Source organism: Muntiacus reevesi, chromosome 2 (assembly GCF_963930625.1).
Source record: "Muntiacus reevesi chromosome 2, mMunRee1.1, whole genome shotgun sequence".
NCBI classification, from domain to species: domain Eukaryota; kingdom Metazoa; phylum Chordata; class Mammalia; order Artiodactyla; family Cervidae; genus Muntiacus; species Muntiacus reevesi.
The window spans coordinates 269,265,060-270,418,492 of NC_089250.1; the positions used below are offsets into that span (position 1 = coordinate 269,265,060).

At 42.8% G+C, this 1,153,433-nt stretch overlaps 23 protein-coding genes, 2 non-coding genes and 17 pseudogenes across 27 annotated transcripts; 20 read left to right on the forward strand and 22 right to left on the reverse strand.

Moving 5' to 3' along the window:
• Positions 1-1,429: 1,429 nt before the first annotated feature.
• On the forward strand, positions 1,430-8,134 carry LOC136161588 (zinc finger protein 665-like; annotated as a pseudogene).
• Positions 8,135-24,253: 16,119 nt separating this feature from the next.
• LOC136161629 (small ribosomal subunit protein uS14-like) lies at positions 24,254-563,401 on the reverse strand. The gene is made up of 2 exons (XM_065926633.1): positions 563,146-563,401; positions 24,254-24,299 (listed from the first exon to the last, which is right to left on the reverse strand). Exon 1 carries the CDS (start codon positions 563,370-563,372, stop codon positions 563,202-563,204), a length of 171 nt encoding a protein of 56 aa, XP_065782705.1. The 5' UTR covers positions 563,373-563,401; the 3' UTR covers positions 24,254-24,299; positions 563,146-563,201.
• Positions 24,299-24,475, reverse strand: LOC136161630 (small ribosomal subunit protein uS14-like). Its single transcript, XM_065926634.1, has one exon. It carries the CDS (start codon positions 24,467-24,469, stop codon positions 24,299-24,301), a length of 171 nt encoding a protein of 56 aa, XP_065782706.1. The 5' UTR covers positions 24,470-24,475.
• On the forward strand, positions 60,464-67,576 carry LOC136157543 (zinc finger protein 724-like; annotated as a pseudogene).
• Positions 78,427-79,264, reverse strand: LOC136157545 (mediator of RNA polymerase II transcription subunit 4 pseudogene; annotated as a pseudogene).
• On the forward strand, positions 88,996-95,198 carry LOC136157546 (zinc finger protein 678-like; annotated as a pseudogene).
• On the forward strand, positions 108,791-121,872 carry LOC136157547 (zinc finger protein ZFP2-like; annotated as a pseudogene).
• Positions 122,407-122,478, reverse strand: TRNAC-GCA (transfer RNA cysteine (anticodon GCA)). Its single transcript has one exon. It is a non-coding gene; the product is annotated as a tRNA-Cys (tRNA).
• On the reverse strand, positions 152,169-153,536 carry LOC136157548 (zinc finger protein 724-like). Its single transcript, XM_065919401.1, has 2 exons — positions 152,873-153,536; positions 152,169-152,704 (listed from the first exon to the last, which is right to left on the reverse strand). The coding sequence occupies exons 1-2, from the start codon at positions 153,534-153,536 to the stop codon at positions 152,169-152,171; spliced, it is 1,200 nt and encodes a 399-aa protein (XP_065775473.1).
• On the reverse strand, positions 188,614-190,107 carry LOC136157549 (zinc finger protein 724-like; annotated as a pseudogene).
• On the reverse strand, positions 224,216-233,814 carry LOC136157550 (zinc finger protein 98-like). Its single transcript, XM_065919402.1, is given in 6 exon segments — positions 224,216-224,299; positions 224,301-225,105; positions 226,497-226,542; positions 229,751-229,846; positions 230,858-230,984; positions 233,707-233,814. Coding segments are annotated over 6 exon segments (1,266 nt in total).
• On the reverse strand, positions 245,407-259,580 carry LOC136161577 (zinc finger protein 724-like). The gene is made up of 5 exons (XM_065926566.1): positions 259,566-259,580; positions 256,544-256,670; positions 255,037-255,129; positions 245,628-247,253; positions 245,407-245,564 (listed from the first exon to the last, which is right to left on the reverse strand). Exons 1-5 carry the CDS (start codon positions 259,578-259,580, stop codon positions 245,407-245,409), a joined length of 2,019 nt encoding a protein of 672 aa, XP_065782638.1.
• Positions 278,394-285,526, reverse strand: LOC136157551 (zinc finger protein 678-like; annotated as a pseudogene).
• LOC136157552 (zinc finger protein 420-like) lies at positions 315,429-319,608 on the reverse strand (annotated as a pseudogene).
• On the reverse strand, positions 324,307-327,195 carry LOC136161581 (zinc finger protein 43-like; annotated as a pseudogene).
• LOC136161595 (zinc finger protein 267-like) lies at positions 327,195-342,990 on the reverse strand. 3 transcript variants are annotated; one of them, XM_065926591.1, is made up of 6 exons: positions 341,806-341,884; positions 339,996-340,111; positions 335,789-335,921; positions 332,334-332,460; positions 330,819-330,911; positions 327,195-327,787 (listed from the first exon to the last, which is right to left on the reverse strand). In XM_065926591.1, exons 2-6 carry the CDS (start codon positions 340,049-340,051, stop codon positions 327,207-327,209), a joined length of 990 nt encoding a protein of 329 aa, XP_065782663.1. In that variant the 5' UTR covers positions 340,052-340,111; positions 341,806-341,884; the 3' UTR covers positions 327,195-327,206. The 3 variants fall into 3 exon arrangements, with proteins under 3 accessions (XP_065782663.1, XP_065782664.1, XP_065782662.1); XM_065926592.1 differs by lacking the exons at positions 339,996-340,111; positions 341,806-341,884 and adding an exon at positions 342,693-342,990; XM_065926590.1 differs by lacking the exons at positions 339,996-340,111; positions 341,806-341,884 and adding an exon at positions 342,263-342,500.
• On the reverse strand, positions 347,962-353,355 carry LOC136157553 (zinc finger protein 135-like). Its single transcript, XM_065919403.1, is given in 3 exon segments — positions 347,962-349,200; positions 350,515-350,621; positions 353,235-353,355. Coding segments are annotated over 3 exon segments (1,467 nt in total).
• Positions 396,334-397,650, forward strand: LOC136157554 (zinc finger protein 724-like). The gene has a single exon (XM_065919404.1). The coding sequence runs from the start codon at positions 396,334-396,336 to the stop codon at positions 397,648-397,650; it is 1,317 nt and encodes a 438-aa protein (XP_065775476.1).
• On the forward strand, positions 430,492-896,863 carry LOC136157556 (zinc finger protein 678-like; annotated as a pseudogene).
• LOC136157568 (zinc finger protein 135-like) lies at positions 431,637-898,176 on the reverse strand. Its single transcript, XM_065919413.1, has 3 exons — positions 897,552-898,176; positions 896,805-897,302; positions 431,637-431,705 (listed from the first exon to the last, which is right to left on the reverse strand). Exons 1-2 carry the CDS (start codon positions 898,174-898,176, stop codon positions 896,809-896,811), a joined length of 1,119 nt encoding a protein of 372 aa, XP_065775485.1. The 3' UTR covers positions 431,637-431,705; positions 896,805-896,808.
• LOC136157557 (zinc finger protein 737-like) lies at positions 438,192-448,175 on the forward strand. The gene is made up of 6 exons (XM_065919405.1): positions 438,192-438,299; positions 442,113-442,239; positions 443,653-443,745; positions 445,381-445,487; positions 446,799-447,440; positions 447,525-448,175. Exons 1-6 carry the CDS (start codon positions 438,192-438,194, stop codon positions 448,173-448,175), a joined length of 1,728 nt encoding a protein of 575 aa, XP_065775477.1.
• LOC136157558 (zinc finger protein 429-like) lies at positions 493,374-494,942 on the forward strand. The gene is given in 1 exon segment (XM_065919406.1): positions 493,374-494,942. A coding segment is annotated over 1 exon segment (1,569 nt).
• On the forward strand, positions 513,760-527,927 carry LOC136158890 (zinc finger protein 724-like). The gene is made up of 5 exons (XM_065920734.1): positions 513,760-513,774; positions 516,667-516,793; positions 518,208-518,300; positions 526,081-527,706; positions 527,770-527,927. The coding sequence occupies exons 1-5, from the start codon at positions 513,760-513,762 to the stop codon at positions 527,925-527,927; spliced, it is 2,019 nt and encodes a 672-aa protein (XP_065776806.1).
• On the forward strand, positions 539,513-549,112 carry LOC136157559 (zinc finger protein 85-like; annotated as a pseudogene).
• On the forward strand, positions 593,149-603,096 carry LOC136157560 (zinc finger protein 708-like). The gene is given in 4 exon segments (XM_065919408.1): positions 593,149-593,256; positions 596,609-596,735; positions 598,160-598,252; positions 601,250-603,096. Coding segments are annotated over 4 exon segments (2,175 nt in total).
• Positions 626,044-626,961, forward strand: LOC136157561 (zinc finger protein 724-like). The gene has a single exon (XM_065919409.1). It carries the CDS (start codon positions 626,044-626,046, stop codon positions 626,959-626,961), a length of 918 nt encoding a protein of 305 aa, XP_065775481.1.
• LOC136157562 (zinc finger protein 493-like) lies at positions 632,316-678,668 on the forward strand. The gene is given in 6 exon segments (XM_065919410.1): positions 632,316-632,378; positions 638,123-638,294; positions 639,176-639,348; positions 640,786-641,880; positions 642,020-642,266; positions 677,950-678,668. Coding segments are annotated over 6 exon segments (2,469 nt in total).
• Positions 641,869-641,975, forward strand: LOC136162052 (U6 spliceosomal RNA). Its single transcript, XR_010661903.1, has one exon. It is a non-coding gene; the product is annotated as a U6 spliceosomal RNA (small nuclear RNA).
• LOC136157563 (zinc finger protein ZFP2-like) lies at positions 709,519-732,466 on the forward strand. The gene is made up of 7 exons (XM_065919411.1): positions 709,519-709,815; positions 709,900-710,713; positions 712,051-712,238; positions 716,055-716,150; positions 726,613-726,739; positions 731,515-731,676; positions 732,462-732,466. Exons 1-7 carry the CDS (start codon positions 709,519-709,521, stop codon positions 732,464-732,466), a joined length of 1,689 nt encoding a protein of 562 aa, XP_065775483.1.
• On the forward strand, positions 751,862-752,695 carry LOC136158891 (zinc finger protein 345-like). The gene has a single exon (XM_065920735.1). The coding sequence runs from the start codon at positions 751,862-751,864 to the stop codon at positions 752,693-752,695; it is 834 nt and encodes a 277-aa protein (XP_065776807.1).
• Positions 768,989-769,224, reverse strand: LOC136158892 (small ribosomal subunit protein uS14-like). The gene has a single exon (XM_065920736.1). It carries the CDS (start codon positions 769,209-769,211, stop codon positions 769,041-769,043), a length of 171 nt encoding a protein of 56 aa, XP_065776808.1. The 5' UTR covers positions 769,212-769,224; the 3' UTR covers positions 768,989-769,040.
• LOC136157564 (zinc finger protein 724-like) lies at positions 801,710-812,309 on the forward strand (annotated as a pseudogene).
• Positions 823,099-823,927, reverse strand: LOC136161608 (mediator of RNA polymerase II transcription subunit 4 pseudogene; annotated as a pseudogene).
• On the forward strand, positions 833,676-839,877 carry LOC136157565 (zinc finger protein 678-like). The gene is made up of 4 exons (XM_065919412.1): positions 833,676-834,552; positions 834,631-834,867; positions 836,205-836,392; positions 839,785-839,877. The coding sequence occupies exons 1-4, from the start codon at positions 833,676-833,678 to the stop codon at positions 839,875-839,877; spliced, it is 1,395 nt and encodes a 464-aa protein (XP_065775484.1).
• On the forward strand, positions 853,466-866,549 carry LOC136157567 (zinc finger protein ZFP2-like; annotated as a pseudogene).
• A 35,125-nt stretch (positions 898,177-933,301) lies between the features above and the next one.
• Positions 933,302-978,487, reverse strand: LOC136157569 (zinc finger protein 420-like). Its single transcript, XM_065919414.1, has 7 exons — positions 978,380-978,487; positions 975,531-975,639; positions 974,424-974,519; positions 971,168-971,213; positions 968,974-969,776; positions 933,817-934,150; positions 933,302-933,761 (listed from the first exon to the last, which is right to left on the reverse strand). Exons 1-7 carry the CDS (start codon positions 978,485-978,487, stop codon positions 933,302-933,304), a joined length of 1,956 nt encoding a protein of 651 aa, XP_065775486.1.
• An 11,502-nt stretch (positions 978,488-989,989) lies between these two features.
• On the reverse strand, positions 989,990-1,004,322 carry LOC136157570 (zinc finger protein 708-like; annotated as a pseudogene).
• An 18,768-nt stretch (positions 1,004,323-1,023,090) lies between these two features.
• On the reverse strand, positions 1,023,091-1,030,171 carry LOC136157571 (zinc finger protein ZFP2-like). Its single transcript, XM_065919416.1, is given in 4 exon segments — positions 1,023,091-1,024,370; positions 1,026,129-1,026,233; positions 1,029,293-1,029,389; positions 1,030,034-1,030,171. Coding segments are annotated over 4 exon segments (1,620 nt in total).
• Positions 1,030,172-1,059,981: 29,810 nt separating this feature from the next.
• LOC136161583 (zinc finger protein 420-like) lies at positions 1,059,982-1,062,861 on the reverse strand. Its single transcript, XM_065926574.1, is given in 2 exon segments — positions 1,059,982-1,061,270; positions 1,061,272-1,062,861. Coding segments are annotated over 2 exon segments (1,629 nt in total). The 5' UTR covers positions 1,062,808-1,062,861; the 3' UTR covers positions 1,059,982-1,061,177.
• Positions 1,062,862-1,070,263: 7,402 nt separating this feature from the next.
• On the reverse strand, positions 1,070,264-1,080,441 carry LOC136161569 (zinc finger protein 724-like; annotated as a pseudogene).
• A 6,822-nt stretch (positions 1,080,442-1,087,263) lies between these two features.
• On the reverse strand, positions 1,087,264-1,097,917 carry LOC136157572 (zinc finger protein 678-like). The gene is made up of 5 exons (XM_065919417.1): positions 1,097,797-1,097,917; positions 1,095,077-1,095,183; positions 1,093,445-1,093,613; positions 1,092,644-1,093,372; positions 1,087,264-1,087,475 (listed from the first exon to the last, which is right to left on the reverse strand). Exons 1-5 carry the CDS (start codon positions 1,097,915-1,097,917, stop codon positions 1,087,264-1,087,266), a joined length of 1,338 nt encoding a protein of 445 aa, XP_065775489.1.
• Positions 1,097,918-1,140,904: 42,987 nt separating this feature from the next.
• Positions 1,140,905-1,142,452, forward strand: LOC136157573 (zinc finger protein 724-like; annotated as a pseudogene).
• Positions 1,142,453-1,153,433: the final 10,981 nt, after the last annotated feature.

The following is a 1,153,433-nucleotide window of genomic DNA, read 5'->3' on the forward strand; positions in this document are numbered from 1 at the left end:
TCCACACTCACATCACAGATAGATTCTCATCACATTTCTGTATTTTCCAAAATGTTTACAAGAATCATATTAGTGCTAATCTATGTTCAACTGTGTTAAATTTTAAAATATAGCTCCATGCAAATGATACAGACTTTGCAGGACATGAAAAGATTCAGAACCAGAGCTCTCTAATTTTTTATCATTGTGTATGTCTGCACCCATGTCTATTTTTAAAAATTAAAATAATATCATCCTCAAATATTTATGTACACTTTCAATCAGTTAAAAATTATCCTGCTTTTATTGACATCACAATTTTTCTCTATTACTATTAATAAGTATCCCATTTTAGTGTATGTCTGTATGAATGAACATGTTAACATCATTTGATTGATGTTTTTCTTTTTCTTTTTTGAAGATTCCCTGAAGCAGGGAATAGCTACCCACTCAGGTATTCGTGCCTTGAGAATCCCATGGACAGAGAAGCCTGGCAGGCTACAGGCCCTGGGGTTGCAAAGAGTAGGACACAACTGAGTGACTAACACTTTTCTTGTTTTTAGTATTATTTACAAGTACAGAAATTTCTATAAACTTTCATTAGAGTTAGCTCTGTGCATTTGTCTGTGTTTTATTAAAGTCTAGAGTCATAAACTGAAGTAAACGTTAAGCTATCATTTAAAGAATGTTTGTTAAAATATTTGCCAAAAGATGCAACAGCAGCATTATTGATTTTACTTTATTTCTGCTATACATTCAAGACTGTGAAAAACTGTCAGAAAGATATATAGTATGTACCAGATCATTAAAGTGATTCTTGTCACCGAGGTTACTATCCTATCAGACTTGTAAAATCTGTAAAGCACTTAAAGTTCAAAGTTAAATATGAATTCTTTCCTTACTATTCTGCTTCGTTGCTGTTCAAACATTGTCACTCATGGAGGAGAATTTTCAACATTACTAGTTCAAATAAGCTTGTTAACAATGTGACATACTGAGCCCACTCCAGAACATTTGGATCAGGAAGTGCTTTTTAAAAATATTTCCTGTTTCTTTTGATAGACAGTTAATCCTCTGTCAACTGAGTACAACACTCAAAAATAAATATGCCAATGTTGATCTGATTATTTTGTAATTTCTCTTCTAAATCAGAAGAATTTCTGTAGTGGTTGATGGATCATATCTCATCCTCTTTTCTTGGGGTTAAAAATGTGGTAGAAAACATTACTGTGTAAAAATTATATTGTATAATATCAGCCACTCTCCTAAATCAAAACCATTTCTCTGACTGGTTTCATCTTGGGTCACATTAGGAAGTCGTCCCACGGCCCCATGGCATCTGTACTTTGTATTTCAGGGACGGCTGACGTTTCAGGATGTGGCCATAGACTTCACTCAAGAGGAGTGGGAATGCCTGTTCCTCGGTCAGCGGGAATTGTATAGGGACGTGATGTTAGAGAACTACAGGAACTTGGCCTCCTTGGGTGAGGATAACTTCTTTCCAGAATCCCTTATCTACCCGCTGGGTTTTGGTTCCTGTATTTCTAGAATGTCTCCTGGAATCTTCTGCTTCTTACAATAGTTTTAGATCCCTGCTTTCTATGGGAAAATGGGTGTTTCTGAGTTGAGAAAGAAGACTTCATGATGATTCATTATGATTCTGACTTTTGCTTGATGTGATCTGCCTCCTTCTTCTAGGTTAGTGGTAATTCTCTAGGTTCTGTGGTATAAGAGGGTGCCACTCTCCTTTTCAAATCAGATTTCTTCTAGTTATTTACTTTGGCCTTAGTAGTACTTGACTAGAATCTCAAGATCTTTTCTTTATGTATTTGTTAGTGTTATAAAAGTACATTCAATAAAGTGTTTGGGGATATAATTTTCTAGGCTATATTAATATTCAACCATGCCTTCTCTAGAGTGTTAATATAATGAGCAAGATTACAGTATTGTGTCCGACTCTTTACGATCCCATGGAATAGTCCATGGAATTCTCCAGGCCAGAATAGTGGAGGGGGTAGCCTTTCTCTCCTCCAGAGGATCTTCCCAACCCAGGCATCAATACAGAGGTCTCCCACATTGCAGGTGGTTTCTTTACCAGCTGAGCCACCAGAGAATGTTAATACAGCCTAGGAAATGATGTCCCCAAATACTTTATTTCTAGACTGTATTAATATTCTACCATGCCTTCTCCGGGCTTCCCAGGTGGCACCAGTGGTAAAGACCCTGCCTGCCAATGCAGGAGACGTAAAAGAAGTAGGTTCAATCCCTGGGTTGAGAAGATCTCCTGGAGGAGGACATGGCAACCCACTCCAGTATTCTTGCCTGGAGAATCCCATGGACAGAGGAGCCTGGTGGGTTATAGTCCATAGGGTGGCAAAGAGTCAGACATGACTGGAGCGACTTAGCACACGTGCCTTCTCTTCTCACCTGAATACATATTGGAGTGGAAACTGATGAGTCTCTAGCAACACAAACACTCCTTGTCCTGATAGCAGGTCTTGTGGTCTCTAAGCCGGACCTGATCACCTTTCTGGAGCAAATGAAGAATCCCTGGGATGTAAGGAGACTGGAGATGCCAGCCATATACACAGGTAGGTGTGAATGGATGGAGCCAATGACTCAATGACAGGTCCAAGGATCAGTAAGGAATTCATCCTCTGTCATGTGGTTTGGGAAGATCTGCTTCAGTGGAAATGATTTTAGAGAAGCCTGGGTTTCTTTCTGCTGCTGTCTTAGGCGGATATCACGTGCCCCATCCTGTCTCTTAAGTCATTCCTGAATTCATCTCCACTGATTACTTTTCTCAATCACAGTGAGAACTGAAAACCTCCTCTTGGCCTGTGACAACCTGCATGAATCAATTACTATTGCATTTCCTGGGGGCCCTAGGAAAACTGTGCACGTTTCTGAATAACTCTAAGACGCTCCTATTAAAGCTTGTTTCTACCGCTAGATGGTAGTATGTGAGTGGAATTGTAGACATACTGCGGGTTTTTTCTGACTTATAATTTCTAAAACACTGGAAGCTACAAATATGATCTTATACATTTTAAATTTAAGTAATTTCTTCACTGCATAAACCAAAACCTCCCTAAAGAGAAAGAATGCAAATCAGTGTTACTTCAAAGTTTCTGTTTTCTTCATATGAACTCATATGAAACGTTAAGTGTATTTGCCGCAATTCCTCAATGCTAAAAGACTTAAATATATTCAGTTAGCTCAAAGAATTTTCAAATAAATTGGCATAAGATCCTAAAACATTTTCCACTATACTTTTTAATGGTTTCAAGCTATTACAATTTTTAGGTAATATAATCTTTTAAAAATGTTCTCATTGGAGTATAACTGGTTTACAATGTTGTACAGCAAAGAGAGTCGGTTATTTAATTTCTCAAGAACTACTTCTTTATTAGTTAATCTTGTTATCAGCTTCCCCAGACTTTGTCCCTTGTGTCCTCACTTTCTGATTAGACCTACGTCAGTATCATTTCTGATGTTTAGATTGAAACATCTAATGCTGCTGTTGCTAAGTCGCTTCAGTCGTGTCCGACTCTGTCCGACCCCGTAGACGGCAGTCCACCAGGCTCCCCCGTCCCTGGGATTCCCCAGAGGAGAACAGTGGAGTGGGTTGCCATTTCCTTCTCCAATTCATGAAAGTGAAAAGTGAAAGTGAGGTCGCTCAGTCGTGTCCGACTCTTAGCGACCCCATGAACTGCAGCCTACTAGGCTCCTCCGTCCATGGGATTTTCCAGGCAAGAGTACTGGGGTGGGGTGCCATTGCCTTCTCCGAAACATCTAATAGGACACGCTAAAATAAGAAGTGGGTTAAAGAGTTAGAAGGCACCTAGTGGTGTCTCCATTTAAGATGACTTAAGTCAGAAAGTAATCATTAGACTGCTGTCTCCTCTTCATTTAGTGGTTCTTGTAGCTTTTTGTCTTGCTCCTTCCTCTACACCATACTTCTTTGTCCTCTCATTTTGTCACATTTTCTGGGTTTGTGGTCTGTTCTGCAGGCTGCAGGATCCTAGCTCCTCTTGGTCTGTTGTCTTCCCCCTGGGGGGTGAGGTTGGTCCACAGACTTGTGCCCTTCTCCCCTTGATCTGGGCTTTGATTGCTGTTACTGTGACCCGAGCCTGCCCTGGCTGTTGAGGGGAGCTTCCCCGTGGCTCTGTGGCTGTCACCGCCCTGTCTGTGGTGGGTCTGCTCCCTGGTTGGTGGAACAGAGCCCCCAGATCTCTTTCTTCACTGTGATTCTGATCTATGGTGGAGGCAGGTGTGATTGGAGCACACCCCCTGGGAGAGAAGCCCCTGAGGATTCCTGTTCTGGGGATGTTCCCCTCGCGGTGTGCTCACGCATTGTGTGAGTTTCATGTGACCCTGGTCGGCACTGCACTTGGCCCCACCTCAACCATGGGTATCTCTGCACATGGCCCTGGTGTCTCTCAGATGTTGTTTTCACCAAGTCACCAGCAAAGATCCAGTGAAATCAGGGCCCAGAATTGCTTTCATGGAGCTGGATCCACTGTGTTGCACTGGGGGAGCTCAGACTGTGGCCTGGCCCCAGCCCCTCATGTACATCCCCACAAAGTCTACAGTTGCTAAAGCTACACCTCCATGACTGGGGGAGCCCTGGTTGTCCTTCAGATGCTCTGTAGGGACTGAGTTGACAAAGCCGGTTGCCTGTGTAAAAGCATGGTTAGCGCAGCTGCGAGGAGAGACTTCAGCTTTTCTTTCTTAACCCTGGGGCTCAGCTGTGCTTTCAGCTCCATCTGAGCATGTGGCCCACGCACAGGTGTCTGCTCCAGAGGCTGCCCCAGAGCACAGGAGTCGGCTGACGGTGGAGGAGGGGCATTGGGGAGGCCACGGAGGGGGCTCAATAGAGCCCATCTGGGTGGCAGCCCTTCCTACTGCCAGGGATGAGGGGCCAGCACAGGGGGAGAGAGGCTGTGGTGGGGTTTTTCCCTTCGGGCATCACTCAACAATGGCGCTCTGCTCTATGGTGGTTCAGGCTTCCTCCACAAGCAACCCATTTAGAGAGCTTCTCCCTCCCTCCGGTTCCCTCAGGATGTCTCCTCACAGCCAACAGCAGCCCTCTGCCTGGGTCTGCCCTCCACACCCCACGTTCCAGCACCCAGCCCTTGTCTGCAGCAGTGGACACTTTCTCAGGCGGGTGGACAGGGCAGGGGTCAGTACCCCATGTGCAGGTCTCACTCTGTCCTTCTGCCACAGACTGTTGCCATGTTCTCTTCCCACAGAGAATGAGGCTCCCCTTCTGTCCCAACTGAGCTCCCCCAGTGAGAGGCTTCTCCGGACATGGAGACCTCCTCTCTTCAGATCCCCCCCCCCCAAGTGTTGCAGGTCCCATCCCACTTCCTCTCCTCTTCCTTCTTTCTTTGGTCCTACCTGGCTAAGTGGGAATCTTTCTTGTCCTTTCAGGTGTTGTAGGTCCTCTGCTAGTGTTCAGAGGGGCCTCTGTGAGAGCTGTTTCATTTCTGATGTATGGTTGATGCATTTGTGGAGAGAGATGAACTCCAAGTCTGCCTAATCCTTTTGCATCTTGATTCTTGTGTCTCTATTTTCTCTACATTTTTAAGAATATTCACTGAGAATAGTAGATTTGGTATCTTTTACTTTGATAAACTTTTATTTGGTATCTTTCAGCTATGTCTTCTCACAACACCTGTGCTTTGATGTCAAAGAGTCCAAAGTTAGAAAATTTAATCCAAAAGGCAAACCTAGGAACATATGGAAGAGCTCATCTTGGAAATGAACGTTTAAGGAAAGACCAGGAATATACGGGGCTTTGTAAAAGGCCTAGAAGAACTTTATATGGACATAAAGGAACTGAGACAGTTTCACATAATGCAGACATTACTGCCAAAAGAAATGAGCAATGTGAGTCAAATTGGGGAAAACACCCATTTCAGTTATCAACATCTGCAGAGAAGTGTATCTTTTCAAGCAAAGGCTTAAATCATTTTTTGAAACATACACGTTCTCTGAAGTGAAATGTGGAAAATCTGGAAAGTCATCCAGTCTCTACTGCAAATACTCATTCAAACCACTCTCAACACAGGCTTCAATTACACATACATTCAAGCACGTCTGAAAACCAGAAATTTAAAAATGATGGGGAAAACTCACAATATAATCAATTTGAGGTATCTGTGAGCAAGGGGTCATTATTCTTCCACCGACAGTTTCTCTCTGTTCCAAAATGTGTAATGTTGATAATAAAGGAAAAGAGTTAATCCCATGATCATTGTTCAATACACATCATGATATGGTTAATATGGAACAACTTCTCACATGTAATAACACGAGTCAGGCCTTATGTAAGAGCTCTACCCCCAATAATTACAAGAATATTTACAATGGAGTGAGAAGCTATTCATGCAATGAAACTGGGTCTAAAGCTGAACAAGACTCTAACCCTATGAAACATCAGGGACCTCAATCTTCAGACAAGGATTCTAAAAATAGTACATGTAGGGATATCTTTTATCAAGCATCAGGTCTTCCACTAAAGAAGAGTACACATACAGGTGAGAAGACTTATAATTGTGAATGTAGTGATATTTCTAATCAGTCTTCAAATCTTACTCAACAGCAGAATATTCAGGATCCGCAGAAAAGTTACAAGTGTAAGAAATGTGAGAAAGCCTTTACTAACTCATCCAGTCTAAGTAGACACAGGAAAATTCATTCAGGATGGAAACCTTTCAAAGGTACAGAGTGTGGCAATAGCTCTAATCAGAATTCAAAGCTTAGTCAAGATTGGCAAATCCACACTGGCAAGAAACCTTATGAATGTAAGGAACGTGGAAAAGCATTTATGTCTTGCTCAAATCTTAGTCAACATCAGCGAATTCATACAGGGGAGGAGCATTATAAATGTACAAAGTGTGGCAAAGCCTTTAATCAGAACTCAAAGCTTACTCAGCATCAGCGAATCCATACAGAGCAGAAACCTTACAAAGGTAAGGAAAGTGGCAAAGCCATTTTTATGTGTTCACATTTCAGTCTGCAACAGCAAGTTCATGCTAGGGAGAAACCAAGCAAATGTAAAGAATGTGGCAAAGTGCTTCCTTGTAGCTCATGTCTTACTCAACATCAGGTAATTTATATGCAGCAGAAATCACACAAATGTATGAAGTGTGGCAAAGCCTTCAATCAGAAGTCAAATCTTACTCAACACCAGAGAATTCATACTGGAGAAAAGCCTTATAAATGTAAGGACTGTGGCAAAGAATTTAACCAGTGCTCAGGTCTCACTTACCATCAGAAAATTCATACTGGAGAGAAGCCTTATAAATGTAAGGATTGTGGCAAAGCATTTAGACAGCACTCATGTCTTACTAAACATCAAGTAATCCATACTGGAGAGAAATCTTATAAATGTAAAGAATGTGGAAAAGCCTTTAGTCACTACTCAACTCTTATTAAACACCAGAGAATTCATACTGGAGAGAAGCCTCATAAATGTAAGGATTGTGGCAAAGAATTTAACCAGTGCTCAGGTCTTACTTACTGTCAGAGAATTCATACTGGAGAGAAACCTTATAAATGTAAGGATTGTGGCAAAGAATTTAACCTGTGCTCAGGTCTTACTTACCATCAGAGAGTTCATACTGGAGAGAAACCTTACAAATGTACAGAGTGTGGGAAATCCTTTAGTGAGAACTCAACTCTTATTCAACACCAGCGAATTCATACTGGGGAGAAGCCTTATAAATGTAAGGATTGTGGCAAAGACTTTAGCAAGCCCTCAGGTCTTACTTACCATCAGAGAGTTCATACTGGAGAGAAACCTTACAAATGTACAGAGTGTGGGAAATCCTTTAGTGAGAACTCAACTCTTATTCAACACCAGCGAATTCATACTGGGGAGAAGCCTTATAAATGTAAGGATTGTGGCAAAGACTTTAGCAAGCCCTCAGGTCTTACTTACCATCAGAGAATTCATACTGGAGAGAAACCTTAAAAATGTAAAGAATGTGGAAAAGCCTTCGGTCACCACTCAAGTCTTAGTCAACACCAGCGAATTCATTTTGGAGAGAAACCTTACAAATGTAAAGAATGTGGAAAAGCCTTTATCAAGAACTCACATCTTACTCAACATCAGAGAATTCATACTGGAGGAAAAACCTTGTAAATGTAACGAAAGTGGCAAAGGCTTTAATCAGAGCTCTCACCTTATTAAACATCAGAAAGCACATATTGGAGAGAAACTCTTGTAATAAGTGATGGAAGAGGTTTGTCCTAAACATACACTTCAGGAAATAAAGGACTATTTATTTAAATAAGACAACGAATGACATGAAAAAATGTAGAAAAGTATTTGATGAAAATTAAATCTAAATAAATACCAGAAATTGCACACTAGAAAAAGTGAAAGTTGCTCAGTCGTGTCCAACTCTTTGCAACCCCAGGGACTGTGTCCATGGAATTCTCCAGGCCAGAATACTGGAGTGGGAGGTGGGTTCTTTTCCAACTGAGCTATCAGGGAAGCCCGCACACTTGAAAGTATTTCATCAATTCTATTTGATTGTTCATTCATCCAATTTGAAGTTCCTCTTCAGGAAAAGTATTGTAGATAATAATCCATAGTTAAAACATAGAAAATTGGTATGTTAGTATGGATCACAAGATGAAGGGTTGGTATTTAGAAATGTACCATTATTAGCAATATATCTTTGTTTATATTGACACAATTTGTGATTATTTGAAAACCAAGATATGTTATTGAACTCTCAAATTACTCCATGCTGCTATGCTTCACTTTTAGTGTGTATGCAAAGTTATGTTTTTGACGATTGCTACTCAAAGATGAGACAAGGGCTTATATCCTAAAGAGAAATAATTTATATTTATTCTCCATTAGGAGATTAAGGACACAGTGATGTAGCATGTACACTGAACATTTAAAAGGAGGTGTAAGTCATTCATGCCAAACATCCCTATAGGTCGCCATGAAATAAGTGTTCAGGGAGTAATTCCACATATTAAAGTAAGATGCACATTTTCAACAGTTATGTCACTTGCATTTGAAGGAAGATACAGTGACAGTTCACTGAACTCTTGCTGTATCTTTATAATATCAATAGATGTAATGAATATTAGTTGACATGTTTGAAATAATGATACCTCTGATACCCTAGAAATGTATGGAAACCCTTCTCAGAAAAGTCATGTAATTAGTGTACATCTTGTTTCATTCGTAAATGATTAGCCTCCATTTTGTAACCGTAGAAATGACAGTTCTGAGATCATTGTATCAGAGGAATGAATATCGTTGCTTATGCTTGTAATCTGTATTTAGTCAGTTACACAGTGGGTTGGAAAAGGTTTTATTCTTTCTATGTGTGATAGTACATGTTAATAAAACTGACGGTTTCTTGTGATAAAGCCGCAAAGTAATGAATGAAGTGTCAACCTACTGATTTAAGGTCGTGGGGAAGAATACCTAACAATAAACTCTTTGTTAGCACAGAGGGATGATATCTGTAACAATTAGTTTCCTTACTGCCTTTACGCCTCAAGTAATTGGATATTTCCCTTCATTTCTCCATTGTACTTTCCCCTCTCTGTAACTGCTGGGACATTGTGACGGTTCCAATGAGGATCATACAGAGTAATGTTGAGAGCTTACCTGAACTGCTCCATGCTGTTGCTGCCTCAGCATCTGTCTGGGGAGCAGCATCTGCAGGTCCTTGAACTCATGCTAGCCAGCCTTGTGAGCACCTGCTCTAGACAACTGCCCACCTTGTGATCAGCAGTCTTGCTGAACCCCAGGTTCTACTTCACAGGCTCCCCCCTTCAATGACACCCTCACAGTGCTCACCAGATTCCTGCTCCCATTGGTTTGAATCTACCCATCCACACTCAGCCTGAGGAGCCCACAGCACTTCACCCAGGGTCTCTTATAAAGGCCTGAACCCCAAGTACTGGAGCTTTCTCTGCTTGGTCCTAAACTTGACCTAAGAAATTCCTGCCCTAAACTCTCCCCTCCTGAGAGGTCTCAGCTGTGCTGAGTGTGAGGGCTGAAGCTCAGGGCTCCCGAGTGTGGGTTTTGGGGGAGAAGCATCAGAACAAACGGAATTTGCTAAAGACTCATTTCATGGCCCCACTCCAGACCTGCAGATTCATAACTTCTTAGAGTGGGGACCTGACCTCGAGGGGTTGATATTCACTGAAATGGTTCAGAAAGAATCTTTTAAGTGGTTTCAACGCGGTTTCCTATCAAGATCACATCACCAGAGTTAAGTGACAACCTCTCCGGTGCCCTCCCCACAGAGTTCTCTCGGCCCTGTGGGAGCATCAGTGTGGTGTGTAGGATGTTCTCCAGGGGATTCTAAGGGGAGGCCCGGGTTAAGGACGCGGCTCCTGGTCCATTTGTGAGACTTGAGGCCCGGCGTCAGTCCAAGGAGAGGCTGCGGGGTTGGTCTAGCTGGATTTGGATCGGGAAGTCAATTCACATCATCTGTGTGAGCAGAGGGTTAGGAGCTCTCTATGGGGAGAGAACAATCAAGAAATTAGTTCACAGACTGGTCTCCAGGTAGGAAGTGATTGTTCCTGAATCTCTCCTGAGACAGAGGACAGGAGAGGTGAGTATTTTCAGCTTTTCAAGGTCCTTCTGTCTGTAGTGGTGAAGTAGTTGCAGGTTAAAGAGCTGTGCGGATGCCTTTGAAGGTATTTTCTCAAGATGCAGACATACGTTCGCTGCATGACATCCCCAGAGAAGAAGCAGAGCAGGAGGAAGAAGAGGAGGAAACGACAGCTTCTCAGGTACATGTCCGGTCCTGGGTCTGGGTCTGTCTGCTTTTCCTCCTGAAATGCCTAGACTGAGGGAACCTGCAAACCTTTAATTCTCGGCTTCTAATTTTTCTGCCTGGGGTGTTTGTTATCAACTTCTTATTTTTTCCTTTTCTTACCATAGTGAACACCGGCTCTTTAGACCACTTCTCCCTTGTGTCCCAGAACCTTGTCTCCCTTGTCTGTAGGGAGCATGATGAATTCTGGCTTTCTATGGAGCATGATGAATTCTCAACCTGAATTAGTGACTTTCAACTAGTGAAAATATTCCCTTTGTGAGAAATAAACATGGGGAGGCGTAGGTTCTGAGATTCCCATTGGCATGTGGTTCAGTCTTGAGATCTTAGAGAAGTAGGGGAAATTAGCGATGAATTTACATGCATACACAACTCCAAACATTTAGAACAGGATTAAGAAATTGTCCTTATGAACAGAATTACCCCAGTGGTCCAGAGTTCCACAGGACGTTTGGGGAAAAGAAGGAGAAAAGTATGAGAGACCCTTCTCCATGTTGGTAGGAAGGACTCACTCTTAAGTGTAGTCTTAGGATACAGAACATGGAAGTTATATAAGAAGTGAATTTTGTATAAAACTGATATTTTTCAGGATTCAGATCACTGCTAACATTTATCCCATCACACCTCACGTTTTCTGGTTCAGGTGCTTCTGTGATATTGCAACTGTGATGTTCCTGCTTTCTGTCTTTAAAAAGGATTTTTGAAAGATTTAGTGAGGGATGTGTATAAGCTGACAAAATTAATGTAACAAACCACACATTCTTAGTTCTGTTTGCTTTGGAAAATGAACACTCACCTGTGTTTAGTAAGGTTGTTGCTTTTGGGGAATGGAGGTTTTCATCACTCAAGCCCAGGTCTGATCATTTCCGTTAATAATATACTCTGCACTCATTTTCCAGACAGAATTCTTATCACATCTTTGTATTTTCTACAATATTTACAAGAATGTTATTACTTATGCATATTTAACTGTTAAATCTAAAATATAATTGAACACAAATGATAGAGATTTTCAAAGGAATAAAAGATTCAGAGCCAAGAACTCTGATTTATATTATGTCATTATGTGTTTTTGCACTGTAATGTATTTTAAAAATATAGAATATTGCCACAAATAAATTATAAGATTTAAGCACAGAAATCTATTCCTGATTTTATAAACGTGAATAATTTTTCTCCAAATAGTGTATGTTTGTGTACGTGAAAATGTTAACAGCATATGACATTTTTTCTGTTTTTGATATTTTTGCCAGTTACCTCAACTGGTAAAACAACCATTAGAGTGGTCTCTGCATTCAGTTCAGTTCAGTCGCTCAGTCAGGTCTCTTTGTTGACTTAATTCTTTTTACATAAAATCGAGCTCAGATCCATTGAAGTAAATCCCAAGTTCTACCATTTTCTGAATATTTGATCAAATATTCCAAACAATTTCGAACAGCAATATTTTTGATCTAAAATTATTTATATGGCTCATTCAAGGTTTAAAAAATAAAAAACCGCTAGAAAGTTCTATAGTTCAAAAATAGTGAAAAGGTTGTTTTCTCTGCTAACTAATCTACTAAAACTAAAATCTGTAAAGCGCTTAAAGTTCAATAATAGCTATGAATTCTTGCCTGGCTCTTTTCAGTTCAGTTCAGTCGCTCAGTTGTGTCCAACTCTCTGCAACCCCATGGACTGCAGCACATCTGACAATCACCAACTCCCGGAGCTTACTCAACCATATGTCTGTTGAGTCCGTGACACCATCCAACCATCTCATCCTCTGTCATCCCCTTCTCCTCTCACCTTCAACCTTTCCCAGCATCAGGGTCTTTTCAAATGAGTCAGTTCTTCACATCAGGTGGCTGAGGTATTGGAGTTTCAGCTTCAGCATCAATCCTTCCAGTGAATATTCAGGACTGATTTCCTTTAGGATGGACTGGTTGGATGTCCTTGCAGTCCAAGGGACTCCCAAGAGTCTTTTCCAACATCACCGTTCAAAAGCATCAATTCTTTGGCACTCAGCTTTCTTTATAGTCCAACTCTCACATCCATATATGACTACTAGAAAAAACATAACTTTGACTAGACAGACCTTTGCTGACAAAGTAATGTCTCTGCTTTTTTATATGCTGTCTAAGTTGGTCAAAGTTTTTCTTCCAAGGAGTAAGCGTCTTTTAATTTCATGGCTGCCGTCACCATCTGCAGTGATTTTGGAGCCCAAAACAATAAAGTCTCTCACTGTTTCCATTGTTCCCCCATCTATTCACCATGAAGTGATGAGACTGGATGCCATGGCTATCAGCCATGGTTCTTTTACCTCCGTGCTATTCACAATGGCCATTTATCAACCAGACATTTAGTTAAAACTAAGCTTGTTCAAGATGAAAAACTGTGGCCCCACCCTAGAATTCTTGAATCACAATGTGCTTTTTAAAAAATTCCTGCTTTGATTGATATTTATCCTGTGGAACACAAGGAAAATCCTCAAAAGTAAGTATGCCTCTGTTGATCACATTTTATAATTTTTCTCCCAGATGAATGAATGAATCATAGTCTCTCAGTCATGTCCCACTCTTCGTGACCCCGTGGACTATATAGCCTGCCAGGTTCCTCTCTCCATAAGATTCTCCAGGCAAGAATACTGGAGTGGGTTTCCATTTCCTTCTCCAGGGGATCTTCCCCACCCAGGGATCGAATCCAGGTCACCCGCACTGCAGACAAGTTTCTTTACCGTCTGAGCCAGCAGGAAAGTCCAAGTGGCTTTGTGTATCATATGTCATCCTGTTTTCTTCAGGTTAGAAATATGGTAGCCCATATTGCTATGTAAAAAAGTATATTATTGCATAACATCAGACACTTCTCATTGAAAAACTAGTTCTCTGAAATTGCTGTTTTCATCTTGGGTCACATAAGGAAGTCTTCCCACAGTCACATGGCATATGTACTTTGTATTTCAGGGATGGCTGACATTCCAGGGTCTGGCCATAGACTTCACTCAAGAGTAATAAAGTCAGTTCCAAAAAAAAAAAAAAGAAAGAAAAAATAGAAAGAAAAACATTAAAAAAGAGAGTCAGTTCCTAGGTAGGTTGATAAGAAGTCCGGGGGTCCCCAAGGAGAGAGGGATCTGGAATTCTCAAGAAGGACTAAAGGACAAACTTTTTTGTCTACATTCCTTAGTCTTCATCAATTATATAACTCAGTTTAAACTGTACTAGGGATTATACAACAACACTGTATCCCGCTTGAGGACAGTTTCTCTTTCCTGAAAAACCTTCTGGCTCACCCTGTTATCTGAAAATGCAAATTATGCGAGTGGGTCTAGTAAGATCTTTACAGCCTCCAGTCATTCTTTTGATTCGTTGTGATGACTAATTAAAAGGTATATAACTCCCTTGCCAACACTAGCGAGTGTGCACTCTTTCTGCCCCCTTCTGGTGTCTATTTCAGAAGCTTTCTCTACCTCTTTTATACTTTAATAAAACTCTATTACACAAAAGCTCCAAGTGATCAAACCTCATCTCTGGCCCCGGATAGAATCCTTCTTCAGAGGCCAAGAATCCAGGCGTCTTCTGTGTTTCAGCAACAACCTTTCAAGAGGAGCGGGAATGCCTGGACCTTGGTCAGTGGATATTGTCCAGGGATGTGATGTTACAGAACTACTGGAACCTGGCCTGCTTGGGTGAGGATAGCTTCCTTCCAGAATCCCTTATATACCCTCAGGGTTTGGGTTCCTTCACTTGTAGAATGTCTCCTGGAATCTCCTGCATCCTGCGATCTCTGCTATTGAGGAATAAATGGGAGTTTGTGAGTACAGACAGAATGCTTCATGATGATTCACATGATTCTAAGCTTCTTCTTTCTTGAGTTCTCTGCCTCCTTCGCTCTACACTAGTGGTCACTCTCTAACTTTACTTGTATAAAGTCATGCTGCCCTCCTCATAAAGACAAAGGTTCACCCTTATTTTTGCTGAGTGTTATTCTGATAGAGATCTCAGGATCTGGGTTTTAGCTATTGCCTACTACAGTAAAGGTGCTTTCTATAAAGCTTTTGGGGAAGTCACATTCTAGACTCTTTACACATTCTCCAATGCCTTCTTCTCTCACGAGACCGCAATGTTGTTCAGTCGCTCAGTCGTGTCCGACTCTTTGTGACCCCATGGACTGCAGCACGTCAGGCCTCCCTGTCCATCACCAACTCCTAGAGCTTGCTCAAACTCATGTCCATTGAGTTGATGATATGCCATCTAATCATCTCATCCTCTGTCGCCCCCTTCTCCTGCCCTCAATCTTTCCCAGCATCAGGGTCTTTTCCAATGAGTTGGCTCTTAGCATCAGGTGGCCAAAGTACTGGAGTTTCAGCTTCAGCATCAGTCCTTCCAATGGATACTCAGCTCTGATTTCCTTTAGGATGGACTGGTTTGATCTCCTGGCTGTCAAAGGGACTCCCAAGAGTCTTCTCCAACACCACAGTTCAAAAGCATCAATTCTTCAGCACTCAACCTTCTTTACGGTCCAAATCTCACTCCCATACATGACTACTGGAAAAACCATAGCTTTGGCTAGACAGACCTTTGTTGACAAAGTGATGTCTCTGCGTTTTAACATGCTCTCTAGGTTTGTCACAGCATTTCTTCCAAGGAGCAAGCATCTTTTGATTTCATGGCTGCAGTCACCCAGTTCAGTGATTCTGGAGTCCAAGGAAATAAAGTCTCTCACTGTTACCATTGTTTCCCCTTTTCTTTGCCATGAAGAGATGGGACTGGATGCCATGATCTTAGTTTTTTGAATTTTGAGTATTAAGCCAGCTTTTTCACTCTCCATTTTCACATTCATCAAGAGGCTCTTTAGTTCTTCTTTGCTTTCTGCCTTAAGGGTGGTGTCATCTGCGTATCTGAGGTTATTGATATTTTTCCTGGCAATCTTGCTTCCAGCTTGTGCCTCATCCAACCTAGCATTTTGCATAATGTTATCTGCATATAAGTTAAATAAGCAGGTGACAATATACAGCCTTATGTACTCCTTTCCCAATTTGGAACCAGTTCATTGTTCCATGTTCAGTTCTAATTGTTTCTTCTTGACATGCATGCCAGTTTCTCAGGAAGCAGATCAGGTGGTCTGGTATTCCCAGCTCTTTCAGAATTTTCCACAGTTTGTTGTGATCCACACAAAGCCTTTAGCATAATCAATGAAGCAAAAGTAGATGTTTTCTGGAATTCTCTTGCTTTTTCTATGATCCAACGGATGTTGGCAATTTCATCTCTCACTCATCTGCCTTTTCTAAATCCAGCTTGCACATCTGGACATTCTCAGTTCACATACTATTGAAGCATAGCTTGTAGGATTCTGAGCATTACCTTGCTGGCAAGTAAAATGAGTGCAATTGTGCAGAAGTTTGAACATTCTTTGGCATTGATCTTCTTTGGGATTGGAATGAAAACTGATCTTTTCCAACCTGTAGCCACTACTGTGCTTTCCAAATTTGCTGGCATACTGCATGCAGCACTGTCACAGCATCATCTTTTAGGATTTGAAATAGCTCGGCTGGAATTCCATCATCTCCAATAGCTCTGTTTATAGTGATGCTTCCTAAGACCCACTTGACTTCTCACCCCAGGATTTCTGACTCTAGGTGAGTGATCACACCATCGACCTTATCTGATGTGACAAGATCTTTTTAGTTTAGTTCATCTGTGTATTTTCACCACCTCTCATTAATAGTCATGTCCAGCTCTTTGTGGCCCCATGGACCAGTCTGTCGAATTCTCGAGGCCAGAATACTGGAGTGGGTAGCCTTTGCTTCTCCAGGGAACCTTTCCAGCCCAGGGTTCGAACCTAGGTCTCCCACATTGCAGGAGGATTTTTTACCCGCTGAGCCACAGGAGAAGCCCAGTATAGTTCATCTCTGTATCCTTGCCACTTCTCCTCATTATCTTCTGCTTCTGTTAGGTCCATACCGTTTCTCTCCTTTATTGTGCCCAACTTTGCATGAAGTGTTCCCTTGATATCTCTCTTTCTCTTTTTTTATTTTTCGGTTAATTTTTATTTTCTATTGGAGTAGAGTTGATTTCTGTTGTGTTTGTTTTAGGTTTACAAGAACGTGATTCAGTTATACACAGATGTATATCTCTTCTGTTCTTTTTTGGAGTCTTTTCCCATATAGGTTCTTCCAGTGTATCCGGCGACTTCCCTGTGCTATGTGGTAGGTCCTCTGGCATTATCTATCTGATAAAAAGTAGTGTGTTTTTGTTAATCGCCATCTCTAAATGTCTCCCTGCCACTACATTTTTTTTTTTTTAAGTCGTAAGTTGGGTTTCTAAGTCTGTGAGTCTGTTTCTGTTTATAGTTAATTTGTATAAATGTATAGATGCCCCCTCTAAGTGATAATTCTTTCATCTCTGACTTCACTGAGTTTGAAAAATTCTCAGTCCTTCCATGCTCCTGAAAATGTCATTCATCCATTCTTTTGGAGTGTATTCCGGTGTTTAGATGGACATGAGTCTCTTCATTTCTCTATAGATGGAACTTTGGTTGATGCTCTGTCTTAGATATTGTCTGTAGTGCTGCCCTGAAAATAGAGGTGCAGCTATCATTTTAAATCATGATTTTCTCTGGGTGTAAGGCAAGGGGTGGGCTTGCCAGATCGTGTGGCATGTCTATATTTAGTGTTTAAAGAATTTCCACACTCTTTTCCTTGTGGCTGCACCCACTCAATTACACTCCCACCCACAATGTAGGAGGATTCTCCATGACCCTTGCCCTCAGCAACAATTAACCTTTAAAGACCTTTTGGAAGATGGATGTTCTGCGGGGTGTGATACCTCACTGCAGTTTTGATTAGTGTTTGTCTAAAAGTGATCCTGAGCATCTTTTCATGTGTTTTATGGCCATCTGGGTGCCTTCCTTGAAGAAATATCCATTTAGATCTTTGCCGATTTTTCTATTGGACTGATAGGTTTGGTTTTTTTTTTTTTTTTTTTTTTTTTTTTTGCAGCTTTATCATGAGCTTCGTGAGCAGTTTGCATGTTGGAAGATGAATTCATTATTTTAAACATGTGTTGCAAACATTTATTTTCCCATTCTGAGGGTTGTCTTTTTCTTTCCTTTAGGGTTGCCCTTGCAGTGCAAAAGTTTTTTAGGTGATGAGGTGCCTTTTTAAAGTTTTGTTTTAGTTTTAATTATTCTAAACATAGATTCAAAAAGAACGTGTTGTGATTCATGTCAAAGTGTGTTTGCCTATATTTTCCTCAAGAGGATTAGAGTGATCTTCCGTCCATTTAATCTTCAAGCAATTTGGAGTTTTTTCTTCTGTTCCCAGTTAGGGAGAGAGTAAATTCCTTCCCTTTCCCCTTGTTTAAGGAAGCTCCTCCCTGTCCTCCACCCTGACTGCTAACAGCTCACTGCCAGCATCAGAGCAGGAGCGTTCCGTGTCTCCACGTCCTCTCTGCCATTTTGTTAGTAAACGTTAAGACATAGGCCATTCTGAGCTGTGTGAGGTGATACGTTCTTGTAGTTTTGTTTTTAATTTCTTTAATAACTAGTGATGTGAGCATCTTTTTCTGTGCTTTATAGCCACCTGGATGTCTTCTGGGGAGAAATATCTGTTTAGATCTTTGCCCTCTTCTGCTTTTTCTATTGAATAGCATGGGTTGTTTACATGTTCTGGGGATGAATTCTTTATTTTCACCTTGGTTGTAACATTTTTTTATCCTGAGGGTTATTTTGTTTTTCCTTTAGGGCTCCCCTCCTTTTGATCTCTGGTTCCTCTGTTTCTTCTAAATACAACCTGAACATCGAAGTTCTCGATTCATATACTGTTAAAGTCTCACTTGGAGAATTTTGAGCATTACTTTACTGGTCTGTGAAAGAAAGTGAAAGTGAAGTCGCTCAGTTGTGTCCAACTCTTTGGGACCCCGCGGACTGTAGCCTACCAGGCTCCTGCCCATGGATTTCTCCAGCAAGAATACTGGAGTGGGTTGCCATTTCCTCCTCCAGGGGATCTTCCCTACCCAGGGGTCGAACCCAGGTCTCCCGCATTGCAGGCAGACACTTTAACCTCTGAGCCACCAGGGAAGCCCAGTGTGCGATGAATGCAATTGTGCTGTAGTCTGAGCATTCTTTGGCATTGCCTTTCTTTCAGATTGGAATGAAAACTGACCTCTTCCAGTCCTGTGGCCACTGCTGAGTTTTCCAAATTTCCCTGCATATTGAGTGCAGGACTTTAACAGCATCATCTTTTAGGATTTGAAATAGCTCAGCTGGAATTCCATCACCTCCACTAGTTTGTTCATAGTGATGCTTCTTAAGGCCCACTTGACTTCGCATTCCAGGACGTCTGGCTCTAGGTGAGTGATCACACCATCGTGGTTATCTTGGTCATTAAGATCTTTCTTGTACAGTTCTTCTGTGTATTCTTGCCACCTCCTCTTAACAACTTCCGCATCTGTTAGATCCATACCATTTCTGTCCTTCATTGTGCCCATTTCTGCATGAAATATTCTTTTAGTATCTCTAATTGTCTTGAAGCGATTTCTAGTGTTTCCCAATCGATTGTTTTCCTTTTTTCTTTGCACTGATCACTGAGGAAGGCTTTCTTATCTCTCCTTGCTATTCTTTGGAACTCTGCATCCCAATGGGTATATCTTTCTGTTTCTTCTTTTACATTTTTGACTTGCAGTTTTGATTTACATTTCTATAACATTTCACACAGCTGAAAACTTTTCATGTGACATTTTTAATAACAGTGCGAGTAAAACTGAGCTTTGGAGATAGGCCTCATGATCTGTTGCCCTGACTTGCCTCTTTTTCCCCGACGCACCTAGGACGTTTCTTCAGGCAGGAGTTTCTTCCTTACAGCCCCTGAGTCCTGGTGAATGCGAAGTGCGGTCAGCCCAGGACTTTCCGTTGCTGTACCAAAAGCGGCCACAAGGGGGCAGCATTTCCTCATGCGTCACAGTTATCTATTCATTTATTACGGTTAACTTTTATTTTCTATTGAAGTAGAGTTGATTTCTGTTGTGTTTATTTTAGGTTGACAAGAACTTGATTCAGTTATACATAGAGGTACATCTTTTCAATTATTTTTCGGGGTCTTTTCCCATATAGGTTCTTTGAGTATATTCAGTAGACTTCCTGTGCTATTCAGTAGGTCCATTTTGATTATCTTTCTGAAAATAAGTAGTGTGTATCTGTAAACCCCAATCTCTTAATGTTTCCCTTCCCCAAACTTTAAAAAAAAAATCGTAAACTTGTGTTTCTATATCTGTGATTCTGTCTCAGTTTATGAATTAGTTCACCTGAGGAATTTATAGATTCTCCGTGTATGTGATCCTTCGCTTTCCCTCTCTGACTGGCTTCACTCAGTTTGGTAAATCTCTCGGTCAATCCGTGCTCCTAAAATGACTTGTTTTCATTTGTTTCGATGGCTGAGTTTTAATGGACAATATCCTGGTTATTTCTCTATTGAAGGACAGTTTCATTTATGCTCTGTCTTGGAGATTGTCAGTAATGCTGCCCTGAAAATACGGGTGCAACCATGATTTTCAGTTTTGATTTTCTCCCAATCTAAGACCGGGAGTGGGCTTGCCGGATCATGTGTTAAGTCTTCGTGTAGTGTTCTAAGGAATCGCCATACTGTTTTCGTTTTTGGCCGCACCCACTCATTTCCACCCCCGCTCACAGTGTAGGAGGAGTCCCTGTTTTCCCAGCCCTCCGCAGCCTTTCATCCTTGGAGATCTTTTGGAGGATGGCTCCTCTGAGGGGTGTGAGTGACACCTGGTTGCAGTTTGATTGGCATTTCTGTAAGAGTGGTCCTGAGCATCTTTTCATGTGCTTTATGGACATCTGGGTGCCTTCTTTGGAGAAATGTCCATTCAGATTTTTGCCAGCTTTTCTACTGGGTTGATTTGTTTTTTTGATCATGAGTTGTGGGGTCTCCGTTGTGGTTCAGCTGGTAAAGAATCCGCCTGCAACGCAGGAGACCTGGGTTTGATTCCTGGGTTGGGAAAATCCCCTGGAGAAGGGAAATGCTACCCACTCCAGTATTGCGGCCTGGAGAATTCCATGGCTTGTATCGTCCATGGGGTCGCAGAGTCGGACTTGACTGAGCGACTTTCACTTTTCCCTTTCACTGTGTGAGCACTTTGCATCTTTGGCGATGAATTAACTCCTTGTTTTTCACTTCAGTTGCAAACACTTATTTACCCTTCTGAGGGCTTTTTCTTTCCTTAAGGTTGCCTTTCGTGTGCAAAACCTCTTCAGGTTAATGAGGTGCCTTTTTTAAAGTTTAGTTTTATTTTGAATTATTCTGAGCATATACAAAAAAAAAAAAAAAAAAAAAAAACTTGCTGTGGTTTATGTAAAGTGTGCGCTGCCTATATTTTCCTCTAGAGGTTTAGCGTAATTGTCCCTCCAGGTAACTCTTTAATCGGTTTGGAGTTTGTCTGTAAGCGGTTAGCGAGACATGTAAATTCTTTCACTATCCCCTTGTGTAAGGAACCTCCACCCCGTCCTCTATCGTGGCTGTTAACAACTTGCAGTCCCAGCATCAGTGTAGCAGGGCTCCCTTTTCTCCACAACTTCTCCAGCCTTTGTTTTTTCTAAGACTTTTTGACAGAGTCCATTCTGACCTGTACAAACTCATACCTCATTGTAGTTTTGATTTATATTTCTGTAACATTTCACAAAGTTGAAAGCTTCTCATGAGATATTTTTAATAACGGTGTGAGTGAAACGAGCTTCGGAGATCGCCCTCGTGATCTTTTGCCCTGGTTTGAAACTTTCCCCAGACGCACCTAGGACATTTCTTCCTTAGAGCCTCAGTCCTGGTGAATAGGAAGTGCCCGCAGCCCAGGAGTCTCCGTTGTTGTACCAAAAGCGGCCACAAGGCGGCAGCATTTTCTTACGCTTCACATTTATTTATTTGTTTGTTTATTTACTGCTGTTAACTTTTATTTTCTATTGAAGTAGAGTTGATTTCTGTTGTGTTTGTTCTAGGCTGACAGGAATTTGATTCAGTTACACATAGAGGTACATCTATCCTGTTCTTTCTCGGAGTATTTTCCCATATAGTTTCCTTCACTGTTTTGTGCTTTCTTCTTCCATTCAGCGGGTTCATTTGGATGATCTATCTGACAGTAAGTGGTATCTGTTAATCCCAGTCTCTTATTGTCTCCCTTCCCCAACCTTTTTTAAAAAATCATAAACTTATGTTTCTACCTCTGTGAGTCTGTTTCAGTTTATGAATTAGTTCATTTGAGGAATTTATCGATTCCGCATGTGTGTGATAGTTTGCTTTCCCTCTCAGACTGGCTCATTCAGGATTATAAACTCTCAGTCCATCCATGCTCCTGAAAATGGCGTTTTCTCATTTGTTCCGATGGCTGAGTGTATTCAGTGTTTAGATAGAGTTCCTCTTTATATCTCTATTGATGGATCCTTTGGTTGATGCTCTGCCTTGGAGATTGTCAATGGTGCTGCCCTGAAAATAGGGCTGCAACTATCATTTGCAGTTATGATTTTCTCTGGATATAAAGCAAGGGGTGGCCTTGCCAGATTATAAAGTTTATGTTTAGTGTTTTAAGGAATGTCCTTACTGTTTTTCTTGGGGCCGCCCCCACCCCTTTCCCTCCCCGTCCACAGTGCAGGAGGAGTCCCTGTTCCCCTCGCCCTCCGCAGCATTTAGCCTGTAGGTCTTTGGGGGGATGGCTGTCTGAGGGGGTGAGCTGATACCTCGTTGAGGCTTCAGTTGACATTTCTGTAAGAGTGATCCTGAGCATCTTTCCGTGCGGTCTATTGCCATCTGGATGCCTTCTTTGGAAAAACGTCCGTTTAGATCTCTGCCTGTTTTCCTGCTGGGTTGATTTTTTTTTTATCTTGACTGTGTCAGCAGTTTGCATCTTTGGAGATGAATTCCTTGTTTTTCACTTCGGTTGCAAACATTTATTTTCCCATTCTGAGGGTTGTCTTTTTCTTTCCTCTAGGATTGCCCTTCCTGTGCAAAACCTTTTTAGGTTAATGAGGTGCCTTTTTTTTTAGTTTAGTTTTATTTTGAATAATTCTGAGTGTAGATCCAAAAAGAACTTGCTGTGATTTATGTCAAAGTGTGTTCTGCATATATTTTCCTCAAGAGATTTAGAGGAATCGTCCCTACATAAAACTCTTGAATCGATTTGAAGTTCCTTCATCGGTAAGCGGTTAGGTAGAGGTGTAAATTCTTTCAGTTTTCAGAAGTTGAAGGAACCTCCACCCCGTCCTCGATCGTGGCTGTTAACAACTTCCAGTCCCAGCCTCAGCGTAGGAGGCCCCCTTTTCTCCACTACCTCTCCAGCCGTTATCGTTTTTAAGGCTTTTTGACAAAGGCCGCTCTGATCATTATGAGCTGATATCTCCTTGTATTTTTTTAAATTTACATTTCTGTAATATTTCACGAAGCTGAAAGCTTTTCATGCGATGTTTTTAAAAGCAATGTGAGTAAAGCTGATCTTTTGAGGTCGGCCTGTGATCCTTGGCCGTTTTCTGAATTTTCCCCCCAACCCCGCTAGGACATCAGTTGGGGAGAGGCGTCTCCTCCTGCAGCCCTCGGTCCTGTGAGTGTTAAGCGCCGCCTGCAGTTTCCCCGCTGTTGTTACCAAAGGCGGCCACGAGGCGGCAGCACACCTTCATGTCCCGCGGCTTTGTTTTGTTGGCTAAATTAGTATTTATTTTCTCTTGGAGTAGAGTTGATTTCTGTTGTTGTGTTTGTTTCGGGTTTGCAGGAACTTGATTCAGTTACACAGAGAACTGTATCTGTTCTTTTTCTGGTTTGTCCCAGGTCGGTTCTTTCAGGATGTTTGGTAGACATCTCTGTGTTATTCAGGAGGTCCTTTTGGATTATCTATCTGATAATAAGTTGTAAGTATGTGTTAATCCCAACCTCTTAATGTCTCCCTCCTGTACCTGCTTTTTTAAAATAATCATGTTGGTTTTCTAAGTCTGAGAGTCTGTTTCTCTTTATAAATTCTTTCATTCGTATGAATTTATAGATTCCACCTGTAAGTGATACATTTCTTTCCCTTCCTGACTGACTTCACCCAGTATGACAAATCTCGGTCCATCCATGCTGCCGACAGTGATATTTTTCGCTGTTTCTGACGGCTGAGTGACGCCCGCGTGCAGACGGGTCAGTGGCTTCACTTCTCTATTGATGGACATTTCGGCGACGCTCTTCACTGTGCTGGGCTCAGTCGCTCAGTCGTGTCTGACTCTCTGCGACCCCATGGCCTGTAGCCCGCCAGGCTCGGCTGTTTTGGGGGGATTCTCCAGGCAAGAATACCGGAGAGGGTTGCCACGCCCTCCTCCAGGGGATCTCCCCAACCCAGGGCTCGAATCCAGGTCTCCCGCATTGCAGGCAGATTCTCTCTCTCTTTTTTTTTTTTTGAAGTTTTGAAAACTTTTATTTTACATACAAAGAGCTAGTATTATTTCCGCCTAAAGTTGATATGCTTGATGAGCCATCTAAGGAAGTTCAGTTAGTCCAACTTAATGAAGCCGATGTCCTTAGCACACTGGCGGAAACACTGGCGGCACATATTGAGGCTGTATTTCCGGATCAGACCATGCCGGTTTGAGAAGACCCGGCAAGAGCGAGAACCCTGGCCGAATTTTCTCCGATGGCTCCAGTAGAGCTGCTGGTGACCCATGTTGCTTTCTCGGCTGCAACGAGGTAAAAGGCTGCAGGCAGATTCTTTACCAGCTGAGCCACTGGGGAAGCTTTCTTAAATATTGCCAATATTACTGCCTTGAAAATAGGGTTGCAAATATCATTTTAAATTATGGTTTTCTCCGGACCTAAGGCAATGGGTGGGCTTGCCTGATCATGCAGTAACTATGTTTAGTGTGTTTCAGCCATCTTCATACTGCTTTCTTTCATTGATGCCCCCACCCATTTACATCCCCGCCCACAGTGTAGGAAGATTCCTGTTTGCCTCACCTTCCGCATCATTTAATCTTTGTAGATCTTTTGGAAGATGGCCATTCTGAGGGGTGTGCGTTGATGCCACGTTGTAGTTTTGATGGGCGTTTCTCTAACAGTGATGCTGAGCATCTTTCATATGCTCTATGGCCATCTGGATGCCATCTGAAGACAAAGGTCTATTTAGATCTTTGGCCTGGTTTTCTATTGATTGTTGTTTTATATTGAGCTGAATGAAATGTTTGCATGCTTTTGGAGATGAATAAGTTGCTTTTACAAAGAAGGAAATGGCAACCCACTCCAGTGTTCTTGCCTGGAGAATCCCAGGGACAGAGGAGCCTGGTGGGCTGCCATCTGTGGGGTCGCACAGAGTCCGACACGACCGAAGCAACTTAGCAGCAGCAGCAGCAAGTCGCTTTTAAAATCTATTGTAACCATTTCCCCCAATTTAAGTGTTGTCTTTTTCTTTCATTTAAGAAAGAAATGGTGGTCCTTGCTGTGCAAAAGCTTTTGAGGTTAACGAGGTTGCTTTTGTTGAGGTTTTTGTTCGTTTTCTTTTTGTTGTTGTTGTTGTTGTTATCCTAAGAGCAAAACCAAGAACGTGCTGTGATTTATTTCAAAACCTGTTTTGCCTATATTTTCCTCAAAAAGTTTAGAGTATCCATCCCTCCACTTAGTTCTTTAATTGATTTGGACTTTCTTTTCTGCATGAGGTTAGGGAGAGACGTAGTTTCATTCACTTTTCACTTAAGGAGCCTCCGCGTTGTCCTCTGCTCTGGCTGTTAACAGCTGACATTGCCAGCATCAGGGTAGGAGAATTTCTTTTCCTCCAAAACCTCTCCACCGTTTACTGTTGGTAGAGTTTTTGACACAAGCCATTCTGGCTGGGGTTAGCTCATATTTAGTTATAGTTTTGATTTGAATTTCTCTAAAATTACTTCATGTTGAAAGGTTTCCGTGTGATTAAAAAAAAAAAGAAAACAACTGTGATTAAAACCGACCTCTCAAGACTGGCCTCTTGACCATCTGCCCTGTTTTGAATTCTTTTTCCAGGACCTACCCCAGGACATTTGTTGAGAATAGGTGTTTTTACTTAACATCCCTGAAGGACTGGTGAATATGAAATGCCCAAGAGCACAGGTTTTTCAGTTGTTGTTACCCAAGCAGCCACAAGGCGGCAGCATTTTTCATCCTCCACTTTTTTGGGTAATTTCTTTTTTTTTTCCTAATAGAGTTGATTTCTGACGTGTTTGCTGTGGGTGTACAGAAACTTGATTCAGTTATAAATAGATGTACAGCCGTTCTTTTCTGGGATCTTTTCCCATGAAGGTTATCACAGTGCATTCTTTCAACTTCCTGTGCTATTCAGGTGGTTCCTTTAGATTACCTGTTTGCTGTGTAGTAATGTGTGCATGTGAGAGTTGGACTATAAAGAAAGCTGAGCGCCAAAGAATTGGTGCTTTTGAACTGTGGTGTTGGAGAAGACGCTTGAGAGTCCCTTGGACTGCAAGGGGATCCAACCAGTCCATCCTAAAGGAGATCAGTCCTGGGTATTCATTAGAAGGACTGATGCTGAAGCTGAAACTCCAATACTTGGGCCACCTGATGTGAAGAGCTGACTCATTTGAAAAGACCCTGATGCTGGGAAAGATTGAAGGCAGGAGGAGAAGGGACCATAGAGGCTGAGATGGTTCGATGGCATCACTGACTCAATGGACATGGGTTTGAGTGGACTCCGGGAGTTGGTGATGGACAGGGAGGCCTGGCGTGCTGCGGTTCATGGGGTTGCAAAGAGTCAGACATGACTGAGCAACTGAACCGAACCGAACTGTACATTTTAATCCCTCTTAGTATATTCCTCCTGCAACTTTTAAAAAAATAAACCAACAATGAACTGTTTTTTTTTTTTTTTTTAACTCTGGGTCTGTTTCTATTTGCAAGTTTTTTCATTTGCATGAATTTCTGGCTTCCACCTGTAAGTAATATTTTAGGATGTTTGTCTTTGGTCTCATACCTCAGTGTGATAATCTCTCGGTACATCCATGCTGCTGCCCCTGGTATTTTTATTTTCTGAGTGTATTCCACTGTATAGATGGGCCAGTGAGTCTTCATTTTTCTGTCAATGGATATTTTGGTTAATGCTCTGGCTTGGTTATTATGAACAGTGCTGCCCTGAAAATTGAAATGTACATATTCTTTTGAATTAAGATTTTTTTTTCCAGATGAAAGCAGGAAGTGCTATTGCTGAAAAATGTGTTAACTCTCTATTTCATGTTTTAAGGAACCTCCAAATATTTTCCTTTGTGGCTGCACCCACCCATTTACAGCCCTGCCCACGGTGTAGGAGGGTTCTCTGTTCCCCTCGCCCTCCGCAGCACTTAAGTTTTGAAGATCTTTTGAGGCCGTTCTGAGCCGTGTGCGGTGATGGATCATGGTAGTTTCCATTTGCAGTTCTTTAATAATTACTGATGTTGAGTATCTTTCCATGGGCTTTTACTTTCTACGGGGGAGTACAGTTAACCTCTGGGAAGTGGCTTCTTGAAAGTCAGCCCTGTTTGAGTTCTGTTCGTGTGATTTACCCCGGAAGATTTCTTTAGGGCTGGTGTCATTTAGAGCCCCACAGGACTTGGTAAGAGCGTCAGCACCGGTTTTCAAGGGGCTGTTACAGGGAATGACCACAAGGTGGCAGCATTTCCTCGTGCCCGCTCTGATTACCTGGGCAACCAGAGCCTTAGGGCAAGTCCGCTTTCTGGGTTGTCAGTGAGAATGCATCCCGGGGATCTTCCCGACCCAGGGGTTGAACCCGCTTCTCTTATGTCTCCTGCATTGGCAGATGGATTCTTTACCGCTAGCGCCACCCGGGAAGCCCTAAGGCTTGTGTCTCCTTACTTCTTCCCCCTTACCCTTCATCCCTAAGGCGATCGCAATGATTGCAACACCCCTCTGCAGAGGGAGCTGTCCTCTCAGTGGGGTGACCCTAAGGAAGGAGGCTGGAGGTGGGAACCCCGCCACCAGGAGACACGGGGCCCAGGGCACTTTGCAAGGCTCTTCCAGCCCAGAGACCCCACCATCCTTTGGGGGGGACGAGATTTCGTTCTGCTGCAGGAGGGTCCCCTGGATCTGGAGACTGTGGACTCATACAGAGGGGAACAGGAAGCCCATGTCCATCGAGATGAGGGGCTCATTGGCTGGGATATCCTCCCCAGCGCCCTCAGCCCCAGGACAGTCCTGCCTGGGGACCCAGCCTTCTCAGGCCCGAGGGATGTGACCCAGCCCAGATCCCCAAGGCCTGAGGGGAACAGAACCAGCAGTTCTTTTGTCTTTCTTTCTTTCCTATTCTTTTTTATGTTTATTTTGAATTTGAGTGTATAGATGACTTGCATTGTTGTGGGTTTTTTGTGTGTATGTGTAAAGCAGCATTATTCATTTATACATAGATGTATATGTGTTCTTTTTGGGTTCTTTTTCTCATATAGGTTATTGATAGAGTCAAAGTAGGGTTCCTTGTGATCTACAGTGGGTCCTTATGGATTATTTGCAGTGTGTATATGTTATTCTCAACATATATTTCTCCCTGCACCCTGCCCTTCATTTTTGGTAACCATAAGTTTCTTTACTAAGTGTATGAAGTTATTGTTTTGTAAAGAAGTTCATTTGTTTCCATGTTTGGATTCCACCTAGAAGTGATAACATGTGATACTTTGTCTCAATTACTTCACCTAGTGTGACGTCTCTAGTTCTTTCCTGAATGGAAGTGGCATTCTTTCATCTTTTTTGGCTGGGTAATGCCATGGTATCTGAACCCCATCTTCTTTAACCATTCATCTGTCTTCTACACTTAGGTTTCTTTTGTGTCTTGGTGATTGTATCCAGTGATGCCATGATGGTTGCTGTGCAGTATGTTTTGAAAATTTGGTTTTCCCAGGATCCACACCCAGGCGTGGGATGCTGGGTCACGTGGTACTGTGTTGTTGCCTGTCTGAAAGCCCCTCCAGAGCGGATGCACTGATTTACATTTCTACCCACAGGGAAGGAGGGTTCCCTTCTCTCCACACCCCCTCCAGCATTTATCGTCGAATTTTTGAGGTGGCCATGCTGACTGGGGAGAAGTGATCCCTCACTGAACTTTTAATTTGCATTTCTCTAACGATTAGGGACGCTGAGCATCTTTTCACGTACTTTATGGCCACCTGGATGCCTTCTCTGGATGCCTTCTCTGGAGAAATGCCCATTTTGATCTTTGGCCCAGTTTTCTTTTCTTTTTTTTTTTTTAATTGAGCTGCATGGACTGTTTGCATGTTTTGGAGATGAATTCCTTGTATCTCCATTTGCAAACACTTTTTTTCCCCACCCATTCTGAGGGTTGTCTTTTTCTTTCATTTATGGTTTACCTTGATGCTCAAATGCTTTTAAGGTTAATGAGGACCCATTTGTTTAGTTTATTTTATTATTCTAAGAATGAATCCAGAAAGAACTGGATGCGATTTATATCAAAGCATGGTCTGTATATTTTCCTCAAAAGCTTTATACTGTCCATCCCTCCATTTAGATCTTTAATTGATTTGGCGTATGTTTTTCTGCATGGGGTTAAGCAGTGTAGTGATTTCATCATCTTTTCACTTGTTTGAGGAAGCTCCATCTTGTCGTCCATACTGACGGTTAACAGCTTACCTTGCCAGCATCAGTGTAGGAGGGTCCCCGTTTCCCCACACCCTCTCCAGCATTTACTGTTTGCAGACTTTTTGCCAATGGCCATTCTGATCGGAGTGAGGTGATACCTCATTGTAGTTTTGGTTTGAATTTCTATAAGTTTTAGTGATACTGAAATCTTTTCATGTGATTATTTTGAAAGAGTGTGAGTAAAACTTACCTCCCAAGGTTGGCTTCTTGACCAATTGCCAGGTTTTGAGTTCTTTTTCCAGAGTTTACCTAAGGTCATTCGTTGACAACAGGTGTTTATTCCTTGCATCCCTGAAGGCCTGGTGAATAATACATGGCCATCTACACCGGTTTTAAGTTGTTGCTACCCAAAGTGGCCACAAGGTGGCAACATTTCTTCATGCCCCACTATTATTTTTGGTCATTTAAATTTTTATATTCTATTGGAGTAGACGTGATTTCCGATGCTGTGCTTGTTTTTGGTTTTCAGGAACTTGAGTCAGTTATACATAGACATAATCTATTAGACATGTGCCTTCTATTACATTGAGAAAAACTGTACTTTGGAAAAATACATGTTTTTAGAGGTTCTAAAATATGTTCTTGAGTTTGCTAATCAGAGACTGCCAGTGCAGCAAATAGTTCACAATTGCTTTCATCTTGGTTTTCACTAGGGGTTAATTTTTTAAAGGTTAAAATTTATGGACTCAAATCTAGTAAAGTGACAAGGAAAATGTTTGAGTGTGTATAGCAAGTCAGATATGTGCTGTCAGTGAGAGAAGAATATAAAGACTGGAAATATTTTTGTTGTAAAAAAGTAATGATAATTCTATTCTCTAGTCAGTCATTTATAAATGGGGAAAAGTAGAACAAATTAATAAATTCTTGGCCTTGAGAGGCCTTTTGAGAATTTAGTCTCAGCCTCCTGAGGAATTACGGCAGAGTTAGTATAGAAGAAGCTGTGTGGTCAGCACACCAGACTTATTTTTAAAACAAATTAGTCTCGGCCTAGTTTAATGAAAATGGAGGCAATTTTAGAAAGACAATATGTTTCACTAAATATTAAATTCTAGTTTTGTTAATTAAAGTCTATGTTTACTAAGAAGCTCTTATGACACAGTTCCTTGCTTTTATGTTATAATGCTAATGAGAGCTAACTGAATTATTAAGGGGCTATCTAAGTTCATCTCTAAAACTTGCCTCAGTGATCAATCTTTGGATAAAAGTCGGAATCTCCATGATCTATAGCCAGGAGATTAATACCAGGCTACATTTACTTAACAAACTAAGTCAGAGGACCTGGGACATATTGACTATACTTTTTTTTTTTTAGTTGGAGGCTAATTACTTCACAACATTTCAGTGGGTTTTGTCATACATTGACATGAATCAGCCATGGAGTTACATGTATTCCCCATCCCGATCCCCCCTCCCACCTCCCTCTCCACCCGATTCCTCTGGGTCCTCCCAGTGCACCAGGCCCGAGCACTTGTCTCATGCATCCCACCTGGGCTGGTGATCTGTTTCACCACAGATAATATACATGCTGTTTTTTCAAAACATCCCACCCTCACCTTCTCCCACAGAGTTCAAAAGTCTGTTCTGTACTTCTGTGTCTCTTTTTCTGTTTTGCATATAGGGTTATCATTACCATCTTTCTAAATTCCATATATATGTGTTAGTATGCTGTACTGTTCTTTATCTTTCTAGCTTACTTCACTCTGTATAATGGGCTCCAGTTTCATCCATCTCATCAGAACTGATTCAAATGAATTATTTTTAATGGCTGAGTAATATTCCATGGTGTATATGTACCACAGCTTCCTTATCCATTCGTTTGCTGATGGGCATCTAGGTTGGTTCCATGTCCTGGCTATTATAAACAGTGCTGCGATGAACATTGGGGTGCACGTGTCTCTTTCAGATCTGGTTTCCTCAGTGTGTATGCCCAGAAGTAGGATTGCTGGGTCATATGGCAGTTCTATTTCCAGTTTTTTTAAGAAATCTCCACACTGTTCTCCATAGTGGCTGTACTAGTTTGCATTCCCAACAACAGTGTAAGAGGGTTCCCTTTTCTCCACACCCTCTCCAGCATTTATTTCTTGTAGACTTTTGGATAGCAGCCATCCTGACTGGCATGTAATGGTACCTCATTGTGGTTTTGATTTGCATTTCTCTGATAATGAGTGATGTTGAGCATCTTTTCATGTGTTTGTTAGCCATCTGTACATCTTCTTTGGAGAAATGTCTGTTTAGTTCTTTGGCCCATTTTTTTTATTGGGTCATTTATTTTTCTGGAATTGAACTGCAGGAGTTGCTTGTATATTTTTGAGATTAATCCTTTTCTGTTGCTTCATTTGCTATTATTTTCTCCCAATCTGAGGACTGTCTTTTCACCTTACTTATAGTTTCCTTTGTTGTGCAAAAGCTTTTAAGTTTCATTAGGTCCCATTTGTTTATTTTTGCTTTTATTTCCAATATTCTGGGAGGTGGGTCATAGAGTATCTTGCTGTGATTTATGTCGGAGAGTGTTTTACCTATGTTCTCCTTTAGGACTTTTATAGTTTCTGGTCTTACATTTAAATCTTTAATCCATTTTGAGTTTATTTTTGTGTATGGTGTTAGAAAGTGTTCTAGATTCATTCTTTTACAAGTGGTTGACCAGTTTTCCCAGCACCACTTGTTAAAGAGGTTGTCTTTTTTCCATTGTATATCCTTGCCTCCTTTGTCAAAGATAAGGTGTCCATAGGTTTGTGGATTTATCTCTGGGCTTTCTATTCTGTTCCATTAATCTATATTTCTGTCATTGTGCCAGTACCATACTGTCTTGATGACTGTGACTTTGTAATAGAATCTGAAATCAGGCAGGTTGATTCCTTCAGTTCCATTCTTCTTTCTCAAGATTACTTTGGCTATTCGAGGTTTTTTGTATTTCCATACAAATTATGAAATTATTTGTTCTAGTTCTGTGAAAAATACCGTTGGTAGCTTGATAGGGATTGCACTGAATCTATAGATTGCTTTGGGTAGAATAGCCATTTTGACAATATTGATTCTTCCAATCAATGAACATGGTATGTTTCTCCATCTGGTTGTGTCCTCTTTGATTTCTTTCATCAGTATTTTATAGTTTTCTATGTATAGGTCTTTTGTTTCTTTAGGTAGATTTGCTCCTAAGTATTTCATTCTTTTTGTTGCAGTGGTGAATGGTATTGTTTCCTTAATTTCTCTTTCTGCTTTTTTCATTGTTAGTATATAGGAATGCAAGGGATTTCTGTGTGTTAATTTTATATCCTGCAACTTTGCTATATTCATTAATTAGCTCTAGTAATTTTCTGGAAGAGTCTTTAGGGTTTTCTATGTAGAGGATCATGTCATCTGCAAACAGTGAGAGTTTCACTTCTTCTTTTCCTATCTGGATTCCTTTTACTTCTTTTTCTGCTCTGATTGCTGTGGCCAAAACTTCCAAAACTATGTTGAATAGTAGTGGTGAGAGTGGACACCCTTGTCTTGTTCCTGATTTTAGGGGGAATGTTTTCAAATTTTCACCATTGAGGGTGATGCTTGCTGTGGGTTTGTCATATATAGCTTTTATTATGTTGAGGTATATTCCTTCTATGCCTGCTTTCTGGAGAGTTTTAATCATAAATGAGTCTTGAATTTTGTCAAAGGCTTTCTCTGCATCTATTGAGATAATCATATGGTTTTTATCTTTCAATTTGTTAATGTGGTGTATTACATTGACTGATTTGTGGATATTAAAGAATCCTTGCATTGCTGGGATAAAGCCCACTTGGTCATGGTGTATGATTTTTTTAATATGTTGTTGGATTCTGTTTGCTAGAATTTTGTTAAGGATTTTTTCATCTATGTTCATCAGTGATATTGGCCTGTAGTTTTCTTTTTTTGTGGCATCTTTGTCTGGTTTTGGAATTAGGGTGATGGTGGCCTCATAGAATGAGTTTGGAAGTTTACCTTCTTCTGCAATTTAGTAAGATAGGTGTTAGCTGTTCTCTAAATTTTTGGTAGAATTCAGCTGTGAAGCCATCTGGTCCTGGGCTTTTGTTTGCTGGAAGATTTCTGATTACAGTTTCAATTTCCTTGCTTGTGATGGTTCTGTTAAGATCTTCTATTTCTTCCTGGTTCAGTTTTGGAAAGTTATACTTTTCTAAGAATTTGTCCATTTCATCGAAGTTGCATATTGACTATACTTAAAACAGGTTCTCAAATTCTTACTTATGATCCTACTAATACTGCTAGCTATATTATTTGCCTTTCTGCCTGCTTTGCACAATTGTTTCTTCCATTACTGAATGTGTGACTGAGCGGCTGATAAAATGATGATATGAGATCAGTGAGGGTGATGGTGAAACTCTAGATGTGGGAAGAAGCAACAAGAGGGAACGTTTTCATGGACCATAGAGGCGGGTGAGACAGGCGATCCAGGGTCTATTGGCTCCTGTTTCTTGGGTTAGTGGCCTGTCAGCAGAATCTTTGCCAGACCTAGGAATGAGCATTTCTAGCACCATGGGAGAAAATGGACGTGATATGCCCCCAAAACCATGGTCAAATCGCCAGGAAGGGGCCATGCCAACTGAAAACCAGCACTTGCCGTCTGCCTCTGCTGGGATTAGATCTGGACCTGCTGCAGCATCGGCCCTGCAACACGCCCTGAGAGGCATTGAGGGGGGAGATCAGGAACGAGGCATCTGTGCTCTGGGAAAAGCTGGCAGAACAGGCCTTCAGATAGTTAGATACTCTCAGGCAAAGATTTTCATGAGCCCAGATTTTGTCTCTTCTCATACCTAGAGGAGCATTAAAGTCAGTAACAGTGACAACTGCTCTGATTAATATGTGAATCAATATGTGAATCAAAGGTTAGAACCTACTTAGATAAAACTAGACAACTGGCTACCAAGCTACGGGTCTCCTTGAAGTGCCAGGTCTACACTGGGATTCCAGCTTCTTCAATTGGGGAAAAATTGTGATTGATTTTTTTATATGAATGTTCAGGTTTTCACTCCTCCAACTACTTGAAACTGAGTCTGTCACACCTACGTCAGTCACTCTGGGCTAATACAAAGACATCAAAGCATGTGAGACCACAGCAGAAGGCTCCATTCCTTTGGAGAGGGTAGCACCAGTGTGACTCTATCTGAACCAGGATCAAAATTGCTAAAAAATGTAACCTGGTTCTTACTCCTGCTATAGCTCCTGCTCACAATAATTTGTGATAATTAATCACAGATCTTTGGCCCCTGGCTTTTTAAATCCACTTGTTATGTTTGTCTCTTTCAGATTACGATGGTTTCACATCAAGATAATGGTTTCACATCAAGATAATGGTTTCAGCTACTCCTCGGAGCAGACTCTGTGTGTTGGGGGACATTATGGGAGGTCCCGCCCATGACGAGGTCACGAAGAAAATACCAGGCAGGCAAGGCTGTCCGGGACCCCATCCATGACGAGGTCATGAGGATAATACCTGACTGGCAAGGCCGTCTAGGATAAGGGACCCTCCAGGTTGGCCTCGGCCTCTACCATACCCTATATCCTCCCCCCTTTTCTGCTGTTGTTCTTATTTGCCCTGCTGCAGATTCTTGTGTTGCCTGCTGAGAGCTCTCCTGCTCCTCTTTCACTGAATAAAGATCAACTTAAAAGCTAATTAATAAATCTCCTGGATGCTGGTATCCTGTGAAGGGGCCAGGGATGAAGGAAATGCTTCAATTCAAACCCTTTTGCTGGCATTCTAGCTTGTTTGATAAATATGTGCTCTCATTGCACAAAATACTCATGATTGTTCTAAACATCCTAAGCACAGTATGCTAACAAAAGAAACTATTAAGCATAGGTCCCTCCGCGGGGTGCAAAAAGCCCCACAAGTACTATAGCCACATATATGCCTAATAGAAAATAGTTTAGATAGAGATTAGCTGGTGGCTTCTTGCAGGTAATTAACTTTTGGACTAAGAGCCTGTTTTGTGCCATATCTGCTGTTTTTGCAATCCTTTGCATTTCTCTTCTATGAAAATGTAATCCTATCTAGTTCCCTTGGAGTTGACACCTAATAGAAAGAAAACAGATTAACCACAAAAAAGACAGGGTTGGCTACTGAAGTTGCTTAAAGTTGCACGAGTTGCAAGCCACAAATTGTCAACAGGCCTGAAAGCCAAAAGATATGATACATAGAGATTAACCATAAAAAAGGCCCTAATAGGCACAGAGCCCTTTGGGGGGTGAGGAAGCCCTATTAGAGAATACAAAACATATTGTTTTAAAAGTGGTTATTGGATCAACATTTGATTGATGTTAATGTGCTGAGGTTGTCCAGTGGAAATCATTGTTAATACAGTTGGAGATCTAGAAAAATAAGAGTTTAGCCCTAGTGTAAAAACAATAAGATATTTGTTAATTTTAACCAAGAGTGCTAAACAGGGGCTGCCTCACCAGAGCCGCAGAGTCTTTGTGTGTTAAACTTTTTAGATAAATTTAGCTGAGAACTTCTGCAAAAAGACTGACTTGTATGTTAACAGGATTTTATTTCTATTATGTTACAACCTGCTGTATCATGAGACTGCCACTTTTCTGTTTTCTGCTACGCTCTAGGTCAGAAGATAATGTACAAAAAAATCTATGGGAAAATACTCTCATAAACAAAAATATACAGAGCACACCTGGTTTTGTGAAGGACAAGCTGATATAATGTTAAACTAAGTCTGTGTGCTTATCTGCCCCTTAGAAATGTACCAACTTAGGGTATAAAGGCGATGGTGAAAAATAAAGCAACTGCCAGACTCTGCCGCATATCCTAGTCTGGTCTCTCTCTGTCTCTCTCTCTCTCTGTCTCTCTCTCTCTCTCTCTCTGTCTCTCTCTCTCTCTCTCTCTCTCCTTCGCAGACTTGGCCCCATCAAGGCCGGTTCTATGTGTCTCTCTCTCGCCGATGCTGTTCATCCTGAGGGTTCCCCTGGATCCTGCTGGGGCTGGACCCTGGCAGTAATGGCTGAAAAAATGGAACCTGCTGAAATGCCCATCAACAGTAAGACAGGTGACAGACAACAAGATCCTACTGTGTAGCACAAGGAACTGTATCCAGTGTCCTGGGGTGAATCATTATGGGAAAGAATATAAAAAAGAATGTACAGAGATGTATATCTGAGCCACTTTACTGTACCAGAAATGATCACAACATTGTAAATCAATTGGATTTCCAAAAAGAAAAAACATTAAGACAGGTGACAACAAGGTCCTGTTGTATAGAACAGGGAACCATATTCAGTTTCTTGTAATAACCCACAGTGGAAAAGAATATGAAAAATAATATGAAAAAGAATGCTGTCCTTATTTAGCTGCTCAGTCATGTCTGACTCTTTTGTGACCCTATGGACTGTAGCACGACAAGCTCCTCTGTCCATGGGGATTCTCCAGGCAAGAATACTGGAGTGGGTTGCCATTTCCTTTTCCAGGGGATCTTCCTGACCCAGGGATCGAGCCCAGGTCTCCTGCATTGTCGGGCAGATTCTTTACCACTGAGCCCAGGGAAGACATTAAAAAGAATATATGGCTGAATCACTGCTGTGCAGAAACAGACTCAGATATGGAGACCAGATCTGTGGTTTTCAAGAGTGCAGGGAGAGGGATAGATTGGGAGTTTGGGATTAGCAGATGCAAACTATTACATATAGAATGGATAAACACGCTACTGTGTAGCATGGGGAGCTATACTCAACATCTTGTAATAAGCCATCAGTTCAGTTCAGTTCAGTCACTCAGTCGTGTCCTACTCTTTGCGACCCCATGAATTGTAGCAGGCCAGGCCTCCCTGTCCATCACCAACTCCCAGAGTTTACTCAAACTCATGTCAAACTCATGGAAAACCAAAAAATTGTAAGTGCCTCCCTAATAGTAAAAAAGAAAAAAATCAAAATGTCTATTGGTGGATGACTGGATAAACAAAATATGACCCATCCATACAATGGCACTGACCCACTCCAGTGTTCTTGCCTGGAGAATCCCACGGGCGGAGGAGCCTCGCAGGCTACAGTTCTTGGGGCCGCAAAGAGTCGGACACAACGGAGGGACTAGGCAGTACAACAGCGCATCATTCAGCACTAGAAGCACAGATCCACGCTACATCATGGATGAACCTCAAACACATGCCAAATGAAAGACACCAGCCGCAAATGGTCACATATTGTATGATTCCCATTTATAGGAAGCATCCAAGATACTAACCTCTACAGAGACAGGAAGCTGATGCAGGGCTGCCAGGAGCTTTGGGAAAGAGAAGACTCTTGGAGAGTCCCTTGGACTGCAAGGAGATCCAACCAGCCCATCCTAAAGGAAACCAACACTGAATGTTCATTAGAAGGACTGATGCTGAAGCTGAAGCTCCAATTCTTTGGTCACCTGATGCGAAGAGCCGACTCATTGGAGAAGACCCTGATGCTGGGAAAGATTGGGGGCGGGAGGAGAAGGGGGCGACAGAGGATGAGATGGTTGGATGGCGTCACAGACTCATTGAACATGAGTTTGAGCAAGCTCCGTGAGATAGTGAAGGCCAGGGGAGCCTGGCGTGCTGCAGTCCATGGGGTCGCAAAGAGTGTGAGACAGCTGAGCGACTGAACACCAAGCAACAACAAGGGGTTTCGGGAAGGAGGAAATGGGTTTACTGTTTAATGGGTACAGAGCTGCTTTTTGGGTTGATGGAAAGTGTTTCAAAACTAGATAGAGGTACTGGCTACACAATATTGTGCATATACTAAATGCCACTAAACTATTCATTTAAAAATGGTTAATTTGATAAAAATTAGATAAAACACAAGGGGATTTCCCTGGTGGTCCAGTGCTTAAAACTCCCACAGCCAAGGCAGGGATGAGGGTTCCATCCCTGGTTGGGGAACTAAGATCCCGCACACTCTGCGGCAAAGCCAAAAGATAAAAAGTAGTTTATTGGTTAATTTCATGTCATGAGGATTTCCTCTTCATTGAAAGAATAATAATTGAAGCTCAAAGTCATTCCGCCAGGATTCAAGCACCTCTTTCACCACTTAGGCTCTTGCTACTGCCACTTGCTCCTGCCTCAAACGGGGATGACAGCGTTTCTTAGCTCATCTGGTTGTTTTGAGGGTTCAGTGAATTTGCGTCCACAGGGATGGTGCAGCGCTCTGCACTCCGTGAGCCCGCAGAGACAAGTCAGCTCCCGGTGGCCGATCAGAGTGCCCCATACAGCCCAACGCTGGCCAGGTAACCTTTAGACTTACTAAGTGACCGCCAGACTCGAGGCTGTAAACCCGGGCCACCCCGATCAAGTGGGTGTTCCTGTGGTTATGGGAAAAGAATGTCGACATGCAAGTTCCCCAAGGAGAAGTGTGAGGCTTATCTCAACTCTTCACGGCCAGCCTTCTGTTTCGGTTCCCTCCTCCCTCATCGCCAGTTTCCACTGAGTCACCAACTCCCAGATCTGTGCCCTTGTCTCTATCCCAGCGTGACCTCTGTCCCCTGAGCCTTAAAGCACCCCCGCTCCTCAAAACCTGGGCTCCAGTCTCGCTGCCTCCAGCCCATCACCACCACCGCCAGCAGAGGGAGCAAACACCCAGCTCCAGCCCTGTCCCTCCCCTCCTCGGCATCCTTCCACGCCTGACCCTTTCCCTCAAGACGAAGCACCAGCCGCAGTGACACTTATTCAAGGACGTTCACACTCTCACCATCATCTACCCTTCCCCCGCTCCCGGCCACCCCTCACATGCCTCAGCCATATCGCGGCCACTTCCTAAGGACCATGTGCCTCTTCCTGTCTCTCCAACCCCGGTTCACGTGGTTCAACCCCGCTCTAGTATTGTCCCCTCTGTCCATCTTTGCGATGCATGCTTATCCTTTGAGACTGGGGTCTCCGTTCCCTCAGACAAGCTACGTCCCCTGCCTTACCCTGTCCCCGCCCCTGCAGTGCCCACGGGTGGATAAGAGCTCGGGCATTTGGGGCTGGATGATTCTTTGCTGATGGGGTGGGTCTTGTGGACGGCAGGACATCAGCGAACTTCTCTGCTTTCTACCCATGCGAAGTCAGGAGCTTTCGATGTCCGGTTTTGACAACGAAAAATGACCATTAGCCAATGCCCCTGGGAGAGTGGAAAGCCCCCACCCCCGGCTGAGCCCCACTGGGTTGCAGTCTCCCTTCTCTGCCTTCACAATGAAACGGCAAACTTTCCCCAGTTCTTCTTTTTTAAAGTCACCGCAAGCACCATTTCATCACTCCTGGTCAGTTTCAAAGCCATTAAGTGTATTTCGGTTCCTTTCCTTTGCGTCGCGTTCAGGAGGGGAGTCTTGGCAAGTTTTTACACTGCCTCCTCCTTTCTTTGTTCCCCAAACTTTTTTTGGTTGCTGTGGTTCCCAATGTGCATGAAACGCAAAGGATAGCTGAGAGGAGAAAGATACAGTGTCTGCCTCAAAGGAGTTCACGGGGTAAGGGTTGGAGAAGGAACAGAAATATGTGACCTGTTTAAAACACAGTGTGATGAGGCTCTGAACCAGATGGACATCAGGGATTAAGGGAAAAGCAGGAGCTGGCCAACCAGAGTGAGAGGTGAGAGGGTGTGGTTATGCCAGGGTGGCCTCAGGGCAACTGGTTAGAAGTGGCCAGACTCTGAATATATTTCAGAAAACAGCACCAACAGGGTTTTCTGACATATAGAAGAGTAGTCAAGGTGGACTCCTGTAGTGGGAATCCCTAATAATGTACTTTCACAGCCTTGAGAAATTTCATGGAAATAGCACCTGGAAAAACAGCATGTATCAATAAACTGTGTTGATGATTATTTTTCATGGTTTTCTTAGAATAATAGCCTTGTCACAGACCCCAAGGCCAGACCCAGAAGGGAGTGTGACTGGGATCATGAAAGCATGGACCTTGGAACACCGGGTCGGCGTTAGGTAGGAACACTGCCTATGTACTGGTTGATTGTTCCCAAGACTATGCCAGAAGGGAACGGCCTGGGGTAAAAACAAGGAGATCCGGACTATGTCAATATAGTGTCTTAGCAAAGATAGATCAAATAAAGTCTTGTAGTCTGCAATCAGGAATAAAAGCTGGGCGCAGAGTGGACTCTGCCCCTCAGTCCAATAGAGGCGGCAGGTCCCCTGACCCATTGCACCAGATTTCACATTCTGTTTTCATTCTCGTCACTGCTCCTGGACCTTTAGGGCAACAGACTCTGAGGTCTTGATTCTTGATTTTCTCCTGAACATGATTTTATTTGATTTAGAGACATGTTTCCTAAATTTTAAGTGATTCACTTTTTCCTTTTTCGAGCGAGATGAGGGCTGCATTGCTGTGTGTGCACTCAGTCTTGTCCGACTCTTTGTGACCCTGTGAACTGTAGTCTGCCAGACTCCTCTGTCCATGGGGTTATCCCGGTAAGAATACAGGAGTGGGTTGCCATTTCCTTTTCCAGGAGAGCTTCCTGACCCAGGGATTGAACCCATGTCTCCTGGATCTGCAGGCAGATTCTTTACCACTGAGCCACATGGGAAGTCCTGAGTGGAGGGTGAGCCTGTATAAACATTTAATAGTAATTTGTACAGTACCCATAGTGCCAGTTGGCCAAAGAATGTGGGGAGTTTATATAATTTCTACACTCTTGAAAGTTGGTGTGGAGAAAGAGAAACTTAAGTTTTAATTCCATCTCTGACTGTATTGGGGTTTCCAGCATAACTCAGATGGTAAAGAATCTGCCTCTAATGCAGGAGGCCTGGGTTCAGTCCCTGGGTTGGGAAGATCCCCTGGAGAAGGGAATGGCTACCCACTCCAGTATTCTTGTCTAGAGAATCCCATGGACAGAGGAGCCTGGTGGGCTACAGTCCATGGGGTTGCAAATGAGAACAAACAGGTTATTGATTCTGAGCTTGCTGTAGTGAGAGAGCCAGCCACCACCATTTGCATTTGGCAGACACAAAGGCAGGTGGGGCAATGGGAGTCCTTTAGAGTGGAAAAAAGTGGAGTGTCAGCAGTGATGGGAGATGATTGTAATCCTGAGAAAGCTGGAGGTTAGCACCTCCTGTAGTTATATTAGGAAGCATATTTGGTTTTCTTTGGTTGGTTCTGAGCTGGACGAAGGGGCAAATAAGAAGGAACCTGATATTTGTGGACCAAACTCTGACTGTTCTGGGCTAATTGTCACTGCAGTTGTGGTTTGGATTCTTGGACTAGTTCCTGGTAATTGAGGATCAGAGTCATATGTGTCTTATGGCTGAGACTTGAGGGTCGTATACCGTCTGGCTATTGCTTCTGTATATTCAGTCTCTCAGGTTGTTGGTGGGGGTGTAAATGAGACATGTATGTGAAACTGACAGACATATGTGCTAAGTCACTTCAGTCATGTCCAACTCTTTGCGACCCCATGGACTGTAGCCCACCAGGCTCCTCTGTCCCTGGGATTTTCCAGGCAGCAATACTGAAGTGGGTTGCCATTTCCTCCTCTTTCCAGACATATAGTAAACAATACATAAATACTAGCTTAAGTTAAAGATTTTCTTCAAATCTCATTATGGCCTAATTAGGTGATCCTTTCTTTTTTTCCTCTTACTCATCCATCATCAGGAAAAGAATTTATCACCAGTGTAATACGTGAACTTATATATGTAACAATAACAGAACGTGCATAATAAAAACTGAAAATCCTACTTCATTTTTTCCTTGATCACCAAGTCTCATCTCTCAGTCGTGTCTGACTCTCTGTGACCCCATGGACTGTAGCCCACCAGGCTCCTCTCTCCATGGGATTCTCCAGGGAAGAGTACTGAAAGGGGCTGCTGAAGGCAGGTCAGGGTGATCAGACAGCAGGTGGGGGCTGGTGGAGGATAAGGAAGCCCATCAGATATTGAGGGTAAGGGATTTTGGTTAAACTGACTTCCCTGGTGGTCTAGTGGTTAAGAATCCACCTGCCAATGCAGGAGACACAGGTTCCTGGTCCAAGAAGATTCCACATGCCAGAGGGCAACTCAGCCTGTGCGCTGTAACTACTGAAGCCCGTGCCCCTGGAGCCTGTGTTCCACGGCAGAGAAGCCACTGCAATGAGAAGCCCTCGGGCTGCAAGTAGAGAAGGCCCGTGTGCATCAATGAAGACCCAGTGCAGCCAAAAATTAATTAATTAATTAAACTTAAAAAAAAAGAATTGGGACAAAGGGGACATTGATGGGGTCAAAACAAAGGTCTCAGCGCAGCACTCTGGGAGACTGGATGGGCCATCGTCCCCCAGCATTGAAGGAGCTCAATCAAGTCTGCGATAGAGCAGGTAGATAGATCCCCTGGTCTGGGGCAAATTAAAAAGCCACAAGACAGATGGGACAATGAGAAATCTGACTGCAAATCACCTGAGGTGATGGTCCCATAACCCAATACAGATGAAGATTGATAAGAGAGCCTGGGTTCCTTGGCCCCACTTCCAGTGGGGCACTCAAAGACATATGCACATTAGCGGTAAAACGGAGAAGACGTTTCTGGGACTCCTTAACACGGGAGCCTCATGCTCTGTGATTCTAAAACTTGTTGTTTAGTCACTCAGTCATGTCTATCTCTTTGCAACCCCATGAACTGCAGCATGCCAGACTCCCCTGCCCTTCACTATCTCTCAGAGTTTGCTCAAATTCATGTCCATTGAACCAATGATGCTATCTAACCATCTCATTCTCTGTTGTCCCCTTTATCCCCTTGCCTTCAGTCTTTCCCATCACCAGGGTCTTTTTCAATGAGTCAGCTCTTCACATCAGGTGGCCAAAGTATTGGAGCTTCAGTTTCAGCATCAGTCCTCCTAATGAATATTCAGGACTGATTTCCTTTAGGATTGACTGCTTTGATCTCCTTGCAGTCCAAGGGACTCTAAAGAGTCTTCTCCAGCACCATAATTTAAACGCAACAATTCTTCAGCGCTCAGCCTTCTTTATGGTCCAATTCTCACATCCATACATAACTAGTGGGAAAGCCACAGCTGTGTCTAATCGGACCTTTGCTGGCTGAGTGATATCTCTGCTTTTGTAATACACTGCCTAGGTTTGTCATAACTTTCCTTCCAAAGAGCAAGTGTCTTTTAATTTCATGGCTGCAGTCACCATCCACAGTGATTTTGGAACCCAAGAAAATTAAACCTGTCACTGCTTCCACTTTTTCCCCTCCTTTTTGCCATGAAGTGATGGGACTGAATGCCTGGTCAGCCCTAATGGGAGTTATAGGTGAATGGGGAAGCTATGGAAATGCAAGAATGATGAAATTAAGGTGAGAGTTTGGATGAAGATTGGAATGTTTGAACAAATTTCTTGGGAAGTCATTGTTTCTCCTCCTTTACCTCAATATATTAATAAATAGATACTCTGTATGACCGGGGAACATTTCCCCTTTCTAGTATTATTAAACAGGAGACATGTAAATCCTCCCTCCAACCAAAATTGATTGGACACGATAAATGAGAACCAATAAAACTGCCCAAACACACACAGGTTGTTAATTTGAAAAGTATAGGGTGTCTGGTGGAAAAAAGAAGTTAGAAGCCCAGTGTCCGATTGGCCTATTTGGATTTTGGAGGACACACACATATTCTACATCAGGGATTGTTGCTAGCCCCTGTCTATAAAATTACTGGAAAGAAGTCTCGTAATCCTTATGCAGGCCGGAGTTTATGCCAAAAGCCAATGAGCTCCACAAAGTGCTGGCTGCTGGAATATCTGACCAGAAATCTCCTTGATGAGAGACAGCTAGCTAGTTACTGGGCTTTAGTTGAGACCAACCCAATATCTGAGGACATAAAATAACCCTGGAACCTGAAATACCCATGATGTCTCTGGTAATGCTTGATTAAAATGCTAATGAGGAAGGCCATGCCCAGACGTATTTCTTCATTCTGCCTCTTTCCCAGGAAATATTGCAGAATTATTGCAGAAATGGTCCAGAGAAGAAGAGGAGTTGTCTGTGGTTCCCCAATGAATCAGTGTCATAGACGGCATAATCGGCACTCAAACCCCTCCTGCTCTGAAGTCGGTGCTTTTTAAAGAAAAAAAAAGTGTGTGTGGGGGGGAATAGTTTCAAGAAAGGTGAAATTGATGTCAACATTTTATCAATGACTATCAAATAAGCTCATTTCTAAGCTCTGCAGAGGACACAGAGGTCTGCTTGATATCGGATTGGTGGTCAAGGGGGAGCTGGGTGCGGGAGGGATGGATTGGGAGTTTGGGATTAGCAGATGCAAACTATTATAATACAGAATGGATAAACAACACGGTCCTACTGTGTAGCACAGGGAACTACATTCAGTATCTTGTGATAAACCATAAAGGAAAGAATATGAAAGAGAATATATATATATATATATATATATATATATATATATGTATATATATATATATGTATATGTATATGTATGTATAATTGAATTTCTTTGCTGTAGAGCAGAAACTAACATTAAATCAGCTACACGTCAATTTTAAAAAAAGGTTGCAGAGCTAGGCTGTGCGGGGTTGGCATAGCAGCTCTACAAGGCTGTCAGGGAGCTAAGCTTCTTGAATTGTTCTGCTAAAGCATCCTTCAGTGAACATCACCATGAGTGGCTTTCTTCCTCATGGTTACCTCATGGTTGCCAAACTGCTGCTCCACCTCCAGTATCACATCCGTATTCTAGGAGGAAGAAGAAGGAAGTGACAGGAAAGAGGAAAGGACAGTATCAGGAAAGCAAAACCTTCCCGAAGAACCCCCAGCTCACTTCCACTGAAACAATGTCACACGGTCCCCTCTTAACTGCAGAGGAGGCCGAAGAAGTGCTTTCAGTTCGGTTCAGTCCCTCAGTCGTGTCTGACTTTTTGCACACCCATGGACTGCAGCACGCCAGGCCTCCCTGTCCATCATCAATTCCCAGAATTTACTCAAATTCATGTCCATCGAGTCTGTGATGTCATCCAACCATCTCATCTTCTGTCATCCCCTTCTCCTTCTGCCTTCCATCTTTCCCAGCATCAGGGTCTTTTCAAATGAGTCAGATCTTCGCATCAGGTGGCCAAAGTATTGAAGTTTCAGCTTCAACATCAATCCTTCCAATGAATATTCAGGACTGATTTCCTTTAAAGTAGGGCTTTAGTGAGCAATATTGAACCCCGTTTGAATTTGTTGAGTCATGAAGAGCAGGGTAGGTTACTATCTGGCATCTACACAAAAGCAAATCACTCTGTCACGAGGGAAAAATTTCTCCAAAAAAGAACAAATAACATCACTTGATAGGGGCTTCCCTGGTGGTCCAGTGGTTAAGACGTGGCCTCCCATTGCAGGCAGCACAGGTTCCATCTCTGCTCGGGAAACTAAGATCCCACCTGCTGCCCATGAACTGCAGCTAAAAATCCCATGTGCCCGCGTGTTGCACTGAGACACAATGCAGCCAAATAAATAAACTTTAAAAATCACTCGATGGTTCTAGTTCTGGGAAGGGAGCGATTACCCACTGCTGACCGCGCAGGGCAATCAGGAAAGGCTGCGTGGAGGAAGCAGCGTGGAACTCAGCTGTGAAATTGAAGAAGGATTTGAATGTGGACAGAGAAGAGTTACAAGATGAAAAACTGGAGGCTCCAGAGCAGGGGTGGGTCGGGCTGCAGTGATGTGAAAAAAGAGGACTTGAGGGCGTAGGTTGGGCTTCCCTGATGGCTCGGCAGTGAAGAATCCACCTGGAATGCAGGAGAGGCAGGTTCATTCCCGGGGCCTGGAAGACCCCTTGGAGGAGGAAATTGCAACCCAGTCCAGTATTCTTGCCTGGAGAATCCCAGGGACAAAGGAGCCTGGTGGGCTACAGTCCCAAAGGGTGGCAAAGAATCAGATGCAATGCAGCAGGCAAGCAAGGGTGTAGGGCACCAAGGAATCAGTGTGGGTTGAGCATCTGCGGGCCAGATTCTGGTTGGGCTGGGGAGGTGAGGGGGAGTCTGGGCCAGGGAGTAGAGTTGAGGGCGAGGGTAGGAGCTTAACATGGGGATCTGAAGATCTTTGAGCACAGGAGACGTCTGAATATAGCTAGCACACTGGGAGTTCCAAGGTTAGTCAGTGTTTCAGCATCTGTCAATCACTCTCCATGGCCTGACCCCCAGGTGGTGAAAATGAATCATCTGGAGGTCAGCGGTGGAGGAGAGACAGGCCAATTCTTCACTCCCCCCAAGTGACCCAGATGGAAAGTCCAAGATCAAGGGCAGCTCTTCAGGGGGAAATGAGCCCTTTCCTCCAGTAACCCCAAACAACTCCAATGGCAAATTACGTGGAAAGTCTAAGGACTGATTACTCATTATTGGAGACCTTGAAGAGCGTGACTATCCCTTATTAACCCGCAATCTCACTGGATAGACCACATGTCTGACCTGTTCTATGGAGAGTGAAGTGGTTTCTTGGTGTTCTTACTCAGAAATCAGCATAGCAGTCTTTGCTTAAGATGAATGCTCAGCCTGGCCACCGGGATGGGGAAGAGGAAAATCTAAAAATGTTCATTGAATGGGTGGTACTTGTTCCTGAATTGAGGCAGGAACACAGTAAATCTCAGGCATTGATTGTATGCCTCTTCCAGCAATGATAGTGTGAGATGGGCTCAGGGAGTCTCTCCATTTTCCAGACTAGGAAAGAGCAGAGAGGGAGTGACTTGCCAGGAGCATCCAGACAGTTATGCAGGGAAAAATCTGACCACAGGTGGAGCTGGAAGGGCCAGAGCTGGGGACGCAAGGAAGAGAGGAGCTGAGGGTGGGAAGTCTAGCCTGGGTGGGGGTGGATGAGGGATCGCAGACAATGCAGAGCCTCAGGAGACTCCTCTGCCATGCGTCTGGAAAGGTGAGTGTTCTGGTTCAGGCCAGATGAGAAGAAAGGGTGAAGGGCAACTGGTGTGTGAGGCCTGACTCCTCTGGACATCCAAAAAATATTTCTTTATTTTTTTTTTAAATATAAAATTGTGTTCATTTATTTGTCTTTGATGTTTCTGGGCCTTCACTGCTGTGCGGGCTTTTCTCGTTGCAGTGAGCGGGCTTCTCACTGCGGTGGCTCCTCTTGTGCAGACCACAGCGTCGAGGGTGCCTGGCCTTCAGTAGTTCTGGCTCATGGGCTCAGTCGCTGTGGTTCCCGGGCTCTAGAACACAGGCTTAGTAGTCATGACACATGGACTTAGTTGCTCAGCGGCCTGTGGGATCTTCCCTAACCAGGGATTGAACCTGTGTCTATAGGAACCTGGCTTCCTTGGGTGAGGATAACTTCCTTCCAGAATCCTTTATCTGTCCTGAGGGTTTTGGTTCCTGAATTTCTAGAATGTCTCCTAGATTCTTCTGCTTCTTGTAATAGAGTTTCAGATCCCTGCTTTCTAGGGGTAATGGGAATATGTGAGTTGAGAAGGAGAGACTTCATGATGATTCATTATGATTTTTAACCTTCTTCTCCACTGAGATAATCTTCATCCTTTGCCGGGGTCCAGCCCCAGCAGGATCCAGGGGAACCCTCAGGATTAACGATGTCGGCGAGAAAAGACACGTAAGACCGGCCTTGATGGGGCCACATCTGCAAGGGAGAGAGAGAGAGAGAGAGACCAGACCAGACCAGACCAGGATATGCGGCAGAGCCTGGCAGTTGTTTTATTTTTCACCATTGCCTTTATACCCTAAGTTGGTACATTTCTAAGGGGCAGATAAGCACACAGACTTAGTTTAACATTATATCAGCTTGTCCTTCACGAAACCAAGTGTGCTCTGTATATTTTTGTTTATGAGAGTCTTTTCCCATAGATTTTTTGTACATTATCTTCTGGCCTTGAGGTTAGCAGAAAACAGAAAATTGGCAGTCTCATGGTAGAGCAAGTTGTAACATAATAGAAATACAATCCTGTTAACATAAAAGTCAGTCTTTTTGCAGAAATTCTCAGCTAAATTTATCTAAAAAGTTTAACAAAGACTGTGGCTCCGGAGAGGCAGCCCCTGTTTAGCACTCTTGGTTAAAATGAACAATTATCTTTTTGTTTTTACACTAGGGCTAAACTCTTATTTTTCTAGATCTCCAACTATATTAACAATGGTTTCCACTGCACAACCTCAGCACATTAACATCAGTCAAACGTTGATCCAATAACCACTTTTAAAACAATATGTTTTGTATTCTCTAATAGGGTTTCCTCACCCCCCCCCAAAGGGCTCTGTGCCTATTAGGGCCTTTTTTATGGTTAATCTCTGTGTATAATATCTTTTGGCTTTCAGGCCTGTTGACAATTTATGGCTTGCACCTGGTGCAACTTTAAGCAACTTCAGTAGCCGACTCTGTCTTTTTTGTGGTTAATCTATTTTCTTTCTATTAGGTGTCATCTCCATGGAAACTAGACAGGATTACATTTTTACAGAACAGAAATGCAAAGGATTGCAAGAACAGCAGATATGGCACAAAACAGGCTCTTAGTCTAAAAGTTAACTACCTGCAAGAAGTCACCAGCTAATCTCTATCTAAGTATTTTCTATTAGGCACATTTGTGGCTATAGTATTTGTGGGGCTTTTCTCACGCTGCAGAGGGACCTGTGTTTAATGTTTCTTTTGTTAGCGTACTGTGCTTAGGATATTTAGAACAATCATGAGAATTTTTTGTAATGAGCACACATTTATCAAACAAGCCAGAATGCCAGCAAAAGGGTTTGAATTGAAGCATTTCCTTCATCCCTGGCCCTTTCATAGGGTACCAGTGTCTAGGACATTTATTAATTAGGATTTTAAGTTGATCCTCATTCAATGAAAGAGGAGCAGGAGAGCTCTCGGCAGGCAACACAAGAATCTGCAACAGGGCAAACAAGAACAACAGCAGAAAAGGGGGGAGGATACAGGGTGGGGTAGAGGCCGAGGCCAACCTGGAGGGTCCCTTATCCTAGACGGCCTTGCCTGTCAGGTGTTTTCCTCATGACTTCGTCATGGATGGGGTTCCTGACAGCCTTGCCTGTCAGGTATTTTCTTCATGACTTCGTCATGGGCGGGACCTCCCATAATGGCTCCCGGCAAGCCTTCATACTAGATTGGTGGTAATACTCTTAGTTCTGTGGCATAAATTAATGGTACCCTCCTCTTCAAATCAGATTTCCACCACTTACTTTTGCCTTAGTAGTACTGGACCAGAATCTCAGGATTTGAGTTTTATGTATTTGTTAGTGTTGTAAATGGAGAAGGCAATTGCACCCCACTCCAGTACTCTTGCCTGGAAAATCCCATGGACGAAGGAGCCTGGTAGGCTCCAGTCCATCGGGTCGCTAAGGGTTGGACACGACTGAGCGACTTCACTGTCACTTTTCACTTTCATGCATCGGAGAAGGAAATGGCAGCCCACTCCAGTGTTCTTGCCTGGAGAATCCCAGGGACGGGGGAGCCTGGTGGGCTGCCGTCTATGGGGTCGCACAGAGTCGGACACGACTGAAGCGACTTAGCAGTAGCAGCAGCAGTGTTGTAAAGGTGCTTTTAATAAAGTTTTGGGGGAAATCATTTTCTAGGCTGTGTTAACATTCTACCACAACTTTTCTTCTAATCTGAATAGATACTGCTTTGGAATCTGATGAGTCTCTAGCAGAACAGACATTCCTTTCTCTGATGAACAGGTCTTGTGATCTCTAAGCCACACCCGGTCAGCTTTTTGGAGCAAAGAAAGTTTCCTCAGGATGGAGGGAGAATGGAGAGAAAGGCCACACACCCAGGTAGCTGTGAATGGATGGAGCCGATGACTCAGGTGAGAGGTCCAAGGATCCATGAGGAAGTCACCCTTTGTCATGTGGTTTGGGAAGATCTGCTTCAGTGGAAATGATTTTGGAGAAATCTGGGTTCAGTTCCCTCAGTGTCACAGAGGGTCAACTCCAGCCTCATTCTTGGCTCCTTGATCTTTCTTTTATTTTTCTCCAGTGATTAACGTTCACATTCACAGTGAGAACCGAGATTCTCCTCTTGGCCTGTGCCATCCTGCCTGACCAGATGGGCCTTCCATTTCTCGGGGATTCTAGGAAGACTCTGCACATTTTTGAGTAGCTATGTTCAGTTAGTTCAGTTCAGTAGCTAAGTCATGTCCAACTCTTTGTGACCCCATGAACTGCAGCATGCCAGGGCTTCCCTGTCCTTCACTATCTCCCTGAATTTGCTCACTCATGTCAGTGATGCCATTCAAGCATCTCATCTTCTGTTGTCCCCTTCTCTTGCTCTCTGTCGTCCTCAGCATCTGGGTCTTTTCCAATGAGTCAGCTCTTTGAATCTGGCCAAAGTGTTGGAGCTTCAGCTTCAGCATCAGTCCTTCCAATGAATATTCATGGTTGATTTCCTTTAGGATTAAACTGAGTTGATCTCCTTGCTATCCAAGAGACTCTCAAGAGTCTTCTCCAGCACCACAGTCCCAAGCATCAGTTCTTTGGTACTCAGCTTTTTTTATCATCCAACTCTCACATCTATACATGACTACTGGAAAAGCCATAGCTTTGATGATATGGACCTCTGTCGGCAAAATTATGTCTCTACTTTTTAATACACTGTCTAGGTATGTCATAACTATTCTTCTAAGGAGCAAACCTCTTTTAATTTCATGGCTGCAGTCAATTTCTGCATAGATAGAGCCCAAGAAAATGAAAATGAAATATGAAATGAAAATGAAAGGAGATATGAAGTGAAAATGAAATATGACCCTTTTCATATTTCCTCTTTTGCCCTTTTAAGTGCTTTGGTTCTGTCTCTAGACAGAAGTTTGTGAGTGGAGTGATGGACAAACTGCCAAACTTCTAGGAATACTGGGGACAGATATTTTATAAAGCATGTTTTATAAAGATATTTTATAAAGATGTTTTCTGCTTTATAATTTCCAATCCCCTGCAAACTACACATATGACTTGATAAATTTCATACTCAACTAATTTCTTCACTGCATAAGGGACCTCTCTCCAATGAGAAATATAAACCTGAAGATTTCTTCAAAGTTTGTCTTTCCTTAGTACAAACTAATGTCAACATGTTAAGTGTATTTGCCCCATTTCCACAAACCTAAAATATTTTTATGTTTATTTAACTCATAGAATTTTTAAATAGTTGACTGGGAAATTAGAACATTTATCACCTAAATGTTTGCAGTTTATTCTCACTATTAAACTTTTTAGATTATATAAAGAATTTTTTAATTAAAAAAATAATTTGTGTACAGTTGCTTTACAACATTGATGTTAGGTTCTGCTGTATTGCAGAGTAAATCCATTATATGTGTATATATGTGTGTGTGTGTGTGTGTATGTATATAATCCCTGGAGGAGGGCATGGCCACCCGCTCCAGTATTCTTGCCTGGAGAATCCCATGGGCAGAGGAGCCTGTCGGGCTACAGTCCATAGAGTCGCAAAGAGGCAGATGTGACTGAATCAACTTAGCAGCATGCACATATATAATATTTATCCACTCTATTTTAGATTTCCATACCATTTAGGTCACCATAGAGCAATGAGTAGAGTTCCCTGTGTTAAAGAAATTAAACAAGAATTGAGATTTAAAAAATTCCACCATATTTTAAGCTCTCATTTCTTGTTTGATTTCTTAAGAACTGTTACTTTGTTAAGTTTATCTTGTTTGTTATGAAGCTTACCAGGACTGTGTCCCATATGTGCTTGCTTTCTGTTAAGTATATATCAAGACCATGTATGATTTTAGATTCGAAACATCTAATAGAACACGCCCAAATAAAAACACTTGTGTTAAGAACTGCTTTACAGAATTCGTAGGGACCCTGCATTGGTGAAAATGTTTGCTTTGTAAATTTAAGATTGCTGAGGAGGAGGCAGCAGCTGGGGTCATGAGATTGCCGTGCAGTCCCTGGGGTCGCAGAGAGTCGGACACAACTGAGCGACTGAACTGAACTGACCGTGGTGGGAGCCCTCCCTAGTGCCTGGTGAGGCAATGGCTGGAACACGCGGACAGAGGATGGGGTGGCGGCCCTGCCCTTCGGGCCGCTCTCAACAACGCTGCTCTGCGCTTTGGTGGTTCAGGCTTCCTCCACAAACATCCCATTTGCAGAGCTCCTCCCTCCCTCCCGTCCCTTCAGATGTTTCCACACTTCCAACCGCAGTCCTCTGCCTGGGTCTGCTCTCCAAACCCCACATTTGAGGACCCAGCCCTTGTGTGCAATGGTGGACACCCTCTCAGGCTTGGGGGAGCAGGGCTGGGGTCGGTACCATCTGCGGAGGTCTCACTCTGTCCTGCCTGCCTCTGACTGGTGCTGCCTTCTCTTCCCATCAGAGAATGAGGCTCCCTTCCGTCCCTGTGAGCTCCCTCTAGGGTTGCAGGTCCCGCCCCGCTTCCTCTCCTCACCCTTTTCCTTCTTGTCTCACTGGTCCTGCCTGGCTATGAGGGGATCTTTCTTGTCCTTTCAGGTGTCAAGGTCCCCTGCTAGTGTTCAGAAGGGGCTCTGTGAATATTGTTCCACTTCAGACGTATTCTCGATGCATTTGTGGAGCGAGACGAACTCCACATCTTCCTAATCCTCTGCCGTCTTGACTCCTGTGTCTGTTTTATTCCTAACCTAGCTAAGAAAGTATCCATTTTATGTAAGTCGTAAAGTATATTCACTGAGAATAGTAAGTGGAAAAACTTGTTATTTTCTTTCAGCTGTGTCTTCTCATGACATCCAGGGTTTGATGCCCCAAAAGTCAGGCTTAGAAGATTTATTCCCCAAAGAAAAGTTAACAATATGTGAAAGATTTCACATTGGAAATTTACATTTAACAAAAAACCGGGAAGGTACGAGAGCGTGTGAAAGGCAGAGAGGTTATGATGGACATAACCAAACTGGGACGGTTTCTCACAATGTAAACATTACTGCCAAGAGAAATCAAGGATGGGAATCAAACTGGGAAAAACGCTCATTTCAGTCATTAACATCTGCTGAGAAGTGTCTGTTTGTAAGCAAAGACCTACGCTTTTTTGAAATGTACATGTTCTCTGAAAGGAAATGTGGAAAATGTGGAAAGTCACCTAGTCTATACTGCAAATACTCATTCGAACCTTTCTGAATGCAGGCTTCAATTTAACACACATTCAAATATGTCTGAAAACCAGGTATTTAAAATTGAGGTTAAAAATTCCCGGTATAATCAATTTGAGGGATTCTTTAGCCAGGGTTCAATATTCTTCACCAACAGCTATTTTCTCTTCATTCCAGTCTGTAATGTTGATAATTTTGAAAGAGTCTAACCCAACCATCATGGTTGAAGACATATCATGGTATACTTAATGTGAAAGAATTTTTCATGTGTAGTAACATGGGTAAAGCTTTAAGCAAGAGTGCAAACTCCAACAATCACAAGAATATTTATAGGGAAGTGAGAAGATTTTCATGCAGTGAAACTGGGCATAACGTTGACCAAGACTCAAGTCTTATGAAACATCAGGGACCTCAATCTTCAGACAATGATTTTAAAAGTAATAAATGTATGAATATCATTTATCAAAGATCGCATCTTTCTCTATATAAGAGTGTTCACATTGGAGAGAACATTTATGATTGTGGTGTGTATGGGAAAGTCTTAAATCAATCTTTAAAACCTATTCAACAGCAGCATTCAAAATCCTCAGAAGCATAGCAAGTGTCATAAATGTGGTAAAGTCTTTGCTAAACCATGAAATCTAAGTAGCCATAGGAAAATTCATACAGGATGGCAACCTTTCAAATGTACAGAATGTGGCAAAGCCTTTATCCAGTGCTCATATCTCACTCGACATCAGCAAATTCATACTAGAGAGAAGCCTTATAAATATACGTAACGTGGAAAAACCTTAAATGGGATATCAATTCTTGCTAGACATTTGCAAATTCATGTTGGTAATGCAGAGAAGATTTAAGAAATGTACAGAATGTGGCAAGGCCTTTATCCATTGCTCAAAATTTATTCAATGTAAGAGAATTCATACTGAGGAGAAACCTTATAAATGCACAGAGTGTGGCAAAATGTTTAATTATAGTTCCACTCTTAATAGGTATCAGATAATTCATACTGGAGAGAAACCTTATAAATAAAAGGGTTGTGGCAAAGCCTTTAACCAAATTCCTAGCTTTATTCAACATTGGCAAATTTGTACTGGAAACCATTCAGATGTAAAGAATGTAGCAAAGCCTTTACCCAGAGCTCAAGTCTTAGTCAAGATCAGAGAATTCGTCCTTCAGAGAAAACTTAAAAATTTAAATGTAAGGAAAGTGGCAAAGGCTTTAATCAGAGCTCTCACCTCACTAGACATCAGAGAGCACATACTGGAGAGAAACCCTAGTAATGTAGTAAGTGATGAAAGAGGTTAGTCCTAAATGTACGCTTTAGAAAACACGAGAGCATTTATACAGGAAAGATACGTGATGATGTAAAAAAAAGTAGGAAAGGTTTAATAAAAATCAAATCTAAATAAATATCAGAGAATGCATACTAGGAAGCACTTCATATTTCCTCTGAAGGAGAATTACTGTAGATAGCAATCCGTAGTTAAAACACAGAGAAAATTGATATGTTAGGATGGATCCCAGGATGGAGGGTTGTGTGTGGAGCGGTACACTTATTAGCAATGTATTCTTGTTTGTTTTGACATATTTGAGATTATTTGAAAACCACATGAAAGTAACTCAACCCTCAAAATACCACATGTCATGCTTTGTTTGTACTGTGCATGTGAACTTAAGTTTTTGACGGTTGCTGCCTCTGTGAGAAGAGAATCCCTTCTACATGAGGTAGGAACCATTGGTATTTATTCTCCATTGAGGACATTAAGGACATAGTAATATAACATGTACACTGAACATCTAAATGGAGGTGTTTGTCACTGGTGTCAAGCAAGCCTGTAGGTCACCATGATGTAAGTGTTCAGGAAACAATTCCACAGAGGTTTGTTCTAAAATTTCAGTGTCACTTGCTTTTTAAGGATAATACAATGCCAGTTCACTGAAATTTTGATGCATCTTTATAATACTAACAGAAGTCAAGGATATTAATTGACATGTTTGAAATAAAGACTTCTCTGATACCGTGGAAAAGTATGGGAAACCCTTCCCAGAAAAATCATGTAACTAATCTGTGTCTTGTTTATTAAATGATTAGTCTTCATTTTGTAAACATAGAAAGTACAACTCTCAGACCAAATTGTATCAGAAAAATGAATATCATGGTCTATGCTTGTAACCTGTATTCTAATCAAAGATTACACAGTGGATTGTAAAAGGTTTCATTCTGACTACGTGTGCTATTCATACATGTGATCAATAAAACTGAATGGTTTCCGGTGATACAGTTGATGTGTAATGAATGAAGTGTTTACCTACCACCACCGTTAACCTCTCCCATCTTATTTAAGGTTGCAGGAAAGAATCATAACAGTACACTATTAGGTAGCACTGTGGGATGACATCTGTTACTGCCCTTAAGCCTCATATAATTTGATCATGCATTTCCCATCGTTTCTCCATTGTACTTTTCCCCCTCTCTGTAACTGCTGGGGCATGGTGACGGCTCTAATAAGAAGGATCCTACAGAGTGCTGCTGAGAGCTCCCCTGAACTGCTCCATGCTGTTGCTGCCTCAGCGTCTGTCTGGGACCAGGCAGCCTGCAGGTCCTTGAACTCACACCAGCCAGTCCTGTGAGCACCTGCTCTAGGTGACCCCCTTCCTGAGACCAGCAGTCTTGCTGAACCCCAGGGCCTACTTCACAGGCCCGCCTTCAGTGACACCCTCAGAGCTCACCAGAATCCTGCTCCTCTTGGTTTGAATGGACCCATCCACACTCAGCCTTGGGAACCCACAGCACTTCACCCAGGGTCACTTAGAAAGGCCTGAACCCCAAGTATTGCAGCTTTCTCTGCCTGGTTCTAGCCTGACCTCCCTCAGAAATTCCCACCCTAAACCCTCCCCTCCTGAGAGGTCTCAGCTGTGCTGAGTGTGAGGGCTGAAGCCCAGGGCTGCTGAGTGTGGGTCTTGGGGCAGAAACATCAGACCAGAGAACATGCTAAAGATGTATTTAATGAACCCACCTCAGACCTGCAGATTCATAACTTCTTAGAGTGGGGACCTGACCTCGAAGGGTTCATATTCACTGAAATGGTTCAGGAAGAATCTGAACCATTGGCCAAGTGGTTTCCATCTGTTTCCCATCAGGGTCACATGACCAGTGTTAGGAAATGACCTCCCCGGCGCCCTCCCCAGAGTTCTCTATTAGTCCTGTGGGAGCCCCAGTGCGCTGTGTAGGAAGAGCTCTAGGGGATTCTAAAGGGGAGCCCGGGTTAAGGACGCGGCTCCTGGTCTATTTGTGAGAGCTGAGGCCCGGTGTCAGTCCGCGGAGAGGCAGCAGGGTTGGTCTAGCTGGATTTCGACCGGGGAAGTCAACTCACATCATCTGTGTGGGCAGAGGGTTAGGAGCTCTCCATGGGGAGAGAACAATCAAGAAATAAGTTCATAGGCTAGTCTCCAGGTAGGAAGTGATTGTTCCTGAATCTCTCCTGAGAGAGGACAGGAGAGGTGGGTCTTTTCAGCTTTTCAAGGTCCTTTTGTCTGTAGGTGAATTAGTTGCTGGTTAAAGAGCTGTGAGGATGTCTTTGAAGGTATTTTCTCAAGATGCAGATGTGAGTTTGCGACGTAACATCCCCAGAGAAGACGCAGAGCAGGAGGAAGAAGAGGAGGAAATGGCAGCTTCTCAGGTACATGTCCTGTCCCGGGTCTGGGGCTGTGTCTGCTTTTCTTCCTGAAATGCCTGGACTGAGAACCTGCAAACCTTTAGGTCTCTGCTTCTAAGTTTTCTGCCTGGGTGTTTGTTATCAACTTCTTTATTTTTTCCATTTCTTCTTCTCATAGTGAAGCCTGACTCTTTAGACCACTTCTCCCTTGTGTCCCAGAATCTTGTCTCCCTTGTCTGTATCCTGGCTTTCTATAGAGCATGATGAATATTCAACCTGAATTAGCAACTTTCAACTGGTGAATATATCCCTTTGTGAGAGAGAAACACGGAGAGGCACTGGTATCCGAGATTCCCATTGGGATGTGGTTCAGTGTTGGGATCTTAGGGAACTGGGGGAAATGCCATGATGAGTTTCCATGTGGATGCAATTTCAGCTCTTTGGGAGTTAGAAAATGCCTTTTGTGTATTTAAAAAACTCAGTGATCCAGAATTTTTTAAGAAACTGCTCAGAAATAAAAAGAAAACTAGGAGATACTCTCCTCTGTAATGCTAAGACTTACTAGTTAAACACATTGTTAGGATACAAAATGGAGCAAGTATATATGAAATGAATTTTGCATAAAACTGATATTTTTTATGTTAGGTTCAAGTTATAATTTCCTTATTTTTTCTGAAATACCCAGGTTCTGATAGTACATCTTCCGTGTGATCCATTTACACCACGACAGATGATGTCCGCTGGCTCTGGTGATTTCTCTGGGATTATCAGGCTATAAAGTTCATTTTGTTTCCTCTGTCTTTAAACAAGGCTGTGGAAAAATTGAATGAGGAACATGTGAAAACCCTCACAGTTAATGGAGAAACTCCACATCTTCTTGGTTTCCCTTTGCTTTGGAAAATGAACACTCACTGTGTTGATGATCGATACTGGGTTTTGGGAGTGGGAGTTTTCATCACTCAAGCCCAAGTGTGATGTTTCCAGTACACTCCTCGCTCATATCACAGACATAGTCTTCTTACTCATGTTTTTGTATTTTTTAATGAAAATATTTGCAACAATCCTATTGGTGCTAATCTGTTTTCACCTGTGTTGAATTGCTCAGATGGAGCTCAGCAAAATGATACAGTTTTTCAAGAAATTAAAGTTTCAGAACCAAGAGCTCTAATTTGTCTTATACTATTGTATATGTTTGCTCCCTAGTGTATTTAAAATATACAAAGAATATCATCCACAAATAGATGTATATATTTTAACCCATCAAAAATAATCTCGATTTTATTGACATGAATATGAATGACAAAACTGAAATGAACTGAACATGAACTGATTTTATTGACATAAATATCGATTTTATTGACATGAATATGAATGAACTGAACTGAAATGAAATGAACTGAACTGAACATGAACTGAACATGAATCAGTTCAGTTCAGTCGCTCATTCATGTCTGACCCTTGCGACCCCATGAACCGCAGCATTCCAGGTCTCCCTGTCCATCACCAACTCCTAGAGTTTACCCAAACTCATGTCCATTGAGTCAGTGATACCATCTAACCATCTCATCCTCTTCTCGTCCCCTTCTCCTCCTGCCTTCAACCTTTCCGAACATCAGGGTCTTTTCAAATGAGTCAGCTTTTCGCATCACGTGACCAACATATTGGAGTTTCAGCTTGAACATCAGTCCTTCCAATGAACATCAAGATTGATTTCCTTTAGGATGGACAGGTCGGATCTCCTTGCAGTCTAAGCGACTCTCAAGAGTCTTCTGCAACATCACAGTTCAAAAGCATCAATTCTTCTGTGCTCAGCTTTCTTTATAGTCCAACTCTCACATCCGTGCATGACTACCGGAAAAACTATAACCTTGACTAGATGTACCTTTGTGGACAGAGTAATGTGTCTGCTTTTTAATATGCTGTCTAGGTTGGTCATAACTTTCCTTCCAAGGAGTAAGCGTCTTTTAATTTTGTGGCTGCAGTCACCATCTGCAGTGATTTTGGAGCCCCCCAAAATAAAGTCAGCCACTGTTTCCACTCTTTCCCCATTTATTTGCCATGAAGTGATGGGACCGGATACCATCATCTTAGTTTTCTGAATGTTAGCTCTTCTTTAATACTCTTAATAAGTGTATAGTCTCATTTTAATATATGTCTGTATGCATGAAAATGTTAAAATTAATTTTTTTTCTTGTTTTGGTATTCTCCCCAGTTATATAAAGGTCATTTTTAAAAAATACACATATTTATGTTTGGCTGAGCTGTGTCTTGGTCGTAGCCTGCAGAATCTTGGAGCCATGTGGGAGACTTTGTTGCAGCAGGCACACTTTAGCTGTGGCGTGTGGGATCTAGTTCTCTAACAAGGGTCTGAACCCGGCCCCCTGACTTGGGAGCTCAGACTACCAGGGAAGACTCTATAAAAACTCGTATACACTTTCTTTAGTGTTGTCTCTGTGTATTTGTGTTTTACTAGTTAAATTTTAGTTCACATAAACTGAAGCAAATTCAAGATCTGTCATTTAATGAATGTTTGTCAAAATATTTGCAAAACGGTGGAACAACAGTGTTGTTGATTTCATACTATTTATGTGATGCATTCAAGACCCTGTAAAAACATTTAGAAGGACATATAGTATATACTAATTTGTTCAAAGGACTATTTCTGCTATCGGTACTATTCTATCAGACCTGTCAATTTTGTAAAACACTTAAACTTCAAAGTTAAGTATAAATTCTAATTTTAGTGGTCTACCTCTTTGCTATTCTGAACGGTCATTCATGTATCAGAATTTTCAACATTACTAGTTAAAATAAGCTTGTTAAAAATGCGGAACATTGGCCCGACTCAAGAATTCTTAGATCAGAGCATGATTTTTAAAAATATTTCCTGTTTCCTTGATAGGGGGCTTCCCTGGTGGCTCAGATGGTGAAGAATCTGCTTGCAATGTGGGAGACTTGGGTCCGATCCCTTAGTGGGGAAGATTCCCCTGGAGAAGGAAATGGCAACTCACTCTAGTATTCTTGCCTGAAAAATCCTATGGACAGAGAAGCCTGGCATGCTACAGTCCATGGGGTCAGAAAGAATCAGACATGACTGAGTGACTAACATGCTTTCCTTGATAGACAGTTTATCCTGTGTCACACGAGTACAACTCTCAAAAATAGATAAGTCAGTGTTGATGTGATTGTTTTATAATTTCTCTTCCAGATCAGAATAGTTTCTATAGTGGTCTGTGGATCATATCTCATTCTCTTTTCCTGTGGTTAGAAATAGAGTGGAAAAAATGGTAGTATAAAAATTATATTCTTGTGTAACACCAGACATTTTCCAAAATCAAAACCATTTCTCTTGCTGGTTTCATCTTGGATCACATTAGGAAATCTTCCTAGGTCCACATGGCTCATGTCCTTTATATTTCAGGGGCTGCTGACATTCCAGGATGTGACTGTAGATTTCACTCAAGAGGAGTGGGAATGCCTGGACCTCGGTCAGCGGGAATTGTACAGGGACGTGATGTTAGAGAACCACGGGAAATTGACCTGCTTGGGTGAGGATAACTTGCTTCCAGAATCCCTTATGTATCCTCAGGGTTTTGGTTTATTCATTCTAGAATGTCTCCTGGAATTTTCTGCTTTGTCCAGTAGAGGTTAACATCCTTACTTTCCAGGGGAAAATGGGTGTTTGTGACATTTACAAGAAAGACTTCATTATGAGTCATTATAAATCTAACCTTCTTTCTAAATTCAACCTGCCTCCTTGTTGTTCAGTCGCTAAGTCATGTCCAGCTCTTTGCAATCCCCTGGAATGCAGCAAGCCAGGCTTCCCTAGCCTTCTCTAACTCCCAGAGTTTGCTCACATTCATATCCATTGAGTCAATACAGCTCTTCAACCAGCTCATCTTCTGCCGCTTCCTTCTCCTGCCCTCAATCTTTCCCAGCATCAGGGTCTTTTCCAATGAATTGGCTCTTCGCATCAAGTGGCCGAAGTATCGGAGCTCCAGCATCAGTCCTTCCAATGAATATTCAGGGTTGATTTCTTTAGGATTGACTGGTGTGATCTCCTTGCTGACCAAGGGACTCTCAAGAGTCTTCTCCAGCACCACAGTTCGAAGGCATCAATTCTTTGGTGCTCAGCCTTCTTTATGTTCCAAATATCACATCCATACATGACTATCGAAAAACCACAGCTTTGACTATACAGACCTTTGTTGGCAAAGTGATGACTCTGCTTTTTAATATGCTGTCTTTGTCATAGCTTTTCTTCCAAAGGGCAAGCATCTTTTAATTTCATGGCTGCAGTCACCATCTGCAGTAATTTTGGAGCCCCCCCTCCCAAAATAAATCTGTCACTTTTTCCACTTTTCCCCTATCTATTTGCCATGAAGTGATGAGACTGGATGCCATGATCTTAGTTTTCTGAATGTTGAGTTTTAAGCCAGCTTTTTCACTCTCCTCTTTCACCCCCATCAAGAGCCCTTTAGTTCCTCTTCAATTTCTGCCATTAGAGTGATATCATCTGTCTATCTGAGATTGTTGATATCTCTCCTGGTAATCTTGATTCCAGGTTGTGATTCATCCAGCCCAGCATTTTGCATTATGTACTCTGCATAGAAATTAAATAAGCAGGGTGGCCATGTACAGTCTTGATGTACTCCTTTCCCAATCTGCAACCAGTGAACTGTTCCATGTACGATTCTAGCTGTTGCTTCTTGACCTGCATATTTTTCATTCTAGGTACGTGGTAATTCTGTAAATTCTGTGGTATCAAATAGTGCCACTCTCTTCTTAAAACTGGAATTTCACTACCTGCTTTTGCCTTAGTAGTACTTGAGCATAATATCAGAATCTGATTTTGATGCATTTGTCTTTTAAAGATTCTTCCAATAAACTATTTGGTGAAATCATTTTTCTTAATGCTGTTTTAACTTTCTACCTTGACTTCTCTCTCACCTGAACACATATTGGATTGGAAATTGATGAATATCTCAGAAAACACATATTTCTTTTTCTGATGAACAGGTCTTGTGGTCTCTAAGCCAGACCTGGTCAAGTTTCTGGAGCAAATGAAGGATCCCTGGGATGTAAGGAGAATGGAGACAGCCATACACCCAGGTATGTGTCTATGGATGAAGCAAATAACTGAGGTGAGAGGGACAAGCATTGGGGAGGAAGTCATACTTTGTCGTGTGGTTTGAGAAGATCTGTTTTAGTGTAGATGATTTTGATTAGGCTAGGTTTATTTCTGTCACAACATAGCGCATCATCTCCTGACCCATTCCTGATTCTTTTAATCATTTGTATTTTTCTCCAGTGATTAATTTTCACATTCACAGTTAGAACCAAAATACTTGTCTTGGCCTGGAACAACCTGCATGACCTGATAACTCTCTCATTGTGGGGAGGTTTTAGAAAATCTGTGCATATTTCTGCGTAACTATATTAAGCCCTTTTAAAAGTGCTGATTCTGTACCTAGTCAGAAGTGTGTGGGTGGAGCTGTAAAAAAATTGCCAAACTTGTAGGAATACTGGGTACAGATGTTTTTTGTTTTCTACCATATAATTTCCAGTCCACTGGAAACTATACATATGACCGTAAAAATTTCATACTCAAATTCTTTCTTCACTGCATAAGACACCTCACTAAAATGAGAAAATGTAAATCTGAATTTTATGTGAAAGTTTCTTTTTTTTATATGATCTAACATTAAATACGTTAAGTATATTTACCTGCGGGGAGCGGCTTGAAAGAGCTGACTCTGGGAGCTGCCTTGATTGATTATCAAGGGTCCCTTCAAGGACATAGCTCTCTGTCCCGCCACCCCTCTGGAATTTACTATCCAAAGTTAAAGAGAAAAATAGTAAGCCTTGAATGCACACAAGACGCAGACAGATAGCCTTTTTACGATTACCCCTAATATAAATCAGGATGCCATTCCTGTGCTCTGGCGCCTAGTGAGAGTTCTAGTGATTGTTATCTTAAAGATGATGTACATGAGGAAGAATTTTCTTTGGGATGCCTCCTTCTTGGTTTAAGTATAAATGAAGCTTAGAGAAATAAAGGAGCATCGTTGACTGCAGCGATCCTCTCGACCCCATCTGTCCTGTGTCTTTATTTCTTAGCCTAAAGGAACGCGTTGTGTTGCTCGCTGAAATCTCCCGGCTGGTCCGGCATTTACCCAATTCATTAATGCTAAAATACTTTAATATATTTATTTAACTCACAGAGTTTTTAAACAAATTATTGACGTCAGAGTTTAGAATATTTCCCACAGTGCTTTTCTCTTATTCTTCTTCACTATTAAGGTTATAGATTATATAGAGAAATGTTTAAGAAGAAATTTTTCTGTTCCAATAATGCTATTTTACAATGTTATGTGAGTTTTGCTGTACAGAAGGAATAAGTGATACATATACACATTTCCCTGCTTGAGTAGATTTCCTTCCCATCTAGGTCACCACAGAGCGTTGAGTAGAGTTCCCTGTGTTCTCACCATATTTTTCAAGTCTCACTTCTCATTTTGCTTGTTAAGAACACTTACCTTATTAAATCTATCTTGTTTGTTATGAGACATCTCAGGACATTATCGTTTATGCCATCTATTTCTGATTAGTTCTAAGTCGATATCATTTACGATTTTAGACTCTATTAGAACATGCTCGGATAACGTGAGTGGTAAGTGGGTTAAATAATTAGTAGGCATTAACATTTGTGAAAACATTTTGTTTGTAAATTTGATTACTTAAAGCAAAAATTAATCATTACACTGCTGAATTTCTCCTCGCTTCATTGTTCCTGTAGGTTTCTATCTTGACTTCTCCTCTGCACCAAACTCCTTTGTCATCTCATCTTGTCCAATGTTCTGTGTTTGTGGTCTCTGTTCTGCAGGCTGCAGATCCTAGTTCCTCTTGTTCTGGTGACTGCACCCTGGTGGGTGAGGTGGTCCAGAGACTTGTGCCTTTATCCATTTGAGAGGGGGTTTATTGTTATTATTGTGACCAGAGCCTGCCCGGATCTTGAGGTCCGCTTCGCCTTTCTTCTGTGGCTGTCACTCTCTGTGGCGGGGTCGGCTTCCTGTTTGGTGGAGCAGAGGCAGGAGATCTGAAATTAGCTCTGCTCTGGTCTGTGGTGCTTCTGATCTAGTGGGACTGGAGCACACCCATTGGGAGGAAAGCCACGGAGTGTTGCTCCTCTGGGGATGTTCTCCTCGCAGAGTGCTCTGCGTGTCATCATTCATGTGCTGTGCGAGCTCTCATGTGACCCTGTGTTGGCATTGAACTTGGCCCCAACTGAACCATGGGTATGCTGGCACTTGACCCTGGTGTCTCTCAGATGTTGTTTTCACCAGGTCACCTGCAGAGATCCACTGTAGACGTATCCCAGGTGCACATTCATTATGGAGGTGGACCTGCTGCGGTGCTATGGGGGCAATGAAGACTGTGACCTGGCCCAAATGCCTCATGTGCGGGCTTACAAAGTCTACAGTTGCTAAAGCCAGACTGGCCTTGGCTGCCAGAGCCTCATTTCCATCCAAATGTTCTGTTGGGGCTCAGTTTACCAAGCCAGTTGTGGGGTGTAACACCATGGTTTGTACAGATGCAAGGAGAGATCTCAGCTTTTCTTGCTTAGTGGCAGGGCCTTGGGGCTCAGCTGTGGTTTCAGCACCACCTGTACATTGGGACCACCCACAGGCGTGTGTTCTGAATGTGCCCCTGGAGCCCATGAGTCTACCCTGGTGGGGAGGAGGCTGGGGAGGAGAGAGCAGCTGTGGGGATCGTGAGATCACCCCCCACTTGGGAGCCATTCCTAGTGCCTGGAGCGGCAGGGACAGGCAGAGTTGCAGAGAGGCTGCAAGGAGGTTCTTCCCTTCAGGCATCACTCAACAGCACTGCTCTGCTTCTCCGGTGGTTCAGGCTTCCTCCACAAGCATCCCATTTGCAGAGCTCCTCCCTCCCTCCCGTCCACTCAGGATGTCTCCTCACGGCCAACCACAGTCCTTTGCCTGGGTCTGCTCTCCAAACCCCACGTTCCAGCACCCAGCCCTTGTCTGCAGTGGACGACACCCTCTAGGCTGGGTGGGCAGGGCAGGGATCAGTTCCCTGCATACAGGTCTCACTCTGTCCTGCACGCTGGTTGCCGTGTTCTCTTCCCACAGAGAACGAGGCTCCCCTTCTGTCCCAACTGAGCTCCCCCCAGTGAGGGACTTCCCTGGATGTGGAGACCTCTCCTCACTTCAGATCCCCCTCTTCCATTTCCTCCATCACTCTCTTGTCCCACCAGTCTCTACAGGAATCTGTCTTGTCCTTTCAGGTGTCCAAGTTCCTCTGCCCATGATCCGCAGTGCTCTGTGAGAAGTTTTCCACTTCAAGATGTATTCTTGATGCTTTGGTGGAGAGAGATCAACTTCACGTCTTCCAAATCCTCTGCCATCTTGCCTCCTTCTATCTCGGTTTTAGGCTTCATCTAGCCAAGTGTATGCCAATTTTATGTAAGTTGTAGACTATATTCCCCAAGAATAGTAGGTAGAATAACTTATTATTTGGTATTTTTCAGCTGTGTCTTCTCCCGACACCCAAGGTGTGAGGACCCAAAATCCAGGCTTAGAAGATTAACTCCCAACAGCAAGGATAGAAATTTATGAAAAATTTCACCTTGGAAATGTACATTTAAGCAAAGACTGGATATATATGACGGCATATAAAGAGCGGAGAGCATGTTATGGTGGACACAACCAAGTTGGTTCAGTTTCCCATAAAGTAAACTTTACCGCCAAAAGAAATCAAGGATGTGAAACAAACAAACAAAAAAAAAGAAATCAAGGATGTGAATCAAATCAGGAAAAACCAATTTCAGATGACCAATTTCAGTCATCAACATCTGCAGTTAAGGGTATATTTGTCAGCAATGACCCACATCATCTCTTGAAACATACATGTTCTCTGAAGGGAAATGTGGAAAATCTGGAAAGTCATCTAGTCTCTGCTGCAAATATTCATTCAAACCTATACTCTGAGCATAGGTGTCTATTAAATATACATTCAAACATGTCTGGAGACCAGAAACTGAAAAATGAGGGGGAAATTCCCAATACAATCAATTTGAGGGATCCTTTAACAAGGATTTCTTGTTCTTCAACCAACAACTCTTTTCTCCTTGTTCCAACATCTGTAATGGTGATAATAATGGGAGACACCTTATACAACCATCATTATTCAATAGATATGGAGGTATAATTAGTGTGGAACAGCTTTCCAAGTGTAACAAAATGAGGAATGCCTTAAGCAGGAGCTCTACCCCCAATAATTACGAGAGTATACATGATGGAATGAGAAGCTCTTCATGCAATGAAACTGGCCATAATGTTGACCAAGACTCATATCTCGTGAAATAACAGGGACATCAATCTTCAGACAACAATTCTGAGCATAATAAGTGTAAGAATATTTTTTATCAAAGCTCAAATGTTACTATTAATACTTATAAGAGTATGGATATTGGAGAGAAGGCTTATAATTGTTATGATTATGGTAAAGTTGTTAACCAGTTTTCAAAACTTATTCAACAGCAGAATATTCAGACTAAGCAGAAACATTGCAAGTGAAATACCTGTGGAAAAGTCTTTAGTAACTCACCAATTGTAAGTAGACATAGGAAAATCCATGCAGGAAGGAAACATTTCAAATGTACAGCATGTGGCCAAACCTTTAATCAGAGTTCATATTTAACTGAACACCTGGGAATCCATGCTGGGTAGAAACCATACAAATGTACGGAATGTAACAAAGTCTTTTTCTGCTGTTCATGTGTTACTCAACATCAGCAAATTCATACTAGGTAGAGACCTTATAAATGTACAGCATGTGGCAAGGCTTTTATGCAAAGTTCAGCTTTAACTGAACATCAGCGAATCCATACTGGGGAGAGACCTTATGAATGTACAGAATGTGGCAAGGCTTTTAAGCAGAGTTCAACTTTAACTCAGCATCAACGAATTCATACTGGGGAGAGATCTTATACATGTACAAAATGTGCCAAAGCCTTTATTAATTACTCACTTCTTACTCGACATAAACGAATCCATACTGGGGAGAGACCTTATAAATGTACAGCATGTGGCAAGGCTTTTAAGCAGCGTTCAACGTTACTGAACATCACCAAATCCATACTGGGAAGAGACCTTATAAATGTACAACATCTGGCAAAGCCTTTATCCGTTATTCTTGTCTTACTCGACATCAGCGAATCCATACTGGGGAGAGACCTTATAAATATACAGCATGTGGCAAGGCTTTTAAGCAGAGTTCAAATTTCACTCAACATCAGCAAATCCATACCGGGGAAAGACCTTATAAATGTACAGACTCTGGCAAAGCCTTTTTGCAGAGTTCAGGTCTTTCTCGACATCAGAGAGATCATACTGCATATAAATGTTAGAAATGTAAGGAATGTGGCAAAGGATTTCATCACAGCCGTCACCTCATTCACAATCAGAGAAGACATACTGCAGAGAAACCCTAGAAATGAATCAGTGATAAGAAAAATTTGGTCCCAAATATACAATTTTGAAAAAAAACAAGTGTTTTCTTTGAAAAGATACATGAATGAAATGAAAAAAAATGTAGAAAACTGCTTAATAAAACATCAAAAGTAACTCAATATCAGAGAATTCATACTAGAAAGCGTGTCATTAGTACCACTTTTGTTGAATTACTCTCAGTAGAAACACTGTAGCAAGTATTCCATATGTAAAACACATACAAAATTGATATGTTAGTATGGATCACAAGATGAAGGGGTGGATATTTGCAGAGGTATAATTATTATCAATGTATCCTTGTTTATGTTAACGTTATTTCAGATTATTAAGGAACAAAAACAAATGTATTTCAACTCTCAAATTACTACATGATGTGATTTATTTCTACTGTATATATGAACTTATGTTTTTGATGGTTGTTGCCCAATGGTAAGAGAAGCTCTTCTATATTACGTGAGAATCATTTACATTTATTCTCCAATTTATAAGATTAAGAGCACAGTCATGTTATATGCACACTAAATATCTGAATGGAGGTATTTGTCACTGATGTCAAACACCTCTGTGGTAACCATGATGTAAGTGTTCAGGGAATAATTCAAACTAAGAAGTTTGCTCTAAGTTTTCAATAATTATGTCACTTGCTCTTTAAGCATAAAAAGAAGGATAGTTCATGAAAATCGAAGGTATTTTTATAACATCAACATAGAGAAATCATGCATATTATCTGGCAGGCTTGAAGTAAGGACACCTTCTCTTCTATCTGATGTAAGTATAGAATACTCTTTCTGGAAAAGTCATATTAATATAATTAATATCCATCCATGTTTACTAAATTAGCCTCCATTTTGTAAACCATATAAATCACATTCACAGATCATTTCATCAGAGAAAGAGGAAAGTTTTTAGAAGCTTGTAATTTGTATTTTAATCAAGGATCAAACAAGAATTGTAAAAGGTTTTATTCCATCTGTGTAAAATCAATGTACCTTAAATAATAAAAGTGAATGGTTTTTCAGTGTTACAATTGATGTGGAATGAATGAAGGGTTAACGCACCACCAGCATTAACCTCTCCCACCTATTTAAGGTTGCAGGAAAGGTAAGGTAATTATAAATTATTTGTAGCACAGGGGGATGTCATCTGTAGAAATTAATTCCTTACTGCCATTAAACCTCTCATAACTTCATATATTTCCCACCATTTCTACGTTGTATCTCCTCTCCGATTTTTATCTACTTGGACATCGTGGTGGTTCCAGTAAGAAGGATCATAGAGAGTACTGTTGAGAGTTGCCCTGAACTGCTCCATGCTGTTGCTGCTTCAGCGTCTGTCTGGGGAGCAGGCAGCCTGCAGGTCTTTGAACTCATACCAGCCAGTCCTGTGAGCACCTGCACTAGATGACCCCTGCCTTGGGACCAGCAGTCTTGCTGAACCCCAGGGTCTACTGCAAAGGCCCCCCTTCAGTGACACCCTCTGAGCTCACCAAAATCCTCCTCGTCTTTGTTTGAATGGATCCCTCCACACTCAGCCTGTGGGACCCACAGCACTTCACCCAGGGTCAGGTCTGAACCCCAAGTAGTGGAATTTTCTCTGCCTGGTTCTAGCCTTGACCTTCTTCAGGGGCCCTCCAGGCTTCCTGTGAGTTCTCTGAGGACCTACAGTGATAAACTCACCTGCTGCAATTATCCTTTGTTCTTCTATTAGCTAAAACTTTTCAGGGGCTCATTTAAGCAAATGTAAGTTTAACAAAGTCACAAAAAGAATAATCAGAAGCCATGATGGGAAAATTCTGAGCCAAGATTTATCAAATCTTACCCTGTATCATTCTTAGCACATGTGTCTTGTAAGGCTTAAAGGAACTGTTTTATCATGGCTTTGGCATACTTTGAATGCAATATATAAATATCTGAAGATACATATATAATATAATTTATATAACACACATTGATTACAAGATATAAATATCTGAATGTAAGCATGTTAGTAGTGAGAAAACCAAGAAGGAATCTGTGAGTGTATGTGTATTCTTACACATTTAACTTAGAGAATTTAGAAATGCTAGATCAAAACTGGTCATTTCAGAATTGCAGATGATTTATTAAAAACTGTAAAACTTGTCATTTTGTCGAATAATCTGTTTTGTCTACTTTTCATGGAATTCATTTCCTTAAATGTCAGGAGGTTATGTTTTTAAGGAACTTCCACACGGTCCACCCACGTGACTGCACCAGCTTACATTCCCTCCAGCCATGTAGGAGGTTCCCTGATCTCCAAGCCCCTTCAGCGTTTATGGTATTATTAGTGGGCTTTTTGCTCATTGTTCTGACTGGCATGCGCTGATGCATCCCTGTAGCTTTGCTCTGCATTCCTTATTGTTCAGCGCTGGTGAGCATCTTTCTTTGCCTCCTGCCCATGGAAAGAGCAAGCTGCCCGCCCGGCCTCAGCAGCTGTGGGGCACAGGCTCAGTCTCCCCACAGCACGTGGGGGATTCCTGGGCCAGGGGTGCGGCCCTTGTCCCCGCAGGGTCAGACGGGTTCCCACCGCCGGTGACCAGTCTGCTTAGCTTTTTTTCCTTTTGAGACATATTCATTTATTTATTTATTTATTGGAACATAATTGCTTTACAATGTTCTGCTAGTTTGTGCTGTATGACATCGTCAGTCAGCCGTGAGTATGCATAAATCTTCTCCCTCTTGGCCCTCCCTCCCGTGGTCTCCGTTTCACCCCTCTCCTCAGCACAGAGCACCAAGCTGAGCTCCTGTGGTAAACAGCAGCTTCCCACCAGCTAACTATTTTCACCATCAGTTCAGTTGCTCAGTCGTGTCTGACTCTTTGTGACCCCATGGAGTGCTGCATGCCAGGTCTCCCTGTCGAATACCAACTCCTGGAGCTTGCTCAAACTCATGTCCATTGAGTCAGTGATGCCATCCAACCTCCTCGTCCTCTGTCGGCCCCATCTTCTCCCCCTTTCAATCTTTCCCAGAGTCAGGGTCTCTTCAAATGAGTCACTTCTTCACAGCAGATGGCCTAAGTATTGAACTTTCAGCTTCAACATCAGTCCTTCCAATGAATATCAGGACTGATTTGCTTTAGGATGGACTGATTGGATCTCCTTGCAGTCCAAGGGACTCTCAAGAGTCTTCTCCAACGTTTTACCCATGGTGGTGTATATATGTCAATGGTACCCTTTCAGTTGGTCCCCCTCTTCTTCTCCTGCTGTGTCCACGTCTGATCTCTATATTTGTGCAAATATTGTCTTAACAGATCTGTATGGAATTTAAAAAATGGTATTGATGAACTTATTTACTGAGCAGGAATATAGGCACAGAGGTAGTTCTTAAGGTTTTGCATATTAAGCTTTCAAGGCATAAAATACATTGACAGTTATTCTATGCATTTTACTGTTGTAGCCACGCGTTCTGGGGAACAAACTGACTCAGAAGGACAATGCAGATAGTGGAGTGCAGTTTATTACACTGGCGGGGCCAAGGCAGAGTCTCCTCTTAGCCAAGGACCCTGAACACTTTTTGTGAAAACTTTATATACCCGAAGTGTACTTGCTCAATCTCACCCCCCCCAGATTCCTTGAAACTAGTCTGGACAAGGTAAAAGAGAGATATGGTCAAAGTTAACCCATGATTCATGTGTCACAGGACTAAATAAACAGTGGATATTTATCAACAAGCCTGTAGTCATATCCCAATAAACAGAATGGAATTGACCACTTTGTTCTGTTGCAGAGATAATTAACATATTCGTTTTGGCAATAGAGTCCTAGGACAATTCCTGAGGCTTTTTTATGGGGGGTGCCGGGTGGGATCTGATTTTCCATTGGTATGCCATTTCTATAGACGCCGGGGCACAAAGTTCAGAGTCCACTGGGAGGGTGACCATGCGTGTAGATTAATGATCATAGCCTGGCCTAAGACGGAGGCCAGCTCTGTCTGTTTCCCCCTTCATTACTAAGTGAAAGAAGCCCACTTGAAAATGCTACAAAAAGTAGGATTTTTATAATATAACATTTTGGTGTAGGTAAATGTTCTTATGTGTGCTCAGTTGTGTCTGAGTATTTGTGATCCCAGGGGCTGTAGCCTGCCAGGCTCAGCTCTGTCCATAGATTTCCTAGGAAAGGATACTGGAGTGGGTTGCCATCTCTTACTCCAGGGGAACTTCCTGACCCAAGGATTGAACCCGCATCACGTGGATGTCCTGTATCGGCAGGCAGATTCCTTACCACTCAGTCACCTGGGAATCTAGTAAGAAATATAGAAGAGATTAAACAGGTCCATGATTACTCTGGGTTTCAAAGGAGGGACTATGAATATCCTAAGTCTAGAGAACTTTCATTAACACAAATGAAGTAATTTGTGTTAAACTGTCATGATGGACACATGTTATTAAACATTTATCAGGAGGTATGGAGTGCACATTCCTAAAGGAGGAACACAGGGGCAAACCAGAGAGTTGATCTATTTACTGCCCATGTAGATTCATCACTGGTAACAAATGATCACTCTGGTGGGGAAAGCTAAGTAGGGAAATTGTCCACATGTAGCAACAAGAGGTATATGGGAAATGTCTATATTTTATTCTCAGTTCTGCTGTGAAACTAAATCTTGTACACACTTGGTACTAGTGAATGCAGACTGAATATTTTTTAAAATACATAATATGAGAAAGATGAATATGCTTCTATCTCTAATTTTTCCTTGGTCATTATACTTTAAAGATGTGGGAAAATAGAGCTCTCTGAATGGAGCAGACAACGAACTGTAGCAGTTGATTCATAAAACCTAGAAAAACACACACAGGAAGGAGAGCAGCAACATTCTCAGGTGTTAACTCATGTGTGATGTAACTTATGACAACACCGATCATTACTTCCTTGGTTGGTCATCAGATAGCATTTAAGGGCATCCTTTTCAGAGGCTTTTGGCTTCGCCCATACGCACTGTGAACCTAGCGTGTCCTGCACAGCTCAGTTCAGTTTAGTTGCTCAGTTGCCCTGGACTGCAGCACGCCAGACCTCCTGCTGCCCCTGGTTTCTTTTCCAAGAAAGCAGGGATGGAGGTGCCTCCAGGCTCCTGGTCTCTGAAGCTGGAGGTGCCACGCCTGCAGAGAGGTGGTCACAAAGCAAATCATTTTGTGAAAATCTGTGTCCCCAGGCTGCAGAGGGGTTGAAAAAAACTAAGGACAGGGGAAATCTTTGTGAAGAATTCTGCAAATAAAGCCTGGCAGGAAACCAAGACCCCCAGGTGATTCCCACCAAACATTCACCTCTCCCCTCCCAGCCCCCAAGGGTACAGGCAGGCTGTGGACCACCACACCCATCCTAGAAAGAGCCCCTCCCCAGGGAATCAGGTTGACCTTCTTTGTTTCTAAAAGTTCCCTCCCTAAAACCTCCCTTCCTGAGGTCTCAGGTGTGAGGTTTCCCCTCAGGGGTCTGAATGCAGGTCTTCCTCTTGCGTTTTTTTCACAACCCTCAAGGTTGGGTCAGCTAGCCAGGAAGGAGGGTCCACTGTCTCTTGTGAACTGTTCTCTGTAACTCGAAAAGGAAGAACTAGCACGGATGATCTGCAAATAGTGTAGAGCATCAGGATGTGATTAGCATTATCAGGTTAGTCTTGATTCCCCACTACAGATAGGGAACACAGAAAGTCGAAAGGAGCTCAGAAAAGGGTGAGGGAAACAGGAAAACTATTTCTTCTCTTTCCCTACAGCAGTTGCAGGTTGAACAGCTGCATGGATGCCTTTGAAGGTATTTTCTCAAGATGGAGATGTGAGTTTGCGACGTAACATCCCCAGAGAAGACGCAGAGCAGGAGGAAGAAGAGGAGGAAATGGCAGCTTCTCAGGTACGTGTCCTGTCTCGGGTCTGGGGCTGTGTCTGCTTTTCTTCCTGAAATGTCTGGACTGAGAACCTGCAAACCTTTAGTCGACTGCTTCTAACTTTTCTGTCTGGGTGTTTGTTATCAACTTCTTTATTTTTTTCCTTTTCTTCTTATCATAGTGAAGCCTGGCTCTTTAGACCACTTCTCCCTTATGTCCCAGAATCTTGTGTCCCTTGTCTGTAACCTGGCTTTCTACGGAGCATGATGAATTCTCAGCATGAATTAGCGACTTTCAACTGGTGAATGTATTCCCTTTGTGAGAAAGAAACATGAAGAGGCACTGGTATCCGAGATTCCGACTGGGATGTGGTTCGGTGTTGGGATCTTAGGGAACTAGGGGAAATGCCATGATGAGTTTCCATGGGGATGCAATTTCAGCTCTTTAGGAGTTAGAAAATGCCCTTATATATTGAATAAACTCAGTGATCCAGAATTTTTCAGAAAATGCTCAGAAATAAAAAGAAAACTAGGAGATACTGACCTCTGTAATGCTAAGACTTAGTAGTTAAACACATTGTTTGGTAGGTAGAATAGGGAAAAAGTACAAAATGGCGGTGGCTAAAAGACCTGGAAGGGAAAGCCCGCGAAAACAGAACAAAGAAAGGTCCGAGGACTGGAGTGAGAACCTCAGGTAAAACAAACTACCCGCCTGCCTAGTCCCAATTTACATAAGACAGACCCAGGGGCAGAGAAACCTATAAAAAGAGGAGCCAAAGCCCTCTTCCTTCTTTCTATCTCTCCCCCTCACGATGGGGCTATCTTCTCTTCGTGTCTTGGGATCTACATGGCCTCACAACTCAAAGATGGGTTTTTCGGTTATTATCTAAATAAATAGAGCTCTAACACTGATTTATTTAAGAGCTATAACACGTCCTGTCCTCCAAGAGCTATGACCCGTCAAGGGTCTTTAATGTCCGTCACTCCAAATTTTTGTTGTGAAAAGAACCAAGGAACATACACTCGCTTGACAACATTGTTAGGATAATGTTAGGTTCAAGTTATCATTTCCTTGTTTTTTTCCAAAATGCCCAGGTTCTGATAGTGCATCTTCCGTGTGATCCATTTACACCATGACAGATGATGTCCACTGGCTCTGGTGATTTCTCTGAGATTATCAGGCTATAAAGATCATTTTGTTTCCCTCTGTCTGTAAACAAGGCTGTGGAAAATGGAATGAGGATCATGTGAAAACCCTCACAGTTAATGGAGAAACTCCATATCTTCTTGGTTTCTCTTTGCTTTGGAAAATGAACACTCACTGTGTTGATGATCGATACTGGGTTTTGGGAGTGGGAGTTTTCATCACTGAAGCCCAAGTGTGATGTTTCCAGTACACTCAACGCTCATATCACAGACATAGTCTTCTTACTCATGTTTTTTTATTTTTTAATGAAAATATTTGCAACAATCATATTGGTGCTAATCTGTTTTCACCTGTGTTGAATTGCTAAGGTACAACTCAACAAAATGATAGTTTTCCAAGAAATTAAAGTTTCAGAACCAAGAGCTTTAATTTATCTTATACCATTGTATATGTTTACTTCCTAGTGTATTTAAAATATACAAAGAATATCATCCACAAGTAGACGTATATATTTTAACCCATTAAAAATAATCTCGATTTTATTGACATGAATATAAATGACTGAACTGAACTGAACATGAACTCATTTTATTGACATGAATATCAATTTTATTGACAAGAATATGAATGAACTCAGCTGAACTGAACTGAACTGAATTGAACATGAATCACTTCAGTTCCGTCGCTCATTCGTGTCTCACTGCTTGCGACCCCATGAACCGCAGCACTCCAGGTCTCCCTGTCCATCACCAACTCCTGGAGTTTACCCAAACTCATGTCCATTGAGTCAGTGATGCCATCAAACCATCTCATCCTCTGTCGTCCCCTTCTCCTCCTGCCTTCAATCTTTCCCAACATCAGGGTCTTTTCAAATGAGTCAGTTTTTCACATCAGATGGCCAAAATATTGGAGTTTCAGCTTGAATATCAGTCCTTCCAATGAACATCCAGGCTGATTTCCTTTAGGATGGACTGATTGCATCTCCTTGCACTCCAAGGGACTCTCAATAGTCTTCTACAACACCACAGTTCAAAAGCATCAAATCATCTGTGCTCAGCTTTCTTTATAGTCCAACTCTCACATCCATACATGACTACTGGAAAAACCATAGCCTTGACTAGACGGACGTTTGTGGACAGAGTAATGTTTCTGCTTTTTAATGTGCTGTCTAGGTTGGTCATAACTTTCCTTCCAAGGAGTAAGCGTCTTTTAATTTTGTGGCTGCAGTCAGCATCTGCAGTGATTTTGGAGCCCCCAAAAAGAAAGTCTGCCACTGTTTCCACTCTTTCCCCATCTCTTTGCCGTGAAGTGATGGGACCGGATGCTGTGATGTTAGTTCTGAATGTTAGCTTTTCCTTAATACTCTTAGTAAGTATACAGTCTCATTGTAATACATGTCTGTATGCAAGAAAATATTAAAATTATTTTTTTTTCTTGTTTTGGTATTCTCCCCAGTTATATAAAGTTCTTTTTAAAAAATACACATATTTATGTTTGGCTGAGCTGTGTCTTGGTCGTAGCCTGCAGAATCTTGGAGCCATGTGGGAGACTTTGTTGCAGCAGGCACACTTTAGCTGTGGCGTGTGGGATCTAGTTCTCTAACAAGGGTCTGAACTCGGCCCCCTGACTTGGGAGCTCAGACTACCAGGGAAGACCCTATAAAACTCCTATACACTTTCTTTAGTGTTGTCTCTGTGTATTTGTGTTTTACTAGTTAAATTTTAGTTCACATAAACTGAAGCAAATTCAAGATCTGTCATTTAATGAATATTTGACAAAATATTTGCAAAACGGTGGAACAACAATGTTGTTGATTTTCTATTATTTATGTGATGCATTCAAGACCCTGTAAAAACTTTTAGAAAGACATATAGTATATACTAAATAGTTCAAATGATTATTGGTGCTATAGGTAGTATTGTATCAGACCTGTCAATTTTGAAAAACACTTAAAATTCAAAGTTAAGCATAAATTCTTACCTTAATGGTCTACCTCTTTGCTATTCAGAACGGTCATTCATGTGTCAGAATTTACAACATTACTAGTGAAAATAAGCTTGTTAAAAATGCGGCATGTTGGCCCCACTCCAGAACTCTTAGATCAGAGCATCATGCTTTTTAAAAAAATCTCCTGGTTCCTTGATAGGGGGCTTCCCTGGTGGCTCAGATGGTGAAGAATCTGCCTGCAATGTGGGAGACCGGGGTCCGATCCCTTGGTGGGGAAGATTTCCCTGGAGAAGGAAATGACAACTCACTCCAGTATTCTTGCCTGAAAAATCCCATGGACAGAGAAGCCTGGCATGCTACAGTCCATGGGGTCGGAAAGAATCAGGCATGACTAAGTGACTAACATGCTTTACTTGATAGACAGTTTATCCTGTGTCACACGAGTACAACTCTCAAAAATAAATAAGTCAGTGTTGATGCGATTGTTTTATAATTTCTCTTCCAGATCAGAATAGTTTCTATAGCGGTCTGTGGATCATATCTCATTCTCTTTTCCTGTGGTTAGAAATAGAGTGGAAAATATGGTAGTATAAAAATTATATTCTTGTGTAACACCAGACATTCTCCTAAATCAAAAACATTCCTCTTGCTGGTTTCATCTTGGGTCACATTAGGAAATCTTCCCAGGTCCACATGGCTCATGTCCTTTATATTTCAGGGGCTGCTGACATTCCAGGATGTGACCATAGATTTCACTCAAGAGGAGTGGGAATGCCTGGACCTCAGCCAGCGGGAATTGTACAGGGACGTGATGTTAGAGAACTACGGGAATCTGGCCTGCTTGGGTGAGGATAACTTGCTTCCATAATCCCTTATGTATCCTCAGGGTGTTGGCTCATTCATTCTAGAATGACTCCTGGAATTTTCTGCTTTGTCCAGTAGAGGTTTAGATCCCTGCTTTCCAGGGGAAACTAACCTTCTTTCTTGATGTAACCTGCCTCCTTGTTGTTCAGTCGCTAAGTCATGTCCAACTCTTTGCGATCCCGTGGAATGCAGCAAGCCAGGCTTCCCTAGCCTTCTTCAACTCCCAGAGTTTGCTCAAACTCATATCCTCTGAGTCACTACTGCTCTTCATTCATCTCATCTTCTGCCACTCCCTTCTCCTGCCCTCAATCTTTCCCAGCATCAGGGTCTTTTCCAATGAATTGGCTCTTCGCATCAGGTGACCAAAGTATCGGAGCTTCAGCATCAGTCTTTCCAATGAATATTCAGGGTTGATTTCTTTAGGATTTAGTGGTGTGGTCTCCTTGCTGACTAAGGGACTCTCAAGAGACTTCTTCAGCACCACAGTTTGAAGGCATGAATTCTTTGGTGCTCAGCCTTCTTCTTCTTCTTCTTTTTTTTTACAAACAAAAATAAGTTTATTTACAAAAAATACAATAATTATAAAGAGTATAAATTAAGATGATTTCTCCTCTTCCTGTGGCAAAAAATAATAGCCTTTACTTTCAGATGAGGGTTTCTGTTATATAATGTACACTCTGATCGGCTGCTCTTGTTTATGCTTTTCTAAATAACTGCAGGAGGCCTACTAATGATAGGTACATGGGTCATTTCCCTCAAATCTTATTTCCAGTACTATGCACAAGTCCAACACAATTGAAACAGAACAAGGTAAGACACCATTAAACTGAAAAAGCTTTACCCCAACAGTGAAGTGTGATTTTTCTTTAAGTGTTAACCTAGTGGTTTAGAACTGAAACCTAATTTTTGGCTTTAAAAAAAAAAGTCCACTATGATTTTTAATGGGCAGAACAATTCCACAGCCAACATCACCTGGCTATCTTTCCACATTTACCAGTTAAGAAACAGATTTCTATAGTATTCAATTCTGTGTGCTTGTCATCTTACGGTTTCCAATCAGAGTCACTGCTGCTGCTTGAGGAGTCCGTTGACATAACCTCTACATCGTCCTCGTTTTCTTTGTTGTGCCCTGGAGGTTCCAACAGAAAGCCATGACTGTGGTTTGGTAGCAGCATGTTTATCGCCATGTCATTTGACTGCCAGGGATACTGCGGAGCAAGGACATCTGGCAGTCTGCCCGCTGCAAGTGCGTCCCCTGGGAGATGACCATTTACTCCATTAGTGGAAGGATTGTTCATCTGACCCAGTAATCCACTTCTCATCTCCAAATCAGTTGGGTATGGTCTCCGTGGGTCCCCTGGGGCCCAGGTCAGTGGGGCACACACAGCATTACTTGCACTAATCCTATGTGCATACTTAATTATTTCTTCAGAGGAAATAGCACCTTTTCTTGCTTTTTCTATTGACTTGAGTTTTTCTTTTGCTTGGTAAAGAGCTGATGCCAGTAACTGTTCTGCTTCCTTTAGCTGTTTTTGTAGTTGCTGAATATCACTGTCTCTCTTTTCTACTTCTTTTTCTAAAACTTGCATTTCATGATGGATTTTTCCCTGATTAAGTGCCAATTTCATTAGCTCCTGAAATTCCCCATCTCTGTGAATTAACAACTCCAGGACCTGGTTCTCCTCTCCAGACTGTAGCAACTTTTGGTTTTTTGAAACTGCCAGCATTTCTATAAGTTCTCTCGACAAGACCTCCAGATCTTCCAGCGCTGACAGCAGCTGCTCTCCTGTGCTGTTACCGCCGGCAGCTCCTAAGTCGCCGCCCTGGCGCTCCTTCTCCTTCTCGCCATTGGACGCCGCCGCCATGCTGCCCACAGACAAGCGTGCACATACCTCTGGTGCTCAGCCTTCTTTATGTTCCAAATACCACATCCATACATGACTATTGAAAAATCCATAGCTTTGACTATACGGACCTTTGTTGGCAAAGTGATGTCTCTGCTTTTTAATATGCTCCCTTTGTCATAGCTTTTCTTTCAAAGGGCAAGCATCTTTTATTTTTTTATTTATGGCAAGCATCTTTTAATTTCATGGCTGCAGTCACCATGAAATTACACTGCAGTAATTTTGCAGCCCCCGCCCCCTCCCAACATTAAATCTGTCACTGTTTCCACTTTTCCCCTATCTATTTGCCACGACGTGATGAGACTGGATGCCATGATCTTAGTTTTCTGAATGTTGAGTTTTAAGACAGCTTTTTCACTCTCCTCTTTCACCCCCATCAAGAGCCTTTTTAGTTCCTCTTCAATTTCTGCCATTAGAGTGATATCATCTGTCTATCTGAGGTTGTTGATGTCTCTCCTGGTAATCTTGATTCCAGGTTGTGATTAATCCAGCCCAGCATTTCGCATGATGTACTCTGCATAGAAATTAAATAAGCAGAGTGGCCATGTACAGCTTTGATGTACTCCTTTCCCAATCTGCAACCAGTGAACTGTTCCATATACGATTCTAACTGTTGCTTCTTGACCTGTATATTCTTCATTCTAGGTTCGTAGTAATTCTTTAAGTTCTGTGGTATCAAATAGTGCCACTCTCCTCTTAAAACCAGAATTCCACTACCTGCTTTTGCCTTAGTAGTACTTGAGCATAATATCAGAATCTGATTCTGATGCATTTGTCTTTTAAAGATGCTTCCAATAAACTATTTGGTGAAATCATTTTTTAAATGATATTTTAACTTTCTACCTTGACTTTTCTCTCACCTGAACACATATTGGATTGGAAATTGATGAATATCTGAGAAAACACATATTGCTTTTTCTGATGAACAGGTCTTGTGGTCTCTAAGCCAGACCTGGTCACGTATCTGGAGCAAATGAAGGATCCCTGGGATGCAAGGAGAATGGAGATAGCCATATCCCCAGGTATGTGTCTATGGATGAAGCAGATAAGTCAGGTGAGAGGGACAAGCATTGGGGAGGAAGTCATACTTTGTCATGTGGTTTGAGAAGATCTGCTTCAGTGGAAATGATTTTGGATTAGGCTAGGTTTATTTCTGTCACTGTCATAGAGCATCATCTCCTGACCCATTCCTTATTCTTTATATCATTTGTGTATTTTTCTCCAGTGATTAATTTTCACATTCACAGTTAGGACCAAAATACTTGTCTGGGCCTGGAACAACCTGCATGACCTGATAACTCTCTCATTGTGGGGAGGTTTTAGAAAATCTGTGCATATTTTTGAGTAACTATATTAAGCCCTTTTAAAAGAGCTGATTCTGTCCCTAGTCAGAAGTGTGTGGGTGGAGCTGTGAAAACATTGCCAAACTTCTAGGAATACTGGGGACAGATGTTTTTTGTTTTCTACCATATAATTTCAAGTGCACTGGAAACTACACATATGACCTTAGAAATTTCATACGCAAATTCTTTCTTCACTGCATTGTGACAGCCATGCTTTCCGGGAAACAAACTCACTCAGAAGGACAATGCAGATAGTGGAGTGCAGCTTATTACACAGGCAGGCCCAAGGCAGAGTCTCCTCTTAGCCAAAGGCCCCGACCAGCATTTGTGAAAATCTTTTTTACCCCATGTGTTCGTGTCCAAACCCACCACCCCAATCCCTTGATGCTTACAAAGGAAGGGTAAATACAATCACAGTAACCCCATCATTCACGTGTTATGGTTTCAAACAGTTAATAATCAATAAACCCGAGGTAACATTCCAACCAGTTAATAACTCATAAGCCTGTGCTTTCATTCTGATAGATAGTGTCCGGAGGCAGGGGTGATTAGTGTCTGTTTTCTCTTAGGCGATGAGGAACCTGGATATGATCTTCAAGGTTCCCCTGTCCGGAGGGGGTCTTATCCTTCCATTGTCTTTCCCACAGGCACTAAGCAGAGAGTTCAGAGTCCACTGGAGAGGTGGCCGAGCACGATCAGCACAGACAGGCCTGAGATGGAGTCCAGGTCCTATGAATTTCTTCTTCATTCCCCCCTCTTGATGCTCTTAACTCATATTATGAGCATAATTCATAGGGACATATTTGCAACCTGGCTCTCCAACTGCCAATTAGGGAGAATGACATCAACCTTTGGGATACAAAGTTCATAATACATTGTACAATTCAGGGTCCACAAAGCAGAACTATCAAGGCAACTCTAACAGTGGTAAATATAGTTTTCCACCAATCGCTTTTCACCCAAGATAGGGCCGAAGTCCAGAAAGGAATGCTCTCATTTGACATTGCTTTTACCTGGTTTTTCATGTCATCTAAAGTCATTGATACATTGTCAGATAAGTCAGGAATGTACACATAACATTCAACCTTAATTATAGCACAGGTGTCTCCTTGAGCAGCTGTGAGTATGTCCAAAGATATTTTATTATGAATTAGTGCTTTTCTCATTTAGACTTGCTCTTCATTTAAGGCTTGGATGGCTTCTGTTCTATCTAGGAGGGCCTGTTTGTGAAATTAGTCAAGGCCTCTGCTTTAATCATAATATATTTGTTGTCCCTACAGAGGTTACGAAAAAGGCAGCAATATACTCATACCATTGAAACACAGATCATGTCCACCTAGCATGTAAATAAGGTAGATTTACTGGGGCTTGGTGTAGGCTAGGCTTTTGCTACACTGGCATTTTTTTCAAATGTAACCCCATCACACTAGTCTATTGACTGTAGGTCTTACACCAAGAGAGCAAGGAGAGGTTATGATTGACAAGAGAGAAGAAAGTCTCTTTGTCATCCCAGAAAAGAGCAGACTGGTTTAAAATCTGCTTGGCGGAGAGGTGACACCCACCAAGGAAGTCCATCCTTCACAGACAGAGGCCTAATCCTACATACCCAGAAGTTGTAGGTGTTGTGGAAGTCCGCGTAGGAATGTGCCCATGAGGTGAAAACGTTGTCCTGAGTTGAGACAGAAGTCAAATTTAAAATCACGTTGATGAAGCCAAGCATCAGGAGTTGATTGTGCGGCTTCATCCTGAAGGGGCTCGTCCGGGATCTTCTTTTCCTCCTTCTTAAGGATGGTCTTAGTCCCTCGAGGGTCAGTAGGGTCCCTCTGTGCAGTCCACTCAGCGTTTTCTGGCTCTGCGTGGTATGCTCGCTTCACCCTCGTATGATGGATCAAGGGACAATACCTGCAACTTTAACTGCCGTAGGGGTAGTTAGAATAACATAAGGGCCCTTTCACCAAGGGGCTAGCAAATCATCTTTCCAATCTTTGACCCATACTTGGTCACCAAGTGTAAACTCATGAATCTCTTCCCCAAGGGGGAACGGCACCCTTTCTTGTACAAACTTAGTTACCCGATTTATTACCTTACCCAGTTCCATCTGCTGTGAAATCCTATCCCTCTTACCTGAGGCAAATTTGTTGACAGCTGTTTTATTATGGGAGGAAGCCTCCCATACACAATTTCGTATGGAGAATAGCCTTGGGACTGTGGGGTCATCCTGAGTCTGAGCAGAGCCATCGGAAGCAAGTCCACCCAGGCGCAGTCAGTCTCTCTGATCCACTTGGAGAGTCTCTTTAAGTGTCCGGTTGGCTCATTCCACCATCTCAGAACTCTGGGCCTATATGCAGTGTGCAGTTTCCATTTGATGTTTAAAGTTTTGCTTACTTGGTGTACTAAATCAGCTACAAAAGCCGGGCCATTGCCTGATCCAATGCTGGTAGGAAATCCAAATCTGGGAACCATTTCCCTAAGCAGGCACCGGGCTACTTCTGATGCTCTTTCAGTCCAGGTAGGAAAAGCTTTTACCCATCTCGGGAACGTACATACCATGACCAGCAGATAATGGTAGTGTCGGTGAGGTTTCATTTCAGTGAAGTCCACTCCCAGGTGTTCAAGGGGCAGTGTGCCTTTCAGCTGAATCCCCGGAGGATTTTGTCTGAATCCCCGAGAGGCAGCATTCACCTGTGAGCAGGCAGCATGGCCCAGGTGGGTCGCTTGGTGTGTCTGGCTTCCCAGAGTGTGTGCCAGCTCCTCCAGTACCAATAATTTGCCACTTGGCAATTCCCACCATCCCTTTTCAGTCGTGATGGCCCCTTCCGCTTTGGCTAAACTGACAGCCATTGTCCTTGTTTATCAGGCTAGTGCCATCAGTATATAGGACCAAATTAGGGTCTGGAACCTTGAGCCCTTCTTTAAACAAACCCCAGATACCTTACCTCCTCTTTGTAGATCTGTGCCTTCTTCTTCGACACCGGGTGACCTGCTTCCATCAACAGCTGGAGCAGTGCTTTTGTCCCTTTCCAGCATTTTCCTCGGTCTCGGCAGCCAGCAGCAGGTCATCCCTTTATTGTAGGAGCCAACATCCATACTCTTCCGGATGGAATGAGTCCAGGTCAGAAGCCAAGGCTTCCCCAAAGATGGCTGGGAAGTTTTTAAACCCTTGTGGGGTAGTCCAGATGAGCTGTTGTTTGGTGCACTCCACTGGATCTTTTCATTCAGAGGCAAAGATGGGCTGTGACGCTGGGGCGAGGCCTATGCAGAAGAAGGCATCCTTAAGACCTAGGCAAGTGTAAACTTTAGTCCTCGGTGAGAGGAGTCTAAGGTATAGGGGTTTGGAACAGTGAGGTGTAAAGTCACAGCAGCCTGGTTGACTAGCCTGAGATCTTGTACAGGCCTATAGTTCTGTCCTCCTTCCCTGTTGAGGGACAGGATTGGCATATTCCAAGCCGACTGGGACTCTAGTAGAATGCCTGCTTGTTTCAATCTATTGATGTGGGCAATATGCCGGTTCAGGCCTCTATCCGTAGCGGGTACTGGCACTCTCTAACCGGGATGGTGCGTGGTTTGAGTTCCATTATCACTGGGGCATGATGTTTAGCCAGCCTGGGAGGAGGGGTGTTGTCTTCCACCCAGACCTCAGGGAAAAATTGAGTTAGCTCCCTCGTGCTCTTCTGGCCCACCCGGTTCTGCCTTCAGACGCTCATGCAACCTGCCGGTCAGCATACTGAACAAGAACATCACATTGTCCAAAGCTGTTTCTCCCTTAAAGTCCATTCTGCCTTGGTGGGCTTGATCAGGTGCGAATGAAAACACAGATGGGTTAAATATCCCAAGTCTCAGGCCATCTCCGGAAAAGCCAATTCATACTCACTTCTGTATCCCCCTCCTTCTAGCCTAACAATTCTGAGGGGGTCAAGAATTTCAGAGCATACAGGACACCTCCTGTGGGAGGGCAGAATACGAGCATACAAGGACCAGTTTCCTATCCTAAAAATCCCCTGGCGATCACTTGGTAATAATTTTCTCCGAGACGGGGTGGACAACCTCCTAAATGACCATCACAAATTTCCTTCCTAAACCCTAGCACACTCCTATCTGTGTAGCAAGAAATCGCCGCCTGCCTATTTCAGGCTCCTATTCCAGTGGGTCCCCGCTTCTTCTTGTCCCTCCCAGGGGGGTGATCAGGCCCCCTTTTCCACCCTGCTGGGTGCGTTCCTCCTCAGCTGAGCGCTCAGTTTACCCCTGCTGCCGTCCACTACCTGCTGACGTAAAGGTCCTGGCATTGAAAAGCAGAATCCTTCCAGAGGGGCGAGGCGCCTTCTCCCCTCTAGGATATTCAAGCTACAAAGCCTCGGGGTGGCCTCAAATGAGACCTGTCTCCTCAAAGTGAGGAGCTTCCCGGCCAATGCACCAAATGTCATAGCCACGCTTTCAGGGAAACAAACTCACTCAGAAGGACAATGGAGCTAGTGGAGTGCAGTTTATTACACTGGCGGGCCCAAGGCAGTCTCCTCTTAGCCAAGGGCCCCAACCAGCATTTGTGAAAATCTTTTATACCCCATGTGGACGTGTCCAAACCCACCACCCCAACCCCTTGATGCTTGCAAAGGGAGGGTAAATACAATCACAATAAGCCCATCATCCACGTATTATGTGTTTAGACAGTTAATAATCAATAAGCCCACAGTTACATTCCAACCAGTTAATAACCGATAACCTGTGCTTACATTCTGATAGATAGTGTCCGGAAACAGGGGTGATTAGTGTCTTTTTTCTCTTAGGTGATGAGGAACCTGGATATGATCTTCAAGGTTCCCCTGTCTGGAGGGCGTCTTATCCTTCCATTGTCTTTCCCACAGGCACTAAGCAGAGAGTTCAGAGTCCACTGGAGAGGTGGCTGAGCATGATCAGCACAGACAGGCCTGAGATGGAGTCCAGGCCCTATGAATTCCTTCTTCACATAAGACAAATCACTAAAATGAGAAAATGCAAATCTGAATTTTATGTTACAGCTTCTTTTTTTTCTGTGAACTAACATTAGATGTATTAAGTATGTTGTCCCAATACATTAATGCTAAAATGCTTTAATATATTAATTTAACTCACAGAGTTTTTAAACAAATTATTGACGTCGGAGTTTAGAACATTTCCCACAGCGCTTTTTTCTGATTGTTCTTCAATATTAAGCTTATAGATTATATAGAGAAATCTTTAAGAAGAAATTTTTCTGTTCCAATAATGCTATTTTACAATGTTATGTGAGGTTTGCTATAGAGAAAGAATAAGAGGTACATATACACATTTCCCTTCTTGAGGAGATTTCCTTCCCATCTAGGTCACCACAGAGCGTTGAGTAGAGTTCCCTGTGTTCTCACCATATTTTTCAAGTCTCACTTCTTATTTGAATTGTTAAGAACTCTTACCTTATTAAATCTATCTTATTTGTTGTGAAACATCCCAGGACTTAATCATTAATACCATCTATTTCTGATTAGTTCTAGGTCAATATCATTTACTATTTTAGACTCTATTAGAACATGCTTAGATAACAACGTGAGTGGTAATTGGGTTAAATAAATAGTAGGCATTAGCATTTGTAAAAACGTTTTGTTTGTAAATTTGATTACTTAAAGAAAAATTTGCTCATTACACGGCTCAACTTCTCCTCACTTCATTGTTCCTGTACGTTTCTAACTTGACTTCTCTGCACCATACTCCTTTGTCATCTCATCTTGTCCAATGTTCTGTGTTTGTGGTCTCTGTTCTGCAGGCTGCAGATCCTAGTTCCTCTTGCTCTGGCGTCTGCTCCGTGGTGGGTGACGTGGTCCAGAGACTTGTGCCCTTATGCCCTTGAGAGGGGGTTGATTGTTACTATTGTGACCAGAGCCTGCCCGAATCTTGAGGGCCGCTTCGCCTTTCCTCTGTGGCTGTCACTGTCTGTGGCGGGATCTGCTTCCTGATTGGTGGAGCAGAGGCCCCAGATCTGAAATGAGCTCTGCTCTGATTTGTGGTGTTTCTGATCTAGTGGGACTGGAACACACCCACTGGGAGGGAAGCAACGGAGTGTTGCTCCTCTGGGATGTTCTCCTCGGAGAGTGCTCTGCGTGTCATCTCTCAGGTGCAGTTCCAGCTCTCATGTGACCCTGTGTTGGCATTGACCTTGGCCCCACCTGAACCATGGGTATGCTGGCACTTGACCCTGGTGTCTCTCAGATGTTTTCACCAGGTCACCAGCAGAGATCCACTCTGGTTGTATCCCAGGTGTACATTCATTGTGGAGTTGGACCCGCTGTGGTGCTATGGAGGCAATGTAGACTGTGACCTGGCCCAAATGCCTCATGTGCGGGCCTACAATGTCTACAGTTGCTAACGCCAGACTGGTCTTGACTGCCAGAGCCTCATTTCCATCCAGATGTTCTGTTGGGGCTGAGTTTACCAAGCCAGTTGTTGGGTGTAACACCATGGTTTGTACAGATGCAAGGAGAGATCTCAGCTTTTCTTTCTTAGTGACAAGGCCTTGGGGCTCAGCTGTGGTTTCAGCACCACCTGTACATTGGGACCGCCGACAGGCGTGTGTTCTGAATGTGCCCCTGGAGCCCATGAGTCTATCCTGATAGGGAGGAGGCTGGGGAGGTGGAAGCAGCTGTGGGGATCGTTAGATCACCCACCTAGGTGGGAGCCATTCCTAGTGCCTGCAGAGGCAGGGACAGGCAGAGGGGCAGAGAGGCTGCAAGGAGGTTTTTCCCTTCGGGCATCACTCAACAGCACCGCTCTGCTTCTCCGGTGGTTCAGGCTTCCTCCACAAGCATCCCATTTGCAGAGCTCGTCCCTCCTTCCCGTCCACTCAGGATGTCTCCTCACAGCCAACCGCAGCCCTCTGCCTGGGTCTGCTCTCCAAAACCCATGTTCCAGCACCCAGCCCTTGTCTGCAGTGGAGTACACCCTTTCAGGCTGGGTGGGCAGGGCAGGGGTCAGTACACTTCGTACAGGTCTCACTCTGTCCTTCATGCTGGTTGCCGTGTTCTCTTCCCACAGAGAACGAGGCTCCCCTTCTGTCCCAACTGAGCTCCCCCCAGTGAGGGGCTTCCCTGCATGTGGAGACCTCGCCTCTCTTCAGATGCCCCAGGGTTTTGCGGATCCCATCCGGCTTCTTTTCCTCTTCCCTTTCCTCCATCACTCTCTTGTCCTACCTGGCTCAGCAGGAATCTTTCTTGTCCTTTCAGATGTCCAAGTTCCTTTGCCCATGTTCCACAGGGCTCTGTGAGAATTTTTCCACTTCAAGATGTATTCTTGATGCTTTGGTGGAAAGAGATGAACTCCACGTCTTCCGAATCCTCTGCCATCTTGACTCCTTCTATCTCGGTTTTAGGCTTCATCTAGCCAAGTGTATGCCAATTTTATGTATATTATAAACTATATTCCCCAAGAATAGCAAGTAGAATAACTAATTATTTGGTATCTTTCAGCTGTGTCTTCTCATGACACCCAGTGTTTGAGGACCCAGAAGCCAGGCTTAGAAGATTTACTCCCAACAGTAAAGCTAGGAATATATGAAAGATATCACCTTAGAAATTTACATTTAACCAAAGACTGGGAATCTATGAGGGCATATAAAGAGCGGAGAGCATGTTATGAAGGACACAACCAAATTGGTTCAGTTTCCCATAAAGTAAACATTACCGCCAAAAGAAATCAAGGATGTGAATCAAATAAGGAAAAACCAATTTCAGATGACCAATTTCAGTCATCAACATCTGCAGTTAAGTGTATATTTGTCATCAAAGATCCACAGCATCTCTTGATAGATACATGTTCTCTGAAGGGAAATGTGGAAAATCTGGAAAGTCATCTAGTCTCTACTGGAGATACTCATTCAAACCTTTACTCTGAGCATAGGTGTCTATTAAATATACATTCAAACATGTCTGGAAACCAGAAACTTAAGCATGAGTGGGAAAGTTCCCAATACAATCAATTTGAGGGATCCTTTAACAAGGGTTTCTTGTTCTCCAACCAACAACTCTTTTCTCCTTGTTCCAAAATCTGGAATGTTGATAATAATGGGAGAGACCTTATTCAATCATCATTGTTCAATTCATATGGAGGTATAATTAGTGTGGAACAACTTTCCAAGTGTAACAAAATGAGCAATGCCTTAAGCATGAGCTCTACCCCCAATAATTACAAGAGCATACGTGATGGAATGAGAAGCTCTTCATGCAATGAAACTGGCTATAATGTTGACCAAGACTCATATCTTGTGAAACAACAGGGACATCAATTTTCAGACAACAATTATAAACTTCATAAGTGTAAGAATATACTTTATCAAAGCTCAAATCTTACTATTAAAACTTCTAAGAGTATGGATATTGGACAGAAGACCTATAATTGTTATGATTATGGAAAAGTTGTTAACCAGTCTTCAAAACTTATTCAACAGCAGAGAATTCAGAGTAACCGGAAACATTGCAAGTGTCATACATGTGGAAAAGTCTTTAGTAACTCACCCAATCGAAGTAGACATAGGAAAGTTCATACAGGAAGGAAGCATTTCAAATGTGCAGCATGTGGCAAAGCCTTTAATCAGAGTTCATCTTTAACTGAACATCTGGGAATCCATGCTGGGGAGAAACCATACAAATGTACAGAATGTGACAAAATCTTTATCTGTTCTTCATGTGTTACTCAACATCAGCAAATTCATACTAGGGAGAGACCTTATAAATGTACAGCATGTGGCAAGGCTTTTAAGAAGTGTTCAACTTTAACTCAACATCAGCAAATCCATACTGGGGAGAGACCTTATGAATGTACAGAATGTGGCAAGGCTTTTAAGCAGAGTTCAAATTTAACTCAACATCAGCGAATCCATTCCGGGGAAAGACCTTATAAATGTACAGCATGTGGCAAGGCTTTTAAGCAGCGTTCAGCTTTAACTGGACATCAGCGAATCCATACTGGGGAGAGACCTTATAAATGTACAGCATGTGGCAAGGCTTTTAAGCAGCGTTCAGCTTTAACTGAACATCACAGAATCCATACTGGGGAGAGACCTTATAAATGTACAGCATGTGGCAAAGCCTTTATCCGTTATTATTTTCTTTCCCGACATAAGCGAATCCATACTGGGGAGAGACCTTATGAATGTACAGTATGTGGCAAGGCTTTTAAGCAGAGTTCAAATTTAACTCAACATCAGCGAATCCATTCCGGGGAAAGACCTTATAAATGTACAGAATGTGGCAAAGCGTTTATCCGTTATTATTATCTTATTCAACATCAGCGAATCCATTCTTGGGAGAGGCCTTATAAATGTACAGCATGTGGCATGGATTTTAAGCAGAGTTCAACTTTAACTCAACATCAGCGAATCCATTCTGGGGAAAGACCTTATAAATGTACAGAATGTGGCAAGTCTTTTAAGCAGCGTTCAGCTTTAAATGTACATCAGCGAATCCATACTGGGGAGAGACCTTATAAATGTACAGCATGTGGCAAAGCCTTTTCCCAGAGTTCAAGTCTTTCTGGACATCAGAGATTTCATGCTGCAGAGAAATGTTAGAAATGTAAGGAATGTGGCAAAGGATTTCCTCACAGCCTCCCTCACAATCAGAGAATTCATACTGCAGAGAAACCCTGGAAATGAATCAGTGATAAAAAGTTTGGTCCTTAATATACAATTTTGAAAAAACGAGTGTTTTCTTTGGAAAGATACATGAATTAAATTAAAAAAATGTAGATAACTGCTTAATCAAACATCAAAAGTAACTCAATACCAGAGTATTCATACTAGAAAGCATTTCATTCGTACCACTTTTGCTGAATTACCCGAAGCAAAATTCTGTAGCAAGTATTCCATAAGTAAAACATGCAAAATTGATATGTTAGTATGGATCACAAGATGAAGGGGTGGATATTTGCAGAGGTACAATTATTATTAATGTATCCTTGTTTATGTTAACATTATTTGAGATTATTAAGGAACCAAAACGAATGTATTTCAACTCTCAAATTACTACATGCTGTGATTTGTTACTACTGTTTATATGAACTTGTGTTTTTGATGGTTGTACCCCAATGGTAAGAGAAGCCCTTCTATGTGAAGTGGGAATCATTTATATTTATTCTCCAATTTATAAGATTAAGAACACAGTCATGTTATATACACACTAAACCTCTGAATGGATGTATTTGTCACTGATGTGAATCACCTCTGTGGTCACCATGATATAAGTGTTCAGGGAATAATTCAAAGTAGGACAAAAGTTTGCTCTAAGTTTTCAATAATTATGTCAGTTGCTCTTTAAGCATAAAACAAGAATAGTTCATGAAAATCTAAGGTATTTTTATAACAGCAACATAGAGAAATCATGCATATTATCTGGCAGGCTTGAAGTAAGGACACCTTCTCTTCTATCTGATGTAAGTATAGAAAACTTTCTGGAAATGTCATATTAACATAATTAATGTCCATCCATGTTTACTAAATTAGCCTCCATTTTGTAAACCATGTAAATCACATTCTCAGATCATTTCATCAGAGAAACAGGAAAGTTTTTAGAAGCTTGTAATGTGTATTTTAATCAAGGATCAAACAAGAATTGTAAAAGGTTTTATTCCATCTGTGTCAAATTAATGTACCTTAATGAATAAAAGTGAATGGTTTTTCAGTGTTACAATTGATGTGGAATGAATGAAGGGTTAACGCACCACCAGCATTAACCTCTCCCACCTATTTAAGGTTGCAGGAAATTTAACGTAATGATAAACTCTTTGTAGCACAGGGGGATGGCATCTGTAGAAATTAGTTCCTTACTGCCATTAAACCTCTCATAACTTTATATATTTCCTACCATTTCTACATTGTATCTCCTCTCCGATTTTTTTTCCCCAGACTCGCCCTCCCGCCCCTCCCCCTCCTCTCCGGTTTTTATCTACTTGGACATCGTGGTGGTTCTAATAAGAAGGATCATAGAGAGTACTGTTGAGAGCTCCCCTGAACGGCTCCATGCTGTTGCTGCCTCAGCGTCTGTCTGGGGAGCAGGCAGCCTGCAGGTCCTTGAATTCACACCAGTCAGTCCTGTGAGCACCTGTACTAGATGACCCCTTCCTTGGGACTAGCAGTCTTGCTGAACCCCAGGGTCTACTGCACAAGCTCCCCTTCAGTGATACCCTCTGAGCTCATCAGAATCTTGCTCGCCTTTGTTTGAATGGATCCCTCCACACTCAGACTGTGGGACCCATAGCACTTCACCCAGGGTCAGGTCTGAACCCCAAGTAGTGGAATTTTCTCTGCCTGGTTGTAGCCTTGATCTTCCTCAGTAGCCTTCAAGGCTTACTGTGAATTTTCTGAGGACCTAAACTCATAGTCATAAACTCACCTTCTGCAATTGTCCTTTGTTCTGCTGTTAGCTTAAACTTTTCAGGGGCTCATTTAAGCAAATGTAAGTTTAACAAAGTCACAAAAAGAATAATCAGAAGCCATGATGGGAAAATTCTGAGCCAAGATTTATAAAATCTTACCCTGTATCATTCTTAGCACATGTGTCTTGTAAGGCTTAAAGGAACTATTTTATCATGGCTTTGGCATACTTTGAATGCAATATATAAATATCTGAAGATACATACATAATATAATTTATATAACACGCATTGAATACAAGATATAAATATCTGGAGGTATACATGTTAGCAGTGAGAAAACCAAGAAGGAATATTTGAGCGTATGTGTATTCTTACACATTTAACTTAGAGAATTTAGAAATGCTAAATGAAAACTGGTCATTTCAAAATTGGAGATGATTTACTAAAAAGTATAAAAGTTGTCAATTTGTCGAATAATCTGTTTTGTCTACTTTTCATGGACTTCATTTCCTTAAATGTCAGGAGATTATGTTTTTTAAGGAACTTCCACACGGTCCAGCCACGTGATTGCACCAGCTTACATTCCCTCCAGCCATGTAGGAGGTTCCCTGATCTCCAAGCCCCTTAAGCGTTTATGATATTATTAGCGGGCTTTTTGCTCATTGTTCTGACCGGCCTGCTGTGATACATCCCTGTAGCTTTGCTCTGCATTCCTTATTGTTCAGCGCTGGTGAGCATCTTTCTTTGCCTCCTTCCCATGGAAAGAGCAAGATGCCCGCCCGGCCTCAGCAGCTGTGGGGCACAGGCTCAGTCTCCCCACAGCACGCGGGGGATTCCTGGGCCGGGGGTGCGGCCCTTGTCCCCGCAGGGTCAGACGGGTTCTCCACCGCCGGTGACCAGTCTGCTTAGCTTTTTCCTTTTGAGACATATTTATTTATTTATTTATTTATTGGAACATAATTGCTTTACAATGCGGTGCTGGTTTGTGCTCTGTGACGTCATCAATCAGCCGTGAGTATACATAAATCTTCTCCCTCTTGGCCCTCCCTCCCGTGGTCTCCGTTTCACCCCTCTGCTCAGCACAGAGCACCAAGCTGAGGGCCCTGTGGTAAACACCAGCTTCCCACCAGCTCCCTATTTTCAACATCGGTTCAGTTCAGTTGCTCACTCGTGTCTGACTCTGCGACCCCATGGAGTGCTGCACGCCAGGTCTCCCTGTCCATCACCAACTCCTGGAGCTTGCTCAAACTCACGTCCATTGAGTCAGTGATGCCATCCAAGCACCTTATCCTCTGTCGGCCCCTTCTCCCCCTTTCAATCTTTCCCAGCGTCAGGGTCTCTTCAAATGAGTCAGTTCTTCATATCAGATGGCCAAAGTATTTGGTGTGGTTAATGTTCTTATGTATGCTCAGTTGTGTCTGAATATTTGTGGTCCCAAGGGCTGTATCCTGCCAGGCTCACATCTGTCCATAGATTTCCCAGGAAAGAATACTGGAGTGGGTTGCCATCTCTTCCTCCAGGGGATCTTCCTGACCCAAGGATTGAACCTGCATCACGTGGATATCCTGCATCAGCAGGCAGAGTCCAGTCCTTACCCCTCAGTCACCTGGGAATCTAGTGAGAAATAAAGAGATTAAAAAGCTCCATGATTACTCTGGGTTTCAAAGGAGGGACTTTGAATATACTAAGTCTAGAGAACTTTCAGGACCATGAAATAATTTGTGTTAAACTGTCATGATGAACACATGTTATTAAACACTTATCTAGAGGTATGGAGTGCACATTCCTAAAAGAGGAACACAGGGGTAAACTAGAGAGTTGATCTATTTACTGCCCATGTAGATTCAGCAGTGGTAACAAATGCTCGCTCTGGTGGGGAAAGCTCAGTAGGGAGATTGTCCACATGTGGGAACAAGAGGTATATGGGCAATGTCTATACTTTATTCTCACTTCTGCTGTGAAACTAAATCTTGTACAAAGTTAGTACTGGTGAATGCAGACTGAATATTTTTTAGAATACATAATATGAGAAAGATGAATATGGTTCTATTTTCAATTTTTCCTTGGTCATTATACTTTAAAGATGTGGGAAAATAGAGCTCTCTAAATGGAGCAGAGAATGAACTGTAGCAGTTGATTCATAAAACCTAGAAAAACACACACAGGAAGTAGAGCAACAACATTCTCAGGTGTTAACTCATGTGTGATGTAACTTATGAGAACACCGAACATTACTTCCTTGGTTGGTCATCAGAGAGCATTTAGGGCATCGTTTTCAGAGGCATTTGGATCCGCCCATACACACTGTGAACCTAGCGTGTCCTGCTCAGTTCAGCTCAGTTCAGTGGCTCAGTCGCCGTGGACTGCAGCACGCCAGCTCCTGCTGCCCCTGGTTTTGTCAGGGGAAGCACACTTATTGAATCCAGTCACCCTGACCAGGCACCATAGTAACCTTTTGTAAGAGCTGTTTTGTGGCAGGAGATCCTGATAAGTAATACGGAACTAATAAGCCACCCCAGCTGGAAGAGTTGGGGAAAGGTTAAAAGGAGACACCGCGTGTCCGTCCACTTCCCAAAATCCCTTTTGCTAGCGTCCATCTTGGCTGAGCGATGCGTGGGCCACCAGGAAACCCTCTGAATTCGAATGATTGGCCCAAGACCACCCGGAAACTAATCCCGTCACCATAAAACCCAGGACTGGGAGCCACGCGGCAGAGCAGTTCTCCTGGTTTCCCTTACCCTCCTGCTCTCCACCCAGGTGACCTTTCCTAAAAAAATCTCTTGCTTTGTCAGCACATGTGTCTCCTCAGACAGTTCATTTCTGAGTGTTAGACTAGAGCCCAGTTTCGTGCCCTGGAAGTGTTCCCCCTTCCTGCAGCCAATGGCGACTCTGGTGGGTACTCTTCTTCGCTGCGACTGACATCCTGACTGCTTGGGGTACTCAGGGGCCAGCTTGCTTGCCAATGGACCAGACCCAGCAGCCACAACTGGGACCCTTTTGTCCCTGGTCTCCTCCTGACGTGGAGAACTGGCCAGAGTGCCCCAACCGGTAAAGAACAAGAGACTTTATTGACCTCTCTCCCCTTCCCTCTCTCTTTCCTCTCCTTAGCCCTTCCTATCCTTCCCGTTTATCAAGTCCCCTGGTCCTGGATGCAGGAATCTGGTCGATGGGCCTCAGCTTGAGCTGAGGATTGGAGACTGATCACCTCCTTTTGGCAGAGAACTCGAATTTTCTGGTCTGGTTTCTGGTAGGGCCGAGTTCTAGTCCTCCATTTTCTGGAAGCCCAGGAAAAGTCCTGTAACACCTGGGTGTCTGCAGGTGGCAGGAGACGTCTGTTTGGCCACGCCTTTTGCCCCCCTTTCTCGCCTCCTCCTCCTTCTTCTTTCAACCTGGCTTCCTTTACTCCTTCTGAAATCTTTGAAGACATCTAAAGTTTTGTGCCTGTATAGAAGGTTTTCTGAGAGACTGTATTCTTGTATTTAAGGGGTGTCTGATGAGGACTGCCAGGTTTATATGTGTGTGATTTAACTCTGTTTTGTGTTGTGATTTGTGATGGCCATTTTGCTTTGTCTGGCCACCATTTAGACTTGCCATCATTTTGCTAGAACTTGATTTTCTTTCCCTGTGCCTTGAGACCAGGGCTCTCAGGAGCTGTTATCTAGACCATCTCTAACTCCTGAGACTGATAGAAAAAGGAAAAAAGCCTTTAAAAATGTTATTTATTTAAAAAAAAATGTTATTTATTTAAATTTTATATTGTAATATCTAATTCATGAACAAACTTAGAAAATGAAGCTAGATTTTGCACTGTGTCTGTCTAAATATGTCTTGGTATGTCTTTGTCTCTGGGTAATATTTTTTAGGTTAATTTGTAAATGAGCTATATTTAATTGGCTTTAAGAAAAGGTAAGTGCTTACAAATAAAATAATTCTAAATTAAACAATAAATTCATAGTTCAGGTGAACTGGGAAATATTCAGTATTAAATACCTGATATTAATGTTTGTTTGTTGACCTATCTAACATAGACATGTCTTAGAGAAATTAACATCAGGTAGAATATTTTCATTGTACCTAGGTTTAATATAAGTTAAATATTATACCTGTTACAAGTTTATCAGCAAGGAAATTACCTTGAGTGATAAAAACTTCTAAAAAATGTAAACGAGGTATGAGTTTGTATATAAACTCTATTAAGAATAAGTATTCTTTAAGAATATCTCTCTACAATAGTCTCCCCAGATTGTCGTAACTTGAATTTCCAATGGTTGTGCTAAACTAAGTATTGGAAGTTTATTAAATAATTAGGTCATTTCCAAATGAAATAAGATTTTGAAACATTTACTACTAAACACTGATTTCCTTTTACCGAAAAATTAAAGAGATTTGGGACTATAAATGAATAATCTTTGATGGCATCCTAAAATGTTTTAAGAAAGCAAGGGTTTTAGAAATTTCACTGATATTTATGCTCACCAATCTATAAAATGCTAATATAAAAGTTAGCTCTTGGTTGCTAAAGGAAAGCAAGAAGTGTGCTTTCAGTAAAAAAAAAGGGGTGGTATGAAAAAATACTAAAAAGAGTTATGCATGATCAGGATTTTATAAATTTGAATTACAATTAGTTAGATAAATGGATTTTGTTAGAGGAACCACACAGTCATAAGAAAACTGGTTAGAGCCAATTAGGTCCAAGATGGCGGAGCTGACTTTCACTAGACCTTGAGCCTTGGTATTTACGCCCATTGTGACATGTCAACAAGCTAAGTGATACACCCATCAACATTGACTAAATCTGAGCAAATGTTCTAAATGCTTTTAATTGATCTTTTTGATAAAACTTCCTAAATCAAATTCTTTTGAAGTTCCTTTGACCTCTAGCTAACTCTGGGGTGATTCAGAGGGCCCCTGAAACATCCCAAAGAGAGATATTAAACTGTGTTTATTTGGTTGGTTAAATTACATGAAAAAGATTATCAAATGAGTAATAAATCTGCTCATGTTATAATGTATGGTAAAATTACTAATACATATATCCTAGAAATTATATGGAATTCTTAACATTTTGATACGTCTTGGTGTTCTAATGAGAAACCTGATGACTTCACAAAAGTTGACAAAGGACTGAATGAACCAGCGCATATGCTTATAATTTTTATGGTTTCTATCTGAATAATTACAGGTTTAAATCTTGTGTTTTCCGGAAGTAGTGAAAATCTTCCTCTCAAACTAACTATGAAAATAACTTGGTAAAATTACACGTTATAAACAAGGAAAGTATATTTTCTTTCTATCTGACTCCTCCAGAAATTTGAAACTCTTAGGTTTCCAGTAAGTTTATCAAATGAGCTAGGAAGGTTATCTCATAACAGGTACAAAAATCTCAAAGAACTTTTGAGACCTTAAAAAGGGAAGAGTTCACCTAGATTTCTTAGACAAGATGTGTGATAAGCCTTTGGTGTGACTTTCCCAGCCCTGTTTTATATTAAAAGTTCAGTCTGAGATTCTATAAGTGTTTCAGCAAAATAAAAAGTCTATAATCAATTATGGTTATATAAATCATCAGACCAAAATTAGTGAGAACAGACTTATTTTGCAAACAAACTAGCCTTAATTTGGTTGTATTTGATAAAAATGAGGGTAACTTTAGGGAGAAAAAGACATTTCAAAAAATGTTAAATCACAATTTGTTAATGGAGGTCTGCATGTAGTAAGACTCATTTCTTAGATAGTTCTTTGCTGTTATGTGATATTAATGCAAAATTTAATTGAATTCTTAAAGAACACTCTAAGTTTGCTTCTGAAGCTTATCTCAGTAATCTATCTTTGGATGAAAATCAGATGCCCCATGACCTGCAACCAGGACTAGAAAAAGACATAATTTAAGGGACTGTCTCCAAGCTGGATGGAAGGACTTTTTATCAGATACTCTTTACTAGCTCATGCACAATGAAACTGAAGGGAAATTAACTCTTAGATTAATTCCCATTTTCAAAGTCCCCTACACTGGATTGGTCTATAGAGAAGACAGCCAACCTGATCTCACCTTAAAATGATGCTCAAACAGGAGAAACTATAGTACACCAGGATGAGAAGACAACAACATCAGAGGTAGACAGCTTGTCCAAGATGCTGGACCTGATTCATATGATCATTTATGTTTTCTTGACTTCTTAGACCTTTGCATATAAGTCAAATGCTTTTCTATCATAGGCCTGATCCTATGCTAGTTTTAGAAATCAATCCAACTGTTGGGTTTGTGGCCAATTACCTGTATCTAGTTCTGGGTTACCTTGGTAAATTTCTCTACTACAAGACTCTGTTTGGCCCTGAGGAAATTTACTTTAAAAAAATTATAGTCATAGTCAGGTCACTGTGATACTGCCAGATGAGATCCCCTCACTGGGCCAATTAATAATGCCTACTCTAACTCTGGCATAAATCTGAGCCTTTTTCTATTACTCAAGCTCAATCAGAGCAACAAGAAAAGTTTCAGCAAAGGAATAAGAAATGCCCCACAATTATGAGATAGATCTATATAGATAACACTAGGCTATGGTAATTTAGGTTTAACGTCTCCTCTGTGTTGAAAACAATTAAATCATACTAAAGATAATCAGTCTAGTAACACTAGAAAACTGGGCTATGTGCCTTATAGATGGTGGTGCCAATGTATAATTTCCCTGAAAGATAAAGATTCATACAGAATAGACTAAGTCAGATGACCTGAGATATACTGGGCTACATCTAATGGAAGCTCTTAAGTCTTACTTGTGACTTTAATAATACTGCTGACTATGTTCTTGTATTTCACCTGTTTTACAAAACTGCTGTTTCTTACACTGCCAAATGCGTGACTGAGGCCTCTGATAAAATAATATATGGTTCCCTATGAGATCGATGATGATAACAGTGTAACTTTAGATATGAAAAAAAGCAACAAGAGGGAATGTTTTCCTGGACCAAGAGGCTAGTAAGACGGGTGGTCCAGAGAATTTTGGATATTGTTTTATGGCCTAGTCCAGTAACAGCACATTAAGTGGCCTGTCAACAAAATCTTTGCCAAACCTGATAATGGACATTCTCAGCACCATGAGATAAAATGGTCATGAAATGCCCCCCTCAAAATCATGGTCAAGTTTATGAGAAAAAGGGGCTCTGCCAACTGAAGATTGACACTTGCCATCTACATCTACAGAGATTAAATCATGGCCACTGCAACTGCTGACTTCCAACGGCCCTGAAAGGAGTTCAAGGTAAAAATCAGGAATGAGGCACTCTGTGCTCTAGAAAAAAACTGACAGAACAGGCCTTCAGATAGTTAGATCTTTTCAGGAGATTTTATGAGTCCCAATTCTTGCATCTTCTCATACCTAGAGAAACACTGACATCATTAATGGTGACATCTGCTTTGACTATTAAAGAAAATTTTACAATTAAAAGTCAAAATAGAGTAGTTATGTTTCAGACATCCTGGAAAATAACGAGGTGTTACTATGGGTGTAATTTCAGATTAGACATTGTATTGCTAAACACTTGAGTTTTCTGAGTCATGTCAGGCTTAGGTGCCACCATTCTCAAAACAATGTCTGCTGGAAGCTAGTAACTTATACCTTACTTTTTATAAAATTAGGCAACTGGCCATCTGGCTAAAAGTCTCCCCGAAGTGTCCAGACTGAGTTTCAGGCCTATTCTTCTAAAAGAAAAAAGAGAGATTTATTTTGTCTATTAAAATTCCAGTTATCCCTCCTCCAGCTACTACTAATTAGGTCTGTTACAACAAAATGGCAGACCAAGGGATTGAGATTTTAATCATACAATGCTCAGATCTAGGACTTCGAACTCAGGAATACTTCCAATTCAGTGTCTCTTCTCCAAGCTGAGGTAGTCCTATGCCCCATTTGGACAGGAAGTTATCACAGTCATAGTTGCCTTGTTCCCTAAATTAAAACTGAGTAGGACTCTGTGGGGTAAGCGACTCTGGAGAACAGACCTGCTGTGTGTTCTCCATTTCTCATCTGTAGGATATAGGCTTCATTCAGCCTCCTTGTCCTTCCCTGAGTTCCAAAGGGTGGATTCAAAGGATTGCTAATCAGGGAAAGGAGGGAATACAGAAACAGAGGAGAAACAATCAAATGGTGGTACAGCCTTGAGACAGGGTCCTGGTTCCTACTCAAAAAATATGCATAGCAATGTCTTTGAGTTCTTCTACAGAACTGGAACCCCCACCTAGGTGGAGGATGATAACCTCAGACTAAACACAAGATTCCTGGAGCACAGATCTGTTGCTTCACCACCAGCCAATCAAAAAAAAAAAAAAAAAAAAAGTCACAAACCCTGCGGCCCTCACCCCAAATGTTGCCTCCTGTTTCTGGGGACCAGCGATGACCATCTTGTTTGGTCTCCTGTTTGGCCCCTGTCTATTTCTTCTCTGAGAGGTGCCAACAGTTTCAAACTAAATTGCTGTTATTACAAGGGTGAAAGCTGGTTTCAGACGTGGAATACCCCAACTTAGATTGTGAGGCTGCCAGGGTTAATACCATGACAGGCAGCCTGGATTAAGTTTTAGCTTCCCCCAAAATGGTAAGATTCCCTACCCCCATCAGGTAACCTGGAGCCAGCCAATCAATATGCGCCCAGTAAGAGACAAAGGGAAAGCTGAAAAGCCCGCGAACGCCCAGGTTTGAAAAAGCCCGCGAAAGTCTGTACCAATAGAATTGCTTTGCAAACATGTAACCAATCCGCTTAAGCCAGCTACTAATTGCTTATGCATATCTTATAAATTTGCTAACAGCTTCTGCTCGGGGCTTTTTCTGATCCTGCACCACTGTGATGGGTGAGGCAGAAGGCCCTGGCTTGAGTCAGTAATAAACTTCCCTTTTTTGCGAGTTGCATTGTCTTGGAAGCCTTTTCTCTTCCCGCTCGGGGATTCGGACATCGGGCATAACAAGATCAGGTAGAGAGAGACTTCTGCTCTGCTAGGCAGGCCTACGCCCAGGCACAGCAGGAAGAAGTTACAGAAGAAAGAGACCTCTGCCCCAATTCCCAAGAAGCATCTTGAGTATGAAGTCTCTCAGCGGGGAGCTGTTAGGGGAAGCACACTGACTGAAACCGCCCATCCTGGCCAGGCACCATAGTAACTATTTGCATGAGTTGCTTTATGACAGAAGATCCTGATAAGGAATAAGGAACTAATAAACCACCCCCAGCCGGAAGAGTTGGGAAAAGGTCAAAAGGAGACACCGCGTGTCCGTCCACTTCTGTCCACTTTCCCAAATCCCTCTTGCTAGCATCCATCTTGGCTGAGCGATGCGTGGGCCTCCAGGAAAGACTCTGAATTGGAATGATTGGCCAAAGACCACCCAGAAACTAATCCCATCACCATAAAACCCAAGACTGCGAGCAGAGCAGTTCTCCTGGGTTCCCTTACCCCTCTGCTGTCCCCCAGGTGCCCTTCCCAATAAAATCTCTTGCTTTGTCAGCACATGCATCTCCTTGGACAATTCATTTCCGAGTGTTAGACTAGAGCCCAGTTTTGGGCCCTGGAAGGGGTCCCCCTTCCTGAAACAGTTTCTTTTCCAAGAAAGCGGGGAAGGAAATGCCTCCAGGCTCCTGGTCTCTGAAGTTGGAGGTGCCACACCTGCAGAGAGGTGGTCACAAAGCAAATCATTTTGTGAAAGCCTGTGTCCCCAGGCTGCAGAGGGGTGCTGAAAAAAACTAAGGACAAGGGAGATCTTTGAGGAGAATTTTGCAAGTAAGGCCTGACAGGAACCCAAGACCCCCAGGTGATTCCCACCACTCACTCACCTCTCCCCTCCCAGACCCCAAGGGTACAGGCATGCTGTGGACCACCACACCCATCCTAGAAAGAGCCCCTCCCCAGGGAATCAGGTTGACTTTCTTTGTTTCTAGAAGTTCCCTCCCTGAACCCTCCCTTCCTGAGGTCTGCGGTGTGAGGTTTCCCCTCAGCGCTCTGAATGCGGGTCTTCCTCTTGCATTTTTTTCACAACCTTCAAGGCTGGATCAGCTAGCCCAGAAGGAGGGTCCATTGTCTCTCGTGAACTGTTCTCTGTAACTCGAAAAGGAAGGAGAAGAACTAGCCCTGATGATCTGCAAATAGTGTAGAGCACCAGGATGTGATTAGAATTATCAGGTTAGTCTTGATTCCCCACTACAGATAGGGAACACAGAAAGTCGAAAAGGAGCTCAGAAAAGGGTGAGGGAAACAGGAAAACATTTTCTTCTCTCCCTGCAGCAGTTGCAGGTTAAACAGCTGCATGGATGCTTTTGAAGGTATTTACTCAACATGCAGATGTGAGTTTGGGATGTAACATCCCCAGAGAAGACGCAGAGCAGGAGGAAGAAGAGGAGGAAATGGCAGCTTCTCAGGTGTGTGTCCTGTCTTGGGTCTGGGGCTGTGTCTGCTTTTCTTCCTGAAATGCCTGGACTGCAAACCTTTAGTTCTCTGCTGCTAATTTTTCTGCTTAGGATGCTTGTTATCACCTTATTTTTTCTTTTTTTTTTTTTTAATAGTGAAAACCAGCTCTTCAGGTTTCATCTCCCTGATGTCCCAGAGCCTTTTCTCCATTGTCTGTATCCCGACTCTAAAGCATGTTGAATTCTCAGCATGAAATAGTGACTTTCAATGTTGAATACATTCACTTTGTGAGAGATGAACACGGGGAGGCACTGGTATCTGAGATTCCCATTGGGATGTGGTTCGGTGCTGGGATCTTAGGGAAGTCGTGGAAATGCCGTGATGAATTTACATGTGAATGCAATTCAGCTCTTTAGAACAGGAAGAACAGGAGTAAAAAAATGTCCTTGTTAATAGAATGAACTCAGAATTCCAGAACTTGTCAGAAGTTAAAGTAGCATAGACAATCCTCTATACTGATAAGAAATATGTACTAAAAAATGGACTATTACGCTACAGATCATGGGAGGTATATAGGAGGTGGAAATTGCAGAAAACTGACATTTTTCTTGATAGATTGAGAACATGGTTTTCCTAATATTGCCAAAATACCTGGCAGTGATAAGGCATTTTTCCATGTACCCTATGACCTCTGATGTTCACTGGTTCAAGTGCTTCTGTGAGATTTCCACGCTATGAAATTCATTTTTTTTTTTTTTTTCTGTCTTGAACAAGGGTCTTGGAAAGAAAAAGTGATGGATATGCCTATCACAGTTAATGAGGAAATGCCGTATCTTCTTAGTCACTCTTTGCTTTGAAAAATGAACACTGTCAGCTAAAACAGATGCACAATTTGAGAGATGTGAGTTAAGTTTTATTTGGGGCAAAATGAGGACAGCCGCCCAGGATACAGCACCTCAGATAGCTCTGAGAGACTGCTCCAAAGAGACAGTGGGGGAAGGTCAGTATGTGATTTTGGTGAAGGGGGAGTTCAGTGCAGTCAAGCGCTTACTTTACAGAAGGTTTTCTGCCAGTCGTGGGGAGCTGATGTCATCATTTAGTGGTTTAGTGCTTTTCTAGATATGAAGAGACGCAAGGATTGGGATCATGAAAGCAGTTCTTGAAAATATCTAACTCTCTAAAGACCTGTGCCACCAGATTTTGCTGGAGCAGAGTGCTGCAATCCACCCTGAACTCCCTCGAGGGAATTGAAGTCAACAGTTGGAGCACTAAAGGGTTCATTTTCCCCAGAGGCAGATGGCAAACGCCCTTGTTTTTGTTGTTGAGCCACTGGCAATTGACAACACTCACGCGTGTTTAGTAGAAATGTTGGGGTTTAGGAGTGGGGATTTTCATCACTCAAGCCCAGGCCTGATCATTTCCAGTACACTCCACACTCACATCACAGGTAGAGTCTCGTCACATTTCTGTATTTTCCAAAATGTTTACAAGAATCATATTAGTGCTAATCTATGTTCAACTGTGTTAAATTTTAAAATATAGCTCCATGCAAATGATACAGACTTTGCAGGACATTAAAAGATTCAGAACCAGAGCTCTCTAATTTCTTATCATTGCATATGTCTGCACCCATGTCTATTTTTAAAAAATTAAAATAATATCATCCTCAAATATTTATGTACACTTTCAATCAGTTAAAAATTATCCTGCTTTTATTGACATCACAATTTTTCTCTATTACTATTAATAAGTATCCCATTTTAGTGTATGTCTGTATGAATGAACATGTTAACATCATTTGATTGATGTTTTTCTTTTTCTTTTCTGAAGATTCCCTGAAGCAGGGAATAGCTACCCACTCCAGTATTCGTGCCTTGAGAATCCCATGGACAGAGAAGCCTGGCAGGCTACAGGCCCTGGGGTTGCAAAGAGTAGGACACAACTGAGTGACTAACACTTTTCTTGCTTTTAGTATTATTTACAAGTACAGAAATTTCTATAAACTTTCATTAGAGTTAGCTCTGTGCATTTGTCTGTGTTTTATTAAAGTCTAGAGTCATAAACTGAAGTAAAAGTTAAGCTGTCATTTAAAGAATGTTTGTTAAAATATTTGCCAAGAATGTTTGTTAAAATATTTGCCAAAAGATGCAACAGCAACATTATTGAGTTTACATTATTTCTGTTATACATTCAAGTCTCTGAAAAACTGTCAGAAAGATATATAGTATGTACCAGATCATTAAAGTGATTCTTGTCACCGAGGTTACTATCCTATCAGACCTGTAAAATCTGTAAAGCACTTAAAGTTCAAAGTTAAATATGAATTCTTTCCTTACTATTCTGCTTCGTTGCTGTTCAAACATTGTCACTCATGGAGGAGAATTTTCAACATTACTAGTTCAAATAAGCTTGTTAACAATGTGACATACTGAGCCCACTCCAGAACATTTGGATCAGGAAGTGCTTTTTAAAAATATTTCCTGTTTCTTTTGATAGACAGTTAATCCTCTGTCACCTGAGTACAACACTCAAAAATAAATATGCCAATGTTGATCTGATTATTTTGTAATTTCTCTTCTAAATCAGAAGAATTTCTGTAGTGGTTGATGGATCATATCTCATCCTCTTTTCTTGGGGTTAAAAATGTGGTAGAAAACATTACTGTGTAAAAATTATATTGTATAATATCAGCCACTCTCCTAAATCAAAACCATTTCTCTGGCTGGTTTCATCTTGGGTCACATTAGGAAGTCTTCCCACGGCCCCATGGCATCTGTACTTTGTATTTCAGGGATGGCTGACGTTTCAGGATGTGGCCATAGACTTCACTCAAGAGGAGTGGGAATGCCTGTTCCTCGGTCAGCGGGAATTGTATAGGGACGTGATGTTAGAGAACTACAGGAACTTGGCCTCCTTGGGTGAGGATAATTTCTTTCCAGAATCCCTTATCTACCCGCTGGGTTTTGGTTCCTGTATTTCTAGAATGTCTCCTGGAATCTTCTGCTTCTTACAATAGTTTTAGATCCCTGCTTTCTATGGGAAAATGGGTGTTTCTGAGTTGAGAAAGAAGACTTCATGATGATTCATTATGATTCTGACTTTTGCTTGATGTGATCTGCCTCCTTCTTCTAGGTTAGTGGTAATTCTCTAGGTTCTGTGGTATAAGAGGGTGCCACTCTCCTTTTCAAATCAGATTTCTACTAGTTACTTACTTTGGCCTTAGTAGTACTTGACTAGAATCTCAAGATCTTTTCTTTATGTATTTCTTAGTGTTATGAAAGTGCATTCAATAAAGTGTTTGGGGATATAATTTTCTAGGCTATATTAACATTCAACCATGCCTTCTCTAGAGTGTTAATATAATGAGCAAGATTACAGTATTGTGTCTGACTCTTTACGATCCCATGGAATAGTCCATGGAATTCTCCAGGCCAGAATAGTGGAAGGGGTAGCCTTTCTCTCCTCCAGAGGATCTTCCCAACCCAGGCATCAATACACAGGTCGCCCACATTGCAGGTGGTTTCTTCATCAGCTGAGCCACCAGAGAATGTTAATACAGCCTAGGAAATGATGTCCCCAAATACTTTATTTCTAGACTGTATTAATATTCTACCATGCCTTCTCCGGGTTTCCCAGGTGGCACCAGTGGTAAAGACCCTGCCTGCCAATGCAGGAGACGTAAAAGAAGTAGGTTCGATCCCTGGGTTGAGAAGATCTCCTGGAGGCGGACATGGCAACCCACTCCAGTATTCTTGCCTGGAGAATCCCATGGACAGAGGAGCCTGGTGGGTTATAGTCCATAGGGTGGCAAAGAGTCAGACATGACTGGAGCGACTTAGCACACGTGCCTTCTCTTCTCACCTGAATACATATTAGAGTGGAAACTGATGAGTCTCTAGCAATACAAACACTCCTTGTCCTGATAGCAGGTCTTGTGATCTCTAAGCCGGACCTGATCACCTTTCTGGAGCAAATGAAGAATCCCTGGGATGTAAGGAGACTGGAGATGCCAGCCATATACACAGGTAGGTGTGAATGGATGGAGCCGATGACTCAATGACAGGTCCAAGGATCAGTAAGGAATTCATCCTCTGGCATGTGGTTTGGGAAGATCTGCTTCAGTGGAAATGATTTTAGAGAAGCCTGGGTTTCTTTCTATTGCTGTCTTAGGCGGATATCACGTGTCCCATCCTGTCTCTTAAGTCATTCCTGAATTCATCTCCACTGATTACTTTTCTCAATCACAGTGAGAACTGAAAACCTCCTCTTGGCCTGTGACAACCTGCATGAATCAGTTACTATTGCATTTCCTGGGGGCCCTAGGAAAACTGTGCACGTTTCTGAATAACTCTAAGACGCTCCTATTAAAGCTTGTTTCTACCGCTAGATGGTAGTATGTGAGTGGAATTGTAGACATACTGCGGGTTTTTTCTGACTTATAATTTCTAAAACACTGGAAGCTACAAATATGATCTTATACATTTTAAATTTAAGTAATTTCTTCACTGCATAAATCAAAACCTCCCTAAAGAGAAAGAATGCAAATCAGTGTTACTTCAAAGTTTCTGTTTTCTTCATATGAACTCATATGAAACGTTAAGTGTATTTGCCGCAATTCCTCAATGCTAAAAGACTGAAATATATTCAATTAGCTCAAAGAATTTTCAAATAAATTGGCATAAGATCTTAAAACATTTTCCACTATACTTTTTAATGGTTTCAAGCTATTACAATTTTTAGGTAATATAATCTTTTAAAAACGTTCTCATTGGAGTATAACTGGTTTACAATGTTGTACAGCAAAGAGAGTCGGTTATTTAATTTCTCAAGAACTACTTCTTTATTAATTAATCTTGTTATCAGCTTCCCCAGACTTTGTCCTATGTGTCCTCACTTTCTGATTAGACCTACGTCAGTATCATTTCTGATGTTTAGATTGAAACATCTAATGCTGCTGTTGCTAAGTCGCTTCAGTCGTGTCCGACTCTGTCCGACCCCGTAGACGGCAGTCCACCAGGCTCCCCCGTCCCTGGGATTCCCCAGGGAAGAACAGTGGAGTGGGTTGCCATTTCCTTCTCCAATTCATGAAAGTGAAAAGTGAAAGTGAGGTCGCTCAGTCGTGTCCGACTCTTAGCGATCCCATGAACTGCAGCCTACTAGGCTCCTCCGTCCATGGGATTTTCCAGGCAAGAGTACTGGGGTGGGGTGCCATTGCCTTCTCCGAAACATCTAATAGGACACGCTAAAATCAGAAGTGGGTTAAAGAGTTAGAAGGCACCTAGTGGTGTCTCCATTTAAGATGACTTAAGTCAGAAAGTAATCATTAGACTGCTGTCTCCTCTTCATTTAGTGGTTCTTGTAGCTTTTTGTCTTGCTCCTTCCTCTACACCATACTTCTTTGTCCTCTCATTTTGTCACATTTTCTGGGTTTGTGGTCTGTTCTGCAGGCTGCAGGACCCTAGCTCCTCTTGCTCTGTTGTCTTCCCCCTGGGGGGTGAGGTTGGTCCACAGACTTGTGCCCTTCTCCCCTTGATCTGGGCTTTGATTGCTGTTACTGTGACCCGAGCCTGCCCTGGATATTGAGGAGAGCTTCCCCGTGGCTCTGTGGCTGTCACCACCCTGTCTGTGGTGGGTCTGCTCCCTGGTTGGTGGAACAGAGCCCCCAGATCTGTTTCTTCACTGTGATTCTGATCTGTGGTAGAGGCAGGTGGGATTGGAGCACACCCCCTGGGAGAGAAGCCCCTGAGGATTCCTGCTCTGGGAATGTTCCCCTCGGGGTGTGCTCACGCGTTGTGTGAATCTCATGTGACGCTGATCAGCACTGCACTTGGCCCCACCTTAATCATGGGTATCTCTGCACATGGCCCTGGTGTCTCTCAGATGTTGTTTTCACCAAGTCACCAGCAAAGATCCAGTGAAATCAGGGCCCAGAATTGCTTTCATGGAGCTGGAACCACTGTGTTGCTCTGGGGCAGCTCAGACTGTGGCCTGGCCCCATCTCCTCACGTACATCCCCACAAAGTCTACAGTTGCTAAAGCTACACCTCCATGACTGGGGGAGCCCTGGTTGTCTTTCAGATGCTCTGTAGGGACTGAGTTGACAAAGCCGGTTGCCTGTGTAAAAGCATGGTTAGCGCAGCTGCGAGGAGAGACTTCAGCTTTTCTTTCTTAACCCTGGGGCTCAGCTGTGCTTTCAGCTCCATCTGAGCATGTGGCCCACGCACAGGTGTCTGCTCCAGAGGCTGCCCCAGAGGACAGGAGTCATCTGCCAATGGAGGAGGGGCATGGGGGAGGACATGGTGGGGGCTCAATGGAGCCCATCTGGGTGGCAGCCCTTCCTACTGCCAGGGATGAGGGGCCAGCACAGGGGGAGAGAGGCTGCGGTGGGGTTCTTCCCTTCAGGCATCACTCAACAATGGCGCTCTGCTCTATGGTGGTTCAGGCCTCCTCCACAAGCAACACATTTATAGAGCTTCTCCCTCCCTCCCGTTCCCTCAGGATGTCTCCTCAGAGCCAACAGGAGCCCTCTGCCTGGGTCTGCCCTCCACACCCCACGTTCCAGCACCCAGCCCTTGTCTGCAGCAGTGGACACTTTCTCAGGCGGGTGGACAGGGCAGGGGTAAGTATCCCATGTGCAGGTCTCACTCTGTCCTTCTGCCACAGACTATTGCCATGTTCTCTTCCCACAGAGAATGAGGCTCCCCTTCTGTCCCAACTGAGCTCTCCCAGTGAGAGGCTTCTCCGGACATGGAGATCTCCTCTCTTCAGATACCCCCCCCCCCGCCCCGCCCCAGGGTTGCAGGTCCCATCCCACTTCTTCTCCTCTTCCTTCTTTCTTTGGTCCTACCTGGCTAAGTGGGAATCTTTCTTGTCGTTTTAGGTGTTGTAGGTCCTCTGCTAGTGTTCAGAGGGGCCTCTGTGAGAGTTGTTTCATTTCTGATATATGCTTGATACATTTGTGGAGAGAGATGAACTCCAAGTCTGCCTAATACTCTTGCATCTTGATTCTTGTGTCTCTATTATCTCTACATTTTTAAGGATATTCACTGAGGATAGTAGATTTGATATTTTTTACTTTGATAAACTTTTGTTTGATATCTTTCAGCTATATCTTCTCACAACACCTGTGCTTTGATGTCAAAGAATCCAAGGTTAGAAAATTTAATCCAAATGGCAAACCTAGGAACATATGGAAGAGCTCATCTTGGAAATGAACATTTAATGAAAGACCAGGAATATACGGGGCTTTGTAAAAGGCCTAGAAGAACTTTATATGGACATAAAGGAACTGAGATAGTTTCACATAATGCAGACATTACTGCCAAAAGAAATGAGCAATGTGAGTCAAATTGGGGAAAACACCCATTTCAGTTATCAACATCTGCAGAGAAGTGTATCTTTTCAAGCAAAGGTTTAAATCATTTTTTGAAACATACACGTTCTCTGAAGGGAAATGTGGAAAATCTGGAAAGTCATCCAGTCTCTACTGCAAATACTCATTCAAACCACTCTCAACACAGGCTTCAATTACACATACATTCAAGCACGTCTGAAAACCAGAAATTTAAAAATGATGGGGAAAACTCACAATATAATCAATTTGAGGGATCTGTGAGCAAGGGGTCATTATTCTTCCACCAACAGACAGTTTCTCTCTGTTCCAAAATGTGTAATGTTGATAATAAAGGAAAAGAGTTAATCCCACCATCATTGTTCAATACGCATCATGATATGGTTAATATGGAACAACTTCTCACATGTAATAACACGAGTCAGGCCTTATGTAAGAGTTCTACCCCCAATAATTACAAGAATATTTACAATGGAGTCAGAAGCTATTTATGCAATGAAACTGGGTCTAAAACTGGACAAGACTCTAACCCTATGAAACGTCAGGGACCTCAATCTTCAGACAAGGATTCTAAAAATAGTACATGTAGGGATATCTTTTATCAAACATCAGGTCTTCCACTAAAGAAGAGTACACATACAGGAGAGAAGGCTTATAATTGTGAATATAGTGATATTTCTAATCAGTCTTCAAATCTTACACAACAGCAGTATATTCAGGATCCACAGAAAAGTTACAAGTGTAAGAAATGTGAGAAAGCCTTTGCTAACTCATCCAGTCTAAGTAGACACAGGAAAATTCATTCAGGATGGAAACCTTTCAAAGGTACAGAGTGTGGCAATACCTCTAATCAGAATTCAAAGCTTAGTCAAGATTGGCAAATCCACACTGGCAAGAAACCTTATTAATGTAAGGAATGTGGAAAAGCATTTATGTCTTGCTCAAATCTTAGTCAACATCAGCGAATTCATACAGGGGAGAAGCATTATAAATGTACAAAGTGTGGCAAAGCCTTTAATCAGAACTCAAAGCTTACTCAACATCAGTGAATCCATACAGAGCAGAAACCTTACAAAGGTAAGGAAAGTGGCAAAGCCATTTTTAGGTGTTCTCATTTCAGTCTGCATCAGCAAGTTCATGCTAGGGAGAAACCAAGCAAATGTAAAGAATGTGGCAAAGTGCTTCCTTGTAGCTCATGTCTTACTCAACATCAGGTAATTGATATGCAGCAGAAATCACACAAATGTATGAAGTGTGGCAAAGCCTTTAATCAGAAGTCAAATCTTACTCAACACCAGAGAATTCATACTGGAGAGAAGCCTTATAAATGTAAGGATTGTGGCAAAGAATTTAACCAGTGCTCAGGTCTCATTTACCATCAGAAAATTCATACTGGAGAGAAACCTTATAAATGTACAGAATGTGGGAAATCCTTTAGTGAGAACTCAACTCTTATTCAACACCAGCGAATTCATACTGGGGAGAGGCCTTATAAATGTAACGATTGCGGTAAAGCAGTTAGACAGCACTCATGTCTTACTAAACATCAAGTAATCCATACTGGAGAGAAATCTTAAAAATGTAAAGAATGCGGAAAAGCCTTCAGTCACTACTCAACTCTTACTAAACACCAGAGAATTCATACTGGAGAGAAGCCTTATAAATGTAAGGATTGTGGTTAAGAATTTAACCAGTGCTCAGGTCTTACTTACCGTCAGAGAATTCATACTGGAGAGAAACCTTATAAATGTACAGAATGTGGGAAATCCTTTAGTGAGAACTCAACTCTTATTCAACACCAGCGAATTCATACTGGGGAGAGGCTTTATAAATGTAAGGATTGTGACAAAGACTTTAGCAAGCCCTCAGGTCTTACTTACCATCAGATAATTCATACTGGAGAGAAACCTTACAAATGTAAAGAATGTGGAAAAGCCTTTATCAAGAACTCACATCTTACTCAACATCAGAGAATTCATACTGGAGGGAAAACCTTGTAAATGTAAGGAAAGTGGCAAAGGCTTTAATCAGAGCTCTCACCTTACTAAACATCAGAAAGCACATATTGGAGAGAAACTCTAGTAATAAGTGATGAAAGAGGTTTGTCCTAAATATACACTTCAGGAAATACAGGACCATTTATTTAAGTAAGATAACGAATGACATGAAAAAATGTAGAAAAGTATTTGATGAAAATTAAATCTAAATATACCAGAAATTGCACACTAGAAAAAGTGAAAGTTGCTCAGTCGTGTCCAACTCTTTGCAACCCCAGAGACTGTGTCCATGGAATTCTCCAGGCCAGAATACTGGAGTGTGAGGTGGGTTCTTTACCAACTGAGCTATCACGGAAGCCCACACACTTGAAAGCATTTCATCAATTCTATTTGATTGTTCATTCATCCAATTTGAAGTTCCTCTTCAGGAGAAGTATTGTAGATAATAATCCATAGTTAAAGCATAGAAAATTGGTATGTTAGTATGGATCACAAGATGAAGGGTTGGTATTTAGAAATGTACAATTATTAGCAATATATCTTTGTTTATATTGACACGATTTGTGATTATTTGAAAACCAAGATATGTTATTGAACTCTCAAGTTACTCCATGCTGCTATGCTTCATTTTTAGTGTGTATGCAAAGTTATGTTTTTGATGATTGCTACTCAAAGATGAGACAAGGCCTTCTATACTAGAGAGAAATAATTTATACTTATTCTCCATTAGGAGATTAAGGACACAGTGATGCAGCATGTACACCGAACATTTAAATGCACGTGTTAGTCATTCATGCCAAACATCCCTATAGGTCACCATGAAATAAGTGTTCAGGGAGTAATTCCACATATTAAAGTAAGATGCACATTTTCAATAGTTATATCACTTGCATTTGAAGGAAAATACAATGACAGTTCACTGAACTCTTGATGTATCTTTATAATATCAACAGATGTCATGAATATTAGTTTACATGTTTCAAATAATGATACCTCTGATACCCTAGAAATGTATGGAAACCCTTCTCAGAAAAGTCATGTAACTAGTGTACATCTTGTTTCATTCGTAAATGATTAGCCTCCATTTTGTAACCGTAGAAATGACAGTTCTGAGATCATTGTATCAGAGGAATGAATATCGTTGTTTATGCTTGTAATCTGTATTTAATCAGTTACACAGTGGGTTGGAAAAGGTTTTATTCTTTCTATGTGTGATAGTACATGTTAATAAAACTGACGGTTTCTTGCGATAAAGCCTCAAAGTAATGAATGAAGTGTCAACCTACTGATTTAAGGTCACGGGGAAGAATACCTAACAATAAACTCTTTGTTAGCACAGAGGGATGATATCTCTAACAATTAGTTTCCTTACTGCCTTTACGCCTCAAATAATTGGATATTTCCCATCATTTCTCCATTGTACTTTCCCCTCTCTGTAACTGCTGGGACATTGTGACGGTTCCAATGAGGATCATACAGAGTACTGTTGAGAGCTCCCCTGAACTGCTCCATGCTGTTGCTGCCTCAGCATCTGTCTGGGGAGCAGCATATGCAGCTCCTTGAACTCACGCTAGCCAGCCCTGTGAGCACCTTCTCTAGACAACCACCCACCTTGTGATCAGCAGTCTTGCTGAACCCCAGGTTCTACTTCACAGGCTCCCCCATTCAATGACACCCTCACAGTGCTCACCAGATTCCTGCTCCCCTTGGTTTGAATGGACCCATCCACACTCAGCCTGGGGAGCCCACAGCACTTCACCCAGGGTCTCTTATAAAGCCCTGAACCCCAAGCACTGGAGCTTTCTCTGCTTGGTCCTAACCTTGACCTAAGAAACTCCTGCCCTAAACCCTCCTCTCCTGAGAGGTCTCAGCTGTGCTGAGTGTGAGGGCTGAAGCTCAGGGCTCCCGACTGTGGGTTTTGGGGGAGAAGCATCAGAACAAACGGAATTTGCTAAAGACTCATTTCATGGCCCCACTTCAGACCTGCAGATTCATAACTTCTTAGAGTGGGGACCTGACCTCGAGGGGTTCATATTCACTGAAATGGTTCAGAAAGAATCTTTTAAGTGGTTTCAACGCGGTTTCCTATCAAGATCACATGACCAGTGTTAAGGGATAACCTCTCCGGTGTCCTCCAGACAGAGTTCTCTCGGTCCTGTGGGAGCATCAGTGTGGTGTGTAGGATGTGCTCCAGGGGATTCTAAGAGGAGGCCCGGGTTAAGGACGCGGCTCCTGGTCCATTTGTGAGACTTGAGGCCCGGCGTCAGTCCAAGGAGAGGCTGCGGGGTTGGTCTAGGTGGATTTGGATCGGGAAGTCAACTCACATCATCTGTGTGAGCAGAGGGCTAGGAGCTCTCTATGGGGAGAGAACAATCAAGAAATTAGTTCACAGACTGGTCTCCAGGTAGGAAGTGATTGTTCCTGAATCTCTCCTGAGACAGAGGACAGGAGAGGTGAGTATTTTGAGCTTTTCAAGGTCCTTCTGTCTGTAGTGGTGAAGTAGTTGCAGGTTAAAGAGCTGTGCGGATGCCTTTCAAGGTATTTTCTCAAGATGCAGACATACGTTCGCTGCATAACATCCCCAGAGAAGACGCAGAGCAGGAGGAAGAAGAGGAGGAAACGACAGCTTCTCAGGTACATGTCCTGTCCTGGGTCTGGGGCTGTTTGCTTTTCCTCCTGAAATGCCTAGACTGAGGGAACCTGCAAACCTTTAGTTCTCGGCTTCTAATTTTTCTGCCTGGGGTGTTTGTTATCAACTTCTTATTTTTTCCTTTTCTTACCATAGTGAGGACTGGATCTTTAGACCACTTCCCCCTTGTGTCCCAGAACCTTGTCTCCCTTGTCTGTAGGGAGCATGATGAATTCTGGCTTTCTATGGAGCATGATGAATTCTCAACCTGAATTAGTGACTTTCAACTAGTGAAAATATTCCCTTTGTGAGAAATAAACATGGGGAGGCATAGGTTCTGAGATTCCCATTGGCATGTAGTTCAGTCTTGGGATCTTAGAGAAGTAGGGGAAATTAGCGATGAATTTACATGCATACACAACTCCAAACATTTAGAACAGGATTAAGAATATGTCCTTATGAACAGAATTACCCCAGTGGTCCAGAGTTCAACAGGAAGTTTGGGGAAAAGAAGGAGAAAAGTATGAGAGACCCTTCTCCATGTTGGCAGGAAGGACTCACTCTTAAGTGTAGTCTTAGGATACAGAACATGAAAGTTATATAAGAAGTGAATTTTGTATAAAACTGATATTTTTCAGGATTCAGATCACTGCTAACATTTATCCCATCACACCTCACGTTTTCTGGTTCAGGTGCTTCTGTGATATTGCAACTGTGATGTTCCTGCTTTCTGTCTTTAAAAAGGATTTTTGAAAGATTTAGTGAGGGATGTGTATAAGCTGATAAAATTAATGTAGCAAACCACACATTCTTAGTTCTGTTTGCTTTGGAAAATGAACACTCACCTATGTTTAGTAAGTTTGTTGCTTTTGGGGAATGGAGGTTTGCATCACTCAAGCCCAGCTCTGATCATTTCCGTTAATAATATACTCTGCACTCATTTTCCAGACAGAATTCTTATCACATCTTTGTATTTTCTACAATATTTACAAGAATGTTACTTATGCATATTTAACTGTTAAGTCTAAAATATAATTCAACACAAATGATAGACATTTTCAAAGGAATAAAAGATTCAGAACCAAGAACTGATTTATTTTATGTCATTTTGTGTTTTTGCACTGTAATGTATTTTAAAAATATAGAATATTGCCACAAATAAATTATAAGATTTAAGCACAGAAATCTATTCCTGATTTTATAAACGTGAATAATATTTCTCCCAAAGAGTGCAAGTTTGTGTGCGTGAAAATGTTAACAGTATATGACATTTTTTCTGTTTTTGATATTTTTGCCAGTTACCGCAACTGGTAAAACATCCATTAGAGTGGTCTCTGCGTTCAGTTCAGTTCAGTCGCTCAGTCAGGTCTCTGTGCTGACTTAATTCTTTTTACATAAAATCGAGCTCAGATTCATTGAAGTAAATCCCAAGCTCTACCATTTTCTGAATATTTGATCAAATATTCCAAACAATTTTGAACAGCAATATTTTTGATCTAAAATTATTTATATGGCTCATTCAAGGTTTAAAAAATAAAAAAACGCTAGAAAGTTCTATAGTTCAAAAATAGTCAAAATGTTGTTTTCTCTGCTAACTAATCTATTAAACCTGTAAAATCTGTAAAGTGCTTAAAGTTCAATAATAACTATGAATTCTTACCTGGCTCTTTTCAGTTCAGTTCAGTTGCACAGTTGTGTCCAACTCTCTGCAACCCCATGGACTGCAGCACATCTGACAATCACCAACTCCCAGAGCTTACTCAACCATATGTCTGTTGAGTCCGTGACACCATCCAACCATCTCATCCTCTGTCATCCCCTTCTCCTCTCACCTTCAACCTTTCCCAGCATCAGGGTCTTTTCAAATGAGTCAGTTCTTCACATCAGGTGGCCAAGGTATTGGAGTTTCAGCTTCAGCATCAATCCTTCCAGTGAATATTCAGGACTGATTTCCTTTAGGATGGACTGGTTGGATGTCCTTGCAGTTCAAGGGACTCCCAAGAGTCTTTTCCAACACCACCGTTCAAAAGCATCAATTCTTTGGCACTCAGCTTTCTTTATAGTCCAACTCTCACATCCATATATGACTACTAGAAAAAACATAACTTTGAATAGACAGACCTTTGCTGACAAAGTAATGTCTCTGCTTTTTTATATGCTGTCTAAGTTGGTCATAGTTTTTCTTCCAAGGAGTAAGCGTTTTAATTTCATGGCTGCAGTCACCATCTGCAGTGATTTTGGAGCCCAAAACAATAAAGTTTCTCACTGTTTCCATTGTTCCCCCATCTATTTGCCATGAAGTGATGAGACTGGATGCTATGGCTATAAGCCATGGTTCTTTTACCTCCGTGCTATTCACAATGGCCATTTATCAACCAGACATTTAGTTAAAACTTAGCTTGTTGAAGATGAAAAACTGTGGCCCCACCCTAGAATTCTTGAATCACAATGTGCGTTTAAAAAAATTCCTGCTTTGATTGATATTTATCCTGTGGAACACAAGGAAAATCATCAAAAGTAAGTATGCCACTGTTGATCACATTTTATAATTTTTCTTCCAGATGAATGAATGAATCATAGTCTCTCAGTCATGTCACACTCTTCGTGACCCCGTGGACTATATAGCCTGCCAGGTTCCTCTCTCCATAAGATTCTCCAGGCAAGAATACTGGAGTGGGTTTCCATTTCCTTCTCCAGATGATCTTCCCCTCCCAGGGATCAAATCCAGGTCACCCACACTGCAGACAAGTTTCTTTACCGTCTGAGCCAGTAGGGAAGTCCAAGTGGCTTTGTGCATCATATGTCATCCTGTTTTCTTCAGGTTAGAAATATGGTAGCGCATATTGCTATGTAAAAAAGTATATTATTGCATAACATCAGACACTTCTTATTGAAAAACTAGTTCTCTGAACTTGCTGTTTTCATCTTGGGTCACATAAGGAAGTCTTCCCACAGTTACATGGCATATGTACTTTGTATTTCAGGGATGGCTGACATTCCAGGGTCTGGCCATAGACTTCACTCAAGAGTAATAAAGTCAGTTCCAAAAAAAAAAAAAAAAAGGAAAGAAAAAAGAAAAAAATATATAAAAAAAGAAAGTCAGTTCCTAGGTAGGTTGATAAGAAGTCCGGGGGTCCCCAAGGAGAGAGGGGTCTGGAATTCTCAAGGAGGAGGAAAGGACAAACTTTTTTGTCTACATTCCTTAGTCTTCGTCAATTACATAACTCAGTTTATACTCTACTAGAGATTATACAACAACAATGTATTCCCGCTTGAGGACAGTTTCTCTTTCCTGCAAAACCTTCTGGCTCACCCTGTTATCTGAAAATGTAAATTATGGGAGTGGGTCTAGTAAGATCTTTACAGCCTCCAGACATTCTTTTGATTAATTGTGATGACTAATTAAAAGGTATATAACTCCCTTGCCAACACTAGCGAGTGGACACTCTTTCTGCCCCCTTCTGATGTCTATTTCAGAAGCTTTCTCTACCTCTCTTATACTTTAATAAAACGCTATTACACAAAAGCTCTGAGTGATCAAGCCTCATCTCTGGCCCCGGATAGAATTCTTCTTCGGAGGCCAAGAATCCAGGGGTGTTCTGTGTGTCAGCAACAACCTTTCAAGAGGAGCGGGAATGCCTGGACCTTGATCAGTGGATATTGTCCAGGGATGTGATGTTACAGAACTGCTGGAACCTGGCCTGCATGGGTGAGGATAGCTTCCTTCCAGAATCCCTTATCTACCCTCAGGGTTTGGGTTCCTTCACTTGTAGAATGTCTCCTGGAGTCTCCTGCATCCTACGATCTCTGCTATTGAGGAATAAATGGGAGTTTGTGAGTACAGACAGAAAGCTTCATGATGATTCACATGATTCTTCTTCACATGAAAGAAACTTCTTCTTTCTTGAGTTCTCTGCCTCCTTCGCTCTAGACTAGCGGTCACTCTCTAACTTTACTTGTATAAAGTCATGCTGCCCTCCTTATAAAGACAGAGGTCCACCCTTATTTTTGGCTGAGTGTTATTCTGATAGAGATCTCAGGATCTGGGTTTTAACTATTGCCTACTACAGTAAAGATGCTTTCTATAAAGCTTTTTGGGAAGTCACATTCTAGACTCTTTACACATTCTCCAATGCCTTCTTCTCTCACGAGACCGCAATGTTGTTCAGTCGCTGAGTCGTGTCCGACTCTTTGTGACCCCATGGGCTGCAGCACGTCAGGCCTCCCTGTCCATCACCAACTCCCAGAGTTTGCTCAAACTCATGTCCATTGAGTTGATGATATGCCAACTAACCATCTCATCCTCTGTCGCCCCCTTCTCCTCCTGCCCTCAATCTTTGCAAGCATCAGGGTCTTTTCCAGTGAGTTGGCTCTTAGCATCAGGTGGCCAAAGTACTGGAGTTTCAGCTTCAGCATCAGTCCTTCCAATGAATATTCAGCAAACGATTTCCTTTAGGATGGACTGGTTTGATCTCCTGGCTGTCCAAGGGACTCCCAAGAGTCTTCTCCAACACCACAGTTCAAAAGCATCAATTCTTCGGCACTCAGCCTTCTTTATGGTCCAAATCTCACATCCATACATGACTACTGGAAAAACCATAGCTTTGGCTAGACAGGCCTTTGTTGACAAAGTGATGTCTCTGAGTTTTAACATGCTCTCTAGGTTTGTCACAGCTTTTCTTCCAAGGAGCAAGCATCTTTGAATTTCATGGCTGCAGTCACCCAGTTCAGTGATTCTGGAGTCCAAGGAAATAAAGTCTCTCACTTTTACCATTGTTTCTCCTTTTATTTGCCATGAAGAGATGGGACTGGATGCCATGATCTTAGTTTTTTGAATTTTGAGTATTATGCCAGCTTTTTCAGTCTCCTCTTTCACATTCATCAAGAGGCTCTTTAGTTCTTCTTTGCTTTCTGCCTTAAGGGTGGTGTCATCTGCATATCTGAGGTTATTGATATTTTCCTGGCAATCTTGATTCCAGCTTGAGCCTCATCCAACCCAGCATTCTGCATAATGTTATCTGCATATAAGTTAAATAAGCAGGTGACAATATACAGCCTTGATGTACTCCTTTCCCAATTTGGAACCAGTTCATTGTTCCATGTTCAGTTCTAACTGTTTCTTCTTGACAGGCATACAGGTTTCTCAGGAAGCAGATCAGGTGGTCTGGTATTTCCAGCTCTTTCAGAATTTTCCACAGTTTGTTGTGATCCACACAAAGCCTTTAGCATAATCAATGAAGCAAAAGTAAATGTTTTCTGGAATTCTTTTGCTTTTTCTATGATCCAACGGATGTTGGCAATTTCATCTCTCACTCATCTGCCTTTTCTAAATCCAGCTTGTACATCTGGACATTCTCAGTTCACATACTGTTGAAGCCTAGCTTGTAGGATTTTGAGCATTACCTTGCTGGCAAGTAAAATGAGTGCAATTATGCAGAAATATGAACATTCTTTGGCATTGATTTTCTTTGGGATTGGAATGAAAACTGATCTTTTCCAACCTGTAGCCACTACTGTGTTTTCCAAATTTGCTGGCATATTGCGTGCAGCACTGTCACATCATCATCTTTTAGGATTTGAAATAGCTCGGCTGGAATTCCATCATCTCCAATAGCTCTGTTTATAGTGATGCTTCCTAAGACCCACTTGACTTCTCACTCTAGGATTTCTGACTCTAAGTGAGTGATCACACCATCGGGCTTACCTGATGTGACAAGATCTTTTTAGTCTAGTTCATCTGTGTATTTTCACCACCTCTCCTTAATAGTCATGTCCAATTCTTTGTGACCCCATGGACTATACAGTCTGTCGAATTCTCGAGGCCAGAATACTGGAGCGGGTAGCCTTTCCTTCTCCAGGGAACCTTCCCAACCCAGGGATTGAACCTAGGTCTCCCACATTAGAGGAGGATTCTTTACCCGCTGAGCCACAGGGGAAGCCCAGTATAGTTCATCTCTGTATCCTCGCCACTTCTCCTCTTTATCTTCTGCTTCTGTTAGGTCCATACTCTTTCTGTCCTTTATTGTGCCCATCTTTGCATGAAGTGTTCCCTTGATATCTCTCTTTCTCTTTTTTTATTTTTTGGTTAATTTTTATTTTCTATTGGAGTAGAGTTGATTTCTGTTGTGTTTGTTTTAGGTTTACAAGAACGTGATTCAGTTATACACAGATGTATATCTCTTCTGTTCTTTTTTGGAGTCTTTCCCCATATAGATTCTTCCAGTGTATCCGGCGACTTCCCTGTGCTATGTGGTAGGTCCTCTGGCATTATCTATCTGATAAAAAGTACTGTATTTTTGTTAATCGCCATCTCTAAATATCTCCCTGCCACTACATTTTTTTTTTTAAGTTGTAAGTTGGGTTTCTACGTCTGTGAGTCTGTTTCTGTTTATAGTTAATTTGTATAAATGTATAGATGCCCCCTCTAAGTGATACTTCTTCTTTCATCTCTGACTTCACTGAGTATGATAAATTCTCAGTCCATTCATGCTCCTGAAAATGTCATTCATTCATTCTTTTGGAGTGTGTTCCAGTGTTTAGATGGACATGAGACTCTTCATTTCTCTATAGATGGAACTTTGGTTGATGCCCTGTCTTAGATATTGTCTGTAGTGCTGCCCTGAAAATAGAGGTGCAACTATCATTTTTAAATCATGATTTTCTCTGGGTGTAAGGTAAGGGGTGGGCTTGCCAGATCGTGTGGCATGTCTATATTTAGTGTTTAAAGAATTTCCACACTCTTTTCCTTGTGGCTGCACCCACTCAATTACACTCCCACCCACAATGTAGGAGGATTCTCCATGACCCTTGCCCTCAGCAACAATTAACCTTTGAAGCCCTTTTGGAAGATGGATGTTCTGCGAGGTGTGAGGTGATACCTCACTGCAGTTTTGATTAGCGTTTCTTTAAAAGTGATCCTGAGCATCTTTTCATGTGTTTTATGTCCATCTGGATGCCTTCCTTTGAGAAATATCCATTTAGCTCTTTGCTGGTTTTTCTATTGGACTGATAGGGTTTTTGTTTTGTTTTGTTTTGTTTTTTTGCAGCTTTATCATGAGCTGCGTGAGCAGTTTGCATGTTGGAAGATGAATTCATTATTTTAAACATGTGCTGCAAACATTTATTTTCCCATTCTGATGGTTGTCTTTTTCTTTCCTTTAGGGTTGCCCTTGCAGTGCAAAAGCTTTTTAGGTGATGAGGTGCCTTTTTAAAGTTTTGTTTTAGTTTTAATTATTCTAAACATAGATTCAAAAAGAACGTGTTGTGATTCATGTCAAAGTGTGTTTGCCTATATTTCCCTCAGGAGGATTAGAGTGATCTTCCGTCCATTTAATCTTCAAGCAATTTGGATTTTTTCTTCTGTACGCAGTTAGGGAGAGAGTAAATTCCTTCCCTTTCCCCTTGTTTAAGGAAGCTCCTCCCTGTCCTCCACCCTGACTGCTAACAGCTCACTGCCAGCATCAGTGCAGGAGCGTTCCGTGTCTCCCCGTCCTCTCTGCCATTTTGTTCGTAAACGTTAAGACATAGGCCATTCTGAGCTGTGTGAGGTGATACGTTCTTGTAGTTTTGATTTTAATTTCTTTAATAACTAGTGATGTGAGCATCTTTTCCTGTGCTTTATAGCCACCTGGATGTCTGCTGGGGAGAAATATCCGTTTAGATCTTTGCCCTTTTCTGGTTTTTCTATTGAATAGCATGGGTTGTTTACATGTTCTGGGGATGAATTCTTTATTTTCACCTTGACGGTAACTTTTTTTTTTCCTGAGGGCTATTTTGTTTTTCCTTTAGGGCTCCCCTCCTTTTGATCTCTGGTTCCTCTGCTTCTTCTAAATACAACGTGAACATCTGGAAGTTCTCGATTCATATACTGTTAAAGCCTCACTTGGAGAATTTTGAGCATTACTTTATTGGTCTGTGAAAGAAAGTGAAAGTGAAGTCGCTCAGTTGTGTCCAACTCTTTGGGACCCGGCGGACTGTAGCCTACCAGGCTCCTGCCCATGGATTTCTCCAGCAAGAATACTGGAGTGGGTTGCCATTTCCTCCTCCAGGGGATCTTCCCTACCCAGGGGTCGAACCTGGGTCTCCCGCATTGCAGGCAGACACTTTAACCTCTGAGCCACCAGGGAAGCCCAGTGTGCGATGAATGCAATTGTGCTGTAGTCTGAGCATTCTTTGGCATTGCCTTTCTTTCAGATTGGAATGAAAACTGACCTCTTCCAGTCCTGTGGCCACTGCTGAGTTTTCCAAATTTCCCTGCATATTGAGTGCAGGACTTTAACAGCATCATCTTTTAGGATTTGAAAGAGCTCAGCTGGAATTCTATCACCTCCACTAGTTTGTTCATAGTGATGCTTCTTAAGGCCCACTTGACTTCGCGTTCCAGGCCGTCTGGCTCTAGGTGAGTGATCACACCATCGTGGTTATCTTGGTCATTAAGATCTTTCTTGTACAGTTCTTCTGTGTATTCTTGCCACCTCCTCTTAACAGCTTCCGCATCTGTTAGATCCATATCATTTCTGTCCTTCATTGTGCCCATTTCTGCATGAAATATTCTTTTAGTATCTCTAATTGTCTTGAAGCGATTTCTAGTGTTTCCCATTCGATTGTTTTCCCTTTTTCTTTGCACTGATCACTGAGGAAGGCTTTCTTATCTCTCCTTGCTATTCTTTGGAACTCTGCATCCAAATGGGTATATCTTTCTGTTTCTTCTTTAACATTTTTGACTTGCAGTTTTGATTTACATTTCTATAACATTTCACACAGTTGAAAACTTTTCATGTGACACTTTTAATAACAGTGTGAGTAAAACTGAGCTTTGGAGATCGGCCTCATGATCTGTTGCCCTGACTTGCCTCTTTTTCCCCGACGCACCTAGGACGTTTCTTCAGGCAGGAGTTTCTTCCTTACAGCCCCTGAGTCCTGGTGAATGCGAAGTGCGTTCAGCCCAGGATTTTCCGTTGCTGTACCAAAAGCGGCCACGAGGCGGCAGCATTTCCTCATGCGTAGCAATTATCTATTCATTTATTACGGTTAACTTTTATTTTCTATTGAAGTAGAGTTGATTTCTGTTGTGTTTATTTTAGGTTGACAAGAACTTGATTCAGTTATACATAGAGGTACATCTTTTCTATTATTTTTTGGGGTCTTTTCCCATATAGGTTCTTTGAGTATATTCAGTAGACTTCCTGTGCTATTCAGTAGGTCCATTTCAATTATCTATCTGAAAATAAGTAGTGTGTATCTGTAAACCCCATTCTCTTAATGTTTCCCTTCCCCAAACTTTAAAAAAAAAATCGTAAACTCGTGTTTCTATATCTGTGATTCTGTCTCAGTTTATGAATTAGTACACCTGAGGAATTTATAGATTCTCCGTGTATGTGATCTTTCGCTTTCCCTCTCTGACTGGCTTCACTCAGTTTGGTAAATCTCTCGGTCAATCCATGCTCCTAAAATGACTTGTTTTCATTCGTTTCGATGGCTGAGTTTTGATGGGCAAGTTCCTCGTTATTTCTCTATTGAAGGACAATTTCATTTATGTTCTGTCTTGGAGATTGTCAATGATGCTGCCCTGAAAATAGGGGTGCAACCATGATTTTCAGTTTTGATTTTCTCCCAATCTAAGACCGGGAGTGGGCTTGCCGGATCATGTGTTAAGTCTTCGTGTAGTGTTCTAAGGAATCGCCATACTGTTTTCCTTTGTGGCCGCACCCACTCATTTCCACCCCCGCCCACAGTGTAGGAGGAGTCCGTTTGCCCAGCCCTCTGCAGCCTTTCATCCTTGTAGATCTCTTGGAGGATGGCTCCTCTGAGAGGTGTGAGTGACACCAGTTTGATCGGCATTTCTGTAAGAGTGGTCCTGAGCTTCTTTTCATGTGCTTTATGGACATCTGGGTGCCTTCTTTGGAGAAATGTCCATTTAGATTTTTGCCAGGTTTTCTAGTGGGTTCATTGTTTTTTTGATCATGAGTTGTGGGGTCTCCGTTGTGGTTCAGCTGGTAAAGAATCCGCCTGCAACGCAGGAGACCTGGGTTTGATCCCTGAGTTGGGAAAATCCCCTGGAGAAGGGAAAGGCTACCCACTCCAGTATTGCGGCCTGGAGAATTCCATGGGTTGTATAGTCCATGGGGTCGCAGAGAGTTGGACTTGACTGAGCGACTTTCACTTTCACTTTTCACTTTCACTGTGTGAGCACTTTGCATCTTTGGCGATGAATTAACTCCTTGTTTTTCACTTCGGTTGCAAACACTTATTTCTCCTTCTGAGGGCTTTCTCTTTCCTTACGGTTGCCTTTTGTGCGCAAAACCTCTTCAGGTTAATGAGGTGCCTTTTTTAAAGTTTAGTTTTATTTTGAATTATTCTGAGCATATACCAAAAAGAAAAACTTGCTGTGGTTTATGTAAAGTGTGCGCTGCCTATATTTTCCTCTGGAGGTTTAGCGTAATTGTCCCTCCAGGTAACTCTTTAATCGGTTTGGAGTTTGTCTGTAAGCGGTTAGCGACAGATATAAATTCTTTCACTATCCCCTTGTGTAAGGAACCTCCACCCCGTCCTCTATCGTGGCTGTTAACAACTTGCAGTCCCAGCATCAGTGTAGCAGGGCTCCCTTCTCTCCACAACTTCTCCAGCCTTTGTTTTTTCTAAGACTTTTTGACAGAGTCCATTCTGACCTGTACAAACTCATACCTCATTGTAGTTTTGATTTACATTTCTGTAACATTTCACAAAGTTGAAAGCTTCTCATGAGATATTTTTAATAACGGTGTGAGTAAAACAAGCTTCGGAGGTCGGCCTCGTGATCTTTTGGCCTGGTTTGAAACTTTCCCCAGACGCACCTAGGACATTTCTTCCTTAGAGCCTCAGTCCTGGTGAATAGGAAGTGCCGGCAGCCCAGGAGTCTCCGTTGTTGTACCAAAAGTGGCCACAAGGCGGCAGCATTAACTTACGCTTCACATTTATTTCAGTTTCTTTATTTACTGCTGTTAACTTTTATTTTCTATTAAAGTAGAGTTGATTTCTGTTGTGTTTGTTTTAGGCTAATAGGAACTTGATTCAGTTATGCATAGAGGTACATCTACCCTGTTCTTTTTCGGAGTATTTTCCCATATAGTTTCCTTCACTGTTTTGTACTTTCTTCTGCCATTCAGCAGGTTCATTTGGATGATCTATCTGACAGTAAGTGGTATCTGTTAATCCCAGTCTCTTATTGTCTCCCTTCCCCAACCTTTTTTAAAAAATCATAAACTTATGTTTCTACCTCTGTGAGCCTGTTTCAGTTTATGAATTAGTTCATTAGAGGAATTTATCGATTCCCCATGTGTGTAATAGTTTGCTGTCCCTCTCAGACTGGCTTCATTCAGGATTATAAACTCTCAGTCCATCCATGCTCCTGAAAATGACGTTTTCTCATTTGTTCCGATGGCTGAGTGTATTCAGTGTTTAGATAGAGTTCCTCTTTATATCTCTATTAATGGACCCTTTGGTTGATGCTCTGTCTTGGAGATTGTCAATGGTGCTCCCCTGAAAATAGGGGTGCAACTATCATTTTCAGTTATGATTTTCTCTGGATATAAAGCAAGGGGTGGCCTTGCCAGATCAGGTACTAAGTTTATGTTTAGTGTTTTAAGGAATGTCCTTACTGTTTTTCTTGGGGCCGCCGCCACATTTCCCTCCCCGCCCACAGTGCAGGAGGAGTCCCTGTTCCCCTCGCCCTCCGCAGCATTTAGCCTGTAGGTCTTTGGGGGATGGCTGTCTGAGGGGGTGAGCTGATACCTCGTTGAGTCTTCAGTTGACATTTCTGTAAGAGTGGGCCTGAGCATCTTTCCATGCGCTCTATTGCCATCTGGATGCCTTCTTTGGAAAAACGTCTGTTTAGATCTCTGCCTGTTTTCCTGCTGGGTTGTGTTTTTTTTTTTTTTTTTTTTTTTAACTTGAGCTGTGTCAGCAGTTTGCATCTTTGGAGATGAATTCCTTGTTTTTCACTTCGGTTGCAAACATTTATTTTCCCATTCTGAGGGTTGTCTTTTTCTTTCCTCTTGGATTGCCCTTCCTGTGCAAAACCTTTTTAGGTTAATGAGGTGCCTTTTTCTTAATTTAGTTTTATTTTGAATAATTCTGAGTGTAGATCCAAAAAGAACTTTTTGTGATTTATGTCAAAATGTGTTTGTCGTAGCCATGCTTTCCGGGAAACAAACTCACTCAGAAGGACAATGCAGATAGTGGAGTGCAGTTTATTACACCAGCGGGCCCAAGGCAGAGTCTCCTCTTAGCCAAGGGCCCCAACCAGCATTTGTGAAAATCTTTTATACCCCATGTGTACGTGTCCAAACCCACCACCCCAAATCCCTTGAGGCTTACAAAGGAAGGGTAAATACAATCACAGTAACCCCATCATTCACGTGTTATGTTTTCAAACAGTTAATTATCAATAAGCCCACGGTTACATTCCATCCAGTTAATAACCGATAAGCCTGTGATTACATTTCGATAGATACTGTCCGGAGGCAGGGGTGATTAGTGTCTGTTTTCTCTTCTTCAAGATTCCCCTGCCCAGAGGGGGGTCTTATCCTTCCATTGTCATTCCCACAGGCGTTAAGCAGAGATCAGAGTCCCCTGGAGAGATGGCCGCGCACGATCAGCACGGACAGGCCTGAGATGAAGTCCAGGCCCTATGAATTCCTTCTTCATTCCCCCCTCTTGATGTTCTTAGTTTCCATAACGAGCATCATTTATTGAGTTATATTGTACCTTAGCCCTCCTGCCACCCACATGAGAGAATGCTATCAACCTCTGGGTTATAAAATTCACAAGGCATTGTAGGAAGCAGGGCCCACAAAGCAGTATGATCAAGATTACTATAACAACAGTTCATCAGACATGGCTTTCACTTGATTTTGCATATCCTCCAAGGCAGTAGATACATTTCCAGACAGGTCAGGGATATACACACAACATTCAACTTTAATTATGGTGCAAGTCCCTCCTTGGGCTGCTGTGAGTATGTCTAATGCCATCCTATTTTGAATTATTGCCTTCCTCATCTGAATCTGTTCTTCTTTCAAAGCTTGAATGGCTTTAGTACTGTCTAAGAGGGCCTGTTTAGTGAAATTAGTTAAGGCCTCTACCTTAACCATGATATCCGTTGTCCCTACAGAGGGTACAAACAAGGCAGCAAGATAGTCATACCATTGGAACATGGATCGTGTTCCTCTTGCTTGCAGATGAGGCAGGTTTACTGGAGGCTGGTGTAGGCTAGGCTTAATTCTACCATGGGCGAAAGCAAATCCTAATGTGCAATGCCCCAGCCAACTGGTAACCATGGCCATAAGTTAAGCCCACAGAGCCACTGGGTCCCATTGGGGGCTACCCAGCGGATTCCAGGCCATTCGGAGCCAGGCCACTGAGCAGACTGACTGGAGTGATAGGTAACTTTCAAGATTTGTTTACTTTGTTCAGGGGACAAATAACAATTCTTTTGGGTCTAGGGGATTGTCTCCAAATCCAGCTGTCTGTTCTTTTTGTTCCCAGCAAATAGTAGCAGGGGCAATCAACTGTCCTTTCTCAGGAGTCACCCAGAAATATTCATCCCAGACCTGGTAGTATTGCTCAAGGCACCGGGAGGCCTGTAAGGGAGCCCTTTTCCTCTTTAATTCTCATATATGAGGTATAAGCCTTTGTTATCTCCGTAAGGCTGGTGTTCATGTTAAATGTAACTCTATGTTGGCCCATTGATGGCTTCTTCCAACTCCAGAGGGCAAAGAAAGGTTATGGTTGGTGAGAGAGGAAAGTTCCTTTCTGTTGTTAAAGTCCCCATAACGGAGTGACGATACCCACCAGGGGAGTCTGTCTATTACTGACAGGGGCATAGCCCCACATACCCAAGTTCAGAATTGCATTGGTGAGGCTGAGCAGCAGGAGTCATTTACCCAGCTCCATCCTGTAGAGGGCTCGTCCGGGACCTCGTTTTCTTCTTCCTCCTCAGAATGATCTTGGTTTCCTGTGGGTCGGTGGGGTCCTTCTGGGTGGTCCATTCAGCGTTTTCTGGCTCTGCGTGGTATGCTCGCTTCACCCTCGTATGATGGATCAAGGGACAATACCTGCAAATTTAACTGCAGCAGGGCTAGTTAGAATAACATAAGGGCCCTTTCACCAAGGGGCTAGCAAATCATGTTTCCAATCTTTGACCCATACTTGGTCACCAAGTGTAAACTCATGAATCTCTTCCCCAAGGGGGAACGGCACCCTTTCTTGTACAAACTTAGTTACCCGATTTATTACCTTACCCAGTTCCATCTGCTGTGAAATCCTATCCCCCTTACCTGAGGCAAATTTGTTGGCACCTGTTTTATTATGGGAGGAGGCCTCCCATACACAATTTCATATGGAGAATAGCCTTGGGACTGTGGGGTCATCCTGAGACTGAGCAGAGCCATCGGAAGCAAGTCCACCCAGGAGCAGTCAGTCTCTCTGATCCACTTGGAGAGTCTCTCTAAGTGTCCGGTTGGCTCATTCCACCATCTCAGAACTCTGGGCCTATATGCAGTATACAGTTTCCATTTGATGTTTAAAGTTTTGTTTACTTGTTGTACTAAATCAGCTACAAAAGCCGGGCCATTGACTGATCCAATGCTGGTAGGAAATCCAAATCTGGGAACCATTTCCCTAAGCAGGCACCGGGCTACTTCTGATGCTCTTTCAGTCCAGGTAGGAAAAGCTTTTACCCATCTCGGGAACGTACATACCATGACCAGCAGATAATGGTAGTGTCGGTGAGGTTTCATTTCAGTGAAATCCACTCCCAGGTGTTCAAGGGGCAGTGTGCCTTTCAGCTGAATCCCCGGAGGATTTTGTCTGAATCCCCGAGAGACAGCATTCACCTGTGAGCAGGCAGCATGGCCCAGGTGGGTCGCTTGGTGTGTCTGGCTTACCAGAGTGTGTGCCAGCTCCTCCAGTACCAATAATTTGCCACTTGGCAATTCCCACCATCCCTTTTCAGTCGTGATGGCCCCTTCCGCTTTGGCTCACCTGACAGCCATTGTCCTTGTTTTATCAGGCTAGTGCCATCAGTATATAGGACCAAATTAGGGTCTGGAACCTTGAGCCCTTCTTTAAACAAACCCTAGATACCTTACCTCCTCTTTGTAGATCTGTGCCTTCTTCTTCGACACCGGGTGACCTGCTTCCATCAACAGCCGGAGCAGTGCTTTTGTCCGTTTCCAGCATTTTCCTCGGTCTCGGCAGCCAGCAGCAGGTCATCCCTGTATTGTAAGAGCCAACATACATACTCTTCCGGATGGAATGAGTCCAGGTCAAAAGCCTGCCAGGCCAGCCGGAAGATTTCAGCGAGCAACACGACGCGTTCCTTTAGGCTAAGAAATAAAAGACACAGAACAGATGGGGTCGAGAGGATCGTTGCAGTCAACGATGATTCTTTATTTCTCTAAGCTTCATTTATACTTAAACCAAGAAGGAGGCATCCCAAAGAAAATTCTTCCCCATGTACATCATCTTTAAGATAACAATGACCAGAGCTCTCTCATGGTGCCAAGGGATAAGAAAGGCAACCTACTTATCTTAAGGGCAGTCGTGCAAAGCTATCTATCTGCGTCTTATGTGCATTCAAGGCTTACTAATGTTCTGTTAGGATTTAACTTGGATAGTAAATTCCAGAGGGGTGGCAGGACAGAGAGCTGTGTCCGCAAACAGACCCTTGATAATCAATCAAGGCAGCTCCCAGAGTCAGCTCTTTCAAGCCGCTCCCCGCAGCTCCCCCTCTTTTATTTAGTAAAATGGCACGCCTGATTCTTTTGGCGTAAGTAATTACTGTGTAGGACAGCCTTGATGTCCCACAGCTCTTTGACAAATTTCTTTATGATACAAGGAGCAATGCACACAAAAAGCGCTAATACCAGAAGCACGGCCACAACCCCCGAAAAAAGATGCCAAAGTGAGGTTACCGAGGGAAAATTGGAAAACAAACTGTTAACAAATTCTTCAGCATTTTTTGCCAAATCCATACTAGCCTGAGGAGCATTTTCTATATCAAGAATTTCCTGATGAAGTTGTAATAGATCCAAGGAAATGTTTTCATTATGCCAAATACCCTCTAAATGTAATTTTATCTTATTCCAAGGGATCTTGGTATTATTATAAATTTTTGGAGTTACACAAATCCAACGATAATTAGCATGACACCTGATTTTAGCCCTCAATTTCAAGCCTAATATTTCTTTTCCCAAAAATCTCACGGTATCATAGAGGGCATTTAGCCTATCTTCAAGTTTTCTATCGATATCTTCCTGGATTCCTAAAGCTTTTGAAGTGTTCTTTGCTAAATCATCTGCAATATTAGCAGTATGTACAGATTGAGCTAAGGATACAGAAGCAGTAGTAGCAGAAGCAATTAAAGTTATAAGCGTTACTACTCCCAGAATTATTAATCCTATCCCCCTTCGTGGCCTAGCAAGGGCTGTATGCACCTTATTCCATAGCTCAAGCCCTGACTCTTCATACCAAGGTTCAGTGAGGTTCACAGGCATGACGAAGGGCGGTTGTTTGACTATCAGAGCCCCAGAATTATTTTCCATACCTCTTATACAATTAGTCAGGGTACAATTAAAACAATGAACATGATATAGGCTAGCATTTTTAGAAAGGGTCACAGAGCCAACAAGGATCATGAAGGGATAGGGTACACAGGCCCGAGGATATCTCCAAGTCTCATTCCACCAATACACTCTCCAGGATAGCACTCCTTTGGTCTTCCCTCCGGTCCGCAAACGGGTCCCATCTGTTCCGAAAGCAGCCAACAGCTTCCATATCTCAGTCTGATACACGGTGGTGCCGCCAAGATTCCAAACTCTGGCTGCAAGTTGTCTGCTGCCTTCCCTTCCGGGGTTCCTGTTGGAGTCTGGCGACCAGTCCCAAAGGGAATGTGTGTCATTAGTAATAGAATATACAGTAGCAGTCTCATCTCTACAAAGTTTCCATGGCACAGCTATATATCGTCCGTTTACCCCCAGGCCACAAAATGGAATGTCTTTGGGTCCGGTTCCATTGACTCGTCGTGCATATCCTGTGGATCTCGTAATGCTAGGAATATCCACTATCCAATTACGGCGGTCATGGTCATAATCATAACCGAAGTATTGTGCATCTGTAACAGTAAGACATCCTGAAATATTATGATTTCGGAAAAAGCACATTGGTAATTGTGAAGAGGATCCAGTATAAGAAATGCTGGCATTCTGTGGAAAAATATGTTTATCAGAAACCCCCCCCAAAAGTATTGTGTCATTCACATACACAGGAACAGAACTCATTTCCCATCCAACAGGCTGCAAAAGAGGGGGATCAGGAACATATGCCCAGAAGACACTGGCTTCCATGGAACTTATCTGGTTTAAAAGGAGTAGTAAAGAAATTAATATACTAGTAGGAGAGGCGGGGGAAGGGTTCGGAGCATTCTCACACGCCATCTGTAACAGGGCCTGTATCTGCTGAGCTGTCGGCAGCGGGACCGTCTCCTGGATTGTGAGCTGTCTCATTCGCTCCACCAGTGATCTCCTCCGCCGTGCGTACCAGCCTTTCCGGGAGTCAGCGCGGCGCTTCGGCATTCTGCGGGAAAACACAAACATGACCTCTCCCCCATGTTAGAACTGGATCCGGCCCATGCCATCTGCCTTCCAGCGGGTCTCTCCACCTGACTAATGGCCGAGCCTTTTTATTATCATAGTGCCAAAAACGTTGAGCTGCTGATTTGCCATCCCGGTCAAGACTTAGAAAATTCAAAACGAATAAGGCATGGCTGAGGAGATTGTTAGGAGTAATAGTATATAAATTCCCCCGTTTTAATTTTTTCAATTGATGCTGAAGGGTTTGATGTGCTCGTTCGACAATACCTTGGCCTTGTGGATTATATGGAATACCAGTCTTATGAACAATTTGTAATTGGGCACAAAAGGCTTGAAAATTGCGACCAATATACCCGGGGCCATTGTGTGTTTTGATGCATTTAGGTAGGCCCATAGCAGAAAAGCTCCGTAAGCAATGCTGAATACAATGCTTACTAGCCTCTCCAGATTGAAGTGTGGCCATGATAAAACCAGAAAAGGTATCGACAGTAACGTGCACATATTTTAATTTACCAAAATCAGGGATGTGAGTAACATCCATTTGCCACAAATCGTTGGGGAGTAAACCCCAAGGATTGACTCCATAAGTGGGAAGTACAAAAAACTGCGGGCAGGTAGGACAAGTTTTTACAATGTGATGAGCGGCCTCTCGGGAAATTCCAAATTGCAGCCGTAATGAATTGCTATTCTGATGGTGTATTGCATGAGAGGCCTGTGCCGCAGAGATAGGGGTTAGGGAAGAATAACACACCATACGGGTGGCTTCATCTGCCAGAGCATTCCCGGCCGTTAAAGGTCCAGGAAGGGCAGTGTGAGCGCGTATGTGCCCAAAAAAGCAAGGATGAATTTGGGCTCGAATGAGATTCTGAATTTTCAAAAACAAGGTTTGAATAGAGGCCTTTGCAGCTCCAATGAGGGGTACTGTTTCAATGACTGAGAGAGCTTTGACAACATAATGACTGTCAGAGGATAAATTAAAACTTTGAGGAACACGTTGCAGAGCCTGGAGTACTGCAAAAAGCTCTACTTCTTGAGCTGATGAATATGAGGTTTGACAATAATAAGATTCATTCTCGATTACTAAGCTGGCTATGCCATTAGAAGATCCATCAGTAAAGACAGTTGTCCCCCTTTCCAAAGGGCATTGCTGCACGACTTTTGGAAAAATAAACTGATGCAGCTGTGCAAATTGTAACAATTTATTAGCAGGATAATGTTGTTTAATCTCCCCTGCATACTGTGCAAGCGCAATTGCCCAATCATCAGAAAATTGAGAAAGCCATAGTTGCTGTTCAGTTGAAAACGGAATACAGATAAAGTGGGGATCTCTTCCCAAATAGGTCACAGATTCCTGTCTGCCTTTTGCTATTACTTTGGCTACAAGAACGTGATAAGGACTTAACACCCGTAGGGGAGAAACTGGTAGGTAAATCCACCTTAGAGGGTTATCTTGAAACAGCACACCGGTAGGTGAATGTTCTGAGGCAAGGATATAAAGTTCCCAAGGCCTTTCATAATCACAGTAACTGGAGTGCTGCTGTGATAAGGTAGTTTCCACTTTCTGAAGAGCTCGCTCTTCAGCTTCTGTGAGGCTGCGTGTGGAGGTAGGATTATTATCTCCCTTTAAGATATCAAAAAGTGGCTTCAATTGTATGTAGCAAGGTGTAGATAGGGCCTAATCCAATTAATGTCCCCGAGCAATTTTTGAAAATCATTAAGTGTTTTCAGATTATCCCTTCGCAAAGCAATGGGCTGAACTCCAAATGTCTCCCTTTCTAAATGAAAGCCAAGATAGGAATAAGGAGGAAAAGTTTGTACCTTTTCTTTGGCTATTATGAGCCCTACTGCTTTTAAGGCAGGTTCCATGAAGGCATAAGCTGCTAACAAATACTCATTATCTATATGCGCTAGCAGTATATCATCCATGTAATGCAGAATATAAGCATTGGAGTATTTCGCCCGAGTTTCCTGCAATGCTGCTGCAACAAATTTTTGGCACAAGGTCCGGCTATTAGCCATACCCTGTGGCAAAACCTTCCGATGATACCTATGCATCGGTTGGGAAAAGTTAACAGAGGGAACACTATAAGCAAATCGAGGGCAATCTTGAGGTGCTAAAGGAATAGTGTAAAAGCAGTCTTTTAAATCTAGAATTATTATGTGGGCATCCCTCGGAATAGCCATGGGAGAAGGTAATCCTGGTTGTAATGCTCCCATGACTTCCATAGTTTCATTAACCTTTCGTAGATCCTGCAAAAGCCTCCATTTCCCAGATTTTTTCTTAATAACAAAAATGGGCGAATTCCAAGGTGAATTAGACTGTTCAATATGTCCCAATTCTAACTGTTCCTGCACCAGTTGTTGGGCAGCGTCAATTTTCTCTTTGGAAAGGGGCCACTGATCAACCCACACAGGCTCCTCAGACTTCCAAGTAATAGGATCTGCGTGAATTATAGGAGGATCAGAGGTCCCTTCTAAAAATACTCAAGTCCACTTTTATCAGACAATCTCCTAGGCTGGATGGGTGTAACATCTCCCTGGTTATATTTCCCAAGTCCAGAAGTAGGAAGAAGTCCCTGATCCAAGAGTTGATTGCTAACCTGTTCACTGGGGCTGTACAGGTATACTCCCATATGAGTCATAACATCTCGTCCCCACAAATTTACAGGGAGGTTTGGGAGGATATAAGGTCTAATGTCCCCTTCGTGACCCTCATGATCAATCCAAAGTAACAGCTCTGTACTTTGTTCAGGGTTATTAGTTTGACCAATTCCTTGCAATGTTGATGTAGCTATCTGTTTAGGCCATTCTCAGGGCCAGTGTCTCTCAGCAACGACAGAAACATCAGCTCCTGTGTCCAAAATACCTGTAAACAACTTTCCATTTATTCTTAACGTTAACTCAGGACGATTATTAGTTATTGCCTGGACCCAGTAGGCGTCAGAGGATCCGAAGGCACTTTCCCCTCTCCTGGAAGCCGATGCTTTTCCTGTCTGCACCGCAGGGACCAATATCAATTGAGCTCTACGCTTCCCACTAGCTATGGTGGTAATGCATTGCGGGGAATGGGCCATAATTTTTATTTCTCCTGTATAATCAGCATCAATTATTCCAGGAGCTATGAGCAGTCCTTTTATGGTAGAGCTACTACGTCCGAGCAAAAGGCCCACGGTTCTATCAGGCGAAGGGCCGCATACCCCAGTGGGCAGAGCTTGCATTCCCATTTCAGGAGTCAATACTGTGTAGGAGGAGGAACAGAGGTCCAAGCCTGCACTCCCTGAGGTGGCTCTGAACAAGTCTGTGACTCGCCTTCTACCATCTGATTTCCCTGAATTGCCCCATAACATTGTTTCAGGGCCAGGGGCTGGCTCCTCACCCAGTTTCCCAACGGTGAGGGAAGTGGGCTGCCCTGGACATCAATTTTGGATTTACAATCTTTTGCCCAATGTCTTCCTTTTTTGCATCTAGGGCATAAATTAGGAGTTTTAATATTCCCTGAATTGGCTTGTTGGGGGCAAAAGGCGGCACGATGTCCAGGCTGGCCACAAACAAAACAGCCAGCATTTTCCTCTGCTAGGTAATCCTCGTTTATTTTTCATTTGTTATTGATATAATACTTCTTTTATGCTTTTACCTTGTAAAGCTGCAGCCAGGGTAATACCCTGCATATAGGAAGGTCCAATATCAGCACATATACGAATGTAATCTGATAGGCCCCCCTTTTTTCTGTACGGTCTAAGCTCAGCCTGACAGGCAGAATTTGCATTTTCATAGGCTAATTGTTTAGTAAGCACCATTCCAGCTTGCTCGTCAGCCATTTTCTTACCTACTGCTTCAAGAAGATGAACCACAAAATCTTGATATGGTTCATCAGGCCCCTGACGAATTTTTGAAAGGTCCTCAGTCTTATTACTAGAACAAGGAAGCTTTTTCCAATTTCCTGCCGAGCAGCATTAGAAATTTAAGCATATGCTCCAGGCAAATAATTTAATTGAGCATTCATATTCTGATAAGCCCCTTCCCCTATCAACATCTCATATGTAGTATTAATCCCTTGCCGCTGATTTAATTCAGCTATAAGGCCACATTGTTCCATAAACTCTGATTTCCACAGTAAATAGTCCCCTCCTGTTAAGCAACCTCTCGCTATTTGTCTCCAATCACTAGGTGGCAGATTTTGACCTCCTAAATTCTCTATCATAGCCTGGGTAAAAGGAGCCGTGGGGCCGTATTGTGCACAGGCAATTTTTAATTCTTTTAGTTGTTTGAAAGGTAAAGCTTCATGTATGACAAAACCCACTGAAAAATAAAAAAATAAAAAAATAAAGAAAGGTAAAGCTTCATAATACCGTTGATTAGCATTCTCAAACACCGGAAAAGCGGCAGGAAATCCTAGAACAGCCTCTCCAGCTCTTTGGGCTTGTTGCATAGCTTTTTGCAAGGGGGACAAACTGTGTGATTCATGAGCTATAGCTAACGAATTTTCAGGTTTGGAAATAGGTGGAGGATCTAATCCAGCAATAATTGAGGGTGCGTAAGCAGGAGGCGCAGTAGGGATTGCATCAGCACCTTCATCCCTACCTTCCCTTTGTATTTCTTCCTTTATTGTTATTAAGAATTGCTGCATGAGTGCCTCCAGACTCTTTGTCGGAGGGGCAGCTGCTGCCTGCACATTCGAATCGTCAGTTACAAGTAATTCCCAATGATCATCCTTATGGTAAGCAGCTGCCTGTTCCTCCAAACTTTCCTCATTCTCTGGAGTCAACGCTCCCTCATTTTCCTTCAAAGGTTTGGCAGATTCTAATTCAAAGGTTGTGGGTCCTTTCCCTTCAGGAGTAGCATAAACTTTGGGAGTAGCATAAATTGGATCTTCGGGTGGGAGCATGTGTTTTAATTTACTCCCTTCCTCATGTTAAAAATCAAGGCAGTCTCTTATTAAAGTCCATAATGAAAGTGTTTCCACAGGAACTTTATTAGGTCCGTGGAGAGTATAATATGTTTGAATCTGTTTCCCTATCTTTTTCCATATCTCTAAACTCATAGTCCCTTCCTGCGGAAACCAGGGACATACTTCCTCAACAAAACTAAGAAAAGTCTGCAATTTTGATTTAGTAACTTGTACTCCCTGATCCTTCAACATTATCTGTAACATATGCACAAAGAACTGACGGCTATGATCTTGTCCCATGGTTTATACTCTCGACAATAAACGTTCCTACTCCACAATGTTCAAGCAAATATCCTTTTACTTACTTGTTGCAAAAATTCCAACGGGTAGCGGCCGGGAGGAACTTTCGTCGAGGCACACGCTTGGGCGCCACTTGCCGGACCAGCCGGCAGATTTCAGCGAGCAGCAAGACGCGTTCCTTTAGGCTAAGAAATAAAAGACACAGAACAGATGGGGTCGAGAGGATCGCTGCAGTCAACGATGATTCTTTATTTCTCTAAGCTTCATTTATACTTAAACCAAGAAGGAGGCATCCCAAAGAAGATTCTTCCCCATGTACATCATCTTTAAGATAACAATGACCAGAGCTCTCTCATGGCGCCAAGGGATAAGAAAGGCATCCTACTTATCTTAAGGGCAGTCGTGCAGAGCTATCTATCTGCGTCTTATGTGCATTCAAGGCTTACTAATGTTCTGTTAGGATTCAACTTGGATAGTAAACTTCAGAGGGGTGGCGGGACAGAGAGCTATGTCCTCGAACAGACTCTTGATAATCAATCAAGGCAGCTCCCAGAGTCAGCTCTTTCAAGCCGCTCCCCGCAGTGACCTGGTGAAAACAACATCTGAGAGACACCAAGGTCAAGTGCCAGCATACCCATGGTTCAGGTGGGGCCAAGATCAATGCCAACACAGGGTCACACGAGAGCTGGCACAGCCCATGAAAGATGACACGCAGAGCACTCTCCGAGGAGAATATCCCAGAGGAGCAACACTCAACGGCTTCCCTCCTAGTGGGTGTGCTCCAGTCCCACTAGATCAGAAGCACCACAGATCAGACCAGAGCTCATTTCAGATCTGGGGACTCTGCTCCACCAATCAGAAAGCAGACCCCGCCACAGACAGTGACAGCCACAGAGGAAAGGCGAAGCGGCCCTCAAGATCCGGGCAGGCTCTGGTCACAATAGTAACAATCAACCCCCTCTCAAGGGCATAAGGGCACAAGTCTCTGGACCACCTCACCCACCACGGAGCAGACACCAGAGCAAGAGGAACTAGCATCTGCAGCCTGCAGAACAGAGACCACAAACACAGAACATTGGACAAGATGAGATGACAAAGGAGTATGGTGCAGAGGAGAAGTCAAAATAGAAACCTACAGGAACAACGAAGCGAGGAGCAGTTGAGCAGTGTAATGATTAATTTTTGCTTTAAGTAATCAAATGTACAAACAAAACATTTTCACAAAAGCTAATGCCTAATAATTATTTAACCCACTTACCACTCACGTTGTTATCTGAGCATGTTCTACTAGAGTCTAAAATCATAAGTGATATTGATTTAGAACTAATCAGAAATAGATGGCATAAACGATAATGTCGTGGGATGTCTCATAACAAACAAGATAGATTCAATAAGGTAAGTGTTCTTAACAAACAAAATGAGAAGTGAGACAGGAAAACTATGGTGAGAACACAGGGAACTCTACTCAATGCTCTGTGGTGACCTAGATGGGAAGGAAATCTCCTCAAGAAGGGAAATGTGTATATGTATCACTTATTCTTAATGTACAGCAAAACTAACATAACATTGTAAAATAGCATTATTGGAACAGAAAAATTGCTTCTTAAAGATTTCTCTATATAATCTCTAAGTTCAATAGTGAAGAAGAATCAGAAAAAAGCACTGTGGGAAATGTTCTAAACTCCCATGTCAATAATTTGTTTAAAAACTCTGTGAGTTAAATAAATATATTAAAGCATTTTAGCATTAATGAATTGGGACAAATACACTTAACACATTTAAAGTTAGTTCATATAAAAAAAGAGAATCTTTAACATAAAATTCAGATTTGCATTTTCTCATTTTAGTGGGGTGTCTTATGCAGTGAAGAAAGAATTTGAGTATGACATTTCTAAGGTCATATGTGTAGTTTCCAGTGGACTGGAAATTATATGGTAGAAAACAAAAAACATCTGTCCCCAGTATTCCTACAAGTTTGGCAATTTTTTCACAGCTCCACCCACACACTTCTGACCAGGGACAGAATCAGCACTTTTAAAGGGCTTAATATAGTTACTCAGAAATATGCAGATTTTCTAAAACCTCCCCAAAATGGACGAGTTATCAGGTCATGCAGGTTGTTCCAGGCCAAGATAAGTATTTGGTTCTAACTGTGAATGTGAAAATTAATCACTGGAGAAAAATACACAAATGATAAAAAGAATCAGGAATGGGTCAGGAGATGACCCTCTATGACAGTGACAGAAGTAAACCTAGGCTAATCCAAAATCATCTCCACTGAAGCAGATCTTCTCAAACCACACGACAAAGTATGACTTCCTCCCCAATGCTTATCCCTCTCACCTGATTTATCTGCTTCATCCATAGACACATACCTGCGTGTATGGCTGTCTCCATTCTCCTTACATCCCAGGGATCCTTCATTTGCTTCAGAAACGTGACCAGGTCTGGCTTAGAGACCACAAGACCTGTTCATCCAAAAAAGGAATATGTGTTTTCTGAGATATTCATCAATTTCCAATCCAATATGTGTTCAGGTGAGAGAAAAGTCAAGGTAGAAAGTTAAAATAGCATTAAGAAAAAGAATTTCACCAAATAGTTTATTGGAAGCATCTTTAAAGACAAATGCATCAAAATCAGATTCTGATATTATGCTCAAGTACTACTAAGGCAAAAGCAGGTAGTGGAATTCCGGTTTTAAGAGGAGAGTGGCACTATTTGATACCACAGAACTTACAGAATTACCACCAACCTAGAATGAAGGATACACAGGTCAAGAAGCAACAGATAGAATCATACATGGAACAGTTGACTGGTTGCAGATTGGGAAAGGAGTACATCAAGACTGTACATTGCCACCCTGCTTACTTAATTTCTATGCAGAGTACATCACGCGAAATGCTGGGCTAGATGAATCACAACCTGGAATCAAGATTACCAGGAGAGATATCAACGATCTCAGATAGACAGATGATATCACTCTAATGGCAGAAATTGAAGAGGAACTAAAAGGCTCTTGATGGGGGTGAAAGAGGAGAGTGAAAAAGCTGGCTTAAAACTCAACATTCAGAAAACTAAGATCATGGCATCCAGTCTCATCACGTCATGGCTAATAGGGGAAAAGTGGAAACAGTGACAGATTGAATTTTGGGAGGGGGGGCGGGGGCTCCAAAATTATTGAAGATGGTGACTGCAGGCATGAAATTAAAAGATGCTTGCCCTTTGGAAGAAAAGTTATGACAAAGACAGCATATTAAAAAGCAGAGACATCACTTTGCCAACAAAGGTCCGTATAGTCAATGCTATGGCTTTTACAAAACTCATGTATGGATGTGATATTTGAAACATAAGGAAGGCTGAGCACCGAAGAATTGATGCCTTTGAACTGTGGTGCTGGAGAAGACTCTTGCGAGTCCCTTGGTCAGCAAGGAGATCACACCAGTCAATCCTAAAGAAATCAACCCTGAATATTCATTGGAAGGACTAATGCTGAAGCTCCAATACTTCGGCCACCTGATGCGAAGAGCCAATTCATTGGAAAAGACCCTGATGCTGGGAAAGACTGAGGGCAGGGGAAGGGAGTGGCAGAAGATGAGATGGTTGCATAGCATTATTGACTCAATGGATATGAATTTGAGCAAACTCTGGGAGTTAAAGAAGGCTAGGGAAGCCTGGCTTGCTGCATTCCACAGGATCGCAAAGAGTTGGACATGAATTAGCGACTGAACAACAAGGAGGCAGGTTATATCAAAAAAGAAGGTTAGTTTCCCCTGGAAAGTAGGGATCTTAATCTCTACTGGACAAAGCAGAAAATTCCAGGAGACATTCTAGAATGAATGAACCAAAACCCTGAAGTTTTTGGAATTTTGGGGTTTTGAGGGATTTTGGAAGTTAATGACCCTCACCAAGCAGGCCAGATTCCCGTAGTTCTCTAACATCACGTCCCTGTACAATTCCCGCTGACTGAGGTCCAGGCATTCCCACTCCTCTTGCGTGAAATCTATGGTAACATCCTAGAATGTCAGCAGCCCCTGAAATACAAAGGACATGAGCCATGTGGACCTGGGAAGACTTCCTAATGTGAACCAAGATGAAACCAGCAAGAGAAATGGTTCTGATTTAGGAGAATGTTTGGTGTTACACAGGAATATAAATTTTATACTGCCGTATTTTCCACTGTATTTCTAACCCCAGAAAATGAGAATGAGATATGACCCACAGACCACTATAAAAACTATTCTGATCTGGAAGAGAAATTATAAAACAATCGCATCAACACTGACTTATCTATTTTTGAGAGTTGTACTCGTGTGACACAGGATAAACTGTCTATCAAGGAAAGCATGTTAGTCACTCAGTCATGTCTGATTCTTTCCGGCCCCATAGACTGTAGCATGCCAGGCTTCTCTGTCCATGGGATTTTTCAGGCAGGAATACTGGAATGAGTTGCCATTTCCATCTCCAGGGATATCTTCCCCACCAAGGGATCGGACCCCGGTCTCCCACATTGCAGGCAGATTCTTCACCATCTGAGCCACCAGGGAAGCCCCCTATCAAGGAAACAGGAAATATTTTTTAAAAGCATGCTCTGATCTAAGAGTTCTGGAGTGGGGCCAATGTGCCGCATTTTTAACAAGCTTATTTTAACTAGTAATGTTGAAAATTCTGGCACATGAATGACGGTTCTGAATATCAAAGAGGTTGACCACTAAGGTAAGAATTTATACTTAACTTTGCATTTTAAGTGTTTTACAAAATTGACAGGCCTGATAGAATAGTACCCAAGCAGCAATAATCCTTTCAACTATTTAGTATATACTATATGTCTTTCTAAAAGTTTTACAGGGTCTTGAATGCACCACATAAATAATATAAAATCAACTACATTGTTGTTCCACCGTTTTGCAAATATTTTGACAATATTTGCATTAATGGCGTCTTTAAATGGCATCTTGAATTTTCTTCAGCTTATGTGAACTAAAATTTAACTGGTAAAACACAAATACACAGAGACAACACTAAAGAAAGTGTATAGGAGTTTTCCTAGGGTCTTCCCTGGTAGTCTTAGCTCCCAAGTCAGGGGGCCGGGTTCAGTCCCTTGGTAGAGAACTAGATCCCACACGCCACAGCTAAAGTGTGCCTGCTGCAACAAAGTCTCCCACATGGCTCCAAGATTCTGCAGAGTACAACCAAGACACAACTCAGCCAAACATAAATACGTGTATTTTTTAAAAAGAACTTTATATAACTGGGGAGAATACCAAAACAAGAAAAAGATAAACATTTTGATACATACAGACATATATTAAAATGAGACTATATACTTACAAAGAGTATTAAGGAGAAGCTAGCATTCAGAAAACTAAGATCACGGCATCCAGTCCCATCACTTCATGGTAAATAGATGGGGAAAGAGTGGAAACAGTGGCTGACTTTATTTTGGGGGCTCCAAAATCACGGCAGATGGTGACAGCAGCCACGAAATTAAAAGATGCTTATTCCTTGGAAGGAAAGTTATGACCAACCTAGACAGCATATTAAAAAGAAGAAACATTACTCTGTCCACACAGGTCCGTCTAGTCAAGGCTATGGATTTTCCAGTAGTCATGTATGGATGAGAGAGTTGGACTATAAAGAAAGCTGAGCACAGAAGAATTGATGCTTTTGAACTGTGGTGTTGTAGAAGACTATTGAGAGTCCCTTGGCCTGCAAGGAGATGCAATCAGTCCATCCTAAAGGAAATCAGTTTGGATGTTCATTGGAAGGACTGATGTTCAAGCTGAAACTCCAATATTTTGGCCATCTGATGCGAAAAACTGACTCATCTGAAAAGACCCTGATGTTGGGAAAGATTGAAGGCAGGAGGAGAAGGGGACGACAGAGGATGAGATGGTTAGATGGCATCCCTGACTCAATGGACATGAGTTTGGGTAAACTCCAGGAGTTGGTGATGGACAGGGAGACCTGGAGTGCTGCGGTTCATGGGGTCACAAAGAGTCAGACACGAATGAGCGACTGAACTGAACTGATTCATGTTCAGTTCAGTTCAGTTCAGCTGAGTTCATTCATATTCATGTCAATAAAATCGATATTCATGTCAATAAAGTCAGTTCATGTTCAGTTCAGTTCAGTCATTCATATTCATGTCAATAAAATCGAGATTATTTTTAATGGGTTAAAATATATACATCTACTTGTGGATGATATTCTTTGTATATTTTAAATACACAAAGGTGCAAACATATACAATGGTATGAGATAAATTAAGGTTCTTGGTTCTGAAATTTTAATGTCTTGAAAAACTGGATCATTTTGTTGAGCTGTATCTTAGATATTAAACACAGGTGAAAACAGACTAGCACCAATAGAATTGTTGCAAATATTTTGATTAAAAAATGCAAAAATGTGAGTCAGACTTTCTCTGTGATATGAGCGTGGAGTGTACTGGAAACATCACACTTGGGCTTGAGTGATGAAAACTCCCACTCCCAAAACCCAGTATCTATCATCAACACAGTGAGTGTTCATTTTCCAAAGCAAAGAGAAACCAAGAAGAGGTGGAGTTTCTCCATTAAGTGTGAGGGTTTTCACATGTTCCTCATTCCATTTTTCCACAGCTTTGTCTAAAGACAGAGGGGGAAAAAAGTGAACTTTATAGCCTGATAATCTCAGAGAAATCACCAGAGCCAGTGGACATCATCTGTCATGTTGTAAATGGATCACACGGAAGATGCACTATCAGAACCTGGGCATTTCGGAAAAAACAAGGAAATTATAACTTGAACCTAACATAAAAAATATCAGTTTATGCAAAATTCATTTCATATAAACTTCTTCTGTTTTGTATCCTAACAATGTTGTCATGCGAGTGTATGTTCCTCGGTTCTTTGTCTCGTCACAACGAAAATTTCGAGTGACGGACATTAAAGCCCCTTGGCGGGTCAAGGCTCTCGGAGGACAGATCATGTTATAGCTCTTAAATAAATCAGTGTTACAGCTCTATTTATTTAGATAATACCCAGAAAATTCATCTTCGAGTTGTGAGGACAGGTCGATCCAAAGACACGAAGAAAATATCGCCCCAACGCGCGGGGGAGAGAGAGAAAGAAGAAAAAGGAGTTTGGCTCCTGTTTTTATCTGTTTCTCTGCCCCTGGGTCTGTCTTATGCAAATCGGGCCTAGGCAGGCGCGTTGTTTGTTTTACCTGATTATCTCACTCCAGTCCTCCGACCTTCTTTTGTTTTATTTTCGCGGGCTTTCCCTTCCAGGTCTTTTAGCCACCGCCATTTTGGACTCTTTTCCCCTATTCTAACTACCAAACAATGTGTTTAACTACTAAGTCTTAGCATTACAGAGGACAGTATCCCCTAGTTTTCTTTTTACTTCTGAGCATTTTCTGAAAAATTCTGGATCACTGAGTTTATTCAATATATAAGGGCATTTTCTAACTCCTAAAGAGCTGAAATTGCATCCCCATGGAAACTCATCATGGCATTTCCCCTCGTTCCCTAAGATCCCAACACCGAACCACATCCCAGTGGGAATCTCGGATACCAGTGCCTCTCCGTGTTTCTCTCTCACAAAGGCAATATATTCACCAGTTGAAAGTCGCTAATTCATGCTGAGAATTCATCATGCTCCGTAGAAAGCCAGGTTACAGACAAGGGAGACAAGATTCTGGGACACAAGGGAGAAGTGGTCTAAAGAGCCAGGCTTCACTATGAGAAGAAGAAAAGGAAAAAATAAAGAAGTTGATAACAAACACCCAGGCAGAAAAGTTAGAAGCAGAGAACTAAAGGTTTGCAGGTTCTCAGTCCAGGCATTTCAGGAAGAAAAGCAGACACAGCCCCAGGCCCGGGACAGGACATGTACCTGAGAAGCTGCCATTTCCTCCTCTTCTTCCTCCTGCTCTGCGTCTTCTTTGGGGATGTTACGTCGCAAACTCACATCTGCATCTTGAGAAAATACCTTCAATGGCATCCATGCAGCTGTTTAACCTGGTACTGCTGCAGTGAAAGAGAGGAAAAAGTTTTCCTGTTTCGCCCACCCTTTTCTGAGCTGCTTTTCGACTTTCTGTGTTCCCAGTCTTTAGTGGGGAATCAAGACTAACCTGATAATGCTAATCACATCCTGGTGCTCTACACTATTTGCAGATTGTCCGAGCTAGTTCTTCTCCTTACTTTTCGAGTTACAGAGAACAGTTCACGAGAGACAATGGACCCTGCTTCTGGGCTACCTGACCCAGCCTATGAGGTTTGTGAAAAAAATGCAAGAGGAAGACCCGCATTCAGAGCCCTGAGGAGAAACCTCACACCTGAGACCTCAGGCAGGGAAGGTTTAGGGAGGGAACTTCTAGAAACAAAGAAGGTCAACCTGATTCCCTGGGGAGAGGCTCTCTCTAGGATGGGTGTGGTGGTCCACAGCCTGCCTGTACCCTTGGGGGCTGGGAGGGAAGAGGTGAGTGAGTGGTGGGAATCACCTGGGGGTCTTGGTTTCCTGCCAGGCTTTACTTGCAGAATTCTTCCCAAAGATCTCCCCTGTCCTTAGTTTTTTTCACCCCCCTCTGCAGCCTGGGGACACAGCTTTTCACAAAATGATTTGCTTTGTGACCACCTCTCTGCAGGCGTGACACCTCCAACTTCAGAGACCAGGAGCCTGGAGGCATTTCCATCCCCGCTTTCTTGAAAAAGAAACCTGGGGCAGCAGGAGGCCTGGCGTGCTGCAGTCCAGGGCGACTGAGCCACTGAACTGAACTCAACTGAGCAGGACACGCTAGGTTCACAGTGCGTATGGGCGGAGCCAAATGCCTCTGAAAACGGTGCCCTAAATTCTCTCTGATGACCAACCAAGGAGGTAATGATGGGTGTTATCATAAGTTACATCACACATGAATTAACACCTGAGAATGTTGTTGCTCTACTTCCTGTGTGTTTTTCGAGGTTTTATGAATCAACTGCAACAGTTCGTTGTCTGCTCCATTCAGAGAGTTCTATTTTCCCACATCTTTAAAGTACAATGAGCAAGGAAAAATTAAAGATAGAGGTATATTCATCTTTCTCATATTATGTATTCTAAAAAATATTCAATCTGCATTCACCAGTACCAACTTTGTAGAAGATTTAGTTTCACAGCAGAATTGAGAATAAAGTATAGACATTTCCCATATACCTCTTGTTCCCACATGGGGAAAATCACCCTACTTAGCTTTCCCCACCAGAGTGAGCATTTGTTAGTGAAGAAGGAATCCATAGGGCCTGGACTCCATCTCAGGCCTGTCTGTGCTGATCATGCTCGGCCACCGCTCCAGTGGTCTCTGAACTCTCTGCTTAGTGCCTGTGGGAACGACAATGGAAGGATAAGACACCCTCCAGACAGGGGAACCTTGAAGATCATATCCAGGTTACTCATCACCTAAGAGAAAACAGACACTAATCACCCTTGCCTCCGAACACTATCTATCAGAATGTAGACACAGGCTTATCGGTTATTAACTGGTTGGAATGTAACCGCGGGCTTATGGATTTTTAACTGTTCGAACACACAACACGTGAATGACGGGGTTATAGTGATTGTATTTACCTTTCCTTTGTAAGCATCAAGAGGTTGGGGTGGTGGGTTTGGACACGTTCACATGGGGTATAAAAGATTTTCACAAATGCTCGTCAGGGCCTTGGCTAAGAGGAGACTCTGCCTTGGGCCAGCTGGTGTAATAAACTGAACTCCACTATCTGCATTGTCCTTCTGAGTGAGTTTGTTTCCGGGAAAGCATGGCTATAACATTACCACTGATGAATCTACATGGGCAGTAAATAGATAAAGTCTCTAGTTTACCCCCAGTGTTCCTCTTTTAGGAATGTGCAGTCCATACCTCTAGATAAATGTTTAATAACATGTGTCCATCATGACAGTTTAACACAAATTATTTCATGTTCCAGAAAGTTCTCTAGACTTAGGTGTTCATAGTCCCTCCTTTGAAATCCATGGTAATCATGCCCTTTTTAATCTCTTCTATATTTCTTACTAGATTCCCAGGTGACTGAGTGGTAAGAAATCTGCCTGCCGATGCAGGACATCCAAGTGATGTGGGTTCAATCCTTGGATCAGGAAGATCCCCTGGAGGAAGAGATGGCAACCCACTCCAGTATCCTTTCCTGGGAAATCTTTGGACAGAGGTGAGCCTGGCAGGCTACAGCCCCTGGGATCACAAATACTCAGACACAACTGAGCACACATATGAACATTTACCGACACCAAAAGTCATATTGTAGAAATCCTACTTTTTGTAGCATTCTCAAATGGTCTTCTTTCACTTAGTAATGAAGGAGGAAACAGACAGAGCTGGCCTCCGTCTTAGGCCAGGCTGTGAGCATTAGCCTACATGCATGGTCACCCTCCCAGTGGACTCTGAACTTTGCGCTCCAGTGACTGTAGAAATGGCATACCAATGGAAAATCAGATCCCACCCCGCCCCCCATAAAAGTGCCTCAAGTCTTGTACTTAGACTCTGTTGCCTAAAAGAATATGCTAATTATCTCTGTAACAGAACAAAGTGGTAAATTCCATTCTGTTTATCTGGATATGACCGCAGGCCTGTTGATAAATATCCACTGTTTATTTAGTCCTGTGACACATGAATCATGGGTTAACTTTGATTGTATCTCTCTTTTACTTTGTCCAAACTCGTTTCAAGGAATTTGGGGAGGTGGGTTTGAGCAAGTTCACTAGTGTATATAAAGTTTTCACAAAAACTGTTCAGGGTCCTTGGCTAAGAGGAGACTCTGCCTTGGCCCCGCCGGTGTAATAAACTGCACTCCACTATCTGCATTATCCTTCTGAATCAGTTTGTTTCCCAGAACACATGGCTAGAACAGTAAAATGCATGGAATGATTGTCAATGTATTTTATGCCTTGAAAGCTTAGCATGCAAAAGTTTAAGAACTACCTCTGCGCCTATATTCCTGCTTAGTAAATAAGTTCATCAATACCATATTTTAAATTCCATACATATCTGTTAAGACAATATTTGCACAAATATAGAGATCAGACGTGGACACAGCAGAACAGGGGGACCAATTGAAAGACCATTGACATATATACACCACCATGGGTAAAACTTTGGAGAACACTCTTGAGAGTCCGATGGACTAAAAGGAGATCCAACCAGTCCATCCTAAAGGATATCAATCCTGATATGCATTGGAAGGACTGATGTTGAAGCTGAAAATTCAATACTTTGGCCATCTGATGTGAAGAACTGACTGATTTGAAGAGACCCTGACACTGGGAAAGACTGAAAGGGGGAGGAAAAGGGGACAACAGAGGATGAGGTGGTTGGATGGCATCACTGACTCAATGGACGTGAGTTTGAGCAAGCTCCAGGAGTTGGTGATGGACAGGAGACATGGCGAGCAGCACTCCATGGGGTCAGTCAGACACGAGTGAGCAACTGAACTGATGGTGAAAATAGGAAGCTGGTGGGAAGCTGCTGTTTACCACAGGAGCTCAGCTTGGTGCTCTGTGCTGAGGAGAGGGGTGAAAGTGAGACCACGGGAGGGAGGGCCAAGAGGGAGAAGATTTATGTATACTCACGGCTGATTGATGACGTCATACAACACAGACTAGCAGAACATTGTAAAGCAATTATGTTCCAATAAATAAATATATACATATATGTCTCAAAAGGAAAAAAGCTAAACAGACTGGTCACCGGTGGTGGAGAACCCGTCTGACCCTGCGGGGACAAGGGCCGCACCCCTGGCCCAGGAATCCTCCACGTGCTGTGGGGAGACTGAGCCTGTGCCCACAGCTGCTGAGGCCGGGCGGGCAGCTTGCTCTTTCCATGGGCAGGAGGCAAAGAAAGATGCTCACCAGCGCTGAACAATAAGGAATGCAGAGCAAAGCTACAGGGATGTATCACCGCATGCCAGTCAGAACAATGAGCAAAAAGCCCACTAATAATATCATAAACGCTGAAGGGGCTTGGAGATCAGGGAACTTCCTACATGGCTGGAGGGAATGTAAACTGATGCAGTCATGAAGGAGGACCGTGTGGAAGTTCTTAAAAAACATAACCTCCTGGCATTGAAGGAAATGAATTCCATGAAAAGTAGACAAAACAGATTAATCGACAAATTGACAAGTTTTATAGTTTGTAGTAAATCATCTGCAATTCTGAAATGACCAGTTTCATCTAGCATTTCTAAATTCTTTAAGTTAAATGTGTAAAAATACATACACTCACATATTCCTTCTTGGTTTTCTAACATGTATGCCTTCAGATATTTATATCTTGTAATCAACGTGTTATATAAATCATATTATGTATATATCTTCAGATATTTATATATTGCATTCAAAGTATGACAAAGCCAAAAGAAAACAGTTCCTTTAAGCCTTACAAGACACATGTGCTAAGAATGATAGAGGGAAAGATTTTATAAATCTTGGTTCAGAATTTTCCCATCATGGCTGTTGATTATTCTTTTTGTGACTTTGTTAAACTTACATTTGCTTAAATGAGCCCCTGAAAAGTTTTAGCTAAAAGAACAAAGGACAATTGCAGCACGTGAGTTTATGACTCTAGGTCCTCAGAGAACTCACAGCAAGTCTTGAGGTCCCCTGAGGAAGGTCAAGCCTAGAACCAGGCAGAGAAAATTCCAGTACTTGGGGCTCGGACCTGACCCTGGGTGAAGTGCTGTGGGCCCCACAGATGTGGATGGGTCCATTCAAACAAAGACGAGCATGATTTTGGTGAACTCAGAGGGTAACACTGAAGGGGGGCCTGTGCAGTAGACCCTGGGGTTCAGCAAGACTGCTGGTCCCAAGGAAGGGGTCATCTAGTGCAGGTGCTCACAGGACTGGCTGGTGTGAGTTCAAGGACCTGCAGGCTGCCTGCTCCCCAGACAGACGCTGAGGCAGCAACAGCATGGAGCAGTTCAGGGGAGCTCTCAACAGTACTATATATGATCCTTCTTATTAGAACCACCACGATGTCCATGTAGATAAAAATCAGAGAGGAGATACAACGTAGAAATGGTGGGAAATATATGAAGTTATGAGAGGTTTAATGGCAGTAACGAACTAATTTCTACAGATGCCATCCCCTGTGCTTCAAATAGTCTATCATGACGTTACCTTTCCTGCAACCTTAAATAGTTGGGAGAGGTTAATGCTGGTGGTGCGTTAACCCTTCATTCATTCCACATCAATTGTAACACTGAAAAACCATTCACTTTTATTAATTAAGGTACATTAATTTTACACAGATGGAATAAAACCTTTTACAATTCTTGTTTGTTCCTTGATCAAAATACACATTACAAGCTTCTAAAAACTTTCCTGTTTCTCTGATGAAATTATCTGAGAATGTGATTTATATGGTTTACAAAATGGAGGCTAATTTAGTAAACATGGAGGGACATTCATTATATTAATATGACTTTTCCAGAAAGAGTTTTCTATACTTACATCAGATAGAAGAGAAGGTGTCCTTACTTCAAGCTTGCCAGATAATAAGCATGATTTCACTATGTTGCTGTTATAAAAATACCTTCGATTTTCATGAACTATCCTTCTTTTATGCTTAAAGAGCAAGTGACATAATTATTGAAAACTTAGAGCAAATTTTGTCTTACTTTGAATTATTCCCTGAACACTTACATCATGGTGACCACAGAGGTGTTTGACATCAGTGACAAATACCTCCATTCAGAGGTTCAGTGTGTATATAACACGACTGTGTTCTAAATCTTATACAGTGGAGAATAAATGTAAATGATTCTCACTTAATACAGAAGGGGTTCTCTTACCACTGGGCAACAACCATCAAAAACATAAGTTCGTATATACAGTAGAAACAAATCACAGCATGTAGTAATTTGAGAGTTGAATTACATTCGTTTTGGTTCCTTAAAAATCTCAAATAACGTTAACATAAGCAAAGATACATTAATAATAATTATACCTCTGCAAATATCCACCCCTTCATCTTGTGATCCATACTAACATATCAATTTTGTATGTGTTTTACTTATGGAATACTTGCTACAGTGTTTCTTCTTAGAGTAATTCAACAAAAGGGGTACTAATGACATGCTTTCTAGTATGAATTCTCTGGTATTAAGTTACTTTTGATGTTTGATTAAACAGTACTCTACATTTTTTTATTTCATTCAGGTATCTTTCCGAAGAAGACACTCGTTTTTTCAAAATTGTATATTTAGGACCAAAGTTTTTGTCACTGATTCATTTCTAGGCTTTCTCTGCAGTATGAATTCTCTGATTGTGAGTGAGGTGGTGGCTGTGAGGAAATCCTTTGCCACATTCCTTACATTTCTTTTTTTTTTCTTTTTTATTTTTTTTGAGTTCATGTTTGTTTACTGTTGTAACATTTTGTTTTGAACATCAAACACTGCACCAAAATATGAGCCATTTATCTTCAGACAGTTATCTTTGCCATAAAGTAATGATGTTGACAATTTCTGACAACTCAAGAAATGTATTAGTGGCACTGCTGTGTCTAATAATCAAATGTCATCATAGACCGAATGTAATGATTAAACTAAAAGAGCAACATTTCCCCTTCCTCTTCTTACCTTTAAAACAAACCCAAAAAAGTAGTTTTCACCTGGAAAGAGCACTTACTTTAAACCAAAACTCAATTTTTCACCGGTTTCATTATACCCAGCATTCTCGAAAGCGGGAAAATAAGGCTTCCCAGAGTTAACTATTGATGATACTTGAAAAGATGACAAAATCCCCTGGGAGAGTCGGTTTTAACCAATCTGCAGACAACTCAAGTCTGCTCTTGGCCTGTTCCTTTGAGTCTGGCTGGTACCTCTGAGGACACATTCCATCTGCAGGGCCATGTGCAGTCAGGGGTACGAACACGTCTGGCTCCGGTGGGTGGCTATCACTCCTGTATTGTCAGCAGCTTTTTTCTCACATCATGCTAGGAAGTTTTTCCTTTTTCAAGCTGAAAACTAGCATTCCTTACATTTCTAACATTTCTCTGCAGCATGAACTCTCTGATGTCGAGAAAGACCTGAACTCTGGGAAAAGGCCTTGCCACATGCTGTACATTTATAAGGTCTCTCCCCAGTATGGATTCGGTGATGTTGAGTAAGAAGTGAATAATTGATAAAGGCTTTGCCACAGTCTGTACATTTAGAAGGTCTCTCCCTAGTGTGGATTCGCTGATGTTGAGTTAAATCTGAACTTTTCTTAAAAGCCTTGTCACATGCTGTACATTTATAGGGCCTCTCCCCAGTATGGATTCGCTGATGTTGAGTTAAAGTTGAAATCTCCTTAAAAGCCTTGCCACATGCTGTACATTTATAAGGTCTCTCCCCAGTATGGATTCGCAGATGTCGAGTAAGAACATAAGAACGGATAAAGGCTTTGCCACATTCTGTGCATTTATAAGGTCTTTCTCCAGTATGGATTCGCTGATGTTGAGTTAAATCTGAACTCTGCTTAAAAGCCTTGCCACATGCTGTACATTCATAAGGTCTCTCCCCAGTATGTATTCGCTGATGTCGAGTAAGAAAATAATAACGGATAAAGGCTTTGCCACATGCTGTACATTTATAAGGTCTCTCCCCAGTATGGATTCGTTGATGTAGAGTAAGAAGTGAATAATAGATAAAGGCTTTGTCACATTCTGGACATTTATAAGGTCTCTCCCCAGAATGGATTCGTTTATGTCGAGTAAGAAATAAATAATTGATAAAGGCTTTGCCACAGTCTGTACATTTATAAGGTCTCTCCCTAGTATGGATTCGGTGATGTTCAGTTAAAGTTGAACTCCGCTTAAAAGCCTTGCCGCATGCTGTACATTTATAAAGTCTCTCCCCAGTATGGATTCGATGATGTTGAGTTAAAGTTGGGCTCCGCTTAAAAGTCTTGCCACATGCTGTACATTTATAAGGTCTCTCCCCAGTATGGATTCGCTGATGTTCAGTTAAAGCTGAACTTTGCTTAAAAGCCTTCCCACATGACGCACATTTATAAGGTCTCTCCCCAGTATGGACTCGCTGATGTTCAGTTAAATCTGAACTCCGCTTAAAAGCCTTGCCACATGCTGTACATTTATAAGGTCTCTCCCCAGCATGCATTCCCAGATGTTCAGTTAAATATGAACTCTGATTAAAGGTTTGGCCACATGCTGTACATTTGAATTGTTTCCTTCCTGTATGAACTTTCCTATGTCTACTTCGATTGGGTGAGTTACTAAAGACTTTTCCACATGTATGACACTTGCAATGTTTCCGCTTACTCTGAATTATCTGCTGTTGAATAAGTTTTGAAGACTGGTTAACAACTTTACCATAATAATAGCAATTATAAGCCTTCTCTCCAATATCCATACTCTTATAAGTATTAATAGTAAGTTTTGAGCTTTGACAAAACATATTCCTACACTTATGATGTTTAGAATTGTCTGAAAACTGATGTCCCTGTTGTTTCACAAGATATGAGTCTTGGTCAACATTATGGCCAGTTTCATTGCATGAAGAGCTTCTCATTCCATCATGTATACTCTTGTAATTATTGGGGGTAGAGCTCCTGCTTAAGGAATTACTCATTTTGTTACACTTGGAAAGTTGTTCCACACTAATTATACCTCCATATGTATTGAACAATGATGGTTGAATAAGGTCTCTCCCATTATTATCAACATTCCAGATTTTGGAACAAGGAGAAAAGAGTTGTTGGTTGAAGAACAAGAAACCCTTGTTAAAGGATCCCTCAAATTGGTTGTATTGGGAACTTTCCCCCTCATGTTTAAGTTTCTGGTTTCCAGATATGTTTGAATGTATATTTAATAGACACCTATGCTCAGAGTATAGGTTTGAATGAGTATTTGCAGTAGAGACGAGATGACTTTCCCGATTTTCCACATTTCCTTTCAGAGAACATGTATGTTTCAAGAGATGATGTAGACCTTTGCTGACAAATATACACTTATCTACAGATGCTGATGGCTGAAACTGGTCATCTGAAATTGGTTTTTCCTTATTTGATTCACATCCTTGATTTCTTTTGGCAGTAATGTTTACTTTATGGGAAACTGAGCCAACTTGGTTGTGTCCATCATAACATGCACTGGGCTCTTTATATGCCCTCATACATTCCCAGTCTTTGGTTAAATGTAAATTTGCAAGGTGAAATCTTTCATGTATTCCTAGCTTCGCTGTTGGGAGTAAATCTTCTAATCCTGGCTTTTGGGACCTCGAACCCTGGGTGTCGTGAGAAGACACAGCTGAAAGATATCAAATAATAAGTTATTCTACTTACTACTCTTGGGGAATATAGTTTACAATTTGCATAATATCGGCATACACTTGGCTAGATTAAGTCTAAAACCGAGATAGAAGGGTTCAAGATGGCAGAGCATTCAGAAGACGTGGAGTTCATCTCTCTCCACCAAAGCATCAAGAATACATCTTGAAGTGGAAAAATTCTCACAGAGCCCTGCAGAACATGGGCAGAGGAAATTGGACACCTCAAAGGACGAGAAAGATTCCTGCTGAGCCAGGTAGGACAAGAGAGTGATGGAGGAAAGGGAAGAGGAAAAGAAGCCGGATGGGACCCGCAAAACCATGGGGGGATCTGAAGAGAGGAGAGGTCTCCACATCCAAGGAAGCCCCTCACTGGCGGGAGCTCAGTTGTGACAGAAGGGGAGCCTCGTTCTCTGTGGGAAGAGAACACGGCAGCCAGCATGAAGGACAGAGTGAGACGTGTACGCAGGGTACTGTCCCCTGCCCTGCCCACCCAGCCTGAGAGGGTGTCCTCCGCTGCAGACAAGGGCTGGGTGCTGGAACGTGGCGTTCTGAGAGCAGACCCAGGTAGAGGACTACGTTTGCCGTGAGTAGATATCCTGAGGGGATGGGAGGGAGGGAGGAGCTCTGCACATGGGATGCTTGTGGAGGAAGCCTGAACCACCAGAGAAGCAGAGTGGCGATGTTGAGTGATGCCCGAAGAAAAGAACCTCTTTGCAGCCACTCTGCCCCTCTGCCTGTCCCTGCCTCTCCAGGCGCTAGGAATGGCTCCCACCTAGGTGGGTGATCTCATGACCCCCACAGCTGCTTCCTCCTCCCCAGCCTCCTCCCCACCAGGGTAGGCTCATGGGATCCAGGGGCACATTCAGAACACAAGCCTGTGGGTGGTCCCAACGTATAGGTGATGTTGAAACCACAGCTGAGCCCCAAGGCCCTGCCACTAAGCAAAAAGAGCTGAGATCTCTTCTTGCATCTGTACAAACCATGGTGTTCCACCCCACAACTGGCTTGGTAAACTCAGCCCCAACAGAACATCTGGATGGAAATGAGGCTCTGGCAGTCAAGACCAGTCTGGCTTTAGCAACTGGAGAGTTTGTAGGCACGCACATGAGGCATTTGGGCCAGGTCACAGTCTACTTTGCCCCCATAGCACCACAGCAGTTTCAGCTCCACAATGAATGTATACCTGGGATATGACTACAGTGGATCTCTGCTGGTGACCTGGTGAAAACATCTGAGAGACACCAGGGTCAAGTGCCAGCATACCCATGGTTCAGGTGGGGCCAAGATCAATGCCAACACAGGGTCACATGAGAGCTGGCACAGCACCTGAGAGATGACACGCAGAGCACTCTCCGAGGAGAACATCCCCAGAGGAGCAACACTCAGTGGCTTCCCTCCAAGTAGGTGTCCTCCAGTCCCTCTAGATCAGAAGCACCACAGATCAGACCAGAGCTCATTTCAGATCTGGGGCCTCTGTTCCACCAATCAGGAATCAGATCCCGCCACAGACAGTGACAGCCACAGAGGAAAGGCGAAGCGACCCTCAAGATTCGGGCAGGCTCTGGTCACAATAGTAACAATCAACCCCCTCTCAAGAGCATAAGGGCACAAGTCCCTGGACCACTTCACTCACCCCGGAGCAGACCCCAGAGCAAGAGGAACTAGGATCTGCAGCCTGCAGAACAGAGATCACAAACACAGAACATTGGACAAGATGAGATGACAAAGGAGTATGGTGCAGAGAAGTCAAGATAGAAACCTACAGGAACAACGAAGTGAGGAGAAGTTGAGCAGTATAATGAGTAATATTTGTTGTAAGTAATCACATTTGCAAACAAAACATTTTCACAAAAGCTAATGCCTATTAGTTATTTAACCCACTTACCACTCATGTTGTTATCTGAGCATATTTTAATGGAGTCTAAAATAGTAAATGATACTGACCTAGAACTAATCAGAAATAGATGGCATAAACTATAAAGTCCTGGGATGTTTCATAACAAACAAGATAGATTTAGGAAGGTAAAAGTTCTGATCAAATCAAATGAGAAGTGAGACTTGAAAAATATGGGGAGAACACAGGGAACTCTACTCAATGCTCTGTGGTGACCTAGATCGGAAGGAAATCTCCTCAAGAAGGGAAATGTGTATATGTATCACTTATTCTTTCTGTATAGAAAAACTAACATAACATTGTAAAATAGCATTATTGGAACAGAAAAATTTCCTCTTAAAGATTTCTCTATATAATCTATAAGTTTAATAGTGAAGAACAATCAGAAAAAAGCACTCTGGGACATGTTATAAACTCCCACGTCAATAATTTCTTTCAAAACTCTGTGAGTTAAATAGCTATATTAAAGCATTCTAGCACTAGTGAATTGGGACATATATACTTAACACATTTAATGTTAGTTCATATAAAAAAAGAGAAACTTTCACATAAAATTCAGAATTGCATTCTCATTTTAGTGAGGTGTCTTATGTGAAGAAGGAATTCATAGGGCCTGGACTCCATCTCAGGCCTGTCTGTGCTGATCGTGCTCGGCCACCTCTCCAGTGGACTCTGAACTCGGCTTAGTGCCTGTGGGAACGACAATGGAAGGATAAGACCCCCTCCGGACAGGGGAACCTTGAAGATCATATCCAGGTTCCTCATCACCTAAGAGAAAACAGACACTAATCACCCCTGCCTCCGGACACTATCTATCAGAATGTAAGCACAGGCTTATCAGTTCTTAACTGGTTGGTATGTAACTGCAGGCTTACTGATGATTAACTGTTTGAACACATAACACGTGAATGACGGGGTTATTGTGATTGCATTTACCCTTCCTTTGTAAGCATCAAGGGATTGGGGTGGTGGGTTTGTACACATCCACATGGGGTATAAACGATTTTCACAAATGCTGGTCGGGGTCCCTGGCTAAGAGGAGACTCTGCCTTCGGCCCGCCAGTGTAATAAACTGCACTCCACTATCTGCATTGTCCTTCTGAGTGAGTTTGTTTCCCTGAAAGCGTGGCTATAACATTTGGTGCATTGGCCGGGAAGCTCCTCACTTTGAGGAGACAGGTCTCATTTGAGGCCACCCCAAGGCTTTGTAGCTTGAATCTCCTAGAAGGTGGAAGGCGCCTTGTCCCTCTGGAAGGATTCTGCTTTTCAATGCCCGGACCTCTCACGTTAGCAGGTAGGTGGACGGCAGCAGGGGAACTGAGCGCTCAGGTGAGGAGGAACCCACCCAGCAGGGTGGAAGAGGGGGCCTGATCACCCCCCTGGGAGGGACTAGAAGGAGCGGGGACTCACAGGATCCTGGAATAGGCAGGAAGCGATTGCTTGGTACACAGGTTGACGAGCGTGCTAGGGTTAGGAAGGAAATTTGTGATGGTCATTTAGGAGGTGTGTCCACGCCGTCTCGGGGAAAATTATTACCAAGTGATCGCCAGGGGATTTTTAGGATAGAAAACTGGTCCTTGTATGCTCATATTCTGCCCTCCCCCAGGAGGTGTCCTGTCTGCTGAGAAATTCTTGACCCCCTTGGAATTGTTAGGCTAGAAGGAGGGTGATACAGAATTGAGTATGAATTGGCTTTTCCGGAGATGGCCTGGGTCATGGGATATTCAATCCATCTGTGTTTTCATTTGCACCTAATCAAGCCCACCAAGGCAGAATCGACTTTAAAAGGGAGAAAGAGTCTTGGACCATGTGATGTTCTGGTTCAGCTATGCTGACCGGCAGTTGAAGACACGCCGATCCACCTTCTCCCTCTGGGGTCTCCCAGGTAAGACTCTTCTCACCCCAATTAGGAAGGAGGCAGAATGGCAATTTAAGTGTCACTGAGTGGAAATATGAGAAGTACATAGGGTACTGAGAACTTCGTAGATAGAACGAAAAGGAAAACTACAAGAAGGTCTGAGAAGGTCAGCAAGATGGGAGGAAGTGAATCTAAGGCAACTGTATTGGAGTGACAATTTTAAAGAAGGGACTAGGAGGAGACTATGGGGTGAAGATGAAGCCTAACTGCCTCCACATACTCTGTGAGGTCGAATGGCCCCCTATGGGAGCAGGATGGCCACCAGAGAACACCGTACACATAAAAATAGTGGAAGAAATCTACACAGTAGTCACAGGAGAGCCAGGACACCTGGATCAACATCCATCATTGACTCATGGCTAGGATTAGCTTGAGACCCTCCTACTTGGACAAGGTTCTGTATCCAGAAGGGAAAGGGAAAAATATGAAGGGCACAAAAATTGACTGATGATAAAAAAGGAAATTCTACAGGATTTGGACGGAGATGACCTGACCCGTCCCCCATGCTGGATAATGACACGCCTGCCTTCCAGTGCTCCACCAGGACCGGAGGCCTCCTTAATGCCCGATCCAGGGCCAGGTGAAGTTTCTGCAACAGCTGCTGCTCCTCCGCCAGCTTTCCCGGAGTTCGTAAAGCCTCCGTTTGGGCAGGCTCCGATCCCAGTGACAGAAGCCTCTGGCCAACACTTCCAGGATCCGGCTCCAACCGAACCGCCCAAGCTATACCCGCCTCTCCCGGGGAGTACTGACAAGAGGGGGAGGGAGACATTGGAATTAAGCAGAGACCGCGCTCTGCCAGAGAACTGGAGGGAACGAAAGAGAACAGACAACAGACTTATAGTGCAAGCTTCTGCTCTGGGAAAGTCTATCTCCGGCCCTCCAGAAAACCTCATCTGCCCCAAGGATAGGACAGTCCTTCAGCCGGTCCCACGGGAGGCCCTGGGCCCGTTACAGCCAAACCAGTGTGCCCAGGGCCGAGCTTTTGGCCACTGGAAGAATGAATGCCCTAAGGCAAGGAAGGAAGAGGAAGCTCCCGCAGTTGTGGGGTTTGCTGACTTGGAAATTAACTAGGGCTGCCAGGGCTCAGAGATATTAGGTCCCTGAGAGCGCATGGTAACCGTAAAAGTGGGGGACCAAAACATTGACTTCTTGGTGGATACAGGAGCAGAACTGTCGGTAGTAACAATACATGTGGCACCACTGTTCAAAAAGACTACCGCTGTGACTGGGGTGTCGGGAGAAGAAATGATTAAATCGTTTTGCCAGCCTACAAAATGACAGATGGGGAGGGGGGGAACCAAGTGATTCATGAACTCCTCTACATTCCTGAGTGCCAGTAACCCCTGTTGGGAAAAGACTTGCTCTCCAAACTAGAAGCACAAGTGAATTTCTCCCACGAGGAGAGGCCCACCTTCTGGACGGACTCTATGACTTTTTTGCCCTCTCTCTCAATACCAACCCAAGATGAGTGGAGGTTGCATGAGCCTCTGAAGGCAGAACCAGGTTGGCCAGAAGAGCACGAGGGCGCTAACTCAATTATTCCCTGAGGTCTGGGTGGAAGACAACACCCACTCCCCCCAGGCTGGCTAAACATCACGCCCCAGTGATAATGGAACTCAAACCAGGCACCATCCCCGTTATAGAGTGCCAATACCCGCTATGGATAGAGGCCTGAACCGGCATATTGCCCCACATCAATAGATTGAAACAAGCAAGTATTCTACTAGAGTGCCAGTCGGCTTGAAATACGCCAATCCTTCCAGTCAACAGGGAAGGAGGACAGGACTATAGGCCTATACACGATCTCAGGCTAGTCAACCAGGCTACTGTGACTTTACACCCCACTGTTCCAAACCCCTATATCTTACTTAGCCTCCTCCCACCGAGGACTAAAGTTTACACTTGCCTAGATCTCAAGGATGCCTTCTTCTGTGTGCATCGCGCCCCAGCGTCACAGCCCATCTTTGCCTTTGAATGGGAAGATCGGGAACACCAAACAACAGCTCATCTGGACTCCCCCACAAGGGTTTAAAAACTTCCCAGCCATCTTTGGGGAAGCCTTGGCTTCTGACCTGGACTCATTCCATCCGGAAGAGTATGGATGTTGGCTCCTACAATACAGGGATGACCTGCTGCTGGCTGCCGAGACCGAGGGAAAATGCTGGAAAGGGACAGAAGCACTGCTCCAGCTGTTGATGGAAGCAGGTCACCCGGTGTCGAAGAAGGCACAGATTTACAAAGAGGTGGTAAGGCATCTTGGGTTTGTTTTAAAGAAGGGCTCAAGGTTCCAGACCCTAATTTGGTCCTATATACTGATGGCACTAGCCTGATAAAACAAGGACAATGGCTGTCAGGTTAGCCAAGGCGGAAGGGGCCATCACGACTGAAAAGGGATGGTGGGAATTGCCAAGTGGCAAATTATTGGTACTGGAGGAGCTGGCACACACTCTGGTAAGCCAGACACACCAAGCGACCCACCTGGGCCATGCTGCCTGCTCACAGGTGAATGCTGCCTCTCGGGGAATCAGACAAAATCCTCCGGGTATTCAGCTGAAAGGCACACTGCCCCTTGAACACCTGGGAGTGGACTTCACTGAAATGAATCCTCACCGACACTACCATTATCTGCTGGTCATGGTATGTACGTTCCCGAGATGGGTAAAAGCTTTTCCTACCTGGACTGAAAGAACATCAGAAGTAGCCCGGTGCCTGCTTAGGGAAATGGTTCCCAGATTTAGATTTCCTACCAGCATTGGATCAGTCAATGGCCCGGCTTTTGTAGCTGATTTAGTACAACAAGTAAGCAAAACTTTAAACATCAAATGGAAGCTGCACACTGCATATAGACCCAGAGTTCTGAGATGGTGGAATGAGCCAACTGGACACTTAGAGAGACTCTTCAAGTGGGTCAGAGAGACTGACTGCTCCTGGATGGACTTGTTTCCGACGGCTCTGCTCAGACTCAGGATGACCCCACAGTCCCAAGGCTATTGTCCATACGAAATTGTGTATGGGAGGCCTCCTCCCATAATAAAACAGGTGTCAACAAATTTGCCTCAGGTAAGGGGGGATAGGATTTCACAGCAGATGGAACTGGGTAAGGTAATAAATCGGGTAACTAAGTTTGTACAAGAAAGGGTGCCGTTCCCCCTTGGGGAAGAGATTCATGAGTTTACACTTGGTGACCAAGTATGGGTCAAAGATTGGAAACATGATTTGCTAGCCCCTTGGTGAAAGGGCCCTTATGTTATTCTAACTACCCCTACTGCAGTTAAAGTTGCAGGTATTGTCCCTTGATCCATCATACGAGGGTGAAGCGAGCATACCACGCAGACCCAGAAAAAGCTGAGGATCAGTGGGACCCCACTGATCCTCAAGAGACTAAGACCATCCTTAAGAAGAAGGAAAAGAAGATCCCGGAGGAGCCCCTTCAGGATGAAACTGCACAATCAACTCCTGCTGCTTGGCCTCATCAACGTGATTTTGAATTTAACTTCTGTCTCAACTCAGGACAATGTTTACACCACATGGGCACATTCCTACATGGACTTCCAGAACACCTACAACTTCTGGGTATGTAGGACTATGCCTCTGTCTGTGAAGGATGGACTTCCTTGGTGGGTGTCACCGCTCCGTCAAGCAGATTTTAAACCACTCTGCTCTTTTCTGGGATGACAAAGAGACTTTTATCTCTCTTTTCAGTCATAACCTCTCCTTGCTCTCTTGGTGTAAGACCTACAGTCAATAGACTCGGGTCACGGGGTTACATTTAATATAAATGCCAGTGTAGCAAAAGCCTAACCCACAACAAGCCCCAGTAAATCTACCTTATTTACATGTTAGGTGGACAAGATCTGTGTTTCAATGGTATGAGTTTATTGCTGCCTCTTTCGTACCCTCTGTAGGGACAACAAATATATTATGATTAAAGTAGAGGCCTTGGGAGCATTCTCTCAGAGCTATCTGAGATGCTGCCTCCCGGGCTGCAGACCTCATTTTGTCGCAAATAAAACTTAACTTGTAACTCTCAAAAAATAAATAAATAAATAAATAAAGTAGAGTCCTTGACTAATTTCACAAAAAGGCCCTCCTAGATAGAACAGAAGCCATCCAAGCCTTAAATGAAGAGCAAATCTAAATGAGAAAAGCACTAATTCATAATAAAATGGCTGTGAACATACTCACAGCTGCTCAAGGAGGGACCTGTGCTATAATTAACGTTGAATGTTGTGTATACATTCCTGACTTATCTGACAATGTATCGACTACTTTAGATGACATGAAAAACCAGCTAAAAGCAATGTCAAATGAGAGCATTCCTTTCTGGTTTTCCGTCCTATCTTCGGTGAAGAGCAATTTGTGGAAAATTATATTTACCACTGTTAGAGTTGCCTTGATAGTTCTGCTTTGTGGACCCTGAATTTTACAATGTATTATGAACTTTGTAACCCAAAGGTTGATGTCCTTCTCCCTAATTGGCAGTTGGAGAGCCAGGGTGCAATACATTCCTATGGATGCTCATAATATGAGTTAGGAGCATCAAGAGGGGGGAATGAAGAAGGAATTCATAGGGCCTGGACTCCATCTCAGGCCTGTCTGTGCTGATCGTGCTCGGCCACCTCTCCTGTGGACTCTGAATTCTCTGCTTAGTGCCTGTGGGAAAGACAATGGACGGATAAGACCCCCTCCAGACAGGGGAACCTTGAAGATCATATTCAGGTTCTTCATCAAATAAGAGCAAACAGACACTAATCACCCCTGCCTCCAGACACTATCTATCAGAATGTAAGCACAGGTTATTGGTTATTAACTGGTTGGAATGTAACCATGGGCTTATTGATTATTAACTGTTTGAACACATTAACACGTGAATGATGGAGTTATTGTGATTGTATTGACCCTTCCTATGTAAGCATCAAGGGATTGGGATGGTGGGTTTGGACACATACAAATGAGGTATAAAAGATTTTCACAAATGCTGGTCGGGGCCCTTGGCTAAGAGGAGACTCTGCCTTGGGCCCGCCGGTGTAATAAACTGCACTCCACTATCTGCACTACTCCTTCTCAGTGAGTTCGCTTCCCGGAAAGCATGGCTATAACAGTGCAGTGAAGAAACAATTTGAATATGAAATTTTTAAGGTCATATGTGTAGTTTCCAGTGGACTGGAAATTACATGGTAGAAAACAAAAAACATCTGTCCCCAGTATTCCTAGAAGTTTGGGAACTTTTTCACAGCTCCACCCACACACTTCTGACTAGGGACAGAATCAGCACTTTTAAAAGGTCTTAATATAGTTACTCAGAAATATGCAGATTTTATAAAACCTCCCCAAAATGGACGCATTATCAGGTCATGCAGGTTGTTCCAGGCGAAGACAAATATTTTGGTTCTAACTGCAAATGGAAAAATTAATCACTGGAGAAAAAAATACACAAATTATAAAAAGAATCAGGAATGGGTTGGGAGATGATGCTCTATGACAGTGACAGAAATAAACCTATGATAATCCAAAATCATCTCCACTGAAGCAGACCTTCTCAAACCACACGACAAAGTATGACTTCTTCCACAATGCTTGTCCCTCTCACCCGAGTTATCTGCTTCATCCATAGACACATACCTGGGTATATGGCTGTCTCTACTCTCCATACATCCCAGGGATCCTTCATTTGCTCCAGAAACGTGACCAGGTCTGGCTTAGAGACCACAAGACCTGTTCATCAGAAAAAACAATATGTGTTTTCTGAGATATTCATCAATTTCCAATCCAATATGTGTTCAGGTGAGAGAGAAGTCAAGGTAGAAAGTTAAAAAAGCATTAAAAAAATGATTTCACCAAACAGTTTATTGAAAGCATCTTTAAAAGACAAATGCATCAAAATCACATTCTGATATTATGCTCAAGTACTACTAAGGCAAAAGCAGGTAGTGGAATTCCAGTTTTACGAGGAGAGTGGCACTATTTTATAACACAGCACTTACAGAATTACCACGAACCTAGAATGAAGAATATGCAGGTTAAGAAGCAACAGTTAGAATCGTACATGGAACAGTTGACTGGTGGCAGAATGGGAAAGAAGTACAGCAAGGATGTACATGGCCACCCTGTTTATTTAATTTCTATGCAGAGTACATCATGCGAAATGCTGAGCTGGGTGAATCACAACCTGGAATCAAGATTACCTGGAGAGATAGCAACAATCTCAGATATACAGATGATATCACTCTAATGGCAGAAATTGAAGAGGAATTAAAAAGGCTCTTGATGGGGGTAAAAGAGGAGAGTGAAAAAGCTGGCTTAAAACTCAACATTCAGAAAACTTAGATCATGGCATCCAGTCTAATCACTTCATGGCAAATAGATAGGGGGAAAGTGGAAACAGTGACAGATTTAGTTTTGGGATATGGGCGTGGGCTCCAAAATTACTGCAGATGGTGACTGCAGCCATGAAATTAAAAGATGCTTGCCCTTTGGAAGAAAAGTTATGACAAAGACAGCATATTAAAAAGCAGAGACATCACTTTACCAACAAAGGTCAAAGCTATGGTTTTTTCAATAGTCATGTGTGGATGTGATATTTGGAACATAAAGAAGGCTGAGCACCTAAGAATTGATGCCTTTGAACTGTGGTGCTGGAGAAGACTCTTGAGAGTCCTTTGGTCCGCAAGGAGATCACACCAGTCAATCCTAAAGAAATCAACCCTGAATATTCATTGGAAGCACTGATGCTGAAGCTCCGATACTTCGGCCACCTGATGCGAAGAGCCAATTCATTGGAAAAGACCCTGATGCTGGGAAAGATTGAGGGCAGGAGAAGAGAGTGGCAGAAGATGAGATGGTTGCATAGTTTTATTGACTCAGTGGATATGAATTTGAGCAAACTCTGGGAATTAAAGAAGGCTAGGGAAGCCTGGCATGATGCATTGCACAGGATCGCAAAGAGTTGGACATGACTTAGCGACTGAACACAAGGAGGCAGGTTACATCAAGAAAGAAGGTTAGTTTCCCCTGGAAAGTAGGGATCTTAACCTCTACTGGACAAAGCAGAAAATTCCAGGAGACATTCTAGAATGAATGAACCAAAACCCTAAGGATAGATAAGGGATTCTGGAAGCAAGTTATCCTCACCCAAGCAGGCCAGATTCCCGTAGTTCTCTAACATCACGTCCCTGTACAATTCCCTCTGACCAAGGTCCAGGCATTCCCACTCCTCTTGAGTGAAATCTACGGTCACATCCAGGAATGTCAGCAGCCCCTGAAATATAAAGGACATGAGCCATGTGGACCTGGGAAGACTTCCTAATGTGAACCAAGATGAAACTAGCAAAAGAAACGGTTTTGATTTAGGAGAATATCAGGTGTTACACAAGAATATAATTTTTATACTGCCGTATTTTCCACTGTATTTCTAACCCCAGGAAAAGAGAATGAGATATGATCCACAGACAACTATAAAAACTATTCTGATCTGGAAGAGAAATTATAAAACAATCACATCAACACTGACCTATATATTTTTGAGAGTTGTACTCGTGTGACACAGAATAAACTGTCTATCAAGGAAAGCGTGTTAGTCACTCTGTCATGCCTGATTCTTTCCGACCCCATGGACTGTAGCATGCCAGGCTTCTCTGTCCATGGGATTTTTCAGGCAAGAATACTGGAGTGAGTTGTCATTTCCTTCTCCAGGGAAATCTTCCCCACCAAGGGATCGGACCCGGTCTCCCACATTGCAGGCAGATTCTTCACCATCTGAGCCACCAGGGAAGCCCCCTATCAAGGAACCAGGAGATAGTTTTAAAAAGCATGATGCTCTGGTCTAAGAGTTCTGGAGTGGGGCTAATGTTCCGCATTTTTAACAAGCTTATTTAAACTAGTAATGTTGAAAACTCTGATACATGAGTGACCATTCTGAATAGCAAAGAGGTAGACCACTAAGGCAAGAATTGATACTTAACTTTGAATTTTAAGTGTTTTACAAAATTGATAGGTCTGATAGAATAGTACCCAGAACAGCAATAATCCTTTGAACTATTTAGTATATACTATATGTCTTTCTAAAAGTTTTTACAGGGTCTTGAATGCATCACATAAATAATAGAAATTCAACAACATTGTTGTTCCACCGTTTTGCAAATATTTTGTCAAACATTCATTAAATGACAGATCTTGAATTTGCTTCAGTTTATGTGAACTAAAATTTAACTAGTAAAGCACAAATACAGAGAGACAACACTAAAGAAAGTGTATAGGAGTTTTTATAGGGTCTTCCCTGATAGTCTGAGCTCCCAAGTCAGGGGGCCGGGTTCAGACCCTTGTTAGAGAACTAGATCCCACACGCCACAGCTAAAGTGTGCCTGCTGCAACAAAGTCTCCCACATGGCTCCAACATTCTGCAGGCTACGACCAAGACACAACTCAGCCAAACATAAATACGTGTTTTTTTTTTTTTTTTTTTAAAGAACTTTATATAACTGGAGCGAATACCAAAACAAGAAAAAAAATAATTTTAACATTTTCATGCTTGCAGACATACATTACAATGAGACTGTATACTTCCTAAGAGTATTAAGGAAAAGCTAACATTCACAAAGCTAAGATCACGGCATCCGGTCCCATCACTTCATGGCAAATAGATGGGGAAAGAGTGGAAACAGTGGCTGAGTTTATCTTGGGAGCTCCAAAATCACTGCAGATGCTGACTGCAGCCATGAAATTAAAAGACGCTTACTCCTTGGAAGGAAAGTTATGACCAACCTAGACAGCACATTAAAAAGCAGAAACATTACTCTGTCCACAAACGTCCGTCTAGTCATGGCTATGGTTTTTCCAGTAGTCATGTATGGATGTGAGAGTTGGACTATAAAGAAAGCTGAGGAGAGAAGATCTGATGCTTTTGAACTGTGGTGTTGGAGAAGACTCTTGAGAGTCCCTTGGAGTGCAAGGAGAGGCAATCAGTCCATCCTAAGGAAATCAGTCTGGATGTTCATTGGAAGGACGGATATTCAAGCTGAAACTCCAATATTTTGGCCATCTGATGCGAAAAACTGACTCATTAGAAAAGACCGTGATGTTGGGAAAGATGGAAGGCAGGAGAAGGGGACGACAGAAGATGAGATAGTTAGATGGCATCACTGACTCAATGGACATGAGTTTGGGTAAACTCCAGGAGTTGGTGATGGACAGGGAGACCTGGAGTGCTGCGGTTCATGGGGTCGCAAAGAGTCAGACACGAATGAGCGACTGAACTGAACTGATTCATGTCCAGTTCAGTTCAGTTCAGCTGAGTTCATTCATATTTATGTCAATAACATCGATATTCATTTCAATAAATCAGTTAATTTTCATTTCAGTTCAGTCATTCATATTCATGTCAATAAAATCGAGATTATTTTTAATGGGTTAAAATATATACATCTACTTGTGGATGATATTCTTTCTATATTTTAAATACAATAGGGTGCAAACATATACAATGGTATGAGATAAATTAGAGTTCTTGGTTCTGAAACTTTAATTTCTTGAAAAACTATCATTTTGTAGAGCTGTATCTTAGAAATTCAACACAGGTGAAAACAGATTAGCACCAATAGGATTATTGTTTGCTAAAAAAAAATGCAAAAATGTGCGTAAGACTTTCTCTGTGATATGAGCGTGGAGTGTACTGGAAACATCACACTTGGGCTTGAGTGATGAAAACTCCCACTCCCAAAACCCAGTATCTATCATCAACACAGTGTGTTCATTGTCCAAAGCAAAGAGAAACCAAGAAGATGTGGAGTTTCTCCATTAAGTGTGAGGGTTTTCACATGTTCCTCATTCAATTTTTCCACAACCTTGTCTAAAGACAGAGGGGGAAAAAAATGAACTTTATAGCCTGGTAATCTCAGAGAAATCACCAGAGCCAGTGGACATCATCTGTCACGGTGTAAATGGATCACACAGAAGAAGCACTATCAGAACCTGGGCATGTTGGAAAAAATAAGGAAATTATAACTTGAACCAAAAATTAAAAGTATCAGTTTTATGCAAAATTCATTTCATATATACTTCCTCTGTTTGGATCCTAACAATGTTGTCACCCGAGTGTATGTTCCTCGGATCTTTGTCTCGTCACAACAAAAGTTTCGAGTGATGGATATTAAAGCCCCTTGTCGGGTCAGAGCTCTCGGAGTACAGACTGTGTTATAGCTCTTAAATAAAACAGTGTTACAGCTCTATTTATGTAGATAATAGCCGGAAAATCCACCTTCGAGTTGTGAGAAAATGTCGATCCAAAGACACGAAGAAAAGATCGCCCCATCGCGTGGGGGAGAGAGAGAGAGAAGAAGGAAGAGGGCTTTGGCTCCTCTTTTTATGTTTCTCTGCCCCTGGGTCTGTCTTATATAAATCGGGACTAGGCAGGGGCGTTGTTTGTTTTACCTGAGGTTCTCACTCCAGTCCTCGGACCTTCCTTTGTTCTCTTTTCGCGGGCTTTCCCTTCCAGGTCTTTTACCCACCGCCATTTTGGACTCTTTTCCCTTATTTTAACTACCTGACAATGTGTTTAACTACTAAGTCTTAGCATTACAGAGGACAGTATCTCCTAGTTTTCTTTTTATTTCTGAGCATTTTCTGAAAAATTCTGGATCACTGAGTTTATTCAATATATAAGCGCATTTTCTAACTCCTAAAGAGCTGAAATTGCATCCCCATGGAAACTCATCATGGCATTTCCCCTCGTTCCCTAAGATCCCAACACCGAACCACATCCCAGTGGGAATCTCGGATACCAGTGCCTCTCCGTGTTTCTCTCTCACAAAGGCAATATATTCACCAGTTGAAAGTCGCTAATTCATGCTGAGAATTCATCATGCTCCGTAGAAAGCCAGGATAAAGACAAGGGAGACAAGATTCTGGAACACAAGGGAGAAGTGGTCTAAAGAGCCAGGCTTCACTATGAGAAGAAGAAAAGGAAAAAATAAAGAAGTTGATAACAAACACCCAGGCAGAAAAGTTAGAAGCAGAGAACTAAAGGTTTGCAGGTTCTCACTCCAGGCATTTCAGGAAGAAAAGCAGACACAGCCCCAGACCCGAGACAGGACTCGTACCTCAGAAGCTGCCATTTCCTCCTCTTCTTCCTCCTGCTCTGCGTCTTCTCTGGGGATGTTACATCCCATACTCACATCTGCATCTTGAGAAAATACCTTCAAAGGCATCCATGCAGCTGTTGAACCTGCAACTGCTGTAGGGAAAGAGAAGAAAAAGTTTTCCTGTTTCCCTCATCCGCTTCTGAGCTCCTTTTCGACTTTCTGTGTTCCCAATCTGTAGTGGGGAATCAAGACGAACCTGATAATGCTAATCACATCGTGGTGCTCTACACTATTTGCAGATCGTCCGGGCTAGCTCTTGCCCTTCCTTTTCGAGTTATAGAGAACAGCTGAAAAGAGACAACGGACCTCCTTCTGGGCTAGCTGACCCAGCCTTGAGGGTTGTGAAAAAAATGCAAGAGGAAGACCTGCATTCAGAGCCCTGAACCTCAGGAAGGGAGGGTTTAGGGAGGGAACTTCTAGAAACAAAGAAATTCAACCTCATTCCCTGGGGAGGGGCTCTTTCTAGGATGGGTGTGGTGGTCCACAGCCTGCCTGTACCCTTGGGGGCTGGGAGGGGAGAGGTCAGTGAGTGGTGGGAATCACCTGGGGCTCTTGGGTCCCTGCCAAGCTTTACTTGCAGAATTCTTCCCAAAGATCTCCCCTGTCCTTAGTTTTTTTCACCCCCCTCTGCAGCCTGGGGACACAGCTTTTCACAAAATGATTTGCTTTGTGACCACCTCTCTGCAGGGGTGGCACCTCCAACTTCAGAAACCAGGAGCCTGGAGGCATTTCCATCCCCGCTTTCTTGAAAAATAAACCAGGGGCAGCAGGAGGCCTGGCGTGCTGCAGTCCAAGGCGACTGAGCCACTGAACTGAACTGAACTGATCAGGACACGCTAGGTTCACAGTGCATATGGGCGGAGCCAAATGCCTCTGAAAACGGTGCCCTAAATGCTCTCTGATGACCAACGAAAGAAGTAATGATCCGTGTTGTCATAAGTTACATCACACATGAGTTAACACCTGAGAATGTTGTTGCTCTACTTCCTGTGTGTGTTTTTCTAGGTTTTATGAATCAACTGCTCCAGTTTGTTGTCTGTCCATTTAAACAGCTCTATTTTCCCACATCTTTAAAGTATAATGACCAAGGAAAATTAAAGATAGAAGCATATACATCTTTCTCATATTATATATTCTAAAAAATATTCAGTCTGCATTTTCGGGGAGGGGCTTGAAAGAGCTGACTCTGGGAGCTGCCTTGATTGATTATCGAGGATCCCTTCAAGGACATAGCTCTCTGTCCCGCCACCCCTCTGGAATTTACTATCCAAAGTTAAACAGAACACTAGTAAGCCTTGAATGCACACAAGAGGCAGACAGATAGCCTTTTTACGATTACCCCTAAAATAAATCAGGATGCTATTCCTGTGCTCTGGCGCCTAGTGAGAGTTCTAGTGATTGTTATCTTAAAGATTATGTACACGGGGAGGAATTTTCTTTGGGATGCCTCCTTCTTGGTTTAAGTATAAATGAAGCTTAGAGAAATAATGGAGCATCGTTGACTGCAGTGATCCTCTCGACCCCATCTGTCCTGTTTCTTTATTTCTTAGCCTAAAGGAACGCCTCGTGTTGCTCGCTGAAATCTCCTGGCTGGTCGGCATGCATTCACCAGTACCAACTTTGTAGAGGATTTAGTTTCACAGCAGAAGTGAGAATAAAGTATAGACATTTCCCATATACCTCTTGTTCCCACGTGTGGACAATCTCCCTACTTAGCTTTCCCCACCAGAGCGAGCATTTGTTACCACTGCTGAATCTACACGGGCAGTAAATAGATCAACTCTCTAGTTTGCCCCTGTGTTCCTCTTTTAGGAATGTGCACTCCATAACTCTAGATAAATGTTTAATAACATGTGTCCATCATGACAGTTTAACACAAATTACTTCATTTGTGTTAATGAAAGTTCTCTAGACTTAGGGTATTCATAGTCCCTCCTTTGAAACCCACAGTAACCATGGACATTTTTAATCTCTTCTATATTTCTTACTAGATTCCCAGTGACTGAGTGGTAAAGAATCTGCCTCCCGATTCAGGACATCCACGTGATTCAGGTTCAATCCTTGGGTCAGGAAGATCCCCTGCAGGAAGAGATGGCAACCCACTCCAGTATCCTTTCCTGGGAAATCTATGGACACAGGTGAGCCTGGGGGGCTACATTCCCTGGGATCACAAATATTCAGACACAACTGAGCACGCATAAGAACATTTACCTATACCAAAACGTCATATTGTAAAAATCGTACTTTTTGTAGCATTTTCAAATGGGCTTCTTTCACTTAATAATGAAGGAGGAAACAGACAGAGCTGGCCTCCGTCTTAGGCCAGGCTGTGAGCATTAGGCTACACGCATGGGCACCCTCCCACTGGACTCTGAAATTTGCGCCCTGGTGTCTGTAGAAATGGCATACCAATGGAAACTCAGATCCCACCCCGCCCCCCATAAAAGATCCTCAGGAATTATACTAGGACTCTGTTGCCAAAAAGAATATGTTAATTATCTCTGTAACAGAACAAAGTGGTAAATTCAATTCTGTTTATTGGGATATGACCACAGGCCTGTTGATAAATAACCAGTTTATTTAGTCCTGTGACACATGAATCATGGGTTAACTTTGATCGTATCTCTCTTTTCCCTTATCTAGACTAGTTTCAAGCAGTTTGGGGAGGTGGGTTTGAACAAGTACACTTAGGGTATATAAGGTTTTCACAAAAACTGTTTGGGGTCCTTGGCTAAGAGGAGACTGTGTCTCCCCCCCCCCCCCACCCCATGTAATAAACTGCACTCCAATATCTGCATTGTCCTTCTGAGTCAGTTTGTTTCCCAGAACGTGTGGCTACAACCGAAAAATGCATGGAATGATTGTCAATTTACTTTATGCCTTGAAAGCTTCACATGTAAAAGCTTAAGAACTTCCTCTGCGCCTATATTCCTGCTCAGCAAATAAGTTCATCAATACTATTTTTTTAATTCCATAGATATCCGTTAAGACAATATTTGCACAAATATAGAGATCAGACGTGGACATAGCAGGAGAAGAAGAGGGGGACCAATTGAAAGGGTACCATTGACATATATACACCACCATGGGTAAAACGTTGGAGAAGACTCTTGAGAGTCCCTTGGACTGCAAGGAGATCCAGACAGTCCATCCTAAAGGAAATCAGTCCTGATATGCATTGGAAGGACTGATGTTGAAGCTGAAACTTCAATACTTTGGCCTTCTGATATGAAGAACTGACTCATTTGAAGAGACCCTGACACTGGGAAAGATTGAAAGGGGGAGGAGAAGGGGACGACAGAGGATGAGGTGGTTGGATGGCATCACTGACTCAATGGACATGAGTTTGAGCAAGCTCCAGGAGTTGGTGATGGACAGGGAGACCTGGCGTGCAGCACTCCATGGGGTCGCAAAGAGTCAGACACGAGTGAGCAACTGAACTGAACTGATGGTGAAAATAGTTAGCTGGTGGGAAGCTGCTGTTTACCACAGGGAGCTCAGCTTGGTGCTCTGTGCTGAGCAGAGGGGTGAAAGTGAGACCACGGGAGGGAGGGCCAAGACGGAGAAGATTTACGTATACTTACGGCTGACTGACGATGTCATACAGCACAGACTAGCAGAACATTGTAAAGCAATTATATTCCAATAAATAAATAAATAAATATATATGTCTCAAAAGGAAAAAAAGCTAAGCAGACTGGTCACCGGTGGTGGAGAACCCGTCTGACCCTGCGGGGACAAGGGCCGCACCCCTGGCCCAGGAATCCCCCACGTGCTGTGGGGAGACTGAGCCTGTGCCCCACAGCTGGTGAGGCTGGGCGGGCAGCTTGCTCTTTCCATGGGCAGGAGGCAAAGAAAGATGCTCACCAGCGCTGAAAAATAAGAAACGCAGAGCAAAGCTACAGGGATGTATCACCACATGTCAGTCAGAATAACAATGTGCAAAAAGCCCACTAATAATGTCACAAACCCTACAGTGGCTTGGAGATCAGGGAACCTCCTACGTGGCTGGAGGGTATGTAAACTGATGCAGTCATGAAGGAGGACCGTGTGGAAGTTCTTAAAAAACATAACCTCCTGGCATTGAAGGAAATGAATTCCATGAAAAGTAGACAAAACAGATTAATTGACAAATTGACAAGTTTTATAGTATGTAATAAATCATCTGCAATTCTGATATGACCAGTTTTGATCTAACATTTCTAAATTCTCTAAGTTAAATATGTAAGAATACACATACACTCACATATTCCTTCTTGGTTTTTGCACTGCTAACATGTATACCTTCAGATATTTGTATCTTGTATTCAATGTGTGTTATATAAATTATATTATGTATATATAAATTCAGATATTTATATATTGCATTCAAACTATGCCAGGGCCATGAGAAAACAATCCCTTTAAGCCTTAAAAGACACATGTGCTAAGAATGATACAGGGTATGATTTTATTAATCTTGGTTCAGAATTTTCCCATCATGACTGTTGATTATTCTTTTCGTGACTTTGTTAAACTTACATTTGCTTAAATGAGCCCCTGAAAAGTTTTAGCTCACAAAAGAACAAAGGACAATTGCAGGAGGTGAGTTTATGACTCTGAGTTTAGGACCTCAGAGAATTCACAGCAAGCCTTGAGGGTCCCTGAGGAAGGTCAAGGCTAGAACCAGGCAGAGAAAAATCCAGGACTTGGGTTTCAGACCTGACCCTGGGTGAAGTGCTGTGGGTCCCACAGGCTGAGTGTGGAAGGGTCCATTCAAAGAAAGATGAGCAGGATTCTGGTGAGCTCTGAGGGTGTCACTGAACGGGGGCCTGTGCAGTAGACCCTGGCGTTCAGCAAGACTGGTGGTCCCAAGGAAGGGGTCATCTAGTGCAGGTGCTCGCAGGACTGGTTGGTGTCAGTTCAAGGTGCAGGGGTTTAGTTGCTCGAGGCATGTGAGATCTTACTAGATCAGGGATCGAACCTGTGTCTCCTGCATTGGCACAAGGATTTTTTACCCACTGAGGCACCAAGGAATCCCCAGATGCTGTGTGTGATGCTGTTTTTCTTAGTGAGGAACACACAACCCATTGAAAGCTAACATGAGAGCTCTCTGGAAATGCATGGCGGAAACTGCGAGGAAGCTCTCTTTGATCCCTCCAAAGTCTTAGGCTGCTAGTGGAGGGGGGAGTGTTCTGATGAACAGATGACAGAGATGAGAATGTGGCAAATATAGTAGGTTTCTGAGAATCCGGGAAATCAAATGCTGTCCTCCTGAGTTAGGAGAGTTTCTGAGTACCGCAAAGGACTAACACTACTAGACAGAGGTTATTATACTTTCCCAGACTTAGACCTGGGAAAAATGGAAACAGTGACAGGTTTTATTTTCTTGGGCTCCAAAATCACTGCAGACGGTTACTGCAGCCATGAAATTAAAAGACGCTTGCTCCTTGGGAGAAAAGCTATGACAGTTCATTTTAGTGGCTCAGTAGTGTCTGACTCTTTGTGACCCCATGGACTGCAGCATACCACGATTCCCTGTCCATTACCAACTCTTGGAACTTGCTCAAACTCATGTCCATTGAGTCAGTGACGCCATCCAACCCTCTCATCCTCTGTCGTCCCCTTCTCCTCCCGCCTTCAATCTTTCCCAGCATCAGGGTCTTTTCCAATGACTCAGTTCTTCACATCAGGTGACCAGAGTATTGGACTGTTGCCTCTTGACCTGCATATAGATTTCTCAGGAGGCAGGTAAAGTGGTCTGGTGTCCCCATCTCTTTAAGAATTTTCCACAGTTTGTTGGGATCCACACAGTCAAAACAAACATAGCATATTAAAAAGTGGAGGCAGCACTTTGTCAAGAAAGTTCTGTGTAGTCAAAGCTATGGTATTTCCAGTAGTTATATACGGATATGAGTTGGGCTATAAAGAAGGCTGAGTGCCGAAGAATTGATGCTTTCAAACTGTGGTGTTAGAGAAGGCTCTTGAGAGTCCCTTGGACTGCAAAAAGATCAAATCAGTCAGTCCTAAAGGAAATCAACCCTGAATATTCATTGAATGGACTGATGATGAAGCTGAAGCTCCAATACTTTGGCTACTTGATGATGCAGAGAGTCAACTCACTGGAAAAGACCCTGATGCTGGGAAAGATTGAAGGCAGGAGGAGAAGGGGATGACAGAAGATGAGATGGTTGGGTGGCATCGCTGACTCGATGGAGATGAGTTTGAGCAAGCTCCAGGCATTGATGATAGACATGGAAGCGTGGTGTGCTGCAGTTCATGGGATCGCAAAGAGTCAGACACGACTGAGCAACTGAACAAGACAGCATCTGTTAAAACTTACAATTGGGGGTACTTTTGGAGGGAGAAACTTATAAATTTCCATCTTTCTGTACATATTTTTCTATTTAGATTTTCTGTAACTACTTGGGAATGGGTCCGTATTGCTAAAATATATTTTAGTGGAAAACATCTTTATCACCACCCAGACTTGCAAATTCATTCGCATTGAGGTGGACAAATATATACAATAAATTTTAACATAAAAATTTCTGTCATCATTGTCTTCCTTTTAATTATAGTGCTTAGAAATCCTCGGGCACTTGGTTCTATTTCTCTGATCATACTTAAGTGATGCTGAAGCTCAGGAATCGGGAAAGAACCCACTGTTGGGTAGAAAAATTTCTCAGAGGAACAGAGAAGTCAGCACAATACAAGAGTTTCATTGCCAGGCTCTCAGCTGTCAGCTCAGCATCCTGCTCTTTCCATATGAGAACCTGTCTGCCTCCCCAGATCGCAAAAAAGAAAAAGCCCCTCAGGGCACTGCAGTGATCTCTTTGGGAATAACAAGTTGATTGTAGTTTTTTGGGGGGAGGGTAATTAACAGTTTTTAGAAAGTTAATTAAAAGTTTTACACAAGTATGATTTTGTTCCATGAGCCTATCTTCTCATTGCAGCTAAAAGTGAAAAGAAAATCGCAATTCTGAGGGAAGGGGAGGTCACAGAATCACAAATGCATATCTAGGGGTGTGACAGCCTTCATCTAACACAGGTGCTGATTTTCAAACCAGCACACCTCCTCCCACAGTGTACTGGCAACAGAAAGGAGTCAGATACCGATTTTCTATTTCAATCTGAGAGGAAGTGTCTATAGACAAGAAGTATCAGGGGTAAGTGGTTATTTCACAAAAAAGGAAATTCTTGAGGGTCCAAATCTAGTTCATTGTCAAAGCCACACAGAAGAAAAGAAGGATTCTGACTCTTGAGCTGGACTAGTAAAAAGAGGCCAGGACTAGAGATCCAACAGCAATCCATGACTGCTCTGAATTTATAATTTAGTGTAATCCACAATGACTTTGATTCCTGGCATTGACTGCGAATGACAATGCAGCTTAGACTTTTAATTTTCTTCAGAACCGTAGGGTTTTTTCTTTTCTTTGTTTATTTTTGGTTGCACTGAGTCTTCATTGCTGCGTGGGCTTTCTCTAGTTGGGGTGAGCGGGGGCTACTCCTTGCTGTGGTGCCCAGGCTTCTCATTGCAGTGGCTTCTCTTGCTGCAGAGCACAGATTCTAGGCACTCAGCCTTCAGTATCTGCAGCATGTGGGTTCAGTAGTTTGGTGTGCCACTCTAGAGAGCAGGCTCAAAAGTGCCAGCACACAGGCTTAGCTGCTCGAGGACGTGTGGAACTTTCCCGGACCAAGGATGGACCCCGTGTCTCCGCACCGGCAGGTGGATTCTTATCCACTGTGACACCAGGGGAGTCCTTAAGAACTGTAGTTTTGAACTCAGTCTGAAGTTCCGCCTCGTTTACTGAAAGCATAGATTAAATTTTCAGGGTTATTGCAGGTGTGCGTGCCTATGACACCTTCTGCTTCTAGTAATGAGTAAGATGAATCTACAAGTCACTGAGTCCTGTGCAGAAATGGTGAACCCGGATGACAGTTCCTGGTATAAAATTGTTTGCTTTATCTCTGAGTATACGAAGTGCTTGATGGAGACAGTAATTGTTACCTCCTGAAAATGTCTTTGATCTGTTAAATTGATGAGACTGTTTTCCCTATTGAAGAAAAGGAATCAGCACATAAGAAAAGTGTACATTTATAGCAATGAGTTTCAGAGAGCCCCAGTCAGGCTCAAATATACCATGATGCTTTCACTCATCTAAAAATATTCTACTATCAACTGTTGTTGTTGTTTAGTTGTAAGTCATTTCTGACTCTTTGTGACCTCATGGACTATAGCCGACCAGCTTCCTCTGTCATTGGGATTTCCCAGGCAAGAAAAGTGGAGTGGGTTGCCATTTCTTTCTCCAGGGGATCTTCCTGACCTGGGGATTGAACCCATGTCTCCTGTGTTGGCAGGAAGTTTCTTTACCACTGAGCCACCAGGGAAGCCCAAAATATAATGACATATTACCAAGAGAGCGCAATATCTATTTCAACTTTTGAGAGAACAGAGCTACCTGGATTTGTCAGATATCACGGTGATTAAATGTGCTAGATTTGTTACCAGCCAAGTCAGGTTTATGTCCTTTCTTGCCTATGGTGGTTTAGTTGCTAAGTCATGCCAGGTTTCCCTGCCTTGTATCATCTCCCTGAGTTTGCTCAAACTCATGTTCATAGAGTCAGTGATGCCATCCAACCATCTCATCCTCTGTCACCTCCTTTTCCTCCTGCCCTCAATCTTTCCCAGCATCAGGCTCTTTTCTAGTTACTTAGCTCTTCACCTCAGGTGGCCAAAGTATTGGAGCTTCAGCTTCAGCATCAGTCCTTCCAATGACTATTCAGGGTTGAGTTCCTTTAGGATTGACTGATTTGATCTCCTTGCTGCCCAAGGGACTCTTATGAGTCTTCTACAGCACACAGTTTGAAAGCATCAATTCTTTGACACTCAGCCTTCTTCAGGGTCCAACTTTCGCATCCATACATGATTACTGGAAGAACCATAGCTTTGACTATAGGGACCGTTGTCAGCAAACTGATGTCTCCACTTTTTAGTATGCTGTCTAGACCTTCATAGCAGTGGTTCACTCATTTATAAGAGCTCTTTTTTTTCAGATTTTTTTTCTGCTTTTATTTTATTCATCTTAAGTTAATTTTTTTTATTTGAGTATGTCGGGGCAGTCTCAGCGTGGGTTGAAAAAGAATTTCCAGACACAGTGTATTTCAGAAGGGGATGCATTTATTAAGAGCAGGGAGCAGAGATAATGAAGGTGCTACAAATGCAATTGGCTGGAGAGAGACTGTGCTTTTCATGGGTTAGCAGCTGATGTTTGCAGCCTCAAGACAAAGAAAATTCCTGCTGGAAGGCTAATACTAGGTTACTGGATAGGGCACTATAGTGGCTACCAGGATGGGCATTTTTGCCTAATTTGGGGTTAAGTCTACTGGTGATGATGGAAGGGGTGGGGGCAGAGCTTTTGGCAATGGTTACAACGGGGTTTTTCCAGCAGTCACATATGGATGTGAGGGTTAGAGTGTAAAGAAGGGTGGAGTGCCGAAGAATTGATGCTTTCAAACTCCGGGGCTAGAGAAGACTCTTGAGAGTCCCTTTACAGCAAGGAGATCAAACCAGTCAAGCCTAGAGGAAGTCAACCCTGAATATTCATTGGAAGGACTGATGCTGAAGCTGAAGCTCCAATACTTTGGCCACCTGATGTGAACAGCTAATTCACTGGCCCTGATGCTGGAAAAGATTGAGGTTAGGAGGAAAAGGGGGCAACAGAAAATGAGATGGTCGGATGGCATCACCAACTCACTGGATATGAGTTGAACAAACTCTTGGAGATACCGAAGGACAGGGAAAGCTGGTGTGCTGCAGCCCATGCAGTCGCAAAGAGTCAGACACAACTGAGCGACTGAACAACAATGGCCAAGGGGCTCAGACAGTTCCAGAGATGATCTTGTTTCTGGGCTCCATATCTGAGGCCTTGGGGCAAGACTCTACAGAGCATAGTTGATTTATAATGTTGCATTCATTTCTGCAGTACAGCAAAGTGAATCAGTATATGTATATATTTATCCACTCTCTTTTAGATTATTTTCCCGTATAGATCATCACAGAGTACTGAGTAGACTTTCTGTGCTGTGTGGGAGGTCTTGTCAGTTGTCTATTTTACATATAGCTGTGTGTATATGGGGTTTTCCTGGTGGCTCATACGGTAAAGAATGGGTCAGGAAGATCCCCTGGAGAAGGGCATGGCAACCCACTCCAGAATTCTTGCCTGGAGAGTTCCATGGATAGAGGAGCCTGGCGGAGTGCAATCCATGGGGTCACAAAGAGTCAGACATGACTGACAACTAACACTTTCACTACTTCAGCGTGTATATGTCTATCCCAATTTTCCAATTTATCCCTCCCCAACCTCCTCCTCAGTAATTATGTTTGTTTTCTACATCTGTGATTCAAATTTTATTTCATATATAGGTTCATTTGTATGACTTTTTTTAGATTCCACATACAAGTGATATCATATGATATATATAAGAGCTCTTTAAAATTTGTATGTTAAAATCTTGGAAATCTCTTAGTAAAATAAAAACAAGAAGGTAATATATCTCTGTGGAAATGAATAATAAGTGGACAAGTTTAAATCTCACTTGATGTAACACATGTGGCCCATGCCTCATTTTTCTATGCAGGAAACTCTAGCTCAGAAGGCAAATATTTTTCACAGAGAACTGGAAGGATGGCCATCAGAGATTTTGCAATAGAATTGATCTTCTTATCCAAGAATGTATTTGGAATCCTGGGAAAGTTCTCTCTTCTTTACCATTATCTCTTCTTTCACTTTGCTGGGTGCAGGCTAAGATCCACAGATCTGATCATTGAGTATCTGCTTATACCCCACTCCTTGGTCATGCTCTCTACAGGAACCCCAAGGACAATGGAGGTGTTTGGGTGGAAATATTTTCTGAATGATACTGAATGCAAAATTGTTTACTATATCCACAGAGAGGCCAAGGGAGTGTCCGTTGGTAGCACCTGTGTCTTGAGTGTCTGCCAGGCCATCACCATCTGTCCCAGGAACTCCAGGTGGGGGCAGCTTAAAATGAAAGCTCCCAAGTACACTAGATCTGCTATTTTCCTCTGCTGCGTTGTGCACATGCTGATAAATATTCTATTTACTAGGTATGTGGAAGATCATTGGAGTAACAGAAACATCACAAAGAAGAAAGATTTGGGATTGTGTTATGGTGTGATTCATAATAGAATCAAAGTTTTACTGAGTGTAGGATGGTTTTCACTTCCTGCTGTGTCATGTCTGGTCTCACGATCTGGTTTAGCGGCTCCATGGTTTTCATCTTGTCCAGGCCCAAGCAAAGGGTGCAATATATTCACAGGGCCAGCATCTCTGCAAGATCCTCCCCGAATCTAGAGCTCCCTAGAGCATCCTGGTCCTGGTGAGCATCTTTGTGTCTTTGTACAGTGTCTCCTCCACGTTTCGCATTTGTTGGGCTCTTTTTAACAACCCCAGCTGGTGGCTGGTGACTTCTGCTGCACCCGTTACTGCATACTTCCCAGCTGTAAGCCCCTACATTCTCATGAGTCATGGTTGCAGAGTACCCAGGCTCTCCTTTTCTTGGATAAAGATGAAATAATCACCTAAGCTTATGTTGTTCAGTCACCAAGTCGTGTCCAACTCTTTGCGACCCCATGGACTGCAGCACACCAGGCTCCCCTGTCCTTTACTATCCCCAGGAGTTTGCTCAAATTCATGTCCATTGAATCGGTGATGATATCTAACCATGTCATCCTCTGCCACCCCCTTCTCCTCCTGACGTCAATCTTTCCCAGCATCAGGGTCTTTTCCAATGAGTCAGCTCTTTATATCAGGTGGCCTAAGTATTAGAGCTTCAGCTTCAGCATCAGTCCTTCCAGTGAATATTCAGGGTTGATTTCCTCTAGGATTGACTGGTTTGATCTCCTTGCTGTCCAAGGGACTGTTAAGAGTCCTCTCTACCACCACAGTTTGAAAGCATCAGTTGTTCAGCGCTCAGCCTTTCTTATGGTCCAACTCTCACATCCATACATGACTACTGGAAAAACCATAGCCTTGACTAGACGGACGTTTGTTGGAAAAGTAATGTCTCTGCTTTTCAATATGCTGTCTAGGTTGGTCATAGCTTTTCTTCCACGGAGCAAGCGTCTTTTAATTTTGTGGCTGCAGTCACCATCCACAGTGGTTTTCGAGCCCAAGAACTGTCTCCTGCTAGGGTTCAAAGGGGGCTCATAGTGTATAGTTTTAATGGTCCATTTTGGTGACCTGACAAACGGGTTGAAGTCACAGTGACCAAATTGCCCTCGTGGGCATCCTGTTCTTTTCTTAAAGTGATATCCTGTTTTTTCCTGCTGATGTCCTGTTTTACCAGTTTCTCAAGACTTGCCAGTTTCTCAAGACTACGTGACCCCCGGACCATGAGACCCCTTTGACTCCCTAGTAACAAGACCCCGGCTGCAGGCTAGAGATACACTAAGGCCCCTCCCTTCGGGAAGCAGTTCCCCATCAACAAGGTATAAGAAGGGATGGCTGTAAGGGAGCACACTGGCTTCTCTCAAAAGGCAGCCACTTCTCTCTTCCCGCAGTAAAGCTTTCTCTGCCGGGATGCCCAGGTCACTCTCCTCTCCGCGCTAGTCTGTCATCACCGTTTCCGCTTTCCCCCCATCAATTTGCTGTGAAGTGATGGGAGTGTGTGTCATAATCTTGGTTTTTTGAATGTTGAGTTTAAAGTAAGTCAAAAAAAAGAAAAATATCATATATCAACACATGTCTGTGGAGTCTAGAAAAAAGGTGTAGACGATCCTATTTTCAAAGTAGAAGAAGACACAAAGACATAGAGAGGAAATGTATGGACACCAAGGGGGGAGAAGGGGTGAAGGGGATGAATTGGCAGATTGGGATTGACACCTATACACTCTTGATGCTATGTATAAAATAGATAACTGATGAGAACGTGCTCTATAGCACACAGTATTCAATGCTCAGTGCTCTGTGCTGACCTGAGTCTGAAAGAAGCCCAAAACGGAGCGGGTATATGTACGTGTATGACTGATTTATTTTTCTGTGCAGTAGAGACTAACACAACTTTATAAAGCAACTATACGCTAGTAAAAATTAATTTTAAAAATTTCAGTGTCATCCAAGGATTAGCAGAGGTGGGGCTATGAACATTCTGTGTCTAGAGTATTTTCTGGACAGTGAAAACGATTTGTGGAAAACTTTTATTTTTTTAACAGTTAATTTTTTAATTCAAAGAATTTGAATTCTAAAAGAACAGTCAATAAAATGGGTGCCAGGTGTCTCAAGAAATATTCAGTCCCTTGAGCTCCGTGTGCCATTAAACTTGGAAGTATTGACAGGTACACCGAGACGGGTGTTTGGTTTCCTTATTTTTAAGTCTGGATACTATAAAATCCTTAGAGAAAAACATAGGCAGAACATTATTTGACATAAATCTCAGCAACATCTTTTTCAATCCATCCACTACAGCAATGGAAGTAAAAGCAAAAGCAAACAAGTTGGACCAAATTTAACTCAAAGGAAACCACAAATAAAACAAAAAGCCCACGGAATGGGAGGAAATGTTTGTGACTGACAAGGAATTAGTCTCCAAAACTTACAAATCATTCATGTAACTGAGTACCCAAAAAATGCAATCAAAAATGGGCAGAAGACCTAAACAGACATTTCTCCAAAGAAGACATACAGATGGCCAAGAGGCACATGAAAAGATGCTCAACATCACTAATTATTGCATGCACACATGCTAAGTCACTTCAGTCGTGTCTGACTCTGTGTGACCCCATGGACTGCAGCCCACCAGGCTCCCCTGTCCACGGGATTCTCCAGGCAAGAATACTGGAGTGGGTTGCCATTTCCTTCTCCATTGTCTGAAAGGTAACCAAAGGTAATTAAACCCAGAAGCAAGCTGAGAAAAAAGAAAAAAACAAACCCTAAAAGAACCAGAACTACTTCAATTACTCCTTTTTGAGCTATTACTCCCATGCTGGTTCCAAGGGCGGGGAGAATTCCCTGACAACCAAATGTACATCTTTGTTACAGATAAAGTTAGTTTTAACTCTTGGAGACTCTCACCCCCTTGTCACTAGGTGATCACTAATTATTAGAGAAATGCAAATCGAAACTGCAGTGAGATATCACCTTACAAAAGAATGCCCATAATCAAAAAAGTCTACAAATAATAGTGCTAAAGAGGGTCTGGAGAAAAGAGAACCCTCCTTGGTGGGAACGTCACTGTTAGAAAGAATGTACACTGGTACAGTCAAAGTGGAGAACAGTATGGAGTTTCCTTTTAAAAAAAAAAGTAAACAAAAATAAATGGAAAACTTATCAAGTTTGATTATTAATCAATTCAATGCTTATAAATAATGGATTCATGTCACTATATGTTTCTCCAGTGTCACAAACTGTACAACCCTGAAAGTGAACTATAAGGTAAACTATGGACCCTAAATACTTTTGATATCACTATAGATTCATCAGTGGTAACAGAAGTACCCCTATGGTGGAGGAGGATGATAAAAAAGGAGGTTATATGTATGTGGGAATAAGAAGCATATGAAAATTTCTGTACCTTTCTCTGAATTTTTCTGTGAAACTAAATCTTCTCTAAAAATAATCTTTAAACTTTAAAAAGTACATTGTTATTGGGGCATGCACACTTCATAGGATCTTTTTAAAAAGATTTAATGCTCTCAACTAATATTTAGAGAATGGATATGTTTCCCTTGTTTTATTTTTATCTCAATTAACGCACTTTATAGATGTGATAAAATATCAGGTAAAGAGTAGGGAGAGAACAAACTATAGCCACATTATTCTTTTTTTTTTTTTTTTTTCTTTAGTATTTATTTATTTGATTGAGTCAGGTCCTAGTTGTGGGAGCATGGACTTAGTTGCCCTGTGGCATGTGGGATCCTAGTTCCCTGACCAGGGATGAAACCCATGTCCTCTGCATTGCAAGGCAGATTCTTAACCGTTGGCCCACCAGGGAAATCCCCCAAACAATTCTTAAAATGTAGAAACACACATACAATAGGGCAGCAACACCAAAAAAACTCTCATCTTCAAATTCAGTTACAATGTGCCTTATCACTTAATATTGATCACTACTTCCTTTGTGTATGATCAAATACACATTTACGGCATCATGTCCAAAGGCTTTGGTCCCGTCCCATTTTAATCCATCCTCCGTGACTGCCTTTGGTTCATTTTCAGAGAAAGCTGTGATGTAAATACCTTGGCGTCCCCGGGTCTCTGAAGATGGAGGCCCCCTCACCTATGGATAGGTGGTCACAACGCACGCAAATCATTTTGGGAATGCCTGTGGCCCCAGGGGTCTTCCCAGGTGGCTCAGTGGTAAAGAATCCGCCTGCCATGTAGGAGACCCAGGAGACGATGGTTCGATCCCTGGGTCAGGAAGATCCCCTGAAGGGACTGACAACCCACGCCAGTATTCCTGCTGGGAAACCCCAAGGGCAGAGGAGCCTGGAGGGCTCTCGCCCACGGGGTCGCAGAAGAGCGGGACACGGCTGAGCTACTGAGCACGGAAGCACGTGGCCCCAGGGAGGGGAGGGGGAGACAGGGCCCGGGACTCGGGGTAACTTTGGAAGATCTGGGAGAGCAAGCCTCACCCCGCCAAGGGCGTCATGTGACTTTGTCCTCCACTCGCCTCCGCCTCCCCTTCCCCAAGCGCAGCTCGCGGCCACGGAGGGCCGCCCCCAGGAGGAGCCCCTCCCGGGCATCAGGCCGACGAGCCGGCGTTCTCAGAGGTTCCAGCCCCGCGCCCTCGCCTGCTCAGGGCTCCCAGGGGTGCTGTGTGCGATGGCTCCGGCTCAGAGCCACGGAAGACGGGTGTCACAGGAGCCGCGTCAGCACCCACAGGGCTTGTTCAACGTGCCGGCTCACGGCTTCCCCTCAAACCGGCCAACTCACCACTTCTTAGACTGGGGAGGCTTGTATCCACTTTAAGGCTGCAGAGAACATCTTCAGGGAAGCGGTTCTCATCTGGGGGCCCAGGAGGCCCCTCCTCGCAAACTCCGGCCCCTGCTCCCGGGGAGCAGCCGCGCTGCTCGTCTTCCGGCTCCCGGCGCGGCCCGGGCTGGACGCGCGGCTTCGGCGCGTCTGCGAGGGCTCAGCGCCAGCTTCAGGCCCGGAGGGGCGGCGGGGTCTGCCGGGCCGGGGTCGGGAGGCGGACGCCGGTGCCGCTCACCGGTCCCGTGCTGGCGGAATCCGGGGAGCGAACGCGTGTGGACACAAAGGAGAGCCTGACGGTGCGTCTCCCGGGGGAGCTGATCGTCCTGATCTCTCCTGAGACAAGGACAGGAGAGGTGGGCCTTCTCGGCTTGTCAAGCTCCTGCCTGTGGGCGCGTGGGGAGCAGGCGAAGGCGCCCTGCTGACGCCTTGGAAGGTGTAATCTCAGGACGCTGAGTGATTCTTCCCCATGACCTTGAGGAGAAAACGACCCAGGGCAGGAGGAAAAGAGGAGGAAATGGCCGCTTCTCGGGTAAATGTCCTGTCCTGGGTCAGAGGCTACGTCTGCTTTTCCTCCTGAAATGCCCTGCATTAACAGTTTATAAACCTTTCATTCTCTACTTCTGATGTTGCCTATTGAGGTGGTTTTCAACTGCTAAATTTTTCCCTTTTTATTCTGATGATGGTCAAGATCAGAGCTTTAGAATGCTTCTCCCTCATGTCCCAGAGCCTCTTCTCAGGTGTCTCTGTGCATCAAGGCTGCCTGGAGAACTTGAAGCATCCTCACCGAGAATTAATGACTTTCCTTGTGGCTAAGAATCCTCCTGCCAACGCAGGGGACACGGGTTCCATGCCCGGCCATTAAGATCCCACGGGCCGCGGTGCAGCTAAGCCCGTGCCCACAAGTACTGAGCCTGTGCTCTGGAGCCCTGGGGATGCAACTACTGAAGTGTGTGCCCTGGAGCCCGCGCTGCACGAGAGAAGCCCCCGCAGTGAGAAGCCTGTGCACCACACCTAGAGAAAAGCCCGCATAGCAACAGAGACCCAGCGTAGCCGGAAATAAATGAATGGATAAATCAAAATAGAAGGACCTGGGATTTAGGAGGGCGGCTGGTTATAAGGGCTGCTAGGGAAGACCTATGAGGAATTTACATTTGCTTATGAATTTGCAGGCCGTTATCTAGCACGTGTGCTTATGTGAATAACTGGTGTCAAAGCAAGGCACGTGCAGGCCACCAGTCTACACAAATGATGCTAAGGCAGCAATATAATGGTCAGTGTAAGTAACTCTCACCAATACTCCTATGCAATCCATACTGTAAGCATCATAATGTCCCAGATGTTAAAAACGAGGAAATGATGCACTGTACCATTTATGGAAAATACGATCTCAAGTTATTTGAGGGTTATGGCCAGTAGAAAAAGAGGAGTTACCATGAGATGTCATTCTACGTGCATCCTAAGTCACTTCAGACGTGTCCAACTCTTTGTGACCACGTGGAGTGTAGCCTGCCAGACTTCTCTGTCCATGGGATTCTCCAGGCAAGAATACTGGAATGGGTTGCCCTGCCCTCCTCCAGGGGATCTTCCGGACCCAGGGATCGAACCAGTGTCTCTTATGTCTCTGGCATTGGCAGACAAATTCTTTACCACTAGCACTACCTGGGAAGCCCCATGAGATGTCATCCTACTGTGTTACAGATACTTTGTATTCACCATCAGTTAGTGACGACTTAAAAAAAAAAAAACCCAGGGGGATGTTAATGCTTCTATCAGTGTTAACATTGGTGGTGGAATAAATGTGTGCATGCTCACTTGTGTCTGACTCTTGCAACCCCATGCACTGGAGCCCACCAACCTCCTCTGTCAATGGGATTTCCCATGGCAAAAATATTGGAGTGGGTTGCCATTTCCTTCTCCAGGGGATCTTCCTGACCCAGGGATCAAACCTACATCTCCTGTGTCTCCTGCATTGGCAGGCAGGTTCTTTACCACTGAACCACCTGGAAGCTTGTTACTGATGAGAACACTTCATCAATTATACATCAAGTTTAATATATGAAAAGCCGTTCACTTTTATTAATTAACATATAGTAAGTTCACACATAATCTAAATAAAACTTTCCAAAGTTTATAATGTTTGATCAAAATACAGATTACAAGCATTTGGAAACATTCTTGTTCTTCTGATACAATGGTCAGAGAAATGTGATATTTATGGTTTACAAAACAGAGAGCGCCAAAATTTAGTAAACAAGGATGTACATTAATTACATGACCTTTCAGGAAAAGGTTACATAGATTTTTCTTGGGTATCTGTGAAGATTTCCTGATTGCTACCATGTCAACTAAAATTCATGACTTCTAGTTATTGCAGTTATAAGCATATGTCAAGATTTCCGTGAACTGCCATCTTTATATCCATAAAAAACCATTGGCACAACTATTTAAAATTTAGACTCTCTTACTTTAATACAAAGAATTATTCTCTGAACACTTACCTAATGGTGACATAGAGGAATGTTTTAAACAATGATAGTCATCACCTTCATTTAGACTTCCACTATACATTTCACATTACAAGATCCTTAATAGTCCATAGAAAAGTAGATAAAAATTGTTTCCACCTAATATAGAAGGGTCTTGTTTAACTTTGAGACAGCAAAGATCAAGAATATTAGTTTTTAAAAAAGCATGTGAGTTCACATACACACTAGAAACAAAGGTCTAGCCTGTAGTAATTTTAAAGTTGAGTTATATTAAATTTTATTTTCACATAATGTCAATATGAACAAGCATACAATGGTAATAATTATATTGTCCAACATCTCTCACCTTGATCCTATGGTCCAAGTAACAAATAAGTTTTCTAAGTGTTTTAACTATGGATTATTTTCTATAATATCCTGATTTAAAGTAATACCAGAAAAGGGTTATTGACTGAATGCTATCTTTGATGAATTCTCTGATATTTATTTAGACCTGAGTTTTTAAATTCGTTTTGTACATTTCTCACAGCATTAAACGTTCTTCCCAAGATGAACCCTCCGGCATTTTCTGATGTGTATGCTTAGGACAAACCTGTTTCCTCACTTATTACATTTGTAGGGTCTGTCTCCAGCACACGGTCTCTGATGCTGAATGAGGTGACGGTTCACTTCAAGGCTCTGTCACATTATTTATATTTGTAAGACTACTTGGCAGTATGAATTATGTTATGACTAGTAAGGTTTGAGTGTCAGTTAAAAGCTTTGCCTCATTCTTTACATTTGTATGGTTTCTCCCCAGTATGAATTCGCCTATGTTTATTAAGGTTTGAACTCTGATTAAAGGCTTTGCCACATTCTGTACATTTATAAGGCTTCTCTCCTGTATGAATTCGCCTATGTTTATTAAGGTTTGAACTCTGATTAAAGGCTTTGCCACATTCTGTATATTTATAAGGCTTCTCTCCTGTATGAATTCGCTGATGTTGAGTAAGTGTTGAGTTGTGATTAAAGACTTTGCCACATTGTGTACATTTATAAGGTTTCTCACCTGTATGAGTTCGCTGATGTTGAATAACATGTGAACGCCTGATAAAGGCTTTGCCACATTCTGTACATTTGTATAATTTCTTCCCAGTATGAATTCTCTGATGATGGATAAGGTTTGAGCGCTGATTAAAGGCTTTGTTACATTCTGTACATTTATAAGGCTTCTCCCCATATGAATTCTTTGATGTCGATTAAGATTTGAGGAACTGATAAAAGCTTTGCCACATTCTTTACACTTGTATGGTTTCTCCCCAATATGGATGTCGAGTAAGTGTCCTACTTTGATTAAAAGCTTTCCCACAATTCTGACATTTATATGGCTTCTCCCCAGTATGGATTCGCTGATGTTGAATAAGTGCCGTACTTTGGTTAAAGGCTTTCCCACAATTCTGACATTTATATGACTTTTCCTCAGTATGGATTCGCCTATGTTGATTAAGGTTTGAATTCCGAGTAAAGGCTTTGCCACATTCTGTACATTTGTAAGTCTTCTCTGCTGTATGAGTTCTGAGATGTCGAGTAAGGTTTGAGGGCTTGCTAAAGGTTTTGCCACATTCTGTGCATTGGTTAGGTTTCCCTCCAGTATGGGTTTTCCTGTGTCTTTTTAGATTTGATAATTGAGGAAAGACTTTCCCACATTTATTCCACTTGCCATGTTCCCCCTTAGCATGAATACTCGGATGTTGAGTAAGTTGTGATGACTGGTTAGAAACTTGAACACATTCACTAAATTGGTAATTGTTTTCTTCAGTGTGGATATTCCTATCTGTAATAAGATTTGGGCTTTGATAAAAGACATTTCTACATTCATCCCTTTCATCATGGTTCTCTGAACACTGAGTTCTCTGGTGATTCATGAGACCTGAGTCTTGGTCAAAGTGATTCCCTGGTTCAAGGCATGGGTAGATTCTGGCTCCATCATAAATACTGTTGTAATAACTGAAGATGGAGTTCTCGCTTAAGGCCTCACTCACTGGATTACACATGGAAGGTTGTTCCGCATTATCTGTACTATGATACCCGTTGAATGACGGTGGCCAGATAAAGATTCTCTCATTATTATCGACATTACAGATATTGGAATAGGGAGAAAATGTTTGTTGGTGGAAAAGTAATGAGCCCTCATTAAAGGATCTCTCAACTTGATCATAGTGAGATTTTCTTCCTTCATTTTCAAATCTCTGGCTTTCAGACATGTATGACTGACTGTTTAATTCAAACCTATGTTCATACTGGCTTGAGTGATTATTTGTAGCATAGACTAGGTGACTTTCCATGTTTTCAAAATTTCACATCAGAGAATATGTATTTTTTTTTACATCATATGTGTCCTTGCTTACAAAAACATATTTTTCTGCCGAACTTATTGACTTCAAATGGGATTTTTCCCAATTTGACACATATCCTCAATTTCTTTTGGCAATCATGTTTTCATCATGGATAATTGTCCCAATTTGGTTACATCTAAAACAACATCTTTTTGCCCTTCACAGGCCCCCTTACTTTCCCAGTCTTTCATTAAGTACAGATTTCCAAGCTGAGAGCTCTCAGAACTTCCCAGCACCTCACACATGAATCTCCTATGCACGGCTTCTTTGGGAACAAACCCTGGGTGTCATGAGAAGATATCACTGGAAGATAACAAATAACCGAGATCCCACTTAGTACTTGGAGTGAATATGCTTTACAGTTGTATGCAATACTGACAAACCCTTAGCTAGATTAATAAGAGGTGAGATGCAAGTAAAATCAGAAGTAAAAACAACAGCCCTGTACATGTTACATAGAACAAAAACTCATTCTATCAGGTTAGGATGAATGATACTATACCAAAGAGTTGAATACCTCAAAGAAAGATTTAATTCTTAGAAACACAGAACACCTTAGATGTTAGCATGAGTGAATTAAAAAATTATAGCACAATTAAAACTATTAGTAAAGAGTAAAAAAGTAATTTAAAAAATCCCTGGAGTTGATGAATTAACTGGAAAATTTCAGCAACCTTTCAAGAAAAATAAATATCAGTTCTCCATAAGGGATCACCATGTACACACTTCTATATAAAATGGATAGCCAACAAGTTCCTACTCTACTGCAGAGGGAAATCTGCTCAATGTCATGTGGCAGCCTGGATAGGAGGGGAATCTGGGGGAGAAAGGACACATGTACATGGATGGCTGAGTCACTCTGCTGCCCACAACATTGTTCATCGGTTATACTCCAGTACAAAATAAAAGAACAGTAAAAAATATTTCTGTGAGTTAATAGATATATTACATGGTTTTAGCATTGATGAGCTGGGGTAAATCCACTTAAAATGTCTAAAATTTGCTCATAGAAAGTAAAAATTGGGAGGTAGAAATTGGGGATTACATTTTATGATCTCAGGGACTGAGTCTGAACTTCGGAGAGCCATGTTTGAAGTTTCCATTGGAAACTGGAAAACAGGAAGCATATATCTGTTCCCAGTATTTCTGGAATTTTGTCAACTAATCCCAGCATCTCCACAACTCTCCTCACACGTTTCTGACTTGAGGCAGAGTCAGGAATTTGGAAAGACTTTAAGGCAGACTTTGTCAGAACTGTGAGCAGCCTTTCCTAGGTCCCCCAAAGCAGCGAGAGTATGCAGGTCCCCAGAGACCAGGAGGAAGGTTTTGGCTCTCAGTGAAAGTGAGGGAAAAACCACTGGAGCTGAAGAACAACACACGGAGGTTTAAGAGCAGGAGAACGGGGAAGGTCATGTCCCTCTTTGACAGAAATAAACCCAGGCTTCTCACTCTAGTGAAGCAGGCCCCCCCAGACCACCTGAACAAGTCTGGCTTCCTCTGTGGTCTTTGGATCCCTCACCTGTGTCATCTGCTTCATTCATTCACACCTAGCGCTGGGATTCTTCCTTTACTCCAAAGGGGACCTGCTCGTTATAAAAATGAATACACACACCAAAAAAAAGAAAGAAAAATGAACACAATTAGGACTTTGTGTTTAACATATATACTCTAATATGTACAAAAACAACCAAGAAGGATCTGCTGCATAGCCCAGGGAACTATTCTCAACATTTGTAATAACCCATAAGGGAAAGTGTCTGACTTGACTAATGAAAGCCTCTCCTTACAAAACTTGGTATCTCTCCTGAACACAGCTGAGTGCTCATATTTCAGAGCCAACGAGCAGCAGAGAGACACTAGGAGGCAGTGGAGTTTCCACCTTAACTGTGTTGGATTTTGCACCCCCCTCACTACGTCTTTCCAAGATTTTATTAAAGATAAACAGAAAAAAATGGAACTTCATGGTGTGAGAACCTAGCAGAAGACACCCAAATCAGTGACCATCAGGTGTAATGGGATAAACTGGTGTCAGGTGAGAGAAACACTCGAGAAGACACATGGTCTCTGCTCAGGTACTTTCGGCAAAATTAAGGAAATCTCAGTGTATCTTGAGAAAATGTCAGTTTTATGCATTTTTACTCCAAAAATATCTCCCCTGTTCTCCCCTAATAGCACATTTAAACAATAGACCTTTCTTACCAATGTAGAGAATAGTCAGATTTTTTTCAAAAGTCTCTAAGGAATTCTAGACTGTGAGGAAAGCTGAGCGCCCAAAAATTGATGCTTTTGAACTACGATATTGGAGAAGACTCTTGAGAGTCCCTTGGACTGCAAGGAGATCCGACCAGTCCCTCCTGAAGGAGATCAGTCCTGGGTGTTCATTGGAAGCACTGATGCTGAAGCTGAAACTCCAATACTTTGGCCACCTCATGAGAAGAGTTGACTCATTGGAAAAGACCCTGATGCTGGGAGAGATTGGGGGCAGGAGGAGAAGGGGATGACAGAGGATGAGATGGCTGGATGGCGTCACCGACTAGATGGGCATGAGTTAGACTAAACTCCGAGAGTTGGTCATGGACAGGGAGGCCTGGCGTGCTGTGATTCACGGGGTCGCAAAGAGTTGGACACGACTGAGTGACTACACTGAACTGAACAGTCGCTCAGTCGTGTCTGACTCTTTGCGACCCCACCCCATCCCAAGGGGAATTCTGCATATCAAAGCGTTCCCTTGTTGATCTTTCCAAAAGGGAATATTTTGAAAAACTGAAAGCTGTTCATTCCCCCTGGGAATGCTTCATGCCCTGTAGGGAGCCTGGAGGCAGAAAGGAGAAGAGGCCCATGCACAGAGAAGATCCAGATTGTGACTCATAAAATAAAAGAAAAAATAGGATTTAATAGTTGAAAACCACCTCGCCAGGCAAGAATATCAGAAAAAGAGAATTAAAGGTGTATATGTTTTCAACCCAGGGCATTTAAGGAGGAAAAAGCAGACACAGCCTCTCACCTGAATCAGGACATTCCCCTGAGAAGCTGCCATTTCCTCCTCTTCTTCCTCCTGCCCTGGGTCGTTTTCGCATCACGACTGTGGAGGAATCACCTCAGCATCGTGAGATTACACCTCCAGAGGTGCCAGCACAGCTCCTTCGCCTGCTCCCAACACCCCCACAGGCAGAAGGACCTTGAAAAGCGAGAAAGGCCGACCTCTCCTGTCCTTCGTCTCAGGCGAGATTCAGGACAATCAGCTCCTCCGTGGAGACCAATCTATCAAATTGTTGTTGTTGTTGTCTACTCTTCTTTCTTCTTATAAATTCCCCCAAATTGTGCTCACACGGGTGTGTGGGCTGCACTGACTTGCCCCTTTAAAGCCCACGCAGAGCAGAACTTGCTGCCTCTCCGCGGACTGACGCTGGGCCTCAGCTCTCACAAATGGACCAGGAGCCGTGTCCTTAACACGGGCCCCCCCTTAGAATCCCCTGGAGCACTTCCTACACACCACACTGGGGCTCCCACAGGGCCAAGAGAGAACTCTGACGGGAGGGCGCCGGGGAGGTCATTTCCTAACACCGGTCCCGTGACCCTGATGGGAAACAGATGGAAACCACTTGGCCAATGGTTCAGATTCTTCCTGAACCATTTCAGTGAATTGAACCCCTCGAGGTCTGGTCCCCACTCTAAGAAGTTATGAATCTGCAGGTCTGAGGTGGGGCCGTGAAATGAGTCTTCAGCAAGTTCCCTGCTTGTTCTGATGCTTCTCCCCCAAGACCCACACTCAGCAGCCCTGAGCTTCAGCCCTCACACTCAGCACAGCTGAGACCTCTCAGGAGGGGAGGGTTTAGGGTGGGAATTTCTGAGGGAGGTCAGGCTAGAACCAGGCAGAGAAAGCTGCAATTCTTGGGGTTCAGGCCTTTCTAAGTGACCCTGGGTGAAGTGCTCTGGGCTCCCCAGGCTGAGTGTGGATGGGTCCATTCAAACCAGAGGAGCAGGATTCTGGTGAGCTCTGAGGGTGTCACTGAAGGGGGTCCTGTGAAGTAGACGCGGGGGTTCAGCAAGACTGCTGGTCTCAAGGAAGGGGGTCATCTAGTGCAGGTGCTCACAGGACTGGCTGGTGTGAGTTCAAGGACCTGCAGGCTGCCTGCTCCCCAGACAGACGCTGAGGCAGCAACAGCATGGAGCAGTTCAGGGGAGCTCTCAGCAGCACTCTGTAGGATCCTTCTTATTAGAGCCGTCACCATGCCCCAGCAGTTACGGGGCACAGGGGAAGGTACATGCAGAAATGATGGAAAATATATTATCACATTATTTGAGGGTTAAGGGTAGTAAGGTAACTAACTGTTACAGATGCTATCCTCTGTGTTACCTAATAGTTTATTGTCACAATCTCTCCCCCGTAACCTTAAGGAAGGTGGGAGAGTTTAATGTTGGTGGTGGGTTAACACTTCATTCATTACAAATCAACTTTATCACCAAAAACCATTCAATTTTATTAATTAACATATGAGGATATCACACATAGTCATAATAAAACCTTTTACAATCCACTGTGTGACCTTAATTAAAATACAGATTTACAAACATAGACAACAATATTCATTTCTCTGATACAATGAGCTGAGAATCGTGACTTCTGTGGTTACAAAATAGAGGCTAATCATTTAATATACAAGGTGTAACTAGCTACATGACTCTTCTGGGAAGCCTTTCACATACTTTTCTAGGGTTATCAGAGATGTCGTTATCAGAAACATGTCAACTAATATTCATGACTTTGGTTGATATGATAAAGATACATCAAGATTCCAGTGAACTGTCATTGTCTTATCCTTAATAAGCAAGTGATATAACTATTGAAAATTTAGAACAATCCTTTGTCTTACTTTGATACATGGAATTAATTCCAATACATTCTTTGATATTTATTTAGATTTGATTAAATACTTTGGTACTTTTTTTTTTAAACATCATTCACTTGTCTTTCTTGTATAAACCCTCTCCTGTTTTCTAAACTACATTTGGGATGAACCTCTTTCATCACTTATTACATTACTAGAGTTTCTCTACAGAATGTACACTGCATATGCATTAAATAAGCAGGGTGATGATATACAGGCTTGATATTCTCCTTTCCCAATCTGGAACCAGTCTGTTGTTCCATGTCCGGTTCTAACTGTTGCTTCTTGACCTGCATACAGGTTTCTCAGGGGGCAGCTAAGGTGATCTGGTATTCTCATCTGTTTAAGAATGTTCCACAGTTTGTTGTGATCCACACAGTCAAATGCTTTAGTGTAGTCAATAAAGCAGAAGTGGATGTTTTTCTGGAATTCCCTTTCTCTATGATCCAATGAATGTTGGCAATTTAATCTGCATTTTCCAAATCTGGCTTGTACATCTGGAAGTTCTCAGTTCACGTACAGTTGAAGGCTGGCTTGAAGGATTTTCAGCATTACCTTGGTAGCATGTGAAATGAGTGCTATTGTCCAGTAGTTTGAACATTCTTTGGCATTGCCCTTCTTTGGGACTGGCATGAAAACTGACCTTTTCCAGTCCTGTGGCCACTGCTGAGTTTTCCAAATTTGCTGGCATACCTAGTGAAGCACTTTCACAGCATCATCTTTTAGGATTTAAAATAGCTCAGCTGGAATTCCATCACCTCCACTAGCCTTGTTGGTAGTAATTCTTTCTAAGGCCCAGTTGACTTCACACTCCAGGATGTCTGGCTCTAGGTGAGTGACACCATTGTGGTTATCTGGGTCATTAAGACCTTTTTTGTACAGTTCTTCTGTGTATTCTTGCCACCTCTTCTTAATGTCTTCTGCTTCTGTTAGGTCCATACCATTTCTATCCTTTATTGAGCCCATCTTTGCATGAAATGTTCCCTTGGTATCTCTGATTTTTGTGACGAGATCTCTAGTCTTTCCCATTCTATTGTTTTCTTCTGTTTTTTCACATTGATCACTCAGGAAGGCTTTCTTATCTCTCCTTGCTCTTCTTTGGACCTCTGCATTCAAATGCGTATATCCTTCCTTTCCTCCTTTGCCTTTCGCTTCTCTACTTTTCTCAGCTATTTGTAAGGCCTCCTCAGACAGCCATCTTGCTGTCCACATAGGTGGTCTAGCGGCTCCTGGTTACTGCGTTATGGCCTCGTCCAGTGACGTTGCACTGCGCGCCCCGTCAGCGGAATCTCTGCCAGACCTGGGAACGAACATTCCTAGCACCATGGCTCAAACCGGATGTGAAATGCCACCAAAACCGTGGTCAGACTTACGGCCATGAAGGGGCCATGCTGACAGGAAGCTGGCTCCTGCTGTCTGCTCCTGCGAAGATTAAATCAGGAGCCACCGCCACTGTTGGCCTTCAGCACCCCCTGAAAGGCGCTGAGGGGGGAGATCAGGAGCGCGGCCTCTGTGCTCTGGGAAACTGGCAGGACAGGCCTGCAGACAGTCAGATGTTTTCAGGTAAAGATTTTCATGAGCCCAGATTCCTGCCTCTTCTCATGCCTAGAGAAGCACTAAAATCAGTAACTCTGACAACTGCTCTGGGTTTTGTGATTTTTTTGTGTTCTAATAATACCACATCAGAGGTTAAACTCTATTTAGATAAATCTAAACAACTGGCTACCAGGCTAAAGGTCTCCTTGAAGTGCTAGATCTAGACTGGAATTCAAGCTTACTCTCCTGGAAAAAAAAAAAATGAGAGATCTACTTTGCTTATTAATGTTCAAGTTTTCACTCCTCCAACTACTTCGACTGAGTCTGTCACACCTCCCGTAGTCACTCTGGGCTAATACAAACGACATCAAAGCATGTGAGACCACAGCAGAAGGCTACATTCCCTTGGAGAGGGTAGCACAAGTGCTGACTCTATCTAGATCAAAATTGCTAAAAAACATAACTTGGCTCTTACTCCTGCTTGGGCCCCTGGTCACAGTAATTCTTTTACTGATCTTTGGCCCCTGCCTTTCTAAATCTCCTTGCTAAATTCGTCTCTTTCAGATTACTACAGTTTCACATCAAGATAGTGGTGATGCAGAGATTCCAGCCAATTTTCAGAACAGATCCTGTGGGAATAACAACAGAAGTCACCCTGGGGTCCCTTAATGAGACAGGGCGAGAGCTCTGTGACCCCAGCTAGGTGGGGTCTACAGTCCCATGCCAGCCTGAAGAAGCTACAGAAGAGAGACCTCCACCTTCATCTTCCCAATAAACATCTTTTTGGTTCGTGTCTCTCAGAGGGATTTAAGGGAAAAGACAGAGGGCCCCCAGGCTGGAAAGCTGGTCTGTCGAGTGGAGTAAAGTTGAAGCTTTGCTCTCACCCAGACACTCCAAGGACAGAGCTAGTGGCAGAAGCTGAGGCCTGCTGGGGTAAAGAGATAAAATGCCCAGTCCTGAGGACACGGAAAGCTTCCCTCTCGGCACACGGGCAGGAGGGCTACTTGGGGCCGAGAGAAGCATGTGGCCCCATCCCACAGGAAGTGTGGACACGCACCACAGGCCTGTGTGGGGGATCAACGTGAGGAAAAGGCTGTACATGCGTGCTGGGGAGGGTCCAGGGAAGAGTGGGTGTGGAAAAGGAAACCAGGTAAGAGGCCAAAGGCAAAGCGGAGCCCAGGAGGACGTCCAGGGCAAGGAAGTAGCACCGAGTGCTGGCACGGCAGGCACAGTGCTGACGGGCGCAAAGGCCTCAGTGAGGACCGGCGGCAGGCTTCAGAACCAGAGTCGGGCCTGAGAACCAGTGGGGCCTTGTGAGAACCAGGGTAGAGCCGTATGAGAACCGGAATCTTGGCTTAGTGAGGACCTGATTCTGAAACCAGTGAGGGGTGGGGTGGGACCCCTGGGGAGGAGGGGGGGCAGGGCCTCCCATGGAGAAGCACAGTGGGGTGGGGTCCTGCCACGGTGGGGCCTCCAGGGAGGGGGGTGCGAGGTGGGGCCTTGGTGATTTGGGTCTTAGGCTCTTTGTCCACTACCTTCCAGAGAACAGTTGTTGGGAGTAGGGTTTTTTTTTTGTTTCTTTGTTTTTTGACGGTCCCCAAGCTTGGTGAGGGCCTTCCCGGGTGGCTCTGCAGTAAAGAATCTGCCTGAGATGCAGAAAACGCAGGAGACATCACTGGTTGGATGTCTGGGTCAAGAAGATACCTCGAGGTGGGCATGGAAACCCATTCCAGAATTGTTACCTGGAGAATCCAACGGACAGAGACTGGTGGGCCACAGTCCACAGCGTCACAAAGAATCAGACACGAGTGAATCAACTGAGCGCACACGCAGGCTTGGTGGATGTTAACTGCCCCCAGGTTTTCACAGTTGTTTTTACCAGGGTCAGGCCTAACTTGTACCAGAGTCAGGATTAAGCCAGAACCACAGCCGGGCCTGAGTGTGGACCAGGGTGAGGCCTGAGTGTGGACCAGGGTGAGGCCTGAGTGTGGACCAAAGTCAGTCCTAATGACGACCAGAGTCAGGCCTTAGTTAGTGTGGACCAGAGTCTGTCCTAAGTGAGGATGACAGACAGGCATAGGAGTGGACCAGGGTCAGGCCAAAATGAGTACCACAGTCAGGTCTACGTGAGTACCAGAGTCAGGCCTTAGCGTGCACCAGAGTCAGGGCTTAGTGTGCCCCAGAGTATGGCCTTGGCGTGCGCCAGAATCAGGTCTCAGGATGGACCTGAGTCCGGGTAAGTAAGTACCAGAGTCAGGCCCGAGCGTGGACCAGAGTCAGGCCTGAGTGTGGAACCCAGTCTACCTGATGCGTGACTGTTACCCACTTAGGTCTGGCTCTGGTCCAGACCTAGACCTGACTCTGGTCCACGCTAAGGCCAGACTCTGGTCGACACTCAGTACAGACTCGGGTCCACACTAAGGCCTGACTCTAGTTCACACCGAGTCTGGTCAATGCTAAGGCCTGTCTCTGTTCCCACTAAGGCCTGAATTTGCTACTCACTGAGGCCCATACATCATAAATCACTTCAACCTCAAATAAATTATAATTAGAGCTGGCATGAGCTTAGTCAGAAACTGACAGAAAATTTCAAAGCTATTATCCAGCAGTAAAAAATAAATTAAAAAATCATATATGTGTATGAATTTTCATTGATTGGGCTCCCATGCCTGGGGAGAGATCTGGAGAAAAACTAATATTTTAGAAGAGAGCCACACCCCAGTGATATCGGCGGCTCTAGGTTCAATAACCAAGAGGGTGAAGCAACCAATGTTTAGAAGGAGAGATGGCGGAGAGAAAAGATGCAGTACAGACATACAAGGCGATATTATTCTACCACAACATGCGATGAAATAACGCCTTTTTCAGCCGTGGCGACAGAAAACGTACGATCGTGATCTCGGGAAGACCGCCGTGAGCTGGCCTGGAGAGAGATCTCGGCTCCCTGCCCGGAGTTGAACCAGGGTGCCCTGGATGAAAAGCAGGCCTGCCACCCACAAGACCGAAGGTGGCCGGAGTGTAGAAGCAAAGTGACCTTCGGTCGTTCCCTGGTTTGAACTCAAGAATATATTAAGGAGGCAAGAGGTGTAAATATGTATAGAAGTCCATTGTTATTGACACAGCATAACATCTGGGAGAGTGTAGAGAAACACAGGGTGTTTAAGACAGGAGTGGCGCAGACATGCAGAACCAAGAGAAGTGTGTGTGTGTCCTGAGGAGGAGCCAGGGGGAGGCGATGTAAGTCCCTCATTCAGGACCATCCTTCTGGGTCTTCGGTTACCTTTGGCCGATCACCTTGTCTCTTTTTTCACACCTGACTGGTCCCTGCACCCTCCCCAAGACGTGGGCACAACATTTGCTAAGACTGATCCCCCCACAGAGGCCTGTGGGTGCATGTCCACACTTATTATGGGATGGGGCCCCCTCACTTTTTGGCCATCAAGGCGCCTTCCTGCCCTTGTACAGGGCAGTCTTCTTTGACCTCAGAAGTGGACACCTTATCTCTTCACGCTAGCAGACTTCAGCTTCTGCCACTAGGTTTGGCCTTGGAGTGTGTGAATGAAAACAAAGCTTCCATTTCACTCCACTTGACAAACACCAGCTGTCCAGCCCACAGGCCCCTCTATCACCTACATCAAATCCTGCTGAGAGACATGAACCCCCAAAATTTTTATTGTGAGGCTGAATGGCGAAGCTCTGTCTTCTGTAGCTTCTTCAGGCTGGCATGGGGCTTGTAGATCTTACCTAGCTGGGGGCATGGAGCTCTCACCCTGTCTCATTCAGGGGCCCCAGGGTGACTTCTGTTGTTAATCCCACAGGATCTGTTCCGAGGAGTAGCTAGAACCATTATCTTGATGGGAAACCATCGTAATCTGGAAGAGACAAACATAACAAGTGGATTTAAAAAGCCAGGGGCCAAAGATCTGTGATTAATTATCACAAATTATTGTGAGCAGGAGCTATAGCAGGAGTAAAGACCAGGTTACATTTTTTAGCAATTTTGATCCTGGTTCAGATAGAGTCACACTGGTGCTACCCTCTCCAAAGGAATGGAGCCTTTTGGGGTGGTCTCACATGCTTTGATGTCTTTGTTTTAGCCCAGAGTGACTGACGTAGGTGTGACAGACTCAGTTTCAAGTAGTTGGAGGAGTGAAAACCTGAACATTCATATAAAAAATCAATCACAATTTTTCCCCAGTTGAATAAGCTGGAATCCCAGTCTAGACCTGGCACTTCAAGGAGACCTGTAGCCTGGTAGCCAGTTGTCTAGTTTTATCTAAGTAGGTTCTAACCTTTGATTCCCATATTAATCAGAGCAGTTGTCACTGTTACTGACTTTAGTGCTCCTCTAGGTATGAGAAGAGGCAAGAATCTGGTCTCATGAAAATCTTTGCCCTCATGAGAGTATCTAACTATCTGAAGGCCTGTTCTGCCAGCTTTTCCCAGAGCACAGATGCCTCGCTCCTGATCTGCCCCAGGGCAGGCGCTGCAGCAAGTCCTGATTTAATCCTAGCCGGGGCAGACGGCAAGTGCTCCTTTTCAGTCGGCATGGCCCCTTTGTGGCCATAAATTTGACCATGGTTGGGGCATATCACGTCCATTTTGCCCCATGGTGCTAGGAATGCTCATTCCTAGGTCTGGCAAAGATTCTGCTGACAGGCCACTAACCCAAGAAACAGGAGCCAATAGACCCTGGATCGCCTGTCTCACCCGCCTCTACAGTCCATGAAAACGTTCCCTCTTGTTGCTTCTTCCCACATCTAGAGTTTCACCATCACCCTCACTGATCTCATATCATCATTTTATCAGCCGCTCAGTCACACATTCAATAATGCAGGAAACAACTGTGGAAAGGAGGCAGAAAAGGAAATAATACAGCTAGCAGTATTAGTAGGATCATAAGTAAGAATTTGAGAACCTGTTTTAAGTGTAGTCAATATGTCCCAGGTCCTCTGACTTAGTTTGTTAAGTAACTGTAGCCTGGTGTTAATCTCCTGGCTATAGATCATGGAGATTCCGACTTTTATCCAACGATTGATCACTGAGGTAAGTTTTAGAGATGAACTTAGAGAGCCCCTTAATAATTCAGTTAACTCTCATTAGCATTATTACATAAAAGCAAGGCACTGTGTCATAAGATCTTCTTAGTAAACATAGACCTTAATTAACAAAGCTAGAATTTAATATTTAGTGAAACATATTTTCTTTCTAAAATTGCCTCCATTTTCATTAAATTAGGCCAAGACTAACTTGTTTTAAAACTAAGTCTGGTGTGCTGACCACACAGCTTCTTCTATACTGACTCTGCCGTAATTCCTCAGGAGTCTGAGACTAAATTCCCAAAAGGCCTCTCAAGGCCAAGAATTTATTAATTTGTTCTACTTTCCCCATTTATAAATGACTGACTAGAGAATAGAATTATCATTACTTTTTTACAACAAAAATATTTCCAGTCTTTATATTCTTCTCTCACTGACAGCACATATCTGACTTGCTGTACACACTCAAACATTTTCCTTGTCACTTTAGTAGATTGAGTCCATAAATTTTAACCTTTAAAAAATTAACCCCCAGTGAAAACCAAGATGAAAGCAATTGTGAACTATTTGCTGCACTGGCAGTCTCTGATTAGCAAACTCAAGGACATATTTTAGAACCTCTAAAAACATGTATTTTTCCAAACAAAGTACAGTTTTTCTCAATGTAATAGAAGGACCATGTCTAATAGATACATGTCTATGTATAACTGACTCAAGTTCCTGAAAAGCGAAAACAAGCACAACATCGGAAATCACGTCTACTCCAATAGAATATAAAAATTTAAATGATCAAAATAATAAAAAGGGTGGGGCATGAAGAAATGTTGCCACCTTGTGGCCACTCTGTGTAGCAACAACTTAAAACCTGTGAAGATGGAGACGTATCATTCACCAGGCCTTCAGGGATGCCAGGAATAAACACCTGTTGTCAACGAACGACCTTAGAAAACCCTGGAAAAAGCACTCAAAACCTGGCAATTGGTCAAGAAGCCAACCTTGGGAGGTAAGTTTTACTCACAGTCTTTCTAAATAACCACGTGAAAAGATTTCAGTATCACTAAAACTTACAGAAATTCAAATAAAAACTACAATGAGGAATCACCTCACTCCGATCAGAATGGCCATTGGCAAAAAGTCTGCAAACAGTAAATGCTGGAGAGGGTGTGGGGAAACGGGAATCGTCCTACACTGATGCTGGCAAGGTAAGCTGTTAACCGTCAGTATGGACGACAAGGAGGAGGTTCCTCAAACAAGTGAAAAGACGATGAAATCACTACACTGCTTAACCCCATGCAGAAAAACTTATGCCAAATCAATTAAAGATCTAAAGGGAGGGATGGACAGTATAAAGCTTTTGAGGAAAATATACAGAACATGCTTTGATATAAATCACAGCCAGTTCTTTTTGGATTCATGTTTAGAATAATAAAATAAACTAAGCAAATGGGACCTCATTGGCCTTAAAAGCATTTGAGCAGCAATGTAAACCATAAATGAAAGAAAAAGACAACCCTCAGAATGGGTGAGGAAAAAAAAGTGTTCGCAAATGGAGATACAAGGAATTCATCTCCAAAACATACAAACAGTCCGTGCAGCTCAAATTAAAAAAAAAAAATAGAAAACTGGGCCAAAGATCAAAATGGGCGTTTCTCCAGAGAAGGCATCCAGGTGACCATAAAGTACGTGAAAAGATGCTCAGCGTCCCTAATTGTTAGAGAAATGCAAATCAGAAGTTCAGTGAGGTATCACTTCTCACCAGTCAGCATGGCCACCTCAAAAATTCGACAATAAATGCTGGAGGGGGTGTGGAGAGAAGGGAACCCTCCTTCCCTGTGGGTAGAAATGTAAATCAGTGCATCCGCTCTGAAGGGGCTTTCAGACACGCAACAACAAAGTACCACGTGACCCAGCATCCCACGCCTGGGCGTGGATCCTGGGAAAACCAAATTTTCAAAAGATACTGCACACCAACCATCATGGCATCACTGGATACAATCACCAAGATACAAAAGAAACCTAAGTGTAGAAGGACAGATGAATGCTTAAAGAAGATGGGGTTCAGATACCGCGGCATTACCAGCCAAAAAAGATGAAAGAATGCCACTTCCAGCCACAGGAAAGAACTAGAGATGCCACACTAGGTGAAGTAATTGAGACAAAGTATCACATGTTATCACTTCTAGGTGGAATCCAAACATGGAAACAAATGAACTTCTTTACAAAACAATAACAGCTTCATACATTTAGTAAAGAAACTTATGGTTACCAAAAACGAAGGGCGGGGTGCAGGGAGAAATATATGTTGAGAATAACATATACACACTGCAAATAATCCATAAGGACCCACTGTAGATCACAAGGAACCCTACTTTGACTCTATAAATAACCTATAAGAGAAAAAGAACCCAGAAAGAACACATACATATCTATATATAAATGAATAATGTTGCTTTACACATTAAAAAAAAAACACACAACAATGCAAGTCATCTATATACTCAAATTGAAAATAAACATAAAAAAGAACAGGAAAAAAAGAAAGACAAAAGAACTGCTGGCTCTGTTCCCCTCAGGCCTTGGGGATCTGGGCTGGGTCACATCCCTCCTGCCTGAGCAGGCTGGGTCCGCAGGTGGGACTGTCCTGGGGCTGAGGGCGCTGGGGAGGATATGCCAGCCAATGAGCCCCCCACCCCAATGAACATGGGCTTCCTGTTCCCCTCTGCATGAGTCCACAGTCTCTAGATCCAGGGGACCCTCCTGCAGCAGAACTAAATCTAATCCCCCCAAAGGATGGTGGGGTCTCTGGGCTGGAAGAGTTTTGCAAAGTCCTCTGGGCCCCGTGTCTCCTGGTGGCGGGGTTCCCGCCTCCAGCCTCCTTCCTTAGGGTCACTCCACTGAGAGGACAGCTCGCTCTGCAGAGGGGTGTTGCAATCATTGGGATCGCCTTAGGGATGAAGGGTAAGGGGGAATAAGTAAGGAGACACAAGCCTTAGGGCTTCCCGGGTGGCGCTAGCGGTAAAGAATCCACCAGCCAATGCAGGAGACAGAAGAGAAGCGAGTTCAACCCCTGGGTCGGGAAGATCCCCGGGATGCATTCTCATTGACAAGCCAGAAAGGGGACTTGCCCTAAGGCTCCGGTTGCCCAGGTAACCAGAGCGAGCACGGGGAAATGCTGCCACCTTGTGGTCATTCCCTGTAACAGCACCTTGAAAACCGGTGATGATGCTCTTACTGAGTCCTGTGGGGCTCTAAATGACACCCGCCCTAAAGAAATCTTCCGGGGTAAATCACACGAACAGAACTCAAAACAGGGCTGACTTTCAAGAAGCCACTTCCCAGAGGTTAACTGTACTACCCCGTAGAAAGTAAAAAGCCCATGGAAAGATACTCAACATCAGTAATTATTAAAGAAATGCAAATGAAAACTACCATGAGCCATCACCGCACACGGCTCAGAACGGCCTCAAAAGATCTTCAAAGCTTAAGTGCTGCGGAGGGCGAGGGGAACAGGGAACCCTCCTACACCGAGGGCAGGGCTGTAAATGCGTGGGTGCAGCCACAAAGGAAAATATTTGGAGGTTCCTTAAAACACGAAATAGAGAGTTATTACAGTTTTCATCAATAGCACTCCTTGCTTTCATCTGGAAAATAATCCTAATTCAAAAGAATATGTACATTTCAATTTTCAGGGCAGCACTGTTCATAATAACCAAGTCAGAGCATTAGCCAAAATATCCAATGACAGAAATATGAAGACTAACTGGCCCATCTATACAGTAGAATACACTCAGAAAATAAAAATACCAGGGGCAGCAGCATGGATGTACCGAGAGATTATCACACTGAGGCATGAGACCAAAGACAAACATGCTAAAATATTACTTACAGGTGAAAGCCAGAAACTCATACAAATGAAATAATTTGTAAGTAGAAACAGATCCAGAGTTAAGAAACCAGCTCATTGTTGGTTTATTTATTTTATTTTTTTAAGTTACAGGAGGAATACACTAAGAGGGATTAAAATGTATAGTTCGGTTCGGTTCAGTCGCTCAGTCATGTCCGACTCTTTGTGAACCCATGGACTGCAGCACGCCAGGCCTCCCTATCCATCACCAACTCCCGGAGTTCACTCAAACCCATGTCCATTGAGTCAGTGATGCCATCCAACCAACTTATCCTCTGTGGTCCCCTTTTCCTCCTGCCTTCTGTAAGAACGCCGCGGCAAGACAAAGAGAGCGCCCGAGTATTAAGAGGCTTTATTGGGCAATCGCTCCCGGGCAGAGCTCCCAGGCGCGAGCAGAGGGAAAGCGGGGGTCTGCAATCTGCGGGGAAAGGTGGCGACACCTATATACCCCGCTGGATAGGGAAGTGGTGGGACCAGGATGCTGACTGGACTTTTAGGTCCTGTCGGTTTTTTGATTGGCCGGAGTCTTGGCGCCTTTGCGTTCATCAGTCTGCCTGGCAACGGGCTGTTGATTGGTGGATGTCTGTCCCTGGGGCTTATCTGAGACCTTTCAGCGAGGGGCTTCCCTGTCAGCATTTTCTGGCTGGCGCCTTCTCGCCTGCGATCAGCATGACCTTTCACCTTCAATCTTTCCCAGCATCAGGGTCTTTTCAAATGAGTCAGCTCTTCACATCAGGTGGCCAAAGTATTGGAGTTTCAGCTTCAGCATCAGTCCTTCTAATGAACACCCAGGACTGATCTCCTTTAGCATGGACTGGTTGGATCTCCTTGCAATCCAAGGGACCCTCAAGCGTCTTCTCCAACACCACAATTCAAAAGCACCAATTCTTCGGCGCTCAGCTTTCTTTATAGTCCAACTCTCACATGCACACATTATTACACAGCAAACAGGTAATCTAAAAGAACCACCTGAATAGCACAGGAAGTTGAAGGAACGCTGTGATAACCTTCATGGGAAAAGATCCCAGAAAAGAGCAGCTGTACATCTATTTATAACTGAATCAAGTTTCTGTACACCCACAGCAAACACGTCAGAAATCAACTCTATTAGGGAAAAAAAAAAAGAAATTACCAAAAAGGGGGGAGGATGAAAAATGCTGCTGCCTTGTGGCTGCTTTGGTAACAACAACTGAAAAACCTGCACTGATGGGCACTTCATATTCACCAGTCCTTCAGGGATGTTAAGTAAAAAACACCTATTTTCAACAAATGTCCTGGGGTAGGTCCTGGAAAAAGAATTCAAAACAGGGCAGATGGTCAAGAGGCCAAAGTAACTTGTTAATAGCCAGACCAGACGACAGGGAGGAGGGTCCTTAAACAAGAAAAAAAGAGAATGAAATTACAACACTCCCTAACCATTTAAAGAAAAACTCCAAATTAATTAAAGAACAAATTGAAGGGACAATTAATTCCTGCCATTCGAGGAAAGAATAGGAAAAACAGGCTTTGATATAAATCACAGCAAATTCCCTCTGGATCCGCCTCTTAGGATAATGAAAAATAGAAATAAGAAAAACTCAGCAAGGAACTTCATTAACCTTAAAAGCACTTGCACAGCAAGGGAAACCATAATGAAGGAAAATGACAACCCTCAGAGTGGAAAAAAGTTTGCAAGCAAATATATCAACAAGTAATTCATCTGCAAAACCAAGCAAACACCACATGCAGCTCAATAAAAAAGAAAAAAAAAAAAAAACAACACAAAAACAACAGAAATGGGCCAAAGATCTAAAAGATCTAAATGGACCAAAGATCTAAATGTTTTTTTCAAAGAATGTATCCAGGTGGCCAAAAGGCACATGAAAAGATGCTCAATATCACTAATGATTGGAGAAATGCAAATCAAAACGATGATGAGGTATCAGCTAAAATCACTGAGAGTGGCTATCCTCCAAAAGATCTACAAAGATTAAACTCTACCCAGGGCCCGGGGAAAAGGAATCCTTCTACCCTGGGGGTAGAATACTGGAGTGGGTTGCCATTTCCTTCTCCGTAAAAACAAGGTCTTCATCTCCAAAAACATGCAAACAGTTCATTCAGCTCAATATCAAAAAACAATCAATAGAAAAACAGGCCAAAGATCTAAACAGACCTTTGTTTTCAGATGGCATCCAGATGGCCATAGAGTATATGAAAGATGCTCAGCATCAGTTAGAGAAACGCTCATCAAAACTGCAACGTGGCATCATCGCACAACCCTCAGAATGGCCATCTTCCAAAAGATCTACAAAGATTAAATGATGCGGAAGTTGAGGCAAACAGGAACTCTTCCTACACTGTGGGCGGGGATGTAAATGGGTGGGGGTGGCAATGAAAGAAAGCAGTATGAAGATGGCTGAAACACACTAAACATAGTTACTGCATGATCGGGCAAGCCCACCCATTGCCTTAGGTCCGGAGAAAACCACACTTTAAAATGATACTTGCAACCCTATTTTCAAAGCAGCAATATTGACAATATTTAATAGAGAGCGTCCCCAGTGGCTCAGCTGGTAAAGAATCTGCCTGCAATGAGGGAGACCTGGATTCGAGCCCTGGGTTGGGGAGATCCCCTGGAGGAGGGCGTGGCAACCCTCTCCGGTATTCTTGCCTGGAGAATCCCCCAAAACAGCCGAGCCTGGCGGGCTACAGGCCATGGGGTCGCAGAGAGTCAGACACGACTGAGCGACTGAGCCCAGCACAGTGAAGAGCGTCGCCGAAATGTCCATCAATAGAGAAGTGAAGCCACGGACCCGTCTGCACGCGGGCGTCACTCAGCCGTCAGAAACAGCGAAAAATATCACTGTCTGCAGCATGGATGGACCGAGATTTGTCATACTGGGTGAAGTCAGTCAGGAAGGGAAAGAAATGTATCACTTACAGGTGGAATCTATAAATTCATACGGATGAAAGAATTTATAAAGAGAAACAGACTCGCAGACTTAGAAAACCAACTTATGATTATTTAGAAAAGCAGGTACAGGAGGGAGACATTAAGAGGTTGGGATTAACACATACTTACAACTTATTATCAGATAGATAATTCAAAAGGACCTCCTGAATAACACAGAGATGTCTACCAAACACCCTGAAAGAAACGACCTGGGACAAACCAGAAAAAGAACAGATACAGTTCTCTGTGTAACTGAATCAAGTTCCTGCAAACCCGAAGCAAACACAACAACGGAAATCAACTCTACTCCAAGAGAAAATAAATACTAATTTAGCCAACAAAACAAAGCCGCGGGACATGAAGGTGTGCTGCCGCCTCGTGGCCGCCTTTGGTAACAACAGCGGGGAAACTGCAGGCGGCGCTTAACACTCACAGGACCGAGGGCTGCAGGAGGAGACGCCTCTCCCCAACTGATGTCCTCGCTGGGTTGGGGGGAAAATTCAGAACAGGGCCAGTGATCACAGGCCGACCTCAAAAGATCAGCTTTACTCACATTGTTTTTAAAAATATCGCATGAAAAGCTTTCAGCTTCGTGAAATATTACAGAAATGTAAATTTAAAAAAATACAAGGAGATATCAGCTCATAACGGTCAGAACGGCCTTTGTCAAAAAGCCTTCAAAACGATAACGGCTGGAGAGGTTGTGGAGAAAAGGGGGGCCTCCTACGCTGAGGCTGGGACTGGAAGTTGTTAACAGCCACGATCGAGGACGGACGGGGTGGAGGTTCCTTCAACTTGTGAAAACTGAAGGAATTTACACCTCTCCCTAACCGCTTACAGATGAAGGAACTTCAAAGCGATTAAAGAGTTTTATGTAGGGACGATTCCTCTAAATCTCTTGAGGAAAATATATGCAGAACACACTTTGACATAAATCACAGCAAGTTCTTTTTGGATCTACACTCAGAATTATTCAAAATAAAACTAAACTAAAAAAAGGCACCTCATTAACCTAAAAAGGTTTTGCACAGGAAGGGCAATCCTAGAGGAAAGAAAAAGACAACCCTCAGAATGGGAAAGTAAATGTTTGCAACCGAAGTGAAAAACAAGGAATTCATCTCCAAAGATGCAAACTGCTGACACAGCTCAAGATAAAAACAAACAAGCAAACAAACAAACAATCAACCCAGCAGGAAAACAGGCAGAGATCTAAACTGACGTTTTTCCAAAGAAGGCATCCAGATGGCAATAGAGCGCATGGAAAGATGCTCAGGACCACTCTTATAGGAATGGCAACTGAAACTCAACGAGGTATCAGCTCACCCCCTCAGACAGCCATCCCCCAAAGACCTACAGGTTAAATGCTGCGGAGGGCGAGGGGAACAGGGACTCCTCCTGCACTGTGGGCGGGGAGGGAAATGGGATGGGGCGGCACCAAGAAAAACAGTATGGACATTCCTTAAAACACTAAACATAAACTTAGTACCTGATCTGGCAAGGCCACCCCTTGCTTTATTTCCAGAGAAAATCATAACTGAAAATGATAGTTGCACCCCTATTTTCAGGGCAGCACCATTGACAATCTCCAAGACAGAGCATCAACCAAAGGATCCATCAATAGAGATATAAAGAGGAACTCTATCTAAACACTGGAATACACTCAGCCATCGGAACAAATGAGAAAACGCCATTTTCAGCAGCATGGATGGACTGAGAGTTTATAATCCTGAATGAAGCCAGTCTGAGAGGGAAAGCAAACTATCACACACATGGGGAATCGATAAATTCCTCAAATGAACTAATTCATAAACTGAAACAGACTCACAGTGGTAGAGACATAAGTTTATGATTTTTTTTAAAAAAAAAGGTTTGGGAAGCGAGACAATAAGAGACTGGGATTAACAGATACCACTTACTGTCAGATAGATCATCCAAATGAACCTGCTGAATACCACGAGAAAGCACAAAACAGTGAAGAAAACTATATGGGAAAATACTCCGAGAAAGAACAGGATAGATGTACCTCTATGCGTAACTGAATCAAGTTCCTGTCAGCCTAAAACAAACACAGCAGAAATCAACTCTACTTCAATAGAAAATAAAAGTTAACAGCAGTAAATAAACAAACTGAAATAAATAAATGTGACGCGTAAGTAAATGCTGCCGCCTTGTGGCCACTTTTGGTACAACAACGGAGACTCCTGGGCTGCGGGCACTTCCTATTCACCAGGACTGAGGCTCTAAGGAAGAAATGTCCTAGGTGCGTCTGGGGAAAGTTTCAAACCAGGGCAAAAGATCACGAGGCCGACCTCCGAAGCTCGTTTCACTCACACCGTTATTAAAAATATCTCACGAGAAACTTTCAACTTTGTGAAATGTTACAGAAATGTAAATCAAAACTACAATGAGGTATGAGTTTGTACTGGTCAGAATGGACTCTGTCAAAAAGTCTTAGAAAAAACAAAGGCTGGAGAAGTTGTGGAGAAAAGGGAGCCCTGCTACACTGATGCTGGGACTGCAAGTTGTTAACAGCCACGATAGAGGACGGGGTGGAGGTTCCTTACACAAGGGGATAGTGAAAGAATTTACATATCTCGCTAACCGCTTACAGACAAATTCCAAACCGATTAAAGAGATACCTGGAGGGACAATTACGCTAAACCTCTAGAGGAAAATATAGGCAGCGCACACTTTACATAAACCACAGCAAGGTTTTTTTTTTTTTTTTTTTTTTTGGTATATGGTCAGAATAATTCAAAATAAAACTAAACTTTAAAAAAGGCACCTCATTAACCTGAAGAGGTTTTGCACACGAAAGGCAACCGTAAGGAAGGAAAAAGCCCTCAGAAGGGGAAATAAATGTTTGCAACCGAAGTGAAAAACAAGGAATTAATTCATCGCCAAAGATGCAAAGTGCTCACACAGTGAAAGGGAAAAGTGAAAGTCGCTCAGTCAAGTCCGACTCTGAGACCCCATGGACGATACAACCCATGGAATTCTCCAGGCCGCAATACTGGAGTGGGTAGCCTTTCCCTTCTCCAGGGGATTTTCCCAACCCGGGAATCAAACCCAGGTCTCCTGCGTTGCAGGTGGATTCTTTACCAGCTGAACCACAACGGAGACCCCACAACTCATGATCAAAAAAAACAATCAACCCAGTGGAAAAACTGGCAAAAATCTAAATGGACATTTCTCCAAAGAAGGCACCCAGATGTCCATAAAGCACATGAAAAGATGCTCAGGACCACTCTTACAGAAATGCCAATCAAACTGCAACCAGGTGTCACTCACACCCCTCAGAGGAGCCATCCTCTAAGAGATCTACAAGGATGAAAAGCTGCGAAGGGCGAGGAAAACAGGGACTCTTCCTACACTGTGGGCGGGGGTGGAAATGAGTGGGTGCGGCCACAAACGAAAACAGTATGGCTATTCCTTAGAACACTACACGAAGACTTAACACATGATCCGGCAAGCCCACTCCCGGTCTTAGATTGGGAGAAAATCAAAACTGAAAATGATGGTTGCACCCCTATTTTCAGGGCAGCATTATTGACAATCTCCAAGACAGAACATAAATGAAATTGTCCATCAATAGAGAAATAACGAGGAACTGGCCCAGCAAAACTCAACCATCGAAACTAATGAAAACAAGTCATTTTAGGAACATGGATTGACCGAGAGATTTACCAAACTGAGTGAAGCCAGTCAGAGAGGGAAAGCGAAGGATCACATACACGGAGAATCTATAAATTCCTCAGGTGAACTAATTCATAAACTGAGACAGAATCACAGATATAGAAACACGAGTTTACGAATTTTTTTTAAGTTTGGGGAAGAGAAACATTAAGAGATTGGGGTTTACAGATATACACTACTTATTTTCAGATAGATAATCAAAATGGACCTACCGAATAGCACAGGAAGTCTACTGAATATACTCAAAGAACCTATATGGGAAAAGACCCCAAAAAATAATTGAAAAGATGTACCTCTATGTATAACTGAATCAAGTTCTTGTCAACCTAAAATAAACACAACAGAAATCAACTCTACTTCAATAGAAAATAAAAGTTAACCGTAATAAATGAATAGATAATTGTGACGCATGAGGAAATGCTGCCGCCTCGTGGCCACTTTTGGTACAGCAACGGAAAATCCTGGGCTGAACGCACTTCGCGTTCACCAGGACTCAGGGGCTGTAAGGAAGAAACTCCTGCCTGAAGAAACGTCCTAGGTGCGTCGGGGAAAAAGAGGCAAGTCAGGGCAAAAGATCATGAGGCCGATCTCCAAAGCTCAGTTTTACTCACACTGTTGAAAAGTTATCAACTGTGTGAAATATTATAGAAATGTAAATCAAAACTGCAAGTCAAAAATGTAAAAGAAGAAACAGAAAGATATACCCATTTGGATGCAGAGTTCCAAGGAATAGCAAGGAGAGATAAGAAAGCCTTCCTCAGTGATCAGTGCAAAGAAAAAAGGAAAACCATCGAATGGGAAACACTAGAAATCGCTTCAAGACAATTAGAGATACTAAAAGAATATTTCATGCAGAAATGGGCACAATAAAGGACAGAAATGGTATGGATCTAACAGATGCGGAAGCTATTAAGAGGAGGTGGCAAGAATACACAGAAGAACTGTACAAGAAAGATCTTAATGACCAAGATAACCACGATGGTGTGATCACTCACCTAGAGTCAGACGTCCTGGAACGCGAAGTCAAGTGGGCCTTAAGAAGCATCACTATGAACAAACTAGTGGAGGTGATGGAATTCCAGCTGAGCTATTTCAAATCCTAAAAGATGATGCTGTTAAAGTCCTGCACTCAATATGCAGGGAAATTTGGAAAACTCAGCAGTGGCCACAGGACTGGAAGAGGTCAGTTTTCATTCCAATCTGAAAGAAAGGCAATGCCAAAGAATGCTCAGACTACAGCACAATTGCATTCATCGCACACTGGGCTTCCCTGGTGGCTCAGAGGTTAAAGTGTCTGCCCGCAATTCGGGAGACCTGGGTTCGACCCCTGGGTAGGGAAGATCCCCTGGAGGAGGAAATGGCAACCCACTCCAGTATTCTTGCTGGAGAATTCCATGGGCAGGAGCCTGGTAGGCTACAGTCCACGGGGTCCCAAAGAGTTGGACACAACTGAGCGACTTCACTTTCTCTTTCTTTCACAGACCAGTAAAGTAATGCTCAAAATTCTCCAAGTGAGGCTTTAACAGTATATGAATCGAGAACTTCCAGATGTTCACGTTGTATTTAGAAGAAGCAGAGGAACCAGAGATCAAAAGGAGGGGAGCCCTAAAGGAAAAACAAAATAACCCTCAGGATAAAAAAATGTTACAACCAAGGTGAAAATAAAGAATTCATCCCCAGAACATGTAAACAACTCATGCTATTCAATAGAAAAAGCAGAAGAGGGCAAAGATCTAAACGGATATTTCTCCCCAGCAGACATCCAGGTGGCTATAAAGCACAGGAAAAGATGCTCACATCACTAGTTATTAAAGAAATTAAAATCAAAACTACAAGAACGTATCACCTCACATAGCTCAGAATGGCCTATGTCTTAACGTTTACGAACAAAATGGCAGAGAGGACGGGGAGACACGGAACGCTCCTGCACTGATGCTGGCAGTGAGCTGTAAGCAGTCAGGGTGGAGGACAGGGAGGAGCTTCCATAAACAAGGGGAAAGGGAAGGAATTTACTCTCTCCCTAACTGGGAACAGAAGAAAAAATCCAAATTGCTTGAAGATTAAATGGACGGAAGATCACTCTAATCCTCTTGAGGGAAATATAGGCACACACACTTTGACATGAATCACAACACGTTCTTTTTGAATCTATGTTTAGAATAATTAAAACTAAAACAAAACTTTAAAAAGGCACCTCATCACCTTAAAAACTTAGGTACTGCAAGGGCAACCCTAAAGGAAAGAAAAAGACAACCCTCAGAATGGGAAAATAAATGTTTGCAACACATGTTTAAAATAATGAATTCATCTTCCAACATGCAAACTGCTCACACAGCTCATGATAAAGCTGCAAAAAAAAAAAAAAAAAAAAAAAAACAAACCCTGTCAGTCCAAAAGAAAAATCGGCAAAGATCTAAATGGATATTTCTTCAAGGAAGGCACCCAGATGGCCATAAAACACATGAAAAGATGCTCAGGATCACTTTTAGACAAACACTAATCAAAACTGCAGTGAGGTATCACACCCCGCAGAACATCCATCTTCCAAAAGGGCTTCAAAGGTTAATTGTTGCTGAGGGCAAGGGTCATGGAGAATCCTCCTACATTGTGGGTGGGAGTGTAATTGAGTGGATGCAGCCACAAGGAAAAGAGTGTGGAAATTCTTTAAACACTAAATATAGACATGCCACACGATCTGGCAAGCCCACCCCTTGTCTTACACCCAGAGAAAATCATGATTTAAAATGATAGCTGCACCTCTATTTTCAGGGCAGCACTACAGACAATATCTAAGACAGAGCATCAACCAAAGTTCCATCTATAGAGAAATGAAGAGTCTCATGTCCATCTAAACACCGGAATACACTCCAAAAGAATGGATGAATGACATTTTCAGGAGCATGGATGGACTGAGAATTTATCATACTCAGTGAAGTCAGAGATGAAAGAATTATCACTTAGAGGGGGCATCTATACATTTATACAAATTAACTATAAACAGAAACAGACTCACAGACTTAGAAACCCAACTTACGACTTAAAAAAAAAAATGTAGTGGCAGGGAGACATTTAGAGATGGCGATTAACAAAAACACACTACTTTTTATCAGATAGATAATGCCAGAGGACCTACCACATAGCACAAGGAAGTCGCCGGATACACTGGAAGAACCTACATGGGAAAAGATTCCAAAAAAGAACAGAAGAGATATACATCTGTGTATAACTGAATCACGTTCTTGTAAACCTAAAACAAACACAACAGAAATCAACTCTACTCCAATAGAAAATAAAAATTAACCAAAAAATAAAAAAAGAGAAAGAGAGATATCAAGTGAACACTTCATGCAAAGATGGGCACAATAAAGGACAAAAACGGTATGGACCTAACAGAAGTAGACAAAACCCACTGAAATGTTGTGAAGTGATTGGCCTCCAACTAATAAAATAATATTAAAAAAAAAAAAAGATAATGAGGAGAAGTGGCAAGGATACAGAGATGAACTATACTGGGCTTCCCCTGTGGCTCAGCGGGTAAAAAATCCTCCTGCAATGTGGGAGACCTAGGTTCGAACCCTGAGCTGGAAAGGTTCCCTGGAGAAGCAAAGGCTACCCACTCCAGTATTCTGGCCTCGAGAATTCGACAAACTGTATAGTCCATGGGGTCACAAAGAGCAGGACATGACTATTAATGAGAGGTGGTGAAAATACACAGATGAACTAAACTAAAAAGATCTTGTCACATCAGATAAGGTCGATGGTGTGATCACTCACCTAGAGTCAGAAATCCTGGAGTGAGAAGTCAAGTGGGTCTTAGGAAGCATCACTATAAACAGAGCTATTGGAGATGATGGAATTCCAGCCGAGCTATTTCAAATCCTAAAAGATGATGCTGTGACAGTGCTGCACGCAGTATGCCAGCAAATTTGGAAAGCACAGCAGTGGCTACAGGTTGGAAAAGATCAGTTTTCATTCCAATCCCAAAGAAGATCAATGCCAAAGAATGTTCAAACTTCTGCACAATTGCACTCATTTTACTTGCGAGCAAGGTAATGCTCAAAATCCTACAAGCTAGGCTTCAATAGTATGTGAACTGAGAATGTCCAGATGTGCAAGCTGGATTTAGAAAAGGCAGATGAGTGAGAGATGAAATTGCCAACATCCGTTGGATCATAGAAAAAGCAAGAGAATTCCAGAAAACATCTACTTTTGCTTCACTGAATATGCTAAAGGCTTTGTGTGGATCACAACAAACTGTGGAAAATTCTGAAAGGGCTGGGAATATCAGACCACCTGATCTGCTTCCTGAGAAACTGGCATGCATGTCAAGAAGAAACAATTAGAACTGAACATGGAACAATGAACTGGTTCCAAATTGGGAAAGGAGTACATAAGGCTGTATATTGTCACCTGCTTATTTAACTTATATGCAGATAACATTATGCAAAATGCTGGGTTGGATGAGGCACAAGCTGGAATCAAGATTGCCAGGAAAAATATCAATAACCTCAGATATGCAGATGACACCACCCTTAAGGCAGAAAGCAAAGAAGAACTAAAGAGCCTCTTGATGAATGTGAAAATGGAGAGTGAAAAAGCTGGCTTAATACTCAAAATTCAAAAAACTAAGATCATGGCATCCAGTCCCATCTCTTCATGGCAAAGAAAAGGGGAAACAATGGTAACAGTGAGAGACTTTATTTCCTTGGACTCCAAAATCACTGAACTGGGTGACTACAGCCATGAAATCAAAAGATGCTTGCTCCTTGGAAGAAAAGCTGTGACAAACCTAGAGAGCATGTTAAAATGCAGAGACATCACTTTGTCAACAAAGGTCTGTCTAGCCAAAGCTATGGTTTTTCCAGTAGTCATGTATGGATATGAGATTTGGACCGTAAAGAAAGCTGAGTGCCAAAGAATTGATGCTTTTGAACTGTGGTGTTGGAGAAGACTCTTGGGAGTCCCTTTGACAGCCAGGAGATCAAACCAGTGCATCCTAAAGGAAATCAGAGCTGAGTATTCATTGGAAGGACTGATGCTGAAGCTGAAACTCCAGTACTTTGGCCACCTGATGCTAAGAGCCAACTCATTGGAAAAGACCCTGATGCTGGGAAAGATTGAGGGCAGGAGAAGGGGGCGACAGAGGATGAGATGGTTAGATGGCATATCATCAACTCAATGGACATGAGTTTGAGCAAGCTCTGGGAGTTGGTCATGGACAAGGAGGCCTGACGTGCTGCAGTCCATGGGGTCACAAAGAGTCGGACACGACTGAGCGACTGAACAACATTGCGGTCTCGTGAGAGAGGAAGGCATTGGAGAATGTGTAAAGAGTCTAGAATGTGACTTCCCAAAGAGCTTTATAGAAAGCACCTTTACGGTAGTAGGCAATAGCTAAAACCCAGATCCTGAGATCTCTATCAGAATAACACTCAGTCAAAAATAAGGGTGGACCTTTGTCTTTATGAGGAGGGCAGCATGACTTTATACAAGTAAAGTTAGAGAGTGACCACTAGTGTAGAGCGAAGGAGGCAGAGAACTCAAGAAAGAAGGAGGTTAGAATCATGTGAATCATCATGAAGCTTTCTGTCTGTACTCAAAAACTCCCATTTATTTCTCAATAGCAGAGATCGTAGGATGCAGGAGACTCCAGGAGACATTCTACAAGTGAAGGAACCCAAACCCTGAGGGTAGATAAGGGATTCTGGAAGGAAGCTATCCTCACCCAAGCAGGCCAGGTTCCAGTAGTTCTGTAACATCACATCCCTGGACAATATCCACTGATCAAGGTCCAGGCATTCCCGCTCCTCTTGAAAGGTTGTTGCTGAAACACAGAAGATGCCTGGATTCTTGGCCCCCGAAGAAGAATTCTATCCGGGGCCACAGATGAGGCTTGACCACTCAGAGCTTTTGTGTAATAGCATTTTATTAAAGTATAAGAGAGGTAGAGAAAGCTTCTGAAATAGACATCAGAAGGGGGCAGAAAGAGTGCCCACTCATTAGTGTTGGCAAGGGAGATATATACCTTTTAATTAGTCATCACAATTAATCAATAGAATGTCTGGAGGCTGTAAAGATCTTACTAGACCCACTCCAATAATTTACATTTTCAGATAACAGGGTGAGCCAGAAGGTTTTTCAGGAAGGAGAAACTGTCCTCAAGCGGGATACATTGTTGTTGTATAATCCCTAATACAGTTTAAAGTGAGTTATGTAACTGATGAAGACTAAGGAATGTAGACCAAAAAAAGTTTGTCCTTTCCTCCTCCTTGAGAATTCCAGACCCCTCTCTCCTTGGGGACCCCCGGACTTCTTATCAACCTACCTAGGAACTGACTCTCTTTTTTTATGGTTTTTTTTTTTTCTTTTTTCTATCTTTTTTTTTTTTTTTGGAACTGACTTTATTACTCTTGAGTGAAGTCTATGGCTAGACCCTGGAATGTCAGCCATCCCTGAAATACAAAGTACATACGCCATGTGACTGTGGGAAGACTTCCTTATGTGACCCAAGATGAAAACAGCAAGTTCAGAGAACTAGTTTTTCAATGAGAAGTGTCTGATGTTACGCAATAATATACTTTTTTACATAGCAATATGCGCTACCATATTTCTAACCTGAAGAAAACAGGATGACATATGATGCACAAAGCCACTTGGACTTCCCTGCTGGCTCAGACGGTAAAGAAACTTGTCTGCAGTGCGGGTGACCTGGATTTGATCCCTGGGTGGGGAAGATCCCCTGGAGAAGGAAATGGCAACCCACTCCAGTATTCTTGCCTGGAGAATCTTATGGAGAGAGGAACCTGGCAGGCTATATAGTCCATGCGGTCACGAAGAGTGGGACATGACTGAGAGACTATGATTCATTCATTCATCTGGGAGAAAAATTATAAAATGTGATCAACAGTGGCATACTTACTTTTGAGGATTTTCCTTGTGTTCCACAGGATAAATATCAATCAAAGCAGGATTTTTTTAAAAGCACATTGTGATTCAAGAATTCTAGAGTGGGGCCACAGTTTTTCCTCTTGAACAAGCTTAGTTTTAACTAAATGTCTGGTTGATAAATGTCCATTGTGAATAGCACGGAGGTAAAAGAACCATGGCTGATAGCCATGGCATCCAGTCTCATCACTTCATGGCGAATAGATGGGGGAACAATGGAAACAGTGAGAGACTTTATTGTTTTGGGCTCCAAAATCACTGCAGATGGTGACTGCAGTCATGAAACTAAAACGCTTACTCCTTGGAAGAAAAACTATGACCAACTTAGACAGCATATAAAAAAGCAGAGACATTACTTTGTCAGCAAAGGTCTGTCTAGTCAAAGTTATGTTTTTTCTAGTAGTCATATATGGATGTGAGAGTTGGACTATAAAGAAAGCTGAGTGCCAAAGAATTGATGCTTTTGAATGGTGGTGTTGGAAAAGACTCTTGGGAGTCCCTTGAACTGCAAGAACATCCAACCAGTCCATCCTAAAGGAAATCAGTCCTGAATATTCACTGGAAGGATTGATCCTGAAGCTGAAACTCCAATACCTTGGCCACCTGATGTGAAGAACTGACTCATTTGAAAAGACCCTGATGCTGGGAAAGGTTGAAGGTGAGAGGAGAAGGGGATGACAGAGGATGAGATGGTTGGATGGTGTCACGGACTCAACAGACATATGGTTGAGTAAGCTCTGGGAGTCGGTGATTGTCAGATGTGCTGCAGTCCATGGGGTTGCAGAGAGTTGGACACAACTGAGCAACTGAACTGAACTGAAAAGAGCCAGGTAAGAATTCATAGTTATTATTGAACTTTAAGCGCTTTACAGATTTTACAGGTTTAATAGATTAGTTAGCAGAGAAAACAACCTTTGACTATTTTTGAACTATAGAACTTTCTAGCGGTTTGTTATTTTTTAAACCTTGAATGAGCCATAAAAATAATTTCAGATCAAAAATATTGCTGTTCAAAATTGTTTGGAATATTTGATCAAATATTCAGAAAATGGTAGAGCTTGTGATTTACTTCAATGGATCTGAGCTCGATTTTATGTAAAAAGAATTAAGTCAACACAGAGACCTGACTGAGCGACTGAACTGAACTGAATGCAGAGACCACTCTAATGGATGTTTTACCAGTTGAGGTAACTGGCAAAAATATCAAAAACAGAAAAAATGTCATATACTGTTAACATTTTCACGCACACAAACATGCACTATTTGGGAGAAAAATTATTCACGTTTATAAAATCAGGAATGGATTTCTGTGCTTAAACCTTATAATTTATTTGTGGCAATATTCTATATTTTTAAAATACATTACAGTGCAAAAACACATAATGACATAAAATAAATCAGTTCTTGGTTCTGAATCTTTTATTCCTTTGAAAATCTCTATCATTTGTGTTCAATTATATTTTAGGTTTAACAGTTAAATATGCATAAGTAACATTCTTGTAAATATTGTAGAAAATACAAAGATGTGATAAGAATTCTGTCTGGAAAATGAGTGCAGAGTATATTATTAACGGAAATGATCAGAGCTGGGCTTGAGTGATGCAAACCTCCATTCCCCAAAAGCAACAACCTTACTAAACACAGGTGAGTGTTCATTTTCCACAGCAAACAGAACTAAGAATGTGTGGTTTGCTACATTAATTTTGTCAGCTTGTACACATCCCTGAGTAAATCTTTCAAAAATCCTTTTTAAAGACAGAAAGCAGGAACATCACAGTTGCAATATCACAGAAGCACCTGAACCAGAAAACGTGAGGTGTGATGGGATAAATGTTAGCAGTGATCTGAATCCTGAAAAATATCAGTTTTATACAAAATTCACTTCTTATGTAACTTCCATGTTCTGTATCCTAAGACTACACTTAAGAGTGAGTCCTTCCTGCCAACATGGAGAAGGGTCTCTCATACTTTTCTCCTTCTTTTCCCCAAACGTCCTGTGGAACTCTGGACCACTGGGGTAATTCTGTTCATAAGGACATATTCTTAATCCTGTTCTAAATGTTTGGAGTTGTGTATGCATGTAAATTCATCGCTAATTTCCCTTACTTCTCTAAGATCCCAAGACTGAACCACATGCCAGTGGGAATCTCAGAACCTGTGCCTCCCCATGTTTATTTCTCACAAAGGGAATATTTTCACTTGTTGAAAGTCACTAATTCAGGTTGAGAATTCATCATGCTCCATAGAAAGCCAGAATTCATCATGCTCCCTACAGACAAGGGAGACAAGGTTCTGGTACACAAGGGGGAAGTGGTCTAAAGAGCCAGTCCTCACCATGGTAAGAAAAGGAAAAAATAAGAAGTTGATAACAAACACCCCAGGCAGAAAAATTAGAAGCTGAGCACTAAAGGTTTGCAGGTTCCCTCAGTCTAGGCATTTCAGGAGGAAAAGCAGACAGCCCCAGACCCAGGACAGGACATGTACCTGAGAAGCTGTCGTTTCCTCCTCTTCTTCCTCCTGCTCTGCTTCTTCTCTGGGGATGTTATGCAGCGAACATATGTCTGCATCTTGAGAAAATACCTTCAAAGCCATCCGCACAGCTCTTTAACCTGCAACTACTTCACCACTACAGACAGAAGGACCTTGAAAAGCTGAAAATACTCACCTCTCCTGTCCTCCGTCTCAGGAGAGATTCAGGAACAATCACTTCCTACCTGGAGACCAGTCTGTGAACTAATTTCTTGATTGTTCTCTCCCCATAGAGAGCTCCTAACCCTCTGCTCACAGAGATGATGTGAGTTGACTTCCGGATCCAAATCCACCTAGACCAACCCCGCAGCCTCTCCTTGGACTGACGCTGGGCCTCAAGTCTCACAAATGGACCAGGAGCCGCGTCCTTAACCCGGACCTCCCCTTAGAATCCCCTGGAGCACTTCCTACACACCACACTGATGCTCCCACAGGACCAAGAGAACTCTGTGGGGAGGGCAGCGGGGAGGTTATCACTTAACTCTGGTCATGTGATCTTGATAGGAAACCAGGTTGAAACCCTTTAAAAGATTCTTTCTGAACCATTTCAGTGAATATGAACCCCTCAAGGTCAGGTCCCCACTCTAAGAAGTTATGAATCTGCAGGTCTGGAGTGGGGCCATGAAATGAATCTTTAGCAAATTCCGTTTGTTCTGATGCTTCTCCCCCAAAACCCACACTCGGGAGCACTGAGCTTCAGCCCTCACACTCAGCACAGCTGAGACCTCTCAGGAGAGGAGGGTTTAGGGCAGGAGTTTCTTAGGTCAAGGTTAGGACCAAGCAGAGAAAGCTCCAGTGCTTGGGGTTCAGGGCTTTATAAGAGACCCTGGGTGAAGTGCTGTGGGCTCCCCAGGCTGAGTGTGGATGGGTCCATTCAAACCAAGGGGAGCAGGAATCTGGTGAGCACTGTGAGGGTGTCATTGAAGGGGGGAGCCTGTGAAGTAGAACCTGGGGTTCAGCAAGACTGCTGATCACAAGGTGGGTGGTTGTCTAGAGCAGGTGCTCACAGGGCTGGCTGGCGTGAGTTCAAGGAGCTGCATATGCTGCTCCCCAGACAGATGCTGAGGCAGCAACAGCATGGAGCAGTTCAGGGGAGCTCTCAACAGTACTCTGCATAATCCTTATTGGAACCATCACAGTGTCCCAGCAGTTAGAGAGAGGGGAAAGTACAATGGAGAAATGATGGGAAATATCCAATTATTTGAGTCGTAAAGGCAGTAAGGAAACTAATTGTTAGAGATATCATCCCTCTGTGCTAACAAAGAGTTTATTGTTAGGTATTCTTCCCCGTGACCTTAAATCAGTAGGTTGACACTTCATTCATTACTTTGCGGCTTTATCACAAGAAACCGTCAGTTTTATTAACATGTACTATCACACATAGAAAGAATAAAACCTTTTCCAACCCACTGTGTAACTGATTAAATACAGATTACAAGCATAAACAACGATATTCATTCCTCTGATACAATGATCTCAGAACTGTCATTTCTACGGTTACAAAATGGAGGCTAATCATTTACGAATGAAACAAGATGTACACTACTTACATGACTTTTCTGAGAAGGGTTTCCATACATTTCTAGGGTATCAGAGGTATCATTATTTGAAACATGTAAACTAATATTCATGACATCTGTTGATATTATAAAGATACATCAAGAGTTCAGTGAACTGTCATTGTATTTTCCTTCAAATGCAAGTGATATAACTATTGAAAATGTGCATCTTACTTTATTATGTGGAATTACTCCCTGAACACTTATTTCATGGTGACCTATAGGGATGTTTGGCATGAATGACTAACACCTGCATTTAAATGTTCAGTGTACATGCTACATCACTGTGTCCTTAATCTCCTAATGGAGAATAAGTATAAATTATTTCTCTCTAGGATAGAAGGCCTTGTCTCATCTTTGAGTAGCAATCGTCAAAAACATAAATTTGCATACACACTAAAAATGAAGCATAGCAGCATGGAGTAATTTGAGAGTTCAATAACATATCTTGGTTTTCAAATAATCACAAATCGTGTCAATATAAACAAAGATATATTGCTAATAATTGTACATTTCTAAATACCAACCCTTCATCTTGTGATCCATACTAACATACCTATTTTCTATGTTTTAACTATGGATTATTATCTACAATACTTCTCCTGAAGAGGAACTTCAAATTGGATGAATGAACAATCAAATAGAATTGATGAAATGCTTTCAAGTGTGCGGGCTTCCCTGATAGCTCAGTTGGTAAAGAACCCACCTCACACTCCAGTATTCTGGCCTGGAGAATTCCATGGACACAGCCCCTGGGGTTGCAAAGAGTTGGACACGACTGAGCAACTTTCACTTTTTCTAGTGTGCAATTTCTGGTATTTATTTAGATTTAATTTTCATCAAATACTTTTCTACATTTTTTCATGTCATTCGTTATCTTACTTAAATAAATGGTCCTGTATTTCCTGAAGTGTATGTTTAGGACAAACCTCTTTCATCACTTATTACTAGAGTTTCTCTCCAATATGTGCTTTCTGATGTTTAGTAAGGTGAGAGCTCTGATTAAAGCCTATGCCACTTTCCTTACATTTACAAGGTTTTCCCTCCAGTATGAATTCTCTGATGTTGAGTAAGATGTGAGTTCTTGATAAAGGCTTTTCCACATTCTTTACATTTGTAAGGTTTCTCTCCAGTATGAATTATCTGATGGTAAGTAAGACCTGAGGGCTTGCTAAAGTCTTTGTCACAATCCTTACATTTATAAAGCCTCTCCCCAGTATGAATTCGCTGGTGTTGAATAAGAGTTGAGTTCTCACTAAAGGATTTCCCACATTCTGTACATTTATAAGGTTTCTCTCCAGTATGAATTCTCCGATGGTAAATAAGACCTGAGCACTGGTTAAATTCTTTGCCACAATCCCTACATTTATAAGGCTTCTCTCCAGTATGAATTCTCTGGTGTTTAGTAAGAGTTGAGTAGTGACTGAAGGCTTTTCCGCATTCTTTACATTTATAAGATTTCTCTCCAGTATGGATTACTTGATGTTTAGTAAGACATGAGTGCTGTCTAACTGCTTTGCCGCAATCGTTACATTTATAAGGCCTCTCCCCAGTATGAATTCGCTGGTGTTGAATAAGAGTTGAGTTCTCACTAAAGGATTTCCCACATTCTGTACATTTATAAGGTTTCTCTCCAGTATGAATTTTCTGATGGTAAGTGAGACCTGAGCACTGGTTAAATTCTTTGCCACAATCGTTACATTTATAAGGCTTCTCTCCAGTATAAATTCTCTGGTGTTGAGTAAGATTTGACTTCTGATTAAAGGCTTTGCCACACTTCATACATTTGTGTGATTTCTGCTGCATATCAATTACCTGATGTTGAGTAAGACATGAGCTACAAGGAAGCACTTTGCGACATTCTTTACATTTGCTTGGTTTGCCCTAGCATGAACTTGCTGATGCAGACTGAAATGTGAACACCTAAAAATGGCTTTGCCGCTTTCCTTACCTTTGTAAGTTTTCTGCTCTGTATGGATTCGCTGATGTTGAGTAAGCTTTGAGTTCTGATTACAGACTTTGCCACACTTTGTACATTTATAATGCGTCTCCCCTGTATGAATTTGCTGATGTTGACTAAGATTTGAGCAAGACATAAATGCTTTTCCACATTCCTTACATTAATAAGGTTTCTTGCCAGTGTGGATTTGCCGATCTTGACTAAGCTTTGAATTCTGATTAGAGGTATTGCCACACTCTGTACCTTTGAAAGGTTTCCATCCTGAATGAATTTTCCTGTGTCTACTTAGGCTGGATGAGTTAGCAAAGGCTTTCTCACATTTCTTACAGTTGTAACTTTTCTGTGGATCCTGAATATACTGCTGTTGAGTAAGATTTGAAGACTGATTAGAAATATCACTATATTCACAATTATAAGCCTTCTCTCCTGTATGTGTACTCTTCTTTAGTGGAAGACCTGATGTTTGATAAAAGATATCCCTACATGTACTATTTTTAGAATCCTTGTCTGAAGATTGAGGTCCCTGATGTTTCATAGGGTTAGAGTCTTGTCCAGTTTTAGATCCAGTTTCATTGCATGAATAGCTTCTCACTCCATTGTAAATATTCTTGTAATTATTGGGGGTAGAACTCTTACATAAGGCCTGACTCGTGTTATTACATGTGAGAAGTTGTTTCATATTAACCATATCATGATGTGTATTGAACAACGATGGTGGGATTAACTCTTTTCCTTTATTATAAACATTACACATTTTGGAACAGAGAGAAACTGTCTGTTGGTGGAAGAATAATGACCCCTTGCTCACAGATCCCTCAAATTGATTATATTGTGAGTTTTCCCCATCATTTTTAAATATCTGGTTTTTAGACGTGCTTGAATGTATGTGTAATTGAAGCCTGTGTTGAAAGTGGTTTGAAAGAGTATTTGCAGTAGAGACTGGATGACTTTCCAGATTTTCCACATTTCCCTTCAGAGAACGTGTATGTTTCAAAAAATGATTTAAACCTTTGTTTGAAAAGATACACTTCTCTGCAGATGTTGATAACTGAAATGGGTGTTTTCCCCAATTTGACTCACATTGCTCATTTCTTTTGGCAGTAATGTCTGCATTATGTGAAACTGTCTCAGTTCCTTTATGTCCATATAAAGTTCTTCTAGGCCTTTTACAAAGCCCCGTATATTCCTGGTCTTTCATTAAATGTTCATTTCCAAGATGAGCTCTTCCATATGTTCCTAGGTTTGCCTTTTGGATTAAATTTTCTAACCTTGGATTCTTTGACATCAAAGCACAGGTGTTGTGAGAAGACATAGCTGAAAGACACCAAACAAAAGTTTATCAAAGTAAAAGATATCAAATCTACTATCCTCAGTGAATATCCTTAAAAATGTAGAGAAAATAGAGACACAAGAATCAAGATGCAAGAGGATTAGGCAGACTTGGAGTTCATCTCTCTCCACAAATGCATCAAGCATATATCAGAAATGAAACAACTCTCACAGAGGTCCCTCTGAACACTAGCAGAGGACCTACAACACCTGAAAGGACAAGAAAGATTCCCACTTAGCCAGGTAGGACCAAAGAAAGAAGGAAGAGGAGAGGAAGTGGGATGGGACCTGCAACCCTGGGGCGGGGGGGGGGGGTATCTGAAGAGAGGAGATCTCCATGTCCGGAGAAGCCTCTCACTGGGAGAGCTCAGTTGGGACAGAAGGGGAGCCTCATTCTCTGTGGGAAGACAACATGGCAACAGTCTGTGGCAGAAGGACAGAGTGAGACCTGCACATGGGGTACTGACCCCTGCCCTGTCCACCCGCCTGAGAAAGTGTCCACTGCTGCAGACAAGGTCTGGGTGCTGGAACGTGGGGTGTGGAGGGCAGACCCAGGCAGAGGGCTGCTGCTGGCTATGAGGAGACATCCTGAGGGAACGGGAGGGAGGGAGAAGCTCTATAAATGGGTTGCTTGTGGAGGAAGTCTGAACCACCATAGAGCAGAGCGCCATTGTTGAGTGATGCCCAAAGAGAAGAACCCCGCCGCAGCCTCTCTCCCCCTGTGCTGGCCCCTCATCCCTGGCAGTAGGAAGGGCTGCCACCCAGATGGGCTCTATTGAGCCCCCAACATGGCCTCCCCCATGCCCCTCCTCCATTGGCAGACGACTCCTGTGCTCTGGGGCAGCCTCTGTAACAGACACCTGTGCGTGGGCCACATGCTCAGATGGAGCTGAAAGCACAGCTGAGCCCCAGGGTTAAGAAAGAAAAGCTGAAGTCTCTCCTCGCAGCTGCGCTAACCATGCTTTTACACAGGCAACCGGCTTTGTCAACTCAGTCCCTACAGAGCATCTGAAGGACAACCAGGGCTCCCCCAGTCATGGAGGTGTCGCTTTAGCAACTGTAGACTTTGTGGGGATGTACGTGAGGGGGTGGGGTCAGGCCACAGTCTGAGCTGCCCCAGAGCAACACAGTGGATCCAGCTCCATGAAAGCAATTCTGGGCCCTGATTTCACTGGATCTTTGCTGGTGACTTGGTGAAAATAACATCTGAGAGACACCAGGGCCATGTGCAGAGATACCCATGATTAAGGTGGGGCCAAGTGCAGTGCTGATCAGCGTCACATGAGACTCACACAACGCGTGAGCACACCCCGAGGGGAACATCCCCAGAGCAGGAATCCTCAGGGGCTTCTCTCCCAGGGGGTGTGCTCCAATCCCACCTGCCTCTACCACAGATCAGAATCACAGCGAAGAAACAGATCTGGGGGCTCTGTTCCACCAACCAGGGAGCAGACCCACCACAGACAGGGCAGTGACAGCCACAGAGCCACGGGGAAGCTCTCCTCAATATCCAGGGCAGGCTCGGGTCACAGTAACAGTAATCAAAGCCCAGATCAAGGGGAGAAGGGCACAAGTCTGTGGACCAACCTCACCCCCCAGGGGGAAGACAACAGAGCAAGAGGAGCTAGGATCCTGCAGCCTGCAGAACAGACCACAAACCCAGAAAATGTGACAAAATGAGAGGACAAAGAAGTATGGTGTAGAGGAAGAAGAAAGACAAAAAGCTACAAGAACCACTAAATGAAGAAGAGACGGCAGTCTAATGATTACTTTCTGACTTAAGTCATCTTAAATGGAGACACCACTAGGTGCCTTCTAACTCTTTAACCCACTTCTTATTTTAGCGTGTCCTATTAGATGTTTCGGAGAAGGCAATGGCACCCCACCCCAGTACTCTTGCCTTTAGAATCCCAAGGACGGAGGAGCCTAGTAGGCTGCAGTTCATGGGGTCGCTAAGAGTCGGACACGACTGAGGGACCTCACTTTCACTTTTCACTTTCATGCATTGGAGAAGGAAATGGCAACCCACTCCACTGTTCTTGCCTGGGGAATCCCAGGGACAGGGGAGCCTGGTGGACTGCCGTCTACGGGGTCGCACAGAGTCGGACACGACTGAAACGACTTAGCAACAGCAGCATTAGATGTTTCAATCTAAACATCAGAAATGATACTGACGTAGGTCTAATCAGAAAGTGAGGACACATAGAACAAAGTCTGGGGAAGCTGATAACAAGATTAATTAATAAAGAAGTAGTTCTTGAGAAATTAAATAAGAAATGAGACTTTAAAAATATGGTGGGAACACAGGGGACACTATCAATGCTCTGCGGAGATCTAGTTGGGAAGGAAATCTAAAAGAGTAGGTATATACTAAAACCGATTCTCTTTGCTGTACAACATTGTAAACCAGTTGTACTCCAATGAGAATGTTTTTAAAAGATTATATTACCTAAAAATTGTAATAGCTTGAAACCATTAAAAATATAGTGGAAAATGTTTTAAGATCTTATGCCAATTTATTTGAAAATTCTTTGAGCTAATTGAATATATTTAAGTCTTTTAGCATTGAGGAATTGCGGCAAATACACTTAACGTTTCATATGAGTTCATATGAAGGAAACAGAAACTTTGAAGTAACACTGAGATTTGCATTCTTTCTCTTTAGGGAGGTTTTGGTTTATGCAGTGAAGAAATTACTTAAATTTAAAATGTATAAGATCATATTTGTAGCTTCCAGTGTTTTAGAAATTATAAGTCAGAAAAAACCCCTCTGTCCACAGTATTCCTACAACTTTGGCAGTATGTCTACAATTCCACTCACATACTACCATCTAGCGGTAGAAACAAGCTTTAATAGGAGCATCTTAGAGTCATTCAGAAACGTGCACAGTTTTCCTAGGGCCCCCAGGAAATACAATAGTAACTGATTCATGCACATTGTCACAGGCCAAGAGAAGGTTTTCAGTTCTCACTGTGATTGAGAAAAGTAATCAGTGGAGATGAATTCAGGAATGAATTAAGAGACAGGATGGGACACGTGATATCCGCCTAAGACAGCAGCAGAAAGAAACCCAGGCTTCTCTAAAATCATTTCCACTGAAGCAGATCTTCCCAAACCACATGACAGAGGATGAATTCCTTACTGATCCTTGGACCTGTCATTGAGTCATCGGCTCCATCCATTCACACCTACCTGTGTATATGGCTGGCATCTCCAGTCTCCTTACATCCCAGGGATTCTTCATTTGCTCCAGAAAGGTGATCAGGTCCGGCTTAGAGACCACAAGACCTGCTATCAGGAAAAGGAGTGTTTGTGTTGCTAGAGACTCATCAGTTCCCACTCTAACATGTATTCAGGTGAGAAGAGAAGGCACGTGTGCTAAGTCGCTCCAGTCATGTCTGACTCTTTGCCACCCTATGGACTATAACCCACCAGGCTCCTCTGTCCATGGGATTCTCCAGGCAAGAATACTGGAGTGGGTTGCCATGTCCTCCTCCAGGAGATCTTCTCAACCCAGGGATCGAACCTACTTCTTTTACGTCTCCTGCATTGGCAGGCAGGGTCTTTACCCCTGGTGCCACCTGGGAAGCCCGGAGAAGGCATGGTAGAATATTAATACAGTCTAGAAATAAAGTATTTGGGGACATTATTTCCTAGGCTGCATTAACATTCTCTGGTGGCTCAGCTGGTAAAGAAACCACCTGCAATGTGGGAGACCTGTGTATTGATGCCTGGGTTGGGAAGATCCTCTGGAGGAGGGAAAGGCTACCACCTCCAGTATTCTGGCCTGGAGAATTCCATGGACTATTCCATGGGATCGTAAAGAGTCGGACACAATACTGTAATCTTGCTCATTATATTAACACTGTAGAGAAGGCATGGTTGAATGTTAATATAGCCTAGAAAATTATATCCTGAAACACTTTATCGAATGCACTTTTATAACACTAACAAATACATAAAGAAAAGATCTTGAGATTCTAGTCAAGTACTACTAAGGCCAAAGTAAGTAACTAGTAGAAATCTGATTTGAAAAGGAGAGTGGCACCCTCTTATACCACAGAACCTAGAGAATTACCACTAACCTAGAAGAAGGTGGCAGATCACATCAAGGAAAAGTCAGAATCATAATGAATCATCATAAAGTCTTCTTTCTCAACTCAGAAACACCCATTTTCCCATAGAAAGCAGGGATCTAAAACTATTGTAAGAAGCAGAAGATTCTAGGAGACATTCTAGAAATACAGGAACCAAAACCCAGCGGGTAGATAAGGGATTCTGGAAAGAAGGTATCCTCACCCAAGGAGGCCAGGTTCCTGTAGTTCTCTAACATCACGTCCCTATACAATTCCCGCTGACCGAGAAACAGGCATTCCCACTCCTCTTGAGTGAAGTCTATGGCCACATCCTGAAATGACAGCCGTCCCTGAAATACAAAGTACAGATGCCATGGGGCCGTGGGAAGTCTTCCTAATGTGATCCAAGATGAAACCAGCCAGAGAAATGGTTTTGATTTAGGAGAGTGGCTGATATTATACAATATAATTTTTACACAGTAATGTTTTCTACCACATTTTTAACCCCAAGAAAAGAGGATGAGATATGATCCATCAACCACTACAGAAATTCTCCTGATTTAGAAGAAAAATTACAAAACAATCAGATCAACATTGGCATATTTATTTTTGAGTGTTGTACTCAGTTGACAGAGGATAAACTGTCTATCAAAAGAAACAGGAAATATTTTTAAAAAGCACTTCCTGATCCAAATGTTCTGGAGTGGGCTCAGTATGTCACATTGTTAACAAGCTTATTTGAACTAGTAATGTTGAAAATTCTCCTCCATGAGTGACAATGTTTGAACAGCAACGAAGCAGAATAGTAAGGAAAGAATTCATATTTAACTTTAAACTTTAACTGCTTTACAGATTTTACAGGTCTGATAGGATAGTAACCTCGGTGACAAGAATCACTTTAATGATCTGGTACATACTATATATCTTTCTGACAGTTTTTCAGAGTCTTGAATGTATAACAGAAATAATGTAAAATCTATAATGTTGCTGTTGCATCTTTTGGCAAATATTTTAACAAACATTCTTTAGATGACAGCTTAACTTTTACTTCAGTTTATGACTCTAGACTTTAATAAAACACAGACAAATGCACAGAGCTAACTCTAATGAAAGTTTATAGAAATTTCTGTATTTGTAAATAATACTAAAAGCAAGAAAAGTGTTAGTCACTCAGCTGTGTCCTACTCTTTGCAACCCCAGGGCCTGTAGCCTGCCAGGCTTCTCTGTCCATGGGATTCTCAAGGCACGAATACTGCAGTGAGTAGCTATTCCCTGCTTCAGGGAATCTTCAAAAAAGAAAAAGAAAAACATCAATCAAATGATGTTAACATGTTCATTCATACAGACATACACTAAAATGGGATACTTATTAATAGTAATAGAGAAAAATTGTGATGTCAATAAAAGCAGGATAATTTTTAACTGATTGAAAGTGTACACAAATATTTGAGGATGATATTATTTTAATTTTTTAAAAATAGACTAGGGTGCAGACATATACAATGATAAAAAATTAGAGAGCTCTGGTTCTGAACCTTTTAATGTCCTGCAAAGTCTGTATCATTTGCATGGAGCTATATTTTAAAATTTAACACAGCTGAACATAGATTAGCACTAATATGATTCTTGTAAACATTTTGGAAAATACAGAAATGTGACGAGACTCTATCTGTGATTTGAGTGTGGAGTGTACTGGAAATGATCAGGCCTGGGCTTGAGTGATGAAAACCCCCACTCCTAAACCCCAGCATTTCTACTAAACACGCGTGAGTGTTGTCAAGTGCCAGTGGCTCAACAACAAAAACAAGGGCGTTTGCCATCTGCCTCTGGGGAGAAGGAACCGTTTAGTGCTCCAACTGTTGACTTCAATTCCCTCGAGGGAGTTCAGGGTGGATTGAAGCATTCTGCTTCAGCAAAATCTGGTGGCACAGGTCTTTAGAGAGTTAAATATTTTCAAGAACTGCTTTCATGATCCCAATCCTTGCATCTCTTCATATCTAGAAAAGCACTAAACCACTAAATGATGACATCAGCTCCCCACAACTGGCAGAAAACCTTTTGTAAAGTAAGCGCTTGACTGCACTGAATTCCCCCTTCACCAAAATCACATACTGACCTTCCCCCACTGTCTCTTTGGAGCAGTCTCTCAGAGCTATATGAGGTGCTGTACCCTGGGCGGCTGTCCTCATTTTGCCCCAAATAAAACTTAATTCACATCTCTCAAATTGTGCATCTGTTTTAGCTGACAGTGTTCATTTTTCAAAGCAAAGAGTGACTAAGAAGATACGGCATTTCCTCATTAACTGTGATAGGCATATCCATCACTTTTTCTTTCCAAGACCCTTGTTCAAGACAGAAAAAAAAAAAATGAATTTCATAGCGTGGAAATCTCACAGAAGCACCTGAACCAGTGAACATCAGAGGTCATAGGGTACATGGAAAAATGCATTATCACTGCCAGGTATTTTGGCAATATTAGGAAAACCAAGTTCTCAATCTATCAAGAAAAATGTCAGTTTTCTGCAATTTCCACCTCCTATATACCTCCCATGATCTGTAGCTTAATAGTCCATTTTTTAGTACATATTTCTTACCAGTATAGAGGATTGTCTATGCTACTTTAACTTCTGACAAGTTCTGGAATGCTGAGTTCATTCTATTAACAAGGACATTTTTTTACTCCTGTTCTTCCTGTTCTAAAGAGCTGAATTGCATTCACATGTCAATTCATCATGACATTTCCACGACTTCCCTAAGATCCCAGCACCGAACCACATCCCAAAGGGAATCTCAGATACCAGTGCCTCCCCGTGTTCATCTCTCACACAGTGAATGTGTTCAACATTGAAAGTCGCTATTTCATGCTGAGAATTCAACATGCTTTAGAGCCGGGATACAGACAATGGAGAAAAGGCTCTGGGACATCAGGGAGATGAAACCTGAAGAGCTGGTTTTCACTATTAAAAAAAAAAGGAAAAAATAAGGTGATAACAAGCATCCTAAGCAGAAAAATTAGCAGCAGAGAACTAAAGGTTTGCAGTCCAGGCATTTCAGGGAGAAAAGGACACGCACCTGAGAAGCTGCCATTTCCTCCTCTTCTTCCTCCTGCTCTGCGTCTTCTCTGGAGATGTTACATCCCAAACTCACATCTGCATGTTGAGTAAACACCTTCAAAAACATCCATGCAGCTGTTTAACCTGCAACTGCTGCAGGGAAAGAGAACATGTTTTCCTGTTTCCCTCACCCTTTTCTGAGCTCCTTTTTGACTTTCTGTGTTCCCTATCTGTAGTGGGGAATCAAGACTAACCTGATAATGCTAATCACATCCTGGTGCTCTACACTATTTGCAGATCGTCCGGGCTAGTTCTTCTCCTTCCTTTTCGAGTTACAGAGAACAGCTCACGAGAGACAATGGACCCTGCTTCTGGGCTACCTGACCCAGCCTTGAGGGTTTTGAAAAAAATGCAAGAGGAAGACCTGCATTCAGAACCCTGAGGGGAAACCTTACACCGGAGACCTCAGGAAAGGAGGGTTTAGGGAGGGAACTTCTAGAAACAAAGAAGGTCAACCTGATGCCCTGGGGAGGGGCTCTTTCTAGGATGCCTGTGTTGATCCACAGCCTGACTGTACCCTTGGGGTCTGGGAGGGGAGAGGTGAGTGAGTGGTGGGAATCACCTGGGGGTCTTGGGTTCCTGTCAGGCTTTACTTGCAAAATTCTTCCCAAAGATCTCCCTTGTCCTTAGTTTTTTTCAGCACCCCTCTGCAGCCTGGGGACACAGGTTTTCACAAAATGATTTGCTTTGTGACCACCTCTCTGCAGGCGTGGCACCTCCAACTTCAGAGACCAGGAGCCTGGAGGCATTTCCTTCCCCGCTTTCTTGGAAAAGAAACTGTTGCAGGAAGGGGGACCCCTTCCAGGGCCCGAAACTGGGCTCTAGTCTAACACTCGGAAATGAATTGTCCAAGGAGATGCATGTGCTGACAAAGCAAGAGATTTTATTGGGAAGGGCATCTGGGGGGAGAGCAGAAGGGTAAAGTAACCCAGGAGAACTGCTCTGCCACGTGGCTCGCAGTCTTGGGTTTTCTGGTGATGGGATTAGTTTCTGGGTGGTCTTTGGCCAATCATTCGAATTCAGAGTCTTTCCTGAAGGCCCACGCATCGCTCAGCCAAGATGGATGCTAGCAAGAGGAATTTTGGGAAGTGGACGGAAGTGGACGGACACGCGGTGTCTCCCTTTGACCTTTCCCCAACTCTTCCGGCTGGGGGTGGTTTATTAGTTCCTTATTCCTTATCAGGGTCTCCTGTCATAAAACAACTCATGCAAATAGTTACTATGGTGCCTGGCCAGGGTGGGCGGTTTCAGTCAGTGTGCTTCCCCTAACAGCTCCCCGCTGAGAGACTTCATGCTCAAGATGCTTCTTGGGAATTGGGACAGAGGTCTCTTTCTTCTGTAACTTCTTCGTGCTGTGCCTGGGCGTAGGCCTGCCTAGCAGAGCAGAAGTCTCTCTCTACCTGATCTAAATTGGGGTATTCCACATCTGAAACCAGCTTTCACCCTTGTAATAACAGCAATTTAGTTTGAATATGTTGGCACCTCTCAGAGAAGAAATAGACAGGGGCCAAACAGGAGACCAAACAAGATGGTCATCGCTGGTCCCCAGAAACAGGAGGCAACATTTGGGGTGAGGGCCGCAGGGTTTGTGACTTTTTTTTTTTTTTTTTTTTGATTGGCTGGTGGTGAAGCAACAGAGCTGTGCTCCAGGAATCTTGTGTTTAGTCTGAAGTTACCATCCTCCACCTAGGTGGGGGCTCCAGTTCTGTAGAAGGACTCAAAGACATTGTTACGGATATTTTTTTTAGTAAGAACCAGGACCCTGTCTCAAGGCAGTACCACCATTTGATTGTTTCTCCTCTGTTTCTGTATTCCCTCCCTTCCCTGATTAGCAATCGTTTGAATCCACCCTTTGGAACTCAGGGAAGGACAAGGAGGCTGAATGAAGCCTATATCCTACAGATGAGAAATGGAGAACACACAGCAGGTCTGTTCTCCAGAGTCGCCACCCCACAGAGTCCTACTCAGTTTTAATTTAGGGAACAAGGCAACTATGACTGTGATAACTTCCTGTCCAAATGGGGCATAGGACTACCTCAGCTTGGAGAAGAGACACTGAATTGGAAGTATTTCTGAGTTCCAAGTCCTAGATCTGAGCCTTGTATGATTAAAATCTCAATCCCTTGGTCTGCCATTTTGTTGTAACAGACCTAATTAGTAGTAGCTGGAGGAGGGATAACTGGAATTTTAATAGACAAAATAAATCTCTCTTTTTTCTTTTAGAAGAATAGGCCTGAAACTCAGTCTGGACACTTCGGGGAGACTTTTAGCCAGATGACCAGTTGCCTAATTTTATAAAAAGTAAGGTATACGTTACTAGCTTCCAGCAGACATTGTTTTGAGAATGGTGGCACCTAAGCCTGACATGACTCAGAAAACTCAAGTGTTTAGCAATACAATGTCTAATCTGAAATTACACCCATAGTAACACCTCATTATTTTCCAGGATGTCTGAAACATAACTACTCTATTTTGACTTTTAATTGTAAAATTTTCTTTAATAGTCAAAGCAGATGTCACCATTAATGATGTCAGTGTTTCTCTAGGTATGAGAAGATGCAAGAATTGGGACTCATAAAATCTCCTGAAAAGATCTAACTATCTGAAGGCCTGTTCTGTCAGTTTTTTCCAGAGCACAGGGTGCCTCATTCCTGATTTTTACCTTGAACTCCTTTCAGGGCCGTTGAAAGTCAGCAGTTGCAGTGGCCATGATTTAATCTCTGTAGATGTAGATGGCAAGTGTCAATCTTCAGTTGGCAGAGCCCCTTTTTCTCATAAACTTGACCATGATTTTGAGGGGGGTATTTCATGACCATTTTATCTCATGGTGCTGAGAATATCCATTCTCAGGTTTGGCAAAGATTTTGTTGACAGGCCACTCAACGTGCTGTTACTGGACTAGGCCATAAAACAATATCCAAAATTCTCTGGACCACCTGTCTTACTAGCCTCTTGGTCCAGGAAAACATTCCCTCTTGTTGCTTTTTTTCATATCTAGAGTTACACTGTTATCATCATCGATCTCATAGGGAATTATATATTATTTTATCAGAGGCCTCAGTCACGCATTTGGCAGTGTAAGAAACAGCAATTTTGTAAAACAGGTGAAATACAAAGAACATAGCCAGCAGTATTAGTAAAGTCACAAGTCAGGCTTAAGAGCTTCCATTAGATGTAGCCCAGTATATCTCAGGTCATCTGACTTAGTCTATTCTGTATGAATCTTTATCTTTCAGGGAAATTATACATTGGCACCACCATCTATAAGGCACATAGCCCAGTTTTCTAGTGTTACTAGACTGATTATCTTTAGTATGATTTAATTGTTTTCAACACAGAGGAGACTTTAAATCTAAATTACCATAGCCTAGTGTTATCTATATAAATCTATCTCATAATTGTGGGACATTTCTTATTCCTTTGCTGAAACTTTTCTTGTTGCTCTGATTGAGCTTGAGAAATAGACAAAGGCTCAGATTTATGCCAGAGTCAGAGTAGGCATTATTAATTGGCCCAGTGAGGGGATCTCGTCTGGTAGTATCACAGTGACCTGACTATGACTATAATTTTTTAAAGAAAATTTCCTCAGGGCCAAACAGTTAGAGTCTTGTAGTAGAGAAATTTACCAAGGTAACCCAGAACTAGATACAGGTAATTGGCCACAAACCCAACAGTTGGATTGATTTCTAAAACTAGCATAGGATCAGGCCTATGATAGAAAAGCATTTGACTTATATGCAAAGGTCTAAGAAGTCAAGAAAACATTATAAATGATCATACGAATCAGGTCCAGTATCTTGGACAAGCTGTCTACCTCTGATGTTGTTGTCTTCTCATCCTGGTGTACTGTAGTTTCTCCTGTTTGAGCATCATTTTAAGGTGAGATCAGGTTGGCTGTCTTCTCTATAGACCAATCCAGTGTAGGGGACTTTGGAAGTGGGAATTAATCTAAGAGTTAATTTCCCTTCAGTTTCATTGTGCATGAGCTAGTAAAGAGTACCTGATAAAAAGTCCTTCCATTCAGCTTGGAGACAGGTCCCTTAAATTATGTCTTTTTCTAGTCCTGGTTGCAGGTCATGGGGCATCTGATCTTCATCCAAAGATAGATTACTGAGATAAGCTTCAGAAGCAAACTTAGGGTGTTCTTTAAGAATTCAATTAAATTTTGCATTAATATCACATAACAGCAAAGAACTATCTAAGAAATGAGTCTTACTACATGCAGACCTCCATTAACAACTTGAGGTTTAACATTTTTTGAAATATCTTTTTCTCCCTAAAGTTACCCTCATTTTTATCAAATACAACCAAATTAAGGCTAGTTTGTTTGCAAAATAAGTCTGTTCTCACTAATTTTGGTCTGATGATTTATATAACCATAATTGATTATAGACTTTTTATTTTGCTGAAACACTTATAGAATCTCAGACTGAACTTTTAATATAAAACAGGGCTGGGAAAGTCACACCAAAGGCTTATCACAGATCTTGTCTAACAAATCTAGGTGAACTCTTCCCTTTTTAAGGTCTCAAAAGTTCTTTGAGATTTTTGTACCTGTTATGAGATAACCTTCCTAGCTCATTTGATAAACTTACTGGAAACCTAAGAGTTTCAAATTTCTGGAGGAGTCAGATAGAGAGAAAATATACTTGCCTTGTTTATAATGTGTAATTTTACCAAATTATTTTCATAATAGTTTGAGAGGAAGATTTTCGCTACTTCTGGAAAACAGAAGATTTAAACCTGTAATTTTTCAGATAGAAACCATAAAAATTATAAGCATATTCGCTGGTTCATTCAGTCCTTTGTCAACTTTTGTGAAGTCATCAGGTTTCTCATTAGAACACCAAGACATATCAAAATGTTAAGAATTCCATATAATTTCTAGGATATCTGTATTAGTAATTTTAACATACATTATAACATGAGCAGATTTATTACTCATTTGATAATCTTTTTCATGTAATTTAACCAACCCAATAAACACAGTTTAATATCTCTCTTTGGGATGTTTCAGGGGCCCTCTGAAGCACCCCAGAGTTAGCTAGAGGTCAAAGGAACTTCAAAAAAATTTGATTTAGGAAGTTTTATCAAAAGATCAATTAAAAGCATTTAGAACACTTGCTCAGATTTAGTCAATGTTGATGGGTGTATCACTTAGCTTGTTGATATGTCACGATGGGCATAAATACCAAGGCTCAAGGTCTAGTGAAAGTCAGCTCCGCCATCTTGGACCTAATTGGCTATAACCAGTTTTCTTATGACTGTGTGGTTCCTCTAACAAAATCCATTTATCTAACTAATTGTAATTCAAATTTATAAAATCCTGATCATGCATAACTCTTTTTAGTATTTTTTCATACCCCCCCCTTTTTTTTTTTACTGAAAGCACACTTCTTGCTTTCCTTTAGCAACCAAGAGCTAACTTTTATATTAGCATTTTATAGATTGGTGAGCATAAATATCAGTGAAATTTCTAAAACCCTTGCTTTCTTAAACCATTTTAGGATGCCATCAAAGATTATTCATTTATAGTCCCAAATCTCTTTAGTTTTTTGGTAAAAGGAAATCAGTGTTTAGTAGTAAATGTTTCAAAATCTTATTTCATTTGGAAATGACCTAATTATTTAATAAACTTCCAATACTTAGTTTAGCACAACCATTGGAAATTCAAGTTATGCCAATCTGGGGAGACTATTGTAGACAGATATTCTTAAAGAATACTTATTCTTAATAGAGTTTATATACAAACTCATACCTCGTTTACATTTTTTAGAAGTTTTTATCACTCAAGGTAATTTCCTTGCTGATAAACTTGTAACAGGTATAATATTTAACTTATATTAAACCTAGGTACAATGAAAATATTCTACTCGATGTTAATTACTCTAAGACATGTCTATATTAGGTCAACAAACAAACATTAATATCAGGTATTTAATACTGAATATTTCCCAGTTCACCTGAACTATGAATCTATTGTTTAATTTAGAATTATTTTATTTGTAAGCACTTACCTTTTCTTAAAGCCAATTAAATATAGCTCATTTACAAATTAACCTAAAAAATATTACCCAGAGACAAAGACATACCAAGACATATTTAGACAGACACAGTGCAAAATCTAGCTTCATTTTCTAAGTTTGGTCATGAATTAGATATTACAATATAAAATTTAACTAAATAACATTTTTAAAGGCTTTTTTCCTTTTTCTCTCAGTCTCAGGAGTTAGAGATGGTCTAGATAACTCTTCCTGAGGGCCCTGGTCTCAAGGCACAGGGAAAGAAAATCAAGTTCTAGCAAAATGATGGCAAGTCTAAATGGTGGCCAGACAAAGCAAAATGGTCGTCACAAATCACAACACAGAACAGAGTTAAAACACACACATATAAACCTGGCGGTCCTCATCAGACATCCCTTAAATACAAGAATACAGTCTCTCAGAAAATCTTTTATAGAGATACAAAACTTTAGATGTCTTCAAAGATTTCAGAAGGAGGAAAGGAAGCCAGGTTGAATGAAGAAGGAGGAGGAGGCGGGAAAGGGGGGCAAAAGGCATGGCCAAACAGACGTCTACTGCCACCTGCAGACACCCAGGTGTTACAGGACTTTTCCCTGGGCTTCCAGAAAATGGAGGACTAGAACTCGGCCCTACCAGAAACCAGACCAGAAAATTCGAGTTCTCTGCCAAAAGGAGGTGATCAGTCTCCAATCCTCAGCTCAAGCTGAGGCCCATCGACCAGATTCCGGCATCCAGGACCAGGGGACTTGATAAACGGGAAGGATAGGAAGGGCTAAGGAGAGGAAAGAGAGAGGGAAGGGGAGAGAGGTCAATAAAGTCTCTTGTCCTTTACCGGTTGGGGCACTCTGGCCAGTTCTCCACGTCAGGAGGAGACCAGGGACAAAAGGGTCCCAGTTGCGGCTGATGAGTCTGGTCCATTGGCAAGCAAGCTGGCCCCTGAGTACCCCAAGTAGTCAGGATGTCAGTCGCAGCGACGAAGAGTGCCCACCAGAGTCACCATTGGCTGCAAGAAGGCAGAACACTTCCAGGGCACGAAACTGGGCTCTAGTCTAACACTCAGAAATGAACTGTCTGAGGAGACACATGTGCTGACAAAGCAAGAGATTTTATTGGGAAAGGTCACCTGGGTGGAGAGCAGGAGGGTAAGGGAAACCAGGAGAACTGCTCTGCCGCGTGGCTCCCAGTCCTGGGTTTTATGGTGATGGGATTAGTTTACGGGTGGTCTTTGGCCAATCATTCAAATTCAGAGGGTTTCCTGGTGGCCCACGCATCGCTCAGCCAAGATGGACGCTAGCAAAAGGGATTTTGGGAAGTGGACGGACACGCGGTGTCTCCTTTTAACCTTTCCCCAACTCTTCCGGCTGGGGGTGGCTTATTAGTTCCATATTACTTATCAGGATCTCCTGTCACAAAACAGCTCTTGCAAAAGGTTACTATGGTGCCTGGCCAGGGTGGGTGGATTCAATAAGTGTGCTTCCCCTGACAAAACCAGGGGCAGCAGAAGGCCTGGCGTGCTGCAGTCCACGGCAACTGAGCAACTGAACTGAACTGAACTGAGCAGGACATGCTAGGTTCACAGTGTGTATGGGCGGAGCCAAATGCCTCTGAAAACGATGCCCTAAATGCTCTCTGATGACCAACTAAGGAAGTAATGATCGGTGTTGTCATAAGTTACATCACACATGAGTTAACAGCTGAGAATGTTGTTGCTCTACTTCCTGTGTGTGTTTTTCTAGCTTTTATGAATCAACTGCTACAGTTTGTTGTCTGCTCCATTTAGAGAGCTCTATTTTCCCACATCTTTAAAGTATAATGACCAAGGAAAAATTGAAAATAGAACCATATTCATGTTTCTCATATTATGTATTCTAAAAAATATTCAGTCTGCATTCACCAGTACTAACGTTGTACAAGATTTAGGTTCACAGAAGAATTGACAATAAAGTATAGACATTGCCCATATACCTCTTGTTCCCACGTGTGGACAATCTCCCTACTGAGCTTTCCCCACCAGAGCGAGCATTTGTTACCACTGCTGAATCTACATGGGCAGTAAATAGATCAACTCTCTAGTTTACCCCTGTGTTCCTCTTTTAGGAATCTGCACTCCATACCTCTAGATAAGTGTTTAATAACATGTGTCCATCATGAAAGTTTAACACAAATTATTTCATGGTCCTGAAAGTTGTCTAGACTTAGTATATTCAAAGTCCCTACTTTGAAACCCACAGTAGTCATGGACCTTTTAAATCTCTTCTATATTTCTCACTAGATTCCCAGGTGACTGAGGGGTAAGGACTGGACTCTGCCTGCCGATGCAGGATATCCACGTGATGCAGGTTCAATCCTTGGTTCAGGAAGATCCCCTGGAAGAAGAGATGGCAACACACTCCAGTATCCTTTCCTGGGAAAGCTATGGACAGAGGTGAGCCGGGCAGGATACAGTCCCTGGGAGCACAAATATTCAGACACAACTGAGCACACATAAGAACATTAACCACACCAAATACTTTGGCCATCTGATATGAAGAACTGACTCATTTGAAGAGACCATGACGCTGGGAAAGATTGAAAGGGGGAGAAGGGGATGACAGAGGATAAGGTGCTTGGATGGCATCACTGACTCAATGGACAAGAGTTTGAGCAAGCTCCAGGAGTTGGTGATGGACAAGGAGGCCTGGCGTGCAGCACTCCATGGGGTCGCAGAGTCAGACACGACTGAGCAAACTAACTGAACCGATGGTGAAAATAGGGAGCTGGTGGGAAGCTGCTGTTTACCACAGGGCGCTCAGCTTGGTGCTCTGTGCTGAGGAGAGGGGCGAAACGGAGACCACGGGAGGGAGGGCCAAGAGGGAGAAGATTTATGTATACTCACGGCTGACTGATGACGTCATACAGCACAAACCAGCACCACATTGTAAAGCAATTATGTTCCAATAAATAAATAAATAAATGTCTCAAAAGGAAAAAGAGCTAAGCAGACTGGTCACCGGCGGTGGGAACCCGTCTGACCCTGTGGGGACAAGGGCCGCACCCCTGGCCCAGGAATCCCCCGCGTGCTGTGGGGAGACTGAGCCTGTGCCCCACAGCTGCTGAGGCCGGGCGGGCAGCTTGCTCTTTCCATGGGCAGGAGGCAAAGGAAGATGCTCACCAGAGCTGAACAATAAGGAATGCAGAGCAAAGCTACAGGGATGCATCACCGCAGGCCGGTCAGAACAATGAGCAAAAAGCCCACTAATAATATCATAAACGCTGAAGGGACTTGGAGATCAGGGAACCTCCTACATGGCTGGAGGGAATGTAAGCTGGTGCAGTCACGTGGCTGGGCCGTGTGGAAGTTCCTTAAAAAACATAACCTCCTGACATTTAAGCAAATGAATTCCATGAAAAGTAGCAAAACAGATTAATCCACAAATTGACAAGTTTTATACTTTTTAATAAATCATCTGCAACTGATATGACCAGTTTTGATCTAGCATTTCTAAATTCTCTAAGTTAAATGTGTAGAAATACACATACGCTCACATATTCCTTCTTGGTTTTCTCACTGCTAACATGTATACCTCCAGATATTTATATCTTGTATTCAATATGTGTTATATAAATTATATTATGTGTGGATCTTCAGATATTTAATATTGCATTCAAAGTATGCCAAAGCCATGAGAAAACAGTTCCTTTAAGCCTTACAAGACACATGTGCTAAGAATGATACAGGGTAAGATTTTATAAATCTTGGCTCAGAATTTTCCCATCATGGCTTCTGATTATTCTTTTTGTGATTTTGTTAAACTTACATTTGCTTAAATGAGCCCCTGAAAATTTTAAGCTAAGAGAAGAAGAAAGGAAAATTGCAGAAGGTGAGTTTATGACTCTGAGTTTAGGTTCTCAGAAAATTCACAGCAAGCCTTGAAGGCCCCTGAGGAAGGTCAAGGCTAGAACCAGGCAGAGAAAATTCCACTACTTGGGGTTCACACCTGACCCTGTGTGAAGTGCTATGGCACCCACAGGCTGAGTGTGAAGGAGTCCATTCAAACAAAGACGAGCAGGATTCTGATGAGCTCAGAGGGTATCACTGAAGGGGGGCCTGTGCAGTAGACCCTGGGGTTCAGCAAGACTGCTGGTCCCAAGGAAGGGGTCATCTAGTACAGGTGCTCACAGGACTGACTGGTGTGAATTCAAGGACCTGCAGGCTGCCTGCTCCCCAGACAGACGCTGAGGCAGCAACAGCATGGAGCAGTTCAGGGGAGCTCTTAACAGTACTCTCTATGATCCTTATTAGAACCACCACGATGTCCAAGTAGATAAAATCGGAGAAGAGATACAATGTAGAAATGGTGGGAAATATATGAAGTTATGAGAGGTTTAACGGCAGTAAGAAACTAATTTCTACAGATGCCATCCCCCTGTGCTACAAAGAGTTTATCATTACGTTAAATTTCCTGCAACCTTAAATAGGTGGGAGAGGTTAATGCTGGTGGTGCGTTAACCCTTCATTCATTCCACATCCGTTGTAACACTGAAAAACCATTCACTTTTATTCATTAAGATACATTAATTTTACACAGATGGAATAAAACCTTTTACAATTCTTGTTTGATCCTTGATTAAAATACACATTACAAGCTTCGAAAAACTTTCCTGTTTCTCTGATGAAATGATCTGAGAATGTGATTTATATCGTTTACAAAATGGAGGCTAATTTAGTAAACATGGATGGACATTAATTATATTAATATAACATTTCCAGAAATAGTTTTCTATACTTACATCAGATAGAAGAGAAGGTGTACTTACTTCAAGCCTGCCAGATAATATGCATGATTTCTCTATGTTGCTGTTATAAAAATACCTTCGATTTTCATGAACTATCCTTGTTTTATGCTTAAAAAGCAACTGACATAATTATTGAAAACTTACAACAAACTTCTGTCTTACTTTGAATTATTCCCTGAACACTTATATCATGGTGACCACAGAGGTGTTTCAGCAGTGACAAATACATCCACTCAGAGGTTTAGTGTGTATATAACATGACTGTGTTCTTCATCTTGTAAATTGGAGAATAAATGTAAATGATTCCCACTTCATATAGAAGGGCTTCTCTTACCATTGGGCAACAACCTTCAAAAACATAAGTTCATATGTACAGTAGAAACAAATCACAGCATGTAGTAATTTCAGAGTAGAATTACATTCGTTTTGTTTCCTTAATAATCTCAAATAACGTTAACATAAATAAGGATACATTAATAATAATTATACCTCTGCAAATATCCACCCCTTCATCTTGTGATCCATACTAACATATCAATTTTGTATGTTTTACTTATGGAATACTTGCTACAGTATTTCTGCTTTGGGTAATTCAACAAAAGTGGTACAAATGAAATGCTTTCTAGTATGAATTCTCTGGTATTGAGATACTTTTGATGTTTGATTAAGCAGTTCTCTACATTTTTTTTTATTTAATTCATGTATCTATCCAAAGAAAACACTCGTTTTTTCAAAATTGTATATTAAGGACCAAACTTTTTATCACTGATTCATTTCCAGGGTTTCTCTGCAGTATGAATTCTCTGATTGTGAGGGAGGTGATGGTTCTGAGGAAATCCTTTGCCACATTCCTTACATTTCTAACATTTCTCTGCAGCATGAACTCTCTGATGTCGAGAAAGACTTGAACTCCGGGAAAAGGCTTTGCCACATGCTGTACATTTATAAGGTCTCTCCCCAGTATGGATTCGCTGATGTCCAGCTAAAGTTGAATGCTGCTTAAAAGTCTTGCCACATGCTGTACATTCATAAGGTCTCTCCGCAGTGTGGATTCGCTTATGTCGAGAAAGAAAATAATAACGGATAAAGGCTTTGCCACATGCTGTACATTTATAAGGTTTCTCCTCAGTATGGATTTGGTGATGTTCAGTTAAAGCTGAACGCTGCTTAAAAGCCTTGCCACATGATGTACATTTATAAGGTCTCTCCCCAGTATGGATTCGCTGATGTCCAGTTAAAGCTGAACGCTGGTTAAAAGCCTTGCCACATGCTGTACATTTATAAGGTCTCTCCCCAGTATGGATTCGCTGATGTTGACTAAGAAAATAATAACGGATAAAGGCTTTGCCACATTCTGTACATTTATAAGGTCTTTCCCCGGAATGGATTCGCTGATGTTGAGTTAAATTTGAACTCTTCTTAAAAGCCTTGCCACATTCTGTACATTCATAAGGTCTCTCCCTAGTATGAATTTGCTGATGTTGAGTAACACATGAAGAGCAGATAAAGACTTTGTCACGTTCTGTACATTTGTATGGTTTCTCCCCAGCATGGATTCCCAGATGTTCAGTTAAAGATGAACTCTGATTAAAGGCTTTGCCACATGCTGCACATTTGAAATGTTTCCTTCCTGTAGGAACTTTCCTATGTCTACTTCGATTGGGTGAGTTACTAAAGACTTTTCCACATGTACTACACTTGCAATGTTTTCGCTTACTCTGAATTCTCTGCTGTTGAATAAGTTTTGAAGACTGGTTAACAACTTTACCATTATCATAACAATTATAGGTTTTCTCTCCAATATCCATACTCTTAGAAGTTTTAATAGTAAGACTTGAGCTTTGATAAAGTATATTCCTACACTTATGATGTTCAGAATTGTTGTCTGAAAATTGATGCCCCTGTTGTTTCACGAGATATGAGCCTTGGTCAACATTATGCCCAGTTTCATTGCACGAAGAGCTTCTCATTCCATCATGTATACTCTCGTAATTATTGGGGGTAGAGCTCCTGCTTAAGGCATTCCTCATTTTGTTACACTTGGAAAGTTGTTCCACACTAATTATAACTCCATATGTATTGAGCAATGATGGTTGAATAAGGTCTCTCCCATTATTATCAACATTAAAGGTTTTGGAAAAAGGAGAAAATAGTTGTTGGTTGGAGAACAAGAAACCCTTGTTAAAGGATCCCTCAAATTGATTGTATTGGGAGTTGTCCCCCTCATCTTTAAGTTTCTGGTTTCCAGACATGTTTGAATGTATATTTAATAGACACCTATGCTCAGAGTTTAGGTTTGAATGAGTATTTCCAGTAGAGACTAGATGACTTTCCAGAATTCCCACATTTCCCTTCAGAGAACATGTATGTTTCAAGAGATGCTGTGGATCTTTGCTGACAAATATACACTTAACTGCAGATGTTGATGACTGAAATTGGCCATCTGAAATTGGTTTTTCCTTATTTGATTCACATCCTTGATTTCTTTTGGCAGTAATGTGTACTTTATGGGAAACTGAACCAACTTGGTTGTGTCCATCATAACATGCTCTCCGCTCTTTACATGCCCTCATAGATTCCCAGTCTTTGGTTAAATGTAAATTTCTAAGGTGATATCTTTCATATATTCCTGGCTTTACTGTTGGGAGTAAATCTTCTAAGCCTGGCTTTTGGGTCCTCAAACACTGGGTGTCATGAGATGACACAGCTGAAAGATACCAAATAATAAGTTATTCTACTTACTATTCTTGGGGAATATAGTTTACAATATACATAAAATTGGCATACACTTGGCTAGATGAAGCCTAAAACCGAGATAGAAGGAGTCAAGAGGGCAGAGGATTCGGAAGACGTGGAGTTCATCTCTCTCCACAAAAGCATCAAGAATACATCTTGAAGTGGGAAAATTCTCACAGAGCCCTGTGGAACTTGGGCAGAGGAACTTGGACATCTGAAAGGACAAGAAAGATTCCTGCTGAGGCAGGTAGGACAAGAGAGTGATGGAGGAAAGGGAAGAGGAAAAGAATCTGGATGGGACCCGCAAAACCCTGGGGGATCTGAAGAGAGGCGAGGTCTCCACATGCAGGGAAGCCCCTCATTGGGGGGACCTCAGTTGGAACAGAAGGGGACCCTCGTTCTCTGTGGGAAGAGAACACAGCAACTAGCGTGCAGGACAGAGTGAGACCTGTATGCAGGGTACTGATCCCTGCCCTGCCCACCCAGCCTGAGAGTGTCCTCCGCTGCAGACAAGAGCTGGGTGCTGGAACGTGGGTTTTGGAGAGCAGACCCAGGCAGAGGACTGCGGTTGGCCGTGAGGAGACATCCTGAGTGGACGGGAGGGAGGGAGGAGCTCTGCACATGGGATGCTTGTGGAGGAAGCCTGAACCACCAGAGAAGCAGAGCGGTGCTGTTGAGTGATGCCCGAAGGGAAAAACCTCCTTGCAGCCTCTCTGCCCCTCTGCCTGTCCTTGCATTTCCAGGCACTAGGAATGGCTCCTACCTACTTGGGTGATCTCACGATCCCCACAGCTGCTTCCTCCTTCCCAGCATCCTCCTTACCAGGATAGACTCATGGGCTCCAGGGGCACATTCAGAACACACGCCTGTGGGTGGTCCCAATGTACAGGTGGTGCTGAAACCACAGCTGAGCCCCAAGGCCTTGTCACTAAGCAAGAAAAGCTGAGATCTCTCCTTGCATCTGTACAAACCATGGTGTTACACCCCACAACTGGCTTGGTAAACTCAGCCCCAACAGAACTCTGGATGGAAATGAGGCTCTGGCAGTCAAGACCAGTCTGGCTTTAGCAACTGTAGATGTTGTAGCCCCGCACATGAGGCATTTGGGCCAGGTCACAGTCTCCATTGCCCCCATAGCACCGCAGCCGGTCCAACTCCCCAATGAATGTACACCTGGGAAACAACCAGTGGATCTCTGCTGGTGACCTGGTGAAAACAACATCTGAGAGACACCAGGGTCAAGTGCCAGCATACCCATGGTTCAGGTGGGGCCAAGATCAATGCCAACACAGGGTCACATGAGAGCTGGCACAGCACGTGAGAGATGGCACGCAGAGCACTCTCCGAAGAGAACATCCCAGAGGAGCAACACTCAGTGGCTTCCCTCCCAGTGGGTGTGCTCCAGTCCCACTAGATCAGAAGCACCACAGATCAGAGCAGAGCTCATTTCAGATCTGGGGCCTCTGCTCCACCAATCAGGAAGCAGACCCCGCCACAGACAGTGACAGCCACAGAGGAAAGGCGAAGCGGCCCTCAAGATCCGGGCAGGCATTGGTCACAATAGTAACAATCAACCCCCTCTCAAGGGCATAAGGGCACAAGTCTCTGGACCACCTCACCCACCACGGAGCAGACGCCAGAGCAAGAGGAACTAGGATCTGCTGCCTGCAGAACAGAGACCACAAACACAGAACATTGGACAAGATGAGATGACAAAGGAGTATGGTGCAGAGAAGTCAAGATAGAAACGTACAGGAACAATGAAGCGAGGAGGAGTTGAACTATGTAATGAGTACATTTTGCTTTAAGTAATCAAATTTACAAACAAAAGGTTTTTACAAATGCTAATGCTTGCTATTTATTTAACCCAATTACCACTCACGTTGTTATCTAAGCATGTTCTAATAGAGTCTAAAATAGTAAATGATGTTGACCTAGAACTAATGAGAAATAGATGGTATTAATGATTAAGTCCTGGGATGTTTCACAACAAATAAGATAGATTTAATAAGGTAAGAGTTCTTAACAATTCAAATGAGAAGTGAGACTTGAAAAATATGGTGAGAACACAGGGAACTCTACTCAACGCTCTGTGGTGACCTAGATGGGAAGGAAATCTTCTCAAGAAGGGAAATGTGTATATGTACCTCTTATTCTTTCTGTATAGCAAATCTCACTTAACATTGTAAAATAGCATTATTGGAACAGAAAAATTTCTTCTTAAAGATTTCTCTATATAATCTATAAGCTTAATAGTGAAGAACAGTCAGAAAAAAGCACTGTAGGAAATGTTCTAATCTCCGACGTCAATAATTTGTTTAAAAACTGTGAGTTAAATAAATATATTAAAGCATTTTAACATTAATGAATTGGGACAAACATACTTAACACATTTAATGTTAGTTGATATAAAAAAAAGAAGCTGTAACATAAAATTCAGATTTGCATTTTCTCATTTTAGTGAGGTGTCTTATGTGAAGAAGGAATTTATAGGGCCTGGACTCCATTTCAGGCCTGTCTGTGCTGATCATGCTGAGCCAACTCTCCAGTGGACTCTGACCTCTTTGCTTAGTGCCTGTGGGATCGACAATAGAAGGATAAGACCCCCTCCAGACAGGGGAACTTTGAAGATCATATCCAGGATCCTCATCACCTAAGAGAAAACAGACACTAATCACCCCTGCCTCCGGACACTATCTATCAGAATGTAAGCACAGGTTATTGGTTATTAACTGGTTGGAATGTAACTGTGGGCTTATTGATTATTAACTGTTTGAACACATAACACGTGAATGATGGGCTTATTGTGATTGTATTTACCCTCCCTTTGCAAGCATCAAGGGGTTGGGGTGGTGGCTTTGGACACGTCCACATGGGGTATAAAAGATTTTCACAAATGCTGGTCGGGGCCCTTGGCTAAGAGGAGACTCTGCCTTGGGCCCGCCAGTGTAATAAACTGCACTCCACTATCTGCATTGTCCTTCTGCGTGAGTTTGTTTCCCTGAAAGCGTGGCTATGACATTTGGTGCATTGGCTGGGAAGGTCCTCACTTTGAGGAGACAGGTCTCATTTGAGGCCACCCCGAGGCTTTGTAGCTTGAATATCCTAGAGGGGGGAAGGCGCCTCGCCCCTCTGGAAGGATTCTGCTTTTCAACGCCAGGACCTTTACGTCGGCAGGTACTGGACGGCAGCAGGGGAACTGAGCGCTCAGGTGAGGAGGAACCCACCCACCAGGGTAGAAGAGGGGGCCTGATCACCCCCCTGGGAGGGACTAGAAGGAGCGGGGACCCAGTGGAATAGGAGCCTGGAATAGGCAGGCAGCGATTGCTTGGTACACAGGTAGTAGTGTGCTAGGGTTTAGGAAGGAAATTTGTGATGGTCATTTAGGAGGTTTGTCACCCCGTCTCGGGGAAAATTATTACCAAGTGATCGCCAGGGGATTGTTAGGATAGGAAACTGGTCCTTTTATGCTCGTATTCTGCCCTCCCACAGGAGGTTTCCTGTATTCTCTGAAATTCTTGACCCCCTCAGAATTGTTAGGATAGAAGGAGGGGGATACAGAAGTGAGTATGAATTGGCTTTTCCGGAGATGGCCTGGGAAATGGGATATTTAACCCATCTGTGTTTTCATTCGTACGTGATCAAGCCCACCAAGGCAGAATGGAATTTAAGGGAGAAACAGTCTTGGACCATGTGATGTTCTGGTTCAGCTATGCTGACGGGCAGGTTGCATGAGCGTCTGAAGGCAGAACCGGGTGGGCAAGAAGAGCACGAGGGAGCTAACTCAATTATTCCCTGAGGTCTGGGTGGAAGACAACCCCCCCTCCCTCCAGGCTGGCTAAACATCACGCCCCAGTGATAATGGAACTCAAACCACGCACCATCCCAGTTAGAGTGCCAGTACCCGCTACGGATAGAGGCCTGAACCGGCATATTGCCCACATCAATAGATTGAAACAAGCAGGCATTCTACTGGAGTGCCAGTCGGCTTGGAATATGCCAATCCTGCCCCTCAACAGGGAAGGAGGACAGAACTACAGGCCTGTACAAGATCTCAGGCTAGTCAACCAGGCTACTGTGACTTTACACCTCACTGTTCCAAACTCCTATACCTTACTTAGCCTCCTCCCACCGAGAACTAAAGTTTACACTTGCCTAGATCTCAAGGATGCCTTCTTCTGCATATGCCTCGCCCCAGCGTCACAGCCCATCTTTGCCTTTGAATGAAAAGATCGAGTGGGGTGCACCAAACAACAGCTCATCTGGACTCCCACACAAGGGTTTAAAAACTTCCCAGCCATCTTTGGGGAAGCCTTGGCTTCTGACCTGGACTCATTCCATCCGGAAGAGTATGGATGTTGGCTCCTACAATACAGGGATGACCTGCTGCTGGCTGCGAAACCGAGGAAAATGCTGGAAAGGGACAAAAGCACTGCTCCGGCTGTTGATGGAAGCAGGTCACCCGGTGTCGAAGAAGGCACAGATCTACAAAGAGATGGTAAGGTATCTGGGGTTTGTTTTAAAGAAGGGCTCAAGGTTCCAGACCCTAACTGGGTCCTATATACTGATGGCACTAGCCTGATAAAACAAGGACAATGGCTGTCAGGTTAGCCAAAGCGGAAGGGGCCAGCACGACTGAAAAGGGATGGTGGGAATTGCCAAGTGGCAAATTATTGGTACTGGAGGAGCTGGCACACACTGCTAAGCCAGACACACCAAGCGACCCACCTGGGCCATGCTGCCTGCTCACAGGTGAATGCTGCCTCTCGGGGATTCAGACAAAATCCTCCGGGTATTCAGCTGAAAGGAACACTGCCCCTTGAACACCTGGGAGTGGACTTCACTGAAATGAAACCTCACCGACACTACCATTATCTGCTGGTCATGGTATGTACGTTCCCGAGATGGGTAAAAGCTTTTCCTACCTGGACTGAAAGAACATCAGAAGTAGCCCGGTGCCTGCTTAGGGAAATGGTTCCCAGATTTGGATCTCCTACCAGCATTGGACCAGGCAATGGCCCGGCTTTTGTAGCTGATTTAGTAGAACAAGTAAGCAAAACTTTAAACATCAAATGGAAACTGCACACTGCATATAGACCCAGAGTTCTGAGATGGTGGAATGAGCCAACCGGACACTTAAAGAGACTCTCCAAGTGGATCAGAGAGACTGACTGCTCCTGGATGGACTTGCTTCCGATGGCTCTGCTCAGACTCAGGATGACCCCACAGTCCCAAGGCTATTTTCCATACGAAATTGTGTATGGGAGGCGTCCTCCCATAATAAAAGAGGTGTCAACAAATTTGCCTCACATAAGGGGGGATAGGATCTCACAGCAGATGGAACTGGGTAAGGTAATAAATCGGGTAACTAAGTTTGTACAAGAAAGGGTGCCGTTCCCCCTTGGGGAACAGATTTATGAGTTTACACTTGGTGACCAAGTATGGGTCAAAGATTGGAAACATGATTTGCTAGCCCCTTGGTGAAAGGGCCCTTATGTTATTCTAACTACTCCTACTGCAGTTAACGTTGCACGTATTGTCCCTTGATCCATCATACGAGGGTGAAGACAGCATACCACGCAGACCCAGAAAACGCTGAGTGGACTGCACAGAGGGACCCCACTGACCCTCGAGAGACTAAGACCATCCTTAAGAATGAGGAAAAGAAGATCCCAGACGAGCCCCTTCAGGATGAAGCTGCACAATCAACTCCTGCTGCTTGGCCTCATCAACGTGATTTTGAATTTAACTTCTGTCTCAACTCAAGACAACGTTTACACCTCATGGGCACATTTCTACACGGACTTCCAGAACACCTACAACTTCTGGGTATGTAGGACTATGCCTCTGTCTGTGAAGGATGGGCTTCCTTTGTGGGTGTCACCTCTCCGCCAAGCAGATTTTAAACCACTCTTCTCTTTTCTGGGATGACAAAGAGATTTTCCTCTCTCTTGTCAATCATAACCTCTCCTTGCTCTCTTTGTGTAAGACCTACAGTCAATAGACTCGGGTCATGGGGTTACATTTGATAAAAATTCCAGTGTAGCAAAAGCCTAACCCACAACAAGCCCCAGTAAATCTACCTTATTTACATCTAGGTGGACAACATCTGTGTTTCAATGGTATGAGTATATTGCTGCCTTTTTCGTACCCTCTGAAGGGACAACAAATATATTATGGTTAAAGTAGAGGCCTTGACTAACTTCACAAACAAGTCCTCCTAGATAGAACAGAAGCCATCCAAGCCTTAAATGAAGAGCAAATCTAAATGAGAAAAGTACTAATTCATAATAAAATGGCTGTGGACATAGTCCCAGCTGCTCAAGGAGGGACCTGTGCTATAATAAAGGTTGAATGTTGTGTATACATTCCTGACTTATCTGACAATGCATCGACTACTTTAGATGACATGAAAAACCAGCTAAAAGCAATGTCAAATGAGAGCATTCCTTTCTGGTTTTCCGTCCTATCTTGGGTGAAGAGCGATTTGTGGAAAACTATATTTACCACTGTTAGAGTTGCCTTGACAGTTCTGCTTTGTGGACCCTGAATTGTACAATGTATTATGAACTTTGTAACCCAAAGGTTGATGTCATTCTCCCTAATTGGCAGTTGGAGAGCCGGGGTGCAATATATCCCTATGAATGATGCTCGTAATATGAGTTAAGAGCATCAAGAGGGAGGAATGAAGAAGGAATTCATAGGGCGTGAACTCCATCTCAGGCCGGTCTGTGCTCATCATGCTTGGCCACCTCTGCAGTGGACTATGAACTCTCTACTTAGTGCCTGTGGGAAAGACAATGGAAGGATAAGACCCCCTCCGGGCAGGGGAACCTTGAAGATCATATCCAGGTTCCTCATCACCTAAGAGAAAACAGACACTAATCACCCCTGCCTCCGGACACTATCTATCAGAATGAAAGCACAGGCTTATCAATTATTAACTGTTTGGAATGTAACCATGGGCTTATTGATTATTAACTGTTTGAACACATAACACGTGAATGATGGGCTTATTGTGATTGTATTGACCCTTCCTTTGTAAGCATCAAGGGATTGGGGTGGTGGGTTTGGACACATACACATGGGGCATAAAAGATTTTCACAAATGCTGGTTGGGGCCCTTGGCTAAGAGGAGACTCTGCCTTGGGCCCGCCGGTGTAATAAACTGCACTGCACTATCTGCACTACTCCTTCTCAGTGAGTTTGTTTCCTGGAAAGCATGGCTATAACAGTGCAATTAAGAAAGAATTTGAGTATGAAATTTTTAAGGTCATATGTGTAGTTTCCAGTGGACCGGAAATTATATGGTAGAAAACAAAAAACATCTGTCCCCAGTATTCCTAGAAGTTTGGCTATTTTTTCACAGCTCCACCCACACACTTCTGACTAGGGACAGAATCAGCACTTTTAAAAGGGCTTAATATAGTTACTCAGAAATATGCAGATTTTCTAAAACCTCCCCAAAATGGACGCGTTATCAGGTCATGCAGGTTTCTCCAGGCGAAGACAAATATTTTGGTTCTAACTGCAAATGCGAAAATTAATCATTGGAGAAAAAATACACAAATGATGAAAAGAATCAGGAATGGGTCAGGAGATGATGCTCTATGACAGTGACAATAGTAAACCTAGGCTAATCCAAAATCATCTCCACTGAAGCAGATCTTCTCAAACCACACGACAAAGTATGACTTCCTCCACAATGCTTGTCCCTCTCACACGAGTTATCGGTTTCATCCATAGACACATACCTGGGTATATGGCTGTCTCTATTCTCCTTACATTCCAGGGGTCCTTCATTTGCTCCAGAAACGTGACCAGGTCTGGCTTAGAGACCACAAGACCTGTTCATCAGAAAAAGGAATATGGTTTCTGAGATATTCATCAATTTCCAATCCAATATGTGTTCAGGTTAGAGAGAAGTCATGGTAGAAAGTTAAAATAGCATTAAAAAAAATGATTTCACCAAATAGTTTATTGGAAGTATCTTTAAAAGACAAATGCAACAAAATCAGATTCTGATATTATGCTCAAGTACTACTAAGGCAAAAGCAGGTAGTGGAATTCCAGTTTTACGAGGAGAGTTGCACTATTTTATAACACAGAACTTACAGAATTACCACCAACCTAGAATGAAGAACATGCAGGTCAAGAAGCAACAGTTAGAATCGTACATGGAACAGTTAACTGGTGGCAGAATGGGAAAGAAGTACATCAAGGCTGTACATGGCCACCCTGCTAATTTAATTTCTATGCAGAGTACATCATGCGAAATGTTGGGCTGGGTGAATCACAGCCTGGAATCAAGATTACCAGGAGAGATATCAACAATCTCAGACATACAGATGATATCACTCTAATGGCAGAAATTGAAGAGGAACTAAAAAGGCTCTTGATGGGGGTGAAAGAGGAGAGTGAAAAAGCTGGCTTCAAACTCAACATTCAGAAAACTAAGATCATGGCATCCACTATAATCACTTCATGGCAAATAGATAGGGGGAAAGTGGAAATAGTGACAGATTTAGATTTGGGATGTGGGCGTGGGCTCCAAAATTACTGCAATGGTGACTGCAGCCATGAAATTAAAAAATGCTTGCGCTTTGGAAGAAAAGTTATGACAAAGACAGCATATTAAAAAGCAGAGACATCACTTTGCCAACAAAGTTCAAAGCTATGGTTTTTTCAATACTCATGTGTGGATGTGATATTTGGAACATAAAGAAGGCTGAGCACCAAAGAATTGATGCCTTCGAACTGTGGTGCTGGAGAAGACCCTTGAGAGTCCCTTGGTCAGCAAGGAGATCACACCAGTCAATCCTAAAGAAATCAACCCTGAATATTCATTGGAAGCACTGATGCTGAAGCTCCGATACTTCGGCCACCTGATGCGAAGAGCCAGTTCATTGGAAAAGACCCTGATGCTGGGAAACATTGAGGGCAGGAGAAGAGAGTGGCAGAAGATGAGATGGTTGCATAGTATTGTTGACTCAGTGGATATGAATTTGAGCAAACTCTGGGAATTAAAGAAGGCTAGGGAAGCCTGGCTTGCTGCATTCCACAGGATCGCAAAAAGTTGTACATGACATAGCGACTGAACACAATGAGGCAGGTTACATGAAGAAAGAAGGTTAATTTCCCCTGGAAAGTAGGGATCTTAACCTCTACTGGACAAAGCAGAAAATTCCAGGAGGCATTCTAGAATGAATGAACCAAAAGCCTGAGGATACATAAGGGATTTTAGAAGCAAGTTATCCTCACCCAAGCAGGCCAGATTCCCGTAGTTCTCTAACATCACGTCCCTGTACAATTCCCGCTGACCGAGGTCCAGGCATTCCCACTCCTCTTGAGTGAAATCTACGGTCACATCCTGGAATGTCAGCAGCCCCTGAAATATAAAGGACATGAGCCATGGGGACCTATGAAGACTTCCTAATGTGACCCAAGATGAAACCAGCAAGAGAAACGGTTTTGATTTAGGAGAATGTCTGGTGTTACGCAAGAATATAATTTTTATACTGCCGTATTTTCCACTGTATTTCTAACCCCAGGAAAAGAGAATGAGATATGATCCACAGACCACTATAAAAACTATTCTGATCTGGAAGAGAAATTATAAAATAATCACATCAACACTGACCTATCTATTTTTGAGAGTTGTACTCATGTGAGACAGAATAAACTGTCTATCAAGGAAAGCATGTTAGTCACTCAGTCATGCCTGATTCTTTCCGACCCCATGGACTGTAGCATGCCAGGCTTCTCTGTCCATGGGATATTTCAGGCAAGAATACTGAAGTGAGTTGACATTTCCTTCTCCAGGGGAATCTTCCCCACCAAGGGATCGGACTCCGGTCTCCCACATTGCAGGCAGATTCTTCACCATCTGAGCCGTCAGGGAAGCCCCCTATCAAGGAACCAGGAAATATTTTTAAAAAGCATGATGCTCTGATCTAAGAGTTCTGGAGTGGGGCCAATGTGCCGCATTTTTAACAAGCTTATTTAAACTAGTAATGTTGAAAACTTTGATACATGAGTGACCATTCTGAATAGCAAAGAGGTAGACCACCAAGGTAAGAATTGATACTTAACTTTGAATTTTAAGTGTTTTACAAAATTGACAGGTCTGATAGAACAGTACCCAGAGCAGCACTAATCCTTTGAACTATTTAGTATATACTATATGTCTTTCTAAAAGCTTTTACAGGGTCTTGAATGCATCACATAAATAATATAAAATCAACAGCATTGTTGTTCCACCGTTTTGCAAATATTTTGTCAAACATTCATTAAATGACAGATCTTGAATTTGCTTCAGTTTATGTGAACTAAAATTTAACTAGTAAAGCAGAAATACACAGACAACACTAAAGAAAGTGTATAGGAGTTTTTATAGGGTCTTCCCTGGTAGTCTGAGCTCCCAAGTCAGGGGGCCGGGTTCAGACCCTTGTTAGAGAACAAGATCCCACACGCCACAGCTAAAGTGTGCCTGCTGCAGCAAAGTCTCCCACATGGCTCCAAGATTCTGCAGGCTACGACCAAGACACAACTCAGCCAAACATAAATACGTGTATGTTTTAAAAAGAACTTTATATAACTGGGGAGAATACCAAATCAAGAAAAAAAATAATTTTAACATTTTCATGCTTACAGACATATATTACAATGAGACTGTATACTTCCTAAGAGTATTAAGGAAATGCTAACATTCACAAAGCTAAGATCACGGCATCCAGTCCCATCACTTCATGGCAAATAGATGGGGAAAGAGTGGAAACAGTGGCTGAGTGTAAATATATTGATAAAAAATAATGCAAAAATGTGAGTAAGACTTTCTCTGTGATATGAGCGTGGATTGTACTGGAAACATCACACTTGGCCTTGAGTGATGAAAACTCCCACTCCCAAAACCCAGTATCTATCATCAACACAGTGAGTGTTCATTGTCCAAAGCAAAGAGAAACCAAGAAGATGTGGAGTTTCTCCATTAAGTGTGAGGGTTTTCACATGTTCCTCATTCAATTTTTCCACAGCCTTGTCTAAAGAAAGAAGAAAAAAGAAATGAACTTTATAGCCTGTTAATCTCAGAGAAATCACCAGAGCCAGTAGACATCATCTGTCACGGTGTAAATGGATCACACAGAAGCAGCACCATCAGAACCTGGGCATTTTGGAAAAAATAAGGAAATTATAACTTGAACCTAAAATAAAAAATATCAGTTTTATGCAAAATTCATTTCATATATACTTCCTCTGTTTGAATCCTAATAATGTTGTCACCCGAGCGTATGTTCCTCGATTCTTTGTCTCGTCACAACAAAAATTTGGAGAGATGGACATTAAAGCCCCTTGGCGGGTCAGAGCTCTCGGAGGACAGACCGTGTTATAGCTCTTAAATAAATCAGTGTTACAGCTCTATTTATTTAGATAATAGACGGAAAATTCACCTTCGAGTTGTGAGGGCCTGTCGATCCAAACACACGAAGAAAAGATCGCCCCATTGCGTGGGAGAGAGAGAGAGAGAGAGAGAGAAGGAAGAGGGTTTTGGCTCCTCTTTTTATGTTTTTCTGCCCCTGGGTCTGTCTTATGCAAATCGGGCCTAGGTAGGCGCGTTGTTTGTTTTACCTGAGGTTCTCACTCCAGTCCTCGGACCTTCCTTTGTTCTCTTTTCGCGGGTTTTCGCTTCCAGGTCTTTTGCCACCGCCATTTTGGACTCTTTTTCCCTATTCTAACTACCTAACAATGTGTTTAACTACTAAGTCTTAGCATTACAGAGGACAGTATCTCCTACTTTTCCTTTTATTTCTGAGCATTTTCTGAAAAATTCTGGATCACTGAGTTTATTCAATATATAAGGGCATTTTCTAACTGCTAGAGAGCATCCCCATGTAAACTCATCATGGCATTTCCCCTAGTTCCCTAAGATCCCAACACCGAACCACATCCCAGTGCGAATCTCGGATACCAGTGCCTCTCCGTGTTTCTCTCTCACAAAGGCAATATATTCACCAGTTGAAAGTCGCTAATTCATGCTGAGAATTCATCATGCTCCGTAGAAAGCCAGGATACAGACAAGGGAGACAAGATTCTGGGACACAAGGGAGAAGTGGTCTAAAGAGCCAGGCTTCACTATGAGAAGAAGAAAAGGAAAAAATAAAGAAGTTGATAACAAACACCCAGGCAGAAAATTTAGAAGTAGAGAACTTAAGGTGAGCAGGTTCTCAGTCTAGGCATTTCAGGAAGAAAAGCAGACACAGCCCCAGACCCGAGACAGGACCCGTACCTGAGAAGCTGCCATTTCCTCCTCTTCTTTCTCCTGCTCTGCGTCTTCTCTGGGGATGTTATGTCGCAAACTCACATCTGCATCTTGAGAAAATACCTTCAAAGTCATCCATGCAGCTGTTGAACCTGCAACTGCTGTAGGGAAAGAGAAGAAAAAGTTTTCCTGTTTCTCTCACCCGCTTCTGAGCCCCTTCTCGACTTTCTTTGTTCCCAATCTGTAGTGGGGAATCAAGACTAACCTGATAATGCTAATCACATCGTGGTGCTCTACACAATTTGCAGATCGTCCGGGCTAGCTCTTCTCCTTCCTTTTCGAGTTACAGAGAACAGCTGAAAAGAGACAATGGACCTCCTTCTGGGCTGGCTGACCCAGCCTTGAGGGTTGAGAAAAAAATGCAAGAGGAAGACCCGCATTCAGAGCCCTGAGGGGAAACCTCACACTTGAGACCTCAGGAAGGGAGGGTTTAGGGAGGGAACTTCTAGAAACAAAGAAAGTCAACCTGATTCCCTGGGGAGGGGCTCTTTCCAGGCTGGGTGTGGTGGTCCTCAGCCTGCCTGTACCCTTGGGCTCTCGGAGGGGAGAGGTGAGTGAGTGGTGGGAATCACCTGGGGGTCTTGGGTACCTGCCAGGCTTTACTTGCAGAACTCTCCCCAAAGATCTCCCCTGTCCTTAGTTTTTCTCACCCCTCTCTGCAGCCTGGGGACACGGGTTTTCACAAAATGATTTGCTTTGTGACCACCTCTCTGCAGGCGTGGCACCTCCAACTTCAGAGACCAGGAGCCTGGAGGCATGTCCATCCCCGTTTTCTTGGAAAAGAAACCAGGGGCAGCAGGAGGCCTGGCGTGCTGCAGTCCAGGGCGACTGAGCAACTGAACTGAACTGAACTGAGCAGGACACGCTAGATTCACAGTGTGTATGGGCGGAGCCAAATGCCTCTGAAAACGATGTCCTGAATGCTCTCTGATGACTAACGAAGGAGTAAGGATCCGTGTTGTCATAAGTTACATCACACATCAGTTAACACCTGCGAATGTTGTTGCTCTACTTTCTGTGTGTGTTTTTCTAGGTTTTATGAATCAACTGCTTCAGTTTCTTGTCTGCTCCATTTACAGAGCTCTATTTTCCCACATCTTTAAAGTATAATGACCAAGGAAAAATTAAAGATAGAAGCATATACATCTTTCTCATATTATATATTCTAAAAAATATTCAGTCTGCATTCAACAGTACCAACATTGTACAAGATTTAGTTTCACAGCAGAAGTGAGAATAAAGTATAGACATTTCCCATATACCTCTTGTTCCCACATGTGGACAATTTCCCTACTTAGCTTTCCCCACCAGAGCGAGCATTTGTAACCAGTGATGAATCTACATGGGCAGTAAATAGATCAACTCTCTAGTTTGCCCCTGTGTTCCTCTTTTAGGAATGTGCAGTCCATACCTCTAGATAAATGTTTAATAACATGTGTCCATCATGACAGTTTAACACAAATTATTTCAGTTGTGTTAATGAAAGTTCTCTAGACTTAGGATATTCATAGTCCCTCCTTTGAAAGCCACAGGAATCATGGACCTTTTTAATCTCTTCTATATTTCTTACTAGATTCCCAGTGACTGAGTGGTAAAGAGTCTGCCTGCCGATTCAGGACATCCACGTGATGCAGGTTTAATCCTTGGGTCAGGAAGTTCCCCTGGAGGAGGAGATGGCAACCCACTCCAGTATTCTTTCCTGGGAAATCTATGGACAGAGCTGAGCCTGGCAGGCTACAGCCCCTGGGATCACAAATACTCAGACACAACTGAGCACCCATAAGAACATTTACCTACACCAAAATGTCATATTGTAAAAATCCTACTTTTTGTAGCATTTTCAAATGGGCTTCTTTCACTTAGTAATGAAGGAGGAAACAGACAGAGCTGGCCTCTGTCTTAGGCCAGGCTGTGAGCATTAGGCTACACGCATGGTCACCCTCCCAGTGGACTCTGAACTTTGTGTCCCAGTGTCTATAGAAATGGCATACCAATGGAAAATCAGATCCCACCCCGACCCCCATAAAAGAGCCTCAGGAATTATACTAGGACTCTGTTGCCAAAAAGAATATGTTAATTATCTCTGTAACAGAACAAAGTGGTAAATTCAATTCTGTTTATTGGGATAAGACCACAGGCCTGTTGATAAATATCCACTGTTTATTTAGTCCTGTGACACATGAATCATGGGTTAACTTTGATCAGATCTCTCTTTTCCCTTGTCCAGACTAGTTTCAAGCAATTTGGGGAGGTGGGTTTGAGCAAGTACACTTAGGGTATATAAGGTTTTCACAAAAACTGTTTGGGGTCCTTGGCTAAGAGGAGACTGTGTGTCCCCACCCCCCCCACCCCCCCCATGTAATAAACTGCACTCCACTATCTGCATTGTCCTTCTGAGTCAGTTTGTTCGCCAGAACGTGTGGCTACAACCGAAAAATGCATGGAATGATTGTCAATGTATTTTATGCCTTGAAAGCTTAATATGTAAAACTTAAGAACTACCTCTGCGCCTATATTCCTGCTCAGCAAATAAGTTCATCAATACTATTTTTTAAATTCCATACGTATCCATTAAGACAATTTTGCACAAATATAGAGATCAGACGTGGACACAGCAGGAGAAGAAGAGGGGGATCAATTGTGAAAGGGTACCAATGACATATATACACCACCATGGGTAAAAGTTTGGAGAAGACTCTTGAGAGTCCCTTGGACTGCAAGCAGATCCAACCAGTCCATCCTAAAGGAAATCAGTCCTGATATACATTGGAAGGACTGATGTTGAAGCTGAAAGTTAAATACTTTGGCCATCTGATATGAAGAAGTGACTCATTTGAAGAGACCCTGACACTGGGAAAGATTGAAAGGGGGAGGAGCAGGGGCCGACAGAGGATGAGGTGGTTGGATGGCATCACTGACTCAATGGACATGAATTTGAGCAAGCTCCAGGAGTTGGTGATGGACAGGGAAACGTGGTATGCTGCAGTCCATGGGGTCGCAAAGAGTCAGACACGAGTGAGCAACTGAACTGAACTGATGGCGAAAATAGTTAGCTGGTGGGAAGCTGCTGTTTACCACAGGGAGCTCAGCTTAGTGCTCTGTGCTGAGGAGAGGGGTGAAACGGAGACCACGGGAGGGAGGGCCAAGAGGGAGAAGATTTATGTATACTCACGGCTGACTGACGATGTCATACAGCACAGACTAGCAGAACATTGTAAAGCAATTATATTCCAATAAATAAATAATTAAATATATATATATGTCTCAAAAGGAAAAAAAGCTAATCAGACTGGTCACCGGTGGTGGAGAACCCGTCTGACCCTGCGGGGACAAGGGCCGCACCCCTGGCCCAGGAATCCCCCACGTGCTGTGGGCAGACTGAGCCTGTGCCCCACAGCTGCTGAGGCCGGGCGGGCAGCTTGCTCTTTCCATGGGCAGGAGGCAAAGGAAGATGCTCACCAGCGCTGAACAATAAGGAATGCAGAGCAAAGCTACCGGGATGTATCACCGCATGCCAGTCAGAACAATGAGCAAAAAGCCCACTAATAATGTCATAAACGCTGAAGGGACTTGGAGATCAGGGAACCTCCTACATGGCTGGAGGGAATGTAAGCTGGTGCAGTCACGTGGCTGGACCGTGTGAAAGTTCCTTAAAAACATAACCTCCTGATATTTAAGGAAATGAATTCCATGAAAACTAGACAAAACAGATTAATCGACAAATTGACAAGTTTTATAGTTTTTAGTAAATCATCTGCAATTCTGATATGACCAGTTTTGATCTAGCATTTCTAAATTCTCTAAGTTCAATGTGTAAAATACACATACACTCACATATTCCTTTTTGGTTTTCTCACTGCTAACATGTATACCTTCAGATATTTGAATCTTGGATTCAATGTGTGTTATATAAATCATATTATGAATATATCTTCAGATATTTATATATTGCATTCAAAGTATGTCAGGGCCATGAGAAAACAGTTCCTTTAAGACTTACAAGACACATGTGTTAAGAATGATACAGGGTAAGATTTTATAAATCTTGGTTCAGAATGTTCCCATCATGGCTTTTGATTATTCTTTTTGTGACTTTGTTAAACTTACATTTGCTTAAATGAGCCCCTGAAAAGTTTTAGCTCACAGAAGAACAAAGGACAATAGCAGCAGGTGAGTTTATGACTCTGAGTTTAGGTCCTCAGAGAATTCACAGCAAGCCTTGAGGGTCCCTGAGGAAGGTCAAGGCTAGAACCAGGCAGAGAAAATTCCAGTAATTGGGGTTCAGACCTCACCCTGGGTGAAGTGCTGTGTGTCCCACAGGCTGAGTGTGGAGGGATCCATTCAAAGAAAGACGAGCAGGATTCTGTTGAACTCTGAGGGTGTCACTGAAGGGGGCCCTGGGCAGTAGACCCTGGGGTTCAGCAAGACTGCTGGTCCCAAGAAAGGGGTCACCTAGTGCAGGGGCTCACAGGACTGGTTGGTGTGAGTTCAAGGTGCAGGGGTTTAGTTGCTCTGAGGCATGTGGGATCTTCTTATTCGGGGATCGAACCTGTGTCTCCTGCATTGGCACAAGGATTTTTTTACCGACTGAGGCACCAAGGAAGCCCCAGATGCTGTGTGTGATGCTGTTTTTCTTAGTGAGGAACACACAACCCATTGAAAGGTAACATGAGAGCTCTCTGGAAATGCATGGCGGAAACTGCAAGGAAGCTCTCTTTGATTCCTCCAAAGTCTTAGGCTGCTAGTGGAGGGGGGTGTGTTCTGATGAACAGATGACAGAGATGAGAATGTGGCAAATACAGTAGTTTTCTGAGAATCCGGGAAATCAAATGCTGTCCTCCTGAGTTAGGAGAGTTTCTGGGTAGCGCAAAGGACTAACACTACTAGAGAGAGGTTATTATACTTTCCCAGACTGAGATCTGGGAACAATGGAAACAGTGGCAGACTTTATTTTCTTGGGCTCCAAAATCACTACAGATGGTTACTGCAGCCATGAAATTAAAAGACGCTTGCTCCTTGGGAGAAAAGCTATGAGAGTTCATTTTAGTGGCTCAGTCGTGTCTGACTCTTTGTGACCCCATGGACTGCAGCATACCACGTTTCCCTGTCCATCACCAACACTTGGAGCTTTCTCAAACTCATGTCCATTGAGTCAGTGATGCCATCCAACCCTCTCATCCTCTGTCGTCCCCTTCTCCTCCCGCCTTCAATCTTTCCCAGCATCAGGGTCTTTTCCAATGAGTCAGTTCTTCACATCAGGTCACCAGAATATTAGACTGTTGCCTCTTGACCTGCATATAGACTTCTCAGGAGGCAGATAAAGTGGTCTGGTGTCCCCATCTCTTTAAGAACTTTCCACAGTTTGTTGGGATCCACACAGTCAAAACAAACATAGCATATTAAAAAGTGGAGGTATCACTTTGTCAACAAAGTTCTGTGTAGTCAAAGCTATGGTATTTCCAGTAGTCATATACGGATATGAGTCGGACCATAAAGAAGGCTCAGTGTCGAAGAATTGATGCTTTCAAACTGTGGTGCTAGAGAAGACTCCTGAGAGTCCCTTGAACTCCAAAAAGATCAAATCAGTCAGTCCTAAAGGAAATCAACCCTGAATATTCATTGAATGGACTGATGATGAAGCTGAAGCTCCAATACTTTGGCTACTTGATGATGCAGAGAGTCAACTCACTGGAAAAGACCCTGATGCTGGGAAAGATTGAAGGCAGGAGGAGAAGCGGACGACAGAGGATGAGATGGTTGGATGGCATCACTGACTCGATGGACATGAGTTTGAGCAAGCTCCAGGCATTGATGATAGACAGGGAAGCGTGGTGTGCTGCAGTCCATGGGATCGCAAAGAGTCAGACACGACTGAGCAACTGAACAAGACAGCATCTGTTAAAACTTACTATTGGGGGTACTTTTAGAGGGAGAAATTTATAAATTTCCATCTTTCTGTAGATATTTGTCTATTTAGATTTTCTGTAACTACTTGGGAATGGGTCCGTATTGGTAAAATATATTTTAGTGGAAAACATCTTTATCACCACCCAGACTTGCAAATTCATTGGCATTGAGGTGGACAAATACATACAATAAATTTTAACATAAAAATTTCTGTCATCATGGTCTTCCTTTTAATTATAGGGCTTAGAAATCTTCAGGCACTTTGGTTCTATTTCTCTGATCATACTTAAGTGATGCTGAAGCTCAGGAATCAGGAAAGAACCCACTGTTGGGTAGAAAAATTTCTCAGAGGAACAGAGAAGTCAGCACAATACAAGAGTTTCATTGCCAGGCTCTCAGCTGTCAGCTCAGCATCCTGCTCTTTCCATATGAGAACCTGTCTGCCTCCCCAGATCGCAAAAAAGAAAAAGGCCCTCAGGGCACTGCAGTGGTCTCTTTGGGAATAACAAGTTGATTGTAGTTTTTTGGGGGGAGGGTAATTAACAGTTTTTAGAAAGTTAATTAAAAGTTTTACACAAGTATGCTTTTGTTCCATGAGCCTAACTTCTCATTGCAGCTAAAAGTGAAAAGATAATCACAATTCTGAGGGAAGGGGAGGTCACAGAATCACAAATGCATATCTAGGGGTGTGACAGACTTCATCTAGCACAGGTGCTGATTTTCAAACCAGCACACCTCCTCCCACAGTGTACTGGCAACAGAAAGGAGTCAGATACCGATTTTCTATTTCAATCTGAGAGGAAGAGTCTATAGACAAGAAGTATCAGGGGTAGGTGGCTATTTCACAAAAAAGGAAATATTTGAGGGTCCAAATCTAGTCCATTGCCAAAGCCACACAGAAGGAAAGAAGGATTCTGACTCTTGAGCTGGACTAGTAAAGAGAGGCCAGGACTAGAGATCCAACAGCAATCCATGACTGCTCTGAATTTATAACTTAGTGTAATCCACAATGACTTTGATTCCTGGCATTGACTGCGAGTGACAATGCAGCTTAGACTTTTAATTTTCTTCAGAACCGTGTGGTTTTTTCTTTTCTTTGTTTATTTTTGGTTGCACTGAGTCTTCATTGCTGCGTGGGCTTTCTCTAGTTGGGGTGAGCGGGGGCTACTCCTTGCTGTGGTGCCCAGGCTTCTCATTGCAGTGGCTTCTCTTGCTGCAGAGCACAGATTCTAGGCACTCAGCCTTCAGTATCTGCAGCATGTGGGTTCAGTAGTTTGGTGTGCCTCTCTAGAGAGCAGGCTCAAAAGTGCCGGCACACAGGCTTAGCTGCTCGAGGACATGTGGAACTTTCCAGGACCAAGGATGGACCCCGTGTCCCTGCACCGGCAGGTGGATTCTTATCCACTGTGGCACCAGGGGAGTCCTTAAGAACTGTAATTTTGAACTCAGTCTGAAGTTCCGCCTCGTTTACTGAAAGCATAGATTAAATTTTCAGGGTTATTGCAGGTGTGCGTGCCTATGACACCTTCTGCTTCTAGTAATGAGTAAGATGAATCTACAAGTCACTGAGTCCTGTGCAGAAATGGTGAACCCGGATGACAGTTCCTGATATAAAATTGTTTGGTTTATCTCTGAGTATATGAAGTGCTTGATAGAGACAGTAATTCTTACCTCCTGAAAATGTCTTTGATCTGTTAAATTGATGAGACTGTTTTCCCTATTGAAGAAAAGGAATCAGCACATAAGAAAAGTGTACGTTTTTAACAATGAATTTCAGATAGCCCCAGTCAGGCTCAAATATACCATGATGCTTTCACTCATCTAAAAATATTCTACTATCAATTGTTGTTGTTGTTTAGTTGTAAGTCATTTCTGACTCTTTGTGACCTCATGGACTGTAGCCCACCAGCTTCCTCTGTCATTGGGATTTCCCAGGCAAAAATACTGGAGTGGGTTGCCATTTCTGTCTCCAGGGGAACTTCCTGACCTGGGGATTGAACCCATGTCTCCTGTGTTGGCAGGAAGTTTCTTTACCACGGAGCCACCAGGGAAGCCCAAAATATAATGACATATTACCAAGAGAGCTCAATATCTATTTCAACTATTGAGAGAACAGAGCTACCTGGATTTGTCAGATATCACGGTGATTAAATGTGCTAGATTTGTTACCAGCCAAGTCAGGTTTATGTTCTTTCTTGCCTATGGTGGTTTAGTTTCTAAGTCATGCCAGGTTTCCCTGCCCTGTATCATCTCCCTGAGTTTGCTCAAACTCATGTTCATTGAGTCAGTGATGCCATCCAACCATCTCATCCTCTGTCACCTCCTTTTCCTCCTGCCCTCAATCTTTCCCAGCATCAGGCTCTTTTCCAGTTACTTAGCTCTTCACCTCAGGTGGCCAAAGTATTGGAGCTTCAGCTTCAGCATCAGTCCTTCCAATGACTATTCAGGGTTGAGTTCCTTTAGGATTGACTGATTTAATCTCCTTGCTGCCCAAGGGACTCTTATGAGTCTTCTACAGCACACAGTTTGAAAGCATCAATTCTTTGACACTCAGCCTTCTTCAGGGTCCAACTTTCGCATCCATACATGATTACTGGAAGAACCATAGCTTTGACTATAGGGACCGTTGTCAGCAAACTGATGTCTCCACTTTTTAGTATGCTGTCTAGACCTTCATAGCAGTGGTTCACTCATTTATAAGAGCTCCTTTTTTTTCAGATTTTTTTTCTGCTTTTATTTTATTCATTTTAAGTTAATTACTTTTATTTCAGTATGTCGGGGCAGTCTCAGCGTGGGTTGAAAAAGAATTTCCAGACACAGAGTATTTCAGAAGGGGATGCATTTATTAAGAGCAGAGAGCAGAGATAATGAAGGTGCTACAAATGCAGCTGGCTGGAGAGAGACTGTGCTTTTCATGGGTTAGCAGCTGATGTTTGCAGCCTCAAGACAAAGAAAATTCCTGCTGGAAGGCTAACACTAGGTTATTGGATAGGGCACTACAGTGGCTACCAGGATGGCATTTTTGCCTAATTTGGGGTTAAGTCTGCTGGTGATGATGGAAGGGGTGGGGACAGAGCTTTTGGCAATGGTTACAAAAGGGTTTTTCCAGCAGTCACATATGGATGTGAGGGTTAGACTGTAAAGAAGGCTTGAGTGCCGAAGAATTGATGCTTTCAAGCTCCGGGGCTAGAGAAGTCTCTTGAGGGTCCCTTTACAGCAAGGAGATCAAACCAGTCAAGCCTAGAGGAAGTCAACCCTGAATATTCATTGGAAGGACTGATTCTGAAGCTGAAGCTCCAATACTTTGGCCACCTGATGTGAACAGCTAATCCACTGGCCCTGATGCTGGAAAAGATTGAGGGTAGGAGGAGAAGGGGGCAACAGAAAATGAGATGGTTGGATGGCATCACCAACTCACTGGATATGAGTTGAACAAACTCTGGGAGATACCAAAGGACAGGGAAAGCTGGTGTGCTGCAGCCCATGCAGTCGCAAAGAGTCAGACACAACTGAGCGACTGAACAACAATGGCCAAGGGGCTCAGACGGTTCCAGAGATGATCTTGTTTCTGGGCTCCATATCTGAGGCCTTGGGGCAAGACTCTACAGAGCATAGTTGATTTATAATGTTGCATTCATTTCTGCAGTACAGCAAAGTGAATCAGTATACGTATATATTTATCCACTGTTTTTTAGATTCTTTTCCCGTATAGATCATCACAGAGTATTGAGTAGACTTTCTGTGCCGTGTAGGAGGTCTTGTCAGATGTCTCTTTTACATATAGCTGTGTGTGTATGGGGCTTTCCTGGTGGCTCATACGGTAAAGAATGGGTCAGGAAGATCCCCTGGAGAAGGGCATGGCAACCCACTCCAGAATTCTTGCCTGGAGAGTTCCAATGGATAGAGGAGCCTGGCGGAGTGCAGTCCATGGGGTCACAAAGAGTCAGACATGACTGACAACTAACACTTTCACTACTTCAGCGTGTATATGTCTATCCCAATTTTCCAATTTATCCCTCCCCAATCACCTCCTCAGTAATTGTGTTTCTTTTCTACATCTGTGATTCAAATTTTATTTCATATATAGGTTCATTAGTATGATTTTTTTTTAGATTCCACATATAAGTGATATCATATGATATATATAAGAGCTCTTGAAAATTTGTATGTTAAAATCTTGGAAATCTCTTAGTAAAATAAAAACAAGAAGGTAATATATCTTTGTGGAAATGAATAAAAAGTGGACAAGTTTAAATCTCACTTGGTGTAACACATGTGGCCCATGCCTCATTTTTCTATGCAAGAAACTAGCTCAGAAGGCAAATATTTTTCACAGAGAACTGGAAGGATGGCCATCAGAGATTTTGCAGTAGAATTGATCTTCTTATCCAAGAATGTATTTGGAATCCTGGGAAATTTCTCTCTTCTATACCATTATCTCTTCCTTCACTTTGCTGGGTGCAGGCTAAGATCCACAGATCTGATCATTGAGTATCTGCTTATACCCCACTCCTTGGTCATGCTGTCTACAGGAACCCCAAGGACAATGGAGGTGTTTGGGTGGAAATATTTTCTCAATGATACTGAATGCAAAATTGTTTACTATATCCACAGAGAGGCCAAGGGAGGGTCCGTTGGTAGCACCTGTGTCTTGAGTGTCTGCCAGGCCATCACCATCTGTCCCAGGAACTCCAGGTAGGGGCAGCTTAAAATGAAAGCTCCCAAGTACACTGGATCTGCTATTTTCCTCTGCGGGTTGTGCACATGCTGATAAATATTCTATTTACTAGGTATGTGGAAGATCATTGGAGTAACAGAAACATCACAAAGAAGAAAGATTTGGGATTGTGTTATGGTGTGATTCATAATAGAATCAAAGTTTTACTGAGTGTAGGATGGTTTTTACTTCCTGCTGTGTCATGTCTGCTCTCACGATCTGGTTTAGCGGCTCCATGGTTTTCATCTTGTCCAGGCCCAAGCAAAGGGTGCAATATATTCACAGGGCCAGCATCTCTGCAAGATCCTCCCCGAATCTAGAGCTCCCTAGAGCATCCTGGTCCTGGTGAGCATCTTTGTGTCTTTGCACAGTGTCTCCTCCATGTTTCGCATTTGTTGGGCTCTTTTTAACAATCCCAGCTGGTGACTGGTGACTTCTGCTGCACCCATTACTGCATACTTCCCAGCTGTAAGCCCCTACATTCTCAGGAGTCATGGTTGCAGAGTACCCAGGCTCTCCTTTTCTTGGATAAAGATGAAATAATCACCTAAGCTTATGTTGTTCAGTCACCAAGTTGTGTCCAACTCTTTGCGACCCCATGGACTGCAGCACACCAGGCTCCCCTGTCCTTTACTATCCCCAGGAGTTTGCTCAAATTCATGTCCATTGAATCGGTGATGATATCTAGCCATGTCATCCTCTGCCACCCGCTTCTCCTCCTGCCGTCAATCTTTCCCAGCATCAGGGTCTTTTCCAATGAGTCAGCTCTTTATATCAGGTGGCCTAAGTATTAGAGCTTCAGCTTCAGCATCAGTCCTTCCAGTGAATATTCAGGGTTGATTTCCTCTAGGATTGACTGGTTTGATCTCCTTGCTGTCCAAGGGACTGTTAAGAGTCCTTTCTACCACCACAGTTTGAAAGCATCAGTTGTTCAGCGCTCAGCCTTTTTTATGGTCCAACTCTCACATCCATACATGACTACTGGAAAAACCATAGCCTTGACTAGACAGACGTTTGTTGGCAAAGTAATGTCTCTGCTATTCAATATGCTGTCTAGGTTGGTCATAGCTTTTCTTCCACGGAGCAAGCGTCTTTTAATTTTGTGGCTGCAGTCACCATCCACAGTGGTTTTCGAGCCCAAGAACTGTCTCCTACTAGGGTTCAAAGGGGGCTCATAGTGTATAGTTTTAATGGTCCATTTTGGTGACCTGACAAACGGGATGAAGTCACAGTGACCAAATTGCCCTCGTGGGCATCCTGTTCTTTTCTTAAAGTGATATCCTGTTTTTTCCTGCTGATGTCCTGTTTTACCAGTTTCTCAAGACTTGCCAGTTTCTCAAGACTACGGGACCCCCGGACGGTGAGACCCCTTTGACTCTCTAGTAACAAGACCCCGGCTGCAGGCTAGAGATACACTAAGGGCCCCTCCCTTCGGGACACAGTTCCGCATCGACAAGGTATAAGAAGGAATGGCTGTAAAGGGAGCACACTGGCTTCTCTCAAAAGGCAGCCACTTCTCTCTTCCCGCAGTAAAGCTTTCTCTGCCGGGATGCCCAGGTCACTCTCCTCTCCGCGCCAGTCTGTCATCACTGTTTCCGCTTTCCCCCCATCAATTTGCTGTGAAGTGATGGGAGTGTGTGTCATAATCTTGGTTTTTTGAATGTTGAGTTTAAAGTAAGTAAAAAAAAAAAGAAAAATATCGTATATCAACACATGTATGTGGAGTCTAGAAAAAAGTTGTAGATGATCCTATTTTCAAAGTAGAAGACAGAAAGACATAGAGAGGAAATGTATGGACACCAAGGGGGGGAAAGGGGTGAGGGGGATGAATTGGCAGATTGGGATTGACACCTATACACTCTTGATGCTATGTATAAAATAGATAACTGATGAGAATGTGCTCTATAGCACAGAGTACTCAATGCTCAGTGCTCTGTGCTGACCTGAGTCTGAAAGAAGCCCAAAACGGAGCGGGTATATGTATGTGTATGACTGATTTATTTTTCTGTGCAGTAGAGACTAACACAACTTTATAAAGCAACTATACTCTAGTAAAAATTAATATTAAAAATTTCAGTGTCATCCAAGGATTAGCAGAGGTGGGGCTATGAATATTCTGTGTCTAGAGGATTTTCTGGACAGTGAAAATGATTTGTGGAAAACTTTTTTTTTTTTTACAGTCAATTTTTTAATTCAAAGAATTTGAATTCTAAAAGAACAGTCAATAAAATGGGTGCCAGGTGTCTCAAGAAATATTCAGTCCCTTGAGCTCCGTGTGCCATTAAACTTGGAAGTATTGACAGGTACACTGAGACGGGTGTTTGGTTTCCTTATTTTTAAGTCTGGATACTATAAAATCCTTAGAGGAAAACATAGGCAGAACATTATTTGACATAAATCTCAGCAACATCTTTTTCAATCCATCTACTACAGCAATGGAAGTAAAAGCAAAAGCAAACAAGTTGGACCAAATTTAACTCAAAGGAAACCACAAATAAAACAAAAAGCCCACGGAATGGGAGAAAATGTTTGTGACTGACAAGGAATTAGTCTCCAAAACTTAAAAATCATTCATGTAACTGAGTATCCAAAAAATGCAATCAAAAATGGGCAGAAGACCTAAACAGACATTTCTCCAAAGAAGACATACAGATGGCCAAGAGGCACATGAAAAGATGCTCAACATCACTAATTATTGCATGCACACATGCTAAGTCACTTCAGTCGTGTCTGACTCTGTGTGACCCCATGGACTGCAGCCCACCAGGCTCCCCTGTCCACGGGATTCTCCAGGCAAGAATACTGGAGTGGGTTGCCATTTCCTTCTCCATTGTCTGAAAGGTAACCAAAGGTAATTAAACCCAGAAGCAAGCTGAGAAAAAAGAAAAAAACAAACCCTAAAAGAACCAGAACTACTTCAATTACTCCTTTTTGAGCTAGTACTCCCATGCTGGTTCCAAGGGCGGGAGAATTCCCTGACAACCAAATGTACATCTTTGTTACAGATAAAGTTAGTTTTAACTCTTGGAGACTCTCACCCCCTTGTCACTAGATGATCACTAATTATTAGAGAAATGCAAATCGAAACTGCAGTGAGATATCACCTTACAACAGAATGCCCATCATCAAAAAAGTCTACAAATAATAGTGCTAAAGAGGGTCTGGAGAAAAGAGAACCCTCCTTGGTGGGAACGTCACTGTTAGAAAGAATGTACACTGGTACAGTCAAAGTGGAGAACAGTATGGAGTTTCCTTTTAAAAAAAAAAAGTAAACAAAAATAAATGGAAAACTTATCAAGTTTGATTATTAATCAATTCAAAGCTTATAAATAATGGATTCATGTCACTATATGTTTCTCCAGTGTCACAAACTGTACAACCCTAAAAGTGAACTATAAGGTAAACTATGGACCCTAAATACTTATGATGTCACTATAGATTCATCAGTGGTAACAGAAGTACCCTTATGTTGGAGGAGGATGATAAAGAAGGAGGTTATATGTATGTGGGAATAAGAAGCATATGAAAATTTCTGTACCTTTCTCTGAATTTTGCTGTGAAACTAAACCTTCTCTAAAAATAATCTTTAAACTTTAAAAAGTACATTGTTATTGGGGCATGCACACTTCATAGGATCTTTTTAAAAAGATTTAATGCTCTCAACTAATATTTAGAGAATGGATATGTTTCCCTTGTTTTATTTTTACCTCAATTAACGCACTTTATAGATGTGATAAAATATCAGATAAACAGTAGGGAGAGAACAAACTATAGCCACATAATTCTTTTTTTTTTTTTTTTTTTTTTAGTATTTATTTATTTGATTGAGTCAGGTCCTAGTTGTGGGAGCATGGACTTAGTTGCCCTGTGGCAAGTGAGATCCTAGTTCCCTGACCAGGGATGAAACCCACGTCCTCTGCATTGCAAGGCAGATTCTTAACCGTTGCCCCACCAGGGAAATCCCCCAAACAATTCTTAAAATGTAGAAACACACATACAATAGGGCAGCAACACCAAAAAAACTCTCATCTTCAAATTCAGTTACAATGTGCCTTATCACTTAATATTGATCACTACTTCCTTTGTGTATGATCAAATACACATTTACGGCATCATGTCCAAAGGCTTTGGTCCCGTCCCATTTTAATCCATCCTCCGTGACTGCCTTTGGTTCATTTTCAGAGAAAGCTGTGATGTAAATACCTTGGCGTCCCCGGGTCTCTGAAGATGGAGGCCCCCTCACCTACGGATAGGTGGTCACAACGCAAATCATTTTGGGAATGCCTGTGGCCCCAAGGGTCTTCCCAGGTGGCTCAGTGGTAAAGAATCCGCCTGTCATGTAGGAGACCCAGGAGACGATGGTTCGATCCCTGGGTCAGGAAGATCCCCTGAAGGGAATGACAATCCACGCCAGTATCCCTGCTGGGAAACCCCAAGGGCAGAGGAGCCTGGAGGGCTCTCGCCCACGGGGTCGCAGAAGAGCGGACACCGCTGAGCTACTGAGCACGGAAGCAAGCGGCCCCAGGGAGGGGAGGGGGAGACAGGGCCCGGGACTCGGGGTAACTTTGGAAGATCTGGGAGAGCAAGCCTCACCCCGCCAAGACTTTGTCCTCCACTCGCCTCCGCCTCCCCTTCCCCAAGCGCAGCTCGCGGCCACGGAGGGCCGCCCCCAGGAGGAGCCCCTCCCGGGCATCAGGCGGACGGAGCCGACGTTCTCAGAGGTTCCAGCCCCGCGCCCTCGCCGGCTCAGGGCTCCCAGGGGTGCTGTGTGCGATGGCTCCGGCTCAGAGCCACGGAAGACGGGTGTGACAGGAGCCGCGTCAGCACCCACAGGGCTTGTTCAACGTGCCGGCTCACGGCTTCCCCTCAAACCGGCCAACTCACCACTTCTTAGACTGCGGAGGCTTCGTATCCACTTTAAGGCTGCAGAGAACATCTTCAGGGAAGCGGTTCTCATCTGGGGGCCCAGGAGGCCCCTCCTCGCAAACTCCGGCCCCTGGTCCCGGGGTGCAGCCGCGCTGCTCGTCTTCCGGCTCCCGGCGCGGCCCGGGCTGAACGCGGGGCTTCGGCGCGTCTGCGAGGGCTCAGCGCCAGCTTCAGGCCCGGAGGGGCGGCGGGGTCTGCCGGGCCGGGGTCGGGAGGCGGACGCCGGTGCCGCTCACCGGTCCCGTGCTGGCGGAATCCGGGGAGCGAACGCGTGTGGACACAAAGGAGAGCCTGACGGTGCGTCTCCGGGGGGAGCTGATCGTCCTGATCTCTCCTGAGACAGGACAGGAGAGGTGGGCCTTCTCGGCTTGTCAAGCTCCTGCCTGTGGGCGCGTGGGGAGCAGGCGAAGGCGCCGTGCTGACGCCTTGGAAGGTGTAATCTCAGGACGCTGAGTGATTCTTCCCCATGACCTTGAGGAGAAAACGACCCTGGGCAGGAGGAAAAGAGGAGGAAATGGCAGCTCCTCGGGTAAACGTCTGTCCTGGGTCAGAGGCTACGTCTGCTTTTCCTCCGGAAATGCCCTGCATTTACAGTTTATAAACCTTTCATTCTCTACTTCTGATGTTGCCTATTGAGGTGGTTTTCAACTGCTAATTTTTCCCTTTTTATTCTGATGATGGTCAAGATCAGAGCTTTAGAATGCTTCTCCCTCATGTCCCAGAGCCTCTTCTCAGGTGTCTCTGTGCATCAAGGCTGCCTGGAGAACTTGAAGCATCCTCACCGAGAATTAATGACTTTCCTTGTGGCTAAGAATCCTCCTGCCAACGCAGGGGACACGGGTTCCATGCCCGACCATTAAGATCCCACGGGCCGCGGTGCAGCTAAGCCCGTGCCCACAAGTACTGAGCCTGTGCTCTGGAGCCCTGGGGCTGCAACTACTGAAGTGTGTGCCCTGGAGCCCGCGCTGCACGAGAGAAGCCCCCGCAGTGAGAAACCCGTGCACCACACCTAGAGAAAAGCCCGCATAGCAACAGAGACCCAGCGTAGCCGGAAATAAATGAATGGATAAATCAAAATAGAAGGACCTGGGATTTAGGAGGACGGCTGGTTATAAAGGCTGCTAGGGAAGACCTATGAGGAATTTACATTTGCTTATGAATTTGCAGGCTGTTATCTAGCACGTGTGCTTATGTGAATAACTGGTGTCAAAGCAAGGCACGTGCAGGCCACCAGTCTACACAAATGATGCTAAGGCAGCAATATAATGGTCAGTGTAAGTAACTCTCGCCAATACTCCTATGCAATCCATACTGTAAGCATCATAATGTCCCAGATGTTAAAAACGAGGAAATGATGCACTGTACCATTTATGGAAAATATGATCTCAAGTTATTTGAGGGTTATGGCCAGTAGAAAAAGAGGAGTTACCATGAGATGTCATTCTACATGCATCCTAAGTCACTTCAGACGTGTCCAACTCTTTGTGACCACGTGGAGTGTAGCCTGCCAGACTTTGTGCATGGGATTCTCCAGGCAAGAACACTGGAATGGGTTGCCCTGCCCTCCTCCAGGGGATCTTCCGGAACCAGGGATCGAACCAGTGTCTCTTATGTCTCTGGCATTGGCAGACAAATTCTTTACCACTAGCACTACCTGGGAAGCCCCATGAGATGTCATCCTACTGTGTTACAGATACTTTGTATTCACCATCAGTTAGTGACGACTTAAAAAAAAAACCAAGGGGGATGTTAATGCTTCTATCAGTGTTCACATTGGTGGTGGAATACATGTGTGCATGCTCAGTTCTGTCTGACTCTTGGCAACCCCATGCACTGGAGCCCACCAACCTCCTCTGTCAATGGGATTTCCCACGGCAAAAATATTGGAGTGGGTTGCCATCTCCTTCTCCAGGGGATCTTCCTGAGCCAGGGATGAAACCTACATCTCCTGTGTCTCCTGCATTGGCAGGCAGGTTCTTTACCACTGAACCACCTGGAAGCTTGTTACTGATGAGAACACTTCATCAATTATACATCAAGTTTAATATATGAAAAGCTGTTCACTTTTATTAATTAACATATAGTAAGTTCACACATAATCTAAATAAAACTTTCCAAAGTTTATAATCTTTGATCAAATACAGATTATAAGCATTTGGAAACATTCTTGTTCTTCTGATACAATGGTCAGAGAAATGTGATATTTATGGTTTACAAAACAGAGAGAGCCAAAATTTAGTAAACAAGGATGTACATTAATTACATGACCTTTCAGGAAAAGGTTACATAGATTTTTCTTGGGTATCTGTGAAGATTTCCTGATTCCTACCATGTCAACTAAAATTCATGACTTCTAGTTATTGCAGTTATAAATATACATCAAGATTTCCGTGAACTGCCATCTTTATATCCATAAAAAACCATTGGCACAACTCTTTAAAATTTAGACTCTCTTACTTTAATACAAAGAATTATTCTCTGAACACTTACCTAATGGTGACATAGAGGAATGTTTTAAACAATGATAGTCATCACCTTCATTTAGACTTCCACTATACATTTCATATTACAAGATCCTTAATAGTCCATAGAAAAGTAGATAAAAATTGTTTCCACCTAATATAGAAGGGTCTTGTTTAACTTTGAGACAGCAAAGATCAAGAATATTAGTTTTTAAAAAAGCATGTGAGTTCACATACACACTAGAAACAAAGGTCTAGCCTGTAGTAATTTGAAAGTTGAGTTATATTAAATTTTATTTTCACATAATGTCAATATGAACAAGGATACAATGATAATAATTATATTGTCCAACATCTCTCACCTTGATCCTATGGTCCAAGTAACAAATAAGTTTTCTAAGTGTTTTAACTATGGATTATTTTCTATAATATCCTGATTTAAAGTAATACCAGAAAAGTGTTATTGACTGAATGCTATCTTTGATGAATTCTCTGATATTTATTTAGACCTGAGTTTTTAAATTCGTTTTGTACATTTCTCACAGCATTAAACGTTCTTCCCAAGATGAACCCTCCGGCATTTTCTGATGTGTATGCTTAGGACAAACCTGTTTCCTCACTTATTACATTTGTAGGGTCTGTCTCCAGCACACGCTCTCTGATGCTGAGTGAGGTGACGGTTCACTTAAAGGCTCTGTCACATTATTTATATTTGTAAGACTACTTGGCAGTATGAATTATGTTATGGCTAGTAAGGTTTGAGTGTCAGTTAAAAGCTTTGCCTCATTCTTTACATTTGTATGGTTTCTCCCCAGTATGAATTCGCCTATGTTTATTAAGGTTTGAACTATGATTAAAGGCTTTGCCACATTCTGTACATTTATAAGGCTTCTCTCTTGTATGAATTCGCCTATGTTTATTAAGGTTTGAACTCTGATTAAAGGCTTTGCCACATTCTGTACATTTATAAGGCTTCTCTCCTGTATGAATTCACTGATGTTGAATAACATATGAACGCCTGATAAAGGCTTTGCCACATTCTGTACATTCATAAGGCTTCTCCCCAGTATGAATTCTCTGATGTCGATTAAGATTTGAGGAACTGATAAAAGTTTTGCCACATTCTTTACACTTGGATGGTTTCTCCCCAGTATGGATTCGCTGATGTTGAGTAACTGCCATACTTTGCTTAAAAGCTTTCCCACAATTCTGACATTTATATGGCTTCTCCCCAGTATGGATTTGCTGATGTCGATTAAGATTTGAGCAATAGCTAAAAGCTTTGCCACATTCTCGACACTTGTATGGTTTTTCCCCAGTATGGATTCGCTGATGTCGATTAAGATTTGAGCAATAGCTAAAAGCTTTGCCACATTCTCTACACTTGTATGGTTTTTCCCCAGTATGGATTCGCTGATGTTCTATAAGTGTCGTACTTTTGTTAAAGGCTTTCCCACAATTCTGACATTTATATGGCTTCTCCCCAGTATGGATTCGCTGATGACGAGTAAGTGCCATACTTTGGTTAAAGGCTTTCCCACAATTCTGACATTTATATGGTTTTTCCCCAGTGTGGATTCGCCTATGTTGATTAAGGTTTGAATTCCGAGTAAAGGCTTTGCCACATTCTGTACATTTGTAAGTCTTCTCTGCAGTATGAGTTCTGAGATGTCGAGTAAAGTTTGAGGGCTTGCTAAAGGTTTTGCCACATTCTGTGCATTGGTTAGGTTTCCCTCCAGTATGGGTTTTCCTGTGTCCGTTTAGATCTGATAATTGAGGAAAGACTTTCCCACATTTATTCCACTTGCCGTGTTCCCCCTTAGCATGAATACTCGGATGTTGAGTAAGTTGTGATGACTGGTTAGAAACTTGAACACATTCACTAAATTTGTAATTGTTTTCTTCAGTGTGGATATTCCTATCTGTAATAAGATTTGAGCTTTGATAAAAGACATTTCTATATTCATCCCATTCCTCATGGTTCTCTAAACACTGAGTTCTCTGATGATTCATGAGACCTGAGTCTTGGTCAAAGTGATTCCCAGGTTCAAGGCATGGGTAGATTCTGGCTCCATCATAAATACTGTTGTAATAACTGAAGATGGAGCTCTCGCTTAAGGCCTCACTCGCTGGATTACACAGGGAAGGTTGTTCCGCATTATCTGTACTATGACACCCATTGAATGACGGCGGCCAGATAAAGACTCTCTCATTATTATCGACATAACAGATATTGGAATAGGGAGAAAATGTTTCTTGTTGGAAAAATAATGAGCCCTCACTAAAGGATCTCTAAACTTGATCATCGTGAGATTTTCTTCCTTCATTTTCAAATCGCTGGCTTTCAGACATGTATGACTGCCGGGGTCCAGCCTCGGCAGGATCCAGGGGGTACCCTCAGGATGAACGGCGTCGGCGAGAGAGACAGAGACGTGAGACTAGCCTTGATAGGGCCAAGTCTGCGAGGGAGAGAGAGAAAGAGAGAGAGATAGAGAGAGAGAGAGAGAGAGAGAGAGAGAGAGAGAGAGAGAGAGAGAGAGAGAGGGAATGACCAGACGGGGGTGCAGAGGGTCTGGAAGAGTCTGGCAATGCTTTATTTTTTACCATAGCTTGTATACCCTAAGTTAGTACATTTCTAAGGGGAAGATAGTTTAACATTACGTCAGCTTGTCCTTCAGGAAACCAGGGTGTTTTCTGCATACTTCTTTGTTTATGAGGGTCTTGTACATTATCTTCTGGCCTTGGGGCCTATTGACATTTTATGACCTAGGTGAATGCAAAGCTGTTTTCCATTATCTATTCTTTAATGAACACAAAGGTCAGTCCTTTTGCAGAAGTTATCAGTTAAATTTATCTAAAAGGTTTACCACACAAAGACTCTGCAGCTCCAGTGAGGCAGCCCCTGTTTAGCATTCCTGGTTAAAATTAACAAATTTAAACTCTTATTTTTCTAAATCTTTAACTATATCCACTTTTAGAATAATATTTTTATGTTCTCTCATAGGGCTTCCTCACCCCCGAAGGGCTCTGTGCCTACTAAAGACTTTAGGTGATCAGGTTCTTTATGCTGTTTTATAATTAGGATATTATAAGCAATCATGCATATTAGTACCAAGGGCATAAAGGCATTTGGCTAACAAACTACCAGCAAAGGAGTTTAAATTAAAACACTCCTTTCACCCTAAATAATCTCATAAAATACCACCACCTGGGAAACTTATTGATTAAAATTCTAAATTGATTCTTATTTGGGAAGAGATCGGGGAAGGCTTTCCTGCCTGTGTCAGAGAAATTAGGGAGTAGTCCATTGAGGCAGGCATCAGAAAGACAGATATCATCTTTAAGATGAGAGCCGGGGGCAGCTTTCCGAAATCCCTGAAAACCTGATCTGCCTTGACTGTCAGGCTTTCTCCTCATGACCTTGTCATGGGTGGGATCTCATGAGCTGGCCTTTTCGAAAAACCCCTGACAACCTGATTCGCCTTGCCGTTAAGGTTTTCGCCTTGCCCGTAAGGTTTTTCTCCCCTATGGCCTTTCCAAGGGTGGGGTCCCGTGTGTTGGCTCCCGGCATATGACTGACTGTTTAATTCAAACCTATGTTCATGCTGGTTTGAGTGATTATTTATAGCATAGACTAGGTGACTTTCCATGTTTTCAAAATTTCACATCAGAGAATATGTATTTCTTTTTAATTATATGGGTCCTTGCTTACAAAAACATATTTTTCTGCCGAACTTATTGACTTCAAATGGGATTTTTTCCAATTTGACACACATCCTCAATTTCTTTTGGCAATCATGTTTTCATCATGGATAATTGTCCCGATTTGGTTCCATCTAAAACAACATCTTTTTGCCCTTCACAGGCCCCCTTACTTTCCCAGTCTTTCATTAAGTACAGATTTCCAAGCTGAGAGCTCTCAGAACTTCCCAGCACCTCACACATGAATCTCCTATGCACGGCTTCTTTGGGAACAAACCCTGGGTGTCATGAGAAGATATCACTGAAAGATAACAAATAACCGAGATCCCACTTAGTACTTGGAGTGAATATGCTTTACAGTTGTATGCAATACTGACAAACCCTTAGCTAGATTAAGAAGAGGTGAGATGCAAGTAAGATCAGAAGTAAAAACAACGGCCCTGTACATGTTACATAGAACAAAAAGTCATTCTATCAGGTTACGATGAAAGATACTATACCAAAAAGTTGAATACCTCAAAGAAAGATTCAATTCTTAGAAACACAGAACACCTTAGATGTTAGCATGAGTGAATTAAAAAATTATAACACACCTAAAACTATTAGTAAAGAGTAAAAAAGTAATTTAAAAAATCCCTCGATTAGATGAATTAACTGGAAAATTTCAGCAACCTTTCAAGAAAAATAAATATCAATTCTCCATAAAGGATCACCATGTACATACTACTATATTTAAAATGGATAGCCAACAAGTTCCTGCTGTACTGCAGAGGGAACTCTGCTCAATGTCATGTGGCTGCCTGGATGGGAGGGGAATCTGGGGGAGAACGGACACATGTACATGGATGGCTGAGTCACTCTGCTGCCCACAACATTGTTCATCGGTTATACTCCAGTACAAAATAAAAGAACAGTAAAAAAATATTCCTGTGAGTTAATAGATATATTACATGGTTTTAGCATTGATGAGTTGGGGTAAATGCACTTAAGATGTCTAAAATTTGCTCATAGGAAGTAAAAATTGGGAGGTAGAAATTGGGGATTACATTTTATGATCTCAGGGACTGAGTCTGAACTTCGGAGAGTCACGTTTGAAGTTTCCATTGGAAACTGGAAAGCAGGAAGCATATATCTGCTCCCAGTATTTCTGGAATTTTGTCAACTAATCCCAGCATCTCCACAACTCTCCTCACACGTTTCTGACTTGAGGCAGAGTCAGGAATTTGGGAAGGCCTTAAGGCAGACTTTGTCAGAACTGTAAGCAGCTTTTCTTAGGTCCCCCAAAGCAGCGAGAGTATGCAGGTCCCCAGAGACCAGGAGGAAGGTTTTGGCTCTCAGTGAAAGTGAGGGAAAAACCACTGGAGCTGAAGAACAACACACGGAGGTTTAAGAGCAGAAGAACGGGGAAGATCATGTCCCTCTTTGACAGAAATAAACCCAGGCTTCTCACTCTAGTGAAGCAGGCCTCCCCAGACCACCTGAACAAGTCTGGCTTCCTCTGTGGTCTTTGGACCCCTCACCTGTGTCATCTGCTTCATTCATTCACACCTAGCGCTGGGATTCTTCCTTTTCTCCAAGGGAACCTGCTCGTTAGAAAAATCAACACACACACACAAAGAAAAATGAACAGAATTAGGACTTTGTGTTTAACATATATGCTCTAGTATGTACAAAAACAACCAAGAAGGAACTGCTGTGTAGCCCAGGGAACTATTCTCAATATTTGTAATAACCCATAAGGGAAAGAGTCTGACTTGACTAATGAAAGCATCTCCTTACAAAACTCAGTATCTCTCCTGAACACAGCTGAGTGCTCATATTTCAGAGCCAATGAGCAGCAAAAAGATACTAGGAGGAAATGGAGTTTCCACCTTAACTGTGTTGGATTGTGCACCCCCCTCACTACGTCTTTCCAAGATTTTATTAAAGATAAACAGAAAAAAATGGAACTTCATGGTGTGAGAATCCAGCAGAAAACACCCGAATCGGTGACCATCAGATGTAATGGGATAAACTGGTGTCAGGTGAGAGAAACACTCGAGAAGACACATGGTCTCTGCTCAGGTACTTTCGGCAAAATTAAGGAAATCTCAATTTATCTTGAGAAAATTTCAGCTTTATGCATTTTTACTCCAAAAATACCTCCCCTGTTCTGTATCCCTAATAGCACATTTAAACAACAGATCTTTCTTACCAATGTAGAGTATAGTCAGAATTTTTTCAAAAGTCTCTAAGGAATTCTAGACTGTGAGGAAAGCTGAGCGCCCAAAAATTGATGCTTTTGAACTACGATATTGGAGAAGACTCTTGAGAGTCCCTTGGACTGCAAGGAGTCCCTCCTGAAGGAGATCAGTCCTGGGTGTTCATTGGAAGGACTGATGCTGAAGCTGAAACTACAATACTTTGGCCACCTTATGAGAAGAGTTGACTCATTGGAAAAGACCCTGATGCTGGGAGAGATTGGGGGCAGGAGGAGAAGGGGATGACAGAGGATGAGATGGCTGGATGGCGTCAACAACTAGATGGGCATGAGTTAGAGTAAACTCCGAGAGTTGGTCATGGACAGGGAGGCCTGGCGTGCTGTGATTCACGGGGTCGCAAAGAGTTGGACACGACTGAGCGACTACACTGAACTGAAGAGTTACTCAGTCATGTCTGACTCTTTGCGACCCCACCCCATCCCAAGGGGAATTCTGCATATCAAAGCGTTCCCTTGTTGATCTTTCCAAAAGGGAATATTTTGAAAAACTGAAAGCTGTTCATTCCCACTGGGAATGCTTCATGCCCTGTAGGGAGCCTGGAGGCAGAAAAGAAGAGGCCCATGCACAGAGAAGAGCCAGATTGTGACTCATAAAATAAAAGAAAAAATAGGATTTAATAGTTGAAAACCACCTCGCCAGGCAAGAATACCGGAAAAAGAGAATTAAAGATGTATATGTTTTCAATCCAGGGCATTTAAGGAGGAAAAAGCAGACACAGCCTCTCACCTGGATCAGGACATTCCCCTGAGAAGCTGCCATTCCCTCCTCTTCTTCCTCCTGCCCTGGGTCGTTTTCGCTTCACGACTGTGGAGGAATCACCTCAGCATCGTGAGATTACACCTCCAGAGGTGCCAGCACAGCTCCTTCGCCTGCTCTCAACACCCCCACAGGCAGAAGGACCTTGAAAAGCGAGAAAGGCCGACCTCTCCTGTCCTTCGTCTCAGGCGAGATTCAGGACAATCAACTCCTCCGTGGAGACCAATCTATCAAATTGTTGTTGTTGTCGCCGTCTACTCTTCTTTCTTCATATAAATTCCCCCAAATTGTGCTCACACGGGTGTGTGGGTTGCACTGACTTGCCCCTTTAAAGCCCACGCAGAGCAGAACTTGCTGCCTCTCCGCGGACTGACGCTGGGCCTCAGCTCTCACAAATGGACCAGGAGTCTCCTCCTTCTAAGGGCCCCCCTTAGAGACCCCTGGAGCACTTCCTACACAGCACACTGGGGCTCCCACAGGCCCAAGAGAGAACTCAGGGGAGGGCGCCGGGGAGGTCATTTCCTACCACCGGTCACGTGACCCTGATGGGAAACAGATGGAAACCACTTGGCCAATGGTTCAGATTCTTCCTGAACCATTTCAGTGAATTGAACCCCTCGAGGTCAGGTCCCCACTCTAAGAAGTTATGAATCTGCAGGTCTGAGGTGGGGCCGTGAAATGAGTCTTCAGCAAGTTCCCTGTTTGTTCTGATGCTTCTCCCCCAAGACCCACACTCAGGAGCCCTGGGCTTCAGCCCTCACACTCAGCACAGCTGAGACCTCTCAGGAGGGGAGGGTTTAGGGTGGGAATTTCTGAGGGAGGTCAGGCTAGAACCAGGCAGAGAAAGCTGCAATTCTTGGGGTTCAGGCCTTTCTAAGTGACCCTGGGTGAAGTGCTCTGGGCTCCCCAGGCTGAGTGTGGATGGGTCCATTCAAACCAGAGGAGCAGGATTCTGGTCAGCTCTGAGGGTGTCACTGAAGGGGGTCCTGTGAAGTAGACCCGGGGGTTCAGCAAGACTGCTGGTCTCAAGGAAGGGGGTCATCTAGGGCAAGTGCTCACAGAACTGGCTGGTGTGAGTTCAAGGACCTCCAGGCTGTCTGCTCCCCAGACAGACGCTGAGGCAGCAACAGCATGGAACAGTTCAGGGGAGCTCTCAACAGCACTCTGTAGGATCCTTCTTATTAGAGCCGTCACCATGCCCCAGCAGTTACGGGGCGCAGGGGAAGGTACATGCAGAATTGATGGAAAATATATTATCACATTGTTTGAGGGTTAAGGGTAGTGAGGTAACTAATTGTTACAGATGTTATCCTCTGTGCTACCTAATAGTTTATTGTCACAATCTCTCCCCCGTAACCTTAAGGAAGGTGGGAGAGTTTAATGTTGGTGGTGGGTTAACACTTCATTCATTACACATCAACTTTATCACCAAAAACCATTCAATTTTATTAATTAACATATAAGAATATCACACATAGTCATAATAAAACCTTTTACAATCCACTGTGTGACCTTAATTAAAATACAGATTTACAAACATAGACAACAATATTCATTGCTCTGATACAATGAGCTGAGAATTGTGACTTCTGTGGTTACAAAATAGAGGCTAATCATTTAATAAACAAGATGTAACTAGCTACATGACTCTTCTGGGAAGCCTTTCACATACTTTTCTAGGGTTATCAGAGATGTCGTTATCACAAACATGTCAACTAATATTCATGACTTTGGTTGATATGAAAAAGATGCATCAAGATTCCAGTGAACTGTCATTGTCTTATCCTTAATAAGCAAATGATATAACTATTGAAAATTTAGAACAATCCTTTGTCTTACTTTGATACATGGAATTAATTCCAATACATTCTTTGATATTTATTTAGATTTGATTAAATCCTTTGCTACTTTTTTTTAAAACATCATTCACTTGTCTTTCTTGTATCAACCCTCTCCTGTTTTCTAAACTACATTTGGGACGAACCTCTTTCATCACTTATTACATTACTAGAGTGCTGGGGTCCAGCCTCGGCAGGATCCAGGGGGTACCCGCAGGATGAACGGCGTCGGCGAGAGAGAGAGACGTGAGACTAGCCTTGATAGGGCCAAGTCTGCGAGGGGGAGAGAGAGAGAAAGAGAGAGAGAGACAGAATGACCAGATGGGGGTGCAGAGAGTCTGGAAGAGTCTGGCAATGCTTTATTTTTTACCATAGCTTTTATACCCTAAGTTAGTACATTTCTAAGGGGAAGATAGTTTAGCATTACGTCAGCTTGTCCTTTACGAAACCAGGGTGTTTTCTGCATACTTCTTTGTTTATGCGGGTCTTGTACATTATCTTATGGCCTTGGGGCTATTAACATTTTATGCAGGTCAGGTGATTGTAAACCTATTTTCCGTTTTTATGGTGACCTTAACTGAAAGGTAACAGGGTCATAGGGAGATAGTACAGAGTAGAATTATATTCTTGTTAATACAAAAATTAATCTTTCTGCAAAAGTTGTCAGTTGCGTTTATCTAAGAAGTTTACTCCATACAGACTCTGCGGCTTCAGTGAGGCAGCTTCTGCCTAGTACTCCTGGCTGACAATTAACAACCATCTCATTGTTACCACACTAGGGCTAAGTTCTTATTTCCCTAGATCTTTAACTATATTAAAAATGGTTTTTATAACACAATCTTAGCATATTAAAGGCAAAAATACAGCAAGCAAAACACAGCAAGCAAATCACAACCCAATAACCACCTATAGAATAATTTTCTTATGTTTTCTAATAGGACTCCTTTACCCCTTAAAAGGGCTCTATATCTATTAGGGCTTTTATATAATCAGGTTCTTTATGCTATTTTATGATTAGGATATTATAAGCAATCATGCATATTAGTACCAAGGGCATAAAGGCATTTGGCTAACAAACTACCAGCAAAGGAGTTTAAATTAAAACACTCCTTTCACCCTAAATAATTTCATAAAATACCACCACCTGGGAAACTTATTGATTAAAATTCTAAATTGATTCTTATTTGGGAAGAGATCGGGGAAGGCCTTCCTGCCTGTGTCAGAGGAATTAGGGAGTAGTCCATTGAGGCAGGCATCAGAAAGACAGATATCATCTTTAAGGTGAGAGCCGGGGGCAGCTTTCCGAAATCCCTGAAAACCTGATCTGCCTTGCCTGTCAGGCTTTCTCCTCGTGACCTTGTCATGGGTGGGATCTCATGAGCTGGCCTTTTCGAAAAACCCCTGAAAACCTGATACGCCTTGCCCGTCAGGTTTTTTCCCTTACAGCCTTGTTAGGGGTAGGGTCTCGTGTGTTGGCTCCCGGCACTAGAGTTTCTTTCCAGAATGTACACTGCATATGCATTAAATAACCAGGCTGATGATATAAAGCCTTGACATTCTCCTTTCCCAGTTTGGAACCAGTCTGTTGTTCCATGTCCGGTTCTAACTGTTGCTTCTTGACCTGTATACAGGTTTCTCAGGGGGCAGCTAAGGTGGTCTGGTATTCTCATCTGTTTAAGAATTTTCCACAGTTTGTTGTGATCCACACAGTCAAAAGCTTTAGTGTAGTCAATAAAGCAGAAGTGGATGTTTTTCTGGAATTCCCTTTTTCTGTGATCCAATGAATGTTGGCAATTTAATCTGCATTTTCCAAATCCGGCTTGTACATCTGGAAGTTCTCAGTTCACGTACAGTTGAAGGCTGGCTTGAAGGATTTTGAGCATTACCTTGGTAGCATGTGAAATGAGTGCTATTGTGCAGTAGTTTGAACATTCTTTGGCATTGCCCTTTTTGGGGACTGCAATGAAAACTGACCTTTTCCAGTCCTGTGGCCACTGCTGAGTTTTCCAAATTTGCTGGCATACCTAGTGAAGCACTTTCATAGCATCATCTTTTAGGATTTAAAATAGCTCAGCTGGAATTCCATCACCTCCACTAGCCTTGTTGGTAGTAATTCTTTCTAAGGCCCAGTTGACTTCACACTCCAGGATGTCTGGCTCTAGGTGAGTGACACCATTGTGGTTATCTGGGTCATTAAGACCTTTTTTGTACAGTTCTTCTGGGTATTCTTGCCACCTCTTCTTAATCTCTTCTGCTTCTGTTAGGTCCATACCATTTCTGTCCTTTATTGAGCCCATCTTTGCATGAAATGTTCCCTTGGTATCTCTGATTTTTGTGAAGAGATCTCTAGTCTTTCCCATTCTATTGTTTTCTTCCGTTTTTTTACATTGATCTCTCAGGAAGGCTTTCTTATCTCTCCTTGCTCTTCTTTGGACCTCTGCATTCAAATGCGTATATCCTTCCTTTCCTCCTTTGCCTTTCGCTTCTCTACTTTTCTCAGCTATTTGTAAGGCCTCCTCAGACAGCCATCTTGCTGTCCACATAGGCGGCCCAGTGGCTCTTGGTTACTGCGTTATGGCCTCGTCCAGTGACGTTGCACTGCGCGCCCTGTCAGCGGAATCTCTGCCAGGCCTGGGAACGAACATTCCTAGCACCATGGCTCAAACCGGATGTGAAATGCCACCAAAACCGTGGTCAGACTTACGGCCATGAAGGGGCCATGCTGACAGGAAGCTGGCTCCTGCTGTCTGCTCCTGCGAAGATTAAATCAGGAGCCACCGCCACTGTTGGCCTTCAGCACCCCCTGAAAGGCGCTGAGGGGGGAGATCAGGAGCGCGGCCTCTGTGCTCTGGGAGAACTGGCAGGACAGGCCTGCAGACAGTCAGATGTTTTCAGGTAAAGATTTTCATGAGCCCAGATTCCTGCCTCTTCTCATGCCTAGAGAAGCACTAAAATCAGTAACTCTGACAACTGCTCTGGGTTTTGTGATTTTTTTGTGTTCTAATAGTACCACATCAGAGGTTAAACTCTATTTAGATAAATCTAAACAACTGGCTACCAGGCTAAAGATCTCCTTGAAGTGCTAGATCTAGACTGGAATTCAAGCTTACTCTCCTGGAAAAAAAAAAAAAAAATGAGAGATCTACTTTGCTTATTAATGTTCAAGTTTTCACTCCTCCAACTACTTCGACTGAGTCTGTCACACCTCCCGTAGTCACTCTGGGCTAATACAAACGACATCAAAGCATGTGAGACCACAGCAGAAGGCTCCATTCCCTTGGAGAGGGTAGCACAAGTGCTGACTCTATCTAGATCAAAATTGCTAAAAAACATAACCTGGCTCTTACTCCTGCTTGGGCCCCTGGTCACAGTCATTCTTTTGCTGATCTTTGGCCCCTGCCTTTCTAAATCTCCTTGTTAAATTTCTCTCTTTCAGATTACTACAGTTTCACATCAAGATAGTGGTGATGCAGAGATTCCAGCCAATTTTCAGAACAGATCCTGCGGGAATAACAACAGAACTCACCCTGGGGTCCCTTAATGAGACAGGGCGAGAGCTCTGTGACCCCAGCTAGGTGGGGTCTACAGTCCCATGCCAGCCTGAAGAAGCTACAGAAGAGAGGCCTCCACCTTCATCTTCCCAATAAACATCTTTTTGGTTCGTGTCTCTCAGAGGGATTTAAGGGAGAAGACAGAGGGCCCCCAGGCTGGAAAGCTGGTCTATCGAGTGGAGTAAAGTTGAAGCTTTGCTCTCACCCAGACACTCCAAGGACAGAGCTAGTGGCAGAAGCTGAGCCCTGCTGGGGTAAAGAGATAAAATGCCCAGTCCTGAGGACAAGAAAAGCTTCCCTCTCGGCACACGGGCAGGAGGGCTACTTGGGGCCGAGAGAAGCATGTGGCCCCATCCCACAGGAAGTGACACGCACCACAGGCCTGTGTGGGGGATCAACGTGAGGAAAAGGCTGTACATGCGTGCTGGGGAGGGTCCAGGGAAGAGTGGGTGTGGAAAAGGAAACAAGGTAGGAGGCCAAAGGCAAACAGGAGCCCAGGAGGACATCCAGGGCGGGGAAGTAGCACCGAGTGTTGGCACGGCAGGCACAGTGCTGACGAGCGCAAAGGCCTCAGTGAGGACCGGCGGCAGGCTTCAGAACCAGAGTTGGGCCTTAGAACCAGTCGGGCCTCAGTGAGAACCAGAGTAGAGCTGTATGAGAACCGGAATCTTACCTTAGTGAGGACCAGCGGCAGGCTTCAGAACCAGAGTCGGGCCTGAGAACCAGTCGGGCCTTGTGAGAACCAGGGTAGAGCCGTATGAGAACCGGAATCTTGGCTTAGTGAGGACCTGATTCTGAAACCAGTGAGGGGTGGGGTGGGACCCCTGGGGAGGAGAGGGGGGGCAGGGCCTCCCATGGAGAAGCACAGTGGGGTGGGGTCCTGCCAAGGTGGGGCCTCCAGGGAGGGGGCTGTGAGGTGGGGCCTTGGTGATTTGGGTCTTAGGCTCTTTGTCCACTACCTTCCAGAGAACAGTTGTTGGGAGTAGGGTTTTTGTTTGTTTGTTTGTTTTTTGACAGGTCCCCAGGCTTGGTGAGGGCCTTCCCGGGTGGCTCTGCAGTAAAGAATCTGCCTGAGATGCAGAAAACGCAGGAGACGTCACTGGTTGGATGCCTGGGTCAAGAAGATACCTCAAGGTGGGCATGGAAACCCATTCCAGAATTGTTACCTGGAGAATCCAATGGACAGAGACTGGTGGGCCACAGTCCACAGCATCACAAAGAATCAGACACGACGGAATCAACTGAGCGCACACGCAGGCTTGGTGGATGTTAACTGCCCCCAGGTTTTCACAGTTGTTTTTACCAGGGTCAGGCCTAACTTGTACCAGAGTCAGGATTAAACCAGAACCACAGCCGGGCCTGAGTGTGGACCAGGGTGAGGCCTGAGTGTGGACCAAAGTCAGTCCTAATGACGACCAGTGTCAGGCCTTAGTTAGTGTGGACCGGAGTCTGTCCTAAGTGAGGATGACAGACAGGCATAGGAGGGGACCAGGGTCAGGCCAAAATGAGTACCACAGTCAGGTCTAAGTGAGTACCAGAGTCAGGCCTTAGCGTGCACCAGAGTCAGGGCTTAGTGTGCCCCAGAGTATGGCCTTGGCGTGCACCAGAATCAGGTCTCAGGATGGACCTGAGTCCGGGTAAGTAAGTACCAGAGTCAGGCCTTATGTGGACCAGAGTCAGGCCCGAGCGTGGACCAGAGTCAGGCCTGAGTGTGGAACCCAGTCTACCTGATGCGTGACTGTTACCCACTTAGGTCTGGCTCTGGTCCAGACCTAGACCTGACTCTGGTCCACGCTAAGGCCAGACTCTGCTCCACACTCAGTACAGACTCGGGTCCACACTAAGGCCTGAGTCTAGTTCACACCGAGTCTGGTCAATGCTAAGGCCTGTCTGTTCCACACTAAGGCCTGAATTTGCTACTCACTAAGGCCCATACATCATAAATCACTTCAACCTCAAATAAGTTATAATTAGAGCTGGCATGAGCTTAGTCAGAAACTGACAGAAAATTTCAAAGCTATTATCCAGCAGTAAAAAATAAATTAAAAAATCATATATGTGTATGAATTTTCATTGATTGGGCTCCCATGCCTGGGGAGAGATCTGGAGAAAAACTAATATTTTAGAAGAGAGCCACACCCCAGCGATATCGGCAGCTCTAGGTTCAATAACCAAGAGGGTGAAGCAACCAACGTTTAGAAGGAGAGATGGCGGAGAGAAAAGATGCAGTACAGACATACAAGGCGATATTATTCTACCACAACATGCGATGAAATAACGCCTTTTCCAGCCGTGGTGACAGAAAACGTAGGATCGTGATCTCGGGAAGACCGCCATGAGCTGGCCTGGAGAGAGATCTCGGCTCCCTGCCCGGAGTTGAACCAGGGTGCCCTGGATGGAAAGCAGGCTTGCCACCCACAAGACCGAAGGTGGCCGGAGTGTAGAAGCAAAGTGACCTTCGGTCGTTCCCTGGTTTGAACCCAAGAATATATTAAGGAGGCAAGAGGTGTAAATATGTATAGAAGTCCATTGTTATTGACACAGCATAACATCTGGGAGAGTGTAGAGAAACACAGGGTGTTTAAGACAGGAGTGGCGCAGACATGCAGAAGCAAGAGAAGTGTGTGTGTGTCCTGAGGAGGAGCCAGGGGGAGGCGATGTAAGTCCCTCATTCAGGACCGTCCTTCTGGGTCTTCGGTTACCTTTGGCCGATCACCTTGTCTCTTTTTTCACACCTGACTGGTCCCTGCACCCTCCCCAAGACGTGGGCACAACATTTGCTAAGACTGATCCCCCCACAGAGGCCTGTGGGTGCATGTCCACACTTATTATGGGATGGGGCCCCCTCACTTTTTGGCCATCAAGGCGCCTTCCTGCCCTTGTACAGGGCAGTCTTCTTTGACCTCAGAAGTGGACACCTTTTGTCTTCACACTAGCAGACTTCAGCTTCTGCCACTAGGTTTGTCCTTGGAGTGTGTGAGTGAAAACAAAGCTTCCATTTCACTCCACTTGACAAACACCAGCTGTCCAGCCCACAGGCTTCTCTATCACCTACATCAAATCCTGCTGAGAGACATGAACCCCAAAAATCTTTATTGTGAGGCTGAAGGGCGAAGGTCTGTCTTCTGTAGCTTCTTCAGGCTGGCATGGGGCTTGTAGATCTTACCTAGCTGGGGGCATGGAGCTCTCACCCTGTCTCATTCAGGGGCCCCAGGGTGACTTCTGTTGTTAATCCCACAGGATCTGTTCCGAGGAGTAGCTAGAACCATTATCTTGATGGGAAACCATCGTAATCTGGAAGAGACAAACATAACAAGTGGATTTAAAAAGCCAGGGGCCAAAGATCTGTGATTAATTATCACAAATTATTGTGAGCAGGAGCTATAGCAGGAGTAAGAACCAGGTTACATTTTTTAGCAATTTTGATCCTGGTTCAGATAGAGTCACACTGGTGCTACCCTCTCCAAAGGAATGGAGCCTTCTGGGGTCGTCTCACATGCTTTGATGTCTTTGTTTTAGCTGAGAGTGACTGACGTAGGTGTGACAGACTCAGTTTCAAGTAGTTGGAGGAGTGAAAACCTGAACATTCATATAAAAAAATCAATCACAATTTTTCCCTAGTTGAATAAACTAGAATCCCAGTCTAGACCTGGCACTTCAAGGAGACATGTAGCCTGGTAGCCAGTTGTCTAGTTTAATCTAAGTAGGTTCTAAACTTTGATTCCCATATTAATCAGAGCAGTTGTCACTGTTACTGATTTTAGTGCTCCTCTAGGTATGAGAAGAGGCAAGAATCTGGTCTCATGAAAATCTTTGCCCTCATGAGAGTATCTAACTATCTGAAGGCCTGTTCTGCCAGCTTTTCCCAGAGCACAGATGCCTCGTTTCTGATCTGCCCCAGGGCAGGTGCTGCAGCAAGTCGTGATTTAATCCTAGCTGGGGCAGACGGCAAGTGCTCGTTTTCAGTCGGCATGGCCCCTTTGTGGCCATAAATTTGACCATGGTTGGGGCATATCACATCCATTTTGTCCCATGGTGCTAGGAATGCTCATTCCTAGGTCTGGCAAAGATTCTGCTGACAGGCCACTAACCCAAGAAACAGGAGCCAATAGACCCTGGATCGCCTGTCTCACCCGCCTCTATGGTCCATGAAAACGTTCCCTCTTGTTGCTTCTTCCCACATCTAGAGTTTCACCATCACCCTCACTGATCTCATATCATCATTTTATCAGCCGCTCAGTCACACATTCGGTAATGCAAGAAACAATTGTGCAAAGCAGGCAGGAAAGGAAATAATACAGCTAGCAGTATTAGTAGGATCATAAGTAAGAATTTGAGAACCTGTTTTAAGTGTAGTCAATATGTCCCAGGTCCTCTGACTTAGTTTGTTAAGTAACTGTAGCCTGGTGTTAATCTCCTGGCTATAGATCATGGAGATTCCGACTTTTATCCAACGATTGATCACTGAGGTAAGTTTTAGAGATGAACTTAGAGAGCCCCTTAATAATTCAGTTAACTCTCATTAGCATTATTACATAAAAGCAAGGCACTGTGTCATAAGAGCTTCTTAGTAAACATAGACCTTAATTAACAAAGCTAGAAATTAATATTTAGTGAAACATATTTTCTTTCTAAAATTGCCTCCATTTTCATTAAATTAGGCCAAGACTAACTTGTTTTAAAACTAAGTCTGGTGTGCTGACCACACAGCTTCTTCTATACTGACTCTGCTGTAATTCCTCAGGAGTTTGAGACTAAATTCCCAAAAGGCCTCTCAAGGCCAAGAATTTATTAATTTGTTCTACTTTTCCCCATTTATAAATGACTGACTAGAGAATAGAATTATCATTACTTTTTTACAACAAAAATATTTCCAGTCTTTATATTCTCTCACTGACAGCACATATCTGACTTGCTATACACACTCAAACATTTTCCTTGTCACTTTAGTAGATTTGAGTCCATAAATTTTAACCTTGAAAAAATTAACCCCTAGTGAAAACCAAGATGAAAGCAATTGTGAACTATTTGTTGAACTGGCAGTCTCTGATTAGCAAACTCAAGGACATATTTTAGAACCTCTAAAAACATGTATTTTTCCAAAGTACAGTTTTTCTCAATGTAATACAAGGCACATGTCTAATAGATACATGTCTATGTATAACTGACTCAAGTTCCTGAAAACCAAAACAAGCACAACATCGGAAATCACGTCTATTCCAATAGAATATAAAAATTTAAATGACCAAAATAATAGAAAGAGTGGGGCATGAAGAAATGTTTCCACCTAATGGACACTTTGGGTAGCAACAACTTAAAACCTGTGAAGATGGAGACGTATCATTCACCAGGCCTTCAGGGATGCCAGGAATAAACACCTGTTGTCAACGAATGACCTAAGGTAAACCCTGGAAAAAGCACTCAAAACCTGGCAATTGGTCAAGAAGCCAACCTTGGGAGGTAAGTTTTACTCACAGTCTTTCTAAATAATCACGTGAAAAGATTTCAGTATCACTAAAACTTACAGAAATTCAAATCAAAACTACAATGAGGAATCACCTCACTCCAATCAGAATGGCCATTGGCAAAAAGTCTGCAAACAGTAAATGCTGGAGAGGGTGTGGGGAAACGGGAATCCTCCTACACTGATGCTGGCAAGGTAAGCTGTTAACCGTCAGTATGGACGACAAGGAGGAGGTTCCTCAAACAAGTGAAAAGACGATGAAATTACTACACTGCTTAACCCCATGCAGAAAAACATACGCCAAATCAATTAAAGATCTAAATGGAGGGATGGACAGTATAAAGCTTTTGAGGAAAATATACAGAACATGCTTTGATATAAATCACAGCCAGTTCTTTTTGGATTCATGTTTAGAATAATAAAATAAACTAAGCAAATGGGACCTCATTAGCCTTAAAAGCATTTGAGCAGCAATGTAAACCATAAATGAAAGAAAAAGACAACCCTCAGAATGGGTGGGGAAAAAAAAGTGTTTGCAAATGGAGATACAAGGAATTCATCTCCAAAACATACAAAGAGTCCATGCAGCTCAAATAAAAAAAAAAAAATAGAAAACTGGGCCAAAGATCAAAATGGGCGTTTCTCCAGAGAAGGCATCCAGGTGGCCATAAAGTACGTGAAAAGATGCTCAGCGTCCCTAATCATTAGAAAAATGCAAATCAGAAGTTCAGTGAGGTATCACTTCACACCAGTCACCATAGCCACCTCAAAAATTCGACAATAAATGCTGGAGGGGGTGTGGAGAGAAGGGAACCCTCCTTCCCTGTGGGTAGAAATGTAAATCAGTGCATCCGCTCTGGAGGGGCTTTCAGACACGCAACAACAAAGTACCACGTGACCCAGCCAACCCACGCCTGGGCGTGGATCCTGGGAAAACCAAATTTTCAGAAGATACTGCACACCAACCATCATGGCGTCACTGGATACAATCACCAAGACACAAAAGAAACCTAAGTGTAGAAGGACAGATGAATGGTTAAAGAAGATGGGGTTCAGATACTGCAGCATTACCAGCCAGAAAAGATGAAAGAATGCCACTTCCAGTCACAGGAAAGAACTAGAGATGCCACACTAGGTGAAGTAATTGAGACAAAGTATCACATGTTATCACTTCTAGGTGGAATCCAAACATGGAAACAAATGAACTTCTTCACAAAACAATAACAGCTTCATACATTTAGTAAAGAAACTTATGTTTACCAAAAACGAAGGGCGGGGTGCAGGGAGAAATATATGTTGAGAATAACATATACACACTGCAAATAATCCATAAGGACCCACTGTAGATCACAAGGAACCCTACTTTGACTCTATAAATAACCTATATGAGAAAAAGAACCCAAAAAGAACACATACATATCTATATATAAATGAATAATGTTGCTTTACACATAAAAAAAAAAAAAAACACAACAATGTAAGTCATCTATATACTCAAATTCAAAATAAACATAAAAAAGAACAGGAAGAAAAGAAAGACAAAAGAACTGCTGGCTCTGTTCCCCTCAGGCCTTGGGGATCTGGGCTGGGTCACATCCCTCCGGCCTGAGCAGGCTGGGTACGCAGGTGGGACTGTCCTGGGGCTGAGGGCGCTGGGGAGGATATGCCAACCAATGAGCCCCCCGCCCCAATGAACATGGGCTTCTTGTTCCCCTCTGCATGAGTCCACAGTCTCCAGATTCAGGGGACCCTCCTGCAGCAGAACTAAATCTAGTCCCCCCAAAGGATGGTGGGGGCTGGAAGAGTTTTGCAAAGTCCTCTGGGCCCCGTGTCTCCTGGTGGCTGGATTCCCACCTCCAGCCTCCTTCCTTAGGGTCACCCCACTGAGAGGACAGCTCCCTCTGCAGAGGGGTGTTGCAATCATTGGGATCGCCTGGGGGGTGAAGGGTTACGGGGAAGAAGTAAGGAGACAGAAGCCTTAGGGCTTCCCGGGTGGCGCTAGCGGTAAAGAATCCACCAGCCAATGCAGGAGACATAAGAGAAGCGGGTTCAACCCCTGGGTCGGGAAGATCCCCTGGATGCTTTCTCATTGACAACCCAGAAAGGGGACTTGCCCTAAGGCTCTGGTTGCCCAGGTAACCAGAGCGGGCACGGAGAAATGCTGCCACCTTGTGGTCATTCCCTGTAACAGCCCCTTGAAAACCCGTGCTGACGCTCTTATTAAGTCCTGTGGGGCTTTAAATGACACCCGCCCTAAAGAAATCTTCCGGGGTAAATCACACGAACAGAACTCAAAACAGGACTGACTTTCAAGTAGCCACTTCCCAGAGATTAACTGTACTCCCCCGTAGAAAGTAAAAAGTCCATGGAAAGATACTCAACATCAGTAATTATTAAAGAAATGCAAATGAAAACTACCATGAGCCATCACCGCACACGGCTCAGAAGGGCCTGAAAAGATCTTCAAAGCTTAAGTGCTGCGGAGGGCGAGGGGAACAGGGAACCCTCCTACACCGTGGGCAGGGCTGTAAATGGGTGGGTGCAGCCACAAAGGAAAATATTTGGAGGTTCCTTAAAACATGAAATAGAGAGTTATCACAGTTTTCAGCAATAGCACTCCTTGCTTTCATTTGGAAAATAATCCTAATTCAAAAGAATATGTACATTTCAATTTTCAGGGCAGCACTGTTCATAATAACCAGGTCAGAGCATTAGCCAAAATATCCACTGACAGAAAAATGAAGACTAACTGGCCCATCTATACAGTAGAATACACTCAGAAAATAAAAATACCAGGGGCAGCAGCATGGATGTACCGAGAGATTATCACACTGAGGCATGAGACCAAAGACAAACATCCTAAAATATTACTTACAGGTGGAAGCCAGAAATTCATGCAAATGAAATAATTTGTAAGTAGAAACAGATCCAGAGTTAAGAAACCAGCTCATTGTTGGTTTATTTTTTTTTTTTTAAGTTGCAGGAGGAATACACTAAGAGGGATTAAAATGTATAGTTCGGTTCGGTTCAGTTGCTCAGTCATGTCCGACTCTTTGTGAACCCATGGACTGCAGCACGCCAGGCCTCCCTATCCATCACCAACTGCCGGAGTCCACTCAAACCCATGTCCATTGAGTCAGTGATGCCATCCAGCCATCTTATCCTCTGTGGTCCCCTTCTCCTCCTGCCTTCTGTAAGAACGCCGCGGCAAGACAAAGAGAGCGCCCGAGTATTAAGAGGCTTTACTGGCAATCGCTCCCGGGCAGAGCTCCCAGGCGCGAGCAGAGGGAAAGCGGGGGTCTGCAATCTGCGGGGAAAGGTGGCGACACCTATATACCCCGCTGGATAGGGAAGTGGTGGGACCAGGATGCTGACTGGACTTTTAGGTCGTGTCGGTTTTTTGATTGGCCGGAGTCTTGGCGCCTTTGCGTTCATCAGTCTGCCTGGCAACGGGCTGTTGATTGGTGGATGTCTGTCCCTGGGGCTTATCTGAGACCTTTCAGCGAGGGGCTTCCCTGTTAGCATTTTCTGGCTGGCGCCTTCCCGCCTGCGATCAGCATGACCTTTCACCTTCAATCTTTCCCAGCATCAGGGTCTTTTCAAATGAGTCAGCTCTTCACATCAGGTGGCCAAAGTATTGGAGTTTGAGCTTCAGCATCAGTCCTTCTAATGAACACCCAGAACTGATCTCCTTTAGCATGGACTGGTTGGATTTCCTTGCAGTCCAAGGGACCCTCAAGCGTCTTCTCCAACACCACAATTCAAAAGCACCAATTCTTCGGCGCTCAGCTTTCTTTATAGTCCAATTCTCACATGCACACTTTACTACACAGCAAACAGGTAATCTAAAAGAACCACCTGAATAGCACAGGAAGTTGAAGGAACGCTGTGATAACCTTCATGGGAAAAGATCCCAGAAAAGAGCAGCTGTACGTCTATTTATAACTGAATCAAGTTTCTGTACACCCACAGCAAACACGTCAGTAATCAACTCTATTAGGGAAAAAAAAAAAGAAATTTTACCAAAAAAGGGGGAGGATGAAAAATGCTGCCGCCTTGTGGCTGCTTTGGTAACAACAACTGAAAAACCTGCGCTGATGGGCTCTTCATATTCACCAGTCCTTCAGGGATGTTAAGTAAAAAACACCTATTCTCAACAAATGTCCTGGGGTAGGTCCTGGAAAAAGAATTCAAAACAGGGCAGATGGTCAAGAGGCCAAAGTAACTTGTTAATAGCCAGACCAGACGACAGGGAGGAGGGTCCTTAAACAAGAAAAAAAGAGAATGAAATTACAACACTCCCTAACCATTTAAAGAAAAACTCCAAATTAATGAAAGAACAAATTGAAGGGACAATTAATTCCTGCCATTCGAGGAAAGCATAGGAAAAACAGGCTTTGATATAAATCACAGCAAATTCCCTCTGGATCCACCTCTTAGGATAATGAAAAATAGAAATAAGAAAAACTCAGCAAGGAACCTCATTAACCTTAAAAGCACTTGCACAGCAAGCGAAACCATAATGAAGGAAAATGACAACCCTCAGAATGGAAAAAAAGTTTGCAAGCAAATATATCAACAAGTAATTCATCTGCAAAACCAAGCAAACACCACATGCAGCTCAATAAAAAAAAAATAAAAAAAAATAAACAAAACACAAAAACAACAGAAATGGGCCAAAGATCTAAATGGATCTTTTTTTCAAAGAATGTATCCAGGTGGCCAAAAGGCACATGAAAAGATGCTCAATATCACTAATGATTGGAGAAATGCAAATCAAAACGATGATGAGGTATCAGCTAAAATCACTGAGAGTGGCTATCCTCCAAAAGATCTACAAAGATTAAACTCTACCCAGGGCCCGGGGAAAAGGAATCCTTCTACCCTGGGGGTAGAATACTGGAGTGGGTTGCCATTTCCTTCTCCGTAAAAACAAGGTCTTCATCTCCAAAAACATGCAAACAGTTCATTCAGCTCAATATCAAAAAACAATCAATAGAAAAACAGGCCAAAGATCTAAACAGACCTTTGTTTTCAGATGGCATCCAGATGGCCTTAGAGTATATGAAAGATGCTCAGCATCAGTTAGGGAAACGCTCATCAAAACTGCAACGTGGCATCATCGCACAACCCTCAGAATGGCCACCTTCCAAAAGATCTACAAAGATTAAATGATGCGGAAGTTGAGGCAAACAGGAACTCTTCCTACACTGTGGGCGGGGATGTAAATGGGTGGGGGCGGCAATGAAAGAAAGCAGTATGAAGATGGGTGAAACACACTAAACATAGTTACTGCATGATCGGGCAAGCCCATCCATTGCCTTAGGTCCGGAGAAAACCATACTTTAAAATGATATTTGCAACCCTATTTTCAAGGCAGCAATATTGACAATATTTAATAGAGAGCGTCCCCAGTGGCTCAGCTGGTAAAGAATCTGCCTGCAATGCGGGAGACCTGGATTCGAGCCCTGGGTTGGGGAGATCCCCTGGAGGAGGGCGTGGCAACCCCCTCCGGTATTCTTGCCTGGAGAATCCCCCCAAAACAGCAGAGCCTGGCGGGCTACAGGCCATGGGGTCGCAGAGAGTCAGATACGACTGAGCGACTGAGCCCAGCACAGTGAAGAGCGTCGCCGAAATGTCCATCAATAGAGAAGTGAAGCCACGGACCCGTCTGCACGCGGGCGTCACTCAGCCGTCAGAAACAGCGAAAAATATCACTGTCGGCAGCATGGATGGACCGAGATTTGTCATACTGAGTGAAGCCAGTCAGGAAGGGAAAGAAATATATCACCTACAGGTGGAATCTATAAATTCATACGAATGAAAGAATTTATAAAGAGAAACAGACTCTCAGACTTAGAAAACCAACTTATGATTATTTTAAAAAGTAGGTACAGGAGGGAGACATTAAGAGGTTGGGATTAACACATACTTACAACTTATTATCAGATAGATAATTCAAAAGGACCTCCTGAATAACACAGAGATGTCTACCAAACACCCTGAAAGAAACGACCTGGGACAAACCAGACAAAGAGCAGGTACAGTTCTCTGTGTAACTGAATCAAGTTCCTGCAAACCCGAAACAAACACAACAACGGAAATCAACTCTACTCCAAGAGAAAATAAATACTAATTTAGCCAACAAAACAAAGCCGCGGGACATGAAGGTGTGCTGCCGCCTCGTGGCCGCCTTTGGTAACAACAGCGGGGAAAGTGCAGGCGGCGCTTAACACTCACAGGACCGAGGGCTGCAGGAGGAGACGCCTCTCCCCAACTGATGTCCTCGCTGGGCTGGGGGGAAAAATTCAGAACAGGGCCAATGATCACAGGCCGACCTCAAAAGATCAGCTTTACTCACATTGTTTTTTAAAATATCGCATGAAAATCTTTCAACTTCGTGAAATATTACAGAAATGTAAATTTAAAAAAATACAAGGAGATATCAGCTCATAACGGTCAGAACGGCCTTTGTCAAAAAGCCTTCAAAACGATAACGGCTGGAGAGGTTGTGGAGAAAAGGGGGGCCTCCTACGCTGAGGCTGGGACTGGAAGTTGTTAACAGCCACGATCGAGGACAGGGTGGAGGTTCCTTCAAATTGTGAAAACTGAAAGAATTTACACCTCTCCCTAACCGCTTACAGATGAAGGAACTTCAAATCGATTCAAGAGTTTTCTGTAGGGACGATTCCTCTAAATCTCTTGAGGAAAATATATGCAGAATACACTTTGACATAAATCACAGCAAGTTCTTTTTGGATCTACACTCAGAATTATTCAAAATAAAACTAAACTAAACAAAGGCACCTCATTAACCTAAAAAGGTTTTGCACAGGAAGGGCAATCCTAGAGGAAAGAAAAAGACAACCCTCAGAATGGGAAAGTAAATGTTTGCAACCGAAGTGAAAAACAAGGAATTCATCTCCAAAGATGCAAACTGCTGACACAGCTCAAGATAAAAACAAACAAACAAACAAACAAACAATCAACCCAGCAGGAAAACAGGCAGAGATCTAAACGGACGTTTTTCCAAAGAAGGCATCCAGATGGCAATAGAGCGCATGGAAAGATGCTCAGGACCACTCTTATAGGAATGGCAACTGAAACTCAACGAGGTATCAGCTCACCCCCTCAGACAGCCATTCCCCCCAAAGACCTACAGGTTAAATGCTGCGGAGGGCGAGGGGAACAGGGACTCCTCCTGCACTGTGGGCGGGGAGGGAAATGGGTGGCGGCGGCACCAAGAAAAACAGTATGGACATTCCTTAAAACACTAAACATAAACTTAGTACCTGATCTGGCAAGGCCACCCCTTGCTTTATATCCAGAGAAAATCATAACTGAAAATGATAGTTGCACCCCTATTTTCAGGGCAGCACCATTGACAATCTCCAAGACAGAGCATCAACCAAAGGGTCCTTCAATAGAGATATAAAGAGGAACTCTATCTAAACACTGAATACACTCAGCCATCGGAACAAATGAGAAAACGCCATTTTCAGGAGCATGGATGGACTGAGAGTTTATAATCCTGAATGAAGTCAGTCTGAGAGGGAAAGCAAACTATCACACACATGGGGAATCGATAAATTCCTCAAATGAACTAATCCATAAACTGAAACAGGCTCACAGAGGTAGAAACATAAGTTTATGATTTTTTTTTTTAAAAAAGGTTGGGGAAGGGAGACGATAAGAGACTGAGATTAACAGATACTACTTACTGTCGGATAGATCATCCAAATGAACCTGCTGAATAGCACGAGAAAGCACAAAACAGTGAAGGAAACTATATGGGAAAATACTCCGAGAAAGAACAGGATAGATGTACCTCTATGTGTAACTGAATCAAGTTCCTGTCAGCCTAGAACAAACACAACAGAAATCAACTCTACTTCAATAGAAAATAAAAGTTAACAGCAGTAAATAAACAAACAAATAAATAAATGTGAAGCGTAAGAAAATGCTGCCGCCTTGTGGCCGCTTTTGGTACAACAACGGAGACTCCTGGGCTGCGGGCACTTCCTATTCACCAGGACTGAGGCTCTAAGGAAGAAATGTCCTAGGTGCGTCTGGGGAAAGTTTCACACCAGGGCAAAAGATCACGAGGCCGACCTCCGAAGCTCGTTTTACTCACACCGTTATTAAAGTCTTAGAAAAAACAAAGGCTGGAGAAGTTGTGGAGAAAAGGGAGCCCTGCTACACTGATGCTGGGACTGTAAGTTGTTAACAGCCACGATAGAGGACGGGGTGGAGGTTCCTTACACAAGGGGATAGTGAAAGAATTTACATCTCTCGCTAACCGCTTACAGACAAACTCCAAACCGATTAAAGAGTTACCTGGAAGGACAATTACTCTAAAGCTCTAGAGGAAAATATAGGCAGCGCACACTTTACATAAACCACAGCAAGTTTTTTGTTTTTTTTGTTTTTGTTTGTTTTTTGTATATGCTCAAAATAATTCAAAATAAAACTAAACTTTAAAAAAGGCACCTCATTAACCTGAAGAGGTTTTGCACACGAAAGGCAACCGTAATAAAAGGCAAAGCCCTCAGAAGGGGAAATAACTGTTTGCAACCGAAGTGAAAAACAAGAAATTAATTCATTGCCAAAGATGCAAAGTGCTCACACAGTGAAAGGGAAAAGTGAAAGTCGCTCAGTCAAGTCCGACTCTGCGACCCCATGGACGATACAACCCATGGAATTCTCCAGGCTGCAATACTGGAGTGGGTAGCCTTTCCCTTCTCCAGGGGATTTTACCTACCCAGGGATCAAACCCAGGTCTCCTGCGTTGCAGGCGAATTCTTTACCAGCTGAACCACAACGGAGACCCCACAACTTATGATCAAAAAAACAATCAACCCAGTGGAAAAACTGGCAAAACTCTAAACGGACATTTCTCCAAAGAAGGCACCCAGATGTCCATAAAGCACATGAAAAGAAGCTCAGGACCACTCTTACAGAAATGCCAATCAAACTGCAACCAGGTGTCACTCACACCCCTCAGAGGAGCCATCCTCCAAAAGATCTCCAAGGATGAAATGCTGCGGAGGGCGAGGAAAACAGGGACTCCTCCTACACTGTGGCGGGGGTGGAAATGAGTGGGTGCGGCCACAAACGAAAACAGTATGGCGATTCCTTAGAACACTACACGAAGACTTAACACATGATCCGGCAAGCCCACTCCCGGTCTTAGATTGGGAGAAAATCAAAACTGAAAATCATGGTTGCACCCGTATTTTCAGGGCAGCATTACTGACAATCTCCAAGACAGAGCATAAATGAAACTGTCCTTCAATAGAGAAATAATGAGGAACTTGTCCATCAAAACTCAGTCATCGAAACAAATGAAAACAAGTCATTTTAGGAGCATGGATTCACCGAGAGATTTACCAAACTGAGTGAAGCCAGTCAGAGAGGGAAAGCGAAGGATCACATACACGGAGAATCTGTAAATTCCTCAGGTGAACTAATTCATAAACTGAGACAGAATCACAGACGTAGAAACACGAGTTTACGATTTTTTTTTAAAGTTTGGGGAAGGGAAACACTAAGAGATTGGGGTTTACAGATACACACTACTTATTTTCAGATAGATAATCGAAATGGACCTACTGAATAGCACAGGAAGTCTACTGAACACACTCAAAGAACCCAAATGGGAAAAGACCCCGAAAAATAATAGAATAGATGTACCTCTGTGTATAACTGAATCAAGTTCCTGTCACCCTAAAATAAACACAACAGAAATCAACTCTACTTCAATAGAGAATAAAAGCTAACCATAATAAATAAATAAATAATTGTGACGCATGAGGAAATGCTGCCGCCTTGTGGCCCCTTTTGGTACAGCAACGGAAAATCCTGGGCTGAGGGCACTTCACATTCACCAGGACTCAGGGGCTGTAAGGAAGAAACTCCTGCCTGAAGAAAAGCCCTAGGTGCGTCGGGGAAAAAGAGCCAAACCAGGGCAAAAGATCACGAGGCCGATCTCCAAAGCTCAGTTTTACTCACACTGTTATTAAAAATGTCAGATGAGTCAAGTGCTCGGGCCTGGTGCACTGGGAGGACCCTGAGGAGTCGGGTGGAGAGGGAGGTGGGAGAGGGGATTGGGATGGGGAATACGTGTAACTATATGGCTGATTCATGTCAATGTATGACAAAACCCACTGAAATGTTGTGAAGTGATTGGCCTCCAACTAATAAAATAATATTTTAAAAAATAATGTCAGATGAAAAGTTTTCAACTTTGTGAAATGTTATAGAAATGTAAATGAAAACTGCAAATCAAAAATGTAAAAGGAGAAACGGAAAGACATACCCATTTGGATGCAGAGTTCGAAAGAATAGCAAGGAGAGATAAGAAAGCCTTCCTCCGTGATCAGTGCAAAGAAATAGAGGAAAATAATATAATGGGAAAGACTAGAAATCGCTTCAAGAAAATTAGATACCAAAAGAATATTTCCAAAAAAAATAAAGAATATTTCATGCAGAAATGGGCACAATGAAGGACAGAAATGGTATGGATCTAACAGATGCAGAAGCTATTAAGAGGAGGTGGCAAGAATACATAGAAGAACTATACAAGAAAGATCTTAATGACCAAGATAACCACGACCTAGGTGTGATCACTCGCCTAGAGCCAGACGTCCTGGAATGCGAAGTCAAGTGGGCCTTAAGAAGCATCACTATGAACAAACTAGTGGAGGTGATGGAATTCCAGCTGAGCTATTTCAAATCCTAAAAGATGATGCTGTTAAAGTCCTGCAGTCAATATGCAGGGAAATTTGGAAAACTCAGCAGTGGCCACAGGACTGGAAGAGGTCAGTTTTCATTCCAATCTGAAAGAAAGGCAATGCCAAAGAATGCTCAGACTACAGCACAATTGCACTCATCTCACACTGGCCTTCCCTGGTGGCTCAGAGTTTAAAGTGTCTGCCTGCAATGTGGGAGACCCAGGTTCGACCCCTGGGTAGGGAAGATTCCCTGGAGAAGGAAATGGCAATCCACTACAGTATTCTTGCTGGACAATCCCATGGATGGAGGAGCCTGGTAGGCTACAGTCCACGGGGTCCCAAAGAGTTGGACACAACTGAGCGACTTCCCTTTCACTTTCTTTCACAGACCAGTAAAGTAATGCTCAAAATTCTCCAAGTGAGGGTTTAACAGTATATGAATCGAGAACTTCCAGATGTTCAAGTTGTATTTGGAAAACGCAGAGGAACCAGAGATCAAAAGGAGGGGAGCCCTAAAGGAAAAACAAAATAACCCTCAGGATAAAAACATGTTACAACCAAGGTGAAAATAAAGAATTCATCCCCAGAACATGCAAACAACCCATGCTGTTCTCTAGAAAAAGCGGAAGAGGGCAAAGATCTAAAGGATATTTCTCCCCAGAAGACATCCAGGTGGCTATAAAGCACAGGAAAAGATGCTCACATCACTAGTTATTAAAGAAATTAAAATAAAAACTACAAGAACATATCACCTCACACAGCTCAGAATGACCTATGTCTTAACGTTTACTAACAAAACGGCAGAGAGGACGTGGGGACACGGGGACGCTTCTGCACTGATGCTGGCAGTGAGCTGTTAGCAGTCAAGGTGGAGGACAGGGAGGAGCTTCCTTACACAAGGGGAAAGGGAAGGAATTTGCTCTCTCTCTAACTGTGAACAGAAGAAAAAATCCAAATTGCTTGAAGATTAAATGGATGGAAGATTACTCTAATCCTCTTGAGGGAAATATAGGCACACACACTTTGACATGAATCACAACACATTCTTTTGGAATCTATGTTGAGAATAATTAAAACTAAAACAAAACTTTAAAAAGGCACTTTATCACCTAAAAAGCTTTTGCACTGCAAGGGCAACCCTAAAGGAAAGAAAAAGACAACCCTCAGAATGGGAAAATAAATGTTTGCAACAGATGTTTAAAATAATGAATTCATCTTCCAACATGCAAGCTGCTTATGCAGCTCATGATAAAGCTGCAAAAAAAACCTATCAGTCCAGTAGAAAAACCGGCAAAGATCTAAATGGATATTTCTCCAAGGAAGGCATCCAGATGGCCATAAAACACATGAGAAGATGCTCAGGATCACTTTTAAAGAAACGCTAATCAAAACTGCAGTGAGGTATCACCTCACACCCCGCAGAACATCCATCTTCCAAAAGGGCTTCAAAGGTTAATTGTTGCTGAGGGCAAGGGTCATGGAGAATCCTCCTACATTGTGGGTGGGAGTGTAATTGAGTGGGTGCAGCCACCAGAAAAAGAGTGTGGAAATTCCCTAAAACACTAAATATAGATATACCACATGATCTGGCAAGCCCACCCCTTGCCTTACACCCAGAGAAAATCATGATTTAAAATGATAGCTGCACCTCTATTTTCAGGGCAGCACTACTGACAATATCTAGGACAGAGCATCAACCAAAGTTCCATCTATAGAGAAATGAAGAGTCTCATGTCCATCTAAACACTGGAACACACTCCAAAAGAATGAATGAATGACATTTTCAGGAGCATGGATGGACTGAGAATTTATCATACTCAGTGAAGTCAGAGATGAAAGAATTATCACTTAGAAGGGGCATCTATACATTTATACAAATTAACTATAAACAGAAACAGACTCACAGACTTAGAAACCCAACTTACAACTTTTAAAAAAAATGTAGTGGCAGGGAGACATTTAGAGATTGCTATTAACAAAAATACACTACTATTTATCATATAGATAATGCCAGTGGACCTACCACATAGCACAGGGAAGTCGCCGGATACATTGGAAGAACCTATATGGGTTCCAAAAAAGAACAGAAGAGATATACATCTGTGCATAACTGAATCACGTTCTTGTAAGCCTAAAACAAACACAACAGAAATCAACTCTACTCCAATAGAAAATAAAAATTAACCAAAAAATAAAAAAAGAGAAAGAGAGATATCAAGGGAACAATTCATGCAAAGATGGGCACAATAAAGGACAGAAACAGTATGGACCTAACAGAAGCAGAAGATAATGAGGAGAAGTGGCGAGGATACAGAGATGAACTATACTGGGCTTCCCCTGTGGCTCAGCGGGTAAAGAATCCTCCTGTAATGTGGGAGAACTAGGTTTGAACCCTGGGTTGGAAAGGTTCCCTGGAGAAGGAAAGGCTATCCACTCCAATATTCTGGCCTTGAGAATTCGACAGACTGTATAGTCCATGGGGTCACAAAGACTTGGACATGACTATTAAGGAGAGGTGGTGAAAATACACAGATGAACTAAACTAAAAAGATCTTGTCGCATCAGATAAGCCCGATGGTGTGATCACTCACCTAGAGTCAGAAATCCTGGAGTGAGAAGTCAAGTGGGTCTTAGGAAGCATCTCTATAAACAGAGCTATTGGAGATGATGGAATTCCAGCCGAGCTATTTCAAATCCTAAAAGATGATGCTGTGACAGTGCTGCACGCAGTATGCCAGCAAATTTGGAAAACACAGCAGTGGCTTCAGGTTGGAAAAGATCAGTTTTCATTCCAATCCCAAAGAAGATCAATGCCAAAGAATGTTCAGACTTCTGCACAATTGCACTCATTTTACTTGCCAGCAAGGTAATGCTCAAAATCCTTCAAGTGAGGCTTCAACAGTATGTGAACTGAGAATGTCCAGATGTACAGGCTGGATGCAGAAAAGGCAGATGAGTGAGAGATGAAATTGCCAACATCCTCTGGATCATAGAAAAAGCAAGAGAATTCCAGAAAATATCTACTTCTGCTTCATTGATTATGCTAAAGGCTTTGTGTGGATCACAACAAACTGTGGAAAATTCTGAAAGAGCTGGGAATACCGGACCACCTGATCTCCTTCCTGAGAAACCTGCATGCAGATCAAGAAGAAACAGTTAGAACTGAACATGGAACAATGAACTGGTTCCAAATTGGGAAAGGAGTACATCAAGGCTGTATATTGTCACCTGCTTATTTAACTTATATGCAGATAACATTATGCAGAATGCTGGGTTGGATGAGGCTCAAGTTGAAATCAAGATTGCCAGGAAAAATATCAATAATCTCAGATATGCAGATGACACCACCCTTAAGGCAGAAAGCAAAGAGGAACTAAAGACCCTCTCTCTGAAAGTGAAAGAGGAGAGTGAAAAAGCTGGCTTAATATTCAAAATTCAAAAAACTAAGATCATGGCATCCAGTCCCATCTCTTCATGGCAAATAAAAGGGGAAACAATGGTAACAATGAGAGACTTTATTTCCTTAGACTCCAAAATCACTGAACTGGGTGACTGCAACCATGAAATTCAAAGATGCTTGCTCCTTGGAAGAAAAGCTGTGACAAACCTACACAGCATCTTAAAAAGCAGAGACATCACTTTGCCAACAAAGGTCTGTCTAGTCAAAGCTATGGTGTTTCCAGTAGTCATGTATGGGAGTGAAATTTGGACCATAAAGAAGGCTGAGCGCTGAAGAATTGATGCTTTTGAACTATGGTGTTGGAGAAGACTCTTGAGAGTCCCTTGGACAGCGAGTCCATCTTAAAGGAAATTAGTGCTGAATATTCATTGGAAGGGCTGATGCTGAAGCTGAAACTTCTGTACTTTGGCCACCTGATGCTAAGAGCCAACACATGGGAAAAGAGCCTGATGCTGGGAAAGATTGAGGGCAGGAGGAGAAGGGGGCGACAGAGGATGAGATGGTTAGTTGGCATATCATCAACTCAATGGACATGAGTTTGAGCAAGCTCTGGGAGTTGGTGATGGACAGGGAGGCCTGACGTGCTGCAGTCCATGGGGTCACAAAGAGTCGGACACGACTGAGCAACTGAACAACATCGCGGTCTCGTGAGAGAAGAAGGCATTGTAGATTGTGTAAAGAGTCTAGAATGTGACTTCCCAAAAAGCTTTATAGAAAGCACCTTTACTGTAGTAGGCAATAGCTAAAACCCAGATCCTGAGATCTCTAATCAGAATAACACTCAGCCAAAAATAAGGGTGGACCTCAGTCTTTATGAGGAGGGCAGCATGACTTTATACAAGTAAAGCTAGAGAGTGACCACTAGTGTAGAGCGAAGGAGGCAGAGAACTCAAGAAAGAAGAAGGTTAAATCATGTGAATCATCATGAAGCTTTCTGTCTGTACTCACAAACTCCCATTTATTCCTCAATAGCAGAGATTGTAGGATGCAGGAGACTCCAGGAGACATTCTACAAGTGAAGGAACCCAAACCCTGAGGGTGGAAAACGGATTCTGGAAGGAAGCCATCCTCACCCAAGCAGGCCAGGTTCCAGTAGTTCTGTAACATCACGTCCCTGGACAATTCCCACTGACCCAAGTCCAGGCATTCCCATTCCTCTTGAAAGGTTGTTGCTGAACCACAGAAGGCGCCAGGATTCTTGGCCTCCGAAGAAGAATTCTATCCGGGGCCAGAGATGAGGCTTGATCACTCAGAGCTTTTGTGTAATAGAGTTTTATTAAAGTATAAAAGAGGTAGAGAAAGCTTCTGAAATAGACATCAGAAGGGGGCAGAAAGAGTGCCCGCTCGCTAGTGTTGGCAAGGGAGTTATATACCTTTTAATTAGTCATCACAATGAATCAAAAGATGTCTGGAGGCTGTAAAGATCTTACTAGACCCGCCCCCGTCACTCACGCTTTCAGATAACAGGGTGAGCCAGCAGGTTTCTCAGGAGGGAGCGCCTGTCCTCACGCGGGATGCAATGCTGCTGTATGAGCCCGAGTGCAGTCTAAGCCGAGCTATGCAACTGACGAAGACTGAGGAATGTAGGCAAAAAGTTTGTCCTTTCCTCCTCCTTGAGAATTCCAGACCCCTCTCTCCTTGGGGACTCCCGGACTTCTTATCAACCTGCCTGGGAACCTACTCTCTCACTCTTGAGTGAAGTCTATGGCCAGACCCTGGAATGTCAGCCGTCCCTGAAATACAAAGTACATACGCCATGTGACTGTGGGAAGTCTTCATTATGTGACCCAGGATGAAAACAGCAAGTTCAGAGAACTAGTTTTTAAATGAGAAGAGTGTCTGATGTTATACAATAATATACTTTTTTACATAGCAATATGCGCTACCATATTTCTAACCTGAAGAAAACAGGATGACTTATGATCCACAAAGCCACTTGGGCTTCCCTGCTGGCTCAGATGGTAAAGAATCTGCCTGCAATGCAGATGACCTGGATTCGATCCCTGGGTGGGGAAGATCCCCTGGAGAAGGAAATGGAAACTGACTCCAGTACTCTTGCCTGGAGAATCTTATGGAGAGAGGAACCTGGCAGGCTATATAGTCCATGTGCTCATGAAGAGTGGGACATGACTGAGCGGCTATGATTCATTCATTCATCGGGGAGAGAAATCATTAAATGTGATCAACTGAGGCATATTTACTTTTGAGGATTTTCCTTGTGTTCCACAGAATAAATATCAATCAAAGCAGGAATATTTTTAAAAAGCACATTGTGATTCAAGAATTCTAGGGTGGGGCCACAGTTTTTCATCTTGAACAAGCTTAGTTTTAACTAAATATCTGGTTGATAAATGGTCATTGTGAATAGCACGGAGGTAAAAGAGCCATGGCTGATAGCCATGGCATCCAGTCTCATCACTTCCTGGCGAATAGATGGGGGAGCAATGGAAACAGTGAGATACTTTATTGTTTGGGGCTCCAAAATCACTGCAGATGGTGACTGCAGTCATGAAATTAAAAGATGCTTACTCCTTGGAAGAAAAACTATGACCAACTTAGACAGCATATAAAAAAGCAGAGACATTACTTGGTCAACAAATGTCTGTCTAGTCAAAGCTATGTTTTTTTCTAGTAGGCATATATGGATGTGAGAGTTGGACTATAAAGAAAGCTGAGCGCCAAACAATTGATGCTTTTGAACTGTGGTGTTGGAGAAGACCCTTGATAGTCCCTTGGACTGCAAGAAGATCCAACCAGTCCATCCTAAAGGAGATCAGTCCTGAATATTCATTGGATGGATTGATGCTGAAGCTGAAACTCCAATACCTCAGCCACCTGATGTGAAGAACTGACTCATTTGAAAAGACTCTGATGCTGGGAAAGATTGAAGATGGGAGGAGAAGGGGACGACAAAAGTTGAGATGGTTGGATGCTGTCAGAGACTCTACAGACATATGGTTGAATAAGCTCCAGTAGATGGTGATTGTCAGATGTGCTGCAGTCCGTGGGGTTGCAGAGAGTCGGACACAACTGAGCAACTGAACTGAACTGAAAAGAGCCAGGTAAGAATTCATAGTTATTATTGACCTTTATGCGCTTTACAGATTTTACAGGTTTAATAGATTAGTAAGCAGAGAAAACAATCCTTTTGACTATTTTTGAACTATAAAACTTGCTAACAGTTTTTTTTTCTTTAACCTTGAATGAGCCACATAAATAATTTTAGAACAAAAATATTGCTATTCAAAATTGTTTGGAATATGTGATCAAATATTCAGAAAATGGTAGAGCTTGGGATTTACTTCAATGGATCTGAGCTCGATTTTATGTGAAATGATTTGTCAACACAGAGACCTGACGGAGCGACTGAACTGAACTGAACACAGAGGTCACTCTAATGGATGTTTTACCAGTTGAGGTAACTGACAAAAATATCAAAACCAGAAAAAATGTTAACATTTTCATGCACACAAACATACACTATTTTGGAGAAAAATTATTCATGTTTATAAAATCAGGAATAGATTTCTGTGCTTAAATCTTATAATTTATTTGTGGCAATATTCTATATTTTTAAAATACATTACAGTGCAAAAACACATAATGACACAAAATAAATTAGAGCTCTTGGTTCTGAATCTTTTATTCCTTTGAAAATGTCTATCATTTGTGTTGAATTATATTTTAGACTTAATAGTTAAATATGCATCAGTAATAACATTCTTGTAAATATTTTAGAAAATACAATGATGTGATAAGAATTCTGTCTGGAAAATGAGTGTGGAATATATTACTAATGGCAATGATCAGACCTGGGCTTCGGTGATGAAAACCTTCATTCCCCAAATGCAAGAACCTGACTAAACGCAGGTGTGTTCATTTTCCAAAGAAAACAGAACTAAGAAGGCTTGGTTTGCTACATTAATTTTGGCAACTTATACACATCCCTCACTAAATCTTTCAAAAATCATTTTTAAAGACAAAAAGCAAGAATATTACAGTTGCAACATCACAGAAACACCTGAACCAGGAAACGTGAGGTGTTATGGGATAAATGTTAGCAGTGATCTGAATCCTGAAAAATATGTTTTATACAAAATTCACTTCCTATATAACTTCTGTGTTCTGAATCCTAAGACTACACTTAAGAGTGAGTCCTTCCTGCCAAAATGGAGAAGGGTCTCTCATACTTTCCTCCTTCTTTTCCCCAAACTTCCTGTGGAATTCTGGACCACTGGGGTAACTATATTGAAAAGGACAATTTCTTAATCCTGTTCTAAATGTCTGAAGTTGCATATACATGTAAATTCATCACTAATCTCCCCTACTTCTCTAAGATCCCAAGACTGAACCACATGCCAATGGGAATCTCAGAACCTATGCCTGCCCATGTTGATCTCTCACAAAGGGAATATTTTACCAGTTGAAATCACTAATTCAGGTTGGAAATTCATCATGCTCTATAGAAAGCCAGGATACAAACAAGGGAGACAAGGTTCTGGGACTCAAGGGAGAAGTGGTGTAAAGAGCAGGTTCTCACTGTGATAAGAAAAGGAAAAATTAAGAAGTTGATAACAAACACCCCAGGCAGAAAAATTAGAAGCTGAGAACTAAAGGTTTGCAGGTTCCCTCAGTCTAGGCACTTCAGGAGGAAAAGCAGACACAATCCCAGACCCAGGACAGGACATGTAGCCGTGAAGCTGCTTTTCCCTCCTCTTCTTCCTCCTGCTCTGCGTCTTCTCTAGGGATGTTACACAGCGAACGTATCTCTGCATCTTGAGAAAATACCTTCAAAGGCATCCGCACAGCTCTTTAACCTGCAACTACTTCACCACTACAGACAGAAGGACCTTGAAAAGCGGAAAAGACCCACCTCTCCTGTCCTGTCTCAGGAGAGATTCAGGAACAATCACTTCCTACCTGGAGACCAGTCTGTGAACTAATTTCTTGATCGTTCTCTCCTCAGAGAGAGTTCCTAATACTCTGTTCACACAGACAATGTGAGTTGACTGACTTCCCGGTCCAAATCCATCTAGACCAACCCTGCGGCCTCTCCTTGGACTGACGCCGGGCCTCAGCTCTCACAAATGGACCAGGAGCCGCGTCCTTAACCCGGACCTCCCTTTAGAATCCCCTGGAGAACATCCTACACACCACACTGATGCTCCCACAGGACCCAGAGAACTCTGGGGGGAGGGCAGCGGGGAGGTTATCACTTAACTCTGGTCATGTGATCTTGATAGGAAACCGCGTTGAAACCACTTAAAAGATTCTTTCTGAACCATTTCAGTTAATACCAACCCCTCGAGGTCAGGTCTCCACTCTAAGAAGTTATGAATCTGCAGGTCTGAAGTGGGGCCATGAAATGAGTCTTTAGCAAATTCCGTTTGTTCTGATGCTTCTCCCCCCAAACCCACACTCGGGAGCCCTGAGCTGCAGCCCTCACACTCAGCACAGCTGAGACCCTTCAGGAGGGGAGGGTTTAGGGCAGGAATTTCTTAGGTCAAGTTTAGGACCAAGCAGAGAAAGCTCCAGTACTTGGGGTTCAGGCCTTTATAAGAGACCCTGGGTGAACTGCTGTGGGCTCCTCAGGCTGAGTGTGGATGGGTCCATTCAAACCAAGGGGAGCAGGATTCTGGTGAGCACTGTGAGGGTGGCATTGAAGGGGGGAGCCTGTGAAGTAGAACCTGGGGTTCAGCAAGACTGCTGATCACAAGGTGGGTGGTTGTCTAGAGCAGGTGCTCACAGGGCTGGCTGGCGTGAGTTCAAGGAGCTGTAGATGCTGCTCCCCAGACAGATGCTGAGGCAGCAACAGCATGGAGCAGTTCAGGTAAGCTCTCAACATTACTCTGTATGATCCTCACTGGAACCGTCACAATGTCCGAGCAGTTACAGAGAGGGAAAAGTACAATGGAGAAATGATGGGAAATATCCAATTATTTGAGGTGTAAAGGTAGTAAGGAAACTAATTGTTACAGATATCATCCCTCTGTGCTAACAAAGAGTTTATTGTTAGGTATTCTTCCCCACGACCTTAAATCGGTAGGTTGACACTTCATTCATTACATTCCGGCTTTATCACAAGAAACCATCAGTTTTATTAACATGTAATATCACACATAAAAAGAATAAAACCTTTTCCAATCCATTCTGTAACTGATTAAATACAGATCGCAAGCATTAGCAACGATATTCATTCCTCTGATACAATGATCTCAGAACTGATTTCTAAGGTTATAAAATGGAGGCTAATCATTTATGAATGAAACAAGATGTACACTAATTATATGACTTTTCTGAGAAGGGTTTTCATACATTTCTAGGGTATCAGAGGTATTTTTATTTGAAACATATCAACTAATATTCATGATATCTGTTGATATTATAAAGATACATCAAGAGTTAAGTGAACTGTCATTGTATTTTCCTTCAAATGCAAGTGACAAAACTATTGAAAATGTGCATCTTACTTTAATATGTGGAATTACTCCCTAAACACTTACTTCATGGTGACCTATAGGGATGTTTGACATGAATGACTAACACCTCCATTTAAATGTTCAGTGTACCTGCTACCATCACTGTGTCCTTAATCTCCTAATGGAGAATAAATATAAATGATTTCTCTCTAGGATAGAAGGCCTTGTCTCATCTTTGGGTAGCAATCATCAAAAATATAACTTTGTATACACACTAAAAATGAAGCATAGCAGCATGGAGTAATTTGAGAGTTCAATAACATATCTTGGTTTTCAAATAATCACAAATCGTGTCAATATAAACAAAGATATATTGCTAATAATTGTACATTTCTAAATACCAACGCTTCCTCTTCTGATCCATACTAACATATCAATTTTCTATGTTTTAACTATGGATTACTATCTACAATACTTCTCCTGAAGAGAACTTCAAAAAACAGGATTGATGAAATGCTTTCTAGTGTGCGGGCTTCCCTGAAAGCTCAGTTGGTAAAGAATCCACCTCCCACTCCAGTATTCTGGCCTGGAGAATTCCATGGACACAGTCCCTGGGGTTGCAGAGTTGGACACAACTGAGCAACTTTCACTTTTTCTAGTGTGCAATATCTGGTATTTATTTAGATTTAACTTTCTTTAAATACTTTTCTACATTGTTTTATGTAATTTCTTATCTTTCCTAAATAAACCGTCTGGTATTTTCTGAAGTGTATGTTTAGGACAAACCTCTTCCATCACTTATTTTATTACTAGAGTTTCTCTCCAGTATGTGTTTTCTGATGTTTAGTAAGGTGAGAGCTCTGATTAAAGCCTTTGCTACTTTCCTTACATTTATAAGGTTTTTCTTCCAGTATGAATTCTCTGATGTTGAGTAAGATGTGAGTTCTTGATAAAGGCTTTTCCACATTCTTTTCATTTGTAAGGTTTCTCTCCAGTATGAATTCGCTGGTGTTGAATAAGACTTGTGTGGCGACCAAAGGCTTTTCCGCATTCTTTACATTTGTAAGGTTTCTCTCCAGTATGAATTCTCTGATGGTAAGTAAGACCTGAGTGCTTGCTAAAGTCTTTGCCACAATCCTTACATTTATAAGGCCTCTCCCCAGTATGAACTCGCTGGTATTGAGTAAGAGTTGAGTTCTGACTAAAGGATTTCCCACATTCTGTACATTTATAAGGTTTCTGTCCAGTATGAATTCTCTGATGGTAAGTAAGACCTGAGCACTGGTTAAATTCTTTGCCACAATCCTTACGTTTATAAGGTTTCTCTCCAGTATGAATTCTCTGACAGTAAGTAAGACCTGAGCACTGGTTAAATTCTTTGCCTCGATCCTTACATTTATAAGGCTTCTCTCCAGTATGAATTCTCTGGTGTTTAGTAAGAGTTGAGTAGTGACTGAAGGCATTTCCGCATTCTTTACATTTATAAGATTTCCTTCCAGGATGGATTACTTGATGTTTAGTAAGATATGAGTGCTGTCTAAATGCTTTGCCACAATCCTTACATTTATAAGGCTTCTTTCCAGTATGAATTTTCTGATGGTAAATGAGACCTGAGCACTGGTTAAATTCTTTGCCACAATCCTTACATTTATCAGGCTTCTCTCCAGTATGAATTCTCTGGTGTTGAGTAAGATTTGACTTCTGATTGAAGGCTTTGCCACACTTCATACATTTGTGTGAATTCTGCTGCATATGAATTACCTGATGTTGAGTAAGACATGAGCTACAAGGAAGCACTTTGCCACATACTTTACATTTGCTTGGTTTCTCCCTAGCATGAACTTGCTGATGCAGACTGAAATGTGAACACCTAAAAATGGCTTTGTCACTTTTCTTACCTTTGTAAGATTTCTGCTCTCTATGGATTCGCTGATGTTGAGTAAGCTTTGAGTTCTGATTGAAGGCTTTGCAACACTTTGTAAATTTATAATGCTTCTCCCCAGTATAAATTCGCTGATGTTGAAGATTTGAGCAAGACATAAATGTTTTTCCACATTCCTTACTTTCATAAGGTTTCTTGCCAGTGTGGATTTGCCAATCTTGACTAAACTTTGAATTCTGATTAGAGGCATTACCACACTCTGTACCTTTGAAAGGTTTCCATCCTGAATGAATTTTCCTGTGTCTACTTAGACTGGATGAGTTAGTAAAGGCTTTCTCACATTTCTTACACTTGTAACTTTTCTGTAGATCCTGAATATTCTGCTGTTGAGTAAGATTTGAAGACTGTTTAGAAATATCACTACATCCACAATTATAAGTCTTCTCTCCTGTATGTGTTCTCTTCTTTAGTGGAAGACCTGATGTTTGATAAAAGATATTCCTACATGTACTATTTCTAGAATCCTTGTCTGAAGATTGAGGTCCCTGATGTTTCATAGGGTTAGAGTCCTGTTCAGTTTTAGACCCAGTTTCATTGCATGAATAGTTTCTCACTCCATCGTAAATATTCTTGTAATTATTGGGGGTAGAGCTCTTACTTGAGGCCTGACTCGTGCTATTACATGTGAGAAGTTGTTCCATATTAACCGTATCATGATGTGTATTGAATAATGATGGTAGGACTGAGTCTTTTCCATTATTATCAACATTACACATTTTGGAAGAGAGAGAAACTGTCTGTTGGTGGAAGAATAACGACCCCTTGCTCACAGATCCCTCAAATTGATTATACTGTGAGTCTTCCCATCATTTTTAAATACTGGTTTTCAGACGTGCTTGAATGTATGTCTAATCGAAGCCTGTGTTCAGAGTGGTTTGAATGAGTATTTGCAGTAGAGACTGGATAACTTTCCAGATTTTCCACATTTCCCTTCACAGAACATGTATGTTTCAAAAATGATCACCCCATCGCGAGGGAGGGAGAGAGAGAAGAAGGAAGAGGGCTTTGGCTCCTCTTTTTATCTGTTTCTCTGCCCCTGGGTCTGTCTTATGTAAATCATATGTAAACAAACAAACAAAAAATTGTTTCTTTTACCTGAGATTCTCACTCCAGTCCTCGGATCTTCCTTTGTTCTATTTTCCCGGATTTTCCCTTCCAGGTCTTTTAGCCACCGCCATTTTGGACTCTTTTCCCCTATTCTAACTACCTGACAATGTGTTTAACTAGTAAGTCTTAGCATTACAGAGAACAGTGTCTCCTAGTTTTCCTTTTATTTCTGAGCATTTTCTTAAAAAATTCTGGATCACTGAGTTTATTCAATATATAAGGGCATTTTCTAACTCCTAAAGAGCTGAAATTGCATCTCCATGTAAACTCATCATGGCAATTCCCCTAGTTCCCTAAGATCCCAACACTGAACCACATCTCAATGGGAATCTCGGATACCAGTGTCTCTCTCTGTTTATCTCTCACAAAGGAAATATGTTCACTAGTTGAAAGTCGCTATTTCATGTTGAGAATTCATCATGCTACGTAGAGAGCTAGGATACAGACAAGGGAGACAAGATTCTGGGACACAAGGGAGAAGTGGTCTAAAGAGCCAGGCTTCACTATGAGAAGAAGAAAAGGAAAAAATAAAGAAGTTGATAACAAACACCCAGGCAGAAAAGTTAGAAGCAGAGACCTCAAGGTTTGCAGGTTCTCAGTCCAGGCATTTCAGGAAGAAAAGCAGACACAGCCCCAGACACAGGACAGGACACGTACCTGAGAAGCTGTCATTTCCTCCTCTTCTTCCTCCTGCTCTGCGTTTTCTCTGGGGATGTTACGTCGCAAACTCACATCTCCATCTTGAGAAAATACCTTCAAAGGCATCCATGCAGCTGTTTAACCTGCAACTGCTGTACGGAAAGAGAAGAAAAAGTTTCCTGTTTCCCTCACCCTTTTCTGAGCTCCTTTTCGACTTTCTGTGTTCCCAATCTGTACTGGGAAATCAAGACTAACCTGATAATGCTAATCACATCCTGGTGCTCTACACTATTTGCACATCGTCGGGGCTAGTTCTTCTCCTTCCTTTTCGAGTTACAGAGAACAGTTCATGAGAGACAATGGACCCTGCTTCTGGGTTACCTGACCCACCCTTTGAGGGATGCGGAAAAAAATGCAAGAGGAAGACCTGCATTCAGAGCCCTGAGGCGAAACCTCACACCAGAGGCTTCAGGAAGGGAGGGTTTAGGGAGGGAACTTCTAGAAACAAGAAGGTCAACCTGATCCCCTGGGGAAGGACTCTTTCTAGGATGGGTGTGGTGGTCCACAGCCTGCCTGTACCCTTGGGGGCTGGGAGGGGAGAGGTGAGTGTTTGGTGGGAATCACCTGGGGGTCTTGGGTTCCTGCCAGGCTTTACTTGCAGAATTCTTCCCAAAGATCTCCCCTGTCCTTAGCTTTTTTTCACCCGCCTCTGCAGCCTGGGGCACAGGTTTTCACAAAATGATTTGCTTTGTGACCACCTCTCTGCAGGCATGGCACCTCCAACTTCAGAGACCAGGAGCCTGGAGGCATTTCCATCCCCGCTTTCTTGGAAAAGAAACCAGGGGCAGCAAAAGGCCTGGCATGCTGCAGTCCACGGCGACTGAGAAACTGAACTGATCTGAACTGAGCAGGTTGTGCTAGGTTAAGAGTGTGTGTGGGCGGAGCCACATACCACTGAAAATGATGTCCTAAATGCTATCTGATGACCAACCAAGGAAATCAATATCGGTGTTGTCATAAGTTACATCACACAGGAATTAACACCTGAGAATGTTGTTGCTCTGCTTCCTGTGGGGGTTTTTCTTGGTTTTATGAATCAACTGCTACAGTTCATTGTCTGCTCCATTTAGAGAGCTCTATTTTTCCACATCTTTAAAGTATAATGACCAAGGAAAAATTAAACATAGAAGCATATTCACCTTTCTCATATTATACATTCTAAAAAATATTCAGTTTGCGTTCACCAGCTTGAACTTTGTATAAGATTTAGTTTCACAGCAGAAGTGAGAATAAAGTATAGACATTGCCCATATACCTCTTGTTCCCACGTGTGGACAATCTCCCTACTGAGCTTCCCCACCAGAGTGAGCATTTGTTACCACTGATGAATCTACACGGGCAGTAAATAGATCAACTCTCTAGTTTGCCCCTGTGTTCCTCTTTTAGGAATGTGAACTCCATACCTCTGGATAAGTGTTTAATGAGCCCATCATGACAGTTCACCACAAATTATTTCATAGTCCTGAAAGTTCTCTAGACTTAGGATATTCATAGTCCCTCCTTTGAAACCCATGGTAATCATGGACCTTTTGAATCTCTTCTATATTTCTTACTAGATTCCCAGGTGGCTGAGTGGTAAGGAATCTGCCTGCCGGTGCAGGACATCCAGGTGATGCGGGTTCGATTCTTAGGTCAGGAAGATCACCTGGAAGAAGAGATGGCAACCCACTCCAGTATCCTTTCCTGGGAAATCTATGGACAGAGGCGAGCCTGGCAGGCTACAGCTCCTGGAATCACAAATACTCAGACGCAACTGAGCACATATGAACATTTGCCTACACCATAAAGTCATATTGTAAAAATCCTACTGTTTGTAGCATTTTCAAATGGGCTTCTTTCACTTAGTCATAAAGGAGTAAACAAAGAGACCTGGACTCCGTCTTAGGCCAGGCTGTGAGCATTAGTCTACACGCATGGTCACCCTCCCAGTGACCCCGAACTTTGGGCCCCGGTGTCTATAGAAGTGGCATACCAATGGAAAATCAGATCCCACCCCGGCCCCCCATAAAAGAGCCTCAGGACATGTACTTGGACTCTGTTGCCTAAAAGAATATGTTAATAATCTCTGTAACAGAACAACGTGGTAAATTCCATTCTGTTTATTGGGATATGACCACAGGCCTGTTGATAAATATCCACTGTTTATTGAGTCTTGTGACACATGAATCATGGGTTAAAGTTGATCATATCTCTCTTTTATCGTGTCCAGACTACTTTCAAGGAATTTGGGTAGGTGGGTTTGAGCAAGTACACTTAAGGTATATAAAGTTTTCACAAAAACTGTTCGGGGTCCTTGGCTAAGAGAAGACTCTGCCTAGGCCCCACCGGTGTAATAAACTGCACTCCACTATCTGCATTGTCCTTCTGAGTCAGTTTGTTTCCCAGAACACATGGCTACAACCGTAAAATGCATGGAATGATTGATAATGTATTTTATGCCTTGAAAGCTTAACATGCAAAAGCTTAAGAACTACCTCTGCGTCTATATTCCTACTCAGTAAATAAGTTCATAAACACCATTTTTAAAATTCCATACGTATCTGTTAAGAAAATATTTGCACAAATATAGAGATCAGACGTGGACACAGCAGGAGAAGGGGACCAGTTGAAAGGGTACCACTGACATATATACACCACCATGAGTAAAATGTTGGAGAGGACTCTTGAGAGTCCCTTGGACTGCAAGGAGATCCAACCAGTCAACCCTAAAGGATATCAGTCCTGAAAATTCATTGGAAGGACTGATGTTGAAGCTGAAACTTCTATACTTTTGACACCTGATGTGAAGAAGTGACTCATTTGAAGAGACCCTGACACTGGGAAGGATTGAAGGGGGGAGGAGAAGGGGACAACAGAGGATGAGGTGGTTGGAGGGCATCACTGACTCAATGGACATGAGTTTGGGCAAGGTCTAGGAGTTGGTCATGGACAGGGAGACCTGGCGTGCTGCACTCCATGGGGTCGCAAAGAGTCAGACACGAGTGAGCAATTGAACTGAACTGATGGTTAGAATAGGTAACTGGTGGGAAGCTGCTGTTTACCACAGGGAGCTCAGCTTGGTGCTCTGTGCTGAGGAGAGGGGTGAAAGTGAGACCACAGGAGGGAGGGCCAAGAGGGAGAAGATTTATGTATACTAACGGCTGATTGATGACGTCACAGAGCAAACTAGCACAACGTTGTAAAGCAATTATGTTCCAATAAATAAATAAATAAATGTCTCAAAAGGAAAATAAGCTAAGCAGACTGGTCACCGGTGGTGGAGAACCCGTCTGACCCTGCGGGGACAAGGGCCGCACCCCTGGCCCAGGAATCCCCCACGTGCTGTGGGGAGACTGAGCCTGTGCCCCACAGCTGCTGAGGCCGGGCGGGCAGCTTGCTCTTTCCATGGGCAGGAGGCAAAGGAAGATGCTCACCAGCGCTGAACAATAAGGAATGCAGAGCAAAGCTACAGGGATGTATCACCGCATGCCAGTCAGAAGAACAATGAGCAAAAACCCAGTAATAATATCATAAACGCTGAAGGGGCTTGGAGATCAGGGAACCTCCTACATGGCTGGAGGGAATGTAAGCTGGTGCAGTCACGTGGGTGGACCGTGTGGAAGTTCCTTAAAAAACATAACCTCATGACATTTAAGGAAATGAATTCCATGAAAAGTAGACACAACAGATTAATCAACAAATTGACAAGCTTTACAGTTTTTAGTAAATCATCTGCAATTCTGAAATGACCAGTTTTGATCTAGCATTTCTAAATTCTCTAAGTTAAATGTGTCAGAATACACATACACTCACATATTCCTTCTTGGTTTTCTCACTAACATGTATGCCTTCAGATATTTATATCTTGTAATCAATGTGTGTTATATAAATCATATTATGTATATATCTTCAGATATTTATATATTGCATTCAAAGTATGAGAAAGCCATGAGGAAACAGTTCCTTTAAGCCTTACAAGACACATGTGCTAAGAATTATGCAGGGTAAGATTTTAGAAATCTTGGTTCAGAATTTTACCATCATGGCTTTTGACTATTCTTTTTGTGGCTTTGTTAAACTTACATTTGCTTAAATGAGCCCCTGAAAAGCTTTGGCTAACACGAGAAGAAAGGACAATTGCAGCAGGTGATTTTATGACTCTAGGTCCTCAGGGAATTCACAGTAAGCCTTGAGGGCCCCTGAGGAAGGTCAACACTAGAACCAGGCAGAGAAAATTCCAGTACTTGGGGTTCAGACCTGACCCTGGGTGAAGTGCTGTGGGCCCCACAGTGTGGATGGGTCCATTCAAACAAAGACAAGCAGGATTCTGGTGAGCTCGGAGGGTAACACTGATGGGGGGCCTGTGCAGTAGACCCTGGGGTTCAGCAAGACTGGTGGTCACAAGGAAGGGGTCATCTAGTGCAGGTGCTCACAGGACTTGCTGGTGTGAGTTCAAGGACCTGCAGGCTGCCTGCTCCCCGGACAGATGCTGAGGCAGCAACAGCATGGAGCAGTTCAGGGCAGCTCTCAGCAGTACTCTGTATGATCCTTCTTATTAGAACCACCACAATGTCCAAGTAGATAAAAATCAGAGAGGAGATACAACGTAGAAATGGTGGGAAATATATGAAGTTATGAGAGGCTTAATGGCAGTAAGGAACTAATTTCTACAGATGCCATCCCCCTGTGCTACAAATAGTTTATCATTACGTTACCTTTCCTGCAACCTCAAATAGGTGGGAGAGGTTAATGCTGGTGGTGCATTAACCCTTCATTCATTCCACATCAATTGTAACACTGAAAAACCATTCACTTTTATTCATTAAGGTACATTAATTTTACACATATGGAATGAAACCTTTTACAATTGTTGTTTGATCCTTGATTAAAATACACATTACAAGCTTCTAAAAACTTTCCTGTTTCTCTGATGAAATGATCTAAGAATGTGATTTATATGGTTTACAAAACGGAGGTTAATTTAGTAAACCTGGATGGACATTCATTATATTAATATGACTTTTCCAGAAAGAGTTTTCTATACTTACATCAGATAGAAGAGGTGTCCTTACTTCAAGCCTGCCAGATAATATGCATGATTTCTCTATGTTGCTGTTATAAAAATACCTTAGATTTTCATGAACTATCCTTGTTTTATGCTTAAAGGGCAACTGACATAATTACTGAAAACTTAGAGCAAAGTTCTATCTTACTTTGAATTACTCCCTGAACACTTACATCATGGTGACCACAGAGGTGTTTGACATCAGTGACAAATCCCTCCATTCAGAGGTTTAGTGTGTATATAACATGACTGTGTTCTTAATCTTATAAATTGGAGAATAAATGTAAATGATTTCCACTTAATATAGAAGAGCTTCTCTTACCATTGGGCAACAACCATCAAAAACATAAGTTCATATATACAGTAGAAACAAATCACAGCATGTAGTAATTTGAGAGTTGAATTACATTCGTTTTGGTTCCTTAATAATCTCAAATAACGTTAACATAAACAAGGATACATTAATAATAATTATACCTCTGCAAATATCCACCCCTTCATCTTGTGATCCATACTAACATATCAATTTTGTATGTGTTTTACTTATGGAATACTTGCTACAGTGTTTCTGCTTAGAATACTTGAACAAAAGTGGTACTAATGACATGCTTTCTAGTATGAATCCTCTGGTATTGAGTTACTTTTGATGTTTGATTAAGCAGTTTTCCACATTTTTTTTATTTCATTCATGTATCTTTCCAAAGAAAACATTCATTTTTTCAGAATTGTATATTTGGGACCAACTTATTTTTTATAACTGATTTATTTCTAGAGTTTCTCTGCACTATGTATTCTCTGATTGTGAGTGAGGTGATGGCTGTGATGAAATGCTTTGCTATATTCCTTACGTTTCTAACATTTCTCTGCAGTATGCTCTCTGTGATGTCGAGAAAGACCTGAACTTTGGGAAAAGGCTTTGCCAGAGTCTGTACATTTATAAGGTCTTTCCCCGGTATGGATTCGCTAATGTTCAGTTAAATCTGAACTCTGGTTAAAAGCCTTGCCACATGCTGTGTATTTATAAGGTCTCTCCCCAGTATGGATTCGTTGATGTCATGTAAGAAGTGAACAATTGATAAAGGCTTTGCCACATGCTGTACATTTATAAGGTCTCTTCCCAGTATGGATTCATTCATGTCAAGTAAGTTGTGAATAATACATAAAGGCTCTGCCACATGCTGTACATTTAAGGTCTCTCCCCAGTATGGATTTGGTGATGTTCAGTTAAAGCTGAACGCTGCTTAAAAGCCTTGCCACATGCTGTACATTTATAAGGTCTCTCCCCAGTATGGATTCGCTGATGTTGAGTTAAAGTTGAAATATCCTTAAAAGCCATGCCACATGCTGTACATTTATAAGGTCCCTCCCCAGTATGGATTCGTTGATGTCGTGTAAGATGTGAACAATTGATAAAGGCTTTGCCACAGTCTGTACATTTATATGGTCTCTCCCCAGTATGGATTTGGTGATGTTCAGTTAAACCTGAACGCTGCTTAAAAGCCTTGCCACATGCTGTACATTTATAAGGTCTCTCCCCAGTATGGATTCGCTGATGTTGAGTTAAAGTTGAAATCTCCTTAAAAGCCTTGCCACATACTGTACATTTATAAGGTCTTTTCCCAGTATGGATTCGTTCATGTCGAGTAAGATGTGAATAATTCATAAACGCTTTGCCACATTCTGTACATTTATAAGGTCTCTCCCCAGTATGGATTCGGTGATGTTCAGTTAAAGCTGAACGCTGCTTAAAAGTCTTGGCACATGCTGTACATTTATAAAGACTCTCCCGAGTATGGATTCGCTGATGTTGAGTTAAAGTTGAAATCTCCTTAAAAGCCTTGCCACATGCTGTACATTTAGAAGGTCTCTTCCCAGTATGGATTCGTTGATGTTGAGTCAAAGTTGAACTCTGCTTAAAAGTCTTGCCACATGCTGTACATTTATAAGGTCTCTCCCCAGTATGGACTCGTTGATGTCGAGTAAGAACTGAATAATGGATAAAGGCTTTGCCACATTCTGTACATTTGTATGGTTTCTCCCCAGCATGGATTTCGAGATGTTCAGTTAAATATGAACTCTGATTAAAGGCTTCGCAAAATGCTGTACATTTGAAATCATGCCTTCCTGAATGAATTTTCCTATGTTTACTTTGCTTTGGTGAGTTACTAAAGACTTTTCCACAGGTATTACACTTGCAATGTTTCTGCTTAGTTTGAATATTCTTTTGTTGAATAAGTTTTGAAGACTGGTTAAAAACTTTACCATAATCATAACAATCATAAGTCTTCTCTCCAAAATCCATACTTTTGTAAGGATTAATAGTAAGATTTGAACTTTGATGAAATATATTCCTACACTTATTATGTTCAGAACTGTTGTCTGAAAATTGATATCCCTGCTGTTTCAGGAGATATGAATCTTGGTCAACATTATGCCCAGATTCATTGCATGAAGAGCTTCTCATTCCATCATGTATACTCTTTTAATTATTGAGGGTAGAGCTCCTGTTTAAGGCATTATTCATTTTGTTATACTTGCAAAGTTGTTCCACACTAATTATACCTCCATATGTACTGAACAATGATTGTTGAATAAGGTCTCTTCCATTATAATCAACATTTCAGATTTTGGAACAAGGAGAAAATAGTTTTTGGTTGAAGAACAAGAAACCCTTGTTAAAGGATCCCTCAAATTGATTGTATTGGGAATTTTCCCCCTCATATTTAAGTTTCTGGTCTCCAGACATGTTTGAATGTATATTTAATAGAAACCTATGCTCAGAGCATAGGTTGGAATGAGTATTTGCAGTAGAGACTAGATGACTTTCCAGACTTTCCACATTTCCCTTCAGAGGACATGTATGTTTCAAGAGGTGATGTGGATCTTTGCTGACAAATATATGCTTATCTGCAGATGTTGATGACTGAAACTGGTCATCTGAAATTGGCTTTTCCTTATTTGAGTCACATCCTTGATTTCTTTTGGCGGTAATGTTTACTTTATGGGAAAATGTACCAACTTGGTTGTGTCCATCATAACATGCTCTCCGCTCTTTATATGCCCTCATAGATTCCCAGTCTTTGGTTAAATGTAAATTTCCAAGGTGCAATCTTGCATATATTCCTAGCTTTGTTGTTGGGAGTAAATCTTCTAAGCCTGGCTTTTGGGTCCTCAAACCCTGGGTGTCGTGAGAAGACACAACTGAAAGATACCAAATAATTATTAATTCTACTTACTATTCTTGGGGAATATAGATTACAATTTACATAAAACTGGCATACACCTGGCTAGATTAAGCTGAAAACCGAGATAGAAGGACTCAAGATGGCAGAGGATTTGGAAGACGTGGAGTTCATCTCTCTCCACCAAAGCATCAAGAATACATCTTAAAGTGGAAAAATTCTCACAGAGCCCTGCAGAAGGAACATGGGCACAGGAACTTGGACACCTGAAAGGACAACAAAGATTCCTGCTGAGCCAGGTAGGACAAGAGAGTGATGGAGGAAAGGGAAGAAGAAAAGAAGCAGGATGGGACTCACAAAACCCTGGAGGGATCTGAAGAGAGGGGAGGTCTTCACATCCAGGGAAGCCCCTCACTGGGGGGAGCTCAGTTGGGACAGAAGGGGAGCCTCGTTCTCTGTGGGAAGAGAACACGGCAACCAGCGTGCAGGACAGAGTGAACCTGTACGAAGGGTACTGACCCCTGCCCTGCCCACCCAGCCTGAGAGGGTGTCCTCTGCTGCAGACAAGGGCTGGGTGCTGGAGCGTGCGGTTTGGAGAGCAGACCCAGGCAGAGGACTGTGGTTGGCCGTGAGGAGACATCCTGAGGAGACGGGAGGGAGGGAGGAGCTCTGCAAATGGGATGCTTGTGGAGGAAGCCTGAACCACCAGAGAAGCAGAGCGGTGCTGTTGAGTGATGCCCGAAGAGAAGAACCTCCTTGCAGCCTCTCTGCACCTGTGCCTGTCCCTGCCTCTGCAGGCACTGGGAATGGCTCCCACCTAGGTGGGTGATCTCACGACCCTCACAGCTGCTTCCTCCTCCCCAGCCTCCTCCCCACCAGGGTAGACTCATGGGCTCCCGGGGCACCTTCAGAGCACACGCTTGTGGGTGGTCCCAATGGACAGGCGGTGCTGAAACCACAGCTGAGCCCCAAGGCCCTGCCACTAAGCAAGAAGAGCTGAGATCTCTCCTTGCATGTGTAGAAACCATGGTGTTACACTCCACAACTGGCTTGGTAAACTCAGCCCCAACAGAACATCTGGATGGAAATGAGGCTCTGGCAGTCAAGACCAGTCTGGCGTTAGCAACTGTAGACTTTGTAGGCATGCACGTGAGGCATTTGGGCCAGGTCACAGTCTCCATTGGCCCCATAGCACTGCAGCGGGTCCAGATCCACAATGAATGTACACCTGGGATATAACTACAGTGGATCTCTGCTGGTGACCTGGTGAAAACAACATCTGAGAGACACCAGGGTCAAGTGCCAGCATACCCATGGTTCAGGTGGGGCCAAGATCAATGCCAACACAGGGTCACACGAGAGCTCACACAGCACATGAGAGATGACACGCAGAGCACTCTCCGAGGAGAACATCCCCAGAGGAGCAACACTCAGTGGCTTCCCTCCCAGTGGGTGTGCTCCAGTCCCACTAGATCAGAAGCACCACAGATCAGAGCAGAGCTAATTTCAGACCTGGGGTCTCTGCTCCACCAATCAGGAAGCAGACCCCGCCACAGACAGTGACCGCCACAGAGGAAAAGGCGAAGCGGCCCTCAAGATCCGGGCAGGCTCTGGTCACAATAGTAACCATCAACCCCCTCTCAAGGGCATAAGGGCACAAGTCTCTGGACAACCTCACCCAGCAGGGAGCAGATGCCTGAGCAAGAGGAACTAGGATCTGCAGCCTGCAGAACAGAGACCATAAACACAGAACATTGGACAAGATGAGGTGACAAAGGAGTATGGTGCAGAGGAAAAGTCAAGATAGAAACCTACAGGAACAACGAAGCAAGGAGCAGTTGAGCAGTGTAATGAGTAATTTTTGCTTTATGTAATTAAATTTACAAACGAAACGTTTTCACAAATGCTAATGCCTACTAATTATTGAATCAACTTACCACTCATGTTGATATCTGAGCATGTTCTAATAGAGTCTAAAATAGTAAATGCTATTGACCTAGAACTAATCAGAAATAGATGGCATAAATGATAAATTCCTGGGATGTTACATAACAAACAAGATAGATTTAATAAGGTAAGAGTTTTTAACAAATCAAATGAGAAGTGAGACTTGAAAAATATGGTGAGAACACAGGGAACTCTACTCAGTGCTCTGTGGTAACCTAGATGGGAAGGAAATCTACTCAAGAAGGGAAATGTGTATAAGTATCACTTATTCTTTCTCTATAGCAATACTAACATAACATTGTAAAATAGCCTTATTGGAATAGAAAAATTTCTTCTTAAAGATTCCTCTGTATAATCTATAAGCTTAAAGTGAAGAACAATCAGAAAAAAGCACTATGGGAAATGTTCTAAACTCCCACATCAATAATGTCTTTAAAAACTCTGTGAGTTAAATAAATATATTAAAGCATTTTAGCATTAATGAATTGGGACAAATATCTTTAACACATTTAATGTTAGTTCATATAAAAAAAGAGAAACTTTAACATAAAATTCAGATTTGCATTTTCTCATCTTAGTGAGGTGTCTTATGCGGTGAAGAAAGAATTTGAGTATGATATTTCTAAGGTCATATGTGTAGTTTCCAGTGGACTGGAAATTATATGGTAAAAAACAAAACACATCTGTGCCCAGTATTCCTACACGTTGGCAATTTTTTCACAGCTCCACCCACACACTCTGACTAGGGACAGAATCAGCACTTTTAAAAGGGCTTAATATAGTTACTCAGAAATATGCAGATTTCCTAAAACCTCCACAAAATGGATGCATTATCAGGTCATGCAGGTTCTTCCAGGCCAAGACAAGTATTTTGGCTCTAACTGTAAATGTGAAAATTAATCACTAGAGAAAAATACGCAAATGATAAAAAGAATCAGGAAAGGGTCAGATGACGCTCTATGACAGTAACAGAAATAAACCTATGCTAATCCAAAATCATCTCCACTGAAGCAGACCTTCTCAAACCACATGACAAAGTATGACTTCCTCCCCAGTGCTTGTCCCTCTCACCTGAGTTATCTGTTTCATCCGTAGACACATACCTGGGTGTATGGCTGTCTCCATTCCCCTTACATCCCAGGGGTCCTTCATTTGCTCGAGAAATGTGACCAGATCCGGCTTAGAGACCACAAGACCTGTTCATGAGAAAAAGGAATATGTGTTTTCTGAGATAGTCATCAATTTCCAATCCAATATGTATTCAGGTGAGAGAGAAGTCAAGGTAAAAAGTTAAAATAGCAATAAAAAAAAAATGATTTCACCAAATAGTTTATTGGAAGCATCTTTAAAAGACAAATGCATCAAAATCAGATTCTGATCTAATGCTCAAGTACTACTAAGGCAAAAGCAGGTAGTGGAATTCCGGTGTTAAGAGGAGAGTGGCACTATTTGATACCACAGAACTTACAGAATTACCACGAACTTAGAATGAAGTATATGGAGGTCAAGAAGCAATAGTAGAATCGTACATGGAACAGTTGACTGGTTGCAGATTGGGAAAGGAGTACATCAAGGCTGTACATTGCCACCCTGCTTGTTTAATTTCAATGCAGAGTAGATCATGTAAAATACTGTGTTGGATGAATCACAACCTGGAATCAAGATTACCAAGGGAGATATCAACAACCTCTGATATACAGATGATATCACTCTAATGGCAGAAATTGAAGTGAAACTAAAAAGGCTCTTGATGGGGGTGAAAGAGGAGAGTGAAAAAGCTGGCCTAAAACTCAGCATTCAGAAAACTAAGATCATGGCATCCAGTCTCATCACTTCATGGCAAATAGATAGGGGAAAAGTGGAAACAGTGAGAGACTGAATTTTGGGAGGGGGGTGGGCTCCAAAATTACTGCAGATGGTGACTGCAGCCATGAAATTAAAAAATGCTTGCCCTTTGGAAGAAAAGCTATGACAAAGACAGCATATAAAAAAGCAGAGACATCACTTTGCCAATAAAGGTCTGTATAATCAAAGCTATGGTTTCTTCAATAGTCATGTACGGATGTGATATTTGGAACATAAAGAAGGGTGAGCACCAAAGAATTGATGCCTTCAAACTGTGGTGATGGAGAAGACCCTTGAGAGTCGCTTGGTCAGCAAGGAGATCACACCAGTCAATCCTAAAGAAATCAACCCTGAATATTCATTGGAAGGACTAATGCTGGAGCTCCAATACTTCAGCCACCTGATGCGAAGAGCCAATTCATTGGAAAAGACCCTGATGCTGGGAAACATTGAGGGCAGGAGAAGGGAGCAGCAGAAGAAGAGATGAATAACATTATAGACTCAGTGGATATGAATTTGAGCAAACTCTGGGAGTTCAAGAAGGCTAGGGAAGCCTGGCTTGCTGCATTCCACAGGATCGCAAAGAGTTGGAAATGACTTAGCGACTCAACAACAAGGAGGCAGGTTACATCAAGAAAGAAGGTTACGTTCCCCTGGAAAGTAGAGATCTTAACCTCTACTGGACAAAGCAGAAAGTTCCAGGAGACATTCTAGAATGAATGAGCCAAAACCCTGAGGAAACATAAGGGCTTCTGGAAGCAAGTTATCCTCACCCAAGCAGGCCAGATTCCCGTAGTTCTCTAACATCACGTCCCTGTACAACTCCCGCTGACCGAGGTCCAGGCATTCCCACTCCTCTTGCGTGAAATCTACTGTCACATCCTGGAATGTCAGCAGCCCCTGAAATATAAAGGACATGAACCATGTGGACCTGGGAAGACTTCCTAATGTGACCCAAGATGAAACCAGCAAGAGAAATGGTTTTGATTTAGGAGAATGTCTGGTGTTACACCAGAATATAATTTTTATACTGCCATATTTTCCACTGTATTTCTAACCCCTGGAAAAGAGAATGAGATATGATCCACAGACTACTATAGAAACTATTCTGATCTGGAAGAGAAATTATAAAACAATCACAACAACACTGACTTATCTATTTTTGAGAGTTGTTCTCGTGTGACACAGAATAAACTCTCTATCAAGGAAAGCATGTTAGTCACTCAGTCATGCCTGATTCTTTCAGACCCCATGGACTGTAGCATGCCAGGCTTCTCTGTCCATGGGATTTTTTAGGCAAGAATACTGGAGTGAGTTGCCATTTCCTTCTCCAGGGGAATCTTCCCCACCAAGGGATCGGACCCAGGTCTCCCACATTGCAAGCAGATTCTTCACCATCTGAGCCACCAGGGAAGACCCTATCAAGGAAACAGGAAATATTTTTAAAACGTATGCTCTCATCTAAGAGTTCTGGAGTGGGGCCAATGTGCCGCATTTTTAACAAGCTTATTTTCACTAGTAATGTTGAAAATTCTGACACATGAATGATCGTTCTGAATAGCAAAGAGTAAGAATGGATACTTAACTTTGAATTTTAAGTGTTTTACAAAATTACAAAATTGACAGGTCTGATAGAATAGTACCCATAGCAGCAATAATATTTGAACTATTTAGTATATACTATATGTCTTTCTAAAAGTTTTTACAGGGTCTTGAATGCATCACATAAATTATATAAAATTAACAACATTGTTGTTCCACCGTTTTGCAAATATTTTGTCAAACATTCATTAAATGACAGATCTTGAATTTTGCTTCAGTTTATGTGAACTAAAATTTAACTAGTAAAAGACAAATACACAGAGACAACACTAAAGAAAGTGTATACGAGTTTTTATAGGGTCTTCCCTGGTAGTCTGAGCTCACAAGGCAGGGGGCTGGGTTCAGTCCCTTGTTAGAGAACTAGATCCCACACGCCACACCTAAGGTTTGCCTGCTGCAACAAAGTCTCCCACATGGCTCCAAGATTCTGCAGGCTACAACTAAGACACAACTCAGCCAAACATAAATACGTGTATTTTTTAAAAAGAATTTTGTAAAAATAAATAAATAAATAAATAAATAAAAAGAACTTTATATAACTGGGGAGAATCCCAAAACAAGAAAAAAAATAATTTTAACATTTTCCTGCATACAGACATATATTAAAATGAGACTATATACTTACTAAGAGTATTAAAGAAAAGCTAACATTCACAGAACTAAGATGACGGCATCCGGCCCCATCACTTCAAGGCAAATAGATGGGGAAAGAGTGGAAACAGTGGCTGACTTTATTTTGGGGGGCTCCAAAATCACTGCAAATGGTGACTGCAGCCACAAAATTAAAAGACGCTTACTCCTTGGAAGGAAAGTTATGACCAACCTAGACAGCATATTAAAAAGCAGAAACATTACTCTGTCCACAAAGGTCCATCTAGGCAAGGCTACGGTTTTTCCAGTAGTCATGTATGGATGTGAGAGTTGGACTATAATGAAAGCTGAGCACAGAAGATTTGATGCTTTTGAACTGTGGTGTTGGAGAAGACTCTTGAGAGTCCCTTGGACTGCAAGGAGATGCAATCAGTTCATCCTAAAGGAAATCAGTCTGGATGTTCACTGGAAGGACTGATGTTCAAGCTGAAACTCCAATATTTTGGCCATCTGATGCGAAAAACTGACTCATTTGAAAATATCCTGATGTTGGGACAGATTGAAGGCAGGAGGAGAAGGGGACGAGTGGATGAGATGGTTAGATGGCATCACTGACTCAATGGACATGAGTTTGGGTAAACTCCAGGAGATGGTGATGGACAGGGAGACCTGGAGTGCTGCGGTTCATGGGGTCGCAAAGAGTGAACACGAATGAGCGACTGAACTGAACTGATTCATGTTCAGTTCAGTTCAGCTGAGTTCATTCATATTCATGTCAATAAAATCGAGATTATTTGTAATGGGTTAAAATATATGCATCTACTTGTGGATGATATTTTTTGTATATTTTAAATACACTAGGGTGCAAACATATACAATGCTATAAGATAAATTAGAGCTCTTGGTTCTGAAACTTTAATTTCTTGAAAAACTATCATTTTGTAGAGCTGTACCTTAGAAATTCAACACAGGTGAAAACAGATTAGCACCAATAAGATTGTTGCAAATATTTTGATCAAAAAATGCAAAAATGGGAGTAAGAACACTATGTCTGTGATATCAGCGTGGAGTGTACTGGAAACATCACACTTAGGCTTGAGTGATGAAAACTCCCACTCCCAAAACCCAGTATCTATCAACAACACAGTGAGTGTTCATTTTCCAAAGCAAAGAGAAACCAAGAAGATGTGGAGTGTCTCCATTAACTGTGAGGGTTTTCACATGTTCCTCATTCCATTTTTCCACAGCCTTGTCTAAAGACAGAGGAAAAAAATGAACTTTATAGCCTGATAATCTCAGAGAAATCACCACAGCCAGTGGATATCATCTGTCACGGTGTAAATGGGTGACACGGAAGATGCACTATCAGAATCTGGGCATTTTGGAAAAAATAAGGAAATTATAACTTGAACCTAACATAAAGAAAATATCAGTTTTATGCAAAATTCAATTCATATATATTTCCTCCATTTTGTATCCTAACAATGTGTTTAACTAGTAAGTCTTAGCATTACAGAGGACAGTATCTCCTAATTTTTTTTTTTATTTCTGAGCATTTTCTGAAAAATTCTGGATCATTGAGTTTATTCAATATGTAAGGGCATTTTCTAACTCCTAAAGAGCTGAAATTGCATCTCCATGTAAACTCATCATGGCATTTCCCCTAGTTCTCTAAGATCCCAACACTGAACCACATCCCAATGGGAATATCGGATACCAGTGCCTCTCCGTGTTTCTCTCTCACAAAGGGAATATATTCACCAGTTGAAAGTCGCTAATTCATGCTGAGAATTCATCATGCTCCGTAGAGAGCTAGGATACAGACAAGGGAGACAAGATTCTGGGACACAAGGGAGAGGTGGCCTAAAGAGCCAGGCTTCACTATGAGAAGAAGAAAAGGCAAAAATAAAGAAGCTGATAACAAACACCCAGGCAGAAAAGTTAGAAGCAGAGACCTCAAGGTTTGCAGGTTCTCAGTCCAGGCATTTCAGGAAGAAAAGCAGACACAGCCCCAGACCCAGGACAGGACACGTACCTGAGAAGCTGCCATTTCCTCCTCTTCTTCCTCCTGCTCTGCGTCTTCTCTGGGGATGTTAAGTCGCAAACTCACATCTGCATCTTGAGAAAATACCTTCAAAGGCATCCATGCAGGTTTTAACCTGCAACTGCTGTAGGGAAAGAGAAGAAATAGTTTTCCTGTTTCCCTCACCCTTTTCTGAGCTCCTTCTTGACTTTCTGTGTTCCCAATCTGTAGTGGGGAATCAAGACTAATAATGCTAATACTGATACTAATGCAATATCAAGACTGATAATGCTAATCACATCCTGGTGCTCTACACTATTTGCAGATCGTCCGGGCTAGTTCTTCTCTTTCCTCTTCGAGTTACAGAGAGCAGTTCACGAGAGACAATGGACCCTGCTTCTGGGCTAGCTGACCCAGCCTTGAGGGTTGTGAAAAAAATGCCAGAGGAAGACCCACATTCAGAGCCCTGAGGGGAAACTTCACACCTGAGACCTCAGGAAGGGAAGGTTAAGGGACGGAACTTCAAGAAACAAAGGTCAACCTGATTCCCTGGGGAGGGGCTCTTTCTAGGATGGGTGTGGTGGTCCACAGCCTGCCTGTACCCTTGGGGGCTGGGAGGGGAGAGGTGAGTGTTTGGTGGGAATCACCTGGGGGTTTTGGTTCCTGTCAGGCTTTACTTGCAGAACTCTCCCCAAAGATCTCCCCTGTCCTTAGTTTTTTTTCACCCGCCTCTGCAGCCTGGGGACACAGGTTTTCACAAAATGATTTGCTTTGTGACCACCTCTCTACAGGCGTGGCACCTCCAACTTCTGAGACCAGGAGCCTGGAGGCAATTTCCATTCCCGCTTTCTTGGAGAAGAAACCAGGGCCAGCAAGAGGCCTGGTGTGCTGCAGTCCAGGGCGACTGAGCGACTGAACTGAACTGAACTGAGCAGGACACGCTAGGTTCACAGTGCGTATGGGTGGAGCCAAATGCCTCTGAAAACGGTGCCTAGATGCTATCAGATGACCAAGCAAGGAAGTAATGATCAGTGTTGTCATAACTTACATTACACATGGATTAACACCTGAGAATGCTGTTGCTCTACTTTCTGTGTGTGTCTTTCTAGGGTTTATGAATCAACTGCTACAGTTCGTTGTGTTGTATCCGGATTGCGGAATTGCCCCAAACACGACAGCAGCCGCAGATGATGCAAAAGCAGTGAGTAACTTTATTACAAGGTCGAGCAGGGACTCTCTTCACACAATGGTGAAGGAGCCCAGAGTGAAAGCGGCGAGTCTTTTTTATACTGTCTAGCAGGACGGCGGGAAAGGAAGCCTAATTCATACGGTGCGCGGGAAGGAAAAGTTAGGGGGATCGGCTAGTTTATACTGTGCAGCCGGGGAAGCGGGAAGTCTTGGTGGGATGGGGGTGGGGTGAGGGACTTCTCCCGCCCTTCTAGATGGCCTAGGGGTGGAGGGTAACTCGTCTCCCTCTGATTGGTTGGTTTGACGAAGTTTTTTTCTCTTCTTCTCGGGAGGGGTTCTCGCTCAGAATTGTAATGCTATCTAAAATGGAGTTGTTTTAAAATTTTTCTTTCACATTTCCCCCTCTTCTAGTTCCTATGGAAGACCTAATCATGGGTCTTCTACAGAGTCAACTATATCATCTGTGGAGACAGTCAAATATTGAGTTCTGCGTAACATTAGGTGGACGGACAGGCAGTGTCTTTTTCTTAATAACTCTCCCTTGAGAGACTTCATACTCAACATACTTTTTGGGAATTGGGGCGGAGGTCTCTTTTTTCTGTAATTTCTTCCTCCTGTGCCGGGGCGTAGGCCTACGTAGCAGAGCAGAAGTCTCTCTCTACCTGATCTAAGTTGGGGTGTTTTATATCTGAAACCAGCTTTTACTCTTATAATAACAGCAACTTAGTTTGAAACTGTTGGCGCCTCTCAGAGATAAAATAGACAGGGGCCAAACAGGAGACCTAACAGGATGGTCATCACTGGTCCCCAGAAACAGGAGGCACCGCTGGGATGATTGGCTGGTGGTCAAGCAACAGAGCTGTGTTCTAGGAATCTTGTGTTTAGTCTGAAGTTACCATCTTTCACCTGGGTGGGCTCCAGTTCTATAGAAGAACTCAAAGACATTGTTATACATATTTCTTTGAGTAGGAACCAGGACCCGTCTCAAGGCTGTACCACCATTTGGTTGTTTCCCCTCTGTTTTTGTATTTTTTTCCTTTCTTGATTAGCAATTGTTTGAATCTGCCCTTTGGAACTCAGGGAAGGTCAAGGAGGCTGAATAAAGCCTATTTTACAGTACAGCTGATCTGCACTCCAGAGTTGCCACCCCACCGAGTCCTGCTCAGTTTTAATTTAGGGAACGGGGCAACTGTGACTGTGATAGTTGTCAAAATGGGGCATAGGACTGCCTCAGCTTGGAGAAGAGACACTGAATTGGGAGTATTTCTGAGTTTTAAGTCTTAGACCTGAGCCTTGTATGATTAAAATCTCAATCCCTTGGTCTGCCATTTTCTTGTAACATACCCAGTTAGTAGTAGCTGGAGAAGGGATAATTGGAGTTTTAATAGACAAAATATTTTTTTTTTTTTTTTTTTTTTTTTAAGAAGAATAGGACTGAAACCCAGTCTGGACCTGGCACTTCGGGGAGACTTTTAGCCAGGTGGCCAGTTGCTTAGTTTTATAAAAAAGTAAGGTAGAAGTTACTAGCTTCTAGCAGACATTGTTTTGAGAATGGTGGCATTTAAGCCTGACACGACTCAGAAAACTCAAGTGTTTAGCAATACAATGTCTAATCTGAAATTACACTCATAGTAACACCTGGCTATTTCCCAGGATGTCTGAACCATCGCTGAGTACTCTATTTTGACTTTTAATTGTAAAATTTTTTTAATAGCCAAGGCAGATGCACCATTAATGATGTCAGTGTTTCTCTAGGTATGAGAAGATGCAAGAATTGGGACTCATAAAATCTCTTGAAAAGATCTAACTATCTGAAGGCCTGTTCTGCCAGTTTTTTCCAGAGCACCGAATGTCTCATTCTTGATCTTCACCCTGAACTCCTTTCAGGGCCGTTGAAAGTCAGCAGTTGCAGTGGCCATGATCTAATCTCTGTAGATGTAGAAGGCAAGTGTCAATCTTCAGTTGGTGGAGCCTCTTTTTGTTCATAAAGTTGACCACAACTTTGAGGGGGGCATTTCATGACCATTTTATCCCATGGTGTTGAGAATGTCTATTCTCAGGTTTGGCAAAGATTTTGTTGACAGGCCACTCAATGTGCTGTTACTGGACTAGGCCATAAAACAGTATCTAAAATTCTCTGGACCACCTGTCTTACTAGCCTCTTGGTCCAGGAAAACATTCCCTCTTGTTGTTTTTTCTCATTATCTAGAGTTACACTGCCATCATTATTGATCTCATAGGGAACTATATATTATGTTATCAGAGGCCTCAGTCACACATTTGGCACTGTAAGAAATGGCAATTTTGTAAAACAGGTGAAATACAAAGAACATAGCCAGCAGTACTAGTAAAGTCACGAGTAAGATGTAAGAGCTTCTTTTAGATGTAGCCCAGTATATCTCAGGTCATCTGACTTAGTCTACTCTGTACGAACCTTTATCTTTCGGGGAAATTATACATTAGCACCACCATCTATAAGGCACACAGCCCAGTTTTCTAGTGTTACTAGACTGCTTATTTTTAGTATGATTTAATTGTTTTTAACAAAGAGGAGACTTTAAACCTAAATTACCGTAGCCTGGTGTTATCTATATAAATTTATCTTATAATTGTGGGAGATTTTTTTCTTTTGCAAAAACTTTTTTTTTTTTTTTTTGCTCTGATTGAGCTTGAGGGATAGAAAAAGGCTCAAATTTATGGCCAGAATCAGAGTAGGCATTATTAATTGGCCTGGTGAGGGGATCTCATTTAGTAATATCACAGTGACCTGAATATGAGTATAATTTTTTCAAGTAAATTTTTTCAGGGCCAACCAGTTAGAGTCTTGTAGTAGAGAAATTTACCAAAGTAACCCAGAACTAGATACAGGTGATTGGCCAGAAACCCAACAATTGAATTGATTTTTAAAACTGGCATAGAATCAGGCCTATGATAGAAAAGCATTTGATTTATACACAAAGGTCTAAGAAGTCAAGAGAACACTATAAATGATCATATGAATCAGGTCCATCATCTTGGACAGGCTGTCTACCTCTGATGTTGTTGTCTTTTCATCCTGATGTACTGTAGTATTTCCAGTTTGAGCATCACTTTAAGGTGAGATCAGCTCAGCTGTCTCTTCTATAGACCAATTCAGTGTAGGGGCCTCTGGAAGTGGGAATTAATCGAAGAGTTAATTTCTCTTTAGTTTTACTGTGCATGAGCTAATTAAGAATACCTGATAAAAAGTCCTTTTATTCAGGTTGGAGACAGTCTCTTAAATTGTCTTTTTTCAGTCCTGGTTGCAGGTCATGAGGCATCTGATCTTCATCCAAAGATACATTACTGAGATAAGCTTCAGAAACAAACTTTTACATTAATATCACATAACAGAATTGATCATAGACTTTTTATTTTGCTGAAACACTTGTAGGATCTCAGACTGAACTTTTAATATAAAACAGGGCTGGGAAACTCACACCAAAGGCTTATCACAGATTTTGCCTAACAAATCTAGGTGAACTCTTTTTTTTTTTTTTTTTTAATTTAACCAATTATTTTATTTAACCAAATAAACAGTTTAATATCTCTCTTTGGGATGTTTCAGGGGCCCTCTGAAACACCCCAAAGCTAGCTAGATGTCAAGGGAAATTTAAAAGAATTCGATTCAGGAAGTTTTATCGAAAAGATTAATTAAAAGCCTTACCTAATTGGCTCTAACCAGTTTTTTACGACCGTGTCATTTTTAACAAAATCTATTTATTTAACTTATTGTAATCTAATTTTAGAAAATCCTGATCATGCATAACTCTTTTTAGTATTTTTTAACACTTTTTTTTTTTTTTTACTGAAACCATACTTCTTGCTTTATTTTAGCAACCAAGAGCTAACTTTTATATTAGCATTTTATAGATTGGTGAGCATAAATACCAGTGATAATTTTTAAAACCCTTGTTTTCTTAAAACATTTTAGGATGGCATCAAACATTATTCATTTATAGTCTCAAATCTCTGTAGTTTTTCTGTAAAAGGAAATCAGTGTTTAGTAGTAAATGTTTCAAAATCTTATTTCATTTGGAAATGACCTAATTATTTAATAGACTTCCAACACTTAGTTTAGCACAAACTTTAGAAATTCAAGTTACCCTAATCTGGAGAGACTATTTTAAATAGATATTCTTAAAGAATAATTATTTTTAATAGAGTTTATATACAAAGTCATACCTCATTTACATTTTTTGCAAGTTTTTTTTTTACTCAAGCTAATTTCTTTCTCGACAAACTTGTAACAGGTATAATATTTAACTTATATTAAACCTAGGTACAATGAAAATATTTCACTTGATGTTAATTACTCTAAGACATGTCTGTATTAGATAGGGCAACAAACAAACAAACATTAATATCAGGTATTTAATACCGAATATTTCTCAGTTCACCTGAACCTGGAATTTATAGTTTAATTTAGAATTATTAGATTTGCAAGCGCTCCCCCCCCCCCTTTTTTAAGCCAATTAAATAGAGCTCATTTACAAATTAACCTAAAAATATTTTTCAGAGACAAAGACATACCAAAACATATTTAGACAGACACAGTGCAAGATCTATCTTCATTTTCTAAGTTTGGTCATAAATTACATATTACAATATAAAGTTTAAGCAAATAACATTTTTAAAGGCTTTTTTTCTTTTTTTTCCCTCTGTCTCAGATGGTCTAAATAAGTGTTTTTGAGAGCCCTGATCTCAAGGCACAGGGAAAGAAAATCAAGTTTTAACAAAATGGCGGCAGGTCTAATTGTTGGTCAGACAAAGCAAAATAGCCATCACAAATGACAGAACAGAGTTAAAACACACATATAAACCTGGCAGTCTTCATCAGACACTCCCTTAAATACAAGAATACAGTCCCTCAGAAAACCTTCTATAGAGACACAAAACTTCAGATGTCTTCAAAGATTTTAAAAGGAGGAAAGAAAGCCAGGTTCAAAGAAGGAGAAGAAGGAGGTGGGAAAGAGGGGCAAAAGGGGTGGACTTACAGACGTCTCCTGCCACCTGCAGACACCCAGGCATTACGGGACTTTTCCCTGGGCGTTCAGAGAAGGGAAGACTGGAGCTCGGCCCTACCAGAAACCAGATCAGAAAATTCGAGTTCTCTGCCAAGAGGAGGTGATCAGTCTCCAACCCTCAGCTCAAGCTGAGGCCCTTCGACCAGATTCCTGCGTCCAGGACCGGGGGACTAGAAAAACGGGAAGGATAGGAAGGGCTAAGGAGAGGAGAGAGGGAAGGGGGGAGAGGTTAATAAAGTCTCTTGTTCTTTACCGGTCGGGGCACTCTGGCCAGTTGTCTGCGTCAGGAGGAGACCAGGGACAAAAGGGTCCCATTTGCGGCCGCTGGGTCTGGTCCATTAGGAGACAAGCTGAGTACTCTGGACCCTGAATACAGTTATTAAGGTAAGCGGAGAGCATCTAGATTGGGCCTGTCCCCTCGTCAGTCAGTCACACAATGAACAAACAAGACGACACACCAGACAAATAACAGAGCGCGCAATCCCGAGAAAGAAAGTACAGAGTAGTCCCCACACAGGTATATATATATACACACGGGACTGCAGAGTGGGAGCTGCAAGACGTCTCCTCCGGCCCCCTGCTGGAGACCATTATCTGAGCGTCCGCCTAGGTTTAATTTCCAGCTACAGACAGATACAGATTGGGCCCCCTTTGATACAGATGCAGCTGCTGTTATTGCTTACCGGCCGTTCATCCTCCGAAGCACGGGTCCTGAAGGGTTGGGGGGATCCCGGACGAGCCCCCATATGTTGTACCCGGATTGCGGAATTCTCCCAAACGCGACAGGAGCCGCGGATCGATGTAAAAGCAGTGAGGAGCTTTATTACAAGGTCGAGCAGGGACTCTGTTCACACAATGGTGAAGGAGCCCCGAGTGAAAGCGGCGAGTCTTTTTTATCCTGTCTAGCAGGACGGCGGGAAGGGAAGCTTAGGGTGATTGCCTAATTCATACGGTGCGCGGGAAGGACAACTTAGAGGGATCGGCTAGTTTATACTGTGCAGCCGGGGAAGCGGGAAGTCTTGATGGGATGGGGGTGGGGTGAGGGACTTCTCCCGCCCTTCTAGATTGCCTAGGGGTGGAGGGTAACTCGTCTCCTTCTGATTGGTTGGTTTGACGGAGTTTTTTTCTCTTCTTCTCGGGAGGGGTTCTCGCTCAGAATTGTAATGCTATCTAAAATGGAGTTGTTTTAAATTTTTCTTTCAGTTGTCTGCTCCATTTAGAAAGCTCTATTTTCCCACATCTCTAAAGTATAATGACCAAGGAAAAATTAAAGAGAGAAACATATTGATCTTTCTCATATTATGTATTCTAAAAAAATATTCAGTCTGCATTCACCAGTACAAACTTTGTACAAGATTTAGTTTGACAGCAGAATTGAGAATAAAGTATAGACATTTCCCATGTACCTCTTGTTCCCACATGTGGACAATCTCCCTACTTAGCTTTCCCCACCAGAGCGAGCATTTGTTACCACTGATGAATCTACACGGGCAGGAAATAGATCAACTCTCTAGTTTGCCCCTGTGTTCCTCTTTTAGGAATGTGCACTCCATACTTCTAGATAAATGTTTAATAACATGTGTCCATCATGACAGTTTCATGGTCCTGAAAGTTCTCTAGACTTAGGATATTCATAGTCCCTCCTTTGAAACCCACAGGAAACATGGACCTTTTTAATCTCTTCTATATTTCTTACTAGATTCCCAGTGACTGAGTGGTAAGGAATCTGCCTGCCGATTCAGGACATCCACGTGATGCGGGTTCAATCCTTGGGTCAGGAAGATCCCCTGGAGGAAGAGATGGCAACTCACTCCAGTATCCTTTCCTGGAAAATCTATGGACAGAGCTGAGCCTGGAGGCTACAGCCCCTGGGATCACAAATACTCAGACACAACTGAGCACACATGAGAACATTTACCTACAACAAAAAGTCATATTGTAAAAATCCTACTTTTTGTAGCATTTTCAAATGGGCTTCTTTCACTTAGTAATGAAGGAGGAAACAGACAGAGCTGGCCTCCGTCTTAGGCCTGGCTGTGAGCATTAGGCTACACGCACGGTCACCCTCCCAGTGGACTGTGAACTTTGCGCCCCGGCGTCTGTAGAAATGGCATACCAATGGAAACTCAGATCCCACCCCACCCCCCCAAAAGAGAGCCTCAGGACTTGTACTTGGACTCTGTTGCCTAAAAGAATATGTTAATTATCTCTGTAGCAGAACAAAGTGGTAAATTCGATTCTGTTTACTGGGATATGACCACAGGCCTGTTGATAAATATCCTGTTTATTTATTAAAATAAACTGTTTATTTAGTCCTGTGACCCATGAATCATGTGTTAACTTTAATCATCTCTCTCTTTTACCTTGTCCAGACTTGTTTCAACGAATTTGGGGAGGTGGGTTTGAGCAAGTACACTAGGGTATATAAAGTTTTCACAAAAACTGTTCAGGGTACTTGGATAAGAGAAGACTCTGCCTTGGCCCCGCCAGTGTAATAAACTGCACTCCACTATCTGCATTGTACTTCTGACTCAGTTTGTTTCCCAGAACACATGGCTACAACCGTAAAATGCATGGAGTGATTGTCAATGTATTTTATGCCTTGAAAACTTAACATGCAAAAGCTTAAGAACTACCTCTGTGCCTATATTCCTGCTCAGTAAATAAGTTCATCAATACCATTTTTTAAATTCCATGCATATCTATTAAGACAATATTTGCACAACTATAGAGATCAGACGTGGACTCAGCAGAAGAAGAGGGGGAACAATTGAAAGGGTACCATTGACATATATACACCACCATGGGTAAAACGTTGGAGAAGACTCTTGAGAGTCCCTTGGACTGCAAGGAGATCCAACCAGTCCATCCTAAAGCAAATCAGTCCTGATATACATTGGAAGGACTGATGTTGAAGCTGAAAGTTAAATACTTTGGCCATCTGATATGAAGAAGTGACTCATTTGAAGAGACCCTGACACTGGGAAAGATTGAAAGGGGGAGGAGAAGGGGATGACAGAGGATGAGGTGGTTGGATGGCATCACTGACTCAATGGACATGAGTTTGAGCAAGCTCCAGGAGTTGGTGATGGACAGGAGACCTGGCGTGCAGCAATCCATGGGGTCACAAAGAGTCAGACACGACTGAGCAAATTAACTGAACTGATGGTGAAAATAGGTAACTGGTGGGAAGCTGCTGTTTACCACAGGAGCTCAGCTTGCTGCTCTGTGCTGAGCAGAGGCGTGAAAGTGAGACCACGGGAGGGAGGGCCAAGAGGGAGAAGATTTATGTATCCTCACGGCTGATTGATGACGTCATACAGCACAAACTAGCAGAACATTGTAAAGCAATTATGTTCCAATAAATAAATATATACATATATGTCTCAAAAGGAAAAAAGCTAAGCAGACTGGTCACCGGTGGTGGGAACCCGTCTGACCCTGCGGGGGACAAGGGCCGCACCCCTGGCCCAGGAATCCCCCACGTGCTGTGGGGAGACTGAGCCTGTGCCCCACAGCTGCTGAGGCCGGGCGGGCAGCTTGCTCTTTCCATGGGCAGGAGGCAAAGAAAGATGCTCACCAGCGCTGAACAATAAGGAATGCAGAGCAAAGCTACAGGGATGTATCACTGCATGCCAGTCAGAAGAACAATGAGCAAAAAGCCCACTAATAATATCATAAACGCTGAAGGGGCTTGGAGATCAGGGAACCTCCTACATGGCTGGAGGGAATGTAAGCTGGTGCAGTCACGTGGGTGGACCGCGTGGAAGATCCTTAAAAAACATAACCTCCTGACATTTAAGGAAATGAATTCCATGAAAAGTAGACAAAACAGACTAATCCACAAGTTGACAAGTTTTATACTTTTTAGTAAATCATCTGCAATTCTGAAATGACCAGTTTTGATCTAGCATTTCTAAATTCTCTAAGTTAAATGTGTCAGAATACACATACGCTCACATATTCCTTCTTGGTTTTCTCACTGCTAACATGTATACCTCCAGATATTTATATCTTGTATTCAATGTGTGTTATATAAATCATATTATGTATATATCTTCAGATATTTATATATTGCATTCAAAGTATGCCAAAGCCATGAGGAAACAGTTCCTTTAAGCCTTACAAGACACATGTGCTAAGAATGATACAGGGTAAGATGTTATAAATCTTGGCTCAGAATTTTCCCATCATGGCTTCTGATTATTCTTTTTGTGACTTTGTTAAACTTACATTTGCTTAAATGAGCCTCTGAAAAGTTTTAGCTAACAGAAGAACAAAGGACAATTGCAGAAGGTGAGTTTATGACTCTGAGTTTAGGTCCTCAGAAAATTCACAGCAAGACTTGAAGGCCACTGAGGAAGATCAAGGCTACAACCAGGCAGAGAAAATTCCAGTACTTGGGGTTCAGACCTGACCCTGGGTGAAGTGCTATGGATCCCACAGGCTGAGTGTGGAGGGGTCCATTCAAACAAAGACGAGCAGGATTCTGATGAGCTCAGATGGTATCACTGAAGGGGGGCCTGTGCAGTAGACCCTGGGGTTCAGCAAGACTGCTGGTCCCAAGGAAGGGGTCATCTAGTACAGGTGCTCACAGGACTGGCTGGTATGAATTCAAGGACCTGCCGGCTGCCTGCTCCCCAGACAGACGTTGAGGCAGCAACAGCATGGAGCAGTTCAGGGGAGCTCTCAACAGTACTCTGTATGATCCTTCTTATTAGAACCACCACGATGTCCAAGTAGATAAAAATCGTAGAGGAGATACAACGTAGAAATCGTGGGAAATATATGAAGTTATGAGAGGTTTAATGGCAGTAAGGAACTAATTTCTACAGATCCCATCCCCCTGTGCTTCAAATAGCCTATCATTACCTTACCTTTCCTGCAACCTTAAATAGGTGGGAGAGGTTAATGCTGGTGGTGCGTTAACTCTTCATTCATTCCACCTCCGTTGTAACACTGAAAAACCGTTCACTTTTATTAATTAAGATACATTAATTTTACACAGATGGAATAAAACCCTTTACAATTGTTGTTTGATCCTTGATTAAAATACACATGACAAGCTTCTAAAAACTTTTCTGTTTCTCTGATGAAATGATCTAAGAATGTGATTTATATGGTTTACAAAATGGAGGCGAATTTAGTAAACATGGATGGACATTAACTATATTAATATGACATTTCCAGAAAGAGTTTTCTATACTTACATCAGATAGAAGAGAAGGTGTACTTACTTCAAGCCTGCCAGATAATATGCATGATTTCTCTATGTTGCTGTTATAAAAATACCTTAGATTTTCATGAACTATCCTTGTTTTATGCTTAAAAAGCAACTGACATAATTATTGAAAACGTAGAGCAAACTTCTGTCTTACTTTGAATTATTCCCTGAACACTTATATCATGGTGACCACAGAGGTTTTCACATCAGTGACAAATACATCCATTCAGAGGTTTAGTGTGTATATAACATGACTGTGTTCTTAATCTTGTAAATTGGAGAATAAATGTAAATGATTCCCACTTCATATAGAAGGGCTTCTCTTACCATTGGGCAACAACCTTCAAAAACATAAGTTCATATATACAGTAGAAACAAATCACAGCATGTAGTAATTTGAGAGTTGAATCACATTCGTTTTGGTTCCTTAATAATCTCAAATAACGTTAACATAAACAAGGATACATTAATAATAATTATACCTCTACAAATATCCATCCCTTCATCTTGTGATCCATATTAACATATCAATTTTATATGCGTTTTACTTATGGAATACTTGCTAGTGTTTCTGCTTCAACAAAAGTGCTACTTATGAAATGCTTTCTAGTATGAATTCTCTGGTATTGAGTTAGTTTTGATGTTTGATTAAGCTGTTTTCTACATTTTTTAAAATTTATTTCATGTATCTTTCCAAAGAAAACACTCGTTTTTTCAAAATTGTATTTTCAGGACCAAATTTTTATCACTGATTCATTTCCAGGGTTTTCTGCAGTGTGAATTCTCTGATTGTGAGGGAGGTGATGGCTGTGAGGAAATCCTTTGCCACTATCCTTACATTACTAACATTTCTCTGCAGCATGAACTCTCTGATGTTGAGAAAGACTTGAATTATGGGAAAAGGCTTTGCCACATGCTGTACATTTATAAGGTCTCTCCCCAGTATGGATTCGCTGATGTCCAGTTAAAGCTGAACGTTGCTTAAAAGCCTTGCCACATGCTGTGCATTTATAAGGTCTCTCCCCAGTATGGATTCGCTGATGTTGAGTTAAAGTTGAACTCTGCTTAAAAGCCTTGCCACACGCTGTACATTTATAAGGTCTCTCCCCAGTATGGATTCGTTGATGTTGAGTAAGAAGTGAATAATTGATAAAGGCTTTGTCACATTCTGTACATTTATAACGTCTCTCCGCAATATGGATTCGCTGATGTTCAGTTAAACCTGAACTCTGCTTAAAAGACTTGCCACATGCTGTACATTTATAAGGTCTCTCCCCAGTATGGATTTGCTGATGTTGAGTTAAAGTTGAACTCTGCTTAAAAGCCTTGCCACATGCTGTACATTCATAAGGTCTCTCCCCAGTATGGATTCGTTCATGTCGAGTAAGAAATGAATAATTGATAAAGGCTTTGCCACATTCTGTACATTTGTAAGGTCTCTCCCCAGTATACATTCGGTGATGTTCACTTAAAGCTGAACACTTCTTAAAAGCCTTGCCACATGCTGCACATTTATAAGGTCTCTCCCTAGTATGAATTTGCTGATGTTGAGTAATACATGAACAGGAGATAAAGACTTTGTCACATTCTGTACATTTGTATGGTTTTTCCCCGGCATGGATTCCCAGATGTTCAGTTAAATATAAACTCTGATTAAAGGCTTTGCCACATGCTGTACATTTGAAATGCTTCCTTCCTGTATGAACTTTCCTATGTCTACTTCGATTTGGTGAGTTACCAAAGACTTTTCCACATGTATGACACTTGCAACGGTTCCGCTTACTCTGAACTATTTGCTGTTGAATAAGTTTTGAAGACTGGTTAACAAATTTACCATAATCATAACAATTATAGGTCGTCTCTCCAATATCTATACCCTTAGAAGTTTTAATAGTAAGACTTGAGCTTTGATAAAATATATTCCTACACTTATGATGTTTAGAATTGTTGTCTGAAAACTGATGTCCCTGTTGTTTCAGGAGATATGAGTCTTGGTCAACATTATGACCAGTTTCATTGCATGAAGAGCTTCTCATTCCATCATGTATACTCTTGTAATTATTGGGGGTGGAGCTCCTGCTTAAGGCATTCCTCATTTTGTTACACTTGGAAAGTTGTTCCACACTAATTATACCTCCATATGTATTGAATGATGGTTGAATAAGGTCTCTCCCATTATTATCAACATTAAAGATTTTGGAAGAAGGAGAAAATAGTTGTTGGTTGGAGAACAAGAATCCCTTGTTAAAGGATCCCTCAAATTGATTGTATTGGGAATTTTCCCCCTCATCTTTAAGTTTCTGGTTTCCAGACATGTTTGAATGTATATTTAATAGACACCTATGCTCAGAGTTTAGGTTTGAATGAGTATCTCCAGTAGAGACTAGATGACGTTCCAGACTTTCCACATTTCCCATCAGAGAACATGTATGTTTCAACAGATGATGTGGATCTTTGCTGACAAATATACACTTAACTGCAGATGTTGATGACTGAAATTGGCCATCTGAAATTGGTTTTTCCTTATTTGATTCACATCCTTGATTTCTTTTGGCAGTAATGTTTACTTTATGGGAAACTGAACCAACTTGGTTGTGTCCATCATAACATGCTCTCCGCTCTTTATATGCCCTCATAGATTCCCAGTCTTTGGTTAAATGTAAATTTTTAAGGTGATGTCTTTCATATATTCCTAGCTTTACTGTTGGGAGTAAATCTTCTAAGCCTGGCTTTTGGGTCCTCAAACACTGGGTGTCATGAGAATACACAGCTGAAAGATACCAAATAATAAGTTATTCTACTTACTATTCTTGGGAAATATAGTCTACAATTTACATAAAACTGGCATACACTTGGCTAGATGAAGCCTAAAACCGAGATAGAAGGGTTCAAGTTGGCAGAGCATTCAGAAGACGTGGAGTTCATCTCTCTCCACAAAAGCATCAAGAATACATCTTGAAGTGGAAAAATTCTCACAGAGCCCTGTGGAACTTGGGCAGAGGAACTTGGACATCTGAAAGGACAAGAAAGATTCCTGCTGAGCCAGGTAGGATAAGAGAGTGATGGAGGAAAGTGAAGAGGAAAAGAAACCGAATGGGACCCGCAAAACCCTGGGGGCATCTGAGGAGAGGCGAGGTCTCCACATGCAGGGAAGCCCCTCACTGGGGGGAGCTCAGTTGGGAACGAGGGGAGCCTCGTTCTCTGTGGGAAGAGAACACGTCAACCAGCGTGCAGGAGAGAGTGAGACCTGTACACAGGGTACTGTTCCCTGCCCTGCCCACCCAGCCTGAGAGGGTGTCCTCTGCTGCAGACAAGGGCTGGGTGCTGGAACGTGCGGTTTGGAGAGCAGACCCAGGCAGAGCACTGCGGTTGGCCGTGAGGAGATATCCTGAGTGGACGGGAGGGAGGGAGGAGCTCTGCAAATGGGATGCTTGTGGAGGAAGCCTGAACCACCAGAGAAGCAGAGCGGTGCTGCTGAGTGATGCCTGAAGGGAAGAAGCTCCTTGCTGCCTCTCTGCACCTGTGCCTGTCCCTGCCTCTCCAGACACTAGGAATGGCTCCCACCTAGGTGGGTGATCTCATGATCCCCACAGCTGCTTCCTCCTCCCCAGCCTCCTCCCTACCCGGGTAGACTCATGGGCTCCAGGGGCACATTCAGAACACACGCCTGTGTGTGGTCCCAATGTACAGGTGGTGTTGAAACCACAGCTGAGCACCAACGCCCTGCCACTAAGCAAGAACAGCTGAGATCTCTCCTTGAATCTATACAAACCATGGTGTTACACCCCACAACTGGCTTGGTAAACTCAGCCCCAACAGAACATCTGGATGGAAATGAGGCTTTGGCAGTCAAGACCAGTCTGGCTTTAGCAACTGTAGACGTTGTAGGCCTGCATATGAGGCATTTGGGCCAGGTCACAGTTGTGTGGCTGTCATGGCTAACGCCATGGCAGGCAGCCTAGATAAGGAGTAGACCTGGTTTCCCGGGATAACATAATTATCAGGCCTCCTGGATCCAGCCAATCAACATATGCCTAGCCAGAAAAAAGGGAACCTATCAGGGGAAAGCTGAAAGCCCCACGTTGGGCCAACAAAAATTACCTTGCAACTGTGTAACCAATCCGCTTACGCCAACTACCCACTGTTTAACCAATCCGCTTGTGCCAACTCCCTGCGGCTCTTTTTGACCTAATAAATACCCGAGAAACTTCGTCCTCACACACCTGGTGAGGGCGGGAGGCCCTGGCTCGAGTCAGTAATAAATTCCCCTATTGTGAGTTGTATTGTTTCGAGGAGTCTTCTTTCCTGACCGGGGACTCGGACTACGGGCAGAACATTTGGGGGCTCGTCCGGGATCCCTTGACCGGGGAAGAATGCTCTTTGGAACAAAGGGGAAAAAGGACAGGTAATAGCACCAATGCACACGCAGGTCTGGAAAAGACCAGAGTAAATCTGAGGCCCTGCTGTGAAGCAGGAAGGGGTCTGGTGCAGAAAGACCAGAGTAAATCCAAGGCCCTCCTAAAAGGCAGGAAGTTGTCTGGCTTTAGGAAAAGCTTTCCATGAGGGAATGGGTTAGCCGTTCTGGCTGGCGTGAGCCCAAGGCCAGCGAGCGCGCTGGAAGGCAGCCAGCTCTGCGGGAAGGAGACCTCCTCTCCTAAGCCCGAATCTGGGGAACAGTGAACGCCATTTGGTAAGGTGACCCTTGTTTCAGAGGATCTGTGTTGTCGGCCGATGTGTGTCTGTCTATGCGTTTTTCTGTATAACTGCCGGCATTGTCTCCTGTCTCGTTGTTCTCTGGTGTGTCGTTGTCTACTTCTTCCTATAAAGCCTTGGAGCCTCATTTCTGTTTCTGGGAGTTTCAGTGAACAGGCAGACAGTTGTCAGGGCAACTGACGAGTCCCGGCCAGGGCTACTCCCTGGCGGATTCTGAAGGCCTCCCAACAAGTCAGCCCCAGTAACGGGGGCCCGAGAGGGTGAAACTCTTTTCTTTTTTCTCGTATTCTAAACCGAGAATCTGGCCAAATAAAAACCCATCTGTGTGGGCACGGGACAGGCACTTAAGAGCTGATAGGGCGCCTGCCACTGGAAGACTCCCGTGAAAGGATAAGGGGGTCACGGAATGGGCTAGAAATCCCTAGGGTGCCCGCCCCCAGCAAGAAAACTTCCGTGCAACGACTAAGGCACTCAAATAGTTCCACGTAGCATACCACAAGCCCAACCTCCTGGCCGCCACCACTCCCGATAGGATTTATTGGTGGTAATTCTCAGTGACTTTCTTCTGACTCTTGCTATGGGGCAAGGAAAATCCTCCCCACTCTCTCTCATGACTGATCATTTCTCAGATGTCAGGGCTAGAGCGTATGATCTGTTGCTACTGGTTACAAAGAGTAAATTAATAACTTTTTGCTCTGCAGAGTGGCCCGCCTTCCAAGTTGGATGGCCTCCAGAGGGAACTTTTCAACCTCCTACTATTTGGGCGGTGAAAGAAAAAGTTATGGCTCCTGATCCCTGGGGCCACCTGAGCCAAGTCACATATGTTATGGTCTGGCAAGATCTAGTAGAAGATCCGCCCGAATGGTTAAAACGTTTTGTTCACAAACTCCCTGATTCTCCTAATGTACAGGCCCTGGTTATGGAAACTCCCACTCCCCCAGAAGAAACCAAGAAGAATAAGGGCCCAAAACCGGTCTTGCAGGAATCCTTGGACAGGAACCTGATTGACTTAGAGATGGAAGTTAGGCCCCCGCCATATGCCCCTTCTCCGTTGCAGGTTCCCGCGGGGGAAGAGCCTCCCTGATGAAACAGAAGGGACAAGAGAACCCCGATCCCAGAGAAGGAATAGAGGAAATAAGGGTGAGCAAGATCATGGGGACCCACAGTTACCTTCATTTACTGTACAGGCACTCCCCGTCCAGGTGGGACCAGCTAACCCGGATGGAGACCAAACCTATCAATACTGGCCCATTTTGTTTTTTCCCATTTTGTTCACTCGTAACCCCACCTGGGATGATTGCCAGCAGCTGTTGCAGGTGCTGTTCAACACGGAAGAATGGGAGTGAATCCTGGCAGAGGCGCAGAAACGGGTCCCGGGGGTCGACGGGAGACCAACCGCCCAGCCTCATCTCGTAGACGAGGGGTTTCCTCTGTTGCGGCCTAACTGGGATTTTGAGCGAGTGGAAGGTAGGGAGCGTCTCCGAGTGTACCGCCAGACTCTAATAACTGGCCTGCGGGCCGCAGCTAAAAAGCCAACAAGTTTGGCAAAGGTAAATTTAGTAAGGCAAGAGCCCACTGAGAGCCCGTCAGCCTTCCTAGAGAGGCTAATGAAAGCCTTTAGGCAATATACACCTATAGACCCCCAGGCTGAGGAATCACGCGCTGCAGTTCTACTAGCGTTTGTGAATCAGGCAGCCCCAGATATTAGGAGGAAATTACAAAAGATAGAGGTGTTAGGAGAACAGACAATACAAGACTTACTGAAAGCAGCTGAAAAGGTACTTAATAATAGGGAGACCCCAGAAAAAAGGGAAGAACGACTTTGACGAGAGAAAAAGAGAGACCAAAAATGCAGACCCTAAAAAAAGATCAGTGCGCTTACTGCAAAGAACGGGCGCACTGGAGAAAGGAGTGCCCTAAGAGGGACCTGAAGAGAGAGAATTTCCCCTGGAACTCGAGTTCTATATGCGGGGAAGACAGTGACTAGGGGAGTCAAGACTCGACACCCCTCCCTGAGCCCTGGGTAACCATACATGTAGAGGAGAAACCCGTTGGCTTCATGGTGGACACTGGCGCTCAACACTCTGTTTTAAATCAAAAACTGGGACCAATGTCTAAGAAAACCAGCTTGGTGCAGGGAGCCACGGGAACAAAAAGATATTGTTGGACCATGGAACGGAAAGTAAATCTCGGGACCCATTAGGTGTCCCATTCGTTTTTGGTGATACCAGAATGCCCAGCCCCTCTACTTGGACGGGACTTGTTGACTAAAGTTAATGCTCAGATCCATTTTGACCCTGGGAGAATGTCAGTCACGGATGGACTTGGACAGCCGATACATGTCTTGTCTCTAACTTTAAGAGATGAATACAGACTTTTTGTGCCTAAGCCCTCAGAGGTTATAGCACCAGATATACAACCGTGGGTCCACAAATACCTGTTGGCCTGGGCAGAAACAGCAGGAATGGGACTGGCTAAACAGAGACATCCGGTCGTCATTGAACTAAAAGCCAAGGCGACTCCTGTGAGGGTGAGGCAATACCCTATGAGCCAGGAGGCTCGGCGGGGGATCACTCCCCACATTCGACGGCGGATCACTCCCCACATTCGACGGCTCATGAATGCCGGAATTCTCAAGCGGTGCCAATCCCCTTGGAACACCCCCTTACTACCGGTGAAGAAGCCGGGGAGTATGGATTACAGACCTGTCCAGGACCTACGAGAAGTCAACAAGCGGGTGAGTGACATACACCCTACTGTCCCCAGCCCGTATACCCTCCTGAACTGTCTGCTGCCTGAGTACACTTGGTACACTGTGTTGGACTTGAAAGATGCTTTTTTCAGCCTACCCCTGGTGGCCCAGAGCCAGGAAATATTTGCCTTTGAGTGGACTGAGGGATAAGGCCAACCGGTAGTACAACTAACTTGGACCCACCTCCCACAAGGGTTCAAAAACTCCCCTACCTTGTTTAATGAGGCTTTGAGTGAAGACCTCTATGAATATCGGACTCGACACCCAGAGGTCATCCTGCTGCAATATGTGGATGACCTTATGTTGGCTGGAACCACAGAGAAGGCATGCAGCCGTGCCACTGGTGACCTCTTACAGACTCTAGGCACCTTGGGATATCGTGCTAGCACGAAGGCGCAAATATCCCGGCAAGAGGTCACCTATTTGGGGTATAAGATCAAGCAGGGGCAAAGGTGGCTAACTCAGGCCATGAAGGAAACAATATTGCAAATACCAGAGCCCAAGACCCCCCGCCAGGTGAGAGAGTTTTTGGGGACTGTTAGATATTGTAGACTGTGCATCATGGAGTTTGCTGAGAAGGCCCGGCCCTTGTATGATGGAAGTAAAGAGACCCCAAACTGGACTTGGACTGAGCCAATGAAACAGGCTTTCCAGACACTCAGACGGGCCCTACTAGAAGCCCCAGCCCTTGCCCTGCCTAACCCAAATAAGCCGTTCCAGCTGTTTGTAGACGAAAAGCAAGGAATAGGAAAGGGGGTCTTGATGCAATAATGGAGACCATGGAAGCCGCCGGTAGCATACCTTTCAAAGCGATTGGGCCTGGAAGCCTCTGGGTGGCCCCCTTGCATCCGCATCATTACAGCCACTGCCCGCCTCGTCCACGACGCCGACAAGTTGACATATGGACAGCAACTCTGGGTTTACACCCCCCACGCCATCGAAGGAGTTTTAAAGCAGCTGCCGGATCAACGAGGATACCACCCTCCAAAAGGATGACAAAGATGGATGGTACCGAGATCGAAACAACAACCTGATATTGCCTGCCATCCTGGGTCATCACCTATGTGAACACCTGCACACAACTACACACTTGGGAGAGAAAAAGACCTTGACACTTCTCCAGACAGCCTGCCTGAGTTTCCCTCGACAAAATGCAACTGTACGAGAGATAATCCAGGCTTGCAAAGCGTGCCAGCTGATGAGGACAGAGAAAAGGCAGCACACTGGAACGAGGTACCGAGGGAAAGAGCCAGGGCAACACTGGGAGATAGATTTCACTGAGGTAAGACCAGGCAAGTACGGGTATCGCTATCTGTTGGTTCTGGTAGATACCTTCTCGAGATGGGTAGAAGCCTTCCCCACTAAGGGAGAGACAGCAACAGTGGTTGCTAAAAAGATGTTAGAGGAGATAGTGCCTAGGTACGGGCTGCCAGTGACTATGGGCTCTGATAACGGACCTGCCTTTGTGAGCCATATTGTACAAGGGCTGGCCCAAGCTCTGGGGACAAAATGGAAGTTACATTGTGAATATAATCTCCAGAGCTCAGGACAGGTTGAGAGAATGAATCAGGCCCTAAAAGAAACTTTGACAAAGTTGGCAATAGAGACTGGCGGGGACTGGGTGATGCTCCTTCCCTTTGTGCTCTTTCGAGCGCATAACACCCCTTATAAGCTGAATCTTACCCCTTTTGAGATTCTGTATAGAAGACCCCCTCCTGTGTGTCCTATATTTGAGGGAAAATGCCTACCACCCCCTACCTTGGGACAATTTCAGCGAACACTGAAGACATTAAGGAAGGTGCATAGCCATGTTTGAAAATTAATTCAAGAGATACACGAGCGTCCAAGCAAAGGGACCATCCCCTCACATAATATTGGCCCGGGTGATTGGGTTTGGGTAAAATGACACCAATCTAAAACATTAGAACCTAGATGGAAAGGCCCTTATGTTGTTCTGCTTACCACTCTTACTGCTGTTAAGGTCGACGGGATCGGGCCCTGGGTTCACTGCAATCACGTGCGACAAGCCACCCCGGAAGAACAAGAAAAGGCACAAGCAGAATGGGAGGCAAGACCTCATCCGTCAAATCCTTTGAAACTGAAACTCAGTACGACGGGAGCCCTCTTAACTCTCCTGCTGATGACAGTTTTCATCGGCCCAGAGCAACCTGCCACAACCCCCATCAGCCAGCTAACCTGACTTGGGTGATCTACAATCCTGAGACTGGAGAAGTGCTTAATGCGAGCTCCAACGTGACCCCCAAAGGGACATGGTGGCCAGTACTGACCTTTGATTTGTGCGTGCTGGCGGCTGACGGTAATGGGTTTGGTCCCCACCAACTGACCAAGTTCTTTGCCCACAGCTCTTTCGGTCTGTTCACCCGTAACTGTGAGCGAAAATGCCCACAGTACTTCGAACAGGTGCCTGTCTATGTCTGCCCGGGGGGAGGAAGGGATCGGAACCAAATTGAAAAATGTGGAGGAGTTGACTCTTTTTATTGCGCCGCTTGGGGTTGCAAAACCATGGGAACAGTCCATTTCGCACCTCCAAGAATCCTTGAGCTCCTTGGCTGGAGTAGTAATACAAAATAAGAGAGGTTTAGATTTGTTGTTTCTGCAACAAGGAGGATTATGTACAGCACTGGGAGAAAAATGCTGTTTCTATATCGACCATTCAGGTGTCATACAAAAATCTCTTCAGAAAGTAAGAGAGGGACTAGCCCAGCGGAAGAGAGAACGAGAAGCCCAACAAGGCTGGCTTGAATCTTGGTTTCAGCGTTCCCACTGGTTGACCACTTTGATTTCCACTCTCCTGGGTCCATTCATAATATTAATATTGTTACTGACCTTTGGTCCATGCATTCTAAACCATCTGGTCTCACTAACTAGGGAGCGCCTAAATACCATCCAAGTTATGGTATTGAGACAACAATATCAGTCAATTTCACAGGGTAAAGAGAAAGATTCCTCTACAAAAGTATAAAGACAGGGGGGAAATGTGAGGCTGTCACGGCTAACGCCATGGCAGGCAACCTAGATTAGGAGTAGCCCTAGTTTCCCGGGGTAACATAATTATCAGGCCTCTTGGAGCCAGCCAATCAACATATGCTTAACCAGAAAAAAGGGAACCTATCAGGGGAAAGCTGAAAGCCCCACGTTGGGCCAACAAAAATTACCTTGCAACTGTGTAACCAATCCGCTTGCGCCAAATACCTCTGCTTTTTTTGACCTAATAAATACCTGAGAAACTTCGTCCTCACACACCTGGTGAGGGCGGGAGGCCCTGGCTCGAGTCAGTAATAAATTCCCCTATTGCAAGTTGCATTGTTTCGAGGAGTCTTCATTCTCGACCGGGGACTTGGACTAAGGGCAGAACAACAGTCTACTTTGCCCCCATAGCACCGCAGCGTGTCCAGCTCCACAATGAATGTACACCTGGGATACGACCACAGTGGATCTCTGCTGGTGACCTGGTGAAAAAAACATCTGAGAAACACCAGGGTCAAGTGCCAGCATATCCATGGTTCAGGTGGGGCCAAGATCAATGCCAACACAGGGTCACACAAGAGCTGGCACAGCACATGAATGATGACACGCAGAGCACTTTCCGAGGAGAACATCCCCAGAGGAGCAACACTCAGTGGCTTCCCTCCCAGTGGGTGTACTCCAGTCCCACTAGATCAGAAGCACCACAGATCACAGCAGAGCTAATTTCATATCTGGGGTCTCTGCTCCACCAATCAGGAAGCAGACCCCGCCACAGACAGTGACAGCCACAGAGGAAAGGCGAAGCGGCCCTCAAGATCCGGGCAGGCTCTGGTCACAATAGGAACTATCAACCCCCTCACAAGGGCATAAGGGCACAAGTCTCTGGACCACCTCACCCACCAGAGAGCAGACACCAGAGCAAGAGGAACTAGGATCTGCAGCCTGCAGAAAAGAGACCACAAACACAGAACATTGGACAAGATGAGATGCCAAAGGAGTATGGTGCAGAGAAGTCAAGATAGAAACGTACAAGAACAATGAAGCGAGGAGAAGTTCAGCAGTGTAATGAGTAATTTTTGCTTTAAATAATCAAATTTACAAACAAAACGTTTTAACAAATGCTTATGTCTACTATTTCTTTAACCCAATTACCACTCACGTTTTTATCTAACCATGTTCTAATAAATAGAGTCTAAAATAGCAAATGATATTGACCTAGAACTAATCAGAAATAGATGGCATAAATGATTAAGTCCTGGGATGCCTCACAATAAAGAAGATAGATTTAATAAGGTAAGAGTTCTTAACAAATCAAATGAGAAGTAAGACTTGAAAAATATGGTGAGAACACAGGGAACTCTACTCAACGCTCTGTGGTGACCTAGATGGGAAGGAAACCTCAAGAAGGGAAATGTGTATACGTACCTCTTATTCTTTCTGTATAGCAAACCTCACATAACATTGTAAAATAGCATTATTGGAACAGAAAAATTTCTTCTTAAAGATTTCTCTATATAATCTATAAGCTGAATAATGAAGAAGAATCAGAAAAAAAGCACTGTGGGAAAAGTTCTAAACTACCACGTCAATAATTTCTTTAAAAACTCCGTCAGTTAAATAAATATATTAAAGCATTTTAGCATTAATGAATTGGGACAAACATACGTAACACATTTAATATTCGTTCATATAAAAAAATCGAAGTTGTAACATAAAATTCAGATTTGCATTTTCTCATTTTAGTGAGGTGTCTTATGTGAAGAAGGAATCCATAGGGCCTGGACTCCATCTCAGGCCTGTCTGTGCTGATCGTGCTCAGCCACCTCTCCAGTGGACTCTGAACTCTGCTTAGTGCCTGTGGGATCGACAATGGAAGGATAAGACACCCTCTGGACAGGGGAACCTTGAAGATCATATCCAGGTTCCTCATCACCTAAGAGAAAACAGACACTAATTACCCCTGCCTCCTGACACTATCAGAATGTAAGCACAGGCTTACCGGTTATTAACTGGTTGGAATGTAACCGTGGGATTATTGATTATTAACTGTTTGAACACATAACACGTGAATGATGGGCTTATTGTGATTGTATTTACCCTTCCTTTGTAAGCATCAAGGGATTGGGGTGGTGGTATCGGACATGTACACATGGGGTATAAAAGATTTTCACAAATGCTGGTTGGTGCCCTTGGCCAAGAGGAGACTCTGCCTTGGGCCCGCCGGTGTAATAAACTGCACTCCACTATCTGCATTGTCCTTCTGATTGAGTTTGTTTCCCAGAAAGCGTGGCTAAGACATTTGGTGCATTGGCCGGGAAGCGCCTCACTTTGAGGAGACAGGTCTCATTTGAGGCCACCCCAAGGCTTTGTAGTTTGAATCTCCTTGAGGGGGGGAAGGCGCCTCACCCCTCTGGAAGGATTGTGCTTCTTAACGCCCGGACCTTTCACGTCAGAAGGTAGTGGACGGCAGCAGGGGAACTGAGCACTCAGGTGAGGAGGAACCCACCCAGCAGCGTGGAAGAGGGGGCCTGATCGCCCCCCCGGGAGGGACTAGAAGGAGCGGGGACCCACAGGAACCTGGAATAGGCAGGCGGCGATTGCTTGGTACACAGGTTTACGAGCGTGCTAGGGTTTAGGAAGGAAATTTATGATGGTCGTTTAGGAGGTGTGTCCACGCCGTCTCAGGGAAAATTATTACCAAGCCATCGCCAGGGGATTTTTAGGATAGGAAGCTGGTCCTTTTATGCTCGTATTCTGCCCTCCCCCAGGAGGTGTCCTGTCTGCTGTGAATTTCTTGACCCCCTAGGAATTGTTAGGCTAGAAGGAGGGGGTTACAGAAGTGAGTATGAATTGGCTTTTCCGGAGATGGCCTGGGACATGGGATATTTAACCCATCTGTGTTTTCATTTGCACCTGATCAAGCCCACCAACGCAGAATGGACTTTAAGGGAGAAACAGTCTTGGACCATGTGATGTTCTGGTTCAGCTATGCTGACCGGCAGGTGAAGACAGGACGATCCCGCTTCTCCCTCTGGGGTCTGGCAGGTAAGGCTCTTCTCACCCCAATTAGGAAGGAGGCAGAATGGCAATTTAAGTGTCACTGAGTGGAAATATGAGAAGTACATAGGGTACTGAGAACTTCGTAGACAGAACGAAAAGGAAAAGTACAAGAAGGTCTGAGAAGGGCAGCAAGATGGGGGGAAGTGAAACTAAGGCAACTGTATTAGAGTGAAAATTTGAAAGAAGGGATTAGGAGGAGACTATGGGGTGAAGATGAAGACTAACTGCCTCCACATACTCTGTGAGGTCGAATGGCCCCCTGTGGGAGCAGGATGGCCATCAGAGAACACCGTGAACTTAAAAATAGTGGAAGCAATCTACACAGTAGTCACAGGAGAGCCAGGACACCTGGATCAATATCCATCTATTGACTCATGGCTAGGGTTAGCTTGAGACGCTCCTACTTGGACAAGGTTATGTATTCAGAAGGGAAAGGGGAAAATATGAGGGGCACAAAAATTGACTAATGATAAAAAAGGAAATTCTACAGGATTTGGACGGGGATGACCTGACCCCTCCCCGATGCTGGACAATGACACGCCTGCCTCCCAGTGCTCCACCAGGACCGGAGGCCTCCTTAATGCCCGATCCAGGGCCACGTGAAGTTTCTGCAACAGCCGCTGCTCCTCCGCCAGCTTTCCCGGAGTTCGTAGAGCCTCCGTTTGGGCAGGCTCCGATCCCAGTGACAGAAGCCTCTGGCCAACACTTCCAGCATCCGGCTCCAACCGATACTCCCAAGCTATACCCGCCTCTCCCGGTGAGTACTGACAAGAGGGGGAGGGAGACGTTGCCGTACTCTGCCAGAGAGCCAGAGGGAACGAAAGAGAACAGACAAGAGACTTACAGTGCAAGCTTCTGCTCTGTGAAAGTCTGTCTCCAGCCCTCCAGAAAACTTCATTTGCCCCATGGACAGGACAGTCCTTCAGCCAGTCCCACGGGAGGCCCTGGGCCCGTTACAGCCAAACCAGTGTGCCCGGTGCCAAGCTTTTGGCCACTGGAAAAATGAATGCCCTAAGGCAAGGAAGGAAGAGGAAGCTCCCGCAGTTGTGGGGCTTGCTGATTTGGAAATTAACTATGGCTGCCAGGGCTCAGAGATATCAGGTCCCCTAGAGCCCATGGTGACCATAAAAGTGGGGGACCAAAAAAAAAAAAAAAAAAAAAAAAAAGTGGAGGACCAAAACATTGACTTCATGGTGGATACAGGAGCAAAACTGTCGGTAGTAACAAAACCTGTGGCACCACTGTCCAAAAAGACTGCCGCTGTAACTGGGGTATCGGGAGAAGAGATGATTAAACCATTTTGCCACCACAGAGAATGTCTGATGGGGGGGGGGGGGCACCAACTGACTCATGAATTCCTCTACATTCCTGAGTGCCCAGTACCCCTGTTAGGAAGAGACTGGCTCTCCAAACTGGGAGCAAAAGTGACACTCTCCCCTGAGGAGAAGCCCACCCTCTGGACGGACTCTATGACTTATTTGCCCTCTCTCTCAATAACAACCCAAGATGAGTGGAGGTTGCATGAGCCTCTGAAGGCAGAACCGGGTGGGCCAGAAGAGCATGAGGGAGGTAACTCAATTATTCCCTGATGTCTGGGTGGAAGACAACCCCCCCTCTCCCCAGGCTGGCTAAACATCACACCCCAGTGATAACGGAACTCAAACCAGCCACCATCCCAGTTAGAGAGTGCCAGTACCCGCTATGGATAGAGGCCTGAACGGGCATATTGCCCCACATCAATAGATTGAAACAAGCAGGCATTCTAGTTGGCTTGGAATACGCCAATCCTGCCAGTCAACAGGGAAGGAGGACAGGACTATAGGCCTGTATATGATCTCAGGCTAGTCAACCAGGCTACTGTGACTTTACACCTCATGGTTCCAAACCCCTATACCTTACTTAGCCTCCTCCCACCGAGGACTAAAGTTTGTACTTGCCTAGATCTCAAGGATGCCTTCTTCTGCGTATATCTCCCTCCAGCGTCACAGCCCATCTTTGCCTTTGAATGGGAAGTTCCACTCGGGAGCACCAAACAACAGGTCATCTGGCCTCCCCCACAAGGGTTTAAAAACTTCACAGCCATCAATTGGGAAGCCTGGCTTCTGACCTGGACTCATTCCATCCAGAAGAGTATGGATGTTGGCTCCTACAATACAGGGATGACCTGCTGGTGGTTGCCAAGACCGAGGAAAAATGCTGGAAAGAGACAAAAGCACTGCTCCAGCTGTTGATGAAAGCAGGTTACCCGGTGTCGAAGAAGAAGGAACAGATCTACAAAGAGGAGTGAAGGTATCTGGGGTTTGTTTTAAAGAAGGGCTCAAGGTTCCAGACCCTAATTTGGTCCTATATACTGATGGCACTAGCCTGATAAAACAAGGACAATGGCTGTCAGGTTAGCCAAGGCGGAAGGGGCCATCAAGACTGAAAAGGGATGGTGGGTATTGCCAAGTGGCAAATTATTGGCACTGGAGGAGCTGGCACATATTCTGGTAAGCCAGACACACCAAGTGACCCACCTGGGCCATGCTGCCTGCTCACAGGTGAATGCTGCCTCTCGGGGATTCAGACAAAATCCTCCGGGTATTCAGCTGAAAGGCACACTGCCCCTTGAACACCTGGGAGTGGACTTCACTGAAATGAAACCTCACCGACACTACCATTATCTGCAGGTCATGGTATGTACGTTCCCGACATGGGTAAAAGCTTTTCCTACCTGGACTGAAAGAACATCAGAAGTAGCCCGGTGCCTGCTTAGGGAAATGGTTCCCAGATTTGGATTTCCTACCAGCATTGGATCAGGCAATGGTCCGGCTTTTGTAGCTGATTTAGTACACCAAGTAAGCAAAACTTTAAACATCAAATGGAAACTGCACACTGCATATAGGCCCAGAGTTCGGAGATGGTGGAATGAGCCAACCAGACACTTAAAGAGACTCTCCAAGTGGATCAGAGAGACTGACAGCTCCTGGGTGGACTTGCTTCCGACCGCTCTGCTCAGACTCAGGATGACCCCACAGTCCCAAGGCTATTCTCCATACGAAATTGTGTATGGGAGGCCTCCTCCCATAATAAAACAGGAGTCAACAAATTTGCCTCAGGTAAGGGGGATAGGATTTCACAGCAGATGGAACTGGGTAAGGTAATAAATCGGGTAACTAAGTTTGTACAAGAAAGGGTGCCGTTCCCCCTTGGGGAACAGATTCATGAGTTTACACCTGGTGACCAAGTATGTGTCAAAGATTGGAAAGATGATTTGCTAGCCCCTTGGTGAAAGGGCCCTTATGTTATTCTAACTACCCCTACGGCAGTTAAAGTTGCAGGTATTGTCCCTTGATCCATCATACGAGGGTGAGGACAGCATACCACACAGACCCAGAAAACGCTGAGTGGACTGCACTGAGGGACCCCACTGACCCTCGAGAGACTAAGACCATCCTTAAGAAGGAGGAAAAGAAGATCCCGGACGAGCCCTTCAGGATGAAGCCGCACAATCAACTCCTGCTGCTTGGCCTCATCAACGTGATTTTGAATTTAACTTCTGTCTCAACTCAGGACAATGTTTACACCTCATGGGCACATTCCTACACGGACTTCCAGAACACCTACAACTTCTGGGTATGTAGGACTATGCCTCTGTCTGTGAAGGATGGACTTCCTTGGAGGGTGTCAGCGCGCTGCCAAGCAGATTTTAAACCACTCTACTCTTTTCTGGGATGACAAAGAGACTTTCCTCTCTCTTGTCAATCATAACCTCTCCTTGCTCTCTTGGTGTAAGACCTACAGTCAATAGACTCGGATCATGGGGTTACATTTTATATAAATTCTAGTATAGCAAAAGCCAAACCTACAAGCCCCAGTAAATCTACCTTATTTACATGCTAGGTGGACAAGAACTGTTTCAATGGTATGAGTATATTGCTGCCTTTTTTGTACCCTCTATAGGGACAACAAATATATTATGATTAAAGTAGAGGCCTTGACTAATTTCACAAACAGGCCCTCCTAGATAGAACAGAAGCCATCCAAGCCTTAAATGAAGAGCAAATCTAATTGAGAAAAGCACTAATTCATAATAAAATGGCTTTGGACATACTCACAGCTGCTCAAGGAGGGACCTGTGCTATACTTAAGGTTGAATGTTGTGTATACATTCCTGACTTATCTGACAATGTATCAACTACTTTAGATGACATGAAAAACCAGCTAAAAGCAATGTCAAATGAGAACATTCCTTTCTGGACTTCGGTCCTATTTTGGGTGAAGAGCGATTGGTGGAAAACTATATTTACCACTGTTATAGTTGCCTTGATAGTTCTGCTTTGTGGACCCTGACTTTTACCATGTATTATGAAATTTGTAACCCAAAGGTTGATGTCATTCTCCCTAATTGGCAGTTGGAGAGCCGGGGTGCAATATATCCCTATGAATGATGCTCATAATATGAGTTAAGAGCATCAAGATGGGGGAGTGAAGAAGGAATTCATAGGGCCTGGACTCCATCTCAGGCCTGTCTGTGCTGATCGTGCTCAGCCACCTCTCCAGTGGACTCTGAACTCTCTGCTTAGTGCCTGTGGGAATGACAATGAAAGGATAAGACCCCCTCCGGACAGGGGATTCTTGAAGATCATATCCAGGTTCCTCATCACCTAAGAGAAAACAGACACTAATCACCCCTGCCTCCGGACACTATCTATCAGAATGCAAGCACAGGTTATCGGTTATTAACTGGTTGGAATGTAACCATGGGCTTATTGATTATTAAGTGTTTGAACACATAACACGTGAATGATGGGGTTATTGTGATTGTATTGACCCTTCCTTTGTAAGCATCAAGGGATTGGGATGGTGGGTTTGGACACGTACACATGGGGTATAAAAGATTTTCACAAATGCTGGTTGGTGCCCTTGGCCAAGAGGAGACTCTGCCTTGGGCCCTCCACTGTAATAAACTGCACTCCACTCTCTGCATTGTCCTTCTGATTGAGTTTGTTTCCCGGAAAGCGTGGCTATAACAATGCAGTGAAGAAAGAATTTGAGTATGAAATTTTCAAGGTCATATGTGTAGTTTCCAGTGGACTGGAAATTACATGGTAGAAAACAAAAAACATCTGTCCCCAGTATTCCTAGAAGTTTGGCAATTTTTTCACAGCTCCACCCACACACTTCTGACTAGGGACAGAATCAGCACTTTTAAAAGGACTTAATATAGTTACTCAGAAATATGCACAGATTTTCTAAAACCTCCCCAAAAATGGACGAGTTATCAGGTCATGAAGGTTGTTCCAGGCGATGACAAATATTTTGGTTCGAACTGCAAATGTGAAAATTAATCACTGGAGAAAAAATACACAAATAATAGAAAGAATCAGGAATGGGTCAGGAGATGATACTCTATGACAGTGACAGAAATAAACCTACGCTAATCTAAAATCATCTCCACTGAAGCAGACCTTCTCAAACCACACGACAAAGTATGACTTCCTCCACAATGCTTGTCCCTCTCACCCGAGTTATCTGCTTCGTCCATAGACACATACCTGGGTATATGGCTGTCTCTATTCTCCTTACATCCCAGGGATCCTTCATTTGCTCCAGAAACGTGACCAGGTCTGGCTTAGAGACCACAACGCCTGTTCATCAGAAAAAGCAATATGTGTTTTCTGAGAAAGTCATCTATTTCCATGCAATATGTGTTCAGGAGAGGGAGAAGTCAAGGTAAAAATTTAAAATAGCACTAAAAAAATGATTTCACCAAATAGTTTATTGGAAGCATCTTTAAAAGATAAATGCATCAAAATCAGATTCTGATATTATGCTCAAGTACTACTAAGGCAAAAGCCGGTAGTGGAATTCCAGTTTTACGAGGAGAGTGGCACTATTTTATAACACAGAAGTTACACAATTACCACGAACCTAGAATGAAGAATATGCAGGTCAAGAAGCAACAGTTAGAATCGTACATGGAACAGTTGACAGGTGGCAGAATGGGAAAATGCAGGGAGCCAACACACGGGACCCCGCCCTTGGAAAGGCCATAGGGGAGAAAAACCTTACGGGCAAGGCGAAAACCTTACAGGCAAGGCGAATCAGGTTATCAGGGGTTTTTTGAAAAGGCCAGCTCACGAGATCCCACCCATGACAAGGTCATGAGGAGAAAGCCTGATAGGCAAGGCAGATCAGGTTTTCAGGGATTTCGGAAAGCTGCCCCCGGCTCTCACCTTAAAGATGATATCTGTCTTTCTGATGCCTGCCTCAATGGACTACTCCCTAATTTCTCTGACACAGGCAGGAAGGCCTTCCCCGATCTCTTCCCAAATAAGAATCAATTTAGAATTTTAATCAATAAGTTTCCCAGGTGGTGGTATTTTATGAAATTATTTAGGGTGAAAGGAGTGTTTTAATTTAAACTCCTTTGCTGGTATTTTAGTTTGTTTGGCAAATGCGTTTAGGTCCTTGGTACTAATATGCATGATTGCTTATAATATCCTAATCATAAAACAGCATAAAGAACCTGATCACCTAAAGTCTTTAGTAGGCACAGAGCCCTTCGGGGGTGAGGAAGCCCTATGAGAGAACATAAAAATATTATTCTAAAAGTGGTTATAGTTAAAGATTTAGAAAAATAAGACTTTAAATTTGTTAATTTTAACCAGGAATGCTAAACAGGGGCTGCCTCACTGGAGCTGCAGAGTCTTTGTGTGGTAAACCTTTTAGATAAATTTAACTGATAACTTCTGCAAAAGGACTGACCTTTGTGTTCATTAAAGAATAGATTACGGAAAACAGCTTTGCATTCACCTAGGTCATAAAATGTCAATAGGCCCCAAACCAGAAGATAATGTACAAGACCCTCATAAACAAAGAAGATTGCAGAAAACACCCTGGTTTCGTGAAGGACAAGCTGACGTAATGTTAAAGTATCTTCCCCTTAGAAATGTACAAACTTAGGGTATAAAAGCTATGGTAAAAAATAAAGCATTGCCAGACTCTTCCAGACCCTCTGCACCCCCGTCTGGTCATTCCCTCTCTCTCTCTCTCTCTCTTTCTCTCTCTCCCTCGCAGACTTGGCCCTATCAAGGCTGGTCTCACGTGTCTCTCTCTCTCGCCGACGCCGTTCATCCTGAGGGTATCCCCTGGATCCTGCCGAGGCTGGACCCCGGCAGGAAAGAACTACATCAAGGCTGTAGATGGCCACCCTGTTTATTTAATTTCTATGCAAAGTACATCATGCGAAATGGTGGGCTGCGTGAATCACAACCTGGAATCAAGATAACCAGGAGAGATATCAACAACCTCAGATACACAGATGATGCCACACTAATGGCAGAAATTGAAGAGGAATTAAAAAGGCTTTTGATGGGGGTGAAAGAGGAGAGTGAAAAAGCTGGCTTAAAACTCCACATTCAGAAAGCTAAGATCATGGCATCCAGTCTCATCACTTCATGGCAAATAGATAGGGAAAAAGTGGAAACAGTGACAGATTTAGTTTTGGGATGTGGGCGTGGGCTCCAAAATTACTGCAGATGGTGACTGCAGCCATGAAATTAAAAGATGCTTCACTTTGGAAGAAAAGTTATGACAAAGACAGCATATTAAAAAGCAGAGACATCACTTTGCCACCAAAGGCAAAAGCTATGGTTTTTTCAATAGTCATGTGTGGATGTGATATTTGGAACATAAAGAAGGTTGCGCGCCAAAGAATTGATGCCTTCGAACTGTGGTGCTGGAGAAGACCCTTGAGAGTCCCTTGGTCAGCAAGGAGATCACACCAGTCAATCTTAAAGAAATCAACCCTGAATATTCATTGGAAGGACTGATGCTGAAGCTCTGATACTTCGGCCACTTGATGCGAAGAGCCAATTCATTGGAAAAGACCCTGATGCTGGGAAAGATTGAGGGCAGGAGAAGAGAGTGCAGAAGATGAGATGGTTGAATAGCATTATAGACTCAGTGGATATGAATTTGAGCAAACTCTGGCAGTTAAATAGGCTAGGGAAATCTGGCTTGCTGCATTCCACGGGATCGCAAAGAGTTGGACATGACTTAGCGACTGAACATAAGGAGGCAGGTTACATCAAGAAAGAAGGTTACTTTCGCCTGGAAAGTAGGGATGTTAACCTCTACTGGACAAACCAGGAAATTCCAGGAGGCATTCTAGAATGAATGAACCAAAACCCTGAGGTTACATAAGGGATTCTGGAAGCAAGTTATCCTCACCCAAGCAGGCCAGATTCCCGTAGTTCTCTAACATCACGTCCCTGTACAATTCCCGCTGACCGAGGTCCAGGCATTCCAACTCCTCTTGAGTGAAATCTATGGTCACACCCTAGAATGCCAGCAGCCCCTGAAATATAAAGGACATAAGCCACGTAGACCTGGGAAGACTTCCTAATGTGACCCAAGATGAAACCAGCAAGAGAAATGGTTTTGATTTACGAGAATGTCTGGTGTTACACAAGAGTATAATTTTTATACTGCTGTATTTTCCACAGTATTTATAACTCCAGGAAAAGAGAATGAGATATGATCCACAGACCACTATAAAAACAGTTCTGATCTGGAAGAGAAATTATAAAACAATCACATCAACATTGACCTATCTATTTTTGAGAGTTGTACTCGTGTGACACAGAATAAACTGTCTATCAAGGAAAGTGTGTTAGTCACTCAGTCATGTCTGATTCTTTCCGACCCCATGGACTGTAGCATGCCAGGCTTCTCTGTCCATGGGATATTTCAGGCAAGAATACTGAAGTGAGTTGTCATTTCCTTCTCCAGGGGAATCTTCCCCACCAAGGGATCGGACCCGGGTCTCCCATATTGCAGGCAGAATCTTCACCATCTGAGCCACCAGGGGAGCCCCCTATCAAGGAACCAGGAACTATTTTTAAAAACCATGATGCTCTGATCTAAGAGTTCTGGAGAGGGGCCAATGTGCCGCATTTTTAACAAGCTTATTTTCACTAGTAATTTTGAAAACTCTGATACATGAGTGACCGTTTTGAATAGCAAAGAGGTAGACCACTAAGGTAAGAATTGATACTTAACTTTGAATTTTAAGTGTTTTACAAAATTGACAGGTCTGACAGAATGGCACCCATAGCAGCAATAATCCTTTGAACTATTTAGTATATACTATATGTCTTTCTAAAAGTTTTTACAGGGTCTTGAATGCATCACGTAAATAATAGAAAATCAACAACATTGTTGTTCCACCGTTTTGCAAATATTTTGCCAACATTCATTAAATGACAGATCTTGAATTTGCTTCCGTTTATGTGAACTAATATTTAACTAGTAAAACACAAATACTCAGAGACAACACTAAAGAAAGTGTATAGGAGTTTCTATAGGGTCTTCCCTGGTAGTCTGAGCTCCCAAGTCAGGGGGCTGGGTTCAGTCCCTTGGTAGAGAACTAGATCCCACACGCCACAGCTAAAGTGTGCCTGCTGCAACAAAGTCTCCCACATGGCTCCAAGATTCTGCAGGCTATGACCAAGACATAACTCAGCCAAACATAAATATGTGTATTTTTTAAAAAGAACTTTATATAACTGGGGAGAATACCAAAACAAGAAAAAGAAGAATTTTAACATTTTCCTGCTTACAGACATATATTACGATGAGACTGTATACTTCCTAAGAGTATTAAGGAAACGCTAACATTCACAAAGCTAAGATCATGGCATCCGGTCCCATCACTTCATGGCAAATAGATGGGGAAACAGTTGAAACACTCGCTGACTTTATCTTGGGGGCTCCAAAATCACTGCAGATGCTGACTGCAGCCATGAAATTAAAAGACGCTTACTCCTTGGAAGGAAAGTTATGACCAACCTAGACAACACATTAAAAAGCAGAAACATTACTCTGTCCACAAACGTCCGTCTAGTCAAGGCTATGGTTTTTCCAGTAGTCATGTATGGGTGTGAGAGTTGGACTATAAATAAAGCTGAGCAAAGATTTGATGCTTTTGAACTATGTTGTTGGAGAAGACTCTTGAGAGTCCCTTGGAGTGCAAGGAGATGCAATCAGTCCATCCTAAAGGAAATCAGTCTAGATGTTCACTGGAAGGACGGATATTCAAGCTGAAACTCCAATAGTTTGGCCATCTGATGCGAAAAACTGACTCATTTGAAAAGACCGTGATGTTGGGAATGATGGGAGGCAGAAGGGGACGACAGAGGATGAGGTGGTTAGATGGCATCACTGACTCAATGGACATGAGTTTGGGTAAACTCCAGGAGCTGGTGATGGACAGGGAGACCTGGAGTGCTGCGGTTCATGGGGTCGCAAAGAGTGAACACGAATGAGCGACTGAACTGAACTGATTCATGTTCAGTTCAGTTCAGTTCAGCTGAGTTCATTCATATTCATGTCAATAACATCGATATTCATGTCAATAAAATCAGTTCATGTTCAGTTCAGTTCAGTCATTCATATTCATGTCAATAAAATCGAGATTATTTTTAATCGGTTAAAATATATACGTCTACTTGTGGATGATATTCTTTGTATATTTTAAATACATTAGGGTGCAAACATATACAATGGTATGAGATAAATTAGAGCTCTTGGTTCTGAAACTTTAATTTCTTGAAAAACTATCATTTTGTAGAGCTGTATCTTAGAAATTCAACACAGGTGAAAACAGATTAGCATCAACAGGATTGTTGCAAATATTTTGATTAAAAAATGCAAAAATGTGAGTAAGACTTTCTCTGTGATATGAACGTGGAGTGTACTGGAAACATCACACTTGGGCTTGAGTGATGAAAACTCCCACTCAGAGAACCCAGTATCTATCATTAACACAGTGAGTGTTCATTGTCCAAAGCAAAGAGAAACCAAGATGTGGAGTTTCTCCATTAACTGTGAGGGTTTCACATGTTCCTCATTCAATTTTTCCACAGCCTTGTCTAAAGACAGAGGGAAAAAAAAATGATATGAACGTTATAGCCTGATAATCTCAGAGAAATCACCAGAGCCAGTAGGCATCATCTGTCATGGTGTAAATGGATCACACGGAAGATGCACTATCAGAACCTGGGCATTTTGGAAAAAATAAGGAAATTATAACTTGAACCTAACATAAAAATATCAGTTTTATACAAAATTAATTTCATATATACTTCCTCTCTTTTGTATTCTAACAATGTTGTCACGCGAGTGTATGTTCCTCGGTTCTTTCGTCACAACAAAAATTTCGAGTGACGGACATTAAAGCCCCTTGGCGGGTCAGAGGTCTCAGAGGACAGACCGTGTTATAGCTCTTAAATAAATCAGTGTTAGAGCTCTATTTATTTAGATAATAGCCGGAAAATCCATCTTCGAGTTGTGAGGACATGTCGATCCAAAGACACGAAGAGAAGATCACCCCATCGCGTGGGAGAGAGAGAGAGAGAGAGAGAGAGAGAGAGAAGAAGGAAGAGGGCTTTGCCTCCTCTTTTTATGTTTCTCTGGCCCTGGGTCTGTCTTATGTAAATCGGGCCTCAGCAGGTGCGTTGTTGTTTTACCTGAGGTTCTCACTCCAGTCCTCGGACCTTCCTTTGTTCTATTTTCGCGGGCTTTCCCTTCCAGGTCTTTTAGCCACCGCCATTTTGGACTCTTTTTCCCTATTCTAACTACCTAACAATATGTTTAACTACTACGTCTTAGCATTACAGAGGACAGTATCTCCTACTTTCCCTTTTATTTCTGAGCATTTTCTGAAAAATTCTGGATCACTGAATTTATTCACTAACTAAGGGCATTTTCTAACTCCTAAAGAGCTGAAATTGCATCCCCATGGAAACTCATCATGGCATTTCCCCTAGTTCCCTAAGATCCCAACACCGAACCACATCCCAATGGGAATCTCGGGTACCAGTGCCTCTCCGTGTTTCTCTCACAAAGGGAAGATATTCACCAGTTGAAAGTCGCTAATTCATGCTGAGAATTCATCATGTTCCGTAGAAAGCCAGGATACAGACAAGGGAGACAAGATTCTGGGACACAAGGGAGAAGTGGTCTAAAGAGCCAGGCTTCACTATTATAAGAAGAAAGGGAAAAAATAAAGAAGTTGATAACAAACACCCAGGCAGAAAAGTTAGAAGCAGAGAACAAAAGGTTTGCAGGTTCTCAGTCAAGTCATTTCAGGAAGAAAAGCAGACACAGCCCCAGACCCGAGACAAGATTCGTACCTGAGAAGCTGCCATTTCCTCCTCTTCTTCCTCCTGCTCTGCGTCTTCTCTGGGGATGTTATGTCGCAAACTCACATCTGCATCTTGAGAAAATACCTTCAAAGTCATCCATGCAGCTGTTTAACCTGCAACTGCTGTAGGGAAAGAGAAGAAATAGTTTTCCTCTTTCCCTCACCCGCTTCTGAGCCCCTTCTCGACTTTCTGTGTTCCCAATCTGTAGTGGGGAATCAAGACTAACCTGATAATGCTAATCACATCCTGGTGCTCTACACTATTTGCAGATCGTGGGCTAGTTCTTCTCCTTCCTTTTCGAGTTACAGAGAACAGCTCTCGAGAGACAATGGACCCTCCTTCTGGGCTAGCTGACCCAGCCTTGAGGGTTGTGAAAAAAATGCAAGAGGAAGACCCACATTCAGAGCCCTGAGGGGAACCCTAACACCTGAGACCTCAGGAAGGGAGGGTTTAGGGAGGGAACTTCTAGAAACAAAGAAGGTCAACGTGATTCCCTGGGGAGGGGCTCTTTCTAGGATGGGTGTGGTGGTCTACAGCCTGCCTGTACCCTTGGGGTCTGGGAGAGGAGAGGTGAGTGTTTGGTGGGAATCACCTGGGGGTCTTGGGTTCCTGCCAGGCTTTACTTGCAGAATTCTTCCCAAAGATCTCCCCCGTCCTTAGTTTTTCTCACCCCTCTCTGCAGCCTGGGGACACGGGTTTTCACAAAATGATTTGCTTTGTGACCACCTCTCTGCAAGCGTGGCACCTCCAATTTCTGAGACCAGGAGCCTAGAGGCATTTCCATCCCCGCTTTCCTGTAAAAGAAATCAGGGGCAGCAGGAGGCCTGGCATGCTGGAGTCCACCGCGACTGAGCCACTGAACTGAACTGAGCAGAGCAGGACACGCTAGGTTCACAGTGCGTATGGGCGGAGTCAAACGCCTCTGAAAACGATGTCCTAAATGCTATCTGATGACCAACGAAGGAAGTAATGATCCGTGTTGTCATAAGTTACATCACACATGAATTAACACCTGAGAATGTTGTTGCTCTACTTCCTGTGTGTGTTTTTCTAGGTTTTATGAATCAACTGCTCCAGTTTGTTGTCTGCTCCATTTAGAGAGCTCTATTTTCCCACATCTTCAAAGTACAATTGTGAGGCTGCCAGGGTTAATACCATGACAGGCAGCCTGAAGCTAAGTTTTAGCTTCCCCCGAAATGGTAAGATTCCCTACTCCCATCAGGTAACCTGGAGCCAGCCAATCAATATGCACCCAGTAAGAAACAAAGGGAGAGCTGAAAAGCTCGCGAACGCCCAGGTTTGAAAAAGCCCGCGAAAGTCTGTACCAATAGAATTGCTTTGCAAACATGTACCCAATCCGCTTAAGCCAGCTACTAATTGTTTATGCATATCTTATAAATTTGCTAACAGCTTGGACTCAGGGTTTTTTTCTGACCCTGCACCACTGTGATGGGTGGGGGCAGAAGGCCCTGGCTCGAGTCAGTAATAAACTTCCCTTTTTTGCGAGTTGCATTGTCTTGGAAGCCTTCTCTCTTCCCGCTCGGGGATTCGGACATCGGGCATAACATTTGGGGGCTCGTCCGGGATCCCTTGACAGGGGAAAGAGAACGCTTTCAGGACAGAGGGGAAGGATAAACAATAGCACCGGTGCTCAGGCAGTTCAGGAAAGTCCAGTGTAAAATCCGAGGCACTGCTGAGAAGCAGGGAGGTATCTGGCACAGGAGAAAGCTTTCTATAAAGGGGGAGCGGATTGGACGTTCCAGTCGGCGCAAGACTGAGGCCAGCGAGCGCGCTGGAAGGCTGCCGGCTCTGCGGGAAGGGGAGTTCCTCTCCTGATCCCGAGTCTGGTGAACAGCGGATGCCATTCGGTAAGGTGAATCTGCTACCGGGAGGCAAGAGAATTCAGGGGGCCCGAAAACCCAGCGCTGTGTCGTCGGCCGACGTTTGTCTCTCTGTGTGTTTGTCTTTGGCTCTCCGTGTTTGTGTGTGTGCTGGCATTGTCTCTGGTCTCCCTTTTCTGGAAGCCCAGGGAAAATTCCTGCAACGCTTGGGTGTCTGTAGGTGGCACGAGACGTCTGTAAGTCCACCCCTTTTGCCCCCTCTCCCGCCTCCTCCTCCTTCTTCTTTCAACCTGGCTTCCTTTCCTCCTTTTGAAATCTTTGAAGACATCTGAAGTTTTGTGTCTCTATAGAAGGTTTTCTGAGAGACTGTATTCTTGTATTTAAGGGAGTGTCTGATGAGGACTGCCAGGTTTATATGTGTGTGTGTCAAAATATGTTTTGGTATGTCTTTGTCTCTGGAAAATATTTTTTAGGTTAATTTGTAAATGAGCTCTATTTAATTGGCTTAAAAAAGGGGTAAGCGCTTACAAATCAAGTAATTCTAAATTAAACAATAAATTCCAGGTTTAGGTAAACTGGGAAATATTCAGTACTAAATACCTGATATTAATGTTTGTTTGTTGACCTATCTAATATAGACATGTCTTAGAGTAATTAACATTGAGTAGAATATTTTCATTGTACCTAGGTTTAATATAAGTTAAATATTATACCTATTACAAGTTTGTCAACAAGGAAATTACCTCGAGTGAAAAAAACTTCTAAAAAATGTAAATGAGTTATGAGTTTGTATATAAACTCTATTAAGAATAATTATTCTTTAAAAATATCTGTCTACAATGGTCTCCCCAGATTGGCATAACTTGAATTTCTAAGGGTTGTGCTAAACTAAGTATTGAAAGTCTATTAAATAATTAGGTCATTTCCAAATGAAACAAGATTTTGAAACATTTACTACTAAACACTAATTTCCTTTTACAGAAAAACTAAAGAGATTTAGGACTATAAATGAATAATGTTCCATGCCATCCTAAAATATTTTAAGAAAGCAAGAGTTTTAGAAATTATCACTGGTATTTATGCTCACCAATCTATAAAATGCTAATATAAAATTAGCTCTTGATTGCTAAAGGAAAGTAGGAAGTGTGCTTTCAGTAAAGTATGAAAAAATAGTAAAAAGAGTTATGCGTGATCAGGATTTTCTAAAATTGAATTACAATTAGTTAGATAAGTGGATTTTGTTAGGAATGACCTGGTTGTAAGAAAACTGCTTAGAACCAATTAGGTCCAAGTGGCTGAGCTGACTTTCACTAGACCTTGAGCCTTGGTATTTACACCCATTGTGACATATCAACAAGCTAAATGATACACCCATCAACATTGACTAAATCTGACCAAATGTTCTAAAGCTTTTAATTGATCTTTTCGATAAAACTTCTTAAATTGAATTCTTTTGAAGTTCCTTTGACATCTAGCTAACTTTGGGGTGTTTCAGAGGGCCCCTGAAACATCCCAAAGAGGGATATTAAACTGTTTATTTGGTTGGTTAAATTACATGAAAAAGATTATCAAATGAGTAATAAATCCACTCATGTTATAATGTATGAAAAATTACTAATACAGATATCCTAGAAAGTATATGGAGTTCTTAACATTCTGATACGTCTTGGTATTCTAATGAAAAACCTGATGACTTCACAAAAGTTAACAAAGGACTGAATGAACCAGCGAATATGCTTATAACTTTTATGGTTTCTATCTGAGAAATTACAGGTTTAAATCGTGTGTTTTCCGGGAATAGGAAAAACCTTCCTCTCAAACTAGTTATAAAAATAATTTGGTCTCTTAGGTTTCCAGTAAATTTAACAAATGAGCTAAGAAGGTTATCTCACTAACAGGTACAAAAAGCTCAAGGAATTTTTGAGACCTTAAAAAAGAGTTCACCTAGATTTGTTAGGCAAAATCTGTGATAAGCCTTCGGTGTGAGCTTCACAGCCCTGTTTTATATTAAAAGTTCAGTCTGAGATCTAATAAGTGTTTCAGCAAAATAAAAAGTCTATGATCAACTATGGATATATAAATCATCAGACCAAAATTAGTGAAAACAGACCTACTTTGCAAGCAAACTAGCCTTTATTTGGTTGTACTTGATAAAAATGAGGGTAACTTTAGGGAAAAAAAAGATATTTAAAAAAAATGTTAAATCCCAGTTTGTTAATAGAGGTCTGCATGTAATAAGACTCATTTCTCAAATAGTTCTTTGCTGTTATGTGATATTAATGTAAAAGTTTGTTTCTGAAGCTTATCTCAGTAATCTATCTTTGGATGAAGATCAGATGCCTCATGACCTGCAACCAGGACTGAAAAAAGACATAATTTAAGAGACTGTCTCCAACCTGGATGGAAGGACTTTTAATCAGGTACTCTTAACTAGCTCATGCACAATGAAACTGAAGAGAAATTAACTCTTAGATTAATTCCCACTTCCAAAGGCTCCTACACTGGATTGGTCTATAGAGAAGACAGCTGACCTGATCTCACCTTAAAATGATGCTCAAACAAAAGATACTACACCAGAATGAAAAGACAGCAACATCAGAGGTAGACAGCTTGCCCAAGATGCTGGATCTGCTTTGTATGATCATTTATAATGTTTTCTTGACTTCTTAGACCTTTGCATATAAATCAAATGCTTTTCTAGCAGAGGCCTGATTCTATGCCAGTTTTAGAAATCAATCCAATTGTTGGGTTTGTGGCCAATTACCTGTATCTAGTTCTGGGTTACCTTGGTAAATTTCTCCACTACAAGACTCGAACTGGTTGGCCCTAAGAAAATTTAGATCCCCTCACTGGGCCAATTAATAATGCCTACTCTGACTTGGGCCATAAATTTGAGCCTTTTTCTATTCCTCAAGCTCAATCAGAGCAACAAAAAAAGCTTCAACAAAGGAAAAAGAAATCTCCAACAATTATAAGAGGTTTAAAGTCTCCTCTGTGTTAAAAACAATTATATCATGCTAAAGATAATCAGTCTAGTAACAGTAAAAAACTGGGCTATGTGCCTTATAGATGGTGGTGCCAATGTATAATTTCCCTGAAAGATAAAGATTCGTACAGAGTAGACTAAGTCAGACGACCTGGGATATACTGGGCTACACCTAATGAAAGCTCTTAAGTCTTACTTGTGACTTTACTAGTACTGCTGGCTATGTTCTTTGTATTTCACCTGTTTTACAAAATTGCTATTTCTTACAGTGCCAAATGTGTGACTGAGGCCTCTCATAAAATAATATATAGTTCCCTATGAGATCAATGATGATGGCAGTGCAACTCTAGATATGAGAAAAAGCAACAAGAGGGAATGTTTTCCTGGACCAAGAGGCTAGTAAGACAGGTGGTCCAGAGAATTTTAGATACTGTTTTATGGCCTAGTCCAGTAACAGCACGTTGAGTGGCCTGTCAACAAAATCTTTGCCAAACCTGAGAATGGACATTCTCAGCACCGTGGGATAAAATGGCCTTGAAATGCCCCCCTCAAAATCATGGTCAAGTTTATGAGCAAAAAGGGGCTCTGCCAACTGAAGATTGACACTTGCCATCTACATCTACAGAGATTAAATCATGGCCACTGCAACTGCTGACTTTCAAAGGCCCTGAAAGGAGTTCAGGGTGAAGATCAGAAATGAGGCACTCCGTGCTCTGGGAAAAACTGGCAGAACAGGCCTTCAGATAGTTAGATCTTTTCAGGAGATTTTATGAGTCCCAATTCTTGCATCTTCTCATACCTAGAGAAACACTGGCATCATTAATGGTGCCATCTGCCTTGGCTATTAAAAAAAATTTTACAATCAAAAGTCAAAATAGAGTACTCAGCTATGGTTCAGACATCCTGAGAAATAACCAGGTGTTACTATGGGTATAATTTCAGATTAGACATTGTATTGCTAAACACTTGAGTTTTCTGAGTCGTGTCAGGATTAGATGCCACCATTCTCAAAACAATGTCTGCTGGAAGCTAGTAACTTCTACCTTACTTTTTATAAAACTAGGCAACTGGCCACCTGGCTACAAGTCTCCCTGAAGTACCAGGTCCATACTGGGTTTCAGGCCTATCCTTCTAAAAGAAAGAGATTTATTTTGTCTATTAAAACTCCAGTTATCCCTCCTCTAGCTACTACTAACTAGGTAAGTTACAACAAAATGGCAGACCAAGGGATTGAGATTTTGATCATACAAGGCTCAAATCTAAGACTTGGAACTCAGGAATACTTCCAGTTCAGTGTCTCTTCTCCAGGCTGAGGCAGTCCTATGCCCCATTTTGACAAGAGATTATCACAGTCATAGTTGCCCTGTTCCCTAAATTAAAGCTGAGCAAGACTATGTGAGATAGTGACTCTGGAGTACAGACCTGCTATACTGTAAAATATAGGCTTTATTCAGCCTCCTTGACCTTCCCTGAGTTCCAAAGCATAGATTCAAACAATTGCTAATCAGGAAAGAAAAAATACAGAAACAGAGGGAAAACAATCAAATGGTGGTACAGCCTTGAGACGGGTCCTGGTTCTGACTCAAAAAACATACATAACAATGTCTTTTGAGTTCTTCTACAGAACTGGAGCCCCTACCCAGGTGAAAGATGGTAACTTCAGACTAAACACAAGATTCCTAAAACACAGCTCTGTTGCTTGAACACCAGCAAATCACCCCAAATGTTGCCTCCTGTTTCTGGAGACCAGTGATGACCATCCTGTTAGGTCTCCTGCTTGGCCCCTGTCTATTTTATCTCTGAGAGGCACCAACAGTTTCAAACTAAGTTGCTGTTATTACAAGAGTAAAAGCTGGTTTCAGATATAAGACACCCCAACTTAGGTCAGGTATAGAGAGACTTCTGCTCTGCTAGGCAGGCCCACGCCCAGGCACAGCAGGAAGAAGTTACAGAAGAAAGAGACCTCCACCCCAATTCCCAAAAAGCATCTTGAGTATGAAGTCTCTCTCAAGGGAGAGTTGTTAAGAAAAACACACTGCCTGTCTGTCCACCTAAAGTTACTCAGATCTCAATATTCAACTGCCCCCACAGATAGATGACCCATGATTGGGCCTTCCACAGAAACAAGAAGACGGGGGAATGTGAGGCTGCCAGGGTTAATACCATGACAGGCAGCCTGAAGCTAAGTTTTAGCTTCCCCCGAAATGGTAAGATTCCCTACTCCCATCAGGTAACCTGGAGCCAGCCAATCAATATGCGCCCAGTAAGAAACAAAGGGAAAGCTGAAAAGCCCGCGAACGCCCAGGTTTGAAAAAGCCAGCGAAAGTCTGTACCAATAGAATTGCTTTGCAAACATGTAACCAATCCGCTTAAGCCAGCTACTAATTGTTTATGCATATCTTATAAATTTGCTAACAGCTTGGGCTCAGGGCTTTTTTCTGACCCTGCACCACTGTGATGGGTGGGGGCAGAAGGCCCTGGCTTGAGTCAGTAAAAACTTCCCTTTTTTGCGAGTTGCATTGTCTTGGAAGCCTTTTCTCTTCCCGCTCGGGGATTCGGACATCGGGCATAACACTTAATACTCGGGCGCTCTCTTTGTCTTGCCGCGGCGTTCTTACAGAAGGCAGGAGGAGAAGGGGACCACAGAGGATAAGTTGGTTGGATGGCATCACTGACTCAATGGACATGGGTTTGAGGGGACTCCGGGAGTTGGTGATGGATAGGGAGGCCTGGCGTGCTGCAGTCCATGGGTTCACAAAGAGTCGGACATGACTGAGCGACTGAACCGAACCGAACTATACATTTTAATCCCTCTTAGTGTATTCCTCCTGCAACTTTTTTTAAAAAAATAAACCAACAATGAGCTGGTTTCTTAACTCTGGATCTGTTTCTACTTACAAATTATTTCATTTGCATGAATTTCTGGCTTCCACCTGTAAGTAATATTTTAGGATGTTTGTCTTTGGTCTCATGCCTCAGTGTGATAATCTCTCGGTACATCCATGCTGCTGCCCCTGGTATTTTTATTTTCTGAGTGTATTCTACTGTATAGATGGGCCAGTTAGTCTTCATTTTTCTGTCAGTGGATATTTTGGCTAATGCTCTGACTTGGTTATTATGAACAGTGCTGCCCTGAAAATTGAAATGTACATATTCTTTTGAATTAGGATTATTTTCCAAATGAAAGCAAGGAGTGCTATTGCTGAAAACTGTGCTAACTCTCTATTTCATGTTTTAAGGAACCTCCAAATATTTTCCTTTGTGGCTGCACCCACCCATTTACAGCCCTGCCCACGGTGTAGGAGGGTTCCCTGTTCCCCTCGCCCTCCGCAGCACTTAAGCTTTGAAGATCTTTTGAGGCCCTTCTGAGCCGTGTGCGGTGATGGTTCATGGTAGTTTCTATTTGCATTTCTTTAATAATTATTGATGTTGAGTATCTTTCCATGGGCTTTTTACTTTCTACGGGGGAGTGCAGTTAACCTCTGGGAAGTGGCTACTTGAAAGTCAGTCCTGTTTTGAGTTCTGTTCGTGTGATTTACCCCGGAAGATTTCTTTAGGGCGGGTGTCATTTAAAGCCCCACAGGACTTAGTAAGAGCGTCAGCACGGGTTTTCAAGAGGCTGTTACAGGGAATGACCACAAGGTGGCAGCATTTCCCCGTGCCCGTTCTGGTTACCTGGGCAACCAGAGCCTTAGGGCAAGTCCCCTTTTTGGGTTGTCAATGAGAAAGCATCCCGGGGATCTTCCCGACCCAGGGGTTGAACCCGCTTCTCTTCTGTCTCCTGCATTGGCTGGTGGATTCTTTACCGCTAGCGCCAACCGGAAAGCCCTAAGGCTTGTGTCTCCTTACTTCTTCCCCCTAACCCTTCACCCCCCAGGCGATCCCAATGATTGCAACACCCCTCTGCAGAGGGAGCTGTCCTCTCAGTGGGGTGACCCTAAGGAAGGAGGCTGGAGGTGGGAACCCCGCCACCAGGAGACACGGGGCCCAGAGGACTTTGCAAAACTCTTCCAGCCCCCACCATCCTTTGGGGGGACTAGATTTAGTTCTTCTGTAGGAGGGTCCCCTGGATCTGGAGACTGTGGACTCATGCAGAGGGGAACAGGAAGCCCATGTTCATTGGGGTGGGGGGCTCATTGGTTGGCATATCCTCCCCAGCGCCCTCAGCCCCAGGACAGTCCCACCTGCGGACCCAGCCTGCTCAGGCAGGAGGGATGTGACCCAGCCCAGATCCCCAAGGCCCGAGAGGAACAGAGCCAGCAGTTCTTTTGTCTTTCTTTTTTTCCTGTTCTTTTTTATGTTTATTTTGAATTTGAGTATATAGATGACTTGCATTGTTGTGTTTTTTTTTTTTTTAATGTGTAAAGCAACATTATTCATTTATATATAGATATGTATGTGTTCTTTTTGGGTTCTTTTTCTCTTATAGGTTATTTATAGAGTCAAAGTAGCGTTCCTTGTGATCTACAGTGGGTCCTTATGGATTATTTGCAGTGTGTATATGCCATTCTCAACATATATTTCTCCCTGCACCCCGCCCTTCATTTTTGGTAACCATAACTTTCTTTACTAAATGTATGAAGCTGTTATTGTTTTGTGAAGAAATTCATTTGTTTCCATGTTTGGATTCCACCTAGAAGTGATAACATGTGATACTTTGTCTCAATTACTTCACCTAGTGTGGCATCTCTAGTTCTTTCCTGTGACTGGAAGTGGCATTCTTTCATCTTTTTTTGGCTGGTAATGCCGCGGTATCTGAACCCCATCTTCTTTAACCATTCATCTGTCCTTCTGCACTTAGGTTTCTTTTGTGTCTTGGTGATTGTATCCAGTGACGCCATGATGGTTGGTGTGCAGTATCTTTTGAAAATTTGGTTTTCCCAGGATCCACGCCCAGGCGTGGGTTGGCAGGGTCACGTGGTACTTTGTTGTTGCGTGTCTGAAAGCCCCTCCAGAGCGGATGCACTGATTTACATTTCTACCCACAGGGAAGGAGGGTTCCCTTCTCTCCACACCCCCTCCAGCATTTATTGTCGAATTTTTGAGGTGGCTATGCTGACTGGTGTGAAGTGATACCTCACTGAACTTCTGATTTGCATTTTTCTAACGATTAGGGACGCTGAGCATCTTTTCACGTACTTTATGGCCACCTGCATGCCTTCTCTGGAGAAACGCCCATTTTGATCTTTGGCCCAGTTTTCTATTTTTTTTTTTTTTTTTATTTGAGCTGCATGGACTCTTTGTATGTTTTGGAGATGAATTCCTTGTATCTCCATTTGCAAACACTTTTTTTTCCCCACCCATTCAGAGGGTTGTCTTTTTCTTTCATTTATGGTTTACATTGCTGCTCAAATGCTTTTAAGGCTAATGAGGTCCCATTTGCTTAGTTTATTTTATTATTCTAAACATGAATCCAAAAAGAACTGGCTGTGATTTATATCAAAGCATGTTCTGTATATTTTCCTCAAAAGCTTTATACTGTCCATCCCTCCATTTAGATCTTTAATTGATTTGGCGTATGTTTTTCTGCATGGGGTTAAGCAGTGTAGTGATTTCATCGTCTTTTCACTTGTTTGAGGAACCTCCCCCTTGTCGTCCATACTGACGGTTAACAGCTTACCTTGCCAGCATCAGTGTAGGAGGATTCCCGTTTCCCCACACCCTCTCCAGCATTTACTGTTTGCAGACTTTTTGCCAATGGCCATTCTGATTGGAGTGAGGTGATTCCTCATTGTAGTTTTGATTTGAATTTCTGTAAGTTTTAGTGATACTGAAATCTTTTCACGTGATTATTTAGAAAGACTGTGAGTAAAACTTACCTCCCAAGGTTGGCTTCTTGACCAATTGCCAGGTTTTGAGTGCTTTTTCCAGGGTTTTCTAAGGTCGTTCGTTGACAACAGGTGTTTATTCCTGGCATCCCTGAAGGCCTGGTGAATGATACGTCTCCATCTTCACAGGTTTTAAGTTGTTGCTACCCAAAGTGGCCACAAGGTGGCAACATTTCTTCATGCCCCACCCTTTTTATTATTTTGATCATTTAAATTTTTATATTCTATTGGAATAGACGTGATTTCCGATGTTGTGCTTGTTTTTGGTTTTCAGGAACTTGAGTCAGTTATACATAGACATGTATCTATTAGACATGTGCCTTGTATTACATTGAGAAAAACTGTACTTTGGAAAAATACATGTTTTTAGAGGTTCTAAAATATGTCCTTGAGTTTGCTAATCAGAGACTGCCAGTTCAACAAATAATTCACAATTGCTTTCATCTTGGTTTTCACTAGGGGTTAATTTTTTAAAGGTTAAAATTTATGGACTCAAATCTACTAAAGTGACAAGGAAAATGTTTGAGTGTGTATGGCAAGTCGGATACGTGCTGTCAGTGAGAGAAGATATAAAGACTGGAAATTTGTTAAAAAGTAATGATAATTCTATTCTCTAGTCAGTCATTTATAAATGGGGAAAAGTAGAACAAATTAATAAATTCTTGGCCTTGAGAGGCCTTTTGGGAATTTAGTCTCAGACTCCTGAGGAATTACGGCAGAGTCAGTATAGAAGAAGCTGTGTGCTCAGCACACCAGACTTAGTTTTAAAACAAGTTAGTCTTGGCCTAATTTAATGAAAATGGAGGCAATTTTAGAAAGAAAATATGTTTCACTAAATTTTAAATTCTAGCTTTGTTAATTAAGGTCTATGTTTACTAAGAAGCTCTTATGACACAGTGCCTTGCTTTTATGTAATAATGCTAATGAGAGTTAACTGAATTATTAAGGGGCTCTCTAAGTTCATCTCTAAAACTTACCTCAGTGATCAATCGTTGGATAAAAGTCGGAATCTCCATGATCTATAGCCAGGAGATTAACACCAGGCTAGAGTTACTTAACAAACTAAGTCAGAGGACCTGGGACATATTGACTATACTTAAAACAGGTTCTCAAATTCTTACTTATGATCCTACTAATACTGCTAGCTGTATTATTTCCTTTTCTGCCTCCTTTCCACAGTTGTTTCCTGCATTATTGAATGTGTGATTGAGCGGCTGATAAAATGATGATATGAGATCAGTGAGGGTGATGGTGAAACTCTAGATGTGGGAAGAAGCAACAAGAGGGAACGTTTTCATGGACCGTAGAGGCGGGTGAGACAGGCGATCCAGGGTCTATTGGCTCCTGTTTCTTGGGTTAGTGGCCTGTCAGCAGAATCTTTGCCAGACCTAGGAATGAGCATTCCTAGCACCATGGGACAAAATGGACGTGATATGCCCCAACCATGGTCAAATTTATGGCCACAAAGGGGCCATGCCGACTGAAAACGAGCACTTGCCGTCTGCCCCGGCTAGGATTAGATCAGGACTTGCTGCAGCGCCTGCCCTGGGGCAGATCAGGAACGAGGCATCTGAGCTCTGGGAAGAGCTGGCAGAACAGGCCTTCAGATAGTTAGATACTCTCATGAGGGCAAAGATTTTCATGAGACCAGATTCTTGCCTCTTCTCACACCTAGAGGAGCACTAAAGTCAGTAACAGTGACAACTGCTCTGATTAATATGTGAATCAAAGGTTAGAACCTACTTAGATAAAACTAGACAACTGGCTACCAGGCTACAGGTCTCCTTGAAGTGCCAGGTCTAGACTGGAATTCCAGCTTATTCAACTGGGGAAAAATTGTGATTCATTTTTTATATGAATGTTCAGGTTTTCACTCCTCCAACTACTTGAAACTGAGTCTGTCACACCTACGTCAGTCACTCTGGGATAAAACAAAGACATCAAAGCATGTGAGACCACCCCGGAAGGCTCCATTCCTTTGGAGAGGGTAGCACCAGTGTGACTCTATCTGAACCAGGATCAAAATTGCTAAAAAATGTAACCTGGTTCTTACTCCTGCTATAGCTCCTGCTCACAATAATTTGTGATAATTAATCACAGATCTTTGGCCCCTGCCTTTTTAAATCCACTTGTTATGTTTGTCTCTTCCAGATTACGATGGTTTCCCATCAAGATAATGGTTCCAGGTACTCTTCCGAACAGATCCTGTGGGATTAACAACAGAAGTCACCCTGGGGCCCCTGAATGAGACAGGGTGAGAGCTCCATGCCCCCAGCTAGGTAAGATCTACAAGCCCCATGCCAGCCTGAAGAAGCTACAGAAGACAGACCTTCGCCTTTCAGCCTCACAATAAAGATCTTTGGGGTTCATGTCTCTCAGCAGGATTTGATGTAGGAGATAGAGGGGCCTGTGGGCTGGACAGCTGGTGTTTGTCAAGTGGAGTGAAATGGAAGCTTTGTTTTCACTCACACACTCCAAGGACAAACCTAGTGGCAGAAGCTGAAGTCTGCTAGTGTGAAGAGATAAGGTGTCCACTTCTGAGGTCAAAGAAGACTGCCCTGTACAAGGGCAGGAAGGCGCCTTGATGGCCAAAAAGTGAGGGGGCCCCATCCCATAATAAGTGTGGACATGCACCCACAGGCCTCTGTGGGGGGATCCGTCTTAGCAAATGTTGTGCCCACGTCTTGGGGAGGGTGCAGGGACCAGTCAGGTGTGAAAAAAGAGACAAGGTGATCGGCCAAAGGTAACCGAAGACCCAGAAGGACGGTCCTGAATGAGGGACTTACATCGCCTCCCCCTGGCTCCTCCTCAGGACACACACACACTTCTCTTGGTTCTGCATGTCTGCGCCGCTCCTGTCTTAAACACCCTGTGTTTCTCTACGCTCTCCCAGATGTTATGCTGTGTCAATAACAATGGACTTCTATACATATTTACACCTCTTGCCTCCTTAATATATTCTTGGGTTCAAACCAGGGAACAACCAAAGGTCACTTTGCTTCTACACTCCGGCAACCTTCGGTCTTGTGGGTGGCAGGCCTGCTTTTCATCCAGGGCACCCTGGTTCAACTCCGGGCAGGGAGCTGAGACCTCTCTCCAGGCCAGCTCACGGCGGTCTTCCCGAGATCACGATCGTACGTTTTCTGTCGCCACGGCTGAAAAAGACGTTATTTCATCGCATGTTGTGGTAGAATTATATCACCTTGTATGTCTGTACTGCATCTTTTCTCTCTGCCATCTCTCCTTCTAAACGTTGGTTGCTTCACCCTCTTGGTTATTGAACCTAGAGCTGCCGATATCACTGGGGTGTGGCTCTCTTCTAAAATATTAGTTTTTCTCCAGATCTCTCCCCAGGCATGGGAGCCCAATCAATGAAAATTCATACACAAATATGATTTTTTATTTTATTTTTTAGTGCTGGATAATAGCTTTGAAATTTTCTGTCAGTTTCTGACTAAGCTCATGCCAGCTCTAATTATAACTTATTTGAGGTTGAAGTGATTTATGATGTATGGGCCTTAGTGAGTAGCAAATTCAGGCCTTAGTGTGGAACAGACAGGCCTTAGCATTGACCAGACTCGGTGTGAACTAGAGTCAGGCCTTAGTGTGGACCCGAGTCTGTACTGAGTGTGGAGCAGAGTCTGGCCTTAGCGTGGACCAGAGTCAGGTCTAGGTCTGGACCAGAGCCAGACCTAAGTGGGTAACAGTCACGCATCAGGTAGACTGGGTTCCACACTCGGGCCTGACTCTGGTCCACGCTCGGGCCTGACTCTGGTCCACACTCAGAAATGACTCTTGTCCACACTCAGGCAGACTCTGGTCCACATAAGGCCTGACTCTGTTACTTACTTACCTGGACTCAGGTCCATCCTGAGACCTGATTCTGGCGCACGCCAAGGCCATACTCTGGGGCACACTAAGCCCTGACTCTGGTGCACGCTAAGGCCTGACTCTGGTGCTCACTTAGACCTGACTGTGGTACTCATTTTGGCCTGACCCTGGTCCACTCCTATGCCTGTCTGTCATCCTTAGGACAGACTCCGGTCCACACTAACTAAGGCCTGACACTGGTCATCATTAGGACTGACTTTGGTCGACACTCAGGCCTCACCCTGGTCCACACTCAGGCCCGGCTGTGGTTCTGGTTTAATCCTGACTCTGGTACAAGTTAGGCCTGACCCTGGTAAAAACAACTGTGAAAACCTGGGGACAGTTAACATCCACCAAGCCTGCATGTGCGCTCAGTTGATTCAGTCGTGTCTGATTCTTTGTGATGCTGTGGACTGTGGCCCGCCAGTCTCTGTCCGTTGGATTCTCCAGGTAACAATTCTGGAATGGGTTTCCATGCCCACCTCGAGGTATCTTCTTGACCCAGGCATCCAACCAGTGATGTCTCCTGCGTTTTCTGCATCTCAGGCAGATTCTTTACTGCAGAGCCACCCGGGAAGGCCCTCAACAAGCTTGGGGACCGTCAAAAAACAAAGAAACAAAAAAAACCCTACTCCCAACAACTGTTCTCTGGAAGGTAGTGGACAAAGAGCCTAAGACCCAAATCACCAAGGCCCCACCTCGCACCCCCCTCCCTGGAGGCCCCACTGTGGCAAGACCCCACCCCACCGTGCTTCTCCATGGGAGGCCCTGACCCCCTCTCCTCCCCAGGGGTCCCACCCCACCCCTCACTGGTTTCAGAATCAGGTCCTCACTAAGCCAAGATTCTGGTTCTCATACTGCTCTATCCTGGTTCTCACAAGGCCCGACTGGTTCTCAGGCCCGACTCTGGTTCTAAAGCCTGCCGCTGGTCCTCACTAAGGTAAGATTAGGGTTCTCATACAGCTCTACTCTGGTTCTCACTGAGGCCCGACTGGTTCTAAGGCCCAACTCTGGTCTGAAGCCTGCCGCCGGTCCTCCCTGAGGCCTTTGCGCCCGTCAGCACTGTGCCTGCCGTGCCAGCACTCGGTGCTACTTCCTTGCCCTGGACGTCCTCCTGGGCTCCTGTTTGCCATTGGCCTCTTACCTTGTTTCCTTTTCCACACCCACTCTTCCCTGGACCCTCCCCAGCACGCATGTACAGCCTTTTCCTCACGTTGATCCCCCACACAGGCCTGTGGTGCGTGTCCACAGTTGCTGTGGGATGGGGCCACATGCTTCTCTCGGCCCCAAGTAGCCCTCCTGCCCGTGTGCCAAGAGGGAAGCTTTCCTTGTCCTCAGGACTGGGCATTTTATCTCTTTACCCCAGCAGAGCTCAGCTTCTGCCACTAGCTCTGTCCTTGGAGTGTCTGGGTGAGAGCAAAGCTTCAACTTTACTCCACTCGACAGACCAGCTTTCCAGCCTGGGGGCCCTCTGTCTTCTCCCTTAAATCCCTCTGAGAGACACGAACCAAAAAGATGTTTATTGGGAAGATGAAGGTGGAGGTCTCTCTTCTGTAGCTTCTTCAGGCTGGCATGGGACTGTAGACCCCACCTAGCTGGGGTCGCAGAGCTCTCGCCCTGTCTCATTAAGGGACCCCAGGGTGAGTTCTGTTGTTATTCCCACAGGATCTGTTCTGAAAATTGGCTGGAATCTCTGCATCACCACTATCTTGATGTGAAACTGTAGTAATCTGAAAGAGACGAATTTAGCAAGGAGATTTAGAAAGGCAGGGGCCAAAAATCAGTAAAAGAATTACTGTGACCAGGGGCCCAAGCAGGAGTAAGAGCCAAGTTATGTTTTTTAGCAATTTTGATCTAGATAGAGTCAGCACTTGTGCTACCCTCTCCAAGGGAATGGAGCCTTCTGCTGTGGTCTCACATACTTTGATGTCGTTTGTATTAGCCCAGAGTGACTACGGGAGGTGTGACAGACTCAGTCGAAGTAGTTTGAGGAGTGAAAACTTGAACATTAATAAGCAAAGTAGATCTCTCATTTTTTTTTTTCCAGGAGAGTAAGCTTGATTTCCAGTCTAGACCTAGCACTTCAAGGAGACCTTTAGCCTGGTAGCCAGTTGTCTAGATTTATCTAAATAGAGTTTAACCTCTGATGTGGTATTATTAGAACACAAAAAAATCACAAAACCCAGAGCAGTTGTCAGAGTTACTGATTTTAGTGCTTCTCTAGGCATGAGAAGAGGCAGGAATCTGGGCTCATGAAAATCTTTACCTGAAAACATCTGACTGTCTGCAGGCCTGTCCTGCCAGTTCTCCCAGAGCACAGAGTCCGCGCTCCTGACCTCCCCCCTCAGCGCCTTTCAGGGGGTGCTGAAGGCCAACAGTGGCGGTGGCTCCTGATTTAATCTTCGCAGGAGCAGACAGCAGGAGCCAGCTTCCTGTCAGCATGGCCCCTTCATGGCCGTAAGTCTGACCACGGTTTTGGTGGCATTTCACATCCGGTTTGAGCCATGGTGCTAGGAATGTTCGTTCCCAGGCCTGGCAGAGAGTCCGCTGACAGGGCGCGCAGTGCAACGTCACTGGACGAGGCCATAAGCAGTAGCCAAGAGCCACTGGGCCACCTATGTGGACAGCAAGATGGCTGTCTGAGGAGGCCTTACAAATAGCTGAGAAAAGTAGAGAAGCGAAAGGCAAAGGAGGAAAGGAAGGATATACGCATTTGAATGCAGAGCTCCAAAGAAGAGCAAGGAGAGATAAGAAAGCCTTCCTGAGAGATCAATGTAAAAAAACAGAAGAAAACAATAGAATGGGAAAGACTAGAGATCTCTTCACAAAAATCAGAGATACCAAGGGAACATTTCATGCAAAGATGGGCTCAATAAAGGACAGAAATGGTATGGACCTAACAGAAGCAGAAGAGATTAAGAAGAGGTGGCAAGAATACACAGAAGAACTGTACAAAAAAGGTCTTAATGACCCAGATAACCACAATGGTGTCACTCACCTAGAGCCAGACATCCTGGAGTGTGAAGTCAACTGGGCCTTAGAAAGAATTACTACCAACAAGGCTAGTGGAGGTGATGGAATTCCAGCTGAGCTATTTTAAATCCTAAAAGATGATGCTGTGAAAGTGCTTCACTAGGTATGCCAGCAAATTTGGAAAACTCAGCAGTGGCCACAGGACTGGAAAAGGTCAGTTTTCATTCCTGTCCCAAAGAAGGGCAATGCCAGAGAATGTTCAAACTACTGCACAATAGCACTCATTTCAAATGCTACCAAGGTAATCCTGAAAATCCTTCAAGCCAGCCTTCAACTGTACGTGAACTGAGAACTTCCAGATGTACAAGCCAGATTTGGAAAATGCAGATTAAATTGCCAACATTCATTGGATCATAGAAAAAGGGAATTCCAGAAAACATCCACTTCTGCTGTATTGCAGCAGAAGCGTTTGACTACACTAAAGCGTTTGACTGTGTGGATCACAACAAACTGTGGAAAATTCTTAAACAGATGAGAATACCAGACCACCTTAGCTGCCCCCTGAGAAACCTGTATACAGGTCAAGAAGCAACAGTTAGAACCGGACATGGAACAACAGACTGGTTCCAAATTGGGAAAGGAGAATGTCAAGGTTGTATATCATCACCCTGCTTATTTAATGCATATGCAGTGTACATTCTGGAGAGAAACTCTAGTAATGTAATAAGTGATGAAAGAGGTTCGTCCCAAATGTAGTTTAGAAAACAGGAGAGGGTTTATACAAGAAAGACAAGTGAATGATGTTTAAAAAACAAGTAGCAAAGTATTTAATCAAATCTAAATAAATATCAAAGAATGTATTGGAATTAATTCCATGTATTAAAGTAAGACAAAGGATTGTTCTAAATTTTCAATAGTTATATTACTTGCTTATTAAGGATAAGACAATGACAGTTCACTGGAATTTTGATGTATCTTTATCATATCAACCAAAGTCATTAATATTAGTTGACATGTTTGCGATAACGACATCTCTGATAACCCTAGAAAAGTATGTGAAAGGCTTCCCAGAAGAGTCATGTAGCTAGTTACACCTTGTTTATTAAATGATTAGCCTCTATTTTGTAACCACAGAAGTCACGATTCTCAGCTCATTGTATCAGAGAAATGAATATTGTTGTCTATGTTTGTAAATCTGTATTTTAATTAAGGTCACGCAGTGGATTGTAAAAGGTTTTATTATGACTATGTGTGATATTCTTATATGTTAATTAATAAAATTGAATGGTTTTTGGTGATAAAGTTGATGTGTAATGAATGAAGTATTAACCCACCACCAACATTAAACTCTCCCACCTTCCTTAAGGTTACGGGGGAGAGATTGTGACAATAAACTATTAGGTAGCACAGAGGATAGCATCTGTAACAATTAGTTACCTTACTACCCTTAACCCTCAAATAATGTGATAATATATTTTCCATCATTTCTACATGTACCTTACCCTGTGCCCCCATAACTGCTGGGGCATGGTGACGGCTCTAATAAGAAGGATTCTACAGAGTGCTGTTGAGAGCTCCCCTGAACTGCTCCATGCTGTTGCTGCCTCAGCGTCTGTCTGGGGAGCAGGCAGCCTGCAGGTCCTTGAACTCACACCAGCCAGTTCTGTGAGCACTTGCACTAGATGACCCCCTTCCTTGAGACCAGCAGTCTTGCTGAACCCCCGGGTCTACTTCACAGGACCCCCTTTAGTGACACCCTCAGAGCTCACCAGAATCCTGCTCCTCTGGTTTGAATGAACCCATCCACACTCAGCCTGGGGAGCCCACAGCACTTCACCCAGGGTCACTTAGAAAGGCCTGAACCCCAAGAATTGCAGCTTTCTCTGCCTGGTTCTAGCCTGACCTCCCTCAGAAATTCCCACCCTAAAACCTCCCCTCCTGAGAGGTCCCAGCTGTGCTGAGTGTGAGGGCTGAAGCCCAGGGCTCCTGAGTGTGGGTCTTGGGGGAGAAGCATCAGAACAAACAGGGAACTTGCTGAAGCCTCATTTCATGGCCCCACTTCAGACCTGCAGATTCATAACTTCTTAGAGTGGGGACCTGACCTCGAGGGGTTCAATTCACTGAAATGGTTCAGGAAGAATCTGAACCATTGGCCAAGTGGTTTCCATCTGTTTCCCATCAGGGTCACGTGACCGGTGTTAGGAAATGACCTCCCCGGCGCCCTCCCGACAGAGTTCTCTCTTGGCCCTGTGGGAGCCCCAGTGTGGTGTGTAGGAAGTGCTCCAGGGGACTCTAAGGGGGGGCCCGAGTTAAGGACACGGCTCCTGGTCCATTTGTGAGAGCTGAGGCCCAGCGTCAGTCCGCAGAGAGGCAGCAAGTTCTGCTCTGCATGGGCTTTAAAGGGGCAAGTCAGTGCAGCCCACACACCCATGTGAGCACAATTTGGGGTAATTTATATGAAGAAAGAAGAGTAGACGACAACAACAACAACAATTTGATAGATTGGTCTCCACAGAGGAGCTGATTGTCCTGAACCTCTCCTGAGATGAAGGACGGGAGAGGTCGGCCTTTCTCGCTTTTCAAGGTCCTTCTGCCTGTGGGGGTATTGGGAGCAGACGAAGGAGCTGTGCTGGCACCTCTGGAGGTGTAATCTCACGATGCTGAGGTGATTCTTCCACAGTCGTGATGCGAAAACGACCCAGGGCAGGAGGAAGAAGAGGAGGGAATGGCAGCTTCTCAGGAGAATGTCCTGATCCAGGTGAGAGGCTATGTCTGCTTTTTCCTCCTTAAATGCCCTGGATTGAAAACATATACATCTTTAATTCTCTTTTTCCGGTATTCTTGCCTGGCGAGGTGGTTTTCAACTATTAAATCCTATTTTTTCTTCTATTTTATGAGTCACAATCAGGCTCTTCTCTCTGCATGGGCCTCTTCTCCTTTCTGCTTCCAGGCTCCCTACAGAGCATGAAGCATTCCCATCGGGAATTAACAGCTTTCAGTTTTTCAAAATATTCCCTTTTGGAAAGATCAACTAGGGAACGCATTGATATGCAGAATTCCCCTTGGGATGGGGTGGGGTCGCAAAGAGTCAGACACGACTGAGTGACTGTTCAGTTCAGTGTAGTCACTCAGTCGTGTCCAACTCTTTGCGACCCTGTGAATCGCAGCACGCCTGGCCTCCCTGTCCATCACAAACTCCTGGAGTTTACTCAAACTCATGCCCATTGAGTCAGTGATTCCATCCAACCATCTCATCCTCTGTCATCCCCTTCTCCTCCTGCCCCCAATCCCTCCCAGCATCAGGGTCTTTTCCAATGAGTCAACTCTTCGCATGAGGTGGCCAAAGTATTGGAGTTTCAGCTTCAACATCAGTCCTTTCAATGAACACCCAGGACTGATCTCCTTTAGGATGGACTGGTTGAATCTCCTTGCAGTCCAAGGGACTCTCAAGAGTCTTCTCCAACACCATAGTTCAAAAGCATCAATTTTGGGGCGCTCAGCTTTCCTCACAGTCTAGAATTCCTTAGAGACTTTTGAAAAAATTCTGACTATTCTCTACATTGGTAAGAAAGATCTGTTGTTTAAATGTGCTATTAGGGATACAGAACAGGGGAGGTATTTTTGGAGTAAAAATGCATAAAGCTGAAATTTTTTCAAGACACATTGAAATTTCCTTAATTTTGCTGAAAGTACCTGAGCAGAGACCATGTGTCTTCTCAAGTGTTTCTCTCACCTGACACCAGTTTATCCCATTACATCTGATGGTCACTGATTTTGGGTGTTTTCTGCTAGATTCTCACACCATGAAGTTCCATTTTTTTCTGTTTATCTTTAATAAAATCTTAGAAAGACGTAGTGAGGGGGGTGCACAATCCAACACAGTTAAGGGGGAAACTCCACTGCCTCCTAGTGTCTCTTTGCTGCTCGTTGGCTCTGAAATATGAGCACTCAGCTGTGTTCAGGAGAGATACTGAGTTTTGTAAGGAGAGGCTTTCATTAGTCAAGTCAGACACTTTCCCTTATGGGTTATTACAAATATTGAGAATAGTTCCCTGGGCTACGCAGCAGTTCCTTCTTGGTTGTTTTTGTACATACTAGAGCATATATGTTAAACACAAAGTCCTAATTGTGTTCATTTTTCTTTGTGTGTCTGTGTGTGTTCATTTTTCTAACGAGCAGGTCCCTTTGGAGTAAAGGAAGAATCCCATCGCTAGGTGTGAATGAATGAAGCAGATGACACAGGTGAGGGGTCCAAAGACCACAGAGGAAGCCAGACTTGTTCAGGTGGTCTGGGGGGGCCTGCTTCACTAGAGTGAGAAGCCTGGGTTTATTTCTGTCAAAGAGGGACATGATCTTCCCCGTTCTTCTGCTCTTAAACCTCCGTGTGTTGTTCTTCAGCTCCAGGGGTTTTTCCCTCACTTTCACTGAGAGCGAAAACTTTCCTCCTGGTCTCTGGGGACCTGCATACTCTCGCTGCTTTGGGGGACCTAGGAAAAGCTGCTTACACTTCTGACAAAGTCTGCCTTAAGGCCTTTCCAAATTCCTGACTCTGCCTCAAGTCAGAAACGTGTGAGGAGAGTTGTGGAGATGCTGGGATTAGTTGACAAAATTCCAGAAATACTGGGAGCAGATATATGCTTCCTGCTTTCCAGTTTCCAATGGAAATTTCAAACATGGCTCTCCGAAGTTCAGACTCAGTCCCTGAGATCATAAAATGTAATCCCCAATTTCTACCTCCCAATTTTTACTTCCTATGAGCAAATTTTAGACATTTTAAGTGCATTTACTCCAACTCATCAATGCTAAAACTATTTAATATATCTATTAACTCACAGAAATATATTTTTACTGTTCTTTTATTTTGTACTGGAGTATAACCGATGAACAACGTTGTGGGCAGCAGAGTGACTCAGCCATCCATGTACATGTGTCCGTTCTCCCCCAGATTCCCCTCCCATCCAGGCAGCCACATGATATTGAGCAGAGTTCCCTCTGCAGTACAGTAGGAACTTGTTGGCTATCCATTTTAAATATAGTAGTGTGTACATGGTGATCCTTTATGGAGAATTGATATTTATTTTTCTTGAAAGGTTGCTGAAATTTTCCAGTTAGTTCATCTCACCCAGGGATTTTTTAAATTACTTTTTTACTCTTTACTAATAGTTTTAGGTGTGCTATAATTTTTTAATTCACTCATGCTAACATCTAAGGTGTTCTGTGTTTCTAAGAATTGAATCTTTCTTTGAGGTATTCAACTTTTTGGTATAGTATCTTTTATCGTAACCTGATAGAATGACTTTTTGTTCTATGTAACATGTACAGGGCCGTTGTTTTTACTTCTGATCTTACTTGCATCTCACCTCTTATTAATCTAGCTAAGGGTTTGTCAGTATTGCATACAACTGTAAAGCATATTCACTCCAAGTACTAAGTGGGATCTCGGTTATTTGTTATCTTTCAGTGATATCTTCTCATGACACCCAGGGTTTGTTCCCAAAGAAGCCGTGCATAGGAGATTCATGTGTGAGGTGCTGGGAAGTTCTGAGAGCTCTCAGCTTGGAAATCTCTACTTAATGAAAGACTGGGAAAGTAAGGGGGCCTGTGAAGGGCAAAAAGATGTTGATTTAGATGTAACCAAATCGGGACAATTATCCATGATGAAAACATGATTGCCAAAAGAAATTGAGGATGTTTGTCAAATTGGAAAAAATCCCATTTGAAGTCAATAAGTTCGGCAGAAAAATATGTTTTTGTAAGCAAGGACCCATATGATTAAAAAAAAATACATATTCTCTGATGTGAAATTTTGAAAACATGGAAAGTCACCTAGTCTATGCTATAAATAATCACTCAAACCAGCATGAACATAGGTTTGAATTAAACAGTCAGTCATACATGTCTGAAAGCCAGCGATTTGATAATGAAGGAAGAAAATCTCACGATGATCAAGTTGAGAGATCCTTTAGTGAGGGCTCATTATTTTTCCAACAAGAAACATTTTCTCCCTATTCCAATATCTGTAATGTCGATAATAATGAGAGAGTCTTTATCTGGCCGCCGTCATTCAACGGGTATCATAGTACAGATAATGCGGAACAACCTTCCCTGTGTAATCCAGCGAGTGAGGCCTTAAGCGAGAGCTCCATCTTCAGTTATTACAACAGTATTTATGATGGAGCCAGAATCTACCCATGCCTTGAACCTGGGAATCACTTTGACCAATACTCAGGTCTCATGAATCATCAGAGAACTCAGTGTTCAGAGAACCATGATGAACGGGATGAATATAGAAATGTCTTTTATCAAAGCTCAAATCTTTTTACAGATAGGAATATCCACACTGAAGAAAACAATTACAAATTTAGTGAATGTGTTCAAGTTTCTAACCAGTCATCACAACTTACTCAACATTCGAGTATTCATGCTAAGGGGGACCACGGCAAGTGGAATAAATGTGGGAAAGTCTTTCCTCAATTATCAAATCTAAAAAGACACAGGAAAACCCATACTGGAGGGAAACCTAACCAATGCACAGAATGTGGCAAAACCTTTAGCAAGCCCTCAAACTTTACTCGACATCTCAGAACTCACACTGCAGAGAAGACTTACAAATGTACAGAATGTGGCAAAGCCTTTACTCGGAAATCAAACCTTAATCAACATAGGCGAATCCACACTGGGGAAAAACCATATAAATGTCAAAATTGTGGGAAAGCCTTTAATCAAAGTACGGCACTTACTCAACATCAGCGAATCCATACTGGGGAGAAGCCATATAAATTTCAGAATTGTGGGAAAGCCTTTAACAAAAGTATGACACTTATAGAACATCAGCGAATCCATACTGGGGAAAAACCATACAAGTGTAGAGAATGTGGCAAAGCTTTTATCAGTTCCTCAAATCTTAATCGACATCAGAGAATTCATACTGGGGAGAAGCCTTATAAATGTACAGAATGTGGCAAAGCCTTTATCAGGCGTTCACATGTTATTCAAGATCAGCGAATTCATACAGGAGAGAAGCCTTATAAATGTACAGAATGTGGCAAAGCCTTTAATCAGAGTTCAAAACTTAATAACCATGGGCGAATTCATACAAGAGAGAAGCCTTATAAATGTACAGAATGTGGCAAAACCTTTAATCAGAGTTCAAACCTTAATAAACATAGGCGAATTCATACAAGAGAGAAGCCTTATGAATGTACAGAATGAGGCAAAGCCTTTAATCAGAGTTCAAACCTTAATAAACATAGGTGAATTCATACAAGAGAGAAGCCTTATAAATGTACAGAATGTGGCAAAGCCTTTAATCAGAGTTCAAACTTTAATAAACATAGGCAGATTCATACTGGGGAGAAACCATACAAATGTAAAGAATGAGGCAAAGCTTTTAACTGACACTCAAATCTTACTAGCCATAACATAATTCATACTGTGAAGTAGTCTTACAAATATAAATAATGTGACAGAGCCTTGAAGTGAACCGTCACCTCATTCAGCATCAGAGACCGTGTGCTGGAGACAGACCCTACAAATGTAATAAGTGAGGAAACAGGTTTGTCCTAAGCATACACATCAGAAAATGCCGGAGGGTTCATCCTGGGAAGAACGTTTAATGCTGTGAGAAATGTACAAAACGAATTTAAAAACTCAGGTCTAAATAAATATCAGAGAATTCATCAAAGATAGCATTCAGTCAATAACCCTTTTCTGGTATTACTTTAAATCAGGATATTATAGAAAATAATCCATAGTTAAAACACTTAGAAAACTTATTTGTTACTTGGACCATAGGATCAAGGTGAGAGATGTTGGGCAATGTAATTATTATCATTGTATCCTTGTTCATATTGACATTATGTGAAAATAAAATTGAATATAACTCAACTTTCAAATTACTACAGGCTAGACCTTTGTTTCTAGTGTGTATGTGAACTAACATGCTTTTTTAAAAACTAATATTCTTGATCTTTGCTGTCTCAAAGTTAAACAAGACCCTTCTATATTAGGTGGAAACAATTTTTATCTACTTTTCTATGGACTATTAAGGATCTTGTAATGTGAAATGTATAGTGGAAGTCTAAATTAAGGTGATGACTGTCATTGTTTAAATCATCCCTCTATGTCACCATTAGGTAAGTGTTCAGAGAATAATTCTTTGTATTAAAGTAAGAGAGTCTAAATTTTAAACAGTTGTGCCAATGGTTTTTTATGGATATAAAGATGGCAGTTCACCGAAATCTTGAGGTATGTTTATAACTGCAATAACTAGAAGTCATGAATTTTAGTTGACATGGTAGCAATCAGGAAATCTTCACAGATACCCAAGAAAAATCGATGTAACCTTTTCCTGAAAGGTCATGTAATTAATGTACATCCTTGTTTACTAAATTTTGGCTCTCTCTGTTTTGTAAACCATAAATATCACATTACTCTGACCATTGTATCAGAAGAACAAGAATGTTTCCAAATGCTTGTAATCTGTATTTTGATCAAAGATTATAAACTTTGGAAAGTTTTATTTAGATTATGTGTGAACTTACTCTATGTTAATTAATAAAAGTGAACAGCTTTTCATATATTAAACTTGATGTATAATTGATGAAGTGTTCTCATCAGTAACAAGCTTCCAGGTGGTTCAGTGGTAAAGAACCTGCCTGCCAATGCAGGAGACACAGGAGATGTAGGTTTGATCCCTGGGTCAGGAAGATCCCCTGGAGAAGGAAATGGCAACCCACTCCAATATTTTTGCCGTGGGAAATCCCATTGACAGAGCAGGTTGGTGGGCTCCAGTGCATGGGGTTGCAAGAGTCAGACACAACTGAGCATGCACACATGTATTCCACCACCAATGTTAACACTGATAGAAGCATTAACATCCCCCTGGGTTTTTTTTTAAGTCGTCACTAACTGATGGTGAATACAAAGTATCTGTAACACAGTAGGATGACATCTCTTGGGGCTTCCCAGGTAGTGCTAGTGGTAAAGAATTTGTCTGCCAATGCCAGAGACATAAGAGACACTGGTTTGATCCCTGGGTCTGGAAGATCCCCTGAAGGAGGGCAGGGCAACCCATTCCAGTATTCTTGTCTGGAGAATCCCATGGACAGAGAAGTCTGGCAGGCTACACTCCACGTGGTCACAAAGAGTTGGACACGTCTGAAGTGACTTAGGATGCACGTAGAATGACATCTCATGGTAACTCCTCTTTTTCTACTGGCCATAACCCTCAAATAACTTGAGATCATATTTTCCACAAATGGTACAGTGCATCATTTCCTCGTTTTTAACATCTGGGACATTATGATGCTTACAGTATGGATTGCATAGGAGTATTGGTGAGAGTTACTTACACTGACCATTATATTGCTGCCTTAGCATCATTTGTGTAGACTGGTGGCCTGCACGTGTCTTGCTTTGACACCAGTTATTCATATAAGCACACATGCTAGACAACGGCCTGCAAATTCATAAGCAAATGTTCACTTTCAGGGTTGTACAGTTTGTGACACTGGAGAAACATATAGTGACATGAATCCATTATTTATAAGCTTTGAATTGATTAATAATCAAACTTGATAAGTTTTCCATTTATTTTTGTTTACTTTTTTTTAAAAAGGAAACTCCATACTGTTGTCCACTTTGACTGTACCAGTGTACATTCTTTCTAACAGTGACGTTCCCACCAAGGAGGGTTCTCTTTTCTCCAGACCCTCTTTAGCACTATTATTTGTAGCCTTTTTGGTGATGGGCATTCTGTTGTAAGGTGATATCTCACTGCAGTTTCGATTTGCATTTCTCTAATAAGTAGTGATCATCTAGTGACAAGGGGGTGAGAGTCTCCAAGAGTTAAAACTAACTTTATCTGTAACAAAGATGTACATTTGGTTGTCAGGAAATTCTCCCCGCCCTTGGAACCAGCATGGGAGTACTAGCTCAAAAAGGAGTAATTGAAGTAGTTCTGGTTCTTTTAGGGTTTGTTTTTTTCTTTTTTCTCAGCTTGCTTCTGGGTTTAATTACCTTTGGTTACCTTTCAGACAATGGAGAAGGAAATGGCAACCCACTCCAGTATTCTTGCCTGGAGAATCCCGTGGACAGGGGAGCCTGGTGGGCTGCAGTTCATGGGGTCACACAGAGTCAGACACGACTGAAGTGACTTAGCATGTGTGCAAGCAATAATTAGTGATGTTGAGCATCTTTTCATGTGCCTCTTGGCCATCTGTATGTCTTCTTTAGAGAAATGTCTGTTTAGGTCTTCTGCCCATTTTTGATTGCATTTTTTGGGTACTCAGTTACATGAATGATTTGTAAGTTTTGGAGACTAATTCCTTGTCAGTCACAAACATTTCCTCCCATTCCGTGGGCTTTTTGTTTTATTTGTGGTTTCCTTTGAGTTAAATTTGGTCCAACTTGTTTGCTTTTGCTTTTACTTCCATTGCTGTAGTAGATGGATTGAAAAAGATGTTGCTGAGATTTATGTCAAATAATGTTCTGCCTATGTTTTCCTCTAAGGATTTTATAGTATCCAGACTTAAAAATAAGGAAACCAAACACCCGTCTCAGTGTACCTGTCAATACTTCCAAGTTTAATGGCACACGGAGCTCAAGGGACTGAATATTTCTTGAGACACCTGGCACCCATTTTATTGACTGTTCTTTTAGAATTCAAATTCTTTGAATTAAAAAATTAACTGTTAAAAAAATAAAAGTTTTCCACAAATCGTTTTCACTGTCCAGAAAATCCTCCAGACACAGAATATTCATAGCCCCACCTCTGCTAATCCTTGGATGACACTGAAATTTTTAAAATTATTTTTTAGTAGCGTATAGTTGCTTTATAAAGTTGTGTTAGTCTCTACTGCACAGAAAAATAAATCAGTCATACAGATACATATACCCGCTCCGTTTTGGGCTTCTTTCAGACTCAGGTCAGCACAGAGCACTGAGCATTGAGTACTCTGTGCTATAGAGCACGTTCTCATCAGTTATCTATTTTATACATAGCATCAAGAGTGTATAGGTGTCAATCCCAATCTGCCAATTTATCCCCCTCACCCCTTCTCCCCCCTTGGTGTCCATACATTTCCTCTCTATGTCTTTGTGTCTTCTTCTACTTTGAAAATAGGATCGTCAACACCTTTTTTCTAGACTCCACATACATGTGTTGATATACGAGATTTTTCTTTTTTTTGACTTACTTTAAACTCAACATTCAAAAAACCAAGATTATGACACACACTCCCATCACTTCACAGCAAATTGATGGGGGAAAAGCGGAAACAGTGATGACAGACTGGCGCGAAGAGGAGAGTGACCTGGGCATCCCGGCAGAGAAAGCTTTATTGCGGGAAGAGAGAAGTGGCTGCCTTTTGAGAGAAGCCAGTGTGCTCCCTTACAGCCATCCCTTCTTATACCTTGTCGATGGGGAACTGCGTCCCGAAGGGAGGGGGCATTAGTGTATCTCTAGCCTGCAGCCGGTGTCTTGTTACTAGGGAGTCAAAGGGGTCTCATGGTCCGGGGGTCCCGTAGTCTTGAGAAACTGGAAAGTCTTGAGAAACTGGTAAAACAGGACATCAGCAGGAAAAAACAGGATATCACTTTAAGAAAAGAACAGGATGCCCACGAGGGCAATTTGGTCACTGTGACTTCATCCCGTTTGTCAGGTCACCAAAGTGGACCATTAAAACTATACACTTTGAGCCCCCTTTGAACCCTAGCAAGAGACAGTTCTTGGGCTCGAAAACCACTGTGGATGGTGACTGCAGCCACAAAATTAAAAGACGCTTGCTCCGTGGAAGAAAAGCTATGACCAACCTAGACAGCATATTGAAAAGCAGAGACATTACTTTGCCAACAAACGTCCGTCTAATCAAGGCTGTGGTTTTTCCTGTAGTCATGTATGGATGTGAGAGTTGGACCATAAAAAGGCTGAGCGCTGAACAACTGATGCTTTCAAACTGTGGTGGTAGAGAGGACTCTTAACAGTCCCTTGGACAGCAAGGAGATCAAACCAGTCAATCCTAGAGAAAATCAACCCTCAATATTCACTGGAAGGACTGATGCTGAAGCTGAAGCTCTAATACTTAGGCCACCTGATATAAAGGGCTGACTCATTGGAAAAGATCCTGATGCTGGGAAAGATTGACGGCAGGAGGAGAAGCGGGTGGCAGAGGATGACATGGTTAGATATCATCACCGATTCAATGGACATGAATTGGAGCAAACTCCTAGGGATAGTAAAGGACAGGGGAACCTGGTGTCCTGCAGTCCATGGGGTCGCAAAGAGTTGGACACAACTTGGTGACTGAACAACATAAGCTTAGGTGATTATTTCATCTTTATCCAAGAAAAGGAGAGCCTGGGTACTCTGCAACCATGACTCCTGAGAATGTAGGGGCTTACAGCTGGGAAGTATGCAGTAATGGGTGCAGCAGTCACCAGTCACAAGCTGGGATTGTTAAAAAGAGCCCAATAAATGTGAAACACGGAGGAGACACTGTACAAAGACACAAAGATGCTCACCAGGACCAGGATGCTCTAGGGAGCTCTAGATTCGGGGAGGATCTTGCAGAGATGCTGGCTCTGTGAATATATTGCACCCTTTGCTTGGGCCTGGACAAGATGAAAACCATGGAGCCGCTAAACCAGATCGTGAGAGCAGACATGACACAGCAGGAAGTAAAACCCATCCTACACTCAGTAAAACTTTGATTCTATTATGAATCACACCATAACACAATCCCAAATCTTTCTTCTTTGTGATGTTTCTGTTACTCCAATGATCTTCCACATACCTAGTAAATAGAATATTTATCAGCATGTGCACAACCCAGCAGAGCAAAATAGCAGATCCAGTGTACTTGGGAGCTTTCATTTTAAGCTGCCCCTACCTGGAGTTCCTGGGACAGATGGTGATGGCCTGGCAGACACTCAAGACACAGGTCCTACCAACGGACACTCCCTTGGCCTCTCTGTGGATATAGTATACAATTTTGCATTCAATATCATTGAGAAAATATTTCCACCCAAACACCTCCATTGTCCTTGGGGTTCCTGTAGACAGCATGACCAAGGAGTGGGGTATAAGCAGATACTCAACAATCAGATCTGTGGATCTTAGCCTGCACCCAGCAAAGTGAAGGAAGAGATAATGGTAAAGAAGAGAGAAATTTCCCAGGATTCCAAATACATTCTTGGATAAGAAGATCAATTCTACTTCAAAATCTCTAATGGCCATCCTTCCAGTTCTCTGTGAAAAATATTTGCCTTCTGTTTCTTGCATAGAAAAATGAGGCATGGGCCACATGTGGTACACCAAGTGAGATTTAAACTTGTCCACTTATTATTCATTTCCACAGAGATATATTACCTTCTTGTTTTTATTTTACTAAGAGATTTCCAAGATTTTAACATACAAATTTTAAAGAGCTCTTATATATATCATATGATATCACTTATATGTGGAGTCTAAAAAAAATCATGCAAATGAACCTATATATGAAATAAAATTTGAATCACAGATGTAGAAAACAAACATAATTACTGAGGCGGAGGTTGGGGAGGGATAAATTGGAAAATTGGGATAGACATATACACGCTGAAGTAGTGAAAGTGTTAGTTGTCAGTCATGTCTGACTCTTTGTGACCCCATGGACTGCACTCCGCCAGGCTCCTCTATCCATGGAACTCTCCAGGCAAGAATTCTGGAGTAGGTTGCCATGCCCTTCTCCAGGGGATCTTCCTGACCCATTCTTTACCGTATGAGCCACCAGGAAAGCCCCATATACACACAGCTATATGAAAAATAGACAACTGACAAGACCTGCTACACAGCACAGAAAGTCTACTCAGTACTCTGTGATGATCTATACGGGAAAAGAATCTAAAAGAGAGTGGGTAAATATATACGTATACTGATTCACTTTGCTGTACTGCAGAAATGAATGCAACATTATAAATCAACTATGCTCTGTAGAGTCTTGCCCCAAGGCCTCAGATATGGAGCTCAGAAACAAGGTCATTTCTGGAACTGTCTGAGCCCCTTGGCCATTGTTGTTCAGTCGCTCAGTTGTGTCTGACTCTTTGCGACTGCATGGGCTGCAGCACACCAGCTTTCCCTGTCCTTCGGTATCTCCCAGAGTTTGTTCAACTAATATCCAGTGAGTTGGTGATGCCATCCAACCATCTCATTTTCTGTTGCCCCCTTCTCCTCCTACCCTCAATCTTTTCCAGCATCAGGGCCAGTGAATTAGCTGTTCACATCAGGTGGCCAAATTATTGGAGCTCCAGCTTCAGAATCAGTCCTTCCAATGAATATTCAGGGTTGACTTCCTCTAGGCTTGACTGGTTTGATCTCCTTGCTGTAAAGGGACTCTCAAGAGTCTTCTCTAGCCCCGGAGCTTGAAAGGATCCATTCTTCCGCACTCAAGCCTTTTTTACAGTCTAACCCTCACATCCATATGTGACTGCTGTAAAAACCCTTTTGTAACCATTGCCAAAAGCTCTGCCCCCACCCCTTCCATCATCACCAGCAGACTTAACCCCAAATTAGGCAAAAATGCCCATCCTGGCAGCCACTATAGTGCCCTATCCAGTAACCTAGTGTTAGCCTTCCAGCAGGAATTTCTTTGTCTTGAGACTGCAAACATCAGCTGCTAACCCATGAAAAGCACAGTCTCTCTCCAGCCAGCTGCATTTGTAGCACCTTCATTATCTCTGCTCCCTGCTCTTAATAAATGCATCCCCTTCTGAAATACTCTGTGTCTGGAAATTCTTTTCCAATGCACGCTGAGACTGCCCCGACATACTCAAATAAAAAATTAACTTAAAATGAATAAAATAAAAGCAGAAAAAAAATCTGAAAAAAAAGAGCTCTTATAAATGAGTGAACCACTGCTATGAAGGTCTAGACAGCATACTAAAAAGTGGAGACATCAGTTTGCTGACAACGGTCCCTATAGTCAAAGCTATGGTTCTTCCAGTAATCATGTATGGATGCGAAAGTTGGACCCTGAATAAGGCTGAGTGTCAAAGAATTGATGCTTTCAAACTGTGTGCTATAGAAGACTCATAAGAGTCCCTTGGGCAGCAAGAAGATCAAATCAGTCAATCCTAAAGGAACTCAACCCTGAATAGTCATTGGAAGGACTGATGCTGAAGCTGAAGCTCCAATACTTTGGCCACCTGAGGTGAAGAGCTAAGTAACTGGAAAAGAGCCTGATGCTGGGAAAGATTGAGGGCAGGAAGAAAAGGAGGTGACAGAGGATGAGATGGTTGGATGGCATCACTGACTCAATGAACATGAGTTTGAGCAAACTCAGGGAGATGCTACAGGGCAGGGAAACCTGGCATGACTTAGCAACTAAACCACCATAGGCAAGAAAGGACTTAAACCTGACTTGGCTGGTAACAAATCTAGCACATTTAATCACCGTGATATCTGACAAATGCAGGTAGCTCTGTTCTCTCAATAGTTGAAATAGATATTGAGCTCTCTTGGTAATATGTCATTATATTTTGGGCTTCCCTGGTGGCTCCGTGGTAAGGAAACTTCCTGCCAACGCAGGAGACATGGGTTCAATCTCCAGGTCAGGAAGATCCCCTGGAGAAAGAAATGGCAACCCACTCCAGTATTCTTGCCTGGGAAATCCCAATGACAGAGAAAGCTGGTGGGCTATAGTCCATGGGGTCACAAAGAGTCGGACATGACTTACAACTAAACAACAACAACAACTGATAGTAGAATATTTTTAAATGAGTGAAAGCATCATGGTATATTTGAGCCTGACTGGGGCTATCTGAAACTCATTGTTATAAACGTACACTTTTCTTATGTGCTGATTCTTTTTCTTCAATAGGGAAAACAGTCTCATCAATTTAACAGATCAAAGACATTTTCAGGAGGTAACAATTACTGTCTCCATCAAGCACTTCGTATACTCAGAGATAAAGCAAACAATTTTATACCAGGAACTGTCATCCGGGTTCACCATTTCTGCACAGGACTCAGTGACTTGTAGATTCATCTTACTCATTATTAGAAGCAGAAGGTGTCATAGGCACCCACACCTGCAATAACCCTGAAAATATAATGTATGCTTTCAGTAAACGAGGCGGAACTTCAGACTGAGTTCAAAACTACAGTTCTTAAGGACTCCCCTGGTGTCACAGTGGATAAGTATCCACCTGCCGGTGCGGGGACACGGGGTCCATCCTTGGTCCGGGAAAGTTCCACACGTCCTCGAGCAGCTAAGCCTGTGTGCTGGCACTTTTGAGCCTGCTCTCTAGAGCGTCACACCAAACTACTGAACCCACATGCTGCAGATTCTGAAGGCTGAGTGCCTAGAATCTGTGCTCTGCAGTAAGAGAAGCCACTGCAATGAGAAGCCTGGGCACCACAGCAAGGAGTAGCCCCAGCTCACGCCAACTAGAGAAAGCCCACGCAGCAATGAAGATTCAATGCAACCAAAAATAAACAAATAAAAGAAAAAACCCTACGGTTCTGAAGAAAATTAAAAGTTTAAGCTGCATTGTCACTCGCAGTCAATGCCAGGAATCAAAGTCATTGTGGATTACACTAAATTATAAATTCAGAGCAGTCATGGATTGCTGTTGGATCTCTAGTCCTGGCCTCTCTTTACTAGTCCAGCTCAAGAGTCAGAATCCTTCTTTCCTTTTGTGTTGCTTTGGCAATGGACTAGATTTGGACCCTCAAGAATTTCCTTTTTTGTGAAATAACAACTTACCCCTGATGCTTCTTGTGTATAGACTCTTCCTCTCAGATTGAAATAGAAAATCGGTATCTGACTCCTTTCTGTTGCCAGTACACTGTGGGAGGAGGTGTGCTGGTTTGAAAATCAGCACCTGTGTTAGATGAAGGCTGTCACATCCCTAGATATGCATTTGTGATTCCGTGACCTCCCCTTCCCTCAGAATTGCGATTATCTTTTCACATAGCTGCAATGAGAAGTTAGGCTCATGGAACAAAAGCATACTTGTGTAAAACTTTTAATTAACTTTCTAAAAACTGTTAATTACCCTCCCCCCAAAAAACTACAATCAACTTGTTATTCCCAAAGAGACCACTGCAGTGCCCTGAGGGGCTTTTTCTTTTTCGCGATCTGGGGAGGCAGACAGGTTCTCATATGGAAAGACCAGGATGCTGAGCTGACAGCTGAGAGCCTGGCAATGAAACTCTTGTATTGTGCTGACTTCTCTGTTCCTCTGAGAAATTTTTCTACCCAACAGTGGGTTCTTTCCTGATTCCTGAGCTTCAGCATCATTTAAGTATGATCAGAGAAATAGAACCAAAGTGCCTGAAGATTTCTAAGCTCTATAATTAAAAGGAAGACCATGATGACAGAAATTTTTATGTTAAAATTTATTGTATATTTTTGTCCACTTCAATGTCAATTAATTTGCAAGTCTGGATGGTGATAAAGATGTTTTCCACTAAAATATATTTTACCAATACGGACCCATTCCCAAGTAGTTACAGAAAATCTAAATAGACAAATATCTACAGAAAGATGGAAATTTATAAATTTCTCCCTCTAAAAGTACCCCCAATAGTAAGTTTTAACAGATGCTGTCTTGTTCAGTTGCTCAGTCGTGTCTGACTCTTTGCGGTCCCATGGACTGCAGCACACCACGCTTCCCTGTCATCAATGTCTGGAGCTTGCTCAAACTCATGTCCATCGAGTCAGTGATGCCACCCAACCATCTCATCCTCTGTCATCCCCTTCTCCTCCTGCCTTCAATCTTTCCCAGCATCAGCGTCTTTTCCAGTGAGTTGACTCTCTGCATCATCAAGTAGCCAAAGTATTGGAGCTTCAGCTTCATCATCAGTCCATTCAATGAATATTCAGGGTTGATTTCCTTTAGGACTGACTGATTTGATCTTTCTGCAGTCCAAGGGACTCTCAACTGTCTTCTCTAGCACCACAGTTTGAAAGCATCAATTCTTCGGCACTCAGCCTTCTTTATAGTCCAACTCATATCTGTATATGACTACTGGAAATACCATAGCTTTGACTACACAGAACTTTGTTGACAAAGTGATGTCTCCACTTTTTAATATGCTATGTTTGTTTTGACTGTGTGGATCCCAACAAACTGTGGAAAATTCATAAAGAGATGGGGACACCAGACCACTTTATCTGCCTCCTGAGAAATCTATATGCAGGTCAAGAGGCAACAGTCCAATACTCTGGTCACCTGATGTGAAGAACTGAGTCATTGGAAAAGACCCTGATGCTGGGAAAGATTGAAGGTGGGAGGAGAAGGGGATGACAGAGGATGAGAGGGTTGGATGGCATCACTGACTCGATGGACATGAGTTTGAGCAAGCTCCAAGAGTTGGTGATGGACAGGGAAACGTGGTATGCTGCAGTCCATGGGGTCACAAAGAGTCAGACACGACTGAGCCACTAAAATGAACTCTCATAGCTTTTCTCCCAGGGAGCAAGCGTCTTTTAATTTCATGGCTGCAGTAACCGTCTGCAGTGATTTTGGAGCCCAAGAAAATAAAATCTGTCACTGTTTCCATTTTTCCCAGGTCTAAGTCTGGGAAAGTATAATAACCTCTGTCTAGGAGTGTTATTCCTTTGCGCTACCCAGAAACTCTCCTAACTCAGGAGGACAGAATTTGATTTCCCGGATTCTCAGAAACCTACTGTATTTGCCACATTCTCATCTCTGTCATCTGTTCATCAGAACACACCCCCCCTCCACTAGCAGCCTAAGACTTTGGAGGGATCAAAGAGAGCTTCCTTGCAGTTTCCGCCATGCATTTCCAGAGAGCCCTCATGTTAGGTTTCAATGGGTTGTGTGTTCCTCATTAAGAAAAACAGCATCACACACAGCATCTGGGACTTCCTTGGTGCCTCAGTGGGTAAAAAATCCTTGTGCCAATGCAGGAGACACAGGTTCGATCCCTGATCTAGTAAGATCCCACATGCCTCGAGCAACTAAACCCCTGCACCTTGAACTGACACCAACCAGTCCTGCGAGCACCTGCACTAGATGACCCCTTCCTTGGGACCACCAGTCTTGCTGAACGCCAGGGTCTACTGCACAGGCCCCCCTTCAGTGACACCCTCAGAGCTCACCAGAATCCTGCTCATCTTTCTTTGAATGGACACTACCACACTCAGCCTGTGGGACCCACAGCACTTCACCCAGGGTCAGGTGTGAACCCCAAGTACTGGAATTTTCTCTTCCTGGTTGTAGCCTTGACCTTCCTCAGGGACCCTCAAGGCTTGCTGTGAATTCCCTGAGGACCTAAACTCAGAGTCATAAACTCACCTCCTGCAATTGTCCTTTGTTCTTCTGTGAGCTAAAACTTTTCAGGGGCTCATTTAAGCAAATGTAAGTTTAACAAACTCACAAAAAGAATAATCAACAGCCATGAGGGGAAAATTCTGAACCAAGATTTATAAAATCTTACCCTGTATCATTCTTAGCACATGTGTCTTGTAAGGCTTAAAGGGACTGTTTTCTCATGGCCCTGGCATACTTTGAATGCAATATATAAATATCTGAAGATATATACATAATATAATTTATATAACACCCATTGAATACAAGATACAAATATCTGAAGGTATACATGTTAGCAGTGAGAAAACCAAGAAGGAATATGTGAGTGTATGTGTATTCTTGCATATTTAACTTAGAGAATTTAGAAATGCTAGATCAAAACTGGTCATATCAGAATTGCCGATGATTTATTACAAACTATAAAACTTGTCAATTTGTCGATTAATCTGTTTTGTCTACTTTTCATGGAATTCATTTCCTTAAATGCCAGGAGGTTATGTTTTTTAAGAACTTCCACAGGTCCTCCTTCATGACTGCATCAGTTTACATACCCTCCAGCCATGTAGGAGGTTCCCTGATCTCCAAGCCACTGTAGGGTTTGTGATATTATTAGTGGGCGTTATGCACATTGTTCTTCTGACTGGCATGCGGTGATACATCCCTGTAGCTTTGCTCTGCATTCCTTATTGTTCAGCGCTGGTGAGCATCTTCCTTTGCCTCCTGCCCATGGAAAGAGCAAGCTGCCCGCCCAGCCTCAGCAGCTGTGGGGCACAGGCTCAGTCTCCCCACAGCACGTGGGGGATTCCTGGGCCAGGGGTGCGGCCCTTGTCCCCGCAGGGTCAGACGGGCTCCCACCGCCGGTGATCAGTCTGCTTAGCTTTTTTTCCTTTTGAGACACACACACACACACACACACACACACACACACACATATATATATGTATATATATATGAACATAACTGCTTTACAATGTTCTGCTATAGTCTGGGCTGTAAGACGTCATCAATCAGCCCTGAGTATACATAAATCTTCTCCGTCTTGGCCCTCCCTCACCTGGTCTCACTTTCACCCCTCTGCTCAGCACAGAGCACCAAGCTGAGCTCCCTGTGGTAAACAGCAGCTTCCCACCAGCTAACTATTTTCACCATCAGTTCAGTTCAGTTGCTCACTCGTGTCTGACTCTTTGCGACCCCATGGAGTGCTGCACGCCAGGTCTCCCTGTCCATCACCAACTCCTGGAGCTTGCTCAAACTCATGTCCATTGACTCAGTGATGCCATCCAACCACCTCATCCTCTGTCGGCCCCTTCTCCTCCCCCTTTCAATCTTTCCCAGTGTCAGGGTCTCTTCAAATGAGTCAGTGCTTCATATCAGATGGCCAAAGTATTGAAGTTTCAGCTTCAACATCAGTCCTTCCAATGAATATCAGGACTGATTTCCTTTAGGATGGACTGGCTGGATCTCCTTGCAGTCCAAGGGACTCTCAAGAGTCTTCTCCAACGTTTTACCCATGGTGGTGTATACATGTCAATGGTACCCTTTCAATTGATCCCCCTCTTCTTCTCCTGCTGTGTCCACGTCTGATCTCTATATTTGTGCAAATATTGTCTTAACGGATATGTATGGAATTAAAAAAATAGTATTGATGTACTTATTTGCTGAGTAGGAATATAGGCGCAGAGGAAGTTCTTAAGCTTTTACATGTGAAGCTTTCAAGGCATAAAATACATTGACAATCATTCCATGCATTTTTCGGTTGTAGCCACACGTTCTGGGAAACAAACTGACTCAGAAGGACAATGCAGATAGTGGAGTGCAGTTTATTACATGGGGTGGTGGTGGGGGGGAGGGGGGGGAAGGCACAGTCTCCTGTTAGCCAAGGACCCCAAACAGTTTTTGTGAAAACCTTATATACCCTAAGTGTACTTGTTCAAACCCACCTCCCCAAACTGCTTGAAACTAGTCTAGATAAGGGAAAAGAGAGATACGATCAAAGGTAACCCATGATTCATGTGTCACAGGACTAAATAAACAGTGGATATTTATCAACAGGCCTGTGGTCATATCCCAATAAACAGAATGGAATTTACCACTTTGTTCTGTTACAGAGATAATTAACATATTCCTTTTGGCAACAGAGTCCTAGTATAATTCCTGAGGCTCTTTTATGGGGGGCGGGGTGGGATCTGAGTTTCCATTGGTATGCCATTTCTACAGACACCAGGGCGCAAAGTTCAGAGTCCACTGGGAGGGTGACCATACGTGTAGCCTAATGCTCACAGCCTGGCCTAAGACGGAGGCCAGCTCTGTCTGTTTCCTCCTTCATTACTAAGTGAAAGAAGCCCATTTGAAAATGCTACAAAAAGTACGATTTTTACAATATGACATTTTTGTGTAGGTAAATGTTCTTATGTGTGCTCAGTTGTGTCTGAATATTTGTGATCCCAGGGAATGTAGCCTGCCAGGCTCACCTGTGTCCATAGATTTCCTAGGAAAGGATACTGGAGTGGGTTGCCCTGTCTTCCTCCAGGGGATCTTCCTGACCCAAGGATTGAACCTGAATCACGTGGATGCCTGAATCGGCAGGCAGATTCTTTACCACTCAGTCACTGGGAATCTAGTAAGAAATATAGAAGAGATTAAAAAGGTCCATGTTTACTGTGGGTTTCAAAGGAGGGACTATGAATATCATGTCTAGAGAACTTTCATTAACACAAATGAAATAATTTGTGTTATACTGTCATGATGGACCCATGTTATTAAACATTTATCTAGAGGTATGGAGTGTACATTCCTAAAAGAGGAACACAGGGGTAACTAGAGAGTTGATCTATTTACTGCCCATGTAGATTCAGCAGTGGTAACAAATGCTCGCTCTGGTGGGGAAAGCTAAGTAGGGAAATTGTCCACACGTGGGAACAAGAGGTATATGGGAAATGTCTATACTTTATTCTCACTTCTGCTGTGAAACTAAATGTTCTACAAAGTTGGTACTGGTGAATGCATACCGGACCAGCCGGGAGATTTCAGCGAGCAACACGACGCGTTCCTTTAGGCTAAGAAATAAAAACACAGGACAGATGGGGTCGAGAGGATCACTGCAGTCAACCATGCTCCATTATTTCCCTAAGCTTCATTTATACTTAAACCAAGAAGGAGGCATCCCATAGAAAATTCCTCCCCATGTACATCATCTTTAAGATAACAATCACTAGAACTCTCACTAGGCGCCAGAGCACAGGAATAGCATCCTGATTTATTTTAGGGGTAATCGTAAAAAGGCTATCTGTCTGCGTCTTGTGTGCATTCAAGGCTTACTAGTGTTCTGTTTAACTTTGGATAGTAAATTCCAGAGGGGTGGCGGGACAGAGAGCTATGTCCTTGAAGGGACCCTTGATAATCAATCAAGGCAGCTCCCAGAGTCAGCTCTTTCAAGCTGCTCCCCAAAAATGCAGACTGAATATTTTTTAGAATATATATGAGAAAGATGTATTTGCTTCTATCTTTAATTTTTCTTTGGTCATTATACTTTAAAGATGTGGGAAAATAGAGCTCTCTAAATGGAGCAGACAACAAACTGGAGCAGTTGATTCATAAAACCTAGAAAAACACACACAGAAAGTAGAGCAACAACATTCTCAGTTGTTAATTCATGTGTGATGTAACTTATGACAACACGGATCATTACTACCTTCGTTGGTCATCAGAGAACATTTAGGGCACCGTTTTCAGAGGCATTTGGCTCCGCCCATACGCACTGTGAATCTAGCGTGTCCTGCTCAGTTGAGTTCAGTTCAGTGGCTCAGTCGCCCTGAACTGCAGCACGCCAGGCCTCCTGCTGCCCCTGGGTTCTTTTCCAAGAAAGCGGGGATGGAAATGTCTCCAGGCTCCTGGTCTTTGAAGTTGGAGGTGCCATGCCTGCAGAGAGGTGGTCACAATGCAAATCATTTTGTGAAAACCCGTGTCCCCAGGTGCAGAGGGGGGTGAGAAAAGCTAAGGACAGGGGATATCTATGGGGAGAATTCAGCAAGTAAAGCCTGGAAGGGATCCAAGACCCCCAGGTGATTCCCACCACTCACTCACCTCTCCCCTCCCAGCCCCCGAGGGTACAGGCAGGCTGTGGACCACCACACCCATCCTAGAAAGAGCCCCTCCCCAGGGAATCAGGTTGACCTTCTTTGTTTCTAGAAGTTCCCTCCCTAAACCCTCCCTTCCTGAGGTCTCAGGTGTGAGGTCTCCCCTCAGGGCTCTGAATGCGGATCTTCCTCTTGCATTTTTTTCACAACCCTCAAGGCTGGGTCAGCTAGCTCAGAAGGAGGTCCATTGTCTCTTTTCAGCTGTTCTCTGTAACTCGAGAAGGAAGGAGAAGAGATAGCCCGGACGATCTGCAAATAGTGTAGAGTACCACGATGTGATTAGCATTATCACGTTCCTCTTGATTCCCCACTACAGATTGGGAACACAGAAAGTCGAGAAGGGGCTCAAGCGCGTGAGGGAAACAGTAAAACTTTTTCTTCTCTTTCCCTACAGCAGTTGCAGGTTTAACAGCTGCATGGATGCCTTTGAAGGTATTTTCTCAAGATGCAGATGTGAGTTTGGGATGTAACATCCCCAGAGAAGACGCAGAGCAGGAGGAAGAAGAGGAGGAAATGGCAGCTTCTCAGGTATGAGTCCTGTCTCGGGTCTGGGGCTGTGTCTGCTTTTCTTCCTGAAATACCTGGAGTGAGAACCTGCAAAACTTTAGTTCTCTGCTTCTAACTTTTCTGCCTGGGTGTTTGTTATCAACTTCTTTATTTTTTCCTTTTCTTCTTCTCATAGTGAAGCCTGGCTCTTTAGACCACTTCTCCCTTGTGTCCCAGAATCTTGTCTCCCTTGTCTGTATCCTGGCTTTCTACGGAGCATGATGAATTCTCAGCATGAATTAGCGACTTTCAACTGGTGAATGTATTCCCTTTGTGAGAGAGAAACACGGAGAGGCACTGGTATCTGAGATTCGCACTGGGATGTGGTTCGGTGTTGGGATCTTAGGGAACTAGGGGAAATGCCATGATGAGTTTCCATGGGGATGCAATTTCAGCTCTTTAGGAGTTAGAAAATGCCCTTATATATTGAATAAACTCAGTGATCCAGAATTTTTCAGAAAATGCTCAGAAATAAAAAGAAAACGAGGGGATACTGTCCTCTGTAATGCTAAGACTTAGTAGTTAAACACATTGTCAGGTAGTTAGAATAGGGGAAAAGAGCCCAAAATGGCGGTGTCTAAAAGACCTGGAAGGGAAAGCCCGCGAAAATAGAACAAAGGTCCGAGGACTGAAGTGAGAACCTCAGGTAAAACAAACAACACCCCTGCCTAGGCCCGATTTACATAAGACAGACCCAGGGGCAGAGAAACATAAAAAGAGGAACCAAAGCCCTCTTCCTTCTTCTCTCTCTCTCTCTCTCCCACGCGATGCGGCGATCCTCTCTTCGTGTCTTTGGATCAACATTTCCTCACAACTCGAAGGTGGATTTTCCGGCTACTATCTAAATTAATAGAGCTGTAACACTGATTTATTTAAGAGCTATAACACAGTCTGTCCTCTGAGAGCTCTGACCCGACAAGGGTCTTTAATGTCCATCACTCGAAACTTTTGTTGTGACGAGACAAAGATCCGAGGAACATACACTCGGGTGACAACATTGTTAGGATCCAAACAAAGGAAGTATATATGAAATGAATTTTGCATAAAACTGATATTTTTAATTTTAGGTTCAAGTTATAATTTCCTTATTTTTTCCATCATGCCCAGGTTCTGATAGTGCTTCTTCTGTGTGATCCATTTACACCGTGACAGATGATGTCCACTGGCTCTGGTGATTTCTCTGAGATTACCGGACTATAAAGTTCATTTTTTCCCTCCTCTGTCTTTAGACAAGGTTGTGGAAAAATTGAATGAGGAACATGTGAAAACCCTCATACTTAATGGAGAAACTCCACATCTTCTTGGTTTCTCTTTGCTTTGGACAATGAACACTCACTCTGTTGATGATAGATACTGGGTTTTGGGAGTGGGAGTTTTCATCACTCAAGCCCAAGTGTGATGTTTCCAGTACAGTCCACGCTCATATCACAGAGAAAGTCTTACGCACATTTTGCATTTTTTTAAACAAACAACAATCCTATTGGTGCTAATCTGTTTTCACCTGTGTTGAATTTCTAAGATACAGCTCTACAAAATGATAGTTTTTCAAGAAATTAAAGTTTCAGAACCAAGAGCTCTAATTTATCTCATACCATTGTATATGTTTGCACCCTAGTGTATTTAAAATATACAAAGAATATCATCCACAAGTAGATGTATATATTTTAACCCATTAAAAATAATCTCGATTTTATTGACATGAATATGAATGACTGAACTGAAATGAAAATGAACTGATTTATTGAAATGAATATTGATGTTATTGACATGAATATGAATGAACTCAGGTGAACTGAACTGAACTGAACATGAATCAGTTCAGTTCAGTCGCTCATTCGTGTCTGACTCTTTGCGTCCCCATGAACCGCAGCACTCCAGGTCTCCCTGTCCATCACCAACTCCTGGAGTTTACCTAAACTCAAGTTCATTGAGTCAGTGATGCCATCTAACTATCTCATCTTCTGTCGTCCCCTTCTCCTGCCTTCCATCTTTCCCAACATCACGGTCTTTTCTAATGAGTCAGTTTTTCGCATCAGATGGCCAAAATATTGGAGTTTCAGCTTGAATATCCGTCTTTCCAATGAACATCCAGACTGATTTCCTTAGGATGGACTGATTGTATCTCCTTGCACTCCAAGGGACTCTCAAGAGTCTTCTCCAACACCACAGTTCAAAAGCATCAAATCTTCTCTCCTCAGCTTTCTTTGTAGTCCAACTCTCACATCCATACATACATGACTACTGGAAAAACCATAGCCTTGACTAGACGGACGTTTGTGGACAGAGTAATGTTTCTGCTTTTTAATGTGTTGTCTAGGTTGGTCATAACTTTCCTTCCAAGGAGTAAGCGTCTTTTAATTTCATGGCTGCAGTCAGCATCTGCAGTGATTTTGGAGCTCCCAAGATAAACTCAGCCACTGTTTCCTCTCTTCCCCATCTATTTGCCATGAAGTGATGGGACCGGTAGCCGTGATCTTAGCTTTGTGAATGTTAGCTTTTCCTTAATACTCTTAGGAAGTATACAGTCTCATTGTAATATATGTCTGCAAGCATGAAAATGTTAAAATTATTTTTTTTCTTGTTTTGGGATTCTCCCCAGTTACATAAAGTTCTTTAAAAAAAAAAAAACAACACGTATTTATGTTTGGCTGAGTTGTGTCTTGGTCGTAGCCTGCAGAATCTTGGAGCCATGTGGGAGACTTTGTTGCAGCAGGCACACTTTAGCTGTGGCATGTGGGATCTAGTTCTCTAACAAGGGTCTGAACCCGGCCCCCTGACTTGGGAGTTCGGACTACCAGTGAAGACCCTATAAAAACTCCTATACACTTTCTTTAGTGTTGTCTCTGTGTATTTGTGCTTTACTAGTTAAATTTTAGTTCACATAAACTGAAGCAAATTCAAGATCTGTCATTTAATGAATGTTTGACAAAGTATTTGCAAAACGGTGGAACAACAATGTTGTTGATTTTCTATTATTTATGTGATGCATTCAAGACCCTGTAAAAACTTTTAGAAAGACATATAGTATATACTAAATAGTTCAAAGGATTATTGCTGTTCTGGGTACTATTCTATCAGACCTATCAATTTTGTAAAACACTTAAAATTTAAAGTTAAGTATCAATTCTTACCTTAGTGGTCAACCTCTTTGCTATTCAGAATGGTCACTCATGTATCAGAGTTTTCAACATTACTAGTTTAAATAAGCTTGTTAAAAATGCGGCACATTGGTCCCACTCCAGAACTCTTAGATCAGAGCGTGATGCTTTTAAAAACTATTTCCTGGTTCCTTGATAGGGGGCTTCCCTGGTTGCTCAGATGGTGAAGAATCTCTCTGCAATGTGGGAGACCGGGGTCCGATCCCTTGGTGGGGAAGATTCCCCTGGAGAAGGAAATGGCAACTCACTTCAGTATTCTTGCCTGAAATATCCCATGGACAGAGAAGCCTGGCATGCTACAGTCCATGGGGTCGGAAAGAATCAGGCATGACTGAGTGACTAACACGCTTTCCTTGATAGACAGTTTATTCTCTGTCACACGAGTACAACTCTCAAAAATAGATAGGTCAGTGTTGATGTGATTGTTTTATAATTTCTCTTCCAGATCAGAATAGTTTTTATAGTGATCTGTGGATCATATCTCATTCTCTTTTCCTGGGGTTAGAAATACAGTGGAAAATACAGCAGTATAGAAATTATATTCTTGTGTAACACCTGACATTCTCCTAAATCAAAACCGTTTCTCTTGCTGGTTTCATCTTGGGTCACATTAGGAAGTCTTCCCAGGTCCACATGGCTCATGTCCTTTATATTTCAGGGGCTGTTGACATTCCAGGATGTGACCGCAGATTTCACTCAAGAGGAGTGGGAATGCCTGGACCTCGGTCAGCGGGAGTTGTACAGGGACGTGATGTTAGAGAACTATGGGAATCTGGCCTGCTTGGGTGAGGATAACTTGCTTTCAGAATCCCTTATGTATCCTTAGGGTTTTGGTTCATTCATTCTAGAATGTCTCCTGGAATTTTCTGCTTTGTCCAGTAGAGGTTAAGATCCCTACTTTCCAGGGGAAACTAACCTTCTTTCTTGATGTAACCTGCCTCCTTGTGTTCAGTCAGTAAGTCATGTCCAACTCTTTGCGATCCTGTGGAATGCAGCAAGCCAGTCTTCCCTAGCCTTCTTTAATTCCCAGAGTTTGCTCAAATTCATCTCCACTGAGTCAATAAAACTATGCAACCATCTCATCTTCTGCCACTCTCTTCTCCTGCCCTCAATCTTTCCCAGCATCAGGGTCTTTTCCAATGAATTGGCTCTTCGCATCAGGTGGCCGAAGTATCGGAGCTTCAGCATCAGTCCTTCCAATGAATTTTCAGGGTTGATTTCTTTAGGATTGACTGGTGTGATCTCCTTGCTGACCAAGGGACTCAAGAATCTTCTCCAGCACCACAGTTCGAAGGCATCAATTCTTTGGTGCTCAGCCTTCTTTATGTTCCAAATATCACATCCACAAATGACTATTGAAAAAACCATAGTTTTGACCTTTGTTGGCAAGGTGATGTCTCTGCTTTTTAATATGCTGTCTTTGTCATAACTTTTCTTCCAAAGGGCAAGCATCTCTTAATTTCATGGCTGCAGTCACCATCTGCAGTAATTTTGGAGCCCACGGCCACATCCCAAAACTAAATCTGTCACTGTTTCCACTTTCCCCCTGTCTATTTGCCATGAAGTGATTAGACTGGATGCCATGATCTTAGTTTTCTGAATGTTGAGTTTTAAGCCAGCTTTTTCACTCTCCTCTTTCACCCCCATCAAAAGCCTTTTTAATTCCTCTTCAATTTCTGCCATTAGAGTGATATCATCTGTATATCTGAGATTGTTGATATCTCTCCTGGTAATCTTGATTCCAGGCTGTGATTCACCCAGCTCAGCATTTCGCATGATGTACTCCGCATAGAAATTAAATAAACAGGGTGGCCATGTACAGCCTTGATGTGCTTCTTTCCCATTCTGCCACCAGTCAACTGTTCCATGTACGATTCTAACTCTTGCTTCTTGACCTGCATATTCTTCATTCTAGGTTCGTGGTAATTCTGTAAGTTCTGTGTTATAAAATAGTGCCACTCTCCTCATAAAACTGGAATTCCACTACCGGCTTTTGCCTTATTAGTACTTGAGCATAATATCAGAATCTGATTTTGATGCATTTGTCTTTTAAAGATGCTTTCAATAAGCTGTTTGGTGAAATCATTTTTTTAATGCTATTTTAACTTTCTACCTTGACTTCTCTCTCACCTGAACACATATTGGATTGGAAATTGATGACTATCTCAGAAAACACATATTCCTTTTTCTGATGAACAGGTCTTGTGGTCTCTAAGCAAGACCTGGTCATGTTTCTGGAGCAAATGAAGGATCCCTGGGATGTATGGAGAATAGAGACAGCCATATACCCAGGTATGTGTCTATGGATGAAGCAGATAACTCCGGTGAGAGGGACAAGCATTGTAGAGGAAGTCATACTTTGTCATGTGGTTTGAAAAGGTCTGCTTCAGTGGAGATGATTTTGGATTAGCATAGGTTTATTTCTGTCACTGTCATAGAGCATCATCTCCTGACCCATTCCTGATTCTTTTTATCATTTGTGTATTTTTTCTCCAGTGATTAATTTTTGCATTTGCAGTTGGAACCAAAATATTTGTCTTCGCCTGGAACAACCTGCATGACCTGATAATGCGTCCATTTTGGGGAGGTTTTAGAAAATCTGCATATTTCTGAGTAACTATATTAAGCCCTTTTAAAAGTGTTGATTCTGTCCCTAGTCAGAAGTGTGTGGTGAAGCTGTGAAAAAATTGCCAAACTTCTAGGAATACTGGGGACAGATGTTTTTTGTTTTCTATCATGTAATTTCCAGTCCACTGGAAACTACGCATATGACCTTAAAAATTTCATACTTAAATTGTTTCTTCACTGCACTGTTATAGCCATGCTTTCCGGGAAACAAACTCACTGAGAAGGAGTAGTGCAGATAGTGGAGTGCAGTTTATTACACCGGCGGGCCCAAGGCAGAGTCTCCTCTTAGCCAAGGGCCCCGGCCAGCATTTGTGAAAATCTTTTATACCTCATGTGGTTGTGTCCAAACCCACCATCCCAATCCCTTGATGCTTACATAGGAAGGGTCAATACAATCACAATAACCCCATCATTCACGTGTTAATGTGTTCAAACAGTTAATAATCAATAAGCCCACAGTTACATTCCAACCAGTTAATAACCAATAACCTGTGCTTACATTCTGATAGATAGTGTCCGGAGGCAGGGGTGATTAGTGTCTGTTTTCTCTTAGGTGATGAGGAACCTGGATATGATCTTCAAGGTTCCCCTGTCTGGAGGGGGTCTTATCCTTCCATTGTCTTTCCCACAGGCACTAAGCAGAGAGTTCAGAGTCCACTGGAGAGGTGACCGAGCATGATCAGCACAGACAGGCCTGAGATGGAGTCCAGGCCCTATGAATACCTTCTTCATTCCCCCCTCTTGATGCTCCTAACTCATATTATGAGCATCATTCATAGGAATGTATTGCATCCCGGTTCTCCAACTGCCATTTAGGGAGAAGGACATCAACCTTTGGGTTACAAAGTTCATAACACATTGTACAATTCAGGGTCCACAAAGCAGAACTATCAAGGCAACTATAACAGTGGTAAATATAGTTTTCCACAAATCGCTCTTCACCCAAGATAGGACGGAAAACCAGAAAGGAATGTTCTCATTTGACATTGCTTTTAGCTGGTTTTTCATATCATCTAAAGTAGTCGATACATTGTCAGATAAGTCAGGAATGTATACACAACATTCAACCTTAATTATAGCACAGGTCCCTCCTTGAGCAGCTGTGAGTATGTCCACAGCCATTTTATTATGAATTAGTGCTTTTCTCATTTAGATTTGCTCTTCATTTAAGGCTTGGATGGCTTCTGTTCTATCAAGGAGGGCCTGTTTGTGAAATTAGTCAAGGACTCTACTTTATTCATTTATTTATTTATTTATTGAGATTTACAAGTTAAGCTTTATTTGGGACAAAATGAGGACTGCAGCCCGGGAGGCAGCATCTCAGATAGCTCTGAGAGACTGCTCCCAAGGCTTCTACTTTAATCATAATATATTTGTTGTCCCTTCAGAGGGTACAGAAAAGGCAGCAATATACTCATACCATTGAAACACAGATCTTGTCCACCTAGCATGTAAATAAGGTAGATTTACTGGGGCTTGTTGTGGGTTAGGCTTTTGCTAAACTGGCATTTTTATCAAATGTAACCCCAAAACCCGAGTCTATTGACTGTAGATCTTACACCAAGAGAGCAAGGAGAGGTTATGATTGACAAGAGAGAGGAAAGTCTCTTTTTCATCCCAGCAAAGAGCAGAGTGGTTTAAAATCTGCTTGGCGGCGCGCTGACACCCACCAAGGAAGTCCATCCTTCACAGACAGAGGCATAGTCCTACATACCCAGAAGTTGTAGGTGTTCTGGAAGTCCGTGTAGGAATGTGCCCATGTGGTGTAAACATTGTCCTGAGTTGAGACAGAAGTTAAATTCAAAATCACGTTGATGAGGCCAAGCAGCAGGAGTTGATTGTGCGCCTTCATCCTGAAGGGGCTCGTCCGGGATCTTCTTTTCCTCATTCTTAAGGATGGTCTTAGTCTCTCGAGGGTCAGTGGGGTCCCTCTGTGCAGTCCACTCAGCGTTTTCTGGGTCTGTGTGGTATGCTCGCTTCACCCTCGTATGATGGATCAAGGGACAATACCTGCAACTTTAACTGCAGTAGGGGTAGTTAGAATAACATAAGGGCCCTTTCACCAAGGGGCTAGCAAATCATCTTTCCAATCTTTGACCCATACTTGGTCACCAAGTGTAAACTCATGAATCTGTTCCCCAAGGAGGAACGGCACCCTTTCTTGTACAAACTTAGTTACCCGATTTATTACCTTACCCAGTTCCATCTGCTGTGAAATCCTATCCCCCCTTACCTGAGGCAAATTTGTTGACACCTGTTTTATTATGGGAGGATGCCTCCCATACACAATTTCGTATGGAGAATAGCCTTGGGACTGTGGGGTCATCCTGAGTCTGAGCAGAGCCATCGGAAGCAAGTCCACCCAGGAGCAGTCAGTCTCTCCGATCCACTTGGAGAGTCTCTCTAAGTGTCCAGTTGGCTCATTCCACCATCTCAGAACTCTGGGTCTATATGCAGTGTGCAGTTTCCATTTGATGTTTAAAGTTTTGTTTACTTGTTGTACTAAATCAGCTACAAAAGCCGGGCCATTGACTGATCCAATGCTGGTAGGAAATCCAAATCTGGGAACCATTTCCCTAAGCAGGCACCGGGCTACTTCTGATGTTCTTTCAGTCCAGATAGGAAAAGCTTTTACCCATCTCGGGAACGTACATACCATGACCAGCAGATAATGGTAGTGTCGGTGAGGTTTCATTTCAGTGAAGTCCACTCCCAGGTGTTCAAGGGGCAGTGTGCCTTTCAGCTGAATACCTGGAGGATTTTGTCTGAATCCCCGAGAGGCAGCATTCACCTGTGAGCAGGCAGCATGGCCTAGGTGGGTCACTTGGTGTGTCTGGCTTACCAGAGTGAGTGCCAGCTCCTCCAGTACCAATAATTTGCCACTTGGCAATTCCCACCATCCCTTTTCAGTCTTGATGGCCCCTTGTGCTTTGGCCACCTGACAGCCATTGTCCTTGTTTTATCAGGCTAGTGCCATCAGTATATAGGACCAAATTAGGGTCTGGAACCTTGAGCCCTTCTTTAAAACAAACCCAAGATGCCTTACCACCTCTTTGTAAATCTGTGCCTTCTTCGACACCGGGTGACCTGCTTCCATCAACAGCTGGAGTAGTGGTTTTGTCGCTTTCCAGCATTTTCCTCGGTCTCGGCAGCCAGCAGCAGGTCATCCCTGTATTGTAGGAGCCAACATCCATACTCTTCCGGATGGAATGAGTCCAGGTCAGAAGCCAAGGCTTCCCCAAAGATGGCTGGTAAGTTTTTAAACCCTTGTGGGGGAGTCCAGATGAGCTGTTGTTTGGTGCTCCCGAGTGGATCTTTCCATTCAAGGGCAAAGATGGGCTGTGACGCTGGGGCGAGATGTACGCAGAAGAAGGCATCCTTGAGATCTAGGCAAGTGTAAACTTGAGTCCTCGGTGGAAGGATGCTAAGTAAGATATAGGGATTTCGAACAGTGAGGTGTAAAGTCACAGTAGCCTGGTTGACTAGCCTGAGATCGTGTATAGGCCTATAGTCCTGTCCTCCTTCCCTGTTGACTGCAGGATTGACGTATTTCAAGCCGACTGGCACTCTAGTAGAATGCCTGCTTGTTTCAATCTATTGATGTGGGGCAATATACCGGTTCAGGCCTCTATCCATAGCGGGTATTGGCACTTTAAAGGGGATGGTGCCTGGTTTGAGTTCCATTATCACTGGGGCGTGATGTTTAGCCAGTCTGGGGGGAGGGGGTGTTGTCTTCCACCCAGACCTCAGGGAATAATTGAGTTAGCTCCCTCGTGCTCTTCTGGCCAACCCGGTTCTGCCTTCAGAGGCTCATGCAACCTCCACTCATCTTGGGTTGGTATTGAGAGAGAGGGCAAAAAAGTCATAGAGTCCGTCCAGAAGGTGGGCCTCTCCTCATGGGAGAAATTCACTTGTGCTCCTAGTTTGGAGAGCAAGTCTCTTCCCAACAGGGATACTGGGCACTCAGGAATGTAGAGGAGTTCATGAATCACTTGGTTCCACCCTCCCCCATCTGTCATTTTGTAGGCTGGCAAAACGATTTAATCATCTCTTCTCCCGATACCCCAGTTACAGCGGTAGTCTTTTTGGACAGAGGTGCCACAGGTTTTGTTACTACCGACAGTTCTGCTCCTGTATCCACCATGTGGTCAATGTTTTGGTCCCCCACTTTTACAGTTACCATGCGCTCTCAGGGACCTGATATCTCTGAGCCCTGGCAGCCCTAGTTAATTTCCAAGTCAGCAAGCCCCACAACTGCGGGAGCTTCCTCTTCCTTCCTTGCCTTAGGGCATTCATTCTTCCAGTGGCCAAAAGCTCGGCACCGGGCACACTGGTTTGGCTGTAACGGGCCCAGGGCCTCCCGTGGGACCGGCTGAAGGACTGTCGTGTCCCTGGGGCACATGAGGTTTGCTGGAGGGCCGGAGATAGACTTTCCCAGAGCAGCAGCTTGCACTGTAAGTCTCTTGTCTGTTCTCTTTTGTTCCCTCCAGTTCTCTGGCAGAGCGCGGTTTCTGCTTAATTCCAACGTCTCCCTCCCCCTCTTGTCAGTACTCCCCGGGAGAGGCGGGTATAGCTTGGGCGGTTCGGTTGGAACCGGATCCTGGAAGTGCTGGCCAGAGGCTTCTGTCACTGGGATTGGAGCCTGCCCAAACGGAGGCTCTACAAACTCTGGGAAAGCTGGCGGAGGAGCAGCAGCTGTTGCAGAAACTTCACCTGGCACTGGATCAGGCATTAAGGCGGCCTTAGGTCCTGGTGGAGCCCTGGGAGGCAGGCGTGTCATTATCCAGCATGGGGGAGGGGTCAGGTCATCCCCGTCCAAATCCTGTAGAATTTCCTTTTTTATCATCAGTCAATTTTTGTGCCCTTCATATTTTCCCCTTTCCCTTCTGAATACAGAACCTTGTCCTAGTAGGAGGGTCTCAAGCTAACCCTAGCCATGAGTCAATAGATGGATATTGATCCAGGTGTCCTGGCTCTCCTGTGACTACTGTGTAGATTGCTTCCACTATTTTTAAGTTCACGGTGTTCTCTGGTGGCCATCCTGCTCCCATAGGGGGTCATTCGACCTCACAGAGTATGTGGAGGCAGTTAGGCTTCATCTTCACCCCATAGTCTCCTCCTATTCCCTTCTTTAAAATTGTCACTCCAATACAGTTGCCTTAGATTCACTTCCCCCCATCTTGCTTAACGTCTCAGACATTCTTGTACTTTTCCTTTTCGTTCTGTCTACGAAGTTCTCAGTACCCTATGTACTTCTCATATTTTCACTCAGTGACACTTAATTTGCCATTCTGCCTCCTTCCTAATTGGGGTGAGAAGAGCTTTACCTGCCAGACCCCAGAGGGAGAAGGTGGATCGGCGTGTCTTCAACTGCCGGTCAGCATAGCTGAACCAGAACATCACATGATCCAAGACTGTTTCTCCCTTTTAAAGTCCATTCTGCCTTGTTGGGCTTGATTAGGTGCGAATGAAAACAAATCGGTTGAATATCCCATGACACAGGCCATCTCCGTAAAAGCCAATTCATACTCAATTCTGTATCCCCCTCCTTCTAGCCTAACAATTCCAAGGGGGTCAAGAATTTCTCAGCAGACAGGACACCTCCTGGGGGAGGGCAGAATATGAGCATACAAGGACAAGTTTCCTATCCTAAAAATCCCCTGGCGATCACTGTAATAATTTTCCCCGAGACGGCGTGGACACACCTCCTAAATGACCATCACAAATTTCCTTCCTAACCCTAGCACGCTCGTCAAACTGTGTACCAAGCAATCGCTGCCTGCCTATTCCAGGCTCCTGTGGGTCCCTGCTCCTTCAAGTCCCTCCCAGGGGGGTGATCAGACCCCCTCTTCCACCCTGCTGGGTGGGTTCCTCCTCACCTGAGCGCTCAGTTCCCCTGCTGCCGTCCACCTACCTGCTGACGTGAAAGGTCCGGGCACTGAAAAGCAGAATCCTTCCAGAGGGACAAGGCGCCTTCCACCTTCTAGGAGATTCAAGCAACAAAGCCTTGGGTGGCCTCAAATGAGACCTGTCTCCTCAAAGTGAGGCGCTTCCCGGCCAATGCACCAAATGTTATAGCCACGCTTTCAGGGAAACAAACTCACTGAGAAGGACAATGCAGATATTGGAGTGCAGTTTATTACACCGGTGGGCCCAAGGCAGAGTCTCCTCTTAGCCAGGGACCCCGACCAGCATTTGTGAAAATCGTTTATACCGCATGTGGACGTGTACAAACCCACCACCCCAATCCCTTGATGCTTACAAAGGAAGGGTCAATACAATCACAGCAACCCCGTCATTCACGTGTTATGTGTTTAAACAGTTAATCATCAGTAAGCCTGCGGTTACATACCAACCAGTTAATAACTGATAAGCCTGTGCTTACATTCTGATAGATAGTGTCCGGAGGCAGGGGTGATTAGTGTCTGTTTTCTCTTAGGTGATGAGGAACCTGGATATGATCTTCAAGGTTCCCCTGTCCGGAGGGAGTCTTATCCTTCCATTGTCGTTCCCACAGGCACTAAGCAGAGAGTTCAGAGTCCACTGCAGAGGTGGCTGAGCAGGATCAGCACAGACAGGTCTGAGATGGAGTCCAGGCCCTATGAATTCCCTCTTCACATAAGACAACTCACTAAAATGAGAATGGAAATCTGAATTTTACATGAAAGTTTCTCTTTTTTTATATGAACTAACATTAAATGTGTTAAGTATATATGTCCCAATTCACTAATGCTAGAATGCTTTAATATAGCTATTTAACTCACAGCGTTTTGAAAGAAATTATTGACATGGGAGTTTATAACATGTCCAAGAGTGCTTTTTTCTGATTGTTCTTTACTATTAAGCTTATAGATTATATAGAGAAATCTTTAAGAAGAAATTTTTCTGTTCCAATAATGCTATTTTACAATGTTATGTTAGTTTTTCTATACAGAAAGAATAAGTGATACATATATACATTTCCCTTCTTGAGGAGATTTCCTTCCCATCTAGGTCACCACAGAGCATTAAGTAGAGTTCCCTGTGTTCTTCCCATATTTTTCAAGTCTCATTTCTCATTTGATTTGCTTAGAACTCTTACCTTACTAAATCTATCTTGTTTGTTATGAAACATCCCAGGACTTTATAGTTCATGCCATCTATTTCTGATTAGTTCTAGGTCAGTATCATTTACTATTTTAGACTCCATTAAAATATGCTCAGATAACAACATGAGTGGTAAGTGGGTTAAATAACTAATAGGCATTAGCTTTTGTGAAAATGTTTTGTTTGCAAATGTGATTACTTAAAACAAAAATTACTCATTACACTGCTCAACTTCTCACTTCGTTGTTCCTGTAGGTTTCTATTTTGACTTCTCTGCACCGTACTCCTTTGTCACCTCTTGTCCAATGTTCTGTGTTTGTGGTCTCTGTTCTGCAAGCTGCAGATCCTAGTTCCTCTTGCTCTGGTGTCTGCTCCCTGGTGGGTGAAGTGGTCCAGGGACTTGTGCCCTTATGCCCTTGAGAGGGGGTTGATTGTTACTATTGTGACCAGAGCCTGCCCGAATCTTGAGGGCCGCTTCGCCTTTCCTCTGTGGCTGTCACTGTCTGCGGCGGGGTCTGCTTCCTGATTGGTGGAACAGAGGCCCCAGATCTGAAATGAGCTCTGCTCTGATCTGTGGTGCTTCTGATCTAATGGGACTGCAGCACACCCACTAGGAGGGAAGCCACTGAGTGTTGCTCCTCTGGGGATGTTCTCCTCGGAGAGTGCTCTGCATGTCATCACTCAGGTGCTGTGCCAGCTCTCATGTGACCCTGTGTTGGCATTGATCTTGGCCCCACCTGAACCATGGGTATGCTGGCACTTGACCCTGGTGTCTCTCAGATGTTTTCACCAGGTCACCAGCAGAGATCCACTGTAGTCATATCCCAGGTGTACATTCATTGTGGAGCTGAAACTGCTGTGGTGCTATGAGGGCAAAGTAGACTGTGACCTGGCCCAAATGCCTCATGTGCATGCCTACAAACTCTACAGTTGCTAAAGCTAGACTGGTCTTGACTGCCAGAGCCTCATTTCCATCCAGATGTTCTGTTGGGGCTGAGTTTACCAAGCCAGTTGTGTGGTGTCACACCATGGTTTGTACAGATGCAAGAAGAGATCTCAGCTCTTTTTGCTTAGTGGCAGGGCCTTGGGGCTCAGCTGTGGTTTCAACATCACCTATACGTTGTGACCACCCACAGGCTTGTGTTCTGAATGTGCCCCTGGATCCCATGAGCCTACCCTGGTGGGGAGGAGGCTGCGGAGGAGGAAGCAGCTGTCGGGGTCATGAGATCACCCACCTAGGTGGTAGCCATTCCTAGCGCCTGGAGAGGCAGGGACAGGCAGAGGGGCAGAGTGGCTGCAAAGAGGTTCTTTTCTTCGGGCATCATTCAACATCGCCACTCTGCTTCTCTGGTGGTTCAGGCTTCCTCCACAAGCATCCCATGTGCAGAGCTCTTCCCTCCCTCCCATCCCCTCAGGATATCTCCTTTCGGCTAACGCAGTCCTCTACCTGGGTCTGCTCTCAGAACGCTACGTTCCAGTATCCAGCCCTTGTCTGCAGCGGAGGACACCCTCTCAGGCTGGGTGGGCAGGGCAGGGGTGAGTACCCTGGGTACACGTCTCACTCTGTCCTTCATGCTGGTTGCGTGTTCTCTTCCCACAGAGAACAAGGCTCCCCTTCTGTCCCAACTGAGCTCCCGCCAGTGAGGGACTTCCTTGGATGTGGAGACCTCTCCTCTCTTCAGATCCCCCCATGGTTTTGCGGGTCCCATCCGGCTTCTTTTCCTTTTCCCTTTCCTCCATCACTCTCTTGTCCCACCTGGCTCAGCAGGAATCTTTCTTGTCCTTTCAGGTCTCCAAGTTCCTCTGCCCGTGTTCTGCAGGGCTCTGTGAGAATTTTTCCACTTCAAGATGTATTCTTGATGCTTTTGTGGAGAGAGATGAACTCCACGTCTTCCAAATCCTCTGCCATCTTGACTCCTTCTATCTCGGTTTTAGGCTTAATCTAGCCAAGTGTATGCCGATTTTATGCAAATTGTAAACTATATTCCCCAAGAGTAGTAAGTAGAATAACTTATTATTTGATATCTTTCAGCTGTGTCTTCTCACGACACCCAGGGTTTGAGGTTTCAAAAGCCAGGATTAGAAGATTTACTCCCAACAGCAAAGCTAGGAATACATGAAAGATTTCACCTTGCAAATTTACATTTAACCAAAGACTGGGAATATATGAGGGCATATAAAGAGCCCAGTGCATGTTATGATGGACACAACCAAGTTGGCTCAGTTTCCCATAAAGTAAACATTACCGCAAAAAGAAATGAAGGATGTGAATCAAGTAAGGAAAAACCAATTTCAGATGACCAGTTTCAGCCATCAGCATCTGCAGATAAGTGTATATTTGTCAGCAAAGATCTTCATCATCTCTTGAAACATACATGCTCTCTGAAGGGAAGTGAGGAAAATCTGGAAAGTCATCTGGTCTCTACTGCAAATACTCATTCAAACCTAAACTCTGAGCATAGGTGTCTATTAAATATACATTCAAACATGTCTGGAAACCAGAAACTTAAACCTGATGGGGAAAGTTCCCAATACAATAAATTTGAGGGATCCTTTAACAAGGGTTTCTTGTTCTTCAACCAACAACTCTTTTCTCCTTATTCCAAAAGCTGGAATGTTGATAATAATGGGAGAGACCTTATTCAACCATCATTGTTCAATACATACGGAGGTATAATTAGTGTGGAACAACTTTCCAAGTGTAACAAAATAAGTAATGTGTTAAGCAGGACTCTACCCCCAATAATTACAAGAGTATACATGATGGAATGAGAAGCTCTTCATGCAATGAAACTGGCCATAATGTTGACCAAGACTCATATCTCGTGAAACAACAGGGACATCAATTTTCAGACAACAATTCTAAACATCATAAGTGTAGGAATATGTTTTGTCAAAGCTCAAATCTTACTATTAATACTTATAAGTGTATGGATATTGGAGAGACTTATAATTGCTATTATTATGGTAAAGTTGTTAACCAGTCTTCAAAACTTATTGAACAGCAGATAATTCAGAGCAAGCAGAAACACTGCAAGTGTCATACATGTGGAAAAGTCTTTAGTAACTCACCAAATCGAACTAGACACAGGAAAGTTCATACAGAAAGGAAACAATTCAAATGTACAGCATGTGGCCAAACCTTTAATCAGAGTTCATATTTAACTGAACATCTGGGAATGCATGCTGGGGAGAAACCATACAAATGTACAGAATGTGACAAAGTTTTTATCTCCTGTTCATGTATTACTCAACATGAGCAAATCCACACTGGGGAGACACCTTATAAATGTACAGCATGTGGCAAGGCTTTTAAGCGGAGTTCAGCTTTAACTGAACATCAGCGAATCCATACTGGGGAGAGACCTTATAAATGTGCGTCATGTGGGAAGGCTTTTAAGCAAAATTCAGCTTTAACTGAACATCAGTGAATCCATACTGGGGAGAGACCTTATAAATGTACAGCATGTGGCAAGGCTTTTAAGCGGAGCTCAACTTTAACTGAACATCATCGAATCCATACTGGGGAGAGATTTTATAAATGTACAGCATGTGGCAAGGCTTTTAAGCAGAGTTCAACTTTAACTGAACATCACCGAATCCATACTAGGGAGAGACCTTATAAATGTACAGAGTGTGGCAAAGCTTTTATCAATTATTTATTTCTTACTCGACATTAACGAATCCATTCCGGGGAGAGACCTTATAAATGTACAGAATGTGGCAAAGCCTTTATCTATTATTCACTTCTTACTCTACATCAATGAATCCATACTGGGGAGAGACCTTATAAATGTACAGCATGTGGCAAAGCCTTTATCGGTTATTATTTTCTTACTCGACATCAGCGAATACATACTGGGGAGAGACCTTATGAATGTACAGCATGTGGCAAGGCTTTTAAGCAGAGTTCAGATTTAACTCAACATCAGCGAATCCATACCGGAGAAAGACCTTATAAATGTACAGAATGTGGCAAAGCCTTTATCCGTTCTGATGTTCTTACTCGACATGTGCGAATCCATACTGGGGAGAGCCCTTATAAATGTACAGCATGTGCCAAGGCTTTTAAGGAGATTTCAACTTTAACTCAACATCAGCGAATCCATACTGGGGAGAGGCCCTATAAATGTACAGCATGTGGCAAGGCTTTTAAGAAAAGTTCAGATTTAACTCAACATCAGCGAATCCACACTAGGGAGAGACCTTCTAAATGTACAGACTGTGGCAAAGCCTTTATCAATTATTCACTTCTTACTCAACATCGCCGAATCCATACTGGGGAGAGACCTTATAAATGTGCAGCATGTGGCAAAGCCTTTTCCCAGAGTTCAGGTCTTTCTCGACATCAGAGAGTTCATGCTGCAGAGAAATGTTAGAAATGTAAGGAATGCTAGTTTTCAGCTGGAAAAAGGATAAAACTTCCTAGCATGATGTGAGGAAAGAGCTGCTGACAATCCAGGAGAGATAGCCACCCACCGGAGCCAGACGTGTTCGTACCCCCGACTGCACATGGTCCTGCAGATGAAATGTGTCCTCAGAGGTACCGGCCAGACTCAAAGGAACAGGCCAAGAGCAGACTTGAGTTGTCTGCAGGTTGGTGAAAACCGACTCTCCCAGGGGATTTTGTCATCTTTTCACGTATCATCAATAGTTAACTCTGGGAAGCCTTGTTTTCCCGCTTTAGAGAATGCTGGGTATAATGAAACCGGTGAAAGATTGAGTTTTGGTTTAAAGTAAGTGCTCTTTCCATGTGAAAATTACTTTTTTGGGTTTGTTTTAAAGGTAAGAAGAGGAAGGGCAAATGTTGCTCTTTTAGTTTAATCATTACATTCAGTCTATGATGACATTTGATTATTAGACACAGCAGTGCCACTAATACATTTCTTGAGTTGTCAGAAATTGTCAACATCATTACTTTATGGCAAAGATAACTGTCTGAAGATAAATGACTCATATTTTGGTGCAGTGTTCGATGTTCAAAACAAAATCTTACAACAATAAACAAACGTGAACTAAGAAAAAAAAAGAAATGTAAGCAATGTGGCAAAGGATTTCCTCACAGCCATCATCTCACTCACAATCAGAGAATTCATACTGCAGAGAAAGCCTAGAAATGAATCAGTGAAAATAACTTTGGTCCTAAATATACAATTATGAAAAAACGAGTGTTATCTTCGGAAAGATACCCGAATGAAATAAAAAAATGTAGAGAACTGCTTAATCAAACATCAAAAGTAACTCAATACCAGAGAATTCATACTAGAAAGCATGTCATTAGTACCACTTTTGTTGAATTACTCTAAGAAGAAACACTGTAGCAAGTATTCCATAAGTAAAACACATACAAAATTGATATGTTAGTATGGATCGCAAGATGAAGGGGTGGATATTTGCAGAGGTATAATTATTATTAATGTATCCTTGCTTATGTTAATGTTATTTCAGATTAAGGAACCAAAACGAATGTAATTCAACTCTCAAATTACTACATGCTGTGATTTGTTTCTACTGTATATACGAACTTATGTTTTTGATGGTTGTTGCCCAAGGGTAAGAGAAGCCCTTCTGTATTAAGTGGGAATCATTTGCATTTATTCTCCACTTTATAAGATTTAGAAGACAGTCGTGTTATATACACACTGAAACTCTGAATGGAGGTATTTGTCACTGATGTCAAACACCTCTGTGGTCACCATGATGTAAGTGTTCAGGGAATAATTCAAAGTAAGGCAAAAGTTTGCTCAAAGTTTTCAATAATTAGGTCAGTTGCTCTTTAAGCATAAAAGAAGGATAGTTCATGAAAATCGAAGGTATTTTTATAACAGGAACATAGAGAAATCATGCTTATTATCTGGCAGGCTTGAAGTAAGGACACCTTCTCTTCTATCTGATGTAAGTATAGAAAAATTTTTCTGGAAAAGTCATATTAATATAATGAATATCCATTCATGTTTACTAAATTAGCCTCCATTTTGTAAACCATATAAATCACATTCTCAGGTCATTTCATCAGAGAAATAGGAAAGTTTTTAGAAGCTTGTAATGTGTATTTTAATCAAGGATCAAACAACAATTGTAAAAGGTTTTATTCCATCTGTGTAAAATTAATGTACCTTAATTAATAAAAGTGAATGGTTTTTGAGTGTTACAATTGATGTGGAATGAATGAAGGGTTAATGCACCACCAGCATTAACCTCTCCCACCTATTTAAGGTTGCAGGAAAGGTAAGGTAATGATAGGCTATTTGAAGCACAGGGGGATGGCATCTGTGGAAATTAGTTCCTTACTGCCATTAAACCTCTCATAACTTCATATATTTCCCACCATTTCTACGTTGTATCTCCTCTCCGATTTTATCTACATGGACATCGTGGTGGTTCTAATAAGAAGGATCATAGAGAGTACTGTTGAGAGCTCCCCTGAACTGCTAATGCTGTTGCTGCCTCAGCGTCTGTCTGGGGAGCAGGCAGCCTGCAGGTCCTTGAACTCACACCAGCCAGTCCTTTGAGCACATGCACTAGATGACCCCTGCCTTGGGACCAGCAGTCTTGCTGAACCCCAGGGTCTACTGCACAGGCCCCGCTTCAGTGATACCCTCTGAGCTCATCAGAATCCTGCTCGTTTTTGTTTGAATGGACCCATCCACACTCAGCCTGTGGGCCCCACAGCACTTCACCCAGGGTCAAGTCTGAACCCCAAGTACTTGAATTTTCTCTGCCTGGTTCTAGCCTTGACCTTCCTCAGGGGACCTCAAGGCTTGTTGTGAGTTCTCTGAGGACCTAGAGTCATAAACTCACGTGCTGCCATTGTCCTTTGTTCTTCTTTTAGCTAAAACTTTTCAGGGGCTCATTTAAGCAAATGTAAGTTTAACAAAGTCACAAAAAGTATAATCAAGAGCCATGATGGGAAAATTCTGAACCAAGATTTATAAAATCTTTCCCTCTATCATTCTTAGCACATGTGTCTTGTAAGGCTTAAAGGAACTGTTTTCTCTTGGCTTTGTCATACTTTGAATTCAATATATAAATATCTGAAGATATATACATAATATGATTTATATAACACACATTGATTACAAGATATAAATATCTGAAGGTATACATGTTAGTGAGAAAACCAAGAAGGAATATGTGAGTGTATGTGTATTTTTACACCTTTAACTTAGAAAATTTAGAAATGCTATATCAAACTGGTCATTTCAGAATTGCAGATGATTTACTACAAACTATAAAACTTGTCAATTTGTCTATTAATCTGTTTTGTCTACTTTTCATGGAACTCATTTCCTTAAATGCCAGGAGGTTATGTTTTTTAAGAACTTCCACACGGGTCCTCCTTCATGACTGCACCTGCTTACATTCCCTCCAGCCACGTAGGAGGTTCCCTGATCTCCAAGCCCCTTCAGCGTTTATGACATTATTAGTGGGCTTTTGGCTCATTGTTCTTCTGACTGGCCTGTGGTGATACATCCCTGTAGCTTTGCTCTGCATTCCTTATTGTTCAGCGCTGGTGAGCATCTTCCTTTGCCTCCTGCCCATGGAAAGAGCAAGCTGCCCGCCCGGCCTCAGCAGCTGTGGGGCACAGGCTCAGTCTCCCCACAGCACGTGGGGGATTCCTGGGCCAGGGGTGCGGTCCTTGTCCCCGCAGGGTCAAACGGGTTCCCACCGCCGGTGACCAGTCTGCTTAGCTTTTTTCCTTTTGAGACATTTATTTATTTATTTATTGGAACATAATAGCTTTACAATGTTCTGCTAGTTTGTGCTCTGTGACGTCATCAATCAGCCGTGAGTATACATAAATCTTCTCCCTCTTGGCCCTCCCTCCCGTGGTCTCAGTTTCTCCCCTCTGCTCAGCACAGAGCACCGAGCTGAGCTCCTGTGGTAAACAGCAGCTTCCCACCAGCTACCTATTTTCACCATCAGTTCAGTTCAGTTGCTCACTCGTGTCTGACTCTGTGACCACATGGAGTGCTGCACGCCAGGTCTCCTGTCCATCACCAACTCCTGGAGCTTGCTCAAACTCATGTCCATTGACTCAGTGATGCCATCCAACCACCTCATCCTCTGTCGGCCCCTTCTCCTCCCCCTTTCAATCTTTCCCAGTGTCAGGGTCTCTTCAAATGAGCCAGTTCTTCATATCAGATGGCCAAAGTATTTAAGTTTCAGCTTCAACATCAGTCCTTCCAATGCATATCAGGACTGATTTCCTTTAGGATGGACTGGTTGGATCTCCTTGCAGTCCAAGGGACTCTCAAGAGTCTTCTCCAACGTTTTACCCATGGTGGTGTATATATGTCAATGGTACCCTTTCAATTGGTCCCCCTTTTCTTCTCTTGCTGTGTCCACGTCTGATCTCTATATTTGTGCAAAATTGTCTTAACGGATATGTATGGAATTTAAAAAATAGTATAGATGAACTTATTTGCTGAGCAGGAATATAGGCGCAGAGGTAGTTCTTAAGCTTTTACATGTTAAGCTTTCAAGGCATAAAATACATTAACAATCATTCCATGCATTTTTCGGTTGCAACCACACGTTCTGGGGAACAAAGTGACTCAGAAGGACAATGCAGATAGTGGAGTGCAGTTTATTACATGGGGGGTGGGGGTGGGGGGGAGGAGCAAGGCACAGTCTCCTGTTAGCCAAGGACCCCAAACAGTTTTTGTGAAAACTTTATATACCCTAAGTGTACTTGCTCAAACTCACCTCCTAAAATTGCTTGAAACTAGTCTGGACAAGGGAAAAGAGGGATAAGATCAAAGGTAACCCATGATTCATGTGTCACAGGACTAAATAAACAGTGGATATTTATCAACAGGCCTGTGGTCATATCCCAATAAACAGAATGGAATTCACCACTTTGTTTTGTTACAGAGATAATTAACATATTCTTTTTGGCAACAGAGTCCTAGTATAATTCCTGAGGCTCTTTTATGGGGGGCGGAGTGGGATCTGAGTTTCCATTGGTATGCCATTTCTACAGACACCAGGGCGCAAAGTTCAGAGTCCACTGGGAGGGTGACCATGCATGTAGCCTAATGCTCACAGCCTGGCCTAAGACGGAGGCCAGCTCTGTCTGTTTCCTCCTTCATTATTAAGTGAAAGAAACCCATTTGAAAATGCTACAAAAAGTACGATTTTTACAATATGACATTTTTGTGTAGGTAAATGTTCTTATGTGTGCTCAGTTGTGTCTGAGTATTTGTGATCCGAGGGAATGTAGCCTGCCAGGCTCACCTCTGTCCATAGATTTCCCAGGAAAGAATACTGGAGTGGGTTGCCATCTCTTCCTCCAGGGGATCCTCCGGACCCAAGTATTGAACCTGCATCTCTTGGATGTCCTGAAACGGCAGGCAGACTCTTTACCACTCAGTCACTGGGAATCTAGAAGAGGTTAAAAAGGTTCATGGTTACTGTGGGTTTCAAAGGAGGGACTATGAATATCCTAAGTCTAGAGAACTTTCATTAACACAAATGAAGTAATTTGTGTTAAACTGTCATGATGGACACATGTTATTAAACATTTATCAGGAGGTATGGAGTGCACATTCCTAAAAGAGGAACACAGGGGCAAACTAGAGAGTTGATCTATTTACTGCCTGTGTAGATTCAGCAGTGGTAACAAACAAATGCTCGCTCTGGTGGGGAAAGCTAATTAGGGAGTTTGTCCACATGTGGGAACAAGAGGTATATGGGAAATGTCTATACTTTATTCTCAATTCTGCTGTGAATCTAAATCTTCTACAAAGTTGGTACTGGTGAATGCAGACTGAATATTTTTTAGAATATATAATATGAGAAAGATGAATATGCTTCTATCTTTAATTTTTCCTTGGTCATTATACTTTAAAGATGTGGGAAAATAGAGCTCTCTAAATGGAGCAGACAACAAACTGAAGCAGTTGACTGATAAAACCTAGAAAAACACACACAGGAAGTAGAGCAACAACATTCTCAGGTGTTAATTCATGTGTGATGTAACTTATGACAACACCGATCATTACTTCCTTCGTTGGGCATCAGATAGCATTTAGGGCACCGTTTTCAGAGACATTTGGCTCCGACCATAGGCACTGTGAACCTAGGGTGTCCTGCTCAGCTCAGTTCAGGTTTCAGTCGCTCAGTCGCCCTGGACTGCAGCCCGCCAGGCCTCCTGCTGCCCCTGATTTCTTTTCCAGGAAAGCGGGGATGGATATGCCTCCAGGCTCCTAGTCTCAGAAATTGGAGGTGCCACGCCTGCAGAGAGGTGGTCACAAAGGAAATCATTTTGTGAAAACCCGTGTCCCCAGGCTGCAGAGGAGAGTGAGAAAAACTAAGGACAGGGGAGATCTTTGGTAAGAATTCAGCAAGTAAAGCCTGGCAGGGACCCAAGACCCCCAGGTGATTCCCACTACTCACTGACTTCTCCCCTCCCAGCCCCCAAGGGTACAGGCAGGCTGTGGACCACCGCACGGATGTTAGAAAGAGCCCCTCCCCAGGGAATCAGGTTGACCTTCTTTGTTTCTTGAAGTTCCCTCCCTAAACCCTCCCTTCCTGAGGTCTCAGGTGTGATATTTCCCCTCAGGGCTCTGAATGCAGGTCTTCCTCTTGCATTTTTTTCACAACCCTCAAGGCTGGGTCAGCTAGCCCAGAAGCAGGGTCCATTGTCTCTCGTGAACTGTTCTCTGTAACTCGAAAAGGAAGGAGAAGAGCTAGCCCGGACGATCTGCAAATAGTGTAGAGCACCACGATGTGATTAGCATTATCACGTTCGTCTTGATTCCCCACTACAGATTGGGAACACAGAAAGTCGAGAAGGGGCTCAAGCGCGTGAGGGAAACAGGAAAACTTTTTCTTCTCTTTCCCTGCGGCAGTTGCAGGTTAAAGAGCTGCATGGATGCCTTTGAAGGTATTTTCTCAAGATGCAGATGTGAGTTTGCGACGTAACATCCCCAGAGAAGACGCAGAGCAGGAGGTAGAAGAGGAGGAAATGGCAGCTTCTCAGGTACGAGTCCTGTCTTGGGTCTGGGGCTGTGTCTTCTTTTCTTCCTGAAATACCTGGAGTGAGAACCTGCGAACCTTTAGTTCTCTGCTTCTAACTTTTCTTCCTGGGTGTTTGTTATCAAGTTCTTTATTTTTTCCTTTTCTTCTTCTCATAGTGAAGCCTGGCTCTTTAGACCACTTTTCCCTTGTATCCCAGAATCTTGTCTCCCTTGTCTGTATCCTGGCTTTCTATGGAGCATGATGAATTCTCAGCATGAATTAGCGACTTTCAACTGGTGAATGTATTCCCTTTGTGAGAGAGAAACACGGAGAGGCACTGGTATCCGAGATTCCCATTGGGATGTGGTTCGGTGTTGGGATCTTAGGGAACTAGGGGAAGTGCCATGATGAGTTTCCATGGGGATGCAATTTCAGCTCTTTAGGAGTTAGAAAATGCCCTTATATATTGAATAAACTCAGTGATCCAGAATTTTTCAGAAATTGCTCAGAAATAAAAAGAAAAGGAGGAGATTCTGTCCTCTGTAATGCTAAGACTTAGTAGTTAAACACATTGTCAGGTAGTTAGAATAGGGAAAAAGAGTTCAAAATGGCGGTGGCTAAAATTCCTGGAAGGGAAAACCCGCGAAAATAGAACAAAGGTCTTAGTACTGAAGTGAGAACCTCTGGTAAAACAAACAAGGCGCCTGCCTAGGCCCGATTTACATAAGACAGACCCAGGGGCAGAGAAACAGAAAAAAAGGAGTCAAAGCCCTCTTCCTTCTTCTCTCTCTCTCTCTCTCTCTCCCACGCGATGGGGCGATCTTCTCTTCGTGTCTTTGGATCGACATGTCCTCACAACTCGAAGATGGATTTTCCGGCTATTATCTAAATAAATAGAGCTATAACACTGATTTATTTAAGAGCTATAACACGGTCTGTCCTCTGAGACCCCTGACCCGCCAAGGGGCTTTAATGTCCGTCACTTGAAATTTTTATTGTGACGACAGAAAGAACCGAGGAACATACAACATGTCACTCGCGTGACAACATTGTTAGGATACAAAAGAGAGGAAGTATATATGAAATTAATTTTGTATAAAACTGATATTTTTATGTTAGGATCAAGTTATGATTTCCTTATTTTTTCCAAAATGCCCAGGTTCTGATAGTGCATCTTCCGTGTGATCCATCTACACCATGACAGATGATGTCTACTGGCTCTGGTGATTTCTCTGAGATTATCAGGCTATAAAGTTCATTTTGTAAAAGTCTGTCTTTAGACAAGGCTGTGGAAAAATTGAATGAGGAACATGTAAAAACCCTCACACTTAATGGAGAAACTCCACATCTTGGTTTCTCTTTGGTTTGGACAATGAACCTTACTGTGTTGATGATAGATACTGGGTTCTGGGAGTGGGAGTTTTCATCACTCAAGCCCAAGTGTGATGTTTCCAGTACACTCCATGCTCATATCACAGAGAAAGTCTTACTCACATTTTTGCATTTTTTTAATCAAAATATTTGCAACAATCCTGTTGGTGCTAATCTGTTTTCACCTGTGTTGAATTTCTAAGATACAGCTCTACAAAATGATAGTTTTTCAAGAAATTAAAGTTTCAGAACCAAGAGCTAATTTATCTTATACCATTGTATATGTTTGCACTCTAGTGTATTTAAATTGTACAAAGAATATCATCCACAAGTAGATGTATATATTTTAACCGATTAAAAATAATCTCGATTTTATTGACATGAATATGAATGACTGAACTGAACTGAACATGAACTGATTTTATTGACATGAATATGAATGAACTCAGCTGAACTGAACTGAACTGAACATGAATCAGTTCAGTTCAGTCGCTCATTCGTGTCTGACTCTTTGCGACCCCATGAACCGCAGCACTCCAGGTCTCCCTGTCCATCACCAACTCCTGGAGTTTACCCAAACTCATGTCCATTGAGTCAGTGATGCCATCTCACCATCTCATCCTCTGTTGTCCCCTTCTGCCTTCCATCTTTCCCAACATCAGGGTCTTTTCAAATGAGTCAGTTTTTCGCATCAGATGGCCAAAATATTGGAGTTTCAGCTTGAATATCCGTCCTTCCAATGAACATCCAGAATGATTTCCTTTAGGATGGACTGATTGTATCTCCTTGCACTCCAAGGGACTCTCAAGAGTCTTCTCCAACACCACAGTTCAAAAGCATCAAATCTGTGCTCAGCTTTCTTTATAGTCCAACTCTCACACCCATACATGACTACTGGAAAAACCATAGCCTTGACTAGACAGACGTTTGTGGACAGAGTAATGTTTCTGCTTTTTAATGTGCTGTCTAGGTTGGTCATAACTTTCCTTCCAAGGAGTAAGCGTCTTTTAATTTCATGGCTGCAGTCAGCATCTGCAGTGATTTTGGAGCCCCCAAGATAAAGTCAGCCACTGTTTCCACTCTTTCCCCATCTATTTGCCATAAAGTGATGGGACCGGATGCCGTGATCTTAGTTTTGTGAAGGTTAGCTTTTCCTTAATACTCTTAGTAAGTATACAGTTTCATTGTAATATATGTCTGTAAGCATGAAAATGTTAAAAAAATTTTTTTTCTTGTTTTGGTATTCTCCCCAGTTATATAAAGTTGTTTTTAAAAAATACACGTATTTATGTTTGGCTGAGTTGTGTCTTGGTCGTAGCCTGCAGAATCTTGGAGCCATGTGGGAGACTTTGTTGCAGCAGGCACACTTTAGCTGTGGCATGTGGGATCTAGTTCTCTAACAAGGGTCTGAACCCGCCCCCCTGACTTGGGAGTTCAGACTACCAGGGAAGACCCTATAAAAACTCGTATACACTTTCTTTAGTGTTGTCTCTGTGTATCTGTGTTTTACTAGTTAAATTTTAGTTCACATAAACTGAAGCAAATTCAAGATCTGTCATTTAATGAATGTTTGGCAAAATGTTTGCAAAACGGTGGAACAACAATGTTGTTGATTTTCTATTATTTATGTGATGCATTCAAGACCCTGTAAAAACTTTTAGAAAGACATATAGTATATACTAAATAGTTCAAAGGATTATTGCTGTTCTGGGTACTATTCTATCAGACCTGTCAATTTTGTAAAACACTTAAAATTCAAAGTTAAGTATCAATTCTTACCTTAGTGGTCTACCTCTTTGCTATTCAGAACGGTCACTCATGTATCAGAGTTTTCAACATTATTAGTTTAAATAAGCTTGTTAAAAATGCGGCACATTGGCCCCACTCCAGAACTCTTAGATCAGAGCATCATGCTTTTTAAAAATATTTCCTGGTTCCTTGACAAGGGGCTTCCCAGGTGGCTCAGATGGTGAAGAATCTCTCTGCAATGTGGGAGACCAGGGTCCGATCCCTTGGTGGGGAAGATTCCCCTGGAGAAGGAAATGGCAACTCACTTCAGTATTCTTGCCTGAAAAATCCCATGGACAGAGAAGCCTGGCATGCTACAGTCCATGGGGTCGGAAAGAATCAGACATGACTGAGTGACTAACACACTTTCCTTGATAGAGAGTTTATTCTGTGTCACACGAGTACAACTCTCACAAATAGATAGGTCAGTGTTGATGTGATTGTTTTATAATTTCTCTTCCAGATCAGAATAGTTTTTATAGTGGTCTGTGGATCATATCTCATTCTCTTTTCCTGGGGTTATAAATACTGTGGAAAATACAGCACTATAAAAATTATATTCTTGTGTAACACCAGACATTCTCCTAAATCAAAACCATTTCTCTTGCTGGTTTCATCTTGGGTCACATTAGGAAGTCTTCCCAGGTCCACATTGCTTATGTCCTTTATTTTTCAGGGGCTGCTGACATTCCAGGATGTGACCATAGATTTCACTCAAGAGGAGTGGGAATGCCTGGACCTCGGTCAGCGGGAATTGTACAGGGACGTGATGTTAGAGAACTACGGGAATCTGGCCTGCTTGGGTGAGGATAACTTGCTTCCATAATCCCTTATGTATCCTTAGGGTTTTGGTTCATTCATTCTAGAATGCCTCCTGGAATTTCCTGCTTTGTCCAGTAGAGGTTAAGATCCCTACTTTCCAGGGGAAACTAACCTTCTTTCTTGATGTAACCTGCCTCCTTGTTGTTCAGGCACTAAGTCCTGTCCAACTCTTTGCGATCCCATGGAATGCAGCAAGCCAGGCTTCCCTAGCCTTTTTAACTCCCAGAGTTTGCTCAAATTCTTATCCACTGAGTCTATAATGCTATTCAACCATCTCATCTTCTGCCACTCTCTTCTCCTGCCGTCAATGTTTCCCAGCATCAGGGTCTTTTCCAATGAATTGGCTCTTCGCATCAAGTGGCTGAAGTATCAGAGCTTCAGCATCAGTCCTTCCAATGAATATTCAGGTTTGATTTCTTTAAGATTGACTGGTGTGTTCTCCTTGCTGACCAATGAACTCTCAAGAGTCTTCTCCAGCACCACAGTTTGAAGGCATCAATTCTTTGGTGCTCAGCCTTCTTTTTGTTCCAAATATCACATCCACACATGACTATTGAAAAAACCATACCTTTGACCTTTGTTGGCAAAGTGATGACTCTGCTTTTTAATATGCTGTCTTTGTCATAACTTTTCCTCCAAAGGGCAAGCAATTTTTAATTTCATGGCTGCAGTCACCATCTGCAGTAATTTTGGAGCCCACGGCCACATCCCAAAACTAAATCTGTCACTGTTTCCACTTTCCCCCTATCTATTTGCCATGAAGTGATGAGACTGGATGCCATGATCTTAGTTTTCTGAATGTTGAGTTTTAAGCCAGCTTTTTCACTCTCCTCTTTCACCCCCATCAAAAGCCTTTTTAATTCCTCTTCAATTTCTGCCATTAGAGTGATATCATCTGTATATCTGAAGTTGTTCATATCTCTCCTGGTAATCTCGATTCTAGGTTGTGATTCACCCAGCCCAGCATTTCGCATGATGTACTCTGCATAGAAATTAAATAAGCAGGGTGGCCATGTACAGCCTTGATGTACTTCTTTCCCATTCTGCCACCAGTCAACTGTTCCATGTACGATTCTAACTGTTGCTTCTTGACCTGCATATTCTTCATTCTAGGTTCGTGGTAATTGTGTAACTTCTGTGTTATAAAGTAGTGCCACTCCTAGTAAAACTGGAATTCCACTACCGGCTTTTGCCTTATTAGTACTTGAGCATAATATCAGAATCTGATTTTGAAGCATTTATCTTTTAAAGATGCTTCCAATAAACTATTTGTTGAAATCATTTTTTTAATACTATTTTAACTTTTTACCTTGACTTCTCTCTCTCCTGAACACATATTGGATGGAAATAGATGACTATCTCAGAAAACACATATTCCTTTTTCTGATGAACAGGTCTTGTGGTCTCTAAGCCAGACCTGGTCACGTTTCTGGAGCAAATGAAGTATCCCTGGGATGTAAGGAGAATAGAGACAGCAATATACCCAGGTATGTGTCTATGGATGAAGCAGATAACTTGGGTAAGAGGGACAAGCATTGTGGAGGAAGTCATACTTTGTCATGTGGTTTGAGACGTCTGCTTCCGTGGAGATGATTTTGGATTAGCATAGGTTTATTTCTGTCACTGTCATAGAGCATCATCTCCTGACCCATTCCTGATTCTTTTTATCATTTGTGTATTTTTTCTCCAGTGATTAATTTTCACATTCGCAGTTAGAACCAAAATATTTGTCTTCGCCTGGAGAAACCTGCATGACCTGATAACGCGTCCATTTTGGGGAGGTTTTAGAAAATCTGCATATTTCTGAGTAACTATATTAAGTCCTTTTAAAAGTGCTGATTCTGTCCCTAGTCAGAAGTGTGTGGGTGGAGCTGTGAAAAAATTGCCAAACTTCTAGGAATACTGGAGACAGATATTTTTTGTTTTCTACCATATAATTTCCAGTCCACTGGAAACTACACATATGACCTTGAAAATTTCATACTCAAATTCTTTCTTCACTGCATTGTTATAGCCACGCTTTCCGGGAAACAAACTCAATCAGGAGGACAATGCAGAGAGTGGAGTGCAGTTTATTACACTTTAGGGCCCAAGGCAGAGTCTCCTCTTGGCCGAGGTCACCAACCAGCATTTCTAAAAATCTTTTATACCCCATGTTTACATGTCCAAACCCACCATCCCAATCCCTTGATGCTTACAAAGGAAGGGTCAACACAATCACAATAACCCCATCATTCACGTGTTATGTGTTCAAACAGTTAATAATCAATAAGCCCACGGTTACATTCCAACCAGTTAATAACCGATAAGCCTGTGCTTGCACTCTGATATGTAGTGTCCGGAGGCAGGGGTGATTTGTGTCTGTTTTCTCTTAGGTGATGAGGAACCTGGATATGATCTTCAAGGTTCCCCTGTCCGGAGGGGTCTTATCCTTTCATTGTCATTCTCACAGGCACTAAGCAGAGAGTTCAGAGTCCACTGCAGAGGTGGCTGAGCAGGATCAGCACAGACAGGCCTGAGATGGAGTCCAGGCCCTATGAATTCCTTCTTCACATAAGACACCTCACTAAAATGAGAAAATGCAAATCTGAATTTTATGTTACAGCTTCTCTCATGTGCAGGCCTACAACGTCTACAGTTGCTAAAGCCAGACTGGTCTTGACTGCCAGACCTCATTTCCATCCAGATGTTCTGTTGGGGCTGAGTTTACCAAGCCAGTTGTGGGGTGGAACACCATGGTTTGTACAGATGCATGGAGATATCTCAGCTGTTCTTGCTTAGTGGCAGGGCCTTGGGTCTCAGCTGTGGTTTCAACACCACCTGTACATTGGGACCACCCACAGGTGTGTGTTCTGAAGTTGCCCCTGGAGCCCATGAGTATACCCTGGTAGGGAGGAGGCTGGGGAGGAGGAAGCAGCTGTGGGGGTCGTGAGATCACCCACCTAGGTGGGAGCCATTCCTAGTGCCTGGACAGGCAGGGACAGGCACAGGGACAGAGAGGCACCAAGGAGGTTCTTCCCTTTGGGCATCACTCAACAGCACCGCTCTGCTTCTCTGGTGGTTCAGGCTTCCTCCACAAGCATCCCATTTGCAGAACTCCTCCCTCCCTCCCGTCCACTCAGGATATCTCCTCACGGCCAACTGCAGTTCTCTGCCTGGGTCTGCTCTCCAAACCCCACGTTCCAGCACCCAGCCCTTGTCTGCAGCGGAGGACACCCTCTCAGGCAGGGTGGGCAGGGCAGGGATCAGTACCCTGTATACAGGTCTCACTCTGTCCTGCACGCTGGTTGCCGTGTTCTCTTCCCACAGAGAACGAGGCTCCCCTCGTTCCCAACTGAGTTTCCCCCAGTGAGGGGCTTCCCTGGATGTGGAGACCTCGCCTCTTTTCAGATGCCCCCAGGGTTTTGCGGGTCCCATCTGGCTTCTTTTCCTCTTCCCTTTCCTCCATCACTCTCTTGTCCTACCTGGCTAAGCAGGAATCTTTCTTGTCCTTTCAGATGTCCAAGTTCCTCTGCCCATGTTCCACAGGGCTCTGTGAGAATTTTTCCATTTCAAGATGTATTTTTGATGCTTTTGTGGAGAGAGATGAACTCCACGTCTTCTGAATGCTCTGCCATCTTGACTCCTTCTATCTCGGTTTTAGGCTTCATCTAGCCAAGTGTATGCCAGTTTTATGTAAATTGTAGACTATATTCCCCAAGAAGAGTAAGTAGAATAACTTATTATTTGGTATCTTTCAGCTGTGTCTTCTCATGACACCCAGTGTTTGAGGACCCAAAAGCCAGGCTTAGAAGATTTACTCCCAACAGTAAAGCTAGGAATATATGAAAGATATCACCTTAGAAATTTACATTTAACCAAAAACTTGGAATCTATGACGGCATATAAAGAGTTGAAAGCATGTTATGATGGATACAACCAAGTTGGTTCAGTTTCCCATAAAGTAAACATTACTGCCAAAAGAAATCAAGGATGTGAATCAAATAAGGAAAAACCAATTTCAGATGACCAATTTCAGTCATCAACATCTGCAGTTAAGTGTATATTTGTCAGCAAAGATCCACATCATCTGTTGAAACATACATGTTCTCTGATGGGTAATGTGGAAAGTCTGGAAAGTCATCTAGTCTCTACTGGAGATACTCATTCAAACCTACACTCTGAGCATAGCTGTCTATTAAATATACATTCAAACATGTCTGGAAACCAGAAACTTAAAGATGAGGGGGAAAATTCCCAACACAATCAATTTGAGCGATCATTTAACACGGGTTTCTTGTTCTCCAACCAACTATTTTCTCCTTCTTCCAAAATCTTTAATGTTGATAATAATGGGAGAGACCTTATTCAACCATTATTCAATACATATGGAGGTATAATTAGTGTGGAACAACTTTCCAAGTGTAACAAAATGACTAATGCCTTAAGCAGGAGCTCCACCCCCAATAATTACAAGAGTATACATGATGGAATGAGAAGCTCTTCATGCAATGAAACTGGGCATAATGTTGACCAAGACTCATATCTCCTGAAACAACAGGGACATCAGTTTTCAGACAACAATTCTAAACATCATAAGTGTAGGAATATATTTTATCAAAGCTCAAGTCTTACTATTAACACTTCTAAGAGTATAGATATTGGAGAGACGACCTATAATTGTTATGATTATGGTAAAGTTGTTAACCAGTCTTCAAAACTTATTCAACAGCAAATAATTCAGAGTAAGCAGAAACATTGCAAGTGTCATACATGTGGAAAAGTCTTTAGTAACTCACCAAATCGAAGTAGACATAGGAAAGTTCAAACAGGAAGGAAGCATTTCAAATGCACAGCATATGGCAAAGCCTTTAATCAGAGTTCATCTTTAACTGAACATCTGGGAATCTATGCTGGGGTAAAACCATACAAATGTATAGAATGTGACAAAGTTTTTATCTCCTCTTCATGTATTACTCAACATCAGCGAATTCTTTCTGGGGAGAGACCTTATAAATGTACAGCATGTGGCAAGGCTTTTAAGCGGAGCTCAACTTTAACTCAACATCAGCGAATCCATACTGGGGAGAGACCTTATAAATGTACAGCATGTGGCAAGGCTTTTACGCAGCGTTCAGGTTTAACTGAACATTACCGAATCCATACTGGGGAGAGACCTTATAAATGTACAGCATGTGGCAAAGCCTTTATCCGTTATTATTTTCTTTCTCGACATAAGCGAATCCATACTGGGGAGAGACCTTATGAATGTACAGCATGTGGCAAGGCTTTTAAGCAGAATTCAACTTTAACTCAACATCAGCGAATCCATTCTGGGGAAAGACCTTATAAATGTACAGAATGTGGCAAAGCCTTTATCCGTTATTATTTTCTTATTCAACATCATCGAATCCATACTGGGGAGAGGCGTTATAAATGTACAGACTGTGGCAAGGCTTTTAAGGAGATTTCAACTTTAACTCAACATCAACGAATCCATACTGGGGAGAGACCTTATAAGTGTACAGCATGTGGCAAGGCTTTTAAGCAGAGTTCAACTTTAACTGAACATCAGCGAATCCATACTGGGGAGAGACCTTTTAAATGTACAGCATGTGGCAAGGCTTTTAAGCAGAGTTCAGGTTTAATGAAACATCAGCGAATCCATACTGGGGAGAGACGTTATAAATGTACAGCATGTGGCAAGGCTTTTAAGCAGAGTTCAACTTTGACTCAACATCAACAAATCCATACTGGGGAGAGACCTTATAAATGTACAGCATGTGGCAAGGCTTTTAAGCAGCGTTCAGCTTTAACTGGACATCAGCGAATCCATACTGGGGAGAGACCCTATAAATGTACAGCATGTGGCAAAACCTTTTCCCAGAATTCAAGTCTTTCTCAACATCAGAGAGTTCATGCTGCAGAGAAATGTTAGAAATGTAAGGAAAGTGGCAAAGGATTTCCTGACAGCCATCACCTCCCTCACAATCAGAGAATTCACACTGCAGAAAAACCTGGAAATGAATCAGTGATAAAAAGTTTGGTCCTTAATATACACTTTTGAAAAAACGAGTGTTTTCTTTGGAAAGATACATGAAATAAATTGAAGAAATGTAGGAAACTGCTTAATCAAACATCAAAACTAACTCAATACCAGAGAATTCATACTAGAAAGCATTTCATTCGTACCACTTTTGTTGAATTACTCTAAGCAGAAACACTGTAGCAAATATTCCATAAGTAAAACGCATATAAAATTGATATGTTAGTATGGATCACAAGATGAAGGGGTGGATATTTGCAGAGGTATAATTATTATTAACGTATCCTTGTTTATGTTAACGTTATTTGAGATTATTAAGGAACCAAAACGAATGTGATTCAACTCTCAAATTACTACATGTTGTGATTTGTTTCTACTGTATATATGAACTTATATTTTTGAAGGTTGTTGCCCAATAGTAAGAGAAGCCCTCTATATGAAGTGGGGATCATTTACATTTATTCTCCAATTTACAAGATTAATAACACAGTCATGTTATATACACACTAAACCTCTGAATGGATGTATTTGTCACTGATGTGAAAACCTCTGTGGTCACCATGATATAAGTGTTCAGGGAATAATTCAAAGTAAGACAGAAGTTTGCTCTAAGTTTTCAATAATTATGTCAGTTGCTTTTTAAGCATAAAACAAGGATAGTTCATGAAAATCTAAGGTATTTTTATAACAGCAACATAGAGAAATCATGCATATTATCTGGTAGGCTTGAAGTAAGTATACCTTCTCTTCTATCTGATGTAAGTATAGAAAACTCTTTCTGGAAAAGTCATATTAATATAATGAATGTCCATCCATGTTTACTAACAACATAGAGAAATCATGCATATTATCTGGCAGGCTTGAAGTAAGTACACCTTCTCTTCTATCTGATGTAAGTATAGAAAACTCTTTCTGGAAATGTCATATTAATATAATGAATGTCCATCCATGTTTACTAACAACATAGAGAAATCATGCATATTATCTGGCAGGCTTGAAGTAAGTACACCTTCTCTTCTATCTGATGTAAGTATAGAAAACTCTTTCTGGAAATGTCATATTAATATAATGAATGTCCATCCATGTTTACTAAATTAGCCTCCATTTTGTAAACCATATAAATCCCATTCTCAGATCATTTCATCAGAGAAACAGGGAAGTTTTTAGAAGCTTGTAATGTGTATTTTAATCAAGGATCAAACAACAATTGTAAAAGGTTTTATTCCATCTGTGTAAAATTAATGTATCTTAATTAATAAAAGTGAATGGTTTTTCAGTGTTACAACTGATGTGGAATTAATGAAGAGTTAATGCACCACCAGCATTAACCTCTCCCACCTATTTAAGGTTGCAGGAAAGGTAATGTAATGATAAACACTTTGTAGCACAGGGGAATGGCATCTGTAGAAATTAGTTCCTTACTGCCGTTAAACCTCTCATAACTTCATATATTTCCCACGATTTCTACGTTGTATCTCCTCTCCGATTTTTATCTACTTGGACATCATGGTGGTTCTAATAAGAAGGATCATAGAGAGTACTGTTGAGAGCTCACCTGGACTGCTCCATGCTGTTGCTGTCTCAGCGTCTGTCTGGGGAGCAGGCAGCCTGCAGGTCCTTGAATCCATACCAGCCAGTCCTGTGAGCCCCTGCACTAGGTGACCCCTTTCTTGGGACCAGCAGTCTTGCTGAACCCCAGGGTCTACTGCACAGGCCCCCCTTCAGTGATACCCTCTGAGCTCATCAGAATCCTGCTCGTCTTTGTTTGAATGGACCCATCCACACTCAGCCTGTGGGACCCATAGCACTTCACACAGGGTCAGGTCTGAACCCCAAGTACTAGAATTATCTCTGCCTGGTTGTAGCCTTGACCTTCCTCAGGGGCCCTCAAGGCTTACTCTGAATTCCCTGAGGACCTAGAGTCATAAAGTCACCTGCTGCAATTGTCCTTTCTTCTCGTGTTAGCCAAAGCTTTTCAGGGGCTCATTTAAGCAAATGTAAATTTAACAAAGTCACAAAAGAATTGTCAAAAGCCATGATGGTAAAATTCTGAACCAAGATTTCTAAAATCTTACCCTGTATCATTCTTAGCACATGTGTCTTGTAAGGTTTAAAGGAACTGTTTCCTCATGGCTTTCTCATACTTTGAATGCAATATATAAATATCTGAAGATATATACATAATATGATTTATATAACACACATTGAATACAAGATATAAATACCTGAAGGTATACATGTTAGTGAGAAAGCCAAGAAGAAATATGTGAGTGTATGTGTATTCTTACACATTTAACTTAGAGAATTTAGAAATGCTAGATCAAAACTGGTCATTTCAGAATTGCAGATGATTTACTAAAAACTGTAAAGCTTGTCAATTTGTCGATTAATCTGTTTTGTCTACTTTTCATGGAATTCATTTCCTTAAATGTCAGGAGGTTATGTTTTTTAAGGAACTTCCACACGGTCCAGCCACGTGACTGCACCAGCTTACATTCCCTCCAGACATGTAGGAGGTTCCCTGATCTCCAAGCCCCTTCAGCGTTTATGATATTATTAGTGGGCTTTTTGCTCAGTCTTCTGACTGGCCTGCGGTGATACATCCCTGTAGCTTTGCTCTGCATTCCTTATTGTTCAGCACTGGTGAGCATCTTTCTTTGCCTCCTGCCCATGGAAAGAGCAAGCTGCCCGCCCGGCCTCAGCAGCTGTGGGCACAGGCTCAGTCTCCCCACAGCACGTGGGGGATTCCTGGGCCAGGGGTGCGGCCCTTGTCCCCGCAGGGTCAGACGGGTTCCCACCGCCGGTGACCAGTCTGCTTAGCTTTTTTCCTTTTGAGACATTTATTTATTTATTTATTGGATCATAATTGGTTTACAATGTGGTGCTGGTTTGTGCTGTGTGACGTCATCAATCAGCCGTGAGTATACATAAATCTTTTCCCTATGGCCTTCCCTCTCGTGGCCTCGGTTTCACCCCTCTGCTCAGCACAGAGCACCAAGCTGAGCTCCCTGTGGTAAACACCAGCTATCTATTCTAACCATCAGTTCAGTTCAATTGCTCACTCGTGTCTGACTCTTTGCGACCCCTCGGAGTGCAGCACGCCAGGCCTCCCTGTCCATCACCAACTCCTAGACCTTGCCCAAACTCATGTCCATTGAGTCAGTGATGCCATCCAACCATCTCATCCTCTGTCGGCCCCTTCTCTTGCCCCCTTCAATCCTTCCCAGTGTCAGGGTCTCTTCAAATGGGTCACTTCTTCACATCAGGTGTCGAAAGTATAGAAGTTTTAGCTTCAACATCAGTCCTTCCAATGAATATTCAGGACTGATTTCCTTTAGCATGGACTGGTTGGATCTCCTTGCAGTCCAAGGGACTCTCAAGAGTCTTCTACATTTTACTCATGGTGGTGTAAATGTGTCGGTGGCACCCTTTCAACTGGTCCCCTTCTTTTGTTGTGTCCACGTCTGATCTCTATATTTGTGCAAATATTTTCTTAACAGATATGTATGGAATTTAAAAAATGTCATTTATGAACTCATTTACTGAGTAGGAATATAGGCGCAGATGTAGTTCTTAAGCTTTTGCATGTTAAGCTTTCAGGCATAAAATACATTATCAATCATTCCATGCATTTTACAGTTGTAGCCATGTGTTCTGGGAAACAAACTGACTCAGAAGGACAATGCAGATAGTGGAGTGCAGTTTATTACACCGGTGGGGCCTAGGCAGAGTCTTCTCTTAGCCAAGGACCCTGAACAGTTTTTGTGAAAACTTTATATACCTTAAGTGTACTTGCTCAAACCCACCTACCCAAATTCCTTGAAACTAGTCTGGACATTATAAAAGAGAGATACGATCAACTTTAACCCATGATTCATGTGTCACAGGACTCAATAAACAGTGGATATTTATCAACAGGCCTGTGGTCATATCCCAATAAACTGAATGGAATTTACCACGTTGTTCTGTTACAGAGATAATGAACATATTCTTTTAGGCCACAGAGTCCAAGTACATGTCCTGAGGCTCTTTTATGGGGGGCCGGGGTGGGATCTGACTTTCCATTGGTATGCCACTTCTATAGACACCAGGGCCGAAAGTTCCGGGTCACTGGGAGGGTGACCATGCGTGTAGACTAATGCTCACAACCTGGCCTAAGACGGAGGCCAGCTCTCTCTGTTTACTCCTTTATGACTAAGTGAAAGAAGCCCATTTGAAAATGCTACAAACAGTAGGATTTTTACAATATGACTTTTTGGTGTAGGCAAATGTTCATATGTGCTCAGTTGCGTCTGAGTATTTGTGATTCCAGGAGCTGTAGCCTGCCAGGCTGAGCTCTGTCCATAGATTTCCCAGGAAAGGATACTGGAGTGGGTTGCCATCTCTTCTTCCAGGTGATCTTCCTGACCTAAGAATCGAACCCGCATCACCTGGATGTCCCGCATCGGCAGGCAGATTCCTTACCACTCAGTCACTGGGAATCTAGTAAGAAATATAGAAGAGATTAAAAAGGTCCATGATTACCATGGGTTTCAAAGGAGGGACTATGAATATCCTAAGTCTAGAGAACTTTCAGGACTATGAAATAATTTGTGCTGAACTGTCATGATGGGCACATTAAACACTTATCCAGAGGTATGGAGTGCACATTCCTAAAAGAGGAACACAGGGGTAAACTAGAGAGTTGATCTATTTACTGCCCATGTAGATTCAGCAGTGGTAACAAATGCTCGCTCTGGTGGGGAAAGCTAAGTAGGGAGATTGTCCACACGTGGGAAAAAGAGGTATATGGGCAATGTCTATACTTTATTCTCAATTCTGCTGTGAAACTAAATCTTCTACAAAGTTCATGCTGGTGAACGCAAACTGAGTATTTTTTATAATGTATAATATGAGAAAGATGAATATGTTTCTATCTTTCATTTTTCCTTGGTCATTATACTTTAAAGATGTGGAAAAATAGAGCTTTCTAAATGGAGCAGACAATGAACTGTAGCAGTTGATTCATAAAACCAAGAAAAACCCCCACAGGAAGCAGAGCAACAACATTCTCAGGTGTTAATTCCTGTGTGAGGTAACTTATGACAACACCGATCATGATTTCCTTGGTTGGTGATCAGATAGCATTTAGGGCATCATTTTCAGTGGTATGTGGCTCCGCCAACACACACTCTTAACCTAGTACATCCTGCTCAGTTCAGCTCAGTTCAGTTGCTCAGTCGCCCTGGACTGCAGCACGCCAGGCCTTTTGCTGCCCCTGGTTTCTTTTCCAAGAAAGCGGGGATGGAAATGCCTCCAGGCTCCTGGTCTCTGAAGTTGGAGGTGCCACGCCTGCAGAGAGGTGGTCACAAAGCAAATCATTTTGTGAAAACCTGTGTCCCCAGGCTGCAGAGGCGGGTGAAAAACACTAAGGACAGGGGAGATCTTTGAGAAGAATTCTGCAAGTAAAGCCTGGCAGGAACCCAAGACCCCAAAGTGATTGCCACCAAACACTCACCTCTCCCCTCCCAGCCCCCAAGGGTACAGACAGGCTGTGGACCACCACACCCATGCTAGAAAGAGTCCTTCCCCAGGGGATCAGGTTGACCTTCTTTGTTTCTAGAAGTTCCCTCCCTAAAACCTCCCTTCCTGAGGCCTCTGGTGTGAGGTTTCCCCTCAGGGCTCTGAATGCAGGTGTCCCTCTTGCATTTCCCCCCCCCACCCTCAAAGGGTGGGTCAGGTAACCCAGAAGCAGGGTCCATTGTCTCTCGTGAACTGTTCTCTGTAACTCGAAAAGGAAGAAGAACTAGCCCCGACGATGTGTAAATAGTGTAGAGCACTAGGATGTGATTAGCATTATCAGGTTAGTCTTGATTCCCCAGTACAGATTGGGAACAAAGAAAGTCGAAAAGGAGCTCAGAAAAGGGTGAGGGAAACATGAAAACTTTTTCTTCTCTTTCCCAGCAGCAGTTGCAGGTTGAACAGCTGCATGGATGCCTTTGAAGGTATTTTCTCAAGATGGAGATGTGAGTTTGCCACGTACCATCCCCAGAGAAGACGCAGAGCAGGAAGAAGAAGAGGAGGAAATGGCAGCTCCTCAGGTACGTGTCCTGTCCTGGGTCTGGGGCTGTGTCTGCTTTTCTTCCTGAAATGCCTGGAGTGAGAACCTGCAAACCTTGAGGTCTCTGCTTCTAATTTTCTGCCTGGGAGTTTGTTATCAACTTCTTTATTTTTTCGTTTTCTTCGTATCATAGTGAAGCCTGGCTCTTTACACCACTTCTCCCTTGTGTCCCAGAATCTTGTATCCCTTGTCTGTATCCTGGCTCTCTACGGAGCATGATGAATTCTCAACATGAAATAGCGACTTTCAACTGGTGAATATATTCCCTTTGTGAGAGAGAAACACAGAGAGGCACTGGTATCCGAGATTCCGATTGGGATGTGGTTCGGTGTTGGCATCTTAGGGAGCTAGGGGAATTCCCATGATGAGTTTCCATGGGGATGCAATTTCAGCTCTTTAGGAGTTAGAAAATGCCCTTATATATTGAATAAATTCAGTGATCCAGAATTTTTTAAGAAAATGCTCAGAAATAAAAGGAAAACTAGGCGATACTGTCCTCTGTAATGCTAAGACTTAGTAGTTAAACACATTGTCAGGTAGTTAGAATAGGGGAAAAGAGTCCAAAATGGCGGTGGCTAAAAGACCTGGAAGGGAAAGCCTGGGAAAATAGAACAACGGAAGATCCAAGGACTGGAGTGAGAATCTCAGGTAAAACGAACAATTTTTGTTTGTTTACATAAGATTTACGTAAGACAGACCCAGGGGCAGAGGAACAGATAAAAAGAGGAGCCAAAGCCCTCTTCCTTCTCTCTCTCCCTCCCGCGCGATGGGGCGATCATTTTTGAAACATACACGTTCTGTGAAGAGAAATGTGGAGAATCTGGAAAGTTATCCAGTCTCTACTGCAAATACTCATTCAAACCACTCTGAACACAGGCTTCGATTCAAGCACGTCTGAAAACCAGAAATTTAAAAATGATGGGGAAGACTCACAGTATAATCAATTTGAGGGATCTGTGAGTAAGTGGTCGTTATTCTTCCACCAACAGACAGTTTCTCTCTGTTCCAAAATGTGTAATGTTGATAATAATGGAAAAGACTTAGTCCCACCATCATTGTTCAATACACATCATGATATGGTTAATATGGAACAACTTCTCACGTGTAATAACACGAATCAGGCCTTAAGTAAGAGCTCTACCCCCAATAATTACAAGAATATTTACAATGAAGTGAGAAGATATTCATGCAATGAAACTGGGTCTAAAACTGAACAAGACTCTAACCCTATGAAACATCAGGGATCTCAATCTTCAGGCAAGGATTCTAGAAATAGTACATGTAGGAATATCTTTCATCAAACATCAGGTCTTCCACTAAAGAAGAGTACACATACAGGAGAGAAGACTTATAATTGTGAATGCAGTGATATTTCTAATGAGTCTTCAAATCTTACTCAACAGCAGGACATTCAGGATCCACAGAAAAGTTACAAGTGTAAGAAATGTGAGAAAGCCTTTACTAACACATCCAGTCTAAGTAGACACAGGAAAATTCATTCAGGCTGGAAACCTTTCAAAGGTACAGAGTGTGGCACTGCCTCTAATCAGAATTCAAAGTTTAGTCAAGATTGGCAAATCCACACTGGCAAGAAACCTTATGAAAGTAAGGAATGTGGAAAAACATTTATGTCTTGCTCAAATCTTAGTTAACATCAGCGAATTCATACTGGGGCGAAGCATTATAAATGTACAAATTGTGGCAAAGCCTTTAATCAGAACTCAAATCTTACTCAACATCAACGAATCCATAGAGAGCAGAAACCTTACAAAGGTAAGAAAAGTGGCAAAGCCATTTTTAGGTGTTCACATTTCAGTCTGCATCAGCAAGTTCATACTGGGGAGAAACCAAGGAAATGTAAAGTATGTGGCAAAGTGCTTCCTTGTAGCTCATGTCTTACTCAACATCAGGTAATTCATATGCAGCAGAAATCACACAAATGTATGAAGTGTGGCAAAGCCTTCAATCAGAAGTCAAATCTTACTCAACCCCAGAGAATTCATACTGGAGAGAAGCCTGATAAATGTAAGGATTGTGACGAAGAATTTAACCAGTGCTCAAATCTCACTTACCATCAGAAAATTCATACTGGAAAGAATCCTTATAAATGTAAGGATTGTGGCAAAGCATTTAGACAGCACTCATGTCTTACTAAACATCAAGTAATCCATCCTGGAAGGAAATCTTATAAATGTAAAGAATGCGGAAATGCCTTCAGTCACTACTCAACTCTTACTAAACACCAGAGAATTCATACTGGAGAGAAGCCTTACAAATGTAAGAATTGAGGCAAAGAATTTAACCAGTGCTCAGGTCTTACTGTCAGAGAATTCATACTGGAGAGACACCTTATAAATGTAAGGATTGTGGCAAAGAATTTAACCAGTACTCAGGTCTTAGATACCATCAGAGAATTCATACTGGACAGAAACCTTGTAAATGTACAGAATGTGGGAAATCCTTTAGTCAGAACTCAACTCTTACTCAATACCAGTGAGTTCATACTGGGGAGAGGCCTTATAAATGTAAGGATTGTGGCAAAGACTTTAGCAAACACTCAGGTCTTACTTACCATCAGAGAATTCATACTGGAGAGAAACCTTACAAATGTAAAGAATGCGGAAAAGCCTTTGGTCGCCACACAAGTCTTATTCAACACCAGCGAATTCATACTGGAGAGAAACCTTACAAATGAAAAGAATGTGGAAAAGCCTTTATCAAGAACTCACATATTACTCAACATCAGAGAATTCATACTGGAAGAAAAACCTTATAAATGTAAGGAAAGTAGCAAAGGCTTTAATCAGAGCTCTCACCTTACTAAACATCAGAAAACACATACTGGAGAGAAACTCTAGTAATAAAATAAATGATGGAAGAGGTTTGTCCTAAACATACACTTCAGGAAATACCAGACGGTTTATTTAGGAAAGATAAGAAAATACATAAAACAATGTAGAAAAGTATTTAAAGAAAGTTAAATCTAAATAAATACCAGATATTGCACACTAGAAAAAGTGAAAGTTGCTCAGTTGTGTCCAATTCTGCAACCCCAGGGACTGTGTCCATGGAATTCTCCAGGCCAGAATACTGGAGTGGGAGGTGGATTCTTTACCAACTGAGCTTTCAGGGAAGTCCGCACACTAGAAAGCATTTCATCAATCCTGTTTTTTGAAGTTCTCTTCAGGAGAAGTATTGTAGATAGTAATCCATAGTTAAAACTTAGAAAATTGATATGTTAGTATGGATCAGAAGTTGAAGCGTTGGTATTTAGAAATGTACAATTATTAGCAATATATCTTTGTTTATATTGACACGATTTGTGATTATTTGAAAACCAAGATATGTTATTGAACTCTCAAATTACTCCATGCTGCTATGCTTCATTTTTAGTGTGTATGCAAAGCTATGTTTTTGATGATTGCTACTCAAAGATGAGACAAGGCCTTCTATCCTAGAGAGAAATCATTTATATTTATTCTCCATTAGGAGATTAAGGACACAGTGATGGTAGCAGGGACACTGAACATTTAAATGGAGGTGTTAGTCATTCATGTCAAACATCCCTATAGGTCACCATGAAGTAAGTGTTCAGGGAGTAATTCCACACATTAAAGTAAGATGCACATTTTCAATAGTTATGTCACTTGAATTTTAAGGAAAATACAATGACAGTTCACTGAACTCTTGATGTACCTTTATAATATCAAAAGATGTCATGAATATTAGTTGACATGTTTCAAATAATGATACCTCTGATACCCTAGAAATGTATGAAAACCCTTCTCAGAAAAGTCATATAATTAGTGTACATCTTGTTTCATTCATAAATGATTAGCCTTCATTTTAAAACCTTAGAAATCAGTTCTGAGATCATTGTATCAGAGGAATGAATATCGTTGCTAATGCTTGCGATCTGTATTTAATCAGTTACAGAATGGATTGGAAAAGGTTTTATTCTTTTTATGTGTGATATTACATGTTAATAAAACTGATGGTTTCTTGTGATAAAACCGGAATGTAATGAATGAAGTGTCAACCTACTGATTTAATGTCGCGGGGAAGAATACCTAACAATAAACTCTTTGTTAGCACAGAGGGATGATATCTGTAGCAATTAGTTTTCTTACTACCTTTACACCTCAAATAATTGGATATTTCCCATCATTTCTCCATTGTACTTTCCCCTCTCTGTAACTGCTGGGACATTGTGACGGTTCCAATGAGGATCATACAGAGTAATGTTGAGAGCTTACCTGAACTGCTCCATGCTGTTGCTGCCTCAGCATCTGTCTGGGGAGCAGCATTTACAGCTCCTTGAACTCACGCCAGCCAGCCCTGTGAGCACCTGCTCTAGACAACCACCCACCTTGTGATCAGCAGTCTTGCTGAACCCCAGGATCTACTTTACCGGCTCTCCCCTTCAATGCCACCCTCACAGTGCTCACCAGAATCCTGCTCCCCTTGGTTTGAATGGACCCATCCACACTCAGCCTGAGGAGCCCACAGCAGTTCACCCAGGGTCTCTTATAAAGGCCTGAACCCCAAGTACTGGAGCTTTCTCTGCTTGGTCTTAAACTTGACCTAAGAAATTCCTGCCCTAAACCCTCCCCTCCTGAAGGGTCTCAGCTGTGCTGAGTGTGAGGGCTGCAGCTCAGGGCTCCCGAGTGTGGGTTTGGGGGGAGAAGCATCAGAACAAACGGAATTTGCTAAAGATTCATTTCATGGCCCCACTTCAGACCTGCAGATTCATAACTTCTTAGAGTGGGGACCTGACCTCGAGGGGTTCATATTTACTGAAATGATTCAGAAAGAATCTTTTAAGTGGTTTCAACGCGGTTTCCTATCAAGATCACATGACCAGAGTTAAGTGATAACCTCCCCGCTGCCCTCCCCACAGAGTTCTCTCAGTCCTGTGGGAGCATCAGTGTGGTGTGTAGGGTGTTCTCCAGGGGATTCTAAGGGGAGGCCCGGGTTAAGGACGCGGCTCCTGGTCCATTTGTGAGAGCTGAGGCCCGGCGTCAGTCCAAGGAGAGGCCGCAGGGTTGTTCTAGATGGATTTGGACCGGGAAGTCAGTCAACTCACATTGTCTCTATTAGGAATTCTCGCTGAGGTGAGAACGATCAAGAAATTAGTTCACAGACTGGTCTCCAGGTAGGAAGTGATTGTTCCTGAATCTCTCCTGAGACAGAGGACAGGAGAGGTGGGTCTTTTCAGCTTTTCAAGGTCTTTCTGTCTGTAGTGGTGAAGTAGTTGCAGGTTAAAGAGCTGTGCTGATGCCTTTGAAGGTATTTTCTCAAGATGCAGAGATACGTTCGCTGCATAACATCCCCAAAGAAGACGCAGAGCAGGAGGAAGAAGAGGAGGGAAAAGCAGCTTCTCAGCTACATGTCCTGTCCTGCGTCTGGGATTGTGTCTGCTTTTCCTCCTGAAATGCCTAGACTGAGGGAACCTGCAAACCTTTAGTTCTCGGCTTCTAATTTTTCTGCCTGGGGTGTTTGTTATCAGCTTCTTAATTTTTCCTTTTCTTATCATAGTGAGGGCCCGCTCTTTACACCACTTCTCCCTTGTGTCCCAGAACCTTGTCTCCCTTGTTTGTATCCTGGCTTTCTATAGAGCATGATGAATTCCCAACCTGAATTAGTGATTTCAACTGGTAAAATATTCCATTTGTGAGAGATCAACATGGGCAGGCATAGTTTCTGAGATTCCCATTGGCATGTGGTTCAGTCTTGGGATCTTAGAGAAGTAGGGGAGATTAGTGATGAATTTACATGTATATGCAACTTCAGACATTTCGAACAGGATTAAGAAATTGTCCTTTTGAATATAATTACCCCAGTGGTCCAGAGTTCCACAGGAAGTTTGGGGAAAAGAAAGAGGAAAGTATGAGAGACCCTTCTCCATTTTGGCTGGAAGGACTCACTCTTAAGTGTAGTCTTAGGCTTCAGAACACAGAAGTTATATAGGAAGTGAATTTTGTATAAAACATATTTTTCAGGATTCAGATCACTGCTAACATTTATCCCATTACACCTCACATTTTCTGGTTCAGGTGTTTCTGTGATGTTGCAACTGTAATATTCCTGCTTTTTGTCTTTAAAAATGATTTTTGAAAGATTTAGTGAGGGATGTGTATAAGTTGCCAAAATTAATGTAGCAAACCAAGCCTTCTTAGTTCTGTTTTCTTTGGAAAATGAACACACCTGGGTTTAGTCAGGTTCTTGCATTTGGGGAATGAAGGTTTTCATCACTGAAGCCCAGGTCTGATCATTTCCATTAGTAATATATTCCACACTCATTTTCCAGACAGAATTCTTATCACATCATTGTATTTTCTAAAATATTTACAAGAATGTTATTACTTATGCATATTTAACTGTTAAGTCTAAAATATAATTCAACAAAAATGATAGACATTTTCAAAGGAATAAAAGATTCAGAACCAAGAGCTCTAATTTATTTTATGTCATTATGTGTTTTTGCACTGTAATGTATTTTAAAAATATAGAATATTGCCACAAATAAATTATAAGATTTAAGCACAGAAATCTATTCCTGATTTTATAAACATGAATAATTTTTCTCCCAAATAGTGTATGTTTGTGTGCATGAAAATGTTAACAGTATATGACATTTTTTCTGGTTTTGATATTTTTGCCAGTTACCTCAACTGGTAAAACATCCATTAGAGTGGCCTCTGTGTTCAGTTCAGTTCAGTCGCTCCGTCAGGTCTCTGTGTTGACAAATCATTTCACATAAAATCGAGCTCAGATCCATTGAAGTAAATCCCAAGCTTTACCATTTTCTGAATATTTGATCAAATATTCCAAACAATTTTGAATAGCAATATTTTAGTTCTAAAATTATTTATGTGGCTCATTCAAGGTTAAAGAATAAAAAACTGTTAGCAAGTTTTGTAGTTCAAAAATAGTCAAAAGGATTGTTTTCTCTGCTTACTAATCTATTAAACCTGTAAAATCTGTAAAGCACATAAAGGTCAATAATAACTCTGAATTCTTACCTGGCTCTTTTCAGTTCAGTTCAGTTGCTCAGTTGTGTCCGACTCTCTGCAACCCCACGGACTGCAGCACATCTGACAATCACCAACTACTGGAGCTTATTCAACCATATGTCTGTAGAGTCTGTGACAGCATCCAACCATCTCAACCTTTGTCGTCCCCTTCTCCTCCCGTCTTCAATCTTTCCCAGCATCAGGGTCTTTTCAAATGAGTCAATTCTTCACATCAGGTGGCTGAGGTATTGGAGTTTCAGCTTCAGCATCAATCCATCCAATGAATATTCAGGACTGATCTCCTTTAGGATGGACTGGTTGGATCTTCTTGCAGTCCAAGGGACTATCAAGGGTCTTCTCCAACACCACAGTTCAAAAGCATCAATTCTTTGGCGCTCAGCTTTCTTTATAGTCCAACTCTCACATCCACATATGCCTACTAGAAAAAACATAGCTTTGACTAGACAGACCTTTGTTGACAAAGTAATGTCTCTGCTTTTTTATATGCTGTTTAAGTTGGTCATAGTTTTTCTTTCAAGGAGTAAGCGTCTTTTAATTTCATGGCTGCATTCACCATCTGCAGTGATTTTGGAGCCCAAAACAATAAAGTATCTCACTGTTTCCATTGCTCCCCCATCTATTCGCCAGGAAGTGATGAGACTGGATGCCATGGCTATCAGCCATGGCTCTTTTACCTCCATGCTATTCACAATGACCATTTATCAACCAGATATTTAGTTAAAACTAAGCTTGTTCAAGATGAAAAACTGTGGCCCCACCCTAGAATTCTTGAATCACAATGTGCTTTTAAAAATATTCCTGCTTTGATTGATATTTATTCTGTGGAAAACAAGGAAAATCCTCAAAAGTAAATATGCCTCTGTTTATCACATTTAATGATTTCTCTCCCAGGTGAATGAATGAATCATAGCCGCTCAGTCATGTCCCACTCTTCATGAGAACATGGACTATATAGCGTGCCAGGTTCCTCTCTCCATAAGATTCTCCAGGCAAGAATACTGGAGTGGTTTTCCATTTCCTTCTCCAGGGGATCTTCCCCACCCAGGGATCGAATCCAGGTCACCTGCATTGCAGTCGGATTCTTTACCGTCTGAGCCAGCAGGGAAGCCCAAGTGGCTTTGTGGATCATAAGTCATCCTGTTTTCTTCAGGTTAGAAATATGGTAGCGCATATTGCTATGTAAAAAAGTATATTATTGCATAACATCAGACACTCTTCTCATTTAAAAGCTAGTTCTCTGAACTTGCTGTTTTCATCCTGGGTCACATAAGGAAGTCTTCCCACAGTCACATGGCGTATGTACTTTGTATTTCAGGACGGCTGACATTCCAGGGTCTGGCCATAGACTTCACTCAAGAGTGAGAGAGTAGGTGCCTAGGCAGGTTGATAAGAAGTCCGGGGGTCCCCAAGGAGAGAGGGGTCTGGAATTCTCAAGGAGGAGGAAAGGACAAACTTTTTGCCTACATTCCTCAGTCTTCGTCAGTTGCATAGCTCAGCTTAGACTGCACTTGGGCTCATACAGCAGCACTGCATCCCGCGTGAGGACAGGCGCTCCCTCCTGAGAAACCTGCTGGCTCACCCTGTTATCTGAAAGCGTGAGTGACGGGGGCGGGTCTAGTAAGATCTTTACAGCTTCCAGACATCTTTTGATTAATTGTGATGACTAATTAAAAGGTATATAACTCCCTTGCCAACACTAGCGAGTGGGCACTCTTTCTGCCCCCTTCTGATGTCTATTTCAGAAGCTTTCTCTACCTCTTTTATACTTTAATAAAACTCTATTATACAAAAGCTCTGAGTGATCAAGCCTCATCTCTGGCCCCGGATAGAATTCTTCTTCGGAGGCCAAGAATTCTGGCGCCTTCTGTGGTTCAGCAACAACCTTTCAAGAGGAATGGGAATGCCTGGACTTCGGTCAGTGGGAATTGTCCAGGGACATGATGTTACAGAACTACTGGAACCTGGCCTGCTTGGGTGAGGATAGCTTCCTTCCAGAATCCCTTAGCTACCCTCAGGGTTTGGGTTCCTTCACTTGTAGAATGTCTCCTGGAGTCTCCTGCATCCTATGATCTCTGCTTTTGAGGAATAAATGGGAGTTTGTGAGTATAGACAGAAAGCTTCATGATGATTCACATGATTCTAACCTTCTTCTTTCTTGAGTTCTCTGCCTCCTTCGCTCTAGACTAGTGGTCACTCTAACTTTACTTGTATAAAGTCATGCTGCCCTCCTCATAAAGACAGAGGTCCACCCTTATTTTTGGCTGAGTGTTATTCTGATAGAGATCTCAGGATCTGGGTTTTAGCTATTGCCTACTACAGTAAAGGTGCTTTCTATAAAGCTTTTTGTGAAGTCACATTCTAGACTCTTTACACATTCTACAATGCCTTCTTCTCTCACGAGACCGCAATATTGTTCAATTGCTCAGTCGTGTCCGACTCTTTGCGACGCCATGGACTGCAGCACGTCCGGCCTCCCTGTCCATCACCAACTCCCAGAGCTTGCTCAAACTCATGTCCATTGAGTTGATGATGCCCACTAACTATCTCATCCTGTCCCCCCCATCTCCTCCTGCCCTCAATCTTTCCCAGCATCAGGGTCTTTTCCAATGAGTTGGCTCTTAGCATCAGGTGGCCAAAGTACAGAAGTTTCAGCTTCAGCATCAGCCCTTCCAATGAATATTCAGCACTGATATCCTTTAGGATGCACTCTCTGTCCAAGGGACTCTCAAGAGTCTTCTCCAACACCATAGTTCAAAAGCATCAATTCTTCAGCTCTCAGCCTTCTTTATGGTCCAAATCTCACTCCCACACATGACTACTGGAAAAACCACAGCTTTGACTAGGCAGACTTTTGTTGGCAAAGTGATGTCTCTGCTTCTTAACATCCTCTCTAGGTTTGTCACAGCTTTTCTTCCAAGGAGCAAGCATCTTTGAATTTCATGGCTGCAGTCACCCAGTTCAGTGATTTTGGAGTCCAAGGAAATAAAGTCTCTCATTGTTATCATTGTTTCCCCTTTTATTTGCCATGAAGAGATGGGACTGGATGCCATGATCTTAGTTTTTTGAATTTTGAGTATTAAGCCAGCTTTTTCACTCTCCTCTTTCACTTTCATCAAGAGGCTCTTCAGTTCTTCTTTGCTTTCTGCCTTAAGGGTGGTGTCATCTGCATATCTGAGGTTATTGATATTTTTCCTGGCAATCTTGATTCCAGCTTGAGCCTCATCCAACCCAGCATTCTGCATAATGTTATCTGCATATAAGTTAAATAAGCAGGTGACAATATACAGCCTTGATGTACTCCTTTCCCAATTTGGAACCAGTTCATTGTTCCATGTTCAGTTCTAACTGTTTCTTCTTGACATGCATGCAGGTTTCTCAGGAAGCAGATCAGGTGGTCTGGTATTCCCAGCTCTTTCAGAATTTTCCACAGTTTGTTGTGATCCACACAAAGCCTTTAGCATAATCAATGAAGCAGAAGTAGATATTTTCTGGAATTCTCTTGCTTTTTCTATGATCCAGCGGATGTTGGCAATTTCATCTCTCACTCATCTGCCTTTTCTACATCCAGCCTGTACATCTGGACATTCTCAGTTCACATACTGTTGAAGCCTTGCTTGAAGGATTTTGAGCTTTACCTTGCTGGCAAGTAAAATGAGTGCAGTTGTGCAGAAGTTTGAACATTCTTTGGCATTGATCTTCTTTGGGATTGGAATGAAAACTGATCTTTTCCAACCTGTAGACACTGCTGTGCTTTCCAAATTTGCTGACATACTGCGTGCAGCACTGTCACAGCATCATCTTTTAGGATTTGAAATAGCTCGACTGGAATTCCATCATCTCCAATAGCTCTGTTTATAGAGATGCTTCCTAAGACCCACTTGACTTCTCACTCCAGGATTTCTGACTCTTGGTGAGTGATCACACCATCGACCTTATCTGATGCGACAAGATCTTTTTAATTTAGTTCATCTGTGTATTTTCACCACCTCTCCTTAATAGTCATGTCCAGCTCTTTGTGACCCCATGGACTATACAGTCTGTCGAATTCTCGAGGCCAGAATACTGGAGTGGGTAGCCTTTCCTTCTCCAGGGAACCTTTCCAACCCAGGGTTCAAACCTAGTTCTCCCACATTGCAGGAGGATTTTTTACCCGCTGAACCACAGGGGAAACCCAGTATAGTTCATCTCTGTATCCTTGCCACTTCTCCTCATTATCTTCTGCTTCTGTTAGGTCCATATTGTTTCTGTCCTTTATTGTGCCCATCTTTGCATGAAGTGTTCCCTTGATATCTCTCTTTCTCTTTTTTTATTTTTTGGTTAATTTTTATTTTCTGTTGGAGTAGAGTTGATTTCTGTTGTGTTTGTTTTAGGTTTACAAGAACGTGATTCAGTTATACACAGATGTATATCTCTTCTGTTCTTTCTTGGAGTCTTTTCCCATATAGGTTCTTCCAGTGTATCCGGCGACTTCCCTGTGCTATGTGGTAGGGCCTCTGGCATTATCTATCTGATAAAAAGTAGTGTGTTTTTGTTAATCGCCATCTCTAAATGTCTCCCTGCCACTACATTTTTTTTTTTTTTTAATTTGTAAGTTGGGTTTCTAAGTCTGTGAGTCTGTTTCTGTTTATAGTTAATTTGTATAAATTTATTGATGCCCCCTCTAAGTGATACTTCTTCTTTCATCTCTGACTTCACTGAGTATGATAAATTCTCAGTCTATCCATGCTCCTGAAAATATCATTCATTCATTCTTTTGGAGTGTATTCCAGTGTTTAGATGGACATGAGACTCTTCATTTCTCTATAGATGGAACTTTGGTTGATGCTCTGTCTTAGATATTGTCTGTAGTGCTGCCCTGAAAATAGAGGTGCAGCTATCATTTTAAATCATGATTTTCTCTGGGTGTAAGGCAAGGGGTGGGCTTGCCAGATCCTGTGGCATGTCTATATTTAGTGTTTAAAGAATTTCCACACTCTTTTCCTTGTGGCTGCACCCACTCAATTACACTCCCACCCACAATGTAGGAGGATTCTCCATGACCCTTGCCCTCAGCAACAATTAACCTTTGAAGACCTTTTGGAAGATGGATGTTCTGCGGGGTGTGAGGTGATACCTCACTGCAGTTTTGATTAGCGTTTCTCTAAAAGTGATCCTTGCCGGGAGCCAACACACGAGACCCCGCCCTTGGAAAGGCCATAGGGGAGAAATACCTTATGGGCAAGGCGAATCAGGTTATCAGGGGTTTCAAAAAGTCAGCTCACGAGACCCTGCCCCTAACAAGGGCGAATCAGGTTATCAGGGGTTTTTTGAAAAGGCCAGCTCACGAGATCCCACCCATGACAAGGTCATGAGGAGAAAGCCTGATAGGCAAGGCAGATCAGGTTTTCAGGGATTTCGGAAAGCTGCCCCCGGCTCTCACCTTAAAGATGATATCTGTCTTTCTGATGCCTGCCTCAATGGACTACTCCCTAATTTCTCTGACACAGGCAGGAAGACCTTCCCCGATCTCTTCCCAAATAAGAATCAATTTAGAATTTTAATCAATAAGTTTCCCAGGTAGTGGTATTTTATGAAATTATTTAGGGTGAGAGGAGTGTTTTAATTTAAACTCCTTTGCTGTTTAGCCAAATGCCTTTATGCCCTTGGTACTAATATGCATGATTGCTTATAATATCCTAATCATAAAATAGCATAAAGAACCTGATTATATAAAAGCCCTAATAGATATAGAGCCCTTTTAAGGGGTAAAGGAGTCCTATTAGAAAACATAAGAAAATTATTCTATAGGTGGTTATTGGGTTGTGATTTGCTTGCTATGTTTTGCTTCCTGTGTTTTGCTTGCTGTATTTTTGCCTTTAATGTGCTAAGGTTGTGTTATAAAAACCATTGTTAATATAGTTAAAGATCTAGGGAAATAAGAACTTAGCCCTAGTGTGGTAACAATGAGATGGTTGTTAATTGTCAGCCAGGAGTACTAGGCAGAAGCTGCCTCACTGAAGCCGCAGAGTCTGTATGGGGTAAACTTCTTAGATAAACACAACTGACAACTTTTGCAGAAAGATTAATTTTTGTATTAACAAGAATATAATTCTACTCTGTACTACTTCCCTATGACCCTGTTACCTTTCAGTTAAGGCCACCATAAAAACGGAAAACAGGTTTACAATCACCTGACCTGCATTAAATGTTAATAGGCCCCAAGGCCAGAAGATAATGTACAAGACCCTCATAAACAAAGAAGTATGCAGAACACACCCTGGTTTCGTGAAGGACAAGCTGACGTAATGTTAAACTATCTTCCCCTTAGAAATGTACTAACTTAGGGTATATAAGCTATGGTAAAAAATAAAGCATTGCCAGACTCTTCCAGACTCTCTGCACCCCCGTCTGGTCATTCTCTCTTTCTCTCTCTCTCCCCCTTGCAGACTTGGCCCTATCAAGGCTGGTCTCACGTCTCTCTCTCGCCGACGCCGTTCATCCTGAGGGTACCCCCTGGATCCTGCCGAGGCTGGACCCCGGCAGATCCTGAGCATCTTCTCATGTGTTTTATGGCCATCTGGATGCCTTCCTTGGAGAAATATCCATTTAGATCTTTGCCGGTTTTTCTACTGGACTGATAGGTTTTCTTTGCAGCTTTATCATGAGCTGCATAAGCAGTTTGCATGTTGGAAGATGAATTCATTATTTTAAACATCTGTTGCAAACATTTATTTTCCCATTCTGAGGGTTGTCTTTTTCTTTCCTTTAGGGTTGCCCTTGAAGTGCAAAAGCTTTTTAGGTGATAAAGTGCCTTTTTAAAGTTTTGTTTTAGTTTTAATTATTCTAAACATAGATTCCAAAAGAACGTGTTGTGATTCATGTCAAAGTGTGTTTGTCTATATTTCCCTCAAGAGGATTAGAGTAATCTTCCATCCATTTAATCTTCAAGCAATTTGGATTTTTTCTTCTGTAAGCAGTTAGGGAGAGAGTAAATTCCTTCCCTTTCCCCTTGTTTAAGGAAGCTCCTCCCTGTCCTCCACCCTGACTGCTAACAGCTCACTGCCAGCATCAGTGCAAGAGCGTCCCCGTGTCCCCACGTCCTCTCTGCCATTTTGTTAGTAAACATTAAGACATAGGCCATTCTGAGCTGTGTGAGGTGATATGTTCTTGTAGTTTTTATTTTAATTTCTTTAATAACTAGTGATGTGAGCATCTTTTCCTGTGCTTTACAACCACCTGGATGTCTTCTGGGGAGAAATATCATTTAGATCTTTGCCCTCTTCCATTTTTTCTAGAGAACAGCATGGGTTGTTTGCATGTTCTGGGAATGAATTCTTTATTTTCACCTTGGTTGTCACATTTTTTTATCCAGAGGGTTATTTTGTTTTTCCTTTAGGGCTCCCCTCCTTTTGATCTCTGGTTCCTCTGCGTTTTCCAAATACAACCTGAACATCTGGAAGTTCTCGATTCATATACTGTTAAAGCCTCACTTGGAGAATTTTGAGCATTACTTTATTGGTGTGTGAAAGAAAGTGAAAGTGAAGTCGGTCAGTTGTGTCCAGCTCTTTGTGAGCCCGTGGACTGTAGCCTACCAGGCTCCTCCATCCATGGGATTGTCCAGCAAGAATACTGGAGTGGGTTGCCATTTCCTTCTCCAGGGGATCTTCCCTACCCAGGGGTCGAACCTGGGTCTCCCGCATTGCAGGCAGAGACTTTAACCTCTGAGCCACCAGGGAAGCCCAGTGTGAGATGAGTGCAATTGTGCTGTAGACTGAGCATTCTTTGGCATTGCCTTTCTTTCAGTTTGGAATGAAAACTGACCTCTTCCATTCCTGTGGCCACTGGTGAGTTTTCCAAATTTCCCTGCATATTGACTTCAGGACTTTAATAGCATCATCTTTTAGGATTTGAAAGAGCTCAGCTGGAATTCCATCACCTCCACTAGTTTGTTCATAGTGATGCTTCTTAAGGCCCACTTGACTTCGCATTCCAGGACGTCTGGCTCTAGGTGAGTGATCACACCATCGTGGTTATCTTGGTCATTAAGATCTTTCTTGTATAGTTCTTCTGTGTATTCTTGCCACCTCCTCTTAATAGCTTCCGCATCTGTTAGATCCATACCATTTCTGTCCTTTATTGTGCCCATTTCTGCATGAAATATTCTTTATTTTTTTTGGAAATATTCTTTTGGTATCTCATTTTCTTGAAGCGATTTCTAGTCTTTCCCATTATATTATTTTCCTCTATTTCTTTGCACTGATCACGGAGGAAGGCTTTCTTATCTCTCCTTGCTATTCTTTCGAATTCTGCATCAAAATGGGTATATCTTTCCGTTTCTCCTTTTACATTTTTGATTTGCAGTTTTCATTTACATTTCTATAACATTTCACAAAGTTGAAAACTTTTCATGTGACATTTTTAATAACAGTGTGAGTAAAACTGAGCTTTGGAGATCGGCCTCGTGATCTTTTGCGCTGGTTTGGCTCTTTTTCCCTGACGCACCTAGGACTTTTCTTCAGGCAGGAGTTTCTTCCTTACAGCCCCTGGGTCCTGGTGAATGTGAAGTGCCGTCAGCCCAGGATTTTCCGTTGCTGTACCAAAAGCGGCCACGAGGCGGCAGCATTTCCTCATGCGTCACAATTATTTATTTATTTATTATGGTTAGCTTTTATTTTCTATTGAAGTAGAGTTGTTTTCTGTTGTGTTTATTTTAGGGTGCCAGGAACTTGATTCAGTTATACACAGAGGTACATCTATTCTATTATATTTCGGAGTCTTTTCCCATTTGGGTTCTTTGAGTGTGTTCAGTAGACTTCCTGTGCTATTCAGTAGGTCCATTTCGATTATCTATCTGAAAATAAGTAGTGTCTATCTGTAAACCCCAATCTCTTAGTGTTTCCCTTCCCCAAACTTTAAAAAAAAATCGTAAACTCGTGTTTCTATGTCTGTGATTCTGTCTCAGTTTATGAATTAGTTCACCTGAGGAATTTATAGATTCTCCGTGTATGTGATCCTTCGCTTTCCCTCTCTGACTGGCTTCACTCAGTTTGGTAAATCTCTCAGTCAATCCATGTTCCTAATATGACTTGTTTTCATTTGTTTCGATGACTGAGTTTTGATGGCCAAGTTCCTCGTTATTTCTCTATTGAAGGACAGTTTCATTTATGCTCTGTCTTGGAGATTGTCAATAATGCTGCCCTGAAAATAGGGGTGCAACCATCATTTTCAATTTTGATTTTCTCCCAATCTAAGACCGGGAGTGGGCTTGCCGGATCATGTGTTAAGTCTTCGTGTAGTGTTCTAAGGAATCGCCATACTGTTTTCGTTTGTGGCCGCACCCACTCATTTCCACCCCTGCCCACAGTGTAGGAGGAGTCCCTGTTTTCCTCGCCCTCCGCAGCATTTCATCCTTGGAGATCTTTTGGAGGATGGCTCCTCTGAGGGGTGTGAGTGACACCTGGTTGCAGTTTGATTGGCATTTCTGTAAGAGTGGTCCTGAGCACCTTTTCATGTGCTTTATGGACATCTGGGTGCCTTCTTTGGAGAAATGTCCATTTAGATTTTTGCCAGTTTTTCCACTGGGTTGATATTTTTTTTGATCATAAGTTGTGGGCTCTCCGTTGTGGTTCAGCTGGTAAAGAATCCACCTGCAACGCAGGAGACCTGGGTTTGATCCCTGGGTTGGGAAAATCCCCTGGAGAAGGGAAAGGCTACCCACTCGAATATTGCAGCCTGGAGAATTCCATGGGTTGTATCGTCCATGGGGTCGCAGAGTCGGACTTGACTGAGCGACTTTCACTTTTCCCTTTCACTGTGTGAGCACTTTGCATCTTTGGCGATGAATTAATTCCTTGTTTTTCACTTCGGTTGCAAACACTTATTTCCCCTTCTGAGGGCTTTGTCTTTCCTTACGGTTGCCTTTCGTGTGCAAAACCTCTTCAGGTTAATGAGGTGCCTTTTTTAAAGTTTAGTTTTATTTTGAATTATTTTGAGCATATACAAAAAACAAACAAAAGCAAAAAACTTGCTTTGGTTTATGTAAAGTGTGCGCTGCCTATATTTTCCTCTAGAGCTTTAGAGTAATTGTCCTTCCAGGTAACTCTTTAATCGGTTTGGAGTTTGTCTGTAAGCGGTTAGCGAGAGATGTAAATTCTTTCACTATCCCCTTGTGTAAGGAACCTCCACCCCGTCCTCTATCGTGGCTGTTAACAACTTACAGTCCCAGCATCAGTATAGCAGGGCTCCCTTTTCTCCACAACTTCTCCAGCCTTTGTTTTTTCTAAGACTTTAATAACGGTGTGAGTAAAACGAGCTTCGGAGGTCGGCCTCGTGATCTTTTGCCCTGGTTTGAAACTTTGCCCAGACGCACCTAGGACATTTCTTCCTTAGAGCCTCAGTCCTGGTGAATAGGAAGTGCCGGCAGCCCAGGAGTCTCCGTTGTTGTACCAAAAGCGGCCACAAGGCGGCAGCATTTACTTACGCGTCACATTTATTTATTTCAGTTTGTTTATTTACTGCTGTTAACTTTTATTTTCTATTAAAGTAGAGTTGATTTCTGTTGTGTTTGTTTTAGGCTGACAGGAACTTGATTCAGTTACGCATAGAGGTACATCTATCCTGTTCTTTCTCGGAGTATTTTCCCATATAGTTCCCTTCACTGTTTTGTGCTTTCTCGTGCTATTCAGCAGGTTCATTTGGATGATCTATCTGACAGTAAGTAGTATCTGTTAATCCCAGTCTCTTATCGTCTCCCTTTCCCAACCTTTTTTTTAAAAAAATCATAAACTTATGTTTCTACCACTGTGAGTCTGTTTCAGTTTATGAATTAGTTCATTTGAGGAATTTATCGATTCCCCATGTGTGTGATAGTTTGCTTTCCCTCTCAGACTGGCTCATTCAGGATTATAAACTCTCAGTCCATCCATGCTCCTGAAAATGGCGTTTTCTCATTTGTTCCGATGGCTGAGTGTATTCAGTGTTTAGATAGAGTTCCTCTTTATATCTCTATTGATGGACCCTTTGGTTGATGCTCTGTCTTGGAGATTGTCAGTGGTGCTGCCCTGAAAATAGGGGTGCAACTATCATTTTCAGTTATGATTTTCTCTGGACATAAAGCAAGGGGTGGCCTTGCCAGATCAGGTACTAAGTTTATGTTTAGTGTTTTAAGGAATGTCCATACTGTCTTTCTGGTGGCCGCCCCCACCCCTTTCCCTCCCCGCCCACAGTGCAGGAGGAGTCCCTGTTCCCCGCGCCCTCCGCAGCATTTAGCCTGTAGGTCTTTGGGGGGATGGCTGTCTGAGGGGGTGAGCTGATACCTCGTTGAGTTTCAGTTGCCATTCCTATAAGAGTGGTCCTGAGCATCTTTCCATGCGCTCTATTGCCATCTGGATGCCTTCTTTGGAAAAACGTCCGTTTAGATCTCTGCCTGTTTTCCTGCTGAGTTGATTGTTTTTTTTTTTTTTTTTTAATCTTGAGCTGTGTCAGCAGTTTGCATCTCTGGAGATGAATTCCTTGTTTTTCACTTCGGTTGCAAACATTTATTTTCCCATTCTGAGGGTTGTCTTTTTCTTTCCTCTAGGATTGCCCTTCCTGTGCAAAACCTTTTTAGGTTAATGAGGTGCCTTTTTTTAGTTTAGTTTTATTTTGAATAATTCTGAGTGTAGATCCAAAAAGAACTTGCTATGATTTATGTCAAAGTGTGTTCTGCATATATTTCCCTCCACCCTGTCCTTGATCGTGGCTGTTAACAACTTCCAGTCCCAGCCTCAGCGTAGGAGGCCCCCTTTTCTCCACAACCTCTCCAGCCGTTATCGTTTTGAACGCTTTTTGACAAAGGCCGTTCTGACCGTTATGAGCTGATATCTCCTTGTATTTTTTTAAATTTACATTTCTGTAATATTTCACGAAGCTGAAAGCTTTTCATGCGATATTTTTAAAAACAATGTGAGTAAAGCTGATCTTTTGAGATCGACCCTGTGATCACTGGCCCTGTTCTGAATTTTTCCCCCCAGCCCAGCGAGGACATCAGTTGGGGAGAGGCGTCTCCTCCTGCAGCCCTCGGTCCTGTGAGTGTTAAGCGCCGCCTGCAGTTTCCCCGCTGTTGTTACCAAAGGCGGCCACGAGGCGGCAGCACACCTTCATGTCCCGCGGCTTTGTTTTGTTGGCTAAATTAGTATTTATTTTCTCTTGGAGTAGAGTTGATTTCCGTTGTTGTGTTTGTTTCGGGTTTGCAGGAACTTGATTCAGTTACACAGAGAACTGTACCTGCTCTTTGTCTGGTTTGTCCCAGGTCGTTTCTTTCAGGGTGTTTGGTAGACATCTCTGTGTTATTCAGGAGGTCCTTTTGAATTATCTATCTGATAATAAGTTGTAAGTATGTGTTAATCCCAACCTCTTAATGTCTCCCTCCTGTACCTGCTTTTTTAAATAATCATAAGTTGGTTTTCTAAGTCTGCGAGTCTGTTTCTCTTTATAAATTCTTTCATTCGTATGAATTTATAGATTCCACCTGTAGGTGATATATTTCTTTCCCTTCCTGACTGGCTTCACTCAGTATGACAAATCTCGGTCCATCCATGCTGCCGACAGTGATATTTTTCGCTGTTTCTGACGGCTGAGTGACGCCCGCGTGCAGACGGGTCAGTGGCTTCACTTCTCTATTGATGGACATTTCGGCGACGCTGTTCACTGTGCTGGGCTCAGTCGCTCAGTCGTATCTGACTCTCTGCGACCCCATGGCCTGTAGCCCGCCAGGCTCTGCTGTTTTGGGGGTATTCTCCAGGCAAGAATACCGGAGGGGGTTCCCACGCCCTCCTCCAGGGGATCTCCCCAACCCAGGGCTCGAATCCAGGTCTCCCGCATTGCAGGCAGATTCTTTACCAGCTGAGCCACTGGGGATGCTCTCTGTTAAATATTGTCAATATTGCTGCCTTGAAAATAGGGTTGCAAATATCATTTTAAAGTATGGTTTTCTCCGGACCTAAGGCAATGGATGGGCTTGCCCGATCATGCAGTAACTATGTTTAGTGTGTTTCAGCCATCTTCATACTGCTTTCTTTCATTGCCGCCCCCACCCATTTACATCCCCGCCCACAGGGTAGGAAGAGTTCCTGTTTGCCTCGCCTTCCGCCTCATTTAATCTTTGTAGATCTTTTGGAAGATGGCCATTCTGAGGGTTGTGTGATGATGCCACGTTGCAGTTTTGATGAGCGTTTCTCTAACTGATGCTGAGCATCTTTCATATACTCTATGGCCATCTGGATGCCATCTGAAAACAAAGGTCTGTTTAGATCTTTGGCCTGTTTTTCTATTGATTGTTTTTTGATATTGAGCTGAATGAACTGTTTGCATGTTTTTGGAGATGAAGACCTTGTTTTTACGGAGAAGGAAATGGCAACCCACTCCAGTATTCTACCCCCAGGGTAGAAGGATTCCTTTTCCCCGGGCCCTGGGTAGAGTTTAATCTTTGTAGATCTTTTGGAGGATAGCCACTCTCAGTGATTTTAGCTGATACCTCATCATCGTTTTGATTTGCATTTCTCCAATCATTAGTGATATTGAGCATCTTTTCATGTGCCTTTTGGCCACCTGGATACATTCTTTGAAAAAAACATCCATTTAGATCTTTGGCCCATTTCTGTTGTTTTTGTGTTTTTTTTTTTTTTTTTTCTTTTTTATTGAGCTGCATGTGGTGTTTGCATGGTTTTGCAGATGAATTACTTGTTGATATATTTGCTTGCAAACTTTTTTTCCATTCTGAGGGTTGTCATTTCCCTTCATTATGGTTTCCCTTGCTGTGCAAGTGCTTTTAAAGTTAATGAGGTTCCCTGCTGAGTTTTTCTTATTTCTATTTTTCATTATCCTAAGAGGTGGATCCAGAGGGAATTTGCTGTGATTTATATCAAAGCCTGTTTTTCCTATGATTTCCTCGAATGGCAGGAATTAATTGTCCCTTCAATTTGTTCTTTCATTAATTTGGAGTTTTTCTTTAAATGGTTGGGGAGTGTTGTAATTTCATTCTCTTTTTTTCTTGTTTAAGGACCCTCCTCCCTGTCGTCTGGTCTGGCTATTAACAAGTTACTTTGGCCTCTTGACCATCTGCCCTGTTTTGAATTCTTTTTCCAGGACCTACCCCAGGACATTTGTTGAGAATAGGTGTTTTTTACTTAACATCCCTGAAGGACTGGTGAATATGAAGAGCCCATCAGCGCAGGTTTTTCAGTTGTTGTTACCAAAGCAGCCACAAGGCGGCAGCATTTTTCATCCTCCCCCTTTTTTGGTAAAATTTCTTTTTTTTTCCCTAATAGAGTTGATTACTGACGTGTTTGCTGTGGGTGTACAGAAACTTGATTCAGTTATAAATAGATGTACAGCTGCTCTTTTCTGGGATCTTTTCCCATGAAGGTTATCACAGCGTTCCTTCAACTTCCTGTGCTATTCAGGTGGTTCTTTTAGATTACCTGTTTGCTGTGTAGTAAAGTGTGCATGTGAGAGTTGGACTATAAAGAAAGCTGAGCGCCGAAGAATTGGTGCTTTTGAATTGTGGTGTTGGAGAAGACGCTTGAGGGTCCCTTGGACTGCAAGGAAATCCAACCAGTCCATGCTAAAGGAGATCAGTCCTGGGTGTTCATTAGAAGGACTGATGCTGAAGCTGAAACTCCAATACTTTGGCCACCTGATGGGAAGAGCTGACTCATTTGAAAAGACCCTGATGCTGGGAAAGATTGAAGGTGAAAGGTCATGCTGATCGCAGGCGGGACGGCGCCAGCCAGAAAATGATAACAGGGAAGCCCCTCGCTGAAAGGTCTCAGATAAGCCCCAGGGACAGACATCCACCAATCAACAGCCCGTTGCCAGGCAGACTGATGAACGCAAAGGCGCCAAGACTCCGGCCAATCAAAAAACCGACACGACCTAAAAGTCCAGTCAGCATCCTGGTCCCACCACTTCCCTATCCAGCGGGGTATATAGGTGTCGCCACCTTTCCCCGCAGATTGCAGACCCCCGCTTTCCCTCTGCTCGCGCCTGGGAGCTCTGCCCGGGAGCGATTGCCAATAAAGCCTCTTAATACTCGGGCGCTCTCTTTGTCTTGCCGCGGCGTTCTTACAGAAGGCAGGAGGAGAAGGGGACCACAGAGGATAAGATGGTTGGATGGCATCACTGACTCAATGGACATGGGTTTGAGTGGACTCCGGCAGTTGGTGATGGATAGGGAGGCCTGGCGTGCTGCAGTCCATGGGTTCACAAAGAGTCGGACATGACTGAGCGACTGAACCGAACCGAACTATACATTTTAATCCCTCTTAGTGTATTCCTCCTGCAACTTTTAAAAAAAAATAAACCACCAATGAGCTGTTTTCTTAACTCTGGATCTGTTTCTACTTACAAATTATTTCATTTGCATGAATTTCTGGCTTCCACCTGTAAGTAATATTTGAGGATGTTTGTCTTTGGTCTCATGCCTCAGTGTGATAATCTCTCGGTACATCCATGCTGCTGCCCCTGGTATTTTTATTTTCTGAGTGTATTCTACTGTATAGATGGGCCAGTTAGTCTTGATTTTTCTGTCATTGGATATTTTGGCTAATGCTCTGACTTGGTTATTATGAACAGTGCTGCCCTGAAAATTGAAATGTACATATTCTTTTGAATTAGGATTATTTTCCAGATGAAAGCAAGGAGTGCTATTGCTGAAAACTGTGATAACTCTCTATTTCATGTTTTAAGGAACCTCCAAATATTTTCCTTTGTGGCTGCACCCACCCATTTACAGCCCTGCCCACGGTGTAGGAGGGTTCCCTGTTCCCCTCGCCCTCCGCAGCACTTAAGCTTTGAAGATCTTTTCAGGCCGTTCTGAGCCGTGTGCGGTGATGGCTCATGGTAGTTTTCATTTGCATTTCTTTAATAATTACTGATGTTGAGTATCTTTCCATGGGCTTTTTACTTTCTACGGGGGAGTACAGTTAATCTCTGGGAAGTGGCTACTTGAAAGTCAGTCCTGTTTTGAGTTCTTTTCGTGTGATTTACCCCGGAAGATTTCTTTAGGGCGGGTGTCATTTAAAGCCCCACAGGACTTAATAAGAGCGTCAGCACGGGTTTTCAAGGGGCTGTTACAGGGAATGACCACAAGGTGGCAGCATTTCTCCGTGCCCGCTCTGGTTACCTGGGCAACCAGAGCCTTAGGGCAAGTCCCCTTTCTGGGTTGTCAATGAGAAAGCATCCAGGGGATCTTCCCGACCCAGGGGTTGAACCCGCTTCTCTTATGTCTCCTGCATTGGCTGGTGGATTCTTTACCGCTAGCGCCACCCGGGAAGCCCTAAGGCTTCTGTCTCCTTACTTCTTCCCCGTAACCCTTCACCCCCCAGGCGATCCCAATGATTGCAACACCCCTCTGCAGAGGGAGCTGTCCTCTCAGTGGGGTGACCCTAAGGAAGGAGGCTGGAGGTGGGAATCTAGCCTCCAGGAGACACGGGGCCCAGAGGACTTTGCAAAACTCTTCCAGCCCCCACCATCCTTTGGGGGGACTAGATTTAGTTCTGCTGCAGGAGGATCCCCTGGATCTGGAGACTGTGGACTCATGCAGAGGGGAACAGGAAGCCCATGTTCATTGGGGCGGGGGGCTCATTGGTTGGCATCTCCTCCCCAGCGCCCTCAGCCCCAGGACAGTCCCACCTGCGTACCCAGCCTGCTCAGGCCTGAGGGATGTGACCCAGCCCAGATCCCCAAGGCCTGAGGGGAACAGAGCCAGCAGTTCTTTTGTCTTTCTTTTTTTCCTGTTCTTTTTTATGTTTATTTTGAATTTGAGTATATAGATGACTTGCATTGTTGTGTTTTTTTTTTTTTATGTGTAAAGCAACATTATTCATTTATATATAGATATGTATGTGTTCTTTTTGGGTTCTTTTTCTCATATAGGTTATTTATAGAGTCAAAGTAGGGTTCCTTGTGATCTACAGTGGGTCCTTATGGATTATTTGCAGTGTGTATATGTTATTCTCAACATATATTTCTCCCTGCACCCCGCCCTTCGTTTTTGGTAACCATAAGTTTCTTTACTAAATGTATGAAGCTGTTATTGTTTTGTGAAGAAGTTCATTTGTTTCCATGTTTGGATTCCACCTAGAAGTGATAACATGTGATACTTTGTCTCAATTACTTCACCTAGTGTGGCATCTCTAGTTCTTTCCTGTGACTGGAAGTGGCATTCTTTCATCTTTTCTGGCTGGTAATGCCGCAGTATCTGAACCCCATCTTCTTTAACCATTCATCTGTCCTTCTACACTTAGGTTTCTTTTGTGTCTTGGTGATTGTATCCAGTGATGCCATGATGGTTGGTGTGCAGTATCTTCTGAAAATTTGGTTTTCCCAGGATCCACGCCCAGGCGTGGGTTGGCTGGGTCACATGGTACTTTGTTGTTGCGTGTCTGAAAGCCCCTCCAGAGCGGATGCACTGATTTACATTTCTACCCACAGGGAAGGAGGGTTCCCTTCTCTCCACACCCCCTCCAGCATTTATTGTCGAATTTTTGAGGTGGCTATGCTGACTGGTGTGAAGTGATACCTCACTGAACTTCTGATTTGCATTTTTCTAACGATTAGGGACGCTGAGCATCTTTTCACGTACTTTATGGCCACCTGGATGCCTTCTCTGGAGAAACGCCCATTTTGATCTTTGGCCCAGTTTTCTATTTTTTTTTTTATTTGAGCTGCATGGACTGTTTGTATGTTTTGGAGATGAATTCCTTGTATCTCCATTTGCAAACACTTTTTTTTCCCCACCCATTCTGAGGGTTGTCTTTTTCTTTCATTTATGGTTTACATTGCTGCTCAAATGCTTTTAAGGCTAATGAGGTCCCATTTGCTTAGTTTATTTTATTATTCTAAACATGAATCCAAAAAGAACTGGCTGTGATTTATATCAAAGCATGTTCTGTATATTTTCCTCAAAAGCTTTATACTGTCCATCCCTCCATTTAGATCTTTAATTGATTTGGCGTATGTTTTTCTGCATGGGGTTAAGCAGTGTAGTGATTTCATCGTCTTTTCACTTGTTTGAGGAACCTCCCCCTTGTCGTCCATACTGACGGTTAACAGCTTACCTTGCCAGCATCAGTGTAGGAGGATTCCCGTTTCCCCACACCCTCTCCAGCATTTACTGTTTGCAGACTTTTTGCCAATGGCCATTCTGATTGGAGTGAGGTGATTCCTCATTGTAGTTTTGATTTGAATTTCTGTAAGTTTTAGTGATACTGAAATCTTTTCACGTGATTATTTAGAAAGACTGTGAGTAAAACTTACCTCCCAAGGTTGGCTTCTTGACCAATTGCCAGGTTTTGAGTGCTTTTTCCAGGGTTTTCCAAGGTCGTTCGTTGACAACAGGTGTTTATTCCTGGCATCCCTGAAGGCCTGGTGAATGATACGTCTCCATCTTCACAGGTTTTAAGTTGTTGCTACCCAAAGTGGCCATTAGGTGGCAACATTTCTTCATGCCCCACTCTATTATTTTTGGTCATTTAAATTTTTATATTCTATTGGAATAGACGTGATTTCCGATGTTGTGCTTGTTTTGGTTTTCAGGAACTTGAGTCAGTTATACATAGACATGTATCTATTAGACATGGTCCTTCTATTACATTGAGAAAAACTGTACTTTGGAAAAATACATGTTTTTAGAGGTTCTAAAATATGTCCTTGAGTTTGCTAATCAGAGACTGCCAGTTCAACAAATAGTTCACAATTGCTTTCATCTTGGTTTTCACTAGGGGTTAATTTTTTAAAGGTTAAAATTTATGGACTCAAATCTACTAAAGTGACAAGGAAAATGTTTGCGTGTGTATAGCAAGTCAGATATGTGCTGTCAGTGAGAGAAGAATATAAAGACTGGAAATATTTTTGTTGTAAAAAAGTAATGATAATTCTATTCTCTAGTCAGTCATTTATAAATGGGGAAAAGTAGAACAAATTAATAAATTCTTGGCCTTGAGAGGCCTTTTGGGAATTTAGTCTCAGACTCCTGAGGAATTGCAGCAGAGTCAGCATAGAAGAAGCTGTGTGGTCAGCACACCAGACTTAGTTTTAAAACAAGTTAGTCTTGGCCTAATTTAATGAAAATGGAGGCAATTTTAGAAAGAAAATATGTTTCACTAAATATTAAATTCTAGCTTTGTTAATTAAGGTCTATGTTTACTAAGAAGCTCTTATGACACAGTGCCTTGCTTTTATGTAATAATGCTAATGAGAGTTAACTGAATTATTAAGGGGTTCTCTAAGTTCACCTCTAAAACTTGCCTCAGTGATCAATCATTGGATAAAAGTCGGAATCTCCATGATCTATAGCCAGGAGATTAACACCAGGCTAGTTACTTAACAAACTAAGTCAGAGGACCTGGGACATATTGACTATACTTAAAACAGGTTCTCAAATTCTTACTTATGATCCTACTAATACTGCTAGCTGTATTATTTCCTTTTCTGCCTCCTTTCCACAGTTGCTTCCTGCATTATTGAATGTGTGACTGAGCGGCTGATAAAATGATGATATGAGATCAGTGAGGGTGATGGTGAAACTCTAGATGTGGGAAGAAGCAACAAGAGGGAACGTTTTCATGGACCGTAGAGGCGGGTGAGACAGGCGATCCAGGGTCTATTGGCTCCTGTTTCTTGGGTTAGTGGCCTGTCAGCAGAATCTTTGCCAGACCTAGGAATGAGCATTCCTAGCACCATGGGACAAAATGGACGTGATATGCCCCAACCATGGTCAAATTTATGGCCACAAAGGGGCCATGCCGACTGAAAACGAGCACTTGCCGTCTGCCCCGGCTAGGATTAGATCAGGACTTGCTGCAGCGCCTGCCCTGGGTCATTTCAGGAACGAGGAATCTGTGCTCTGGGAAAAGCTGGCAGAACAGGCCTTCAGATAGTTAGATAATCTCATGAGGGCAAAGATTTTCATGAGACCAGATTCTTGCCTCTTCTCACACCTAGAGGAGCACTAAAGTCAGTAACAGTGACAACTGCTCTGATTAATATGGGAATCAAAGGTTAGAACCTACTTAGATAAAACTGGACAACTGGCTACCAGGCTACAGGTCTCCTTGAAGTGCCAGGTCTAGACTGGGATTCCAGCTTATTCAACTGGGGAAAAATTGTGATTGATTTTTTATATGAATGTTCAGGTTTTCACTCCTCCAACTACTTGAAACTGAGTCTGTCACACCTACGTCAGTCACTCTGGGCTAAAACAAAGACATCAAAGCATGTGAGACCACCCCATAAGGCTCCATTCCTTTGGAGAGGGTAGCACCAGTGTGACTCTATCTGAACCAGGATCAAAATTGCTAAAAAATGTAACCTGGTTCTTACTCCTGCTATAGCTCCTGCTCACAATAATTTGTGATAATTAATCACAGATCTTTGGCCCCTGGCTTTTTAAATCCACTTGTTATGTTTGTCTCTTCCAGATTACGATGGTTTCCCATCAAGATAATGGTTCTAGCTACTCCTCGGAACAGATCCTGTGGGATTAACAACAGAAGTCACCCTGGTGCCCCTGAATGAGACAGGGTGAGAGCTCCATGCCCCCAGCTAGGCAAGATCTACAAGCCCCATGCCAGCCTGAAGAAGCTACAGAAGACAGACCTTCGCCCTTCAGCCTCACAATAAAGATTTTTGGGGTTCATGTCTCTCAGCAGGATTTGATGTAGGTGATAGAGGGGCCTGTGGGCTGGACAGCTGGTGTTTGTCAAGTGGAGTGAAATGGAAGCTTTGTTTTCACTCACACACTCCAAGGACAAACCTAGTGGCAGAAGCTGAAGTCTGCTAGTGTGAAGAGATAAGGTGTCCACTTCTGAGGTCAAAGAAGACTGCCCTGTACAAGGGCAGGAAGGTGCCTTGATGGCCAAAAAGAGAGGGGGCCCCATCCCATAATAAGTGTGGACATGCACCCACAGGCCTCTGTGGGGGGATCAGTCTTAGCAAATGTTGTGCCCACGTCTTGGGGAGGGTGCAGGGACCAGTCAGGTGTGAAAAAAGAGACAAGGTGATCGGCCAAAGGTAACCGAAGACCCAGAAGGACGGTCCTGAATGAGGGACTTACATCACCTCCCCCTGGCTCCTCCTCAGGACACACACACACTTCTCTTGGTTCTGCATGTCTGCGCCACTCCTGTCTTAAACACCCTGTGTTTCTCTACACTCTCCCAGATGTTATGCTGTGTCAATAACAATGGACTTCTATACATATTTACACCTCTTGCCTCCTTAATATATTCTTGGGTTCAAACCAGGGAACGACCGAAGGTCACTTTGCTTCTACACTCCTGCCACCTTCGGTCTTGTGGGTGGCAGGCCTGCTTTTCATCCAGGGCACCCTGGTTCAACTCCGGGCAGGGAGCCGAGATCTCTCTCCAGGCCAGCTCATGGCGGTCTTCCCGAGATCATGATCGTACGTTTTCTGTAGCCACGGCTGGAAAAGGTGTTATTTCATCGCATGTTGTGGTAGAATAATATCGCCTTGTATGTCTGTACTGCATCTTTTCTCTCCGCCATCTCTCCTTCTAAACGTTGGTTGCTTCACCCTCTTGGTTATTGAACCTAGAGCTGCCGATATCACTGGGGTGTGGCTCTCTTCTAAAATATTAGTTTTTCTCCAGATCTCTCCCCAGGCATGGGAGCCCAATCAATGAAAATTCATACACATATATGATTTTTTAATTTATTTTTTATTGCTGGATAATAGCTTTGAAATTTTCTGTCAGTTTCTGACTAAGCTCATGCCAGCTCTAATTATAACTTATTTGAGGTTGAAGTGATTTATGATGTATGGGCCTTAGTGAGTAGCAAATTCAGGCCTTAGTGTGGAACAGAGACAGGCCTTAGCATTGACCAGACTCGGTGTGAACTAGAGTCAGGCCTTAGTGTGGACCCGAGTCTGTACTGAGTGTGGAGCAGAGTCTGGCCTTAGCGTGGACCAGAGTCAGGTCTAGGTCTGGACCAGAGCCAGACCTAAGTGGGTAACAGTCACGCATCAGGTAGACTGGGTTCCACACTCAGGCCTGACTCTGGTCCACATAAGGCCTGACTCTGGTACTTACTTACCCGGACTCAGGTCCATCCTGAGACCTGATTCTGGTGCACGCCAAGGCCATACTCTGGGGCACACCAAGCCCTGACTCTGGTGCACGCTAAGGCCTGACTCTGGTACTCACTTAGACCTGACTGTGGTACTCATTTTGGCCTGACCCTGGTCCCCTCCTATGCCTGTCTGTCATCCTCACTTAGGACAGACTCCGGTCCACACTAAGGCCTGACTCTGGTCATCATTAGGACTGACTTTGGTCCACACTCAGGCCTCACCCTGGTCCACACTCAGGCCCGGCTGTGGTTCTGGTTTAATCCTGACTCTGGTACAAGTTAGGCCTGACCCTGGTAAAAACAACTGTGAAAACCTGGGGGCAGTTAACATCCACCAAGCCTGCGTGTGCGCTCAGTTGATTCAGTCGTGTCTGATTCTTTGTGATGCTGTGGACTGTGGCCCACCAGTCTCTGTCCGTTGGATTCTCCAGGTAACAATTCTGGAATGGGTTTCCATGCCCACCTTGAGGTATCTTCTTGACCCAGGCATCCAACCAGTGACGTCTCCTGCGTTTTCTGCATCTCAGGCAGATTCTTTACTGCAGAGCCACCCGGGAAGGCCCTCACCAAGCCTGGGGACCTGTCAAAAAACAAACAACAAAAAAAAAACCCTAATCCCAACAACTGTTCTCTGGAAGGTAGTGGACAAAGAGCCTAAGACCCAAATCACCAAGGCCCCACCTCACAGCCCCCTCCCTGGAGGCCCCACTGTGGCAAGACCCCACCCCACTGTGCTTCTCCATGGGAGGCCCTGCCCCCCCTCTCCTCCCAGGGGTCCCACCGCACCCCTCACTGGTTTCAGAATCAGGTCCTCACTAAGCCAAGATTCCGGTTCTCATACGGCTCTACCCTGGTTCTCACTGAGGCCCGACTGGTTCTGAGGCCCGACTCTGGTTCTGAAGCCTGCCGCTGGTCCTCACTGAGGCCTTTGCGCCCGTCAGCACTGTGCCTGCCGTGCCAGCACTCGGTGCTACTTCCTTGCCCTGGATGTCCTCCTGGGCTCCTGTTTGCCTTTGGCCTCTTACCTTGTTTCCTTTTCCACACCCACTCTTCCCTGGACCCTCCCCAGCACGCATGTACAGCCTTTTCCTCACGTTGATCCCCCACACAGGCCTGTGGTGCGTGTCACTTCCTGTGGGATGGGGCCACATGCTTCTCTCAGCCCCAAGTAGCCCTCCTGCCCGTGTGCCGAGATGGAAGCTTTCCTTGTCCTCAGGACTGGGCATTTTATCTCTTTACCCCAGCAGGGCTCAGCTTCTGCCACTAGCTCTGTCCTTGGAGTGTCTGGGTGAGAACAAAGCTTCAACTTTACTCCACTCGACAGACCAGCTTTCCAGCCTGGGGGCCCTCTGTCTTCTCCCTTAAATCCCTCTGAGAGACACGAACCAAAAAGATGTTTATTGGGAAGATGAAGGTGGAGGTCTCTCTTCTGTAGCTTCTTCAGGCTGGCATGGGACTGTAGACCCCACCTAGCTGGGGTCACAGAGCTCTCGCCCTGTCTCATTAAGGGACCCCAGGGTGAGTTCTGTTGTTATTCCCGCAGGATCTGTTCTGAAAATTGGCTGGAATCTGCATCACCACTATCTTGATGTGAAACTGTAGTAATCTGAAAGAGACGAATTTAGCAAGGAGATTTAGAAAGGCAGGGGCCAAACATCAGTAAAAGAATTACTGTGACCAGGGGCCCAAGCAGGAGTAAGAGCCAAGTTATGTTTTTTAGCAATTTTGATCTAGATAGAGTCAGCACTTGTGCTACCCTCTCCAAGGGAATGTAGCCTTCTGCTGTGGTCTCACATGCTTTGATGTCGTTTGTATTAGCCCAGAGTGACTAAGGGAGGTGTGACAGACTCAGTCGAAGTAGTTGGAGGAGTGAAAACTTGAACATTAATAAGCAAAGTAGATCTCTCATTTTTTTTTTTTTCCAGGAGAGTAAGCTTGATTTCCAGTCTAGATCTAGCACTGTAAGGAGACCTTTAGCCTGGTAGCCAGTTGTTTAGATTTATCTAAATAGAGTTTAACCTCTGATGTGCTATTATTAGAACACAAAAAAATCACAAAACCCAGAGCAGTTGTCAGAGTTACTGATTTTAGTGCTTCTCTAGGCATGAGAAGAGGCAGGAATCTGGGCTCATGAAAATCTTTACCTGAAAACATCTGACTGTCTGCAGGCCTGTCCTGCCAGTTCTCCCAGAGCACAGAGTCCGCGCTCCTGACCTCCCCCCTCAGCGCCTTTCAGGGGGTGCTGAAGGCCAACAGTGGCGGTGGCTCCTGATTTAATCTTCGCAGGAGCAGACAGCAGGAGCCAGCTTCCTGTCAGCATGGCCCCTTCATGGCCGTAAGTCTGACCACGGTTTTGGTGGCATTTCACATCTGGTTTGAGCCATGGTGCTAGGAATGTTCGTTCCCAGGCCTGGCAGAGATTCCGCTGACAGGGCGCGCAGTGCAACGTCACTGGACGAGGCCATAACGCAGTAACCAGGAGCCGCTAGACCACCTATGTGGACAGCAAGATGGCTGTCTGAGGAGGCCTTACAAATAGCTGAGAAAAGTAGAGAAGCGAAAGGCAAAGGAGGAAAGGAAGGATATACGCATTTGAAAGCAGAGCTCCAAAGAAGAGCAAGGAGAGATAAGAAAGCCTTCCTGAGAGATCAATGTAAAAAAAACAGAAGAAAACAATAGAATGGGAAAGACTAGAGATCTCTTCACAAAAATCAGAGATACCAAGGGAACATTTCATGCAAAGATGGGCTCAATAAAGGACAGAAATGGTATGGACCTAACAGAAGCAGAAGAGATTAAGAAGAGGTGGCAAGAATACCCAGAAGAACTGTACAAAAAAGGTCTTAATGACCCAGATAACCACAATGGTGTCACTCACCTAGAGCCAGACATCCTGGAGTGTGAAGTCAACTGGGCCTTAGAAAGAATTACTACCAACAAGGCTAGTGGAGGTGATGGAATTCCAGCTGAGCTATTTTAAATCCTAAAAGATGATGCTATGAAAGTGCTTCACTAGGTATGCCAGCAAATTTGGAAAACTCAGCAGTGGCCACAGGACTGGAAAAGGTCAGTTTTCATTGCAGTCCCCAAAAAGGGCAATGCCAAAGAATGTTCAAACTACTGCACAATAGCACTCATTTCACATGCTACCAAGGTAATGCTCAAAATCCTTCAAGCCAGCCTTCAACTGTACGTGAACTGAGAACTTCCAGATGTACAAGCCGGATTTGGAAATTGCAGATTAAATTGCCAACATTCATTGGATCACAGAAAAAGGGAATTCCAGAAAAACATCCACTTCTGCTTTATTGACTACACTAAAGCGTTTGACTATGTGGATCACCACAAACTGTGGAAAATTCTTAAACAGGTGAGAATACCAGACCACCTTAGCTGCCCCCTGAGAAACCTGTATGCAGGTCAAGAAGCAACAGTTAGAACCGGACATGGAACAACAGACTGGTTCCAAACTGGGAAAGGAGAATGTCAAGGCTGTATATCATCAGCCTGGTTATTTAATGCATATGCAGTGTACATTCTGGAGAGAAACTCTAGTGCCGGGAGCCAACACACGAGACCCTACCCCTAACAAGGCTGTAAGGGAAAAAACCTGACGGGCAAGGCGTATCAGGTTTTCAGGGGTTTTTCGAAAAGGCCAGCTCATGAGATCCCACCCATGACAAGGTCACGAGGAGAAAGCCTGACAGGCAAGGCAGATCAGGTTTTCAGGGATTTCGGAAAGCTGCCCCCAGCTCTCACCTTAAAGATGATATCTGTCTTTCTGATGCCTGCCTCAATGGACTACTCCCTAATTCCTCTGACACAGGCAGGAAGGCCTTCCCCGATCTCTTCCCAAATAAGAATCAATTTAGAATTTTAATCAATAAGTTTCCCAGGTGGTGGTATTTTATGAAATTATTTAGGGTGAGAGGAGTGTTTTAATTTAAACTCCTTTGCTGGTAGTTTGTTAGCCAAATGCCTTTATGCCCTTGGTACTAATATGCATGATTGCTTATAATATCCTAATCATAAAATAGCATAAAGAACCTGATTATATAAAAGCCCTAATAGATATAGAGCCCTTTTAAGGGGTAAAGGAGTCCTATTAGAAAACATAAGAAAATTATTCTATAGGTGGTTATTGGGTTGTGATTTGCTTGCTGTGTTTTGCTTGCTGTATTTTTGCCTTTAATGTGCTAAGATTGTGTTATAAAAACCATTGTCAATATAGTTAAAGATCCAGGGAAATAAGAACTTAGCCCTAGTGTGGTAACAATGAGATGGTTGTTAATTGTCAGCCAGGAGTACTAGGCAGAAGCTGCCTCCCTGAAGCCGCAGAGTCTGTATGGAGTAAACTTCTTAGATAAACACAACTGACAACTTTTGCAGAAAGATTAATTTTTGTATTAACAAGAATATAATTCTACTCTGTACTATCTCCCTATGACCCTGTTACCTTTCAGTTAAGGTCACCATAAAAACGGAAAATAGGTTTACAATCACCTGACCTGCATAAAATGTTAATAGCCCCAAGGCCAGAAGATAATGTACAAGACCCGCATAAACAAAGAAGTATGCAGAAAACACCCTGGTTTCATAAAGGACAAGCTGACGTAATGCTAAACTATCTTCCCCTTAGAAATGTACTAACTTAGGGTATAAAAGCTATGGTAAAAAATAAAGCATTGCCAGACTCTTCCAGACTCTCTGCACCCCCATCTGGTCATTCTGTCTCTCTCTCTCTTTCTCTCTCTCTCCCCCTCGCAGACTTGGCCCTATCAAGGCTAGTCTCACGTCTCTCTCTCTCGCCGACGCCGTTCATCCTGAGGGTACCCCCTGGATCCTGCCGAGGCTGGACCCCAGCACTCTAGTAATGTAATAAGTGATGAAAGAGGTTCGTCCCAAATGTAGTTTAGAAAACAGGAGAGGGTTGATACAAGAAAGACAAGTGAATGATGTTTAAAAAAAAAGTAGCAAAGTATTTAATCAAATCTAAATAAATATCAAAGAATGTATTGGAATTAATTCCATGTATCAAAGTAAGACAAAGGATTGTTCTAAATTTTCAATAGTTATATCATTTGCTTATTAAGGATAAGACAATGATAGTTCACTGGAATCTTGACGCATCTTTATCATATCAACCAAAGTCATGAATATTAGTTGACATGTTTGTGATAACGACATCTCTGATAACCCTAGAAAAGTATGTGAAAGGCTTCCCAGAAGAGTCATGTAGCTAGTTACATCTTGTTTATTAAATGATTAGCCTCTATTTTGTAACCACAGAAGTCACAATTCTCAGCTCATTGTATCAGAGCAATGAATATTGTTGTCTATGTTTGTAAATCTGTATTTTAATTAAGGTCACACAGTGGATTGTAAAAGGTTTTATTATGACTATGTGTGATATTCTTATATGTTAATTAATAAAATTGAATGGTTTTTGGTGATAAAGTTGATGTGTAATGAATGAAGTGTTAACCCACCACCAACATTAAACTCTCCCACCTTCCTTAAGGTTACGGGGGAGAGATTGTGACAATAAACTATTAGGTAGCACAGAGGATAACATCTGTAACAATTAGTTACCTCACTACCCTTAACCCTCAAACAATGTGATAATATATTTTCCATCAATTCTGCATGTACCTTCCCCTGCGCCCCGTAACTGCTGGGGCATGGTGACGGCTCTAACAAGAAGGATCCTACAGAGTGCTGCTGAGAGCTCCCCTGAACTGCTCCATGCTGTTGCTGCCTCAGCGTCTGTCTGGGGAGCAGGCAGCCTGCAGGTCCTTGAACTCACACCTGCCAGTCCTGTGAGCACCTGCTCTAGGTGACCCCCTTCCTTGAGACCAGCAGTCTTGCTGAACCCCCGGGTCTACTTCACAGGACCCCCTTCAGTGAAACCCTCAGAGCTGACCAGAATCCTGCTCCTCTGGTTTGAATGGACCCATCCACACTCAGCCTGGGGAGCCCAGAGCACTTCACCCAGGGTCACTTAGAAAGGCCTGAACCCCAAGAATTGCAGCTTTCTCTGCCTGGTTCTAGCCTGACCTCCCTCAGAAATTCCCACCCTAAACCCTCCCCTCCTGAGAGGTCTCAGCTGTGCTGAGTGTGAGGGCTGAAGCCCAGGGCTCCTGAGTGTGGGTCTTGGGGGAGAAGCATCAGAACAAACAGGGAACTTGCTGAAGACTCATTTCACGGCCCCACCTCAGACCTGCAGATTCATAACTTCTTAGAGTGGGGACCTGACCTCGAGGGGTTCAATTCACTGAAATGGTTCAGGAAGAATCTGAACCATTGGCCAAGTGGTTTCCATCTGTTTCCCATCAGGGTCACGTGACCGGTGTTAGGAAATGACCTCCCCGGCGCCCTCCCCTGAGTTCTCTCTTGGGCCTGTGGGAGCCCCAGTGTGCTGTGTAGGAAGTGCTCCAGGGGTATCTAAGGGGGGCCCTTAGAAGGAGGAGACTCCTGGTCCATTTGTGAGAGCTGAGGCCCAGCGTCAGTCCGCGGAGAGGCAGCAAGTTCTGCTCTGCGTGGGCTTTAAAGGGGCAAGTCAGTGCAACCCACACACCCGTGTGAGCACAATTTGGGGGAATTTATATGAAGAAAGAAGAGTAGACGGCGACAACAACAACAATTTGATAGATTGGTCTCCACGGAGGAGCTGATTGTCCTGAATCTCGCCTGAGACGAAGGACAGGAGAGGTCGGCCTTTCTCGCTTTTCAAGGTCCTTCTGCCTGTGGGGGTGTTGGGAGCAGGCGAAGGAGCTGTGCTGGCACCTCTGGAGGTGTAATCTCACGATGCTGAGGTGATTCCTCCAGAGTCGTGAAGCGAAAACGACCCAGGGCAGGAGGAAGAAGAGGAGGGAATGGCAGCTTCTCAGGGGAATGTCCTGATCCAGGTGAGAGGCTGTGTCTGCTTTTTCCTCCTTAAATGCCCTGGATTGAAAACATATACATCTTTAATTCTCTTTTTCTGATATTCTTGCCTGGCGAGGTGGTTTTCAACTATTAAATCCTATTTTTTCTTTTATTTTATGAGTCACAATCTGGCTCTTCTCTGTGCATGGGCCTCTTCTTTTCTGCCTCCAGGCTCCCTACAGGGCATGAAGCATTCCCAGTGGGAATGAACAGCTTTCAGTTTTTCAAAATATTCCCTTTTGGAAAGATCAACAAGGGAACGCTTTGATATGCAGAATTCCCCTTGGGATGGGGTGGGGTCGCAAAGAGTCAGACACGACTGAGCAACTCTTCAGTTCAGTGTAGTCGCTCAGTCGTGTCCAACTCTTTGCGACCCCGTGAATCACAGCACGCCAGGCCTCCCTGTCCATGACCAACTCTTGGAGTTTACTCTAACTCATGCCTATCTAGTCGTTGACACCATCCAGCCATCTCATCCTCTGTCATCCCCTTCTCCTCCTGCCCCCAATCTCTCCCAGCATCAGGGTCTTTTCCAATGAGTCAACTCTTCTCATAAGGTGGCCAAAGTATTGTAGTTTCAGCTTCAGCATCAGTCCTTCCAATGAACACCCAGGACTGATCTCCTTCAGCAGGGACTCCTTGCAGTCCAAGGGACTCTCAAGAGTCTTCTCCAATATCGTAGTTCAAAAGCATCAATTTTTGGGCGCTCAGCTTTCCTCACAGTCTAGAATTCCTTAGAGACTTTTGAAAAAAATCTGACTATTCTCTACATTGGTAAGAAAGGTCTATTGTTTAAATGTGCTATTAGGGGAGAACGGGGGAGGCATTTTTGGAGTAAAAATGCATAAAACTGAAATTTTCTCAAGATAAATTGAGATTTCCTTAATTTTGCCGAAAGTACCTGAGCAGAGACCATGTGTCTTCTCGAGTGTTTCTCTCACCTGACACCAGTTTATCCCATTACATCTGATGGTCACCGATTCGGGTGTTTTCTGCTAGATTCTCACACCATGAAGTTCCATTTTTTTCTGTTTATCTTTAATAAAATCTTGGAAAGACGTAGTGAGGGGGGTGCACAATCCAACACAGTTAAGGTGGAAACTCCATTTCCTCCTAGTATCTCTTTGCTGCTCATTGGCTCTGAAATATGAGCACTCAGCTGTGTTCAGGAGAGATACTGAGTTTTGTAAGGACAGGCTTTCATTAGTCAAGTCAGACACTTTCCCTTATGGGTTATTACAAATATTGAGAATAGTTCCCTGGGCTACACAGCAGTTCCTTCTTGGTTGTTTTTGTACATACTAGAGCGTATATGTTAAACACAAAGTCCTAATTCTGTTCATTTTTCTTTGTGTGTGTGTGTTCATTTTTCTAACGAGCAGGTTCCCTTGGAGAAAAGGAAGAATCCCAGCGCTAGGTGTGAATGAATGAAGCAGATGACACAGGTGAGGGGTCCAAAGACCACAGAGGAAGCCAGACTTGTTCAGGTGGTCTGGGGAGGCCTGCTTCACTAGAGTGAGAAGCCTGGGTTTATTTCTGTCAAAGAGGGACATGATCTTCCCCGTTCTTCTGCTCTTAAACCTCCGTGTGTTGTTCTTCAGCTCCAGTGGTTTTTCCCTCACTTTCACTGAGAGCCAAAACCTTCCTCCTGGTCTCTGGGGATCTGCATACTCTCGCTGCTTTGGGGGACCTAAGAAAAGCTGCTTACAGTTCTGACAAAGTCTGCCTTAAGGCCTTCCCAAATTCCTGACTCTGCCTCAAGTCAGAAACGTGTGAGGAGAGTTGTGGAGATGCTGGGATTAGTTGACAAAATTCCAGAAATACTGGGAGCAGATATATGCTTCCTGCTTTCCAGTTTCCAATGGAAACTTCAAACGTGACTCTGTACTGGAGTATAACCGATGAACAATGTTGTGGGCAGCAGAGTGACTCAGCCATCCATGTACATGTGTCCGTTCTCCCCCAGATTCCCCTCCCATCCAGGCAGCCACATGACATTGAGCAGAGTTCCCTCTGCAGTACAGCAGGAACTTGTTGGCTATCCATTTTAAATATAGTAGTATGTACATGGTGATCCTTTATGGAGAATTGATATTTATTTTTCTTGAAAGCTTGCTGAAATTTTCCAGTTAATTCATCTAATCGAGGGATTTTTTAAATTACTTTTTAACTCTTTACTAATAGTTTTAGGTGTGTTATAATTTTTTAATTCACTCATGCTAACATCTAAGGTGTTCTGTGTTTCTAAGAATTGAATCTTTCTTTGAGGTATTCAACTTTTTGGTATAGTATCTTTCATCGTAACCTGATAGAATGACTTTTTGTTCTATGTAACATGTACAGGGCCGTTGTTTTTACTTCTGATCTTACTTGCATCTCACCTCTTCTTAATCTAGCTAAGGGTTTGTCAGTATTGCATACAACTGTAAAGCATATTCACTCCAAGTACTAAGTGGGATCTCGGTTACTTGTTATCTTCCAGTGATATCTTCTCATGACACCCAGGGTTTGTTCCCAAAGAAGCCGTGCATAGGAGATTCATGTGTGAGGTGCTGGGAAGTTCTGAGAGCTCTCAGCTTGGAAATCTCTACTTAATGAAAGACTGGGAAAGTAAGGGGGCCTGTGAAGGGCAAAAAGATGTTGTTTTAGATGTAACCAAATCGGGACAATTATCCATGATGAAAACATGATTGCCAAAAGAAATTGAGGATGTGTGTCAAATTGGAAAAAATCCCATTTGAAGTCAATAAGTTCGGCAGAAAAATATGTTTTTGTAAGCAAGGACCCATATAATTAAAAAGAGATACATATTCTCTGATGTGAAATTTTGAAAACATGGAAAGTCACCTAGTCTATGCTATAAATAATCACTCAAACCAGCATGAACATAGGTTTGAATTAAACAGTCAGTCATACATGTCTGAAAGCCAGCGATTTGAAAATGAAGGAAGAAAATCTCACGATGATCAAGTTGAGAGATCCTTTAGTGAGGGCTCATTATTTTTCCAACAAGAAACATTTTCTCCCTATTCCAATATCTGTTATGTCGATAATAATGAGAGAGTCTTTATCTGGCCGCCGTCATTCAATGGGTGTCATAGTACAGATAATGCGGAACAACCTTCCCTGTGTAATCCAGCGAGTGAGGCCTTAAGCGAGAGCTCCATCTTCAGTTATTACAACAGTATTTATGATGGAGCCAGAATCTACCCATGCCTTGAACCTGGGAATCACTTTGACCAAGACTCAGGTCTCATGAATCATCAGAGAACTCAGTGTTTAGAGAACCATGATGAATGGGATGAATATAGAAATGTCTTCTATCAAAGCTCAAATCTTATTACAGATAGGAATATCCACACTGAAGAAAACAATTACAAATTTAGTGAATGTGGTCAAGTTTCTAACCAGTCACCACAACTTACTCAACATCCGAGTATTCATGCTACGGGGGACCACGGCAAGTGGAATAAATGTGGGAAAGTCTTTCCTCAATTATCAGATCTAAACGGACACAGGAAAACCCATACTGAAGGGAAACCTAACCAATGCACAGAATGTGGCAAAACCTTTAGCAAGCCCTCAAACTTTACTCGACATCTCAGAACTCATACTGCAGAGAAGACTTACAAATGTACAGAATGTGGCAAAGCCTTTACTCGGAATTCAAACCTTAATCAACATAGGCGAATCCACACTGGGGAAAAACCATATAAATGTCAGAATTGTGGGAAAGCCTTTAACCAAAGTATGGCACTTACTCGTCATCAGCGAATCCATACTGGGGAGAAGCCATACAAATGTCAGAATTGTGGGAAAGCCTTTAACAAAAGTACGACACTTATAGAACATCAGCGAATCCATACTGGGGAAAAACCATACAAGTGTAGAGAATGTGGCAAAGCTTTTAGCTATTGCTCAAATCTTCATCGACATCAGCGAATCCATACTGGGGAAAAACCATACAAGTGTCGAGAATGTGGCAAAGCTTTTAGCTATTGCTCAAATCTTAATCGACATCAGCAAATCCATACTGGGGAGAAGCCATATAAATGTCAGAATTGTGGGAAAGCTTTTAAGCAAAGTATGGCAGTTACTCAACATCAGCGAATCCATACTGGGGAGAAACCATCCAAGTGTTAAGAATGTGGCATAGCTTTTATCAGTTCCTCAAATCTTAATCGACATCAGAGAATTCATACTGGGGAGAAGCCTTATAAATGTACAGAATGTGGCAAAGCCTTTATCAGGCGTTCATATGTTATTCAACATCAGCGAATTCATACAGGAGAGAAGCCTTATAAATGTACAGAATGTGGCAAAGCCTTTAATCAGAGTTCAAACCTTAATAAACATAGGCGAATTCATACAAGAGAGAAGCCTTATAAATGTACAGAATGTGGCAAAGCCTTTAATCAGAGTTCAAACCTTAATAAACATAGGCGAATTCATACTGGGGAGAAACCATACAAATGTAAAGAATGAGGCAAAGCTTTTAACTGACACTCAAACCTTACTAGCCATAATATAATTCATACTGCCAAGTAGTCTTACAAATATAAATAATGTGACAGAGCCTTGAAGTGAACCGTCACCTCACTCAGCATCAGAGAGCGTGTGCTGGAGACAGACCCTACAAATGTAATAAGTGAGGAAACAGGTTTGTCCTAAGCATACACATCAGAAAATGCCAGAGGGTTCATCTTGGGAAGAACGTTTAATGCTGTGAGAAATGTACAAAACGAATTTAAAAACTCAGGTCTAAATAAATATCAGAGAATTCATCAAAGATAGCATTCAGTCAATAACGCTTTTCTGGTATTACTTTAAATCAGGATATTATAGAAAATAATCCATAGTTAAAACACTTAGAAAACTTATTTGTTACTTGGACCATAGGATCAAGGTGAGAGATGTTGGACAATATAATTATTATCATTGTATCCTTGTTCATATTGACATTATGTGAAAATAAAATTTAATATAACTCAACTTTCAAATTACTACAGGCTAGACCTTTGTTTCTAGTGTGTATGTGAACTCACATGCTTTTTTAAAAACTAATATTCTTGATCTTTGCTGTCTCAAAGTTAAACAAGACCCTTCTATATTAGGTGGAAACAATTTTTATCTACTTTTCTATGGACTATTAAGGATCTTGTAATGTGAAATGTATAGTGGAAGTCTAAATGAAGGTGATGACTATCATTGTTTAAAACATTCCTCTATGTCACCATTAGGTAAGTGTTCAGAGAATAATTCTTTGTATTAAAGTAAGAGAGTCTAAATTTTAAATAGTTGTGCCAATGGTTTTTTATGGATATAAAGATGGCAGTTCACCGAAATCTTGATGTATGTTTCTAACTGCAATAACTAGAAGTCATGAATTTTAGTTGACATGGTAGGAATCAGGAAATCTTCACAGATACCCAAGAAAAATCTATGTAACCTTTTCCTGAAAGGTCATGTAATTAATGTACATCCTTGTTTACTAAATTTTGGCTCTCTCTGTTTTGTAAACCATAAATATCACATTTCTCTGACCATTGTATCAGAAGAACAAGAATGTTTCCAAATGCTTGTAATTTGTATTTGATCAAAGATTATAAACTTTGGAAAGTTTTATTTAGATTATGTGTGAACTTACTATATGTTAATTAATAAAAGTGAACGGCTTTTCATATATTAAACTTGATGTATAATTGATGAAGTGTTCTCATCAGTAACAAGTTTCCAGGTGGTTCAGTGGTAAAGAACCTGCCTGCCAATGCAGGAGACACAGGAGATGTAGGTTTGATCCCTGGGTCAGGAAGATCCCCTGGAGAAGGAAATGGCAACCCACTCCAATATTTTTGCCATGGGAAATCCCATTGACAGAGGAGGCTGGTGGGCTCCAGTGCATGGGGTTGCCAAGAGTCAGACACAACTGAGCATGTACACATGTATTCCACCACCAATGTTAACACTGATAGAAGCATTAACATCCCCCTGGGGTTTTTTTAAGTCGTCACTAACTGATGGTGAATACAAAGTATCTGTAACAGAGTAGGATGACATCTCATGGGGCTTCCCAGGTAGTGCTAGTGGTAAAGAATTTGTCTGCCAATGCCAGAGACATAAGAGACACTGGTTCGATCCCTGGTTCCGGAAGATCCCCTGGAGGAGGGCAGGGCAACCCATTCCAGTGTTCTTGCCTGGAGAATCCCATGCACAGAGAAGTCTGGCAGGCTACACTCCACGTGGTCACAAAGAGTTGGACACGTCTGAAGTGACTTAGGATGCACGTAGAATGACATCTCATGGTAACTCCTCTTTTTCTACTGGCCATAACCCACAAATAACTTGAGATCATATTTTCCATAAATGGTACAGTGCATCATTTCCTCGTTTTTAACATCTGGGACATTATGATGCTTACAGTATGGATTGCATAGGAGTATTGGCGAGAGTTACTTACACTGACCATTATATTGCTGCCTTAGCATCATTTGTGTAGACTGGTGGCCTGCACGTGCCTTGCTTTGACACCAGTTATTCACATAAGCACACGTGCTAGATAACAGCCTGCAAATTCATAAGCAAATGTAAATTCCTCATAGGTCTTCCCTAGCAGCCCTTATAACCAGCCGTCCTCCTAAATCCCAGGTCCTTCTATTTTGATTTATCCATTCATTTATTTCCGGCTACGCTGGGTCTCTGTTGCTATGCGGGCTTTTCTCTAGGTGTGGTGCACGGGTTTCTCACTGCGGGGGCTTCTCTCGTGCAGCGCGGGCTCCAGGGCACACACTTCAGTAGTTGCAGCTCCAGGGCTCCAGAGCACAGGCTCAGTACTTGTGGGCACGGGCTTAGCTGCACCGCGGCCCGTGGGATCTTAATGGTCGGGCATGGAACCCGTGTCCCCTGCGTTGGCAGGAGGATTCTTAGCCACAAGAAAAGTCATTAATTCTCGGTGAGGATGCTTCAAGTTCTCCGGGCAGCCTTGATGCACAGAGACACCTGAGAAGAGGCTCTGGGACATGAGGGAGAAGCATTCTAAAGCTCTGATCTTGACCATCATCAGAATAAAAAGGGAAAAATTTAGCAGTTGAAAACCACCTCAATAGGCAACATCAGAAGTAGAGAATGAAAGGTTTATAAACTGTTAATGCAGGGCATTTCCGGAGGAAAAGCAGACGTAGCCTCTGACCCAGGACTGACGTTTACCCGAGGAGCTGCCATTTCCTCCTCTTTTCCTCCTGCCCTGGGTCGTTTTCTCCTCAAGGTCATGGGGAAGAATCACTCAGCGTCCTGAGATTACACCTTCCAAGGCGTCAGCAGGGCGCCTTCGCCTGCTCCCCACACGCAAACGGGCAGGAGCTTGACAAGCCGAGAAGGCCCACCTCTCCTGTCCTTGTCTCAGGAGAGATCAGGACGATCAGCTCCCCCCGGAGACGCACCGTCAGGCTCTCCTTTGTGTCCACACGCGTTCGCTCCCCGGATTCCGCCAGCGCGGGACCGGTGAGCGGCACCGGCGTCCGCCTCCCGACCCCGGCCCGGCAGACCCCGCCGCCCCTCCGGGCCTGAAGCTGGCGCTGAGCCCTCGCAGACGCGCCGAAGCCCCGCGTTCAGCCCGGGCCGCGCCGGGAGCCGGAAGACGAGCAGCGCGGCTGCACCCCGGGAGCAGGGGCCGGAGTTTGCGAGGAGGGGCCTCCTGGGCCCCCAGATGAGAACCGCTTCCCTGAAGATGTTCTCTGCAGCCTTAAAGTGGATACGAAGCCTCCGCAGTCTAAGAAGTTGTGAGTTGGCCGGTTTGAGGGGAAGCCGTGAGCCGGCACGTTGAACAAGCCCTGTGGGTGCTGACGCGGCTCCTGTCACACCCGTCTTCCGTGGCTCTGAGCCGGAGCCATCGCACACAGCACCCCTGGGAGCCCTGAGCCGGCGAGGGCGCGGGGCTGGAACCTCTGAGAACGTCGGCTCCGTCCGCCTGATGCCCGGGAGGGGCTCCTCCTGGGGGCGGCCCTCCGTGGCCGCGAGCTGCGCTTGGGGAAGGGGAGGCGGAGGCGAGTGGAGGACAAAGTCTTGGCGGGGTGAGGCTTGCTCTCCCAGATCTTCCAAAGTTACCCCGAGTCCCGGGCCCTGTCTCCCCCTCCCCTCCCTGGGGCCGCTTGCTTCCGTGCTCAGTAGCTCAGCGGTGTCCGCTCTTCTGCGACCCCGTGGACGAGAGCCCTCCAGGCTCCTCTGCCCTTGTGGTTTCCCAGCAGGAATACTGGCTTGGGTTGTCAGTCCCTTCAGGGGATCTTCCTGACCCAGGGATCGAACCATCGTCTCCTGGGTCTCCTACATGACAGGCGGATTCTTTACCACTGAGCCACCTGGGAAGACCCCTGGGGCCACAGGCATTCCCAAAATGATTTGCGTTGTGACCACCTATCCGTAGGTGAGGGGGCCTCCATCTTCAGAGACCCGGGGACGCCAAGGTATTTACATCACAGCTTTCTCTGAAAATGAACCAAAGGCAGTCACGGAGGATGGATTAAAATGGGACGGGACCAAAGCCTTTGGACATGATGCCGTAAATGTGTATTTGATCATACACAAAGGAAGTAGTGATCAATATTAAGTGATAAGGCACATTGTAACTGAATTTGAAGATGAGAGTTTTTTTGGTGTTGCTGCCCTATTGTATGTGTGTTTCTACATTTTAAGAATTGTTTGGGGGATTTCCCTGGTGGGGCAACGGTTAAGAATCTGCCTTGCAATGCAGAGGACGTGGGTTTCATCCCTGGTCAGGGAACTAGGATCTCACTTGCCACAGGGCAACTAAGTCCATGCTTCCACAACTAGGACCTGACTCAATCAAATAAATAAATACTAAAAAAAAAAAAAAAAAAAAAAAGAATTATGTGGCTATAGTTTGTTCTCTCCCTACTGTTTACCTGATATTTTATCACATCTATAAAGTGCGTTAATTGAGGTAAAAATAAAACAAGGGAAACATATCCATTCTCTAAATATTATTTGAGAGCATTAAATCTTTTTAAAAAGATCCTATGAAGTGTGCATGCCCCAATAACAATGTACTTTTTAAAGTTTAAAGATTATTTTTAGAGAAGGTTTAGTTTCACAGCAAAATTCAGAGAAAGGTACAGAAATTTTCATATGCTTCTTATTCCCACATACATATAACCTCCTTCTTTATCATCCTCCTCCACCATAGGGGTACTTCTGTTACCACTGATGAATCTATAGTGACATCATAAGTATTTAGGGTCCATAGTTTACCTTATAGTTCACTTTTAGGGTTGTACAGTTTGTGACACTGGAGAAACATATAGTGACATGAATCCATTATTTATAAGCTTTGAATTGATTAATAATCAAACTTGATAAGTTTTCCATTTATTTTTGTTTACTTTTTTTTTTTAAAAGGAAACTCCATACTGTTCTCCACTTTGACTGTACCAGTGTACATTCTTTCTAACAGTGACGTTCCCACCAAGGAGGGTTCTCTTTTCTCCAGACCCTCTTTAGCACTATTATTTGTAGACTTTTTTGATGATGGGCATTCTATTGTAAGGTGATATCTCACTGCAGTTTCGATTTGCATTTCTCTAATAATTAGTGATCATCTAGTGACAAGGGGGTGAGAGTCTCCAAGAGTTAAAACTAACTTTATCTGTAACAAAGATGTACATTTGGTTGTCAGGGAATTCTCCCGCCCTTGGAACCAGCATGGGAGTACTAGCTCAAAAAGGAGTAATTGAAGTAGTTCTGGTTCTTTTAGGGTTTGTTTTTTTCTTTTTTCTCAGCTTGCTTCTGGGTTTAATTACCTTTGGTTACCTTTCAGACAATGGAGAAGGAAATGGCAACCCACTCCAGTATTCTTGCCTGGAGAATCCCGTGGACAGGGGAGCCTGGTGGGCTGCAGTCCATGGGGTCACACAGAGTCAGACACGACTGAAGTGACTTAGCATGTTTGCATGCAATAATTAGTGATGTTGAGCATCTTTTCATGTGCCTCTTGGCCATCTGTATGTCTTCTTTGGAGAAATGTCTGTTTAGGTCTTCTGCCCATTTTTGATTGCATTTTTTGGATACTCAGTTACATGAATGATTTGTAAGTTTTGGAGACTAATTCCTTGTCAGTCACAAACATTTCCTCCCATTCCGTGGGCTTTTTGTTTTATTTGTGGTTTCCTTTGAGTTAAATTTGGTCCAACTTGTTTGCTTTTGCTTTTACTTCCATTGCTGTAGTAGATGGATTGAAAAAGATGTTGCTGAGATTTATGTCAAATAATGTTCTGCCTATGTTTTCCTCTAAGGATTTTATAGTATCCAGACTTAAAAATAAGGAAACCAAACACCCGTCTCAGTGTACCTGTCAATACTTCCAAGTTTAATGGCACACGGAGCTCAAGGGACTGAATATTTCTTGAGACACCTGGCACCCATTTTATTGACTGTTCTTTTAGAATTCAAATTCTTTGAATTAAAAAATTGACTGTAAAAAAAAAAAGTTTTCCACAAATCATTTTCACTGTCCAGAAAATCCTCTAGACACAGAATATTCATAGCCCCACCTCTGCTAATCCTTGGATGACACTGAAATTTTTAATATTAATTTTTACTAGAGTATAGTTGCTTTATAAAGTTTTGTTAGTCTCTACTGCACAGAAAAATAAATCAGTCATACACATACATATACCCGCTCCGTTTTGGGCTTCTTTCAGACTCAGGTCAGCACAGAGCACTGAGCATTGAGTACTCTGTGCTATAGAGCACATTCTCATCAGTTATCTATTTTATACATAGCATCAAGAGTGTATAGGTGTCAATCCCAATCTGCCAATTCATCCCCCTCACCCCTTTCCCCCCCTTGGTGTCCATACATTTCCTCTCTATGTCTTTCTGTCTTCTACTTTGAAAATAGGATCATCTACAACTTTTTTCTAGACTCCACATACATGTGTTGATATACGATATTTTTCTTTTTTTTTTTTACTTACTTTAAACTCAACATTCAAAAAACCAAGATTATGACACACACTCCCATCACTTCACAGCAAATTGATGGGGGGAAAGCGGAAACAGTGATGACAGACTGGCGCGGAGAGGAGAGTGACCTGGGCATCCCGGCAGAGAAAGCTTTACTGCGGGAAGAGAGAAGTGGCTGCCTTTTGAGAGAAGCCAGTGTGCTCCCTTTACAGCCATTCCTTCTTATACCTTGTCGATGGGGAACTGTGTCCCGAAGGGAGGGGCCCTTAGTGTATCTCTAGCCTGCAGCCGGGGTCTTGTTACTAGAGAGTCAAAGGGGTCTCACCGTCCGGGGGTCCCGTAGTCTTGAGAAACTGGCAAGTCTTGAGAAACTGGTAAAACAGGACATCAGCAGGAAAAAACAGGATATCACTTTAAGAAAAGAACAGGATGCCCACGAGGGCAATTTGGTCACTGTGACTTCATCCCGTTTGTCAGGTCACCAAAATGGACCATTAAAACTATACACTATGAGCCCCCTTTGAACCCTAGTAGGAGACAGTTCTTGGGCTCGAAAACCACTGTGGATGGTGATTTCAGCCACAAAATTAAAAGACGCTTGCTCCGTGGAAGAAAAGCTATGACCAACCTAGACAGCATATTGAATAGCAGAGACATTACTTTGCCAACAAACGTCTGTCTAGTCAAGGCTATGGTTTTTCCAGTAGTCATGTATGGATGTGAGAGTTGGACCATAAAAAAGGCTGAGCGCTGAACAACTGATGCTTTCAAACTGTGGTGGTAGAAAGGACTCTTAACAGTCCCTTGGACAGCAAGGAGATCAAACCAGTCAGTCCTAGAGGAAATCAACCCTGAATATTCACTGGAAGGACTGATGCTGAAGCTAAAGCTCTAATGCTTAGGCCACCTGATATAAAGAGCTGACTCATTGGAAAAGACCCTGATGCTGGGAAAGATTGACGGCAGGAGGAGAAGCGGGTGGCAGAGGATGACATGGCTAGATATCATCACCGATTCAATGGACATGAATTTGAGCAAACTCCTGGGGATAGTAAAGGACAGGGGAGCCTGGTGTGCTGCAGTCCATGGGGTCGCAAAGAGTTGGACACAACTTGGTGACTGAACAACATAAGCTTAGGTGATTATTTCATCTTTATCCAAGAAAAGGAGAGCCTGAGTACTCTGCAACCATGACTCCTGAGAATGTAGGGGCTTACAGCTGGGAAGTATGCAGTAATGGGTGCAGCAGAAGTCACCAGTCACCAGCTGGGATTGTTAAAAAGAGCCCAACAAAAGCGAAACATGGAGGAGACACTGTACAAAGACACAAAGATGCTCACCAGGACCAGGATGCTCTAGGGAGCTCTAGATTCGGGGAGGACCTTGCAGAGATGCTGGCCCTGTGAATATATTGCACCCTTTGCTTGGGCCTGGACAAGATGAAAACCATGGAGCTGCTAAACCAGATCGTGAGAGCAGACATGACACAGCAGGAAGTAAAAACCATCCTACACTCAGTAAAACTTTGATTCTATTATGAATCACACCATAACACAATCCCAAATCTTTCTTCTTTGTGATGTTTCTGTTACTCCAATGATCTTCCACATACCTAGTAAATAGAATATTTATCAGCATGTGCACAACCCAGCAGAGAAAATAGCAGATCCAGTGTACTTGGGAGCTTTCATTTTAAGCTGCCCCTACCTGGAGTTCCTGGGACAGATGGTGATGGCCTGGCAGACACTCAAGACACAGGTGCTACCAACGGACCCTCCCTTGGCCAATCTGTGGATATAGTAAACAATTTTGCATTCAGTATCATTGAGAAAATATTTCCACCCAAACACCTCCATTGTCCTTGGGGTTCCTGTAGACAGCATGACCAAGGAGTGGGGTATAAGCAGATACTCAATGATCAGATCTGTGGATCTTAGCCTGCACCCAGCAAAGTGAAGGAAGAGATAATGGTATAGAAGAGAGAAATTTCCCAGGATTCCAAATACATTCTTGGATAAGAAGATCAATTCTACTGCAAAATCTCTGATGGCCATCCTTCCAGTTCTCTGTGAAAAATATTTGCCTTCTGAGCTAGTTTCTTGCATAGAAAAATGAGGCATGGGCCACATGTGTTACACCAAGTGAGATTTAAACTTGTCCACTTTTTATTCATTTCCACAAAGATATATTACCTTCTTGTTTTTATTTTACTAAGAGATTTCCAAGATTTTAACATAGAAATTTTCAAGAGCTCTTATATATATCATATGATATCACTTATATGTGGAATCTAAAAAAAAATCATACTAATGAACCTATATATGAAATAAAATTTGAATCACAGATGTAGAAAACAAACATAATTACTGAGGAGGTGATTGGGGAGGGATAAATTGGAAAATTGGGATAGACATATACACGCTGAAGTAGTGAAAGTGTTAGTTGTCAGTCATGTCTGACTCTTTGTGACCCCATGGACTGCACTCCGCCAGGCTCCTCTATCCATGGAACTCTCCAGGCAAGAATTCTGGAGTGGGTTGCCATGCCCTTCTCCAGGGGATCTTCCTGACCCATTCTTTACCGTATGAGCCACCAGGAAAGCCCCATACACACACAGCTATATGTAAAAGAGACATCTGACAAGACCTCCTACACGGCACAGAAAGTCTACTCAATACTCTGTGATGATCTATACGGGAAAAGAATCTAAAAAACAGTGGATAAATATATACGTATACTGATTCACTTTGCTGTACTGCAGAAATGAATGCAACATTATAAATCAACTATGCTCTGTAGAGTCTTGCCCCAAGGCCTCAGATATGGAGCCCAGAAACAAGGTCATCTCTGGAACTGTCTGAGCCCCTTGGCCATTGTTGTTCAGTCGCTCAGTTGTGTCTGACTCTTTGCGACTGCATGGACTGCAGCACACCAGCTTTCCCTGTCCTTCGGTATCTCCCAGAGTTTGTTCAACTCATATCCAGTGAGTTGGTGATGCCATCCAACCATCTCATTTTCTGTTGCCCCCTTCTCCTCCTACCCTCAATCTTTTCCAGCATCAGGGCCAGTGGATTAGCTGTTCACATCAGGTGGCCAAAGTATTGGAGCTTCAGCTTCAGAATCAGTCCTTCCAATGAATATTCAGGGTTGACTTCCTCTAGGCTTGACTGGTTTGATCTCCTTGCTGTAAAGGGACCCTCAAGAGACTTCTCTAGCCCCGGAGCTTGAAAGCATCAATTCTTCGGCACTCAAGCCTTCTTTACAGTCTAACCCTCACATCCATATGTGACTGCTGGAAAAACCCTTTTGTAACCATTGCCAAAAGCTCTGTCCCCACCCCTTCCATCATCACCAGCAGACTTAACCCCAAATTAGGCAAAAATGCCATCCTGGTAGCCACTATAGTGCCCTATCCAATAACCTAGTGTTAGCCTTCCAGCAGGAATTTTCTTTGTCTTGAGGCTGCAAACATCAGCTGCTAACCCATGAAAAGCACAGTCTCTCTCCAGCCAGCTGCATTTGTAGCACCTTCATTATCTCTGCTCTCTGCTCTTAATAAATGCATCCCCTTCTGAAATACTCTGTGTCTGGAAATTGTTTTTCAACCGACGCTGAGACTGCCCCGACATACTCAAATAAAAGTAATTAACTTAAAATGAATAAAATAAAAGCAGAAAAAAAATCTGAAAAAAAAAGAGCTCTTATAAATGAGTGAACCACTGCTATGAAGGTCTAGACAACATACTAAAAAGTGGAGACATCAGTTTGCTGACAACGGTCCCTATAGTCAAAGCTATGGTTCTTCCAGTAATCATGTATGGATGCGAAAGTTGGACCCTGAAGAAGGCTGAGTGTCAAAGAATTGATGCTTTCAAACTGTGTGCTGTAGAAGACTCATAAGAGTCCCTTGGGCAGCAAGGAGATTAAATCAGTCAATCCTAAAGGAACTCAACCCTGAATAGTCATTGGAAGGACTGATGCTGAAGCTGAAGCTCCAATACTTTGGCCACCTGAGGTGAAGAGCTAAGTAACTGGAAAAGAGCCTGATGCTGGGAAAGATTGAGGGCAGGAGGAAAAGGAGGTGACAGAGGATGAGATGGTTGGATGGCATCACTGACTCAATGAACATGAGTTTGAGCAAACTCAGGGAGATGATACAGGGCAGGGAAACCTGGCATGACTTAGAAACTAAACCACCATAGGCAAGAAAGAACATAAACCTGACTTGGCTGGTAACAAATCTAGCACATTTAATCACCGTGATATCTGACAAATCCAGGTAGCTCTGTTCTCTCAATAGTTGAAATAGATATTGAGCTCTCTTGGTAATATGTCATTATATTTTGGGCTTCCCTGGTGGCTCAGTGGTAAAGAAACTTCCTGCCAACACAGGAGACATGGGTTCAATCCCCAGGTCAGGAAGATCCCCTGGAGACAGAAATGGCAACCCACTCCAGTATTTTTGCCTGGGAAATCCCAATGACAGAGGAAGCTGGTGGGCTATAGTCCATAAGGTCACAAAGAGTCAGAAATGACTTACATCTAAACAACAACAACAATTGATAGTAGAATATTTTTAGATGAGTTAAAGCATCATGGTATATTTGAGCCTGACTGGGGCTATCTGAAATTCATTGTTAAAAACGTACACTTTTCTTATGTGCTGATTCCTTTTCTTCAATAGGGAAAACAGTCTCATCAATTTAACAGATCAAGGACATTTTCAGGAGGTAAGAATTACTGTCTCTATCAAGCACTTCATATACTCAGAGATAAACCAAACAATTTTATATCAGGAACTGTCATCCGGGTTCACCATTTCTGCACAGGACTCAGTGACTTGTAGATTCATCTTACTCATTACTAGAAGCAGAAGGTGTCATAGGCACGCACACCTGCAATAACCCTGAAAATTTAATCTATGCTTTCAGTAAACGAGGCGGAACTTCAGACTGAGTTCAAAATTACAGTTCTTAAGGACTCCCCTGGTGCCACAGTGGATAAGAATCCACCTGCCGGTGCAGGGACACGGGGTCCATCCTTGGTCCTGGAAAGTTCCACACGTCCTCGAGCAGCTAAGCCTGTGTGCCGGCACTTTTGAGCCTGCTCTCTAGAGAGGCACACCAAACTACTGAACCCACATGCTGCAGATACTGAAGGCTGAGTGCCTAGAATCTGTGCTCTGCAGCAAGAGAAGCCACTGCAATGAGAAGCCTGGGCACCACAGCAAGGAGTAGCCCCCGCTCACCCCAACTAGAGAAAGCCCACGCAGCAATGAAGACTCAGTGCAACCAAAAATAAACAAATAAAAGAAAAAACCCTACGGTTCTTAAGAAAATTAAAAGTCTAAGCTGCATTGTCACTCGCAGTCAATGCCAGGAATCAAAGTCATTGTGGATTACACTAAATTATAAATTCAGAGCAGTCATGGATTGCTGTTGGATCTCTAGTCCTGGCCTCTCTTTACTAGTCCATCTCAAGAGTCAGAATCCTTCTTTCCTTCTGTGTGGCTTTGGCAATGGACTAGATTTGGACCCTCAAATATTTCCTTTTTTGTGAAATAGCCACCTACCCCTGATACTTCTTGTCTATAGACTCTTCCTCTCAGATTGAAATAGAAAATCGGTATCTGACTCCTTTCTGTTGTCAGTACACTGTGGGAGGAGGTGTGCTGGTTTGAAAATCAGCACCTGTGCTAGATGAAGTCTGTCACACCCCTAGATATGCATTTGTGATTCTGTGACCTCCCCTTCCCTCAGAATTGTGATTATCTTTTCACTTTTAGCTGCAATGAGAAGTTAGGCTCATGGAACAAAAGCATACTTGTGTAAAACTTTTAATTAACTTTCTAAAAACTGTTAATTACCCTCCCCCAAAAAAACTACAATCAACTTGTTATTCCCAAAGAGACCACTGCAGTGCCCTGAGGGGCTTTTTCTTTTTTGCGATCTGGGGAGGCAGACAGGTTCTCATATGGAAAGAGCAGGATGCTGAGCTGACAGCTGAGAGCCTGGCAATGAAACTCTTGTATTGTGCTGACTTCTCTGTTCCTCTGAGAAATTTTTCTACCCAACAGTGGGTTCTTTCCCGATTCCTGAGCTTCAGCATCACTTAAGTATGATCAGAGAAATAGAACCAAAGTGCCTGAAGATTTCTAAGCCCTATAATTAAAAGGAAGACCATGATGACAGAAATTTTTATGTTAAAATTTATTGTATGTATTTGTCCACCTCAATGCCAATTAATTTGCAAGTCTGGGTGGTGATAAAGATGTTTTCCACTAAAATATATTTTACCAATACGGACCCATTCCCAAGTAGTTACAGAAAATCTAAATAGACAAATATCTACAGAAAGATGGAAATTTAAAAATTTCTCCCTCTAAAAGTACCCCCAATAGTAAGTTTTAACAGATGCTGTCTTGTTCAGTTGCTCAGTCGTGTCTGACTCTTTGCGATCCCATGGACTGCAGCACACCACGCTTCCCTGTCTATCATCAATGCCTGGAGCTTGCTCAAACTCATGTCCATCGAGTCAGTGATGCCATCCAAGCATCTCATCCTCTGTCGTCCGCTTCTCCTCCTGCCTTCAATCTTTCCCAGCATCAGGGTCTTTTCCAGTGAGTTGACTCTCTGCATCATCAAGTAGCCAAAGTATTGGAGCTTCAGCTTCATCATCAGTCCATTCAATGAATATTCAGGGTTGATTTCCTTTAGGACTGACTGATTTGATCTTTTTGCAGTTCAAGGGACTCTCAGGAGTCTTCTCTAGCACCACAGTTTGAAAGCATCAATTCTTCGACACTGAGCCTTCTTTATGGTCCGACTCATATCCGTATATGACTACTGGAAATACCATAGCTTTGACTACACAGAACTTTGTTGACAAAGTGATGCCTCCACTTTTTAATATGCTATGTTTGTTTTGACTGTGTGGATCCCAACAAACTGTGGAAAATTCTTAAAGAGATGGGGACACTAGACCACTTTATCTGCCTCCTGAGAAGTCTATATGCAGGTCAAGAGGCAACAGTCCAATACTCTGGTCACCTGATGTGAAGAACTGAGTCATTGGAAAAGACCCTGATGCTGGGAAAGATTGAAGGTGGGAGGAGAAGGGGATGACAGAGGATGAGAGGGTTGGATGGCATCACTGACTCAATGGACATGAGTTTGAGCAAGCTCCAAGAGTTGGTGATGGACAGGGAATCGTGGTATGCTGCAGTCCATGGGGTCACAAAGAGTCAGACATGACTGAGCCACTAAAATGAACTCTCATAGCTTTTCTCCCAAGGAGCAAGCGTCTTTTAATTTCATGGCTGCAGTAACCATCTGTAGTGATTTTGGAGCCCAAGAAAATAAAGTCTGCCACTGTTTCCATTGTTCCCAGATCTCAGTCTGGGAAAGTATAATAACCTCTCTCTAGTAGTGTTAGTCCTTTGCGCTACCCAGAAACTCTCCTAACTCAGGAGGACAGCATTTGATTTCCCGGATTCTCAGAAAACTACTGTATTTGCCACATTCTCATCTCTGTCATCTGTTCATCAGAACACACCCCCCTCCACTAGCAGCCTAAGACTTTGGAGGGATCAAAGAGAGCTTCCTTGCAGTTTCCGCCATGCATTTCCAGAGAGCTCTCATGTTACCTTTCAATGGGTTGTGTGTTCCTCACTAAGAAAAACAGCATCACACACAGCATCTGGGGCTTCCTTGGTGCCTCAGTCGGTAAAAAAATCCTTGTGCCAATGCAGGAGACACAGGTTCGATCCCCGAATAAGAAGATCCCACATGCCTCGGAGCAACTAAACCCCTGCACCTTGAACTCACACCAACCAGTCCTGTGAGCCCCTGCACTAGGTGACCCCTTTCTTGGGACCAGCAGTCTTGCTGAACCCCAGGGTCTACTGCACAGGGCCCCCTTCAGTGACACCCTCAGAGTTCAACAGAATCCTGCTCGTCTTTCTTTGAATGGATCCCTCCACACTCAGCCTGTGGGACACACAGCACTTCACCCAGGGTGAGGTCTGAACCCCAATTACTGGAATTTTCTCTGCCTGGTTCTAGCCTTGACCTTCCTCAGGGACCCTCAAGGCTTGCTGTGAATTCTCTGAGGACCTAAACTCAGAGTCATAAACTCACCTGCTGCTATTGTCCTTTGTTCTTCTGTGAGCTAAAACTTTTCAGGGGCTCATTTAAGCAAATGTAAGTTTAACAAAGTCACAAAAAGAATAATCAAAAGCCATGATGGGAACATTCTGAACCAAGATTTATAAAATCTTACCCTGTATCATTCTTAACACATGTGTCTTGTAAGTCTTAAAGGAACTGTTTTCTCATGGCCCTGACATACTTTGAATGCAATATATAAATATCTGAAGATATATTCATAATATGATTTATATAACACACATTGAATCCAAGATTCAAATATCTGAAGGTATACATGTTAGCAGTGAGAAAACCAAGAAGGAATATGTGAGTGTATGTGTATTTTACACATTGAACTTAGAGAATTTAGAAATGCTAGATCAAAACTGGTCATATCAGAATTGCAGATGATTTACTAAAAACTATAAAACTTGTCAATTTGTCGATTAATCTGTTTTGTCTAGTTTTCATGGAATTCATTTCCTTAAATATCAGGAGGTTATGTTTTTAAGGAACTTTCACACGGTCCAGCCACGTGACTGCACCAGCTTACATTCCCTCCAGGCATGTAGGAGGTTCCCTGATCTCCAAGCCCCTTAAGCGTTTATGACATTATTAGTGGGCTTTTTGCTCATTGTTCTGACTGGCATGCGGTGATACATCCCTGTAGCTTTGCTCTGCATTCCTTATTGTTCAGCGCTGGTGAGCATCTTCCTTTGCCTCCTGCCCATGGAAAGAGCAAGCTGCCCGCCCGGCCTCAGCAGCTGTGGGGCACAGGCTCAGTCTCCCCACAGCACGTGGGGGATTCCTGGGCCAGGGGTGCGGCCCTTGTCCCCCGCAGGGTCAGACGGGTTCTCCACCACCGGTGACCAGTCTGATTAGCTTTTTTTCCTTTTGAGACATATATTTATTTATTTATTTATTTATTGGAATATAATTGCTTTACAATGTTCTGCTAGTCTGTGCTGTATGACATCGTCAGTCAGCCGTGAGTATACATAAATCTTCTCCCTCTTGGCCCTCCCTCCCGTGGTCTCCGTTTCACCCCTCTCCTCAGCACAGAGCACTAAGCTGAGCTCCCTGTGGTAAACAGCAGCTTCCCACCAGCTAACTATTTTCGCCATCAGTTCAGTTCAGTTGCTCACTCGTGTCTGACTCTTTGCGACCCCATGGACTGCAGCATACCACGTTTCCCTGTCCATCACCAACTCCTGGAGCTTGCTCAAATTCATGTTCATTGAGTCAGTGATGCCATCCAACCACCTCATCCTCTGTCGGCCCCTGCTCCTCCCCCTTTCAATCTTTCCCAGTGTCAGGGTCTCTTCAAATGAGTCACTTCTTCATATCAGATGGCCAAAATATTTAACTTTCAGCTTCAACATCAGTCCTTCCAATGTATATCAGGACTGATTTCCTTTAGGATGGACTGGTTGGATCTGCTTGCAGTCCAAGGGACTCTCAAGAGTCTTCTCCAAACTTTTACCCATGGTGGTGTATATATGTCATGGTACCCTTTCACAATTGATCCCCCTCTTCTTCTCCTGCTGTGTCCACGTCTGATCTCTATATTTGTGCAAAATTGTCTTAATGGATACGTATGGAATTTAAAAAATAGTATTGATGAACTTATTTGCTGAGCAGGAATATAGGCGCAGAGGTAGTTCTTAAGTTTTACATATTAAGCTTTCAAGGCATAAAATACATTGACAATCATTCCATGCATTTTTCGGTTGTAGCCACACGTTCTGGGGAACAAACTGACTCAGAAGGACAATGCAGATAGTGGAGTGCAGTTTATTACATGGGGGGTGGGGGTGGGGGGGGTGGGGACACACAGTCTCCTCTTAGCCAAGGACCCCAAACAGTTTTTGTTAAAACCTTATATACCCTAAGTGTACTTGCTCAAACCCACCTCCCCAAATTGCTTGAAACTAGTCTGGACAAGGGAAAAGAGAGATCTGATCAAAGTTAACCCATGATTCATGTGTCACAGGACTAAATAAACAGTGGATATTTATCAATAGGCCTGTGGTCTTATCCCAATAAACAGAATTGAATTTACCACTTTGTTCTGTTACAGAGATAATTAACATATTCTTTTTGGCAACAGAGTCCTAGTATAATTCCTGAGGCTCTTTTATGGGGGTCGGGGTGGGATCTGATTTTCCATTGGTATGCCATTTCTATAGACGCTGGGACACAAAGTTCAGAGTCCACTGGGAGGGTGACCATGCGTGTAGCCTAATGCTCACAGCCTGGCCTAAGACGGAGGCCAGCTCTGTCTGTTTCCTCCTTCATTACTAAGTGAAAGAAGCCCATTTGAAAATGCTACAAAAAGCAGGATTTTTACAATATGACATTTTGGTGTAGGTAAATGTTCTTATGGGTGCTCAGTTGTGTCTGAGTATTTGTGATCCCAGGGGCTGTAGCCTGCCAGGCTCAGCTCTGTCCATAGATTTCCCAGGAAAGGATACTGGAGTGGGTTGCCATCTCTTCCTCCAGGGGAACTTCCTGACCCAAGGATTAAACCTGCATCACGTGGATGTCCTGAATCGGCAGGCAGACTCTTTACCACTCAGTCACTGGGAATCTAGTAAGAAATATAGAAGAGATTAAAAAGGTCCATGATTCCTGTGGCTTTCAAAGGAGGGACTATGAATATCCTAAGTATAGAGAACTTTCATTAACACAACTGAAATAATTTGTGTTAAACTGTCATGATGGACACATGTTATTAAACATTTATCTAGAGTTATGGACTGCACATTCCTAAAAGAGGAACACAGGGGCAAACTAGAGAGTTGATCTATTTACTGCCCATGTAGATTCATCACTGGTTACAAATGCTCGTTCTGGTGGGGAAAGCTAAGTAGGGAAATTGTCCACATGTGGGAACAAGAGGTATATGGGAAATGTCTATACTTTATTCTCACTTCTGCTGTGAAACTAAATCTTGTACAATGTTGGTACTGGTGAATGCAGACTGAATATTTTTTAGAATATATAATATGAGAAAGATGTATATGCTTCTATCTTTAATTTTTCCTTGGTCATTATACTTTAAAGATGTGGAAAAATAGAGCTCTGTAAATGGAGCAGACAAGAAACTGAAGCAGTTGATTCATAAAACCTAGAAAAACACACACAGAAAGTAGAGCAACAACATTCTCAGGTGTTAACTGATGTGTGATGTAACTTATGACAACACGGATCCTTACTCCTTCGTTAGTCATCAGAGAGCATTCAGGACATCGTTTTCAGAGGCATTTGGCTCCGCCCATACACACTGTGAATCTAGCGTGTCCTGCTCAGTTCAGTTCAGTTCAGTTGCTCAGTCGCCCTGGACTGCAGCACGCCAGGCCTCCTGCTGCCCCTGGTTTCTTTTCCAAGAGAACGGGGATGGACATGCCTCCAGGCTCCTGGTCTCTGAAGTTGGAGGTGCCACGCCTGCAGAGAGGTGGTCACAAAGCAAATCATTTTGTGAAAACCCGTGTCTCTAGGCTGCAGAGAGGGGTGAGAAAAGCTAAGGACAGGGGAGATCTTTGGGGAGAGTTCTGCAAGTAAAGCCTGGCAGGTACCCAAGATCCCCAGGTGATTCCCACCACTCACTCACCTCTCCCCTCCGAGAGCCCAAGGGTACAGGCAGGCTGAGGACCACCACACCCAGCCTGGAAAGAGCCCCTCCCCAGGGAATCAGGTTGACTTTCTTTGTTTCTAGAAGTTCCCTCCCTAAACCCTCCCTTCCTGAGGTCTCAAGTGTGAGGTTTCCCCTCAGGGCTCTGAATGCGGGTCTTCCTCTTGCATTTTTTTCTCAACCCTCAAGGCTGGGTCAGCCAGCCCAGAAGGAGGTCCATTGTCTCTTTTCAGCTGTTCTCTGTAACTCGAAAAGGAAGGAGAAGAGCTAGCCCGGACGATCTGCAAATTGTGTAGAGCACCACGATGTGATTAGCATTATCAGGTTAGTCTTGATTCCCCACTACAGATTGGGAACAAAGAAAGTCGAGAAGGGGCTCAGAAGCGGGTGAGAGAAACAGGAAAACTTTTTCTTCTCTTTCCCTACAGCAGTTGCAGGTTAAACAGCTGCATGGATGACTTTGAAGGTATTTTCTCAAGATGCAGATGTGAGTTTGCGACATAACATCCCCAGAGAAGACGCAGAGCAGGAGAAAGAAGAGGAGGAAATGGCAGCTTCTGAGGTACGGGTCCTGTCTCGGGTCTGGGGCTGTGTCTGCTTTTCTTCCTGAAATGCCTAGACTGAGAACCTGCACACCTTAAGTTCTCTACTTCTAACTTTTCTGCCTGGGTGTTTGTTATCAACTTCTTTATTTTTTCCTTTTCTTCTTCTCATAGTGAAGCCTGGCTCTTTAGACCACTTCTCCCTTGTGTCCCAGAATCTTGTCTCCCTTGTCTGTATCCTGGCTTTCTACGGAGCATGATGAATTCTCAGCATGAATTAGCGACTTTCAACTGGTGAATATATTGCCTTTGTGAGAGAGAAACACGGAGAGTCACTGGTATCCGAGATTCGCACTGGGATGTGGTTCGGTGTTGGGATCTTAGGGGACTAGGGGAAATGCCATGATGAGTTTACATGGGGATGCTCTCTAGGAGTTAGAAAATGCCCTTATATATTGAATAAACTCAGTGATCCAGAATTTTTCAGAAAATGCTCAGAAATAAAAGGAAAAGTAGGAGATACTGTCCTCTGTAATGCTAAGACTTATTAGTTAAACACATTGTTAGGTAGTTAGAATAGGGAAAAAGAGTCCAAAATGGCGGTGGCAAAAGACCTGGAAGCGAAAACCCGCGAAAAGAGAACAAAGGAAGGTCCGAGGACTGGAGTGAGAACCTCAGGTAAAACAAACAACGCGCCTGCCTAGGCCCGATTTGCATAAGACAGAACCAGGGGCAGAAAAACATAAAAAGAGGAGCCAAAACCCTCTTCCTTCTTCTCTCTCTCTCTCTCTCCCACGCAATGGGGCGATCTTTTCTTCGTGTGTTTGGATCGACAGGCCCTCACAACTCGAAGGTGGATTTTCCGGCTATTATCTAAATAAATAGAGCTGTAACACTGATTTATTTAAGAGCTATAACACGGTCTGTCCTCCGAGAGCTCTGACCCGCCAAGGGGCTTTAATGTCCATCTCTCCAAATTTTTGTTGTGACGAGACAAAGAATCGAGGAACATACGCTCGGGTGACAACATTATTAGGATTCAAACAGAGGAAGTATATATGAAATGAATTTTGCATAAAACTGATATTTTTTATTTTAGGTTCAAGTTATAATTTCCTTATTTTTTCCGAAATGCCCAGGTTCTGATAGTGCTGCTTCTGTGTGATCCATTTACACCGTGACAGATGATGTCTACTGGCTCTGGTGATTTCTCTGAGATTAACAGGCTATAAAGTTCATTTCTTTTTTCTTCTTTCTTTAGACAAGGCTGTGGAAAAATTGAATGAGGAACATGTGAAAACCCTCACACTTAATGGAGAAACTCCACATCTTCTTGGTTTCTCTTTGCTTTGGACAATGAACACTCACTGTGTTGATGATAGATACTGGGTTTTGGGAGTGGGAGTTTTCATCACTCAAGGTCAAGTGTGATGTTTCCAGTACAATCCACGCTCATATCACAGAGAAAGTCTTACTCACATTTTTGCATTATTTTTTATCAATATATTTACACTCAGCCACTGTTTCCACTCTTTCCCCATCTATTTGCCATGAAGTGATGGGACTGGATGCCGTGATCTTAGCTTTGTGAATGTTAGCGTTTCCTTAATACTCTTAGGAAGTATACAGTCTCATTGTAATATATGTCTGTAAGCATGAAAATGTTAAAATTATTTTTTTTCTTGATTTGGTATTCTCCCCAGTTATATTAAGTTCTTTTTAAAACATACACGTATTTATGTTTGGCTGAGTTGTGTCTTGGTCGTAGCCTGCAGAATCTTGGAGCCATGTGGGAGACTTTGCTGCAGCAGGCACACTTTAGCTGTGGCGTGTGGGATCTTGTTCTCTAACAAGGGTCTGAACCCGGCCCCCTGACTTGGGAGCTCAGACTACCAGGGAAGACCCTATAAAAACTCCTATACACTTTCTTTAGTGTTGTCTGTGTATTTGTGCTTTACTAGTTAAATTTTAGTTCACATAAACTGAAGCAAATTCAAGGTTTGTCATTTAATGAATGTTTGACAAAATATTTGCAAAACGGTGGAACAACAATGCTGTTGATTTTATATTATTTATGTGATGCATTCAAGACCCTGTAAAAGCTTTTAGAAAGACATATAGTATATACAAAATAGTGCAAAGGATTAGTGCTGCTCTGGGTACTGTTCTATCAGACCTGTCAATTTTGTAAAACACTTAAAATTCAAAGTTAAGTATCAATTCTTACCTTAGTGGTCTACCTCTTTGCTATTCAGAATGGTCAATCATGTATCAAAGTTTTCAACATTACTAGTTTAAATAAGCTTGTTAAAAATGCGGCACATTGGCCCCACTCCAGAACTCTTAGATCAGAGCATCATGCTTTTTAAAAATATTTCCTGGTTCCTTGATAGGGGGCTTCCCTGACGGCTCAGATGGTGAAGAATCTGCCTGCAATGTGGGAGACCGGGGTCCGATCCCTTGGTGGGGAAGATTCCCCTGGAGAAGGAAATGTCAACTCACTTCAGTATTCTTGCCTGAAATATCCCATGGACAGAGAAGCCTGGCATGCTACAGTCCATGGGGTCGGAAAGAATCAGGCATGACTGAGTGACTAACATGCTTTCCTTGATAGACAGTTTATTCTGTGTCACATGAGTACAACTCTCAAAAATAGATAGGTCAGTGTTGATGTGATTATTTTATAATTTCTCTTCCAGATCAGAATAGTTTTTATAGTGGTCTGTGGATCATATCTCATTCTCTTTTCCTGGGGTTAGAAATACAGTGGAAAATACGGCAGTATAAAAATTATATTCTTGTGTAACACCAGACATTCTCCTAAATCAAAACCGTTTCTCTTGCTGTTTTCATCTTGGGTCACATTAGGAAGTCTTCATAGGTCCCCATGGCTCATGTCCTTTATATTTCAGGGGCTGCTGACATTCCAGGATGTGACCGTAGATTTCACTCAAGAGGAGTGGGAATGCCTGGACCTCGGTCAGCGGGAATTGTACAGGGACGTGATGTTAGAGAACTACGGGAATCTGGCCTGCTTGGGTGAGGATAACTTGCTTCTAAAATCCCTTATGTATCCTCAGGCTTTTGGTTCATTCATTCTAGAATGCCTCCTGGAATTTTCTGCTTTGTCCAGTAGAGGTTAAGATCCCTACTTTCCAGGGGAAATTAACCTTCTTTCTTGATGTAACCTGCCTCATTGTGTTCAGTCGCTATGTCATGTACAACTTTTTGCGATCCTGTGGAATGCAGCAAGCCAGGCTTCCCTAGCCTTCTTTAATTCCCAGAGTTTGCTCAAATTCATATCCACTGAGTCAACAATACTATGCAACCATCTCATCTTCTGCCACTCTCTTCTCCTGCCCTTAATGTTTCCCAGCATCAGGGTCTTTTCCAATGAACTGGCTCTTCGCATCAGGTGGCCGAAGTATCGGAGCTTCAGCATCAGTGCTTCCAATGAATATTCAGGGTTGATTTCTTTAGGATTGACTGGTGTGTTCTCCTTGCTGACCAAGGGACTCTCAAGGGTCTTCTCCAGCACCACAGTTCGAAGGCATCAATTCTTTGGTGCTCAGCCTTCTTTATGTTCCAAATATCACATCCACACATGAGTATTGAAAAAACCATAGCTTTGAACTTTGTTGGCAAAGTGATGTCTCTGCTTTTTAATATGCTGTCTTTGTCATAACTTTTCTTCCAAAGGGCAAGCATTTTTTAATTTCATGGCTGCAGTCACCATTGCAGTAATTTTGGAGCCCACACCCACATCCCAAATCTAAATCTGTCACTATTTCCACTTTCCCCCTATCTATTTGCCATGAAGTGATTATACTGGATGCCATGATCTTAGTTTTCTGAATGTTGAGTTTTAAGGCAGCTTTTTCAGTCTCCTCTTTCACCCCCATCAAGAGCCTTTTTAGTTCCTCTTCAATTTCTGCCATTAGAGTGATATCATCTGTATATCTGAGATTGTTGATATCTCTCCTGGTAATCTTGATTCCAGGCTGTGATTCACCCAGCCCAACATTTCGCACGATGTACTCTGCATAGAAATTAAATAAACAGGGTGGCCATGTACAGCCTTGATGTACTTCTTTCCCATTCTGCCACCAGTTAACTGTTCCATGTACGATTCTAACTGTTGCTTCTTGACCTGCATGTTCTTCATTCTAGGTTGGTGGTAATTCTGTAAGTTCTGTGTTATAAAATAGTGCCACTCTCCTCGTAAAACTGGAATTCCACTACCTGTTTTTGCCTTAGTAGTACTTGAGCATAATATCAGAATCTGATTTTGTTGCATTTGTCTTTTAAAGATGCTTCCAATAAACTATTTGGTGAAATCATTTTTTTTAATGCTATTTTAACTTTCTACCATGACTTCTCTCTAACCTGAACACATATTGGATTGGAAATTGATGAATATCTCAGAAACAATATTCCTTTTTCTGATGAACAGGTCTTGTGGTCTCTAAGCCAGACCTGGTCACGTTTCTGGAGCAAATGAAGGACCCCTGGAATGTAAGGAGAATAGAGACAGCCATATACCCAGGTATGTGTCTATGGATGAAACCGATAACTCGTGTGAGAGGGACAAGCATTGTGGAGGAAGTCATACTTTGTCGTGTGGTTTGAGAAGATCTGCTTCAGTGGAGATGATTTTGGATTAGCCTAGGTTTACTATTGTCACTGTCATAGAGCATCATCTCCTGACCCATTCCTGATTCTTTTCATCATTTGTGTATTTTTTCTCCAATGATTAATTTTCGCATTTGCAGTTAGAACCAAAATATTTGTCTTCGCCTGGAGAAACCTGCATGACCTGATAACGCGTCCATTTTGGGGAGGTTTTAGAAAATCTGCATATTTCTGAGTAACTATATTAAGCCCTTTTAAAAGTGCTGATTCTGTCCCTAGTCAGAAGTGTGTGGGTGGAGCTGTGAAAAAATAGCCAAACTTCTAGGAATACTGGGGACAGATGTTTTTTGTTTTCTACCATATAATTTCCGGTCCACTGGAAACTACACATATGACCTTAAAAATTTCATACTCAAATTCTTTCTTAATTGCACTGTTATAGCCATGCTTTCCAGGAAACAAACTCACTGAGAAGGAGTAGTGCAGATAGTGCAGTGCAGTTTATTACACCGGCGGGCCCAAGACAGAGTCTCCTCTTAGCCAAGGGCCCCAACCAGCATTTGTGAAAATCTTTTATGCCCCATGTGTATGTGTCCAAACCCACCACCCCAATCCCTTGATGCTTACAAAGGAAGGGTCAATACAATCACAATAAGCCCATCATTCACGTGTTATGTGTTCAAACAGTTAATAATCAATAAGCCCATGGTTACATTCCAACCAGTTAATAATTGATAAGCCTGTGCTTTCATTCTGATAGATAGTGTCCGGAGGCAGGGGTGATTAGTGTCTGTTTTCTCTTAGGTGATGAGGAACCTGGATATGATCTTCAAGGTTCCCCTGCCCGGAGGGGGTCTTATCCTTCCATTGTCTTTCCCACAGGCACTAAGTAGAGAGTTCAGAGTGCACTGCAGAGGTGGCCAAGCATGATGAGCACAGACCGGCCTGAGATGGAGTTCACGCCCTATGAATTCCTTCTTCATTCCTCCCTCTTGATGCTCTTAACTCATATTACGAGCATCATTCATAGGGATACATTGCACCCAGGCTCTCCAACTGCCAATTAGGGAGAATGACATCAACCTTTGGGTTACAAAGTTCATAATACATTGTACAATTCAGGGTCCACAAAGCAGAACTGTCAAGGCAACTCTAACAGTGGTAAATATAATTTTCCACAAATCGCTCTTCACCCAAGATAGGACGGAAAACCAGAAAAGAATGCTCTCATTTGACATTGCTTTTAGCTGGTTTTTCATGTCATCTAAAGTAGTCGATGCATTGTCAGATAAGTCAGGAATGTATACACAACATTCAACCTTAATTATAGCACAGGTCCCTCCTTGAGCAGCTGGGAGTATGTCCACAGCCATTCTATTATGAATTAGTACTTTTCTCATTTAGATTTGCTCTTCATTTAAGGCTTGGATGGCTTCTGTTCTATCTAGGAGGACCTGTTTGTGAAGTTAGTCAAGGCCTCTACTTTAACCATAATATATTTGTTGTCCCTTCAGAGGGTACGAAAAAGGCAGCAATATACTCATACCATTGAAACACAGATGTTGTCCACCTAGATGTAAATAAGGTAGATTTACTGGGGCTTGTTGTGGGTTAGGCTTTTGCTACACTGGAATTTTTATCAAATGTAACCCCATGACCCGAGTCTATTGACTGTAGGTCTTACACAAAGAGAGCAAGGAGAGGTTATGATTGACAAGAGAGAGGAAAATCTCTATGTCATCCCAGAAAAGAGAAGAGTGGTTTAAAATCTGCTTGGCGGAGAGGTGACACCCACAAAGGAAGTCCATCCTTCACAGACAGAGGCATAGTCCTACATACCCAGAAGTTGTAGGTGTTCTGGAAGTCCGTGTAGAAATGTGCCCATGAGGTGTAAACGTTGTCTTGAGTTGAGACAGAAGTTAAATTCAAAATCACGTTGATGAGGCCAAGCAGCAGGAGTTGATTGTGCGGCTTCATCCTGAAGGGGCTCGTCCGGGATCTTCTTTTCCTCATTCTTAAGGATGGTCTTAGTCTCTCGAGGGTCAGTGGGGTCCCTCTGTGCAGTCCACTCAGCGTTTTCTGGGTCTGCGTGGTATGCTGTCTTCACCCTCGTATGATGGATCAAGGGACAATACGTGCAACGTTAACTGCAGTAGGAGTAGTTAGAATAACATAAGGGCCCTTTCACCAAGGGGCTAGCAAATCATGTTTCCAATCTTTGACCCATACTTGGTCACCAAGTGTAAACTCATAAATCTGTTCCCCAAGGGGGAACGACACACTTTCTTGTACAAACTTAGTTACCCGATTTATTACCTTATCCAGTTCCATCTGCTGTGAGATCCTATCCCCCCTTATGTGAGGCAAATTTGTTGACACCTGTTTTATTATGGGAGGACGCCTCCGATACACAATTTCGTATGGAAAATAGCCTTGGGACTGTGGGGTCATCCTGAGTCTGAGCAGAGCCATCGGAAGCAAGTCCATCCAGGAGCAGTCAGTCTCTCTGATCCACTTGGAGAGTCTCTTTAAGTGTCCGGTTGGCTCATTCCACCATCTCAGAACTCTGGGTCTATATGCAGTGTGCAGTTTCCATTTGATGTTTAAAGTTTTGCTTACTTGTTCTACTAAATCAGCTACAAAAGCCGGGCCATTGCCTGGTCCAATGCTGGTAGGAGATCCAAATCTGGGAACCATTTCCCTAAGCAGGCACCGGGCTACTTCTGATGTTCTTTCAGTCCAGGTAGGAAAAGCTTTTACCCATCTCGGGAACGTACATACCATGACCAGCAGATAATGGTAGTGTCGGTGAGGTTTCATTTCAGTGAAGTCCACTCCCAGGTGTTCAAGGGGCAGTGTTCCTTTCAGCTGAATACCCGGAGGATTTTGTCTGAATCCCCGAGAGGCAGCATTCACCTGTGAGCAGGCAGCATGGCCCAGGTGGGTCGCTTGGTGTGTCTGGCTTAGCAGTGTGTGCCAGCTCCTCCAGTACCAATAATTTGCCACTTGGCAATTCCCACCATCCCTTTTCAGTCGTGCTGGCCCCTTCCGCTTTGGCTAACCTGACAGCCATTGTCCTTGTTTTATCAGGCTAGTGCCATCAGTATATAGGACCCAGTTAGGGTCTGGAACCTTGAGCCCTTCTTTAAAACAAACCCCAGATACCTTACCATCTCTTTGTAGATCTGTGCCTTCTTCGACACCGGGTGACCTGCTTCCATCAACAGCCGGAGCAGTGCTTTTGTCCCTTTCCAGCATTTTCCTCGGTTTCGCAGCCAGCAGCAGGTCATCCCTGTATTGTAGGAGCCAACATCCATACTCTTCCGGATGGAATGAGTCCAGGTCAGAAGCCAAGGCTTCCCCAAAGATGGCTGGGAAGTTTTTAAACCCTTGTGTGGGAGTCCAGATGAGCTGTTGTTTGGTGCACCCCACTCGATCTTTTCATTCAAAGGCAAAGATGGGCTGTGACGCTGGGGCGAGGCATATGCAGAAGAAGGCATCCTTGAGATCTAGGCAAGTGTAAACTTTAGTTCTCGGTGGGAGGAGGCTAAGTAAGGTATAGGAGTTTGGAACAGTGAGGTGTAAAGTCACAGTAGCCTGGTTGACTAGCCTGAGATCTTGTACAGGCCTGTAGTTCTGTCCTCCTTCCCTGTTGAGGGGCAGGATTGGCATATTCCAAGCCGACTGGCACTCCAGTAGAATGCCTGCTTGTTTCAATCTATTGATGTGGGCAATATGTCTGTTCAGGCCTCTATCCGTAGCGGGTACTGGCACTCTAACTGGGATGGTGCGTGGTTTGAGTTCCATTATCACTGGGGCGTGATGTTTAGCCAGCCTGGAGGGAGGGGGGGTTGTCTTCCACCCAGACCTCAGGGAATTATTGAGTTAGCTCCCTCGTGCTCTTCTGGCCCACCCGGTTCTGCCTTCAGACGCTCATGCAACCTGCCGGTCAGCATAGCTGAACCAGAACATCACATGGTCCAAGACTGTTTCTCCCTTAAATTCCATTCTGCCTTGGTGGGCTTGATCACGTACGAATGAAAACACAGATGGGTTAAATATCCCATGTCCCAGGCCATCTCCGGAAAAGCCAATTCATACTCACTTCTGTATCCCCCTCCTTCTATCCTAACAATTCTGAGGGGGTCAAGAATTTCAGAGAATACAGGAAACCTCCTGTGGGAGGGCAGAATACGAGCATAAAAGGACCAGTTTCCTATCCTAACAATCCCCTGGTGATCACTTGGTAATAATTTTCCCGAGACGGGGTGACAAACCTCCTAAATGACCATCACAAATTTCCTTCCTAAACCCTAGCACACTACTACCTGTGTACCAAGCAATCGCTGCCTGCCTATTCCAGGCTCCTATTCCACTGGGTCCCCGCTCCTTCTAGTCCCTCCCAGGGGGGTGATCAGGCCCCCTCTTCTACCCTGCTGGGTGGGTTCCTCCTCACCTGAGCGCTCAGTTCCCCTGCTGCCGTCCAGTACCTGCCGACGTAAAGGTCCTGGCGTTGAAAAGCAGAATCCTTCCAGAGGGGCGAGGCGCCTTCCCCCCTCTAGGATATTCAAGCTACAAAGCCTCCGGGTGGCCTCAAATGAGACCTGTCTCCTCAAAGTGAGGACCTTCCAGGCCAATGCACCAAATGTCATAGCCACGCTTTCAGGGAAACAAACTCACTCAGAAGGACAATGCAGATAGTGGAGTGCAGTTTATTACACTGGCGGGCCCAAGGCAGAGTCTCCTCTTAGCCAAGGGCCCCGACCAGCATTTGCGAAAATCTTTTATACCCCATGTGGACGTGTCCAAAGCCACCACCCCAACCCCTTGATGCTTGCAAAGGGAGGGTAAATACAATCACAATAAGCCCATCATTCACGTGTTATGTGTTCAAACAGTTAATAATCAATAAGCCCACAGTTACATTCCAACCAGTTAATAACCAATAACCTGTGCTTACATTCTGATAGATAGTGTCCGGAGGCAGGGGTGATTAGTGTCTGTTTTCTCTTAGGTGATGAGGAACCTGGATATGATCTTCAAAGTTCCCCTGTCTGGAGGGGGTCTTATCCTTCTATTGTCGATCCCACAGGCACTAAGCAGAGAGGTCAGAGTCCACTGGAGAGTTGGCTCAGCACGATCAGCACAGACAGGCCTGAAATGGAGTCCAGGCCCTATAAATTCCTTCTTCACCTAAGACACCTCACTAAAATGAGAAAATGCAAATCTGAATTTTATGTTACAGCTTCTTTTTTTTATATCAACTAACATTAAATGTGTTAAGTATGTTTGTCCCAATTCATTAATGTTAAAATGCTTTAATATATTTATTTAACTCACAGTTTTTAAACAAATTATTGACGTCGGAGATTAGAACATTTCCTACAGTGCTTTTTTCTGACTGTTCTTCACTATTAAGCTTATAGATTATATAGAGAAATCTTTAAGAAGAAATTTTTCTGTTCCAATAATGCTCTTTTACAATGTTAAGTGAGATTTGCTATACAGAAAGAATAAGAGGTACATATACACATTTCCCTTCTTGAGAAGATTTCCTTCCCATCTAGGTCACCACAGAGCGTTGAGTAGAGTTCCCTGTGTTCTCACCATATTTTTCAAGTCTCATTTCTCATTTGAATTGTTAAGAACTCTTACCTTATTAAATCTATCTTATTTGTTGTGAAACATCCCAGGACTTAATCATTAATACCATCTATTTCTGATTAGTTCTAGGTCAATATCATTTACTATTTTAGACTCTATTAGAACATGCTTAGATAACAACGTGAGTGGTAATTGGGTTAAATAAATAGCAAGCATTAGCATTTGTAAAAACCTTTTGTTTGTAAATTTGATTACTTAAAGCAAAATGTACTCATTACACAGTTCAACTTCTCCTCGCTTCATTGTTCCTGTACGTTTCTATCTTGACTTCTCTGCACCATACTCCTTTGTCATCTCATCTTGTCCAATGTTCTGTGTTTGTGGTCTCTGTTCTGCAGGCAGCAGATCCTAGTTCCTCTTGCTCTGGCGTCTGCTCCGTGGTGGGTGAGGTGGTCCAGAGACTTGTGCCCTTATGCCCTTGAGAGGGGGTTGATTGTTACTATTGTGACCAATGCCTGCCCGGATCTTGAGGGCCGCTTCGCCTTTCCTCTGTGGCTGTCACTGTCTGTGGCGGGGTCTGCTTCCTGATTGGTGGAGCAGAGGCCCCAGATCTGAAATGAGCTCTGCTCTGATCTGTGGTGCTTCTGATCTAGTGGGACTGGAGCACACCCACTGGGAGGGAAGCCACTGAGTGTTGCTCCTCTGGGATGTTCTCCTCGGAGAGTGCTCTGCGTGCCATCTCTCACGTGCTGTGCCAGCTCTCATGTGACCCTGTGTTGGCATTGATCTTGGCCCCACCTGAACCATGGGTATGCTGGCACTTGACCCTGGTGTCTCTCAGATGTTGTTTTCACCAGGTCACCAGCAGAGATCCACTGGTTGTATCCCAGGTGTACATTCATTGGGGAGTTGGACCGGCTGCAGTGCTATGGGGGCAATGTAGACTGACCTGGCCCAAATGCCACATGTGCGGGCCTACAACATCTACAGTTGCTAAAGCCAGACTGGTCTTGACTGCCAGAGCCTCATTTCCATCCAGAGTTCGGTTGGGGCTGAGTTTACCAAGCCAGTTGTGGGGTGTAACACCATGGTTTGTACAGATGCAAGGAGAGATCTCAGCTTTTCTTGCTTAGTGACAAGGCCTTGGGGCTCAGCTGTGGTTTCAGCACCACCTGTACATTGGGACCACCCACAGGCGTGTGTTCTGAATGTGCCCCTGGAGCCCATGAGTCTGTCCTGGTAAGGAGGATGCTGGGGAGGAGGAAGCAGCTGTGGGGATCGTGAGATCACCCAAGTAGGTAGGAGTCATTCCTAGTGCCTGGAAATGCAAGGACAGGCAGAGGGGCAGAGAGGCTGCAAGGAGGTTTTTCCCTTCGGGCATCACTCAACAGCACCGCTCTGCTTCTCTGGTGGTTCAGGCTTCCTCCACAAGCATCCCATGTGCAGAGCTCCTCCCTCCCTCCCGTCCACTCAGGATGTCTCCTCACGGCCAACTGCAGTCCTCTGCCTGGGTCTGCTCTCCAAAACCCACGTTCCAGCACCCAGCTCTTGTCTGCAGCGGAGGACACTCTCAGGCTGGGTGGGCAGGGCAGGGATCAGTACCCTGCGTACAGGTCTCACTCTGTCCTGCACGCTAGTTGCTGTGTTCTCTTCCCACAGAGAACGAGGGTCCCCTTCTGTTCCAACTGAGGTCCCCCCAATGAGGGGCTTCCCTGCATGTGGAGACCTCGCCTCTCTTCAGATCCCCCAGGGTTTTGCGGGTCCCATCCAGATTCTTTTCCTCTTCCCTTTCCTCCATCACTCTCTTGTCCTACCTGCCTCAGCAGGAATCTTTCTTGTCCTTTCAGATGTCCAAGTTCCTCTGCCCATGTTCCACAGGGCTCTGTGAGAATTTTTCCACTTCAAGATGTATTCTTGATGCTTTTGTGGAGACAGATGAACTCCACGTCTTCCGAATCCTCTGCCCTCTTGACTCCTTCTATCTCGGTTTTAGGCTTCATCTAGCCAAGTGTATGCCAATTTTATGTATATTGTAAACTATATTCCCCAAGAATAGTAAGTAGAATAACTTATTATTTGGTATCTTTCAGCTGTGTCATCTCATGACACCCAGTGTTTGAGGACCCAAAAGCCAGGCTTAGAAGATTTACTCCCAACAGTAAAGCCAGGAATATATGAAAGATATCACCTTAGAAATTTACATTTAACCAAAGACTGGGAATCTATGAGGGCATGTAAAGAGCGGAGAGCATGTTATGATGGACACAACCAAGTTGGTTCAGTTTCCCATAAAGTACACACTACCGCCAAAAGAAATCAAGGATGTGAATCAAATAAGGAAAAACCAATTTCAGATGGCCAATTTCAGTCATCAACATCTGCAGTTAAGTGTATATTTGTCAGCAAAGATCCACAGCATCTCTTGAAACATACATGTTCTCTGAAGGGAAATGTGGGAATTCTGGAAAGTCATCTAGTCTCTACTGGAAATACTCATTCAAACCTAAACTCTGAGCATAGGTGTCTATTAAATATACATTCAAACATGTCTGGAAACCAGAAACTTAAAGATGAGGGGGAAAACTCCCAATACAATCAATTTGAGGGATCCTTTAACAAGGGTTTCTTGTTCTCCAACCAACAACTATTTTCTCCTTTTTCCAAAACCTTTAATATTGATAATAATGGGAGAGACCTTATTCAACCATCATTGCTCAATACATATGGAGTTATAATTAGTGTGGAACAACTTTCCAAGTGTAACAAAATGAGGAATGCCTTAAGCAGGAGCTCTACCCCCAATAATTACGAGAGTATACATGATGGAATGAGAAGCTCTTCGTGCAATGAAACTGGGCATAATGTTGACCAAGGCTCATATCTCGTGAAACAACAGGGGCATCAATTTTCAGACAACAATTCTGAACATCATAAGTGTAGGAATATACTTTATCAAAGCTCAAGTCTTACTATTAAAACTTCTAAGAGTATGGATATTGGAGAGAAAACCTATAATTGTTATGATAATGGTAAAGTTGTTAACCAGTCTTCAAAACTTATTCAACAGCAGAGAATTCAGTGTAAGCGAAAACATTGCAAGTGTAGTACATGTGGAAAAGTCTTTAGTAACTCACCCAATCGAAGTAGACATAGGAAAGTTCCTACAGGAAGGAAACATTTCAAATGTGCAGCATGTGGCAAAGCCTTTAATCAGAGTTCATCTTTAACTGAACATCTGGGAGTCCATGCTGGGGAGAAACCATACAAATGTACAGAACGTGACAAAGTCTTTATCTGCTCTTCATGTGTTACTCAACATCAGCAAATTCATACTAGGGAGAGACCTTATGAATGTACAGAATGTGGCAAGGCTTTTAAGAAGAGTTCAAATTTAACTCAACATCAGCGAATCCATTCCGGGGAAAGACCTTATAAATGTACAGAATGTGGCAAAGCCTTTATCCGTTATTATTTTCTTAGTCAACATCAGCGAATCCATACTGGGGAGAGACCTTATAAATGTACAGCATGTGGCAAGGCTTTTAAGCAGCGTTCAGCTTTAACTGGACATCAGCGAATCCATACTGGGGAGAGACCTTATAAATGTACATCATGTGGCAAGGCTTTTAAGCAGCGTTCAGCTTTAACTGAACATCACCAAATCCATACTGAGGAGAAACCTTATAAATGTACAGCATGTGGCAAAGCCTTTATCCGTTATTATTTTCTTTCTCGACATAAGCGAATCCACACTGCGGAGAGACCTTATGAATGTACAGCATGTGGCAAGACTTTTAAGCAGCGTTCAACTTTAGCTGGACATCAGCGAATCCATACTGGGGAGAGACCTTATAAATGTACAGCATGTGGCAAAGCCTTTTCCCGGAGTTCAAGTCTTTCTCGACATCAGAGAGTTCATGCTGCAGAGAAATGTTAGAAATGTAAGGAATGTGGCAAAGGATTTCCTCAGAACCATCACCTCCCTCACAATCAGAGAATTCATACTGCAGAGAAACCCTGGAAATGAATCAGTGATAAAAAGTTTGGTCCTTAATAAACAATTTTGAAAAAACGAGTGTTTTCTTTGGATAGATACATGAATTAAATAAAAAAAAATGTAGAGAACTGCTTAATCAAACATCAAAAGTATCTCAATACCAGAGAATTCATACTAGAAAGCATTTCATTTGTACCACTTTTGTTGAATTACCCGAAGCAGAAATACTGTAGCAAGTATTCCATAAGTAAAACATACAAAATTGATATGTTAGTATGGATCACAAGATGAAGGGGTGGATATTTGCAGAGGTATAATTATTATTAATGTATCCTTATTTATGTTAACGTTATTTGAGATTATTAAGGAAACAAAACGAATGTAATTCTACTCTGAAATTACTACATGCTGTGATTTGTTTCTACTGTACATATGAACTTATGTTTTTGAAGGTTGTTGCCCAATGGTAAGAGAAGCCCTTCTATATGAAGTGGGAATCATTTACATTTATTCTCCAATTTACAAGATGAAGAACACAGTCATGTTATATGCACACTAAACTTCTGAGTGGATGTATTTGTCACTGCTGAGAAACACCTCTGTGGTCACCATGATATAAGTGTTCAGGGAATAATTCAAAGTAAGACAGAAGTTTGTTGTAAGTTTTCAATAATTATGTCAGTTGCTTTTTAAGCATAAAACAAGGATAGTTCATGAAAATCGAAGGTATTTTTATAACAGCAACATAGAGAAATCATGCATATTATCTGGCAGGCTTGAAGTAAGTACACCTTCTCTTCTATCTGATGTAAGTATAGAAAACTATTTCTGGAAATGTCATATTAATATAATTAATGTCCATCCATGTTTACTAAATTAGCCTCCATTTTGTAAACGATATAAATCACATTCTCAGATCATTTCATCAGAGAAACAGGAAAGTTTTACGAAGCTTGTAATGTGTATTTTAATCAAGGATCAAACAAGAATTGTAAAAGGTTTTATTCCATCTGTGTAAAATTAATGTATCTTAATGAATAAAAGTGAATGGTTTTTCAGTGTTACAACGGATGTGGAATGAATGAAGGGTTAACGCACCACCAGCATTAACCTCTCCCACCTATTTAAGGTTGCAGGAAATTTAACGTAATGATAAACTCTTTGTAGCACAGGGGGATGGCATCTGTAGAAATTAGTTTCTTACTGCCGTTAAACCTCTCATAACTTCATATATTTCCCACCATTTCTACATTGTATCTCTTCTCTGATTTTATCTACTTGGACATCGTGGTGGTTCTAGTAAGGATCATAGAGAGTACTGTTAAGAGCTCCCCTGAACTGCTCCATGCTGTTGCTGCCTCAGCGTCTGTCTGGGGAGCAGGCAGCCTGCAGGTCCTTGAATTCACACCAGTCAGTCCTGTGAGCACCTGTACTAGATGACCCCTTCCTTGGGACCAGCAGTCTTGCTGAACCCCAGGGTCTACTGCACAGGCCCCCCTTCAGTGATACCCTCTGAGCTCATCAGGATCCTGCTCGTCTTTGTTTGAATGGACTCCTTCACACTCAGCCTGTGGGTGCCATAGCACTTCACACAGGGTCAGGTGTGAACCCCAAGTAGTGGAATTTTCTCTGCCTGGTTCTGGCCTTGACCTTCCTCAGGGGCCTTCAAGGCTTGCTGTGAATTTTCTGAGAACCTAAACTCAGAGTCATAAACTCACCTTCTGCAATTTTCCTTTCTTCTTCTCTTAGCTTAAAATTTTCAGGGGCTCATTTAAGCAAATGTAAGTTTAACAAAATCACAAAAAGAATAATCAGAAGCCATGATGGGAAAATTCTGAGCCAAGATTTATAAAACATTACCCTGTATCATTCTTAGCACATGTGTCTTGTAAGGCTTAAAGGAACTGTTTTCTCATGGCCTTGGCATACTTTGAATGCAATATTAAATATCTGAAGATCCACACATAATATAATTTATATAACACACATTGAATACAAGATATAAATATCTGGAGGTATACATGTTAGCAGTGAGAAAACCAAGAAGGAATATGTGAGCGTATGTGTATTTCTACACATTTAACTTAGAGAATTTAGAAATGCTAGATCAAAACTGGTCATATCAGTTGCAGATGATTTATTAAAAAGTATAAAACTTGTCAATTTGTGGATTAATCTGTTTTGCTACTTTTCATGGAATTCATTTCCTTAAATGTCAGGAGGTTATGTTTTTTAAGGAACTTCCACACGGCCCAGCCACGTGACTGCACCAGCTTACATTCCCTCTAGCCATGTAGGAGGTTCCCTGATCTCCAAGCGCCTTCAGCGTTTATGATATTATTAGTGGGCTTTTTGCTCGTTGTTCTGACCGGCCTGCGGTGATGCATCCCTGTAGCTTTGCTCTGCATTCCTTATTGTTCAGCTCTGGTGAGCATCTTCCTTTGCCTCCTGCCCATGGAAAGAGCAAGCTGCCCGCCCAGCCTCAGCAGCTGTGGGGCACAGGCTCAGTCTCTCCACAGCACGCGGGGGATTCCTGGGCCAGGGGTGCGGCCCTTGTCCCCACAGGGTCAGACGGGTTCCCACCGCCGGTGACCAGTCTGCTTAGCTCTTTTTCCTTTTGAGACATTTATTTATTTATTTATTGGAACATAATTGCTTTACAACGTGGTGCTGGTTTGTGCTGTATGACGTCATCAGTCAGCCGTGAGTATACATAAATCTTCTCCCTCTTGGCCCTCCCTCCCGTGGTCTCCGTTTCGCCCCTCTCCTCAGCACAGAGCACCAAGCTGAGCGCCCTGTGGTAAACAGCAGCTTCCCACCAGCTCCCTATTTTCACCATCGGTTCAGTTAGTTTGCTCAGTCGTGTCTGACTCTGCGACCCCATGGAGTGCTGCACGCCAGGCCTCCTTGTCCATCACCAACTCCTGGAGCTTGCTCAAACTCTTGTCCATTGAGTCAGTGATGCCATCCAAGCACCTTATCCTCTGTCATCCCCTTCTCCCCCTTTCAATCTTTCCCAGCGTCATGGTCTCTTCAAATGAGTCAGTTCTTCATATCAGATGGCCAAAGTATTTGGTGTGGTTAATGTTCTTATGTGTGCTCAGTTGTGTCTGAATATTTGTGCTCTCAGGGACTGTATCCTGCCCGGCTCACCTCTGTCCATAGCTTTCCCAGGAAAGGATACTGGAGTGTGTTGCCATCTCTTCTTCCAGGGGATCTTCCTGAACCAAGGATTGAACCTGCATCACGTGGATATCCTGCATCGGCAGGCAGAGTCCAGTCCTTACCCCTCAGTCACCTGGGAATCTAGTGAGAAATATAGAAGAGATTTAAAAGGTCCATGACTACTGTGGGTTTCAAAGGAGGGACTTTGAATATACTAAGTCTAGACAACTTTCAGGACCATGAAATAATTTGTGTTAAACTTTCATGATGGACACATGTTATTAAACACTTATCTAGAGGTATGGATTGCAGATTCCTAAAAGAGGAACACAGGGGTAAACTAGAGAGTTGATCTATTTACTGCCCATGTAGATTCAGCAGTGGTAACAAATGCTCGCTCTGGTGGGGAAAGCTCAGTAGGGAGATTGTCCACACGTGGGAACAAGAGGTATATGGGCAATGTCTATACTTTATTGTCAATTCTGCTGTGAACCTAAATCTTGTACAACGTTAGTACTGGTGAATGCAGACTGAATATTTTTTAGAATACATAATATGAGAAACATGAATATGGTTCTATTTTCAATTTTTCCTTGGTCATTATACTTTAAAGATGTGGGAAAATAGAGCTCTCTAAATGGAGCAGACAACAAACTGTAGCAGTTGATTCATAAAAGCTAGAAAAACACACACAGGAAGTAGAGCAACAACATTCTCAGCTGTTAACTCATGTGTGATGTAACTTATGACAACACCGATCATTACTTCCTTAGTTGGTCATCAGAGAGCATTTAGGGCATCGTTTTCAGAGGCATTTGGCTCCGCCCATACACACTGTGAACCTAGCATGTCCTGCTCAGTTCAGTTCAGTTCAGTTGCTCAGTTGCCGTGGACTGCAGCACGCCAGGCCTTCTGCTGCCCCTGGTTTTGTCAGGGGAAGCACACTTATTGAATCCACCCACCCTGGCCAGGCACCATAGTAACCTTTTGCAAGAGCTGTTTTGTGACAGGAGATCCTGATAAGTAATATGGAACTAATAAGCCACCCCCAGCCGGAAGAGTTGGGGAAAGGTTAAAAGGAGACACCGCGTGTCCGTCCAGTTCCCAAAATCCCTTTTGCTAGCGTCCATCTTGGCTGAGCGATGCGTGGGCCACCAGGAAACCCTCTGAATTCGAATGATTGGCCAAAGACCACCCGGAAACTAATCCCATCACCATAAAACCCACGACTGGGAGCCACGCGGCAGAGCAGTTCTCCTGGTTTCCCTTACCCTCCTGCTCTCCACCCAGGTGACCTTTCCCAATAAAATCTCTTGCTTTGTCAGCACATGTGTCTCCTCAGACAGTTCATTTCTGAGTGTTAGACTAGAGCCCAGTTTCGTGCCCTGGAAGTGTTCCGCCTTCTTGCAGCCAATGGCGACTCTGGTGGGCACTCTTCGTCGCTGCGACTGACATCCTGACTACTTGGGGTACTCAGGGGCCAGCTTGCTTGCCAATGGACCAGACTCATCAGCCGCAACTGGGACCCTTTTGTCCCTGGTCTCCTCCTGACGTGGAGAACTGGCCAGAGTGCCCCAACCGGTAAAGGACAAGAGACTTTATTGACCTCTCTCCCCTTCCCTCTCTCTTTCCTCTCCTTAGCCCTTCCTATCCTTCCAGTTTATCAAGTCCCCTGGTCCTGGATGCAGGAATCTGGTCGATGGGCCTCAGCTTGAGCTGAGGATTGGAGACTGATCACCTCCTTTTGGCAGAGAACTCGAATTTTCTGGTCTGGTTTCTGGTAGGGCCGAGTTCTAGTCCTCCATTTTCTGGAAGCCCAGGAAAAGTCCTGTAACACCTGGGTGTCTGCAGGTGGCAGGAGACGTCTGTTTGGCCATGCCTTTTGCCCCCCTTTCCCGCCTCCTCCTCCTTCTTCATTCAACCTGGCTTCCTTTCCTCCTTCTGAAATCTTTGAAGACATCTAAAGTTTTGTATCTCTATAGAAGATTTTCTGAGAGACTGTATTCTTGTATTTAAGGGATGTCTGATGAGGACCGCCAGGTTTATATGTGTGTGTTTTAACTCTGTTCTGTGTTGTGATTTGTGACGACCATTTTGCTTTGTCTGGCCACCATTTAGACTTGCCATCATTTTGCTAGAACTTGATTTTCTTTCCCTGTGCCTTGAGACCAGGGCCCTCAGGAAGAGTTATCTAGACCATCTCTAACTCCTGAGACTGAGAGAAAAAGGAAAAAAGCCTTTAAAAATGTTATTTATTTAAATTTTATATTGTAATATCTAATTCATGACCAAACTTAGAAAATGAAGCTAGATTTTGCACTGTGTCTGTCTAAATATGTCTTGGTATGTCTTTGTCTCTGGGTAATATTTTTTAGGTTAATTTGTAAATGAGCTCTATTTAATTGGCTTTAAGAAAAGGTAAGTGCTTACAAATAAAATAATTCTAAATTAAACAATAGATTCATAGTTCAGGTGAACTGGGAAATATTCAGTATTAAATACCTGATATTAATGTTTGTTTGTTGACCTAATATAGACATGTCTTAGAGTAATTAACATCGAGTAGAATATTTTCATTGTACCTAGGTTTAATATAAGTTAAATATTATACCTGTTACAAGTTTATCAGCAAGGAAATTACCTTGAGTGATAAAAACTTCTAAAAAATGTAAACGAGGTATGAGTTTGTATATAAACTCTATTAAGAATAAGTATTCTTTAAGAATATCTGTCTACAATAGTCTCCCCAGATTGGCATAACTTGAATTTCCAATGGTTGTGCTAAACTAAGTATTGGAAGTTTATTAAATAATTAGGTCATTTCCAAATGAAATAAGATTTTGAAACATTTACTACTAAACACTGATTTCCTTTTACCAAAAAACTAAAGAGATTTGGGACTATAAATGAATAATCTTTGATGGCATCCTAAAATGGTTTAAGAAAGCAAGGGTTTTAGAAATTTCACTGGTATTTATGCTCACCAATCTATAAAATGCTAATATAAAAGTTAGCTCTTGGTTGCTAAAGGAAAGCAAGAAGTATGCTTTCAGTAAAAAAAAGGGGGGGGGTATGAAAAAATACTAAAAAGAGTTATGCATGATCAGGATTTTATAAATTTGAACTACGATTAGTTAGATAAATGGATTTTGTTAGAGGAACCACACAGTCATAAGAAAACTGGTTAGAGCCAATTAGGTCCAAGATGGCGGAGCTGACTTTCACTAGACCTTGAGCCTTGGTATTTATGCCCATCGTGACATATCAACAAGCTAAGTGATACACCCATCAACATTGACTAAATCTGAGCAAATGTTCTAAATGCATTTAATTGATCTTTTGATAAAACTTCCTAAATCAAATTTTTTTGAAGTTCCTTTGACCTCTAGCTAACTCTGGGGTGCTTCAGAGGGCCCCTGAAACATCCCAAAGAGAGATATTAAACTGTGTTTATTTGGTTGGTTAAATTACATGAAAAAGATTATCAAATGAGTAATAAATCTGCTCATGTTATAATGTATGGTAAAATTACTAATACAGATATCCTAGAAATTATATGGAATTCTTAACATTTTGATATGTCTTGGTGTTCTAATGAGAAACCTGATGACTTCACAAAAGTTGACAAAGGACTGAATGAACCAGCGAATATGCTTATAATTTTCATGGTTTCTATCTGAAAAATTACAGGTTTAAATCTTGTGTTTTCCAGAAGTAGCGAAAATCTTCCTCTCAAACTATTATGAAAATAATTTGGTAAAATTACACGTTATAAACAAGGCAAGTATATTTTCTCTCTATCTGACTCCTCCAGAAATTTGAAACTCTTAGGTTTCCAGTAAGTTTATCAAATGAGCTAGGAAGGTTATCTCATAACAGGTACAAAAATCTCAAAGAACTTTTGAGACCTTAAAAAGGGAAGAGTTCACCTAGATTTGTTAGACAAGATCTGTGATAAGCCTTTGGTGTGACTTTCCCAGCCCTGTTTTATATTAAAAGTTCAGTCTGAGATTCTATAAGTGTTTCAGCAAAATAAAAAGTCTATAATCAATTATGGTTATATAAATCATCAGACCAAAATTAGTGAGAACAGACTTATTTTGCAAACAAACTAGCCTTAATTTGGTTGTATTTGATAAAAATGAGGGTAACTTTAGGGAGAAAAAGATATTTCAAAAAATGTTAAACCTCAAGTTGTTAATGGAGGTCTGCATGTAGTAAGACTCATTTCTTAGATAGTTCTTTGCTGTTATGTGATATTAATGCAAAATTTAATTGAATTCTTAAAGAACACCCTAAGTTTGCTTCTGAAGCTTATCTCAGTAATCTATCTTTGGATGAAGATCAGATGCCCCATGACCTGCAACCAGGACTAGAAAAAGACATAATTTAAGGGACCTGTCTCCAAGCTGAATGGAAGGACTTTTTATCAGGTACTCTTTACTAGCTCATGCACAATGAAACTGAAGGGAAATTAACTCTTAGATTAATTCCCACTTCCAAAGTCCCCTACACTGGATTGGTCTATAGAGAAGACAGCCAACCTGATCTCACCTTAAAATGATGCTCAAACAGGAGAAACTACAGTACACCAGGATGAGAAGACAACAACATCAGAGGTAGACAGTTTGTCCAAGATGCTGGACCTGATTCGTATGATCATTTATAATGTTTTCTTGACTTCTTAGACGTTTGCATATAAGTCAAATGCTTTTCTATCATAGGCCTGATCCTATGCTAGTTTTAGAAATCAATCCAACTGTTGGGTTTGTGGCCAATTACCTGTATCTAGTTCTGGGTTACCTTGGTAAATTTCTCTACTACAAGACTCTAACTGTTTGGCCCTGAGGAAATTTTCTTTAAAAAATTATAGTCATAGTCAGGTCACTGTGATACTACCAGACGAGATCCCCTCACTGGGCCAATTAATAATGCCTACTCTGACTCTGGCATAAATCTGAGCCTTTGTCTATTACTCAAGCTCAATCAGAGCAACAAGAAAAGTTTCAGCAAAGGAATAAGAAATGTCCCACAATTATGAGATAGATTTATATAGATAGCACTAGGCTATGGTAATTTAGGTTTAAAGTCTCCTCTGTGTTGAAAACAATTAAATCATACTAAAGATAATCAGTCTAGTAACACTAGAAAACTGGGCTATGTGCCTTATAGATGGTGGTGCCAATGTATAATTTCCCTGAAAGATAAAGATTCATACAGAATAGACTAAGTCAGATGACCTGAGATATACTGGGCTACATCTAATGGAAGCTCTTAAGCCTGACTTGTGACTTTACTAATACTGCTGGCTATGTTCTTTGTATTTCACCTGTTTTACAAAATTGCTGTTTCTTACACTGCCAAATGCGTGACTGAGGCCTCTGATAAAATAATATATAGTTCCCTATGAGATCGATGATGATAACAGTGTAACTCTAGATATGAAAAAAAGCAACAAGAGGGAATGTTTTCCTGGACCAAGAGGCTAGTAAGACAGGTGGTCCAGAGAATTTTGGATATTGTTTTATGGCCTAGTCCAGTAACAGCACGTTGAGTGGCCTGTCAACAAAATCTTTGCCAAACCTGAGAATGGATATTCTCAGCACCATGAGATAAAATGGTCATGAAATACCCCCCTCAAAATCATGGTCAAGTTTATGAGAAAAAGGGGCTCTGCCAACTGAAGATTGACACTTGCCATCTACATCTACAGAGATTAAATCATGGCCACTGCAACTGCTGACTTTCAACGGCCCTGAAAGGAGTTCAAGGTAAAAATCAGGAATGAGGCACCCTGTGCTCTGGAAAAAACTGACAGAACAGGCCTTCAGATAGTTAGATCTTTTCAGGAGATTTTATGAGTCCCAATTCTTGCATCTTCTCATACCTAGAGAAACACTGACATCATTAATGGTGACATCTGCTTTGACTATTAAAGAAAATTTTACAATTAAAAGTCAAAATAGAGTAGTTATGTTTCAGACATCCTGGAAAATAATGAGGTGTTACTATGGGTGTAATTTCAGATTAGACATTGTATTGCTAAACACTTGAGTTTTCTGAGTCATGTCAGGCTTAGGTGCCACCATTCTCAAAACAATGTCTGCTGAAAGCTAGTAACGTATACCTTACTTTTTATAAAATTAGGCAACTGGCCATCTGGCTAAAAGTCTCCCCGAAGTGTCCAGACTGAGTTTCAGGCCTATTCTTCTAAAAGAAAAAAGAGAGATTTATTTTGTCTATTAAAATTCCAGTTATCCCTCCTCCAGCTACTACTAATTAGGTCTGTTACAACAAAATGGCAGACCAAGGGATTGAGATTTTAATCATACAAGGCTCAGATCTAGGACTTGGAACTCAGAAATACTTCTAATTCAGTGTCTCTTCTCCAAGCTGAGGTAGTCCTATGCCCCATTTGGACAGGAAGTTATCACAGTCATAGTTGCCTTGTTCCCTAAATTAAAACTGAGTAGGACTCTGTGGGGTGGCGACTCTGGAGAACAGACCTGCTGTGTGTTCTCCATTTCTCATCTGTAGGATATAGGCTTCATTCAGCCTCCTTGTCCTTCCCTGAGTTCCAAAGGGTGGATTCAAATGATTGCTAATCAGGGAAGGGAGGGAATACAGAAACAGAGGAGAAACAATCAAATGGTGGTACTGCCTTGAGACAGGGTCCTGGTTCTTACTAAAAAAATATCCGTAACAATGTCTTTGAGTCCTTCTACAGAACTGGAGCCCCCACCTAGGTGGAGGATGGTAACTTCAGACTAAACACAAGATTCCTGGAGCACAGCTCTGTTGCTTCACCACCAGCCAATCAAAAAAAAAAAAAAAGTCACAAACCCTGCGGCCCTCACCCCAAATGTTGCCTCCTGTTTCTGGGGACCAGCGATGACCATCTTGTTTGGTCTCCTGTTTGGCCCCTGTCTATTTCTTCTCTGAGAGGTGCCAACATATTCAAACTAAATTGCTGTTATTACAAGGGTGAAAGCTGGTTTCAGATGTGGAATACCCCAACTTAGATCAGGTAGAGAGAGACTTCTGCTCTGCTAGGCAGGCCTACGCCCAGGCACAGCACGAAGAAGTTACAGAAGAAAGAGACCTCTGTCCCAATTCCCAAGAAGCATCTTGAGCATGAAGTCTCTCAGCGGGGAGCTGTTAGGGGAAGCACACTGACTGAAACCGCCCACCCTGGCCAGGCACCATAGTAACTATTTGCATGAGTTGTTTTATGACAGGAGACCCTGATAAGGAATAAGGAACTAATAAACCACCCCCAGCCGGAAGAGTTGGGGAAAGGTCAAAAGGAGACACCGCGTGTCCGTCCACTTCCGTCCACTTCCCAAAATCCCTCTTGCTAGCATCCATCTTGGCTGAGCGATGCGTGGGCCTTCAGGAAAGACTCTGAATTCGAATGATTGGCCAAAGACCACCCGGAAACTAATCCCATCACCAGAAAACACAAGACTGTGAGCCACGTGGCAGAGCAGTTCTCCTGGGTTACTTTACCCTTCTGCTCTCCCCCCAGGTGCCCTTCCCAATAAAATCTCTTGCTTTGTCAGCACATGCATCTCCTTGGACAATTCACTTCCGAGTGTTAGACTAGAGCCCAGTTTCGGGCCCTGGAAGGGGTCCCCCTTCCTGCAACAGTTTCTTTTCCAAGAAAGCGGGGAAGGAAATGCCTCCAGGCTCCTGGTCTCTGAAGTTGGAGGTGCCACGCCTGCAGAGAGGTGGTCACAAAGCAAATCATTTTGTGAAAACCTGTGTCCCCAGGCTGCAGAGGGGTGCTGAAAAAAACTAAGGACAAGGGAGATCTTTGGGAAGAATTTTGCAAGTAAAGCCTGACAGGAACCCAAGACCCCCAGGTGATTCCCACCACTCACTCACCTCTCCCCTCCCAGACCCCAAGGGTACAGTCAGGCTGTGGATCAACACAGGCATCCTAGAAAGAGCCCCTCCCCAGGGCATCAGGTTGACCTTCTTTGTTTCTAGAAGTTCCCTCCCTAAACACTCCCTTCCTGAGTTCTCCAGTGTGAGGTTTCCCCTCAGGGCTCTGAATGCGGGTCTTCCTCTTGCATTTTTTTCAAAACCCTCAAGGCTGGGTCAGGTAGCCCAGAAGCAGGGTCCATTGTCTCTCGTGAGCTGTTCTCTGTAACTCGAAAAGGAAGGAGAAGAACTAGCCCGGACGATCTGCAAATAGTGTAGAGCACCAGGATGTGATTAGCATTATCAGGTTAGTCTTGATTCCCCACTACAGATAGGGAACACAGAAAGTCAAAAAGGAGCTCAGAAAAGGGTGAGGGAAACAGGAAAACATGTTCTCTTTCCCTGCAGCAGTTGCAGGTTAAACAGCTGCATGGATGCTTTTGAAGGTGTTTACTCAACATGCAGATGTGAGTTTGGGATGTAACATCTCCAGAGAAGACGCAGAGCAGGAGGAAGAAGAGGAGGAAATGGCAGCTTCTCAGGTGCGTGTCCTTTTCTCCCTGAAATGCCTGGACTGCAAACCTTTAGTTCTCTGCTGCTAATTTTTCTGCTTAGGATGCTTGTTATCACCTTATTTTTTCCTTTTTTTTTTAATAGTGAAAACCAGCTCTTCAGGTTTCATCTCCCTGATGTCCCAGAGCCTTTTCTCCATTGTCTGTATCCCGGCTCTAAAGCATGTTGAATTCTCAGCGTGAAATAGTGACTTTCAATGTTGAATACATTCACTTTGTGAGAGATGAACACGGGGAGGCACTGGTATCTGAGATTCCCTTTGGGATGTGGTTCGGTGCTGGGATCTTAGGGAAGTCGTGGAAATGTCATGATGAATTTACATGTGAATGCAATTCAGCTCTTTAGAACAGGAAGAACAGGAGTAAAAAAATGTCCTTGTTAATAGAATGAACTCAGCATTCCAGAACTTGTCAGAAGTTAAAGTAGCATAGACAATCCTCTATACTGATAAGAAATATGTACTAAAAAATGGACTATTAAGCTACAGATCATGGGAGGTATATAGGAGGTGGAAATTGCAGAAAACTGACATTTTTCTTGATAGATTGAGAACTTGGTTTTCCTAATATTGCCAAAATACCTGGCAGTGATAATGCATTTTTCCATGTACCCTATGACCTCTGATGTTCACTGGTTCAGGTGCTTCTGTGAGATTTCCACGCTATGAAATTCATTTTTTTTTTTCTGTCTTGAACAAGGGTCTTGGAAAGAAAAAGTGATGGATATGCCTATCACAGTTAATGAGGAAATGCCGTATCTTCTTAGTCACTCTTTGCTTTGAAAAATGAACACTGTCAGCTAAAACAGATGCACAATTTGAGAGATGTGAATTAAGTTTTATTTGGGGCAAAATGAGGACAGCCGCCCAGGGTACAGCACCTCATATAGCTCTGAGAGACTGCTCCAAAGAGACAGTGGGGGAAGGTCAGTATGTGATTTTGGTGAAGGGGGAATTCAGTGCAGTCAAGCGCTTACTTTACAAAAGGTTTTCTGCCAGTTGTGGGGAGCTGATGTCATCATTTAGTGGTTTAGTGCTTTTCTAGATATGAAGAGATGCAAGGATTGGGATCATGAAAGCAGTTCTTGAAAATATTTAACTCTCTAAAGACCTGTGCCACCAGATTTTGCTGAAGCAGAATGCTTCAATCCACCCTGAACTCCCTTGAGGGAATTGAAGTCAACAGTTGGAGCACTAAAGGGTTCATTCTCCCCAGAGGCAGATGGCAAACGCCCTTGTTTTTGTTGTTGAGCCACTGGCACTTGACAACACTCACTCGTGTTTAGTAGAAATGCTGGGGTTTAGGAGTGGGGGTTTTCATCACTCAAGCCCAGGCCTGATCATTTCCAGTACACTCCACACTCACATCACAGATAGAGTCTCGTCACATTTCTGTATTTTCCAAAATGTTTACAAGAAACATATTAGTGCTAATCTATGTTCAGCTGTGTTAAATTTTAAAATATAGCTCCATGCAAATGATACAGACTTTGCAGGACATTAAAAGGTTCAGAACCAGAGCTCTCTAATTTTTTATCATTGTATATGTCTGCACCCTAGTCTATTTTTAAAAAATTAAAATAATATCATCCTCAAATATTTGTGTACACTTTCAATCAGTTAAAAATTATCCTGCTTTTATTGACATCACAATTTTTCTCTCTTACTATTAATAAGTATCCCATTTTAGTGTATGTCTGTATGAATGAACATGTTAACATCATTTGATTGATGTTTTTCTTTTTCTTTTTTGAAGATTCCCTGAAGCAGGGAATAGCTACTCACTGCAGTATTCGTGCCTTGAGAATCCCATGGACAGAGAAGCCTGGCAGGCTACAGGCCCTGGGGTTGCAAAGAGTAGGACACAACTGAGTGACTAACACTTTTCTTGTTTTTAGTATTATTTACAAATACAGAAATTTCTATAAACTTTCATTAGAGTTAGCTCTGTGCATTTGTCTGTGTTTTATTAAAGTCTAGAGTCATAAACTGAAGTAAAAGTTAAGCTGTCATTTAAAGAATGTTTGTTAAAATATTTGCCAAAAGATGCAACAGCAACATTATAGATTTTACATTATTTCTGTTATACATTCAAGACTCTGAAAAACTGTCAGAAAGATATATAGTATGTACCAGATCATTAAAGTGATTCTTGTCACCGAGGTTACTATCCTATCAGACCTGTAAAATCTGTAAAGCACTTAAAGTTTAAAGTTAAATATGAATTCTTTCCTTACTATTCTGCTTCGTTGCTGTTCAAACATTGTCACTCATGGAGGAGAATTTTCAACATTACTAGTTCAAATAAGCTTGTTAACAATGTGACATACTGAGCCCACTCCAGAACATTTGGAGCAGGAAGTGCTTTTTAAAAATATTTCCTGTTTCTTTTGATAGACAGTTTATCCTCTGTCAACTGAGTACAACACTCAAAAATAAATATGCCAATGTTGATCTGATTGTTTTGTAATTTTTCTTCTAAATCAGGAGAATTTCTGTAGTGGTTGATGGATCATATCTCATCCTCTTTTCTTGGGGTTAAAAATGTGGTAGAAAACATTACTGTGTAAAAATTATATTGTATAATACCAGCCACTCTCCTAAATCAAAACCATTTCTCTGGCTGGTTTCATCTTGGGTCACATTAGGAAGACTTCCCACGGCCCCATGGCATCTGTACTTTGTATTTCAGGGACGGCTGATGTTTCAGGATGTGGCCATAGACTTCACTCAAGAGGAGTGGGAATGCCTGTTTCTCGGTCAGCGGGAATTGTATAGGGACGTGATGTTAGAGAACTACAGGAACCTGGCCTCCTTGGGTGAGGATACCTTCTTTCCAGAATCCCTTATCTACCCGCTGGGTTTTGGTTCCTGTATTTCTAGAATGTCTCCTAGAATCTTCTGCTTCTTACAATAGTTTTAGATCCCTGCTTTCTATGGGAAAATGGGTGTTTCTGAGTTGAGAAAGAAGACTTTATGATGATTCATTATGATTCTGACTTTTCCTTGATGTGATCTGCCTCCTTCTTCTAGGTTAGTGGTAATTCTCTAGGTTCTGTGGTATAAGAGGGTGCCACTCTCCTTTTCAAATCAGATTTCTACTAGTTACTTACTTTGGCCTTAGTAGTAGTTGACTAGAATCTCAAGATCTTTTCTTTATGTATTTGTTAGTGTTATAAAAGTGCATTCGATAAAGTGTTTCAGGATATAATTTTCTAGGCTATATTAACATTCAACCATGCCTTCTCTACAGTGTTAATATAATGAGCAAGATTACAGTATTGTGTCCGACTCTTTACGATCCCATGGAATAGTCCATGGAATTCTCCAGGCCAGAATACTGGAGGTGGTAGCCTTTCCCTCCTCCAGAGGATCTTCCCAACCCAGGCATCAATACACAGGTCTCCCACATTGCAGGTGGTTTCTTTACCAGCTGAGCCACCAGAGAATGTTAATGCAGCCTAGGAAATAATGTCCCCAAATACTTTATTTCTAGACTGTATTAATATTCTACCATGCCTTCTCCGGGCTTCCCAGGTGGCACCAGTGGTAAAGACCCTGCCTGCCAATGCAGGAGACGTAAAAGAAGTAGGTTCGATCCCTGGGTTGAGAAGATCTCCTGGAGGAGGACATGGCAACCCACTCCAGTATTCTTGCCTGGAGAATCCCATGGACAGAGGAGCCTGGTGGGTTATAGTCCATAGGGTGGCAAAGAGTCAGACATGACTGGAGCGACTTAGCACACGTGCCTTCTCTTCTCACCTGAATACATGTTAGAGTGGGAACTGATGAGTCTCTAGCAACACAAACACTCCTTTTCCTGATAGCAGGTCTTGTGGTCTCTAAGCCGGACCTGATCACCTTTCTGGAGCAAATGAAGAATCCCTGGGATGTAAGGAGACTGGAGATGCCAGCCATATACACAGGTAGGTGTGAATGGATGGAGCCGATGACTCAATGACAGGTCCAAGGATCAGTAAGGAATTCATCCTCTGTCATGTGGTTTGGGAAGATCTGCTTCAGTGGAAATGATTTTAGAGAAGCCTGGGTTTCTTTCTGCTGCTGTCTTAGGCGGATATCACCTGTCCCATCCTGTCTCTTAAGTCATTCCTGAATTCATCTCCACTGATTACTTTTCTCAATCACAGTGAGAACTGAAAACCTTCTCTTGGCCTGTGACAATGTGCATGAATCAGTTACTATTGTATTTCCTGGGGGCCCTAGGAAAACTGTGCACGTTTCTGAATGACTCTAAGACGCTCCTATTAAAGCTTGTTTCTACCGCTAGATGGTAGTATGTGAGTGGAATTGTAGACATACTGCCAAAGTTGTAGGAATACTGTGGACAGAGGGGTTTTTTCTGACTTATAATTTCTAAAACACTGGAAGCTACAAATATGATCTTATACATTTTAAATTTAAGTAATTTCTTCACTGCATAAACCAAAACCTCCCTAAAGAGAAAGAATGCAAATCTCAGTGTTACTTCAAAGTTTCTGTTTCCTTCATATGAACTCATATGAAACGTTAAGTGTATTTGCCACAATTCCTCAATGCTAAAAGACTTAAATATATTCAACTAGCTCAAAGAATTTTCAAATAAATTGGCATAAGATCTTAAAACATTTTCCACTATATTTTTAATGGTTTCAAGCTATTACAATTTTTAGGTAATATAATCTTTTAAAAACATTCTCATTGGAGTACAACTGGTTTACAATGTTGTACAGCAAAGAGAATCGGTTTTAGTATATACCTACTCTTTTAGATTTCCTTCCCAACTAGATCTCCGCAGAGCATTGATAGTGTCCCCTGTGTTCCCACCATATTTTTAAAGTCTCATTTCTTATTTAATTTCTCAAGAACTACTTCTTTATTAATTAATCTTGTTATCAGCTTCCCCAGACTTTGTCCTATGTGTCCTCACTTTCTGATTAGACCTACGTCAGTATCGTTTCTGATGTTTAGATTGAAACATCTAATGCTGCTGTTGCTAAGTCGTTTCAGTCGTGTCCGACTCTGTGCGACCCCGTAGACGGCAGTCCACCAGGCTCCCCTGTCCCTGGGATTCCCCAGGCAAGAACAGTGGAGTGGGTTGCCATTTCCTTCTCCAATGCATGAAAGTGAAAAGTGAAAGTGAGGTCCCTCAGTCGTGTCCGACTCTTAGCGACCCCATGAACTGCAGCCTACTAGGCTCCTCCGTCCTTGGGATTCTCCAGGCAAGAGTACTGGGGTGGGGTGCCATTGCCTTCTCCGAAACATCTAATAGGACACGCTAAAATAAGAAGTGGGTTAAAGAGTTAGAAGGCACCTAGTGGTGTCTCCATTTAAGATGACTTAAGTCAGAAAGTAATCATTAGACTGCCGTCTCTTCTTCATTTAGTGGTTCTTGTAGCTTTTTGTCTTTCTTCTTCCTCTACACCATACTTCTTTGTCCTCTCATTTTGTCACATTTTCTGGGTTTGTGGTCTGTTCTGCAGGCTGCAGGATCCTAGCTCCTCTTGCTCTGTTGTCTTCCCCCTGGGGGGTGAGGTTGGTCCACAGACTTGTGCCCTTCTCCCCTTGATCTGGGCTTTGATTGCTGTTACTGTGACCCGAGCCTGCCCTGGATATTGAGGGGAGTTTCCCCGTGGCTCTGTGGCTGTCACTGCCCTGTCTGTGGTGGGTCTGCTCCCTGGTTGGTGGAACAGAGCCCCCAGATCTGTTTCTTCGCTGTGATTCTGATCTGTGGTAGAGGCAGGTGGGATTGGAGCACACCCCCTGGGAGAGAAGCCCCTGAGGATTCCTGCTCTGGGGATGTTCCCCTCGGGGTGTGCTCACGCGTTGTGTGAGTCTCATGTGACGCTGATCAGCACTGCACTTGGCCCCACCTTAATCATGGGTATCTCTGCACATGGCCCTGGTGTCTCTCAGATGTTATTTTCACCAAGTCACCAGCAAAGATCCAGTGAAATCAGGGCCCAGAATTGCTTTCATGGAGCTGGATCCACTGTGTTGCTCTGGGGCAGCTCAGACTGTGGCCTGGCCCCACCCCCTCACGTACATCCCTACAAAGTCTACAGTTGCTAAAGCTACACCTCCATGACTGGGGGAGCCCTGGTTGTCCTTCAGATGCTCTGTAGGGACTGAGTTGACAAAGCCGGTTGCCTGTGTAAAAGCATGGTTAGCGCAGCTGCGAGGAGAGACTTCAGCTTTTCTTTCTTAACCCTGGGGCTCAGCTGTGCTTTCAGCTCCATCTGAGCATGTGGTCCACGCACAGGTGTCTGTTACAGAGGCTGCCCCAGAGCACAGGAGTCGTCTGCCAATGGAGGAGGGGCATGGGGGAGGCCATGGTGGGGGCTCAATAGAGCCCATCTGGGTGGCAGCCCTTCCTACTGCCAGGGATGAGGGGCCAGCACAGGGGGAGAGAGGCTGCGGTGGGGTTCTTCTCTTTGGGCATCACTCAACAATGGCGCTCTGCTCTATGGTGCTTCAGACTTCCTCCACAAGCAACCCATTTATAGAGCTTCTCCCTCCCTCCCGTTCCCTCAGGATGTCTCCTCATAGCCAGCAGCAGCCCTCTGCCTGGGTCTGCCCTCCACACCCCACGTTCCAGCACCCAGACCTTGTCTGCAGCAGTGGACACTTTCTCAGGCGGGTGGACAGGGCAGGGGTCAGTACCCCATGTGCAGGTCTCACTCTGTCCTTCTGCCACAGACTGTTGCCATGTTGTCTTCCCACAGAGAATGAGGCTCCCCTTCTGTCCCAACTGAGCTCTCCCAGTGAGAGGCTTCTCCGGACATGGAGATCTCCTCTCTTCAGATACCCCCCCCCCCCCCGCCCCAGGGTTGCAGGTCCCATCCCACTTCCTCTCCTCTTCCTTCTTTCTTTGGTCCTACCTGGCTAAGTGGGAATCTTTCTTGTCCTTTCAGGTGTTGTAGGTCCTCTGCTAGTGTTCAGAGGGACCTCTGTGAGAGTTGTTTCATTTCTGATATATGCTTGATGCATTTGTGGAGAGAGATGAACTCCAAGTCTGCCTAATCCTCTTGCATCTTGATTCTTGTGTCTCTATTTTCTCTACATTTTTAAGGATATTCACTGAGGATAGTAGATTTGATATCTTTTACTTTGATAAACTTTTGTTTGGTGTCTTTCAGCTATGTCTTCTCACAACACCTGTGCTTTGATGTCAAAGAATCCAAGGTTAGAAAATTTAATCCAAAAGGCAAACCTAGGAACATATGGAAGAGCTCATCTTGGAAATGAACATTTAATGAAAGACCAGGAATATACGGGGCTTTGTAAAAGGCCTAGAAGAACTTTATATGGACATAAAGGAACTGAGACAGTTTCACATAATGCAGACATTACTACCAAAAGAAATGAGCAATGTGAGTCAAATTGGGGAAAACACCCATTTCAGTTATCAACATCTGCAGAGAAGTGTATCTTTTCAAACAAAGGTTTAAATCATTTTTTGAAACATACACGTTCTCTGAAGGGAAATGTGGAAAATCTGGAAAGTCATCCAGTCTCTACTGCAAATACTCTTTCAAACCACTCTCAACACAGGCTTCAATTACACATACATTCAAGCACGTCTAAAAACCAGATATTTAAAAATGATGGGGAAAACTCACAATATAATCAATTTGAGGGATCTGTGAGCAAGGGGTCATTATTCTTCCACCAACAGACAGTTTCTCTCTGTTCCAAAATGTGTAATGTTTATAATAAAGGAAAAGAGTTAATCCCACCATCGTTGTTCAATACACATCATGATATGGTTAATATGAAACAACTTCTCACATGTAATAACACGAGTCAGGCCTTATGTAAGAGTTCTACCCCCAATAATTACAAGAATATTTACAATGGAGTGAGAAGCTATTCATGCAATGAAACTGGGTCTAAAACTGGACAAGACTCTAACCCTATGAAACATCAGGGACCTCAATCTTCAGACAAGGATTCTAAAAATAGTACATGTAGGGATATCTTTTATCAAACATCAGGTCTTCCACTAAATAAGAGTACACATACAGGAGAGAAGGCTTATAATTTTGAATATAGTGATATTTCTAATCAGTCTTCAAATCTTACTCAACAGCAGTATATTCAGGATCCACAGAAAAGTTACAACTGTAAGAAATGTGAGAAAGCCTTTGCTAACTCATCCAGCCTAAGTAGACACAGGAAAATTCATTCAGGATGGAAACCTTTCAAAGGTACAGAGTGTGGCAATACCTCTAGTCAGAATTCAAAGCTTAGTCAAGATGGGCAAATCCACACTGGCAAGAAACCTTATTAATGTAAGGAATGTGGAAAAGCATTTATGTCTTGCTCAAATCTTAGTCAACATCAGCAAATTCATACAGGGGAGACGCATTATAAATGTACAAAGTGTGGCAAAGTCTGTAATCAGAACTCAAAGCTTACTCAACATCAGCGAATCCATACAGAGCAGAAAACTTACAAAGGTAAGGAAAGCGGCAAAGCCATTTTTAGGTGTTCACATTTCAGTCTGCATCAGCAAGTTCATGCTAGGGCAAACCAAGCAAATGTAAAGAATGTGGCAAAGTGCTTCCTTGTAGCTCATGTCTTACTCAACATCAGGTAATTGATATGCAGCAGAAATCACACAAATGTATGAAGTGTGGCAAAGCCTTTAATCAGAAGTCAAATCTTACTCAACACCAGAGAATTTATACTGGAGAGAAGCCTTATAAATGTAACGATTGTGGCAAAGAATTTAAACAGTGCTCAGGTCTCACTTACCATCAGAAAATTCATACTGGAGAGAAACCTTATAAATGTACAGAATGTGGGAAATCCTTTAGTGAGAACTCAACTCTTATTCAACACCAGCGAATTCATACTGGGGAGAGGCCTTATAAATGTAACGATTGCGGCAAAGCAGTTAGACAGCACTCATGTCTTACTAAACATCAAGTAATCCATACTGGAGAGAAATCTTATAAATGTAAAGAATGCGGAAAAGCCTTCAGTCACTACTCAACTCTTACTAAACACCAGAGAATTCATACTGGAGAGAAGCCTTATAAATGTAGGGATTGTGGCAAAGAATTTAACCAGTGCTCAGGTCTTATTTACCATCAGAGAATTCATACTGGAGAGAAACCTTATAAATGTACAGAATGTGGGAAATCCTTTAGTGAGAACTCAACTCTTATTCAACACCAGCGAATTCATACTGGGGAGAGGCTTTATAAATGTAAGGATTGTGACAAAGACTTTAGCAAGCCCTCAGGTCTTACTTACCATCAGATAATTCATACTGGAGAGAAACCTTACAAATGTAAAGAATGTGGAAAAGCCTTTATCAAGAACTCACATCTTACTCAACATCAGAGAATTCATACTGGAGGGAAAACCTTGTAAATGTAAGGAAAGTGGCAAAGGCTTTAATCAGAGCTCTCACCTTACTAAACATCAGAAAGCACATATTGGAGAGAAACTCTAGTAATAAGTGATGAAAGAGGTTTGTCCTAAACATACACTTCAGGAAATACAGGACCATTTATTTAAGTAAGATAACGAATGACATGAAAAAATGTAGAAAAGTATTTGATGAAAATTAAATCTAAATAAATACCAGAAATTGCACACTAGAAAAAGTGAAAGTTGCTCAGTCGTGTCCAACTCTTTGCAACCCCAGGGGCTGTGTCCATGGAATTCTCCAGGCCAGAATACTGGAGTGTGAGGTGGGTTCTTTACCAACTGAGCTATCAGGGAAGCCCGCACACTTGAAAGCATTTCATCAATTCTATTTGATTGTTCATTCATCCAATTTGAAGTTCCTCTTCAGGAGAAGTATTGTAGATAATAATCCATAGTTAAAACATAGAAAATAGGTATGTTAGTATGGATCACAAGATGAAGGGTTGGTATTTAGAAATGTACAATTATTAGCAATATATCTTTGTTTATATTGACACGATTTGTGATTATTTGAAAACCAAAATATGTTATTGAACTCTCAAATTACTCCATGCCTCTATGCTTCATTTTTAGTGTGTATGCAAATTTATGTTTTTGACGATTGCTACTCAAAGATGAGACAAGGCCTTCTATCCTAGAGAGAAATAATTTATACTTATTCTCCATTAGGAGATTAAGGACACAGTGATGTAGCATGTACACTGAACATTTAAATGCAGGTGTTAGTCATTCATGCCAAACATCCCTATAGGTCACCATGAAATAAGTGTTCAGGGAGTAATTCCACATATTAAAGTAAGATGCACATTTTCAATAGTTATATCACTTGCATTTGAAGGAAAATACAATGACAGTTCACTGAACTCTTGATGTATCTTTATAATATCAACAGATGTCATGAATATTAGTTGACATGTTTCAAATAATGATACCTCTGATACCCTAGAAATGTATGGAAACCCTTCTCAGAAAAGTCATGTAAGTAGTGTACATCTTGTTTCATTCGTAAATGATTAGCCTCCATTTTGTAACCGTAGAAATGACAGTTCTGAGATCATTGTATCAGAGAAATGAATATCGTTGTTTATGCTTGTAATCTGTATTTAATCAGTTACACAGTGGGTTGGAAAAGGTTTTATTCTTTCTATGTGTGATAGTACATGTTAATAAAACTGACGGTTTCTTGTGATAAAGCCGCAAAGTAATGAATGAAGTGTCAACCTACTGATTTAAGGTCACGGGGAAGAATACCTAACAATAAACTCTTTGTTAGCACAGAGGGATGATATCTGTAACAATTAGTTTCCTTACTGCCTTTACGCCTCAAATAATTGGATATTTCCCATCATTTCTCCATTGTACTTTCCCCTCTCTCTAACTGCTGGGACACTGTGATGGTTCCAATAAGGATTATGCAGAGTACTGTTGAGAGCTCCCCTGAACTGCTCCATGCTGTTGCTGCCTCAGCATCTGTCTGGAGAGCAGCATATGCAGCTCCTTGAACTCACGCCAGCCAGCCCTGTGAGCACCTGCTCTAGACAACCACCCACCTTGTGATCAGCAGTCTTGCTGAACCCCAGGTTCTACTTCACAGGCTCCCCCCTTCAATGACACCCTCACAGTGCTCACCAGATTCCTGCTCCCCTTGGTTTGAATGGACCCATCCACACTCAGCCTGGGGAGCCCACAGCACTTCACCCAGGGTCTCTTATAAAGCCCTGAACCCCAAGCACTGGAGCTTTCTCTGCTTGTTCCTAACCTTGACCTAAGAAACTCCTGCCCTAAACCCCCCTCTCCTGAGAGGTCTCAGCTGTGCTGAGTGTGAGGGCTGAAGCTCAGGGCTCCCGAGTGTGGGTTTGGGGGGAGAAGCATCAGAACAAACAGAATTTGCTAAAGACTCATTTCAAGGCCCCACTTCAGACCTGCAGATTCATAACTTCTTAGAGTGGGGACCTGACCTCGAGGGGTTCATATTCACTGAAATGGTTCAGAAAGAATCTTTTAAGTGGTTTCAACGCGGTTTCCTATCAAGATCACATGACCAGAGTTACGTGATAACCTCCCTGGTGCCCTCCCCACAGAGTTCTCTCGGCCCTGTGGGAGCATCAGTGTGGTGTGTAGGATGTGCTCCAGGGGATTCTAAGCAGAGGCCCGGGTTAAGGACGCGGCTCCTGGTCCATTTGTGAGACTTGAGGCCCGGTGTCAGTCCAAGGAGAGGCTGTGGGGTTGGTCTAGGTGGATTTGGATCGGGAAGTCAACTGACATCATCTGTGTGAGCAGAGGGTTAGGAGCTCTCTATGGGGAGAGAACAATCAAGAAATTAGTTCACAGACTGGTCTCCAGGTAGGAAGTGATTGTTCCTGAATCTCTCCTGAGACAGAGGACAGGAGAGGTGAGTATTTTCAGCTTTTCAAGGTCCTTCTGTCTGTAGTGGTGAAGTAGTTGCAGGTTAAAGAGCTGTGCGGATGCCTTTGAAGGTATTTTCTCAAGATGCAGACATACGTTCGCTGCATAACATCCCCAGAGAAGACGCAGAGCAGGAGGAAGAAGAGAAGGAAACGACAGCTTCTCAGGTACATGTCCTGTCCTGGGTCTGGGGCTGTTTGCTTTTCCTCCTGAAATGCCTAGACTGAGGGAACCTGCAAACCTTTAGTTCTCGGCTTCTAATTTTTCTGCCTGGGGTGTTTGTTATCAACTTCTTATTTTTTCCTTTTCTTACCATAGTGAGGACTGGCTCTTTAGACCACTTCCTCCTTGTGTCCCAGAACCTTGTCTCCCTTGTCTGTAGGGAGCATGATGAATTCTTGCTTTCTATGGAGCATGATGAATTCTCAACCTGAATTAGTGACTTTCAACTAGTGAAAATATTCCCTTTGTGAGAAATAAACATGGGGAGGCATAGGTTCTGAGATTCCCATTGGCATGTGGTTCAGTCTTGGGATCTTAGAGAAGTAGGGGAAATTAGCGATGAATTTACATGCATACACAACTCCAAACATTTAGAACAGGATTAAGAATATGTCCTTATGAACAGAATTACCCCAGTGGTCCAGAGTTCCACAGGAAGTTTGGGGAAAAGAAGGAGAAAAGTATGAGAGACCCTTCTCCATGTTGGCAGGAAGGACTCACTCTTAAGTGTAGTCTTAGGATACAGAACATGGAAGTTATATAAGAAGTGAATTTTGTATAAAACTGATATTTTTCAGGATTCAGATCACTGCTAACATTTATCCCATTACACCTCACGTTTTCTGTTTCAGGGGCTTCTGTGATATTGCAAATGTGATGTTCCTGCTTTCTGTCTTTAAAAAGGATTTTTGAAAGATTTAGTGAGGGATGTGTATAAGCTGACAAAATTAATGTAGCAAACCACACATTCTTAGTTCTGTTTGCTTTGGAAAATGAACACTCACCTGTGTTTAGTAAGGTTGTTGCTTTTGGGGAATGGAGGTTTTCATCACTCAAGCCCAGGTCTGATCATTTCCGTTAATAATATACTCTGCACTCATTTTCCAGACAGAATTCTTATCACATCTTTGTATTTTCTACAATATTTACAAGAATGTTACTTATGCATATTTAACTGTTAAATCTAAAATATAATTCAACACAAATGATAGAGATTTTCAAAGGAATAAAAGATTCAGAACCAAGAACTCTGATTTATTTTATGTCATTATGTGTTTTTGCACTGTAATGTATTTTAAAAATATAGAATATTGCCACAAATAAATTCTAAGATTTAAACACAGAAATCTATTCCTGATTTTATAAACGTGAATAATATTTCTCCCAAATAGTGCAAGTTTGTGTGCGTGAAAATGTTAACAGTATATGATATTTTTTCTGTTTTTGATATTTTTGCCAGTTACCTCAACTGGTAAAACATCCATTAGAGTGGTCTCTGCGTTCAGTTCAGTTCAGTCGCTCAGTCAGGTCTCTGTATTGACTTAATTCTTTTTACATAAAATCGAGCTCAGATTCATTGAAGTAAATCCCAAGCTCTACCATTTTCTGAATATTTGATCAAATATTCCAAACAATTTTGAACAGCAATATTTTTGATCTAAAATTATTTATATGGCTCATTCAAGGTTTAAAAAATAAAAGACCGCTAGAAAGTTCTATAGTTCAAAAATAGTCAAAAGGTTGTTTTCTCTGCTAACTAATCTATTAAACCTGTAAAATCTGTAAAGTGCTTAAAGTTCAATAATAACTATGAATTCTTACCTGGCTCTTTTCAGTTCAGTTCAGTTGCTCAGTTGTGTCCAACTCTCTGCAACCCCATGGATTGCAGCACATCTGACAATCACCAACTCCCAGAGCTTACTCAACCATATGTCTGTTGAGTCCGTGACACCATCCAACCATCTCATCCTCTGTCGTCCCCTTCTCCTCTCACCTTCAACCAGCATCAGGGTCTTTTCAAATGAGTCATTTCTTCACATCAGGTGGCCAAGGTATTGAAGTTTCAGCTTCAGCATCAATCCTTCCAGTGAATACTCAGGACTGATTTCCTTTAGGATGGACTGGTTGGATGTCCTTGCAGTCCAAGGGACTCCCAAGAGTCTTTTCCAACACCACCGTTCAAAAGCATCAATTCTTTGGCACTCAGTTTTCTTTATAGTCCAACTTTCACATCCATATATGACTACTAGAAAAAACATAACTTTGACTAGACAGACCTTTGCTGGCAAAGTAATGTCTCTGCTTTTTTATATGCTGTCTAAGTTGGTCATAGTTTTTCTTCCAAGGAGTAAGCGTTTTAATCTCATGGCTGCAGTCACCATCTGCAGTGATTTTGGAGCCCAAAACAATAAAGTCTCTCACTGTTTCCATTGTTCCCCCATCTATTCGCCATGAAGTGATGAGACTGGATGCCATGGCTATAAGCCATGGTTCTTTTACCTCCGTGCTATTCACAATGGCCATTTATCAACCAGACATTTAGTTAAAACAGCTTGTTCAAGATGAAAAACTGTGGCCCCACCCTAGAATTCTTGAATCACAGTGTGCTTTTAAAAAAATTCCTGCTTTGATTGATATTTATCCTGTGGAACACAAGGAAAATCGTCAAAAGTAAGTATGCTACTGTTGATCACATTTTATAATTTTTCTCCCAGATGAATGAATGAATCATAGTCTCTCAGTCATGTCCCACTCTTCGTGACCGCGTGGACTATATAGCGTGCCAGGTTCCTCTCTCCATAAGATTCTCCAGGCAAGAATACTGGAGTGGGTTGCCATTTCCTTCTCCAGGGGATCTTCCCCACCCAGGGATCAAATCCAGGTCACCCGCACTGCAGACAAGTTTCTTTACCGTATGAGCCAGCAGGGAAGTCCAAGTGGCTTTGTGCATCATATGTCATCCTGTTTTCTTCAGGTTAGAAATATGGTAGCGCATATTGCTATGTAAAAAAGTATATTATTGCATAACATCAGACACTTCTTATTGAAAAACTAGCTCTCTGAACTTGCTGTTTTCATCTTGGGTCACATAAGGAAGTCTTCGCACAGTCACATGGCATATGTACTTTGTATTTCAGGGATGGCTGACATTCCAGGGTCTGGCCATAGACTTCATTCAAGAGTAATAAAGTCAGTTCCAAAAAAAAAAAAAAAAGAAAAAAAAAGAAAAAAAATATAAAAAAAGAGAGTCAGTTCCTAGGTAGGTTGATAAGAAGTCTGGGGGTCCCCAAGGAGAGAGGGGTCTGGAATACTCAAGGAAGAGGAAAGGACAAACTTTTCTGTCTACATTCCTTAGTCTTCGTCAATTACATAACTCAGTTTAAACTCTACTAGGGATTATACAACAACAATGTATCCCGCTTGAGGACAGTTTCTCTTTCCTGCAAAACCTTCTGGCTCACCCTGTTATCTGAAAATGTAAATTATGGGAGTGGGTCTAGTAAGATCTTTACAGCCTCCAGACATTCTTTTGATTAATTGTGATGACTAATTAAAATGTATATAACTCCTTTGCCAACACTAGCGAGCGGGCACTCTTTCTGCCCCCTTCTGATGTCTATTTCAGAAGCTTTCTCTACCTCTCTTATACTTTAATAAAAGGCTATTACACAAAAGCTCTGAGTGATCAAGCCTCATCTCTGGCCCCGGATAGAATTCTTCTTCGCAGGCCAAGAATCCAGGTGTCTTCTGTGTTTCAGCAACAACCTTTCAAGAGGAGCGGGAATGCCTGGACCTTGGTCAGTGGATATTGTCCAGGGATGTGATGTTACAGAACTACTGGAACCTGGCCTGCTTGGGTGAGGATAGCTTTCTTCCAGAATCCCTTATCTACCCTCAGGGTTTGGGTTCCTTCACTTGTAGAATGTCTCCTGGAGTCTCCTGCATCCTACGATCTCTGCTATTGAGGAATAAATGGGAGTTTGTGAGTACAGACAGAAAGCTTCATGATGATTCACATGATTCTAACCTTCTTCTTTCTTGAGTTCTCTACTTCCTTCGCTCTAGACTAGCGGTCACTCTCTAACTTTACTTGTATAAAGTCATGCTGCCCTCCTCATAAAGACAGAGGTCCACCCTTATTTTTGGCTGAGTGTAATTCTGATAGAGATCTCAGGATCTGGGTTTTAACTATTGCCTACTACAGTAAAGATGCTTTCTATAAAGCTTTTTGGGAAGTCACATTCTAGACTCTTTACACATTCTCCAAAGCCTTCCTCTCTCACGAGACCGCAATGTTGCTCAGTTGCTCAGTCGTGTCCGACTCTTTGTGACCCCATGGGCTGCAGCACGTCAGGCCTCCCTGTCCATCACCAACTCCCAGAGTTTGCTCAAACTCATGTCCATTGAGTTGATGATATGTCACCCCCTTCTCCTCCTGCCCTCAATCTTTGCAAGCATCAGGGTCTTTTCCAATGAGTTGGCTCTTAGCATCAGGTGGCCAAAGTACTGGAGTTTCAGTTTCAGCATCAGTCCTTCCAATGAATATTCAGCAAACGATTTCCTTTAGGATGAACTGGTTTCATCTCCTGGCTGTCCAAGGGACTCCCAAGAGTCTTCTCCAACACCACAGTTCAAAAGCATCAATTCTTCTGCACTCAGCCTTCTTTATGGTCCAAATCTCACATCCATACATGACTACTGGAAAAACCATAGCTTTGGCTAGACAGGCCTTTGTTGACAAAGTGATGTCTCTGAGTTTTAACATGCTCTCTAGGTTTGTCACAGCTTTTCTTCTAAGGAGCAAGCATCTTTGAATTTCATGGCTGCAGTCACCCAGTTCAGTGATTCTGGAGTCCAAGGAAATAAAGTCTCTCACTGTTACCATTGTTTCCCCTTTTCTTTGCCATGAAGAGATGGGACTGGATGCCATGATCTTAGTTTTTTGAATTTTGAGTATTATGCCAGCTTTTTCACTCTCCTCTTTCACATTCATCAAGAGGCTCTTTAGTTCTTCTTTGCTTTCTGCCTTAAGGGTGGTGTCATCTGCATATCTGAGGTTATTGATATTTTCCTGGCAATCTTGATTCCAGCTTGAGCCTCATCCAACCCATCATTTTGCATAATGTTATCTGCATATAAGTTAAATAAGCAGGTGACAATATACAGCCTTGATGTACTCCTTTCCCAATTTGGAACCAGTTCATTGTTCCATGTTCAGTTCTAACTGTTTCTTCTTGACATGCATACAGGTTTCTCAGGAAGCAGATCAGGTGGTCTGGTATTCCCAGCTCTTTCAGAATTTTCCACAGTTTGTTGTGATCCACACAAAGCTATTAGCATAATCAATGAAGCAAAAGTAAATGTTTTCTGGAATTCTTTTGCTTTTTCTATGATCCAACGGATGTTGGCAATTTCATCACTCACTCATCTGCCTTTTCTAAATCCAGCTTGTACATCCGGACATTCTCAGTTCACATACTGTTGAAGCCTAGCTTGTAGGATTTTGAGCATTACCTTGCTGGCAAGTAAAATGAGTGCAATTGTGCAGAAATATGAACATTCTTTGGCATTGATCTTCTTTGGGATTGGAATGAAAACTGATCTTTTCCAACCTGTAGACACTGCTGTGCTTTCCAAATTTGCTGGCATATTGCGTGCAGCACTGTCACATCATCATCTTTTAGGATTTGAAATAGCTCGGCTGGAATTTCATCATCTCCAATAGCTCTGTTTATAGTGATGCTTCCTAAGACCCACTTGACTTCTCACTCTAGGATTTCTGACTCTAAGTGAGTGATTACACCATCGGGCTTATCTGATGTGACAAGATCTTTTTAGTCTAGTTCATCTGTGTTTTTTCACCACCTCTCCTTAATAGTCATGTCCAATTCTTTGTGACCCCATGGACTATACAGTCTGTCGAATTCTCGAGGCCAGAATACTGGAGTGGGTAGCCTTTCCTTCTCCAGGGAACCTTCCCAACCCAGGGATTGAACCTAGGTCTCCCACATTACAGGAGGATTCTTTACCCGCTGAGCCACAGGGGAAGCCCAGTATAGTTCATCTCTGTATCCTCGCCACTTCTCCTCATTATCTTCTGCTTCTGTTAGGTCCATACTGTTTCTGTCCTTTATTGTGCCCATCTTTGCATGAAGTGTTCCCTTGATATCTCTCTTTCTCTTTTTTTATTTTTCGGTTAATTTTTATTTTCTATTGGAGTAGAGTTGATTTCTGTTGTGTTTGTTTTAGGTTTACAAGAACGTGATTCAGTTATACACAGATGTATATCTCTTCTGTTCTTTTTTGGAGTCTTTCCCCATATAGATTCTTCCAGTGTATCCGGCGACTTCCCTGTGCTATGTGGTAGGTCCTCTGGCATTATCTATCTGATAAAAAGTACTGTATTTTTGTTAATCGCCATCTCTAAATATCTCCCTGCCACTACATTTTTTTTTAAAGTTGTAAGTTGGGTTTCTATGTCTGTGAGTGTGTTTCTGTTTATAGTTAATTTGTATAAATGTATAGATGCCCCCTCTAAGTGATATTTCTTCTTTCATCTCTGACTTCACTGAGTATGATAAATTCTCAGCCCATTCATGTTCCTGAAAATGTCATTCATTCATTCTTTTGGAGTGTATTCCAGTGTTTAGATGGACATGAGACTCTTCATTTCTCTATAGATGGAACTTTGGTTGATGCTCTGTCTTAGATATTGTCTGTAGTGCTGCCCTGAAAACAGAGGTGCAACTATCATTTTAAATCATGATTTTCTCTGGGTGTAAGGTAAGGGGTGGGCTTGCCAGATCGTGTGGCATGTCTATATTTAGTGTCTAAAGAATTTCCACACTCTTTTCCTTGTGGCTGCATCCACTCAATTACACTCCCACCCACAATGTAGGAGGATTCTCCATGACCCTTGCCCTCAGCAACAATTAACCTTTGAAGCCCTTTTGGAAGATGGATTTTCTGCGAAGTGTGATACCTCACTGCAGTTTTCATTAGTGTTTCTCTAAAAGTGATCCTGAGCATCTTTTCATGTGTTTTATGTCCATCTGAATGCCTTCCTTTGAGAAATATCCATTTAGCTCTTTGCTGGTTTTTCTATTGGACTGATAGGGTTTTTGTTTTGTTTTGTTTTGTTTTTTTGCAGCTTTATCATGAGCTGCGTGAGCAGTTTGCATGTTGGAAGATGAATTCATTATTTTAAACATCTGTTGCAAACATTTATTTTCCCATTCTGATGGTTGTCTTTTTCTTTCCTTTACGGTTGCCCTTGCAGTGCAAAAGCTTTTTAGGTGATGAGGTACCTTTTTAAAGTTTTGTTTTAGTTTTAATTATTCTAAACATAGATTCAAAAAGAACGTGTTGTGATTCATGTCAAAGTGTGTTTGCCTATATTTCCCTCAGGAGGATTAGAGTGATCTTCCGTCCATTTAATCTTCAAGCAATTTGGATTTTTTCTTCTGTAAGCAGTTAGGGAGAGAGTAAATTCCTTCCCTTTCCCCTTGTTTAAGGAAGCTCCTCCCTGTCCTCCACCCTGACTGCTAACAGCTCACTGCCAGCATCAGTGCAGGAGCGTTCCGTGTCTCCCCGTCCTCTCTGCCATTTTGTTCGTAAACGTTAAGACATAGGCCATTCTGAACTGTGTGAGGTGATACGTTCTTGTAGTTTTGATTTTAATTTCTTTAATAACTAGTGATGTGAGCATCTTTTCCTGTGCTTTATAGCCACCTGGATGTCTTCTGGGGAGAAATATCCGTTTAGATCTTTGCCCTTTTCTGCTTTTTCTATTGAATAGCATGGGTTGTTTACATGTTCTGGGGATGAATTCTTTATTTTCACCTTGACTGTAACTTTTTTTTTTTCCTGAGGGCTATTTTGTTTTTCCTTTAGGGCTTCCCTCCTTTTGATCTCTGGTTCCTCTGCTTCTTCTAAATACAACCTGAACATCTGGAAGTTCTCGATTCATATACTGTTAAAGCCTCACTTGGAGAATTTTGAGCATTACTTTACTGGTCTGTGAAAGAAAGTGAAAGTGAAGTCGCTCAGTTGTGTCCAACTCTTTGGGACCCCGCGGACTGTAGCCTACCAGGCTCCTGCCCATGGATTTCTCCAGCAAGAATACTGGAGTGGGTTGCCATTTCCTCCTCCAGGGGATCTTCCCTACCCAGGGGTCGAACCCAGGTCTCCCGCATTGCAGGCAGACACTTTAACCTCTGAGCCACCAGGGAAGCCCAGTGTGCTGTAGCCTGAGCATTCTTTGGCATTGACTGTCTTTCAGATTGGAATGAAAACTGACCTCTGCCAGTCCTGTGGCCACTGCTGAGTTTTCCAAATTTCCCTGCATAGTGAGTGCAGGACTTTAACAGCATCATCTTTTAGGATTTGAAATAGCTCAGCTGGAATTCCATCACCTCCACTAGTTTGTTCATAGTGATGCTTCTTAAGGCCCACTTGACTTCGCGTTCCAGGACGTCTGGCTCTAGGTGAGTGATCACACCATCGTGGTTATCTTGGTCATTAAGATCTTTCTTGTACAGTTCTTCTGTGTATTCTTGCCACCTCCTCTTAACAGCTTCCGCATCTGTTAGATCCATACCATTTCTGTCCTTCATTGTGCCCATTTCTGCATGAAATATTCTTTTAGTATCTCTAATTGTCTTGAAGCGATTTCTAGTGTTTCCCATTCGATTGTTTTCCTTTTTTCTTTGAACTGATCACTGAGGAAGGCTTTCTTATCTCTCCTTGCTATTCTTTGGAACTCTGCATCCAAATGGGTATATCTTTCTGTTTCTTCTTTTACATTTTTGACTTGCAGTTTTGATTTACATTTCTATAACATTTCACACAGTTGAAAACTTTTCATGTGACACTTTTAATAACAGTGTGAGTAAAACTGAGCTTTGGAGATCGGCCTCGTGATCTTTTGCCCTGGTTTGGCTCTTTTTCCCCGACGCACCTAGGACGTTTCTTCAGGCAGGAGTTTCTTCCTTACAGCCCCTGAGTCCTGGTGAATGCGAAGTGCCCTCAGCCCAGGATTTTCCGTTGCTGTACCAAAAGAGGCCACGAGGCGGCAGCATTTCCTCATGCGTCACAATTATCTATTCATTTATTACGGTTAACTTTTATTTTCTATTGAAGTAGAGTTGATTTCTGTTGTGTTTATTTTAGGTTGACAAGAACTTGATTCAGTTATACATAGAGGTACATCTTTTCAATTATTTTTCGGGGTCTTTTCCCATATAGGTTCTTTGAGTATATTCAGTAGACTTCCAGTGCTATTCAGTAGGTCCATATTGATTATCTTTCTGAAAATAAGTAGTGTGTATCTGTAAACGCCAATCTCTTAATGTTTCCCTTCCCCAAACTTTAAAAAAAAAAATGTAAACTCGTGTTTCTATATCTGTGATTCTGTCTCAGTTTATGAATTAGTTCACCTAAGGAATTTATAGATTCTCCGTGTATGTGGTCCTTCGCTTTCCCTCTCTGACTGGCTTCACTCAGTTTGGTAAATCTCTCGGTCAATCCATGCTCCTAAAATGACTTGTTTTCATTTGTTTCGATGGCTGAGTTTTAATGGACAAGATCCTGGTTATTTCTCTATTGAAGGACAGTTTCATTTATGCTCTGTCTTGGAGATTGTCAGTATTGCTGCCCTGAAAATACAGGTGCAACCATGATTTTCAGTTTTGATTTTCTCCGAATCTAAGACCGGGAGTGGGCTTGCCGGATCATGTGTTAAGTCTTCGTGTAGTGTTCTAAGGAATCGCCATACTGTTTCGTTTGTGGCCGCACCCACTCATTTCCACCCCCGCCCACAGTGTAGGAGGAGTCCCTGTTTTCCTCGCCCTCCGCAGCATTTCATCCTTGGAGATCTTTTGGAGGATGGCTCCTCTGAGGGGTGTGAGTGACACCTGGTTGCAGTTTGATTGGCATTTCTGTAAGAGTGGTCCTGAGCATCTTTTCATGTGCTTTATGGACATCTGGATGCCTTCTTTGGAAAAACGTCCGTTTAGATTTTTGCCTGTTTTCCTGCTGGGTTGATTTTTTTTTTTTATCTTGACTGTGTCAGCAGTTTGCATCTTTGGAGATGAATTCCTTGTTTTTTACTTCGGTTGCAAACATTTATTTTCCCATCCTGAGGGTTGTCTTTTTCTTTCCTCTAGGATTGCCTTTTCTGTGCAAAACGTTTTTAGGTTAATGAGGTGCCTTTTTTTTTTTTTTAGTTTAGTTTTATTTTGAATAATTCTGAGTGTAGATCCAAAAAGAACTTGCTGTGATTTATGTCAAAGTGTGTTCTGCATATATTTTCCTCAAGAGATTTAGAGGAATCGTCCCTACAGAAAACTCTTGAATCGATTTGAAGTTCCTAACCGTAAGCGGTTAGGTAGAGGTGTAAATTCCTTCAGTTTTCACAATTTGAAGGAACCTCCACCCCGTCCTCGATCGTGGCTGTTAACAACTTCCAGTCCCAGCCTCAGCGTAGGAGGCCCCCCTTTCTCCACAACCTCTCCAGCCGTTATCGTTTTGAAGGCTTTTTGACAAAGGCCGCTCTGATCATTATGAGCTGATATCTCCTTGCATTTTTTAAAAATTTATTTACATTTCTGTAATATTTCACGAAGCTGAAAGCTTTTCATGCGATGTTTTTAAAAACAATGTGAGTAAAACTGATCTTTTGAGGTCGGCCTGTGATCTTTGGCCCTGTTCTGAATTTTTCCCCCAGCCCAGCGAGGACATCAGTTGGGGAGAGGCGTCTCCTCCTGCAGCCCTCGGTCCTGTGAGTGTTAAGCGCCGCCTGCAGTTTCCCCGCTGTTGTTACCAAAGGCGGCCACGAGGCGGCAGCACACCTTCATGTCCCGCGGCTTTCTTTTGTTGGCTAAATTAATATTTGTTTTCTCTTGGAGTAGAGTTGATTTCTGTTGTTGTGTTTGTTTCGGGTTTGCAGGAACTTGATTCAGTTACACGGAGAACTGTACCTGTTCTTTTTCTGGTTTGTCCCAGGTCGGTTCTTTCAGGATGTTTGGTGGACATCTCTGTGTTATTCAGGAGGTCCTTTTGGATTATCTATCTGATAATAAGTTGTAAGTATGTTTTAATCCCAACCTCTTAATGTCTCCCTCCTGTACCTGCTTTTTTAAAATAATCATGTTGGTTTTCTAAGTCTGAGAGTCTGTTTCTCTTTATAAATTCTTTCATTCGTATGAATTTATAGATTCCACCTGTAGGTGATATATTTCTTTCCCTTGCTGACTGACTTCACCCAGTATGACAAATCTCGGTCCATCCATGCTGCCGACAGTGATATTTTTCGCTGTTTCTGACGGCTGAGTGACGCCCGCGTGCAGACGGGTCAGTGGCTTCACTTCTCTATTGATGGACATTTCGGCGACGCTCTTCACTGTGCTGGGCTCAGTCGCTCAGTCGTGTCTGACTCTCTGCGACCCCATGGCCTGTAGCCCGCCAGGCTCTGCTGTTTTGGGGGGATTCTCCAGGCAAGAATACCGGAGGGGGTTGCTATGCCCTCCTCCAGGGGATCTCCCCAACCCAGGGCTCGAATCCAGGTCTCCCGCATTGCAGGCAGATTCTTTTTTTTTTTTTTTTTTTTTTGAAGTTTTGAAAACTTTTATTTTACATACAAAGAGCTAGTATTATTTCCGCCTAAAGTTGATATGCTTGATGAGCCATCTAAGGAATTTCAGTTAGTCCAATTTAATGAAGCCGATGTCCTTAGCATACTTGCGGAAACACTGGCGGCACATATTGAGGCCGTATTTCCGGATCAGACCATGCCGGTTTGAGCAGACCCGGCAAGAGCGAGAACCCTGGCCGAATTTTCTCGGATGGCTCCAGTAGAGCTGCTGGTGACCCATGTTGCTTTCTCGGCTGCAACGAGGTAAAAGGCTGCAGGCAGATTCTTTACCAGCTGAGCCACTGGGGAAGCTTTCTTAAATATTGCCAATATTACTGCCTTGAAAATATGGTTGCAAATATCATTTTAAATTATGGTTTTCTCCGGACCTAAGGCAATGGGTGGGCTTGCCCGATCATGCAGTAGCTATGTTTAGTGTGTTTCAGCCATCTTCATACTGCTTTCTTTCATTGATGCCCCCACCCATTTACATCCCCGCCCACAGTGAGGAAGATTCCTGTTTGCCTCACCTTCCGCATCATTTAATCTTTGTAGATCTTTTGGAAGATGGCCATTCTGAGGGGTGTGCGTTGATGCCACGTTGCAGTTTTGATGGGCGTTTCTCTAACAGTGATGCTGAGCATCTTTCATATACTCTATGGCCATCTGGATGCCATCTGAAGACAAAGGTCTATTTAGATCTTTGGCCTGGTTTTCTATTGATTGTTTTTTATATTGAGCTGAATGAAATGTTTGCATGCTTTTGGAGATGAATAAGTTGCTTTTACAGAGAAGGAAATGGCAACCCACTCCAGTGTTCTTGCCTGGAGAATCCCAGGGACAGAGGAGCCTGGTGGGCTGCCATCTGTGGGGTCGCACAGAGTCCGACACGACTGAAGCAACTTAGCAGCAGCAGCAGCAAGTCGCTTTTAAAATCTATTGTAACCATTTCCCCCAATTTAAGTGTTGTCTTTTTCTTTCATTTAAGAAAGAAATGGTGGTCCTTGCTGTGCAAAAGCTTTTGAGGTTAACGAGGTTGCTTTTGTTGAGGTTTTTGTTCGTTTTCTTTTTGTTGTTGTTGTTATCCTAAGAGCAAAACCAAGAACGTGCTGTGATTTATTTCAAAACCTGTTTTGCCTATATTTTCCTCAAAAAGTTTAGAGTATCCATCCCTCCACTTAGTTCTTTAATTGATTTGGACTTTCTTTTCTGCATGAGGTTAGGGAGAGACGTAGTTTCATTCACTTTTCACTTAAGGAGCCTCCGCGTTGTCCTCTGCTCTGGCTGTTAACAGCTGACATTGCCAGCATCAGGGTAGGAGAATTTCTTTTCCTCCAAAACCTCTCCACCGTTTACTGTTGGTAGAGTTTTTGACACAAGCCATTCTGGCTGGGGTTAGCTCATATTTAGTTATAGTTTTGATTTGAATTTCTCTAAAATTACTTCATGTTGAAAGGTTTCCGTGTGATTAAAAAAAAAAAAAAACAACTGTGATTAAAACCGACCTCTCAAGACTGGCCTCTTGACCATCTGCCCTGTTTTGAATTCTTTTTCCAGGACCTACCCCAGGACATTTGTTGAGAATAGGTGTTTTTACTTAACATCCCTGAAGGACTGGTGAATATGAAATGCACAGGTTTTTCAGTTGTTGTTACCCAAGCAGCCACAAGGCGGCAGCATTTTTCATCCTCCACTTTTTTGGGTAATTTCTTTTTTTTCCCTAATAGAGTTGATTTCTGACGTGTTTGCTGTGGGTGTACAGAAACTTGATTCAGTTATAAATAGATGTACAGCCGTTCTTTTCTGGGATCTTTTCCCATGAAGGTTATCACAGTGCATTCTTTCAACTTCCTGTGCTATTCAGGTGGTTCCTTTAGATTACCTGTTTGCTGTGTAGTAATGTGTGCATGTGAGAGTTGGACTATAAAGAAAGCTGAGCGCCAAAGAATTGGTGCTTTTGAACTGTGGTGTTGGAGAACACGCTTGAGAGTCCCTTGGACTGCAAGGGGATCCAACCAGTCCATCCTAAAGGAGATCAGTCCTGGGTGTTCATTAGAAGGACTGATCCTGAAGCTGAAACTCCAATACTTTGGCCACCTGATGTGAAGAGCTGACTCATTTGAAAAGACCCTGATGCTGGGAAAGATTGAAGGCAGGAGGAGAAGGGACCATAGAGGCTGAGATGGTTCGATGGCATCACTGACTCAATGGACATGGGTTTGAGTGGACTCTGGGAGTTGGTGATGGACAGGGAGGCCTGGCGTGCTGCGGTTCATGGGGTTGCAAAGAGTCAGACATGACTGAGCAACTGAACCGAACCGAACTGTACATTTTAATCCCTCTTAGTATATTCCTCCTGCAACTTTAAAAAAAAATAAACCAACAATGAACTGGTTTTTTTTTTTTTTTTAAACTCTGGGTCTGTTTCTATTTGCAAGTTTTTTCATTTGCATGAATTTCTGGCTTCCACCTGTAAGTAATATTTTAGGATGTTTGTCTTTGGTCTCATACCTCAGTGTGATAATCTCTCGGTACATCCATGCTGCTGCCCCTGGTATTTTTATTTTCTGAGTGTATTCCACTGTATAGATGGGCCAGTTAGTCTTCATTTTTCTGTCAATGGATATTTTGGTTAATGCTCTGGCTTGGTTATTATGAACAGTGCTGCCCTGAAAATTGAAATGTACATATTCTTTTGAATTAAGATTTTTTTTCCAGATGAAAGCAGGAAGTGCTATTGCTGAAAAATGTGTTAACTCTCTATTTCATGTTTTAAGGAACCTCCAAATATTTTCCTTTGTGGCTGCACCCACCCATTTACAGCCCTGCCCACGGTGTAGGAGGGTTCTCTGTTCCCCTCGCCCTCCGCAGCACTTAAGCTTTGAAGATCTTTTGAGGCCGTTCTGAGCCGTGTGCGGTGATGGATCATGGTAGTTTCCATTTGCAGTTCTTTAATAATTACTGATGTTGAGTATCTTTCCATGGGCTTTTTACTTTCTACGGGGGAGTACAGTTAACCTCTGGGAAGTGGCTTCTTGAAAGTCAGCCCTGTTTGAGTTCTGTTCGTGTGACTTACCCCGGAAGATTTCTTTAGGGCTGGTTTAGAGCCCCACAGGACTTGGTAAGAGCGTCAGCACCGGTTTTCAAGGGGCTGTTACAGGGAATGACCACAAGGTGGCAGCATTTCCTCGTGCCCGCTCTGATTACCTGGGCAACCAGACCTTAGGGCAAGTCCGCTTTCTGGGTTGTCAGTGAGAAAGCATCCCGGGGATCTTCCCGACCCAGGGGTTGAACCCGCTTCTCTTCTGTCTCCTGCATTGGCTGGTGGATTCTTTACCGCTAGCGCCAACCGGAAAGCCCTAAGGCTTGTGTCTCCTTACTTCTTCCCCCTTACCCTTCATCCCTAAGGCGATCGCAACGATTGCAACACCCCTCTGCAGAGGGAGCTGTCCTCTCAGTGGGGTGACCCTAAGGAAGGAGGCTGGAGGTGGGAACCCCGCCACCAGGAGACACGGGGCCCAGGGCACTTTGCAAGGCTCTTCCAGCCCAGAGACCCCACCATCCTTTGGGGGGGACGAGATTTCGTTCTGCTGCAGGAGGGTCCCCTGGATCTGGAGACTGTGGACTCATACAGAGGGGAACAGGAAGCCCATGTCCATCGAGATGAGGGGCTCATTGGCTGGGATATCCTCCCCAGCGCCCTCAGCCCCAGGACAGTCCCGCCTGGGGACCCAGCCTTCTCAGGCCCGAGGGATGTGACCCAGCCCAGATCCCCAAGGCCTGAGGGGAACAGAACCAGCAGTTCTTTTGTCTTTCTTTCTTTCCTATTCTTTTTTATGTTTATTTTGAATTTGAGTGTATAGATGACTTGCATTGTTGTGGGTTTTTTGTGTGTATGTGTAAAGCAGCATTATTCATTTATACATAGATGTATATGTGTTCTTTTTGGGTTCTTTTTCTCTTATAGGTTATTTATAGAGTCAAAGTAGGGTTCCTTGTGATCTACAGTGGGTCCTTATGGATTATTTGCAGTGTGTATATGTTATTCTCAACATATATTTCTCCCTGCACCCCGCCCTTCATTTTTGGTAACCATAAGTTTCTTTACTAAGTGTATGAAATTACTGTTTTGTAAAGAAGTTCATTTGTTTCCGTGTTTGGATTCCACCTAGAAGTGATAACATGTGATACTTTGTCTCAATTACTTCACCTAGTGTGACGTCTCTAGTTCTTTCCTGAATGGAAGTGGCATTCTTTCATCTTTTTTGGCTGGGTAATGCCATGGTATCTGAACCCCATCTTCTTTAACCATTCATCTGTCTTCTACACTTAGGTTTCTTTTGTGTCTTGGTGATTGTATCCAGTGATGCCATGATGGTTGCTGTGCAGTATGTTTTGAAAATTTGGTTTTCCCAGGATCCACGCCCAGGCGTGGGATGCTGGGTCACGTGGTACTGTGTTGTTGCCTGTCTGAAAGCCCCTCCAGAGCGGATGCACTGATTTACATTTCTACCCACAGGGAAGGAGGGTTCCCTTCTCTCCACACCCCCTCCAGCATTTATTGTCGAATTTTTGAGGTGGCCATGCTGACTGGGGAGAAGTGATCCCTCACTGAACTTCTGATTTGCATTTCTCTAACGATTAGGGACGCTGAGCATCTTTTCACGTACTTTATGGCCACCTGGATGCCTTCTCTGGATGCCTTCTCTGGAGAAATGCCCATTTTGATCTTTGGCCCAGTTTTCTATTTTTTTTTTTTTTTTAATTGAGCTGCATGGACTGTTTGCATGTTTTGGAGATGAATTCCTTGTATCTCCATTTGCAAACACTTTTTTTCCCCACCCATTCTGAGGGTTGTCTTTTTCTTTCATTTAAGGTTTACCTTGATGCTCAAATGCTTTTAAGGTTAATGAGGACCCATTTGTTTAGTTTATTTTATTATTCTAAGAATGAATCCAGAAAGAACTGGATGCGATTTATATCAAAGCATGGTCTGTATATTTTCCTCAAAAGCTTTATACTGTCCATCCCTCCATTTAGATCTTTAATTGATTTGGCGTATGTTTTTCTGCATGGGGTTAAGCAGTGTAGTGATTTCATCGTCTTTTCACTTGTTTGAGGAACCTCCACCTTGTCGTCCATACTGACGGTTAACAGCTTACCTTGCCAGCATCAGTGTAGGAGGGTCCCCGTTTCCCCACACCCTCTCCAGCATTTACTGTTTGCAGACTTTTTGCCAGTGGCCATTCTGATCGGAGTGAGGTGATACCTCATTGTAGTTTTGGTTTGAATTTCTATAAGTTTTAGTGATACTGAAATCTTTTCATGTGATTATTTAGAAAGACTGTGAGTAAAACTTATCTCCCAAGGTTGGCTTCTTGACCAGTTGCCAGGTTTTGAGTTCTTTTTCCAGGGTCTACCTAAGGTCATTCGTTGACAACAGGTGTTTATTCCTTGCATCCCTGAAGGCCTGGTGAATAAATAATACATGCCCATCTACACAGGTTTTAAGTTGTTGCTACCCAAAGTGGCCACAAGGTGGCAACATTTCTTCATGCCCCACTCTATTATTTTTGGTCATTTAAATTTTTATATTCTATTGGAGTAGACGTGATTTCCGATGTTGTGCTTGTTTTTGGTTTTCAGGAACTTGAGTCAGTTATACATAGACATAATCTATTAGACATGTGCCTTCTATTACATTGAGAAAAACTGTACTTTGGAAAAATATATGTTTTTAGAGGTTCTAAAATATGTTCTTGAGTTTGCTAATCAGAGACTGCCAGTGCAGCAAATAGTTCACAATTGCTTTCATCTTGGTTTTCACTGGGGGTTAATTTTTTAAAGGTTAAAATTTATGGACTCAAATCTACTAAAGTGACAAGGAAAATGTTTGAGTATGTATGGCAAGTCAGATATGTGCTGTCAGGGAGAGAAGAATATAAAGACTGGAAATATTTTTGTTGTAAAAAAGTAATGATAATTCTATTCTCTAGTCAGTCATTTATAAATGGGGAAAAGTAGAGCAAATTAATAAATTCTTGGCCTTGAGAGGCCTTTTGGGAATTTAGTCTCAGACTCCTGAGGAATTACGGCAGAGTCAGTATAGAAGAAGCTGTGTGGTCAGCACACCAGACTTATTTTTAAAACAAATTAGTCTCGGCCTAGTTTAATGAAAATGGAGGCAATTTTAGAAAGACAATATGTTTCACTAAATATTAAATTCTAGTTTTGTTAATTAAAGTCTATGTTTACTAAGAAGCTCTTATGACACAGTTCCTTGCTTTTATGTTATAATGCTAATGAGAGCTAACTGAATTATTAAGGGGCTCTCTAAGTTCATCTCTAAGACTTGCCTCAGTGATCAATCTTTGGATAAAAGTCGGAATCTCCATGATCTATAGCCAGGAGATTAACACCATGCTACATTTACTTAACAAACTAAGTCAGAGGACCTGGGACATATTGACTATACTTTTTTTTTTTTGGTTGGAGGCTAATTACTTCACAACATTTCAGTGGGTTTTGTCATACATTGACATGAATCAGCCATGGAGTTACATGTATTCCCCATCCCGATCCCCCCTCCCACCTCCCTCTCCACCCAATTCCTCTGGGTCCTCCCAGTGCACCAGGCCCGAGCACTTGTCTCATGCATCCCACCTGGGCTGGTGATCTGTTTCACCATATATAATATACATGCTGTTTTTTCAAAACATCCCACCCTCACCTTCTCCCACAGAGTTCAAAAGTCTGTTCTGTACTTCTGTGTCTCTTTTTCTCTTTTGCATATAGGGTTATCATTACCATCTTTCTAAATTCCATATGTATGTGTTAGTATGCTGTACTGTTCTTTATCTTTCTGGCTTACTTCACTCTGTATAATGGGCTCCAGTTTCATCCATCTCATCAGAACTGATTCAAATGAATTCTTTTCAATGGCTGAGTAACATTCCATGGTGTATATGTACCACAGCTTCCTTATCCATTCGTTTGCTGATGGGCATCTAGGTTGGTTCCATGTCCTGGCTATTATAAACAGTGCTGCGATGAACATTGGGGTGCACGTGTCTCTTTCAGATCTGGTTTCCTCAGTGTGTATGCCCAGAAGTGGTATTGCTGGGTCATATGGCAGTTCTATTTCCAGTTTTTTAAGAAATCTCCACACAGTTTTCCATAGTGGCTGTACTAGTTTGCATTCCCACCAACAGTGTAAGAGGGTTCCCTTTTCTCCACACCCTCTCCAGCATTTATTTCTTGTAGACTTTTGGATAGCAGCCATCCTGACTGGCATGTAATGGTACCTCATTGTGGTTTTGATTTGCATTTCTCTAATAATGAGTGATGTTGAGCATCTTTTCATGTGTTTGTTAGCCATCTGTACATCTTCTTTGGAGAAATGTCTGTTTAGTTCTTTGGCCCATTTTTTTTTATTGGGTCATTTATTTTTCTGGAATTGAACTGCAGGAGTTGCTTGTATATTTTCGAGATTAATCCTTTTTCTGTTGCTTCATTTGCTATTGTTTTCTCCCAATCTGAGGGCTGTCTTTTCACCTTACTTATAGTTTCCTTTGTAGTGCAAAAGCTTTTAAGTTTCATTAGGTCCCATTTGTTTATTTTTGCTTTTATTTCCAATATTCTGGGAGGTGGGTCATGGAGGATCTTGCTGTGATTTATGTCGGAGAGTGTTTTACCTATGTTCTCCTTTAGGACTTTTATAGTTTCTGGTCTTACATTTAGATCTTTAATCCATTTTGAGGTTATTTTTGTGTATGGTGTTAGAAAGTGTTCTAGATTCATTCTTTTACAAGTGGTTGACCAGTTTTCCCAGGACCACTTGTTAAAGAGGTTGTCTTTTTTCCATTGTATATCCTTGCCTCCTTTGTCAAAGATAAGGTGTCCATAGGTTTGTGGATTTATCTCTGGGCTTTCTATTCTGTTCCATTAATCTATATTTCTGTCATTGTGCCAGTACCATACTGTCTTGATGACTGTGGCTTTGTAATAGAATCTGAAATCAGGCAGGTTGATTCCTTCAGTTCCATTCTTCTTTCTCAAGATTACTTTGGCTATTCGAGGTTTTTTGTATTTCCATACAAATTATGAAATTGTTTGTTCTAGTTCTGTGAAAAATACCGTTGGTAGCTTGATAGGGATTGCACTGAATCTATAGATTGCTTTGGGTAGAATAGCCATTTTGACAATATTGATTCTTCCAATCAATGAACATGGTATGTTTCTCCATCTGGTTGTGTCCTCTTTGATTTCTTTCATCAGTATTTTATAGTTTTCTATGTATAGGTCTTTTGTTTCTTTAGGTAGATATGCTCCTAAGTATTTCATTCTTTTTGTTGCAGTGGTGAATGGTATTGTTTCCTTAATTTCTCTTTCTGCTTTTTCATTGTTAGTATATAGGAATGCAAGGGATTTCTGTGTGTTAATTTTATATCCTGCAACTTTGCTATATTCATTGATTAGCTCTAGTAATTTTCTGGAAGAGTCTTTAGGGTTTTCTATGTAGAGGATCATGTCATCTGCAAACAGTGAGAGTTTCACTTCTTCTTTTCCTATCTGGATTCCTTTTGCTTCTTTTTCTGCTCTGATTGCTGTGGCCAAAACTTCCAAAACTATGTTGAATAGTAGTGGTGAGAGTGGACACCTTGTCTTGTTCCTGATTTTAGGGGGAATGTTTTCAAATTTTCACCATTGAGGGTGATGCTTGCTGTGGGTTTGTCATATATAGCTTTTATTATGTTGAGGTATGTTCCTTCTATGCCTGCTTTCTGGAGAGTTTTAATCATAAATGAGTCTTGAATTTTGTCAAAGGCTTTCTCTGCATCTATTGAGATAATCATATGGTTTTTATCTTTCAATTTGTTAATGTGGTGTATTACATTGACTGATTTGCGGATATTAAAGAATCCTTGCATTCCTGGGATAAAGCCCACTTGGTCATGGTGTATGATTTTTTAAATATGTTGTTGGATTCTGTTTGCTAGAATTTTGTTAAGGATTTTTGCATCTATGTTCATCAGTGATATTGGCCTGTAGTTTTCTTTTTTTGTGGCATCTTTGTCTGGTTTTGGAATTAGGGTGATGGTGGCCTCATAGAATGAGTTTGGAAGTTTACCTTCTTCTGCAACTTAGTAAGATAGGTGTTAGCTGTTCTCTAAATTTTTGGTAGAATTCAGCTGTGAAGCCATCTGGTCCTGGGCTTTTGTTTGCTGGAAGATTTCTGATTACAGTTTCAATTTCCTTGCTTGTGATGGTTCTGTTAAGATCTTCTATTTCTTCCTGGTTCAGTTCTGGAAAGTTATACTTTTCTAAGAATTTGTCCATTTCATCGAAGTTGCATATTGACTATACTTAAAACAGGTTCTCAAATTCTTACTTATGATCCTACTAATACTGCTAGCTATATTATTTGCCTTTCTGCCTGCTTTGCACAATTGTTTCTTCCATTATTGAATGTGTGACTGAGCGGCTGAGAAAATGATGATATGAGATCAGTGAGGGTGATGGTGAAACTCTAGATGTGGGAAGAAGCAACAAGAGGGAACGTTTTCATGGACCATAGAGGCGGGTGAGACAGGCGATCCAGGGTCTATTGGCTCCTGTTTCTTGGGTTAGTGGCCTGTCAGCAGAATCTTTGCCAGACCTAGGAATGAGCATTTCTAGCACCATGGGAGAAAATGGACGTGATATGCCCCCAAAACCATGGTCAAATCGCCAGGAAGGGGCCATGCCAACTGAAAACCAGCACTTGCCGTCTGCCTCTGCTAGGATTAGATCTGGACCTGCTGCAGCATCGGCCCTGCAACACGCCCTGAAAGGCATTGAGGAGGGAGATCAGGAACGAGGCATCTGTGCTCTGGGAAAAGCTGGCAGAACAGGCCTTCAGATAGTTAGATACTCTCAGGCAAAGATTTTCATGAGCCCAGATTTTGTCTTTTCTCATACCTAGAGGAGCATTAAAGTCAGTAACAATGACAACTGCTCTGATTAATATGTGAATCAATATGTGAATCAAAGGTTAGAACCTACTTAGATAAAACTAGACAACTGGCTACCAAGATACGGGTCTCCTTGAAGTGCCAGGTCTACACTGGGATTCCAGCTTCTTCAACTGGGGAAAAATTGTGATTGATTTTTTTATATGAATGTTCAGGTTTTCACTCCTCCAACTACTTGAAACTGAGTCTGTCACACCTACATCAGTCACTCTGGGCTAATACAAAGACATCAAAGCATGTGAGACCACAGCAGAAGGCTCCATTCCTTTGGAGAGGGTAGCACCAGTGTGACTCTAGCTGAACCAGGATCAAAATTGCTAAAAAATGTAACCTGGTTCTTACTCCTGCTATAGCTCCTGCTCACAATAATTTGTGATAATTAATCACAGATCTTTGGCCCCTGGCTTTTTAAATCCAATTGTTATGTTTGTCTCTTTCAGATTACGATGGTTTCACATCAAGATAATGGTTTCACACTCAAGATAATGGTTCCAGCTACTCCTCGGAACAGACTCTGTGTGTTGGGGGACATTATGGGAGGTCCCGCCCGTGACAAGGTCACGAAGAAAATACCAGGCAGGCAATGCTGTCCGGGACCCCATCCATGACGAGATCATGAGGATAATACCTGACAGGCAAGGCCGTCTAGGATAAGGGACCCTCCAGGTTGGCCTCGGCCTCTACCATACCCAATATCCTCCCCCCTTTTCTGCTGTTGTTCTTATTTGCCCTGCTGCAGATTCTTGTGTTGCCTGCTGAGAGCTCTCCTGCTCCTCTTTCACTGAATAAAGACCAACTTAAAAGCTAATTAATAAATCTCCTGGATGCTGGTACCCTGTGAAGGGGCCAGGGATGAAGGAAACGATTCAATTCAAACCCTTTTGCTGGCATTCTAGCTTGTTTGATAAATATGTGCTCTCATTGCACAAAATACTCATGATTGTTCTAAACATCCTAAGCAGAGTATGCTAACAAAAGAAACTATTAAGCATAGGTCCCTCCGCGGGGTGCAAAAAGCCCCACAAGTACTGTAGCCACATATATGCCTAACAGAAAATAGTTTAGATAGAGATTAGCTGGTGGCTTCTTGCAGGTAATTAACTTTTGGACTAAGAGCCTGTTTTGTGCCATATCTGCTGTTTTTGCAATCCTTTGCATTTCTCTTCTATGAAAATGTAATCCTATCTAGTTCCCTTGGAGTTGACACCTAATAGAAAGAAAACAGATTAACCACAAAAAGGACAGGGTTGGCTACTGAAGTTGCTTAAAGTTGCACCAGTTGCAAGCCACAAATTGTCAACAGGCCTGAAAGCCAAAAGATATGATACATAGAGATTAACCATAAAAAAGGCCCTAATAGGCACAGAGCCCTTTGGGGGGTGAGGAAGCCCTATTAGAGAATACAAAGCATATTGTTTTAAAAGTGGTTATTGGATCAACATTTGATTGATGTTAATGTGCTGAGGTTGTGCAGTGGAAACCATTGTTAATACAGTTGGAGATCTAGAAAAATAAGAGTTTAGCCCTAGTGTAAAAACAATAAGATATTTGTTAATTTTAACCAAGAGTGCTAAACAGGGGCTGCCTCACCAGAGCCGCAGAGTCTTTGTGTGTTAAACTTTTTAGATAAATTTAGCTGAGAACTTCTGCAAAAAGACTGACTTGTATGTTAACAGGATTTTATTTCTATTATGTTACAACCTGCTGTATCATGAGACTGCCACTTTTCTGTTTTCTGCTAAGCTCTAGGTCAGAAGATAATGTACAAAAAAATCTATGGGAAAATACTCTCATAAACAAAAATATACAGAACACACCTGGTTTTGTGAAGGACAAGCTGATATAATGTTAAACTAAGTCTGTGTGCTTATCTGCCCCTTAGAAATGTACCAACTTAGGGTATAAAGGCGATGGTGAAAAATAAAGCAACTGCCAGACTCTGCCGCATATCCTGGTCTGGTCTCTCTCTCTCTCTCTCTCTCTCTCTCTCCTTCGCAGACTTGGCCCCATCAAGGCCGATTCTATGTGTCTCTCTCTCGCCGATGCTGTTCATCCTGAGGGTTCCCCTGGATCCTGCTGGGGCTGGACCCTGGCAGTAATGGCTGAAAAATGGAACCTGCTGAAATGCCCATCAACAGTAAGACAGGTGACAGACAACAAGATCCTACTGTGTAGCACAGGGAACTGTATCCAGTGTCCTGGGGTGAATCATTATGGGAAAGAATATAAAAAAGAATGTACAGAGATGTATATCTGAGCCACTTTACCGTACCAGAAATGATCACAACATTGTAAATCAATTGGATTTCCAAAAAGAAAAAACATTAAGATAGGTGACAACAAGGTCATGTTGTATAGAACAGGGAACCATATTCAGTTTCTTGTAATAACCCACAGTGGAAAAGAATATGAAAAATAATATGAAAAAGAATGCTGTCCTTCTTTAGCTGCTCAGTCGTGTCTGACTCTTTTGTGACTCTATGGACTGTAGCACGCCAAGCTCCTCTGTCCATGGGGATTCTCCAGGCAAGAATACTGGAGTGGGTTGCCATTTCCTTTTCCAGGGGATCTTCCTGACCCAGGGATCGAGCCCAGGTCTCCTGCATTGTCGGGCAGATTCTTTACCACTGAGCCCAGGGAAGACATTAAAAAGAATATATGGCTGAATCACTGCTGTGCAGAAACAGACTCAGATATGGAGACCAGATCTGTGGTTTTCAAGAGTGCAGGGAGAGGGATAGATTCGGAGTTTGGGATTAGCAGATGCAAACTATTATATATAGAATGGATAAACACGCTACTGTGTAGCATGGGGAACTATACTCAACATCTTGTAATAAGCCATCAGTTCAGTTCAGTTCAGTCACTCAGTCGTGTCCGACTCTTTGCAACCCCATGAATTGTAGCAGGCCAGGCCTCCCTGTCCATCACCAACTCCCAGAGTTTACTCAAAGTCATGTCAAACTCGTGGAAAACCAAAAAATTGTAAGTGCCTCCCTAATAGTAAAAAAGAAAAAAATCCAAATGTCTATTGGTGGATGACTGGATAAACAAAATATGACCCATCCATACAATGGCACTGACCCACTCCAGTGTTCTTGCCTGGAGAATCCCACGGGCGGAGGAGCCTCGCAGGCTACAGTTCCTGGGGCCGCAAAGAGTCGGATACCACGGAGGGACTAGGCAGTACAACAGCGCTTCATTCAGCAGTAGAAGCACAGATCCACGCTGCATCATGGATGAACCTCAAACACATGCCAAATGAAAGACACCAGCCGCAAATGGTCACATATTGTATGATTCCCATTTATAGGAAGCATCCAAGATATTTACCTCCACAGAGACAGGAAGCTGATGCAGGGCTGCCAGGAGATTTGGGAAAGAGAAGACTCTTGGAGAGTCCCTTGGACTGCAAGGAGATCCAACCAGTCCATCCTAAAGGAAACCAACACTGAATGTTCATTAGAAGGACTAATGCTGAAGCTGAAGCTCCAATTCTTTGGTCACCTGATGCGAAGAGCCGACTCATTGGGGAAGACCCTGATGCTGGGAAAGATTGAGGGCGGGAGGAGAAGGGGGCGACAGAGGATGAGATGGTTGGATGGCGTCACAGACTCATTGAACATGAGTTTGAGCAAGCTCCGTGAGATAGTGAAGGCCAGGGGAGCCTGTCGTGCTGCAGTCCATGGGGTCGCAAAGAGTGTGAGACAGCTGAGCGACTGAACACCAAGCAACAACAAGGGGTTTCGGGAAGGAGGAAATGGGTTTACTGTTTAATGGGTACAGAGCTGCTTTTTGGGTTGATGGAAAGTGTTTCAAAACTAGATAGAGGTACTGGCTACACAATATTGTGCATATACTAAATGCCACTAAACTATTCATTTAAAAATGGTTAATTTGATAAAAATTAGATAAAACACAAGGGGATTTCCCTGGTGGTCCAGTGCTTAAAACTCCCACAGCCAAGGCAGGGATGAGGGTTCCATCCCTGGTTGGGGAACTAAGATCCCGCACACTCTGCGGCAAAGCCAAAAGATAAAAAGTAGTTTATTGGTTAATTTCATGTCATGAGGATTTCCTCTTCATTGAAAGGATAATAATTGAAGCTCAAAGTCATTCCGCCAGGATTCAAGCACCTCTTTCACCACTTAGGCTCTTGCTACTGCCACTTGCTCCTGCCTCAAACGGGGATGACAGCGTTTCTTAGCTCATCTGGTTGTTTTGAGGGTTCAGTGAATTTGCGTCCACAGGGATGGTGCAGCGCTCTGCACTCCGTGAGCCCGCAGAGACAAGTCAGCTCCCGGTGGCCGATCAGAGTGCCCCATACAGCCCAACGCTGGCCAGGTAACCTTTAGACTTACTAAGTGACCGCCAGACTCGAGGCTGTAAACCCGGGCCACCCCGATCAAGTGGGTGTTCCTGTGGTTATGGGAAAGGAATGTCGACATGCAAGTTCCCCAAGGAGAAGTGTGAGGCTTATCTCAACTCTTCACGGCCAGCCTTCTGTTTCGGTTCCCTCCTCCCTCATCGCCAGTTTCCACTGAGTCACCAACTCCCAGATCTGTGCCCTTGTCTCTATCCCAGCGTGACCTCTGTCCCCTGAGCCTTAAAGCACCCCCGCTCCTCAAAACCTGGGCTCCAGTCTCGCTGCCTCCAGCCCATCACCACCACCGCCAGCAGAGGGAGCAAACACCCAGCTCCAGCCCTGTCCCTCCCCTCCTCGGCATCCTTCCACGCCTGACCCTTTCCCTCAAGACGAAGCACCAGCCGCAGTGACACTTATTCAAGGACGTTCACACTCTCACCATCATCTACCCTTCCCCCGCTCCCGGCCACCCCTCACATGCCTCAGCCATATCGCGGCCACTTCCTAAGGACCATGTGCCTCTTCCTGTCTCTCCAACCCCGGTTCACGTGGTTCAACCCCGCTCTAGTATTGTCCCCTCTGTCCATCTTTGCGATGCATGCTTATCCTTTGAGACTGGGGTCTCCGTTCCCTCAGACAAGCTACGTTCCCTGCCTTACCCTGTCCCCGCCCCTGCAGTGCCCACGGGTGGATAAGAGCTCGGGCATTTGGGGCTGGATGATTCTTTGCTGATGGGGTGGGTCTTGTGGACGGCAGGACATCAGCGAACATCTCTGCTCTCTACCCATGCGAGGTCAGGAGCTTTCGATGTCCGGGTTTGACAACGAAAACTGACCATTAGCCAATGCCCCTGGGAGGGTGGAAAGCCCCCACCCCCGGCTGAGCCCCACTGGGTTGCAGTCTCCCTTCTCTGCCTTCACAATGAAATGGCAAACTTTCCCCAGTTCTTCTTTTTTAAAGTCACCGCAAGCACCATTTCATCACTCCTGGTCAGTTTCAAAGCCATTAAGTGTATTTCGGTTCCTTTCCTTTGCCACACGTTCAGGAGGGGAGTCTTGGGAAGTTTTTACACTGCCTCCTCCTTTCTTTGTTCCCCAAACTTTTTTTGGTTGCTGTGGTTCCCAATGTGGACGAAACGCTAAGGATAGCTGAGAGGAGAAAGATACAGTGCCTCAAAGGAGTTCACGGGGTAAGGGTTGGAGAAGGAACAGAAATATGTGACCTGTTTAAAACACAGTGTGATGAGGCTCTGATCCAGATGGACATCAGGGACTAAGGGGAAAAGCAGGAGCTGGTCAACCAGAGTGAGAGGTGAGCAGGTGTGGTTATGCCAGGGTGGCTTCAGGGCAACTGGTTAGAAGTGGCCAGACTTTGAATATATTTCGGAATACAGCACCAACAGGATTTTCTGACATATAGAAGAGTAGTCAAGGTGAACTCCTGTAGTGGGAATCCCTAATAATGTACTTTCACAGCCTTGAGAGATTTCATGGAAATAGCACCTGGAAAAACAGCATGTATCAATAAACTGTGTTGATGATTATTTTTCATGGTTTTCTTAGAATAATAGCCTTGTCACAGACCCCAAGGCCAGACCCAGAAGGGAGTGTGACTGGGATCATGACAGCATGGACCTTGGAACACCGGGTCGGCGTTAGGTAGGAACACTGCCTATGTACTGGTTGATTGTTCCCAAGACTATGCCAGAAGGGAACGGCCTGGGGTAAAAACAAGGAGATCTGGATTATGTCAAGATAGTGTCTTAGCAAAGATAGATCAAATAAAGTCTTGTAGTCTGCAATCAGGAATAAAAGCTGGGCTCAGAGTGGACTCTACCCCTCAGTCCAATAGAGGCGGCACGTCCCCTGACCCATTGCACCAGATTTCACATTCTGTTTTCATTCTTGTCACTGCTCCCGGACCTTTAGGGCAACAGACTCTGAGGTCTTGATTCTTGATTTCCTCCTGAACATGATTTTATTTGATTTAGAGACATGTTTCCTAAATTTTAAGTGATTCACTTTTTCCTTTTTCGAGCGAGATGAGGGCTGCATTGCTGTGTGTGCACTCAGTCTTGTCCGACTCTTTGTGACCCTGTGAACTGTAGTCCGCCAGGCTCCTCTGTCCTTGGGATTATCCCGGTAAGAATACTGGAGTGGGTTGCCTTTCCTTTTCCAGGAGAGCTTCCTGACCCAGGGATTGAACCCACGTCTCCTGCATCTGCAGGCAGATTCTTTACCACTGAGCCACATGGGAAGTCCTGAGTGGAGGGTGAGCCTGTATAAACATTTAATAGTAATTTGTACAGTACCCATAGTGCCAGTTGGCCAAAGAATGTGGGGAGTTTATATAATTTCTACACTCTCGAAAGCTGGTGTGGAGAAAGAGAAACTTAAGTTTTAATTTCATCTCTGACTGTATTGGGGTTTCCAGCATAACTCAGATGGTAAAGAATCTGCCTCCAATGCAGGAGGCCTTGGTTCAGTCCCTGGGTTGGGAAGATCCCCTGGAGAAGGGAATGGCTACCCACTCCAGTATTCTTGTCTAGAGAATCCCATGGACAGAGGAGCCTGGTGGGCTACAGTCCATGGGGTTGCAAATGAGAACAAACAGGTTATTGATTCTGAGCTTGCTGTAGTGAGAGAGCCAGGCACCACCATTTGCATTTGGCAGACACAAAGGCAGGCGGGGCAATGGGAGTCCTTTAGAGTGGAAAAAAGTGGAGTGTCAGCAGTGATGGGAGATGATTGTAATCCTGAGAAAGCTGGAGGTTAGCACCTCCTGTAGTTATATTAGGAAGCATATTTGGTTTTCTTTGGTTGGTTCTGAGGTGGACGCAGGGGCAAATAATAAGGAACCTGATATTTGTGGACCAAACTCTGACTGTTCTGGGCTAATTGTCACTGCAGTTGTGGTTTGGATTCTTGGACTAGTTCCTGGTAATTGAGGATCAGAGTCATATGTGTCTTATGGCTGAGACTTGAGGGTCGTATACCGTCTGGCTATTGCTTCTGTATATTCAGTCTCTCAGGTTGTTGGTGGGGGTGTAAATGAGACATGTATGTGAAACTGACAGACATATGTGCTAAGTCACTTCAGTCATGTCCAACTCTTTGCGACCCCATGGACTGTAGCCCACCAGGCTCCTCTGTCCCTGGGATTTTCCAGGCAGTAATACTGAAGTGGGTTGCCATTTCCTCCTCTTTCCAGACATATAGTAAACAATACATAAATACTAGCTTAAGTTAAAGATTTTCTTCAAATCTCATTATGGCCTAATTAAGTGATCCTTTCTTTTTTTCCTCTTACTCATCCATCATCAGGAAAAGAATTTATCACCAGTGTAATACGTGAACTTATATATCTAACAATAACAGAACGTGCATAATAAAAACTGAAAGTCCTACTTCATTTTTTCCTTGATCACCAAGTCTCATCTCTCAGTCGTGTCTGACTCTCTGTGACCCCATGGACTGTAGACCACCAGGCTCCTCTCTCCATGGGATTCTCCAGGGAAGAGTACTGAAAGGGGCTGCTGAAGGCAGGTCAGGGTGATCAGACAGCAGGTGGGGGCTGGTGGAGGATGAGGAAGCCCATCAGATATTGAGGGTAAGGGATTTTGGTTAAACTGACTTCCCTGGTGGTCTAGTGGTTAAGAATCCACCTGCCAATGCAGGAGACACAGGTTCCTGGCCCAAGAAGATTCCACATGCCAGAGGGCGACTCAGCCTGTGCGCTGTAACTACTGAAGCCCGTGCCCCTGGAGCCTGTGTCCCACGGCAGAGAAGCCACTGCAATGAGAAGCCCGCGTGCTGCAAGTAGAGAAGGCCCGAGTGCATCAACGAAGACCCAGTGCAGCCAAAAATTAACTAATTAATTAAACTTAAAAAATGAATTGGGATAAAGGGGACATTGATGGGGTCAAAACAAAGGTCTCAGCGCAGCACTCTGGGAGACTGGGTGGCCATCGTCCCCCAGCATTGAAGGAGCTCAATCAAGTCTGCGATAGAGCAGATAGATAGATCCCCTGGTCTGGGGGAAATTAAAAAGCCACAAGACAGATGGGACAATGAGAAATCTGACTGCAAATTACCTGAGGTGATGGTCCCATAACCCAATACAGATGAAGATTGATAAGAGAGCCTGGGTTCCTTGGCCCCACTTCCAGTGGGGCACTCAAAGCCATATGCACATTAGCGGTAAAATGGAGAAAACGTTTCTGGGACTCCTTAACACGGGAGCCTCATGCTCTGTGATTCTAAAACTTGTTGTTTAGTCACTCAGTCATGTCTGTCTCTTTGTGATCTCCATGAACTGCAGCATGCCAGACTCCCGTGTCCTTCACTATCTCTCAGAGTTTGCTCAAATTCATGTCCATGGAGTCGATGATGCTATGTAACCATCTCATCCTCTGTTGTCCCCTTTATCCTCTTGCCTTCAGTCTTTCCCATCACCAGGGTCTTTTCCAATGAGTCAGCTCTTCACATCAGGTGGCCAAAGTATTGGAGCTTCAATTTCAGCATCAGTCCTTCTAATGAATATTCAGGATTGATTTCCTTTAGGATTGACTGCCTTGATCTCCTTGCAGTCCAAAGGACTCTAAAGAGTCTTCTCCAGCACTATAATTTAAACACAACAATTCTTTAGCGCTCAGCCTTCTTTATGGTTCAATGCTCACATCCATACATGACTAGTGGGAAAGTCACAGCTGTGTCTAATCGGACCTTTGTCGGCTGAGTGATATCTCTGCTTTTGTAATACACTGTCTAGGTTTGTCATAACTTTCCTTCCAAAGAGCAAGTGTCTTTTAATTTCATGGCTGCAGTCACCATCGACAGCGATTTTGGAACCCAAGAAAATTAAACCTGTCACTGCTTCCACTTTTTCCCCTCCTATTTGCCATGAAGTGATGGGACTGAATGCCTGGTCAGCCCTAATGGGAGTTATAGTTGAATGGGGAAGCTATGGAAATGCAAGAATGATGAAATTAAGGTGAGAGTTTGGATGAAGATTGGAATGTTTGAACAAATTTCTTGGGAAGTCGTTGTTTCTCCTCCTTACCTCAATATATTAATAAATAGATACTCTGTATGACCGGGGAACATTTCCCCTTTCTAGTATTATTAAACAGGAGACATGTAAATCCTCCCTTCAACCAAAATTGATTGGGCACGATAAATGAGAAGCAATAAAGCTGCCCAAATCCACACAGGTTGTTAATTGGAAATGTATAGGGTGTCTGGTGGAAAAAAGAAGTTAAAAGCCCAGTGTCCAATTGGCCTATTTGGATTTTGGAGGACACACACATATTCTACATCAGGGATTGTTGCTAGCCCCTGTCTATAAAATTACTGGAAAGAAGTCTCGTAGTCCTTAAGCAGGCCAGAGATTATGGCAAAAGCCAATGAGCTCCACAAAGTGGTGGCTGCTGGAATATCTGACCAGAAATCTCCTTGGTGAGAGACAGCTAGCTAGTTATTGGGCTTTAGTTGAGACCAACCCAATGTCTGAGGACATACAATAACCCTGGAACCTGAAATACCCATGATGTCTCTGGTAATGCTTGATTAAAATGCTAATGAGGAAGGCCATTCCCAGACGTATTTCTTCATTCTGCCTCTTACCCAGGAATTATTGCAGAATTACTGCAGAAATGGCCCAGAGAGGAAGAGGAGTTGTCTGTGGTTCCCCAATGAATCTGTGTCATAGCCGACATAATTGGCACTCAAACCCAGGGCTCCTGCTCTGAAGTCAGTGCTTTTCAAAAAAACCAAGTGTGATGGGAGCAATAGTTTCAAGGAAGGTGAGATTGATGTGGACATTGTATCAGTGACTATCAAACAAGCTCATTTCTAAGCTCTGCAGAGGACACAGAGGTCTGCTTGATATAAGATTGGTGGTCAAGGGGGAGCTGGGTGCGGGAGTGATGGATTGGGAGTTTGGGATTAGCAGATGCAAACTATTATAATACAGAAAGGATAAATGACAAGGTCCTACTGTGTAGCACAGGGAACTACAGTCAGTATCTTGTGATAAACCATAAAGGAAAGAATATGAAAGAGAATATATATATATATATATATATATATATATATATATATATATATATGTATAATCGAATTTCTTTGCTGGAGAATCCCAGGAACAGAGGAGCCTGGTGGGCTACAGTCCAAAGGGTGGCAAAGAATTGGACGCAATGCAGCAGGCACGCACGGGTGGAGGGCACCAAGGAATCAGTGTGGGTTGAGCATCTGCAGACCAGGTTCTGGCTGGGCTGGGGAAGTGAGGGGAGTCTGGGCCAGGGAGTAGAGTTGAGGGCGAGGGTAGGAGCTCATCATGGGGGTCTGAAGATCTTTGAGCAGAGGAGCCGTCTGAATATAGCTAGCACGCTGGGAGTTCCAAGGTTAGTCAGTGTTTCAGCATCTGTCAATCACTCTCCATGGCCTACCCCCCAGGTGGTGAAAATGAATCATCTGGAGGTCAGCGGTGGAGGAGAGACAGGCCAATTCTTCACTCCCCCCAAGTGACCCAGATGCAAAGTCCAAGATCAAGGGCAGCTCTTCAGGGGGAAATGAGCCCTTTCCTCCAGTAGCCCCAAACAACTCCAATGGCAAAGTTCGTGGAAAGGCTAAGGACCGATTCCTCATTATCGGAGACCTTGAAGAGCGTGACTATCCCTTATTAACCCTCAATCTCACTGGATAGACCACATGTCTGACCTGTTCTATGGAGAGTGAAGTGGTTTCTTGGTGTTCTTACTCAGAAATCAGCATAGCAGTCTTTGCTTAAGATGAATGCTCAGCCCGGCCACCGGGATGGGGAAGAGGAAAATCTAAAAATGTTCATTGAATGGGTGGTACTTGTTCCTGAATTGAGGCAGGAACACAGTAAATCTCAGGCATTGACTGTACGCCTCTTCCAGCAATGATAGTGTGAGACGGGCTCAGGGAGTCTCTCCATTTTCCAGACTAGGAAAGAGCAGAGAGGGAGCGACTTGCCAGGAGCATCCAGATAGTGATGGAGGGAAAAATCTGACCACAGGTGGAGCTGGAAGGTCCAGAGCTGGGGACGCAAGGAAGAGAGGAGCTGAGGGTGGGAAGTCTAGCCTGGGTGGGGGTGGATGAGGGATCGCAGGCAATGCAGAGCCTCATGAGACTCCTCTGCCATCCATCTGGAAAGGTGAACATTCTGGTTCAGGCCAGTTGAGAAGAAAGGGTGAAGGGCAACTGGTCTGTGAGGCCTGACTCCTCTGGACATCCAAAAAATATTTCTTTATTTTTTTTTAAATATAAAATTTTGTTCATTAATTTGTCTTTGACATTCCTGGGCCTTCACTGCTGTGCGGGCTTTTCTCGTTGCAGTGAGCGGGCTTCTCACTGCGGTGGCTCCTCTTGTGCAAAGCACAGCGTCGAGGGTGCCTGGCCTTCAGGAGTTCTGGCTCATGGGCTCAGTTGCTGTGGTTCCCGGGCTCTAGAACACAGCCTTAGTAATCATGACACATGGACTTAGCTGCTCAGCAGCCTGTGGGATCTTTCCCAACCAGGGATTGAACCCGTGTCTATAGGAACCTGGCCTCCTTGGGTGAGGATAACTTCCTTCCAGAATCCCTTATCTATCCTCAGGGTTTTGGTTCCTGCATTTCTAGAATGTCTCCTAGATTCTTCTTCTTATAATAGAGTTTCAGATCCCTGCTTTCTAGGGGTAATGGGAATATGTGAGTTGAGAAAGAGAGACTTCATGATGATTCATTATTATTTTTAACCTTCCTCTCCACTGAGATAATCTTCATCCTTTATACTAGATTGGTGGTGATACTCTTAGTTCTGTGGTATAAATTAATGGTACCCTCCTCTTCAAATCAGATTTCCACCACTTACTTTTGCCTTAGTAGTACTGGACCAGAATCTCAGGATATGAGTTTTATGTATTTGTTAGTGTTGTAAATGGAGAAGGCAATGGCACCCCACTCCAGTACTCTTGCCTGGAAAATCCCATGGACGGAGGAACCTGGTAGGCTGCAGTCCATGGGGTCGCTAAGGGTTGGACATGACTGAGCAACTTCACTTTCACTTTTCACTTTCATGCATCAGAGAAGGAAATGGCAGCCCACTCCAGTGTTCTTGCCTGGAGAATCCCAGGGACGGGGGAGCCTGGTGGGCATCCATCTATGGGGTCGCACAGAGTTGGACACGACTGAAGCGACTTAGCAGCAGCAGCAGCAGTGTTGTAAAGGGGCTTTTAATAAAGTTTTGGGGGAAATCATTTTCTAGGCTGTGTTAACATTCTACCACAACTTTTCTTCTAATCTGAATAGATACTGCTTTGGAATCTGATGAGTCTCTAGCAGAACAGACATTCCTTTCTCTGATGAACAGGTCTTGTGATTTCTAAGCCACACCCAGTCACCTTTTTGGAGCAAAGAAAGTTTCCTCAGGATGGAGGGAGAATGGAGAGAAAGGCCAGACACCCAGGTAGCTGTGAATGGATGGAGCCGATGACTCAGGTGAGAGGTCCAAGAATCCATGAGGAAGTCATCCTTCGTCATGTGGTTTGGGAAGATGTGCTTCAGTGGAAATGATTTTGGAGAAATCTGGGTTCAGTTCCCTCAGTGTCACAGAGGGTCAACTCCAGCCTCATTCTTGGCTCCTTGATCTTTCTTTTATTTTTCTCCAGTGATTAGCTTTCACATTCACAGTGAGAACCAAGATTCTCCTCTTGGCCTGTGCCATCCTGCCTGACCTGATGGGCCTTCCATTTCTCAGGGATTCTAGGAAGACTCTGCATACTTTTGAGTAGCTATGTTCAGTTAGCTCAGTTCAGTAGCTAAGTCATGTCCAACTCTTTGTGACCCCATGTACCGCAGCATGCCAGGGCTTCCCTGTCCTTCACTATCTCCCTGAATTTGCTCACTCATGTCAGTGATGCCATTCAAGCATCTCATCTTCTGTTGTCCCCTTCTTCTCTTGCTCTCAGTTGTCCTCAGCATCTGGGTCTTTTCCAATGAGTCAGCTCTTTGAATCTGTCCAAAGTGTTGGAGCTTCAGCTTCAGCATCAGTCCTTCCAATGAATATTCAGGGTTGATTTCCTTTAGGATTAAACTGATTTGATCTCCTTGTTATCCAAGAGACTCTCAAGAGTCTTCTCCAGCACCACAGTCCCAAAGCATCAGTTCTTTGGTACTCAGCTTTCTTTATCATCCAACTCTCACATCTGTACATGACTACTGGAAAAGCCATAGCTTTGATGATATGGACCTCTGTCGGCAAATTATGTCTCTACTTTTTAATACACTGTCTAGGTATGTCATAACTATTCTTCTAAGGACCAAACATCTTTTAATTTCATGGCTGCAGTCAATTTCTGCATAGATAGAGCTCAAGAAAATGAAAATGAAATATGAAGTGAAAATGAAATATGACCCTTTTCATATTTCCTCATCTATTTGCCCTTTTAAGTGCTTTGGTTCTGTCTCTAGACAGAAGTGTGTGAGTGAAGTCATGGACAAACTGCCAAACTTCTAGGAATACTGGGGACAGATATTTTATAAAGCATGATTTATAAAGATATTTTATAAAGATGTTTTCTGCTTTATAATTTCCAATCCCCTGCAAACTACACATATAACTTGATAAATTTCATACTCAACTAATTTCTTCACTGCATAAGGGACCTCTCTCCAATGAGAAATATAAACCTGAAGATTTCTTCAAAGTTTGTCTTTTCTTAGTACAAGCTAATGTCAACATGTTAAGTGTATTTGCCCCATTTCCGCAAACCTAAAATACTTTTATGTTTATTTAACTCATAGAATTTTTAAATACTTGACTGGGAAATTAGAACATTTATCACCTAAATGTTTGCAGTTTATTCTCACTATTAAACTGTTTAGATTATATAAAGAATTTTTTAATTAAAAAAATAATTTGTGTACAGTTGCTTTACAACATTGATGTTAGGTTTTGCTGTATTGCAGAGTAAATCCGTTATATGTGTATATATATGTGTGTGTGTGTGTGTGTGTATATAATCCCTGGAGGAGGGCATGGCCACCCACTCCAGTATTCTTGCCTGGAGAATCCCATGGGCAGAGGAGCCTGTCGGGCTACGGTCCGTATAGTCGCAAAGAGTCAGATGTGACTGAATCAACTAGGCAGCATGCACATATAGAATATTTATCCATTTTATTTTAGATTTCCATACCATTTAGGTCACCATAGAGCAATGAGTAGAGTTCCCTGTGTTAAAGAAATTAAACAAGAATTGAGACTTAAATATTCCACCATATTTTAAGCTCTCAATTCTTGTTTGATTTCTTAGAACTGTTACTTTGTTAAGTTTATCTTGTTTGTTATGAAGCTTGCCAGGACTGTGTCCCATATGTTCTTACTTTCTGTTAAGTATATATCAAGACCATGTATGATTTTAGATTCGAAACATCTAATAGAACACGCCCAAATAAAAACACTTGTGTTAAGAACTGCTTTACAGAATTCGTAGGGACCCTGCATTGGTGAAAAGGTTTGCTTTGTAAATTTAAGATTGCTGAGGAGGAGGCAGCAGCTGGGGTCATGAGATTGCCGTGCAGTCCCTGGGGTCGCAGAGAGTCGGACACAACTGAGCGACTGAACTGAACTGACCGTGGTGGCAGCCCTCCCTAGTGCCTGGTGAGGCAATGGCTGGAACGCGCGGACAGAGGATGGGGTGGCGGCCCTGCCCTTCGGGCGGCTCTCAACAACGCTGCTCTGCGCTTTGGTGGTTCAGGCTTCCTCCACAAACATCCTGTTTGCAGAGCTCCTCCCTCCCTCCCGTCCCCTCAGGATGTCTCCTCACAGCCAACCGCAGTCCTCTGCCTGGGTCTGCTCTCCAAACCCCACATTTGAGGCCCCAGCCCTTGTGTGCAATGGTGGACACCTTCTCAGGCTTGGGGGAGCAGGGCTGGGGTCGGTACCATCTGCGGAGGTCTCACTCTGTCCTGCCTGCCTCTGACTGGTGCTGCCTTCTCTTCCCATCAGAGAATGAGGCTCCCTTCCGTCCCGGTGAGCTCCCTCTAGGGTTGCAGGTCCCGCCCCGCTTCCTCTCCTCACCCTTTTCCTTTCTGTCTCACTGGTCCTGCCTGGCTATGAGGGGATCTTTCTTGTCCTTTCAGGTGTCAAGGTCCCCTGCTAGTGTTCAGAAGGGGCTCTGTGAATATTGTTCCATTTCAGACGTATTCTCGATGCATTTGTGGAGCGAGATGAACTCCACATCTTCCTAATCCTCTGCCGTCTTGACTCCTGTGTCTGTTTTATTCCTAACCTAGCTAAGCAAGTATCCGTTTTATGTAAGTCGTAAAGTATATTCACTGAGAATAGTAAGTGGAAAAACTTGTTATTTTCTTTCAGCTGTGTCTTCTCATGACATCCAGGGTTTGATGCCCCAAAAGCCAGGCTTAGAAGATTTATTCCCCAAAGAAAAGTTAACAATATATGAAAGATTTCACATTGGAAATTTACATTTAACAAAAAAACTGGGAAGGTACGAGAGTGTGTGAAAGGCAGAGAGGATGTTATGATGGACATAACCAAACTGGGACGGTTTCTCATAATGTAAACATTACTGCCAAGAGAAATCAAGGCTGGGAATCAAACTGGGAAAAACACTCATTTCAGTCATTAACATCTGCTGAGAAGTGTATGTTTGTAAGCAAAGACTTACGCTTTTTTGAAATGTACATGTTCTCTGAAAGGAAATGTGAAAAATGTGGAAAGTCACCTAGTCTATACTGCAAATACTCATTCGAACCTTTCTGAATGCAGGCTTCAATTTAACACACATTCAAATATGTCTGAAAACCGGGTATTTAAAATTGAGGTTAAAAATTCCCGGTATAATCAATTTGAGGGATTCTTTAGCCAGGGTTCAATATTCTTCAACCAAAGCTATTTTCTCTTCATTCCAGTCTGTAATGTTGATAATTTTGAAAGAGTCTAATCCAGCCATCATGGTTGAAGACATATCATGGTATACTTAATGTGAAAGAATTTTTCATGTGTAATAACATGGGTAAAGCTTTAAGCAAGAGTGCTAAGTCCAACAATCACAAGAATATTTATAGGGAAGTGAGAAGACTTTTATGCAGTGAAACTGGGCATAAAGTGACCAAGACTCAAGTCTTATGAAACATCAGGGACCTCAATCTTCAGACAACAATTTTAAAAGTAATAAATGTATGAATATTTTTTATCAAAGATCGCATCTTTCTCTATATAAGAGTGTTCACATTGGAGAGAACACTTATGATTGTGGTGTGTATGGGAAAGTTTTAAATCAATCTTTAAAACTTATTCAACAGCAGAGTATTCAAAATCCTCAGAAGCATAACAAGTGTCATAAATGTGGTAAAGTCTTTGCTAAACCATGAAATCTAAGTAGCCATAGGAAAATTCATACAGGATGGCAACCTTTCAAATGTACAGAATGTGGCAAAGCCTTTATCCAGTGCTCATATCTCACTCGACATTAGCAAATTCATACTGGAGAGAAGCCTTTTAAATATATGTAACGTGGAAAAACCTTTAATCAGGTATCAATTCTTGCTAGACATTTGCAAATTCATGTTGGTAATGCAGAGAAGATTTAAGAAATGTACAGAATGTGGCAAGGCCTTTATCCATTGCTCAAAATTTATTCAACGTAAGAGAATTCATACTGAGGAGAAACATTATAAATGCACAGAGTGTGGAGAAGGAAATGCCAACCCACTCCAGTATTCATGCCCAGAAAATCCCAAGGACTGAGGAGCCTGGGGGGCTACAGTCCATGGGGTCGCAAAGAGTCAGACACAACTGAACAACTTCAGCTCAGCTCAGCTAGGAATGTCTTGAGTCCTCAACTATTTTCCTGAAAGGGCAAGCAGCCACAGGATTTCTGACAATGGAAAACCCCTCTTTCCTAGAGAAGCACTTTCTTTAGGCCTACAGAGAAAATAAAATTCCTCCCTTCCCTCCTCAAAAAAAAAAAAAAAAAAAAAAATGCACAGAGTAAAAAACCTTTAATCATATTTCCACTCTTAATAGGCATCAGATAATTCATACTGGAGAGAAACCTTATGAATATAAGGGTTGTGGCAAAGCCTTTAACCAAATTCCTAGCTTCATTCAACATTGGCGAATTTGTACTGGAAACCATTCAGATGTAAAAAATGTGGCAAAGCCTTTACCCAGAGCTCAAGTCTTAGTCAAGATCAGAGAAATCATCCTTCAGAGAAAACTTAAAAATTTAAATGTAAGGAAAGTGGCAAAGGCTTTAATCAGAGCTCTCACCTCACTAGAAATCAGAGAGCACATACTGGAGAGAAACCCTAGTAATGTAGTAAGTGATGAAAGAGGTTAGTCCTAAATGTACGCTTTAGAAAACACGAGAGCATTTATACAGGAAAGATATGTGATGATGTAAAAAAAAGTAGGAAAGTTTTAATAAAAATCAAATCTAAATAAATATCACAGAATGCATGCTAGGAAGCACTTCATATTTCCTCTGAAGGAGAATTACTGTAGATAGCAATCCGTAGTTAAAACAGAGAAAATTGATATGTTAGGATGGATCCCAGGATGGAGGGTTGTGTGTGGAGCGGTACACTTATTAGCAATGTATTCTTGTTTGTTTTGACATATTTGAGATTATTTGAAAACCACATGAAAGTAACTCAACCCTCAAAATACCACATGTCATGCTTTGTTTGTACTGTGCATGTGAACTTAAGTTTTTGACGGTTGCTGCCTCAGTGAGAAGAGAATCCCTTCTACATGAGGTAGGAACCATTGGTATTTATTCTCCATTGAGGACATTAAGGACATAGTAATATAACATGTACACTGAACACCTAAATGGAGGTGTTTGTCACTGGTGTCAAGCAAGACTGTAGGTCACCATGATGTAAGTGTTCAGGAAATAATTCCACAGAGGTTTGTTCTAAATTTTCAATGTCACTTGCTTTTTAAGGATAATACAATGACAGTTCACTGAAATTTTGATGCATCTTTATAATACTAACAGAAGTCATGAATATTAATTGACATGTTTGAAATAAAGACTTTCCTGATACCCTGGAAAAGTATGGGAAACCCTTCCCAGAAAAATCATGTAATTAATCTGTGTCTTGTTTATTAAATGATTAGTTTTCATTTTGTAACCATAGAAAGTGCAACTCTCAGACCAAATTGTATCAGAAAAATGAATATCATTGTCTATGCTTGTAATCTGTACTCTAATCAAGGATCACACAGTGGATTGTAAAAGGTTTCATTCTGACTACGTGTGCTATTCATACATGTGATCAATAAAACTGAATGGTTTCCGGTGATACACTTGATGTGTAATGAATGAAGTGTTTACCTATCACCACCGTTAACCTCTCCCATCTTATTTAAGGTTGCAGGAAAGAATCATAACAGTAAACTATTAGGTAGCACTGTGGGATGACATCTGTTACTGCCCTTAAGCCTCATATAATTTGATCGTGTATTTCCCATCGTTTCTCCATTGTACTTTCCCCCCTCTCTGTAACTGCTGGGGCATGGTGACGGCTCTAATAAGAAGGATCCTACAGAGTGCTGCTGAGAGCTCCCCTGAACTGCTCCATGCTGTTGCTGCCTCAGCATCTGTCTGGGGAGCAGGCAGCCTGCAGGTCCTTGAACTCACACCAGCCAGTCCTGTGAGCACCTGCTCTAGGTGACCCCCTTCCTTGAGACCAGCAGTCTTGCTGAACCCCAGGGCCTACTTCACAGGCCCCCCTTCACTGACACCCTCAGAGCTCATCAGAATCCTGCTCCTCTTGGTTTGAATGGACCCATCCACACTCAGCCTTGGGAACCCACAGCACTTCACCCAGGGTCACTTAGAAAGGCCTGGACCCCAAGTATTGCAGCTTTCTCTGCCTGGTTCTAGCCTGACCTCCCTCAGAAATTCCCACCATAAACCCTCCCCTCCTGAGAGGTCTCAGATGTGCTGAGTGTGAGGGCTGAAGCTCAGGGCTCCTGAGTGTGGGTCTTGGGGGAGAAACATCAGAACAGAGAACATGCTAAAGACGTATTTAATGAACCCACCTCAGACCTACAGATTCATAACTTCTTAGAGTGGGGACCTGACCTCAAGGGGTTCATATTCACTGAAATGGTTCAGAAAGAATCTGAACCATTGGCCAAGTGGTTTCCATCTGTTTCCCATCAGGGTCACATGACCAGTGTTAGGAAATGACCTCCCCGGCACCCTCCCCAGAGTTCTCTATTAGTCCTGTGGGAGCCCCAGTGCGGTGTGTAGGAAGGGCTCCAGGGGATTCTAAGGGGACAGCCAGATTAAGGACGTGGTTCCTGGTCTATTTGTGAGAGCTGAGGCCCGGTGTCAGTCCGCGGAGAGGCAGCAGGGTTGCTCTAGCTGGATTTGGACTGGGAAAGTCAACTCACATCATCTGTGTGAGCAGAGGGCTAGGAGCTCTCTGTGGGGAGAGAACAATCGAGAAATAAGTCCATAGGCTGGTCTCCAGGTAGGAAGTGATTGTTCCTGAATCTCTCCTGAGAGAGGACAGGAGAGGTGGGTCTTTTCAGCTTTTCAAGGTCCTTTTGTCTGTAGGTGAAGTAGTTGCAGGTTAAAGAGCTGTGAGGATGCCTTTGAAGGTATTTTCTCAAGATGCAGAGGTGTGTTTGCGGCATAACATCCCCAGAGAAGATGCAGAGCAGGAGGAAGGAGAGGAGGAAATGGCAGCTTCTCAGGTATGAGTCCTGTCCCGGGGCTGTGTCTGCTTTTCTTCCTGAAATGCCTGGACTGAGAACCTGCAAACCTTTAGTTCTCTGCTTCTAATTTTTCTGCCTGGGTGTTTGTTATCAACTTCTTTATTTTTTCCTTTTCTTCTTATCATAGTGAAACCTGGCTCTTTAGACCACTTCTCCCTTGTGCCCCAGAATCTTGTCTCCCTTGTCTGTATCCTGGCTTTCTCTGGAGCATGATGAATTCGCAACCTGAATTAGGAACTTTCAACTGGTGAATACATCCCTTTGTGAGAGATAAGCACGGAGAGGCACTTGTATCCGAGATTCCCATTGGGATGTGGTTCGGTGTTGGGATCTTCGGGAACTAGGGGAAATGCCATGATGAGTTTACATGTGGATGCAATTTCAGCTCTTTAGGAGTTAGAAAATGCCCTTATATATTGAATAAACTCAGTGATCCAGAATTTTTTAAGAAAATGCTCAGAAATGAAAAGTAGGAGATACTGTCCTCTGTAATGCTAAGACTTACTAGTTAAACACATTGTTAGGATACAAAATGGAAGAAGTATATATGAAATGAATTTTGCATAAAACTGATATTTTTTTTTATGTTAGGTTCAAGTTATAATTTCCTTATTTTTTCCGAAATGCCCAGGTTCTGATAGTGCATCTTCCGTGTGATCCATTTACACCATGACAGATGATGTCCACTGGCTCTGGTGATTTCTCTGAGATTATCAGGCTATAAAGTTCATTTTTTTTACTCTGTCTTTAAACAAGGCTGTGGAAAAATGGAATGAGGAACATGTGAAAACCCTCAGAGTTAATGGAGACACTCCACATCTTCTTGGCTTCTCTTTGCTTTGGAAAATGAACACTCACTGTGTTGTTGATAGAAACTGGGTTTTGGGAGTGGGAGTTTTCATCACTCAAGCCCAAGTGTGATGTTTCCAGTACACTCCTTGCTCATATCACAGACATAGTCTTCTTACTCACATTTTTGTATTTTTTTTATCAAAATGTTTGCAACAATCATATTGGTGCTAATCTGTTTTCACCTGTGTAGAATTTCTAAGATACAGCTCAACAAAATGACACAGTTTTTCAAAAAATAAAAGTTTCAGAACCAAGAGCTCTAATTTATCTTATACCATTGTATATGTTTGCACCCTAGTGTATTTAAAATATAGAAAGAATATCATCCACAAGTAGATGTATACATTTTAACCCATTAAAAATAATCTCGAATTTATTGACATGAATATGAATGACTGAAATGAACATGAACTGAACTGAATATGAACTGATTTTATTGACATGAATATCGATTTTATTGACATGAATATGAATGAACTCATGAATCAGTTCAGTTTAGTCGCTCTTTCGTGTCTGACTCTTTCCAAACCCATGAACCGCAGCAACCCAGGTGTCCCTGTCCATCACCAACTCCTGGAGTTTACCCAAATTCATGTCCATTGAGTCAGTGATACCATCTAACCATCTCATCCTCTGTTGTCATCTTCTCCTCCTGCCTTCAACCTTTCCCAACATCAGGGTCTTTTCAAATGAGCCAGTTTTTCGCATCAGATGGCCAAAATATTGGAGTTTCAGCTTGAACATCAGTCCTTCCAATGAACATCCAGACTCATTTCCTTTAGGATGGACTGGTTGGATCTCCTTGCAGTCCAAGGGACTCTCAAGAGTCTTCTGCAACACCATAGTTCAAAAGCATCAATTCTTCTGTGCTCAGCTTTCTTTATAGTCCAATTCTCACATCCATACATGACTACTGGAAAAACCATAGCCTTGACTAGACGGACCTTTATGGACAGAATAATGTTTCTGCTTTTTAATATGCTGTCTAGGTTGGTCATAACTTTCCTTCCAAGGAGTAAGTGTCTTTTAATTTCATGGCTGCAGTCAGCATCTGCAGTGATTTTGGAGCCCCCCAAAATAAAGTCAGCCACTGTTTCTACTCTTTCCCCATCTATTTGCCATGAAGTGATGGGACCTGATGCCATGATCTTAGTTTTCTGAATGTTAACTTTTCTTTAATACTCTTAATTAGTATATAGTCTCATTATAATATATGTCTGTATGCATGAAAATGTTAAAATTATTTTTTTCTTGTTTTGGTATTCTCTCCAGTTATGTAAAGTTCTTTTTAAAAAATACACATGTTTATGTTTGGCTGAGTTGTGTCTTGGTCGTAGCCTGCAGAATCTTGGAGCCATGTGGGAGACTTTGTTGCAGCAGGCAAACTTTAGCTGTGGCGTGTGGGATCTAGTTCTCTGACAAGGGACTGAACCCAGCCCCCTGACTTGAGAGCTCAGACTACCAGGGAAGACCCTATAAAAACTCGTATACACTTTCTTTAGTGTCGTCTCTGTGTATTTGTGTTTTACTAGTTAAATTTTAGTTCACATAAACTGAAGCAAATTCAAGATCTGTCATTTAATGAATGTTTGACAAAATATTTGCAAAACGGTGGAACAACAATGCTGTTGATTTTATGTTATTTATGTGATGCATTCAAGACCCTGTAAAAACTTTTAGAAAGACATATAGTATATACTAAATAGTTCAAATATTATTGCTGTTATGGGTACTATTCTATCAGACCTGTCAATTTTGTAAAACACTTAAAATTCAAAGTTAAGTATCAATTCTTACCTTAGTGGTCTACCTCTTTGCTATTCAGAACGGTCATTCATGTATCAGAATTTTCAACATTACTAGTTAAAATAAGCTTGTTAAAAATGCGGTACATTGGCCCCACTCCAGAACTCTTAGATCAGAGCATGCTTTTAAAAAATATTTTCTGTTTCCTTGATAGGGGGCTTCCCTGGTGGCTCAGAGGGTGAAGAATCTGCCTGCAATGTGGGAGACCCGGGTGCCATCCCTTGGTGGGGAAGATTCCCCTGGAGAAGGAAATGGCAACTCACTGCAGTATTCTTGCCTGAAAAATCCCATGGACAGAGAAGCCTGGCTTGCTACAGTCTATGGGGTCGGAAAAAATCAGACATGAATGAGTGACTAACATGCTTTCCTTGATAGACAGCTTATCCTGTATCACACGAGTACAACTCTCAAAAATACATAAGTCAGTGTTGATGCGATTGTTTTATAATTTCTCTTCCAGATCAGAATAGTTTCTATAGTAGTCTGTGGATCATATCTCATTCTCTTTTCCAGGGGTTAGAAATACAGTGGAAAATACGGCAGTATAAAAATTATATTCTGGTGTAACACCAGACATTCTCCTAAATCAAAACCATTTCTCTTGCTTGTTTCATCTTGGGTCACATTAGGAAGTCTTCCCAGGTCCATATGGTTCATGTCCTTTATGTTTCAGGGGCTGCTGACATTCCAGGATGTGACCGTAGATTTCACTCAAGAGGAGTGGGAATGCCTGGACCTCGGTCAGCGGGAATTGTACAGGGACGTGATGTTAGAGAACTACGGGAATCTGGCCTGCTTAGGTGAGGATAACTTGCTTCCATAATCCCTTATGTATCCTCAGGGTTTTGGTTCATTCATTCTAGAATGTGTCCTGGAATTTTCTGCTTTGTCCAGTAGAGGTTAAGATCCCTACTTTCCAGGGGAAAGTAACATTCTTTCGTGATGCAACCTGCCTCCTTGTTGTTCAGTCGCTAAGTCATGTCCAACTCTTTGCGATCCCCTGGAATGCAGCAAGCCAGGCTTCCCTAGCCTTCTTTAACTCCCAGAGTTTGCTCACATTCATATCCATTGAGTCAATACTGCCCTTCAACCATCTCTTCTGCTGCTGCTCCCTTCTCCTGCCCTCAGTGTTTCCCAGCATCAGGACCTTTTCCAATGAATTGGCTCTTTGCATCAGGTGGCCGAAGTATCGGAGCTTCAGCATCAGTCCTTCCAAGGAATATTCAGGGTTGATTTCTTTAGGATGGACTGGTGTGATCTCCTTGCTGACCAAGGGACTCTCAAGAGTCTTCTCCAGCACCACAGTTCGAAGGCATCAATTCTTTGGTGCTCAGCCTTCTTTATGTTCCAAATATCACATCCATACATGACTATTGAAAAAACCATAGTTTTGACTATACGGACCTTTGTTGGCAAAGTGATGCTTCTGCTTTTTAATATGCTGTCTTTGTCATAACTTTACTTCCAAAGGGCAAACATCTTTAATTTCATGGCTGCAGTCACCATCTGCAGTAATTTTGGAGCCCACGCCCACATCCCAAAACTAAATCTGTCACTGTTTCCACTTTCCCCCTATCTATTTGCCATGAAGTGATGAGACTGGATGCCATGATCTTAGTTTTCTGAATGTTGAGTTTTAAGCCAGCTTTTCCACTCTCCTCTTTCACCCCCATCAAGAGTGTTTTAGTTCCTTTTCAATTTCTGCCATTAGAGTGGTATCATCTGTATATCTGAGGTTGTTGATATCTCTCCTGGTAATCTTGATTCCAGGTTGTGATTCATCCAGCCCAGCATTTCGCATGATGTACTGTGCATAGAAATTAAATAAGCAGGGTGGCAATGTATAGCCTTGATGTACTCCTTTCCCAATCTGCAACCAGTCAACTGTTCCATGTACGATTTGAACTGTTGCTTCTTGACCTGCATATTCTTCATTCTAGGTTCGTGGTAATTCTGTAGGTTCTGTGGTATCAAATAGTGCCACTCTCCTCTTAAAACCGGAGCTCCACTACCTGCTTTTGCCTTAGTAGTACTTGAGCATAATATCAGAATCTGATTTGGATGCATTTGTCTTTTAAAGATGCTTCCAATAAACTATTTGGTGAAATCATTTTTTTAATGCTATTTTAACTTTCCACCTTGACTTCTCTCTCAGCTGAACACATATTGGATTGGAAATTGATGACTATCTCAGAAAACACATATTCCTTTTTCTGATGAGCAGGTCTTGTGGTCTCTAAGCCAGACCTGGTCACATTTCTGGAGCAAATGAAGGATCCCTGGGGTGTAAGGAGAATAGAGACAGCCATATACCCAGGTATGTGTCTATGGATGAAGCAGATAACTCGGGTGAGAAGGACAAGAATTGTGGAGGAAGTCGTATTTTGTCGTGTGGTTTCAGAAGATCTGCTTCTCAGATTTATTTCTGTCACTGTCATAGAGTGTCATCTCCTGACCCATTCCTGATTCTTTTTTCATTTGTGTATTTTTCTCCAGTGATTAATTTTCACATTCACAGTTAGAACCAAATACTTGTCTTGGCCTGGAACAACCTGCATGACCTGATAACTCGTCCATTTTGGGGAGGTTTTAGAAAATCTGCATATTTCTGAGTAACTATATTAAGCCCTTTTAAAAGTGCTGATTCTGTCCCTAGTCAGAAGTGTGTGGGTGGAGCTGTGAAAAAATTGCCAATGTGTAGGAATACTTGGGACAGATGTTTTTTGTTTTCTACCATATAATTTCCAGTCCACTGTAAACTACATATATGACCTTAGAAATTTCATAATCAAATCCTTTCTTCACTGCATAAGACACCTCACTAAAATGAGAAAATGCAAATCTGAATTTTATGTTAAAGTTTCTCTTTTTTATATGATCTAACATTAAATATGTTAAGTATATTTGCCCAGTTCATTAATGCTAAAATACTTTAATATATTTTCTTAACTCACAGAGTTTTCAAACAAATTATTGGCGTGGGAGTTTAGAACATTTCCCACAGTGCTTTTTTCTGACTCTTCTTCACTATTAAGGTTATAGATTATATAGAGAAATCTTTAAGAAGAAAATTTTCTGTTCCAATAATGCTATTTTACAATGTTATGTGAGTTTTGCTGTACAGAAAGAATAAGTGATACTTATACCCATTTCCCTTCTTGATTAGATTTCCTTCCCATCTAGGTCACCACAGAGCATTGAGTAGAGTTCCCTGTGTTCTCACCATGGTTTTCAAGTCTCACTTCTCATTTTGTTTGTTAAGAACACTTACCTTATTAAATCTATCTTGTTTGTTATGAGACATCCCACAACATTATCGTTTATGCCATCTATTTCTGATTAGTTCTAAGTCAATATCATTTATGATTTTAGACTCTATTAGAACATGCTCAGATAACAACATGAGTTGTAAGTGGGTTAAATAATTAGTAGGCATTAGCATTTGTGAAAATGTTTTGTTTGTAAATTTGATTACTTAAAGCAAAAATTACTCATTGCACTGCTCAACTGCTCCTCGCTTCATTGTTCTTGTACATTTCTATCTTGACTTTTCTGCACCATACTCCTTTGTCATCTCATCTTGTCCAATGTTCTGTGTTTGTGGTCTCTGTTCTGCAGGCTGCAGATCCTAGTTCCTCTTGCTCTGGTGTCTGCTCCCTGGTGGGTGAGGTGGTCCAGAGACTTGTGCCCTTATCCCCTTGAGAGGGGGTTGATGGTTACTATCGTGAACAGAGCCTGCCCAGATCCTCAGGGCCGCTTCGCCTTTTCTCTGTGGCTGTCACTGTCTGTGGCGGGATCTGCTTCCTGATTGGTGGAACAGAGGCCCCAGATCTGAAATTAGCTCTGCTCTGATCTGTGGTGCTTCTGATCTAGTGGGACTGGAGCACACCCACTGGGAGGGAAGCCATTGAGTGTTGCTCCTCTGGGGATGTTCTCCTCGGAGAGTGCTCTGCGTGTCATCCTTCATGTGCTGTGTGAGCTCTCAAGTGACCCTGTGTTGGCATTGACCTTGACCCCACCTGAACCATGGGTATGCTGGCACTTGACCCTGGTGTCTCTCAGATGTTGTTTTCACCAGGTCACCAGCAGAGATCCACTGTGGTCGTATCCCACGTGTACATTCATTGTGGAGGTGGACCTGCTGCGGTGCTATGGGGGCAATGGAGACTATGACCTGGCCAAAATGCCTCATGTGTGTGCCTACAATCTCTACACTTGCTAAAGCCAGACTGGTCTTGACTGCCAGAGCCTCATTTCCATCCAGATGTTCTGTTGGGGCTGAGATTACCAAGCCAGTTGTGGGGTGGAACACCATGGTTTGTACAGATGCAAGGAGAGATCTCAGCTCTTCTTGCTTAGTGTCAGGGCCTTGAGACTCAGCTGTGGTTTCAGCACCACCTGTGCATTGGGACCACCCACAGGCGTGTGCTCTGAAGGTGCCCCTGGAGCCCATGAGGCTACCTTGGTGGGGAGGAGGCTGTGGAGGAGGAAGCAGATGTGGGGGTCGTGAGATCACCCACCTAGGTGGGAGCCATTGCTAGTGCCTGGGGAGGCAGGGACAGGCAGAGGGTCAGAGAGGCTGCAAGGAGGTTCTTCCCTTCGGGCATCAGCAACAGCGCCCCTCTGCTTCTCTGGTGGTTCAGGCTTCCTCCACAAGCATCCCATTTGCAGAGCTCCTCCCTCCCTCCCGTCCCCTCAGGATGTCTCCTCACGGCCAACTGCAGTCCTCTGCCTGGGTCTGCTCTCCAAACCGCACGTTCCAGCACCCAGCCCTTGTCTGCAGCGGAGGACACCCTCTCAGGCTGGGTGGGCAGGGCAGGGGTCAGTACCCTGCGTACACGTCTCACTCTGTCCTGCACGCTGGTTACCGTGCTCTCTTCCCACAGGGAACGAGGCTCCCCGTCTGTCCCAACTGAGCTCCCCCCAGTGAGGGGCTTCCCTGGATGTGGAGACCTCTCCTCTCTTCAGATCCCTCCAGGTTTTTGCGGGTCTCATCCGGCTTCTTTTCCTCTTCCCTTTCCTCCATCACTCTCTTGTCCTACCTGGCTCAGCAGGGATCTTTCTTATCCTTTCAGGTGTCCAAGTTCCTCTCCCCGTGTTCTGCAGGGCTCTGTGAGAATTTTTCCACTACAAGATGTATTCTTGATGCTTTTGTGGAGAGAGATGAACTCCGTGTCTTCCGAATCCTCTGCCATTTTGACTCCTTCTATCTTGGTTTTAGGCTTAATCTAGCCAAGTGTATGCCAATTTTATGTAAATTGTAGACTATATTCCCCAAGAATAGTAAGTAGAATAACTTATTCGTATCTTTCAGCTGTGTCTTCTCATGACACCCAGGGTTTGAGGACCCAAAAGCCAGGCTTAGAAGATTTACTCCCAACAGCAAGGATAGGAATATATGAAAAATTTCACCTTCGAAGTTTACATTTAACCAAAGACTGGAAATCTATGAGGGCATATAAAGAGCGGAGAGCATGTTATGATGGACACAACCAAGTTGGTACAGTTTCCCATAAAGTAAACATTACCGCCAAAAGAAATCAAGGATGTGAATCAAATAAAGAAAAACCAATTTCAGATAACCAATTTCAGTCATCAACATCTGCAGATAAGTGTATATTTGTCAGCAACGACCCACATCATCTCTTGAAACATACATGTTCTCTGAAGGGAAATGTGGAAAATCTGGAAAGTCATCTAGCCTCTACTGGAGATACTCATTCAAACCTATACTCTGAGCATAACTGTCCATTAAATATACATTCAAACATTTCTGGAAACCAGAAACTTAAACATGATGGTGAAAATTCCCAAAACAATCAATTTGAGGGATCCTTTAACAAGGGTTTCTTGTTCTTCAACCAACAACTATTTTCTCCTTGTTCCAAAATCTGTAATGGTGTTAATAATGGGAGACACCTTATTCAACCATCATTGTTCAATACATATGGAGGTATAATTAGTGTGGAACAACTTTACAAGTGTAACACAATGAGGAATGCCTTAAGCAGGAGCTCTGCCCCCAATAATTACAAGAGAATACATGATGGAATGAGAAGCTCTTCATGCAATGAAACTGGGCATAATGTTGACCAAGACTCATATCTCGTGAAACAACAGGGACATCAATCTTCAGACAACAATTCTGAGCATAATAAGTGTAGGAATATATTTTATCAAAGCTCAAATCTTACTATAAATCCTTATAAGTGTATGGATATTGGAGACAAGAGTTATAATTGTTATGATTATGGTAAAGTTTTTAACCAGTTTTCAAAACTTATTCAACAGCAGAATATTCAGACTAAGTGGAAACATTGCAAGTGTAATACATGTGGAAAAGTCTTTAGTAACTCACCAAATCGAAATAGACATAGGAAAATTCATACAGGAAGGAAAGATTTCAAATGTACAGCATGTGGCAAAGCCTTTAGTCAGAGATCATATTTAACTGAACATCAGCGAATCCATACTGGGGAGAGACCTTATAAATGTACAGACTGTGGCAAGGCTTTTAAGCAGCGTTCAACTTTAACTCAACATCAACGAATCCATACTGGGGAAAGACCTTATAAATGTACAGACTGTGGCAAAGCGTTTATCAATTATTCACATCTTACTCAACATCAACGAATCCATACTGGGGAGAGACCTTATAAATGTACAGAATGTGGCAAGGCTTTTAAGCGGACTTCAGCTTTAACTGAACATCACCGAATCCATACTGGGGAGAGACCTTATAAATGTACAGAATGTGGCAAAGCCTTTATCAATTATTCACTTCTTAGTCGACATCAACGACTCCACACTGGGGAGAGACCTTATAAATGTACAGCATGTGGCAAGGCTTTTAAGCAGAGTTCAAATTTAACTCAACATCAGCGAATCCATACCGGGGAAAGACCTTATAAATGTACAGACTGTGGCAAAGCGTTTATCAATTATTCACATCTTACTCAACATCAACGAATCCATACTGGGGAGAGACCTTATAAATGTACAGTCTGTGGCAAAGCCTTTTCCCAGATTTCAGGTCTTTCTCGACATCAGAGAGTTCATGCTACAGAGACACGTTAGAAATGTATGGAATGTGGCAAAGGATTTCCTCACAGCCGTCACCTCCCTCACAATCAGAGAATTCATACTACAGAGAAACCCTAGAAATGAATCAGTGATAAAAAATTTGGTCCTAAATATACTGTTTTGAAAAAAAGAGTGCTTTCTTTGGAAAGATACATGAATGAAATAAAAACATGTACAAAAGTGCTTAATCAAACATCAAAAGTAACTCAATACCAGAGATTTCATACTAGAAAGCATTTCATTAGTACCACTTTTGTTGAATTACTCTAAGCAGAAACACTGTAGCAAGTATTCCATAAGTAAAACACATACAAAATTGATATATTAGTATGGATCACAAGATGAAGGGGTGGATATTTGTAACGGTATAATTATTATTAATGTATCCTTGTTTATGTTAACATTATTTGAGATTATTAAACCAAAACGAATGTAATTCAACTCTCAAATTACTACATGCTGTGATTTGTTTCTACTGTATATACGAACTTATGTTTTTGATGGTTGTTGCCCAATGGTAAGAGAAGCCCTCCTATATTAACTGGGAATCATTTACATTTATTCTCCAATTTACAAGATTAAGAACACAGTCATGTTATATACACAATAAACCTCTGAATGGAGGTATTTGTCACTGATGTCAAACACCTCTGTGGTCACCATGATGTAAGTATTCAGGAAATAATTCAAAGTAAGACAGAAGTTTGCTCTAAGTTTTCAATAATTATGTCAGTTGCTTTTTAAGCATAAAACAAGGATAGTTCATGAAAATCGAAGGTATTTTTATAACATCAGCATAGAGAAATCATGCATATTATCTGGCAGGCTTGAAGTAAGGACACTTTCTCTTCTATCTGATGTAAGTATAGAAAACTCTTTCTGGGAAAGTCATATTAATATAATGAATGTCCATCCATGTTTACTAAATTAGCCTCCATTTTGTAAACCATATAAATCACATTCTCAGATCATTTCATCAGAGAAACAGGAAAGGTTTTAGAAGCTTGTAATGTGTATTTTAATCAAGGATCAAACAAGAATTGTAAAAGGTTTTATTCCATCTGTGTAAAATTAATGTACCTTAATTAATAAAAGTGAATGGTTTTTCAGTGTTACAATTGATGTGGAATGAATGAAGGGTGAACGCACCACCAGCATTACCCTCTCCCACCTATTTAAGGTTGCTGGAAAGGTAACGTCATGATAAACTATTTGTAGCACAGGGGGATGGCATCTGTAGAAATTAGTTCCTTACTGCCATTAAACCTCTCATAACTTCATATATTTCCCACCATTTCTACGTTGTATCTCCTCTCCGATTTTTATCTATTTGGACATTGTGGTGGTTCTAAAAAGAAGGATCATACAGAGTACTGTTGAGAGTTGCCCTGAGCTGCTCCATGCTGTTGTTGCCTCAGCATCTGTCTGGGGAGCAGGCACCCTGCAGGTCCTTGAACTCACACCAGCCAGTTCTGTGAGCACTTGCACTAGATGACCCCTTCCTTGGGACCAGCAGTCTTGCTGAACCCCAGGGTCTACTGCACAGGCTCCCCTTCAGTGATACCCTCTGAGCTCATCAGAATCCTGCTCGTCTTTGTTTGAATGGATCCCTCCACACTCAGCCTGTGGGACCCATAGCACTTCACCCAGGGTCAGGTCTGAACCCCAAGTAGTGGAATTTTCTCTGCCTGGTTGTAGCCTTGATCTTCCTCAGTGGCCTTCAAGGCTTGCTCTGAATTTTCTGAGGACCTAAACTCAGAGTCATAAACTAACCTTCTGTAATTGTCCTTTCTTCTTCTGTTAGCTTAAACTTTTCAGGGGCTCATTTAAGCAAATGTAAGTTTAACAAAGTCACAAAAAGAATAATCAGAAGCCATGATGGGAAAATTCTGAAACAAGATTTATAAAATCTTACCCTGTATCATTCTTAGCACATGTGTCTTGTAAGGCTTAAAGGAACTGTTTCCTGATGGCTTTGTCATACTTTGAATGCAATATATAAATATCTGAAGATATATACATAATATAATTTATATAACACACATTGAATAGAAGATATAAGTATCTGAAGATATACATGTTAGTGAGAAAACCAAGTAGGAATATGTGAGTGTATGTGTATTCCTACACATTTAACTTAGAGAATTTAGAAATGTTAGATCAAAACTGGTCATTTCAGAATTGCAGATGATTTACTAAAAACTGTAAAGCTTCTCAATTTGTTGATTAATCTCTTTTGTCTACTTTTCATGGAATTCACTTCCTTAAATGTCAGAAGGTTATGTTTTTAAGGAACTTCCACACGGTCCAGCCACGTGACTGCACCAGCTTACATTCCCTCCAGCCATGTAGGAGGTTCCCTGATCTCCAAGCCCCTTCAGCGTTTGTGATATTATTAGTGGGCTTTTTGCTCATTGTTCTGACTGGCATGCGGTGATACATCCCTGTAGCTTTTCTCTGCATTCCTTATTGTTCAGCGCTGGTGAGCATCTTTCTTTGCCTCCTGCCCATGGAAAGAGCAAGCTGCCCGCCCTCAGCAGCTGTGCGGCACAGGCTCAGTCTCCCCACAGCACGTGGGGGATTCCTGGTCCAGGGGTGCGGCCCTTGTCCCCGCAGGGTCAGACGGGTTCCCACCGCCGGTGACCAGTCTGCTTAGCTTTTTTTCCTTTTGAGACATATATATATATATATATATATATGTATATTTATTTATTTATTTATTTATTTATTTATTGGAACATAATTGCTTTACAATGTTCTGCTAGTCTCTGCTGTATGACGTCATCAATCAGCCGTGAGTATACATAAATCTCCCTCTTGGCCCTCCCTCCCGTGGTCTCACTTTCACCCCTCTGCTCAGCACAGAGCACCGAGCTGAGCTCCTGTGGTAAACAGCAGCTTCCCACCAGCTACCTATATTAACCATCAGTTCAGTTCAGTTGCTCAGTCGTGTCTGACTCTTTGCGGCCCCATGGAGTGCTGCACGCCAGGTCTCCTGTCCATCATCAACTCCTGGAGCTTGCTCAAACTCATGTCCATTGAGTCAGTGATGCCATCCAACCACCTCATCCTCTGTTGGCCCCTTCTCCTCCCCCTTTCAATCTTTCCCAGTGTCAGGGTCTCTTCAAACGAGTCAGTTCTTCATATCAGATGGACAAAGTATTGAAATTTCAGCTTCAACATCAGTCCTTCCAATGCATATCAGGACTGATTTCCTTTAGGATGGACTGTCTGGATCTCCTTGCAGTCCAAGGGACTCTCAAGAGTCTTCTCCAACGTTTTACCCATGGTGGTGTATATATGTCAATGGTACCCTTTCAATTGGTCCCCCTCTTCTTCTCCTGCTGTGTCCACGTCTGATCTCTATATTTGTGCAAATATTGTCTTAACGGATATGTATGGAATTTAAAAAAATAGTATTGATGAACTTATTTACTAAGCAGGAATATAGGCGCAGAGGTAGTTCTTAAGCTTTTGCATGTTAAGCGTTCAAGGCATAAAATACATTGACAATCATTTCATGCATTTTACAGTTGTAGCCACGCGTTCTGGGAAACAAACTGACTCAGAAGGATAATGCAGATAGTGGAGAGCAGTTTATTACATGGGGGTGGGGTGGGGTGGGGGTGGGGGGCAAGGCAGAGTCTCCTCTTAGCCAAGGACCCCGATGAGTTTTTGTGAAAACTATATATAACCTAAGTGTACTTGCTCAAACCCACCTCCCCAAATTGCTTGAAACTAGTCTGGACAAGGTAAAAGAGAGATGCAATCAAAGGTAACCCATGATTCATGTGTCACAGGACTAAATAAACAGTGGATATTTATCAACAGGCCTGTGGTCATATCCCAATAAACAAAATGAAATTTACCACTTTGTTCTGTTACAGAGATAATTAGCATATTTTTTTTGGCAACAGAGTCCTAGTGCAATTCCTGAGGCTCTTTTATGGGGGGCGGGGAGGGATCTGATTTTCCACTGGTATGCCATTTCTACAGACACCAGGGCGCAAAGTTCAGAGTCCACTGGGAGGGTGACCATGCGTGTAGCCTAATGCTCACAGCCTGGCCTAAGACAGAGGCCAGCTCTATCTGTTTCCTCCTTCATTACTAAGTGAAAGAAGCCCATTTGAAAATGCTACAAAAAGTACGATTTTTACAATATGACATTTTGGTGTAGGTAAATGTTCTTATGTGTGCTCAGTTGTGTCTGAATATTTGTGATCCCAGGGAATGTAGCCTGCCAGGCTCAGCTCTGTCCATAGATTTCCCAGGAAAGGATACTGGAGTGAGTTGCCATCTCTTCCTCCAGGGGATCTTCCTGACCCAAGGATTGAACCTGAATCACGTGGATGTCCTGAATCGGCAGGCAGATTCTTTACCACTCAGTCACTGGGAATCTAGTAAGAAATATAGAAGAGATTAAAAAGGTCCATGATTACTGTGGGTTTCAAAGGAGAGACTATGAATATCGTAAGTCTAGAGAACTTTCATTAACACAGATGAAATAATTTGTGTTAAGCTGTCATGATGGACACATGTTATTAAACATTTATCTAGAGGTATGGAGTGCACATTCCTAAAAGAGGAACACAGGGGCAAACTAGAGAGTTGATCTATTTACTGCCCATGTAGATTCAGCAGTGGTAATAAATGCTCGCTCTGGTGGGGAAAGCTCAGTAGGGAGATTGTCCACATGTGGGAACAAGAGGTATATGGGAAATGTCTATACTTTATTCTCACTTCTGCTGTGAAACTAAATCTTCTACAAAGTTGGTACTGGTGAATGCATGCCGGACCAGCCGGGAGATTTCAGCGAGCAACACGACGTGTTCCTTTAGGCTAAGAAATAAAGACACAGGACAGATGGCGTCGAGAGGATCGCTGCAGTCAACGATGCTCCATTATTTCTCTAAGCTTCATTTATACTTAAACCAAGAAGGAGGCATCCCAAAGAAAATTCTTCCCCATGTACATCATCTTTAAGATAACAATCACTAGAACTCTCACTAGGCGCCAGAGCACAGGAATAGCATCCTGATTTATTTTAGGGGTAATCGTAAAAAGGCTATCTGTCTGCGTCTTGTGTGCATTCAAGGCTTACTAGTGTTCTGTTTAACTTTGGATAGTAAATTCCAGAGGGGTGGCGGGACAGAGAGCTATGTCCTTGAAGGGATCCTCAATAATCAATCAAGGCAGCTCCCAGAGTCAGCTCTTTCAAGCCGCTCCCCGAAAATGCAGACTGAATATTTTTTAGAATATATAATATGAGAAAGATGTATATGCTTCTATCTTTAATTTTCCTTGGTCATTATACTTTAAAGATGTGGGAAAATAGAGCTGTTTAAATGGACCAGACAACAAACTGGAGCAGTTGATTCATAAAACCTAGAAAAACACACACAGGAAGTAGAGCAACAACATTCTCAGGTGTTAACTCATGTGTGATGTAACTTATGACAACACGGATCATTACTTCTTTTGTTGGTCATCAGAGAGCATTTAGGGCACCGTTTTCAGAGGCATTTGGCTCCGCCCATATGCACTGTGAACCTAGCGTGTCCTGCTCAGTTCAGTTCAGTTCAGTGGCTCAGTCGCCTTGGACTGCAGCACGCCAGGCCTCCTGCTGCCCCTGGTTTCTTTTTCAAGCAAGCGGGGATGGAAATGCCTCCAGGCTCCTGGTCTCTGAAGTTGGAGGTGCCACGCCTGCAGAGAGGTGGTCACAAAGCAAATCATTTTGTGAAAACCCGTGTCCCTAGACTGCAGAGGGGGGTGAGAAAAACTAAGGTCAGGGGAGATCTTTGGGAAGAATTCTGCAAGTAAAGCCTGGCAGGGACCCAAGACCCCTAGGTGATTCCCACCACTCACTGACCTCTCCCCTCCCAGCTCCCAAGGGTACAGGCAGGCTGTGGACCACCACATCCATCCTAGAAAGAGCCCCTCCCCAGGGAATGAGGTTGAATTTCTTTGTTTCTAGAAGTTCCCTCCCTAAACCCTCCCTTCCTGAGGTTTCAGGTGTGAGGTTTCCCCTCAGGGCTCTGAATGCGGGTCTTCCTCTTGCATTTTTTTCACAACCCTCAAGGCTGGGTCAGCTAGCCCAGAAGGATGTCCGTTGTCTCTTTTCAGCTGTTCTCTATAACTCGAAAAGGAAGGGGAAGAGCTAGCCCGGACGATCTGCAAATAGTGTAGAGCACCACGATGTGATTAGCATTTTCAGGTTCGTCTTGATTCCCCACTACAGATTGGGAACACAGAAAGTCGAGAAGGGGCTCAGAAACGGATGAGGGAAACAGGGAAACTTTTTCTTCTCTTTCCCTACAGCAGTTGCAGGTTAAACAGCTGCATGGATGCCTTTGAAGGTATTTTCTCAAGATGCAGATGTGAGTATGGGATGTAACATCCCCAGAGAAGGCGCAGAGCAGGAGGTAGAAGAGGAGGAAATGGCAGCTTCTCAGGTACGAGTCCTGTCTTGGGTCTGGGGCTGTGTCTGCTTTTCTTCCTGAAATGCCTGGACTGAGAACCTGCAAACCTTTAGTTCTCTGCTTCTAACTTTTCTTCCTGGGTGTTTGTTATCAACTTCTTTATTTTTTCCTTTTCTTCTTCTCATAGTGAAGCCTGGCTCTTTAGGCCACTTTTCCCTTGTATCCTAGAATCTTGTCTCCCTTGTCTGTATCCTGGCTTTCTACAGAGCATGATGAATTCTCAGCATGAATTAGCGACTTTCAACTGGTGAATGTATTCCCTTTGTGAGAGAGAAACACGGAGAGGCACTGGTATCTGAGATTCCCATTGGGATGTGGTTCGGTGTTGGGATCTTAGGGAACTAGGGGAAGTGCCATGATGAGTTTCCATGGGGATGCAATTTCAGCTCTTTAGGAGTTAGAAAATGCCCTTATATATTGAATAAACTCAGTGATCCAGAATTTTTCCGAAAATGCTCAGAAATAAAAAGAAAAGGAGGAGATACTGTCCTCTGTAATGCTAAGACTTAGTAGTTAAACACATTGTCAGGTAGTTAGAATAGGGAAAAAGAGTCCAAAATGGCGGTGGCTAAAAGACCTGGAAGGGAAAACCCGCGAAAAGAGAACAAAGGTCCGAGGACTGGAGTGAGAACCTCAGGTAAAGCAAACAACGCGCCCGCCTAGGCCCGATTTACATAAGACAGACCCAGGGGCAGAGAAACATAAAAAGAGGAGCCAAAGCCCTCTTCCTTCTTCTCTCTCTCTCTCTCTCCCACGCGATGGGGCGATCCTCTCTTCGTGTCTTTGGATCGACATGTCCTCACAACTCGAAGATGGATTTTCCGGCTATTATCTAAATAAATAGAGCTCTAACACTGATTTATTTAAGAGCTATAACACGGTCTGTCCTCTGACACCCCTGACCCGCCAAGGGGCTTTAAAGTCCGTCACTTGAAATTTTTGTTGTGACGACAGAAAGAACCGAGGAACATACAACATGTCACTCGCGTGACAACATTGTTAGGATACAAAAGAGAGGAAGTATATATGAAATTAATTTTGTATAAAACTGATATTTTTATTTTAGGTTCAAGTTATAATTTCCTTATTTTTTCCAAAATGCCCAGGTTCTGATAGTGCATCTTCCGTGTGATCCATCTACACCATGACAGATGATGTCTACTGGCTCTGGTGATTTCTCTGAGATTATCAGGCTATAAAGTTCATTTTTTTTAAAGTCTGTCTGTAGACAAGGCTGTGGAAAAATTGAATGAGGAACATGTAAAAACCCTCACACTTAATGGAGAAACTCCACATCTTGGTTTCTCTTTGCTTTGGACAATGAACCTTACTGTGTTGATGATAGATACTGGGTTCTGGGAGTGGGAGTTTTCATCACTCAAGCCCAAGTGTGATGTTTCCAGTACACTCCATGCTCATATCACAGAGAAAGTCTTACTCACATTTTTGCATTTTTTTAAATCAAAATATTTGCAACAATCCTGTTGGTGCTAATCTGTTTTCACCTGTGTTGAATTTCTAAGATACAGCTCTACAAAATGATAGTTTTTCAAGAAGTTAAAGTTTTAGAATCAAGAGCTAATTTATCTTATACCATTGTATATGTTTGCACCCTAGTGTATTTAAATTGTACAAAGAATATCATCCACAAGTAGATGTATATATTTTAACCCATTAAAAATAATCTCAATATTATTGACATGAATATGAATGACTGAACTGAACTGAACATGAACTGATTTTATTAACATGAATATCGATGTTATTGACATGAATATGAATGAACTCAGCTGAACTGAACTGAACTGAACATGAATCAGTTCAGTTCAGTCGCTCATTCGTGTCTGACTCTTTGCGACTCCATGAACCGCAGCACTCCAGGTCTCCCTGTCCATCACCAACTCCTGGAGTTTACCCAAACTCATGTCCATTGAGTCAGTGATGCCATCTAACCATCTCATCCTCTGTTGTCCCCTTCTGCCTTCCATCTTTCCCATCATCAGGGTCTTTTCAAATGAGTCAGTTTTTCGCATCAGATGGCCAAAATATTGGAGTTTCAGCTTGAATAACCGTCCTTCCAATGAACATCTAGACTGATTTCCTTTAGGATGGACTGATTGCCTCCTTGCAGTCCAAGGGACTCTCAAGAGTCTTCTCCAACACCACAGTTCAAAAGCATCAAATCTGTGCTCAGCTTTATTTATAGTCCAACTCTCACACCCATACATGACTACTGGAAAAACCATAGCCTTGACTAGACGGACGTTTGTGGACAGAGTAATGTTTCTGCTTTTTAATGTGCTGTCTAGGTTGGTCATAACTTTCCTTCCAAGGAGTAAGCGTCTTTTAATTTCATGGCTGCAGTCAGCATCTGCAGTGATTTTGGAGCCCCCAAGATAAAGTCAGTCACTGTTTCCACTCTTTCCCCATCTATTTGCCATGAAGTGATGGGACCGGATGCCGTGATCTTAGTTTTGTGAATGTTAGCTTTTCCTTAATACTCTTACGAAGTATACAGTCTCATTGTAATATATGTCTGTAAGCATGAAAATGTTAAAATTGTTTTTTTTTTCTTGTTTTGGTATTCTCCCCAGTTATATAAAGTTGTTTTTAAAAAATACACGTATTTATGTTTGGCTGAGTTGTGTCTTGGTCGTAGCCTGCAGAATCTTGGAGCCATGTGGGAGACTTTGTTGCAGCAGGCACACTTTAGCTGTGGCATGTGGGATCTAGTTCTCTAACAAGGGTCTGAACCCGCCCCCCTGACTTGGGAGCTCAGACTACCAGGGAAGACCCTATTAAAAACTCGTATACACTTTCTTTAGTGTTGTCTCTGTGTATCTGTGTTTTACTAGTTAAATTTTAGTTCACATAAACTGAAGCAAATTCAAGATCTGTCATTTAATGAATGTTTGGCAAAATATTTGCAAAACGGTGGAACAGCAATGTTGTTGATTTTCTATTATTTATGTGATGCATTCAAGACCCTGTAAAAACTTTTAGAAAGACATATAGTATATACTAAATAGTTCAAAGGATTATTGCTGCTATGGGTACTATTCTATCAGACCTATCAATTTTGTAAAACACTTAAAATTCAAAGTTAAGTATCAGTTCTTACCTTAGTGGTCTACCTCTTTGCTATTCAGAACGGTCACTCATGTATCAGAGTTTTCAACATTATTAGTTTAAATAAGCTTGTTAAAAATGCGGCACATTGGCCCCACTCCAGAACTCTTAGATCAGATCATCACGCTTTTTAAAAATATTTCCTGGTTCCTTGATAAGGGGCTTCCCTGGTGGCTCAGATGGTGAAGAATCTGCCTGCAATGTGGGAGACCGGGGTCCAATCCCTTGGTGGGGAAGATTCCCCTGGAGAAGGAAATGGCAACTCACTTCAGTATTCTTGCCTGAAAAATCCCATGGACAGAGAAGCCTGGCATGCTACAGTCCATGGGGTCGGAAAGAATCAGACATGACTGAGTGACTAACACACTTTCCTTGATAGACAGTTTATTCTGTGTCACACAAGTACAACTCTCAAAAATAGATAGGTCAGTGTTGATGTGATTGTTTTATAATTTCTCTTCCAGATCAGAATAGTTTTTATAGTGGTCTGTGGATCATATCTCATTCTCTTTTCCTGGGGTTATAAATACTGTGGAAAATACAGCACTATAAAAATTATATTCTTGTGTAACACCAGACATTCTCCTAAATCAAAACCATTTCTCTTGCTGGTTTCATCTTGGGTCACATTAGGAAGTCTTCCCAGGTCCACATTGCTTATGTCCTTTATATTTCAGGGGCTGCTGACATTCCAAGATGTGACCATAGTTTTCACTCAAGAGGAGTGGGAATGCCTGGACCTTGGTCAGCGGGAATTGTACAGGGACGTGATGTTAGAGAACTACAGGAATCTGGCCTGCTTGGGTGAGGATAACTTGCTTCCAGAATCCCTTATGTATCCTCAGGGTTTTGGTTCATTCATTCTAGAATGCCTCCTGGAAATTTCTGCTTTGTCCAGTAGAGGTTAAGATCCCTACTTTCCAGGGGAAATTAACCTTCTTTCTTGATGTAACCTGCCTCCTTGTTGTTCAGCCACTAAGTCCTGTCCAACTCTTTGCGATCCCATGGAATGCAGCAAGCCAGGCTTCCCTAGCCTTTTTAACTCCCAGAGTTTGCTCAAATTCTTATCCACTGAGTCTATAATGCTATTCAACCATCTCATCTTCTGCACTCTCTTCTCCTGCCCTCAATCTTTCCCAGCATCAGGGTCTTTTCCAATGAATTGGCTCTTCGCATCAAGTGGCTGAAGTATCAGAGCTTCAGCATCAGTCCCTCCAATGAATATTCAGGGTTGATTTCTTTAAGATTGACTGGTGTGATCTCCTTGCTGACCAAGGGACTCTCAAGAGTCTTCTCCAGCACCACAGCTTGAAGGCATCAATTCTTTGGTGCTCAGCCTTCTTTATGTTCCAAATATCACATCCACACATGACTATTGAAAAACCATAGCTTTTACCTTTGTTGGCAAAGTGATGACTCTGCTTTTTAATATGCTGTCTTTGTCATAACTTTTCTTCCAAAGGGCAAGCATCTTTTAATTTCATGGCTGCAGTCACCATCTGCAGTAATTTTGGAGCCCACGCCCACATCCCAAAACTAAATCTGTCACTGTTTCCACTTTCCCCCTATCTATTTGCCATGAAGTGATGAGACTGGATCCATGATCTTAGTTTTCTGAATGTTGAGTTTTAAGCCAGCTTTTTCACTCTCCTCTTTCACCCCCATCAAAAGCCTTTTTAATTCCTCTTCAATTTCTGCCATTAGAGTGATATCATCTGTATATCTGAAGTTGTTGATATCTCTCCTGGTAATCTCGATTCTAGGTTGTGATTCACCCAGCCCAGCATTTCGCATGATGTATTCTGCATAGAAATTAAATAAGCAGGGTGGCCATGTACAGCCTTTATGTACTACTTTCCCATTCTGCCACCAGTCAACTGTTCCATGTACGATTCTAACTCTTGCTTCTTGACCTGCATATTCTTCATTCTAGGTTCGTGTTAATTGTATAACTTCTGTGTTATAAAGTAGTGCCACTCTCCTCGTAAAACTGGAATTCCACTACCTGCTTTTGCCTTAGTAGTACTTGAGCATAATATCAGAATCTGATTTTGAAGCATTTATCTTTTAAAGATGCTTCCAATAAACTATTTGTTGAAATCATTTTTTTTAATACTATTTTAACTTTTTACCTTGACTTCTCTCTCTCCTGAACACATATTGGATTGGAAATAGATGACTATCTCAGAAAACACATATTCCTTTTTCTGATGAACAGGTCTTGTGGTCTCTAAGCCAGACCTGGTCACGTTTTCTGGAGCAAATGAAGTATCCCTGGGATGTAAGGAGAATAGAGACAGCCATATACCCAGGTATGTGTCTATGGATGAAGCAGATAACTCGGGTGAGAGGGACAAGCATTGTGGAGGAAGTCATACTTTGTCATGTGGTTTGAGAAGTCTGCTTCCGTGGAGATGATTTTGGATTAGCATAGGTTTATTTCTGTCACTGTCATAGAGCATCATCTCCTGACCCATTCCTGATTCTTTTTATCATTTGTGTATTTTTTCTCCAGTGATTAATTTTCACATTCGCAGTTAGAACCAAAATATTTGTCTTCGCCTGGAACAACCTGCATGACCTGATAACGTGTCCATTTTGGGGAGGTTTTAGAAAATCTATGCATATTTCTGAGTAGCTATATAAAGTCCTTTTAAAAGTGCTGATTTTGTCCCTAGTCAGAAGTGTGTGGGTGGAGCTGTGAAAAAATTGCCAAACTTCTAGGAATACTGGAGACAGATATTTTTTGTTTTCTACCATATAATTTCCAGTCCACTGGAAACTACACATATGACCTTGAAAATTTCATACTCAAATTATTTCTTCACTGCATTGTTATAGCCACGCTTTCCAGGAAACAAACTCAATCAGGAGGACAATGCAGAGAGTGGTGTACAGTTTATTACACTGGAGGGCCCAAGGCAGAGTCTCCTCTTGGCCAAGGTCACCAACCAGCATTTCTAAAAATCTTTTATACCCCATGTGTATGTGTCCAAACCCACCATCCCAATCCCTTGATGCTTACAAAGGAAGGGTCAATACAATCACAATAACCCCATCATTCACGTGTTATGTGTTCAAACAGTTAATAATCAATAAGCCCACGGTTACATTCCAACCAGTTAATAACCGATAAGCCTGTGCTTGCACTCTGATAGATAGTATCCGGAGGCAGGGGTGATTACTGTCTGTTTTCTCTTAGGTGATGAGGAACCTGGATATGATCTTCAAGGTTCCCCTGTCCGGAGGGGGTCTTATCCTTTCATTGTCATTCCCACAGGCACTAAGCAGAGAGTTCAGAGTCCACTGCATAGGTGGCTGAGCAGGATCAGCGCAGACAGGCCTGAGATGGAGTCCAGGCCCTATGAATTCCTTCTTCACATAAGACACCTCACTAAAATGAGAAAATGCAAATCTGAATTTTATGTTACAGCTTCTCTTTTTTTATATGAACGAACATTAAATGTGTTAAGTATGTTGGTCCCAATTCATTAATGCTAAAATGCTTTAATATACTTATTTAACTCACGGAGTTTTTAAAGAAATTATTGATGTGGGAGTTTAGAACATTTCCCACAGTGCTTTTTTTCTGATTCTTCTTCACTATTAAGATTATAGATTATATAGAGAAATCTTTAAGAACAAATTTTTCTGTTCCAATAATGCTATTTTACAATGTTATGTGAGGTTTGCTATACAGAAAGAATAAGAGGTACATATACACATTTCCCTTGAGGTTTCCTTCCCATCTAGGTCACCACAGAGCATTGAGTAGAGTTCCCTGTGTTCTCACCATATTTTTCAAGTCTTCTCATTTGATTTGTTAAGAACTCTTACCTTATTAAATCTATCTTCTTTATTGTGAAACATCCCAGGACTTAATCATTTATGCCATCTATTTCTGATTTGTTCTAGGTCAATATCATTTGCTATTTTAGACTCTATTAGAACATGCTTAGATAAAAACGTGAGTGGTAATTGGGTTAAATAAATAGTAGACTTAAGCATTTGTAAAAAGCGTTTTGTTTGTAAATTTGATTATTTAAAGCAAAAATTACTCATTACACTGCTGAACTTCTCCTCGCTTCATTGTTCCTGTAGGTTTCTATCTTGACTTCTCTTCTGCACCATACTCCTTTGTCATCTCATCTTGTCCAATTTTCTGTGTTTGTGGTCTCTTTTCTGCAGGCTGCAGATCCTAGTTCCTCTTGCTCTCGTGTCTGCTCCCTGGTGGGTGAGGTGGTCCAGAGACTTGTGCCCTTATGCCCTTGAGAGGGGGTTGATTGTTACTATCGTGACCAGAGCCTGCCCGGATCTTGAGGGCCGCTTCACCTTTCCTCTGTGGCTGTCAGTGTCTGTGGCGGGGTCTGCTTCCTGATTGGTGGAGCAGAGGCCCCAGATCTGAAATTATCTCTGCTATGATCTGTGGTGCTTCTGATCTAGTGAGACTGGAGCACACCCACTGGGAGGGAAGCCACTGAGTGTTGCTCCTCTGGGGATGTTCTCCTCGGAGAATGCTCTGCATGTCATCTCTCACGTGCTGTGCCAGCTCTCGTGTGACCCTGTGTTGGCATTGATCTTGGCCCCACCTGAACCATGGATATGCTGGCACTTGACCCTGGTGTCTCTCAGATGTTGTTTTCACCAGGTCACCAGCAGAGATCCACTGTGGTCGTATCCCAGGTGTACATTCATTGTGGAGCTGGACCCGCTGCAGTGCTATGGGGGCAAAGTAGACTGTTGTTCTGCCCGTAGTCCGAGTCCCCGGTCGGGAATGAAGACTCCTCGAAACAATGCAACTTGCAATTGGGGAATTTATTACTGACTCGAGCCAGGGCATCCCGCCCTCACCAGGTGTGTGAGGACGAGAGGTCCTGAGCCCCAGTTCTCTCGGGTATTTATTAGGTCAAAAAAAGCAGCAGGTAGTTGGCGCAAGCGGATTGGTTACACAGTTGCAAGGTAATTTTTGTTGGCCCAACGTGGGGCTTTCAGCTTTCCCCTGATAGATTCCCTTTTTTCTGGTTAGGCATATGTTGATTGGCTGGCTCCAGGAGGCCTGATAATTATGTTACCCGGGAAACCAGGGCTACTCCTAATCTAGGCTGCCTGCCATGGCGTTAGCCGTGACAGCCTCACATTTCCCCCTTGCCTTTATACTTTTGTAGAGGAATCTATCTCTTTACCCTGTGAAATTGACTGATATTGTTGTCTCAATACCATAATTTGGATGGTATTTAGGCGCTCCCTCGTAAGTGAGACCAGATGGTTTAAAATGCATGGACCAAAGGTCAGTAACAATATTAATCTTATGAGTGGACCCAGGAGGGTGGAAATCAAAGTGGTCAACCAGGGGGAGCGCTGAAACCAAGATTCAAACCAGCCTTGTTGGGCTTCTCATTCTCTCTCCTGCTGGGCTAGTCCCTCTCTTACTTTCTGAAGACATTTTTGTACGACCCCTGAATGGTCGATATAGAAACAGCATTTTTCTCCCAGTGCTGTACATAATCCTCCTTGTGCAGAAACAACAAATCTAAACCTCTCTTACTTTGTATTACTACTTCAGCCAAGGAGCTCAAGGATTCTTGGAGGTGCAAAATGGCTGTTCCCATGGTTTTGCAACCCCAAGTGGCGCAATAAAAAGAGTCAACTCCCCCACATTTTTCAATTTGGTTCCGATCCCTTCCTCCCCCCGGGCAGACATAGACAGGCACCTGTTCGAAGTACTGTGGGCCTTTTCGCTAACAGTTACGGGTGAACAGACCGAAAGAGCTGTGGGCAAAGAACTTGGTCAGTTGGTGGGGACCAAACCCATTACCGTCAGCCGCCAGCACGCACAAATCAAAGGTCAGTACTGGCCACCATGGCCCTTTGGGGGTCACGTTGGAGCGCGAATTAAGCACTTCTCCAGTCTCAGGATTGTAGATCACCCAAGTCAGGTTAGCTGGCTGATGGGGGTTGTGGCAGGTTGCTCTGGGCTGATGAAAACTGTCATCAGCAGGAGAGTTAAGAGGGCTCCCGTCGTACTGAGTTTCAGTTTCAAAGGATTTGACGGGTGAGGTCTTGCCTCCCATTCTGCTTGCGCCTTTTCTTGTTCTTCCGGGGTGGCTTGTCGCACGTGATTGCAGTGAACCCAGGGCCCGATCCCGTCGACCTTAACAGCAGTAGTAGTGGTAAGGAGAACAACATAAGGGCCTTTCCATCTAGGTTCTAATGTTTTAGATTGGTGTCATTTTACCCAAACCCAATCACCCGGGCCAATATTATGTGAGGGGATGGTCCCCTTGCTTGAACCCTCGTGTATCTCTCAAATTAATTTTCAAACATGGCTATGCACCTTCCTTAATGCCATCAGTGTTTGCTGAAATTGTCCCAAGGTAGGGGGTAGTAGGCATTTTCCCTCAAATATAGGACACACAGGAGGGGGTATTCTATATAGAATCTCAAAAGGGGTAAGATTCAGCTTATAAGGGGTGTTACGCGCTCGAAAGAGCACAAAGGGAAGGAGGGTCACCCAGTCCCCGCCAGTCTCTATTGCCAACTTTGTCAAAGTTTCTTTTAGGGCCTGATTCATTCTCTCAACCTGTCCTGAGCTCTGGGGATTATATTCACAATGTAACTTCCATTTTGTCCCCAGAGCTTGGGCCAGCCCTTGTACAATCTGGCTCACAAAGGCAGGTCCTTTATCAGAGCCCATAGTCACTGGCAGCCCGTACCTAGGCACTATCTCCTCTAAGATCTTTTTAGCAACCACTGTTGCTGTCTCTCCCTTAGTGGGGAAGGCTTCTACCCATCTCGAGAAGGTATCTACCAGAACCAACAGATAGCGATACCCGTAATTGCGTGGTCTTACCTCAGTGAAATCTATCTCCCAGTGTTGCCCTGGCTCTTCACTCGGTACCTCGTTCCAGTGTGCTGCCTTTTCTCTGTCCTCATCAGCTGACACACTTTGCAAGCTTGGATTATCTCTCGTACAGTTGCATTTTGTCGAAGGAAACTCAGGCAGGCTGTCTGGAGAAGTGTCAAGGTCTTTTTCTCTCCCAAGTGTGTAGTTGTGTGCAGGTGTTCACATAGGTGACGACCCAGGATGGCAGGCAATATCAGGTTGTTGTTTTGATCTTGGTACCATCCATCTTTGTCATCCTTCTGGAGGGTGGTATCCTCGTTGATCCGGCGGCTGCTTTAAAACCCCTTCGATGGCGTGGGGGGTGTAAACCCAGAGTTGCTGTCCATATGTCAACTTGTCGGTGTCGTGGACGAGGAGGGCAGTGGCTGTAATGATGTGGAGGCAAGGGGGCCACCCAGAGGCCTCCGAGCCCAATCGCTTTGAAAGGTATGCTACCGGCCGCTTCTATGGTCTCCAATATTGCATCAAGACCCCCTTTCCTATTCCTTGCTTTTCATCTACAAACAGCTGGAACGGCTTATTTGGGTTAGGCAGGGCAAGGGCTGGGGCTTCTAGTAGGACCCGTCTGAGTGTCTGGAAAGCCTGTTTCATTGGCTCAGTCCACGTCCAGTTTGGGGTCTCTTTACTTCCCTCATACAACGGCCGGGCCTTCTCAGCAAACCCAAGATCCACAGTCTACAATATCTAACAGTCCCCCAAAACTCTCTCATCTGGCGGGGGGTCTTGGGCTCTGGTATCTGCAATATTGTTTCCTTCATGGCCTGAGTTAGCCACCTTTGCCCCTGCCTGATCTTATACCCCAAATAGGTGACCTCTTGCCGGGATATTTGCGCCTCCACGGTAGCACGATATCCCAAGGTGCCTAGAGTCTGTAAGAGGTCACCGGTGGCACGGCTGCATGCCTCCTCTGTGGTTCCAGCCAACATAAGGTCATCCACGTATTGCAGCAGGATGACCGCTGGGTGGCGAGTCCGATATTCATAGAGGCCTTCACTCAAAGCCTCATTAAACAAGGTAGGGGAGTTTTTGAACCCTTATGGGAGGTGGGTCCAAGTTAGTTGTACTACCGGTTGGCCTTCTCCCTCAGTCCACTCAAAGGCAAATATTTCCTGGCTCTGGGCCACCAGGGGTAGGCTGAAAAAAGCATCTTTCAAGTCCAACATAGTGTACCAAGTGTACTCAGGCAGCAGACTGCTCAGGAGGGTATACGGGCTGGGGACAGTAGGGTGTATGTCACTCACCCGCTTGTTGACTTCTCGTAGGTCCTGGACAGGTCTGTAATCCATACTCCCCGGCTTCTTCACCGGTAGTAAGGGGGTGTTCCAAGGGGATTGGCACCGCTTGAGAATTCCGGCATCCATGAGCCGTCGAATGTGGGGAGTGATCCCCCGCCGAGCCTCCTGGCTCATAGGGTATTGCCTCACCCTCACAGGAGTCGCCTCGGCTTTTAGTTCAATGACGGCCGGATGTCTCTGTTTAGCCAGTCCCATTCCTGCTGTTTCTGCCCAGGCCAACAGGTATTTGTGGACCCACGGTTGTATATCTGGTGCTATAACCTCTGAGGGCTTAGGCACAAAAAGTCTGTATTCATCTCTTAAAGGTAGAGACAAGACATGTATCGGCTGTCCAAGTCCATCCGTGACTGACATTCTCCCAGGGTCAAAATGGATCTGAGCATTAACTTTAGTCAAGAAGTCCCGTCCAAGTAGAGGGGCTGGGCATTCTGGTATCACCAAAAGCAAATGGGACACCTGATGGGTCCCCAGATTTACTTTCCGTTCCGTGATCCAACAATATCTTTTTGTCCCCGTGGCTCCCTGCACCAAGTTGGTTTTCTTAGACATTGGTCCCAGTTTTTTATCTAAAACAGTGTTGAGCACCAGTGCCCACCATGAAGCCAATGGGTTTCTCCTCTACATGTATGGTTACCCAGGACTCAGGGAGGGGTGTCGAGTCTTGACTCCCCTAGTCACTGTCTTCCCCGCATATAGAACTCGAGTTCCAGGGGAAATTCTCTCTCTTCAGGTCCCTATTAGGGCACTCCTTTCTCCAGTGCCCCGGTTCTTTGCAGTACGCGCACTGATCTTTTTTTAGGGTCTGCATTTTTGGTCTCTCTTTTTCTGTTGTCAAAGTCGTTCTTCCCTTTTTTCTGGGGTCTCCCTATTATTAAATACCTTTTCAGCTGCTTTCAGTAAGTCTTGTATTGTCTGTTCTCCTAACCCCTCTATCTTTTGTAATTTCCTCCTAATATCTGGGGCTTCCTGATTCACAAACGCTAGTAGAACTGCAGCGCGTGATTCCTCAGCCTGGGGGTCTATAGGTGTATATTGCCTAAAGGCTTTCATTAGCCTCTCTAGGAAGGCTGACGGGCTCTCAGTGGGCTCTTGCCTTACTAAATTTACCTTTGCCAAATTTGTTGGCTTTTTAGCTGCGGCCCGCAGGCCAGTCATTAGAGTCTGGCGGTACACTCGGAGACGCTCCTTACCTTCCACTCGCTCAAAATCCCAGTTAGGCCGCAACAGAGGAAACCCCTCGTCCACGAGGTGAGGCTGGGCGGTTGGTCTCCCGTCGACCCCCGGGAACCATTTCTGCGCCTCTGCCAGGATTCGCTCCCGTTATTCCGTGTTGAACAGCACCTGCAACAGCTGCTGGCAATCATCCCAGGTGGGGTTACAAGTGAACAAAATGGGAAAAGGGCCAGTATTGATAGGTTTGCTCTCCATGCGGGTTAGCTGGTCCCACCTGGACGGGGAGTGCCTGTAGAGTAAATGAAGGTAACTGTGGGTGCCCATGATCTTGCTCACCCCTATTTCCTCTATTCCTTCTCTGGGGTCGGGGTTCTCTTGTCCCTTCTGTTTCATCAGGGAGGCTCTTCCCCCCGCAGGAACCTGCAACGGAGAAGGGGCATGTGGCAGGGGCCTAATTTCCGTCTCTAAGTCAATCAGGTTCCGGTCCGAGGATTCCTGCAAGACCGGTTTTGGTCCCTTATTCTTCTTGGCTTCTTCTGGGGGAGTGGGAGTTTCCATAACCAGGGCCTGTACATTAGGAGAATCAGGGAGTTTGTGAACAAAAGGTTTTAACCATTCGGGCGAATCTTCTACTAGATCTTGCCAGACCATAACATATGTGACTTGGCTCAGGTGGCCCCAGGGATCAGGAGCCATAACTTTTTCTTTCACCGCCCAAATAGTAGAATGTTGAAAAGTTCCCTCTGGAGGCCATCCAACTTGGAAGGCGGGCCACTCTGCAGAGCAAAAAGTTATTAATTTACTCTTTGTAACCAGTAGCAACAGATCATACGCTCTAGCCCTGACATCTGAGAAATGATCAGTCATGAGAGAGAGTGGGGAGGATTTTCCTTGCCCCATAGCGAGAGTCAGAAGAAAGTCACTGAGAATTACCACCAATAAATCTTATCGGGAGTGGTGGCGGCCAGGAGGTTGGGCTTCTGGTATGCTTCGTGGAACTATTTGAGTGCCTTAGTCTTTGCACGGAAGTTTTCTTGCTGGGGGCGGGCACCCTAGGGATTTCTAGCCCGTTCCATGACCCCCTTATCCTTTCACGGGAGTCTTCCAGTGGCAGGTGCCCTATCAGCTCTTAATTGCCTGTCCCGTGCCCACACAGATGGGTTTTTATTTGGCCAGATTCTCGGTTTAGAATACGAGAAAAAAGAAAAGAGTTTCACCCTCTCGGGCCCCCGTTACTGGGGCTGACTTGTTGGGAGGCCTTCAGAATCCGCCAGGGAGTTAGCCCTGGCCGGGACTCGTCAGTTGCCCTGACAACTGTCTGCCTGTTCACTGAAACTCCCAGAAACAGAAATGAGGCTCCAAGGCTTTATAGGAAGAAGTAGACAACGACACACCAGAGAACAACGAGACAGGAGACAATGCCGGCAGTTATACAGAAAAACACATAGACAGACACACATCGTCCGACAACACAGATCCTCTGGAACAAGGGTCACCTTACCAAATGGCGTCCACTGTTCCCCAGATTCGGGCTTAGGAGAGGAGGTCTCCTTCCCGCAGAGCTGGCTGCCTTCCAGCGCGCTCGCTGGCCTCGGGCTCACGCCAGCCAGAATGGCCAATCCATTCCCTCATGGAAAGCTTTCCCTAAAACTAGACACCTTCCTGCCTTTTAGCAGGGCCTCGGATTTACTCTGGTCTTTTCCAGACCTGCCTGAGCACCGGTGCTATTACCTGTCCTTTTTCCCCTTTGTTCCAAAGAGCGTTCTTCCCCGGTCAAGGGGTCCCAGACGAGCCCCCAAATGTTCTGCCCATAGTCCGAGTCCCCGGTCAGGAAAGAAGACTCCTCGAAACAATGCAACTCACAATAGGGGAATTTATTACTGACTCGAGCCAGGGCCTCCCGCCCTCACCAGGTGTGTGAGGACGAAGTTTCTCGGGTATTTATTAGGTCAAAAAAAGCAGCAGGTAGTTGGCAGAAGCGGATTGGTTACACAGTGGGTAGTTGGCGTAAGCGGATTGGTTACACAGTTGCAAGGTAATTTTTGTTGGCCCAACGTGGGGCTTTCAGCTTTCCCCTGATAGGTTCCCTTTTTTCTGGCTAAGCATATGTTGATTGGCTGGCTCCAGGAGGCCTGATAATTATGTTACCCCGGGAAACCAGGTCTACTCCTTATCTAGGCTGCCTGCCATGGCGTTAGCCATGACAACCACACAACTGTGACCTGGCCCAAATGCCTCATGTGCAGGCCTATAACATCTACAGTTGCTAAAGCCAGACTGGTCTTGACTGCCAGAGCCTCATTTCCATCCGGATGTTCTGTTGGGGCTGAGTTTACCAAGCCAGTTGTGGGGTGTAACACCATGGTTTGTACAGATGCAAGGAGATATCTCAGCTGTTCTTGCTTAGAGGCAGGGCCTTGGTGCTCAGCTGTGGTTTCAACACCACCTGTACATTGGGACCACCCACAGGCGTGTGTTCTGAATGTGCCCCTGGAGCCCATGAGTCTACCCTGGTAGGGAGGAAGCTGGGGAGGAGGAAGCAGCTGTGAGGGTCGTGAGATCACCCACCCACCTAGGTGGGAGCCATTCCTAGTGCCTGGAGAGGCAGGGACAGGCACAGGGGCAGAGAGGCAGCAAGGAGCTTCTTCCCTTCGGGCATCACTCAACAGCGCTGCTCTGTTTCTCTGGTGGTTCAGGCTTCCTCCACAAGCATCCCATTTGCCGAGCTCCTCCCTCCCTCCCGTCCACTCAGGATATCTCCTCCCGGCCAACCGCAGTCCTCTGCCTGGGTCTGCTCTCCAAACCGCACGTTCCAGCACCCAGCCCTTGTCTGCAGCGGAGGACACCCTCTCAGGCTGGGTGGGTAGGGCAGGGATCAGTACCCTGTGCACAGGTCTCACTCTCTTCCTGCACGCTGGTTGCCGTGTTCTCTTCCCACAGAGAACGAGGCTCCCCTCGTTGCCAACTGAGCTCCCCCCAGTGAGGGGCTTCCCTGGATGTGGAGACCTCGCCTCTCTTCAGATGCCCCCAGGGTTTTGTGGGTCCCATCCGGCTTCTTTTCCTCTTCCCTTTCCTCCATCACTCTCTTGTCCTACCTGGCTCAGCAGGAATCTTTCTTGTCCTTTCAGATGTCCAAGTTCCTCTGCCCATGTTCCACAGGGCTCTGTGAAAATTTTTCCACTTCAAGATGTATTCTTGATGCTTTTGTGGAGAGAGATGAACTCCACGTCTTCTGAATGCTCTGCCATCTTGAACCCTTCTATCTCGGTTTTAGGCTTCATCTAGCCAAGTGTATGCCAGTTTTATGTAAATTGTAGACTATATTCCCCAAGAATAGTAAGTAGAATAACTTATTATTTGGTATCTTTCAGCTGTGTCTTCGCATGACATCCAGTGTTTGAGAACCCAAAAGCCAGGCTTAGAAGATTTACTCCCAACAGTAAAGCTAGGAATATATGAAAGATATCACCTTAGAAATTTACATTTAACCAAAGACTTGGAATCTATGAGGGCATATAAAGAGCGGAGAGCATGTTATGATGGACACAACCAAGTTGGTTCAGTTTCCCATAAAGTAAACATTACCGCCAAAAGAAATCAAGGATGTGAATCAAATAAGGAAAAACCAATTTCAGATGACCAATTTCAGTCATCAACATCTGCAGTTAAGTGTATATTTGTCAGCAAAGATCCACATCACCTCTTGAAACATACATGTTCTCTGATGGGAAATGTGGAAAGTCTGGAAAGTCATCTAGTCTCTACTGGAGATACTCATTCAAACCTATACTCTGAGCATAGCTGTCTATTAAATATACATTCAAATATGTTTGGAAACCAGAAACTTAAAGATGAGGGGGAAAATTCCCAATACAATCAATTTGAGGGATCATTTAACAAGGGTTTCTTGTTCTCCAACCAACAACTATTTGCTCCTTCTTCCAAAATCTTTAATGTTGATAATAATGGGAGAGACCTTATTCAACCATCATCCAATACATATGGAGGTATAATTAGTGTGGAACAACTTTCCAAATGTAACAAAATGAGTAATGCCTTAAGCAGGAGCTCTACCCCCAATAATTACAAGAGTATACATGATGGAATGAGAAGCTCTTCATGCAATGAAACTGGGCATAATGTTGACCAAGACTCATATCTCCTGAAACAACAGGGACATCAGTTTTCAGACAACAATTGTAAACATCATAAGTGTAGGAATATATTTTATCAAAGCTCAAGTCTTACTATTAAAACTTCTAAGGGTATAGATATTGGAGAGACGACCTATAATTGTTATGATTATGGTAAAGTTGTTAACCAGTCTTCAAAACTTATTCAACAGCAAATAATTCAGAGTAAGCGGAAACATTGCAAGTGTCATACATGTGGAAAAGTCTTTAGTAACTCACCAAATCGAAGTAGACATAGGAAAGTTCATACAGGAAGGAAACATTTCAAATGTACAGCATGTGGCAAAGCATTTAATCAGAGTTCATATTTAACTGAACATCTGGGAATCCATGCTGGGGAAAAACCATACAAATGTACAGAATGTGACAAAGTCTTTATCTCCTGTTCATGTATTACTCAACATCAGCAAATTCATACTAGGGAGAGACCTTATAAATGTGCAGCATGCGGCAAGGCTTTTAAGCAGAGTTCAGGTTTAACGGAACATCAGCGAATCCATATTGGGGAGAGACGTTATAAATGTACAGAATGTGACAAAGCCTTTATCAATTATTCACTTCTTACTCAACATCAACGAATCCATACTGGGGAGACACCTTATAAATGTACAGCATGTGGCAAGGCTTTTAAGCAGAGTTCAGCTTTAACTGGACATCAGCGAATCCATACTGGGGAGAGACCTTATAAATGTACAGCATGTGGCAAAGCCTTTTCCCAGAATTCAAGTCTTTCTCAACATCAGAGAGTTCATGCTGCTGAGAAATGTTAGAAATGTAAGGAAAGTGGCAAAGGATTTCCTCACAGCTATCACCTCCCTAACAATCAGAGAATTCACACTGCAGAAAACCCTGGAAATGAATCAGTGATAAAAATTTGGTCCTTAATAAACAATTTTGAAAAAACGAGTGTTTTCTTTGGAAAGATACATGAAATAAATTTAAAAAATGTAGAAAACTGCTTAATCAAACATCAAAACTAACTCAATACCAGAGAATTCATACTAGAAAGCATTTCATAAGAAGCACATTTGTTGAATTACCCGAAGCAGAAACACTAGCAAGTATTCCATAAGTAAAACGCATATAAAATTGATATGTTAGTGTGGATCACAAGATGAAGGGATGCATATTTGTAGATGTATAATTATTATTAATGTGTCTTTGTTTATGTTAACGTTATTTGAGATTATTAAGGAACCAAAACGAATGTGATTCAACTCTCAAATTACTACATGCTGTGATTTGTTTCTACTGTATATATGAACTAATGTTTTTGAAGGTTGTTGCCCAATGGTAAGAGAAGCCCTTCTATATGAAGTGGGAATCATTTACATTTATTCTCCAATTTACAAGATTAAGAACACAGTCATGTTATATACACACTAAACCTCTGAATGGATGTATTTGTCACTGATGTGAAAACCTCTGTGGTCACCATGATATAAGTGTTCAGGGAATAATTCAAAGTAAGACAAAAGTTTGCTCTAAGTTTTCAATAATTATGTCAGTTGCTTTTTAAGCATAAAACAAGGATAGTTCATGAAAATCTAAGGTATTTTTATAACAGCAACATAGAAAAATCATACATATTATCTGGCAGGCTTGAAGTAAGTAAACCTTCTCTTCTATCTGATGTAAGTATAGAAAACTCTTTCTGGAAATGTCATACTAATATAATTAATGTCCATCCATGTTTACTAAATTAGCCTCCATTTTGTAAACCATATAAATCACATTCTCAGATCATTTCATCAGCGAAACAGGAAAATTTTTAGAAGCTTGTCATGTGTATTTTAATCAAGGATCAAACAAGAATTGTAAAAGGTTTTATTCCATCTGTGTAAAATTAATGTATCTTAATTAATAAAAGTGAATAGTTTTTCAGTGTTACAACGGATGTGGAATGAATGAAGAGTTAACGCACCACCAGCATTAACCTCTCCCACCTATTTAAGGTTGCAGGAAAGGTAACGTCATGATAAACTATTTGTAGCACAGGGGGATGGCAACTGTAGAAATTAGTTCCTAACTGCCATTAAACCTCTCATAACTTCATATATTTCCCACGATTTCTACGTTGTATCTCCTCTCCGATTTTTATCTATTTGGACATCGTGGTGGTTCAAATAAGAAGGATCATACAGAGTACTGTTGAGAGCTCCCCTGGACTGCTCCATGCTGTTGCTGCCTCAGCGTCTGTCTGGGGAGCAGGCAGCCTGCAGGTCGTTGAATTCACACCAGCCAGTCCTGTGAGCACCTGTACTAGATGACCCCTTCCTTGGGACCAGCAGTCTTGCTGAACCCCAGGGTCTACTGCACAGGCCTCCCTTCAGTGATACCCTCTGAGCTCATCAGAATCCTGCTCGTCTTTGTCTGAATGGACCCCTCCACATTCAGCCTGTGGGACCCATAGCACTTTACCCAGGGTCAGGTCTGAACCCCAAGTACTGGAATTTTCTCTGCCTCGTTGTAGCCTTGATCTTCCTCAGTGGACTTCAAGGCTTGCTGTGAATTTTCTGAGGACCTAAACTCAGAGTCATAAACTCACCTTCTGCAATTGTCCTTTGTTCTTCTGTTAGCTAAAATTTTCAGAGGCTCATTTAAGCAAATGTAAGTTTAACAAAGTCACAAAAAGAATAATCAGAAGCCATGATGGGAAAATTCTGAGCCAAGATTTATAAAATCTTACCCTGTATCATTCTTAACACATGTGTCTTGTAAGGCTTAAAGGAACTGTTTCCTCATGGCTTTGGCATACTTTGAATGCAATATATAAATATCTGATGATACATACATAATATAATTTATATAACACACATTGAATACAAGATATAAATATCTGGAGGTATACATGTTAGCAGTGAGAAAACCAAGAAGGAATATGTGAGCATATGTGTATTCTGACACATTTAACTTAGAGAATTTAGAAATGCTAGATCAAAACTGGTCATTTCAGAATTGCAGATGATTTACTAAAACGTATAAAACTTGTCAATTTGTCGATTAATCTGTTTTGTTTACTTTTCATGGAATTCATTTGCTTAAATGTCAGGAGGTAATGTTTTTAAGGATCTTCCACACGGCCCAGCCACCTGACTGCACCAGCTTGCATTCCCTCCAGGCATGTAGGAGGTTCCCTGATCTCCAAGCGCCTTAAATGTAGGAGGTTCCCTGATCTCCAAGCGCCTTAAGCGTTTATGATATTATTAGTGGGCTTTTTGTGCATTGTTCTGACTGGCATGTGGTGATTCATCCCTGTAGCTTTGCTCTGCGTTTCTTATTGTTCAGCGCTGGTGAGCATCTTTCTTTGCCTCCTGCCCATGGAAAGAGCAAGCTGCCCGCCCGGCCTCAGCAGCTGTGGGCACAGGCTCAGTCTCCCCACAGCACGTGGGGGATTCCTGGGCCAGGAGTGCGGCCCTTGTCCCCGCAGGGTCAGACGGGTTCCCACCGCCGGTGACCAGTCTGCTTAGCTTTTTTCCTTTTGAGACATTTATTTATTTATTTATTTATTGGAACATAATTGCTTTACAATGTGGTGCTGGTTTGTGCTGTATGACGTCATCAATCAGCCGTGAGTATACATAAATCTTCTCCGTCTTGGCCCTCCCTCCCGTGGTCTCACTTTCACCCCTCTCCTCACCACAGAGCACCGAGCTGAGCTCCCTGTGGTAAACAGCAGCTTCCCACCAGTTACCTATTTTCACCATCGGTTCAGTTAATTTGCTCAGTCGTGTCTGACTCTTTGTGACCCCATGGAGTGCTGCACGCCAGGTCTCCTGTCCATCACCAAGTCCTGGAGCTTGCTCAAACTCATGTCCATTGAGTCAGTGATGCCATCCAAGCACCTCATCCTCTGTCATCCCCTTCTCCTCCCTCTTTCAATCTGACCCAGCGTCAGGTTCCTTTCAAATGAGTCAGCTCTTCACATCAGATGGCCAAAGTATTGAAGTTTCAGCTTCAACATCAGTCCTTCCAATGAATATCAGGACTGTTTTCCTTTATCTCTTTGGATCTCCTTGCAGTCCAACGGAGTCTCAAGAGTCTTCTCCAAAATTTTACCCATGGTGGAGTATATATGTCAATGGTACCCTTTCAATTGTTCCCCCTCTTCTTCTGCTGTGTCCACGTCTGATCTCTATAGTTGTGCAAATATTGTCTTAATGGATATGTATGTAATTTAAAAAATGGTATTGATGAACTTATTTACTGAGCAGGAATATAGGCGCAGAGGTAGTTCTTAAGCTTTTGCATGTTAAGCTTTCAAGGCATAAAATACATTGACAATCATTCCATGCATTTTACAGTTGTAGCCATGTGTTCTGAGAAACAAACTGACTCAGAAGGACAATGCAGATAGTGGAGTGCAGTTTATTACACCGGCGGGGCCAAGGCAGAGTCTCCTCTTAGCCAAGGACCCCGAACAGTTTTTGTGAGAACTTTATATACCCTAGTGTACTTGCTCAAACCCACCTCCCCAAATTCCTTGAAACAAGTCTGGACAAGGTAAAAGAGAGAGATGATCAAAGTTAACACATGATTCATGGGTCACAGGACTAAATAAACAGTTTATTTTAATAAATAAACAGGATATTTATCAACAGGCCTGTGGTCATATCCCAGTAAACAGAGTAGAATTTACCACTTTGTTCTGCTACAGAGATAATTAACATATTCTTTTAGGCAACAGAGTCCAAGTACAAGTCCTGAGGCTCTCTTTTGGTGGGGTGGGGTGGGATCTGATTTTCCTTTGGTAAGCCATTTCTCCAGACGCCGGGGCGCAAAGTTCAGAGTCCACTGGGAGGATGACCGTGCGTGTAGCCTAATGCCCGCAGCCTGGCCTAGGACGGAGGCCAGCTCTGTCTGTTTCCTCCTTCATTACTAAGTGAAAGAAGCTCATTTGAAAATACTACAAAAAGTAGGATTTTTACAATATGACTTTTTCTTGTAGGTAAATGTTCTTATGTGTGCTCAGTTGTGTCTGATTATTTGTGATCCCAGGGGCTGTAGCCTGCCAGGCTCAGCTCTGTCCATAGATTTCCCAGGAAAGGATACTGGAGTGAGTTGCCATCTCTTCCTCCAGGGGATCTTCCTGACCCAAGGATTGAACCCGCATCACCTGGATGTCTTGCATCGGCGGGCAGATTCCTTACCACTCAGTCACTGGGAATCTAGTAAGAAATATAGAAGAGATTAAAAAGGTTCATGTTTCCTGTGGGTTTCAAAGGAGGGACTATGAATATCCTAAGTCTAGAGAACTTTCAGGACCATGATACTGTCATGATGGACACATATTATTAAACATTTATCTAGAAGTATGGAGTGTACATTCCTAAAAGAGGAACACAGGGATAAACTAGAGAGTTGATCTATTTACTGCCCGTGTAGATTCAGCAGTGGTAACAAATGCTCGCTCTGGTGGGGAAAGCTAAGTAGGGAGATTGTCCACATGTGGGAACAAGAGGTACATGGAAAATGTCTATACTTTATTCTCAATTCTGCTGTCAAACTAAATCTTGTACAAAGTTGGTACTGGTGAATGCAGACTGAATATTTTTTTAGAATACATAATATGAGAAAGATCAATATGTTTCTATTTTTAATTTTTCCTTGGTCATTATACTTTAGAGATGTGGGAAAATAGAGCTCTCTAAATGGAGCAGACAACTGAAAGAAACATTTAAAACAACTCCATTTTAGATAGCATTACAATTCTGAGCGAGGGAGAACCCCTCCCGAGAAGAGAAAAAAACTTCGTCAAACCAACCAATCAGAAGGAGACGAGTTACCCTCCACCCCTAGGCAATCTAGAAGGGCGGGAGAAGTCCCTCACCCCACCCCCATCCCACCAAGACTTCCCGCTTCCCCGGCTGCACAGTATAAACTAGGCGATCCCTCTAAGTTTTCCTTCCCGCGCACCGTATGAATTAGGCAATCCCCCTAAGCTTCCCTTCCCGCCGTCCCTGCTAGACAGTATAAAAAAAGACTCGCCGCTTTCACTCTGGGCTCCTTCACCATTGTGTGAAGAGAGTCCCTGCTCGACCTTGTAATAAAGTTCCTCACTGCTTTTGCATCGATCCGCGGCTCCTGTCGTGTTTGGGGGAATTCCGCAACCCGGGTACAACATATGGGGGCTCGTCTGGGATCCCCCGAGTCCTTCAGGACCCGCGCTTCGGAGGATGAATGGCCGGTAAGCAATAACAGCAGCCGCATCTGTATCAAAGGGGGCCCAATCTGTATCTGTCTGTAGCTGGAAATTAAACCTAGGCGGACGCGCGATAATGGTCTCCAGCAGGGGGCCGGAGGAGACGTCTTCCAGCTCCCACTCTGCAGTCCCGTGTATATATATATATACCTGTGTGGGGACTACTCTGTACTTTCTTTCTCGGGATTGCGCGCTCTGTTATTTGTCTGGTGTGTCGTCTTGTTTGTACATTGTGTGACAGACTGGCGAGGGGACAGGCCCAATCTAGATGCTCTCCGCTTACCTTAATAACTGGATTCAGGGTCCAGAGTACTCAGCTTGTCTGCCAATGGACCAGACCCAGCGGCCGCAAATGGGACCCTTTTGTCCGTGGTCTCCTCCTGACGCAGACAACTGGCCAGAGTGCCCCGACTGGTAAAGAACAAGAGACTTTATTAACCTCTCTCCCCTTCCCTCTCTCCTCTCCTTAGCCCTTCCTATCCTTCCCGTTTTTCTAGTCCCCCGGTCCTGGACGCAGGAATCTGGTCGAAGGGCCTCAGCTTGAGCTGAGGGTTGGAGACTGATCACCTCCTCTTGGCAGAGAATTCGAATTTTCTGATCTGGTTTCTGGTAGGGCCGAGTTCCAGTCCTCCCTTCTCTGAACGCCCAGGGAAAGTCCCGTAATGCCTGGATGTCTGCAGGTGGCAGGAGACGTCTATAAGTCCACCCCTTTTGCCCCCCTTTCCCGCCTCCTTCTTCTCCTTCTTTGAACCTGGCTTTCTTTCCTCCTTTTAAAATCTTTGAAGACATCTGAAGTTTTGTGTCTCTATAGAAGGTTCTCTGAGGGACTGTATTCTTGTATTTAAGGGAGTGTCTGATGAAGACTGCCAGGTTTATATGTGTGTTTTAACTCTGTTCTGTGTTGTGATTTGTGACGGCTATTTTGCTTTGTCTGACCAACATTTAGACCTGCCGCCATTTTGTTAAAACTTGATTTTCTTTCCCTGTGCCTTGAGACCAGGACTCTCAAAAACACTTATTTAGACCATCTGAGACAGAGGGAAAAAAAAGAAAAAAAGCCTTTAAAAATGTTATTTGTTTAAATTTTATATTGTAATATGTAATTTATGACCAAACTTAGAAAATGAAGATAGATCTTGCACTGTGTCTGTCTAAATATGTTTTGGTATGTCTTTGTCTCTGAAAAATATTTTTAGGTTAATTTGTAAATGAGCTCTATTTAATTGGCTTTAAAAAAGGGGGAGGGTAAGCGCTTACAAATCTAATAATTCTAAATTAAACAATAAATTCCGGGTTCAGGTGAACTGAGAAATATTCGGTATTAAATACCTGATATTAATGTTTGTTTGTTTGTTGCCCTATCTAATACAGACATAACAATTCTGTTATTTTAGAGTAATTAACATCAAGTGAAATATTTTCATTGTACCTAGGTTTAATATAAGTTAAGTATTATACCTGTTACAAGTTTGTCGACAAAGAAATTATCTTGAGTAAAAAAAAAAACTTGTAGAAAATGTAAATGAGGTATGAGTTTGTATATAAACTCTATTAAAAATAATTATTCTTCAAGAATATCTATTTAAAATAGTCTCTCCAGATTAGGGTAACTTGAATTTCTAAGGGTTGTGATAAACTAAGTATTGGAAGTCTATTAAATAATTAGGTCATTTCCAAATGAAATAAGATTTTGAAACATTTACTACTAAACATTGATTTCCTTTTACAGAAAAACTACAGAGATTTGAGACTATAGATGAATAATGTTTGATGCCATCCTAAAATGTTTTAAGAAAACAAGGGTTTTAAAAATTATCACTGGTATTTATGCTCACCAATCTATAAAATGCTAATATAAAAGTTAGCTCTTGGTTGCTAAAATAAAGCAAGAAGTATGGTTTCAGTAAAAAAAAAGTGTTAAAAAATACTAAAAAGAGTTATGCATGATCAGGATTTTCTAAAATTAGATTACAATAAGTTAAATAAATAGATTTTGTTAAAAATGACACGGTCATAAAAAACTGGTTAGAGCCAATTAGGTAAAGCTTTTAATTAATCTTTTCAATAAAACTTCCTGAATCGAATTTTTAAAAATTTCCCTTGACATCTAGCTAGCTTTGGGGTGTTTCAGAGGGCCCCTGAAACATCCCAAAGAGAGATATTAAACTGTTTATTTGGTTAAATAAAATAATTGGTTAAATTAAAAAAGGAAAAAAGAGAAGAGTTCACCTAGATTTGTTAGGCAACATCTGTGATAAGCCTTTGGTGTGAGTTTCCCAGCCCTGTTTTATATTAAAAGTTCAGTCTGAGATCCTACAAGTGTTTCAGCAAAATAAAAAGTCTATGATCAATTCTGTTATGTGATATTAATGTAAAAGTTTGTTTCTGAAGGTTATCTCAGTAATGTATCTTTGGATGTAGATCAGATGCCTCATGACCTGCAACCAGGACTGAAAAAAGACAATTTAAGAGACTGTCTCCAGTTTCGTCCATCTCATTAGAACTGATTCAAATGAATTCTTTTTAATGGCTCAATGTATGACAAAACCCACTGAAATGTTGTGAAGTAATTGGCCTCCAACTAATAAAATAAAATTAAAAAAAAAAAAAAAAAAAAGAGACTGTCTCCAACCTGAATAAAAGGATTTTTTATCAGGTACTCTTAATTAGCTCATGCACAATAAAACTAAAGAGAAATTAACTCTTAGATTAATTCCCACTTCCAGAGGCCCCTACACTGAATTGGTCTATAGAAGAGACAGCTGAGCTGATCTCACCTTAAAGTGATGCTCAAACAGGAAATATTACAGTACACCAGGATGAAAAGACAACAACAGCAGAGGTAGACAGCCTGTCCAAGATGCTGGACCTGATTCGTATGATCATTTATAGTGTTCTCTTGACTTCTTAGACCTTTGTGTATAAATCAAATGCTTTTCTATCATGGGCCTGATTCTATGCCAGTTTTAAAAATCAATCAAGTTGTTGGGTTTCTGGCCAATCACCTGTATCTAGTTCTGGGTTACTTTGGTAAATTTCTCTACTACAAGACTCCAACTGGTTGGCCCTGAAAAAATTTACTTGAAAAAATTATACTCATATTCAGGTCACTGTGATATTACTACATGAGATCCCCTCACCAGGCCAATTAATAATGCCTACTCTGACTCTGGCCATAAATTTGAGCCTTTTTCTATCCCTCAAGCTCAATCAGAGCAAAAAAAAAAAAAAAGTTTTAGCAAAAGAAAAAAATCTCCCACAATTATAAGATAAATTTATATAGATAACACCAGGCTATGGTAATTTAGGTTTAAAGTCTCCTCTGTGTTAAAAACAATTAAATCATACTAAAAATAATCAGTCTAGTAACACTAGAAAACTGGGCTTATAGATGGTGGTGCTAAAGTATAATTTCTCTGAAAGATAAAGGCTCGTACAGAGTAGACTAAGTCAGATGACCTGAGATATACTGGGCTACATCTAATAGAAGCTCTTATATCTTGCTCGTGACTTTACTAGTACTGCTGGCTATGTTCTTTGTATTTCACCTGTTTTACATAATTGCCATTTCTTACAGTGCCAAATGTGTGACTGAGGCGTCTGATAACATAATATATAGTTCCCTATGAGATCAATAATGATGGCAGTGTAACTCTAGATATGAGAAAAAACAAGAGGGAATGTTTTCCTGGACCAAGAGGCTAGTAAGACAAGTGGTCCAGAGAATTTTAGATACTGTTTTATGGCCTAGTCCAGTAACAGCACATTGAGTGGCCTGTCAACAAAATCTTTGCCAAACCTGAGAATAGACATTCTCAGCACCATGGGATAAAATGGTCATGAAATGCCCCCCTCAAAGTTGTGGTCAACTTTATGAACAAAAAGAGGCTCCACCAACTGAAGATTGACACTTGCCATCTACATCTACAGAGATTAGATCATGGCCACTGCAACTGCTGACTTTCAACGGCCCTGAAAGGAGTTCAGGGTGAAGATCAAGAATGAGACACTCGGTGCTCTGGAAAAAACTGGCAGAACAGGCCTTCAGATAGTTAGATCTTTTCAAGAGATTTTATGAGTCCCAATTCTTGCATCTTCTCATACCTAGAGAAACACTGACATCATTAATGGTGCCATCTGCCTTGGCTATTAAAAAAATTTTACAATTAAAAGTCAAAATAGAGTACTCAGCGATGGTTCAGACATCCTGGGAAATAGCCAGGTGTTACTATGAGTGTAATTTCAGATTAGACATTGTATTGCTAAACACTTGAGTTTTCTGAGTCGTGTCAGGCTTAAATGCCACCATTCTCAAAACAATGTCTGCTAGAAGCTAGTAACGTCTACCTTACTTTTTATAAAACTAAGCAACTGGCCACCTGGCTAAAAGTCTCCCCGAAGTGCCAGGTCCAGACTGGGTTTCAGTCCTATTCTTCTAAAAAAAAAATTATTTTGTCTATTAAAACTCCAGTTATCCCTTCAGCTAATACTAACTGGGTATGTTACAAGAAAATGGCAGACCAAGGGATTGAGATTTTAATCATACAAGGCTTAGGTCTAAGACTTAAAACTCAGAAATACTCCCAATTCAGTGTCTCTTCTCCAAGCTGAGGCAGTCCTATGCCCCATTTTGACAACTATCACAGTCACAGTTGCCCCATTCCCTAAATTAAAACTGAGCAGGACTCAGTGGGGTGGCAAATCTGGAGTACGGATCTTCTGTACTGTAAAATATAGGCTTTATTCAGCCTCCTTGACCTTCCCTGAGTTCCAAAGGGTAGATTCAAACAATTTCTAATCAAGAAAGGAAAAAAAAATACAAAAACAGAGGGGAAACAATCAAATGGTAGTACAGCCTTGAGACGGGTCCTGGTTCCTACTCAAAGAAATATGTATAACAATGTCTTTGAGTTCTCTTCTACAGAACTGGAGCCCACCCAGGTGAAAGATGGTAACTTCAGACTAAACACAAGATTCCTAGAACACAGCTCTGTTGCTTGACCACCAGCCAATCATCCCAGCGGTGCCTCCTGTTTCTGGGGACCAGTGATGACCATCCTGTTAGGTCTCCTGCTTGGCCCCTGTCTATTTTATCTCTGAGAGGTGCCAACAGTTTCAAACTAAGTTGCTGTTATTATAAGAGTAAAAGCTGGTTTCAGATATAAAACACCCCAACTTAGATCAGGTAGAGAGAGACTTCTGCTCTGCTAGGCAGGCCTACGCCCAGGCACAGCAGGAAGAAATTACAGAAGAAAGAGACCTCCGCCCCAATTCCCAAAAAGCATCTTGAGTATGAAGTCTGTCAAGAGAGAGTTATTAAGAAAAACACACTGCCTGTCCATCCACCTAATGTTACGCAGAACTCAAATTCGACTGTCTCCACAGATGATATAGTTGACTCTATAGAAGACCCATGATTGGGTCTTCCATAGGAACTAGAAGAGGGGGGAAAAAGAAAGAAAACTTTAAAACAACTCCATTTTAGATAGCAGTACAATTCTGAGCGAGAACCCCTCCCGAGAAGAAGAGAAAAAAACTTCGTCAAACCAACCAATCAGAGGGAGACGAGTTACCCCCCACCCCTAGGCAATCTAGAAGGGCGGGAGAAGTCCCTCACCCCACCCCCATCCCACCAAGACTTCCCGCTTCCCCGGCTGCACAGTATAAACTAGCCGATCTCCCTGAATTTTCCTTTCCGCGCACCGTATGAATTAGCCAATCCCCCTAAGCTTCCATTCCCGCCGTCCCTGCTAGACAGTATAAAAAAGACTCGCCGCTTTCCCTCGGGGCTCCTTCACCATTGTGTGAAGAGAGTCCCTGCCCGAGCTTGTAATAAAGTTCTTCACTGCTTTTGCATCGATCCGCGACTCCTGTCGTGTTTGGGGGAATTCCGCAATCCGGGTACAACACAACGAACTGCAACAGTTGATTCATAAAACCTAGAAAAAAACACACAGGAAGTAGAGCAACAACATTCTCAGGTGTTAACTCATGTGTGATGTAACTTAACACATCACCGATCATTACTTCCTTGGTTGGTCATCAGAGAGCATTTAGGGCATCATTTTCAGTGGCATTTGGCTCCGCCCATACGCACTGTGGACCTAGCGTGTCCTGCTCAGTTCAGTTCAGTTCAGTCGCTCAGTCGCCCTGGACTGCAGCACGCCAGGCCTCCTGCTGCCCCTGGTTTCTTCTCCAAGAAAGCGGGGATGGAAATGCCTCCAGGCTCCTGGTCTCAGAAATTGGAGGTGCCACGCCTGCAGAGAGATGGTCACAAAGCAAATCATTTTGTGAAAACCTGTGTCCCCAGGCTGCAGAGGAGGGTGAACAAAACTAAGGACAGGGGAGATCTTTGGGAAGATTTCTGCAAGTAAAGCCTGGCTGGAACCCAAGACCACCAGGTGATTCCCACCACTCACTCACCTCTCCCCTCCCAGCCCCCAAGGGTACAGACAGGCTGTGGACAGCCACACCCATCCTAGAAAGAGCCCCTCTCCAGGGAATCAGGTTGACTTTCTTTGTTTCTAGAAGTTCCCTCCCTAAACCCTCTATCCCTGAAGTCTCAGGTGTGAGGTTTCCCCTCAGGGCTCTGAATGTGGGTCTTCCTCTTGCATTTTTTTCACAACCCTCCTGGCTGGGTCAGGTAGCCCAGAAGCAGGGTCCATTGTCTCTTGTGCACTGTTCTCTGTAATTCAAAAAGGAAGAACTAGCCCGGAGGAGCTGCAAATAGTGTAGAGCACCAGGATGTGATTAGCATTATCAGGTTAGTCTTCATTCCCCAGTACAGATTGGGAACACAGAAAGTCGAAAAGGAGCTCAGAAAAGGGTGAGGGAAACAGCTGCCTGGATGCCTTTGAAGGTATTTTCTCAAGATAGAGATGTGAGTTTGCGACGTAACATCCCCAGAGAAGACGCAGAGCAGGAGGAAGAAGAGGAGGAAATGGGAGCTCCTCAGGTACGTGTCCTGTCCTGGGTCTGGGGCTGTGTCTGCTTTTCTTCCTGAAATGCCTGGACTGAGAACCTGCAAACCTTTAGTTCTCTGCTTCTAATTTTCTGCCTGGGAGTTTGTTATCAACTTCTTTATTTTTTCTTTTCTTCTTATCATAGTGAAGCCTGGCTCTTTAGACCACATCTCCCTTGTGTCCCAGAATCTTGTTTCCCTTGTCTGTATCCTGGCTCTCTACGGAGCATGATGAATTCTCAACATGAAATAGCGACTTTCAACTGGTGAATATATTCCCTTTGTGAGAGAGAAACACAGAGAGGCACTGGTATCCGAGATTCCGATTGGGATGTGGTTCAGTGTTGGCATCTTAGGGAACTAGGGGAATTCCCATGATGAGTTTCCATGGGGATGCAATTTCAGCTCTTTAGGAGTTAGAAAATGCCCTTATATATTGAATAAACTCAGTGATCCAGAATATTTTAAGAAAATGCTCAGAAATAAAAGGAAAACTAGGCGATACTGTCCTCTGTAATGCTAAGACTTAGTAGTTAAACACATTGTCAGGTAGTTAGAATAGGGGAAAAGAGTCCAAAATGGCGGTGGCTAAAAGACCTGGAAGGGAAAGCCTGGGAAAATAGAACAACGGAAGATCCAAGGACTGGAGTGAGAATCTCAGGTAAAACGAACAATTTTTGTTTGTTTACATAAGATTTACGTAAGACAGACCCAGGGGCAGAGGAACAGATAAAAAGAGGAGCCAAAGCCCTCTTCCTTCTTCTCTCTCTCCCTCCCGCGTGATGGGGCGATCATTTTTGAAACATACACGTTCTGTGAAGGGAAATGTGGAAAATCTGGAAAGTTATCCAGTCTCTACTGCAAATACTCATTCAAATCACTCTGAACACAGGCTTCAATTACATATACATTTCAAGCACGTCTGAAAACCAGAAATTTAAAAATGATGGGGAAGACTCACAGTATAATCAATTTGAGGGATCTGTGAGCAAGGGGTTGTTATTCTTCCACCAACAGACAGTTTCTCTCTGTTCCAAAATGTGTAATGTTGATAATAATGGAAAAGACTCAGTCCCACCATCATTGTTCAATACACATCATGATATGGTTAATATGGAACAACTTCTCACATGTAATAACACGAGTCAGGCTTCAAGTAAGAGCTCTATCCCCAATAATTACAAGAATATTTACGATGAAGTGAGAAGCTATTCATGCAATGAAACTGGGTCTAAAACTGAACAAGACTCTAACCCTATGAAACATCAGGGACCTCAATCTTCAGACAAGGATTCTAGAAATAGTACATGTAGGAATATCTTTTATCACACATCAGGTCTTCCACTAAAGAAGAGTACACATACAGGAGAGAAGACTTATAATTGTGAATGCAGTGATATTTCTAATGAGTCTTCAAATCTTACTCAACAGCAGGATATTCAGGATCCACAGAAAGGTTACAAGTGTAAGAAACGTGAGAAAGCCTTTACTAACACTTTCAGTCTAAGTAGACACAGGAAAATTCATTCAGGATGGAAACCTTTCAAAGGTACAGAGTGTGGCACTGCCTCTAATCAGAATTCAAAGTTTAGTCAAGATTGGCAAATCCACACTGGCAAGAAACCTTATGAAAGTAAGGAATGTGGAAAAACATTTATGTCTTGCTCAAAACTTAGTCAACATCAGCGAATTCATACTGGGGAGAAGCATTATAAATGTACAAATTATTGCAAAACCTTTCATCAGAACTCAAATCTTACTCAACATCAGCGAATCCATAGAGAGCAGAAACCTTACAAAGGTAAGAAAACTGGCAAAGCCATTTTTAGGTGTTCACATTTCAGTCTGCATCAGCAAGTTCATACTAGGGAGAAACCAAGCAAATGTAAAGTATGTGGCAAAGTGCTTCCTTGTAGCTCATGTCTTACTCAACATCAGGTAATTCATATGCAGCAGAAATCACACAAATGTATGAAGTGTGGCAAAGCCTTCAATCAGAAGTCAAATCTTACTCAACACCAGAGAATTCATACTGGAGAGAAGCCTGATAAATGTAAGGATTGTGGCAAAGAATTTAACCAGTGCTCAGGTCTCACTTACCATCAGAATATTCATACTGGAAAGAAGCCTTATAAATGTAAGGACTGTGGCAAAGCATTTAGACAGCACTCATGTCTTACTAAACATCAAGTAATCCATCCTGGAAGGAAATCTTACAAATGTAAAGAATGCGGAAATGCCTTCAGTCACTACTCAACTCTTACTAAACACCAGAGAATTCATACTGGAGAGAGGCCTTATAAATGTAAGGATCGAGGCAAAGAATTTAACCAGTGCTCAGGTCTTACTTACTGTCAGAGAATTCATACTGGAGAGAAAGCTTATAAATGTAAGGATTGTGGCAAAGAATTTAACCAGTGCTCAGATCTTACTTACCATCAGAGAATTAATACTGGACAGAAACCTTATAAATGTACAGAATGTGGGAAATCCTTTAGTCAGAACTCAACTCTTCTGCTCGCTTCGGCAGCACATATACTAAAATTGGAACGATACAGAGAAGATTAGCATGGCCCCTGCGCAAGGATGACACACAAATTCGTGAAGCGTTCCATATTAAAAAAAAAAAAAAAAAAAAAAGAACTCAACTCTTACTCAATACCAGCGAGTTCATACTGGGGAGAGGCCTTATAAATGTAAGGATTGTGGCAAAGACTTTAGCAAGCACTCAGGTCTTACTTACCATCAGAGAATTCATACTGGAGAGAAACCTTACAAATGTAAAGAATGCGGAAAAGCCTTTGGTCGCCACACAAGTCTTATTCAACACCAGCGAATTCATACTGGAGAGAAACCTTACAAATGAAAAGAATGTGGAAAAGCCTTTATCAAGAACTCACATCTTACTCAACATCAGAGAATTCATACTGGAAGAAAAACCTTATAAATGTAAGGAAAGTAGCAAAGGCTTTAAACAGAGCTCTCACCTTACTAAACATCAGAAAACACATACTGGAGAGATACTCTAGTAATAAAATAACTGATGGAAGAGGTTTGTCCTAAACATACACTTCAGAAAATACCAGACGGTTTATTTAGGAAAGATAAGAAATTATATAAAACAATGTAGAAAAGTATTTAAAGAAAGTTAAATCTAAATAAATACCAGATATTGCACACTAGAAAAAGTGAAAGTTGCTCAGTTGTGTCCAACTCTGCAACCCCAGGGACTGTGTCCATGGAATTCTCTAGGCCAGAATACTGGAGTGGGAGGTGGATTCTCTACCAACTGAGCTTTCAGGGAAGCCCACACACTAGAAAGAATTTCATCAATCCTGTTTTTTGAAGTTCTCTTCAGGAGAAGTATTGTAGATAGTAATCCATAGTTAAAACATAGAAAATTGATATGTTAGTATGGATCAAAGGATGAAGTGTTGGTATTTAGAAATGTACAATTATTAGCAATATATCTTTGTTTATATTGACACGATTTGTGATTATTTGAAAACCAAGATATGTTATTGAACTCTCAAATTACTCCATGCTGCTATGCTTCATTTTTAGTGTGTATGCAAAGTTATGTTTTTGATGATTGCTACTCAAAGATGAGACAAGGCCTTCTATCCTAGAGAGAAATCATTTATATTTATTCTCCATTAGGAGATTAAGGACACAGTGATGGTAGCAGGTACACTGAACATTTAAATGCAGGTGTTAGTCATTCATGTCAAACATCCCTATAGGTCACCATGAAGTAAGTGTTCAGGGAGTAATTCCACATATTAAAGTAAGATGCACATTTTCAATAGTTATGTCACTTGAATTTTAAGGAAAATACAATGACAGTTCACTGAACTCTTGATGTATCTTTATAATATCAACAGATGTCATGAATATTAGTTGACATGTTTCAAATAAAGATACCTCTGATACCCTAGAAATGTATGAAAACCCTTCTCAGAAAAGTCATATAATTAGTGTACATCTTGTTTCATTCATAAATGATTAGCCTTCATTTTATAACCTTAGAAATCAGTTCTGAGATCATTGTATCAGAGGAATGACTATCGTTGCTAATGCTTGCGATCTGTATTTAATCAGTTACAGAATGGATTGGAAAAGGTTTTATTCTTTTTATGTGTGATATTACATGTTAATAAAACTGATGGTTTCTTGTGATAAAGCCGGAATGTAATGAATGAAGTGTCAACCTACTGATTTAAGGTCGCGGGAAGAATACCTAACAATAAACTCTTTGTTAGCACAGAGGGATGATATCTGTAACAATTAGTTTCCTTACTACATTTACACCTCAAATAATTGGATATTTCCCATCATTTCTCCATTGTACTTTCCCCTCTCTGTAACTGCTGGGACATTGTGACGGTTCCAATGAGGATCATACAGAGTACTGTTGAGAGCTCCCCTGAACTGCTCCATGCTGTTGCTGCCTCAGCATCTGTCTGGGGAGCAGCATCTACAGCTCCTTGAACTCACGCCAGCCAGCCCTGTGAGCACCTGCTCTAGACAACCACCCACCTTGTGATCAACAGTCTTGCTGAACCCTAGGTTCTACTTTACCGGCTCCCCCCTTCAATGCCACCCTCACAGTGCTCACCAGATTCCTGCTCCCCTTGGTTTGAATGGACCCATCCACACTCAGCCTGAGGAGCCCACAGCAGTTCATCCAGGGTCTCTTATAAAGGCCTGAACCCCAAGTACTGGAGCTTTCTCTGCTTGGTCCTATACTTGGCCTAAGAAATTCCTGCCCTAAACCCTCCCCTCCTGAAGGGTCTCAGCTGTGCTGAGTGTGAGGGCTGAAGCTCAGGGCTCCCGAGTGTGGGTTTGGGGGGAGAAGCATCAGAACAAACGGAATTTGCTAAAGACTCATTTCAAGGCCCCACTTCAGACCTGCAGATTCATAACTTCTTAGAGTGGAGACCTGACCTCGTGGGGTTGATATTCACTGAAATGGTTCAGAAAGAATCTTTTAAGTGGTTTCAACGCGGTTTCCTATCAAGATCACATGACCAGAGTTAAGTGATAACCTCCCCGGTGCCCTCCCCACAGAGTTCTCTCGGCCCTGTGGGAGCATCAGTGTGGTGTGTAGGGTGTTCTCCAGGGGATTCTAAAGGGAGGCCCGGGTTAAGGACGCGGCTCCTGGTCCATTTGTGAGAGCTGAGGCCCGGCGTCAGTCCAAGGAGAGGCCGCAGGGTTGGTCTAGATGGATTTGGACCGGGAAGTCAGTCAACTCACATTGTCTGTGTGAACAGAGTATTATGAACTCTCTCTGAGGAGAGAACGATCAAGAAATTAGTTCACAGACTGGTCTCCAGGTAGGAAGTGATTGTTCCTGAATCTCTCCTGAGACAGAGGACAGGAGAGGTGGGTCTTTTCAGCTTTTCAAGGTCCTTCTGTCTGTAGTGGTAAAGTAGTTGCAGGTTAGAGAGCTGTACTGATGCCTTTGAAGGTATTCTCTCAAGATGCAGAGATACGTTCGCTGCGTAACATCCCCAGAGAAGACGCAGAGCAGGAGGAAGAAGAGGAGTGAAAAGCAGCTTCTCAGCTACATGTCCTGTCTTGGGTCTGGGATTGTGTCTGCTTTTCCTCCTGAAATGCCTAGACTGAGGGAACCTGCAAACCTTTAGTTCTCAGCTTCTAATTTTTCTGCCTGGGGTGTTTGTTATCAACTTCTTAATTTTTCCTTTTCTTATCATAGTGAGGACCCGCTCTTTACACCACTTCCCCCTTGTGTCCCAGAACCTTGTCTCCCTTGTTTGTATCCTGGCTTTCTATAGAGCATGATGAATTTCCAACCTGAATTAGTGATTTCAACTGGTAAAATATTCCCTTTGTGAGAGATCAACATGGGCAGGCATAGGTTCTGAGATTCCCATTGGCATGTGGTTCAGTCTTGGGATCTTAGAGAAGTAGGGGAGATTAGTGATGAATTTACATGTATATGCAACTTCAGACATTTAGAACAGGATTAAGAAATTGTCCTTTTGAATATAATTACCCCAGTGGTCCAGAGTTCCACAGGAAGTTTGGGGAAAAGAAGGAGAAAAGTATGAGAGACCCTTCTCCATTTTGGCCAGAAGGACTCACTCTTAAGTGTAGTCTTAGGATTCAGAACACAGAAGTTATATAGGAAGTGAATTTTGTATAAAACATATTTTTCAGGATTCAGATCACTGCTAACATTTATCCCATTACACCTCACGTTTCCTGGTTCAGGTGTTTCTGTGATGTTGCAACTGTAATATTCCTGCTTTTTGTCTTTAAAAATGATTTTTGAAAGATTTAGTGAGGGATGTGTATAAGTTGCCAAAATTAATGTAGCAAACCAAGCCTTCTTAGTTCTGTTTTCTTTGGAAAATGAACACACCTGCGATTAGTCAGGTTCTTGCATTTGGGGAATGAAGGTTTTCATCACTGAAGCCCAGGTCTGATCATTTCCATTAGTAATATATTCCACACTCATTTTCCAGACAGAATTGTTATCACATCATTGTATTTTCTAAAATATTTACAAGAATGTTATTACTTATGCATATTTAACTGTTAAGTCTAAATATAATTCAACAAAAATGATAGACATTTTCAAAGGAATAAAAGATTCAGAACCAAGAGCTCTAATTTATTTTATGTCATTATGTGTTTTTGCACTGTAATGTATTTTAAAAATATAGAATATTGCCACAAATAAATTATAAGATTTAAGCACAGAAATCTATTCCTGATTTTATAAACATGAATAATTTTTCTCCCAAATAGTGCATGTTTGTGTGCATGAAAATGTTAACAGTATATGACATTTTTTCTGGTTTTGATATTTTTGCCAGTTACCTCAACTGGTAAAACATCCATTAGAGTGGCCTCTGTGTTCAGTTCAGTTCAGTCTCTCAGTCAGGTCTCTGTGTTGACAAATCATTTCACATAAAATCGAGCTCAGATCCATTGAAGTAAATCCCAATCTCTACCATTTTCTGAATATTTGATCAAATATTCCAAACAATTTTGAATAGCAATATTTTTGTTCTAAAATTATTTATGTGGTTCATTCAAGGTTAAAGAATAAAAAACTGTTAGCAAGTTTTATAGTTCAAAAATAGTCAAAAGGATTGTTTTCTCTGCTTACTAATCTATTAAACCTGTAAAATCTGTAAAGCGCATAAAGGTCAATAATAACTATGAATTCTTACCTGGCTCTTTTCAGTTCAGTTCAGTTGCTCAGTTGTGTCCGACTCTCTGCAACCCCACGGACTGCAGCACATCTGACAATCACCAACTACTGGAGCTTATTCAACCATATGTCTGTAGAGTCTGTGACAGCATCCAACCATCTCAACCTTTGTCGTCCCCTTCTCCTCCCGTCTTCAATCTTTCCCAGCATCAGGGTCTTTTCAAATGTGTCAATTCTTCACATCAGGTGGCTGAGGTATTGGAGTTTCAATTTCAGCATCAATCCATCCAATGAATATTCAGGACTGATCTCCTTTAGGATGGACTGGTTGGATCTTCTTGCAGTCCAAGGGACTATCAGGGGTCTTCTCCAACACCACAGTTCAAAAGCATCAATTGTTTGGCGCTCAGCTTTCTTTATAGTCCAACTGTCACATCCATATATGCCTACTAGAAAAAAACATAACTTTGACTAGACAGACCTTTGTTGACAAAGTAATGTCTCTGCTTTTTTATATGCTGTTTAAGTTGGTCATAGTTTTTCTTTCAAGGAGTAAGCGTCTTTTAATTTCATGGCTGCAGTCACCATCTGCAGTGATTTTGGAGCCCAAAACAATAAAGTATCTCACTGTTTCCATTGCTCCCACATCTATTCGCCAGGAAGTGATGAGACTGGATGCCATGGCTATCAGCCATGGCTCTTTTACCTCCGTGCTATTCACAATGACCATTTATCAACCAGATATTTAGTTAAAACTAAGCTTGTTCAAGATGAAAAACTGTGGCCCCACCCTAGAATTCTTGAATCACAATGTGCTTTTAAAAATATTCCTGCTTTGATTGATATTTATTCTGTGGAACACAAGGAAAATCCTCAAAAGTAAATATGCCTCAGTTGATCACATTTAATGATTTCTCTCCCAGATGAATGAATGAATCATAGCCGCTCAGTCATGTCCCACTCTTCATAACCCCGTGGACTATATAGCCTGCCAGGTTCCTCTCTCCATAAGATTCTCCAGGCAAGAATACTGGAGTGGGTTTCCATTTCCTTCTCCAGGGGATCTTCCCCACCCAGGGATCGAATCCAGGTCACCTGCATTGCAGGCGGATTCTTTACCGTCTGAGCCAGCAGGGAAGCCCAAGTGGCTTTGTGCATCATATGTCATCCTGTTTTCTTCAGGTTAGAAATATGGTAGCGCATATTGCTATGTAAAAAAGTATATTATTGTATAACATCAGACACTCTTCTCATTTAAAAACTAGTTCTCTGAACTTGCTGTTTTCATCCTGGGTCACATAGCGAAGACTTCCCACAGTCACATGGCGTATGTACTTTGTATTTCAGGGACGGCTGACATTCCAGGGTCTGGCCATAGACTTCACTCAAGAGTGAGAGAGTAGGTTCCCAGGCAGGTTGATAAGAAGTCCGGGGGTCCCCAAGGAGAGAGGGGTCTGGAATTCTCAAGGAGGAGGAAAGGACAAACTTTTTGCCTACATTCCTCAGTCTTCATCAGTTGCATAGCTCAGCTTAGACTGCACTCGGGCTCATACAGCAGCACTGCATCCCGCGTGAGGACAGGCGCTCCCTCCTGAGAAACCTGCTGACTCACCCTGTTATCTGAAAGCGTAAGTGACGGGAGCGGGTCTAGTAAGATCTTTACAGCCTCCAGACATCTTTTGATTCATTGTGATGACTAATTAAAAGGTATATAACTCCCTTGCCAACACTAGCGAGCGGGCACTCTTTCTGCCCCCTTCTGATGTCTATTTCAGAAGCTTTCTCTACCTCTTTTACACTTTAATAAAACTCTATTACACAGAAGCTCTGAGTGATCAGACCTCATCTCTGGCCCCGGATAGAATTCTTCTTCGGAGGCCAAGAATCCTGTCGCCTTCTGTGGTTCAGCAACAACCTTTCAAGAGGAATGGGAATGCCTGGACCTCGGTCAGTGGGAATTGTCCAGGCACGTGATGTTACAGAACTACTGGAACCTGACCTGCTTGGGTGAGGAGAGCTTCCTTCTAGAATCCCTTATCTACCCTCAGGGTTTGGGTTCCTTCACTTGTAGAATGTCTCCTGGAGTCTCCTGCATCCTACGATCTCTGCTATTGAGGAATAAATGGGAGTTTGTGAGTACAGACAGAAAGCTTCATGATGATTCACATGATTCTAACTTTCTTCTTTCTTGAGTTCTCTGCCTCCTTCGCTCTAGACTAGTGGTCACTCTCTAACTTTACTGGTATAAAGTCATCCTGCCCTCCTCATAAAGACAGAGGTCCACCCTTAGTTTTGGCTGAGTGTTATTCTGATAGAGATCTCAGGATCTGGGTTTTAGCTATTGCCTACTACAGTAAAGGTGCTTTCTATAAATCTTTTTGGGAAGTCACATTCTAGACTCTTTACACAATCTACAATGCCTTCTTCTCTCACGAGACCGCAATGTTGTTCAGTCGCTCAGTCGTGTCCGACTCTTTGTGACCCCATGGACTGCAGCACGTTAGGCCTCCCTGTCCATCACCAACTCCCAGAGCTTGCTCAAACTCATGTCCATTGAGTTGATGATGCCCACTATCTCATCCTGTCGCCCCCATCTCCTCCTGCCCTCAATCTTTCCCAGCATCAGGGTCTTTTCCAATGAGTTGGCTCTTAGCATCAGGTGGCCAAATTACAGGAGTTTCAGCTTCAGCATCAGCCCTTCCAATGAATATTCAGCACTGATTTCCTTTAGGATGGACTCGCTGTCCAAGGGACTCTCAAGAGTCTTCTCCAACACCATAGTTCAAAAGCAGCAATTCTTCAGCGCTCAGCCTTCTTTATGGTCCAAATCTCACTCCCATACATGACTCCTGGAAAAACCACAGGTTTGACTAGACAGACCTTTGTTGGCAAAGTGATGTCTCTGCTTTTTAACATGCTGTCTAGGTTTGTCACAGCTTTTCTTCCAAGGAGCAAGCATCTTTGAATTTCATGGCTGCAGTCACCCAGTTCAGTGATTTTGGAGTCCAAGGAAATAAAGTCTCTCATTGTTACCATTGTTTCCCCTTTTATTTGCCATGAAGAGATGGGACTGGATGCCATGATCTTAGTTTTTTGAATTTTGAGTATTAAGCCAGCTTTTTCACTCACCTCTTTCACTTTAATCAAAAGGCTCTTTAGTTTCCTCTTTGCTTTCTGCCTTAAGGGTGGTGTCATCTGCATATCTGAGGTTATTGATATTTTTCCTGGCAATCTTGATTCCAGCTTGTGCCTCATCCAACCCAGCATTCTGCATAATGTTATCTGCATATAAGTTAAATAAGCAGGTGACAATATACAGCCTTGATGTACTCCTTTCCCAATTTGGAACCAGTTCATTGTTCCATGTTCAGTTCTAACTGTTTCTTCTTGACATGCATGCAGGTTTCTCAGGAAGCAGATCAGGTGGTCTGGTATTCCCAGCTCTTTCAGAATTTTCCACAGTTTGTTGTCATCCACACAAAGCCTTTAGCATAATCAATGAAGCAGAAGTAGATATTTTCTGGAATTCTCTTGCTTTTTCTATGATCCAGCGGATGTTGGTAATTTCATCTCTCACTCATCTGCCTTTTCTACATCCAGCCTGTACATCTGGACATTCTCAGTTCACATACTGTTGAAGCCTCGCTTGAAGGATTTTGAGCATTAGCTTGCTGGCAAGTAAAATGAGTGCAATTGTGCAGAAGTTTGAACGTTCTTTGGCATTGATCTTTGGGATTGGAATGAAAACTGATCTTTTCCAACCTGTAGCCACTGCTGTGTTTCCCAAATTTGCTGGCATACTGCGTGCAGCACTGTCACAGCATCATCTTTTAGGATTTGAAATAGCTCGGCTGGAATTCCATCATCTCCAATAGCTCTGTTTATAGTGATGCTTCCTAAGACCCTCTTGACTTCTCACGCCAGGATTTCTGACTCTAGGTGAGTGATCACACCATCGGCTTATCTGATGTGACAAGATCTTTTTAGTTTAGTTCATCTGTGTATTTTCACCACCTCTCCTTAATAGTTATGTCCAACTCTTTGTGACCCCATGGACTATACAGTCTGTCGAATTCTCGAGGCCAGAATACTGGAGTGGGTAGCTTTTCCTTCTCCAGGGAACCTTTCCAACCCAAGGTTCAAACCTACGTCTCCCACATTGCAGGAGGATTTTTTACCTGCTGAACCACAGGGGAAGCCCAGTATAGTTCATCTCTGTATCCTTGCCACTTCTCCTCATTATCTTCTGCTTCTGTTAGGTTCATACTGTTTCTGTCCTTTGTTGTGCCCATCTTTGCATGAATTGTTCCCTTGATATCTCTCTTTCTCTTTTTTTATTTTTTGGTTAATTTTTATTTTCTATTGGAGTAGAGTTGATTTCTGTTGTGTTTGTTTTAGGTTTACAAGAACGTGATTCAGTTATACACAGATGTATATCTCTTCTGTTCTTTTTTGGGGTCTTTTCCCATATAGGTTCTTCCAGTGTATCTGGTGACTTCCCTGTGCTATGTGGTAGGTCCACTGGCATTATCTATATAATAAAAAGTTGTGTGTTTTTGTGAATAGCAATCTCTAAATGTCTCTCTGCCACTACATTTTTTTTTTTAAGTTGTAAGTTGGGTTTCTACGTCTGTGAGTCTGTTTCTGTTTATAGTTAATTTGTATAAATGTATAGATGCCCCCTCTAAGTGATAATTCTTTCATCTCTGACTTCACTGAGTATGATAAATTCTCAGTCCATCCATGCTCCTGAAAATGTCATTCATTCATTCTTTTGGAGTGTATTCCAGTGTTTAGATGGACACGAGACTCTTCATTTCTCTATAGGTGGAACTTTGGTTGATGCTCTGTCCTAGATATTGTCAGTAGTGCTGCCCTGAAAATAGAGGTGCAGCTATCGTTTTAAATCATGATTTTCTCTGGGTCTAAGGAAAGGGGTGGGCTAGGCAGATCATGTGGTATGTCTATATTTAGTGTTTTAAGGAATTTCCACACTCTCCTTGTGGCTGCACCCCCTCAATTACACTCCCACTCACAATGTAGGAGGATTCTCCATGACCCTTGCCCTCAGCAGCAATTAACCTTTGAAGACCTTTTGGAAGATGGATGTTCTGCGGGGTGTGAGGTGATACCTCACTGCAGTTTTGATTAGCGTTTCTTTCAAAGTGTTCCTGAGCATCTTCTCATGTGTTTTATGGCCACCTGGATGCCTTCCTTGGAGAAATATCCATTTAGATCTTTGCCGGTTTTTCTACTGGACTGATAATGGTTTTTTTTTTTTTTTTTTGCAGCTTTATCATGAGCTGCGTGAGCAGTTTGCATGTTGGAAGATGAATTCATTATTTTAAACATGTGTTGCAAACATTTATTTTCCCATTCTGATGGTTGTCTTTTTCTTTCCTTTAGGGTTGCTCTTGCATTGCAAAAGCTTTTTAGGTGATAAAGTGCCTTTTTAAAGTTTTATTTTAGTTTTAATTATTCTAAACATAGATTCAAAAAGAACGTGTTGTGATTCATGTCAAAGTTTGTTTCCCTATATTTCCCTCAAGAGGATTAGAATAATCTTCCGTCCATTTAATCTTCAAGCAATTTGGATTTTTTCTTCTGTAAGCAGTTAGGGAGAGAGTAAATTCCTTCCCTTTCCCCTTTGTTTAAGGAAACTCCTCCCTGTCCTCCACCCTGACTGCTAACAGCTCACTGCCAGCATCAGGGCAGGAGCGTCCCCGTGTCCCCACGTCCTCTCTGCCATTTTGTTAATAAACGTTAAGACATAGGCCATTCTGAGCTGTGTGAGGTGATATGTTCTTGTAGCTTTGATTTTAATTTCTTTAATAACTAGTGATGTGAGCATCTTTTCATGTGCTTTATAGCCACCTGGATGTCTTCTGGGGAGAAATATCCATTTAGATCTTTGCCCTCTTCCCCTTTTTCTAGAGAACAGCATGGGTTGTTTGCATGTTCTGGGGATGAATTCTTTATTTTCACCTTGGTTGTAACATATTTTTATCCTGAGGGTTATTTTGTTTTTCCTTTAGGGCTCCCCTCCTTTTGATCTCTGGTTCCTCTGCGTTTTCCAAATACAACTTGAACATCTGGAAGTTCTCGATTCATATACTGTTAAAGCCTCACTTGGAGAATTTTGAGCATTACTTTATTGGTGTGTGAAAGAAAGTGAAGGTGAAGTCGCTCAGTTGTGTCCAACTCTTTGCGACCCCGTGGACTGTAGCCTACCAGGCTCCTCCATCCATGGGATTGTCCAGCAAGAATACTGGAGTGGATTGCCATTTCCTTCTCCAGGGGATCTTCCCTACCCAAGGGTCAAACCCAGGTCTCCTGCGTTGCAGGCAGACTCTTTAACCTCTGAGCCACCAGGGAAGCCCAGTGTGAGATGAGTGCAATTGTGCTGTAGTCTGAGCATTCTTTGGCATTGCCTTTCTTTCAGATTGGAATGAAAACTGACCTGTTCCAGTCCTGTGGCCACTGCTGAGTTTTCCAAATTTCCCTGCATACTGAGTGCAGGACTTTAACAGCATCATCTTTTAGGATTTGAAATAGCTCAGCTGGAATTCCATCACCTCCACTAGTTTGTTCATAGTGATGCTTCTTAAGGCCCACTTGACTTCGCATTCCAGGATGTCTGGCTCTAGGTGAGTGATCACACCATCGTGGTTATCTTGGTCATTAAGATCTTTCTTGTATAGTTCTTCTGTGTATTCTTGCCACCTCCTCTTAATAGCTTCTGCATCTGTTAGACCCATACCATTTCTGTCCTTTATTGTGCCCATTTCTGCATGAAATATTCTTTTATTTTTTTTGGAAATATTCTTTTGGTATCTAATTTTCTCGAAGCGATTTCTAGTCTTTCCCATTATATTATTTTCCTCTATTTCTTTGCACTGATCACGAGGAAGGCTTTCTTATCTCTCCTTGCTATTCCTTGGAACTCTGCATCCAAATGGGTATATCTTTCCGTTTCTCCTTTTACATTTTTGATTTGCAGTTTTCATTTACATTTCTATAACATTTCACAAACTTGAAAACTTTTCATGTGACATTTTTAATAACAGTGTGAGTAAAACTGAGCTTTGGAGATCGGCCTCGTGATCTTTTGCCCTGGTTTGACTCTTTTCCCCGACGCACCGAGGGCGTTTCTTCAGGCAGGAGTTTCTTCCTCACATCCCCTGAGTCCTGGTGAATGTGAAGTGCCGTCAGCCCAGGATTTTTTGTTGCTGTACCAAAAGCGGCTACGAGGCGGCAGCATTTCCTCATGAGTCACAAATATCTATTCACTTATTACGGTTAACTTTTATTTTCTATTGAAGTAGAGTTGATTTCTGTTGTGTTTATTTTAGGGTGACAGGAACTTGATTCAGTTATACACAGAGGTACATCTATTCTATTATTTTTCTGGGTCCTTTCCCATTTGGGTTCTTTGAGTGTGTTCAGTAGACCTCCTGTGCTATTCAGTAGGTCCATTTCGATTATCTATCTGAAAATAAGTAGTGTGTATCTGTAAACCCCAATCTCTTAATGTTTCCCTTCCACAAACTTTAAAAAAAAATCGTAAACTCGTGTTTCTATGTCTGTGATTCTGTCTCAGTTTATGAATTAGTTCACCTGAGGAATTTATAGATTCTCCGTGTATGTGATCCTTCGCTTTCCCTCTCTGACTGGCTTCACTCAGTTTGGTAAATCTCTCGGTCAATCCATGCTCCTAAACTGACTTGTTTTCATTTGTTTCGATGGCTGAGTTTTAATGGACAAGTTCCTCGTTATTTCTCTATTGAAGGACAGTTTCATTTATGCTCTGTCTTGGAGATTGTCAATAATGCTGAAAATAGGGGTGCAACCATCATTTTCAGTTTTGATTTTCTCCCAATCTAAGACCGGGAGTGGGCTTGCTGGATCATGTGTTAAGTCTTCGTGTAGTGTTCTAAGGAATTGCCAAACTGTTTTCTTTTGTGGCCGAACCCACTCATTACCACTCCCGCCTACAGTGTAGGAGGATTCCCTGTTTTCCCAGCCCTCTGCAGCATTTCATCCTTGTAGATCTCTTGGAGGATGGCTCCTCTGAGGCGTGTGAGTGACACCTGGTTGTAGCTTGATTGGCATTTCTGTGAGAGTGGTCCTGAGCTTCTTTTCATGTGCTTTATGTACATCTGGGTGCCTTCCTTGGAGAAATGTCCATTTAGATTTTTGCCAGCTTTTCTACTGGGTTGATTGTTTTTTTGATCATGAGTTGTGGGGTCTCCGTTGTGGTTCAGCTGGTAAAGAATCCGCCTGCAACGCAGGAGACATGGGTTTGATCCCTGGGTTGGGAAAATCCCCTGGAGAAGGGAAAGGCTACCCACTCCAGTATTGCGGCCTGGAGAATTCCATGGGTTGTATCGTCCATGGGGTCGCAGAGTCGGACTTGACTGAGCGACTTTCACTTTTCCCTTTCACTGTGTGAGCACTTTGCATCTTTGGCGATGAATTAATTCCTTGTTTTTCACTTCAGTTGCAAACACTTATTTCCCCTTCTGAGGGCTTTCTCTTTCCTTACGGATGCCTTTAGTGTGCAAAACCTCTTCAGGTTAATGAGGTGCCTTTTTTAAAGTTTAGTTTTATTTTGAATTATTCTGAGCATATACCAAAAAAAAAAAAAAAAAAAAACCAAAAAAACTTGCTGTGGTTTATGTAAAGTGTGCGCTGCCTATATTTTCCTCTAGAGGTTTAGAGTAATTGTCCCTCCAGGTAATTCTTTAAGCGATTTGGAGTTTGTCTGTAAGCGGTTAGCGAGAGATGTAAATTCTTTTTTTTTTATTTTTTATTTATTTATTTATTTATTTTTTTGAGATGTAAATTCTTTCACTCTCTCCTTGTGTAAGGAACCTCCACCCCGTCCTCTATCGTGGCTGTTAACAACTTACAGTCCCAGCATCAGTGTAGCAGGGCTCCCTTTTCTCCACAACTTCTCCAGCCTTCGTTTTTTCCAAGACTTTTTGACAGAGTCCATTCTGACCAGTACAAACTCATACCTCATTGCAGTTTTGATTTACATTTCTATAACATTTCACAAAGTTGAAAGCTTCTCATGAGATATTTTTAATAACGGTGTGAGTGAAACGAGCTTCGGAGGTCGGCCTCGTGATCTTTTGCCCTGGTTTGAAACTTTCCCCAGACGCACCTAGGACATTTCTTGAGGCACGTGTTTCTACCTTGGAGCCTCAGTCCTGGTGAATAGGAAGTGCCCGCAGCCCAGGAGTCGCCGTTGTTGTACCAAAAGCGGCCACAAGGCGGCAGCATTTACTTACGCGTCACATTTATTTCAGTTTATTTACTGCTGTTAATTTTTATTTTCTATTCAAGTAGATTTGATTTCTGTTGTGTTTGTTTTAGGGTGACAGGAACTTGATTCAGTTATGCATAGAGGTACATCTATCCTGTTCTTTTTCGGAGTATTTTCCCATATAGGCTTCTTCACTGTTTTGTACTTTCTTCTGCCATTCAGCAGGTTCATTTGGATGATCTGACAGTAAGTAATATCTGTTAATCCCAGTCTCTTATTGTCTCCCTTCCCCAACCTTTTTGGAAAAGAAAAATCATAAACTTATGTTTCTACCTCTGTGAGCCTGTTTAAGTTTATGAATTAGTTCATTTGAGGAATTTATCGATTCCCCATGGTGTGATAGTTTGCTGTCCCTCTCAGACTGGTTTCATTCAGTATTATAAACTCTCAGTCCATCCATGCTCCTGAAAATGACGTTTTCTCATTTGTTCCGATGGCTGAGTGTATTCCAGTGTTTAGATAGAGTTCCTCTTTATATCTCTATTGATGGACCCTTTGGTTGATGCTCTGTCTTGGAGATTGTCAATGGTGCTGCCCTGAAAATAGGGCTGCAACTATCATTTTCAGTTATGATTTTCTCTGGATATAAAACAAGGGGTGGCCTTGCCAGATTATAAAGTTTATGTTTAGTGTTTTAAGGAATGTCCATACTGTCTTTCTGGTGGCCGCCCCCACCCCTTTCCCTCCCCGCCCACAGTGCAGGAGGAGTCCCTGTTCCCCGCGCCCTCCGCAGCATTTAGCCTGTAGGTCTTTGGGGGGGATGGCTGTCTGAGGGGGTGAGCTGATATCTCGTTGAGGCTTCAGTTGACATTTCTGTAAGAGTGGTCCTGAGCATCTTTCCATGCGCTCTATTGCCATCTGGATGCCTTCTTTGGAAAAAATGTTCGTTTAGATCTCTGCCTGTTTTCCTGCTGTGTTGGTTGTTTTTTGTTTGTTTTTGTTTTTATCTTGAGCTGTGTCAGCAATTTGCATCTTTGGAGATGAATTCCTTGTTTTTCACTTCGGTTGCAAACATTTATTTTCCCATTCTGAGGGTTGTCTTTTTCTTTCCTTACAGCTGCCCTTCCTGTGCAAAACCTTCTTAGGTTAATGAGGTGCCTTTTTTTAGTTTAGTTTTATTTTGAATAATTCTGAGTGTAGATCCAAAAAGAACTTGCTGTGATTTATGTCAAAGTGTGTTCTGCATATATTTTCCTCAAGAGATTTAGAGGAATCGTCCCTACATGAAACTCTTTAATCGATTTGAAGTTCCTTCATCTGTAAGCGATTAGGTAGAGGTGTAAATTGTTTCAGTTTTCACAAGTTGAAGGACCCTCCACCCCGTCCTCGATGGTGGCTGTTAACAACTTCCAGTCCCAGCCTCAGCGTAGGAGGCCCCCTTTTCTCCACTACCTCTCCAGCCGTTACCATTTTTAAGGCTTTTTGACAAAGGCCGCTCTGATCATTATGAGCTGATATCTCCTTGTATTTTTTTAAATTTACATTTCTGTAATATTTCACGAAGCTGAAAGCTTTTCATGCGATATTTTTAAAAACAATGTGAGTAAAGCTGATCTTTTGAGATCGGCCCTGTGATCACTGGCCCTGTTCTGAATTTTTCCCCCCAGCCCAGCGAGGACATCAGTTGGGGAGAGGCGTCTCCTCCTGCAGCCCTCGGTCCTGTGAGTGTTAAGCGCCGCCTGCAGTTTCCCCGCTGTTGTTACCAAAGGCGGCCACGAGGCGGCAGCACACCTTCATGTCCCGCGGCTTTGTTTTGTTGGCTAAATTAGTATTTATTTTCTCTTGGAATTTTCATTGATTGGGCTCCCATGCCTGGGGAGAGATCTGGAGAAAAACTAATATTTTAGAAGATTCCGTTGTTGTGTTTGTTTCGGGTTTGCAGGAACTTGATTCAGTTACACAGAGAACTGTACCTGTTCTTTTTCTGGTTTGTCCCAGGTCGGTTCTTTCAGGGTATTTGGTAGACATCTCTGTGTTATTCAGGAGGTCTTTTGGATTATCTGATAATACGTTGTAAGTATGTGTTAATCCCAACCCCTTAATGTCTCCCTCTCTGTACCTGTTTTGTTTTGTTTTTTAAATAATCATGTTGCTTTTCTAAGTCTGCGAGTCTGTTTCTCTTTATAAATTCTTTCATTCGTATGAATTTATAGATTCCACCTCTAAGTGATATATTTCTTTCCCTTCCTGACTGCCTTCACTCAGTATGACAAATCTCGGTCCATCCATGCTGCCGACAGTGATATTTTTCGCTGTTTCTGACGGCTGAGTGACGCCCGCGTGCAGACGGGTCCGTGGCTTCACTTCTCTATTGATGGACATTTCGGCGACGCTCTTCACTGTGCTGGGCTCAGTCGCTCAGTCGTGTCTGACTCTCTGCGACCCCATGGCCTGTAGCCCGCCAGGCTCTGCTGTTTTGAGGGGATTCTCCAGGCAAGAATACCGGAGGGGGTTGCCACGCCCTCCTCCAGGGGATCTCCCCAACCCAGGGCTGGAATCCAGGTCTCCCCCATTGCAGGCAGATTCTTTACCAGCTGAGCCACTGGGAACGCTCTCTATTAAATATTGTCATTATTGCCGCGTTGAAAATAGGGTTGCAAGTATCATTTTAAATTATGGTTTTCTCCGGACCTAAGGCAATGGTGGGCTTGCCCGATTGTGCAATAACTAGGATTAGTGTGTTTCAGGCATCTTCATACTGCTTTCTTTCATGACGCCCCCACCCATTTACATCCCCGCCCTCAGTGTAGGAAGAGTTTCTGTTTGCCTCGCCTTCCGCATCATTTAATCTTTGTAGATCTTTTGGAAGATGGCCATTCTGAGGGGTGTGCGTTGATGCCACCTTGCAGTTTTGATGGGCGTTTCTCTAACTGATGCTGAGCATCTTTCATATACTCTATGGCCATCTGGATGACATCTGAAGACAAAGGTCTATTTAGATCTTTGGCCTGGTTTTCTATTGATTGCTTTTTGATATTGAGCTGAATGAACTGTTTGCATGTTTTTGGAGATGAATACCTTGTTTTTATGGAGAAGGAAATGGCAACCCACTCCAGTGTTCTTGCCTGGAGAATCCCAGGGACAGAGGAGCCTGGTGGGCTGCCGTCTGTGGGGTCGCACAGAGTCGAACACGACAGAAGCGACTTAGCAGCAACAGCAAGTTTTTTTTTAAATCGATGGTAAACATTTCCCCCAATTTAAATGTTATCTTTTTCTTTCAGTTAGGTTGGTCCTTGCTGTGCGAAAGCTTTTGAGGTTAATGAGGTTACTTTTGTTGAGGTTTTTGGTCTTTTGGGTTTTTTTGTCTTTTGGGGCTTTTTTGTTATTCTAAGAGCAAAACCAAGAACTTGCTGTGATTTACTTCAAAACCTGTTTTGCCTATATTTTCCTCAAGAAGTTTAGAGTATCCATCCCTCCATTAGTTCTTTATAGATTTGGAGTTTCTTTTCTGCATGAGGTTAGGGAGAGACGTAGTTTCATTCACTTTTCACTTAAGGAACCTCCGCGTTGTCCTCTGCTCTGGCTGTTAACAGCTGACATTGACAACATCAATGTGGGAGAATTTCTTTTTCTCCGAAACCTCTCCAGCATTTACTGTTTGTAGAGTTTTTGACACAAGCCATTCTGGCTAGGGTTAGCTCATATTTAGTTGTAATTTTGATTTGAATTTCTCTAGTATTACTTCATGTTGAAAGGTTTCCATGGGATTTTTTTTTTTAAAAAGAAAACTGTGATTAAAACCGACCTGTCAGGATTGGCCTCTTGACCATCTGCCTGGTTTTGTTCTTTTTCCCGGACCCACCCAAGGGTACAAGTTGAGGACAGGTGTTTTTTCCTGATGTCCCCTCGGCCCATCCCCGCTCTTGCCGATGCCACTTTCTCCTTCTGTCGCTGGTTGAATGGATCCCACTGTCCAGGTGGACGAGGTGCTCCGTCTCTCTATTGATGGGCATGTTGTTTGCTGCTCTGTCTTCATACAGTCAACAGTGCTGTCCTGAAAATAAGGGACATGCACATATCACTTAAGTTTGTTATTTTTTCCGGATCTAAGGCAAGGAGTTGGCTTCCAGGGTGTTAGTAACTCCATGTTTAGTGTTTTAAGGACTCTCCATGTTTTTCTTCTTGGCTGCACCCACCCTGCCTCCAGGGTAGAAGGATTTCTTTTCCCCAGCCTCTGAGCAGAGTTTAATCTTTGTAGATCTTTTGGAGGATAGCCACTCTCAGCGATTTTAGCTGATACCTCATCATCGTTTTGATTTGCATTTCTCCAGTCATTAGTGATACTGAGCATCTTTTCATGTGCCTTTTGTCCACCTGGATACATTCTTTGAAAAAAACATCCATTTAGATCTTTGGTCCATTTCTGTTGTGTTTTTTTCTTTTTTCCTTTTTATTGAGTTGCATGTGCTGTTGGCTTGTTTTGCAGATGAATTACTTGTTGATATATTTGCTTGCAAACTTTTTTCCCACTCTGAGGGTTGTCATTTTCTTTAATTGCTGTGCAAGTGCTTTTTAAGGTTAATGAGATTCCTTGCTGAGTTTTTCTTATTTCTATTTTTCATTATCCTAAGAGGTGGATCCAGAGGGAATTTGCTGTGATTTATATCAAAACCTGTTCTTCCTATGCTTTCCTCGAATGGCAGGAATTAACTGTCCCTTCAATTAGTTCTTTAATTAATTTGGAGTTTTTCTTTAAATGGTTAGGGAGTGTTGTAATTTCATTCTTTTTTTCTTGTTTAAGGTCCCTCCTCCCTGTCCTCTGGCCTGGCTATTAACAAGTTACTTTGGCCTCTTGACCATCTGCCCTATTTTGAATTCTTTTTCCAGGACCTACCCCAGGACATTTGTTGAGAATAGGTGTTTTTTACTTAACATCCATGAAGGACTGGTGCATATGAAGTGCCCATCAGCGCAGGTTTTTCAGCTGTTGTTACCAAAGTAACCACAAGGCGGCAGCATTTATCATCCTCCACTTTTTTTGGTAATTTCTTTTTTTTTCCTAATAGAGGTGATTTCTGACGTTGTGTTTGCTGTAGGTGGACAGGAACTTGATTCAGTTATAAATAGATGTACAGCTGTTCTTTTCTGAGATCTTTTCCCATGAAGGTTATCACAGCGTTCCTTCAGCTTCCTGTGCTTTTCAGGTGGTTCGTGTAGATTATCTGTTTGCTGTATAGTAATGTGTGCATGTGAGAGCTGGACTATAAAGAAAGCTGAGCGCCGAAGAATTGGTGCTTTTGAACGGTGGTGTTGGAGAAGACGCTTGAGAGTCCCTTGGACTGCAAGGAGATCCAACTAGTCCATCCTAAAGGAGATCAGTCCGGGGTGTTCATTGGAAGGACTGATGCTGAAGCTGAAACTCCAATACTTTGGCCACCTGATGTGAAGAGCTGACTCATTTGAAAAGACACTGATGCTGGGAAAGATTGAGGGCAGGAGGCGAAGGGGACGACAGAGGATGAGATGGTTGGATAGCATCACTGACTCAATGGACATGGGTTTGAGTAAACTCCGGGAGTTGGTGATGGACAGGGAGGCCTGGCGTGCTGCCGTTCATGGGGTCACAAAGAGTCGGACATGACTGAGCCACTGAACCGAACTGAACTGTACATTTTACTCCCTTAGTGTATTCCTCCTGCAGCTTAAAAACAAACAAACAAACAAAAAAACCCAACAATGAGCTGGTTTTTTTAAACTCTGGGTCTGTTTCTATTTGCAAGTTATTTCATTTGCATGAATTTCTGGCTTCCACCTGTAAGTAATATTTTAGGATGTTTGTCTTTGGTCTCATAACTCAGTGTGATAATCTCTCGGTACATCCATGCTGCTGCCCCTGGTATTTTTATTTTCTGAGTGTATTCCACCGTATAGATGGGCCAGTTAGTTCTCATTTTTTGTTGATGGATATTTTGGTTAATGCTCTGACTTGGTTATTGTGAATAGTGCTGCCCTGAAAATAGAAATGTATATATTCTTATGAATTAGATTTTTTTCCAGATGAAAGTAAGGAGTACTATTGCTGAAAAATGTGGTAACTCTCTATTTCACGTTTTAAGGAACCTCCAAATATTTTCCTTTGTGGCTGCACCCACCCATTTACAGCCCTGCCCACAGTGTAGGAGGGTTCTCTGTTCCCCTCGCCCTCCGCAGCACTTAAGTTTTGAAGATCTTTTGAGGCCGTTCTGAGCCGTGTGCAGTGATGGATCATGGTAGTTTTCATTTGCATTTCTTTAATAATTACTGATGAGTATCTTTCCATGGCTTTTTACTTTCTACGGGGGAGTACAGTTAACCTCTGGGAAGTGGCTTCTTAAAAGTCAGCCCTGTTTGAGTTCTGTTCGTGTGATCTACCCCGGAAGATTTCTTTAGGGCTGGTTTAGAGCCCCACAGGACTTAGTAAGAGCGTCAGCACCGGTTTTCAAGGGGCTGTTACAGGGAATGACCACAAGGTGGCAGCATTTCCTCGTGCCCGCTCTGGTAACCTGGGCAACCAGAGCCTTAGGGCAAGTCCCCTTTCTGGGTTGTCAATGAGAATGCATCCCGGGGATCTTTCCGACCCAGGGGTTGAACCCGCTTCTCTTATGTCTCCTGCATTGGCAGATGGATTCTTTACCGCTAGCGCCACCCCGGAAGCCCTAAGGCTTGTGTCTCCTTACTTCTTCCCCCTTACCCTTCATCCCTAAGGCGATCCCGGTGATTGCAATACCCCTCTGCAGAGGGAGCTGTCCTTTCAGTGGGGTGACCCTAAGGAAGGAGGCTGGAGGTGGGAACCCAGCCACCAGGAGACACGGGGCCCAGGGGACTTTGCAAAGGTCTTCCAGCCCAGAGACCCCACCATCCTTCTGCGGCAGGAGGGTCCCCTGGATCTGGAGACTGTGGACTCATGCAGAGGGGAACAGGAAGCCCATGTCCATCGGGGTGGGGGGGCTCATTGACTGGCATATCCTCCCCAGCGCCCTCAGCCCCAGGACAGTCCCACCTGCGGACCCAGCCTGCTCAGGTCGGAGGGATGTGACCCAGCCCAGATCCCCAAGGGGAACAGAGCCAGCAGTTCTTTTGTCTTTCTTTCTTTCCTGTTCTTTTTTATGTTTATTTTGAATTTGAGTATATAGATGACTTGCATTGTTGTGGTTTTTTTTTTTATGTGTAAAGTAACATTATTCATTTATACATAGATGTGTATGTGTTCTTTTTGGGTTCTTTTTCTCTTATCGGTTATTTATAGAGTCAAAGTAGTGTTCCTTGTGATCTACAGTGGGTCCTTATGGATTATTTGCAGTGTGTATATGTTATTCTCAACATATATTTCTCCCTGCACCCCGCCCTTCGTTTTTGGTAACCATAAGTTTCTTTACTAAGTGTATGAAGTTATTGTTTTGTAAAGAAGTTCATTTGTTTCCATGTTTGGATTCCACCTAGGAGTGATAACATGTGATACTTTGTCTCAATTACTTCACCTAGTGTGACATCTCTAGTTCTTTCCTGTGACTGGAAGTGGCATTCTTTCATCTTTTTTGACTGGTAATGCTGCGGTATCTGAACCCCATCTTCTTTAACCATTCATCTGTCCTTCTACACTTAGGTTTCTTTTGTATCTTGGTGATTGTATCCAGTGACACCATGATGGTTGCTGTGCAGTATCTTTTGAAAGTTTGGTTTTCCCAGGATCCACGCCCAGGCGTGGGATGGCTGGGTCACATGGTACTTTGTTGTTGAGGGTCTGAAAGCCCCTCCAGAGCGGATGCACTGATTTACATTTCTACCCACAGGGAAGGAGGGTTCCCTTCTCTCCACACCCCCTCCAGCATTTATTGTCGAATTTTTGAGGTGGCTATGCTGACTGGTGGGAAGTGATACCTCACTGAACTTCTGATTTGCATTTCTCTAACGATTAGGGACGCTGAACATATTTTGATGTAGTTTATGGCCACCATGATGCCGTCTCTGGATACCTTCTCTGGGAAAATGCCCATTTTGATCTTTGGCCCAGTTTTCTTTTTCTTTTTTTTTTTTTTTAGTTTTCTATATATATATATTTTTTAATTGAACTGAATGGACTATTTGTATGTTTTGGAGATAAATTCCTTGTATCTCCATTTGCAAATACTTTTTTTTTTCCCACCCCTTCTGAGGGTTGTCTTTTTCGTTCATTTATGGTTTACATTGCTGCTCAAATGCTTTTAAGGCTAATGAGGTCCCATTTGCTTAGTTTATTTTATTATTCTAAACATGAATCCAAAAGAACCGGCTATGATTTATATCAAAGCATGTTCTGTATATTTTCCTGAAAAGCTTTATACTGTCCATCCCTCCATTTAGATCTTTAATTGATTTGGAATATGTTTCTCTGCATGGGGTTAAGCAGTGTAGTGATTTCATCGTCTTTTCACTTGTTTGAGGACCCTCCGCCCTGTCCTCCATGCTAATGGTTAACGGCTTACCTTGCCAGCATCAGTGTAGGAGGGTCCCCGTTTCCCCACACCCTCTCCAGCATTTACTGTTTGCAGACTTTTTGCCAATGGCCATTCTGATCGGAGTGAGGTGATACCTCATTGTAGTTTTGGTTTGAATTTCTGTAAGTTTTAGTGATACTGAAATCTTTCCATGTGATTATTTTGAAAGAGTGTGAGTAAAACTTACCTCCCAAGGTTGGCTTCTTGACCAATTGCCAGGTTTTGAGTTCTTTTTCCAGGGTTTACCTAAGGTCATTCGTTGACAACAGGTGTTTATTCCTTGCATCCCTGAAGGCCTGGTGCATAATACGTGCCCATCTTCACAGGTTTTAAGTTTTTGCTACCCAAAGGGGCCACAAGGTGGTAACATTTCTTCATGCCCCACTCATTATTTTTGGTCATTTAAATTTTTATATTCTATTGGATTAGACGTGATTTCCAATGCTGTGCTTGTTTTTGGTTTTCAGGAACTTGAGTCAATTATACATAGACATAATCTATTAGACATGTGCCTTGTATTAGATTGAGAAAAACTGTACTTTGGAAAAATACATGTTTTTAGAGGTTCTAAAATATGTCCTTGAGTTTGCTAATCAGAGACTGCCAGTGCAGCAAATAGTTCACAATTGCTTTCATCTTGGTTTTCACTAGGGGTTAATTTTTTAAAGGTTAAAATTTATGGACTCAAATCTACTAAAGTGACAAGGAAAATGTTTGAGTGTGTATAGCAAGTCAGATATGTGCTGTCAGTGAGAGAAGAATATAAAGACTGGAAATATTTTTGTTGTAAAAAAGTAATGATAATTCGATTCTCTAGTCAGTCATTTATAAATGGGGAAAAGTAGAACAAATTAATAAATTCTTGGCCTTAAGAGGCCTTTTGGGAATTTAGTCTCAGACTCCTGAGGAATTACGGCAGAGTCAGTATAGAAGAAGCTGTGTGGTCAGCACACCAGACTTAGTTTTAAAACAAGTTAGTCTTGGCCTAATTTAATGAAAATGGAGGCAATTTTAGAAAGAAAATATATTTCACTAAATATTAATTTCTAGCTTTGCTAATTAAGGTCTGTGGTTACTAAGAAACTCTTATGACACAGTGCCTTGCTTTTATGTAATAATGCTAATGAGAGCTAACTGCATTACTAAGGTGCTCTCTAAGTTCATCTCTAAAACTTACCTCAGTGATCAATCATTGGATAAAAGTCGGAATCTCCATGATCTATAGCCAGGAGATTAACACCAGGCTACAGTTACTTAACAAACTAAGTCAGAGGACCTGGGACATACTGACTATACTTAAAACAGGTTCTCAAATTCTTACTTATGATCCTACTAATACTGCTAGCTATATTATTTCCTCTTCTGCCTGCGTTGCACAGTTGTTTCTTGCATTACCGAATGTGTGACTGAGAGGCTGATAAAATGATGATATGAGATCAGTGAGGGTGATGGTGAAACTCTAGATGTGGGAAGAAGCAACAAGAGGGAACGTTTTCATGGACCATAGAGGCGGGTGAGACAGGTGATCCAGGGTCTATTGGCTCCTGTTTCTTGGGTTAGTGGCCTGTCAGCAGAATCTTTGCCAGACCTAGGAATGAGCATTCCTAGCACCATGGGACAAAATGGACGTGATATGCCCCAACCATGGTCAAATTTATGGCCACAAAGGGGCCATGCCGACTGAAAACGAGCACTTGCCGTCTGCCCCGGCTAGGATTAGATCAGGACCTGCTGCAGCGCCTGCCCTGGGGCAGATCAGGAAGGAGGCAGCTGAGCTCTGGGAAAAGCTGGCAGAACAGGCCTTCGGATAGTCAGATACTCTCATGAGGGCAAAGATTTTCATGAGACCAGATTCTTGCCTCTTCTCATACCTAGAGGAGCACTAAAGTCAGTAACAGTGACAACTGCTCTGATTAATATGTGAATCAAAGGTTAGAACCTACTTAAATAAAACTAGACAACTGGCTACCAGGCTACAGGTCTCCTTGAAGTGCCAGGTCTAGACTGGGATTCCAGCTTATTCAACTGGGGAAAAATTGTGATTGATTTTTTATATTCATGCTCAGGTTTTCACTCCTCCAACTACTTGAAACTGAGTCTGTCACACCTACATCAGTCACTCTGGGCTAATACAAAGACATCAAAGTATGTGAGACCACCCCAGAAGGCTCCATTCCTTTGGAGAGGGTAGCCCCAGTGTGACTCTATCTGAACCAGGATCAAAATTGCTAAAAAATGTAACCTGGTTCTTACTCCTGCTATAGCTCCTGCTCACAATAATTTGTGATAATTAGTCACAGATCTTTGGCCCCTGGCTTTTCAAATCCACTTGTTATGTTTGTCTCTTTCAGGTTACAATGGTTTCCCATCAAGATAATGGTTCCAGCTACTCCTCGGAACAGATCCTGTGGGATTAACAACAGAAGTCACCCTGGGGCCCCTGAATGAGACAGGGTGAGAGCTCCATGCCCCCAGCTAGGTAAGGTCTATGAGCCCCATGCCAGCCTGAAGAAGTTACAGAAGACAGACCTTCGTCCTTCAGCCTCACAATAAAGATTTTTGGGCTTCATGTCTCTCAGCGGGATTTGATGTAGGTGATAGAGGGGCCTGTGGGCTGGACAGCTGCTGTTTGTGAAGTGGAGTGAAATGGAAGCTTTGTTCTCACTCACACACTCCAAGGACAAATCTAGTGGCAGAAGCTGAAGTCTGCTGGAGTGAAGAGATAAGGTGTCCACTTCTGAGGTCAAAGAAGACTGCCCTGTACAAGGGCAGGAAGGCGCCTTGATGGCCAAGAACGGAGGGGGCCCCATCCCATAATAAGTGTCGACATGCACCTACAGGCCTCTGTGGGGGGATAAATCTTAGCAAATGTTGTGCCCACGTCGTGGGGAGGGTGCAGGGACCAGTCAGGTGTGAAAAAAGAGACAACGTGATCGGCCAAAGGTAACCAAAGACCCAGAAGGACGGTCCTGAATGAGGGACTTACATCGCCTCCCCCTGGCTCCTCCTCAGGACACACACACACTTCTCTTGGTTCTGCATGTCTGCGCCGCTCCTGTCTTAAACACCCTGTGTTTCTCTACGCTCTCCCAGATGTTATGCTGTGTCGATAACAATGAACTTCTATATGTATTTACACCTCTTGCCTCCTTAATATATTCTTGGGTTCAAACCAGGGAACGACCGAAGGTCACTTTGCTTCTACACTCTAGCCACCGGCGGTCTCATGGGTGGCAGGCCTGCTTTTCATCCAGGGCGCCCTGGGTCAACTCCGGGCAGGGAGCCAAGATCTCCCTCCAGGCCAGCTCACGGCGGTCTTCCCGAGATCACGATAGTACGTTTTCTGTCACCACGGCTGGAAAAGGCGTTATTTCATTGCATGTTGTGGTACAATAATATCGCCTTGTATGTCTGTACTGCATCTTTTCTCTCCGCCATCTCTCCTTCTAAATGTTGGTTGCTTCACCCTCTTGGTTATTGAACCTAGAGCTGCTGATATCGCTGGGGTGTGGCTCACTTCTAAAATATTAGGTTTTCTCCAGATCTCTCCCCAGGCATGGGAGCCCAATCAATGAAAATTCATACACATATATAATTTTTTAATTTATTTTTTATTGCTGGATAATAGCTTTGAAATTTTCTGTCAGTTTCTGACTAATCTCATGCCAGCTCTAATTATAACTTATTTGAGGTTGAACTGATTTATGATGTATGGGCCTTAGTGAGTAGCAAATTCAGGCCTTAGTGTGGAACAGACAGGCCTTAGCATTGACCAGACTCGGTGTGAACTAGAGTCAGGCCTTAGTGTGGACCCGAGTCTGTACTGAGTGTGGAGCAGAGTCTGGCCTTAGCGTGGACCAGAGTCAGGTCTAGGTCTGGACCAGAGCCAGACCTAAGTGGGTAACAGTCACGCATCAGGTAGACTGGGTTCCACACTCGGGCCTGACTCTGGTCCACATAAGGCCTGACTCTGGTACTTACTTACCCGGACTCAGGTCCATCCTGAGACCTGATTCTGGCGCACGCCAAGGCCATACTCTGGGGCACACTAAGCCCTGACTCTGGTGTACGCTAAGGCCTGACTCTGGTGCTCACTTAGACCTGACTGTGGTACTCATTTTGGCCTGACCCTGGTCCCCTCCTATGCCTGTCTGTCATCCTCACTTAGGACAGACTCCGGTCCACACTAACTAAGGCCTGACTCTGGTCGTCATTAGGACTGACTTTGGTCGACACTCAGGCCTCACCCTGGTCCACACTCAGGCCCGGCTGTGGTTCTGGTTTAATCCTGACTCTGGTACAAGTTAGGCCTGACCCTGGTAAAAACAACTGTGAAAACCTTGGGACAGTTAACATCCACCAAGCCTGCGTGTGCGCTCAGTTGATTCAGTCGTGTCTGATTCTTTGTGACGCTGTGGACTGTGGCCCGCCAGTCTCTGTCTGTTGGATTCTCCAGGTAACAATTCTGGAATGGGTTTCCATGCCCACCTCGAGGTATCTTCTTGACACAGGCATCTAACCAGTTATGTCTCCTGCGTTTTCTGCATCTCAGGCAGATTCTTTACTGCAGAGCTACCCGGGAAGGCCCTCACCAAGCCTGGGGACCTGTCAAAAAACAAAGAAACAAAAAAAAACCCTACTCCCAACAACTGTTCTCTGGAAGGTAGTGGACAAAGAGCCTAAGACCCAAATCACCAAGGCCCCACCTCGCACCCCCCTCCCTGGAGGCCCCACCTTGGCAGGACCCCACCCCACCGTGCTTCTCCATGGGAGGCCCTGCCCCCCCTCTCCTCCCCAGGGGTCCCACCCCACCCCTCACTGGTTTCAGAATCAGGTCCTCACTAAGCCAAGATTCCGGTTCTCATACTGCTCTACCCTGGTTCTCACAAGGCCCGACTGGTTCTCAGGCCCGACTCTGGTTCTGAAGCCTGCCGCTGGTCCTCACTAAGGTAAGATTCCGGTTCTCATACGGCTCTACCCTGGTTCTCACTGAGGCCCGACTGGTTCTGAGTCCCGAGTCTGGTCTGAAGCCTGCCGCCGGTCCTCACTGAGGCCTTTGCGCCCGTCAGCACTGTGCCTGCCGTGCCAGCACTCGGTGCTACTTCCTTGCCCTGGACGTCCTCCTGGGCTCCTGTTTGCCTTTGGCCGCTTACCCTGTTTCCTTTTCCACACCCACTCTTCCCTGGACCCTTCCCAGCACGCATGTACAGCCTTTTCCTCACGTTGATCCCCCACACAGGCCTGTGGTGCGTGTCCACACTTCCTGTGGGATGGGGCCACATGCTTCTCTCGGCCCCAAGTAGCCCTCCTGCACGTGTGCCGAGAGGGAAGCTTTCCTTGTCCTCAGGACTGGGCATTTTATCTCTTTACCCCAGCAGGCCTCAGCTTCTGCCACTAGCTCTGTCCTTGGAGTGTCTGGGTGAGAACAAAGTTTCAACTTTACCCCACTCGAAAGACCAGCTTTCCAGCCTGGGGGCCCTCTGTCTTCTCCCTTAAATCCCTCTGAGAGACACGAACCAAAAAGATGTTTATTGGGAAGATGAAGGTGGAGGTCTCTCTTCTGTAGCTTCTTCAGGCTGGCATGGGACTGTAGACCCCACCTAGCTGGGGTCACAGAGCTCTCGCCCTGTCTCATTAAGGGACCCCAGGGTGACTTCTGTTGTTATTCCCACAGGATCTGTTCTGAAAATTGGCTGGAATCTCTGCATCACCACTATCTTGATGTGAAACTGTAGTAATCTGAAAGAGACAAATTTAACAAGAGATTGAGAAAGGCAGGGGCCAAAGATCAGCAAAAGAATTACTGTGACCAGGGGCCCAAGCAGGAGTAAGAGCCAAGTTATGTTTTTTAGCAATTTTGATCTAGATAGAGTCAGCACTTGTGCTACCCTCTCCAAGGGAATGGAGCCTTCTGCTGTGGTCTCACATACTTTGATGTCGTTTGTATTAGCCCAGAGTGACTAAGGGAGGTGTGACAGACTCAGTCGAAGTAGTTGGAGGACTGAAAACTTGAACATTAATAAGCAAAGTAGATCTCTCATTTTTTTTTTCCAGGAGAGTAAGCTTGAATTCCAGTCTAGATCTAGCACTTCAAGGAGACCTTTAGCCTGGTAGCCAGTTGTCTAGATTTATCTAAATAGAGTTTAACCTCTGATGTGGTACTATTAGAACACAAAAAAATCACAAAACCCAGAGCAGTTATCAGAGTTACTGATTTTAGTGCTTCTCTAGGCATGAGAAGAGGCAGGAATCTGGGCTCATGAAAATCTTTACCTGAAAACATTTGACTGTCTGCAGGCCTGTCCTGCCAGTTTTCCCAGAGCACAGAGGCCGCGCTCCTGATCTCCCCCCTCAGCGCCTTTCAGGGGGTGCTGAAGGCCAACAGTGGCAATGGCCCCTGATTTAATCTTCGCAGGAGCAGACAGCAGGAGCCAGCTTCCTGTCAGCATGGCCCCTTCATGGCCGTAAGTCTGACCATGGTTTTGGTGGCATTTCACATCCAGTTTGAGCCATGGTGCTAGGAATGTTCGTTCCCAGGCCTGGCAGAGATTCCGCTGACAGGGCGCGCAGTGCAACGTCACTGGACGAGGCCATAACGCAGTAACCAGGAGCCGCTAGACCACCTATGTGGACAGCAAGATGGCTGTCTGAGGAGGCCTTACAAATAGCTGAGAAAAGTAGAGAAGCGAAAGGCAAAGGAGGAAAGGAAGGATATACGCATTTGAATGCAGAGGTCCAAAGAAGAGCAAGGAGAGATAAGAAAGCCTTCCTGAGTGATCAATGTAAAAAAACAGAAGAAAACAATAGAATGGGAAAGACTAGAGATCTCTTCACAAAAATCAGAGATACCAAGGGAACATTTCATGCAAAGATGGGCTCAATAAAGGACAGAAATGGTATGGACCTAACAGAAGCAGAAGAGATTAAGAAGAGGTGGCAAGAATACACAGAAGAACTGTACAGAAAAGGTCTTAATGACCCAGATAACCACAATGTTGTCACTCACCTAGAGCCAGACATCCTGGAGTGTGAAGTCAACTGGGCCTTAGAAAGAATTACTACCAACAAGGCTAGTGGAGGTGAAGGAGTTCCAGCTGAGCTATTTTAAATCCTAAAAGATGATGCTGTGAAAGTGCTTCACTAGGTATGCCAGCAAATTTGGAAAACTCAGCAGTGGCCACAGGACTGGAAAAGGTCAGTTTTCATTCCAGTCCCAAAGAAGGGCAATGCCAGAGAATGTTCAAACTACTGCACAATAGCACTCATTTCACATGCTACCAAGTTAATGCTCAAAATCCTTCAAGCCAGCCTTCAACTGCACGTGAACTGAGAACTTCCAGATGTACAAGCCAGATTTGGAAAATGCAGATTAAATTGCCAACATTCATTGGATCATAGAGAAAGGGAATTCCAGAAAAACATCCACTTCTGCTGTATTGACTACACTAAAGCGTTTGACTGTGTGGATCACAGCAAACTGTGGAAAATTCTTAAACAGATGAGAATACCAGACCACCTTAGCTGCCCCCTGAGAAACCTATATGCAGGTCAAGAAGCAACAGTTAGAACTGGACATGGAACAACAGACTGGTTCCAGATTGGGAAAGGAGAATGTCAAGGCTGTATATCATCACCCTGCTTATTTAATGCATATGCAGTGTACATTCTGGAGAGAAACTCTAGTAATGTAATAAGTGATGAAAGAGGTTCATCCCAAATGTAGTTTAGAAAACAGGAGAGGGTTTATACAAGAAAGACAAGTGAATGATGTTTAAAAAAAAAAGGAGCAAAGTATTTAATCAAATCTAAATAAATATCAAAGAATGTATTGGAATTAATTCCATGTATCAAAGTAAGACGAAGGATTGTTCTAAATTTTCAATAGTTATATCACTTGCTTATTAGGAATAAAACAATGACAGTTCACTGGAATCTTGATGTATCTTTATCATATCAACCAAAGTCATGAATATTAGTTGACATGTTTGCGATAATGACATCTCTGATAACCCTAGAAAAGTATGTGAAAGGATTCCCAGAAGAGTCATGTAGCTAGTTACATCTTGTTTATTAAATGATTAGCCTCTATTTTGTAACCACAGAAGTCACGATGCTCAGCTCATTGTATCAGAGAAATGAATATTGTTGTCTATGTTTGTAAATCTGTATTTTAATTAAGGTCACACAGTGGATTGTAAAAGGTTTTATTATGACTATGTGTGATATCCTTATATGTTAATGAATAAAATTGAATGGTTTTTGGTGATAAAGTTGATGTGTAATGAATGAATTGTTAACCCACCACCAACATTAAACTCTCCCACCTTCCTTAAGGTTACAGGGGAGAGATTGTGACAATAAACTATTAGGTAGCACAGAGGATAGCATCTGTAACAGTTAGTTACCTTACTACCCTTAGCCCTCAAATAATGTGATAATATATTTTCCATCATTTCTGCATGTACCTTCCCCTGCGCCCCGTAACCGCTGGGGCATGGTGACGGCTCTAATAAGAAGGATCCTACAGAGTGCTGTTGAGAGCTCCCCTGAACTGCTCCATGCTGTTGCTGCCTCAGCGTCTGTCTGGGGAGCAGGCAGCCTGCAGGTCCTTGAACTCACACCAGCCAGTCCTGTGAGCACCTGCACTAGATGACCCCCTTCCTTGAGACCAGCAGTCTTGCTGAACCCCCGGGTCTACTTCACAGGACCCCCTTCAGTGACACCCTCAGAGCTCACCAGAATCCTGCTCCTCTGGTTTGAATGGACCCATCCACACTCAGCCTGGGGAGCCCACAGCACTTCACCCAGGGTCACTTAGAAAGGCCTGAACCCCAAGAGTTGCAGCTTTCTCTGCCTGGTTCTAGCCTGACCTCCCTCAGAAATTCCCACCCTAAACCCTCCCCTCCTGAGAGGTCTCAGCTGTGCTGAGTGTGAGGGCTGAAGCCCAGGGCTCCTGAGTGTGGGTCTTGGGGGAGAAGCATCAGAACAAACAGGGAACTTGCTGAAGACTCATTTCATGGCCCCACCTCAGACCTGCAGATTCATAACTTCTTAGAGTGGGGACCTGACCTCGAGGGGTTCAATTCACTGAAATGGTTCAGGAAGAATCTGAACCATTGGCCAAGTGGTTTCCATCTGTTTCCCATCAGGGTCACGTGACCGGTGTTAGGAAATGACCTCCCCGGCGCCCTCCCGACAGAGTTCTCTCTTGGGCCTGTGGGAGCCCCAGTGTGGTGTGTAGGAAGTGCTCCAGGGGACTCTAAGGGGGGGCCCGGGTTATGGACACGGCTCCTGGTCCATTTGTGAGAGCTGAGGCCCAGCGTCAGTCCGCGGAGAGGCAGCAAGTTCTGCTCTGCGTGGGCTTTAAAGGGGCAAGTCAGTGCAGCCCACACACCCGTGTGAGCACAATTTGGGGGAATTTATAAGAAGAAAGAAGAGTAAACGACAACAACAACAACAATTTGATAGATTGGTCTCCACGGAGGAGCTGATTGTCCTGAATCTCGCCTGAGACGAAGGACAGGAGAGGTCGGCCTTTCTCGCTTTTCAAGGTCCTTCTGCCTGTGGGGGTGTTGGGAGCAGGCGAAGGAGCTGTGCTGGCACCTCTGGAGGTGTAATCTCACGATGCTGAGGTGATTCCTCCACAGTCGTGATGCGAAAACGACCCAGGGCAGGAGGAAGAAGAGGAGGGAATGGCAGCTTCTCAGGGGAATGTCCTGATTCAGGTGAGAGGCTGTGTCTGCTTTTTCCTCCTTAAATGCCCTGGGTTGAAAACATACACATCTTTAATTCTCTTTTTCTGATATTCTTGCCTGGCGAGGTGGTTTTCAACTATTAAATCCTATTTTTTCTTTTATTTTATGAGTCACAATCTGGCTCTTCTCTGTGCATGGGCCTCTTCTTCTTTTCTGCCTCCAGGCTCCCTACAGGGCATGAAGCATTCCCAGGGGGAATTAACAGCTTTCAGTTTTTCAAAATATTCCCTTTTGGAAAGATCAACAAGGGAACGGTTTGATATGCAGATTTCCCCTTGGGATGGGGTGGGGTCGCAAAGAGTCAGACACGACTGAGCAACTCTTCAGTTCAGTGTAGTCGCTCAGTCGTGTCCAACTCTTTGCGACCCCGTGAATCACAGCACGCCAGGCCTCCCTGTCCATGACCAACTCTCGCAGTTTACTCAACTCATGCCCATCTAGTCGGTGACGCCATCCAGCCATCTCATCCTCTGTCATCCCCTTCTCCTCCTGCCCCCAATCTCTCCCAGCATCAGGGTCTTTTCCAATGAGTCAACTCTTCTCATGAGGTGACCAAAGTATTGGAGTTTCAGCTTCAGCATCAGTCCTTCCAATGAACACCCAGGACTGATCTCCTTCAGGAGGGACTGGTCGGATCTCCTTGCAGTCCAAGGGACTCTCAAGAGTCTTCTCCAATATCCTAGTTCAAAAGCATCAATTTTTGGGTGCTCAGCTTTCCTCACAGTGTAGAATTCCTTAGAGACTTTTGAAAAAAATCTGACTATTCTCTACATTGGTAAGAAAGGTCTACTGTTTAAATGTGCTATTAGGGGAGAACAGGGGAGGTATTTTTGGAGTAAAAATGCATAAAACTGAAATTTTCTCAAGATACACTGAGATATCCTTAATTTTGCCGAAAGTACCTGAGCAGAGACCATGTGTCTTCTCGAGTGTTTCTCTCACCTGACACCAGTTTATCCCATTACACCTGATGGTCACTGATTTGGGTGTCTTCTGCTAAGGTTCTCACACCATGAAGTTCCATTTTTTTCTGTTTATCTTTAATAAAATCTTGGAAAGACGTAGTGAGGGGGGTGCAAAATCCAACACAGTTAAGGTGGAAACTCCACTGCCTCCTAGTGTCTCTTTGCTGCTCGTTGGCTCTGAAATATGAGCACTCAGCTGTGTTCAGGAGAGATACCAAGTTTTGTAAGGAGAGGCTTTCATTAGTCAAGTCAGACACTTTTCCCTTATGGGTTATTACAAATGTTGAGAATAGTTCCCTGGGCTATGCAGCAGATCCTTCTTGGTTGTTTTTGTACATATTAGAGTATATATGTTAAACACAAAGTCCTAATTGTGTTCATTTTTCTTTGTTTGTGTGTGTGTGTGTTCATTTTTCTAACGAGCAGGTCCCCTTGGAGTAAAGGAAGAATCCCAGCGCTAGGTGTGAATGAATGAAGCAGATGACACAGGTGAGGGGTCCAAAGACCACAGAGGAAGCCAGACTTGTTCAGGTGGTCTGGGGAGGCCTGCTTCACTAGAGTGAGAAGCCTGGGTTTATTTCTGTCAAAGAGGGACATGATCTTCCCCGTTCTTCTGCTCTTAAACCTCCGTGTGTTGTTCTTCAGCTCCAGGGGTTTTTCCCTCACTTTCACTGAGAGCCAAAACCTTCCTCCTGGTCTCTGGGGACCTGCATACTCTCACTGCTTTGGGGGACCTAGGAAAAGCTGATTACACTTCTGACAAAGTCTGCCTTAAGGCCTTTCCAAATTCCTGACTCTGCCTCAAGTCAGAAACGTGTGAGGAGAGTTGTGGAGATGCTGGGATTAGTTGACAAAATTCCAGAAATACTGGGAACAGATATATGCTTCCTGCTTTCCAGTTTCCAATGGAAACTTCAAACATGGCTCTCCGAAGTTCAGACTCAGTCCCTGAGATCATAAAATGTAATCCCCAATTTCTACCTCCTAATTTTTACTTTCTATGAGCAAATTTTAGACATTTAAGTGGATTTACCCCAACTCATCAATGCTAAAACCATGTAATATATCTATTAACTCACAGAAATATTTTTTACTGTTCTTTTATTTTGTACTGGAGTATAACCGATGAACAATGTTGTGGGCAGCAGAGTGACTCAGCCATCCATGTACATGTGTCCTTTCTCCCCCAGATTCCCCTCCCATCCAGGCTGCCACATGATATTGAGCAGATTTCCCTCTGCAGTACAGTAGGAACTTGTTGGCTATCCATTTTATATAGTAGTGTGTACATGGTGATCCCTTATGGAGAACTGATATTTATTTTTCTTGAAAGGTTGCTGAAATTTTCCAGTTAATTCATCTACTCCAGGGATTTTTAAAATTACTTTTTTACTCTTTACTAATAGTTTTAGTTGTGCTATAATTTTTTAATTCACTCATGCTAACATCTAAGGTGTTCTGTGTTTCTAAGAATTAAATCTTTCTTTGAGGTATTCACCTCTTTGGTATAGTATCTTTCATTGTAATCTGATAGAATGAGTTTTTGTTCTATGTAACATGTACAGGGCTGTTGTTTTTACTTCTGATTTTACTTGCATCTCACCGCTTATTAATCTAGCTAAGGGTTTGTCAATATTGCATACAACTGTAAAGCATATTCACTCCAAGTACTAAGTGGGATCTCGGTTATTTGTTATCTTCCAGTGATATCTTCTCATGACACCCAGGGTTTGTTCCCAAAGAAGCTGTGCATAGGAGATTCATGTGTGAGGTGCTGGGAAGTTCTGAGAGCTCTCAGCTTGGAAATCTGTACTTAATGAAAGACTGGGAAAGTAAGGGGGCTTGTGAAGGGCAAAAAGATGTTGTTTTAGATGTAACCAAATTGGGACAATTATCCATGATGAAAACATGATTGCCAAAAGAAATTGAGGATATGAGTCAAATTGGGAAAAATCCCATTTGAAGTCAATAAGTTCGGCAGAAAAATATGTTTTTGTAAGCAAGGACACATATGATTTAATAAAAAATACATATTCTCTGATGTGAAATTTTGAAAACATGGAAAGTCATCTAGTCTATGCTACAAATAATCACTCAAGCCAGTATGAACATAGGTTTGAATTAAACAGTCAGTCATACATGTCTGAAAGCCAGAGATTTGAAAATGAAGGAAGAAAATCTCACTATGATCAAGTTGAGAGATCCTTTAATGAGGGCTCATTACTTTTCCACCAACAAACATTTTCTCCCTATTCCAATATCTGTAATGTCGATAATAATGAGAGAATCTTTATCTGGCCACCGTCATTCAACGGGCATCATAGTACAGATAATGCGGAACAACCTTCCATGTGTAATCCAGTGAGTGAGGCCTTAAGCGAGAACTCCATCTTCAGTTATTACAACAGTATTTATGATGGAGCCAGAATCTACCCATGCCTAGAACCAGGGAATCACTTTGACCAAGACTCAGGTATCATGAATCACCAGAGAACTCAGTGTTCAGAGAACCATGATGAAAGGGATGAATGTAGAAATGTCTTTTATCAAAGCCCAAATCTTATTACAGATAGGAATATCCACACGGAAGAAAACAATTACCAATTTAGTGAATGTGGTCAAGTTTCTAACCAGTCATCACAACTTACTCAACATCCGAGTATTCATGCTAAGGGGGAACACTGCAAGTGGAATAAATGTGGGAAAGTCTTTCCTCAATTATCAGATCTAAACGGACACAGGAAAACCCATACTGAAGGGAAACCTAACCAATGCACAGAATGTGGCAAAACCTTTAGCAAGCCCTCAAACCTTACTCGACATCTCAGAACTCATACTGCAGAGAAGACTTACAAATGTACAGAATGTGGCAAAGCCTTTACTCGGAATTCAAACTTTAATCAACATAGGCGAATCCATACTGGGGAAAAACCATATAAATGTCAGAATTGTGGGAGAGCCTTTAAACATAGTACGGCACTTATTCAACATCAGCGAATCCATACTGGGGAGAAGCCATATAAATGTCAGAATTGTGGGAAAGCTTTTAATCAAAGTACGACACTTACTCGACATCAGCGAATCCATATTGGGGAGAAACCATACAAGTGTAAAGAATGTGGCAAAGCTTTTATCAGTTCCTCAAATCTTAATCGACATCAAAGAATTCATACTGGGGAGAAGCCTTATAAATGTACAGAATGTAACAAAGCCTTTAATCAGCGCTCAAACCTTATCCATCATCAGAGAATTCATATTGGGAAGAAATTATACAAATGTACAGAATGTGGCAAAGCCTTTATCAGGCGTTCACATATTATTCAACATCAGCGAATTCATACAGGTGAGAAACCTTATAAATGTACACAATGTGGCAAAGCCTTTAATCACAACTCAACACTTACTCAACATCAGCGAATTCATACAGGAGAGAAGCTTTATCAATGTACAGAATGTGGCAAAGCCTTTAATCAGAGTTCAAACCTTAATAAACATAGGCGAATTCATACAGGAGTGAAGCCTTATAAATGTACAGAATGTGGCAAAGCCTTTAATCATAGTTCAAACCTTAATAAACATAGGCGAATTCATACTGGGGAGAAACCATACAAATGTAAAGAATGAGGCAAAGCTTTTAACTGACACTCAAACCTTACTAGCCATAACATAATTCATACTGCCAAGTAGTCTTACAAATATAAATAATGTGACAGAGCCTTGAAGTGAACCGTCACCTCACTCAGCATCAGAGACCGTGTGCTGGAGACAGACCCTACAAATGTAATAAGTGAGGAAACAGGTTTGTCCTAAGCATACACATCAGAAAATGCCGGAGGGTTCATCTTGGGAAGAACGTTTAATGCTGTGAGAAATGTACAAAACGAATTTAAAAACTCAGGTCTAAATAAATATCAGAGAATTCATCAAAGATAGCATTCAGTCAATAACCCTTTTCTGGTATTACTTTAAATCAGGATATTATAGAAAATAATCCATAGTTAAAACACTTAGAAAACTTATTTGTTACTTGGACCATAGGATCAAGGTGAGAGATGTTGGACAATATAGTTACTATCATTGTATGCTTGTTCATATTGACATTATGTGAAAATAAAAATTAATATAACTCAACTTTCAAATTACTACAGGCTAGACCTTTGTTTCTAGTGTGTATGTGAACTCACATGCTTTTTTAAAAACTAATATTCTTGATCTTTGCTGTCTCAAAGTTGAACAAGACCCTTCTATATTAGGTGGAAACATTTTTTATCTACTTTTCTATGGACTATTAAGGATCTTGTAATGTGAAATGTATAGTGGAAGTCTAAATCAAGGTGATGATTGTCATTGTTTAAAACATCCCTCTATGTCACCATTAGGTAAGTGTTCAGAGAATAATTCTTTGTATTAAAGTAAGAGAGTCTAAATTTTAAAGTTTTTGATGATGGGCATTCTGTTGTAAGGTGATATCTCACTGCAGTTTCGATTTGCATTTCTCTAATAATTAGTGATCATCTAGTGACAACGGGGTTAGAGTCTCCAAGGGTTAAAACTAACTTTATCTGTAACAAAGATGTACATTTGGTTGTCAGGGAATTCTCCCCGCCCTTGGAACCAGCATGGGAATACTAGCTCAAAAAGGAGTAATTGAAGTAGTTCTGGTTCTTTTAGGGTTTGTTTTTTTCTTTTTTCTCAGCTTGCTTCTGGGTTTAATTACCTTTGGTTACCTTTCAGACAATGGAGAAGGAAATGGCAACCCACTCCAGTATTCTTGCCTGGAGAATCCCGTGGACAGGGGAGCCTGGTGGACTGCAGTCCATGGGGTCACACAGAGTCAGACAAGACTGAAGTGACTTAGCATGTGTGCATGGAATAATTAGTGATGTTGAGCATCTTTTCATGTGCCTCTTGGCCATCTGTATGTCTTCTTTGGAGAAATGTCTGTTTAGGTCTTCTGCCCATTTTTGATTGCATTTTTTGGGTACTCAGTTACATGAATGATTTGTAAGTTTTGGAGACTAATTTCTTGTCAGTCACAAGCATTTCCTCCCATTCCGTGGGCTTTTTGTTTTATTTGTGGTTTCCTTTGAGTTAAATTTGGTCCAACTTGTTTGCTTTTGCTTTTACTTCCATTGCTGTAGTAGATGGATTGAAAAAGATGTTGCTGAGATTTATGTCAAATAATGTTCTGCCTATGTTTTCCTCTAAGGATTTTATAGTATCCAGACTTAAAAATAAGGAAACCAAACACCCATCTCACTGTACCTGCCAATATTTCCAAGTTTAATGGCACACGGAGCTCAAGGGACTGAATATTTCTTGAGACACCTGGCACTCATTTTATTGACTGTTCTTTTAGAATTCAAATTCTTTGAATTAAAAAATTAACTGTTAAAGAAATAAAAGTTTTCCACAAATCGTTTTCACTGTCCAGAAAATCCTCTAGACACAGGATATTCATAGCCCCACCTCTGCTAATCCTTGGATGACACTGAAATTTTTAAAATTAATTTTTACTAGCGTATAGTTGCTTTATAAAGTTGTGTTAGTCTCTACTGCACAGAAAAATAAATCAGTCATACACATACATATACCTGCTCCGTTTTGGGCTTCTTTCAGACTCAGGTCAGCACAGAGCACTGAGCATTGAGTACTGTGTGCTATAGAGCACGTTCTCATCAGTTATCTGTTTTATACATAGCATCAAGAGTGTAGGTGTCAATCCCAACCTGCCAATTCATCCCCCTCACCCCTTTCCCCCCCTTGGTGTCCATACATTTCCTCTCTATGTCTTTGTGTCTTCTTCTACTTTGAAAATAGGATCATCTACACCTTTTTTCTAGACTCCACATACATGTGTTGATATACGATATTTTTCTTTTTTTTTACTTACTTTAAACTCAACATTCAAAAAACCAAGATTATGACACACACTCCCATCACTTCACAGCAAATTGATGGGGGAAAGCGGAAAGAGTGATGACAGACTAGCGCGGAGAGGAGAGTGAACTGGGCATCCCGGCAGAGAAGGCTTTACTGCGGGAAGAGAGAAGTGGCTGCCTTTTGAGAGAAGCCAGTGTGCTCCCTTTACAGCCATTCCTTCTTATACCTTGTAGATGGGGAACTGCGTCCCGAAGGGAGGGGCCTTAGTGTATCTCTAGCCTGCAGCTGGGGTCTTGTTACTAGGGAGTCAAAGGGGTCTCATGGTCCGGGGGTCACGTAGTCTTGAGAAACTGGCAAGTCTTGAGAAACTGGTAAAACAGGACATCAGCAGGAAAAAACAGGATATCACTTTAAGAAAAGAACAGGATGGCCACGAGGGCAATTTGGTCACTGTGACTTCATCCCGTTTGTCAGGTCACCAAAATGGACCATTAAAACTATCCACTATGAGCCCCCTTTGAACCCTAGCAGCAGACAGTTCTTATGCTCGAAAACCACTGTGGATGGTGACTGCAGCCACAAAATTAGAAGACACTTGCTCCGTGGAAGAAAAGCTATGACCAACCTAGACAGCATATTGAAAAGCAGAGACATTACTTTGCCAACAAACGTCCGTCTAGTCAAGGCTATGGTTTTTCCAGTAGTCATGTATGGATGTGAGAGTTGGACCATAAAAAAGGCTGAGCGCTGAACAACTGATGCTTTCAAACTGTGGTGGTAGAGAGGACTCTTAACAGTCCCTTGGACAGCAAGGAGATCAAATCAGTCAATCCTAGAGGAAATCAACCCTGAATATTCACTGGAAGGACTGATGCTGAAGCTGAAGCTCTAATACTTAGGCCACCTGATATAAAGAGCTGACTCATTGGAAAAGACCCTGATGCTGGGAAAGATTGACGGCAGGAGGAGAAGCGGGTGGCAGAGGATGACATGGTTAGATATCATCACCGATTCAATGGACATGAATTTGAGAAAACTCCTGGGGATAGTAAAGGACAGGGGAGCCTGGTGTGCTGCAGTCCATGGGGTCGCAAAGAGTTGGACACACCTTGGCGACTGAACAACATAAGATTAGGTGATTATTTCTTCTTTATCCAAGAAAAGGAGAGCCTGGGTACTCTGCAACCATGACTCCTGAGAATGTAGGGGCTTACAGCTGGGAAGTATGCAGTAATGGGTGCAGCAGAAGTCACCAGTCACCAGCTGGGATTGTTAAAAAGAGCCCAACAAATGTGAAACACGGAGGAGACACTGTACAAAGACACAAAGATGCTCACCAGGACCAGGATGCTCTAGGGAGCTCTAGATTCGGGGAGGATCTTGCAGAGATGCTGGCCCTGTGAATATATTGCACCCTTTGCTTGGGCCTGTACAAGATGAAAACCATGGAGCCACTAAACCAGATCGTGAGAGCAGACATGACACAGCAGGAAGTAAAAACCATCCTACACTCAGTAAAACTTTGATTCTATTATGAATCACACCATAACACAATCCCAAATCTTTCTTCTTTGTGATGTTTCTGTTACTCCAATGATCTTCCACATACCTAGTAAATAGAATATTTATCAGCATGTGCACAACGCAGCAGAGGAAAATAGCAGATCCAGTGTACTTGGGAGCTTTCATTTTAAGCTGCCCCCACCTGGAGTTCCTGGGACAGATGGTGATGGCCTGGCAGACACTCAAGACACAGGTGCTACCAACGGACCCTCCCTTGGCCTCTCTGTGGATATAGTAAACAATTTTGCATTCAGTATCATTGAGAAAATATTTCCACCCAAACACCTCCATTGTCCTTGGGGTTCCTGTAGAGAGCATGACCAAGGAGTGGGGTATAAGCAGATACTCAATGATCAGATCTGTGGATCTTAGCCTGCACCCAGCAAAGTGAAGGAAGAGATAATGGTAAAGAAGAGAGAACTTTCCCAGGATTCCAAATACATTCTTGGATAAGAAGATCAATTCTACTGCAAAATCTCTGATGGCCATCCTTCCAGTTCTCTGTGAAAAATATTTGCCTTCTGAGCTAGAGTTTCTTGCATAGAAAAATGAGGCATGGGCCACATGTGTTACACCAAGTGAGATTTAAACTTGTCCACTTATTATTCATTTCCACAGAGATATATTACCTTCTTGTTTTTATTTTACTAAGAGATTTCCAAGATTTTAACATACAAATTTTAAAGAGCTCTTATATATATCATATGATATCACTTATATGTGGAATCTAAAAAAAATCATACAAATGAACCTATATATGAAATAAAATTTGAATCACAGATGTAGAAAACAAACATAATTACTGAGGAGGAGGTTGGGGAGGGATAAATTGGAAAATTGGGATAGACATATACACGCTGAAGTAGTGAAAGTGTTAGTTGTCAGTCGTGTCTGACTCTTTGTGACCCCATGGACTGCACTCCGCCAGGCTCCTCTATCCATGGAACTCTCCAGGCAACAATTCTGGAGTGGGTTGCCATGCCCTTCTCCAGGGGATCTTCCTGACCCATTCTTTACCGTATGAGTCACCAGGAAAGCCCCATATACACACAGCTATATGTAAAATAGACAACTGACAAGACCTCCCACACAGCACAGAAAGTCTACTCAGTACTCTGTGATGATCTATACGGGAAAAGAATCTAAAAGAGAGTGGATAAATATATACGTATATTGATTCACTTTGCTGTACTGCAGAAATGAATGCAACATTATAAATCAACTATGCTCTGTAGAGTCTTGCCTGAAGGCCTCAGATATGGAGCCCAGAAACAAGGTCATCTCTGGAACTGTCTGAGCCCCTTGGCCATTGTTGTTCAGTCGCTCAGTTGTGTCTGACTCTTTGCGACTGCATGGACTGCAGCACACCAGCTTTCCCTGTCCTTCGGTATCTCGCAGAGTTTGTTCAACTCATATCCAGTGAGTTGGTGATGCCATCCAACCATCTCATTTTCTGTTGCCCCCTTCTCCTCCTACCCTCAATCTTTTCCAGCATCAGGGCCAGTGACTTAGCTGTTCACATCAGGTGGCCAAAGTATTGGAGCTTCAGCTTCAGCATCAGTCCTTCTAATGAATATTCAGGGTTGACTTCCTCTAGGCTTGACTGGTTTGATCTCCTTGCTGTAAAGGGACTCTCAAGAGTCTTCTCTAGCCCCGGAGTTTGAAAGCATCAATTCTTCGGCACTCAAGCCTTCTTTACAGTCTAACCCTCACATCCATATGTGACTGCCGGAAAAACCCCTTTGTAACCATTGCCAAAAGCTCTGCCCCCACCCCTTCCATCATCACCAGCAGACTTAACCCCAAATTAGGCAAAAATGCCCATCCTGGTAGCCACTATAGTGCCCTATCCAGTAACCTAGTGTTAGCCTTCCAGCAGGAATTTTCTTTGTCTTGAGGCTGCAAACATCAGCTGCTAACCCATGAAAAGCACAGTCTCTCTCCAGCCAATTGCATTTGTAGCAGCTTCATTATCTCTGCTCCCTGCTCTTCATAAATGCATCCCCTTCTGAAATACTCTGTGTCTGGAAAATCTTTTTCAACCCACGCTGAGATTGCCCCGACATACTCAAATAAAAAATTAACTTAAAATGAATAAAAAAAAGCAGAAAAAAAATCTGAAAAAAAAAGAGCTCTTATAAATGAGTGAACCACTGCTATGAAGGTCTAGACAGCATACTAAAAAGTGGAGACATCAGTTTGCTGACAACGGTCCCTATAGTCACAGCTATGGTTCTTCCAGTAATCATGTATGGATGTGAAAGTTGGACCCTGAAGAAGGCTGAGTGTCAAAGAATTGATGCTTTCAAACTGTGTGCTGTAGAAGACTCATAAGAGTCCCTTGGGCAGCAAGGAGATCAAATCAGTCAATCCTAAAGGAACTCAACCCTGAATAGTCATTGGAAGGCTGATGCTGAAGCTGAAGCTCCAATACTTTGGCCACCTGAGGTGAAGAGCTAAGTAACTGGAAAAGAGCCTGATGCTGGGAAAGATTGAGGGCAGGAGGAAAAGGAGGTGACAGAGGATGAGATGGTTGGATGGCATCACTGACTCAATGAACATGAGTTTGAGCAAACTCAGGGAGATGATACAGGGCAGGGAACCCTGGCATGACTTAGCAACTAAACCACCATAGGCAAGAAAGGACTTAAACCTGACTTGGCTGGTAACAAATCTAGCACATTTAATCATCGTGATATCTGACAAATCCAGGTAGCTCTGTTCTCTCAATAGTTGAAATAGATATTGCGCTCTCTTGGTAATATGTCATTATATTTTGGGCTTCTCTGGTGGCTCCGTGGTAAAGAAACTTCCTGCCAACGCAGGAGACATGGGTTCAATCCCCAGGTCAGGAAGATCCCCTGGAGAAAGAAACGGCAACCCACTCCACTTTTCTTGCCTGGGAAATCCCAATGACAGAGGAAGCTGGTGGGCTATAGTCCATGGGGTCACAAAGAGTCGGACATGACTTACAACTAAACAACAACAACAATTGATAGTAGAATATTTTTAAATGAGTGAAAGCATCATGGTATATTTGAGCCTGACTGGGGCTCTCTGAAACTCATGGCTATAAACGTACACTTTTCTTATGTGCTGATTCCTTTTCTTCAATAGGGAAAACAGTCTCATCAATTTAACAGATCAAAGACATTTTCAGGAGGTAAGAATTACTGTCTCCATCAAGCACTTCGTATACTCAGAGATAAAGCAAACAATTTTATACCAGGAACTGTCATCCGGGTTCACCATTTCTGCACGGGACTCAGTGACTTGTAGATTCATCTTACTCATTACTAGAAGCAGAAGGTGTCATAGGCACGCACACCTGCAATAACCCTGAAAATTTAATCTATGCTTTCAGTAAACGAGGCGGAACTTCAGACTGAGTTCAAAACTACAGTTCTTAAGAACTCCCCTGGTGTCACAGTGGATAAGAATCCACCTGCCGGTGCGGGGACACGGGGTCCATCCTTGGTCCGGGAAAGTTCCACACGTCCTCGAGCAGCTAAGCCTGTGTGCTGGCACTTTTGAGCCTGCTCTCTAGAGCGGCACACCAAACTACTGAACCCACATGCTGCAGATACTGAAGGCTGAGTGCCTAGAATCTGTGCTCTGCAGCAAGAGAAGCCACTGCAATGAGAAGCCTGGGCACCACAGCAAGGAGTAGCCCCCGCTCACCCCAACTAGAGAAAGCCCACGCAGCAATGAAGACTCAGTGCAACCAAAAATAAACAAATAAAAGAAAAAACCCTACGGTTCTTAAGAAAATTAAAAGTCTAAGCTGCATTGTCACTCGCAGTCAATGCCAGGAATCAAAGTCATTGTGGATTACACAAAATTATAATTTCAGAGCAGTCATGGATTGCTGTTGGATCTCTAGTCCTGGCCTCTCTTTACTAGTCCAGCTCAAGAGTCAGAATCCTTCTTTTCTTCTGTGTGGCTTTGGCAATGAACTAGATTTGGACCCTCAAGAATTTCCTTTTTTGTGAAATAACCACTTACCCCTGATACTTCTTGTCTATAGACACTTCCTCTCAGATTGAAATAGAAAATCGGTATCTGACTCCTTTCTGTTGCCAGTACACTGTGGGAGGAGGTGTGCTGGTTTGAAAATCAGCACCTGTGTTAGATGAAGGCTGTCACACCCCTAGATATGCATTTGTGATTCTGTGACCTCCCCTTCCCTCAGAATTGCGATTTTCTTTTCACTTTTAGCTGCAATGAGAAGTTAGGCTCATGGAACAAAAGCATACTTGTGTAAAACTTTTAATTAACTTTCTAAAAACTGTTAATTACCCTCCCCCCCCAAACTGCAATCAACTTGTTATTCCCAAAGAGACCACTGCAGTGCCCTGAGGGGCTTTTTCTTTTTTACGATCTGGGGAGGCAGACAGGTTCTCATATGGAAAGAGCAGGATGCTGAGCTGACAGCTGAGAGCCTGGCAATGAAACACTTGTATTGTGCTGACTTCCCTGTTCCTCTGAGAAATTTTTCTACCCAACAGTGGGTTCTTTCCCGATTCCTGAGCTTCAGCATCACTTAAGTATGATCAGAGAAATAGAACCAAAGTGCCTGAGGATTTCTAAGCACTATAATTAATAGAAAGACAATGATGACAGAAATTTTTATGTTAAAATTTATTGTATATCTTTGTCCACCTCAATGCGAATGAATTTGCAAGTCTGGGTGGTGATAAAGATGTTTTCCACTAAAATATATTTTACCAATACGGACCCATTCCCAAGGAGTTACAGAAAATCTAAATAGACAAATATCTACAGAAGGATGGAAATTTATAAATTTCTCCCTCTAAAAGTACCCCCAATAGTAAGTTTTAACAGATGCTGTCTTGTTCAGTTGCTCAGTCGTGTCTGACTCTTTGCGATCCCATGAACTGCAGCATACCACGCTTCCCTGTCTATCATCAATGCCTGGAGCTTGCTCAAACTCGTGTCCTTCGAGTCAGCTATGCCACCCAACCATCTCATCTTCTGTCATCCCCTTCTCCTCCTGCCTTCAATCTTTCCCAGCATCAGGGTCTTTTCCAGTGAGTTGACTCTCTGCATCATCAAGTAGCCAAAGTATTGGAGCTTCAGCTTCATCATCAGTCCTTTCAATGAATATTCATGGTTGATTTCCTTTAGGACTGACTGATTTGATCTTTTTGCAGTCCAAGGGACTCTCAAGAGTCTTCTCTAACACCACAGTTTGAAAGCATCAATTCTTCGGCACTCAGCCTTCTTTATAGCCCAACTCATATCCGTATATAACTACTGAAAATACCATAGCTTTGACTACACAGAACTTTGTTGACAAAGTGATGCCTCCACTTTTTAATATGCTATGTTTGTTTTGACTGTGTGGATCCCAACAAACTGTGGAAAATTCTTAAAGAGAATGGGGACACCAGACCACTTTACCTGCCTCCTGAGAAATCTATATGCAGGTTAAGAGGCAACAGTCCAATACTATGGTCACCTGATGTGAAGAACTGAGTCATTGGAAAAGACCCTGATGCTGGGAAAGATTGAAGGTGGGAGGAGAAGGGGATGACAGAGGATGAGAGGGTTGGATGGCATCACTGACTCAATGGACATGAGTTTGAGCAAGTTCCAAGAGTTGGTGATGGACAGGGAAACGTGGTATGCTGCAGTCCACGGGGTCACAAAGAGTCAGACACTACTGAGCCACTAAAATGAACTGTCATAGTTTTTCTCCCAGGGAGCAAGCGTCTTTTAATTTCATGGCTGCAGTAACCGTCTGCAGTGATTTTGGAGCCCAAGAAAATAAAATCTATCACTGTTTCCATTTTTCCCAGGTCTAAGTCTGGGAAAGTATAATAACCTCTGTCTAGTAGTGTTAGTCCTTTGCGCTACCCAGAAACTCTCCTAACTCAGGAGGACAGAATTTGATTTCCCGGATTCTCAGAAACCTACTATATTTGCCACATTCTCATCTCTGTCATCTGTTCATCAGAACACTCCCCCCCTCCACTAGCAGCCTAAGACTTTGGAGGGATCAAAGAGAGCTTCCTCGCAGTTTCCGCCATGCATTCCCAGAGAGCTCTCATGTTAGCTTTCAATGGGTTGTGTGTTCCTCACTAAGAAAAACAGCATCACACACAGCATCTGGGGATTCCTTGGTGCCTCAGTGGGTAAAAAATCCTTGTGCCAATGCAGGAGACACAGGTTCGATCCCTGATCTAGTAAGATCTCACATGCCTCGAGCAAGTAAACCCCTGCACCTTGAACTGACACCAACCAGTCCTGCGAGCACCTGCACTAGATGACCACTTCCTTGGGACCACCAGTCTTGCTGAACGCCAGGGTCTACTGCACAGGCCCCCCTTCAGTGACACCCTCAGAGCTCACCAGAATCCTGCTCATCTTTCTTTGAATGGACCCTTCCACACTCAGCCTGTGGGACCCACAGCACTTGACCCAGGGACAGGTCTGAACCCCAAGTACTGGAATTTTCTCTGCCTGGTTGTAGCCTTGACCTTCCTCAGGGACCCTCAAGGCTTGCTGTGAATTCTCTGAGGACCTAAACTCAGAGTCATAAACTCACCTCCTGCAATTGTCCTTTGTTCTTCTGTGAACTAAAACTTTTCAGGGGCTCATTTAAGCAAATGTAAGTTTAACAAACTCACAAAAAGAATAATCAACAGCCATGATGGGAAAATTCTGAACCAAGATTAATAAAATCTTACCCTGTATCATTCTTAGCACATGTGTCTTGTAAGGCTTAAAGGGACTGTTTTCTCATGGCCCTGGCATACTTTGAATGCAATATATAAATATCTGAATTTATATATACATAATATAATTTATATAACACACATTGAATACAAGATACAAATATCTGAAGGTATACATGTTAGCAGTGCGAAAACCAAGAAGGAATATGTGAGTGTATGTGTATTCTTACATATTTAACTTAGAGAATTTAGAAATGTTAGATCAAAACTGGTCATATCAGAATTGCAGATGATTTATTACAAACTATAAAACTTGTCAATTTGTCGATGAATCTGTTTTGTCTACTTTTCATGGAATTCATTTCCTTCAATGCCAGGAGGTTATGTTTTTTAAGAACTTCCACACGGTCCTCCTTCATGACTGCATCAGTTTACATACCCTCCAGCCATGTAGGAGGTTCCCTGATCTCCAAGCCACTGTAGGGTTTGTGACATTATTAGTGGGCTTTTTGCACATTGTTATTCTGACTGACATGTGGTGATACATCCCTGTAGCTTTGCTCTGCGTTTCTTATTGTTCAGCGCTGGTGAGCATCTTTCTTTGCCTCCTGCCCATGGAAAGAGCAAGCTGCCCGCCCAGCCTCACCAGCTGTGGGGCACAGGCTCAGTCTCCCCACAGCACGTGGGGGATTCCTGGGCCAGGAGTGTGGCCCTTGTCCCCGCAGGGTCAGACGGGTTCTTCACCACCGGTGACCAGTCTGTTTAGCTTTTTTTCCTTTTGAGAATTATATATTTATTTATTGGAATATAATTGCTTTACAATGTTCTGCTAGTCTGTGCTGTATGACATCGTCAGTCAGCCGTAAGTATACGTAAATCTTCTCCCTCTTGGCCCTCCATCCCGTGGTCTCACTTTCACCCCTCTGCTCAGCACAGAGCACCAAGCTGAGCTCCCTGTGGTAAACAGCAGCTTCCCACCAGCTAACTATTTTCACCATCAGTTCAGTTCAGTTGCTCACTCGTGTCTGACTCTTTGAGACCCCATGGAGTGCTGCAAGCCAGGTCTCCCTGTCCATCACCAACTCCTGGAGCTTGCTCAAACTCATGTCCATTGAGTCAGTGATGCCATCCAACCACCTCATCCTCTGTCGGCCCCTTCTCCTCCCCCTTCCAATCTTTCCCAGTGTCAGGGTCTCTTGAAATGAGTCAGTTCTTCATATCAGAAGGCCAAAGTATTGAAATTTCAGCTTCAACATCAGTTCTTCCAATGAATATCAGGACTGATTTCCTTTAGGATGGACTGGCTGGATCTCCTTGCAGTCCAAGGGACTCTCAAGAGTCTTCTCCAACGTTTTACCCATGGTGGTGTATATATGTCAATGGTACCCTTTCAATTGGTCCCCCTCTTCTTCTCCTGCTGTGTCCACGTCTGATCTCTATATTTGTGCAAATGTTGTCTTAACGGATATGCATGGAATTAAAAAAATAGTATTGATGAACTTATTTGCTGAGCAGGAATATAGGCACAGAGGAAGTTCTTAAGCTTTTACATGTGAAGCTTTCAAGGCATAAAGTACATTGACAATCATTCCATGCATTTTTCGGTTGTAACCACATGTTCTGGGAAACAAACTGACTCAGAAGGACAATGCAGATAGTGGAGTGCAGTTTATTACATGGGGTGGGGGGGGGGGGGAGGCACAGTCTCCTCTTAGCCAAGGACCCCAAACAGTTTTTGTGAAAACCTTATATCCCCTAAGTGTACTTGTTCAAACCCACCTCCCCAAACTGCTTGAAACTAGTCTAGATAAGGGAAAAGAGAGATACGATCAAAGGTAACCCATGATTCATGTGTCACAGGGCTAAATAAACAGTGGATATTTATCAACAGGCCTGTGGTCATATCCCAATAAACAGAATTGAATTTACCACTTTGTTCTGTTACAGAGATAATTAACATATTCTTTTTGTCAACAGAGTCCTAGTATAATTCCTGAGGCTCTTTTATGGGGGGCGGAGTGGGATCTGAGTTTCCATTGGTATGCCATTTCTACAGACACCAGGGCTCACATTTCAGAGTCCAGTGGGAGGGTGACCATGCGTGTAGCCGAATGCTCACAGCGTGGCCTAAGAAGGAGGCCAGCTCTGTCTGTTTCCTCCTTCATTACTAAGTGAAAGAAGCCCATTTGAAAATGCTACAAAAAGTACGATTTTTACAATATGACATTTTGGTGTAGGTAAATGTTCTTATGTGTGCTCAGTTGTGTCTGAATATTTGTGATCCCAGGAAATGTAGCCCACCAGGCTCACCTCTGTCCATAGATTTCCCAGGAAACGATACTGGAGTGGGTTGCTATCTCTTCCTCCAGGGGATCTTCCTGACCCAAGGATTGAACCTGAATCACGTGGATGTCCTGAATCGGCAGGCAGATTCTTTACCACTCAGTCACTGGGAATCTAGTAAGAAACATAGAAGAGATGAAAAATGTCCATGGTTACTGTGGGTTTCAAAGGAAGGACTATGAATATCCTAAGTCTCGAGAACTTTCATTAACACAAATGAAGTAATTTGTGTTAAACTGTCATGATGGACACATATTATTAAACATTTATCTGGAGGTATGGAGTGCACATTCCTAAAAGAGGAACACAGGGGCAAACTAGAGAGTTGATCTATTTACTGCCCGTGTAGATTCATCACTGGTAACAAATGCTCGCTCTGGTGGGAAAAGCTAAGTAGGGAGATTGTCCACACGTGGGAACAAGACGTATATGGGCAATGTCTATACTTTATTCTCACTTCTGCTGTGAAACTAAATCTTCTACAAAGTTGGTACTGGTGAATGCATGCCGGACCAGCCGGGAGATTTCAGCGAGCAACACGACGCGTTCCTTTAGGCTAAGAAATAAAGACACAGGACAGATGGGGTCGAGAGGATCGCTGCAGTCAACAATGCTCCATTATTTCTCTAAGCTTCATTTATACTTAAACCAAGAAGGAGGCATCCCAAAAAAATTCTTCCCCATGTACATCATCTTTAAGATAACAATCACTACAACTCTCACTAGGCGCCAGAGCACAGGAATAGCATCCTGGTTTATCCTAAGGGTAATCGTAAAAAGGCTATCTGTCTGCGTTTTGTGTGCATTCAAGGCTTACTAGTGTTCTGTCTAACTTTGGATAGTAAATTCCAGAGGAGTGGCGGGACAGAGAGCTATGTCCTTGAAGGGACCCTTGATAATCAATCAAGGCAGCTCCGAGAGTCAGCTCTTTCAAGCCGCTCCCAGAAAATGCAGACTGAATATTTTTTAGAATATATAATATGAGAAAGATGTATATGCTTCTATCTTTAATTTTCCTTGGTCATTATACTTTAAAGATGTGGGAAAATAGAGCTCTGTAAATGGAGCAGACAACAAACTGGAGCAGTTGATTCATAAAACCTAGAAAAACACACACAGGAAATAGAGCAACATTCTCAGGTGTTAACTCATGTGTGATGTAACTTATGACAACACGGATCATTACTTCTTTTGTTGGTCATCAGAGAGCATTTAGGGCACCGCTTTCAGAGGCATTTGGCTCCGCCCAAACGCACTGTGAATCTAGCGTGTCCTGCTCAGTTCAGTTCAGTTCAGTGGCTCAGTCGCCCTGAACTGCAGCACGCCAGGCCTCCTGCTGCCCCTGGTTTCTTTTCCAAGAAAGCGGGGCTGGAAATGCCTCCAGGCTCCTGGTCTCTGAAGTTGGAGGTGCCACGCCTGCAGAGAGGTGGTCACAAAGCAAATCATTTTGTGAAAACCCGTGTCCCCAGGCTGCAGAGGGGGGTGAGAAAAACTAAGGACAGGGGAGATCTATGGGGAGAATTCAGCAAGTAAAGCCTGGCAGGGATCCAAGACCCCCAGGTGATTCCCACCACTCACTCACCTCTCCCCTCCCAGACCCCAAGGGTACAGGCAGGCTGTGGACCACCACACCCATCCTAGAAAGAGCCCCTCCCCAGGGAATCAGATGACTTTCTTTGTTTCCAGAAGTTCCCTCCCTAAACCCTCCCTTCCTGAGGTCTCTGGTATGAGGTTTCCCCTCAGAACTCTGAATGCGGATCTTCCTCTTGCATTTTTTTCACAACCCTCAAGGCTGGGTCAGCCAGCCCAGAAGGAGGTCCATTGTCTCTTTTCAGCTGTTCTCTGTAACTCGAGAACGAAGGAGAAGAGCTAGCCCGGACGATCTGCAAATAGTGTAGAGTACCACGATGTGATTAGCATTATCACGTTCCTCTTGATTCCCCACTACAGATTGGGAACACAGAAAGTCGAGAAGGGGCTCAAGCGCGTGAGGGAAACAGGAAAACTTTTTCTTCTCTTTCCCTACAGCAGTTGCAGGTTAAACAGCTGCATGGATGCCTTTGAAGGTATTTTCTCAAGATGCAGATGTGAGTTTGCGACATAACATCCCCAGAGAAGACGCAGAGCAGGAGGAAGAAGAGGAGGAAATGGCAGCTTCTCAGGTACGAGTCCTGTCTCGGGTCTGGGGCTGTGTCTGCTTTTCTTCCTGAAATGCCTGGAGTGAGAACCTGCAAACCTTTAGTTCTCTGCTTCTAACTTTTCTGCCTGGGTGTTTGTTATCAACTTCTTTATTTTTTCCTTTTCTTCTTCTCATAGTGAAGCCTGGCTCTTTAGACCACTTCTCCCTTGTGTCCCAGAATCTTGCCTCCCTTGTCTGTATCCTGACTTTCTACGGAGCATGATGAATTCTCAGCATGAATTAGCGACTTTCAACTGGTGAATATATTGCCTTTGTGAGAGAGAAACACGGAGAGGCACTGGTATCCGAGATTCCCATTGGGATGTGGTTCGGTGTTGGGATCTTAGGGAACTAGGGGAAATGCCATGATGAATTTCCATGGGGATGCAATTTCAGCTCTTTAGGAGTTAGAAAATGCCCTTATATATTGAATAAACTCAGTGATCCAGAATTTTTCAGAAAATGCTCAGAAATAAAAAGAAAACTAGGGGATACTGTCCTCTGTAATGCTAAGACTTAGTAGTTAAGCACATTGTCAGGTAGTTAGAATAGGGGAAAAGAGTCCAAAATGGCGGTGGCTAAAAGACCTGGAAGGGAAAGCCCGCGAAAATAGAGCAAAGGTCCGAGGACTGGAGTGAGAACCTCAGGTAAAGCAAACAACGCGCCCGCCTAGGCCCGATTTGCATAACACAGACCCAGGGGCAGAGAAACGAAAAAGAGGAGCCAAAGCCCTCTTCCTTCTCTCTCTCTCTCTCTCTCTCCCACGCGATGGGGCGATCCTCTCTTCGTGTCTTTGGATCGACATTTCCTCACAACTCGAAGGTGGATTTTCCGGCTATTATCTAAATAAATAGAACTGTAACACTGATTTATTTAAGTGCTATAACACGGTCTGTCCTCTGAGAGCTCTGACCCGACAAGGGGCTTTAATATCCATCACTCGAAACTTTTGTTGTGACGAGAGAAAGATCCGAGGAACATACACTTGGGTGACAACATTGTTAGGATCCAAACAGAGGAAGTATATATGAAATTAATTTTGCATAAAACTGATATTTTTTATGTTAGGTTCAAGTTATAATTTCCTTATTTTTTACAAAATGCCCAGGTTCTGATAGTGCTTCTTCTGTGTGATCCATTTACACCGTGACAGATGATGTCCACTGGCTCTTGTGATTTCTCTGAGATTAACAGGCTATAAAGTTCATTTTCTTTTTCCCTCTGTCTTTAGACAAGGTTGTGGAAAAATTGAATGAGGAACATGTGAAAACCCTCACACTTAATGGAGAAACTCCACATCTTCTTGGTTTCTCTTTGCTTTGGACAATTAACACTCACTGTGTTGATGATAGATACTGGGTTTTGGGAGTGGGAGTTTTCGTCACTCAAGGCCAAGTGTGATGTTTCCAGTACAGTCCACGCTCATATCACAGAGAAAGTCTTACTCACATTTTTGCATTTTTTTTATCAATATATTTGCAACAATCCTATTGGTGCTAATCTGTTTTCACCTGTGTTGAATTTCTAAGATACAGGTCTACAAAACGATACTTTTTCAAGAAATTAAAGTTTCAGAACCAACAGCTCTAATTTATCTCATACCATTGTATATGTTTGCACCCTAGTGTATTTAAAATATAGAAAGAATATCATCCACAAGTAGATGTATATATTTTAACCCATTAAAAATAATCTCGATTTTATTGACATGAATATGAATGACTGAACTGAAATGAAAATGAACTGATTTTATTGACATGAATATCGATGTTATTGACATGAATATGAATGAACTCAGCTGAACTGAACTGAACTGAACATGAATCAGTTCAGTTCAGTCGCTCATTCGTGTCTGACTCTTTGCGACCCCATGAACCGCAGCACTCCAGGTCTCCCTGTCCATCACCAACTCCTGGAGTTTACCCGAACTCATGTCCATTGAGTCAGTGATGCCATCTAACCATCTCATCTTCTGTCGTCCCCTTCTCCTGCCTTCCATCTTTCCCAACATCACGGTCTTTTCTAATGAGTCAGTTTTTCGCATCAGATGGCCAAAATATTGGAGTTTCAGCGTGAATATCCGTCCTTCCAATGAACATCTAGACTGATTTCCTTAGGATGGACTGATTGCATCTGCTTGCACTCCAAGGGACTCTCAAGAGTCTTCTCCAACACCATAGTTCGAAAGCATCAAATCTTGTCTGCTCAGCTTTATTTATAGTCCAACTCTCACACCCATACATGACTACTGGAAAAACCATAGCCTTGATTAGACGGGCGTTTGTGGACAGAGTAATGTTTCTGCTTTTTAATGTGCTGTCTAGGTTGGTCATAACTTTCCTTCCAAGGAGTAAGCGTCTTTTAATTTCGTGGCTGCAGTCAGCATCTGCAGTGATTTTGGAGCTCCCAAGATAAACTCAGCCACTGTTTCCACTCTTTCCCCATCTATTTGCCATGAAGTGATGGGACCGGATGCCGTGATCTTAGCTTTGTGAATGTTAGCGTTTCCTTAATACTCTTAGGAAGTATACAGTCTCATTGTAATATATGTCTGTAAGCATGAAAATGTTAAAATTACTTTTTTTCTTGTTTTGGTATTCTCCCCAGTTATATAAAGTTCTTTTTTAAAAAAAAAACACGTATTTATGTTTGGCTGTGTTGTGTCTTGGTCGTAGCCTGCAGAATCTTGGAGCCATGTGGGAGACTTTGTTGCAGCAGGCACACTTTAGCTGTGGTGTGTGGGATCTAGTTCTCTAACAAGGGTCTGAACCCAGCCCCCTGACTTGGGAGCTCAGACTACCAGGGAAGAAGCTATAAAAACTCGTATACACTTTCTTTAGTGTTGTCTCTGTGTATTTGTGCTTTACTAGTTAAATTTTAGTTCACATAAACTGAAGCAAATTGAAGATCTGTCATTTAATGAATGTTTGACAAAATATTTGCAAAACGGTGGAACAACAATGTTGTTGATTTTCTATTATTTATGTGATGCATTCAAGACCCTTTAAAAACTTTTAGAAAGACATATAGTATATACTAAATAGTTCAAAGGATTATTGCTGTCCTGGGTACTATTCTATCAGACCTATCAATTTTGTAAAACACTTAAAATTCAAAGTTAAGTGTGAATTCTTACCTTAGTGGTCTACCTCTTTGCAATTCAGAATGGTCACTCATGTATCAGAGTTTTCAACATTACTAGTTTAAATAAGCTTGTTAAAAATGTGGCACATTGGCCCCACTCCAGAACTCTTAGATCAGAGCATCATGCTTTTTAAAACTATTTCCTGGTTCTTTGATAGGGGGCTTCCCTGGTGGCTCAGATGGTGAAGAATCTGCCTGCAATGTGGGAGACCGGGGTCCGATCCCTTGGTGGGGAAGATTCCCTTGGAGAAGGAAATGGCAACTCACTTCAGTATTCTTGCCTGAAATATCCCTTGGACAGGGATGCCTGGCATGCTACAGTCCATGGGGTCCGAAAGAATCAGGCATGACTGAGTGACTAACACGCCTTCCTTGATAGACAGTTTATTCTGTGTCACACGAGTACAACTCTCAAAAATAGATAGGTCAGTGTTGATGTGATTGTTTTATAATTTCTGTTCCAGATCAGAATAGTTTTTATAGTAGTGTAAGGATCATATCTCATTCTCTTTTCCTGGGGTTAGAAATACAGTGGAAAATACGGCAGTATAAAAATTATATTCTTGTGTAACACCAGACATTCTCCGAAATCAAAACTGTTTCTCTTGCTGGTTTTATCTTGTGTCACATTAGGAAGTCTTCACAGGTCCACATGGCTCATGTCCTTTATATTTCAGGGGCTGCTGACATTCCAGGATGTGACCGTAGATTTCACTCAAGAGGAGTGGGAATGCCTGGACCTCAGTCAGCGGGACTTGTACAGGGACGTGATGTTAGAGAACTACGGGAATCTGGCCTGCTTGGGTGAGGATAACTTGCTTCCAGAATCCCTTATGTATCCTCACGGTTTTGGTTCATTCATTCTAGAATGTCTCCTGGAATTTTCTGCTTTGTCCAGTAGAGGTTAAGATCCCTACTATCCAGGGGAACTATCCTTTCTTGATGTAACCTGCCTCCTTATGTTCAGTCGCTAAGTCATGTCCAACTCTTTGCTATCCTGTGGAATGCAGCAATCCAGGCATCCCTAGCCTTCTTTAATTCCCAGAGTTTGCTCAAATTCATATCCACTGAGTCAATAAAACTATGCAACCATCTCATCTTCTGCCACTCTCTTCTCCTGCCCTCAATATTTCCGAGCATCAGGGTCTTTTCCAATGAATTGGCTCTTCGCATCAGGTGGCCGAAGTATCGGAGCTTCAGCATCAGTCCTTCCAAGGAATATTCAGGGTTGATTTCTTTAGGATTGACTGGTGTGATCTCCTTGCTGACCAAGGGACTCTCAAGGGTCTTCTCCAGCACCACAGTTCAAAGGCATCAGTTCTTTGGTGCTCAGCCTTCTTTATGTTCCAAATATCACATCCACACATGACTATTGAAAAAACCATAGCTTTGACCTTTGTTGGCAAAGTGATGTCTCTGCTTTTTAATATGCTGTCTTTGTCATAACTTTTCTTCCAAAGGGCAAGCATCTTTTAATTTCATGGCTGCAGTCACCATCTGCAGTAATTTTGGAGCGCACGCCCACATCCCAAAACTAAATCTGTAACTGTTTCCACTTTCCCCCTATCTATTTGCCATGAAGTGATTAGACTGGATGCCATGATCTTAGCTTTCTGAATGTTGAGTTTTAAGCCAGCTTTTTCACTCTCCTCTTTCACCCCCATCAAGAGCCTTTTTAATTCCTCTTCAATTTCTGCCATTAGAGTGATATCATCTGTATATCTGAGATTGTTGATATCTCTCCTGGTAATCTTGATTCCAGGTTGTGATTCACCGCTCAGCATTTCGCATGATGTACTCTGCATAGAAATTAAATAAACAGGGTGGCCATGTACATCCTTGATGTACTTCTTTCCCATTCTGCCACCAGTCAACTCTTCCATGTACGATTCTAACTGTTGCTTCTTGACCTACATATTCTTCATTCTAGGTTCGTGGTAATTCTGTAAGTTCTGTGTTATAAAATAGTGCCACTCTCCTCATAAAACTGGAATTCCACTACCGGCTTTTGCCTTAGTAGTACTTGAGCATAATATCAGAATCTGATTTTGATGCATTTGTCTTTTAAAGATGCTTTCAAAAAACTGTTTGGTGAAATCATTTTTTAATGCTATTTTAACTTTCTACCTTGACTTCTCTCTCACCTGAACACATATTGGATTGGAAATTGATGAATATCTCAGAAAACACATATTCCTTTTTCTGATGAACAGGTCTTGTGGTCTCTAAGCCAGCCCTGGTCACGTTTCTGGAGCAAATGAAGGATCCCTGGGATGTAAGGGGAATAGAGACAGCCATATACCCAGGTATGTGTCTATGGATGAAGCAGATAACACGGGTGAGAGGGAAAAGCATTGTGGAGGAAGTCATACTTTGTCATGTGGTTTGAGAAGGTCTGCTTCAGTGGAGATGATTTTGGATTAGCATAGGTTTATTTCTGTCACTGTCATAGAGCATCATCTCCTGACCCATTCCTGATTCTTTTTATAATTTGTGTATTTTTTCTCCAGTGATTAATTTTTGCATTTGCAGTTAGAACCAAAGTATTTGTCTTCACCTGGAACAACCTGCATGGCCTGATAATGCGTCCATTTTGGGGAGGTTTTAGAAAATCTGCATATTTCTGAGTAACTATATTAAGCCCTTTTAAAAGTCCTGATTCTGTCCCTAGTCAGAAGTGTGTGGGTGGAGCTGTGAAAAAATTGCCAAACTTCTAGGAATACTGGGGACAGATGTTTTTTGTTTTCTACCATGTAATTTCCAGTCCACTGGAAACTACACATATGACCTTAAAAATTTCATACTCAAATTGTTTCTTCACTGCACTGTTATAGCCATGCTTTCCGGGAAACAAACTCACTGAGAAGGACAATGCAGATAGTGGAGTGCAGTTTATTACACCGGCGGGCCCAAGGCAGAGTCTCCTCTTAGCCAAGGGCCCCGACCAGCATTTGTGAAAATCTTTTATACCTCATGTGGATGTGTCCAAACCCACCATCCCAATCCCTTGATGCTTACATAGGAAGGGTCAATACAATCACAATAACCCCATCATTCACGTGTTAATGTGTTCAAACAGTTAATAATCAATTAGCCCACGGTTACATTCCAACCAGTTAATAACCAATAACCTGTGCTTACATTCTGATAGATAGTGTCCAGAGGCAGGGGTGATTAGTGTCTGTTTACTCTTAGGTGATGAGGAACCTGAATATGATCTTCAAGGTTCCCCTGTCCGGAGGAGGTCTTATCCTTCTATTGCCTTTCCCACAGGCACTAAGCAGAGAGTTCAGAGTCCACTGGAGAGGTGGCCGAGCACGATCAGCACAGACAGGCCTGAGATGGAGTCCAGGCCCTATGAATTCCTTCTTCATTCCCCCCTCTTGATGCTTCTAACTCATATTATGAGCATCATTCATAGGAATGTATTGCACCCCGGCTCTCCAACTGCCAATTAGGGAGAAGGACATCAACCTTTGGGTTACAAAGTTCATAATACATTGTATTATTCAGGGTCCACAAAGCAGAACTATCAAGGCAACTCTAACAGTGGTAAATATAGTTTTCCACAAATCGCTCTTCACCCCAGATAGGACGGAAAACCAGAAAGGAATGCTCTCATTTGACATTGCTTTTATCTGGTTTTTCATATCATCTAAAGTAGTCGATACATTGTCATATAAGTCAGGAATGTGTACACAACATTCAACCTTAATTATAGCACAGGTCCCTCCTTGAGCAGCTGTGAGTATGTCCACAGCCATTTTATTATGAATTAGTGCTTTTCTCATTTAGATTTGCTCTTCATTTAAGGCTTGGATGGCGTCTGCTCTATCTTGGAGGGCCTGTTTGTGAAATTAGTCAAGGACTCTACTTTATTTATATTTTTTGAAAGTTACAAGTTAACTTTTATTTGGGACAAAATGAGGACTGCAGCCCGGGAGGCAGCATCTCAGATAGCTCTGAGAGTCTGCTCCCAAGGCCTCTACTTTAATCATAATATATTTGTTGTCCCTTCAGAGGGTACGAAAAAGGCAGCAATATACTCATACCATTGAAACACAGATCTTGTCCACCTAGCATGTAAATAAGGTAGATTTACTGGGGCTTGTTGTGTGTTAGGCTTTTGCTACACTGGCATTTATATCAAATGTAACCCCATGACCCGAGTCTATTGACTGTAGGTCTTATATCAAGAGAGCAAGGAGAGGTTATGATTGACAAGAGAGAGGAAAGTCTCTTTGTCATCCTAAAAAAGAGCAGAGTGGTTTAAAATCTGCTTGGCGGAGCGGTGACACCCACCAAGGAAGTCCATCCTTCACAGACAGAGGCATAGTCCTACATACCCAGAAGTTGTAGGTGTTCTGGAAGTCCGTGAAGGAATGTGCCCATGTGGTGTAAACATTGTCCTGAGTTGAGACAGAAGTTAAATTCAAAATCACGTTGATGGGGCCAAGCAGCAGGAGTTGATTGTGCGGCTGCATCCCGAAGGGGTTCGTCCGGGATCCTCTTTTCCTTCTTCTTAAGGATGGTCTTAGTCTCTCGAGAGTCAGTGGGGTCCCTCTGTGCAGTCCACTCAGCGTTTTCTGGCTCTGCGTGGTATGCTCGCTTCACCCTCGTATGATGGATCAAGGGACAATACCTGCAACTTTAACTGCCGTAGGGGTAGTTAGAATAACATAAGGGCCCTTTCACCAAGGGGCTAGCAAATCATCTTTCCAATCTTTAACCCATACTTGGTCACCAAGTGTAAACTCATGAATCTGTTCCCCAAGGGGGAACGGCACCCTTTCTTGTACAAACTTAGTTACACGATTTATTACCTTACCCAGTTCCATCTGCTGTGAAATCCTATGCCCCTTACCTGAGGCAAATTTTTTGACACCTGTTTTATTATGGGAGGAGGCCTCCCATACACAATTTGGTTTGGAGAATAGCCTTGGGACTGTGAGGTCATCCTGAGTCTGAGCAGAGCCGTCGGAAGCACGTCCACCCAGGAGCAGTCAGTCTCTCTGATCCACTTGGAGAGTCTCTTTAAGTGTCCAGTTGGCTCATTCCACCATCTCAGAACTCTGGGTCTATATGCAGTGTGCGGTTTCCATTTTATGTTTAAAGTTTTGCTTACTTGGTGTACTAAATCAGCTACAAAAGCCGGGCCATTGACTGATCCAATGCTGGTAGGAAATCCAAATCTGGGAACCATTTCCCTAAGCAGGCACCGGGCTACTTCTGATGTTCTTTCAGTCCAGGTAGGAAAAGCTTTTACCCATGTCGGGAACGTACATACCATGACCAGCAGATAATGGTAGTGTTGGTGAGGTTTCATTTCAGTGAAGTCCACTCCCAGGTGTTCAAGGGGCAGTGTGCCTTTCAGTTGAATCCCCGGAGGATTTTATCTGAATCTCCGAGAGGCAGCATTCACCTGTGCGCAGGCAGCATGACCCAGGTGGGTCTCTTGGTGTGTCTGGTTTACCAGAGTGTGTGCCAGCTCCTCCAGTACCAATAATTTGCCACTTAGCAATTCCCACCATCCCTTTTCAGTCGTGATGGCCCCTTGCGCTTTGGCTCACCTGACAGCCATTGTCCTTGTTTTATCAGGCTAGTGCCATCAGTATATAGGACCAAATTAGGGTCTGGAACCTTGAGCCCTTCTTTAAAACAAACCCCAGATGCCTTACCACCTCTTTGTAAATCTGTGCCTTCTTCGACACCGGGTGACCTGCTTCCATCAACAGCTGGAGCAGTGCTTTTGTCCCTTTCCAGCATTTTCCTCGGTCTCGGCAGCCAGCAGCAGGTCATCCCTGTATTGTAGGAGCCAACATCCATACTCTTCCGGATGGAATGAGTCCAGGTCAGAAGGCAAGGCTTCCCCAAAGATGGCTGGGAAGTTTTTAAACCCTTGTGGGGGAGTCCAGATGAGCTGTTGTTTGGTGCTCCCGACTGGATCTTCCCATTCAAAGGCAAAGATGGGCTGTGACGCTGGGGCGAGATGGACGCAGAAGAAGGCATCCTTGAGATCTAGGCAAGTGTAAACTTTAGTCCTCGGTGGGAGGAGGCTAAGTAAAGTATAGGGGTTTGGAACAGTGGGGTGTAAAGTCACAGTAGCCTGGTTGACTAGCCTGAGATCGTGTACAGGCCTATATTTCTGTCCTCCTTCCCTGTTGACTGGCAGGATTGGCGTATTTCAAGCCGACTGGCACTCTAGTAGAATGCCTGCTTGTTTCAATCTATTGATGTGGGGCAATATGCCGGTTCAGGCCTCTATCCATAGCGGGTATTGGCACTCTCTAATGGGGATGGTGCCTGGTTTGAGTTCCATTATCACTGGGGCGTGATGTTTAGCCAGCCTGGGGGGAGGGGGTGTTGTCTTCCACCCAGACCTCAGGGAATAATTGAGTTAGCTCCCTCGTGCTCTTGTGGCCAATCCGGTTCTGCCTTCAGAGGCTCATGCAACCTCCACTCATCTTGGGTTGGTATTGAGAGAGAGGGCAAAAAAGTCATAGAGTCCGTCCAGAAGGTGGGCCTCTCCTCATGGGAGAAATTCACTTGTGCTCCTAGTTTGGAGAGCAAGTCTCTTCCCAACAGGGGTACTGGGCACTCAGGAATGTAGAGGAATTCATGAATCACTTGGTTCCCCCCCCTCCCCCCCATCTGTCATTTTGTAGGCTGGCAAAACGATTTAATCATCTCTTCTTCCTATACCCCAGTTACAGCGGTAGTCTTTTTGGACAGAGGTGCCACAGGTTTTGTTACTACCGACAGTTCTGCTTCTGTATCCACCAAGAAGTCAATGTTTTGGTTCCCCACTTTTACGGTTACCATGCACTCTCAGGGACGTGATATCTCTGAGCCCTGGCAGCCCTAGTTAATTTCCAAGTCAGCAAGCCCCACAACTGCGGGAGCATCCTCTTCCTTCCTTGCCTTAGGGCATTCATTCTTCCAGTGGCCAAAAGCTCGGCACTGGGCACACTGGTTTGGCTATAACGGGCCCAGGGCCTCCCTTGGGACCGGCTGAAGGACTGTCCTATCCTTGGGGCAGATGAGGTTTTCTGGAGGGCCGGAGATAGACTTTCCCAGAGCAGCAGCTTGCACCATGAGTCTCTTGTCTGTTCTCTTTCGTTCCCTCCAGTTCTCTGGCAGAGCGCGGTCTCTGCTTAATTCTAACGTCTCCCTCCCCCTCTTGTCAGTACTCCCCGGGAGAGGCGGGTATAGCTTGGGCGGTTCGGTTGGAGCCGGATCCTGGAAGTGTTGGCCAGAGGCTTCTGTCACTGGGATCGGAGCCTGCCCAAACGGAGGCTCTTCGAACTCCGGGAAAGCTGGCGGAGGAGCAGCAGCTGTTGCAGAAACTTCACCTGATCATGGATTGGGCATTAAGGCGGCCTCCGGTCCTGGTGGAGCACTGGGAGGCAGGCGTGTCATTATCCAGCATCGGGGAGGGGTCAGGTCATCCCCGTCCAAATCCTGTAGAATTTCCTTTTTTATCATCAGTCAATTTTTATGCCCTTCATATTTTTCCCTTTCTCTTCTGGATACAGAATCTTGTCCAAGTAGGAGGATCTCAAGCTAATCCTAGCCATGAGTCAATAGATGGATATTGATCCAGGTGTCCTGGCTCTCCTGTGACTTCTGTGTAGATTGCTTCCACTATTTTTATGTGTACGGTGTTCTCTGGTGGCCATCCTGCTCCCATGGGGGCCATTCGACCTCACAGAGTATGTGGAGGCAGTTAGGCTTCATCTTCACCCCATAGTCTCCTCCTAGTCCCTTCTTTAAAATTGTCACTCCAGTACAGTTGCCTTAGATTCACTTCCCCCCATCGTGCTTAACGTCTCAGACCTCTTGTACTTTTCCTTTTCGTTCTGTCTACGAAGTTCTCAGTACCCTATATACTTCTCATATTTCCACTCACTGACACTTAAATTGCCATTCTGCCTCCTTCCTAATTGGGGTGAGAAGAGCCTTACCTGCCAGACCCCAGAGGGAGAAGGGGGATCGGCCTGTCTTCAACTGCCGGTCAGCATAGCTGAACCAGAACATCACATTTTCCAAAGCTGTTTCTCCCTTAAAGTCCATTCTGCCTTGGTGGGCTTGATCAGGTGCGAATGAAAACACAGATGGGTTAAATATCCCAAGTCCCAGGCCATCTCCGGAAAAGCCAATTCATACTCACTTCTGTATCCCCCTCCTTCTAGCCTAACAATTCTGAGGGGGTCAAGAATTTCAGAGCATACAGGACACCTCCTGTGGGAGGGCAGAATACGAGCATACAGGGACCAGTTTCCTATCCTAAAAATCCCCTGGCGATCACTTGGTAATAATTTTTTCCGAGACGGGGTGGACAACCTCCTCAATGACCATCACAAATTTCCTTCCTAAACGCTAGCACACTCCTATCTGTGTACCAAGAAATCGCCGCCTGCCTATTTCAGGCTCCTATTCCAGTGGGTCCCCGCTTCTTCTTGTCCCTCCCAGGGGGGTGATCAGGCCCCCTTTTCCACCCTGCTGGGTGGGTTCCTCCTCACCTGAGCGCTCAGTTCCCCTGCTGCCGTCCACTACCTGCTGACGTAAAGGTCCTGGCATTGAAAAGCAGAATCTTTCCCGAGGGGTGAGGCGCCTTCCCCCCTCTAGGATATTCAAGCTACAAAGCCTCGGGGTGGCCTCAAATGAGACCTGTCTCCTCAAAGTGACGAGCTTCCCGGCCAATGCACCAAATGTCATAGCCACGCTTTCAGGGAAACAGACTCACTCAGAAGGACAATGCAGATAGTGGAGTGCAGTTTATTACACTGGCGGGCCCAAGGCAGAGTCTCCTCTTAGCCAAGGGCCCCGACCAGCATTTGTGAAAATCTTTTATACCCCATGTGGATGTGTCCAAACCCACCACCCGAACCCCTTGATGCTTGCAAAGGGAGGGTAAATACAATCACAATAAGCCCATCATCCACGTGTTATGTGTTTAAACTGTTAATAATCAATAAGCCCACAGTTACATTCCAACCAGTTAATAACCGATAACCTGTGCTTACATTCTGATAGATAGTGTCCAGAGGCAGGGGTGATTAGTGTCTGTTTGCTCTTAGGTGATGAGGAACCTGGATATGATCTTCAAGGTTCCCCTGTCTGGAGGGGGTCTTATCCTTCCATTGTCTTTCCCACAGGCACTAAGCAGAGAGTTCAGAGTCCACTGGAGAGGTGGCTGAGCACGATCAGCACAGACAGGCCTGAGATGGAGTCCAGGCCCTATGAATTCCTTCTTCACATAAGACAAATCACTAAAATGAGAAAATGCAAATCTGAATTTTATGTTACAGCTTCTTTTTTTTTCTGTGAACTAACATTAGATGTATTAAGTATGTTGTCCCAATTCATTAATGCTAAAATGCTTTAATATAGTAATTTAACTCACAGAGTTTTTAAACAAATTATTGACGTCGGAGTTTAGAACTTTTCCCACAGCGCTTTTTTCTGATTGTTCTTCCATATTAAGCTTATAGATTATATAGAGAAATCTTTAAGAAGAAATTTTTCTGTTCCAATAATGCTATTTTACAATGTTATGTGAGGTTTGCTATACAGAAAGACTAAGAGGTACATATACACATTTCCCTTCTTGAGGAGATTTCTTTCCCATCTAGGTCACCACAGAGCGTTGAGTAGAGTTCCCTGTGTTCTCACCATATTTTTCAAGTCTCACTTCTCATTTGAATTGTTAAGAACTCTTACCTTATTAAATCTATCTTATTTGTTGTGAAACATCCCAGGACTTAATCATTAATACCATCTATTTCTGATTAGTTCTAGGTCAATATCATTTACTATTTTAGACTCTATTAGAACATGCTTAGATAACAACGTGAGTGGTAATTGGGTTAAATAAATAGTAGGCATTAGCATTTGTAAAACCGTTTTGTTTGTAAATTTGATTACTTAAAGAAAAATTTGCTCATTACACTGCTCAAATTCTCCTCGCTTCATTGTTCCTGTACGTTTCTAACTTGACTTCTCTGCACCATACTCCTTTGTCATCTCATCTTGTCCAATGTTCTGTGTTTGTGGTCTCTCTTCTGCAGGCTGCAGATCCTAGTTCCTCTTGCTCTGGCGTCTGCTCCGTGGTGGGTGAGGTGGTCCAGAGACTTGTGCCCTTATGCCCTTGAGAGGGGGTTGATTGTTACTATTGTGACCAGAGCCTGCCCGGATCTTGAGGGCCGCTTCACCTTTCCTCTGTGGCTGTCACTGTCTGTGGCGGGATCTGCTTCCTGACTGGTGGAGCAGAGGCCCCAGATCTGAAATGAGCTCTGCTCTGATTTGTGGTGTTTCTGATCTAGTGGGACTGGAACACACCCACTGGGAGGGAAGCAACGGAGTGTTGCTCCTCTGGGATATTCTCCTCGGAGAGTGCTCTGCGTGTCATCTGTCAGGTGCAGTTCCAGCTCTCATGTGACCCTGTGTTGGCATTGACCTTGGCCCCACCTGAACCATGGGTATGCTGGCACTTGACCCTGGTGTCTCTCAGATGTTTTCACCAGGTCACCAGCAGAGATCCACTGTGGTCGTATCCCAGGTGTACATTCATGGTGGAGTTGGACCCGCTGTGGTGCTATGGAGGCAAAGTAGACTGTGACCTGGCCCAAATGCCTCATGTGCGTGCCTACAATGTCTAAAGTTGCTGACGCCAGACTGGTCTTGACTGCCAGAGCCTCATTTCCATCCAGATGTTCTGTTGGGGCTGAGTTTACCAAGCCAGTTGTTGGGTGTAACACCATGGTTTGTACAGATGCAAGGAGAGATCTCAGCTTTTCTTTCTTAGTGACAAGGCCTTGGGGCTCAGCTGTGGTTTCAGCACCACCTGTACATTGGGACCGCCGACAGGCGTGTGTTCTGAATGTGCCCCTGGAGCCCATGAGTCTATTCTGATAGGGAGGAGGCTGGGGAGGTGGAAGCAGCTGTGGGGATCGTGAGATCACCCACCTAGGTGGGAGCCATTCCTAGTGCCTGCAGAGGCAGGGACAGGCAGAGGGGCAGAGAGGCTGCAAGGAGGTTTTTCCCTTCGGGCATCACTCAACAGCACCGCTCTGCTTCTCTGGTGGTTCAGGCTTCCTCCACAAGCATCCCATTTGCAGAGCTCGTCCCTCCTTCCCGTCCACTCAGGATGTCTCCTCACGGCCAACCGCAGTCCTCTGCCTGGGTCTGCTCTCCAAAACCCACGTTCCAGCACCCAGACCTTGTCTGCAGTCAGTACACCCTTTCAGGCTGGGTGGGCAGGGCAGGGGTCAGTACACTTCGTACAGGTCTCACTCTGTCCTTCATGCTGGTTGCCATGTTCTCTTCCCACAGAGAACGAGGCTCCCCTTCTGTCCCAACTGAGCTCCCCCCAGTGAGGGGCTTCCCTGCATGTGGAGACCTCGCCTCTCTTCAGATGCCCCAGGGTTTTGCGGGTCCCATCCGGCTTCTTTTCCTCTTCCCTTTCCTCCATCACTCTCTTGTCCTACCTGGCTCAGCAGAAATCTTTCTTGTCCTTTCAGATGTCCAAGTTCCTCTGCCCATGTTCCACAGGGCTCTGTGAGAATTTTTCCACTTCAAGATGTATTCTTGATGCTTTGGTGGAAAGAGATGAACTCCACGTCTTCCGAATCCTCTGCCATCTTGACTCCTTCTATCTCGGTTTTAGGCTTCATCTAGCCAAGTGTATGCCAATTTTATGTATATTATAAACTATATTCCCCAAGAATAGTAAGTAGAATAACTTATTTGGTATCTTTCAGCTGTGTCTTCTCATGACACCCAGTGTTTGAGGACCCAAAAGCCAGGCTTAGAAGATTTACTCCCAACAGTAAAGCTAGGAATATATGAAAGATATCACCTTAGAAGTTTACATTTAACCAAAGACTGGGAATCTATGAGGGCATATAAAGAGCGGAGAGCATGTTATGATGGACACAACCAAATTGGTTCAGTTTCCCATAAAGTAAACATTACCGCCAAAAGAAATCAAGGATGTGAATCAAATAAGGAAAAATCAATTTCAGATGACCAATATCAGTCATCAACAACTGCAGTTAAGTGTATATTTGTCAGCAAAGATCCACAGCATCTCTTGATAGATACATGTTCTCTGAAGGGAAATGTGGAAAATCTGGAAAGTCATCTAGTCTCTACTGGAGATACTCATTCAAACCTATACTCTGAGCATAGGTGTCTATTAAATATACATTCAAACAGGTCTGGAAACCAGAAACTTAAACATGAGGGGGAAAGTTCCCAATACAATCAATTTGAGGGATCCTTTAACAAGGGTTTCTTGTTCTTCAACCAACAACTCTTTTCTCCTTGTTCCAAAATCTGGAATGTTGATAATAATGGGAGAGACCTTATTCAACCATCATTGTTCAATTCATATGGAGGTATAATTAGTGTGGAACAACTTTCCAAGTGTAACAAAATGAGCAATGCCTTAAGCATGAGCTCTACCCCCAATAATTACAAGAGTATACGTGATGGAATGAGAAGCTCTTCATGCAATGAAACTGGGCATAATGTTGACCAAGACTCATATCTCCTGAAACAACAGGGACATCAATTTTCACACAACAATTCTAAACATCATAAGTGTAGGAATATACTTTATCAAAGCTCAAATCTTACTATTAAAACTTCTAAGAGTATGGATATTGGAGAGAAGACCTATGATTGTTATGATTATGGAAAAGTTGTTAACCAGTCTTCAAAACTTATTCAACAGCAGAGAATTCAGAGTAACCGGAAACATTGCAAGTGTCATACATGTGGAAAAGTCTTTAGTAACTCACCCAATCGAAGTAGACATAGGAAAGTTCATACAGGAAGGAAGCATTTCAAATGTGCAGCATGTGGCAAAGCCTTTAATCAGAGTTCATCTTTAACTGAACATCTGGGAATCCATGCTGGGGAGAAACCATACAAATGTACAGAATGTGACAAAGTCTTTATCTGCTCTTCATGTGTTACTCAACATCAGCAAATTCATACTAGGGAGAGACCTTATAAATGTACAGCATGTGGCAAGGCTTTTAAGAAGTGTTCAACTTTAACTCAACATCAGCAAATACATACTGGGGAGAGACCTTATGAATGTACAGAATGTGGCAAGGCTTTTAAGCAGAGTTCCACTTTAACTCAACATCAGCGAATCCATTCCGGGGAAAGACCTTATAAATGTACAGCATGTGGCAAGGCTTTTAAGCAGCGTTCAGCTTTAACTGGACATCAGCGAATCCATACTGGGGAGAGACCTTATAATTGTACAGCATGTGGCAAGGCTTTTAAGCAGCGTTCAGCTTTAACTGAACATCACAGAATCCATACTGGGGAGAGACCTTATAAATGTACAGCATGTGGCAAAGCCTTTATCCGTTATTATTTTCTTTCCCGACATAAGCGAATCCATACTGGTGAGAGACCTTATGAATGTACAGTATGTGGCAAGGCTTTTAAGCAGAGTTCAAATTTAACTCAACATCAGCGAATCCATTCCGGGGAAAGACCTTATAAATGTACAGAATGTGGCAAAGCGTTTATCCGTTATTATTGTCTTATTCAACATCAGCGAATCCATTCTTGGGAGAGGCCTTATAAATGTACAGCATGTGGCATGGATTTTAAGCAGAGTTCAACTTTAACTCAACATCAGCAAATCCATTCCGGGGAAAGACCTTATAAATGTACAGAATGTGGCAAGTCTTTTAAGCAGCGTTCAGCTTTAAATGTACATCAGCGAATCCATACTGGGGAGAGACCTTATAAATGTACAGCATGTGGCAAAGCCTTTTCCCAGAGTTCAAGTCTTTCTGGACATCAGAGATTTCATGCTGCAGAGAAATGTTAGAAATGTAAGGAATGTGGCAAAGGATTTCCTCACAGCCTCCCTCACAATCAGAGAATTCATACTGCAGAGAAACCCTGGAAATGAATCAGTGATAAAAAGTTTGGTCCTTAATATACAATTTTGAAAAAACGAGTGTTTTCTTTGGAAAGATACATGAATTAAATTAAAAAAATGTAGATAACTGCTTAATCAAACATCAAAAGTAACTCAATACCAGAGTATTCATACTAGAAAGCATTTCATTCGTACCACTTTTGTTGAATTACCCGAAGCAAAATTCTGTAGCAAGTATTCCATAAGTAAAACATACAAAATTGATATGTTAGTATGGATCACAAGATGAAGGGGTGGATATTTGCAGAGGTACAATTATTATTAATGTATCTTTGTTTATGTTAACATTATTTGAGATTATTAAGGAACCAAAACGAATGTATTTCAACTCTCAAATTACTACATGCTGTGATTTGTTTCTACTGTATATATGAACTTATGTTTTTGATGGTTGTACCCCAATGGTAAGAGAAGCCCTTCTATGTGAAGTGGGAATCATTTATATTTATTCTCCAATTTATAAGATTAAGAACACAGTCATGTTATATACACACTAAACCTCTGAATGGATGTATTTGTCACTGATGTGAATCACCTCTGTGGTCACCATGATATAAGTGTTCAGGGAATAATTCAAAGTAGGACAAAAGTTTGCTCTAAATTTTCAATTATTATGTCAGTTGCTCTTTAAGCATAAAACAAGAATAGTTCATGAAAATCTAAGGTATTTTTATAACAGCAACATAGAGAAATCATGCATATTATCTGGCAGGCTTGAAGTAAGTACACCTTCTCTTCTATCTGATGTAAATATAGAAATCTTTCTGGAAATGTCATATTAACATAATTAATGTCCATCCATGTTTACTAAATTAGCCTCCATTTTGTAAACCATATAAATCACATTCTCAGATCATTTCATCAGAGAAACAGGAAAGTTTTTAGAAGCTTGTAATGTGTATTTTAATCAAGGATCAAACAAGAATTGTAAAAGGTTTTATTCCATCTGTGTCAAATTAATGTACCTTAATGAATAAAAGTGAATGGTTTTTCAGTGTTACAATTGATGTGGAATGAATGAAGGGTTAACGCACCACCAGCATTAACCTCTCCCACCTATTTAAGGTTGCAGGAAATTTAACGTAATGATAAACTATTTGTAGCACAGGGGGATGGCATCTGTAGAAATTAGTTCCTTACTGCCATTAAACCTCTCATAACTTTATATATTTCCTACCATTTCTACATTGTATCTCCTCTCCGATTTTTTTTCCCCAGACTCGCCCTCCCGCCCCTCCCCCTCCTCTCCGATTTTTATCTACTTGGACATCGTGGTGGTTCTAATAAGAAGGATCATAGAGAGTACTGTTGAGAGCTCCCCTGAACGGCTCCATGCTGTTGCTGCCTCAGCGTCTGTCTGGGGAGCAGGCAGCCTGCAGGTCCTTGAATTCACACCAGTCAGTCCTGTGAGCACCTGTACTAGATGACCCCTTCCTTGGGACTAGCAGTCTTGCTGAACCCCAGGGTTTACTGCACAAGCTCCCCTTCAGTGATACCCTCTGAGCTCATCAGAATCCTGCTCGTCTTTGTTTGAATGGATCCCTCCACACTCAGACTGTGGGACCCATAGCACTTCACCCAGGGGCAGGTCTGAACCCCAAGTAGTGGAATTTTCTCTGCCTGGTTGTAGCCTTGATCTTCCTCAGTAGCCTTCAAGGCTTACTGTGAATTTTCTGAGGACCTAAACTCATAGTCATAAACTCACCTTCTGCAATTGTCCTTTGTTCTGCTGTTAGCTTAAACTTTTCAGGGGCTCATTTAAGCAAATGTAAGTTTAACAAAGTCACAAAAAGAATAATCAGAAGCCATGATGGGAAAATTCTGAGCCAAGATTTATAAAATCTTACCCTGTATCATTCTTAGCATTCTTAGCATCTTGTGTCTTGTAAGGCTTAAAGGAACTATTTTATCATGGCTTTGGCATACTTTGAATGCAATATATAAATATCTGAAGATACATACATAATATAATTTATATAACACATATTGAATACAAGATATAAATATCTGGAGGTATACATGTTAGCAGTGAGAAAACCAAGAAGGAATATTTGAGCGTATGTGTATTTTTACACATTTAACTTAGCGAATTTAGAAATGCGAAATGAAAACTGGTCATTTCAAAATTGGAGATGATTTACTAAAAAGTATAAAACTTGTCAATTTGTCGAATAATCTGTTTTGTCTACTTTTCATGGACTTCATTTCCTTAAATGTCAGGAGATTATGTTTTTTAAGGAACTTCCACACGGCCCAGCCACGTGACTGCACCAGCTTACATTCCCTCCAGGCATGTAGGAGGTTCCCTTATCTCCAAGCGCCTTAAGCGTTTATGATATTTTTAGTGGGCTTTTGGCTCATTGTTCTGACTGGCCTGCGGTGATGCATCCCTGTAGCTTTGCTCTGCATTCCTTATTGTTTAGCGCTGGTGAGCATCTTTCTTTGCCTCCTGCCCATGGAAAGAGCAAGCTGCCCGCCCGGCCTCAGCAGCTGTGGGCACAGGCTCAGTCTCCCCACAGCACGTGGGGGATTCCTGGGCCAGGGGTGCGGCCCTTGTCCCCGCAGGGTCAGACGGGTTCCCACTGCCGGTGACCAGTCTGCTTAACTTTTTTCCTTTTGAGACATTTATTTATTTATTTATTGGAACATAATTGCTTTACAATGCGGTGCTGGTTTGTGCTCTGTGACGTCATCAATCAGCCGTGAGTATGCATAAATCTTCTCCCTCTTAGCCCTCCCTCCCGTGGTCTCCGTTTCACCCCTCTGCTCAGCACAGAGCACCAAGCTGAGCGCCCTGTGGTAAACAGCAGCTTCCCACCAGCTACCTATTTTCACCATTGGTTCAGTTAGTTTGCTCAGTCGTATCTGACTCTGCGACCCCATGGAGTGCTGCACGCCAGGTCTCCCTGTCCATCACCAACTCCTGGAGCTTGCTCAAACGAACGTCCATTGAGTCAGTGATACCATCCAAGCACCTTCTCCTCTGTCGGCCCCTTCTCCCCCTTTCAATCTTTCCCAGCGTCAGGGTCTCTTCAAATGAGTCAGTTCTTCATATCAGATGGCCAAAGTATTTGGTGTGGTTAATGTTCTTATGTGTGCTCAGTTGTGTCTGAATATTTGTGGTCCCAGGGGCTGTATCCTGCCAGGATCACATCTGTCCATAGATTTCCCAGGAAAGAATACTGGAGTGGGTTGCCATCTCTTCCTCCAGGGGATCTTCCTGACCCAAGGATTGAACCTGCATCACGTGGATATCCTGCATCGGCAGGCAGAGTCCAGTCCTTACCCCTCAGTCACCTGGGAATCTAGTGAGAAATAAAGAAGAGATTAGAAAGCTCCATGATTACTGTGGGTTTCAAAGGAGGGACTTTGAATATACTAAGTCTAGAGAACTTTCAGGACCATGAAATAATTTGTGTTAAACTGTCATGATGAACACATGTTATTGAACACTTATCTAGAGGTATGGAGTTCACATTCCTAAAAGAGGAACACAGGGGTAAACTTGAGAGTTGATCTATTTACTGCCCGGGTAGATTCAGCAGTGATAACAAATGCTCGCTCTTGTGGGGAAAGCTCAGTAGGGAGATTGTGCACATGTGGGAAGAAGAGGTATATGGGCAATGTCTATACTTTATTCTCACTTCTGCTGTGAAACTAAATCTTCTACAAAGTTGGTATTGGTGAATGCATGCCGGACCAGCCGAGAGATTTCAGCGAACAGCACGACGCGTTCCTTTAGGCTAAGAAATAAAGACACAGGACAGATGGGGTCGAGTGGATCGCTGCAGTCAACGATGCTCCATTATTTCTCTAAGCTTCATTTATACTTAAACCAAGAAGGAGGCATCCCAAAGAAAATTTTTCCCCGTGTACATCATCTTTAAGATAACAATCATTAGAACTCTCACTAGGAGCCAGAGAACAGGAATAGCATTCTGATTTACTTTAGGGGTAATTGTAAAAAGGCTATCTGTCTGCGTCTTGTGTGCATTCAAGGCTTACTAGTGTTCTGTTTAACTTTGGATAGTAAATTCCAGAGGGGTGGCAGGATAGAGAGCTATGTCCTTGAAGGGACCCTTGATAATCAATCAAGGCAGCTCCCAGAGTCAGCTCTTTCAAGCCTGTCCCCGAAAATGCAGACTGAATATTTTTTAGAATATATAATATGAGAAAGATGTATATGCTTCCATCTTTAATTTTCCTTGGTCATTATACTTTAAAGATGTGGGAAAATAGAGCTCTCTAAATGGAGCAGACAACAAACTGGAGCAGTTGATTCATAAAACCTTGAAAAACACACACAGGAAGTAGAGCAACAACATTCTCAGGTGTTAACTCATGTGTGATGTAACTTATGAAAACACGGATCATTACTTCTTTGGTTGGTCATCAGAGAGCATTTGGCTCTGCCCATACGCACTGTGAACCTAGCGTGTTCAGTTGAGTTCAGTTCAGTGGCTCAGTCGCCCTGGACTGCAGCACGCCAGGCCTCCTGCTGTCCCTGGTTTCTTTTCCAAGAAAGCGGGGATGGAAATGCCTCCAGGCTCCTGGTCTCTGAAGTTGGAGGTGCCACGCCTGCAAAGAGGTGGTCACAAAGCAAATCATTTTGTGAAAACCCGTGTCCCCAGGCTACAGAGGGGGGTGAGAAAAACTAAGGACAAGGGAGATCTTTGGGGAGAATTCAGCAAGTAAAGCCTGGCAGGGATCCAAGACCCCCAGGTGATTCCCACCACTCACTCACCTCTCCCCTCCCAGCCTCCAAGGCTACAGGCAGGCTGTGGACCACCCACCCATCCTAGAAAGAGCACCTCCCCAGGGAATCAGGTTGACTTTCTTTGTTTCTAGAAGTTCCCTCCCTAAACCCTCCCTTCCTGAGGGTCTCAGGTGTGAGGTCTCCCCTCAGGGCTCTGAATGTGCGTCTTCCTCTTGCATTTTTTTTCACAACCCTCAAGGCTGGGTCAGCTAGCTCAGAAGGAGGTCCATTGTTTCTTTTCAGCTGTTCTCTGTAACTCGAGAAGGAAGGAGAAGAGCTAGCCCGGACGATCTGCAAATAGTGTAGAGGTTGTGATTAGCATTATCAGGTTCGTCTTGATTCCCCACTACAGATTGGGAACACAGAAAGTCGAGAAGGGGCTCAAGTGCGAGGGAAACAGGAAAACTTTTTCTTCTCTTTCCCTACAGCAGTTGCAGGTTAAACAGCCGCATGAATGCCTTTGAAGGTATTTTCTCAAGATGCAGATGTGAGTTTGGGATGTAACATCCCCAGAGAAGACGCAGAGCAGGAGGAAGAAGAGGAGGAAATGGCAGCTTCTCAGGTACATGTCCTGTCCCGGGCCTGGGGCTGTATCTACTTTTCTTCCTGAAATGTCTGGACTGAGAATCTGCACACCTTTTGTTCTCTGCTTCTCACTTTTCTGCCTGGGTGTTTGTTATCAACTTCTTTATTTTTTCCTTTTCTTCTTCTCATAGTGAAGCCTGGCTCTTTAGACCACTTCTCCCTTGTGTCCCAGAATCTTGCCTCCCTTGTCTGTATCCTGGCTTTCTACGGAGCATGATGAATTCTCAGCATGAATTAGCGACTTTCAACTGGTGAATATATTGCCTTTGTGAGAGAGAAACACGGAGAGGCACTGGTATCCAAGATTCCCACTGGGATGTGGTTCGGTGTTGGGATCTTAGGGAACTAGGGGAAATGCCATGATGAGTTTCCATGTGGATGCAATTTCAGCTCTTTAGGAGTTAGAAAATGCCCTTATATATTGAATAAACTCAGTGATCCAGAATTTTTCAGAAAATGCTCAGAAATAAAAAGAAAACTAGGGCATACTGTCCTCTGTAATGCTAAGACTTAGTAGTTAAACACATTGTCAGGTAGTTAGAATAGGGAAAAAGAGTCCAAAATGGCGGTGGCTAAAAGACCTGGAAGGGAAAGCCCGGGAAAATAGAACAAAGTTCCTAGGACTGAAGTGAGAAAATCAGGTAAAACAAACAACGCACCCGCCTAGGCCCGATTTATATAAGACAGACCCAGGGGCTGAGAAACATAAAAAGAGGAGCCAAAGCCCTCTTCCTTCTTCTGTCTCTCTCTCTCTCCCACGCGATGGGACGATCCTCTCTTTGTGACTTTGGATCATCGTTTCCTCACAACTCGAAGGTGGATTTTCCGGCTATTATCTAAATAAATAGAGCTGTAACACTGATTTATTTAAGTGTTCTAACACGGTCTGTCCTCTGAGAGCTCTGACCCGACAAGGGGCTTTAACATCCATCACTCGAAACTTTTGTTGTGACGAGACAAAGATCCCAGGAACATACACTCGGGTGACAACATTGTTAGGATACAAACAGAGGAAGTATATATGAAATTAATTTTGCATAAAACTGATATTTTTTATGTTAGGTTCAAGTTATAATTTCCTTATTTTTTACAAAATGCCCAGGTTCTGATAGTGCTGCTTCTGTGTGATCCATTTACCCCGTGACAGATGATGTCTACTGGCTCTGGTGATTTCGCTGAGATTACCAGGCTATAAAGTTCATTTTTTTTCCCCCTCTGTCTTTAGACAAGGTTGTGGAAAATTTGAATGAGGAACATGTGAAAACCCTCACACTTAATGGAGAAACTCCACATCTTCTTGGTTTCTCTTTGCTTTGGAAAATGAACACTCACTGTGTTGATGATAGATACTGGGTTTTGGGAGTGGAAGTTTTCATCACTCAAGGCCAAGTGTGATGTTTCCAGTACAGTCCACGCTCATATCACAGAGAAAGTCTTACTCACATTTTTGCATTTTTTTAATCAATATATTTGCAACAATCCTATTGGTGCTAATCTGTTTTCACCTGTGTTGAATTTCTAAGACACAGCTCTACAAAATGATAGTTTTTCAAGAAATTAAAGTTTCAGAACCAAGAGCTCTAATTTATCTCATACTATTGTATATGTTTGCACCCTAGTGTATTTAAAATATAGAAAGAATATCATCCACAAGTAGATGTGTTGCAGGAAGGGGGACCCCTTCCAGGGCCCGAAACTGGGCTCTTGTCTAACACTCGGAAATGAATTGTCCAAGGAGACACATGTTGACAAAGCAAGAGATTTTATTGGGAAAGGGCACCCGGGTGGAGAGCAGGAGGGTAAGGGAACCCAGGAGAACTGCTCTGCCGCGTGGCTCGCAGTCTTGGGTTTTATGGTAATAGGATTCATTTCCGGGTAGTCTTTGGCCAATCATTTTAGTTCAGAGTCTTTCCTGGTGGCGCACGCATTGCTCAGCCAAGGTGGATGCTAGCAAGAGGGATTCTGGGAAGTGGACGGACAGGTAGTGTCTCCTTTCAATCTTTCCTGAACTCTTCCGGCTGGTGGTGGCTTATTAGTTCCGTATTCCTTATCAGGATCTCCTGCCATAAAACAACTCATGCAAATGGTTACTATGGTGCCTGGCCAGGGTGGGCGGTTTCAGTCAGTGTGCTTCCCCTAACAACTCCCCCCTGAGAGACTTCACACTCAAGATGCTTCTTGGGAATTGGGGCGGAGGTCTCTTTCTTCTGTAACTTCTTTCTGCTGTGCCTGGGCGTAGGCCTGCCTAGCAGAGTAGAAGTCTCTCTCTACCTGATCTAAGTTGGGGTGTTTTATATCTGAAACCAGCTTTCACTCTTGTAATAACAGCGACTTAGTTTGAAACTGTCAGCGCCTATCAGAGGTAAAATAGACAGGGGCCAAACAGGAGACCTAACAGGATGGTCATCACTGCTCCCCAGAAACAGGAGGCACCGCTGGGATGATTGGCGGGTGGTCAAGCGACAGAGCTGTGTTCTAAGAATCTTATGTTTAGTCTGAAGTTACCATCTTTCACCTGGGTGGGGACTCTAGTTCTGTAGAAGAACTCAAAAGACATTGTTATGCATATATTTTTTTTGAGTCGGAACCAGGACCCGTCTCAAGACTGTACCACTGTTTGATTGTTTCCCCTCTGTTTCTGTATTTTTTTCTTCTCTGATTGGTAATTGTTTGAATCTACCCTTTGGAACTCAGGGAAGGTCAAGGAGGCTGAATAAAGCCTATATTTTACAGTACAGTCGATCTGTACTCCAGAGTCGCCACCCCGCGGAGTCCTGTTTAGTTTTATTTAGGGAACAGGGCAACTATGACTGTGATAACTTTTTGTCAAAATGGGGCACAGGACCGCCTCAGCTTGGAGAAGAGACACTGAATTGAAAGTTTTCCTGAGTTCCAAGTCCTAGATTTGAGCCTTGTATGATTAAAATCTCAATCCCTTGGTCTGCCATTTTGTTGTAACATACCCAGTTAGTAGTAGCTGGAGAAGGGATAACTGGAGTTTTAATAGACAAAGTAAATCTCTTTCTTTTAGAAGAATAGGCTTGAAATCCAGTCTGGACCTGGCACTTCAGGGAGACTTGTAGCCAGGTGGCCAGTTGCCTAGTTTTATAAAAAGTAAGGTAGAAGTTACTAGCTTCCAGCAGACACTTTTGAGAATGGTAGCATCTAAGCCTGACACGATTCAGAAAACTCAAGTGTTTAGCAATACAATGTCTAATCTGAAATTACACCCATAGTAACACCTGGTTATTTCCCAGGATGTCTGAACCATAGCTGAGTACTCTATTTTGAGTTTTAATTGTAAAATTTTTCTTTAATAGCCAAAGCAGATGGCACCATTAATGATGTCAGTGTTTCTCTAGGTATGAGAAGATGCAAGAATTGGGACTCATAAAATCTCTTGAAAAGATCTAACTATCTGAAGGCCTGTTCTGCCAGTTTTTCCCAGAGCACGGAGCGCCTCATTCCTGATCTTCACCCTGAACTCCTTTCAGGGCCGTTGAAAGTCAGCAGTTGCAGTGGCCATGATATAATCACTGTAGATGTAGATGGCAAGTGTCAATCTTCAGTTGGCAAAGCCCCTTTTTGCTCACAAACTTGACAATGACTTTGAGGGGGGCATTTCATGACCATTTTATCCCATGGTGCTGAGAATGTCCATTCTCAGGTTTGGCAAAGATTTTGTCGACCGGCCTCTCAATGTGCTGTTACTGGATTAGGCCATAAAACAGTATCTAAAATTCTCTGGACCACCTGTCTTACTAGCCTCTGGTCCAGGAAAACATTCCCTCTTGTTGCTTTTTCTCATATCTAGAGTTACACTGTCATCATCATCGATTTCATAAGGAACTATATATTATTTTATCAGAGGCCTCAGTCACACATTTGGCAGTGTAAGAAACAGCCATTTTGTAAAACAGGTGAAATACAAAGAACATAGCCAGCAGTATTAGTAAAGTCACGAGTAAGACTTAAGAGCTTCCATTAGATGTAGCCCAGTATATCCCAGGTCGTCTGACTTAGTCTACTCTGTATGAATCTTTATCTTTCAGGGAAATTATACATTGGCACCACCATCTATAAGGCACACAGCCCAGTTTTCTAGTGTTACTAGACTGGTTATCTTTAGTATGATTTAATTGTTTTTAACACAGAGACTTTAAACCTAAATTACCATAGCTTAGTGTTATCTATATAAATCTATCTCATAATTGTGGGAGACTTTTTTCTCCTTTGCTAAAACTTTTTTTTTTTGTTGCTCTGATTGAGCTTGAGGAATAGAAAAAGACTCAAATTTATGGCCAGAGTCAGAGTAGGCATTATTAATTGGCCCAGTGAGGGGATCTCGTCTGGTAGTATCACAGTGACCTGAATATGACTATAATTTTCTTTTTTTAAGTAAATTTCTTCAGGGCCAACCAGTTAGAGTCTTGTAGTAGAGAAATTTACCAAGGTAACCCAGAACTAGATACAGGTAATTGGCCACAAACCCAGCAATTGGATTGATTTTTAAATCTAGCATAGTATCAGGCCTGTGATAGAAAAGCATTTGATTTATATGCAAAAGTCTAAGAAGTCAAGAAAACATTATAAATAATCATATGAATCAGGTCCAGCATCTTGGACAAGCTGTCTACCTCTGATGTTGTTGTCTTCTCATCCTGGTGTACTGTAGTTTTTCTTGTTTGAGCATCATTTTAAGGTGAGATCAGGTCAGCTGTCTTCTCTATAGATTAATCCAGTGTAGGGGCCTTTGGAAGTGGGAATTAATCTAAGAGTTAATTTTCTTCAGTTTCATTGTGCAAGAGTTAGTTAAGAGTACCTGATAAAAAGTCCTTCCATCCACGTTGGAGACCGTCCCTTAAATTATGTCTTTTTCCAGTCCTGGTTGCAGGTCATGAGGCATCCAATTTTCATCCAAAGATAGATTATTGAGGTAAGCTTCAGAAACAAACTTAGGGTGTTCTTTAAGAATTCAATTAAATTTGCATTAATATCACATAACAGCAAAGAACTATCCAAGAAATGAGTCTTACTACATGCAGACCTCCATGAACAAACTGGGATTTAACAATTTTTTTAAATATCTTTTTTCCCAAAGTTACCCTCATTTTTATCAAATATAACCAAATTAAGGCTATTTTGTTTGCAAAATAGGTCTGTTCTCACTAATTTTGGTCTGATGATTTATATAACCATAATTGATTATAGACTTTTTATTTTGCTGAAACACCTATAGAATCTCAGACTGAACTTTTAATATAAAACAGGGCTGGGAAACTCACACCAAAGGCTTATCACAGATTTTGAATAACAAATCTAGGTGAACTCTTCTCTTTTTAAGGTCTCAAAAATTCCTTGAGATTTTTGTACCTGTTAGTGAGATAACCTTTTGAGCTCATTTGATAAACTTACTGGAAACTTAAGAGTTTCAAATTTCTGGAGGAGTCAGATAGAGAGAAAATATAATTGTTTTGTTTATAACATAATTTTACCAAATTATTTTCATAATTAGTTTGAGAGGAATGTTTTCCTTACTCCTGGAAAACACAAGATTCAAACCTGTAATTTTTCAGATAGAAACCATAAAAATTATAAGCATATTCGCTGGTTCATTTAGTTCTTTGTTAACTTTTGTGAAGTCATCAGGTTTCTCATTAGAACACCAAGACATATCAAAATGTTAAGAACTCCATATAATTTCTAGGATATCTGTATTAGTAATTTTACCATACATTATAACACGAGCAGATTTATTGCTCATTTGATAATCTTTTTTATGTAATTTAACCAACCAAATAAACACAGTTTAATATCTCTCTTTGGGATGTTTCAGGGGCCCTCTGAAGCACCCCAAAGTTAGCTAGAGGCCAAAGGAACTTTAAAAGAATTCGATTTAGGAATTTTTATCGAAAAGATCAATTAAAAGCGTTTAGAACATTTGGTCAGATTTAGTCAATGTTGATGGCTGTATCATTTAACTTGTTGATATGTCACAATGGGCGTAAATACCAAGGCTCAAGGTCTAGTGAAAGTCAGCTCCGCCATCTTGGACCTAATTGGCTCTAAGCAGTTTTCTTACAACCATGTCATTCCTAACAAAATCCACTTATCTAACTAATTGTAATCCAATTTTAGAAAATCCTGATTATGCATAACTCTTTTTAGTATTTTTTCATACTATTTTACTGAAATCACTCTTCCTGCTTTCCTTTAGCAACCAAGAGCTAACTTTTATATTAGCATTTTATAGATTGGTGAACATAAATACCAGTGATAAATTCTAAAACCCTTGCTTTCTTAAAACATTTTAGGATGACATCAAACATTATTCATTTATGGTCCCAAATCTCTTTAGTTTTTCTGTAAAAGGAAGTCAGTGTTTAGTAGTAAATGTTTTAAAATCTTATTTCATTTGGAAATGACCTAATTATTTAATAGACTTCTAATACTTAGTTTAGCACAACCCTTAGAAATTTAAGTTACGCCAATCTGGGGAGACTATTGTAGACAGATATTCTTAAAGAATACAAACTCATATCTCATTTACATTTTTTAGAAGTTTCTTCACTCGAGGTAATTTCCTTGTTGACAAACTTGTAACAGATATAATATTTAACTTATATTAAACCTAGGTTTAATCTTCTTCTTGATGTTAATTACTCTAAGACATGTCTATATTAGATAGGTCAACAAACAAATATTAATATCAGATATTTAATACTGAATATTTCCCAGTTCACCTGAACTTGGAATTTATTGTTTAATTTAGAATTATTTGATTTGTAAGCGCTTACCTTTTTTTTTTTTAAGCCAATTAAATAGAGCTCATTTACAAATTAACCTAAAAAATATTACCCAGAGACAAAAACATACCAAGACATATTTAGACAGACACACTGCAAGATCTAGCTTCATTTTCTAAGTTTGGTCATGAATTAGATATTACAATATAAAATTTAAATAACATTTTAAAAGGCTTTTTTCCTTTTTCTCTTAGTCTCAGGAGTTAAAGATGGTCTAGATAAGTGTTCCTGAGAGCCCTGGTCTCAAGGCACAGGGAAAGAAAATCAAGTTTTAACAAAATGGCGGCAGGTCTAAATGGTGGCCAGACAAAGAAAACGGCTGTCACAAATCACTACACAGAACAGAGTTAAAACACACACATATAAACCTGGCAGTCCTCATCAGACACTCCCTTAAATACAAGAATGCAGTCTCTCAGAAAACCTTCTATAGAGACACAGAACTTGAGATGTCTTCATAGATTTCAAAAGGAGGAAAGGAAGCCAGGTTGAAAGAAGGAGGAGGAGGAGGCGGGAAAGGGGGGCAAAAGGGGTGACCTTACAGACGTCTCCTGCCACCTGCAGACACCCAGGCGTTACGGGACTTTTCCCTGGGCTTCCAGAGAAGGGAGGACTGGAACTCGGCCCTACCAGAAACAAGACCAGAATTCGAGTTCTCTGCCAAGAGGAGGTGATCAGTCTCCAATCCACAGCTCAGGCTGAGGCCCTTCGACCAGATTCCTGCGTCCAGGACCGGGGGACTAGAAAAACGGGAAGGATAGGAAGGGCTAAAGAGAGGAAAGAGAGAGGGAAGGGGAGGGAGGTCAATAAAATCTCTTGTTCCTTACCGGTCGGGGCACTCTGGCCAGTTGTCCGCGTCAGGAGGAGACCAGGGACAAAAGGGTCCCAGTCGCGGCCGCTGGGTCTGGTCCATTGGCAGGCAAGCTGGCCCCTGAGTACCCCGAGTGGTCAGGATATCAGTCTCAGCGAAGAAGATATCCCTTCGTGGTCGCCATTTGTTGCAGGAAGGGGGACCCCTTCCAGGGCCCGAAACTGGGCTCTTGTCTAACACTCAGAAATGAATTGTCCGAGGAGACACATGTTGACAAAGCAAGAGATTTTATTGGGAAAGGGCACCCGGGTGGAGAGCAGGAGGGTAAGGGAACCCAGGAGAACTGCTCTGCCGCGTGGCTCGCAGTCTTGGGTTTTATGGTAATGGGATTCATTTCCGGGTAGTCTTTGGCCAATCATTCTAGTTCAGAGTCTTTCCTGGTGGCGCACGCATTGCTCAGCCAAGGTGGATGCTAGCAAGAGGGATTCTGGGAAGTGGACGGACAGGTAGTGTCTCCTTTCAATCTTTCCTGAACTCTTCCGGCTGGTGGTGGCTTATTAGTTCCGTATTCCTTATCAGGATCTCCTGTCATAAAACAACTCATGCAAATGGTTACTATGGTGCCTGGCCAGGGTGGGCGGTTTCAGTCAGTGTGCTTCCCCTAACAGATGTATATATTTTAACCCATTAAAAATAATCTCGATTTTATTGACATGAATATGAATGACTCAACTGAAATGAAAATGAACTGATTTTATTGACATGAATATCGATGTTATTGGCATGAATATGAATGAACTCAGCTGAACTGAACTGAACTGAACATGAATCAGTTCAGTTCAGTCGCTCATTCGTGTCTGACTCTTTGCGACGCCATGAACCGCAGCACTCCAGGTCTCCCTGTCCATCACCAACTCCTGGAGTTTACCCAAACTCATGTCCATTGAGTCAGTGATGCCATCTAACCATCTCATCTTCTGTCGTCCCCTTCTCCTGCCTTTCATCTTTCCCAACATCACGGTCTTTTCTAATGAGTCATTTTCGCATCAGATGGCCAAAATATTGGAGTTTCAGCTTGAATATCCGTCCTTCCAATGAACATTCAGACTGATTTCCTTAGGATGGACTGATTGCATCTGCTTGCACTCCAAGGGACTCTCAAGAGTCTTCTCCAACACCACAGTTCAAAAGCATCAAATCTTCTCTCCTCAGCATTCTTTATAGTCCAACTCTCATATCCATGCATGACTACTGGAAAAACCATAGCCTTGACTAGATGGACGTTTGTGGACAGAGTAATGTTTCTGCTTTTTAATGTGCTGTCTAGGCTGGTCATAACTTTCCTTCCAAGGAGTAAGCGTCTTTTAATTTCATGGCTGCAGTCAGCATCTGCAGTGATTTTGGAGCTCCCAAGATAAACTCAGCCACTGTTTCCACTCTTTCCCCATCTATTTGCCATGAAGTGATGGGACCGGATGCCGTGATCTTAGCTTTGTGAATGTTAGCGTTTCCTTAATACTCTTAGGAAGTATACAGTCTCATTGTAATATATGTCTGTAAGCATGAAAATGTTAAAATTACCTTTTTTCTTGTTTTGGTATTCTCCCCAGTTATATAAAGTTCTTTTTAAAAAAAAAAACACGTATTTATGTTTGGCTGAGTTGTGTCTTGGTCGTAGCCTGCAGAATCTTGGAGCCATGTGGGAGACTTTGTTGCAGCAGGCACACTTTAGCTGTGGCGTGTGGGATCTAGTTCTCTAACAAGGGTCTGAACCCGGCCGCCTGACTTGGGAGCTCAGACTACCAGGGAAGACCCTATAAAACTCCTATACACTTTCTTTAGTGTTGTCTCTGTGTATTTATGTTTTCCTAGTTAAATTTTAGTTCACATAAACTGAAGCAAATTGAAGATCTGTCTTTTAATGAATGTTTGACAAAATATTTGCAAAACGGTGGAACAACAATGTTGCTGATTTTCTATTATTTATGTGATGCATTCAAGACCCTGTAAAAACTTTTAGAAAGACATATAGTATATACTAAATAGTTCAAAGGATTATTGCTGCTATGGGAACTATTCTATCAGACCTATCAATTTTGTAAAACACTTAAAATGCAAAGTTAAGTATAAATTCTTACCTTAGTGATTTACCTCTTTGCTATTCAGAATGGTCACTCATGTATTAGAGATTTCAACATTACTAGTTTAAATAAGCTTGTTAAAATGCGGCACATTGGCCCCACTCCAGAACTCTTAGATCAGAGCATCATGCTTTTTAAAACTATTTCCTGGTTCCTTGATAGGGGGCTTCCCTGGTGGCTCAGATGGTGAAGAATCTGCCTGCAATGTGGGAGACCGGGGTCCGATCCCTTGGTGGGGAAGATTCCTCTGGAGAAGGAAATGGCAACTCACTTCAGTATTCTTGCCTGAAAAATCCCATGGACAGAGAAGCCTGGCATGCTACAGTCCATGGGGTCGGAAAGAATCAGGCATGACTGAGAGACTAACATGCTTTCCTTGATAGGCACTTTATTCTGTGTCACACGAGTACAACTCTCAAAAATAGATAGGTCAATGTTGATGTGATTGTTTTATAATTTCTCTTCCAGATCAGAATAGTTTTTATAGTGGTCTGTGGATCATATCTCATTCTCTTTTCCTGGGGTTAGAAATACAGTGAAAAATACGGCAGTATAAAAATTATATTCTTGTGTAACACCAGACATTCTCTGAAATCAAAAGCATTTCTCTTGCTCGTTTCATCTTGGGTCACATTAGGAAGTCTTCCCAGGTCCACATGGCTCATGTCCTTTATATTTCAGGGGCTGCTGACATTCCAGGATGTGACCGTAGATTTCACTCAAGAGGAGTGGGAATGCCTGGACCTCGGTCAGCGGGACTTGTACAGGGACGTGATGTTAGAGAACTACGGGAATCTGGCCTGCTTGGGTGAGGATAACTTGCTTCCAGAATCCCTTATGTATCCTTAGGGTTTTGGTTCATTCATTCTAGAATGTCTCCTGGAATTTTCTGCTTTGTCCAGTAGAGGTTAAGATCCCTACTTTCCAGGGGAAACTGACCTTCTTTCTTGATGTAACCTGCCTCCTTGTGTTCAGTCGCTAAGTCATGTCCAACTCTTTGCGATCCTGTGGAATGCATCATGCCAGGCTTTCCTAGCCTTCTTTAATTCCCAGAGTTTGCTCAAATTCATATCCACTGAGTCAATAAAACTATGCAACCATCTCATCTTCTGCCACTCTCTTCTCCTGCCCTCAATATTTCCGAGCATCAGGGTCTTTTCCAATGAATTGGCTCTTCGCATCAGGTGGCCGAAGTATCGGAGCTTCAGCATCAGTCCTTCCAAGGAATATTCAGGGTTGATTTCTTTAGGATTGACTGGTGTGATCTCCTTGCGGACCAAGGGACTCTCAAGAGTCTTCTCCAGCACCACAGTTCGAAAGCATCAGTTCTTTGGTGCTCAGCCTTCTTTATGTTCCAAATATCACATCCACACATGACTATTGAAAAAACCATCGCTTTGACATTTGTTGGCAAAGTGATGTCTCTGTTTTTTAATATGCTGTCTTTGTCATAACTTTTCTTCCAAAGGGCAAGCATCTTTTAATTTCATGGCTGCAGTCGCCATCTGCAGTAATTTTGGAGCCCACGCCCACATCCCAAAACTAAATCTGTCACTGTTTCCACTTTCCCCGTATCTATTTGCCATGAAGTGATTAGACTGGATGCCATGATGTTAGTTTTCTGAATGTTGAGTTTTAAGCCAGCTTTTTCACTCTCCTCTTTGACCCCCATCAAGAGCCTTTCTAATTCCTCTTCAATTTCTGCCATTAGAGTGATATCATCTGTATATCTGAGATTGTTGATATCTCTCCTGGTAATCTTGATTCCAGGTTGTGATTCACCCAGCCCAGCATTTTGCATGATGTACTGTGCATAGAAATTAAATAAGGAGAGTGGCAATGTACAGCCTTGATGTAGTTCTCTCCCATTCTGCCACCAGTCAGCTGTTCCATGTACGATTCTAGCTGTTGCTTCTTGACCTGTATATTCTTCATTCTAGGTTCGTGGTAATTCGGTAAGTTCTGTGTTATAAAATAGTGCCACTCTCCTCATAAAACTGGAATTCCACTACCGGCTTTTGCCTTAGTAGTACTTGAGCATAATATCAGAATCTGATTTTGATGCATTTGTCTTTTAAAGATGCTTTCAAAAAACTATTTGGTGAAATCGTTTTTTTAATGCTATTTTAACTTTCTACCTTGACTTCTCTCTCACCTGAACACATATTGGATTGGAAATTGATGAATATCTCAGAAAACACATATTGCTTTTTCTGATGAACAGGTCTTGTGGTCTCTAAGCCAGTCCTGGTCACGTTTCTGGAGCAAAGGAAGGATCCCTGGGATGTAAGGGGAATAGAGACAACCATATACCCAGGTATGTGTCTATGGATGAAGCAGTTAACTGAGGTGAGAGGGACAAGCATTGTGGAGGAAGTCATACTTTGTCGTGTGGTTTGAGAAGGTCTGCTTCAGTGGAGATGATTTTGGATTCCCGTAGGTTTATTTCTGTCACTGTCATAGAGCATCATCTCCTGACCCATTCCTGATTCTTTTTATAATTTGTGTATTTTTTCTCCAGTGATTAATTTTCGCCTTTGCAGTTAGAACCAAAATATTTGTCTTCACCTGGAACAACCTGCATGACCTGATAACGCGTCCATTTTGGGGAGGTTTTAGAAAATCTGCATATTTCTGAGTAACTATATTAAGCCCTTTTAAAAGTCCTGATTCTGTCCCTCGTCAGAAGTGTGTGGGTGGAGCTGTGAAAAAATTGCCAAACTACTAGGAATACTGGGGACAGATGTTTTTTGTTTTCTACCGTGTAATTTCCAGTCCACTGGAAACTACACATATGACCTTAAAAATTTCATATTCAAATTCTTTCTTCACTGCACTGTTATAGCCATGCTTTCCGGGAAACAAACTCACTGAGGAGTAGTGCAGATAGTGCAGTGCAGTTTATTACACCGGGGGGCCCAAGGCAGAGTCTCCTCTTAGCCAAGGGCCCCAACCAGCATTTGTGAAAATCTTTTATACCCCATGTGGATGTGTCCAAACCCACCACCCCAATCCCTTGATGCTTACAAAGGAAGGGTCAATGCAATCACAGTAACCCCATCATTCACGTGTTATGTGTTCAAACAGTTAATAATAAATAAGCCCACGGTTACATTCCAGCCAGTTAATAACCAATAACCTGTGCTTACATTCTGATAGATAGTGTCCGGAGGCAGGGGTGATTAGTGTCTGTTTTCTCTTAGGTGATGAGGAACCTGGATATGATCGTCAAGGTTCCCCTCTCCAGAGGGGGTCTTATCCTTCTATTGTCTTTCCCACAGGCACTAAGCAGAGAGTTCAGAGTCCACTGGAGAGGTGGCCGAGCACGATCAGCACAGACAGGCCTGAGATGGAGTCCAGGTCCTATGAATTCCTTCTTCATTCCCCCCTCTTGATGCTCTTAACTCATATTATGAGCATTATTCATAGGTATATATTGCACCCCGGCTCTCCAACTGCCAATTAGGGAGAAGGACATCAACCTTTGGGTTACAAAATTCATAATACATTGTACAATTCAGGGTCCACAAAGCAGAACTATCAAGGCAACTCTAACAGTGGTAAATATAGTTTTCCACAAATCGCTCTTCACCCAATATAGGACGGAAAACCAGAAAGGAATTTTCTCATTTGACATCACTTTTAGCTGGTTTTTCATGTCGTCTAAAGTAGTCGATGCATTGTCAGATAAGTCAGGAATGTATACAAAACATTCAACCTTAATTATAGCACAGGTCCCTCCTTGAGCAGCTCTGAGTATGTCCAAAGCTATTTTATTATGAATTAGTGCTTTTCTCATTTAGTTTTGCTCTTCATTTAAGGCTTGGATGGCGTCTGCTCTATCTTGGAGGGCCTGTTTGTGAAATTAGTCAAGGACCTTACTTTAATCATAATATATTTGTTGTCCCTTCAGAGGGTACGAAAAAGGCAGCAATAAACTCATACCATTGAAACAGAGAACTTGTCCACCTAGCATGTAAATAAGGTAGATTTACTGGGGTTTGTTGTGGGTTAGGCTTTTGCTACACTGGCATTTATATCAAATGTAACCCCATGACCCGAGTCTATTGACTGTAGGGCTTACGCCAAGAGAACAAGGAGAGGTTATGATTGACAAGAGAGAGGAAAACCTCTTTTTCATCCCAAAAAAGAGAAAAGTGGTTTAAAATCTGCTTGGCGGAGAGGTGACACCCACCAAGGAAGTCCATCCTTCACAGACAGAGGCATAGTCCTACATACCCAGAAGTTGTAGGCGTTCTGGAAGTCCGTGTAGGAATGTGCCCATGAGGTGTAAACGTTGTCTTGAGTTGAGACAGAAGTTAAATTCAAAATCACGCTGATGAGGCCAAGAAGCAGGAGTTGATTGTGCGGCTTCACCCTGAAGGGGCTCCTCCGGGATCTTCTTTTCCTTCTTCTTAAGGATGGTGTTAGTCTCTCGAGGGTCAGTGGGGTCCCTCTGTGCAGTCCACTCAGCGTTTTCTGGCTCTGCGTGGTATACTCGCTTCACCCTCGTATGATGGATCAAGGGACAATACCTGCAACTTTAACTGCCGTAGGGGTAGTTAGAATAACATAAGGGCCCTTTCACCAAGGGGCTAGCAAATCATCTTTCCAATCTTTCACCCATACTTGGTCACCAAGTGTAAACTCATGAATCTGTCCCCCAAGGGGGAACGGCACCCTTTCTTGTACAAACTTAGTTACCCGATTTATTACCTTACCCAGTTCCATCTGCTGTAAAATCCTATGCCCCTTACCTGAGGCAAATTTGTTGACAGCTGTTTTATTATGGGAGGAGGCCTCCCATACACAATTTCGTATGGACAGTAGCCTTGGGACTGTGAGGTCATCCTGAGTCTGAGCAGAGCCATCGGAAGCAAGTCCACCCAGGAGCAGTCAGTCTCTGTGATCCACTTGGGGAGTCTCTTTAAGTGTCCGGTTGGCTCATTCCATCATCTCAGAACTCTGGGCCTATATGCACTGTGCAGTTTCCATTTGATGTTTAAAGTTTTGCTTACTTGTTGTACTAAATCAGCTACAAAAGCCGGGCCATTGTCTGATCCAATGCTGGTAGGAAATCCAAATCTGGGAACCATTTCCCTAAGCAGGCACCGGGCTACTTCTGATGTTCTTTCAGTCCAGGTAGGAAAAGCTTTTACCCATCTCGGGAACGTACATACCATGACCAGCAGATAATGGTAGTGTCGGTGAGGTTTCATTTCAGTGAAGTCCACTCCCAGGTGTTCAAGGGGCAGTGTGCCTTTCAGCTGAATACCCGGAGGATTTTGTCTGAATCCCCGAGAGGCAGCATTCACCTGTGCGCAGGCAGCATGGCCTAGGTGGGTCACTTGGTGTGTCTGGCTTACCAGAGTCTGTGCCAGCTCCTCCAGTACCAGTAGTTTGCCACTTGACAATTTCCAACATCCCTTTTCAGTCGTGATGGCCCCTTCCGCCTTGGCTAACCTGAGAGCCATTGTCCTTGTTTTATCAGGCTAGTGCCATCAGTATATAGGACCAAATTAGGGTCTGGAACCTTGAGCCCTTATTTAAGCAAACCCCAGATACCTTACTTCCTCTTTGTAGATCTGTGTCTTCTTCTTCGACACCTGGTGACCTGCTTCCATCAACAGCTGGAGCAGTGCTTTTGTCCCTTTCCAGCATTTTCCTCGGTCTCGGCAGCCACCAGCAGGTCATCCCTGTATGTAGGAGCCAACATCCATACTCTTCCGGATGGAATGAGTCCAGGTCAGAAGCCAAGGCTTCCCCATCGATGGCTGGGAAGTTTTTAAACCCTTGTGGGGTCGTCCCGATGAGCTGTTGTTTGGTCCACTCCACTGGATCTTTTCATTCAAAGGCAAAGATGGGCTGTGACGCTGGGGCGAGGCCTATGCAGAAGAAGGCATCCTTAAGACCTAGGCAAGTGTAAACTTTAGTGCTCGGTGAGAGGAGTCTAAGTAAGGTATAGGGGTTTGGAACTGTGAGGTGTAAAGTCACAGCAGCCTGGTTGACTAGCCTGAGATCTTGTACAGGCCTATAGTTCTGTCCTCCCTCCCTGTTGAGGGGCAGGATTGGCATATTCCAAGCCGACTGGCACTCTAGTAGAATGCCTGCTTGTTTCAATCTATTGATGTGGGCAATATGCCGGTTCAGACCTCTATCCGTAGCGGGTACTGGCACTCTCTAACCGGGATGGTGCGTGGTTTGAGTTCCATTATCCCTGGGGCATGATGTTTACCCAGCCTGGGAGGAGGGGTGTTGTCTTCCACCCAGACCTCAGGGAAAAATTGGGTTAGCTCCCTCGTGCTCTTCTGGCCCACCCGGTTCTGCCTTCAGACGCTCATGCAACCTGCCGGTCAGCATACTGAACCAGAACATCACATTGTCCAAAGCTGTTTCTCCCTTAAAGTCCATTCTGCCTTGGTGGGCTTGATCAGGTGCGAATGAAAACACAGATGGGTTAAATATCCCAAGTCCCAGGCCATCTCCGGAAAAACCAATTCATACTCACTTCTGTATCCCCCTCCTTCTAGCCTAACAATTCTGAGGGGGTCAAGAATTTCAGAGCATACAGGACACCTCCTGTGGGAGGGCAGAATACGAGCATACAAGGACCAGTTTCCTATCCTAAAAATCCCCTGGCGATCACTTGGTAATAATTTTCTCCGAGACGGGGTGGACAACCTCCTAAATGACCATCACAAATTTCCTTCCTAAACCCTAGCACACTCCTATCTGTGTACCAAGAAATCGCCGCCTGCCTATTTCAGGCTCCTATTCCAGTGGGTCCCCGCTTCTTCTTGTCCCTCCCAGGGGGGTGATCAGGCACCCTTTTCCACCCTGCTGGGTGCGTTCCTCCTCACCTGAGCGCTCAGTTTACCCCTGCTGCCGTCCACTACCTGCTGACGTAAAGATCCTGGCATTGAAAAGCAGAATCCTTCCAGAGGGGCGAGGCGCCTTCCCCCCTCTAGGATATTCAAGCTACAAAGCCTCGGGGTGGCCTCAAATGAGACCTGTCTCCTCAAAGTGAGGAGATTCCCGGCCAATGCACCAAATGTCATAGCCACGCTTTCAGGGAAACAAACTCACTCAGAAGGACAATGCAGATAGTGGAGTGCAGTTTATTACACCGGCGGGCCCAAGGCAGTCTCCTCTTAGCCAAGGGCCCCGACCAGCATTTGTGAAAATCTTTTATACCCCATGTGGATGTGTCCAAACCCACCACCCCAACCCCTTGATGCTTGCCAAGGGAGGGTAAATACAATCACAATAAGCCCATCATCCACGTGTTATGTGTTTAAATAGTTAATAATCAATAAGCCCACAGTTACATTCCAACCAGTTAATAACCGATAACCTGTGCTTACATTCTGATAGATAGTGTCCAGAGGCAGGGGTGATTAGTGTCTGTTTGCTCTTAGGTGATGAGGAACCTGGATATGATCTTCAAGGTTCCCCTGTCTGGAGGGGGTATTATCCTTCCATTGTCTTTCCCACAGGCACTAAGCAGAGAGTTCAGAGTCCACTGGAGAGGTGGCTGAGCACGATCAGCACAGACAGGCCTGAGATGGAGTCCAGGCCCTATGAATTCCTTCTTCACATAAGACAAATCACTAAAATGAGAAAATGCAAATCTGAATTTTATGTTACAGCTCCTTTTTTTTCTGTGAACTAACATTAGATGTATTAAGTATGTTTGTCCCAATTCATTAATGCTAAAATGCTTTAATATATTAATTTCACTCACAGAGTTTTTAAACAAAGTATTGACGTCCGAGTTTAGAACATTTCCCACAGCGCTTTTTTCTGATTGTTCTTCCATATTAAGCTTATAGATTATATAGAGAAATCTTTAAGAAGAAATTTTTCTGTTCCAATAATGCTATTTTACAATGTTATGTGAGGTTTGCTATACAGAAAGACTAAGAGGTACATATACACATTTCCCTTCTTGAGGAGATTTCCTTCCCATCTAGGTCACCACAGAGCGTTGAGTAGAGTTCCCTGTGTTCTCACCATATTTTTCAAGTCTCACTTCTCATTTGAATTGTTAAGAACTCTTACCTTATTAAATCTATCTTATTTGTTGTGAGGCATCCCAGGACTTAATCATTAATACCATCTATTTCTGATTAGTTCTAGGTCAATATCATTTACTATTTTAGACTCTATTAGAACATGCTTAGATAACAACGTGAGTGGTATTTGGGTTAAATAACTAATAGGCATTAGCATTTGTAAAAACGTTTTGTTTGTAAATTTGATTACTTAAAGAAAAATTTGCTCATTACACTGCTCAAATTCTCCTCGCTTCATTGTTCCTGTACGTTTCTAACTTGACTTCTCTGCACCATACTCCTTTGTCATCTCATCTTGTCCAATGTTCTGTGTTTGTGGTCTCTGTTCTGCAGGCTGCAGATCCTAGTTCTTCTTGCTATGGCGTCTGCTCCGTGGTGGGTTAGGTGGTCCAGAGACTTGTGCCCTTATGCCCTTGAGAGGGGGTTGATTGTTACTATTGTGACCAGAGCCTGCCCGAATCTTGAGGGCCGCTTCGCCTTTCCTCTGTGGCTGTCACTGTCTGTGTCGTGGTCTGCTTCCTGATTGGTGGAGCAGAGGCCCCAGATCTGAAATGAGCTCTGCTCTGATCTGTGGTGTTTCTGATCTAGTGGGACTGGAACACACCCACTGGGAGGGAAGCAACTGAGTGTTGCTCCTCTGGGGATGTTCTCCTCGGAGAGTGCTCTGCGTGTCATCTGTCAGGTGCAGTTCCAGCTCTCATGTGACCCTGTGTTGGCATTGACCTTGGCCCCACCTGAACCATGGGTATGCTGGCACTTGACCCTGGTGTCTCTCAGATGTTTTCACCAGGTCACCAGCAGAGATCCACTGTGGTCGTATCCCAGGTGTATATTCATTGTGGAGTTGGACCCGCTGTGGTGCTATGGAGACAATGTAGACTGTGACCTGGCCCAAATGCCTCATGTGTGGGCCTACAATGTCTACAGTTGCTAAAGCCAGACTGGTCTTGACTGCCAGAGCCTCATTTCCATCCAGATGTTCTGTTGGGGCTGAGTTTACCAAGCCAGTTGTGGGGTGTAACACCATGGTTTGTACAGATGCAAGGAGAGATCTCAGCTTTTCTTTCTTAGTGACAAGGCCGTGGGGCTCAGCTGTGGTTTCAGCACCACCTGTACATTGGGACCACCGACAGGCGTGTGTTCTGAATGTGCCCCTGGAGCCCATGAGTCTATCCTGGTAGGGAGGAGGCTGGGGAGGTGAAAGCAGCTGTGGGGATCGTGAGATCACCCACCTAGGTGGGAGCCATTCCTAGTGCCTGCAGAGGCAGGGACAGGCAGAGGGGCAGAGAGGCTGCAAGCAGGTTCTTCCCTTCGGGTATCACTCAACAGCGCCGCTCTGCTTCTCCGGTGGTTCAGGCTTCCTCCACAAGCATCCCATTTGCAGAGCTCGTCCCTCCTTCCCGTCCACTCAGGATGTCTCCTCACGGCCAACCGCAGTCCTCTGCCTGGGTCTGCTCTCCAAAACCCACGTTCCACCACCCAGCTCTTGTCTGCAGCGGAGGACACCCTGTCAGGCTGGGTGGGCAGGGCAGGGGTCAGTACACTTCGTACAGGTCTCACTCTGTCCTTCATGCTGGTTGCCGTGTTCTCTTCCCACAGAGAACGAGGCTCCCCTTCTGTCCCAACTGAGCTCCCCACAGTGAGGGACTTCCCTGCATGTGGAGACCTCGCCTCTCTTCAGATGCCCCAGGGTTTTGCGGGTCCCATCCGGCTTCTTTTCCTCTTCCCTTTCCTCCATCACTCTCTTGTACTACCTGGCTCAGCAGGAATCTTTCTTGTCCTTTCAGATGTCCAAGTTCCTCTGCCCATGTTCCACAGTGCTCTGTGAGAATTTTTCCACTTCAAGATGTATTCTTGATGCTTTGGTGGAAAGGATGAACTCCACGTCTTCCGAATCCTCTGCCATTTTGACTCCTTCTATCTCGGTTTTAGGCTTCATCTAGCCAAGTGTATGCCAATTTTATGTATATTGTAAACTATATTCCCCAAAAATGGTAAGTAGAATAACTTATTATTTGGTATCTTTCAGCTGTGTCTTCTCATGACACCCAGTGTTTGAGGACCCAAAAGCCAGGCTTAGAAGATTTACTCCCAACAGTAAAGCTAGGAATATATGAAAGATATCACCTTAGAAATTTACATTTAACCAAAGACTGGGAATCTATGAGGGCATGTAAAGAGCGGAGAGCATGTTATGATGGACACAACCAAATTGGCTCAGTTTCCCATAAAGTAAACATTACTGCCCAAAGAAATCAAGGATGTGAATCAAATAAGGAAAAACCAATTTCAGATGACCAATTTCAGTCATCAACATCTGCAGTTATGTGTATATTTGTCAGCAAAGATCCACAGCATCTCTTGATAGATACATGTTCTCTGAAGGGAAATGTGGAAAATCTGGAAAGTTATCTAGTCTCTACTGGAGATACTCATTCAAACCTATACTCTGAGCATAGGTGTCTGTTAAATATACATTCAAACATGTCTGGAAACCAGAAACTTAAACATGAGGGGGAAAGTTCCCAATACAATCAATTTGAGGGATCCTTTAACAAGGGTTTCTTGTTCTCCAACCAACAACTCTTTTCTCCTTGTTCCAAAATCTGGAATGTTGATAATAATGGGAGAGACCTTATTCAACCATCATTGTTCAATTCATATGGAGGTATAAATAGTGTGGAACAACTTTCCAAGTGTAACAAAATGAGTAATGCCTTAAGCAGGAGCTCTACCCCCAATAATTACAAGATTATACGTGATGGAATGAGAAGCTCTTCATATAATGAAACTGGCTATAATGTTGACCAAGACTCATATCTTGTGAAACAACAAGGACATCAATTTTCAGACAACAATTCTAAACATCATAAGTGTAGGAATATACTTTATCAAAGCTCAAATCTTACTATTAAAACTTCTAATAGTATGAATATTGGAGAGAAGACCTATAATTGTTATGATTATGGTAAAGTTGTTAACCAGTCTTCAAAACTTATTCAACAGCAGAGAATTCAGAGTAACCGGAAACATTGCAAGTGTCATACATGTGGAAAAGTCTTTAGTAACTCACCCAATCGAAGTAGACATAGGAAAGTTCATACAGGAAGGAAGCATTTCAAATGTGCAGCATGTGGCAAAGCCTTTAATCAGAGTTCATCTTTAACTGAACATCTGGGAATCCATGCTGGGGAGAAACCATACAAATGTACAGAATGTGACAAAGTCTTTATCTGCTCTTCATGTGTTACTCAACATCAGCAAATTCATACTAGGGAGAGACCTTATAAATGTACAGCATGTGGCAAGGCTTTTAAGAAGTGTTCAACTTTAACTCAACATCAGCGAATCCATACTGGGGAGAGACCTTATGAATGTATAGCATGTGGCAAGGCTTTTAAGCAGAGTTCAAATTTAACTGAACATCAGCGAATCCATTCCGGGGAAAGACCTTATAAATGTACAGAATGTGGCAAAGCCTTTATCCGTTATTATTATCTTATTCAACATCTGCGAATCCATTCTTGGGAGAGGCCTTATAAATGTACAGCATGTGGCATGGGTTTTAAGCAGAGTTCAAGTTTAACTCAACATCAGCGAATCCATTCCGGGAAAGACCTTATAAATGTACAGAATGTGGCAAGGCTTTTAAGCAGCGTTCAGCTTTAAATGTACATCAGCGAATCCATACTGGGGAGAGACCTTATAAATGTACAGCATGTGGCAAAGCCTTTTCCCAGAGTTCAAGTCTTTCTGGACATCAGAGATTTCATGCTGCAGAGAAATGTTAGAAATGTAAGGAATGTGGCAAAGGATTTCCTCACAGCCTCCCTCACAATCAGAGAATTCATACTGCAGAGAAACCCTGGAAATGAATCAGTGATGAAAAGTTTGGTCCTTAATATACAATTTTGAAAAAACGAGTGTTTTCTTTGGAAAGATACATGAATTAAATTAAAAAAATGTAGATAACTGCTTAATCAAACATCAAAAGTAACTCAATACCAGAGTATTCATACTAGAAAGCATTTCATTCGTACCACTTTTGTTGAATTACCCGAAGCAAAATTCTGTAGCAAGTATTCCATAAGTAAAACATACAAATTGATATGTTAGTATGGATCACAAGATGAAGGGGTGGATATTTGCAGAGGTACAATTATTATTAATGTATCCTTGTTTATGTTAACATTATTTGAGATTATTAAGGAACCAAAACGAATGTATTTCAACTCTCAAATTATAACATGCTGTGATTTGTTTCTACTGTATATATGAACTTATGTTTTTGATGGTTGTAGCCCAATGGTAAGAGAAGCCCTTCTATGTGAAGTGGGAATCATTTATGTTTATTCTCCAATTTATAAGATTAAGAACACAGTCATGTTATATACACACTAAACCTCTGAATGGATGTATTTGTCACTGATGTGAAACACCTCTGTGGTCACCATGATATAAGTGTTCAGGGAATAATTCAAAGTAAGACAAAAGTTTGCTCTAAGTTTTCAATAACTATGTCAGTTGCTCTTTAAGCATAAAACAAGAATAGTTCATGAAAATCTAAGGTATTTTTATAACAGCAACATAGAGAAATCATGCATATTATCTGGCAGGCTTGAAGTAAGTACACCTTCTCTTCTATCTGATGTAAGTATAGAAAACTCTTTCTGGAAATGTCATATTAACATAATTAATGTCCATCCATGTTTACTAAATTAGCCTCCATTTTGTAAACCATGTAAATCACATTCTCAGATAATTTCATCAGAGAAACAGGAAAGTTTTTAGAAGCTTGTAATGTGTATTTTAATCAAGGATCAAACAAGAATTGTAAAAGGTTTTATTCCATCTGTGTCAAATTAATGTACCTTAATGAATAAAAGTGAATGGTTTTTCAGTGTTACAATTGATGTGGAATGAATGAAGGATTAACGCACCACCAGCATTAACCTCTCCCACCTATTTAAGGTTGCAGGAAATTTAACGTAATGATAAACTCTTTGTAGCACAGGGGGATGGCATCTGTAGAAATTAGTTCCTTACTGCCATTAAACCTCTCATAATTTTATATATTTCCTACCATTTCTACATTGTATCTCCTCTCCGATTTTTTTTCCCCCAGACTCGCCCTCCCGCCCCTCCCCCTCCTCTCCGATTTTTATCTACTTGGACACCGTGGTGGTTCTAATAAGAAGGATCATAGGGAGTACTGTTGAGAGCTCCCCTGAACGGCTCCATGCTGTTGCTGCCTCAGCGGCTGTCTGGGGAGCAGGCAGCCTGCAGGTCCTTGAATTCACACCAGTCAGTCCTGTGAGCACCTGTACTAGATGACCCCTTCCTTGGGACCAGCAGTCTTGCTGAACCCCAGGGTCTACTGCACAGGCTCCACTTCAGTGATACCCTCTGAGCTCATCAGAATCCTGCTCGTCTTTGTTTGAATGGTTCCCTCCACACTCAGCCTGTGGGACCCATAGCACTTCACCCAGGGTCAGGTCTGAACCCCAAGTAGTGGAATTTTCTCTGCCTGGTTGTAGCCTTGATCTTCTTCAGTGGCCTTCAAGGCTTACTGTGAATTTTCTGAGGACCTAAACTCATAGTCATAAACTCACCTTCTGCAATTGTCCTTTGTTCTGCTGTTAGCTTAAACTTTTCAGGGGCTCATTTAAGCAAATGTAAGTTTAACAAAGTCACAAAAAGAATAATCAGAAGCCATGATGGGAAAATTCTGAGCCAAGATTTATAAAATCTTACCCTGTATCATTCTTAGCACATGTGTCTTGTAAGGCTTAAAGGAACTATTTTATCATGGCTTTGGCATACTTTGAATGCAATATATAAATATCTGAAGATACATACATAATATAATTTATATAACACACATTGAATACAAGATACAAATATCTGGAGGTATACATGTTAGCAGTGAGAAAACCAAGAAGGAATATTTGAGCGTATGTGTATTCTTACACATTTAACTTAGAGAATTTAGAAATGCTAAATGAAAACTGGTCATTTCAAAATTGGAGATGATTTACTAAAAAGTATAAAAGTTGTCAATTTGTTGATTAATCTGTTTTGTCTAGTTTTCATGGACTTCATTTTCTTAAATGTCAGGAGGTTATGTTTTTTAAGGAACTTCCACACGGTCCAGCCACGTGACTGCACCAGCTTACATTCCCTCTAGCCATGTAGGAGGTTCCCTGATCTCCAAGCGCCTTCAGCGTTTATGATATTATTAGTGGGCTTTTTGCTCGTTGTTCTGACCGGCCTGCGGTGATGCATCCCTGTAGCTTTGCTCTGCATTCCTTATTGTTCAGCGCTGGTGAGCATCTTTCTTTGCCTCCTGCCCATGGAAAGAGCAAGCTGCCCGCCCGGCCTCAGCAGCTGTGGGGCACAGGCTCAGTCTCCCCCACAGCACGTGGGGGATTCCTGGGCCAGGGGTGTGGCCCTTGTCCCCGCAGGGTCAGACGGGTTCCCACCGCCGGTGACCAGTCTGCTTAGCTTCTTTCCTTTTGAGACATTGATTTATTTATTTATTGGAACATAATTGCTTTACAATGTGGTGCTGGTTTGTGCTCTGTGACGTCATCAATCAGCCGTGAGTATCCATAAATCTTCTCCCTCTTGGCCCTCCCTCCCGTGGTCTCCGTTTCACCCCTCTCTCAGCACAGAGCACCAAGCTGAGCGCCCTGTGGTAAACAGCAGCTTCCCACCAGCTCCCTATTTTCACCATCAGTTCAGTCCAGTTGCTCACTCGTGTCTGACTCTGCGACCCCATGGAGTGCTGCACGCCAGGTCTCCTGTCCATCACCAACTCCTGGAGCTTGCTCAAACGAACGTCCATTGAGTCAGTGATACCATCCAAACACCTTATCCTCTGTCGGCCCCTTCTCCTCCCCCTTTCAATCTTTCCCAGCGTCAGGGTCTCTTCAAATGAGTCAGTTCTTCATATCAGATGGCCAAAGTATTTGGTGTGGTTAATGTTCTTATGTGTGCTCAGTTGTGTCTGAATATTTGTGGTCCCAGGGGCTGTATCCTGCCAGGATCCCATCTGTCCATAGACTTCCCAGGAAAGGATACTGGAGTGGGTTGCCATCTCTTCCTCCAGGCGATCTTCCTGACCCAAGGATTGAACCTGCATCACGTGGATATCCTGCATCGGCAGGCAGAGTCCAGTCCTTACCCCTCAGTCACCTGGGAATCTAGTGAGAAATAAAGAAGAGATTAAAAAGCTCCATGATTACTGTGGGTTTCAAAGGAGGGACTTTGAATATACTAAGTCTAGAGAACTTTCAGGACCATGAAATAATTTGTGTTAAACTGTCATGATGAACACATGTTATTAAACACTTATCTAGAGGTATGGAGTGCACATTCCTAAAAGAGGAACACAGGGGCAAACTAGAGAGTTGATCTATTTACTGCCCATGTAGATTCAGCAGTGGTCACAAATGCTCGCTCTTGTGGGGCAAGCTCAGTAGGGAGATTGTCCACATGTGGGAATAAGAGGTATGTGGGCAATGTCTATACTTTATTCTCACTTCTGCTGTGAAACTAAATCTTGTACAAAGTTAGTACTGGTGAATGCAGACTGAATATTTTTTAGAATACATAATATGAGAAAGATGAATATGGTTCTAGTTTCAATTTTTCCTTGGTCATTATACTTTAAAGATGTGGGAAAATAGAGCTCTCTAAATGGAGCAGAGAATGAACTGTACCAGTTGATTCATAAAACCTAGAAAAACACACACAGGAAGTAGAGCAACAACATTCTCAGGTGTTAAGTCATGTGTGATGTAACTTATGAGAACACCGAACATTACTTCCTTGGTTGGTCATCAGAGAGCATTTAAGGCATCGTTTTCAGAGGCATTTGCCTCCGCCCATACACACTGTGAACCTAGCGTGTCCTGCTCAGTTCAGTTCAGTTCAGTGGCTCAGTCGCCGTGGACTGGAGCACGCCAGGCCTCCTGCTACCCCTGGTTTTGTCAGGAGAAGCACACTTATTGAATCCAGTCACCCTGGCCAGGCACCATAGTAACCTTTTGCAAGAGCTGTTTTGTGACAGGAGATCCTGATAAGGAATAAGGAACTAATAAACCACCCCCAGCCGGAAGAGTTGGGGAAAGGTCAAAAGGAGACACCGCGTCTCCGTCCACTTCCGTCCACTACCCCAAATCCCTCTTGCTAACATCCATCTTGGCTGAGCGATGCGTGGGCCTCCAGGAAAGACTCTGAATTCGAATGATTGGCCAAAGACCACCCAGAAACTAATCCCATCACCATAAAACCCAAGACTGCTAGCCACGTGGCAGAGCAGTTCTCCTGGGTTCCCTTACCCCTCTGCTCTCCCCCAGGTGCCCTTCCCAATAAAATCTCTTGCTTTGTCAGCACATGCATCTCCTTAGACAATTCATTTCCAAGTGTTAGACTAGAGCCCAGTTTCGGGCCCTGGAAGGGGTCCCCCTTCCTGAAACAGTTTCTTTTCCAAGAAAGCAGGGAAGGAAATGCCTCCAGGCTCCTGGTCTCTGAAGTTGGAGGTGCCACGCCTGCAGAGAGGTGGTCAGAAAGCAAATCACTTTGTGAAAACCTGTGTCCCCAGGCTGCAGAGGGGTGCTGAAAAAAACTAAGGACAAGGGAGATCTTTGAGAAGAATTTTGCAAGTAAGGCCTGACAGGAACCCAAGACCCCCAGGTGATTCCCACCACTCACTCACCTCTCCCCTCCCAGACCCCAAGGGTACAGGCATGCTGTGGACCACCACACCCATCCTAGAAAGAGCCCCTCCCCAGGGTATCAGGTTGACCTTCTTTGTTTCTAGAAGTTTCCTCCCTAAACCCTCCCTTCCTGAGGTCTGCGGGTGTGAGGTTTCCCCTCAGGGCTCTGAATGCGGGTCTTCCTCTTGCATTTTTTTCACAACCCTCAAGGCTGGGTCAGCTAGCCCAGAAGGAGGGTCCATTGTCTCTCGTGAACTGTTCTCTGTAACTCGAAAAGGAAGGAGAAGAACTAGCCCGGACGATTTGCAAATAGTGTAGAGCACCAGGACGTGATTAGCATTATCAGGTTAGTCTTGATTCCCCACTACAGATAGGGAACACAGAAAGTCGAAAAGGAGCTCAGAAAAGGGTGAGGGAAACAGGAAAACATTTTCTTCTCTCCCTGCAGCAGTTGCAGGTTAAACAGCTGCATGGATGCTTTTGAAGGTATTTACTCAACATGCAGATGTGAGTTTGGGATGTAACATCCCCAGAGAAGACGCAGAGCAGGAGGAAGAAGAGGAGGAAATGGCAGCTTTTCAGGTGTGTGTCCTGTCTTGGGTCTGGGGCTGTGTCTGCTTTTCTTCCTGAAATGCCTGGACTGCAAACCTTTAGTTCTCTGCTGCTAATTTTTCTGCTTAGAATGCTTGTTATCACCTTATTTTTTCCTTTTTTTTTTTTTTAATAGTGAAAACCAGCTCTTCAGGTTTCATCTCCCTGATGTCCCAGAGCCTTTTCTCCATTGTCTGTATCCCGGCTCTAAAGCATGTTGAATTCTCAGCATGAAATAGTGACTTTCAATGTTGAATACATTCACTTTGTGAGAGATGAACACGGGGAGGCACTGGTATCTGAGATTCCCATTGGGATGTGGTTCGGTGCTGGGATCTTAGGGAAGTCGTGGAAATGCCGTGATGAATTTACATGTGAATGCAATTCAGCTCTTTAGAACAGGAAGAACAGGAGTAAAAAAAATGTCCTTGTTAATAGAATGAACTCAGCATTCCAGAACTTGTCAGAAGTTAAAGTAGCATAGACAATCCTCTATACTGATAAGAAATATGTACTAAAAAATGGACTATTAAGCTACAGATCATGGGAGGTATATAGGAGGTGGAAATTGCAGAAAACTGACATTTTTCTTGATAGATTGAGAACATGGTTTTCCTAATATTGCCAAAATACCTGACAGTGATAATGCATTTTTCCATGTACCCTATGACCGCTGATGTTCACTGGTCCAAGTGCTTCTGTGAGATTTCCACGCTATGAAATTCATTTTTTTTTTTTTTTTTCTGTCTTGAACAAGGGTCTTGGAAAGAAAAAGTGATGGATATGCCTATCACAGTTAATGAGGAAATGCCGTATCTTCTTAGTCACTCTTTGCTTTGAAAAATGAACACTGTCAGCTAAAACAGATGCACAATTTGAGAGATGTGAATTAAGTTTTATTTGGGGCAAAATGAGGACAGCCGCCCAGGATACAGCACCTCAGATAGCTCTGAGAGACTGCTCCAAAGAGACAGTGGGGGAAGGTCAGTATGTGATTTTGGTGAAGGGGGAGTTCAGTGCAGTCAAGCGCTTACTTTACAGAAGGTTTTCTGCCAGTCGTGAGGAGCTGATGTCATCATTTAGTGGTTTAGTGCTTTTCTAGATATGAAGAGACGCAAGGATTGGGATCATGAAAGCAGTTCTTGAAAATATCTAACTCTCTAAAGACCTGTGCCACCAGATTTTGCTGGAGCAGAGTGCTGCAATCCACCCTGAACTCCCTCGAGGGAATTGAAGTCAACAGTTGGAGCACTAAAGGGTTCATTTTCCCCAGAGGCAGATGGCAAACGCCCTTGTTTTTGTTGTTGAGCCACTGGAAATTGACAACACTCACGCGTGTTTAGTAGAAATGCTGGGGTTTAGGAGTGGGGGTTTTCATCACTCAAGCCCAGTCCTGATCATTTCCAGTACACTCCACACTCACATCACAGATAGATTCTCGTCACATTTCTGTATTTTCCAAAATGTTTACAAGAATCATATTAGTGCTAATCTATGTTCAACTGTGTTAAATTTTAAAATATAGCTCCATGCAAATGATACAGACTTTGCAGGACATGAAAAGATTCAGAACCAGAGCTCTCTAATTTTTTATCATTGTGTATGTCTGCACCCATGTCTATTTTTAAAAATTAAAATAATATCATCCTCAAATATTTATGTACACTTTCAATCAGTTAAAAATTATCCTGCTTTTATTGACATCACAATTTTTCTCTATTACTATTAATAAGTATCCCATTTTAGTGTATGTCTGTATGAATGAACATGTTAACATCATTTGATTGATGTTTTTCTTTTTCTTTTTTGAAGATTCCCTGAAGCAGGGAATAGCTACCCACTCAGGTATTCGTGCCTTGAGAATCCCATGGACAGAGAAGCCTGGCAGCCTACAGGCCCTGGGGTTGCAAAGAGTAGGACACAACTGAGTGACTAACACTTTTCTTGTTTTTAGTATTATTTACAAGTACAGAAATTTCTATAAACTTTCATTAGAGTTAGCTCTGTGCATTTGTCTGTGTTTTATTAAAGTCTAGAGTCATAAACTGAAGTAAAAGTTAAGCTATCATTTAAAGAATGTTTGTTAAAATATTTGCCAAAAGATGCAACAGCAGCATTATTGATTTTACTTTATTTCTGCTATACATTCAAGACTGTGAAAAACTGTCAGAAAGATATATAGTATGTACCAGATCATTAAAGTGATTCTTGTCACCGAGGTTACTATCCTATCAGACTTGTAAAATCTGTAAAGCACTTAAAGTTCAAAGTTAAATATGAATTCTTTCCTTACTATTCTGCTTCGTTGCTGTTCAAACATTGTCACTCATGGAGGAGAATTTTCAACATTACTAGTTCAAATAAGCTTGTTAACAATGTGACATACTGAGCCCACTCCAGAACATTTGGATCAGGAAGTGCTTTTTAAAAATATTTCCTGTTTCTTTTGATAGACAGTTAATCCTCTGTCAACTGAGTACAACACTCAAAAATACATATGCCAATGTTGATCTGATTATTTTGTAATTTCTCTTCTAAATCAGAAGAATTTCTGTAGTGGTTGATGGATCATATCTCATCCTCTTTTCTTGGGGTTAAAAATGTGGTAGAAAACATTACTGTGTAAAAATTATATTGTATAATATCAGCCACTCTCCTAAATCAAAACCATTTCTCTGACTGGTTTCATCTTGGGTCACATTAGGAAGTCTTCCCACGGCCCCATGGCATCTGTACTTTGTATTTCAGGGACGGCTGACGTTTCAGGATGTGGCCATAGACTTCACTCAAGAGGAGTGGGAATGCCTGTTCCTCGGTCAGCGGGAATTGTATAGGGACGTGATGTTAGAGAACTACAGGAACTTGGCCTCCTTGGGTGAGGATAACTTCTTTCCAGAATCCCTTATCTACCCGCTGGGTTTTGGTTCCTGTATTTCTAGAATGTCTCCTGGAATCTTCTGCTTCTTACAATAGTTTTAGATCCCTGCTTTCTATGGGAAAATGGGTGTTTCTGAGTTGAGAAAGAAGACTTCATGATGATTCATTATGATTCTGACTTTTGCTTGATGTGATCTGCCTCCTTCTTCTAGGTTAGTGGTAATTCTCTAGGTTCTGTGGTATAAGAGGGTGCCACTCTCCTTTTCAAATCAGATTTCTTCTAGTTATTTACTTTGGCCTTAGTAGTACTTGACTAGAATCTCAAGATCTTTTCTTTATGTATTTGTTAGTGTTATAAAAGTACATTCAATAAAGTGTTTGGGGATATAATTTTCTAGGCTATATTAATATTCAACCATGCCTTCTCTAGAGTGTTAATATAATGAGCAAGATTACAGTATTGTGTCCGACTCTTTACGATCCCATGGAATAGTCCATGGAATTCTCCAGGCCAGAATAGTGGAGGGGGTAGCCTTTCTCTCCTCCAGAGGATCTTCCCAACCCAGGCATCAATACAGAGGTCTCCCACATTGCAGGTGGTTTCTTTACCAGCTGAGCCACCAGAGAATGTTAATACAGCCTAGGAAATGATGTCCCCAAATACTTTATTTCTAGACTGTATTAATATTCTACCATGCCTTCTCCGGGCTTCCCAGGTGGCACCAGTGGTAAAGACCCTGCCTGCCAATGCAGGAGACGTAAAAGAAGTAGGTTCAATCCCTGGGTTGAGAAGATCTCCTGGAGGAGGACATGGCAACCCACTCCAGTATTCTTGCCTGGAGAATCCCATGGACAGAGGAGCCTGGTGGGTTATAGTCCATAGGGTGGCAAAGAGTCAGACATGACTGGAGCGACTTAGCACACGTGCCTTCTCTTCTCACCTGAATACATATTGGAGTGGAAACTGATGAGTCTCTAGCAACACAAACACTCCTTGTCCTGATAGCAGGTCTTGTGGTCTCTAAGCCGGACCTGATCACCTTTCTGGAGCAAATGAAGAATCCCTGGGATGTAAGGAGACTGGAGATGCCAGCCATATACACAGGTAGGTGTGAATGGATGGAGCCAATGACTCAATGACAGGTCCAAGGATCAGTAAGGAATTCATCCTCTGTCATGTGGTTTGGGAAGATCTGCTTCAGTGGAAATGATTTTAGAGAAGCCTGGGTTTCTTTCTGCTGCTGTCTTAGGCGGATATCACATGCCCCATCCTGTCTCTTAAGTCATTCCTGAATTCATCTCCACTGATTACTTTTCTCAATCACAGTGAGAACTGAAAACCTCCTCTTGGCCTGTGACAACCTGCATGAATCAATTACTATTGCATTTCCTGGGGGCCCTAGGAAAACTGTGCACGTTTCTGAATAACTCTAAGACGCTCCTATTAAAGCTTGTTTCTACCGCTAGATGGTAGTATGTGAGTGGAATTGTAGACATACTGCGGGTTTTTTCTGACTTATAATTTCTAAAACACTGGAAGCTACAAATATGATCTTATACATTTTAAATTTAAGTAATTTCTTCACTGCATAAACCAAAACCTCCCTAAAGAGAAAGAATGCAAATCAGTGTTACTTCAAAGTTTCTGTTTTCTTCATATGAACTCATATGAAACGTTAAGTGTATTTGCCGCAATTCCTCAATGCTAAAAGACTTAAATATATTCAGTTAGCTCAAAGAATTTTCAAATAAATTGGCATAAGATCCTAAAACATTTTCCACTATACTTTTTAATGGTTTCAAGCTATTACAATTTTTAGGTAATATAATCTTTTAAAAATGTTCTCATTGGAGTATAACTGGTTTACAATGTTGTACAGCAAAGAGAGTCGGTTATTTAATTTCTCAAGAACTACTTCTTTATTAGTTAATCTTGTTATCAGCTTCCCCAGACTTTGTCCCTTGTGTCCTCACTTTCTGATTAGACCTACGTCAGTATCATTTCTGATGTTTAGATTGAAACATCTAATGCTGCTGTTGCTAAGTCGCTTCAGTCGTGTCCGACTCTGTCCGACCCCGTAGACGGCAGTCCACCAGGCTCCCCCGTCCCTGGGATTCCCCAGAGGAGAACAGTGGAGTGGGTTGCCATTTCCTTCTCCAATTCATGAAAGTGAAAAGTGAAAGTGAGGTCGCTCAGTCGTGTCCGACTCTTAGCGACCGCATGAACTGCAGCCTACTAGGCTCCTCCGTCCATGGGATTTTCCAGGCAAGAGTACTGGGGTGGGGTGCCATTGCCTTCTCCGAAACATCTAATAGGACACGCTAAAATCAGAAGTGGGTTAAAGAGTTAGAAGGCACCTAGTGGTGTCTCCATTTAAGATGACTTAAGTCAGAAAGTAATCATTAGACTGCTGTCTCCTCTTCATTTAGTGGTTCTTGTAGCTTTTTGTCTTGCTCCTTCCTCTACACCATACTTCTTTGTCCTCTCATTTTGTCACATTTTCTGGGTTTGTGGTCTGTTCTGCAGGCTGCAGGATCCTAGCTCCTCTTGGTCTGTTGTCTTCCCCCTGGGGGGTGAGGTTGGTCCACAGACTTGTGCCCTTCTCCCCTTGATCTGGGCTTTGATTGCTGTTACTGTGACCCGAGCCTGCCCTGGCTGTTGAGGGGAGCTTCCCCGTGGCTCTGTGGCTGTCACCGCCCTGTCTGTGGTGGGTCTGCTCCCTGGTTGGTGGAACAGAGCCCCCAGATCTCTTTCTTCACTGTGATTCTGATCTATGGTGGAGGCAGGTGTGATTGGAGCACACCCCCTGGGAGAGAAGCCCCTGAGGATTCCTGTTCTGGGGATGTTCCCCTCGCGGTGTGCTCACGCGTTGTGTGAGTTTCATGTGACCCTGGTCGGCACTGCACTTGGCCCCACCTCAACCATGGGTATCTCTGCACATGGCCCTGGTGTCTCTCAGATGTTGTTTTCACCAAGTCACCAGCAAAGATCCAGTGAAATCAGGGCCCAGAATTGCTTTCATGGAGCTGGATCCACTGTGTTGCACTGGGGGAGCTCAGACTGTGGCCTGGCCCCAGCCCCTCATGTACATCCCCACAAAGTCTACAGTTGCTAAAGCTACACCTCCATGACTGGGGGAGCCCTGGTTGTCCTTCAGATGCTCTGTAGGGACTGAGTTGACAAAGCCGGTTGCCTGTGTAAAAGCATGGTTAGCGCAGCTGCGAGGAGAGACTTCAGCTTTTCTTTCTTAACCCTGGGGCTCAGCTGTGCTTTCAGCTCCATCTGAGCATGTGGCCCACGCACAGGTGTCTGCTCCAGAGGCTGCCCCAGAGCACAGGAGTCGGCTGACGGTGGAGGAGGGGCATTGGGGAGGCCACGGAGGGGGCTCAATAGAGCCCATCTGGGTGGCAGCCCTTCCTACTGCCAGGGATGAGGGGCCAGCACAGGGGGAGAGAGGCTGTGGTGGGGTTTTTCCCTTCGGGCATCACTCAACAATGGCGCTCTGCTCTATGGTGGTTCAGGCTTCCTCCACAAGCAACCCATTTAGAGAGCTTCTCCCTCCCTCCGGTTCCCTCAGGATGTCTCCTCACAGCCAACAGCAGCCCTCTGCCTGGGTCTGCCCTCCACACCCCACGTTCCAGCACCCAGCCCTTGTCTGCAGCAGTGGACACTTTCTCAGGCGGGTGGACAGGGCAGGGGTCAGTACCCCATGTGCAGGTCTCACTCTGTCCTTCTGCCACAGACTGTTGCCATGTTCTCTTCCCACAGAGAATGAGGCTCCCCTTCTGTCCCAACTGAGCTCCCCCAGTGAGAGGCTTCTCCGGACATGGAGACCTCCTCTCTTCAGATCCCCCCCCCCCAAGTGTTGCAGGTCCCATCCCACTTCCTCTCCTCTTCCTTCTTTCTTTGGTCCTACCTGGCTAAGTGGGAATCTTTCTTGTCCTTTCAGGTGTTGTAGGTCCTCTGCTAGTGTTCAGAGGGGCCTCTGTGAGAGCTGTTTCATTTCTGATGTATGGTTGATGCATTTGTGGAGAGAGATGAACTCCAAGTCTGCCTAATCCTCTTGCATCTTGATTCTTGTGTCTCTATTTTCTCTACATTTTAAAGAATATTCACTGAGAATAGTAGATTTGGTATCTTTTACTTTGATAAACTTTTATTTGGTATCTTTCAGCTATGTCTTCTCACAACACCTGTGCTTTGATGTCAAAGAGTCCAAAGTTAGAAAATTTAATCCAAAAGGCAAACCTAGGAACATATGGAAGAGCTCATCTTGGAAATGAACGTTTAAGGAAAGACCAGGAATATACGGGGCTTTGTAAAAGGCCTAGAAGAACTTTATATGGACATAAAGGAACTGAGACAGTTTCACATAATGCAGACATTACTGCCAAAAGAAATGAGCAATGTGAGTCAAATTGGGGAAAACACCCATTTCAGTTATCAACATCTGCAGAGAAGTGTATCTTTTCAAGCAAAGGCTTAAATCATTTTTTGAAACATACACGTTCTCTGAAGTGAAATGTGGAAAATCTGGAAAGTCATCCAGTCTCTACTGCAAATACTCATTCAAACCACTCTCAACACAGGCTTCAATTACACATACATTCAAGCACGTCTGAAAACCAGAAATTTAAAAATGATGGGGAAAACTCACAATATAATCAATTTGAGGTATCTGTGAGCAAGGGGTCATTATTCTTCCACCGACAGTTTCTCTCTGTTCCAAAATGTGTAATGTTGATAATAAAGGAAAAGAGTTAATCCCATGATCATTGTTCAATACACATCATGATATGGTTAATATGGAACAACTTCTCACATGTAATAACACGAGTCAGGCCTTATGTAAGAGCTCTACCCCCAATAATTACAAGAATATTTACAATGGAGTGAGAAGCTATTCATGCAATGAAACTGGGTCTAAAGCTGAACAAGACTCTAACCCTATGAAACATCAGGGACCTCAATCTTCAGACAAGGATTCTAAAAATAGTACATGTAGGGATATCTTTTATCAAGCATCAGGTCTTCCACTAAAGAAGAGTACACATACAGGTGAGAAGACTTATAATTGTGAATGTAGTGATATTTCTAATCAGTCTTCAAATCTTACTCAACAGCAGAATATTCAGGATCCGCAGAAAAGTTACAAGTGTAAGAAATGTGAGAAAGCCTTTACTAACTCATCCAGTCTAAGTAGACACAGGAAAATTCATTCAGGATGGAAACCTTTCAAAGGTACAGAGTGTGGCAATAGCTCTAATCAGAATTCAAAGCTTAGTCAAGATTGGCAAATCCACACTGGCAAGAAACCTTATGAATGTAAGGAACGTGGAAAAGCATTTATGTCTTGCTCAAATCTTAGTCAACATCAGCGAATTCATACAGGGGAGGAGCATTATAAATGTACAAAGTGTGGCAAAGCCTTTAATCAGAACTCAAAGCTTACTCAGCATCAGCGAATCCATACAGAGCAGAAACCTTACAAAGGTAAGGAAAGTGGCAAAGCCATTTTTATGTGTTCACATTTCAGTCTGCAACAGCAAGTTCATGCTAGGGAGAAACCAAGCAAATGTAAAGAATGTGGCAAAGTGCTTCCTTGTAGCTCATGTCTTACTCAACATCAGGTAATTGATATGCAGCAGAAATCACACAAATGTATGAAGTGTGGCAAAGCCTTCAATCAGAAGTCAAATCTTACTCAACACCAGAGAATTCATACTGGAGAAAAGCCTTATAAATGTAAGAACTGTGGCAAAGAATTTAACCAGTGCTCAGGTCTCACTTACCATCAGAAAATTCATACTGGAGAGAAGCCTTATAAATGTAAGGATTGTGGCAAAGCATTTAGACAGCACTCATGTCTTACTAAACATCAAGTAATCCATACTGGAGAGAAATCTTATAAATGTAAAGAATGTGGAAAAGCCTTTAGTCACTACTCAACTCTTATTAAACACCAGAGAATTCATACTGGAGAGAAGCCTCATAAATGTAAGGATTGTGGCAAAGAATTTAACCAGTGCTCAGGTCTTACTTACTGTCAGAGAATTCATACTGGAGAGAAACCTTATAAATGTAAGGATTGTGGCAAAGAATTTAACCTGTGCTCAGGTCTTACTTACCATCAGAGAGTTCATACTGGAGAGAAACCTTACAAATGTACAGAGTGTGGGAAATCCTTTAGTGAGAACTCAACTCTTATTCAACACCAGCGAATTCATACTGGGGAGAAGCCTTATAAATGTAAGGATTGTGGCAAAGACTTTAGCAAGCCCTCAGGTCTTACTTACCATCAGAGAGTTCATACTGGAGAGAAACCTTACAAATGTACAGAGTGTGGGAAATCCTTTAGTGAGAACTCAACTCTTATTCAACACCAGCGAATTCATACTGGGGAGAAGCCTTATAAATATAAGGATTGTGGCAAAGACTTTAGCAAGCCCTCAGGTCTTACTTACCATCAGAGAATTCATACTGGAGAGAAACCTTAAAAATGTAAAGAATGTGGAAAAGCCTTCGGTCACCACTCAAGTCTTATTCAACACCAGCGAATTCATTTTGGAGAGAAACCTTACAAATGTAAAGAATGTGGAAAAGCCTTTATCAAGAACTCACATCTTACTCAACATCAGAGAATTCATACTGGAGGAAAAACCTTGTAAATGTAAGGAAAGTGGCAAAGGCTTTAATCAGAGCTCTCACCTTATTAAACATCAGAAAGCACATATTGGAGAGAAACTCTTGTAATAAGTGATGGAAGAGGTTTGTCCTAAACATACACTTCAGGAAATAAAGGACTATTTATTTACGTAAGACAACGAATGACATGAAAAAATGTAGAAAAGTATTTGATGAAAATTAAATCTAAATAAATACCAGAAATTGCACACTAGAAAAAGTGAAAGTTGCTCAGTCGTGTCCAACTCTTTGCAACCCCAGGGACTGTGTCCATGGAATTCTCCAGGCCAGAATACTGGAGTGGGAGGTGGGTTCTTTTCCAACTGAGCTATCAGGGAAGCCCGCACACTTGAAAGTATTTCATCAATTCTATTTGATTGTTCATTCATCCAATTTGAAGTTCCTCTTCAGGAAAAGTATTGTAGATAATAATCCATAGTTAAAACATAGAAAATTGGTATGTTAGTATGGATCACAAGATGAAGGGTTGGTATTTAGAAATGTACCATTATTAGCAATATATCTTTGTTTATATTGACACGATTTGTGATTATTTGAAAACCAAGATATGTTATTGAACTCTCAAATTACTCCATGCTGCTATGCTTCACTTTTAGTGTGTATGCAAAGTTATGTTTTTGACGATTGCTACTCAAAGATGAGACAAGGCCTTATATCCTAAAGAGAAATAATTTATATTTATTCTCCATTAGGAGATTAAGGACACAGTGATGTAGCATGTACACTGAACATTTAAAAGGAGGTGTAAGTCATTCATGCCAAACATCCCTATAGGTCGCCATGAAATAAGTGTTCAGGGAGTAATTCCACATATTAAAGTAAGATGCACATTTTCAACAGTTATGTCACTTGCATTTGAAGGAAGATACAGTGACAGTTCACTGAACTCTTGCTGTATCTTTATAATATCAATAGATGTCATGAATATTAGTTGACATGTTTGAAATAATGATACCTCTGATACCCTAGAAATGTATGGAAACCCTTCTCAGAAAAGTCATGTAATTAGTGTACATCTTGTTTCATTCGTAAATGATTAGCCTCCATTTTGTAACCGTAGAAATGACAGTTCTGATATCATTGTATCAGAGGAATGAATATCGTTGCTTATGCTTGTAATCTGTATTTAGTCAGTTACACAGTGGGTTGGAAAAGGTTTTATTCTTTCTATGTGTGATAGTACATGTTAATAAAACTGACGGTTTCTTGTGATAAAGCCGCAAAGTAATGAATGAAGTGTCAACCTACTGATTTAAGGTCGTGGGGAAGAATACCTAACAATAAACTCTTTGTTAGCACAGAGGGATGATATCTGTAACAATTAGTTTCCTTACTGCCTTTACGCCTCAAGTAATTGGATATTTCCCTTCATTTCTCCATTGTACTTTCCCCTCTCTGTAACTGCTGGGACATTGTGACGGTTCCAATGAGGATCATACAGAGTAATGTTGAGAGCTTACCTGAACTGCTCCATGCTGTTGCTGCCTCAGCATCTGTCTGGGGAGCAGCATCTGCAGGTCCTTGAACTCATGCTAGCCAGCCTTGTGAGCACCTGCTCTAGACAACTGCCCACCTTGTGATCAGCAGTCTTGCTGAACCCCAGGTTCTACTTCACAGGCTCCCCCCTTCAATGACACCCTCACAGTGCTCACCAGATTCCTGCTCCCATTGGTTTGAATCTACCCATCCACACTCAGCCTGAGGAGCCCACAGCACTTCACCCAGGGTCTCTTATAAAGGCCTGAACCCCAAGTACTGGAGCTTTCTCTGCTTGGTCCTAAACTTGACCTAAGAAATTCCTGCCCTAAACTCTCCCCTCCTGAAAGGTCTCAGCTGTGCTGAGTGTGAGGGCTGAAGCTCAGGGCTCCCGAGTGTGGGTTTTGGGGGAGAAGCATCAGAACAAACGGAATTTGCTAAAGACTCATTTCATGGCCCCACTCCAGACCTGCAGATTCATAACTTCTTAGAGTGGGGACCTGACCTCGAGGGGTTGATATTCACTGAAATGGTTCAGAAAGAATCTTTTAAGTGGTTTCAACGCGGTTTCCTATCAAGATCACATGACCAGAGTTAAGTGACAACCTCTCCGGTGCCCTCCCCACAGAGTTCTCTGGGTCCTGTGGGAGCATCTGTGTGGTGTGTAGCATGTTCTCCAGGGGATTCTAAGGGGAGGCCCGGGTTAAGGACGCGGCTCCTGGTCCATTTGTGAGACTTGAGGCCCGGCGTCAGTCCAAGGAGAGGCTGCGGGGTTGGTCTAGCTGGATTTGGATCGGGAAGTCAATTCACATCATCTGTGTGAGCAGAGGGTTAGGAGCTCTCTATGGGGAGAGAACAATCAAGAAATTAGTTCACAGACTGGTCTCCAGGTAGGAAGTGATTGTTCCTGAATCTCTCCTGAGACAGAGGACAGGAGAGGTGAGTATTTTCAGCTTTTCAAGGTCCTTCTGTCTGTAGTGGTGAAGTAGTTGCAGGTTAAAGAGCTGTGCGGATGCCTTTGAAGGTATTTTCTCAAGATGCAGACATACGTTCGCTGCATGACATCCCCAGAGAAGACGCAGAGCAGGAGGAAGAAGAGGAGGAAACGACAGCTTCTCAGGTACATGTCCGGTCCTGGGTCTGGGTCTGTCTGCTTTTCCTCCTGAAATGCCTAGACTGAGGGAACCTGCAAACCTTTAATTCTCGGCTTCTAATTTTTCTGCCTGGGGTGTTTGTTATCAACTTCTTATTTTTTCCTTTTCTTACCATAGTGAACACCGGCTCTTTAGACCACTTCTCCCTTGTGTCCCAGAACCTTGTCTCCCTTGTCTGTAGGGAGCATGATGAATTCTGGCTTTCTATGGAGCATGATGAATTCTCAACCTGAATTAGTGACTTTCAACTAGTGAAAATATTCCCTTTGTGAGAAATAAACATGGGGAGGCGTAGGTTCTGAGATTCCCATTGGCATGTGGTTCAGTCTTGAGATCTTAGAGAAGTAGGGGAAATTAGCGATGAATTTACATGCATACACAACTCCAAACATTTAGAACAGGATTAAGAAATTGTCCTTATGAACAGAATTACCCCAGTGGTCCAGAGTTCCACAGGACGTTTGGGGAAAAGAAGGAGAAAAGTATGAGAGACCCTTCTCCATGTTGGTAGGAAGGACTCACTCTTAAGTGTAGTCTTAGGATACAGAACATGGAAGTTATATAAGAAGTGAATTTTGTATAAAACTGATATTTTTCAGGATTCAGATCACTGCTAACATTTATCCCATCACACCTCACGTTTTCTGGTTCAGGTGCTTCTGTGATATTGCAACTGTGATGTTCCTGCTTTCTGTCTTTAAAAAGGATTTTTGAAAGATTTAGTGAGGGATGTGTATAAGCTGACAAAATTAATGTAACAAACCACACATTCTTAGTTCTGTTTGCTTTGGAAAATGAACACTCACCTGTGTTTAGTAAGGTTGTTGCTTTTGGGGAATGGAGGTTTTCATCACTCAAGCCCAGGTCTGATCATTTCCGTTAATAATATACTCTGCACTCATTTTCCAGACAGAATTCTTATCACATCTTTGTATTTTCTACAATATTTACAAGAATGTTATTACTTATGCATATTTAACTGTTAAATCTAAAATATAATTGAACACAAATGATAGAGATTTTCAAAGGAATAAAAGATTCAGAGCCAAGAACTCTGATTTATATTATGTCATTATGTGTTTTTGCACTGTAATGTATTTTAAAAATATAGAATATTGCCACAAATAAATTATAAGATTTAAGCACAGAAATCTATTCCTGATTTTATAAACGTGAATAATTTTTCTCCAAATAGTGTATGTTTGTGTACGTGAAAATGTTAACAGCATATGACATTTTTTCTGTTTTTGATATTTTTGCCAGTTACCTCAACTGGTAAAACAACCATTAGAGTGGTCTCTGCATTCAGTTCAGTTCAGTCGCTCAGTCAGGTCTCTTTGTTGACTTAATTCTTTTTACATAAAATCGAGCTCAGATCCATTGAAGTAAATCCCAAGTTCTACCATTTTCTGAATATTTGATCAAATATTCCAAACAATTTCGAACAGCAATATTTTTGATCTAAAATTATTTATATGGCTCATTCAAGGTTTAAAAAATAAAAAACCGCTAGAAAGTTCTATAGTTCAAAAATAGTGAAAAGGTTGTTTTCTCTGCTAACTAATCTACTAAAACTAAAATCTGTAAAGCGCTTAAAGTTCAATAATAGCTATGAATTCTTGCCTGGCTCTTTTCAGTTCAGTTCAGTCGCTCAGTTGTGTCCAACTCTCTGCAACCCCATGGACTGCAGCACATCTGACAATCACCAACTCCCGGAGCTTACTCAACCATATGTCTGTTGAGTCCGTGACACCATCCAACCATCTCATCCTCTGTCATCCCCTTCTCCTCTCACCTTCAACCTTTCCCAGCATCAGGGTCTTTTCAAATGAGTCAGTTCTTCACATCAGGTGGCTGAGGTATTGGAGTTTCAGCTTCAGCATCAATCCTTCCAGTGAATATTCAGGACTGATTTCCTTTAGGATGGACTGGTTGGATGTCCTTGCAGTCCAAGGGACTCCCAAGAGTCTTTTCCAACATCACCGTTCAAAAGCATCAATTCTTTGGCACTCAGCTTTCTTTATAGTCCAACTCTCACATCCATATATGACTACTAGAAAAAACATAACTTTGACTAGACAGACCTTTGCTGACAAAGTAATGTCTCTGCTTTTTTATATGCTGTCTAAGTTGGTCAAAGTTTTTCTTCCAAGGAGTAAGCGTCTTTTAATTTCATGGCTGCCGTCACCATCTGCAGTGATTTTGGAGCCCAAAACAATAAAGTCTCTCACTGTTTCCATTGTTCCCCCATCTATTCGCCATGAAGTGATGAGACTGGATGCCATGGCTATCAGCCATGGTTCTTTTACCTCCGTGCTATTCACAATGGCCATTTATCAACCAGACATTTAGTTAAAACTAAGCTTGTTCAAGATGAAAAACTGTGGCCCCACCCTAGAATTCTTGAATCACAATGTGCTTTTTAAAAAATTCCTGCTTTGATTGATATTTATCCTGTGGAACACAAGGAAAATCCTCAAAAGTAAGTATGCCTCTGTTGATCACATTTTATAATTTTTCTCCCAGATGAATGAATGAATCATAGTCTCTCAGTCATGTCCCACTCTTCGTGACCCCGTGGACTATATATCCTGCCAGGTTCCTCTCTCCATAAGATTCTCCAGGCAAGAATACTGGAGTGGGTTTCCATTTCCTTCTCCAGGGGATCTTCCCCACCCAGGGATCGAATCCAGGTCACCCGCACTGCAGACAAGTTTCTTTACCGTCTGAGCCAGCAGGAAAGTCCAAGTGGCTTTGTGTATCATATGTCATCCTGTTTTCTTCAGGTTAGAAATATGGTAGCCCATATTGCTATGTAAAAAAGTATATTATTGCATAACATCAGACACTTCTCATTGAAAAACTAGTTCTCTGAAATTGCTGTTTTCATCTTGGGTCACATAAGGAAGTCTTCCCACAGTCACATGGCATATGTACTTTGTATTTCAGGGATGGCTGACATTCCAGGGTCTGGCCATAGACTTCACTCAAGAGTAATAAAGTCAGTTCCAAAAAAAAAAAAAAAAAAAAGAAAGAAAAAATAGAAAGAAAAACATTAAAAAAGAGAGTCAGTTCCTAGGTAGGTTGATAAGAAGTCCGGGGGTCCCCAAGGAGAGAGGGATCTGGAATTCTCAAGAAGGACTAAAGGACAAACTTTTTTGTCTACATTCCTTAGTCTTCATCAATTATATAACTCAGTTTAAACTGTACTAGGGATTATACAACAACACTGTATCCCGCTTGAGGACAGTTTCTCTTTCCTGAAAAACCTTCTGGCTCACCCTGTTATCTGAAAATGTAAATTATGGGAGTGGGTCTAGTAAGATCTTTACAGCCTCCAGACATTCTTTTGATTCGTTGTGATGACTAATTAAAAGGTATATAACTCCCTTGCCAACACTAGCGAGTGTGCACTCTTTCTGCCCCCTTCTGATGTCTATTTCAGAAGCTTTCTCTACCTCTTTTATACTTTAATAAAACTCTATTACACAAAAGCTCCAAGTGATCAAACCTCATCTCTGGCCCCGGATAGAATCCTTCTTCAGAGGCCAAGAATCCAGGCGTCTTCTGTGTTTCAGCAACAACCTTTCAAGAGGAGCGGGAATGCCTGGACCTTGGTCAGTGGATATTGTCCAGGGATGTGATGTTACAGAACTACTGGAACCTGGCCTGCTTGGGTGAGGATAGCTTCCTTCCAGAATCCCTTATATACCCTCAGGGTTTGGGTTCCTTCACTTGTAGAATGTCTCCTGGAATCTCCTGCATCCTGCGATCTCTGCTATTGAGGAATAAATGGGAGTTTGTGAGTACAGACAGAAAGCTTCATGATGATTCACATGATTCTAAGCTTCTTCTTTCTTGAGTTCTCTGCCTCCTTCGCTCTACACTAGTGGTCACTCTCTAACTTTACTTGTATAAAGTCATGCTGCCCTCCTCATAAAGACAAAGGTTCACCCTTATTTTTGCTGAGTGTTATTCTGATAGAGATCTCAGGATCTGGGTTTTAGCTATTGCCTACTACAGTAAAGGTGCTTTCTATAAAGCTTTTGGGGAAGTCACATTCTAGACTCTTTACACATTCTCCAATGCCTTCTTCTCTCACGAGACCGCAATGTTGTTCAGTCGCTCAGTCGTGTCCGACTCTTTGTGACCCCATGGACTGCAGCACGTCAGGCCTCCCTGTCCATCACCAACTCCTAGAGCTTGCTCAAACTCATGTCCATTGAGTTGATGATATGCCATCTAATCATCTCATCCTCTGTCGCCCCCTTCTCCTGCCCTCAATCTTTCCCAGCATCAGGGTCTTTTCCAATGAGTTGGCTCTTAGCATCAGGTGGCCAAAGTACTGGAGTTTCAGCTTCAGCATCAGTCCTTCCAATGGATACTCAGCTCTGATTTCCTTTAGGATGGACTGGTTTGATCTCCTGGCTGTCAAAGGGACTCCCAAGAGTCTTCTCCAACACCACAGTTCAAAAGCATCAATTCTTCAGCACTCAACCTTCTTTACGGTCCAAATCTCACTCCCATACATGACTACTGGAAAAACCATAGCTTTGGCTAGACAGACCTTTGTTGACAAAGTGATGTCTCTGCGTTTTAACATGCTCTCTAGGTTTGTCACAGCATTTCTTCCAAGGAGCAAGCATCTTTTGATTTCATGGCTGCAGTCACCCAGTTCAGTGATTCTGGAGTCCAAGGAAATAAAGTCTCTCACTGTTACCATTGTTTCCCCTTTTCTTTGCCATGAAGAGATGGGACTGGATGCCATGATCTTAGTTTTTTGAATTTTGAGTATTAAGCCAGCTTTTTCACTCTCCATTTTCACATTCATCAAGAGGCTCTTTAGTTCTTCTTTGCTTTCTGCCTTAAGGGTGGTGTCATCTGCGTATCTGAGGTTATTGATATTTTTCCTGGCAATCTTGCTTCCAGCTTGTGCCTCATCCAACCTAGCATTTTGCATAATGTTATCTGCATATAAGTTAAATAAGCAGGTGACAATATACAGCCTTATGTACTCCTTTCCCAATTTGGAACCAGTTCATTGTTCCATGTTCAGTTCTAATTGTTTCTTCTTGACATGCATGCCAGTTTCTCAGGAAGCAGATCAGGTGGTCTGGTATTCCCAGCTCTTTCAGAATTTTCCACAGTTTGTTGTGATCCACACAAAGCCTTTAGCATAATCAATGAAGCAAAAGTAGATGTTTTCTGGAATTCTCTTGCTTTTTCTATGATCCAACGGATGTTGGCAATTTCATCTCTCACTCATCTGCCTTTTCTAAATCCAGCTTGCACATCTGGACATTCTCAGTTCACATACTATTGAAGCATAGCTTGTAGGATTTTGAGCATTACCTTGCTGGCAAGTAAAATGAGTGCAATTGTGCAGAAGTTTGAACATTCTTTGGCATTGATCTTCTTTGGGATTGGAATGAAAACTGATCTTTTCCAACCTGTAGCCACTACTGTGCTTTCCAAATTTGCTGGCATACTGCGTGCAGCACTGTCACAGCATCATCTTTTAGGATTTGAAATAGCTCGGCTGGAATTCCATCATCTCCAATAGCTCTGTTTATAGTGATGCTTCCTAAGACCCACTTGACTTCTCACCCCAGGATTTCTGACTCTAGGTGAGTGATCACACCATCGACCTTATCTGATGTGACAAGATCTTTTTAGTTTAGTTCATCTGTGTATTTTCACCACCTCTCATTAATAGTCATGTCCAGCTCTTTGTGGCCCCATGGACTATACAGTCTGTCGAATTCTCGAGGCCAGAATACTGGAGTGGGTAGCCTTTGCTTCTCCAGGGAACCTTTCCAGCCCAGGGTTCGAACCTAGGTCTCCCACATTGCAGGAGGATTTTTTACCCGCTGAGCCACAGGAGAAGCCCAGTATAGTTCATCTCTGTATCCTTGCCACTTCTCCTCATTATCTTCTGCTTCTGTTAGGTCCATACCGTTTCTCTCCTTTATTGTGCCCAACTTTGCATGAAGTGTTCCCTTGATATCTCTCTTTCTCTTTTTTTATTTTTCGGTTAATTTTTATTTTCTATTGGAGTAGAGTTGATTTCTGTTGTGTTTGTTTTAGGTTTACAAGAACGTGATTCAGTTATACACAGATGTATATCTCTTCTGTTCTTTTTTGGAGTCTTTTCCCATATAGGTTCTTCCAGTGTATCCGGCGACTTCCCTGTGCTATGTGGTAGGTCCTCTGGCATTATCTATCTGATAAAAAGTAGTGTGTTTTTGTTAATCGCCATCTCTAAATGTCTCCCTGCCACTACATTTTTTTTTTTTTAAGTCGTAAGTTGGGTTTCTAAGTCTGTGAGTCTGTTTCTGTTTATAGTTAATTTGTATAAATGTATAGATGCCCCCTCTAAGTGATAATTCTTTCATCTCTGACTTCACTGAGTTTGAAAAATTCTCAGTCCTTCCATGCTCCTGAAAATGTCATTCATCCATTCTTTTGGAGTGTATTCCGGTGTTTAGATGGACATGAGACTCTTCATTTCTCTATAGATGGAACTTTGGTTGATGCTCTGTCTTAGATATTGTCTGTAGTGCTGCCCTGAAAATAGAGGTGCAGCTATCATTTTAAATCATGATTTTCTCTGGGTGTAAGGCAAGGGGTGGGCTTGCCAGATCGTGTGGCATGTCTATATTTAGTGTTTAAAGAATTTCCACACTCTTCTCCTTGTGGCTGCACCCACTCAATTACACTCCCACCCACAATGTAGGAGGATTCTCTATGACCCTTGCCCTCAGCAACAATTAACCTTTGAAGACCTTTTGGAAGATGGATGTTCTGCGGGGTGTGATACCTCACTGCAGTTTTGATTAGTGTTTGTCTAAAAGTGATCCTGAGCATCTTTTCATGTGTTTTATGGCCATCTGGGTGCCTTCCTTGAAGAAATATCCATTTAGATCTTTGCCGATTTTTCTATTGGACTGATAGGTTTGGTTTTTTTTTTTTTTTTTTTTTTTTTTTGCAGCTTTATCATGAGCTGCGTGAGCAGTTTGCATGTTGGAAGATGAATTCATTATTTTAAACATGTGTTGCAAACATTTATTTTCCCATTCTGAGGGTTGTCTTTTTCTTTCCTTTAGGGTTGCCCTTGCAGTGCAAAAGTTTTTTAGGTGATGAGGTGCCTTTTTAAAGTTTTGTTTTAGTTTTAATTATTCTAAACATAGATTCAAAAAGAACGTGTTGTGATTCATGTCAAAGTGTGTTTGCCTATATTTTCCTCAAGAGGATTAGAGTGATCTTCCGTCCATTTAATCTTCAAGCAATTTGGAGTTTTTTCTTCTGTTCCCAGTTAGGGAGAGAGTAAATTCCTTCCCTTTCCCCTTGTTTAAGGAAGCTCCTCCCTGTCCTCCACCCTGACTGCTAACAGCTCACTGCCAGCATCAGTGCAGGAGCGTTCCGTGTCTCCACGTCCTCTCTGCCATTTTGTTAGTAAACGTTAAGACATAGGCCATTCTGAGCTGTGTGAGGTGATACGTTCTTGTAGTTTTGTTTTTAATTTCTTTAATAACTAGTGATGTGAGCATCTTTTTCTGTGCTTTATAGCCACCTGGATGTCTTCTGGGGAGAAATATCTGTTTAGATCTTTGCCCTCTTCTGCTTTTTCTATTGAATAGCATGGGTTGTTTACATGTTCTGGGGATGAATTCTTTATTTTCACCTTGGTTGTAACATTTTTTTATCCTGAGGGTTATTTTGTTTTTCCTTTAGGGCTCCCCTCCTTTTGATCTCTGGTTCCTCTGTTTCTTCTAAATACAACCTGAACATCGAAGTTCTCGATTCATATACTGTTAAAGTCTCACTTGGAGAATTTTGAGCATTACTTTACTGGTCTGTGAAAGAAAGTGAAAGTGAAGTCGCTCAGTTGTGTCCAACTCTTTGGGACCCCGTGGACTGTAGCCTACCAGGCTCCTGCCCATGGATTTCTCCAGCAAGAATACTGGAGTGGGTTGCCATTTCCTCCTCCAGGGGATCTTCCCTACCCAGGGGTCGAACCCAGGTCTCCCGCATTGCAGGCAGACACTTTAACCTCTGAGCCACCAGGGAAGCCCAGTGTGCGATGAATGCAATTGTGCTGTAGTCTGAGCATTCTTTGGCATTGCCTTTCTTTCAGATTGGAATGAAAACTGACCTCTTCCAGTCCTGTGGCCACTGCTGAGTTTTCCAAATTTCCCTGCATATTGAGTGCAGGACTTTAACAGCATCATCTTTTAGGATTTGAAATAGCTCAGCTGGAATTCCATCACCTCCACTAGTTTGTTCATAGTGATGCTTCTTAAGGCCCACTTGACTTCGCATTCCAGGACGTCTGGCTCTAGGTGAGTGATCACACCATCGTGGTTATCTTGGTCATTAAGATCTTTCTTGTACAGTTCTTCTGTGTATTCTTGCCACCTCCTCTTAACAACTTCCGCATCTGTTAGATCCATACCATTTCTGTCCTTCATTGTGCCCATTTCTGCATGAAATATTCTTTTAGTATCTCTAATTGTCTTGAAGCGATTTCTAGTGTTTCCCAATCGATTGTTTACCTTTTTTCTTTGCACTGATCACTGAGGAAGGCTTTCTTATCTCTCCTTGCTATTCTTTGGAACTCTGCATCCCAATGGGTATATCTTTCTGTTTCTTCTTTTACATTTTTGACTTGCAGTTTTGATTTACATTTCTATAACATTTCACACAGTTGAAAACTTTTCATGTGACATTTTTAATAACAGTGTGAGTAAAACTGAGCTTTGGAGATCGGCCTCATGATCTTTTGCCCTGACTTGCCTCTTTTTCCCCGACGCACCTAGGACGTTTCTTCAGGCAGGAGTTTCTTCCTTACAGCCCCTGAGTCCTGGTGAATGCGAAGTGCGGTCAGCCCAGGACTTTCCGTTGCTGTACCAAAAGCGGCCACAAGGGGGCAGCATTTCCTCATGCGTCACAGTTATCTATTCATTTATTACGGTTAACTTTTATTTTCTATTGAAGTAGAGTTGATTTCTGTTGTGTTTATTTTAGGTTGACAAGAACTTGATTCAGTTATACATAGAGGTACATCTTTTCAATTATTTTTCGGGGTCTTTTCCCATATAGGTTCTTTGAGTATATTCAGTAGACTTCCTGTGCTATTCAGTAGGTCCATTTTGATTATCTTTCTGAAAATAAGTAGTGTGTATCTGTAAACCCCAATCTCTTAATGTTTCCCTTCCCCAAACTTTAAAAAAAAAAATCGTAAACTTGTGTTTCTATATCTGTGATTCTGTCTCAGTTTATGAATTAGTTCACCTGAGGAATTTATAGATTCTCCGTGTATGTGATCCTTCGCTTTCCCTCTCTGACTGGCTTCACTCAGTTTGGTAAATCTCTCGGTCAATCCATGCTCCTAAAATGACTTGTTTTCATTTGTTTCGATGGCTGAGTTTTAATGGACAATATCCTGGTTATTTCTCTATTGAAGGACAGTTTCATTTATGCTCTGTCTTGGAGATTGTCAGTAATGCTGCCCTGAAAATACGGGTGCAACCATGATTTTCAGTTTTGATTTTCTCCCAATCTAAGACCGGGAGTGGGCTTGCCGGATCATGTGTTAAGTCTTCGTGTAGTGTTCTAAGGAATCGCCATACTGTTTCGTTTGTGGCCGCACCCACTCATTTCCACCCCCGCTCACAGTGTAGGAGGAGTCCCTGTTTTCCCAGCCCTCCGCAGCCTTTCATCCTTGGAGATCTTTTGGAGGATGGCTCCTCTGAGGGGTGTGAGTGACACCTGGTTGCAGTTTGATTGGCATTTCTGTAAGAGTGGTCCTGAGCATCTTTTCATGTGCTTTATGGACATCTGGGTGCCTTCTTTGGAGAAATGTCCATTCAGATTTTTGCCAGCTTTTCTACTGGGTTGATTTGTTTTTTTGATCATGAGTTGTGGGGTCTCCGTTGTGGTTCAGCTGGTAAAGAATCCGCCTGCAACGCAGGAGACCTGGGTTTGATTCCTGGGTTGGGAAAATCCCCTGGAGAAGGGAAATGCTACCCACTCCAGTATTGCGGCCTGGAGAATTCCATGGCTTGTATCGTCCATGGGGTCGCAGAGTCGGACTTGACTGAGCGACTTTCACTTTTCCCTTTCACTGTGTGAGCACTTTGCATCTTTGGCGATGAATTAACTCCTTGTTTTTCACTTCAGTTGCAAACACTTATTTACCCTTCTGAGGGCTTTTTCTTTCCTTAAGGTTGCCTTTCATGTGCAAAACCTCTTCAGGTTAATGAGGTGCCTTTTTTAAAGTTTAGTTTTATTTTGAATTATTCTGAGCATATACAAAAAAAAAAAAAAAAAAAAAAAACTTGCTGTGGTTTATGTAAAGTGTGCGCTGCCTATATTTTCCTCTAGAGGTTTAGCGTAATTGTCCCTCCAGGTAACTCTTTAATCGGTTTGGAGTTTGTCTGTAAGCGGTTAGCGACAGATGTAAATTCTTTCACTATCCCCTTGTGTAAGGAACCTCCACCCCGTCCTCTATCGTGGCTGTTAACAACTTGCAGTCCCAGCATCAGTGTAGCAGGGCTCCCTTTTCTCCACAACTTCTCCAGCCTTTGTTTTTTCTAAGACTTTTTGACAGAGTCCATTCTGACCTGTACAAACTCATACCTCATTGTAGTTTTGATTTATATTTCTGTAACATTTCACAAAGTTGAAAGCTTCTCATGAGATATTTTTAATAACGGTGTGAGTGAAACGAGCTTCGGAGATCGCCCTCGTGATCTTTTGCCCTGGTTTGAAACTTTCCCCAGACGCACCTAGGACATTTCTTCCTTAGAGCCTCAGTCCTGGTGAATAGGAAGTGCCCGCAGCCCAGGAGTCTCCGTTGTTGTGCCAAAAGCGGCCACAAGGCGGCAGCATTTACTTACGCTTCACATTTATTTATTTCAGTTAATTTATTTACTGCTGTTAACTTTTATTTTCTATTGAGGTAGAGTTGATTTCTGTTGTGTTTGTTTTAGGCTGACAGGAACTTGATTCAGTTATGCATAGAGGTACATCTACCCTGTTCTGTTTCGGAGTATTTTCCCATATAGTTTCCTTCACTGTTTTGTGCTTTCTTCTTCCATTCAGCGGGTTCATTTGGATGATCTATCTGACAGTAAGTGGTATCTGTTAATCCCAGTCTCTTATTGTCTCCCTTCCCCAACCTTTTTTAAAAAATCATAAACTTATGTTTCTACCTCTGTGAGTCTGTTTCAGTTTATGAATTAGTTCATTTGAGGAATTTATCGATTCCGCATGTGTGTGATAGTTTGCTTTCCCTCTCAGACTGGCTCATTCAGGATTATAAACTCTCAGTCCATCCATGCTCCTGAAAATGGCGTTTTCTCATTTGTTCCGATGGCTGAGTGTATTCAGTGTTTAGATAGAGTTCCTCTTTATATCTCTACTGATGGATCCTTTGGTTGATGCTCTGCCTTGGAGATTGTCAATGGTGCTGCCCTGAAAATAGGGCTGCAACTATCATTTGCAGTTATGATTTTCTCTGGATATAAAGCAAGGGGTGGCCTTGCCAGATTATAAAGTTTATGTTTAGTGTTTTAAGGAATGTCCTTACTGTTTTTCTTGGGGCCGCCCCCACCCCTTTCCCTCCCCGTCCACAGTGCAGGAGGAGTCCCTGTTCCCCTCGCCCTCCGCAGCATTTAGCCTGTAGGTCTTTGGGGGGATGGCTGTCTGAGGGGGTGAGCTGATACCTCGTTGAGGCTTCAGTTGACATTTCTGTAAGAGTGATCCTGAGCATCTTTCCGTGCGCTCTATTGCCATCTGGATGCCTTCTTTGGAAAAACGTCCGTTTAGATCTCTGCCTGTTTTCCTGCTGGGTTGATTTTTTTTTTATCTTGACTGTGTCAGCAGTTTGCATCTTTGGAGATGAATTCCTTGTTTTTCACTTCGGTTGCAAACATTTATTTTCCCATTCTGAGGGTTGTCTTTTTCTTTCCTCTAGGATTGCCCTTCCTGTGCAAAACCTTTTTAGGTTAATGAGGTGCCTTTTTTTTTAGTTTAGTTTTATTTTGAATAATTCTGAGTGTAGATCCAAAAAGAACTTGCTGTGATTTATGTCAAAGTGTGTTCTGCATATATTTTCCTCAAGAGATTTAGAGGAATCGTCCCTACATAAAACTCTTGAATCGATTTGAAGTTCCTTCATCGGTAAGCGGTTAGGTAGAGGTGTAAATTCTTTCAGTTTTCAGAAGTTGAAGGAACCTCCACCCCGTCCTCGATCGTGGCTGTTAACAACTTCCAGTCCCAGCCTCAGCGTAGGAGGCCCCCTTTTCTCCACTACCTCTCCAGCCGTTATCGTTTTTAAGGCTTTTTGACAAAGGCCGCTCTGATCATTATGAGCTGATATCTCCTTGTATTTTTTTAAATTTACATTTCTGTAATATTTCACGAAGCTGAAAGCTTTTCATGCGATGTTTTTAAAAGCAATGTGAGTAAAGCTGATCTTTTGAGGTCGGCCTGTGATCCTTGGCCGTTTTCTGAATTTTCCCCCCAACCCCGCTAGGACATCAGTTGGGGAGAGGCGTCTCCTCCTGCAGCCCTCGGTCCTGTGAGTGTTAAGCGCCGCCTGCAGTTTCCCCGCTGTTGTTACCAAAGGCGGCCACGAGGCGGCAGCACACCTTCATGTCCCGCGGCTTTGTTTTGTTGGCTAAATTAATATTTGTTTTCTCTTGGAGTAGAGTTGATTTCTGTTGTTGTGTTTGTTTCGGGTTTGCAGGAACTTGATTCAGTTACACAGAGAACTGTACCTGTTCTTTTTCTGGTTTGTCCCAGGTCGGTTCTTTCAGGATGTTTGGTAGACATCTCTGTGTTATTCAGGAGGTCCTTTTGGATTATCTATCTGATAATAAGTTGTAAGTATGTGTTAATCCCAACCTCTTAATGTCTCCCTCCTGTACCTGCTTTTTTAAAATAATCATGTTGGTTTTCTAAGTCTGAGAGTCTGTTTCTCTTTATAAATTCTTTCATTCGTATGAATTTATAGATTCCACCTGTAGGTGATACATTTCTTTCCCTTCCTGACTGACTTCACCCAGTATGACAAATCTCGGTCCATCCATGCTGCCGACAGTGATATTTTTCGCTGTTTCTGACGGCTGAGTGACGCCCGCGTGCAGACGGGTCAGTGGCTTCACTTCTCTATTGATGGACATTTCGGCGACGCTCTTCACTGTGCTGGGCTCAGTCGCTCAGTCGTGTCTGACTCTCTGCGACCCCATGGCCTGTAGCCCGCCAGGCTCGGCCGTTTTGGGGGGATTCTCCAGGCAAGAATACCGGAGGGGGTTGCCACGCACTCCTCCAGGGGATCTCCCCAACCCAGGGATCGAATCCAGGTCTCCCGCATTGCAGGCAGATTCTCTCTTTTTTTTTTTTTTTTTGAAGTTTTGAAAACTTTTATTTTACATACAAAGAGCTAGTATTATTTCCGCCTAAAGTTGATATGCTTGATGAGCCATCTAAGGAAGTTCAGTTAGTCCAACTTAATGAAGCCGATGTCCTTAGCATACTGGCGGAAACACTGGCGGCACATATTGAGGCTGTATTTCCGGATCAGACCATGCCGGTTTGAGAAGACCCGGCAAGAGCGAGAACCCTGGCCGAATTTTCTCGGATGGCTCCAGTAGAGCTGCTGGTGACCCATGTTGCTTTCTCGGCTGCAACGAGGTAAAAGGCTGCAGGCAGATTCTTTACCAGCTGAGCCACTGGGGAAGCTTTCTTAAATATTGCCAATATTACTGCCTTGAAAATAGGGTTGCAAATATCATTTTAAATTATGGTTTTCTCCGGACCTAAGGCAATGGGTGGGCTTGCCTGATCATGCAGTAACTATGTTTAGTGTGTTTCAGCCATCTTCATACTGCTTTCTTTCATTGATGCCCCCACCCATTTACATCCCCGCCCACAGTGTAGGAAGATTCCTGTTTGCCTCACCTTCCGCATCATTTAATCTTTGTAGATCTTTTGGAAGATGGCCATTCTGAGGGGTGTGCGTTGATGCCACGTTGCAGTTTTGATGGGCGTTTCTCTAACAGTGATGCTGAGCATCTTTCATATGCTCTATGGCCATCTGGATGCCATCTGAAGACAAAGGTCTATTTAGATCTTTGGCCTGGTTTTCTATTGATTGTTGTTTTATATTGAGCTGAATGAAATGTTTGCATGCTTTTGGAGATGAATAAGTTGCTTTTACAAAGAAGGAAATGGCAACCCACTCCAGTGTTCTTGCCTGGAGAATCCCAGGGACAGAGGAGCCTGGTGGGCTGCCATCTGTGGGGTCGCACAGAGTCCGACACGACTGAAGCAACTTAGCAGCAGCAGCAGCAAGTCGCTTTTAAAATCTATTGTAACCATTTCCCCCAATTTAAGTGTTGTCTTTTTCTTTCATTTAAGAAAGAAATGGTGGTCCTTGCTGTGCAAAAGCTTTTGAGGTTAACGAGGTTGCTTTTGTTGAGGTTTTTGTTCGTTTTCTTTTTGTTGTTGTTGTTGTTGTTATCCTAAGAGCAAAACCAAGAACGTGCTGTGATTTATTTCAAAACCTGTTTTGCCTATATTTTCCTCAAAAAGTTTAGAGTATCCATCCCTCCACTTAGTTCTTTAATTGATTTGGACTTTCTTTTCTGCATGAGGTTAGGGAGAGACGTAGTTTCATTCACTTTTCACTTAAGGAGCCTCCGCGTTGTCCTCTGCTCTGGCTGTTAACAGCTGACATTGCCAGCATCAGGGTAGGAGAATTTCTTTTCCTCCAAAACCTCTCCACCGTTTACTGTTGGTAGAGTTTTTGACACAAGCCATTCTGGCTGGGGTTAGCTCATATTTAGTTATAGTTTTGATTTGAATTTCTCTAAAATTACTTCATGTTGAAAGGTTTCCGTGTGATTAAAAAAAAAAAGAAAACAACTGTGATTAAAACCGACCTCTCAAGACTGGCCTCTTGACCATCTGCCCTGTTTTGAATTCTTTTTCCAGGACCTACCCCAGGACATTTGTTGAGAATAGGTGTTTTTACTTAACATCCCTGAAGGACTGGTGAATATGAAATGCCCAAGAGCACAGGTTTTTCAGTTGTTGTTACCCAAGCAGCCACAAGGCGGCAGCATTTTTCATCCTCCACTTTTTTGGGTAATTTCTTTTTTTTTTCCTAATAGAGTTGATTTCTGACGTGTTTGCTGTGGGTGTACAGAAACTTGATTCAGTTATAAATAGATGTACAGCCGTTCTTTTCTGGGATCTTTTCCCATGAAGGTTATCACAGTGCATTCTTTCAACTTCCTGTGCTATTCAGGTGGTTCCTTTAGATTACCTGTTTGCTGTGTAGTAATGTGTGCATGTGAGAGTTGGACTATAAAGAAAGCTGAGCGCCAAAGAATTGGTGCTTTTGAACTGTGGTGTTGGAGAAGACGCTTGAGAGTCCCTTGGACTGCAAGGGGATCCAACCAGTCCATCCTAAAGGAGATCAGTTCTGGGTATTCATTAGAAGGACTGATGCTGAAGCTGAAAATCCAATACTTTGGCCACCTGATGTGAAGAGCTGACTCATTTGAAAAGACCCTGATGCTGGGAAAGATTGAAGGCAGGAGGAGAAGGGACCAGAGAGGCTGAGATGGTTCGATGGCATCACTGACTCAATGGACATGGGTTTGAGTGGACTCCGGGAGTTGGTGATGGACAGGGAGGCCTGGCGTGCTGCGGTTCATGGGGTTGCAAAGAGTCAGACATGACTGAGCAACTGAACCGAACCGAACTGTACATTTTAATCCCTCTTAGTATATTCCTCCTGCAACTTTTAAAAAAATAAACCAACAATGAACTGGTTTTTTTTTTTTTTTTTAACTCTGGGTCTGTTTCTATTTGCAAGTTTTTTCATTTGCATGAATTTCTGGCTTCCACCTGTAAGTAATATTTTAGGATGTTTGTCTTTGGTCTCATACCTCAGTGTGATAATCTCTCGGTACATCCATGCTGCTGCCCCTGGTATTTTTATTTTCTGAGTGTATTCCACTGTATAGATGGGCCAGTGAGTCTTCATTTTTCTGTCAATGGATATTTTGGTTAATGCTCTGGCTTGGTTATTATGAACAGTGCTGCCCTGAAAATTGAAATGTACATATTCTTTTGAATTAAGATTTTTTTTTCCAGATGAAAGCAGGAAGTGCTATTGCTGAAAAATGTGTTAACTCTCTATTTCATGTTTTAAGGAACCTCCAAATATTTTCCTTTGTGGCTGCACCCACCCATTTACAGCCCTGCCCACGGTGTAGGAGGGTTCTCTGTTCCCCTCGCCCTCCGCAGCACTTAAGTTTTGAAGATCTTTTGAGGCCGTTCTGAGCCGTGTGCGGTGATGGATCATGGTAGTTTCCATTTGCAGTTCTTTAATAATTACTGATGTTGAGTATCTTTCCATGGGCTTTTACTTTCTACGGGGGAGTACAGTTAACCTCTGGGAAGTGGCTTCTTGAAAGTCAGCCCTGTTTGAGTTCTGTTCGTGTGATTTACCCCGGAAGATTTCTTTAGGGCTGGTGTCATTTAGAGCCCCACAGGACTTGGTAAGAGCGTCAGCACCGGTTTTCAAGGGGCTGTTACAGGGAATGACCACAAGGTGGCAGCATTTCCTCGTGCCCGCTCTGATTACCTGGGCAACCAGAGCCTTAGGGCAAGTCCGCTTTCTGGGTTGTCAGTGAGAATGCATCCCGGGGATCTTCCCGACCCAGGGGTTGAACCCGCTTCTCTTATGTCTCCTGCATTGGCAGATGGATTCTTTACCGCTAGCGCCACCCGGGAAGCCCTAAGGCTTGTGTCTCCTTACTTCTTCCCCCTTACCCTTCATCCCTAAGGCGATCGCAATGATTGCAACACCCCTCTGCAGAGGGAGCTGTCCTCTCAGTGGGGTGACCCTAAGGAAGGAGGCTGGAGGTGGGAACCCCGCCACCAGGAGACACGGGGCCCAGAGGACTTTGCAAAACTCTTCCAGCCCCCACCATCCTTTGGGGGGACTAGATTTAGTTCTGCTGCAGGAGGGTCCCCTGGATCTGGAGACTGTGGACTCATGCAGAGGGGAACAGGAAGCCCATGTCCATCGAGATGAGGGGCTCATTGGCTGGGATATCCTCCCCAGCGCCCTCAGCCCCAGGACAGTCCTGCCTGGGGACCCAGCCTTCTCAGGCCCGAGGGATGTGACCCAGCCCAGATCCCCAAGGCCTGAGGGGAACAGAACCAACAGTTCTTTTGTCTTTCTTTCTTTCCTATTCTTTTTTATGTTTATTTTGAATTTGAGTGTATAGATGACTTGCATTGTTGTGGGTTTTTTGTGTGTATGTGTAAAGCAGCATTATTCATTTATACATAGATGTATATGTGTTCTTTTTGGGTTCTTTTTCTCATATAGGTTATTTATAGAGTCAAAGTAGGGTTCCTTGTGATCTACAGTGGGTCCTTATGGATTATTTGCAGTGTGTATATGTTATTCTCAACATATATTTCTCCCTGCACCCTGCCCTTCATTTTTGGTAACCATAAGTTTCTTTACTAAGTGTATGAAGTTATTGTTTTGTAAAGAAGTTCATTTGTTTCCATGTTTGGATTCCACCTAGAAGTGATAACATGTGATACTTTGTCTCAATTACTTCACCTAGTGTGACGTCTCTAGTTCTTTCCTGAATGGAAGTGGCATTCTTTCATCTTTTTTGGCTGGGTAATGCCATGGTATCTGAACCCCATCTTCTTTAACCATTCATCTGTCTTCTACACTTAGGTTTCTTTTGTGTCTTGGTGATTGTATTCAGTGATGCCATGATGGTTGCTGTGCAGTATGTTTTGAAAATTTGGTTTTCCCAGGATCCACGCCCAGGCGTGGGATGCTGGGTCACGTGGTACTGTGTTGTTGCCTGTCTGAAAGCCCCTCCAGAGCGGATGCACTGATTTACATTTCTACCCACAGGGAAGGAGGGTTCCCTTCTCTCCACACCCCCTCCAGCATTTATCGTCGAATTTTTGAGGTGGCCATGCTGACTGGGGAGAAGTGATCCCTCACTGAACTTTTAATTTGCATTTCTCTAACGATTAGGGACGCTGAGCATCTTTTCACGTACTTTATGGCCACCTGGATGCCTTCTCTGGATGCCTTCTCTGGAGAAATGCCCATTTTGATCTTTGGCCCAGTTTTCTTTTCTTTTTTTTTTTTTAATTGAGCTGCATGGACTGTTTGCATGTTTTGGAGATGAATTCCTTGTATCTCCATTTGCAAACACTTTTTTTCCCCACCCATTCTGAGGGTTGTCTTTTTCTTTCATTTATGGTTTACCTTGATGCTCAAATGCTTTTAAGGTTAATGAGGACCCATTTGTTTAGTTTATTTTATTATTCTAAGAATGAATCCAGAAAGAACTGGATGCGATTTATATCAAAGCATGGTCTGTATATTTTCCTCAAAAGCGTTATACTGTCCATCCCTCCATTTAGATCTTTAATTGATTTGGCGTATGTTTTTCTGCATGGGGTTAAGCAGTGTAGTGATTTCATCATCTTTTCACTTGTTTGAGGAAGCTCCACCTTGTCGTCCATACTGACGGTTAACAGCTTACCTTGCCAGCATCAGTGTAGGAGGGTCCCCGTTTCCCCACACCCTCTCCAGCATTTACTGTTTGCAGACTTTTTGCCAATGGCCATTCTGATCGGAGTGAGGTGATACCTCATTGTAGTTTTGGTTTGAATTTCTATAAGTTTTAGTGATACTGAAATCTTTTCATGTGATTATTTTGAAAGAGTGTGAGTAAAACTTACCTCCCAAGGTTGGCTTCTTGACCAATTGCCAGGTTTTGAGTTCTTTTTCCAGGGTTTACCTAAGGTCATTCGTTGACAACAGGTGTTTATTCCTTGCATCCCTGAAGACCTGGTGAATAATACATGCCCATCTACACCGGTTTTAAGTTGTTGCTACCCAAAGTGGCCACAAGGTGGCAACATTTCTTCATGCCCCACTATTATTTTTGGTCATTTAAATTTTTATATTCTATTGGAGTAGACGTGATTTCCGATGCTGTGCTTGTTTTTGGTTTTCAGGAACTTGAGTCAGTTATACATAGACATAATCTATTAGACATGTGCCTTCTATTACATTGAGAAAAACTGTACTTTGGAAAAATACATGTTTTTAGAGGTTCTAAAATATGTTCTTGAGTTTGCTAATCAGAGACTGCCAGTGCAGCAAATAGTTCACAATTGCTTTCATCTTGGTTTTCACTAGGGGTTAATTTTTTAAAGGTTAAAATTTATGGACTCAAATCTAGTAAAGTGACAAGGAAAATGTTTGAGTGTGTATAGCAAGTCAGATATGTGCTGTCAGTGAGAGAAGAATATAAAGACTGGAAATATTTTTGTTGTAAAAAAGTAATGATAATTCTATTCTCTAGTCAGTCATTTATAAATGGGGAAAAGTAGAACAAATTAATAAATTCTTGGCCTTGAGAGGCCTTTTGAGAATTTAGTCTCAGACTCCTGAGGAATTACGGCAGAGTTAGTATAGAAGAAGCTGTGTGGTCAGCACACCAGACTTATTTTTAAAACAAATTAGTCTCGGCCTAGTTTAATGAAAATGGAGGCAATTTTAGAAAGACAATATGTTTCACTAAATATTAAATTCTAGTTTTGTTAATTAAAGTCTATGTTTACTAAGAAGCTCTTATGACACAGTTCCTTGCTTTTATGTTATAATGCTAATGAGAGCTAACTGAATTATTAAGGGGCTATCTAAGTTCATCTCTAAAACTTGCCTCAGTGATCAATCTTTGGATAAAAGTCGGAATCTCCATGATCTATAGCCAGGAGATTAATACCAGGCTACATTTACTTAACAAACTAAGTCAGAGGACCTGGGACATATTGACTATACTTTTTTTTTTTTTAGTTGGAGGCTAATTACTTCACAACATTTCAGTGGGTTTTGTCATACATTGACATGAATCAGCCATGGAGTTACATGTATTCCCCATCCCGATCCCCCCTCCCACCTCCCTCTCCACCCGATTCCTCTGGGTCCTCCCAGTGCACCAGGCCCGAGCACTTGTCTCATGCATCCCACCTGGGCTGGTGATCTGTTTCACCATAGATAATATACATGCTGTTTTTTCAAAACATCCCACCCTCACCTTCTCCTACAGAGTTCAAAAGTCTGTTCTGTACTTCTGTGTCTCTTTTTCTGTTTTGCATATAGGGTTATCATTACCATCTTTCTAAATTCCATATATATGTGTTAGTATGCTGTACTGTTCTTTATCTTTCTAGCTTACTTCACTCTGTATAATGGGCTCCAGTTTCATCCATCTCATCAGAACTGATTCAAATGAATTATTTTTAATGGCTGAGTAATATTCCATGGTGTATATGTACCACAGCTTCCTTATCCATTCGTTTGCTGATGGGCATCTAGGTTGGTTCCATGTCCTGGCTATTATAAACAGTGCTGCGATGAACATTGGGGTGCACGTGTCTCTTTCAGATCTGGTTTCCTCAGTGTGTATGCCCAGAAGTAGGATTGCTGGGTCATATGGCAGTTCTATTTCCAGTTTTTTTAAGAAATCTCCACACTGTTCTCCATAGTGGCTGTACTAGTTTGCATTCCCAACAACAGTGTAAGAGGGTTCCCTTTTCTCCACACCCTCTCCAGCATTTATTTCTTGTAGACTTTTGGATAGCAGCCATCCTGACTGGCATGTAATGGTACCTCATTGTGGTTTTGATTTGCATTTCTCTGATAATGAGTGATGTTGAGCATCTTTTCATGTGTTTGTTAGCCATCTGTACATCTTCTTTGGAGAAATGTCTGTTTAGTTCTTTGGCCCATTTTTTTTATTGGGTCATTTATTTTTCTGGAATTGAACTGCAGGAGTTGCTTGTATATTTTTGAGATTAATCCTTTTCTGTTGCTTCATTTGCTATTATTTTCTCCCAATCTGAGGACTGTCTTTTCACCTTACTTATAGTTTCCTTTGTTGTGCAAAAGCTTTTAAGTTTCATTAGGTCCCATTTGTTTATTTTTGCTTTTATTTCCAATATTCTGGGAGGTGGGTCATAGAGTATCTTGCTGTGATTTATGTCGGAGAGTGTTTTACCTATGTTCTCCTTTAGGACTTTTATAGTTTCTGGTCTTACATTTAAATCTTTAATCCATTTTGAGTTTATTTTTGTGTATGGTGTTAGAAAGTGTTCTAGATTCATTCTTTTACAAGTGGTTGACCAGTTTTCCCAGCACCACTTGTTAAAGAGGTTGTCTTTTTTCCATTGTATATCCTTGCCTCCTTTGTCAAAGATAAGGTGTCCATAGGTTTGTGGATTTATCTCTGGGCTTTCTATTCTGTTCCATTAATCTATATTTCTGTCATTGTGCCAGTACCATACTGTCTTGATGACTGTGACTTTGTAATAGAATCTGAAATCAGGCAGGTTGATTCCTTCAGTTCCATTCTTCTTTCTCAAGATTACTTTGGCTATTCGAGGTTTTTTGTATTTCCATACAAATTATGAAATTCTTTGTTCTAGTTCTGTGAAAAATACCGTTGGTAGCTTGATAGGGATTGCACTGAATCTATAGATTGCTTTGGGTAGAATAGCCATTTTGACAATATTGATTCTTCCAATCAATGAACATGGTATGTTTCTCCATCTGGTTGTGTCCTCTTTGATTTCTTTCATCAGTATTTTATAGTTTTCTATGTATAGGTCTTTTGTTTCTTTAGGTAGATTTGCTCCTAAGTATTTCATTCTTTTTGTTGCAGTGGTGAATGGTATTGTTTCCTTAATTTCTCTTTCTGCTTTTTTCATTGTTAGTATATAGGAATGCAAGGGATTTCTGTGTGTTAATTTTATATCCTGCAACTTTGCTATATTCATTAATTAGCTCTAGTAATTTTCTGGAAGAGTCTTTAGGGTTTTCTATGTAGAGGATCATGTCATCTGCAAACAGTGAGAGTTTCACTTCTTCTTTTCCTATCTGGATTCCTTTTACTTCTTTTTCTGCTCTGATTGCTGTGGCCAAAACTTCCAAAACTATGTTGAATAGTAGTGGTGAGAGTGGACACCCTTGTCTTGTTCCTGATTTTAGGGGGAATGTTTTCAAATTTTCACCATTGAGGGTGATGCTTGCTGTGGGTTTGTCATATATAGCTTTTATTATGTTGAGGTATATTCCTTCTATGCCTGCTTTCTGGAGAGTTTTAATCATAAATGAGTCTTGAATTTTGTCAAAGGCTTTCTCTGCATCTATTGAGATAATCATATGGTTTTTATCTTTCAATTTGTTAATGTGGTGTATTACATTGACTGATTTGTGGATATTAAAGAATCCTTGCATTGCTGGGATAAAGCCCACTTGGTCATGGTGTATGATTTTTTTAATATGTTGTTGGATTCTGTTTGCTAGAATTTTGTTAAGGATTTTTTCATCTATGTTCATCAGTGATATTGGCCTGTAGTTTTCTTTTTTTGTGGCATCTTTGTCTGGTTTTGGAATTAGGGTGATGGTGGCCTCATAGAATGAGTTTGGAAGTTTACCTTCTTCTGCAATTTAGTAAGATAGGTGTTAGCTGTTCTCTAAATTTTTGGTAGAATTCAGCTGTGAAGCCATCTGGTCCTGGGCTTTTGTTTGCTGGAAGATTTCTGATTACAGTTTCAATTTCCTTGCTTGTGATGGTTCTGTTAAGATCTTCTATTTCTTCCTGGTTCAGTTTTGGAAAGTTATACTTTTCTAAGAATTTGTCCATTTCATCGAAGTTGCATATTGACTATACTTAAAACAGGTTCTCAAATTCTTACTTATGATCCTACTAATACTGCTAGCTATATTATTTGCCTTTCTGCCTGCTTTGCACAATTGTTTCTTCCATTACTGAATGTGTGACTGAGCGGCTGATAAAATGATGATATGAGATCAGTGAGGGTGATGGTGAAACTCTAGATGTGGGAAGAAGCAACAAGAGGGAACGTTTTCATGGACCATAGAGGCGGGTGAGACAGGCGATCCAGGGTCTATTGGCTCCTGTTTCTTGGGTTAGTGGCCTGTCAGCAGAATCTTTGCCAGACCTAGGAATGAGCATTTCTAGCACCATGGGAGAAAATGGACGTGATATGCCCCCAAAACCATGGTCAAATCGCCAGGAAGGGGCCATGCCAACTGAAAACCAGCACTTGCCGTCTGCCTCTGCTGGGATTAGATCTGGACCTGCTGCAGCATCGGCCCTGCAACATGCCCTGAGAGGCATTGAGGGGGGAGATTAGGAACGAGGCATCTGTGCTCTGGGAAAAGCTGGCAGAACAGGCCTTCAGATAGTTAGATACTCTCAGGCAAAGATTTTCATGAGCCCAGATTTTGTCTCTTCTCATACCTAGAGGAGCATTAAAGTCAGTAACAGTGACAACTGCTCTGATTAATATGTGAATCAATATGTGAATCAAAGGTTAGAACCTACTTAGATAAAACTAGACAACTGGCTACCAAGCTACGGGTCTCCTTGAAGTGCCAGGTCTACACTGGGATTCCAGCTTCTTCAACTGGGGAAAAATTGTGATTGATTTTTTTATATGAATGTTCAGGTTTTCACTCCTCCAACTACTTGAAACTGAGTCTGTCACACCTACGTCAGTCACTCTGGGCTAATACAAAGACATCAAAGCATGTGAGACCACAGCAGAAGGCTCCATTCCTTTGGAGAGGGTAGCACCAGTGTGACTCTATCTGAACCAGGATCAAAATTGCTAAAAAATGTAACCTGGTTCTTACTCCTGCTATAGCTCCTGCTCACAATAATTTGTGATAATTAATCACAGATCTTTGGCCCCTGGCTTTTTAAATCCACTTGTTATGTTTGTCTCTTTCAGATTACGATGGTTTCACATCAAGATAATGGTTTCACATCAAGATAATGGTTCCAGCTACTCCTCGGAACAGACTCTGTGTGTTGGGGGACATTATGGGAGGTCCCGCCCATGACGAGGTCACGAAGAAAATACCAGGCAGGCAAGGCTGTCCGGGACCCCATCCATGACGAGGTCATGAGGATAATACCTGACCGGCAAGGCCGTCTAGGATAAGGGACCCTCCAGGTTGGCCTCGGCCTCTACCATACCCTATATCCTCCCCCCTTTTCTGCTGTTGTTCTTATTTGCCCTGCTGCAGATTCTTGTGTTGCCTGCTGAGAGCTCTCCTGCTCCTCTTTCACTGAATAAAGATCAACTTAAAAGCTAATTAATAAATCTCCTGGATGCTGGTATCCTGTGAAGGGGCCAGGGATGAAGGAAATGCTTCAATTCAAACCCTTTTGCTGGCATTCTAGCTTGTTTGATAAATATGTGCTCTCATTGCACAAAATACTCATGATTGTTCTAAACATCCTAAGCACAGTATGCTAACAAAAGAAACTATTAAGCATAGGTCCCTCCGCGGGGTGCAAAAAGCCCCACAAGTACTATAGCCACATATATGCCTAATAGAAAATAGTTTAGATAGAGATTAGCTGGTGGCTTCTTGCAGGTAATTAACTTTTGGACTAAGAGCCTGTTTTGTGCCATATCTGCTGTTTTTGCAATCCTTTGCATTTCTCTTCTATGAAAATGTAATCCTATCTAGTTCCCTTGGAGTTGACACCTAATAGAAAGAAAACAGATTAACCACAAAAAAGACAAGGTTGGCTACTGAAGTTGCTTAAAGTTGCACGAGTTGCAAGCCACAAATTGTCAACAGGCCTGAAAGCCAAAAGATATGATACATAGAGATTAACCATAAAAAAGGCCCTAATAGGCACAGAGCCCTTTGGGGGGTGAGGAAGCCCTATTAGAGAATACAAAACATATTGTTTTAAAAGTGGTTATTGGATCAACATTTGATTGATGTTAATGTGCTGAGGTTGTCCAGTGGAAATCATTGTTAATACAGTTGGAGATCTAGAAAAATAAGAGTTTAGCCCTAGTGTAAAAACAATAAGATATTTGTTAATTTTAACCAAGAGTGCTAAACAGGGGCTGCCTCACCAGAGCCACAGAGTCTTTGTGTGTTAAACTTTTTAGATAAATTTAGCTGAGAACTTCTGCAAAAAGACTGACTTGTATGTTAACAGGATTTTATTTCTATTATGTTACAACCTGCTGTATCATGAGACTGCCACTTTTCTGTTTTCTGCTACGCTCTAGGTCAGAAGATAATGTACAAAAAAATCTATGGGAAAATACTCTCATAAACAAAAATATACAGAGCACACCTGGTTTTGTGAAGGACAAGCTGATATAATGTTAAACTAAGTCTGTGTGCTTATCTGCCCCTTAGAAATGTACCAACTTAGGGTATAAAGGCGATGGTGAAAAATAAAGCAACTGCCAGACTCTGCCGCATATCCTGGTCTGGTCTCTCTCTGTCTCTCTCTCTCTCTCTCTGTCTCTCTCTCTCTCTCTCTCTGTCTCTCTCTCTCTCTCTCTCTCTCTCCTTCGCAGACTTGGCCCCATCAAGGCCGGTTCTATGTGTCTCTCTCTCGCCGATGCTGTTCATCCTGAGGGTTCCCCTGGATCCTGCTGGGGCTGGACCCTGGCAGTAATGGCTGAAAAAATGGAACCTGCTGAAATGCCCATCAACAGTAAGACAGGTGACAGACAACAAGATCCTACTGTGTAGCACAAGGAACTGTATCCAGTGTCCTGGGGTGAATCATTATGGGAAAGAATATAAAAAAGAATGTACAGAGATGTATATCTGAGCCACTTTACTGTACCAGAAATGATCACAACATTGTAAATCAATTGGATTTCCAAAAAGAAAAAACATTAAGACAGGTGACAACAAGGTCCTGTTGTATAGAACAGGGAACCATATTCAGTTTCTTGTAATAACCCACAGTGGAAAAGAATATGAAAAATAATATGAAAAAGAATGCTGTCCTTATTTAGCTGCTCAGTCATGTCTGACTCTTTTGTGACCCTATGGACTGTAGCACGCCAAGCTCCTCTGTCCATGGGGATTCTCCAGGCAAGAATACTGGAGTGGGTTGCCATTTCCTTTTCCAGGGGATCTTCCTGACCCAGGGATCGAGCCCAGGTCTCCTGCATTGTCGGGCAGATTCTTTACCACTGAGCCCAGGGAAGACATTAAAAAGAATATATGGCTGAATCACTGCTGTGCAGAAACAGACTCAGATATGGAGACCAGATCTGTGGTTTTCAAGAGTGCAGGGAGAGGGATAGATTGGGAGTTTGGGATTAGCAGATGCAAACTATTACATATAGAATGGATAAACACGCTACTGTGTAGCATGGGGAACTATACTCAACATCTTGTAATAAGCCATCAGTTCAGTTCAGTTCAGTCACTCAGTCGTGTCCTACTCTTTGCGACCCCATGAATTGTAGCAGGCCAGGCCTCCCTGTCCATCACCAACTCCCAGAGTTTACTCAAACTCATGTCAAACTCATGGAAAACCAAAAAATTGTAAGTGCCTCCCTAATAGTAAAAAAGAAAAAAATCCAAATGTCTATTGGTGGATGACTGGATAAACAAAATATGACCCATCCATACAATGGCACTGACCCACTCCAGTGTTCTTGCCTGGAGAATCCCACGGGCGGAGGAGCCTCGCAGGCTACAGTTCTTGGGGCCGCAAAGAGTCGGACACAACGGGGGGACTAGGCAGTACAACAGCGCATCATTCAGCACTAGAAGCACAGATCCACGCTACATCATGGATGAACCTCAAACACATGCCAAATGAAAGACACCAGCCGCAAATGGTCACATATTGTATGATTCCCATTTATAGGAAGCATCCAAGATACTAACCTCTACAGAGACAGGAAGCTGATGCAGGGCTGCCAGGAGCTTTGGGAAAGAGAAGACTCTTGGAGAGTCCCTTGGACTGCAAGGAGATCCAACCAGCCCATCCTAAAGGAAACCAACACTGAATGTTCATTAGAAGGACTGATGCTGAAGCTGAAGCTCCAATTCTTTGGTCACCTGATGCGAAGAGCCGACTCATTGGAGAAGACCCTGATGCTGGGAAAGATTGAGGGCGGGAGGAGAAGGGGGCGACAGAGGATGAGATGGTTGGATGGCGTCACAGACTCATTGAACATGAGTTTGAGCAAGCTCCGTGAGATAGTGAAGGCCAGGGGAGCCTGGCGTGCTGCAGTCCATGGGGTCGCAAAGAGTGTGAGACAGCTGAGCGACTGAACACCAAGCAACAACAAGGGGTTTCGGGAAGGAGGAAATGGGTTTACTGTTTAATGGGTACAGAGCTGCTTTTTGGGTTGATGGAAAGTGTTTCAAAACTAGATAGAGGTACTGGCTACACAATATTATGCATATACTAAATGCCACTAAACTATTCATTTAAAAATGGTTAATTTGATAAAAATTAGATAAAACACAAGGGGATTTCCCTGGTGGTCCAGTGCTTAAAACTCCCACAGCCAAGGCAGGGATGAGGGTTCCATCCCTGGTTGGGGAACTAAGATCCCGCACACTCTGCGGCAAAGCCAAAAGATAAAAAGTAGTTTATTGGTTAATTTCATGTCATGAGGATTTCCTCTTCATTGAAAGAATAATAATTGAAGCTCAAAGTCATTCCGCCAGGATTCAAGCACCTCTTTCACCACTTAGGCTCTTGCTACTGCCACTTGCTCCTGCCTCAAACGGGGATGACAGCGTTTCTTAGCTCATCTGGTTGTTTTGAGGGTTCAGTGAATTTGCGTCCACAGGGATGGTGCAGCGCTCTGCACTCCGTGAGCCCGCAGAGACAAGTCAGCTCCCGGTGGCCGATCAGAGTGCCCCATACAGCCCAGCGCTGGCCAGGTAACCTTTAGACTTACTAAGTGACCGCCAGACTCGAGGCTGTAAACCCGGGCCACCCCGATCAAGTGGGTGTTCCTGTGGTTATGGGAAAGGAATGTCGACATGCAAGTTCCCCAAGGAGAAGTGTGAGGCTTATCTCAACTCTTCACGGCCAGCCATCTGTTTCGGTTCCCTCCTCCCTCATCGCCAGTTTCCACTGAGTCACCAACTCCCAGATCTGTGCCCTTGTCTCTATCCCAGCGTGACCTCTGTCCCCTGAGCCTTAAAGCACCCCCGCTCCTCAAAACCTGGGCTCCAGTCTCGCTGCCTCCAGCCCATCACCACCACCGCCAGCAGAGGGAGCAAACACCCAGCTCCAGCCCTGTCCCTCCCCTCCTCGGCATCCTTCCACGCCTGCCCCTTTCCCTCAAGACGAAGCACCAGCCGCAGTGACACTTATTCAAGGACGTTCACACTCTCACCATCATCTACCCTTCCCCCGCTCCCGGCCACCCCTCACATGCCTCAGCCATATCGCGGCCACTTCCTAAGGACCATGTGCCTCTTCCTGTCTCTCCAACCCCGGTTCACGTGGTTCAACCCCGCTCTAGTATTGTCCCCTCTGTCCATCTTTGCGATGCATGCTTATCCTTTGAGACTGGGGTCTCCGTTCCCTCAGACAAGCTACGTGCCCTGCCTTACCCTGTCCCCGCCCCTGCAGTGCCCACGGGGGGATAAGAGCTCGGGCATTTGGGGCTGGATGATTCTTTGCTGATGGGGTGGGTCTTGTGGACGGCAGGACATCAGCGAACTTCTCTGCTTTCTACCCATGCGAAGTCAGGAGCTTTCGATGTCCGGTTTTGACAACGAAAAATGACCATTAGCCAATGCCCCTGGGAGAGTGGAAAGCCCCCACCCCCGGCTGAGCCCCACTGGGTTGCAGTCTCCCTTCTCTGCCTTCACAATGAAACGGCAAACTTTCCCCAGTTCTTCTTTTTTAAAGTCACCGCAAGCACCATTTCATCACTCCTGGTCAGTTTCAAAGCCATTAAGTGTATTTCGGTTCCTTTCCTTTGCGTCGCGTTCAGGAGGGGAGTCTTGGCAAGTTTTTACACTGCCTCCTCCTTTCTTTGTTCCCCAAACTTTTTTTGGTTGCTGTGGTTCCCAATGTGCATGAAACGCAAAGGATAGCTGAGAGGAGAAAGATACAGTGTCTGCCTCAAAGGAGTTCACGGGGTAAGGGTTGGAGAAGGAACAGAAATATGTGACCTGTTTAAAACACAGTGTGATGAGGCTCTGAACCAGATGGACATCAGGGATTAAGGGAAAAGCAGGAGCTGGCCAACCAGAGTGAGAGGTGAGAGGGTGTGGTTATGCCAGGGTGGCCTCAGGGCAACTGGTTAGAAGTGGCCAGACTTTGAATATATTTAGGAAAACAGCACCAACAGGATTTTCTGACATATAGAAGAGTAGTCAAGGTGGACTCCTGTAGTGGGAATCCCTAATAATGTAGTTTCACAGCCTTGAGAAATTTCATGGAAATAGCACCTGGAAAAACAGCATGTATCAATAAACTGTGTTGATGATTATTTTTCATGGTTTTCTTAGAATAATAGCCTTGTCACAGACCCCAAGGCCAGACCCAGAAGGGAGTGTGACTGGGATCATGAAAGCATGGACCTTGGAACACCGGGTCGGCGTTAGGTAGGAATACTGCCTATGTACCGGTTGATTGTTCCCAAGACTATACCAGAAGGGAACGGCCTTGGGTAAAAACAAGGAGATCCGGACTATGTCAATATAGTGTCTTAGCAAAGATAGATCAAATAAAGTCTTGTAGTCTGCAATCAGGAATAAAAGCTGGGCGCAGAGTGGACTCTGCCCCTCAGTCCAATAGAGGCGGCAGGTCCCCTGACCCATTGCACCAGATTTCACATTCTGTTTTCATTCTCGTCACTGCTCCTGGACCTTTAGGGCAACAGACTCTGAGGTCTTGATTCTTGATTTTCTCCTGAACATGATTTTATTTGATTTAGATACATGTTTCCTAAATTTTAAGTGATTCACTTTTTCCTTTTTCGAGCGAGATGAGGGCTGCATTGCTGTGTGTGCACTCAGTCTTGTCCGACTCTTTGTGACCCTGTGAACTGTAGTCTGCCAGACTCCTCTGTCCATGGGGTTATCCCGGTAAGAATACAGGAGTGGGTTGCCATTTCCTTTTCCAGGAGAGCTTCCTGACCCAGGGATTGAACCCATGTCTCCTGGATCTGCAGGCAGATTCTTTACCACTGAGCCACATGGGAAGTCCTGAGTGGAGGGTGAGCCTGTATAAACATTTAATAGTAATTTGTACAGTACCCATAGTGCCAGTTGGCCAAAGAATGTGGGGAGTTTATATAATTTCTACACTCTCGAAAGTTGGTGTGGAGAAAGAGAAACTTAAGTTTTAATTCCATCTCTGACTGTATTGGGGTTTCCAGCATAACTCAGATGGTAAAGAATCTGCCTCTAATGCAGGAGGCCTGGGTTCAGTCCCTGGGTTGGGAAGATCCCCTGGAGAAGGGAATGGCTACCCACTCCAGTATTCTTGTCTAGAGAATCCCATGGACAGAGGAGCCTGGTGGGCTACAGTCCATGGGGTTGCAAATGAGAACAAACAGGTTATTGATTCTGAGCTTGCTGTAGTGAGAGAGCCAGCCACCACCATTTGCATTTGGCAGACACAAAGGCAGGTGGGGCAATGGGAGTCCTTTAGAGTGGAAAAAAGTGGAGTGTCAGCAGTGATGGGAGATGATTGTAATCCTGAGAAAGCTGGAGGTTAGCACCTCCTGTAGTTGTATTAGGAAGCATATTTGGTTTTCTTTGGTTGGTTCTGAGCTGGACGAAGGGGCAAATAAGAAGGAACCTGATATTTGTGGACCAAACTCTGACTGTTCTGGGCTAATTGTCACTGCAGTTGTGGTTTGGATTCTTGGACTAGTTCCTGGTAATTGAGGATCAGAGTCATATGTGTCTTATGGCTGAGACTTGAGGGTCGTATACCGTCTGGCTATTGCTTCTGTATATTCAGTCTCTCAGGTTGTTGGTGGGGGTGTAAATGAGACATGTATGTGAAACTGACAGACATATGTGCTAAGTCACTTCAGTCATGTCCAACTCTTTGCGACCCCATGGACTGTAGCCCACCAGGCTCCTCTGTCCCTGGGATTTTCCAGGCAGTAATACTGAAGTGGGTTGCCATTTCCTCCCCCTTCCAGACATATAGTAAACAATACATAAATACTAGCTTAAGTTAAAGATTTTCTTCAAATCTCATTATGGCCTAATTAGGTGATCCTTTCTTTTTTTCCTCTTACTCATCCATCATCAGGAAAAGAATTTATCACCAGTGTAATACGTGAACTTATATATGTAACAATAACAGAACGTGCATAATAAAAACTGAAAATCCTACTTCATTTTTTCCTTGATCACCAAGTCTCATCTCTCAGTCGTGTCTGACTCTCTGTGACCCCATGGACTGTAGCCCACCAGGCTCCTCTCTCCATGGGATTCTCCAGGGAAGAGTACTGAAAGGGGCTGCTGAAGGCAGGTCAGGGTGATCAGACAGCAGGTGGGGGCTGGTGGAGGATGAGGAAGCCCATCAGATATTGAGGGTAAGGGATTTTGGTTAAACTGACTTCCCTGGTGGTCTAGTGGTTAAGAATCCACCTGCCAATGCAGGAGACACAGGTTCCTGGTCCAAGAAGATTCCACATGCCAGAGGGCAACTCAGCCTGTGCGCTGTAACTACTGAAGCCCGTGCCCCTGGAGCCTGTGTTCCACGGCAGAGAAGCCACTGCAATGAGAAGCCCTCGGGCTGCAAGTAGAGAAGGCCCGTGTGCATCAACGAAGACCCAGTGCAGCCAAAAATTAATTAATTAATTAAACTTAAAAAAAAAGAATTGGGACAAAGGGGACATTGATGGGGTCAAAACAAAGGTCTCAGCGCAGCACTCTGGGAGACTGGGTGGGCCATCGTCCCCCAGCATTGAAGGAGCTCAATCAAGTCTGCGATAGAGCAGGTAGATAGATCCCCTGGTCTGGGGCAAATTAAAAAGCCACAAGACAGATGGGACAATGAGAAATCTGACTGCAAATCACCTGAGGTGATGGTCCCATAACCCAATACAGATGAAGATTGATAAGAGAGCCTGGGTTCCTTGGCCCCACTTCCAGTGGGGCACTCAAAGACATATGCACATTAGCGGTAAAACGGAGAAGACGTTTCTGGGACTCCTTAACACGGGAGCCTCATGCTCTGTGATTCTAAAACTTGTTGTTTAGTCACTCAGTCATGTCTATCTCTTTGCAACCCCATGAACTGCAGCATGCCAGACTCCCCTGCCCTTCACTATCTCTCAGAGTTTGCTCAAATTCATGTCCATTGAACCAATGATGCTATCTAACCATCTCATTCTCTGTTGTCCCCTTTATCCCCTTGCCTTCAGTCTTTCCCATCACCAGGGTCTTTTTCAATGAGTCAGCTCTTCACATCAGGTGGCCAAAGTATTGGAGCTTCAGTTTCAGCATCAGTCCTCCTAATGAATATTCAGGACTGATTTCGTTTAGGATTGACTGCTTTGATCTCCTTGCAGTCCAAGGGACTCTAAAGAGTCTTCTCCAGCACCATAATTTAAACGCAACAATTCTTCAGCGCTCAGCCTTCTTTATGGTCCAATTCTCACATCCATACATGACTAGTGGGAAAGCCACAGCTGTGTCTAATCGGACCTTTGCTGGCTGAGTGATATCTCTGCTTTTGTAATACACTGCCTAGGTTTGTCATAACTTTCCTTCCAAAGAGCAAGTGTCTTTTAATTTCATGGCTGCAGTCACCATCCACAGTGATTTTGGAACCCAAGAAAATTAAACCTGTCACTGCTTCCACTTTTTCCCCTCCTTTTTGCCATGAAGTGATGGGACTGAATGCCTGGTCAGCCCTAATGGGAGTTATAGTTGAATGGGGAAGCTATGGAAATGCAAGAATGATGAAATTAAGGTGAGAGTTTGGATGAAGATTGGAATGTTTGAACAAATTTCTTGGGAAGTCATTGTTTCTCCTCCTTTACCTCAATATATTAATAAATAGATACTCTGTATGACCGGGGAACATTTCCCCTTTCTAGTATTATTAAACAGGAGACATGTAAATCCTCCCTCCAACCAAAATTGATTGGACACGATAAATGAGAACCAATAAAACTGCCCAAACACACACAGGTTGTTAATTTGAAAAGTATAGGGTGTCTGGTGGAAAAAAGAAGTTAGAAGCCCAGTGTCCGATTGGCCTATTTGGATTTTGGAGGACACACACATATTCTACATCAGGGATTGTTGCTAGCCCCTGTCTATAAAATTACTGGAAAGAAGTCTCGTAATCCTTATGCAGGCCGGAGTTTATGCCAAAAGCCAATGAGCTCCACAAAGTGCTGGCTGCTGGAATATCTGACCAGAAATCTCCTTGATGAGAGACAGCTAGCTAGTTACTGGGCTTTAGTTGAGACCAACCCAATATCTGAGGACATAAAATAACCCTGGAACCTGAAATACCCATGATGTCTCTGGTAATGCTTGATTAAAATGCTAATGAGGAAGGCCATGCCCAGACGTATTTCTTCATTCTGCCTCTTTCCCAGGAAATATTGCAGAATTATTGCAGAAATGGTCCAGAGAAGAAGAGGAGTTGTCTGTGGTTCCCCAATGAATCAGTGTCATAGACGGCATAATCGGCACTCAAACCCCTCCTGCTCTGAAGTCGGTGCTTTTTAAAGAAAAAAAAAGTGTGTGTGGGGGGGAATAGTTTCAAGAAAGGTGAAATTGATGTCAACATTTTATCAATGACTATCAAATAAGCTCATTTCTAAGCTCTGCAGAGGACACAGAGGTCTGCTTGATATCGGATTGGTGGTCAAGGGGGAGCTGGGTGCGGGAGGGATGGATTGGGAGTTTGGGATTAGCAGATGCAAACTATTATAATACAGAATGGATAAACAACACGGTCCTACTGTGTAGCACAGGGAACTACATTCAGTATCTTGTGATAAACCATAAAGGAAAGAATATGAAAGAGAATATATATATATATATATATATATATATATATATATATATATGTATATGTATATGTATGTATAATTGAATTTCTTTGCTGTAGAGCAGAAACTAACATTAAATCAGCTACACGTCAATTTTAAAAAAAGGTTGCAGAGCTAGGCTGTGCGGGGTTGGCATAGCAGCTCTACAAGGCTGTCAGGGAGCTAAGCTTCTTGAATTGTTCTGCTAAAGCATCCTTCAGTGAACATCACCATGAGTGGCTTTCTTCCTCATGGTTACCTCATGGTTGCCAAACTGCTGCTCCACCTCCAGTATCACATCCGTATTCTAGGAGGAAGAAGAAGGAAGTGACAGGAAAGAGGAAAGGACAGTATCAGGAAAGCAAAACCTTCCCGAAGAACCCCCAGCTCACTTCCACTGAAACAATGTCACACGGTCCCCTCTTAACTGCAGAGGAGGCCGAAGAAGTGCTTTCAGTTCGGTTCAGTCCCTCAGTCGTGTCTGACTTTTTGCACACCCATGGACTGCAGCACGCCAGGCCTCCCTGTCCATCATCAATTCCCAGAATTTACTCAAATTCATGTCCATCGAGTCTGTGATGTCATCCAACCATCTCATCTTCTGTCATCCCCTTCTCCTTCTGCCTTCCATCTTTCCCAGCATCAGGGTCTTTTCAAATGAGTCAGATCTTCGCATCAGGTGGCCAAAGTATTGAAGTTTCAGCTTCAACATCAATCCTTCCAATGAATATTCAGGACTGATTTCCTTTAAAGTAGGGCTTTAGTGAGCAATATTGAACCCCGTTTGAATTTGTTGAGTCATGAAGAGCAGGGTAGGTTACTATCTGGCATCTACACAAAAGCAAATCACTCTGTCACGAGGGAAAAATTTCTCCAAAAAAGAACAAATAACATCACTTGATAGGGGTTTCCCTGGTGGTCCAGTGGTTAAGACGCGGCCTCCCATTGCAGGCAGCACAGGTTCCATCTCTGGTCGGGAAACTAAGATCCCACCTGCTGCCCGTGAACTGCAGCTAAAAATCCCATGTGCCCGCGTGTTGCACTGAGACACAATGCAGCCAAATAAATAAACTTTAAAAATCACTCGATGGTTCTAGTTCTGGGAAGGGAGCGATTACCCACTGCTGACCGCGCAGGGCAATCAGGAAAGGCTGCGTGGAGGAAGCAGCGTGGAACTCAGCTGTGAAATTGAAGAAGGATTTGAATGTGGACAGAGAAGAGTTACAAGATGAAAAACTGGAGGCTCCAGAGCAGGGGTGGGTCGGGCTGCAGTGATGTGAAAAAAGAGGACTTGAGGGCGTAGGTTGGGCTTCCCTGATGGCTCGGCAGTGAAGAATCCACCTGGAATGCAGGAGAGGCAGGTTCATTCCCGGGGCCTGGAAGACCCCTTGGAGGAGGAAATTGCAACCCAGTCCAGTATTCTTGCCTGGAGAATCCCAGGGACAAAGGAGCCTGGTGGGCTACAGTCCCAAAGGGTGGCAAAGAATCAGATGCAATGCAGCAGGCAAGCAAGGGTGTAGGGCACCAAGGAATCAGTGTGGGTTGAGCATCTGCGGGCCAGATTCTGGTTGGGCTGGGGAGGTGAGGGGGAGTCTGGGCCAGGGAGTAGAGTTGAGGGCGAGGGTAGGAGCTTAACATGGGGATCTGAAGATCTTTGAGCACAGGAGACGTCTGAATATAGCTAGCACACTGGGAGTTCCAAGGTTAGTCAGTGTTTCAGCATCTGTCAATCACTCTCCATGGCCTGACCCCCAGGTGGTGAAAATGAATCATCTGGAGGTCAGCGGTGGAGGAGAGACAGGCCAATTCTTCACTCCCCCCAAGTGACCCAGATGGAAAGTCCAAGATCAAGGGCAGCTCTTCAGGGGGAAATGAGCCCTTTCCTCCAGTAACCCCAAACAACTCCAATGGCAAATTACGTGGAAAGTCTAAGGACTGATTACTCATTATTGGAGACCTTGAAGAGCGTGACTATCCCTTATTAACCCGCAATCTCACTGGATAGACCACATGTCTGACCTGTTCTATGGAGAGTGAAGTGGTTTCTTGGTGTTCTTACTCAGAAATCAGCATAGCAGTCTTTGCTTAAGATGAATGCTCAGCCTGGCCACCGGGATGGGGAAGAGGAAAATCTAAAAATGTTCATTGAATGGGTGGTACTTGTTCCTGAATTGAGGCAGGAACACAGTAAATCTCAGGCATTGATTGTATGCCTCTTCCAGCAATGATAGTGTGAGATGGGCTCAGGGAGTCTCTCCATTTTCCAGACTAGGAAAGAGCAGAGAGGGAGTGACTTGCCAGGAGCATCCAGACAGTTATGCAGGGAAAAATCTGACCACAGGTGGAGCTGGAAGGGCCAGAGCTGGGGACGCAAGGAAGAGAGGAGCTGAGGGTGGGAAGTCTAGCCTGGGTGGGGGTGGATGAGGGATCGCAGACAATGCAGAGCCTCAGGAGACTCCTCTGCCATGCGTCTGGAAAGGTGAGTGTTCTGGTTCAGGCCAGATGAGAAGAAAGGGTGAAGGGCAACTGGTGTGTGAGGCCTGACTCCTCTGGACATCCAAAAAATATTTCTTTATTTTTTTTTTAAATATAAAATTGTGTTCATTTATTTGTCTTTGATGTTTCTGGGCCTTCACTGCTGTGCGGGCTTTTCTCGTTGCAGTGAGCGGGCTTCTCACTGCGGTGGCTCCTCTTGTGCAGACCACAGCGTCGAGGGTGCCTGGCCTTCAGTAGTTCTGGCTCATGGGCTCAGTCGCTGTGGTTCCCGGGCTCTAGAACACAGGCTTAGTAGTCATGACACATGGACTTAGTTGCTCAGCGGCCTGTGGGATCTTCCCTAACCAGGGATTGAACCTGTGTCTATAGGAACCTGGCTTCCTTGGGTGAGGATAACTTCCTTCCAGAATCCTTTATCTGTCCTGAGGGTTTTGGTTCCTGAATTTCTAGAATGTCTCCTAGATTCTTCTGCTTCTTGTAATAGAGTTTCAGATCCCTGCTTTCTAGGGGTAATGGGAATATGTGAGTTGAGAAGGAGAGACTTCATGATGATTCATTATGATTTTTAACCTTCTTCTCCACTGAGATAATCTTCATCCTTTGCCGGGGTCCAGCCCCAGCAGGATCCAGGGGAACCCTCAGGATTAACGATGTCGGCGAGAAAAGACACGTAAGACCGGCCTTGATGGGGCCACATCTGCAAGGGAGAGAGAGAGAGAGAGAGACCAGACCAGACCAGACCAGGATATGCGGCAGAGCCTGGCAGTTGTTTTATTTTTCACCATTGCCTTTATACCCTAAGTTGGTACATTTCTAAGGGGCAGATAAGCACACAGACTTAGTTTAACATTATATCAGCTTGTCCTTCACGAAACCAAGTGTGCTCTGTATATTTTTGTTTATGAGAGTCTTTTCCCATAGATTTTTTGTACATTATCTTCTGGCCTTGAGGTTAGCAGAAAACAGAAAATTGGCAGTCTCATGGTAGAGCAAGTTGTAACATAATAGAAATACAATCCTGTTAACATAAAAGTCAGTCTTTTTGCAGAAATTCTCAGCTAAATTTATCTAAAAAGTTTAACAAAGACTGTGGCTCCGGAGAGGCAGCCCCTGTTTAGCACTCTTGGTTAAAATGAACAATTATCTTTTTGTTTTTACACTAGGGCTAAACTCTTATTTTTCTAGATCTCCAACTATATTAACAATGGTTTCCACTGCACAACCTCAGCACATTAACATCAGTCAAACGTTGATCCAATAACCACTTTTAAAACAATATGTTTTGTATTCTCTAATAGGGTTTCCTCACCCCCCCCCAAAGGGCTCTGTGCCTATTAGGGCCTTTTTTATGGTTAATCTCTGTGTATAATATCTTTTGGCTTTCAGGCCTGTTGACAATTTATGGCTTGCACCTGGTGCAACTTTAAGCAACTTCAGTAGCCGACTCTGTCTTTTTTGTGGTTAATCTATTTTCTTTCTATTAGGTGTCATCTCCATGGAAACTAGACAGGATTACATTTTTACAGAACAGAAATGCAAAGGATTGCAAGAACAGCAGATATGGCACAAAACAGGCTCTTAGTCTAAAAGTTAACTACCTGCAAGAAGTCACCAGCTAATCTCTATCTAAGTATTTTCTATTAGGCACATTTGTGGCTATAGTATTTGTGGGGCTTTTCTCACGCTGCAGAGGGACCTGTGTTTAATAGTTTCTTTTGTTAGCGTACTGTGCTTAGGATATTTAGAACAATCATGAGAATTTTTTGTAATGAGCACACATTTATCAAACAAGCCAGAATGCCAGCAAAACGGTTTGAATTGAAGCATTTCCTTCATCCCTGGCCCTTTCATAGGGTACCAGTGTCTAGGACATTTATTAATTAGGATTTTAAGTTGATCCTCATTCAATGAAAGAGGAGCAGGAGAGCTCTCGGCAGGCAACACAAGAATCTGCAACAGGGCAAACAAGAACAACAGCAGAAAAGGGGGGAGGATACAGGGTGGGGTAGAGGCCGAGGCCAACCTGGAGGGTCCCTTATCCTAGACGGCCTTGCCTGTCAGGTGTTTTCCTCATGACTTCGTCATGGATGGGGTTCCTGACAGCCTTGCCTGTCAGGTATTTTCTTCATGACTTCGTCATGGGCGGGACCTCCCATAATGGCTCCCGGCAAGCCTTCATACTAGATTGGTGGTAATACTCTTAGTTCTGTGGCATAAATTAATGGTACCCTCCTCTTCAAATCAGATTTCCACCACTTACTTTTGCCTTAGTAGTACTGGACCAGAATCTCAGGATTTGAGTTTTATGTATTTGTTAGTGTTGTAAATGGAGAAGGCAATTGCACCCCACTCCAGTACTCTTGCCTGGAAAATCCCATGGACGAAGGAGCCTGGTAGGCTCCAGTCCATCGGGTCGCTAAGGGTTGGACACGACTGAGCGACTTCACTGTCACTTTTCACTTTCATGCATCGGAGAAGGAAATGGCAGCCCACTCCAGTGTTCTTGCCTGGAGAATCCCAGGGACGGGGGAGCCTGGTGGGCTGCCGTCTATGGGGTCGCACAGAGTCGGACACGACTGAAGCGACTTAGCAGTAGCAGCAGCAGTGTTGTAAAGGTGCTTTTAATAAAGTTTTGGGGGAAATCATTTTCTAGGCTGTGTTAACATTCTACCACAACTTTTCTTCTAATCTGAATAGATACTGCTTTGGAATCTGATGAGTCTCTAGCAGAACAGACATTCCTTTCTCTGATGAACAGGTCTTGTGATCTCTAAGCCACACCCGGTCAGCTTTTTGGAGCAAAGAAAGTTTCCTCAGGATGGAGGGAGAATGGAGAGAAAGGCCACACACCCAGGTAGCTGTGAATGGATGGAGCCGATGACTCAGGTGAGAGGTCCAAGGATCCATGAGGAAGTCACCCTTTGTCATGTGGTTTGGGAAGATCTGCTTCAGTGGAAATGATTTTGGAGAAATCTGGGTTCAGTTCCCTCAGTGTCACAGAGGGTCAACTCCAGCCTCATTCTTGGCTCCTTGATCTTTCTTTTATTTTTCTCCAGTGATTAACGTTCACATTCACAGTGAGAACCGAGATTCTCCTCTTGGCCTGTGCCATCCTGCCTGACCAGATGGGCCTTCCATTTCTCGGGGATTCTAGGAAGACTCTGCACATTTTTGAGTAGCTATGTTCAGTTAGTTCAGTTCAGTAGCTAAGTCATGTCCAACTCTTTGTGACCCCATGAACTGCAGCATGCCAGGGCTTCCCTGTCCTTCACTATCTCCCTGAATTTGCTCACTCATGTCAGTGATGCCATTCAAGCATCTCATCTTCTGTTGTCCCCTTCTCTTGCTCTCTGTCGTCCTCAGCATCTGGGTCTTTTCCAATGAGTCAGCTCTTTGAATCTGGCCAAAGTGTTGGAGCTTCAGCTTCAGCATCAGTCCTTCCAATGAATATTCATGGTTGATTTCCTTTAGGATTAAACTGAGTTGATCTCCTTGCTATCCAAGAGACTCTCAAGAGTCTTCTCCAGCACCACAGTCCCAAAGCATCAGTTCTTTGGTACTCAGCTTTTTTTATCATCCAACTCTCACATCTATACATGACTACTGGAAAAGCCATAGCTTTGATGATATGGACCTCTGTCGGCAAAATTATGTCTCTACTTTTTAATACACTGTCTAGGTATGTCATAACTATTCTTCTAAGGAGCAAACCTCTTTTAATTTCATGGCTGCAGTCAATTTCTGCATAGATAGAGCCCAAGAAAATGAAAATGAAATATGAAATGAAAATGAAAGGAGATATGAAGTGAAAATGAAATATGACCCTTTTCATATTTCCTCTTTTGCCCTTTTAAGTGCTTTGGTTCTGTCTCTAGACAGAAGTTTGTGAGTGGAGTGATGGACAAACTGCCAAACTTCTAGGAATACTGGGGACAGATATTTTATAAAGCATGTTTTATAAAGATATTTTATAAAGATGTTTTCTGCTTTATAATTTCCAATCCCCTGCAAACTACACATATGACTTGATAAATTTCATACTCAACTAATTTCTTCACTGCATAAGGGACCTCTCTCCAATGAGAAATATAAACCTGAAGATTTCTTCAAAGTTTGTCTTTCCTTAGTACAAACTAATGTCAACATGTTAAGTGTATTTGCCCCATTTCCACAAACCTAAAATATTTTTATGTTTATTTAACTCATAGAATTTTTAAATAGTTGACTGGGAAATTAGAACATTTATCACCTAAATGTTTGCAGTTTATTCTCACTATTAAACTTTTTAGATTATATAAAGAATTTTTTAATTAAAAAAATAATTTGTGTACAGTTGCTTTACAACATTGATGTTAGGTTCTGCTGTATTGCAGAGTAAATCCATTATATGTGTATATATGTGTGTGTGTGTGTGTATGTATATAATCCCTGGAGGAGGGCATGGCCACCCACTCCAGTATTCTTGCCTGGAGAATCCCATGGGCAGAGGAGCCTGTCGGGCTACAGTCCATAGAGTCGCAAAGAGTTGGATGTGACTGAATCAACTTAGCATCATGCACATATATAATATTTATCCACTCTATTTTAGATTTCCATACCATTTAGGTCACCATAGAGCAATGAGTAGAGTTCCCTGTGTTAAAGAAATTAAACAAGAATTGAGATTTAAAAAATTCCACCATATTTTAAGCTCTCATTTCTTGTTTGATTTCTTAAGAACTGTTACTTTGTTAAGTTTATCTTGTTTGTTATGAAGCTTACCAGGACTGTGTCCCATATGTGCTTGCTTTCTGTTAAGTATATATCAAGACCATGTATGATTTTAGATTCGAAACATCTAATAGAACACGCCCAAATAAAAACACTTGTGTTAAGAACTGCTTTACAGAATTCGTAGGGACCCTGCATTGGTGAAAATGTTTGCTTTGTAAATTTAAGATTGCTGAGGAGGAGGCAGCAGCTGGGGTCATGAGATTGCCGTGCAGTCCCTGGGGTCGCAGAGAGTCGGACACAACTGAGCGACTGAACTGAACTGACCGTGGTGGGAGCCCTCCCTCGTGCCTGGTGAGGCAATGGCTGGAACGCGCGGACAGAGGATGGGGTGGCGGCCCTGCCCTTCGGGCCGCTCTCAACAACGCTGCTCTGCGCTTTGGTGGTTCAGGCTTCCTCCACAAACATCCCATTTGCAGAGCTCCTCCCTCCCTCCCGTCCCCTCAGGATGTCTCCTCACAGCCAACCGCAGTCCTCTGCCTGGATCTGCTCTCCAAACCCCACATTTGAGGACCCAGCCCTTGTGTGCAATGGTGGACACCCTCTCAGGCTTGGGGGAGCAGGGCTGGGGTCGGTACCATCTGCGGAGGTCTCACTCTGTCCTGCCTGCCTCTGACTGGTGCTGCCTTCTCTTCCCATCAGAGAATGAGGCTCCCTTCCGTCCCTGTGAGCTCCCTCTAGGGTTGCAGGTCCCGCCCCGCTTCCTCTCCTCACCCTTTTCCTTCTTGTCTCACTGGTCCTGCCTGGCTATGAGGGGATCTTTCTTGTCCTTTCAGGTGTCAAGGTCCCCTGCTAGTGTTCAGAAGGGGCTCTGTGAATATTGTTCCACTTCAGACGTATTCTCGATGCATTTGTGGAGCGAGACGAACTCCACATCTTCCTAATCCTCTGCCGTCTTGACTCCTGTGTCTGTTTTATTCCTAACCTAGCTAAGAAAGTATCCATTTTATGTAAGTCGTAAAGTATATTCACTGAGAATAGTAAGTGGAAAAACTTGTTATTTTCTTTCAGCTGTGTCTTCTCATGACATCCAGGGTTTGATGCCCCAAAAGTCAGGCTTAGAAGATTTATTCCCCAAAGAAAAGTTAACAATATGTGAAAGATTTCACATTGGAAATTTACATTTAACAAAAAACCGGGAAGGTACGAGAGCGTGTGAAAGGCAGAGAGGTTATGATGGACATAACCAAACTGGGACGGTTTCTCACAATGTAAACATTACTGCCAAGAGAAATCAAGGATGGGAATCAAACTGGGATAAACGCTCATTTCAGTCATTAACATCTGCTGAGAAGTGTCTGTTTGTAAGCAAAGACCTACGCTTTTTTGAAATGTACATGTTCTCTGAAAGGAAATGTGGAAAATGTGGAAAGTCACCTAGTCTATACTGCAAATACTCATTCGAACCTTTCTGAATGCAGGCTTCAATTTAACACACATTCAAATATGTCTGAAAACCAGGTATTTAAAATTGAGGTTAAAAATTCCCGGTATAATCAATTTGAGGGATTCTTTAGCCAGGGTTCAATATTCTTCTCCAACAGCTATTTTCTCTTCATTCCAGTCTGTAATGTTGATAATTTTGAAAGAGTCTAACCCAACCATCATGGTTGAAGACATATCATGGTATACTTAATGTGAAAGAATTTTTCATGTGTAGTAACATGGGTAAAGCTTTAAGCAAGAGTGCAAACTCCAACAATCACAAGAATATTTATAGGGAAGTGAGAAGATTTTCATGCAGTGAAACTGGGCATAACGTTGACCAAGGCTCAAGTCTTATGAAACATCAGGGACCTCAATCTTCAGACAATGATTTTAAAAGTAATAAATGCATGAATATCATTTATCAAAGATCGCATCTTTCTCTATATAAGAGTGTTCACATTGGAGAGAACATTTATGATTGTGGTGTGTATGGGAAAGTCTTAAATCAATCTTTAAAACCTATTCAACAGCAGCATTCAAAATCCTCAGAAGCATAGCAAGTGTCATAAATGTGGTAAAGTCTTTGCTAAACCATGAAATCTAAGTAGCCATAGGAAAATTCATACAGGATGGCAACCTTTCAAATGTACAGAATGTGGCAAAGCCTTTATCCAGTGCTCATATCTCACTCGACATCAGCAAATTCATACTAGAGAGAAGCCTTATAAATATACGTAACGTGGAAAAACCTTAAATGGGATATCAATTCTTGCTAGACATTTGCAAATTCATGTTGGTAATGCAGAGAAGATTTAAGAAATGTACAGAATGTGGCAAGGCCTTTATCCATTGCTCAAAATTTATTCAATGTAAGAGAATTCATACTGAGGAGAAACCTTATAAATGCACAGAGTGTGGCAAAATGTTTAATTATAGTTCCACTCTTAATAGGTATCAGATAATTCATACTGGAGAGAAACCTTATAAATAAAAGGGTTGTGGCAAAGCCTTTAACCAAATTCCTAGCTTTATTCAACATTGGCAAATTTGTACTGGAAACCATTCAGATGTAAAGAATGTAGCAAAGCCTTTACCCAGAGCTCAAGTCTTAGTCAAGATCAGAGAATTCATCCTTCAGAGAAAACTTAAAAATTTAAATGTAAGGAAAGTGGCAAAGGCTTTAATCAGAGCTCTCACCTCACTAGACATCAGAGAGCACATACTGGAGAGAAACCCTAGTAATGTAGTAAGTGATGAAAGAGGTTAGTCCTAAATGTACGCTTTAGAAAACACGAGAGCATTTATACAGGAAAGATACGTGATGATGTAAAAAAAAGTAGGAAAGGTTTAATAAAAATCAAATCTAAATAAATATCAGAGAATGCATACTAGGAAGCACTTCATATTTCCTCTGAAGGAGAATTACTGTAGATAGCAATCCGTAGTTAAAACACAGAGAAAATTGATATGTTAGGATGGATCCCAGGATGGAGGGTTGTGTGTGGAGCGGTACACTTATTAGCAATGTATTCTTGTTTGTTTTGACATATTTGAGATTATTTGAAAACCACATGAAAGTAACTCAACCCTCAAAATACCACATGTCATGCTTTGTTTGTACTGTGCATGTGAACTTAAGTTTTTGACGGTTGCTGCCTCTGTGAGAAGAGAATCCCTTCTACATGAGGTAGGAACCATTGGTATTTATTCTCCATTGAGGACATTAAGGACATAGTAATATAACATGTACACTGAACATCTAAATGGAGGTGTTTGTCACTGGTGTCAAGCAAGCCTGTAGGTCACCATGATGTAAGTGTTCAGGAAACAATTCCACAGAGGTTTGTTCTAAAATTTCAGTGTCACTTGCTTTTTAAGGATAATACAATGCCAGTTCACTGAAATTTTGATGCATCTTTATAATACTAACAGAAGTCAAGGATATTAATTGACATGTTTGAAATAAAGACTTCTCTGATACCGTGGAAAAGTATGGGAAACCCTTCCCAGAAAAATCATGTAACTAATCTGTGTCTTGTTTATTAAATGATTAGTCTTCATTTTGTAAACATAGAAAGTACAACTCTCAGACCAAATTGTATCAGAAAAATGAATATCATGGTCTATGCTTGTAACCTGTATTCTAATCAAAGATTACACAGTGGATTGTAAAAGGTTTCATTCTGACTACGTGTGCTATTCATACATGTGATCAATAAAACTGAATGGTTTCCGGTGATACAGTTGATGTGTAATGAATGAAGTGTTTACCTACCACCACTGTTAACCTCTCCCATCTTATTTAAGGTTGCAGGAAAGAATCATAACAGTACACTATTAGGTAGCACTGTGGGATGACATCTGTTACTGCCCTTAAGCCTCATATAATTTGATCGTGTATTTCCCATCGTTTCTCCATTGTACTTTTCCCCCTCTCTGTAACTGCTGGGGCATGGTGACGGCTCTAATAAGAAGGATCCTACAGAGTGCTGTTGAGAGCTCCCCTGAACTGCTCCATGCTGTTGCTGCCTCAGCGTCTGTCTGGGACCAGGCAGCCTGCAGGTCCTTGAACTCACACCAGCCAGTCCTGTGAGCACCTGCTCTAGGTGACCCCCTTCCTGAGACCAGCAGTCTTGCTGAACCCCAGGGCCTACTTCACAGGCCCGCCTTCAGTGACACCCTCAGAGCTCACCAGAATCCTGCTCCTCTTGGTTTGAATGGACCCATCCACACTCAGCCTTGGGAACCCACAGCACTTCACCCAGGGTCACTTAGAAAGGCCTGAACCCCAAGTATTGCAGCTTTCTCTGCCTGGTTCTAGCCTGACCTCCCTCAGAAATTCCCACCCTAAACCCTCCCCTCCTGAGAGGTCTCAGCTGTGCTGAGTGTGAGGGCTGAAGCCCAGGGCTGCTGAGTGTGGGTCTTGGGGCAGAAACATCAGACCAGAGAACATGCTAAAGATGTATTTAATGAACCCACCTCAGACCTGCAGATTCATAACTTCTTAGAGTGGGGACCTGACCTCGAAGGGTTCATATTCACTGAAATGGTTCAGGAAGAATCTGAACCATTGGCCAAGTGGTTTCCATCTGTTTCCCATCAGGGTCACATGACCAGTGTTAGGAAATGACCTCCCCGGCGCCCTCCCCAGAGTTCTCTATTAGTCCTGTGGGAGCCCCAGTGCGCTGTGTAGGAAGAGCTCTAGGGGATTCTAAAGGGGGGCCCGGGTTAAGGACGCGGCTCCTGGTCTATTTGTGAGAGCTGAGGCCCGGTGTCAGTCCGCGGAGAGGCAGCAGGGTTGGTCTAGCTGGATTTCGACCGGGGAAGTCAACTCACATCATCTGTGTGGGCAGAGGGTTAGGAGCTCTCCATGGGGAGAGAACAATCAAGAAATAAGTTCATAGGCTAGTCTCCAGGTAGGAAGTGATTGTTCCTGAATCTCTCCTGAGAGAGGACAGGAGAGGTGGGTCTTTTCAGCTTTTCAAGGTCCTTTTGTCTGTAGGTGAATTAGTTGCTGGTTAAAGAGCTGTGAGGATGTCTTTGAAGGTATTTTCTCAAGATGCAGATGTGAGTTTGCGACGTAACATCCCCAGAGAAGACGCAGAGCAGGAGGAAGAAGAGGAGGAAATGGCAGCTTCTCAGGTACATGTCCTGTCCCGGGTCTGGGGCTGTGTCTGCTTTTCTTCCTGAAATGCCTGGACTGAGAACCTGCAAACCTTTAGGTCTCTGCTTCTAAGTTTTCTGCCTGGGTGTTTGTTATCAACTTCTTTATTTTTTCCATTTCTTCTTCTCATAGTGAAGCCTGACTCTTTAGACCACTTCTCCCTTGTGTCCCAGAATCTTGTCTCCCTTGTCTGTATCCTGGCTTTCTATAGAGCATGATGAATATTCAACCTGAATTAGCAACTTTCAACTGGTGAATATATCCCTTTGTGAGAGAGAAACACGGAGAGGCACTGGTATCCGAGATTCCCATTGGGATGTGGTTCAGTGTTGGGATCTTAGGGAACTGGGGGAAATGCCATGATGAGTTTCCATGTGGATGCAATTTCAGCTCTTTGGGAGTTAGAAAATGCCTTTTGTGTATTTAAAAAACTCAGTGATCCAGAATTTTTTAAGAAACTGCTCAGAAATAAAAAGAAAACTAGGAGATACTCTCCTCTGTAATGCTAAGACTTACTAGTTAAACACATTGTTAGGATACAAAATGGAGCAAGTATATATGAAATGAATTTTGCATAAAACTGATATTTTTTATGTTAGGTTCAAGTTATAATTTCCTTATTTTTTCTGAAATACCCAGGTTCTGATAGTACATCTTCCGTGTGATCCATTTACACCACGACAGATGATGTCCGCTGGCTCTGGTGATTTCTCTGGGATTATCAGGCTATAAAGTTCATTTTGTTTCCTCTGTCTTTAAACAAGGCTGTGGAAAAATTGAATGAGGAACATGTGAAAACCCTCACAGTTAATGGAGAAACTCCACATCTTCTTGGTTTCCCTTTGCTTTGGAAAATGAACACTCACTGTGTTGATGATCGATACTGGGTTTTGGGAGTGGGAGTTTTCATCACTCAAGCCCAAGTGTGATGTTTCCAGTACACTCCTCGCTCATATCACAGACATAGTCTTCTTACTCATGTTTTTGTATTTTTTAATGAAAATATTTGCAACAATCCTATTGGTGCTAATCTGTTTTCACCTGTGTTGAATTGCTCAGATGGAGCTCAGCAAAATGATACAGTTTTTCAAGAAATTAAAGTTTCAGAACCAAGAGCTCTAATTTGTCTTATACTATTGTATATGTTTGCTCCCTAGTGTATTTAAAATATACAAAGAATATCATCCACAAATAGATGTATATATTTTAACCCATCAAAAATAATCTCGATTTTATTGACATGAATATGAATGACAAAACTGAAATGAACTGAACATGAACTGATTTTATTGACATAAATATCGATTTTATTGACATGAATATGAATGAACTGAACTGAAATGAAATGAACTGAACTGAACATGAACTGAACATGAATCAGTTCAGTTCAGTCGCTCATTCATGTCTGACCCTTGCGACCCCATGAACCGCAGCATTCCAGGTCTCCCTGTCCATCACCAACTCCTAGAGTTTACCCAAACTCATGTCCATTGAGTCAGTGATACCATCTAACCATCTCATCCTCTTCTCGTCCCCTTCTCCTCCTGCCTTCAACCTTTCCGAACATCAGGGTCTTTTCAAATGAGTCAGCTTTTCGCATCACGTGACCAACACATTGGAGTTTCAGCTTGAACATCAGTCCTTCCAATGAACATCAAGATTGATTTCCTTTAGGATGGACAGGTTGGATCTCCTTGCAGTCTAAGCGACTCTCAAGAGTCTTCTGCAACATCACAGTTCAAAAGCATCAATTCTTCTGTGCTCAGCTTTCTTTATAGTCCAACTCTCACATCCGTGCATGACTACCGGAAAAACTATAACCTTGACTAGATGTACCTTTGTGGACAGAGTAATGTGTCTGCTTTTTAATATGCTGTCTAGGTTGGTCATAACTTTCCTTCCAAGGAGTAAGCGTCTTTTAATTTTGTGGCTGCAGTCACCATCTGCAGTGATTTTGGAGCCCCCCAAAATAAAGTCAGCCACTGTTTCCACTCTTTCCCCATTTATTTGCCATGAAGTGATGGGACCGGATACCATCATCTTAGTTTTCTGAATGTTAGCTCTTCTTTAATACTCTTAATAAGTGTATAGTCTCATTTTAATATATGTCTGTATGCATGAAAATGTTAAAATTAATTTTTTTTCTTGTTTTGGTATTCTCCCCAGTTATATAAAGGTCATTTTTAAAAAATACACATATTTATGTTTGGTTGAGTTGTGTCTTGGTCGTAGCCTGCAGAATCTTGGAGCCATGTGGGAGACTTTGTTGCAGCAGGCACACTTTAGCTGTGGCGTGTGGGATCTAGTTCTCTAACAAGGGTCTGAACCCGGCCCCCTGACTTGGGAGCTCAGACTACCAGGGAAGACTCTATAAAAACTCGTATACACTTTCTTTAGTGTTGTCTCTGTGTATTTGTGTTTTACTAGTTAAATTTTAGTTCACATAAACTGAAGCAAATTCAAGATCTGTCATTTAATGAATGTTTGTCAAAATATTTGCAAAACGGTGGAACAACAGTGTTGTTGATTTCATACTATTTATGTGATGCATTCAAGACCCTGTAAAAACATTTAGAAGGACATATAGTATATACGAATTTGTTCAAAGGACTATTTCTGCTATCGGTACTATTCTATCAGACCTGTCAATTTTGTAAAACACTTAAACTTCAAAGTTAAGTGTAAATTCTAATTTTAGTGGTCTACCTCTTTGCTATTCTGAACGGTCATTCATGTATCAGAATTTTCAACATTACTAGTTAAAATAAGCTTGTTAAAAATGCGGAACATTGGCCCGACTCAAGAATTCTTAGATCAGAGCATGATTTTTAAAAATATTTCCTGTTTCCTTGATAGGGGGCTTCCCTGGTGGCTCAGATGGTGAAGAATCTGCTTGCAATGTGGGAGACTTGGGTCCGATCCCTTAGTGGGGAAGATTCCCCTGGAGAAGGAAATGGCAACTCACTCTAGTATTCTTGCCTGAAAAATCCTATGGACAGAGAAGCCTGGCATGCTACAGTCCATGGGGTCAGAAAGAATCAGACATGACTGAGTGACTAACATGCTTTCCTTGATAGACAGTTTATCCTGTGTCACACGAGTACAACTCTCAAAAATAGATAAGTCAGTGTTGATGTGATTGTTTTATAATTTCTCTTCCAGATCAGAATAGTTTCTATAGTGGTCTGTGGATCATATCTCATTCTCTTTTCCTGGGGTTAGAAATACAGTGGAAAAAATGGTAGTATAAAAATTATATTCTTGTGTAACACCAGACATTTTCCAAAATCAAAACCATTTCTCTTGCTGGTTTCATCTTGGATCACATTAGGAAATCTTCCTAGGTCCACATGGCTCATGTCCTTTATATTTCAGGGGCTGCTGACATTCCAGGATGTGACTGTAGATTTCACTCAAGAGGAGTGGGAATGCCTGGACCTCGGTCAGCGGGAATTGTACAGGGACGTGATGTTAGAGAACCACGGGAAATTGACCTGCTTGGGTGAGGATAACTTGCTTCCAGAATCCCTTATGTATCCTCAGGGTTTTGGTTTATTCATTCTAGAATGTCTCCTGGAATTTTCTGCTTTGTCCAGTAGAGGTTAACATCCTTACTTTCCAGGGGAAAATGGGTGTTTGTGACATTTACAAGAAAGACTTCATTATGAGTCATTATAAATCTAACCTTCTTTCTAAATTCAACCTGCCTCCTTGTTGTTCAGTCGCTAAGTCATGTCCAGCTCTTTGCAATCCCCTGGAATGCAGCAAGCCAGGCTTCCCTAGCCTTCTCTAACTCCCAGAGTTTGCTCACATTCATATCCATTGAGTCAATACAGCTCTTCAACCAGCTCATCTTCTGCCGCTTCCTTCTCCTGCCCTCAATCTTTCCCAGCATCAGGGTCTTTTCCAATGAATTGGCTCTTCGCATCAAGTGGCCGAAGTATCGGAGCTCCAGCATCAGTCCTTCCAATGAATATTCAGGGTTGATTTCTTTAGGATTGACTGGTGTGATCTCCTTGCTGACCAAGGGACTCTCAAGAGTCTTCTCCAGCACCACAGTTCGAAGGCATCAATTCTTTGGTGCTCAGCCTTCTTTATGTTCCAAATATCACATCCATACATGACTATCGAAAAACCACAGCTTTGACTATACAGACCTTTGTTGGCAAAGTGATGACTCTGCTTTTTAATATGCTGTCTTTGTCATAGCTTTTCTTCCAAAGGGCAAGCATCTTTTAATTTCATGGCTGCAGTCACCATCTGCAGTAATTTTGGAGCCCCCCCTCCCAAAATAAATCTGTCACTTTTTCCACTTTTCCCCTATCTATTTGCCATGAAGTGATGAGACTGGATGCCATGATCTTAGTTTTCTGAATGTTGAGTTTTAAGCCAGCTTTTTCACTCTCCTCTTTCACCCCCATCAAGAGCCCTTTAGTTCCTCTTCAATTTCTGCCATTAGAGTGATATCATCTGTCTATCTGAGATTGTTGATATCTCTCCTGGTAATCTTGATTCCAGGTTGTGATTCATCCAGCCCAGCATTTTGCATTATGTACTCTGCATCGAAATTAAATAAGCAGGGTGGCCATGTACAGTCTTGATGTACTCCTTTCCCAATCTGCAACCAGTGAACTGTTCCATGTACGATTCTAGCTGTTGCTTCTTGACCTGCATATTTTTCATTCTAGGTACGTGGTAATTCTGTAAATTCTGTGGTATCAAATAGTGCCACTCTCTTCTTAAAACTGGAATTTCACTACCTGCTTTTGCCTTAGTAGTACTTGAGCATAATATCAGAATCTGATTTTGATGCATTTGTCTTTTAAAGATTCTTCCAATAAACTATTTGGTGAAATCATTTTTCTTAATGCTGTTTTAACTTTCTACCTTGACTTCTCTCTCACCTGAACACATATTGGATTGGAAATTGATGAATATCTCAGAAAACACATATTTCTTTTTCTGATGAACAGGTCTTGTGGTCTCTAAGCCAGACCTGGTCAAGTTTCTGGAGCAAATGAAGGATCCCTGGGATGTAAGGAGAATGGAGACAGCCATACACCCAGGTATGTGTCTATGGATGAAGCAAATAACTGAGGTGAGAGGGACAAGCATTGGGGAGGAAGTCATACTTTGTCGTGTGGTTTGAGAAGATCTGTTTCAGTGTAGATGATTTTGATTAGGCTAGGTTTATTTCTGTCACAACATAGCGCATCATCTCCTGACCCATTCCTGATTCTTTTAATCATTTGTATTTTTCTCCAGTGATTAATTTTCACATTCACAGTTAGAACCAAAATACTTGTCTTGGCCTGGAACAACCTGCATGACCTGATAACTCTCTCATTGTGGGGAGGTTTTAGAAAATCTGTGCATATTTCTGCGTAACTATATTAAGCCCTTTTAAAAGTGCTGATTCTGTACCTAGTCAGAAGTGTGTGGGTGGAGCTGTAAAAAAATTGCCAAACTTGTAGGAATACTGGGTACAGATGTTTTTTGTTTTCTACCATATAATTTCCAGTCCACTGGAAACTATACATATGACCGTAAAAATTTCATACTCAAATTCTTTCTTCACTGCATAAGACACCTCACTAAAATGAGAAAATGTAAATCTGAATTTTATGTGAAAGTTTCTTTTTTTTATATGATCTAACATTAAATACGTTAAGTATATTTACCTGCGGGGAGCGGCTTGAAAGAGCTGACTCTGGGAGCTGCCTTGATTGATTATCAAGGGTCCCTTCAAGGACATAGCTCTCTGTCCCGCCACCCCTCTGGAATTTACTATCCAAAGTTAAAGAGAAAAATAGTAAGCCTTGAATGCACACAAGACGCAGACAGATAGCCTTTTTACGATTACCCCTAATATAAATCAGGATGCCATTCCTGTGCTCTGGCGCCTAGTGAGAGTTCTAGTGATTGTTATCTTAAAGATGATGTACATGAGGAAGAATTTTCTTTGGGATGCCTCCTTCTTGGTTTAAGTATAAATGAAGCTTAGAGAAATAAAGGAGCATCGTTGACTGCAGCGATCCTCTCGACCCCATCTGTCCTGTGTCTTTATTTCTTAGCCTAAAGGAACGCGTTGTGTTGCTCGCTGAAATCTCCCGGCTGGTCCGGCATTTACCCAATTCATTAATGCTAAAATACTTTAATATATTTATTTAACTCACAGAGTTTTTAAACAAATTATTGACGTCAGAGTTTAGAATATTTCCCACAGTGCTTTTCTCTTATTCTTCTTCACTATTAAGGTTATAGATTATATAGAGAAATGTTTAAGAAGAAATTTTTCTGTTCCAATAATGCTATTTTACAATGTTATGTGAGTTTTGCTGTACAGAAGGAATAAGTGATACATATACACATTTCCCTGCTTGAGTAGATTTCCTTCCCATCTAGGTCACCACAGAGCGTTGAGTAGAGTTCCCTGTGTTCTCACCATATTTTTCAAGTCTCACTTCTCATTTTGCTTGTTAAGAACACTTACCTTATTAAATCTATCTTGTTTGTTATGAGACATCTCAGGACATTATCGTTTATGCCATCTATTTCTGATTAGTTCTAAGTCGATATCATTTACGATTTTAGACTCTATTAGAACATGCTCGGATAACGTGAGTGGTAAGTGGGTTAAATAATTAGTAGGCATTAACATTTGTGAAAACATTTTGTTTGTAAATTTGATTACTTAAAGCAAAAATTAATCATTACACTGCTGAACTTCTCCTCGCTTCATTGTTCCTGTAGGTTTCTATCTTGACTTCTCCTCTGCACCAAACTCCTTTGTCATCTCATCTTGTCCAATGTTCTGTGTTTGTGGTCTCTGTTCTGCAGGCTGCAGATCCTAGTTCCTCTTGTTCTGGTGACTGCACCCTGGTGGGTGAGGTGGTCCAGAGACTTGTGCCTTTATCCATTTGAGAGGGGGTTTATTGTTATTATTGTGACCAGAGCCTGCCCGGATCTTGAGGTCCGCTTCGCCTTTCTTCTGTGGCTGTCACTCTCTGTGGCGGGGTCGGCTTCCTGTTTGGTGGAGCAGAGGCAGGAGATCTGAAATTAGCTCTGCTCTGGTCTGTGGTGCTTCTGATCTAGTGGGACTGGAGCACACCCATTGGGAGGAAAGCCACGGAGTGTTGCTCCTCTGGGGATGTTCTCCTCGCAGAGTGCTCTGCGTGTCATCATTCATGTGCTGTGCGAGCTCTCATGTGACCCTGTGTTGGCATTGAACTTGGCCCCAACTGAACCATGGGTATGCTGGCACTTGACCCTGGTGTCTCTCAGATGTTGTTTTCACCAGGTCACCTGCAGAGATCCACTGTAGACGTATCCCAGGTGCACATTCATTATGGAGGTGGACCTGCTGCGGTGCTATGGGGGCAATGAAGACTGTGACCTGGCCCAAATGCCTCATGTGCGGGCTTACAAAGTCTACAGTTGCTAAAGCCAGACTGGCCTTGGCTGCCAGAGCCTCATTTCCATCCAAATGTTCTGTTGGGGCTCAGTTTACCAAGCCAGTTGTGGGGTGTAACACCATGGTTTGTACAGATGCAAGGAGAGATCTCAGCTTTTCTTGCTTAGTGGCAGGGCCTTGGGGCTCAGCTGTGGTTTCAGCACCACCTGTACATTGGGACCACCCACAGGCGTGTGTTCTGAATGTGCCCCTGGAGCCCATGAGTCTACCCTGGTGGGGAGGAGGCTGGGGAGGAGAGAGCAGCTGTGGGGATCGTGAGATCACCCCCCACTTGGGAGCCATTCCTAGTGCCTGGAGCGGCAGGGACAGGCAGAGTTGCAGAGAGGCTGCAAGGAGGTTCTTCCCTTCAGGCATCACTCAACAGCGCCGCTCTGCTTCTCCGGTGGTTCAGGCTTCCTCCACAAGCATCCCATTTGCAGAGCTCCTCCCTCCCTCCCGTCCACTCAGGATGTCTCCTCACGGCCAACCACAGTCCTTTGCCTGGGTCTGCTCTCCAAACCCCACGTTCCAGCACCCAGCCCTTGTCTGCAGTGGACGACACCCTCTAGGCTGGGTGGGCAGGGCAGGGATCAGTTCCCTGCATACAGGTCTCACTCTGTCCTGCACGCTGGTTGCCGTGTTCTCTTCCCACAGAGAACGAGGCTCCCCTTCTGTCCCAACTGAGCTCCCCCCAGTGAGGGACTTCCCTGGATGTGGAGACCTCTCCTCTCTTCAGATCCCCCTCTTCCATTTCCTCCATCACTCTCTTGTCCCACCAATCTCTACAGGAATCTTTCTTGTCCTTTCAGGTGTCCAAGTTCCTCTGCCCATGATCCGCAGTGCTCTGTGAGAAGTTTTCCACTTCAAGATGTATTCTTGATGCTTTGGTGGAGAGAGATCAACTTCACGTCTTCCAAATCCTCTGCCATCTTGACTCCTTCTATCTCGGTTTTAGGCTTCATCTAGCCAAGTGTATGCCAATTTTATGTAAGTTGTAGACTATATTCCCCAAGAATAGTAGGTAGAATAACTTATTATTTGGTATTTTTCAGCTGTGTCTTCTCCCGACACCCAAGGTGTGAGGACCCAAAATCCAGGCTTAGAAGATTAACTCCCAACAGCAAGGATAGAAATTTATGAAAAATTTCACCTTGGAAATATACATTTAAGCAAAGACTGGATATATATGACGGCATATAAAGAGCAGAGAGCATGTTATGGTGGACACAACCAAGTTGGTTCAGTTTCCCATAAAGTAAACTTTACCGCCAAAAGAAATCAAGGATGTGAAACAAACAAACAAAAAAAAAGAAATCAAGGATGTGAATCAAATCAGGAAAAACCAATTTCAGATGACCAATTTCAGTCATCAACATCTGCAGTTAAGGGTATATTTGTCAGCAATGACCCACATCATCTCTTGAAACATACATGTTCTCTGAAGGGAAATGTGGAAAATCTGGAAAGTCATCTAGTCTCTGCTGCAAATATTCATTCAAACCTATACTCTGAGCATAGGTGTCTATTAAATATACATTCAAACATGTCTGGAGACCAGAAACTGAAAAATGAGGGGGAAATTCCCAATACAATCAATTTGAGGGATCCTTTAACAAGGATTTCTTGTTCTTCAACCAACAACTCTTTTCTCCTTGTTCCAACATCTGTAATGGTGATAATAATGGGAGACACCTTATACAACCATCATTATTCAATAGATATGGAGGTATAATTAGTGTGGAACAGCTTTCCAAGTGTAACAAAATGAGGAATGCCTTAAGCAGGAGCTCTACCCCCAATAATTACGAGAGTATACATGATGGAATGAGAAGCTCTTCATGCAATGAAACTGGCCATAATGTTGACCAAGACTCATATCTCGTGAAATAACAGGGACATCAATCTTCAGACAACAATTCTGAGCATAATAAGTGTAAGAATATTTTTTATCAAAGCTCAAATGTTACTATTAATACTTATAAGAGTATGGATATTGGAGAGAAGGCTTATAATTGTTATGATTATGGTAAAGTTGTTAACCAGTTTTCAAAACTTATTCAACAGCAGAATATTCAGACTAAGCAGAAACATTGCAAGTGAAATACCTGTGGAAAAGTCTTTAGTAACTCACCAATTGTAAGTAGACATAGGAAAATCCATGCAGGAAGGAAACATTTCAAATGTACAGCATGTGGCCAAACCTTTAATCAGAGTTCATATTTAACTGAACACCTGGGAATCCATGCTGGGTAGAAACCATACAAATGTACGGAATGTAACAAAGTCTTTTTCTGCTGTTCATGTGTTACTCAATATCAGCAAATTCATACTAGGTAGAGACCTTGTAAATGTACAGCATGTGGCAAGGCTTTTATGCAAAGTTCAGCTTTAACTGAACATCAGCGAATCCATACTGGGGAGAGACCTTATGAATGTACAGAATGTGGCAAGGCTTTTAAGCAGAGTTCAACTTTAACTCAGCATCAACGAATTCATACTGGGGAGAGATCTTATACATGTACAAAATGTGCCAAAGCCTTTATTAATTACTCACTTCTTACTCGACATAAACGAATCCATACTGGGGAGAGACCTTATAAATGTACAGCATGTGGCAAGGCTTTTAAGCAGCGTTCAACGTTACTGAACATCACCAAATCCATACTGGGAAGAGACCTTATAAATGTACAACATCTGGCAAAGCCTTTATCCGTTATTCTTGTCTTACTCGACATCAGCGAATCCATACTGGGGAGAGACCTTATAAATATACAGCATGTGGCAAGGCTTTTAAGCAGAGTTCAAATTTCACTCAACATCAGCAAATCCATACCGGGGAAAGACCTTATAAATGTACAGACTCTGGCAAAGCCTTTTTGCAGAGTTCAGGTCTTTCTCGACATCAGAGAGATCATACTGCATATAAATGTTAGAAATGTAAGGAATGTGGCAAAGGATTTCATCACAGCCGTCACCTCATTCACAATCAGAGAAGACATACTGCAGAGAAACCCTAGAAATGAATCAGTGATAAGAAAGTTTGGTCCCAAATATACAATTTTGAAAAAAAACAAGTGTTTTCTTTGGAAAGATACATGAATGAAATGAAAAAAAATGTAGAAAACTGCTTAATAAAACATCAAAAGTAACTCAATATCAGAGAATTCATACTAGAAAGCGTGTCATTAGTACCACTTCTGTTGAATTACTCTCAGTAGAAACACTGTAGCAAGTATTCCATATGTAAAACACATACAAAATTGATATGTTAGTATGGATCACAAGATGAAGGGGTGGATATTTGCAGAGGTATAATTATTGTCAATGCATCCTTGTTTATGTTAACGTTATTTCAGATTATTAAGGAACAAAAACAAATGTATTTCAACTCTCAAATTACTACATGATGTGATTTATTTCTACTGTATATATGAACTTATGTTTTTGATGGTTGTTGCCCAATGGTAAGAGAAGCTCTTCTATATTACGTGAGAATCATTTACATTTATTCTCCAATTTATAAGATTAAGAGCACAGTCATGTTATATGCACACTAAATATCTGAATGGAGGTATTTGTCACTGATGTCAAACACCTCTGTGGTAACCATGATGTAAGTGTTCAGGGAATAATTCAAACTAAGAAGTTTGCTCTAAGTTTTCAATAATTATGTCACTTACTCTTTAAGCATAAAAAGAAGGATAGTTCATGAAAATCGAAGGTATTTTTATAACATCAACATAGAGAAATCATGCATATTATCTGGCAGGCTTGAAGTAAGGACACCTTCTCTTCTATCTGATGTAAGTATAGAATACTCTTTCTGGAAAAGTCATATTAATATAATTAATATCCATCCATGTTTACTAAATTAGCCTCCATTTTGTAAACCATATAAATCACATTCACAGATCATTTCATCAGAGAAAGAGGAAAGTTTTTAGAAGCTTGTAATTTGTATTTTAATCAAGGATCAAACAAGAATTGTAAAAGGTTTTATTCCATCTGTGTAAAATCAATGTACCTTAAATAATAAAAGTGAATGGTTTTTCAGTGTTACAATTGATGTGGAATGAATGAAGGGTTAACGCACCACCAGCATTAACCTCTCCCACCTATTTAAGGTTGCAGGAAAGGTAAGGTAATTATAAATTATTTGTAGCACAGGGGGATGTCATCTGTAGAAATTAATTCCTTACTGCCATTAAACCTCTCATAACTTCATATATTTCCCACCATTTCTACGTTGTATCTCCTCTCCGATTTTTATCTACTTGGACATCGTGGTGGTTCCAGTAAGAAGGATCATAGAGAGTACTGTTGAGAGTTGCCCTGAACTGCTCCATGCTGTTGCTGCTTCAGCGTCTGTCTGGGGAGCAGGCAGCCTGCAGGTCTTTGAACTCATACCAGCCAGTCCTGTGAGCACCTGCACTAGATGACCCCTGCCTTGGGACCAGCAGTCTTGCTGAACCCCAGGGTCTACTGCAAAGGCCCCCCTTCAGTGACACCCTCTGAGCTCACCAAAATCCTCCTCGTCTTTGTTTGAATGGACCCCTCCACACTCAGCCTGTGGGACCCACAGCACTTCACCCAGGGTCAGGTCTGAACCCCAAGTAGTGGAATTTTCTCTGCCTGGTTCTAGCCTTGACCTTCTTCAGGGGCCCTCCAGGCTTCCTGTGAGTTCTCTGAGGACCTACAGTGATAAACTCACCTGCTGCAATTATCCTTTGTTCTTCTATTAGCTAAAACTTTTCAGGGGCTCATTTAAGCAAATGTAAGTTTAACAAAGTCACAAAAAGAATAATCAGAAGCCATGATGGGAAAATTCTGAGCCAAGATTTATCAAATCTTACCCTGTATCATTCTTAGCACATGTGTCTTGTAAGGCTTAAAGGAACTGTTTTATCATGGCTTTGGCATACTTTGAATGCAATATATAAATATCTGAAGATACATATATAATATAATTTATATAACACACATTGATTACAAGATATAAATATCTGAATGTAAGCATGTTAGTAGTGAGAAAACCAAGAAGGAATCTGTGAGTGTATGTGTATTCTTACACATTTAACTTAGAGAATTTAGAAATGCTAGATCAAAACTGGTCATTTCAGAATTGCAGATGATTTATTAAAAACTGTAAAACTTGTCATTTTGTCGAATAATCTGTTTTGTCTACTTTTCATGGAATTCATTTCCTTAAATGTCAGGAGGTTATGTTTTTAAGGAACTTCCACACGGTCCACCCACGTGACTGCACCAGCTTACATTCCCTCCAGCCATGTAGGAGGTTCCCTGATCTCCAAGCCCCTTCAGCGTTTATGGTATTATTAGTGGGCTTTTTGCTCATTGTTCTGACTGGCATGCGCTGATGCATCCCTGTAGCTTTGCTCTGCATTCCTTATTGTTCAGCGCTGGTGAGCATCTTTCTTTGCCTCCTGCCATGGAAAAAGCAAGCTGCCCGCCCGGCCTCAGCAGCTGTGGGGGATTCCTGGGCCAGGGGTGCGGCCCTTGTCCCCGCAGGGTCAGACGGGTTCCCACCGCCGGTGACCAGTCTGCTTAGCTTTTTTTCCTTTTGAGACATATTTATTTATTTATTTATTTATTGGAACATAATTGCTTTACAATGTTCTGCTAGTTTGTGCTGTATGACATCGTCAGTCAGCCGTGAGTATGCATAAATCTTCTCCCTCTTGGCCCTCCCTCCCGTGGTCTCCGTTTCACCCCTCTCCTCAGCACAGAGCACCAAGCTGAGCTCCTGTGGTAAACAGCAGCTTCCCACCAGCTAACTATTTTCACCATCAGTTCAGTTGCTCAGTCGTGTCTGACTCTTTGTGACCCCATGGAGTGCTGCATGCCAGGTCTCCCTGTCCATCACCAACTCCTGGAGCTTGCTCAAACTCATGTCCATTGAGTCAGTGATGCCATCCAACCTCCTCGTCCTCTGTCGGCCCCATCTTCTCCCCCTTTCAATCTTTCCCAGAGTCAGGGTCTCTTCAAATGAGTCACTTCTTCACATCAGATGGCCTAAGTATTGAACTTTCAGCTTCAACATCAGTCCTTCCAATGAATATCAGGACTGATTTGCTTTAGGATGGACTGGTTGGATCTCCTTGCAGTCCAAGGGACTCTCAAGAGTCTTCTCCAACGTTTTACCCATGGTGGTGTATATATGTCAATGGTACCCTTTCAGTTGGTCCCCCTCTTCTTCTCCTGCTGTGTCCACGTCTGATCTCTATATTTGTGCAAATATTGTCTTAACAGATCTGTATGGAATTTAAAAAATGGTATTGATGAACTTATTTACTGAGCAGGAATATAGGCACAGAGGTAGTTCTTAAGGTTTTGCATATTAAGCTTTCAAGGCATAAAATACATTCACAGTTATTCTATGCATTTTACTGTTGTAGCCACGCGTTCTGGGGAACAAACTGACTCAGAAGGACAATGCAGATAGTGGAGTGCAGTTTATTACACTGGCGGGGCCAAGGCAGAGTCTCCTCTTAGCCAAGGACCCTGAACACTTTTTGTGAAAACTTTATATACCCGAAGTGTACTTGCTCAATCTCACCCCCCCCAGATTCCTTGAAACTAGTCTGGACAAGGTAAAAGAGAGATATGGTCAAAGTTAACCCATGATTCATGTGTCACAGGACTAAATAAACAGTGGATATTTATCAACAAGCCTGTAGTCATATCCCAATAAACAGAATGGAATTGACCACTTTGTTCTGTTGCAGAGATAATTAACATATTCGTTTTGGCAATAGAGTCCTAGGACAATTCCTGAGGCTTTTTTATGGGGGGTGCCGGGTGGGATCTGATTTTCCATTGGTATGCCATTTCTATAGACGCCGGGGCACAAAGTTCAGAGTCCACTGGGAGGGTGACCATGCGTGTAGATTAATGATCATAGCCTGGCCTAAGACGGAGGCCAGCTCTGTCTGTTTCCCCCTTCATTACTAAGTGAAAGAAGCCCACTTGAAAATGCTACAAAAAGTAGGATTTTTATAATATAACATTTTGGTGTAGGTAAATGTTCTTATGTGTGCTCAGTTGTGTCTGAGTATTTGTGATCCCAGGGGCTGTAGCCTGCCAGGCTCAGCTCTGTCCATAGATTTCCTAGGAAAGGATACTGGAGTGGGTTGCCATCTCTTACTCCAGGGGAACTTCCTGACCCAAGGATTGAACCCGCATCACGTGGATGTCCTGTATCGGCAGGCAGATTCCTTACCACTCAGTCACCTGGGAATCTAGTAAGAAATATAGAAGAGATTAAACAGGTCCATGATTACTCTGGGTTTCAAAGGAGGGACTATGAATATCCTAAGTCTAGAGAACTTTCATTAACACAAATGAAGTAATTTGTGTTAAACTGTCATGATGGACACATGTTATTAAACATTTATCAGGAGGTATGGAGTGCACATTCCTAAAGGAGGAACACAGGGGCAAACCAGAGAGTTGATCTATTTACTGCCCATGTAGATTCATCACTGGTAACAAATGATCACTCTGGTGGGGAAAGCTAAGTAGGGAAATTGTCCACATGTAGCAACAAGAGGAATATGGGAAATGTCTATATTTTATTCTCAGTTCTGCTGTGAAACTAAATCTTGTACACACTTGGTACTAGTGAATGCAGACTGAATATTTTTTAAAATACATAATATGAGAAAGATGAATATGCTTCTATCTCTAATTTTTCCTTGGTCATTATACTTTAAAGATGTGGGAAAATAGAGCTCTCTGAATGGAGCAGACAACGAACTGTAGCAGTTGATTCATAAAACCTAGAAAAACACACACAGGAAGGAGAGCAGCAACATTCTCAGGTGTTAACTCATGTGTGATGTAACTTATGACAACACCGATCATTACTTCCTTGGTTGGTCATCAGATAGCATTTAAGGGCATCCTTTTCAGAGGCTTTTGGCTTCGCCCATACGCACTGTGAACCTAGCGTGTCCTGCACAGCTCAGTTCAGTTTAGTTGCTCAGTTGCCCTGGACTGCAGCACGCCAGACCTCCTGCTGCCCCTGGTTTCTTTTCCAAGAAAGCAGGGATGGAGGTGCCTCCAGGCTCCTGGTCTCTGAAGCTGGAGGTGCCACGCCTGCAGAGAGGTGGTCACAAAGCAAATCATTTTGTGAAAATCTATGTCCCCAGGCTGCAGAGGGGTTGAAAAAAACTAAGGACAGGGGAAATCTTTGTGAAGAATTCTGCAAATAAAGCCTGGCAGGAAACCAAGACCCCCAGGTGATTCCCACCAAACATTCACCTCTCCCCTCCCAGCCCCCAAGGGTACAGGCAGGCTGTGGACCACCACACCCATCCTAGAAAGAGCCCCTCCCCAGGGAATCAGGTTGACCTTCTTTGTTTCTAAAAGTTCCCTCCCTAAAACCTCCCTTCCTGAGGTCTCAGGTGTGAGGTTTCCCCTCAGGGGTCTGAATGCAGGTCTTCCTCTTGCGTTTTTTTCACAACCCTCAAGGTTGGGTCAGCTAGCCAGGAAGGAGGGTCCACTGTCTCTTGTGAACTGTTCTCTGTAACTCGAAAAGGAAGAACTAGCACGGATGATCTGCAAATAGTGTAGAGCATCAGGATGTGATTAGCATTATCAGGTTAGTCTTGATTCCCCACTACAGATAGGGAACACAGAAAGTCGAAAGGAGCTCAGAAAAGGGTGAGAGAAACAGGAAAACTATTTCTTCTCTTTCCCTACAGCAGTTGCAGGTTGAACAGCTGCATGGATGCCTTTGAAGGTATTTTCTCAAGATGGAGATGTGAGTTTGCGACGTAACATCCCCAGAGAAGACGCAGAGCAGGAGGAAGAAGAGGAGGAAATGGCAGCTTCTCAGGTACGTGTCCTGTCTCGGGTCTGGGGCTGTGTCTGCTTTTCTTCCTGAAATGTCTGGACTGAGAACCTGCAAACCTTTAGTCGACTGCTTCTAACTTTTCTGTCTGGGTGTTTGTTATCAACTTCTTTATTTTTTTCCTTTTCTTCTTATCATAGTGAAGCCTGGCTCTTTAGACCACTTCTCCCTTATGTCCCAGAATCTTGTGTCCCTTGTCTGTAACCTGGCTTTCAATGGAGCATGATGAATTCTCAGCATGAATTAGCGACTTTCAACTGGTGAATGTATTCCCTTTGTGAGAAAGAAACATGAAGAGGCACTGGTATCCGAGATTCCCACTGGGATGTGGTTCGGTGTTGGGATCTTAGGGAACTAGGGGAAATGCCATGATGAGTTTCCATGGGGATGCAATTTCAGCTCTTTAGGAGTTAGAAAATGCCCTTATATATTGAATAAACTCAGTGATCCAGAATTTTTCAGAAAATGCTCAGAAATAAAAAGAAAACTAGGAGATACTGACCTCTGTAATGCTAAGACTTAGTAGTTAAACACATTGTTTGGTAGGTAGAATAGGGAAAAAGTACAAAATGGCGGTGGCTAAAAGACCTGGAAGGGAAAGCCCGCGAAAACAGAACAAAGAAAGGTCCGAGGACTGGAGTGAGAACCTCAGGTAAAACAAACTACCCGCCTGCCTAGTCCCAATTTACATAAGACAGACCCAGGGGCAGAGAAACCTATAAAAAGAGGAGCCAAAGCCCTCTTCCTTCTTTCTATCTCTCCCCCTCACGATGGGGCTATCTTCTCTTCGTGTCTTGGGATCTACATGGCCTCACAACTCAAAGATGGGTTTTTCGGTTATTATCTAAATAAATAGAGCTCTAACACTGATTTATTTAAGAGCTATAACACGTCCTGTCCTCCAAGAGCTATGACCCGTCAAGGGTCTTTAATGTCCGTCACTCCAAATTTTTGTTGTGAAAAGAACCAAGGAACATACACTCGCTTGACAACATTGTTAGGATAATGTTAGGTTCAAGTTATCATTTCCTTGTTTTTTTCCAAAATGCCCAGGTTCTGATAGTGCATCTTCCGTGTGATCCATTTACACCATGACAGATGATGTCCACTGGCTCTGGTGATTTCTCTGAGATTATCAGGCTATAAAGATCATTTTGTTTCCCTCTGTCTGTAAACAAGGCTGTGGAAAATGGAATGAGGATCATGTGAAAACCCTCACAGTTAATGGAGAAACTCCATATCTTCTTGGTTTCTCTTTGCTTTGGAAAATGAACACTCACTGTGTTGATGATCGATACTGGGTTTTGGGAGTGGGAGTTTTCATCACTGAAGCCCAAGTGTGATGTTTCCAGTACACTCAACGCTCATATCACAGACATAGTCTTCTTACTCATGTTTTTTTATTTTTTAATGAAAATATTTGCAACAATCATATTGGTGCTAATCTGTTTTCACCTGTGTTGAATTGCTAAGGTACAACTCAACAAAATGATAGTTTTTCAAGAAATTAAAGTTTCAGAACCAAGAGCTTTAATTTATCTTATACCATTGTATATGTTTACTTCCTAGTGTATTTAAAATATACAAAGAATATCATCCACAAGTAGACGTATATATTTTAACCCATTAAAAATAATCTCGATTTTATTGACATGAATATAAGTGACTGAACTGAACTGAACATGAACTCATTTTATTGACATGAATATCAATTTTATTGACAAGAATATGAATGAACTCAGCTGAACTGAACTGAATTGAACATGAATCACTTCAGTTCCGTCGCTCATTCGTGTCTCACTGCTTGCGACCCCATGAACCGCAGCACTCCAGGTCTCCCTGTCCATCACCAACTCCTGGAGTTTACCCAAACTCATGTCCATTGAGTCAGTGATGCCATCAAACCATCTCATCCTCTGTCGTCCCCTTCTCCTCCTGCCTTCAATCTTTCCCAACATCAGGGTCTTTTCAAATGAGTCAGTTTTTCACATCAGATGGCCAAAATATTGGAGTTTCAGCTTGAACATCAGTCCTTCCAATGAACATCCAGGCTGATTTCCTTTAGGATGGACTGATTGCATCTCCTTGCACTCCAAGGGACTCTCAATAGTCTTCTACAACACCACAGTTCAAAAGCATCAAATCATCTGTGCTCAGCTTTCTTTATAGTCCAACTCTCACATCCATACATGACTACTGGAAAAACCATAGCCTTGACTAGACGGACGTTTGTGGACAGAGTAATGTTTCTGCTTTTTAATGTGCTGTCTAGGTTGGTCATAACTTTCCTTCCAAGGAGTAAGCGTCTTTTAATTTTGTGGCTGCAGTCAGCATCTGCAGTGATTTTGGAGCCCCCAAAAAGAAAGTCTTTCCCCATCTCTTTGCCATGAAGTGATGGGACCGGATGCTGTGATGTTAGTTCTGAATGTTAGCTTTTCCTTAATACTCTTAGTAAGTATACAGTCTCATTGTAATACATGTCTGTATGCAAGAAAATATTAAAATTATTTTTTTTTCTTGTTTTGGTATTCTCCCCAGTTATATAAAGTTCTTTTTAAAAAATACACATATTTATGTTTGGCTGAGCTGTGTCTTGGTCGTAGCCTGCAGAATCTTGGAGCCATGTGGGAGACTTTGTTGCAGCAGGCACACTTTAGCTGTGGCGTGTGGGATCTAGTTCTCTAACAAGGGTCTGAACTCGGCCCCCTGACTTGGGAGCTCAGACTACCAGGGAAGACCCTATAAAACTCCTATACACTTTCTTTAGTGTTGTCTCTGTGTATTTGTGTTTTACTAGTTAAATTTTAGTTCACATAAACTGAAGCAAATTCAAGATCTGTCATTTAATGAATATTTGACAAAATATTTGCAAAACGGTGGAACAACAATGTTGTTGACTTTCTATTATTTATGTGATGCATTCAAGACCCTGTAAAAACTTTTAGAAAGACATATAGTATATACTAAATAGTTCAAATGATTATTGGTGCTATAGGTAGTATTGTATCAGACCTGTCAATTTTGAAAAACACTTAAAATTCAAAGTTAAGCATAAATTCTTACCTTAATGGTCTACCTCTTTGCTATTCAGAACGGTCATTCATGTGTCAGAATTTACAACATTACTAGTGAAAATAAGCTTGTTAAAAATGCGGCATGTTGGCCCCACTCCAGAACTCTTAGATCAGAGCATCATGCTTTTTAAAAAAATCTCCTGGTTCCTTGATAGGGGGCTTCCCTGGTGGCTCAGATGGTGAAGAATCTGCCTGCAATGTGGGAGACCGGGGTCCGATCCCTTGGTGGGGAAGATTTCCCTGGAGAAGGAAATGACAACTCACTCCAGTATTCTTGCCTGAAAAATCCCATGGACAGAGAAGCCTGGCATGCTACAGTCCATGGGGTCAGAAAGAATCAGGCATGACTAAGTGACTAACATGCTTTACTTGATAGACAGTTTATCCTGTGTCACACGAGTACAACTCTCAAAAATAAATAAGTCAGTGTTGATGCGATTGTTTTATAATTTCTCTTCCAGATCAGAATAGTTTCTATAGCGGTCTGTGGATCATATCTCATTCTCTTTTCCTGTGGTTAGAAATAGAGTGGAAAATATGGTAGTATAAAAATTATATTCTTGTGTAACACCAGACATTCTCCTAAATCAAAAACATTCCTCTTGCTGGTTTCATCTTGGGTCACATTAGGAAATCTTCCCAGGTCCACATGGCTCATGTCCTTTATATTTCAGGGGCTGCTGACATTCCAGGATGTGACCATAGATTTCACTCAAGAGGAGTGGGAATGCCTGGACCTCAGCCAGCGGGAATTGTACAGGGACGTGATGTTAGAGAACTACGGGAATCTGGCCTGCTTGGGTGAGGATAACTTGCTTCCATAATCCCTTATGTATCCTCAGGGTGTTGGCTCATTCATTCTAGAATGACTCCTGGAATTTTCTGCTTTGTCCAGTAGAGGTTTAGATCCCTGCTTTCCAGGGGAAACTAACCTTCTTTCTTGATGTAACCTGCCTCCTTGTTGTTCAGTCGCTAAGTCATGTCCAACTCTTTGCGATCCCGTGGAATGCAGCAAGCCAGGCTTCCCTAGCCTTCTTCAACTCCCAGAGTTTGCTCAAACTCATATCCTCTGAGTCACTACTGCTCTTCATTCATCTCATCTTCTGCCACTCCCTTCTCCTGCCCTCAATCTTTCCCAGCATCAGGGTCTTTTCCAATGAATTGGCTCTTCGCATCAGGTGACCAAAGTATCGGAGCTTCAGCATCAGTCTTTCCAATGAATATTCAGGGTTGATTTCTTTAGGATTTAGTGGTGTGGTCTCCTTGCTGACTAAGGGACTCTCAAGAGACTTCTTCAGCACCACAGTTTGAAGGCATGAATTCTTTGGTGCTCAGCCTTCTTCTTCTTCTTCTTTTTTTTTACAAACAAAAATAAGTTTATTTACAAAAAATACAATAATTATAAAGAGTATAAATTAAGATGATTTCTCCTCTTCCTGTGGCAAAAAATAATAGCCTTTACTTTCAGATGAGGGTTTCTGTTATATAATGTACACTCTGATCGGCTGCTCTTGTTTATGCTTTTCTAAATAACTGCAGGAGGCCTACTAATGATAGGTACATGGGTCATTTCCCTCAAATCTTATTTCCAGTACTATGCACAAGTCCAACACAATTGAAACAGAACAAGGTAAGACACCATTAAACTGAAAAAGCTTTACCCCAACAGTGAAGTGTGATTTTTCTTTAAGTGTTAACCTAGTGGTTTAGAACTGAAACCTAATTTTTGGCTTTAAAAAAAAAAGTCCACTATGATTTTTAATGGGCAGAACAATTCCACAGCCAACATCACCTGGCTATCTTTCCACATTTACCAGTTAAGAAACAGATTTCTATAGTATTCAATTCTGTGTGCTTGTCATCTTACGGTTTCTAATCAGAGTCACTGCTGCTGCTTGAGGAGTCCGTTGACATAACCTCTACATCGTCCTCGTTTTCTTTGTTGTGCCCTGGAGGTTCCAACAGAAAGTCATGACTGTGGTTTGGTAGCAGCATGTTTATCGCCATGTCATTTGACTGCCAGGGATACTGCGGAGCAAGGACATCTGGCAGTCTGCCCGCTGCAAGTGCGTCCCCTGGGAGATGACCATTTACTCCATTAGTGGAAGGATTGTTCATCTGACCCAGTAATCCACTTCTCATCTCCAAATCAGTTGGGTATGGTCTCCGTGGGTCCCCTGGGGCCCAGGTCAGTGGGGCACACACAGCATTACTTGCACTAATCCTATGTGCATACTTAATTATTTCTTCAGAGGAAATAGCACCTTTTCTTGCTTTTTCTATTGACTTGAGTTTTTCTTTTGCTTGGTAAAGAGCTGATGCCAGTAACTGTTCTGCTTCCTTTAGCTGTTTTTGTAGTTGCTGAATATCACTGTCTCTCTTTTCTACTTCTTTTTCTAAAACTTGCATTTCATGATGGATTTTTCCCTGATTAAGTGCCAATTTCATTAGCTCCTGAAATTCCCCATCTCTGTGAATTAACAACTCCAGGACCTGGTTCTCCTCTCCAGACTGTAGCAACTTTTGGTTTTTTGAAACTGCCAGCATTTCTATAAGTTCTCTCGACAAGACCTCCAGATCTTCCAGCGCTGACAGCAGCTGCTCTCCTGTGCTGTTACCGCCGGCAGCTCCTAAGTCGCCGCCCTGGCGCTCCTTCTCCTTCTCGCCATTGGACGCCGCCGCCATGCTGCCCACAGACAAGCGTGCACATACCTCTGGTGCTCAGCCTTCTTTATGTTCCAAATACCACATCCATACATGACTATTGAAAAATCCATAGCTTTGACTATACGGACCTTTGTTGGCAAAGTGATGTCTCTGCTTTTTAATATGCTCCCTTTGTCATAGCTTTTCTTTCAAAGGACAAGCATCTTTTATTTTTTTATTTATGGCAAGCATCTTTTAATTTCATGGCTGCAGTCACCATGAAATTACACTGCAGTAATTTTGCAGCCCCCGCCCCCTCCCAACATTAAATCTGTCACTGTTTCCACTTTTCCCCTATCTATTTGCCACGACGTGATTAGACTGGATGCCATGATCTTAGTTTTCTGAATGTTGAGTTTTAAGACAGCTTTTTCACTCTCCTCTTTCACCCCCATCAAGAGCCTTTTTAGTTCCTCTTCAATTTCTGCCATTAGAGTGATATCATCTGTCTATCTGAGGTTGTTGATGTCTCTCCTGGTAATCTTGATTCCAGGTTGTGATTAATCCAGCCCAGCATTTCGCATGATGTACTCTGCATAGAAATTAAATAAGCAGAGTGGCCATGTACAGCTTTGATGTACTCCTTTCCCAATCTGCAACCAGTGAACTGTTCCATGTACGATTCTAACTGTTGCTTCTTGACCTGTATATTCTTCATTCTAGGTTCGTAGTAATTCTTTAAGTTCTGTGGTATCAAATAGTGCCACTCTCCTCTTAAAACCAGAATTCCACTACCTGCTTTTGCCTTAGTAGTACTTGAGCATAATATCAGAATCTGATTCTGATGCATTTGTCTTTTAAAGATGCTTCCAATAAACTATTTGGTGAAATCATTTTTTAAATGATATTTTAACTTTCTACCTTGACTTTTCTCTCACCTGAACACATATTGGATTGGAAATTGATGAATATCTGAGAAAACACATATTGCTTTTTCTGATGAACAGGTCTTGTGGTCTCTAAGCCAGACCTGGTCACGTATCTGGAGCAAATGAAGGATCCCTGGGATGCAAGGAGAATGGAGATAGCCATATCCCCAGGTATGTGTCTGGATGAAGCAGATAAGTCAGGTGAGAGGGACAAGCATTGGGGAGGAAGTCATACTTTGTCATGTGGTTTGAGAAGATCTGCTTCAGTGGAAATGATTTTGGATTAGGCTAGGTTTATTTCTGTCACTGTCATAGAGCATCATCTCCTGACCCATTCCTTATTCTTTATATCATTTGTGTATTTTTCTCCAGTGATTAATTTTCACATTCACAGTTAGAACCAAAATACTTGTCTGGGCCTGGAACAACCTGCATGACCTGATAACTCTCTCATTGTGGGGAGGTTTTAGAAAATCTGTGCATATTTTTGAGTAACTATATTAAGCCCTTTTAAAAGAGCTGATTCTGTCCCTAGTCAGAAGTGTGTGGGTGGAGCTGTGAAAACATTGCCAAACTTCTAGGAATACTGGGGACAGATGTTTTTTGTTTTCTACCATATAATTTCAAGTGCACTGGAAACTACACATATGACCTTAGAAATTTCATACGCAAATTCTTTCTTCACTGCATTGTGACAGCCATGCTTTCCGGGAAACAAACTCACTCAGAAGGACAATGCAGATAGTGGAGTGCAGCTTATTACACAGGCAGGCCCAAGGCAGAGTCTCCTCTTAGCCAAAGGCCCCGACCAGCATTTGTGAAAATCTTTTTTACCCCATGTGTTCGTGTCCAAACCCACCACCCCAATCCCTTGATGCTTACAAAGGAAGGGTAAATACAATCACAGTAACCCCATCATTCACGTGTTATGGTTTCAAACAGTTAATAATCAATAAACCCGAGGTAACATTCCAACCAGTTAATAACTCATAAGCCTGTGCTTTCATTCTGATAGATAGTGTCTGGAGGCAGGGGTGATTAGTGTCTGTTTTCTCTTAGGTGATGAGGAACCTGGATATGATCTTCAAGGTTCCCCTGTCCGGAGGGGGTCTTATCCTTCCATTGTCTTTCCCACAGGCACTAAGCAGAGAGTTCAGAGTCCACTGGAGAGGTGGCCGAGCACGATCAGCACAGACAGGCCTGAGATGGAGTCCAGGTCCTATGAATTTCTTCTTCATTCCCCCCTCTTGATGCTCTTAACTCATATTATGAGCATAATTCATAGGGACATATTTGCAACCTGGCTCTCCAACTGCCAATTAGGGAGAATGACATCAACCTTTGGGTTACAAAGTTCATAATACATTGTACAATTCAGGGTCCACAAAGCAGAACTATCAAGGCAACTCTAACAGTGGTAAATATAGTTTTCCACCAATCGCTTTTCACCCAAGATAGGGCCGAAGTCCAGAAAGGAATGCTCTCATTTGACATTGCTTTTACCTGGTTTTTCATGTCATCTAAAGTCATTGATACATTGTCAGATAAGTCAGGAATGTACACATAACATTCAACCTTAATTATAGCACAGGTGTCTCCTTGAGCAGCTGTGAGTATGTCCAAAGATATTTTATTATGAATTAGTGCTTTTCTCATTTAGACTTGCTCTTCATTTAAGGCTTGGATGGCTTCTGTTCTATCTAGGAGGGCCTGTTTGTGAAATTAGTCAAGGCCTCTGCTTTAATCATAATATATTTGTTGTCCCTACAGAGGTTACGAAAAATGCAGCAATATACTCATACCATTGAAACACAGATCATGTCCACCTAGCATGTAAATAAGGTAGATTTACTGGGGCTTGGTGTAGGCTAGGCTTTTGCTACACTGGCATTTTTTTCAAATGTAACCCCATCACACTAGTCTATTGACTGTAGGTCTTACACCAAGAGAGCAAGGAGAGGTTATGATTGACAAGAGAGAGGAAAGTCTCTTTGTCATCCCAGAAAAGAGCAGACTGGTTTAAAATCTGCTTGGCGGAGAGGTGACACCCACCAAGGAAGTCCATCCTTCACAGACAGAGGCCTAATCCTACATACCCAGAAGTTGTAGGTGTTGTGGAAGTCCGCGTAGGAATGTGCCCATGAGGTGAAAACGTTGTCCTGAGTTGAGACAGAAGTCAAATTTAAAATCACGTTGATGAAGCCAAGCATCAGGAGTTGATTGTGCGGCTTCATCCTGAAGGGGCTCGTCCGGGATCTTCTTTTCCTCCTTCTTAAGGATGGTCTTAGTCCCTCGAGGGTCAGTAGGGTCCCTCTGTGCAGTCCACTCAGCGTTTTCTGGCTCTGCGTGGTATGCTCGCTTCACCCTCGTATGATGGATCAAGGGACAATACCTGCAACTTTAACTGCCGTAGGGGTAGTTAGAATAACATAAGGGCCCTTTCACCAAGGGGCTAGCAAATCATCTTTCCAATCTTTCACCCATACTTGGTCACCAAATGTAAACTCATGAATCTCTTCCCCAAGGGGGAACGGCACCCTTTCTTGTACAAACTTAGTTACCCGATTTATTACCTTACCCAGTTCCATCTGCTGTGAAATCCTATCCCTCTTACCTGAGGCAAATTTGTTGACAGCTGTTTTATTATGGGAGGAAGCCTCCCATACACAATTTCGTATGGAGAATAGCCTTGGGACTGTGGGGTCATCCTGAGTCTGAGCAGAGCCATCGGAAGCAAGTCCACCCAGGCGCAGTCAGTCTCTCTGATCCACTTGGAGAGTCTCTTTAAGTGTCCGGTTGGCTCATTCCACCATCTCAGAACTCTGGGCCTATATGCAGTGTGCAGTTTCCATTTGATGTTTAAAGTTTTGCTTACTTGGTGTACTAAATCAGCTACAAAAGCCGGGCCATTGCCTGATCCAATGCTGGTAGGAAATCCAAATCTGGGAACCATTTCCCTAAGCAGGCACCGGGCTACTTCTGATGTTCTTTCAGTCCAGGTAGGAAAAGCTTTTACCCATCTCGGGAACGTACATACCATGACCAGCAGATAATGGTAGTGTCGGTGAGGTTTCATTTCAGTGAAGTCCATTCCCAGGTGTTCAAGGGGCAGTGTGCCTTTCAGCTGAATCCCCGGAGGAGTTTGTCTGAATCCCCGAGAGGCAGCATTCACCTGTGAGCAGGCAGCATGGCCCAGGTGGGTCGCTTGGTGTGTCTGGCTTCCCAGAGTGTGTGCCAGCTCCTCCAGTACCAATAATTTGCCACTTGGCAATTCCCACCATCCCTTTTCAGTCGTGATGGCCCCTTCCGCTTTGGCTAAACTGACAGCCATTGTCCTTGTTTATCAGGCTAGTGCCATCAGTATATAGGACCAAATTAGGGTCTGGAACCTTGAGCCCTTCTTTAAACAAACCCCAGATACCTTACCTCCTCTTTGTAGATCTGTGCCTTCTTCTTCGACACCGGGTGACCTGCTTCCATCAACAGCTGGAGCAGTGCTTTTGTCCCTTTCCAGCATTTTCCTCGGTCTCGGCAGCCAGCAGCAGGTCATCCCTTTATTGTAGGAGCCAACATCCATACTCTTCCGGATGGAATGAGTCCAGGTCAGAAGCCAAGGCTTCCCCAAAGATGGCTGGGAAGTTTTTAAACCCTTGTGGGGTAGTCCAGATGAGCTGTTGTTTGGTGCACTCCACTGGATCTTTTCATTCAGAGGCAAAGATGGGCTGTGACGCTGGGGCGAGGCCTATGCAGAAGAAGGCATCCTTAAGACCTAGGCAAGTGTAAACTTTAGTCCTCGGTGAGAGGAGTCTAAGTAAGGTATAGGGGTTTGGAACAGTGAGGTGTAAAGTCACAGCAGCCTGGTTGACTAGCCTGAGATCTTGTACAGGCCTATAGTTCTGTCCTCCTTCCCTGTTGAGGGGCAGGATTGGCATATTCCAAGCCGACTGGGACTCTAGTAGAATGCCTGCTTGTTTCAATCTATTGATGTGGGCAATATGCCGGTTCAGGCCTCTATCCGTAGCGGGTACTGGCACTCTCTAACCGGGATGGTGCGTGGTTTGAGTTCCATTATCACTGGGGCATGATGTTTAGCCAGCCTGGGAGGAGGGGTGTTGTCTTCCACCCAGACCTCAGGGAAAAATTGAGTTAGCTCCCTCGTGCTCTTCTGGCCCACCCGGTTCTGCCTTCAGACGCTCATGCAACCTGCCGGTCAGCATACTGAACCAGAACATCACATTGTCCAAAGCTGTTTCTCCCTTAAAGTCCATTCTGCCTTGGTGGGCTTGATCAGGTGCGAATGAAAACACAGATGGGTTAAATATCCCAAGTCTCAGGCCATCTCCGGAAAAGCCAATTCATACTCACTTCTGTATCCCCCTCCTTCTAGCCTAACAATTCTGAGGGGGTCAAGAATTTCAGAGCATACAGGACACCTCCTGTGGGAGGGCAGAATACGAGCATACAAGGACCAGTTTCCTATCCTAAAAATCCCCTGGCGATCACTTGGTAATAATTTTCTCCGAGACGGGGTGGACAACCTCCTAAATGACCATCACAAATTTCCTTCCTAAACCCTAGCACACTCCTATCTGTGTAGCAAGAAATCGCCGCCTGCCTATTTCAGGCTCCTATTCCAGTGGGTCCCCGCTTCTTCTTGTCCCTCCCAGGGGGGTGATCAGGCCCCCTTTTCCACCCTGCTGGGTGCGTTCCTCCTCAGCTGAGCGCTCAGTTTACCCCTGCTGCCGTCCACTACCTGCTGACGTAAAGGTCCTGGCATTGAAAAGCAGAATCCTTCCAGAGGGGCGAGGCGCCTTCTCCCCTCTAGGATATTCAAGCTACAAAGCCTCGGGGTGGCCTCAAATGAGACCTGTCTCCTCAAAGTGAGGAGCTTCCCGGCCAATGCACCAAATGTCATAGCCACGCTTTCAGGGAAACAAACTCACTCAGAAGGACAATGGAGCTAGTGGAGTGCAGTTTATTACACTGGCGGGCCCAAGGCAGTCTCCTCTTAGCCAAGGGCCCCAACCAGCATTTGTGAAAATCTTTTATACCCCATGTGGACGTGTCCAAACCCACCACCCCAACCCCTTGATGCTTGCAAAGGGAGGGTAAATACAATCACAATAAGCCCATCATCCACGTATTATGTGTTTAAACAGTTAATAATCAATAAGCCCACAGTTACATTCCAACCAGTTAATAACCGATAACCTGTGCTTACATTCTGATAGATAGTGTCCGGAAACAGGGGTGATTAGTGTCTTTTTTCTCTTAGGTGATGAGGAACCTGGATATGATCTTCAAGGTTCCCCTGTCTGGAGGGCGTCTTATCCTTCCATTGTCTTTCCCACAGGCACTAAGCAGAGAGTTCAGAGTCCACTGGAGAGGTGGCTGAGCATGATCAGCACAGACAGGCCTGAGATGGAGTCCAGGCCCTATGAATTCCTTCTTCACATAAGACAAATCACTAAAATGAGAAAATGCAAATCTGAATTTTATGTTACAGCTTCTTTTTTTTCTGTGAACTAACATTAGATGTATTAAGTATGTTGTCCCAATACATTAATGCTAAAATGCTTTAATATATTAATTTAACTCACAGAGTTTTTAAACAAATTATTGACGTCGGAGTTTAGAACATTTCCCACAGCGCTTTTTTCTGATTGTTCTTCAATATTAAGCTTATAGATTATATAGAGAAATCTTTAAGAAGAAATTTTTCTGTTCCAATAATGCTATTTTACAATGTTATGTGAGGTTTGCTATAGAGAAAGAATAAGAGGTACATATACACATTTCCCTTCTTGAGGAGATTTCCTTCCCATCTAGGTCACCACAGAGCGTTGAGTAGAGTTACCTGTGTTCTCACCATATTTTTCAAGTCTCACTTCTTATTTGAATTGTTAAGAACTCTTACCTTATTAAATCTATCTTATTTGTTGTGAAACATCCCAGGACTTAATCATTAATACCATCTATTTCTGATTAGTTCTAGGTCAATATCATTTACTATTTTAGACTCTATTAGAACATGCTTAGATAACAACGTGAGTGGTAATTGGGTTAAATAAATAGTAGGCATTAGCATTTGTAAAAACGTTTTGTTTGTAAATTTGATTACTTAAAGAAAAATTTGCTCATTACACGGCTCAACTTCTCCTCGCTTCATTGTTCCTGTACGTTTCTAACTTGACTTCTCTGCACCATACTCCTTTGTCATCTCATCTTGTCCAATGTTCTGTGTTTGTGGTCTCTGTTCTGCAGGCTGCAGATCCTAGTTCCTCTTGCTCTGGCGTCTGCTCCGTGGTGGGTGAGGTGGTCCAGAGACTTGTGCCCTTATGCCCTTGAGAGGGGGTTGATTGTTACTATTGTGACCAGAGCCTGCCCGAATCTTGAGGGCCGCTTCGCCTTTCCTCTGTGGCTGTCACTGTCTGTGGCGGGATCTGCTTCCTGATTGGTGGAGCAGAGGCCCCAGATCTGAAATGAGCTCTGCTCTGATTTGTGGTGTTTCTGATCTAGTGGGACTGGAACACACCCACTGGGAGGGAAGCAACGGAGTGTTGCTCCTCTGGGATGTTCTCCTCGGAGAGTGCTCTGCGTGTCATCTCTCAGGTGCAGTTCCAGCTCTCATGTGACCCTGTGTTGGCATTGACCTTGGCCCCACCTGAACCATGGGTATGCTGGCACTTGACCCTGGTGTCTCTCAGATGTTTTCACCAGGTCACCAGCAGAGATCCACTGTGGTCGTATCCCAGGTGTACATTCATTGTGGAGTTGGACCCGCTGTGGTGCTATGGAGGCAATGTAGACTGTGACCTGGCCCAAATGCCTCATGTGCGGGCCTACAATGTCTACAGTTGCTAACACCAGACTGGTCTTGACTGCCAGAGCCTCATTTCCATCCAGATGTTCTGTTGGGGCTGAGTTTACCAAGCCAGTTGTTGGGTGTAACACCATGGTTTGTACAGATGCAAGGAGAGATCTCAGCTTTTCTTTCTTAGTGACAAGGCCTTGGGGCTCAGCTGTGGTTTCAGCACCACCTGTACATTGGGACCGCCGACAGGCGTGTGTTCTGAATGTGCCCCTGGAGCCCATGAGTCTATCCTGATAGGGAGGAGGCTGGGGAGGTGGAAGCAGCTGTGGGGATCGTTAGATCACCCACCTAGGTGGGAGCCATTCCTAGTGCCTGCAGAGGCAGGGACAGGCAGAGGGGCAGAGAGGCTGCAAGGAGGTTTTTCCCTTCGGGCATCACTCAACAGCACCGCTCTGCTTCTCCGGTGGTTCAGGCTTCCTCCACAAGCATCCCATTTGCAGAGCTCGTCCCTCCTTCCCGTCCACTCAGGATGTCTCCTCACAGCCAACCGCAGTCCTCTGCCTGGGTCTGCTCTCCAAAACCCATGTTCCAGCACCCAGCCCTTGTCTGCAGTGGAGTACACCCTTTCAGGCTGGGTGGGCAGGGCAGGGGTCAGTACACTTCGTACAGGTCTCACTCTGTCCTTCATGCTGGTTGCCGTGTTCTCTTCCCACAGAGAACGAGGCTCCCCTTCTGTCCCAACTGAGCTCCCCCCAGTGAGGGGCTTCCCTGCATGTGGAGACCTCGCCTCTCTTCAGATGCCCCAGGGTTTTGCGGATCCCATCCGGCTTCTTTTCCTCTTCCCTTTCCTCCATCACTCTCTTGTCCTACCTGGCTCAGCAGGAATCTTTCTTGTCCTTTCAGATGTCCAAGTTCCTTTGCCCATGTTCCACAGGGCTCTGTGAGAATTTTTCCACTTCAAGATGTATTCTTGATGCTTTGGTGGAAAGAGATGAACTCCACGTCTTCCGAATCCTCTGCCATCTTGACTCCTTCTATCTCGGTTTTAGGCTTCATCTAGCCAAGTGTATGCCAATTTTATGTATATTATAAACTATATTCCCCAAGAATAGCAAGTAGAATAACTAATTATTTGGTATCTTTCAGCTGTGTCTTCTCATGACACCCAGTGTTTGAGGACCCAGAAGCCAGGCTTAGAAGATTTACTCCCAACAGTAAAGCTAGGAATATATGAAAGATATCACCTTAGAAATTTACATTTAACCAAAGACTGGGAATCTATGAGGGCATATAAAGAGCGGAGAGCATGTTATGAAGGACACAACCAAATTGGTTCAGTTTCCCATAAAGTAAACATTACCGCCAAAAGAAATCAAGGATGTGAATCAAATAAGGAAAAACCAATTTCAGATGACCAATTTCAGTCATCAACATCTGCAGTTAAGTGTATATTTGTCATCAAAGATCCACAGCATCTCTTGATAGATACATGTTCTCTGAAGGGAAATGTGGAAAATCTGGAAAGTCATCTAGTCTCTACTGGAGATACTCATTCAAACCTTTACTCTGAGCATAGGTGTCTATTAAATATGCATTCAAACATGTCTGGAAACCAGAAACTTAAGCATGAGTGGGAAAGTTCCCAATACAATCAATTTGAGGGATCCTTTAACAAGGGTTTCTTGTTCTCCAACCAACAACTCTTTTCTCCTTGTTCCAAAATCTGGAATGTTGATAATAATGGGAGAGACCTTATTCAATCATCATTGTTCAATTCATATGGAGGTATAATTAGTGTGGAACAACTTTCCAAGTGTAACAAAATGAGCAATGCCTTAAGCATGAGCTCTACCCCCAATAATTACAAGAGTATACGTGATGGAATGAGAAGCTCTTCATGCAATGAAACTGGCTATAATGTTGACCAAGACTCATATCTTGTGAAACAACAGGGACATCAATTTTCAGACAACAATTATAAACTTCATAAGTGTAAGAATATACTTTATCAAAGCTCAAATCTTACTATTAAAACTTCTAAGAGTATGGATATTGGACAGAAGACCTATAATTGTTATGATTATGGAAAAGTTGTTAACCAGTCTTCAAAACTTATTCAACCGCAGAGAATTCAGAGTAACCGGAAACATTGCAAGCGTCATACATGTGGAAAAGTCTTTAGTAACTCACCCAATCGAAGTAGACATAGGAAAGTTCATACAGGAAGGAAGCATTTCAAATGTGCAGCATGTGGCAAAGCCTTTAATCAGAGTTCATCTTTAACTGAACATCTGGGAATCCATGCTGGGGAGAAACCATACAAATGTACAGAATGTGACAAAATCTTTATCTGTTCTTCATGTGTTACTCAACATCAGCAAATTCATACTAGGGAGAGACCTTATAAATGTACAGCATGTGGCAAGGCTTTTAAAAAGTGTTCAACTTTAACTCAACATCAGCAAATACATAATGGGGAGAGACCTTATGAATGTAGAGAATGTGGCAAGGCTTTTAAGCAGAGTTCAAATTTAACTCAACATCAGCGAATCCATTCCGGGGAAAGACCTTATAAATGTACAGCATGTGGCAAGGCTTTTAAGCAGCGTTCAGCTTTAACTGGACATCAGCGAATCCATACTGGGGAGAGACCTTATAAATGTACAGCATGTGGCAAGGCTTTTAAGCAGCGTTCAGCTTTAACTGAACATCACAGAATCCATACTGGGGAGAGACCTTATAAATGTACAGCATGTGGCAAAGCCTTTATCCGTTATTATTTTCTTTCCCGACATAAGCGAATCCATACTGGTGAGAGACCTTATGAATGTACAGTATGTGGCAAGGCTTTTAAGCAGAGTTCAAATTTAACTCAACATCAGCGAATCCATTCCGGGGAAAGACCTTATAAATGTACAGAATGTGGCAAAGCGTTTATCCGTTATTATCTTATTCAACATCAGCGAATCCATTCTTGGGAGAGGCCTTATAAATGTACAGCATGTGGCATGGATTTTAAGCAGAGTTCAACTTTAACTCAACATCAGCGAATCCATTCTGGGGAAAGACCTTATAAATGTACAGAATGTGGCAAGTCTTTTAAGCAGCGTTCAGCTTTAAATGTACATCAGCGAATCCATACTGGGGAGAGACCTTATAAATGTACAGCATGTGGCAAAGCCTTTTCCCAGAGTTCAAGTCTTTCTGGACATCAGAGATTTCATGCTGCAGAGAAATGTTAGAAATGTAAGGAATGTGGCAAAGGATTTCCTCACAGCCTCCCTCACAATCAGAGAATTCATACTGCAGAGAAACCCTGGAAATGAATCAGTGATAAAAAGTTTGGTCCTTAATATACAATTTTGAAAAAACGAGTGTTTTCTTTGGAAAGATACATGAATTAAATTAAAAAAATTTAGATAACTGCTTAATCAAACATCAAAAGTAACTCAATACCAGAGTATTCATACTAGAAAGCATTTCATTCGTACCACTTTTGCTGAATTACCCGAAGCAAAATTCTGTAGCAAGTATTCCATAAGTAAAACATGCAAAATTGATATGTTAGTATGGATCACAAGATGAAGGGGTGGATATTTGCAGAGGTACAATTATTATTAATGTATCCTTGTTTATGTTAACATTATTTGAGATTATTAAGGAACCAAAACGAATGTATTTCAACTCTCAAATTACTACATGCTGTGATTTGTTACTACTGTTTATATGAACTTGTGTTTTTGATGGTTGTACCCCAATGGTAAGAGAAGCCCTTCTATGTGAAGTGGGAATCATTTATATTTATTCTCCAATTTATAAGATTAAGAACACAGTCATGTTATATACACACTAAACCTCTGAATGGATGTATTTGTCACTGATGGGAAACACCTCTGTGGTCACCATGATATAAGTGTTCAGGGAATAATTCAAAGTAGGACAAAAGTTTGCTCTAAGTTTTCAATAATTATGTCAGTTGCTCTTTAAGCATAAAACAAGAATAGTTCATGAAAATCTAAGGTATTTTTATAACAGCAACATAGAGAAATCATGCATGTGATCTGGCAGGCTTGAAGTAAGTACACCTTCTCTTCTATCTGATGTAAATATAGAAAAATTTCTGGAAATGTCATATTAACATAATTAATGTCCATCCATGTTTACTAAATTAGCCTCCATTTTGTAAACCATGTAAATCACATTCTCAGATCATTTCATCAGAGAAACAGGAAAGTTTTTAGAAGCTTGTAATGTGTATTTTAATCAAGGATCAAACAAGAATTGTAAAAGGTTTTATTCCATCTGTGTCAAATTAATGTACCTTAATGAATAAAAGTGAATGGTTTTTCAGTGTTACAATTGATGTGGAATGAATGAAGGGTTAACGCACCACCAGCATTAACCTCTCCCACCTATTTAAGGTTGCAGGAAATTTAACGTAATGATAAACTCTTTGTAGCACAGGGGGATGGCATCTGTAGAAATTAGTTCCTTACTGCCATTAAACCTCTCATAACTTTATATATTTCCTACCATTTCTACATTGTATCTCCTCTCCGATTTTTTTTCCCCAGACTCGCCCTCCCGCCCCTCCCCCTCCTCTCCGATTTTTATCTACTTGGACATCGTGGTGGTTCTAATAAGAAGGATCATAGAGAGTACTGTTGAGAGCTCCCCTGAACGGCTCCATGCTGTTGCTGCCTCAGCGTCTGTCTGGGGAGCAGGCAGCCTGCAGGTCCTTGAATTCACACCAGTCAGTCCTGTGAGCACCTGTACTAGATGACCCCTTCCTTGGGACTAGCAGTCTTGCTGAACCCCAGGGTCTACTGCACAAGCTCCCCTTCAGTGATACCCTCTGAGCTCATCAGAATCTTGCTCGCCTTTGTTTGAATGGATCCCTCCACACTCAGACTGTGGGACCCATAGCACTTCACCCAGGGTCAGGTCTGAACCCCAAGTAGTGGAATTTTCTCTGCCTGGTTGTAGCCTTGATCTTCCTCAGTAGCCTTCAAGGCTTACTGTGAATTTTCTGAGGACCTAAACTCATAGTCATAAACTCACCTTCTGCAATTGTCCTTTGTTCTGCTGTTAGCTTAAACTTTTCAGGGGCTCATTTAAGCAAATGTAAGTTTAACAAAGTCACAAAAAGAATAATCAGAAGCCATGATGGGAAAATTCTGAGCCAAGATTTATAAAATCTTACCCTGTATCATTCTTAGCACATGTGTCTTGTAAGGCTTAAAGGAACTATTTTATCATGGCTTTGGCATACTTTGAATGCAATATATAAATATCTGAAGATACATACATAATATAATTTATATAACACGCATTGAATACAAGATATAAATATCTGGAGGTATACATGTTAGCAGTGAGAAAACCAAGAAGGAATATTTGAGCGTATGTGTATTCTTACACATTTAACTTAGAGAATTTAGAAATGCTAAATGAAAACTGGTCATTTCAAAATTGGAGATGATTTACTAAAAAGTATAAAACTTGTCAATTTGTCGATTAATCTGTTTTGTCTACTTTTCATGGACTTCATTTCTTTAAATGTCAGGAGATTATGTTTTTTAAGGAACTTCCACACGGTCCAGCCACGTGATTGCACCAGCTTACATTCCCTCCAGCCATGTAGGAGGTTCCCTGATCTCCAAGCCCCTTAAGCGTTTATGATATTATTAGCGGGCTTTTTGCTCATTGTTCTGACCGGCCTGCTGTGATACATCCCTGTAGCTTTGCTCTGCATTCCTTATTGTTCAGCGCTGGTGAGCATCTTTCTTTGCCTCCTTCCCATGGAAAGAGCAAGATGCCCGCCCCGCCTCAGCAGCTGTGGGGCACAGGCTCAGTCTCCCCACAGCACGCGGGGGATTCCTGGGCCAGGGGTGCGGCCCTTGTCCCCGCAGGGTCAGACGGGTTCTCCACCACCGGTGACCAGTCTGCTTAGCTTTTTTTCCTTTTGAGACATATTTATTTATTTATTTATTTATTGGAACATAATTGCTTTACAATGCGGTGCTGGTTTGTGCTCTGTGACGTCATCAATCAGCCGTGAGTATACATAAATCTTCTCCCTCTTGGCCCTCCCTCCCGTGGTCTCCGTTTCACCCCTCTGCTCAGCACAGAGCACCAAGCTGAGGGCCCTGTGGTAAACACCAGCTTCCCACCAGCTCCCTATTTTCAACATCGGTTCAGTTCAGTTGCTCACTCGTGTCTGACTCTGCGACCCCATGGAGTGCTGCACGCCAGGTCTCCCTGTCCATCACCAACTCCTGGAGCTTGCTCAAACTCACGTCCATTGAGTCAGTGATACCATCCAAGCACCTTATCCTCTGTCGGCCCCTTCTCCCCCTTTCAATCTTTCCCAGCGTCAGGGTCTCTTCAAATGAGTCAGTTCTTCATATCAGATGGCCAAAGTATTTGGTGTGGTAAATGTTCTTATGTGTGCTCAGTTGTGTCTGAATATTTGTGGTCCCAAGGGCTGTATCCTGCCAGGCTCACATCTGTCCATAGATTTCCCAGGAAAGAATACTGGAGTGGGTTGCCATCTCTTCCTCCAGGGGATCTTCCTGACCCAAGGATTGAACCTGCATCACGTGGATATCCTGCATCAGCAGGCAGAGTCCAGTCCTTACCCCTCAGTCACCTGGGAATCTAGTGAGAAATAAAGAGATTAAAAAGCTCCATGATTACTGTGGGTTTCAAAGGAGGGACTTTGAATATACTAAGTCTAGAGAACTTTCAGGACCATGAAATAATTTGTGTTAAACTGTCATGATGAACACATGTTATTAAACACTTATCTAGAGGTATGGAGTGCACATTCCTAAAAGAGGAACACAGGGGTAAACTAGAGAGTTGATCTATTTACTGCCCATGTAGATTCAGCAGTGGTAACAAATGCTTGCTCTTGTGGGGAAAGCTCAGTAGGGAGATTGTCCACATGTGGGAACAAGAGGTATATGGGCAATGTCTATACTTTATTCTCACTTCTGCTGTGAAACTTAATCTTGTACAAAGTTAGTACTGGTGAATGCAGACTGAATATTTTTTAGAATACATAATATGAGAAAGATGAATATGGTTCTATTTTCAATTTTTCCTTGGTCATTATACTTTAAAGATGTGGGAAAATAGAGCTCTCTAAATGGAGCAGAGAATGAACTGTAGCAGTTGATTCATAAAACCTAGAAAAACACACACAGGAAGTAGAGCAACAACATTCTCAGGTGTTAACTCATGTGTGATGTAACTTATGAGAACACCGAACATTACTTCCTTGGTTGGTCATCAGAGAGCATTTAGGGCATCGTTTTCAGAGGCATTTGGATCCGCCCACACACACTGTGAACCTAGCGTGTCCTGCTCAGTTCAGTTCAGTTCAGTGGCTCAGTCGCTGTGGACTGCAGCACGCCAGCTCCTGCTGCCCCTGGTTTTGTCAGGGGAAGCACACTTATTGAATCCAGTCACCCTGACCAGGCACCATAGTAACCTTTTGCAAGAGCTGTTTTGTGGCAGGAGATCCTGATAAGTAATACGGAACTAATAAGCCACCCCAGCTGGAACAGTTGGGGAAAGGTTAAAAGGAGACACCGCGTGTCCGTCCACTTCCCAAAATCCCTTTTGCTAGCGTCCATCTTGGCTGAGCGATGCGTGGGCCACCAGGAAACCCTCTGAATTCGAATGATTGGCCCAAGACCACCCGGAAACTAATCCCGTCACCATAAAACCCAGGACTGGGAGCCACGCGGCAGAGCAGTTCTCCTGGTTTCCCTTACCCTCCTGCTCTCCACCCAGGTGACCTTTCCTAAAAAAATCTCTTGCTTTGTCAGCACATGTGTCTCCTCAGACAGTTCATTTCTGAGTGTTAGACTAGAGCCCAGTTTCGTGCCCTGGAAGTGTTCCGCCTTCTTGCAGCCAATGGCGACTCTGGTGGGCACTCTTCTTCGCTGCGACTGACATCCTGACTGCTTGGGGTACTCAGGGGCCAGCTTGCTTGCCAATGGACCAGACCCAGCAGCCACAACTGGGACCCTTTTGTCCCTGGTCTCCTCCTGACGTGGAGAACTGGCCAGAGTGCCCCAACCGGTAAAGAACAAGAGACTTTATTGACCTCTCTCCCCTTCCCTCTCTCTTTCCTCTCCTTAGCCCTTCCTATCCTTCCCGTTTATCAAGTCCCCTGGTCCTGGATGCAGGAATCTGGTCGATGGGCCTCAGCTTGAGCTGAGGATTGGAGACTGATCACCTCCTTTTGGCAGAGAACTCGAATTTTCTGGTCTGGTTTCTGGTAGGGCCGAGTTCTAGTCCTCCATTTTCTGGAAGCCCAGGAAAAGTCCTGTAACACCTGGGTGTCTGCAGGTGGCAGGAGACGTCTGTTTGGCCACGCCTTTTGCCCCCCTTTCTCGCCTCCTCCTCCTTCTTCTTTCAACCTGGCTTCCTTTACTCCTTCTGAAATCTTTGAAGACATCTAAAGTTTTGTGCCTGTATAGAAGGTTTTCTGAGAGACTGTATTCTTGTATTTAAGGGGTGTCTGATGAGGACTGCCAGGTTTATATGTGTGTGATTTAACTCTGTTTTGTGTTGTGATTTGTGATGGCCATTTTGCTTTGTCTGGCCACCATTTAGATTTGCCATCATTTTGCTAGAACTTGATTTTCTTTCCCTGTGCCTTGAGACCAGGGCTCTCAGGAGCTGTTATCTAGACCATCTCTAACTCCTGAGACTGATAGAAAAAGGAAAAAAGCCTTTAAAAATGTTATTTATTTTAAAAAAAATGTTATTTATTTAAATTTTATATTGTAATATCTAATTCATGAACAAACTTAGAAAATGAAGCTAGATTTTGCACTGTGTCTGTCTAAATATGTCTTGGTATGTCTTTGTCTCTGGGTAATATTTTTTAGGTTAATTTGTAAATGAGCTATATTTAATTGGCTTTAAGAAAAGGTAAGTGCTTACAAATAAAATAATTCTAAATTAAACAATAAATTCATAGTTCAGGTGAACTGGGAAATATTCAGTATTAAATACCTGATATTAATGTTTGTTTGTTGACCTATCTAACATAGACATGTCTTAGAGAAATTAACATCAGGTAGAATATTTTCATTGTACCTAGGTTTAATATAAGTTAAATATTATACCTGTTACAAGTTTATCAGCAAGGAAATTACCTTGAGTGATAAAAACTTCTAAAAAATATAAACGAGGTATGAGTTTGTATATAAACTCTATTAAGAATAAGTATTCTTTAAGAATATTTCTCTACAATAGTCTCCCCAGATTGTCGTAACTTGAATTTCCAATGGTTGTGCTAAACTAAGTATTGGAAGTTTATTAAATAATTAGGTCATTTCCAAATGAAATAAGATTTTGAAACATTTACTACTAAACACTGATTTCCTTTTACCGAAAAATTAAAGAGATTTGGGACTATAAATGAATAATCTTTGATGGCATCCTAAAATGTTTTAAGAAAGCAAGGGTTTTAGAAATTTCACTGATATTTATGCTCACCAATCTATAAAATGCTAATATAAAAGTTAGCTCTTGGTTGCTAAAGGAAAGCAAGAAGTGTGCTTTCAGTAAAAAAAAAGGGGGGGGTATGAAAAAATACTAAAAAGAGTTATGCATGATCAGGATTTTATAAATTTGAATTACAATTAGTTAGATAAATGGATTTTGTTAGAGGAACCCACAGTCATAAGAAAACTGGTTAGAGCCAATTAGGTCCAAGATGGCGGAGCTGACTTTCACTAGACCTTGAGCCTTGGTATTTACGCCCATTGTGACATGTCAACAAGCTAAGTGATACACCCATCAACATTGACTAAATCTGAGCAAATGTTCTAAATGCTTTTAATTGATCTTTTTGATAAAACTTCCTAAATCAAATTCTTTTGAAGTTCCTTTGACCTCTAGCTAACTCTGGGGTGATTCAGAGGGCCCCTGAAACATCCCAAAGAGAGATATTAAACTGTGTTTATTTGGTTGGTTAAATTACATGAAAAAGATTATCAAATGAGTAATAAATCTGCTCATGTTATAATGTATGGTAAAATTACTAATACATATATCCTAGAAATTATATGGAATTCTTAACATTTTGATACGTCTTGGTGTTCTAATGAGAAACCTGATGACTTCACAAAAGTTGACAAAGGACTGAATGAACCAGCGCATATGCTTATAATTTTTATGGTTTCTATCTGAAAAATTACAGGTTTAAATCTTGTGTTTTCCGGAAGTAGTGAAAATCTTCCTCTCAAACTAACTATGAAAATAACTTGGTAAAATTACACGTTATAAACAAGGAAAGTATATTTTCTTTCTATCTGACTCCTCCAGAAATTTGAAACTCTTAGGTTTCCAGTAAGTTTATCAAATGAGCTAGGAAGGTTATCTCATAACAGGTACAAAAATCTCAAAGAACTTTTGAGACCTTAAAAAGGGAAGAGTTCACCTAGATTTCTTAGACAAGATGTGTGATAAGCCTTTGGTGTGACTTTCCCAGCCCTGTTTTATATTAAAAGTTCAGTCTGAGATTCTATAAGTGTTTCAGCAAAATAAAAAGTCTATAATCAATTATGGTTATATAAATCATCAGACCAAAATTAGTGAGAACAGACTTATTTTGCAAACAAACTAGCCTTAATTTGGTTGTATTTGATAAAAATGAGGGTAACTTTAGGGAGAAAAAGACATTTCAAAAAATGTTAAATCACAATTTGTTAATGGAGGTCTGCATGTAGTAAGACTCATTTCTTAGATAGTTCTTTGCTGTTATGTGATATTAATGCAAAATTTAATTGAATTCTTAAAGAACACTCTAAGTTTGCTTCTGAAGCTTATCTCAGTAATCTATCTTTGGATGAAAATCAGATGCCCCATGACCTGCAACCAGGACTAGAAAAAGACATAATTTAAGGGACTGTCTCCAAGCTGGATGGAAGGACTTTTTATCAGATACTCTTTACTAGCTCATGCACAATGAAACTGAAGGGAAATTAACTCTTAGATTAATTCCCATTTTCAAAGTCCCCTACACTGGATTGGTCTATAGAGAAGACAGCCAACCTGATCTCACCTTAAAATGATGCTCAAACAGGAGAAACTATAGTACACCAGGATGAGAAGACAACAACATCAGAGGTAGACAGCTTGTCCAAGATGCTGGACCTGATTCATATGATCATTTATGTTTTCTTGACTTCTTAGACCTTTGCATATAAGTCAAATGCTTTTCTATCATAGGCCTGATCCTATGCTAGTTTTAGAAATCAATCCAACTGTTGGGTTTGTGGCCAATTACCTGTATCTAGTTCTGGGTTACCTTGGTAAATTTCTCTACTACAAGACTCTGTTTGGCCCTGAGGATATTTACTTTAAAAAAATTATAGTCATAGTCAGGTCACTGTGATACTGCCAGATGAGATCCCCTCACTGGGCCAATTAATAATGCCTACTCTGACTCTGGCATAAATCTGAGCCTTTTTCTATTACTCAAGCTCAATCAGAGCAACAAGAAAAGTTTCAGCAAAGGAATAAGAAATGCCCCACAATTATGAGATAGATCTATATAGATAACACTAGGCTATGGTAATTTAGGTTTAACGTCTCCTCTGTGTTGAAAACAATTAAATCATACTAAAGATAATCAGTCTAGTAACACTAGAAAACTGGGCTATGTGCCTTATAGATGGTGGTGCCAATGTATAATTTCCCTGAAAGATAAAGATTCATACAGAATAGACTAAGTCAGATGACCTGAGATATACTGGGCTACATCTAATGGAAGCTCTTAAGTCTTACTTGTGACTTTACTAATACTGCTGACTATGTTCTTGTATTTCACCTGTTTTACAAAACTGCTGTTTCTTACACTGCCAAATGCGTGACTGAGGCCTCTGATAAAATAATATATGGTTCCCTATGAGATCGATGATGATAACAGTGTAACTTTAGATATGAAAAAAAGCAACAAGAGGGAATGTTTTCCTGGACCAAGAGGCTAGTAAGACGGGTGGTCCAGAGAATTTTGGATATTGTTTTATGGCCTAGTCCAGTAACAGCACATTAAGTGGCCTGTCAACAAAATCTTTGCCAAACCTGATAATGGACATTCTCAGCACCATGAGATAAAATGGTCATGAAATGCCCCCCTCAAAATCATGGTCAAGTTTATGAGAAAAAGGGGCTCTGCCAACTGAAGATTGACACTTGCCATCTACATCTACAGAGATTAAATCATGGCCACTGCAACTGCTGACTTCCAACGGCCCTGAAAGGAGTTCAAGGTAAAAATCAGGAATGAGGCACTCTGTGCTCTAGAAAAAAACTGACAGAACAGGCCTTCAGATAGTTAGATCTTTTCAGGAGATTTTATGAGTCCCAATTCTTGCATCTTCTCATACCTAGAGAAACACTGACATCATTAATGGTGACATCTGCTTTGACTATTAAAGAAAATTTTACAATTAAAAGTCAAAATAGAGTAGTTATGTTTCAGACATCCTGGAAAATAACGAGGTGTTACTATGGGTGTAATTTCAGATTAGACATTGTATTGCTAAACACTTGAGTTTTCTAAGTCATGTCAGGCTTAGGTGCCACCATTCTCAAAACAATGTCTGCTGGAAGCTAGTAACTTATACCTTACTTTTTATAAAATTAGGCAACTGGCCATCTGGCTAAAAGTCTCCCCGAAGTGTCCAGACTGAGTTTCAGGCCTATTCTTCTAAAAGAAAAAAGAGAGATTTATTTTGTCTATTAAAATTCCAGTTATCCCTCCTCCAGCTACTACTAATTAGGTCTGTTACAACAAAATGGCAGACCAAGGGATTGAGATTTTAATCATACAATGCTCAGATCTAGGACTTGGAACTCAGGAATACTTCCAATTCAGTGTCTCTTCTCCAAGCTGAGGTAGTCCTATGCCCCATTTGGACAGGAAGTTATCACAGTCATAGTTGCCTTGTTCCCTAAATTAAAACTGAGTAGGACTCTGTGGGGTAAGCGACTCTGGAGAACAGACCTGCTGTGTGTTCTCCATTTCTCATCTGTAGGATATAGGCTTCATTCAGCCTCCTTGTCCTTCCCTGAGTTCCAAAGGGTGGATTCAAAGGATTGCTAATCAGGGAAGGGAGGGAATACAGAAACAGAGGAGAAACAATCAAATGGTGGTACAGCCTTGAGACAGGGTCCTGGTTCCTACTCAAAAAATATGCATAGCAATGTCTTTGAGTTCTTCTACAGAACTGGAACCCCCACCTAGGTGGAGGATGATAACCTCAGACTAAACACAAGATTCCTGGAGCACAGATCTGTTGCTTCACCACCAGCCAATCAAAAAAAAAAAAAAAAAAGTCACAAACCCTGCGGCCCTCACCCCAAATGTTGCCTCCTGTTTCTGGGGACCAGCGATGACCATCTTGTTTGGTCTCCTGTTTGGCCCCTGTCTATTTCTTCTCTGAGAGGTGCCAACAGTTTCAAACTAAATTGCTGTTATTACAAGGGTGAAAGCTGGTTTCAGACGTGGAATACCCCAACTTAGATTGTGAGGCTGCCAGGGTTAATACCATGACAGGCAGCCTGGATTAAGTTTTAGCTTCCCCCAAAATGGTAAGATTCCCTACCCCCATCAGGTAACCTGGAGCCAGCCAATCAATATGCGCCCAGTAAGAGACAAAGGGAAAGCTGAAAAGCCCGCGAACGCCCAGGTTTGAAAAAGCCCGCGAAAGTCTGTACCAATAGAATTGCTTTGCAAACATGTAACCAATCCGCTTAAGCCAGCTACTAATTGCTTATGCATATCTTATAAATTTGCTAACAGCTTCTGCTCGGGGCTTTTTCTGATCCTGCACCACTGTGATGGGTGAGGCAGAAGGCCCTGGCTTGAGTCAGTAATAAACTTCCCTTTTTTGCGAGTTGCATTGTCTTGGAAGCCTTTTCTCTTCCCGCTCGGGGATTCGGACATCGGGCATAACAAGATCAGGTAGAGAGAGACTTCTGCTCTGCTAGGCAGGCCTACGCCCAGGCACAGCAGGAAGAAGTTACAGAAGAAAGAGACCTCTGCCCCAATTCCCAAGAAGCATCTTGAGTATGAAGTCTCTCAGCGGGGAGCTGTTAGGGGAAGCACACTGACTGAAACCGCCCATCCTGGCCAGGCACCATAGTAACTATTTGCATGAGTTGCTTTATGACAGAAGATCCTGATAAGGAATAAGGAACTAATAAACCACCCCCAGCCGGAAGAGTTGGGAAAAGGTCAAAAGGAGACACCGCGTGTCCGTCCACTTCTGTCCACTTCCCCAAATCCCTCTTGCTAGCATCCATCTTGGCTGAGCGATGCGTGGGCCTCCAGGAAAGACTCTGAATTGGAATGATTGGCCAAAGACCACCCAGAAACTAATCCCATCACCATAAAACCCAAGACTGCGAGCAGAGCAGTTCTCCTGGGTTCCCTTACCCCTCTGCTGTCCCCCAGGTGCCCTTCCCAATAAAATCTCTTGCTTTGTCAGCACATGCATCTCCTTGGACAATTCATTTCCGAGTGTTAGACTAGAGCCCAGTTTTGGGCCCTGGAAGGGGTCCCCCTTCCTGAAACAGTTTCTTTTCCAAGAAAGCGGGGAAGGAAATGCCTCCAGGCTCCTGGTCTCTGAAGTTGGAGGTGCCACACCTGCAGAGAGGTGGTCACAAAGCAAATCATTTTGTGAAAGCCTGTGTCCCCAGGCTGCAGAGGGGTGCTGAAAAAAACTAAGGACAAGGGAGATCTTTGAGGAGAATTTTGCAAGTAAGGCCTGACAGGAACCCAAGACCCCCAGGTGATTCCCACCACTCACTCACCTCTCCCCTCCCAGACCCCAAGGGTACAGGCATGCTGTGGACCACCACACCCATCCTAGAAAGAGCCCCTCCCCAGGGAATCAGGTTGACTTTCTTTGTTTCTAGAAGTTCCCTCCCTGAACCCTCCCTTCCTGAGGTCTGCGGTGTGAGGTTTCCCCTCAGGGCTCTGAATGCGGGTCTTCCTCTTGCATTTTTTTCACAACCTTCAAGGCTGGATCAGCTAGCCCAGAAGGAGGGTCCATTGTCTCTCGTGAACTGTTCTCTGTAACTCGAAAAGGAAGGAGAAGAACTAGCCCTGACGATCTGCAAATAGTGTAGAGCACCAGGATGTGATTAGAATTATCAGGTTAGTCTTGATTCCCCACTACAGATAGGGAACACAGAAAGTCGAAAAGGAGCTCAGAAAAGGGTGAGGGAAACAGGAAAACATTTTCTTCTCTCCCTGCAGCAGTTGCAGGTTAAAAAGCTGCATGGATGCTTTTGAAGGTATTTACTCAACATGCAGATGTGAGTTTGGGATGTAACATCCCCAGAGAAGACGCAGAGCAGGAGGAAGAAGAGGAGGAAATGGCAGCTTCTCAGGTGTGTGTCCTGTCTTGGGTCTGGGGCTGTGTCTGCTTTTCTTCCTGAAATGCCTGGACTGCAAACCTTTAGTTCTCTGCTGATAATTTTTCTGCTTAGGATGCTTGTTATCACCTTATTTTTTCTTTTTTTTTTTTTAATAGTGAAAACCAGCTATTCAGGTTTCATCTCCCTGATGTCCCAGAGCCTTTTCTCCATTGTCTGTATCCCGACTCTAAAGCATGTTGAATTCTCAGCATGAAATAGTGACTTTCAATGTTGAATACATTCACTTTGTGAGAGATGAACACGGGGAGGCACTGGTATCTGAGATTCCCTTTGGGATGTGGTTCGGTGCTGGGATCTTAGGGAAGTCGTGGAAATGCCGTGATGAATTTACATGTGAATGCAATTCAGCTCTTTAGAACAGGAAGAACAGGAGTAAAAAAATGTCCTTGTTAATAGAATGAACTCAGAATTCCAGAACTTGTCAGAAGTTAAAGTAGCATAGACAATCCTCTATACTGATAAGAAATATGTACTAAAAAATGGACTATTACGCTACAGATCATGGGAGGTATATAGGAGGTGGAAATTGCAGAAAACTGACATTTTTCTTGATAGATTGAGAACATGGTTTTCCTAATATTGCCAAAATACCTGGCAGTGATAAGGCATTTTTCCATGTACCCTATGACCTCTGATGTTCACTGGTTCAAGTGCTTCTGTGAGATTTCCACGCTATGAAATTCATTTTTTTTTTTTTTTTCTGTCTTGAACAAGGGTCTTGGAAAGAAAAAGTGATGGATATGCCTATCACAGTTAATGAGGAAATGCCGTATCTTCTTAGTCACTCTTTGCTTTGAAAAATGAACACTGTCAGCTAAAACAGATGCACAATTTGAGAGATGTGAGTTAAGTTTTATTTGGGGCAAAATGAGGACAGCCGCCCAGGATACAGCACCTCAGATAGCTCTGAGAGACTGCTCCAAAGAGACAGTGGGGGAAGGTCAGTATGTGATTTTGGTGAAGGGGGAGTTCAGTGCAGTCAAGCGCTTACTTTACAGAAGGTTTTCTGCCAGTCATGGGGAGCTGATGTCATCATTTAGTGGTTTAGTGCTTTTCTAGATATGAAGAGACGCAAGGATTGGGATCATGAAAGCAGTTCTTGAAAATATCTAACTCTCTAAAGACCTGTGCCACCAGATTTTGCTGGAGCAGAGTGCTGCAATCCACCCTGAACTCCCTCGAGGGAATTGAAGTCAACAGTTGGAGCACTAAAGGGTTCATTCTCCCCAGAGGCAGATGGCAAACGCCCTTGTTTTTGTTGTTGAGCCACTGGCAATTGACAACACTCACGCGTGTTTAGTAGAAATGTTGGGGTTTAGGAGTGGGGATTTTCATCACTCAAGCCCAGGCCTGATCATTTCCAGTACACTCCACACTCACATCACAGGTAGAGTCTCGTCACATTTCTGTATTTTCCAAAATGTTTACAAGAATCATATTAGTGCTAATCTATGTTCAACTGTGTTAAATTTTAAAATATAGCTCCATGCAAATGATACAGACTTTGCAGGACATTAAAAGATTCAGAACCAGAGCTCTCTAATTTTTTATCACTGCATATGTCTGCACCCATGTTTATTTTTAAAAAATTAAAATAATATCATCCTCAAATATTTATGTACACTTTCAATCAGTTAAAAATTATCCTGCTTTTATTGACATCACAATTTTTCTCTATTACTATTAATAAGTATCCCATTTTAGTGTATGTCTGTATGAATGAACATGTTAACATCATTTGATTGATGTTTTTCTTTTTCTTTTCTGAAGATTCCCTGAAGCAGGGAATAGCTACCCACTCCAGTATTCGTGCCTTGAGAATCCCATGGACAGAGAAGCCTGGCAGGCTACAGGCCCTGGGGTTGCAAAGAGTAGGACACAACTGAGTGACTAACACTTTTCTTGCTTTTAGTATTATTTACAAGTACAGAAATTTCTATAAACTTTCATTAGAGTTAGCTCTGTGCATTTGTCTGTGTTTTATTAAAGTCTAGAGTCATAAACTGAAGTAAAAGTTAAGCTGTCATTTAAAGAATGTTTGTTAAAATATTTGCCAAGAATGTTTGTTAAAATATTTGCCAAAAGATGCAACAGCAACATTATTGAGTTTACATTATTTCTGTTATACATTCAAGACTCTGAAAAACTGTCAGAAAGATATATAGTATGTACCAGATCATTAAAGTGATTCTTGTCACCGAGGTTACTATCCTATCAGACCTGTAAAATCTGTAAAGCACTTAAAGTTCAAAGTTAAATATGAATTCTTTCCTTACTATTCTGCTTCGTTGCTGTTCAAACATTGTCACTCATGGAGGAGAATTTTCAACATTACTAGTTCAAATAAGCTTGTTAACAATGTGACATACTGAGCCCACTCCAGAACATTTGGATCAGGAAGTGCTTTTTAAAAATATTTCCTGTTTCTTTTGATAGACAGTTAATCCTCTGTCACCTGAGTACAACACTCAAAAATAAATATGCCAATGTTGATCTGATTATTTTGTAATTTCTCTTCTAAATCAGAAGAATTTCTGTAGTGGTTGATGGATCATATCTCATCCTCTTTTCTTGGGGTTAAAAATGTGGTAGAAAACATTACTGTGTAAAAATTATATTGTATAATATCAGCCACTCTCCTAAATCAAAACCATTTCTCTGGCTGGTTTCATCTTGGGTCACATTAGGAAGTCTTCCCACGGCCCCATGGCATCTGTACTTTGTATTTCAGGGACGGCTGACGTTTCAGGATGTGGCCATAGACTTCACTCAAGAGGAGTGGGAATGCCTGTTCCTCGGTCAGCGGGAATTGTATAGGGACGTGATGTTAGAGAACTACAGGAACTTGGCCTCCTTGGGTGAGGATAACTTCTTTCCAGAATCCCTTATCTACCCGCTGGGTTTTGGTTCCTGTATTTTTAGAATGTCTCCTGGAATCTTCTGCTTCTTACAATAGTTTTAGATCCCTGCTTTCTATGGGAAAATGGGTGTTTCTGAGTTGAGAAAGAAGACTTCATGATGATTCATTATGATTCTGACTTTTGCTTGATGTGATCTGCCTCCTTCTTCTAGGTTAGTGGTAATTCTCTAGGTTCTGTGGTATAAGAGGGTGCCACTCTCCTTTTCAAATCAGATTTCTTCTAGTTATTTACTTTGGCCTTAGTAGTACTTGACTAGAATCTCAAGATCTTTTCTTTATGTATTTGTTAGTGTTATAAAAGTACATTCAATAAAGTGTTTGGGGATATAATTTTCTAGGCTATATTAATATTCAACCATGCCTTCTCTAGAGTGTTAATATAATGAGCAAGATTACAGTATTGTGTCCGACTCTTTACGATCCCATGGAATAGTCCATGGAATTCTCCAGGCCAGAATAGTGGAGGGGGTAGCCTTTCTCTCCTCCAGAGGATCTTCCCAACCCAGGCATCAATACAGAGGTCTCCCACATTGCAGGTGGTTTCTTTACCAGCTGAGCCACCAGAGAATGTTAATACAGCCTAGGAAATGATGTCCCCAAATACTTTATTTCTAGACTGTATTAATATTCTACCATGCCTTCTCCGGGCTTCCCAGGTGGCACCAGTGGTAAAGACCCTGCCTGCCAATGCAGGAGACGTAAAAGAAGTAGGTTCAATCCCTGGGTTGAGAAGATCTCCTGGAGGAGGACATGGCAACCCACTCCAGTATTCTTGCCTGGAGAATCCCATGGACAGAGGAGCCTGGTGGGTTATAGTCCATAGGGTGGCAAAGAGTCAGACATGACTGGAGCAACTTAGCACACGTGCCTTCTCTTCTCACCTGAATACATATTGGAGTGGAAACTGATGAGTCTCTAGCAACACAAACACTCCTTGTCCTGATAGCAGGTCTTGTGGTCTCTAAGCCGGACCTGATCACCTTTCTGGAGCAAATGAAGAATCCCTGGGATGTAAGGAGACTGGAGATGCCAGCCATATACACAGGTAGGTGTGAATGGATGGAGCCGATGACTCAATGACAGGTCCAAGGATCAGTAAGGAATTCATCCTCTGGCATGAGGTTTGGGAAGATCTGCTTCAGTGGAAATGATTTTAGAGAAGCCTGGGTTTCTTTCTATTGCTGTCTTAGGCGGATATCACGTGTCCCATCCTGTCTCTTAAGTCATTCCTGAATTCATCTCCACTGATTACTTTTCTCAATCACAGTGAGAACTGAAAACCTCCTCTTGGCCTGTGACAACCTGCATGAATCAGTTACTATTGCATTTCCTGGGGGCCCTAGGAAAACTGTGCACGTTTCTGAATAACTCTAAGACGCTCCTATTAAAGCTTGTTTCTACCGCTAGATGGTAGTATGTGAGTGGAATTGTAGACATACTGCGGGTTTTTTCTGACTTATAATTTCTAAAACACTGGAAGCTACAAATATGATCTTATACATTTTAAATTTAAGTAATTTCTTCACTGCATAAATCAAAACCTCCCTAAAGAGAAAGAATGCAAATCAGTGTTACTTCAAAGTTTCTGTTTTCTTCATATGAACTCATATGAAACGTTAAGTGTATTTGCTGCAATTCCTCAATGCTAAAAGACTGAAATATATTCAATTAGCTCAAAGAATTTTCAAATAAATTGGCATAAGATCTTAAAACATTTTCCACTATACTTTTTAATGGTTTCAAGCTATTACAATTTTTAGGTAATATAATCTTTTAAAAACGTTCTCATTGGAGTATAACTGGTTTACAATGTTGTACAGCAAAGAGAGTCGGTTATTTAATTTCTCAAGAACTACTTCTTTATTAATTAATCTTGTTATCAGCTTCCCCAGACTTTGTCCTATGTGTCCTCACTTTCTGATTAGACCTACGTCAGTATCATTTCTGATGTTTAGATTGAAACATCTAATGCTGCTGTTGCTAAGTCGCTTCAGTCGTGTCCGACTCTGTCCGACCCCGTAGACGGCAGTCCACCAGGCTCCCCCGTCCCTGGGATTCCCCAGGGAAGAACAGTGGAGTGGGTTGCCATTTCCTTCTCCAATTCATGAAAGTGAAAAGTGAAAGTGAGGTCGCTCAGTCGTGTCCGACTCTTAGCGACCGCATGAACTGCAGCCTACTAGGCTCCTCCGTCCATGGGATTTTCCAGGCAAGAGTACTGGGGTGGGGTGCCATTGCCTTCTCCGAAACATCTAATAGGACACGCTAAAATCAGAAGTGGGTTAAAGAGTTAGAAGGCACCTAGTGGTGTCTCCATTTAAGATGACTTAAGTCAGAAAGTAATCATTAGACTGCTGTCTCCTCTTCATTTAGTGGTTCTTGTAGCTTTTTGTCTTGCTCCTTCCTCTACACCATACTTCTTTGTCCTCTCATTTTGTCACATTTTCTGGGTTTGTGGTCTGTTCTGCAGGCTGCAGGACCCTAGCTCCTCTTGCTCTGTTGTCTTCCCCCTGGGGGGTGAGGTTGGTCCACAGACTTGTGCCCTTCTCCCCTTGATCTGGGCTTTGATTGCTGTTACTGTGACCTGAGCCTGCCCTGGATATTGAGGGGAGCTTCCCCGTGGCTCTGTGGCTGTCACCACACTGTCTGTGGTGGGTCTGCTCCCTGGTTGGTGGAACAGAGCCCCCAGATCTGTTTCTTCACTGTGATTCTGATCTGTGGTAGAGGCAGGTGGGATTGGAGCACACCCCCTGGGAGAGAAGCCCCTGAGGATTCCTGCTCTGGGAATGTTCCCCTCGGGGTGTGCTCACGCGTTGTGTGAATCTCATGTGACGCTGATCAGCACTGCACTTGGCCCCACCTTAATCATGGGTATCTCTGCACATGGCCCTGGTGTCTCTCAGATGTTGTTTTCACCAAGTCACCAGCAAAGATCCAGTGAAATCAGGGCCCAGAATTGCTTTCATGGAGCTGGATCCACTGTGTTGCTCTGGGGCAGCTCAGACTGTGGCCTGGCCCCATCTCCTCACGTACATCCCCACAAAGTCTACAGTTGCTAAAGCTACACCTCCATGACTGGGGGAGCCCTGGTTGTCTTTCAGATGCTCTGTAGGGACTGAGTTGACAAAGCCGGTTGCCTGTGTAAAAGCATGGTTAGCGCAGCTGCGAGGAGAGACTTCAGCTTTTCTTTCTTAACCCTGGGGCTCAGCTGTGCTTTCAGCTCCATCTGAGCATGTGGCCCACGCACAGGTGTCTGCTCCAGAGGCTGCCCCAGAGGACAGGAGTCATCTGCCAATGGAGGAGGGGCATGGGGGAGGACATGGTGGGGGCTCAATGGAGCCCATCTGGGTGGCAGCCCTTCCTACTGCCAGGGATGAGGGGCCAGCACAGGGGGAGAGAGGCTGCGGTGGGGTTCTTCCCTTCAGGCATCACTCAACAATGGCGCTCTGCTCTATGGTGGTTCAGGCCTCCTCCACAAGCAACACATTTATAGAGCTTCTCCCTCCCTCCCGTTCCTTCAGGATGTCTCCTCAGAGCCAACAGGAGCCCTCTGCCTGGGTCTGCCCTCCACACCCCACATTCCAGCACCCAGCCCTTGTCTGCAGCAGTGGACACTTTCTCAGGCGGGTGGACAGGGCAGGGGTAAGTACCCCATGTGCAGGTCTCACTCTGTCCTTCTGCCACAGACTGTTGCCATGTTGTCTTCCCACAGAGAATGAGGCTCCCCTTCTGTCCCAACTGAGCTCTCCCAGTGAGAGGCTTCTCCGGACATGGAGATCTCCTCTCTTCAGATACCCCCCCCCCCGCCCCGCCCCAGGGTTGCAGGTCCCATCCCACTTCTTCTCCTCTTCCTTCTTTCTTTGGTCCTACCTGGCTAAGTGGGAATCTTTCTTGTCGTTTTAGGTGTTGTAGGTCCTCTGCTAGTGTTCAGAGGGGCTTCTGTGAGAGTTGTTTCATTTCTGATATATGCTTGATACATTTGTGGAGAGAGATGAACTCCAAGTCTGCCTAATACTCTTGCATCTTGATTCTTGTGTCTCTATTATCTCTACATTTTTAAGGATATTCACTGAGGATAGTAGATTTGATATTTTTTACTTTGATAAACTTTTGTTTGATATCTTTCAGCTATGTCTTCTCACAACACCTGTGGTTTGATGTCAAAGAATCCAAGGTTAGAAAATTTAATCCAAATGGCAAACCTAGGAACATATGGAAGAGCTCATCTTGGAAATGAACATTTAATGAAAGACCAGGAATATACGGGGCTTTGTAAAAGGCCTAGAAGAACTTTATATGGACATAAAGGAACTGAGATAGTTTCACATAATGCAGACATTACTGCCAAAAGAAATGAGCAATGTGAGTCAAATTGGGGAAAACACCCATTTCAGTTATCAACATCTGCAGAGAAGTGTATCTTTTCAAGCAAAGGTTTAAATCATTTTTTGAAACATACACGTTCTCTGAAGGGAAATGTGGAAAATCTGGAAAGTCATCCAGTCTCTACTGCAAATACTCATTCAAACCACTCTCAACACAGGCTTCAATTACACATACATTCAAGCACGTCTGAAAACCAGAAATTTAAAAATGATGGGGAAAACTCACAATATAATCAATTTGAGGGATCTGTGAGCAAGGGGTCATTATTCTTCCACCAACAGACAGTTTCTCTCTGTTCCAAAATGTGTAATGTTGATAATAAAGGAAAAGAGTTAATCCCACCATCATTGTTCAATACGCATCATGATATGGTTAATATGGAACAACTTCTCACATGTAATAACACGAGTCAGGCCTTATGTAAGAGTTCTACCCCCAATAATTACAAGAATATTTACAATGGAGTCAGAAGCTATTTATGCAATGAAACTGGGTCTAAAACTGGACAAGACTCTAACCCTATGAAACGTCAGGGACCTCAATCTTCAGACAAGGATTCTAAAAATAGTACATGTAGGGATATCTTTTATCAAGCATCAGGTCCACTAAAGAAGAGTACTAAAGAAGAGTACACATACAGGAGAGAAGGCTTATAATTGTGAATATAGTGATATTTCTAATCAGTCTTCAAATCTTACTCAACAGCAGTATATTCAGGATCCACAGAAAAGTTACAAATGTAAGAAATATGACAAAGCCTTTGCTAACTCATCCAGTCTAAGTAGACACAGGAAAATTCATTCAGGATGGAAACCTTTCAAAGGTACAGAGTGTGGCAATACCTCTAATCAGAATTCAAAGCTTAGTCAAGATCGGCAAATCCACACTGGCAAGAAACCTTATTAATGTAAGGAATGTGGAAAAGCATTTATGTCTTGCTCAAATCTTAGTCAACATCAGCGAATTCATACAGGGGAGAAGCATTATAAATGTACAAAGTGTGGCAAAGCCTTTAATCAGAACTCAAAGCTTACTCAACATCAGCGAATCCATACAGAGCAGAAACCTTACAAAGGTAAGGAAAGTGGCAAAGCCATTTTTAGGTGTTCACATTTCAGTCTGAATCAGCAAGTTCATGCTAGGGAGAAACCAAGCAAATGTCAAGAATGTGGCAAAGTGCTTCCTTGTAGCTCATGTCTTACTCAACATCAGGTAATTGATATGCAGCAGAAATCACACAAATGTATGAAGTGTGGCAAAGCCTTTAATCAGAAGTCAAATCTTACTCAACACCAGAGAATTCATACTGGAGAGAAGCCTTATAAATGTAAGGATTGTGGCAAAGAATTTAACCAGTGCTCAGGTCTCACTTACCATCAGAAAATTCATACTGGAGAGAAACCTTATAAATGTACAGAATGTGGGAAATCCTTTAGTGAGAACTCAACTCTTATTCAACACCAGCGAATTCATACTGGGGAGAGGCCTTATAAATGTAACGATTGCGGTAAAGCAGTTAGACAGCACTCATGTCTTACTAAACATCAAGTAATCCATACTGGAGAGAAATCTTATAAATGTAAAGAATGCGGAAAAGCCTTCAGTCACTACTCAACTCTTACTAAACACCAGAGAATTCATACTGGAGAGAAGCCTTATAAATGTAAGGATTGTGGTTAAGAATTTAACCAGTGCTCAGGTCTTACTTACCGTCAGAGAATTCATACTGGAGAGAAACCTTATAAATGTACAGAATGTGGGAAATCCTTTAGTGAGAACTCAACTCTTATTCAACACCAGCGAATTCATACTGGGGGGAGGCTTTATAAATGTAAGGATTGTGACAAAGACTTTAGCAAGCCCTCAGGTCTTACTTACCATCAGATAACTCATACTGGAGAGAAACCTTACAAATGTAAAGAATGTGGAAAAGCCTTTATCAAGAACTCACATCTTACTCAACATCAGAGAATTCATACTGGAGGGAAAACCTTGTAAATGTAAGGAAAGTGGCAAAGGCTTTAATCAGAGCTCTCACCTTACTAAACATCAGAAAGCACATATTGGAGAGAAACTCTAGTAATAAGTGATGAAAGAGGTTTGTCCTAAATATACACTTCAGGAAATACAGGACCATTTATTTAAGTAAGATAACGAATGACATGAAAAAATGTAGAAAAGTATTTGATGAAAATTAAATCTAAATATACCAGAAATTGCACACTAGAAAAAGTGAAAGTTGCTCAGTCGTGTCCAACTCTTTGCAACCCCAGAGACTGTGTCCATGGAATTCTCCAGGCCAGAATACTGGAGTGTGAGGTGGGTTCTTTACCAACTGAGCTATCACGGAAGCCCACACACTTGAAAGCATTTCATCAATTCTATTTGATTGTTCATTCATCCAATTTGAAGTTCCTCTTCAGGAGAAGTATTGTAGATAATAATCCATAGTTAAAGCATAGAAAATTGGTATGTTAGTATGGATCACAAGATGAAGGGTTGGTATTTAGAAATGTACAATTATTAGCAATATATCTTTGTTTATATTGACACGATTTGTGATTATTTGAAAACCAAGATATGTTATTGAACTCTCAAGTTACTCCATGCTGCTATGCTTCATTTTTAGTGTGTATGCAAAGTTATGTTTTTGATGATTGCTACTCAAAGATGAGACAAGGCCTTCTATACTAGAGAGAAATAATTTATACTTATTCTCCATTAGGAGATTAAGGACACAGTGATGCAGCATGTACACCGAACATTTAAATGCACGTGTTAGTCATTCATGCCAAACATCCCTATAGGTCACCATGAAATAAGTGTTCAGGGAGTAATTGCACATATTAAAGTAAGATGCACATTTTCAATAGTTATATCACTTGCATTTGAAGGAAAATACAATGACAGTTCACTGAACTCTTGATGTATCTTTATAATATCAACAGATGTCATGAATATTAGTTTACATGTTTCAAATAATGATACCTCTGATACCCTAGAAATGTATGGAAACCCTTCTCAGAAAAGTCATGTAACTAGTGTACATCTTGTTTCATTCGTAAATGATTAGCCTCCATTTTGTAACCGTAGAAATGACAGTTCTGAGATCATTGTATCAGAGGAATGAATATCGTTGTTTATGCTTGTAATCTGTATTTAATCAGTTACACAGTGGGTTGGAAAAGGTTTTATTCTTTCTATGTGTGATAGTACATGTTAATAAAACTGACGGTTTCTTGCGATAAAGCCTCAAAGTAATGAATGAAGTGTCAACCTACTGATTTAAGGTCACGGGGAAGAATACCTAACAATAAACTCTTTGTTAGCACAGAGGGATGATATCTCTAACAATTAGTTTCCTTATTGCCTTTACGCCTCAAATAATTGGATATTTCCCATCATTTCTCCATTGTACTTTCCCCTCTCTCTAACTGCTGGGACACTGTGATGGTTCCAATAAGGATTATGCAGAGTACTGTTGAGAGCTCCCCTGAACTGCTCCATGCTGTTGCTGCCTCAGCATCTGTCTGGGGAGCAGCATATGCAGCTCCTTGAACTCACGCTAGCCAGCCCTGTGAGCACCTGCTCTAGACAACCACCCACCTTGTGATCAGCAGTCTTGCTGAACCCCAGGTTCTACTTCACAGGCTCCCCCATTCAATGACACCCTTACAGTGCTCACCAGATTCCTGCTCCCCTTGATTTGAATGGACCCATCCACACTCAGCCTGGGGAGCCCACAGCACTTCACCCAGGGTCTCTTATAAAGCCCTGAACCCCAAGCACTGGAGCTTTCTCTGCTTGGTCCTAACCTTGACCTAAGAAACTCCTGCCCTAAACCCTCCTCTCCTGAGAGGTCTCAGCTGTGCTGAGTGTGAGGGCTGAAGCTCAGGGCTCCCGACTGTGGGTTTTGGGGGAGAAGCATCAGAACAAACGGAATTTGCTAAAGACTCATTTCATGGCCCCACTTCAGACCTGCAGATTCATAACTTCTTAGAGTGGGGACCTGACCTCGAGGGGTTCATATTCACTGAAATGGTTCAGAAAGAATCTTTTAAGTGGTTTCAACGCGGTTTCCTATCAAGATCACATGACCAGTGTTAAGGGATAACCTCTCCGGTGTCCTCCAGACAGAGTTCTCTCGGTCCTGTGGGAGCATCAGTGTGGTGTGTAGGATGTGCTCCAGGGGATTCTAAGAGGATGCCCGGGTTAAGGACGCGGCTCCTGGTCCATTTGTGAGACTTGAGGCCCGGCGTCAGTCCAAGGAGAGGCTGCGGGGTTGGTCTAGGTGGATTTGGATCGGGAAGTCAACTCACATCATCTGTGTGAGCAGAGGGCTAGGAGCTCTCTATGGGGAGAGAACAATCAAGAAATTAGTTCACAGACTGGTCTCCAGGTAGGAAGTGATTGTTCCTGAATCTCTCCTGAGACAGAGGACAGGAGAGGTGAGTATTTTGAGCTTTTCAAGGTCCTTCTGTCTGTAGTGGTGAAGTAGTTGCAGGTTAAAGAGCTGTGCGGATGCCTTTCAAGGTATTTTCTCAAGATGCAGACATACGTTCGCTGCATAACATCCCCAGAGAAGACGCAGAGCAGGAGGAAGAGGAGGAAACGACAGCTTCTCAGGTACATGTCCTGTCCTGGGTCTGGGGCTGTTTGCTTTTCCTCCTGAAATGCCTAGACTGAGGGAACCTGCAAACCTTTAGTTCTCGGCTTCTAATTTTTCTGCCTGGGGTGTTTGTTATCAACTTCTTATTTTTTCCTTTTCTTACCATAGTGAGGACTGGATCTTTAGACCACTTCCCCCTTGTGTCCCAGAACCTTGTCTCCCTTGTCTGTAGGGAGCATGATGAATTCTGGCTTTCTATGGAGCATGATGAATTCTCAACCTGAATTAGTGACTTTCAACTAGTGAAAATATTCCCTTTGTGAGAAATAAACATGGGGAGGCATAGGTTCTGAGATTCCCATTGGCATGTAGTTCAGTCTTGGGATCTTAGAGAAGTAGGGGAAATTAGCGATGAATTTACATGCATACACAACTCCAAACATTTAGAACAGGATTAAGAATATGTCCTTATGAACAGAATTACCCCAGTGGTCCAGAGTTCCACAGGAAGTTTGGGGAAAAGAAGGAGAAAAGTATGAGAGACCCTTCTCCATGTTGGCAGGAAGGACTCACTCTTAAGTATAGTCTTAGGATACAGAACATGAAAGTTATATAAGAAGTGAATTTTGTATAAAACTGATATTTTTCAGGATTCAGATCACTGCTAACATTTATCCCATCACACCTCACGTTTTCTGGTTCAGGTGCTTCTGTGATATTGCAACTGTGATGTTCCTGCTTTCTGTCTTTAAAAAGGATTTTTGAAAGATTTAGTGAGGGATGTGTATAAGCTGATAAAATTAATGTAGCAAACCACACATTCTTAGTTCTGTTTGCTTTGGAAAATGAACACTCACCTATGTTTAGTAAGGTTGTTGCTTTTGGGGAATGGAGGTTTTCATCACTCAAGCCCAGGTCTGATCATTTCCGTTAATAATATACTCTGCACTCATTTTCCAGACAGAATTCTTATCACATCTTTGTATTTTCTACAGTATTTACAAGAATGTTACTTATGCATATTTAACTGTTAAGTCTAAAATATAATTCAACACAAATGATAGACATTTTCAAAGGAATAAAAGATTCAGAACCAAGAACTCTGATTTATTTTATGTCATTTTGTGTTTTTGCACTGTAATGTATTTTAAAAATATAGAATATTGCCACAAATAAATTATAAGATTTAAGCACAGAAATCTATTCCTGATTTTATAAACGTGAATAATATTTCTCCCAAAGAGTGCAAGTTTGTGTGCGTGAAAATGTTAACAGTATATGACATTTTTTCTGTTTTTGATATTTTTGCCAGTTACCGCAACTGGTAAAACATCCATTAGAGTGGTCTCTGCGTTCAGTTCAGTTCAGTCGCTCAGTCAGGTCTCTGTGCTGACTTAATTCTTTTTACATAAAATCGAGCTCAGATTCATTGAAGTAAATCCCAAGCTCTACCATTTTCTGAATATTTGATCAAATATTCCAAACAATTTTGAACAGCAATATTTTTGATCTAAAATTATTTATATGGCTCATTCAAGGTTTAAAAAATAAAAAAACGCTAGAAAGTTCTATAGTTCAAAAATAGTCAAAATGTTGTTTTCTCTGCTAACTAATCTATTAAACCTGTAAAATCTGTAAAGTGCTTAAAGTTCAATAATAACTATGAATTCTTACCTGGCTCTTTTCAGTTCAGTTCAGTTGCACAGTTGTGTCCAACTCTCTGCAACCCCATGGACTGCAGCACATCTGACAATCACCAACTCCCAGAGCTTACTCAACCATATGTCTGTTGAGTCCGTGACACCATCCAACCATCTCATCCTCTGTCATCCCCTTCTCCTCTCACCTTCAACCTTTCCCAGCATCAGGGTCTTTTCAAATGAGTCAGTTCTTCACATCAGGTGGCCAAGGTATTGGAGTTTCAGCTTCAGCATCAATCCTTCCAGTGAATATTCAGGACTGATTTCCTTTAGGATGGACTGGTTGGATGTCCGTGCAGTTCAAGGGACTCCCAAGAGTCTTTTCCAACACCACCGTTCAATAGCATCAATTCTTTGGCACTCAGCTTTCTTTATAGTCCAACTCTCACATCCATATATGACTACTAGAAAAAACATAACTTTGAATAGACAGACCTTTGCTGACAAAGTAATGTCTCTGCTTTTTTATATGCTGTCTAAGTTGGTCATAGTTTTTCTTCCAAGGAGTAAGCGTTTTAATTTCATGGCTGCAGTCACCATCTGCAGTGATTTTGGAGCCCAAAACAATAAAGTTTCTCACTGTTTCCATTGTTCCCCCATCTATTTGCCATGAAGTGATGAGACTGGATGCTATGGCTATAAGCCATGGTTCTTTTACCTCCGTGCTATTCACAATGGCCATTTATCAACCAGACATTTAGTTAAAACTTAGCTTGTTGAAGATGAAAAACTGTGGCCCCACCCTAGAATTCTTGAATCACAATGTGCGTTTAAAAAAATTCCTGCTTTGATTGATATTTATCCTGTGGAACACAAGGAAAATCATCAAAAGTAAGTATGCCACTGTTGATCACATTTTATAATTTTTCTTCCAGATGAATGAATGAATCATAGTCTCTCAGTCATGTCACACTCTTCGTGACCCCGTGGACTATATAGCCTGCCAGGTTCCTCTCTCCATAAGATTCTCCAGGCAAGAATACTGGAGTGGGTTTCCATTTCCTTCTCCAGGGGATCTTCCCCACCCAGGGATCAAATCCAGGTCACCCACACTGCAGACAAGTTTCTTTACCATCTGAGCCAGTAGGGAAGTCCAAGTGGCTTTGTGCATCATATGTCATCCTGTTTTCTTCAGGTTAGAAATATGGTAGCGCATATTGCTATGTAAAAAAGTATATTATTGCATAACATCAGACACTTCTTATTGAAAAACTAGTTCTCTGAACTTGCTGTTTTCATCTTGGGTCACATAAGGAAGTCTTCCCACAGTTACATGGCATATGTACTTTGTATTTCAGGGATGGCTGACATTCCAGGGTCTGGCCATAGACTTCACTCAAGAGTAATAAAGTCAGTTCCAAAAAAAAAAAAAAAGGAAAGAAAAAAGAAAAAAATATATAAAAAAAGAAAGTCAGTTCCTAGGTAGGTTGATAAGAAGTCCGGGGGTCCCCAAGGAGAGAGGGGTCTGGAATCCTCAAGGAGGAGGAAAGGACAAACTTTTTTGTCTACATTCCTTAGTCTTCGTCAATTACATAACTCAGTTTATACTCTACTAGAGATTATACAACAACAATGTATTCCCGCTTGAGGACAGTTTCTCTTTCCTGCAAAACCTTCTGGCTCACCCTGTTATCTGAAAATGTAAATTATGGGAGTGGGTCTAGTAAGATCTTTACAGCCTCCAGACATTCTTTTGATTAATTGTGATGACTAATTAAAAGGTATATAACTCCCTTGCCAACACTAGCGAGTGGACACTCTTTCTGCCCCCTTCTGATGTCTATTTCAGAAGCTTTCTCTACCTCTCTTATACTTTAATAAAACGCTATTACACAAAAGCTCTGAGTGATCAAGCCTCATCTCTGGCCCCGGATAGAATTCTTCTTCGGAGGCCAAGAATCCAGGTGTCTTCTGTGTGTCAGCAACAACCTTTCAAGAGGAGCGGGAATGCCTGGACCTTGATCAGTGGATATTGTCCAGGGATGTGATGTTACAGAACTGCTGGAACCTGGCCTGCATGGGTGAGGATAGCTTCCTTCCAGAATCCCTTATCTACCCTCAGGGTTTGGGTTCCTTCACTTGTAGAATGTCTCCTGGAGTCTCCTGCATCCTACGATCTCTGGTATTGAGGAATAAATGGGAGTTTGTGAGTACAGACAGAAAGCTTCATGATGATTCACATGATTCTTCTTCACATGAAAGAAACTTCTTCTTTCTTGAGTTCTCTGCCTCCTTCGCTCTAGACTAGCGGTCACTCTCTAACTTTACTTGTATAAAGTCATGCTGCCCTCCTTATAAAGACAGAGGTCCACCCTTATTTTTGGCTGAGTGTTATTCTGATAGAGATCTCAGGATCTGGGTTTTAACTATTGCCTACTACAGTAAAGATGCTTTCTATAAAGCTTTTTGGGAAGTCACATTCTAGACTCTTTACACATTCTCCAATGCCTTCTTCTCTCACGAGACCGCAATGTTGTTCAGTCGCTGAGTCGTGTCCGACTCTTTGTGACCCCATGGGCTGCAGCACGTCAGGCCTCCCTGTCCATCACCAACTCCCAGAGTTTGCTCAAACTCATGTCCATTGAGTTGATGATATGCCAACTAACCATCTCATCCTCTGTCGCCCCCTTCTCCTCCTGCCCTCAATCTTTGCAAGCATCAGGGTCTTTTCCAGTGAGTTGGCTCTTAGCATCAGGTGGCCAAAGTACTGGAGTTTCAGCTTCAGCATCAGTCCTTCCAATGAATATTCAGCAAACGATTTCCTTTAGGATGGACTGGTTTGATCTCCTGGCTGTCCAAGGGACTCCCAAGAGTCTTCTCCAACACCACAGTTCAAAAGCATCAATTCTTCGGCACTCAGCCTTCTTTATGGTCCAAATCTCACATCCATACATGACTACTGGAAAAACCATAGCTTTGGCTAGACAGGCCTTTGTTGACAAAGTGATGTCTCTGAGTTTTAACATGCTCTCTAGGTTTGTCACAGCTTTTCTTCCAAGGAGCAAGCATCTTTGAATTTCATGGCTGCAGTCACCCAGTTCAGTGATTCTGGAGTCCAAGGAAATAAAGTCTCTCACTTTTACCATTGTTTCTCCTTTTATTTGCCATGAAGAGATGGGACTGGATGCCATGATCTTAGTTTTTTGAATTTTGAGTATTATGCCAGCTTTTTCAGTCTCCTCTTTCACATTCATCAAGAGGCTCTTTAGTTCTTCCTTGCTTTCTGCCTTAAGGGTGGTGTCATCTGCATATCTGAGGTTATTGATATTTTCCTGGCAATCTTGATTCCAGCTTGAGCCTCATCCAACCCAGCATTCTGCATAATGTTATCTGCATATAAGTTAAATAAGCAGGTGACAATATACAGCCTTGATGTACTCCTTTCCCAATTTGGAACCAGTTCATTGTTCCATGTTCAGTTCTAACTGTTTCTTCTTGACATGCATACAGGTTTCTCAGGAAGCAGATCAGGTGGTCTGGTATTTCCAGCTCTTTCAGAATTTTCCACAGTTTGTTGTGATCCACACAAAGCCTTTAGCATAATCAATGAAGCAAAAGTAAATGTTTTCTGGAATTCTTTTGCTTTTTCTATGATCCAACGGATGTTGGCAATTTCATCTCTCACTCATCTGCCTTTTCTAAATCCAGCTTGTACATCTGGACATTCTCAGTTCACATACTGTTGAAGCCTAGCTTGTAGGATTTTGAGCATTACCTTGCTGGCAAGTAAAATGAGTGCAATTATGCAGAAATATGAACATTCTTTGGCATTGATTTTCTTTGGGATTGGAATGAAAACTGATCTTTTCCAACCTGTAGCCACTACTGTGTTTTCCAAATTTGCTGGCATATTGCGTGCAGCACTGTCACATCATCATCTTTTAGGATTTGAAATAGCTCGGCTGGAATTCCATCATCTCCAATAGCTCTGTTTATAGTGATGCTTCCTAAGACCCACTTGACTTCTCACTCTAGGATTTCTGACTCTAAGTGAGTGATCACACCATCGGGCTTACCTGATGTGACAAGATCTTTTTAGTCTAGTTCATCTGTGTGTTTTCACCACCTCTCCTTAATAGTCATGTCCAATTCTTTGTGACCCCATGGACTATACAGTCTGTCGAATTCTCGAGGCCAGAATACTGGAGCGGGTAGCCTTTCCTTCTCCAGGGAACCTTCCCAACCCAGGGATTGAACCTAGGTCTCCCACATTAGAGGAGGATTCTTTACCCGCTGAGCCACAGGGGAAGCCCAGTATAGTTCATCTCTGTATCCTCGCCACTTCTCCTCTTTATCTTCTGCTTCTGTTAGGTCCATACTCTTTCTGTCCTTTATTGTGCCCATCTTTGCATGAAGTGTTCCCTTGATATCTCTCTTTCTCTTTTTTTATTTTTTGGTTAATTTTTATTTTCTATTGGAGTAGAGTTGATTTCTGTTGTGTTTGTTTTAGGTTTACAAGAACGTGATTCAGTTATACACAGATGTATATCTCTTCTGTTCTTTTTTGGAGTCTTTCCCCATATAGATTCTTCCAGTGTATCCGGCGACTTCCCTGTGCTATGTGGTAGGTCCTCTGGCATTATCTATCTGATAAAAAGTACTGTATTTTTGTTAATCGCCATCTCTAAATATCTCCCTGCCACTACATTTTTTTTTTTAAAGTTGTAAGTTGGGTTTCTACGTCTGTGAGTCTGTTTCTGTTTATAGTTAATTTGTATAAATGTATAGATGCCCCCTCTAAGTGATACTTCTTCTTTCATCTCTGACTTCACTGAGTATGATAAATTCTCAGTCCATTCATGCTCCTGAAAATGTCATTCATTCATTCTTTTGGAGTGTGTTCCAGTGTTTAAATGGACATGAGACTCTTCATTTCTCTATAGATGGAACTTTGGTTGATGCCCTGTCTTAGATATTGTCTGTAGTGCTGCCCTGAAAATAGAGGTGCAACTATCATTTTAAATCATGATTTTCTCTGGGTGTAAGGTAAGGGGTGGGCTTGCCAGATCGTGTGGCATGTCTATATTTAGTGTTTAAAGAATTTCCACACTCTTTTCCTTGTGGCTGCACCCACTCAATTACACTCCCACCCACAATGTAGGAGGATTCTCCATGACCCTTGCCCTCAGCAACAATTAACTTTTGAAGCCCTTTTGGAAGATGGATGTTCTGCGAAGTGTGATACCTCACTGCAGTTTTCATTAGTGTTTCTCTAAAAGTGATCCTGAGCATCTTTTCATGTGTTTTATGTCCATCTGGGTGCCTTCCTTTGAGAAATATCCATTTAGATCTTTGCCGGTTTTTCTATTGGACTGATAGGGTTTTTGTTTTGTTTTGTTTTGTTTTTTTGCAGCTTTATCATGAGCTGCATGAGCAGTTTGCATGTTGGAAGATGAATTCATTATTTTAAACATGTGCTGCAAACATTTATTTTCCCATTCTGAGGGTTGTCTTTTTCTTTCCTTTAGGGTTGCCCTTGCAGTGCAAAAGCTTTTTAGGTGATGAGGTGCCTTTTTAAAGTTTTGTTTTAGTTTTAATTATTCTAAACATAGATTCAAAAAGAACGTGTTGTGATTCATGTCAAAGTTTGTTTGCCTATATTTCCCTCAGGAGGATTAGAGTGATCTTCCGTCCATTTAATCTTCAAGCAATTTGGATTTTTTCTTCTGTACGCAGTTAGGGAGAGAGTAAATTCCTTCCCTTTCCCCTTGTTTAAGGAAGCTCCTCCCTGTCCTCCACCCTGACTGCTAACAGCTCACTGCCAGCATCAGTGCAGGAGCGTTCCGTGTCTCCCCGTCCTCTCTGCCATTTTGTTCGTAAACGTTAAGACATAGGCCATTCTGAGCTGTGTGAGGTGATACGTTCTTGTAGTTTTGATTTTAATTTCTTTAATAACTAGTGATGTGAGCATCTTTTCCTGTGCTTTATAGCCACCTGGATGTCTTCTGGGGAGAAATATCCGTTTAGATCTTTGCCCTTTTCTGCTTTTTCTATTGAATAGCATGGGTTGTTTACATGTTCTGGGGATGAATTCTTTATTTTCACCTTGACGGTAACTTTTTTTTTTCCTGAGGGCTATTTTGTTTTTCCTTTAGGGCTCCCCTCCTTTTGATCTCTGGTTCCTCTGCTTCTTCTAAATACAACGTGAACATCTGGAAGTTCTCGATTCATATACTGTTAAAGCCTCACTTGGAGAATTTTGAGCATTACTTTATTGGTCTGTGAAAGAAAGTGAAAGTGAAGTCGCTCAGTTGTGTCCAACTCTTTGGGACCTGGCGGACTGTAGCCTACCAGGCTCCTGCCCATGGATTTCTCCAGCAAGAATACTGGAGTGGGTTGCCATTTCCTCCTCCAGGGGATCTTCCCTACCCAGGGGTCGAACCCAGGTCTCCCGCATTGCAGGCAGACACTTTAACCTCTGAGCCACCAGGGAAGCCCAGTGTGCGATGAATGCAATTGTGCTGTAGTCTGAGCATTCTTTGGCATTGCCTGTCTTTCAGATTGGAATGAAAACTGACCTCTTCCAGTCCTGTGGCCACTGCTGAGTTTTCCAAATTTCCCTGCATATTGAGTGCAGGACTTTAACAGCATCATCTTTTAGGATTTGAAAGAGCTCAGCTGGAATTCTATCACCTCCACTAGTTTGTTCATAGTGATGCTTCTTAAGGCCCACTTGACTTCGCGTTCCAGGCCGTCTGGCTCTAGGTGAGTGATCACACCATCGTGGTTATCTTGGTCATTAAGATCTTTCTTGTACAGTTCTTCTGTGTATTCTTGCCACCTCCTCTTAACAGCTTCCGCATCTGTTAGATCCATACCATTTCTGTCCTTCATTGTGCCCATTTCTGCATGAAATATTCTTTTAGTATCTCTAATTGTCTTGAAGCGATTTCTAGTGTTTCCCATTCGATTGTTTTCCCTTTTTCTTTGCACTGATCACTGAGGAAGGCTTTCTTATCTCTCCTTGCTATTCTTTGGAACTCTGCATCCAAATGGGTATATCTTTCTGTTTCTTCTTTAACATTTTTGACTTGCAGTTTTGATTTACATTTCTATAACATTTCACACAGTTGAAAACTTTTCATGTGACACTTTTAATAACAGTGTGAGTAAATCTGAGCTTTGGAGATCGGCCTCATGATCTGTTGCCCTGACTTGCCTCTTTTTCCCCGACGCACCTAGGACGTTTCTTCAGGCAGGAGTTTCTTCCTTACAGCCCCTGAGTCCTGGTGAATGCGAAGTGCATTCAGCCCAGGATTTTCCGTTGCTGTACCAAAAGCGGCCACGAGGCGGCAGCATTTCCTCATGCGTAGCAATTATCTATTCATTTATTACGGTTAACTTTTATTTTCTATTGAAGTAGAGTTGATTTCTGTTGTGTTTATTTTAGGTTGACAAGAACTTGATTCAGTTATACATAGAGGTACATCTTTTCTATTATTTTTTGGGGTCTTTTCCCATATAGGTTCTTTGAGTATATTCAGTAGACTTCCTGTGCTATTCAGTAGGTCCATTTCAATTATCTATCTGAAAATAAGTAGTGTGTATCTGTAAACCCCAATCTCTTAATGTTTCCCTTCCCCAAACTTTAAAAAAAAAATCGTAAACTCGTGTTTCTATATCTGTGATTCTGTCTCAGTTTATGAATTAGTACACCTGAGGAATTTATAGATTCTCCGTGTATGTGATCTTTCGCTTTCCCTCTCTGACTGGCTTCACTCAGTTTGGTAAATCTCTCGGTCAATCCATGCTCCTAAAATGACTTGTTTTCATTCGTTACGATGGCTGAGTTTTGATGGGCAAGTTCCTCGTTATTTCTCTATTGAAGGACAATTTCATTTATGTTCTGTCTTGGAGATTGTCAATGATGCTGCCCTGAAAATAGGGGTGCAACCATCATTTTCAGTTTTGATTTTCTCCCAATCTAAGACCGGGAGTGGGCTTGCCGGATCATGTGTTAAGTCTTCGTGTAGTGTTCTAAGGAATCGCCATACTGTTTTCCTTTGTGGCCGCACCCACTCATTTCCACCCCCGCCCACAGTGTAGGAGGAGTCCGTTTGCCCAGCCCTCTGCAGCCTTTCATCCTTGTAGATCTCTTGGAGGATGGCTCCTCTGAGAGGTGTGAGTGACACCAGTTTGATCGGCATTTCTGTAAGAGTGGTCCTGAGCTTCTTTTCATGTGCTTTATGGACATCTGGGTGCCTTCTTTGGAGAAATGTCCATTTAGATTTTTGCCAGGTTTTCTACTGGGTTCATTGTTTTTTTGATCATGAGTTGTGGGGTCTCCGTTGTGGTTCAGCTGGTAAAGAATCCGCCTGCAACGCAGGAGACCTGGGTTTGATCCCTGAGTTGGGAAAATCCCCTGGAGAAGGGAAAGGCTACCCACTCCAGTATTGAGGCCTGGAGAATTCCATGGGTTGTATAGTCCATGGGGTCGCAGAGAGTTGGACTTGACTGAGCGACTTTCACTTTTCACTTTTCACTTTCACTGTGTGAGCACTTTGCATCTTTGGCGATGAATTAACTCCTTGTTTTTCACTTCGGTTGCAAACACTTATTTCTCCTTCTGAGGGCTTTCTCTTTCCTTACGGTTGCCTTTTGTGCGCAAAACCTCTTCAAGTTAATGAGGTGCCTTTTTTAAAGTTTAGTTTTATTTTGAATTATTCTGAGCATATACCAAAAAGAAAAACTTGCTGTGGTTTATGTAAAGTGTGCGCTGCCTATATTTTCCTCTGGAGGTTTAGCGTAATTGTCCCTCCAGGTAACTCTTTAATCGGTTTGGAGTTTGTCTGTAAGCGGTTAGCGACAGATATAAATTCTTTCACTATCCCCTTGTGTAAGGAACCTCCACCCCGTCCTCTATCGTGGCTGTTAACAACTTGCAGTCCCAGCATCAGTGTAGCAGGGCTCCCTTTTCTCCACAACTTCTCCAGCCTTTGTTTTTTCTAAGACTTTTTGACAGAGTCCATTCTGACCTGTACAAACTCATACCTCATTGTAGTTTTGATTTACATTTCTGTAACATTTCACAAAGTTGAAAGTTTCTCGTGAGATATTTTTAATAACGGTGTGAGTAAAACGAGCTTCGGAGGTCGGCCTCGTGATCTTTTGCCCTGGTTTGAAACTTTCCCCAGACGCACCTAGGACATTTCTTCCTTAGAGCCTCAGTCCTGGTGAATAGGAAGTGCCCGCAGCCCAGGAGTCTCCGTTGTTGTACCAAAAGTGGCCACAAGGCGGCAGCATTTACTTACGCTTCACATTTATTTCAGTTTCTTTATTTACTGCTGTTAACTTTTATTTTCTATTAAAGTAGAGTTGATTTCTGTTGTGTTTGTTTTAGGCTAATAGGAACTTGATTCAGTTATGCATAGAGGTACATCTACCCTGTTCTTTTTCGGAGTATTTTCCCATATAGTTTCCTTCACTGTTTTGTACTTTCTTCTGCCATTCAGCAGGTTCATTTGGATGATCTATCTGACAGTAAGTGGTATCTGTAAATCCCAGTCTCTTATTGTCTCCCTTCCCCAACCTTTTTTAAAAAATCATAAACTTATGTTTCTACCTCTGTGAGCCTGTTTCAGTTTATGAATTAGTTCATTTGAGGAATTTATCGATTCCCCATGTGTGTAATAGTTTGCTGTCCCTCTCAGACTGGCTTCATTCAGGATTATAAACTCTCAGTCCATCCATGCTCCTGAAAATGACGTTTTCTCATTTGTTCCGATGGCTGAGTGTATTCAGTGTTTAGATAGAGTTCCTCTTTATATCTCTATTAATGGACCCTTTGGTTGATGCTCTGTCTTGGAGATTGTCAATGGTGCTCCCCTGAAAATAGGGGTGCAACTATCATTTTCAGTTATGATTTTCTCTGGATATAAAGCAAGGGGTGGCCTTGCCAGATCAGGTACTAAGTTTATATTTAGTGTTTTAAGGAATGTCCTTACTGTTTTTCTTGGGGCCGCCGCCACCCATTTCCCTCCCCGCCCACAGTGCAGGAGGAGTCCCTGTTCCCCTCGCCCTCCGCAGCATTTAGCCTGTAGGTCTTTGGGGGATGGCTGTCTGAGGGGGTGAGCTGATACCTCGTTGAGTCTTCAGTTGACATTTCTGTAAGAGTGGTCCTGAGCATCTTTCCATGCGCTCTATTGCCATCTGGATGCCTTCTTTGGAAAAACGTCTGTTTAGATCTCTGCCTGTTTTCCTGCTGGGTTGTGTTTTTTTTTTTTTTTTTTTTTTAACTTGAGCTGTGTCAGCAGTTTGCATCTTTGGAGATGAATTCCTTGTTTTTCACTTCGGTTGCAAACATTTATTTTCCCATTCTGAGGGTTGTCTTTTTCTTTCCTCTTGGATTGCCCTTCCTGTGCAAAACCTTTTTAGGTTAATGAGGTGCCTTTTTCTTAATTTAGTTTTATTTTGAATAATTCTGAGTGTAGATCCAAAAAGAACTTTTTGTGATTTATGTCAAAATGTGTTTGTCGTAGCCATGCTTTCCGGGAAACAAACTCACTCAGAAGGACAATGCAGATAGTGGAGTGCAGTTTATTACACCAGCGGGCCCAAGGCAGAGTCTCCTCTTAGCCAAGGGCCCCAACCAGCATTTGTGAAAATCTTTCATACCCCATGTGTACGTGTCCAAACCCACCACCCCAAATCCCTTGAGGCTTACAAAGGAAGGGTAAATACAATCACAGTAACCCCATCATTCACGTGTTATGTTTTCAAACAGTTAATTATCAATAAGCCCACGGTTACATTCCATCCAGTTAATAACCGATAAGCCTGTGATTACATTTCGATAGATACTGTCCGGAGGCAGGGGTGATTAGTGTCTGTTTTCTCTTCTTCAAGATTCCCCTGCCCAGAGGGGGGTCTTATCCTTCCATTGTCATTCCCACAGGCGCTAAGCAGAGATCAGAGTCCCCTGGAGAGATGGCCGCGCACGATCAGCACGGACAGGCCTGAGATGAAGTCCAGGCCCTATGAATTCCTTCTTCATTCCCCCCTCTTGATGTTCTTAGTTTCCATAACGAGCATCATTTATTGAGTTATATTGTACCTTAGCCCTCCTGCCACCCACATGAGAGAATGCTATCAACCTCTGGGTTATAAAATTCACAAGGCATTGTAGGAAGCAGGGCCCACAAAGCAGTATGATCAAGATTACTATAACAACAGTTCATCAGACATGGCTTTCACTTGATTTTGCATATCCTCCAAGGCAGTAGATACATTTCCAGACAGGTCAGGGATATACACACAACATTCAACTTTAATTATGGTGCAAGTCCCTCCTTGGGCTGCTGTGAGTATGTCTAATGCCATCCTATTTTGAATTATTGCCTTCCTCATCTGAATCTGTTCTTCTTTCAAAGCTTGAATGGCTTTAGTACTGTCTAAGAGGGCCTGTTTAGTGAAATTAGTTAAGGCCTCTACCTTAACCATGATATCCGTTGTCCCTACAGAGGGTACAAACAAGGCAGCAAGATAGTCATACCATTGGAACATGGATCGTGTTCCTCTTGCATGCAGATGAGGCAGGTTTACTGGAGGCTGGTGTAGGCTAGGCTTAATTCTACCATGGGCGAAAGCAAATCCTAATGTGCAATGCCCCAGCCAACTGGTAACCATGGCCATAAGTTAAGCCCACAGAGCCACTGGGTCCCATTGGGGGCTACCCAGCGGATTCCAGGCCATTCGGAGCCAGGCCACTGAGCAGACTGACTGGAGTGATAGGTAACTTTCAAGATTTGTTTACTTTGTTCAGGGGACAAATAACAATTCTTTTGGGTCTAGGGGATTGTCTCCAATAGTAGCAGGGGCAATCAACTGTCCTTTCTCAGGAGTCACCCAGAAATATTCATCCCAGACCTGGTAGTATTGCTCAAGGCACCGGGAGGCCTGTAAGGGAGCCCTTTTCCTCTTTAATTCTCATATATGAGGTATAAGCCTTTGTTATCTCCGTAAGGCTGGTGTTCATGTTAAATGTAACTCTATGTTGGCCCATTGATGGCTTCTTCCAACTCCAGAGGGCAAAGAAAGGTTATGGTTGGTGAGAGAGGAAAGTTCCTTTCTGTTGTTAAAGTCCCCATAACGGAGTGACGATACCCACCAGGGGAGTCTGTCTATTACTGACAGGGGCATAGCCCCACATACCCAAGTTCAGAATTGCATTGGTGAGGCTGAGCAGCAGGAGTCATTTACCCAGCTCCATCCTGTAGAGGGCTCGTCCGGGACCTCGTTTTCTTCTTCCTCCTCAGAATGATCTTGGTTTCCTGTGGGTCGGTGGGGTCCTTCTGGGTGGTCCATTCAGCGTTTTCTGGGTCTGCGTGGTATGCTGACTTCACCCTCGTATGATGGATCAAGGGACAATACCTGCAAATTTAACTGCAGCAGGGCTAGTTAGAATAACATAAGGGCCCTTTCACCAAGGGGCTAGCAAATCATGTTTCCAATCTTTGACCCATACTTGGTCACCAAGTGTAAACTCATGAATCTCTTCCCCAAGGGGGAACGGCACCCTTTCTTGTACAAACTTAGTTACCCGATTTATTACCTTACCCAGTTCCATCTGCTGTGAAATCCTATCCCCCCTTACCTGAGGCAAATTTGTTGGCACCTGTTTTATTATGGGAGGAGGCCTCCCATACACAATTTCATATGGAGAATAGCCTTGGGACTGTGGGGTCATCCTGAGACTGAGCAGAGCCATCGGAAGCAAGTCCACCCAGGAGCAGTCAGTCTCTCTGATCCACTTGGAGAGTCTCTCTAAGTGTCCGGTTGGCTCATTCCACCATCTCAGAACTCTGGGCCTATATGCAGTATACAGTTTCCATTTGATGTTTAAAGTTTTGTTTACTTGTTGTACTAAATCAGCTACAAAAGCCGGGCCATTGACTGATCCAATGCTGGTAGGAAATCCAAATCTGGGAACCATTTCCCTAAGCAGGCACCGGGCTACTTCTGATGCTCTTTCAGTCCAGGTAGGAAAAGCTTTTACCCATCTCGGGAACGTACATACCATGACCAGCAGATAATGGTAGTGTCGGTGAGGTTTCATTTCAGTGAAATCCACTCCCAGGTGTTCAAGGGGCAGTGTGCCTTTCAGCTGAATCCCCGGAGGATTTTGTCTGAATCCCCGAGAGGCAGCATTCACCTGTGAGCAGGCAGCATGGCCCAGGTGGGTCGCTTGGTGTGTCTGGCTTCCCAGAGTGTGTGCCAGCTCCTCCAGTACCAATAATTTGCCACTTGGCAATTCCCACCATCCCTTTTCAGTCGTGATGGCCCCTTCCGCTTTGGCTCACCTCACAGCCATTGTCCTTGTTTTATCAGCCTAGTGCCATCAGTATATAGGACCAAATTAGGGTCTGGAACCTTGAGCCCTTCTTTAAACAAACCCCAGATACCTTACCTCCTCTTTGTAGATCTGTGCCTTCTTCTTCGACACCGGGTGACCTGCTTCCATCAACAGCCGGAGCAGTGCTTTTGTCCGTTTCCAGCATTTTCCTCGGTCTCGGCAGCCAGCAGCAGGTCATCCCTGTATTGTAAGAGCCAACATACATACTCTTCCGGATGGAATGAGTCCAGGTCAAAAGCCTGCCAGGCCAGCCGGAAGATTTCAGCGAGCAACACGACGCGTTCCTTTAGGCTAAGAAATAAAAGATACAGAACAGATGGGGTCGAGAGGATCGTTGCAGTCAACGATGATTCTTTATTTCTCTAAGCTTCATTTATACTTAAACCAAGAAGGAGGCATCCCAAAGAAAATTCTTCCCCATGTACATCATCTTTAAGATAACAATGACCAGAGCTCTCTCATGGTGCCAAGGGATAAGAAAGGCAACCTACTTATCTTAAGGGCAGTCGTGCAAAGCTATCTATCTGCGTCTTATGTGCATTCAAGGCTTACTAATGTTCTGTTAGGATTTAACTTGGATAGTAAATTCCAGAGGGGTGGCAGGACAGAGAGCTGTGTCCGCAAACAGACCCTTGATAATCAATCAAGGCAGCTCCCAGAGTCAGCTCTTTCAAGCCGCTCCCCGCAGCTCCCCCTCTTTTATTTAGTAAAATGGCACGCCTGATTCTTTTGGCGTAAGTAATTACTGTGTAGGACAGCCTTGATGTCCCACAGCTCTTTGACAAATTTCTTTATGATACAAGGAGCAATGCACACAAAAAGCGCTAATACCAGAAGCACGGCCACAACCCCCGAAAAAAGATGCCAAAGTGAGGTTACCGAGGGAAAATTGGAAAACAAACTGTTAACAAATTCTTCAGCATTTTTTGCCAAATCCATACTAGCCTGAGGAGCATTTTCTATATCAAGAATTTCCTGATGAAGTTGTAATAGATCCAAGGAAATGTTTTCATTATGCCAAATACCCTCTAAATGTAATTTTATCTTATTCCAAGGGATCTTGGTATTATTATAAATTTTTGGAGTTACACAAATCCAACGATAATTAGCATGACACCTGATTTTAGCCCTCAATTTCAAGCCTAATATTTCTTTTCCCAAAAATCTCACGGTATCATAGAGGGCATTTAGCCTATCTTCAAGTTTTCTATCGATATCTTCCTGGATTCCTAAAGCTTTTGAAGTGTTCTTTGCTAAATCATCTGCAATATTAGCAGTATGTACAGATTGAGCTAAGGATACAGAAGCAGTAGTAGCAGAAGCAATTAAAGTTATAAGCGTTACTACTCCCAGAATTATTAATCCTATCCCCCTTCGTGGCCTAGCAAGGGCTGTATGCACCTTATTCCATAGCTCAAGCCCTGACTCTTCATACCAAGGTTCAGTGAGGTTCACAGGCATGACGAAGGGCGGTTGTTTGACTATCAGAGCCCCAGAATTATTTTCCATACCTCTTATACAATTAGTCAGGGTACAATTAAAACAATGAACATGATATAGGCTAGCATTTTTAGAAAGGGTCACAGAGCCAACAAGGATCATGAAGGGATAGGGTACACAGGCCCGAGGATATCTCCAAGTCTCATTCCACCAATACACTCTCCAGGATAGCACTCCTTTGGTCTTCCCTCCGGTCCGCAAACGTCCCATCTGTTCCGAAAGCAGCCAACAGCTTCCATATCTCAGTCTGATACACGGTGGTGCCGCCAAGATTCCAAACTCTGGCTGCAAGTTGTCTGCTGCCTTCCCTTCCGGGGTTCCTGTTGGAGTCTGGCGACCAGTCCCAAAGGGAATGTGTGTCATTAGTAATAGAATATACAGTAGCAGTCTCATCTCTACAAAGTTTCCATGGCACAGCTATATATCGTCCGTTTACCCCCAGGCCACAAAATGGAATGTCTTTGGGTCCGGTTCCATTGACTCGTCGTGCATATCCTGTGGATCTCGTAATGCTAGGAATATCCACTATCCAATTACGGCGGTCATGGTCATAATCATAACCGAAGTATTGTGCATCTGTAACAGTAAGACATCCTGAAATATTATGATTTCGGAAAAAGCACATTGGTAATTGTGAAGAGGATCCAGTATAAGAAATGCTGGCATTCTGCGGAAAAATATGTTTATCAGAAAACCCCCCCAAAAGTATTGTGTCATTCACATACACAGGAATGGAACTCATTTCCCATCCAACAGGCTGCAAAAGAGGGGGATCAGGAACATATGCCCAGAAGACACTGGCTTCCATGGAACTTATCTGGTTTAAAAGGAGTAGTAAAGAAATTAATATACTAGTAGGAGAGGCGGGGGAAGGGTTCGGAGCATTCTCACACGCCATCTGTAACAGGGCCTGTATCTGCTGAGCTGTCGGCAGCGGGACCGTCTCCTGGATTGTGAGCTGTCTCATTCGCTCCACCAGTGATCTCCTCCGCCGTGCGTACCAGCCTTTCCGGGAGCCAGCGCGGCGCTTCGGCATTCTGCGGGAAAACACAAACATGACCTCTCCCCCATGTTAGAACTGGATCCGGCCCATGCCATCTGCCTTCCAGCAGGTCTCTCCACCTGACTAATGGCCGAGCCTTTTTATTATCATAGTGCCAAAAACGTTGAGCTGCTGATTTGCCATCCCGGTCAAGACTTAGAAAATTCAAAACGAATAAGGCATGGCTGAGGAGATTGTTAGGAGTAATAGTATATAAATTCCCCCGTTTTAATTTTTTCAATTGATGCTGAAGGGTTTGATGTGCTCGTTCGACAATACCTTGGCCTTGTGGATTATATGGAATACCAGTCTTATGAACAATTTGTAATTGGGCACAAAAGGCTTGAAAATTGCGACCAATATACCCGGGGCCATTGTGTGTTTTGATGCATTTAGGTAGGCCCATAGCAGAAAAGCTCCGTAAGCAATGCTGAATACAATGCTTACTAGCCTCTCCAGATTGAAGTGTGGCCATGATAAAACCAGAAAAGGTATCGACAGTAACGTGCACATATTTTAATTTACCAAAATCAGGGATGTGAGTAACATCCATTTGCCACAAATCGTTGGGGAGTAAACCCCAAGGATTGACTCCATAAGTGGGAAGTACAAAAAACTGCGGGCAGGTAGGACAAGTTTTTACAATGTGATGAGCGGCCTCTCGGGAAATTCCAAATTGCAGCCGTAATGAATTGCTATTCTGATGGTGTATTGCATGAGAGGCCTGTGCCGCAGAGATAGGGGTTAGGGAAGAATAACATACCATACGGGTGACTTCATCCGCCAGAGCATTCCCGGCCGTTAAAGGTCCAGGAAGGGCAGTGTGAGCGCGTATGTGCCCAAAAAAGCAAGGATGAATTTGGGCTCGAATGAGATTCTGAATTTTCAAAAACAAGGTTTGAATAGAGGCCTTTGCAGCTCCAATGAGGGGTACTGTTTCAATGACTGAGAGAGCTTTGACAACATAATGACTGTCAGAGTATAAATTAAAACTTTGAGGAACACGTTGCAGAGCCTGGAGTACTGCAGAAAGCTCTACTTCTTGAGCTGATGAATATGAGGTTTGACAATAATAAGATTCATTCTCGATTACTAAGCTGGCTATGCCATTAGAAGATCCATCAGTAAAGACAGTTGTCCCCCTTTCCAAAGGGCATTGCTGCACGACTTTTGGAAAAATAAACTGATGCAGCTGTGCAAATTGTAACAATTTATTAGCAGGATAATGTTGTTTAATCTCCCCTGCATACTGTGCAAGCGCAATTGCCCAATCATCAGAAAATTGAGAAAGCCATAGTTGCTGTTCAGTTGAAAACGGAATACAGATAAAGTGGGGATCTCTTCCCAAATAGGTCACAGATTCCTGTCTGCCTTTTGCTATTACTTTGGCTACAAGAACGTGATAAGGACTTAACACCCGTAGGGGAGAAACTGGTAGGTAAATCCACCTTAGAGGGTTATCTTGAAACAGCACACCGGTAGGTGAATGTTCTGAGGCAAGGATATAAAGTTCCCAAGGCCTTTCATAATCACAGTAACTGGAGTGCTGCTGTGATAAGGTAGTTTCCACTTTCTGAAGAGCTCGCTCTTCAGCTTCTGTGAGGCTGCGTGTGGAGGTAGGATTATTATCTCCCTTTAAGATATCAAAAAGTGGCTTCAATTGTATGTAGCAAGGTGTAGATAGGGCCTAATCCAATTAATGTCCCCGAGCAATTTTTGAAAATCATTAAGTGTTTTCAGATTATCCCTTCGCAAAGCAATGGGCTGAACTCCAAATGTCTCCCTTTCTAAACGAAAGCCAAGATAGGAATAAGGAGGAAAAGTTTGTACCTTTTCTTTGGCTATTATGAGCCCTACTGCTTTTAAGGCAGGTTCCATGAAGGCATAAGCTGCTAACAAATACTCATTATCTATATGCGCTAGCAGTATATCATCCATGTAATGCAGAATATAAGCATTGGAGTATTTCGCCCGAGTTTCCTGCAATGCTGCTGCAACAAATTTTTGGCACAAGGTCCGGCTATTAGCCATACCCTGTGGCAAAACCTTCCGATGATACCTATGCATCGGTTGGGAAAAGTTAACAGAGGGAACACTATAAGCAAATCGAGGGCAATCTTGAGGTGCTAAAGGAATAGTGTAAAAGCAGTCTTTTAAATCTAGAATTATTATGTGGGCATCCCTCGGAATAGCCATGGGAGAAGGTAATCCTGGTTGTAATGCTCCCATGACTTCCATAGTTTCATTAACCTTTCGTAGATCCTGCAAAAGCCTCCATTTCCCAGATTTTTTCTTAATAACAAAAATGGGCGAATTCCAAGGTGAATTAGACTGTTCAATATGTCCCAATTCTAACTGTTCCTGCACCAGTTGTTGGGCAGCGTCAATTTTCTCTTTGGAAAGGGGCCACTGATCAACCCACACAGGCTCCTCAGACTTCCAAGTAATAGGATCTGCGTGAATTATAGGAGGATCAGAGGTCCCTTCTAAAAATACTCAAGTCCACTTTTATCAGACAATCTCCTAGGCTGGATGGGTGTAACATCTCCCTGGTTATATTTCCCAAGTCCAGAAGTAGGAAGAAGTCCCTGATCCAAGAGTTGATTGCTAACCAACTGGGGCTGTACAGGTATACTCCCATATGAGTCATAACATCTCGTCCCCACAAATTTACAGGGAGGTTTGGGAGGATATAAGGTCTAATGTCCCCTTCGTGACCCTCATGATCAATCCAAAGTAACAGCTCTGTACTTTGTTCAGGGTTATTAGTTTGACCAATTCCTTGCAATGTTGATGTAGCTATCTGTTTAGGCCATTCTCAGGGCCAGTGTCTCTCAGCAACGACAGAAACATCAGCTCCTGTGTCCAAAATACCTGTAAACAACTTTCCATTTATTCTTAACGTTAACTCAGGACGATTATTAGTTATTGCCTGGACCCAGTAGGCGTCAGAGGATCCGAAGGCACTTTCCCCTCTCCTGGAAGCCGATGCTTTTCCTGTCTGCACCGCAGGGACCAATATCAATTGAGCTCTACGCTTCCCACTAGCTATGGTGGTAATGCATTGCGGGGAATGGGCCATAATTTTTATTTCTCCTGTATAATCAGCATCAATTATTCCAGGAGCTATGAGCAGTCCTTTTATGGTAGAGCTACTACGTCCGAGCAAAAGGCCCACGGTTCTATCAGGCGAAGGGCCGCATACCCCAGTGGGCAGAGCTTGCATTCCCATTTCAGGAGTCAATACTGTGTAGGAGGAGGAACAGAGGTCCAAGCCTGCACTCCCTGAGGTGGCTCTGAACAAGTCTGTGACTCGCCTTCTACCATCTGATTTCCCTGAATTGCCCCATAACATTGTTTCAGGGCCAGGGGCTGGCTCCTCACCCAGTTTCCCAACGGTGAGGGAAGTGGGCTGCCCTGGACATCAATTTTGGATTTACAATCTTTTGCCCAATGTCTTCCTTTTTTGCATCTAGGGCATAAATTAGGAGTTTTAATATTCCCTGAATTGGCTTGTTGGGGGCAAAAGGCGGCACGATGTCCAGGCTGGCCACAAACAAAACAGCCAGCATTTTCCTCTGCTAGGTAATCCTCGTTTATTTTTCATTTGTTATTGATATAATACTTCTTTTATGCTTTTACCTTGTAAAGCTGCAGCCAGGGTAATACCCTGCATATAGGAAGGTCCAATATCAGCACATATACGAATGTAATCTGATAGGCCCCCCTTTTTTCTGTACGGTCTAAGCGCAGCCTGACAGGCAGAATTTGCATTTTCATAGGCTAATTGTTTAGTAAGCACCATTCCAGCTTGCTCATCAGCCATTTTCTTACCTACTGCTTCAAGAAGATGAACCACAAAATCTTGATATGGTTCATCAGGCCCCTGACGAATTTTTGAAAGGTCCTCAGTCTTATTACTAGAACAAGGAAGCTTTTTCCAAGCCTGCCGAGCAGCATTAGAAATTTAAGCATATGCTCCAGGCAAATAATTTAATTGAGCATTCATATTCTGATAAGCCCCTTCCCCTATCAACATCTCATATGTAGTATTAATCCCTTGCCGCTGATTTAATTCAGCTATAAGGCCACATTGTTCCATAAACTCTGATTTCCACAGTAAATAGTCCCCTCCTGTTAAGCAACCTCTCGCTATTTGTCTCCAATCACTAGGTGGCAGATTTTGACCTCCTAAATTCTCTATCATAGCCTGGGTAAAAGGAGCCGTGGGGCCGTATTGTGCACAGGCAATTTTTAATTCTTTTAGTTGTTTGAAAGGTAAAGCTTCATGTATGACAAAACCCACTGAAAAATAAAAAAATAAAAAAATAAAGAAAGGTAAAGCTTCATAATACCGTTGATTAGCATTCTCAAACACCGGAAAAGCGGCAGGAAATCCTAGAACAGCCTCTCCAGCTCTTTGGGCTTGTTGCATAGCTTTTTGCAAGGGGGACAAACTGTGTGATTCATGAGCTATAGCTAACGAATTTTCAGGTTTGGAAATAGGTGGAGGATCTAATCCAGCAATAATTGAGGGTGCGTAAGCAGGAGGCGCAGTAGGGATTGCACCAGCACCTTCATCCCTACCTTCCCTTTGTATTTCTTCCTTTATTGTTATTAAGAATTGCTGCATGAGTGCCTCCAGACTCTTTGTCGGAGGGGCAGCTGCTGCCTGCACATTCGAATCGTCAGTTACAAGTAATTCCCAATGATCATCCTTATGGTAAGCAGCTGCCTGTTCCTCCAAACTTTCCTCATTCTCTGGAGTCAACGCTCCCTCATTTTCCTTCAAAGGTTTGGCAGATTCTAATTCAAAGGTTGTGGGTCCTTTCCCTTCAGGAGTAGCATAAACTTTGGGAGTAGCATAAATTGGATCTTCGGGTGGGAGCATGTGTTTTAATTTACTCCCTTCCTCATGTTAAAAATCAAGGCAGTCTCTTATTAAAGTCCATAATGAAAGTGTTTCCACAGGAACTTTATTAGGTCCGTGGAGAGTATAATATGTTTGAATCTGTTTCCCTATCTTTTTCCATATCTCTAAACTCATAGTCCCTTCCTGCGGAAACCAGGGACATACTTCCTCAACAAAACTAAGAAAAGTCTGCAATTTTGATTTAGTAACTTGTACTCCCTGATCCTTCAACATTATCTGTAACATATGCACAAAGAACTGACGGCTATGATCTTGTCCCATGGTTTATACTCTCGACAATAAACGTTCCTACTCCACAATGTTCAAGCAAATATCCTTTTACTTACTTGTTGCAAAAATTCCAACGGGTAGCGGCCGGGAGGAACTTTCGTCGAGGCACACGCTTGGGCGCCACTTGCCGGACCAGCCGGCAGATTTCAGCGAGCAGCAAGACGCGTTCCTTTAGGCTAAGAAATAAAAGACACAGAACAGATGGGGTCGAGAGGATCGCTGCAGTCAACGATGATTCTTTATTTCTCTAAGCTTCATTTATACTTAAACCAAGAAGGAGGCATCCCAAAGAAGATTCTTCCCCATGTACATCATCTTTAAGATAACAATGACCAGAGCTCTCTCATGGCGCCAAGGGCTAAGAAAGGCAACCTACTTATCTTAAGGGCAGTCGTGCAGAGCTATCTATCTGCGTCTTATGTGCATTCAAGGCTTACTAATGTTCTGTTAGGATTCAACTTGGATAGTAAACTTCAGAGGGGTGGCGGGACAGAGAGCTATGTCCTCGAACAGACTCTTGATAATCAATCAAGGCAGCTCCCAGAGTCAGCTCTTTCAAGCCGCTCCCCGCAGTGACCTGGTGAAAACAACATCTGAGAGACACCAAGGTCAAGTGCCAGCATACCCATGGTTCAGGTGGGGCCAAGATCAATGCCAACACAGGGTCACACGAGAGCTGGCACAGCCCATGAAAGATGACACGCAGAGCACTCTCCGAGGAGAATATCCCAGAGGAGCAACACTCAACGGCTTCCCTCCTAGTGGGTGTGCTCCAGTCCCACTAGATCAGAAGCACCACAGATCAGACCAGAGTTCATTTCAGATCTGGGGACTCTGCTCCACCAATCAGAAAGCAGACCCCGCCACAGACAGTGACAGCTACAGAGAAAAGGCGAAGCGGCCCTCAAGATCCGGGCAGGCTCTGGTCACAATAGTAACAATCAACCCCCTCTCAAGAGCATAAGGGCACAAGTCTCTGGACCACCTCACCCACCACGGAGCAGACACCAGAGCAAGAGGAACTAGCATCTGCAGCCTGCAGAACAGAGACCACAAACACAGAACATTGGACAAGATGAGATGACAAAGGAGTATGGTGCAGAGGAGAAGTCAAAATAGAAACCTACAGGAACAACGAAGCGAGGAGCAGTTGAGCAGTGTAATGATTAATTTTTGCTTTAAGTAATCAAATGTACAAACAAAACATTTTCACAAAAGCTAATGCCTAATAATTATTTAACCCACTTACCACTCACGTTGTTATCTGAGCATGTTCTACTAGAGTCTAAAATCATAAGTGATATTGATTTAGAACTAATCAGAAATAGATGGCATAAACGATAATGTCGTGGGATGTCTCATAACAAACAAGATAGATTCAATAAGGTAAGTGTTCTTAACAAACAAAATGAGAAGTGAGACAGGAAAACTATGGTGAGAACACAGGGAACTCTACTCAATGCTCTGTGGTGACCTAGATGGGAAGGAAATCTCCTCAAGAAGGGAAATGTGTATATGTATCACTTATTCTTAATGTACAGCAAAACTAACATAACATTGTAAAATAGCATTATTGGAACAGAAAAATTGCTTCTTAAAGATTTCTCTATATAATCTCTAAGTTCAATAGTGAAGAAGAATCAGAAAAAAGCACTGTGGGAAATGTTCTAAACTCCCATGTCAATAATTTGTTTAAAAACTCTGTGAGTTAAATAAATATATTAAAGCATTTTAGCATTAATGAATTGGGACAAATACACTTAACACATTTAAAGTTAGTTCATATAAAAAAAGAGAATCTTTAACATAAAATTCAGATTTGCATTTTCTCATTTTAGTGGGGTGTCTTATGCAGTGAAGAAAGAATTTGAGTATGACATTTCTAAGGTCATATGTGTAGTTTCCAGTGGACTGGAAATTATATGGTAGAAAACAAAAAACATCTGTCCCCAGTATTCCTACAAGTTTGGCAATTTTTTCACAGCTCCACCCACACACTTCTGACCAGGGACAGAATCAGCACTTTTAAAGGGCTTAATATAGTTACTCAGAAATATGCAGATTTTCTAAAACCTCCCCAAAATGGACGAGTTATCAGGTCATGCAGGTTGTTCCAGGCCAAGATAAGTATTTGGTTCTAACTGTGAATGTGAAAATTAATCACTGGAGAAAAATACACAAATGATAAAAAGAATCAGGAATGGGTCAGGAGATGACCCTCTATGACAGTGACAGAAGTAAACCTAGGCTAATCCAAAATCATCTCCACTGAAGCAGATCTTCTCAAACCACACGACAAAGTATGACTTCCTCCCCAATGCTTATCCCTCTCACCTGATTTATCTGCTTCATCCATAGACACATACCTGCGTGTATGGCTGTCTCCATTCTCCTTACATCCCAGGGATCCTTCATTTGCTTCAGAAACGTGACCAGGTCTGGCTTAGAGACCACAAGACCTGTTCATCCAAAAAAGGAATATGTGTTTTCTGAGATATTCATCAATTTCCAATCCAATATGTGTTCAGGTGAGAGAAAAGTCAAGGTAGAAAGTTAAAATAGCATTAAGAAAAAGAATTTCACCAAATAGTTTATTGGAAGCATCTTTAAAAGACAAATGCATCAAAATCAGATTCTGATATTATGCTCAAGTACTACTAAGGCAAAAGCAGGTAGTGGAATTCCGGTTTTAAGAGGAGAGTGGCACTATTTGATACCACAGAACTTACAGAATTACCACCAACCTAGAATGAAGGATACACAGGTCAAGAAGCAACAGATAGAATCATACATGGAACAGTTGACTGGTTGCAGATTGGGAAAGGAGTACATCAAGACTGTACATTGCCACCCTGCTTACTTAATTTCTATGCAGAGTACATCACGCAAAATGCTGGGCTAGATGAATCACAACCTGGAATCAAGATTACCAGGAGAGATAACAACGATCTCAGATAGACAGATGATATCACTCTAATGGCAGAAATTGAAGAGGAACTAAAAGGCTCTTGATGGGGGTGAAAGAGGAGAGTGAAAAAGCTGGCTTAAAACTGAACATTCAGAAAACTAAGATCATGGCATCCAGTCTCATCACGTCATGGCTAATAGGGGAAAAGTAGAAACAGTGACAGATTGAATTTTGGGAGGGGGGGCGGGGGCTCCAAAATTATTGAAGATGGTGACTGCAGGCATGAAATTAAAAGATGCTTGCCCTTTGGAAGAAAAGTTATGACAAAGACAGCATATTAAAAAGCAGAGACATCACTTTGCCAACAAAGGTCCGTATAGTCAATGCTATGGCTTTTACAAAACTCATGTATGGATGTGATATTTGAAACATAAGGAAGGCTGAGCACCAAAGAATTGATGCCTTTGAACTGTGGTGCTGGAGAAGACTCTTGCGAGTCCCTTGGTCAGCAAGGAGATCACACCAGTCAATCCTAAAGAAATCAACCCTGAATATTCATTGGAAGGACTAATGCTGAAGCTCCAATACTTCGGCCACCTGATGCGAAGAGCCAATTCATTGGAAAAGACCCTGATGCTGGGAAAGACTGAGGGCAGGGGAAGGGAGTGGCAGAAGATGAGATGGTTGCATAGCATTATTGACTCAATGGATATGAATTTGAGCAAACTCTGGGAGTTAAAGAAGGCTAGGGAAGCCTGGCTTGCTGCATTCCACAGGATCGCAAAGAGTTGGACATGAATTAGCGACTGAACAACAAGGAGGCAGGTTATATCAAAAAAGAAGGTTAGTTTCCCCTGGAAAGTAGGGATCTTAATCTCTACTGGACAAAGCAGAAAATTCCAGGAGACATTCTAGAATGAATGAACCAAAACCCTGAAGTTTTTGGAATTTTGGGGTTTTGAGGGATTTTGGAAGTTAATGACCCTCACCAAGCAGGCCAGATTCCCGTAGTTCTCTAACATCACGTCCCTGTACAATTCCCGCTGACTGAGGTCCAGGCATTCCCACTCCTCTTGCGTGAAATCTATGGTAACATCCTAGAATGTCAGCAGCCCCTGAAATACAAAGGACATGAGCCATGTGGACCTGGGAAGACTTCCTAATGTGAACCAAGATGAAACCAGCAAGAGAAATGGTTCTGATTTAGGAGAATGTTTGGTGTTACACAGGAATATAAATTTTATACTGCCGTATTTTCCACTGTATTTCTAACCCCAGAAAATGAGAATGAGATATGACCCACAGACCACTATAAAAACTATTCTGATCTGGAAGAGAAATTATAAAACAATCGCATCAACACTGACTTATCTATTTTTGAGAGTTGTACTCGTGTGACACAGGATAAACTGTCTATCAAGGAAAGCATGTTAGTCACTCAGTCATGTCTGATTCTTTCCGGCCCCATAGACTGTAGCATGCCAGGCTTCTCTGTCCATGGGATTTTTCAGGCAGGAATACTGGAATGAGTTGCCATTTCCATCTCCAGGGATATCTTCCCCACCAAGGGATCGGACCCCGGTCTCCCACATTGCAGGCAGATTCTTCACCATCTGAGCCACCAGGGAAGCCCCCTATCAAGGAAACAGGAAATATTTTTTAAAAGCATGCTCTGATCTAAGAGTTCTGGAGTGGGGCCAATGTGCCGCATTTTTAACAAGCTTATTTTAACTAGTAATGTTGAAAATTCTGGCACATGAATGACGGTTCTGAATATCAAAGAGGTTGACCACTAAGGTAAGAATTTATACTTAACTTTGCATTTTAAGTGTTTTACAAAATTGACAGGCCTGATAGAATAGTACCCAAGCAGCAATAATCCTTTCAACTATTTAGTATATACTATATGTCTTTCTAAAAGTTTTACAGGGTCTTGAATGCACCACATAAATAATATAAAATCAACTACATTGTTGTTCCACCGTTTTGCAAATATTTTGACAATATTTGCATTAATGGCGTCTTTAAATGGCATCTTGAATTTTCTTCAGCTTATGTGAACTAAAATTTAACTGGTAAAACACAAATACACAGAGACAACACTAAAGAAAGTGTATAGGAGTTTTCCTAGGGTCTTCCCTGGTAGTCTTAGCTCCCAAGTCAGGGGGCCGGGTTCAGTCCCTTGGTAGAGAACTAGATCCCACACGCCACAGCTAAAGTGTGCCTGCTGCAACAAAGTCTCCCACATGGCTCCAAGATTCTGCAGAGTACAACCAAGACACAACTCAGCCAAACATAAATACGTGTATTTTTTAAAAAGAACTTTATATAACTGGGGAGAATACCAAAACAAGAAAAAGATAAACATTTTGATACATACAGACATATATTAAAATGAGACTATATACTTACAAAGAGTATTAAGGAGAAGCTAGCATTCAGAAAACTAAGATCACGGCATCCAGTCCCATCACTTCATGGTAAATAGATGGGGAAAGAGTGGAAACAGTGGCTGACTTTATTTTGGGGGCTCCAAAATCACGGCAGATGGTGACCGCAGCCACGAAATTAAAAGATGCTTATTCCTTGGAAGGAAAGTTATGACCAACCTAGACAGCATATTAAAAAGAAGAAACATTACTCTGTCCACACAGGTCCGTCTAGTCAAGGCTATGGATTTTCCAGTAGTCATGTATGGATGAGAGAGTTGGACTATAAAGAAAGCTGAGCACAGAAGAATTGATGCTTTTGAACTGTGGTGTTGTAGAAGACTATTGAGAGTCCCTTGGCCTGCAAGGAGATGCAATCAGTCCATCCTAAAGGAAATCAGTTTGGATGTTCATTGGAAGGACTGATGTTCAAGCTGAAACTCCAATATTTTGGCCATCTGATGCGAAAAACTGACTCATCTGAAAAGACCCTGATGTTGGGAAAGATTGAAGGCAGGAGGAGAAGGGGACGACAGAAGATGAGATGGTTAGATGGCATCACTGACTCAATGGACATGAGTTTGGGTAAACTCCAGGAGTTGGTGATGGACAGGGAGACCTGGAGTGCTGCGGTTCATGGGGTCACAAAGAGTCAGACACGAATGAGCGACTGAACTGAACTGATTCATGTTCAGTTCAGTTCAGTTCAGCTGAGTTCATTCATATTCATGTCAATAAAATCGATATTCATGTCAATAAAGTCAGTTCATGTTCAGTTCAGTTCAGTCATTCATATTCATGTCAATAAAATCGAGATTATTTTTAATGGGTTAAAATATATACATCTACTTGTGGATGATATTCTTTGTATATTTTAAATACACAAAGGTGCAAATATATACAATGGTATGAGATAAATTAAGGTTCTTGGTTCTGAAATTTTAATGTCTTGAAAAACTGGATCATTTTGTTGAGCTGTATCTTAGATATTAAACACAGGTGAAAACAGACTAGCACCAATAGAATTGTTGCAAATATTTTGATTAAAAAATGCAAAAATGTGAGTCAGACTTTCTCTGTGATATGAGCGTGGAGTGTACTGGAAACATCACACTTGGGCTTGAGTGATGAAAACTCCCACTCCCAAAACCCAGTATCTATCATCAACACAGTGAGTGTTCATTTTCCAAAGCAAAGAGAAACCAAGAAGAGGTGGAGTTTCTCCATTAAGTGTGAGGGTTTTCACATTTTCCTCATTCCATTTTTCCACAGCTTTGTCTAAAGACAGAGGGGGAAAAAAGTGAACTTTATAGCCTGATAATCTCAGAGAAATCACCAGAGCCAGTGGACATCATCTGTCATGTTGTAAATGGATCACACGGAAGATGCACTATCAGAACCTGGGCATTTCGGAAAAAACAAGGAAATTATAACTTGAACCTAACATAAAAAATATCAGTTTATGCAAAATTCATTTCATATAAACTTCTTCTGTTTTGTATCCTAACAATGTTGTCATGCGAGTGTATGTTCCTCGGTTCTTTGTCTCGTCACAACGAAAATTTCCAGTGACGGACATTAAAGCCCCTTGGCGGGTCAAGGCTCTCGGAGGACAGATCATGTTATAGCTCTTAAATAAATCAGTGTTACAGCTCTATTTATTTAGATAATACCCAGAAAATTCATCTTCGAGTTGTGAGGACAGGTCGATCCAAAGACACGAAGAAAATATCGCCCCAACGCGTGGGGGAGAGAGAGAAAGAAGAAAAAGGAGTTTGGCTCCTGTTTTTATCTGTTTCTCTGCCCCTGGGTCTGTCTTATGCAAATCGGGCCTAGGCAGGCGCGTTGTTTGTTTTACCTGATTATCTCACTCCAGTCCTCCGACCTTCTTTTGTTTTATTTTCGCGGGCTTTCCCTTCCAGGTCTTTTAGCCACCGCCATTTTGGACTCTTTTTCCCTATTCTAACTACCAAACAATGTGTTTAACTACTAAGTCTTAGCATTACAGAGGACAGTATCCCCTAGTTTTCTTTTTACTTCTGAGCATTTTCTGAAAAATTCTGGATCACTGAGTTTATTCAATATATAAGGGCATTTTCTAACTCCTAAAGAGCTGAAATTGCATCCCCATGGAAACTCATCATGGCATTTCCCCTCGTTCCCTAAGATCCCAACACCGAACCACATCCCAGTGGGAATCTCGGATACCAGTGCCTCTCCATGTTTCTCTCTCACAAAGGCAATATATTCACCAGTTGAAAGTCGCTAATTCATGCTGAGAATTCATCATGCTCCGTAGAAAGCCAGGTTACAGACAAGGGAGACAAGATTCTGGGACACAAGGGAGAAGTGGTCTAAAGAGCCAGGCTTCACTATGAGAAGAAGAAAAGGAAAAAATAAAGAAGTTGATAACAAACACCCAGGCAGAAAAGTTAGAAGCAGAGAACTAAAGGTTTGCAGGTTCTCAGTCCAGGCATTTCAGGAAGAAAAGCAGACACAGCCCCAGGCCCGGGACAGGACATGTACCTGAGAAGCTGCCATTTCCTCCTCTTCTTCCTCCTGCTCTGCGTCTTCTTTGGGGATGTTACGTCGCAAACTCACATCTGCATCTTGAGAAAATACCTTCAATGGCATCCATGCAGCTGTTTAACCTGGTACTGCTGCAGTGAAAGAGAGGAAAAAGTTTTCCTGTTTCGCCCACCCTTTTCTGAGCTGCTTTTCGACTTTCTGTGTTCCCAGTCTTTAGTAGGGAATCAAGACTAACCTGATAATGCTAATCACATCCTGGTGCTCTACACTATTTGCAGATTGTCCGAGCTAGTTCTTCTCCTTACTTTTCGAGTTACAGAGAACAGTTCACGAGAGACAATGGACCCTGCTTCTGGGCTACCTGACCCAGCCTATGAGGTTTGTGAAAAAAATGCAAGAGGAAGACCCGCATTCAGAGCCCTGAGGAGAAACCTCACACCTGAGACCTCAGGCAGGGAAGGTTTAGGGAGGGAACTTCTAGAAACAAAGAAGGTCAACCTGATTCCCTGGGGAGAGGCTCTCTCTAGGATGGGTGTGGTGGTCCACAGCCTGCCTGTACCCTTGGGGGCTGGGAGGGAAGAGGTGAGTGAGTGGTGGGAATCACCTGGGGGTCTTGGTTTCCTGCCAGGCTTTACTTGCAGAATTCTTCCCAAAGATCTCCCCTGTCCTTAGTTTTTTTCACCCCCCTCTGCAGCCTGGGGACACAGCTTTTCACAAAATGATTTGCTTTGTGACCACCTCTCTGCAGGCGTGACACCTCCAACTTCAGAGACCAGGAGCCTGGAGACATTTCCATCCCCGCTTTCTTGAAAAAGAAACCTGGGGCAGCAGGAGGCCTGGCGTGCTGCAGTCCAGGGCGACTGAGCCACTGAACTGAACTCAACTGAGCAGGACACGCTAGGTTCACAGTGCGTATGGGCGGAGCCAAATGCCTCTGAAAACGGTGCCCTAAATTCTCTCTGATGACCAACCAAGGAGGTAATGATGGGTGTTATCATAAGTTACATCACACATGAATTAACACCTGAGAATGTTGTTGCTCTACTTCCTGTGTGTTTTTCGAGGTTTTATGAATCAACTGCAACAGTTCGTTGTCTGCTCCATTCAGAGAGTTCTATTTTCCCACATCTTTAAAGTACAATGAGCAAGGAAAAATTAAAGATAGAGGTATATTCATCTTTCTCATATTATGTATTCTAAAAAATATTCAATCTGCATTCACCAGTACCAACTTTGTAGAAGATTTAGTTTCACAGCAGAATTGAGAATAAAGTATAGACATTTCCCATATACCTCTTGTTCCCACATGGGGAAAATCACCCTACTTAGCTTTCCCCACCAGAGTGAGCATTTGTTAGTGAAGAAGGAATCCATAGGGCCTGGACTCCATCTCAAGCCTGTCTGTGCTGATCATGCTCGGCCACCGCTCCAGTGGTCTCTGAACTCTCTGCTTAGTGCCTGTGGGAACGACAATGGAAGGATAAGACACCCTCCAGACAGGGGAACCTTGAAGATCATATCCAGGTTACTCATCACCTAAGAGAAAACAGACACTAATCACCCTTGCCTCTGAACACTATCTATCAGAATGTAGACACAGGCTTATCGGTTATTAACTGGTTGGAATGTAACCGCGGGCTTATGGATTTTTAACTGTTCGAACACACAACACGTGAATGACGGGGTTATAGTGATTGTATTTACCTTTCCTTTGTAAGCATCAAGAGGTTGGGGTGGTGGGTTTGGACACGTTCACATGGGGTATAAAAGATTTTCACAAATGCTCGTCAGGGCCTTGGCTAAGAGGAGACTCTGCCTTGGGCCAGCTGGTGTAATAAACTGAACTCCACTATCTGCATTGTCCTTCTGAGTGAGTTTGTTTCCGGGAAAGCATGGCTATAACATTACCACTGATGAATCTACATGGGCAGTAAATAGATAAAGTCTCTAGTTTACCCCCAGTGTTCCTCTTTTAGGAATGTGCAGTCCATACCTCTAGATAAATGTTTAATAACATGTGTCCATCATGACAGTTTAACACAAATTATTTCATGTTCCAGAAAGTTCTCTAGACTTAGGTGTTCATAGTCCCTCCTTTGAAATCCATGGTAATCATGCCCTTTTTAATCTCTTCTATATTTCTTACTAGATTCCCAGGTGACTGAGTGGTAAGGAATCTGCCTGCCGATGCAGGACATCCAAGTGATGTGGGTTCAATCCTTGGATCAGGAAGATCCCCTGGAGGAAGAGATGGCAACCCACTCCAGTATCCTTTCCTGGGAAATCTTTGGACAGAGGTGAGCCTGGCAGGCTACAGCCCCTGGGATCACAAATACTCAGACACAACTGAGCACACATATGAACATTTACCGACACCAAAAGTCATATTGTAGAAATCCTACTTTTTGTAGCATTCTCAAATGGTCTTCTTTCACTTAGTAATGAAGGAGGAAACAGACAGAGCTGGCCTCCGTCTTTGGCCAGGCTGTGAGCATTAGCCTACATGCATGGTCACCCTCCCAGTGGACTCTGAACTTTGCGCTCCAGTGACTGTAGAAATGGCATACCAATGGAAAATCAGATCCCACCCCGCCCCCCATAAAAGTGCCTCAAGTCTTGTACTTAGACTCTGTTGCCTAAAAGAATATGCTAATTATCTCTGTAACAGAACAAAGTGGTAAATTCCATTCTGTTTATCTGGATATGACCGCAGGCCTGTTGATAAATATCCACTGTTTATTTAGTCCTGTGACACATGAATCATGGGTTAACTTTGATTGTATCTCTCTTTTACTTTGTCCAAACTCGTTTCAAGGAATTTGGGGAGGTGGGTTTGAGCAAGTTCACTAGGGTATATAAAGTTTTCACAAAAACTGTTCAGGGTCCTTGGCTAAGAGGAGACTCTGCCTTGGCCCCGCCGGTGTAATAAACTGCACTCCACTATCTGCATTATCCTTCTGAATCAGTTTGTTTCCCAGAACACATGGCTAGAACAGTAAAATGCATGGAATGATTGTCAATGTATTTTATGCCTTGAAAGCTTAGCATGCAAAAGTTTAAGAACTACCTCTGCGCCTATATTCCTGCTTAGTAAATAAGTTCATCAATACCATATTTTAAATTCCATACATATCTGTTAAGACAATATTTGCACAAATATAGAGATCAGACGTGGACACAGCAGAACAGGGGGACCAATTGAAAGACCATTGACATATATACACCACCATGGGTAAAACTTTGGAGAACACTCTTGAGAGTCCGATGGACTAAAAGGAGATCCAACCAGTCCATCCTAAAGGATATCAATCCTGATATGCATTGGAAGGACTGATGTTGAAGCTGAAAATTCAATACTTTGGCCATCTGATGTGAAGAACTGACTGATTTGAAGAGACCCTGACACTGGGAAAGACTGAAAGGGGGAGGAAAAGGGGACAACAGAGGATGAGGTGGTTGGATGGCATCACTGACTCAATGGACGTGAGTTTGAGCAAGCTCCAGGAGTTGGTGATGGACAGGAGACATGGCGAGCAGCACTCCATGGGGTCAGTCAGACACGAGTGAGCAACTGAACTGATGGTGAAAATAGGAAGCTGGTGGGAAGCTGCTGTTTACCACAGGAGCTCAGCTTGGTGCTCTGTGCTGAGGAGAGGGGTGAAAGTGAGACCACGGGAGGGAGGGCCAAGAGGGAGAAGATTTATGTATACTCACGGCTGATTGATGACGTCATACAACACAGACTAGCAGAACATTGTAAAGCAATTATGTTCCAATAAATAAATATATACATATATGTCTCAAAAGGAAAAAAGCTAAACAGACTGGTCACCGGTGGTGGAGAACCCGTCTGACCCTGCGGGGACAAGGGCCGCACCCCTGGCCCAGGAATCCTCCACGTGCTGTGGGGAGATTGAGCCTGTGCCCACAGCTGCTGAGGCCGGGCGGGCAGCTTGCTCTTTCCATGGGCAGGAGGCAAAGAAAGATGCTCACCAGCGCTGAACAATAAGGAATGCAGAGCAAAGCTACAGGGATGTATCACCGCATGCCAGTCAGAACAATGAGCAAAAAGCCCACTAATAATATCATAAACGCTGAAGGGGCTTGGAGATCAGGGAACTTCCTACATGGCTGGAGGGAATGTAAACTGATGCAGTCATGAAGGAGGACCGTGTGGAAGTTCTTAAAAAACATAACCTCCTGGCATTGAAGGAAATGAATTCCATGAAAAGTAGACAAAACAGATTAATCGACAAATTGACAAGTTTTATAGTTTGTAGTAAATCATCTGCAATTCTGAAATGACCAGTTTCATCTAGCATTTCTAAATTCTTTAAGTTAAATGTGTAAAAATACATACACTCACATATTCCTTCTTGGTTTTCTAACATGTATGCCTTCAGATATTTATATCTTGTAATCAACGTGTTATATAAATCATATTATGTATATATCTTCAGATATTTATATATTGCATTCAAAGTATGACAAAGCCAAAAGAAAACAGTTCCTTTAACCTTACAAGACACATGTGCTAAGAATGATAGAGGGAAAGATTTCATAAATCTTGGTTCAGAATTTTCCCATCATGGCTGTTGATTATTCTTTTTGTGACTTTGTTAAACTTACATTTGCTTAAATGAGCCCCTGAAAAGTTTTAGCTAAAAGAACAAAGGACAATTGCAGCACGTGAGTTTATGACTCTAGGTCCTCAGAGAACTCACAGCAAGTCTTGAGGTCCCCTGAGGAAGGTCAAGCCTAGAACCAGGCAGAGAAAATTCCAGTACTTGGGGCTCGGACCTGACCCTGGGTGAAGTGCTGTGGGCCCCACAGATGTGGATGGGTCCATTCAAACAAAGACGAGCATGATTTTGGTGAGCTCAGAGGGTAACACTGAAGGGGGGCCTGTGCAGTAGACCCTGGGGTTCAGCAAGACTGCTGGTCCCAAGGAAGGGGTCATCTAGTGCAGGTGCTCACAGGACTGGCTGGTGTGAGTTCAAGGACCTGCAGGCTGCCTGCTCCCCAGACAGACGCTGAGGCAGCAACAGCATGGAGCAGTTCAGGGGAGCCCTCAACAGTACTCTATATGATCCTTCTTATTAGAACCACCACGATGTCCATGTAGATAAAAATCAGAGAGGAGATACAACGTAGAAATGGTGGGAAATATATGAAGTTATGAGAGGTTTAATGGCAGTAACGAACTAATTTCTACAGATGCCATCCCCTGTGCTTCAAATAGTCTATCATGACGTTACCTTTCCTGCAACCTTAAATAGTTGGGAGAGGTTAATGCTGGTGGTGCGTTAACCCTTCATTCATTCCACATCAATTCTAACACTGAAAAACCATTCACTTTTATTAATTAAGGTACATTAATTTTACACAGATGGAATAAAACCTTTTACAATTCTTGTTTGTTCCTTGATCAAAATACACATTACAAGCTTCTAAAAACTTTCCTGTTTCTCTGATGAAATTATCTGAGAATGTGATTTATATGGTTTACAAAATGGAGGCTAATTTAGTAAACATGGATGGACATTCATTATATTAATATGACTTTTCCAGAAAGAGTTTTCTATACTTACATCAGATAGAAGAGAAGGTGTCCTTACTTCAAGCTTGCCAGATAATAAGCATGATTTCACTATGTTGCTGTTATAAAAATACCTTCGATTTTCATGAACTATCCTTCTTTTATGCTTAAAGAGCAAGTGACATAATTATTGAAAACTTAGAGCAAATTTTGTCTTACTTTGAATTATTCCCTGAACACTTACATCATGGTGACCACAGAGGTGTTTGACATCAGTGACAAATACCTCCATTCAGAGGTTCAGTGTGTATATAACACGACTGTGTTCTAAATCTTATACAGTGGAGAATAAATGTAAATGATTCTCACTTAATACAGAAGGGGTTCTCTTACCACTGGGCAACAACCATCAAAAACATAAGTTCGTATATACAGTAGAAACAAATCACAGCATGTAGTAATTTGAGAGTTGAATTACATTCGTTTTGGTTCCTTAAAAATCTCAAATAACGTTAACATAAGCAAAGATACATTAATAATAATTATACCTCTGCAAATATCCACCCCTTCATCTTGTGATCCATACTAACATATCAATTTTGTATGTGTTTTACTTATGGAATACTTGCTACAGTGTTTCTTCTTAGAGTAATTCAACAAAAGGGGTACTAATGACATGCTTTCTAGTATGAATTCTCTGGTATTAAGTTACTTTTGATGTTTGATTAAACAGTACTCTACATTTTTTTATTTCATTCAGGTATCTTTCCGAAGAAGACACTCGTTTTTTCAAAATTGTATATTTAGGACCAAAGTTTTTGTCACTGATTCATTTCTAGGCTTTCTCTGCAGTATGAATTCTCTGATTGTGAGTGAGGTGGTGGCTGTGAGGAAATCCTTTGCCACATTCCTTACATTTCTTTTTTTTTTTCTTTTTTATTTTTTTTGAGTTCATGTTTGTTTACTGTTGTAACATTTTGTTTTGAACATCAAACACTGCACCAAAATATGAGCCATTTATCTTCAGACAGTTATCTTTGCCATAAAGTAATGATGTTGACAATTTCTGACAACTCAAGAAATGTATTAGTGGCACTGCTGTGTCTAATAATCAAATGTCATCATAGACCGAATGTAATGATTAAACTAAAAGAGCAACATTTCCCCTTCCTCTTCTTACCTTTAAAACAAACCCAAAAAAGTAGTTTTCACCTGGAAAGAGCACTTACTTTAAACCAAAACTCAATTTTTCACCGGTTTCATTATACCCAGCATTCTCGAAAGCGGGAAAATAAGGCTTCCCAGAGTTAACTATTGATGATACTTGAAAAGATGACAAAATCCCCTGGGAGAGTCGGTTTTAACCATTCTGCAGACAACTCAAGTCTGCTCTTGGCCTGTTCCTTTGAGTCTGGCTGGTACCTCTGAGGACACATTCCATCTGCAGGGCCATGTGCAGTCAGGGGTACGAACACGTCTGGCTCCGGTGGGTGGCTATCACTCCTGTATTGTCAGCAGCTTTTTTCTCACATCATGCTAGGAAGTTTTTCCTTTTTCAAGCTGAAAACTAGCATTCCTTACATTTCTAACATTTCTCTGCAGCATGAACTCTCTGATGTCGAGAAAGACCTGAACTCTGGGAAAAGGCCTTGCCACATGCTGTACATTTATAAGGTCTCTCCCCAGTATGGATTCGGTGATGTTGAGTAAGAAGTGAATAATTGATAAAGGCTTTGCCACAGTCTGTACATTTAGAAGGTCTCTCCCTAGTGTGGATTCGCTGATGTTGAGTTAAATCTGAACTTTTCTTAAAAGCCTTGTCACATGCTGTACATTTATAGGGCCTCTCCCCAGTATGGATTCGCTGATGTTGAGTTAAAGTTGAAATCTCCTTAAAAGCCTTGCCACATGCTGTACATTTATAAGGTCTCTCCCCAGTATGGATTCGCAGATGTCGAGTAAGAACATAAGAACGGATAAAGGCTTTGCCACATTCTGTGCATTTATAAGGTCTTTCTCCAGTATGGATTCGCTGATGTTGAGTTAAATCTGAACTCTGCTTAAAAGCCTTGCCACATGCTGTACATTCATAAGGTCTCTCCCCAGTATGTATTCGCTGATGTCGAGTAAGAAAATAATAACGGATAAAGGCTTTGCCACATGCTGTACATTTATAAGGTCTCTCCCCAGTATGGATTCGTTGATGTAGAGTAAGAAGTGAATAATAGATAAAGGCTTTGTCACATTCTGGACATTTATAAGGTCTCTCCCCAGAATGGATTCGTTTATGTCGAGTAAGAAATAAATAATTGATAAAGGCTTTGCCACAGTCTGTACATTTATAAGGTCTCTCCCTAGTATGGATTCGGTGATGTTCAGTTAAAGTTGAACTCCGCTTAAAAGCCTTGCCGCATGCTGTACATTTATAAAGTCTCTCCCCAGTATGGATTCGATGATGTTGAGTTAAAGTTGAGCTCCGCTTAAAAGTCTTGCCACATGCTGTACATTTATAAGGTCTCTCCCCAGTATGGATTCGCTGATGTTCAGTTAAAGCTGAACTTTGCTTAAAAGCCTTCCCACATGACGCACATTTATAAGGTCTCTCCCCAGTATGGACTCGCTGATGTTCAGTTAAATCTGAACTCCGCTTAAAAGCCTTGCCACATGCTGTACATTTATAAGGTCTCTCCCCAGCATGCATTCCCAGATGTTCAGTTAAATATGAACTCTGATTAAAGGTTTGGCCACATGCTGTACATTTGAATTGTTTCCTTCCTGTATGAACTTTCCTATGTCTACTTCGATTGGGTGAGTTACTAAAGACTTTTCCACATGTATGACACTTGCAATGTTTCCGCTTACTCTGAATTATCTGCTGTTGAATAAGTTTTGAAGACTGGTTAACAACTTTACCATAATAATAGCAATTATAAGCCTTCTCTCCAATATCCATACTCTTATAAGTATTAATAGTAAGTTTTGAGCTTTGACAAAACATATTCCTACACTTATGATGTTTAGAATTGTCTGAAAACTGATGTCCCTGTTGTTTCACAAGATATGAGTCTTGGTCAACATTATGGCCAGTTTCATTGCATGAAGAGCTTCTCATTCCATCATGTATACTCTTGTAATTATTGGGGGTAGAGCTCCTGCTTAAGGAATTACTCATTTTGTTACACTTGGAAAGTTGTTCCACACTAATTATACCTCCATATGTATTGAACAATGATGGTTGAATAAGGTCTCTCCCATTATTATCAACATTCCAGATTTTGGAATAAGGAGAAAAGAGTTGTTGGTTGAAGAACAAGAAACCCTTGTTAAAGGATCCCTCAAATTGGTTGTATTGGGAACTTTCCCCCTCATGTTTAAGTTTCTGGTTTCCAGATATGTTTGAATGTATATTTAATAGACACCTATGCTCAGAGTATAGGTTTGAATGAGTATTTGCAGTAGAGATGAGATGACTTTCCCGATTTTCCACATTTCCTTTCAGAGAACATGTATGTTTCAAGAGATGATGTAGACCTTTGCTGACAAATATACACTTATCTACAGATGCTGATGGCTGAAACTGGTCATCTGAAATTGGTTTTTCCTTATTTGATTCACATCCTTGATTTCTTTTGGCAGTAATGTTTACTTTATGGGAAACTGAGCCAACTTGGTTGTGTCCATCATAACATGCACTGGGCTCTTTATATGCCCTCATACATTCCCAGTCTTTGGTTAAATGTAAATTTGCAAGGTGAAATCTTTCATGTATTCCTAGCTTCGCTGTTGGGAGTAAATCTTCTAATCCTGGCTTTTGGGACCTCGAACCCTGGGTGTCGTGAGAAGACACAGCTGAAAGATATCAAATAATAAGTTATTCTACTTACTACTCTTGGGGAATATAGTTTACAATTTGCATAAAATTGGCATACACTTGGCTAGATTAAGCCTAAAACCGAGATAGAAGGGTTCAAGATGGCAGAGCATTCAGAAGACGTGGAGTTCATCTCTCTCCACCAAAGCATCAAGAATACATCTTGAAGTGGAAAAATTCTCACAGAGCCCTGCAGAACATGGGCAGAGGAAATTGGACACCTCAAAGGACGAGAAAGATTCCTGCTGAGCCAGGTAGGACAAGAGAGTGATGGAGGAAAGGGAAGAGGAAAAGAAGCCGGATGGGACCCGCAAAACCATGGGGGGATCTGAAGAGAGGAGAGGTCTCCACATCCAAGGAAGCCCCTCACTGGCGGGAGCTCAGTTGTGACAGAAGGGGAGCCTCGTTCTCTGTGGGAAGAGAACACGGCAGCCAGCATGAAGGACAGAGTGAGACGTGTACGCAGGGTACTGTCCCCTGCCCTGCCCACCCAGCCTGAGAGGGTGTCCTCCGCTGCAGACAAGGGCTGGGTGCTGGAACGTGGCGTTCTGAGAGCAGACCCAGGTAGAGGACTACGTTTGCCGTGAGTAGATATCCTGAGGGGATGGGAGGGAGGGAGGAGCTCTGCACATGGGATGCTTGTGGAGGAAGCCTGAACCACCAGAGAAGCAGAGTGGCGATGTTGAGTGATGCCCGAAGAAAAGAACCTCTTTGCAGCCACTCTGCCCCTCTGCCTGTCCCTGCCTCTCCAGGCGCTAGGAATGGCTCCCACCTAGGTGGGTGATCTCATGACCCCCACAGCTGCTTCCTCCTCCCCAGCCTCCTCCCCACCAGGGTAGGCTCATGGGATCCAGGGGCACATTCAGAACACAAGCCTGTGGGTGGTCCCAACGTATAGGTGATGTTGAAACCACAGCTGAGCCCCAAGGCCCTGCCACTAAGCAAAAAGAGCTGAGATCTCTTCTTGCATCTGTACAAACCATGGTGTTCCACCCCACAACTGGCTTGGTAAACTCAGCCCCAACAGAACATCTGGATGGAAATGAGGCTCTGGCAGTCAAGACCAGTCTGGCATTAGCAACTGGAGAGTTTGTAGGCACGCACATGAGGCATTTGGGCCAGGTCACAGTCTACTTTGCCCCCATAGCACCACAGCAGTTTCAGCTCCACAATGAATGTATACCTGGGATATGACTACAGGTATACATTGTATACTACAGGTATACAGGTGGATCTCTGCTGGTGACCTGGTGAAAACATCTGAGAGACACCAGGGTCAAGTGCCAGCATACCCATGGTTCAGGTGGGGCCAAGATCAATGCCAACACAGGGTCACATGAGAGCTGGCACAGCACCTGAGAGATGACACGCAGAGCACTCTCCGAGGAGAACATCCCCAGAGGAGCAACACTCAGTGGCTTCCCTCCAAGTAGGTGTCCTCCAGTCCCTCTAGATCAGAAGCACCACAGATCAGACCAGAGCTCATTTCAGATCTGGGGCCTCTGTTCCACCAATCAGGAATCAGATCCCGCCACAGACAGTGACAGCCACAGAGGAAAGGCGAAGCGACCCTCAAGATTCGGGCAGGCTCTGGTCACAATAGTAACAATCAACCCCCTCTCAAAAGCATAAGGGCACAAGTCCCTGGACCACTTCACTCACCCCGGAGCAGACCCCAGAGCAAGAGGAACTAGGATCTGCAGCCTGCAGAACAGAGATCACAAACACAGAACATTGGACAAGATGAGATGACAAAGGAGTATGGTGCAGAGAAGTCAAGATAGAAACCTACAGGAACAACGAAGTGAGGAGAAGTTGAGCAGTATAATGAGTAATATTTGTTGTAAGTAATCACATTTGCAAACAAAACATTTTCACAAAAGCTAATGCCTATTAGTTATTTAACCCACTTACCACTCATGTTGTTATCTGAGCATATTTTAATGGAGTCTAAAATAGTAAATGATACTGACCTAGAACTAATCAGAAATAGATGGCATAAACTATAAAGTCCTGGGATGTTTCATAACAAACAAGATAGATTTTGGAAGGTAAAAGTTCTGATCAAATCAAATGAGAAGTGAGACTTGAAAAATATGGGGAGAACACAGGGAACTCTACTCAATGCTCTGTGGTGACCTAGATCGGAAGGAAATCTCCTCAAGAAGGGAAATGTGTATATGTATCACTTATTCTTTCTGTATAGAAAAACTAACATAACATTGTAAAATAGCATTATTGGAACAGAAAAATTTCCTCTTAAAGATTTCTCTATATAATCTATAAGTTTAATAGTGAAGAACAATCAGAAAAAAGCACTCTGGGACATGTTATAAACTCCCACGTCAATAATTTCTTTCAAAACTCTGTGAGTTAAATAGCTATATTAAAGCATTCTAGCACTAGTGAATTGGGACATATATACTTAACACATTTAATGTTAGTTCATATAAAAAAAGAGAAACTTTCACATAAAATTCAGAATTGCATTCTCATTTTAGTGAGGTGTCTTATGTGAAGAAGGAATTCATAGGGCCTGGACTCCATCTCAGGCCTGTCTGTGCTGATCGTGCTCGGCCACCTCTCCAGTGGACTCTGAACTCGGCTTAGTGCCTGTGGGAACGACAATGGAAGGATAAGACCCCCTCCGGACAGGGGAACCTTGAAGATCATATCCAGGTTCCTCATCACCTAAGAGAAAACAGACACTAATCACCCCTGCCTCCGGACACTATCTATCAGAATGTAAGCACAGGCTTATCAGTTCTTAACTGGTTGGTATGTAACCGCAGGCTTACTGATGATTAACTGTTTGAACACATAACACGTGAATGACGGGGTTATTGTGATTGTATTTACCCTTCCTTTGTAAGCATCAAGGGATTGGGGTGGTGGGTTTGTACACATCCACATGGGGTATAAACGATTTTCACAAATGCTGGTCGGGGTCCCTGGCTAAGAGGAGACTCTGCCTTCGGCCCGCCAGTGTAATAAACTGCACTCCACTATCTGCATTGTCCTTCTGAGTGAGTTTGTTTCCCTGAAAGCGTGGCTATAACATTTGGTGCATTGGCCGGGAAGCTCCTCACTTTGAGGAGACAGGTCTCATTTGAGGCCACCCCAAGGCTTTGTAGCTTGAATCTCCTAGAAGGTGGAAGGCGCCTTGTCCCTCTGGAAGGATTCTGCTTTTCAATGCCCGGACCTCTCACGTTAGCAGGTAGGTGGACGGCAGCAGGGGAACTGAGCGCTCAGGTGAGGAGGAACCCACCCAGCAGGGTGGAAGAGGGGGCCTGATCACCCCCCTGGGAGGGACTAGAAGGAGCGGGGACTCACAGGATCCTGGAATAGGCAGGAAGCGATTGCTTGGTACACAGGTTGACGAGCGTGCTAGGGTTAGGAAGGAAATTTGTGATGGTCATTTAGGAGGTGTGTCCACGCCGTCTCGGGGAAAATTATTACCAAGTGATCGCCAGGGGATTTTTAGGATAGAAAACTGGTCCTTGTATGCTCATATTCTGCCCTCCCCCAGGAGGTGTCCTGTCTGCTGAGAAATTCTTGACCCCCTTGGAATTGTTAGGCTAGAAGGAGGGTGATACAGAATTGAGTATGAATTGGCTTTTCCGGAGATGGCCTGGGTCATGGGATATTCAATCCATCTGTGTTTTCATTTGCACCTAATCAAGCCCACCAAGGCAGAATCGACTTTAAAAGGGAGAAAGAGTCTTGGACCATGTGATGTTCTGGTTCAGCTATGCTGACCGGCAGTTGAAGACACGCCGATCCACCTTCTCCCTCTGGGGTCTCCCAGGTAAGACTCTTCTCACCCCAATTAGGAAGGAGGCAGAATGGCAATTTAAGTGTCACCGAGTGGAAATATGAGAAGTACATAGGGTACTGAGAACTTCGTAGATAGAACGAAAAGGAAAACTACAAGAAGGTCTGAGAAGGTCAGCAAGATGGGAGGAAGTGAATCTAAGGCAACTGTATTGGAGTGACAATTTTAAAGAAGGGACTAGGAGGAGACTATGGGGTGAAGATGAAGCCTAACTGCCTCCACATACTCTGTGAGGTCGAATGGCCCCCTATGGGAGCAGGATGGCCACCAGAGAACACCGTACACATAAAAATAGTGGAAGAAATCTACACAGTAGTCACAGGAGAGCCAGGACACCTGGATCAACATCCATCATTGACTCATGGCTAGGATTAGCTTGAGACCCTCCTACTTGGACAAGGTTCTGTATCCAGAAGGGAAAGGGAAAAATATGAAGGGCACAAAAATTGACTGATGATAAAAAAGGAAATTCTACAGGATTTGGACGGGGATGACCTGACCCGTCCCCCATGCTGGATAATGACACGCCTGCCTTCCAGTGCTCCACCAGGACCGGAGGCCTCCTTAATGCCCGATCCAGGGCCAGGTGAAGTTTCTGCAACAGCTGCTGCTCCTCCGCCAGCTTTCCCGGAGTTCGTAAAGCCTCCGTTTGGGCAGGCTCCGATCCCAGTGACAGAAGCCTCTGGCCAACACTTCCAGGATCCGGCTCCAACCGAACCGCCCAAGCTATACCCGCCTCTCCCGGGGAGTACTGACAAGAGGGGGAGGGAGACATTGGAATTAAGCAGAGACCGCGCTCTGCCAGAGAACTGGAGGGAACGAAAGAGAACAGACAACAGACTTATAGTGCAAGCTTCTGCTCTGGGAAAGTCTATCTCCGGCCCTCCAGAAAACCTCATCTGCCCCAAGGATAGGACAGTCCTTCAGCCGGTCCCACGGGAGGCCCTGGGCCCGTTACAGCCAAACCAGTGTGCCCAAGGCCGAGCTTTTGGCCACTGGAAGAATGAATGCCCTAAGGCAAGGAAGGAAGAGGAAGCTCCCGCAGTTGTGGGGTTTGCTGACTTGGAAATTAACTAGGGCTGCCAGGGCTCAGAGATATCAGGTCCCTGAGAGCGCATGGTAACCGTAAAAGTGGGGGACCAAAACATTGACTTCTTGGTGGATACAGGAGCAGAACTGTCGGTAGTAACAATACATGTGGCACCACTGTTCAAAAAGACTACCGCTGTGACTGGGGTGTCGGGAGAAGAAATGATTAAATCGTTTTGCCAGCCTACAAAATGACAGATGGGGAGGGGGGGAACCAAGTGATTCATGAACTCCTCTACATTCCTGAGTGCCAGTAACCCCTGTTGGGAAAAGACTTGCTCTCCAAACTAGAAGCGCAAGTGAATTTCTCCCATGAGGAGAGACCCACCTTCTGGACGGACTCTATGACTTTTTTGCCCTCTCTCTCAATACCAACCCAAGATGAGTGGAGGTTGCATGAGCCTCTGAAGGCAGAACCAGGTTGGCCAGAAGAGCACGAGGGCGCTAACTCAATTATTCCCTGAGGTCTGGGTGGAAGACAACACCCACTCCCCCCAGGCTGGCTAAACATCACGCCCCAGTGATAATGGAACTCAAACCAGGCACCATCCCCGTTATAGAGTGCCAATACCCGCTATGGATAGAGACCTGAACCGGCATATTGCCCCACATCAATAGATTGAAACAAGCAGGCATTCTACTAGAGTGCCAGTCGGCTTGAAATACGCCAATCCTGCCAGTCAACAGGGAAGGAGGACAGGACTATAGGCCTATACACGATCTCAGGCTAGTCAACCAGGCTACTGTGACTTTACACCCCACTGTTCCAAACCCCTATATCTTACTTAGCCTCCTCCCACCGAGGACTAAAGTTTACACTTGCCTAGATCTCAAGGATGCCTTCTTCTGTGTACATCGCGCCCCAGCGTCACAGCCCATCTTTGCCTTTGAATGGGAAGATCGGGAGCACCAAACAACAGCTCATCTGGACTCCCCCACAAGGGTTTAAAAACTTCCCAGCCATCTTTGGGGAAGCCTTGGCTTCTGACCTGGACTCATTCCATCCGGAAGAGTATGGATGTTGGCTCCTACAATACAGGGATGACCTGCTGCTGGCTGCCGAGACCGAGGAAAATGCTGGAAAGGGACAGAAGCACTGCTCCAGCTGTTGATGGAAGCAGGTCACCCGGTGTCGAAGAAGGCACAGATTTACAAAGAGGTGGTAAGGCATCTTGGGTTTGTTTTAAAGAAGGGCTCAAGGTTCCAGACCCTAATTTGGTCCTATATACTGATGGCACTAGCCTGATAAAACAAGGACAATGGCTGTCAGGTTAGCCAAGGCGGAAGGGGCCATCACGACTGAAAAGGGATGGTGGGAATTGCCAAGTGGCAAATTATTGGTACTGGAGGAGCTGGCACACACTCTGGTAAGCCAGACACACCAAGCGACCCACCTGGGCCATGCTGCCTGCTCACAGGTGAATGCTGCCTCTCGGGGATTCAGACAAAATCCTCCGGGGATTCAGCTGAAAGGCACACTGCCCCTTGAACACCTGGGAGTGGACTTCACTGAAATGAATCCTCACCGACACTACCATTATCTGCTGGTCATGGTATGTACGTTCCCGAGATGGGTAAAAGCTTTTCCTACCTGGACTGAAAGAACATCAGAAGTAGCCCGGTGCCTGCTTAGGGAAATGGTTCCCAGATTTAGATTTCCTACCAGCATTGGATCAGTCAATGGCCCGGCTTTTGTAGCTGATTTAGTACAACAAGTAAGCAAAACTTTAAACATCAAATGGAAGCTGCACACTGCATATAGACCCAGAGTTCTGAGATGGTGGAATGAGCCAACTGGACACTTAGACTCTTCAAGTGGGTCAGAGAGACTGACTGCTCCTGGATGGACTTGTTTCCGACGGCTCTGCTCAGACTCAGGATGACCCCACAGTCCCAAGGCTATTCTCCATACGAAATTGTGTATGGGAGGCCTCCTCCCATAATAAAACAGGTGTCAACAAATTTGCCTCAGGTAAGGGGGGATAGGATTTCACAGCAGATGGAACTGGGTAAGGTAATAAATCGGGTAACTAAGTTTGTACAAGAAAGGGTGCCGTTCCCCCTTGGGGAAGAGATTCATGAGTTTACACTTGGTGACCAAGTATGGGTCAAAGATTGGAAACATGATTTGCTAGCCCCTTGGTGAAAGGGCCCTTATGTTATTCTAACTACCCCTACTGCAGTTAAAGTTGCAGGTATTGTCCCTTGATCCATCATACGAGGGTGAAGCGAGCATACCACGCAGACCCAGAAAAAGCTGAGGATCAGTGGGACCCCACTGATCCTCAAGAGACTAAGACCATCCTTAAGAAGAAGGAAAAGAAGATCCCGGAGGAGCCCCTTCAGGATGAAGCTGCACAATCAACTCCTGCTGCTTGGCCTCATCAACGTGATTTTGAATTTAACTTCTGTCTCAACTCAGGACAATGTTTACACCACATGGGCACATTCCTACATGGACTTCCAGAACACCTACAACTTCTGGGTATGTAGGACTATGCCTCTGTCTGTGAAGGATGGACTTCCTTGGTGGGTGTCACCGCACCGTCAAGCAGATTTTAAACCACTCTGCTCTTTTCTGGGATGACAAAGAGACTTTTATCTCTCTTGTCAGTCATAACCTCTCCTTGCTCTCTTGGTGTAAGACCTACAGTCAATAGACTCGGGTCACGGGGTTACATTTGATATAAATGCCAGTGTAGCAAAAGCCTCACCCACAACAAGCCCCAGTAAATCTACCTTATTTACATGTTAGGTGGACAAGATCTGTGTTTCAATGGTATGAGTTTATTGCTGCCTCTTTCGTACCCTCTGTAGGGACAACAAATATATTATGATTAAAGTAGAGGCCTTGGGAGCATTCTCTCAGAGCTATCTGAGATGCTGCCTCCCGGGCTGCAGACCTCATTTTGTCGCAAATAAAACTTAACTTGTAACTCTCAAAAAATAAATAAATAAATAAATAAAGTAGAGTCCTTGACTAATTTCACAAAAAGGCCCTCCTAGATAGAACAGAAGCCATCCAAGCCTTAAATGAAGAGCAAATCTAAATGAGAAAAGCACTAATTCATAATAAAATGGCTGTGAACATACTCACAGCTGCTCAAGGAGGGACCTGTGCTATAATTAACGTTGAATGTTGTGTATACATTCCTGACTTATCTGACAATGTATCGACTACTTTAGATGACATGAAAAACCAGCTAAAAGCAATGTCAAATGAGAGCATTCCTTTCTGGTTTTCCGTCCTATCTTCGGTGAAGAGCAATTTGTGGAAAATTATATTTACCACTGTTAGAGTTGCCTTGATAGTTCTGCTCTGTGGACCCTGAATTTTACAATGTATTATGAACTTTGTAACCCAAAGGTTGATGTCCTTCTCCCTAATTGGCAGTTGGAGAGCCAGGGTGCAATACATTCCTATGGATGCTCATAATATGAGTTAGGAGCATCAAGAGGGGGGAATGAAGAAGGAATTCATAGGGCCTGGACTCCATCTCAGGCCTGTCTGTGCTGATCGTGCTCGGCCACCTCTCCTGTGGACTCTGAATTCTCTGCTTAGTGCCTGTGGGAAAGACAATGGACGGATAAGACCCCCTCCAGACAGGGGAACCTTGAAGATCATATTCAGGTTCTTCATCAAATAAGAGCAAACAGACACTAATCACCCCTGCCTCCAGACACTATCTATCAGAATGTAAGCACAGGTTATTGGTTATTAACTGGTTGGAATGTAACCATGGGCTTATTGATTATTAACTGTTTGAACACATTAACACGTGAATGATGGAGTTATTGTGATTGTATTGACCCTTCCTATGTAAGCATCAAGGGATTGGGATGGTGGGTTTGACACATACAAATGAGGTATAAAAGATTTTCACAAATGCTGGTCGGGGCCCTTGGCTAAGAGGAGACTCTGCCTTGGGCCCGCCGGTGTAATAAACTGCACTCCACTATCTGCACTACTCCTTCTCAGTGAGTTCGCTTCCCGGAAAGCATGGCTATAACAGTGCAGTGAAGAAACAATTTGAATATGAAATTTTTAAGGTCATATGTGTAGTTTCCAGTGGACTGGAAATTACATGGTAGAAAACAAAAAACATCTGTCCCCAGTATTCCTAGAAGTTTGGGAACTTTTTCACAGCTCCACCCACACACTTCTGACTAGGGACAGAATCAGCACTTTTAAAAGGTCTTAATATAGTTACTCAGAAATATGCAGATTTTATAAAACCTCCCCAAAATGGACGCATTATCAGGTCATGCAGGTTGTTCCAGGCGAAGACAAATATTTTGGTTCTAACTGCAAATGGAAAAATTAATCACTGGAGAAAAAAATACACAAATTATAAAAAGAATCAGGAATGGGTTGGGAGATGATGCTCTATGACAGTGACAGAAATAAACCTATGCTAATCCAAAATCATCTCCACTGAAGCAGACCTTCTCAAACCACACGACAAAGTATGACTTCTTCCACAATGCTTGTCCCTCTCACCCGAGTTATCTGCTTCATCCATAGACACATACCTGGGTATATGGCTGTCTCTACTCTCCATACATCCCAGGGATCCTTCATTTGCTCCAGAAACGTGACCAGGTCTGGCTTAGAGACCACAAGACCTGTTCATCAGAAAAAACAATATGTGTTTTCTGAGATATTCATCAATTTCCAATCCAATATGTGTTCAGGTGAGAGAGAAGTCAAGGTAGAAAGTTAAAAAAGCATTAAAAAAATGATTTCACCAAACAGTTTATTGAAAGCATCTTTAAAAGACAAATGCATCAAAATCACATTCTGATATTATGCTCAAGTACTACTAAGGCAAAAGCAGGTAGTGGAATTCCAGTTTTACGAGGAGAGTGGCACTATTTTATAACACAGCACTTACAGAATTACCACGAACCTAGAATGAAGAATATGCAGGTTAAGAAGCAACAGTTAGAATCGTACATGGAACAGTTGACTGGTGGCAGAATGGGAAAGAAGTACAGCAAGGATGTACATGGCCACCCTGTTTATTTAATTTCTATGCAGAGTACATCATGCGAAATTCTGAGCTGGGTGAATCACAACCTGGAATCAAGATTACCTGGAGAGATAGCAACAATCTCAGATATACAGATGATATCACTCTAATGGCAGAAATTGAAGAGGAATTAAAAAGGCTCTTGATGGGGGTGAAAGAGGAGAGTGAAAAAGCTGGCTTAAAACTCAACATTCAGAAAACTTAGATCATGGCATCCAGTCTAATCACTTCATGGCAAATAGATAGGGGGAAAGTGGAAACAGTGACAGATTTAGTTTTGGGATATGGGCGTGGGCTCCAAAATTACTGCAGATGGTGACTGCAGCCATGAAATTAAAAGATGCTTGCCCTTTGGAAGAAAAGTTATGACAAAGACAGCATATTAAAAAGCAGAGACATCACTTTACCAACAAAGGTCAAAGCTATGGTTTTTTCAATAGTCATGTCTGGATGTGATATTTGGAACATAAAGAAGGCTGAGCACCAAAGAATTGATGCCTTTGAACTGTGGTGCTGGAGAAGACTCTTGAGAGTCCCTTGGTCCGCAAGGAGATCACACCAGTCAATCCTAAAGAAATCAACCCTGAATATTCATTGGAAGCACTGATGCTGAAGCTCCGATACTTCGGCCACCTGATGCGAAGAGCCAATTCATTGGAAAAGACCCTGATGCTGGGAAAGATTGAGGGCAGGAGAAGAGAGTGGCAGAAGATGAGATGGTTGCATAGTTTTATTGACTCAGTGGATATGAATTTGAGCAAACTCTGGGAATTAAAGAAGGCTAGGGAAGCCTGGCATGATGCATTGCACAGGATCGCAAAGAGTTGGACATGACTTAGCGACTGAACACAAGGAGGCAGGTTACATCAAGAAAGAAGGTTAGTTTCCCCTGGAAAGTAGGGATCTTAACCTCTACTGGACAAAGCAGAAAATTCCAGGAGACATTCTAGAATGAATGAACCAAAACCCTAAGGATACATAAGGGATTCTGGAAGCAAGTTATCCTCACCCAAGCAGGCCAGATTCCCGTAGTTCTCTAACATCACGTCCCTGTACAATTCCCTCTGACCAAGGTCCAGGCATTCCCACTCCTCTTGAGTGAAATCTACGGTCACATCCAGGAATGTCAGCAGCCCCTGAAATATAAAGGACATGAGCCACGTGGACCTGGGAAGACTTCCTAATGTGAACCAAGATGAAACTAGCAAAAGAAACGGTTTTGATTTAGGAGAATATCAGGTGTTACACAAGAATATAATTTTTATACTGCCGTATTTTCCACTGTATTTCTAACCCCAGGAAAAGAGAATGAGATATGATCCACAGACAACTATAAAAACTATTCTGATCTGGAAGAGAAATTATAAAACAATCACATCAACACTGACCTATCTATTTTTGAGAGTTGTACTCGTGTGACACAGAATAAACTGTCTATCAAGGAAAGCATGTTAGTCACTCTGTCATGCCTGATTCTTTCCGACCCCATGGACTGTAGCATGCCAGGCTTCTCTGTCCATGGGATTTTTCAGGCAAGAATACTGGAGTGAGTTGTCATTTCCTTCTCCAGGGAAATCTTCCCCACCAAGGGATCGGACCCGGTCTCCCACATTGCAGGCAGATTCTTCACCATCTGAGCCACCAGGGAAGCCCCCTATCAAGGAACCAGGAAATAGTTTTAAAAAGCATGATGCTCTGGTCTAAGAGTTCTGGAGTGGGGCTAATGTTCCGCATTTTTAACAAGCTTATTTAAACTAGTAATGTTGAAAACTCTGATACATGAGTGACCATTCTGAATAGCAAAGAGGTAGACCACTAAGGCAAGAATTAATACTTAACTTTGAATTTTAAGTGTTTTACAAAATTGATAGGTCTGATAGAATAGTACCCAGAACAGCAATAATCCTTTGAACTATTTAGTATATACTATATGTCTTTCTAAAAGTTTTTACAGGGTCTTGAATGCATCATATAAATAATAGAAATTCAACAACATTGTTGTTCCACCGTTTTGCAAATATTTTGTCAAACATTCATTAAATGACAGATCTTGAATTTGCTTCAGTTTATGTGAACTAAAATTTAACTAGTAAAGCACAAATACAGAGAGACAACACTAAAGAAAGTGTATAGGAGTTTTTATAGGGTCTTCCCTGATAGTCTGAGCTCCCAAGTCAGGGGGCCGGGTTCAGACCCTTGTTAGAGAACTAGATCCCACACGCCACAGCTAAAGTGTGCCTGCTGCAACAAAGTCTCCCACATGGCTCCAAGATTCTGCAGGCTACGACCAAGACACAACTCAGCCAAACATAAATACGTGTTTTTTTTTTTTTTTTTTTAAAGAACTTTATATAACTGGAGCGAATACCAAAACAAGAAAAAAAATAATTTTAACATTTTCATGCTTGCAGACATACATTACAATGAGACTGTATACTTCCTAAGAGTATTAAGGAAACGCTAACATTCACAAAGCTAAGATCACGGCATCCGGTCCCATCACTTCATGGCAAATAGATGGGGAAAGAGTGGAAACAGTGGCTGAGTTTATCTTGGGAGCTCCAAAATCACTGCAGATGCTGACTGCAGCCATGAAATTAAAAGACGCTTACTCCTTGGAAGGAAAGTTATGACCAACCTAGACAGCACATTAAAAAGCAGAAACATTACTCTGTCCACAAATGTCCGTCTAGTCATGGCTATGGTTTTTCCAGTAGTCATGTATGGATGTGAGAGTTGGACTATAAAGAAAGCTGAGGAGAGAAGATCTGATGCTTTTGAACTGTGGTGTTGGAGAAGACTCTTGAGAGTCCCTTGGAGTGCAAGGAGAGGCAATCAGTCCATCCTAAGGAAATCAGTCTGGATGTTCATTGGAAGGACGGATATTCAAGCTGAAACTCCAATATTTTGGCCATCTGATGCGAAAAACTGACTCATTAGAAAAGACCGTGATGTTGGGAAAGATGGAAGGCAGGAGAAGGGGACGACAGAAGATGAGATAGTTAGATGGCATCACTGACTCAATGGACATGAGTTTGGGTAAACTCCAGGAGTTGGTGATGGACAGGGAGACCTGGAGTGCTGCGGTTCATGGGGTCGCAAAGAGTCAGACACGAATGAGCGACTGAACTGAACTGATTCATGTCCAGTTCAGTTCAGTTCAGCTGAGTTCATTCATATTCATGTCAATAACATCGATATTCATTTCAATAAATCAGTTCATTTTCATTTCAGTTCAGTCATTCATATTCATGTCAATAAAATCGAGATTATTTTTAATGGGTTAAAATATATACATCTACTTGTGGATGATATTCTTTCTATATTTTAAATACAATAGGGTGCAAACATATACAATGGTATGAGATAAATTAGAGCTCTTGGTTCTGAAACTTTAATTTCTTGAAAAACTATCATTTTGTAGAGCTGTATCTTAGAAATTCAACACAGGTGAAAACAGATTAGCACCAATAGGATTATTGTTTGCTAAAAAAAAATGCAAAAATGTGCGTAAGACTTTCTCTGTGATATGAGCGTGGACTGTACTGGAAACATCACACTTGGGCTTGAGTGATGAAAACTCCCACTCCCAAAACCCAGTATCTATCATCAACACAGTGAGTGTTCATTGTCCAAAGCAAAGAGAAACCAAGAAGATGTGGAGTTTCTCCATTAAGTGTGAGGGTTTTCACATGTTCCTCATTCCATTTTTCCACAACCTTGTCTAAAGACAGAGGGGGAAAAAAATGAACTTTATAGCCTGGTAATCTCAGAGAAATCACCAGAGCCAGTGGACATCATCTGTCACGGTGTAAATGGATCACACAGAAGAAGCACTATCAGAACCTGGGCATGTTGGAAAAAATAAGGAAATTATAACTTGAACCAAAAATTAAAACTATCAGTTTTATGCAAAATTCATTTCATATATACTTCCTCTGTTTGGATCCTAACAATGTTGTCACCCGAGTGTATGTTCCTCGGATCTTTGTCTCGTCACAACAAAAGTTTCGAGTGATGGATATTAAAGCCCCTTGTCGGGTCAGAGCCCTCGGAGTACAGACTGTGTTATAGCTCTTAAATAAAACAGTGTTACAGCTCTATTTATGTAGATAATAGCCGGAAAATCCACCTTCGAGTTGTGAGAAAATGTCGATCCAAAGACACGAAGAAAAGATCGCCCCATCGCGTGGGGGAGAGAGAGAGAGAAGAAGGAAGAGGGCTTTGGCTCCTCTTTTTATGTTTCTCTGCCCCTGGGTCTGTCTTATATAAATCGGGACTAGGCAGGGGCGTTGTTTGTTTTACCTGAGGTTCTCACTCCAGTCCTAGGACCTTCCTTTGTTCTCTTTTCGCGGGCTTTCCCTTCCAGGTCTTTTACCCACCGCCATTTTGGACTCTTTTCCCTTATTTTAACTACCTGACAATGTGTTTAACTACTAAGTCTTAGCATTACAGAGGACAGTATCTCCTAGTTTTCTTTTTATTTCTGAGCATTTTCTGAAAAATTCTGGATCACTGAGTTTATTCAATATATAAGCGCATTTTCTAACTCCTAAAGAGCTGAAATTGCATCCCCATGGAAACTCATCATGGCATTTCCCCTAGTTCCCTAAGATCCCAACACCGAACCACATCCCAGTGGGAATCTCGGATACCAGTGCCTCTCCGTGTTTCTCTCTCACAAAGGCAATATATTCACCAGTTGAAAGTCGCTAATTCATGCTGAGAATTCATCATGCTCCGTAGAAAGCCAGGATAAAGACAAGGGAGACAAGATTCTGGAACACAAGGGAGAAGTGGTCTAAAGAGCCAGGCTTCACTATGAGAAGAAGAAAAGGAAAAAATAAAGAAGTTGATAACAAACACCCAGGCAGAAAAGTTAGAAGCAGAGAACTAAAGGTTTGCAGGTTCTCACTCCAGGCATTTCAGGAAGAAAAGCAGACACAGCCCCAGACCCGAGACAGGACTCGTACCTCAGAAGCTGCCATTTCCTCCTCTTCTTCCTCCTGCTCTGCGTCTTCTCTGGGGATGTTACATCCCATACTCACATCTGCATCTTGAGAAAATACCTTCAAAGGCATCCATGCAGCTGTTGAACCTGCAACTGCTGTAGGGAAAGAGAAGAAAAAGTTTTCCTGTTTCCCTCATCCGCTTCTGAGCCCCTTCTCGACTTTCTGTGTTCCCAATCTGTAGTGGGGAATCAAGACGAACCTGATAATGCTAATCACATCGTGGTGCTCTACACTATTTGCAGATCGTCCGGGCTAGCTCTTGCCCTTCCTTTTCGAGTTATAGAGAACAGCTGAAAAGAGACAACGGACATCCTTCTGGGCTAGCTGACCCAGCCTTGAGGGTTGTGAAAAAAATGCAAGAGGAAGACCTGCATTCAGAGCCCTGAACCTCAGGAAGGGAGGGTTTAGGGAGGGAACTTCTAGAAACAAAGAAATTCAACCTCATTCCCTGGGGAGGGGCTCTTTCTAGGATGGGTGTGGTGGTCCACAGCCTGCCTGTACCCTTGGGGGCTGGGAGGGGAGAGGTCAGTGAGTGGTGGGAATCACCTGGGGCTCTTGGGTCCCTGCCAAGCTTTACTTGCAGAATTCTTCCCAAAGATCTCCCCTGTCCTTAGTTTTTCTCACCCCCCCCCCCCCCTGCAGCCTGGGGACACGGGTTTTCACAAAATGATTTGCTTTGTGACCACCTCTCTGCAGGCGTGGCACCTCCAACTTCAGAAACCAGGAGCCTGGAGGCATTTCCATCCCCGCTTTCTTGAAAAAGAAACCAGGGGCAGCAGGAGGCCTGGCGTGCTGCAGTCCAAGGCGACTGAGCCACTGAACTGAACTGAACTGATCAGGACACGCTAGGTTCACAGTGCATATGGGCAGAGCCAAATGCCTCTGAAAACGGTGCCCTAAATGCTCTCTGATGACCAACGAAAGAAGTAATGATCCGTGTTGTCATAAGTTACATCACACATGAGTTAACACCTGAGAATGTTGTTGCTCTACTTCCTGTGTGTGTTTTTCTAGGTTTTATGAATCAACTGCTCCAGTTTGTTGTCTGTCCATTTAAACAGCTCTATTTTCCCACATCTTTAAAGTATAATGACCAAGGAAAATTAAAGATAGAAGCATATACATCTTTCTCATATTATATATTCTAAAAAATATTCAGTCTGCATTTTCGGGGAGGGGCTTGAAAGAGCTGACTCTGGGAGCTGCCTTGATTGATTATCGAGGATCCCTTCAAGGACATAGCTCTCTGTCCCGCCACCCCTCTGGAATTTACTATCCAAAGTTAAACAGAACACTAGTAAGCCTTGAATGCACACAAGAGGCAGACAGATAGCCTTTTTACGATTACCCCTAAAATAAATCAGGATGCTATTCCTGTGCTCTGGCGCCTAGTGAGAGTTCTAGTGATTGTTATCTTAAAGATTATGTACATGGGGAGGAATTTTCTTTGGGATGCCTCCTTCTTGGTTTAAGTATAAATGAAGCTTAGAGAAATAATGGAGCATCGTTGACTGCAGTGATCCTCTCGACCCCATCTGTCCTGTTTCTTTATTTCTTAGCCTAAAGGAACGCCTCCTGTTGCTCGCTGAAATCTCCTGGCTGGTCGGCATGCATTCACCAGTACCAACTTTGTAGAGGATTTAGTTTCACAGCAGAAGTGAGAATAAAGTATAGACATTTCCCATATACCTCTTGTTCCCACGTGTGGACAATCTCCCTACTTAGCTTTCCTCACCAGAGCGAGCATTTGTTACCACTGCTGAATCTACACGGGCAGTAAATAGATCAACTCTCTAGTTTACCCCTGTGTTCCTCTTTTAGGAATGTGCACTCCATAACTCTAGATAAATGTTTAATAACATGTGTCCATCATGACAGTTTAACACAAATTACTTCATTTGTGTTAATGAAAGTTCTCTAGACTTAGGGTATTCATAGTCCCTCCTTTGAAACCCACAGTAACCATGGACATTTTTAATCTCTTCTATATTTCTTACTAGATTCCCAGTGACTGAGTGGTAAAGAATCTGCCTCCCGATTCAGGACATCCACGTGATTCAGGTTCAATCTTTGGGTCAGGAAGATCCCCTGCAGGAAGAGATGGCAACCCACTCCAGTATCCTTTCCTGGGAAATCTATGGACACAGGTGAGCCTGGGGGGCTACATTCCCTGGGATCACAAATATTCAGACACAACTGAGCACGCATAAGAACATTTACCTATACCAAAACGTCATATTGTAAAAATCGTACTTTTTGTAGCATTTTCAAATGGGCTTCTTTCACTTAATAATGAAGGAGGAAACAGACAGAGCTGGCCTCCGTCTTAGGCCAGGCTGTGAGCATTAGGCTACACGCATGGGCACCCTCCCACTGGACTCTGAAATTTGCGCCCTGGTGTCTGTAGAAATGGCATACCAATGGAAACTCAGATCCCACCCCGCCCCCCATAAAAGATCCTCAGGAATTATACTAGGACTCTGTTGCCAAAAAGAATATGTTAATTATCTCTGTAACAGAACAAAGTGGTAAATTCAATTCTGTTTATTGGGATATGACCACAGGCCTGTTGATAAATAACCAGTTTATTTAGTCCTGTGACACATGAATCATGGGTTAACTTTGATCGTATCTCTCTTTTCCCTTATCTAGACTAGTTTCAAGCAGTTTGGGGAGGTGGGTTTGAACAAGTACACTTAGGGTATATAAGGTTTTCACAAAAACTGTTTGGGGTCCTTGGCTAAGAGGAGACTGTGTCTCCCCCCCCCCCCCACCCCATGTAATAAACTGCACTCCAATATCTGCATTGTCCTTCTGCGTCAGTTTGTTTCCCAGAACGTGTGGCTACAACCGAAAAATGCATGGAATGATTGTCAATTTACTTTATGCCTTGAAAGCTTCACATGTAAAAGCTTAAGAACTTCCTCTGCGCCTATATTCCTGCTCAGCAAATAAGTTCATCAATACTATTTTTTTAATTCCATAGATATCCGTTAAGACAATATTTGCACAAATATAGAGATCAGACGTGGACATAGCAGGAGAAGAAGAGGGGGACCAATTGAAAGGGTACCATTGACATATATACACCACCATGGGTAAAACGTTGGAGAAGACTCTTGAGAGTCCCTTGGACTGCAAGGAGATCCAGACAGTCCATCCTAAAGGAAATCAGTCCTGATATGCATTGGAAGGACTGATGTTGAAGCTGAAACTTCAATACTTTGGCCTTCTGATATGAAGAACTGACTCATTTGAAGAGATCCTGACACTGGGAAAGATTGAAAGGGGGAGGAGAAGGGGACGACAGAGGATGAGGTGGTTGGATGGCATCACTGACTCAATGGACATGAGTTTGAGCAAGCTCCAGGAGTTGGTGATGGACAGGGAGACCTGGCGTGCAGCACTCCATGGGGTCGCAAAGAGTCAGACACGAGTGAGCAACTGAACTGAACTGATGGTGAAAATAGTTAGCTGGTGGGAAGCTGCTGTTTACCACAGGGAGCTCAGCTTGGTGCTCTGTGCTGAGCAGAGGGGTGAAAGTGAGACCACGGGAGGGAGGGCCAAGACGGAGAAGATTTACGTATACTTACGGCTGACTGACGATGTCATACAGCACAGACTAGCAGAACATTGTAAAGCAATTATATTCCAATAAATAAATAAATAAATATATATGTCTCAAAAGGAAAAAAAGCTAAGCAGACTGGTCACCGGTGGTGGAGAACCCGTCTTACCCTGCGGGGGACAAGGGCCGCACTCCTGGCCCAGGAATCCCCCACGTGCTGTGGGGAGACTGAGCCTGTGCCCCACAGCTGGTGAGGCTGGGCGGGCAGCTTGCTCTTTCCATGGGCAGGAGGCAAAGAAAGATGCTCACCAGCGCTGAACAATAAGAAACGCAGAGCAAAGCTACAGGGATGTATCACCACATGTCAGTCAGAATAACAATGTGCAAAAAGCCCACTAATAATGTCACAAACCCTACAGTGGCTTGGAGATCAGGGAACCTCCTACGTGGCTGGAGGGTATGTAAACTGATGCAGTCATGAAGGAGGACCGTGTGGAAGTTCTTAAAAAACATAACCTCCTGGCATTGAAGGAAATGAATTCCATGAAAAGTAGACAAAACAGATTAATCGACAAATTGACAAGTTTTATAGTATGTAATAAATCATCTGCAATTCTGATATGACCAGTTTTGATCTAACATTTCTAAATTCTCTAAGTTAAATATGTAAGAATACACATACACTCACATATTCCTTCTTGGTTTTTGCACTGCTAACATGTATACCTTCAGATATTTGTATCTTGTATTCAATGTGTGTTATATAAATTATATTATGTATATATAAATTCAGATATTTATATATTGCATTCAAACTATGCCAGGGCCATGAGAAAACAGTCCCTTTAAGCCTTAAAAGACACATGTGCTAAGAATGATACAGGGTATGATTTTATTAATCTTGGTTCAGAATTTTCCCATCATGACTGTTGATTATTCTTTTCGTGACTTTGTTAAACTTACATTTGCTTAAATGAGCCCCTGAAAAGTTTTAGCTCACAGAAGAACAAAGGACAATTGCAGGAGGTGAGTTTATGACTCTGAGTTTAGGTCCTCAGAGAATTCACAGCAAGCCTTGAGGGTCCCTGAGGAAGGTCAAGGCTAGAACCAGGCAGAGAAAATTCCAGGACTTGGGTTTCAGACCTGACCCTGGGTGAAGTGCTGTGGGTCCACAGGCTGAGTGTGGAAGGGTCCATTCAAAGAAAGATGAGCAGGATTCTGGTGAGCTCTGAGGGTGTCACTGAACGGGGGCCTGTGCAGTAGACCCTGGCGTTCAGCAAGACTGGTGGTCCCAAGGAAGGGGTCATCTAGTGCAGGTGCTCGCAGGACTGGTTGGTGTCAGTTCAAGGTGCAGGGGTTTAGTTGCTCGAGGCATGTGAGATCTTACTAGATCAGGGATCGAACCTGTGTCTCCTGCATTGGCACAAGGATTTTTTACCCACTGAGGCACCAAGGAATCCCCAGATGCTGTGTGTGATGCTGTTTTTCTTAGTGAGGAACACACAACCCATTGAAAGCTAACATGAGAGCTCTCTGGAAATGCATGGCGGAAACTGCGAGGAAGCTCTCTTTGATCCCTCCAAAGTCTTAGGCTGCTAGTGGAGGGGGGAGTGTTCTGATGAACAGATGACAGAGATGAGAATGTGGCAAATATAGTAGGTTTCTGAGAATCCGGGAAATCAAATGCTGTCCTCCTGAGTTAGGAGAGTTTCTGAGTACCGCAAAGGACTAACACTACTAGACAGAGGTTATTATACTTTCCCAGACTTAGACCTGGGAAAAATGGAAACAGTGACAGGTTTTATTTTCTTGGGCTCCAAAATCACTGCAGACGGTTACTGCAGCCATGAAATTAAAAGACGCTTGCTCCTTGGGAGAAAAGCTATGACAGTTCATTTTAGTGGCTCAGTAGTGTCTGACTCTTTGTGACCCCATGGACTGCAGCATACCACGATTCCCTGTCCATCACCAACTCTTGGAACTTGCTCAAACTCATGTCCATTGAGTCAGTGACGCCATCCAACCCTCTCATCCTCTGTCGTCCCCTTCTCCTCCCACCTTCAATCTTTCCCAGCATCAGGGTCTTTTCCAATGACTCAGTTCTTCACATCAGGTGACCATAGTATTGGACTGTTGCCTCTTGACCTGCATATAGATTTCTCAGGAGGCAGGTAAAGTGGTCTGGTGTCCCCATCTCTTTAAGAATTTTCCACAGTTTGTTGGGATCCACACAGTCAAAACAAACATAGCATATTAAAAAGTGGAGGCAGCACTTTGTCAAGAAAGTTCTGTGTAGTCAAAGCTATGGTATTTCCAGTAGTTATATACGGATATGAGTTGGGCTATAAAGAAGGCTGAGTGCCGAAGAATTGATGCTTTCAAACTGTGGTGTTAGAGAAGGCTCTTGAGAGTCCCTTGGACTGCAAAAAGATCAAATCAGTCAGTCCTAAAGGAAATCAACCCTGAATATTCATTGAATGGACTGATGATGAAGCTGAAGCTCCAATACTTTGGCTACTTGATGATGCAGAGAGTCAACTCACTGGAAAAGACCCTGATGCTGGGAAAGATTGAAGGCAGGAGGAGAAGGGGATGACAGAAGATGAGATGGTTGGGTGGCATCGCTGACTCGATGGAGATGAGTTTGAGCAAGCTCCAGGCATTGATGATAGACATGGAAGCGTGGTGTGCTGCAGTTCATGGGATCACAAAGAGTCAGACATGACTGAGCAACTGAACAAGACAGCATCTGTTAAAACTTACAATTGGGGGTACTTTTGGAGGGAGAAACTTATAAATTTCCATCTTTCTGTACATATTTTTCTATTTAGATTTTCTGTAACTACTTGGGAATGGGTCCGTATTGGTAAAATATATTTTAGTGGAAAACATCTTTATCACCACCCAGACTTGCAAATTCATTCGCATTGAGGTGGACAAATATATACAATAAATTTTAACATAAAAATTTCTGTCATCATTGTCTTCCTTTTAATTATAGTGCTTAGAAATCCTCGGGCACTTGGTTCTATTTCTCTGATCATACTTAAGTGATGCTGAAGCTCAGGAATCGGGAAAGAACCCACTGTTGGGTAGAAAAATTTCTCAGAGGAACAGAGAAGTCAGCACAATACAAGTGTTTCATTGTCAGGCTCTCAGCTGTCAGCTCAGCATCCTGCTCTTTCCATATGAGAACCTGTCTGCCTCCCCAGATCGCAAAAAAGAAAAAGCCCCTCAGGGCACTGCAGTGATCTCTTTGGGAATAACAAGTTGATTGTAGTTTTTTGGGGGGAGGGTAATTAACAGTTTTTAGAAAGTTAATTAAAAGTTTTACACAAGTATGATTTTGTTCCATGAGCCTAACTTCTCATTGCAGCTAAAAGTGAAAAGAAAATCGCAATTCTGAGGGAAGGGGAGGTCACAGAATCACAAATGCATATCTAGGGGTGTGACAGCCTTCATCTAACACAGGTGCTGATTTTCAAACCAGCACACCTCCTCCCACAGTGTACTGGCAACAGAAAGGAGTCAGATACCGATTTTCTATTTCAATCTGAGAGGAAGTGTCTATAGACAAGAAGTATCAGGGGTAAGTGGTTATTTCACAAAAAAGGAAATTCTTGAGGGTCCAAATCTAGTTCATTGTCAAAGCCACACAGAAGAAAAGAAGGATTCTGACTCTTGAGCTGGACTAGTAAAAAGAGGCCAGGACTAGAGATCCAACAGCAATCCATGACTGCTCTGAATTTATAATTTAGTGTAATCCACAATGACTTTGATTCCTGGCATTGACTGCGAATGACAATGCAGCTTAGACTTTTAATTTTCTTAAGAACCGTAGGGTTTTTTCTTTTCTTTGTTTATTTTTGGTTGCACTGAGTCTTCATTGCTGCGTGGGCTTTCTCTAGTTGGGGTGAGCGGGGGCTACTCCTTGCTGTGGTGCCCAGGCTTCTCATTGCAGTGGCTTCTCTTGCTGCAGAGCACAGATTCTAGGCACTCAGCCTTCAGTATCTGCAGCATGTGGGTTCAGTAGTTTGGTGTGCCACTCTAGAGAGCAGGCTCAAAAGTGCCAGCACACAGGCTTAGCTGCTCGAGGACGTGTGGAACTTTCCCGGACCAAGGATGGACCCCGTGTCTCCGCACCGGCAGGTGGATTCTTATCCACTGTGACACCAGGGGAGTCCTTAAGAACTGTAGTTTTGAACTCAGTCTGAAGTTCCGCCTCGTTTACTGAAAGCATAGATTAAATTTTCAGGGTTATTGCAGGTGTGCGTGCCTATGACACCTTCTGCTTCTAGTAATGAGTAAGATGAATCTACAAGTCACTGAGTCCTGTGCAGAAATGGTGAACCCGGATGACAGTTCCTGGTATAAAATTGTTTGCTTTATCTCTGAGTATACGAAGTGCTTGATGGAGACAGTAATTGTTACCTCCTGAAAATGTCTTTGATCTGTTAAATTGATGAGACTGTTTTCCCTATTGAAGAAAAGGAATCAGCACATAAGAAAAGTGTACGTTTATAGCAATGAGTTTCAGAGAGCCCCAGTCAGGCTCAAATATACCATGATGCTTTCACTCATCTAAAAATATTCTACTATCAACTGTTGTTGTTGTTTAGTTGTAAGTCATTTCTGACTCTTTGTGACCTCATGGACTATAGCCGACCAGCTTCCTCTGTCATTGGGATTTCCCAGGCAAGAAAAGTGGAGTGGGTTGCCATTTCTTTCTCCAGGGGATCTTCCTGACCTGGGGATTGAACCCATGTCTCCTGTGTTGGCAGGAAGTTTCTTTACCACGGAGCCACCAGGGAAGCCCAAAATATAATGACATATTACCAAGAGAGCGCAATATCTATTTCAACTTTTGAGAGAACAGAGCTACCTGCATTTGTCAGATATCACGGTGATTAAATGTGCTGGATTTGTTACCAGCCAAGTCAGGTTTATGTCCTTTCTTGCCTATGGTGGTTTAGTTGCTAAGTCATGCCAGGTTTCCCTGCCTTGTATCATCTCCCTGAGTTTGCTCAAACTCATGTTCATTGAGTCAGTGATGCCATCCAACCATCTCATCCTCTGTCACCTTCTTTTCCTCCTGCCCTCAATCTTTCCCAGCATCAGGCTCTTTTCTAGTTACTTAGCTCTTCACCTCAGGTGGCCAAAGTATTGGAGCTTCAGCTTCAGCATCAGTCCTTCCAATGACTATTCAGGGTTGAGTTCCTTTAGGATTGACTGATTTGATCTCCTTGCTGCCCAAGGGACTCTTATGAGTCTTCTACAGCACACAGTTTGAAAGCATCAATTCTTTGACACTCAGCCTTCTTCAGGGTCCAACTTTCGCATCCATACATGATTACTGGAAGAACCATAGCTTTGACTATAGGGACCGTTGTCAGCAAACTGATGTCTCCACTTTTTAGTATGCTGTCTAGACCTTCATAGCAGTGGTTCACTCATTTATAAGAGCTCTTTTTTTTCAGATTTTTTTTCTGCTTTTATTTTATTCATCTTAAGTTAATTTTTTTTATTTGAGTATGTCGGGGCAGTCTCAGCGTGGGTTGAAAAAGAATTTCCAGACACAGTGTATTTCAGAAGGGGATGCATTTATTAAGAGCAGGGAGCAGAGATAATGAAGGTGCTACAAATGCAATTGGCTGGAGAGAGACTGTGCTTTTCATGGGTTAGCAGCTGATGTTTGCAGCCTCAAGACAAAGAAAATTCCTGCTGGAAGGCTAATACTAGGTTACTGGATAGGGCACTATAGTGGCTACCAGGATGGGCATTTTTGCCTAATTTGGGGTTAAGTCTACTGGTGATGATGGAAGGGGTGGGGGCAGAGCTTTTGGCAATGGTTACAAAGGGGTTTTTCCAGCAGTCACATATGGATGTGAGGGTTAGAGTGTAAAGAAGGGTGGAGTGCCGAAGAATTGATGCTTTCAAACTCCGGGGCTAGAGAAGACTCTTGAGAGTCCCTTTACAGCAAGGAGATCAAACCAGTCAAGCCTAGAGGAAGTCAACCCTGAATATTCATTGGAAGGACTGATGATGAAGCTGAAGCTCCAATACTTTGGCCACCTGATGTGAACAGCTAATTCACTGGCCCTGATGCTGGAAAAGATTGAGGTTAGGAGGAAAAGGGGGCAACAGAAAATGAGATGGTCGGATGGCATCACCAACTCACTGGATATGAGTTGAACAAACTCTTGGAGATACCAAAGGACAGGGAAAGCTGGTGTGCTGCAGTCCATGCAGTCGCAAAGATTCAGACACAACTGAGCGACTGAACAACAATGGCCAAGGGGCTCAGACAGTTCCAGAGATGATCTTGTTTCTGGGCTCCATATCTGAGGCCTTGGGGCAAGACTCTACAGAGCATAGTTGATTTATAATGTTGCATTCATTTCTGCAGTACAGCAAAGTGAATCAGTATATGTATATATTTATCCACTCTCTTTTAGATTATTTTCCCGTATAGATCATCACAGAGTACTGAGTAGACTTTCTGTGCTGTGTGGGAGGTCTTGTCAGTTGTCTATTTTACATATAGCTGTGTGTATATGGGGTTTTCCTGGTGGCTCATACGGTAAAGAATGGGTCAGGAAGATCCCCTGGAGAAGGGCATGGCAACCCACTCCAGAATTCTTGCCTGGAGAGTTCCATGGATAGAGGAGCCTGGCGGAGTGCAGTCCATGGGGTCACAAAGAGTCAGACATGACTGACAACTAACACTTTCACTACTTCAGCGTGTATATGTCTATCCCAATTTTCCAATTTATCCCTCCCCAACCTCCTCCTCAGTAATTATGTTTGTTTTCTACATCTGTGATTCAAATTTTATTTCATATATAGGTTCATTTGTATGACTTTTTTTAGATTCCACATACAAGTGATATCATATGATATATATAAGAGCTCTTTAAAATTTGTATGTTAAAATCTTGGAAATCTCTTAGTAAAATAAAAACAAGAAGGTAATATATGTCTGTGGAAATGAATAATAAGTGGACAAGTTTAAATCTCACTTGATGTAACACATGTGGCCCATGCCTCATTTTTCTATGCAGGAAACTAGCTCAGAAGGCAAATATTTTTCACAGAGAACTGGAAGGATGGCCATCAGAGATTTTGCAATAGAATTGATCTTCTTATCCAAGAATGTATTTGGAATCCTGGGAAAGTTCTCTCTTCTTTACCATTATCTCTTCTTTCACTTTGCTGGGTGCAGGCTAAGATCCACAGATCTGATCATTGAGTATCTGCTTATACCCCACTCCTTGGTCATGCTCTCTACAGGAACCCCAAGGACAATGGAGGTGTTTGGGTGGAAATATTTTCTGAATGATACTGAATGCAAAATTGTTTACTATATCCACAGAGAGGCCAAGGGAGTGTCCGTTGGTAGCACCTGTGTCTTGAGTGTCTGCCAGGCCATCACCATCTGTCCCAGGAACTCCAGGTGGGGGCAGCTTAAAATGAAAGCTCCCAAGTACACTAGATCTGCTATTTTCCTCTGCTGCGTTGTGCACATGCTGATAAATATTCTATTTACTAGGTATGTGGAAGATCATTGGAGTAACAGAAACATCACAAAGAAGAAAGATTTGGGATTGTGTTATGGTGTGATTCATAATAGAATCAAAGTTTTACTGAGTGTAGGATGGTTTTCACTTCCTGCTGTGTCATGTCTGGTCTCACGATCTGGTTTAGCGGCTCCATGGTTTTCATCTTGTCCAGGCCCAAGCAAAGGGTGCAATATATTCACAGGGCCAGCATCTCTGCAAGATCCTCCCCGAATCTAGAGCTCCCTAGAGCATCCTGGTCCTGGTGAGCATCTTTGTGTCTTTGTACAGTGTCTCCTCCACGTTTCGCATTTGTTGGGCTCTTTTTAACAACCCCAGCTGGTGGCTGGTGACTTCTGCTGCACCCGTTACTGCATACTTCCCAGCTGTAAGCCCCTACATACTCATGAGTCATGGTTGCAGAGTACCCAGGCTCTCCTTTTCTTGGATAAAGATGAAATAATCACCTAAGCTTATGTTGTTCAGTCACCAAGTCGTGTCCAACTCTTTGCGACCCCATGGACTGCAGCACACCAGGCTCCCCTGTCCTTTACTATCCCCAGGAGTTTGCTCAAATTCATGTCCATTGAATCGGTGATGATATCTAACCATGTCATCCTCTGCCACCCCCTTCTCCTCCTGACGTCAATCTTTCCCAGCATCAGGGTCTTTTCCAATGAGTCAGCTCTTTATATCAGGTGGCCTAAGTATTAGAGCTTCAGCTTCAGCATCAGTCCTTCCAGTGAATATTCAGGGTTGATTTCCTCTAGGATTGACTGGTTTGATCTCCTTGCTGTCCAAGGGACTGTTAAGAGTCCTCTCTACCACCACAGTTTGAAAGCATCAGTTGTTCAGCGCTCAGCCTTTCTTATGGTCCAACTCTCACATCCATACATGACTACTGGAAAAACCATAGCCTTGACTAGACGGACGTTTGTTGGAAAAGTAATGTCTCTGCTTTTCAATATGCTGTCTAGGTTGGTCATAGCTTTTCTTCCACGGAGCAAGCGTCTTTTAATTTTGTGGCTGCAGTCACCATCCACAGTGGTTTTCGAGCCCAAGAACTGTCTCCTGCTAGGGTTCAAAGGGGGCTCATAGTGTATAGTTTTAATGGTCCATTTTGGTGACCTGACAAACGGGATGAAGTCACAGTGACCAAATTGCCCTCGTGGGCATCCTGTTCTTTTCTTAAAGTGATATCCTGTTTTTTCCTGCTGATGTCCTGTTTTACCAGTTTCTCAAGACTTGCCAGTTTCTCAAGACTACGTGACCCCCGGACGGTGAGACCCCTTTGACTCTCTAGTAACAAGACCCCGGCTGCAGGCTAGAGATACACTAAGGCCCCTCCCTTCGGGAAGCAGTTCCCCATCGACAAGGTATAAGAAGGGATGGCTGTAAGGGAGCACACTGGCTTCTCTCAAAAGGCAGCCACTTCTCTCTTCCCGCAGTAAAGCTTTCTCTGCCGGGATGCCCAGGTCACTCTCCTCTCCGCGCTAGTCTGTCATCACCGTTTCCGCTTTCCCCCCATCAATTTGCTGTGAAGTGATGGGAGTGTGTGTCATAATCTTGGTTTTTTGAATGTTGAGTTTAAAGTAAGTTAAAAAAAAGAAAAATATCATATATCAACACATGTATGTGGAGTCTAGAAAAAAGGTGTAGACGATCCTATTTTCAAAGTAGAAGAAGACACAAAGACATAGAGAGGAAATGTATGGACACCAAGGGGGGAGAAGGGGTGAAGGGGATGAATTGGCAGATTGGGATTGACACCTATACACTCTTGATGCTATGTATAAAATAGATAACTGATGAGAACGTGCTCTATAGCACACAGTACTCAATGCTCAGTGCTCTGTGCTGACCTGAGTCTGAAAGAAGCCCAAAACGGAGCGGGTATATGTATGTGTATGACTGATTTATTTTTCTGTGCAGTAGAGACTAACACAACTTTATAAAGCAACTGTACGCTAGTAAAAATTAATTTTAAAAATTTCAGTGTCATCCAAGGATTAGCAGAGGTGGGGCTATGAACATTCTGTGTCTAGAGGATTTTCTGGACAGTGAAAACGATTTGTGGAAAACTTTTATTTTTTTAACAGTTAATTTTTTAATTCAAAGAATTTGAATTCTAAAAGAACAGTCAATAAAATGGGTGCCAGGTGTCTCAAGAAATATTCAGTCCCTTGAGCTCCGTGTGCCATTAAACTTGGAAGTATTGACAGGTACACCGAGACGGGTGTTTGGTTTCCTTATTTTTAAGTCTGGATACTATAAAATCCTTAGAGAAAAACATAGGCTGAACATTATTTGACATAAATCTCAGCAACATCTTTTTCAATCCATCCACTACAGCAATGGAAGTAAAAGCAAAAGCAAACAAGTTGGACCAAATTTAACTCAAAGGAAACCACAAATAAAACAAAAAGCCCACGGAATGGGAGGAAATGTTTGTGACTGACAAGGAATTAGTCTCCAAAACTTACAAATCATTCATGTAACTGAGTACCCAAAAAATGCAATCAAAAATGGGCAGAAGACCTAAACAGACATTTCTCCAAAGAAGACATACAGATGGCCAAGAGGCACATGAAAAGATGCTCAACATCACTAATTATTGCATGCACACATGCTAAGTCACTTCAGTCGTGTCTGACTCTGTGTGACCCCATGGACTGTAGCCCACCAGGCTCCCCTGTCCACGGGATTCTCCAGGCAAGAATACTGGAGTGGGTTGCCATTTCCTTCTCCATTGTCTGAAAGGTAACCAAAGGTAATTAAACCCAGAAGCAAGCTGAGAAAAAAGAAAAAAACAAACCCTAAAAGAACCAGAACTACTTCAATTACTCCTTTTTGAGCTATTACTCCCATGCTGGTTCCAAGGGCGGGGAGAATTCCCTGACAACCAAATGTACATCTTTGTTACAGATAAAGTTAGTTTTAACTCTTGGAGACTCTCACCCCCTTGTCACTAGGTGATCACTAATTATTAGAGAAATGCAAATCGAAACTGCAGTGAGATATCACCTTACAAAAGAATGCCCATAATCAAAAAAGTCTACAAATAATAGTGCTAAAGAGGGTCTGGAGAAAAGAGAACCCTCCTTGGTGGGAACGTCACTGTTAGAAAGAATGTACACTGGTACAGTCAAAGTGGAGAACAGTATGGAGTTTCCTTTTAAAAAAAAAAGTAAACAAAAATAAATGGAAAACTTATCAAGTTTGATTATTAATCAATTCAATGCTTATAAATAATGGATTCATGTCACTATATGTTTCTCCAGTGTCACAAACTGTACAACCCTGAAAGTGAACTATAAGGTAAACTATGGACCCTAAATACTTTTGATATCACTATAGATTCATCAGTGGTAACAGAAGTACCCCTATGGTGGAGGAGGATGATAAAAAAGGAGGTTATATGTATGTGGGAATAAGAAGCATATGAAAATTTCTGTACCTTTCTCTGAATTTTTCTGTGAAACTAAATCTTCTCTAAAAATAATCTTTAAACTTTAAAAAGTACATTGTTATTGGGGCATGCACACTTCATAGGATCTTTTTAAAAAGATTTAATGCTCTCAACTAATATTTAGAGAATGGATATGTTTCCCTTGTTTTATTTTTATCTCAATTAACGCACTTTATAGATGTGATAAAATATCAGGTAAAGAGTAGGGAGAGAACAAACTATAGCCACATTATTCTTTTTTTTTTTTCTTTTTTCTTTAGTATTTATTTATTTGATTGAGTCAGGTCCTAGTTGTGGGAGCATGGACTTAGTTGCCCTGTGGCATGTGGGATCCTAGTTCCCTGACCAGGGATGAAACCCATGTCCTCTGCATTGCAAGGCAGATTCTTAACCGTTGGCCCACCAGGGAAATCCCCCAAACAATTCTTAAAATGTAGAAACACACATACAATAGGGCAGCAACACCAAAAAAACTCTCATCTTCAAATTCAGTTACAATGTGCCTTATCACTTAATATTGATCACTACTTCCTTTGTGTATGATCAAATACACATTTACGGCATCATGTCCAAAGGCTTTGGTCCCGTCCCATTTTAATCCATCCTCCGTGACTGCCTTTGGTTCATTTTCAGAGAAAGCTGTGATGTAAATACCTTGGCGTCCCCGGGTCTCTGAAGATGGAGGCCCCCTCACCTATGGATAGGTGGTCACAACGCACGCAAATCATTTTGGGAATGCCTGTGGCCCCAGGGGTCTTCCCAGGTGGCTCAGTGGTAAAGAATCCGCCTGCCATGTAGGAGACCCAGGAGACGATGGTTCGATCCCTGGGTCAGGAAGATCCCCTGAAGGGACTGACAACCCACGCCAGTATTCCTGCTGGGAAACCCCAAGGGCAGAGGAGCCTGGAGGGCTCTCGCCCACGGGGTCGCAGAAGAGCGGGACACGGCTGAGCTACTGAGCACGGAAGCACGTGGCCCCAGGGAGGGGAGGGGGAGACAGGGCCCGGGACTCGGGGTAACTTTGGAAGATCTGGGAGAGCAAGCCTCACCCCGCCAAGGGCGTCATGTGACTTTGTCCTCCACTCGCCTCCGCCTCCCCTTCCCCAAGCGCAGCTCGCGGCCACGGAGGGCCGCCCCCAGGAGGAGCCCCTCCCGGGCATCAGGCCGACGAGCCGGCGTTCTCAGAGGTTCCAGCCCCGCGCCCTCGCCTGCTCAGGGCTCCCAGGGGTGCTGTGTGCGATGGCTCCGGCTCAGAGCCACGGGAGACGGGTGTGACAGGAGCCGCGTCAGCACCCACAGGGCTTGTTCAACGTGCCGGCTCACGGCTTCCCCTCAAACCGGCCAACTCACCACTTCTTAGACTGGGGAGGCTTGTATCCACTTTAAGGCTGCAGAGAACATCTTCAGGGAAGCGGTTCTCATCTGGGGGCCCAGGAGGCCCCTCCTCGCAAACTCCGGCCCCTGGTCCCGGGGAGCAGCCGCGCTGCTTGTCTTCCGGCTCCCGGCGCGGCCCGGGCTGAACGCGGGGCTTCCGCGTGTCTGCGAGGGCTCAGCGCCAGCTTCAGGCCCGGAGGGGCGGCGGGGTCTGCCGGGCCGGGGTCGGGAGGCGGACGCCGGTGCCGCTCACCGGTCCCGTGCTGGCGGAATCCGGGGAGCGAACGCGTGTGGACACAAAGGAGAGCCTGACGGTGCGTCTCCGGGAGGAGCTGATCGTCCTGATCTCTCCTGAGACAAGGACAGGAGAGGTGGGCCTTCTCGGCTTGTCAAGCTCCTGCCTGTGGGCGCGTGGGGAGCAGGCGAAGGCGCCCTGCTGACGCCTTGGAAGGTGTAATCTCAGGACGCTGAGTGATTCTTCCCCATGACGTTGAGGAGAAAACGACCCAGGGCAGGAGGAAAAGAGGAGGAAATGGCAGCTTCTCGGGTAAATGTCCTGTCCTGGGTCAGAGGCTACGTCTGCTTTTCCTCCTGAAATGCCCTGCATTAACAGTTTATAAACCTTTCATTCTCTACTTCTGATGTTGCCTATTGAGGTGGTTTTCAACTGCTAAATTTTTCCCTTTTTATTCTGATGATGGTCAAGATCAGAGCTTTAGAATGCTTCTCCCTCATGTCCCAGAGCCTCTTCTCAGGTGTCTCTGTGCATCAAGGCTGCCTGGAGAACTTGAAGCATCCTCACCGAGAATTAATGACTTTTCTTGTGGCTAAGAATCCTCCTGCCAACGCAGGGGACACGGGTTCCATGCCCGGCCATTAAGATCCCACGGGCCGCGGTGCAGCTAAGCCCGTGCCCACAAGTACTGAGCCTGTGCTCTGGAGCCCTGGGGATGCAACTACTGAAGTGTGTGCCCTGGAGCCCGCGCTGCACGAGAGAAGCCCCCGCAGTGAGAAGCCTGTGCACCACACCTAGAGAAAAGCCCGCATAGCAACAGAGACCCAGCGTAGCCGGAAATAAATGAATGGATAAATCAAAATAGAAGGACCTGGGATTTAGGAGGACGGCTGGTTATAAGGGCTGCTAGGGAAGACCTATGAGGAATTTACATTTGCTTATGAATTTGCAGGCCGTTATCTAGCACGTGTGCTTATGTGAATAACTGGTGTCAAAGCAAGGCACGTGCAGGCCACCAGTCTACACAAATGATGCTAAGGCAGCAATATAATGGTCAGTGTAAGTAACTCTCACCAATACTCCTATGCAATCCATACTGTAAGCATCATAATGTCCCAGATGTTAAAAACGAGGAAATGATGCACTGTACCATTTATGGAAAATATGATCTCAAGTTCTTTGAGGGTTATGGCCAGTAGAAAAAGAGGAGTTACCATGAGATGTCATTCTACGTGCATCCTAAGTCACTTCAGACGTGTCCAACTCTTTGTGACCACGTGGAGTGTAGCCTGCCAGACTTCTCTGTCCATGGGATTCTCCAGGCAAGAATACTGGAATGGGTTGCCCTGCCCTCCTCCAGGGCATCTTCCGGACCCAGAGATCGAACCAGTGTCTCTTATGTCTCTGGCATTGGCAGACAAATTCTTTACCACTAGCACTACCTGGGAAGCCCCATGAGATGTCATCCTACTGTGTTACAGATACTTTGTATTCACCATCAGTTAGTGACGACTTAAAAAAAAAAAACCCAGGGGGATGTTAATGCTTCTATCAGTGTTAACATTGGTGGTGGAATACATGTGTACATGCTCAGTTGTGTCTGACACTTGGCAACCCCATGCACTGGAGCCCACCAACCTCCTCTGTCAATGGGATTTCCCACGGCAAAAATATTGGAGTGGGTTGCCATTTCCTTCTCCAGGGGATCTTCCTGACCCAGGGATCAAACCTACATCTCCTGTGTCTCCTGCATTGGCAGGCAGGTTCTTTACCATTGAACCACCTGGAAGCTTGTTACTGATGAGAACATTTCATCAATTATACATCAAGTTTAATATATGAAAAGCCGTTCACTTTTATTAATTAACATATAGTAAGTTCACACATAATCTAAATAAAACTTTCCAAAGTTTATAATCTTTGATCAAAATAGAGATTACAAGCATTTGGAAACATTCTTGTTCTTCTGATACAATGGTCAGAGAAATGTGATATTTATGGTTTACAAAACAGAGAGCGCCAAAATTTAGTAAACAAGGATGTACATTAATTACATGACCTTTCAGGAAAAGGTTACATAGATTTTTCTTGGGTATCTGTGAAGATTTCCTGACTGCTACCATGTCAACTAAAATTCATGACTTCTAGTTATTGCAGTTATAAGCATATGTCAAGATTTCCGTGAACTGCCATCTTTATATCCATAAAAAACCATTGGCACAACTGTTTAAAATTTAGACTCTCTTACTTTAATACAAAGAATTATTCTCTGAACATTTACCTAATGGTGACATAGAGGGATGTTTTAAACAATGACAATCATCACCTTCATTTAGACTTCCACTATACATTTCACATTACAAGATCCTTAATAGTCCATAGAAAAGTAGATAAAAATTGTTTCCACCTAATATAGAAGGGTCTTGTTTAACTTTGAGACAGCAAAGATCAAGAATATTAGTTTTTAAAAAAGCATGTGAGTTCACATACACACTAGAAACAAAGGTCTAGCCTGTAGTAATTTTAAAGTTGAGTTATATTAAATTTTATTTTCACATAATGTCAATATGAACAAGCATACAATGGTAATAATTATATTGTCCAACATCTCTCACCTTGATCCTATGGTCCAAGTAACAAATAAGTTTTCTAAGTGTTTTAACTATGGATTATTTTCTATAATATCCTGATTTAAAGTAATACCAGAAAAGGGTTATTGACTGAATGCTATCTTTGATGAATTCTCTGATATTTATTTAGACCTGAGTTTTTAAATTCGTTTTGTACATTTCTCACAGCATTAAACGTTCTTCCCAAGATGAACCCTCCGGCATTTTCTGATGTGTATGCTTAGGACAAACCTGTTTCCTCACTTATTACATTTGTAGGGTCTGTCTCCAGCACACGCTCTCTGATGCTGAATGAGGTGACGGTTCACTTCAAGGCTCTGTCACATTATTTATATTTGTAAGACTACTTGGCAGTATGAATTATGTTATGACTAGTAAGGTTTGAGTGTCAGTTAAAAGCTTTGCCTCATTCTTTACATTTGTATGGTTTCTCCCCAGTATGAATTCGCCTATGTTTATTAAGGTTTGAACTCTGATTAAAGGCTTTGCCACATTCTGTACATTTATAAGGTTTCTCTCCTGTATGAATTCGCCTATGTTTATTAAGGTTTGAACTCTGATTAAAGGCTTTGCCACATTCTGTATATTTATAAGGCTTCTCTCCTGTATGAATTCGCTGATGTTGAGTAAGTGTTGAGTTGTGATTAAAGACTTTGCCACATTGTGTACATTTATAAGGTTTCTCACCTGTATGAGTTCGCTGATGTTGAATAACATGTGAACGCCTGATAAAGGCTTTGCCACATTCTGTACATTTGTATAATTTCTTCCCAGTATGAATTCTCTGATGATGGATAAGGTTTGAGCGCTGATTAAAGGCTTTGTTACATTCTGTACATTTATAAGGCTTCTCCCCAGTATGAATTCTTTGATGTCGATTAAGATTTGAGGAACTGATAAAAGCTTTGCCACATTCTTTACACTTGTATGGTTTCTCCCCAATATGGATGTCGAGTAAGTGTCGTACTTTGATTAAAAGCTTTCCCACAATTCTGACATTTATATGGCTTCTCCCCAGTATGGATTCGCTGATGTTGAATAAGTGCCGTACTTTGGTTAAAGGCTTTCCCACAATTCTGACATTTATATGACTTTTCCTCAGTATGGATTCGCCTATGTTGATTAAGGTTTGAATTCCGAGTAAAGGCTTTGCCACATTCTGTACATTTGTAAGTCTTCTCTGCTGTATGAGTTCTGAGATGTCGAGTAAGGTTTGAGGGCTTGCTAAAGGTTTTGCCACATTCTGTGCATTGGTTAGGTTTCCCTCCAGTATGGGTTTTCCTGTGTCCGTTTAGATCTGATAATTGAGGAAAGACTTTCCCACATTTATTCCACTTGCCATGTTCCCCCTTAGCATGAATACTCGGATGTTGAGTAAGTTGTGATGACTGGTTAGAAACTTGAACACATTCACTAAATTGGTAATTGTTTTCTTCAGTGTGGATATTCCTATCTGTAATAAGATTTGGGCTTTGATAAAAGACATTTCTACATTCATCCCTTTCATCATGGTTCTCTGAACACTGAGTTCTCTGGTGATTCATGAGACCTGAGTCTTGGTCAAAGTGATTCCCTGGTTCAAGGCATGGGTAGATTCTGGCTCCATCATAAATACTGTTGTAATAACTGAAGATGGAGTTCTCGCTTAAGGCCTCACTCACTGGATTACACATGGAAGGTTGTTCCGCATTATCTGTACTATGATACCCGTTGAATGACGGTGGCCAGATAAAGATTCTCTCATTATTATCGACATTACAGATATTGGAATAGGGAGAAAATGTTTGTTGGTGGAAAAGTAATGAGCCCTCATTAAAGGATCTCTCAACTTGATCATAGTGAGATTTTCTTCCTTCATTTTCAAATCTCTGGCTTTCAGACATGTATGACTGACTGTTTAATTCAAACCTATGTTCATACTGGCTTGAGTGATTATTTGTAGCATAGACTAGGTGACTTTCCATGTTTTCAAAATTTCACATCAGAGAATATGTATTTTTTTTTAAATCATATGTGTCCTTGCTTACAAAAACATATTTTTCTGCCGAACTTATTGACTTGAAATGGGATTTTTCCCAATTTGACACATATCCTCAATTTCTTTTGGCAATCATGTTTTCATCATGGATAATTGTCCCAATTTGGTTACATCTAAAACAACATCTTTTTGCCCTTCACAGGCCCCCTTACTTTCCCAGTCTTTCATTAAGTACAGATTTCCAAGCTGAGAGCTCTCAGAACTTCCCAGCACCTCACACATGAATCTCCTATGCACGGCTTCTTTGGGAACAAACCCTGGGTGTCATGAGAAGATATCACTGGAAGATAACAAATAACCGAGATCCCACTTAGTACTTGGAGTGAATATGCTTTACAGTTGTATGCAATACTGACAAACCCTTAGCTAGATTAATAAGAGGTGAGATGCAAGTAAAATCAGAAGTAAAAACAACAGCCCTGTACATGTTACATAGAACAAAAACTCATTCTATCAGGTTAGGATGAATGATACTATACCAAAGAGGCGAATACCTCAAAGAAAGATTTAATTCTTAGAAACACAGAACACCTTAGATGTTAGCATGAGTGAATTAAAAACTTATAGCACAATTAAAACTATTAGTAAAGAGTAAAAAAGTAATTTAAAAAATCCCTGGAGTTGATGAATTAACTGGAAAATTTCAGCAACCTTTCAAGAAAAATAAATATCAGTTCTCCATAAGGGATCACCATGTACACACTTCTATATAAAATGGATAGCCAACAAGTTCCTACTGTACTGCAGAGGGAAATCTGCTCAATGTCATGTGGCAGCCTGGATAGGAGGGGAATCTGGGGGAGAAAGGACACATGTACATGGATGGCTGAGTCACTCTGCTGCCCACAACATTGTTCATCGGTTATACTCCAGTACAAAATAAAAGAACAGTAAAAAATATTTCTGTGAGTTAATAGATATATTACATGGTTTTAGCATTGATGAGCTGGGGTAAATCCACTTAAAATGTCTAAAATTTGCTCATAGAAAGTAAAAATTGGGAGGTAGAAATTGGGGATTACATTTTATGATCTCAGGGACTGAGTCTGAACTTCGGAGAGCCATGTTTGAAGTTTCCATTGGAAACTGGAAAACAGGAAGCATATATCTGTTCCCAGTATTTCTGGAATTTTGTCAACTAATCCCAGCATCTCCACAACTCTCCTCACACGTTTCTGACTTGAGGCAGAGTCAGGAATTTGGAAAGGCTTTAAGGCAGACTTTGTCAGAACTGTGAGCAGCCTTTCCTAGGTCCCCCAAAGCAGTGAGAGTATGCAGGTCCCCAGAGACCAGGAGGAAGGTTTTGGCTCTCAGTGAAAGTGAGGGGAAAACCACTGGAGCTGAAGAACAACACACGGAGGTTTAAGAGCAGGAGAACGGGGAAGGTCATGTCCCTCTTTGACAGAAATAAACCCAGGCTTCTCACTCTAGTGAAGCAGGCCCCCCCAGACCACCTGAACAAGTCTGGCTTCCTCTGTGGTCTTTGGATCCCTCACCTGTGTCATCTGCTTCATTCATTCACACCTAGCGCTGGGATTCTTCCTTTACTCCAAAGGGGACCTGCCCGTTATAAAAATGAATACACACACCAAAAAAAAAGAAAGAAAAATGAACACAATTAGGACTTTGTGTTTAACATATATACTCTAATATGTACAAAAACAACCAAGAAGGATCTGCTGCATAGCCCAGGGAACTATTCTCAACATTTGTAATAACCCATAAGGGAAAGTGTCTGACTTGACTAATGAAAGCCTCTCCTTACAAAACTTGGTATCTCTCCTGAACACAGCTGAGTGCTCATATTTCAGAGCCAACGAGCAGCAGAGAGACACTAGGAGGCAGTGGAGTTTCCACCTTAACTGTGTTGGATTTTGCACCCCCCTCACTACGTCTTTCCAAGATTTTATTAAAGATAAACAGAAAAAAATGGAACTTCATGGTGTGAGAACCTAGCAGAAGACACCCAAATCAGTGACCATCAGGTGTAATGGGATAAACTGGTGTCAGGTGAGAGAAACACTCGAGAAGACACATGGTCTCTGCTCAGGTACTTTCGGCAAAATTAAGGAAATCTCAGTGTATCTTGAGAAAATGTCAGTTTTATGCATTTTTACTCCAAAAATATCTCCCCTGTTCTCCCCTAATAGCACATTTAAACAATAGACCTTTCTTACCAATGTAGAGAATAGTCAGATTTTTTTCAAAAGTCTCTAAGGAATTCTAGACTGTGAGGAAAGCTGAGCGCCCAAAAATTGATGCTTTTGAACTAGGATATTGGAGAAGACTCTTGAGAGTCCCTTGGACTGCAAGGAGATCCGACCAGTCCCTCCTGAAGGAGATCAGTCCTGGGTGTTCATTGGAAGGACTGATGCTGAAGCTGAAACTCCAATACTTTGGCCACCTCATGAGAAGAGTTGACTCATTGGAAAAGACCCTGATGCTGGGAGAGATTGGGGGCAGGAGGAGAAGGGGATGACAGAGGATGAGATGGCTGGATGGCGTCACCGACTAGATGGGCATGAGTTAGACTAAACTCCGAGAGTTGGTCATGGACAGGGAGGCCTGGCGTGCTGTGATTCACGGGGTCGCAAAGAGTTGGACACGACTGAGTGACTACACTGAACTGAACAGTCGCTCAGTCGTGTCTGACTCTTTGCGACCCCACCCCATCCCAAGGGGAATTCTGCATATCAAAGCGTTCCCTTGTTGATCTTTCCAAAAGGGAATATTTTGAAAAACTGAAAGCTGTTCATTCCCCCTGGGAATGCTTCATGCCCTGTAGGGAGCCTGGAGGCAGAAAGGAGAAGAGGCCCATGCACAGAGAAGATCCAGATTGTGACTCATAAAATAAAAGAAAAAATAGGATTTAATAGTTGAAAACCACCTCGCCAGGCAAGAATATCAGAAAAAGAGAATTAAAGATGTATATGTTTTCAACCCAGGGCATTTAAGGAGGAAAAAGCAGACACAGCCTCTCACCTGAATCAGGACATTCCCCTGAGAAGCTGCCATTTCCTCCTCTTCTTCCTCCTGCCCTGGGTCGTTTTCGCATCACGACTGTGGAGGAATCACCTCAGCATCGTGAGATTACACCTCCAGAGGTGCCAGCACAGCTCCTTCGCCTGCTCCCAACACCCCCACAGGCAGAAGGACCTTGAAAAGCGAGAAAGGCCGACCTCTCCTGTCCTTCGTCTCAGGCGAGATTCAGGACAATCAGCTCCTCCGTGGAGACCAATCTATCAAATTGTTGTTGTTGTTGTCGTCTACTCTTCTTTCTTCTTATAAATTCCCCCAAATTGTGCTCACACGGGTGTGTGGGCTGCACTGACTTGCCCCTTTAAAGCCCACGCAGAGCAGAACTTGCTGCCTCTCCGCGGACTGACGCTGGGCCTCAGCTCTCACAAATGGACCAGGAGCCGTGTCCTTAACACGGGCCCCCCCTTAGAATCCCCTGGAGCACTTCCTACACACCACACTGGGGCTCCCACAGGGCCAAGAGAGAACTCTGACGGGAGGGCGCCGGGGAGGTCATTTCCTAACACCGGTCCCGTGACCCTGATGGGAAACAGATGGAAACCACTTGGCCAATGGTTCAGATTCTTCCTGAACCATTTCAGTGAATTGAACCCCTCGAGGTCTGGTCCCCACTCTAAGAAGTTATGAATCTGCAGGTCTGAGGTGGGGCCGTGAAATGAGTCTTCAGCAAGTTCCCTGTTTGTTCTGATGCTTCTCCCCCAAGACCCACACTCAGCAGCCCTGAGCTTCAGCCCTCACACTCAGCACAGCCGAGACCTCTCAGGAGGGGAGGGTTTAGGGTGGGAATTTCTGAGGGAGGTCAGGCTAGAACCAGGCAGAGAAAGCTGCAATTCTTGGGGTTCAGGCCTTTCTAAGTGACCCTGGGTGAAGTGCTGTGGGCTCCCCAGGCTGAGTGTGGATGGGTCCATTCAAACCAGAGGAGCAGGATTCTGGTGAGCTCTGAGGGTGTCACTGAAGGGGGTCCTGTGAAGTAGACCCGGGGGTTCAGCAAGACTGCTGGTCTCAAGGAAGGGGGTCATCTAGTGCAGGTGCTCACAGGACTGGCTGGTGTGAGTTCAAGGACCTGCAGGCTGCCTGCTCCCCAGAGAGACGCTGAGGCAGCAACAGCATGGAGCAGTTCAGGGGAGCTCTCAGCAGCACTCTGTAGGATCCTTCTTATTAGAGCCGTCACCATGCCCCAGCAGTTATGGGGCGCAGGGGAAGGTACATGCAGAAATGATGGAAAATATATTATCACATTATTTGAGGGTTAAGGGTAGTGAGGTAACTAACTGTTACAGATGCTATCCTCTGTGCTACCTAATAGTTTATTGTCACAATCTCTCCCCCGTAACCTTAAGGAAGGTGGGAGAGTTTAATGTTGGTGGTGGGTTAACACTTCATTCATTACAAATCAACTTTATCACCAAAAACCATTCAATTTTATTAATTAACATATGAGGATATCACACATAGTCATAATAAAACCTTTTACAATCCACTGTGTGACCTTAATTAAAATACAGATTTACAAACATAGACAACAATATTCATTTCTCTGATACAATGAGCTGAGCATCGTGACTTCTGTGGTTACAAAATAGAGGCTAATCATTTAATATACAAGGTGTAACTAGCTACATGACTCTTCTGGGAAGCCTTTCACATACTTTTCTAGGGTTATCAGAGATGTCATTATCAGAAACATGTCAACTAATATTCATGACTTTGGTTGATATGATAAAGATACATCAAGATTCCAGTGAACTGTCATTGTCTTATCCTTAATAAGCAAGTGATATAACTATTGAAAATTTAGAACAATCCTTTGTCTTACTTTGATACATGGAATTAATTCCAATACATTCTTTGATATTTATTTAGATTTGATTAAATACTTTGGTACTTTTTTTTTTAAACATCATTCACTTGTCTTTCTTGTATAAACCCTCTCCTGTTTTCTAAACTACATTTGGGATGAACCTCTTTCATCACTTATTACATTACTAGAGTTTCTCTCCAGAATGTACACTGCATATGCATTAAATAAGCAGGGTGATGATATACAGCCTTGATATTCTCCTTTCCCAATCTGGAACCAGTCTGTTGTTCCATGTCCGGTTCTAACTGTTGCTTCTTGACCTGCATACAGGTTTCTCAGGGGGCAGCTAAGGTGATCTGATATTCTCATCTGTTTAAGAATGTTCCACAGTTTGTTGTGATCCACACAGTCAAATGCTTTAGTGTAGTCAATAAAGCAGAAGTGGATGTTTTTCTGGAATTCCCTTTCTCTATGATCCAATGAATGTTGGCAATTTAATCTGCATTTTCCAAATCTGGCTTGTACATCTGGAAGTTCTCAGTTCACGTACAGTTGAAGGCTGGCTTGAAGGATTTTCAGCATTACCTTGGTAGCATGTGAAATGAGTGCTATTGTGCAGTAGTTTGAACATTCTTTGGCATTGCCCTTCTTTGGGACTGGAATGAAAACTGACCTTTTCCAGTCCTGTGGCCACTGCTGAGTTTTCCAAATTTGCTGGCATACCTAGTGAAGCACTTTCACAGCATCATCTTTTAGGATTTAAAATAGCTCAGCTGGAATTCCATCACCTCCACTAGCCTTGTTGGTAGTAATTCTTTCTAAGGCCCAGTTGACTTCACACTCCAGGATGTCTGGCTCTAGGTGAGTGACACCATTGTGGTTATCTGGGTCATTAAGACCTTTTTTGTACAGTTCTTCTGGGTATTCTTGCCACCTCTTCTTAATGTCTTCTGCTTCTGTTAGGTCCATACCATTTCTATCCTTTATTGAGCCCATCTTTGCATGAAATGTTCCCTTGGTATCTCTGATTTTTGTGACGAGATCTCTAGTCTTTCCCATTCTATTGTTTTCTTCTGTTTTTTCACATTGATCACTCAGGAAGGCTTTCTTATCTCTCCTTGCTCTTCTTTGGACCTCTGCATTCAAATGCGTATATCCTTCCTTTCCTCCTTTGCCTTTCGCTTCTCTACTTTTCTCAGCTATTTGTAAGGCCTCCTCAGACAGCCATCTTGCTGTCCACATAGGTGGTCTAGCGGCTCCTGGTTACTGCGTTATGGCCTCGTCCAGTGACGTTGCACTGCGCGCCCCGTCAGCGGAATCTCTGCCAGACCTGGGAACGAACATTCCTAGCACCATGGCTCAAACCGGATGTGAAATGCCACCAAAACCGTGGTCAGACTTACGGCCATGAAGGGGCCATGCTGACAGGAAGCTGGCTCCTGCTGTCTGCTCCTGTGAAGATTAAATCAGGAGCCACCGCCACTGTTGGCCTTCAGCACCCCCTGAAAGGCGCTGAGGGGGGAGATCAGGAGCGCGGCCTCTGTGCTCTGGGGAAACTGGCAGAACAGGCCTGCAGACAGTCAGATGTTTTCAGGTAAAGATTTTCATGAGCCCAGATTCCTGCCTCTTCTCATGCCTAGAGAAGCACTAAAATCAGTAACTCTGACAACTGCTCTGGGTTTTGTGATTTTTTTGTGTTCTAATAATACCACATCAGAGGTTAAACTCTATTTAGATAAATCTAAACAACTGGCTACCAGACTAAAGGTCTCCTTTAAGTACTAGATCTAGACTGGAATTCAAGCTTACTCTCCTGGAAAAAAAAAAAATGAGAGATCTACTTTGCTTATTAATGTTCAAGTTTTCACTCCTCCAACTACTTCGACTGAGTCTGTCACACCTCCCGTAGTCACTCTGGGCTAATACAAACGACATCAAAGCATGTGAGACCACAGCAGAAGGCTACATTCCCTTGGAGAGGGTAGCACAAGTGCTGACTCTATCTAGATCAAAATTGCTAAAAAACATAACTTGGCTCTTACTCCTGCTTGGGCCCCTGGTCACAGTAATTCTTTTACTGATCTTTGGCCCCTGCCTTTCTAAATCTCCTTGCTAAATTCGTCTCTTTCAGATTACTACAGTTTCACATCAAGATAGTGGTGATGCAGAGATTCCAGCCAATTTTCAGAACAGATCCTGTGGGAATAACAACAGAAGTCACCCTGGGGTCCCTTAATGAGACAGGGCGAGAGCTCTGTGACCCCAGCTAGGTGGGGTCTACAGTCCCATGCCAGCCTGAAGAAGCTACAGAAGAGAGACCTCCACCTTCATCTTCCCAATAAACATCTTTTTGGTTCGTGTCTCTCAGAGGGATTTAAGGGAAAAGACAGAGGGCCCCCAGGCTGGAAAACTGGTCTGTCGAGTGGAGTAAAGTTGAAGCTTTGCTCTCACCCAGACACTCCAAGGACAGAGCTAGTGGCAGAAGCTGAGGCCTGCTGGGGTAAAGAGATAAAATGCCCAGTCCTGAGGACACGGAAAGCTTCCCTCTCGGCACACGGGCAGGAGGGCTACTTGGGGCCGAGAGAAGCATGTGGCCCCATCCCACAGGAAGTGTGGACACGCACCACAGGCCTGTGTGGGGGATCAACGTGAGGAAAAGGCTGTACATGCGTGCTGGGGAGGGTCCAGGGAAGAGTGGGTGTGGAAAAGGAAACCAGGTAAGAGGCCAAAGGCAAAGCGGAGCCCAGGAGGACGTCCAGGGCAAGGAAGTAGCACCGAGTGCTGGCACGGCAGGCACAGTGCTGACGGGCGCAAAGGCCTCAGTGAGGACCGGCGGCAGGCTTTAGAACCAGAGTCGGGCCTGAGAACCAGTGGGGCCTTGTGAGAACCAGGGTAGAGCCGTATGAGAACCGGAATCTTGGCTTAGTGAGGACCTGATTCTGAAACCAGTGAGGGGTGGGGTGGGACCCCTGGGGAGGAGGGGGGGCAGGGCCTCCCATGGAGAAGCACAGTGGGGTGGGGTCCTGCCACGGTGGGGCCTCCAGGGAGGGGGGTGCGAGGTGGGGCCTTGGTGATTTGGGTCTTAGGCTCTTTGTCCACTACCTTCCAGAGAACAGTTGTTGGGAGTAGGGTTTTTTTTTTGTTTCTTTGTTTTTTGACGGTCCCCAAGCTTGGTGAGGGCCTTCCCGGGTGGCTCTGCAGTAAAGAATCTGCCTGAGATGCAGAAAACGCAGGAGACATCACTGGTTGGATGTCTGGGTCAAGAAGATACCTCGAGGTGGGCATGGAAACCCATTCCAGAATTGTTACCTGGAGAATCCAACGGACAGAGACTGGTGGGCCACAGTCTACAGCGTCACAAAGAATCAGACACGACTGAATCAACTGAGCGCACACGCAGACTTGGTGGATGTTAACTGTCCCCAGGTTTTCACAGTTGTTTTTACCAGGGTCAGGCCTAACTTGTACCAGAGTCAGGATTAAGCCAGAACCACAGCCGGGCCTGAGTGTGGACCAGGGTGAGGCCTGAGTGTGGACCAAAGTCAGTCCTAATGACGACCAGAGTCAGGCCTTAGTTAGTGTGGACCGGAGTCTGTCCTAAGTGAGGATGACAGACAGGCATAGGAGTGGACCAGGGTCAGGCCAAAATGAGTACCACAGTCAGGTCTACGTGAGTACCAGAGTCAGGCCTTAGCGTGCCCCAGAGTCAGGGCTTAGTGTGCCCCAGAGTATGGCCTTGGCGTGCGCCAGAATCAGGTCTCAGGATGGACCTGAGTCCGGGTAAGTAAGTACCACAGTCAGGCCTGAGTGTGGACAAGAGTCAGTTCTGAGTGTGGAATCCAGTCTACCTGATGCGTGACTGTTACCCACTTAGGTCTGTCTCTGGTCCAGACCTAGACCTGACTCTGGTCCACGCTAAGGCCAGACTCTGCTCCACACTCAGTACAGACTCGGGTCCACACTAAGGCCTGGCACTAGTTCACACCGAGTCTGGTCAATGCTAAGGCCTGTCTCTGTTCCCACTAAGGCCTGAATTTGCTACTCACTGAGGCCCATACATCATAAATCACTTCAACCTCAAATAAGTTATAATTAGAGCTGGCATGAGCTTAGTCAGAAACTGACAGAAAATTTCAAAGCTATTATCCAGCAATAAAAAATAAATTAAAAAATCATATATGTGTATGAATTTTCATTGATTGGGCTCCCATGCCTGGGGAGAGATCTGGAGAAAAACTAATATTTTAGAAGAGAGCCACACCCCAGTGATATCGGCGGCTCTAGGTTCAATAACCAAGAGGGTGAAGCAACCAACGTTTAGAAGGAGAGATGGCGGAGAGAAAAGATGCAGTACAGACATACAAGGCGATATTATTCTACCACAACATGCGATGAAATAACGCCTTTTTCAGCCGTGGCGACAGAAAACGTACGATCGTGATCTCGGGAAGACCGCCGTGAGCTGGCCTGGAGAGAGATCTCGGCTCCCTGCCCGGAGTTGAACCAGGGTGCCCTGGATGAAAAGCAGGCCTGCCACCCACAAGACCGAAGGTGGCCGGAGTGTAGAAGCAAAGTGACCTTCGGTCGTTCCCTGGTTTGAACTCAAGAATATATTAAGGAGGCAAGAGGTGTAAATATGTATAGAAGTCCATTGTTATTGACACAGCATAACATCTGGGAGAGTGTAGAGAAACACAGGGTGTTTAAGACAGGAGTGGCGCAGACATGCAGAACCAAGAGAAGTGTGTGTGTGTCCTGAGGAGGAGCCAGGGGGAGGCGATGTAAGTCCCTCATTCAGGACCGTCCTTCTGGGTCTTCGGTTACCTTTGGCCGATCACCTTGTCTCTTTTTTCACACCTGACTGGTCCCTGCACCCTCCCCAAGACGTGGGCACAACATTTGCTAAGACTGATCCCCCCACAGAGGCCTGTGGGTGCATGTCCACACTTATTATGGGATGGGGCCCCCTCCATTTTTGGCCATCAAGGCGCCTTCCTGCCCTTGTACAGGGCAGTCTTCTTTGACCTCAGAAGTGGACACCTTATCTCTTCACACTAGCAGACTTCAGCTTCTGCCACTAGGTTTGTCCTTGGAGTGTGTGAGTGAAAACAAAGCTTCCATTTCACTCCAGTTGACAAACACCAGCTGTCCAGCCCACAGGCCCCTCTATCACCTACATCAAATCCTGCTGAGAGACATGAACCCCCAAAATTTTTATTGTGAGGCTGAATGGCGAAGGTCTGTCTTCTGTAGCTTCTTCAGGCTGGCATGGGGCTTGTAGATCTTACCTAGCTGGGGGCATGGAGCTCTCACCCTGTCTCATTCAGGGGCCCCAGGGTGACTTCTGTTGTTAATCCCACAGGATCTGTTCCGAGGAGTAGCTAGAACCATTATCTTGATGGGAAACCATCGTAATCTGGAAGAGACAAACATAACAAGTGGATTTAAAAAGCCAGGGGCCAAAGATCTGTGATTAATTATCACAAATTATTGTGAGCAGGAGCTATAGCAGGAGTAAAGACCAGGTTACATTTTTTAGCAATTTTGATCCTGGTTCAGATAGAGTCACACTGGTGCTACCCTCTCCAAAGGAATGGAGCCTTTTGGGGTGGTCTCACATGCTTTGATGTCTTTGTTTTAGCCCAGAGTTACTGACGTAGGTGTGACAGACTCAGTTTCAAGTAGTTGGAGGAGTGAAAACCTGAACATTCATATAAAAAATCAATCACAATTTTTCCCCAGTTGAATAAGCTGGAATCCCAGTCTAGACCTGGCACTTCAAGGAGACCTGTAGCCTGGTAGCCAGTTGTCTAGTTTTATCTAAGTAGGTTCTAACCTTTGATTCCCATATTAATCAGAGCAGTTGTCACTGTTACTGACTTTAGTGCTCCTCTAGGTATGAGAAGAGGCAAGAATCTGGTCTCATGAAAATCTTTGCCCTCATGAGAGTATCTAACTATCTGAAGGCCTGTTCTGCCAGCTTTTCCCAGAGCACAGATGCCTCGCTCCTGATCTGCCCCAGGGCAGGCGCTGCAGCAAGTCCTGATTTAATCCTAGCCGGGGCAGACGGCAAGTGCTCGTTTTCAGTCGGCATGGCCCCTTTGTGGCCATAAATTTGACCATGGTTGGGGCATATCACGTCCATTTTGCCCCATGGTGCTAGGAATGCTCATTCCTAGGTCTGGCAAAGATTCTGCTGACAGGCCACTAACCCAAGAAACAGGAGCCAATAGACCCTGGATCGCCTGTCTCACCCGCCTCTACAGTCCATGAAAACGTTCCCTCTTGTTGCTTCTTCCCACATCTAGAGTTTCACCATCACCCTCACTGATCTCATATCATCATTTTATCAGCCGCTCAGTCACACATTCAATAATGCAGGAAACAACTGTGGAAAGGAGGCAGAAAAGGAAATAATACAGCTAGCAGTATTAGTAGGATCATAAGTAAGAATTTGAGAACCTGTTTTAAGTGTAGTCAATATGTCCCAGGTCCTCTGACTTAGTTTGTTAAGTAACTGTAGCCTGGTGTTAATCTCCTGGCTATAGATCATGGAGATTCCGACTTTTATCCAACGATTGATCACTGAGGTAAGTTTTAGAGATGAACTTAGAGAGCCCCTTAATAATTCAGTTAACTCTCATTAGCATTATTACATAAAAGCAAGGCACTGTGTCATAAGATCTTCTTAGTAAACATAGACCTTAATTAACAAAGCTAGAATTTAATATTTAGTGAAACATATTTTCTTTCTAAAATTGCCTCCATTTTCATTAAATTAGGCCAAGACTAACTTGTTTTAAAACTAAGTCTGGTGTGCTGACCACACAGCTTCTTCTATACTGACTCTGCTGTAATTCCTCAGGAGTCTGAGACTAAATTCCCAAAAGGCCTCTCAAGGCCAAGAATTTATTAATTTGTTCTACTTTCCCCATTTATAAATGACTGACTAGAGAATAGAATTATCATTACTTTTTTACAACAAAAATATTTCCAGTCTTTATATTCTTCTCTCACTGACAGCACATATCTGACTTGCTGTACACACTCAAACATTTTCCTTGTCACTTTACTAGATTTGAGTCCATAAATTTTAACCTTTAAAAAATTAACCCCTAGTGAAAACCAAGATGAAAGCAATTGTGAACTATTTGCTGCACTGGCAGTCTCTGATTAGCAAACTCAAGGACATATTTTAGAACCTCTAAAAACATGTATTTTTCCAAACAAAGTACAGTTTTTCTCAATGTAATAGAAGGACCATGTCTAATAGATACATGTCTATGTATAACTGACTCAAGTTCCTGAAAAGCGAAAACAAGCACAACATCGGAAATCACGTCTACTCCAATAGAATATAAAAATTTAAATGATCAAAATAATAAAAAGAGTGGGGCATGAAGAAATGTTGCCACCTTGTGGCCACTCTGTGTAGCAACAACTTAAAACCTGTGAAGATGGAGACGTATCATTCACCAGGCCTTCAGGGATGCCAGGAATAAACACCTGTTGTCAACGAACGACCTTAGAAAACCCTGGAAAAAGCACTCAAAACCTGGCAATTGGTCAAGAAGCCAACCTTGGGAGGTAAGTTTTACTCACAGTCTTTCTAAATAACCACGTGAAAAGATTTCAGTATCACTAAAACTTACAGAAATTCAAATCAAAACTACAATGAGGAATCACCTCACTCCGATCAGAATGGCCATTGGCAAAAAGTCTGCAAACAGTAAATGCTGGAGAGGGTGTGGGGAAACGGGAATCGTCCTACACTGATGCTGGCAAGGTAAGCTGTTAACCGTCAGTATGGACGACAAGGAGGAGGTTCCTCAAACAAGTGAAAAGACGATGAAATCACTACACTGCTTAACCCCATGCAGAAAAACTTATGCCAAATCAATTAAAGATCTAAAGGGAGGGATGGACAGTATAAAGCTTTTGAGGAAAATATACAGAACATGCTTTGATATAAATCACAGCCAGTTCTTTTTGGATTCATGTTTAGAATAATAAAATAAACTAAGCAAATGGGACCTCATTAGCCTTAAAAGCATTTGAGCAGCAATGTAAACCATAAATGAAAGAAAAAGACAACCCTCAGAATGGGTGAGGAAAAAAAAGTGTTCGCAAATGGAGATACAAGGAATTCATCTCCAAAACATACAAACAGTCCGTGCAGCTCAAATTAAAAAAAAAAAAAAATAGAAAACTGGGCCAAAGATCAAAATGGGCGTTTCTCCAGAGAAGGCATCCAGGTGACCATAAAGTACGTGAAAAGATGCTCAGCGTCCCTAATTGTTAGAGAAATGCAAATCAGAAGTTCAGTGAGGTATCACTTCTCACCAGTCAGCATGGCCACCTCAAAAATTCGACAATAAATGCTGGAGGGGGTGTGGAGAGAAGGGAACCCTCCTTCCCTGTGGGTAGAAATGTAAATCAGTGCATCCGCTCTGAAGGGGCTTTCAGACACGCAACAACAAAGTACCACGTGACCCAGCATCCCACGCCTGGGCGTGGATCCTGGGAAAACCAAATTTTCAAAAGATACTGCACACCAACCATCATGGCATCACTGGATACAATCACCAAGATACAAAAGAAACCTAAGTGTAGAAGGACAGATGAATGGTTAAAGAAGATGGGGTTCAGATACCGCGGCATTACCAGCCAAAAAAGATGAAAGAATGACACTTCCAGCCACAGGAAAGAACTAGAGATGCCACACTAGGTGAAGTAATTGAGACAAAGTATCACATGTTATCACTTCTAGGTGGAATCCAAACATGGAAACAAATGAACTTCTTCACAAAACAATAACAGCTTCATACATTTAGTAAAGAAACTTATGGTTACCAAAAACGAAGGGCGGGGTGCAGGGAGAAATATATGTTGAGAATAACATATACACACTGCAAATAATGCATAAGGACCCACTGTAGATCACAAGGAACCCTACTTTGACTCTATAAATAACCTATAAGAGAAAAAGAACCCATAAAGAACACATACATATCTATATATAAATGAATAATGTTGCTTTACACATTAAAAAAAAAAACACACAACAATGCAAGTCATCTATATACTCAAATTCAAAATAAACATAAAAAAGAACAGGAAAAAAAGAAAGACAAAAGAACTGCTGGCTCTGTTCCCCTCAGGCCTTGGGGATCTGGGCTGGGTCACATCCCTCCTGCCTGAGCAGGCTGGGTCCGCAGGTGGGACTGTCCTGGGGCTGAGGGCGCTGGGGAGGATATGCCAGCCAATGAGCCCCCCACCCCAATGAACATGGGCTTCCTGTTCCCCTCTGCATGAGTCCACAGTCTCTAGATCCAGGGGACCCTCCTGCAGCAGAACTAAATCTAATCCCCCCAAAGGATGGTGGGGTCTCTGGGCTGGAAGAGTTTTGCAAAGTCCTCTGGGCCCCGTGTCTCCTGGTGGCGGGGTTCCCGCCTCCAGCCTCCTTCCTTAGGGTCACTCCACTGAGAGGACAGCTCGCTCTGCAGAGGGGTGTTGCAATCATTGGGATCGCCTTAGGGATGAAGGGTAAGGGGGAATAAGTAAGGAGACACAAGCCTTAGGGCTTCCCGGGTGGCGCTAGCGGTAAAGAATCCACCAGCCAATGCAGGAGACAGAAGAGAAGCGAGTTCAACCCCTGGGTCGGGAAGATCCCCGGGATGCATTCTCATTGACAAGCCAGAAAGGGGACTTGCCCTAAGGCTCCGGTTGCCCAGGTAACCAGAGCGAGCACGGGGAAATGCTGCCACCTTGTGGTCATTCCCTGTAACAGCACCTTGAAAACCGGTGATGATGCTCTTACTGAGTCCTGTGGGGCTCTAAATGACACCCGCCCTAAAGAAATCTTCCGGGGTAAATCACACGAACAGAACTCAAAACAGGGCTGACTTTCAAGAAGCCACTTCCCAGAGGTTAACTGTACTACCCCGTAGAAAGTAAAAAGCCCATGGAAAGATACTCAACATCAGTAATTATTAAAGAAATGCAAATGAAAACTACCATGAGCCATCACCGCACACGGCTCAGAACGGCCTCAAAAGATCTTCAAAGCTTAAGTGCTGCGGAGGGCGAGGGGAACAGGGAACCCTCCTACACCGAGGGCAGGGCTGTAAATGCGTGGGTGCAGCCACAAAGGAAAATATTTGGAGGTTCCTTAAAACACGAAATAGAGAGTTATTACAGTTTTCATCAATAGCACTCCTTGCTTTCATCTGGAAAATAATCCTAATTCAAAAGAATATGTACATTTCAATTTTCAGGGCAGCACTGTTCATAATAACCAAGTCAGAGCATTAGCCAAAATATCCACTGACAGAAAAATGAAGACTAACTGGCCCATCTATACAGTAGAATACACTCAGAAAATAAAAATACCAGGGGCAGCAGCATGGATGTACCGAGAGATTATCACACTGAGGCATGAGACCAAAGACAAACATGCTAAAATATTACTTACAGGTGAAAGCCAGAAACTCATACAAATGAAATAATTTGTAAGTAGAAACAGATCCAGAGTTAAGAAACCAGCTCATTGTTGGTTTATTTATTTTATTTTTTTAAGTTGCAGGAGGAATACACTAAGAGGGATTAAAATGTATAGTTCGGTTCGGTTCAGTCGCTCAGTCATGTCCGACTCTTTGTGAACCCATGGACTGCAGCACGCCAGGCCTCCCTATCCATCACCAACTCCCGGAGTTCACTCAAACCCATGTCCATTGAGTCAGTGATGCCATCCAACCAACTTATCCTCTGGGGTCCCGTTTTCCTCCTGCCTTCTGTAAGAACGCCGCGGCAAGACAAAGAGAGCGCCCGAGTATTAAGAGGCTTTATTGGGCAATCGCTCCCGGGCAGAGCTCCCAGGCGTGAGCAGAGGGAAAGCGGGGGTCTGCAATCTGCGGGGAAAGGTGGCGACACCTATATACCCCGCTGGATAGGGAAGTGGTGGGACCAGGATGCTGACTGGACTTTTAGGTCCTGTCGGTTTTTTGATTGGCCGGAGTCTTGGCGCCTTTGCGTTCATCAGTCTGCCTGGCAACGGGCTGTTGATTGGTGGATGTCTGTCCCTGGGGCTTATCTGAGACCTTTCAGCGAGGGGCTTCCCTGTCAGCATTTTCTGGCTGGCGCCTTCTCGCCTGCGATCAGCATGACCTTTCACCTTCAATCTTTCCCAGCATCAGGGTCTTTTCAAATGAGTCAGCTCTTCACATCAGGTGGCCAAAGTATTGGAGTTTCAGCTTCAGCATCAGTCCTTCTAATGAACACCCAGGACTGATCTCCTTTAGCATGGACTGGTTGGATCTCCTTGCAGTCCAAGGGACCCTCAAGCGTCTTCTCCAACACCACAATTCAAAAGCACCAATTCTTCGGCGCTCAGCTTTCTTTATAGTCCAACTCTCACATGCACACATTATTACACAGCAAACAGGTAATCTAAAAGAACCACCTGAATAGCACAGGAAGTTGAAGGAACGCTGTGATAACCTTCATGGGAAAAGATCCCAGAAAAGAGCAGCTGTACATCTATTTATAACTGAATCAAGTTTCTGTACACCCACAGCAAACACGTCAGAAATCAACTCTATTAGGGAAAAAAAAAAGAAATTACCAAAAAGGGGGGAGGATGAAAAATGCTGCTGCCTTGTGGCTGCTTTGGTAACAACAACTGAAAAACCTGCACTGATGGGCACTTCATATTCACCAGTCCTTCAGGGATGTTAAGTAAAAAATACCTATTTTCAACAAATGTCCTGGGGTAGGTCCTGGAAAAAGAATTCAAAACAGGGCAGATGGTCAAGAGGCCAAAGTAACTTGTTAATAGCCAGACCAGACGACAGGGAGGAGGGTCCTTAAACAAGAAAAAAAGAGAATGAAATTACAACACTCCCTAACCATTTAAAGAAAAACTCCAAATTAATTAAAGAACAAATTGAAGGGACAATTAATTCCTGCCATTCGAGGAAAGCATAGGAAAAACAGGCTTTGATATAAATCACAGCAAATTCCCTCTGGATCCGCCTCTTAGGATAATGAAAAATAGAAATAAGAAAAACTCAGCAAGGAACTTCATTAATCTTAAAAGCACTTGCACAGCAAGGGAAACCATAATGAAGGAAAATGACAACCCTCAGAGTGGAAAAAAGTTTGCAAGCAAATATATCAACAAGTAATTCATCTGCAAAACCAAGCAAACACCACATGCAGCTCAATAAAAAAGAAAAAAAAAAAAAAAAAAAAAAAAACACAAAAACAACAGAAATGGGCCAAAGATCTAAAAGATCTAAATGGACCAAAGATCTAAATGTTTTTTTCAAAGAATGTATCCAGGTGGCCAAAAGGCACATGAAAAGATGCTCAATATCACTAATGATTGGAGAAATGCAAATCAAAACGATGATGAGGTATCAGCTAAAATCACTGAGAGTGGCTATCCTCCAAAAGATCTACAAAGATTAAACTCTACCCAGGGCCCGGGGAAAAGGAATCCTTCTACCCTGGGGGTAGAATACTGGAGTGGGTTGCCATTTCCTTCTCCGTAAAAACAAGGTCTTCATCTCCAAAAACATGCAAACAGTTCATTCAGCTCAATATCAAAAAACAATCAATAGAAAAACAGGCCAAAGATCTAAACAGACCTTTGTTTTCAGATGGCATCCAGATGGCCATAGAGTATATGAAAGATGCTCAGCATCAGTTAGAGAAACGCTCATCAAAACTGCAACGTGGCATCATCGCACAACCCTCAGAATGGCCATCTTCCAAAAGATCTACAAAGATTAAATGATGCGGAAGTTGAGGCAAACAGGAACTCTTCCTACACTGTGGGCGGGGATGTAAATGGGTGGGGGTGGCAATGAAAGAAAGCAGTATGAAGATGGCTGAAACACACTAAACATAGTTACTGCATGATCGGGCAAACCCACCCATTGCCTTAGGTCCGGAGAAAACCACACTTTAAAATGATACTTGCAACCCTATTTTCAAGGCAGCAATATTGACAATATTTAATAGAGAGCGTCCCCAGTGGCTCAGCTGGTAAAGAATCTGCCTGCAATGAGGGAGACCTGGATTCGAGCCCTGGGTTGGGGAGATCCCCTGGAGGAGGGCGTGGGAACCCCCTCCGGTATTCTTGCCTGGAGAATCCCCCAAAACAGCCGAGCCTGGCGGGCTACAGGCCATGGGGTCGCAGAGAGTCAGACACGACTGAGCGACTGAGCCCAGCACAGTGAAGAGCGTCGCCGAAATGTCCATCAATAGAGAAGTGAAGCCACGGACCCGTCTGCACGCGGGCGTCACTCAGCTGTCAGAAACAGCGAAAAATATCACTGTCGGCAGCATGGATGGACCGAGATTTGTCATACTGGGTGAAGTCAGTCAGGAAGGGAAAGAAATGTATCACTTACAGGTGGAATCTATAAATTCATACGGATGAAAGAATTTATAAAGAGAAACAGACTCGCAGACTTAGAAAACCAACTTATGATTATTTAGAAAAGCAGGTACAGGAGGGAGACATTAAGAGGTTGGGATTAACACATACTTACAACTTATTATCAGATAGATAATTCAAAAGGACCTCCTGAATAACACAGAGATGTCTACCGAACACCCTGAAAGAAACGACCTGGGACAAACCAGAAAAAGAGCAGGTACAGTTCTCTGTGTAACTGAATCAAGTTCCTGCAAACCCGAAACAAACACAACAACGGAAATCAACTCTACTCCAAGAGAAAATAAATACTAATTTAGCCAACAAAACAAAGCCGCGGGACATGAAGGTGTGCTGCCGCCTCGTGGCCGCCTTTGGTAACAACAGCGGGGAAACTGCAGGCGGCGCTTAACACTCACAGGACCGAGGGCTGCAGGAGGAGACGCCTCTCCCCAACTGATGTCCTCGCTGGGTTGGGGGGAAAATTCAGAACAGGGCCAGTGATCACAGGCCGACCTCAAAAGATCAGCTTTACTCACATTGTTTTTAAAAATATCGCATGAAAAGCTTTCAGCTTCGTGAAATATTACAGAAATGTAAATTTAAAAAAATACAAGGAGATATCAGCTCATAACGGTCAGAACGGCCTTTGTCAAAAAGCCTTCAAAACGATAACGGCTGGAGAGGTTGTGGAGAAAAGGGGGGCCTCCTACGCTGAGGCTGGGACTGGAAGTTGTTAACAGCCACGATCGAGGACGGGGTGGAGGTTCCTTCAACTTGTGAAAACTGAAGGAATTTACACCTCTCCCTAACCGCTTACAGATGAAGGAACTTCAAAGCGATTCAAGAGTTTTATGTAGGGACGATTCCTCTAAATCTCTTGAGGAAAATATATGCAGAACACACTTTGACATAAATCACAGCAAGTTCTTTTTGGATCTACACTCAGAATTATTCAAAATAAAACTAAACTAAAAAAAGGCACCTCATTAACCTAAAAAGGTTTTGCACAGGAAGGGCAATCCTAGAGGAAAGAAAAAGACAACCCTCAGAATGGGAAAGTAAATGTTTGCAACCGAAGTGAAAAACAAGGAATTCATCTCCAAAGATGCAAACTGCTGACACAGCTCAAGATAAAAACAAACAAGCAAACAAACAAACAATCAACCCAGCAGGAAAACAGGCAGAGATCTAAACTGACGTTTTTCCAAAGAAGGCATCCAGATGGCAATAGAGCGCATGGAAAGATGCTCAGGACCACTCTTATAGGAATGGCAACTGAAACTCAACGAGGTATCAGCTCACCCCCTCAGACAGCCATTCCCCCCAAAGACCTACAGGTTAAATGCTGCGGAGGGCGAGGGGAACAGGGACTCCTCCTGCACTGTGGGCGGGGAGGGAAATGGGTGGCGGCGGCACCAAGAAAAACAGTATGGACATTCCTTAAAACACTAAACATAAACTTAGTACCTGATCTGGCAAGGCCACCCCTTGCTTTATTTCCAGAGAAAATCATAACTGAAAATGATAGTTGCACCCCTATTTTCAGGGCAGCACCACTGACAATCTCCAAGACAGAGCATCAACCAAAGGATCCATCAATAGAGATATAAAGAGGAACTCTATCTAAACACTGGAATACACTCAGCCATCGGAACAAATGAGAAAACGCCATTTTCAGCAGCATGGATGGACTGAGAGTTTATAATCCTGAATGAAGCCAGTCTGAGAGGGAAAGCAAACTATCACACACATGGGGAATCGATAAATTCCTCAAATGAACTAATTCATAAACTGAAACAGACTCACAGTGGTAGAGACATAAGTTTATGATTTTTTTAAAAAAAAAGGTTGGGGAAGCGAGACAATAAGAGACTGGGATTAACAGATACCACTTACTGTCAGATAGATCATCCAAATGAACCTGCTGAATACCACGAGAAAGCACAAAACAGTGAAGAAAACTATATGGGAAAATACTCCGAGAAAGAACAGGATAGATGTACCTCTATGCGTAACTGAATCAAGTTCCTGTCAGCCTAAAACAAACACAGCAGAAATCAACTCTACTTCAATAGAAAATAAAAGTTAACAGCAGTAAATAAACAAACTGAAATAAATAAATGTGACGCGTAAGTAAATGCTGCCGCCTTGTGGCCACTTTTGGTACAACAACGGAGACTCCTGGGCTGCGGGCACTTCCTATTCACCAGGACTGAGGCTCTAAGGAAGAAATGTCCTAGGTGCGTCTGGGGAAAGTTTCACACCAGGGCAAAAGATCACGAGGCCGACCTCCGAAGCTCGTTTTACTCACACCGTTATTAAAAATATCTCACGAGAAACTTTCAACTTTGTGAAATGTTACAGAAATGTAAATCAAAACTACAATGAGGTATGAGTTTGTACTGGTTAGAATGGACTCTGTCAAAAAGTCTTAGAAAAAACAAAGGCTGGAGAAGTTGTGGAGAAAAGGGAGCCCTGCTACACTGATGCTGGGACTGCAAGTTGTTAACAGCCACGATAGAGGACGGGGTGGAGGTTCCTTACACAAGGGGATAGTGAAAGAATTTACATATCTCGCTAACCGCTTACAGACAAATTCCAAACCGATTAAAGAGATACCTGGAGGGACAATTACGCTAAACCTCTAGAGGAAAATATAGGCAGCGCACACTTTACATAAACCACAGCAAGGTTTTTTTTTTTTTTTTTGGTATATGGTCAGAATAATTCAAAATAAAACTAAACTTTAAAAAAGGCACCTCATTAACCTGAAGAGGTTTTGCACACGAAAGGCAACCGTAAGGAAGGAAAAAGCCCTCAGAAGGGGAAATAAATGTTTGCAACCGAAGTGAAAAACAAGGAATTAATTCATCGCCAAAGATGCAAAGTGCTCACACAGTGAAAGGGAAAAGTGAAAGTCGCTCAGTCAAGTCCGACTCTGAGACCCCATGGACGATACAACCCATGGAATTCTCCAGGCCGCAATACTGGAGTGGGTAGCCTTTCCCTTCTCCAGGGGATTTTCCCAACCCGGGAATCAAACCCAGGTCTCCTGCGTTGCAGGTGGATTCTTTACCAGCTGAACCACAACGGAGACCCCACAACTCATGATCAAAAAAAACAATCAACCCAGTGGAAAAACTGGCAAAAATCTAAATGGACATTTCTCCAAAGAAGGCACCCAGATGTCCATAAAGCACATGAAAAGATGCTCAGGACCACTCTTACAGAAATGCCAATCAAACTGCAACCAGGTGTCACTCACACCCCTCAGAGGAGCCATCCTCTAAGAGATCTACAAGGATGAAAAGCTGCGAAGGGCGAGGAAAACAGGGACTCTTCCTACACTGTGGGCGGGGGTGGAAATGAGTGGGTGCGGCCACAAACGAAAACAGTATGGCTATTCCTTAGAACACTACACGAAGACTTAACACATGATCCGGCAAGCCCACTCCCGGTCTTAGATTGGGAGAAAATCAAAACTGAAAATGATGGTTGCACCCCTATTTTCAGGGCAGCATTATTGACAATCTCCAAGACAGAACATAAATGAAATTGTCCATCAATAGAGAAATAACGAGGAACTGGCCCAGCAAAACTCAACCATCAAAACTAATGAAAACAAGTCATTTTAGGAACATGGATTGACCGAGAGATTTACCAAACTGAGTGAAGCCAGTCAGAGAGGGAAAGCGAAGGATCACATACACGGAGAATCTATAAATTCCTCAGGTGAACTAATTCATAAACTGAGACAGAATCACAGATATAGAAACACGAGTTTACGATTTTTTTTTTAAGTTTGGGGAAGAGAAACATTAAGAGATTGGGGTTTACAGATATACACTACTTATTTTCAGATAGATAATCAAAATGGACCTACTGAATAGCACAGGAAGTCTACTGAATATACTCAAAGAACCTATATGGGAAAAGACCCCAAAAAATAATTGAAAAGATGTACCTCTATGTATAACTGAATCAAGTTCTTGTCAACCTAAAATAAACACAACAGAAATCAACTCTACTTCAATAAAAAATAAAAGTTAACCGTAATAAATGAATAGATAATTGTGACGCATGAGGAAATGCTGCCGCCTCGTGGCCGCTTTTGGTACAGCAACGGAAAATCCTGGGCTGAACGCACTTCGCGTTCACCAGGACTCAGGGGCTGTAAGGAAGAAACTCCTGCCTGAAGAAACGTCCTAGGTGCGTCGGGGAAAAAGAGCCAAGTCAGGGCAAAAGATCATGAGGCCGATCTCCAAAGCTCAGTTTTACTCACACTGTTGAAAAGTTATCAACTGTGTGAAATATTATAGAAATGTAAATCAAAACTGCAAGTCAAAAATGTAAAAGAAGAAACAGAAAGATATACCCATTTGGATGCAGAGTTCCAAGGAATAGCAAGGAGAGATAAGAAAGCCTTCCTCAGTGATCAGTGCAAAGAAAAAAGGAAAACAATCGAATGGGAAACACTAGAAATCGCTTCAAGACAATTAGAGATACTAAAAGAATATTTCATGCAGAAATGGGCACAATAAAGGACAGAAATGGTATGGATCTAACAGATGCGGAAGCTATTAAGAGGAGGTGGCAAGAATACACAGAAGAACTGTACAAGAAAGATCTTAATGACCAAGATAACCACGATGGTGTGATCACTCACCTAGAGCCAGACGTCCTGGAACGCGAAGTCAAGTGGGCCTTAAGAAGCATCACTATGAACAAACTAGTGGAGGTGATGGAATTCCAGCTGAGCTATTTCAAATCCTAAAAGATGATGCTGTTAAAGTCCTGCACTCAATATGCAGGGAAATTTGGAAAACTCAGCAGTGGCCACAGGACTGGAAGAGGTCAGTTTTCATTCCAATCTGAAAGAAAGGCAATGCCAAAGAATGCTCAGACTACAGCACAATTGCATTCATCGCACACTGGGCTTCCCTGGTGGCTCAGAGGTTAAAGTGTCTGCCCGCAATTCGGGAGACCTGGGTTCGACCCCTGGGTAGGGAAGATCCCCTGGAGGAGGAAATGGCAACCCACTCCAGTATTCTTGCTGGAGAATTCCATGGGCAGGAGCCTGGTAGGCTACAGTCCACGGGGTCCCAAAGAGTTGGACACAACTGAGCGACTTCACTTTCTCTTTCTTTCACAGACCAGTAAAGTAATGCTCAAAATTCTCCAAGTGAGGCTTTAACAGTATATGAATCGAGAACTTCCAGATGTTCACGTTGTATTTAGAAGAAGCAGAGGAACCAGAGATCAAAAGGAGGGGAGCCCTAAAGGAAAAACAAAATAACCCTCAGGATAAAAAAATGTTACAACCAAGGTGAAAATAAAGAATTCATCCCCAGAACATGTAAACAACTCATGCTATTCAATAGAAAAAGCAGAAGAGGGCAAAGATCTAAACGGATATTTCTCCCCAGCAGACATCCAGGTGGCTATAAAGCACAGGAAAAGATGCTCACATCACTAGTTATTAAAGAAATTAAAATCAAAACTACAAGAACGTATCACCTCACATAGCTCAGAATGGCCTATGTCTTAACGTTTACGAACAAAATGGCAGAGAGGACGGGGAGACACGGAACGCTCCTGCACTGATGCTGGCAGTGAGCTGTAAGCAGTCAGGGTGGAGGACAGGGAGGAGCTTCCATAAACAAGGGGAAAGGGAAGGAATTTACTCTCTCCCTAACTGGGAACAGAAGAAAAAATCCAAATTGCTTGAAGATTAAATGGACGGAAGATCACTCTAATCCTCTTGAGGGAAATATAGGCACACACACTTTGACATGAATCACAACACGTTCTTTTTGAATCTATGTTTAGAATAATTAAAACTAAAACAAAACTTTAAAAAGGCACCTCATCACCTTAAAAACTTAGGTACTGCAAGGGCAACCCTAAAGGAAAGAAAAAGACAACCCTCAGAATGGGAAAATAAATGTTTGCAACACATGTTTAAAATAATGAATTCATCTTCCAACATGCAAACTGCTCACACAGCTCATGATAAAGCTGCAAAAAAAAAAAAAAAAAAAAAAAACCCTATCAGTCCAAAAGAAAAATCCGCAAAGATCTAAATGGATATTTCTTCAAGGAAGGCACCCAGATGGCCATAAAACACATGAAAAGATGCTCAGGATCACTTTTAGACAAACACTAATCAAAACTGCAGTGAGGTATCACACCCCGCAGAACATCCATCTTCCAAAAGGGCTTCAAAGGTTAATTGTTGCTGAGGGCAAGGGTCATGGAGAATCCTCCTACATTGTGGGTGGGAGTGTAATTGAGTGGATGCAGCCACAAGGAAAAGAGTGTGGAAATTCTTTAAACACTAAATATAGACATGCCACACGATCTGGCAAGCCCACCCCTTGTCTTACACCCAGAGAAAATCATGATTTAAAATGATAGCTGCACCTCTATTTTCAGGGCAGCACTACAGACAATATCTAAGACAGAGCATCAACCAAAGTTCCATCTATAGAGAAATGAAGAGTCTCATGTCCATCTAAACACTGGAATACACTCCAAAAGAATGAATGAATGACATTTTCAGGAGCATGGATGGACTGAGAATTTATCATACTCAGTGAAGTCAGAGATGAAAGAATTATCACTTAGAGGGGGCATCTATACATTTATACAAATTAACTATAAACAGAAACAGACTCACAGACTTAGAAACCCAACTTACGACTTAAAAAAAATAATGTAGTGGCAGGGAGACATTTAGAGATGGCGATTAACAAAAACACACTACTTTTTATCAGATAGATAATGCCAGAGGACCTACCACATAGCACAGGGAAGTCGCCGGATACACTGGAAGAACCTACATGGGAAAAGATTCCAAAAAAGAACAGAAGAGATATACATCTGTGTATAACTGAATCACGTTCTTGTAAACCTAAAACAAACACAACAGAAATCAACTCTACTCCAATAGAAAATAAAAATTAACCAAAAAATAAAAAAAGAGAAAGAGAGATATCAAGGGAACACTTCATGCAAAGATGGGCACAATAAAGGACAGAAACGGTATGGACCTAACAGAAGTAGAAGACAATCAGTGTATGACAAAACCCACTGAAATGTTGTGAAGTGATTGGCCTCCAACTAATAAAATAATATTAAAAAAAAAAAAAGATAATGAGGAGAAGTGGCAAGGATACAGAGATGAACTATACTGGGCTTCCCCTGTGGCTCAGCGGGTAAAAAATCCTCCTGCAATGTGGGAGACCTAGGTTCGAACCCTGAGCTGGAAAGGTTCCCTGGAGAAGCAAAGGCTACCCACTCCAGTATTCTGGCCTCGAGAATTCGACAAACTGTATAGTCCATGGGGTCACAAAGAGCAGGACATGACTATTAATGAGAGGTGGTGAAAATACACAGATGAACTAAACTAAAAAGATCTTGTCACATCAGATAAGGTCGATGGTGTGATCACTCACCTAGAGTCAGAAATCCTGGAGTGACAAGTCAAGTGGGTCTTAGGAAGCATCACTATAAACAGAGCTATTGGAGATGATGGAATTCCAGCCGAGCTATTTCAAATCCTAAAAGATGATGATGTGACAGTGCTGCACGCAGTATGCCAGCAAATTTGGAAAGCACAGCAGTGGCTACAGGTTGGAAAAGATCAGTTTTCATTCCAATCCCAAAGAAGATCAATGCCAAAGAATGTTCAAACTTCTGCACAATTGCACTCATTTTACTTGCGAGCAAGGTAATGCTCAAAATCCTACAAGCTAGGCTTCAATAGTATGTGAACTGAGAATGTCCAGATGTGCAAGCTGGATTTAGAAAAGGCAGATGAGTGAGAGATGAAATTGCCAACATCCGTTGGATCATAGAAAAAGCAAGAGAATTCCAGAAAACATCTACTTTTGCTTCATTGAATATGCTAAAGGCTTTGTGTGGATCACAACAAACTGTGGAAAATTCTGAAAGGGCTGGGAATATCAGACCACCTGATCTGCTTCCTGAGAAACTGGCATGCATGTCAAGAAGAAACAGTTAGAACTGAACATGGAACAATGAACTGGTTCCAAATTGGGAAAGGAGTACATAAGGCTGTATATTGTCACCTGCTTATTTAACTTATATGCAGATAACATTATGCAAAATGCTGGGTTGGATGAGGCACAAGCTGGAATCAAGATTGCCAGGAAAAATATCAATAACCTCAGATATGCAGATGACACCACCCTTAAGGCAGAAAGCAAAGAAGAACTAAAGAGCCTCTTGATGAATGTGAAAATGGAGAGTGAAAAAGCTGGCTTAATACTCAAAATTCAAAAAACTAAGATCATGGCATCCAGTCCCATCTCTTCATGGCAAAGAAAAGGGGAAACAATGGTAACAGTGAGAGACTTTATTTCCTTGGACTCCAAAATCACTGAACTGGGTGACTACAGCCATGAAATCAAAAGATGCTTGCTCCTTGGAAGAAAAGCTGTGAGAAACCTAGACAGCATGTTAAAATGCAGAGACATCACTTTGTCAACAAAGGTCTGTCTAGCCAAAGCTATGGTTTTTCCAGTAGTCATGTATGGATATGAGATTTGGACCGTAAAGAAAGCTGAGTGCCAAAGAATTGATGCTTTTGAACTGTGGTGTTGGAGAAGACTCTTGGGAGTCCCTTGGACAGCCAGGAGATCAAACCAGTGCATCCTAAAGGAAATCAGAGCTGAGTATTCATTGGAAGGACTGATGCTGAAGCTGAAACTCCAGTACTTTGGCCACCTGATGCTAAGAGCCAACTCATTGGAAAAGACCCTGATGCTGGGAAAGATTGAGGGCAGGAGAAGGGGGCGACAGAGGATAAGATGGTTAGATGGCATATCATCAACTCAATGGACATGAGTTTGAGCAAGCTCTGGGAGTTGGTCATGGACAAGGAGGCCTGACGTGCTGCAGTTCATGGGGTCACAAAGAGTCGGACACGACTGAGCGACTGAACATTGCGGTCTCGTGAGAGAGGAAGGCATTGGAGAATGTGTAAAGAGTCTAGAATGTGACTTCCCAAAGAGCTTTATAGAAAGCACCTTTACGGTAGTAGGCAATAGCTAAAACCCAGATCCTGAGATCTCTATCAGAATAACACTCAGTCAAAAATAAGGGTGGACCTTTGTCTTTATGAGGAGGGCAGCATGACTTTATACAAGTAAAGTTAGAGAGTGACCACTAGTGTAGAGCGAAGGAGGCAGAGAACTCAAGAAAGAAGGAGGTTAGAATCATGTGAATCATCATGAAGCTTTCTGTCTGTACTCAAAAACTCCCATTTATTTCTCAATACCAGAGATCGTAGGATGCAGGAGACTCCAGGAGACATTCTACAAGTGAAGGAACCCAAACCCTGAGGGTAGATAAGGGATTCTGGAAGGAAGCTATCCTCACCCAAGCAGGCCAGGTTCCAGTAGTTCTGTAACATCACATCCCTGGACAATATCCACTGATCAAGGTCCAGGCATTCCCGCTCCTCTTGAAAGGTTGTTGCTGAAACACAGAAGATGCCTGGATTCTTGGCCCCCGAAGAAGAATTCTATCCGGGGCCACAGATGAGGCTTGACCACTCAGAGCTTTTGTGTAATAGCATTTTATTAAAGTATAAGAGAGGTAGAGAAAGCTTCTGAAATAGACATCAGAAGGGGGCAGAAAGAGTGCCCACTCATTAGTGTTGGCAAGGGAGATATATACCTTTTAATTAGTCATCACAATTAATCAATAGAATGTCTGGAGGCTGTAAAGATCTTACTAGACCCACTCCAATAATTTACATTTTCAGATAACAGGGTGAGCCAGAAGGTTTTTCAGGAAGGAGAAACTGTCCTCAAGCGGGATACATTGTTGTTGTATAATCCCTAATACAGTTTAAAGTGAGTTATGTAACTGATGAAGACTAAGGAATGTAGACCAAAAAAAGTTTGTCCTTTCCTCCTCCTTGAGAATTCCAGACCCCTCTCTCCTTGGGGACCCCCGGACTTCTTATCAACCTACCTAGGAACTGACTCTCTTTTTTTATGGTTTTTTTTTTTCTTTTTTCTATTTTTTTTTTTTTTTTTTTTTTTTGGAACTGACTTTATTACTCTTGAGTGAAGTCTATGGCTAGACCCTGGAATGTCAGCCATCCCTGAAATACAAAGTACATACGCCATGTGACTGTGGGAAGACTTCCTTATGTGACCCAAGATGAAAACAGCAAGTTCAGAGAACTAGTTTTTCAATGAGAAATGTCTGATGTTACGCAATAATATACTTTTTTACATAGCAATATGCGCTACCATATTTCTAACCTGAAGAAAACAGGATGACATATGATGCACAAAGCCACTTGGACTTCCCTGCTGGCTCAGACGGTAAAGAAACTTGTCTGCAGTGCGGGTGACCTGGATTTGATCCCTGGGTGGGGAAGATCCCCTGGAGAAGGAAATGGCAACCCACTCCAGTATTCTTGCCTGGAGAATCTTATGGAGAGAGGAACCTGGCAGGCTATATAGTCCATGCGGTCACGAAGAGTGGGACATGACTGAGAGACTATGATTCATTCATTCATCTGGGAGAAAAATTATAAAATGTGATCAACAGTGGCATACTTACTTTTGAGGATTTTCCTTGTGTTCCACAGGATAAATATCAATCAAAGCAGGATTTTTTTAAAAGCACATTGTGATTCAAGAATTCTAGAGTGGGGCCACAGTTTTTCCTCTTGAACAAGCTTAGTTTTAACTAAATGTCTGGTTGATAAATGTCCATTGTGAATAGCACGGAGGTAAAAGAACCATGGCTGATAGCCATGGCATCCAGTCTCATCACTTCATGGCGAATAGATGGGGGAACAATGGAAACAGTGAGAGACTTTATTGTTTTGGGCTCCAAAATCACTGCAGATGGTGACTGCAGTCATGAAACTAAAACGCTTACTCCTTGGAAGAAAAACTATGACCAACTTAGACAGCATATAAAAAAGCAGAGACATTACTTTGTCAGCAAAGGTCTGTCTAGTCAAAGTTATGTTTTTTCTAGTAGTCATATATGGATGTGAGAGTTGGACTATAAAGAAAGCTGAGTGCCAAAGAATTGATGCTTTTGAATGGTGGTGTTGGAAAAGACTCTTGGGAGTCCCTTGAACTGCAAGAACATCCAACCAGTCCATCCTAAAGGAAATCAGTCCTGAATATTCACTGGAAGGATTGATCCTGAAGCTGAAACTCCAATACCTTGGCCACCTGATGTGAAGAACTGACTCATTTGAAAAGACCCTGATGCTGGGAAAGGTTGAAGGTGAGAGGAGAAGGGGATGACAGAGGATGAGATGGTTGGACGGTGTCACGGACTCAACAGACATATGGTTGAGTAAGCTCTGGGAGTCGGTGATTGTCAGATGTGCTGCAGTCCATGGGGTTGCAGAGAGTTGGACACAACTGAGCAACTGAACTGAACTGAAAAGAGCCAGGTAAGAATTCATAGTTATTATTGAACTTTAAGCGCTTTACAGATTTTACAGGTTTAATAGATTAGTTAGCAGAGAAAACAACCTTTGACTATTTTTGAACTATAGAACTTTCTAGCGGTTTGTTATTTTTTAAACCTTGAATGAGCCATAAAAATAATTTCAGATCAAAAATATTGCTGTTCAAAATTGTTTGGAATATTTGATCAAATATTCAGAAAATGGTAGAGCTTGTGATTTACTTCAATGGATCTGAGCTCGATTTTATGTAAAAAGAATTAAGTCAACACAGAGACCTGACTGAGCGACTGAACTGAACTGAATGCAGAGACCACTCTAATGGATGTTTTACCAGTTGAGGTAACTGGCAAAAATATCAAAAACAGAAAAAATGTCATATACTGTTAACATTTTCACGCACACAAACATGCACTATTTGGGAGAAAAATTATTCACGTTTATAAAATCAGGAATGGATTTCTGTGCTTAAACCTTATAATTTATTTGCGGCAATATTCTATATTTTTAAAATACATTACAGTGCAAAAACACATAATGACATAAAATAAATCAGTTCTTGATTCTGAATCTTTTATTCCTTTGAAAATCTCTATCATTTGTGTTCAATTATATTTTAGGTTTAACAGTTAAATATGCATAAGTAACATTCTTGTAAATATTGTAGAAAATACAAAGATGTGATAAGAATTCTGTCTGGAAAATGAGTGCAGAGTATATTATTAACGGAAATGATCAGAGCTGGGCTTGAGTGATGCAAACCTCCATTCCCCAAAAGCAACAACCTTACTAAACACAGGTGAGTGTTCATTTTCCACAGCAAACAGAACCAAGAATGTGTGGTTTGCTACATTAATTTTGTCAGCTTGTACACATCCCTGAGTAAATCTTTCAAAAATCCTTTTTAAAGACAGAAAGCAGGAACATCACAGTTGCAATATCACAGAAGCACCTGAACCAGAAAAAGTGAGGTGTGATGGGATAAATGTTAGCAGTGATCTGAATCCTGAAAAATATCAGTTTTATACAAAATTCACTTCTTATGTAACTTCCATGTTCTGTATCCTAAGACTACACTTAAGAGTGAGTCCTTCCTGCCAACATGGAGAAGGGTCTCTCATAATTTTCTCCTTCTTTTCCCCAAACGTCCTGTGGAACTCTGGACCACTGGGGTAATTCTGTTCATAAGGACATATTCTTAATCCTGTTCTAAATGTTTGGAGTTGTGTATGCATGTAAATTCATCGCTAATTTCCCTTACTTCTCTAAGATCCCAAGACTGAACCACATGCCAGTGGGAATCTCAGAACCTGTGCCTCCCCATGTTTATTTCTCACAAAGGGAATATTTTCACTAGTTGAAAGTCACTAATTCAGGTTGAGAATTCATCATGCTCCATAGAAAGCCAGAATTCATCATGCTCCCTACAGACAAGGGAGACAAGGTTCTGGGACACAAGGGGGAAGTGGTCTAAAGATCCAGTCCTCACTATGGTAAGAAAAGGAAAAAATAAGAAGTTGATAACAAACACCCCAGGCAGAAAAATTAGAAGCTGAGCACTAAAGGTTTGCAGGTTCCCTCAGTCTAGGCATTTCAGGAGGAAAAGCAGACAGCCCCAGACACAGGACAGGACATGTACCTGAGAAGCTGTCGTTTCCTCCTCTTCTTCCTCCTGCTCTGCTTCTTCTCTGGGGATGTTATGCAGCGAACGTATGTCTGCATCTTGAGAAAATACCTTCAAAGCCATCCGCACAGCTCTTTAACCTGCAACTACTTCACCACTACAGACAGAAGGACCTTGAAAAGCTGAAAATACTCACCTCTCCTGTCCTCCGTCTCAGGAGAGATTCAGGAACAATCACTTCCTACCTGGAGACCAGTCTGTGAACTAATTTCTTGATTGTTCTCTCCCCATAGAGAGCTCCTAACCCTCTGCTCACAGAGATGATGTGAGTTGACTTCCCGATCCAAATCCACCTAGACCAACCCCGCAGCCTCTCCTTGGACTGACGCTGGGCCTCAAGTCTCACAAATGGACCAGGAGCCGCGTCCTTAACCCGGACCTCCCCTTAGAATCCCCTGGAGCACATCCTACACACCACACTGATGCTCCCACAGGACCAAGAGAACTCTGTGGGGAGGGCAGCGGGGAGGTTATCACTTAACTCTGGTCATGTGATCTTGATAGGAAACCAGGTTGAAACCCTTTAAAAGATTCTTTCTGAACCATTTCAGTGAATATGAACCCCTCAAGGTCAGGTCCCCACTCTAAGAAGTTATGAATCTGCAGGTCTGGAGTGGGGCCATGAAATGAGTCTTTAGCAAATTCCGTTTGTTCTGATGCTTCTCCCCCAAAACCCACACTCGGGAGCACTGAGCTTCAGCCCTCACACTCAGCACAGCTGAGACCTCTCAGGAGAGGAGGGTTTAGGGCAGGAGTTTCTTAGGTCAAGGTTAGGACCAAGCAGAGAAAGCTCCAGTGCTTGGGGTTCAGGGCTTTATAAGAGACCCTGGGTGAAGTGCTGTGGGCTCCCCAGGCTGAGTGTGGATGGGTCCATTCAAACCAAGGGGAGCAGGAATCTGGTGAGCACTGTGAGGGTGTCATTGAAGGGGGGAGCCTGTGAAGTAGAACCTGGGGTTCAGCAAGACTGCTGATCACAAGGTGGGTGGTTGTCTAGAGCAGGTGCTCACAGGGCTGGCTAGCGTGAGTTCAAGGAGCTGCATATGCTGCTCCCCAGACAGATGCTGAGGCAGCAACAGCATGGAGCAGTTCAGGGGAGCTCTCAACAGTACTCTGCATAATCCTTTTTGGAACCATCCTAGTGTCCCAGCAGTTAGAGAGAGGGGAAAGTACAATGGAGAAATGATGGGAAATATCCAATTATTTGAGGCGTAAAGGCAGTAAGGAAACTAATTGTTAGAGATATCATCCCTCTGTGCTAACAAAGAGTTTATTGTTAGGTATTCTTCCCCGTGACCTTAAATCAGTAGGTTGACACTTCATTCATTACTTTGCGGCTTTATCACAAGAAACCGTCAGTTTTATTAACATGTACTATCACACATAGAAAGAATAAAACCTTTTCCAACCCACTGTGTAACTGATTAAATACAGATTACAAGCATAAACAACGATATTCATTCCTCTGATACAATGATCTCAGAACTGTCATTTCTACGGTTACAAAATGGAGGCTAATCATTTACGAATGAAACAAGATGTACACTACTTACATGACTTTTCTGAGAAGGGTTTCCATACATTTCTAGGGTATCAGAGGTATCATTATTTGAAACATGTCAACTAATATTCATGACATCTGTTGATATTATAAAGATACATCAAGAGTTCAGTGAACTGTCATTGTATTTTCCTTCAAATGCAAGTGATATAACTATTGAAAATGTGCATCTTACTTTAATATGTGGAATTACTCCCTGAACACTTATTTCATGGTGACCTATAGGGATGTTTGGCATGAATGACTAACACCTGCATTTAAATGTTCAGTGTACATGCTACATCACTGTGTCCTTAATCTCCTAATGGAGAATAAGTATAAATTATTTCTCTCTAGGATAGAAGGCCTTGTCTCATCTTTGAGTAGCAATCGTCAAAAACATAAATTTGCATACACACTAAAAATGAAGCATAGCAGCATGGAGTAATTTGAGAGTTCAATAACATATCTTGGTTTTCAAATAATCACAAATCGTGTCAATATAAACAAAGATATATTGCTAATAATTGTACATTTCTAAATACCAACCCTTCATCTTGTGATCCATACTAACATACCTATTTTCTATGTTTTAACTATGGATTATTATCTACAATACTTCTCCTGAAGAGGAACTTCAAATTGGATGAATGAACAATCAAATAGAATTGATGAAATGCTTTCAAGTGTGCGGGCTTCCCTGATAGCTCAGTTGGTAAAGAACCCACCTCACACTCCAGTATTCTGGCCTGGAGAATTCCATGGACACAGCCCCTGGGGTTGCAAAGAGTTGGACACGACTGAGCAACTTTCACTTTTTCTAGTGTGCAATTTCTGGTATTTATTTAGATTTAATTTTCATCAAATACTTTTCTACATTTTTTCATGTCATTCGTTATCTTACTTAAATAAATGGTCCTGTATTTCCTGAAGTGTATGTTTAGGACAAACCTCTTTCATCACTTATTACTAGAGTTTCTCTCCAATATGTGCTTTCTGATGTTTAGTAAGGTGAGAGCTCTGATTAAAGCCTATGCCACTTTCCTTACATTTACAAGGTTTTCCCTCCAGTATGAATTCTCTGATGTTGAGTAAGATGTGAGTTCTTGATAAAGGCTTTTCCACATTCTTTACATTTGTAAGGTTTCTCTCCAGTATGAATTATCTGATGGTAAGTAAGACCTGAGGGCTTGCTAAAGTCTTTGTCACAATCCTTACATTTATAAAGCCTCTCCCCAGTATGAATTCGCTGGTGTTGAATAAGAGTTGAGTTCTCACTAAAGGATTTCCCACATTCTGTACATTTATAAGGTTTCTCTCCAGTATGAATTCTCTGATGGTAAATAAGACCTGAGCACTGGTTAAATTCTTTGCCACAATCCCTACATTTATAAGGCTTCTCTCCAGTATGAATTCTCTGGTGTTTAGTAAGAGTTGAGTAGTGACTGAAGGCTTTTCCGCATTCTTTACATTTATAAGATTTCTCTCCAGTATGGATTACTTGATGTTTAGTAAGACATGAGTGCTGTCTAACTGCTTTGCCGCAATCGTTACATTTATAAGGCCTCTCCCCAGTATGAATTCGCTGGTGTTGAATAAGAGTTGAGTTCTCACTAAAGGATTTCCCACATTCTGTACATTTATAAGGTTTCTCTCCAGTATGAATTTTCTGATGGTAAGTGAGACCTGAGCACTGGTTAAATTCTTTGCCACAATCGTTACATTTATAAGGCTTCTCTCCAGTATAAATTCTCTGGTGTTGAGTAAGATTTGACTTCTGATTAAAGGCTTTGCCACACTTCATACATTTGTGTGATTTCTGCTGCATATCAATTACCTGATGTTGAGTAAGACATGAGCTACAAGGAAGCACTTTGCGACATTCTTTACATTTGCTTGGTTTGCCCTAGCATGAACTTGCTGATGCAGACTGAAATGTGAACACCTAAAAATGGCTTTGCCGCTTTCCTTACCTTTGTAAGTTTTCTGCTCTGTATGGATTCGCTGATGTTGAGTAAGCTTTGAGTTCTGATTACAGACTTTGCCACACTTTGTACATTTATAATGCGTCTCCCCTGTATGAATTTGCTGATGTTGACTAAGATTTGAGCAAGACATAAATGCTTTTCCACATTCCTTACATTAATAAGGTTTCTTGCCAGTGTGGATTTGCCGATCTTGACTAAGCTTTGAATTCTGATTAGAGGTATTGCCACACTCTGTACCTTTGAAAGGTTTCCATCCTGAATGAATTTTCCTGTGTCTACTTAGGCTGGATGAGTTAGCAAAGGCTTTCTCACATTTCTTACAGTTGTAACTTTTCTGTGGATCCTGAATATACTGCTGTTGAGTAAGATTTGAAGACTGATTAGAAATATCACTATATTCACAATTATAAGCCTTCTCTCCTGTATGTGTACTCTTCTTTAGTGGAAGACCTGATGTTTGATAAAAGATATCCCTACATGTACTATTTTTAGAATCCTTGTCTGAAGATTGAGGTCCCTGATGTTTCATAGGGTTAGAGTCTTGTCCAGTTTTAGATCCAGTTTCATTGCATGAATAGCTTCTCACTCCATTGTAAATATTCTTGTAATTATTGGGGGTAGAACTCTTACATAAGGCCTGACTCGTGTTATTACATGTGAGAAGTTGTTTCATATTAACCATATCATGATGTGTATTGAACAACGATGGTGGGATTAACTCTTTTCCTTTATTATAAACATTACACATTTTGGAACAGAGAGAAACTGTCTGTTGGTGGAAGAATAATGACCCCTTGCTCACAGATCCCTCAAATTGATTATATTGTGAGTTTTCCCCATCATTTTTAAATATCTGGTTATTAGACGTGCTTGAATGTATGTGTAATTGAAGCCTGTGTTGAAAGTGGTTTGAAAGAGTATTTGCAGTAGAGACTGGATGACTTTCCAGATTTTCCACATTTCCCTTCAGAGAACGTGTATGTTTCAAAAAATGATTTAAACCTTTGTTTGAAAAGATACACTTCTCTGCAGATGTTGATAACTGAAATGGGTGTTTTCCCCAATTTGACTCACATTGCTCATTTCTTTTGGCAGTAATGTCTGCATTATGTGAAGCTGTCTCAGTTCCTTTATGTCCATATAAAGTTCTTCTAGGCCTTTTACAAAGCCCCGTATATTCCTGGTCTTTCATTAAATGTTCATTTCCAAGATGAGCTCTTCCATATGTTCCTAGGTTTGCCTTTTGGATTAAATTTTCTAACCTTGGATTCTTTGACATCAAAGCACAGGTGTTGTGAGAAGACATAGCTGAAAGACACCAAACAAAAGTTTATCAAAGTAAAAGATATCAAATCTACTATCCTCAGTGAATATCCTTAAAAATGTAGAGAAAATAGAGACACAAGAATCAAGATGCAAGAGGATTAGGCAGACTTGGAGTTCATCTCTCTCCACAAATGCATCAAGCATATATCAGAAATGAAACAACTCTCACAGAGGTCCCTCTGAACACTAGCAGAGGACCTACAACACCTGAAAGGACAAGAAAGATTCCCACTTAGCCAGGTAGGACCAAAGAAAGAAGGAAGAGGAGAGGAAGTGGGATGGGACCTGCAACCCTGGGGCGGGGGGGGGGGGGGTATCTGAAGAGAGGAGATCTCCATGTCCGGAGAAGCCTCTCACTGGGAGAGCTCAGTTGGGACAGAAGGGGAGCCTCATTCTCTGTGGGAAGACAACATGGCAACAGTCTGTGGCAGAAGGACAGAGTGAGACCTGCACATGGGGTACTGACCCCTGCCCTGTCCACCCGCCTGAGAAAGTGTCCACTGCTGCAGACAAGGTCTGGGTGCTGGAACGTGGGGTGTGGAGGGCAGACCCAGGCAGAGGGCTGCTGCTGGCTATGAGGAGACATCCTGAGGGAACGGGAGGGAGGGAGAAGCTCTATAAATGGGTTGCTTGTGGAGGAAGTCTGAACCACCATAGAGCAGAGCGCCATTGTTGAGTGATGCCCAAAGAGAAGAACCCCACCGCAGCCTCTCTCCCCCTGTGCTGGCCCCTCATCCCTGGCAGTAGGAAGGGCTGCCACCCAGATGGGCTCTATTGAGCCCCCAACATGGCCTCCCCCATGCCCCTCCTCCATTGGCAGACGACTCCTGTGCTCTGGGGCAGCCTCTGTAACAGACACCTGTGCGTGGGCCACATGCTCAGATGGAGCTGAAAGCACAGCTGAGCCCCAGGGTTAAGAAAGAAAAGCTGAAGTCTCTCCTCGCAGCTGCGCTAACCATGCTTTTACACAGGCAACCGGCTTTGTCAACTCAGTCCCTACAGAGCATCTGAAGGACAACCAGGGCTCCCCCAGTCATGGAGGTGTCGCTTTGGCAACTGTAGACTTTGTGGGGATGTACGTGAGGGGGTGGGGCCAGGCCACAGTCTGAGCTGCCCCAGAGCAACACAGTGGATCCAGCTCCATGAAAGCAATTCTGGGCCCTGATTTCACTGGATCTTTGCTGGTGACTTGGTGAAAATAACATCTGAGAGACACCAGGGCCATGTGCAGAGATACCCATGATTAAGGTGGGGCCAAGTGCAGTGCTGATCAGCGTCACATGAGACTCACACAACGCGTGAGCACACCCCGAGGGGAACATCCCCAGAGCAGGAATCCTCAGGGGCTTCTCTCCCAGGGGGTGTGCTCCAATCCCACCTGCCTCTACCACAGATCAGAATCACAGCGAAGAAACAGATCTGGGGGCTCTGTTCCACCAACCAGGGAGCAGACCCACCACAGACAGGGCAGTGACAGCCACAGAGCCACGGGGAAGCTCTCCTCAATATCCAGGGCAGGCTCGGGTCACAGTAACAGTAATCAAAGCCCAGATCAAGGGGAGAAGGGCACAAGTCTGTGGACCAACCTCACCTCCCAGGGGGAAGACAACAGAGCAAGAGGAGCTAGGATCCTGCAGCCTGCAGAACAGACCACAAACCCAGAAAATGTGACAAAATGAGAGGACAAAGAAGTATGGTGTAGAGGAAGAAGAAAGACAAAAAGCTACAAGAACCACTAAATGAAGAAGAGACGGCAGTCTAATGATTACTTTCTGACTTAAGTCATCTTAAATGGAGACACCACTAGGTGCCTTCTAACTCTTTAACCCACTTCTTATTTTAGCGTGTCCTATTAGATGTTTCGGAGAAGGCAATGGCACCCCACCCCAGTACTCTTGCCTGGAGAATCCCAAGGACGGAGGAGCCTAGTAGGCTGCAGTTCATGGGGTCGCTAAGAGTCGGACACGACTGAGGGACCTCACTTTCACTTTTCACTTTCATGCATTGGAGAAGGAAATGGCAACCCACTCCACTGTTCTTGCCTGGGGAATCCCAGGGACAGGGGAGCCTGGTGGACTGCCGTCTACGGGGTCGCACAGAGTCGGACACGACTGAAACGACTTAGCAACAGCAGCATTAGATGTTTCAATCTAAACATCAGAAATGATACTGACGTAGGTCTAATCAGAAAGTGAGGACACATAGAACAAAGTCTGGGGAAGCTGATAACAAGATTAATTAATAAAGAAGTAGTTCTTGAGAAATTAAATAAGAAATGAGACTTTAAAAATATGGTGGGAACACAGGGGACACTATCAATGCTCTGTGGAGATCTAGTTGGGAAGGAAATCTAAAAGAGTAGGTATATACTAAAACCGATTCTCTTTGCTGTACAACATTGTAAACCAGTTGTACTCCAATGAGAATGTTTTTAAAAGATTATATTACCTAAAAATTGTAATAGCTTGAAACCATTAAAAATATAGTGGAAAATGTTTTAAGATCTTATGCCAATTTATTTGAAAATTCTTTGAGCTAATTGAATATATTTAAGTCTTTTAGCATTGAGGAATTGCGGCAAATACACTTAACGTTTCATATGAGTTCATATGAAGGAAACAGAAACTTTGAAGTAACACTGAGATTTGCATTCTTTCTCTTTAGGGAGGTTTTGGTTTATGCAGTGAAGAAATTACTTAAATTTAAAATGTATAAGATCATATTTGTAGCTTCCAGTGTTTTAGAAATTATAAGTCAGAAAAAACCCCTCTGTCCACAGTATTCCTACAACTTTGGCAGTATGTCTACAATTCCACTCACATACTACCATCTAGCGGTAGAAACAAGCTTTAATAGGAGCGTCTTAGAGTCATTCAGAAACGTGCACAGTTTTCCTAGGGCCCCCAGGAAATACAATAGTAACTGATTCATGCACATTGTCACAGGCCAAGAGAAGGTTTTCAGTTCTCACTGTGATTGAGAAAAGTAATCAGTGGAGATGAATTCAGGAATGACTTAAGAGACAGGATGGGACAGGTGATATCCGCCTAAGACAGCAGCAGAAAGAAACCCAGGCTTCTCTAAAATCATTTCCACTGAAGCAGATCTTCCCAAACCACATGACAGAGGATGAATTCCTTACTGATCCTTGGACCTGTCATTGAGTCATCGGCTCCATCCATTCACACCTACCTGTGTATATGGCTGGCATCTCCAGTCTCCTTACATCCCAGGGATTCTTCATTTGCTCCAGAAAGGTGATCAGGTCCGGCTTAGAGACCACAAGACCTGCTATCAGGAAAAGGAGTGTTTGTGTTGCTAGAGACTCATCAGTTCCCACTCTAACATGTATTCAGGTGAGAAGAGAAGGCACGTGTGCTAAGTCGCTCCAGTCATGTCTGACTCTTTGCCACCCTATGGACTATAACCCACCAGGCTCCTCTGTCCATGGGATTCTCCAGGCAAGAATACTGGAGTGGGTTGCCATGTCCTCCTCCAGGAGATCTTCTCAACCCAGGGATCGAACCTACTTCTTTTACGTCTCCTGCATTGGCAGGCAGGGTCTTTACCCCTGGTGCCACCTGGGAAGCCCGGAGAAGGCATGGTAGAATATTAATACAGTCTAGAAATAAAGTATTTCGGGACATTATTTCCTAGGCTGCATTAACATTCTCTGGTGGCTCAGCTGGTAAAGAAACCACCTGCAATGTGGGAGACCTGTGTATTGATGCCTGGGTTGGGAAGATCCTCTGGAGGAGGGAAAGGCTACCACCTCCAGTATTCTGGCCTGGAGAATTCCATGGACTATTCCATGGGATCGTAAAGAGTCGGACACAATACTGTAATCTTGCTCATTATATTAACACTGTAGAGAAGGCATGGTTGAATGTTAATATAGCCTAGAAAATTATATCCTGAAACACTTTATCGAATGCACTTTTATAACACTAACAAATACATAAAGAAAAGATCTTGAGATTCTAGTCAAGTACTACTAAGGCCAAAGTAAGTAACTAGTAGAAATCTGATTTGAAAAGGAGAGTGGCACCCTCTTATACCACAGAACCTAGAGAATTACCACTAACCTAGAAGAAGGTGGCAGATCACATCAAGGAAAAGTCAGAATCATAATGAATCATCATAAAGTCTTCTTTCTCAACTCAGAAACACCCATTTTCCCATAGAAAGCAGGGATCTAAAACTATTGTAAGAAGCAGAAGATTCTAGGAGACATTCTAGAAATACAGGAACCAAAACCCAGCGGGTAGATAAGGGATTCTGGAAAGAAGGTATCCTCACCCAAGGAGGCCAGGTTCCTGTAGTTCTCTAACATCACGTCCCTATACAATTCCCGCTGACCGAGGAACAGGCATTCCCACTCCTCTTGAGTGAAGTCTATGGCCACATCCTGAAATGACAGCCGTCCCTGAATTACAAAGTACAGATGCCATGGGGCCGTGGGAAGTCTTCCTAATGTGATCCAAGATGAAACCAGCCAGAGAAATGGTTTTGATTTAGGAGAGTGGCTGATATTATACAATATAATTTTTACACAGTAATGTTTTCTACCACATTTTTAACCCCAAGAAAAGAGGATGAGATATGATCCATCAACCACTACAGAAATTCTCCTGATTTAGAAGAAAAATTACAAAACAATCAGATCAACATTGGCATATTTATTTTTGAGTGTTGTACTCAGTTGACAGAGGATAAACTGTCTATCAAAAGAAACAGGAAATATTTTTAAAAAGCACTTCCTGATCCAAATGTTCTGGAGTGGGCTCAGTATGTCACATTGTTAACAAGCTTATTTGAACTAGTAATGTTGAAAATTCTCCTCCATGAGTGACAATGTTTGAACAGCAACGAAGCAGAATAGTAAGGAAAGAATTCATATTTAACTTTAAACTTTAACTGCTTTACAGATTTTACAGGTCTGATAGGATAGTAACCTCGGTGACAAGAATCACTTTAATGATCTGGTACATACTATATATCTTTCTGACAGTTTTTCAGAGTCTTGAATGTATAACAGAAATAATGTAAAATCTATAATGTTGCTGTTGCATCTTTTGGCAAATATTTTAACAAACATTCTTTAAATGACAGCTTAACTTTTACTTCAGTTTATGACTCTAGACTTTAATAAAACACAGACAAATGCACAGAGCTAACTCTAATGAAAGTTTATAGAAATTTCTGTATTTGTAAATAATACTAAAAACAAGAAAAGTGTTAGTCACTCAGCTGTGTCCTACTCTTTGCAACCCCAGGGCCTGTAGCCTGCCAGGCTTCTCTGTCCATGGGATTCTCAAGGCACGAATACTGCAGTGAGTAGCTATTCCCTGCTTCAGGGAATCTTCAAAAAAGAAAAAGAAAAACATCAATCAAATGATGTTAACATGTTCATTCATACAGACATACACTAAAATGGGATACTTATTAATAGTAATAGAGAAAAATTGTGATGTCAATAAAAGCAGGATAATTTTTAACTGATTGAAAGTGTACACAAATATTTGAGGATGATATTTTTTTAATTTTTTAAAAATAGACTAGGGTGCAGACATATACAATGATAAAAAATTAGAGAGCTCTGGTTCTGAACCTTTTAATGTCCTGCAAAGTCTGTATCATTTGCATGGAGCTATATTTTAAAATTTAACACAGCTGAACATAGATTAGCACTAATATGATTCTTGTAAACATTTTGGAAAATACAGAAATGTGACGAGACTCTATCTGTGATGTGAGTGTGGAGTCTACTGGAAATGATCAGGCCTGGGCTTGAGTGATGAAAACCCCCACTCCTAAACCCCAGCATTTCTACTAAACACGCGTGAGTGTTGTCAAGTGCCAGTGGCTCAACAACAAAAACAAGGGCGTTTGCCATCTGCCTCTGGGGAGAAGGAACCCTTTAGTGCTCCAACTGTTGACTTCAATTCCCTCGAGGGAGTTCAGGGTGGATTGAAGCATTCTGCTTCAGCAAAATCTGGTGGCACAGGTCTTTAGAGAGTTAAATATTTTCAAGAACTGCTTTCATGATCCCAATCCTTGCATCTCTTCATATCTAGAAAAGCACTAAACCACTAAATGATGACATCAGCTCCCCACAACTGGCAGAAAACCTTTTGTAAAGTAAGCGCTTGACTGCACTGAATTCCCCCTTCACCAAAATCACATACTGACCTTCCCCCACTGTCTCTTTGGAGCAGTCTCTCAGAGCTATATGAGGTGCTGTACCCTGGGCGGCTGTCCTCATTTTGCCCCAAATAAAACTTAATTCACATCTCTCAAATTGTGCATCTGTTTTAGCTGACAGTGTTCATTTTTCAAAGCAAAGAGTGACTAAGAAGATACGGCATTTCCTCATTAACTGTGATAGGCATATCCATCACTTTTTCTTTCCAAGACCCTTGTTCAAGACAGAAAAAAAAAAAATGAATTTCATAGCGTGGAAATCTCACAGAAGCACCTGAACCAGTGAACATCAGAGGTCATAGGGTACATGGAAAAATGCATTATCACTGCCAGGTATTTTGGCAATATTAGGAAAACCAAGTTCTCAATCTATCAAGAAAAATGTCAGTTTTCTGCAATTTCCACCTCCTATATACCTCCCATGATCTGTAGCTTAATAGTCCATTTTTTAGTACATATTTCTTACCAGTATAGAGGATTGTCTATGCTACTTTAACTTCTGACAAGTTCTGGAATGCTGAGTTCATTCTATTAACAAGGACATTTTTTTACTCCTGTTCTTCCTGTTCTAAAGAGCTGAATTGCATTCACATGTCAATTCATCATGACATTTCCACGACTTCCCTAAGATCCCAGCACCGAACCACATCCCAAAGGGAATCTCAGATACCAGTGCCTCCCCGTGTTCATCTCTCACAAAGTGAATGTATTCAACATTGAAAGTCGCTATTTCATGCTGAGAATTCAACATGCTTTAGAGCCGGGATACAGACAATGGAGAAAAGGCTCTGGGACATCAGGGAGATGAAACCTGAAGAGCTGGTTTTCACTATTAAAAAAAAAAGGAAAAAATAAGGTGATAACAAGCATCCTAAGCAGAAAAATTAGCAGCAGAGAACTAAAGGTTTGCAGTCCAGGCATTTCAGGGAGAAAAGGACACGCACCTGAGAAGCTGCCATTTCCTCCTCTTCTTCCTCCTGCTCTGCGTCTTCTCTGGAGATGTTACATCCCAAACTCACATCTGCATGTTGAGTAAACACCTTCAAAAGCATCCATGCAGCTGTTTAACCTGCAACTGCTGCAGGGAAAGAGAACATGTTTTCCTGTTTCCCTCACCCTTTTCTGAGCTCCTTTTTGACTTTCTGTGTTCCCTATCTGTAGTGGGGAATCAAGACTAACCTGATAATGCTAATCACATCCTGGTGCTCTACACTATTTGCAGATCGTCCGGGCTAGTTCTTCTCCTTCCTTTTCGAGTTACAGAGAACAGCTCACGAGAGACAATGGACCCTGCTTCTGGGCTACCTGACCCAGCCTTGAGGGTTTTGAAAAAAATGCAAGAGGAAGACCTGCATTCAGAGCCCTGAGGGGAAACCTCACACCGGAGACCTCAGGAAAGGAGGGTTTAGGGAGGGAACTTCTAGAAACAAAGAAGGTCAACCTGATGCCCTAGGGAGGGGCTCTTTCTAGGATGCCTGTGTTGATCCACAGCCTGACTGTACCCTTGGGGTCTGGGAGGGGAGAGGTGAGTGAGTGGTGGGAATCACCTGGGGGTCTTGGGTTCCTGTCAGGCTTTACTTGCAAAATTCTTCCCAAAGATCTCCCTTGTCCTTAGTTTTTTTCAGCACCACTCTGCAGCCTGGGGACACAGGTTTTCACAAAATGATTTGCTTTGTGACCACCTCTCTGCAGGCGTGGCACCTCCAACTTTAGAGACAAGGAGCCTGGAGACATTTCCTTCCCCGCTTTCTTGGAAAAGAAACTGTTGCAGGAAGGGGGACCCCTTCCAGGGCCCGAAACTGGGCTCTAGTCTAACACTCGGAAATGAATTGTCCAAGGAGATGCATGTGCTGACAAAGCAAGAGATTTTATTGGGAAGGGCACCTGGGGGGAGAGCAGAAGGGTAAAGTAACCCAGGAGAACTGCTCTGCCACGTGGCTCGCAGTCTTGGGTTTTCTGGTGATGGGATTAGTTTCCGGGTGGTCTTTGGCCAATCATTCGAATTCAGAGTCTTTCCTGAAGGCCCACGCATCGCTCAGCCAAGATGGATGCTAGCAAGAGGGATTTTGGGAAGTGGACGGAAGTGGACGGACACGCGGTGTCTCCCTTTGACCTTTCCCCAACTCTTCCGGCTGGGGGTGGTTTATTAGTTCCTTATTCCTTATCAGGGTCTCCTGTCATAAAACAACTCATGCGAATAGTTACTATGGTGCCTGGCCAGGGTGGGCGGTTTCAGTCAGTGTGCTTCCCCTAACAGCTCCCCGCTGAGAGACTTCATGCTCAAGATGCTTCTTGGGAATTGGGACAGAGGTCTCTTTCTTCTGTAACTTCTTCGTGCTGTGCCTGGGCGTAGGCCTGCCTAGCAGAGCAGAAGTCTCTCTCTACCTGATCTAAGTTGGGGTATTCCACATCTGAAACCAGCTTTCACCCTTGTAATAACAGCAATTTAGTTTGAATATGTTGGCACCTCTCAGAGAAGAAATAGACAGGGGCCAAACAGGAGACCAAACAAGATGGTCATCGCTGGTCCCCAGAAACAGGAGGCAACATTTGGGGTGAGGGCCGCAGGGTTTGTGACTTTTTTTTTTTTTTTTTGATTGGCTGGTGGTGAAGCAACAGAGCTGTGCTCCAGGAATCTTGTGTTTAGTCTGAAGTTACCATCCTCCACCTAGGTGGGGGCTCCAGTTCTGTAGAAGGACTCAAAGACATTGTTACGGATATTTTTTTTAGTAAGAACCAGGACCCTGTCTCAAGGCAGTACCACCATTTGATTGTTTCTCCTCTGTTTCTGTATTCCCTCCCTTCCCTGATTAGCAATCGTTTGAATCCACCCTTTGGAACTCAGGGAAGGACAAGGAGGCTGAATGAAGCCTATATCCTACAGATGAGAAATGGAGAACACACAGCAGGTCTGTTCTCCAGAGTCGCCACCCCACAGAGTCCTACTCAGTTTTAATTTAGGGAACAAGGCAACTATGACTGTGATAACTTCCTGTCCAAATGGGGCATAGGACTACCTCAGCTTGGAGAAGAGACACTGAATTGGAAGTATTTCTGAGTTCCAAGTCCTAGATCTGAGCCTTGTATGATTAAAATCTCAATCCCTTGGTCTGCCATTTTGTTGTAACAGACCTAATTAGTAGTAGCTGGAGGAGGGATAACTGGAATTTTAATAGACAAAATAAATCTCTCTTTTTTCTTTTAGAAGAATAGGCCTGAAACTCAGTCTGGACACTTCGGGGAGACTTTTAGCCAGATGACCAGTTGCCTAATTTTATAAAAAGTAAGGTATACGTTACTAGCTTCCAGCAGACATTGTTTTGAGAATGGTGGCACCTAAGCCTGACATGACTCAGAAAACTCAAGTGTTTAGCAATACAATGTCTAATCTGAAATTACACCCATAGTAACACCTCATTATTTTCCAGGATGTCTGAAACATAACTACTCTATTTTGACTTTTAATTGTAAAATTTTCTTTAATAGTCAAAGCAGATGTCACCATTAATGATGTCAGTGTTTCTCTAGGTATGAGAAGATGCAAGAATTGGGACTCATAAAATCTCCTGAAAAGATCTAACTATCTGAAGGCCTGTTCTGTCAGTTTTTTCCAGAGCACAGGGTGCCTCATTCCTGATTTTTACCTTGAACTCCTTTCAGGGCCGTTGAAAGTCAGCAGTTGCAGTGGCCATGATTTAATCTCTGTAGATGTAGATGGCAAGTGTCAGTCTTCAGTTGGCAGAGCCCCTTTTTCTCATAAACTTGACCATGATTTTGAGGGGGGTATTTCATGACCATTTTATCTCATGGTGCTGAGAATATCCATTCTCAGGTTTGGCAAAGATTTTGTTGACAGGCCACTCAACGTGCTGTTACTGGACTAGGCCATAAAACAATATCCAAAATTCTCTGGACCACCTGTCTTACTAGCCTCTTGGTCCAGGAAAACATTCCCTCTTGTTGCTTTTTTTCATATCTAGAGTTACACTGTTATCATCATCGATCTCATAGGAAACTATATATTATTTTATCAGAGGCCTCAGTCACGCATTTGGCAGTGTAAGAAACAGCAATTTTGTAAAACAGGTGAAATACAAAGAACATAGCCAGCAGTATTAGTAAAGTCACAAGTCAGGCTTAAGAGCTTCCATTAGATGTAGCCCAGTATATCTCAGGTCATGTGACTTAGTCTATTCTGTATGAATCTTTATCTTTCAGGGAAATTATACATTGGCACCACCATCTATAAGGCACATAGCCCAGTTTTCTAGTGTTACTAGACTGATTATCTTTAGTATGATTTAATTGTTTTCAACACAGAGGAGACTTTAAACCTAAATTACCATAGCCTAGTGTTATCTATATAAATCTATCTCATAATTGTGGGACATTTCTTATTCCTTTGCTGAAACTTTTCTTGTTGCTCTGATTGAGCTTGAGAAATAGACAAAGGCTCAGATTTATGCCAGAGTCAGAGTAGGCATTATTAATTGGCCCAGTGAGGGGATCTCGTCTGGTAGTATCACAGTGACCTGACTATGACTATAATTTTTTAAAGAAAATTTCCTCAGGGCCAAACAGTTAGAGTCTTGTAGTAGAGAAATTTACCAAGGTAACCCAGAACTAGATACAGGTAATTGGCCACAAACCCAACAGTTGGATTGATTTCTAAAACTAGCATAGGATCAGGCCTATGATAGAAAAGCATTTGACTTATATGCAAAGGTCTAAGAAGTCAAGAAAACATTATAAATGATCATACGAATCAGGTCCAGTATCTTGGACAAGCTGTCTACCTCTGATGTTGTTGTCTTCTCATCCTGGTGTACTGTAGTTTCTCCTGTTTGAGCATCATTTTAAGGTGAGATCAGGTTGGCTGTCTTCTCTATAGACCAATCCAGTGTAGGGGACTTTGGAAGTGGGAATTAATCTAAGAGTTAATTTCCCTTCAGTTTCATTGTGCATGAGCTAGTAAAGAGTACCTGATAAAAAGTCCTTCCATTCAGCTTGGAGACAGGTCCCTTAAATTATGTCTTTTTCTAGTCCTGGTTGCAGGTCATGGGGCATCTGATCTTCATCCAAAGATAGATTACTGAGATAAGCTTCAGAAGCAAACTTAGGGTGTTCTTTAAGAATTCAATTAAATTTTGCATTAATATCACATAACAGCAAAGAACTATCTAAGAAATGAGTCTTACTACATGCAGACCTCCATTAACAACTTGAGGTTTAACATTTTTTGAAATATCTTTTTCTCCCTAAAGTTACCCTCATTTTTATCAAATACAACCAAATTAAGGCTAGTTTGTTTGCAAAATAAGTCTGTTCTCACTAATTTTGGTCTGATGATTTATATAACCATAATTGATTATAGACTTTTTATTTTGCTGAAACACTTATAGAATCTCAGACTGAACTTTTAATATAAAACAGGGCTGGGAAAGTCACACCAAAGGCTTATCACAGATCTTGTCTAACAAATCTAGGTGAACTCTTCCCTTTTTAAGGTCTCAAAAGTTCTTTGAGATTTTTGTACCTGTTATGAGATAACCTTCCTAGCTCATTTGATAAACTTACTGGAAACCTAAGAGTTTCAAATTTCTGGAGGAGTCAGATAGAGAGAAAATATACTTGCCTTGTTTATAACGTGTAATTTTACCAAATTATTTTCATAATAGTTTGAGAGGAAGATTTTCGCTACTTCTGGAAAACACAAGATTTAAACCTGTAATTTTTCAGATAGAAACCATAAAAATTATAAGCATATTCGCTGGTTCATTCAGTCCTTTGTCAACTTTTGTGAAGTCATCAGGTTTCTCATTAGAACACCAAGACATATCAAAATGTTAAGAATTCCATATAATTTCTAGGATATCTGTATTAGTAATTTTAACATACATTATAACATGAGCAGATTTATTACTCATTTGATAATCTTTTTCATGTAATTTAACCAACCAAATAAACACAGTTTAATATCTCTCTTTGGGATGTTTCAGGGGCCCTCTGAAGCACCCCAGAGTTAGCTAGAGGTCAAAGGAACTTCAAAAAAATTTGATTTAGGAAGTTTTATCAAAAGATCCATTAAAAGCATTTAGAACACTTGCTCAGATTTAGTCAATGTTGATGGGTGTATCACTTAGCTTGTTGATATGTCACGATGGGCATAAATACCAAGGCTCAAGGTCTAGTGAAAGTCAGCTCCGCCATCTTGGACCTAATTGGCTCTAACCAGTTTTCTTATGACTGTGTGGTTCCTCTAACAAAATCCATTTATCTAACTAATCGTAATTCAAATTTATAAAATCCTGATCATGCATAACTCTTTTTAGTATTTTTTCATACCCCCCCCTTTTTTTTTTTTACTGAAAGCACACTTCTTGCTTTCCTTTAGCAACCAAGAGCTAACTTTTATATTAGCATTTTATAGATTGGTGAGCATAAATACCAGTGAAATTTCTAAAACCCTTGCTTTCTTAAACCATTTTAGGATGCCATCAAAGATTATTCATTTATAGTCCCAAATCTCTTTAGTTTTTTGGTAAAAGGAAATCAGTGTTTAGTAGTAAATGTTTCAAAATCTTATTTCATTTGGAAATGACCTAATTATTTAATAAACTTCCAATACTTAGTTTAGCACAACCATTGGAAATTCAAGTTATGCCAATCTGGGGAGACTATTGTAGACAGATATTCTTAAAGAATACTTATTCTTAATAGAGTTTATATACAAACTCATACCTCATTTACATTTTTTAGAAGTTTTTATCACTCAAGGTAATTTCCTTGCTGATAAACTTGTAACAGGTATAATATTTAACTTATATTAAACCTAGGTACAATGAAAATATTCTACTCGATGTTAATTACTCTAAGACATGTCTATATTAGGTCAACAAACAAACATTAATATCAGGTATTTAATACTGAATATTTCCCAGTTCACCTGAACTATGAATCTATTGTTTAATTTAGAATTATTTTATTTGTAAGCACTTACCTTTTCTTAAAGCCAATTAAATATAGCTCATTTACAAATTAACCTAAAAAATATTACCCAGAGACAAAGACATACCAAGACATACTTAGACAGACACAGTGCAAAATCTAGCTTCATTTTCTAAGTTTGGTCATGAATTAGATATTACAATATAAAATTTAACTAAATAACATTTTTAAAGGCTTTTTTCCTTTTTCTCTCAGTCTCAGGAGTTAGAGATGGTCTAGATAACTCTTCCTGAGGGCCCTGGTCTCAAGGCACAGGGAAAGAAAATCAAGTTCTAGCAAAATGATGGCAAGTCTAAATGGTGGCCAGACAAAGCAAAATGGTCGTCACAAATCACAACACAGAACAGAGTTAAAACACACACATATAAACCTGGCGGTCCTCATCAGACATCCCTTAAATACAAGAATACAGTCTCTCAGAAAATCTTTTATAGAGATACAAAACTTTAGATGTCTTCAAAGATTTCAGAAGGAGGAAAGGAAGCCAGGTTGAATGAAGAAGGAGGAGGAGGCGGGAAAGGGGGGCAAAAGGCATGGCCAAACAGACGTCTACTGCCACCTGCAGACACCCAGGTGTTACAGGACTTTTCCCTGGGCTTCCAGAAAATGGAGGACTAGAACTCGGCCCTACCAGAAACCAGACCAGAAAATTCGAGTTCTCTGCCAAAAGGAGGTGATCAGTCTCCAATCCTCAGCTCAAGCTGAGGCCCATCGACCAGATTCCGGCATCCAGGACCAGGGGACTTGATAAACGGGAAGGATAGGAAGGGCTAAGGAGAGGAAAGAGAGAGGGAAGGGGAGAGAGGTCAATAAAGTCTCTTGTCCTTTACCGGTTGGGGCACTCTGGCCAGTTCTCCACGTCAGGAGGAGACCAGGGACAAAAGGGTCCCAGTTGCGGCTGATGAGTCTGGTCCATTGGCAAGCAAGCTGGCCCCTGAGTACCCCAAGTAGTCAGGATGTCAGTCGCAGCGACGAAGAGTGCCCACCAGAGTCGCCATTGGCTGCAAGAAGGCGGAACACTTCCAGGGCACGAAACTGGGCTCTAGTCTAACACTCAGAAATGAACTGTCTGAGGAGACACATGTGCTGACAAAGCAAGAGATTTTATTGGGAAAGGTCACCTGGGTGGAGAGCAGGAGGGTAAGGGAAACCAGGAGAACTGCTCTGCCGCGTGGCTCCCAGTCGTGGGTTTTATGGTGATGGGATTAGTTTCCGGGTGGTCTTTGGCCAATCATTCGAATTCAGAGGGTTTCCTGGTGGCCCACGCATCGCTCAGCCAAGATGGACGCTAGCAAAAGGGATTTTGGGAAGTGGACGGACACGCGGTGTCTCCTTTTAACCTTTCCCCAACTCTTCCGGCTGGGGGTGGCTTATTAGTTCCATATTACTTATCAGGATCTCCTGTCACAAAACAGCTCTTGCAAAAGGTTACTATGGTGCCTGGCCAGGGTGGGTGGATTCAATAAGTGTGCTTCCCCTGACAAAACCAGGGGCAGCAGAAGGCCTGGCGTGCTGCAGTCCACGGCAACTGAGCAACTGAACTGAACTGAACTGAGCAGGACATGCTAGGTTCACAGTGTGTATGGGCGGAGCCAAATGCCTCTGAAAACGATGCCCTAAATGCTCTCTGATGACCAACTAAGGAAGTAATGATCGGTGTTGTCATAAGTTACATCACACATGAGTTAACACCTGAGAATGTTGTTGCTCTACTTCCTGTGTGTGTTTTTCTAGCTTTTATGAATCAACTGCTACAGTTTGTTGTCTGCTCCATTTAGAGAGCTCTATTTTCCCACATCTTTAAAGTATAATGACCAAGGAAAAATTGAAAATAGAACCATATTCATGTTTCTCATATTATGTATTCTAAAAAATATTCAGTCTGCATTCACCAGTACTAACATTGTACAAGATTTAGGTTCACAGAAGAATTGACAATAAAGTATAGACATTGCCCATATACCTCTTGTTCCCACGTGTGGACAATCTCCCTACTGAGCTTTCCCCACCAGAGCGAGCATTTGTTACCACTGCTGAATCTACATGGGCAGTAAATAGATCAACTCTCTAGTTTACCCCTGTGTTCCTCTTTTAGGAATCTGCACTCCATACCTCTAGATAAGTGTTTAATAACATGTGTCCATCATGAAAGTTTAACACAAATTATTTCATGGTCCTGAAAGTTGTCTAGACTTAGTATATTCAAAGTCCCTCCTTTGAAACCCACAGTAGTCATGGACCTTTTAAATCTCTTCTATATTTCTCACTAGATTCCCAGGTGACTGAGGGGTAAGGACTGGACTCTGCCTGCCGATGCAGGATATCCACGTGATGCAGGTTCAATCCTTGGTTCAGGAAGATCCCCTGGAAGAAGAGATGGCAACACACTCCAGTATCCTTTCCTGGGAAAGCTATGGACAGAGGTGAGCCGGGCAGGATACAGTCCCTGGGAGCACAAATATTCAGACACAACTGAGCACACATAAGAACATTAACCACACCAAATACTTTGGCCATCTGATATGAAGAACTGACTCATTTGAAGAGACCATGACGCTGGGAAAGATTGAAAGGGGGAGAAGGGGATGACAGAGGATAAGGTGCTTGGATGGCATCACTGACTCAATGGACAAGAGTTTGAGCAAGCTCCAGGAGTTGGTGATGGACAAGGAGGCCTGGCGTGCAGCACTCCATGGGGTCGCAGAGTCAGACACGACTGAGCAAACTAACTGAACCGATGGTGAAAATAGGGAGCTGGTGGGAAGCTGCTGTTTACCACAGGGCGCTCAGCTTGGTGCTCTGTGCTGAGGAGAGGGGCGAAACGGAGACCACGGGAGGGAGGGCCAAGAGGGAGAAGATTTATGTATACTCACGGCTGACTGATGACGTCATACAGCACAAACCAGCACCACATTGTAAAGCAATTATGTTCCAATAAATAAATAAATAAATGTCTCAAAAGGAAAAAGAGCTAAGCAGACTGGTCACCGGCGGTGGGAACCCGTCTGACCCTGTGGGGACAAGGGCCGCACCCCTGGCCCAGGAATCCCCCGCGTGCTGTGGGGAGACTGAGCCTGTGCCCCACAGCTGCTGAGGCTGGGCGGGCAGCTTGCTCTTTCCATGGGCAGGAGGCAAAGGAAGATGCTCACCAGAGCTGAACAATAAGGAATACAGAGCAAAGCTACAGGGATGCATCACCGCAGGCCGGTCAGAACAATGAGCAAAAAGCCCACTAATAATATCATAAACGCTGAAGGGACTTGGAGATCAGGGAACCTCCTACATGGCTGGAGGGAATGTAAGCTGGTGCAGTCACGTGGCTGGGCCGTGTGGAAGTTCCTTAAAAAACATAACCTCCTGACATTTAAGCAAATGAATTCCATGAAAAGTAGCAAAACAGATTAAACCACAAATTGACAAGTTTTATACTTTTTAATAAATCATCTGCAACGGATATGACCAGTTTTGATCTAGCATTTCTAAATTCTCTAAGTTAAATGTGTAGAAATACACATACGCTCACATATTCCTTCTTGGTTTTCTCACTGCTAACATGTATACCTCCAGATATTTATATCTTGTATTCAATATGTGTTATATAAATTATATTATGTGTGGATCTTCAGATATTTAATATTGCATTCAAAGTATGCCAAAGCCATGAGAAAACAGTTTCTTTAAGCCTTACAAGACACATGTGCTAAGAATGATACAGGGTAAGGTTTTATAAATCTTGGCTTAGAATTTTCCCATCATGGCTTCTGATTATTCTTTTTGTGATTTTGTTAAACTTACATTTGCTTAAATGAGCCCCTGAAAATTTTAAGCTAAGAGAAGAAGAAAGGAAAATTGCAGAAGGTGAGTTTATGACTCTGAGTTTAGGTTCTCAGAAAATTCACAGCAAGCCTTGAAGGCCCCTGAGGAAGGTCAAGGCTAGAACCAGGCAGAGAAAATTCCACTACTTGGGGTTCACACCTGACCCTGTGTGAAGTGCTATGGCACCCACAGGCTGAGTGTGAAGGAGTCCATTCAAACAAAGACGAGCAGGATTCTGATGAGCTCAGAGGGTATCACTGAAGGGGGGCCTGTGCAGTAGACCCTGGGGTTCAGCAAGACTGCTGGTCCCAAGGAAGGGGTCATCTAGTACAGGTGCTCACAGGACTGACTGGTGTGAATTCAAGGACCTGCAGGCTGCCTGCTCCCCAGACAGACGCTGAGGCAGCAACAGCATGGAGCAGTTCAGGGGAGCTCTTAACAGTACTCTCTATGATCCTTATTAGAACCACCACGATGTCCAAGTAGATAAAATCGGAGAAGAGATACAATGTAGAAATGGTGGGAAATATATGAAGTTATGAGAGGTTTAACGGCAGTAAGAAACTAATTTCTACAGATGCCATCCCCCTGTGCTACAAAGAGTTTATCATTACGTTAAATTTCCTGCAACCTTAAATAGGTGGGAGAGGTTAATGCTGGTGGTGCGTTAACCCTTCATTCATTCCACATCCGTTGTAACACTGAAAAACCATTCACTTTTATTCATTAAGATACATTAATTTTACACAGATGGAATAAAACCTTTTACAATTCTTGTTTGATCCTTGATTAAAATACACATTACAAGCTTTGAAAAACTTTCCTGTTTCTCTGATGAAATGATCTGAGAATGTGATTTATATCATTTACAAAATGGAGGCTAATTTAGTAAACATGGATGGACATTAATTATATTAATATAACATTTCCAGAAATAGTTTTCTATACTTACATCAGATAGAAGAGAAGGTGTACTTACTTCAAGCCTGCCAGATAATATGCATGATTTCTCTATGTTGCTGTTATAAAAATACCTTCGATTTTCATGAACTATCCTTGTTTTATGCTTAAAAAGCAACTGACATAATTATTGAAAACTTACAACAAACTTCTGTCTTACTTTGAATTATTCCCTGAACACTTATATCATGGTGACCACAGAGGTGTTTCTCAGCAGTGACAAATACATCCACTCAGAGGTTTAGTGTGTATATAACATGACTGTGTTCTTCATCTTGTAAATTGGAGAATAAATGTAAATGATTCCCACTTCATATAGAAGGGCTTCTCTTACCATTGGGCAACAACCTTCAAAAACATAAGTTCATATGTACAGTAGAAACAAATCACAGCATGTAGTAATTTCAGAGTAGAATTACATTCGTTTTGTTTCCTTAATAATCTCAAATAACGTTAACATAAATAAGGATACATTAATAATAATTATACCTCTGCAAATATCCACCCCTTCATCTTGTGATCCATACTAACATATCAATTTTGTATGTTTTACTTATGGAATACTTGCTACAGTATTTCTGCTTCGGGTAATTCAACAAAAGTGGTACAAATGAAATGCTTTCTAGTATGAATTCTCTGGTATTGAGATACTTTTGATGTTTGATTAAGCAGTTCTCTACATTTTTTTTTATTTAATTCATGTATCTATCCAAAGAAAACACTCGTTTTTTCAAAATTGTATATTAAGGACCAAACTTTTTATCACTGATTCATTTCCAGGGTTTCTCTGCAGTATGAATTCTCTGATTGTGAGGGAGGTGATGGTTCTGAGGAAATCCTTTGCCACATTCCTTACATTTCTAACATTTCTCTGCAGCATGAACTCTCTGATGTCGAGAAAGACTTGAACTCCGGGAAAAGGCTTTGCCACATGCTGTACATTTATAAGGTCTCTCCCCAGTATGGATTCGCTGATGTCCAGCTAAAGTTGAACACTGCTTAAAAGTCTTGCCACATGCTGTACATTCATAAGGTCTCTCCGCAGTGTGGATTCGCTTATGTCGAGAAAGAAAATAATAACGGATAAAGGCTTTGCCACATGCTGTACATTTATAAGGTTTCTCCTCAGTATGGATTTGGTGATGTTCAGTTAAAGCTGAACGCTGCTTAAAAGCCTTGCCACATGATGTACATTTATAAGGTCTCTCCCCAGTATGGATTCGCTGATGTCCAGTTAAAGCTGAACGCTGGTTAAAAGCCTTGCCACATGCTGTACATTTATAAGGTCTCTCCCCAGTATGGATTCGCTGATGTTGACTAAGAAAATAATAACGGATAAAGGCTTTGCCACATTCTGTACATTTATAAGGTCTTTCCCCGGAATGGATTCGCTGATGTTGAGTTAAATTTGAACTCTTCTTAAAAGCCTTGCCACATTCTGTACATTCATAAGGTCTCTCCCTAGTATGAATTTGCTGATGTTGAGTAACACATGAAGAGCAGATAAAGACTTTGTCACGTTCTGTACATTTGTATGGTTTCTCCCCAGCATGGATTCCCAGATGTTCAGTTAAAGATGAACTCTGATTAAAGGCTTTGCCACATGCTGCACATTTGAAATGTTTCCTTCCTGTAGGAACTTTCCTATGTCTACTTCGATTGGGTGAGTTACTAAAGACTTTTCCACATGTACTACACTTGCAATGTTTTCGCTTACTCTGAATTCTCTGCTGTTGAATAAGTTTTGAAGACTGGTTAACAACTTTACCATTATCATAACAATTATAGGTTTTCTCTCCAATATCCATACTCTTAGAAGTTTTAATAGTAAGACTTGAGCTTTGATAAAGTATATTCCTACACTTATGATGTTCAGAATTGTTGTCTGAAAATTGATGCCCCTGTTGTTTCACGAGATATGAGCCTTGGTCAACATTATGCCCAGTTTCATTGCACGAAGAGCTTCTCATTCCATCATGTATACTCTCCTAATTATTGGGGGTAGAGCTCCTGCTTAAGGCATTCCTCATTTTGTTACACTTGGAAAGTTGTTCCACACTAATTATAACTCCATATGTATTGAGCAATGATGGTTGAATAAGGTCTCTCCCATTATTATCAACATTAAAGGTTTTGGAAAAAGGAGAAAATAGTTGTTGGTTGGAGAACAAGAAACCCTTGTTAAAGGATCCCTCAAATTGATTGTATTGGGAGTTTTCCCCCTCATCTTTAAGTTTCTGGTTTCCAGACATGTTTGAATGTATATTTAATAGACACCTATGCTCAGAGTTTAGGTTTGAATGAGTATTTCCAGTAGAGACTAGATGACTTTCCAGAATTCCCACATTTCCCTTCAGAGAACATGTATGTTTCAAGAGATGCTGTGGATCTTTGCTGACAAATATACACTTAACTGCAGATGTTGATGACTGAAATTGGCCATCTGAAATTGGTTTTTCCTTATTTGATTCACATCCTTGATTTCTTTTGGCAGTAATGTGTACTTTATGGGAAACTGAACCAACTTGGTTGTGTCCATCATAACATGCTCTCCGCTCTTTACATGCCCTCATAGATTCCCAGTCTTTGGTTAAATGTAAATTTCTAAGGTGATATGTTTCATATATTCCTGGCTTTACTGTTGGGAGTAAATCTTCTAAGCCTGGCTTTTGGGTCCTCAAACACTGGGTGTCATGAGATGACACAGCTGAAAGATACCAAATAATAAGTTATTCTACTTACTATTCTTGGGGAATATAGTTTACAATATACATAAAATTGGCATACACTTGGCTAGATGAAGCCTAAAACCGAGATAGAAGGAGTCAAGAGGGCAGAGGATTCGGAAGACGTGGAGTTCATCTGTCTCCACAAAAGCATCAAGAATACATCTTGAAGTGGAAAAATTCTCACAGAGCCCTGTGGAACATGGGCAGAGGAACTTGGACATCTGAAAGGACAAGAAAGATTCCTGCTGAGGCAGGTAGGACAAGAGAGTGATGGAGGAAAGGGAAGAGGAAAAGAATCTGGATGGGACCCGCAAAACCCTGGGGGATCTGAAGAGAGGCGAGGTCTCCACATGCAGGGAAGCCCCTCATTGGGGGGACCTCAGTTGGAACAGAAGGGGACCCTCGTTCTCTGTGGGAAGAGAACACAGCAACTAGCGTGCAGGACAGAGTGAGACCTGTACGCAGGGTACTGATCCCTGCCCTGCCCACCCAGCCTGAGAGTGTCCTCCGCTGCAGACAAGAGCTGGGTGCTGGAACGTGGGTTTTGGAGAGCAGACCCAGGCAGAGGACTGCGGTTGGCCGTGAGGAGACATCCTGAGTGGACGGGAGGGAGGGAGGAGCTCTGCACATGGGATGCTTGTGGAGGAAGCCTGAACCACCAGAGAAGCAGAGCGGTGCTGTTGAGTGATGCCCGAACGGAAAAACCTCCTTGCAGCCTCTCTGCCCCTCTGCCTGTCCTTGCATTTCCAGGCACTAGGAATGGCTCCTACCTACTTGGGTGATCTCACGATCCCCACAGCTGCTTCCTCCTTCCCAGCATCCTCCTTACCAGGATAGACTCATGGGCTCCAGGGGCACATTCAGAACACACGCCTGTGGGTGGTCCCAATGTACAGGTGGTGCTGAAACCACAGCTGAGCCCCAAGGCCTTGTCACTAAGCAAGAAAAGCTGAGATCTCTCCTTGCATCTGTACAAACCATGGTGTTACACCCCACAACTGGCTTGGTAAACTCAGCCCCAACAGAACTCTGGATGGAAATGAGGCTCTGGCAGTCAAGACCAGTCTGGCTTTAGCAACTGTAGATGTTGTAGCCCCGCACATGAGGCATTTGGGCCAGGTCACAGTCTCCATTGCCCCCATAGCACCGCAGCCGGTCCAACTCCCCAATGAATGTACACCTGGGATACAACCAGTGGATCTCTGCTGGTGACCTGGTGAAAACAACATCTGAGAGACACCAGGGTCAAGTGCCAGCATACCCATGGTTCAGGTGGGGCCAAGATCAATGCCAACACAGGGTCACATGAGAGCTGGCACAGCACGTGAGAGATGGCACGCAGAGCACTCTCCGAGGAGAACATCCCAGAGGAGCAACACTCAGTGGCTTCCCTCCCAGTGGGTGTGCTCCAGTCCCACTAGATCAGAAGCACCACAGATCAGAGCAGAGCTCATTTCAGATCTGGGGCCTCTGCTCCACCAATCAGGAAGCAGACCCCGCCACAGACAGTGACAGCCACAGAGGAAAGGCGAAGCGGCCCTCAAGATCCGGGCAGGCATTGGTCACAATAGTAACAATCAACCCCCTCTCAAGGGCATAAGGGCACAAGTCTCTGGACCACCTCACCCACCACGGAGCAGACGCCAGAGCAAGAGGAACTAGGATCTGCTGCCTGCAGAACAGAGACCAGAAACACAGAACATTGGACAAGATGAGATGACAAAGGAGTATGGTGCAGAGAAGTCAAGATAGAAACGTACAGGAACAATGAAGCGAGGAGGTGTTGAACTGTGTAATGAGTACATTTTGCTTTAAGTAATCAAATTTACAAACAAAAGGTTTTTACAAATGCTAATGCTTGCTATTTATTTAACCCAATTACCACTCACGTTGTTATCTAAGCATGTTCTAATAGAGTCTAAAATAGTAAATGATATTGACCTAGAACTAATGAGAAATAGATGGTATTAATGATTAAGTCCTGGGATGTTTCACAACAAATAAGATAGATTTAATAAGGTAAGAGTTCTTAACAATTCAAATGAGAAGTGAGACTTGAAAAATATGGTGAGAACACAGGGAACTCTACTCAACGCTCTGTGGTGACCTAGATGGGAAGGAAATCTTCTCAAGAAGGGAAATGTGTATATGTACCTCTTATTCTTTCTGTATAGCAAATCTCACTTAACATTGTAAAATAGCATTATTGGAACAGAAAAATTTCTTCTTAAAGATTTCTCTATATAATCTATAAGCTTAATAGTGAAGAACAGTCAGAAAAAAGCACTGTAGGAAATGTTCTAATCTCCGACGTCAATAATTTGTTTAAAAACTGTGAGTTAAATAAATATATTAAAGCATTTTAACATTAATGAATTGGGACAAACATACTTAACACATTTAATGTTAGTTGATATAAAAAAAAGAAGCTGTAACATAAAATTCAGATTTGCATTTTCTCATTTTAGTGAGGTGTCTTATGTGAAGAAGGAATTTATAGGGCCTGGACTCCATTTCAGGCCTGTCTGTGCTGATCATGCTGAGCCAACTCTCCAGTAGACTCTGACCTCTTTGCTTAGTGCCTGTGGGATCGACAATAGAAGGATAAGACCCCCTCCAGACAGGGGAACTTTGAAGATCATATCCAGGTTCCTCATCACCTAAGAGAAAACAGACACTAATCACCCCTGCCTCCGGACACTATCTATCAGAATGTAAGCACAGGTTATTGGTTATTAACTGGTTGGAATGTAACTGTGGGCTTATTGATTATTAACTGTTTGAACACATAACACGTGAATGATGGGCTTATTGTGATTGTATTTACCCTCCCTTTGCAAGCATCAAGGGGTTGGGGTGGTGGCTTTGGACACGTCCACATGGGGTATAAAAGATTTTCACAAATGCTGGTCGGGGCCCTTGGCTAAGAGGAGACTCTGCCTTGGGCCCGCCAGTGTAATAAACTGCACTCCACTATCTGCATTGTCCTTCTGCGTGAGTTTGTTTCCCTGAAAGCGTGGCTATGACATTTGGTGCATTGGCTGGGAAGGTCCTCACTTTGAGGAGACAGGTCTCATTTGAGGCCACCCCGAGGCTTTGTAGCTTGAATATCCTAGAGGGGGGAAGGCGCCTCGCCCCTCTGGAAGGATTCTGCTTTTCAACGCCAGGACCTTTACGTTGGCAGGTACTGGACGGCAGCAGGGGAACTGAGCGCTCAGGTGAGGAGGAACCCACCCAGCAGGGTAGAAGAGGGGGCCTGATCACCCCCCTGGGAGGGACTAGAAGGAGCGGGGACCCAGTGGAATAGGAGCCTGGAATAGGCAGGCAGCGATTGCTTGGTACACAGGTAGTAGTGTGCTAGGGTTTAGGAAGGAAATTTGTGATGGTCATTTAGGAGGTTTGTCACCCCGTCTCGGGGAAAATTATTACCAAGTGATCGCCAGGGGATTGTTAGGATAGGAAACTGGTCCTTTTATGCTCGTATTCTGCCCTCCCACAGGAGGTTTCCTGTATTCTCTGAAATTCTTGACCCCCTCAGAATTGTTAGGATAGAAGGAGGGGGATACAGAAGTGAGTATGAATTGGCTTTTCCGGAGATGGCCTGGGAAATGGGATATTTAACCCATCTGTGTTTTCATTCGTACGTGATCAAGCCCACCAAGGCAGAATGGAATTTAAGGGAGAAACAGTCTTGGACCATGTGATGTTCTGGTTCAGCTATGCTGACCGGCAGGTTGCATGAGCGTCTGAAGGCAGAACCGGGTGGGCAAGAAGAGCACGAGGGAGCTAACTCAATTATTCCCTGAGGTCTGGGTGGAAGACAACCCCCCCTCCCTCCAGGCTGGCTAAACATCACCCCCCAGTGATAATGGAACTCAAACCACGCACCATCCCAGTTAGAGTGCCAGTACCCGCTACGGATAGAGGCCTGAACCGGCATATTGCCCACATCAATAGATTGAAACAAGCAGGCATTCTACTGGAGTGCCAGTCGGCTTGGAATATGCCAATCCTGCCCCTCAACAGGGAAGGAGGACAGAACTACAGGCCTGTACAAGATCTCAGGCTAGTCAACCAGGCTACTGTGACTTTACACCTCTCTGTTCCAAACTCCTATACCTTACTTAGCCTCTTCCCACCGAGAACTAAAGTTTACACTTGCCTAGATCTCAAGGATGCCTTCTTCTGCATATGCCTCGCCCCAGCGTCACAGCCCATCTTTGCCTTTGAATGAAAAGATCGAGTGGGGTGCACCAAACAACAGCTCATCTGGACTCCCACACAAGGGTTTAAAAACTTCCCAGCCATCTTTGGGGAAGCCTTGGCTTCTGACCTGGACTCATTCCATCCGGAAGAGTATGGATGTTGGCTCCTACAATACAGGGATGACCTGCTGCTGGCTGCGAAACCGAGGAAAATGCTGGAAAGGGACAAAAGCACTGCTCCGGCTGTTGATGGAAGCAGGTCACCCGGTGTCGAAGAAGGCACAGATCTACAAAGAGATGGTAAGGTATCTGGGGTTTGTTTTAAAGAAGGGCTCAAGGTTCCAGACCCTAACTGGGTCCTATATACTGATGGCACTAGCCTGATAAAACAAGGACAATGGCTGTCAGGTTAGCCAAAGTGGAAGGGGCCAGCACGACTGAAAAGGGATGGTGGGAATTGCCAAGTGGCAAATTATTGGTACTGGAGGAGCTGGCACACACTGCTAAGCCAGACACACCAAGCGACCCACCTGGGCCATGCTGCCTGCTCACAGGTGAATGCTGCCTCTCGGGGATTCAGACAAAATCCTCCGGGTATTCAGCTGAAAGGAACACTGCCCCTTGAACACCTGGGAGTGGACTTCACTGAAATGAAACCTCACCGACACTACCATTATCTGCTGGTCATGGTATGTACGTTCCCGACATGGGTAAAAGCTTTTCCTACCTGGACTGAAAGAACATCAGAAGTAGCCCGGTGCCTGCTTAGGGAAATGGTTCCCAGATTTGGATCTCCTACCAGCATTGGACCAGGCAATGGCCCGGCTTTTGTAGCTGATTTAGTAGAACAAGTAAGCAAAACTTTAAACATCAAATGGAAACTGCACACTGCATATGGACCCAGAGTTCTGAGATGGTGGAATGAGCCAACCGGACACTTAAAGAGACTCTCCAAGTGGATCAGAGAGACTGACTGCTCCTGGATGGACTTGCTTCCGATGGCTCTGCTCAGACTCAGGATGACCCCACAGTCCCAAGGCTATTTTCCATACGAAATTGTGTATGGGAGGCGTCCTCCCATAATAAAACAGGTGTCAACAAATTTGCCTCAAATAAGGGGGGATAGGATCTCACAGCAGATGGAACTGGGTAAGGTAATAAATCGGGTAACTAAGTTTGTACAAGAAAGGGTGCCGTTCCCCCTTGGGGAACAGATTTATGAGTTTACACTTGGTGACCAAGTATGGGTCAAAGATTGGAAACATGATTTGCTAGCCCCTTGGTGAAAGGGCCCTTATGTTATTCTAACTACTCCTACTGCAGTTAACGTTGCACGTATTGTCCCTTGATTCATCATACGAGGGTGAAGACAGCATACCACGCAGACCCAGAAAACGCTGAGTGGACTGCACAGAGGGACCCCACTGACCCTCGAGAGACTAAGACCATCCTTAAGAATGAGGAAAAGAAGATCCCAGACGAGCCCCTTCAGGATGAAGCTGCACAATCAACTCCTGCTGCTTGGCCTCATCAACGTGATTTTGAATTTAACTTCTGTCTCAACTCAAGACAACGTTTACACCTCATGGGCACATTTCTACACGGACTTCCAGAACACCTACAACTTCTGGGTATGTAGGACTATGCCTCTGTCTGTGAAGGATGGGCTTCCTTTGTGGGTGTCACCTCTCCGCCAAGCAGATTTTAAACCACTCTTCTCTTTTCTGGGATGACAAAGAGATTTTCCTCTCTCTTGTCAATCATAACCTCTCCTTGCTCTCTTTGTGTAAGACCTACAGTCAATAGACTCGGGTCATGGGGTTACATTTGATAAAAATGCCAGTGTAGCAAAAGCCTAACCCACAACAAGCCCCAGTAAATCTACCTTATTTACATCTAGGTGGACAACATCTGTGTTTCAATGGTATGAGTATATTGCTGCCTTTTTCGTACCCTCTGAAGGGACAACAAATATATTATGGTTAAAGTAGAGGCCTTGACTAACTTCACAAACAGGTCCTCCTAGATAGAACAGAAGCCATCCAAGCCTTAAATGAAGAGCAAATCTAAATGAGAAAAGTACTAATTCATAATAAAATGGCTGTGGACATACTCCCAGCTGCTCAAGGAGGGATCTGTGCTATAATTAAGGTTGAATGTTGTGTATACATTCCTGACTTATCTGACAATGCATCGACTACTTTAGATGACATGAAAAACCAGCTAAAAGCAATGTCAAATGAGAGCATTCCTTTCTGGTTTTCCGTCCTATCTTGGGTGAAGAGCGATTTGTGGATAACTATATTTACCACTGTTAGAGTTGCCTTGACAGTTCTGCTTTGTGGACCCTGAATTGTACAATGTATTATGAACTTTGTAACCCAAAGGTTGATGTCATTCTCCCTAATTGGCAGTTGGAGAGCCGGGGTGCAATATATCCCTATGAATGATGCTCGTAATATGAGTTAAGAGCATCAAGAGGGAGGAATGAAGAAGGAATTCATAGGGCGTGAACTCCATCTCAGGCCGATCTGTGCTCATCATGCTTGGCCACCTCTGCAGTGGACTATGAACTCTCTACTTAGTGCCTGTGGGAAAGACAATGGAAGGATAAGACCCCCTCCGGGCAGGGGAACCTTGAAGATCATATCCAGGTTCCTCATCACCTAAGAGAAAACAGACACTAATCACCCCTGCCTCCGGACACTATCTATCAGAATGAAAGCACAGGCTTATCAATTATTAACTGTTTGGAATGTAACCATGGGCTTATTGATTATTAACTGTTTGAACACATAACACGTGAATGATGGGCTTATTGTGATTGTATTGACCCTTCCTTTGTAAGCATCAAGGGATTGGGGTGGTGGGTTTGGACACATACACATGGGGCATAAAAGATTTTCACAAATGCTGGTTGGGGCCCTTGGCTAAGAGGAGACTCTGCCTTGGGCCCGCCGGTGTAATAAACTGCACTGCACTATCTGCACTACTCCTTCTCAGTGAGTTTGTTTCCTGGAAAGCATGGCTATAACAGTGCAATTAAGAAAGAATTTGAGTATGAAATTTTTAAGGTCATATGTGTAGTTTCCAGTGGACCGGAAATTATATGGTAGAAAACAAAAAACATCTGTCCCCAGTATTCCTAGAAGTTTGGCTATTTTTTCACAGCTCCACCCACACACTTCTGACTAGGGACAGAATCAGCACTTTTAAAAGGGCTTAATATAGTTACTCAGAAATATGCAGATTTTCTAAAACCTCCCCAAAATGGACGCGTTATCAGGTCATGCAGGTTTCTCCAGGCGAAGACAAATATTTTGGTTCTAACTGCAAATGCGAAAATTAATCATTGGAGAAAAAATACACAAATGATGAAAAGAATCAGGAATGGGTCAGGAGATGATGCTCTATGACAGTGACAATAGTAAACCTAGGCTAATCCAAAATCATCTCCACTGAAGCAGATCTTCTCAAACCACACGACAAAGTATGACTTCCTCCACAATGCTTGTCCCTCTCACACGAGTTATCGGTTTCATCCATAGACACATACCTGGGTATATGGCTGTCTCTATTCTCCTTACATTCCAGGGGTCCTTCATTTGCTCCAGAAACGTGACCAGGTCTGGCTTAGAGACCACAAGACCTGTTCATCAGAAAAAGGAATATGGTTTCTGAGATATTCATCAATTTCCAATCCAATATGTGTTCAGGTTAGAGAGAAGTCATGGTAGAAAGTTAAAATAGCATTAAAAAAAATGATTTCACCAAATAGTTTATTGGAAGTATCTTTAAAAGACAAATGCAACAAAATCAGATTCTGATATCATGCTCAAGTACTACTAAGGCAAAAGCAGGTAGTGGAATTCCAGTTTTACGAGGAGAGTGGCACTATTTTATAACACAGAACTTACAGAATTACCACCAACCTAGAATGAAGAACATGCAGGTCAAGAAGCAACAGTTAGAATCGTACATGGAACAGTTAACTGGTGGCAGAATGGGAAAGAAGTACTTCAAGGCTGTACATGGCCACCCTGCTAATTTAATTTCTATGCAGAGTACATCATGCGAAATGTTGGGCTGGGTGAATCACAGCCTGGAATCAAGATTACCAGGAGAGATATCAACAATCTCAGACATACAGATGATATCACTCTAATGGCAGAAATTGAAGAGGAACTAAAAAGGCTCTTGATGGGGGTGAAAGAGGAGAGTGAAAAAGCTGGCTTCAAACTCAACATTCAGAAAACTAAGATCATGGCATCCACTATAATCACTTCATGGCAAATAGATAGGGGGAAAGTGGAAATAGTGACAGATTTAGATTTGGGATGTGGGCGTGGGCTCCAAAATTACTGCAATGGTGACTGCAGCCATGAAATTAAAAAATGCTTGCCCTTTGGAAGAAAAGTTATGACAAAGACAGCATATTAAAAAGCAGAGACATCACTTTGCCAACAAAGTTCAAAGCTATGTTTTTTTCAATACTCATGTGTGGATGTGATATTTGGAACATAAAGAAGGCTGAGCACCAAAGAATTGATGCCTTCGAACTGTGGTGCTGGAGAAGACCCTTGAGAGTCCCTTGGTCAGCAAGGAGATCACACCAGTCAATCCTAAAGAAATCAACCCTGAATATTCATTGGAAGCACTGATGCTGAAGCTCCGATACTTCGGCCACCTGATGCGAAGAGCCAGTTCATTGGAAAAGACCCTGATGCTGGGAAACATTAAGGGCAGGAGAAGAGAGTGGCAGAAGATGAGATGGTTGCATAGTATTGTTGACTCAGTGGATATGAATTTGAGCAAACTCTGGGAATTAAAGAAGGCTAGGGAAGCCTGGCTTGCTGCATTCCACAGGATCGCAAAAAGTTGTACATGACATAGCGACTGAACACAATGAGGCAGGTTACATGAAGAAAGAAGGTTAATTTCCCCTGGAAAGTAGGGATCTTAACCTCTACTGGACAAAGCAGAAAATTCCAGGAGGCATTCTAGAATGAATGAACCAAAAGCCTGAGGATACATAAGGGATTTTAGAAGCAAGTTATCCTCACCCAAGCAGGCCAGATTCCCGTAGTTCTCTAACATCACGTCCCTGTACAATTCCCGCTGACCGAGGTCCAGGCATTCCCACTCCTCTTGAGTGAAATCTACGGTCACATCCTGGAATGTCAGCAGCCCCTGAAATATAAAGGACATGAGCCATGGGGACCTATGAAGACTTCCTAATGTGACCCAAGATGAAACCAGCAAGAGAAACGGTTTTGATTTAGGAGAATGTCTGGTGTTACGCAAGAATATAATTTTTATACTGCCGTATTTTCCACTGTATTTCTAACCCCAGGAAAAGAGAATGAGATATGATCCACAGACCACTATAAAAACTATTCTGATCTGGAAGAGAAATTATAAAATAATCACATCAACACTGACCTATCTATTTTTGAGAGTTGTACTCATGTGACACAGAATAAACTGTCTATCAAGGAAAGCATGTTAGTCACTCAGTCATGCCTGATTCTTTCCGACCCCATGGACTGTAGCATGCCAGGCTTCTCTGTCCATGGGATATTTCAGGCAAGAATACTGAAGTGAGTTGACATTTCCTTCTCCAGGGGAATCTTCCCCACCAAGGGATCGGACTCCGGTCTCCCACATTGCAGGCAGATTCTTCACCATCTGAGCCGTCAGGGAAGCCCCCTACCAAGGAACCAGGAAATATTTTTAAAAAGCATGATGCTCTGATCTAAGAGTTCTGGAGTGGGGCCAATGTGCCGCATTTTTAACAAGCTTATTTAAACTAGTAATGTTGAAAACTTTGATACATGAGTGACCATTCTGAATAGCAAAGAGGTAGACCACCAAGGTAAGAATTGATATTTAACTTTGAATTTTAAGTGTTTTACAAAATTGACAGGTCTGATAGAACAGTACCCAGAGCAGCACTAATCCTTTGAACTATTTAGTATATACTATATGTCTTTCTAAAAGCTTTTACAGGGTCTTGAATGCATCACATAAATAATATAAAATCAACAGCATTGTTGTTCCACCGTTTTGCAAATATTTTGTCAAACATTCATTAAATGACAGATCTTGAATTTGCTTCAGTTTATGTGAACTAAAATTTAACTAGTAAAGCAGAAATACACAGACAACACTAAAGAAAGTGTATAGGAGTTTTTATAGGGTCTTCCCTGGTAGTCTGAGCTCCCAAGTCAGGGGGCCGGGTTCAGACCCTTGTTAGAGAACAAAATCCCACACGCCACAGCTAAAGTGTGCCTGCTGCAGCAAAGTCTCCCACATGGCTCCAAGATTCTGCAGGCTACGACCAAGACACAACTCAGCCAAACATAAATACGTGTATGTTTTAAAAAGAACTTTATATAACTGGGGAGAATACCAAATCAAGAAAAAAAATAATTTTAACATTTTCATGCTTACAGACATATATTACAATGAGACTGTATACTTCCTAAGAGTATTAAGGAAACGCTAACATTCACAAAGCTAAGATCACGGCATCCAGTCCCATCACTTCACGGCAAATAGATGGGGAAAGAGTGGAAACAGTGGCTGAGTGTAAATATATTGATAAAAAATAATGCAAAAATGTGAGTAAGACTTTCTCTGTGATATGAGCGTGGATTGTACTGGAAACATCACACTTGGCCTTGAGTGATGAAAACTCCCACTCCCAAAACCCAGTATCTATCATCAACACAGTGAGTGTTCATTGTCCAAAGCAAAGAGAAACCAAGAAGATGTGGAGTTTCTCCATTAAGTGTGAGGGTTTTCACATGTTCCTCATTCAATTTTTCCACAGCCTTGTCTAAAGACAGAAGAAAAAAGAAATGAACTTTATAGCCTGTTAATCTCAGAGAAATCACCAGAGCCAGTAGACATCATCTGTCACGGTGTAAATGGATCACACAGAAGCAGCACTATCAGAACCTGGGCATTTTGGAAAAAATAAGGAAATTATAACTTGAACCTAAAATAAAAAATATCAGTTTTATGCAAAATTCATTTCATATATACTTCCTCTGTTTGAATCCTAATAATGTTGTCACCCGAGCGTATGTTCCTCGATTCTTTGTCTCGTCACAACAAAAATTTGGAGAGATGGACATTAAAGCCCCTTGGCGGGTCAGAGCTCTCGGAGGACAGACCGTGTTATAGCTCTTAAATAAATCAGTGTTACAGCTCTATTTATTTAGATAATAGCCGGAAAATCCACCTTCGAGTTGTGAGGGCCTGTCGATCCAAACACACGAAGAAAAGATCGCCCCATTGCGTGGGAGAGAGAGAGAGAGAGAGAGAAGAAGGAAGAGGGTTTTGGCTCCTCTTTTTATGTTTTTCTGCCCCTGGGTCTGTCTTATGCAAATCGGGCCTAGGCAGGCGCGTTGTTTGTTTTACCTGAGGTTCTCACTCCAGTCCTCGGACCTTCCTTTGTTCTCTTTTCGCGGGTTTTCGCTTCCAGGTCTTTTGCCACCGCCATTTTGGACTCTTTTTCCCTATTCTAACTACCTAACAATGTGTTTAACTACTAAGTCTTAGCATTACAGAGGACAGTATCTCCTACTTTTCCTTTTATTTCTGAGCATTTTCTGAAAAATTCTGGATCACTGAGTTTATTCAATATATAAGGGCATTTTCTAACTCCTAGAGAGCATCCCCATGTAAACTCATCATGGCATTTCCCCTAGTTCCCTAAGATTCCAACACCGAACCACATCCCAGTGCGAATCTCGGATACCAGTGCCTCTCCGTGTTTCTCTCTCACAAAGGCAATATATTCACCAGTTGAAAGTCGCTAATTCATGCTGAGAATTCATCATGCTCCGTAGAAAGCCAGGATACAGACAAGGGAGACAAGATTCTGGGACACAAGGGAGAAGTGGTCTAAAGAGCCAGGCTTCACTATGAGAAGAAGAAAAGGAAAAATTAAAGAAGTTGATAACAAACACCCAGGCAGAAAAGTTAGAAGTAGAGAACTTAAGGTGTGCAGGTTCTCAGTCTAGGCATTTCAGGAAGAAAAGCAGACACAGCCCCAGACCCGAGACAGGACCCGTACCTGAGAAGCTTCCATTTCCTCCTCTTCTTTCTCCTGCTCTGCGTCTTCTCTGGGGATGTTATGTCGCAAACTCACATCTGCATCTTGAGAAAATACCTTCAAAGTCATCCATGCAGCTGTTTAACCTGCAACTGCTGTAGGGAAAGAGAAGAAAAAGTTTTCCTGTTTCTCTCACCCGCTTCTGAGCCCCTTCTCGACTTTCTTTGTTCCCAATCTGTAGTGGGGAATCAAGACTAACCTGAAAATGCTAATCACATCGTGGTGCTCTACACAATTTGCAGATCGTCCGGGCTAGCTCTTCTCCTTCCTTTTCGAGTTACAGAGAACAGCTGAAAAGAGACAATGGACCTCCTTCTGGGCTGGCTGACCCAGCCTTGAGGGTTGAGAAAAAAATGCAAGAGGAAGACCCGCATTCAGAGCCCTGAGGGGAAACCTCACACTTGAGACCTCAGGAAGGGAGGGTTTAGGGAGGGAACTTCTAGAAACAAAGAAAGTCAACCTGATTCCCTGGGGAGGGGCTCTTTCCAGGCTGGGTGTGGTGGTCCTCAGCCTGCCTGTACCCTTGGGCTCTCGGAGGAGAGAGGTGAGTGAGTGGTGGGAATCACCTGGGGGTCTTGGGTACCTGCCAGGCTTTACTTGCAGAACTCTCCCCAAAGATCTCCCCTGTCCTTAGTTTTTCTCACCCCTCTCTGCAGCCTAGAGACACGGGTTTTCACAAAATGATTTGCTTTGTGACCACCTCTCTGCAGGCGTGGCACCTCCAACTTCAGAGACCAGGAGCCTGGAGGCATGTCCATCCCCGTTTTCTTGGAAAAGAAACCAGGGGCAGCAGGAGGCCTGGCGTGCTGCAGTCCAGGGCGACTGAGCAACTGAACTGAACTGAACTGAGCAGGACACGCTAGATTCACAGTGTGTATGGGCGGAGCCAAATGCCTCTGAAAACGATGTCCTGAATGCTCTCTGATGACTAACGAAGGAGTAAGGATCCGTGTTGTCATAAGTTACATCACACATCAGTTAACACCTGAGAATGTTGTTGCTCTACTTTCTGTGTGTGTTTTTCTAGGTTTTATGAATCAACTGCTTCAGTTTCTTGTCTGCTCCATTTACAGAGCTCTATTTTCCCACATCTTTAAAGTATAATGACCAAGGAAAAATTAAAGATAGAAGCATATACATCTTTCTCATATTATATATTCTAAAACATATTCAGTCTGCATTCAACAGTACCAACATTGTACAAGATTTAGTTTCACAGCAGAAGTGAGAATAAAGTATAGACATTTCCCATATACCTCTTGTTCCCACATGTGGACAATTTCCCTACTTAGCTTTCCCCACCAGAACGAGCATTTGTAACCAGTGATGAATCTACATGGGCAGTAAATAGATCAACTCTCTAGTTTGCCCCTGTGTTCCTCTTTTAGGAATGTGCAGTCCATACCTCTAGATAAATGTTTAATAACATGTGTCCATCATGACAGTTTAACACAAATTATTTCAGTTGTGTTAATGAAAGTTCTCTAGACTTAGGATATTCATAGTCCCTCCTTTGAAAGCCACAGGAATCATGGACCTTTTAAATCTCTTCTATATTTCTTACTAGATTCCCAGTGACTGAGTGGTAAAGAGTCTGCCTGCCGATTCAGGACATCCACGTGATGCAGGTTTAATCCTTGGGTCAGGAAGATCCCCTGGAGGAGGAGATGGCAACCCACTCCAGTATTCTTTCCTGGGAAATCTATGGACAGAGGTGAGCCTGGCAGGCTACAGCCCCTGGGATCACAAATACTCAGACACAACTGAGCACCCATAAGAACATTTACCTACACCAAAATGTCATATTGTAAAAATCCTACTTTTTGTAGCATTTTCAAATGGGCTTCTTTCACTTAGTAATGAAGGAGGAAACAGACAGAGCTGGCCTCCGTCTTAGGCCAGGCTGTGAGCATTAGGCTACACGCATGGTCACCCTCCCAGTGGACTCTGAACTTTGTGTCCCAGCGTCTATAGAAATGGCATACCAATGGAAAATCAGATCCCACCCCGACCCCCATAAAAGAGCCTCAGGAATTATACTAGGACTCTGTTGCCAAAAAGAATATGTTAATTATCTCTGTAACAGAACAAAGTGGTAAATTCAATTCTGTTTATTGGGATAAGACCACAGGCCTGTTGATAAATATCCACTGTTTATTTAGTCCTGTGACACATGAATCATGGGTTAACTTTGATCAGATCTCTCTTTTCCCTTGTCCAGACTAGTTTCAAGCAATTTGGGGAGGTGGGTTTGAGCAAGTACACTTAGGGTATATAAGGTTTTCACAAAAACTGTTTGGGGTCCTTGGCTAAGAGGAGACTGTGTGTCCCCACCCCCCCCACCCCCCCCATGTAATAAACTGCACTCCACTATCTGCATTGTCCTTCTGAGTCAGTTTGTTCCCCAGAACGTGTGGCTACAACCGAAAAATGCATGGAATGATTGTCAATGTATTTTATGCCTTGAAAGCTTAATATGTAAAACTTAAGAACTACCTCTGCGCCTATATTCCTGCTCAGCAAATAAGTTCATCAATACTATTTTTTAAATTCCATACGTATCCATTAAGACAATTTTGCACAAATATAGAGATCAGACGTGGACACAGCAGGAGAAGAAGAGGGGGATCAATTGTGAAAGGGTACCAATGACATATATACACCACCATGGGTAAAAGTTTGGAGAAGACTCTTGAGAGTCCCTTGGACTGCAAGCAGATCCAACCAGTCCATCCTAAAGGAAATCAGTCCTGATATACATTGGAAGGACTGATGTTGAAGCTGAAAGTTAAATACTTTGGCCATCTGATATGAAGAAGTGACTCATTTGAAGAGACCCTGACACTGGGAAAGATTGAAAGGGGGAGGAGCAGGGGCCGACAGAGGATGAGGTGGTTGGATGGCATCACTGACTCAATGGACATGAATTTGAGCAAGCTCCAGGAGTTGGTGATGGACAGGGAAACGTGGTATGCTGCAGTCCATGGGGTCGCAAAAAGTCAGACACGAGTGAGCAACTGAACTGAACTGATGGCGAAAATAGTTAGCTGGTGGGAAGCTGCTGTTTACCACAGGGAGCTCAGCTTAGTGCTCTGTGCTGAGGAGAGGGGTGAAACGGAGACCACGGGAGGGAGGGCCAAGAGGGAAAAGATTTATGTATACTCACGGCTGACTGACGATGTCATACAGCACAGACTAGCAGAACATTGTAAAGCAATTATATTCCAATAAATAAATAATTAAATATATATATATATGTCTCAAAAGGAAAAAAAGCTAATCAGACTGGTCACCGGTGGTGGAGAACCTGTCTGACCCTGCGGGGACAAGGGCCGCACCCCTGGCCCAGGAATCCCCCAAGTGCTGTGGGCAGACTGAGCCTGTGCCCCACAGCTGCTGAGGCCGGGCGGGCAGCTTGCTCTTTCCATGGGCAGGAGGCAAAGGAAGATGCTCACCAGCGCTGAACAATAAGGAATGCAGAGCAAAGCTACAGGGATGTATCACTGCATGCCAGTCAGAACAATGAGCAAAAAGCCCACTAATAATGTCATAAACGCTGAAGGGGCTTGGAGATCAGGGAACCTCCTACATGGCTGGAGGGAATGTAAGCTGGTGCAGTCACGTGGCTGGACCGTGTGAAAGTTCCTTAAAAACATAACCTCCTGATATTTAAGGAAATGAATTCCATGAAAACTAGACAAAACAGATTAATCGACAAATTGACAAGTTTTATAGTTTTTAGTAAATCATCTGCAATTCTGATATGACCAGTTTTGATCTAGCATTTCTAAATTCTCTAAGTTCAATGTGTAAAATACACATACACTCACATATTCCTTTTTGGTTTTCTCACTGCTAACATGTATACCTTCAGATATTTGAATCTTGGATTCAATGTGTGTTATATAAATCATATTATGAATATATCTTCAGATATTTATATATTGCATTCAAAGTATGTCAGGGCCATGAGAAAACAGTTCCTTTAAGACTTACAAGACACATGTGTTAAGAATGATACAGGGTAAGATTTTATAAATCTTGGTTCAGAATGTTCCCATCATGGCTTTTGATTATTCTTTTTGTGACTTTGTTAAACTTACATTTGCTTAAATGAGCCCCTGAAAAGTTTTAGCTCACAGAAGAACAAAGGACAATAGCAGCAGGTGAGTTTATGACTCTGAGTTTAGGTCCTCAGAGAATTCACAGCAAGCCTTGAGGGTCCCTGAGGAAGGTCAAGGCTAGAACCAGGCAGAGAAAATTCCAGTAATTGGGGTTCAGACCTCACCCTGGGTGAAGTGCTGTGTGTCCCACAGGCTGAGTGTGGAGGGATCCATTCAAAGAGAGACGAGCAGGATTCTGTTGAACTCTGAGGGTGTCACTGAAGGGGGCCCTGTGCAGTAGACCCTGGGGTTCAGCAAGACTGCTGGTCCCAAGAAAGGGGTCACCTAGTGCAGGGGCTCACAGGACTGGTTGGTGTGAGTTCAAGGTGCAGGGGTTTAGTTGCTCCGAGGCATGTGGGATCTTCTTATTCGGGGATCGAACCTGTGTCTCCTGCATTGGCACAAGGATTTTTTTACCGACTGAGGCACCAAGGAAGCCCCAGATGCTGTGTGTGATGCTGTTTTTCTTAGTGAGGAACACACAACCCATTGAAAGGTAACATGAGAGCTCTCTGGAAATGCATGGTGGAAACTGCAAGGAAGCTCTCTTTGATTCCTCCAAAGTCTTAGGCTGCTAGTGGAGGGGGGTGTGTTCTGATGAACAGATGACAGAGATGAGAATGTGGCAAATACAGTAGTTTTCTGAGAATCCGGGAAATCAAATGCTGTCCTCCTGAGTTAGGAGAGTTTCTGGGTAGCGCAAAGGACTAACACTACTAGAGAGAGGTTATTATACTTTCCCAGACTGAGATCTGGGAACAATGGAAACAGTGGCAGACTTTATTTTCTTGGGCTCCAAAATCACTACAGATGGTTACTGCAGCCATGAAATTAAAAGACGCTTGCTCCTTGGGAGAAAAGCTATGAGAGTTCATTTTAGTGGCTCAGTCGTGTCTGACTCTTTGTGACCCCATGGACTGCAGCATACCACGTTTCCCTGTCCATCACCAACACTTGGAGCTTTCTCAAACTCATGTCCATTGAGTCAGTGATGCCATCCAACCCTCTCATCCTCTGTCATCCCCTTCTCCTCCCGCCTTCAATCTTTCCCAGCATCAGGGTCTTTTCCAATGAGTCAGTTCTTCACATCAGGTCACCAGAATATTAGACTGTTGCCTCTTGACCTGCATATAGACTTCTCAGGAGGCAGATAAAGTGGTCTGGTGTCCCCATCTCTTTAAGAATTTTCCACAGTTTGTTGGGATCCACACAGTCAAAACAAACATAGCATATTAAAAAGTGGAGGTATCACTTTGTCAACAAAGTTCTGTGTAGTCAAAGCTATGGTATTTCCAGTAGTCATATACGGATATGAGTCGGACCATAAAGAAGGCTCAGTGTCGAAGAATTGATGCTTTCAAACTGTGGTGCTAGAGAAGACTCCTGAGAGTCCCTTGAACTCCAAAAAGATCAAATCAGTCAGTCCTAAAGGAAATCAACCCTGAATATTCATTGAATGGACTGATGATGAAGCTGAAGCTCCAATACTTTGGCTACTTGATGATGCAGAGAGTCAACTCACTGGAAAAGACCCTGATGCTGGGAAAGATTGAAGGCAGGAGGAGAAGCGGACGACAGAGGATGAGATGGTTGGATGGCATCACTGACTCGATGGACATGAGTTTGAGCAAGCTCCAGGCATTGATGATAGACAGGGAAGCGTGGTGTGCTGCAGTCCATGGGATCGCAAAGAGTCAGACACGACTGAGCAACTGAACAAGACAGCATCTGTTAAAACTTACTATTGGGGGTACTTTTAGAGGGAGAAATTTATAAATTTCCATCTTTCTGTAGATATTTGTCTATTTAGATTTTCTGTAACTACTTGGGAATGGGTCCGTATTGGTAAAATATATTTTAGTGGAAAACATCTTTATCACCACCCAGACTTGCAAATTCATTGGCATTGAGGTGGACAAATACATACAATAAATTTTAACATAAAAATTTCTGTCATCATGGTCTTCCTTTTAATTATAGGGCTTAGAAATCTTCAGGCACTTTGGTTCTATTTCTCTGATCATACTTAAGTGATGCTGAAGCTCAGGAATTGGGAAAGAACCCACTGTTGGGTAGAAAAATTTCTCAGAGGAACAGAGAAGTCAGCACAATACAAGAGTTTCATTGCTAGGCTCTCAGCTGTCAGCTCAGCATCCTGCTCTTTCCATATGAGAACCTGTCTGCCTCCCCAGATCGCAAAAAAGAAAAAGCCCCTCAGGGCACTGCAGTGGTCTCTTTGGGAATAACAAGTTGATTGTAGTTTTTTGGGGGGAGGGTAATTAACAGTTTTTAGAAAGTTAATTAAAAGTTTTACACAAGTATGCTTTTGTTCCATGAGCCTAACTTCTCATTGCAGCTAAAAGTGAAAAGATAATCACAATTCTGAGGGAAGGGGAGGTCACAGAATCACAAATGCATATCTAGGGGTGTGACAGACTTCATCTAGCACAGGTGCTGATTTTCAAACCAGCACACCTCCTCCCACAGTGTACTGGCAACAGAAAGGAGTCAGATACCGATTTTCTATTTCAATCTGACAGGAAGAGTCTATAGACAAGAAGTATCAGGGGTAGGTGGCTATTTCACAAAAAAGGAAATATTTGAGGGTCCAAATCTAGTCCATTGCCAAAGCCACACAGAAGGAAAGAAGGATTCTGACTCTTGAGCTGGACTAGTAAAGAGAGGCCAGGACTAGAGATCCAACAGCAATCCATGACTGCTCTGAATTTATAACTTAGTGTAATCCACAATGACTTTGATTCCTGGCATTGACTGCGAGTGACAATGCAGCTTAGACTTTTAATTTTCTTCAGAACCGTAGGGTTTTTTCTTTTCTTTGTTTATTTTTGGTTGCACTGAGTCTTCATTGCTGCGTGGGCTTTCTCTAGTTGGGGTGAGCGGGGGCTACTCCTTGCTGTGGTGCCCAGGCTTCTCATTGCAGTGGCTTCTCTTGCTGCAGAGCACAGATTCTAGGCACTCAGCCTTCAGTATCTGCAGCATGTGGGTTCAGTAGTTTGGTGTGCCTCTCTAGAGAGCAGGCTCAAAAGTGCCGGCACACAGGCTTAGCTGCTCGAGGACATGTGGAACTTTCCAGGACCAAGGATGGACCCCGTGTCCCTGCACCGGCAGGTGGATTCTTATCCACTGTGGCACCAGGGGAGTCCTTAAGAACTGTAATTTTGAACTCAGTCTGAAGTTCCGCCTCGTTTACTGAAAGCATAGATTAAATTTTCAGGGTTATTGCAGGTGTGCGTGCCTATGACACCTTCTGCTTCTAGTAATGAGTAAGATGAATCTACAAGTCACTGAGTCCTGTGCAGAAATGGTGAACCCGGATGACAGTTCCTGATATAAAATTGTTTGGTTTATCTCTGAGTATATGAAGTGCTTGATAGAGACAGTAATTCTTACCTCCTGAAAATGTCTTTGATCTGTTAAATTGATGAGACTGTTTTCCCTATTGAAGAAAAGGAATCAGCACATAAGAAAAGTGTACGTTTTTAACAATGAATTTCAGATAGCCCCAGTCAGGCTCAAATATACCATGATGCTTTCACTCATCTAAAAATATTCTACTATCAATTGTTGTTGTTGTTTAGTTGTAAGTCATTTCTGACTCTTTGTGACCTCATGGACTGTAGCCCACCAGCTTCCTCTGTCATTGGGATTTCCCAGGCAAAAATACTGGAGTGGGTTGCCATTTCTGTCTCCAGGGGATCTTCCTGACCTGGGGATTGAACCCATGTCTCCTGTGTTGGCAGGAAGTTTCTTTACCACGGAGCCACCAGGGAAGCCCAAAATATAATGACATATTACCAAGAGAGCTCAATATCTATTTCAACTATTGAGAGAACAGAGCTACCTGGATTTGTCAGATATCACGGTGATTAAATGTGCTAGATTTGTTACCAGCCAAGTCAGGTTTATGTTCTTTCTTGCCTATGGTGGTTTAGTTTCTAAGTCATGCCAGGTTTCCCTGCCCTGTATCATCTCCCTGAGTTTGCTCAAACTCATGTTCATTGAGTCAGTGATGCCATCCAACCATCTCATCCTCTGTCACCTCCTTTTCCTCCTGCCCTCAATCTTTCCCAGCATCAGGCTCTTTTCCAGTTACTTAGCTCTTCACCTCAGGTGGCCAAAGTATTGGAGCTTCAGCTTCAGCATCAGTCCTTCCAATGACTATTCAGGGTTGAGTTCCTTTAGGATTGACTGATTTAATCTCCTTGCTGCCCAAGGGACTCTTATGAGTCTTCTACAGCACACAGTTTGAAAGCATCAATTCTTTGACACTCAGCCTTCTTCAGGGTCCAACTTTCGCATCCATACATGATTACTGGAAGAACCATAGCTTTGACTATAGGGACCGTTGTCAGCAAACTGATGTCTCCACTTTTTAGTATGCTGTCTAGACCTTCATAGCAGTGGTTCACTCATTTATAAGAGCTCCTTTTTTTTCAGATTTTTTTTCTGCTTTTATTTTATTCATTTTAAGTTAATTACTTTTATTTGAGTATGTCGGGGCAGTCTCAGCGTGGGTTGAAAAAGAATTTCCAGACACAGAGTATTTCAGAAGGGGATGCATTTATTAAGAGCAGGGAGCAGAGATAATGAAGGTGCGACAAATGCAGCTGGCTGGAGAGAGACTGTGCTTTTCATGGGTTAGCAGCTGATGTTTGCAGCCTCAAGACAAAGAAAATTCCTGCTGGAAGGCTAACACTAGGTTATTGGATAGGGCACTACAGTGGCTACCAGGATGGCATTTTTGCCTAATTTGGGGTTAAGTCTGCTGGTGATGATGGAAGGGGTGGGGACAGAGCTTTTGGCAATGGTTACAAAAGGGTTTTTCCAGCAGTCACATATGGATGTGAGGGTTAGACTGTAAAGAAGGCTTGAGTGCCGAAGAATTGATGCTTTCAAGCTCCGGGGCTAGAGAAGTCTCTTGAGGGTCCCTTTACAGCAAGGAGATCAAACCAGTCAAGCCTAGAGGAAGTCAACCCTGAATATTCATTGGAAGGACTGATTCTGAAGCTGAAGCTCCAATACTTTGGCCACCTGATGTGAACAGCTAATCCACTGGCCCTGATGCTGGAAAAGATTGAGGGTAGGAGGAGAAGGGGGCAACAGAAAATGAGATGGTTGGATGGCATCACCAACTCACTGGATATGAGTTGAACAAACTCTGCGAGATACCAAAGGACAGGGAAAGCTGGTGTGCTGCAGCCCATGCAGTCGCAAAGAGTCAGACACAACTGAGCGACTGAACAACAATGGCCAAGGGGCTCAGACGGTTCCAGAGATGATCTTGTTTCTGGGCTCCATATCTGAGGCCTTGGGGCAAGACTCTACAGAGCATAGTTGATTTATAATGTTGCATTCATTTCTGCAGTACAGCAAAGTGAATCAGTATACGTATATATTTATCCACTGTTTTTTAGATTCTTTTCCCGTATAGATCATCACAGAGTATTGAGTAGACTTTCTGTGCCGTGTAGGAGGTCTTGTCAGATGTCTCTTTTACATATAGCTGTGTGTGTATGGGGCTTTCCTGGTGGCTCATACGGTAAAGAATGGGTCAGGAAGATCCCCTGGAGAAGGGCATGGCAACCCACTCCAGAATTCTTGCCTGGAGAGTTCCAATGGATAGAGGAGCCTGGCGGAGTGCAGTCCATGGGGTCACAAAGAGTCAGACATGACTGACAACTAACACTTTCACTACTTCAGCGTGTATATGTCTATCCCAATTTTCCAATTTATCCCTCCCCAATCACCTCCTCAGTAATTATGTTTGTTTTCTACATCTGTGATTCAAATTTTATTTCATATATAGGTTCATTAGTATGATTTTTTTTTAGATTCCACATATAAGTGATATCATATGATATATATAAGAGCTCTTTAAAATTTGTATGTTAAAATCTTGGAAATCTCTTAGTAAAATAAAAACAAGAAGGTAATATATCTTTGTGGAAATGAATAAAAAGTGGACAAGTTTAAATCTCACTTGGTGTAACACATGTGGCCCATGCCTCATTTTTCTATGCAAGAAACTAGCTCAGAAGGCAAATATTTTTCACAGAGAACTGGAAGGATGGCCATCAGAGATTTTGCAGTAGAATTGATCTTCTTATCCAAGAATGTATTTGGAATCCTGGGAAATTTCTCTCTTCTATACCATTATCTCTTCCTTCACTTTGCTGGGTGCAGGCTAAGATCCACAGATCTGATCATTGAGTATCTGCTTATACCCCACTCCTTGGTCATGCTGTCTACAGGAACCCCAAGGACAATGGAGGTGTTTGGGTGGAAATATTTTCTCAATGATACTGAATGCAAAATTGTTTACTATATCCACAGATTGGCCAAGGGAGGGTCCGTTGGTAGCACCTGTGTCTTGAGTGTCTGCCAGGCCATCACCATCTGTCCCAGGAACTCCAGGTGGGGGCGGCTTAAAATGAAAGCTCCCAAGTACACTGGATCTGCTATTTTCCTCTGCTGGGTTGTGCACATGCTGATAAATATTCTATTTACTAGGTATGTGGAAGATCATTGGAGTAACAGAAACATCACAAAGAAGAAAGATTTGGGATTGTGTTATGGTGTGATTCATAATAGAATCAAAGTTTTACTGAGTGTAGGATGGTTTTTACTTCCTGCTGTGTCATGTCTGCTCTCACGATCTGGTTTAGCGGCTCCATGGTTTTCATCTTGTCCAGGCCCAAGCAAAGGGTGCAATATATTCACAGGGCCAGCATCTCTGCAAGATCCTCCCCGAATCTAGAGCTCCCTAGAGCATCCTGGTCCTGGTGAGCATCTTTGTGTCTTTGCACAGCGTCTCCTCCATGTTTCGCATTTGTTGGGCTCTTTTTAACAATCCCAGCTGGTGACTGGTGACTTCTGCTGCACCCATTACTGCATACTTCCCAGCTGTAAGCCCCTACATTCTCAGGAGTCATGGTTGCAGAGTACCCAGGCTCTCCTTTTCTTGGATAAAGATGAAATAATCACCTAAGCTTATGTTGTTCAGTCACCAAGTTGTGTCCAACTCTTTGCGACCCCATGGACTGCAGCACACCAGGCTCCCCTGTCCTTTACTATCCCCAGGAGTTTGCTCAAATTCATGTCCATTGAATCGGTGATGATATCTAGCCATGTCATCCTCTGCCACCCGCTTCTCCTCCTGCCGTCAATCTTTCCTAGCATCAGGGTCTTTTCCAATGAGTCAGCTCTTTATATCAGGTGGCCTAAGTATTAGAGCTTCAGCTTCAGCATCAGTCCTTCCAGTGAATATTCAGGGTTGATTTCCTCTAGGATTGACTGGTTTGATCTCCTTGCTGTCCAAGGGACTGTTAAGAGTCCTTTCTACCACCACAGTTTGAAAGCATCAGTTGTTCAGCGCTCAGCCTTTTTTATGGTCCAACTCTCACATCCATACATGACTACTGGAAAAACCATAGCCTTGACTAGACAGACGTTTGTTGGCAAAGTAATGTCTCTGCTATTCAATATGCTGTCTAGGTTGGTCATAGCTTTTCTTCCACGGAGCAAGCGTCTTTTAATTTTGTGGCTGCAGTCACCATCCACAGTGGTTTTCGAGCCCAAGAACTGTCTCCTACTAGGGTTCAAAGGGGGCTCATAGTGTATAGTTTTAATGGTCCATTTTGGTGACCTGACAAACGGGATGAAGTCACAGTGACCAAATTGCCCTCGTGGGCATCCTGTTCTTTTCTTAAAGTGATATCCTGTTTTTTCCTGCTGATGTCCTGTTTTACCAGTTTCTCAAGACTTGCCAGTTTCTCAAGACTACGGGACCCCCGGACGGTGAGACCCCTTTGACTCTCTAGTAACAAGACCCCGGCTGCAGGCTAGAGATACACTAAGGGCCCCTCCCTTCGGGACACAGTTCCGCATCGACAAGGTATAAGAAGGAATGGCTGTAAAGGGAGCACACTGGCTTCTCTCAAAAGGCAGCCACTTCTCTCTTCCCGCAGTAAAGCTTTCTCTGCCGGGATGCCCAGGTCACTCTCCACTCCGCGCCAGTCTGTCATCACTGTTTCCGCTTTCCCCCCATCAATTTGCTGTGAAGTGATGGGAGTGTGTGTCATAATCTTGGTTTTTTGAATGTTGAGTTTAAAGTAAGTAAAAAAAAAAGAAAAATATCGTATATCAACACATGTATGTGGAGTCTAGAAAAAAGTTGTAGATGATCCTATTTTCAAAGTAGAAGACAGAAAGACATAGAGAGGAAATGTATGGACACCAAGGGGGGGAAAGGGGTGAGGGGGATGAATTGGCAGATTGGGATTGACACCTATACACTCTTGATGCTATGTATAAAATAGATAACTGATGAGAATGTGCTCTATAGCACAGAGTACTCAATGCTCAGTGCTCTGTGCTGACCTGAGTCTGAAAGAAGCCCAAAACGGAGCGGGTATATGTATGTGTATGACTGATTTATTTTTCTGTGCAGTAGAGACTAACACAACTTTATAAAGCAACTATACTCTAGTAAAAATTAATATTAAAAATTTCAGTGTCATCCAAGGATTAGCAGAGGTGGGGCTATGAATATTCTGTGTCTAGAGGATTTTCTGGACAGTGAAAATGATTTGTGGAAAACTTTTTTTTTTTTTACAGTCAATTTTTTAATTCAAAGAATTTGAATTCTAAAAGAACAGTCAATAAAATGGGTGCCAGGTGTCTCAAGAAATATTCAGTCCCTTGAGCTCCGTGTGCCATTAAACTTGGAAGTATTGACAGGTACACTGAGACGGGTGTTTGGTTTCCTTATTTTTAAGTCTGGATACTATAAAATCCTTAGAGGAAAACATAGGCAGAACATTATTTGACATAAATCTCAGCAACATCTTTTTCAATCCATCTACTACAGCAATGGAAGTAAAAGCAAAAGCAAACAAGTTGGACCAAATTTAACTCAAAGGAAACCACAAATAAAACAAAAAGCCCACGGAATGGGAGAAAATGTTTGTGACTGACAAGGAATTAGTCTCCAAAACTTACAAATCATTCATGTAACTGAGTATCCAAAAAATGCAATCAAAAATGGGCAGAAGACCTAAACAGACATTTCTCCAAAGAAGACATACAGATGGCCAAGAGGCACATGAAAAGATGCTCAACATCACTAATTATTGCATGCAAACATGCTAAGTCACTTCAGTCGTGTCTGACTCTGTGTGACCCCATGGACTGCAGCCCACCAGGCTCCCCTGTCCATGGGATTCTCCAGGCAAGAATACTGGAGTGGGTTGCCATTTCCTTCTCCATTGTCTGAAAGGTAACCAAAGGTAATTAAACCCAGAAGCAAGCTGAGAAAAAAGAAAAAAACAAACCCTAAAAGAACCAGAACTACTTCAATTACTCCTTTTTGAGCTAGTACTCCCATGCTGGTTCCAAGGGCGGGAGAATTCCCTGACAACCAAATGTACATCTTTGTTACAGATAAAGTTAGTTTTAACTCTTGGAGACTCTCACCCCCTTGTCACTAGATGATCACTAATTATTAGAGAAATGCAAATCGAAACTGCAGTGAGATATCACCTTACAACAGAATGCCCATCATCAAAAAAGTCTACAAATAATAGTGCTAAAGAGGGTCTGGAGAAAAGAGAACCCTCCTTGGTGGGAACGTCACTGTTAGAAAGAATGTACACTGGTACAGTCAAAGTGGAGAACAGTATGGAGTTTCCTTTTAAAAAAAAAAAGTAAACAAAAATAAATGGAAAACTTATCAAGTTTGATTATTAATCAATTCAAAGCTTATAAATAATGGATTCATGTCACTATATGTTTCTCCAGTGTCACAAACTGTACAACCCTAAAAGTGAACTATAAGGTAAACTATGGACCCTAAATACTTATGATGTCACTATAGATTCATCAGTGGTAACAGAAGTACCCCTATGGTGGAGGAGGATGATAAAGAAGGAGGTTATATGTATGTGGGAATAAGAAGCATATGAAAATTTCTGTACCTTTCTCTGAATTTTGCTGTGAAACTAAACCTTCTCTAAAAATAATCTTTAAACTTTAAAAAGTACATTGTTATTGGGGCATGCACACTTCATAGGATCTTTTTAAAAAGATTTAATGCTCTCAACTAATATTTAGAGAATGGATATGTTTCCCTTGTTTTATTTTTACCTCAATTAACGCACTTTATAGATGTGATAAAATATCAGGTAAACAGTAGGGAGAGAACAAACTATAGCCACATAATTCTTTTTTTTTTTTTTTTTTTTAGTATTTATTTATTTGATTGAGTCAGGTCCTAGTTGTGGGAGCATGGACTTAGTTGCCCTGTGGCAAGTGAGATCCTAGTTCCCTGACCAGGGATGAAACCCACGTCCTCTGCATTGCAAGGCAGATTCTTAACCGTTGCCCCACCAGGGAAATCCCCCAAACAATTCTTAAAATGTAGAAACACACATACAATAGGGCAGCAACACCAAAAAAACTCTCATCTTCAAATTCAGTTACAATGTGCCTTATCACTTAATATTGATCACTACTTCCTTTGTGTATGATCAAATACACATTTACGGCATCATGTCCAAAGGCTTTGGTCCCGTCCCATTTTAATCCATCCTCCGTGACTGCCTTTGGTTCATTTTCAGAGAAAGCTGTGATGTAAATACCTTGGCGTCCCCGGGTCTCTGAAGATGGAGGCCCCCTCACCTACGGATAGGTGGTCACAACGCAAATCATTTTGGGAATGCCTGTGGCCCCAAGGGTCTTCCCAGGTGGCTCAGTGGTAAAGAATCCGCCTGTCATGTAGGAGACCCAGGAGACGATGGTTCGATCCCTGGGTCAGGAAGATACCCTGAAGGGAATGACAATCCACGCCAGTATCCCTGCTGGGAAACCCCAAGGGCAGAGGAGCCTGGAGGGCTCTCGTCCACGGGGTCGCAGAAGAGCGGACACCGCTGAGCTACTGAGCACGGAAGCAAGCGGCCCCAGGGAGGGGAGGGGGAGACAGGGCCCGGGACTCGGGGTAACTTTGGAAGATCTGGGAGAGCAAGCCTCACCCCGCCAAGACTTTGTCCTCCACTCGCCTCCGCCTCCCCTTCCCCAAGCGCAGCTCGCGGCCACGGAGGGCTGCCCCCAGGAGGAGCCCCTCCCGGGCATCAGGCGGACGGAGCCGACGTTCTCAGAGGTTCCAGCCCCGCGCCCTCGCCGGCTCAGGGCTCCCAGGGGTGCTGTGTGCGATGGCTCCGGCTCAGAGCCACGGAAGACGGGTGTGACAGGAGCCGCGTCAGCACCCACAGGGCTTGTTCAACGTGCCGGCTCACGGCTTCCCCTCAAACCGGCCAACTCACCACTTCTTAGACTGCGGAGGCTTCGTATCCACTTTAAGGCTGCAGAGAACATCTTCAGGGAAGCGGTTCTCATCTGGGGGCCCAGGAGGCCCCTCCTCGCAAACTCCGGCCCCTGGTCCCGGGGTGCAGCCGCGCTGCTCGTCTTCCGGCTCCCGGCGCGGCCCGGGCTGAACGCGGGGCTTCGGCGCGTCTGCGAGGGCTCAGCGCCAGCTTCAGGCCCGGAGGGGCGGCGGGGTCTGCCGGGCCGGGTTCGGGAGGCGGACGCCGGTGCCGCTCACCGGTCCCGTGCTGGCGGAATCCGGGGAGCGAACACGTGTGGACACAAAGGAGAGCCTGACGGTGCGTCTCCGGGGGGAGCTGATCGTCCTGATCTCTCCTGAGACAAGGACAGGAGAGGTGGGCCTTCTCGGCTTGTCAAGCTCCTGCCCGTTTGCGTGTGGGGAGCAGGCGAAGGCGCCGTGCTGACGCCTTGGAAGGTGTAATCTCAGGACGCTGAGTGATTCTTCCCCATGACCTTGAGGAGAAAACGACCCAGGGCAGGAGGAAAAGAGGAGGAAATGGCAGCTCCTCGGGTAAACGTCAGTCCTGGGTCAGAGGCTACGTCTGCTTTTCCTCCGGAAATGCCCTGCATTTACAGTTTATAAACCTTTCATTCTCTACTTCTGATGTTGCCTATTGAGGTGGTTTTCAACTGCTAATTTTTCCCTTTTTATTCTGATGATGGTCAAGATCAGAGCTTTAGAATGCTTCTCCCTCATGTCCCAGAGCCTCTTCTCAGGTGTCTCTGTGCATCAAGGCTGCCTGGAGAACTTGAAGCATCCTCACCGAGAATTAATGACTTTTCTTGTGGCTAAGAATCCTCCTGCCAACGCAGGGGACACGGGTTCCATGCCCGGCCATTAAGATCCCACGGGCCGCGGTGCAGCTAAGCCCGTGCCCACAAGTACTGAGCCTGTGCTCTGGAGCCCTGGAGCTGCAACTACTGAAGTGTGTGCCCTGGAGCCCGCGCTGCACGAGAGAAGCCCCCGCAGTGAGAAACCCGTGCACCACACCTAGAGAAAAGCCCGCATAGCAACACAGACCCAGCGTAGCCGGAAATAAATGAATGGGTAAATCAAAATAGAAGGACCTGGGATTTAGGAGGACGGCTGGTTATAAAATAGAAGGACCTGGGATTTAGGAGGACGGCTGGTTATAAAGGCTGCTAGGGAAGACCTATGAGGAATTTACATTTGCTTATGAATTTGCAGGCTGTTATCTAGCACGTGTGCTTATGTGAATAACTGGTGTCAAAGCAAGGCACGTGCAGGCCACCAGTCTACACAAATGATGCTAAGGCAGCAATATAATGGTCAGTGTAAGTAACTCTCGCCAATACTCCTATGCAATCCATACTGTAAGCATCATAATGTCCCAGATGTTGAAAACGAGGAAATGATGCACTGTACCATTTATGGAAAATATGATCTCAAGTTATTTGAGGGTTATGGCCAGTAGAAAAAGAGGAGTTACCATGAGATGTCATTCTACGTGCATCCTAAGTCACTTCAGACGTGTCCAACTCTTTGTGACCACGTGGAGTGTAGCCTGCCAGACTTTGTGCATGGGATTCTCCAGGCAAGAACACTGGAATGGGTTGCCCTGCCCTCCTCCAGGGGATCTTCCGGAACCAGGGATCGAACCAGTGTCTCTTATGTCTCTGGCATTGGCAGACAAATTCTTTACCACTAGCACTACCTGGGAAGCCCCATGAGATGTCATCCTACTGTGTTACAGATACTTTGTATTCACCATCAGTTAGTGACGACTTAAAAAAAAAACCAAGGGGGATGTTAATGCTTCTATCAGTGTTCACATTGGTGGTGGAATACATGTGTGCATGCTCAGTTCTGTCTGACTCTTGGCAACCCCATGCACTGGAGCCCACCAACCTCCTCTGTCAATGGGATTTCCCACGGCAAAAATATTGGAGTGGGTTGCCATCTCCTTCTCCAGGGGATCTTCCTGAGCCAGGGATGAAACCTACATCTCCTGTGTCTCCTGCATTGGCAGGCAGGTTCTTTACCACTGAACCACCTGGAAGCTTGTTACTGATGAGAACACTTCATCAATTATACATCAAGTTTAATATATGAAAAGCCGTTCACTTTTATTAATTAACATATAGTAAGTTCACACATAATCTAAATAAAACTTTCCAAAGTTTATAATCTTTGATCAAATACAGATTATAAGCATTTGGAAACATTCTTGTTCTTCTGATACAATGGTCAGAGAAATGTGATATTTATGGTTTACAAAACAGAGAGAGCCAAAATTTAGTAAACAAGGATGTACATTAATTACATGACCTTTCAGGAAAAGGTTACATAGATTTTTCTTGGGTATCTGTGAAGATTTCCTGATTCCTACCATGTCAACTAAAATTCATGACTTCTAGTTATTGCAGTTATAAATATACATCAAGATTTCCGTGAACTGCCATCTTTATATCCATAAAAAACCATTGGCACAACTATTTAAAATTTAGACTCTCTTACTTTAATACAAAGAATTATTCTCTGAACACTTACCTAATGGTGACATAGAGGAATGTTTTAAACAATGATAGTCATCACCTTCATTTAGACTTCCACTATACATTTCATATTACAAGATCCTTAATAGTCCATAGAAAAGTAGATAAAAATTGTTTCCACCTAATATAGAAGGGTCTTGTTTAACTTTGAGACAGCAAAGATCAAGAATATTAGTTTTTAAAAAAGCATGTGAGTTCACATACACACTAGAAACAAAGGTCTAGCCTGTAGTAATTTGAAAGTTGAGTTATATTCAATTTTATTTTCACATAATGTCAATATGAACAAGGATACAATGATAATAATTATATTGTCCAACATCTCTCACCTTGATCCTATGGTCCAAGTAACAAATAAGTTTTCTAAGTGTTTTAACTATGGATTATTTTCTATAATATCCTGATTTAAAGTAATACCAGAAAAGTGTTATTGACTGAATGCTATCTTTGATGAATTCTCTGATATTTATTTAGACCTGAGTTTTTAAATTCGTTTTGTACATTTCTCACAGCATTAAACGTTCTTCCCAAGATGAACCCTCCGGCATTTTCTGATGTGTATGCTTAGGACAAACCTGTTTCCTCACTTATTACATTTGTAGGGTCTGTCTCCAGCACACGCTCTCTGATGCTGAGTGAGGTGACGGTTCACTTAAAGGCTCTGTCACATTATTTATATTTGTAAGACTACTTGGCAGTATGAATTATATTATGGCTAGTAAGGTTTGAGTGTCAGTTAAAAGCTTTGCCTCATTCTTTACATTTGTATGGTTTCTCCCCAGTATGAATTCGCCTATGTTTATTAAGGTTTGAACTATGATTAAAGGCTTTGCCACATTCTGTACATTTATAAGGCTTCTCTCTTGTATGAATTCGCCTATGTTTATTAAGGTTTGAACTCTGATTAAAGGCTTTGCCACATTCTGTACATTTATAAGGCTTCTCTCCTGTATGAATTCACTGATGTTGAATAACATATGAACGCCTGATAAAGGCTTTGCCACATTCTGTACATTCATAAGGCTTCTCCCCAGTATGAATTCTCTGATGTCGATTAAGATTTGAGGAACTGATAAAAGCTTTGCCACATTCTTTACACTTGGATGGTTTCTCCCCAGTATGGATTCGCTGATGTTGAGTAACTGCCATACTTTGCTTAAAAGCTTTCCCACAATTCTGACATTTATATGGCTTCTCCCCAGTATGGATTTGCTGATGTCGATTAAGATTTGAGCAATAGCTAAAAGCTTTGCCACATTCTCTACACTTGTATGGTTTTTCCCCAGTATGGATTCGCTGATGTTCTATAAGTGTCGTACTTTTGTTAAAGGCTTTCCCACAATTCTGACATTTATATGGCTTCTCCCCAGTATGGATTCGCTGATGACGAGTAAGTGCCATACTTTGGTTAAAGGCTTTCCCACAATTCTGACATTTATATGGTTTTTCCCCAGTGTGGATTCGCCTATGTTGATTAAGGTTTGAATTCCGAGTAAAGGCTTTGCCACATTCTGTACATTTGTAAGTCTTCTCTGCAGTATGAGTTCTGAGATGTCGAGTAAAGTTTGAGGGCTTGCTAAAGGTTTTGCCACATTCTGTGCATTGGTTAGGTTTCCCTCCAGTATGGGTTTTCCTGTGTCCGTTTAGATCTGATAATTGAGGAAAGACTTTCCCACATTTATTCCACTTGCCGTGTTCCCCCTTAGCATGAATACTCGGATGTTGAGTAAGTTGTGATGACTGGTTAGAAACTTGAACACATTCACTAAATTTGTAATTGTTTTCTTCAGTGTGGATATTCCTATCTGTAATAAGATTTGAGCTTTGATAAAAGACATTTCTATATTCATCCCATTCCTCATGGTTCTCTAAACACTGAGTTCTCTGATGATTCATGAGACCTGAGTCTTGGTCAAAGTGATTCCCAGGTTCAAGGCATGGGTAGATTCTGGCTCCATCATAAATACTGTTGTAATAACTGAAGATGGAGCTCTCGCTTAAGGCCTCACTCGCTGGATTACACAGGGAAGGTTGTTCCGCATTATCTGTACTATGACACCCATTGAATGACGGCGGCCAGATAAAGACTCTCTCATTATTATCGACATAACAGATATTGGAATAGGGAGAAAATGTTTCTTGTTGGAAAAATAATGAGCCCTCACTAAAGGATCTCTAAACTTGATCATCGTGAGATTTTCTTCCTTCATTTTCAAATCGCTGGCTTTCAGACATGTATGACTGCCGGGGTCCAGCCTCGGCAGGATCCAGGGGGTACCCTCAGGATGAACGGCGTCGGCGAGAGAGACAGAGACGTGAGACTAGCCTTGATAGGACCAAGTCTGCGAGGGAGAGAGAGAAAGAGAGAGAGATAGAGAGAGAGAGATAGAGAGAGAGAGAGAGAGAGAGAGAGAGAGAGAGAGAGAGAGAGAGAGAGAGGGAATGACCAGACGGGGGTGCAGAGGGTCTGGAAGAGTCTGGCAATGCTTTATTTTTTACCATAGCTTGTATACCCTAAGTTAGTACATTTCTAAGGGGAAGATAGTTTAACATTACGTCAGCTTGTCCTTCAGGAAACCAGGGTGTTTTCTGCATACTTCTTTGTTTATGAGGGTCTTGTACATTATCTTCTGGCCTTGGGGCCTATTGACATTTTATGACCTAGGTGAATGCAAAGCTGTTTTCCATTATCTATTCTTTAATGAACACAAAGGTCAGTCCTTTTGCAGAAGTTATCAGTTAAATTTATCTAAAAGGTTTACCACACAAAGACTCTGCAGCTCCAGTGAGGCAGCCCCTGTTTAGCATTCCTGGTTAAAATTAACAAATTTAAACTCTTATTTTTCTAAATCTTTAACTATATCCACTTTTAGAATAATATTTTTATGTTCTCTCATAGGGCTTCCTCACCCCCGAAGGGCTCTGTGCCTACTAAAGACTTTAGGTGATCAGGTTCTTTATGCTGTTTTATAATTAGGATATTATAAGCAATCATGCATATTAGTACCAAGGGCATAAAGGCATTTGGCTAACAAACTATCAGCAAAGGAGTTTAAATTAAAACACTCCTTTCACCCTAAATAATCTCATAAAATACCACCACCTGGGAAACTTATTGATTAAAATTCTAAATTGATTCTTATTTGGGAAGAGATCGGGGAAGGGTTTCCTGCCTGTGTCAGAGAAATTAGGGAGTAGTCCATTGAGGCAGGCATCAGAAAGACAGATATCATCTTTAAGATGAGAGCCGGGGGCAGCTTTCCGAAATCCCTGAAAACCTGATCTGCCTTGCCTGTCAGGCTTTCTCCTCATGACCTTGTCATGGGTGGGATCTCATGAGCTGGCCTTTTCGAAAAACCCCTGACAACCTGATTCGCCTTGCCGTTAAGGTTTTCGCCTTGCCCGTAAGGTTTTTCTCCCCTATGGCCTTTCCAAGGGTGGGGTCCCGTGTGTTGGCTCCCGGCATATGACTGACTGTTTAATTCAAACCTATGTTCATGCTGGTTTGAGTGATTATTTATAGCATAGACTAGGTGACTTTCCATGTTTTCAAAATTTCACATCAGAGAATATGTATTTCTTTTTAATTATATGGGTCCTTGCTTACAAAAACATATTTTTCTGCCGAACTTATTGACTTCAAATGGGATTTTTTCCAATTTGACACACATCCTCAATTTCTTTTGGCAATCATGTTTTCATCATGGATAATTGTCCCGATTTGGTTCCATCTAAAACAACATCTTTTTGCCCTTCACAGGCCCCCTTACTTTCCCAGTCTTTCATTAAGTACAGATTTCCAAGCTGAGAGCTCTCAGAACTTCCCAGCACCTCACTCATGAATCTCCTATGCACGGCTTCTTTGGGAACAAACCCTGGGTGTCATGAGAAGATATCACTGAAAGATAACAAATAACCGAGATCCCACTTAGTACTTGGAGTGAATATGCTTTACAGTTGTATGCAATACTGACAAACCCTTAGCTAGATTAAGAAGAGGTGAGATGCAAGTAAGATCAGAAGTAAAAACAACGGCCCTGTACATGTTACATAGAACAAAAAGTCATTCTATCAGGTTACGATGAAAGATACTATACCAAAAAGTTGAATACCTCAAAGAAAGATTCAATTCTTAGAAACACAGAACACCTTAGATGTTAGCATGAGTGAATTAAAAAATTATAACACACCTAAAACTATTAGTAAAGAGTTAAAAAGTAATTTAAAAAATCCCTCGATTAGATGAATTAACTGGAAAATTTCAGCAACCTTTCAAGAAAAATAAATATCAATTCTCCATAAAGGATCACCATGTACATACTACTATATTTAAAATGGATAGCCAACAAGTTCCTGCTGTACTGCAGAGGGAACTCTGCTCAATGTCATGTGGCTGCCTGGATGGGAGGGGAATCTGGGGGAGAACGGACACATGTACATGGATGGCTGAGTCACTCTGCTGCCCACAACATTGTTCATCGGTTATACTCCAGTACAAAATAAAAGAACAGTAAAAAAATATTCCTGTGAGTTAATAGATATATTACATGGTTTTAGCATTGATGAGTTGGGGTAAATGCACTTAAGATGTCTAAAATTTGCTCATAGGAAGTAAAAATTGGGAGGTAGAAATTGGGGATTACATTTTATGATCTCAGGGACTGAGTCTGAACTTCGGAGAGTCACGTTTGAAGTTTCCATTGGAAACTGGAAAGCAGGAAGCATATATCTGCTCCCAGTATTTCTGGAATTTTGTCACCTAATCCCAGCATCTCCACAACTCTCCTCACACGTTTCTGACTTGAGGCAGAGTCAGGAATTTGGGAAGGCCTTAAGGCAGACTTTGTCAGAACTGTAAGCAGCTTTTCTTAGGTCCCCCAAAGCAGCGAGAGTATGCAGGTCCCCAGAGACCAGGAGGAAGGTTTTGGCTCTCAGTGAAAGTGAGGGAAAAACCACTGGAGCTGAAGAACAACACACGGAGGTTTAAGAGCAGAAGAACGGGGAAGATCATGTCCCTCTTTGACAGAAATAAACCCAGGCTTCTCACTCTAGTGAAGCAGGCCTCCCCAGACCACCTGAACAAGTCTGGCTTCCTCTGTGGTCTTTGGACCCCTCACCTGTGTCATCTGCTTCATTCATTCACACCTAGCGCTGGGATTCTTCCTTTTCTCCAAGGGAACCTGCTCGTTAGAAAAATCAACACACACACACAAAGAAAAATGAACAGAATTAGGACTTTGTGTTTAACATATATGCTCTAGTATGTACTAAAACAACCAAGAAGGAACTGCTGTGTAGCCCAGGGAACTATTCTCAATATTTGTAATAACCCATAAGGGAAAGTGTCTGACTTGACTAATGAAAGCATCTCCTTACAAAACTCAGTATCTCTCCTGAACACAGCTGAGTGCTCATATTTCAGAGCCAATGAGCAGCAAAGAGATACTAGGAGGAAATGGAGTTTCCACCTTAACTGTATTGGATTGTGCACCCCCCTCACTACGTCTTTCCAAGATTTTATTAAAGATAAACAGAAAAAAATGGAACTTCATGGTGTGAGAATCCAGCAGAAAACACCCGAATCGGTGACCATCAGATGTAATGGGATAAACTGGTGTCAGGTGAGAGAAACACTCGAGAAGACACATGGTCTCTGCTCAGGTACTTTCGGCAAAATTAAGGAAATCTCAATTTATCTTGAGAAAATTTCAGATTTATGCATTTTTACTCCAAAAATACCTCCCCTGTTCTGTATCCCTAATAGCACATTTAAACAACAGATCTTTCTTACCAATGTAGAGTATAGTCAGAATTTTTTCAAAAGTCTCTAAGGAATTCTAGACTGTGAGGAAAGCTGAGCGCCCCAAAATTGATGCTTTTGAACTACGATATTGGAGAAGACTCTTGAGAGTCCCTTGGACTGCAAGGAGTCCCTCCTGAAGGAGATCAGTCCTGGGTGTTCATTGGAAGGACTGATGCTGAAGCTGAAACTACAATACTTTGGCCACCTTATGAGAAGAGTTGACTCATTGGAAAAGACCCTGATGCTGGGAGAGATTGGGGGCAGGAGGAGAAGGGGATGACAGAGGATGAGATGGCTGGATGGCGTCAACAACTAGATGGGCATGAGTTAGAGTAAACTCCGAGAGTTGGTCATGGACAGGGAGGCCTGGCGTGCTGTGATTCACGGGGTCGCAAAGAGTTGGACACGACTGAGCGACTACACTGAACTGAAGAGTTACTCAGTCATGTCTGACTCTTTGCGACCCCACCCCATCCCAAGGGGAATTCTGCATATCAAAGCGTTCCCTTGTTGATCTTTCCAAAAGGGAATATTTTGAAAAACTGAAAGCTGTTCATTCCCACTGGGAATGCTTCATGCCCTGTAGGGAGCCTGGAGGCAGAAAAGAAGAGGCCCATGCACAGAGAAGAGCCAGATTGTGACTCATAAAATAAAAGAAAAAATAGGATTTAATAGTTGAAAACCACCTCGCCAGGCAAGAATACCGGAAAAAGAGAATTAAAGATGTATATGTTTTCAATCCAGGGCATTTAAGGAGGAAAAAGCAGACACAGCCTCTCACCTGGATCAGGACATTCCCCTGAGAAGCTGCCATTCCCTCCTCTTCTTCCTCCTGCCCTGGGTCGTTTTCGCTTCACGACTGTGGAGGAATCACCTCAGCATCGTGAGATTACACCTCCAGAGGTGCCAGCACAGCTCCTTCGCCTGCTCTCAACACCCCCACAGGCAGAAGGACCTTGAAAAGCGAGAAAGGCCGACCTCTCCTGTCCTTCGTCTCAGGCGAGATTCAGGACAATCAACTCCTCCGTGGAGACCAATCTATCAAATTGTTGTTGTTGTCGCCGTCTACTCTTCTTTCTTCATATAAATTCCCCCAAATTGTGCTCACACGGGTGTGTGGGTTGCACTGACTTGCCCCTTTAAAGCCCACGCAGAGCAGAACTTGCTGCCTCTCCGCGGACTGACGCTGGGCCTCAGCTCTCACAAATGGACCAGGAGTCTCCTCCTTCTAAGGGCCCCCCTTAGAGACCCCTGGAGCACTTCCTACACAGCACACTGGGGCTCCCACAGGCCCAAGAGAGAACTCTGTCGGGAGGGCGCCGGGGAGGTCATTTCCTAACACCGGTCACGTGACCCTGATGGGAAACAGATGGAAACCACTTGGCCAATGGTTCAGATTCTTCCTGAACCATTTCAGTGAATTGAACCCCTCGAGGTCAGGTCCCCACTCTAAGAAGTTATGAATCTGCAGGTCTGAGGTGGGGCCGTGAAATGAGTCTTCAGCAAGTTCCCTGTTTGTTCTGATGCTTCTCCCCCAAGACCCACACTCAGGAGCCCTGGGCTTCAGCCCTCACACTCAGCACAGCTGAGACCTCTCAGGAGGGGAGGGTTTAGGGTGGGAATTTCTGAGGGAGGTCAGGCTAGAACCAGGCAGAGAAAGCTGCAATTCTTGGGGTTCAGGCCTTTCTAAGTGACCCTGGGTGAAGTGCTCTGGGCTCCCCAGGCTGAGTGTGGATGGGTCCATTCAAACCAGAGGAGCAGGATTCTGGTCAGCTCTGAGGGTGTCACTGAAGGGGGTCCTGTGAAGTAGACCCGGGGGTTCAGCAAGACTGCTGGTCTCAAGGAAGGGGGTCATCTAGGGCAAGTGCTCACAGAACTGGCTGGTGTGAGTTCAAGGACCTCCAGGCTGTCTGCTCCCCAGACAGACGCTGAGGCAGCAACAGCATGGAACAGTTCAGGGGAGCTCTCAACAGCACTCTGTAGGATCCTTCTTATTAGAGCCGTCACCATGCCCCAGCAGTTACGGGGCGCAGGGGAAGGTACATGCAGAATTGATGGAAAATATATTATCACATTGTTTGAGGGTTAAGGGTAGTGAGGTAACTAATTGTTACAGATGTTATCCTCTGTGCTACCTAATAGTTTATTGTCACAATCTCTCCCCCGTAACCTTAAGGAAGGTGGGAGAGTTTAATGTTGGTGGTGGGTTAACACTTCATTCATTACACATCAACTTTATCACCAAAAACCATTCAATTTTATTAATTAACATATAAGAATATCACACATAGTCATAATAAAACCTTTTACAATCCACTGTGTGACCTTAATTAAAATACAGATTTACAAACATAGACAACAATATTCATTGCTCTGATACAATGAGCTGAGAATTGTGACTTCTGTGGTTACAAAATAGAGGCTAATCATTTAATAAACAAGATGTAACTAGCTACATGACTCTTCTGGGAAGCCTTTCACATACTTTTCTAGGGTTATCAGAGATGTCGTTATCACAAACATGTCAACTAATATTCATGACTTTGGTTGATATGAAAAAGATGCATCAAGATTCCAGTGAACTGTCATTGTCTTATCCTTAATAAGCAAATGATATAACTATTGAAAATTTAGAACAATCCTTTGTCTTACTTTGATACATGGAATTAATTCCAATACATTCTTTGATATTTATTTAGATTTGATTAAATCCTTTGCTACTTTTTTTTAAAACATCATTCACTTGTCTTTCTTGTATCAACCCTCTCCTGTTTTCTAAACTACATTTGGGACGAACCTCTTTCATCACTTATTACATTACTAGAGTGCTGGGGTCCAGCCTCGGCAGGATCCAGGGGGTACCCGCAGGATGAATGGCGTCGGCGAGAGAGAGAGACGTGAGACTAGCCTTGATAGGGCCAAGTCTGCGAGGGGGAGAGAGAGAGAAAGAGAGAGAGAGACAGAATGACCAGATGGGGGTGCAGAGAGTCTGGAAGAGTCTGGCAATGCTTTATTTTTTACCATAGCTTTTATACCCTAAGTTAGTACATTTCTAAGGGGAAGATAGTTTAGCATTACGTCAGCTTGTCCTTTACGAAACCAGGGTGTTTTCTGCATACTTCTTTGTTTATGCGGGTCTTGTACATTATCTTATGGCCTTGGGGCTATTAACATTTTATGCAGGTCAGGTGATTGTAAACCTATTTTCCGTTTTTATGGTGACCTTAACTGAAAGGTAACAGGGTCATAGGGAGATAGTACAGAGTAGAATTATATTCTTGTTAATACAAAAATTAATCTTTCTGCAAAAGTTGTCAGTTGTGTTTATCTAAGAAGTTTACTCCATACAGACTCTGCGGCTTCAGTGAGGCAGCTTCTGCCTAGTACTCCTGGCTGACAATTAACAACCATCTCATTGTTACCACACTAGGGCTAAGTTCTTATTTCCCTAGATCTTTAACTATATTAACAATGGTTTTTATAACACAATCTTAGCATATTAAAGGCAAAAATACAGCAAGCAAAACACAGCAAGCAAATCACAACCCAATAACCACCTATAGAATAATTTTCTTATGTTTTCTAATAGGACTCCTTTACCCCTTAAAAGGGCTCTATATCTATTAGGGCTTTTATATAATCAGGTTCTTTATGCTATTTTATGATTAGGATATTATAAGCAATCATGCATATTAGTACCAAGGGCATAAAGGCATTTGGCTAACAAACTACCAGCAAAGGAGTTTAAATTAAAACACTCCTTTCACCCTAAATAATTTCATAAAATACCACCACCTGGGAAACTTATTGATTAAAATTCTAAATTGATTCTTATTTGGGAAGAGATCGGGGAAGGCCTTCCTGCCTGTGTCAGAGGAATTAGGGAGTAGTCCATTGAGGCAGGCATCAGAAAGACAGATATCATCTTTAAGGTGAGAGCCGGGGGCAGCTTTCCGAAATCCCTGAAAACCTGATCTGCCTTGCCTGTCAGGCTTTCTCCTCGTGACCTTGTCATGGGTGGGATCTCATGAGCTGGCCTTTTCGAAAAACCCCTGAAAACCTGATACGCCTTGCCCGTCAGGTTTTTTCCCTTACAGCCTTGTTAGGGGTAGGGTCTCGTGTGTTGGCTCCCGGCACTAGAGTTTCTTTCCAGAATGTACACTGCATATGCATTAAATAACCAGGCTGATGATATAAAGCCTTGACATTCTCCTTTCCCAGTTTGGAACCAGTCTGTTGTTCCATGTCCGGTTCTAACTGTTGCTTCTTGACCTGTATACAGGTTTCTCAGGGGGCAGCTAAGGTGGTCTGGTATTCTCATCTGTTTAAGAATTTTCCACAGTTTGTTGTGATCCACACAGTCAAAAGCTTTAGTGTAGTCAATAAAGCAGAAGTGGATGTTTTTCTGGAATTCCCTTTTTCTGTGATCCAATGAATGTTGGCAATTTAATCTGCATTTTCCAAATCCAGCTTGTACATCTGGAAGTTCTCAGTTCACGTACAGTTGAAGGCTGGCTTGAAGGATTTTGAGCATTACCTTGGTAGCATGTGAAATGAGTGCTATTGTGCAGTAGTTTGAACATTCTTTGGCATTGCCCTTTTTGGGGACTGCAATGAAAACTGACCTTTTCCAGTCCTGTGGCCACTGCTGAGTTTTCCAAATTTGCTGGCATACCTAGTGAAGCACTTTCATAGCATCATCTTTTAGGATTTAAAATAGCTCAGCTGGAATTCCATCACCTCCACTAGCCTTGTTGGTAGTAATTCTTTCTAAGGCCCAGTTGACTTCACACTCCAGGATGTCTGGCTCTAGGTGAGTGACACCATTGTGGTTATCTGGGTCATTAAGACCTTTTTTGTACAGTTCTTCTGGGTATTCTTGCCACCTCTTCTTAATCTCTTCTGCTTCTGTTAGGTCCATACCATTTCTGTCCTTTATTGAGCCCATCTTTGCATGAAATGTTCCCTTGATATCTTTGATTTTTGTGAAGAGATCTCTAGTCTTTCCCATTCTATTGTTTTCTTCCGTTTTTTTACATTGATCTCTCAGGAAGGCTTTCTTATCTCTCCTTGCTCTTCTTTGGACCTCTGCATTCAAATGCGTATATCCTTCCTTTCCTCCTTTGCCTTTCGCTTCTCTACTTTTCTCAGCTATTTGTAAGGCCTCCTCAGACAGCCATCTTGCTGTCCACATAGGTGGCCCAGTGGCTCTTGGCTACTGCTTATGGCCTCGTCCAGTGACGTTGCACTGCGCGCCCTGTCAGCGGACTCTCTGCCAGGCCTGGGAACGAACATTCCTAGCACCATGGCTCAAACCGGATGTGAAATGCCACCAAAACCGTGGTCAGACTTACGGCCATGAAGGGGCCATGCTGACAGGAAGCTGGCTCCTGCTGTCTGCTCCTGCGAAGATTAAATCAGGAGCCACCGCCACTGTTGGCCTTCAGCACCCCCTGAAAGGCGCTGAGGGGGGAGATCAGGAGCGCGGCCTCTGTGCTCTGGGAGAACTGGCAGGACAGGCCTGCAGACAGTCAGATGTTTTCAGGTAAAGATTTTCATGAGCCCAGATTCCTGCCTCTTCTCATGCCTAGAGAAGCACTAAAATCAGTAACTCTGACAACTGCTCTGGGTTTTGTGATTTTTTTGTGTTCTAATAGTACCACATCAGAGGTTAAACTCTATTTAGATAAATCTAAACAACTGGCTACCAGGCTAAAGATCTCCTTGAAGTGCTAGATCTAGACTGGAATTCAAGCTTACTCTCCTGGGAAAAAAAAAAAAAAATGAGAGATCTACTTTGCTTATTAATGTTCAAGTTTTCACTCCTCCAACTACTTCGACTGAGTCTGTCACACCTCCCTTAGTCACTCTGGGCTAATACAAACGACATCAAAGTATGTGAGACCACAGCAGAAGGCTCCATTCCCTTGGAGAGGGTAGCACAAGTGCTGACTCTATCTAGATCAAAATTGCTAAAAAACATAACCTGGCTCTTACTCCTGCTTGGGCCCCTGGTCACAGTCATTCTTTTGCTGATTTTTGGCCCCTGCCTTTCTAAATCTCCTTGTTAAATTTCTCTCTTTCAGATTACTACAGTTTCACATCAAGATAGTGGTGATGCAGAGATTCCAGCCAATTTTCAGAACAGATCCTGCGGGAATAACAACAGAACTCACCCTGGGGTCCCTTAATGAGACAGGGCGAGAGCTCTGTGACCCCAGCTAGGTGGGGTCTACAGTCCCATGCCAGCCTGAAGAAGCTACAGAAGAGAGGCCTCCACCTTCATCTTCCCAATAAACATCTTTTTGGTTCGTGTCTCTCAGAGGGATTTAAGGGAGAAGACAGAGGGCCCCCAGGCTGGAAAGCTGGTCTATCGAGTGGAGTAAAGTTGAAGCTTTGCTCTCACCCAGACACTCCAAGGACAGAGCTAGTGGCAGAAGCTGAGCCCTGCTGGGGTAAAGAGATAAAATGCCCAGTCCTGAGGACACGGAAAGCTTCCCTCTCGGCACACGGGCAGGAGGGCTACTTGGGGCCGAGAGAAGCATGTGGCCCCATCCCACAGGAAGTGACACGCACCACAGGCCTGTGTGGGGGATCAACGTGAGGAAAAGGCTGTACATGCGTGCTGGGGAGGGTCCAGGGAAGAGTGGGTGTGGAAAAGGAAACAAGGTAGGAGGCCAAAGGCAAACAGGAGCCCAGGAGGACATCCAGGGCGGGGAAGTAGCACCGAGTGTTGGCACGGCAGGCACAGTGCTGACGAGCGCAAAGGCCTCAGTGAGGACCGGCGGCAGGCTTCAGAACCAGAGTCGGGCCTGAGAACCAGTCGGGCCTTGTGAGAACCAGGGTAGAGCCGTATGAGAACCGGAATCTTGGCTTAGTGAGGACCTGATTCTGAAACCAGTGAGGGGTGGGGTGGGACCCCTGGGGAGGAGAGGGGGGGCAGGGCCTCCCATGGAGAAGCACAGTGGGGTGGGGTCCTGCCAAGGTGGGGCCTCCAGGGAGGGGGCTGTGAGGTGGGGCCTTGGTGATTTGGGTCTTAGGCTCTTTGTCCACTACCTTCCAGAGAACAGTTGTTGGGAGTAGGGTTTTTGTTTGTTTGTTTGTTTTTTGACAGGTCCCCAGGCTTGGTGAGGGCCTTCCCGGGTGGCTCTGCAGTAAAGAATCTGCCTGAGATGCAGAAAACGCAGGAGACGTCACTGGTTGGATGCCTGTGTCAAGAAGATACCTCAAGGTGGGCATGGAAACCCATTCCAGAATTGTTACCTGGAGAATCCAATGGACAGAGACTGGTGGGCCACAGTCCACAGCATCACAAAGAATCAGACACGACGGAATCAACTGAGCGCACACGCAGGCTTGGTGGATGTTAACTGCCCCCAGGTTTTCACAGTTGTTTTTACCAGGGTCAGGCCTAACTTGTACCAGAGTCAGGATTAAACCAGAACCACAGCCGGGCCTGAGTGTGGACCAGGGTGAGGCCTGAGTGTGGACCAAAGTCAGTCCTAATGACGACCAGTGTCAGGCCTTAGTTAGTGTGGACCGGAGTCTGTCCTAAGTGAGGATGACAGACAGGCATAGGAGTGGACCAGGGTCAGGCCAAAATGAGTACCACAGTCAGGTCTAAGTGAGCACCAGAGTCAGGCCTTAGCGTGCACCAGAGTCAGGGCTTAGTGTGCCCCAGAGTATGGCCTTGGCGTGCACCAGAATCAGGTCTCAGGATGGACCTGAGTCCGGGTAAGTAAGTACCACAGTCAGGCCTTATGTGGACCAGAGTCTGCCTGAGTGTGGACAAGAGTCATTTCTGAGTGTGGACCAGAGTCAGGCCCGAGCGTGGACCAGAGTCAGGCCCGAGTGTGGAACCCAGTCTACCTGATGCGTGACTGTTACCCACTTAGGTCTGGCTCTGGTCCAGACCTAGACCTGACTCTGGTCCACGCTAAGGCCAGACTCTGCTCCACACTCAGTACAGACTCGGGTCCACACTAAGGCCTGAGTCTAGTTCACACCGAGTCTGGTCAATGCTAAGGCCTGTCTGTTCCACACTAAGGCCTGAATTTGCTACTCACTAAGGCCCATACATCATAAATCACTTCAACCTCAAATAAGTTATAATTAGAGCTGGCATGAGCTTAGTCAGAAACTGACAGAAAATTTCAAAGCTATTATCCAGCAGTAAAAAATAAATTAAAAAATCATATATGTGTATGAATTTTCATTGATTGGGCTCCCATGCCTGGGGAGAGATCTGGAGAAAAACTAATATTTTAGAAGAGAGCCACACCCCAGTGATATCGGCAGCTCTAGGTTCAATAACCAAGAGGGTGAAGCAACCAACGTTTAGAAGGAGAGATGGCGGAGAGAAAAGATGCAGTACAGACATACAAGGCGATATTATTCTACCACAACATGCGATGAAATAACGCCTTTTCCAGCCGTGGCGACAGAAAACGTACGATCGTGATCTCGGGGAGACCGCCGTGAGCTGGCCTGGAGAGAGATCTCGGCTCCCTGCCCGGAGTTGAACCAGGATGCCCTGGATGAAAAGCAGGCCTGCCACCCACAAGACCGAAGGTGGCCGGAGTGTAGAAGCAAAGTGACCTTCGGTCGTTCCCTGGTTTGAACCCAAGAATATATTAAGGAGGCAAGAGGTGTAAATATGTATAGAAGTCCATTGTTATTGACACAGCATAACATCTGGGAGAGTGTAGAGAAACACAGGGTGTTTAAGACAGGAGTGGCGCAGACATGCAGAAGCAAGAGAAGTGTGTGTGTGTCCTGAGGAGGAGCCAGGGGGAGGCGATGTAAGTCCCTCATTCAGGACCGTCCTTCTGGGTCTTCGGTTACCTTTGGCCGATCACCTTGTCTCTTTTTTCACACCTGACTGGTCCCTGCACCCTCCCCAAGACGTGGGCACAACATTTGCTAAGACTGATCCCCCCACAGAGGCCTGTGGGTGCATGTCCACACTTATTATGGGATGGGGCCCCCTCACTTTTTGGCCATCAAGGCGCCTTCCTGCCCTTGTACAGGGCAGTCTTCTTTGACCTCAGAAGTGGACACCTTTTGTCTTCACACTAGCAGACTTCAGCTTCTGCCACTAGGTTTGTCCTTGGAGTGTGTGAGTGAAAACAAAGCTTCCATTTCACTCCACTTGACAAACACCAGCTGTCCAGCCCACAGGCTTCTCTATCACCTACATCAAATCCTGCTGAGAGACATGAACCCCAAAAATCTTTATTGTGAGGCTGAAGGGCGAAGGTCTGTCTTCTGTAGCTTCTTCAGGCTGGCATGGGGCTTGTAGATCTTACCTAGCTGGGGGCATGGAGCTCTCACCCTGTCTCATTCAGGGGCCCCAGGGTGACTTCTGTTGTTAATCCCAGAGGATCTGTTCCGAGGAGTAGCTAGAACCATTATCTTGATGGGAAACCATCGTAATCTGGAAGAGACAAACATAACAAGTGGATTTAAAAAGCCAGGGGCCAAAGATCTGTGATTAATTATCACAAATTATTGTGAGCAGGAGCTATAGCAGGAGTAAGAACCAGGTTACATTTTTTAGCAATTTTGATCCTGGTTCAGATAGAGTCACACTGGTGCTACCCTCTCCAAAGGAATGGAGCCTTCTGGGGTCGTCTCACATGCTTTGATGTCTTTGTTTTAGCTGAGAGTGACTGACGTAGGTGTGACAGACTCAGTTTCAAGTAGTTGGAGGAGTGAAAACCTGAACATTCATATAAAAAAATCAATCACAATTTTTCCCTAGTTGAATAAACTAGAATCCCAGTCTAGACCTGGCACTTCAAGGAGACATGTAGCCTGGTAGCCAGTTGTCTAGTTTAATCTAAGTAGGTTCTAAACTTTGATTCCCATATTAATCAGAGCAGTTGTCACTGTTACTGATTTTAGTGCTCCTCTAGGTATGAGAAGAGGCAAGAATCTGGTCTCATGAAAATCTTTGCCCTCATGAGAGTATCTAACTATCTGAAGGCCTGTTCTGCCAGCTTTTCCCAGAGCACAGATGCCTCGTTCCTGATCTGCCCCAGGGCAGGTGCTGCAGCAAGTCGTGATTTAATCCTAGCTGGGGCAGACGGCAAGTGCTCGTTTTCAGTCGGCATGGCCCCTTTGTGGCCATAAATTTGACCATGGTTGGGGCATATCACATCCATTTTGTCCCATGGTGCTAGGAATGCTCATTCCTAGGTCTGGCTGACAGGCCACTAACCCAAGAAACAGGAGCCAATAGACCCTGGATCGCCTGTCTCACCCGCCTCTACGGTCCATGAAAACGTTCCCTCTTGTTGCTTCTTCCCACATCTAGAGTTTCACCATCACCCTCACTGATCTCATATCATCATTTTATCAGCCGCTCAGTCACACATTCGGTAATGCAAGAAACAATTGTGCAAAGCAGGCAGGAAAGGAAATAATACAGCTAGCAGTATTAGTAGGATCATAAGTAAGAATTTGAGAACCTGTTTTAAGTGTAGTCAATATGTCCCAGGTCCTCTGACTTAGTTTGTTAAGTAAGTGTAGCCTGGTGTTAATCTCCTGGCTATAGATCATGGAGATTCTGACTTTTATCCAACGATTGATCACTGAGGTAAGTTTTAGAGATGAACTTAGAGAGCCCCTTAATAATTCAGTTAACTCTCATTAGCATTATTACATAAAAGCAAGGCACTGTGTCATAAGAGCTTCTTAGTAAACATAGACCTTAATTAACAAAGCTAGAAATTAATATTTAGTGAAACATATTTTCTTTCTAAAATTGCCTCCATTTTCATTAAATTAGGCCAAGACTAACTTGTTTTAAAACTAAGTCTGGTGTGCTGACCACACAGCTTCTTCTATACTGACTCTGCTGTAATTCCTCAGGAGTCTGAGACTAAATTCCCAAAAGGCCTCTCAAGGCCAAGAATTTATTAATTTGTTCTACTTTTCCCCATTTATAAATGACTGACTAGAGAATAGAATTATCATTACTTTTTTACAACAAAAATATTTCCAGTCTTTATATTCTCTCACTGACAGCACATATCTGACTTGCTATACACACTCAAACATTTTCCTTGTCACTTTAGTAGATTTGAGTCCATAAATTTTAACCTTGAAAAAATTAACCCCTAGTGAAAACCAAGATGAAAGCAATTGTGAACTATTTGTTGAACTGGCAGTCTCTGATTAGCAAACTCAAGGACATATTTTAGAACCTCTAAAAACATGTATTTTTCCAAAGTACAGTTTTTCTCAATGTAATACAAGGCACATGTCTAATAGATACATGTCTATGTATAACTGACTCAAGTTCCTGAAAACCAAAACAAGCACAACATCGGAAATCACGTCTATTCCAATAGAATATAAAAATTTAAATGACCAAAATAATAGAAAGAGTGGGGCATGAAGAAATGTTGCCACCTAATGGACACTTTGGGTAGCAACAACTTAAAACCTGTGAAGATGGAGACGTATCATTCACCAGGCCTTCAGGGATGCCAGGAATAAACACCTGTTGTCAACGAACGACCTAAGGTAAACCCTGGAAAAAGCACTCAAAACCTGGCAATTGGTCAAGAAGCCAACCTTGGGAGGTAAGTTTTACTCACAGTCTTTCTAAATAATCACGTGAAAAGATTTCAGTATCACTAAAACTTACAGAAATTCAAATCAAAACTACAATGAGGAATCACCTCACTCCAATCAGAATGGCCATTGGCAAAAAGTCTGCAAACAGTAAATGCTGGAGAGGGTGTGGGGAAACGGGAATCCTCCTACACTGATGCTGGCAAGGTAAGCTGTTAACCGTCAGTATGGACGACAAGGAGGAGGTTCCTCAAACAAGTGAAAAGACGATGAAATTACTACACTGCTTAACCCCATGCAGAAAAACATACGCCAAATCAATTAAAGATCTAAATGGAGGGATGGACAGTATAAAGCTTTTGAGGAAAATATACAGAACATGCTTTGATATAAATCACAGCCAGTTCTTTTTGGATTCATGTTTAGAATAATAAAATAAACTAAGCAAATGGGACCTCATTAGCCTTAAAAGCATTTGAGCAGCAATGTAAACCATAAATGAAAGAAAAAGACAACCCTCAGAATGGGTGGGGAAAAAAAAGTGTTTGCAAATGGAGATACAAGGAATTCATCTCCAAAACATACAAACAGTCCATGCAGCTCAAATAAAAAAAAAAAAATAGAAAACTGGGCCAAAGATCAAAATGGGCGTTTCTCCAGAGAAGGCATCCAGGTGGCCATAAAGTACGTGAAAAGATGCTCAGCGTCCCTAATCATTAGAAAAATGCAAATCAGAAGTTCAGTGAGGTATCACTTCACACCAGTCAGCATAGCCACCTCAAAAATTCGACAATAAATGCTGGAGGGGGTGTGGAGAGAAGGGAACCCTCCTTCCCTGTGGGTAGAAATGTAAATCAGTGCATCCGCTCTGGAGGGGCTTTCAGACACGCAACAACAAAGTACCACGTGACCCAGCCAACCCACGCCTGGGCGTGGATCCTGGGAAAACCAAATTTTCAGAAGATACTGCACACCAACCATCATGGCGTCACTGGATACAATCACCAAGACACAAAAGAAACCTAAGTGTAGAAGGACAGATGAATGGTTAAAGAAGATGGGGTTCAGATACTGCAGCATTACCAGCCAGAAAAGATGAAAGAATGCCACTTCCAGTCACAGGAAAGAACTAGAGATGCCACACTAGGTGAAGTAATTGAGACAAAGTATCACATGTTATCACTTCTAGGTGGAATCCAAACATGGAAACAAATGAACTTCTTCACAAAACAATAACAGCTTCATACATTTAGTAAAGAAACTTATGTTTACCAAAAACGAAGGGCGGGGTGCAGGGAGAAATATATGTTGAGAATAACATATACACACTGCAAATAATCCATAAGGACCCACTGTAGATCACAAGGAACCCTACTTTGACTCTATAAATAACCTATATGAGAAAAAGAACCCAAAAAGAACACATACATATCTATATATAAATGAATAATGTTGCTTTACACATAAAAAAAAAAAAAAAACCACAACAATGTAAGTCATCTATATACTCAAATTCAAAATAAACATAAAAAAGAACAGGAAGAAAAGAAAGACAAAAGAACTGCTGGCTCTGTTCCCCTCAGGCCTTGGGGATCTGGGCTGGGTCACATCCCTCCGGCCTGAGCAGGCTGGGTACGCAGGTGGGACTGTCCTGGGGCTGAGGGCGCTGGGGAGGATATGCCAACCAATGAGCCCCCCGCCCCAATGAACATGGGCTTCCTGTTCCCCTCTGCATGAGTCCACAGTCTCCAGATTCAGGGGACCCTCCTGCAGCAGAACTAAATCTAGTCCCCCCAAAGGATGGTGGGGGCTGGAAGAGTTTTGCAAAGTCCTCTGGGCCCCGTGTCTCCTGGTGGCTGGATTCCCACCTCCAGCCTCCTTCCTTAGGGTCACCCCACTGAGAGGACAGCTCCCTCTGCAGAGGGGTGTTGCAATCATTGGGATCGCCTGGGGGGTGAAGGGTTACGGGGAAGAAGTAAGGAGACAGAAGCCTTAGGGCTTCCCGGGTGGCGCTAGCGGTAAAGAATCCACCAGCCAATGCAGGAGACATAAGAGAAGCGGGTTCAACCCCTGGGTCGGGAAGATCCCCTGGATGCTTTCTCATTGACAACCCAGAAAGGGGACTTGCCCTAAGGCTCTGGTTGCCCAGGTAACCAGAGCGGGCACGGAGAAATGCTGCCACCTTGTGGTCATTCCCTGTAACAGCCTCTTGAAAACCCGTGCTGACGCTCTTATTAAGTCCTGTGGGGCTTTAAATGACACCCGCCCTAAAGAAATCTTCCGGGGTAAATCACACGAACAGAACTCAAAACAGGACTGACTTTCAAGTAGCCACTTCCCAGAGATTAACTGTACTCCCCCGTAGAAAGTAAAAAGTCCATGGAAAGATACTCAACATCAGTAATTATTAAAGAAATGCAAATGAAAACTACCATGAGCCATCACCGCACACGGCTCAGAAGGGCCTGAAAAGATCTTCAAAGCTTAAGTGCTGCGGAGGGCGAGGGGAACAGGGAACCCTCCTACACCGTGGGCAGGGCTGTAAATGGGTGGGTGCAGCCACAAAGGAAAATATTTGGAGGTTCCTTAAAACATGAAATAGAGAGTTATCACAGTTTTCAGCAATAGCACTCCTTGCTTTCATTTGGAAAATAATCCTAATTCAAAAGAATATGTACATTTCAATTTTCAGGGCAGCACTGTTCATAATAACCAAGTCAGAGCATTAGCCAAAATATCCACTGACAGAAAAATGAAGACTAACTGGCCCATCTATACAGTAGAATACACTCAGAAAATAAAAATACCAGGGGCAGCAGCATGGATGTACCGAGAGATTATCACACTGAGGCATGAGACCAAAGACAAACATCGTAAAATATTACTTACAGGTGGAAGCCAGAAATTCATGCAAATGAAATAATTTGTAAGTAGAAACAGATCCAGAGTTAAGAAACCAGCTCATTGTTGGTTTATTTTTTTTTTTTTAAGTTGCAGGAGGAATACACTAAGAGGGATTAAAATGTATAGTTCGGTTCGGTTCAGTCGCTCAGTCATGTCCGACTCTTTGTGAACCCATGGACTGCAGCACGCCAGGCCTCCCTATCCATCACCAACTGCCGGAGTCCACTCAAACCCATGTCCATTGAGTCAGTGATGCCATCCAACCATCTTATCCTCTGTGGTCCCCTTCTCCTCCTGCCTTCTGTAAGAACGCCGCGGCAAGACAAAGAGAGCGCCCGAGTAATAAGAGGCTTTATTGGCAATCGCTCCCGGGCAGAGCTCCCAGGCGGGAGCAGAGGGAAAGCGGGGGTCTGCAATCTGCGGGGAAAGGTGGCGACACCTATATACCCCGCTGGATAGGGAAGTGGTGGGACCAGGATGCAGACTGGACTTTTAGGTCCTGTCGGTTTTTTGATTGGCCGGAGTCTTGGCGCCTTTGCGTTCATCAGTCTGCCTGGCAACGGGCTGTTGATTGGTGGATGTCTGTCCCTGGGGCTTATCTGAGACCTTTCAGCGAGGGGCTTCCCTGTCAGCATTTTCTGGCTGGCGCCTTCCCGCCTGCGATCAGCATGACCTTTCACCTTCAATCTTTCCCAGCATCAGGGTCTTTTCAAATGAGTCAGCTCTTCACATCAGGTGGCCAAAGTATTGGAGTTTCAACTTCAGCATCAGTCCTTCTAATGAACACCCAGGACTGATCTCCTTTAGCATGGACTGGTTGGATTTCCTTGCAGTCCAAGGGACCCTCAAGCGTCTTCTCCAACACCACAATTCAAAAGCACCAATTCTTCGGCGCTCAGCTTTCTTTATAGTCCAATTCTCACATGCACACTTTACTACACAGCAAACAGGTAATCTAAAAGAACCACCTGAATAGCACAGGAAGTTGAAGGAACGCTGTGATAACCTTCATGGGAAAAGATCCCAGAAAAGAGCAGCTGTACGTCTATTTATAACTGAATCAAGTTTCTGTACACCCACAGCAAACACGTCAGTAATCAACTCTATTAGGAAAAAAAAAAAGAAATTTTACCAAAAAAGGGGGAGGATGAAAAATGCTGCCGCCTTGTGGCTGCTTTGGTAACAACAACTGAAAAACCTGCGCTGATGGGCTCTTCATATTCACCAGTCCTTCAGGGATGTTAAGTAAAAAACACCTATTCTCAACAAATGTCCTGGGGTAGGTCCTGGAAAAAGAATTCAAAACAGGGCAGATGGTCAAGAGGCCAAAGTAACTTGTTAATAGCCAGACCAGACGACAGGGAGGAGGGTCCTTAAACAAGAAAAAAAGAGAATGAAATTACAACACTCCCTAACCATTTAAAGAAAAACTCCAAATTAATGAAAGAACAAATTGAAGGGACAATTAATTCCTGCCATTCGAGGAAAGCATAGGAAAAACAGGCTTTGATATAAATCACAGCAAATTCCCTCTGGATCCACCTCTTAGGATAATGAAAAATAGAAATAAGAAAAACTCAGCAAGGAACCTCATTAACCTTAAAAGCACTTGCACAGCAAGCGAAACCATAATGAAGGAAAATGACAACCCTCAGAATGGAAAAAAAGTTTGCAAGCAAATATATCAACAAGTAATTCATCTGCAAAACCAAGCAAACACCACATGCAGCTCAATAAAAAAAAAAATAAAAAAAAATAAACAAAACACAAAAACAACAGAAATGGGCCAAAGATCTAAATGGATATTTTTTTCAAAGAATGTATCCAGGTGGCCAAAAGGCACATGAAAAGATGCTCAATATCACTAATGATTGGAGAAATGCAAATCAAAACGATGATGAGGTATCAGCTAAAATCACTGAGAGTGGCTATCCTCCAAAAGATCTACAAAGATTAAACTCTACCCATGGCCCGGGGAAAAGGAATCCTTCTACCCTGGGGGTAGAATACTGGAGTGGGTTGCCATTTCCTTCTCCGTAAAAACAAGGTCTTCATCTCCAAAAACATGCAAACAGTTCATTCAGCTCAATATCAAAAAACAATCAATAGAAAAACAGGCCAAAGATCTAAACAGACCTTTGTTTTCAGATGGCATCCAGATGGCCTTAGAGTATATGAAAGATGCTCAGCATCAGTTAGGGAAACGCTCATCAAAACTGCAACGTGGCATCATCGCACAACCCTCAGAATGGCCACCTTCCAAAAGATCTACAAAGATTAAATGATGCGGAAGTTGAGGCAAACAGGAACTCTTCCTACACTGTGGGCGGGGATGTAAATGGGTGGGGGCGGCAATGAAAGAAAGCAGTATGAAGATGGCTGAAACACACTAAACATAGTTACTGCATGATCGGGCAAGCCCATCCATTGCCTTAGGTCCGGAGAAAACCATACTTTAAAATGATATTTGCAACCCTATTTTCAAGGCAGCAATATTGACAATATTTAATAGAGAGCGTCCCCAGTGGCTCAGCTGGTAAAGAATCTGCCTGCAATGCGGGAGACCTGGATTCGAGCCCTGGGTTGGGGAGATCCCCTGGAGGAGGGCGTGGCAACCCCCTCCGGTATTCTTGCCTGGAGAATCCCCCCAAAACAGCAGAGCCTGGCGGGCTACAGGCCATGGGGTCGCAGAGAGTCAGATACGACTGAGCGACTGAGCCCAGCACAGTGAAGAGCGTCGCCGAAATGTCCATCAATAGAGAAGTGAAGCCACGGACCCGTCTGCACGCGGGCGTCACTCAGCCGTCAGAAACAGCGAAAAATATCACTGTCGGCAGCATGGATGGACCGAGATTTGTCATACTGAGTGACGTCAGTCAGGAAGGGAAAGAAATATATCACCTACAGGTGGAATCTATAAATTCATACGAATGAAAGAATTTATAAAGAGAAACAGACTCTCAGACTTAGAAAACCAACTTATGATTATTTTAAAAAGTAGGTACAGGAGGGAGACATTAAGAGGTTGGGATTAACACATACTTACAACTTATTATCAGATAGATAATTCAAAAGGACCTCCTGAATAACACAGAGATGTCTACCAAACACCCTGAAAGAAACGACCTGGGACAAACCAGACAAAGAGCAGGTACAGTTCTCTGTGTAACTGAATCAAGTTCCTGCAAACCCGAAACAAACACAACAACGGAAATCAACTCTACTCCAAGAGAAAATAAATACTAATTTAGCCAACAAAACAAAGCCGCGGGACATGAAGGTGTGCTGCCGCCTCGTGGCCGCCTTTGGTAACAACAGCGGGGAAACTGCAGGCGGCGCTTAACACTCACAGGACCGAGGGCTGCAGGAGGAGACGCCTCTCCCCAACTGATGTCCTCGCTGGGCTGGGGGGAAAAATTCAGAACAGGGCCAATGATCACAGGCCGACCTCAAAAGATCAGCTTTACTCACATTGTTTTTTAAAATATCGCATGAAAATCTTTCAACTTCGTGAAATATTACAGAAATGTAAATTTAAAAAAATACAAGGAGATATCAGCTCATAACAGTCAGAACGGCCTTTGTCAAAAAGCCTTCAAAACGATAACGGCTGGAGAGGTTGTGGAGAAAAGGGGGGCCTCCTACGCTGAGGCTGGGACTGGAAGTTGTTAACAGCCACGATCGAGGACGGGGTGGAGGTTCCTTCAAATTGTGAAAACTGAAGGAATTTACACCTCTCCCTAACCGCTTACAGATGAAGGAACTTCAAATCGATTCAAGAGTTTTATGTAGGGACGATTCCTCTAAATCTCTTGAGGAAAATATATGCAGAACACACTTTGACATAAATCACAGCAAGTTCTTTTTGGATCTACACTCAGAATTATTCAAAATAAAACTAAACTAAAAAAAGGCACCTCATTAACCTAAAAAGGTTTTGCACAGGAAGGGCAATCCTAGAGGAAAGAAAAAGACAACCCTCAGAATGGGAAAGTAAATGTTTGCAACCGAAGTGAAAAACAAGGAATTCATCTCCAAAGATGCAAACTGCTGACACAGCTCAAGATAAAAACAAACAAACAAACAAACAAACAATCAACTCAGCAGGAAAACAGGCAGAGATCTAAACGGACGTTTTTCCAAAGAAGGCATCCAGATGGCAATAGAGCGCATGGAAAGATGCTCAGGACCACTCTTATAGGAATGGCAACTGAAACTCAACGAGGTATCAGCTCACCCCCTCAGACAGCCATTCCCCCCAAAGACCTACAGGTTAAATGCTGCGGAGGGCGAGGGGAACAGGGACTCCTCCTGCACTGTGGGCGGGGAGGGAAATGGGTGGCGGCGGCACCAAGAAAAACAGTATGGACATTCCTTAAAACACTAAACATAAACTTAGTACCTGATCTGGCAAGGCCACCCCTTGCTTTATATCCAGAGAAAATCATAACTGAAAATGATAGTTGCACCCCTATTTTCAGGGCAGCACCATTGACAATCTCCAAGACAGAGCATCAACCAAAGGGTCCTTCAATAGAGATATAAAGAGGAACTCTATCTAAACACTGAATACACTCAGCCATCGGAACAAATGAGAAAACGCCATTTTCAGGAGCATGGATGGACTGAGAGTTTATAATCCTGAATGAAGTCAGTCTGAGAGGGAAAGCAAACTATCACACACATGGGGAATTGATAAATTCCTCAAATGAACTAATCCATAAACTGAAACAGGCTCACAGAGGTAGAAACATAAGTTTATGATTTTTTTTTAAAAAAAGGTTGGGGAAGGGAGACGATAAGAGACTGAGATTAACAGATACTACTTACTGTCGGATAGATCATCCAAATGAACCTGCTGAATAGCACGAGAAAGCACAAAACAGTGAAGGAAACTATATGGGAAAATACTCCGAGAAAGAACAGGATAGATGTACCTCTATGTGTAACTGAATCAAGTTCCTGTCAGCCTAGAACAAACACAACAGAAATCAACTCTACTTCAATAGAAAATAAAAGTTAACAGCAGTAAATAAACAAACAAATAAATAAATGTGAAGCGTAAGAAAATGCTGCCGCCTTGTGGCCGCTTTTGGTACAACAACGGAGACTCCTGGGCTGCGGGCACTTCCTATTCACCAGGACTGAGGCTCTAACGAAGAAATGTCCTAGGTGCGTCTGGGGAAAGTTTCAAACCAGGGCAAAAGATCACGAGGCCGACCTCCGAAGCTCGTTTTACTCACACCGTTATTAAAGTCTTAGAAAAAACAAAGGCTGGAGAAGTTGTGGAGAAAAGGGAGCCCTGCTACACTGATGCTGGGACTGTAAGTTGTTAACAGCCACGATAGAGGACGGGGTGGAGGTTCCTTACACAAGGGGATAGTGAAAGAATTTACATCTCTCGCTAACCGCTTACAGACAAACTCCAAACCGATTAAAGAGTTACCTGGAAGGACAATTACTCTAAAGCTCTAGAGGAAAATATAGGCAGCGCACACTTTACATAAACCACAGCAAGTTTTTTGTTTTTTTTGTTTTTGTTTGTTTTTTGTATATGCTCAAAATAATTCAAAATAAAACTAAACTTTAAAAAAGGCACCTCATTAACCTGAAGAGGTTTTGCACACGAAAGGCAACCGTAAGGAAAGACAAAGCCCTCAGAAGGGGAAATAACTGTTTGCAAGCGAAGTGAAAAACAAGGAATTAATTCATCGCCAAAGATGCAAAGTGCTCACACAGTGAAAGGGAAAAGTGAAAGTCGCTCAGTCAAGTCCGACTCTGCGACCCCATGGACGATACAACCCATGGAATTCTCCAGGCTGCAATACTGGAGTGGGTAGCCTTTCCCTTCTCCAGGGGATTTTACCTACCCAGGGATCAAACCCAGGTCTCCTGCGTTGCAGGCGAATTCTTTACCAGCTGAACCACAACGGAGACCCCACAACTTATGATCAAAAAAACAATCAACCCAGTGGAAAAACTGGCAAAACTCTAAACGGACATTTCTCCAAAGAAGGCACCCAGATGTCCATAAAGCACATGAAAAGAAGCTCAGGACCACTCTTACAGAAATGCCAATCAAACTGCAACCAGGTGTCACTCACACCCCTCAGAGGAGCCATCCTCCAAAAGATCTCCAAGGATGAAATGCTGCGGAGGGCGAGGAAAACAGGGACTCCTCCTACACTGTGGCGGGGGTGGAAATGAGTGGGTGCGGCCACAAACGAAAACAGTATGGCGATTCCTTAGAACACTACACGAAGACTTAACACATGATCCGGCAAGCCCACTCCCGGTCTTAGATTGGGAGAAAATCAAAACTGAAAATCATGGTTGCACCCGTATTTTCAGGGCAGCATTACTGACAATCTCCAAGACAGAGCATAAATGAAACTGTCCTTCAATAGAGAAATAATGAGGAACTTGTCCATCAAAACTCAGTCATCGAAACAAATGAAAACAAGTCATTTTAGGAGCATGGATTGACCGAGAGATTTACCAAACTGAGTGAAGCCAGTCAGAGAGGGAAAGCGAAGGATCACATACACGGAGAATCTGTAAATTCCTCAGGTGAACTGATTCATAAACTGAGACAGAATCACAGACGTAGAAACACGAGTTTACGATTTTTTTTTAAAGTTTGGGGAAGGGAAACACTAAGAGATTGGGGTTTACAGATACACACTACTTATTTTCAGATAGATAATCGAAATGGACCTACTGAATAGCACAGGAAGTCTACTGAACACACTCAAAGAACCCAAATGGGAAAAGACCCCGAAAAATAATAGAATAGATGTACCTCTGTGTATAACTGAATCAAGTTCCTGTCACCCTAAAATAAACACAACAGAAATCAACTCTACTTCAATAGAGAATAAAAGCTAACCATAATAGATAAATAAATAATTGTGACGCATGAGGAAATGCTGCCGCCTTGTGGCCCCTTTTGGTACAGCAACGGAAAATCCTGGGCTGAGGGCACTTCACATTCACCAGGACTCAGGGGCTGTAAGGAAGAAACTCCTGCCTGAAGAAAAGCCCTAGGTGCGTCGGGGAAAAAGAGCCAAACCAGGGCAAAAGATCACGAGGCCGATCTCCAAAGCTCAGTTTTACTCACACTGTTATTAAAAATGTCAGATGAGTCAAGTGCTCGGGCCTGGTGCACTGGGAGGACCCTGAGGAGTCGGGTGGAGAGGGAGGTGGGAGGGGGGATTGGGATGGGGAATACGTGTAACTATATGGCTGATTCATGTCAATGTATGACAAAACCCACTGAAATGTTGTGAAGTGATTGGCCTCCAACTAATAAAATAATATTTTAAAAAATAATGTCAGATGAAAAGTTTTCAACTTTGTGAAATGTTATAGAAATGTAAATGAAAACTGCAAATCAAAAATGTAAAAGGAGAAACGGAAAGACATACCCATTTGGATGCAGAGTTCGAAAGAATAGCAAGGAGAGATAAGAAAGCCTTCCTCCGTGATCAGTGCAAAGAAATAGAGGAAAATAATATAATGGGAAAGACTAGAAATGGCTTCAAGAAAATTAGATATCAAAAGAATATTTCCAAAAAAAATAAAGAATATTTCATGCAGAAATGGGCACAATGAAGGACAGAAATGGTATGGATCTAACAGATGCAGAAGCTATTAAGAGGAGGTGGCAAGAATACATAGAAGAACTATACAAGAAAGATCTTAATGACCAAGATAACCACGACCTAGTTGTGATCACTCACCTAGAGCCAGACGTCCTGGAATGCGAAGTCAAGTGGGCCTTAAGAAGCATCACTATGAACAAACTAGTGGAGGTGATGGAATTCCAGCTGAGCTATTTCAAATCCTAAAAGATGATGCTGTTAAAGTCCTGCAGTCAATATGCAGGGAAATTTGGAAAACTCAGCAGTGGCCACAGGACTGGAAGAGGTCAGTTTTCATTCCAATCTGAAAGAAAGGCAATGCCAAAGAATGCTCAGACTACAGCACAATTGCACTCATCTCACACTGGCCTTCCCTGGTGGCTCAGAGTTTAAAGTGTCTGCCTGCAATGTGGGAGACCCAGGTTCGACCCCTGGGTAGGGAAGATTCCCTGGAGAAGGAAATGGCAATCCACTACAGTATTCTTGCTGGACAATCCCATGGATGGAGGAGCCTGGTAGGCTACAGTCCACGGGGTCCCAAAGAGTTGGACACAACTGACCGACTTCACTTTCACTTTCTTTCACAGACCAGTAAAGTAATGCTCAAAATTCTCCAAGTGAGGGTTTAACAGTATATGAATCGAGAACTTCCAGATGTTCAAGTTGTATTTGGAAAACGCAGAGGAACCAGAGATCAAAAGGAGGGGAGCCCTAAAGGAAAAACAAAATAACCCTCAGGATAAAAAAATGTTACAACCAAGGTGAAAATAAAGAATTCATCCCCAGAACATGCAAACAACCCATGCTGTTCTCTAGAAAAAGCGGAAGAGGGCAAAGATCTAAAGGATATTTCTCCCCAGAAGACATCCAGGTGGCTATAAAGCACAGGAAAAGATGCTCACATCACTAGTTATTAAAGAAATTAAAATAAAAACTACAAGAACATATCACCTCACACAGCTCAGAATGACCTATGTCTTAACGTTTACTAACAAAACGGCAGAGAGGACGTGGGGACACGGGGACGCTTCTGCACTGATGCTGGCAGTGAGCTGTTAGCAGTCAAGGTGGAGGACAGGGAGGAGCTTCCTTACACAAGGGGAAAGGGAAGGAATTTGCTCTCTCTCTAACTGTGAACAGAAGAAAAAATCCAAATTGCTTGAAGATTAAATGGATGGAAGATTACTCTAATCCTCTTGAGGGAAATATAGGCACACACACTTTGACATGAATCACAACACATTCTTTTGGAATCTATGTTGAGAATAATTAAAACTAAAACAAAACTTTAAAAAGGCACTTTATCACCTAAAAAGCTTTTGCACTGCAAGGGCAACCCTAAAGGAAAGAAAAAGACAACCCTCAGAATGGGAAAATAAATGTTTGCAACAGATGTTTAAAATAATGAATTCATCTTCCAACATGCAAGCTGCTTATGCAGCTCATGATAAAGCTGCAAAAAAAACCTATCAGTCCAGTAGAAAAACCGGCAAAGATCTAAATGGATATTTCTCCAAGGAAGGCATCCAGATGGCCATAAAACACATGAGAAGATGCTCAGGATCACTTTTAAAGAAACGCTAATCAAAACTGCAGTGAGGTATCACCTCACACCCCGCAGAACATCCATCTTCCAAAAGGGCTTCAAAGGTTAATTGTTGCTGAGGGCAAGGGTCATGGAGAATCCTCCTACATTGTGGGTGGGAGTGTAATTGAGTGGGTGCAGCCACCAGAAAAAGAGTGTGGAAATTCCCTAAAACACTAAATATAGATATACCACATGATCTGGCAAGCCCACCCCTTGCCTTACACCCAGAGAAAATCATGATTTAAAATGATAGCTGCACCTCTATTTTCAGGGCAGCACTACTGACAATATCTAGGACAGAGCATCAACCAAAGTTCCATCTATAGAGAAATGAAGAGTCTCATGTCCATCTAAACACTGGAACACACTCCAAAAGAATGAATGAATGACATTTTCAGGAGCATGGATGGACTGAGAATTTATCATACTCAGTGAAGTCAGAGATGAAAGAATTATCACTTAGAAGGGGCATCTATACATTTATACAAATTAACTATAAACAGAAACAGACTCACAGACTTAGAAACCCAACTTACAACTTTTAAAAAAAATGTAGTGGCAGGGAGACATTTAGAGATTGCTATTAACAAAAATACACTACTATTTATCATATAGATAATGCCAGTGGACCTACCACATAGCACAGGGAAGTCGCCGGATACACTGGAAGAACCTATATGGGTTCCAAAAAAGAACAGAAGAGATATACATCTGTGCATAACTGAATCACGTTCTTGTAAGCCTAAAACAAACACAACAGAAATCAACTCTACTCCAATAGAAAATAAAAATTAACCAAAAAATAAAAAAAGAGAAAGAGAGATATCAAGGGAACAATTCATGCAAAGATGGGCACAATAAAGGACAGAAACAGTATGGACCTAACAGAAGCAGAAGATAATGAGGAGAAGTGGCGAGGATACAGAGATGAACTATACTGGGCTTCCCCTGTGGCTCAGCGGGTAAAGAATCCTCCTGTAATGTGGGAGAACTAGGTTTGAACCCTGGGTTGGAAAGGTTCCCTGGAGAAGGAAAGGCTATCCACTCCAATATTCTGGCCTTGAGAATTCGACAGACTGTATAGTCCATGGGGTCACAAAGACTTGGACATGACTATTAAGGAGAGGTGGTGAAAATACACAGATGAACTAAACTAAAAAGATCTTGTCGCATCAGATAAGCCCGATGGTGTGATCACTCACCTAGAGTCAGAAATCCTGGAGTGAGAAGTCAAGTGGGTCTTAGGAAGCATCACTATAAACAGAGCTATTGGAGATGATGGAATTCCAGCCGAGCTATTTCAAATCCTAAAAGATGATGCTGTGACAGTGCTGCACGCAGTATGCCAGCAAATTTGGAAAACACAGCAGTGGCTTCAGGTTGGAAAAGATCAGTTTTCATTCCAATCCCAAAGAAGATCAATGCCAAAGAATGTTCAGACTTCTGCACAATTGCACTCATTTTACTTGCCAGCAAGCTAATGCTCAAAATCCTTCAAGTGAGGCTTCAACAGTATGTGAACTGAGAATGTCCAGATGTACAGGCTGGATGCAGAAAAGGCAGATGAGTGAGAGATGAAATTGCCAACATCCTCTGGATCATAGAAAAAGCAAGAGAATTCCAGAAAATATCTACTTCTGCTTCATTGATTATGCTAAAGGCTTTGTGTGGATCACAACAAACTGTGGAAAATTCTGAAAGAGCTGGGAATACCGGACCACCTGATCTCCTTCCTGAGAAACCTGCATGCAGATCAAGAAGAAACAGTTAGAACTGAACATGGAACAATGAACTGGTTCCAAATTGGGAAAGGAGTACATCAAGGCTGTATATTGTCACCTGCTTATTTAACTTATATGCAGATAACATTATGCAGAATGCTGGGTTGGATGAGGCTCAAGTTGAAATCAAGATTGCCAGGAAAAATATCAATAATCTCAGATATGCAGATGACACCACCCTTAAGGCAGAAAGCAAAGAGGAACTAAAGACCCTCTCTCTGAAAGTGAAAGAGGAGAGTGAAAAAGCTGGCTTAATATTCAAAATTCAAAAAACTAAGATCATGGCATCCAGTCCCATCTCTTCATGGCAAATAAAAGGGGAAACAATGGTAACAATGAGAGACTTTATTTCCTTGGACTCCAAAATCACTGAACTGGGTGACTGCAACCATGAAATTCAAAGATGCTTGCTCCTTGGAAGAAAAGCTGTGACAAACCTACACAGCATCTTAAAAAGCAGAGACATCACTTTGCCAACAAAGGTCTGTCTAGTCAAAGCTATGGTGTTTCCAGTAGTCATGTATGGGAGTGAAATTTGGACCATAAAGAAGGCTGAGCGCTGAAGAATTGATGCTTTTGAACTATGGTGTTGGAGAAGACTCTTGAGAGTCCCTTGGACAGCGAGTCCATCTTAAAGGAAATTAGTGCTGAATATTCATTGGAAGGGCTGATGCTGAAGCTGAAACTTCTGTACTTTGGCCACCTGATGCTAAGAGCCAACACATGGGAAAAGAGCCTGATGCTGGGAAAGATTGAGGGCAGGAGGAGAAGGGGGCGACAGAGGATGAGATGGTTAGTTGGCATATCATCAACTCAATGGACATGAGTTTGAGCAAGCTCTGGGAGTTGGTGATGGACAGGGAGGCCTGACGTGCTGCAGTCCATGGGGTCACAAAGAGTCGGACACGACTGAGCAACTGAACAACATCGCGGTCTCGGGAGAGAAGAAGGCATTGTAGATTGTGTAAAGAGTCTAGAATGTGACTTCCCAAAAAGCTTTATAGAAAGCACCTTTACTGTAGTAGGCAATAGCTAAAACCCAGATCCTGAGATCTCTAATCAGAATAACACTCAGCCAAAAATAAGGGTGCACCTCAGTCTTTATGAGGAGGGCAACATGACTTTATACAAGTAAAGCTAGAGAGTGACCACTAGTGTAGAGCGAAGGAGGCAGAGAACTCAAGAAAGAAGAAGGTTAAATCATGTGAATCATCATGAAGCTTTCTGTCTGTACTCACAAACTCCCATTTATTCCTCAATAGCAGAGATTGTAGGATGCAGGAGACTCCAGGAGACATTCTACAAGTGAAGGAACCCAAACCCTGAGGGTGGAAAACGGATTCTGGAAGGAAGCCATCCTCACCCAAGCAGGCCAGGTTCCAGTAGTTCTGTAACATCACGTCCCTGGACAATTCCCACTGACCCAAGTCCAGGCATTCCCATTCCTCTTGAAAGGTTGTTGCTGAACCACAGAAGGCGCCAGGATTCTTGGCCTCCGAAGAAGAATTCTATCCGGGGCCAGAGATGAGGCTTGATCACTCAGAGCTTTTGTGTAATAGAGTTTTATTAAAGTATAAAAGAGGTAGAGAAAGCTTCTGAAATAGACATCAGAAGGGGGCAGAAAGAGTGCCCGCTCGCTAGTGTTGGCAAGGGAGTTATATACCTTTTAATTAGTCATCACAATGAATCAAAAGATGTCTGGAGGCTGTAAAGATCTTACTAGACCCGCCCCCGTCACTCACGCTTTCAGATAACAGGGTGAGCCAGCAGGTTTCTCAAGAGGGAGCGCCTGTCCTCACGCGGGATGCAGTGCTGCTGTATGAGCCCGAGTGCAGTCTAAGCCGAGCTATGCAACTGACGAAGACTGAGGAATGTAGGCAAAAAGTTTGTCCTTTCCTCCTCCTTGAGAATTCCAGACCCCTCTCTCCTTGGGGACCCCCGGACTTCTTATCAACCTGCCTGGGAACCTACTCTCTCACTCTTGAGTGAAGTCTATGGCCAGACCCTGGAATGTCAGCCGTCCCTGAAATACAAAGTACATACGCCATGTGACTGTGGGAAGTCTTCATTATGTGACCCAGGATGAAAACAGCAAGTTCAGAGAACTAGTTTTTAAATGAGAAGAGTGTCTGATGTTATACAATAATATACTTTTTTACATAGCAATATGCGCTACCATATTTCTAACCTGAAGAAAACAGGATGACTTATGATCCACAAAGCCACTTGGGCTTCCCTGCTGGCTCAGATGGTAAAGAATCCGCCTGCAATGCAGATGACCTGGATTCGATCCCTGGGTGGGGAAGATCCCCTGGAGAAGGAAATGGAAACTGACTCCAGTACTCTTGCCTGGAGAATCTTATGGAGAGAGGAACCTGGCAGGCTATATAGTCCATGTGCTCATGAAGAGTGGGACATGACTGAGCGGCTATGATTCATTCATTCATCGGGGAGAGAAATCATTAAATGTGATCAACTGAGGCATATTTACTTTTGAGGATTTTCCTTGTGTTCCACAGAATAAATATCAATCAAAGCAGGAATATTTTTAAAAAGCACATTGTGATTCAAGAATTCTAGGGTGGGGCCACAGTTTTTCATCTTGAACAAGCTTAGTTTTAACTAAATATCTGGTTGATAAATGGTCATTGTGAATAGCACGGAGGTAAAAGAGCCATGGCTGATAGCCATGGCATCCAGTCTCATCACTTCCTGGCGAATAGATGGGGGAGCAATGGAAACAGTGAGATACTTTATTGTTTGGGGCTCCAAAATCACTGCAGATGGTGACTGCAGTCATGAAATTAAAAGACGCTTACTCCTTGGAAGAAAAACTATGACCAACTTAGACAGCATATAAAAAAGCAGAGACATTACTTGGTCAACAAATGTCTGTCTAGTCAAAGCTATGTTTTTTTCTAGTAGGCATATATGGATGTGAGAGTTGGGCTATAAAGAAAGCTGAGCGCCAAACAATTGATGCTTTTGAACTGTGGTGTTGGAGAAGACCCTTGATAGTCCCTTGGACTGCAAGAAGATCCAACCAGTCCATCCTAAAGGAGATCAGTCCTGAATATTCATTGGATGGATTGATGCTGAAGCTGAAACTCCAATACCTCAGCCACCTGATGTGAAGAACTGACTCATTTGAAAAGACTCTGATGCTGGGAAAGATTGAAGATGGGAGGAGAAGGGGACGACAAAAGTTGAGATGGTTGGATGCTGTCAGAGACTCTACAGACATATGGTTGAATAAGCTCCAGTAGATGGTGATTGTCAGATGTGCTGCAGTCCGTGGGGTTGCAGAGAGTCGGACACAACTGAGCAACTGAACTGAACTGAAAAGAGCCAGGTAAGAATTCATAGTTATTATTTACCTTTATGCGCTTTACAGATTTTACAGGTTTAATAGATTAGTAAGCAGAGAAAACAATCCTTTTGACTATTTTTGAACTATAAAACTTGCTAACAGTTTTTTATTCTTTAACCTTGAATGAGCCACATAAATAATTTTAGAACAAAAATATTGCTATTCAAAATTGTTTGGAATATGTGATCAAATATTCAGAAAATGGTAGAGCTTGGGATTTACTTCAATGGATCTGAGCTCGATTTTATGTGAAATGATTTGTCAACACAGAGACCTGACGGAGCGACTGAACTGAACTGAACACAGAGGTCACTCTAATGGATGTTTTACCAGTTGAGGTAACTGACAAAAATATCAAAACCAGAAAAAATGTTAACATTTTCATGCACACAAACATACACTATTTTGGAGAAAAATTATTCATGTTTATAAAATCAGGAATAGATTTCTGTGCTTAAATCTTATAATTTATTTGTGGCAATATTCTATATTTTTAAAATACATTACAGTGCAAAAACACATAATGACACAAAATAAATTAGAGCTCTTGGTTCTGAATCTTTTATTCCTTTGAAAATGTCTATCATTTGTGTTGAATTATATTTTAGACTTAATAGTTAAATATGCATCAGTAATAACATTCTTGTAAATATTTTAGAAAATACAATGATGTGATAAGAATTCTGTCTGGAAAATGAGTGTGGAATATATTACTAATGGCAATGATCAGACCTGGGCTTCGGTGATGAAAACCTTCATTCCCCAAATGCAAGAACCTGACTAAACGCAGGTGTGTTCATTTTCCAAAGAAAACAGAACTAAGAAGGCTTGGTTTGCTACATTAATTTTGGCAACTTATACACATCCCTCACTAAATCTTACAAAAATCATTTTTAAAGACAAAAAGCAAGAATATTACAGTTGCAACATCACAGAAACACCTGAACCAGGAAACGTGAGGTGTTATGGGATAAATGTTAGCAGTGATCTGAATCCTGAAAAATATGTTTTATACAAAATTCACTTCCTATATAACTTCTGTGTTCTGAATCCTAAGACTACACTTAAGAGTGAGTCCTTCCTGCCAAAATGGAGAAGGGTCTCTCATACTTTCCTCCTTCTTTTCCCCAAACTTCCTGTGGAATTCTGGACCACTGGGGTAACTATATTGAAAAGGACAATTTCTTAATCCTGTTCTAAATGTCTGAAGTTGCATATACATGTAAATTCATCACTAATCTCTCCCTACTTCTAAGATCCCAAGACTGAACCACATGCCAATGGGAATCTCAGAACCTATGCCTGCCCATGTTGATCTCTCACAAAGGGAATATTTTACCAGTTGAAATCACTAATTCAGGTTGGAAATTCATCATGCTCTATAGAAAGCCAGGATACAAACAAGGGAGACAAGGTTCTGGGACACAAGGGGGAAGTGGTGTAAAGAGCGGGTTCTCACTGTGATAAGAAAAGGAAAAATTAAGAAGTTGATAACAAACACCCCAGGCAGAAAAATTAGAAGCTGAGAACTAAAGGTTTGCAGGTTCCCTCAGTCTAGGCACTTCAGGAGGAAAAGCAGACACAATCCCAGACCCAGGACAGGACATGTAGCCGTGAAGCTGCTTTTCCCTCCTCTTCTTCCTCCTGCTCTGCGTCTTCTCTGGGGATGTTACACAGCGAACGTATCTCTGCATCTTGAGAAAATACCTTCAAAGGCATCCGCACAGCTCTTTAACCTGCAACTACTTCACCACTACAGACAGAAGGACCTTGAAAAGCGGAAAAGACCCACCTCTCCTGTCCTGTCTCAGGAGAGATTCAGGAACAATCACTTCCTACCTGGAGACCAGTCTGTTAACTAATTTCTTGATCGTTCTCTCCTCAGAGAGAGTTCCTAATACTCTGTTCACACAGACAATGTGAGTTGACTGACTTCCCGGTCCAAATCCATCTAGACCAACCCTGCGGCCTCTCCTTGGACTGACGCCGGGCCTCAGCTCTCACAAATGGACCAGGAGCCGCGTCCTTAACCCGGACCTCCCTTTAGAATCCCCTGGAGAACATCCTACACACCACACTGATGCTTCCACAGGACGGAGAGAACTCTGTGGGGAGGGCACCGGAGAGGTTATCACTTAACTCTGGTCATGTGATCTTGATAGGAAACAGCGTTGAAACCACTTAAAAGATTCTTTCTGAACCATTTCAGTTAATACCAACCCCTCGAGGTCAGGTCTCCACTCTAAGAAGTTATGAATCTGCAGGTCTGAAGTGGGGCCATGAAATGAGTCTTTAGCAAATTCCGTTTGTTCTGATGCTTCTCCCCCCAAACCCACACTCGGGAGCCCTGAGCTTCAGCCCTCACACTCAGCACAGCTGAGACCCTTCAGGAGGGGAGGGTTTAGGTCAGGAATTTCTTAGGTCAAGTTTAGGACCAAGCAGAGAAAGCTCCAGTACTTGGGGTTCAGGCCTTTATAAGAGACCCTGGGTGAACTGCTGTGGGCTCCTCAGGCTGAGTGTGGATGGGTCCATTCAAACCAAGGGGAGCAGGAATCTGGTGAGCACTGTGAGGGTGGCATTGAAGGGGGGAGCCGGTAAAGTAGAACCTGGGGTTCAGCAAGACTGTTGATCACAAGGTGGGTGGTTGTCTAGAGCAGGTGCTCACAGGGCTGGCTGGCGTGAGTTCAAGGAGTTGTAGATGCTGCTCCCCAGACAGATGCTGAGGCAGCAACAGCATGGAGCAGTTCAGGTAAGCTCTCAACATTACTCTGTATGATCCTCACTGGAACCGTCACAATGTCCGAGCAGTTACAGAGAGGGGAAAGTACAATGGAGAAATGATGGGAAATATCCAATTATTTGAGGTGTAAAGGTAGTAAGGAAACTAATTGTTACAGATATCATCCCTCTGTGCTAACAAAGAGTTTATTGTTAGGTATTCTTCCCCACGACCTTAAATCGGTAGGTTGACACTTCATTCATTACATTCCGGCTTTATCACAAGAAACCATCAGTTTTATTAACATGTAATATCACACATAAAAAGAATAAAACCTTTTCCAATCCATTCTGTAACTGATTAAATACAGATCGCAAGCATTAGCAACGATATTCATTCCTCTGATACAATGATCTCAGAACTGATTTCTAAGGTTATAAAATGGAGGCTAATCATTTATGAATGAAACAAGATGTACACTAATTATATGACTTTTCTGAGAAGGGTTTTCATACATTTCTAGGGTATCAGAGGTATTTTTATTTGAAACATATCAACTAATATTCATGATATCTGTTGATATTATAAAGATACATCAAGAGTTAAGTGAACTGTCATTGTATTTTCCTTCAAATGCAAGTGACAAAACTATTGAAAATGTGCATCTTACTTTAATATGTGGAATTACTCCCTGAACACTTACTTCATGGTGACCTATAGGGATGTTTGACATGAATGACTAACACCTCCATTTAAATGTTCAGTGTACCTGCTACCATCACTGTGTCCTTAATCTCCTAATGGAGAATAAATATAAATGATTTCTCTCTAGGATAGAAGGCCTTGTCTCATCTTTGGGTAGCAATCATCAAAAATATAACTTTGTATACACACTAAAAATGAAGCATAGCAGCATGGAGTAATTTGAGAGTTCAATAACTTATCTTGGTTTTCAAATAATCACAAATCGTGTCAATATAAACAAAGATATATTGCTAATAATTGTACATTTCTAAATACCAACGCTTCATCTTCTGATCCATACTAACATATCAATTTTCTATGTTTTAACTATGGATTACTATCTACAATATTTCTCCTGAAGAGAACTTCAAAAAACAGGATTGATGAAATGCTTTCTAGTGTGCGGGCTTCCCTGAAAGCTCAGTTGGTAAAGAATCCACCTCCCACTCCAGTATTCTGGCCTGGAGAATTCCATGGATACAGTCCCTGGGGTTGCAGAGTTGGACACAACTGAGCAACTTTCACTTTTTCTAGTGTGCAATATCTGGTATTTATTTAGATTTAACTTTCTTTAAATACTTTTCTACATTGTTTTATGTAATTTCTTATCTTTCCTAAATAAACCGTCTGGTATTTTCTGAAGTGTATGTTTAGGACAAACCTCTTCCATCACTTATTTTATTACTAGAGTTTCTCTCCAGTATGTGTTTTCTGATGTTTAGTAAGGTGAGAGCTCTGATTAAAGCCTTTGCTACTTTCCTTACATTTATAAGGTTTTTCTTCCAGTATGAATTCTCTGATGTTGAGTAAGATGTGAGTTCTTGATAAAGGCTTTTCCACATTCTTTTCATTTGTAAGGTTTCTCTCCAGTATGAATTCGCTGGTGTTGAATAAGACTTGTGTGGCGACCAAAGGCTTTTCCGCATTCTTTACATTTGTAAGGTTTCTCTCCAGTATGAATTCTCTGATGGTAAGTAAGACCTGAGTGCTTGCTAAAGTCTTTGCCACAATCCTTACATTTATAAGGCCTCTCCCCAGTATGAACTCGCTGGTATTGAGTAAGAGTTGAGTTCTGACTAAAGGATTTCCCACATTCTGTACATTTATAAGGTTTCTGTCCAGTATGAATTCTCTGATGGTAAGTAAGACCTGAGCACTGGTTAAATTCTTTGCCACAATCCTTACGTTTATAAGGTTTCTCTCCAGTATGAATTCTCTGACAGTAAGTAAGACCTGAGCACTGGTTAAATTCTTTGCCTCGATCCTTACATTTATAAGGCTTCTCTCCAGTATGAATTCTCTGGTGTTTAGTAAGAGTTGAGTAGTGACTGAAGGCATTTCCGCATTCTTTACATTTATAAGATTTCCTTCCAGGATGGATTACTTGATGTTTAGTAAGATATGAGTGCTGTCTAAATGCTTTGCCACAATCCTTACATTTATAAGGCTTCTTTCCAGTATGAATTTTCTGATGGTAAACGAGACCTGAGCACTGGTTAAATTCTTTGCCACAATCCTTACATTTATCAGGCTTCTCTCCAGTATGAATTCTCTGGTGTTGAGTAAGATTTGACTTCTGATTGAAGGCTTTGCCACACTTCATACATTTGTGTGAATTCTGCTGCATATGAATTACCTGATGTTGAGTAAGACATGAGCTACAAGGAAGCACTTTGCCACATACTTTACATTTGCTTGGTTTCTCCCTAGCATGAACTTGCTGATGCAGACTGAAATGTGAACACCTAAAAATGGCTTTGTCACTTGTCTTACCTTTGTAAGATTTCTGCTCTCTATGGATTCGCTGATGTTGAGTAAGCTTTGAGTTCTGATTGAAGGCTTTGCAACACTTTGTACATTTATAATGCTTCTCCCCAGTATGAATTCGCTGATGTTGAAGATTTGAGCAAGACATAAATGTTTTTCCACATTCCTTACTTTCATAAGGTTTCTTGCCAGTGTGGATTTGCCGATCTTGACTAAACTTTGAATTCTGATTAGAGGCATTACCACACTCTGTACCTTTGAAAGGTTTCCATCCTGAATGAATTTTCCTGTGTCTACTTAGACTGGATGAGTTAGTAAAGGCTTTCTCACATTTCTTACACTTGTAACTTTTCTGTAGATCCTGAATATTCTGCTGTTGAGTAAGATTTGAAGACTGTTTAGAAATATCACTACATCCACAATTATAAGTCTTCTCTCCTGTATGTGTTCTCTTCTTTAGTGGAAGACCTGATGTTTGATAAAAGATATTCCTACATGTACTATTTCTAGAATCCTTGTCTGAAGATTGAGGTCCCTGATGTTTCATAGGGTTAGAGTCCTGTTCAGTTTTAGACCCAGTTTCATTGCATGAATAGTTTCTCACTCCATCGTAAATATTCTTGTAATTATTGGGGGTAGAGCTCTTACTTGAGGCCTGACTCGTGCTATTACATGTGAGAAGTTGTTCCATATTAACCGTATCATGATGTGTATTGAATAATGATGGTAGGACTGAGTCTTTTCCATTATTATCAACATTACACATTTTGGAAGAGAGAGAAACTGTCTGTTGGTGGAAGAATAACGACCCCTTGCTCACAGATCCCTCAAATTGATTATACTGTGAGTCTTCCCATCATTTTTAAATACTGGTTTTCAGACGTGCTTGAATGTATGTCTAATCGAAGCCTGTGTTCAGAGTGGTTTGAATGAGTATTTGCAGTAGAGACTGGATAACTTTCCAGATTTTCCACATTTCCCTTCACAGAACGTGTATGTTTCAAAAATGATCACCCCATCGCGCGGGAGGGAGAGAGAGAAGAAGGAAGAGGGCTTTGGCTCCTCTTTTTATCTGTTTCTCTGCCCCTGGGTCTGTCTTATGTAAATCATATGTAAACAAACAAACAAAAAATTGTTTCTTTTACCTGAGATTCTCACTCCAGTCCTCGGATCTTCCTTTGTTCTATTTTCCCGGATTTTCCCTTCCAGGTCTTTTAGCCACCGCCATTTTGGACTCTTTTCCCCTATTCTAACTACCTGACAATGTGTTTAACTAGTAAGTCTTAGCATTACAGAGAACAGTGTCTCCTAGTTTTCCTTTTATTTCTGAGCATTTTCTTAAAAAATTCTGGATCACTGAGTTTATTCAATATATAAGGGCATTTTCTAACTCCTAAAGAGCTGAAATTGCATCCCCATGGAAACTCATCATGGCAATTCCCCTAGTTCCCTAAGATCCCAACACTGAACCACATCTCAATGGGAATCTCGGATACCAGTGTCTCTCTCTGTTTATCTCTCACAAAGGAAATATGTTCACTAGTTGAAAGTCGCTATTTCATGTTGAGAATTCATCATGCTACGTAGAGAGCTAGGATACAGACAAGGGAGACAAGATTCTGGGACACAAGGGAGAAGTGGTCTAAAGAGCCAGGCTTCACTATGAGAAGAAGAAAAGGAAAAAATAAAGAAGTTGATAACAAACACCCAGGCAGAAAAGTTAGAAGCAGAGACCTCAAGGTTTGCAGGTTCTCAGTCCAGGCATTTCAGGAAGAAAAGCAGACACAGCCCCAGACACAGGACAGGACACGTACCTGAGAAGCTGTCATTTCCTCCTCTTCTTCCTCCTGCTCTGCGTCTTCTCTGGGGATGTTACGTCGCAAACTCACATCTCCATCTTGAGAAAATACCTTCAAAGGCATCCATGCAGCTGTTTAACCTGCAACTGCTGTAGGGAAAGAGAAGAAAAAGTTTCCTGTTTCCCTCACCCTTTTCTGAGCTCCTTTTCGACTTTCTGTGTTCCCAATCTGTACTGGGAAATCAAGACTAACCTGATAATGCTAATCACATCCTGGTGCTCTACACTATTTGCACATCGTCGGGGCTAGTTCTTCTCCTTCCTTTTCGAGTTACAGAGAACAGTTCATGAGAGACAATGGACCCTGCTTCTGGGTTACCTGACCCACCCTTTGAGGGATGCGGAAAAAAATGCAAGAGGAAGACCTGCATTCAGAGCCCTGAGGCGAAACCTCACACCAGAGGCTTCAGGAAGGGAGGGTTTAGGGAGGGAACTTCTAGAAACAAGAAGGTCAACCTGATCCCCTGGGGAAGGACTCTTTCTAGGATGGGTGTGGTGGTCCACAGCCTGCCTGTACCCTTGGGGGCTGGGAGGGGAGAGGTGAGTGTTTGGTGGGAATCACCTGGGGGTCTTGGGTTCCTGCCAGGCTTTACTTGCAGAATTCTTCCCAAAGATCTCCCCTGTCCTTAGCTTTTTTTCACCCGCCTCTGCAGCCTGGGGCACAGGTTTTCACAAAATGATTTGCTTTGTGACCACCTCTCTGCAGGCGTGGCACCTCCAACTTCAGAGACCAGGAGCCTGGAGGCATTTCCATCCCCGCTTTCTTGGAAAAGAAACCAGGGGCAGCAAAATGCCTGGCATGCTGCAGTCCACGGCGACTGAGAAACTGAACTGATCTGAACTGAGCAAGTTGTGCTAGGTTAAGAGTGTGTGTGGGCGGAGCCACATACCACTGAAAATGATGTCCTAAATGCTATCTGATGACCAACCAAGGAAATCAATATCGGTGTTGTCATAAGTTACATCACACAGGAATTAACACCTGAGAATGTTGTTGCTCTGCTTCCTGTGGGGGTTTTTCTTGGTTTTATGAATCAACTGCTACAGTTCATTGTCTGCTCCATTTAGAGAGCTCTATTTTTCCACATCTTTAAAGTATAATGACCAAGGAAAAATTAAAAATAGAAGCATATTCACCTTTCTCATATTATACATTCTAAAAAATATTCAGTTTGCGTTCACCAGCTTGAACTTTGTATAAGATTTAGTTTCACAGCAGAAGTGAGAATAAAGTATAGACATTGCCCATATACCTCTTGTTCCCACGTGTGGACAATCTCCCTACTGACCTTCCCCACCAGAGTGAGCATTTGTTACCACTGATGAATCTACACGGGCAGTAAATAGATCAACTCTCTAGTTTGCCCCTGTGTTCCTCTTTTAGGAATGTGAACTCCATACCTCTGGATAAGTGTTTAATGAGCCCATCATGACAGTTCACCACAAATTATTTCATAGTCCTGAAAGTTCTCTAGACTTAGGATATTCATAGTCCCTCCTTTGAAACCCATGGTAATCATGGACCTTTTGAATCTCTTCTATATTTCTTACTAGATTCCCAGGTGGCTGAGTGGTAAGGAATCTCCCTGCCGGTGCAGGACATCCAGGTGATGCGGGTTCGATTCTTAGGTCAGGAAGATCACCTGGAAGAAGAGATGGCAACCCACTCCAGTATCCTTTCCTGGGAAATCTATGGACAGAGGCGAGCCTGGCAGGCTACAGCTCCTGGAATCACAAATACTCAGACGCAACTGAGCACATATGAACATTTGCCTACACCAAAAAGTCATATTGTAAAAATCCTACTGTTTGTAGCATTTTCAAATGGGCTTCTTTCACTTAGTCATAAAGGAGTAAACAGAGAGACCTGGACTCCGTCTTAGGCCAGGCTGTGAGCATTAGTCTACATGCATGGTCACCCTCCCAGTGACCCCGAACTTTGGGCCCCGGTGTCTATAGAAGTGGCATACCAATGGAAAATCAGATCCCACCCCGGCCCCCCATAAAAGAGCCTCAGGACATGTACTTGGACTCTGTTGCCTAAAAGAATATGTTAATAATCTCTGTAACAGAACAACGTGGTAAATTCCATTCTGTTTATTGGGATATGACCACAGGCCTGTTGATAAATACCCACTGTTTATTGAGTCTTGTGACACATGAATCATGGGTTAAAGTTGATCATATCTCTCTTTTATCGTGTCCAGACTACTTTCAAGGAATTTGGGTAGGTGGGTTTGAGCAAGTACACTTAAGGTATATAAAGTTTTCACAAAAACTGTTCGGGGTCCTTGGCTAAGAGAAGACTCTGCCTAGGCCCCACCGGTGTAATAAACTGCACTCCACTATCTGCATTGTCCTTCTGAGTCAGTTTGTTTCCCAGAACACATGGCTACAACCGTAAAATGCATGGAATGATTGATAATGTATTTTATGCCTTGAAAACTTAACATGCAAAAGCTTAAGAACTACCTCTGCGTCTATATTCCTACTCAGTAAATAAGTTCATAAACACCATTTTTTAAATTCCATACGTATCTGTTAAGAAAATATTTGCACAAATATAGAGATCAGACGTGGACACAGCAGGAGAAGGGGACCAGTTGAAAGGGTACCACTGACATATATACACCACCATGAGTAAAATGTTGGAGAGGACTCTTGAGAGTCCCTTGGACTGCAAGGAGATCCAACCAGTCAACCCTAAAGGATATCAGTCCTGAAAGTTCATTGGAAGGACTGATGTTGAAGCTGAAACTTCTATACTTTTGACACCTGATGTGAAGAAGTGACTCATTTGAAGAGACCCTGACACTGGGAAGGATTGAAGGGGGGAGGAGAAGGGGACAACAGAGGATGAGGTGGTTGGAGGGCATCACTGACTCAATGGACATGAGTTTGGGCAAGGTCTAGGAGTTGGTCATGGACAGGGAGACCTGGCGTGCTGCACTCCATGGGGTCGCAAAGAGTCAGACACGAGTGAGCAATTGAACTGAACTGATGGTTAGAAAAGGTAACTGGTGGGAAGCTGCTGTTTACCACAGGGAGCTCAGCTTGGTGCTCTGTGCTGAGGAGAGGGGTGAAAGTGAGACCACAGGAGGGAGGGCCAAGAGGGAGAAGATTTATGTATACTAACGGCTGATTGATGACGTCACAGAGCAAACTAGCACAACGTTGTAAAGCAATTATGTTCCAATAAATAAATAAATGTCTCAAAAGGAAAATAAGCTAAGCAGACTGGTCACCGGTGGTGGAGAACCCGTCTGACCCTGCGGGGACAAGGGCCGCACCCCTGGCCCAGGAATCCCCCACGTGCTGTGGGGAGACTGAGCCTGTGCCCCACAGCTGCTGAGGCCGGGCGGGCAGCTTGCTCTTTCCATGGGCAGGAGGCAAAGGAAGATGCTCACCAGCGCTGAACAATAAGGAATGCAGAGCAAAGCTACAGGGATGTATCACCGCATGCCAGTCAGAAGAACAATGAGCAAAAACCCAGTAATAATATCATAAACGCTGAAGGGGCTTGGAGATCAGGGAACCTCCTACATGGCTGGAGGGAATGTAAGCTGGTGCAGTCACGTGGGTGGACCGTGTGGAAGTTCCTTAAAAAACATAACCTCATGACATTTAAGGAAATGAATTCCATGAAAAGTAGACACAACAGATTAATCAACAAATTGACAAGCTTTACAGTTTTTAGTAAATCATCTGCAATTCTGAAATGACCAGTTTTGATCTAGCATTTCTAAATTCTCTAAGTTAAATGTGTCAGAATACACATACACTCACATATTCCTTCTTGGTTTTCTCACTAACATGTATGCCTTCAGATATTTATATCTTGTAATCAATGTGTGTTATATAAATCATATTATGTATATATCTTCAGATATTTATATATTGCATTCAAAGTATGAGAAAGCCATGAGGAAACAGTTCCTTTAAGCCTTACAAGACACATGTGCTAAGAATTATGCAGGGTAAGATTTTAGAAATCTTGGTTCAGAATTTTACCATCATGGCTTTTGACTATTCTTTTTGTGGCTTTGTTAAACTTACATTTGCTTAAATGAGCCCCTGAAAAGCTTTGGCTAACACGAGAAGAAAGGACAATTGCAGCAGGTGATTTTATGACTCTAGGTCCTCAGGGAATTCACAGTAAGCCTTGAGGGCCCCTGAGGAAGGTCAACACTAGAACCAGGCAGAGAAAATTCCAGTACTTGGGGTTCAGACCTGACCCTGGGTGAAGTGCTGTGGGCCCCACAGTGTGGATGGGTCCATTCAAACAAAGACAAGCAGGATTCTGGTGAGCTCGGAGGGTAACACTGATGGGGGGCCTGTGCAGTAGACCCTGGGGTTCAGCAAGACTGGTGGTCACAAGGAAGGGGTCATCTAGTGCAGGTGCTCACAGGACTTGCTGGTGTGAGTTCAAGGACCTGCAGGCTGCCTGCTCCCCGGACAGATGCTGAGGCAGCAACAGCATGGAGCAGTTCAGGGCAGCTCTCAGCAGTACTCTGTATGATCCTTCTTATTAGAACCACCACAATGTCCAAGTAGATAAAAATCAGAGAGGAGATACAACGTAGAAATGGTGGGAAATATATGAAGTTATGAGAGGCTTAATGGCAGTAAGGAACTAATTTCTACAGATGCCATCCCCCTGTGCTACAAATAGTTTATCATTACGTTACCTTTCCTGCAACCTCAAATAGGTGGGAGAGGTTAATGCTGGTGGTGCATTAACCCTTCATTCATTCCACATCAATTGTAACACTGAAAAACCATTCACTTTTATTCATTAAGGTACATTAATTTTACACATATGGAATGAAACCTTTTACAATTGTTGTTTGATCCTTGATTAAAATACACATTACAAGCTTCTAAAAACTTTCCTGTTTCTCTGATGAAATGATCTAAGAATGTGATTTATATGGTTTACAAAACGGAGGTTAATTTAGTAAACATGGATGGACATTCATTATATTAATATGACTTTTCCAGAAAGAGTTTTCTATACTTACATCAGATAGAAGAGGTGTCCTTACTTCAAGCCTGCCAGATAATATGCATGATTTCTCTATGTTGCTGTTATAAAAATACCTTAGATTTTCATGAACTATCCTTGTTTTATGCTTAAAGGGCAACTGACATAATTACTGAAAACTTAGAGCAAAGTTCTATCTTACTTTGAATTACTCCCTGAACACTTACATCATGGTGACCACAGAGGTGTTTGACATCAGTGACAAATCCCTCCATTCAGAGGTTTAGTGTGTATATAACATGACTGTGATCTTAATCTTATAAATTGGAGAATAAATGTAAATGATTTCCACTTAATATAGAAGAGCTTCTCTTACCAATGGGCAACAACCATCAAAAACATAAGTTCATATATACAGTAGAAACAAATCACAGCATGTAGTAATTTGAGAGTTGAATTACATTCGTTTTGGTTCCTTAATAATCTCAAATAACGTTAACATAAACAAGGATACATTAATAATAATTATACCTCTGCAAATATCCACCCCTTCATCTTGTGATCCATACTAACATATCAATTTTGTATGTGTTTTACTTATGGAATACTTGCTACAGTGTTTCTGCTTAGAATACTTGAACAAAAGTGGTACTAATGACATGCTTTCTAGTATGAATCCTCTGGTATTGAGTTACTTTTGATGTTTGATTAAGCAGTTTTCCACATTTTTTTTATTTCATTCATGTATCTTTCCAAAGAAAACATTCGTTTTTTCAAAATTGTATATTTGGGACCAACTTATTTTTTATAACTGATTTATTTCTAGAGTTTCTCTGCACTATGTATTCTCTGATTGTGAGTGAGGTGATGGCTGTGATGAAATGCTTTGCTACATTCCTTACGTTTCTAACATTTCTCTGCAGTATGCTCTCTCTGATGTCGAGAAAGACCTGAACTTTGGGAAAAGGCTTTGCCAGAGTCTGTACATTTATAAGGTCTTTCCCCGGTATGGATTCGCTAATGTTCAGTTAAATCTGAACTCTGGTTAAAAGCCTTGCCACATGCTGTGTATTTATAAGGTCTCTCCCCAGTATGGATTCGTTGATGTCATGTAAGAAGTGAACAATTGATAAAGGCTTTGCCACATGCTGTACATTTATAAGGTCTCTTCCCAGTATGGATTCATTCATGTCAAGTAAGTTGTGAATAATACATAAAGGCTCTGCCACATGCTGTACATTTAAGGTCTCTCCCCAGTATGGATTCGGTGATGTTCAGTTAAAGCTGAACGCTGCTTAAAAGCCTTGCCACATGCTGTACATTTATAAGGTCTCTCCCCAGTATGGATTCGCTGATGTTGAGTTAAAGTTGAAATATCCTTAAAAGCCATGCCACATGCTGTACATTTATAAGGTCCCTCCCCAGTATGGATTCGTTGATGTCGTGTAAGATGTGAACAATTGATAAAGGCTTTGCCACAGTCTGTACATTTATATGGTCTCTCCCCAGTATGGATTTGGTGATGTTCAGTTAAACCTGAACGCTGCTTAAAAGCCTTGCCACATGCTGTACATTTATAAGGTCTCTCCCCAGTATGGATTCGCTGATGTTGAGTTAAAGTTGAAATCTCCTTAAAAGCCTTGCCACATACTGTACATTTATAAGGTCTTTTCCCAGTATGGATTCGTTCATGTCGAGTAAGATGTGAATAATTCATAAACGCTTTGCCACATTCTGTACATTTATAAGGTCTCTCCCCAGTATGGATTCGGTGATGTTCAGTTAAAGCTGAACGCTGCTTAAAAGTCTTGGCACATGCTGTACATTTATAAAGACTCTCCCGAGTATGGATTCGCTGATGTTGAGTTAAAGTTGAAATCTCCTTAAAAGCCTTGCCACATGCTGTACATTTAGAAGGTCTCTTCCCAGTATGGATTCGTTGATGTTGAGTCAAAGTTGAACTCTGCTTAAAAGTCTTGCCACATGCTGTACATTTATAAGGTCTCTCCCCAGTATGGACTCGTTGATGTCGAGTAAGAACTGAATAATGGATAAAGGCTTTGCCACATTCTGTACATTTGTATGGTTTCTCCCCAGCATGGATTCCGAGATGTTCAGTTAAATATGAACTCTGATTAAAGGCTTCGCAAAATGCTGTACATTTGAAATCATGCCTTCCTGAATGAATTTTCCTATGTTTACTTTGCTTTGGTGAGTTACTAAAGACTTTTCCACAGGTATTACACTTGCAATGTTTCTGCTTAGTTTGAATATTCTTTTGTTGATTAAGTTTTGAAGACTGGTTAAAAACTTTACCATAATCATAACAATCATAAGTCTTCTCTCCAAAATCCATACTTTTGTAAGGATTAATAGTAAGATTTGAACTTTGATGAAATATATTCCTACACTTATTATGTTCAGAACTGTTGTCTGAAAATTGATATCCCTGCTGTTTCAGGAGATATGAATCTTGGTCAACATTATGCCCAGATTCATTGCATGAAGAGCTTCTCATTCCATCATGTATACTCTTTTAATTATTGAGGGTAGAGCTCCTGTTTAAGGCATTATTCATTTTGTTATACTTGCAAAGTTGTTCCACACTAATTATACCTCCATATGTACTGAACAATGATTGTTGAATAAGGTCTCTTCCATTATTATCAACATTTCAGATTTTGGAACAAGGAGAAAATAGTTTTTGGTTGAAGAACAAGAAACCCTTGTTAAAGGATCCCTCAAATTGATTGTATTGGGAATTTTCCCCCTCATATTTAAGTTTCTGGTCTCCAGACATGTTTGAATGTATATTTAATAGAAACCTATGCTCAGAGCATAGGTTGGAATGAGTATTTGCAGTAGAGACTAGATGACTTTCCAGACTTTCCACATTTCCCTTCAGAGGACATGTATGTTTCAAGAGGTGATGTGGATCTTTGCTGACAAATATACGCTTATCTGCAGATGTTGATGACTGAAACTGGTCATCTGAAATTGGCTTTTCCTTATTTGAGTCACATCCTTGATTTCTTTTGGCGGTAATGTTTACTTTATGGGAAAATGTACCAACTTGGTTGTGTCCATCATAACATGCTCTCCGCTCTTTATATGCCCTCATAGATTCCCAGTCTTTGGTTAAATGTAAATTTCCAAGGTGCAATCTTGCATATATTCCTAGCTTTGTTGTTGGGAGTAAATCTTCTAAGCCTGGCTTTTGGGTCCTCAAACCCTGGGTGTCGTGAGAAGACACAACTGAAAGATACCAAATAATTATTAATTCTACTTACTATTCTTGGGGAATATAGATTACAATTTACATAAAACTGGCATACACCTGGCTAGATTAAGCTGAAAACCGAGATAGAAGGACTCAAGATGGCAGAGGATTTGGAAGACGTGGAGTTCATCTCTCTCCACCAAAGCATCAAGAATACATCTTAAAGTGGAAAAATTCTCACAGAGCCCTGCAGAAGGAACATGGGCACAGGAACTTGGACACCTGAAAGGACAACAAAGATTCCTGCTGAGCCAGGTAGGACAAGAGAGTGATGGAGGAAAGGGAAGAAGAAAAGAAGCAGGATGGGACTCACAAAACCCTGGAGGGATCTGAAGAGAGGGGAGGTCTTCACATCCAGGGAAGCCCCTCACTGGGGGGAGCTCAGTTGGGACAGAAGGGGAGCCTCGTTCTCTGTGGGAAGAGAACACAGCAACCAGCGTGCAGGACAGAGTGAACCTGTACGAAGGGTACTGACCCCTGCCCTGCCCACCCAGCCTGAGAGGGTGTCCTCTGCTGCAGACAAGGGCTGGGTGCTGGAGCGTGCGGTTTGGAGAGCAGACCCAGGCAGAGGACTGTGGTTGGCCGTGAGGAGACATCCTGAGGAGACGGGAGGGAGGGAGGAGCTCTGCAAATGGGATGCTTGTGGAGGAAGCCTGAACCACCAGAGAAGCAGAGCGGTGCTGTTGAGTGATGCCCGAAGAGAAGAACCTCCTTGCAGCCTCTCTGCACCTGTGCCTGTCCCTGCCTCTGCAGGCACTGGGAATGGCTCCCACCTAGGTGGGTGATCTCACGACCCTCACAGCTGCTTCCTCCTCCCCAGCCTCCTCCCCACCAGGGTAGACTCATGGGCTCCCGGGGCACCTTCAGAGCACACGCTTGTGGGTGGTCCCAATGGACAGGCGGTGCTGAAACCACAGCTGAGCCCCAAGGCCCTGCCACTAAGCAAGAAGAGCTGAGATCTCTCCTTGCATGTGTAGAAACCATGGTGTTACACTCCACAACTGGCTTGGTAAACTCAGCCCCAACAGAACATCTGGATGGAAATGAGGCTCTGGCAGTCAAGACCAGTCTGGCGTTAGCAACTGTAGACTTTGTAGGCATGCACGTGAGGCATTTGGGCCAGGTCACAGTCTCCATTGGCCCCATAGCACTGCAGCGGGTCCAGATCCACAATGAATGTACACCTGGGATATAACTACAGTGGATCTCTGCTGGTGACCTGGTGAAAACAACATCTGAGAGACACCAGGGTCAAGTGCCAGCATACCCATGGTTCAGGTGGGGCCAAGATCAATGCCAACACAGGGTCACACGAGAGCTCACACAGCACATGAGAGATGACACGCAGAGCACTCTCCGAGGAGAACATCCCCAGAGGAGCAACACTCAGTGGCTTCCCTCCCAGTGGGTGTGCTCCAGTCCCACTAGATCAGAAGCACCACAGATCAGAGCAGAGCTAATTTCAGACCTGGGGTCTCTGCTCCACCAATCAGGAAGCAGACCCCGCCACAGACAGTGACCGCCACAGAGGAAAAGGCGAAGCGGCCCTCAAGATCCGGGCAGGCTCTGGTCACAATAGTAACCATCAACCCCCTCTCAAGGGCATAAGGGCACAAGTCTCTGGACAACCTCACCCAGCAGGGAGCAGATGCCTGAGCAAGAGGAACTAGGATCTGCAGCCTGCAGAACAGAGACCATAAACACAGAACATTGGACAAGATGAGGTGACAAAGGAGTATGGTGCAGAGGAAAAGTCAAGATAGAAACCTACAGGAACAACGAAGCAAGGAGCAGTTGAGCAGTGTAATGAGTAATTTTTGCTTTATGTAATTAAATTTACAAACGAAACGTTTTCACAAATGCTAATGCCTACTAATTATTGAATCAACTTACCACTCATGTTGATATCTGAGCATGTTCTAATAGAGTCTAAAATAGTAAATGCTATTGACCTAGAACTAATCAGAAATAGATGGCATAAATGATAAATTCCTGGGATGTTACATAACAAACAAGATAGATTTAATAAGGTAAGAGTTTTTAACAAATCAAATGAGAAGTGAGACTTGAAAAATATGGTGAGAACACAGGGAACTCTACTCAGTGCTCTGTGGTAACCTAGATGGGAAGGAAATCTACTCAAGAAGGGAAATGTGTATAAGTATCACTTATTCTTTCTCTATAGCAATACTAACATAACATTGTAAAATAGCCTTATTGGAATAGAAAAATTTCTTCTTAAAGATTCCTCTGTATAATCTATAAGCTTAAAGTGAAGAACAATCAGAAAAAAGCACTATGGGAAATGTTCTAAACTCCCACATCAATAATGTCTTTAAAAACTCTGTGAGTTAAATAAATATATTAAAGCATTTTAGCATTAATGAATTGGGACAAATATCTTTAACACATTTAATGTTAGTTCATATAAAAAAAGAGAAACTTTAACATAAAATTCAGATTTGCATTTTCTCATCTTAGTGAGGTGTCTTATGCGGTGAAGAAAGAATTTGAGTATGATATTTCTAAGGTCATATGTGTAGTTTCCAGTGGACTGGAAATTATATGGTAAAAAACAAAACACATCTGTGCCCAGTATTCCTACACGTTGGCAATTTTTTCACAGCTCCACCCACACACTCTGACTAGGGACAGAATCAGCACTTTTAAAAGGGCTTAATATAGTTACTCAGAAATATGCAGATTTCCTAAAACCTCCACAAAATGGATGCATTATCAGGTCATGCAGGTTCTTCCAGGCCAAGACAAGTATTTTGGCTCTAACTGTAAATGTGAAAATTAATCACTAGAGAAAAATACGCAAATGATAAAAAGAATCAGGAAAGGGTCAGATGACGCTCTATGACAGTAACAGAAATAAACCTATGCTAATCCAAAATCATCTCCACTGAAGCAGACCTTCTCAAACCACATGACAAAGTATGACTTCCTCCCCAGTGCTTGTCCCTCTCACCTGAGTTATCTGTTTCATCCGTAGACACATACCTGGGTGTATGGCTGTCTCCATTCCCCTTACATCCCAGGGGTCCTTCATTTGCTCGAGAAATGTGACCAGATCCGGCTTAGAGACCACAAGACCTGTTCATGAGAAAAAGGAATATGTGTTTTCTGAGATAGTCATCAATTTCCAATCCAATATGTATTCAGGTGAGAGAGAAGTCAAGGTAAAAAGTTAAAATAGCAATAAAAAAAAAATGATTTCACCAAATAGTTTATTGGAAGCATCTTTAAAAGACAAATGCATCAAAATCAGATTCTGATCTAATGCTCAAGTACTACTAAGGCAAAAGCAGGTAGTGGAATTCCGGTGTTAAGAGGAGAGTGGCACTATTTGATACCACAGAACTTACAGAATTACCACGAACTTAGAATGAAGTATATGGAGGTCAAGAAGCAATAGTAGAATCGTACATGGAACAGTTGACTGGTTGCAGATTGGGAAAGGAGTACATCAAGGCTGTACATTGCCACCCTGCTTGTTTAATTTCAATGCAGAGTAGATCATGTAAAATACTGTGTTGGATGAATCACAACCTGGAATCAAGATTACCAAGGGAGATATCAACAACCTCTGATATACAGATGATATCACTCTAATGGCAGAAATTGAAGTGAAACTAAAAAGGCTCTTGATGGGGGTGAAAGAGGAGAGTGAAAAAGCTGGCCTAAAACTCAGCATTCAGAAAACTAAGATCATGGCATCCAGTCTCATCACTTCATGGCAAATAGATAGGGGAAAAGTGGAAACAGTGAGAGACTGAATTTTGGGAGGGGGGTGGGCTCCAAAATTACTGCAGATGGTGACTGCAGCCATGAAATTAAAAAATGCTTGCCCTTTGGAAGAAAAGCTATGACAAAGACAGCATATAAAAAAGCAGAGACATCACTTTGCCAATAAAGGTCTGTATAATCAAAGCTATGGTTTCTTCAATAGTCATGTACGGATGTGATATTTGGAACATAAAGAAGGGTGAGCACCAAAGAATTGATGCCTTCAAACTGTGGTGATGGAGAAGACCCTTGAGAGTCACTTGGTCAGCAAGGAGATCACACCAGTCAATCCTAAAGAAATCAACCCTGAATATTCATTGGAAGGACTAATGCTGGAGCTCCAATACTTCAGCCACCTGATGCGAAGAGCCAATTCATTGGAAAAGACCCTGATGCTGGGAAACATTGAGGGCAGGAGAAGGGAGCAGCAGAAGAAGAGATGAATAACATTATAGACTCAGTGGATATGAATTTGAGCAAACTCTGGGAGTTCAAGAAGGCTAGGGAAGCCTGGCTTGCTGCATTCCACAGGATCGCAAAGAGTTGGAAATGACTTAGCGACTCAACAACAAGGAGGCAGGTTACATCAAGAAAGAAGGTTACGTTCCCCTGGAAAGTAGAGATCTTAACCTCTACTGGACAAAGCAGAAAGTTCCAGGAGACATTCTAGAATGAATGAGCCAAAACCCTGAGGAAACATAAGGGCTTCTGGAAGCAAGTTATCCTCACCCAAGCAGGCCAGATTCCCGTAGTTCTCTAACATCACGTCCCTGTACAACTCCCGCTGACCGAGGTCCAGGCATTCCCACTCCTCTTGCGTGAAATCTACTGTCACATCCTGGAATGTCAGCAGCCCCTGAAATATAAAGGACATGAACCATGTGGACCTGGGAAGACTTCCTAATGTGACTCAAGATGAAACCAGCAAGAGAAATGGTTTTGATTTAGGAGAATGTCTGGTGTTACACCAGAATATAATTTTTATACTGCCATATTTTCCACTGTATTTCTAACCCCTGGAAAAGAGAATGAGATATGATCCACAGACTACTATAGAAACTATTCTGATCTGGAAGAGAAATTATAAAACAATCACAACAACACTGACTTATCTATTTTTGAGAGTTGTTCTCGTGTGACACAGAATAAACTCTCTATCAAGGAAAGCATGTTAGTCACTCAGTCATGCCTGATTCTTTCAGACCCCATGGACTGTAGCATGCCAGGCTTCTCTGTCCATGGGATTTTTTAGGCAAGAATACTGGAGTGAGTTGCCATTTCCTTCTCCAGGGGAATCTTCCCCACCAAGGGATCGGACCCAGGTCTCCCACATTGCAAGCAGATTCTTCACCATCTGAGCCACCAGGGAAGACCCTATCAAGGAAACAGGAAATATTTTTAAAACGTATGCTCTCATCTAAGAGTTCTGGAGTGGGGCCAATGTGCCGCATTTTTAACAAGCTTATTTTCACTAGTAATGTTGAAAATTCTGACACATGAATGATCGTTCTGAATAGCAAAGAGTAAGAATGGATACTTAACTTTGAATTTTAAGTGTTTTACAAAATTACAAAATTGACAGGTCTGATAGAATAGTACCCATAGCAGCAATAATATTTGAACTATTTAGTATATACTATATGTCTTTCTAAAAGTTTTTACAGGGTCTTGAATGCATCACATAAATTATATAAAATTAACAACATTGTTGTTCCACCGTTTTGCAAATATTTTGTCAAACATTCATTAAATGACAGATCTTGAATTTTGCTTCAGTTTATGTGAACTAAAATTTAACTAGTAAAAGACAAATACACAGAGACAACACTAAAGAAAGTGTATACGAGTTTTTATAGGGTCTTCCCTGGTAGTCTGAGCTCACAAGGCAGGGGGCTGGGTTCAGTCCCTTGTTAGAGAACTAGATCCCACACGCCACACCTAAGGTTTGCCTGCTGCAACAAAGTCTCCCACATGGCTCCAAGATTCTGCAGGCTACAACTAAGACACAACTCAGCCAAACATAAATACGTGTATTTTTTAAAAAGAATTTTGTAAAAATAAATAAATAAATAAATAAATAAAAAGAACTTTATATAACTGGGGAGAATCCCAAAACAAGAAAAAAAATAATTTTAACATTTTCCTGCATACAGACATATATTAAAATGAGACTATATACTTACTAAGAGTATTAAAGAAAAGCTAACATTCACAGAACTAAGATGACGGCATCCGGCCCCATCACTTCAAGGCAAATAGATGGGGAAAGAGTGGAAACAGTGGCTGACTTTATTTTGGGGGGCTCCAAAATCACTGCAAATGGTGACTGCAGCCACAAAATTAAAAGACGCTTACTCCTTGGAAGGAAAGTTATGACCAACCTAGACAGCATATTAAAAAGCAGAAACATTACTCTGTCCACAAAGGTCCATCTAGGCAAGGCTACGGTTTTTCCAGTAGTCATGTATGGATGTGAGAGTTGGACTATAATGAAAGCTGAGCACAGAAGATTTGATGCTTTTGAACTGTGGTGTTGGAGAAGACTCTTGAGAGTCCCTTGGACTGCAAGGAGATGCAATCAGTTCATCCTAAAGGAAATCAGTCTGGATGTTCACTGGAAGGACTGATGTTCAAGCTGAAACTCCAATATTTTGGCCATCTGATGCGAAAAACTGACTCATTTGAAAATATCCTGATGTTGGGACAGATTGAAGGCAGGAGGAGAAGGGGACGAGTGGATGAGATGGTTAGATGGCATCACTGACTCAATGGACATGAGTTTGGGTAAACTCCAGGAGATGGTGATGGACAGGGAGACCTGGAGTGCTGCGGTTCATGGGGTCGCAAAGAGTGAACACGAATGAGCGACTGAACTGAACTGATTCATGTTCAGTTCAGTTCAGCTGAGTTCATTCATATTCATGTCAATAAAATCGAGATTATTTTTAATGGGTTAAAATATATGCATCTACTTGTGGATGATATTTTTTGTATATTTTAAATACACTAGGGTGCAAACATATACAATGCTATAAGATAAATTAGAGCTCTTGGTTCTGAAACTTTAATTTCTTGAAAAACTATCATTTTGTAGAGCTGTACCTTAGAAATTCAACACAGGTGAAAACAGATTAGCACCAATAAGATTGTTGCAAATATTTTGATCAAAAAATGCAAAAATGGGAGTAAGAACACTATGTCTGTGATATCAGCGTGGAGTGTACTGGAAACATCACACTTAGGCTTGAGTGATGAAAACTCCCACTCCCAAAACCCAGTATCTATCAACAACACAGTGAGTGTTCATTTTCCAAAGCAAAGAGAAACCAAGAAGATGTGGAGTGTCTCCATTAACTGTGAGGGTTTTCACATGTTCCTCATTCCATTTTTCCACAGCCTTGTCTAAAGACAGAGGAAAAAAATGAACTTTATAGCTTGATAATCTCAGAGAAATCACCACAGCCAGTGGATATCATCTGTCACGGTATAAATGGGTGACACGGAAGATGCACTATCAGAATCTGGGCATTTTGGAAAAAATAAGGAAATTATAACTTGAACCTAACATAAAGAAAATATCAGTTTTATGCAAAATTCAATTCATATATATTTCCTCCATTTTGTATCCTAACAATGTGTTTAACTAGTAAGTCTTAGCATTACAGAGGACAGTATCTCCTAATTTTTTTTTTTATTTCTGAGCATTTTCTGAAAAATTCTGGATCATTGAGTTTATTCAATATGTAAGGGCATTTTCTAACTCCTAAAGAGCTGAAATTGCATCTCCATGTAAACTCATCATGGCATTTCCCCTAGTTCTCTAAGATCCCAACACTGAACCACATCCCAATGGGAATATCGGATACCAGTGCCTCTCCGTGTTTCTCTCTCACAAAGGGAATATATTCACCAGTTGAAAGTCGCTAATTCATGCTGAGAATTCATCATGCTCCGTAGAGAGCTAGGATACAGACAAGGGAGACAAGATTCTGGGACACAAGGGAGAGGTGGCCTAAAGAGCCAGGCTTCACTATGATAAGAAGAAAAGGCAAAAATAAAGAAGCTGATAACAAACACCCAGGCAGAAAAGTTAGAAGCAGAGACCTCAAGGTTTGCAGGTTCTCAGTCCAGGCATTTCAGGAAGAAAAGCAGACACAGCCCCAGACCCAGGACAGGACACGTACCTGAGAAGCTGCCATTTCCTCCTCTTCTTCCTCCTGCTCTGCGTCTTCTCTGGGGATGTTAAGTCGCAAACTCACATCTGCATCTTGAGAAAATACCTTCAAAGGCATCCATGCAGGTTTTAACCTGCAACTGCTGTAGGGAAAGAGAAGAAATAGTTTTCCTGTTTCCCTCACCCTTTTCTGAGCTCCTTCTTGACTTTCTGTGTTCCCAATCTGTAGTGGGGAATCAAGACTAATAATGCTAATACTGATACTAATGCAATATCAAGACTGATAATGCTAATCACATCCTGGTGCTCTACACTATTTGCAGATCGTCCGGGCTAGTTCTTCTCTTTCCTCTTCGAGTTACAGAGAGCAGTTCACGAGAGACAATGGACCCTGCTTCTGGGCTAGCTGACCCAGCCTTGAGGGTTGTGAAAAAAATGCCAGAGGAAGACCCACATTCAGAGCCCTGAGGGGAAACTTCACACCTGAGACCTCAGGAAGGGAAGGTTAAGGGACGGAACTTCAAGAAACAAAGGTCAACCTGATTCCCTGGGGAGGGGCTCTTTCTAGGATGGGTGTGGTGGTCCACAGCCTGCCTGTACCCTTGGGGGCTGGGAGGGGAGAGGTGAGTGTTTGGTGGGAATCACCTGGGGGTCTTGGGTTCCTGTCAGGCTTTACTTGCAGAACTCTCCCCAAAGATCTCCCCTGTCCTTAGTTTTTTTTCACCCGCCTCTGCAGCCTGGGGACACAGGTTTTCACAAAATGATTTGCTTTGTGACCACCTCTCTACAGGCGTGGCACCTCCAACTTCTGAGACCAGGAGCCTGGAGGCAATTTCCATTCCCGCTTTCTTGGAGAAGAAACCAGGGCCAGCAAGAGGCCTGGTGTGCTGCAGTCCAGGGCGACTGAGCGACTGAACTGAACTGAACTGAGCAGGACACGCTAGGTTCACAGTGCGTATGGGTGGAGCCAAATGCCTCTGAAAACGGTGCCTAGATGCTATCAGATGACCAAGCAAGGAAGTAATGATCAGTGTTGTCATAACTTACATTACACATGGATTAACACCTGAGAATGCTGTTGCTCTACTTTCTGTGTGTGTCTTTCTAGGGTTTATGAATCAACTGCTACAGTTCGTTGTGTTGTATCCGGATTGCGGAATTGCCCCAAACACGACAGCAGCCGCAGATGATGCAAAAGCAGTGAGTAACTTTATTACAAGGTCGAGCAGGGACTCTCTTCACACAATGGTGAAGGAGCCCAGAGTGAAAGCGGCGAGTCTTTTTTATACTGTCTAGCAGGACGGCGGGAAAGGAAGCCTAATTCATACGGTGCGCGGGAAGGAAAAGTTAGGGGGATCGGCTAGTTTATACTGTGCAGCCGGGGAAGCGGGAAGTCTTGGTGGGATGGGGGTGGGGTGAGGGACTTCTCCCGCCCTTCTAGATGGCCTAGGGGTGGAGGGTAACTCGTCTCCCTCTGATTGGTTGGTTTGACGAAGTTTTTTTCTCTTCTTCTCGGGAGGGGTTCTCGCTCAGAATTGTAATGCTATCTAAAATGGAGTTGTTTTAAAATTTTTCTTTCACATTTCCCCCTCTTCTAGTTCCTATGGAAGACCTAATCATGGGTCTTCTACAGAGTCAACTATATCATCTGTGGAGACAGTCAAATATTGAGTTCTGCGTAACATTAGGTGGACGGACAGGCAGTGTCTTTTTCTTAATAACTCTCCCTTGAGAGACTTCATACTCAACATACTTTTTGGGAATTGGGGCGGAGGTCTCTTTTTTCTGTAATTTCTTCCTCCTGTGCCGGGGCGTAGGCCTACGTAGCAGAGCAGAAGTCTCTCTCTACCTGATCTAAGCTGGGGTGTTTTATATCTGAAACCAGCTTTTACTCTTATAATAACAGCAACTTAGTTTGAAACTGTTGGCGCCTCTCAGAGATAAAATAGACAGGGGCCAAACAGGAGACCTAACAGGATGGTCATCACTGGTCCCCAGAAACAGGAGGCACCGCTGGGATGATTGGCTGGTGGTCAAGCAACAGAGCTGTGTTCTAGGAATCTTGTGTTTAGTCTGAAGTTACCATCTTTCACCTGGGTGGGCTCCAGTTCTATAGAAGAACTCAAAGACATTGTTATACATATTTCTTTGAGTAGGAACCAGGACCCGTCTCAAGGCTGTACCACCATTTGGTTGTTTCCCCTCTGTTTTTGTATTTTTTTCCTTTCTTGATTAGCAATTGTTTGAATCTGCCCTTTGGAACTCAGGGAAGGTCAAGGAGGCTGAATAAAGCCTATTTTACAGTACAGCTGATCTGCACTCCAGAGTTGCCACCCCACCGAGTCCTGCTCAGTTTTAATTTAGGGAACGGGGCAACTGTGACTGTGATAGTTGTCAAAATGGGGCATAGGACTGCCTCAGCTTGGAGAAGAGACACTGAATTGGGAGTATTTCTGAGTTTTAAGTCTTAGACCTGAGCCTTGTATGATTAAAATCTCAATCCCTTGGTCTGCCATTTTCTTGTAACATACCCAGTTAGTAGTAGCTGGAGAAGGGATAATTGGAGTTTTAATAGACAAAATATTTTTTTTTTTTTTTTTTTTTTAAGAAGAATAGGACTGAAACCCAGTCTGGACCTGGCACTTCGGGGAGACTTTTAGCCAGGTGGCCAGTTGCTTAGTTTTATAAAAAAGTAAGGTAGAAGTTACTAGCTTCTAGCAGACATTGTTTTGAGAATGGTGGCATTTAAGCCTGACACGACTCAGAAAACTCAAGTGTTTAGCAATACAATGTCTAATCTGAAATTACACTCATAGTAACACCTGGCTATTTCCCAGGATGTCTGAACCATCGCTGAGTACTCTATTTTGACTTTTAATTGTAAAATTTTTTTAATAGCCAAGGCAGATGCACCATTAATGATGTCAGTGTTTCTCTAGGTATGAGAAGATGCAAGAATTGGGACTCATAAAATCTCTTGAAAAGATCTAACTATCTGAAGGCCTGTTCTGCCAGTTTTTTCCAGAGCACCGAATGTCTCATTCTTGATCTTCACCCTGAACTCCTTTCAGGGCCGTTGAAAGTCAGCAGTTGCAGTGGCCATGATCTAATCTCTGTAGATGTAGAAGGCAAGTGTCAATCTTCAGTTGGTGGAGCCTCTTTTTGTTCATAAAGTTGACCACAACTTTGAGGGGGGCATTTCATGACCATTTTATCCCATGGTGTTGAGAATGTCTATTCTCAGGTTTGGCAAAGATTTTGTTGACAGGCCACTCAATGTGCTGTTACTGGACTAGGCCATAAAACAGTATCTAAAATTCTCTGGACCACCTGTCTTACTAGCCTCTTGGTCCAGGAAAACATTCCCTCTTGTTGTTTTTTCTCATTATCTAGAGTTACACTGCCATCATTATTGATCTCATAGGGAACTATATATTATGTTATCAGAGGCCTCAGTCACACATTTGGCACTGTAAGAAATGGCAATTTTGTAAAACAGGTGAAATACAAAGAACATAGCCAGCAGTACTAGTAAAGTCACGAGTAAGATGTAAGAGCTTCTTTTAGATGTAGCCCAGTATATCTCAGGTCATCTGACTTAGTCTACTCTGTACGAACCTTTATCTTTCGGGGAAATTATACATTAGCACCACCATCTATAAGGCACACAGCCCAGTTTTCTAGTGTTACTAGACTGCTTATTTTTAGTATGATTTAATTGTTTTTAACAAAGAGGAGACTTTAAACCTAAATTACCGTAGCCTGGTGTTATCTATATAAATTTATCTTATAATTGTGGGAGATTTTTTTCTTTTGCAAAAACTTTTTTTTTTTTTTTTTGCTCTGATTGAGCTTGAGGGATAGAAAAAGGCTCAAATTTATGGCCAGAATCAGAGTAGGCATTATTAATTGGCCTGGTGAGGGGATCTCATTTAGTAATATCACAGTGACCTGAATATGAGTATAATTTTTTCAAGTAAATTTTTTCAGGGCCAACCAGTTAGAGTCTTGTAGTAGAGAAATTTACCAAAGTAACCCAGAACTAGATACAGGTGATTGGCCAGAAACCCAACAATTGAATTGATTTTTAAAACTGGCATAGAATCAGGCCTATGATAGAAAAGCATTTGATTTATACACAAAGGTCTAAGAAGTCAAGAGAACACTATAAATGATCATATGAATCAGGTCCATCATCTTGGACAGGCTGTCTACCTCTGATGTTGTTGTCTTTTCATCCTGATGTACTGTAGTATTTCCAGTTTGAGCATCACTTTAAGGTGAGATCAGCTCAGCTGTCTCTTCTATAGACCAATTCAGTGTAGGGGCCTCTGGAAGTGGGAATTAATCGAAGAGTTAATTTCTCTTTAGTTTTACTGTGCATGAGCTAATTAAGAATACCTGATAAAAAGTCCTTTTATTCAGGTTGGAGACAGTCTCTTAAATTGTCTTTTTTCAGTCCTGGTTGCAGGTCATGAGGCATCTGATCTTCATCCAAAGATACATTACTGAGATAAGCTTCAGAAACAAACTTTTACATTAATATCACATAACAGAATTGATCATAGACTTTTTATTTTGCTGAAACACTTGTAGGATCTCAGACTGAACTTTTAATATAAAACAGGGCTGGGAAACTCACACCAAAGGCTTATCACAGATTTTGCCTAACAAATCTAGGTGAACTCTTTTTTTTTTTTTAATTTAACCAATTATTTTATTTAACCAAATAAACAGTTTAATATCTCTCTTTGGGATGTTTCAGGGGCCCTCTGAAACACCCCAAAGCTAGCTAGATGTCAAGGGAAATTTAAAAGAATTCGATTCAGGAAGTTTTATCGAAAAGATTAATTAAAAGCCTTACCTAATTGGCTCTAACCAGTTTTTTACGACCGTGTCATTTTTAACAAAATCTATTTATTTAACTTATTGTAATCTAATTTTAGAAAATCCTGATCATGCATAACTCTTTTTAGTATTTTTTAACACTTTTTTTTTTTTTTTACTGAAACCATACTTCTTGCTTTATTTTAGCAACCAAGAGCTAACTTTTATATTAGCATTTTATAGATTGGTGAGCATAAATACCAGTGATAATTTTTAAAACCCTTGTTTTCTTAAAACATTTTAGGATGGCATCAAACATTATTCATTTATAGTCTCAAATCTCTGTAGTTTTTCTGTAAAAGGAAATCAGTGTTTAGTAGTAAATGTTTCAAAATCTTATTTCATTTGGAAATGACCTAATTATTTAATAGACTTCCAACACTTAGTTTAGCACAAACTTTAGAAATTCAAGTTACCCTAATCTGGAGAGACTATTTTAAATAGATATTCTTAAAGAATAATTATTTTTAATAGAGTTTATATACAAAGTCATACCTCATTTACATTTTTTGCAAGTTTTTTTTTTACTCAAGCTAATTTCTTTCTCGACAAACTTGTAACAGGTATAATATTTAACTTATATTAAACCTAGGTACAATGAAAATATTTCACTTGATGTTAATTACTCTAAGACATGTCTGTATTAGATAGGGCAACAAACAAACATTAATATCAGGTATTTAATACCGAATATTTCTCAGTTCACCTGAACCTGGAATTTATAGTTTAATTTAGAATTATTAGATTTGCAAGCGCTCCCCCCCCCCCTTTTTTTAAGCCAATTAAATAGAGCTCATTTACAAATTAACCTAAAAATATTTTTCAGAGACAAAGACATACCAAAACATATTTAGACAGACACAGTGCAAGATCTATCTTCATTTTCTAAGTTTGGTCATAAATTACATATTACAATATAAAGTTTAAGCAAATAACATTTTTAAAGGCTTTTTTTCTTTTTTTTCCCTCTGTCTCAGATGGTCTAAATAAGTGTTTTTGAGAGCCCTGATCTCAAGGCACAGGGAAAGAAAATCAAGTTTTAACAAAATGGCGGCAGGTCTAATTGTTGGTCAGACAAAGCAAAATAGCCATCACAAATGACAGAACAGAGTTAAAACACACATATAAACCTGGCAGTCTTCATCAGACACTCCCTTAAATACAAGAATACAGTCCCTCAGAAAACCTTCTATAGAGACACAAAACTTCAGATGTCTTCAAAGATTTTAAAAGGAGGAAAGAAAGCCAGGTTCAAAGAAGGAGAAGAAGGAGGTGGGAAAGAGGGGCAAAAGGGGTGGACTTACAGACGTCTCCTGCCACCTGCAGACACCCAGGCATTACGGGACTTTTCCCTGGGCGTTCAGAGAAGGGAAGACTGGAGCTCGGCCCTACCAGAAACCAGATCAGAAAATTCGAGTTCTCTGCCAAGAGGAGGTGATCAGTCTCCAACCCTCAGCTCAAGCTGAGGCCCTTCGACCAGATTCCTGCGTCCAGGACCGGGGGACTAGAAAAACGGGAAGGATAGGAAGGGCTAAGGAGAGGAGAGAGGGAAGGGGGGAGAGGTTAATAAAGTCTCTTGTTCTTTACCGGTCGGGGCACTCTGGCCAGTTGTCTGCGTCAGGAGGAGACCAGGGACAAAAGGGTCCCATTTGCGGCCGCTGGGTCTGGTCCATTAGGAGACAAGCTGAGTACTCTGGACCCTGAATACAGTTATTAAGGTAAGCGGAGAGCATCTAGATTGGGCCTGTCCCCTCGTCAGTCAGTCACACAATGAACAAACAAGACGACACACCAGACAAATAACAGAGCGCGCAATCCCGAGAAAGAAAGTACAGAGTAGTCCCCACACAGGTATATATATATATATACACACGGGACTGCAGAGTGGGAGCTGCAAGACGTCTCCTCCGGCCCCCTGCTGGAGACCATTATCTGAGCGTCCGCCTAGGTTTAATTTCCAGCTACAGACAGATACAGATTGGGCCCCCTTTGATACAGATGCAGCTGCTGTTATTGCTTACCGGCCGTTCATCCTCCGAAGCACGGGTCCTGAAGGACTCGGGGGATCCCGGACGAGCCCCCATATGTTGTACCCGGATTGCGGAATTCTCCCAAACGCGACAGGAGCCGCGGATCGATGTAAAAGCAGTGAGGAGCTTTATTACAAGGTCGAGCAGGGACTCTGTTCACACAATGGTGAAGGAGCCCCGAGTGAAAGCGGCGAGTCTTTTTTATCCTGTCTAGCAGGACGGCGGGAAGGGAAGCTTAGGGTGATTGCCTAATTCATACGGTGCGCGGGAAGGACAACTTAGAGGGATCGGCTAGTTTATACTGTGCAGCCGGGGAAGCGGGAAGTCTTGATGGGATGGGGGTGGGGTGAGGGACTTCTCCCGCCTTCTAGATGGCCTAGGGGTGGAGGGTAACTCGTCTCCTTCTGATTGGTTGGTTTGACGGAGTTTTTTTCTCTTCTTCTCGGGAGGGGTTCTCGCTCAGAATTGTAATGCTATCTAAAATGGAGTTGTTTTAAATTTTTCTTTCAGTTGTCTGCTCCATTTAGAAAGCTCTATTTTCCCACATCTCTAAAGTATAATGACCAAGGAAAAATTAAAGAGAGAAACATATTGATCTTTCTCATATTATGTATTCTAAAAAAATATTCAGTCTGCATTCACCAGTACAAACTTTGTACAAGATTTAGTTTGACAGCAGAATTGAGAATAAAGTATAGACATTTCCCATGTACCTCTTGTTCCCACATGTGGACAATCTCCCTACTTAGCTTTCCCCACCAGAGCGAGCATTTGTTACCACTGATGAATCTACACGGGCAGGAAATAGATCAACTCTCTAGTTTGCCCCTGTGTTCCTCTTTTAGGAATGTGCACTCCATACTTCTAGATAAATGTTTAATAACATGTGTCCATCATGACAGTTTCATGGTCCTGAAAGTTCTCTAGACTTAGGATATTCATAGTCCCTCCTTTGAAACCCACAGGAAACATGGACCTTTTTAATCTCTTCTATATTTCTTACTAGATTCCCAGTGACTGAGTGGTAAGGAATCTGCCTGCCGATTCAGGACATCCACGTGATGCGGGTTCAATCCTTGGGTCAGGAAGATCCCCTGGAGGAAGAGATGGCAACTCACTCCAGTATCCTTTCCTGGAAAATCTATGGACAGAGCTGAGCCTGGAGGCTACAGCCCCTGGGATCACAAATACTCAGACACAACTGAGCACACATGAGAACATTTACCTACAACAAAAAGTCATATTGTAAAAATCCTACTTTTTGTAGCATTTTCAAATGGGCTTCTTTCACTTAGTAATGAAGGAGGAAACAGACAGAGCTGGCCTCCGTCTTAGGCCTGGCTGTGAGCATTAGGCTACACGCACGGTCACCCTCCCAGTGGACTGTGAACTTTGCGCCCCGGCGTCTGTAGAAATGGCATACCAATGGAAACTCAGATCCCACCCCACCCCCCCAAAAGAGAGCCTCAGGACTTGTACTTGGACTCTGTTGCCTAAAAGAATATGTTAATTATCTCTGTAGCAGAACAAAGTGGTAAATTCGATTCTGTTTACTGGGATATGACCACAGGCCTGTTGATAAATATCCTGTTTATTTATTAAAATAAACTGTTTATTTAGTCCTGTGACCCATGAATCATGTGTTAACTTTAATCATCTCTCTCTTTTACCTTGTCCAGACTTGTTTCAACGAATTTGGGGAGGTGGGTTTGAGCAAGTACACTAGGGTATATAAAGTTTTCACAAAAACTGTTCAGGGTACTTGGATAAGAGAAGACTTTGCCTTGGCCCCGCCAGTGTAATAAACTGCACTCCACTATCTGCATTGTACTTCTGACTCAGTTTGTTTCCCAGAACACATGGCTACAACCGTAAAATGCATGGAGTGATTGTCAATGTATTTTATGCCTTGAAAACTTAACATGCAAAAGCTTAAGAACTACCTCTGTGCCTATATTCCTGCTCAGTAAATAAGTTCATCAATACCATTTTTTAAATTCCATGCATATCTATTAAGACAATATTTGCACAACTATAGAGATCAGACGTGGACTCAGCAGAAGAAGAGGGGGAACAATTGAAAGGGTACCATTGACATATATACACCACCATGGGTAAAACGTTGGAGAAGACTCTTGAGAGTCCCTTGGACTGCAAGGAGATCCAACCAGTCCATCCTAAAGCAAATCAGTCCTGATATACATTGGAAGGACTGATGTTGAAGCTGAAAGTTAAATACTTTGGCCATCTGATATGAAGAAGTGACTCATTTGAAGAGACCCTGACACTGGGAAAGATTGAAAGGGGGAGGAGAAGGGGATGACAGAGGATGAGGTGGTTGGATGGCATCACTGACTCAATGGACATGAGTTTGAGCAAGCTCCAGGAGTTGGTGATGGACAGGAGACCTGGCGTGCAGCAATCCATGGGGTCACAAAGAGTCAGACACGACTGAGCAAATTAACTGAACTGATGGTGAAAATAGGTAACTGGTGGGAAGCTGCTGTTTACCACAGGAGCTCAGCTTGCTGCTCTGTGCTGAGCAGAGGGGTGAAAGTGAGACCACGGGAGGGAGGGCCAAGAGGGAGAAGATTTATGTATCCTCACGGCTGATTGATGACGTCATACAGCACAAACTAGCAGAACATTGTAAAGCAATTATGTTCCAATAAATAAATATATACATATATGTCTCAAAAGGAAAAAAGCTAAGCAGACTGGTCACCGGTGGTGGGAACCCGTCTGACCCTGCGGGGGACAAGGGCCGCACCCCTGGCCCAGGAATCCCCCACGTGCTGTGGGGAGACTGAGCCTGTGCCCCACAGCTGCTGAGGCCGGGCGGGCAGCTTGCTCTTTCCATGGGCAGGAGGCAAAGAAAGATGCTCACCAGCGCTGAACAATAAGGAATGCAGAGCAAAGCTACAGGGATGTATCACTGCATGCCAGTCAGAAGAACAATGAGCAAAAAGCCCACTAATAATATCATAAACGCTGAAGGGGCTTGGAGATCAGGGAACCTCCTACATGGCTGGAGGGAATGTAAGCTGGTGCAGTCACGTGGGTGGACCGCGTGGAAGATCCTTAAAAAACATAACCTCCTGACATTTAAGGAAATGAATTCCATGAAAAGTAGACAAAACAGACTAATCCACAAGTTGACAAGTTTTATACTTTTTAGTAAATCATCTGCAATTCTGAAATGACCAGTTTTGATCTAGCATTTCTAAATTCTCTAAGTTAAATGTGTCAGAATACACATACGCTCACATATTCCTTCTTGGTTTTCTCACTGCTAACATGTATACCTCCAGATATTTATATCTTGTATTCAATGTGTGTTATATAAATCATATTATGTATATATCTTCAGATATTTATATATTGCATTCAAAGTATGCCAAAGCCATGAGGAAACAGTTCCTTTAAGCCTTACAAGACACATGTGCTAAGAATGATACAGGGTAAGATTTTATAAATCTTGGCTCAGAATTTTCCCATCATGGCTTCTGATTATTCTTTTTGTGACTTTGTTAAACTTACATTTGCTTAAATGAGCCTCTGAAAAGTTTTAGCTAACAGAAGAACAAAGGACAATTGCAGAAGGTGAGTTTATGACTCTGAGTTTAGGTCCTCAGAAAATTCACAGCAAGACTTGAAGGCCACTGAGGAAGATCAAGGCTACAACCAGGCAGAGAAAATTCCAGTACTTGGGGTTCAGACCTGACCCTGGGTGAAGTGCTATGGATCCCACAGGCTGAGTGTGGAGGGGTCCATTCAAACAAAGACGAGCAGGATTCTGATGAGCTCAGATGGTATCACTGAAGGGGGGCCTGTGCAGTAGACCCTGGGGTTCAGCAAGACTGCTGGTCCCAAGGAAGGGGTCATCTAGTACAGGTGCTCACAGGACTGGCTGGTATGAATTCAAGGACCTGCCGGCTGCCTGCTCCCCAGACAGACGTTGAGGCAGCAACAGCATGGAGCAGTTCAGGGGAGCTCTCAACAGTACTCTGTATGATCCTTCTTATTAGAACCACCACGATGTCCAAGTAGATAAAAATCGTAGAGGAGATACAACGTAGAAATCGTGGGAAATATATGAAGTTATGAGAGGTTTAATGGCAGTAAGGAACTAATTTCTACAGATCCCATCCCCCTGTGCTTCAAATAGCCTATCATTACCTTACCTTTCCTGCAACCTTAAATAGGTGGGAGAGGTTAATGCTGGTGGTGCGTTAACTCTTCATTCATTCCACCTCCGTTGTAACACTGAAAAACCGTTCACTTTTATTAATTAAGATACATTAATTTTACACAGATGGAATAAAACCCTTTACAATTGTTGTTTGATCCTTGATTAAAATACACATGACAAGCTTCTAAAAACTTTTCTGTTTCTCTGATGAAATGATCTAAGAATGTGATTTATATGGTTTACAAAATGGAGGCGAATTTAGTAAACATGGATGGACATTAACTATATTAATATGACATTTCCAGAAAGAGTTTTCTATACTTACATCAGATAGAAGAGAAGGTGTACTTACTTCAAGCCTGCCAGATAATATGCATGATTTCTCTATGTTGCTGTTATAAAAATACCTTAGATTTTCATGAACTATCCTTGTTTTATGCTTAAAAAGCAACTGACATAATTATTGAAAACGTAGAGCAAACTTCTGTCTTACTTTGAATTATTCCCTGAACACTTATATCATGGTGACCACAGAGGTTTTCACATCAGTGACAAATACATCCATTCAGAGGTTTAGTGTGTATATAACATGACTGTGTTCTTAATCTTGTAAATTGGAGAATAAATGTAAATGATTCCCACTTCATATAGAAGGGCTTCTCTTACCATTGGGCAACAACCTTCAAAAACATAAGTTCATATATACAGTAGAAACAAATCACAGCATGTAGTAATTTGAGAGTTGAATCACATTCGTTTTGGTTCCTTAATAATCTCAAATAACGTTAACATAAACAAGGATACATTAATAATAATTATACCTCTACAAATATCCATCCCTTCATCTTGTGATCCATATTAACATATCAATTTTATATGCGTTTTACTTATGGAATACTTGCTAGTGTTTCTGCTTCAACAAAAGTGCTACTTATGAAATGCTTTCTAGTATGAATTCTCTGGTATTGAGTTAGTTTTGATGTTTGATTAAGCTGTTTTCTACATTTTTTAAAATTTATTTCATGTATCTTTCCAAAGAAAACACTCGTTTTTTCAAAATTGTATTTTCAGGACCAAATTTTTATCACTGATTCATTTCCAGGGTTTTCTGCAGTGTGAATTCTCTGATTGTGAGGGAGGTGATGGCTGTGAGGAAATCCTTTGCCACTATCCTTACATTACTAACATTTCTCTGCAGCATGAACTCTCTGATGTTGAGAAAGACTTGAATTATGGGAAAAGGCTTTGCCACATGCTGTACATTTATAAGGTCTCTCCCCAGTATGGATTCGCTGATGTCCAGTTAAAGCTGAACGTTGCTTAACAGCCTTGCCACATGCTGTGCATTTATAAGGTCTCTCCCCAGTATGGATTCGCTGATGTTGAGTTAAAGTTGAACTCTGCTTAAAAGCCTTGCCACACGCTGTACATTTATAAGGTCTCTCCCCAGTATGGATTCGTTGATGTTGAGTAAGAAGTGAATAATTGATAAAGGCTTTGTCACATTCTGTACATTTATAACGTCTCTCCGCAATATGGATTCGCTGATGTTCAGTTAAACCTGAACTCTGCTTAAAAGACTTGCCACATGCTGTACATTTATAAGGTCTCTCCCCAGTATGGATTTGCTGATGTTGAGTTAAAGTTGAACTCTGCTTAAAAGCCTTGCCACATGCTGTACATTCATAAGGTCTCTCCCCAGTATGGATTCGTTCATGTCGAGTAAGAAATGAATAATTGATAAAGGCTTTGCCACATTCTGTACATTTGTAAGGTCTCTCCCCAGTATACATTCGGTGATGTTCACTTAAAGCTGAACACTGCTTAAAAGCCTTGCCACATGCTGCACATTTATAAGGTCTCTCCCTAGTATGAATTTGCTGATGTTGAGTAATACATGAACAGGAGATAAAGACTTTGTCACATTCTGTACATTTGTATGGTTTTTCCCCGGCATGGATTCCCAGATGTTCAGTTAAATATAAACTCTGATTAAAGGCTTTGCCACATGCTGTACATTTGAAATGCTTCCTTCCTGTATGAACTTTCCTATGTCTACTTCGATTTGGTGAGTTACCAAAGACTTTTCCACATGTATGACACTTGCAACGGTTCCGCTTACTCTGAACTATTTGCTGTTGAATAAGTTTTGAAGACTGGTTAACAAATTTACCATAATCATAACAATTATAGGTCGTCTCTCCAATATCTATACCCTTAGAAGTTTTAATAGTAAGACTTGAGCTTTGATAAATATATTCCTACACTTATGATGTTTAGAATTGTTGTCTGAAAACTGATGTCCCTGTTGTTTCAGGAGATATGAGTCTTGGTCAACATTATGACCAGTTTCATTGCATGAAGAGCTTCTCATTCCATCATGTATACTCTTGTAATTATTGGGGGTGGAGCTCCTGCTTAAGGCATTCCTCATTTTGTTACACTTGGAAAGTTGTTCCACACTAATTATACCTCCATATGTATTGAATGATGGTTGAATAAGGTCTCTCCCATTATTATCAACATTAAAGATTTTGGAAGAAGGAGAAAATAGTTGTTGGTTGGAGAACAAGAATCCCTTGTTAAAGGATCCCTCAAATTGATTGTATTGGGAATTTTCCCCCTCATCTTTAAGTTTCTGGTTTCCAGACATGTTTGAATGTATATTTAATAGACACCTATGCTCAGAGTTTAGGTTTGAATGAGTATCTCCAGTAGAGACTAGATGACGTTCCAGACTTTCCACATTTCCCATCAGAGAACATGTATGTTTCAACAGATGATGTGGATCTTTGCTGACAAATATACACTTAACTGCAGATGTTGATGACTGAAATTGGCCATCTGAAATTGGTTTTTCCTTATTTGATTCACATCCTTGATTTCTTTTGGCAGTAATGTTTACTTTATGGGAAACTGAACCAACTTGGTTGTGTCCATCATAACATGCTCTCCGCTCTTTATATGCCCTCATAGATTCCCAGTCTTTGGTTAAATGTAAATTTTTAAGGTGATGTCTTTCATATATTCCTAGCTTTACTGTTGGGAGTAAATCTTCTAAGCCTGGCTTTTGGGTCCTCAAACACTGGGTGTCATGAGAATACACAGCTGAAAGATACCAAATAATAAGTTATTCTACTTACTATTCTTGGGAAATATAGTCTACAATTTACATAAAACTGGCATACACTTGGCTAGATGAAGCCTAAAACCGAGATAGAAGGGTTCAAGTTGGCAGAGCATTCAGAAGACGTGGAGTTCATCTCTCTCCACAAAAGCATCAAGAATACATCTTGAAGTGGAAAAATTCTCACAGAGCCCTGTGGAACTTGGGCAGAGGAACTTGGACATCTGAAAGGACAAGAAAGATTCCTGCTGAGCCAGGTAGGATAAGAGAGTGATGGAGGAAAGTGAAGAGGAAAAGAAACCGAATGGGACCCGCAAAACCCTGGGGGCATCTGAAGAGAGGCGAGGTCTCCACATGCAGGGAAGCCCCTCACTGGGGGGAGCTCAGTTGGGAACGAGGGGAGCCTCGTTCTCTGTGGGAAGAGAACACGTCAACCAGCGTGCAGGAGAGAGTGAGACCTGTACACAGGGTACTGTTCCCTGCCCTGCCCACCCAGCCTGAGAGGGTGTCCTCTGCTGCAGACAAGGGCTGGGTGCTGGAACGTGCGGTTTGGAGAGCAGACCCAGGCAGAGCACTGCGGTTGGCCGTGAGGAGATATCCTGAGTGGACGGGAGGGAGGGAGGAGCTCTGCAAATGGGATGCTTGTGGAGGAAGCCTGAACCACCAGAGAAGCAGAGCGGTGCTGCTGAGTGATGCCTGAAGGGAAGAAGCTCCTTGCTGCCTCTCTGCACCTGTGCCTGTCCCTGCCTCTCCAGACACTAGGAATGGCTCCCACCTAGGTGGGTGATCTCATGACCCCCACAGCTGCTTCCTCCTCCCCAGCCTCCTCCCTACCCGGGTAGACTCATGGGCTCCAGGGGCACATTCAGAACACACGCCTGTGTGTGGTCCCAATGTACAGGTGGTGTTGAAACCACAGCTGAGCACCAACGCCCTGCCACTAAGCAAGAACAGCTGAGATCTCTCCTTGAATCTATACAAACCATGGTGTTACACCCCACAACTGGCTTGGTAAACTCAGCCCCAACAGAACATCTGGATGGAAATGAGGCTTTGGCAGTCAAGACCAGTCTGGCTTTAGCAACTGTAGACGTTGTAGGCCTGCATATGAGGCATTTGGGCCAGGTCACAGTTGTGTGGCTGTCATGGCTAACGCCATGGCAGGCAGCCTAGATAAGGAGTAGACCTGGTTTCCCGGGATAACATAATTATCAGGCCTCCTGGATCCAGCCAATCAACATATGCCTAGCCAGAAAAAAGGGAACCTATCAGGGGAAAGCTGAAAGCCCCACGTTGGGCCAACAAAAATTACCTTGCAACTGTGTAACCAATCCGCTTACGCCAACTACCCACTGTTTAACTAATCCGCTTGTGCCAACTCCCTGCGGCTCTTTTTGACCTAATAAATACCCGAGAAACTTCGTCCTCACACACCTGGTGAGGGCGGGAGGCCCTGGCTCGAGTCAGTAATAAATTCCCCTATTGTGAGTTGTATTGTTTCGAGGAGTCTTCTTTCCTGACCGGGGACTCGGACTACGGGCAGAACATTTGGGGGCTCGTCCGGGATCCCTTGACCGGGGAAGAATGCTCTTTGGAACAAAGGGGAAAAAGGACAGGTAATAGCACCAATGCACACGCAGGTCTGGAAAAGACCAGAGTAAATCTGAGGCCCTGCTGTGAAGCAGGAAGGGGTCTGGTGCAGAAAGACCAGAGTAAATCCAAGGCCCTCCTAAAAGGCAGGAAGTTGTCTGGCTTTAGGAAAAGCTTTCCATGAGGGAATGGGTTAGCCGTTCTGGCTGGCGTGAGCCCAAGGCCAGCGAGCGCGCTGGAAGGCAGCCAGCTCTGCGGGAAGGAGACCTCCTCTCCTAAGCCCGAATCTGGGGAACAGTGAACGCCATTTGGTAAGGTGACCCTTGTTTCAGAGGATCTGTGTTGTCGGCCGATGTGTGTCTGTCTATGCGTTTTTCTGTATAACTGCCGGCATTGTCTCCTGTCTCGTTGTTCTCTGGTGTGTCGTTGTCTACTTCTTCCTATAAAGCCTTGGAGCCTCATTTCTGTTTCTGGGAGTTTCAGTGAACAGGCAGACAGTTGTCAGGGCAACTGACGAGTCCCGGCCAGGGCTACTCCCTGGCGGATTCTGAAGGCCTCCCAACAAGTCAGCCCCAGTAACGGGGGCCCGAGAGGGTGAAACTCTTTTCTTTTTTCTCGTATTCTAAACCGAGAATCTGGCCAAATAAAAACCCATCTGTGTGGGCACGGGACAGGCACTTAAGAGCTGATAGGGCGCCTGCCACTGGAAGACTCCCGTGAAAGGATAAGGGGGTCACGGAATGGGCTAGAAATCCCTAGGGTGCCCGCCCCCAGCAAGAAAACTTCCGTGCAACGACTAAGGCACTCAAATAGTTCCACGTAGCATACCACAAGCCCAACCTCCTGGCCGCCACCACTCCCGATAGGATTTATTGGTGGTAATTCTCAGTGACTTTCTTCTGACTCTTGCTATGGGGCAAGGAAAATCCTCCCCACTCTCTCTCATGACTGATCATTTCTCAGATGTCAGGGCTAGAGCGTATGATCTGTTGCTACTGGTTACAAAGAGTAAATTAATAACTTTTTGCTCTGCAGAGTGGCCCGCCTTCCAAGTTGGATGGCCTCCAGAGGGAACTTTTCAACCTCCTACTATTTGGGCGGTGAAAGAAAAAGTTATGGCTCCTGATCCCTGGGGCCACCTGAGCCAAGTCACATATGTTATGGTCTGGCAAGATCTAGTAGAAGATCCGCCCGAATGGTTAAAACGTTTTGTTCACAAACTCCCTGATTCTCCTAATGTACAGGCCCTGGTTATGGAAACTCCCACTCCCCCAGAAGAAACCAAGAAGAATAAGGGCCCAAAACCGGTCTTGCAGGAATCCTTGGACAGGAACCTGATTGACTTAGAGATGGAAGTTAGGCCCCCGCCATATGCCCCTTCTCCGTTGCAGGTTCCCGCGGGGGAAGAGCCTCCCTGATGAAACAGAAGGGACAAGAGAACCCCGATCCCAGAGAAGGAATAGAGGAAATAAGGGTGAGCAAGATCATGGGGACCCACAGTTACCTTCATTTACTGTACAGGCACTCCCCGTCCAGGTGGGACCAGCTAACCCGGATGGAGACCAAACCTATCAATACTGGCCCATTTTGTTTTTTCCCATTTTGTTCACTCGTAACCCCACCTGGGATGATTGCCAGCAGCTGTTGCAGGTGCTGTTCAACACGGAAGAATGGGAGTGAATCCTGGCAGAGGCGCAGAAACGGGTCCCGGGGGTCGACGGGAGACCAACCGCCCAGCCTCATCTCGTAGACGAGGGGTTTCCTCTGTTGCGGCCTAACTGGGATTTTGAGCGAGTGGAAGGTAGGGAGCGTCTCCGAGTGTACCGCCAGACTCTAATAACTGGCCTGCGGGCCGCAGCTAAAAAGCCAACAAGTTTGGCAAAGGTAAATTTAGTAAGGCAAGAGCCCACTGAGAGCCCGTCAGCCTTCCTAGAGAGGCTAATGAAAGCCTTTAGGCAATATACACCTATAGACCCCCAGGCTGAGGAATCACGCGCTGCAGTTCTACTAGCGTTTGTGAATCAGGCAGCCCCAGATATTAGGAGGAAATTACAAAAGATAGAGGTGTTAGGAGAACAGACAATACAAGACTTACTGAAAGCAGCTGAAAAGGTACTTAATAATAGGGAGACCCCAGAAAAAAGGGAAGAACGACTTTGACGAGAGAAAAAGAGAGACCAAAAATGCAGACCCTAAAAAAAGATCAGTGCGCTTACTGCAAAGAACGGGCGCACTGGAGAAAGGAGTGCCCTAAGAGGGACCTGAAGAGAGAGAATTTCCCCTGGAACTCGAGTTCTATATGCGGGGAAGACAGTGACTAGGGGAGTCAAGACTCGACACCCCTCCCTGAGTCCTGGGTAACCATACATGTAGAGGAGAAACCCGTTGGCTTCATGGTGGACACTGGCGCTCAACACTCTGTTTTAAATCAAAAACTGGGACCAATGTCTAAGAAAACCAGCTTGGTGCAGGGAGCCACGGGAACAAAAAGATATTGTTGGACCATGGAACGGAAAGTAAATCTCGGGACCCATTAGGTGTCCCATTCGTTTTTGGTGATACCAGAATGCCCAGCCCCTCTACTTGGACGGGACTTGTTGACTAAAGTTAATGCTCAGATCCATTTTGACCCTGGGAGAATGTCAGTCACGGATGGACTTGGACAGCCGATACATGTCTTGTCTCTAACTTTAAGAGATGAATACAGACTTTTTGTGCCTAAGCCCTCAGAGGTTATAGCACCAGATATACAACCGTGGGTCCACAAATACCTGTTGGCCTGGGCAGAAACAGCAGGAATGGGACTGGCTAAACAGAGACATCCGGTCGTCATTGAACTAAAAGCCAAGGCGACTCCTGTGAGGGTGAGGCAATACCCTATGAGCCAGGAGGCTCGGCGGGGGATCACTCCCCACATTCGACGGCGGATCACTCCCCACATTCGACGGCTCATGAATGCCGGAATTCTCAAGCGGTGCCAATCCCCTTGGAACACCCCCTTACTACCGGTGAAGAAGCCGGGGAGTACGGATTACAGACCTGTCCAGGACCTACGAGAAGTCAACAAGCGGGTGAGTGACATACACCCTACTGTCCCCAGCCCGTATACCCTCCTGAACTGTCTGCTGCCTGAGTACACTTGGTACACTGTGTTGGACTTGAAAGATGCTTTTTTCAGCCTACCCCTGGTGGCCCAGAGCCAGGAAATATTTGCCTTTGAGTGGACTGAGGGATAAGGCCAACCGGTAGTACAACTAACTTGGACCCACCTCCCACAAGGGTTCAAAAACTCCCCTACCTTGTTTAATGAGGCTTTGAGTGAAGACCTCTATGAATATCGGACTCGACACCCAGAGGTCATCCTGCTGCAATACGTGGATGACCTTATGTTGGCTGGAACCACAGAGGAGGCATGCAGCCGTGCCACTGGTGACCTCTTACAGACTCTAGGCACCTTGGGATATCGTGCTAGCACGAAGGCGCAAATATCCTGGCAAGAGGTCACCTATTTGGGGTATAAGATCAAGCAGGGGCAAAGGTGGCTAACTCAGGCCATGAAGGAAACAATATTGCAAATACCAGAGCCCAAGACCCCCCGCCAGGTGAGAGAGTTTTTGGGGACTGTTAGATATTGTAGACTGTGCATCATGGAGTTTGCTGAGAAGGCCCGGCCCTTGTATGATGGAAGTAAAGAGACCCCAAACTGGACTTGGACTGAGCCAATGAAACAGGCTTTCCAGACACTCAGACGGGCCCTACTAGAAGCCCCAGCCCTTGCCCTGCCTAACCCAAATAAGCCGTTCCAGCTGTTTGTAGACGAAAAGCAAGGAATAGGAAAGGGGGTCTTGATGCAATAATGGAGACCATGGAAGCCGCCGGTAGCATACCTTTCAAAGCGATTGGGCCTGGAAGCCTCTGGGTGGCCCCCTTGCATCCGCATCATTACAGCCACTGCCCGCCTCGTCCACGACGCCGACAAGTTGACATATGGACAGCAACTCTGGGTTTACACCCCCCACGCCATCGAAGGAGTTTTAAAGCAGCTGCCGGATCAACGAGGATACCACCCTCCAAAAGGATGACAAAGATGGATGGTACCGAGATCGAAACAACAACCTGATATTGCCTGCCATCCTGGGTCATCACCTATGTGAACACCTGCACACAACTACACACTTGGGAGAGAAAAAGACCTTGACACTTCTCCAGACAGCCTGCCTGAGTTTCCCTCGACAAAATGCAACTGTACGAGAGATAATCCAGGCTTGCAAAGCGTGCCAGCTGATGAGGACAGAGAAAAGGCAGCACACTGGAACGAGGTACCGAGGGAAAGAGCCAGGGCAACACTGGGAGATAGATTTCACTGAGGTAAGACCAGGCAAGTACGGGTATCGCTATCTGTTGGTTCTGGTAGATACCTTCTCGAGATGGGTAGAAGCCTTCCCCACTAAGGGAGAGACAGCAACAGTGGTTGCTAAAAAGATGTTAGAGGAGATAGTGCCTAGGTACGGGCTGCCAGTGACTATGGGCTCTGATAACGGACCTGCCTTTGTGAGCCATATTGTACAAGGGCTGGCCCAAGCTCTGGGGACAAAATGGAAGTTACATTGTGAATATAATCTCCAGAGCTCAGGACAGGTTGAGAGAATGAATCAGGCCCTAAAAGAAACTTTGACAAAGTTGGCAATAGAGACTGGCGGGGACTGGGTGATGCTCCTTCCCTTTGTGCTCTTTCGAGCGCATAACACCCCTTATAAGCTGAATCTTACCCCTTTTGAGATTCTGTATAGAAGACCCCCTCCTGTGTGTCCTATATTTGAGGGAAAATGCCTACCACCCCCTACCTTGGGACAATTTCAGCGAACACTGAAGACATTAAGGAAGGTGCATAGCCATGTTTGAAAATTAATTCAAGAGATACACGAGCGTCCAAGCAAAGGGACCATCCCCTCACATAATATTGGCCCGGGTGATTGGGTTTGGGTAAAATGACACCAATCTAAAACATTAGAACCTAGATGGAAAGGCCCTTATGTTGTTCTGCTTACCACTCTTACTGCTGTTAAGGTCGACGGGATCGGGCCCTGGGTTCACTGCAATCACGTGCGACAAGCCACCCCGGAAGAACAAGAAAAGGCACAAGCAGAATGGGAGGCAAGACCTCATCCGTCAAATCCTTTGAAACTGAAACTCAGTACGACGGGAGCCCTCTTAACTCTCCTGCTGATGACAGTTTTCATCGGCCCAGAGCAACCTGCCACAACCCCCATCAGCCAGCTAACCTGACTTGGGTGATCTACAATCCTGAGACTGGAGAAGTGCTTAATGCGAGCTCCAACGTGACCCCCAAAGGGACATGGTGGCCAGTACTGACCTTTGATTTGTGCGTGCTGGCGGCTGACGGTAATGGGTTTGGTCCCCACCAACTGACCAAGTTCTTTGCCCACAGCTCTTTCGGTCTGTTCACCCGTAACTGTGAGCGAAAATGCCCACAGTACTTCGAACAGGTGCCTGTCTATGTCTGCCCGGGGGGAGGAAGGGATCGGAACCAAATTGAAAAATGTGGAGGAGTTGACTCTTTTTATTGCGCCGCTTGGGGTTGCAAAACCATGGGAACAGTCCATTTCGCACCTCCAAGAATCCTTGAGCTCCTTGGCTGGAGTAGTAATACAAAATAAGAGAGGTTTAGATTTGTTGTTTCTGCAACAAGGAGGATTATGTACAGCACTGGGAGAAAAATGCTGTTTCTATATCGACCATTCAGGTGTCATACAAAAATCTCTTCAGAAAGTAAGAGAGGGACTAGCCCAGCGGAAGAGAGAACGAGAAGCCCAACAAGGCTGGCTTGAATCTTGGTTTCAGCGTTCCCACTGGTTGACCACTTTGATTTCCACTCTCCTGGGTCCATTCATAATATTAATATTGTTACTGACCTTTGGTCCATGCATTCTAAACCATCTGGTCTCACTAACTAGGGAGCGCCTAAATACCATCCAAGTTATGGTATTGAGACAACAATATCAGTCAATTTCACAGGGTAAAGAGAAAGATTCCTCTACAAAAGTATAAAGACAGGGGGGAAATGTGAGGCTGTCACGGCTAACGCCATGGCAGGCAACCTAGATTAGGAGTAGCCCTAGTTTCCCGGGGTAACATAATTATCAGGCCTCTTGGAGCCAGCCAATCAACATATGCTTAACCAGAAAAAAGGGAACCTATCAGGGGAAAGCTGAAAGCCCCACGTTGGGCCAACAAAAATTACCTTGCAACTGTGTAACCAATCCGCTTGCGCCAAATACCTCTGCTTTTTTTGACCTAATAAATACCTGAGAAACTTCGTCCTCACACACCTGGTGAGGGCGGGAGGCCCTGGCTCGAGTCAGTAATAAATTCCCCTATTGCAAGTTGCATTGTTTCGAGGAGTCTTCATTCTCGACCGGGGACTTGGACTAAGGGCAGAACAACAGTCTACTTTGCCCCCATAGCACCGCAGCGTGTCCAGCTCCACAATGAATGTACACCTGGGATACGACCACAGTGGATCTCTGCTGGTGACCTGGTGAAAAAAACATCTGAGAAACACCAGGGTCAAGTGCCAGCATATCCATGGTTCAGGTGGGGCCAAGATCAATGCCAACACAGGGTCACACAAGAGCTGGCACAGCACATGAATGATGACACGCAGAGCACTTTCCGAGGAGAACATCCCCAGAGGAGCAACACTCAGTGGCTTCCCTCCCAGTGGGTGTACTCCAGTCCCACTAGATCAGAAGCACCACAGATCACAGCAGAGCTAATTTCATATCTGGGGTCTCTGCTCCACCAATCAGGAAGCAGACCCCGCCACAGACAGTGACAGCCACAGAGGAAAGGCGAAGCGGCCCTCAAGATCCGGGCAGGCTCTGGTCACAATAGGAACTATCAACCCCCTCACAAGGGCATAAGGGCACAAGTCTCTGGACCACCTCACCCACCAGAGAGCAGACACCAGAGCAAGAGGAACTAGGATCTGCAGCCTGCAGAAAAGAGACCACAAACACAGAACATTGGACAAGATGAGATGCCAAAGGAGTATGGTGCAGAGAAGTCAAGATAGAAACGTACAAGAACAATGAAGCGAGGAGAAGTTCAGCAGTGTAATGAGTAATTTTTGCTTTAAATAATCAAATTTACAAACAAAACGTTTTAACAAATGCTTATGTCTACTATTTCTTTAACCCAATTACCACTCACGTTTTTATCTAACCATGTTCTAATAAATAGAGTCTAAAATAGCAAATGATATTGACCTAGAACTAATCAGAAATAGATGGCATAAATGATTAAGTCCTGGGATGCCTCACAATAAAGAAGATAGATTTAATAAGGTAAGAGTTCTTAACAAATCAAATGAGAAGTAAGACTTGAAAAATATGGTGAGAACACAGGGAACTCTACTCAACGCTCTGTGGTGACCTAGATGGGAAGGAAACCTCAAGAAGGGAAATGTGTATACGTACCTCTTATTCTTTCTGTATAGCAAACCTCACATAACATTGTAAAATAGCATTATTGGAACAGAAAAATTTCTTCTTAAAGATTTCTCTATATAATCTATAAGCTGAATAATGAAGAAGAATCAGAAAAAAAGCACTGTGGGAAAAGTTCTAAACTACCACGTCAATAATTTCTTTAAAAACTCCGTCAGTTAAATAAATATATTAAAGCATTTTAGCATTAATGAATTGGGACAAACATACGTAACACATTTAATATTCGTTCATATAAAAAAATCGAAGTTGTAACATAAAATTCAGATTTGCATTTTCTCATTTTAGTGAGGTGTCTTATGTGAAGAAGGAATCCATAGGGCCTGGACTCCATCTCAGGCCTGTCTGTGCTGATCGTGCTCAGCCACCTCTCCAGTGGACTCTGAACTCTGCTTAGTGCCTGTGGGATCGACAATGGAAGGATAAGACACCCTCTGGACAGGGGAACCTTGAAGATCATATCCAGGTTCCTCATCACCTAAGAGAAAACAGACACTAATTACCCCTGCCTCCTGACACTATCAGAATGTAAGCACAGGCTTACCGGTTATTAACTGGTTGGAATGTAACCGTGGGATTATTGATTATTAACTGTTTGAACACATAACACGTGAATGATGGGCTTATTGTGATTGTATTTACCCTTCCTTTGTAAGCATCAAGGGATTGGGGTGGTGGTATCGGACATGTACACATGGGGTATAAAAGATTTTCACAAATGCTGGTTGGTGCCCTTGGCCAAGAGGAGACTCTGCCTTGGGCCCGCCGGTGTAATAAACTGCACTCCACTATCTGCATTGTCCTTCTGATTGAGTTTGTTTCCCAGAAAGCGTGGCTAAGACATTTGGTGCATTGGCCGGGAAGCGCCTCACTTTGAGGAGACAGGTCTCATTTGAGGCCACCCCAAGGCTTTGTAGTTTGAATCTCCTTGAGGGGGGGAAGGCGCCTCACCCCTCTGGAAGGATTGTGCTTCTTAACGCCCGGACCTTTCACGTCAGAAGGTAGTGGACGGCAGCAGGGGAACTGAGCACTCAGGTGAGGAGGAACCCACCCAGCAGCGTGGAAGAGGGGGCCTGATCGCCCCCCCGGGAGGGACTAGAAGGAGCGGGGACCCACAGGAACCTGGAATAGGCAGGCGGCGATTGCTTGGTACACAGGTTTACGAGCGTGCTAGGGTTTAGGAAGGAAATTTATGATGGTCGTTTAGGAGGTGTGTCCACGCCGTCTCAGGGAAAATTATTACCAAGCCATCGCCAGGGGATTTTTAGGATAGGAAGCTGGTCCTTTTATGCTCGTATTCTGCCCTCCCCCAGGAGGTGTCCTGTCTGCTGTGAATTTCTTGACCCCCTAGGAATTGTTAGGCTAGAAGGAGGGGGTTACAGAAGTGAGTATGAATTGGCTTTTCCGGAGATGGCCTGGGACATGGGATATTTAACCCATCTGTGTTTTCATTTGCACCTGATCAAGCCCACCAACGCAGAATGGACTTTAAGGGAGAAACAGTCTTGGACCATGTGATGTTCTGGTTCAGCTATGCTGACCGGCAGGTGAAGACAGGACGATCCCGCTTCTCCCTCTGGGGTCTGGCAGGTAAGGCTCTTCTCACCCCAATTAGGAAGGAGGCAGAATGGCAATTTAAGTGTCACTGAGTGGAAATATGAGAAGTACATAGGGTACTGAGAACTTCGTAGACAGAACGAAAAGGAAAAGTACAAGAAGGTCTGAGAAGGGCAGCAAGATGGGGGGAAGTGAAACTAAGGCAACTGTATTAGAGTGAAAATTTGAAAGAAGGGATTAGGAGGAGACTATGGGGTGAAGATGAAGACTAACTGCCTCCACATACTCTGTGAGGTCGAATGGCCCCCTGTGGGAGCAGGATGGCCATCAGAGAACACCGTGAACTTAAAAATAGTGGAAGCAATCTACACAGTAGTCACAGGAGAGCCAGGACACCTGGATCAATATCCATCTATTGACTCATGGCTAGGGTTAGCTTGAGACGCTCCTACTTGGACAAGGTTATGTATTCAGAAGGGAAAGGGGAAAATATGAGGGGCACAAAAATTGACTAATGATAAAAAAGGAAATTCTACAGGATTTGGACGGGGATGACCTGACCCCTCCCCGATGCTGGACAATGACACGCCTGCCTCCCAGTGCTCCACCAGGACCGGAGGCCTCCTTAATGCCCGATCCAGGGCCACGTGAAGTTTCTGCAACAGCCGCTGCTCCTCCGCCAGCTTTCCCGGAGTTCGTAGAGCCTCCGTTTGGGCAGGCTCCGATCCCAGTGACAGAAGCCTCTGGCCAACACTTCCAGCATCCGGCTCCAACCGATACTCCCAAGCTATACCCGCCTCTCCCGGTGAGTACTGACAAGAGGGGGAGGGAGACGTTGCCGTACTCTGCCAGAGAGCCAGAGGGAACGAAAGAGAACAGACAAGAGACTTACAGTGCAAGCTTCTGCTCTGTGAAAGTCTGTCTCCAGCCCTCCAGAAAACTTCATTTGCCCCATGGACAGGACAGTCCTTCAGCCAGTCCCACGGGAGGCCCTGGGCCCGTTACAGCCAAACCAGTGTGCCCGGTGCCAAGCTTTTGGCCACTGGAAAAATGAATGCCCTAAGGCAAGGAAGGAAGAGGAAGCTCCCGCAGTTGTGGGGCTTGCTGATTTGGAAATTAACTATGGCTGCCAGGGCTCAGAGATATCAGGTCCCCTAGAGCCCATGGTGACCATAAAAGTGGGGGACCAAAAAAAAAAAAAAAAAAAAAAAAAAGTGGAGGACCAAAACATTGACTTCATGGTGGATACAGGAGCAAAACTGTCGGTAGTAACAAAACCTGTGGCACCACTGTCCAAAAAGACTGCCGCTGTAACTGGGGTATCGGGAGAAGAGATGATTAAACCATTTTGCCACCACAGAGAATGTCTGATGGGGGGGGGGGGGGCACCAACTGACTCATGAATTCCTCTACATTCCTGAGTGCCCAGTACCCCTGTTAGGAAGGACTGGCTCTCCAAACTGGGAGCAAAAGTGACACTCTCCCCTGAGGAGAAGCCCACCCTCTGGACGGACTCTATGACTTATTTGCCCTCTCTCTCAATAACAACCCAAGATGAGTGGAGGTTGCATGAGCCTCTGAAGGCAGAACCGGGTGGGCCAGAAGAGCATGAGGGAGGTAACTCAATTATTCCCTGATGTCTGGGTGGAAGACAACCCCCCCTCTCCCCAGGCTGGCTAAACATCACACCCCAGTGATAACGGAACTCAAACCAGCCACCATCCCAGTTAGAGAGTGCCAGTACCCGCTATGGATAGAGGCCTGAACGGGCATATTGCCCCACATCAATAGATTGAAACAAGCAGGCATTCTAGTTGGCTTGGAATACGCCAATCCTGCCAGTCAACAGGGAAGGAGGACAGGACTATAGGCCTGTATATGATCTCAGGCTAGTCAACCAGGCTACTGTGACTTTACACCTCATGGTTCCAAACCCCTATACCTTACTTAGCCTCCTCCCACCGAGGACTAAAGTTTGTACTTGCCTAGATCTCAAGGATGCCTTCTTCTGCGTATATCTCCCTCCAGCGTCACAGCCCATCTTTGCCTTTGAATGGGAAGTTCCACTCGGGAGCACCAAACAACAGGTCATCTGGCCTCCCCCACAAGGGTTTAAAAACTTCACAGCCATCAATTGGGAAGCCTGGCTTCTGACCTGGACTCATTCCATCCAGAAGAGTATGGATGTTGGCTCCTACAATACAGGGATGACCTGCTGGTGGTTGCCAAGACCGAGGAAAAATGCTGGAAAGAGACAAAAGCACTGCTCCAGCTGTTGATGAAAGCAGGTTACCCGGTGTCGAAGAAGAAGGAACAGATCTACAAAGAGGAGTGAAGGTATCTGGGGTTTGTTTTAAAGAAGGGCTCAAGGTTCCAGACCCTAATTTGGTCCTATATACTGATGGCACTAGCCTGATAAAACAAGGACAATGGCTGTCAGGTTAGCCAAAGCGGAAGGGGCCATCAAGACTGAAAAGGGATGGTGGGTATTGCCAAGTGGCAAATTATTGGCACTGGAGGAGCTGGCACATATTCTGGTAAGCCAGACACACCAAGTGACCCACCTGGGCCATGCTGCCTGCTCACAGGTGAATGCTGCCTCTCGGGGATTCAGACAAAATCCTCCGGGTATTCAGCTGAAAGGCACACTGCCCCTTGAACACCTGGGAGTGGACTTCACTGAAATGAAACCTCACCGACACTACCATTATCTGCAGGTCATGGTATGTACGTTCCCGACATGGGTAAAAGCTTTTCCTACCTGGACTGAAAGAACATCAGAAGTAGCCCGGTGCCTGCTTAGGGAAATGGTTCCCAGATTTGGATTTCCTACCAGCATTGGATCAGGCAATGGTCCGGCTTTTGTAGCTGATTTAGTACACCAAGTAAGCAAAACTTTAAACATCAAATGGAAACTGCACACTGCATATAGGCCCAGAGTTCGGAGATGGTGGAATGAGCCAACCAGACACTTAAAGAGACTCTCCAAGTGGATCAGAGAGACTGACAGCTCCTGGGTGGACTTGCTTCCGACCGCTCTGCTCAGACTCAGGATGACCCCACAGTCCCAAGGCTATTCTCCATACGAAATTGTGTATGGGAGGCCTCCTCCCATAATAAAACAGGAGTCAACAAATTTGCCTCAGGTAAGGGGGATAGGATTTCACAGCAGATGGAACTGGGTAAGGTAATAAATCGGGTAACTAAGTTTGTACAAGAAAGGGTGCCGTTCCCCCTTGGGGAACAGATTCATGAGTTTACACCTGGTGACCAAGTATGTGTCAAAGATTGGAAAGATGATTTGCTAGCCCCTTGGTGAAAGGGCCCTTATGTTATTCTAACTACCCCTACGGCAGTTAAAGTTGCAGGTATTGTCCCTTGATCCATCATACGAGGGTGAGGACAGCATACCACACAGACCCAGAAAACGCTGAGTGGACTGCACTGAGGGACCCCACTGACCCTCGAGAGACTAAGACCATCCTTAAGAAGGAGGAAAAGAAGATCCCGGACGAGCCCTTCAGGATGAAGCCGCACAATCAACTCCTGCTGCTTGGCCTCATCAACGTGATTTTGAATTTAACTTCTGTCTCAACTCAGGACAATGTTTACACCTCATGGGCACATTCCTACACGGACTTCCAGAACACCTACAACTTCTGGGTATGTAGGACTATGCCTCTGTCTGTGAAGGATGGACTTCCTTGGAGGGTGTCAGCGCGCTGCCAAGCAGATTTTAAACCACTCTACTCTTTTCTGGGATGACAAAGAGACTTTCCTCTCTCTTGTCAATCATAACCTCTCCTTGCTCTCTTGGTGTAAGACCTACAGTCAATAGACTCGGATCATGGGGTTACATTTTATATAAATTCTAGTATAGCAAAAGCCAAACCTACAAGCCCCAGTAAATCTACCTTATTTACATGCTAGGTGGACAAGAACTGTTTCAATGGTATGAGTATATTGCTGCCTTTTTTGTACCCTCTATAGGGACAACAAATATATTATGATTAAAGTAGAGGCCTTGACTAATTTCACAAACAGGCCCTCCTAGATAGAACAGAAGCCATCCAAGCCTTAAATGAAGAGCAAATCTAATTGAGAAAAGCACTAATTCATAATAAAATGGCTTTGGACATACTCACAGCTGCTCAAGGAGGGACCTGTGCTATACTTAAGGTTGAATGTTGTGTATACATTCCTGACTTATCTGACAATGTATCAACTACTTTAGATGACATGAAAAACCAGCTAAAAGCAATGTCAAATGAGAACATTCCTTTCTGGACTTCGGTCCTATTTTGGGTGAAGAGCGATTGGTGGAAAACTATATTTACCACTGTTATAGTTGCCTTGATAGTTCTGCTTTGTGGACCCTGACTTTTACCATGTATTATGAAATTTGTAACCCAAAGGTTGATGTCATTCTCCCTAATTGGCAGTTGGAGAGCCGGGGTGCAATATATCCCTATGAATGATGCTCATAATATGAGTTAAGAGCATCAAGATGGGGGAGTGAAGAAGGAATTCATAGGGCCTGGACTCCATCTCAGGCCTGTCTGTGCTGATCGTGCTCAGCCACCTCTCCAGTGGACTCTGAACTCTCTGCTTAGTGCCTGTGGGAATGACAATGAAAGGATAAGACCCCCTCCGGACAGGGGATTCTTGAAGATCATATCCAGGTTCCTCATCACCTAAGAGAAAACAGACACTAATCACCCCTGCCTCCGGACACTATCTATCAGAATGCAAGCACAGGTTATCGGTTATTAACTGGTTGGAATGTAACCATGGGCTTATTGATTATTAAGTGTTTGAACACATAACACGTGAATGATGGGGTTATTGTGATTGTATTGACCCTTCCTTTGTAAGCATCAAGGGATTGGGATGGTGGGTTTGGACACGTACACATGGGGTATAAAAGATTTTCACAAATGCTGGTTGGTGCCCTTGGCCAAGAGGAGACTCTGCCTTGGGCCCTCCACTGTAATAAACTGCACTCCACTCTCTGCATTGTCCTTCTGATTGAGTTTGTTTCCCGGAAAGCGTGGCTATAACAATGCAGTGAAGAAAGAATTTGAGTATGAAATTTTCAAGGTCATATGTGTAGTTTCCAGTGGACTGGAAATTACATGGTAGAAAACAAAAAACATCTGTCCCCAGTATTCCTAGAAGTTTGGCAATTTTTTCACAGCTCCACCCACACACTTCTGACTAGGGACAGAATCAGCACTTTTAAAAGGACTTAATATAGTTACTCAGAAATATGCACAGATTTTCTAAAACCTCCCCAAAAATGGACGAGTTATCAGGTCATGAAGGTTGTTCCAGGCGATGACAAATATTTTGGTTCGAACTGCAAATGTGAAAATTAATCACTGGAGAAAAAATACACAAATAATAGAAAGAATCAGGAATGGGTCAGGAGATGATACTCTATGACAGTGACAGAAATAAACCTACGCTAATCTAAAATCATCTCCACTGAAGCAGACCTTCTCAAACCACACGACAAAGTATGACTTCCTCCACAATGCTTGTCCCTCTCACCCGAGTTATCTGCTTCGTCCATAGACACATACCTGGGTATATGGCTGTCTCTATTCTCCTTACATCCCAGGGATCCTTCATTTGCTCCAGAAACGTGACCAGGTCTGGCTTAGAGACCACAACGCCTGTTCATCAGAAAAAGCAATATGTGTTTTCTGAGAAAGTCATCTATTTCCATGCAATATGTGTTCAGGAGAGGGAGAAGTCAAGGTAAAAATTTAAAATAGCACTAAAAAAATGATTTCACCAAATAGTTTATTGGAAGCATCTTTAAAAGATAAATGCATCAAAATCAGATTCTGATATTATGCTCAAGTACTACTAAGGCAAAAGCCGGTAGTGGAATTCCAGTTTTACGAGGAGAGTGGCACTATTTTATAACACAGAAGTTACACAATTACCACGAACCTAGAATGAAGAATATGCAGGTCAAGAAGCAACAGTTAGAATCGTACATGGAACAGTTGACAGGTGGCAGAATGGGAAAATGCAGGGAGCCAACACACGGGACCCCGCCCTTGGAAAGGCCATAGGGGAGAAAAACCTTACGGGCAAGGCGAAAACCTTACAGGCAAGGCGAATCAGGTTATCAGGGGTTTTTTGAAAAGGCCAGCTCACGAGATCCCACCCATGACAAGGTCATGAGGAGAAAGCCTGATAGGCAAGGCAGATCAGGTTTTCAGGGATTTCGGAAAGCTGCCCCCGGCTCTCACCTTAAAGATGATATCTGTCTTTCTGATGCCTGCCTCAATGGACTACTCCCTAATTTCTCTGACACAGGCAGGAAGGCCTTCCCCGATCTCTTCCCAAATAAGAATCAATTTAGAATTTTAATCAATAAGTTTCCCAGGTGGTGGTATTTTATGAAATTATTTAGGGTGAAAGGAGTGTTTTAATTTAAACTCCTTTGCTGGTATTTTAGTTTGTTTGGCAAATGCGTTTAGGTCCTTGGTACTAATATGCATGATTGCTTATAATATCCTAATCATAAAACAGCATAAAGAACCTGATCACCTAAAGTCTTTAGTAGGCACAGAGCCCTTCGGGGGTGAGGAAGCCCTATGAGAGAACATAAAAATATTATTCTAAAAGTGGTTATAGTTAAAGATTTAGAAAAATAAGAGTTTAAATTTGTTAATTTTAACCAGGAATGCTAAACAGGGGCTGCCTCACTGGAGCTGCAGAGTCTTTGTGTGGTAAACCTTTTAGATAAATTTAACTGATAACTTCTGCAAAAGGACTGACCTTTGTGTTCATTAAAGAATAGATTACGGAAAACAGCTTTGCATTCACCTAGGTCATAAAATGTCAATAGGCCCCAAGGCCAGAAGATAATGTACAAGACCCTCATAAACAAAGAAGATTGCAGAAAACACCCTGGTTTCGTGAAGGACAAGCTGACGTAATGTTAAAGTATCTTCCCCTTAGAAATGTACAAACTTAGGGTATAAAAGCTATGGTAAAAAATAAAGCATTGCCAGACTCTTCCAGACCCTCTGCACCCCCGTCTGGTCATTCCCTCTCTCTCTCTCTCTCTCTTTCTCTCTCTCCCTCGCAGACTTGGCCCTATCAAGGCTGGTCTCACGTGTCTCTCTCTCTCGCCGACGCCGTTCATCCTGAGGGTATCCCCTGGATCCTGCCGAGGCTGGACCCCGGCAGGAAAGAACTACATCAAGGCTGTAGATGGCCACCCTGTTTATTTAATTTCTATGCAAAGTACATCATGCGAAATGGTGGGCTGCGTGAATCACAACCTGGAATCAAGATAACCAGGAGAGATATCAACAACCTCAGATACACAGATGATGCCACACTAATGGCAGAAATTGAAGAGGAATTAAAAAGGCTTTTGATGGGGGTGAAAGAGGAGAGTGAAAAAGCTGGCTTAAAACTCCACATTCAGAAAGCTAAGATCATGGCATCCAGTCTCATCACTTCATGGCAAATAGATAGGGAAAAAGTGGAAACAGTGACAGATTTAGTTTTGGGATGTGGGCGTGGGCTCCAAAATTACTGCAGATGGTGACTGCAGCCATGAAATTAAAAGATGCTTCACTTTGGAAGAAAAGTTATGACAAAGACAGCATATTAAAAAGCAGAGACATCACTTTGCCACCAAAGGCAAAAGCTATGGTTTTTTCAATAGTCATGTGTGGATGTGATATTTGGAACATAAAGAAGGTTGCGCGCCAAAGAATTGATGCCTTCGAACTGTGGTGCTGGAGAAGACCCTTGAGAGTCCCTTGGTCAGCAAGGAGATCACACCAGTCAATCTTAAAGAAATCAACCCTGAATATTCATTGGAAGGACTGATGCTGAAGCTCTGATACTTCGGCCACTTGATGCGAAGAGCCAATTCATTGGAAAAGACCCTGATGCTGGGAAAGATTGAGGGCAGGAGAAGAGAGTGCAGAAGATGAGATGGTTGAATAGCATTATAGACTCAGTGGATATGAATTTGAGCAAACTCTGGCAGTTAAATAGGCTAGGGAAATCTGGCTTGCTGCATTCCACGGGATCGCAAAGAGTTGGACATGACTTAGCGACTGAACATAAGGAGGCAGGTTACATCAAGAAAGAAGGTTACTTTCGCCTGGAAAGTAGGGATGTTAACCTCTACTGGACAAACCAGGAAATTCCAGGAGGCATTCTAGAATGAATGAACCAAAACCCTGAGGTTACATAAGGGATTCTGGAAGCAAGTTATCCTCACCCAAGCAGGCCAGATTCCCGTAGTTCTCTAACATCACGTCCCTGTACAATTCCCGCTGACCGAGGTCCAGGCATTCCAACTCCTCTTGAGTGAAATCTATGGTCACACCCTAGAATGCCAGCAGCCCCTGAAATATAAAGGACATAAGCCACGTAGACCTGGGAAGACTTCCTAATGTGACCCAAGATGAAACCAGCAAGAGAAATGGTTTTGATTTACGAGAATGTCTGGTGTTACACAAGAGTATAATTTTTATACTGCTGTATTTTCCACAGTATTTATAACTCCAGGAAAAGAGAATGAGATATGATCCACAGACCACTATAAAAACAGTTCTGATCTGGAAGAGAAATTATAAAACAATCACATCAACATTGACCTATCTATTTTTGAGAGTTGTACTCGTGTGACACAGAATAAACTGTCTATCAAGGAAAGTGTGTTAGTCACTCAGTCATGTCTGATTCTTTCCGACCCCATGGACTGTAGCATGCCAGGCTTCTCTGTCCATGGGATATTTCAGGCAAGAATACTGAAGTGAGTTGTCATTTCCTTCTCCAGGGGAATCTTCCCCACCAAGGGATCGGACCCGGGTCTCCCATATTGCAGGCAGAATCTTCACCATCTGAGCCACCAGGGGAGCCCCCTATCAAGGAACCAGGAACTATTTTTAAAAACCATGATGCTCTGATCTAAGAGTTCTGGAGAGGGGCCAATGTGCCGCATTTTTAACAAGCTTATTTTCACTAGTAATTTTGAAAACTCTGATACATGAGTGACCGTTTTGAATAGCAAAGAGGTAGACCACTAAGGTAAGAATTGATACTTAACTTTGAATTTTAAGTGTTTTACAAAATTGACAGGTCTGACAGAATGGCACCCATAGCAGCAATAATCCTTTGAACTATTTAGTATATACTATATGTCTTTCTAAAAGTTTTTACAGGGTCTTGAATGCATCACGTAAATAATAGAAAATCAACAACATTGTTGTTCCACCGTTTTGCAAATATTTTGCCAACATTCATTAAATGACAGATCTTGAATTTGCTTCCGTTTATGTGAACTAATATTTAACTAGTAAAACACAAATACTCAGAGACAACACTAAAGAAAGTGTATAGGAGTTTCTATAGGGTCTTCCCTGGTAGTCTGAGCTCCCAAGTCAGGGGGCTGGGTTCAGTCCCTTGGTAGAGAACTAGATCCCACACGCCACAGCTAAAGTGTGCCTGCTGCAACAAAGTCTCCCACATGGCTCCAAGATTCTGCAGGCTATGACCAAGACATAACTCAGCCAAACATAAATATGTGTATTTTTTAAAAAGAACTTTATATAACTGGGGAGAATACCAAAACAAGAAAAAGAAGAATTTTAACATTTTCCTGCTTACAGACATATATTACGATGAGACTGTATACTTCCTAAGAGTATTAAGGAAACGCTAACATTCACAAAGCTAAGATCATGGCATCCGGTCCCATCACTTCATGGCAAATAGATGGGGAAACAGTTGAAACACTCGCTGACTTTATCTTGGGGGCTCCAAAATCACTGCAGATGCTGACTGCAGCCATGAAATTAAAAGACGCTTACTCCTTGGAAGGAAAGTTATGACCAACCTAGACAACACATTAAAAAGCAGAAACATTACTCTGTCCACAAACGTCCGTCTAGTCAAGGCTATGGTTTTTCCAGTAGTCATGTATGGGTGTGAGAGTTGGACTATAAATAAAGCTGAGCAAAGATTTGATGCTTTTGAACTATGTTGTTGGAGAAGACTCTTGAGAGTCCCTTGGAGTGCAAGGAGATGCAATCAGTCCATCCTAAAGGAAATCAGTCTAGATGTTCACTGGAAGGACGGATATTCAAGCTGAAACTCCAATAGTTTGGCCATCTGATGCGAAAAACTGACTCATTTGAAAAGACCGTGATGTTGGGAATGATGGGAGGCAGAAGGGGACGACAGAGGATGAGGTGGTTAGATGGCATCACTGACTCAATGGACATGAGTTTGGATAAACTCCAGGAGCTGGTGATGGACAGGGAGACCTGGAGTGCTGCGGTTCATGGGGTCGCAAAGAGTCAGACACGAATGAGCGACTGAACTGAACTGATTCATGTTCAGTTCAGTTCAGTTCAGCTGAGTTCATTCATATTCATGTCAATAACATCGATATTCATGTCAATAAAATCAGTTCATGTTCAGTTCAGTTCAGTCATTCATATTCATGTCAATAAAATCGAGATTATTTTTAATCGGTTAAAATATATACGTCTACTTGTGGATGATATTCTTTGTATATTTTAAATACATTAGGGTGCAAACATATACAATGGTATGAGATAAATTAGAGCTCTTGGTTCTGAAACTTTAATTTCTTGAAAAACTATCATTTTGTAGAGCTGTATCTTAGAAATTCAACACAGGTGAAAACAGATTAGCATCAACAGGATTGTTGCAAGTATTTTGATTAAAAAATGCAAAAATGTGAGTAAGACTTTCTCTGTGATATGAACGTGGAGTGTACTGGAAACATCACACTTGGGCTTGAGTGATGAAAACTCCCACTCAGAGAACCCAGTATCTATCATTAACACAGTGAGTGTTCATTGTCCAAAGCAAAGAGAAACCAAGATGTGGAGTTTCTCCATTAACTGTGAGGGTTTCACATGTTCCTCATTCAATTTTTCCACAGCCTTGTCTAAAGACAGAGGGAAAAAAAAATGAAATGAACGTTATAGCCTGATAATCTCAGAGAAATCACCAGAGCCAGTAGGCATCATCTGTCATGGTGTAAATGGATCACACGGAAGATGCACTATCAGAACCTGGGCATTTTGGAAAAAATAAGGAAATTATAACTTGAACCTAACATAAAAATATCAGTTTTATACAAAATTAATTTCATATATACTTCCTCTCTTTTGTATTCTAACAATGTTGTCACGCGAGTGTATGTTCCTCGGTTCTTTCGTCACAACAAAAATTTCGAGTGACGGACATTAAAGCCCCTTGGCGGGTCAGAGGTCTCAGAGGACAGACCGTGTTATAGCTCTTAAATAAATCAGTGTTAGAGCTCTATTTATTTAGATAATAGCCGGAAAATCCATCTTCGAGTTGTGAGGACATGTCGATCCAAAGACACGAAGAGAAGATCACCCCATCGCGTGGGAGAGAGAGAGAGAGAGAGAGAGAGAGAGAGAGAAGAAGGAAGAGGGCTTTGCCTCCTCTTTTTATGTTTCTCTGGCCCTGGGTCTGTCTTATGTAAATCGGGCCTCAGCAGGTGCGTTGTTGTTTTACCTGAGGTTCTCACTCCAGTCCTCGGACCTTCCTTTGTTCTATTTTCGCGGGCTTTCCCTTCCAGGTCTTTTAGCCACCGCCATTTTGGACTCTTTTTCCCTATTCTAACTACCTAACAATATGTTTAACTACTACGTCTTAGCATTACAGAGGACAGTATCTCCTACTTTCCCTTTTATTTCTGAGCATTTTCTGAAAAATTCTGGATCACTGAATTTATTCACTAACTAAGGGCATTTTCTAACTCCTAAAGAGCTGAAATTGCATCCCCATGGAAACTCATCATGGCATTTCCCCTAGTTCCCTAAGATCCCAACACCGAACCACATCCCAATGGGAATCTCGGGTACCAGTGCCTCTCCGTGTTTCTCTCACAAAGGGAAGATATTCACCAGTTGAAAGTCGCTAATTCATGCTGAGAATTCATCATGTTCCGTAGAAAGCCAGGATACAGACAAGGGAGACAAGATTCTGGGACACAAGGGAGAAGTGGTCTAAAGAGCCAGGCTTCACTATTATAAGAAGAAAGGGAAAAAATAAAGAAGTTGATAACAAACACCCAGGCAGAAAAGTTAGAAGCAGAGAACAAAAGGTTTGCAGGTTCTCAGTCAAGTCATTTCAGGAAGAAAAGCAGACACAGCCCCAGACCCGAGACAAGATTCGTACCTGAGAAGCTGCCATTTCCTCCTCTTCTTCCTCCTGCTCTGCGTCTTCTCTGGGGATGTTATGTCGCAAACTCACATCTGCATCTTGAGAAAATACCTTCAAAGTCATCCATGCAGCTGTTTAACCTGTAACTGCTGTAGGGAAAGAGAAGAAATAGTTTTCCTCTTTCCCTCACCCGCTTCTGAGCCCCTTCTCGACTTTCTGTGTTCCCAATCTGTAGTGGGGAATCAAGACTAACCTGATAATGCTAATCACATCCTGGTGCTCTACACTATTTGCAGATCGTGGGCTAGTTCTTCTCCTTCCTTTTCGAGTTACAGAGAACAGCTCTCGAGAGACAATGGACCCTCCTTCTGGGCTAGCTGACCCAGCCTTGAGGGTTGTGAAAAAAATGCAAGAGGAAGACCCACATTCAGAGCCCTGAGGGGAACCCTAACACCTGAGACCTCAGGAAGGGAGGGTTTAGGGAGGGAACTTCTAGAAACAAAGAAGGTCAACGTGATTCCCTGGGGAGGGGCTCTTTCTAGGATGGGTGTGGTGGTCTACAGCCTGCCTGTACCCTTGGGGTCTGGGAGAGGAGAGGTGAGTGTTTGGTGGGAATCACCTGGGGGTCTTGGGTTCCTGCCAGGCTTTACTTGCAGAATTCTTCCCAAAGATCTCCCCCGTCCTTAGTTTTTCTCACCCCTCTCTGCAGCCTGGGGACACGGGTTTTCACAAAATGATTTGCTTTGTGACCACCTCTCTGCAAGCGTGGCACCTCCAATTTCTGAGACCAGGAGCCTAGAGGCATTTCCATCCCCGCTTTCCTGTAAAAGAAATCAGGGGCAGCAGGAGGCCTGGCATGCTGGAGTCCACCGCGACTGAGCCACTGAACTGAACTGAGCAGAGCAGGACACGCTAGGTTCACAGTGCGTATGGGCGGAGTCAAACGCCTCTGAAAACGATGTCCTAAATGCTATCTGATGACCAACGAAGGAAGTAATGATCCGTGTTGTCATAAGTTACATCACACATGAATTAACACCTGAGAATGTTGTTGCTCTACTTCCTGTGTGTGTTTTTCTAGGTTTTATGAATCAACTGCTCCAGTTTGTTGTCTGCTCCATTTAGAGAGCTCTATTTTCCCACATCTTCAAAGTACAATTGTGAGGCTGCCAGGGTTAATACCATGACAGGCAGCCTGAAGCTAAGTTTTAGCTTCCCCCGAAATGGTAAGATTCCCTACTCCCATCAGGTAACCTGGAGCCAGCCAATCAATATGCATCCAGTAAGAAACAAAGGGAAAGCTGAAAAGCTCGCGAACGCCCAGGTTTGAAAAAGCCCGCGAAAGTCTGTACCAATAGAATTGCTTTGCAAACATGTACCCAATCCGCTTAAGCCAGCTACTAATTGTTTATGCATATCTTATAAATTTGCTAACAGCTTGGACTCAGGGTTTTTTTCTGACCCTGCACCACTGTGATGGGTGGGGGCAGAAGGCCCTGGCTCGAGTCAGTAATAAACTTCCCTTTTTTGCGAGTTGCATTGTCTTGGAAGCCTTCTCTCTTCCCGCTCGGGGATTCGGACATCGGGCATAACATTTGGGGGCTCGTCCGGGATCCCTTGACAGGGGAAAGAGAACGCTTTCAGGACAGAGGGGAAGGATAAACAATAGCACCGGTGCTCAGGCAGTTCAGGAAAGTCCAGTGTAAAATCCGAGGCACTGCTGAGAAGCAGGGAGGTATCTGGCACAGGAGAAAGCTTTCTATAAAGGGGGAGCGGATTGGACGTTCCAGTCGGCGCAAGACTGAGGCCAGCGAGCGCGCTGGAAGGCTGCCGGCTCTGCGGGAAGGGGAGTTCCTCTCCTGATCCCGAGTCTGGTGAACAGCGGATGCCATTCGGTAAGGTGAATCTGCTACCGGGAGGCAAGAGAATTCAGGGGGCCCGAAAACCCAGCGCTGTGTCGTCGGCCGACGTTTGTCTCTCTGTGTGTTTGTCTTTGGCTCTCCGTGTTTGTGTGTGTGCTGGCATTGTCTCTGGTCTCCCTTTTCTGGAAGCCCAGGGAAAATTCCTGCAACGCTTGGGTGTCTGTAGGTGGCACGAGACGTCTGTAAGTCCACCCCTTTTGCCCCCTCTCCCGCCTCCTCCTCCTTCTTCTTTCAACCTGGCTTCCTTTCCTCCTTTTGAAATCTTTGAAGACATCTGAAGTTTTGTGTCTCTATAGAAGGTTTTCTGAGAGACTGTATTCTTGTATTTAAGGGAGTGTCTGATGAGGACTGCCAGGTTTATATGTGTGTGTGTCAAAATATGTTTTGGTATGTCTTTGTCTCTGGAAAATATTTTTTAGGTTAATTTGTAAATGAGCTCTATTTAATTGGCTTAAAAAAGGGGTAAGCGCTTACAAATCAAGTAATTCTAAATTAAACAATAAATTCCAGGTTTAGGTAAACTGGGAAATATTCAGTACTAAATACCTGATATTAATGTTTGTTTGTTGACCTATCTAATATAGACATGTCTTAGAGTAATTAACATTGAGTAGAATATTTTCATTGTACCTAGGTTTAATATAAGTTAAATATTATACCTATTACAAGTTTGTCAACAAGGAAATTACCTCGAGTGAAAAAAACTTCTAAAAAATGTAAATGAGTTATGAGTTTGTATATAAACTCTATTAAGAATAATTATTCTTTAAAAATATCTGTCTACAATGGTCTCCCCAGATTGGCATAACTTGAATTTCTAAGGGTTGTGCTAAACTAAGTATTGAAAGTCTATTAAATAATTAGGTCATTTCCAAATGAAACAAGATTTTGAAACATTTACTACTAAACACTAATTTCCTTTTACAGAAAAACTAAAGAGATTTAGGACTATAAATGAATAATGTTCCATGCCATCCTAAAATATTTTAAGAAAGCAAGAGTTTTAGAAATTATCACTGGTATTTATGCTCACCAATCTATAAAATGCTAATATAAAATTAGCTCTTGATTGCTAAAGGAAAGTAGGAAGTGTGCTTTCAGTAAAGTATGAAAAAATAGTAAAAAGAGTTATGCGTGATCAGGATTTTCTAAAATTGAATTACAATTAGTTAGATAAGTGGATTTTGTTAGGAATGACCTGGTTGTAAGAAAACTGCTTAGAACCAATTAGGTCCAAGTGGCTGAGCTGACTTTCACTAGACCTTGAGCCTTGGTATTTACACCCATTGTGACATATCAACAAGCTAAATGATACACCCATCAACATTGACTAAATCTGACCAAATGTTCTAAAGCTTTTAATTGATCTTTTCGATAAAACTTCTTAAATTGAATTCTTTTGAAGTTCCTTTGACATCTAGCTAACTTTGGGGTGTTTCAGAGGGCCCCTGAAACATCCCAAAGAGGGATATTAAACTGTTTATTTGGTTGGTTAAATTACATGAAAAAGATTATCAAATGAGTAATAAATCCACTCATGTTATAATGTATGAAAAATTACTAATACACATATCCTAGAAAGTATATGGAGTTCTTAACATTCTGATACGTCTTGGTATTCTAATGAAAAACCTGATGACTTCACAAAAGTTAACAAAGGACTGAATGAACCAGCGAATATGCTTATAACTTTTATGGTTTCTATCTGAGAAATTACAGGTTTAAATCGTGTGTTTTCCGGGAATAGGAAAAACCTTCCTCTCAAACTAGTTATAAAAATAATTTGGTCTCTTAGGTTTCCAGTAAATTTAACAAATGAGCTAAGAAGGTTATCTCACTAACAGGTACAAAAAGCTCAAGGAATTTTTGAGACCTTAAAAAAGAGTTCACCTAGATTTGTTAGGCAAAATCTGTGATAAGCCTTCGGTGTGAGCTTCACAGCCCTGTTTTATATTAAAAGTTCAGTCTGAGATCTAATAAGTGTTTCAGCAAAATAAAAAGTCTATGATCAACTATGGATATATAAATCATCAGACCAAAATTAGTGAAAACAGACCTACTTTGCAAGCAAACTAGCCTTTATTTGGTTGTACTTGATAAAAATGAGGGTAACTTTAGGGGAAAAAAAGATATTTAAAAAAAATGTTAAATCCCAGTTTGTTAATAGAGGTCTGCATGTAATAAGACTCATTTCTCAAATAGTTCTTTGCTGTTATGTGATATTAATGTAAAAGTTTGTTTCTGAAGCTTATCTCAGTAATCTATCTTTGGATGAAGATCAGATGCCTCATGACCTGCAACCAGGACTGAAAAAAGACATAATTTAAGAGACTGTCTCCAACCTGGATGGAAGGACTTTTAATCAGGTACTCTTAACTAGCTCATGCACAATGAAACTGAAGAGAAATTAACTCTTAGATTAATTCCCACTTCCAAAGGCTCCTACACTGGATTGGTCTATAGAGAAGACAGCTGACCTGATCTCACCTTAAAATGATGCTCAAACAAAAGATACTACACCAGAATGAAAAGACAGCAACATCAGAGGTAGACAGCTTGCCCAAGATGCTGGATCTGCTTTGTATGATCATTTATAATGTTTTCTTGACTTCTTAGACCTTTGCATATAAATCAAATGCTTTTCTAGCAGAGGCCTGATTCTATGCCAGTTTTAGAAATCAATCCAATTGTTGGGTTTGTGGCCAATTACCTGTATCTAGTTCTGGGTTACCTTGGTAAATTTCTCCACTACAAGACTCTAACTGGTTGGCCCTAAGAAAATTTAGATCCCCTCACTGGGCCAATTAATAATGCCTACTCTGACTTGGGCCATAAATTTGAGCCTTTTTCTATTCCTCAAGCTCAATCAGAGCAACAAAAAAAGCTTCAACAAAGGAAAAAGAAATCTCCAACAATTATAAGAGGTTTAAAGTCTCCTCTGTGTTAAAAACAATTATATCATGCTAAAGATAATCAGTCTAGTAACAGTAAAAAACTGGGCTATGTGCCTTATAGATGGTGGTGCCAATGTATAATTTCCCTGAAAGATAAAGATTCGTACAGAGTAGACTAAGTCAGACGACCTGGGATATACTGGGCTACACCTAATGAAAGCTCTTAAGTCTTACTTGTGACTTTACTAGTACTGCTGGCTATGTTCTTTGTATTTCACCTGTTTTACAAAATTGCTATTTCTTACAGTGCCAAATGTGTGACTGAGGCCTCTCATAAAATAATATATAGTTCCCTATGAGATCAATGATGATGGCAGTGCAACTCTAGATATGAGAAAAAGCAACAAGAGGGAATGTTTTCCTGGACCAAGAGGCTAGTAAGACAGGTGGTCCAGAGAATTTTAGATACTGTTTTATGGCCTAGTCCAGTAACAGCACGTTGAGTGGCCTGTCAACAAAATCTTTGCCAAACCTGAGAATGGACATTCTCAGCACCGTGGGATAAAATGGCCTTGAAATGCCCCCCTCAAAATCATGGTCAAGTTTATGAGCAAAAAGGGGCTCTGCCAACTGAAGATTGACACTTGCCATCTACATCTACAGAGATTAAATCATGGCCACTGCAACTGCTGACTTTCAAAGGCCCTGAAAGGAGTTCAGGGTGAAGATCAGAAATGAGGCACTCCGTGCTCTGGGAAAAACTGGCAGAACAGGCCTTCAGATAGTTAGATCTTTTCAGGAGATTTTATGAGTCCCAATTCTTGCATCTTCTCATACCTAGAGAAACACTGGCATCATTAATGGTGCCATCTGCCTTGGCTATTAAAAAAAATTTTACAATCAAAAGTCAAAATAGAGTACTCAGCTATGGTTCAGACATCCTGAGAAATAACCAGGTGTTACTATGGGTATAATTTCAGATTAGACATTGTATTGCTAAACACTTGAGTTTTCTGAGTCGTGTCAGGATTAGATGCCACCATTCTCAAAACAATGTCTGCTGGAAGCTAGTAACTTCTACCTTACTTTTTATAAAACTAGGCAACTGGCCACCTGGCTACAAGTCTCCCTGAAGTACCAGGTCCATACTGGGTTTCAGGCCTATCCTTCTAAAAGAAAGAGATTTATTTTGTCTATTAAAACTCCAGTTATCCCTCCTCTAGCTACTACTAACTAGGTAAGTTACAACAAAATGGCAGACCAAGGGATTGAGATTTTGATCATACAAGGCTCAAATCTAAGACTTGGAACTCAGGAATACTTCCAGTTCAGTGTCTCTTCTCCAGGCTGAGGCAGTCCTATGCCCCATTTTGACAAGAGATTATCACAGTCATAGTTGCCCTGTTCCCTAAATTAAAGCTGAGCAAGACTATGTGAGATAGTGACTCTGGAGTACAGACCTGCTATACTGTAAAATATAGGCTTTATTCAGCCTCCTTGACCTTCCCTGAGTTCCAAAGCATAGATTCAAACAATTGCTAATCAGGAAAGAAAAAATACAGAAACAGAGGGAAAACAATCAAATGGTGGTACAGCCTTGAGACGGGTCCTGGTTCTGACTCAAAAAACATACATAACAATGTCTTTTGAGTTCTTCTACAGAACTGGAGCCCCTACCCAGGTGAAAGATGGTAACTTCAGACTAAACACAAGATTCCTAAAACACAGCTCTGTTGCTTGAACACCAGCAAATCACCCCAAATGTTGCCTCCTGTTTCTGGAGACCAGTGATGACCATCCTGTTAGGTCTCCTGCTTGGCCCCTGTCTATTTTATCTCTGAGAGGCACCAACAGTTTCAAACTAAGTTGCTGTTATTACAAGAGTAAAAGCTGGTTTCAGATATAAGACACCCCAACTTAGGTCAGGTATAGAGAGACTTCTGCTCTGCTAGGCAGGCCCACGCCCAGGCACAGCAGGAAGAAGTTACAGAAGAAAGAGACCTCCACCCCAATTCCCAAAAAGCATCTTGAGTATGAAGTCTCTCTCAAGGGAGAGTTGTTAAGAAAAACACACTGCCTGTCTGTCCACCTAAAGTTACTCAGATCTCAATATTCAACTGCCCCCACAGATAGATGACCCATGATTGGGCCTTCCACAGAAACAAGAAGACGGGGGAATGTGAGGCTGCCAGGGTTAATACCATGACAGGCAGCCTGAAGCTAAGTTTTAGCTTCCCCCGAAATGGTAAGATTCCCTACTCCCATCAGGTAACCTGGAGCCAGCCAATCAATATGCGCCCAGTAAGAAACAAAGGGAAAGCTGAAAAGCCCGCGAACGCCCAGGTTTGAAAAAGCCAGCGAAAGTCTGTACCAATAGAATTGCTTTGCAAACATGTAACCAATCCGCTTAAGCCAGCTACTAATTGCTTATGCATATCTTATAAATTTGCTAACAGCTTGGGCTCAGGGCTTTTTTCTGACCCTGCACCACTGTGATGGGTGGGGGCAGAAGGCCCTGGCTCGAGTCAGTAAAAACTTCCCTTTTTTGCGAGTTGCATTGTCTTGGAAGCCTTTTCTCTTCCCGCTCGGGGATTCGGACATCGGGCATAACACTTAATACTCGGGCGCTCTCTTTGTCTTGCCGCGGCGTTCTTACAGAAGGCAGGAGGAGAAGGGGACCACAGAGGATAAGTTGGTTGGATGGCATCACTGACTCAATGGACATGGGTTTGAGGGGACTCCGGGAGTTGGTGATGGATAGGGAGGCCTGGCGTGCTGCAGTCCATGGGTTCACAAAGAGTCGGACATGACTGAGCGACTGAACCGAACCGAACTATACATTTTAATCCCTCTTAGTGTATTCCTCCTGCAACTTTTTTTAAAAAAATAAACCAACAATGAGCTGGTTTCTTAACTCTGGATCTGTTTCTACTTACAAATTATTTCATTTGCATGAATTTCTGGCTTCCACCTGTAAGTAATATTTTAGGATGTTTGTCTTTGGTCTCATGCCTCAGTGTGATAATCTCTCGGTACATCCATGCTGCTGCCCCTGGTATTTTTATTTTCTGAGTGTATTCTACTGTATAGATGGGCCAGTTAGTCTTCATTTTTCTGTCAGTGGATATTTTGGCTAATGCTCTGACTTGGTTATTATGAACAGTGCTGCCCTGAAAATTGAAATGTACATATTCTTTTGAATTAGGATTATTTTCCAAATGAAAGCAAGGAGTGCTATTGCTGAAAACTGTGCTAACTCTCTATTTCATGTTTTAAGGAACCTCCAAATATTTTCCTTTGTGGCTGCACCCACCCATTTACAGCCCTGCCCACGGTGTAGGAGGGTTCCCTGTTCCCCTCGCCCTCCGCAGCACTTAAGCTTTGAAGATCTTTTGAGGCCCTTCTGAGCCGTGTGCGGTGATGGTTCATGGTAGTTTCTATTTGCATTTCTTTAATAATTATTGATGTTGAGTATCTTTCCATGGGCTTTTTACTTTCTACGGGGGAGTACAGTTAACCTCTGGGAAGTGGCTACTTGAAAGTCAGTCCTGTTTTGAGTTCTGTTCGTGTGATTTACCCCGGAAGATTTCTTTAGGGCGGGTGTCATTTAAAGCCCCACAGGACTTAGTAAGAGCGTCAGCACGGGTTTTCAAGAGGCTGTTACAGGGAATGACCACAAGGTGGCAGCATTTCCCCGTGCCCGTTCTGGTTACCTGGGCAACCAGAGCCTTAGGGCAAGTCCCCTTTTTGGGTTGTCAATGAGAAAGCATCCCGGGGATCTTCCCGACCCAGGGGTTGAACCCGCTTCTCTTCTGTCTCCTGCATTGGCTGGTGGATTCTTTACCGCTAGCGCCAACCGGAAAGCCCTAAGGCTTGTGTCTCCTTACTTCTTCCCCCTAACCCTTCACCCCCCAGGCGATCCCAATGATTGCAACACCCCTCTGCAGAGGGAGCTGTCCTCTCAGTGGGGTGACCCTAAGGAAGGAGGCTGGAGGTGGGAACCCCGCCACCAGGAGACACGGGGCCCAGAGGACTTTGCAAAACTCTTCCAGCCCCCACCATCCTTTGGGGGGACTAGATTTAGTTCTTCTGTAGGAGGGTCCCCTGGATCTGGAGACTGTGGACTCATGCAGAGGGGAACAGGAAGCCCATGTTCATTGGGGTGGGGGGCTCATTGGTTGGCATATCCTCCCCAGCGCCCTCAGCCCCAGGACAGTCCCACCTGCGGACCCAGCCTGCTCAGGCAGGAGGGATGTGACCCAGCCCAGATCCCCAAGGCCCGAGAGGAACAGAGCCAGCAGTTCTTTTGTCTTTCTTTTTTTCCTGTTCTTTTTTATGTTTATTTTGAATTTGAGTATATAGATGACTTGCATTGTTGTGTTTTTTTTTTTTTTTAATGTGTAAAGCAACATTATTCATTTATATATAGATATGTATGTGTTCTTTTTGGGTTCTTTTTCTCTTATAGGTTATTTATAGAGTCAAAGTAGGGTTCCTTGTGATCTACAGTGGGTCCTTATGGATTATTTGCAGTGTGTATATGCCATTCTCAACATATATTTCTCCCTGCACCCCGCCCTTCATTTTTGGTAACCATAACTTTCTTTACTAAATGTATGAAGCTGTTATTGTTTTGTGAAGAAGTTCATTTGTTTCCATGTTTGGATTCCACCTAGAAGTGATAACATGTGATACTTTGTCTCAATTACTTCACCTAGTGTGGCATCTCTAGTTCTTTCCTGTGACTGGAAGTGGCATTCTTTCATCTTTTTTTGGCTGGTAATGCCGCGGTATCTGAACCCCATCTTCTTTAACCATTCATCTGTCCTTCTGCACTTAGGTTTCTTTTGTGTCTTGGTGATTGTATCCAGTGACGCCATGATGGTTGGTGTGCAGTATCTTTTGAAAATTTGGTTTTCCCAGGATCCACGCCCAGGCGTGGGTTGGCAGGGTCACGTGATACTTTGTTGTTGCGTGTCTGAAAGCCCCTCCAGAGCGGATGCACTGATTTACATTTCTACCCACAGGGAAGGAGGGTTCCCTTCTCTCCACACCCCCTCCAGCATTTATTGTCGAATTTTTGAGGTGGCTATGCTGACTGGTGTGAAGTGATACCTCACTGAACTTCTGATTTGCATTTTTCTAACGATTAGGGACGCTGAGCATCTTTTCACGTACTTTATGGCCACCTGCATGCCTTCTCTGGAGAAACGCCCATTTTGATCTTTGGCCCAGTTTTCTATTTTTTTTTTTTTTTTATTTGAGCTGCATGGACTCTTTGTATGTTTTGGAGATGAATTCCTTGTATCTCCATTTGCAAACACTTTTTTTTCCCCACCCATTCAGAGGGTTGTCTTTTTCTTTCATTTATGGTTTACATTGCTGCTCAAATGCTTTTAAGGCTAATGAGGTCCCATTTGCTTAGTTTATTTTATTATTCTAAACATGAATCCAAAAAGAACTGGCTGTGATTTATATCAAAGCATGTTCTGTATATTTTCCTCAAAAGCTTTATACTGTCCATCCCTCCATTTAGATCTTTAATTGATTTGGCGTATGTTTTTCTGCATGGAGTTAAGCAGTGTAGTGATTTCATCGTCTTTTCACTTGTTTGAGGAACCTCCCCCTTGTCGTCCATACTGACGGTTAACAGCTTACCTTGCCAGCATCAGTGTAGGAGGATTCCCGTTTCCCCACACCCTCTCCAGCATTTACTGTTTGCAGACTTTTTGCCAATGGCCATTCTGATTGGAGTGAGGTGATTCCTCATTGTAGTTTTGATTTGAATTTCTGTAAGTTTTAGTGATACTGAAATCTTTTCACGTGATTATTTAGAAAGACTGTGAGTAAAACTTACCTCCCAAGGTTGGCTTCTTGACCAATTGCCAGGTTTTGAGTGCTTTTTCCAGGGTTTTCTAAGGTCGTTCGTTGACAACAGGTGTTTATTCCTGGCATCCCTGAAGGCCTGGTGAATGATACGTCTCCATCTTCACAGGTTTTAAGTTGTTGCTACCCAAAGTGGCCACAAGGTGGCAACATTTCTTCATGCCCCACCCTTTTTATTATTTTGATCATTTAAATTTTTATATTCTATTGGAATAGACGTGATTTCCGATGTTGTGCTTGTTTTTGGTTTTCAGGAACTTGAGTCAGTTATACATAGACATGTATCTATTAGACATGTGCCTTGTATTACATTGAGAAAAACTGTACTTTGGAAAAATACATGTTTTTAGAGGTTCTAAAATATGTCCTTGAGTTTGCTAATCAGAGACTGCCAGTTCAACAAATAATTCACAATTGCTTTCATCTTGGTTTTCACTAGGGGTTAATTTTTTAAAGGTTAAAATTTATGGACTCAAATCTACTAAAGTGACAAGGAAAATGTTTGAGTGTGTATGGCAAGTCGGATACGTGCTGTCAGTGAGAGAAGATATAAAGACTGGAAATTTGTTAAAAAGTAATGATAATTCTATTCTCTAGTCAGTCATTTATAAATGGGGAAAAGTAGAACAAATTAATAAATTCTTGGCCTTGAGAGGCCTTTTGGGAATTTAGTCTCAGACTCCTGAGGAATTACGGCAGAGTCAGTATAGAAGAAGCTGTGTGCTCAGCACACCAGACTTAGTTTTAAAACAAGTTAGTCTTGGCCTAATTTAATGAAAATGGAGGCAATTTTAGAAAGAAAATATGTTTCACTAAATTTTAAATTCTAGCTTTGTTAATTAAGGTCTATGTTTACTAAGAAGCTCTTATGACACAGTGCCTTGCTTTTATGTAATAATGCTAATGAGAGTTAACTGAATTATTAAGGGGCTCTCTAAGTTCATCTCTAAAACTTACCTCAGTGATCAATCGTTGGATAAAAGTCGGAATCTCCATGATCTATAGCCAGGAGATTAACACCAGGCTAGAGTTACTTAACAAACTAAGTCAGAGGACCTGGGACATATTGACTATACTTAAAACAGGTTCTCAAATTCTTACTTATGATCCTACTAATACTGCTAGCTGTATTATTTCCTTTTCTGCCTCCTTTCCACAGTTGTTTCCTGCATTATTGAATGTGTGATTGAGCGGCTGATAAAATGATGATATGAGATCAGTGAGGGTGATGGTGAAACTCTAGATGTGGGAAGAAGCAACAAGAGGGAACGTTTTCATGGACCGTAGAGGCGGGTGAGACAGGCGATCCAGGGTCTATTGGCTCCTGTTTCTTGGGTTAGTGGCCTGTCAGCAGAATCTTTGCCAGACCTAGGAATGAGCATTCCTAGCACCATGGGACAAAATGGACGTGATATGCCCCAACCATGGTCAAATTTATGGCCACAAAGGGGCCATGCCGACTGAAAACGAGCACTTGCCGTCTGCCCCGGCTAGGATTAGATCAGGACTTGCTGCAGCGCCTGCCCTGGGGCAGATCAGGAACGAGGCATCTGAGCTCTGGGAAGAGCTGGCAGAACAGGCCTTCAGATAGTTAGATACTCTCATGAGGGCAAAGATTTTCATGAGACCAGATTCTTGCCTCTTCTCACACCTAGAGGAGCACTAAAGTCAGTAACAGTGACAACTGCTCTGATTAATATGTGAATCAAAGGTTAGAACCTACTTAGATAAAACTGGACAACTGGCTACCAGGCTACAGGTCTCCTTGAAGTGCCAGGTCTAGACTGGAATTCCAGCTTATTCAACTGGGGAAAAATTGTGATTCATTTTTTATATGAATGTTCAGGTTTTCACTCCTCCAACTACTTGAAACTGAGTCTGTCACACCTACGTCAGTCACTCTGGGATAAAACAAAGACATCAAAGCATGTGAGACCACCCCGGAAGGCTCCATTCCTTTGGAGAGGGTAGCACCAGTGTGACTCTATCTGAACCAGGATCAAAATTGCTAAAAAATGTAACCTGGTTCTTACTCCTGCTATAGCTCCTGCTCACAATAATTTGTGATAATTAATCACAGATCTTTGGCCCCTGCCTTTTTAAATCCACTTGTTATGTTTGTCTCTTCCAGATTACGATGGTTTCCCATCAAGATAATGGTTCCAGCTACTCTTCCGAACAGATCCTGTGGGATTAACAACAGAAGTCACCCTGGGGCCCCTGAATGAGACAGGGTGAGAGCTCCATGCCCCCAGCTAGGTAAGATCTACAAGCCCCATGCCAGCCTGAAGAAGCTACAGAAGACAGACCTTCGCCTTTCAGCCTCACAATAAAGATCTTTGGGGTTCATGTCTCTCAGCAGGATTTGATGTAGGAGATAGAGGGGCCTGTGGGCTGGACAGCTGGTGTTTGTCAAGTGGAGTGAAATGGAAGCTTTGTTTTCACTCACACACTCCAAGGACAAACCTAGTGGCAGAAGCTGAAGTCTGCTAGTGTGAAGAGATAAGGTGTCCACTTCTGAGGTCAAAGAAGACTGCCCTGTACAAGGGCAGGAAGGCGCCTTGATGGCCAAAAAGTGAGGGGGCCCCATCCCATAATAAGTGTGGACATGCACCCACAGGCCTCTGTGGGGGGATCCGTCTTAGCAAATGTTGTGCCCACGTCTTGGGGAGGGTGCAGGGAACAGTCAGGTGTGAAAAAAGAGACAAGGTGATCGGCCAAAGGTAACCGAAGACCCAGAAGGACGGTCCTGAATGAGGGACTTACATCGCCTCCCCCTGGCTCCTCCTCAGGACACACACACACTTCTCTTGGTTCTGCATGTCTGCGCCACTCCTGTCTTAAACACCCTGTGTTTCTCTACACTCTCCCAGATGTTATGCTGTGTCAATAACAATGGACTTCTATACATATTTACACCTCTTGCCTCCTTAATATATTCTTGGGTTCAAACCAGGGAACAACCAAAGGTCACTTTGCTTCTACACTCCGGCAACCTTCGGTCTTGTGGGTGGCAGGCCTGCTTTTCATCCAGGGCACCCTGGTTCAACTCCGGGCAGGGAGCTGAGACCTCTCTCCAGGGCAGCTCACGGCGGTCTTCCCGAGATCACGATCGTACGTTTTCTGTCGCCACGGCTGAAAAAGACGTTATTTCATCGCATGTTGTGGTAGAATTATATCACCTTGTATGTCTGTACTGCATCTTTTCTCTCTGCCATCTCTCCTTCTAAACGTTGGTTGCTTCACCCTCTTGGTTATTGAACCTAGAGCTGCCGATATCACTGGGGTGTGGCTCTCTTCTAAAATATTAGTTTTTCTCCAGATCTCTCCCCAGGCATGGGAGCCCAATCAATGAAAATTCATACACAAATATGATTTTTTATTTTATTTTTTATTGCTGGATAATAGCTTTGAAATTTTCTGTCAGTTTCTGACTAAGCTCATGCCAGCTCTAATTATAACTTATTTGAGGTTGAAGTGATTTATGATGTATGGGCCTTAGTGAGTAGCAAATTCAGGCCTTAGTGTGGAACAGACAGGCCTTAGCATTGACCAGACTCGGTGTGAACTAGAGTCAGGCCTTAGTGTGGACCCGAGTCTGTACTGAGTGTGGAGCAGAGTCTGGCCTTAGCGTGGACCAGAGTCAGGTCTAGGTCTGGACCAGAGCCAGACCTAAGTGGGTAACAGTCACGCATCAGGTAGACTGGGTTCCACACTCGGGCCTGACTCTGGTCCACGCTCGGGCCTGACTCTGGTCCACACTCAGAAATGACTCTTGTCCACACTCAGGCAGACTCTGGTCCACATAAGGCCTGACTCTGTTACTTACTTACCCGGACTCAGGTCCATCCTGAGACCTGATTCTGGTGCACGCCAAGGCCATACTCTGGGGCACACTAAGCCCTGACTCTGGTGCACGCTAAGGCCTGACTCTGGTGCTCACTTAGACCTGACTGTGGTACTCATTTTGGCCTGACCCTGGTCCACTCCTATGCCTGTCTGTCATCCTCACTTAGGACAGACTCCGGTCCACACTAACTAAGGCCTGACACTGGTCATCATTAGGACTGACTTTGGTCGACACTCAGGCCTCACCCTGGTCCACACTCAGGCCCGGCTGTGGTTCTGGTTTAATCCTGACTCTGGTACAAGTTAGGCCTGACCCTGGTAAAAACAACTGTGAAAACCTGGGGACAGTTAACATCCACCAAGCCTGCATGTGCGCTCAGTTGATTCAGTCGTGTCTGATTCTTTGTGATGCTGTGGACTGTGGCCCGCCAGTCTCTGTCCGTTGGATTCTCCAGGTAACAATTCTGGAATGGGTTTCCATGCCCACCTCGAGGTATCTTCTTGACCCAGGCATCCAACCAGTGATGTCTCCTGCGTTTTCTGCATCTCAGGCAGATTCTTTACTGCAGAGCCACCCGGGAAGGCCCTCAACAAGCTTGGGGACCGTCAAAAAACAAAGAAACAAAAAAAACCCTACTCCCAACAACTGTTCTCTGGAAGGTAGTGGACAAAGAGCCTAAGACCCAAATCACCAAGGCCCCACCTCGCACCCCCCTCCCTGGAGGCCCCACTGTGGCAAGACCCCACCCCACCGTGCTTCTCCATGGGAGGCCCTGACCCCCTCTCCTCCCCAGGGGTCCCACCCCACCCCTCACTGGTTTCAGAATCAGGTCCTCACTAAGCCAAGATTCTGGTTCTCATACTGCTCTATCCTGGTTCTCACAAGGCCCGACTGGTTCTCAGGCCCGACTCTGGTTCTAAAGCCTGCCGCTGGTCCTCACTAAGGTAAGATTAGGGTTCTCATACAGCTCTACTCTGGTTCTCACTGAGGCCCGACTGGTTCTAAGGCCCAACTCTGGTCTGAAGCCTGCCGCCGGTCCTCCCTGAGGCCTTTGCGCCCGTCAGCACTGTGCCTGCCGTGCCAGCACTCGGTGCTACTTCCTTGCCCTGGACGTCCTCCTGGGCTCCTGTTTGCCATTGGCCTCTTACCTTGTTTCCTTTTCCACACCCACTCTTCCCTGGACCCTCCCCAGCACGCATGTACAGCCTTTTCCTCACGTTGATCCCCCACACAGGCCTGTGGTGCGTGTCCACACTTGCTGTGGGATGGGGCCACATGCTTCTCTCGGCCCCAAGTAGCCCTCCTGCCCGTGTGCCAAGAGGGAAGCTTTCCTTGTCCTCAGGACTGGGCATTTTATCTCTTTACCCCAGCAGAGCTCAGCTTCTGCCACTAGCTCTGTCCTTGGAGTGTCTGGGTGAGAGCAAAGCTTCAACTTTACTCCACTCGACAGACCAGCTTTCCAGCCTGGGGGCCCTCTGTCTTCTCCCTTAAATCCCTCTGAGAGACACGAACCAAAAAGATGTTTATTGGGAAGATGAAGGTGGAGGTCTCTCTTCTGTAGCTTCTTCAGGCTGGCATGGGACTGTAGACCCCACCTAGCTGGGGTCGCAGAGCTCTCGCCCTGTCTCATTAAGGGACCCCAGGGTGAGTTCTGTTGTTATTCCCGCAGGATCTGTTCTGAAAATTGGCTGGAATCTCTGCATCACCACTATCTTGATGTGAAACTGTAGTAATCTGAAAGAGACGAATTTAGCAAGGAGATTTAGAAAGGCAGGGGCCAAAAATCAGTAAAAGAATTACTGTGACCAGGGGCCCAAGCAGGAGTAAGAGCCAAGTTATGTTTTTTAGCAATTTTGATCTAGATAGAGTCAGCACTTGTGCTACCCTCTCCAAGGGAATGGAGCCTTCTGCTGTGGTCTCACATACTTTGATGTCGTTTGTATTAGCCCAGAGTGACTACGGGAGGTGTGACAGACTCAGTCGAAGTAGTTTGAGGAGTGAAAACTTGAACATTAATAAGCAAAGTAGATCTCTCATTTTTTTTTTTCCAGGAGAGTAAGCTTGATTTCCAGTCTAGACCTAGCACTTCAAGGAGACCTTTAGCCTGGTAGCCAGTTGTCTAGATTTATCTAAATAGAGTTTAACCTCTGATGTGGTATTATTAGAACACAAAAAAATCACAAAACCCAGAGCAGTTGTCAGAGTTACTGATTTTAGTGCTTCTCTAGGCATGAGAAGAGGCAGGAATCTGGGCTCATGAAAATCTTTACCTGAAAACATCTGACTGTCTGCAGGCCTGTCCTGCCAGTTCTCCCAGAGCACAGAGTCCGCGCTCCTGACCTCCCCCCTCAGCGCCTTTCAGGGGGTGCTGAAGGCCAACAGTGGCGGTGGCTCCTGATTTAATCTTCGCAGGAGCAGACAGCAGGAGCCAGCTTCCTGTCAGCATGGCCCCTTCATGGCCGTAAGTCTGACCACGGTTTTGGTGGCATTTCACATCCGGTTTGAGCCATGGTGCTAGGAATGTTCGTTCCCAGGCCTGGCAGAGAGTCCGCTGACAGGGCGCGCAGTGCAACGTCACTGGACGAGGCCATAAGCAGTAGCCAAGAGCCACTGGGCCACCTATGTGGACAGCAAGATGGCTGTCTGAGGAGGCCTTACAAATAGCTGAGAAAAGTAGAGAAGCGAAAGGCAAAGGAGGAAAGGAAGGATATATGCATTTGAAAGCAGAGCTCCAAAGAAGAGCAAGGAGAGATAAGAAAGCCTTCCTGAGAGATCAATGTAAAAAAACAGAAGAAAACAATAGAATGGGAAAGACTAGAGATCTCTTCACAAAAATCAGAGATACCAAGGGAACATTTCATGCAAAGATGGGCTCAATAAAGGACAGAAATGGTATGGACCTAACAGAAGCAGAAGAGATTAAGAAGAGGTGGCAAGAATACACAGAAGAACTGTACAAAAAAGGTCTTAATGACCCAGATAACCACAATGGTGTCACTCACCTAGAGCCAGACATCCTGGAGTGTGAAGTCAACTGGGCCTTAGAAAGAATTACTACCAACAAGGCTAGTGGAGGTGATGGAATTCCAGCTGAGCTATTTTAAATCCTAAAAGATGATGCTGTGAAAGTGCTTCACTAGGTATGCCAGCAAATTTGGAAAACTCAGCAGTGGCCACAGGACTGGAAAAGGTCAGTTTTCATTCCTGTCCCAAAGAAGGGCAATGCCAGAGAATGTTCAAACTACTGCACAATAGCACTCATTTCAAATGCTACCAAGGTAATCCTGAAAATCCTTCAAGCCAGCCTTCAACTGTATGTGAACTGAGAACTTCCAGATGTACAAGCCAGATTTGGAAAATGCAGATTAAATTGCCAACATTCATTGGATCATAGAAAAAGGGAATTCCAGAAAAACATCCACTTCTGCTGTATTGCAGCAGAAGCGTTTGACTACACTAAAGCGTTTGACTGTGTGGATCACAACAAACTGTGGAAAATTCTTAAACAGATGAGAATACCAGACCACCTTAGCTGCCCCCTGAGAAACCTGTATACAGGTCAAGAAGCAACAGTTAGAACCGGACATGGAACAACAGACTGGTTCCAAATTGGGAAAGGAGAATGTCAAGGTTGTATATCATCACCCTGCTTATTTAATGCATATGCAGTGTACATTCTGGAGAGAAACTCTAGTAATGTAATAAGTGATGAAAGAGGTTCGTCCCAAATGTAGTTTAGAAAACAGGAGAGGGTTTATACAAGAAAGACAAGTGAATGATGTTTAAAAAACAAGTAGCAAAGTATTTAATCAAATCTAAATAAATATCAAAGAATGTATTGGAATTAATTCCATGTATTAAAGTAAGACAAAGGATTGTTCTAAATTTTCAATAGTTATATTACTTGCTTATTAAGGATAAGACAATGACAGTTCACTGGAATTTTGATGTATCTTTATCATATCAACCAAAGTCATTAATATTAGTTGACATGTTTGCGATAACGACATCTCTGATAACCCTAGAAAAGTATGTGAAAGGCTTCCCAGAAGAGTCATGTAGCTAGTTACACCTTGTTTATTAAATGATTAGCCTCTATTTTGTAACCACAGAAGTCACGATTCTCAGCTCATTGTATCAGAGAAATGAATATTGTTGTCTATGTTTGTAAATCTGTATTTTAATTAAGGTCACGCAGTGGATTGTAAAAGGTTTTATTATGACTATGTGTGATATTCTTATATGTTAATTAATAAAATTGAATGGTTTTTGGTGATAAAGTTGATGTGTAATGAATGAAGTATTAACCCACCACCAACATTAAACTCTCCCACCTTCCTTAAGGTTACGGGGGAGAGATTGTGACAATAAACTATTAGGTAGCACAGAGGATAGCATCTGTAACAATTAGTTACCTTACTACCCTTAACCCTCAAATAATGTGATAATATATTTTCCATCATTTCTACATGTACCTTACCCTGTGCCCCCATAACTGCTGGGGCATGGTGACGGCTCTAATAAGAAGGATTCTACAGAGTGCTGTTGAGAGCTCCCCTGAACTGCTCCATGCTGTTGCTGCCTCAGCGTCTGTCTGGGGAGCAGGCAGCCTGCAGGTCCTTGAACTCACACCAGCCAGTTCTGTGAGCACTTGCACTAGATGACCCCCTTCCTTGAGACCAGCAGTCTTGCTGAACCCCCGGGTCTACTTCACAGGACCCCCTTTAGTGACACCCTCAGAGCTCACCAGAATCCTGCTCCTCTGGTTTGAATGAACCCATCCACACTCAGCCTGGGGAGCCCACAGCACTTCACCCAGGGTCACTTAGAAAGGCCTGAACCCCAAGAATTGCAGCTTTCTCTGCCTGGTTCTAGCCTGACCTCCCTCAGAAATTCCCACCCTAAAACCTCCCCTCCTGAGAGGTCCCAGCTGTGCTGAGTGTGAGGGCTGAAGCCCAGGGCTCCTGAGTGTGGGTCTTGGGGGAGAAGCATCAGAACAAACAGGGAACTTGCTGAAGCCTCATTTCATGGCCCCACTTCAGACCTGCAGATTCATAACTTCTTAGAGTGGGGACCTGACCTCGAGGGGTTCAATTCACTGAAATGGTTCAGGAAGAATCTGAACCATTGGCCAAGTGGTTTCCATCTGTTTCCCATCAGGGTCACGTGACCGGTGTTAGGAAATGACCTCCCCGGCGCCCTCCCGACAGAGTTCTCTCTTGGCCCTGTGGGAGCCCCAGTGTGGTGTGTAGGAAGTGCTCCAGGGGACTCTAAGGGGGGGCCCGAGTTAAGGACACGGCTCCTGGTCCATTTGTGAGAGCTGAGGCCCAGCGTCAGTCCGCAGAGAGGCAGCAAGTTCTGCTCTGCATGGGCTTTAAAGGGGCAAGTCAGTGCAGCCCACACACCCATGTGAGCACAATTTGGGGTAATTTATATGAAGAAAGAAGAGTAGACGACAACAACAACAACAATTTGATAGATTGGTCTCCACAGAGGAGCTGATTGTCCTGAACCTCTCCTGAGATGAAGGACGGGAGAGGTCGGCCTTTCTCGCCTTTCAAGGTCCTTCTGCCTGTGGGGGTATTGGGAGCAGACGAAGGAGCTGTGCTGGCACCTCTGGAGGTGTAATCTCACGATGCTGAGGTGATTCTTCCACAGTCGTGATGCGAAAATGACCCAGGGCAGGAGGAAGAAGAGGAGGGAATGGCAGCTTCTCAGGGGAATGTCCTGATCCAGGTGAGAGGCTATGTCTGCTTTTTCCTCCTTAAATGCCCTGGATTGAAAACATATACATCTTTAATTCTCTTTTTCCGGTATTCTTGCCTGGCGAGGTGGTTTTCAACTATTAAATCCTATTTTTTCTTCTATTTTATGAGTCACAATCAGGCTCTTCTCTCTGCATGGGCCTCTTCTCCTTTCTGCTTCCAGGCTCCCTACAGAGCATGAAGCATTCCCATCGGGAATTAACAGCTTTCAGTTTTTCAAAATATTCCCTTTTGGAAAGATCAACTAGGGAACGCATTGATATGCAGAATTCCCCTTGGGATGGGGTGGGGTCGCAAAGAGTCAGACACGACTGAGTGACTGTTCAGTTCAGTGTAGTCACTCAGTCGTGTCCAACTCTTTGCGACCCTGTGAATCGCAGCACGCCTGGCCTCCCTGTCCATCACAAACTCCTGGAGTTTACTCAAACTCATGCCCATTGAGTCAGTGATTCCATCCAACCATCTCATCCTCTGTCATCCCCTTCTCCTCCTGCCCCCAATCCCTCCCAGCATCAGGGTCTTTTCCAATGAGTCAACTCTTCGCATGAGGTGGCCAAAGTATTGGAGTTTCAGCTTCAACATCAGTCCTTTCAATGAACACCCAGGACTGATCTCCTTTAGGATGGACTGGTTGAATCTCCTTGCAGTCCAAGGGACTCTCAAGAGTCTTCTCCAACACCATAGTTCAAAAGCATCAATTTTGGGGCGCTCAGCTTTCCTCACAGTCTAGAATTCCTTAGAGACTTTTGAAAAAATTCTGACTATTCTCTACATTGGTAAGAAAGATCTGTTGTTTAAATGTGCTATTAGGGATACAGAACAGGGGAGGTATTTTTGGAGTAAAAATGCATAAAGCTGAAATTTTTTCAAGACACATTGAAATTTCCTTAATTTTGCTGAAAGTACCTGAGCAGAGACCATGTGTCTTCTCAAGTGTTTCTCTCACCTGACACCAGTTTATCCCATTACATCTGATGGTCACTGATTTTGGGTGTTTTCTGCTAGATTCTCACACCATGAAGTTCCATTTTTTTCTGTTTATCTTTAATAAAATCTTAGAAAGACGTAGTGAGGGGGGTGCACAATCCAACACAGTTAAGGGGGAAACTCCACTGCCTCCTAGTGTCTCTTTGCTGCTCGTTGGCTCTGAAATATGAGCACTCAGCTGTGTTCAGGAGAGATACTGAGTTTTCTAAGGAGAGGCTTTCATTAGTCAAGTCAGACACTTTCCCTTATGGGTTATTACAAATATTGAGAATAGTTCCCTGGGCTACGCAGCAGTTCCTTCTTGGTTGTTTTTGTACATACTAGAGCATATATGTTAAACACAAAGTCCTAATTGTGTTCATTTTTCTTTGTGTGTCTGTGTGTGTTCATTTTTCTAACGAGCAGGTCCCTTTGGAGTAAAGGAAGAATCCCATCGCTAGGTGTGAATGAATGAAGCAGATGACACAGGTGAGGGGTCCAAAGACCACAGAGGAAGCCAGACTTGTTCAGGTGGTCTGGGGGGGCCTGCTTCACTAGAGTGAGAAGCCTGGGTTTATTTCTGTCAAAGAGGGACATGATCTTCCCCGTTCTTCTGCTCTTAAACCTCCGTGTGTTGTTCTTCAGCTCCAGGGGTTTTTCCCTCACTTTCACTGAGAGCGAAAACTTTCCTCCTGGTCTCTGGGGACCTGCATACTCTCGCTGCTTTGGGGGACCTAGGAAAAGCTGCTTACACTTCTGACAAAGTCTGCCTTAAGGCCTTTCCAAATTCCTGACTCTGCCTCAAGTCAGAAACGTGTGAGGAGAGTTGTGGAGATGCTGGGATTAGTTGACAAAATTCCAGAAATACTGGGAGCAGATATATGCTTCCTGCTTTCCAGTTTCCAATGGAAATTTCAAACATGGCTCTCCGAAGTTCAGACTCAGTCCCTGAGATCATAAAATGTAATCCCCAATTTCTACCTCCCAATTTTTACTTCCTATGAGCAAATTTTAGACATTTTAAGTGCATTTACTCCAACTCATCAATGCTAAAACTATTTAATATATCTATTAACTCACAGAAATATATTTTTACTGTTCTTTTATTTTGTACTGGAGTATAACCAATGAACAACGTTGTGGGCAGCAGAGTGACTCAGCCATCCATGTACATGTGTCCGTTCTCCCCCAGATTCCCCTCCCATCCAGGCAGCCACATGATATTGAGCAGAGTTCCCTCTGCAGTACAGTAGGAACTTGTTGGCTATCCATTTTAAATATAGTAGTGTGTACATGGTGATCCTTTATGGAGAATTGATATTTATTTTTCTTGAAAGGTTGCTGAAATTTTCCAGTTAATTCATCTCACCCAGGGATTTTTTAAATTACTTTTTTACTCTTTACTAATAGTTTTAGGTGTGCTATAATTTTTTAATTCACTCATGCTAACATCTAAGGTGTTCTGTGTTTCTAAGAATTGAATCTTTCTTTGAGGTATTCAACTTTTTGGTATAGTATCTTTTATCGTAACCTGATAGAATGACTTTTTGTTCTATGTAACATGTACAGGGCCGTTGTTTTTACTTCTGATCTTACTTGCATCTCACCTCTTATTAATCTAGCTAAGGGTTTGTCAGTATTGCATACAACTGTAAAGCATATTCACTCCAAGTACTAAGTGGGATCTCGGTTATTTGTTATCTTTCAGTGATATCTTCTCATGACACCCAGGGTTTGTTCCCAAAGAAGCCGTGCATAGGAGATTCATGTGTGAGGTGCTGGGAAGTTCTGAGAGCTCTCAGCTTGGAAATCTCTACTTAATGAAAGACTGGGAAAGTAAGGGGGCCTGTGAAGGGCAAAAAGATGTTGATTTAGATGTAACCAAATCGGGACAATTATCCATGATGAAAACATGATTGCCAAAAGAAATTGAGGATGTTTGTCAAATTGGAAAAAATCCCATTTGAAGTCAATAAGTTCGGCAGAAAAATATGTTTTTGTAAGCAAGGACCCATATGATTAAAAAAAAATACATATTCTCTGATGTGAAATTTTGAAAACATGGAAAGTCACCTAGTCTATGCTATAAATAATCACTCAAACCAGCATGAACATAGGTTTGAATTAAACAGTCAGTCATACATGTCTGAAAGCCAGCGATTTGAAAATGAAGGAAGAAAATCTCACGATGATCAAGTTGAGAGATCCTTTAGTGAGGGCTCATTATTTTTCCAACAAGAAACATTTTCTCCCTATTCCAATATCTGTAATGTCGATAATAATGAGAGAGTCTTTATCTGGCCGCCGTCATTCAACGGGTATCATAGTACAGATAATGCGGAACAACCTTCCCTGTGTAATCCAGCGAGTGAGGCCTTAAGCGAGAGCTCCATCTTCAGTTATTACAACAGTATTTATGATGGAGCCAGAATCTACCCATGCCTTGAACCTGGGAATCACTTTGACCAATACTCAGGTCTCATGAATCATCAGAGAACTCAGTGTTCAGAGAACCATGATGAACGGGATGAATATAGAAATGTCTTTTATCAAAGCTCAAATCTTTTTACAGATAGGAATATCCACACTGAAGAAAACAATTACAAATTTAGTGAATGTGTTCAAGTTTCTAACCAGTCATCACAACTTACTCAACATTCGAGTATTCATGCTAAGGGGGACCACGGCAAGTGGAATAAATGTGGGAAAGTCTTTCCTCAATTATCAAATCTAAAAAGACACAGGAAAACCCATACTGGAGGGAAACCTAACCAATGCACAGAATGTGGCAAAACCTTTAGCAAGCCCTCAAACTTTACTCGACATCTCAGAACTCACACTGCAGAGAAGACTTACAAATGTACAGAATGTGGCAAAGCCTTTACTCGGAAATCAAACCTTAATCAACATAGGCGAATCCACACTGGGGAAAAACCATATAAATGTCAAAATTGTGGGAAAGCCTTTAATCAAAGTACGGCACTTACTCAACATCAGCGAATCCATACTGGGGAGAAGCCATATAAATTTCAGAATTGTGGGAAAGCCTTTAACAAAAGTATGACACTTATAGAACATCAGCGAATCCATACTGGGGAAAAACCATACAAGTGTAGAGAATGTGGCAAAGCTTTTATCAGTTCCTCAAATCTTAATCGACATCAGAGAATTCATACTGGGGAGAAGCCTTATAAATGTACAGAATGTGGCAAAGCCTTTATCAGGCGTTCACATGTTATTCAAGATCAGCGAATTCATACAGGAGAGAAGCCTTATAAATGTACAGAATGTGGCAAAGCCTTTAATCAGAGTTCAAAACTTAATAACCATGGGCGAATTCATACAAGAGAGAAGCCTTATAAATGTACAGAATGTGGCAAAACCTTTAATCAGAGTTCAAACCTTAATAAACATAGGCGAATTCATACAAGAGAGAAGCCTTATGAATGTACAGAATGAGGCAAAGCCTTTAATCAGAGTTCAAACCTTAATAAACATAGGTGAATTCATACAAGAGAGAAGCCTTATAAATGTACAGAATGTGGCAAAGCCTTTAATCAGAGTTCAAACTTTAATAAACATAGGCAGATTCATACTGGGGAGAAACCATACAAATGTAAAGAATGAGGCAAAGCTTTTAACTGACACTCAAATCTTACTAGCCATAACATAATTCATACTGTGAAGTAGTCTTACAAATATAAATAATGTGACAGAGCCTTGAAGTGAACCGTCACCTCATTCAGCATCAGAGACCGTGTGCTGGAGACAGACCCTACAAATGTAATAAGTGAGGAAACAGGTTTGTCCTAAGCATACACATCAGAAAATGCCGGAGGGTTCATCCTGGGAAGAACGTTTAATGCTGTGAGAAATGTACAAAACGAATTTAAAAACTCAGGTCTAAATAAATATCAGAGAATTCATCAAAGATAGCATTCAGTCAATAACGCTTTTCTGGTATTACTTTAAATCAGGATATTATAGAAAATAATCCATAGTTAAAACACTTAGAAAACTTATTTGTTACTTGGACCATAGGATCAAGGTGAGAGATGTTGGGCAATGTAATTATTATCATTGTATCCTTGTTCATATTGACATTATGTGAAAATAAAATTGAATATAACTCAACTTTCAAATTACTACAGGCTAGACCTTTGTTTCTAGTGTGTATGTGAACTAACATGCTTTTTTAAAAACTAATATTCTTGATCTTTGCTGTCTCAAAGTTAAACAAGACCCTTCTATATTAGGTGGAAACAATTTTTATCTACTTTTCTATGGACTATTAAGGATCTTGTAATGTGAAATGTATAGTGGAAGTCTAAATTAAGGTGATGACTGTCATTGTTTAAATCATCCCTCTATGTCACCATTAGGTAAGTGTTCAGAGAATAATTCTTTGTATTAAAGTAAGAGAGTCTAAATTTTAAACAGTTGTGCCAATGGTTTTTTATGGATATAAAGATGGCAGTTCACCGAAATCTTGAGGTATGTTTATAACTGCAATAACTAGAAGTCATGAATTTTAGTTGACATGGTAGCAATCAGGAAATCTTCACAGATACCCAACAAAAATCGATGTAACCTTTTCCTGAAAGGTCATGTAATTAATGTACATCCTTGTTTACTAAATTTTGGCTCTCTCTGTTTTGTAAACCATAAATATCACATTACTCTGACCATTGTATCAGAAGAACAAGAATGTTTCCAAATGCTTGTAATCTGTATTTTGATCAAAGATTATAAACTTTGGAAAGTTTTATTTAGATTATGTGTGAACTTACTCTATGTTAATTAATAAAAGTGAACAGCTTTTCATATATTAAACTTGATGTATAATTGATGAAGTGTTCTCATCAGTAACAAGCTTCCAGGTGGTTCAGTGGTAAAGAACCTGCCTGCCAATGCAGGAGACACAGGAGATGTAGGTTTGATCCCTGGGTCAGGAAGATCCCCTGGAGAAGGAAATGGCAACCCACTCCAATATTTTTGCCGTGGGAAATCCCATTGACAGAGCAGGTTGGTGGGCTCCAGTGCATGGGGTTGCAAGAGTCAGACACAACTGAGCATGCACACATGTATTCCACCACCAATGTTAACACTGATAGAAGCATTAACATCCCCCTGGGTTTTTTTTTAAGTCGTCACTAACTGATGGTGAATACAAAGTATCTGTAACACAGTAGGATGACATCTCTTGGGGCTTCCCAGGTAGTGCTAGTGGTAAAGAATTTGTCTGCCAATGCCAGAGACATAAGAGACACTGGTTTGATCCCTGGGTCTGGAAGATCCCCTGAAGGAGGGCAGGGCAACCCATTCCAGTATTCTTGTCTGGAGAATCCCATGGACAGAGAAGTCTGGCAGGCTACACTCCACGTGGTCACAAAGAGTTGGACACGTCTGAAGTGACTTAGGATGCACGTAGAATGACATCTCATGGTAACTCCTCTTTTTCTACTGGCCATAACCCTCAAATAACTTGAGATCATATTTTCCACAAATGGTACAGTGCATCATTTCCTCGTTTTTAACATCTGGGACATTATGATGCTTACAGTATGGATTGCATAGGAGTATTGGTGAGAGTTACTTACACTGACCATTATATTGCTGCCTTAGCATCATTTGTGTAGACTGGTGGCCTGCACGTGTCTTGCTTTGACACCAGTTATTCACATAAGCACACGTGCTAGACAACGGCCTGCAAATTCATAAGCAAATGTTCACTTTCAGGGTTGTACAGTTTGTGACACTGGAGAAACATATAGTGACATGAATCCATTATTTATAAGCTTTGAATTGATTAATAATCAAACTTGATAAGTTTTCCATTTATTTTTGTTTACTTTTTTTTAAAAAGGAAACTCCATACTGTTGTCCACTTTGACTGTACCAGTGTACATTCTTTCTAACAGTGACGTTCCCACCAAGGAGGGTTCTCTTTTCTCCAGACCCTCTTTAGCACTATTATTTGTAGCCTTTTTGGTGATGGGCATTCTGTTGTAAGGTGATATCTCACTGCAGTTTCGATTTGCATTTCTCTAATAAGTAGTGATCATCTAGTGACAAGGGGGTGAGAGTCTCCAAGAGTTAAAACTAACTTTATCTGTAACAAAGATGTACATTTGGTTGTCAGGAAATTCTCCCCGCCCTTGGAACCAGTATGGGAGTACTAGCTCAAAAAGGAGTAATTGAAGTAGTTCTGGTTCTTTTAGGGTTTGTTTTTTTCTTTTTTCTCAGCTTGCTTCTGGGTTTAATTACCTTTGGTTACCTTTCAGACAATGGAGAAGGAAATGGCAACCCACTCCAGTATTCTTGCCTGGAGAATCCCGTGGACAGGGGAGCCTGGTGGGCTGCAGTTCATGGGGTCACACAGAGTCAGACACGACTGAAGTGACTTAGCATGTGTGCAAGCAATAATTAGTGATGTTGAGCATCTTTTCATGTGCCTCTTGGCCATCTGTATGTCTTCTTTAGAGAAATGTCTGTTTAGGTCTTCTGCCCATTTTTGATTGCATTTTTTGGGTACTCAGTTACATGAATGATTTGTAAGTTTTGGAGACTAATTCCTTGTCAGTCACAAACATTTCCTCCCATTCCGTGGGCTTTTTGTTTTATTTGTGGTTTCCTTTGAGTTAAATTTGGTCCAACTTGTTTGCTTTTGCTTTTACTTCCATTGCTGTAGTAGATGGATTGAAAAAGATGTTGCTGAGATTTATGTCAAATAATGTTCTGCCTATGTTTTCCTCTAAGGATTTTATAGTATCCAGACTTAAAAATAAGGAAACCAAACACCCGTCTCAGTGTACCTGTCAATACTTCCAAGTTTAATGGCACACGGAGCTCAAGGGACTGAATATTTCTTGAGACACCTGGCACCCATTTTATTGACTGTTCTTTTAGAATTCAAATTCTTTGAATTAAAAAATTAACTGTTAAAAAAATAAAAGTTTTCCACAAATCGTTTTCACTGTCCAGAAAATCCTCCAGACACAGAATATTCATAGCCCCACCTCTGCTAATCCTTGGATGACACTGAAATTTTTAAAATTATTTTTTAGTAGCGTATAGTTGCTTTATAAAGTTGTGTTAGTCTCTACTGCACAGAAAAATAAATCAGTCATACAGATACATATACCCGCTCCGTTTTGGGCTTCTTTCAGACTCAGGTCAGCACAGAGCACTGAGCATTGAGTACTCTGTGCTATAGAGCACGTTCTCATCAGTTATCTATTTTATACATAGCATCAAGAGTGTATAGGTGTCAATCCCAATCTGCCAATTTATCCCCCTCACCCCTTCTCCCCCCTTGGTGTCCATACATTTCCTCTCTATGTCTTTGTGTCTTCTTCTACTTTGAAAATAGGATCGTCAACACCTTTTTTCTAGACTCCACATACATGTGTTGATATACGAGATTTTTCTTTTTTTTGACTTACTTTAAACTCAACATTCAAAAAACCAAGATTATGACACACACTCCCATCACTTCACAGCAAATTGATGGGGGAAAAGCGGAAACAGTGATGACAGACTGGCGCGAAGAGGAGAGTGACCTGGGCATCCCGGCAGAGAAAGCTTTATTGCGGGAAGAGAGAAGTGGCTGCCTTTTGAGAGAAGCCAGTGTGCTCCCTTACAGCCATCCCTTCTTATACCTTGTCGATGGGGAACTGCGTCCCGAAGGGAGGGGGCATTAGTGTATCTCTAGCCTGCAGCCGGTGTCTTGTTACTAGGGAGTCAAAGGGGTCTCATGGTCCGGGGGTCCCGTAGTCTTGAGAAACTGGAAAGTCTTGAGAAACTGGTAAAACAGGACATCAGCAGGAAAAAACAGGATATCACTTTAAGAAAAGAACAGGATGCCCACGAGGGCAATTTGGTCACTGTGACTTCATCCCGTTTGTCAGGTCACCAAAGTGGACCATTAAAACTATACACTTTGAGCCCCCTTTGAACCCTAGCAAGAGACAGTTCTTGGGCTCGAAAACCACTGTGGATGGTGACTGCAGCCACAAAATTAAAAGACGCTTGCTCCGTGGAAGAAAAGCTATGACCAACCTAGACAGCATATTGAAAAGCAGAGACATTACTTTGCCAACAAACGTCCGTCTAATCAAGGCTGTGGTTTTTCCTGTAGTCATGTATGGATGTGAGAGTTGGACCATAAAAAGGCTGAGCGCTGAACAACTGATGCTTTCAAACTGTGGTGGTAGAGAGGACTCTTAACAGTCCCTTGGACAGCAAGGAGATCAAACCAGTCAATCCTAGAGAAAATCAACCCTCAATATTCACTGGAAGGACTGATGCTGAAGCTGAAGCTCTAATACTTAGGCCACCTGATATAAAGGGCTGACTCATTGGAAAAGATCCTGATGCTGGGAAAGATTGACGGCAGGAGGAGAAGCGGGTGGCAGAGGATGACATGGTTAGATATCATCACCGATTCAATGGACATGAATTGGAGCAAACTCCTAGGGATAGTAAAGGACAGGGGAACCTGGTGTCCTGCAGTCCATGGGGTCGCAAAGAGTTGGACACAACTTGGTGACTGAACAACATAAGCTTAGGTGATTATTTCATCTTTATCCAAGAAAAGGAGAGCCTGGGTACTCTGCAACCATGACTCCTGAGAATGTAGGGGCTTACAGCTGGGAAGTATGCAGTAATGGGTGCAGCAGTCACCAGTCACAAGCTGGGATTGTTAAAAAGAGCCCAATAAATGTGAAACACGGAGGAGACACTGTACAAAGACACAAAGATGCTCACCAGGACCAGGATGCTCTAGGGAGCTCTAGATTCGGGGAGGATCTTGCAGAGATGCTGGCTCTGTGAATATATTGCACCCTTTGCTTGGGCCTGGACAAGATGAAAACCATGGAGCCGCTAAACCAGATCGTGAGAGCAGACATGACACAGCAGGAAGTAAAACCCATCCTACACTCAGTAAAACTTTGATTCTATTATGAATCACACCATAACACAATCCCAAATCTTTCTTCTTTGTGATGTTTCTGTTACTCCAATGATCTTCCACATACCTAGTAAATAGAATATTTATCAGCATGTGCACAACCCAGCAGAGCAAAATAGCAGATCCAGTGTACTTGGGAGCTTTCATTTTAAGCTGCCCCTACCTGGAGTTCCTGGGACAGATGGTGATGGCCTGGCAGACACTCAAGACACAGGTCCTACCAACGGACACTCCCTTGGCCTCTCTGTGGATATAGTATACAATTTTGCATTCAATATCATTGAGAAAATATTTCCACCCAAACACCTCCATTGTCCTTGGGGTTCCTGTAGACAGCATGACCAAGGAGTGGGGTATAAGCAGATACTCAACAATCAGATCTGTGGATCTTAGCCTGCACCCAGCAAAGTGAAGGAAGAGATAATGGTAAAGAAGAGAGAAATTTCCCAGGATTCCAAATACATTCTTGGATAAGAAGATCAATTCTACTTCAAAATCTCTAATGGCCATCCTTCCAGTTCTCTGTGAAAAATATTTGCCTTCTGTTTCTTGCATAGAAAAATGAGGCATGGGCCACATGTGGTACACCAAGTGAGATTTAAACTTGTCCACTTATTATTCATTTCCACAGAGATATATTACCTTCTTGTTTTTATTTTACTAAGAGATTTCCAAGATTTTAACATACAAATTTTAAAGAGCTCTTATATATATCATATGATATCACTTATATGTGGAGTCTAAAAAAAATCATGCAAATGAACCTATATATGAAATAAAATTTGAATCACAGATGTAGAAAACAAACATAATTACTGAGGCGGAGGTTGGGGAGGGATAAATTGGAAAATTGGGATAGACATATACACGCTGAAGTAGTGAAAGTGTTAGTTGTCAGTCATGTCTGACTCTTTGTGACCCCATGGACTGCACTCCGCCAGGCTCCTCTATCCATGGAACTCTCCAGGCAAGAATTCTGGAGTAGGTTGCCATGCCCTTCTCCAGGGGATCTTCCTGACCCATTCTTTACCGTATGAGCCACCAGGAAAGCCCCATATACACACAGCTATATGAAAAATAGACAACTGACAAGACCTGCTACACAGCACAGAAAGTCTACTCAGTACTCTGTGATGATCTATACGGGAAAAGAATCTAAAAGAGAGTGGGTAAATATATACGTATACTGATTCACTTTGCTGTACTGCAGAAATGAATGCAACATTATAAATCAACTATGCTCTGTAGAGTCTTGCCCCAAGGCCTCAGATATGGAGCTCAGAAACAAGGTCATTTCTGGAACTGTCTGAGCCCCTTGGCCATTGTTGTTCAGTTGCTCAGTTGTGTCTGACTCTTTGCGACTGCATGGACTGCAGCACACCAGCTTTCCCTGTCCTTCGGTATCTCCCAGAGTTTGTTCAACTAATATCCAGTGAGTTGGTGATGCCATCCGACCATCTCATTTTCTGTTGCCCCCTTCTCCTCCTACCCTCAATCTTTTCCAGCATCAGGGCCAGTGAATTAGCTGTTCACATCAGGTGGCCAAATTATTGGAGCTCCAGCTTCAGAATCAGTCCTTCCAATGAATATTCAGGGTTGACTTCCTCTAGGCTTGACTGGTTTGATCTCCTTGCTGTAAAGGGACTCTCAAGAGTCTTCTCTAGCCCCGGAGCTTGAAAGGATCCATTCTTCCGCACTCAAGCCTTTTTTACAGTCTAACCCTCACATCCATATGTGACTGCTGTAAAAACCCTTTTGTAACCATTGCCAAAAGCTCTGCCCCCACCCCTTCCATCATCACCAGCAGACTTAACCCCAAATTAGGCAAAAATGCCCATCCTGGCAGCCACTATAGTGCCCTATCCAGTAACCTAGTGTTAGCCTTCCAGCAGGAATTTCTTTGTCTTGAGACTGCAAACATCAGCTGCTAACCCATGAAAAGCACAGTCTCTCTCCAGCCAGCTGCATTTGTAGCACCTTCATTATCTCTGCTCCCTGCTCTTAATAAATGCATCCCCTTCTGAAATACTCTGTGTCTGGAAATTCTTTTCCAATGCACGCTGAGACTGCCCCGACATACTCAAATAAAAGTAATTAACTTAAAATGAATAAAATAAAAGCAGAAAAAAAATCTGAAAAAAAAGAGCTCTTATAAATGAGTGAACCACTGCTATGAAGGTCTAGACAGCATACTAAAAAGTGGAGACATCAGTTTGCTGACAACGGTCCCTATAGTCAAAGCTATGGTTCTTCCAGTAATCATGTATGGATGCGAAAGTTGGACCCTGAATAAGGCTGAGTGTCAAAGAATTGATGCTTTCAAACTGTGTGCTATAGAAGACTCATAAGAGTCCCTTGGGCAGCAAGAAGATCAAATCAGTCAATCCTAAAGGAACTCAACCCTGAATAGTCATTGGAAGGACTGATGCTGAAGCTGAAGCTCCAATACTTTGGCCACCTGAGGTGAAGAGCTAAGTAACTGGAAAAGAGCCTGATGCTGGGAAAGATTGAGGGCAGGAGGAAAAGGAGGTGACAGAGGATGAGATGGTTGGATGGCATCACTGACTCAATGAACATGAGTTTGAGCAAACTCAGGGAGATGCTACAGGGCAGGGAAACCTGGCATGACTTAGCAACTAAACCACCATAGGCAAGAAAGGACTTAAACCTGACTTGGCTGGTAACAAATCTAGCACATTTAATCACCGTGATATCTGACAAATGCAGGTAGCTCTGTTCTCTCAATAGTTGAAATAGATATTGCGCTCTCTTGGTAATATGTCATTATATTTTGGGCTTCCCTGGTGGCTCCGTGGTAAAGAAACTTCCTGCCAACGCAGGAGACATGGGTTCAATCTCCAGGTCAGGAAGATCCCCTGGAGAAAGAAATGGCAACCCACTCCAGTATTCTTGCCTGGGAAATCCCAATGACAGAGAAAGCTGGTGGGCTATAGTCCATGGGGTCACAAAGAGTCGGACATGACTTACAACTAAACAACAACAACAATTGATAGTAGAATATTTTTAAATGAGTGAAAGCATCATGGTATATTTGAGCCTGACTGGGGCTATCTGAAACTCATTGTTATAAACGTACACTTTTCTTATGTGCTGATTCTTTTTCTTCAATAGGGAAAACAGTCTCATCAATTTAACAGATCAAAGACATTTTCAGGAGGTAACAATTACTGTCTCCATCAAGCACTTCGTATACTCAGAGATAAAGCAAACAATTTTATACCAGGAACTGTCATCCGGGTTCACCATTTCTGCACAGGACTCAGTGACTTGTAGATTCATCTTACTCATTATTAGAAGCAGAAGGTGTCATAGGCACCCACACCTGCAATAACCCTGAAAATATAATGTATGCTTTCAGTAAACGAGGCGGAACTTCAGACTGAGTTCAAAACTACAGTTCTTAAGGACTCCCCTGGTGTCACAGTGGATAAGTATCCACCTGCCGGTGCGGGGACACGGGGTCCATCCTTGGTCCGGGAAAGTTCCACACGTCCTCGAGCAGCTAAGCCTGTGTGCTGGCACTTTTGAGCCTGCTCTCTAGAGCGTCACACCAAACTACTGAACCCACATGCTGCAGATTCTGAAGGCTGAGTGCCTAGAATCTGTGCTCTGCAGTAAGAGAAGCCACTGCAATGAGAAGCCTGGGCACCACAGCAAGGAGTAGCCCCAGCTCACGCCAACTAGAGAAAGCCCACGCAGCAATGAAGATTCAATGCAACCAAAAATAAACAAATAAAAGAAAAAACCCTACGGTTCTGAAGAAAATTAAAAGTTTAAGCTGCATTGTCACTCGCAGTCAATGCCAGGAATCAAAGTCATTGTGGATTACACTAAATTATAAATTCAGAGCAGTCATGGATTGCTGTTGGATCTCTAGTCCTGGCCTCTCTTTACTAGTCCAGCTCAAGAGTCAGAATCCTTCTTTCCTTTTGTGTTGCTTTGGCAATGGACTAGATTTGGACCCTCAAGAATTTCCTTTTTTGTGAAATAACAACTTACCCCTGATGCTTCTTGTGTATAGACTCTTCCTCTCAGATTGAAATAGAAAATCGGTATCTGACTCCTTTCTGTTGCCAGTACACTGTGGGAGGAGGTGTGCTGGTTTGAAAATCAGCACCTGTGTTAGATGAAGGCTGTCACATCCCTAGATATGCATTTGTGATTCCGTGACCTCCCCTTCCCTCAGAATTGCGATTATCTTTTCACATAGCTGCAATGAGAAGTTAGGCTCATGGAACAAAAGCATACTTGTGTAAAACTTTTAATTAACTTTCTAAAAACTGTTAATTACCCTCCCCCCAAAAAACTACAATCAACTTGTTCTTCCCAAAGAGACCACTGCAGTGCCCTGAGGGGCTTTTTCTTTTTCGCGATCTGGGGAGGCAGACAGGTTCTCATATGGAAAGACCAGGATGCTGAGCTGACAGCTGAGAGCCTGGCAATGAAACTCTTGTATTGTGCTGACTTCTCTGTTCCTCTGAGAAATTTTTCTACCCAACAGTGGGTTCTTTCCTGATTCCTGAGCTTCAGCATCATTTAAGTATGATCAGAGAAATAGAACCAAAGTGCCTGAGGATTTCTAAGCTCTATAATTAAAAGGAAGACCATGATGACAGAAATTTTTATGTTAAAATTTATTGTATATTTTTGTCCACTTCAATGTCAATTAATTTGCAAGTCTGGATGGTGATAAAGATGTTTTCCACTAAAATATATTTTACCAATACGGACCCATTCCCAAGTAGTTACAGAAAATCTAAATAGACAAATATCTACAGAAAGATGGAAATTTATAAATTTCTCCCTCTAAAAGTACCCCCAATAGTAAGTTTTAACAGATGCTGTCTTGTTCAGTTGCTCAGTCGTGTCTGACTCTTTGCGGTCCCATGGACTGCAGCACACCACGCTTCCCTGTCTATCATCAATGTCTGGAGCTTGCTCAAACTCATGTCCATCGAGTCAGTGATGCCACCCAACCATCTCATCCTCTGTCATCCCCTTCTCCTCCTGCCTTCAATCTTTCCCAGCATCAGCGTCTTTTCCAGTGAGTTGATTCTCTGCATCATCAAGTAGCCAAAGTATTGGAGCTTCAGCTTCATCATCAGTCCATTCAATGAATATTCAGGGTTGATTTCCTTTAGGACTGACTGATTTGATCTTTCTGCAGTCCAAGGGACTCTCAACTGTCTTCTCTAGCACCACAGTTTGAAAGCATCAATTCTTCGGCACTCAGCCTTCTTTATAGTCCAACTCATAACCGTATATGACTACTGGAAATACCATAGCTTTGACTACACAGAACTTTGTTGACAAAGTGATGTCTCCACTTTTTAATATGCTATGTTTGTTTTGACTGTGTGGATCCCAACAAACTGTGGAAAATTCATAAAGAGATGGGGACACCAGACCACTTTATCTGCCTCCTGAGAAATCTATATGCAGGTCAAGAGGCAACAGTCCAATACTCTGGTCACCTGATGTGAAGAACTGAGTCATTGGAAAAGACCCTGATGCTGGGAAAGATTGAAGGTGGGAGGAGAAGGGGATGACAGAGGATGAGAGGGTTGGATGGCATCACTGACTCGATGGACATGAGTTTGAGCAAGCTCCAAGAGTTGGTGATGGACAGGGAAACGTGGTATGCTGCAGTCCATGGGGTCACAAAGAGTCAGACAC

Excerpts from the sequence above, each read along its gene's own strand:
- LOC136161630 (XM_065926634.1), bottom strand. The coding sequence starts at position 24,469 with ATGGGTCACCAGCAGCTCTACTGGAGCCATCGGAGAAAATTCGGCCAG.
- LOC136157548 (XM_065919401.1), bottom strand. The coding sequence starts at position 153,536 with ATGGATATTGGAGAGAAGGCTTATAATTGCTATTATTATGGTAAAGTT. Across the intron at positions 152,705-152,872 it reads TTATTTATTTCTTACTCGAC|ATCAGCGAATACATACTGGG; the intron begins ATAAACGAATCC and ends TTCTTACTCGAC.
- LOC136161577 (XM_065926566.1), bottom strand. Across the intron at positions 255,130-256,543 it reads CGGGAATCTGGCCTGCTTGG|GTCTTGTGGTCTCTAAGCCA; the intron begins GTGAGGATAACT and ends TCTGATGAACAG. Across the intron at positions 247,254-255,036 it reads AGAGACAGCCATATACCCAG|CTGTGTCATCTCATGACACC; the intron begins GTATGTGTCTAT and ends GGTATCTTTCAG.
- LOC136161595 (XM_065926590.1), bottom strand. The coding sequence starts at position 342,408 with ATGCTCTCCGCTTACCTTAATAACTGTATTCAGGGTCCAGAGTACTCA. Across the intron at positions 330,912-332,333 it reads CGGGAATCTGGCCTGCTTGG|GTCTTGTGGTCTCTAAGCCG; the intron begins GTGAGGATAACT and ends TCTCATGAACAG. Across the intron at positions 327,788-330,818 it reads GGAGACAGCCATACACCCAG|TTGTGTCTTCTCACGACACC; the intron begins GTATGTGTCTAC and ends GGTATCTTTCAG.
- LOC136157554 (XM_065919404.1), top strand. The coding sequence starts at position 396,334 with ATGTCTGAAAGCCAGCGATTTGATAATGAAGGAAGAAAATCTCACGAT.
- LOC136157557 (XM_065919405.1), top strand. The coding sequence starts at position 438,192 with ATGCCTTTGAAGGTATTTTCTCAAGATGCAGATGTGAGTTTGCGACGT. Across the intron at positions 442,240-443,652 it reads CGGGAATCTGGCCTGCTTGG|GTCTTGTGGTCTCTAAGCCA; the intron begins GTGAGGATAACT and ends TCTGATGAACAG. Across the intron at positions 447,441-447,524 it reads AATGTACAGCATGTGGCAAA|GCTTTTAAGCAGAATTCAAC; the intron begins GCCTTTATCCGT and ends GCATGTGGCAAG.
- LOC136158890 (XM_065920734.1), top strand. Across the intron at positions 516,794-518,207 it reads CGGGAATCTGGCCTGCTTGG|GTCTTGTGGTCTCTAAGCCA; the intron begins GTGAGGATAACT and ends TCTGATGAACAG. Across the intron at positions 527,707-527,769 it reads ATGTGGCAAAGCCTTTATCC|CATGTGGCAAGACTTTTAAG; the intron begins GTTATTATTTTC and ends ATGAATGTACAG.
- LOC136161629 (XM_065926633.1), bottom strand. The coding sequence starts at position 563,372 with ATGGGTCACCAGCAGCTCTACTGGAGCCATCCGAGAAAATTCGGCCAG.
- LOC136157561 (XM_065919409.1), top strand. The coding sequence starts at position 626,044 with ATGAGTAATGCCTTAAGCAGGAGCTCTACCCCCAATAATTACAAGAGT.
- LOC136157563 (XM_065919411.1), top strand. The coding sequence starts at position 709,519 with ATGGATATTGGAGAGAAGACCTATGATTGTTATGATTATGGAAAAGTT. Across the intron at positions 709,816-709,899 it reads AATGTACAGAATGTGACAAA|GCTTTTAAGAAGTGTTCAAC; the intron begins GTCTTTATCTGC and ends GCATGTGGCAAG. Across the intron at positions 716,151-726,612 it reads AGGAAATGGCAGCTTCTCAG|GGGCTGCTGACATTCCAGGA; the intron begins GTACATGTCCTG and ends TTTATATTTCAG.
- LOC136158891 (XM_065920735.1), top strand. The coding sequence starts at position 751,862 with ATGAAGTGTGGCAAAGCCTTCAATCAGAAGTCAAATCTTACTCAACAC.
- LOC136158892 (XM_065920736.1), bottom strand. The coding sequence starts at position 769,211 with ATGGGTCACCAGCAGCTCTACTGGAGCCATCCGAGAAAATTCGGCCAG.
- LOC136157565 (XM_065919412.1), top strand. The coding sequence starts at position 833,676 with ATGGATATTGGACAGAAGACCTATAATTGTTATGATTATGGAAAAGTT. Across the intron at positions 834,553-834,630 it reads ACCTTATAAATGTACAGAAT|CATGTGGCATGGATTTTAAG; the intron begins GTGGCAAAGCGT and ends ATAAATGTACAG. Across the intron at positions 834,868-836,204 it reads ATTTCATGCTGCAGAGAAAT|ACTCGCCCTCCCGCCCCTCC; the intron begins GTTAGAAATGTA and ends TTTTTTCCCCAG.
- LOC136157568 (XM_065919413.1), bottom strand. The coding sequence starts at position 898,176 with ATGGATATTGGAGAGAAGGCTTATAATTGCTATTATTATGGTAAAGTT. Across the intron at positions 897,303-897,551 it reads ACCTTATAAATGTACAGACT|CATGTGGCAAGGCTTTTAAG; the intron begins GTGGCAAAGCCT and ends ATGAATGTACAG.
- LOC136157569 (XM_065919414.1), bottom strand. The coding sequence starts at position 978,487 with ATGCTTTTGAAGGTGTTTACTCAACATGCAGATGTGAGTTTGGGATGT. Across the intron at positions 971,214-974,423 it reads GATGCCAGCCATATACACAG|CTATGTCTTCTCACAACACC; the intron begins GTAGGTGTGAAT and ends GGTGTCTTTCAG. Across the intron at positions 934,151-968,973 it reads TCATACTGGAGGGAAAACCT|ACCAATGCACAGAATGTGGC; the intron begins TGTAAATGTAAG and ends GAGGGAAACCTA.
- LOC136157572 (XM_065919417.1), bottom strand. The coding sequence starts at position 1,097,917 with ATGAGGCTGGGCGGTTGGTCTCCCGTCGACCCCCGGGACCCGTTTCTG. Across the intron at positions 1,093,373-1,093,444 it reads TGGCAAAGCCTTTAATCAGA|TCTTTATCTCCTGTTCATGT; the intron begins GTTTATATTTAA and ends AATGTGACAAAG. Across the intron at positions 1,087,476-1,092,643 it reads AGTTCATGCTGCAGAGAAAT|ACAGGATAAAAAAGACTCGC; the intron begins GTTAGTAATGTA and ends CCGTCCTGCTAG.